This window comes from Polypterus senegalus, chromosome 15, assembly GCF_016835505.1.
Source record: "Polypterus senegalus isolate Bchr_013 chromosome 15, ASM1683550v1, whole genome shotgun sequence".
Lineage (NCBI taxonomy): Eukaryota > Metazoa > Chordata > Cladistia > Polypteriformes > Polypteridae > Polypterus > Polypterus senegalus.
In genome coordinates this window covers 80,660,130-81,682,629 of record NC_053168.1, presented here as the reverse complement: position 1 = coordinate 81,682,629, position 1,022,500 = coordinate 80,660,130, and the positions used below count along the sequence as shown (strand labels likewise).

Below are 1,022,500 nucleotides of genomic sequence, written 5' to 3'. Positions count from 1 at the left end.
GGAAAGCACCTGAGTTAAATATGAGTGTCACAGCAATGGGTCTGAATACTTAGGACCATGTGATATTTCAGTTTTTCTTTTTTAATAAATCTGCAACAATTTCAAAAATTCTTTTTTTTGTCTGTCAATATGGGGTGCTGTGTGTAGGAAAAAAATTAATTTGAATGATTTTAGCACATGGCTGCAATATAACAAAGAGTGAAAAATTGAAGGGGGTCTGAATACTTTCCGTACCCACTGTAGATCATTGTAGACACGGAACACACATTAAAAGGAATGTATTCCAAATAACAAAGTAATATTTACCCTATACAATTCCAGACACAGATACACAGACTTCAGCTGTGAGAATTTTGTGTCCGACTTCAGCTCCATCGGTGGGAGATGGGTGAGCAAGCCACCTGCTGCCAGTGCTGAATGACATATTTGCAAAACAAAGGCGCTGAAGAGAAGGTGCAAGGGAATTTAAGGTGGCCCGGCATGATGAATATTTTTGTAGGCTTCAGCGATTTTAGTGTTAACCACTCGCTCATTTAGGTATTCCAGAGTGACTGCAGTTTGCTGAATTGATAGTGTTTACACATAAGCATTTCAGCCTAAGTAAGGGCCCAAAGAATGTTGAAATGTGGTGGAAAACGCCCACAATCTACATTTCTTTTTGCATTTGAGATATGGGACATAGAAAAACATAACACAATATGAATGAAAAGGAGCATAAGAATATTCCTCTGCATATTAACAGTACAGTACCAAAAAGCTGTTCTTAGAGGCCTGTTTTCACCTGACAAGTGCAACAGTTCCTCCTGCTTGACTACTGGATTACCACAGGTACATCACATTGTTTATGCATGTAAAATAGGAGTTGCAGAAGCAGATGGTACAGGGATATATCTAATGGTAATCAGTATTAACAGTTTACTCCTTAGAATATTATGGTCATGTTAAGGTGAATAAACCCCACTTAATCCTTTAAGTGCATTTCTAGGTGCAAAGAACTGAAGCAGTGGAGAAAAAATCAAAATGCCTTCTTTCATAAAACTAATTTAAGTTTTAAATGTACTGCTGTCTTCATAGATTTTAAAGTTAAATTTCTTTCTTTCCTTTTTTTCCATCAGAGCTCAGTAAATGGCTGGAACCTCTGGAGAAGCTCCGCTTTGAAATTAGTTGTATTCCAAATCTTATTGAATGTATTAAACAGGTTTGTAAAATTTCTAGATTTAGCTGAAAAACTTTTATGTTTTCACTCTTTTGTTTGTTTGTATGCCTCAGTGGTATAATTAAACAATTCAATATTCAGTGGTAGCATTATTATAAGATGGCCTTCAGTCATTTGCCTATTATAGTGTGTTTTCCCCTCTGTTGTTTAACTATCTTACCTGGAAGTTTAGTAGAAAAAGAAGATATGGAGTCAACTATGTACTGTGTTAGTCTTTCAATAATGCACAGGATTCTCCTTTAAGTCTTGTTTGGAGATTCAGAGTTATTTGACAGTAGACAAACTTGTCATTCCTCATTGTTCATTAAATGCTGTTGGCTCAATAGGTTTACAGTAGAATTAATGCCAAAGGCTAAAATGAAGTGTGCACAATATATTAGTTAGATGGAATCAAATGTGGTGCGTTAGTTTTTGTAATATGTGAAGGTGTAGCTAATCATAAAATGTAGTCAGGAAGATCATCTTTGAAAAAAATAAATTAGATAGTTAGCTGCTGATGACATAAAACTCTCTGCTGTTTGTTACCAAAACTACAATTTATTTTACTTTAGGTTAATGCAGGTGGCCTTATTTCTTCTCAAATTGTTTTGATAAGTGATTATGCAGTTTGACCAGGGTGATTTCACACTTCTACTCTAAAAAAAGGGTTACAAGGCTGGCATTATTTGTAATATTTGTATTGTGATTGCTAAAAAAAGATGTAAATATCTTCTATAAAGCATTAATGTTTACATTCAAAGGCAAGTATACCGCCTTCTGGAAGTTTTATATGTCATATGTATAGTACCCAAGTACTATGCATTTAGATTCTTCACAAAAATATTTCTCTTAGCGGGACTCAACACAAACATTTAAAAGTTGTTACGAAAACTGAAAACAAGGTTGCCATTTTTAACAGACAATAAAATTTTAACAAACAATTTTTGGAGTAAATATGCTACTGTGCAGTTAAAGATGCATCATCTTATTAATGAAACCATGACATAATCCCATAAAACCATGATACGTGGTCCATTCCAACCCCCCAGAAATTACCATTTATCTGCTGTAGCCAGGTATTGCATGGGCATCCCCTTGGCCTGGTCCAGCCACTCAGGTCCTCAACAATTACTGAGCAGGCTGTTGTACAGTTGTGCTTGAAAGTTTGTGAACCCTTTAGAATTTTTTATATTTCTGCATAAATATGACATCAGATTTTCACTCAAGTCCTAAAAGTAGATAAAGAGAAACCAGTTTAACAAATGAGACAAAAATATTATACTTAGTAATTTATTTATTGAGGAAAATGATCGAATATTACATATTTGTGAGTGGCAAAAGTATGTGAACCTTTGCTTACAGTATTTGGTGTGACCCCCCTTTGCAGCTATAACTGCAACTAAACGTTTCCAGTAACTTTTGATCATTCCTGCACATTGGCTTTGAGGAATTTTAGCTCGTTCCTCCATACAGAACAGCTTCAACTCTGGGATGTTGGTGGGTTTCCTCACATTAACTGCTTGCTTCAGGTCCTTCCACATTTCGATTGGATTAAGGTCAGGACTTTGACTTGGCCATTCCAAAACATTAAATTTATTCTTCTTTAACCATTCTTTGTTAGAACGACTTGTGTGCTTAGGGTCGTCGTCTTGCTGCATGACCCACCTTCTCTTGAGATTCAGTTCATGGACAGATGTCCTGACATTTTCCTTTAGAATTCTCTGATATAATTCAGAATTCATTGTTCCATCAATGAAGGCATGCCGTCCTGGCCCAGATGCAACAAAACACCCCCAAACCATGATACTACCACCATCATGTTTCACAGATGGGATAAGGTTCTTATGCTGGAATGCAGTGTTTTCCTTTCTCTAAACATAATGCTTTTTATTTAAACCAGAACGTTCTATTTTGGTGTCATCCATCTACAAAACATTCTTCCAATAGCCTTCTGGTTTGTCCACATGATCTTTAGCAAACTGCAGACGAGCAGCAATGTATTTTTTGGAGAGCGGTGGCTTTCTCCTTGCAACCCTGCCATGCATACAATTGTTGTTCAGTGTTCTCCTGATGGTGGACTCATGAACATGAACATTAGCCAATGTGAGAGAGGCCTTCAGTTGCTTAGAAGTTACCCTGGGGTCCTTTGTGATCTCGCCGACTATTACACACCCTTCTCTTGGAGTGATCTTTATTGGTCGACCACTCTTGGGGAGGGTAACAATGGTCTTGAATTTCCTCCATTTGTACACAATCTGTCTGACTGTGGATTGGTGGAGTCCAAATTCTTTAGAGATGGTTTTGTAACCTTTTCCAGCCTGATGAGCATCAACAACTCTTTTTCTGAGGTCCTCAGAAATCTCCTTTGTTCGTGCCATGATACACTTCCACAAACATAAGTTGTGAAGAGCAGACTTCAATAGATTTCACCTTCAAACTAACTGCTAATCCTAGAGGTTCACATACATTTGCCACTCACAAATATGTAATATTCGATAATTTTCCTCAACAAATAAATGACCAAGTACTGTATAATATTTTTGTCTTATTTGTTTAACTGGTTTCTCTTTATCTACTTATAGGACTTGAGTGAAAATCTGTTGATGTTTTAGGTCATATTTATGCAGAAATATAGAAAATTCTAAGGGGTTCACAAACTTTCAAGCACAACTGTATGTATTAACAATTGAAGATATCCAGCCAGATAACCAAATTGCAACATCAATTGTGTTAGGTAATGATCTGAAAATATAGTGCAATGTTATAAAAAAGGTGTACAGTATTGTAACACTAGTGATAGGTGGATTGGAGGAGCTTTTGAAGTGGCAGCAATGCTTTGTAATTTTTTTTAGTTGATCCTAGACCCGTTTATTGCGTATTTAATCTACCGTAGGTACTCGCGTACAAGTCGAAAAATGTATGCCTTAAAATTCATTCAAAAAAACAGGGTCGACTTATCTGCGGGGCAACACAATTTTCCATAGAATCTGGGTAATGGCACAGTGCTTTTATTTAAAACAGTCAATCAAAATCAGTGTTCAAAGTAAACAGTGCAGTGATTAAAAAGAATTCTTCATTAAATAAATAATCCATAAAGCAAACGTGGAGGTTTAAAAATCAATAAAATAGAAAAACAATCCTTTAAAAACCCGGCCTAACACCCAGGCTTCCACACAGCTGCCTGCGAGCGCTCGTTCGCCCAAATGCACCGTATCTCTCTCTCTCTCTCTCTCTTTCTCTCTTTCTCTCTTGCTTTCTCCAGCCCCCTTTGTCTTTCTTTCTCTTCCTTGGTTTTTTTTTTTACTCCATTTTGGCTTCCACACAGCTGCCTGCAAGTGCTCGTTTTCTTGCTCGCTCACCCTCTCGCACACCCTCTCTCTCTCTCTCTCCTCTCTCTCCTGCTTTCTCCAGCCACCATCTTTCTCTTCCTTGTTTTTTTTTTTTCCTCTCCGTTTTTCCTTCCTCTCTAACTGACTCGCGCTTCTCTTTATATGCAGAGAGGACATAGCAGCTGCAGCACATTAGCCATAGGAACAATTACAGGTGCACTAGGTGAGAAACACCCACACCGCAGATCGCCCTGCGGCTCGCTAAGTCGCGAGCTCGGTGATTATTTAAAATCTAAAACGGCCTTTGCTAAGAGAGCTGTGGACCCATAACACCACATAAGCCTTTGTTGGAATTTGAAGCATCAGCTGGCTGGTGTACGCGTTTTATGAACAGATATGGGCTGTGCCTTCATCAGTGAACAAAAATCGCGCTGAAGCTTTCGAAAGATCTAGAAGAAAAGGTCAGTTCCTTTCATAAATTTATTATCAAGCAAAGACAAAGACATGACTTTGACCTCAGTAACATGGATGAAACGCCAATGACAATTGATATGCCGGGGAATCAAACTGTAGCAGGTATTGGTGAGAAGACCGTACTTATTAAGACAACGGGCCATGAAAAAACCCAAGTTTTACCCTGGACTTATACACGGGTCATAACAAATTTTGTAATTTTTGGCTTAAAAATACACTTGACCTTATCTGCGAGATCGACTAATACGCGAGTATTTACGGTAATTAAGAATACTAAATTTTGTCACATTTTTACAAAGTGACTTGATAAGCTTTCTTTTCTGTTTAAATTGTTTCTTGATTGTTCTGAAACTAGCATTCTCCTCCCTGGCTTCAGACCTAGCAGCAGATTCTATTTCCACACAGTAAATATGAGGCACTTTTTATTATTATTTTTGCACATCTGCAGGACTCCATTTACAAGACATCGTTTCAGTAAAGCTTTCTGAATTAAACATATGTTGTGGGAAGCTCTGTCTTTTAGCTGTTCTTTTTAGAATGTTATGATGTGAAAATATTTTGGGTGCACAATACACAGTACACACAGTACATTTGTACCACAATATTTTTTTTAACTTAATTGTTTTTCTTTTTTTTTCTTTATCTGCAGTGCTTCTGTAATCTGTGAAGTGCTTATGACATGCTTTGTTCTTTAAGACACACGTGGGATTTTTTTTTTTTCTTCAACGAAAAGAAATTTCATTTGTGGGTTTTACTCTGATGTAGGTTATATTGGAGAAAACACAGTACTTATTTTAACTACTACCATATCTCCTGAATAGGATTTAGCTCTGGAATTAAGTTATAGACCTTTATTAAACAAACAAAAAAAAGTTTTACTTCTTCAGCCATTCTGATGTAGACTTGTTTGCACATTTTGCCTTGCTGTATTAACCAGTCATACCTCAGTTTTAAGTTTCAAATAGCTTGATATAATCCATAAAAAAAAATCATCTTATTTTACTATTAGTTAATTCAGTACAGTCAACCAGGTCATTAGGCAACAATGCATCTTCAAACCATGCAACTAACCATGAGGAATGGCATGTTACATTTCAGTCAGGCATAATTTGCTTCATGTCAGTCAGAATCTTCAATATGTATCCATAGTGCATGGTTCCAGAGCACTTTATGATCAGTCAGATTTCACTCTGGCAAACTGATGTTGTTATTAATTAACCTTTTTTTTTATTGAGGAACTATTACTTTGAAGTTCGTTCCTGTTATTGGAGTTAGCAAAGCTGACATTAGCAGAAGAAATTTATAGCTTAAAGTGGTTGTATGATTCTTTGGGTATCTTGCAATCTTCAATAATACTCTATTCTCCCACATATTCTCTTGAACAATATGTAGCTCACTCAAAATCTCTTGTTTTGAAAATGGCTGCCTAACCCTTTCTTGACATACAGACATCGAAATCTATTTCTCAAGACTTTCTTTTGATCATGGAATTATTTACCTCTTTTCATTTGTTTGGTCTAATTCATTGTTATGGTGAGGGCCAGCTTTAGTCAGGGTTCACCGAGGACCATTTTTGTAAATTTCCATTTTAACTGGATTTACTAAACATAGAAGTGTAATAACATGTTCAAACTTAAGACCTGCATGTTTGACCACATTTCACACCAAAATTTGATGTTCCATTTTCTCTCAAGCACTTTTCCTATATACAGTCATGTGTTACTTTATGATCATTAGAGACTTAAAAAAATGAGTTTAGAAATGTAATCCACATTTAAAGACTCTTCTAACCTGTTTAGGTGTACTATGCAAATTTATACATACAAAATACATCTTGCCAGGCACAACTTGCACTTGGAATAAATTTTGTTAATATCATGTGCTAAAATTCGGTTTGATAAGAGTTTGTAAGGCCTTTGTTTTTTTATTTAATGCATAAACTAGATTATTACACACCTGACAACTCCAAGCTGATATTAAATGTTTATATCAAACGAGACCTATTTAGTTTTATGGCATTTGTTAGTAACTTTCTTGGACTTAATTAAATGTGTGCCATTACTTTCCCTTCCTTAGAATCTGGATAATTTGTTAACTCTGGAAGGAGCTGGACTGATGACTGCTCTCCGTGTTCTTTGCCACATTACCTGTCCACCACCAGCAATTGAAGGTTGGAGACAAATTATTTTAAGTATATTACTGATCATATTATGCAAATCGAAGCACTTTAAAATATGAGGTGATTAATTGGAAAAACTTACACACAATATTTTGTGATTTTCTTTTGGCCTCTCTCATGCTAATGTACATAAACTCACAAAACTACAGCTTTATGCAGTATTCACTCATTTTTAAATTTTAAGATTTGGGCTTACTTAATTTACACCCCTGCGGCCTCATGTATAAAACTTGCTTATGCTCAGAAATGTTTGTAAGCAATTTCTTACACAGTGGATCTACAGTATAAAGCACAACTAATGGCACAGAAGTTGCCCTAATGTTACAGAAAGTTTCAACCATCTGACAATCCTACACAAACTTTTGGTTTTGGCATTTTACCAACACTAAACAGAAGCACAGTGAAGTGAACCGAAAATGTAATTTTTTGCGTGTTTCAATGATGCAGCAGTCACATTCTGATGTCATTCATCCATTCTTAGCCCTGTTATTGTAAACCTGTAACTGCACTGAGATTGTGTGATTTCTACATGTTGGCTTGGTAATGTAGGTCACCATACAACTAAAAGAGGTCAGCTCTAGGATATCTAAAATGACTTATAAGTCCATCATTATTACAAAAAGGATCACAAATACCATTAACAATATTTAAATGACAATAAACATGTCTTTAAGTTTGTTTGTCTATGTAGCTTAATTGTGTCTAAGTAAGAACTTTTTATTTTAAAAGTTAGAAATTGTATGCATAGCTCAATATTTGGGTGCAGTTTTCTATTAATTATTTGCTTCCTCTAAGAGGCAGAAATCACATTTTAGTTTTTAAAATACTTTCTAACATGGTTAATGTGTAATGAAGATTTGTTTAGACCAACACACTGCATTTTGTACTGGCAAGGTATAAGGACGTGGGCATAGCCGCTTCCATCACTCTTATTGACTACAGAAATTCAGTTTGTGTAAAAGGAGAACATATTGTGTATACCATATTCAGGTTGAAAGTAAAAGTAAATTAGTCAAAATTCAAAATCAGATGGATATCTTATTTAAACATGAATATGCTACCTCTAAACTAATATACAAACATGTACACTAAGGAGCCAAACCACAGTGATTATTCAACATAAAATGAAAAGTAGGTGTACAAAAGATTTAGTCCAAAAGGTTTTTGTCAGATAATGGCAGCTCTGGTCTGTCATCACTGTTTTCTGGCCTTCAGTATGCCTATAAGATTTTACCAAAAAAGGCTGGACCAAGCAACGCACATTAAATTTCAACATTGGGTTTATATAAAGAATGAGATCATCATGGACTATGCGATATTTCTGAACACGTGCACATTTTAAATTTATTCTCCTATTTTTTTCTCCAGCAACTAAAAAAACTGCTTAAAATAATACTAAAAATTTTAATTCAAACATTATTATATCTGTACTGCTGAATTATTGAATTCCAAAATAATTTAGTATACTTATGTTTAAACATACCCTTTAAAAGCTGTTTTTGTGACAAACACCTTAAAATATGGTTTGTCAAAGAATCACTCAGTTAGGTTTGCAACATTTGCTATGGTAAGATTTACATTTATACGATTAGCTTGTAAAATTACTAAAGAGTAACTTTTATATTTTATATGATATATTTTATAGTATTTCTGAATTCTTGTAAAAGAACCATTGCTGTGCTGTTTCCAAAATGCCTGACATGAGTGATCAGACTTGTTATTGCTTAGCCTGTGTGTAAATCCACAATTACAATGGTTACTTGTAGTCAATTATTCTTAACCAAGAGACTGCATTACATTCACTAACATACCATTCTAATATGTGACATAAGTGTTTTTACTACGTTCTTCACATTTTAAGGGTTATTCTCATAAACATTAGTTTGCCAATCAAGTTACACAAATTTAGTGTCTTCAGATTCGTATTCAGCAATGAAGCAAAGCTGTTTTGTCGTACTGTACATGTACATATCGTCTTAATTGAGAGATGTGCTTCAAGCATTTCAAGGAGTGAAATCCTAAGTACATTTAATGTTATTATTAACAAATGGAGAAGCTACTGCGTTTCATCGGTGATGTAGACAAGCCAAACAGCCACCTTGTTCGAAACTTGCCTTGATGTTTAATTGCTACAACTGTTGTTGTCACTGCCACTGTTCCCGTAAGTGTAAGTGGATGCATGCAAGAAGATTTTATCTGCCACCCTGAGCTGTATCCACCAGTTACAAAATGGTTGGATGTACGGACGAACAAATGTAGATGTGCTCATTACAATCAAAGAATAATTGTGAAGCTTCCGGTCCTTTATTGGGACTGTGTAGAACACTGTATTAAATGCACTTAATCCCCCCATAATTTCATCTTCTGTAACATATGCGTAACACCACAAGCCAAACAGTTAAAACTTGCATCTGAGGATGAGTGTATCTGATTGTGACAAACCTGCACAAATCCGTTTCTTAAGTAACTCCTAGATCAATTAAACTGGTAATAGCAAAATCCTGTGTGTTTCTGTGTGTTTTCTTTTTTTTCCATTAATATGCATGTTTTCACGATTTGCACTTGACGTATTTATATTAGCAGGGTGAACGAGAGCCAGAAGTAATGGTATTGGCGTCAGGCAAGTCACCACCTAGATAATGTTACATACCTTAGCATGAATCTCAGGATGGGGTGCCTTTAGACCCCTCTTCAGGTTTGTGGTGTTCTTTCCTGTGAGCTTCATTCCACGTGGCTTGCACTGAGTTTTATTTTCGTCAGCATTGTAATTAATGTTGGTCCATACGTCTGACCGCTTTTTTTGCCTGAGAATCACGTTCAGCAATGTAGAAGAGAAGAGTGGAGCAGCCATAATGATTACCTGAAGGTGCCCAAACTGAGTTATTTAAGTACCAGAATGCTTACAAATCTTTAAAATTGCACCGCTAAAGTCATGCTTGTTATTTGAGGTGTAATGTCATGTCATGTGTAATAGAGATGTGCAAAGAGCTTCACATCGCTCACAGTCCACTTGTCTTTCTGTAACATTTTTTTTTTGTTTCAGTTTTCGTCAACAGTGATTTTAAAAGCATTTGTCTTAATTTTTGTCATTAAAGGCGCATTTTCATTTAGTTTTGTTTCATTTTTGTCACTTAAAAGATGTTGTTGACGAGTATTTTTTGTCTTAGTTTTCATCAACAGAATTAACACTGCTGTGTGCCTAATTCATTGAATAACATATCTGTAAGAAATGTAGCTTTAAAAAGTGAGATAAGATATACCCTTTATTTGAGGTCTGTTTTACTAAAATGATTTATCTGTATTTGGTGAAGCATACACTCCTTAAGTTCTCATGCACTGAACTTTTGTTTCCACCGTTCCCCCATGGTTTGAACATAGTTGGATTTTATTGTGATTGAGTCATGAGTATTCAAAATGGGTGTTTTTAAGGCCTAACACAGTTACTGGTGAGAGATGATGGGGTGTAGCTGAAAGTGTGTGCACACATTCATAGTATTAAGCTTACTTGAGATTTATAAATACACACACTGTGAGACATGACATGCGTACTGTTTTATAAATCTGATTTTTGTGTCCATATGCCATTTTTGCCTTTCTACCATAAAAAATAATTTAGTAGGTAATCTCCAGGGTATATACATGAGGCCTATGGAAGGTGGAATGTTACCCATGATTGTCAAATTTGCTCACATTTCTTTCTGCTATATGCAAGTTAAACAATATTCTATTCATATTCTAAATTGATTTAAAACCTGAACTTTGACTTTACCTGACATGAACTTTGACTTTACCTGACATAAACACTGACAATTATTCAGTCATAACTGCGTGTTTTTGACTGAATGCGTGTAGTATGTAGCTGTTTGTCCTTTTAGAACATGATCTAATGTTATATGTCACTTAGAAGACAAATTTAATTTTGGGCAAAGTGACAAAATGTTACTGCAAAGATAATCCATATTATAATAGAAAAGATTATTATAAAGAGTGAAAAGCAGTAAATATTTATATAGCTTGGGTATTTCTGTGTGTATATAACTTTCTTTTTTTTTTTTAATGACAGGACAGCAGAAGGATCTCAAATGGAACCTTGCTATGATTCAGTTGTTTTCTGCTGAGGGCATAGATACATTCATAAAAGTACTGCAGAAACTGAACAGTATCCTACTCCAACCTTGGAGGTTACATGGTAACATGGGAACCATTTTGCAACGACTTATGATCCTTTCTGTAGCTGGGTGCACCTTGCGCCTTCTTAAGTGCATGCTTACTGAGCTGTTGAGGGGTGGCTCTTTTGAATTTAAAGACACACGAGTGCCCAGTACACTTGTTACACTGCACATGATCCTGTGTTCAGTTCCAGTTTCTGGACGTTTAGATCCAGATGAACAGAAGATACAGAATGACATTGTTGACATTCTACTTACATTTACTCAAGGAGTTAACGAGCAAGTTACTGACACTGAAGAGACTTTGGCAAACAATACGTGGTCTCTGATGCTGAAAGAGATTCTATCCTCTGTTTTAAAAGCTCCAGAAGGGTTTTTCTCTGGACTTGCACTTCTTTCTGAACTATTACCGCTTCCTCTTCCTATGCAAACAACTCAGGTAACCTTTTCATTTATAACTTTTTTGGTATTTTAGAGTTTTTTAGAAAGCAAAAGTCTAATCAATAACTTATTGAGCTTGTTGAGTATCTATCAATATGAGCCTTTGTCTCAGAGATATTAGTAACATTTTTGTAAGTAACTCTTTAAAATCAAATTAAAAATTTTACATCCCACTGTCAAGTTTAAATTAATAGGCTTTACTATGAATGATTTTTATATAGTGAAGCTAATATTATTGTCTTTCAAATCACAGTGCTGCTGCAAAGGAGTTAATAAAAAGTGTGATTTGTGTTTAACTATTTTTATGAATGCAGGTTTTAGTTAACATGCAGGTTGTTACAATAATAATGAATACCACATATATTAATATTAAAGTATTAAAGCAGCTAATTGGAGATAAATAACTACCTTCTATTAAAATTCACTGCTTTACATTTTTCCGTCTTGCTTGGAATCTAGCATTTCTGCTCCCGACCCTTTTTTTCTGCACACTTACTGTTTAAATCTCAGTCAGTGTAAATAAACTGATTCTTATTTTATGACAGTAGAAAGTGTGACTTCAAGTTTGGTCACTATGTATGTAAGTAATTGGTTCTTCCCCTTCTATGGAAGTTTTCTACCTCGTAATCAATTCTGTTAAAGAGGAGTCTGGCTCCCTGCTAGCTTGATATTGACAAAATAAGTTCATAATTTAAAAAAAATTGATTTGTTTGTAGGATATATATTCACGTAAGTTACTGAGTGTACTGTATGTGGTACCTTTAATAGTGATATAGCTTACATCAAACGTTTAAAGAGTGAAAACACAACTTTAAGTATAGTGTTATTACAACATTTTGTATTATCCTTAAGAGTCATATCTGTAGACAGTTGCACAGATAAAATTAGGTGATAGTCTCTTAAACAGCAGGTGACGAAGGAAACCACCATAGACGTCATACAAAAATAAATATGCTCAGTAAAAGAAAATTGTGTTTTTGCAATTTATGTTAAGAACAAGATTTAGAATTTTTTACAGGTTTTGTAAAGCTTGTCCTCTTTGTGCTTTAGTGTTATAAAATGTGAAATGGTGCATATTATCTAAGCTAGTGTACTTATGTCTACTTTTCTTTTCTGTTGTGAGATATTAATGGGTGTTTTGACAGCCGAGCTAAATATTCTTAAATAACAACTAACATTACCTTACTAAGGTAATATTCTGTGTTTCAAAGGTTACCATCGTATTCTTAGCATAATTTGTTAAATAAGCAGATATTCAGAATGCCTATATTACTTGTAAACATTGAACTGTAATAAAGTTGACAAGATTAAATATTTAACAGTTACATTTTTGTTGAATTATGAACAGAACATTTCTTCACAAGACATTGCAGTGGCACTAAACACAAGGAAACTGTGGAGCATGCATCTTCATGTTCATGCTAAACTAATCGAAGAGATTGTGTGTTCCTTTTCTGGATCAGCATGTCAGCCAGTGGTTCATATGTTAAGACGAGTGTGCGTTCAGTTATGTGACTTGGCATCTCCAACTGCACTGCTTATTATGAGGACAGTACTGGACTTGATCATGGAAGAGATACAAATGTAAGATTTAATGATTAGAATAATGTTTTACATGTTTTTTTGCTCTCTTCACATTTAGGTACAGTATGCTTCATGAAAAAGACTTTGTCTATTTTAAATTTCTTTTGTTTATATTCTATAACATGTTGTATATAATTTTATGGTTTAAAAACAGTAGGCTAAATTATGGATGCTTACGCCATTTTTGCCTTTGTTTTCTTCACAGCTCTCCTGAAGGAAAGGAAAAGGTTTGTTCTGCCCAAACTACACGGCTGTTTGCACTTTTGGATTCTCTTGCCTCGCATCGATCTTGTAAAGTGGCCATTTTGCATCTCATTAGTGGTGCCAGTAAAGGAGATGAGAAATATCCTGAATTATTTCAGAATATATTAGGACTGTTGCAGTTTTCAGGTGATAGCAATGTTCATCAGCAGCACTGTGCAGAATTCATTGTGACCCTCATCCAGTCTCTTTGTGACCAGGTATTTGGATAAAATATTTCAATATTATATATTTGAAATTCTCCTTATATGCCTATGCATTCAACTGTTCTAATAATATTTTATGGGTATATAAATGCACATTCAAAATGTATATTGTACATTGTTTCCTCTATACCCATGAAGACATCTCAGTGTACAAAATATGCTTTCCCTTATTTATTTCTTAGTGTTTTCCTTAAAGGTTTGATTTATATTTGTAGAACTGGAATCAGGTAGGTATAGATTTTAAACTGAGTTAAGGGGCCAGCTCCACCATATAGGCAAACAACGTTTTTGTGGACGCGGCATTTTGTCATCTTTAACAGATGTAGCTTTTGGGGTTAGGAAAGGGTGGATTTGGGTGATCTATGGCCCTAGCACTCTTTGATTTAACACCGAGGTACAAATTGTGTGATCTCCAAGGGAGGCTCCAGATTCCCTCTAACTGTGGTTCATTTCAACTTTCTTATTCAACTTATGTGAAAATCGCAGCAGACTTGCACACCTTCTCCACTCTTCAGTCATGTGTGTGACTTGTGCCAAAACCCCATATGAGACCCCCAGAACAAATAAAACACACTGTTTTATCTGCAGAAATGTTTAAACCAGTTGCCTTCAAGTCTTCTTTTAACAGCATTTTCAATTTTGACTAGGGCAGCAAAAAATCTAGAACTGGCACTGGCTAGGATTACTCTGTTCCTGTTTGAGCATAGTAATGGTTGTTCTTACATTGTCAAACAATAAAACCTATATATTCTAGGTTTATAATGGCTAAATTCTTTAAGATTCTACATAGCTTGTACAGATTGGCTTTATTTCAATTAGTGTGGGTAAGTGTTCAAAGATTGTAGGATACGTGTTTGCTCCCGGAGACCCTTAAGTGAATAGGTATGAATACATGGAGAGCATGCAGACTTTATTTATAGTATAGTGTTCAGTAGTACATGTACTAGTGTGATGAATCTTATGATAAATTATTCCAGATTTTAGTTATGTAAAAGGAAAAGGCCACCTCATTAGTATATGATGATCCTAGATAACAGTTAGGGGTGTAAGGCTGGGTTTATACTTGACTCTCAGAATGCTTATGCGCATGCATCATGGGTGCCTCATGTTCCCAGTGCACTTTTGAAACGTTCTCTGAGCATGTCGTCAGAAATGAACATGACACATGTGCAAGTTGCAGTACCAGCAAAAATTTGAGTGGCGTGTGTTCAAGTTTTGGTACATGACATCAGCATCTTTGTTTGCTATCAACAGCAAGCCACATTGTAGCTTCAGTGGAATCAATCTGCGTGTTTCGTTGTTTGATGAATGGTTTGATGCAGTGAAGCAAATCATCAAACTTAAATGCTGACATGCGAAAATATTCATGGTGCTTTTCTTCATCCATTTCATGCATAGGCAATACAAGCGTTGATATTCCCCATCGTAATGACGCAATTCATTTAAATATCTCACATACCAACTTCTGTGTCGCTGTTGACATCCTTTTTTTTATTTGATATGTGTTTCAGATGACAGTCATCAATACTTACAAAGAATTTTCTCTCTGCAGTGCAATACCTTTCAATGACTGAATCCAATTTAGAGCTCAACCAGTCCAAAAGACTGCCTAATGCAGTTACTGAGAACATTATACATTATCTACTGTATAATATCACATTTGTCTATTGAGTATAGGAGAACAAGTACTGATATGTTAGTCACATCAGCATTAAGTTGTAACTCATTAACTAATTTCAGAGCAATTTATGTTCTACAATTGGGTCCAAAACCCTAACTGGTACAATTCAAGAATGCAATTTTAGTTTATTCATTTAACTGTTGAAAAAACATATTTTCCAAAATTTTTCTTTATCAGAGTTTAAAAAATATATCCATTTACAGTAGGACCTCGGTTCACGACCATAATTCGTTCCCAAACTCTGGTCGTAAACGGATTTGGTCGTGAACTGAAACAACTTCCCCCATAGGACTGTATGTAAATATAGTTAATCCGTTCCAGACCATACGAACTGTATGTAAATATATATATTTTTTAAGTTTTTAAGCACAAATATGGTTAATTAAACCATAGAATGCACAGCATAATAGTAAACTAAATGTAAATGTAAAAACATTGAATAACACTGAGAAAACTTTGAACAACAGAGAAAACTAACACTGCAATAGTTTGTGCTATAGCGCTACCAACCGCCGGCTAAAGCACTTTTTAAATGAGTTTTAAGCACAGGGAAAAAAATTAGCATTTGAAAAAATCTGTAATTTAATAAACTACCAAGAAAAATAACATTGCAACAATGCACGCTACAAACAGATCGCTGGAAACAGAAGTGAAAACAAAATCAAGCCCAGTGCATTCTTTAACTGCCTTCCTACCTTAATGCGTCCAGCTCTCTCTCGCGCGCTGCCTGTGTGTCTGCATCTCGGGCTGCGTGTGTGTGTCCTCTCTGTGTGTGTGTGTCTGTGTGTCGCACTCTCTCGCAGTCTCTCTTGCTCGCTCGCTGCACAGGAAATGCACAGGGAGAGACTGAACATGTACAAACCGAAAGGGAAACTGGCTTGTTCGTATACCGAGTGTGTGGTTGTGAACCGAGGCAAAAGTTTGGCAAACCTTTTGGTCGTAAACAGAGTTGTACGTGTACCGGGACGTTTGTGAACCGAGGTTCCACTGTATTTATTTATTTATTTTCACTTTAGCTTTAATAGTGTCAAGTTAAACATTAGATTCAATTGGGCAGCTCACTTTGTATTCAATGCTGTCGGTTTAGCTGTCACAGACTTCTTTAAAAAAGCCTGTACAGACTGGGATAGGGGAACAGATGGAAAGTTTTGAGTTCAGTAATTATTTGCATATTCGAGTACAGGAACCAGTCTTGATTTTGGGGTAACAGGACATCACAGTACACTCAGTTGCACACATTCACATATTTACTTTACACCTGTTCTGGAAATCCGCCCAGCCTGCATATTTACATGGTAAGAACATAAAACTTTGAAAAATTAGAGGAGACAAGTCCATCAAGCTTTTTTATTTTTTAGCTAATAGCTAAGCTCTTCCAAAATCTCATCTAGTTATGATTGTCAAGGTTCCTGCTTCAACTACATGTTTCAGTAGTTTGTTCCAAATTTCTGCAGCTTTCTGAGTAAAGAAGTGCTTCCTGGAATCAGTCATAAATATACTTTCCCTTAATTTCAACTGGTGTTCTTGACTGCATGGTTCACTGTTTAGTTTTTTTGTTTGAGTCTGCTTAATCAATGCCTTTGAAAATTCTGAAGACCTGGATTAGGTCCCCACACAGTCTCCTCTGCCCAAGACTAAACAGGCTTAATGCTGCGAGTCTGTCAGAATATGACATATCCTTAAGTTCTGGGATTTTCCTGGTTGCTCTCCCCTGCACACTTCAAGTGCTGATATGCCTTTTTGTAGTGTGGTGACCAAATGCAGTTTTACTAATGCATTGTGTTGTCTGAGCACAATGGCATTTGGTTTATATTCAACAGTTTTTACAATCTAATGTAACTTTTTTTGCCTTTTTAAATGCTTGTTCACATTAAAGGTTATGAGAAAAGACAATTCCTCCTCAGGGTTTAATGAAGCATGTCAAATTTAAAACAATTCTTATATAATTAAAATGCCTTTTTAACATAAACTCCTAAATCCTTTTCAGAGATTGTATCGTTTAGGACAGTGTCTTCTCTCTTATATTTATAACTAGCAAAATACCCGCGCTTCGCAGCGGAGAAGTAGTGTGTTAAAGAAGCAATGAAAAGAAAAGGAAACATTTTGAAAATAACATAACCTGATTGTCAATGTAATTGTTTTGTCACTGTTGTGAGTGATGAGTGTTGTTGTCATATATATATATTTACACACACACACATAAACATATATATATATACATATCTATACATATACACATATATACATACATATATATCTACATATATACACACACATATATACACACATACATACATACACACACATATACACACAAATACATATATATATATATATACATACATACACACACACATACTGTATATAAACATATATATACATATACATACATATCTACATATATACACACACAGCTATTTCGTATCAGTGCAATACGCTGTTTGTTAAAACGTTGACTCCGCTCTTACGTGCAATAACAAATCAAATCATTCAGTTGTCTTTGCTCTTATGTCATTTTAGAGCTGGACGCCTGGCATCTTTTGGCCACAAGTTCGTTTCTGTTTGGTGTGAGGTTCTGTGTTGTGGAGATTCTCAGGATGGATTGCAGGTGCTCATCAGTGAGGCGACTCCTGTGTGCTGTTTTGTTAGTCTTTATCACTGAGAAGAGCTTCTCACACAGATATGTGCTACCAAACATGCACAAGGTTCGAGCCGCATGTAGCGGACTTTTTGTTCTTCAAAGTCACCAAAGCGCCGTGCAAACTCAGTGCGCAATAACTCTAGTAAGCGGTAAGTGTTCGGCAAGGCAGCTGAAGCGCTGCATTATGGGATCTGTAGTTTATTGTGTTACCAGCGCTTCATATACCCGGGCTTTAATAACAATAATACAGTATATAAAATGATCTCGTGGGCCGGATATAATTACACGCCGGGCGGATGTGGCCCGCGCCCTTGAGTTTGACACATATGGACTAAATAGAACTTGAAAAGATATATTTTTCAAATGTGATCGCGCAATTCAGATAGTGTTGACGCGCACTACAGCCTGCATGCCTCAATGAGTCATCCTCCCCTCGCTCTTACTTTTTACCGTTCATCTAATGAATACACTGAGTATGGCTTTACCAAAACAATCATTGATGGCGAATAAAGTATCCATTATTCGAGTATGTAGATCGGGTATATATATATACATATATATATATATACCGCGTATCATGCGAGAAGTAGTGTGTTAAAAAAGGTAGAAAAAGAAAAGGGAACATTTTAAAAATAACGTAATACTGTCAATATTACTGTCAATATACAGTATTTGTTTTGTGAGTGTTACTGAGTGTTGCTGTCATCAAGGATTTGATTATCATTATTTCTTTCAATCAGGTTCGTATTTGTAGGATGTGTTGTGTTCAAGTTACATTCCGTGTTTGTCAATCGTTGTAAAGATGACAGGTTTCATTCATCGATTTGTTTCTTACTGCATCAATAAACAGCTCGTCTTCTTCTTTATCTGAGACCTGACACACTGCATGCACGGGTTTTTTTTACACTGTCTTCCTTTAGCGGGACATTAACTTTTTCCAACGTGTGCTTTGTTTCGCAGTAGTTGGATTTATGAATATGCTTGTATGTATCAGGCGCTTCATATTTTTGCTGCCTTTTCAATTGTGTAATTCGGTTTTTGTTCAGCGCTCTTTGGAACTGTTGCTTTTTATCTGTGCACTGAGTCAGTCATCTCGTGCTATGTCCATAGCTTTATTTAATGTTACCTTAGTCCTGGCACTTAAAACTTTCGCAGTTTCACTGAGTTTGTGTCAAACACCACCCTGACCATCTCATCTTCCTCTCCATAAGCACAGTCCTTCACCCGTGAATATTTACCCGTGGCAGTTTGCTATTGGATTGCCGCTGACGGACGGCCTTATATGGGCAGGCACTAAATTACAAACGCCAGCGCAGCCTGTCTATGAACTTAATTTAAAGTGTAGGTTTACATCGTGCTTTGTTTCCGAAGTAGCAGAACTCATGAATATGGTTGTATATGTCACTCGCTCGCTTCTTATTGTTTTGCTGCCTTCTCAATTATATAATGCATGTTTTCTTGAGCGCTTTTTGAGGTCTTCCTGGTTTTCTATGTACTGCGTGATTACGTGGGAGGCGTGATGATGTCACACGAAACTCCGCCCCCACAGCGTTGAAGCTCATCTCCATTACAGTAAATGGAGAAAAACTGCTTCCAGTTATGACCATTACGCGTAGAATTTCGATATAAAACCTGCCCAACTTTTGTAAGGAAGCTGTAAGGAATGAACCTGCCAAATTTCAGCCTTCCACCCACATGGGAAGTTGGAGAATTAGTGAGTGAGGGAGGGAGGGAGGGCTTTGCCTTTTATTAGTATAGATTGATGCTCCTTTTGCTAACATGTAGCACTTTGCACTTTCTACATTAACCTGTATTTTCCAAGTCTTTACCCAGTACTGAAACTTTTCCAAGACTTACTGAATCATTTGTGCAGCCTCCTTAGTATCTGCCATTTATCCAATTTTAGTATTAAAAACTGATGTTAGAAGAAAAGGGGTACCTGTAGAGAAACACACAAACCCTGTGAGATTGTGCAGATTCTAAGCAAGAAGTGAGTGGGGGTTAATAAAAGAAATAGATAAATTATGCAGTGCATTATTAAAAACATATTTTCCATCATGTCTGTCTGGGCTCCTATAGCTACATGTAAAATTATTCAATCATTAAGGAATATGTGAGTATGTTTTTGTCATTGTTTTAGCTATGGATTAATTGCTCATTGAAGCTGCATGTGTGCTGCAACTATTTCTGTTTGTCATGTACATATGTGCAGTTGCTGCTTTTGTTGGCAAAATGTCCTATTAGAATTAATTAAGTAATTAATTAATTATTAGAAACGGTCAGCTGAATAGAACAAGAATCAGCCTTTGGTGAAATGCCCTAATAACACAGGACATATTCTGCAAATACACAGGCTATGACAAACCTAGGAATCACACCTAAGACTAGGTCCATATTGCTATGTTTTCAATTAAAAACAGTGTATTTTAACATAAGCGATCTCCGTCCACACTAGCTTTTTCACATTGTTTATGAAAGTATATCCGTCTATGCTAAAACACCAGAAAAATACATATGATGTAGACTAACAGTTTTCAAACCAGGGCCACACTCCTGGCAGGACTGACGTTCTTAAGGGGGAAAAAAATATATATTTTGAAGATTATGTTTAAATTACCTCATGTAGCTTTTAATTATACATAACCAAAACTGTGTTGTTGCATGAATATAATTTTGTATCAGTGTGGCTATATTATATTGTTGCAGTTCTATCTGGGGTGGTACATGAACAGCTGTCAGGTGGTAAGCAAGGAAATAAACACAAAAATATTGGGAGTGCTCTCCCCTAGACTTTCTCGTATACTCAGATATAGGGATGGATAGTTGAGGGTAAACCACAAGATTATATTTTTATATTATGTACATTAAAGAACCATCAACAACAAATCAAATTAATAATATATTGAACAATTATTATAAAAGTACAGTTGAATAAATCGGGCTCTGTAACTGCATAAATAAAAGGTAAAGTACCACTTCTGGTTAATGGAAATAGCACAAAAGTGGATATAAATCTACATTTTGTACCTAATACTTGTAAACAAAATTTGGTTGACCTAAGTGGAAGCGTACTCAAGTTATGGTGTTTACACACACACAGACATAATTCCAAAAATGGTATTTTCAAACTCAGGGTGGTCTAAAACGTCGAGATTAATCAAAATGTCGACATCGAATCTTTGGACGATTACAGTACTTTCCCTTAACTTCGTGTACGAAAAAGTAAAAAGTAGGAGTGAGGGAGGGATTTTTGAAGAGGACCATTAGTTTTACAAGCTTATGCTTTGTTTCAGTTTATGCATCTTTCATTGCCCCCTGCAGTGAGTCTAAATCTGAACCTCTTTATCCTGTTCTGTGTCCACTACCCATGTCAATATTAGTGCTTTTGGGATTCTCTTTTGCTGCCTATAATTTTGAATAATAGGTCTTTTGCCCAAAATTATACTGTGGAACTGCTGTTGGCAAAAACCAGGATTTAAAACCATGCTAGCTTTGCAGCGTTATCTTTATATTAGTGGGGAACCCTGAGCAAGTAATACAACATTTTGGAGTGCCGTGGCTTAAAGTTTGGGAATGCCTAATGTAGATATTCACCTACGCTGCATTCGCATATGGTAATTTATTGTAGCGACTGGTATTTCCTTTCTCTGCATGTATGCAGCATTCCAACTGTACAAAACGCAATTTAGATGCATATAGGATAAGCAATACAACAAGTGCCTTGGAAAGTATGACTTTCTTCCATTAATATGGCTTTCTTAAGTGAAGGGTCTCCAATCAGGGATTTAAAAAATTTGCAGGATCTAGCCAAAGAAGGGTTTACATTGGTGCAAATTTAGTCTGCATTTTTAAGTTTTCACCCTTCCACATTACTGTGCCGGCATTTTCTGAAATATATGGCTGTGGAGAAAGTTTTCAAAAATTTCCATTTTCGGTGGTTAAAACTGCCATAGTTATATGTGGGACAGTAGGTGAAAATGGAGACTAATGTTTGCTTTTTTAAACGGAAATGTAGCATTGTTGACTAGTCTAAGTTTTTGGAGCTGCTGGTCACCACCTTATCAAGGGAAGAACATGCAGACTCCACACAGGGAGGACCCAGGAAGCGAACCCGGGTCCCCTAACTGCGAGGCAGCAGCGCAACCCACTGCGCCACCATGCCGCTCCCTTATCAACCCATTTAAGTAAAATGATTAAATGTAAACTGATAATTACTCACAGGTTTCTGTTCCTTGAATACCTGCAACATCCTAGTTGCATCACTTCCCTAATACTATTGGTTATATATAAATAATGAATTTGTGAACTAATATAATCATACAAAAATGAAAATGAGTGTAATGAAACAACTCAATCATATTTGCAAAATAGCAAATTGCTTTTGCTAAATAATATAAGACATTTGGATATATTTCACTATACCATGGTTTAATAAGCTCCTATAGTCCTAACACCAATTGTGCCATGGCATTCGTCATTGTCACTACAGATACTTATAATTCATCAATTCATATTGTTCAGCATCTTTTCACTACATTCTTTTTATCTATCAGTAAGTTTCCAGGGACTTTGCAAAGTATGTTTTCTTAGATTTGTTCTGTGGTATTTCTGTGTTTATTTATTTTTTTTTTGTTTTTTTTTCTTTTGAAAGGTTTACTTCTTTGTTATATTTGCTTCTCTTAATGTAACAGTAATGTCTTTCCTAAAAAATCTCTTACAACTAAACAGAGCCCTTTTTCAGTCAGGATTTTTACTCATCTAGCAAAATGCCTTGCTTGCTGTACCTATTTTATATCAATGAATCCCTGTACAGCTTGTAATACTGTTAGAGCACTTCTGGCATCAGCTGTCAAAAAGACATACTGTGGTTTAAAAACAGCAGTTGCACTCTGAGAGTGAAAAATGCTCTGAGCAAATACTGAATTGTTGGTTAAACTAGACAAACATTTTAGCTTCCGGTGGAAAGGGTAACTAGCATGCAGCTTGTTTCTTCCTATAGTGTAGTGGCTTAAAATAACATTAATATAAAGTTTGTTATAACTGTTTAAAGATTTTATCAGCTATTGAGAACAAAAGATGACAATAAAGATGTATTCTACCCTACAAAGCAAAATATAGAAATCCATATTCAAATTTAAGAAATCTAGGTACTCCTCATCATGAGGCCATTACTTCAGAGAATCACATGACTACAAAATAAGTACTTTCTTAAACGTCCTGGCTGTGCCAGCAAATGTCTTTGTACCTGCAGTTACTGATTGTTTGTTTTTCCCAGTAGCAGACCCTGTTATCCCTTTGACCAATAGCATTTACCATGTAACAGTTTAAACTGGCATATGAATACCTTTGTCTAGATGGGTGTATGGGTGAAAGACTCTATTGATACATTACATACATGGTCACATCTAGTAAAATATATCACATTTCAATCTGGATACTGGTGGCTGAATGTAGAAGTGACACTTCTTTAGATAATGTATGGCTAGTGAGGTGCAAAAAACAAAAAAAAAATATCCAGGCACAAATAAAATCAGAAACTCACTTTTAATATTATACTGCAGTGCCTCTGATGTGTGTTCCTTCCTTATTCATGAGCTTTAACAATTGTGCTAATAGAACAATCAAAATACGGACCTGTTCTTTCTAACCAACAAGAAAATAATGTTAAGGTAAAAATTAACTGATATGTGAAGTTCATTATATAAGCTTTATCTATGCAGTTGCTGGGTAGAATGTCTTTTACCTCATGTTATGTTTTTGCAACCATGTGTACCAAGGGCAGTAACATTATTTAGTAAATAGTTTTAATTTCTTTTAACCTTTTTTATTTATTTACTTTTATCTTACATTGTAAATTTTATGCACGCTTTTTTATTGAACAGCAGTGCTTAAAAAAGAGAAATAAATAAAGAAACAATAAATTAACACAATTTTAGAATAATATGTATTTGGTTTAAAGTACTATGAATTTTCCCTATTGTCTTTTTTTTAATTTTCTGATTCATTGCACTTTAGGCATAGCATGGATTTTACTAGTGTTGTCAGATGCAATCTTTATTTTATTTTTTACTAGTATTATGACAGATGGCACTTTGGCCTAGCTTTACTTTGTTTTGTTTTTGTTTGTTTGTTTTTGATTTGATTTTGTTTTTCAATAGCCAATATTTACTCTCACATTCTAGGATATTGCTCTGATTGTTGCAAGTTCTTTGGATGGCACAATTTCAGAGACTGAACAGCTAGCCAGTGCTCTGCCTTCTAAGGATCTCTTGTGCACTATGTGTGACAGCATGCTTGAATTATTTAGTAACACAGAGAGCAGCTACACCTTGTTACTCACCTCTATTAGAACAATGATGTTTTTGACAGAGCATGATTATGGATTCTTTCATCTTAAAAGGTAATCTTAAAATATTTTTGATTATTATATACCATAATGCATTAAAACAAATGTAAACAATTAAAACAAGTATGAACAATGTTTAATATTTTATTGAACAATAGGAATAGATAGGATGATTGTCTCTAATAATTTTTTTGTTAAAATAAAAAGAAAATCAACTTTCTGTGATACATTTGCTTCTGGCAAATTAGTATGGACTGTTTAGATGATAATAAGCATTCACAATTATATTTGGTTATTCATTTTTATTTCCAAGTTCCCTTAAGAAGCATAATACTGCCATCTACGGTCTTCTGAAAAGAGTGGTTGGTGCTTTCAACAAAGATGCTGCTGAGCTTGTCTCTGCCCTCCTTGATTTTCTAAGACAGATTCTGAACACAGATTCTGTGGTAAGCTTTCCTTTTTAACATAAATTCTATTCATTTTTTATTCTTTTTATTGTTGAGTAGTTGTGATAAAGATTGCCTTACACTTTTATTTTAATGTGAGTTTTGTTATTTTAAGGAATCCCCCTTAATCTGAGGGTGCTGTTCTATTTATGTTTGCAAATACTGTATATTTAAAGTAAAAAAAATATATTTCAGAAACAGTATAATTTATTGTACAGATTTATATATCTATAGATTTTTTGGATTCTTAATGCTCCTTGTTGATAGTAGTATAAGTGAATTATATATGTGACCAAAAAAAGAGTACAGAGGGAGTATAAACAACACTTGACACGGCTTTCCAAAATAGTAAATTATTATTGCTTTTTCTAATAAAAAAATTCAATTAATTTCTTTCATTTACAAAAAATATTATTTTGAATTGAATATTTTGAAACCTAATGAAACAAGTAAAACATTGTTAGTTTTCGTGGACATAAATGCGGCCATGTGCACAAAAACAGAAAAACACTTTTTACACACTAGGCTTTCCATTGCTTAGTCATTTGAAATGCCAAAACAGCCTCAACTACATCTATAGCACGCTCTCCTTTACATAGCCTCATAAAGTATTCTTTCAATTTTAATTAATATATATTGAGGCAAAGTAGCTTTGTCAGACATGATGGCACTGTACATAGTGGCTGGCTTATTAATAGGGTAACTGGCTAAACCCCCAGGTCTTTTTTTATTTGGCCTATACTATTTATTGTAACAACAATCATGTCATTCATTACATGTGTCAGGTAACAGCGACTACCTACTCAGAAGCTGGTGCCTTGTGCCTTTCTTATGCCCCCAGACCACAGATGAGAGTCGCTATAATGTTCCACATGATTTATGCTCTTAATTGTGAACTGCATCCAGATACTCTTGAATACAGGTGGCAGTTTCTCATTGCCTCAGGTGGGATGCTGTTCTACCAGCCAAAAAAGTTCTGCAGCTCGTGATTGCATATGTATGAGTTTTATTAGCATGCTCCAGATATGTATGTTTCAGGGTGATGTTCAAGACGTGTTCACGTATACACATTTACACGGTGATGGTGATTTTACAAAGGGTAAATTGTATAGAAATGTGTGTATATCGGGTGTTATAAATTTGACTATCTTTTTGTGTACACATTATTCTTTGTTTTTGGCATGTGCATATTTTCCTGCTCAAATCAATGCAGACATTTATAAAACAGACACAGGTATTCTAGTTTTCATCTCCTTAAAATTGGCCTTTCGTGTGGATGAGGATCGAATTTTAATTAACAGTTAAATGGGGAAATTACTAAATGTTTGATCAGAACAGAATTTGATGCTTGAGAATTTATACAGCAAGACTCCTACCACACCTATGTTTTTTCACCTTGTATTAAACTTAATTTTCATCACAAGATGCATCACAAAGTTTTCACCCTCTTGAATATTTTTACAGTGCAATTATTTAACACCTCTGCATTTTAACATGCTGAAAAATGTTTAACTCTGACAAATTAATTGGAAAGTATTGGTGGAGAGCAGTTTTCAGCTCATACCATAGATTTTTAATTGGATTCCGTTCTAGGCTTTGGTTGGTCCATTCGAGAATACCAGCATTTTTTCTTATATTTTTCTTAAGCCATTTCTTAGTTTTTGCCATGTGTTTTGGGTCAATTCTTTGGAAGAATTACATATTTTGGCTGACTGAAACAGCATCTTCTTAGTGATTTGCATGTCTTTGGCTACATCCAAGCTACCCTTGATGGCATTAAGCATTCCAGGTCCTCCTGCTTATAGGCACTCCCAGAATGTGATCCTGCTACTTGGCTTTCATTCATTCATTTACTTAATTCCCTTAATACAGTAAAATCGCATAGCATTAATGCAGGGCACACTCTGCCTATTGAAATGTGTCCTTTCGACACTTTGCTTGATGTTTCAGCAATAAAACGTTAACAGGATAATTAGTCTTATGTTCTTAACCTTTTAAAGTCTGTAATATGTGAAGCTTCTTGCTTCAGAAGGTAGGCTGTGAATTGCAGAGAGGATGTTCGTTAAATGTGTTCCCCCAAAATACTGCTTGATGTGAAGTCTTTGAGTGGTCTAACATCTTTTTAGGAGATACAGAGAAAAACAGATCTTACCCTGAAATTCCAAGAAAGATGTAAACTATGCACATACATAGAAACTTGTTTCCTAGATTTTGCAGAGGCTGAATGCCTAGGGTCTTTGAAAAGAAAAGTAATCACAAGCTGTTCGTAGAGGTTTACAAACCAATACACTGATCAGGTTAATAATAATAATACAATGCAATAAAATGCAGTTTTTAGGTTTTTCATATTGTCCTTTAAGTAAAACAAAATCTGAATTTTCTTCCTCAGATTTACTACACAGTAAATCTACAGACACTTCTGTCTGCAAAGGAGTAGTTCCCATGCAGAATTTGATCCAGACCCAATAGGTGTTTAGTATGCCAAAAGGCATGACAAGATACAGAGGTTTTGATTTTAAAAGTAATTTGTATACTGAAAGGAATATATTTTTATACTCCTGTAACAGCTTATAGTCAAGTAAATGTTACCCAGTTCACAGTTTCCAAGCAGCAATATGTGTTCCATGTATGGCTTCTGAATCCTTTTGTTCTTACTAATGGCCCATCAGCTTGGCATCCTAAAATGGCATCCCTCCTGCCCTACCCCATAAAGCCACTAATATGCTAATAATGCATGAGTGAATGTAAAAAGTACAGCATTTTTGGCATACACACTATATTATTGGCATTTACAGTAATCCCTCCTCGATCGCGGGGTTGCGTTCCAGACCCCCCCGCGATAGGTGAAAATCCGCGAAGTAGAAACTATATGTTTGTATGGTTATTTTTATATATTTTAAGCCCTTATAAACTCCCACACTGTTTATAAATATTCCCCGCAGAGTTATACAGCATAATCCCTTTGTATTCTCTTAGATATTAGGTAAGATTCATTGAAATTATGTATATAAACACACTGTTTATATACAGTAAAACCTAAATATTATTTTAAAGATATTGAGTGTCTCCGATATCACATATGTTACAGCCATTACGATAGACAGACCACCAGCAATAAATACGTACAATGCAAGAAAAATAGTATACAGTAAATGTGTGTACAGTGACACTAAACGTACGTACATGTACTAAGTACTGTAAGTAGAAAATTAATTATGGTTACTCACCAACAATGACACGATGACTTGTCCGATAACAATGAGTTTAATTTTACTGGAAAACAAAGGAGAGCGTTACACCTCTTCCAAAGGAGCCACTTCAGGCAATTGTGTAGCACTGCCGTTGTTCTTCTGGCAGTCTTCAATCCAAATCCCTAAAGCAGATTCCATCCAGACTACAGCCTTATTACATCCACTTACAACTCGCTTTGCACCCTGGCTAAAAGGACACTGCGGCCGTAGATCTTATATTCCTTTCCTACTTTTTAAATAAAAAGAATCGTAGCCTTCAACAAATCCAAAACGTTTACCTTTTCGCAATCGTTAACATCTTCCGTTTTGCTTGGGCACGGCCCTGAAGCAGTAGCAGATCATTTTGGAGCCATAATGAAGGGCTTGACTATGCACAAAGATAAACACAAAAGAGTACAACTCTTTACACAGCGAAACACGTTGATGCTGAATGAGCGAGACGAGACTTCCTGGTTAACACTGCATTCAGCACGCAGGAACTTAACTGCGTGCTCTGATTGGTTAGCTTCTCAGTCATCTGCCAATAGCGTCCCTTGTATGAAATCAACTGGGCAAACCAACTGAGGAAGCATGTACAGGAAGTAAAAAGACACATTGTCCGCAGAACCCGCGAAGCAGCGGAAAATACGCGTTATATATTTAATTATGCTTTCATATAAAATCTGCGATAGAGTGAAGCCGCGAAAGTCGAAGCGCGATATAGCGAGGGATTACTGTATTTTTACTTGAATTGTTAGCATATGTTTTTAACTAAAGAAACCCCAGAGTAAACAGCCACAGGGCTGGCATAAAATGAAAAACTACATTAGTATTTATTAGTAAAAGCAAAACAACACATTTCAATTATCTGGAAACACAAAATAATACATGAACTAGAAACTTATTCTCTTGGTGACATTTTACACAGTTTTCTTTTTGTTTTATTGTGTGTGCATTCTCCATTTTGCACTGCTTCCAGGAACAAGAATGACCTAAAGGATGCTATGACATGAGCGACTTTCTCTGATTCAGCATCAAACCACTTGAATATTTAATCAAAATTTTATATTAAGTCAAAATATTTTTCTTTGTGCAGTAAGTAGTTTATAGCATTACAGCATTATATACATATTTCACAGATTATGTAGGTAAATTGAACTGCAGAAATTTACAGATAGTCAAGGAAAAATATAAGCAAGTCCTTCACACTATTGAGATAATTAAAGATTTAAAAACACACACCAATTGATGTGAGATGTGGTGCTTTTAGTGTTAAAGTATCTATCTGAAGTCAACAAGAGCATACTAATCAGTAGGCTATGTGCACACTCTTTTCCGGATTCTGCGTCAGCCAGCTGCTACACTTCTGGCGCTGATATCAAAATGGAATATGCAATGGCATTTGTCACCTGATTGCTTGAAGATGTGCCCAGAATTGCAGTAAACGACGCAAGTCACATTATTCAAATGTTGTGTGAAATATCATGAACTTAAAAAAATAAGGGCTTCAAACTATATATTTCAAGCTACATTCGCAATTACGAAGGTAAGATCCAGACAATTTTAAAACGTGTCTACTATGAACTTACATAGGACAAATATATAATTACATTAGGTTTCTTTAGAAAAGCAGAGTTTCAATAATTAGTCATTAAACTTTATTCAGGGACAGGTGCATATATATGTAAGTGTAATACTGCAATGGTGCTGGACAAGTTATATTAGCCAGGAATGACTCAAAAGAATGAGTTGGCATTACATCATCAATAGCAGGAGTGCCTATAAAAACTGTAAGGGCACGGTCGCACTTTTTCCAACTAGGGCGGCCAGAACCAAGCAGTCCTTTTAAGGATAGCGAACCACCTCAAAGAGCCATATAAAGAGCAGAGAATCCAGCCATTGCAGTGCTTGGTGCTGATGCTACAATACATAAAAACATGACTCTGCTGGGCATCTTGCCTTGTAAAAATAAATAATGTCTGAGGCAACAAAATGATCAATGCTAAACCACTGCTTCATTGTAAGGGTCTCAATTTGTTTCCTCAGCTGGAGAATCTCCTCTCTGAGAGACATGTTTTCATCTAGTGCTAGGTTGGCAACTGCTGGACCCCTCCTCTTTGCCGGGTGTGTCATCCTCCATTAGTTACTTTCTCCTCTCCAAAATCCCTGGTCTTGAAAGAGGAATGGAGAAATTATTCCTCTCAAACAACACAGGGACCTGTCAGACCCTGGCTCACGAAAATCCTCTTTTTTTTTTTTATTATTATTAAAATGCCAGCTACAAACACGGTTATGGGGACTAACTGTAAAACTCTCTCCCCGGATGGCGGAAATCCATTTAGATTGGGTTTCTGCATCAGAGGGAAATGTATGAAAACCAGGTATCTTGTTGTAATTACTGGAAGCTCGACATAAAGGTACACAAAAATGTTCAGCTGTAGAGCTATCTGTACGCTGAAACATAATCTTTTTTTTCTCGGACATACTTGCCACTAAACAAAAATCACAACTGCAGTATGGACAAACGAAGTGACTGAGCTGGCTGAGATTTCACCGGACGTATGTCAGCACTACTGTGTACATTTAGCCTATTCGCAGGTACACTAACAAACACCAGCTTAGAATGATTAATGTCCATATGTCTCAATTCTTTGATCTTTCACTTTGTTTCAGATCATCTTCAGAATTTATTGTTTTGTTAACTAAAATACTTCAAGTTCTTCACTGTTTTTAGTTTAAAGACAATTTACTAGACTTTACACCTTTCTGTGGAATAAATATCTTATGTGTTGATTTTTCTTCTAAAAGGGTTGTTGTGCAAATGAAGTAACTACCACCATGGATGCTGATGGAAATGGTCCAACACGCTTGTTAGCTCTCAGCCCAATGGAGATAAAACAGCTTCTGCAATGGAAACTTAATGACCCAGAACACCTACTTCTTGAGTTAGAAAAACAAGTAATGGTAATACTGGAAAAGTTCTTTACATTTGTACACCTCTTCTTGTGCATCTACTGCGAAAGAGTAAAGTTGTATAAATCTGTTATTAGCATTTTTTATATGTTTTAAAAATAAGTCCTTTTCTATATATTAAATAAAGTACATACTAGAACATCACTATTTTAATAGTATAGTTCTCTAGCAAAAGCATCATTAAACATAAGAACACTAAACATTGTGTAATTTATACCCTTTATGACCAACAATCTTGGTCTTTCTCAGAGTTTTTCAAACTCTTATGATCACACCAGTAGTAATTTGAGTGGAAAACTGAAAAGGAAGATAACATATAAGATATTAAGGTTTTGCCTTTATTTATATTATTTAAAAACACTAATAAAGCCACATCATACACTTTCGCTCTCATTGTTAAAACACAGATTTCCTTTTTTGTCTTTTAGCATGACACAGAGAGTTACAAGAAGAATAGATGAATGTCATTGAATTTAGAGATAAACAGCTGGACTTTATCAGGACCTACAAATATAATATATTAATCTACCTTCTGTGCTTACACTCTTCTCTCCCCTCAATCCCAGTATTACGTGGTCAAATGCAAGGAATAGCACTGAATGAAATATACTGGGTACATTCACACTCTTAACCACACTGACACCAATAATTAAACATAGTTAATACCAATTATATTTTCAGTGGATTTAGTGAATAAATCCTGTGTATATTTATTTATTTTGCATGCAAGGTCAGTTTAGTTGGTCATACACTAAAATACCTAGACAGGAGTTTGTACAATGACTGCTTTTGTTTGTGTTCCAGTCGTTCTTAAATTGTTAATTTATGAAAACTTAAATGATTCATGCTGCATTTTAAAGGCATTACCCTAAAAGTTGTTTTTTTTTTTTTACTGGAAATATGAGGTACATTTTATCCACAAAATTTAAAATGGAAGCAGTATATTAGCTTGTGTGTGTAAATGAAAAATGACACATGTAAGGACTATTTTCTGAGTGATAAAATCAATACAAGGTTAGAAACAAAAACACTGTAGTATGGATTTGTATTCATCAGTAATGTAGGTATGACATATACTGTACTAAATGGTACAACCCTTTTAATACTTTATTATCCTTAAATCTCATTCCTTTTTGGTATTAATCAGTAAGTTCTCTTCCTTCATGTTCCCAACCCTGCCATAACAATTGCATTTATTACAGCACAAATACACCTCTATGCTCATGTTTGGTTATACGCCATGCCATAATTTTCAGGTGTTTAAAATCTTTCTCCGTAAGTTCTGTAATATAAGGTAAGGACACAGACAGGTAAAAAGTAGCCCCTGGAACCCCTGGGTCTGCAGTTCATGTCCTGTACAAACTCTTTCCTTGACTTTAATAGATAGTTGTTTTGAAGGTAAATTTTTCTCGGTCATCACTTATGCACATTTGTCTTAAAAAAGTGAACATTGGATTTACTACAAGGATAGTTTTGTGTAGTGTATATTTACAAATTTTATGCTCAGTAATCTCCAAAGCAAAAGTATAATGTTGGTGAAAGTAGAAAGAAAAGAATGATAGTGGATGAAAACTGTGTTCATGCAGTTTACTGATATAGCTCATCATGAGGCATGTGTGTTGCATGAGCTTGGAAGCTTATTGTTTGCAGTCAGATGTACACAAAGTACAAAATGAAGATCCAGGTTTCTTTATTTGATTTTTGTTCAAGTGAGCATAGGAAATCTTACCTGGTCAGTTTAGTGAGGTGTTAGTTATGAAACACAGTACAAGTCACCTGTACAGTATACAATAAAAGAAATACACATACATGACTTGATAATATTTTGCTAGAGGTTTATTATGTGTATAATGTATTGTTTACTTATTCTAAGTGTCGCAAATTATTGAGAAGAGAAAACTGCTGAGGGGTAAAAACTTCTTGAAGCAAGAGGTACGAGCATACTGTACCTACAGCCACACCTCTGTTTAGAAAACAAAGTCACAGGGGACTACTTCAATCTTATTTCTCCAACGTTTGGTATATATGGATTCAGTTTTGGTAAGAAAAGAGCCAGTGATACGCTGTGCCTGCTTCGTCACCTTTTGTACTGACACCTTTTACTGGGCTGTGATGTTCCCATAACAGACTGTGATCCTTCCCCTAAGAACACTCTATATAGTGCTGTAATAGAAGCTCAGCACTACTTGTTTCTGCATACCACACATCCTCAAGCATCTGAGGAAGTGAAAATGCTGCTCTGCTGTTTTGATGATGGCCGTGGTGTTTTGAGACCACTTTAATTTCTCTGATATGTGAAGACTGATAAATTTGAAATTGCCTACTATCTCCACCACTGCCCCATCAATGCAGACTGGTAAGCGCTTCACCTCCCACCCTCCTGAAGTCTGGAATTTCTTTACTTTTGTTTTAATTCAAGGTTAGTTTGGTAATTTGACATCCAGTCAGCCAGACTGTTAATTTCCTAATGATATGCAGTCTCATACTTTTCCTTATAATGATTGTGGTGTCGTCATAAAATATAATCATGTGATTAGTGTCATATCTGGCTTTGCAGTCAGGATTTAATAGTGACTACAGCTTTGGGCTTAGATATCAGCCTTGTAGAGCTCCAGTGTTCAGTATCAGAGGTGATGACCGAATTTGTGTTTCTTTTGAAGAGTGGTCATATTGCTACTCATACAACTTACATAAATTGCCAAATGAACAAAATGATTCAGAGACAGTGTTGTAGTTTAAAGCAGTACATTACAACACCTGCATTATAGGGTGAGCTGTATTGCCCTTCATCCACCATTCCACTGCCTTCCCCTTGTTTACCAGTGTGAAATTGTACTAAGAACACAGATGTTTCCACAGAGAAGATAATCGGATTGTAATGATTATAAGTCATGTAAGTGCCTTATATCCTCTTTATGCATTGTATGATGCAATGAAGATAGACTATACTTGTATCCAAGGGAAAATTTAAATTTTAAAGAAGTTCAAAGAAATAAGAAGCAAAACATATACATTACAATAAAAAACAACAACCCCACCAAACACACATAATAACTAAAAGCTTGGATAGTAGAGAGCTGTTACTGTCACTAACAGGCTTGCATCAGGGAGTAAGATGAGGTCACACCTGCTCAGACTGTAAAAGTCAAGTGTTGTTATTTTAGGAGTTAATGCCACAGCAGCAGAAATCACATATACATATCTAAGTTACAATCTCCAAGAAGTACTCTCCAGCCTGAGCTCATCCCAGCCTTAACCGTGTGCAAAAAAAATGATGCCTATCTTTGCACATTCGGTAGGCGAAGATTATCCAGTCTGCAGAGAATGCTTTTATACTTTTATATTCCATTTAATGCCAGATAACAAGCATGCCATGAAAGACTGTTCATTTTATTTAGCAACTTTCAGTGTTTTCCACTACAGAAAAAGAGATCAACTATACTTTACAGCATATTTCTTGAATTATGTAATACCCTAGGCATAATTAAAATGTTTCATTTTTTTGGATGCAGCACCACAAAATGTTTACAATACACATTTCTGCATGCATTATGAGAATGCATACTTTTTAGAGCAACCTTTCCACAATCTCTGATATTTAGCTGGAGATTATTTTCTATCATACAGTTATTTTAGAGGCAGATACTTTGCTCACAAGAGAAGTGTTACACTACAAAAGAACTTTGTTTCCTCTAGGAACACTCCAAAGATGATGAACGCTTAGAGTCATTACTGGAGAATACAACTGGTCTGCGTCAAATCCTGGAAGGCTGTAGTGACAAAACTGCTTCGAATGAAGTGGATGTAGAACCTTTGCTACCAGTAGCAGAAAGCATCCAATCCCAGTTCAATAACAGGTAAAGCAGAGATTATTTATCTTTTAATTAAGATCTAGGTATATCTTATTTTGTTATATAACACTGGTTGTCAGCAAATTTGACCCAAGCACCCTGATGGGACTTTATAATGCTGAATTAAATATGAAGTATATATTTTTTTTTATTTCAAGATTAGTTTTCTTGTGACAACACCTTCTTATTTTGATCATTTCGTGTCAATACAGGATGGAAATATTAATATGTATTTTCTCAAATGTTGTTCTCTGTTGCGTTAAAAAATTATTTCAGTTTTAGAGACTTCTGGCCATGAGTATAGTGTGGATAAGCAATGTTTGTTGACTCCTCAAAAAGGAGCTTGAAAGCTGTCCTCCTCCATAATGGAAGTAAATTTGCTTCTGTGCCTATAGCACATCCTTCTAACATGAAAGAGTTGTGTGAGAGTATGAAGTTACTCATAGAAAACATTCAGTATCAAAAATGTAAATGCAGTATCACTGGAGATGTAAAGGTGATTGTGCCTTTGCTTGGTTTGCAGCTTGGTTACAGCAAATAATATTGTTTTTTATGTGGGGCAGTAGGCACATATTTAGAAAAAGTGGCCAAACTGTGTCTAACTTTGTTCCAAGAGAGAAAAGTGTGGTAAATGGTCCACTTGTCTTATTGACCCTGAGAAAGTTTACTTTCCCTCTCTGCGTATCAAACTGGACTAATGAAAAACTTGATTAAAGCAACGGATAAAACACAAACAGGATTTACTCAAAAAACCTGACCTGGTGCATGCAGAAATTCTAAAGATGTATTTTGATTCAGCACAGAAAATACTGTAAGATTCACATAATGTCACCCTAAGGACGAATTATTTTTGTCTCTGAATGTAGTAGAGTAATAGCAGCAGATGATGCAGAGTGCTTGGAATAGGTGTCATATCTGGCACTGTTACACAGTTTCTCTGTTAATGTATGTTTCTTTTTCACTTTCAGGACAGTGTATGTTTTGTCAGATGTCTTTGATGACCAAATTAAAGCGCTTTGGTTTTCACCATTTCAGACTGAGGAGATTGATACAGATCTGGATGTGGTAAGTGGAAGTATAAAAAAAGATATCCTGTGACTTTCTGATATTCATTCTCATAGGTGTTTACTACTGATATTCCTAGCTTAATTGTTACAGACTGTATGCTGAGGTTGCATTTCATAAAAGTAATTGAATGTTTCAAATACTGAAAGACCTTAAGGTGCTGATTATGTTGACTTTACAGCACTATAACAGACAGGCAAGGTGCAATACATGCTGTGGTTTCACTTGGTGAACTATCCTGACCAAATGCTCAGTGATCTTTGTGTGTATTAAAAAAGATTGATAATGAATCATTGTTATAATTGGGACAGTTTTGTTTTGCACGGATGTATTCAGAGAAAGATTTCAACAAAATTAAAGTTTTATTTTTGTTCTGCCTGTAATTAGTCTGTTAATGCAAACATTAGCAATGAGTAAGTCATTTGATTAACAGGGCAATGCTAAATCAGTCGGATTTCATTTGCTATTAGGTTTCAGACACAATAAACTAGGGTTGCCCCTTAACTTTTCCTGGAAAATACATTACAGGTTGCTTTGATGCTGTATTTTTCCAGACTTTACAATTTTTTTTAAACCCCAAAACCATCTTGTCTAATTCAGTTCTCTGTCATTTAATTTACATGTTTTTATTGAGCACAGTCCGTCCCGCCAAGAATCAGACCCACTAATTTCTTCTGTCTCATGTAAGGCACAGATATTTCCCTGCCAGAACACTGAAAAATCAGACTCTCATATTGCTTACTAATTAAGTTGTGCGATATGTTATTCTGGCATCAGGGACATAGTCCAGAATTAATTTGAGATCAATGAGAAAATACATGAATCATAATTCCATAATCACTTAGTTGGAAGTATCGTAAAATATAATTTTAGAAGGGTTTAAACCTGAAATCTTGCCCTCACTCCACCCATTCCATTTATAGGGAATGTGCGTGTTCTTCCTTGTTTAACTGAGTTGTCTACAAGTTCTAATTTCCTCACCACATCCCAAAAATAACACAAATTGGGTTAATTGCAGTATCTAAATTAACAAAGTGAATAGGGTTATGTGTGTAAGTAAGCAATTGTTTCCTGGGATACTCTGGTGACCCCACCAAGCCTGGTTCACTTCCCCATTACAATCTTTATTAAGATTAGTTGATTTGTAATTTAAATTAATAAACTTTCAATGTAGTAGGACTCTCTGCAGAAAAAATACAAATTACAGATTTTCCACATCACCAAAAAACATGAAACTTAAAAAGAAAAAAGTAATTAATAAGAAATTAAAGTTAAAATCCTTGAAAATATAACACTGTATATAAATGTAGGAAATGTTTTGGTGCAGATTGCAAATGCCAGTGGAGCAGCAGTTGGTCGTGCTCTCTCAAAGCAATACAGTCCTAAATTCAATTTAGTGCCTTGGCACTTCCTTTGTAGGATTCAAACACCTTCCCCATGTTTTTGTGCGGTTTTCAGCCCAAGCCATGAATGTTAGGCTAAAAAAATAAACTAAAATAAAATGAGAAACATTCAAGATCAAAGGATGTTACACCAGGTAATTGTTGATTACAGTGTGGATGTGTGTGCTTAAGTGTGCCTTGTGGTGGATGCCCCAGCATCGAGTATTAATGTCTGTCTTGGGTCTAGTGCTGCTGGAACAAGCACTGGCTCTTCATGACCCTGAACTGAATAAATTAGTTTGAAAGTGGATGGCTTTAATTTACTTCACAGCCACAGTTTAGAAGTTAACTAATGGACAGATACTGCTGGGCTTCATTAACATTTAATCATTTTCAGACTGCTTTGTTTACTTGCTTTATTAAACAAATCTGTGTCATTGTGTACTCATTATGTAATTAGTAAAGTGTATATTTTGAAAGATCGATGGATGTATTTGCATTTTACTTGATAGCTTGTCACAGTGTTTTGTTACTTAATTAAAAGCACGTAACAAAAATTAATTTAGTTATTTGATTGAAATTAGTCTGAAACAATAGTGCAGTTTAGAGTTGTATTATAGTGTCTATTGTTAACGTGCATCAAGTAGGTAAGACACTGAATTGTTTGTAGTAAACATACCACACGATGTAAGTTTGGCCCTTTGTTCAAGTCGTTTACAGTGCCAAATCAAAAATAGTGCACTAATTCCCTTTATGGTCTATCTTTATATATAATGTAATGCTTTTGAAGTAATATTATTCAGATAAAACATGTAGGGCATTAAAGCATATCCTGGCAGCATTGGTGCAAAGCAGGATATACCCTTAGACAGAGCTGTAGTTTGCTATATTGCACATTAACGCACACTCCCATGGTAACTGAAGTAGAAAGAATTTAGTGTCACCAGTTAGTCTGTCCAGCAGGTTATTGTAAAAGATCTAATTCAAAATAAAAACACATACCGAGTACACAACCCTTTCTGTACTTTGTATCAATGATACAGAATTTTAACTTTAGTGAAATTAGTGGATTTCTTCAATATGATAAAATTGTGCTGCATTCTAAATGTCCCTCCATTTTGATTTCTCATTTTTAGTTTAATTTTGTATTGTGAGACAGAAGATCCTTTATCTGCACCTTAGATAGCAGATATCAACTCAGGACACACAGTGAACATTTCAACACACTAAACCATGCCACTTAATCCACACACAGATGGAGACCACACTAGGAATTAAACCTTTGCATTTGGTGAAATGAGAAAAGAATACACATGACTCTACCATCATGTCACCCAGTTTTAGAACACCAGTACTAATTAACATGAGTAAAGTTAAATGTATATATTTAATATAGGTTTTTATCTCCTGATTACTTACCACAGTTGTGGAAGAAAAGTCATGTCATGGTAGTCCTAGCCACATCAAGTAAACCATATACAGTATATGCACAATAATGTAATATGTCTTGCAAAATCATGTAATTAATATGCCAGTAACGTGAATTAGAAGCTCCCCAACAGCTCAGGAGAACAGACTCCGACCACATTTGTTTTCCACAAACTGACTGCCCAGGGTGATCTTTTGGCAGCTACTATGATGCTTAAAGTATTTAAACATGAGGTACAGGTTTCTTTTGGGAATAAAAACAAAAACTTGTTTGGAAAAGACTGAAAATAAAATAGAAGAGAAATAGAAGGAATCCTTTTGTAAGCATTGTTTTTGTTAACTGTAATCATAGTAGGAAAATAATTTGAAAAGAGCCTTTTACCAGAGCTAAAACACTATGATGAAAAAAAACAGTGTCGATGCATAAGAGAACTATGACTGAAAACCAGAGTATTTAAATCAAGACTACCTAACTGCACTTATTAATAATTCAAATCCAAATCTGAGACAGAGGGTCTCATCTTGCTACTAGTTTGACGCACAGTGCCTAGAACAATGACATTAAATTGGAAGTATTCAGACCACCTTTATTACAGTCTTGCTGCTGGTGTCCTGCCCTACAAACAAATTGTGTTGTGTCTTGCTGCTATATGCACAGCTGTGAGGAATGAGAAGCAGGTCTGTAGTGGAGCCCAGGGGAAATCGCGTTTTGTTAAGCACAGGACATGTCTGTAGGAAGAGAGTGTCTGGAGTGAGGGATATGATTGTGCTTTAATGCTAAACAGGCTGTGTGTTTTAAACTTAGGCATTTAGCCATCAGTAGTAGACTGAAAATAAGATGGTGGTGCTGATGCTGCCCTTTTCTAGGGTGCAGCTATTTGGGATTTCGATGACTTTTTAACAGTTGCTTGAGTACTGCCAAGATTTTTTTTTTATGTTAGTGTTTGTTCTTGCTCTGGCTGCCACTGTGGTCATTACCATAATAGTAAAGTATAAAAAAACAAGTACGAACATACATGTAATGTCCAGCATGGTTAATCTAAGTTTAAATATATTCATATATTTACTTATTTTTAATTTGAATATACAAACCTTATTTTTCAGCTAATTTGACAGCCCTAGTTAACAATGTTAACTTTCTGATGCTGAGCAAACTGGCTTGCAAAATCCAGTGCATACCTGCCACAAGTTGGCCATCAGAGCTACTTTTAATTACAGTGTGCTCACATGTCAGCTCTTATGTCTGAAACCAGCAAAGATTGACACGCTGGTTTTTTTTGACAAAAAATCTGCAAAGGCCACACGTGAGCGTTGATAAGTGTTATGTAAGCTTTCTGTTTGCAGTCATTTTAAAATGTTATTGTTATAGTGCTATAACCTTTAATGGCAGCCTTTATTGGGGTCGTTAAAAAATTAAATTCTGGTTATTTGCATATAAATGTTTTATTTGAATATGCAATATGTAGATATTTTGTGTAACATTTATATTTAGTGCTCACTTTTTTGATAATTATTCTGTTTGTAAATGTATAAGCTAAATGGTAGATATCAGTAAATAATGTTTTATTGATTACAAATTGTGAAATATTTAGATGCTACTCCTGATAATAATTATGATAATTTCTCTGTTTGATTGTTCTATACCAGTTAAAAATGTAATTAAAAAGTCATCCTTGTATTCGAATATAAAAGTTAATATTTTTATGTTATCTCATGTGGTAATGCTTAATCATGTTTTAAATCTATTATACAGTAAATATAGAACAGAAGACTGACATTAACAAATTATATCACAAATCAAACCACGATCACAGTATCTGTCAGAAAAATCACAATTCAATTGTTTAGCTGTAGTCAGTACATTTTAGAGTTGTTGATATTATTCACCTGTGCTGTTTACTATAGATAAAGAATGGAGAACTTTTACAAAACTTGTTTCCAATAAAAAACTGTTATTGAAACGCATCTTACACAAGTTAGCCTTCAAATTATACCATTAGCAAAAATTGTTGAAAGTGTTTTTCAATGCAATTTATTAAATGCTCCTGTAAATGAACACATTTTTTAGAGGTACATGCAGAGGCCAATTAGAATAGTGTAAAAAATGATGTATTTGTGATAATTTATTCTGTGGTAAATCTAGCAGCTGCTTAATTGACTATTTATCAACATAATAATTTTTTTAGGTTAAAGTTGACTTGGTTGAACTCTCTGAGAAATGCTGTAGTGATTTTGACCTGAAAGCAGAACTGGAAAGATCATTTTTGTCTGAACCCACATCTCCTGGACGTGCAAAGGCACCCAAAGGCTTTAAGCTTGGAAAACACAAGCATGAAACCTATATAACATCAAGGTATATATCCAAATATGTTTTTCCATTTATCCATCAGTTGTTAATAATGTTCTTTTATACTTTCATGGTACTTAAAATGTGGTTTAAAGAGTAGTATTTTATAAAATATGGTTATTTAGGAATTGAGGATATAGTAACCTTTCATTTTAATAATATTCATACTGCTACTGCTACTACTACTACTAATAATAATAATAATACATTTTATTTATAAAGTCTTCATTCACAATGTTTTCTGTTTTGATTGTTTACCGAGAAAAAGAATCATTGGTGAACATTTACTTTGATCATGTGTAATGTAGATTTATCTTTTTAAAAAATGCTTATTTTTCAATAGAAGCAGTAAATACTTGACGCCCAGATTTTTAATAAACCTGTTCTGCTTCCCCACAGTGGAAAGTCTGAATATATTGAACCGGCCAAACGAGCTCACATTGTTCCTATCCCAAGAGGACGGGGAAGAGGAGGATTTGGACAGCTCTGCAGACCTCATGATATTTTTAGGCAAAGAAAACAAAACACTAGTAGACCCCCATCAATGCATGTTGATGATTTTGTAGCTGCCGAAATCAAAGACATTGGACCAGCAACTGGCTTGCTGCCAGCAAAAAGGACTCCTAAAGGGTCTCAGAAGGTTTCTACACGGGGAGTGTTCTCTGGCAACAGAGGCGGCCGAGGAATTTTTCACAGTCAAGCTAGGTTCTTTACTCCACCTCTTCCCAAAGGTAAACTTACTTGATTTTTTGCATTATACAGGTGTAATCCCATTACAACGAAACTCATGGGACCATAAAAATATTTCATTATATCGGAAATTTCGTTGTAAATAATATGAGGAAAATACATATAATGTGACGGGGGTCACCGGCGATTCGCAGTTTCTAATGGCAGCGGTACAATGACAGCTCCAAAGCTGCTCTGCTGCATCTGGTAAAAAGTATACCAAGGGAAAAGTAATTGGTTGTCATTTGCAGGATAAGGTTTACTGCATAATATTTAACACCAAGCCTTAAACTGTTCTGCCACAGCGATGATTCTGTGCAACTGGTGTTCTTCTATTCTGAAGATGGGAGCTAAAGCAGGACAATTGCAGATGTTGCAGCTCCTATCTTGTGTGCTTGAGTACTGAAGTAGTAACAGCTCCTATAACAACACCTCATATATTTTGAATGAAGTCTTGACACTGTACCTGCCTTCTTACATAGTAATAAAGTACTTGTATTTTCCTTGGAAACCTGGACTCATCTGCCTGTCTCTCGCCCAGCTCTGTGACCTATTCTTGACAGTACCAAGGCTTCTTAAACAGGAAAAAAAAATTGATTTGACAATGATACTTTAGGTGCAGCTTTTCTTTTTGAAATAAAAGGTTTTAAAATACAGTATTAAAAAAGAAGTTAGATTTAACTTTTTTAATAGAAATTAAGATTTAAATACAGAATCAAAATGAGACATTAGAAATGCAAATTTGAACACAGAATGAAAACGAGACATTGGATGTAACACAACTACCCACACAGACGCTAGGTACGCATTCGGCTCTGTGTATGATGTTGCATCTGCTGCCCAAGACTGGAAATTTATCAACAGACTGTCGCTTTCTTTAAAACAGCCTGTTTCAGGGTTCTTGAGGCTTGGTATAGGCACGGCATTAAGTATTTTTTGCATTGCATTATTATCATCAGTGGCCATTTTTGCCCCAAACAATGTTTGTTATACTGAGATTTACATTTCGTTAAAAAGAAAATCATTTAACATGATGCTTTATGAACATTTGTCTGGGCCTACACAAAAGTATTCGTTATTCTGAAAAATGTTTTATTTCGTTATTTCAGGATTTGACCTGTACCACTTAAAGCAATGTCTTATGTGACTTGTATTATATTAAGATAACCTGAAAATAAGTATAATATGTTGCTAGAAATAATGTTGACAATTAATAATATGTACATATGCATGTCTGTCTTCCTATATTATATACATGTACACACAGACCCAGAGTATATATAGTGTATATACAGAGGCATTAATAGACACTGTCCTAGTAAACCGTGTGTTCAAGAGTTGTTTACTAGCCAGCAAGAGGCACATGACTACTTGTAAAGTATTCAACATGAAAGAGAACACATTAACAATTTAAAGTATGATTTACTTGTTATATTAATGAATGCAAGTATTGAAAAATTGAAGGTACCAAAATTATGTATTTCTTTTAAAAGGCTGTAATAAACATTGATTCACCACGCTGTCACTTATGAACACACAGAAACTAAACACTTTATTGGTGCTAGTTCTTTTGCATGAGCAAGCAGTAATGGCCAGTTTGAGAACTTTTTGAGCAGTTATTTTTTTCTGCATTGTAAGAATTGCAATATACAGGCATTCTGAAATGAAGTTTCATATTGTGCAATTCTTTGTCTCACTTGTTGCAATTTATTTTAAATACTGTAGAACAGGATTTCAATGATGTCATTACCATCATATTTGCCATTTAAGCTCAAAACATGTATTACTTGTAGGTGATGTCTCAGGTCCACATACCTCATACACAACATATAGGGTGGTCCAGATCTAATTATGCAACTTTTAATGCAATGCAGGAAAACAATGCAAGACAAAAGAATTGTAAGAAATATCCTGTAGTAAACGAAAATGGACTTACATTGAATTAATTCACTGATTTTCCATGTAATGTCCCACTTGTCCTCCATTCAGTTGGATACAGGCTCGGAATAATAAACTTAATAAATTATAGCATAATGAAAATTGCATAATTAGATCTGGACCACCCTGTGTGTGTGTATGTATGTATGTATATATATATATATGTATGTATATATATATATATATATATATATACACACACACACACACAGTGGGTACGGAAAGTATTCAGACCCCCTTCAATTTTTCACTCTTTGTTATATTGCAGCCATTTGCTAAAATCATTTAAATTAATTTTTTTCCTCATTAATGTACACACAGCACCCCATATTGACAGACTAAAAAATAGAATTTTTGAAATTGTTGCAAATTAATTAAAAAAAGAAAAACTGAAATGTCACATGATCCTAAGTATTCAGACCCTTTGCTCAGTATTTAGTAGAAGCACCCTTTTGAGCTAATACAGCCATGAGTCTTCTTGGGAAAGATGCAACAAGTTTTTCACACCTGGATTTAGGGATCCTCTGCCATTCCTCCTTGCAGATCCTCTCCAGTTCTGTCAGGTTGGATGGTAAACGTTGGTGGACAGCCATTTTTAGGTCTCTCCAGAGATGCTCAATTGGGTTTAAGTCAGGGCTCTGGCTGGGCCATTCAAGAACAGTCACAGAGTTGTTGTGAAGCTACTCCTTCGTTATTTTAGCTGTGTGCTTAGGGTCATTGTCTTGTTGGAAGGAAAACCTTCAGCCCAGTCTGAGGTCCTTAGCACTCTGGAGAAGGTTTTTGTCCAGGATATCCCTGTACTTGGCCACATTCATCTTTCCCTCGATTGCAACCAGTCGTCCTGTCCCTGCAGCTGAAAAACACCTCCACAGCATGATGCTGCCACCGCCATGCTTCACTGTGGGGACTGTATTGGACAAGTGATGAGCAGTGCCTGGTTGTCTCCACACATAACGCTTAGAATTAAGGCCAAAAAGTTCTATCTTGGTCTCATCAGATCTTATTTCTCACCATCTCAGAGTCCTTCAGGTGTCTTTTAGCAAACTCCATGCGGGCTGTCATGTGTCTTGCCTATCCTCAGTGTGTGGAGACAATCAGGCACTGCTCATCACTTGTCCAATACAATCCCCACAGTGAAGCATGTGATAGTAAAGATCACATTAGCGCTAACAAACGGAAATTATTACTCTGTGAAATAACGGAACAACAAAATGAGATTGACTATATGTTCATAGGTGATATGACAGAAGTATGTAGATATTGTTCAGCTTTAAACTTTAAGTCAGAGACTTGTAGATCGTCTAATTTGTGTTGCCATCAGGGAAAAGTAGTGTTTCTTCCTAATGAAGCGGCATATCTGCGAGAATTAAAAGATTTGTTGTTTGGTTAAAAGTGAAATCCACATACGCGACCGTAACGCAGGCATGGGTTGGCGAGCGAAGCCCCCTAGTGTGTGTGTGTGCGTGTGTGTATATGTATATATATATATATATATATACACAGTGTTGCTTCAGTATACATCCTTAATCCTTTCCAGATCCTTGGACTTATACCAAACAGGGCGTATACCAAACAAATTTTTCCCATAAGAAATAAAGGGAAAATTATTAATCCGTTCCCATGAAAAAAAATCCTATTGTTATTGGCATATTATACATTGATGGGGTTGTATAAAATAATTTAAACACTGCTTAATACTAAAATACATAAATGCAAAAGCAATTAGATGAAATAAATGAAAATTTAACCTCACTTTACTTTTTAATAACGTCTTTGTTTTTCACAATTGTAGATACCGTCTTTTTCGGCATACGGTATGCAGCAGCCAAGTTCTGGATACGCATGCCACCTTCATATTTTTCAACAATCAGTTCAAATTTACGCGAAAAAACACGAAATCACGTGAAAATTCACAGTTATAGCATGGGTTGTTCACTGAATGCTAGCAACTGACGCTCGTGGGCAGTTGTGACTTTGTCTCGAGAGAGGTAAACAAAGGTAGCGCGCGGTGTTTTAGCACGCGAGTCGTATTCCAAACAAAGGTCGTATACCAAGCAAAACTTTTTGTGTCCAAACAGGGCATATACCAAGTTGGACTTATTCCAAAGCAGACGTATACCAAGGTACCAGTGTGTGTGTGTATGTATATGTGTGTATATATATATATATATATATATATATATATATATATATATATATATATATATATATATATATATAATATTGATTTAGTTTTGGACAATAAGAGAAGACAACAATTTGGTAAAGTGTTTCTTTCTCTTGTCTTACAGTTAATTATAGTCGACGAGAAGTTGGTCGTGGCTCTAGCTGGAGTGCCCTAGCTCTTCCTGTGGCTCACAGAGTGGCATACAGTGATGGTAGAGGAGGTCAAAGCAACTTCAGCAGAGCGCCACCCCCATCCAGACAGGCCCCAGCAGGTAGTTTTTTTGCTTTTTTTTGTGTATTTGTAATTTTAGGATTTCTGCTATTTCACTTTAGCTGTAGATAACGGACAATAAATGTAAAACAATATTGCAATTGAAGTTCCATTTCAACCAGATCTTTGAAATACTTATGGAAAGTTGTGATGGTTAGGCTGCCTTAAAATGAAATCCTTTTGAACCCATAAAAAGTGCTTAATGGTTTTCATGACCTTTAAATATTTTGTGCACTAGAGTGGTAATTTCATGTTTTAAAGTAAAAGCATTTGTTAGAACAATTTTGCCATTTTGTTATAAAATCTAAAAGTAGTATTTATTTAAAATGTATATTTTTCTGTTATGGCATAATCTAATATTAATGACTTATTGTATGCTTCATTTCTTTTACATAATGTAATGACATATATGCTGATTTGAGACATTCTGCTCAGCAATACACTTTTGTCTTTGCAGGCGCCTACAGACTGACTCCCAGGGACCGTGTTCCACGAGGTCGAGGGGCCGGACCCTCCTGGTTAAGCAGTAGTGGCATTAGTGGAAGTGGTGGCAGTGGTGGAGGCTCTAGGGGCAAGTTCAGTGGAGCAGGCAGTAGTGGAAGCAGAGGAAGACATGTTCGATCCTTCACCCGCTAAGCATGAGGCTTACATACTCTTGACTTGAGCAGCAAGGAGAACTCTGTATTCTGTGGATGCGAGAAATATTTCACTCTGAGGATTTGGCATTCAGCCATTGTGAAGTTGAAACACTGAAGGACCAATGCCAGTTTCTTTGTGTGTTCATGGACAATAGAAATAGTTTCTTTTGTTTGAAGACATTTTTTTTCTTCCCCTCATGAGAGGTAAGATTTTCAATAAAAAAAGAAAAATGTAAACTCTGGTTGGGTTTTTATTAAATGATAAAGAATTATACAAGTTTATATTTACTTTGAGCCAAAATTCACTGACATCTGAATAAATACAAAAAAGCACCAGAACTGAGAGAAGACCTTCAGGCTCAATTAGTTAGTTTATAGCTAAGCTGTCCCAGTTGCTCATCCAGACAATTTATAAACGATATTAAGTTTTTTGCTTCAACTAGATAGTTCAGTGGTCTTTTTCCGTTTCCTGTAGTTCATCCTGGCTTCCGTCTTAGTGCACATCCCACAGATGACCTGAAGTATGAGATCCATTATTTAATTGAAATAATGCTGCTCAAATGGTTTTTGAGAGTTCTGAAGTTCTGGATTAACTGTTCTTGCCGCTTTTATTGCCTCAGCATTGAAAAGGTTGAACCTGCGGGAACAGGACATGTGCTTTAGTCGAGGAGCTTGTCATATGTGTTAAATGAAGAGAGAATATTAAATAAGAGAAGATATCTCTACCTGTGTGACATTAGACACTTCTGTCAGCATCCCTAAACAATGGCATCTCTCAGTTTTGCTGTTGTGAGGCTCAAGTAACTACAGTACCAAAGAAAAGTAAGAGGACACAATCGTGCAGCATTCTTCATCTGTTAGCTGTCTAAGAACAAGGAGGTAAATTTCGTCCGGGCTGGAATACCCTACCTTACAGGCAAATCAGCCATTATTGAAACATTTTAATCTCATCTTGAGAGAGATGGAGTTTTTCTTCCTCAGTATCTATTAAAGATAAAGGTAGTAAGCAGCGAGTTTGCCCAGAAGACACAACAGTGCGGTACCCCATTTTCTATCCCTTTTGTCTCACTGTTACCTTTTCACTTTGAACATGTAATTATCTGATCTTTTATAAGTAGTCAAGCAAAATTACACATTTTATTGGCTAACTATGAAGATTACAATATGCAAGCTTTCGAGGCAGCTCAGGTTATTCTTTGGAATTAAGTGACGCTTTTACAATATATGATTTTGGAATCTGTCTGCTTTAGGGGCTTGACTAATTCAGGGTGAGCCAAAATGGCAACTGAGTGGGTTGGGGTGGGGGTCCTTTGATAGGTGGCCCCTTGTAGTTTTCAGTCGGCAACATGCCTTGGTCCGGTGCACACCATGATTTTGCTGTCAAAGTGCTCTTCAAAAACAAATAATCCATCATCACTATGCAACACACCTTCCAAATGCACTTCAGCATTTCTCCTAACGGTGATGTCCTAAATCGGGAAAACAATTCTTCAGTGAGTGGCTAAATTTAGACAGACAAGTACAACAATGAACAGAAAATCTCCAAGCCATCCTTGGACTATACGAACGCCTCAAAACATCCAAGCTGTAAGGGCATCAATTTTGCAGTCTCCTAGACGTTAAGTGCGCAAACATACTTCAGCCTTTAGGCATTTCCAACATGTCTTTCAGAAGGATTTTACATGAGGACTTTAATTTCCATCCATTCAAAAGGATGGTAGTGCAGTAACTCACTGAGAGAGACTGGAAGTGCCATAGAGAGTTGTGCTTAAACATTCTGCAAATTGTTCATCGAGATGCCATTGTCATGTGCAATGACGAAACACATATCCATTTGAATGGTTGCGTAAATAAGCAAAAAATTTGCTATTGGCCAGAAACCAACACTCATGAACTCTTCATCAGAGACCCCTGCACAATGAGCATGTCACAGTTTGGTGCGCCGTTGTAGAATTTGGCATTGTAGGCCCTTACTTTTTTGAGGAGGGAGGAACAACAGTCATTTCAGAACGTTACATTGAAATGCTAGAGAACCATTTGTGGCCCCAACTGGAAGAAATGGATGTGGTGGATGCCTGGTATCAACAGGATGGAGCAACAGTTCATTTGGTGGAGAGATCTATACAAGTTGTATGGGAGATGTTTCCGGGGAAGCTGATCTCCCTGCGTGGCGAAGTCAGGTGGCCTTCACGTTTGCCTGATCTCGTTCCATGCCTTTTCTTCTTGTGGGGCTATCTCAAGTCGAAGTTATACACACAGCGACCTTAAAACCTTGAAGATCTGAAATCGCCGAATGAGTCATGTGAGCTTTCAGAAATCATCTCAAAGAGTGATGGCCACCACCTTGAAGACGTCATTTTTAAAATACAGTGAAAAAATCTATTTTGTATACCCTTTCTTGTGTCGTAATGAAATTATTGAGACTCTTTCTGAAAAATAGTTTGTACCCTAATTTGTACTTTTTATTCTAAACCAACATTCCCCCCAAAAATATCTGATATCTGCTGACAGACTGCTCCCTGTATACCATGTTCTCAGGTAGCTTTACATTTTCACGTGTAAAACATTACCCTTGCCAGGTGCCTGTCCTCCACTGAAGTCACTTGTAACTTTTTCTGAATAGCACCACCAGTAAGTTTGGTTACAAATTGAATATGAATAAAAGGCCTATAGAACATGACAAAGGAATGTTCTATTAATTGAAGAGAGATGATGTAACAAATATGTCTAGATGAGGAGCAAATAGAAAGACATCTCCCAAAACTCTGCACTCACACAAGAAGAGTGGTGAAGTTAGCCACTGAAAGGCCACCAGTCACAATGAAAGATCTACAGATTTCATAGTGGAGTAAAAGTGTATCCATCAGCAGTATCAGGACCACTGCATAACATGGGTCAGTGTTGGACAGTGGTAAGAGGGAAACCATGACTCCATCATGTTACCAAAGTTTAGTATACCAAGTAAGAGCAGGAGAGAAAACCAGCTAAGTGACAGGCCTGTGGTCAAATGAGATCAAAAGTACACTTTTTTAGCCAAATGTCAATGATTTCAACAAACACTGTACATTACCCCCAAAATACCACCCTTATAGTGAAGTCTAATGAAGGGAGTATGTTGCATAACTCAGTCTGCTAAAAACTGAAACTTGGAACAAAACTGACTTTCTAACACTCCAATAATCTCAAGTGTAACGCTAACATTGGAGTAGATCAGGAGTAAAAATGTGAATCCCAGGATCAAGTTATAGTCAAACAATGGCAGCTATAAAAACCCAAATGAAACTGAGCAACTGTTGGGAATGCTGGGTAAACATCACTGGAAATGAATGAGACTGACAGACTACTATTAAACAGAATGAAAAGCTTTATTAGCTGCCTCACAGTAAGGAGACCTGGGTTCGCTTCCCGGATCCACACTTGTATGAGTCCTCCCACCCCCATATTTGTGTGTCCCTGTCGACTTGCCTGCATTGACTGCAAATGTGGTGCAAACAACACACACATCACATAGACTACAACACCCAACTTATGGCTAGACACAAAAACGTCTAATTTGTCTCAACTGAAGTACCTGGAATCCTTTAAGCATTAGCTTAAGATCTGCCATCTAATGTTATACCTTACCATTTTCAAGGCCTGCTTAATCCTCAGCAAGGTTGTGGGGATCTCAAATTATGTTAATGTAAAGCATGGAATGATTTGGCTATACATTTTATTTTTTTGAACAAGTATGGATTTTATGTATAATTTGAAACATTTGAGACAAGCTATGTTATCTGGCTTTGCCCAGAAAATTTCACGAGACAATGTGCCTCGCTTTCAGTGCCTTAACCAGGTATAGCAGAATTACTATGGAACAAATTGCATTTCTTTATACAATACTAGGGGGCTTCACTCGCCCACCCCGGGTTTGGTTAACCGGATATGCAATTTTAAGAGATTGTTATTTTCATGGGAATTGTTACATATGCATTATTTTCACTTTTACTTTAAAACTTTAGTAAAAACAATCTTTAGATTTAACTTTTCTTCAAGATCGCATTGAATTTTCAGTCTGTGTTTGGACTTGCATCGTGACAACGCAACGTATGACTGCCTATGAGTGAATATCGTTTCATTCTCTCTAATAAATAAAATGACTTTTTCGAATGTTTGTCCATGCTCTTTCTTCTTCGTTTAGTCGTTGATGTGTCATCTAGAACATATAAAATTATTGTCTTGATAAAATTTATAAGAGCTGTGAATGCAGGAAGTTTGTCTGCCAAAAGCATTCACACGACTAAGAGCTGAGAGCACAGGAATTGTCTGATAAAAGCATTCACACGACTGAGGTTAGATGAGCGTGGTCTTGTTTGAAAATAGTTGTAAGTAGGGTGTGACTTGAAAGAATCTCATGTTAAAAGTCTCCGTCTCACGGGACTTCATACCGCACCAACATTTTTTGGAATCTTCTAATTCGTGTTGCCAGAGACAATTAAACGATCTACAAGTCCCCAACTTAAAGTTTAAATCCAAACAATGTGTTTGATCTCTTTTTGCTGTTCTGTTATTTCACTGAGTAATAATTTCCATTTGTTTGCGCTAATGCGATCTTTCCTATCCTTTTTTTGAGACTTTCGCATTTTCGTACTTCCATTATCTCTAACCTGCTCTGCATGTGTACTGTGCCAACATTTTTGAATTCTTTACAACATATTACTTTGTCATGTACTCTTTGTCCTTTATTTCCGGCCCCGGGCAGGGACTTGTCTCGCAGGATGTATAAGAGTCTGTCTGAGAAAATCACATCTTGTCTCCTTTAAAGATTCTTTTTTTTATAATAGATTTGTAGTTTTTTTTTTTTTTAACCCAAAGCCTAATATTATTGGCCGGTAGTGTGATGTAGTGCGTATGGTTGAGATTGTAAGTTCAAATCCTGCCTCTGACACTGTGCAAGCCTGTTCAAGTCACTTCACCTGTATGTACTCTAAGTGGAAAAACAAATAAAATGTAACTCATTGTTGTCACCTGTTGTCTTATGAAATTTTCCTGGGCAAAAATGGGTATCACGGCTAGTTAATTAGTATTAATACAGCAAAAAAGATTATTCCACTGTATATCAATACTTATTTGACTGCAATAATGAATAAAGCCCAAGTGGACCCTTCAGAAAAAGAAAGGCAAGTTCTAAATTTAAAATCCCAAAGCTTTTTTTGTATAATGCATTTTTTTTTTTTACATTCAACCCATTTACATTATTTCTGGGCCGTAAGAGATCATTTTTAAAAACAAACCAAAAAAAAGAAAAAAAAAATCAGTTTAATTAATGGTCAATTTTCTTGGGATATATCACCATTCAAGATGTCTATTGGCTTCTTACAATATACATACAACTGGCTGTAATATATCATTGCCTGTTATGTATCCAAAACACCAGAATATTATTTTTCCAATAGAACAAAACTCATGCTCTGTAATAAAAAGCAACAGAAATGATTGCACACTCCTGGAATTACACAGCCAGTATAATTCAGCTGCTGCTTCCTGGAAGTCACTAAAGTGAACGCAGAGAGAGTTGTGCATATGCTGCTTGGGGCTTGTGGTGAGCACATCTGCTCCAGTAGACATTGGCAGTGCGAATAGTGTGTAACAATATGCTAATTATCAGTCCCTGATTATGAATCTTCTGTACTCATTATGGACATTGTAAATTATTGCTAATTTTGTTATTTCTGTTACAGAAATTCCTATGTTCAGCTAAAAATGAAACGTTAAACTAGGTAACCTTGCACAGCTTAAATGAGATGGCTGATTAAATCCAGAACTCTCAAGGTTATAAGGCTTGGAACAGACGATTATATAGTTTCATGTCATTAATGAAGAGCATAAAAAGCTGCGGTTTCAATTTAGAGACAAACAGTTTAATGCCTAAAACTAGGAGTTGTGATGGATGGCCGGGACACCTCCACGCTGGAAGGACCGGGGGAGCCAACCTATCTAGAATGTTACCTTCCCCGGACCACTAGATGGTGCAGCCCCCCTGGGTTTAAGCGGTGCCTCGGACTCCCACAGGACTTCATAGGAATTGGAGTTGGTTACAGCCCTGTTGGGATCCGCGGGTGCCACCAGGGGGAGCTGCAAGTGCTTCTGGAAACTCAGTCAAAGTCAATGAGCACCTGGATCACTACTGGGGGTCTTATAAATGGAGCCAGCAGTCATAACTCTGAGAGCCAGAGACGGGAGGAGTGGAGGACGACGAGCCTTGCTGGAGGGAGAGTGTAGGAGAAAGAAAGAGCAGGAAAAGGAAGAAGAATTGTGTTTTGGTTATTGTGCTTGTGGGAGGCAGGCAAGACGTTTCCCACAAGGGAAAAGAAAAAATAAAAGCCCTGTGTGCTTTGAACCTGTGTCCTATGTCTGTCTGTGTCAGGGCTGGCCTTTACAGAGTAGAGTTTTAACAGTATTTATATTCCAAGTCAAAACTGAGACCCAGTCATGTTTTATTTTCTCATTTCCTATTTAATAAGCATTCAGTACCGGACAGTTTTGCAGCAAATCAAAACTAAACAAAAACGAAGGAAGGATGTCTTTGAACTTTAATAAAAGATAAAAAAAAGAAGTGTGCAATATGAAATAAAGTACTTCATAAAGATTTAGAATACAATTGACAACCGTTTATATTGTGTAGAAATCTCAGTGTCATTTAACATTAATAAGACCATAGATGGCTGTGCCTTACTTCCCTATATATATATATATATATATATATATATATATATATATATATATATATATATATATATATTGTCAGGGATGCCAGGGGCCATGACCCGGCCGGGACGCCAGGAGGGACCGGAAGAGGGTCAGAGCCCTGCCTGGATCACGTGGGGTTTGCCTTCCGGGTTGCTTTGGGGCCACGGGTCAAGGGCATGGAAGCCCTTCCCTGTAGGAGCCCGTGGTCACCGCCAGGAGGCGCCCAATGCCTTGGGGACTTGTTTCCCCAGCACTCCCGCCACACCAGGAAGTGCTGGGGGGAAGACTTTGGAGGATGCCCGGAGAGCAGCCGGGAGGACAGCCGACACTTCCGCCACGCTGGGGCGTGGTCAGAGAAGGAATGCCGGGAACACCAGGTGCTCATCCGGGTCCTGTATAAAAGGGGCCGTCTCCCTTCATTCGAGGCTGGAGTCGGGTGGAAGTAGGACGAAGCAAGAGGAGTGTGGAGGCGGCCCGAAGAAAGGCATTGTGGCCAGGATTTGGAGGACTATTTGGGGTTTGTGCACGTGACTGGGTCTTTGTGACCATTATTTGGGGGTCTTGGTGACCTTAGTACTGTAAATATTCTGTATAATAAACGTGTGGTGGTTTGAAAACAAGATGTCCGCCTGTCTGTGTCCGGGTGGCGTTCACATCTGGCGTAGTCGGCAGGATGCTCCGCCTGTTTCAAGGCGGAGACCTGATCAAAAATATTGTTGTGGACGGCCCGGTGCAGCAGGGACCCCACCGCGTACGCGGGTGCTGCGTGCACACAGCCCCGCGGGGTAAAGGAACCCCACGGACCGCCAGGGGTCCGCAGGAAGGCCATGTTTCCCTGATGCGGGCAGGTGGCGTGCCTACAACGAGTGCAGCGGTCTCCTACAAGCAGGCCGTTGCTGAAGGCGCCCGGGACCGCATGGCGTCAAGAAAGGCCACGCCGAGGAAGTGTCCTCGGTTTGACGAGTCCGGGAAGGTGAGTTCCCTGCCTAGCGGCAGCCGGCCCATGGGGACCGGGCGTGTTTTCTCTTTTGCAGGCAGGGACCTCCCGGATCCACGTCGGTGGCAGGCGCATGCTGGTCTGCGGGGCTCCGGCAGCGTGGCGGCAGCGCGAGGGCTGTGGAGGAGGAGCCGCTGCAGCTCGAAAGGCGCTGGCAACAGCAGGGCTGCCGGCAGGCACGTCGCCACCGCAGAAGGGGAGGCAAGATGGCCGCGGACCAGAAGTCCCTCCCCTGACAGGCCGCGATTGGGCGGTGTGTCGTGCGGGCCCGCCGATGACTGCAGAGAGGCGGGACCAAGGAATGTCCATCACGGGCAGGGGAGACCCGATTGGGCGGAGGAGAAGGCCCACAGGAAGTGGCGGCGCTGGAGGCTGACAGAAAGGTAGGCTCAGCGTCGCTTCACTTCCCGTCTTTGCCGGCTGCTTTGGCGGAGCTGGGGGTGTCCCTTCAGCCCACCGGGCAGCGTGTGTTGCAGGTGCTTTGTAACCTCCGGGCTGAGGTGCTGGAACTGGAGAGGAAGGCGCTCGGCGCTGAGACTGTTTCGATCACCAGCGGGGCGGCGCGACGCTGGAATCTCCAGCGGAGAGTTACAGCGGAGACGGTGAGGACAGCCGACTCCGTAAAGAATACGGGAGGGTCTGCTGAAAAAGGCTGTGATGACAACGATCAGTTCCGAGTAAGCAGCCCTCCGACAGGAGTGCGGCGCCGCTGGCTGTATCTTGTGGCGAGGGGAGTCCGTGAGGGCGCTGAATGGACACGGGCTGCTAAGTGCCCGGGTCCTAGCGCCCTCCGCCCGAGTCGGCTGCGGTCTTGCGCCGCACTATAGGGACGCAGGCGGGACAGAGCGCCTTTTATTCCATAAGGAGTCTCAAACCGTCATGGCGTCCCAGAGTGAACGGAGGAATAAAGGGCTGGGTGCGATTCCTCCGATATGAAGGGGCGCAGGCGGGACAGGGGCTCGCGTTGGTTATCTGGTCGCACACCGTCAAGGCGTCCGAGTGAAGGGAGGATTAAGCGGCTGGGTGCGCTTCCTCCAATATGGTGAGGCAGCGTTGCTGGGTGCAGCGTACGGCTGGCTGCCCTCTGGGAGAGCAGAGGGAATCCCTGAGGCAGGCGGAGAGAGCAGGCGGTGCCGGCGGCTCCATCATTGAGAGGGACACGGAAGCGCGGAGAGGGTGCCGATCAGGCAAGTGCGGGGCGATTGGAGGGGCGCTGCCCGTGCGTGGCACGAGCTGGGTGCTGGCAGCGGTTCTGCCCCTGTGTTCTCTTTTGTAGGGACGGACCCCGGGCGAGCTGAAGGAGCCCCTTCGTGGCGGAGCAGCCCTCTGATGTCGGGCCGTCTGCGGAATAATCTCTCTGCTGGTGCGCAGGGGCGCTCACAGCTGGAGGAGCCTACAGGGGAGCAGTGACTCGGAACAAAGGCGTGGAGGCCTCGGAGGGGTGCCGATCGAGGAGGCCCGGGGTGCCGGTAAAGGGGAGCACAACCTGTGCGAGGCACAGGGATGCACCAAGGGCTGGTGCTCGGATTGTGTCTCCGCCCCTGTCCCTGCTAGGAGTGCGGGGCCGGACCCCGGCTATCCTCGAGGGGGGCCCGTTTGGGCTCTGCTGCCCTCGCGGGACGGTCGCTCTTGCCCACGAGTGGTCTTCGCTGGCTGTGGGGCACTGTCAGGGATGCCAGGGGCCATGACCCGGCCGGGGCGCCAGGAGGGACGGAAGAGGGTCAGAGCCCTGCCTGGATCACGTGGGGTTTGCCTTCCGGGTTGCTTTGGGGCCACGGGTCAAGGGCATGGAAGCCCTTCCCTGTAGGAGCCCGTGGTCACCGCCAGGAGGCGCCCCAATGCCTTGGGGACTTGTTTCCCCAGCACTCCCGCCACACCAGGAAGTGCTGGGGAAGACTTTGGAGGATGCCGGAGAGCAGCCGGGAGGACAGCCGACACTTCCGCCACGCTGGGGCGTGGTCAGAGAAGGAATGCCGGGAACACCAGGTGCTCATCCGGGTCCTGTATAAAAGGGGCCGTCTCCCTTCATTCGAGGCTGGAGTCGGGTGGAAGTAGGACGAAGCAAGAGGAGTGTGGAGGCGGCCCAAGAAAGGCATTGTGGCCAGGATTTGGAGGACTATTTGGGGTTTGTGCACGTGACTGGGTCTTTGTGACCATTATTTGGGGTCTTGGTGACCTTAGTACTGTAAATATTCTGTATAATAAACGTGTGGTGGTTTGAAAACAAGATGTCCGCCTGTCTGTGTCCGGGTGGCGTTCACATATATATATATATATATATATATATATATATATATATATATATATATATACACACACACACTGTAAATATATCTATATTTATATATATATTTATTTATATATATTATATATATATATAGTTTTATTTTAACTATTAGTTAAAGAGCTTTGCTGTGGCTCAATGTGAATTTTGACTTCACACAGAGACTAGCTTTGACTATTCAGCAGGATTACATTTTTAGTCTATTTTAATGAACTGAAAAGATCAAAGACAAAACCAACAGAACCATGGTGTAGAGAACACTGGGGTTACATGGGCTTTTTACTTGGGTTTTTTCTGCAATGTCATCAATGACACAGTGGAAGGGAGGACCCTGCTGTTCATGATTGGCTAACAACTTTAGAAATACCCTTTTATTGCCTTTATGTGGCCCATATCTTCACTTACCCAATGATGCCAACACCTTTTTTTTTTATATAAACTGGGCACTGTGTATTTTTAAAACTTGTTTCACAAACTGGGCATCTAAATGCTCTAAACCACTGCCCTGTAATGCTTAACACTTCGTGTACGAGGCCATCACAGGAATGGAGCTGACATCCTACTCCAACTAACAGCAACTCTTCGCATTCTTTCTCCGGCCACAAGTCTTTGTCATCTGGAGGAATGTATTTATACCCTTCATTGCACGTGCCAGTCCTCCAACCTAAGCCACACAGTGCCATCTGGAGTAGCTACATAGCAAGTGAAGAAATGTCTAAATTTCTAATCAACTGCAATTCCTTTTTCCACTAAACCGTTTCTGATTTGTTTTCACCATCTTTTTAGCAATTTTGAAATAAAGTTGGAATAAATTCTGTCAGGATTTATCTTGGTTTCATTTTTTGTTACACAAAATCTACTAAAGATAAAACCTTTTAGTCAGTAAGCAGGCAGAAGAAAAGCTTGTCCATCTGTGTCATTTATTACACCATGTGGAGGAGGGAGCCTCTCTCACAGCAGTCTGTTACAACATGATGAGAAACAAAGGACAGATGTTCATTTTATACACACTGAAGTTACATACAAGGTCCATCAATGCATACATTTACTCTGATTGGTTTGTTGGTTTACACCCAAATGATCTATGTAAAATAAAAGTCTCCTCTTATTCTTCTTATACCTTACAAGTTGAGCCACCACTCCTGAAATTTTTATTATGCATATGTAACAATTCAAATGAAAATAACAATCTGTTTATATTGTACATCCGCATCCCCATACGTGAGCTGCAGAACTGCAAAGAGGCTAGCGCAGGGGGTCCTCAATCACGGTCCTGGAGAGCCGCAGTGGCTGCAGGTTTTTGCTCCAACCCAGTTGCTTAATAAAAAGCACTTATTGCTAAAGTAACACTTCTGCTTCACTTCACTTTAGTGATTTTGAGCCCTTATTGCTTAATTTTGTCTTAAACAGCTATTTTAATTGCTCCTTATTATCAATAACATGCAAATGACAAGAGAGAGCAGCATTTCTCCATTTAGCTTATTTACATTTACACCTGTGTGTATTTATCTGCACTATTGGGTTTAATTAAATACTTGGAAGAAAAATGAAGAGAAAAAAGTGAAGGACTGAGGATTACTCGTCCATTTTAGCCTTCAAATCATTTGCATGATAGAAAGGGAAAGAAAATCTAGGATATGAGAATGACCTGACATAGCAGAGTTAATTTAATTTCATAGCTTGTTAGTGCTTTATTGGCAAGAATTGCCTTCTAATTAAGCAACCAGGTCAGAACAAAACCCTGCAGCCACTGCAGCTCTCCAGGACTGGGATTGAGGACCCCTGGGCTAGTGCATAGTGCAGACCTGGGGGCTGGCGAGCGAAGCAAGCAGGGTGCAAAGCCCCCCTAGTCTTCAATCAGGAAATAAGCAGCTACATAGTGAAAGAACAGAAGTGATTTTTTTCAATTATTATTGTCTAGTTGCCCACAGAACTGAGACAGTATTTCACTTCTGGGCATGGACACTGAATGCCAATGACGACACTTGGCAAAGACTTTCTGAGGCAAATCCACGCACCAGACCCTGAAGGGTGCCACGGAGAGAGATGAGCAATGAAGTGAAGTGCACAGCAGGTCTCCTTTTAAAATGGTTAAACTCACAACAACATTTTACTTTTTTTTTCTTCTTAAAACACCATGGTACACTACTTTGCAATATGTGTGTAATCTGAAAACATAGATCAATACTCTGTTATTCCCCGACTCAGGGTGGGTGGGGTTGGTATCATAAGAAATGTGTTCTTTTACATATGTTCTGTAATGGTGCTGTTTTTGGATTTGCTATTTTCTGAAAATAACCAAATAAAGCAGCTGGTAACAAAAAAAAGAAGAAATTAAATTCATCTGCATAAGCACAATAGACAAATAAAGAGGGGAAAGCAAACTGGTATTTAAATGTGGACTGACGTCTATTTCATGTCTGGTACCTTAGCTTGTGTCATACACATTCTGCAGATATCAAAAACCAATCATCTTGGTAAACAGTAAGTCTTTCCTCTCTTCATTCATTTTGTATTTATATGATATGCACACACTGATCTTGTTTTAGTTACCTCCTTTTTATGTATCGCTCCTTTCTCAATTTATTGCTGCTTGCAAACCGGGCAGAGTGTTTTCCTTTTACTCGGGGGAAGCGATGCTGGCATGCTTAGAGCCAAAGTCTGCCACTAAAGCATCACACAAAAGTCAGACCCCATCCTTTGACTCCGAAGTGATCATGCTGCAAAATGGGAAGACAAAGTTCAGGGAAGCTTATGGAAGATGGAAAGTTCAACGGACAACAAATGATGTTTTTTGATGTTGACTTCTCGCTCTCATCTTAGTTATCCTTTCCACGCCATTGACCTGGAGCAACCACATCGCACTGCTGAACTAACTATACTACAGGGACCGGTCATCATGGAAAGTAAAAAAAAATTAAAATAAATAAATAATGATAACATAAAATAAATTTGTCCACTGGTCTGTGCTATACATTTGTTTTCTGCATGATTCCAACCATTTTGATCATTTTTATAGTCAAATTCGCTGAATTTGTGCATTTTCTGTTCAAATAGAGGGGAGAAACGAGAGGTGCGGCAGCGACGAGCCTCACCTCACCTCACCTCGGACTGCGCTCTCCCTCACACACTGGGCTGATCTACGTAATTGGCGCATGCCTGTTGCCGTCTCTCTGTATGTCGCCAATATAATGTTTGCAGACACGTTTATTATACACCCTGACTTTCCACAGTCTGGCTTATCTCTCTAATGAATGTGTGTGACATATTTAATCTTGCTGATCGGACATAAAACCGCAGTGAGAAGGCACAAGGTGAGGCAGACATTATCGTGCCGCCCTGAAGGGGGCGCATGTTAGCCCAACAGGTGCTTGTTGCTGCTGTTCTTCTACAAAGACGCTTTATAAAGTAGCGATATCAGAAAGTCAAGTGCACTGCAGCAGTCTGTTTATTTTTATTTTTTGTTCCAACTGACTGCCAAAATAGAAGGTTACAATTTTTAAAACTAAAGGAAAATAAGGAGGACTTTTACAAGAAATTGACGGTGATTTTCGTGGAGAAGGATAGGGGCATGGACGTCATTTATAAATGATGGCAACACCATTAAAGGTTTTCAATTTTATATATATATAAAAAAAATTGGATCAGACTAATAAAAAAAAAAATCCAATAATAAAATACTAAATTTTGACCTTAAGTAAAATATTATTTCTTGTTATCCTTTTGTTGATCAGTCTGTATTAAAATTGATAAAGCATCAGAATTAAAAGCTTTTAAAAAACTAAATATTTTAATTAAGGTCAAAATTGAAATCCGTTTTTTTGGTATATCACTCAATACTTTTATTTGTATTGAATGAGTATCAATTGTGGAATTGCAACGGCAAATTTGGAACACATGGAGGGTGCAAAGCAGATGCGCTCTCTCCACTCTCCGCTAGAAATGTAACGTTCTTTCTCAGCCAAATATGTGCCTTACCTATGTGTGTGTGTGTGTAAAGGATGATGAGATATGAAATATAGGCAGTAGTCAGTGCGCATGCTGCCAATTGAATAATGAATAAGCTACCCTTTTGGGTTCATATATTTGAAACTCTGACTCTGAAGGAGTCAGATGCCCGCCCGCCCGTTCGTCCACTCAGCACCTCACTGAAACATTACAAGCAGGAATAAAAACAGCAGCCTTCGTAGTTTTCTTTTGTGTGAGTCCGTGTATTAAGTATGGAGTAAACAGTAACCTGACCCTTTTTTTTTTTTTCTCTTTTCATTTCCAGTTTGTTTGCTCGGATGCTCCGTGAGCATATCCTAGACTCGCCGGGGGCCAGGCACCCAGGATGGTCTTTTATTGGTGATGTCACCCATCAAAGGGCCCTGTAAGAGCTGTGGTGTCTGTACGCCCCCTCAGCAGCACCTGCAAGTGCGTTATATTGTCGGCCTCACCTCCTGTGACTGCCCGCGGCCACTCGAGGAGTGTTCTCATCTCAGATTTATGTTGTCTCGGTGAAATTTGAACTTGTTAAGATTATCGGATGAGTCAAATATACAACTATATTACTTTGGGAGCAGAGGTTAGTCATAAAAGACAAACAAAAAAAGAAATAAAATTCTATGATTTTATAACAGCAGATTTTAATAGAGAGGTGTTACTTCACTGTTTATTCATTTTGAAAATGAAAGTGAGGCTTCGCTGGGTCATTGAAATGGCTCCGTGTCCAACGAAATATCACCACCCACCTCACAATTTCAAGCGCCTCAGATTACAGATTCTTATTTGGAGTCAGCTATGTAAAATACCGATCTAAATCACAGAGAAATAAAGATTCAATAAGCTGTTCAAAACATTTGGTGCAAAATACGAGTTGCGTGGCTACCAAAGCAGTCCTTACAGTGTTGGTGAATGTTAAGAAAATAGATTCCCGCATGCATTATAAATCGTTATCAGCAAGAAACGGCACAGGCATGAAAATACATAATATTGTAGTATCCCTTCCCAGACGGGCAAATGAATCTCGCAAACAAGTGGTGGTAAATTACCACATAAAAGAACTAATCAATGGTTTTTATTCACTTAACTTCTTACTTCAACAAACCGACAACCACAACGTAGTCAGGACAAAGAAAAACAGCAAAAAAAAAACAACACACACCCTACTCAAACCCAACCCACATACAAGCACCCAGAGGCCGTTTTATTAAGAGTGGCAGTTGTCTCTCTGCCCGCCCCCTTTTTTTCTTTTAACTATTTATAATTAAACACTCTGCCCAGTGGCAATTTCTTTCCCAGATCGTTACAATATATACCTGTACTTGAAGAGGTATGTATACGTGGTGTGGTCTACAATAAAAAAAAAACAAAACATAAAACGTATTGGTAAATTACTCAAAAGTCCACTAGATGTCAGTATTTCACAAATTAGGTACTAGCTTATTGGCAGTATGAAATCCAAATCAATAAAGTTTATCAGTAAACGGAATCAACAAACCTATGGTAAAGTACATTGATGTAACAACATAAACTATTATTGAATTAGTATTGCTGAATGTAAACAATACTGAGGTGAATCTCTAATACATGAACACTAAACGGCACACTTTAGTACACTTTAAAAAACTTTGCGTCTTAGCGGATAACAAACTTGCAATGCCAGTCAAACACAAATAAACCCGCCTCTGGTCATTAACGCACACCTCGTGACTGATTCGGTATGTTAGAAACTCTCAGCTATTGCCATTATTATAACTCCTTAAGGAAACAACAAACAAGGAAAACCAAACACAAATGACTCTTTCATCTCCGCTAACATCCCATAATACGTGCTCTCGTGCCTGCTGGAAGGTGCACCGTCTCTCTAACAACAAAACTATATCAGCAATAATCAAAAATGATTGTTGAAACATGATCTTTGAGCCATTTGTATAAAGCATGGCAATTCATGAAATTGTTATTTTAAAAAGAAAGAAAAAAACTTTCCTGTAATAATATTTAATACTAGCCGAAGCCCGCCGACGCCGGTGTAAGAATAGGAACGGAAAACGGTGAGAAAGGAATTCAGTATAACAAAGGCTTAGGAAACCACCGTCACAGTATAACGAAAATAGCAAGGAGCGAACCCAATGCCAATGGTCAAGAGAGTACCTTCCTGTAGCGGGCTACAGAAAACATAGACATATATAGATAGACGCCGCATTCACTGTGTTGCCCAGTCGACACGATAAGTCAGCACGTCCGCCCTATTGCGAGTGGTAAAAGTGCCATTTAAACTAATACAGGTAGACGTGGAAACCGGGTTTTCGGATGAAAAAACAATAATGTTTTAAACAGTATCGTTTACATACAACAGATTTTGGCGAATCGTTTACATGCAATTATTTATATCCATTGTATACACTAAATGCGTGCGTATCCCATAGTTTTAGAGTTGGTGGGCGTGGCTCTCTGTCTTGCGTGCCCTTAGTGAATTATATACAGTATATAGATTGTGATGAGAAAATATACGAGCTTTGGAATTCGCATACAAAATGTGTCTTCATATATATGTATATATGTAGGGATGGGAATTGATAAGATTTTCACGATTCCGATTCTATTTTCAATTCTGTTTAACAATTCGATTCTTTATCGATTCTTATTTTTAAAAAAGGACAACACACAGGTCGATTAGCTTAAAACTTTGTTTTATATCTTATCTTTGAACAAGATAGAAATTTAGGAGTAGCATCACCTTACAAACCCAACAGTGAGATCTTAAGAGATCAACAGCCTACGGCTCCTCGATGAGGTGCCACGGGGTCCCCAGAAAAAAAAATTGTAAATGTAAAATAATAATAAAATAAATATTCTTCTGTAGCAATAAAAAAACTATAACATCATTTTTTTCTGTGGCAATTACACAAGAATGTCCAGTAACATTTACACTCTCCTTTTTAAAAGTATATATGAGCTGAGCACTCAAAAATAAAACTACATCAGCCAACAACAAATACAATCAATTCAAGTCCAATGGAACTGTGCACTGTGCAATTCTGCAACCATTAACTATGGAGAATTAACAATTATTTTGCAGAAATACAAGCATACTGTATCTGCTTTTTCAGGAAGGATACGTGATCTTTCTGGACTTATGGTCTCTCCAGCTGTGGAGAACACCCTCTCAGACGGGGTGGAGGATGCCTGCACACACTCTGTGAAAGGAGAAGCTACCGGTAGACTGCAGCGAGAACTGCCAGCATCTGAGCCAGCCAGACTCTGTCTGTCTCTCTCGTCATGGCCATCTAAATGCAATGCACAGTAATAGCAGGTTTTGCAATAAACCATATGCAATGTTAGTTGATTAGTTACCTGCCGTATTAACGGGAAAGGACGTGCAAACGTTACCGCTGCTGCTGGGTTGAGATTCACTAGTCCGGAGCGGATCAAAAACACGACATTCATTTAAGGTTATCGCGTGTTTTTTGTGAGGAAATGCTTTTGTATATTCGTAGTGTTTCCTCCCTTTGATGAAATATCTACTTTGCAAGTATTGCAAGTTGCCCTGTTGTTATCCTTTCTCGTAAAGTATTACCAAACTTTTGAGCGTTTGTGCCGCTTAGGGGCCATGTTTCCTGCCGGGTAAATGACGCTACGCAACGTGGTGACGTCATTCGAGGCGACTGGAATCGATAGGGGAATCGTTTGCAAAAATGGCAAACAATTCCAAGGAATTGAAACACTGGGAACCGGTTCTCAACAAGAACCGGTTTTCGATTCCCATCCCTATATATATATATTTCATACTTTCACATTATCCCTAGGATTAGATCAACCATGTAGTGCTTTTTCACTTTATTTATTACAGTAGTTTTCAAGCAAATTTTGCCATTTTCCAAAGTTTGACTTACGGTATCAGTTCATGCACAGTCCACAGTATTTCTTTACAGTTATATTGTACACCGTCTGCACCCATATTCATGTAACCACGGTCATTTGAAGACTCTCGACTCCTGTACTCACAAACTGCAAAATGTTCTCCCAGGTTACGTCGCTCTACTAACACTGGGCAACCTTAAAAAATAATGGGGAATTGACATAACATTACATTTTTGTAAGATTACTACCTAAGAGCATAATCCCAGGGCTATCTATAAAACTAATATTACACACAAAATAGTGCTTGCTTGGATCAAAACATTTCAGAATGAGGGTTCATCAAACACATAGACAATTCAAATCTGTGTTTTTTGAATAATTTTGTACAAACAAATACTGTAGATATTAAAGATAACATTTGCTTATGACTCATTACGTGATTAGCTTTAAGATAGTTTTGTAGGCTAGAAAAGCTTTAAAAGCTTCCTCACATCACACATGCACACACACACACAACTTTAGAGGAATATTCACACCAGAAACAGATATATAACAAGTGTCAATAAGGTGGCCTAAAGTTAGATCATCTCAAAAGAAAATGCAGAAATCAATCCAAATAATACTTTCTTTGCTTCTTGCATGCTTGCCATTAAACAGGCTAGGCAGGTTTTCTGGAGAAATGTGGGGATTTCTGTCTACCACTTAGTGTGTTAGGCTACAGAAGCATGTAGCTCTGCATTTTTATATATTTCTGATCCCAGTGGACAGTCAGAATGGAGGCACTGCAGGAAAACAGAAAGAAGCATTAAAACTATTAACACCAACAGTATAGGAGCAGTAATACAATACCAAAAAAAGACACACAAGCACATGTTTGTACTGTCTGATGGTTTGTATTATTAGTATTTTTCCTTAACACTTCTTCTTTTATGTTCAACACTGGCAGAAACACTTATGCAGTAAGAGTTGTGGACGTTCATTTTGCGGACAAACCATTTAGAGAGGATTGAAGAAATAGTAATGCGTACTGAACAATAGGTGATTTATTATGGCCTTATAAAACAATAAACACAAATCAAGGACAAGACGTGGCTAGTCTTTCGCTGTACACACACCCCATAACGTGATGCCGTCTGAATCTCCAATCACCTCTTTTTATTGTCCCTGTGGCTTTCTCTTTCTCTCTTATTCTCCACGATCCATCAAGAACAACCCACAACTCAATCATGGGGTGGCCATTCATCCTCTCTCTGAAAGTCTCCAAATGTCTTCCTGAATGTTGGCCTGTGGAGTGCAGAGGGTTACTGTCACTGAAGCATTCAGTCCCGCCAACCTGAAGAGTAGACTTCTCAGCCACAATATGATGCTAATTTAAGACATATTGACAATATATTGGGAATGTTCAGACAGATACTTAAGAGGTCATCAAAATGTTCATGTTAATGAAGATGTAGTTTAAGATAATCCAGTAGGTTATCTAAAAGTATGTCACCTGTAATTCCCAGTCATTGATATTCAACATGATTTAATTACGATGCCTTTTCTGTGGACAGGATGCTCGCCTCAAACAGCTATAAACGACTTCTTCATCAACAACAGCATTTTGAAGAGCACTTCTCTGTCTGAGCATGCAGATAAGAAACACAAGTAGTTCTGATAGCCTGCTGCCTACAGTCAAGCAAAAGTTACCAAAGGATTAAGCAGAAACTACACATTCAGCCTGTTTGTGTTTCTCTTGTTTGACAAGTGACGAAATTATCATGAAAAGAGACATTTTGAAATAAATAGTTCTGGCATCAAAAAGAGCCAATTGTGTTGTTTAGAAAAGTCCCATCGTTAATAAAAACAGTTTTTACAAAGAAGACTGAGAGTTGAACCTTGTTCTGTTTTGCTTCTTTTTGCTCCCTTTGTATTTATGTTTTTCTTTTGTTTTCTCTGTATTCATTTTCAAGTACATGGTTGTATCTTTACATTACTATTATATGTTTGATTGAGTAGCATTATCCGGCCTGTTAGAGATATTCCGGAGTGGTAGAATGGATTTATACCATCACCCAGTGGTAAAGAACATGTACAAGTGCAAACAGCAGGAGAAGGGATGCCAGATCAATGAAAAACATGGTACAAGTGCAGTGGAGGGGGGTTGAAAATAGCCCAAAATACTGTATTGTTTTTAAAAAAGTAGCCCAAGAAACACAACCTGCAGATGCCCATTTATTCCTGTTACTTCAATGGGAAAAGAGAAATGGCAACACTGTGTCAGTTGAGCACAATGATTTACTTTTATATAATGACGTTAGGTGGCAACGTAAGGACAATGCACTTGAAAAGGTTTGCAAACTCATACAAGAGATTATTGCTTTTCTCCACGGCTCTCATCTTAAAAAAGCGTCTGCATTTATCCCCAAATAGTTCCCCAAGAAGTTCATGACAGATGTGTTCTTCCTGAATGACATCTTTCAATATTTAAATAGACTTAACCTTGGTTTGCAAGGAAAGCACAAAACAGTCAGCTGTCTTGTAGAAAACGTAATGGATTTAAAAAGAAGTTGGACTTGTTTTCAAATGATTCCACTACAGAGAAAATGCTTCATTTTTTAACACTGTTCACTTTAATTGTATGTGGCTTTCATTTTCAGTTGTTCGAGCTGTCCTGTGGAACATCCTGAGGGTTTGCAGGATCCCCTCGAGGTTGCTGGATATCATGGCCAGCCTGTACACTGTACTGTGAGTGCTGTGCAGAATGGAGGAAGGACCTCTGCGTTTTTTCCCAGTTGGTTCTGGGGTTCGTCAGGGGTGTATTCTTGCTCCGACACTGTTCAATGCTTGTATGGACTGGGTGTTGGGCAAGGTCGTGGGGTCCAGCGGCTGTGGGGCATCTGTTGGTGAAGAAAGATTCATGGACATTCTTGACTTTGCTGACGATGCTATGATCTTCGCGGAGTCAATGGAGGCTCTGATCGTGGTGCTCGAGAGACTGAGTGAGGAGTCTGAATGTCTGGGCTTGCGAATGTCCTGGATAAAAACCAACATCCAGGCCTTTAATGACCTCTTGGGCACAGCCATCAGCAATGTATCTGTTTGTGAAGAGAGTGTTGACCTTGTTGAGAGGTTTACTTACTTTGGCAGTGACCTTCATGTCTCTGGTGACTCTTCCTGTGAAGTCAGTAGATGGATTGGGAGAGCATGGGGGTCATGAGGTCGCTGGAAAGGGGTGTGTGGCACTCCCGATATCTCTGCAAAAGGACAAAGGTCCAAGTCTTTAGTGTCCTGGTGCTTCCTGTCTTACTATATGGTTGCGAGACATGGACGCTATCCAGTGACCTGAGGTGAAGACTGGACTCCTTTGTCTCTCCGGAAAATCCTTGGGTACCGTTGTTTTGACTTTGTGTCGAATGAGCGGTTGCTCATGGAGGCCCGAAGGAGGCACATTACCTGCATTGTGAGGGAGCGTCAGTTACAGAACTACAGCCATGCAGTGCGTTTCCCCGAGGGTGATCCAGCTCGTAAGATCCTCATTGTTGAGGACCCAAGTGGCTGGACCAGGCCAAGGGGTTGCCCATGTAACACCAGATAGAGGGTCATTTCGGTAAGGTAGGACTGGGCCGCGTGTTTGCATGGGGCGTTGCCAACCGGCATCCCGAGCTGTTTCGATGTGTAGTGGGTGTGGCAACACACTGTACCAGTGCATGCTCCCCAACTTGACTTGATTTGACTTGCACTTTAAGAAATAACTCTGCTTCTGCACAAACTACTATAACAATGGCATCAATTTTTAGGCAAGTTAATGGCAAACTTTGCAGCGTGGTTTGACAGCTTTGACATTCCCACTGAGGTGATGCAATTTTTGAAGAATCTGTTTTGATGTGGTAGGAGAGTTTGCATGAAAAGCTAAACTGGTGTGTATGTCACTTGATGGAGGGTCCCTGCTATTAGAGAGTATAGGCATGCAAGAATGATGAGAACTGAAACAGGCATTTCAATCGGTGGGATGTGTGCAGTTTTGGATAGAACTTAACCAAGGTCCAGCTTCCAGAAGCTAAAAGGTTGGCTGTTTTTCTTCTAACAATGTTTGCTATGACGTATACATGTAAGACAAATTTTTACATTTGAATACAATAAAATCGAACCCTTGTTCCCCACTAACAAGCCCCAATCTCTATCAATGTCTACAAATTGCTTTCACTTCATATGAACCTAACTTTACGGCTCTTGCAAAGTCAAATAAATGCAATTTTAGTCATCAGAAAACAAACACAGCACTGGTTGCTGAATGTGTACCTTACATATACAAGATAAAAGAGCAGCAAAGAAACAAAACAAGCGTTACCTGATATGGGAACATTTTGTTATTTCAACATGTCATCCTGTGGATGGATTCTGTTTTCTTATCATTAAAAGTGATTGTAACAAATATATAAAATGTAATTATAACAAAGTAAGAAAAAGTAATATGGTGTCAAGGGATTGATAGTCCAGACCATTATTGTTCAGCTAAATAGCATTTCAAGGTAACTTTATAAGATTTTTTGTTCTGGTGATTCATATCAAGTTGAATATCCATATTAATGTCAATTAACACCCTTTGATGCACAGTATTATACAGTATTTAGTTTTGTTCTTCCTTTTCACGTGTGAATACTGAGATCCAAGAATCATGATTATAATTCCCAAAATGTAACATTTGTTAATCTAGATCTCAAGAGAAAATAGTCAAAGAACCCTGTCTTAGAGTGCTTAAGTGACTACATATATAAACCCTTAAAAAGGATTTTTCAATAATCACCGATTTTTTCAAAAATCCCTAAAGACATGAAGCTAGAAGATGTCTTATAACTACAGGACTGTAAGCCTAATGGGTTTCACACAAATTAATTGCCATAATTATGAAAGGAAAGATCAAGCAACATCTATCAGGTATTTTCCATCAATGAACAGTCAACATGGCTTCATATGGAAGGTATTTTCTGCAGAAATGAAAATGAAATGAAATAACCCTATCTGCGATTTCATTTTCAGCCTGAACTGCAATGAAGCTACAAAAATGAAAAGTAAAAAGCATTTCCACTTTGCATTTTCATTTTCAAGTTTTCAACGTGCAAATAGCATAGGTCAATGGGCGGGGCTTTGTACCTCAATTTCCCACAATTCTTTGTCCTTCGTAGGTTTGATCGATAGAATACTTCTCACTTCAACTGTGTTTAAATTAGTGTGAGTCTGATCCTTTCACCCCCTTACTGCAAGTTTCACAGTGAAACCATCTCATTAAATGCATAAACCATGCATAATTGTACTTCTGAAGTAATTAATGTGGAATTTAATTACAATATTTAACATGACAGAAATTAGCCTTTATTATGTTATAATTTACATTTATTTACACTGAAATAGAAAAGAGACACATTGTAGTTTTGTAGTATTATAGTGTAGCATCAGCACAGAGTACAGCAATGGTGTTTACTTCTTTGAGGTGGCTTGCTATTCTTAAAGGGACTGCATGCCTTTTGCTGCACTAGTTTCAAAAGCCTGTGCGACTATGCAGAGTTGCCATTTTTATTGGCGCTCTTTCTTTTGATGATACAATGCCAGCTCAGTCTTTTGGTGACTCATTCCTAGTTGATGTAACTCGTCCTGTGCCTTTGCATAGCCCTCCCTTCAAAGTCACTGTCCTCAGTGGCCACTTACAACTCCTTGCAACAGTGCACAAACTCATCAAAATACCTGGTTGCTCTTCTCTCCTTCAGTCATGCAGCCCATGATGAGGGGTCACCAGCAGGATTTGGGAGTGCTGCGTTGTCTGGTGGCGCAGCAGGGATGTTGTGCACTGTATTGGCAGGTGGCACAACCGGAATGGTAAATGCTGTGCTGTTGTTCGGTGCAGCAGGTCAGCTGTAGGCAAGCAGGCAAACTTCTTGGTATGCAGATGCAGATGTATCACTTTCTTTACTGTTTTCGTTTACTGAACTGGCATTGAAAACCACTTTCCAGATGTGGATCTCAACTTTGAGGCTCTCCCTTCATCATCAGTTCACAATGCCTCTATGGTCTATCTTGTCCTTTGCATGTGCCTCTCACGGCTCACTTGGTGTCAGTGCAAACTCGATCTGTCACACTTTTCTCCAGCTTCTTGAGCCTTAAGCTCTGCAGGTGTCCGTACACCTGGAATAATGCAGATGGAGAAGCGGTGGTGGAGCTGCCCAGGTGTCAGTCTTTCAGCTGTCTCCATCCCTGTACTGTTGCTGCAAACAGCACTCTTAGTTACAGATCAGAGCCTCTGCTGAAGATCCATTACGGTGCTAGGCTCCAATGGTACAATATAATACAAAGCATTCCATTTCAACTTCAGTGTAAATAAACGCAAAATATAATGTATAAAGGCTAATTTCTGTCATGTTAAATAATAATTTCTTTAGAACAATTGTGTGGTGTTTAGATTTTGTAAAACAGTTTTCCTGTGAAGCTCGCAGAACAGGGGTTAAAAGATCAAAATTATGTGAATTAAACACAGTCGAAGTGAGTAGTAGTCTATCGATTAAAGTGGCTCTACAGCTACAAAGGATAAAGAATTGTTGAAAATGACCAAACCCTGTCTCTTGAACCCCCCTATTTGCATGTTGAGAACTTAAATGAAAAAGAATAATCAACAAGCAGCAGGTGGTGCCAGTGTTTATTTGCGTTTTACTTTTCATTTTTGCAGCATTCTTGAGCGCAAACTTTGAAAATGAAATCGCAAAAGAGAGATTGCATTTTCATTTTATAATTTTCATTTTCATTTTTGCAGAAAATACTTCCCATAAGGTTTATACTTGAGTGATGTTTCACTAATATGCTAGAATCTATGGCTCTATGGCATAGGAATGGATTGGGCAGATTGTGCAAAGTACAAGGGCCTAATAACTTGGAGGGCTCACTCAGGCTGTATAGATTTTTTTTTAATTTTTTAACTTAACTAAAACAATGGTTGCACAGTCTCGATACAGTGGCTTCATTGTCTTGTTACCATCAACTGTGACCTCGATGGCTGACAACGAATTGTATGCTGTTGCCAATCTTCTCATTGAACGATGTTTCACTGGCGTTTTCTGCTCTATTGGTGTCAATTCAAGCATGTTTTTAATGAGTCCTGTCAATCAAGTTGACTGTTTTCGAAGTAGCTAAACTGTTACTGATAGATCACTGTTCACTGTCATCTACTTTCAGTGACGTTTGCACGGCTTACATGTTACTGCTGACTACGCCAATGACTGTTGCTGCGTGTGAATGAGCGTTCTTCAAGTTAAAACTCATCAAAAATGACCTCAGAAGCACCACGTGCAAGACAAACTTAGTGGCTTGGTTGTACTCTCAATCGAAAACGAGTGTGACAGACAAATTGACGTGTCAAACATTGTTGAGACTTTCGTGCAACAGAAGGTGCGCAAGGGAGTATTTTAAGGTACTAGTGATATTATAAGAAAAATGATTTGTGGCTTGTCAGTTTAACATATCTGTAATTTATTTTGTGTACCTTAGTATGGCTTAAGTGCATTAGTGTCACTACTGTGAGGATTTGTGAGCGTGAACACCTTATGATTCCCATTTTCTCAGAACTTGTGTTAAACAGGTCAATTTTGTAGTAGTATCCTGTCAGCCAGTGTTGTTGTTTTAATTTGTTACAAACTGAAATTGCTTCATTTTATAGCACAGAACAGTTTCTACTTTCTAGCTTACGTTATATTTATATCATCTTCCTTAATAAAGTTGTCTTGGAAAAGTAAGTGGGTCCACCTTTTATGTATATTTATGTTTTACTACTACCACCCACACTTCCCACATTCCATTCCCACAATTTATTTTATTTTTGCTACCTTACAGAGGCTGTAATAAAGCAAATAAAAAACTTATTACAAACTCCATTTAGAGAGGTGGTTTGTTTGTCACCAGTGTGTGATCTGATAGTGACGCGTTCGCAGACGCCACTGCCCAGCCAGCCCCTAGGATCTAGTTATGAATAAATTATTAACAGTTCAGCTAGACAGGAGGGGCCCACCTGATCGCACTGCACGGGGGCCTTCAGCAAGCCGGCTACGCCACTGACTAGAATTCTATGAAGATGGAAAAGCATTTGATTGCAGAGATGCATACAATATTGTTTATCTTGATTTTCACAGAGCTTCTGATAAGCTGTTGCCTGGGAGGCTCGTGATGAAACGAAGGCCTCATTTACAATTGTGTGCTTGCAGAGATGTACGTTAATGCAAGTGGATATTTCTGTTTTTTATATTCATAGAGAATATGCAATTTCTTGAGCTAATTCTACAAACATGTATGTCTCTCTGCGGTGGGTTGGCACCCTGCCCAGGATTGGTTCCTGCCTTGTGCCCTGTGTTGGCTGGGATTGGCTCCAGCAGCCCCCGTGACCCTGTATTCGGATTCAGCGGGTTAGAAAATGGATGGATGGATGGATGTATGTCTCTCTTTCTTTATTTAAATAAAGTTCACATGCCAAGAATGCGGAAAGACATACATGATCATAGAGTATACAGTAATTTTCTATTGTGTATGACACATTCCTACCTTGCTCACTGGTTTAAGGAAAATCGCTTTTAGCAGACAGCACTTCACTTTCCTACATGGCAACTGGAGTGGGCATGTGGTCAGCCTCAAACACAGGAGAGGGATTGCTAGGAAACAGATACGGGCAAATATCCCATCTTGTGTGTTTTAGTGCATAAATATGCACCAATGTGCATGATGGTGCATTTTTTGTGTATTGTTATCTAGAGAATATGAAAGATGTCACAAGTTTTTTAAAAAAAGATTCTGCATTCCTTTACAGTTATGTAAACTACTGTGCTGTGAATTACATCGATTATGTAGCTGCGGAAAAAGAAATCGATGAGAATGAGCACTATAAGAGGTGGAGGGGCTCACTCAGAGAAAGCAGATAGTTGTATCAAAAAGAACTTTTCCCAAAATAGGTAAAGCTTTTAAAGTGTGGGAGCCACTCTTTTTTATACTTTCTTTAAATGATCCTCATAAAAAAGTTACCACATGTTATTCTTAAGCTATACAATGAGACTGTGAAGCCTGAGCTGGAAAATTGTGTGCAGTTATGTTGTTCACATTAAAAACAAGATATAAAACTACTTGAGAAGGTATAGAAAAGAGTGACCTGTTGCATTTCAGGATTGTGAGGCATGAGACATGAGGACAGACTTAAGGAGTTGAATCTTTTCAGTTTACAAATGGGAGGAATATGAAAAGTGTGTATGGAATTAGTACAGTAGATGGCTGCTGTTATTTTAAATGAAGTCTTGAACTAGAACAAGGAGACAGGGATGGAAAAGTTTACACAACTGTTGCAAACTTTTTCTTCACACAGAAATGCATATATACAGAATGTAGAATAGGTTATTGAGTAGGTTGATAGAAAAATTACTTTGAGATAGCGACTAGATTTTGCAAAATTTCAATAGCAATTGATGAACTAAGCTGGGCTGAACAGCCCATTCCGATCAAAAACATTTTCTAATTATATGCTACAGTTTATATTATATTCGGTGGCAAACAAGTCAGAAGAGGTTATGCTGAATTTATGTGACATACTTACAGTGGTGTGAAAAACTATTTGCCCCCTTCCTGATTTCTTATTCTTTTGCATGTTTGTCACACAAAATGTTTCTGATCATCAAACACATTTAACCATTAGTCAAATATAACACAAGTAAACACAAAATGCAGTTTTTAAATGATGGTTTTTATTATTTAGGGAGAAAAAATCCAAACCTACATGGCCCTGTGTGAAAAAGTAATTGCCCCTTGTTAAAAAATAACCTAACTGTGGTGTATCACACCTGAGTTCAATTTCCGTAGCCACCCCAGGTCTGATTACTGCCACACCTGTTTCAATCAAGAAATCACTTAAATAGGAGCTGCCTGACACAGAGAAGTAGACCAAAAGCACCTCAAAAGCTAGACATCATGCCAAGATCCAAAGAAATTCAGGAACAAATGAGAACAGAAGTAATTGAGATCTATCAGTCTGGTAAAGGTTATAAAGCCATTTCTAAAGCTTTGGGACTCCAGCGAACCACAGTGAGAGCCATTATCCACAAATGGCAAAAACATGGAACAGTGGTGAACCTTCCCAGGAGTGGCCGGCCGACCAAAATTACCCCAAGAGCGCAGAGACGACTCATCCGAGAGGTCACAAAAGACCCCAGGACTACGTCTAAAGAACTGTAGGCCTCACTTGCCTCAATTAAGGTCAGTGTTCACGACTCCACCATAAGAAAGAGACTGGGCAAAAACGGCCTGCATGGCAGATTTCCAAGACGCAAACCACTGTTAAGCAAAAAGAACATTAGGGCTCGTCTCAATTTTGCTAAGAAACATCTCAATGATTGCCAAGACTTTTGGGAAAATACCTTGTGGACTGATGAGACAAAAGTTGAACTTTTTGGAAGGCAAATGTCCCGTTACATCTGGCGTAAAAGGAACACAGCATTTCAGAAAAAGAACATCATACCAAAAGTAAAATATGGTGGTGGTAGTGTGATGGTCTGGGGTTGTTTTGCTGCTTCAGGACCTGGAAGGCTTGCGGTGATAGATGGAACCATGAATTCTACTGTCTACCAAAAAATCCTGAAGGAGAATGTCCGGCCATCTGTTCGTCAACTCAAGCTAAAGCGATCTTGGGTGCTGCAACAGGACAATGACCCAAAACACACCAGCAAATCCACCTATGAATGGCTGAAGAAAAACAAAATGAAGACTTTGGAGTGGCCTAGTCAAAGTCCTGACCTGAATCCAATTGAGATGCTATGGCATGACCTTAAAAAGGCGGTTCATGCTAGAAAACCCTCAAATAAAGCTGAATTACAACAATTCTGCAAAGATGAGTGGGCCAAAATTCCTCCAGAGCGCTGTAAAAGACTCATTGCAAGTTATCGCTAATGCTTGATTGCAGTTATTGCTGCTAAGGGTGGCCCAAGCAGTTATTAGGTTCAGGGGGCAATTACTTTTTCACACAGGGCCATGTAGGTTTGGATTTTTTTTTTCTCCCTAAATAATAAAAACCATCATTTAAAAACTGCATTTTGTGTTTACTTGTGTTACATTTGACTAATGGTTAAATGTGTTTGATGATCAGAAACATTTTGTGTGACAAACATGCAAAAGAATAAGAAATCAGGAAGGGGGCAAATAGTTTTTCACACCACTGTATGTGGCAACAACTACAACACTTTGTTCATTATATTTAAAGAAAGACACCACATTTGCACTACTTATTCAAAGACCGTATAGTAGCAGCCATGAAGACAGACTGAGAGAACTGAAAATTTTGATGTAAATATTTACAATTGTGAAGAGAGTAAGCAGTGTGGAAAGCAGAGATTACTTTGAAATACATTTAACCTGGGTTTATTTGAGAAGAGTTTAACTTCTTTATTATAACTGATAGAGAATAATTTTTGAAAATAATAAGGGTGCTATGCAAAATAGCGACAAAGACAGAACCAGGGCACACAGCAAGTGAAAAAATAGTGGCTCACCTACAGTGCATCCGGAAAGTATTCACAGCGCATCACTTTTTCCACATTTTGTTATGTTACAGCCTTATTCCAAAATGGATTAAATTTATTTTTTTCCCCAGAATTCTTCACACAACACCCCATAATGACAACGTGAAAAAAGTTTACTTGAGGTTTTTGAAAATTTATTAAAAATAAAAAAACTGACAAATCACATGTACATAAGTATTCACAGCCTTTGCTCAATACTTTGTCGATGCACCTTTGGCAGCAATTACAGCCTCAAGTCTTTTTGAATATGATGCCACAAGCTTGGCACACCTATCCTTGGCCAGTTTCGCCCATTCCTCTTTGCAGCAGCGCTCAAGCTCCATCAGGTTGGATGGGAAGCGTCGGTGCACAGCCATTTTAAGATCTCTCCAGAGATGTTCAATCGGATTCAAGTCTGGGCTCTGGCTGGGCCACTCAAGGACATTCACAGAGTTGTCCTGAAGCCACTCCTTTTATATCTTGGATGTATGCTTAGAGTCGTTGTCCTGCTGAAAGATGAACCGTCGCCCCAGTCTGAGGTCAAGAGCGCTCTGGAGCAGGTTTTCATCCAGGATGTCTCTGTACATGCTGCAGTCATCTTTCCCTTTATCCTGACTAGTCTCCCAGTTCCTGCTGCTGAAAAACATCCTCACAGCATGAAGCTGCCACCACCATGCTTCACTGTAGGGATGGTATTGGCCTGGTGATGAGCGGTGCCTGGTTTCCTCCAAACGTGACACCTGGCATTCACACGAAAGAGTTCAATCTTTGTCTCATCAGACCAGAGAATTTGGTTTCTCATGGTCAGAGTCCTTCAGGTGCCTTTTGGCAAACTCCAGGCGGGCTACCATTTGCCTTTTACTAAGGAGTTGCCTCCGTCTGGCCACTCTACCATACAGGCCTGATTGGTGGATTGCTGCAGAGATAGTTGTCCTTCTGGCCGGCCAGCTCTAGGAAGAGTCCTGGTGGCTTCAAACTTCTTCCACTTATGAATGATGGAGGCCACTGTGCTCATTGGGACCTTCAAAGCAGCAGAAATTTTTCTGTAACCTTTCCCAGATTTGTGCCTTGAGACAATCCTATCTCGGAGGTCTGCAGACAATTCCTTTGACTTCATGCTTGGTTTGTGCTCTGACATGAACTGTCAACTGTGGGACCGTATATAGACAGGTGTGTGCCTTTCCAAATCATGTCCAATCAACTGAATTTACCACAGGTGGACTCCAATTAAGCTGCAGAAACATCTCAAGGACGATCAGGGGAAACAGGATGCACCTGAGCTCAATTTTGACCTTCATGGCAAAGGCTGTGAATACTTATGTACATGTGCTTTCTCCATTTTTTTATTTTTAATAAATTTGCAAAAACCTCAAGTAAACCTTTTTCACGTTGTCATTGTGGGGTGTTGTGTGTAGAATTCTGAGGATAAAAATGAATTTAATCCATTTTGGAATAAGGCTGTAACATAACAAAATGTGAAAAAAGTGATGCGCTATGAATACTTTCCGGATGCACTGTATGTTTGTTGGGACAGAATAAATGTCAGTCACTAATATACACCCACAGAACCCACAGTCTGCTGTCGTTAACATTCAGAGCTACAAATACTAAAACACAATTGCAAAAAAGTCATAGAATAACCACTACAAACAAATGTGGAAATACTGTAGCATAGAAATGAGATAAGCACCCTCATAAACAATACTGCAGAGATTCAGAACTCACTTGTAAAAAGGCCTAATTGCAAAACATTGTTTTTGGCAGAAATCCATGATAGCAAATCATCCAAAGACTACCACTAATACTACGCTTAGGTGATACAGGAGGAAGTAGGGTGAAATGACACCTTTTATTGGCTAACTAAATAGCATTTAGCATGCATTTGTAATCTATTTAGTTAGCCAATAAAAGATGTAATTTCACCCTACTTTCTCCTGTATCAATCTATGGCTAACACGGTACAACACTCTACTGCTACGCTTATGTGAGACAGTAGGGGCACAGAACCAACATACTGAGGTGAGACTAACCAGGCCTTCCTGCCATCTGCAACCTCCTCCAGCTGTTCTTGGGATAAAGCTGTAAACTGTATCATACTTCCTCCAGTAAGTCTTTAGTCATCACTGTACCTTGGTGCACCTCTTATTGCAGACACCCAAGGGACATCTAACAAATTTCCAAGCACAAAGCACTGCAGCTTGCTAATCTCAATTTGGACTAGCTGTGGTATTGCCATGCTTCTAATACTATTATAGAGTGTTAGCCAGAATCTCCACAAAGGAACCTCAAAACAACTGCTTGTATTCCCAAATCTCATTCTTTCAGTCACTACACCAAGCCTGTGCTACAGACTAAACATCATATTGACAGCAACCATTACCCAATACGGTATTTGTAAAACTGCTGATGCTGCATGGAGTTGTTGGTCAGTCTTCTCTTTTGGGTCAGATGCATACGACTTGCCTGCAGGGAGCTTGCAATATTTCTAAAAAAAGTGCCATAAGCTAAGATTTGTATGTCCTAATTCTCATCGTAACCACATCATACTCAGCTGTTGACTGTTCTACAGCACACTGGAAATCACAGTCTGATCAGGCCAGGAAGACAGAATAATCTGTGAACAGCAGAGATGCACCTTTTAGATTTCCACACTGAATACCCAACTTGGGAGCATGGGAAAGGCACTATATAAATAAAATGTATTATTATTATTATTAACAACACTTGGCTGTGACTTGATATCCTGAAAATCACATCCCAAGTCGTCATTTCTAATATTTACTGTGCCTGGGCCGACCCCACTCTTGCCTGTCACTCAACTGGCATTACATTTGACCCTCACTTCTTGTAATGTGGGTGTTGAACTCACATGATAGCTCAAAGCAGCTTTTAAATATTGTTAAAAAGATTGAATCTAAGCTAGTGGTTTTGACTAGAATTCCAGGTAAAATAATAAACATTAAAACACACCTTTGAGAAGGATAGATAACTTTAGGAAGGCTGGATAAAGAAAAGCACTTTCTGAAGTATATCGATCACTAAGTTTGTAGTTCTGTTCCCTTCTGTAATGTTATTATATAATGTGTTTGCTTTAAACACACTTTTTAATGACATCTCTTCATTGTCTCTTCTTGTGCATTTCATTCCAAGCTCAAAAGTGCTGTTTTTATTTGAAACTTTGTTCCACTCATTAAACACTTAGGAATGCCAGGTGTAATCTGTGAAAAAAATTATCTTTATAAATTTTATTTCAATCATGTGAAACTGATAGCCTGAATGAAAGATATCTTTCATTAAACAAGAACGTATGTGGACCTCTAAATTAGAAGTCATTAGAAGTTTTAGAATTTCACATAGCCTAGTCAATAAACTGTTTTGCATTGCCACTAGCATTCGAACCTAAACTGAAAAATATTTTTTTTCCTGTACACAGAGATAAGTTTCAAGATTGGGGTAAAAGCTCAAATTTAGACACGTAGTCTTTCAGTCACATACTGTACAGCAAATTATTAATATTAGTACTATAAATTTCCTTGATTGCCCCCAAAACAACAACATTTTCAAAACAAGACATTTTCATATAGACTGTAAGGGATGAAACAGTATAATATTTAAACATAATATTTTCAAACCCTTACAATCCAGTTTAACATTCACTTTACTTAATTTTAGTTCTTAAAGAAATGTTAGTGTATGCCTAGGCTTACCCAGCTTTAAGATAACTTAATTATGAGAGTAAGTCCGTTTTAACTGATTGTGGCTTATGGATACTTACATGTGTATAAAACAAATTGGTAATTGCTCATTTAAATACATATTAGTTATTTTCCATCTCTGATCACATCTCCTCATTTGTTACACTGTTTATGCTTTATTTCATTCTGAGACATTTATGTAGAGCTCTCTAGTTAATAATTTGGACATTAAAATATAAAACACTAGGGGGCTTTGCCCCCTGCTCGCTTCGCTCGCCAATTTAAATGAGACAGAACAGTCCTCTCGACTCCACACGACTACATGACTCTTTCACTCCTGAAAGAGACTTATATTTGTTTGAAGTGTCTGAATAATGTTTCTGCCTCTAAAATCTCCTGTGTATCTGTGCAAGTCTGCATTATAGCGTATGTGGATTTCACTTTCACCAAACAACAAACCTTTATTATTTTAATTGTATTGATTTTATTGTAATCATTCCATACAAGTAGATCAATTTTTACAAAAAATAGGAATGAAAACAAATCAACCCCCACCCCTGAGAAAGAGAGCTTGGCCAACGGAGTAAAACTTAAAGCTAGTAAAAATAAATAAATTGATGAGTTTAATAAGTGGATAAAGATAAATGGAGAAGAAAAAGAAATGGGAAGAGAACCTGCTTCCTCAGTGCTTTAAGAGCTTATTCTAAAATATTATTGATTAGATCCTGCCAGGTTTTGAAAAAGTTCTGCACAGATCCTCTAACTGGGAATTTGAATTTTTTCCAATTTCAAATAATATAAAACATCAGTTACCCACTGACCTAAAAGAGGAGAGTTAGGGTTCTTCCAGTTTAGCAAGATAAGTCTGCGTGCCAAAAGTGTAGTGAATGCAATCACAGTTTGCTTGTCTTTCTCCACTTTTAACCCATCTGGAGGAACCCCAAACACAGCTGTTAATGGGTTAGGAGGGATTGGGACCCCAAGACTGTCTGAAAGGTAATTAAAAAGTTTTGTCCAGAACAACACATCTTTTAATTCTCGCTGATGCACCTCTTCATTGAGAAGAAACACTACTTTTCCCTGATGGCAACACAAATTAGACGATCTACAAGTCTCCGACTTAAAGCTTAAATCCAAACAATATATTCAATCTCTTTTCGTTTTTCCGTTATTTCACTGAGTAATAACTTCCATTTGTTTGCGCTAATGCGATCTTTACTATCATTTTTTGAGACTCTCGAATTTTCGTACTTCCATTGTCTCTAACCTGCTCTGCATGTGTATCGTGTTTTGAATTCTTTATGACGTTCTACTTTGTCATCTACTCTTTGTCTTTTACTTCCGGCCCCGGGCGTGGCTAAATTTCTGGGCACAATGTTTGCCTTGCGAGACGTGAAAGTGTCTCTCTTCAAAAGATCACGCCTTGTCGCAGGATAAAAAGTCTCGTCTCCCAAGATTTTTTTATTATAATAGAGAGATATAAGTTGCCAGCACAGCTGCCAGAGGCCTTGTTGGCTAACATTTGTTTTCAATAATATTTTTTAAGGACAGTTTCAAATATCACTCAAATAAGGTATAATTGGCTCACAGCAGGATATTTTAAGATTAATTATAGTTCCTAATTTTACTAGGTAGCATGTGAATATCTGCTGTACATAGAAAAATGAATATTTAATCATCAGTATGTAGTAGTAGTAGTAGCTTCAGTAGTTGTAGCACCGTCACATGTACAGAAAACACTGAAAGGCTTAGGTATACTGTACATGTCTGACTAACATGCACTAAGTGGCATAACATCTGTAAAATCCATTAGTCTTTGAGTTGCCTCAGTAATTTCCCATGCAATTTAGACATGTGCTTACAACAAATTTCACAGGAACATACAACTTATTTCTGAGGTGAATTAATTTTATTTTCATTTAAGAGAACTGAAAAACCACACACAAGCGTAATATACACAGCACACATGTGGCATTTAGATAGAATACTCTATCTGGTTAGCATAATTCATAAAAGACATTAAAAAGTGTGAATCGGAAAATACCAAAAGTTTTAAATAACTCTGACACTAAAATTACTGTTTTTATTCAATCTATACATGAGATATACTGCAAACCTGGTAAAAATGAAGATATTTCATAGATATGGAAAAACCAGTCCAAGTGGTTTCAGATGTTATGCTGTACAAAAACATTTTGGAAAATGTTGTTACCAAATGCAGCACATAACTGCTCAAATACTGAAAACCCATTTCAGTTGTTTACAGTATAACTGATGATTAGACAGACGTCATCTTTATTTTAAATGTTTTAATTTCAAATTTACTCCATGAAGGCTGTAACTGTTTGTAATATAAGTATATATAACACTGGAAAAACACACTCTTGAAATATAACATAGAATGGATTTGCTAGCAAGAAATCGTAATTTTTTATTTTTGTTTTTCTATTTATTTTATGCTATTTATATGGTATGTATTGAAGAAGATACCTATGAATCAGTATGTGTAAAATATTAATACTGACTTAAAGAAATGAGATTAAGTTATCCTGTATTGTTCGATTTTACTGCATATTTTCAATTTGCTCAAGTTTAAGATCTTAATATGCTAATATACAAATATCTTGGAGTGTTTTTAAGTCTGTTACCAGGTTTATATTATAGTATAATTACTAGATTAACAGTATAGGATGAGAAAAATCTGTCTATTGTATGACAGTTAGTACTCAGAAAAAAAATCAGAATGTGATCTGGAAAATTGAACATTTCATAACATTTTTAAATGAAATCTGTGAAGTCAGAATTTGTTAAAAGGAAAATCTGAAACATAAAAAACAGATGCATTATAATTTGAGCTGTTACCATTAAAATGAAAACACAATTACTCAGATATTGCTGAAGTCAGACATTCAGTAGCTTTGGCTTATTTCTACATTTCCACATTAAAAACTGAATGCAATCTTAAAGGGTATTAACTACTGTGATCTGGACATTTAAACTTTGGTATTTAATTGTTTACAACTATTAAAGTCTTTATAATATTACATTCATTTTTTATTTGTTATAGAATCTCAGTTTATACACTGTACAGACCGTAATGTCCTAATGATACGTAGGGGCACTGGTGCACAAATTCAGCTAAATTCACACTCCCGCTCATGCAGATCTATAGATTCAAGTGAACACACCATATTGCAGCCATGTTCTCTGTTTCTGCATCGGATCAGCAATCGCTTCAAGTCATTCTTCATATACCTGTTTAAAACAGCATTGTAAAAAAAATTAAAAAACAAAGTTAAAAGTGCACAGAATTAATACAAAGCTACGTTGAAGGCAATGGTGAAGAAACGTTTACACAGCGGGAAAGCTATGTTCTCAGGCAGCATGCTGGTATGTAGTGCTGTGCATTCAGACTTGATGGAGGCAGAACTATGGATACAGTATCTAACATTATTAGTCTTGCTATACATTTAAAATGTCAAATATTATATTTCTTATACTTTTGTTGAAAGAAAGTAAACATAACATGCAAAAATTTAAAGTTTCTTAGGTGTGCAGATATACACAGTGCAATACTGGGCTGAAAAATGAGTATTACATTGAAAATTCAACTTGCTGAGATGTAAAGACTATGTCTTGTTGTTTTAGCTACCTGAATAAAGGCTGCAATGCTGAAACATCAAGTGATTGTCTGTCTTCAGGACAGTTATGGTGATGCACCAACCAGCCGTGGATGCAGGTACTGCAGAAGGCATGTTCACAAGGTGCCTGAAGTGGGTTTTCCAGCACATCTTGACAAATGCAGCACAGAAGTCCCTCATTCACATAGCCAACAAAGCGCTCTATATCATAGCCCATGTTGCTTGCCTAATGAGAAAAACGGCATATAAAGCAGAAAATCAATACAATAAATTACTATAAAGACCTATATACTGTGGTGGGCTGGCGTCCTGCCCGGGGTTTGTTCCTGCCTTGTGCCCTGTGCTGGCTGGGATTGGCTCCAGCAGACCCCCGTGACCCTGTGTTAGGATATAGCTGGTTGGACAATGACTGCCTGGTTTCTAAATAGCTGTAAAAACAGATTTGAACTGTAGCTTTTATCAACCTTAATTTAAATTCACAAGTGAAATCCTTATGACTTTGTGATTTTTACTAATATATTTTGACATGCCAGATTTTGTATTTTTACATTTTTGAACTCACTGTGAAATGGACCACCAATAATCAATGCATACATAAAAACTTACTGAAAGAATATAGAGTATCTGAAAATGTTCACTGCAATTTTAATATTTTTCATAGTTTCAGGATTACAATTTATCATAAAATTTGGAGAGAAAACTTATATATTCATCAACACACCCCTTTCCTTTTGCTTAATTTAAGTATTAAAAAGATTTTTTTTGACACAATGCAAAATGTTCAGAGTTTACTTTTCTGCTGTCCCATTTTTTTCAAGTGTCACAGAAAACAACAAGAAACTAGAATCAAATAACTCTATAATTTGGTAAATGAAGCTTCCATTTAACTTACGGTATGTAATTATTAGACACAAAAATATACAGTAGTTAATTATTTTTGGTTGATTCTTTAGGAGTTAAGATAGTTTTCCATCATATTTCCTTTAAAAAATTTCAAAGGAACTGCAAATGGATTAATCTAAAGTTCTTATACTAAAATAACACACGTTTTCCTAAAACACACTGTGTGTAGATCTGTACTTGAGAACACATTAGTAAGTTGCCTTATTAAAAATATATTTTACAAGATATTATTTACATGAACGCCAATTATAAATAAAAAAAACTCACTAAAAACCTTCCATCCTAATCAATTTCAAGATGCAAGCATACGTTTAACTGCACTGCTTAATTGAATTACCAAGCTTACAATACTTCGCCATTAATAAGAGCTGAGCCGGATATTTCAGTGGCATATTATGTATCACTGGTTCACCTCCACTACCTCAGTACATATGAGACAGTAAGCCAATGGAGCTATTCAGAGACAAACAACATGCATATTACTTCTGAAACAACAAAACACAAACCTTGGACAATCATAAAAATGAATACATGCATAAGGAAGGGAACATTATTTTCATTTCTTCATCTGCTGATTCACCTCAGTCTGAACAGAACATAATAAACCGAAACCACTGAAATTCAAGTTAGCACAGTTTTCCAACCTGAAATAGCATAAACACACATCAAACCAAAAATATGAATAACTTCAGCCCAGACATCAATTTATGAATTATGTTTTATACAGAAGCAACACTAAAACCCAGCATTAATAATGATGCCTATGGCATATTATTAACTGCATATTGAAAAATTATGATTTTGTAATAATATTTGCTTATGCTGCAGATATAAAAATTGAACTGTTTTTACCTTAACTGACAAAAAAATTTCATAAGTTAACTTGTGGATCACCACCATAAAAGCCAAGATGTGTGTTGCCCCCTACTGAGTTAAGATGTTAATCTTTCAGCTTTCTAATTACTGTATGTCATCTTTATGGGTGTGTGTGTCTGTTTCATGTTAGAGAGATTTCTGGGCCTCAAGAATCTATAAAACTAAACTGTTGACAGCCTTGTGCTGTTGATAAAATTATTTTTCTGGAAGAGAGAGCAGAAAGGTTAGTACCCTGCCATTCCCTACCGGCAAACATCCTTCGAAGCGATTTCGGGTCCGTCCGCGGCCTCCTACTCGCGCATGCGTGACACGACCCCCCCCTCAGCCCAAGACCGTCTGGTCGGGCGGACCTAACCGAGAGGTCGTGGACGTGAGAGAGGGCATCGGCGTTGGCCTGAAGGCCGCGGTGGCGATAAGTAATGTAAACTTATAGGGCTGCAAGTCCAGGAACCACCTGGTGACCCGCGGATTCGACTCTTTGTGGAGGGACATCCACTGAAGCGCAGCGTGATCAGTCACCAGAGTGAATTAGCGACCAACAGGTAATACGGGAGATAAGTCACGGCCCACTTAATAGCCAGGGCTTCCCTCTCCACCGCCAGCGTACCTGGTCTCGGTCCAGCAGTTTCCGGCTTAGGTACATCACGGGGTGTTCGACACCATCAACGCTTTGGCTCAACACGGCGCCCAGGCCTGTGTCCAAAGCATCGGTCTGGAGGATAAAGGGTAGCCCAAAATCAGGGGTCCGTAATACAGGTGCCGACGTAAGGGCCTGTTTCAGGTCACATGCAGGGGTGCGCCCTTCTTCGTCAAGCTAGTCAAGGGTGCTGCCCTTTCGAGAGAAACGGAGTACGAACCGGCAGTAGTACCCCATTGGCCCCAAGAAAGCTTGCACCTGCCTCTTGGTATTCGGACGGGGCCATTCCAAGATGTCTTTGACTTTGGAACATTGGGGTCTCACCTGTCCTCGTCCCACAAGGTAGCCTAAATACTTGGCCTCCTTCAAGCCAAAAAAACACTTACGGGGGTTAATGCGGAGACCGGCTTTAGCCAGTGTCGCGAGGACAGCAGAGAGCTGCAATAGGTGCTCCTCCCAGGTGCCGGAATAGATGACGACGTCATCCAGGTAGGCGGCACTATAGAACTGGTGGGGCTTCAGCACTCTATCCACCAGACGTTGAAAGGTCGCAAGGGCCCGTGCAGCCCAAATGGGAGGACCTTGTATTGCCAATGTCCGCTAGGGGTGCTAAAGGCGCCAATACCCTTTTGTCATATCAAGAGTAGTCAGATATCGAGCCGCACTCCAGCCGCCGAGCAGGTAAATCAATGCGGGCATCGGGTAGGCATCGAACTTGGAGACCTGGTTTAGACGTCTAAAGTCATTACAGAATCTCCAGGACCTGTCCGGCTTAGGAACGAGGACAATCGGGCTGGACCAAGGACTGTGACTTTCCTCGATAATGTCTGAGTCCAGCATCCGCTGTACCTCCAGTTCCACCTCGGCGCGTTTTGCCTCCGGGAGTCTGTAGGGCCTCTCCCGGACGACTACTCCGGGTTCCAGGTCCGGCCTGGCGACTCGCTCACCACTTCGGGGATGGCGTAGATGGCTTGGGTAATCTCCGCCGTTATGCGGGTGTTAGCTCGTCGCCGAGGTTAAGGGCAGCCGTGCTAGCGAATAATGAGAGGGATCTATGTGTTTCGGGAGTCTCCTCCCTGTCCTTTCATGGCTTTAACAAATTAACGTGATAGATCCTCTCGCTCGGTCGACGATTAGGTTGCTTGACTAAATAGTCGACGAGCCCCTTTCTTTCCTTAACCTCGTATGACCCCAGCCAGTGAGCTAGTAGCTTGGAGTGGGAGGTGGGAACGAGTACCATCACTCGATCCCCCGGGCGGAACTCCCGGAGGACAGAGTTGCGGTTGTAACACCGGGCCTGCGCTGCCTGCGCACGAGTCACGTGGTCTTTGAGGAGTGGCCTGACTTTGGTGAGCCTGTCGCGCAGTTGCGCTACATACTCCAATATATTAGAGGAGGGAAGGGCCTCAGCCTCCCAGCCTTCTTTTAGAATGTCCAAAAGTCGCCCATATAATAATTCAAAAGGGGAGAAGCCCGTAGAGGCCTGGGGCACCTCCCGGTAGGCAAAGAGCACGAGCGGCAGGAGTTGGTCCCAATTCCTGCCGTCAGCGCTGACTACCTTATGAAGCATCTGTTTAAGCGCCTGGTTAAAACGTTCTACCAGACCGTCTGTTTGGGGGTGGTAGACAGACGTGTTCAGGTGCTTTATTCTCAGTAATCTGGCAACCTCCCTGAACTTATCTGAAGTGAAGGGAGTACCCTGGTCCGTGAGGACTTCTTTAGGGATACTCACTCTTGAAAAGAGGTTGACTAGTTCCCGTGCAATGTTTTTGGTGGTAGCGGAGCGCAGGGGAACCGCCTCTGGGTACCGGGTTGCATAATCAACCATAACCAATATATACTTATGGCCACAGTTGAAGGGTTCCAGGGGTCCTACTAAGTCGACCCCTATCCGGTCAAAGGGTACATCTATCAGGGGTATCGGGACGAGAGGCGGTCCCTCCTAGGAATCTGCCGAATCTGGCAGTCCGGACAGGATTAACAGAAGCGCCGGACCTCCTCGTTGATCCCGGGCCAGTAAAAGCGGAGCTTGATTCTCTCCAATGTTTTCTCGGCCCTGAGGTGGGAGCCTAAGAGGTGTGCGTGAGCTAGCTCGCATACCTCCCGCCGGAAGGTATGCGGAACTAGCAGCAGCTTCCGCACCTCACCCTCGTGAGTTGCCACCCGATACAACAGATTATTCTCCAAGATGAAGAAGGGCCCGCGTGGCATGGAACCATCAGCTTGTGAGCTGCCTGGCAGAACAATTGCATTCCTGGCAAACCGCAGGGAATCGTCATTCCATTGTTCTCTCTTAAACGAGGCGGGCGTGGAGCGAAATTGGTGGTCCAAGCTGCTCAGGGGATCTAATGAGAGGTTGGGGGGATGTGTTCCTTGGCTCGTCCCTTCGCCGGTGGGAGGTCCCGGTTCAGAGTCCGTCGCCTTAGAAACCTCCCCCATTGTGCCTGCGCCATTGTGGCTTGCCTCGGTGCATGGCATGGAGACCGTGGGAAGGGTGCCTTGTCCCTCCATAACCAGACCCAGTGAGGCCCCAGGAGCGGTGCGTGCCTTACCGCTTTTTCTTTGTGACCAGTCTTGTCCCAGGATCACTGGAAAGGGGGGTTCGGGCAACACCGCGACCAACAGTTTGGACAATACCCCCCTCCAGGAAAGATAGCATGCTGCAGAACGGTAAGCCCTGGTCTCTCCGTGTACACAAGTGACTCGTACATGTTTGCTTAGCCACTGTCGTGGTAAGACATAACGGCGAGCGACAATAGTTATGTTGCTGCCGGAGTCAAAGAGAGCCACCACTGAGTGCCCGTTTACCAACACCACTCCCTTGTTCGAACTCGCCAAGGGGTGCGGCGGAGTACAGTACCTTTCCGCCGAGGTCCAGGTGCAGTCCATCGGCTCCATGGGGGTGTTCAGTGGACAGGTTGGTAGCAGGTGGCCGGTCTCCCGCACTTGTAACAGCGGAGAGGCCGGCTTTCTCGGGTCTGGGAGGTGCTTCTGCAGCCGTCGAGAGGGCTCGGGGGTAGCCGCCCGTCCCGGCCGGTTCCCGCGAGCTTGCCTTTCTGCCCCCCCGGCTCGGAAAACCGCGAGCTGGTGCTCCAGGACTTCCAGGAGTCCTGGCATGTCCAGATAGGGGTGGCGCCGAACCTGCTGGGCGAGGGAGCCGGGCAGTGCATTGACCAGGCCCTCACAGGCCACCTGCTCCACGACCTTCCGGGCTTGGGGGCCCTCGGGCCGCAGCCACCGGCCCATTTTTCCCCAGAAGTCAAGGCCTGTGCTTGGGCCGGCTTCTCGGGGTCAAACTGCCAGCTCCGCCATTCACTCGCCTGCTGGCTCGGCGTAATGCCGTAGCGTGCCAGGATCTCCTGTTTCAGGAGCTTATAGTCCGCAGCCTCCTCCTCAGGGAGGTCATAATAGGCTCGCTGCGCGGGGCCCTTTAGGTAGGGCGCCAGAAGGGACGCCCACTCAGACCGCTGCCACTGCTCCGGTGGCCGTCCTCTCGAAGATCCCCAAATAGGACTCAATGTCGTCCGCCTCCGTCATCGGGACAAGGGATGGAGGTTTTGGACGAGGCGGGCCCTTACCTCTCGGCGTCCGCGAGTTTCGCCTTCGCGGCCTCCAGTTCCCGGGTAGTAGTGGCCTGTGCCTGCTGCAGGGACTGGATCTGGGCGTTCATGCCCTGCAGCACGGTGTTGAGGTCCTGCCTTTCAGTCATCTCTTTTCTTCTTCGGTGCAGTATCCTGCCGACTACGCCACTGTAAAAAATAAGGACAGAACACAGCGTAAAGGGTTGGGGTTTCCGGCCCCGTATACTGTGGATGAATCAAAACAAGGTCAAGGTTACAAACAATAAACGACTGTTCATACGCGCGACGCCTTCACATGCGTCGGCGGCCATTTTTATATAGGAGGAGCCGGAAGTGGAGGAATGCTGGGAAGGAGGCGTGAGGGATGACGGGATTCCTGACGTCAGGGAAGATGGCGGAGGAAGGGCGGAAGTGGACGTGGTGCGGTCAGGTTACGATGGCGGAGCGTCTTTTTTCCTGGAAGAGAGAGCAGAAAGGTTAGTACCCCGCCATTCCCTACCGGCAAACGCCCTTCGATTTCGGTCTGTCCGCGGCCTCCTACTCGCGCATGCGTGACAGCCTCAACATTTAAGTCTAATTCAGCGTTTCTCAACCTTTAAGTATTTTCAACCAGAGTTTTAATTGCGCCCTCCCTAACATTTTTCCGAAATGTACAGTAGATGCGTATTTTATTATACCTACTTAACTTTTATCGACATTTATCTAACTCTATATTTCTTTTTCTAATATCAGAATGTAGTTTAAGTTCATTTGTTTTGGTTTCAACAGATGTTTTTTTCATATTTTTGATTCTAGTTTTCTTTTTTCACATCTTTGCGCCCCCCTTTTTGTTACTTTGCACCCCCCAGGTTGAGAACCACTGGTCTAATTGTATATGTCCACATAAAATAACAATGAAAAATAAAACTGCAATGATTATTCTCAATAAATTTATTCAGCCCTAACCCAAACCTGGGGCTGACATTCACTGGCAAGATGATTCAGTTAGACTACCCAACAAAGAAGACATGCATGTGATAAAGTGAGGTCCACGGCTGATTGCCATCTTTTTAAATAGATAATCGTCGCACTCGCGTCTTGGTAGGAGGGGATGTGGTAGCGGGTGAGAACTGTTCCTGGGTAAGATGCATGAGCTGATGGCCCTACATTAAGTGCACGGGTGTGCCATGTCTCCATTTTAAAAGGGGAAGCACAAATGCGAGGGAGAAAAAAACAGGATCAAAAAGACAGAGCAGAGGTTACTGAGAAAAGGATGCAGGAGGTGGAAAGAACCGGTGTGGGCATGACCAAGCAATACAGAGCAAGCTTGTGGGAGAGAAGGCAGGCAGCTAGGAGGAGAGCCCCTGGGAAGGAGTGCATAGCTGACACTTGGAGGGGACAGTTGGAAGTGGTTGCTCAAGTTGAGCTGTTACAAGGAGCGGGAGTGACAGGGAGTTTGCATGGTCTGCCGCGGAAGACTGGGAGGGCAGCGGGGCTCGAGGAGAGCCCTAGCATGAGCACCACGGGCGTTGGGGACCAGGGTCTCAGTCCGGTGAGGGAGCCTGTCTCTAGCCAAGGGACACGGGGCAACTGGACCCGTGGAAGGACATGGCGAATTCTCTGCTGCAAGGCCTGTATGGGATAAGCAGTGTTAAGAGAAGAAGGCACTGGGCTTTTAGAAAGGATTGTTCCTGCCAGTGGATTTTAACTTCATTTTAAAGAAGGTTTGTTTTGATTTTAACCCCCACGTTTTGCACCTGTTTTTATTGGATTATTTATTGAATACTTTTAGGCACTGCACTTTTCAACATTTGTTTTGGATTGTTTTTAATAAAAGTGACAAAATTTTTTTCACCTTCCCCTTGCTTCATGTGTGTTTTGTCCCCATCAGCCATACTCATCTGGTTACATTATCCACGGTGTCTGGTCCAAAAGGCTCCCATAATGGAAGAGGAAGCAAGGAGCCGACCTGCACTGTCACAATGCAGTGCTTTTAATCATATCACTTCTTTATATTCACTCGTTTAAACCAAAAAGCTTAAACTCCTTCAGTCTGTCCTCACAGCTAATACCATGCCGGGCTGAAATAAGTCTACTAGTTTTTCACTAGATGGCGTCAAGTACACCTTCCTGAATTGTGAAGTCAAACACTCCCAAGTAATGGCGGTAAAGTGAAATCCCTGTTTGAATGTATTGTCTGGTAAGTGAAATTGCATCTGTACACTTCATAACATTTTCTCCTTTGTGCAACACATATTGATTATATTAAGTCCACTAGCAAAGTATAGATTGAAAAATTAAAATGTAATGTTTAATACATTGTTTATCATGGCACTGTAGAGTAATAAAAACACAGAGAAACATAAGATTATTTTTTTTTAAAATGAGAGGAGACCATAGCTAATCTGTCCTAATATCTAATGTTCCAGGTATGATTTACACTCCAACTGTGTGCTACTAACCCAAAATGTCTATTAGGCTTTTAATTTCTTCTGTTTTGAGCCCACTTGTACACCAACGTTTCACAGGTCATACTTTTTGGTTCCAGAACCCCTGCTTTGTAATTATATGTCATATTTTATCTGTCTGATTGGCATTTATTAAAGTTACTACTGTATTTGTGCTTAGATCTGAATTGTATCCATTACCATCTGGGGGGACGTTCACCGCTCAATGGACTCTTATACTCCGCCTAGCTTTTTATAATTTGCCATTACCTGTTTGTTTCTGCACCAATCTCTGCCTGTTGAATTTGCCAAGACACTTTTGTAAAATTACAGAACCCTCTAATGTCACCTCTCCACAACTGTAACAATTCCATAAGGCCAAAACATCAATAAAATGTCAATAAGGGTGTAGGCATTTTCATGAATTGAGGGTGACAAAGGAAGAACAGAGAGTATAAAAGAATCAGTACATAAAGAGCTGTGGTTTGTTCTTGACATTAAAAAAAGCCCCGTTGGGTCTTTCAGAAACACCAGACCAGGGGCCTCATGTATAACGCCGTGCGTAGAACTCGCACTATAACATGGCGTAAGCACAAAAGCCGAAATGTGCTTACGCACATAAAAATCCAGATGCAGGAATCTGTGCGTACTCCAACTTCCACGTTCTTCCGCTACATAAATCCCGATCAGCGTGAAAACTAACGCTCGTGCACGCGCATTATGTAACGCCCCAAATCCTCCCAGAATTACGCCTATTTGAATATGCAAATCAATATAAATCGCCCTTAAGCGCAGCCTTCTGTGAAAAGGCAATGGGAAAAGCACAGGGAAAATATAAGAATTTCAGCGAATACCAAGTGGAGGCAAAGGAAAAACATACTATTTGTTCAAATAAACCGTGGTATAATCAACAAAATGAAGCTGATCGAGTGACATAGCGTGTTGGAGAAACTTGAAAGCTCACATTCACAAAATCGCACAGTGCTGGAAATAAAAAAGAAGTCACATATCAAAGTTGCCGTGAAAAGAAGAGTTGTAAGCCCACTGTCTGAGTGTCATATGAAAGTTTATTAGGGTACAGAGAAAAAAGGCACACGGTGGGGAAAAAGCACGAAATGTCAACTTCAATCTCGACATTTCCACTTTAATCACGTAGTTTATTTTGTCATTTAGTAGAACATTATAAACTTCATCTTAAAATCGTTTAATTAACCAGTTTCTCAAAATTACATCGTAATTAAAGTAGCACGTTAAATGCTTTGTTTTGTATTTGATCTTCTACTGTATGTGATCTATGTGTGTGAATCACTACTTGCTTCTTAAACTGGCTCTCTTCCTCCAACTGGACACAGAGTCCATTACATTTGTGATATTACAGCTCTCTGAATAACTAAAATACTGAGATGTATACGTGATGTCATTTTCATGATGATAGGAGCTAAAGCACATTATTAAACATGTGTTTCATGAGCCTCGTGCTCATGACAAGCATTTATCTTTTGTCGAAATTTGTCGCTGCATTTTTAGCTGTGTTGTTATTTTCTCTTTCTGTTTTATATTCAATATATATTGGCGTAGCCGTCACTACAGTCAGTGCTTTTCTTTCCCCAAGTAACCGATCGCCACACAATCAGCTCTGTAATAGAAGTTAAGCCATCTGTAAGCTTAGCGCCGATTCTTCAAAACGTTTAAAGAACATTGAAATATCTTCGTAGTACATGTTTAATTATTCTATCCTTCACGACACTCCCAGTGAAGAATATAGATTATTTAAATGAAGTTAAAGTTTTATGTGTATAATTTAACAAACATATTTTGCTGCATTTCACCTTAAAAATGATATCGTCATCATATGTAAATACGCTTTATAAAGTGGCTCAGGTTGTGAGATATTATAACTGTAGTGCAAGTTTACAGTGGGGTGATTGTACTTATAAGTACAAACCGTTCTACAAGGAGCAATTGATTGAGTGCATTTAAAGTTCTTGGGATTAAACTGTTTCTGAACCGCGAGGTCTGTACAGGAAAGGCTTTAAAACATTTTGCAGTGGCTGAGACAGCGTGTCCTTAAAGCTGTATACCGATAATTCTCTTTCCGATCAGCTGCTGCTGTGATTCACACTCAGATACAGTGATATAAATACTCCGAGTCGTGCAGTGAGAGTAATATGGAAAAAGATGATCCGCTGTGGCAACTCCTAACGGGAGGAGCTGAAAGAAAGAAGAAGAAGAAGAAGAAGAAGTGAGAGTAACAACGCTAAAGCAGTTATGGTATTTGGAATACTATGGCTGTTCCCTGGATCATTATATTGTTACGAGTTAATTACAATCAGATGCATTACACTAATAAACAATATGCGGTTAGTTTCTGTGTATTTATAAAGCCGCGTCATGAAAATAATGAGTAATCACACAAGAACAGTACCATTGCTTTGACGCTGGGTGCCGCCAGTTTGCAAAACCGAGCGGAGAACTTGCGTACGACAAGGCATGAGGTACCGTGGAAAAGTGCATGGCTTTACGCCAAGTGTAGGTTTTATACATCGCGATTTGAACGTGGAAAAGTTCTTACGCAACATTTCTGTGCGTACGCACCGTTTATACATGAGGCCCCAGGACCTTTTGGGGCAATAGTACTGTACGCTGGGCTATGCACTCACTGTCATCAGTTTGAAGTTCAGAACACGGACTGCTCATCGCTTGTTCCTACCATGAAAAATGCAAGAATTAACATTTTCCAGGCTGAGAAGATCGGGCAGAGCCTATAGCTTACTGCTGGACGTGAACACCGATGGGAGCCGTCTACAAGAGGCAAGACTTCATCTTTACAGAAGATCAGGACATTTTGTCCGAGAGTCTGAAAATATCTCAAAGGTAATACAGCATTAATAACTCCTAGCCTTTTGAAATATGCAAAATCTGCAGTGGGTTTACCTAAAGAGAAGCACTGTATTGATCCTATAATAAACGTAGACATAGCAGTATAAATGTGAATAACTTGACATATTAAGATGTCCTAAAACTTAGAAACAGCTGTGTTCCTCTAAGACCCTCATTTTGGCTTTACTTTTTTTAATATCAGAGCTTTAACTAGCAATGTTTTACGCAAATGATCCTTTCAGTGATAGGAAAATAGACTTTATACTTTAATAAAAGTAATAATAAAAATAATGCTACATTTTATTTATTTATCTAGCACCTTTCCCATACTTTAGTGTGAAACGTGGCTAATCAAAGCAGCCCCTCTGAATTATAATTTTGTTTACTCTGTTCATTAAGAATAAGCATTTGTGTTTAGCAAGTATTTTTTAAATCGTTTAAACTTTTGCACCTTTGAGCATCTTGCTATAGTTCAAGGTGGACTGCTTAATAACAGTTTATCATCCTTCAAAACATATACAGTAAACTATTAGCAATTTATTATTTATTACAATGACTTATTCTGTTAGGTTCCTAATAGTATGCAATTAAAATTTGTATGTAGATAACCAGTGGGATCCAAACGTAAGCCAGTTTATTAATGTGCTGCGTTCTTTTGATCTCAGTCATCATGTTACCCAGCCCACACACTCAAGAGGACATATCCTGAACCTAGTTCTGTCAAAAGGATTTAAAATTGAAGTGAAGCAGATTCTTAACTATTCACGTAGTATCTGACCACGTCTGCATTTTACTTATCATAAAAGTATCTGTGGCTAGAACAGCAAAGCAGCACATTGTTATTCTGATGATGCATCTGATTGTAGGTTGACCGATATTTTGTATAGTCAGTTGTAAGGGACAGCCATCAGTTTATCCCGGTCGGGACGTCCCAGTAACAGAAGGACGAGGGAAGGCAATTTATCAGGGACACTCCCTCCCCCAGGATGATAGATGGCAGATTCCCTGGACTGCAGCGGTGCCCCAGATGCCCACGGGGCACTAAGGGACTTGAATTTCGGCAACACGGCCCTGCAGGGTACCGTGGATGCCACCAGGAGATGCTGCAGGGAGCCTGTGGAGTCCCTACTGTTTACATAGCCTGAAGAAAACTACAGTTCTCCATTTACCTGGAAGTACTGAAGAGTCACATGGATGGAAGGACTGAAGGATGTCCGGGTCGAGGACTATATAAAGGACTGGTGGAGACCCAGCAAGCGAGCCAGAGCTGGGAGGTAGAGGACAGAGTTTGCTGGGAGGTGTGGAGAACTATTGTGATTTATTAGTGGTTATTATTGTATAGTAGTTATTTGCACCATTTGTTGGTGGCGGTAGTGCTTGAAGAGCACTGTTCAAGAAGAAAAATCATTAACTTCTTGGTGCTTTTAACTCGTGTTGTCAGTGTCTGTGTGTTGGGTTAAGCGCTGGTATAGCGCCATCTAGTGTTTAAACACTCTAAATTTAATGTGTATCCTAATACAGCCAGCAATGTAATCAATATGGTGGAAAATGTGAACACTAAGCTGAGGGCTGACACTAACATACTGTAGTAGCCCTTAAAAACCGATACATAATGGTCAATTATTAAAATACCATGGAAACTCAATCAATTTATGTACTTAAACTAGACAGTAGGAATGCTGATCAAAAACAGAGAAAAACTAAATTGACAGTCCATTACAAAATGCTAAAGACTCCCATAACTAAATGTAATACAAAAGTTCAACTCGAAATAAGGTCCAACTCTTCTAAAATTATACGTGAAAATGCAGAAAACCAAGAGTATTATTTGCAACTACTGATCGTCTATTAAATTCAGCTCTATTAATGAACTGAATACATAAAGCTTCAGAGCAGAAAATCAAAGCTTTTCCCACATTTTTAATGATACAATAAACAATAATAGATGAAATACAATATATCCCTAAAATACATACTTTGGTGAACTTCAACATGCTCAGGACAGTTAGTTAAACCATTTTACTAAAATACCATTCAACTTCGTAAAATAATCACTCAATAAAAGCTGTCAACTTTGACTAAGTCCCAAAAGACTATTTCAGAGAATTGCTATTACTAATGTACTGTCATTTAGTAATACCTTAATAGAGCCTTCCTTTGGCTGTATTAACATTTAAAAAGCATCAGTATAAAATAAAAGGTGAAATAATCTGTCTGTGAACATTATTGGGAGAAAATCATTTTACCCTGTACAAAGAAAATGTCTTAAATGATATACCAAATTTATAGTTTGTTAACATAAAATCTGTGCAGGGGGTTATTAAGTGAGTTTTAAAGAATTCCCCTCAAGTGTATGTAAACTTCTGACTTCAACTGTATACTAAACTACAGTGTATCTGGAAAGTATTCATAGCGCATCACTTTTTCCACATTTTGTTATGTTACAGCCTTATTCCAAAATGGATTAAATTCATTTTTCCTCAGAATTCTACACACAACACCCCATAATGACAACGTGAAAAAAGTTTACTTGAGGTTTTTGCAAATTTATTAAAAATAAAAAAACTGACAAATCACATGTACATAAGTATTCACAGCCTTTGCTCAATACTTTGTCGATGCACCTTTGGCAGCAATTACAGCCTCAAGTCTTTTTGAATATGATGCCACAAGCTTGGCACACCTATCCTTGGCCAGTTTCGTCCATTCCTCTTTGCAGCACCTCTCAAGCTCCATCAGGTTGGATGGGAAGCGTCGGTGCACAGCCATTTTAAGATCTCTCCAGAGATGTTCAATCGGATTCAAATCTGGGATCTGGCTGGGCCACTCAAGGACATTCACAGAGTTGTCCTGAAGCCACTCCTTTGATAACTTGACTGTGTGCTTCGGGTCGTTGTCCTGCTGAAAGATGAACCGTCGCCCCAGTCTGAGGTCAAGAGCGCTCTGGAGCAGGTTTTCATCCAGGATGTGTCTGTACATTGCTGCAGTAATCTTTCCCTTTATCCTGACTAGTTTCCCAGTTCCTGCTGCTGAAAAACGTCCCCACAGCATGATGCTGCCACCACCATGCTTCACTGTAGGGATGGTATTGGCCTGGTGATGAGCGGTGCCTGGTTTCCTCCAAAAGTGACGTCTGGCATTCACACCAAAGAGTTCAATCTTTGTCTCATCAGACCAGAGAATTTTGTTTCTCATGGTCTGAGAGTCCTTCAGGTGCCTTTTGGCAAACTCCAGGTGGGCTGCCATGTGCCTTTTACTAAGGAGTGGCTTCCATCTAACCACTCTATCATACAGGCCTGATTGGTGGATTGCTGCAGAGATGGTTGTCCTTCCAGAAGGTTCTCCTCTCTCCACAGAGGACCTTTGGAGCTCAAAGTGACCATTGGGTTCTTGGTCACCTCCCTGACTAAGGCCCTTCTCAGCTGATCGCTCAGTTTAGATGGCCGGTCAGCTCTAGGAAGAGTCCTGGTGGTTTCAAAATTTTTCTACTTACGAATGATGAAGGGCACTGTGCTAATTGGGACCTTCAAAGCAGCAAAAATCTTTCTGTAACCTTCCCCAGATTTGTGCCTCGAGACAATCCTGTCTCGAAGGTCTACAGACAATTCCTTTGACTTCATGCTTGGTTTGTGCTCTGACATAAACTGTCAACTGTGGGAACTTATATAGACAGGTGTGTGCCTTTCCAAATCATGTCCAATCAACTGAATTTACCACAGGTGGACTCCAATTAAGCTGTAGAAACATCTCAAGGATGATCAGGGGAAACAGGATGCACCTGAGCTCAATTTGGAGCTTGATGGCAAAGCCTGTGAATACTTACAGTACATACATGTGCTTTCTCAGTTTTTTTATTTTTATTAAATTTGCAAAAACCTCAAGTAAACTTTTTTCACGTTGTCATTGTGGGGTGTTGTGTGTAGAATTCTGAGGATAAAAAATGAATTTAATCCATTTTGGAATAAGACTGTAACATAACAAAATGTGGAAAAAGTGATGGGCTGTTAATACTTTCCGGATGCACTGCATATCAAACCGGTGTTTACATGCTTTAAAAACACTGCAGAGTGTAATGCAGTACCTTTAGTAATGTAGCTGGTCTACCAGTAAAAAATTGCTCTAAGCAGAGATTTCCTAGAAGGAAAGTATTTTTTCTACACTAGTGTGATAATGAGTTTCAGCATTAATACATTCACAGGCCTCTAAGTTATTTTCACTTGTACCAAACCTGTGTTTATAAGCCTTAAACTTACTATATATTGAAATAAGGTACAGTTAGCCATGTAGCTTGTCTTTCTGTGAGGAATTGTGTTAGTTATTTTTGAGTAGGAAAGAACTATTTCAGTATTTGAAACTGTTTTTGCAAAAATACATTTTGAAGTCATTGAATTATACACAATTGTGCCAAACCTGTGTTCACATGCCTTACATACACTATACACTGAAAACTGTTTGGTAATGATTCACACTTAATATTTTCAATCTGAACCAATGTAATTCTTTTAGCTTATTGATCCCACAATTTGTAAGTTGAGTCAAACATTTAGAGTGATTGGCTGCAATTCACTTGTTTTATACTGAAGTTAATCTATTTTTTAAGTTGTTCTTCTTTTGTGGCAGTTGGAAAGCCGTCATGCTGGAAAGTTCGACGAGAAGAATTTACAAACGGCCCCTCAAACAAAGCACACGAACAAACTCAAATATTAGGTTAACTGAAATAGGATTTTTACATTTATTCCCTCCACCAAAACTTCCTTTGGTACAAAACATTTTTTTCTTACTTTGATTGAGATCTGAAAACAAATATTTCAAGCTACGACACTAAATGACTAATCTTAACTTGCTTGAAAGGGAAAATTTACGTTGAATGAACAACATCAATATTATACTTTTTTCAGTGTAGAGAATGGGTTGGGCACAGGGAATCTAAGACAGGCCAGGATTAAAACTGTACGTGATGGAACAAACAATAGTGTAAAAATAAAAATGTGTACTAACATAAATTCTAACCTAAAGTATAAATGCAAATGTCAAATTAATAACACATTCAAAATGACTTTACTTAATGCTGGAAGTATGAAACATAAAACAAGTGAATTGGATTTGCATATTTGACAATATAGCAATAATAGAAAACTGTTTAAATAAAAAAATGGAGATGGGTGCATCACTGAAGACAACAGAATTTTTAGGAAGGAGAGACAGAACACAAATGGAGGTGGGGTTGCTGGTTATGTCAGCCAGAATTTAAATGCAAGTCCTCTTCAACTGGCAGATGAGCACCGTCTTAGTGAGGACATCTGGCTTCATCTAGGAAGTATTAGGGAAAGAGGCCTTATTATTGGAGTGTGTTATATACCACCCAACGAAGACATCAATTTCAAACCACAACTTTATAGTGATATTAAATGAACAAGTTTAAAAGGGAATATTAAATTCATGGGGGGACTAGATTTTGAACAGAAGTGCCAAAGTTTAAGAAGAGTAGACTGAGATAAGCTTTTAAGTGTGGAGTCAGCCAAGGAGCTGAACATATCTGATCAAAGTTGAGCATATAATATTATTAATCTTGACTTTCAGAAAGCATTTTATAAGGTGCTAAATGAGAGGTTAGGCATCAAATTCAAAGAAGCACAAGTTCAGGGTGTTGTGTGTGGATGAGTGGAAAAATTGGCTGAGACACAAGAACCAGACAGTTATGTTGTGAGAAACCCTGTCAGAATTGGGTGATGTTAAGAGTGCTGTTCTTCAGTGGTCAGTGCTAGGGCTGCTGCTGTTTTTAATATATGTAAATGATTTGGATAGGAAACTAAGTAACAAGCTGATTAAGTTTCGTTGGACGGGGGTGCCTGCTCACTATTACCCCTGCGGAACGGGGCTAGCTCTGGCGTCCAGGAATGGTTGTACCTCAGGTATGGCAGCACCGGGACCAGAGTTAGGTAGGGTGTGTGTGGGGAGTGTGAATGGTTGTCTGGCGTACATCCTTGTAAGTCTTGGGTTGTATGTGTATGTGAGAGCATGAGGGAGGGAGTGTATGACTGTGTTTGTGTGTGACTGTATATGTCAGGTGGGGTTTTGGACTCCTCCCCTCTCCTGGGACATCTGGCAATACTACAACATCTTTGCCTACCCTCCCCCTGCCTTAGGCATCTGTCTGGTCGCTCCCGGTGGCTGCCTGGTGGGATCTGGTTCCCTGGGCTCTGTTGGGTCCTCGGCGGGGTGGGTCGCCCTTGGGTCCAGGGCTGCTGGGTTCCAGGCCCGGCCGACTTGGGGGAGAGCGGCTGCGGGCGGGCCTGAGGGCTTGCCGTTGATATCTCCCGGGACTCTGCCGGCTGCTGGTTGTGACCCCCGGGGTGATCCTCTGCGCCTCTCGAGTAGGGGTTGGGGCTTCTCTGGTGACGGCCTCCCTAGGGTCTCCGTGCTCTGGGGTGACCTCTGGATCTCTGGGCTTGGAACTCCCTCCGTCTTCCGCACGTTTTTGGGGGCAGGTCTGTGGCCCTTCACACTCACTATTGAATGCTCCTATAGAGAAACCTTACACATACAAGCGTGCGTACGCACACAGGTGCTCACATGGTGATTTCATAAGTATGACTTGGACATCTTCAGCACATGATCTAAGGTTGTGGTGGCCCTAAATGCCTTAGTAATAATTACTGTATGATTGTCAGCAAACATTTTTACTTTTATATATCTTCATGTAGCTGATGCAGCAATGTTTTTGTCTTGTGGTTTGTTTTTTCCCCCCCCTCTCTTTCTGCAGGTCTAGAAGCGGACTCTGGTTCATTTATTGTTTATTCTATACGAAAACCCCCCCTTCCCCCTTTACCTCCATCTCTTCCTTCTCTCTCTTCTTTTTCTTTCACTTTTGTCTCCGTGTCCGGTTCAAATCTTAAAAACATCTAAAAATATTTTTAATAAAGTTTTGGTATCAGGCGTGACGTCAGCAGAAGCTGTAATGCTCCACCTGAGAGAAAAACTGTAAGGCTAGTCACCAGCATTCAGACATCAATTCTGATTGCTTCACAGCCGAACAGGACACGGTTAAAAAAAAAAAAAAGATTAAGTTTGCAGATGATACCAACCTTGATGGATTGGCAGATATTCTAAAATCCATTTAATCATTACAGAGGGACATGGGCACCATATAGGCTTTGGCAGATTTGTGTCAGATTAAATTTAATGCAAGTTCATGTAACATTTTACATGTAGGAAGTAAAAATATTAGCTTTTAAAACAGAATTGGATGTCTGAAAATCGAAAGTACACCTTATGGGAAGTATTTGGGAATCACATCGATAAACAGTGTGACCCGAAAGCAAAAGAATCCATGAACCTCATGGATTTTTTTCATATTATTTAATGTAGAAATACTGATAACTACAATTAATGAGAATTGCATCGGTTTGTAGTGTCTACTTCAATATTAATAATAATGTAAATAGTAAGGGTAAAATGTTAATGCTAAAGTGAGAGCAGCCACTGACAGAGTCGTTCTTGATTAGACAGTTAAGAAATCCTCCAGCAGTATATATAGTGGCAAACCCAAAGTGTCTTATTTAAAGAAAACATGCCAGAGAACTGAATGTAAACAGAGATAAATTAAATTTAATTGCTCGCTACGAAACATTGAAGGTTAAAATAACAGAATGTAAAAATATACACCATCTTGAGAGGCAGTGCCACTCCTCTAAAATTATTGCAATGGCTCCAAAAAACTACCACTGAAACTTATGAAGCTGTTGCTGTGTTTTTTATACCCAAAATGAATGATATTAGAAATAATAAAGTACATCCACCCAAAGCTGATCCTATTAAATCCCGGTTTTCCATTTTAAGCAAATTAATTTCTTTCACCAGGAGAGATTAGCCCGATCAATGAAGAATAATTTCTCATCTGAAACCCACCAGCTGCTGTCATTGACCTACAACCAACAACTATCAGATGTCCTAAATGACAAAGTAACCTCATCATTGGATATGAGGTCTTCTCTGACTGTCTTAAGATGGCTGTCGTTAATCCCCTGCTCAGGAAAAATAATCTCATCTACTCTGTTTATCACAGTTTTAGACCTATTTCTAACCTGTTTGTCTTAAGTAAAATTCTAGAAAAGACAGTCATTACGCAGCTAAATGATCACTTGAATAAACATGCTATTCTTGACATGTTTCAGTCAGGTTTTAGAACAAATCACAGTACAGAAGCTGCACTGGTTAAAGTAGTAAATGACTTGCAGGTTAATGCCAACAGGGGCCATTTATCTGTTCTCATCCTCTGAGATCTGAGTGCACCGTTTGATGCCATTGATCACCATATTCTTATAAATTGCCTTAGTCAGTTGGTGGTCCTCTATGGCAATGTCTTAAACTGGTTTGAGTCTTAGAACATTCTTTGTTAGTTGTGGTAATTATACTTTGAAGACACATGATATTCTATTTGGTGTTCCACAATGACCTATCCTTGGTCCACTGCTCTTTACGATCTCCATGCTTCCATTAGGTCAGATTGTCTCAAGGCATATGTAAAAATGGCTTTTTTTTCCTCTTTCCCCCAGACAGCAGTTGACAGATATTTGGCATAGCCATTCCTTTAATTTCACAGTTCCCATTTACCTGTTGCTCCCTTAACTGTTTTTGCAGTGCCACGACTTGTGGGTTTTTCCATTTTGGACAGTTGCTAAACTGCAGAAGAACAAAGTCCCCTGCAGGATATAATGGGGTCAGCGTTACGTTTTGTGCCTTGTGAATGATGCAAGTCCAAACTGTCAGATTGTCGAATGCAATTCAGTCCTGTGATCACAAACGGAACTTGAATAAATATCGTCCCTCAATGTATAGTAAGTGCTCTGCCACCAGCATGTCCTCCTGATACTGATACCACCCCATAGGGCCATAAATGTTAGGACTAGCAGGGAATGCCCACCTCACTTGATGTGAAGTGCGGCCCACTGGGACTCAAACAGTTACAAGGTGAACTTAATCACCGCCTACAAGTTAACCCTGATGGGTGGGGCTATTGGAGGGGCGTGAACAGACAATGTGACCCTTTATTACATGCTTTGTGTTTTCTTTATTTGTGATATTCAGCATTTCTTAATTGTATAGTTTTTAAATATTTCCAGCACACAATTCAGTAGTACAATGGTTCATCAGAAGAGGATTGTACATCGTAATTGAAATTATATTTAAATGTGTGCTGCATATATGAGATTGAGAAATTACCAAGGGGGACTTGTTGCACCATTCTAAATATTGAAAGTTATTGTGCCTGCGTGTCTCATGCTTTGCGATTTGATGACACGAATTGGGCTGAGCTTCTGTTTTTGACTAATCAAGTCCTGTGCTAATTTCACTGCAACAATCCTCGACTAACCTACTCAGACATCTCCCCAATTCATTGGTGTCCCTCTTTTTCAGATTAATGTCTACTAGTGATGATGCTAGGGGGTCTGACACAGCCTTTCAGCATTCATTGTCATTTGCCCCTTCTTCTGTTCCACTCATCGTCAATATTATGATACAATTACAGGAGCAAACGTCACAGAAAAGGGGAAATAATAGGAAGATGACAAACGATTAATGACATAATATTTCTTATAAATGTAAATCTCACACTGTAGAAATTTTTTGAAAGTAGAATATTAGGTGAAGAAGAAAAAACGGCCAGCTAAACAATTGGTGAAATAATGAATGGTTTGGGAAACTGTTTGAAAGAAAACTCTGAAACTATGGATGTGAACATTTCAAAAGCACCAAGCCGTAAACCTTACAGACATGTGAAAGCAATCAAACGTGGAGGATTTTATATTTGCTTTTCTGCAAAGCTGATTTGGGGTATTCTTGCGTTCGTTTTAATATTTTTGAGTAACTGCAATTCTGACTTAAAATGATGCACAAGTACAATAAAAATATAATAAAATCAGTTGGATATAATTAACACCCGTGAGTGCTATCTATGGGAAGTAAAGTTCATTTAAGAGGGGACTTCAATTGAAAGCCCTCATCTTTAGTTAGGAATTGAGATGGAATTAAAACTAGCAGCTAATGACATTCGCCAGGGTGTGAGGTTTCAGTTCCATGTACAAAATGAAACTTTCATTTAATTATTACGAATGTTCTTGAAGTATTTATGTATTTTTTTCATCTCTGAAAAATCGAAAAGAAATAATTAGATTTATGAGACCTTCTTTTAAATTGACGGGCCCGCGTGCGTCTCGGCGCTTCAATCAGCGGCTTCTCCAGCTGGCAGGGCGCACGTGCTTTGAGTCGCCGTCGGCTCATAAAGAGGACGGGACGAAGCAGCTGATCAGTAGGCAGTGTTCTTGTTTTATCAGTTTTTACAGCAACTCTTTCTCTGTCTCTCCACGATGTGCGATTGTACTGAGGATTTTGATAAAGTGCGCAGTTTGTGGGCTCCGATGAAAGCTAATCCTAAGTACTATGGGGAGCTAATTCTTCAGCGGTACGTTTTTACTTTCCGAATTTGTGTAATTCAGCTTTGTGTGGTTTTTTTTCCCCTTTAAAGCCTTGCATGTTTGTGGCTAAATTCTTTAGTGGTACAATCTTTTTCTATAAGGCTTTCCAGTGATGGCATTAAATTGTCAGATCGTGAATGCAGTAAGTGATCTGGTTGGTTATTAATTCATTGTCGATTTCTCGTGATCTCAAACTCTCCGTGTGGCGTTTTATTTTTTACTGCTTGAACTTTTTGTTGCTTTTGTATAGTCTGAATGTCTAATCTACTTTCCTATTGGTAGTGCAATGCATCATGGCTGAACATTTTGGATTAGAGGAAGCATTAACGTTTGAAAATGTAATTGCTTACTGCTACCTGTGTGTGGGGTGTGTTTGGTTTTTTTTTTGTGGCTCTTCAAAGTGAGCCTGTAATGAAATTTTGTTCTTTTTAGGGTGAGATCCATTAACTTTTTTGGTTTGGTCATCTCCCACCAAGTGTAGAATATACCAAAAGGGTTATAAATGTGGCTAAATTTTTATCAGATTTTTTTAAATTTCTATTTTATACTTGGTAAATCTGATCTCATTCAGGGAAGAGTTTGTTAGAAAACATTTTGTACCTGTATTGGTTTTGTGGCTCCCCACAACCTAGTGGACTTTTTGTTGAAATTGAGCTGCCAGTGATTGCAGGTCGAAGGTGTGCATTGACTGTTGCTTCTCAACCTCCATCCTCAGCTTGTTTGATACCAATCCAGATGTTCAGAAGCTGTTCCCTAAGTTTGCTGACCTTTCCAAAGAGCAGCTGCAGAACAATCCTGACCTCCAGGCCCATGGGGAAATTGTTGTCTGCAAGCTGACAGAATATGTGGAAAAAGGAGAAGAGTCACTTGTGAAGAAGCTGGGAGAAAGTCATGCCAAGCAGCACAAGATCCCTCGGGCCAACTTTCAGGTACTTGGTGAACGTAAAGGCTTGATCTACTGTTATTGTTTGGTAGAATGCATTAATAGTGCTGGGTTTAGGACTTGGACCAAATGTGGTGTTTGTGAGGTTTTTATTTCATGAAGCTGACATTGGAGTAGTCCCTTTCTGTAGCCTTGATAATGGAATTGCCCATTCAGCTCATCCTTAAGGAGGTGTTTAAAAACCCTCTGCACATCTCATTGTCCCCAAACTGAGACCCGAAGCCTTTGATCTTAATTTACAGAAAACTAATGTTAAGGCATGTCCATGCCAATGGCTAAAAATCTGTAACCACCAGAAAGGCTTGAGTATGAGGTGTATACCAATACTTCTACAGTCAAGTACACTCTTCAAAGCTTACGGACTCCAAAGGAAATGGTTCACACATCTGCCTTAAGTTTGGAAGGCTCCTATCGTGGCTCATTTAACTTCATGCCCAGTCTATAGACAGTTTCCATTTCTTTGCAATTGGGACTGGATGGAGTTCAGAGTTTTCCTCTGATAGTATGAGCTGTTTTGTTGGCTTAACAATACGGTCTTCAAGGCAAGCTTTCGTAGAATAAAGACTGGCTCTTGTAGCAAGCTTTTATGGTTGCACAATTGCTTAATGTGCTTCACAAAGGCATAACGCATGTTGGACTAAGCATTGCTATCAATTCTTGAACACCTGTCCCAGTTGCTTCTGGATAGTGCCTGCAGTGTTTTTCTATAATTGTGCCTTCATGGTATGAAGACTGGCACTACATGTGGCTATTTTAGTGTCTACATAGCTGTCTGCTTCTGTGACTCTGTTCTAAGGCTAGCAACTGTAAAAATGAGTAATTGTAATTTATTTCCAGATAATCAGTGATGTGATTGTTCTGGTGGCAGCAGAGAAGATTGATGGCTTTGGCACTGATGTTCAAACAGCCCTGAAGAATGTGATGAAGGCGTTTCAAACTGGCATGGGAGCTTGCTATGATGAGCTAGGATTTGATCGATGATTGTATTTTGTGTACACTGTCTTGATAGGATGGTGTTTGAGCTTCTGAATGAATAAAACCACTTAAAGTGAAGGGCTGGCTTGGGTTGTCTATTTGTCTGATCTTATGGGCTGTATATTCTGCAGTTCTCTAGGGTGTGTTTAATCTAAACTGGTCATTTGCACAATGGAGGTGTCCAGATCAGGATTTCTACCCACTATCTTACATTAATGTAGAAGACAATTTGGACTTGAATCTGATTTGTAAGCAACTGAGAGCAAACCTCTGATCTCTAATGTGAGGTTCTATCTGGCTTTGGTTTAAGAACCTCAGTGAAATGGTTTTACCACACAACCAACTGTCCACTCCAACCTGAACTAAAGGATATGGGTGGTCTGATGTAATCCTAGTTGGTGTTTGAATTTTAAATCAATGGAAATGGCAGTGTGGGTTTTTTCTTTGCAGTGTAATGTACCCCAAAATGTAAGTGCTAACCCACCTTGTCTCAGAGCAGTTTCTTCACTGCTCGGAGTGTTGGCGGTGTGTGGGGTTTAATATCTACCTTTTTTATAAACTCTTGTATTTAAGGAGCTTCTGTAAAAAGCCAAATTTCCCCCTGGGATATCTATTGTAGCTGGGGGTGGTACCCAGCTGGGATGCCCAAGAGGACTTGAGGAGGGCTCAAGACGCCTTCTCTAGACCATGACTGGTTGCTGTGGTGGCCATGGGTACAGAGCTTGGAAGCTCCAACCTGGTAGGGGCCTGTGGTCAACTCCCAGGGGGTGCCCCAATGCCTGGAGAGCCCTGGACCTCGGTACTAACCACACCAGGAAGTGCCTGAGGGAAGAGGAGCAGGGACACCCGGAGTGCTTCTGGGGATGCAGTCGGCACTTCCACCACACTGGGGCGTGTTGGTGGAAGATTGCTGGAGCACATCCGGGGACAATAAAAGGGGCCACCTCCCTTCATTCAGGGGTTAGAGTCGTGTGGAAGAGGACAAGGTCTGGAGGAGAGAGGAGGTGGCCAGGACAGGCATAGTGTGGTGTTGACCTGGACTTTGAGGGAGTCTGTGGGTTGTGTGGCACTTATTTGTAAATAAACGTGGTGGTGAATTTACCATGTCTACCTGTCTGTGTCCAAGGCTCATTCCACGCTATCTATTGTCACAAAAATGCATCAAAGGGCTTATTTTATGGGTGGCTGTCCCAAACCTATGGGTAAATTGTTGTGATGTTCACAGGACAGAATCCAAAACTGAATTGTCCTAGATGGCAGCTTTATTTGCCAGAACTGACCTCCTAGCTGCTGGAACAGGAAGTTACATCATTGGAGCCACCAGAACTGTCCTTGCACATTGAAAGCTGTTCATGATTTTGGATTTTAACCTCCTTGAAAGGAGCCTGAAATTCTTGTCATGACCGCACCTGCAACGACTACTTTAAGGATCCCTACAGCTGAAGGTGGCACCTGGATCTGGATATTGCAGTGTGGTTGCTTAGAATTGCATCCAATTTGATCTCCCTTTTGGTTGAGAGTACGTTGTGTGCTTTTGGCTGCTGCTTCTCAATGGTGTCATTGTATTGTCCCATTGGACTTTTCCAGGTTTGTCTGATTGAACTGCTATTTTTGAATTTTACTTACACTATGGATGCCACTGGCGATTGCCTAGATCACATCTGCTTCAGTCCTGCGCATGCACGCTCTCCCTTCTCTCCTGTTACTGCCTTTAGCGGGCCATGGGCCATCTTCGGCTTCTTCAGACAGTGTCTGTGCCCTACTCTCCTGGCTGTTTCAACTTTACGCTCGCCCTTTTGAACACTTGCTCCATCACTAACAAGACCTCGCTGATTAATGACCTCATCTCCCAGAACTGGACATATTTCTTCTTACAGAAACTTGGCAACAATCTGGTAACTATTTACATTTAAACATGCTGTCTTTAGGTCTGTTAATTCTGATTTATTTGCTGCTTCCTTTCTGTTTTCATCTTTCTGAATTGCATAGTCTTCCCTCTTCTGAAATCATGGTTTCCCTTTATAACAGCTGTGTTTCCCAACTATTGGATATCTTTGCTCCCTTAAAGACTAGGCATGTTCCAGCCTCCCGCTCCTATCCCTGTTACACCGATGAGCTCAGCTATGAAAGCCACTAGCCCGGTGTCTTGAACAGCTTTATAAGAAAACGGGCCTCATAGTTCATTCACAGCTTTACACTGAGCACATACTGAAATATAGGGATGCTCGCTCCAACTATTCCTCTCTCATAAATGGTACTAAGACTAAACCTAGAATTCTTTTTAGGACTGTTAAACTCCTCCAACCTCCTCCTCTAGCATGCCCTAATACAGCTGAACAGTGTCAGGCTTTCTTACATTTCTTTAATACCAAAATTGATCAAATCTATCAATTTCTACTCCACACCTCAATCACTGACTCATTCTGATCTACCATCTCCATCATCAAGACTCGCTTGTTTCTTGCCACCTCTGAACTTAAGTCTAATTCCTCCTCCTGTCTGCTTGATCCTGCCCCTACTTCTCTGCTTAAGACATGCTCATCCATAATTAGTATTCCTGTCACCTTCTTGGTAAATGCAGGTTTCATTTCAGGTTCTGTCCCTACTGCACTCAAAACTGCTGCAGTTACCCCAATCCTCAAAAAAACCTGACCTAGATCCATCCTTCCTCTCCAGTTACAGGCCTATCTCTAATCTCCCTTTTTTTGGCAAAGGTGATGGAACACATGTTGCTACACAACGCCATGATTTTCTTCTAGATAATACTCTGAGCCTTTTTCAGTCTGGTTTTTGTACACAGCACAGCACTAAGACAGCTCTTCTCAGGGTAGTCAATAATCTTCTCCGGTCTGCAGATTTCGGTTTCCTTAATATTCTTATCCTTCTTGACTTAAGTGCAGCATTTGACACTGTTAATCATGAAATCCTCCTGTCCCGTCTCTGCTGTAGTCATCCTTGGCTTAGCCCTTTAATGGCTTACATCATATCTGTGTAATAGTCAACAGTTTGTCACACTTGGCTGATATAAATCCTCCACCTCACCTGTGTCACATGGTGTCCCTCAGGGTTAGTCCTTGGGCCATTACTTTTTCTACTTTATATCCTTTCTTTGGGTCAGATTATTCAGACATAGACAAGCTTTAACTTCCACTGTAATGCAGATGATATTCAGTTTTACCTTATTACAGAATCCCCTACCACCTCCCAGGATTCTCACTGACTGAATCACTGATCTTAAGATATGGATGGAAAATAACTTTCTCAAACTAAATGCCAATAAAACTGAAGTGTTACTGGTAGGTCCAAAATCCCAGCTTTCTAAGGCATCAAATTTCTCTGCTTCTAGTGATGGTACACTTGTCAAACCTGCTCCAGTTGTAAGAAATCTTAATGTTTTGCTTGCTTCATCACAACTTTAAGCTACGCATTAGGTCTCTTTCCAAAATTTTATTCTAGCATCTCCATAATATTGCCTGCCTTCATCTATTTCTGTCCTGTAAATGATGCTCAAACTCTGGTTCATTGTATCATAATATCTCTTATGGGTTACCTTAATTCCCTCTTCAATTGGCCACCCTGCAAAATCTATACAGAAGCTCCAGTATAACCAGAACTCCGCAGCTAGAGTCCTCACCCAAACTCGTATCTCCCCTGTTCAATCCCAGCTTCGCCGGTTACCTGTTCCATCAAGGATTAAATTCAAGATTCTGCTTCTCACTTTCAAAGTCCTACATAACCTTGAGCCCCTCTACCTCACTCAGCTCCTAGCTGCTTACACTCCTTGTCGCTCTCTCTGGTCCTCGAGCAGTAATCTCCTTACTGATCCATGTGCCAGACTCTCCACCCTGGAAGGCAGGTCCTTCAGTGTTATGGCCCCTTAACTCTGGAACTCTCTTCCTCGGTCTCTCTGTGATTGCTCCTCTTTCTGCAGTTTTAAATCTCAGCTGACAACTTTCCTCTTCTGTGAACTTTTGTCATCTGTGTATTTTTTTTTTTCCTCTGTATGTAAAGCGACCTTGGGTTTGTGAAAGGCACTCAATAAATAACTTATTAATATTCATCCATCCATTATCCAACCCGCTATATCCTAACTACAGGGTCACGGGGGGTCTGCTGGAGCCAATCCCAGCCAACACAGGGCGCAAGGTAGGAAACAAACCCTGGGCAGGGCACCAGCCCACCGCAGTATTATCATCCATGCTCAAGAGCACTGTGGCTTATTTGGCACTCTCAATTCTTCCTCTCCCATTATCGGGATACACATTCGGCTAAAGTTTCCTGTCGGGCCTCTTTGGCTTTTTGTAATTCCATATACCAATATATTCCAATAACCCCCTCTCTTTCACCCTGGCAGATTAAGTTACAAATTTTGACCATTTCTCTGTTGAAGTTAATGATGCATGGCCAGCTAAACCCAAAGTCCAACGGAACATTAGGATTCTTCGGATTGTTCTGCCCTCCATATAGCAGTGTGTACATTTTTATTATAAGACAATTTGTGTTACTAACAAGAAATCCCATTTATCACACGTTATCCGATATTTCTTTCAGCCATTTCTGCTCTATAACCATCTAACCTTAGTTATTTTAAAACATTCAGTTAGTTCTCCCTTCCTCCAACTCTTGCTAAAGACTTAAACATTTCCCAAGATTGTTAATCCAAAGACATTTTAATGGGAAATAACACATCCTACCATTACTCCAGTGGCTCTTGGACATTTCAACTGTCAAGTTTTAAATGAAAGTTATATGGCACTTGTTGTGATGTGGGATTTTGCATATAACTTGATAAATGTTTTGTATGTCTTTATTTATAATTTAGGCAAACAAAGTGGTGAGAGGTATTCATGTTTGCCCCCCACTTTTTTTCGACTGTCTCTTTGTAATTTTATGACAGGATTTGGGGGGATGTGTCTTAAACCAGTTTGAGTATTTCTTTGCTAAAGTCTTTGTCTCATCCCCAACACAAAGCCGGGTTAGCTTAACATCTATATGGTCCTGGGGGTTTGCAGGTGTTAAAATGTACTATTTCTCCCATTGGTCTGATATGGCTGTTTGGAATTGGCTTGTCTCAGAGGCCTTTAAGTACCATGATCTCCTATTGGTTCTAGGGATTGGAGAGAACATCTATAAGTGTACTTATAAATGTACTTATAAACGTACAACCACATTCTCCCTCTCTCTCAAACCAACATATGATGAAAGAAGCATCTCTCTTACTAACCTGTGATGATGAAGACAACACAATGAAGAGCACAGCTCAGCAGCCATATTGAACAGACATGTGGCTGAAAGCTGAGCACCAACGATGCCTTAGAGACATTTTAAGTAACTACAAGCCTGTGTGCCACCTGAATTACACATCACTATTTGATCAGGTTGTATGGTTGCCAATATTCGAATGTACTTTGCATTTTGTTATTTATGAATATTATCAGTAATTATTTTGTGTAACTTAATGCCTGCTTGTCTTTTTACTATCTAATTGCCTGAGGTTATAGATAGAAGGGAAGGTGGGGGATAAGTTTTATATAAAATAATACATTATAAACAGTGGTAAGTCTGTGAGATTATGGATTCTAAGGCTACATATTAATAATACAATAGGGGAAAGTAGAGCAATACATATATTACTTTACCAAGATAAAACTGCACTGAAGTCCCTACCACTGCTCTAATTCTTCTTAAGGGGACTCCTGCCCCAGTAATGTTACATTTTTTTTTTTTTTTTTTGCAGTTCTGTTAACTTAACATGGACATCACAGCAATTGTGGTATCAAAAAGCATTCACATCCAACATGCAGATTTTCAATAAGCTTTCCAAGACTCCATTCAGCCACACTTTGCTATGTATTTTCTCTTATACTTTCTTTAAAACTGCGTTATTTACATTTGTGTACTTCATTTTTATAACAAAAGTAATAGAAGAAATAAAGTGAATATTAGGGCACCTGGTGCACAGGAGATCACCATTAGCTTATCCTTGCAGGGTTATCAAGGAGAGAAGGGACAAGTCTAGTAGAAGACATTGTTGGTTGGCATGTGGCATAGAAAACAGAAGTGTTAGTACTGGAGATAGCGAGTCACTGTGTGGCTTAAAGAAAAGTGATCAACATTCTAGACCTCACTCAGTGGTACTTATGGGCATGGGACCCAATATGGAACACCAGAGAGTCAGGCATTTGGGCATCCGTCATACATAATTGTGTCTGCATCTGTGTGTGTTAATCTCAGTGTTCGAGTGAAGACCACTGTAACAAACAAGTTCTCACTCATCCTTCAGTAATGCAAATTCAAATATACTAATACACCTTGGAGTAGATGTGGAACAGATTATAGGTGACAAAACCTCGTCCTACCCAACACCACAGAGGTGGTGTAAAAAAGCCCAAGAGATACCTGCAAGGACACCGTCTCAATGAAAGATTAAACCAAACTATGAAAACTGAACATCTGGAATGAGAAAAAAGGAAATTTTATAAAAGTGCACAAAAACAAGAGTGACTTCTCTGTAGCTGTCACAAAGGCTCACTAGGTTACTTAAATACAGATGAGTGATCAGCTTAAAATTCAGATGTCAAGGCACTTTAGTGTACAGATGAACACCAAGGCAGACATATCATACTAAGTAATCACAGAATTTATTGAGTAAACTTGCCAGAAGAGGTAGCAAGACAAGTCTTGGAGCAGAACCTCCTTTGGACCCACAAAGATCAAGACAAGAAAAAAAAAAAGAATCAGTTTTTTCAGAAACTGGAACCTTCTACCCCAACCAAACACAAAAAACAATGCTTTAAAGTTTGCAACCAGAACCTCAGTGATGCTGGTAGAGTGCGACATGCCAGAATGTCAATTGAAAGGGGCCAGACTGCAGGTAAGACCACTACACACTCCAGCAGACATGTTACCACAATTGTTATTACACAAGTAGTGAAATTTGTTAACTTGCTAGTTAGCCAGGATAAAAAGTACAGCATTTGTGAGTTTAGTAGTGGCTCACGCTTAAGAAAGATACCTGCAGGCTCCCTTGAATGGGGGCACTGAGAGAAGCACTGGTCCAAGTACAGCAACTGCAATGGATAATCCCAAAGAGTGGTGGGCCTGACCACTAAACCCCCAATAATATTCTGTTGCAGGGGTCCCTCCAAGCCTCAATAACCATAGCAGGTAAGATGCAACAACGCATGAAACTGACAAAAGATCATCATTGATGCATATGCAATTACAGAATTAGGAACAGACAATGCATTAAACTCAAAAATTACACGGAAATTCCAGGACACACAAAATCACAGATGAGTGATGAATTCCACTCACACATAATCTCATACCACAAACTACAATCAAACAAATAAAACAGCAAGTTATTACTAACTTAGGGACCCAAACAGGAAATGACAGACAACACTCAGTGCACATCACAGAACAGTGGACACGTCAGACACTGTTAACCAAAAACCAATGAAGACACTCTAACTACATACTACACCTCAAACTGACTGCGGGCATGGAGTGACGAAACACAGGCAGTAGAGCAGCAATGCACTTGAACAGATCTCACTGAAACAATATGGAGGACACAACTGGACAGGCCTGGGCGTGGGTGGAGTTTAACAGTTGGTGGTCTCAGACGTTTGCACTCTGTATTTGAAGACAAACAGATGGACATTACACAACCCACAAGAGATGGCAGCTTTTAGTCATCTCAGCTTTGTTTATACCAAGAATAAAAAAGAAAGTCAAAAGCTTAACAGTTCAATCATTTATTTCCATTTCATATTTATATAAGACAGACAGTCCTTAAATTTAGAATTGTTTTTTAAGACATGTAAACAGTCCGATGAGAATTTCAGATGAACAGAATAAATAAAGTCCAGTAAAACTGGAGAAAAGGAGAATAATTTAATAGGGGTTTAAGGTGTGCCAAAAGGCCACCAAGCCCGAATTGGTCGTTCTACCCAATAGAGACGTTCTTAAGATGTTGGTTTTTAGGCATTGATACTCTGGGTCTCCTGGCAAGTCGGGGCACCCGGATTCATTTAAACATCACAGGTTGATGCACAGATGCTGTTGGCACAACACTACCACAGAAGACCTGGAAAAGAAAGTAGAAAAGTAAAGATTAATGAAGTTTGCAGATTCATCAAATACTGCGATAAGTCTATGCATATCTACTTTATTAAGGGTGGAACTCAAATGCAGGTTCAAAAAAGCCAAATAAAGTGGGTTTTTAGCTTTAGGTTAGTGTCTCTCTATTGGCAAAGTAATTCAGATTATTCTTGGTATAAAACTACAAACTACACTTGTCTCTTGGAATCATCAGCAGACAATTATTATATATCTGAAAATTCAGGCAGCACACACTGCAGAGTATAGGAGGGATGCAAGAGAATTTAAGGCTGTTTATGTCATTAGTCGTATTTTAACAGCAATTCTAACAGACACAAGTAACCAATGTGTATTGACAGTAACAATGCTGAGATGTGTTCAGAGTTTCTTTTTCTAGCTAAGACTCTTTTTGCTGCATTCTGAACTCTTTGGAGTCAGTTTGTCTGTTCAGTAGACCAGTTAGGAGAGCATGTCAGTGGTCTAGTTGACTAAAAACAAAAATGTGAATTCCTCCGTATCATGCATCTTTGAAATGTTCCTTAACTAGAAAACTGCTGTCCAATTCATCTGCTTAACATGCAATTTGAAATTTAGGTTACAGTCCATGATTACACCTAAATATTTTGCTTGAACTTTGACCTAATTCTATGGCATCAAGTTTGTATCTAACACCCTCATTATTTCCATTTCTACAAATAATATCAACTCTTTCCTTATAAACATCAGACAGACATTAAGTGAGCGAGCAACTGGTTCTTCAGACGGTACAGATAAGTAAAGCTGTGTGTCATTCGCATTGCTGTGGTAGCTCAGCTTGGGTGGTGTTGTAATCTCCCCTAAAGGGAGCATTTTAATTAGAAAGAACTTCGGGCTCAGAAGAGACGCTTGTGGAATGCTGTAAGCAATGTCACGGATCTCTGAACTGCAATCGCCACAACTACTTTGTTTCCCCGAAAATAAGACCTACTCTGAAAATAAGCCCTAGTCAAGATCCCCAGCTGAAATGTAAAGCGCCTAAAACTGGGATTATATTTCATGCCATGTGACGCATGTACTTGAAACATCGATTAAATTCTGAGGACACCTTGCCACAATATCTCTGAAAAGGATGTTTAATGATTACATTCATCATTCGGGGATGCGCCAATTCCAGCAGCATTGGACACAATGCAGAAACAAAATCCCTGGACAGGGCATCACCTCATTGCAAGGTGAACACAAGCACACACATACACTAGCGTCATTGTAGTTTCACCTAATCCACAAAACTTCATGTCTTTGTATGGAAAACTGAACACACTGTGGAAACCAACCAGGAAAAACATGCAAACTCCAGGCAGGGATCAACAAGAGACGTGACTCCCTGTGAGACAGCGGCGCTACCGCTCTGCCACCGTGCCACCCCATACGTGTAACTATTAACATTATCCATCCATCCATTTTCCAACCTGCTGAATCTGAACACAGGGGTCTGCTGGAGCCAATCCCAGCCAACACAGGGCACAAGGCAGGAACCAATCCTGGGCAGGACACACAGAAACACACCCAGCACACACTAGGGCCAATTTAGAATCGCCAATCCACCTAACCTGCATGTCTTTGGATTGTGGGAGGGAACCGGAGCGCCTGGAGGAAACCCACACAGACACGGGGAGAACATGCAAACTCCACGCAGGGAGGACCCGGGAAGCGAACCCGGGTCTCCTAACTGCGAGGCAGCAGCGCTACCACAGCACCACCGTGCTGCCCCTATTAACATTATTCATTATTTAAATAAAGTTAACAATTTATCTGTAAATGTATCATACATACGTTAATGCATTTCATCATGAAAGTGATATCAAGTATAAATATAAAAATTCTAAATGTGCAGAGAGCTGGAATATCATAAATGTAATGTGCTCTATGTGGCGATCTATTGCTGCTTGCTGCTGCTCTCAGGTCAGGAGGAAGCAAGCTCATAGCAATTAACAACTGGGTCAGTTTGAAGATGACGTTTACATCGGTCTACTTTAATGATAAAGAAAACAGAAGATGGTATGTGAGACTTTTAAAATGTATCGTGTCATTACTTTGGGGAATATGCAATGCTTGAATATCAAGGCAACATGAATACATTTGTATGTCGGCATTTTGCTTCACCACATCGAACCATTCATCAAACTTCGAACAAGGCACATCGTTCAGCCAAGTGACTGGAGTAGCAAGAAATTCAGGCTGGAATTCAGGGTTTGAATGTGGACAGTATCGACGATGTTCCAGGAGAAGATGATATGACTGTATTTGGAAAAATGTATATTGTTGTACATGAATAAATATAAAACATCCCCTGAAAATAAACCCTAGTGCATCTTTTGGAGCAAAAATTAAAATAAGACCCAGTCTTATTTTCAGGGAAACATGATAACAGAATCGTCTACCTGTTAAGATGGAAACCAATCAGAGACAGTGCCAGAGAGGCCCACCAGTTGACTAAGATGATTTAGAACACTGCGGCCTATGGTGTCAAATGCTGCACTCTGGTCTAGTAGAACAAGCACAGATATGAGGCCTCGACCTCAATAACATACAGGATATTGACTACCTTCACCAGTGCAGATTCTGTGCTATGATTTGTTCTAAAACTGGACTGCAACTTGCAAAGAATAAACCGTTGTCCATACAGCCATTTGATTGCAAAAACCAATGTAATTATTTTTTAGAAGAGCTCAATAAAATATGCATTACAAACCTCAAAAATATAAACAGTTAATACAAGATATTTGTCACGCCTTCAAAAACTAAAGAAAGATCCTCTGAAACTAAACAAAAGCTGCCATCTTTAGTTGAAATGGCTTCAGAAAACACTCATTACAGCACCACCTCTACCTTGACAAACCAAAAGAACAAAATTTGGAGGTGCTACTTCACTTAACACTACTACACCATCACTACTGAGCCACGTTTCGTCCAATGCAAGAAAGTCCATTTTCCTCTCACCACTAAGATTGTTAATGTAACGCGTCTAAGTGTTTAAAGCTCAAATATTTAGTAAAGCTACACTTAACATCTCAGAAGAGCACAGCTTTATTGGAGTGTTAATTGCCATTTCAAGGTGCTCTAACTCATTCACGTTTATCCCGCTTTGTGTAGACATTTTAGACAGATTGTGGTGTGTTACTATAGTGCTGACAGAGTGTGCATCTATAGGTGAAGCCACTGCAGGACAATCATATCCAAATACAGGTTTATACAAGAGCTTTGTAGATTATTTAGATCAGCATCACCTTCACCATCACTCTTAACACAGAATGAATGACTAGTTAGTACATTAGGACAGTCTGGATGAGAACTGGCAATTCAGCTGACCAAAGCTCACCCGTCCTATCCACTTAATTCCTCCAAAACATTAAAGCACTGATGCAACATGCAGTCGGTTTAAGTCATGGACTGGCATGACTTCAAGAGGCAATGATAGGAATATTGATTAGACTGTGGACATGAATCCCTCACCATATACTGTTTTTAATTTATTTTTACTGTCTACATGTGACTTAATATAAAACATTTGTCCAGACAATTAAGCAACCGTCTTGGCCAGATTTAAAGTAACATACATTAATATTAATATGGATTTCAAACAGTCAAACCTGACTAGTTAATTTAGCTATATTGTTAGAGAGGACCTGGAGCGATGGACATCTGTTCAGATCTCTTCTGATAAAACACTGTTGTTCCAAGAACAAATTGAAATTGTCAATGAAGTAAAGGCCAAACTCAGCAAGGAGAGTCTTCAACCAAGCACTGACGAAAACCAGGTGACTGAAAGCCTCAATTGAATGTCCAAGCATCAGAAGTGCACCAGAGATAACGATCAGGATCCCCTCACAAGTGAATTGCAGCTGTTCTTTCAGCACTTTTGACTTGCGATTCATTTGTTCCCAGGAGGAAATCAAAATCACTGACATCTTTGGTGCATGAGGGCAAAGAGGCTTTCATCTCCTTAACGCACACACCAGGAATGCAGGACAAGTCTTCTGACAAAAGTAACAGTGCAGGTTTTGTACAATGGAGTAAACCCCAAAATAACAGCACTGTGGCAGGCAGCTGGTACAAATCTGAAAGCTTGAAAATGATTGTTCAATCGCAACATCAGCTCTTCTCTGGACACTCAGAGTGGAGGCCTCCTTTATGGTTGGTGCTCACACACTCCAACTTGAGTGGGCACAGGGGTAAAACAGTTGCTTGCCAGCTTCAACAGCAGCCAAGGTATGCACAAACCTGGCAGGCAATGGCTAGAAGGAGAAGCCGGTTCAGGATGCACTGCTACATCACCAATGTAGCTTCAGGACTTTCAGGTGAAGGTTTAGCATATGTTTAGAAGATCGCAACTGCTGTTTCCTCATTTCTGTGGGATCTTAGAGATAATAACAAAAAAAAAATCTCAGTAAGCCAGCACACAGAGCTAGTGATGACCTGAACAAGAAAAAACATTGTGTAACAAAAACATGAAAACCATCAAATAAACACAGTAGGAAGCTGTACTACTGTATTAATGCAGATTTAGTATTTGAGTTAAAATTGCTGTAACAGAGTTAAAATTGCTGGTGAAGGACTGTGCTTATGCAAACGAATAGGAAAGCACGGTGTAAAGCTTAACTTTAAATTAGTTTCATAGACACGCTGCCGCTGCTGTTTGTCATGCCTTAGACGAATACGATATTCGCGAGATACAAGTTTAATGAGAGGACGCAGGGTATAAATGAGACTTTTCATCACTTTATAACGGAGTTAAAATTGCTGGTGAAGGACTGTGCTTATGCAAACGATGATGAGATGGTCAGGGATAGAATAGTGTTTGGCACAAACTCAGCAAAAGTGCGAGAGAAACTTTTAAGTGCCGGTTCTGAGCTAACATTAAATAAAGCCGTGGACATTGCGAAATTGTGTGAGATAGCACAAGCACAGCTGAGAAGCTTCGATGCATGTAATCCGATCGGCTCACGTGAACTGACTTTGCAGGACTGGGAAAGGTAAACCCGTGCATGCAGTGTGTGATGTCTCAGATAAAGAGGAAGACGAGCTGTTTATTGATGCAGTAAGAAAGGAACAACCCTCTGAAACTGAACAAGCCTTTGTAGACATATCAATAGGAAAGCAAGGTGTAAAGCTTAAGTTTAAACTAAGTTCATAGACACGCTACTGCTAAATATTCACAGGCAAATCCACAACTTAATACCGGGAATGCCTGTTAAACATCTTAGATTCATGAGTACCGATTTGGGTAATGAACACTTCGATCAATGAAACCTGTTATCTTTACAACGGTTGACAAACATGGAATATAACTTGAACACAACACATCCTCAAAATACAAACCTGATTGAAAGAAATAATGATAATCAAATCCTTGATGACGGCAAAACTAATAACAGTGACAAAACAATTACATTGACAATCATGTTACATTATTTTTAAAATGTTTCCTTTTCTTTTTCACAACTTCTTTAACACACTACTTCTCCGCTGCAAAGCACGGGTATTTTGTTAGCAATTAATACAATAACAACAATCCTCCACTCCCAAACGCTTTGTTACCCTTCCTCCCAACTCAGCTCACTGCTGGGATCTCCCAGAGTCCTTTTAAAGTCTTTGACCCGGAAGTGTTTCTGTCCATTAGTCCATGTGACTTTATAACACTTCCGGGGCAGGTGAAAACTCCTTTTTTTCAGCTCGGAAGTATGTCATTCTTTCCATCCCTTTGACTTGGAAGTACTTCCGGGCTATCAGTCCCCACGTTATCCAGCAGGGCTGTGAAGAAAGACTCCAATGTCCATAATGCCGTGCTGGAATTCGGGGCACCTCCATGTTGCAGGGATGGCTCCATCTGGCGACTTGGGGGTATTGGCCTGGATAAGCTGCCGGCCATATTCCACAACCGATATCCACTATCTGCCTCACATCAACTTTTAATCCTTTAGTAATCAGTACATCTGCATATGACCCCACTCCCCCTGTCATGTGTGGGCTGGCTAACTAGCTGGCTCAGATTAAATGAGTGCAGGAGGTTCATGGATTCTCTTGCTTTCGGGTCACACTGTTTATCGATATGAAAATTAAAGTTGCTAACAATTAGGCACCTGTCATAGTTAGTTATTATAATTGACACTAAGTCTGAGAATTCCTCAGTGAAAGACACATTTTATTTAGGAGGTCTATACACAGACAGTGCTAGAGACTGGGAAACTCCTTTAATAACAAAAGCAAGATACTCAAAAGCATCTTTACACTTTAACTAGATCAAGTAAATACTCTCTGACGTGGTTATTGTAGTGTTAAGGTAGTACACGTTTGAGGAAGAACTCACTACAGAGTTATGTCCTAGCAAGGCATTATGGAATGAATTTGCATTAGAATTACATAGTCAGGAGAAACAAATTACCTAACATGTTTTCAGATAGGACCTGGGGATTTAACATCTCATTAAAGAAAGATACATCCCCTAACAGGACAAATCAGTTATCAGGCAGGAGAAAAGCTGTTCATTGAATCTTTTAATCACTCCTCGGCCAAATGCCTTGATGGGAGCATTCTTCAAAAGCAGTCTATTACAGTAGGGTCAAAATGATCAGAGAAACAAAGAATAGAGGTTAATTTTATAAACTTTTGAATTTACATACAGTGTCAATCAATGCATTCATTTACTCTGCTTGGTTCGTGCTTTACACCCAAATAATTTACATAAATTGAAAGTATATTATATTACATTCTGGTTCTTCTTTATATCCTTGAGTTGAGCAACCAACCTTGAAATTTCTCTACATGTAACAACTATCCATTTTGGTTGTTTACAAAAAACGATTACTTTAGAGGGTCAGCTCAGGTTGGGAGGTTGGGAGACAAAGTCAGAGAGGTGAGATTGCGTTGGTTTAGACATGTGCAGAGGAGAGATTCTGGGTATATTGGGAAAAGGATGTTAACGATAGAGCTGCCAGGAAAGAGGAAAAGAGGAAGGCATGGATGTGATGAGAGAGGAAATGCAGGTGGTGGGTGTAACAGAGTAAGATGCAGAAGACAGGACGATATGGAAGAAGAAGACAGGACATCCCCTAACGGGAGCAGCCGATAGAAGAAGAAGACAGGACATCTGCCGACTTCTTAGTCATCTCTTAGTAATCTTTCAGTACATTTTGTTCACTTGACCTTTATCTGATTTCCGACATTTATTAACCCTTTATTTAATTTCTTTAAGATGAATGTTCTGTTATCCTAAAATTTTTCTTCCACAGCAAAGTATATTAGGATGCAGACCATCTCGCCTGAAGAAACATGGCCACTCCCAGAAGAGATCCCAGTTGTCCAGAAACCTGATGTTTTGTTACTTGCAGAAGCATTTCAACCATTTGTTTTATGCCAGAAGATTACTGTAGTATTCACTCAATCTTCTAGCCCAAAGTAAGGGACCCGAAATGAAGATTCTCACAGCCAGGGTCCTCGTGGCATTAATAAGTGCTTTGAAATGCGCTTTAAGAATCACCATCTGTTGGTATTGCACATTGTTTACTCTGGCATGTATCACAATGGTCCCCGCTGCCCTGTCGTTTTGCCTCTGTCGGCAAATTTCTTGTAATATCTAATTCATGAGCATTGCAAAAACATGAAACAAAAATTTCTGTTTAAAGCATGAAATATTGAGGTTTTGTATAATAGAATCTCCAATGACAAATACATCACCCGGGAATACGAGTAAGGAGGGGAAGTGAAGACGGTCGAAACAGTTCTGGATGGAAATGCTTGCCTTAGCCGATGGAGGTGATCTATTCTTAAACCCCTGCCTGCACAGTTGAAACAGCCAGATTCCATCTTGAACATCATCATCGTTCGAAATGTTAAGGCCATTAGCGAAGCAGAGTGTTTCTAGACACCTTAAGACATAGGTTTCTTATAACTTGAAGCTTGCGTCTTGATTTTTTTTAACTGTCTCTGCAAATGCCTACGAAACTCTTTTTCATTGAACCAGCAGAACAGGATGATTCAGGGCAATGTGGCTTTGTCATCTCTTCACGTGCTCTACTGTTCAACAGTTATTGCTTGCATTTATCCAAAGTGAATTAAAGCAGGAGCTAAATTAAGTGTTTCATACTGTTGACCAATGTATTTCGTCTAAATTAAGTGCCAAAATTTGACAGTCAAGGCCATTACCAAAGCAGAGTGTTGCTAGACATGAGATGAGATATGTGTTGCGAGACTTGAAACGTGCATCTCAATTGTTTTTATTACGGTTTCTGGAAGTGCCTACAAAACTCCAGGAATGACAACTTGGACATTACTTTGAAGCCAGTCATTCATCCTTTAAAAGGAAACTTCAGAAAATTGTCCTGCTATTTCATTGAACCAGCAGGAGCAGAAGATTCAGGGCTATGTGGCTTGGTCATCTCTTCACATGCTGTCCTGTTTAACAGTTATTGTTTGCATTTACACAAAAGGGATAAAACCAAAAACTACTGTAAATGAAGTGTTCCCTACTGTTTCCCCTCATGTCTCCTCTCAATTAAGTGCTGAAATGTAACAGTGAAGGCCATTACCGAAGCTGGGTGTTGCTAGACAAGTTAGGTGTTGTGACACTTGAAACTCGCATCTCAATTGTTTTTTAACAGATATTCAAAGTGCCTATGATACTCCAGGGATTACAGCTTGGATTTTATGTTGAAGCTACTCATGCCTCCTTTAAATTTGTATTGCAGAAGTAACAGACTACTTTCATATATGTTGTTTGTTCCAACATGTACTAGATCTATCCCTACTCTTCCCAAAAGCTTATCAAACTTTCCAAAGAGGTCTCCCACCTGTGTACTTGAAAGATTACACCTATCATTCCTTCCAGGAAGGTCTCCCATCTGTGCCTCAGGAAGACAACACACAACGCAAGACTCTTTGTCTCTTGAGCAAACCTGTGCTTCATACACACTAATGACTGAGTCCCCAACTATCATTACCTCTCTCTTTGTGGAGACTGGTTTTGAGGTGACACTTGGGGCTCCTCATGCCTGAGAACTATCTCAGAATATTTAGAGAAACACCTGAAAACGTTTTGACACTTCCAACTCTGGGGTTGATCCACCTGGACAGTGTGCGCCAGAGGCAATTGCTCAAAGACTGCAAGGGAAGCTCCGCCTCCTCTAAAATGTCACAAACAAATGTGTCAAATACTGCTGTAATAACATTGTTAATACAAAGAACACATTGGAACATGTTCAACTTCATGCATCAGCAATAATTTTTGCAGTTCGTCTTACTTTTATTTTAATCATACATTCCCGTGGCAGCATGATCCATTAAAGCACATTGAAATGCAGCTCCACTGAACTTCAATGGTACATCAGAACCTTCTTTGTTTTCAGTGCAGCTAAGCTAGATGTTTATTGGACAAATGTTTCAAAACATCATTTGTAGTGAAGCTCAGCGTTTCTGGAAGTAAATGGGGCTTTGGGGTGGATGGACACTGGGCTGCTGCATGATGATTGGAGGAACTTTCAAAGTGACTGGAACTCTTTTTGATTGTCATCAGAGAATTTCAAGGTCATACACATGCAGATTTTTAGCAAGTGAAGTCGTGAGACAAGCCGCTGCTTGTAGTCTTTTATTTGCTAGCGATTTAGCCCACTGTTTAATTTTGTACATATCCTACTGTAAATAAAACATATATAGAGCATTCTTGAGTTTGCTCCTTGTTTCAGTTTAGTAAATTTCACTCATCTATTTCAAATTAAATCTTGCAGGGGGACAAGTCAACCAGTTAGCATAATGGAAGACAATGCTAATATTGTTGACCTGATTTTGACAAAGACATTATGTAGTCTTTGTTATGAGGAGAGACTCATCAACAGTCAAGATTCATTTAGTTCAAAAGTCAGGGAAAAATAACTAGTCTTGTCAAGTCTCCTGGTATGAGAAGGTGAACTGGCTGACTGGAAGAGAATGTACTGTTGGCCATGCCTCTTAATGAAACCATCTTAGGTTGTTTAGTCAAAAAAACAGGGTTTCTGTTTGGAGAGGTCTGGCTTACTTAGACAGTGCTTACAAAAGACACAAGAAAACAAATGTGAGTTAATTTCAACTGTTAAGTTGTCTTAGCAGGGTCAGAGTAGAACATGTGATTAATGATGGTGTTCACATTCAGGTGGCAAGAGACACGAAACAGTGGAAAAAACAGGACCTTTCTTAATTGCCTAAATGACATCACTTCACTGCTTGGACATCAAGAGCTGGCATTCAGAGGGCATGATGAGGGTAATGGATCTGTTAACAAGGGGAATTACAGAAAAGTTATTGAAAGTTTTTCCAAATATGACTCTGTCTTGGCCACACACTTATACTAATCTTTTAGTATGTAACATTTCTTTCAAAATAATTTGATTTCTGACATTGCAGACACTGTAGCTGATTAACTCAAAGGTCAAGTTCAAACTACTCCCTTCTTTGCATCTCATGTACTGTAGATGATATATATGCCAATACTGCAGGTCAAATTCAGGGGCGATTTATTGGATTTTTCGGATGTTTCAGTGGGGCATGATGCCCAGTCTGTCTTTCATGTTTTAAATTAAAACATACATGGCCAAAATTGTAAGAAAAACTTGTGGCTCAAACTTACGATGCGCCTCCTATCATGACTTCCACTTTGACTGGACTTCAGGGAAAAGTTAAAGCAATAGTCCCCAAAGCAGTGTTTGTACAGTGCTGTGCAAACAGACTGAGCCTGTAATGACATTTTTGTAGGCAGGACACTAAAACTATTTACAGAACTCCACATGAGGAATCACCAGTGCATTACAAAGTTTCAGCATAACTTCCTTGGTCTTGGTCTTTTTTCAAAAAAGTATCGGGCGTACTAATATTCTTGACATAGTAAACTCGTCATTAGATACGGGGTCTTCCCAGACTGTCTTAAGAACTCTGTAGTTAAACCCCTGCTCAAGAAAAATAATCTTGACTCCTCTGCTTTTGAAACTTTTAGACCTATTTCTAATCTGCCTTTCTTAAGTAAAATTCTAGAGAAAGCAGTCATTACGCAGCTTAATGACCACCTCAATAAACATGCTATTCTTAATAAGTTTCAGTCAGGTTTCAGAACAAATCACAATACAGAAACTGCACTCGTTAAAGTAGTAAATGACTTGCAGATAAATGCAGACAGAGGCTGTTTATATGTTCTCTTCCTCTTAGATCTGAGTGCCGCTATCGATATCATTGATCACAATATTCTTAGAAATCGCCTTAGTCAATGGGTGGGCCTCTCTGGCAGTGTCTTAAATTGGTTTGAATCCTACCTGGCAGGTAGAAAATTCTTTGTAAGTTGTGGTAATTATATTTCAGAGACCGAAGATATTCTATATGGTGTTCCACAAGGTTCTATCCTGGGTCCTCTGCTCTTTTCAATCTACATGCTTCCGTTAGGTCAGATTATCTCAGGGCATAAGGTGAGCTACCAATAGCTAAGCTGATGACACACAACTGTATTTATCAATAGCGCCTGATGACCCCAACTCTTTTGATTCACTGACACAATGTCTTACTTGTGTTTCTGAATGGATGAGTAGTAATTTTCTCAAACTAAATAAAGAGAAAACAGAAATTTTAGTGATTGGCAATAATGGATATAATGAGGTTATTAGAAATAATGATGCATTAGGATTAAAAGTCAAGATGGAAGTAAAGAATTTAGGGGTAACTATTGACTCTGACCTGAATTTTAAATCACATTTTAATTTTTCCACTTAAGAAATATAGCAAAAGTTAGACACCTTATATCACTGCAAGTTGCTGAGAAAGTATTCCACACTTTTGTTTTCAATCTAATAGATTACTGTAACGCTCTCCTCTCAGGACTACCCAAAAAAGACATAAATCTATTGCAACTAGTGCAGAATGCAGCTGCTAGAATCTTAACTAGGAAAAGAAAATCCAAGCACATTTCTCCAGTTTTGATGTCACTACACTGGTTACCTGTGTCATTTAGAACTGACTTTAAAATCCTGCTTATAGTTTACAGAGTCTTAAATAATCTCGCTCCATCTTACACCTTACACTCCAAATCATAACCTTAGATCTTCAAATGAGTGTCTGCTTAGAATTCCAAGAGCTAAACTTAAAAGAGGCGGTGAGGCGGCCTTCTGCTGTTATGCACCTAAAATCTGGAATAGCTTGCCAATAGGAATACTGTGGAGAACTTTAAAAAACTGCTGAAAACATTACTTTAACATGGCTTTCTCATAGCTTCATCTTAGTTTAATGCTGATGCTCTATATATTCAATTAATTATCATTATTATTCATGGTATTCATATTCAAAATCAGTACTAACCTCTACTTTCTCTTCTGTTCTTTTTCCAGTTTTCTGGGGTGGCGACCTGCACCATCACCACCTGATCAAAGCACGGAGATGTCCCTACATTGATTGATTAAAGGCCAGAAGTCCACGTGACCATCATCATCAAGTTCTTCTATGAGAACCCTGAATGCAGTGAGGACTGATCATTTATGTTAGGTAGAATGCCTAGAGGGGGCTGGGCGGTCTCATAGCCTGGAACCCATACAGATTTTATTTTTTTCTCCAACTGTCTGGAGTTTTTTTGTTTTTTCTGTCCTCCCTGGCCATTGGAACTTACTTTTATTCTATGTTAATTAGTGTTCCCTTATTTTAATTCTTATTCATTTTTTATTTTTTCTCTTTCTTCATCATGTAAAGCACTTTGAGCTGCATTATTTGTATGAAAATGTGCTATATAAATAAATGTTGTTGTTGTTGTACTCTAAACACTGTGATAAAAAAACCCAATATTATGTTAGCCTTCTTAATGGCTTCTAAACTCTGTCTGGTAGTTAATAGTTTCAAGTCTAATACGATGCATAAATCCTTCCTATAAGGTGCACTTTCGATTTTTAGACCTCCAATTCTATTTTCAACCCTAATATTTTTACCTCCTACATGTAAAATGTTACATGAACTTACATTAGATTTAATCTGAAACAAATCTGCCAAAGCCTGTATGCTGCCCATGTCCCACTGTATTGATTAAACAGATTGTAGAATATCTTCCAGTCCATCTAGGTTGGTATCATCTACAGCCTTAATCAGCTTATTACTTAGTTTCCTATCCAAATCATTTATATATATATTAAAAACAGCAGCGGCCCTAGCACTGACCACTGAAGAACAGCACTCTTAACATCACCCAATTCTGCCAGGGTTTCTCACAACATAACTGTCTGGTTCTTGTGTCTCAGCCAATTTTTCCACTCATCCACAAACAACACCCTGAACTCGTGTTTCTTTGAATTTGATGCCTAACCTCTCATTTAGCCTATTATAAAATGTTTTCTGAAAGTCAAGATTAATAATATCATTTGCTCCATTTTTATCACATCTTTTTGTTTATTTTTCATACAATTCCAGCTTGTTGGTAAAATATGACCTCCCTCTTCTGAACTCATGCTGACTGTTCAATCAACCTCATGTTCTTACCATGTGTTGTTTAATCTTTTGTTTAATAATTCCTTCCATGAAATTACATGTGATCCATGTTAAACGTACTGACCAATAGTTGCTTGGATTTGTTTGATATTTTCCAGTCGTTGGCAATTTCACCAGTGCTCAGGTACTTCCTAAAAATATGTGTCAAGTGTTTTATATATTTACTCGCTAGCCTCCTTAAGAACTCAAGGATAGAAATGATCTATTCCTGGTGAGCTGTTTGATTTCTGCCTATTTATTCCAAGCAGTACTACTCCATCTGCAATTTCCAAACCCCTCAGCACCATCTTAGTAGTTCCTTTTAACGCTGGGAGGTTATCAACTTCATCCAATGTGAAGATCTCAAATAAAGTGTGTTTAGAGCATCTGCCATTTTACTGTCTATATTTTTATTCCCCTTTACTATTCCAGATGCATTTCACCTCCTCTTTGGATGTTCATTTACTATTACAATAGTGAAGAATCTTTTCTGGTCCTCTTTCATCTTATCTGCTGTTTTGTTCTCTAACTGCTTTTTACCTTCCCTAATGTCGTGCTTAATGGTTGCTCTCATGTATTTAAGTGTCCTATGATTCAAATTGGAGTTCTCAGTCTTATGTGTCATATACAGATATTTTTTTTTCCTTTGCAGCTTCTTTTTCTACTCTTTATTAAACCAATATGGAGTTTTATTTTATTTATTTCTAACTCCATATTTATGCATCTACTTGTCATGCATTATATGTAAAATGTTTTTAAACCTGTTCCACCTGCTCCTTGGCTGACTCCACACTTAAAAGCTTATCCCAGTCTATTCTCCTTATACTTTGCCACAACTGCTTAAAATCTTCCCTCCCAAATTTAACCTCACCTGTTTTACTCTTTGTATCTGTGCTCTTCCAAAACACTGAGAATTGTGTGATGAAATGGTCACTTCATCTTAGTGCAGGGGTCCTCAATCCCAGGCCTGGAGAGCCACAGTGGCTGCAGGTTTTTGTTCTAATCTGGTTGCTTAATTAGAAAGCAATCCTTGCCAATAATTTATTTTCCTGGCTTGTTAGTGCTTTAAGTCTGCAATGTCAGCTCATTCTCATATCCTAGATTTTCTTCCCCTTTCTAAGGATCTCATCCAAATGATCTGAAGGCTTAAATGGAGGAGTAATTCTCAGTCCTTCACTTTTTTTCTCTTCCCTTTCCTCCCAAGTATTTAATTAAACCCAATAGTGCATGATAAATATACACAGGTGTAAATGGTAACAAGTTAAATGGAGAAATGCTGCTCTCTTTTGTCATTTGCATGTTATTGTTAGTTATGAGCAATTAAGACTAAAATAAGCAATAAGGGTTCGAAATCTTAACGAGTGAGGCAAGTAAAGTGAAGCGGAAGTGTTACTTGTGCAATAAGGGCCTCTTATTAAGCAATTGGGTTGGAGGAAAAACCTGCAGCCACTGCGGCCCTCCAGGACTGTGATTGAGGACCCCTGTCTTAGTGGTTTAATCCCCTTTACATCCTTAATTCTATCTTAATTATTACAAAATACTAAATGAAGACTTGCACCCCACCCTACGTTGGTGCTTTAACAAACTGTGTTACAAAACAGCCACTGATTATTTTTAAAAGCTCCTGTTCTGCTGCTCTGCTATTCTCAAGGTTAGCCCAGTTAATATTTGGTTAGATAAAGTACCCCATGAATATAATATCCCCCTTTAAACTTGATTTTTTAATATCAGTAAAAAGTTGTTCAATGAAAGTGCTGTATGCATTTGGCAGTATATAACACACTCCTAAAATAAGGCTTCTTTCCCTAATACTTCCTAAACGAATCCAGATGTCCCACTAAGACGGTGATCATCTTACAAATAAAGAGGACTTGCATTTAAATTCTGTCTGACATAAACAGCAACCTCATCTCCATGTGCATTCTGTCTCTCCTTCCTAAAAATTGTGTTTCTCTCTGTGTTACACTCATCTCCATCTTTTATTTAAACAGGTTTCTGTTATTGCTATAATATCAAATATGCAACTCCAACTCACTTCCAACATTAAGGCAAGTTATTTTAAGGTGTTATGAATTTTACATTTGCACACATAATTTTAATTTAGAATTTATGTTAGTACACATTTTTAATTATACACTATGGTGTATTCCATCATGTACAGTTTTAAACTTGGCCTGTCGTAGATTCCATGTCTCCAACCCATTCCCTACTTTAAACAATCCTCGACTAACCTACTCACACATCTCCCCAATACATTGGTACCCCTCTGGTTCAGATTAATGTCCACTAGTGATGATGCTAGGGGGTCTGGCACAGCCTTTCAGCATTCATTGTCCTTTGCTCTTTCTTCAGTTCCACTCATCGTCAATATTATGATACAATTACAGGAGCAAACGTCACATAAAAGGGCAAATAACAGGAAGATGGCAAATGAATAAAGACAAAAATATTTCTTCTAAATGTGAATCTTACACTGTAGCACTTTTTTAAAAGTAGAATAAGAGAAAGATGAAGAAGAAAGAAAGACCATTAATTAAACAATTGGAGGTAAAATAATTAATGGATTGGGAAACTGTTGTAAATAAAACTTTGAAACTTCTCATGTGAACATTTCAAAAGCACCATGCTCTAAATCTTACAGGCGTGTGAAAGCAGTCAAACGAGGAGGATCCTATATTTCCTTTTCTGCAAAGCTGGCTTTAAGGTATTTTTGCCTTAAGGATAATATTTTTGACTAACTACAATTCTGAGTTAAAAATGATGCACAAGTAAAATAAAAATATAATAAAATCAGTTGGATATAATTAATTAATAATTAATTGTGTGCAGCATCTCTTTCTTTGTCTCCCCACGATGTGCGCTTGTGCTGAGTATTTTAATAAGGTGCGCAGTTTGTGGGCTCCGGTGAAGGCTAATCCCAAATACTATGGGGAGATTATTCTTCAGCGGTACGTTTTTCTGTTACCTTTACAAAGTTGTCTAATTCTGTTGGAAATGTTTTGTGTGTTTTTGTTTGTTTTTAAAAAGGCAATAAAGCCTGAAATAGTTGCGACTTTATGGCTGAACAGTTTAATGTTGCAGTTTTCATTGTTTTACAATGCCTTCCAGTATTAGCATTAAATGCCCAGAATGCGAGTGAAGTAAGTGATTTAATGCTTGCGGACAAACTGGTTGATCTAATAGTCCAGTGTTGATTGAACATGATCTCCTTAAACGCTTTGTGTGATGTTGTATTTCCACTATTTCATAAACCGTTCTTTTGATTTGTTTGAATGTTTAATAGCCTAGTTTCGTGTTGAAAGTGTAATGTAGCTCATGGCTGAACCTTTTAGATTAGACTAAGCATAGACTTCTTAAAATGAAATTGCTTACTGCTACGTTTTGTGTGTGTGGGGTGTTTTGCCTTTTGTTTTTTTTTTCGTAGTGGAACTTTGTGCTTATGTGGGAATAAATCTGTTTGAAGATTCCATAAGGAATCCATTTAATATCAGATTTGTTTCCATTAAAAAGCATGGAATATACCAATAAGGTTATGATATTAAATGAATATGGCTTTATGATCAGTTTTCTTAATTTCAAACTCCTGTTTAGTGTAACATTGGCTTTGTCAACTTGGTTAACCCTAATTTCATTCTAGGAAAGGTTTGTTAAATGTTTTGCACTGTACTGGTTTGAATTTGCATACCTGGTGGACTGACATTTTGGGGCTGTTTGGAGTGTAACTTGCAATGTCCATGATATTGCAGAGTAATGGATTTCTTTTTTTGTCTCACTCCCTCTCCCAATATATTCTTAGCTTGTTTGAGACCCATCCCGATGTTCAGAAGCTGTTCCCAAAGTTTGCTGGTGTTTCCAAAGAGCAGCTGCAGAACAATCCTGACCTCCAAGCCCATGGGGAAATTGTCGTCTGCAAGCTGACAGAATATGTGCAAAAGGTACCGTTAGACAATTCACTTTTGAAGGGGCTAGGAGAGTCATGCCAAGCAGCACAAGATCCCTCGGGCCAACTTTCAGGTAATTACTTGACATAAAGTAACATAAAGTAACACCTGCAAGACCAAGGAGCTGGTGGTGGATTTTAGGAGGCCCAGGCCCCTCATGGACCCTGTGATCATCAGAGGTGACTGTGTGCAGAGGGTGCAGACCTTTAAATATCTGGGAGTGCACCTGGATGACAAATTGGACTGGACTGCCAATACTGATGCTCTATGTAAGAAAGGTCAAAGCAGACTATACTTTCTGAGAAGGTTGGCATCCTTCAACATCTGCAGTAAGATGCTGCAGATGTTCTACCAGACGGTTGTGGCGAGTGCCCTCTTTTACGCGGTGGGGTGCTGGGGTGGCAGCATAAAGATGAAAGATGCCTCACGCCTGGACAAACTTGTTAAGAAGGCAGGCTCTATTGTAGGATTAAAGTGGGACAGTTTAACATCTGTGGCAGAGCGACGGGCACTAAGCAAACTCCTGTCAATCATGAATAATCCACTGCATCCACTTAACAGTGTCATCTCCAGACAGAGAAGTAGCTTCAGTGACAGACTTTTGTCACTGTCCTGCTCCACTGACAGACTGAGGAGATCGTTTCTCCCCCACACTATGCGACTCTTCAATTCCACCCGGGGGAGTAAAATGCTAACATTAATTTTATTTACATTTTTTTCATTTTTATTACTATTTAATTTAATATTGTTTCTTTGTATCAGTATACTGCTGCTGGATTATGTGAATTTCCCCTTGGGATTAATAAAGTATCTATCTATCTATCTATCTATCTATCTATCTATCTATCTATCTATCTATCTATCTATCTATCTATCTATCTAAAGGTTTGATCATTCAGTAGAATGTAGTAATAGTGTTGGGTTTGGGACTTGAGGTGTATACCAAAACTTCCACAGTCCAAGTATCCCCCTCAAAGCTTAGTGAATTCAAAGGAAAATGGTTCATACAAGTTTGCATTGTTCTGTTTTGAAGGTTTCAGTTTCATGACCATCTATAGACACTGTTTCCACTTCTTTGCAATTGGGACTGTATGAAGTTGACTAGTTCAAACGCTCAGTTCTCCACTATTTAGTGATAGTATTAATGAGCTGTTGAGCTATAACAAAGCTTTAATCTATAAAAGCTTGCCTTTGTATAAATCTAAGACTGGCTCTTGCATCACACTTTTCAGGTTGCACAACTGTTTAAAGGTCTTCACAATAGCATCCAACTTTTGTTTCGGACTAAGCCTAGCCATTGATTCTTGAAAGAACACTACACTGTCCCAACTGCTACTGGAGAGTGCCTGTAATGTTCTACGATTGTGCCGTCAAGTATTAAGACTGGCACTACATGTGGCTATTTTAGTGTCTACATATCTATCTACTTCCATAACTTGATTCTAAGCCTCATTCGGCTAGCAGCTGTAAAAATGAGTAATTGTAAATTTTCTTTACAGATCATCGGTGAAGTGATTGTAATGGTGGCAGCATAGAAGATTGATGGCTTTGGTACCGATGCTCAAACAGCCCTGAAGAATGTGCTGAAGGGGTTTCAAAGTGACATGGGAGCTCGCTATGATGAGCTAGGATTTGCTCAATGATTTGTGTAAGCTGCCTTGATAGGATGGTGTTTTGAGCTCCTGTATGAATAAAACTACTTCAAAAGTGATGGACTGCCTGAGGTTTTCCATTTGACTTTATATAATCCTATAGATTATATATTCCATAGTTCTCTAGGGTGCTTAAACTATGCCTGTCATTTCCATAAAAGAGTCATTAAGACCAGAATTTCTGTCCACTATGGTGCAACAATATAAGACCATTTTGGACTTGGATCCAATGTGTAAATGGCTGACTGCAAATAATTGATTCATAGTGTGGACTGAATGATCTGTGAGGGCCTTTCTGGCTTTGGGTTGAGAACTTCAGTGAAATGGTTTTGCCACTCAACCAACTTTCCACTCCACCCTGAACTAAAGGATATGGGTTGTCTGATATCCTCACATTGGTCTGAGGTAACCCTAGTTCGAAGTAGAATTTAAAATCAAAGGATAATGCAGTGTGGGGGTTTGTATTTGAGGCAGTCTTGATGTAACATTCACATACCCCAGAATGTAGTTGCTAACCCACCTCCCCGGAGTGGTTTTTACTGCTCGGTGTGTTTGCTTTCCAACCTCCAAGGGTGGGAGGTGTTTTGAAAAATTGATTATGTTCAGACTTGACTGCCACATGTAATTAAGCTAGGTACTTGTACCAGGGCAATGTGCATCTTGCTAAATACTATCAAGAGTTCCTACTGGAGCAGTGTAGGCATTACTCTTCCCTAGCAGTGGATTAGCTGTATAGGATAACAAAGTGTTGTTACAGCCAATAAGGGGGCACAGATGTATGGACTGACAGAAGTGGCTCTAACTTAATATAGTGTAGATTGTTCTAGGGTTAAACTGTCTTAATCCTGCTGGTTGGTAAAACTGTACCCTGGCCGGTAATGCTAGTTTATTCTCTGTTGCTGTCCTAAGTACTGTGCATGTAGTGTTTTGGTTTTTTTTTTTTAAATGCGTCCAAATTTAAGTTTTATTGGAGAAGCTCAGACCCAACTGTGGATGGTTGTTTCCACAGTGGTAAAATTAAGTGTGGACACTCCATATAAATGGTGTAACTTTGTGTCACAGAACCTCCTTACCCATCAACCGCTTGCACAGTCACAGGGAGATTATGCAAACCATACACAGACAGTGGTCAGGCTAGAATTTAAAACCCAGTCAGATCTTATTAAGAAAATGCTGTTGGTAATTTTAACTTTCAATATTGAGCTTACTGTCCTAATTCATTTTATAATGCTGTAACAACACAATGAAGCTATGCAACAAGTTAACATGGCACCATACGAGTATGAATCCTACACGCAGTAACTTTTTTTTTGTGGTAAAATGAATTCTAGATGGTGTGCTATTTACAAAAATTATTTTTAGGAAGCCTAATTTATAAAGAATTTAATGTTGTATGGCTTATTTGACATGAAACAAGGAAAATTCATTATGGTACCCATACCATTGCAGTATTAATGCATATTTATACTGGACCATGCAATTGTGTGAAGTTCAGAGGAGTGCTCAATGCCATGATTTACATCATCAGTAAATGAGTTGTTTTTTGTGGTTAAAAAAAAAAAACAAATCAGTTTCAGTGAAAACAGTAGGTGACAGTGTTTAATGCGGTATGTTTATCTTGAATGCTGCGAGGGTAACTACAACCAGCGTTGACAAAACACTAATTCAGTAAATTATCCTGTAACAAGCCATGCTATAGGTTGCCTGAATTCCCCAAGTGCAGTGGTGACATGTACTCAGTGCTGTGTAAGTTGTTATTCCATTGCTGAATGAATTTTGATTGACGCCAACATTAATTCTTGGTAAGTAAATGTATGGTAAGATCAACAGCTAAGAATATATTCCTGCCTTCTAGGAACAAAAATCTTTATAGTCTAAACTTTAAGTTCACCCACAATGAATCAAGCAACATCTGTTTTCTAGACCTGCATTACCATGAAAATGAAATGGAAGACCAAAGTAGTGCACAAATTCCTGAAAGAGGGAAAGGATTGTTGAAGCCCTATTTTTTTGTGAAACATTTTAAACATATTATCCAGCAACTGAATCCATTAACACATCCATGGAACAGAAATGCCCATTGTGCAAGCTTGTGGTTTCTTGTTCCTGTTTAAAGTACATTTCAGACATAAAACCTTTAAAATTTATGGTGAGCCAAAATGAAGTGCCACATTTCTCAAGGTCATTGCATGAGGTAGAGGCAGCGGAGTGGGTTGGGGTGGGTGTCTTTTGATAGTCAATCCCTTGTAGTTTTCAGCTGGTAACATACCTTGTCCAGGGTACACCGTGCTTTTGCTGTTGAAGCATTCTTCAAAAACAATGAATCCATTGTCACTACATAACGCACCTTCTGAACGCACTTCAGCATTCCTCCTAACGATGATGTCCCAAATCGGAAAACAATTCTTCAGTGGGTGGCTAAAATTAGACAAACAGGTACAACATTAAAAAGAAAATCTCCAGGCCATCCTTGAACTGTACAAACGCCTGAAAACATCCAAGCTGTAAGCACATTATTTTTGCAATCTCCTAACTTTCAGCACGCAAACATGCTTCTGCCTTAGGCATTTCCAACACGTTTTTGAGAGGGATTTTGCATGAGGACCTTAATTTCCATCCATACACAATGATGGTAGTGCAGGAACTCACTAGGAGAGCCATAGAAAGTTCTGCACGAACATTCTGCAAATCGTTCATGGAGATGCCATCGTCATGTGCAGTGACGAGGCACATTTCCTTTTGAATGCCTGTGTAAATAAACAACAATTTCGCAATTGGGCTGAAACCATCCCTCGTGAACTTTATCAGAGATCCCTGCACAGTGAGCATGTTACAGTTTGGCATTGTAGGCCCTTACTTTTTTGAAGTTGGGGGAGCAATGGTTATTGTCACTTTAGAACATTACACTGAAATGCTAGAGAACTTTTTGCAGCTGTAACTGGAAGAAAAGGATGTGGTGGATGCCTGGTTTCAACAGGATGGAGCAACAGCTCATACGGTGCAGAGATCTATGCAGGTTTTGCAGCAGATATTTCCATGGAAGCTGATCTCCCTGCGTGGTGATGTCGGTGGCCTTCATGTTTGCCTGATCTCGCTCTGTGTGATTTCTTCTTGTGGGGCTATCTCAAGTCGAAGGTATACACACACCAACCTCAAAACCTTGATGCCTTCAAGGACGCTATTCGCCATGAAATTGCCATTATTGCCCTTGAAATGGCTGAATGAGTCATGTGAGAATTTAGAAATTGTCTCTTAGAGGGTATCGCTAATGATGGCCACCACCTTGAAGACATCATTTTTAAAACATAGTAAAAAAAAATCTATTTTATATACCCTTTCTTATGTTGTAATGAAATTTATTTTATCTTGTAGTGTTTCTGTAGAATAAACATTTTAAATGTGGTACTTCTTTTTGGCTCACCCTGTATAATAAACAACATATAGGAAAATAAGGCTAAACGTTATTTCTGCACTGAAAAGAAAAGGAGGCAATGAAGGTTATACAGCTGAATCATTATGTCTTTTACCTTATTAATATTTAATGTGGAAATATTTTTTTTTCACTTTGCAGCTGCATGCTGACCTAGCCCTACACTAACCTGTATATATACACGCACTGGCCACTTTAATAGGTACACCTTGCTACTACCAGCTTAGACCCCCTTTTGACTTCAGAGCTGCCATAATAATTTGCGGCATAGATTCCATAAGGTGCTGGAAACATTCCTCAGGGATTTTTGCCCATATTGACATGATAGCATCATGCAGTTAGCTGCAGGTTTGTTGGCTGCACATCCGTGATGCAAATCTCCCATTTCACCACATCCAAAAGGTGCTCTATTGGATTGTGATCTGGTGACAGTGGAGGCCATTTGAGTACAGTACACTCGTTGTCATTTTCAAGAAACCAGTTTGAGATGATTTGAGCTTTATGATAGGGCAAGCACTGGAAGTAGCCTTCTGAAGATAGGTACACTACAGCCATAAAGGGAAGTACTGTACATGGGCAGCAACAATACTCATGTAGGCTGTGGCATATAAAAGATGTTCAATTGGTACTAAAGGGCCCAAAGTGTGCCAGGAAAATACCCACACCATAATACCACTACCACCAGCCTGAACCGTTGATACAAAGCAAAAGGGATCCATGCTTTAATTTTGTGGATGCCAAATTCTGACCCTACCGTCCGAATGTCATAGCAGAAATCAAGACGCATGCGACCAAGCATTTTTCCAATCTTCTATTGTCCAATTTTGGTGAGCCTGTGCGAATTGAAGCCCCAGTTACCTGTTCTAAGCAGACAGCAGTGACACCTGATGTGGTCTCCTCTGCTGTATCTCATCTGTTTCAAGGTTTAACATGTTGTGCATTCAGAGATGCTCTTTTGCATACTTCGGCTCTAACGAGAGGTTATTTGAGTTACTGTTGCCTTTCTTTCAGCTCGAATCAGTCTGGCCATTCTCCTGTGACATGTGGCATCAACAAGGTATTTTTGCTCATAGAACTGCCTCTCACTGGATAGTTTCCCTTTTTTGGACCATTCACTGTAAACACTAGAGATGGTTGTGCATGAAAATTCTAGTAGATCAGCAGTTTCTGAAATACTCAGACCAGCCCATCTGGCACCAACAATCATGCCACATTCAAAGTCTCTTAAATCACCTTTCTTACCCATTCTGACGTTCTCTTTGAACTTCAGCATGTATCACCTTGACAATGTCTACATGCCAAAATGCTTTGAGTTGCTGCCAAGTGGTCAGTGACTGTATATACACATATACATACACACAGTATATTATTCATATTATGTATGTAAATTATACATGAACAAATATATTTATTCATATTTTCAGAATCACACATTCACAAAGTATATAACCTATATAAAACCAAAGCTTGGGATAAGCAAAAAAATGCATTAATTAAAATAACAAAACCTAGTATATAATTTTAAAATGTCTATAACTTGTAAGATACTGTAATCGATCTTGACATTGGAAATATCACTAAATGCTTCATTTGCCAAAATACCAAGGTGTGGTCGGTGGTTCTCAATCTGTGGGGCGGGCCCCCCTATGGGGGCACGAAGTAACAAAAAGGGGGGTGTGAAGATGTGAAAAAAAGAAAACAAGAATCAAAAATATGAAAAATACATGTATTGAAACCAAAACAAATTAACATAAACTACATTCTGATACTAGAAGAATAAATATAGAGTTAGATAAATGTCGATAAACGTTAAGTAGGTATAATAAATGATGCATCTATGATATATCATTAATTAAAAAGAACAAATTGGTATTAGTGGGTCCCTTTCAAAAAACGTTAGGCGGGGCGTGATTAAAACTGTTATGAAAACTCGGGTCACAAATACTTAAAGGTTGAGAAACGCTGGGTTACACAAAGTTCTAATACTTAAATACACATTATGTTTCCTATTGCATTCCATGTGTATCCCAGTTCTTGCACGATGACGATATTAAACCGTACGTAGAATAAAACATTGTAACATAGTGTTTTTTTTTTTTCAAACACTCAAATTGTTCAGGCAATTAAAAAACAAAATCCTGTTCAAATTATTAAACTACACTTTCATTAATCCCATTATGTGTAAAACAGGAATGACACGTAATGATAGACATGTTTAGTCCAAATTCAACTAAGGGGCGACTGGGTGCTACAGAATGTCAGCAGCATTTGACACCTCTTACACATGCTCATACAGAGATAACTTCCTAATACACAAATCTTTAGGATGTGGGAATGAAATTTGGATACCAGATGAAAAAATGTCCAGACAACCCTAGAACATTAAATCTCCAGGAAGATAACGAGCATGCATGTGACTAGAACAGACAACGCTATCCATGACACATCACTGTTTCCCACTGTGGCACTGCAATACAGTACCCATCCAACATTAGTAAAATTAATTTTTCATAAGTTAGTTACCTTGATCTTGGGCGGCACGGTGGCACAGTGGTAGCGCTGCTGCCTCGCAGTTAGGAGACCCGGGTTCGCTTCCCGGGTCCTCCCTGCGTGGAGTTTGCATGTTCTTCCCGTGTCTGCGTGGGTTTCCTCCGGGCGCTCGGTTTCCTCCCACAATCCAAAGACATGCAGGTTAGGTGGATTGGCGATTCTAAATTGGCCCTAGTGTGTGCTTGGTGTGTGGGTGTGTTTGTGTGTGTCCTGCGGTGGGTTGGCACCCTGCTCAGAATTGGTTCCTGCCTTGTGCCCTGTGTTGGCTGGGATTGGCTTTATCGAAGGTTTCTTCAGGCCATTCTGGATTACTTATTAAAATCAGCAGAGGTGGCAGCAAGAAACTTCGCTTCTACTGTAGAGTTATCAGCCCATAACATCCGAAAAAGAAAAATAATAATATTTGTGGGGAAAATGTTGTTTGACTGTTTTAGCAGCTACTTGGCTGTTCTGAAGGTGTTTTGAAGTAACCAAATAATCTTTTTATTTCATGGCAATATTCAAGATGGAAATGAAACCCCATTTTCGTGAATCAGTTAATTGCTTTCTAAACTATATAAAACTATTAGGAAGAGACACTGATTTATTCTTTTACATTCATTTGGTTTTCTAGTGATATGGGCTATGACATATTAAAGCGAAAACAGGCCACCCCCGTCTAATCTTATTTGTGGGTTTTCTAAAAGCTAAGTAAATGACAATCACTGTAACATACAAGAAAGCATCATGACACACTGATATAAAAGAATTATCTTTGCCTTATTACAGGTGGAATATTTATCAGTTAAATTGCTATTAACATGCTAGAATTGCAATTTTCACATGTTTTGCATAAGTACATTCTTTGGATAAATACTGTATAATGAAATATTTATATCATTTTTGTTTTTTACATGAAGTAAATAGTTATGGTTGACATGGGCATGTGTTCAGTAGAGTGTAATGCCTCACAGAGTCCAGAATTCTTGGATAATTTTTTACTGGGATTCTTCAATTAGGATTTCATTGATGGTCAAAATTTGTACTTTTAGTAAAATGTCAACATTTAAATTGGTCTCTGGTGATTGTGTCTGAATGTTCACTTCCATGAGCCATCGTTCCATCCAAGACTTTTCTCAGCCCTGTGCACAATGTGACTGGAATGAACTGGAGAAACCAGATATAGAAAAGAGTTATATAAATGGCTGATTATATTATTATTCATTGCCTTAAGTCGTTCTTTTCCAATACAGTGTTAGGGGGTGTTGCAGTATATAAAAATGCAAATGTATTAGGTATCAGTCAACCCAGGACAGGACACCGGTCTATGACAGGGTACACTCAGTCCCCATGAGTCAGTTTAGGGTCAACAAATCACCAAAATGCCATGAAAGGCCAGTACGAATATGCCATCATATACAGTGTTTTTCATTTGCTAGACAGTTTAATACAGAAAGGTGCAACTATTGCAACCCCATGTTGAAGAATTTTTTTAATTATAACAGTATTTGTTTTCTTTCTGACTAAATAAATTATAGTAATTATAACATAAACCACATTGTTTTCATAATAAAACTATTTTTACTGTGAATCTGAACAGCTAGCCTTTGATTCTCCATGTAACCATTCAGCCATCAATTAATCTTCTTTTTCCTCTACATCGTCATTGGGCATTCATGAAAAACAAGAAAGCGTTTGTTGATTAATTTGATAAAATACATTACTCTACATTAATATTAGAAACAAATTTATGCACAGAAGAAGAGATGCCATGCACAATATTTTAATAATTTTTGTGGGGTCTGTGTCTGTAAAAAAGTGCAATATGAAATGTACACCATGAAGAAGATAAATATATGTAAATAAATGGGTATTCCTACCTTTCAATGTGTTTTTCTACTGGCCTGGAACTATTAAGTTCCTGTAAAAATTATAAAAAATAAATTATGAAAATAAGTATTTGAAATACATATTAAGTTAAAGCTGAAGAGGAATACTTCTTTAATACAAAATAAACAATTTGATAACTTGTAATTATAAAAAGGATTTATTTTCTTTTATGCCATATCTCTATATATAATCTTCATTTGGATCTTGATCTTTGTTTGTTGAATGAATTAGAAGAAGAAGCACTAGATGGCAGTAGAGAGACAGCTAAAACATAGGCATTGCATTAAGAATCTCCTCCAGGCTTATACTACTGAAGACTGTAGTACTCCAGTCACACCTCAAAACACAGACATTCAAACTAAACAAATTGTTGTGCTTTAAATTAACTAAAGAGATCTTCATTTAGATCTTGATCTTTGTTTGTCCGAATTCCACGCATGCGTAGACCACCTTCCAGTTTAGTACGTTGTTGTTACTCACGGATGTCAACAATGTGCCGGAATAACGAAAGGGGTGGTGGACAGTGTTATGCTAGTTAGCTCCTGAGGCCTGGTTAGAGAATGAGATTGCCGAAGATAAAAGGTACGTGCCTACATAACATATGAATGAAAGAAAGACAGTGGGTAAAATCCGTTATTTTTATTATGTGTCACGCACGAGCGCATCGGGAGCAGTTGAAAGACCCGATGCGCACCACGATAGACCCGGCCGGGGGACAAAGACAGCGTACTAACCTCTCTCTCTTTTCTTCCATAGAAAAGACGAAGCAACGTCGCCGTAAAACCCGGAATACACAACGGTCTACATTTCCGGGTTCCTTTCTCCCCACTGGTCCCCCAAAGATGATGTCAACTTCCCACAATCCATCACGCCTTCCCAGCAACCATCACGTCTGATTTCCGGTCCATCCCATTATATTGTCCCCCCAACCAGCCATCTTTGTCTTATGATTTTTGATATTTTTATGTCTGAAAGAAAAGACCAGTTTTTTGGTACAGTATACGGGTCAAAACCCCAAACCTTTATGTGAGTGTCTTGTGCTTCCTTTACATATGTTACAGCCTTATTCCAAAATGGATTAAATAAATTTTTTCCTCAGAATTCTACACACAACACCCCATAATGACAACGTGAAAGAAGTTTACTTGAGATTTTTGCAAATTTATTAAAAATGAAAAAATTGAGAAAGCACATGTACATAAGTATTCACAGCCTTTGCCGTGAAGTTCAAAATTGAGCTCAGGTGCATCCTGTTTCCCCTGATCATCCTTGAGATGTTTCTGCAGCTTAATTGGAGTCCACCTGTGGTAAATTCAGTTGATTGGACATGATTTGGAAAGACACATACCTGTCTATATAAGGCCCCACAGTTGACAGTTCATGTCAGAGCACAAACCAAGCATGAAGTCAAAGGAATTGTCTCGAGGCACAAATCTGGGGAAGGTTACAGAAACATTTCTGCTGCTTTGAAGGTCCCAATGAGCACAGTGGCCTCCATCATCTGTAAGTGGAAGAAGTTCAAAACCACCAGGACTCTTCCTAGAGCTGGCCGGCCATCTAAACTGACTCTCAGACCATGAGAAACAAAATTCTCTGATCTGATGAGACAAAGATTGAACTCTTTGGTGTGAATGCCAGGCGTCACGTTTCGAGGAAACCAAGCAGCACTCATCACCAGGCCAATACCATCCTTACAATGAAGCATGGTGGTGGCACCATCATGCTATGAGGATATTTTTCAGCGGCAGGAACTGGGAGACTAGTCAGGATAAAGGGAAAGATGACTGCAACAATGTACAGAGACATCCTGGATGAGAACCTGCTCCAGAGCGCTCTTGACCTCAGACTGGGGCGACGGTTCATAAGCACACAGCCAAGATATCAAAGGAGTGACTTCTGGACAACTCTGTGAATGTCCTTGAGTGGCCCAGCCAGAGCTCAGACTTGAAACCGATTGAACATCTCTGGAGAGATCTTAAAATGGCTGTGCACCGATGCTTCCAATCCAACCTGATGGAGCTTGAGAGGTGCTGCAAAGAGGAATGGGCGAAACTAGCCAAGGATAGGTGTGCCAAGCATGTGGCATCATATTCAAAAAGACTTGAAGCTGTAATTGCTGCCAAAGGTGCATCGACAAAGTATTGAGCAAAGGCTGTGAATACTTATGTACATGTGATTTCTCAGTTTTTTATTTTTAATAAATTTGCAAAAACCTCAAACTTTTTTCACGTTGTCATTATGGGGTGTTGTATGTAGAATTCTGAGGAAAAAAATGAATTTAATCCATTTTGGAATAAGGCTGTAACATAACAAAATGTGGAAAAAGTGATTCGCTGTGAATACTTTCCAGATGCACTGTATCTTGAAGTTCCTACCCTTCACTTACAGGACATACAGTAGGTCTGGGCATCTGTTCATATGGTCACAGCTATCTGCCATTGGTAGAGTTGTAAGCTGCTCATCTCACACTCCTTGCTCCTAGCAGAGAGGAAACGTTTCTCACGAGCTAATGGACATTCTTTTATTACAGAAATAGTTGATAATGGTTGCATTAACTTTCAAAGAGAGGCTTTTACAGTAATACTGTATTTGTATGAGCTGCAAATGGAATATTTTCAGCTTTTTTTATCTTTACGTTTATCAACATGTGTATGTAGATTTAATTTTTTATACATGTATTAAGTATTTTGTATCATGTAGGCAAACAGCTGATAGGTCTGTAGTTTTTGGGGTCTGTGGTGTCTTTTGACTAGGGATTCGTGTGTGTGATGCCTTCTGTTAACTTCCAGGTGTGTAATTATTTGTAAACAATGTGAAGCCGAAGTTTCATACAGAGATGTGTGATGATCTGCTTTACAGTGTTAGGCCAAAATAAACCTCAGGATAGTGTTCTGCTGCCATCTACTGGATACAATAACATGATGCTAATAAATGCCTTTCGGTACTTTCAGGATTGCACTGCTAAATCATCTGTACCACTGATGGTGGACCCTTAACTTGAATAAGGCTACTGTGTAATGATGGACACTTTCCCTGTTTCCCCTGATCTGCTTGAGTTTTACCTCAAAGGAAAACTGAGCATATGGCGCTGTATGGCTGAACTGTAGTGATATTCCTGACTCCAGTGGAGTGGTTCAAACACTGACATTTTACCCTCTCATGCAAGCAGTAGATAAAATATTTCAAAAATCTCTACTCGATCAAGGCTCATGTGTGTTGCTGGCTGTTTTAAAACATCACACAAAGCACAAATACTAAATCTGCGTTGATACAGCAGTATGCACTTGACATTTTCCTACTATATTTATACTAATGTTTTTCATGTTTTAGTTACATAATGTTTTTTCTTCTTCAGCTCATCCCTAGTGGGGAAGCTCTATATGCTGACTTACTTTCTTGTCTGTAAGATCCCACAGAAATGAGGAAACAGCAGTTGTGATCTTCTAAACATCAAAGAACTGAACATTTGAGGAACAGATACTGTAGTAAAGCTTCACCTGAAAATCCTGAAGCTACGTTGTGATGTAGCAGCATATCCTGAAGTGGCTTCTCCTTCCAGCCATTTCACGCTAGCTTAGTCCATACCCTGGCAGCTATTGTAGCTGGCAAGCATCTGTTCTACCCCTGTGCCCACTCAGGATGGAGTGTGTGAGCATCAACCAAAAAGGGGGCCTCCACCCTGAGTGCCCAGAGAAGAGCTGATGTTGTGGTTGAGCAACCATCTTCAAGGTTTCAGATCAGTGCCAGCTGCCTGCCACAGTGCTGTTATTTTCGGGTGATATATTGTACAAAACCTGCACTGTGCACCTTCTGGCCCGAAAACTTGAGTCCTACTTACCTGGGGTGTGTTCAGGAGATGAAGGCCTCTTTGTCCTCGTGCAACAAAGATGTCAGTGATATTGTTTTCCACCTGGGAAAAAATAAGTTGCAAGTCAAAGGTGCTGAAAGAACGGCTGCACTTCAATTTTGAGGGGATCCTGGACGTCATATCTAGAGCACTTTCGATGCTTGGACGTTCAATTGAAGCTTTCAGTCGCCTTGTTTACCTCAGTGCTTGGTTGAAGACTATCCTTGCTGATTTTGACCTTTACTTCATTGACAATTTCAATTTGTTCTGGGAGTAACAGTGTTTTGATCAGAAGAGATGGGCTCCATCTGAACAGGCAAAGTGCCCAGATCCTCTCAAGCAATATAGCTAAAGTAACTAGTCAGCTTTAACAGTTTGAAATCCATTTTAATAATAATGTATGTTACTTTAAATCTGGCCAAAGTGGTTGTTTAATTGTCTGAACAAATGTTTTATATTAAGCCACATGTAAGCAGTAATAAACAAATTTAAAACGGTGTATGGTGAGGGACTCATGTCCACAGTCTAATTGATATTCCTATCATTGCCTGCTGGTCATGCCAGTTCATGACTTAAGTTGACTGCATGTTGCATCAGTGCTCTAACGTTTTGGAAGAATTAAGTGGATAGGATGGGCACACTTTGGTCAGTTGAATTGTTGGTTTTCATCCCGACTGTCCTAATATTCAAACTAGTCATTCATTCTGTGTTAAGAGTAATAGTGAAGGTGGTGCTCATTTTAACAATCTGCATAGCTCTTGTATAAACATTTGTGTTAAGATTTGATTGTCGTGCAGTGGCTTCACCTATGGATGCACACTCTGTCAGCACAATAGTTACCCACAAACAGTCTGTCTAAAATATCTGCACAAAGCGGTATAAACGTGAATGACTTGGGGCACGTTGGAATGGCAATTAACACTGTGGAAAGCTGTGCTCTTCAGAGATGTTAAGTGTGGCTTTACTAAATATTTCAGCGTTAACACTAGAATTACCAGAGCCTATGAGAAAACTCGTAAATCCAGCCCACCTTAAATCCATTCGCACCTCTCTTTCAGTGTCTTTTGTCCTATAAATGTGCCGATTAAGACAAGCAGCAAGCAGCCGGCTATTCCATCCCCCCTCCATCACAGAAAGTTCACAACATTCTCCCAGCAGAAATTGGAAATAATGTTGGTGTTAAAAACAACCTTGATGCCATAGAAATAGGTCACATTGCAAGCAAAATATTTAGGTGAAATCATGAATTTTAACCAAATTTCAAATTGCATTTTAAGGAGATTAATAGGACTACATTTTTAAAGTTAAGGAACACTACAAAAGTTAAATCTCTTATACCCATGCAAGATGCTGAGGTTTACTCATTTTTGTTTTTAGTCCTCTAGACCACTCACATGCTCTGGTCTACCGAACAGACAGAAATTGACTACAGAGAATTTAGAATGCAGCAACAGGAGTCTTCTTATTCTTTTGGCTGCTCCCATTAGGGGTTGCCACAGCAGATCATCTTCTTCCATACCTTTCTGTCCTCTGCAGTTTGCTCTGTTACACTCATCACCTGCATATCCTCTCTCACCACATCCATAAACCTTCTCTTAGGCCTACCTCTTGTCTCTTGCCTGGCAGCTCTATCCTTAGCATCCTTCTCCCAATATACTCAGCATATCTCCTCTGCACATGTCCAAACCAATGCAATCTTGCCTCTCTGACTTTGTCTCCCAATCATCCAACTTGAGCTGACCATCTAATGTACTCATTTCTAATCCTGTCCATCCTCGTAACACTCAAATGCAAATCTTAGCATCTTTAACTCTGCCACCTCCAGCTCTGTCTCCTGCTTTCTGGTCAGTGCCACTGTCTCTAGCCCACAAAACATAGATGGTCTCACTACCGGCCTATAGACCTTCCCTTTCACTCTTGCTGATATCTGTCTGTCATAAAACACTCATAACACTCTCCTCCACCCATTATACCCTGTCTGCACTTTCTTTTTTACCTCGCTTCCACAATCCCCATTACTCTGTACTGTTAATCCCAAGTATTTAAACTCATCCACCTTCACCAACTCTACTCCTTGCATCCTCACTATTCCACGGACCATTCTCTCATTTACACACATGCATTCTGTCTTGTTCCTACTGACCTTCATTCCTCTCCTCTCTAGAGCATATCTCTACTTCTCCAGGGTCTCCTCAACCTGCTACCGATCACAATGTCATTAGCAAACATCATAGTCCACGGAGCTCCTGTCTAATCTCGTCTGTCAACCTGTCCATCACCATTGCAAATAAAAAAGGGCTTGGAGCTGATCCCTGATGTAATTCCACCTCCACCTTGAATGCATCCGTCACTCCTACCGCAGACCTCACCACAGTCACACTTCCCTCGTACATATCCTGTGCAACTCTTACATACTTCTCTGCCACTCCCGACTTCCTCATACAATGCCACAACTCCTCTCGAGGCACCCTGTCATATGCTTTCTCCAGGTCCACAAAGACACAATGCAACTCCTTCTGGCCTTCTCTATACTTCTCCATCAACACCATCAGAGCAAACATTGCATCTGTGGTGCTTTTTCTTGGCATGAAATTATACTGCTGCTCATTAATCATCGTCTCACTTCTTAACCTAGCTTCCACTACTCTTTCCCATAACTTCATGCTGTGGCTCATCAAATTTATACCCCTGTAGTTACTACAGTCCTGCACATCCCCCTTATTCTTAAATATCGGTACCAGTACACTTTTTCTTCACTCCTCGGGCATCCTCTCACTTTCTAAGATTCCATTAAACAATCTGGTTAAAAACTCCACTGCCATCTCTTCTAAACACCTCCATGCTTCCACAGGTATGTCATCTGGACCAACGGCTTTTCCATTCTTCATCCTCTTCATAGCTGTCCTTACTTCCTCCTTGCTAATCCGTTGCACTTCCTGATTCACTATCTCCACATCATCCAACCTCTTCTCTCTCTCGTTCTCTTCATTCATAGGCCTCTCAAAGTACTCTTTCCATCTGCTCAACACACTCTCCTTGCTTGTGAGTACGTTTCCACCTTTATCACCCTAATCTGCTGCACATTTTTGTCCCTCTGTCTAACCAATCGGTACAGGTCCTTTTCTCCCTCTTTAGTGTCCAACCTCTCATGCAACTCATTATACGCTTTTTCTTTAGCCTTTGCCACCTCTCTTCACCTTGCGCCTTATCTTCTTGTACTCTTGTCTACTTTCTGCATCTCTCTGACTATCCCACTTCTTCTTTACCATCCTCTTCCTCTGTATACTCTCCTGTACTTCCCCATTCCACCACCAAGTTTCCTTTTCCTCCTTTCTCTGTCCAGATGTTACACCAAGCACCCTTCTTGCTGTCACCCTTACTACATCTGCTGTAGTTTCCCAATTGTCTGGTAATTCTTCACTACCACCCAGTGCCTGTCTCACCTTCTCCCTAAACTCAACCTTGCAGTCTTCTTTTTTCAACTTCCACCATTTGATCCTTGGCTCTACCCTCACTCTCTTCCTCTTCTTGATCTCCAACTTCATCCTACAGACCACCATCCTATGCTGCTTAACTACACTTTCCCCTGCCACTACTTTGCAGTCTTCAATCTCCTTCAGATTGATTCTTCTGTATAGGATGTAATCAACCTGTGTGCATCTTCCTCCACTCTTGTACGTAACACTTTGTTCCTCCCTCTTCTTAAAATATGTATTCACCATAGCCATGTCCATCCTTTTGGCAAATTCCACTATCCTCTGACCTTCTTCATTCCTCTCCTTGACACCATACCTACCCATCAACTCTTCGTCTCCTCAGTTCCCTTCACCAATATGTCCATTGAAATCCATTCCAATCACCACTTTCTGTCCTTTGGGTACACTGTTCATCACTTCATCCAACTCACTCCAAAAATCTTCTTTCTCATCCATTGCACACCCAACCTGCGGGGCATATGCACTAACAACATTCATCATCACACCTCCAATTTCCAGCTTCATAATCATTAATCTGTCTGACACTCTTTTCACCTGCAGAACACTCTTGACGTACTGTTTCTTCAGAATAACCCCTACTCCATTTCTCCTCCTTATCCACACCATGATAGAACAATTTGAATCCATCTCTGATCCACCTGGCCTTACTCCCCTTCCATTTAGTCTCTTGTACGCACAATACAGTATATATTCCTTCCTTCTCTCCATCATACCGGCTAACTCTCTCCCTTGATCAGTTATACTGCCAACATTCAAAGTTCCTACTCTTTTTACCTTCCTCCTGCCTCCGGACAAATCTCCCCCTTCTCCTTCTTCTTCTTCGGCCAACAGTAGCCCAATTTCCGCCAGCACCCAGTTCACTAACAGTACTGGTGGCGGTCGTTGTTAACCCGGGGCTCGACCGATCCAGTTTGTATTGTTGTCCGCATGTAGATTTGGCAAACTTTTACACCGGATGCCCTTCCTGACATAACCATTCCCATTTATCCAGGCTTTGAACCGGCATGAAGAAACACACTGGTTTGTGTATCCCCCGTGGCTGGCAAGCCAGAATCTCTCAAAAACCTTTATTGTTTAATAAATGTCTAGTTTCTTAAAACCGAGGCACAAGAGTAGAAAGCAATGTCTCAAGTTTAAGCGTGAAGGCAATGTGGTGTATGTTGCGTTAAGGGATCACATGGACAAACTGAGAGTTTATAAGCGTGTCATGAAAGAGAAGATCAGTAGTAGAGGTCGTTACAGCAGCTGATCAAGAAGTGATCTTTGAACTTTAATGATACTGTGAGGTTTCTGAACTATTTTTGCCCCCCAAAACGGGATAACACGCCGAGATGAAATTGCCGCATTTGTGGAGGACTGCTTGTCTGTTGCCGAGGCAATCGCAGGCAACAAAGCGCTGCAGAAACAACAATGAGACGACTGAGATTGCGCTATAACCTTCCGTCGCTGATGGGTGATGCAAGGAACATTATGAATGCAGAGAACAGTACAACTTGGCCACTGACCTGACCCCAACCCTGCCCATTTGCTAGGTCTCTGTATAGGAGAGTGGAAGATCCTGCTATTATAAATAACCATGCTGTTCCTGTTTCAAGTGGAATAAAGCTGGTTTTGCTGAAGTGCTGAGACTCAGCCTCCGTTTTGGAATACAAGACAACAACTTACGCATTACAATATTAAAAGGAAATGGATCTGCTATAAGGAGAGTGGGAGAGACACTGCGACAGTCCATAACACACCGATGCTGGAGTACATTATGGCTTCACTAAGCATTGATAAAAACACAAATTTTTAATGCACTGAATGAAACCTGAAACATCTAACAGAAAATCATCAAGACGAGTACCTGACCAGGCATTGGGGTTTTTAGGTACATTTCTGTTGTACTGGAAAATCCTCAGAATATTTGGTATTTTTAATATCTTAAAACTAATAAAAGACCAATTACAAGCAGAGGTGTAATAAATAATTACAGTGGTGTACAATTGAATGTTTAACATGATACTGTTTATTATGATACGACACACTTCCTCATGTCGTCATCAGGACCTGACATATTTGCGGTGTACCGACCCAGTTTCTTCAAGTCCACTCTGCCTTCCTTTGGGTTTAATGTGTCCACTATAGACAATGAAGTGCTGTTGGATGATTTTTTATTTTATTTTGGTACATGTAATAGTAGTATGTAGCTTGCTAATGATGGGTAAGAAACATGTACTGAAATGCGAGAATTTAAAAAGTTAATACTTTGTGATGGCAAACATGGTTAGCCTTCTGCGTCCAAAAATTCAGCTGCTTTAAGCTCCACAGAATGAAATTGAAAGATGAATATTCTTATTCTGTTGTGTTTACACAAAAAACATTAAAAGTGACTTTTCAGTTGATTATAAAAACATACAGAAATAAAGAACAAATGGAGACAAGACAAGTTAAAACTTACACAACAAATCCAAATTTTTACATAATTTGAAAACATTGTTAACTTTTTCCAACAGTTTGTTTTTATGGGGCACAACCAATAAAATCAGGTGCTGATCTATCAGCCGATATTTGGTCTCCATATATGCATCGTCATTAGATGAACCCGCACCAATATTATGATGCTGAAACTCTTCCAATCAAGGCACATTTAATTTATTTCTCTAATATGAAAGAACTTCATTTATAAAGTCACTACCGTGGCCTACTAAGCACACTGACAGTTAACCAAATTCCATATTAACATTGACATGCTGTCGAATTACACACACATTTAAAACTTCACCCCTATAAATCATCCCCAGGACAGGCAGTTTCTTACAGAGGACACGTAAAGTCCTTTGTGACGGTCACAATGCTCCTGTTTAGATGTTGTGTTTCACGAGTTCTCCTGCAATGCCTGAATGGCTGCCACACAGCTGCTCCAAGTGTACACCAGGATTTCCCTCTCATGGAGATCGTCTTTGTTTCAAAGGTCTGCTGTTTGCCCAGTGAACAGTAGCAGGAGTTTTGCTTTCATGTGGTTGATGGCGCTCTTACACTGTGACAGTTTGAGAAGAAAACAAACTTTAGAATTGTGTCAAATCCTTCTGTATACAGTGGTGCACAGGTTGTTATTCAGTTAGTCTGTCAACTTTCCAAACAGGAGACCTTTGGCTTTGTAAGGCATGGAGATTTGGCCCATTAACTGCAGCCATCGGTCGATAAGACATTTTATCAATAAATGCACGCCAACCTTCTATCTGTCACTGTCCTAAACTCAAGTGTTACTTTGGAGCAAATCATACAGTCAAATGAACAGCCATCTCTTTATGTACATCAAAGAAACCATCAAGTGTTGCACATAGTAACAAAGCAGAGAAGTCCACTCTTACACAGAGCTGCAATGAAAACAGGAAATGGTTTGTAGTTTAAGTGAAACTGCTTGTTTGTTGTGTGGTCTTTAATGGCCCTCTATAAACTGAGAAACTTCACTGAAGTATTGTGTCTAAAAACTATTGCAGATAAACAACTGCAAGCAAAAGACATGACACTTTCAACTTCAGAAGGACAGGCTTATGTTTTTGAGTGAAGAAAGTCTTGTGTTTCAGGCTTGTGAGTAAAAGATTATCTGAGGGCTCACAAAAGCTTTTTATTCAGAAGAGCCATTTGAAAGGTCAGTGAAATGTTCTGACATTCTGACTTCTGATTGGTGCTCACATGCCCTGAACTGCTACATGTTTGGTGGTGGTCACTCGTCTCAAGCAAGAAACAAGCCTGTCTCCTTTTCTTTTTACTCTTTACACTTCAGACTTTAAATATAACAGCAGTTCAGGTCACTTGCAGAAATTCTCAGATGATTCTGAATTTCTGGAGTGTATTGATAAGTACAAGTGGGATATATGCAAATTGACACATTCAGGTAACCTATCAAGCAGGCGCTCTTTGAGTATCAAAATATATGCAAATGACACTGGGAAAGCACATAGAATCCATAAAAAGTACAACTAAATAAAGCCAAACAAGCCTGTCAAGCGCACTCCGGCTTTCAGAACAATACAAATCTTCATGAGATACTCTACATCACACGCAGCTATAAGCAGATCAGCATTTCAGGTTAAATGCTGGTAGTCTCGAGTCAACAGGGAGAACAGGAAGAATTTAATCATTACTGAGTTTGCCAGTATGGAGCAACACAAGCACCAGGTGGAGCAGGTAGCACAGGAACAGCACGAGAGGGATTCACAAGTTATGCAGTTACCTGGGCAGATGTTTGAAAGCTACAACAGACTGGCAGAGGAAGTGAAGACTCCGGAAGAGAATCGCTAAGCAATACAATTGCTCAGGCAGGAGCTGTACACATGATCCAAAAGAAAATATAATTCATTAGACCAGGTCACCTTCCACCACTGCTCGATGGGCCATTTCTGACACTCATGTGCCCATTATCGGCACTTTTGGTAATGGACAGGGGTCAGCTTTGGGACTTTGATTGCTATGACACATTGTGTGCTCTGACATCATATCTCAGAAATTTGGGCAACAGTAGCTCTTCTGTGGGATCAGATCAGACAGGCTAGCCTTTGCTCCCCATGCACATCAATGGGCCTTGGATGCCCATGATCCTCCCACCACTTCAGCGGCTTTCCATCTTTGGATCACTTTTGATAGGTACTAATCACTGAAATACCAGGAACTGCTTATATTTAGTCATCACCTTCATTTACATAATCTTGAGAGATGGAGGCAGTCAGCCATGCGCACTCATGAAGCTGGTCTTGATGTGCCCAATAACCGAGAACATGACTCAACCCTGAAGCAGTTGTGCTTGACTTTACTCATAGCTGCCAAGCTCTGTGTGCATGAGAGGAATAAATCCTCATCAAGCTCATCAGCCTTAGGAGCGGAATCCATCCCACATATCTTTAAAGAACATAAAGTGCAAATGCAAAGGACCTCAGAGCAAAGACTAAACTCTTACTGCAGGCATTGACACAGTCCACCTTTAAAATGGTGCAAAATTTTTGAGGCATTCTTTACGATACTACCTCACCCATCATGAGCCTAAAGAACTGATAAGAGTCATGAGACACAGAACTTTTCTCAATGAAGTCTCGCTCAGAACCCCAGCATAAATACCACTTTTAGGTACTTTTTTGGAAATGTCTACATGCAGTCACGTTTGCCTATCATAACTGCATAAAAGCAGCAGTGTCTGCTGACCCTGCACTTGGAGTTTTGTGGCCATACAGTATGTGGCAGACTGGCAGTGTGCGCCATTCGAGTCACCTTCTGCGTTCACCTTGCCGTCACACAGCTCATTGTGTTGCATGTTGAACAATCCTCCATCTCTTAAATCTGGCAACCATTTTGCTAACTGAGTAGAACAGTTCGGAAGGGTGTGGCTCACTAACTGTAGTTTGGACCACCTCTCCACATTTAAACTGATAGGATTTACCATTGCCTAGCACAGCTTTTATGCTTTTGGCTGAGTGGCTCCTCATCACACTTGATAGATGGGGCGATGGTGTCTGGGAATTCAACTTGTTCTCGTTTCCTCTTCCAGCTGTGATGTTGGCGCAGGCCATGGGGCATTTTACTCTTAAAACACTTAAAATTTTAGGAAAGGATCACTTAGCAAACATGGATTGTTCTTACACTTTGAAAGCTGTTCATGATTTTAGATTTTTACCTCATCGAAAGGGGCCTAAAGCTCTTCTGCCAGCATTTATGGCCATAACAGGTACCTTGAACAGAAAGAGAGGACTGTCTCCTCATGACTGCACCAGCAATGACTACTTTAAGGACGGCTCCAGCTAGAGGTGGCACCTGGATCTGGACATTGTTGAGATTCCAGTGTGGTTTCAGAGAATTTCATCGAGAGCACCATGAAGAGTAGCATGGCTTAATTTGCACTAGCATATCTCCTTCTCCTATTATTGGGCTACACATGCAGATAAGGTTTCCTGTCAGCCCTCTTTGGCTTTTCCTTATTCCTCACATCAATATTCCCGGATTTCCCTATCTCTTTCACCCTGGCAGATTGTTAGAAGTTTAGTCCATTTTTCTGTTTTAGACGTTAAAGATGCATGGCCAGGTAAACCCAAGTTTGCCAAAATGAGTTGAGTCCAAAGGAACATTGGGATTCTGGATTCTTCTTATTGTTCTGCCCTGCATATACCAGGGTGTCAATTATTCTAGCCCTTCCTTTATTGTAAGACAGTTTGTGTTACTAGTATGAAATCCCATTTAACACACCATTATCCAACATTTATGATGTGAAACCATTTAACCTTAGTTATTTTTCCACCTACCACTCAAGCAGCCTCTAGAAATGCTCTCCATCCAGTCAGACACTTAGTTCTCCCTTCTGCTGATACCTGCCCAAGATGTAAGCATTTCCCAGGATTGTTTCTCCAAAGACATTTTGATAGGAAACACATCCTACCATTACTCCAGTAGCTCTTGGACATTTGAACTGTCCGGTTTTAAATGAAAGTTGTGTTCGTGGAGAAGGCTCCATTGGGCTTAAAATTCAGATATGAAGGCACTTTACTGTACAGATGAACATCAAGCCAGACATATCATACTAGGTGATCACACAATTTAATCAATAAACTTACCACAAGAGGTAGCAAGACAACTCTGGGAGCGGAACCTCCTTTGGATTTACAAAGTGATCTACACAAGAAAAAAAAAAGAATACATTTTTTAGAAGCTGGAACCTTATGCCACCACTACAACAAAAAACAATGCTTAAAAGTTTACAACACCTTCTGAACCTCAGTGATGCTGGTGGAGCCCCACATGCTGGTATGGTGAATCAAAAGGGGCCAGACTGCAGGTAAGACACTCTGGCAGACATGTTACCACCATTTTTAATACACAAGTAGTGGAATTAGTTAGCTTGCTAGTTAGCCAGGATAAAAATGACAGTGACCCGACATTTGTGCAATAGACATATGAGTGCCGACAAAATAGCGGCCATTAAAACGCGGCGTCAAAATCGCGCAGACAAAATCGCGAAAGTTTCATTAAATATGAATTACTAGTTTAAAGCATATATAATAATGTTTATTTAAGAAGTCAGTGTTATGAGACATGGCACGCAGATAGTCCTTAAGATTACGCCCTGCATATGTAGGAGGAATTGCAGCAAGACGTCTTGATAGTTGAGCGTATTTAGACTTGCTGGCTGCCTGACTGCTGGTAATTCCGCTTTGTATACGACTGATGGTTTGTTTTATTAAGTCTTGTTCACGACGGAAATGATCAACCAATGTGTAAATGGTAGGATGGTGGCACGGGACAGACAATTGGAACGCGTTATGCCAACGCTCGACTGAGTTATTTGTTCGCGGCATGCCATCAGCAACACATTTTCGCATGTTCCACATGGTGATAGGAAACAACGGGTTGGCTCGTCAATTGCGTCTCAATCAACCAACGTAATTGTCCTCCCAGTAATCATAAACATTCTGGAGATTGTCGGGTCTACTCTCGCTCTGTTCATCGAAAACGGACCCAATATCTTCCGGAGGAATGAAACTCAGTGCAATTAGCATTTTTGAATACAGTTATAACCTAGCATATAATGTGCACATAATGCGCACGTATGCGTCCCACTCTCTTGGCCTCTCTCGCGATTTTGTCGTGGCGATTTTGTCGGCGCGCATTTGTCGAAAACCAGTTAGCGAGTTTGTCGACGCTCATTTGTCCGTCGCGGGTTTGTCGGCGCTCATATGTCCGTCGCGCTTTTGTCGCTGAACCAAAAATGACAGCATTTGTGAATTTAGTAGGGGCTCATGTTTTAAAAGATACCTGCAGGCTCCCTTGAATGGTGGCGCTGAGAGAAGCACTGGTCCAAGTACAGCAATAGCAATGGATAATTCCATAGAGTGGTGGGCCTGACCACTAGACCCATAATGCTCTTCTGTTCCAAGGGTCACTCCAAGTCCCAACCACCAAAACAGGCAAGATGCAGCAACGCATGAAATGGACAAAAGATTATCATCATGGATGCATATACAATTACAGAATTAGAAACAGACAATGCATTACACACACAACTTAAATACCAGAACACACAAATCACAGATGAATTCCACTGGCACATAATCTCATACCACGAATTAGGATCAAAGAAATAGAAGAGCAAGGTATTACTAACTTAGAGACCCAAACAGGAAACGACCAACGACATGCAGTACACATCACAGAACAGTGGACAATTCAGACACTTTTAACTACAAACCTACAAAGACACTCTGAGTACATAATACACTACAACTGACTGAGGACATGGAGTGACAAAACACAACCAGTAGAACAACAATGCACTTGAAAAGATCTCACTGAAACAATAAGGAGGGCACAACTGGACAGGCCTGGGCGTGGATAGAGTTTAATATTTGGTGGTCTAAGAGGTTCATCACTTTGCACTGGGTACTTGTAGACAAAGAGATGGACATTACACACAACCCACAATGGCAGCTTTTAGTCTTCTGAGCATTATATTTATCCCCAGAAAAAAAGAGGAAAGAGTCAAAAGCTTTACAAAAACACAAACATTTCTAGATCGTTTCACATAAAAGAGATAGTTCTTAAATGTAGTATTGCTTTTTAAGACAAAAGTAACGGCCTGATGAAAAGTTCAGATGAACAGAAACAATAAAGTCCAGTTAAGTGGGAGAAAACAGTGGGGGAAAAAAACAACAGGAGTTCAAGGTGTGCCAGAAGACCACCCAGCCCTCATTGGTCATTCTACCCAAAAGAAACATTCTTAAGTTGTTGGTTTCTAGGCTTCAATGCAGTGGGTCTCATGGCAGGATGGGGCACCCGCTTTCATTCAAACATCATAGGTTGATGCACAGGACTTTAGTCAGATGCTGTTGGCACAAAATGCCACCACGGAAGACCTGGAAAAGAAAATAGAACCATAAAGATTAATGAAGTTTGCAGATTCACACACCCTATTCATATCTACTTAAAGGTAGAACTCAAATGCAGGTACAAAACACCAAAAATCAGTGGGATTTTAGCATTAGCTTGGTGTCTGTATTGGCAATATAATCCTGACTATTCTTGGTTTAAAACTGCAAAAGGCTACCACCTGAAAACGTAACACACTTGTCTCTTGGAATAATCAGTAGACATGTATTAGATCTAAGGGTACAACTGAAAATGCAGGCTGAAGACACTGCGGAGTATAGGACAGATCAAAGAGAATTTAAGGCTTTATATGTCATTACATGTATTTTAATGTCAATTCTAACAGACACAGGTAACCAATGTAATGACACTAACACTGCTGAGATGTGCTCAGATTGTTTTTCTAGAAAAGACTGTTGATGCATTCTGAACTCTTTGGAGTCAATTTGTGTGTTCGGTAGACCAGTTAGGAGAGCATGTGAGTGGTCTAGCTGACTAAAAACAAAAATGTGAATTCCTCAGCATCTTGCATGGTTGTAAGAGGTTTAACTTTTGTAGTTTTCCTTAACTAGAAAAATACAGTCCTATTAATCTCTCTAATTTTATGGCATCGAGGTTGTTTCTAACACCAACATTATTTCAGTTCCTACAAATAAAATCAGATTTTTCCTTATTTAGCTTGACATAATAAACACCAGACAGACATTAAGTGAGCAAGCATCTGAGTCTTCAGGTGCTACAGATACAGTAAGTAAAGTTGTGTGTCCTCTGCATAGTGCTGGTAGATCACCTTGAGTTTTGTGGTAATCTCCCCTAAAAGGAGCATCTAAATTAGACAGAACTTCAGGCTCGGAATAGACACTTGTGGAATGCTGCATGCAATGTCATGGATCTCTGAACTACAATCACCACAACTAACACAATCTACCAGTTAAATAAGATGGAAAGCAATCTTAGACAGTGTCAGAGATGCCCACCCATTGATGAAGATGATTTAAAACACTGCGGTCTATGGTGTAATTTGCTACACTCTGGTCTAGTAGAAAAAATACAGATATTAAGGCCTCCGTCCTCTGTAACACACAGGATATTGACAACTTTCACCAGTGGTCTGTGCTATGACTTGTTCTAAAACTGGACTGAAACTTGCAAAGAATAAACCATTGGACTAAATACCCTATAAACTGCCAAAACCATTGTATTTTTTTAGAAGAGCTCAATAAAAGATGCATTACAAGCCTCCAAAATATAAACAGTCAATACGAAAGACTGTCACGGCCTTCAAATACTAAAGAGAGATCCTCTGACACAAAACAAGAAAAGTTGCCATTTTTAGTTGCAATGGCTTGAGAAAACACTCGTTATAGCACCTCCTTTAAAGTAACACATCTAAGTATTTAACGCTCACATATTTAGTAAAGCCACACTTAACATCTCAGAAGAGCACAGCTTTATGGGAGTATTAGTTGCCATTTCAAGTTGATCCAAGTCATTCAGGTTTATCATGCTTTGTGCAGACCTTTTACACAGACTGTGGTGGATAACTATGGTGCTGAGAGTGTGCATCCATAGGTGTAGCCACTGCAGGACAATCAAATCCTAACACAGGGTTACACAAGAGATACAGTATGTAGATGGTTAAGATTAGCACCACCTTCATTATCACTCTTAACACAGAATGAATGACTAGTTAGAGTACTAAGACAGTCTGGATGACAACCGGCAATTCAGCAGACCAAAGCTCGCCCATCCTATCCACTTAATATTTCCAAAAAGTTAGAGCACTGATGTAACATGTAGTCGGCTTAAGTCATGGGCTGACACGACTTCAACAGGCAATGATAGGAATATCGATTAGACTGTGGACATGAATTCCTCACCGTACACCATTTTAAATGTGTTTATTACTGCTTACATGTGGCTTAATATAAAACATTTGTTCAGACAATTAAGCAGCCATCTTGGCCAAATTTAAACTAACATACATTATTATTAATATGGATTTCAAACAGTCAAACCTGACCAGTTACCTTAGCTATATTGTTTGAGAGGATCTGGGCATTTTGCCTGTTTAGATGGAGCCCATCTCTTCTGATCAAACACTGTTGCTCCCAGAACAAATTGAAATTGTCAATGAAGCAAAGGCCAAACTCAGCAAGGAGAGTCTTCAACCAAGCAGTGAGGGAAAACAGGTGACTGAAGGCCTCAATTGAATGCCCAAGTATCGAAAGTACTCCAGAGATGACAATCTTGATCTCCTCACAAGTGAAGTGCAGCCCTTCTTTTAGCACCTTTGACTTGCCACTTATTTGTTCCTAGGTGGAAAAAGACATCACTTACATCTTTGTTACATGAGGACAAAGAGGCTTTCATCTCCTGAACGCACACACCAGAAAAGCAGGACAAGTCCTTAGGCCAGAAGGTGCACAGTGCAGGTTTTGTACGATGGAGTACCCCAAAATAACAGCACTGTGGCAGACAGATGGCACTGACCTGAAACCTTGAAAATGGTTGCTCAACCACAACATCAGCTGTTCTCTGGGCACTCAGGGTGGAAGTCCCCTTTTTGGTTGGTGCTCATACACTCCATCCTGAGTGGACACAGGGGTAGAACAGATGCTTGCCAGCTACAATAGCTGCCAGGGTATGGACAAAGCTGGCAGGCAATGGCTAGAAGTAGATGCCGGTTCAGGATGCACTGCTACATCACAATGTAGCTTCAGGACTTTCAGGTGAAGCTTTAGTATCTGATCCTCAAAGTTTCAGTTCTTTGATGTTTAGAAGATCAGAGCTGCTGTTTCCTCATTTCTGTGGGATCTTACAGACAAAAAAGTAAGCCAGCACACATTTCCTCCCCACTAGGGATGAGCTGAACAAGAAGAAACATTGTGCAACAAAAACATGAAAACATCAGTTTAAATACAGTAGGAAACTGTCAAGTGCATACTGCTGTATCAACGCAGATTTAGTGTTTGTGCTTTGTGTGATGTTTTAAAAGTCAGTAGTGTATATCAGTCTTGATTGAGTAGATTTCTAAAGATATTTTTGTAATATTTTGTCTACTGCTTGCACGAGAGGTTAAAATGTCAGTGTATAAACCACTCCACTTGAAACAGGAATATCACTACAGTTCGGCCATACAGCGCCATATGCTCAGTTTTCCTTTGAGGTTAAACTCAAGCAGATCAGTGGAGACAGGGAAAGTGTCCATCATTACACAGCAAAGGGTGCACAAGCAATGGTACAGATGATTTAGCAATGCAGACCTGGATGTACTGACAGGCATTAGTACCATCATGCTATTTTTTTCCACTAGATGACAGCAGAATACTATCCTCAGGTTTATTCTGGCCTAACACTGAAAAGGAGATCAGCAAACATCCCTGCATGAAACTTCAGCTTCATGTTATTTACAAATAATTAAACGCCTGGAGGTTAACAGAAGGCATCACACACACGAATCCCAAGGTAAAAGACACCACAGACCCCAAAAATGAAAGACCTATCAGCTGTTTGTGTACATGATACGCAATACTCACTACATGAATAAGAAATGAAATCTACACACACAGATGTCGATAAACTTACAGAACAAAAGCATAGCTGAAAATATCCCATGTGTAGCTGATACAAATACAGTATTACTGTAAAAGCCAATCTTTTAAAGTTAATGCGACCGTTTTCAGCTATTTCTGTTTTAAAAGAATGTCCATTAGCCAGTGAAAAACGTCTCCTCTCTGCTAGGAGCAAGGAGTGTGAGATGAGCAGCTTACAACTCCACCAGTGGCAGATAGTTGTGACCATATGAACAGATGCCCAGACCTACTGCATGTCCTGCAATTGAAGGGTAGAAACTTCAACAAATGGAATAATGCCACAGCCATTATCTGGACTGGACTATGTACAAGACTCTTTCTTGTTTCACTTTAAACAGATGTAAATCTTTTAAAATGAAGATACAGACTGTTCACATGCATCACAATTATTGCCTGGGTCGTTCTGTGATATAATTTGAAGCTGCAGAATTTTGGAAACACTAGACAAACATTTAAACTTGTACAATAGGCCCCCGCAATCAAACACTAGTGGAACACTGGAGACCACCACCCTATGGATGTACCAAGAACACAACACAGACAGACTCAATACGGATAAGATGAGATGTCATCCAGGGTGATTTCCTTAACCCTCTGTGGATCTGTTTCACTCTCGACCCACCAACAAACAAATTAAAACACACACACAATATGGAGAAAGCCAGAAACCAACCAAGATATCTGCAGGAACAGACAAGAGTTATATAAATATTCACAACATACAGTATTCTGGATTAAACAGGTTAGAACATTATACAACATATTCACAAGCTACAAAAATGGAGTTCAGACTGGACAGATGTAAAACAATACATGTTTAAAACAAGGGAATATTTGAAGATGGTAGATATTGCCTGAAAAATGGCAGCCAACATCCAGGCCACAGCAAATGGTGAGCTATGCAGAAACCTTGGATTCCAAGAGGACAAACAAACAACATGCACATCTTTATATAAAACCTCAAAACCTCTGGTGTCTGGCGTCCTCCCATTCCCAGGTTTGACAGGGCAGCCTTTACAGGTGTTGACGTGGGTCATGTTGTCTGGCATTCCCAATAATCTTTTTAAATGAAGCTCACCCTCTCTGATGTTTAACAGAGCTAGTTAAGTGCACTCTTACACAAAATCTAATAGCACAAACACCCCAACAAACCTGCTGCACAAATACAGCCATCAACACACACACACCACACCAGCCCTCACATATTCCTTCAGGGTCCTGCATTGGTTACAAACAGACCAAGAACAGCACCTAAGGAAAACACAGACAACAGCACCCCAAAGCAGCCATACGATGGAGGAAGGAACAGGTCTCAAATATCAAACATCAATAAATCACACAATACAGACTCAATTTAAGAAAAGTCTACTCCATAAAACAGACATCATGAATACACAAAGACACAAAGTGCACCCCAATGAACCTCCACACCACAGAAATACCAAGACCAACATGGACCTGGAAAACATCACCCGGCAGACCCCCTCATGAACTGCCCAGCCTGGTGTGGACAAAATGAAGTCAAAGAGCCGGCAGTGAGATGTTTTGAGAAGTAGACGGGCTTATGCTGGCCATACAAGATCAAATGATGAACGGGAGAAACTGCAGAAAGTTTTTTCTTAAGGATGTTCACAAATGCAAAGGCAGAGGCTGAACCAGTGAAATTAACACAGGACTTGAAAAGTCAAAAATGGAAGTTCAGTCCAATTGAGGTCATCAAATCGCAAAGCAGGAGACATGCGGGCACAGTGACTTTCAATATTTAAGATAGGGCAATGTGTCCACCTTGGTAATTTCTCCATCTCATGCACACAGCACACATTTAAATATAATTTCAATTACAATGTATAATCCTCTTGTAATCAACCACTGTACTACTGAATTGTGTGCTATAAAGATTTAAAAACAATTAAGAAAGGATGAATATCACAAATAAAGAAAACACAAAGCATGTAATAAAGGGTCACAGCATTGTCTGTGGAATATGTAGAGACCTGATTTGTTCAAGCCCCTCCAAAAGCCCCACACATCAGGATTAACTTGCAGGCTGCAATTAAGTTCACTTTGTACCTGAGTCACAGTGGGCCACACTTTACATCAAGCGCAATGGGCCTTTCAGAGCTTCATCAAAAACTTCAATACTAGTCCTAACACTTTTGCCCTATGGGGGTCACAATATCAGGACGTGCTGGTGGCAGAGCAGTTACTATACATTGAGGGATGATTTATATTCAAGTTACATTTTTGGTCACGGGAGTGAATCGTGTTCGACAGTCTGACAGTTTGGACTTGCATCATTCACAAGGCACAAAACAGAACGCTGACCCCATTATAACCTGCAGTGGAGTTTGTTCTTCTACGCTTTAGCAACTGTCTGAAATGGAAAAGCTGACAAGCTGTGGCACTGAAACAACAGTTAAGAGAGCAACAGGCAAACAGAAACTGTGGAATTAAAGGAACGGCGATGCCAAATATCTGTCAACTGCTGTCCGGGAGAAAGAGAAAAAAAAGCCAGTTTTACATTTTTATATTTTGTGTTATGGAAAAAGCATGCATTCATAATTTAAATACAGCACATACTGTAATACTTGGCATTGCCCAAAACAAGCAGATGCCCACCGTCTGACAATAGCAGTTAATGCCACAGCACTTATCACCTATTTGGTCTAGTTTGAGTTTGAACAATTTGTTCACCTTAATAATCAAATCTATACTAATAAAAGGCAAAGCCCTCACTGACTGACTGACTCACTGACTCATCACTAATTCTCCAACTTCCCGTGTAGGCAGAAGGCTGAAATTTGGATGGCTCATTCCTTACAGCTTACTCACAAAAGTTAAGCAGGTTTCATTTCGAAATTCTACGCATAACGGTCATAACTGAATCCTACTTACGTACATATATACGGCCATAGCCTGCAGCTCGGTCGCCGTGTGAGGCGGAGTTGCGTCACCCATCACCACGCCTACCACGTAGTTGGCTGCCTGCCTATATTGCGTCCCCCTTACCCACGCCTCCCACGTAATTGAGTGCCTGCCCATATGAGGCCGTCCGTCACTAGCAATCCAATAGACGCAAGGTATAAACGAGACTTTTGATCACTTTGTAACGGAGTGAAGGACTGTGCTTATGCAAACGAAGATGAGATGGTCAGGGATAGAATAGTGTTTGGCACAAACTCAGCAAAAGTGCGAGAGAAACTTTTAAGTGCTGGGTCTGAGCTAACATTAAATAAAGCCGTGGACATCACAAGATCACACGAGATAGCAAACCTTCGATGCATGTACTCCGACCAGCTCACGTGAACTGACTGTGAACACAATACAATACAATACAGTTTATTTTTGTATAGCCCAAAATCACACAGGAAGTGCCGCAATGGGCTTTAACAGGCCCTGCCTCTTGACAGCCCCCCAGCCTTGACTCTCTGAGAAGACAAGGAAAACTCCCAAAAAAAACCTTGTTGGGAAAAATGGAAGAAACCTTGGGAAAGGCAGTTCAAAGAGAGACCCCTTTCCAGGTAGGTTGGGCGTACAGTGGGTGTCAAAAGAAGGGGGTCAATACAATACAATACACAGAACAGAACAAATCCTTAATACGGCATAATAATAAAAATTTTAGAAGTACGGAGCAGAATTTAACAGTAGATGATATCACATAATAAGATTTGGATATTTTTAGAGTCCTGGAGACCATCAAGCTGCCTCCCCATTTGGCCATTCCACAGCTGAAACGTTGCTCGGCCAGCCAATCCAATGAAAGGACCCCTTTTTCCCATGATTCCTGTGATCCTCCATCAGGGATGACTTTACCACAGGCAGGCAAACAATTTGGCAGGTGGGCCATGGCACCAATTGCTACATTTGAGTACCGAGAACAGAAATAGAATAGGTGAGGGTTAGTAACAAATTATAACAATCATGTTACTTATGTTTTAGTGCTAATGACTAACAACAGAGATGCAGTATGTACAGTTAATCAGCAGCTCTAACACAGTATGCAGACAAAAAGCAAAAGCTCCAAAGAGCGCTGAACAAAATATGCATTACACAATTGAGAAGGCAGCAAAAGAATATGAAGCGAGTGACGCATACAAGCATATTCATAAGTGCAGCTACTGCGGAAACAAAGCACACGGTGGAAAAAGTCAATGTCCAGCTAAAGGAAGACAGTGCAAAGGAAGATGAGATGGTCAGGGATAGAAAAGTGTTTGGCACAAACTCAGTGAAAGTGCGAGAGAAACTTTTAAGTGCCAGGTCTGAGCTAACATTAAATAAAGCCATGGACATCGCAAGATCGCACGAGATATTCGCGAGATACAAGTTTAATGAGAAGACGCAGGGTATAAACGAGACTTTTGATCACTTTGTAATGGAGTTAAAATTGCTGGTAAAGGACTGTGCTTATGCAAACGAAGACGAGATGGTCAGGGATAGAATAGTGTTTGGCACAAACTCAGCGAAGGTAGCGTGTTTGGAGACTGTGGGAAAATAGTCAAATGTTATTAGAAGTGTCTTGAAACTGTCTGGATTTTGGGGTTTGTCTGGGGTGAAAGGTTTCTGTTTTTCTTTTAAGTTATTTACATACTGTATTTGTGGAGATGTGGGGGAGGGATGTGCATTCACGAATTTGGTTGTTCCCATTTATGTTTGTATGTTTTTTTACATAAAATTAATTTAATAGTTATTTTCACCTTGTCTGTTTCCCACCATTATTGTTCTGAGATTGTGTAAGTTATATTAGTTATCACATCAGTATCGTAGAAAGGAGTCAGAGGGAGTTTTGAGGTTGACCTGCCATCTGATCCACATACACCACCAACATATATCGATATCAGCCGGGAATGGTCGAAGCATTACAGCATGTAGCCACCCAAAGTTAATTCCCCAAACCCCCAACAAATTCCCAAACTGTGACCAAACTTGCCTTTTAGTAAAAGCTCAAAACCCCTCCAAGGAATTTTGTACTCCATCCTTAAAAGTTCACCTTATGACACACCAACTAGGTCTTTCTGGCTTTACAATACAAACAAGAACTGCCCATAAATCCATCACGTCAGCATATCCCACAATTTTGAATTCATAAAGCTGCAATTTGAAGTCAGTCTGGTCCCTTTGCTCCACATTTCTATCAAGGCTGCACCCAAATGAAAAGCAGAGGCTGCTCTTTGTCAGGTTTTTAAAGCCAAACTTTGCTTTTCAAATTGCTGGCCTCCCTCATTGGTGTCCACTGATGTTGGATTCCGTTTATTAAAGTTGAACTCATGATTGGTTGTACTGTGATAACAAAGATTAGGTGCAAGAGATGTCCAGCTAGGTGAAGAGACAATCCATGAAAAAGTCACAGTTGCCTTCTGGGGTCTCTTTTAAGCCAATGCTGTTAATTAGTCATCATTGTGCACCATAATTGAGCTTGGTCTTCAAATTTGTTGTTTGAATTTGGCAGCATCATGTCGCTCTTTGTCTTGCTGATGTTTTTCCACCACATGATTAGCAGTTCTCACCCCCTTACTTTGTCTTCTTTTGCATTTTTCCAAATATTTCACTTACAGAAGTAATGACCACTCATAGGTGTCAAGGGGTGAGCTGACCACCTCGTTGTTAATTAAGAGTGCATGAACAAACCACCACTGACAACATGAAGTGCAGCAGTATTACTTCCTACCAAAAGTGGTCCAGGGTGAACCAGTGACAGGGACATGGGTGGCCAAGGCTCACCAATGCATGTTGGGAGTGAAGGCTAGCCTGTCTGGTCTGATCCCATAGAAAATCCACTTGAGCACAAAACGCTGCACGTGGCAGAAAGATGTCGGAACACACAGAGCATCACAACTTAGACAGCTCAAAGTGTCCATGCTGACTCCTTTCCACCACCTGCAATGGACATGTGAGTGTCAAAACTGAACCATGGTGCAATGGAAAAAGGTGGCCTGATCTCATGAATCCCATTTTTGCTCATGCAAAAGAATTCTAGGTGTTGACTTGGCATCCAAATTCCTCAGATCTCATTCTGAATGAGCATCAGAGGGATGTGCTAGAAACAGAAGTCTATTCCATGGAGGTCCCAATTCACAACTTGCAGGACTTGAAGGATCTGCTGCTAACATCTTTGTGCAAAATGCAGCTGGTCCCTTTATATAGAACTTTTCACATCTATCTATCTATTATATAGTACTTTTCATTTCTTTTTCTTTAATTATTATATAGTGTCTTTCACATTTATCTATCCATTTACTATATAGTGCCTTTCATTTCTCTTTAAGCATCTACTATACAGTAGAGTACCTTTCACATTTGTCTCTGTATATACAATATAGTGCCTTTCACTTCTATCTATCTATCTATCTATCTATCTATCTAACCCTGCTGTCATGACTTCCACTCTGAATGTGCTTCAGGGAAAAGTTAAAGCAATAGCCCCCAAAGCAATGCTTGTACACTGCTGTGCCCACAGAGTGAGCCTGCAATGGCATTTTTGTACATTGGACCCCTGGGGAACAGCACTCATAATATCAGTCAATTCTGACAGGGTTCTTTGAACCATTACTGTCTGGTTCCTGTGTGCAAGCTAATTCTGCAACCATCTACACATAACACCCTCACCTCCCGCTTCTTTGAATTTGATTCCTCTCATTTAGCACCTTAAAAAAATGATTTCTGACTGTCAAGATTAATGATATCATATGTTCGACTTTGATTACATCTTTTTGTTGCTTCCTCATATAATTCCAGCATGTTAGTAAAATATGACCTCTCTCTTCTGAGCCCTCATTGACTGTTCAATCAACCTCATGTTTTTGCCATGTGCTGCTTAATCTTTTGTTTAATAGTTCCTTCCATTAATTTACACATTATGCGTGTTAAACTTACTGCTCAATACTTGCTTGGATCTGCCTTTTCATATAATGGGATAATGTTTGCCATTTTCCAGTCGATGGCAATTTCACCAATTCTCAGTGACTTCCTAAAAATATGTGTCAAGGGTTTAATATATTTACTCGCTAACCTCCTTAAGAACTTGAGGGTAGAAATGATCTATTCCCGGTGAGTTGTTTGATTTCTGACTATTTATTCCAAACAGTACAACTCCATCTGCAATTTCCAAACCCCTCAGTACCTTCTAAGAAGCTCCTTTAAACATGGGGATGTTTTCAACTTCATTCAATGTGAAGACCTCCAGAAATATGAGTTTAGAGCATCTGCCATTTCACTGTCTATATTTTTATTCCCGTTTACTATTCCTAATGCATTTCACCTCCTCCTTGAATGTTCATTTACTACCACAATACTGAAGAATCTCTTTTGGTCCTCTTTCACCTCATCTGCTGCTTTATTCTCTAACTGCTTTTTTCCTTCCCTAATGTGCTTCTTAATGGTTGCCCTCATGTTTTATGTGCCTTATGATTCAAATTGGGGTTCTCGGTCTTATTTGCCATATACAGATTTTTTTTTTCACTTTGCATGTTCTTTGTCTACTCTTTTTCAAACCACTGTGCAGCTTTTTTTTTAAATCCATATATGTATCTACCTGTCATGCATTATATGTAAAATGTTTTTAAATCTGTTCCTCTGCTCCTCAGCTGACTCCACACTTAAAAGCTTATCCCAATCTGTTCTCATAGACTTTGCCACATCTGCTCAAAATCTATCCTTCTAAATTTAACCACAACTGTTTAACTCTTTGCATCTGTGGTCTTCCAAAACACTGAGAATTGTATGATGAAGTGGTCACTTCACCCTAGTGATTCAATCCCCTCTACATCCTTAATTCTATCTTTATTATTACAAAATACTAAATGAAAACATGTACCCCACACACGTTGGTACTTTAACAAACTGTATTACAAAACAATCAATGATCATTTTTAAAAACTCCTGTTCTGCTGCTCTGCTATTCTCAAGGTTAGGCCAATTAATATTCGGGTAGATAAAGTAACCTATAAATGTAATATCCCCCTATAAACTTGCTTTTTTAATATCACTAAAACATTGAGAATTAAAATTGCTGTCTGCATTGGGTGGTATATAACACTCTCCTAAAACATGACCTCTATCCCTAATACTTCCTAGACGAAGCCAGATGTCCCCACTAAGATGGTGCCCATCTTCTAATTGAAGAGGACTTGTATTTAAATTCTGGCTGACATAAACATCAACCTCACCTCCATTTGTGTTCTGTCTCTCCTTCCTAAACATTCTGTTTTCCTCTGTGATGTACCCATCCCCATCTTTTTTATTTAAACAGGTATCTGTTTGCTAAAATATCAAATATGCAAATCCAACTCACTAGTTTAAAGTTTCATACTTCCAGAATTAAGGCAAGTCATTTTCATCTGTTATATATTTTACTTTTGCACTTACAATTTAGGTTATAGGGCGGCACGGTGGCGCTGCTGCCTCGCAGTTAGGAGACCTGGGTTCGCTTCCCGGGTCCTCCCTGCGTGGAGTTTGCATGTTCTCCCGTGTCTGCGTGGGTTTCCTCCGGGCGCTCCGGTTTCCTCCCACAATCCAAAGACATGCAGGTTAGGTGGATTGGCGATTCTACATTGGCCCTAGTGTGTGCTTGGTGTGTGATGGGTGTGTTTGTGTGTGTCCTGCGGTGGGTTGGCACCCTGCCCTGGATTGGTTCCTGCCTTGTGCCCTGTGTTGGCTGGGATTGGCTCCGGCAGACCCCCGTGACCCTATTCGGATTCGGCGGGTTAGAAAATGGATGGATGGATTTAGGTTATAATTTATGTTGAGTGCACATTTTTATTTTTACAGTACTATTTGTTCCATCACGTACAGTTTTAATCCTGGCCTGTCGTAGATTCCCTGTCCGCAAACCATTCCCTAGTTTAAACAATCCTTGACTAACCTACTCAGACATCTCCCCAATACTTTGGCGCCTCTCTGGTTCTGATTAATGTCTACTAGTGATGATGCTAGGGGGTCTGACACAGCCTTTCAGCATTCATTGTCCTTTGCCAATTTTTCTGTTCCACTCATCGTCAATATTATGTTACAAATATAGGAGCAAACGTTACAGAAAAGAGGAAATAAGAGGAAGATGACAAACGATTAAAGACAAAAAATACAAAAAGAGATGAAGAAGAGAAAAAGCTAATTAAACAGTTGGAGGTAAAATAATTAATGGATTGTGAAAGTGTTTGAAATCAAACTATGAAACTATGGATGTGAACATTTCAAAAGCACCAAGCCATAAATCTTACAGACATGTGAAAGCAGTCAAAAGAGAAGGATTTTATATCTGCTTTTCTGCAAAGTAGACTTTGGGGTATTCTTACATTCAGGATAATATTTTTGAGTAACTGCAATTCCGAGTTAAAAATAATGCACAAGTAAAATAAAAATATAAATAAAATCAGTTGGATATAATTAACAGTTTTAAGTGCTAGGAAAGGGAAGAAAAGTTCAATTAAAAGGGGTCTTCAATTGAAAGCCTTAATCTGTAATTAAGAACTGAGAATTAAATTAAAACTGGCAGCTAATCAGATTTCCTTGACTGTGTGAGGTTTTAATTCCATGTACAATATCAAAACATACACTTAACTGTTAAGAATACTCTTGAGGTATTTATTTTCACCTGAATGGAAATCACATTTATCAGACCTTCTTTTAAATAGACGGGCCCGTGTGAGTCTCGGCGCTTCAATCAGCGGCTTCTCCAGCTGGCAGGGCGCACGTGCTCAGGGGGCGGAGTCGCCGTCGGTTCTTAAAGAGGACGGGCGGAGGTAGGCAATCAGCTGGCTGTGTTTTGTGTTGTTAACGGAGTTTCAGCAGCATTCATTTGTTTGTCTTCCTCACGATGTCCGCTTGTGTTGAAGATTATAAAACGGTGCTCAGTTTATGGGGTCCAGTGGAGGCTAATCCTAAATACTATGGGGAGATTATTTTTCAACGGTTCGTTTTTTCCTTGCGTTTTACGAATTTCTCTAATTGTTTTATGTTGGAAATGTTTCTCTATATTAACTTTAAAGTGTTAAATATTTGCTGGTTTGTGGCTAAATTCTTTAATGTTGCCTTCTTTATTCAGTTGCCCAGTATTAGTATTAAATGGGCATAGCGTGAGTGCAGTGATTTAATAGTTCCGTTGGTGGTTGCTCATGATCTCAAACACTTCGTGTGACGTTTTATTTCTCCTACTGCATAAACCCTTTGCTGTTTTGAATAGTTTGACTTTTAATAGCCTAGTTTACTGTTCGAAGTGCAATGTAGCCCATGGCTGAACCTTTTGAGTTAGACTAAACAGACTTCTTAAACTTGAATTGCTTACTGTTGTCTTCTGTGTATCGCTGTGGGTGTTTTTTTGTTGTGTGTGGTTTTTTTTTGGGGCTATTTTGGCATTTAACTTGAGTTGCCAATGATATTGCAGGTCAATAGTTTTTTTTCTTGCTTTCTCCTCCATCTATATCCTCAGCTTGTTTGAGACCCATCCAGATGCTCAGAAGCTGTTCCCCAAGTTTGCTGGCCTTTCCAAAGAGCAGCTGGAGAACAATCCTGACTTCCAGGCCCATGGGGAAATTGCTGTCTCCACGCTGACAGAATTTGTGCAACATCAAAAGGCAGACCAGTCATTTGTGAAGGAGCTGGCACAACGTCGTGAGGTTTGGTTTCAGAAGATGAACTTTTCGGTAATTGCTGGATATAAAGGCTTGATCTGATGGCATTGCTCAGTAGAATGTTGTGGTGGTGGGTTTGGTGTTTTGTATGATGATTTTATTTCTGGAAGTTAATTTGGAGAAGCCCTTTTCTGTAGTATTGATGACAGACTGGCTCTTGCATCAAGCTTTTCTGGTTGCACAATTGGTTTGTCTTCACAATTGCATAACACTTTCATATTGGACCAAGCACAGGCATCGATCCTTAAAGGAACACCTGTCCCAAATGCTACTGGATGGTGCCTACAGGGTTTTTCTATAACTATCTTCAGGGTATTAAGAGTCACTAAATGGGATTTTAGTGCCTACATATCTTCCATAACTTTGTTCTAAGCCTCATTAGCCTAGCAACTATAAAAATGAGTAATTGTAATTTTCCTTTTCAGATCTTTAGTGAAATCATTGTCATGGTAGCAGCAGAGAAGATTGATGGGTTTGGAACTGATGCTCAAACAGCCCTGAAGAATGTGCTGAAGGCGTTTCAGACTGCCATGGGAGCTTGATATGATGAGCTAAGATTTGATCAATGCTGTTTTGTGCAAGCTGCCTTGATAGGATGGTGTTTGAGCTCCTGTATGAATAAAACTACTTCAAAAAGAAGGGCTGCTTGGGTGTTTCTATTTTGACTATCTGATTCTATAGGCTGTATAGTCTGGTTTTCTAGGGAGTTTATAAACTACACCTGTTGTCTTTAAGACCAGGATTTCTACCCGCTATTGTTCCTCAATATAGTAGACCCTTTGGGCTGGGATTCAATGCGTAAATGCCTGACTGTAAGTAACTAATTCATAGTGTAGACTGCATGATCTCTACTGAGAGGTCCTTTCTGGCTTTGGTTTGAGAACTTCAGTGAAGTGGTTTTGCCACTCAACCAACTGTCCCCTCCACCCTGAACTAATGGATAAGCTGGGTCTGATGTAACCATAGTTTGCATTAGAATTTAAAATCAAAAGGAAAGGGCAATGTGGTGTTTGAGGCAGTAACCTTTACATTCTCCAGAATGTGTCCAACTCCCCTTGTTGGAGTGAATGTGGGTTTATTTTCCCTCCCCCTCTTCCTCCTGCTCAATATTTGCTGTCCAGCCTTTGGGTGGAAGATTTTAATTTTGACATGATTTGTCTAGAATCTACAGTGAAACCTACCTTGGCTTGGTGCTTCACCTAGGGCAATGAGCATTTGACTAAATGTTACCAAGATCTATACTGGAACAGTTACTCTTGCCTAGTAGTGGATTAGCTTTATAGGACAACTAAAGGCCCTTGCCATGGGCCTGTTGGAGCCAATAATGGGGCAGAAAGGTATGGGTTAACAAGTGGATGTGACTGATTTAGTAGGGTGGTGAGCATTACAGGAGTAAACTGTCTTAATCCTGCTTTTTAGAAAAATGTACCCTGGCAGGTAGTGCAAAGTACTGTAGGTGTTGTGTTCAACCTTTTGCAGCATGGATAGTATGAGTAGATATTGTGATCATGGGTGTTGGGAGCCAGGTACCATTGGAAAGCCATGGTTCTAAATTGCAGTAAAAAAAAAAAACCCTTGCACTGTACTCTTAATTTCAATGTTCACTATCTGTAGTGAAAACCTCCATGAACTAAAGCTGTTTGTAAATGCATATCATTGGTTTGCATATGAACTACATTGATTTGTGAGTCTATCACTGGTTCCAGTGAATTTGGTATTGTACTGTAGGAGAAACCAACAGTACATTAGTTCAAGCAGAAAAGCAACCTGTTACCCACATAAAACCAGTATAAGATGTGCAGGAAATCAATATAGTGTATACACAAATCTATTGTTCGACCAGTACAGAATGCAAGCAAAATATAGTACATACACAAACTAAAACCATGAAAGCGTAAACTGATGCAGTTCAATCACAAACCAATAACAAATGTACTGAAACATACTCCAGCAAATCAATATAGTTCATATACAAACGAGTGGTATGTATATACAAATTGATATAGTCTGCGTAAAAACAGATAATACAGTGGTGTGAAAAACTATTTGCCCCCTTCCTGGTTTCATATTGTTTTGCATGTTTGTCACACAATGTTTCTGATCATCAAACACATTTAACCATTAGTCAAATATAACACATGTAAACACAAAATGCAGTTTTTAAATGATGGTTTTTATTATTTAGGGAGAAAAAAAATCCAAACCCTACATGGCCCTGTGTGGAAAAAGTAATTGCCCCCTGACCCTAATAACTGGTTAGGCCACCCTTAGCAGCAATAACTGCAATCAAGCATTTGCGATAACTTGCAATGAGTCTTTTACAGCGCTCTGGAGGAATTTTGGCCCACTCATCTTTGCAGAATTGTTGTAATTCAGCTTTATTTGAGGGTTTTCTAGCATGAACCGCCTTTTTAAGGTCATGCCATAGCATCTCAATTGGATTCAGGTCAGGACATTGACTTGGCCACTCCAAAGTCTTCATTTTGTTTTTCTTCAGCCATTCAGAGGTGGATTTGCTGGTGTGTTTTGGGTCATTGTCCTGTTGCAGCACCCAAGATCGCTTCAGCTTGAGTTGACGAACAGTTGGCCGGACATTCTCCTTCAGGATTTTTTGGTAGACAGTAGAATTCATGGTTCCATCTATCACCGCAAGCCTTCCAGGTCCTGAAGCAGCAAAACAACCCCAGACCATCACACTACCACCACCATATTTTACTGTTGGTATGATGTTCTTTTTCTGAAATGCTGTGTTCCTTTTACGCCAGATGTAACGGGACATTTGCCTTCCAAAAAGTTGAACTTTTGTCTCATCAGTCCACAAGGTATTTTCCCAAAAGTCTTGGCAATCATTGAGATGTTTCTTAGCAAAATTGAGATGAGCCCTAATGTTCTTTTAGCTTAACAGTGGTTTGCGTCTTGGAAATCTGCCATGCAGGCCGTTTTTGCCCAGTCTCTTTCTTATGGTGGAGTCGTGAACACTGACCTTAATTGAGGCAAGTGAGGCCTGCAGTTCTTTAGACGTTGTCCTGGGGTCTTTGTGACCTCTCGGATGAGTCGTCTCTCGCTCTAGGGGTAATTTTGGTCGGCCGCCACTCCTGGGAAGGTTCACCACTGTTCCATGTTTTTGCCATTTGTGGATAATGGCTCTCACTGTGGTTCGCTGGAGTCCCAAAGCTTTAGAAATGGCTTTATAACCTTTACCAGACTGATAGATCTCAATTACTTCTGTTCTCATTTGTTCCTGAATTTCTTTGGATCTTGGCATGATGTCTAGCTTTTGAGGTGCTTTTGGTCTACTTCTCTGTGTCAGGCAGCTCCTATTTAAGTGATTTCTTGATTGAAACAGGTGTGGCAGTAATCAGGCCTGGGGTGGCTACGGAAATTGAACTCAGGTGTGATACACCACAGTTAGGTTATTTTTTAACAAGGGGGCAATTACTTTTTCACACAGGGCCATGTAGGTTTGGATTTTTTTTCTCCCTAAATAATAAAACCATCATTTAAAAACTGCATTTTGTGTTTACTTGTGTTATATTTGACTAATGGTTAAATGTGTTTGATGATCAGAAACATTTTGTGTGACAAACATTCAAAAGAATAAGAAATCAGGAAGGGGGCAAATAGTTTTTCACACCACTGTATATGGACAAGAACCAGTATAGTTCATATGAATGTAAGCAGCATTTAAACCATGCAAACCGATTGTAAATATTCTCAAATCAATAGTGTTCACATGTCAACCAATAGATTATGCACAAAAATATACATTTTTGGCCTGATTGACTCCTCATAAAATTAGTCACTCACCAGTGTTTTCTTGTTATTGAATAGGTCTTCTTAGTGTTCTGAACCTGTAGTGAGGGAAGAAGCATTACAAATTGAAATGAACAGTTCTTATCCACCAGATACGTGTATTTTAAAAATCATATCTCTTTTTTCATCCACATTATCCTATGCGAGGTGCTGCTGAAGAAAACATAACCACCACAAGCCAGCAGCTCTCTTCTTCTTTTGGCTGTTCCAGTTAGGGGTTGCCACAGCGGATCATTTTCTTCCATACCTTTCTGTCCTCTGCATCGTGCTCTGTTACACCCATCACCTGCATGTCCTCTCTCACCACATCCATAAACCTTCTCTTCGGTCTTCCTCTTTTCCTCTTCCCTGGCAGCTCTATCCTTGGCATCCTTCTCCCGATATACTCCGCATCTCTCATCTGCACATGTCCTAACCAATGCAATCTCGCCTCTCTGACTTTGTCTGCCAACCATCTAACTTGAGCTGACTCTCTAATGCACTCATTTCAAATTCTGCCCATCCTCGTCACACCCAAAGCAAATATTAGCATCTTTAACTCTGCCACCTCCTTACTCTGTACTGTTGATCCCAAGTATTTAAACTCATCCACCTTCACCAACTCTACTCCTTGCATCCTCACCATTCAACTGACCTCCCTCTCATTTACACACATATATTCTGTCTTGTTCCTACTGACCTTCATTCCTCTCCTCTCTAGAGTATATCTCTACCTCTCCAGGGTCTCCTCAACCTGCTCCCTAATATTGCTACAGATCACAATGTCATCAGCAAACATCATAGTCCATTGGGATACCTGTCTAATCTCACCTGTCAACCTGTCCATCACCATTGCAAATAAGAAAGGGCTCAGAGCCGATCCCTGATGTAATCCCACCTCCACCTTGAATGCATCTGTCACTCCTACCGCAGACCTCACCACAGTCACATTTCCCTCGTACATATCCTGTACAACTCTTACATACTTCTCTGCCACTCCTGACTTCCTCATACAATACCACAACTCCTCTCGAGGAACCCTGTCATATGCTTTCTCCAGGCCCACAAAAACACAATGCAACTCCTCCTGGCCTTCTCTATACTTCTTCATCAACACCCTCAGAGCAAACATTCCATCTGTGGTGCTCTTTCTTGGCATGAAACCATACTGCTGCTCACTAATCATCACCTTACTTCTTAACCTAGCTTCCACTACTCTTTCCCATAACTTCATCCTGTGGCTCATCAATTTTATCCCACTGTAGTTACTACAGTCCTGCACATCCCCCTTATTCTTAAATATCGGCACTAGTACACTTCTTCTCCAGTCCTTAGGCATCCTCTCACTTTCTAAGATTCCATTAAACAATCTGGTTGAAAATTTCACTGTCATCTCTCTTAAACACCTCCATGCTTCCACAGGTATGTCATCTGGACCAACGGCTTTTCCATTCTTCATCCTCTTCATAGCTGTCCTTACTTCCTCCTTGCTAATCTGTTGCACTTCCTGATTCACTATCTCCACATCATCCAACCTCTTCTCTCTCTCGTTCTCTTCATTCATAAGCCTCTCAAAGTACTGTTTCCATCTGCTCAACACACTCTCCTCGCTTGTGAGTACGTTTCCATCTTTATTCTTTATCACCCTAATCTGCTGCAAATCTTTCCCAGCTCGGTCCCTCTGTCTCGCCAATCAGTACAGGTCCTTTTCTCCCTCTTTAGTGTCCAACCTCTCATACAACTCATCATATGCTTTTTCTTTAGCCTTCACCACCTCTCTCTTAACCTTGCGCGTTATCTCCTTGTACTCTTCTCTACTTTCTGCATCTCTCTGACTATCCCACTTCTTCTTTACCATCCTATTCTTCTGCATACTCTCCTGTACTTCCCCATTCCACCACCAGGTTTCGTTTTCCTCCTTCCTCTGTCCAGATGTCACACCAAGCACACTTCTTGCTGTCACCCTTACTACATCTGCTGTAGTTTCCCCAACTGTCTGGTAATTCTTCACTACCACCCAGTGCCTGTCTCACCTTCTCCCAAAATTCAACCTTGCAGTCTTCCTTTATCATCTTCCACCATTTGATCCTTGGCTCTGCTCTCAGTCTCTTCCTCTTCTTGATCTCCAACTTCAATTTACAGACCACCTATGCTGCTTACAGTAACTACACCTTCCCCTGCCACTACTTTGCAGTCTTCACTCTCCTTCAGATTGACTCTTCTGCATAGGATGTAATCTACTTGTGTGCATCTTCCTCCACTCTTGTACATCACCCTTTTGTTCCTCCCTCTTCTTAAAATATGTATTCACCATAGCCATGTCCATCCTTTTGGCAAAATCCACTATCCTCTGACCTTCTTCATTCCTCTCCTTGACACCATACCTACCCATCACCTCCTTGTCTCCTCTGTTCCCTTCACCAATATGTCCATTGAAATCCGTTCCAATCACCACTTTCTGTCACTTGGGTACACTGTTCATCACTTCATCCAACTCGCTCCAAAAATCTTCTTTCTCATCCATTGCACACCCAACTTGCGGGGCATATGCACTAACAACATTCATCATCACACCTCCAATTTCCAGCTTCATAATCACTACTCTGTCTGACACTCTTTTTCACCTCCAGAACACTCTTGACATACTGTTTCTTCAGAATAACCTCTACTCCAGAAATTTCTCCTATCCACATCATGATAGAACAATTTGAATCCATCTCCGATCCACCTGGCCTTACTCCCCTTCCATTAGACTCTTCCATGCACAATATATCAACCTTCCTTCTCTCTATCATATCAGCTAACTCTCTCCCCTTACCTGTCATACTGCCAACATTCAAAGTTTCTACCCTTAGTTCCACTCTCTTTACATTCCTCCTCTCCTCATGGCTCCGAACACATCTCCCCTTTCTTCTTCATCGGCCAACAGTAGCCCAATATCCGCCAGCACCCTGTTGACTAACAGTACTGGTGGGGTTTGCTGTTAACCCGGGGCTTAACCGATCCAATATGGAAATTTGTATTGTTGTCTGCCTACAGATTTGGCAAAATTTTACACTGGATGCCCTTCCTGACATAACCCTCCCCATTTATCCGGGCTTGGAACTGGCATGAAGAAACACACTGATTTGTGCATCCTCTGTGGCTGGGTTAACAACAACAACAATTGTCTTAATTACAAAAAGAATCTGAGCACATCTCAGCAGTGTTAGTGTCATTACATTGGTTACCTGTGTCGTTAGAATTGACGTTAAAATATGACATATAAAGCCTTAAATTCTCTTTGATCCATCCTATACTCCGCAGTGTCTGCTGCCTGCATTTTCAGATGTACCCTCAAATCTAATACGTGTCTACTGATTATTCCAAGAGACAAGTGTGTAAAGTTTTCAGGCGGTAGCCTTTTGCAGTTTTACACCAAGAATAATCTGGATTATTTTGCCAAAAGTGACACCAAGATAATGCTAAAATCCCACTTTATTTGACTGTTTTGTACCTGCATTTGAGTTCTACCTTTAAGTAGATATGCATAGAGTGTGTGAATCTGCAAACTTCATTAATCTTTACAGTTCTATTTCCTTTTCCAGGCCTTCTGGGGTGGTATTTTTTGCCAACAGCATCTAACTAAAGACTTGTGCATCAACCTATGGTTTTGAATGAATTTGGGTGCCCCATCCTGCCATGAGACCCACTGCACTGAAGCCTGAAAACCAACAACTTAAGAATGTTTCTGTTGTGTAGAATGACCAATGACGGCTGGGTGGTCTTCTGGCACACCTTGAACCCCTGTAATTTTTCACCCCTTGTTTTCTCCCACTAAACTGGACTTTATTGTTTCTGTTCATCTGAACTTTTCATCAGACCATTACTGTTGTTTAAAAAAGCAATACTACATTTAAGGTCTTATGTGAAATGATACAGAAATGTTTGTGTGAACTGTAAAGATTTTGATCTTCTTTTTCTGGGGAAAAACATAATGCTAAGAAGACTAAAACCTGCCACCTATTGTGGGTTGTGTATAATGTCCATCTCTTTCTCTACAAGTACCCAGTGCAAAGTGATGAACCTCTTAGACCACCAATTGTTCAACTCCATCCACACCCAGGCCTGTCCAGTTGTATCCTCCTTATTGTTTCAGAGTGATCTGTTCAAGTGCGTTTTAGCTCTACTGGCTGTGTTTTATCACTCCATGTACTCAGTCAGTTTGTAGTGTAGTATGTAGTCCTTGTGGGTTTGTAGTTAACAGTGTCTGAATTGTCTGCTATTCTGTAATGTGTACTCTGTGTCATCTGTCGTTTCCTGTTTGGGTCTCTAAGTTAGTAATACCTTGCTCTTCTATTTGTTTGATCGCAGTTTATGGTATGAGATTATTTGCGAGTGGAATTCATCTGTGATTTGTGTGTTCTGGTATTAATTTATGTGTATAATGCATTGTCTGTTTCTAATTCTGTAATTGTATATGCATCCATGATGATAATCTTTTCTTCGTTTCATGTATTGCTTCATCTTACCTGTTTTGGTGGTTGGGGCTTGGAGGGGCCCTTGAAACAGAAGAACATTATGGGTCTAGTGGTCAGGCCCACCACTCTAAGGGATTATTCATTGCAGTTGCTGTACTTTGACCCGTGCTTCTCTCAGTGCCACCATTCAAGGGAGCCTGCAGGTATCTTTTAAAACAAGAGCCCCTACTAAACTCACAAATGCTGTCATTTTAATTTCTTCTTTTTGTGCACTTATATAAAATTTCCTTTTTTCTTGTTTCAGATGTCATTGAGGTTGTGTGCTTACAGGTGCCTCTTGGGCCTTTTTACACCACCTCTGTGGTGTTGGAAAGGATGAGGTTTTGTCTTCGATTACTCTCTATATAATGATGAAGTACACAAATGTAAATAACGCAATATTAAAGTATAACAGGATATAAAATACATAGCAAAGTATGGAGGAATGGAGTCTTGGAAAGCTTACTGAGAATCTGCATGTCATGTGTGTTTTTTTCCTGGGAGCTTTTTGATGCCAAAATTGTTGTGTTTCCTTAAATTATGTTTTCAGATGTCTGCAGAAAAATGCACTTTTACTGGGACAGGAGTCCCCCTAAGAGGAAGAATTGGAGCAGTGACAGAGAGTTCAGTGCCATACTAAATGAGCCCAATGGAGCCTTCTCCACGAGCACAACTTTCATTTTATACTGGACAGTTCAAATATCCAAGAGCCACTGGAGTAATGCTAGGATGTGTTTCCTATCAAAATGGCTTTGGAGAAACAACCCTTGGAAATGCTCAAGTCTTGGGCAGGAGTTGGAGTAAGGGAGAACTGAGTGTCTGACTGGATGGAGAGCATTTCTAGTGGCTGCTTGAGTGGTAGGTGGAAAAATAACTAAGGTTAAATGGTTTCACAACATAAATGTCAGATAATGGTGTGTTAAGTGGATTTCTTACTAGTAACACAAACTGTCTTACAATAAAGAAGGGGATAGAATAATCAACACCCTGGTATATGCAGGGCAGAACAATAAGGAGTATCCAGAATCCCAATGTTTCTTTGGACTCATTTCAGCAAACTTGGGTTTACCTGGCCATGCATCTTTAATTTCAAAAACAGAAAAATGGACTAAACTTGTAACAATATGCCAGGGTGAAATCCAGGAATACTGGTGTGTGGAATGAGGAAAAGCCAAAGGAAACTTTAGCTGCATGTGTACCCCAATAATTGGAGAGGATGAGATGCAAGTGCCAAATAAGCCATGCTGCTGTTCATGGTGCTCTTGATTTTGGAAATAATTCTCTGGAACCAAACTGCAGTGCTGACAATGTACAGATGCAGGTGCCACCTCCAGCTGGAGGCATCCTTAAAATAGTCATTGCTGGTGCAGTCATGAAGAGACACTCCTCTCTTTCTGTTCAAGGTACTACCGGTTATGGCAATTAATGCTGGCAGAAGAGCTTCAGACCCCTTTCGATGAGGTAAAAATCCAAAACCATTAACAGCTTTCAATTTGTAAGGACAATTCATGTTTGCTAAGTAATCCTTTCCTAAAATTCAAAATGTTTAGAGGGTAAAGAGCCACATGGCCTGCGCCAACATCAAAGCTGGAAGAGGAAATATTAGGAAATAGTGAATTCTATCAGTTTAAATGTGGAGAGGTGGTACAAAATACAGTTAGTGAGCCACACCATTCCGAACTGTTCTATTCATTTAGCACAAGGGTTGCTGGATTTAAGAGATTGAGGATCATTCAACATGCAGTACCTCGAGCTGTGTGATGGCAAGCTATACGCAGAAGGTGACTCGAATGGTACAGACTGCCAGCCTGCCACATATGGCTACAAAACTCCAAGTGCAAGGTAAGAAGTCACTGCTGCTTTCGTGCAGTTAGGAAAGGCAAACATGACTGTATGTAGACATTTCCAATAAATACCTAACTAGGGTATTTATGCTGGGATTCTGTGTGAGAATTAATTGAGAAAAGCCCTGAGACTCATGACTCTGTCAAGTTGTATGGGCTAATGATGGGTGAGGTTGAAACCTAAACAAAGCCTCAAAGATTTGGAAAATCAATTTCTAGAAAGTCTAACACGGTGTTCATGATGCAGAAGAAGCAACTGCTCCACGCTGTTCCCACAGAAGAGCTACTGTTGCCCAAATTGCTGAGATAAAGATGTCAGAGCACACGATGTGTCACAGCAATCAAATTCACAATGCTGACCCCTATCTATACCAAAGTGCCTATAATAGGCACTTGAGTGTCAAAACTGGACCATCGAGCAGTGGTGGCAGGTGACCTGGGGCCTCATGTATAACGCCGTGCGTAGAACTCGCACTATAACATGGCGTAAGCACAAAAGCCGAAATGTGCTTACGCACAGAAAAATCCAGATGCAGGAATCTGTGCGTACTTCAACTTCCACGTTCTTCCGTTACATAAATCCCGATCAGCGTGAAAACTAACGCTCGTGCACACGCATTATGTAACGCCCCAAATCCTCCCAGAATTACGCCTCTTTGAATATGCAAATCAATATAAATCGCCCTTAAGCGCAGCCTTCTGTGAAAAGACAATGGGAAAAGCACGGGGGAAAATATAAGAATTTCAGCGAATACCAAGTGGAGGCAAATGAAAAACATACTATTTGTTCAAATAAACCGTGGTATAATCAACAAAAGGAAGTTGATCGAGTGACATAGCGTGTTGGAGAAACTTGAAAGCTCACATTCACAAATCGCACAGTGCCGGAAATAAAAAAGAAGTCACATATCAAAGTCGCCGTGAAAAGCCGAGTTGTAAGCCCACTGTCTGAGTGTCATATGAAAGCTTATTAGGTTACAGAGAAAAAAGGGACACAGTGAGGAAAAAGCACAAAATGTCAACTTCAATCTCGACATTTCCACTTTAATCACGTAGTTTATTTTGTCATTAAAGTAGAACATCATAAACTTAATCTTAAAATCGTTTAATCAACCAGTTTCTCAAATCACATCGTAATTAAAGTAGCACGTTAAATGCTTTGTTTTGTATTTGATCTTCTATGTGCTCTATGTGTGTGAATCACTACTTGTTTTTTAAACCGGCTCTTTTCCTCCAACTGGACACAGAGTCCATTACATTCATGATATTACAGCTCTCTGAATAACTAAAATACTGAGATGTCATTTTCATGATGATAGGAGCTAAAGCACGTTATTAAACATGTGTTTCACTTTGATGAAATCATTTATTGCAGCAGTACAATCAGGGGCGGCTCTAGGCTTGTGGTGGCACTGGGCAGAGGAAGAATCGGTGGCTCCTTCGCCCGCCCGTCAGTAAGGTAGCTTATGCACAGTGGATGGCTGCATAGCCGCCTCGTGCTCATGACACAAGCATTTAACTTTTGCCGAAATTTGTCGGTGTTTTTAGCTGTGTTGTTATTTTCTCTTTCTGTTTTATATGCAATATATATTGGCGTAGCCGTCACTGCAGTCAGTGCTTTTCTTTCCCCAAGTAACCGATCGCCATACAATCAGCTCTGTAATAGACGTTAAGCCATCTGTAAGCTTAGCGCCGATTCTTTAAAACGTTTAAAGAACATTGAAATATCTTCGTAGTACATGTTTAATTATTCTATCCTCAACGACACTCCCAGTGAAGAATATAGATTATTTAAATGAAGTTAAAGTTTTATCTGTATAATTTAATAAACATATTTTGCTGAATTTCACCTTATACATGATATCGTTTCTGTTTCTGAACCGCGAGGTCCGTACAGGAAAGGCTTTAAAACATTTTGCAGTGGCTGAGACAGCGTGTCCTTGAAGCTGTATACCGATAATTCCCTTTCCGATCAGCTGCTGCTGTGATTCACACTCAGATACAGTGATATAAATACTCTGAGTGGTGCAGTGAGAGAAATATTGAAAAAGATGATCTGCTGTGGCAACTCCTAACAAGAGGAGCTGAAAGAAGAAGAAGAAGAAGAAGAAGTGAGAGTAACAACGCTAAAGCAGTTATGGTATTTGGAATACTATGGCTGTTCCCTCTACCATTATATTGTTACAAGTTAATTACAATCAGATGTATTACACTAATAAACAATATGCAGTTAGTTTCAGTGTATTTATAAAGCCGCGTCAGGAAAATAAGGTGTAACCACACAGGAACAGTAGCACTGCTTTGACGCTGGGTGCCGCCAGTCTGCAAAACCGAGTGGAGAACTTGCGTACGACAAGGTATGAGGTACCGTGGAAAAGTGCGTGGATTTACGCCAAGTGTAGGTTTTATACATCGGGATTTGAACGTTGAAGAGTTCTCACGCAACGTTCTGTGCGTACGCACCGTTTATACATGAGGCCCCAGGTCTAATGAATCATTTTCTTTTGGATCATGTGTACAGCTCCTGCCAGAGCAATTGTATTGCTTATCAATTCTCTTCCGGAGTCTTCACCTCCTGTGCCAGTCTGTTGTAGCTTCTAAACATCTGCCCAGGTGATTGTATGACTCCCTCTCATGCTGTTCCCGTGCCACCTGTTCCACCCGGTGCTGGTCTTGCTCCATATTGGCAAACTCAGTTACGATTAAATTCTTCCTCTCCTCTCTGCTGACTCTAGACCACCAGCATTTAACCTGAAATGCATTGATCTGCTTATAGCTGCGTGTGATGTAGAGTATCTCATGCAGATTATTATTGTTTTACCAGCTGAAGTGTGCTCGACCGACTTGTTTGACTTTATTTAGTTGTACGTTTAATAGACTCTACATACTTTCCCAGTTTCATTTGCATATACACTGTGTGCACAATTATTAGGCAAGTTGTATTTTTGAAGATTAATTTTAATATGGAACAAACACAGTGCTATCAGTCAATCCAAAATGTTAATAAACCTGAATGTTTCACAACGGAAATGTGAGTGTGAACATCATCAGGGGAATACATATGTGTGCACAATTATTAGGCAACTATTAGTGTGCAGATTTATTATGCAACTAAAGGAAAAATGAAAATTTTCCCATCTCACTTGTTTATTTTCATCTATTATAGTGAGAATAATAAACAAACACCTCAAAATTTACAAATAAACATCTCTGACATTTCAAAAAAAATAAATCAATCAATCAATGACCAATATAGCCACCCTTCTTTCCAATAACAGTCATAAGCCTTTCCATTCATGGAGTCTGTCAGTTTCTTGATCTGTTGACGATCAGCTTTTTGTGGAGCAGTGACTACAGCCTCCCAGACACTCTTCAGAGAGGTGTATTGTTTTTCATCCCCGTAAATCTAGCGTTTAGGAAGTGCCCACAAGATCTCGATAGGGTTTAGGTCAGATGAGGAAGGGGGGCCATGTCATTATTCCTTCATCTTTAAGGCCTTTACTGGCTGGCCACGCAGTGGAGAACTTCGATGCAAGTGATGGAGCATTGGCCTGCATAAAAATCATGGTCTGTTTCCTGTATCACTGTTTGAAGAAAGTGTCTTCGAAAAACTGGCAGTAGGTTTTGGAGTTGATTTTGAGTTCATCTTCAATGCAAAAAGGTCCAACTAGCTCATCTTTAAAAATACCAGCTCATACCAGTACCCCACCTCCACGTTGGAGTGGAGCTCTGTGCCCATTACTGATCCACAGGTCCATCCATCTGGTCCATCAAGAGTCACTCTCATCTCATCGGTCCATAAAACCTTTGAAAAACATCTGTCTTCAGATATTTCTTGGCCCAGTTTTGACGTTTCAACTTATGTTTCTTGTTCAGTGGTGGTTGGGTTTCAGCCCTCCTTACCTTGGCCATGTCTTTGAGCACTGAACACCTTGTACTTCTGGGCACTCCAGGTAGGTTGCAGCTCTGGAATATGAAAGTACTGGAGGATAATGGGTTCCTGGTAGCTTCACGTTGATTCTTCTCAAATCTTTGGCAGCTAATTTGCGTCTTTTGTTCTCAACACGTTTCTTGCGACCCTGTTGACTATTTGCAACAAAATGTTTGATGGTTCTGTGATCACACACCAATATCTTAGCAATTCCAAAGTGCTGCATCCTCTGAAAGACTTTTTACAATTTTTGACTTTTCAGAGTCAGTTAAATCTCTTTTTTGGCCCATTTTGCCTGAGGAAAACTAGCTGCCTAATAATTCTGCACACCTTAATATAGGGTGTTGATCTCCTTAGGCCACACCTTCCCTCATTACACAAATACACATCACCTGACGTACTTAAATCCAATAAGCATTCAAGTTAATACAGCTTGGAGTTGGAATATACGCATTAAAAATGATGATATGGTCAAAATACTCACTTGCCTAATAATTGTGCACACAGTGTATATTGGCGTAGCCGTCACTGCAGTCAGTGCTTTTCTTTCCCCAAGTAACCGATCGCCATACAATCAGCTCTGTAATAGACGTTAAGCCATCTGTAAGCTTAGCGCCGATTCTTCAAAACGTTTAAAGAACATTGAAATATCTTCGTAGTACATGTTTAATTATTCTATCCTTAACGACACTCCCAGTGAAGAATATAGATTATTTAAATGAAGTTAAAGTTTTATCTGTATAATTTAATAAACATATTTTGCTGAATTTCACCTTATAAATGATATCGTTTCTGTTTCTGAACCGCGAGGTCCGTACAGGAAAGGCTTTAAAACATTTTGCAGTGGCTGAGACAGCGTGTCCTTGAAGCTGTATACCGATAATTCCCTTTCCGATCAGCTGCTGCTGTGATTCACACTCAGATACAGTGATATAAATACTCTGAGTGGTGCAGTGAGAGAAATATTGAAAAAGATGATCTGCTGTGGCAACTCCTAACAAGAGGAGCTGAAAGAAGAAGAAGAAGAAGAAGTGAGAGTAACAATGCTAAAGCAGTTATGGTATTTGGAATACTATGGCTGTTCCCTCTACCATTATATTGTTACAAGTTAATTACAATCAGATGCATTACACTAATAAACAATATGCGGTTAGTTTCGGTGTATTTATAAAGCCGCGTCAGGAAAATAAGGTGTAACCACACAGTAACAGTAGCACTGCTTTGACGCTGGGTGCCGCCAGTCTGCAAAACAGAGCGGAGAACTTGCGTACGACAAGGTATGAGGTACCGTGGAAAAGTGCGTGGATTTACGCCAAGTGTAGGTTTTATACATCGCGATTTGAACGTGGAAAAGTTCTTACGCAACGTTTCTGTGCGTACGCACCGTTTATACATGAGGCCCCAGAAGACTGATCGGCGACTGGCGCTTCATTTGCCGAATCTGCACATGGTGCGCAAGGGGACAACCATGCTGCATTCCATACTTTACCGTCAACAAGTACGTAGCTGCTTTCTCCAGTTTTGTCAATTATCGGCGTGGGATTACTGTAATGTGGCAATTGTTTAGCCACAAGGGTAGGCATTTTTATTCGCACTGTGGCTCCCTTTGCAAGTAACGGGACACGAGCTCCTCTTCTATCATCCGCGTATTTCTTCATCTTATTCTGTTTAGCAACAACTCGTTGAACTAGACAATGCAAGCATAAGACAACAGATGTTGACAAAGGCGTTACGTTCAGTTTGAACTGCTTCATGGACGCAAGATGCGTACCAAAGGGCGAAATACCCGTTGTTGCATGTGGTGTAGCTCTAAAGATATGAAGAAATTCCCTAATGGATGATTTCCAGGGCTTTTGCTGTAAATGAAGCGTCTGTACCGTTTCTTTGAGCACTCGATTAAATCTTTCAATTGCTCCATTAGACCGAGGGTGATAATTTGCAGATCTAGTGTGCTGAATGTCCCTCTCCTTTAAGAATGTGATCAGCATAGAGGATGTGAACGGAGGACCATTATCAGATACCAAGCATTGAGGGTTGCCATGGCGACTGAATAGATATAAAAAAAAAAAAAAAGCAACTACAGCTGAATCAGTAATTTGGGACGTAAAACCAACTTCAGACCATTTTGAATAATAGTCAATTAGTGTGGATGCAAAGCGACAGTCTGCAGGTGCGATTTCAAAAACGGCCCTATCACATCAATGGCAACTTTCTGCCATGGCCCGTCTGGCCAAGGTACGGGCTGTAACGGCGCGGCACACACCTTTGCGGTCTTATCATTGGATTGGCAAGGCTGACAGGACTTGATTGCTGTCGTGACAAGATGCATTTTCGGCCACCAGTACAGGTCGCGGAGCCTCCGTTTTGTATGGAGAATTCCTTGATGACCCTCGTGTGCTAGGTCCACAATTACCTGTCGCAATTTAACTGGCACAACTAAGCGATCCGATGCTCTGAATAAAAAATCTTTAACAGACAGTTTGTGCCGTATGCAAAATACGGTACAAGCTCATTTGGTACAAGTGAAATATTTGCAGGCCATCCAGAATGAATGCGATCCCGTACGGCACGCAGTTCTGGGCATGATGCAGAAGCAGCTTCGAATTCTGCATGGCTTACTGCCTTCATGGCCGAGGACAGATGGGCAACATACTCCGGCTCTAATTCAGATGGCACATTTGGAGCAGATATAGGGAGTCAAGATAGGCAGTCCGCAGTTGAATTTTGCGTTCACGGGTGGAATAATTAAAGCAAAGGAGACGTGCCGACCATCGGGCAATATGCAAACCAGCTCTCCCCATACGTTTTGTAGTAAGAAGTGTTGTGATGACCTGGGGCCTCATGCATAACGCCGTGAATAAAATTTGCACTATAACATGAAGCACAAAAGCCAAAATGTACTTACGCATAGAAAAAATCCACATGCTTAAATCTGTGCGTACTCCAACTTCCGCGTTCTTCCGCTCCATAACTCCCAGTCAGCGTGAAAAGTAATGCCTGTGCACGTGCGTGCTGCCCCACCCAAACTCCTCCCAGAATTACGCCTCTGAATATGCAAAACAGTATAAATAGCCCTTAAGCTCAGCGTTCGGTGAAAAGACAATTGGAAAAGCACGAGGGAAAATAAGAATTTCAGCAAATACCAAGTGAAGGCAATTGAAAACATACTATTTGTTGATTTAAACAGTGGAATAAACAACAAAAGGATGTTGATCGAGTGACATTGCGTGTCGGAGAAACTTGAAAGCTCAAGTTCAAAGTCACAGTGCCAAAATAAAAAAGTCACATATCAAAGTCGCTGTGAAAAGGCGAGTTGTAGCCCACCGCCTGAGCTTATTAGGGTACAGACAAATAGGCACACAGTGGGGGGAAAAAGCACAAAATGTCAACTTTAATCACGTAGTTGATTTTGTCATTAGAAGTAGATTATAAACTTTATCTTAAATTCATTACATTTACTAGTTTCTTAAATCCCATCGTAACTAAAGTAGCACATTAAATGCTTTGTTTTGTATTTGATCTTCAATGGGCTCTGTGTGTGAATCACTATGTGCTTCTGTTCTTTCTCCGACAGGACACAGAATCCATTACATTTGTGATATTACATCTCTCTGAATAAATACCGAGATGTATACGTGATATTTTCATGATGATTTGAATGAAAGCATGTTATTAAACATGGAAACACAATGGCGCAGCGATTGTTCATGTCTCACACAAGATGCTGCTGCGCCATGCGCGACCTTCGATGAAATTTATTGCAGCAGCACGGTCTTTCAAAAAGGTACTAGCCTCCAGTCCCGGTCATTCATTAATCGCCACACAATCAACTCTGTAATAGACGTTAAGCCATCTGTAAGCTTACGACGATTCTTCAAAACTTTTAAGGAACACTGAAATATCTTCATAGTACGCGTTTAATTATTCTGTTCATCTATCCTTCCAGTGTCGCGCCAGCCTCAGCAAATACAGCATGAGGCAGGAATACGTGAACTTGCTAGCACTGCGGCACTGTGTCCTCACATGTTTAATTATTAACAATACAGATTTAAATGAAGTTAAGGTTTTCTGTTGTAGCGTCTTCCCAGACGTAATGACGATCCGAGACGGTCACTTGGTTAGTCCTTTCTTTAATAAATAAAAAACGGTTGCTGTTGGCCGCAACCACGCCGAACAGACAGAACTTAAAAAAAACAATCTCACAGCGAGAGCGACATGACCGAACTTCTCTCCTGTCTCCACCCTCCTCGTTCCAACCCCAGCGCTCCCGCCCTCCTCCTCGGCTCCACCCCCCCCATCCCTCCGGAACCTCCTTTACCTTCCACTCTATTACATGAGAAATAACAGGGACAACAGAATAAATAACTGAGGGATGCAAATCACAGAACACAAACTGCAAAACAGAACTCTACAATAAAGAACAGAACGCTACACTGCTCCCTCCCCACTAAGACCCTCGTCCCGAGGGTCCCACAAAAAGTCCCTGAGGTGCCCGGGGGGTCTTCTCAGTCTCCGAGGCCTGCGGGGTGTGAACGCAGGTGGCTGTGCCTGTGGTCCCGCAGCAGGAGGGTGCAGCGCAGGGGGGGAAGTCAAAGGGTCAGCAGATGGAATAGCAGCTGGGAAGGGGGTGGTGGCCACCCGGTCCCTTTGAGAGGGCATGGGCCGCCTAGGGCTCTGTTGAGGCTGACCAGTGCCCCTGTAGGGTGCCAACCTGTCCCTGTGGAGGGCCACCCGCCTTCCCCTAGGAGGGAGCTGAACTCTATAAACCACCTCTCCCAGTCTTTCAAGCACTCTACAAGGGCCCACCCAGTGGCAGTCCAACTTAGGACAGAGACCCTTCTTTTTTCGGGCTATAGACCCAGACCAGATCCCCGGCCTGGAAGTCATGACCTTTAGCCCGCATGTCATAACACCTCTTCTGTCTTATGCCTGCTTTTTGTAGCTGGTCACGGGCAAAGGCATGAGCTGAATCCATTCTGTGCTGGAGCTTGCTAGCATATTCCGGCCCTGGCGGAACAGCGGCACGTCAGGGGGTCTCCCAAAGGTCATCTCCGGTGGTGTGCGCAGTTCTCGTCCCAACATGAGCAGGGCTGGTGTGCATAGGGTGGAGTCCTGTACCGCAGACCTGTAGGCCAATAAGACGAGGGAAGGTGAGTGTCCCAGTCCCGCTGGTGCTCTGCCGTGAGGATGGCTAACTGTTTCACCAGGGTTGATTGAAGCGGTCAACCAAGCCGTCGCTCTGGGGGTGCAATGGTGTGGTCCGGGTCTTCCGCATGCCCAGGCGTACGCACATGGCTGAAAACACAGCCGACTCAAAGTTCCTTCCCTGGTCACTGTGGATGGTCTCTGCGGCTCCAAACCTTGCAAACATGCCCTCCACCAGGGCATCAGCCACGGTCTCTGCCTCCTGGTCTGGAATGGCATACGCCTCTGGCCACTTGGTAAAGTAGTCCATTGCAACAAGGATATAACGGTTCCCCTTATCTGTACAGGGGAACGGGCCCACTATGTCCACCGCGACTCTCTCCATCGGGGCTCCCACTGCCATCTGCTGAAGTTCGGCATGGGACTGATGAGGGGGACCCTTGTGCGCTGTGCAGAGGTCACAGCGACGGCAGAAGTCTTCCACGTCCCTCCTGACCTGACCCCAGTAAAACCCTTGCCTGATGCGACGGAGAGTCTTTGCCACCCCAAAGTGACCAGTCCCTGTGGCACCATGGCATGCCTGGAGGATATAGTCCCTCAGGGACCGGGGAACCACCACCTGCCACCTCTCCTCTCCAGTGGCCGGCTCCTTCCAGGCCCTCTGCAGTACCCCGTTCTCTACCCTAAGGGCATCAAATTTCTCAAATAGTCCTTTGGAGGCAGGAGAACACCCTGCCACCTCCTCCCACTGTGGTTTGCGGCCTGCCTCCACCCAGCGTAGCACCGGCTGTAGATCAGCGTCTAGCCCTTGTTGAGCTCTCCACTCTGTTTGGTCCAACATTTGAGTCAATCTGCAAACCGGTCCACCCCCCTCACATGTAGCATCTTGCTCCTCCTCCCCCTTGATCTCGGCCTCCCTGGCCTCTCTCTTCTCACAGTACTTGCAGCCCGCATGCACACAAGGCGTCGGGACATGGCGTCAGCATTAGTGTGCCGGGTTCCCGCCCTGTGCTCCACTGTGAAGGAATACGATGCCAGCTCCTCAAGCCAGCGGGCTATCTGGCCCTCTGGTTCTTTAAAGGACATCAGCCACTGTAGGGCAGAGTGGTCGGAACGGACGGTGAAAGGGAGGCCGCACAGGTAGTACCTGAAATGTCCTATGGCCTTAACAACTGCAAGGAGCTCCCTGCGGTCACGCAATAGCGCCGCTCAGCTTTGTTGAAAGTCCTGCTAAAATAGGCCACTACTTTTTCCCCTTCTTCCCCTACTTGGCTCAGCACCGCCCCCATCCCAACACCACTGGCATCCGTGTCAAGGATGAACGGCCGACTGGGGTCGGGGGGGGTGAGGATCGGAGCGTTTGTCAGTGCCATCTTCAAGGAGCTGAAGGCCTGCTCGCACTCTGGTGTCCACACAAAGTCACAGCCCTTTCCTGCAGGCGGAACAGGGGTGCAGCTATACAGGAGAACCCCCTGACGAACCGCCTGTAATAGGAGGCCAGCCCAAGGAAGCTCTTCAAGTCCTTGATGCTGGTAGGCGTCGACCAGTCCCTTACCGATCGGACCTTGTCCTCCAAAGTGCTGATCCCTCACCCCGATCCTGTGTCCAAAAATTCCAGTTCCTTCCTCATGAAGCAGCACTTTTCTGGGTGCAGCTTCAGTCCTGCTGCTGCTATCCTCTGTAGGACTCTCCTCAGCGAACTCAGTGCCGCCTCGAAGGAGCCCCCATGCACAAGAATATCGTCCAAATAAACCAAGCATTCTTGGCGGGGAATGGCATCCAGGACCCTTTCCATTAGCCGCTCAAATGTGGCTGGGGCGTTACAAAGGCCAAAGCTGAGGACCTTGAACTGCCACAACCCCGCCCGGTGCAGAAAGCGGTCTTGGACGGGCCTCTGGGCTGAGTGGGACCTGCCAATAACCGCTGCGTAGGTCTAATGAGGAGAACCACGATGACCCCGACACCAGATCCAAGGACTCATCTATGCGGGGTAGCGGGTACGAGTCTTTTTTAGTCACACTGTTCAGAGGCCTGTAGTCTACGCAGAACCTCATTTTCTGACTCTTCTTTTTGTGGACCATCACAACCCCCGAAGCCCACGGGCTATTGGACGGCTCAATGATCCCTGCGTTGAGCATTTCCTCAATCGCCGTGTCAGCGCCTCCTGATGTGCCAGGGGAGGCGGCGGGGCGTGTCTTGATCGGCGCGGCCCCTGTGTCGATCTCATGGTGGACCAGGTGTGTCAGGCCGGTCTCTTCTGAGAGTGCGAAGATGTCCTTGAATTCCCACAACACCTGCCACAGCTGCTCTTGTTGCTCGGGTTGCAGGCCATCACAGCTGCGCCTCCAGATCTCTTTCACTGCCGTCAACCTGTCAGCCTCCCCCGACACCGGCTGTTGGACCAAGGACTGTGGCTGTACATCTCCCCTGGTGTGGATGACAGGGTGCACGGGGACAGGCGGGTCCACCTGCAGGGGTAAGTCCTCCATCTGATGGGTCCCCGCTGCTTTCGATGCCGCTGGAGGTGAGCTTTGGGACTGCGCAGGTCGGACCATCTGCACCATGGGACCCCGGGAACTGTAGTGTGTTTTTCCCCAAGTCCAGTACACACCGAGCTGCCCTTAGAAAGTCTAGGCCTAATATGCACTCATCCTGTACAGCTGCAACCCACACCTTAAAGTCCACTACTAGGCCACCTACCGGATGTTGCACCAGCCCCGCCCCAGCATGGGAGTTAACTCCCCCGTCACAGTTCGAAGCTTGACAGATGTGGCTTCCAACTGCGTCCCTGCTGGAACCATGTCGGGTCTGAGGAGCGTGGCAGTGGAGCCCGTATCTATTAGAGCTACACAGAGCCCCTTCAGGGTGATAGGGACATGGCAGAAGTCCCCAACATGAGTCCAGCCGCGACCCTGATCCATTCCGCGCCGTCGTCTGCTTCTGGGGAAAGCTGAGCCATACTTTCCCGGCTTTGCAAGTGGGCTCTACCCCCCGACGGACCCACGGAGTGGGACGGATGAGTAGGGGTCTGCGCCGTCCCTTCTACGCAGACCCTGGGCCGTTTCCCTGTCGGTCAGCACGCTTTGGGCACTGTACGCTGATGTGGCGCCCTGGCCGCACACCCAGCAGACAAGATCTCCGGCGAGGTCGGCTGCTCTGCGGGGCTGGAGTGACACAGCTCGAATCATCTCTGTCAGCTCGCTGACCCACGCTCGCCTCTCTGGTCCTTGAATTTCGCTACCCACGGCCCTTGCAACAGGGCTACAGGTGAAGGCATCAGTCTCAACCGTAGCTCCCACTAGCTCCCTCTCCAGCGCTATCTCTAAAGCGTTCTGCAGCGTCGAGGGTGGGCCAGCTGCGTCTGTACCCGAGATCCCTCGGGACAGAGCCCGGATGAATTGGTCCCTTGCAAGCTCGCTCTGCACCACGGCTGGCATGTGCGAGTAAGCCCTCCTCGTCAGTGTTTCAATCTCTGCAGCTAAAAGCGGGCGCTCCCTGTCAGTCTCTGTCTATTAGCTAGTTCAGAGCGCAGGACAGCGGGCTGATTAAATTGTCCAAACCGCCGCTGCAAGGCCCCAACTAAGGCCTCATAGTCACCCCGTTCTTCTGGGCTAAGTAACAGCAGACAGCGCGAGGCATCATCCGTGAGGCACAGAGCCAGCTGAAGTGCTTTGATGTCTTCGGACCATCCCGCAGCCTTCGCCAGCAGTTCAAATTGGGCATAAAAGGCCTCCCAGTCAGTCTTACCAGAATATTTGGCGTTTTCATCTGCGGCTGGACACATAGGGGCCGCCATTTCTGTTTCCGCTCGCTTCCCTCCTTCCTGGTGAGTATTTGCGCGCCAGCGCCGTCCCCCGCCAACCCCGCGCTGAATCCGGCGTCAGCAGCTAGCTTCCGTATCCCAGAGAGCGTCTATCCAACGACCCGGATAATCAGCGTTATCACCGTACTCCACCTCCTCCTTGACTTTTGGTCGACGCCTGCGTTGTCCGCCAGCGGCCATGCTGCTCACGGTGATAGCAGGGTTAGCTGGAAGCTGCTAGATAGCTCACCCGAAAGCCGAGCACAATCCGCCGGTGTTTACTTCTGACACCAGTGTAGCGTCTTCCCAGACGTAATGACGATCCGAGACGGTCACTTGGTTAGTCCTTTCTTTAATAAATAAAAAACGGTTGCTGTTGGCCGCAACCACGCCGAACAGACAGAACTTAAAAAAAACAATCTCACAGCGAGAGCGACATGACCGAACTTCTCTCCTGTCTCCACCCTCCTCGTTCCAACCCCAGCGCTCCCGCCCTCCTCCTCGGCTCCACCCCCATCCCTCCGGAACCTCCTTTACCTTCCACTCTATTACATGAGAAATAACAGGGACAACAGAATAAATAACTGAGGGATGCAAATCACAGAACACAAACTGCAAAACAGAACTCTACAATAAAGAACAGAACGCTACACTGTATAAAACAAACATTTTGTTGCATTTCATCTTAAAAATAATATGTAAATACGCGATTTTATAAAGTGGCTCAGGTTGTGCAATATAACTGTAGTGCAAGTTTACAGTGAGGTGATTGTACATAAGTACAAACAGTTTTACAAGGAGCACTTGATTGAGTGCGTTTATAGTTCTTGGGATGAAACAGTTTCTGAACCGCGAGGTTAGTACAGGAAAGGCTTTGAAACGTTTTCCCGTGGCTTTGGCAGCATGTGTTCAATGCTGTATACCGATAATTCTCTTTCTGATCAGCTGCTGCAATTCACACTCATATACAGCGATATAAATATGATCCGAATCCAAACAGGAGCAGCTGAAAGAAGGTGCAGTTAGAGTAACAATGCTTAAGCAGTTATGGTATTTGGAATTATATGGCTATTCCCTGGACCATTATATTGTTACAGGTTAATTACAATCAGATGCATTACACTAATAAACAATATGCAGTTAGTTTCTGTGTATTTATAAAGCCGTTTCAGGAAAAGGAGTAGCCACTGTGGAGGATTGCCGGCTTCTGGTTCCGGTCCTCACCCCCAGGTGGAGCTCTCCTGACAGCAGGATCGTGCCCCGAGGTCCAGCAGGGCCTTATGGACTTTGTAGTGTTTATACACAGCCCTGCTGTCACGTGATGGGAAGGAACGACTTGCTCCCGGGTTGAAGAAAAGGACTGATTACCCTAAACCGGAAAGAATAAGGAACTGTGGACTGATTGGGCAGAAACACCTCCAGGTCAGGGGCTATAAAAGGACTATGGCTCAGTCCAGACACTGAGCTGAGCTGGGAGGTAGAGGAGCAAGTGTCTGGGCAAGGAGGAGAGAGAGATTATTGTGTATTGCAGTAATTTATGAATAGTGTGGAGGGTGCTTGGTGCACTGTGGAAAATAATAGAGTCTGGGACTTTTATCCAGTGTCTTGCATGGTACCTAAGGGTTCAAGGGAGCACTAGCGCCCCCTACTGCCACACCACACAGGAACAGTAGCATTGCTTTCACGCTGGGTGCCGCCAGTCTGCAAAACCGAGCGGAGAACTTGCGTACGACAAGGTATGAGGTACCATGGAAAAGTGCGTGGCTTTACGCCAAGTATAGGTTTTATACATCGCGATTTGAACATGGAAAAGTTCTTACGCAACATTTCTGTGCGCATGCACCGTTTATACATAAGGCCCCTAGTCCCGTAACATTTTTATCTTTAAAGTCGCAGGTAGATGCAAGATCTCGTAACGCAGAAATATAATGAGCTACAGTTTCGTCATGTCGTTGGGCTCTACTACGAAATTTATGGCGTTCAACAACCACATTGCACTTGGGCAGAAAATGTGCCTTTAACGTCGCCACAGCATCTGCGTATGTGTTACCTGTATTTGGTAATATATAGAAAAGTCTGTGTCCTTTAGTGCCCAAACAGTTGTAATGGAAGGATTTTTCTAAAGAGAGGGGGGGATCAAGAGAGCAGATGGGCGTTGGTCGCTCAGCGCGAAAGCCAGCTGCATTACTAATGTTTTGGAAGAAACAGCCGGGAATGTTCTAAAGATACAGCCAAGGCTATGTAAGGAGTTGTTTTTCACTTCGAGAAGCTTTTTTCACATGTAAGCATATTACTGTGTCTTCTGGTATCAAGCACTAGTCTCAAGGCCGAGTAGAAGAAAAACATAGCGCCTTGTCCCGTGGAAGGACGGGGTGTGAGAAACTAATCACTTCTGCATACACTGCTTCCACGTAGGCCGCTTTTGGGCAAGGACACCTAATTAGTATATAAGGGAAGGTTCCGCCCTCAGTTTCTTTGGAGGCTCAACCGTGGGGACAGCGCGCACCGCCCGGTATTTGAAAGGCAAAAATGAGTTGGTCCTATGACAAGACTGACAAGCGGGCCCCCTCAGTCTACTGGTCTGGGATGATGGCTCTGTGTCTTTTTATATGTCTGTAAGTGTTGTTTTGTTTTGTATGTCTGCATCATATTATGTCTGTAAGTGTTGTTTTGTTTTGTATGTCTGCATCATATTGCATTATATATGTGTTTGATTATTATAATTGATTAAGTAATTAAAATAGAAGTATTGGACCTCTTCTCTCTGATTCTTTGCCTACTTATGTTCTAATCCCTTGAACCATTTTCCCAAATCAAAACAACAGTGCAGAAGCAACGCTCGTTTCCTGGCTTCTGTCCAGTTGTCTCCATCTGCCCCAACAACAAGTAAATTTTCAAATATTCTCATCCACCTAGTAAAAACGGAAGCGTGGGCTCTCCTGGACAAGAAAGAAAAGCAGCTGGTAGTGGAACAGGAGAGGCGTCCATCATTGCTTAAAAATGTTCTCGTCGCCAATTTTGTTATATTGATTAGTACGCAAGAAATCTCCAAACCTTTATTATAGAAAAGCCTCTCATACAATCTCCTGCCGGAAACGCACTTCCAGTTTTATACATATTTGGACAGTGCCACCTACTGTCCAAACATTAATCTATACTAATAAAAGGCAAAGCCCTCACTGACTGACTGACTCACTGACTCATCACTAATTCTCCAACTTCCAGTGTAGGTAGAAGGCTGAAATTTGGCAGGCTCATTCCTTACAACTTACTTACAAAAGTTGGGCAGGTTTAATTTCTAAATTCTACGCGTAACCGTCATAACTAGAAGCTATTTTTCTCCATTTACTGTAATGGAGTTGAGTGCGAGAGCCGTGGGGGTGGAGTTTCATGTGACATCATCACGCCTCTCACGTAATCACGCAGTACGTAGAAAACCAGGAAGAGCTCCAAAAACCGCTGAAGAAAACATACATTATATAATTAAGAAGGCAGCGAAACAATTAGAAGCGAGCGAGTGACATATAAAACCATGTTCAGCGGCTCATGTGAACTGACGCAGTGCACAGACAAAAAGCAACAGTTCCAAAGAGTGCTGAACAAAAACTGAATTACACTGCTACGCTCAAATAGACAAACTATACGCCGTGGAGCAATAGTAGAGGCTTCGCCTATAGCGCTAGCTTCCGAAGGTTCGATTCTCGATAGGGGATGCACCGAGTATGTACGCGTGCTTCCCGATACATTTTAGCCTCGCATCCCCTTGGTTTGAAACGTATGAAAAAATATGCGGTTAACGCAGAAAGACAGATCACCAATTGAAGCTTTATGAATAATGGATACTTTATTCGTGATCAATGATTGTTTTGGTAAAGCCATACTTAGTGTATTCATTAGATGAACGGTAAAAAAGTAACAGCGAGGGGAGGGTGACTTATTGAGGCACGCAGGCAAAACCACAATAGCACGCGGGCTCGATGTACTGTAGTGCTTGCGTCAACTCGATCTGAATTGCGCGATCACATTCGAAAAAAATATATCTTTTCAAGTTCTATAAAGTCCATGTGTCAAACTCAATGCCCGCAGGCCACATCCGGCCCAGAGTGTAATTATATCCGCCCGAGATCATTTTATATATTATTGTTATTAATGGCCCGGGGATATGAAGCGCTGGTAATACAATAAATTACAGATCCCATAATGCAGCACTTCAACAGCCTTGCCGAACACTTACCGCGTCAATCAAGTCTAGCTTATGATGCTGCAAGTTATTGCGAAGCTAGCCCACACGATGCCAAAGAGAAAAGTTGATTCTGAAAATAGAGCCTTTAAAAACCGATGGGAGGCTGAGTATATGTTTACTGACATTGCCGGTAAACACGTGTGTCTCATTTGTGGAGCTAATGTGGCTGTAATTACAGAATTTAATCTAAGACGGCACTATGAGACAAAACATCAAGATAACCTGAAAGACCTGAATGCAATGCACAAGATACAGAAAGCAGAAGAGTTAAAGAAGAATCTGACAATTCAGCAGACGTTTTTACCGTGCAAAATCACAAAGTGATTTCAAGTGAAGCTACTTTTATGGGAGACACAAATGCACCAGTGCAACTTGCCCCACTTTCCCTGTTGCCAAGTAATGTTGAACCAAGTCGGCACAACGGTGTTCCCAAATACGCACTTTGCTGATAAACTGAGCGCACTGCGCACTGAGTTCGCACGGCACTTTGGTGACTTTGAAGAACAAAAAAAGAATTTTGAGTTGTTTCGCAACCCATTTGCCTTTGATGTGGAAACTGCACCTGTGCAGATTCAGATGGAGGTGATTGAGCTGCAGTGTAATGGCACACTGAAGGCAAAGTACGATACTGCAGGGCCTGCACAGTTTATTCACTCCATTCCTGCAAAAATGCTCCAGCTCTTTCTACATGCGGCTCGAACCTTGTGCATGTTTGGTAGCACATATCTGTGTGAGAAGCTCTTCTCAGTGATGAAGACTAACAAAACAGCACACAGGAGTCGCCTCACTGATGAGCACCTGCAGTCCATCCTGAGAATCTCCACAACACAGAACCTCACACCAAACAGAAACGAACTTGTGGCCAAAAAAAGATGCCAGGCGTCCAGCTCTAAAATGACATATGAGCAAAGACAACTGAATGATTTGATTTGTTATTGCTGAAAAGAACAAATTTTATTTATATTTCCAGGTTTTGTTATGCAGCATGTTCATATTTGAATTTGTATAATTTTGACAGGATATATTTTTATGGAGAGCAAAATCTTTTGGGATATTTAAAATTTAAGTTTATTTTTTATATAAAATTACATAAGAGTAAAGAAATTTGAATGTTTGTTCTTTTAACGTTTACTTTATTTCTAACTTGTATAATTTAGACAGGATATATTTTTATGGAGAGCAAAATATTATACTTATATAGTTAAAGGTTTGAGTTGATTTATTCCGGAATAATATTCTGTCAACTAAATAAAAATTCCTTCTATTTAAAATTTAAATAGAACTTGAACATATACGATAGTTGTGTGTGTGTGTGTGTGTGTATATATAGATATGTATGTATATATATGTTTATATATATGTGTGTATGTATATATATGTATTTGTGTGTATATATGTGTGTGTATGTATATGTATGTGGATGTATGTGTATATATGTATGTATATGTGTCTATGTATATATGTCTGGATATGTATATATATGTTTATATGTGTGTATGTATATATATATATATATATATATATATATATATATATATATATATATATATATATATATATATGACAGCAACATTCATCACTCACAACAGTGACAAAACAATTACATTGACAATCATGTTACGTTATTTTCAAAATGTTTCCTTTTCTTTTTCATTGCTTCTTTAACACACTACTTCTCCACTGCGAAGCATATACAGGTATTTTGCTATAGCTATATATATATATATATATACATATATATACACATATATATATACATATATATACATATACATATATATACATATATATATATATATATATATATACATATATATATATATATATATATATATATATATATATATATATATATATATATATATATATATATGTGTGTGTCTGTGTGTATACACATATATATATATATATAGATAGATAGATAGATAGATAGATAGATAGATAGATAGATAGATAGATGACAACAACACTCATATCAATGACAAAACAATTACATTAACAATCAAGTTACGTTATTTTTTAAATTTTTCCTTTTCTTTTTAATAACTTCTTTAACACACTACTTCTCCGCTGCTAAGCGCGGGTATTCTGCTAATACAACATAAAAATCACGATCTTAACGAATGCAGTGTAATTCCGACATTTCAAAAAGTCAATTTTACTTTCATAAGTTAAAGACTTATGCTTGAAGTGCCTTAAACACACACTTTAGTAAAGACTGAAGAAAAGATTTAAATGCCAAATATGCTCAGTTACATCCAGTAATTCTGCATATTAAAGAAAAAAGCACCGACGATAAAGCCACACCTCCTAAAGAGGAGAACTTTGTCGGAAAAGAACATTTCTTCCGCCAAAAATTCTGTTGAACCATTAGAGAGTTGTTCAGATACCGGGACCGGTAAAGAGCGTGTCTTAGCTGTGCCTCCAGTTCAAGTTAAGTCCGAAACGATTGAAAAACGTGTAGAAGCACATGCTGTAAAAGACTCTGGCAGCTCAGCTACATTTTGCACTGAAAGTCTGCAAAAGCAGTTAAATCTTTCTGGAAGAAAGTGTCACATCTACATCAGCACTGTAGAAAGAGACAAAGTGAATAGACAGAAGTTAGTGAGGTTTACAGTCTTAACCGGAGATACAAATTTGTGTGAGAGAATAAAATACTTGGATACACCAGAAGTGTACACACTGAACTCTGTACCAGTGAAAAGGGAGAACATCCTTATGCAAGAAAGAGATGTCAAGAAATTGTCTAATCAAAAAGACATGCGTCAGCCCCAGATAAATACTGACCAAAGCAATATTGCAATTACCATTCTATTCTTAATGTTGTTGTTGTTGTTGTTAAGTACAAATGCCCGCAAAGTCATGGAACCATGGCAAATCACACATAGTAAAGATGAAAGACTTTATGCTGTGAAAATATTCCAAGGGTGGGTTGTTAATGGATTTAAAAATGGCTCAGACAAAGAAGGACTGCAAAGATGTTCAGTCAACATTGTGACAATAATTAAGATAGAGCAAATGCTACTCCAGCAATACAATATAGACTTTCCAGAGCGCAGTTGTAAAGAGAAGGACATTAAATTCATGCGCATAGCTTCAGATATTGCAAGGCTAGTGGATGGACACTATTGCATCAATCTACCTTTTAAAGACAAGACTCAAAGTGCCAAACATGCTATTGGACTTAAAAGTAAAATTAAAGTATCCATCATTCCATGAGGATTAAAACTTTCATGAAAGACATTTTAGACAAAGGATATGCCATCAAGGTAGCCACTGAACAGTTAACCCTTGAAAGAGAATGCCTTAAGCAGAGCTTCAGAAGAAGCAGTTAACACTGTGTTAAATAATTTCTATGTTGATGACTTTTTAAACTCAGTTGCTGCACAAGCCATGAAATTGGCCAAAGATCTTCAAGCCCTGTGCTTAGATGATTTTATCCTACAAAATGGATAAGTAATAGAGCAGTCTTGCTGTCAATCCCTGAAGACAGGGCAATAGATCAAAAAGACTTGGACTTAAGTCATGACTTGTTACCAGTTAAAAGAGCCTTGGGTGTTCAATGGTGTACACAAACTGACAATTTCAAGTTCCAGGTAAAGCTACAAGGTAAGCCTGCTACAAGACATGGCATTCTGTCAGTGTTCAGTTCAACATACGACCCACTTGAATTTTTAGCACCATTAATACTGCCTGCCAAGTTTATTCTAAGAAAACTCTGTAAAGAAAAATCTGCATGGGATCAAGAAGTGGAAGTTAAATATTTTTGACAATGGAAAAAATGGATGGAGAATTTGCAGCTACTTGTGGACTACAATGTAGACAGGTGCTTTAACCCGCCTGGATTTGGTCAAATAATGACCACACAAATGCATCATTTTGGAGATGCCTCAGAAAACAGGTATGGCACGGTTTCCTACCTCCTGACTAACAAAGAAAATGAGACATTTCCCCCAGTAGAGATGAACAATCAAGAGTGGCACCACTAAACTGTCACTATACCAAGGTTGGAACTTACAGCAGCAGTGGTTGCAGTCAAAATGGACTAAATGTTAAAAAGAAAACTGCAGATTCCCCTGCAAGAGTTAATCTTTTGGAGTGACAGCACCACAGTACTAAGGTACATCGCAAATGAAAGTGCACACTACAAAACCTTTGTTGCCAACAGAATCGCAGTGATAAGCGCACTCACAACCCTCGCAATGGAGGCATGTTGCATCTTCACAAAATCCTGCGGACCAGGCATCATGAGGATTGACAATAGAAAGCTTCATCAAAAGTAATACTTGGATACAAAGCCCAAATTTCCTGCCACTGCCAGAGCATGAATGTCCTAAGAGACCAGATGAAGTAGACCAGTCTACTAGGGATGATCCAGAAATCAAAAGGTGTGTAGTAAACCTTACAATTGTAGAATAAAAAAAAAAACACACCTGAACCAGTAAAAAGACTTGGAGTTTTACTCAAAATGGTTCAATTTAAAGAAAGCAATTGCTTTGTTCCTTAGATTCAAAGTGCTACTGCATCTGAAAGAGAAAGGCAATTCAATACAGTTTACCAATCTGGACACAACCCAGAAAGACAAAAAAAACACGAATCACAGAACATAAGGAATACAAACAATAAGACTAAAGTCACTGTCTGTAAATGACTTGTCTAAAGCAGAAGACAAACTTATTTGCCTCAGTCAACTACAAGCTTACCCAGAGGAGGTTAAAGCCTTGCACAAAAATCAGCTTGTAAAGAAAGGTAAAAATCAACCAACTGGACCCAGTCCTGCCAGGATTGAGAGTTGGAGGAAGACTCAGCAAATCAGCTATGCCAGAAGAGGCAAACCACCCTGCAATCATTCTGATGAATTTACATACTGCTACTGTTATTATGTAACAAGTTCATAAAGAAATTGGACATTGTGGACGTAATTACAAGATGCTACACCCTGAAACTCCTGGGTAAAGACAATACCAGATGAAAAAGGGGCAGTCAGAAGAGTTTGTGTGCAGATCCAGACCAGCACACTGGACAGACTTGTGAACAAACTGTGCCTGCTCCAGGAAGCAACAATGATTGAAATGACTAATTTTCATTTTGCATGCCTAATTTTTAGTTTTTTTTTCTTAAGTTTAGTGCTTGTGTTTTTTCAGTAGAGTTTAATGTTTTAAGTTTAAGTTTACTGTTTAGTATAGTAGAATTTAAGTTTGTAAAGTTTGGTAAAGTGATAAAGACTCTTTAAGTAAAGTTAAAGTAATTGATTTCTGCCCTAGCATAAACAATTAGGGACCTAGTTCAATAAAATTCACGAATATTTTACTAGATAATGCATAAACTATAGGAGGTTCCTATAACCCCTGTGAATAGAATTGTATTGGTATTTTCCTGCCATTTCTAACAGCTTTGACTAAAACAATCTTCAGTTAGTGACAGCCATGCCTTGAGTAAGGTATGGAAGGCATATGGTTTATTAATCCCAAGGGGAAATTTAAAGTATCTAAACCGTGCCTGGGCACATGCCTATGTGGCAGTCGGCTTACGGGCCTTTTGAGTGCGTGAATATGTAAAAAAATGGTACTTAATTCACGTGCTGTGCCGTATGCTTAAAACATACAGAAGAGGCCAAGAATCTAAGTATAAAAGAATTTAAGAATCTTTAAGCAGAGAAGTAGTAAACTTCTTTCAAGTACAGAAATAACTAAATTTTCTCAAGAAAAGCTAAGTTTAAGACTCATTTTTTTCCCTTTTTTTGTCCATTATTCTATGTGTAACTTTGTATTCTTGTGGATTTGTTGTCAACGTTCACTAAATATTTTCAAAATGAACTTTGACGGTGAGATTTCTTTAGACACACCTTCCCCCCGTCCAACCCCCCAATGTTTGACCATACCTTATTTCAGCAGCTACACTAAAAGGTGATGGAAAATTACTCATATTCTACGTATGCTGTATCTACCACTAGAGTGACTTGGGTGTGCACCCTGGGACTCAAAGGAGCCTAATATGCAGGGGGGGGAACGTTTTTCACCAAAAGTACAAGCACTGTCACCAATCACATGGTTGACATCCTGGTTGTTTTTATTGGGGGGGGGGCAATCTTAGCAGGTGTCTCAGGTCACTCTGAGATCATACATTTGATTTTTAACAATACCACACAAAAAACGGAAACCTCTATATGGATGGTCATTCAAAACAAGTCACTGGTGCAGCAAAGAGATGCAAACAAGATCCTGTTGTACTGAAAATACCAATCATTTAACAATTAAAATGATTTAAATACTTTCAACAAGTCTAACATGCTGTAGGTGAGACAAATGAGAATTATCCAATAGTCAAGAAGGTTGATATCACTTCAAGTAGCTTTTGCATTAATGTGCAGTCCAGTTTTGCAGAGTCATCAACACCAACCAAAATTGTGCAGAAGAAAATGTACATGAAACAAAGAAAGCCAAATGAAGGACCCCTTTCTGGTTTGTTACAAGTTGAGGTGTAGTCAGAAACAGGATAGTACCCTCTGCCTTGCTGCATATAGAAACTCTTGTCTTAATCCAAGGATCTCTTCAAATTCATAACATAAAAGCATCAAAAATGCTATTGTCGTGGCGAAAAATTTATCATCAGAAGGCTTTTTACCTAAAAATAAAGGTTATTAGGACTCGAGAGAGACAGTTTTAAGGCTTTATTGCAATAAATCAACCACACAGACTCAACCCAATTTGGCCGAATGAGATTGAGCCCCGAACATTACCGCAATTGAAGTTTAACAATTTATCATTTTTACCTCGTTCGATTAGCTCATTCTGCACCTGGTTTTACTGTCCATTATTCTTCTTGGTGTCTGTTCGGCTTATTTTGATTGGTCCAAGACTGGGTGGATGGCTTCCTCTTACCATCTTTGGTCTTTTATGTCATTTCCTATCTTTTCTGACCTCGCTCGAATGAGCTCTCTTGCCCACCTTCTCTGACTCCCTTCTACTCCTGTCTGGCCGAACCTGGAGTTTCTATGGGAACCCTTATCTCCTTACTTTCCCATCACTGGCCCCCTCGTGGTATTCTTATTTTTCCAATGCTGTTCCCATTTTCTCTAACTGGCCAAGGCTTCAATTCCATATATGGGTTTCCTCATTTTTTTTTCTTAAACCTTCCAAACTTTTAGTGACCTGAAGCTTAAGCTTTAAATTAAATAGTATAGTATGTGCTTTCATTTAATCATTGCTTGGCATGCTTGATTTGTCTTAAATTCTACACTAAAGTTAATTTCTAATATTTTTGCTAATGCCAGAATTTACTAAGATTTTCTCTTCATGGATTATGTCAGCGTGACCTTTTTCTGCTGATTCACCAATTCAGCTGGTATTTCTGTGCCTTTCAGAGAAATCTTTATCGCTTCCTAGCCTTGAATCACAGATGTTCTCACTCTTGTCCTAAACTGGTTTCTGTGCGTCAATTTTCTGTTCTTTTCTTACTCTGGAAAGCCTAAAAAAATGCAATATAACTGATTTTTTTGTTAACTATTTGTTTGACATATTTGCTTAACATTCTAATTTATGCTTAATCTAATGTTTTAGCTTTTAATTACTTTATGGCTTTGCTATTTATGTTAATATAAAAGTTTTCCTTCTACACTATTGCCCTACTCCAACTAAATCGTGCCGGCTTAGTTGCAGTACCTGTGGTGGGCTAGCGCCCTGGCCGGGGTTTGGTTCCAGCAGACCCATGACTCTGTAGTTAGGATATAGCGGGTTGGATGATGGATGGTTGCAGTACAAAACATGTTTTTATGCATGTACAGTATGTATGATAAATGTAAATTATTCTTGGCAAAATACATTTGCTGTATATTTAAAAGGCTGCACTGCATTTAAGTGGCAAAAAGACATGGGTTGCAGTTGCCCACATTTAAGATTGGTGCTTTAAAAAAAAAAACCAAAAAAAAAAAAAACCAAAGGTGCAATACTTTTAACCTGCCCGAGGTGAACATTCAACCCTGAGACATGACAGCCCATGATACACTTAGTCTTTAACAGCCGACCCCTTACCCAGACCAGCCACTACACTACTAAAGCTATTCCTTGGATCACCGGAGGCTTCTTGCTCCAACAAGCCATACTACTCCTTACAAGTTGTCTTACTTCCACCCCAAACACGTCGAGATAACCAGAGAACAGTAATAGATATGCAATATCAAAACAGATACATTGTAAATTGAAGACAAATATTCAATATATACAGTATACATGCACACAAAATACCACTATCCTAAATGACACCAGTGACAACTATATAAATATTTACATTTAACCCTCCCTTGCCCCTAAATAGAAACATGCAACACAAATACACAGATTAGTTCAACACAGCAACTGAAATGCTGTGAAAAATGAGTCCAAAGATATGGATACTGGCTATAGTGTTATTGTGCTCCTTCCCCAAAACAAGACTTCACCATCCTGCCAATGGCTTGTATGACTTCGAACCCCAGGGTTTCTCAGCTCTGGCGGTCGTGATGTTGACAAGCAAGCAGTGGAATGATGCAAACCGCAGCGATAAGGTCGTAAATGATTGGGTAAATTGTCTCCTTTCGATTTCCCTCCTCTTTTTAAAAATACAGAATGTCCCAGATGTATCTGGCAAGTTTAAGAGGGGATTTCTGTCTCAAGGCTGCAGTCTCTCTCCATCATCCTTCCCCCCTCTTCACTTATGAGGACAAGGTTTACTGATGCACATAAATGGAAGAAGAAAACTCACTCGGCAAATAAACAATTATGTACCCCACAACAAGTCTCTGTATGACCAGGAAATTTCACCTTTGCCAACAGTCACAGGTGTTTGAGGCAGAATAGGATTTTTCCCCCCAATGCAGATATCGAACTTTGAAGTCACTATCAAGTGCAGTACAAAGTTTACTTCAGGAAATCCACTGACAATACAGAACCACAGCTTTCCAATGCACCCAGCACCTAACCACCCATGACCACAAAATCTACTCATGCAATCCATGCTACAGAAGGTTAAACATGATACCCACAGTACTTTCTGCAAGAAGAGTAGAAACTAGCACTACCTGCCAGGGTACATTTTCCTAAAAATCAGGATTAAGACAGTTTAGTCCTACAATGTTCACCACCATACTCAATAGGTCAGAGCCACTGGTTGTTAACCCATACATTTGTTCCCCTTATTTCCCCAACAGGCCCATGGCAACAGCCTTTAGTTGTCCTAATCCAGGACTAGGCAAAGTAATACTGTTCCGGTAGGAACTTTTCGAAACATTTAGCCAAATGCTCATTGCCCTAGGTCAAGCACCAAGCCCAGTTTGGGTCTAGAGTCTACAGTGAAACCTATCATTTTCTAAATTAGGGTTTCACCCCCCACCCACCCCTAGGTTGTAAAACAAATACTGAGCAGAACACTCACTCCAACAAGTTGAGTTAGCACATATATTCCGAGGCATGTAAATGTTGTGCCTCAAATAATCACCATATTGCCATTTCAGATTCTAATGCCAACTGGCATTATCAGACCAATCTCATTTTAGTTCAGGGTGGTTGAGTGGCAAAAGCACTTCACTGAAGATATAAAACCAAAGCCAGAAAAGGACCTCCCATTAGAGATCATGCAGTCCACACTATCGATTAGTTACTTGTAGACAGGTATTTACACATTGAATCCAAGTCCAAAGGTTCTACAATATTGAGGAACAATAGTGGGTAGAAATCCTGGCCTTAAAGGACAATCTTCTGTCTGGAAGACAGGTGTAGTTTCTAAACTCCCTAGAGAAAAACTACAGAATATACAGCCTATAGAATCACCCAGGCAGGCCTTCACATTTGAAGTGGTTTTTATTCATACAGGAGCTCAACCATCCTATCAATACAGCTTACCCAAAATACAATCATTGATCAAATCCTAGCTTATCATAGCGAGCTCAAATGTCACCTTCAAACTTCTTCAGCACATTCTTCAGGGCTGTTAGAACATCAGTGCCACAGCCACCATGACAATGATTTCACTGACCTGTAAAGGAAAAATTACAATTACTCATTTTTACAGTTGCTAGCCTAATGAGGCTCAGAACAAAGTCATGGAAGCAGATAGCTATGTAGACACTAAAATAGTCACATTTAGTGCCAGTCTTAATTCTTTGAAGGCACAAGTATACCCAGAACCAAAAACCCCTGCAGGCACTATCCAGTAGCATTTGGGACAGTGATCCTTTAAGGAACACACGTCTATGCTTGGTCCAGTATGAAAGTGTTAAGCAATTGTGAAGACCATCCACCAATTGTGCAACCAGAAAAGCTTGATGCAAGAGCCAATCTTTGTAATATCTAAGGCAAGATTTCATAGATTAAAGCTTTGTTATAAAGCAGAACAGCTCATTGTAGTACATCTCTAAATAGGGGAGAACAGACTGTTGGAACTAGTCAACTCTATAATGTCCCAAATGCAAAGAATTGAAAATTGTCTCTATAGTCTATGGTCCTGCAATTAAATCAGCCTCGACGGAAGTTTTCAAAATGTGATGCTAACTTGTGAACCATTTCCAGTGAATAATCTTTGATGGATACTTAAGGTATTAATAAATTTAACCATTTACAGTCCCATTCTCAAACCTTTCTGGTGGCTGCAGATTTTTGTAATTCTAGTTACACCAAGCAAAAATGAGCACAATGCAGGAATGTAGCTAATCAACATGGACATACCCAATCCCAAATTAGTTTTCTGTCAATTAAAGCAAGATTCAAGTCTTTGACTCCATATGGAGACAAGGAAATGTACAGAGTGTTTAAATGCATCCTTAAGGATAGGAGCAGAATGGGTAAATACATCATAATGGCTACAGAAAAGGACTGCTCTAAAGTCATTAAATTCCTGAATTAAAAACCTCACACAACCACCACATTAGCGTGTCAAACCCAGCACTATTAGTACATTCTACTGAGCAATGCTATCAGATCAAGCCTTTATGTCCAGCAATTACCCAAAACTTAATCCAAAGAATCCGGTTCTGTTCAGCACAGCTTGTTCCCAGCCCATTCACAAGCGACTCATCTTCCAGTTCCTTTTGCACAAATTTTGTCAGCTTGCGGATGACATTTTCCCCATAGGCCTGGAGGTCAGGATTGTTCTGCAGCTGCTCTTTGGAAAGTCAGCAAACAGCTTCTGAACATCTGGATGGATCTCAAACAAGCTGAGGATATAGGGGGAACAAAATACACTCCATTGACCTGCAACATTGGGATTAGGAAAAAAAAAGTCTAATAAAAGGGTTCCTTCTGGAAAGATCAGGCAGTCTCTTTAGAGTGATGCCATTATGGAACTGTTTTTTGCTGGCTCAGGGAGACGTTAAAACAAAGCCTAAATACACAGAAGGTAGCGGTAAGCAATTACATTTTAATAAGTCTACGTTTACTCTATTCCAAAGGTTCAGCCATGGGCTACATTGCACTTCCAACTGGGAACTAGTCTACTAAACATTCAAATTATTCAAAAGTAAAGTCAAACAAAGTGTTTGAGATCACAAGCAAATCCCACTAGAACCAGGGGTTCTCTTCAGTCCTGGGGACCCCCTGTAACTGCAGGGTTTTGTTCCAACCAGCTTCTGTTTTTAATTGAACTCCTGGGCTAATTAAGGGAACTGATATTTCCCCAAGTTGTGTTGAACAATTATAAAACTAAGTTTACTAAAAAAATAAAAATGTGCCAAGCAGTTATATAGGAATAATGCATTTTTTAACAGTATTTTCATTCTACTTTAGGTGTTCTAATTGTTTAATCCATTTACTAACTAGTGGGTCTGACTCTAAAGTAGCTGCAGCCTTGGATTATTCAGTGTTGTTTGCCTGGGTGTCAGCTCGTTAAGTTGTCATTAAGATACAATGAAGGGGGAAAACTGCACAGAGAAAGTGCAAAGTAATGAAAACCAAAAGAGTTAAGCATTTAAATCTAGACCAAAAGCAGAAATTTATAAATTTCTTATAAATGTAAATATCATGCGGCTATGCTTTTTTGAATGTCGGGGGAAAAAAAGCCAATTAAATGAGATCAGTGCTATAAAGGTGTTGTCACTGATTCGGAATCTGGCTGGAACAAAAACCTGCAGCCACAGGGGGTCCCCAGGACCGACGTTGAGAACCCCTGCACTAGACCATTAGATCACCAAGTTTGTACGTAAATATTAAAGTCACTTACTACACTCACGTTCTGGCCATTTAATGCCAATACGGGAAGGGTTTTTTTTTTTTAATTTCCCCAACAAAAAATTGAATTAGACAAAACTGGTAAAGAATAACGTAAAAACGTACAGTTGAAGATTAATCTCCCCATAGTACTTGGGATTAGCCATCACCGTAGCCCACAAACTGCGCACCTTCTCAACATAGGCGCACATCATGACACCGAGCCGAACCCAACCCAAAGACATTAAGGCTATTCAAACTCCGCTAACAAAACAAGAACACCGTCATCTTTATGAACTGACGGCGACTCCGCCCCCTCCGGCCCCCAGCACGTACGCGCTGCCACCTGGAGAAGCTGCTGATTGATGCCTTGAGACTCACACTGGCCCGTCTATTGATAAGAAGATCTCATAAATCTAATTATTTCTTTACGATTATTGAGAGAAGAAAAGAAAAAGAATTCCTTCAAGAGTATTCTTAATAGTTAACACACGGATTTCATTTTTCCTTTACGTTTTCAAATTGTACATAGAACTAAAATCTCACACATTGTAAGGAATCTCATTAACTGCTAGTTTTAACTACAGATTAAAGTTTTCAATTGAAGACCCTTCTTAATTGAACTTTACTTTCCTTTGCTACCACTCAAGACTATCCAAATGATTTTATTTATATTTTTATTTTACTTGTGCATCATTTTTAACTCAGAATAGCAGTTACTCAAAAATATTATCCTGAACGCAAGAATCCCCTAAAGTCTGCTTTGCAGAAAAGCAAATATAAAATTGTCCTCGTTTGACTACTTTCACATGCCTGTAAGATTTGGGGCTTGGTGCTTTTAAAATGTTCACATCCATGGTTTCATAGTTTAATTCAATCAATCTAACAATCCATTAATTATTTTACCTCCAATTCTTAACTTAGCTGGTCTTTTTTCTTATTAATCCCTTATTCTACTTTCAATAAAGTTCACATTTATAAGAAATATTTTGTCTTTAATCGTTTGTCATCTTCCTGTTATTTCCCCTTTTCTGTGATGTTTGCTTCTATAATTGGATCATAAAATTGACGATGAGTGGAATAGAAAAAGGTGCAAATGACAATGAATGCTGAAAGGCTGTGTCAGACCCCTTAGCATCATCACTAGTAGACATTAATCTAGTAATCATCTACGGCCAGGATTAAAACTGTACGTGATGGAACAAACAATAGTGTAAAAATAAAAATGTATACTTAACATACATTTTAACCAAAATTATAAGTGTAAATGTAAAATTAATAACACATTAAAATAACTTGCCTTAATACTGGAAGTATGAAAAATTTAGTAACTGAGTCGGATTTGCGTATTTCATATTACTGTATAACAATAACAGAAACCTGTTTAAATAAAAAGATGGGGATGGGTGCATCACAGAAGAAAACACAATTTTTAGGAAGGAGAGACAGAACACAAATGGAGGTGGGGTTGCTGTTTATCAGACAGAATTTAAATGCAAGTCCTCTTCAATTGGAAGACAAGCACCATCTTAGTGGGGACATCTGGCTGCGTCTAGGAAGTATTAGGGAAAGAGGCCTTATTTTAAAAGTGTGTTATACACCACCCAATGCAGACAGCAATTTCAAAGTACAACTTTATGGTAATATTGAAAAAGCTTTAGAGGGATATTAAATTCATGGGGGACTTTGGTCTCGTCCGATGCGAGAGATGGACGTCTGAAGTGGAGCTCCGCTAGCAGCGGTGTTATTTTTCATATTATTTGCTTATTATCCTGAGATATCTTGTATTTATTCAACCCGAGAGGGACTGCTACAGTATATGTAAGCATATATAAACATGGCCAACAAGAAGGGGGGTCCGAAAGAATCTAAAACTAAAGCTACACCCAAGCTACGATCAAGAAGCCTCAGTTCAAGATACGGTCTTTCAGAGACAGACCTGGATCAGATGGGCGAAAGTACAGACTCCTCAGGACCACGGTCCGCTACAACTTCGCCGGCTGAGAGCGATAAGGGGAGCGAAGGTGCAATCGTGTGTGCAGATCGGGATAGCTCGCCGATCGGAGAAGATCAACTGAAAATGGAAAGGGCCTTGAAGTCCGCGGCTTCAATTACGCGAGCCAGGAGCAGCGGGGACACCAGCTTCAGCAGAGTCTGCTGCTTCATTTACGGTACAAGAAAGCACAATTGAAATGTCTAAATTGGAGGTGATGCTCGCTGAGCTCATGCAAGATATAAAGAAAAGCAAGAAGGCTAATGAGAAAACAACGGCAAAGGCACATGAGAGACTGAAACAGGAATTGAAACAGGAGATCAAAAACAGGCCAATGAATGGCTGCGACAAGAGCTGCAACTTGAGCTTTGACAGGCGCTGGGTAAAATTGAAGAGCGCATTCAGGAAAACTCGGTTAAACTGAGCACGCTTACTGATCAATTGGAGGATTTCAAGGAGACATTCACGAATCGGATTGAAATGGCCGAACATTTAGCTGCCAGTGCCAAGGAAAAAGCAGTAAATACCAGCTCCGAATGCAAAAAACTCGGAGAAAAACTGGCTGCTTTGGAAGATGGGAGTAGAAGGTATAATGTCAGAATTGAAGGTCTGCCCGAGAATCGAGAAAGTTTAAACCCTGTGAAATTCGCAGCTGAACTTTTTTCTAAAATAATCGGGGAGGACTTTAAAGCAGAATCTGAAATAGCACTGGCTTACCGCCTACGTGGATCAAACACAGTTAGACCCCAACCAAGATCTTTTATAGTTCGTTTTGAACGATTATCATTTAAGCTAGAGGTGATGGCACTCCTCAGAAACAAGGAAGATATATATGAAAATAACCACATTCGTATCTTCCCTGACTTCTCTCCAGCAATAGCTACTAAACGCGCATCCTTCTATAACATTAAACAGCGGTTACGGCAAGCCAGCGTCAAATACAGCCTCTTGTATCCGGCAAAACTGAAAATGGAATGGCAGGGTCAATTCCATGTCTTCGCTAGCAAGGAAGAAGCAGAAAAGGAATTAAGAAAGCTGATCCCGGGACAATTCTGATACATAATAGTGAGTCATGATAAAGCAAGGATTAACAATCTACTGTCTGATCTATTCGTTTTAAAATAAGGGTTTTTATCAGCATATATTTTCATATATTCTCATTATTACTTAGTATTACTAGGGTGCTATCTGTTTAGGTTTTATTGTGCTTATTCTTTATTTTTTTCTTTTCTAATTATTTCATCTCTACCCTAAACAAGACTGTTCAATATTATTAAAAAAAAAAAAAAAATGACATTTAAAACAAGTACATAGAATGATTTCATACTTTGAACAAGTCACACATGCTGTAGTTGGGACAAATGAAATTGATCTAACTTAGTCAAGATAATGTTGATATCACTTCTAGTAGCTTTTGCATTAACGTGTAGTCAATTTCTGCAGAGTCACTAATACCAACTTGACCAAGCAACAAGGTGGCAGACAAAGAGGCCACTGCAGAAGAAAATATGCATGGAACAAAGACAAAGCCAAATAAAGGACCCCTTTCTGGTCCTCTGCCTTGGCACACATAAAAACACCTGTATTATCGTCCAAGGAACTCTTCATAATATAAAGCATCAAAAATGCTAATAACCTACTCAAACTAAATAGTGCCTGTTTATTTGCAGTACTAAATTAAACATGATTTTATGCATGCATTATGATAAACTGAACTTTGTAATCACTATTACAAGTGCAATAAAAAGTTAACCTTTAACTACAGGAAATCTAGTAACAGTGTGAGGTTTCTAAATTCTTTTGGGAATCCTCCCAAAGGGACAAAATGCCAACGAGCATCCCAAAGCTCGATCACCACATCCGTGGAGGACAATTTATCAGATGCCATTTATCAGTGCAGTGGCACACAGCTAAAGCAGATCAGAGTCAATCACAGTCACGCTATAAGCAGTTTTCATCGATAAGCGATGTAAGGAACATTATAAATGCAGGGAGCAGAACAGGCCACAACCCTGCCTGGTTTTGGTGTATAGGAGAATGGTAGATCCTGCTACAGTTACCATGCTGTTCCCATTTCAAGTGGACTAAAGTTGGTTTTGCTAAAGAACCAAGACTCCGCCTTGTGTTTTAGGGTGCAAGAGAGGGAGTTGCAGGTCACAATATACAATACTGAACCTTGGCTTTCAACTAGCACCCAGCCACCCCTGAACACAATATCTACTCAAACAATCCATGCTTTAGAAGGTTTGACATACATGCACAGTACTTAGTATGGTGGTGAATATTCTAGGACTAAACAGTCTTAATCCTGCTTTAGCAGAATGTACCCTGGCAGGTAATGCTAATTTCTACTTTTTGCAGTCCTAAATTAGCCACTTATGTTAATCCATAATTTTGAGCCCCCCTATTGGCTCCAATACGCCCATTGCAAAACACATTTAGTTGTCCTGCTATGGAAGAGTAATGCCTCCACTGCTCCAGTACTAGATCTTGGGAACATTAAGCCAAATACACATTGCCCTGGCCGGTATTTACTGTAGAGTTAAAACCCAATTATCTTCCAAAATGACCCAATAACCAACATTGGAAGGCAAACACTGAGCAATAAAAACCCCTCACTCTGACAAGGGTTAGCACCTACATTATGGGACATGTGAATATTACCACTAGACTGCCTCAAATAAAAACCCCACTACACCATTTCCTGCAATTTTTAAATTCTGATGCCAACTAGGGTTCCATTAGACCCATGTAAGGAGATCAGAACACCCATATCCTTTATTTCAGGGTGGAGTGGACAGTTTGTGGCAAAACCACTTCACTGAAGTTCTCAAACCAAAGTCAGAAAGGACCTCACATCAGAGATCATTAATCCAAACTGTGGACCAGAGTTGTTTGCAGTCATTTACACATCAGATCCAAGATGACTTGTCTCCTAGAATGATGTACCATAATGGGTACATGTCTGGAAACAGGTGTAGTTTTTGAAATCCCTAGAGAACTACAGAATACACAGCCTATGGGATCACAGACTCAATAGAAACCACCAGGCAGCCCTTTAACTTTTGAAGTAGTTTTATTTGTACAGGAGCCCAAACACCATCCTATAAAGACAGCGTACACAAAATACAATCATTGATCAAATCCTAGCTCATCATAGCGAGCTCCCATGCCAGTTTGAAACTTCTTCAGCACATTCAAGGCGGTTTGAGCATCAGTGCCAAAGCCACCAATCATCTCTGCTGCAACCATGACAATCACTTCACTGATGATCTGTAAAGGAAAATTAAAAATTACTCATGTTAACAGTTGCTATAAAATGAGGCTTAGAATTTAATCATGGAAGCAGATAGCTATGTAGACACTAAAATAGCCACATGTAGTCCCAGTCAATACCCTGAAGGCACAAATATAGGAAAACACTGCAGGCACTATCCACTAGCAGTTGGGATAAGTGTTCCTTCAAGAATTGATGGCTATGCTTGGTCCAAAACAAAAGTGTTATGCTATTGTGAAGACCATTAAGCAAATGTGCAACCCGAAAAGGTTGATGAAAGAGCCAGTCTTTGTATAATCGAAGGCAAGCTTTCATAAATTAAAGCTTCCTGTTATAAGCCAACATAACAGCTCATTAATACTATATCACTAAACAGTGGATAAATGACATTTAGAACTAGTCAACTCCATACAGTCCCAATTGCAAAGAAGTGGAAATCTTGTCAATAAAATCATGCAATTAAAGCAGCCGCCTCAATGGAAGCCTTCAAAACAAGGCAAACTTGTGTGAACCATTTTCCTTTCAATTCACAAAGCCTTGAGGGGGGGTACTTGGACTGTGGAAGTTTGTGTACACCTCATTCTCAAGCCTTTCTTGGCTACAGATTTGTTTAATACTAGTTATGCCTGGTAAGATTTAGTACAAGGCAGGAATTTAGCTATTGACACACTCAATTCCAGATTAGTTTTCTGTAAATTAAAGGAAGATTGAAATCTGTAGGACTCAGTTTGAGGACAATAAAGCCCACAGAAGGTTAAAATGCATCCTTAAGGGGCAGAATAGGCAAATGCATCATAATGGCTACAGAATAGGGCTTCTCTAAAAACCTCACACAAACATCACATTTGGCCCAAGTCCCAAACCCAACACTATTGCTTCATTCTATGGAGCAATGGAATCAGAGCAAGCTTTTATGTCCAGCAATTACCCAAAAGTTGGCTCAAGGGATCTTGTGCTGCTTGGCATGACTTGTTGCCAGCCCCTTCACAAATGACTTGTCTCCTGGTTCCTGTTGCACATATTCTGTCAGTTTGCAGACGACGATTTCCCCCATGGGCTTGGAGGTCAGGATTGTTCTGCAGCTGCTCTTCGGAAACAAACTTAGGGAACAGCTTCTGAACATCTGGATGGGTCTCAAGCAAGCCGAGGTTAGAGGGAGAGGAAAAAAAAGGCACTCCATTAACCTTCATTATGGGCATCTCAAGTTAAACAAAACAGCCACAAAACCTCAGTCCACTAGGTTGTGTAGAGCCTCAGAACCAGTAGAGTGGAAAACATTTAACAAATCCTTTCCAGTAAGAAATTAGGTTAACCAAGGACAAACAGATCTTATACTAAATGGCAATCTGAAATTAACACCTGATCATGTAACCATATCCAATTACAATCATGACCCTATTGATATATTCTGAGCTTTAATGGAAAAAAAATCTGATATTAAAAGGGTTCTTAATGCAGATTTCCACCCCCAAAAAACAACAAAGTTCCACTATGGCATCACTCTGAAGAGCCACTTAAAAACACACCCAAAAAAAAAAAAAAAAAACCAACACCAAAAAGGTAGTAGCGAGTAATTACATTTTAAGTAGTCCATGCTTAGTCTAATCCAAAAGGATCAGCCATGGGCTACATTGCACTTCCAACAGGAAACTAGGCTGTTGGACATTCACAGGAGTCAAAACAAAGGGTTTTTGCCATATTAAAAATAAAACGTTACACAAAGTGTTTGAGATCACGAGTAATCCACACTGGACTATTAGATCACCCAGTTTTCCTGCTAATATTAAATTACTTCTTGCACTCACGTTCTCTTCAATTAAATACTAAAAGTCATTGTAAAACAATGATTGCAATACTAAAGCCTTAAATATGTGCAACTTTGTGGCTAAATTCTTTAAAGTTAAAAACAATTACAACATAAAATTGAATTAGGCAAATTCATAAAGCAAAAGGTAAAAACGTACCACTGAAGAATAATCGCCCCATAGTACTTGGGATTAGCCTTCACGGGACCCCAGACACTGAGCACCTTCTTTAAATTCTCAGCACAAGCGCACATCGTGGGGAAGGCAAAGAAATTAGTGCTGCTCAAACTCCGTTAACAAAACAAGAACACTACCAGCTAATTACCTGTCACCGCTCGTCCTCTTTATGAACCGAAGGTGACTCCACCCCCTGAGCACGTGCACCCTGCCAGCTGGAGAAGCCGCTGATTGAAGCGCTGAGACACACACGGGCCCATCTATTTAAAAGAAGGTCTCATAAATCTAATTATTTCTTTTTGATTTTCCAGAGAGGAAAATAAAATAAATACATACTTCAAGAGTATTCTTAATAGTTAAGTGAAAGTTTTCATTTTGTACATGAAACTGAATCCTCACACCCTGAAGGAAATCTCATTAGCTACATGTTTTAATTCCATCTCAATTCCGAACTACAGATGAAGGCTTTCAATTGAAGACCCCTCTTAATTGAACTCTGCTCTCTTCTGCTAGCACTCAAGACTGTTAATTATATCCAACTGATTTTATTTATATTTTTATTTTACTTGTGCATCATTTTTAACTCAGAATTGCAATTACTCAAAAATATTATCATGAATGTAAGTGTACAGAAGTCTGAACATGCTGCCTGTATCTGTGTTTACCCAAAATTACCAAAGTTCAGCAGCTCTAGTTCACAAATGGGATTCACCAAAAAGCTTGACGGTTTGAAATGATTCCACTGACAAAATGTCTTTGTTTTTAAAAGCTTTAGTATAAATTCAAAGTAAAACACTTCACATAAAAAAAGAGAATATTGTTATAGCAAGAAAAGAGAAAAGTTTTTGTTTAAGAGTTCTGTTTAAAGCTTATAAATCTTGTTTCATTTCTTTAAGTTTACTTACAGTTGAATCATTTATAAACATTCAGAATATTTTATGCCTATCACATTTCAGTGCTGTAAATGGGACTTTCAGTCCCTGCTAGCACTGTGACCTATTCTAAACAACAACTGACTCAATTAACATATTGTATCTTATTTATAGCAAGACAGTTCTATCTTATATTAACTTACTGGGGGTAAAAAGCTATAACATTGTCTTTGACTATGAAAGAAAATTATATTCTAATTAAGCAAGCACTAATATGTGTTTAACTCATGGCTTTAGCTTACTAAAATTGGCACATGTTATTTCTGTATCTGATACGCAGAAACGCTGTACTTACAGGAGTCTGCACATTTCCTCAATTGTTTGTTGACTTTGTGTGCGTCTGTTTGATGTCAGTAATACTCTTTGTTGTTAATTTTATTAGAAATATAATTTTTTTTCTGCAAGTAATGATAAAGCTCTTAACAATGTTGTATTAATGTCTTCAGGCAACCCTTTATGTCAAAGTGTGTTCAGTTTAATTTTGAAAACTATATAACGTACATTCAGAAATGTTGTTTCTTCATTATTATTGTGAGGCATGCTGAAGTGTGCCTGCCATGTCTGTGGGGGACTGCTTGTCTGTTGCCGTGGCAACCACAGCTTTGCAGCGCAGCAGAGCACCGCGGAAACAACTATGAGCCAATCAACATTGCACTATATGCACCTGTCGCTGATGGGTGATGCAAGGGACATTATAAAGGCAGGGAACAGTATAACTTGGCCACTGATCTGGCCCCGACCATGCTTGTTTGCCATGTCTGTTTATAGCAGAATAGTAGCTCCTGCTACAATAAATAACCCTACGGCTCCTGTTTCAAGTTGAATTAAGCTGCTTTTGCTAAAGTACTGAGACTCAGCCTGGTGTTTAGGGGTGCAAGACAGTAACTCAGGCGTCACATGGTACCAGAAGCGAGGCCTTGCACCAATGAACCCCTATAGGCCTATCATATCCTGATGGCAGTGGAGCAAAATGATGTTCCTGTGGGTGTCCCAGTCTTCATGATCCTCAGGGATATGCTGGTGAAGATGGCTCCCTCAGACGGCCTGGAGTTTTTCCTGTTTTGCTTCGAGCACATGGCAACATTGATGTGCTAGGACAGGGGAACCTGTAGTGGCCCCGTTTATAACTTGGGAGGCCCTATAGGTTGTGCAAAACCTCCCTCCCGAAAGACTTGATGATTATAACTTCTTGAAGCAACAGATCCTACTCCGCACAGCTGTTAGCATGGTGGTCAAGGGGCGCCAGTTTCATCTGTGGCATATTGATACAGACCACTCCATACAAGGACAAATCCAGGGCTTAGTGGACCTGATTCAAAGCTGGATCTGTGGAGACACTTTCGAGCGCATTGTGAAGAAGCTTGCTATTGAGGCAGTTATGTGAGGGATAGGCGAAAGCCTTTGTGATGAAATGCTACAGAACAACATCCACTCACTTCTGGATATGACCTGCAGACTAGAGGGTGCACAAACCACCTGGAAACAATGGGGCTACCAAGGCTTGACCCTGATTTCGATCGAACCAGCACAGACCTATAGGATCGCCAGAACCACAGGTGGAAGACGCCATAGTTGAAACATCATAGTGCAGAATAAACAGAGCTTCTTTCACTTTGATTAACTGGGACATCTGGCTCAAGACTGCCACCTCCCAAATACACAAACAATTCCTATCAATCGGCGTTTTACCCTGGGGGCTCACTCAGTGGTCTGTTAGCTTGCAGGGTTTTGCTCTTGATGTTTGCCACTGTCGAGGGCTGCACACACCAATGCCAACATACTCTCCTGCCTGGCCTAGCCCATCTTGGCCAGTCGCTTTGCTCACACCAGTGTGGACGAAGCTAAAGGGGGGAATGTGAGGTTTCTGAACTCTTTTAGGACCCCCCCAATAGGACGGAACACCAAAGTGTGCCTGCCACATCTGTGGAGGACTGCTTGTCTGTTGCTGAGGAAACCACAGGTTCACAGCACAGCAGCAGAGTGCCACAGAAACAACTACAAGCCGATCAACATCGCACTATAAGTGCCTGTCACTGATGCATGATGCAAGGGACATTATAAACACAGGGAACAGTACAACTTGGCCACTGACCTGGCCCCAACTATGCCAGTTTTCTGTGTCTGTATATAAGAGAATGGTAGCTCCTGCTGCAATAAATAACCCTGCCTTTCTATTTTAAGTTGAATAATCTGGTTTTGCTAAAGTTCTGAGACTCGGCATCGTGTTTTGGGGTGCAAGACAGTGACTCAAGCGTCACAAATATATAAGTAGTGATTTGTTCAAGTTTGTACAGTGCATTTGCTTTTATTCAGTGTCATTGCCAATGACGGCACATCATAGCCCTCTTTTAATTTCTGCTGCCATCTACTGACCTTTTTGGGTATTACCTGTTTTTATCTTTCTCTGGGCTTTTAATTTTGTGAGCTATTTAATGTTATTGTATTTGTTCTGTTTCAGAAACCACACACGCACTTATCTGCAAATAAATATTTAGATTTACAAAGCCATTGCAACTAATCATTCCTTTGCAATGTTCATTCTACATTAATTGTGGTCTGCTTCATCCTCCTTATCGGGGATTAGGATTTGGTACCACATACACACCAGATTGACGCACGCACTGTTTAACACTTCCCACTAGATAGTACCACCGTTTAAAATACTCAGCCTCAACTGACAGGTGAATAAAGCTGGTGGGCCATTGTGCTTTTTATGCGTGAATCGATAGATCGGAAAGGAATACAGAAAAAACAACAACAACAACTCGCAGTAAACGTGTTTCTTTATTTCAGCATCCCCTTTGCACAGGTGATTCCTGGACTGGGATTGCAAGCCAGCACTTCGGTCCTGCGCGTCCAACAAGCTATGCAATGACAAGCAATTCCCTATTCACTTTAATCTTCGGGCGCAGACGCTTACTCCAATAGAGTCGGCCTCAGACTGGCGCATTAAGTATCTAACATATAAAGGAAGGCAGTCAGTCTAGAAGAAAGTAGAAGGTATACTCTAATCTAAAATTTCTGTGCTAGAAAAAATAAAATTAGCAAAACAACTTTTCTAATGTAGTGGCATTCCTGGTGTAGGCTTTATACAGTCAGGTCCATAAGTATTTGGACAGTGACACAATTTTCATAATTTTTGCTCTGTACAGCACCACAATAGATCTGAAGCAAAGCAATCAAGATGTGACTGAAGTGTAGACTTACAGATTTAATTCAAGGGTTTAAACTAAAATATTGTACAAGCTGTTTAGAAAAGGCAGACATTTTTATATATGGTCCCCATATATTCCACTCCTAAAAAGTTTGGATAAACAAACATAATCATAATATTTGATTGAAAATCCTTTACAGTCAGTGACATGAAAGGCATGAAACTAACACATCGACACAAGTGAATCTCTTTGGAAATCAAGTGGTTAACATCATTATATCCTTCCTTCTGGTTTTCATAAGAAATCATAGTCTCTTGAAAAACCATTTTTGTGTTTTGTTTTTTTATATCAAAAAGCATGTGCAGCTACTGCTCTGTTCCAAATTACATTTTTAGCAGATGTTCTCTCTTTCTTTTTGTCAGCACACTATTCGAAGGGGGTGGCTGGAGATAAAAAAGCAGGCAATTAACTTTCCTTCTGTGGTCTTTGTGCCTGGGGTAATACAAAGGTGTTACGAATGTCAGTAACTTTGTATTTATTCCTTGATTTAAAAATTGTCCATTTTTGACTTTGTATTTTTATTTAATTTCTTTATTATGCTAAATTCTGTTTCACTTTCATGTTGTAATTTTGTTTTGTTCTGGAACTTTGTATTGTTTATTTAGGCTTTCAACTAGTTTCAGTTTCATTTTATAAATTCCTTTTCTTCTGAGACTTTTTATTTTATTTTGTTTCTGATTTCCCATCACGCTATTTTGATTTGTAGTGGATGCTGCTACTCTGAGTGCCCTGTTACGATGATGAGGTTGCCTGTCATCACGGACTGTGTGTCTCTGGATGTTGCACCCCTTAACATTATGAGCACAATGCGGTCTAAGTCAGTTTTTGTCTAACTTTGTCCGTATTTAAACAAAGCCTAGAGTGATCTCTATTAGTTTCTTTGGTTTTCTGATTTCATTGCTGGGTTTTTTACAATTTAGACTCTGCCAAGCATAATTCTGTTTTTTTTTCTGGCTTTGTCCACCACTATTTTTTTTTACAGAAGCTCACACTTTCTCAAAACAGATTCTGTAAAAACCTAAATTTCCCCCTGGTGACAAATAAAGTTCTATCTATCTACCTAATTTCATCTTGTGGTCATTCTCTTTTTTTCTCTGGCTCTTTGGCTGATAATACTCTCTCATCCCTACAAAATAATCTAAAGTAAATTCACCCCAAATTATCTATCTATCTAGGGCGGAGTGGTGGCTCTGAGACTGAAGGTTGCCAGTTCAAATCCCCATCACTGCCAAAAGAGAACCTACTCTGCTGGGCCCTTGAGCAAAGCCCTTAATCTTCACTTGCTCTGGGGTGCTGTACGATGGCTGACCCTGCGTCCTGACCCCAAGGGGTATGTGAAAAGATGCATTTCACTGTGTGTTGTCCTGTGTAACTGTGTATGTGACAAATAAAGAATCTTCTTCTATCTATCTAGATGTTCTGCCACTTATGTTTCTTAACACATTTACACCCTCTAATCAGTCTAAATCTATTTCAAGCTTTTTTCTAAGCATGACTGGTATTTGTCTTGGGTGGTCGACTATTGTTAAATGCTCACTTGATCTTTTCCCAGACAGCCAATGGATTGAAATACATTTATGTATCCAGTAAAGAGGTTCATGTCATGTCTATGTACTGCTATCACTCTCTGCACGAGTCTCATGTCCTTGCTTGAATCATAGTAGTGAGTTTATTTTTTCGTTTCTTAACAGTATGAGTTTCAATGCATACACATTTGTTTTTCACTTTAAAGTAAAATTTTTCGTTAATTAGTAACACTCTGACCTCTTGCTGCTACCTTATGAACAAGTTGCTGTCAATTTATGGCTTTTCTTAATATTCCTAATAGAAGTGCAGTAATCTAGTCTGATACAACTTCATTCCAAATCAACTGGAGAAAAATTAATTAAATACCAGTTATTAATGATTCATTCAAAAAACAGGATCTTTACCTGACCTCAGTATATTAAGCTCAATTTGGAGAATATCAATGACATTTGAAGACCAACAAAATCTTTTCAATCTCTGTAATCTGAGTTTTGTCCATCTATGATATCTTAACTTTTGGTAGAAGAATGTCAGCAGAGCTGAGTTCCAGATCCTCCATCACTCCTTTAAAGTGTCTTTGGACACCTTAGAGCAGGGGTCTCCAACCTTTTTTCCCCTGAGAGCTACTGTTACAAAATGAAAATGGCAGAGAGCTTCTCATGTTTTCTAACGTTTATTCTCATAGCTTATTTAAACTGAAACAAACTGAATAAGCTTGTTTTGCCTGATCATTTAAAAAATGTTGGTGTACACAACTCATATTTTGCAATAAAACATCATAAAAAAATATAAGTGCATTTTGTATGCCTGTATGCATTTTCTAGTGTTTCTCACACTATTGAATTAAAACATGAATGCTGTGAAAACAAAATAATGCAATTACAAATACACAGATATTCCTTATTCATTTGTCATTTTGTTCCATGTCCCTGTTTCACTTCTCAAGAGTATTCACACGTCCAGTTGCATGTGTGATGTGTTTTTTAGTTAGTCAGATGACTGGCACTGCCAGTCAACAAGAGAGGCGTATGGTGGAGTGCAGCCACTTAGGTTCACTCTTATGGAGTCATTTAAATGTTCATTTGTCAGTCTTGTTCTGAACTTTGATTTCATAACATTCATGTCAGAAAAGGCAGAATCACAGAGATATGTAGACCCAAACAAAGCAGACATTTTTAGAGCTGCTTGGTGAAGATTCTTATACTTATCTGGCTCTACTAAGCTCAAGAAATGCTGAGAATGCTGTTGAGACTTTAACTGCACATCATTTTGAAGGTTCACTAATATATAATATATAAAATCCAATGTCTGTATGTCTTTCCACTTTTCACGAGAGAACTACTTACGGATTTAGATTGGGCTTTTTTTCTATAATTTGCTTGAACATTCCGGTTGATTTTGCAACTTCTCTTATTTTACTATGTATCGTAGTTCACTTGCGGTACCAATTTATTTGTGTGAATCCGAGAAACACGCAGTGGGCCGGGTGGAGGGGCCTTTCTCACTCACTCGCCAGCTTCGGGGTTTGTATTGTGTTCCTTAACTCCGCTTAGCTAGCAAATGAGAGGACAACTGAATTCAACTTTGTTTGATATCTAAAATAAAGTGTTACTTAGGTCTTGATGAGTTTGAGTCCAGATATTCTCTTAGGTGTATACCACATTGAAAAGATAGATTGCAATTAAGATTGTGGATCATGATATGATTTTTTGGAAAGATCGCTCACCTCTAGTTTGACTAATCATGTTTTTAAATTTATGTAGGATTCGTTAACCCTTTGGCGAAGTACTTGGAAAGGGGTTGTGAGCGACGTGTTGGAGACCCCTGCCTTAGAGTAAGCCTTGATTTAGCCTTGTTTCAAGTTGGTGGACATTGGGTAGCAACCATCACATGTACAGTAAGTGTTGTTTTCCAAATACAGAATGTTGAAAACCATAGCCACAGGCTTCATTACTGCACAATATTCAGATAAGAGTGCAGCTTCTGGAGGATTCACTATGTAAAATATTTCAGATAATTATGACCCCGCACATAAATATGTTAGAAAAGTAATCCATTCTAAAACAATGTGTGAGAAGTCACATTTTAATCTTGAACATTATGCATACATTCCTATTGGTCTCTTCTGCCTTCTCCTATGGATTTATTACTTATCTCCTATTTGATAATAATGTATGAACTGCAGATTGCAGAATCGAAAGGTTCAGCTATCTTTACTGATCATCCTGTTGTATTCTACATAAACTGCACTTTCTGTAGGTGTCATTCTTATATTCTGCCTTTACAGCATCCATGGTTGTCACAAGACTTAACAGATGACATATATAATGTTGATGTTTGGGGAGCTCATATTCCACCCCAGTACCATTTTCCAGGATGGTAATTGTATAATCATATTTCTCATTATAATTTTCAGACTCTTCATCTTCATGGTATAGGTCAGTCTCAATTGGTTGAGTCTGGCCTTGCTCCTCAAAAGCTTTCAGAAAATTTGCCTCACTATCAGTTGCTGTTCTTCACTACTTTCTTTCTCCCTGATGTTGTATTTAGTGTGTATCTCATCAGTGGCCCCAGGAAGAACTTCAAAGGTCCAAGTTCATTTTAAATTTTTGTATGTAAGAGCAGCAGTTCTTCGTTCCAGTGTGCTATCATCAATCCAGTGGCTTGCTATACCAATAAAGCTACAGTGTCTGCTGTACGGTAGTCTGTGGTTGTTGGAGTAAGCTCTACCTAACTTATCTCCTCCTTCACTATTTTCCTCAACTGTGTGGTTCTTCCTGGATCCTAAAGCACACAGTTGATCTTGAAATTATAATATACTTAAGACTACAAGCAGCATACAAGGTGTCTAAAAGCTAGTAGCTCAAAAACAGGGAATGACTGCAGACTCTCACAAATGAAGTGTATAATAAGTTTATCTGCTATAGCCTGAGAGACACATTTGGCTGCTATTGCCGATATGGTGTCCATAATCCTTGTATAGTAAGTTGTCGTGGAGGAACTGAGTAAGATTTTATGCTTGATGTTTGCCCTGACTTGGAGTAAATTGAACTGTTTCATTTTGAATAGATGTTGCCTCTGTAAAGAATATGAGTAATTATCATTTATATATTTATTACACTAAAAACTCTTGCTCAACTCCTGTCCGATTTTTATACATCCCATCTTTGAAGGTGACTCTCAGCATTCCTCCTAAGCCTTTACTACTTGTGTGTCTCACACTTGCACTTCCTCTTTCAATCACTTCACCAAACTGACCAATCACATCAAAACCAAACTGAACAATCAAATTGCTTGGAGGAACCAGACACACAGACAGACCGTAGCATTTTATAATATAGTTGATGGCACTTTTCTGAAATGCTAGTACAACTGTATACAGTATACTGTATATCTAGATATGTACAGCTGCATCTCAGCTGGCTCCTTGACTTGGTTGATCCTGGTTTAAAATCCAAACCTGTAACCACTAGACAGCACTGACCTCAGCCTATTAAACTAGTAGTTGCACTTTACTGAGACTACTTTTATATTTCAAATACCAAAGCATGCAAAAAAGGCATCATGAGCACACATTCATAGTAAGCAGGCAATCCCTAAATATCAGTTAACAATGTAGTCTGTAGTTATGAATTAAAAACTATCATTTGAGACAGGAAAAAAATTCAGTGAAGAGAAAAAAAAGCTTCAATCGAAGACAGGAGAAATGAAAATGATATTGACATCTAAACAGCAAAGAGTTTTTGAGTTATGTCGACATCAGAGAAGTACAATCTGCATAGCATTCAGAAGCAAATTATACAAACTTAAACTACTATTAATGCATTATCACAATAATAGCAAATGCATTCATTTATTAAAAAACAATAAAATGTAAACAGGCGGTGCAGTTTTCTCAAAGAAAAAAAGCTGGGAGATAATTTCATTGTTGACCAGAAACATTTATATTACATCAAATTTTAAAATACGTTCTTATACAGTATTATGTCAACTGCTTGTTATGCACTGTCGATATGAGGTCACTTGTTCAAGGAGCTTTTTTCTGAGCAGAAGACATAGCTGTTGCCAGCAGCCCTCTGTGTGACATTTCTAAGGAGCTCCATAAGCGTGACAGGTAGCTGCTATGCACTCAAGTGCCCTCTAGTTCTCAGGTATGGAGCTTTTTGCTGCAGAATGGAAAACAAATGGATGGCTCAAAAGGTAAGGGAACTGCCTATATTCTTATGCAGAAAATTACTGCTATATATACCAAATTTACCAATGTGCAATAATGAAAAGTGCACACACTTAGGAAATGATTGTCCACTCAATGTATCTCACATACTGTTTCTATTACTCACTGAAGGGAAACTTTTTTTTCAAATGATCCTGCCTCTAATACTTTTGGACATTGCTTTGGTTATGAGAATACACAGTATAGCTATCAGAACTTTACTTTAATATCTTTCAATGTCATAAACTATGATTTTTTATAATGTAGGCTGTATTGTTTTAAATACCATGGCACTTAAAAAAAATCTGTTTACTTCCACATGTTTTCATAAGTTTATTGGTGTGTTTTTGTTAGCTGATAACTTCACGGTTTTTGTGAGGCAAAGTTTATACCGAATCACAAAGCTATTGTGTCTTATCCCTTGAGCCTGAACAGCTCTTCTAAATGTGACCAGGAATACTTTATAAAGAATGTCACTGCTGTCACTACGTCAATGGCTTCCCGCTGCGTCCTGCCTTACAGAAGGCTCTCCAGATGCAGATTTGTGATGTCACTGCCGGACAGGATTTAAGGCAGAGGTTTCCACAATGCGTGCTTAGTAAATGGCCAATACATTACACAATTCCACAGCAATGTACTGAGTTGAACCTTGGACCAGAGCCAGAGAAAACTGCATGACCACCATGTTATTTATTTAAACCCTTTGTGCTCCATGATCTTGACCTACAACCCCAAAAATGTTAGAATGCAGTTTTTATTTTGCCTCGGTGAACTCCGAATGTTTAACATAGCCAATCCATTGTATTTTATAAAGACTCAACTTGAAAAGGTAACAAAGTAAAATTGTTACTAAATGTAGTTTTTAAATTAAAATTATTCAAATGTAAAACACTTGAAAAAATACAATCATCCTCTTTACTAAAACCCTTGTGTGCGTCCAGTGTCCGTGTGTGTGTCTTCTGGTGAAGTGCGCATACGTGGGGCCAACACAGCACGTGTTCAGTCTCTTCCTGTGCATTCCCTGTGCAGAGAGATACACACACAGGCGCGTGCATTGTTGCAATGTTACTTTTCTTGGTTGTTTATTAAATTACAGGCGCGTGCGAGTCATGCACACACACAGGCGCACACGAGTCACGCACACATACAGGCGCGCGCGAGTCACACATACACACACAGGCGCGCACGAGTCATGCACACACAGGCGCGCGCAAGTCATGCACACACAGGCGCGCGCGAGTCATGCACACACACACACACAGGCGACAGACAGACAGACACACAGTCGAGAGACAGACACATACACAGACACAGAGGCGTGCGCTTAAGAGACACACGCGAGAGACACACACAAAGGCGCGCAAGAGAGAGAGACACACACAGGCAAGCGCGTGCATTGTTGCAATGTTACTTTTCTTGGTTGTTTATTAAATTACAGATTTTTCAAATGTTCATTTTTTTCCCTGTGCTTAAAACTCATTAAAAAAGGTGTTTTTAGCGAGCGGGTCATAAGGCTATAGCGCAAACTCTTGCAGTGTTAGTTTTCTCTGTTGTTCAAGGTTTTCTTAGTGTTAGTCAATGTTTTTACATTTAGTTTAGTATTAAGCTGTGCTTTCTATGGTATAGTTAACTATATTTGTGCTTAAAAACTTAAAAATATATATTTACATACAGTTCATACGGTCTGGAACGGATTATGGTCGTGAACCGAGGTTCCACTGTATTACTATCAGACAAAATTACAGGCATTTCACGGAAATACAAACCAGTATTACTGAGAGAGAAAATTAAAGGCACACAATACAGTGACGCATATTACAGCCACATACAAGGTCCCTTGCCATTTAATATAGACTGTTCCTACTAATGTTTATGCACTACTGTTCTAGCGCACGTTATTTTAACGGGCTTAATGTCTAGTTAACTTCATAATCTACTAAAGAGTTTGCTGTACAGTTAATTCAATCATTGTATCAGTGTAAATGGTCTGGAAATGATAATCATGATCATCCATCTGGCAGTGGTTCCATCTCTGACAACATGAAGAAGTGACGAGAAATCTGTTTTCAGTACCTGTGACTGGTGGATGGATACAAAGAAGTCAGAATAATCTCATTACTGAATAAATTGTTGCTACACTGGGATCAGATAAAAAATGCTATCACAATAAAAATGAATATTTCCTGGATTTATATACACTAGAATCATTTCAAGGTTTACGTACTGTGTATCTTTCACTTTTTCTCACCATAAAGTATAACACCAAAAATCATCAGGTGTGAAATATATGAAAAATGTCTTAACATCAAATACTTCAAATGTACAGTGGATCAATGTAGTTACAGTTAAATACGTAGACAGCTCATTCTGTTCTCTGCCTAGAATAATCTTTAATATTTATTTGGATCCCCTAAAGAAACCTGAGTACAAAAGAAGCACAATTCCAGAATAAACATATCAAGAAAGCCTGTTCCATCACAAGGCAAATCCTGGACACATTGGAAGCTGTTGTGGAAAAGAGGATGATAGCAAAATTGGATGCCACCATGAAAAATCCCCTCCATTTCCTCCAGTAGGTACTCTCTTGGAGTATTCTTATCACAGCTCATTCCACCACGGTGTGCTAAGAAGCGCCTTTGGAGGTCTTTTCTGCCCACTGCTATCAGGCATTTCAATGCCTCAACCCAATGTACTTGTTAAGTTTGTTCATTGATTGGAAGTATTATTTGTCCTGTGAGTCTGTATTCTTGTTTTTTATGTTTCTGTTGAAGTATGAATTTGAATTTCCCCATGGGATTAATAAAGTTTATCTCATCTAATCTAAAGTAAAACTTATTTTGCTTCAGTGTGTTGAAGTTCTTTTTTTAATTCATTTAATATTTCACAGTACAATATTTCATGATTTATCCATTTTATCAAAGTTTTGTAGTTTGTGAGACTCAAGGTACACACCCTACAAATGCTCAGTTCATTTTTCTAAGACACTATTAACAGACAGACATGCCTAACAAAATCCTATACCATCCTAAATCAAAACAATTTTTATAGCAGAGGGCAGCAACATTAAATTTCCAATTGCTTTATTGTCTTTTGTTTAGTTCTACTTTAGCCAAATTAGCAACAAGTCATGTTAACTTTGTGTAGAGCAGTTCAGACTTTCACTTTCATTCTTTAAAACGAAAGAAAAGTACAGTGCAGCTGTAAATCAGTAGCCACCTCACTTACTCTTGGTGGGCATGCTCTTTTCATAAAGCCTTTTTATGGGTCGTTAATTTTTCTTTCCTAACAATCACAGACAAGTAAATAAGCTGATTATGTGTTTATGATCTTATTTTGCTAATCTTTCTATGCATCTCAAACAATTCCAAATGTGTATGTCTTCTGTCTTCTGCAGAAAAAGAAAACTGAACCTTCAAGCTGATGTTTGATTTAGCATGGCTGAGGATGTAAATTACAAAAATTTTGCTTTATGATTTTCCTGGAAGTATTTGTCAAACTTCTGTTAATATGGTGTCCTCCCTTTCATGTAAGCATTTAAATGCTGAGTGCTTTGACATAAATATTTCACTTCATAAATTTGATATTTGCTTTAAGATTGTTGAAAAAAAAGACAGAAAAAGCCCGAAAGAAGTGACTTGACTTTGTAGACAGGCAATCATGCAGCATTATTATTATTATTATTATTATTATTATTATTATTAATTGACTGCCCACTAACATTTTACCATTTGCAGGTAAAGGGTTAGGGTTATTTCACAAAACACTACCACTTTGACAAAATACCTGTAATATGATAGGAGCCAAAAAAAATCTTGGAAATTTACAAAAAAAAAAAAAATGGAAGAGAGTCAGTAAAATGAGAGTCTGCGTAAATTGCATGGCCAAATCAATGTTTTCTGTAGTCAGGCATACATTTACATGCTGATTTGTTAATTTAATTAATCTTTCAATGGCATAAGACTGTAGATACAGTAGATAGATAGATAGATAGATAGATAGATAGATAGATAGATAGATAGATAGATAGATAGATATTTGTCCCCAGGATGAAATTTACTTTAGACTATTTTGTTATGATGAGAGAAACTTATCAGCCACAGAACACTGGATGAAAGTACAGTGCAGTGTCCTGTGTTACAAGTATAAGAAATGAATGGCTGTTCAGAGTGATTTATTAAGCCTTATTCGTCACTGTCCCTTTTATTTTTCAGAATTGCCTGCTACTAACCAGTTATGCTAATTTTATTGTGTTTGATCTTATAAAATCAAGAAAATCCAATTTAACTCATAAATATATAGACGTGGTCGCTTTGTATTTATTATGGCGTCTTAATGTGTCAGTGATTAAAATCTTTGTTACTTGCAAATTAATGCAGAATTACATTTATGCAGCTGAGTGCACATATTAGATATGCTGCATCACAACTCTCCAGGGTCCTGGTGGGTTCCGAGCCCAATCAGAGAACTGAATATGTACCTTATGCGCATGTTGGTTTTTACCAGTTACTCTCCTGAATCCGCACAACAGGGTGATGTTTAACATGCACCGTGTGAATGAATGTGTCCAGGTATGGCAGAATGCCTCGTCCACGTCTTTGTTCCTTATTTGCGCCCGATGACGCTTTCCGAACAGGTCTCGGTTCTCAGCAACCCTGAAACCGAGACACTACTTTGGAAAAACTGAGTGAGTGACAATTTATGTTATGACAGTACGAATCATTTTTTAATACTTCAAGTCCTGTCTGCTAAAAAGATAAATGGAGTTACGGAAGCACAAAAAGCTTAGTGCGGAAAGATCGCAGGCGATACCTCCTTCTAGGAAACGTTACGAAGCAGATGCAGACGATTGGCTGGTTAAACTGTATTCCCGCCTGCCTGAGTGCGACTGCGAAGAGGTATTGGACACCATAACAGATTTGCAATGATTGGCTAACAGTCAAAATGACTGACGGCGATTCTGTCTTTTTGTAAATATTTGATGTCACACAAACATGCTTTGACAACGCTCCTGTATTTGTCTCCCATGGTTTGCGTGCTTTTCTCACGATTCGGTTGTACCCAAGGCAACGCGCTTACCCATCTGAAGTAGTTGGGTTTATAAGTTTATGGGATTCAAGTCAGAAATACAGAAGTGTCACGACATACGGGAAAAGCGATCCGGGTCCCGGTTACAATAATATCCTACGTATGTAAGCATGCATGCTGAAATAATTGCCTGATTTCGATAACTACTATTTTAAATACAATTGAATTTGTTGTACATTGTGGAGAACTTAAATGAAATGGCATAAGAGCATACTGCATATCTACACTTATCTGTTCTAAAATGTTAGCAGAAACATGCATTAGCTCGTAAAGCTGCGTTTCACGCACGAACAGGTAGTGCCCGCTCACTGACGGTAAATGACGCTGTCGTATTCTTTGCTTTCTTCCGCGCTGCTGACGCTCTTTTGAAGGCTGGCTAATGCAACGTGTCTCGCAGGTGCATGCGCTCCCTGCCCCCTCCTCTGGCAGCACGTCGCTCACACTGGGTGTTCTCCGTGACGTCATTGCGGAGTCACCGTCAGCTGCGTGGGGACAGACACCTTCAGGCTCCAATGTAAAGATGCAGAAACAAGCGTAGATCGCAAACTTGGACCTGTTCTCACGATATTGTATTCTTTAGGTATGTTACGTTTTGGAACTATTTTGTATTGTTTGAATTATGATGTGTGTGTTATTAAAATACGATTCGTTTTTGGGTTTCTGCGTATGAGCAGAAACTATGTTCATTATTGAGTGCTCTGGAGAGCGATATACAGCTGACACGACTAACAAGAAAAGCTGGTTTTGTTTATTCTGGTGTGGCTGCATGCAGATCCTGGGTTTAAAATAACGACAATGCATTAACACTTACACGTTATTATTTATTCGCCAGAATTTGTAGTGTCAGCGGATATATTCTCAACGAACAATACTTGTTCACCTGTGTTATCCTGACCTGTCTGCCATATGGCACGGAGGCCTTGCGTCAGCCAAAAGTGCCATGTTCGAGTCGCGGCCGTGAGGACTCAAAATAGGCTGAAGTGTAACAACTGTTACAAAAATAAGAATTACCGCAGCGATGACAAAAATCAAAACAGCATCTGTCAAGGGACATAGACTTATGTATTTGAATGCATTACTCATTGAGGTGGATTCAGCCCAGTTCATTTTGTGTCTTTTCACAATTTTTCTAAATTTTCAACAATATTTGTTAAAGCCTGTAGTATAAAAACAGATCTGGAAAAAAATAAAGTAAATCAGTACAAATGTACACCTTAGTAATACATCATATGGCACCTCTACATATGTAAACTATAAGGAAGTATGTTAATGGTTGAGTAATGATCTTCTTTGCAAGGTTATGCAGTAGCATATGCTGTTAGTAAAAGTGGATGGTCGACTTCCTGAGGTCATACATTGACATTTACAGTATTGGGCAGCATAGTGTTGCAGGGGTTAGCACTGCTGACTTATGACTTAGGGCCCCTGGATAGCAAACATAAGCCCATAAGAATGTTGGCAAATGAGAGGAGAGACCATAAGGTCCATCAAGCTTGTTTTGGTTAACTAATAGCTAAGTGTATAGGTTCAATATTGTCACAGAGTACAGTGAAATTCTTACTTGCATATGCTGATGAATATATATCATGTTGCCATATTGACTAAGACGTATCACACAAACTTATCCTGTTGTACCAATACCTCATCCTAAGTTTAATTCCTAACCTATCTCTATGACTGCATGGGCTTTTTTCTATGCATTCTACAATATTTGTTTTCCTTCTACTGTTCATCTTAAAGAGGTAACATCTGTGGTGGTGTAAGCTGTAGTGTATGTTAAGGTAATTGGTGTGTCTTTACCTTACTTGTGATTGAGTGTGGATGTGTGTTTAAGTATGCCCTTGTGTTGGACTGGTTTGCTATCCAGTTAAGAGATGCTGATGTGTTAAACCTTACTTCTCCACAGCCATGGACTGGATTAGGCAGATTTGAAAATGGGTGAATGGGCTGTTGTACATTTATGTATGTGTGTTTTTGTGTATATGTATGGGTTAAAGGCGATATGTAGGTAAAAGACATAACATTTCAACTGTGTAGCCTTCATCAGGTATGCAGCTGAATAGAACAAAGTAGGTAACATGTACAGGAGTAGAAGGAGGGAACAAAGCCAGGGTAGATGAGAGGAGAAAAGGTGAAAATGGGTTTGAAAATGCTGCCATTAGAGAAGAAGAAGTGAAAGATTAAAATGTTAGTCAATCATTGAGACCTGGAGACATATGTTGTCCCAGGCTGAAACGTTTCATTTCTTCTGATTTTTATTTGAAAATGTCTTTGAAGCCCTGTGAAAGAACACAAAGAGAGATCACCATAGTTATGATAAAGGGATATGAAGTGTGATCCAGTGTACAGTACTCTGTAATGTTTTTGATCTTAATGGTACAGACATGCTTCCTGAAACGGTCTGCTAACTGTCATGCTGCCACATATGTAGATTGCTGGACACTTAGTAAAAGAAATGCAGTAAAAAAGATTTTTATACTGGCAAGCGGCCTGTTGTTTAATATTGAATTACCAGAAGGACCAGATACAAGGGTATTGTTCGTGAATTATTTGTAAGAGACACACCAGATCCTATTATAGCTCTAAGCGCTTGGTGGGGAATGCTGTTCTTTTCCATGAAGTTAGCTGTGGATAAGTAGTTTTCAGAGATTAGGCGGTTGATGGAAGGAGATCAAGGGAGTGCTCAGAATAAAGGCTTCTGTACAAAGATTTGTCTGCAAAGTCAGGACATTTTTTTTAATGACCAGTGGGGGAGAGAGAGAGAGGGTTTTAGGGGTTATTAGAGGACCAGTGGCATTCGGGTTTCATTATTGGGGTTTCTCTTGGGATGGATGTTACGAGGTCTGCTGCTTGCTGGCAGAATGAGATGGGCATCCTCTATCAGTGAAGAAACTCCACATTCTGTAAAAGGGGTTTTTAGTTTGTCATGGGTGGAAGGAGTTGTAGTGAAGGTAACTGTATAAACTTGTTGGCTTGTAATAGGGTTTTATGTCATGGAAAAATGGTAGAAAGACTGATACCTAAAAATGGTAGAGTTATGGTGGAAACATTAACTGTAAATCTGAGAGATGGATGGAAACTGGTTATATATATACCTGTATATATATATATATATATATTTTTTTTTTTTGTTCATTAATTGCATTAGGTGCACGCAGTGTTTAACACTTCTTGCAATATACACTAGTGCATTAAAGATGACTGAGAAAGTTGAAGTTTATGAAGGATACTTCAAGTTAAAACTCCCCCTGGTAATTCAAAGGACAGAAAGTTGGATATCTGTAAACTTAGTGCTGGTGAACTTAAATATCACTAAAGTAAAATGTATTTCATATATCTATTAAACTGCGGTGGGTCGGCAACCTGCCCGGGATTGGTTCCTGCCTTGTGCCCTGTGTTGGCTGGGATTGGCTCCAGCAGACCCCCGTGACCCTGTGTTCGGATTCATCGGGTTGAATAATGGGTGGATGGATATCTATTAAAAGTAAACACACTGCTGTTAAAAACTAACATTTAATCATCAAAATCTGTGTCAGACTTGTGAGATAATCAAAATGGACAAATCCAAATGGACACCGACGGTTCTTAGAAACACACATTTTATTAAACTAGTGTCCCCAAACATAAGTCCCGCACACACACAGTGCTCCAGCACCACAACTCACTTCCTCGGGCCTTTTAACATCCGTGGGCCGCCTTTCTTCCTCTCGTCACTGGAGCTTCTTCCACCTTTAGCTCCCGACTCTAGCTCCACAACTGTAGGAAGGCGGCCCCTTTTATATGCACCCGGATGTGCTCCAGGTACTTGCTGATGACCTTCCGGCGGCACTTCCTGGTGTGGTGGAAGTGTTGCTCTCCCAGACTCCATGACGCTTGGGGCGCCCCCTGGCGGTGGCCACGGGCCCAAATGGGTTTGAGCCTCCTTGCTCGGTCCCCGTGGTCCCCTCATCATCAAGGGCGGTTGCCCCATCATGGCCCGGGGGATGTATAGACCACCTCCCAGTACCTGGCTGGGTCTGGCCCCCAGCCTCCTGCCACAGACTATTATACAGTGGTACCTCTGAACACGACACGACCTCCAAAACTCTGGACTCGACCTGATTTGGTCGCGACCCGAACGTAATTTCCCCATAAGATTGTCTGTAAATACAAGACCATATGAACTGTATGTAAATATATCTTTTTTCCAAGTACAAAAATAATTAATTATACCATAGAATGGACAGTGTAATAGTAAACTAAATGTAAAAACATTGAATAACACTGAGAAAACCTTGAACAACAAAGAAAACTAACATTGCAAGAGTTCGCGCTACACCCTTACGAACCGCTCGCTGTAAATACTTTTTTATGAGTTTTAAGCACAGGGAAAAAAATTAAGTGCCAGTTCTCTTGCAAAACTTTTCAAACCATCCTCTACTGGCTTTAAATTCCTCACCTTCGCCACTCGAAGAAGGATTTTTTTTCAGCAAATTGCCATGAATCTTCCTGGCTTTCTCGCATATGATCGCCTCGCTTATGCTATCCCCTGCAAGTTGCTTCTTGTTCAACCACACTAGCAACAGTTTTTCCACCTCTTCCAGCACTTGAGGCCTCTGCTTGGTTAATATTTTAACTCCTTTTGCAACATCAGCTGCTTTGTTAGGCCCTGTATATGCAACCAAAAGAAAATGGAAAATGGAGAAAGGGAAATCATTGGCATGTACGAACATGCATAGGGAAACTGGCCGACCAGTGTTTTTGTTTGCCACCAGAGTGTCTGGTCGTGAACAGATGCAAAATTTTGGCAACCATTTTGATCGTAACCCAATTTGTAAGTGTTCAGAAACATTCGTGACCAGAAGTTCTACTGTACATGAATGTACAACTGGATCCATGTATATGAATGAAACAAAATGTAAAGCATTATCTACAGCAATTAAAAAATAGACTGCATCAGACTGCAAACATCTGAATGTAGGGTACTTGATGGTAAAGTCCTGAGAGATGTAATTCAGATAGTGAGCTTTGACAATTCTTACCTTGATCTGGAACAATTGTGTCAGGTTTTGACAATTTAATTGAAAGCCACAAATACTCACAGTTTTACATATATTGTAAGGTTTGTAAACTTATATATATTGTGTGAAGCAGCCCGGGTACAGACAGGTAGACATGATTTTAAAGCACCACACACATTTATTTACAAATGTTTACACAAGCGAAACACACGCAACCCAGTGCCGCAGCACCAATCACCCCAAAGTCCAGGCCTCTTCCAAATGCCTTTGCCTCTTCAGGTCCGCATCCTCTCCTCTCCTCCAAGACTCTGTCCACTTCCACCCGACTCCAGCTATCGAATGGAGGGAGGTGGCCCCTTTTATACACACCTGGATATGCTCCAGGTGCCTCCTGATGAGCTTCGGGTGGCGGAAGTACTGACTGCGCACCCGGAAGCACTCCGGGTGTCCCTGGTCTTCTTCCCCCCCCACACCCGGAAGTGCTGAGGGCCAGGGCTCCTCTGGCATTGGGGTGCCCCTTGGTGGTGACTATGGGCCCCTCTAGGGTTGAGCTTCTAAGCTCCGTTCTCATGGTCCCCAAAGCCACCAGGGCAGTCGCCCCATTATGGTCTGGAGGAGGTGTAAGCCCTCCTCCGGTCCTCCTGGGTGTCCCGGCTGGGTACCACCCCCGCCACTCGCCACTATATATATATATATATATATATATATATATATATATATATATATATATATATATATATATAGTCAGTGTCTAATTATATAATACAGAAGAGCATTGTACAAACACATACACAGTGAAGTGCAGCTTTAGTTTTGTTTTATCACTTTATCAAATCCAGTTTCTCTGATTTCATTTTTACCATGTATTTACTTTTTCAACTAAACATAAATTCTTCCTGCACAGAAGGCAGATGGTGTCTCCTACTCAGAAAATTACTCAGCTACTGCTTATTTTTTATATGTTATAAAATGTAGAATAAGAATGTGTGCTTTATTTCTCCACAGGTATTTTACAATGTCTTGATTTGACAGAAGGGACAAGTTCAAAAGAAATCTTTTGAAAAGGCATATTGTCCAGATTTTTAATTTCAAATGTGCTCTTTTTATGATCACTAGTGGTAGGAGCCATTTTTGACTAATTCATTGTACTCTTTTCAATACTCATTGTGTGCATTTCTCTTATTAGAAAATAATAACTCTTTTCCAGGTATATGTTGCTGCACATACTTTATATCATTTGCATAGCATCTTTAACCTTAGTTGGTCTCTCTGTTGAGAATTAAAATGTAAACCTTATTGATGTCGATCCAGACATTTTCTTTGTCCTCGTTTTTATGTGTATACCCTTAAATGGTCTGCCACAGGACAATAGCTGATTGAAAGATTTTAAATGAAGCTGCTTCTCATTTCTGCTGCCACATAATCAGAATCAGAATCAGAATTTGCTGTTACTGACAAGTGTAACCATTTTTTTCCTTAAAGTGTAGAGAGCCAATAAAAATAAAAGACAGGCCTGTCTGCACTCTTTGTAGCCATGCCGTGTGCAGTACACATGTAACCAGTACAAAAGATGATTAAATTGCCATCCAGGTTTTTGTTGCAATACACCAGATGTCTTTGAAGTGGTCCAGCACAAATATTTGTATGAGTATTTTAATAAATTGTTTGATATGTAAAAATGAGGTTCCTTCTTTGTTATGGTTTAATTAACTATGAGTTGTAAGACTTATGAAAATAAAATACTCATTCTGAAGGACCACAGCAGCAGCAGGTTTTCAGTCCAACCAATTTTCTGATTTAATAAACTCACTATAAACCTCTGTCTGCAAACTCAGAAAAGAGTCATATTTCAGGTTCTGTTTCTGTTCTGGTTCTGAAATTGAAAAAGACGTCTTGCTACCATGGTTTCTATTGCAAAAATGTGAACTCTATTTCACAATTTTAGAAGTGCAGGAGACATAAGACCATAAAAAGTGAGTTGTATTGGGAAAGGCATTGGGCTTCAAACCACAAAGCTCCCAGTTCAATCTCTGTCATGGTTCCACTGCATGACTCTGAGGAAGTCATTTAATCTTTGTGAGCACTGGTTGTAAAAATTATGAATTTAAATGGTTTTAATGATCTCTCAAGTCACCCTGGCTAAAGAAAATAGACAAATATACAATAATAACACATTAAATTTGTATTTAGTCAGAAGCCAGTTAACAATGAGCCACAAACAGCAAAGCAGACAACATGCTTACATTTTCAATGTGTGATGAAATGAGGCATTAATGGTTTTCAATTCACTCCAGGAAACATCCATCCATCCATTATCCATCCCGCTACAACCTAACTCTCCAGGAAACAATGAAACCATAATATAAAATGTCCAGCTCCTTTCCTGTTCCTCATAGATCATACCTACAATCCAGATGTGTAATACTTCACTTGTATTAAACTTCATCTGCCACAAAGTTCACCAGGTCTTTTTGTAATGAATCTGTTGTTTTTAGATTATCCTCAAGATCAATTATATGTAAATAGAGATTGGGTTTTTCATACATTTTTAGGTAAAGGGAGCACAGAAATAGGTAGAGTGTATCAGATAAACACATTTGAACTTTATTTTAATTAAATTTAAGTTCTGCAGTTTAATACATTCTTATTTACCATAGTACCAGTAGGGAATATGTTTCATGTTGGCGTGAAAATGCAAGTAAGACTTTTCTTGTATGAAAAAGGGGGATGTTGGCAGTTGAGAACCCTGACAGCCTGAGGGAAAAGCTATTACAGAGTCTAGTAGAACAGGTCTGAAGCTATGGTGTCTTCTACCAGGTGAGAGAAGTGGCCATAAAAGTTGGGAGGGATCTCCCATAATGCTGGAGGCCTTGCACATAAAATGTTTAAGAAAGCTGTCCTAAAAAAACAGAGAGAGATTCCAGTGATTTTTAAAAATCAGTATGCACAATCCTCTGCAGGGTCTCATGGTCAGCCCTTGCACTTTTCAAACCAGACAGTAATATAGCAGGACATGACACTCTTTATAAAGACCCTGTACAACATGGTGAGCGTAGGAGGTGGATTTGATGTCTGTTTAAGAAATTGGAATGTGTGGTCATTAAGGATAAGGACCAAACACTCCTGAATTGACATCTATGCTGTATGAAATTCATACTCATGGATTAAACTGAGGACCAAATTGATAAGTACTGTTGACATGAACATCATTCACTTGCTGAGACAAAGATTATGTTGAGATTAATGTTTTTCAGTGCTAAGTCAGTATACATTCCAAGGTTATTATAGTTTTGCCTTTTTATATTAGTTTTTGTTTCTACCGTAGATCCCGGAATATAAGCTGACTCAGTATATAAGCCGACCCCCTTTTCTACATACTAAATTACATGTATTTGCCGATGACCGGTATTTAAGCCGACCCCCTTCTCCAAGCAAAATTTTCTAAATTTCCTTAAAAGTGTCTCTTCAGGTATATTTATCATGTTTATCGGCGAGAATTTGAGACTATCGGCATTTTTGATGGAAACCAGGAAGTGATTGCGGAGAAGTTTGGTAAAATGAAACCTTTGTTTTGAAACAATATACGCAAATACGGTACATCTGCGGGTGGATTTCCGGAGACTCGTTATAAATTTGATTCACTTAAATACGCAATGCAGTGGACCCTTGACTTACGAACTTAATTCGTTCGCAAGGGCTGGTTGTAACTCAAGTTGGTTGTAAGTCAAGACTATTTTCCCCATAAGAAATAATGAAAATACCCCTAATGCATTCTGAACCTCCCACTGCAACACTTACTTAACCTTTTCATAATAAAAAAGGGTTGTATAATGTGCATAATTTACCAAAACACCAATAATTTTTCTAATGTACTAACCAAAAAGTTATAAAAAGTGCCTAGCCTACCAGAAGCAGGCTAGATTAAGCTAGGAGCATGGCGGCGCTTATGGTTTCAGCGGCTCAGGGCTCTCCTTTTCAGTGCACTTTTTTGTTGTTTTTGTACTTGTTTTTGCTTGTTTGTGCACGATCGGTTCGGCGAACATCCGCTACACCCGTCAGAACTGTATAGACATCGGTGTCCAGAGCCAGACATCTGTTTCGAGTGTTTTTCATCACACGCACAACATCCCAGACAACATAGCGAGACCAGTTGGCTCTCCATGGATTGTCTTCGGGTCTAGGAGACGACACAGATGGAGAAGGGAAAGAAAGCAGAAGCGTGGCCGCAGATCCGGCGTTATGCTTAGGCTAAAGAAACAACCATACAAGCCCTATACAGAACTTTTTTTTGCAACTTCTTTGCATCTTTTTGCACCATTTGTTTATTTGTTTATTTACTTGTTGTGTTCTACACATATGTCTGCACTGAAGGAGCTGCTTTTAATCTCATTGTACATGTGTATAGTGACAATAAAAGGCATTCTATTCTATTCTAGAAACAACAATTTCATACTGCACTCACTATTTAATTTGACATCTTTGGGCTACAGGAAGGGAGGAGGAAGAGAATGAAACGGAAGGTAGTTATTGTTTAGAAGGAGCCTCCTTATGCAGATCTTTTCTTTGTAAAATTGTCGAGATGGTGGATTTCGACATGCTGTACATATTAGTGAGATTGGTCACACGAACAGCACTCTCATATTTCCACACAATTTCCGTCTTCGTTTCGATTGTGATCGCTTTCTTTACTTTCGCTACCTTCTCTTCCTTCCTTAGCAATTATGTGTCTTGCCTGCATGGTCTTAGTGAATTATATATATAGGTAAATCACTGCAATGACCGAAATTACATCCACAAACACATGTATCTGGGCTCAGACTGACGCTTACTAACGCTCTCGGTTCTTTGTTTACAATCGCGCAAACGGATACACGTGACTGCATTTGGTTTGTAACGCAAGATGCTGGTCGTAAATCAAAACAAAAATTTTTATTTTAAACTTCCCGATAATTTATTATAAATTTAATTAATAAAATCAACAACTAAAACACTTTTTTGAATAAATTCTTTATTTAATTTAAAGTACCGGCATGCATGAAAGATGCAGCGCTGTGGTTTCATCATTAATTACTGAAAGATCGCTGTGGTTTCATCATTAATTACTTCCGTATTCATCGGCAAAACTGGCATTGCGCTGGAAATCTTGAACCTGAAACGATACTCGTTGTATAAGCCGACCCCCAAACTCCAAGCCAAAAATCTAGGACGAAATTTTCGGCTTATATTCCGGAATCTACAGTATATTTTTTCTGTCCTTACTTGGAAATTCAGTTTAGTTTTAGTTTTCCTTCATCATGTATTTTTAGTTTTAGTTTAGTTTTTATTTCACAAAAACATTTTATTTTTATATCTATTAGGTTCAGTTTTAGTTTTAGTAATTATGGCATGGAGCTCCTACGGAGTTTAGTTTTATGTCACAATCAGACAGAACTGTACACTTAACAGATTTGGATACGAGTTTAATGTTAGTGGAAGCTTACTACACTATGTGGTTTATTATCTGGTTTTGTTTTTGTCTGATTAAAACAAGCAGAATCAAAACTAAACACTGAATATGAACAATTTTATAATTTTTTTAATATTTTCTCATGAAAATCATGGGGGCTCTTAGACTTGAATCAGTGTGCAGACCCTACCTACCTACCATGAGGGAAACAAAGAAAAACAAACGTAGTGTAAAGGTTAGTGGCAGTGAGACTTGTGTAACCCACCATAAAGGACAGTAAACCCATAATGAGCAGAGCCAGAGCAGGTAATAGGAGTATGGACAGGCATAAAGTGACAGAGACAGCCGCTTAGATTAAGAACAATATATACATTATCTAAACCTGTTTATCTGAGGAGGATCGCAGGAAACCTGGAGCCTACCCAAGCAGGTTTGGATGTAAGGCAGGAAAAATCCCTGGTATGCAATATGTAAGATAAGGCTGATGTTAAGAACAAAAAGAATATATTTCAACTATCTATTTTGAGAGAGAGAGAAAAACATTGAAAAAAGGGTGACAAATATTTTAAAATACAATTCTGCTAATGGATTACTTTCACAATAACAGGTATTTTGTGTTGTGAATATTAACTAAAAAAGATAAATTAATAAATATATAATAAATACAAAAACCCATTAGTATGTTTAGTTTTACATCACTTGGCAGACTCTCTTCACCTACCTACCTTTGTTTGTATTACTTCATTGTTAAACAATGTTTTTAAAGTAAAAGTGATGGGTCTGCAATAATATGCTGATCTTGTATGATGACCTAGTAAGTCTCTCGATCAGTGCCGTTTAATTTTCAAAAACCGGGAGTGGTCTCCCCTCGACTTTCTTGTGTACTCAGATATGGGGATGGATATTTGAGGAGTAAACTGCAAGAAAATGATTATATTTTTTTATATTATGTACATTAAGGAACCATCAACAACAAATCAAATCAAATTAATAATATATTGAACAGTTATTATAAAAGTAAAGTTAAATAAATCGGACTCTGCTGCTGCATGAATAAAAAAAAACTGTGCATGTGTTCAGTCAGGTAAAGTACCACTTCCGGGAGATGGATTTGGCTCAAAAGTTAATACAGATCTACAATTGTGGTGTAACAACCACATGTCGAATTTCACCCACACACGCACACATGCGCAAACACACAATTCCAAAATACGGTAATTTTGGACTCTGGGAGGTCTATAATGTCAAGATTCATCAAAATATCAAGGTTGAATTTTTTCATGATTACTATACTTTCTCTATATACTTCATATATGAGAATGTAAAAACGTGATTTTTCACATTTTGTTGACCGGCACATTCTGATTTCAGCCATTTGAATTACATCTTGATATACAACAAGTGCAAAGAAAGGCGGCATGTAAATTGCTTTCTATTCCACACGCTTTACACACCTGCATTCAGCTTGATCTGTCACTTTAAATGCTGTGTGAACACCCATTCTCCTTCACCAGCAGCCTGGGTGAATATGTGCGGGCGGCTTGTGGTGGATGACTTTCTGTTTTAGAGTTAAAACTTACAAGGGTTAAAGACTAACGGCAAGAATATTCATTCAAAAATTAAAAATAAAAATATATCAGTTAGTCTTTCCTGTTACTTTAATAGTTTCGTTTAGTTTTAGTTTTTTATTTCGGTTTTGTTAATTATTTTATTTCAGTTTACAATAATGTTTTTTTAATAATAGTTTCAGTTTTGATTTTAGTTTTCGTTAACTATAATAACCTTGATACATTCATGTCATTTGTTTGAAGTTTGGCTTCATGAAGTTATGTAGTGTCCTGTCATATTTCAACTCCTACATGCTTTATGGTGTGAGAACCCTTGCTTCCTTTATCTGTCGTTAGAATTATTGTACATCAGCATCACATACTGTACAACAGGCAAACAAGTAGCATTTACATTCATAAGTGAGGAATCACAAAAGTTTTATTTTGGGTATGTTTTATTCCTATTGTAATGGTCAGCACAATAAAAGTAGCCCACGCAAGATTTATTTTTCATTTATAAATAGGAAGATTATATTGGTTCTTTTTGCAGCTGAAGAAAAGTGGGCTATTGCTCCAGCACCTCTTGCTGTCACCACTGACATGCATGCAGTAAGTAGTAACACAAGACGATCATAAAGATTTGGGGCACCAGATGGTGATCGCCATATAACTGGCGAACACATGCATGAAAATGGTTTGACAGTTCGTCAAGGTAATATCTTTGTAGATGCAAGTTCAAACAGAGACTGATTAAATATGGTAGTGGAGCCAGTTATAAGGCAGAAGAGGCCGAATGGGCAGGTTTAAGGTGATCAGAAAATGGAAGTGTCATCAGCTTGTCTTACTATTGATCTTTGGATTTGCCGGTAGAAGAGGAGGATAGGCATTAGGTGACAGCGCCAACCCTCGATTCAGGGTGGAATTACCATTCAACAAGCCCTGAAGTTGTCTCCGAATTGCATGTGTGTGACAACACGTGTACAAATATAAACTAGGCACCATCTCTTTGTGACCAACTGATCATAATAGATTCAATTGAGTGAGTTTAAGTGAATGAATGGAGGGGTTCTGTGTATATCGTGATTTATTATTTGTTAAAGCATTAAAAGTAGGCAAAAGTTGCATAGCCTTTTTAACGATCATACACTTTTTAGATATATATTTGCTGGGAGTCATCAGTTTGTAAATTTGCCAAATTTCCCTCTGGGGACTAATAAAGTTCTATCTATCTATACCACAGAGCAGGGTTTCTTAAACGTTTTATTCTTGAGACCCAATCTTGCACTTCATCGTGTCTTTTAGACCCATGATGATCAATAGAGTGATGGGAGGGTTGTCCCCCTTGGAGAATCGCTGGCAATCTTCAAAGCATGTGAGGGTTCCCCCTTCAGGACATTAGAGCAGAGCATTGTAGATTGCTTAAACAACACAATGGCGATCCTCCGCAACACATTTCACAAACCATACGCTACCTGTTCCTATTAATTACAATGGTGATTCATGACCTTACACAACCCAAAAGGTTGCAGCCCATAGTTTAAGAAACTCTGCCATAGAGAGAATGCAGCCTTTACATATTCTGCATGCACAGTGCATTCTGCAGTTTATTTTTCACTAAGATTAAGTAATGTTGAAATTCGCAGGCAGCCTTCAAAGATATTATGGAATGCTTTAAAGGGATGTCCATCATAAATTAAAAGGTCCTGTAATTTTCCCAAGCATTTGCACTCTTGGTCTACTTGTATACCTTGTATACTGAAGGAAAAGGAGGACTCCAAAGATATTTCTCAGTTTCCAAAAAGTGTGTTATATTCATAAAGTTCATTTTGCATCATTTTGCTCAGAGGGGACTGGGCGGTCTCATGGTCTGGAATCCCTGCAAATTTTTTTTTTTTCTCCAGCTGTCTGGAGTTTTTTTCTGTCCACCCTGGCCATCGGACCTTACTTATTCTATGTTAATTAATGTTGACTTATTTTTATTTTTTGACTTATTTTTATTTTTTTACTGTGTCTTCTATTTTTCTATTCTCCATTTTGTAAAGCACTTTGAGCTACATCATTTTTGTATGAAAATGTGTTATATAAATAAATGTTGTTGTTGTTATAGTGAAACTAGGGGGGCCAAGCCCCCTGGTGCCTTAAGCACCCAACCCCCAGTTGCGGCTAGAATATTAGTAAAATCTTTAAATGTACAAAAGAAAAATGATTATTTATTTCAGTCAAAATCACGAAATTCTATAATTATGAAAAAGAAAAATGTATTATTTAACAGAGTAAAAATCATGAAATGAGAATAAAATATTTACTGTCTTAGCGATTGGAATATTCCCGTTAAACTGAAGTCCACTATGCTCGATGAGTATTTATAAGAGACTAAATAATCCATTCGTTTTAACTGACATTCTTATAGATTAATAAAAAACTTGTGGTGTAACAACCACATGTCGAATTTCACCCACACACGCACACATGCGCAAACACACAATTCCAAAATACGGTAATTTTGGACTCTGGGAGGTCTATAATGTCAAGATTCATCAAAATATCAAGGTTGAATTTTTTCATGATTACTATACTTTCTCTATATACTTCATATATGAGAATGTAAAAACGTGATTTTTCACATTTTGTTGACCGGCACATTCTGATTTCAGCCATTTGAATTACATCTTGATATACAACAAGTGCAAAGAAAGGCGGCATGTAAATTGCTTTCTGTTCCACACGCTTTGCACCCACATTCAGCTTGATCTGTCACTTTAAATGCTGTGTGAACACCCATCCTCCGTCACCAGCAGCCTTTTTAAAAAATGACTCATTTAAATAACAGGAAAAATCATGTGAAAACTAAAGTGGTATGTAATGGGTCATCCTAACTCGACCTTCAGCTAACTAAATCACCTAAATACAAATACAAAGTATTATCAATAGATTTTTTGTTTTGGATAGTTTTTTCCTGTGAAAGAAAGTTTACTCAATCAAAAATAATGTAATTTATTGAATTGAATTATTAAAATAAATTATTGAAATAACGATTTATTGAAATTAAAAAAATGACTTTCTTGATATTAAAAACCACGACTTTCTTGATATTTTAGAATCTGAAAATCTATCTATATCACATTGAAGTTTGATAAATTCTATATGTAGGTTTTAAAATAAGCCCCATTTAAAGTGTGACAAAAAACATCACATAAAATCGTTGCACAAAATCGTTGCACTTTTAGGCTTAGGATTTTATACTGTATATATAGAGTAGATGAAGCCTAAACCTTAAATAAAGATGAATAAAATGATTTACTTGGTGAATATATACAGTACTTGCCGTACATTTGCTGTAGGTAGGTCAACCAAAGTGGCAGAGACACTGAAGTGACATCATGATAATTCCACTGTCTCTTAGTGATAGAGTCAAATAACACTCTAAAAGTCAGTTTCCTCTTGGGGATTAATCCAGAGTACCAAATACCAAAAAAAAAATAATGTTGCATACAGTAATAAATGAGCTGTCTGTCCATGTTGTGTATACAACCATTACTGCTTCAAATGCCTCTACATAAATTTAAAAATACATGTGTTGTACGTTTGGACCATGGTGGGAGTCATGGTGGGATATTTCCTAGCTAAAGATCATTTAAAAAAAACAACAACCCTTTACCTATTTCCACATAACAAGATTTTTTACAAAGTGTCTCTCTCTTCTTCACCCATTTCATACTGTCATGTTCTGAATTGTGCACAATGTTCAACTCTGCATGTGCTGATTAAAATGAATCCAAAAATCTTGAGTTTGTATGTAGACAGGCTTCAATTTAGAGTCTTTTTATAGCTGCCACTTGGAGGGCCAAATGCAGAATATATACAAGATGCATATTTAATAAGCATGACATATCTGAGGCTTAGTGTTGATATAGATAATAAGCTAGCATGTAGTCTACTTTTTATTATAGTTCATAAACTCCTCATCCATTTTTTACTGAGCCCACTTAAACTGCTTCTTGTCATGTCTCTTTGTCTATTTTATTATATCCTATATTACAAAGTTTAACTCTTCCATATATCCTGGCTATCAGCACACTGACAGCAAATTCCAGCAGAAATGTAACATGTTACAGTTAAGAAATCAAAAGTCAATATTTTTGGTGCACTAATAATTGTTGTGTTATTTTTTTTAGATGCAGAGAATAATATAGGAAAAATGGACAGACAAAATTAGTAAGTTTATCCTTTAATTACTTCAAATGTTACATATTTTTTAAAGATGTGATATAACAAAATTTCTTAAACATTTTAAACATGATGTTGCTTTGATTGTTTGAAGTGGTATATCAGCATGTACTTCAGAATTAATGCTATGACTTGTATTTGTTGCTAGCATTATATTAAATGAAACATTTGAATTTACATCTTCAGTTCTGGATTTAAACTGTAGCTATGAGAACATTTCATTATGGAAAATGTACTCTCATTTAGTTTTGGAAAAAAATGTAGTTTCAGCATTTGCCAAAAACCATTTCTACTGCATGAGTACGCTGGTTTCGGTATGATTAAGAATACAGTATGTGTGTGACTCAAAAAAGAGCCACATGAATACTGCAGGGTGCTGCCACTTTCAGGTTCCAACTCTGTAAATCTCCTCTTTGACAGTCAAGGTATGAGGAGCAGGTTTTGCTGAGTGTGGCCCAAATGATTTATTGTTCTGCTTGCCTGTAGAGTTAAAAAAATAAAGGTGTGTGATTCAGTGTCAATTTCTGAACATAAACTTGGCTGTTGTGCATAAGTATTTTCAGTATTATAGCTTATGCATGGAACATGAGAAAAAGCAGTTGTGTTTGTCATGATTCAACTTAAAATCTATTTCACCAGTTTTATTATTATTTTTTTTAATTCTTTAGTATTTGAATAATACAAGCTTAAGTTAATATTACCATAATATAATTATTGTAATCACCGTCTTACTTCCACATTGAGATCGTAATAGGCGCACTATGCTGGTCCCCACAGGAAAGGTGTAATTATGTGTACCCACTCTGTGTGGTTCCAGTGATGACGTGCGGCTGTGTGCTCAAAAATGAACAAATAAGTTTCAATATCATCATCAGCATGCAAGAGTAATAATACCTGGGTTGGTCTCATAATCGGTCCTGTTGGAGAGCTACATGAGCTTGTCCATGTATCTCTGGCGATTTAGGTCTGTTGTTGCTCCACCTAGAGTTTTAAATCTTAAATCTCCACCAACATCCTCAGCTTGAATTCTGCTACGTCTTGTGCCTCACTCATGGTTTGGATATTTTCCACAGAAATCCTGCCGACTAAGCCACTGTAAATGAGACAAGAGCACAAGATAAAGGGTTTGGGGCACCCGGAGGCAAACCCCTTATATATAATTTATGCAAAAGTCATGAAAATAAAATGCGTAGTAATGCACAAAACTTAGACGTCCTTGAAATCAGTCAGTCTACCCAAGATGGCGTTGTTTCCTCTTATGATGGATTCTGGGAGGAAGAGGAAGATGGTGTGACCACAGAAGTGACATCTCAGTGGGAGAGGTCAATCTTCCTTTCTGCAGGAGGAGAAGGAGAAGAGAGAATGAGCGTCCCCTCATGTTTTGCTGATAAATTACACTCACACAAGCCTTTAGGTTGTTGCCCAAGCACATGCTCTTTATTTAATATGATTAAGAATAGAGTTTGACAGGACCCTACTCCACAACTGTAACTTCAGTTTACATGTCATTGTTAGGTTTGCATGATTGCATGTTGTATAGCAAGTCTGGCAAATTGCATTGATCTGTTTCACTGTTATATTGTATGATATAAAAGCTTTTTTACATGACATAACATTCTCAATGTTGCTTAATTCAAATATGAGCACAGGGGACTGGAGCCTATCCTGGTAGTATAGAAAATAAAACAGGAATCAGCAATGGATGGTGACTGTCATATAACCAAATTAAAGTTTCCAGCATATCTCACATGCATGTGTTTGGAATGTGGGAGAAAAAAAAAAAAACAAAATACCCTGAGATTATGCAGATACAGAGAAAATGTGCAAACTTCATACAAAATGCCTGGGGTGGGATTCCAACCCAGGGTTCAAAATCCATGAGGAAGCACTGCTAATCTCTGTGCTGCTAGGCCACTCTAATAGCATTTCTTAATGCTAAAATTTCAAAATAAACATATCATATTCAGGTACAAATCTTGATTGATGCATTTACTATGTACCCAAACAATGAATAGCATACAACCCCAGACCCAACCAAGTAACAACAAAATGGGTATTTTATTGGCTGGTCAAGGCGCGTTTAGGGGAAGGGGGGTTCAGAATAGGATTATAAAGAATAAAATGTGCATCATGAACTACCTTATTTTATCCTACTGAGTGCACATTTTACATGTATTCACTGATACTATATTTCTATTCAATTGTGTGTATGTATATTTATAGATTTATTCAAAGAGCTTCTGTACAAAGCCAAATTCCCCCAGGGGACAAATACCTAACTGTAAAATAAAACACTGTTGAAAATTAATACAAAAATATAAACATTATTATATTGGTGCTACACGAATTAGTGGTTGCAAAAATTATTCTTGAAATTTTCACTTAAACAAACTATTTAAAGCTACTTTTGTAACAGCACACTTTTCAAATCAGGTTTCTCAGCATATCATTTTGTCAGGTTTGTGATACTGTGATATTTATGTTTGCATCTGAATATGGACAAAATGTTAGCTGAATATTAAAATTTAATGAAGAGAAGTATTCAATGGATAGTCAAATTAATTCATATTTCAAATGTCTCTAACTTACATCCATCCATCCATCCATTTTCTAACTCGCTGAATCCGAATACAGGGCCACGGGGGTCTGCTGGAGCCAATCCCAGCCAACACAGGGCACAAGGCAGGAACCAATCCAGGGCAGGGTGCCAACCCACCGCAGGACACACACAAACACACCCACACACCAAGCACACACTAGGGCCAATTTAGAAACGCCAATCCACCTAACCTGCATGTCTTTGGATTGTGGGAGGAAACCCACGCAGACACGGGGAGAACATGCAAACTCCACCGTGCCGCCCTGTCTCTAACTTTGGAGGCTATATTCTTATATCTCCCTTCTTATTTACATTTCTCCCAACTTTAAGGTCTCCTTTATTAATTCTAAGTTGTCAATTGAAGATAAAGCCATTATTTCAGATTCTGTAAAAATACCTTTGTCGTTTTATTTTCAAGGTTCCTCACATCTCAGTGAGCAGATTTTTTCATTTCTTACGCCAGGGTATTAATTCAGAATCAGCTGTTGAAATGGATTGGGTATTATTGCTCTATTTACTTGCAACTGAAAATGGCATCTCATTCACCTCTGTACCATATAAATTTATGTTGTATGTGCATTCATGACATTTATCCCATTTTAGTTGTTACGCTAATGAACATTGCTTTGGCTTCAAAATCTCAATGAATGGCATAATGTAAGTAAGTAAATTAATACAGTTAGGTCCATAAATATTTGGACAGAGATACGTTTTTTCTAATTTTGGTTCTGTACATTACCACAATGAATTTTAAATGAAACAGCTTTAAATGAGTTCACCAGTGCTTGCTTTCTTTCTCAGGATGTACCAAACTGTAGATTTTACCACTCGTAATATTGTAGCAATTTCTCGGATGGTTTTTTTCTGTTTTCGCAGCTTAAGGATGGCTTCTTTAACCTGCATGGAGAGCTACTTTGACCGCATGTAGTCTGTTCACAGCAAAATCTTCCACATGCAAGCACCACACCTCACATCAACTCCAGGCCTTTTATCTGCTTAATTGATAAGACATAATGACGGACTTGCCCACACCTGCCCATGAAATAGCCTTTGAGTCAATTGTCCAGTTACTTTTGAGCCCCTGAAATAAAGGGATTGTGTTAAAAAATGCTTCAGTTGCCTCATATTTTTATGCAATGTTTTGGTTCAACCCACTGAATTAAAGCTGAAAGTCTGCACTTCAACTGCATCTGAGGTGTTTCATTTAAAATTCATTGTGGTAAAGTACAGAACCTAAATTAGAAAAAAGTTGTCTCTGTCCAAATATTTATGGACCTAACTGTAAGTAAGCGCCGATTCTTTTTCAGCAATGAAGTATTCTGTTTTAGCTCTTCTGCTAACTGCTCACTTCTACAGTTATGCACTTCCATTAACACATGCACATGTTTCAAAGAATTATGAGCTGAGCTACAAGAATTTCTTGCCAATATTGAAGTTCTGAAACGCTAACTAAAGAGTGTACAGTATGGAATAGCTCATTTGTCACTTGTTGCAGATTATCTATGGGTATGCAGTTCAGCCAGTTGGTTTGAAACTTGTCTGGATTTCTGCTTTCTGCAACAGTAGCTGGTTCTGCCTGTGAGGAGCTTCCTCAGGATAATTTGGTTTTCCTTCTATATCCCAAAGACATGCAGATTAAGATATGTGATGATGCCGAATTAGTGAATGCAAAAATGTTTAAACATGGTGCTCAGGCCAAAGCTGGTCCCTACCTCATGTGCATTTGAGGTACAATCAGCACCTTTTCACTGCAACCCTGAACTTGATAAATCTGTTAGAATATCGATGTTTGTTTTTGGCCAGACAAATATAGCCATGTCCATTACACAGGATAAATGCAAAATTATTCTTGTTGTCATTTCTAACTCCCTCTTTCAACTGTATGACACTACAAACTGAAATGCTGGCAGCTCACAGGTGATTACTAGCAACATTGTGATATCAAAGCATGCACAAGTGATGTATTTGTATCTCCAAACTAATTTCATAATAGAATAAAAATGGTATTAATACAAGCCTTTTTTGCACGGATAAAGCTTCAGTATCGTTCTTCTTTATTAACTTAAACAAAGTGTGATTTTTAAATAATAGATTTAAAGGATCATTATTGTCATGTGTACAGAGTACATTTAATTTGCTAATCAACGTGTAACATGTTGGCACTCTTCAGCCAAGTAGAATTACGTTACTTTGAAACTTATGTATTAAGTCCAAAATAATTTGAATGTAAGTTTTGAAGGTCCCCAACGTCCTACTGTGCACCACACCACGTGGTCATTTTTTCCATGTGTCTGTGGCCCTTTCTGTGATGAAAAACCTTCATTATCAAATTCACTTAATCCAAACATTCTACTGCTCCACAAAAATCATGTTCTTGAGTAGCATCAAAATGTGACTGGAGGACATAAAGCTTTTATAATAGACACAGTTATATGTACTGTATACACTGTTATAATATTTGAATTCTTATGACTGACTGTTCATCAACCTTACAACTTCTGGGTAGAAACTCTCCGTGAATCTATTTGTGCGAGTACTAGTAGCCCTGTACTGATTTCCAGAATTAAGTAGTGAGGAAGATGGCAGTGCAGGATGGCTGAAGTCTTTAATTGTACTGTTTGTCTTTCAAGGCGGGTAGTATTGTATATATCCTGGAGAACAGGCAGCCCAGTGCCAGTAATATGCTATGCCACCTTCATTTCCCTCTGCAGTGCTTTACAATCTTGAGCCTTACAGGTGCCTTACCAGGATGTGATGCAGTCAGGAGGATGGACTCTACTGTGCACTTGTAGGTGTTTGTGAGAACTGATGGAGAAATGCGATCTGTCAGACAGCTAAGAAACTGGAGGCACTGGTCAGCCTTTTGATAAGACCTGAAATGTGTTGTGCCCACTTCAGTTTGTCATTGATAGTCACTCCAAGAAATTTATAGCTGTCTACTCTTTCAACAGCATGCCCCCAATGTAGATGAAAGTTTGGTCTGCCTTCTGTTTTCTGAAGTCCATTACTAGTAGATTTAATGATGGTGTTGAAGCTAGGTCTGACACACACACTCATATTTGAACAAGGCGTACAGAAGGAGGCTCAGCACACTATCCTATGGAATGCCAGTATTGAAGGTCAGCATAGAGGATGTGATGCTGCCAATCCTTACATGCTGGGGTCTGATGGTTTATAAGTCCACAATCCAGTTGTAGAGGGTAGCACTGAGTTCTAATATGATGTGTTTGAGGGTCATCTATGATAGTACAGTGGTTTTAAATTTTGAGATTTAGTCTATAGAGAGGACTCTGCTATAGCAGTTTGTATTATTCAGATGTGTTATAATGGTGGGAGAAGTGTAGGGGATATGGTATCCTCTGTAAACTGGTTGTGATGATATGCAAATTGGAGATGCTGTGACTATCAGGAATAATGTCTTTAATGTATCCTAACACCAGTCTCTCAAAGCATTTCATCTCAACTGGAGTAAGTGACACTGGTAGTCAATTTTTGCCTTTCTTAGGCACAGGGATAATTGTTGTCCTTTTGAAGTAGGTGGGGACAACATATTGTCAGTGAAGACATCAGCTAATTAGATGCCATGGATTTTTAAAACACACCCTATAATTCCATCTAGAGCAGATGGCTTGTGGACCTTAACTTGTTTAAAAGTCTTCCTTATGTCACACACAGAAATCTAGAAGGATGAATCATGTGGTGCTGCAGGCAATTGAATGGCGGACTGCCATCATGATCAAAGCAGCAGCAGAAAGCATTAAACTTTGTCTTTGATCACGTCTCTCTGCACACACAAAGAATGACGTTTTTGTGAAGATCTGCATTTTCAAGTGTTACATTCATTTGAAGGTTGAAGTATTCAAACAACACTGCACAAGTCCTAGGTGTGTTATGCTTTGTAGAAGCACCATGAGTATAAAAAGAAATAATAATAATAAAATAAATTAAATTGTACTTGTAACACCCAGAACATTTGACCTACACCTGATTATATATACTAAATGAATATATATATACTTTTCTTATTTTGAATATAAATACTCAAGTCTTATTTTTTCATAATTTGACAGTCTAATAGTTATTGTAAATTTGTATCATTTAAATAAAATTGTCAAAATAAAAAGAAAGAAATGAGTAATCAGTCTGTGTGGCACTTGGCCATCTAGCTATAATCATTCTATGAAGTTATTATTATAAAGTGCAACACAAATACACATTCTCAGTATAAGTACATTGATTTAATTTAAATTAATTTAAATTTGTTTATGTATTAATGAACTCATAGCATAAGTAGTTTAAATGATAAGCTAATCAGTGATGGTATATTGTCAGGAAGCTTATTGGTTAACAGTCCAGTGTCTTAGCTGCTAGCCCATTAGTGCACACTTGTGAGGGCCTACTGGCTCCTCTCTATAAGCAAATGAATGCTTTGAATACCTGATTGAATAAATCCGATTCACAGATACTCTTTGAACTTTTCAATGTTATTTTAAACATCGTCAATTGCATAGAATTTCAACAAGTCTATGAAATGTATAAAATTGTGAATGAATGAGACAAAATAATTTTTTTTGTCTTCTTATTGAAATCAACCTATACTGTGGTATGTCAAACGCAGTGTGCATATCTTATGGATATTTTAATAAAGCCTGCAAATTGCTATCTCACCATTCTTACCATTGTACTGTACTTCATTTCAAATAAATTCAATTTGAGCCTGAGAAAGAAGAAGATTAATTTTGAATTACAGGACACACATACTGTTTTGAGGTCCTCTATCCTAATGCCTCTTTAGTGGAGTCATTCCTTGAAGACACCGATATTTGCTGCACTGGCCAGGAGCTGAAATCCCAGCTGGCTGGCTAGGATAAGACACACTGGCACTGTGCAGGGTGGAAAAATCCTCCGTCTGTATGCTCTAGGTCCTTTAGTAAATGTGATAAGAAATTTTTTCATAAGGTACAGTTTTGTTTTAATTTTAATTGAGCTTTGATAGAATAATCCCATAGAAGATCACATGCTTGTTATAAAAAACGGAAACAGAGGTAGGGAAAAATTAGAAAATTATGATCTTAATGTGTTATTTTAATTTTAAAGTTTACAGGTGCAAAAATACCTATGTCAGGGCCCAGTCTTTTATGGGGCCCAAAGCAAATTTTGAATTTGATCTATCCCACATAATAAAACCGTCATTTCAGTATACTAAAAAAAACACATAAAAACACAAAGAACAGTTAAAGTATGTAAGGCCTTTTTTTAAATGAAAAAATTTTAATATTTTGGAAAACACCAATCAGTAAATTGCAGATTAAATGATATATTAATTAACTACTAACATAAAAAAGCTGTCAACTAATAATTATGTCATAATATTTACACTACAATCTTTTATGTATGTTCTCTGACAATTTTCACTTTCCGTATTTTATGGCTTTTCTGGAGGCAAATTCAGTAATAACATCATAAGAGTTCTCTCTCCCATCTTTGTTGTTTATAATAATCATTGCCAGTGTGTCTTTCCTGACCCATAGGAGATCTCCTTTATCACTTTCAGCTTTGAAAAGCTCCTCTCTCACGGGAAGAGCACAGGCTGTTTTGAGAGCTAGCTAAAGATTTTGAACCTTTTGTTGATTCTCTGTGTCAGTTGCAGGTAATAGGCCTGGCAAGGGCATTCTCTACAATTTGTGTCCTTCACCATGCTCTAGAAGGTCAACGGGCTTTAAACTTTAAAAAAAGAGTAGTAAAGTCTGACATGGAAAATCCTACTTGTGGAAAGTTGCAGTTCTGACGAGGTTTTTTTTTTGCTTCCTTTCAGTTTACCTGCTTGTTAAGAAAATGTAAGTTCATTATTTAAGTACAAGAGGCACATGTAACAAGGTCATAAATCAGTAAACCTACTAACATTTGACATAGGAGTACTTTGATTCCTTAGCATCTTGTTAAGTGAAATCCTTAGAAGTAAAGGAGGTTGAGAGATTGATGGACCAAGTCCTCTTCAATGTAACATTTTTTTTTGTAACCAGAGAAATAAATACATTTAGGTAATAATTTTTAACATGCAGATTGAGTACAAAGGAGGGGCAAGTTGCCAGATTAATCATGGCATCTTCTATTAACCAAAAATTGCTTCTTATTAAGGAACTGGCTGGAGCAAAACCTTGTAGACACTAAAGTCAAAATCTTCTAGATAGCTGTTAATGACTTGTCATTTGTTCACTGTCCTGCTCACAAATTAAAAACAAAAAAACAAAACAACTTTAAATTCTTAACAAGTAAATTCATTGAATTAAAGTAAATAATAAAAATAAAAATGAATGCAGACTAACTCCCACAGGATTCACACATTGACAACAAGACCCATCTTTCTCAAATTCAAAGTGAAGTAAAAGTCATGAATTATTGAATTTTTAAGATTGTTACACATACTTGAGATGAGCCATCGCATTATGAAGCTAACCTAACAACAAGGACAGGCCCCAAATCAGAGCACTGCTACAGTCCAGGAGCAGAATTGGACACCTGTGCATTAAGCTTTTCAGAAGCTTTGTGCATGAGGGCAATTTTTTTGTGCTCAGAGCTTTCAGGAATGCCTAAGATACCATTAGAAACAAATACAGTGAGCCGTCATTTTTCACGGGATATGCTGTATGTTCCCAGGCACCCCTGTGAAAATGAAAAATAAACAAATATTTCAACATCCTTTCCAAAATGGTTTAGAAAGTTTTTATATATATATATATATATATATATATATATATATATATATATATATATATATATATATATATATATACATACATATTTTTTTGTTTTTTTTTTTTCTCATTTGGATGTTGAGAGACACTTTGTTCTCAAATGAAGAACTTCTTATTCTGCCCAATTTTGTATATACAGTTTGATGCTGCTCTAAGGTTTCAAAGTCTTCCTGGTACATTCAGTCTCATCTGCCGTTCTTGTTCATCCTCTTCATATCATGGCTGTCTGTCGATCCGACAGCTCAAGGCCTGCTCCATTTTACATATGCAGCTTGAGCACTTGCTGAGAGCCATGCACTGTGGAAATGGACAATAAATGAAAGAGTCCATCACTTTGAACAACAACGAGCACATCAACAAGAGGAGAAGAGAATGGCAACATACCCCCATCGAAACCAGCCGACTGTGAATGGTGGGGCTCATCATGCCCCTTGGTCTGCCTTTCCCAAATTGGCCTGTTCTTCCACCAGCATAATCACAGGAGAGGGAGTGAGGTAGATAGACAATGAGAAAGGAAAAGCTACAGTATATACCTCATACGGGTTAGAGAAACATCGGAGCTTGCCTGCTCTGTGGTCATGCAGCATCTAACATTATCACTGTACATATATCAATGCATAGCATTAAAAAACTCACTTACCACTCTCCACTCTCTTCCATCTCAGTATCTAATTTTTCTGATTCTGTGTCTGACCCTTAACCAGTAGTTATTTTCTCTTGGAATCCCAATGCACCGTGCTCCAGAGACTGTCATATCTTTCCCTGCTTTCTTTTGTAGAAGGCGTATGTCCTTGACGATGTTTCTACTATTATCAGTTACATCCAGTAACACCTTGTTTTGTGTCAATTCCCCAGTTCTTCCAATCAGAGACAATCAATCCATTTGTCAATGGTGGGGCAGCTCTTGTCAAAGTTAAGGGGTGCGTGCTCCAGACACCCATACAAATTGTCAAAGTCTAATAATATCGGCCTCCCTTTATGAACAATGAGGAGCAACGTCTGTCAACCCTGCCTAGGATTTGCCAAATGGCCTTTGACTGGCACTGCTTACAATGTAATATCAATGCAATGGGAAGTTGAATTGCTTATGTGAGGTAAGAATGCTTCACTTGAAGCAGGTTTACCAGTGCCAAATTGGACTCTGAGGTTTGCCTCCAACTTGCTTTGCCAATTTTTCAGTTTCATCGCTACACTAATGTTTGCTTTTCCTGACATCACCATCTTACATGCATTTTCATTTCAAAACAAAAAGGAATCTGTTTTAATTTGCTGATCATTAAAAATTCCTCAGAGGCTAGTCGTCATTTGTCAACTTTCCCTTCCCCATCTTTACCATTTTGCATGACAGGCTAAGCAGATGGTGGTCCCCTGGCGGCCCCAGGGCCGTATACCTCTGCTTAATTCACTTTCACCAGTTCTAACTTATGCATACCATGTGTTAACCTAACATATTGTATGAACATTTTAATGATACAGTAAATCATCCTAAAACACACATACACACACACTGGAAATCAAGGATACTCCTGAGGGTTTATCATGAGCTGAAATAGGTGATCTGCAAAAATATATTATATAAAGCATGTAATACAGTAAAATATAAGCACTGCTGAGGTGTAAAACCAAGTGTCACTATCAGTCTCAGCAAGAAATTATATTTTATATCTGTTTTTTCCTAGTATTCATATAAATTAGCAAATGGGAGTGCAATTAACACTCATCTCGTCTGGTTGAGTTATAGCTGAGATAAAAGCTTGAGATCTCCAGTATTCTCACACCATTTGTTAAAAAAAAAAAAACAACCTCCAAGATGACTCACTTTACTTCTTTCTGATAACAGCAGCAAAGCATTTTTTATGATCAAGAATTCAGCATGACAGCAAAGCAACATGTCATTTATTAGTAAATCACAGACAAGCATATGAATTACAAACTGCATAAGACAATGAAACAAGAAAAAAGACAGCCTAATGTACTTTTGCTAAAATTCAGACTGAAGTTAAAGCTAGTTTGAAGTTTAATTCCATGAACATCATGTACAGTATATGTCTTTAATTAAGTATAAAATTCATATTAAAATGTTCAATACGATGTAAATAAATACAGGGGGTCATCAGGTTACAACGTCTCGACATACAACGTTTTGAGTTTACAACGCTCACTTCCCATAAAAACTTAAAAAAATTGAGACATGAGAAGGAGTAAAGGTACGGATTTTTTTTTACATTCATTTTTTCTGTTACTACAAGACAGTGTACAGTACAGTATATTTATGCCCTTTTCCTTTTTCTGCAGCTTAGTTGTGTTTTTATGTTCTAAATTATGATTTTGCAAATGTGTTAAGATAGGTAAGTGACTTAGGCTAGAGTGTGTTTCGACTTACACCAAAATTCGGGTCACATCACTGTTGTAGAAACGGAACTGTGTTGTAACCCGAGGACCCCCTGTAAACAACTTTCTTGATCTGAAAAAGTTGTATGCCCTGTCGTATGTAGTGTGTTGAATTTCAATAGAAACATCATTTTGAAATTCAGTAACACTGAGCCTCCACTGACTGACCCATTTAGATTTGATAGTGTGCCATTTGACAAGTACAATAACCTTCAAACTAGATGCTTACACACAAGTGCATTAAACTGAATTAAATTCAACATTTTTCTCTGGTAAATATAGTCACTTAAACGGGATATTGTTTGTCTCATCCCACCCTTGATCAACATCTGCTCTTCAAGATTATGATAAACTCAGTTTTTTTGGACCCCTGCAAAATTTACTGAAGTAGAGCTTAAAAGAGGCACAACAATAAAGAAACAGAAAATTACCAGTGGTGAGATAACTGGGCAGTGAACCAATGTAGCTGTATTTAAATTTCATCCAATCATAAACTGTAAAATTAAACCCAGTTAAGATCTTGTACTGCAGTAGGTGTCTTTTATATATATATATCATGAAAACAGTAGCAAATTTTCCTCTAAAAGATTTGTTCATTGTGTTGATTTTAAAGCTGCAGCTCTCCAAATTTTGTTTACCCTTTTCTTTTACAGTGGATACTCTCGTGAATATTATGATCAATATGTCCAGCGCCAGGACACTTCAGTAGTGAATAAGTTTCAGCAGAAGTATTGGAAAACCAAGCAGGCTCTTATTAAAGTAACAGGGAAGAAAGAAGATGAGCATGTTGTTGCATCTGACGCTGACTTAGATGCCAAATTAGAGGTGAGTTTGAAAAAGTGTCATTTCCACATTTTAATCCTAAACATTTTTTAGCTGTTGAATAACATGCATGAAATATTGAGTATTTATAATTAATGGTAAAATGTACCTTAATTATAATTACAATTTGACACTGAAGGAAATGTGCTTGAGGGCGGCAAGGTGGCGCAGTGGTAGCGCTGCTGCCTCGCAGTTAGGAGACCCGGGTTCACTTCCCAGGTCCTCCCAGCGTGGAGTTTGCATGTTCTCCCTGTGTCTGCGTGGGTTTCCTCTGGGCGCTCCAGTTTCCTTCCAAAGACATGCAGGTTAGGTGGATTGGTGATTCTAAATTGGCCCTAGTGTGTGCATGGTGTGTGGGTGTGTCCTGCGGTGGGTTGGCACCCTGCCCAGGATTGGTTCCTGCCTTGTGCCCTGTGTTGGCTGGGATTGGCTCCAGCAGACCCCCATGACCCTGTGCTCGGATTCAGTGGGATGGAAATGTGCTTGAATAAAATTAGGGTGAAAGTAATGCTGTCACTTTTAAATTTTAGGAAGTTTTCAGTCTAATTAATTTTATACAGAGCTTATCATAGAAGCTTGTCACAGAGCATTGCAAAGACTTCCAAGTGCAGATCACCTCAGATATTATTAACACCACAGTAATAATGACACATAAAACCGATTCTTAATTACATACATATGCTGAATGTGTTTACTGTAATGCAGTGGAGGGGAGGAAAGCGTAAACTGCAGTTTGATGAAAATTAAGAGAAAATACATTTTTAGAAATCTGCTGTTCTTGTAGGTTGCAAGTCAAAATGTTACGGAGCTACAGTAGATGAGCTGGCCATTCTGACCTTACTAACCTGCTGGGAAACATGTAGTGCACAGTCAAGGCTGACAAATAGATTATCTGTCAATAAAGAGATGCTGTCTGGTAGTTAGTGGTGACATTTCTCCTTCTCTAGTGGCTGTGGGCTAAGCAGCATCACTAGGGTATAAAGTGGAATGGCTCCCAGGCATCTTGTACACTCAGAAGTCAAAGAAATGATCTTAGCTTAGAAACAGCCAGAAGCCTTGACAGTCAAAAGAGTAATATGCAGTATGCCATTGGCAATGGGAATTTATAATCCTTCCTTGAAAATTATGAATAGTATACAAAACAAAAACACATACACAAAAACAAACTATATTGCTGATTCATCTACTGTAAATGCCATGATTAATGTGCTATACACTTTATTTATATGTTATTCAAGCATATTATTTTGCTTTGAGCTTATAAGTATTTTGGTTTTATTGTTCTTGTGAATTTTATTTATTTATTTGGGAGACAGGGATTGAGGAAATGCCATGGGTCTTCCAGAGACTCAAGTTCTCCTTGGCTGAGGGCAGAGAGTCTGTAAGCTGCTGTGCTATTTCTAAATCCTTCCCCATTGGTCCTCATAAGAGACAAAAGTTCTCTCTTGTGTATAATATTATTTTACCTATAAATAAATCTAGTAAACCTAAATGCAGTTTATTTTGGGCTTTATATATATATATATATATATATATATATATATATATTGTAATAACTCCAAAAGGAGAAAGCACAAAGGTTTGGGGTTTTCCGGCCCCGTATATTGTAGACGATCCACAATAATGTAAAAAAGAAAAGCAGGTCAAACATAAACTAAACAGTTCAAATGCGAGACGGCGAAGCATGGCGTCGGCGGCCATTTTATGAGGGAGGAGCCGGAAGTGGAGGAATGCTGGGAAGGAACCATGAGGGATGCTGGGACCAATGACGTCAGGACAAGATGGCGGAGGAAAGGCGGAAGTAAACATAGTGCGGGCAAAGCCGACTTATGGCGGCAGAGCGTCCTTTTTTCTGTAAGAAAGCACAGGGAGAAAGTTAGTACCCCGCCATTCCCTGCCGGCGAATGTTTTCCCAGGTGTGTTAAAACTCGCGCGTGCGTGACATGATCCCCCCCTTAGCCCAAGACCGTCAGTTGGGCGGACCTAACCGAGAGGTCATGGATACGAGAGAGGGCATCGGCATTGGCCTGAAGGGTGCCCCGACGATAAGTGACGGTGAACTTATATGGTTGTAAGTCCAGAAACCACCTGGTAACCCGCGGATTCGACTCCTTATGTAGTGACATCCACTGAAGTGCAGCGTGATCAGTCACCAGAGTGAATTCGCGGCCCAGCAGGTAATACCGGAGATGGGTCACCGCCCACTTTTTGGCCAAGGCCTCCCTTTCCACTGCCGCGTACCGGGTCTCCCGGTCCATCGGTTTCCGGCTGAGGTACATCACGGGGTGTTCGACACCGTCGACACTTTGGCTCAACATGGCGCCCAGGCCTGTGTCTGAAGCGTCGTTCTGGAGAATAAAAGGGAGCCCAAAATCGGGTGTCCTTAACACAGGTGTCGAAGTCAGGGCCTTCTTTAGGTCACTGAATGCGTGTTCCGCCTTGTCATTCCACACCACGTATAAGGGAGCGCCCTTCTTTGTTAAATTGGTCAAGGGTGCGGCCCTTTCGGAGAAACGGGGCACGAACCGGCGGTAGTACCCCGCTAACCCCAAGAAAGCTTGCACCTGCCTCTTGGTATTCGGACGGGGCCATTCCAAGATGTCTTTAACTTTTGAACACTGGGGTCTCACCTGTCCTCGTCCCACCAGGTAGCCTAAATACTTGGCCTCCTTCAAGCCAAAGAAACACTTTCGAAGATTTATGCGGAGGCCGGCTTTAGCTAGTGTCGTGAGGGCAGCAGAGACCTGCAATAGATGCTCTTCCCAGGTGCTGGAATAGATGACGACGTCATCCAGGTAGGCAGCACTATAGGACTGGTGGGGTTTCAGCACTCTATCCACCAGACGTTGAAAGGTTGCGGGGGCCCCGTGCAGCCCAAATGGGAGGACCTTGTATTGCCAGTGTCCACTAGGGGTGCTAAAGGCCGTTTTTTCTTTTGCGGATGCCGTTAAGGGAATTTGCCAATACCCCTTCGTCATATCAAGCGTAGTCAAGTATCGAGCCGTACCCAGCCGCTCAAGGAGGTCATCAATGCGGGGCATCGGTTAGGCATCGAATTTGGAGATCTGGTTCAGACGTCTAAAGTCGTTACAGAATCTCCAGGAGCCGTCTGGCTTGGACACAAGGACAATAGGGCTGGACCAAGGGCTATGGCTCTCCTCAATAATGCCCATATCTATCATTCGCTGCACCTTCAATTCCACCTCAGCGCGTTTTGCCTCTGGGAATCTATAGGGCCTCTCCCGGACGATTACGCCGGGCTCTGTGACTATATCGTGAGCAATCAGCGAGGTCTGGCCCGGCGACTCGCTCACTACTTCAGGGATGGCTCGGATCACATACATTAACTCCTGCCGTTGTTTAGCTCATCACCGAGGTTAAGGGCTGTCGTGCATGAGAAAAGGGAGAGGGACCTAGGGGCGTCGGGAAGCTCCTCCCGATCCTTCCAGGGTTTCAACAGGTTCACATGGTAGATCCTCTCAGTTGGGCGACGATTGGGTTGTTTTACCAAATAGTCGACCAGTCCCTTTCGCTCCTTAACCTCGTACGGCCCTTGCCAGTGAGCGAGCAACTTAGAGTGGGAGGTAGGAACGAGCACCATAACTCAGTCCCCCGGGCGGAACTCCCGAAGGACGGAGTTGCGGTTGTAGCACCGGGCCTGCGCTGCCTGCGCACGAGTCACGTGGTCCTTTAGGAGGGGCCTGATTTTTGTGAGCCTGTCGCGCAGTTGCGCCACATACTCCAGTATGTTAGAGGAGGGAAGAGCCTTGGCTTCCCGGCCCTCTTTTAGTATATCCAGAATGCCTCGGGGTTGTCGCCCATACAACAGCTCAAAAGGGGAGAAGCCCGTAGAGGCCTGAGGTACCTCCCGGTAGGCAAAAAGCACCAGCGGGAGGAGCTGATCCCAGTTCCTACCGTCCGCGCTGACTACCAAGCGGAGCATCTGTTAAAGCGTCTGGTTAAACCTCTCTACCAGCCCGTCTGTCTGAGGGTGATAGACAGACGCTTTCAGGTGCCTTATTCTGAGTAATCTGGCCACCTCCCTGAACGTATCCGAGGTAAAGGGTGTACCCTGGTCCGTGAGGACTTCTTTGGGTATACCCACTCTGGAGAATAAATTAACTAATTCCCGTGCGATGCTTTTTGTGTTAGCGGAGCGCAGGGGAACCGCCTCTGGGTATCGGGTGGCATAATCCACCATAACCAATATATATTTATAGCCACGACTTGAGGGCTCCAAGGGTCCTACTAAGTCAACCCCTATTCTGTCAAAGGGAATGTCAATCAGGGGTAAAGGGACGAGAGGAGCACGGTCCCTCCTGGGAATCTGGCGGGTCTGACACTCCGGACAGGATTGACAGAAGCGCCGGACCTCCTCGTTAATCCCAGGTCAGTAAAAACGGAGCTTAATCCTCTCCAAGGTCTTTTCGGTCCTGAGATGGGCACCCAGTAGGTGAGCATGAGCTAATTCGCAAACCTCCCGCCGGAAGGTACGCGGAATTAGCAGCAACTTCCGCACCTTGCCCTCGTGGGTTGCCACCCGATACAGCAGATCGTTTTCAAGCACAAAGAAGGGTTCGCGTGGGGTGGAACCATCGGCTTGTGAGCTATTAGTCAGAACTACCGCATTCCGGGCAAACCGCAGGGAATCATCATTCCACTGCTCCCTCTTAAATGAGGCCGGCGTGGAACGAAATTGGTGATCCAGGCTAACCAGAGGGTCCTGTGGCGTGGATCCCGGAAGAGTTCCCTGGCTAGTCCCTTCCCCGGCGGAATCTTCCTGGTCAGGGCCCGTTACCGGGGAAACGTCTCCCGAGGTACCAGCGCCATTAGGGCCTGCCCCAGAGCACGGTGTGGAGACCGCAGGAGGGGCGCCTTGCCCCCTCACGACCAGATCCAACGAGGCCCCGGGAGCGGTGTGTGTCTTACCGCAATTTTTTTCTGACCAGTCATGTCCCAAAATCACCGGATAGGGGGGTTCGGGCAACACAGCGACCATCAAATTAGTTAACTCCCCCTTCCAGGTGATATAACATTGTGCGGAACAATATGACTTGGTCCCCCCATGCACACAAGTGACTTGTAGGTGTTTTTTCAGCCAGTGTCGCGGTAACACATAACAGCGAGCCACAATTGTTATGTTGCTGCCGGAATCAAACAAAGCCACCACCGCGTGCCCATTCAATAACACCACTCCCGTGTTCGGACTCGCCAAGGGATGCGACGGGGTACAGTACCTCTCCGTAGATGCCCAGGTGCAGTCCATCGGCTCGGTCGTGTTGTTTAGGGGACAGGCTGGCAGCAGATGACCGGTCTCGCCGCACTTGTAACAGCGCGGAGGGGCCGGCTTTTCTCTAGGCCTTGACGGCGCTTCCGCAGCGCGTCGAGGGGGCTCGGGGTTGGCCGCCCGTCCCTGTCAGTTCCCACGAGCAGACCTTTCTGACTGCCCGACTCGGAGAACCGCAAGCTGAAGCTCCAAGACTTCCAGGAGACCTTATATCCTTATCCTTATCCTTATAAGGATGTCGCCGGACCTGCTGAGCGAGGGAACTGGGCATTGTGTTTACCAGGCCCTCACAGGCCACCTGCTCAACTACTTTCCGGGCCTGGGGTCCCTCTGGCCGTAGCCAGTGGCCCATTTTGCCCCAGAACTCGAAACGCCTGGGCAGGGGCAGGTTGTTCAGGGTTGAACTGCCAGTTCTGCCAGTTCTGCCACTCGTCGTGCCGTAGCGGGCCAGGATCTCTGGTTTGAGTAGGTCGTAGTTCGCGGCCTCCTCCTCGGGAAGGTCATAATAGGCAGGCGCTGGCCCTTCAGGTAAGTCGCCAGAATGGACGCCCACTCGGACCGATACCACTCGTTCCGGGTGGCCGTCCGTTCAAAAATGCCCAAATACGACTTGACGTCATCAGCACCAGAGGGGGAGGCGTTGGTTTGGGCGGGTCCGGCCTCGCTCGTTGGGCTTCTGCCAGTCTGGCCTTCGTAGCCTCCAACTCCGGGGTGGTAGCGGCTTGCGCTTGCTGAGTTGGGCATTCATCCCTTGCAGCACGGTATTCAGGTCCTGTCCCTCTGTCATCTCCGGGGATCTTGTATCCGCACGACTACGCCACTGTAATAACTCCAAAAGGAGACAGCACAAAGGTTTGGGGTTTTCCGGCCCCGTATATTGTAGACGATCCACAATAATGTAAAAAAGAAAAGCAGGTCAAACATAAACTAAACAGTTCAAATGCGAGACGCCGAAGCATGGCGTCGCCGGCCATTTTATGAGGGAGGAGCCGGAAGTGGAGGAATGCTGGGAAGGAACCGTGAGGGATGCTGGGACCAATGACGTCAGGACAAGATGGCGGAGGAAGGGCGGAAGTAAACGTAGTGCGGGCAAAGCCGACTTATGGCGGCGGAGCGTCCTTTTTTCTGTAAGAAAGCACAGGGAGAAAGTTAGTACCCCGCCATTCCCTGCCGGCGGATGTTTTCCCAGGTGTGTTAAAATCCGTCCGTAGTCTCCTACTCGCGTATGCGTGACAATATATATATATATATATATATATATATATATATATATATATATATATATATATATATATATATATATAGTGAAATGATGAGCCTTGACACAAGACAAGGGTTTGGGGCTGCCACCCGTGTACTTGACCTTGGCTGCAAAAAGGCAAAATTTTCAGTACAATAGTGTACAGAAGTGAATCTAAAACAGAACTGCTCAACAGAGGAAGGACATTGGCTTTTATAGGGAGGTTTAAGGAAGTGATGTTGCCCTTGGGGCTGGGACAGGAAGTGATGTTGTCCTCAGGGCCAGGACAGGAAGTGATATCCTCAGAGCCGAGGTGGAAGTGACGTCTTCATACTCAGGCAGAATTTTCTGTGTCTGGTCTGCAGGGACAAAATAAGAGGGTTAAGTGCACCCTTTTTTTCTTCATTTGATTATCAATCATTTATGTTTCCTAACAGGAAAGATTGTGTATATTTATATATATACAGTGGAACCTTGGTTCACGACCATAATTCGTTCCAAAACTCTGGTTGTAAACCGATTTGGTCGTGAACCAAAGCAATTACCCCCATAGGATTGTATGTAAATACAATTAATCCGTTCCTGACCGTACAAACTGTATGTAAATACAGTATATATTTTTTTGTTTTTAAGCACAAATATAGTTAATTATACCATAGAATGCACAGCGTAATAGTAAACTAAATGTAAAAACATTGAATAACCCTGAGAAAACCTTGAACAACAGAGAAAACTAACACTGCAATAGTTTGCGCTATAGTGCTAGGAACCGCTCACTAAAAACACTTTTTTTTAATGAGTTTTAAGGACAGGGAAAAAAATTAACATTTGAAAAATCTGTAATTTAATAAACCACCAAGAAAAGTAACATTGCAACAACGCATGCTACAAACCGATCGCTGTAAACAGAACTGAAAATAAAAACAAGCCTTCTCTGCCTTATGTGTCCAGCCCTCCCTCTCTCGCTCGCTCTCTTTTTCGTGTGTGTGTGTGCCTCTGTCTCACGCGCCTGTGTGTGTGCCTTTCTCTCGCAAGCCTATGTGTGTTTGTTTGTGCCTCTCTCACGCACGCCTGTGTGTGTGTCACACTTTCTCTCTCTTGCTCGCTTGCTTGCTGCACAGGAAATTCACAGGCAGAGATTGAACATGTACAAACCGAAAGGAAAACTGGCTTGTTCGTATACCGAATGTGTGGTCATGAACCGAGGCAAAAGTTTGGAAAACATTTTGGTTGTAAACCGATTTGCATGTGTACTGAGACGTTCGTGAACCAAGGTTCCACTGTACATGTAAATATATATATATGTGTTGGTATCATCTGTTTTTACCTTATATAGGTAAGCAGTGCTGTTTGTCTGTGAAGCATTCTGGCAATGCCTGTAAAAATGCAGACTTTTACACCAACGTAAAGCTCATATTTGGCAAAGTAAATCTTGTTCAGCTAGGTACATCTGCATAAATAAATGAATGAAGCATGTGTTGCCCCTAGGGTAATGTGATTTACGTGTCATGTTTTATGTATACAAACAATCCATGTGGTACTCCACCCAGGAATGTGTCCTGCTTTGAGATCAATGCAGCTGTAGTAGTCTTTGGCCCCCAGGAATTATGAAGGGGATTAGGTGAGTTTGAAAATAACTTGGTGGAAGGATGGATAAAGTACAAGTAACGCATTAGTAAGTAAAAAGAAAAGTTAAAAAAAACAAAAAAAAGTAACAGGGCAGACCTCTTATCAGATGTGACATGTTCTGAAATTTTGTTACTGAGTCAGTATAAATGAACTTTGCTTTATCTTTTTTTTCTGATTCTTTAACTCTCTGAGAGGGCACAATGAAGCTTTGTGGCTACAGAAACCTTTTAAATCTTCATTACTTTTGAAATTTGGTTGGCTATTTTTACTTTGCATACTTTACATTTGTACACACACTGTAATTAATGTAGCTTTACTTTCTCAAAAGTTTCAAATACTTTATGATTGTTTTAGGTTTTCATTTTGATTGGAGCACATTTTCATCCTAATAAACTTTGGGTCCTACTGCCTTATACAGTTTCCTCAGAATGTTCCCTGTAAATATTGTCTTTGTAGATAGCATTTTTATGATGTTGTTTATTTCATTTCCACAGCCTTTGTAGTGCATTCTAATGAATAGCCAAAATTGCAAAACACCTCAGAAATTATGACTTTTGCAACCTACATTTTGGTTACAGTACTTCTTAAAGGGATGTTGTCTCTAATTGTGAAATCCCATTGAACCCTCACAACTTTCTAAAACCATGAAGCCAAGTGCTAATTCAACTGTATTGATAGGGTTTAAAGTTTTAAACCTGTGTGCATTCATTTTACTTACTTTGTTTATATGCTAGGTTTTCCATTCAATTCAAAGAACATGTATGGAGCTGCTAAAAGTCATTGAACACTACCAAAGAAGAATTTGCTGTGAGTAAAACTTTCTCTTTTGTTTGTTCAGTACATTATAGTTTAAATTGTAACACTTTAATATATGTATCTAACACCCATCAATAGGCTGAAAAAATATCACCTGCTTATGATCACAGTGATCAAAAAGTAAGGATAAGCAGGAAAACGAACATGCTGAAAATAATTATATATTAAAAGAAAAAACAGTATATATTAACAAATTAATAAATAATAATTGAGTATTTAAGTAATAATTAGAATACTGAACCAAAATAATCAAATATTAACTATATAAATTAAATTATTATACTCTGTCTATTGAAATTTTTGGCATAATTTAATGTTATTGACCTGTTTTGCACATCATCAGTCATCACATTGTATTCTATGTGTTTTGTTTGCCAATACCTGCTTTTACAAAATATTGTGTTTATATTATTTTTCATGCAATTTAAAATGTGGGCTTTATGCAGTTTCTAGATTTTCATTGAGAAGCTGTTTCTAAACCACAAAAAACAAGCATTACTCTAAACCAAGTGGAAGAATGTTTATGAAATATTTTCACATATATAAAAGTTAATCGAACCTAACATATAGATGAAGAGTGGTTCAATAGAGGGAACAACAAAATAAGGTAGTTTTGCCCAGCTTACATGATGTATCCATAATTGGAGAATTGGCACCAATAGTAATCCTAGGAAAGGGGGTGACAGTCATAGCGGGGCAATGTCTATTGCTTAAACTGCTCATGGGTATTTATAGCAAGACAGTTCATAACTTATACAGTGCGTCCCGAAAGTATTCACAGTGCATCACTTTTTCCACATTTTGTTATGTTACAGCCTTATTCCAAAATTAATTAAATTCATTTTTTTCCTCAGAATTCTACACACAACACCCAATAATGACATCGTGAAAAAAGTTTACTTGAGGTTTTTGCAAATGTATTAAAAATAAAACAATTGAGAAATCACATGTACATAAGTATTCACAGCCTTTTCCTGAAGCTCAAAATTGAGCTCAGGTGCATCCTGTTTCCCCTGATCATCCTTGAGATGTTTCTGCAGCTTAATTGGAGTCCACCTGTGGTAAATTCAGTTGATTGGACATGATTTGGAAAGGCACACACCTGTCTATAGAAGGTCCCACAGTTGACAGTTTATGTCAGAGCACAAACCAAGCATAAAGTCAAAGGAATTGTCTGTAGACCTCCGAGACAGGATTGTCTCAAGGCACAAATCTGGGGAAGGTTACAGAAAAATTTCTGCTGCTTTGAAGGTCCCAATGAGCACAGTGGCCTCCATCATCCGTAAGTGGAAGAAGTTCAAAACCACCAGGACTCTTCCTAGAGCTGGCCGGCCATCTAAACTGAGCAATCGGGGGAGAAGGGCCTTAGTCAGGGAGGTGACCAAGAACCCGATGGTCACTCTATCAGAGCTGCAGAGGTCCTCTGTGGAGAGAGGAGAACCTTCCAGAAGGACAATCATCTCTGCAGCAATCCACTAATCAGGCCTGTATGGTACAGTGGCCAGACGGAAGCCACTCCGTAGTAAAAGGCACATGGCAGCCCGCCTTTGAGTTTGCCAAAAGGCACCTGAAGGACTCTCAGACCATGAGAAACAAAATTCTCTGGTCTGATGAGACAAAAGTTGAACTCTTTGGTGTGAATGCCAGGCGTTACGTTTGGAGGAAACCAGGCACCGATCATCACCAGTCCAATACCATCCCTACAGTGAAGCATGGTGGTGGCAGCATCACGCTGTGGGGATGTTTTTCAGTGGCAGGAACTGGGAGACCATTCAGGATGAAGGGAAAGATGACTGCAGCAATGTACAGAGACATCCTGGATGAAAACCTGCTCCAGAGCGCTCTTGACCTCAGACTAGAGCACCGGTTCATCTTTCAGCAGAACAACGACCCTAAGCACACAGCCAAGATATCAAAGGAGTGGCTTCAGGACAACTCTGCGAATGTCCTTGAGTGGCCCAGCCAGAGCCCAGACTTGAATCCGATTGAACATCTCTGGAGAGATCTTAAAATGGCTGTGCACTGACGCTTCCCATGCAACCTGATGGAGCTTGAGAGGTGCTGCAAAGAGGAATGGGGGAAACTGGCCAAGGATAGGTGTGCCAAGCTTGTGGCATCATATTCAAAAAGACTTGAGGCTGTAATTGCTGCCAAAGGTGCATCGACAAAGTATTGAGCAAAGGCTGTGAATATTTATGTACATGTGATTTTTATTTTTAATAAATTTGCAAAAACCTCAAGTAAACTTTTTTTACGTTGTCATTATGGGGTGTTGTGTGTAGAATTCTGAGGAAAAAAATTGAATCCATTTTGGAATAAGGCTGTAACATAACAAAATGTGGAAAAAGTGATGCGCTGTGAATACTTTCCGGATGCACTGTGTGTGATCCTATCCCATTGAATATAACGGTGAGTCACAACTCTGTGCAACCCAAAAGCAGAAGGACTTTGACTTGAGTTAAAAAAATAAATAAAAACATTAACTTCCTTTGTAAAACGGGCCCCGACTTTGTTGATAACACATCAATGTTTGCTCTATGGCAGCATTTTTGAAACTACAGATACAGTAAGTAGTCACGCTCCACTCATTACCGAGCATGCCTGTTTAAAGGGGAGCTGCCATGTGAGCGTTATTGAATTTGCTAATAGTACATTAAGAACTAAAAGTGCCTTCCTCCTAAAAATGCTTGTTCTGATGGCATTTGTTTGTGTCAAGCTAAAATTCATTTGTAGTTTCACACTTTCATCATTTGGGGGTTTGCCCAAATTTGCTCCAGCAGCAAGAGCCACAAAGTTTGGCTTGAATAGCAGGATGACGAGACACTGGATTACAACACACAGTAAACCTTTGCCTCATAAATTAACCCAAAAACAGTATCCGGAAACTGAGACATCTAACAGAAACTCTAGAGGACACGCAGACAATATAAAGAGGCTGTCTTTGTTCATTATTACATTACTTCTGTAACCACAACTGCTCCTTTCTGTTAGGCTTTGTAATGCTTCCTTCACTGGTTTTATTGTTTGTTTACTTTTTAATTTTCAGTATTGTATGAAGTGAGTGCAGCAGTACTCTAGCACTATATTTAACATGAAAGAGACGTTTGTTTTTACTTGCCATATGTTTCCAATGTATTTGGACTTGTTGTCAATAGAATAGAAAAGGAAAATAGAAGAAAGTAAATTAAAGCAAACTTTAATAACACAGTTTACAGTAGATATTGAAAACAAGAGGGCTAACATTAATGTAAAATAATGTGCAATGAGTTGTCTGTCAGTCAGACTTTGGCTGCTGTTGGCACATGTGAAACTCTTTTTGAGCCTGCATTGAGACTGAGATACTGTCTTTTGGGAAACAGACATGCGAATATTGTTGCTCCACTAAAATGGTGCAGACTTTACTACAACCATTGTTTGAACATAACATTTTATTCTAAAACATGCTTAATCCAGTTAAAGGTTCTGGAGGTCTGGCACCTACCCTGGCCGCACTTAGGACAAGGCAGAAAATAGCCACAAGTTCATCGCAGGACCATCTCAAATGCACATGTGGAATTGCCAGTTAACCTTGCCTGGTTGACTTTGGAGATGTGGGAGGAAATCTCACACAGGCAAGGGAAGACATGCAGATGCCACATACAGTAGACAACTAGTAGACATGGGATTCAAACCTAAAAAGCAGAATCCATTAATACGTTACCTTTGTTAATGCTGAAAATCAGAAATGAGTTACTGGCTCATGTGGCATTGAAAAAGCAAGCCTGTTGTGTGTATTTCTTCATTTTCTTTATGCCTGATTTCAGTGTCTTTTCCAAACAGTCCAGTTAATAATTAAATGCAAACCTTGAAGTGGGAATAATTTAGCTGGCTTCTTGTATGTTCTAGTTTTATCTCAGGAAGAAAATGAGCTGGGACGATTTCTTCGAAGTCAAGGCTCACAAGATAAAACACGAGCAGGAAAAATGATGCAGGCTACAGGAAAGGCTCTTTGTTTTTCATCTCAGCAAAGGTATAACTGTCAGCTGCACTTTTTTAACATGTGTAATTTAGGTATGTTTTGTATCTATGCAAGTAAATAATTTTGTATACACACTTTTCTAAAATATAGGTAGGTCAACCCAGCATTGTATTAAAAGACTAAAATAACCATATCCTCATATGTATGCATATAGGATGGCATGGTAATGCAGCGGTCACTGTTGAGTCACAGCTCCAGAGAACCGGATTTTCATGTTTTTCCTGCCACATCCTATGTGAATGTTGGGTTACGTGGCAACTTTAAATTGTCCTGGTACGAGTGAATGTGTGTGTGTATGTGGGTGACTATAATACTATATATAATGGACTGAGATCTAATCCATTGCTGGTTCATGTTACAAAGATACACTGTAGTTCACTGCATCCCTGTAATAGACAAAAAAAACTCATTCTGAAAATAGATGTTGTGAACTGTGGCTGGCCGTTCATCCCGGCCAATACCCCCACACCGCTAGATGGAGCCCTTCCGGCAGCATGGAGGTGCCCCGAATTCCAGCAGGACATCATGGATATTGGAGTTTTCCATCACAGCCCTGCTGGATACCATAGGGGCTGCAAGGGGACGCTGCAGGGAGCCTCAAAGACTTGTATTTGCCCAATAAACCCAGAAGTACATCCTACTCACATGGACAGAGGAAATAACGTGCTTCCGGGATGAAAAAGAAGAGTTTTTATCTGACCTGGAAGTATTACCAATTACATGGACTGAGAGGAGCGAAACACTTCCGGGTCAAGGACTATAAAGGATTGTGGGATATCCCAGACGGATGAGCTGAGCTGAGTGACAGGGTGGCAACACGTCTGGGAGAGTGGAGGATTGTTATTGATTAGAGAATTTTATTTGTTTATGTGTATTGTGGAGAGGAGAGTGCTTTGTGCACTTTATTATTATAATAAATTCAACTTTTGGACTTTCATCTGGTGTCTGACGTATTGTCTGAGGGTTCAAGGGCGCGAGAGCTCCCCTATCTGTCACAATGTACAGAGTTGAGAATTTGGGTTGGAGTAGTTCTGTCTCACAGCTTTGAGTCTCCTGTAAGTCATCTTGAGTTTAGACATATTCCTGCATCCTTCATCGGATTCCATCCACATGTGCATATTAGCTAAACTGGTCACTCAGATGTGTGCATGAATATGTGCATGAATTGTGTGGATCCCAATGACCCAGTGTAGTGGTGGGGACACTGTGCTATAAAAATGGAACAGTTCTTCTGATGAGATGTAAAATCAAGGTCCTGACCCTCTGTGGTTATAAGATTGCTGGGGATCTTTCAAAAAGAATAAGATGTATCGCAATGCCCTGGCTAAATTGCTCAACATAACTTGGTCCCCTAATCATCTCCAGTCTCTAATTGGCTAACTCTTTGACTCACTCCTTCACCGCCTAATAGCTAGTGTGTTGTGCATGTACTGCCACAAAAATGGATGCCATTGCATCATCCAGGTGAGTGCTGCACATTGCTGGCGGTTGAAGTGGCTCCCCAATGACTATGTAAAGCACTTAGATTTATTTCAAAACATATACTTCAATCTCTCTATATAGTGCATTTCATTTCTCTTTAAGCATTTACTATAGAGTACCTTTCACATATGTCTCTATCTATCTATCTATCTATCTATCTATCTATCTATCTATCTATCTATCTATCTATCTATCTATCTATCTATAATGAATTTAATCTATCTATAATGAATTTAATCTATCTATCTATCTATCTATCTATCTATCTATCTATCTATCTATCTATCTATCTATCTATCTATCTATCTATCTATCTATCTATTCTATGCATGTATGTATGTATGTCCTGGGTATGATGTTAATCTGCATCCAACTCTGCAAGTAGGCCCTCTAACCTGCAGGGAAAAAACCTGGGGGATTGGTGGCAGAATTGGCACTCCAGCCATACATCAAAAAACTCACACTGTTCCTTTCCATCTGAAGTAGAGTGGTGCTGAGGTGTCACCCATCATGAACTGGAGTTGTATCCTGGGATGGTTCCTGCCTCTCGCTGGGTACTCCTGGGAGGGCAGATTATTTTTTTGTTTTTTTACTCATTTTAATCATGTACAGTAAATATTGAATTTTTCAGTTAGTTTTATAGAATGACAATAATTAACTTTTGTATTTTTTTCTTTTATTACTTTCTTATGAAGACTGACTCTACGTAACCCTTTGTGCCGATTGTATCAGGAGGTGGAAACTTTTAGATACAGAGCAATATCAGACACCTGGCTAACAGTAAATCGTATGGAACAATCCAGAACAGAGTATCGTGGTGCTCTACTGTGGATGAAAGATATTTCTCAGGAACTTGATCCTGATACCTACAAACAAATGGAAAAATTTAGAAAGGTATGCATCATATTTTAAGTGTATTTTCATTTGTGCAATAATTTCACCATTTTCAAAAATATTTTTTCTTAGATTTTTACACCATTTTCTTGCTAATTAATCACGTTTGAAGTATACATACTGTACTGTATATGGGTGGAATTAGATTTTTCCTTCCAGTAGATGGATACATGAAAATGTTCTTGTGATCCTGTAGTCCTAAACCATTTTATACTCGACATGTTTTTCTACTTGGTGGAGCAAGTGGTCAATGATATGAATAGATGGTAGCAAGTTTGTTTAAAATTCAAGTTTATTAAATGATAAGGTGTATAACATGATACTTGTGTTAAGTAAAAAACTGACACATAGAATCAGAATATCTTTATTGTTATTGTAACAAATACAACAAAATTAGGTGCAGTCCCTGCGGTGTCAAAATATAAATAAATATAATTACAAAAGGATAGGAAAGGATAAGAAGAAATAAGGTAGAACACAAACATTCAACATAAGACCTTAATTGCACATGAAACACTATTGCACAAGATGTCATCTATTGCACTGCTGCTTTGGAGGTGATTAGGTGGCATTCAGTGCCCTAATAGCAACAGGGTAGAAACTGTTTTTCAGTCTATTAGTCTTTGTTTTGATGCTCCTATATCTTTTGCCTGATGGCAACAGTTGGAACATGTCATGAGCGGGGTGTGAGAAGTCTTTTAATACGTTTTCCGCTTTCCTGAGGCAGCAGGAGCAGTGCAGTTCATCCAGACAGGGTAAAGAACAGCCAATGATCTGCTGGGCAGTCTTTACGATCCGCTGAAGTTTCTTCCTCTGCGCTGTTGTGCAGCTGGAAAACCACACGCAGAGGCAGTAGCACAAGATACTCTCAATAGAGCAGCGATAGAAGGACACCAGCAGTTTTTGGGGGATGTTAGCTTTCATTGTATTTTCATTGTGGTTCAAAGTAATGAAAGATAAGAGAGAGAATTATTTGTGTCTAAAAACATATTTGTAATATGAGAGCATTTTTGTTTATATGTATTTTTGTGGAGTAGCACAGTGGCACAATAGTTTGCTGCCTTTAATATACAGCCTCTTTGTTTGAGTTCACTCACCCAATTGTTATCAGTGTGCAGTTTGCATGTTTTCCAGTAGCCCTGGAATTGTTTTCCTCTCCAGCCCCCCCAATAGACATGCATGTTAGTTTAATTGGTGAGTTGTAATCAGGTTCCTGTTTCCTGTCTTGTGTTCAGTGCTGCTGAAGTAGGCTCTAGCCTATGGCAACCCTGAATGGGGGTCACATGATTTTGAGAATGCTATGTCATGTTATGTGACATCAACTGGCACAACCCCCATTCCAGAGCCAATTATTTACAGTTTGCCATTTAAAGAGCTGCCCGTTTTTTCATTAATGAATATGATTCTCACTCTGTCAGACATTCTCCAAACCTCTTAGCCTCTCTTCTCTGTTCTGCCCCCAGTTTGTGTTATCTAAATTATAGCAGAGCTAACTGAGCCAACACTTGCAATGACATTTGACACATCCTTTTAAAGAGTTATGTATTTGGGCTCCAGGGTAAATGTTCAGATGTCATAAAGTGTTACCGTGTTGTAAAAGAAACGTTCTCCTGCTGTCGGTAGTAATTCCTGTTTTCCATTCTAGATATTGAGATTTTCTAGTTTTTGTTATTCCAGAGTTACCTATGCATAGGTTTTCAGAATTCACATTTTAATGGAGGAAACCTGAACATATGCATATTTTTATAGTCAGTACAATTTCAAGATTGTCTTTTTTTCTTGATCTATATAATGTAAGCTGATTTCTTTTTGCCCAGAGACTACAATTAAATGATGTACTTCCAACTGAAAGCCATTTTGCTACAATTAAAGGTCTGGGACAGCTATTGCTATAATGTAAGGATTGCACAGTGAAGCAGTACTTCGTGATGGAGACCTTGGTTTGATTTCACAAATGGTCTGCCTCTCTGTTATTCCTTCAGGTTCTTTTGTATCTTGCAGTATTCCAAAGTTGAATCTAAATTGATCCAGGATTATTGTCTGAGCACATGCGTCAGTATGTCCAGCGGCAGATTGCACTCCCGTCCAAGGCTAGTTCTTGCCGTTAGTAGAGGTTTTCTTCTTAGTGAGAATCTCTAATAGAATCAGAAGACGAGTAGATCAGGAATGTCCAGCTCTGGTCCTAGAGGGCCTTAATGATTTCAGGTTTTTACTACCTCCAGTCCTTTCACTGTAGGGTGATTCTAGCTTGGAATTAAACACTATGTTTAATTAGAGTCCAGTAGTTAGATGTGGCAGAAATGAGAATGTTGAGATGTTTGTGTAGAATTACAAAGAAAAAAAAAAACAATAAGAAATGAGACAATCAGAGGTGCAACAAAAGTGGGACAGGTATCTAAGAAAGAATAGAAAAGTAGGTTGAGGTGGTATGCACATGTGATAAGGAAAAGCAAAGAATATGTAGTCAAAATTGTGATGAAGTATGGGGGAAGAGAAAGAAAAGGAGGCCGAGGTGGTGGTGGATGGATAAAGTAAAAGAACATGTGATGGAAAAAGGCTTAACTGGTGAGGAGGTGCAGGACTGAGCTGAATGGAGAAGGCTGATAACGTACATCAACCTCATATAGAAGTGGGAAAACATGAAGACAAAAGAACAGAGGATGTTTAATTACACTCCAGTATTTTATGTTCCATATCTGTGTTGGTCAAGTCTTTTGGTATTAGAAAGTTCATTTTCAACCAACCAGTTTAAGTAATGCTGATCTATAGCAAATGTTTTTCAAAACAATAATTGCAGAGAACAATCAAAGGTGTCCCTCTTAAGTAATCACTCACTCTTCACAGGAATAAGCTCTTTGCATCTGAACCTTTGCATCTGAACCTCCCATTTAGAATAAACTAGCTGAAATACCCGCTGTTCCCCGGGAAGAAAATAAAGTTTTTTTTTTAATTGTTTGAAAAAAATATATAATAAAAAAAAAACGCAACTTTAAAAATAAAAATAAGTTAACAAACAATGAAGACTCACTGGAGTGGAGAAGAAATGTACTGGTGCCAATATTTAAGAATATGGGAGAGCTGTAGTAACTACCGGGTGATAAAATTGATGAGCCACAGCATGAAGTTATGGGAAAGAGTAGTGGAAGCTAGGTTAAGAAGTGAGGTGATGATTAGTGAGCAGCAGTATGGTTTCATGTTTGCTCTGAGGATGTTGATGGAGAAGTTTAGAGAAGGCCAGAAGGAGTTGCATTGCGTCTTTGTGGACCTGGAGAAAGCATATGACAGGGTGCCTCGAGAGGAGCTGTGGTATTGTATGAGGAAGTCGGGAGTGGCAGAGAAGTATGTAAGAGTTGTACAGGATATGTATGAGGAAAGTGTGACAGTGGTGAGGTCTACGGTAGGAGTGATGAATGCATTTAAGGTGGAGGTGGGATTACATCAGGGATCGACTCTGAACCCTTTCTTATTTGCAATGGTGATGGACAGGTTGACAGACAAGATTAGACCGGAGTCTCTGTGGACTGTGATATCTGATGATGACATTGTGATCTGTAGCGATAATAGGGAGCAGACCCTGGAGAGGTGAAGATATGCTCTGGAGATGAGAGAAATGAAGGTCAGGAGGAACAAGACAGAATACATGAGTGTAATTGAGAGGGAGGTCAGTGGAATGGTGAGGATGCAGAGAATAAAATTGGCGAAGGTGGATGAGTTTAAATACTTGGGATCAACAGTACAGAGTAATGGGGATTGTGGAAGAGAAGTGAAAAAGAGGGTGCAGGCAGGGTGGAATGGGTGGAGAAGATTGTCAGGAGTAATTTGTGACAGACGGGTATCAGCAAGAGTGAAAGGGAAGGTCTACAGGACGGTAGTGAGACCAGCCATGTTATATGGGTTGGAGACGGTGGTACTGACCAGAAAGCAGGACACAGAGCTGGAGGTAGCAGAGTTAAAGATGCTAAGATTTGCATTAGGTGTGATGAGGATGGACAGGATTAGAAATGAGTACATTAGAGGGTCGTCTCAGGTTGGACAGTTGGGAGACAAAGTCAGAGAGGCGAGATTGCGTTGGTTTGGACATGTGCAGAGGAGAGATGCTGAGTATATTGGGAAAAGGATGTTAAGGATAGAGCTACCAGGTAAGAGGAAAAGAAGAAGGCCTAAGAGAAGGTTTATGGACGTGGTGAGAGAGGACATACAGGTGATGGGTGTGACAGAACAAAATGCAGAGGACAGAAAGATATGGAAGAAGATGATCCGCTGTGGCAACCCCTAACGGGAGCAGCCAAAAGAAGAAGAAGAAGACTCACTGATCTGGTTGTCTTGAATTCTTGTATGTATCCATCCATCCATTATCCAACCCGCTATGTCCTAACTACAGGGTCATGGGGGTCTGCTGGAGCCAATCCCAGCCAACACAGGGCGCAAGGCAGGAAACAAACCCCGGGCAGGGCGCCAGCCCACCGCAGTCTTGTATGTATGCTATTATCCAGTTGACGGGTTAGGGTTGATTTCACCCTACAGTATTTTTAGTCGACCAATGAGAAAAGTGTACCAAGCTTCATGAAAATTGCTCCAGCTGTTCGGATGTGATGCTGGAACGTACATACATACACACACACATACAGTACATTGTATTTTATATATATATAGATTTATTATTTAGAAACATTTGGACAGAAAGAATATTCTTAGCAGCCGTATAACAATTCACAAAAACATTCCGTGAGAAAGTAAATTACAAACTTCTTTGGAACTTTAACTTTTTTGAAAGCAGGCAGTGTAGCATAGTGATTAAAGCTTTGGATTTGCAACCCTGAGTCTGTGGGTTCAATGCTGTTACTAACATTGTGTGACCCTGAGCAAGTTACTTCACCTGCCTGTCCTCCAAATAGAAAAACAAAAGAAATGTAACCAATTGGATATTAAATGTCGTAAGTCACGTTGAATGAAGGCGTCAACCAAATATGTAAATGAAATCCTAAAGTTATTGCTGTTTCCAACCATGAGCTGGATTATAAAACTGCCTGCAATGTGTTAAAGTATGAATAAAGTTGCCTTGAACCCATTAACATGGATTTGGTTTGCTTTACTGAAAACTTTTAACCAAGCAAAGTGTCAGTAAAAAAGATTTTATAATGTGTGCAATTCTAAAAGCTCCCAGCAGAGGGAGAGGTTAGACTGTCATGAAGGAAAACATGTTTTAAGTGAGTCTTCTAGCAACAGATAAATAGAATGCTACATTTTGTTTAAATCCTAGATTGTTTTTGGAATTTTAAATGTACATTATAGAAGAGTATTTACTGTTTATGATGTCTCCACATTTAAATAACGGCCAATCAGTTGGTATATGTTTGGATTACCAAATTAAAAATGCCTTTTGCATTGATATCACCTTTCTAATAATGACACCCAGTCTTGTAAAAGATATCGCCTAGGATCATGGCTGTGCTGTTCTCATTGCACAATTAAAATCTCAACATACAGTACTTTGGACAGGTTGTCATTTTCTGAATGGAGAGGCTTTGTGTGCAGGTCTCTGAAGTGGCTCTCTGAGATCAGCAGATACAAGTAGATTTAATTAGTTTATGAGTTAATGCTATTATTTAGGAATTTATTCTCCTTTTAGGCTTATCTTTAATTATGCAAATGAACAATGATATCACCTAGAAACGGTGCAGAGTGCAATGGCACATCTTTAAAAGCGGTCTCTTTAGAAAACTCAGATAAGAGGTGGAAAGTGCATATTCTGTCAATTTATAAGATTATCGTCCTTCATTTATTTTTCCTTTTTCATGTAAATCTTTAACAGCTATGGGTAGCTGTCCACTGCGCCCTATTAACTTCTCTTTTGAATCTTCATATTTAAAAAATAAAAATGTCTGTAAAGGTCTAATGGAATCCAGTTTTTCCTTAACTCATTTGTTGTAATACCATGAAACAGATAAGTTACAATTTTGCATGCTGCTGGTCTAGTATACAGTATTATGTTGCTTTTTCAGAGGGCAAACAATCTAAAGATAAGTAGTGTGTGAATGCCAGATTTGTGAATTGAATATGCAGTAAAATAAATGTGACCAAATCCCATCAGAACCTGTACAGAATAAACAGGTCCACTGCATGGTGACAAGTCAAATTATTGCTCATTTAGATGTCTGAGAGGGCAGAGGTGATGACCAGGTGCCTGGCTTATTTTTTTGTAGTGTTTTCAGATTCTTGATTGTAATCCCAATGAAAAAATTGAGACCTGTATCCTTCAACCACATTAGTGCCATTCATACAAAAGACAACTGGACAACTAAAAAAAAGTAGGATGAGATCGGCCCATGCTACATTATTAGTGCATTTCCATTATGTATGTAAAGTACAAACTTGTTGTTAATACCATCCATCCATCTATTATCCAACCCGCTATATCCTAACTACAGGGTCACAGGGGTCTGCCGGAGCCAATACTGTAACTCTGTGCCTGACTTTGTCTCTCGACTTTGTGTTATAACTGACTGTGAACCCTCCAGAGGTTTATTATCTCCTGCGATGCTTCTTACTGGAGATTTTTTTCCCTCTTCTCTGTTTTCCTCTAGCCATAGTTCAATGATAACATTAATAGACATATATTGTTAGCCATTATTTAATTCAGTGTGCAAGTTTATGTACAGTAGGTGTGATCGTTGGAAAAAAGGAACATCTGATTGGTCACATCTTCCAGTCAGTTGATGTGATTGGTGAATAATCGTAGTACACAGGTATGCAACTGGCAAGGATGACTGTCCAACGATGCACATAGTCTGAAATGTCAATACACATAGCTGGACGCGAGGCCAGGAAATTACTTAGATTGTATTAAAAACTATTTGTTCTTTGTTTTTCAAAGAACTATTCCATTCACTTGACTGGCCAATCCAGTCTACACTAATTCCTATACCCTTATCCCTGAGATAACTTGTCCACTGCTATTTGCATGCACACCATCATCCCAGAGTACACACATCTCCAGTGAACTGCACCTAGTGATGGAGGGCGGCTGTCGGACAGCATTTGCATCAGCAGGAGCTCTGAACCCTGGTTGCCTTAATGGTACATGTGTTTCGTGTTATAATAGTGACAGTTCATTAATGGCTCATGACTGCATTATAGTTTCTAGTTCTAGTGTTGCATACAAGGATGATGATTTTGCAAAAGTGTCACTTTGGAATTAGTGTGGTGTACCAAGAGTTTGGAAACTGTCCAAGCTGCCATTCAAGGATCTCAGGGTGTAAAGCATATTCGTCAGATACAGACAGTCCCTTAAAGAATTCATATCTGTTAATGATGGCATATTAGCTGTAAGCATGACCCTAGGGAGAAAGATGATTTTTAAAATATAATATTGTTTACTATACTTTACATACCCATGCAGAATGTTGTTGTTAACAAATCACATGGATTAGAATGGTTATTTGACAATGAAGCGATACAAATGGTACTTCATACAATCACTCAGTTGACTGCATCTCTACTGAACAGCCAGTAAAGTATATTGGTAGCTTGAGAAAAGTACCCAGAGACTGTAAACTAGTGAAATATTAAACCTGCTGGTTTTAATGATATTATTTATTAATTTATTTTACAATTAATTGTCATTGATTTTTATTTTAGTTTTCATTTTTTTTCCTTAATTTTTACCTTGACAGATGAAAGTAGTTTCTATCTATCTATCTATCTATCTATCTATCTATCTATCTATCTATCTATCTATCTATCTATCTATTCTATCTATCTATCTATCTATCTATCTATCTATCTATCTATCTTGTGAATGACAGAGGATGTTACTGCGACCCAAACATCAGACACAACTGATACGTCCACAGTCACAGGTTCAAATAATGGATTCTTCCTAGGAGTACTTCCTATGTCTGACCACAGTCTGATGGAAGTACTTCCGGGTCAAGTGAAAGCCTCTAGAAGGTAGGGATTTCCTCCCTGAAGCTCCCCCTGGCAGTAGGCATGGTATGCAACAGGACTGTATCACGGGGCTCTATTTCCCAGCACGTGTGTGGGTTGAAAATCCAGGGTAGCAACACAAGAATGCTGCCCTCCATATTATTGGTGGAGTATAGACTCCAGGAAAGCCAACTCCTCCAACCCTTCATCCTTTTAGCCTCCCTTCCTGTCAAGGGATCAGTTCTTGAACTGGTCAAGGTGCCAGGTGAGCACTGATGACACGTACAACACATATACATAGGGCACCAAAACTGAGGCAGATACATAGGACTGCCACAACATACACTGGGCACGGAAAGTATTCAGACCCCCTTCAATTTTTCACTGTTTGTTATATTGCAGCCATTTGCTAAAATCATTTAAATAAATTTTTCCCTCATTAATGTACACACAGCACCCCATATTGACAGACAAAAAAAAGAATTTTTGAAATTGTTGCAGATTTATTAAAAAAGAAAAACTGAAATATCACATGGTCCTAAGTATTCAGACCCTTTGCTCAATATTTAGTAGAAGTACCCTTTTGAGCTAATACAGCCATGAGTCTTCTTGGGAAAGATGCAACAAGTTTTTCACACCTGGATTTGGGGATCCTCTGCCATTCCTCCTTGCAGATCCTCTCCAGTTCTGTCAGGTTGGATGGTAAACGTTGGTGGACAGCCATTTTTAGGTCTCTCCAGAGATGCTCAACTGGGTTTAAGTCAGGGCTCTGGCTGGGCCATTCAAGAACAGTCACAGAGTTGTTGTGAAGCCACTCCTTCGTTATTTTAGCTGTGTGCTGAGGGTCATTGTCTTGTTGGAAGGTAAACCTTCGGCCCAGTCTGAGGTCCTTAGCACTCTGGAGAAGGTTTTTGTCCAGGATATCCCTGTACTTGGCCACATTCATCTTTCCCTCGATTGCAACCAGTCGTCCTGTCCCTGCAGCTGAAAAACACCCCCGCAGCATGATGCTGCCACCGCCATGCTTCACTGTGGGGACTGTATTGGACAAGTGATGAGCAGTGCCTGGTTGTCTCCACACATACCGCTTAGAATTAAGGCCAAAAAGTTCTATATTGGAGTTTGCTAAAAGACACTTGCAGGACTCGGAGATGGTGAGAAATAAGATTCTCTGGTCTGAAGGGGGTCTGAATACTTTCCGTACCCACTGTATATGAGATGTCTGGTCATACTAAGTAAAATCTTCATCATGATTCATATGAAGAGAAACCAGACAAGACATGTGTATATCTGGTTAGCCCTGAGTATCTTTTTTTCAATGAATCTTCAGAATTGATACTGTCAGGCATCAGTTAAAACCTAATTGTGCAGAATGTGCAGTAAAAATCACTCAAACCGTTTACTTAAAACCTAAAATTTGTATAATTTCCAGTAAAACCATTCAGGCTATTCAAGGACCTTACGTTTTTGTTCACATAATTCAATGCGCAAAATGCAAAAAAATATAAGGGTACAAACATTACTGTGGCGGTCTATGTAATGTTGTAGCTAGCCCTGATCAGTTTTTTCAGATTAGCTCTACAGTGATCACAATTGTTAACCATCCATCTATCCATCCATTATCCAACCCGCTATATCCTAACTACAGGGTCACTGGGGTCTGCTGGTGCCAATCCCAGCCAACACAGCGAGCAAGGCAGGAAATAAACCCCAGGCAGGGCGCCAGCCCACTGCACGATAGTAAACCAGAGCATCTTTAATGCTGTAATGTGTGACTCCTATGACAAAAAAATAGCATTTCAAAGCTTCTATGTCAGATTATGCTTAGACACGAGTTTTTGTGAATGTTAGCAATGTCAAAAGTATCCATTTACTGAAGAAAATTATCTTCAGGCTTCTTTGATTTTAATAAATGACTTACTAAAGTTAAGGAAAAGTTTGATAAAGTCATTGGTAAGTTGGGTGAACATACCTTTACCCATGTGTAGCTGGGATAAAATAAATCTATACTAATAAAAGGCAAAGCCCTCACTCACTCACTCACTCACTCACTCACTGACTCATCACTAATTCTCCAACTTCCCGTGTGGGTGGAAGGCTGAAATTTGGCAGGTTCATTCCTTACAGCTTCCTTACAAAAGTTGGGCAGGTTTTATATCGAAATTCTACGCGTAATGGTCATAACTGGAAGCTGTTTTCTCCATTTACTGTAATGGAGATGAGCTTGAACGCCGTGGGGGCGGAGTTTCGTGTGACATCATCACGCTTCTCACGTAATCACGCAGTACATAGAAAACCAGGAAGACCTCCAAAAAGCGCTGAAGAAAACATGCATTATATAATTGAGAAGGCAGCGAAACAATAAGAAGCGAGCGAGTGACATATACAACCATATTCATGACTTCTGCTACTGAAACAAAGCACGATGTAAACCTACACTTTAAATTAAGTTCATAGACAGGCTGCGCTGGCGTTTGTAATTTAGTGCCTGCCCATATAAGGCCGTCCGTCAGCGGCAATCCAATAGCAAACTCCCACTAAATATTCACGGGTGAAGGACTGTGCTTATGGAGAGGAAGATGAGATGGTCAGGGTGGTGTTTGACACAAACTCAGCGAAACTGCGAGAGAAAGTTTTAAGTGCCAGGACTAAGGTAACATTAAATACAGCCATGGACATAGCAGGAGATGGCACCAGCACAGCTGGGAACCTTCGATGCATGTACACCGAGCGGCTCACGGAACTGACGCAGTGCACAGATAAAAGCAACAGTTCCAAAGAGCTGAACAAAACCGAATTACACAATTGAAAAGGCAGCAAAAATATGAAGCGCCTGATAAGCATATTCATAAATCCAGCTACTGCGGAAACAAAGCACACGTGGAAAAAGTCAATGTCCCGCTAAAGGAAGACAGTGTAAAAAACCCGTGCATGCAGTGTGTCAGGTCTCAGATAAAGAAGAAGACGAGCTGTTTATTGATGCAGTAAGAAACGAATCGATGAATGAAACCTGTCATCTTTACAACGATTGACAAACACGGAATGTAACTTGAACACAACACATCCTACAAATACGAACCTGATTGAAAGAAATAATGATAATCAAATCCTTGATGACAGCAACACTCAGTAACACTCACAAAACAAATACTGTATATTGACAGTCATGTTACGTTATTTTTAAAATGTTCCCTTTTCTTTTCTAGCTTTTTAACACACTACTTCTCTATGCGATACGCGGGTATATATATATGTATATATATATCCCGATCTACATACTCGAATAATGGATACTTTATTCGCCATCAACGATTGTTTTGGTAAAGCCATACTCAGTGTATTCATTAGATGAACGGTAAAAAGTAAGAGCGAGGGAGGATGACTTATTGAGGCATGCAGGCTGTAGTGCTTGCGCCAACTCTATCTGAATTGCGCGATCACATTTGAAAAAATATATCTTTTCAAGTTCTATTTAGTCCATATGTGTCAAACTCAAGGGCCACGGGCCACATCCGGCCCGCATGTAATTATATCCGCCCGCGAGATCATTTTATATACTGTATTATTGTTATTAATGGCCCGGTATATGAAGCGCTGGTAACACAATAAACTACAGATCCCATAATGCAGCGCTTCAGCTGCCTTGCCGAACACTTACGCGTTAATCAAGTCTAGCTTATGATGCTGCAAGTTATTGCGAAGCTAGCTCACACGATGCTGAGAGAAAAGTTGATTCTGAAAATAGAGCCTTTAAAAACCAATGGGAGGCTGAGTATAAGTTTACTGAACCCGTGTGTCTCATTTGTGGAGCTAATGTGGCTGTAATTACAGAATTTAATCTAAGACGGCACTATGAGACAAAACATCAGGGTAACCTGAAAGACCTGAATGCAATGCAGAAGATACAGAAAGCAGAAGAATTAAATAAGAATCTGACACTTCAGCGGACGTTTTTACCTGTGCACAATCACAAAGTGATTTCAAGTGAAGCTGCTTTTATGGGAGACACAAATGCACAGTGCACCTTGCCCCACTTTCCCTGTTGCCAAGTAATGTTAAACCAAGTCGTCACTACGGTGTTCCCAAATACGCACTTTGCTGATAAACTGAGCGCACTGAGTTTGCACGGCGCTTTGGTGACTTTGAAGAACAAAAAAAGTCCGTCTACATGCGGCTCGAACCTTGTGCATGTTTGGTAGCACATATCTGTGTGAGAAGCTCTTCTCAGTGATAAAGACTAACAAAACAGCACACAGGAGTCGCCTCACTGATGAGCACCTGCAATCCATCCTGAGAATCTCCACAACACAGAACCTCACACCAAACAGAAACGAACCTGTTGCCAAAAAAGATGCCAGGCGTCCAGCTCTAAAATGACATATGAGCAAAGACAACTGAATGATTTGATTTGTTATTGCTGAAAGGAACACATTTTATTTATATTTCCAGGTTTTGTTATGCAGCATGTTCATATTTGAATTTGTATAATTTTGACAGGATATATTTTTATGGAGAGCAAAATCTTTTGGGATATTTAAAATCTAAGTTTATTTTTATATAAAATTACATAAGAGTAAAGAAATTTGAATGTTTGTTCTTTTAACGTTTACTTTATTTCTAACTTGTATAATTTAGACAGGATATATTTTTATGGAGAGCAAAATATTATAAGTTGTTTAAGGTTTGAGTTGATTTATTCAGGAATAATATTCCTGTCTGTTTTACCATTCCTACCAAAGATATTTCTGTCGACTAAATAAAAATTCCTTCTATTTAAAATTTAAATAGAACTTGAACAAATACGATAGTTCATAATATCCACGCAGACTTGCACGTAAGAGCGGGAGTTATCCGTTTTAACAAGCAGTGTATTGCACTGATACGAAATAGTTGTATGTGTATATATGTAGATATGTATTTGTGTGTATATATGTGTGTGTATGTATAGATATGTATATATATGTTTATGTGTGTGTGTGTAAATATATATATATATATATATATATATATATATATATATATGATATATGACAGCATCACTCACAACAGTGACAAAACAATTACATTGACAATCATGTTACGTTATTTTCAAAATGTTTCCTTTTCTTTTCATTGCTTCTTTAACACACTACTCTCCCATGAAGCTGGTATTTTGCTAGTAATATATATATATAAAAAATTCTTTTTTAAAAACCACACTAATATTAAGTTAAAAAGTGTACTAAAAAATAAAAAATAAGTCTCTCATACATCACTCGTAAAATAAAAGGTGGGAGCTTTTGCTAAGATTTTAAGAAGTGTTTTTTGAATGTTGATTGATGAAAAGCGCCCACGCTTTTATTTGTATGAGAGACTTAGTGACGTATGAGAGACTTATTTTTTACTTTTTAGTACACTTTTCAACTTAATACTAGGCTCACCCGCCTTTTAAGTTGACCACTTCTTAAGGCAATTCAATATGTAGATCAATTTGATATTTTATACAAACTCATTAATTTGATCATATTGCATTTGAGCGGTATTACTTTAATACTCGTAGTTTCTGTTATTTTTGTGATGAAATTTAAACTTTTTTTCTATATTGAGGTCGCCCTTTTGAACCCCCCTGATATTTACTATGCGGTGTGGCATTTGTACTCCATCAACATTAATTATTTCCAGAGACATAATTTTGTCTATTTTTCCAGCGCATCGCGCACAAAAGCAAGGGAACGATGGGAGCACCAGAACTCTGCTCATATCATGTCGCTTCGTACCACAAGCTGCAAGTAGTAAGTCTGTGATAAGCAGAATACCGCTACGCTTTCCACTCACGGGACGGAAGGACAATCCCGACCGCTTTTATATAGTAAGAAAGAAGAAGAAGAAGATATTGCACAGTCTGGAGTAGAAAATCATCTTTTACCTGGAAAAACGAAACTACAAATCCCATCGCATTGCAAAATGGATGGGGCGTGTGAAACTCCGCGCCTGCGTAGCACTCACGGGACGGAAGGACAATCCCGACTGCTTTTATATAGAAGGATAAGTGTGGTTTTTAAAAAGTATTTTTTTGTATATATATTATTTTCATCTTTTTAGTCTTGTTAGTGTTAGTACAATTTTGTAATCAATATTTTAACACTTCCTTTAATATTTCTATCCATTACTAGCGCCATCTATTGGTAACATCTTGAACTATTCTTCATATGAAAATTTCATTTCTTAATTAACATGGATTAATTCATCAATTAGTGAAACTGATTATTGATTCTTGTATTGTTATTGGAAGTGAGTAAGTGAGCAAAATTTCAAGTCATTTGGGCAATAGGAAGTGGGTTAAATATCGATTAAAAGATTTGTACCAGACAACAAACAGGTGAAGTTAAAATAAGCTTGGTAAAAACAAATTCATTGGGCACTAAATCTTGCAGCCCATAACCATGTACTAGATCACATAGAATGGGAAAGTCGGTCAGTGGACGTTTAACCCAACACTTTTCTTCCCTTCAGTATTCATCTTGTTTAATTGGCAGTCTCATTTTTGTCCAGAATGCTACAGTGTCAATGAGTGTGAATTAATATGCACTGTTTGGATAGGTGCAGGATTGTGGAGATCCTTTGGTGGTAGAAGGTTAGACTAGGGATGGACTGAATGTGTGCGGTGCAATGTCTCCTGTTTGTCCAATCTAATTATGCTAAAATAGGTGCTGATGTTCAAATGCTCAGATCGATGTGTTTACGTGTGGCAGCCGTAAGCAGTCTTTTTGATGTTCTTGGAGTTCTGTATGCTGTGGCACTCTGCCTGGTTGGCCCTTTTCAGATGTGAAAAGCTTAGTGAGAGTGCTTACATTGAAAGTACGACATGATGTAAAACATGATTGACTGATATGCCAATATCTGTGTTCAAAGATAGGATGCCATTTTCTTCAAGAAGGTTCCTTCTACAATTATACTGCTTATGAAAGTATATAGTTTGTCTTTAATTTTAAGATTATAGAGTTTTTACAGGTGACATTTAGCATGATTTAAAACTAAATTCATAAAGTAACAATAAACTTTAAAATAATCAAATGGTAGGTTGAATATATTTAACAGATACTTTTTTGTCTTAGTGCTTGCCCACATTTATAAAAAATATTTTGGTAAAGCTAACTCACAATATCTTAGGTTGCTGTGTACTGCTTCAGACACTTGTGCAAAGCTTCTAATGTCGTTGGTTTCATACAATTTTGTCTTGGCAATTGTTTTCTTTTTTTAAGGTTCAAGCCCAAGTCCGTCTTTCTAAAACAAATTTTGACAAACTAAAGAATGACGTGTGTCAAAAAGTTGACCTTCTGGGAGCCAGCAGATGCAATCTCTTGTCTCATATCTTAACAACTTATCAGGTACTTTTAAAAAACTTAATTAACATCAATTCTTTTTAGTTTTCCATTGGTAAAAGGGCGTGTGGAGTTGACATGATTTTGGAAAAGCAACATTGTATATTTGGACAGAAGTAACTTATGATTCACCCTTCGAGAAATAAGCAGCATGTGCTATTATTTACTGAAAATCACTGTTCTGTAGCACACTTTATGAAGATAAATAAAATTTATATACACTATCATAATGTTGTTAATGGCAATTCGGGTGGGGAGATGTACAGAATCACTTCTAAAAGCAATGCATGAAAACCAGTACACAAGCCACTCAAGTGTAGTATGTGGCAAAATCTGTATGTTATGGAAGGGTCATCACTTGACACCTCACGCATACATTCAACATTTAAAAGGTTAGATGTGAAACATCACTCCAAAAGATCAATTATGATGCCATTAGGAGAATCATCAAAAGGTGATTCCAATGTTTGCCATTACACTGGGCCCTCACAGAAGTCTTCCAGGAGGATGTTCTTTTACTTTATGTTCCTACAGGGATATTCTTCAACAGATGAAAAGTCAGGTTACCTGATTGTATTGCATCATACTGGACATGATATTAATAATTGAAAGAAGGATCATTCTGTATATCCCAAATAAACAGACCTGAACAGGTCATCAGAGCAGTGAGCCTGAGTTACATTTGTCATAACATTTGAATAACAAATGGAGAAAATTAATTAGTGATGCTACATTTTCCCAATGTGGTATTTAAATTAATCTTCTGAGGGTTAGCTGCTGATGCTGGGATAGCATCCAGGTGTCTGTGACGTGTTTAAGAGCAGTTTCAGAAATTGATGAATGGATTCTGCTCAGTGATTCCCCCTTTTAGAACTGCCAATAAACCACAATGGAAGAGAACAAAAATAATAAGAATTCATATTTAAATGTGCCCAATCCAGTTTATTGCTTGATTTGTTTCAACAGACCACTTTGCTTCATTTCTGGGAAAAAACATCTCACACAATGGCAGCCATCCATGAAAGTTTTAAGGGATATCAGCCATATGAGTTTACCACTCTTAAGGTATTTAAACTTTCAGTTTTCTTGTCTATGGTGAGTAAGGACTGTTCAAATATTGCATTTCTTTGTGTCTGTGTGTTTTGCTGTGTTTTGCTCTAAATGAAGGACAGAATTTTGATAAAGACTGAATGTTTTTTTCTATTTACAGTATAAAGTCCACTGATCATCCACAACATTGAAACCACTCAATGGGGATGTGTATAATATTGATTATCTTGTTACAATGGCACCTGTTAAGGGGTGGGATATGTTAGGCAGCAAGTGAACAGTCAGTTCTTGAAGGTGATGTGTTGGAAGCAGGAAAAGTGGGCAAGAACTAGGATTTAAATAACTCTGACAAGGTCTAAAATGTGATGGCTATATGACTGGGTCAGAGCATCTCCAAAAGATTGTTACCAATCATGTGTACCCCGTCACAGGAATGGCGTTCTCAGATCTTGTGGAGTGTTTCCAGTTATGCAGTTAGTTAGTACCTACCAAAAATGGTCCAAGGAAGGACAACTGGTGAAATGCGACAAGGTCACTGGTGCTCAAGTTTCATTGATGCACATGGGGAGAGAAGGCTAGGTCATCTGGTCCGATCCCATAGAAAAGCTACTTTACAACGAATTGCTCAAAAACGTAATGTTGGCCATGAGAGAAAGGTGTCAAAGCACACAGTGCATGTCATCTTGCTGTGTATGGGGCTGCAAACTGGTCAGATTGCCTATGCTGACCCCTGTCCATTGCCGAAAGCACCTACAATGGGCACTTAAATGTCAGAACAGGGCCATGAAGCAGCGGAAGAAAGTGGCTTAGCCTAATGAATCACATTTTCTTTTAGATATTCTGGAAAGTCGGCAGAGGTGGTACAATGCTCTGGGCAATGTACTTTGATACATACCACCTGCCTAAAGATTGTTGCAGACCATCTGCGCCTTTTCATGGCAATGGCATTCCCAGATGCCAGTGGCCTCTTTTATCAGAATATTGTGCCCTGCCATGCTGCAAAAGATGTTTGGGAATGGTTTGAAAAACATGAAAAAAAGTTCAAGGAGGTGACTTGGCCTCCAAATTCCCCATTTTTCAATCCGATCAATCTGTGGGATGTGCTGGAAAAACACGTTTGTTCCTAGGATTACACACCTTGTAGCCTACAGGAGTTGAAGGATCTGCTGCTAACATCTTGGTGCCATAGGACACCTTCAGAGGTCTTTTGGAGTCCATGCCTTGATGGGTCAGAGCTGTTTTAGCAGTACAAGGGGGACCAGTTGTAGGCAGGTGATTTTAATGTTGTGGCTGATCGGTCTTATTCTGCTTATTTTACAGGTAAGTAAAGAGGATCGTATTTTGTTTTCATTCATTTTAAGCTTTTGTTTAGGTCAGGGATGAAAGTTCTAATCAAACTATTCTATGAGTTAATGGGACAAACAACTTTCAGAACAAACAACGTGTGTAAGATGTTTACATTTCTCCTCTTTCAGATGAATCTCTTTAATAGGTACCCAGTTTTAGTATTGTCACAATAATTGACAAAGATTCCAAAAAAAGGTTTGGTGCAGCCACCCGTATATTTTATCCTGGCTGCAAAATAGGATTAAATGTTGTACAGATGTGTACTGATCAGAGTCCAAAACGGAACTGAGGGGATAGAGGAAAGATAGTGGCTTTAAAGGCCAGTATAGGAAGTGATGTTAAAAGGGCCAGAACCAGAAGGGCCTTCATCCATAGGCTCAGACCCGAAAGTGATGTCATCAGAGGGGCCGGAACCAGAAGTGACTTCATCACAGGGGCCAGAACCGGAAATGACGTCATCAGGGCCAGGCGGGATTTCCCGTGAACGGTCTGCAGAAAAGCAAGAAAAAGGGTCAGTGCAACAACAACAACAACAACATTTATTTATATAGCACATTTTCATACACACAGTAGCTCAAAGTGCTTTACATAATAAAGAATAGAAAAATAAAAGACACAATAAGAAAACAAAATAAGTCAACATTAATTAACATCGAATAAGAGTAAGGTTCAATGGCCAGGGGGGACAGAAAAAACAAAAAAAAACTCCAGACGGCTCCAGTGCACTCCACCACCCCCTGGTCTGGCGTGGAATTACTCTCGTTCAGGCCTTTTAGCTGCCTCCCATGTGCACGTATGTGCCAGTATTAAAATACAAAATTGAGCTATTGACTACGCAGGACATTTTTTAAATTACATTTAAATCTAAATCTTAAAATCTAGTGTCAAGTTTTTGACTGTGCTGAGTTTATACATTTTTCTTTTGTCTTTGTTGGTGGGTCTCCACATTCTAAAGACGTACAGGTTAGGTTATTTGGAGAGTCTCAATTGATCTGGTAAGAGTGATTGTGAGTGTTTGTGGCAGTGGACTGATGCCTGTGACCATCTTATGGCCGATTCTGTTTTAGAAGTCACTGGATTCCAGCAGCCCTAAACTCAGCAAGCTGACTAGAAAATGGATGTATGGATTTGAAACCAAAACATAAACCTGTATTTGCATCCTTTGTTGTGTAATAAATGGAATTTTAAGTTGTATTTTTGCTCAGATATGTAAAATATGAAGAAAACGATTATAAAAACTTGTTATTTGGTACACAGTATTAATCTCCAAGGGTGAATTGTCTTTTTGCATGACCGTTGGGGGTCAGAGTACAGGCTCAGCCATTTTCAGGTTAAGGGTCTTGCTCAAGGCCTCAACAGAGTAGGATCGTTTCTGACCACCAGCCTTCCAGATACCAGCACTGATCTTTAGCCTCAGAACCACCACTCCACCTAAAGTGCCTTCCCTTGGAAGTTTTCACATTTTGTAATTATACAACTTCAATCAAAGTGGATTTCATTTGGGTTTTTGACACTATTCAACATAAAAAGACTCTTTAATGTCAAAGTGAAAACATGTTTCTGCAAAGTATTCAAAATCAATTGCAAATATAAAGTAAATGATTGCATAAGTCAGTATTTAGGAGATGCAACTTTGGCAGCATTTCTAGCCTTTGTCAGTGTGGGCAACCCTCTTTCTCTCTGTTGGCTTGGCACATCTGCATACCGCCTTTTTCCCTCCATTCTTCTTCTTGGGCTCTGTCAGGTTTCATGGACATTGCAAGCAAACAGACTTTCAAGTTGAACCACATTTTCCCACTTGGACTGGTGCTTATTTGAATAGGACATTTTCATTTATGTTGTAGTACTGTACAAAACAATAGGTCAAAGAGCTTTACAAATAATAAAAAAGTAAAGTAGTTTGAGATGAAAATCTATTCCTATCTGGCATTAACTTAACTAGTTGATTTTTTAAATAAAAAGTAATTTTATTTTCATGTAAAGATAAATAGTTGATCAGAGACATTTCATGAAATAAACATGGTTTTATGTGTTTTTTGTTTCTCTTTAATAATTATAGCAGGAATATCTGGCATTGCTTAGAAACATTTAAAAACACAATCATTATGTAAGTCTTATTGATGTGTATATATTGTAATGCCCACCTGAACCTGAAGTGTTCTGAAAAATTACTTTTAAGATCATTACATTTTCTCTTTCTCGATTCACCTTTAGAATTGTTTCTCAGAAATCTCACAGCACTGCCCATTGTCTCCCAGAATTTGGTTACCACCTTTTAGGTCAATGTCTTTTTTCAGTTTTCCACTTATTCCAGCCACAGTGGTGGCATCTCATAAGGTTCCTGTAGTTTGAGTTACCAAATGTATTTATGATAGGTGACTCTCAAGCTCTTATTGTGTGTTTTAAATACGAGTAATTTTTACTGTTACCATTTTCAAATGAGTACATGAATGATTATACAGTGGAAAAAGCCCCGCTGCTAGGTTGTACTTGATTATTATGGCTTTGACAAGAAAATATGACTGAAGTTTTGGATTGGGGCGGCTATAATTTGATGGTTTTTTTATTCAATAAAATCAGGCATCTGAGCTGTATAGAAAATTTTTGTCTGTAGCCGATCTTGAATGGGTACTAAACGTATGAAAGAAAGGGCTTCAGTATGCTAGTCTTGTCTGCTGTTGCCAGTAACTCAGCGGATGCTAATGTTTTCCCCATTGGTACTAGTTAACACATTGTGGGGTTCTTCACTATTTGGATTTGGAGAGAAAACAGGTGGAACGTTTGTCTGTGTCAATAAATAATAATAAGCGGGTTTTCAGCCATGTCTGTCTCACAAAGATTTCCCATGTCATCACTAACAGAAATTAATTTCTTGTTTTCTTTAAGTGTTATATTCTTAAGATGGAGTGTAAAGGAAGATTGTGCTGATAAAAGTCTTTTTCTAAGAAAAATTGTCTCTTAATATGAAAGTATCCAGCACCGTTATTATCATAACACTCAATCTAATGGCATTGCTTCTAACAAGACATGACGTTTTTACTAGTATAACATTTTCTATGACTTGAAAGAATTTAGAACTCAGACAGTGCCGCAAAATGTACTTTCATCTGTCAAAAGTTAAGAAGTGTTACTTCAAAGTTGTGTGTTTTGCTTATGGCTTTATATCACAAAATTATAAATGTGTTATAATTTAAAAATAACCCACAATGTTGTAAATGTTTGTACAGTAGCTGAGCTGTAATGAACAACCTGGTTGTCCTGTAGCTAGATTTGTTGTATTTTCTTAGGCCATTTTATTAGGAATATTGAGCCAGTTCCATTCAGCTTGGAGTAAATTAAGGCAATGTGTATTTCACTACTTACAAATATGGCAACCTGTTATTTATGCAACTCTTAATCTGTCTTTCTATTGAACCTTCAAAATATAATTAACAGGACTAAATAGACAAACAAAAAAACAACAGAAATAATTAGTTCACATAGGATCAAATACAAATACATACAATAGAGTAATACATTGGATGGGGAAAAATTACTTAAGTAGATTTTGGAGAAAATAGGACAGCTAGTATTTCACTGTCCACATTGAAAGTAAAGGTCTGGCAGAGTTCAGCTTGGTAAATCACTTTGGCAAAAATAGAGGAAGATCCAAGATAGCCATTAGACTGAAGAAGGATTGAAGCAGGTTAGCTTCACTGGCAGGGTAGTGTCACATGTAAAAATCCAAAATTCCTTGTTGCTTTTTCTTTTAATTTCTTTGTACAATTATATATACTGTATATATACTATATATATATATATATATATATATATATATATATATATATATATATATATATACTAATAAAAGGCAAAGCCGTCACGACTGACTGACTCACTCACTCACTCACTCATTGACTCATCACTAATTCTCCAACTTCCCATGTAGGTAGAAAGCTGAAATTTGTCAGGCTTATTCCTTACAGCTTACTTACAAAGGTTAAGCAGGTTTCATTTCGAAATTCTACACATAACGGTCGATAACGGTCGACAACGTCCGCCATGTTGAACTTTCTTATTTATGGCCCCATCTTCATGAAATTTGGTAGGCAGCTTCCCTGTGCTAACCCGAAACCGATGTACTTACTTATTTCGATGATATGACGCCACTGTTGGCCGCCATATTGAAGTTTCCAACATCGCCAATTTTCCAACTTCCCGTGTAGGTAGAAGGCTGACCCAATCTTCACGAAATTTGTTAGGTGGCTTCCCTGCGCTAACCAAAACCAATGTACATACTTATTTCGGTGGTATGATGCCACTGTCGGCCGCCATATTGAACTTTCCAACCTCACTAATTTTCCAACTTCCCGTGTAGATAGAAGGCTGAAATTTGGCAGGCTCATTCCTTACAGCTTACTTACAAAAGTTTAGCAGGTTTCATTTCGAAATTCTACGCGTAACGGTCATAATGGTCAACAACGTCCACCATGTTAAACTTTCTTATTTATGGCCCCATCTTCACGAAATTTGGTAGGTGGCTTCCCTGAGCTAACCGAAACCAATGTACGTACTTATTTCGGTGGTATGACACCACTGTCAGCCGCCATATTGAACTTTCCAACGTCACTAATTCTGCAACTTCCCGTGTAGGTAGAAGGCTGAAATTTGGCAGGCTCATTCCTTACAGCTTACTTACAAAAGTTAAATAAGTTTCATTTTGAAATTCTACGCGTAATGGTCATAACGGTAAACAATGTCCGCCATGTTGAACTTTCTTATTTTTGCCCCGATCTTCTCGAAATTTGATAGGCGGCTTCCCTGCACTAACCGAAACCAATGTTTACGTTATGGGCCCATCTTCAAGAAATTTGGTACACGGGTTCCCAACGCTAACTGAATCCTACTTACGTACATATATACGTCCATAGCCTGCAGCTCGTTTCACCGTGGGTACTCACTTTTGTTGGCAGATGTTTAGACATTAATGGCTGTGTGTTGAGTTATTTTGAGGGGACAGCAAATTTAAGCTGTTATACAAGCTGTACACTGACTACTTTACATTGTATCAAAGTGTCATATCTTCAGTGTTGTCCCATGAAAAGATACAATAAAATATTTACAAAAATGTGAGGGGTGTGCTTACTTTTGTGAAATACTATATATATTTTAAATATTTGCATTCTACAGAATATATTTGAACAGAACATTGCTTCTTCCTTTAACTTCCTAAAACCTGTGGCACTTTTAGGAACACTTCAATAGGACATTTTGCAAAACAAAATCATTATCAAAACAGGAGAAAGAAGTAAAACAGCTATCTTGGATTTTAATTTAGCTCCAGTAAATTTGTCAAATGTATTTAATCGGGCACCATTTAATGTATTAATATTGCATACAAAAATAAAGTTTGTTTATTGCATGATTTTCCTGTTATGCAATGATAACCTTCCTGTCAAAAGTTCACCACCATCTATATTTTGGAATGAAAAGGTCATAATTAGTTTGTAACTGAGAAGATGCTTGGTTCATGATTTTCCTTTAGAGCCTGCAAGATCCAATGGACAAACTTCTTGATCAGGGCCAAAAGAAAAAAGGAAAGAAGAAAACTGTAGAAAATGAGGAAACTAAGAAGACGACAGATGGACCTGATCAGGAGGAGCAGTAAGTTGGCTCAGCCCCAACAGTTAGTCTTACTTTACAATATTGAAAACCTATCAACTTTATGGAAAGTAATAAACAGGACAGTAAACTTCAACTGACAAGTAACTGTTAAAGTTAATAAACTGAAATGCTTATCTACATTAATTGTAATGTGTTAAAGGTAGACTATTGTTTAAGTGCTCATTACTGCATTTAGGTAAACAAGTCTCTTTTTGAACTTTGTGGTGCTTCAGTTCAATTAACAATAGCTCATTATTTTTAAGTAAAATGTAAATTAACATATTTGTTCTTACAGACTGATCTCTCTAGATGAGGAAAACCACAATGAACAACTTTGCAGTCCAGGTAAACTATTCACTATACTTTGTTATTTGCAAACTGAATTGGGTGATTTTTATAATGCAGCTCTTCAGACACAGTTAAAGGTTTTTTTAAAATGTGAAGGGTCATTATTGCATTTTGAGTTTTTATGATTAAGACTGATATACTTGTTATACTGATTATAGCTTAAATCTCCAAATCAAATGTCCAAACCAAAGTTGCATTATTTTTACAAATGTATGTCCTATATTACCTACTGTATGTGTGTCATAGGCCATGGACGAGTGTGCATTTCTAGCCAGTGTGCACCTTTACTTAGTCTTTAGGTCAGCTAGTCATTATTTCTTTCCATTCATTAGCTTGTAAACCTCTTGTGCTAATACTAATTATGAGTTCCACATGTGTACCTTAAGAAGATTCTAAAACTGGCAAGCATTACAAATCTACCAATGTATTTTTTTACCCATCCATCCTCTTACTGAACCTGCTTAATCCAGCTTTTTTGGAGTTGCAGTGATTCAGAGGCTGTACTGTGGCATTACAGCTGTAATACCCAATAATATAAAGTTATGTAATCAACTAATAATAAATATAATGGTGGTCAATTAAAAAATAACTGATAAAATATTAATGAAAAATACAAAATAATAACAGAGACTGAACCGTAAACAGTGCCATAATAACATTACGATTTGTGGTCATCCAATGGAATGACAAACTTGACAAAAAATACATTTTGGGGCGCCATCTCATCCTTCCTCATTTACTTTAAAGGAAAACAAAAAGAAAATGCTTGATGGCGTCAAAACAGAACAAAATAACAGATTTCAAGTAACACGTGGCCAACTGATTCTATGAGTTTTTTTTTAAGTTATATGGTCGTTCAGCCATGAAGTGGCTCCTCCTTCCGGATGGTTGACCTTTTATGGCCCAGGGACCAGAAGAGGTGGAGTCAGTTGCCCTTACTGGGCACTTTCTCAGTACTGTGGAGGAAAAGAAAGACAACACAGTTAATGTCAGCACCCCCACTTGGTCCAAGGTGGAAGTACATTCCTAGGAGGAACTCAGAGGGTGACCCTCTGACGCGCATGTGTGACACATTATAACCAAATGTTAAAATTCTTCTAAAAACTCCAGAGATAAAATGACAAAAAAGTGCAACTTTGGCACAATCAGTCAGACTCCAGAAAAACTCCTAAAATAAGGTAGGGTAACTGACTAACTTCCTAGATTGTAAATGAAAGTGATTAGTCCTGGAAGCGGTCACAATTTTAAAATAAACGGTTGTGCTTTGAATATTTTAAGTTACAGATGTTATACTCAATAAATGCTCAAGGTGGCATGAAAACGCTGAATTATCACTTTGTTTTAAATAGACGTGAAAATGTTACGCGTCTTGACTTCATGAATGGAGCAGTGCATGTATGCAAACATTTATATTAACTTCTGTACAATCGTCAGTTACTTCAGAGATAAATATAGTCAACATTGATTACTATATCTGTAATATACGTTGAATTATGAAAATTACCTGACCGAAACATCTGTCTTTTACCTGAAACCTCTCAAAGCAGTACTATGTGATAGAACTAAACTGTTTGGTTAGGATACATTGTGGCTCTTGACTGATCTATTGTGTGTTAGTGTGGCTGTATACATGTATTTTCCCAGTGGCAGAACAGCATTCCTGCTGACATTCGTGCTTTACTAGGCCTCAGCCCTCCCCATGACCCTATGGTTGGATTGAACAAGTCTCCAAATGGATGGATGGATTGATAAGGCTTTATGTGAAACTTGCTCAACTCATTTCTGAAATGCTGTTATCGAACTGTTCAGCTTGTCAGCAGCACACCATTAATTCACAAATCTTAATCATGGTGCTGGAGGGAGGCATCGAGTTGCATTGCGGCCCGACATGCAAGTAAGAATTACACTGGACTCTACACTGACAATAACCCAGAACTTGAAATTAGCATTACAAGAATTGTTCAGAATTTTGGTGTTTGTAGTTTCTTTTTATGAACGAGTGACATTTATGCTGGAGATTCCATAGTCATACTATAACATATTGTACATCGTTTAAACATTTTATATGGTTATGACAGATAAGTTTATTTTTTCATTTTTTTGTTCAGCATGTGAGGACAGCAGGCGTCACATCATGTTCTACTTCATAAGAGACAAACCACCACTAGACTGGACGTTATTTTTTTCTTCTATTTATTTATTCTTTTTGAAAACCTACAGGATAAAGTTGAGAGGAAATGCAGATTGCTTAAAACTCTAGCTATCTTAAGTTCAAGCTGCTGTTTCTGTTATGCAGTATTTGGCCCTTTACTCCACATTCCTCTTTGCGTCATTAAACTCAAAAAACAATTGAGACTGTAATTTAGAACTAACGACAGGGGTAGGAGGTGATGCCACAGCCTGCTAGACGGATGGACTGCTATTCGCTTGAGTCTTTTTCTTATTTTATGGACTGTTTCAGTGTGATACACACAAGTGGGATGATGGAGGTTTAAATCCTGCAGCTTGACTACTGGATTACACTTGAAACACAGGACACCAGGTTTCAAACTGGAAGCCGTCTTATATGTAGAATGTGTACTATAGTAATACATCTGTGATAGCAAAATAATTCAAACAAAGTCAGATTTAAGAAATGACTTTTCAAAAAATGTCTCTTTCGAAACTCTTTCTAAATGCTGCAGTAAAATCATGAATTGAAGAAAGTTATGAAAAATGTTATATTGGTTATATACTATCAATGGTGCACGGAGTACAAACTAAATTTTAGAGTGGAACATTACCTGTGGTCTTCACCTGTACAAATTTGAATCTGTGTATACATTTGGTGGAAATAGTGTCAATGTTGTGGATTTACATATTAGGCAATGTACTCACGCTTTATATACGAGATATACAGATTGTGAGCTGTAGGGGTGTCTCACACTCCTAAACACAGACACATCTGCACAAGTCATCAGTTCAAGTCCCAAAAGACTGCTTTATTAGGCGTAATACTTTTTCCACAAGTCACAGATATGTCACGTACCTTGAGTATACAACCAACCAACAACATATTATTTGCCATTCCATTTTCTTCTCCTTCTGTCCCAGCATGGCTGAAGAGGAGAGCTTCTTTTGAAGGTGGACCCATGAGTACTTCTGGCATGCCAGCACTGTAGCCAGGAAGCACTTTCGGGTTAGGTGGAACTCGAGAATGACATGGAAGCCTCCTTCTGTTTACAACAACAACAACAACATTTATTTATTTATATAGCACATTTTCATACAAAAAGAAGTAGCTCAAAGTGCTTTACATATTGAAGAATAGAAAAATAAAAGACACAGTAAGAAAATAAAATAAGTCAACATTAAGTAACATAGAATAAGAGTAAGGTCCAATGGCCAGGGTGGACAGAAAAGAAAAAAAAAAAAAAACTCCAGACGGCTGGAGAAAAAAATAACATCTGCAGGGATTCTAGACCACGAGATTGCCCAGTCCCCTCTGTACTCCCCCAGTTGAGCAGCCTGTTAAATCTACAACTCGCATGTAACTCTTTGGGTTTCCAACCAAAAGCACAGCCAGAGGGATGCTGCCACCTAGTGTTGAGGTGCAACCCATGGCCCTAGAATGCAGTCTCCACCTGTTCCTCCATTATTTCAGCCTCCCGACCAGAATAGATACCATCGACCAACTTGGCCAGAGTTCCAATCTTTTTAAACCCTCTGTTACAATATGTATACAGTGTGTGTATGTATATATATATATATATATATATATATATAATGGACCTCCAGGGGAGCCACCATATCCGACAAAGACAGGCAGACAAGTGCAGGTGCAATACACCTTTATTTTTTGGTGTGAGAACAGCTTCCCCCTGCTTCGTACCCTTACAGCACAGCTCTTCAATAAAAATCCCCTTGTTCTTTTCTTCTTTTGCCTTTACACGCCGCCACTCCTCCTCCTGCAAGCTTCGTCCTCTTCCACCCAACTCTAGCCTCTGGAGTAGTGGCTGCTGACTCCTTTTATAAGGCACCTAGGTGTTCTCCAAATGCTCATTGACCAGCTTCCGGCAGCACTTCCTGGTGTGGCGGAAGTGCTGCAACACAATGGCTCCAACACAGACCAAGTGCCCTCTAGTGGTGGCCATGGGCCCCAGCAAGGTAGAGCTTCCAAGCTCCAAACCTGTAGCCATACAGCAAGCCTGGGTGGCTGCCCTCTAGTGTCCTGTGGAAGGTAATGTCCAGAACACAGTCTCTCCTCCGGTCCTTCTGCATTTATAACAGTCCTCAAAGGCAGTGTTTCTCATCACAAGTGGGTCATGGGCTGCTGCCGGTGGGTTTGCAGGTTGCCATTGTTTATATTGGTAGTGAGTTGTGGTGGGTTGTGAGTGGGTCATGGCAGGTTGCCCCTCCAATGAATGTGCTCAATCCTCCTCCCTTTGGTGATCACAATCTTTTAAGGAAGTGGGGCCCCCTCTCCATGGTGGCTCGCAAAGACAATTAAATGGGAAAAAGTGGGCAGCGACAACAAAAAGGTTGAGAAACACTGCTGTAAGATGGGTGAAGCGCTACCAGTAGCCTTTTACCTGTAAATGAATCTGCAGTTTCACACACTTACTGTCTTCTGAAAAAAGATTTTCACTTTACTCCATTTTTAAAGTTGCCCACATCACTTTCCTTTAGGAGATGCATTATATGCCCTCCTTCCACTTCATTAAATTGTGTAGTTCTCAGTGGCAGGTTCTATTTAAAGTTGCCATTGCTAAGGATTGCTTGTTATTGGTCAAACCTGCTTTATTCAGTCATTTGAAATGTGACAGCAAGCTGCATGGACGTATCTTCAGTTTGTTACATAACATTCTCTCCACCATATTCTTGATTTTCATAATTCCAGGTTCCTTACAGCATAATTCAAAACTATAAATTAGAGTTCAAAGAACTGGTAGATGCTATTTATGCCTATAAATAAAATTTAAATTTAAAGCAACTCTTTATATGAAATGCATATGTGTTTCTATAGGTACAGTATGTTAATCATGCATGATTTTTTGTTCCTAGAAAATGACATTTTTAATAACAAAAATGATGAGGAAATGCTGTCCACTTTTGGAGATCTGGATCCATCAAAAAAAGAAAACATAGGTAGAATATTCCTGGCTCTATTGATATGTAAACGTCTGCTATTTGCTAGTTTAGAACTCTTTTTCCTTTTCTTAGTCTTAAGTGTTCCCCCATTATTTCTGGGGAATCAGCCTTCTCTTGTGTGTTCTTCTACTGTTTCCTTAGCCAAAGTAATCACTTCCATAAAGGTACTGTCTTCTTCCACTGCTCTCTGATAATATTAATTACTGTAACTCAAGCTGTTGTTACTCTTCTCGCTACTGCCTCCAGTAAATCAACTGGCAAGACACAGAATATACAAATGGCTAAGACATTTTGTGCTTGATGGAGTGTCCTATAAAATGGTGCGATTCTTTGCTTAGTTTGCAAAGGTGGTGCAACCGCAGAAGCAGCAGTAACACTCCATCACAGGGCCTTAAATGCCCAATCTTCCCCATTCAGCGCACGTGGCATACAAAGGGGTAACACACAACATTTATTTATCAGTTCTTATAGATCAAGGCTTTAAACACACATACTATACACACGCTGGATGTGTTTCATTTTCCAGGTATTTGAAATAATTTCTAAAAGCATGAGGAAAAAATAATACTATAAAAAAACACAATGTCGTCAAAGGCAGCATACTGGTGTCCCTTCTTCTTTAGCAGGACAGTGTTATGCCTCATCACCCCCTCTGCACACCAAATCTGATACCACAGGCATGCTTCTCCCTGTCATGGCAACACAAGGATTCGCTTTATCTGAAGCTTTTCTTGTTTCCAGCGACAGGTGACTTGGCAGCAATTACACACTCTGTGTTCTGTTCTTTTCTCGTAGACATTGTCAATACTTGCTATTCAAGACTTCAGTGTCCTTTACTGGCAAATAAAGAAATTGTAGACTGCATATTTTACAAAGGGTTTTTAAGAAAATATAAAGAAAATATCCAGCTATGGTCTGATGGACAGAGAAAAGAAACACAGAATATTTAGCCTTTGGACCCCTAGCGGTTTATTTTTTCCAGCATCTTTGCTGGATGGAGTTTTGGTTTGACCATCTGACCATAGCACTTTTATTAAGCTGGATGTTACTTTCTAATTTTAACAAAACCTTTTATAAATTTTAGTTTTTCCACTTTCGCCGTTGATATATTTTTATTATTAGCTATTTTCATATACGTGATAAATAAAAATTGCATTTTATTTGATTTTTCAGGAACACAAGACCTTCTTACAAACACAGAAGATCTTGACATTGCTGATAAAGATGAAATGACATTATTAAATGAAATTCTGAATGCTTCATCAGTAGAAGAAGGAGATTTTAGCAAGGAATGGAAAGCTGCCTTTGGAGATGATGACTTGCTTGACACTGCAACTAATCCTGGTGCTGGAGATGTGCTCCAAGAGGAAGAGTCACCATCAGGATTTCTTCCTTCCCAGCTTCTTGACCAAAATATGAATAATTTAGATTCTTCGTTAGCCAGTAAGTCGTTGCTCATGTGATGGGCTCACCATATTGTTATCATCTCCCAATTAACATCCATTTTTAGGGTCTATCCTAGTTGGCTGGTTGCCCCCCAATTTTTTTTTACACTGTTTTGCAATTCTGGGCATCCTTTGGGGTTAGACCAATTCTTCTCATATCATGCATAAACACCTTTGTCCATGTCTTCTTGGCCTCTTTTTCGGCAGGTTCACTATAGCTAAACCAACATGTCTGCAATCGTAAAGACACCATTGAGAAACAAAGAGAGGTGAAATGTAAAGTGGTATGACATTGATGTCACATAGAATATACAGAATAAAAATTTCAGATCTTGCAAACAGTACAAAAGTGTGAATAGTCATTCTTCCATTCATCTATCTAGTTTCATCCCTCTCTTCCAGTTCAGAAGCACTGAATGTAAAGCATGCCAGTTACACATACTAATATTCATATATAGAGATGCCTGTTAACCTGACATTAGTACAGACAATCCTTCAAGGGTCCAAGAACATTTTTCAAGCAATCATGAAAGTTGTTTTAATTGAAACACAGAATGTTAATTGACAATAGAGTTTTGAAGGCTGCTTTAAGTGTAAAGAAATAAATGGATTTGATTGATATGCTGAGAGGCAGTTAGATACCAGACTACTGTAAATAGTAATTTTTTTTTTCACTTACATCATCCATTTTTTCTTAACAAAGACAGAACACCACACAATTAAAACATCAAAAGTAGCTTCACATGTCACTTAACTCCATACACATTCCAATAACAGACATGTTTACAGATTATTGTTTGATAACGGAACTAAAATGTAATTACACACATTGGCTAATAAATGCTAATAAAATAAAATAAAATGCTAATAAACACATATGCTTTGTATTAAAAGAGGAGTTTATCTATTTTTCATTCCGTAAGCAAAGTGTATGTGTGTTGCTCCAGTTGATCCTGAATTGTGAATGATTAATTTTCTTTATTATTTTAGGGTTATTGAGCCATGCATGATCATTTGAGATAGTCACAAAAGTCATTGTGATGTTGTACAGGCAGAGGTTTGTTAATGTATTCTATAACCCATGTAGCAACCCACTTTCAATCCAGAAGTTTGCAGCTTCTGTGTTCGTTGCTAATTCTGCCTGTCATGGTAGTTACACCTGGGCTCTCTGGTTTGTTTCCTTGCACATATCTAGGGGCTCACAAACAGAATACAATTTGGGAGTTCCTCTTCAGAATTGTCAGATAATCTGTAAATCATTGAAATGAAATAGAATTAATTTGTATAGAACTCCTGGCTAAAAGTTTCCAGTTTGACAGTAGCTTTGCTTTCACTGGGAGTCTAGAATCAATATTGAGGGCCTTGTGACAGTGATGCTTCCATATTTCTGTCTGTTTGTTCCATTTAGGATTCAGCAGGAGCAAACTGTTTGGTAAGATATTGTGCAGATTGGCCAGAAGCACTACATTTAAAGCCCAAATGGCTAGAGAATACACTCATATACATTTGTGGTTATTTTTTTTTTGCAGACTGGACAGCAGGTAACTCACAGTCAACAGCTGAGTCATCAGAATCTGCGGCTGCAGCTAATCCTTCCCAACACAAGGCGCCAGCAAAAGGTAACGCTTTGTAGTTCTACTCATTGGCCTTGTGACTAACATGGTTTACATGTTTTGCCACCCAAGAACTAATGAATGACATTTTGTCTGATCAAACCCAAATATCTGTGCTTTGTTTGCTCTTTATACACAATTTTGTTTTTCAAGCCATAGAACTGAAATGTGGCGCACAGGTATTTGTCACCATACATTAGGTGTTTAACATATCACTTTTAGCCTTGAATAACAGACAAATAGTGCAGGGCAAGTGGTGGGGTGGTTAGCACACTTTCAATCAAGAAATCAAGGCAAGGTTCGATTTCCAACTATTTCATGAAAATTGGTGTTTAATGAACCATTTCCTTCATCTTTACTTTTTTCATGACGGCATGAACTCAGCTAATATTAATACAACGCATAAATTACTCACTGCCATCAAAGATTCCTAGAAGTTGCTTTTATTTCCTTAAATATAACTATTTGTACAGTTTGGACTCTTTGGTGGATTGTTCACATTTAGATCCAAAACTCCAGTGTGCAGTTTATCCAGATTAATTTTTTATTAAAGTTTTACATAGTCATCATTTGATGTAATTCCAGAAAAGTGATCACATCATAATATGGTGCATTACAGTTATCAGTAGGAGACTATTTATTCTATACTAGAAGTATATTCTTTTTTCTTTTTAACTAAAAAGCTACAGTGTATACCTTATGCAGGTCTCAACTTTCTGTAGAGTGCTTTACCTAGTCATGATGTAAATTGTCAGATATGAGTATCACCATGCATTCGTTCACACTAAATAGAAAAATGTCAGCTTCTCTTTATTTTAAGATATTAAGGTGACTTGGCTAAACAGCATTTCAAAGTGCAGATATTTCAAGATGAGAAGTTGATCTTTTAAATAGTACTGTATTAGCAGTGGTTCACAAGTTCAGGCCTATAGGAAACCTGTTTTCATATTTTAAACAATTTCACAATCAGTGCATCGTTGTTACTTTTAGTGTGTTGTCCTTTTTATTACCTTTGACAGACAGACAGACAGACAGATAGACAGACAGACAGACAGATAGATAGATAGATAGATAGATAGATAGATAGATAGATAGATAGATAGATAGATAGATAGATAGATAGATAGATAGATAGATAGATAGATAGATAGATAGAACAAAGTTTATTTTCCTCTAGAGGGAATTTAGTTTTTAACAGAAGCTTAAAAAAATATAACAATTAACAACAGCCCCCCAAAAACACATTTAAGAATTACAAAAAAGAGGAAACCTCTGGCTTGGCTAAGGCAAAGAACGCAATCATGGTCACAGTGTGCACTTTAAAGGAATATTGCTATACGTATTGTATGACTCAGCCCCAGTGAGTTTCTAGGCAAACTGTTGAGTAATTTCTTGCCTAAAAGTGCAGCCCTGTTTATTATGGCCTTCAGTTACGTCTTCATTTCTCCTGCACTACAGCCTTCAGCAGGTTGAGAGTTCATCTTATAACTGTTTCCTGCCTTCTTAAATATAGAGGAATGTTTTGGAGTAAATAAATAAATATATGGTGACATGTAATAAATAAATGATTACGTGATATGGGACCATAAATAATGAAACATGTCACAAAATATGTTTTTTGTGGCTTATTTCTTTAATTATTTCTTCATTTATTTATTTAAGTGCCAACACGTGCAACATAACATATACACTCACCTAAAGGATTATTAGGAACACCATACTAATACGATGTTTGACCCCCTTTCGCCTTCAGAACTGCCTTAATTCTACGTGGCATTGATTCAACAAGGTGCTGAAAGCATTCTTTAGAAATGTTGGCCCATATTGATAGGATAGCATCTTGCAGTTGATGGAGATTTGTGGGATGCACATCCAGGGCACGAAGCTCCCGTTCCACCACATCCCAAAGATGCTCAATTGGGTTGAGATCTGGTGACAGTGGGGGCCATTTTAGTACAGTGAACTCATTGTCATGTTCAAGAAACCAATTTGAAATGATTCGAGCTTTGTGACATGGTACATTATCCTGCTGGAAGTAGCCATCAGAGGATGGGTACATGGTGGTCATGAAGGGATGGACATGGTCAGAAACAATGCTCAGGTAGGCCGTGGCATTTAAACGATGCCCAATTGGCACTAAGGGGCCTAAAGTGTGCCAAGAAAACATCCCCCACACCATTACACCACCACCACCAGCCTGCACAGTGGTAACAAGACATGATGGATCCATGTTCTCATTCTGTTTACGCCAAATTCTGACTCTACCATTTGAATGTCTCAACAGAAATCGAGACTCATCAGACCAGGCAACATTTTTCCAGTCTTCAACTGTCCAATTTTGGTGAACTCGTGCAAATTGTAGCCTCTTTTTCCTATTTGTAGTGGAGATGAGTGGTACCCGGTGGGGTCTTCTGCTGTTGTAGCCCATCCGCCTCAAGGTTGTGCGTGTTGTGGCTTCACAAATGCCTTGCTGCATACCTCGGTTGTAACGAGTGGTTATTTCAGTCAAAGTTGCTCTTCTATCAGCTTGAATCAGTCGGTCCATTCTCCTCTGACCTCTAGCATCAACAAGGCATTTTCGCCCACTGGACTGCCGCATACTGGATGTTTTTCCCTTTTCACACCATTCTTTGTAAACCCTAGAAATGGTTGTGCGTGAAAATCCCAGTAACTGAGCAGATTGTGAAATACTCAGACCGGCCTGTCTGGCACCAACAACCATGCCACGCTCAAAATTGCTTAAATCACCTTTCTTTCCCATTCTGACATTCAGCTTGGAGTTCAGGAGATTGTCTTGACCAGGACCACACCCCTAAATGAATTGAAGCAACTGCCATGTGATTGGTTGATTAGATAATTGCATTAATGAGAAATTGAACAGGTGTTCCTAATAATCCTTTAGGTGAGTGTATACCTGGAAATGAAAATTGACACCTTCACACATCAAAATGGAGATGGTGGGCTCTAGCGAGTACTGTTTTTTGACTGGTGACTCATCCATAGAGTGGACAATGTCTTTGGCCATCAAGGATCACATTTACAGTAAATGCGTAACTTCTGAGAGGATGATGAATTCAGAGCTTCTTGAGTTAAATTTGTCGTTTCACGCAGTAATGCAAGGCTGTGTTTTCTTGCAGTTGTATTAGTCACAGACATACAAAATGACACCTTTGGGCATCCTTATGAGCCACAGGGTTCCCAAAGCATGTAAAGCACATGCTCTAAGGTGTGACTGTGTGCATTCTTGACTGATACAAGTGCAAGAAACAGTTGTCCAGAATTCCAGTGTAGAGTGACTACGGACAATTCACCAGTCGAAGAAACAGTACCCACTGGAGCCCACCCTCTCAATTTTGACTGGCGATAATGACAGTTTTCACTTTAAATCATATTTCTTGTTGTGTGCCATGTGTCTGAAATAAATAATTGAAGAAATAACTTAATAAATATTAAAGAAATAAGAAGCAAACATATTTTATGGCACAATTATTTATGCAAATGTTATGTTGTTATTATTTATTTATTGTCACATTTTACAATACATACAGTGGGTACGGAAAGTATTCAGACCCCCTTCAATTTTTCACTCTTTGTTATATTGCAGCCATTTGCTAAAATCATTTAAATTATTTTTTTCCTCATTAATGTACACACAGCACCCCATATTGACAGACAAAAAAATTGTTGCAGATTTATTAAAAAAGAAAAACTGAAATGTCACATGGTCCTAAGTATTCAGACCCTTTGCTCAGTATTTAGTAGAAGCACCTTTTTGAGATAATACTAAATAAGTTTTTCACACCTGGATTTGGGGATCCTCTGCCATTCCTCCTTGCAGATCCTCTCCAGTTTTGTCAGGTTGGATGGTAAACATTGGTGGACAGCCATTTTTAGGTCTCTCCAGAGATGCTCAATTGGGTTTAAATCAGGACTCTGGCTGGGCCATTCAAGAACAGTCACAGAGTTGTTGTGAAGACACTCCTTCGTTATTTTACCTGTGTGCTTAGGGTCATTGTCTTGATGGAAGGTAAACCTTCGGCCCAGTCTGAGGTCCTTGGCACTCTGCAGAAGGTTTTTGTCCAGGATGTCCCTGTACTTGGCCGCATTCATCTTTCCCTCGATTGCAACCAGTCGTCCTGTTCCTGCAGCTAAAAAACACCCCCACAGCATGATGCTGCCACCGCCATGCTTCACTGTGGGGACTTTATTGGAAAAGTGATGAGCAGTGCCTGGTTGTCTCCACACACTGAGGAGAGGCAAGACACATGACAGGCTGCATGGAGTTTACTAAAAGACACCTTAAGGACTCTGAGATGGTGAGAAATAAGATTCTCTGGTCTGATGAGACCAAGATAGAACTTTTTGGCCTTAATTCTAAGTGGAATATATAGTATTGACTCATGTTTACTATAAATCAATAACTTACCGTATATACTCATGTATAAGTTGGGTCTTGAAACCCAAAAAATCGATCATAAAATCAGACCACTACTTACACGCCCGTTCAAAAATGCGACCCTTACTTGTTTTTTTCTTTACATCTTCTTGCTTCCTCCAATCTCGCACCAGTTTCTCAGAAACATCGTATTTTACAGTTACCAATTTCTTTTGTCACTGCAATGACTTTTAATTTAAAACCAGCTATATATTTTCTTCGTAGATAAGGGTTGCTCTTACGATAAAGGTGTACGAGGGTGTGAGATACAAAAAACACAAAACAGTGCAAACGTTGCTTCGGTAGTTTGGGTACAATTGTGTGGTCACGTAGGCAAAATACATAAAAAAAAGGCAGTGTGCTCTGTGGTTACTCTCTCAGGTGGGTGTTATTATATCATAATCTCTTGAATCAATAGCGTGAGTTTACTGCATACGACGGACAGTATAAAATACCGGAAATTAAACGGTAAAATTAAGCCCTGACTTATCCATGGGAGAACTTAAACGCGAGTATTTATGGTAAATGAAATGATGATATTGTTAAAATGCAGAAGTTTTCAATCATTTGAATTTAATAGGACATTATTCATATCATGTCTGCTGTGGTTTATTCTGTGATTGTATTTGCCTTTGCTGTCAGCATGCTGAGGGTTTAATCCACAAAACTATACAATTATATTGTGTGTGCCAATGAAATAGAATACATAAACACCTTTTTTGGATGGGGAAGATGAAAATTGAACTAAATGTTGGTTTGCAATAAACCGTTAATGCTTACAGCATATTAAAAATATGAGTTGTGTTAACGGTTATCGATTATATGAGGGCTGATCAAAACCTTTTAAGCCTGGCCCTGAATGGAGTAGTTAATGTTGCTGATTTTGTAAGTGACCAGAGATTAGCTACTGTGCCCTAAAATAAGCGAATTCCTAGTTTCTTACCTTTGTTGTTTATAGTGTGTTTCATATATCAGATTGAAGTCAACACGGATACTGAAAACTTGAAAGCTGATATATGTGAAACTCTGAATCTATAGGCATTACTTAGTTCCCAGAAAGCAGGGACAAGATCTGTGCCCAGAATGTTTATACCCAAAGCAGCTAATGAATGTAAACTGGGTGAAATTCAAGAAGTATTTCAAAGCTGATGATATATCACTATGACCCAGTGCTCAAACAGCAATTGAAGAAAAAAATGGAGGCATGGTGATTCTCTAGTAACAAACAGATGGAACGTTCCATGCAATGTTGGCAAGATCATGTGAACCATTTTTTTTTTCTATTTGTATTGATTGCATGCCTAAAAAGATCCACAAAACTGGTATAATGCTGATTTAGAGTTTTCTACAATTAGTAAGGAAAGGGGTGAGGACAACTATCCACCATCCTCCTCCTCCTTCACAACACTGCCCTTGCTGACGCTGCACTGGTGATGAAGGGTGCTCTGCAAACGTTGGTTCAAAGGTTTGTCTCACCCACCCTGTTCTCCCGTTCAGGCCGCATCTGACTAATCCACTTTCCTCTATGGGATGAGCTGTTCCGATGAGGAAGACACTGAGTTATCAACAGATGAGGGCACAAACAAGAGAAAGTGGAGTGGCATGGAATAAGCTTTGTGAATGTTATAACAAATGTAGTAGTGCTCATGGGAAATAAGATGAAAAATGACAGTTGCTTGGCTTCACTGGCGTTACAGACCCAAAACATTTTTATCACCCCTCATACATGGTGGGAAAAAAAAGAACAAGAAAAAGCCACATCCCTCAAGTATCTAATGACTGCCATTAAAGTGTGCTGTTGAAGCCAAGTGCTGTTCTTTGGAAAGAATAAAATTTGTGTGGGTTTTCTTCCATATCTGTCTAGTGTTGAAAATATCCAACCCACAAGTTAACAGAAAATCTCACCAGTTTGCAATCTTTGGATGAAGGAACAATTGAGACTGGGTAGGCGTAGTGTGGCTGTAATAATGATACTCTTTGCCAGCTATTAAAGTCACGTAATAAACAAAGGCAGACAGAGAGCAGGTCTCGGCTTCATATCGTGTGAGCTGTGTGAGAGTGTGTCTGTCTTAACAAATGAACGGATCAACTTAAAAGTTCATGTTTCTGGCTTTTATGTTTTTTGTTCCAGTTTAAGCTGTTTTTACATAAAGTCATTTAGGGATTGTGGTGTGTAATTAAAAGAAAAAAAGCACAAGCAAAAATTGTAAAGAAAGAAAAACACATTCTTAATCTACCATGCATGTCAGCATTTGCAAAATTATTGTTTCTGCTAACTCTTCAGCGAAGATGTATTTCATCCTGCACTTCATATAATTATTCTTTTCAAATTCACCCCCTTTGATATTTAAGTGCTCGCCTATGTCAGATGTGCTGAATGAGTGTGTTATTGTACAAAGTTCAAATACATTATAATAAACACTTCTACATGTATGCATTATGGACAGAATTATCAGCCTGCTTTTAGAAATCAGTGCACTCGTTTAAGCAAAAATGACATTGGAGCTTTACCTGCTATTTATTTAAACGGCACACGGAGCGCTTCGTCTGCTTTACTTGATCTTGAGGTCGTTGCCGTCTTCTGTGTCTGTTTTCTAAATGTTCTGCTTCTAATCCAATGCACAGATCATCCAAAACCTGCAAAGGACCTGTCAGCTTGGTTCAGCTTGTTCGCCGATTTGGATCCGTTGGCCAACCCTGATGCAATCGGGAAAACCGGAAAAGACCACGAACTGCTCAACGCTTAGGTGCCATGACTGTATGATTTGGGTTCTTCTTCTTTTTTAATGCAAGTGTCTCTTTAATGGTATGCCTACTGGATGGTTTGAAATTATGGGTGGATATATTGTTGCCACACTGCTTACAAATGTGAAAAATGTACAACTGAAAAAAATATTAATAATCGTTAGACTGACATTTAAAGATGCTCTTTGCACTTTATCAGTTTTGCAGATTACTTTGACAGAACTTTTTCGCTTAGTAATGCTGTAATAAAAAGGTAGAGGCAATATACAGTAGTTTGTTTTTTAATCCTTTATGTGCAAGCAAATATTTACACAGTTTGGGCTTTTATATATATATATATATATATATAAGTATATAAAGCAAAAACAGTATTTTTAGAAAATAAAAACCACAGTTTTGAATGTTGGTAAAAAATATTATCAGTTATCTTGCTGTAATTAAAGGAATATTTAGGAATAAAATGTACATGTACAGTATTCAGTAATGTCCAGCTATTAAACCTGATGCTTGTTACCTTGCTTTGCAAAACTTTGATTTAACACTGAAATGCATGCCTTAATTTATTTTTCTTCTAGATTTGTAAAGTTTGTTGAAATAAAACTGTAACACATTGACAAATTGAGCCACACTCCTGGACAGGCTATTCTTGCCACATGAGTGGGCTTGTTCCCACCTTTGAATTCATTGTAATGGGAGAGGATGCCCTTGTAGCAATTGTCCTCACCCAGAATGACAACAACAATGATCAAAAAATGAAATAAACAAAATTGAAACATAAAACACAATGTACACAGTCAGACAAAACGCAGGTCAAGCCCTAGTGCCCCACTGGCCCCTTCTGCTGGTTCACTCACAAGCCTCAACTCCTTCTCCAAACAGGTGGACTTTGCTCCAACTCTCTTCTCAGCTTTCCCATTCTTGGGGTCAGGTTTCTGTTGCTCTAGAAGCGTCACCCATACACTCCCGAGCTTCTTTTGGTAAATGTCAAAGGGCTAAGTGCCTCAGGCAGCCTCCATGTCCATTCTCTAAAATTACAACTCTCTTCTGTCTCTCGTATACAGACAGACACGTGATTAGCGACATGTTGCAAGTACTCCCCGCACTCGCCCTTTGATGGACAACCTGGCCTCAACTTCTGCTGCTGATGTGTTGCCAATGGTGGCTGAGGGGGTCTTTCAATATCCTGCCAGTTCTCCCTGGCTTTGGCTTTGCTCAGTTATGTAGAGCAGTGTTTCTTAAGCTTTGCTTTCTCGTGACCCAATCTTGCCCTTGTTATTGTCTTTGAGACCCAGTCCATGATGAACATCTGATCAGATTTATTTGTCCCACTTGGATAATCGGTGCTTGCAGTTATAGAAGAGCAGTCGATTGCCTAAACTGTCTGCAGCAACCAATTGCAAGAAACTTCACATTCTGCATGTGACCCTTTCCCATTGAATATAACTGTGAGTCACGACTCTATATGAGCCAAAGGGTGTCAACCCCGTGACCCATAGTTTAAGAAGTTACGATTTATAGGGTCAGGCATTCTTGTGTTCTGCAGAAGTCATCTTCTGTCCAGTGTCCTGGAGGAAAATTACAAGTTATCCTTGGGGGGAACACAGAACATATAGAGGTCTTCGCACCACTAACAGGTAGACTATGGATATTGACCTCTGTCTCTCCTCCTGAGGTCTCCTGCAGGATTCTTGACAACTGGCTCTGAGCAGCAGGACACCCCTTGGAGCCACTTTTGAGGAATTATACAACCACATTGCGTTTGTGTTAAGTCTTCTCCCACAGGTTGGAGTCGTTTGCTACGCTACCACAGCTCAAAACCAAAAGCTACATTGCATTGTGCCCGGAGTGTCGTCAAATAGCTGTTTTTAAACTGTTTTAAACCAATTTAAAAAATAATGTAGAAATAAATAGGAATACATACCCAGGCTGATTGCTGACTATTTCTTTCTGTGTTTTAATGTGGAACTGGTGTGAATTTGCTACAACAGACTGACTGTGTGGGGTCAGCACAAGCCCTAATCTAAGCATCTAATTCGGTACCAGTTAGTATACCATGTACTAGTTAGCAGTCCGATGTCTGCCCGAGTTACACCTCATAAAGGCAGACTTTCAGTTTTTTCATATCGAGAATCCAAGTGTTGTAACTACAGAGGCCAGGTAAGGATTTTAAGATCCAAATGCTTATTTCATGGAAACAACTTGCTAATTTTGGGAACCTATTTGGGATATTGTGGTAACAATACTTCACCCAAAATGATATTTTTTTATAAGCTAATTACCCCGTGTGGTTTGTAGTGATGACCGAGAAAAAAAATGTAATCTTGAGTTTTCATGGAGAACAGAGATTCTTTCTGAGAGCTTTCTGATAGAATAGACACCTATGGCGACCAATGCTGGACAACAGCAAATGAAACAAGAAGCATCCATTAAAAAATTCTCACATTACTCGTGTCACATAATCCACACATCGAGTCATCCATTCATTTGCTGTCAACGGGCAAAATGTGTGCATTTTTTTGCAGCTCAGAAGCTTGTTCACATGGGAACAGACTTCTGAAATGAAGACAGGACTCGTGACCTATGATCGAGGAAAAGAGGCAGGTCTTCAGTTCAAACACCCGGTCCTGTGTGAACTCGTTTCCTATTTGTGTAAAAATGTTTTAGCAAAAAATGCTTGCATTGTGAGCATACGACTGGATTACTTGATTGTGTAGTAATGTGATTTTTCTATATTGTTTGCTGTTGTCCAGTGTTGGCCACCATTAATGTTTATTGTATCAGAAAGTTTGCTATCTCTGATCTTCATGAAAGCTTCATGTTAGAAATTCTTCTTGGCCATCATTACCGACTACCTGAACAATAAATCCTTAAAAAGCAAGTCAGTTATAATTAAGACAACAGAATGATGTTCTGTCAGGAGGTGTAAATGGTTATGAATTAAGAAAGTGTCTGGAACGAATATCTGCAGCCCTCCAGGCTTGTGAGTTTGCCATCCCTGCTCTAAGGGTTCCTTCATCTTAAAATGATGTTAGCCCTGCTGCTCCACTTTATAGATGGATGTGATTGTATGATCATGGTGGTGAATGACACCTTGGGGATCTTTTGAGGTAGAAAGCCAGGAGGGCACAGCAATGATTTTACAGAGCCTGCAGTTTCAAGGGGGAGCTAAGACACAAATTGATTCTTCTATTCATTTAAAGAATCTCAGCCATTTGAAGGCTCAGACTGGCAGCATAAAGAGTGTCAGAGATCCGCCACCAAACACAACAAGTAAAACTCCACAACATGTTACCCAGCGGTAGAGGGAGCTGGCCGGGCAGGAGAGGAACAAATGAGACCTTGAAGTTTGTTGGAAAGAGTGGGCATCCTACTAAAAAAAGCGTCCAAATGCTGTAGAAGTAAAAACAAAATAAACAAAAGTGGCCCCTCTATACAGGAGATGTGAGTCCACAGAGGTGGGTAGAGACTGGCATGGCACAACATGGTCATTTTTATTGTGTAAACACAATAATGGGATTAAAATGACTCATTTTATAAATACGGTAGTTACATCATATTTCAGACGTTCATGAATTTTCCAGGAATAAGATTAGTTTTGGTTGAATGTCCACACTGATGGCACTGCAATAGACGTCACTCATATCAGAGGAACACAAGAAGACGCAAACAGTTGTGTGGCAGGATGAAAGTGAACTACAGTAGAATTAAAGAGAATATATTTATTATTGTTTTTGTTGTTTTATCTTTGTCCTGTGTTGATGTTCTTTTCTTTACAACAATATAGTAAAACATTTGAAAAAGATCCTTATTGGCTGCCATGGCTGCTAGAGCCCCCAGAGATGGACTGCCCATTGGTGACATTCTGTCTTCTACCACTGATGAGCTGTTGTGTTGTTCTGCAGGTGACGGGTCATCCGTGTGGTGGTCATAACTGCCCCTCAGGGTACTGAGAGCACATACTGTACTTGCCTTTTATTTACTTGACATGCTGCTTTCATCTTGTACCTTGTATCTGCCACAATATTGTTATCTGTATTATTAAAACCATTTAAGTATATTTGTTGTTTTTTTATACTGATTGTGACACAACTCTGGGGGACTGCAAATCTGACGTTGTATGCGTGGGCATGAAAAATGGTTTGCTTTTGTTATGAATTGAGCACCTCATTAAAGTGATTTCCTTCAAGTGATTTGTGACCTTCTTCGTTTCTCAGCTCCTGCTGTGCAGTGCACTTTGTTCTAATACCAAATCTCAGAAATTGATTGCAACCGACACCTAGAATATTATTTCTGTTTTTCGTTAATGGCATACCCAACCAAAATTGATCATTATGTGTCTGTTACACCTCAACCGGCCTATCTTGCTACATTTTACTGCGTAAGTTGCACAGGATGACCATTCAGTGGAAGGCAGGCCGACACCAGTCAGCTTGTGTATGGTCTGGACCAGAAGTCATTACCCTGTGCTACCAGAAAAGGAGAAGAGACTGTTAGTGTCAGTGGCCCCTCTCATCCCAGGGTGGAGCTGCTTATCTCTCCAGAGCCAGGAAGATGTCCCCAGGATCACTTGCGTGACGACATATATAAACAGAAACACCAAGAACATAAAATAAAAAATGGGCCACAATGTGAACAGTCGCAGTAAATATCCTGTGCAGATCAGAACAGGTGAAGATCTGTCTACACACACACACATTCACTCACTCACTCCATTGCACATAATATTAGTATTCTAAACAGTGCTGAAACACCATATTCCCCTTTTTTACATTCCTCAACATATCATACATTTATCACATGGCCTCCATCCCACATCTGACTGACGGCAAAGTCCTAAAACCAGTGTTCAATTCAATGGACACGGGTTTGAAAAAAAAAAAAAAAGCGATTTATCCAATTGTTGAAGTTTAAGGAAAGTTACTGAATGAGGCGATCACACAATGCATTCCCGAAATGCAGTAAACTGGGAAAATCTCACCAGGATCCAAATGAAGGCCACTGTTCATGTATGAATACAATCACCGCTACTGCTGATTAACTGGTAAAGATAAATGAACACCTTGACTAGCAGCACTTCTACTGGGCCCCTCCTGCCCTGGCAGTCCTGTTCAGCTGGTGATCTTCCAGTTATTCCAATCAGCCAATAAAGTGCTGATTATCCTTCTTCTGTCTGCCTTTTTTGTTTTTTTACCGACCCTCAGTCTTCTCTCCACTCCTCTTTGCATTGCTGTGGCAGCTCCAGATTCTGATTCATATGGAGAACCAGTAACGCCTGACCTTAGACAGGAACTACTTCATAGAGACGCCAATGCACAGACCAGAATAATAACTATGTAACAGCATTACAACACCATGTTATTTGTAGGTGTGTTGTCTTGGTAGAGCTCTATATTACTCTACGTTCCCCTTTTGTATTATTTATTGCGTAGCCTTTGTCAGAATGCCTCAAATCTCACAGACGTACCGTTATTTTTAAGGTATTGTACTTTATAACTTCTCCCCACCTTCCCTTTTACATCTACAACCTCAGGCAATTAGATAACGTAAAAGACAAGCAGGAGTTAACTTAAAACTTTAAAATAATGTAATTATTTTATGAATATTATTAATAATACAATAAGCAAAGTACAAGTGAATATTAGCAACCATACAACCTGAAAAATGGTGATGTGCAATTTCAGGAAGCACACGGACTTCAGTTACTTCAAATGTCTCTAGTTAAGACATCATTTCCGGCTTTCTTCAGGACAGGCCGCATGCCTGTCTCAATATGGCTGCCAGGTTGTGCTCCTCATGGCAATGGTGTGACAGAGAGATGCTTCTTCATGGTGTTAGTGTAAGATAGAGAGGGAGGAGTAAAGCAACTGAATTTACACATTCGCTGTTGAAATCCTACAGCCAATAGGGCGTCGTGGTACTTAATGGCTTCTGACTCAAAACCAAACAGCTAACTTCAGACCAATAGAATTCTGGTGCGACACATCTCCCAGTTACCAGCTTATTTTCACACCTGCTCCCAGAACCATTTGTTGAGTGAAATTTGCCAGCCAGGTGGTTTGGATTTCCTATACGGGTTGATTGCGAGAATCATTTGCCAAACTGGTTTTAGGAACTTCCTCAAAGCCATTCGTAAAATTCATTTCCTGAGTCAGTCCTAAAGACTCTTGGATTAGACATGAAAGCATATCAATAAAATAAAACATTAATATACATTTCTCTGTCTAAGTTACAATTAAAGACATACAAAATATTTGTCAAATGTGGAAGATTAATTTTAGGGTAACATAGCATTCATCTTAAAGAAATAGCATAAAGGCTTAATAAATGTCAGAAACCTGTTCAGGCACACCAGGAAACCATGTAAAGGTCATGTGAACAACAAAATGTACACTGAAATATAAGAATTGGTTTAGGAAAAATACTGAGATGGTCAAGTAAATAATGTATTAGAAGAAAGGCTGATGTCATATACAAAATGTCCTGAAGGATGACTAAGAGATGAACAGATGTCCCATAAACAAGAATGGACAGTTGTTATATGTACAGAAATGACAAGAGTGGTGGCACAACTCAGAGGTATAAGAAGAAACAGAACATAATATAAGACTTTTATTTTATAAAACCCGATATATCCTAACTACAGGGTCACGGGGGTCAGCTGGAGCCAATCCCAGCCAACACAGAGCACAAGGCAGGAAACCAACCCCTGGCAGGGCACCAACCCACCGCAGTAATATAAATCATTTGGGTGTAAATCAACGAATCAACAGAGTAAAATGTATGCATTGATTGACACTGTATGTAAATTTAATAGTTTATAAAATGAACCTCTGTTCTTTGTTTCTCTCACCATTCTGATCATGCTGCAATGGACTGCTTCTGATGAATGCTCCTTCCATGGCATTTTGCAGAGGAGTAATTAAAAGACATGATGAACAGCTTTTCTCCTGTCTGATAACTGATTTTTCCTGTTAGGGGGAATTTCATTCTTTAATAAGATGTTAGATTTCGACCACACAACTTATTTACAAATATCACATCACAACAGTAGTAAAAGCCGAGAAAATTTTTGAATGTCATGTTTTAATGGAGACAACAAAGTTCTTGCCACTTCTCTAGGGACTGATGCTGAAAAACCAGCAAAAAATATCAAAGCATCTATGTAAAAAAAATCTGAATTGTGGAGCGTAGTCCATATGTCGGATGTCCAGTTGTATGCTTATATGTATATTCTGGCTAAAATATTGTGAAAAAAGTAGTTCTGGAAAATATTGTCATGAATGGCTGAGGAAACGTATCCAAACAGGATCAAACTTTTGAAGTGAAGTCTCTTCTGGCCTTTCATTTTTTGGTTGTTAAGTCAGAACGCCACATGTCTGAGTTTTTCAACAGCTGTTTGTGAAACTACTGTACATTGTTGAATTGACCGTCTTCTTGTTGGAGCACCTCGGATTGAGGCACGTAAATGAGGCACCCTTTCTCCTGTTGACGTTTCTACTCACTTTTCTTTAACTTTCAATTTCTTATTGTACTCCCCTCTTTGACCGTGCTTTGCAGTGTTGATATGATGTGAGCAGAAAGGTAGGCAATGAATTAGACAGACAGACAGACAGACAGACAGCCAGCTAGATAGATAGATAGATAGATAGATAGATAGATAGATAGATAGATAGATAGATAGATAGATAGATAGATAGATAGATAGATAGATAGATAGATAGATTTGGATGACCCCAGACCAATAATTGAGGTGGGGAGGCAGGGCTTTAATTTAAAAGAACATTCTCATTTGCACTGTCGAGGATGCCAGGGGCCACAACCCGGCCGGGACGTCTGGATAGTCCCCGACATGGACACTGTTACTCCTTGGCCACGAGAGGGCAGCCGCCCGGGCCTATTTGGGGGCCACAAGGAGTAACCTGGGACAATCGTGACAGGACGTGGCCACCGCCAGGGGGCGCCCGGACAGTGAGGGAATCCTGGATGGCAGCACTTCCGCCACACCAGGAGGTGCTGCCGGAGATAATTCCATGAAGACCCGGTGTGCTTCCAGGTGCTTTCCTGAGACTTCCGCCACACCAGGAAGTGAAGTCAAGGGGAGCACCTGGGGCTCATCCGGGTCATGATATAAGGGGCCGCCTCCTTCCAGACATGGAGCCAGAGTTGGGAGGAAGGAGACGAAGCTTGTGAGGAGGAGGAAGGAGGTCGAGAGAGAAAAGAGAAAGAAAAGAAGAAGAAAGGAAAGAGTTGGTGAGAGAAGGCATTGTGGTGCAGTGAAGAAAGTAAATAAAGGAGTGTGTTTTGTACATCCTGGTGTCGGTCTGTCTGTATCTGGGGGTACATTTGCCACAGCGCGTTCCTCATTTGTTTATGAGACGATTTTCTCGTAGTAATTCATTTAACATCTAGCACAAAAAAATGCCCATTTAGTAAAACATTCAAAATCACTTCCTTTCTTCTTTCTACATTTTGTTGCCTTTGTTCGTCAGACATTCCAGTACTCTTGTGTATGCCAAGCGACATTATTCCTGGCCACAAACAGGTGCCAAATATTTGATCTTTTTATATATCAGAGTAAATCAAAAAGTAAAGACAAATTGGTAAATTACGTGGTAACCTCAACAGATAGAAGCTGGCTCAATACAACACATTCACAATGGCTTATGGGTAAGCAGGAACATGCACAGCACTCTGCCGTGAGTCTAGTTGAAGCTAAGGTCAAATGTACATGGACACACCACTGAGGGATTGCACCATTGTTGACCAACACACCGTAGTGAGAAGGAGGAGTGAAACCTGCTGAAGTTCACCCGAGCATGTTGGCTCAGTACAGAGGTGGTCGACCATCGACATCGTGCACACAAGCCCACATCCAGAGGAAGAATGACTTCATCAGAGAAGGCTGAAGGATCACTGCTGCCATGCATCTGGACATCAGCTATGGATTTTCACATGCCATAGTTCACGATGACTTAGGGTACCGTAAAGTTTGCACAGGATGGGTACCCAAACAGCTCACTCGTTAGCACAAGCCAACATCCTTTGGTGAATTTCAGCAGGTTTCGCTCCCTCTACTCAAAGAAATCTCACTACAGCGTGTTTTTCAACAATGGTGCAATCCTGCAGTGGAGTGTCTGTGCTCACTTGACCTTGGGATCTACTGGACCAAGGCAGAACATTGTGCTGTGTGTGTTCGAATGACCCATAAGCCATTGCGAACGTGTTGAATCACGTCAGGTTCTACCCATTGCGGTTAATTATGTCATTTCAAAATTGCCTTTATGTTTTAATTTGCTGTCATATACAGAAATATTTTAATAAAAACACATTTGTTTGCATTACTGCGAGCATATGACTGGATATCTGACATATGGGTTGTATTTTTCTTTTAATTGATATTTTGATATTGCTTGTTTGTTCAGCATTGGCCTCTTGTGTGAAGGTTACTTTGTTATTTCTGTTATCCATGAAATCAAGAGAGTAAAACATTTTCTCAGCCATTGCTACAAACACCATTGGCTGGGTAACAGATAAAACAATGATCCGGTTTTTTTCGTTGACTAAACTGCGCTCCATTCAGTCCATCTGAAGGCTTTTTGATTGGCTACACAACTCAAAGATAAAATAAATACACTTAAATAAAGTACCGTTAGATTAATACAAAGAAGTCATTACACTAGAAGTGGCTGTGACACATCCTCACGGAGAAGACCTAACAGTCCAGGCATTTTCTGAATGGCAGTTTTTTTCATTTATAGAGCATTAATAATAATAATACATTTTATTTATATAGCACCTTCCCCATGCTCAAGGCACTTACAGAATATAAGAAAGAACGGCAGGGTATACAGTATATAGCATAGTACAAAGCAAATAAATAAATAAAGATGATTAAGACGGTAAATTCAGAGAAAGCCTAACAGACAACATAACTGATGGTCCAGCACACACACACATACAGGTTACATGAGCATCTTGACAGAGGGGTAAACTGAGAGAAGGGTAATAAAGTGAAGTAGAGCTAAAAGCCTTCCTGAACAGATGAGTTTTGAGTTATTTATTAAAAGAATTCATGGAGTCAGCTGACCTGATTAATTTTGGTAGGTCATTCCAGAGTCTGGGCGCTATACAGCTGAAGGCCCTGTCACCCATGGAGTGTAGATTAGTGTGGGGCACAACAAGATTGCCAGAATCAGAGGACCTTAGTGAGCAGGCAGGCACATAGTGATGGAGAAGATCACTGATGTAGTTTGGCGCGAGGTTATTTAAGGCTTTGTAGGTTATTAGTAGGATTTTATATTTGATTCTGTAACACACACTGAGCCAATGAAGACAGAGCAGGATGGGTGTGATGTGCTCACTGCTGCAGGTTCGAGTAAGGACTCTTGCAGCCGAATTTTGAATAAGCTGGAGCTGTGATATAAGATTAGAAGGGGCACCTGCCAACAACGAGTTACAATAATCTATGCAGGATGTGATAAAAGCATGGACAAGTTTCTCAGCATTAGAAAAGGAGAGGAAGGAGCGAACACGAGATATGTTATGGAGGTGAAAGTACGAAAGTTTCTTAATGTGATTTATGTGGGCGGAATATGAGAGGGAGGAATCAACAATGACACCAAGATTCTTTGCAGTAGAGGCAGGTCTGATGAGATCACCTCCAAGATGGACTGGGAAGGAGCTCATTTTATTAAGTTGCATTTTAGTCCCAATTTGCAGGAGTTCAAGGTTTCAATACCAGGCAGAAAGCCACAAGAAGACAGGGAGGGCAGGCAAGCTTCATAGGAGCTGCTCAAGCCAAGCTTTGAACCCTGGACTGTAGAGTCCTGTGGGTGTTCTGATGGTTCCTTGTGTTCCACTTCCATTTAGATGACAGGAAATGACGGCGGTTTGGAATGTCAGCCCATCTCAGGGCACGTTTATGTACCCACCACCACCCTTTGACGTCAAGCCAGTTTGAGGTCGCCATGTAACTCAACCTGCATGTGTTTTTGGATGAAAGCTGGAGAATAATCCTCATGGACTTAGGGAGAACTTGTAAACTCTACACAGTCAGGGTCCGGACTGCCCCTAAAGTCTGTGTCTCCAAACATAAGAGGGTGAAGATGTCATCAGTGACAATAGCGATGTCAGTGCAAAAACTGCTCGGCACTTTATGAACAAATGGGAAACAAAGAAGGCTGTCAACAGTGGCCAAAAATGAAACACATTCGACTGGTTTTAGGAGATAAAAGTCAAAAACATGTTTACAGAGCCATGAAGACACTCCCAGATGGCAAGGATACGCCTAAGCTGAACCCTTCTATGCTGTTGAACACTTTTACAAGGCCCGTCTGATATACAGATGTTAAATGGGCGCTCAAATGAATTACTGTGTATACAGTCATCCATCTTCTAAACCAAGTCAGGGTTGTGGGCAGCTGGAGCCCACCCTAATGGCTCTGGGCACAAGGCACGCTCATGCGTCATGATGTTTTGTGAAAGGATTCAAAAATGTATCCACCATTACCACTGCGTTCAAGTGCAAGAAGCCCCATCATTTGTCAGACTTAAACATCAGATACAAGAGATAAACGTCAGACATCCCTGTCACCACTGGGCAGATCAAGCGTTAATACTGGTCATACAAGACCTCCTTAATAAATGCCTTCAGTTTCCATATATTACACCCACCTTAGAATGGCTGGTCTTCATGGCAGCATCGTGTGCATGCCTCCTCTGGCATGTCAATATAGCGTCACTCTTCAGTCCCCAGAAGCCCACAGTTACAGCAGTGGTTTAGGGGGGCCTGGCAGCTGTTCCTTCACAATCTTTGGATGCTCCACCAATACATGAAGTCACATCTGTGTTCAACTAGATCATTCAATCCAAGCTGCATCTGGCACAAGGGAGGTACCAGTCTGGGGTGGGCACATATAACCTCTATTGGGGCAATTTAGTGTCACCGATCAACCACAAATGAGATGTGTGAGATGAATGTGCAGACTCCACGCCAACAACTACAGCAGAAGATTTAAACCTAGGAGTCATTGTGCCACCCCAGTCTCAAGGGCAGTGCATTACAAATGTACGTGGCCCGATTCTTATTGCAGCCACTTTCTCCTTGGATTTGTGACATTGTCACCATTTGGCTCCTTTCTGGGCAGCAGTTTATAGTCACATGAAAGCCAAGGCTGTTAGCCATTAGTCCTGCTTCTTAATGTCAGCCGTTAGCCTTGAATGCCAGTAGAGATGGTGAGGAGCTCAACACAGGTAATCAGTACACAGGGAGAAGTTGGGGGGACTACACGTCTGGTGACACCAAGTGTGACAAGTGACTGGAATCCTAAATAGCTGAAAGGAATCCTCGACCCAAAAATTACATTTTGTTATGTCACCGAACCCAAGTAGTTTGTAGTGATGGTCGAGAAGAATGTTTCATCTCATATTTACATGCAGAATGGGGATTAGAAAGCTTCTGATGTAACAGGTGTCTATGGAGACCAATACCAAAACATTACGAAAATGTCCAGAAAAAAAAAACAATTCTCACATTGTTTGTGTTGCATAGTCCAAATTATATGCACACAATGTCTCAAATGAATGTATTTTTGTTAAAATATCGTTAAATAAAGCTTTTCTGTAAAACGGTCTCATGAACAAACACGGAACACACTGACATGCAAACGAGCATCTGAATCAAAGACCCGCCTCGCTGTCTCAGTCATTGGTCAGAAGTTTAGTGCAGTAACAGTGCGTTCATTCATTGGCTAACATTAGAACACTCTAGACGAGAACAGGCCATTCAGCACAACAAAACTTGCCAGTCGTATCCACTTAAATCTTATAAAAAAAAACCATCAAGTCGAGTTTTGAAAGTCCCTAACGTCTTACTGTCTACCACACTACTTGGTAGTGTCTATCGTTCTTTGTGTAAAGAAAAACTTCCTAATGTTTGTGCGAAATTTACCCTTAACAAGTTTCCAACTGTGTCCCCGTGTTCTTGATGAGCTCATTTTAAAATACAAGTCTCGATCCACTGTACTAATTCCCTTCATAATTTTAAACACTTCAATCATGTCACCTCTTAATCTTCTTTTGCTTACACTGTAATGGCTCAGCTCTTTTAATCTTTCCTCATAACAATCTGCTTCACATGATATCAACAAAAAGTGAGCATTGAGAGACGTGTACAAATGATAAATGTAAAAGTTGAAGAAAAGCAAAACATTATGGACAATTTGCCTCACATTTGTGCATATCCAAGATGCTTCACCAACAGCCACAAGTATAACTGTAATGATGGGAGGCAGGTCTACAATTCAATCGCTCACCGGTATTTACGAAAGCATTTTCTGGAAATGGTTTATTTAACAATATTCTAGTAAGAAATACATGTGCTTGGGGCATTGTGAGCATAAAAAATGGATGTCATCACATGTGGATTAGGAGTTTTCATATGGTTTGCTGTTATAAAGTGTTGGTCACCATAGGTGCCTGTTATATCAGAAATTTTATCTCCGCTCTGCATGACAAAATTGAGATTTAAAAAGTTTTCTCAGCTATCACCACAAACTACAAGGTGTATGTAACATAAAATAATATCATTTTTAGGTGGCGTATTCCTTTAAGGAAGAGCATCTCAAATATAGTAGAAGGGCTGCTGTCTCTTTCAGGGTTGGTTCCTCTATTGTGTCCAAATCATTATTAGATTGATAATTTATTCCAGATCAGTCTTTCTATAAACCAAATGGTTCTTTCCAAAGATGCTTGACAGCAGGGTTTTAAATGTTAGGAAGGGATGCCAAGATGCAAGGGCACCACCAACATGGCCCAGACTTGGGAGAAGTTATTCATGGAATCTTTAGAAAAGAGAGAAAGCACCTCACCTGGCTAGTGTGGTAAGGCAAGTGATAGGACCCTTCCTTCCAAGTGGGCCTTGTGTTATCTTGACACTACCCCCGGTCATTACTCTATAAGCCTCCACCTGAGAGAACATTACTTGTTTCTACTTGGACCATGTCTGGCGTCCATCAAATATGCAGGGTGTTTTTTTACACCAGCATGAACATCTCGCTCATACTGCCACGGTGGTGCTCATTCTTTTCTGGTGGTCTCACTCAATAAGCTCTTGGCCCGGCCACTTCTTAGGCAGGTAGCGTGATGCACATGTTAAAGCACTGGAGCTGAATTCAAAAGGTTGCTGGTCCAGTGTCAACTTCTTATGAACTGGGTGACCATCGGCAAGTCATCTAAAGGACTATTTCACCCAAATATTATGATTTCTCTCTTACTCACTTTATGTTGTTTGTAGTCCTGACAGAAAATTGTATTCTCATTTTTTCCCCCGAGAAGAATGGAGATAACAAAATTCCTGGTACACTGGGCCTGAACAGAAGAAGACATATGAAAAAATCTCCAATTACTCATGTGCTGTAACTCACATGTCAGGTGTCCAGTTGTATGTTCACAATGTCCCAAACGCAAATGTTCTGCATACTGTATTGCTTAATAATCCATTTCTGGACAATCTTCTTGTAAACAAAGCTGAAGAGCATTCAAACGAGATGAAGCTACTGAACTGAAGACCCACTTCTCCCCTCATTTGCTGGTCGTTACCTTTATGTTCATAGACGTGAGCCATAACTGCAGTACTTCAAGGTTTTTCCAATGGCATCGCTGAATTGACCTTCTGGCCTGATTAGGCATCTCCGATATGCACAAACATGATGAATACTTTCCAGCTGTTAATGTTTTCTTTAACTTTTAATCTTTAATTGTATCTTGCTCTCAGACCAAGCTCTGCAATGTTGTTATTACATGAAGTGCCATGGTAACCAATAAATGAGCTATTAGTTGGCAGGACTCCTGACCAATGAATGAGGGGGAGGTGGGGTTTCAGTTCAAATCCTATTTGAACACACTGCACTATAATGCAAGAAAAATATTTCAGACAAAATATAATAAATAAATATGTAAATAAATAAATGCACTGTGAAACTGTGACAATAAATAAATAATGAGTATAAATAAAAGTGACACAAAATAAATTTTTTGTTGCTTATTTCTACATTGATTTATTTCAGTGACACACACACACAAAACGAAAGAAGTCCCTAAATAAAAGCTGTCACTTTCAGTTCTAGCAAGTCTTCTTTTTTGATTGGTGAACCGTCCGCGGTGTGGACATCTTCACTTTGAATCACCCAAGCTCAGACGCGGATACAAGTGCTAGGAAAAGCAGAGTTACGGTGTGAAGCAGCAACTTTAATTCAAGAAACTCCAAATTCATCATTAGGAGTCTGCATCTGAAGTGTCTGCTGAAAATGTGGCACTTGTTGACTGAAGGATTGTGTCCAGTCTGCCAACAATTCACCAATCAAACAACAGTACCTGCTGCAGTAGAGCCCGCCCTCTCAATTTCATTGGGTGAAAGTGACAGTTTTCATTCCAGAGCATATTTCAGGCTGAGTGCAGTATTAGTGAGATAAATAAACAAATAAGAAACAAACATATTTTATGACTCATTTAATTATTTATACTTGCATTTCATGTTGTTATTATTTATTTATTGTCATATTTCACAACACTTTTATTTATCTATGTATTCAGCTATTTAATTTTCTGTGAAATTTTCCTCCATATATGCATAAAAGGATTTTCTACAGATATTTTATGTAGCAATATTTTTTGCCAAAATACATGTGTTACGAATAATTTATTTCATGGGTATTTTCACGATTTGCTGTTGTTTATTGAAGCCCATGGCACCAGGCATTTTGTTGTCTCCATCTTCCATGAAAACGTGACATAAAACTTTTTTCTTGGTTATCACTACAAACAATACAAAGTAAGTAACAGCTGAAAAAAATGATTTTTGGGAGAATGTTTTTTTAAATAAGTATAGACACTAGTGTACTGTATCCTGACCTTATTGGTCAGCTTATGTAGATATAGAGTCTTATAATTAATAATGACAGTACCTTCAAAATTTTCAAAGCAGTTCAGGAGTCCTCAGATGAGAACAATCTTTTGAATTAAAGACCCGCCACCCCTACTCATTCATTGGTCAGGAGTCCTGCCACTTGGATGTCTTTCTGCTCATGTCATATCAGCGGTGCAAAGTGCCATCTGTACAATTAGACATTAAAGGTTAAAGAAAAAGGATAGAAAACTTTATCGGGGAATTATGGGTCATATTTCTGCGTATCTGAGGAATTTCATCTCTGCGGTTTCACAAATTACAACTGAAAAACCCATAAATACGGTGTTGTGAATTAGCGACCAATGAATGTGGGGAGATGAGGGTCTTCAATTCAAAAGCTCGATCGCATTTGAGTGCGCTCCCCAGCTTTTCATGAGAGGTTAGCAATATCTTAGTCAGAGTCCATGTCTTTGGAAGGTTGTGAGTGTACGCCACCCTGCTTGGACAACCATTTTATTTAATGTATGAAAAAACCCTTCTTACCACATTGTAACCTGCAATCGGTCTAATCAGCATCCACCAGATGTACAGTAGTTGGGATAATAAAGAAGCTGAAGCCTTCCTATCCCCTCGCTGACAGCAAGCCGTGGGGCGTCACACTTTAAACCATACAGTCTTTAATGACTTTCTGCATTTTAGTGGCGGGTGAACGTGCAGGCACATCATTTACAAAACAGCTCTAGTAAGGTGGCCACCGATACTACAGATTTTGGTTCTGCTAACAACTTTATTTAAATAAGACACAAAAGCTGTAAATTGAAAAATACAAAACAAAAGCCACACCTCATTACTTAAAGCAACATTGTGTGGCAGTTCATAAATACTGTCGAGCACAGTGGCTTGTTGTTACAGTGAAACTACGTACAAACTTCAGACAAGCTTGTTGAACAGCAAAAAGTTCTGCACCTGGATGGAGGAGACACAGATAAGCTTCTTTTGTACAGGGCAAACTGTTAGCTTTTTATTGTTCTTGAGCAGTTTGTTTAACAATTTTAGAAAGATAAGATCAACATTGATTTGATAGAAAATTAATATTTAGTTCCTCGGTCTTTTAATCAATGCAGGACAATAATGGTAGCATCAAGTGTAACATTCCAAACTGTTGCTCTCCAGCATATCGCTACATTGCCATTATTGCACACCCAACTGTAGCTCACCAGATCTTTCATTCAGCTTATCGTGTTTGGGAGAAAATTGCACCCAGCATGTGCGACTCAAGATCAGTCGTGTTTGTTGTCATTTCCCAGTAGAACTGCAACTAGTCCACTGTGAACAGTGCCAGACTCTTAAGACAGGAAAACTCGAGAGAGAGATATAGAGAAGTTACGACTGGCAATTTGTTAGTGTGACTTGGTAGAAAGATAAAGCACTAGAAACCTTTATAATATTGCTTACGGACTGTAAAGCCAGTCAACGCCATCTTATTACTGTACGTCGGAAGAGGGGAGCCAAATGAGGGAAGTTTCATCATGTGTTGCTGTACAGTCATTAAAAAACGGCAATGCGTTTTGAGTGAGAAACTAAATATTAATTTGTACTTTAGAAATATTACCTTCCACTCCATCCTCCCCCCACCCCCTGTAACTCCCAACCAAAATGCGGATATTAATGACAAATATTAAACCGTAAACTGAAATGCTTTCTGGCTTACGATTTTCGTTTTGGGTTATCAGAATTATCTCCGTTTTTCGATCGGTTACGGAATGTTTTGTATGTACAGCCTTGTACCGGACCCCTTAAACTTCAATAGTTTAACAGTCGTAGAAGGAGCGACAATTGCAATGCCGCACAAAGCGTCTTTCATTCCCTTAAGGGTGATGCGCCAGACATCACAGTTCTGCTGGTTATGAGGACGTTCATCATTCCAGGAGGCCTCCCTGGATCAGAATGCACTTATTTTAAAGGATATGGAATGTAATGAGAAAAGATTAATGTACAAAAAAGGAAAGGCAAGAGAGCGATGCTTATTGTTAACTCCCTCTTTCAGCTTCGAAAGCCACATTTTTGTTTCATCTATATGTGGATACATTCCAAATTACCTGAGTTTAGACTTCAACAGAAGTACCTGAAGCGAGGCCATTACGTGGGCACTGTGCAACTAGTGTGGCCATTTTTTTAATCTTTTTTTTTTTTTTTGCATTGTATGTATTAAAGAAGTTTAGAAACATAACCTGGATCGATTGTAAACACAATCCTGAAAAATACAGCATTTTCCATTACATACATGACACAGCAATACACAGTTTTTTCAATTTAGACAGGCATTTTTCTTTCATTTTGATAAAGAGCTTATATCATACTGTAGATGTTGAAACAGAACACAGGACACAGTACTAATATGAATAAACATACGATGAAATGCATAGTCCCCCACTTAAAACACTTAATGAAGCATGTTTATTTTTTTTCCTTTTTTTCTTTTTTTCAAGCATTACTGCTTTACCGAGTTATTTTAAAAGAGATGAATTCTATCCCTGCCAAGAAGTTTTGTTTTGTTTTTTTTTTGTTTTGTTGTTTTTTTAATTTTTTTTTTTAAAGATATGCTAAGAACACTAAAGTTTTTCTGATCTGGACATTTTGTTGCTACTTCATGCAGATGTTAAAACATAGCAATTCTTTCGGCCCCATTTCAGGGCAGAGGCCTGCTCTGCCAGACTCTACATGAACGCATAGTTCTGAGGTGTGGAATACTCCTCCTCTGTGGACTCTTGAATCGCTGGTGGCTGCTGAAACGAGGAGAGTTGGGCACAGGCCTCTGGGAAAACTTCTGTGCTGGTGTCGACCGAGACCTGAGAGTAGGGCTGCTCAACAGTCACAGTGCTGACAGACTGTGTGCTTCCTTCGATGTTTCCAGTGGCGTGCTCATCAGGAGAGTCCAGCGGATTCTGGTCAGAAGATGGTAGTTTCACTGGGCAGAAGGCAGATCCAGTTGGTATAAAGTTTACCTTGTTTTTGTCGGGACATGAAAACAGTGGGATTGAGCCTGATTGCCGAGACCTTTGACATAAAGAGAAGGAAAAAAGATAATTACTGGAGAAAGAACTCTAATTGGAAACTACAAAACCTGTGCAGAAGTTCTTTGTTTTCTGGCACCCTCCTACAAAGCCCACCTTTTCTCTGTCATATTCAGAAAGTGGCTGCTCCATCTTATAAGAGTTCATCTAACAAGCATCACTAGGGAAATGCCTTGAAATGACAGAAAAAATGAAAAGGAGTATACTGACACACTCTTATAAAGAGCCCACTTTTCCCCACTGAGAAGGCTATGGTGAAGATAAGGGCGTCATTGAAGCAAAACGTCCATCAATTCTAAAGCAGCTTCTCACTAAATGTCAGTTTACTTCACGACTACCAGATGCCTGCAGCTGTACGCAGTGTAAAGACTATGTCCATCCATCCATCCATCCATCCATCCATTTCCCAACCCGCTGAATCCAAACACAGGGTCACGGGGGTCTGCTGGAGCCAATCCCAGCCAACACAGGGCACAAGGCAGGAACCAATCCTGGGCAGGGTGCCAAACCACCGCAGGACACACACAAACACACCAAGCACACACTAGGGCCAATTTAGAATCGCCAATCCACCTAACCGGCATGTCTTTGGACTGTGGGATGAAACCAGAGACCCACGAGACCGGAGGAAACCCACCTGGGAAGCGCAGGTCTCCTAACTGCGAGGCCAGTGCTACCACTGCGCCACCGTGCCGCCCAAAGACTATGTGACATTGTGCAAATTTTCCAGCGACTTTCAGTTGTAGCCTTCATTTACATAATCTTATTGAGTTGGGAGGCGCGCTCCTGTGAAGCCTGTCAGCTAAGGCAATATGCCCAGCTACTCACTATGACAAAATCAAACAGGTTTCATTTTGCCTTTAGTCGTAGGGGTGGGTTAACAACCAATAAATGCTTATTATAATACATATAATAAATACAATGCAGCCACAAGGTATAAGGAACATGAGTGTTTTGGACCTCACAAATAAAACAGAAGCACATCAGTCTGATGTCTTGTGTTTTATGTACCACAATGAAGTGGAAAAAGAAAAAAGGGGCAGAGACTGCGGTTGAACTTGCCATACTTGTTAACCCTTCATACAGCACAGGCTCCATCAGGTAGCAGATTACTGGCTGTCACAAACAAGAGTCAAGCACCAACGAGCTGGAATGTCGGCACTGAGTCGTTAAATGCCTAGTGATTTTCAGTCGATTAAATCGGCATGGTCTGGCGCCAAGTGTGACATACCCAACAAGTAGAACCTCTCTGTGTTGTTTTGATCTGCCGTTCTTTTATTATAGAAATGTAAAAAATTGAACAGTTGAGGAGATGAGAAGTGGTTAGTGTAAACTAAAATATACTTACAGTGGGAAATAGCATACGCTCTAAATTAGATTTTTCTTGGGGCAAGTTACAATATACTTATACAGTGAAATAGCATATAGATAGATATAGATAGATAGATAGATAGATAGATAGATAGATAGATAGATAGATAGCAAGATAGATAGATAGATACTTATACAGTGAAATAGCATATAGCCTAAATTATATTTTTTTCCCCAAAGTTTACAAGTTTGAGGATGTTAATAAGCTCCCAGTAGGTGCAGGGAACACTGGAGGGAAAGTTAGTGATTCTGAAATTATAGAGAGAGATGTGCTGCTTAGATTAAATAGGCTGAAATCAAACAAAATGCAAGGACCACATAACATTTATACTAGAATGATTACGGTTAGAGAGTACATGTATAAACTCTTTAACGTGTATTTTTAAAAAAGGACTGGAGACTAGCAAGTATGAGTGGATGATATACTGGCTAATTTAGTATACCTGATGAAATTCTTTTTCCTTTACGGATTTAAAAAAAACTGTTTTATGGGTATGCTACAAATAAGTAGAAAATTCCAAAGACATTCAAGCATAAAAAACAAAATGCGCAGATGATACCAGCTAGGTGGAATGGCAGAACATCTAGAATCAGCCACATTTTTACAGAAGAACCAAGGGTGAATTCAGAATTTGGCAAATGTATAGCAAATGAAATGTAATGTGAGTAAAATGTAAGGATTTACAAAGATAATATTAAAATGTTAGATTTGAATGCATAATGGGTAGATCTTATAAGAAGGACAATGGAGTAATAGTGGGCTCTTCACTCTCTAAAGCCAGACAGTGTAAAGAAGGAATTGGGAAGGCTAATAGGAAGTTAGGTTAAGCAGAATCGTGTGGTAGAGTTCGGTTACCCTTAAGGTATGTAACGCACCAGTGAAGCCTCATCTGGAGTAGTGCATGCAGTTTTTGTCTTCATATTACAAAAAGTGCTAGAGAAAGTCCAGAGGAAAGTGACTTGGCTGACTTCAGGACTGCAAGGCAGGAGCTAAAATGAAAGACTGAAGGAGGTGAAGCTAACAACGATTAAGAGGTGACACGGTTGAAGAATTACATAGGATATTAGTAAAGCGGATCTCGGACATTACTTTAAAAAGAATTCTTAACAAGAACATGGGGCACCAATTGAAACAAGTTAATGGCAGATTGTGCTTAGATTTTAGAAAGTTTTTCCTTCATACAGAGATTCATAGGCAATTGGAAGAAATGATCAAGTAGTGTGGTAGACAGTAGGACTTTGAGAAACTTCTAAACTTGACTCAGTGTTATTTTGGAGAATTTAGATAACAGGATTGACAGGCTATTTCTATTGTTTTGAAGTGTAAATTCTGAGATGGTACCAATGCTTCCTCTTCAGGGTGCCCATGTGGCTCCATCTTTTCTTGACAGGTCCTTCTTAATGCTTCCTCGCCCATCATCGTTCTAATTTGTTGATTGGTTTTAGAAGGGCTTATGTGATCAATGGATAAAATTACAGTCCTACCTATTAACAGGGTACCACAAATTTCATGGAAACAGGGAGTTACTGTGGACCAGCCATTAGTTGTATTTAAATCCCAGGCTCCACTTGGAGTTTGCATATTATCTATATGTCTGTGTGGCCTGCGTCTGGGTGCTCTGGTTTCTTCTCAAAGACACATACATTAGTTTAACTGGTGGCTCTAAATTCCTGCATCGGGTTCCATTTTGTTTGGCACAATCTGGCGGGCCATGACCCTCAACTGGATTACATGAGTGTAATAATGAAAAACTGGATGACATAAATGAGTTGCACTTAATTAAGCATAATGAAACTAAACATAGAGGCAAGTGAGGAAACGAGAGAGAGGGTAAGAAGTTTGGTGAGTCTGGCACCCTAACCTTCATACACCGTCAAAGCTGAACGTTCCTATAACTTTTCACTCTGGGATGGTAGCTGTGTAAACCCCCACTTTTTCAGTGTTATGTGTGCCCACAAACAATTTTTTGCAAGATTAACCAAAAAGTGTAGGCTGTAACAACCAACTTCTCTTTAATGGAGTCAAAGTTGAAATCACTTTCCATGACCGAGTGCCATTTATTTACTTGACTTTTTCATTTGATGCTGCATTTCAGTTGCAGTGGTGTAATTAGGCAGTTGTCACAGAGAAGAGTTGGAAATGGCAGTCATCTATTACACAGTGCAGGAAACGATAGGATTTTGCAAAGCAACCATTAAATAAAGAAAGGAATTTGGAGCTAAAGAGAGCCAAGGCCTTAAAAAGTTGCGCAAAAGCAGCAGAGAAAACTCCCAAGAAGAGGTCAAGAGCAGCAAATGAGATTCGCAGCAACATGTGCAGCACACTTTAGCGCCCGTCTCGGCTACAAGAGAAGGGGGCAGCTTCTTACAGCCAACAAGTATTAATGTTAGCACAGGAAACATTAATTCATTGTTTATTTGTGCTAATCATTATTGCTTAAATGACCCAATTTGGGGACTTATTGTAGATAATCACTAATGAAATAAAACACGGCATAGAAGGCACAGGCACCCTCTACACACAGAATAAAGTGTGTGCGGCCCCGGCTTCAGCCTTCATTTGTGAACAATAGAAAGCAACCCTTGCAGGCAGATTTAACCTGAAGAGCGCTACGGCATTTCATGTGCTGCATCCTGCATGCGTCTACCGTTTACTGCTGGTAGAAATCTGCTAACATAAAAAGCATTACTTACGACATTTCCTCAAAGACCTTGACTCGCTCACATCCCTCTGGGGGCTCTCGTTTGAACATGTAGCTGTTGTTTGGTTTGGGAGATGAGGCAAACTTAGGCAAAGGTGAACTACTCCCACTGTCTGAAAATGTAAAGCAGCAGATTACTGGAGGATGACAGTTAGCAGGAGGCTTCAAGTACAGGACAGCCTTATGGCCATCAACTGCAGTCACGTGAATGACATTCCAGGCAAGTATCCATCCATTCGGTCACCATTTTCAGCATCTCTAGAGGAAAGCTAACTCTCAGGCCCTGAGGATTGAGGTCTGGGCATTACGCTCCAGTGTGTAAGTGCATCAGGATATAAAATCACTGGGGGCCAACAACCACACAACAATCACACTCAAACAATAAGCAAAATCAAGTTTCATAGACACAAAAGGCAAAAGCTGTTCCCACAAACTACATGTAGAGTGAGTAACGCACTTGAGCCCAGGACATCTTTTTAACAAAACTTTTTTTTCCTTTGCGCAAATTGAATCAAAGTCACAGAAAGTTGATACTTCACATGATAGCAATCAGCTCAAGAAGAAAGAAAGGTAAGTAACAATACATAATGTCCCATCTCAAGTCTCACTTACTTCTGGCTTCTGATTTCACATCAGTAAGAGAGAGAAAAAAGAAAGTGAACAAGCATGTCTTTAAATCGGACACATGCCAGTGGACCTTTTTTGAGGTAAAGTGCATTTAGCCATACATCCAATATCCTGGGGATTTAGGAGACACAGAGAAGAAGCAAACAGCTACTAGAAAAAGTTCATGCTGGTTCAGCTCTAAACTGCACAATGCCAGATACACATACTGTACGAGGTGGTTATCGGTTATGTCCTGACGTCTCAACACCGGCGTTAAAAACGTCTGCTCAACTACATGTGATGGATGCAAAAAAAAATATTTGAACATATATTCCAATATATCTGGCATGTATAAGAAGACCAACAATCCACTGTGTATTACTTTAGAATATTAAAATGTAAGGGTTACTTTCATGTTTATCTAATAAATATAAATTTTAACCTTAATTAACAATGAATTCATTCATTCTTTTTCTAACCCACTGTTTTTATATATATATATATATATATATATATATATATATATATATATATATATATATATATATATATATGTAGCAGTAGGCGCTATCGCTCCCTTGAACCCTCAGGTACCACACCAGACACCAGGTAAAAGTGCAATAATTCTTTGTTTTATTATAATAATTATGTGCACCAAGCACCCTCCACTCCACACTATTCATTAACCAATACAATAATAATAATAATCACAATACCAATCCTCCGACTCAAAGACGCGTTGCCCTCCTACCACCCAGCTCAGCTCATTGTCTGGGAGTTCCCATGGTCCTTTTATACTCCCTGACCCGGAGGTGTTCCTGCCCAACCGTCCACAAGTCCTTATTCCTTCCAGGTCAGGGTAAATAGTCCTTATCTTCACCCCGGAAGCACATCATCCCTTCCGCTCATGTGACTTGGAAGTACTTACGGGGTATAGGGCAAAAAGAAGTCTTTGCTCCTCCCTGCAGCTCCCTCTTGTGGCCCCTGTGGTATCCAGCAGAGCCGAGGATAAAAACTACAAAGTCATGACTCCCTGCTGGTCTTCAGGGCACCTCCATACTGCAGGGAGAGCTCCATCTGGCGGCTTGGGGGACTTGGCCGGTATAAACTGCCAGGCACAGTCCACAATATTTATATATATATATATATATATATATATATATATATATTCTTTATTTTGCAGACTCATTTATCCAGGGTGATTTACAACATTCGAGATAAAATATGTTACATTTCTTTTGTTTTTCCAATTGGAACACGGGCACATGAAGCAACTTGCTCATGGTCAAACAGTATCAGACGAGAGATTTGAACCCAGGATCCCAGAGTATCAGGTCCTTAACTACTACGCTAAACTGCCTGCTACTTATCCAGTCTAAGGTGGTGCCTATCTCAGGATCGCCTGGCACAGGGTGGTAACCAGCATGGGACAAGATGCTAGTTCACCTGAAAGCACATTCAGGTACACACCTTTTTAGAGTAACTAATCAACCCATCATGAACTAAAAGCTAATTTATAATGTTAAGTATATATTGATACAACTTTGTAGCAACATCATATTTATAAATCCTTTAGTTGATGGGCACTGGTTGACACTGGCGTCTTCCTCTGCACGACTGAACCGGACTGAACGAAAATGCTATTGCTGTTAGTTTTTTTTTTTTCCTCAATTTTCATTCTCATTTTAGTTTGTTCACATATCAGTAATTTTTATTTTTATTTAGTTTTAGTTTCTGTGTTTGCCTTAATTTCAGTTCTCGTTCTTGTAAAACGAAAAACAATATTTTTAGTTCTAGCTCTCGTTTTCATTATGGAGATATCACTGATACTGTCCGTCTTTGTAGGCCTTTACTCCTCTTTGTGCGTCTCACATTCGAACTTCTCTTTCGTCGCGTCACCAAAGCTAAACTGACCAATCAGACTGTTTAGATGGACTGGACAAACACACCTTAGAGTCTTATTATATAGTGGATGATATATTTAATTTGTTATCATTCAATATTTTGTAGGAGGACAGCTCTGTGTATCTGTCATTTGTGTAATTTACAGTTTACGTTGGATGAATAAAATCTTGGTTTACTAGTTTACTATATTCAGGGCCCGTCTTCTTTGCTTATGTGTTTCCACGTATTCTGCAATTTACAGGATATGTTAAATTTTATTAATATGCTGTGTGTATGTGAGCTCCTTGATAGGCTGATTTCTGACTTGAACCCATAGCTGCCTGTGTAAACATTAGCTTTATTAGGTGGGTTTGATAATTGATGGATGACAGTAACATGACTGTCTCCTACATATAAATTTTCATAAGAATAAGGGTGCATGCTCATTAAGTGTGTGTGTTCTCCATATTAGACTGATGTCCTATCCAGGGATGGTTCCTGCCTCACCTCTAATGCTGCTGTGATGAGCAATGGACACTACAGAATATGAATGACTAAGGATGATTAATATTGAACCTTGCAAGACACTTGGAGGCATTAATGCTGTTTAAAACAATAATTTGTCTTAATTCTAATAAACCAAGTATCTACAAATACAAGAGTTATATAAAATATCATAACACAGACAATAAAACCTGTTTCAGTCAATTCTATACTTTATGGTATCTTCATAGCATAAGTGTAGCATGGTGGCACAGTGGTTAGTGTTGCTGCCTCACAGCTCCAGAAGAACAGATTCAAACCCTGACCTGGTCATTGTTTATGTGGAGTCTTTTTCATTTATGCAAGGAAAATTGATACAGATTTTAAATTATCTAAGCTCAGAAAGTGCCCTGTGGTATCAGACACGTATCGTAAAGTCCTTTCCAATCAATAGCTGGACAGATGTAGTGAACCTGCTTCACAGGCAGCACTTTGTAAAGCAGTATATAGTGCATGAACATTGTAATGGCACACTCCTCAAGGATTAACAAATCCAACAAAGTGTCACAGGAGCATGATGGCCTTCATTCCATGCTACGGGTGCTGGAGACTTTTGATCAATATTTAGTCAGCAGCACCACAGTACATCATAATTGATAACACTGCTGCTTGGATTCCACTTCCTGTAATCTGTTGAAGGGGACAATTTGGTTTATCTGCTTAAGGTGTGGATCTGTCCGGTATTATTTCCCACCCACTCTTGGCATCGGGGGGAAATAACATAGCCAGTACAAAATCCTTGGACCTGCTGTTCGACATGAAGGCAATCTGCTTGAGACAGCTGGCATTATAGCCAAGGGTTAAACTGGTGTGGTCAGCTATTGTGCCTAGGTGTTATTGGAGAGGTGCAAATCACAAATAGCAATGGAAAGATTGATTAAAAAAATTAACAAAGCAATTAAGACTTTTATTGCTTCTCTGGGTGGTGCAGTTGTGCCCTATGGGTAGACAGATGTTCATTGCAAGGGACTTTAAAAAGGTAATGGTGTCTGGCGATAGTTTTATTAATAATTTTCATGAAGCTTTGGTCAAATTGCTGGTAGCCAATCAACATAGTTGTGAAACGGTCCGTGAAGGGTCTGGGGTCCCCCCTGCTCCTTCATAGCAGTAGTGCATTGTAGCATTCTCCATACCTGACAGTAACAATTGTTTATTGTGGGGCTGAACGCGCAGCATGGGCCGATTCTGTGGTCAGGTCCTAAAGCACACAAAGTAAGGAGAGCAGCCAAGTGCAAACCGACTCAGCTGAGGGAGGGGATGGATACTGAAATCTTTTGAAGGGGGCCGAGGTCCTCCAGATCTGTTTTGCATTCAGTTAATATTGTTGACCGTTATTTAACTGTTAAATAATAAAAAGTGGTTCCCAAAAGGAAGTGTGTGGTCTGGTTATTTTGAAGGTGTGGGGAAAGATGACAGGTAGGGTCCCCACTCCTTTATGCACTAACCAGTTTTAGTATACAACTCTACGATGACCCTATGCATGCAGCCACCCCATGTATTCATTCGCCTTTTATAACACCTCGAAAATCATCACATTTATGTGCTAAATTTGTTATTTTTATTTAGACTTTTCAGCCTAGTGCTGCGAAACTTTCCCCTGTGCCATTCGCTCCTTTCTCCCCCTTTCATATACATGTCTTTGATTCTCAGGCATTCTCAGTTTGATTGTTTCACTGGTTGTGTAAAGGGATCTGACTGTGTATGGAGTATTTATTATATTAATATATATTAATAATTCTTGTACCATAGAAACAAAAGCTTGTGTGATGTGACAATGGCGTTGATTCACATGCCACCGCAGTAAGTGCTACACTAAACGGAGGGTGGTGAGTATCTCCATGACAGTTTTGGCTAATTCTACTATACTATCATGTGGTGTCCCATCACAAACCCACTGAGCTGTGACACATCGTTGCTTTCACTCTCATGGTCTGTTTGCTTTTTTCCGAACCAGGGGATGACTCTCTATTTTGTTTCGATTTGAAGTTAGTTTGTTTCACAATGCAGACTTTCAAGCGAACTAAACACATTAATAAAAATCCTGCAGGACTCTCACAGCTGGAAAATTACTTGAAAAATGATACAATGCATGATATGGAAAGGACACAATTCAAATAGGTGAGTGTACAAAGGAAGGCAAGTTCTGCACACATTGATGTGCTTAAACGTTATGACAGCGGATGTATGAAGTGAGTTTCGCTGAACTGCATAATGTTGATGATTTACTCTCCAGTAGCCATAATATGAATGAAACCTCAGTTTAGTTTATCTCAAATCACGTGTCTACTGTCTTAACCCTTGTCATAAACATGTGTGTAATAATTTTCATTTTGGAATATTTGATTATCATTTACTACATATGTCAAAGTTAGCATGAGAATGACAAGGGAGCGCACCCACGCACATCACTTTTGTGGTGTATGATGATGGGGTTTGATCGTCGTGTTCAATGGTCACTGCTATTTATTTCTTGCCACCTCTGTATGTAAACCGCTCAAAAAAATTAAAGGAACACCTTGAAAACATTTCAGCTCTCAAAGGGAAAAAATTCTGCTGGATATCTATACTGATATGGACTGGGTAATGTGTTAGGAATGAAAGGATGCCACATCGTTTGATGGAAAATCATTCATTGCAGCAACTCCAAATCGCACTCGGTAGTTTGTATGGCTCCTCGCGTGCTTGTATGCATGCCTGACAACATAGGAGCATGCTCCTAATAAGATGACGGATGGTGTCCTGGGTGATCTCCTCCCAGATCTGGACCAGGGCACCACTGAACTCCTTTACAATCTGAGATGCAATCTGGCAGCGTCAGATGGACCGAAACATAATGTCCCAGAAGAGGTGTTCTACTGGATTAAGGTCAGGCGAGCGTGAGGGCCAGTCAATGACATCAATTCCTTCATCCTCCAGGAGCTGCCTCCATACTCACGTCACATGAGGCCAGGCATTGTTGTGCACCAGGATGTACCCAGGACCCACTGCACCAGCACAGGCTGACAATGAGTCCAAGGATTTCATCCCAACACCTAATGGCATTCAAGATGCCATTGTCTCACCTGTAGAGGTCTGTGCATTGCTCCATGGATATACCTCCCCAGACCATCACTGACCCACCACCAAACCAGTCATGATGAATGATGTTGAGGGCAGCATAACGTTCTGCATGGTTTCTCTAGACCCATTCACGTCTGTCACATGTGCTCAGGGTGAACCTGCTGTCATCTGTGAAAAGCACACGGCGCCAGTTGTGGACCTGCCAATTCTGGTATTCTATGGCAAATGCCAATCGAGCGCCACGGTGCTGGGCAGTGAGCACAGGGCCCACTAGAGGATGCTGGGCCCATGAAGTCTGTTTCTGATTGTTTGGTCAGAGACATTCACACCAGTGGCCTGCTGGAAGTCATTTTGTAGGGTTCTGGCAGTGCTCATCCTGTTCCTCCTTTCCCAAAGGAGCAGATGCCAGTCCTGGTGATTGGCTAAGGACCTTCTACGGCCCTCTCCAGCTCTTCTAGAGTAACTGCCTGTCTCCTAGAATCTCCTCCATGCCCTTGAGAGTGTGCTGGGAGACACAGCAAACCTTCTGGCAATGCCACGTATTGATGTGCCATCCTGGAGAAGTTGGACTATCTATGCAACCTCGGTAGGGTCCAGGTATCACCTCATGCTACCAGTAGTGACACTGACTGTAGCCAAATGCAAAACTAGTGAAGAAACAGATGAGGAGAGAAAAATGTCAGTGGCCTCCACCTGTTAAACCATTCCTGTTTTGGGGGTCGTCTCATTGTTGCCCCTCTAGTGCACCTGTTGTTAATTTCATTAACACCAAAGCAACTGAAACTGATTAACAGCCCCCTCTGCTACTTAACTGATTTCATTGACTTGATGCTATACTCGGATTAAAAAGTGTTCCTTTAATTTTTTTGAGCAGTACATTTTAATCGACCTGATTACACGTTTTTTTTTTTGGTAGCATGGTCAACTATTGTTCGATCGCACATGCGGGAGGCTGTAAGCTTGAATCAGCTACTGGCCTTGGTTTGACTGACTGGTAATTGTGAGGATTGTTTTATTTGAATTGTTAACATTTGTACCTATGCACATTTTCATTTTTACCATTGGCTTTAATTCTTCATGTTAACACACAATTCATTAGGCTGTGAATGAGAATCCTTAATTATGTCCACCAAGACACTTAACATGACTACCACAATTTGGTCTTCGGATCACATTCATAGCTCATGCAAACTGCTCTGGGGTACACTTGGTACCACAGTGAGCCCACCCTTTCGAAACAGTACCGGTCCTATTATTTTGGTGTGCATCAGAGTACAACTGGTGTGTTCACTCCTCACTAAATGTACTGCACTTTGGAGGAAATCACACCAAACAAACTAGATGTGAAAACACCTTAGGAAACACTGCCCTAGAGCCATAGTTGAGGACTGTTTGTGTTTAATACATTTAGACCTGACTCAAAGCTTATTCTGCGTGTCTTATTTTCTAGGAGTTGACAATGGGCATAACATGCCAAAAATTTAAAAAGAACAGTAAAGTGAATTATTATACAAAACTAATTACCAACTATGAATAAGTGCAGGCACAGAGAGTTACGTTCACTCTTCTTGCAAGAGGAGCTGTCATGAAGAATTCTGTGCTGTGGACAGTGCCGCATGCCCCTTTCAGAATGTCCGTTTCCTTTCTCTGTACACGTATTTTTGATGAACTAAATTTCTTCTTTCACTCTACACCTACCCAGCCATGAAGCACATTTGTCTGAGACTGCAGAACATCTTCCCAACTGCAGGGGTCAGCGTGATACAGCAGCAATGCAGTCAGAAATTGGAAATATTAAACCTACAGAGTGTGAAATGAAAAACTAAACTTCATTCCTAAAATGTGAATAGAACAGAATAACAAACAATTATTATATTTAAATAGGAAGATATGCAATGCTGTCATTTGTAAAAATAAAATTGGATGTACAGCATAAGAAAATGCATCTCGTCATGCACAACCAACAGAGCCTAAAGCAAAACCCTGGGAAGAGTTTTGTATAGCTATTAAGAGCACTGGAGATAGGCATACTTTATCAATCTCTATATATGGCCAATCTTTCAAGCAAGAGGAGGTGATTGTGACAGCGTACGACTTCCTCAGTAAAACAGCAGAAAGTAAAAAAGTGACAATGTCAGCAAAGTAAACATTTGCATTTCTAAATGATTGTGTTGCCTAGTGATGGTACTGACTCACTCCATCAACACTAAGTACACTTCTGAATATAAAATACAAGTCAGTCAGTCAGTCAACCTTTCTCAAGCCCATTTATTCCAATCAAGGGTCACAGGGGACATTGAATTCAAGGCAGGAAACAGCCCAAGCCAGGGCGCCAGTCCTCCACGGAAAGCCCATACTATAATCATCAAATCACCCAACCAGCATACTGTCAGGGAAACCTGTGAACATGCAGACTTCACATGGACAGCGACTGGGCATGGGAATCTAACCTAAGATGATGGATCGATGAAGTAGCAGCACTGACCAGTGTTCTCACGTTCCATAGCAAAGTAGTAGAAGTGTGTTTGAAAAAAGTATTTATTTTAAATCTTCAAAATGTCAGCACGGTGGCGCAGTGGTAGTGCTGCTGCCTCACAGTAAGGAGACCTGGGTTCACTTCCTGGGACCTCCCTGCGTGGAGTTTGCATGTTCTCCCCGGGTCTGCATGGGCTTCCTCCCACAGTCCAAAGACATGCAGGTTAGGTGCACTGGCGATCCTAAATTGTCCTTGGTGTGTGCGTGCCCTGCGGTGGGCTGGCGTCCTGCCTGGGATTTGTTACTGCCTTGCGCCCTGTGCTGGCTGGGATTGGCTCCAGCAGACCCCTGTGACCTGTGTTCGGATATAGTGGGTTGGAAAATGACTGACTGATCTTCAAAATGTAATGCATATATAGCAGGGCTCTAGACTAACTTTTTGCACTAGTTGCACTGGTGCGCCTAACTTTTTTTCTTAGGTGCACCAGCACAAAGTTAGGTGCACCCAAATTTTCAACCGCATCACATTTAACACCACAGTTTTACACGTCCACTTTATTTATTTATTTTATTTTTTTTTTTAATCGCTGTCCATATAGGCAATATTGACTTGTAAATGATTAACTAATAATCTGGTCAATATAAAGTTGTTTATTTGAAGGCAAGCACAATTCTACAAGAAAGGTAACTTACTGAAAAAGTGTTGGTGCTTAAAGTGCTTTACTGAACTGAAATTTAAACTTAAAAAATCTCAAGATAAATTAACTAAAAAGAAAATCTAAATTACGTGTTTTAAGGGCTTCAAACTGAACATCTCATGGCTCAATGTCTTATGGATTATCCTCCATTGCAGTCACATGCCCCTCGGATGGCCAACTCCTGTAGTTTGGCCTTCTTGATCTTTGGCCTTGACTAAACCAGCTGGCCACACTCTCTCTAGCATCAAAATCTTCCAGACTTGGGCATGAGCATGCTCGACCTCAATGTGTCCAATAAGTATATTCACCGGTCTTCCTCTCCGCAAGATTCGACTGTACACAATGACGCATTCCTTTGTGGCGATATCTGTGTTACCGTCGATCAGGAATGCCATGTACGCACTGTTCGCAATTTGCACAGACGTCTTTTTTCAATGTATCTGCGATGACTCCTATAAATTGGCGCGCGACATCATTGCTGTACGTGGGTTTACGTTCAAGCCATTTTTCTTCATAAGAATTATTCGGACTTGAATTTAGTGAAGGGAAGTTCTTCTTTTGCAATATTGTAGGCAACGTTAAACTTAATTATCATCTTGGCCTCGTCTGATGATCTGTTTGCTGCTGCCTGCCGCTGAAAGGCAGCGGGGAGAGAGGACACTCGAGCAGTGCATTTATCGCGGCATGTAATGTGTTTTATAGATGCATTGTGCTTTTTCAGCGTTTCAATTCTAAATGTATTAGAACCAGTCACAAATGCACTACTGCCGGCCATGGTCTTCCCACACTCTTTACAGTAAATACAGTGCATTATATTATCGGCTTTTCTGTATCTTAGCCAGGGAAACTGGTCAACCCACTCTTTTCGAAATGTATACACTTTACCCCTTTTAATTTCAGTGGGCTCGGACTCGATCGTATGTGGCTCACTATCTAATGCCGTCTCCGGACCAGGGCTTGCTATAACTTGGGAGGTTGATGGCTCCGTGTCATAGCATTGGTTATGATTTTCGGACGGATCAGGCCCTAACTTAACATTCTTAACGAAAAAGCTGTCAATCGTTCTTTTCATCTTCTCTCATAATCCGCAGCTACATCCACTGTTTACCTGATGGGCTACTCACCTCTCTCTGTCTGTCTGCATCACATGCATTTTCAAACGTACACACACGTACAGGAATATCTGGACCACGGCCAATCAGAGGGGGGGCGGGATCCACCCTTCACTATCTCTGATTGGTTTAGACCACGATACGGGCCTAATGTGTGTCTGTTGTTGAACAACAGGGAGACTTTAAGAGTCACGCAGTTTCGTTTCTTTTTTCCCCCTCGAACGGCTGGTCGCACCGGTGCAACCTTTGATTTTTTTTAGTCGCACCATTGAGAAATTAGGTCGCTCGTGCGACCAAATTGGTCGCACTCTAGAGCCCTGTATAGTCATTATATGTATTGCCCACCACCCCACAGACATTTGCCTTTTGTTGTCACAAATTGCTGAATGCTTCCTCAAGGCCTAAGCCTGTAATTATTTACTATACAGTCAAAACAGATTACATTTACTGCTCAACTAAAGATAACACTTAAGCAGAAATTCCCTTTTTTCATGATAATAGCCATATCTTAATTTAGAAAAGCATAGTCTTTGCGTTATTACCCTGATTCACATTTTATTGTTATGCAATATTGAATCACACCGGATTTAATTTGACTTTTCTCACACTGATCAACAGAAAAAGATGGAGACAAAGTGGCCTAAATGAATTACAAATATATACAGTGATCCCTCGCTATATCGCGCTTCGACTTTCACGGCTTCACTCCATCGCAGATTTTTAATGTAAGTATATCTAAATATATATCACGGATTTTTCGCTGGTTCATGGATTTCTGTGAACAATGGGTCTTTTTACTTCCTGTACATGCTTCCTCAGTTTGTTTGCCCAGTTGATTTCATACAAGGGACGCTATTGGCGGATGGCTGAGAAGCTACCCAATCAGAGCACGTATTACGTATTAAATAAAACTCCTCAATGATATACGATATGCTTCCCGCGCGCTGCTTCGCACATTTCAAAGCTCTGATTTTTGATTGTTTGCTTTTCTCTGTCTCTCTCACTCTCTCTGACATTCTCTGCTCCTGACGCACACTTCTTTGATGGGGAAGATATGTTTGCATTCTTTTAATTGTGAGACGGAACTGTCATCTCTGTCTTGTCATGGAGCACAGTTTAAACTTTTGACTAAAGGGTGTTATTTCATGTCTAGAGGGCTCTAATAATGTTAAAAAACGTATTTAGAAGGTCATAAAAAGGTTTTCTATGCTCTAACTGCGAAAATATTAGATTTATAAATAAAGAATCCTACTTTGCGGAAATTCATTTATCGCGGTTGAGTCTGGAACGGATTAACCACGATAAATGAGGGTTTACTGTAATATATAAAATGACTCACATAAGTATTCACCTCCTTAATATGACGCACCTAAATCATCCCAAATAACTTTAGAATTCATGTTACTAGTTAAATGGAGACCACCCATCTGGTGGTTTAGTTAATTGTAGGTTAAAAGAACCTTATCTGGAAGGTTAAACTTGTGGTAAGTCAGTATGGTGGCCTAAACTGCACAATGAAGACAAAAAGAACATTTCAAGCAACACCTTGGAGAGGTGTGTGAAAAGAACAAGTCAGGGCGATGGATACAAGAACATATCTACGCCACTGAATATCCCATGGAGTCCAGTTAAATCAATCAATAAGAAATGGAAAGAGAAAATTTGCCTAGAGTGGGCCATCTACAAAAACTGACCAAATGAGAAGATGACTAGTGAGGGAGGCCACCAAGAGACCAATGGGAAGTCTGAAGGAGTTACAGGCTACAGTGTCTAAGATTGGAGAGACTGTGCCTACAACAACTGATGCCTGGGTGCTTCACCAATCACCACTTTATAGGAGAGTGGCAAAGAGAAAGCCACTTAAAACACACACACACACACACACACACACACACACAACAACATCTTGGCTAGAGTTTGCCAGAAGCCACATGGGAGACTTATGTCTTCTATGATTTGATGAAACCAAAATTGACCTTTTTTGGACAGGAGACTAGACACTGTATTTTGTGCAAACCACACTGCACATTATCAAAAAACACACCATCCTCAAAGTGAAACATTGTGGTGGACGCATAATGATGTGAGGATTCTTCTCTGTAGCAGGCTGTGGAAAGCTTGTGAAGGTGATGAGTAAAATGAATTTAGCAAAATACTGGAATTTTGTAGAGGAAAACCAGATGCAATCTGCAAGAAACCTGCAACTTAGGAGAGGATTTGTTTTCCAGCAATACAATGACCCCAAGTCAGAGATGGATTAAAAACAGTGAAGTCCTTGAGTGGCCGAGTCAAAACTTAGGCCTCATTCCAATTGAGAATTTGTGGCTGGAATGGAGGACTAGGGTGTTTTACCATGTTAGCCATTATGAATGTAGTGAAAAGTCAAGCAACATGAAACCTTTTATTGGCTAACTAAAAAGATTACAATATGCAAGCTTTCGAGGAAACTCAGGCGCCTTCCTCAGGCAAGATGTAATACAGAAACTGGAGTTCCCTGTGTTTATATGGACACCGAGACAGATACAACATTGGAAAACCTTTAAGTGAGGCATCTTAAATGTAAAGAATTAAAAGACCTCTTCAGGCTAAGATTCATTAAGCAAGAGAGGAGAACAATGTATAGTCAAGATCTTTAGATAAGATAACTAACCGTCCAACAAAGTCTTTGGAAGTTTCTGATGAGTTTTTCAGTACAATGTGGATCTGTAGTCAGGTTGTCTGGGTCAGTCTGAGAGATGCAAACAGTCCTCATATGTGGCCATAAAACTCTTGTCTCTATTTAAACCATGTTGTACTGGAAAAAGGCTGTTCACTCACGCTCCCCATGCAACCTGACAGAGCTTGAGCAGTTCTGCAAAGAAGAACTGGGGTAAATTGCAGTGTCCAGAGGTGCAGAGCCTATAGAGAACTGTGCACAGAGACTCAAGGCTGTAATGGCTGCAAAAAGTGCATCTAATAAATGCTGATGTGATTCCATGTCATAGAAGAACAAAAACTGAAAAAAAAATTTTTTATAGGCACTGCAGCTAATGTTATGTGATTTAAGGCCCTAATTATAGTTCATACATATTTTTCCTAAACTACCAAATCCAAATAAATAGTGATGGAGAGCTTTAGCTTATCTGGGGAACAGAGAGCACAAAGCACAAACCAATCACAGATTGGGAGACAATAGCTATAGTATTGTTTTTTCTTCTCCAAACACTATTAAATTATTCATAGAAACAAATTGTTATACATACTGTGCCATTCTCAAATTTAGTAACTGCATTACAGGGTTGTGGGTGCCGGGGCACTGGATGTGTGACAGGAAACAGCTTACAGTAGGTGCCAATCCATTGTAGTCCACTGCTTACCCCAACATGCAGGCTCACAAAGGACTTTCACTGAGCAATCAGCTGGTAATGGCAACCAGCTTGCCTTTGGGAATGAGGGAGAGAAACTGACATATGGAGAACACTGATGATGACTGTGCATGGAATGTGAACTCAGGATGTTGCATCCATGTAGCAGCAGTGTTATTCCACTGTACTATTGTCACACGTGCTCATTCAATTAAATAAACAAGCACGGAATAAATAGAAAGTCTCGAATAAATGAAATCCACCCATTTCCCAAGCCTTCTATGCCAATGCAGTGTTGCAGGTGTCAGAGCTTTTAATGTCAATGGGTGTAAGGTAGGTAGCAAACCTAGTTTATCACAAGGCCCTATTACACACATTCCTACTCCATCCCAACAGTTCACCTTGAAGTTGCCAAGAAAATCACACACATCTGTTGTATATGGGGATATGAGGTCCAATAACAACACCAATGTAATCTGCCATGTGCCACTATGCCACCAAAGAGAGAACATGCAATAAGCAATGTGTTTATTCACATGAGCACAAACACTCAGAGTTAGCTCAAAACGGATCCACACTCTTGTACATTTTTCAAAACTGTCTGTCTAAAGCCGCAAATGAAAACACATTAAAATAAGAATTAGTTTTACTCTGACAGAGTAAGCAATATACTCAACATTTTCCATGTGATAGCACAATGAATAAAGAATAAAAAATAAAAAAGTTGGGCAGGACAGAAGGAGAGTGGCTAGCGCTGCTGCCTCAAAGCTTCAGGTGATTAAGTTGGCATGCTAGCCGGACCGATGCCAGTGAAGTTTACTTGTTCTATCCATCTCAGTTTGGGCTTTTTGCTGGCTACTCCAGTTTTTCTCCAATGACCTGGAGACAGGCAGGTTAACTGGTGACAATGGCCCCCTGTGCGTATGTGTTTGAGTGCGCAATGTGAGTACTACAACTGCAACTGGGACCTTAAGTTGGATTAAGCGGGTTTGAAAAGAGATGGAGAAATGAAAAACAATACAGATGGGCCTCATAGGTCTACCAGCCATTTTCAGGTTTCAGATTAAATAGACATACAATGGAGTTGGTGGAGAAGGTAAATAAGAAAGAGTTGGAAAGAGAACAAAGCTGAAAATATAAAAATAAAGCAAGAGTTCAAACCAAAAAATAAAAATCAAGCCTATCTTTGGTCAAACCACAAAGAGGGAGCGATATTCAAAGTCTAAAGATCATTATGAGATCATTAGAGATCATTGAAGATCATCAGAGATCGTTTGCCAAAAAGGTTTTTGAGGACGTCACATAGAATATTAGCATCGGCTTATAAAAGGTCACGCCAATGACGTCATTTAATGCAACGTCCTGTCTTAGCAACGCCCATTTGTATCCTAACAACAGGGACTCAAGATGCTCTCATCTAAATAAAAGGTACCAAAATCCGAGCACCATCCGAGTTTTAATTCAAGGAGGAGGTGCTAACTCATACTTGTCAGATGTTTAAAACATAAATTAACATTAAAGATACTGGTTAGAAAATTGTACAATGCCCAGAAAAAATTCAAAACTAACAAAATCATAACACAAGGCCACTAGTGTCTAGTCATTGCAATTCAGTGATATTAGTAATTAAGAAAAATAAAATTTGAAGGAAGTTAAATCCTGGTGAGCAAACAGCTGTTCGAAGAGTTCCAGGATATTAGTTATGAAAGAAACATATTTATGGAATGAAGTAGGAAAAGTCAAGCTTTTTAACATTTGGGCACCAGTTAATCCATTATTGTCACACAGAAGCAGTTCAGAACCAGTAAGACATGGCTTTGGTTGGCCTTCCCAAACAAAATCGGTAGTTAAAGAAGCATCAGTAGGTGGTCACTGTGTGAACAATTTGTCATTTAACAGATAAAGATGTAAACTGAGAAGAATGTTGTGCATTCAGTTTAGGGATTAGTTGACAATCATAGCCTACATGTCAAACTGGCAAATACAAGGCACTGTGCAAGTAATTTATGTAAAAAAAATAGATTTTGTAAGACCAAAATGGACCATGTTTAATAAAACCAAACTCAAGAGAACCTTCTAATAAAGCAATATGTAGAGTGAAGTACACGTTATATTCAAAAGTGCTGAACAGCAGTGGAGACAATGAGGCCTGTGAAAATCATGGACAAAATAGATGGTACAGCAACAGTTTGGAGGAAAATATCTTTTAGTCTGTTACAGAGATTATGGAGTGGAGTGATGATTCACCTTTCTGTAACAAAATGATGCCAAGCATAATGCAAAACCAATGCTGCAGAATGTCCACAAATAGCTCACCCAATGACCAGACATGAATCCAACCAAAAAATGAAGACACGACTAAAAACACCACCATCCACAGATTATCCCCAGCCAAAGTCAAAGAGCTTCAGCTTCTCTATTGCAATTAATGGAAAAAAGCACAATCCCATTAACCAAAAATTGGGATGATACCATAACTGACTTGCCACTATGTACTGTACTGGTACAAGGTTTGTGAAGACTTGTGTTTTTTTCCACTTTTTCAAAATTGTAGTAATTCTTTGGCACTAAAACTGAAAACTATGATGTGTAGATCAGTGAAATAATCCCCAGCTTCAACACTTTTCCAATGTATTATTTAGACACCAGAATGGTCAAAGTTTTCACAAGACACTTTATATAAACTACTCACCATGCATGATAGATGAACAACTGACAAAATGCACTCTGCATATACCTAAATAAAAGCTCAAGTACTGCTTTCTCATCTTAAGCCTATCACAGGCACATCACGCTCACTAGGGAATCCCCGGGAATGAAACTGCTGTAATTCCCGGGAAACCGGGAACGGCCAAGCTTGCATGTATAGCGTGTAAAAGTGTAAAAATTGTTCAAGAAATAACAGAGTTATAGTTGAAAATAATTAAGTAGCACGGTTTTTTGGCCCACGGTGTAGTGTGTTGCCGATTAATTCAGTGAACAACAGACCAGCAGCAGTCAGTCTTCCGACTTCCACTAAGACTGAGCACAGTGGACTGGGAGGAGTCTGCACTCTGCAGCTCATGAATGTTGGGACGGGGCAGACTTTATCGACGTCTGTCAGACAACAGCTTTGAACAGCAACTTGAAATTGCAATGCGTCAGTCTGTTGCATCCGCATTATCTGTGCCAAGAAACTTGCCATCACAAAATGATGACAAGAAACTGGATGCATCAGTAAAAGCTGAAATGGCGGTGTTTCAGAGCAACGGCAAGCACGGGCGTTGTTTAGAACAAGTGTATTAGTATCTGATGACTGTGCCGTCTACTTCAGTGGAGGCAGAGCGTGCTTTCTCAGCGGCTGGCTTACTCTGCACAAATGTGCGCTCTCGCCTAAACGACCGCACACTCGACACGTTGTGCTTTCTATGCTCTTATTACCACAACTAACTAGATGCATGTACTTATATGACAGCATGAACTGCTTGTGGATAAGGTTGGTCTTTTATTGGTGTCAACATATTGCAGTAGTTTTATTAAAAATAAGTGTCGGTCGTTCTAAAACCATTCACATGTGAGATGCCCATGCACTGTGTCATCCCCGGGCGCCCGGGATTCCCGGGAATGACATGCAGGATTCCCGAATTCCTGGGAATGGATTCCCTAACGCTCACATTCCCCAAAATAACTGAGGGTCAACAGTTGCTCCAGCAGGCACATCTTTTGGAAGGTGCAAAGAGAAACAGAATTTCTAGAGAGCATCCCACCTAGGCACATAGCAAATGAGCAAACGCCAAGCAGCAGAGCGATGAGCCAAAACTCAAACCTAGGAATTGGGATCTGTGAAGCAGCAGTGCTAACCTCGGTGCCACTGTGCAACACTCATATTTGATTCATGTTTCTATTTTCTTGTAATTTTCTTGTAAATGACATTCTTCTTTACTGTGTTCTCAAAGCATGTAATTGAAACCCTAGGGGGATGCATCATAGGAGTGACAAAATCAGAGCGCTGCTGCTTTAAAGCGCTTTTCTTTTACAAATGAATCACAATGTTACATTTAAATCAGAAATTGAGCAAGCCCTTAGAGGGCTGTGGTTTCAAAAGCAGGCCAAAAGTATCTTAAAATCTGATTTTTTTCACTCTTTACAAACATGGTAATTCAAGATATCTGGCTTTTCAAAATAAATTCAAATACAAAATAAGGAAGTTCAAGAGAAATCATTTATTTCTCAACAAATGCCCTATAGTGTAGGCTAGTGGTTAAGGGATTTGGCTTTAAACAAAAAAGTAAAAAAAAAATAAAATAAAATAAAAGAAACGTTTGAAACTATTATTGTGTTATTACACTCCATGCTCCATAATGACACAGTTTTCAATAGCTTTTCTAGTGTTAGGCCTAATTTTCCTTTTAGTTTCTCACGGTTTTTAAATCATAAATCTATCATAACGTAAGGACACTGAGTTCTGAAATATACCAGAAACATAAAAAATATGCTTTATGGTGCTGGTTATATTAGAGATTTTGGTATATTTTATATCATTTGTCTTTTCTTAATAGAGCAAGTCACTATTTTCTTTTAAGTATGATAATGTGCAGTCTGTTTTTAATATATATATATATATATATATATATACCCGCCACCAGGTGGAGCCCTCCTTGCAGCATGAAGGTCCCCAGAAGACCAGCAGGGCATCATGGACAATGTGGTTTTTATGCACAGCCCTGCTGGATGCCATGGGGGCCACAAGGGGCAGCTGCAGGGAGGACCGAGGACTTATTCGTGCCCCATGACCCGGAAGTTCGTCAAAGGAAGAGCGACGGGCTTCCGGGTTGAAAAAAAAAGAACTTTTACCTGACCCGGAAGTGATTGAGAATCACATGGACTGGGGATTGGGAACACTTCCGGGTCAGGAGATATAAAAGGACTGTGAGAGCACCCAGACGGCGAGCTGAGCTGGGTGGAAGGGTGGCAACGCGTCTGGGAGCTGGAGGATTGTATTATTGTGTTTATTGGTGATTGTTTATGAGTATTGTGGAGGAGAGGGCACTGTGGCATTTAAATAAAGTCATTTGAGGACTTTTACCTGGTGTCTGGAGTCGTAGACAGGGGTTCAAGGGAGCGAGAGCGGCCCCTATCTCCCACAATATATATATATATATATATATATATATATATATATATATATATAAATGCTTTCTTTATAGAACATGATTTAATATGCCAATTTAATAAAAACACTGACTGTTAAGAAATAATTGTGACTTGAGAAATACAAAACAACTTTTAACTGTACTGCAGCAGAAAACCCGTAACCCCCAACTACATGATTTTCCAGTAAACTATCACTGGTACAGTAAAAATTACATCTGATGATGCAGGGATGTGTGGTCAGGTGAGGCTGTCATCATGCAAAATAAAAACAACTAATAATGATAACATAAAATAAATTTGTCCACTGGTCTGTGCTATACATTCGTTTTCTGCATGATTCCAACCATTTTGATCATTTGTATAGTTAAAATCGCTGAATTTGTGCATTTCCTGTTCAAATAAAGGGTAGAAACGCGAGGTGTGTTAGCAGCGAGCCTCACCTCACCTCGGACTGCACTCTCCCTCTCACACTGGGCTGATGTACGTAATTGCCGCATGTCTGTTGCTGTCTCTCTGTATGTCGCCAATATAATGTTTGCAGACACATTTATTATGCACCCTGACTTTCCACAGTATCTTTAATGAATGTGTGTGACATGTTTAGTCTTGCTGATCGTACATAAAACCGCAGTGAGAAGGCACAAGGTGAGGCAGACAGTACCGTGGCGCCCTGAAGGGGGCGCATGTTAGCCCAACAGGTGCTTGCTGCTACTGTTGTTCTTCTATGCAGAGGCTCTTGGCGCCAATAAGTCAGCGATTTCAGAAAGTCAAGTGCACTGCAGCGGTCCGTTTATTTTTATTTTTTGTTCTGACTGACTGCCAAAATGGAAGATTAAGACTTTTAAAACTAAAGGAAAATAAAAAGGACTTTTACAAGAAAGTGATGGAGATTTTCATGGAGAAGGACAGGCGCATGGACATCATTTACAAATAAAGGTAAGACCATAAGCGGTTTTCAATTTTATTAAAAATGGGATCAAACTAAGAAAAAAAATCCAATATTTAATAACTAAATATTGACCTTAAATAAGACTTTTTTATTGTTTTTCTTGTTATCCTTTTGTTGAACAGTCTGTATTAAAATTGACTAAAGCATCAGAATTAAAAGCTTTTAAAAATAACTAAATATTTCAATTAAGGTCAAAATTGAATTTTTTTTGTACACCACTCTATATTTTCATTTATAGTTAATGAGTATGAATTGTGGAATTGCAACGGCAAATTTAGAGCACATGGAGGGTGCAGAGCAGATGCGCTCTCTCCGTTCTCTCTCTTGCCGCTATAAATGTAACGTTCTTTCTCAGCCAAATATGTTCCTTACCTATGTATATGTATATAAAGAATGCTGATGAGATATGAAACATTACCAGTAGTCAATGTAGATGCTGCCAATTTAATAGTGAATAAGCTACTCTTTTGGGTTAATATATTTGTAACTCTGACTCTGAAGGACTCAGTGCCTCACCAGCCATGAACCTCACCGCACGTCACTGTGATGATTTTGAGTCAACGTTCTGCGATGGCTGCTCTATTTGTGATTGTTAGTTTTTATCATTATTTTCACCTTCAATTATTTAATCTACCTGTCCATCCACTCTTAAACTCACTGAAACCAGTTTAATGGAAGGGCAGAGCTGATCTGGGCAGCAGGTTCAAAGGTAAGAACAAATCTTAAGACATTCTTATTTTTTTGTATTAATTTAATTGAACAATTTAATTATAATTAGCTCTGCATATATTGTATGTGAAATATATTTTAAAAGAAGCAATATTCTTTCCTAATGGATTTCTAAAAATTTCATACGTAGTCACAAGGTAGTGAATATCAGATTGAAACTGAAATATAATGCATTTATTTCTGTTTTTAACTTGTACAGTTTTATGCAGATTTTAAAATGTTAAAGATATCCAGTCGGTGGAAGGTTGGGTTTATCATTGGTAAAGGGACAGGAAAACCAAAATGATTTTTTATTAAGATTAATGACAGATGGACAGGACTGTTTTGGGACTGTAAAGATTTAATTTTTCCCGCCACTGGTAAACGTCAAGTAACTCACTTCAGCAGTACTTGGCCATTTTAAAATGCATTGATTTGTAAGACCAAATGATGCCAAAGCTTCCAGAGCATAACAAAACAGATCTGCTTAGTCCAGTTCATTTCTCAATAGTCCTGAAGCCTATTCCTGCATCATTGGGCTCAGGATTGAAAAATCAAATACTTGGGCCTTATAATGAACTTGGAGGGTGCCCAGTCTTCACAAGGCCCACAAAATCGCAAACCCATCTTTGCAGAGAAAATGTAGAATCACCAAGCAAATTAACACACACATCTTTGGGGTCTTGGGAAGGACAAGCAAAATCCACCCCAACACAACTGGGTGCAGGATTTGAACCCTGACTGCTGGATTTGTAATGCAGAAGCCATTGACTGCTAAGTAACAGCGCAACCCACTCTCTTGCTGGGTGAAAAACATTTCTAAGAGGTATGGACATCACACAGATTCAGATGACTAATGCTTCTCATCTTCAGATTAAAAGGAAAAATTAGAGAGACAACAAGAGGATACATAATAATAAAAAGCAGACTGCAATATTTCCTCAGCATACACATGGACCCGGCTCTTGAGGAAGTCTTAATTAAAGAAAAAAATGTCAGTGAGGGATGTTCAAAAAGAGTTTTTTTTTTAAACTCTATTTATTAAGAATTTCAAAAACAAATTATGAGCAGTTTTCTACATGTTGCTATTATATCTTTGACTTGGATGTAATAGGTTGCATTGACTTAATAATGCTGAAAAAAAAAATTTGTGTGTATTTTCATTTTAAGCTGTAAAGCAACAAACTGTCAATATTTTCAAAGGGGTGTTTGTTTCTTATACCCACTTTATATGTACACACACACACACACACACACACATTACATAGATACATATACATCTATGAAAGAAAAACGTTTCTTGATTCTCATGTAGGGATAGGCATTGATGCATGGATTAATGCAAATTAATCCTACAACAAATGCAGCAGTGTGATAAAAGTGGGTCAGGAGATCCTCAGTGTTTCAGTTGGCAAAGCAAATCTGTTATGAAGTACAATTTGCCAAGACTAACACTAAAAATCACTTCTGCAAACCTGCCCTACTACTCTTACTCATTCACTTAACAAAGCAGTCCATTGGTATTTGATTCGAAAGGAAAAATGCACAGCATGGAGCACTGGAACACTATTTGAACACAGTAAGATTGGACTAATAAGACATAAACCTTGACTTTTTAGATATTTAGATCAAGAATTAGCTATGAAACAGAAAGTTTTGAGAGAAACACGAAGTAAAAATATTTTGGTAGAAAATAAGGCAATGAGGCAAGTGCCTCATTTCACAAACTCTTTCAAATGAAGTGTGCTGTATGGCCAAAATCTAAGTGGCTCAAACTTTATTTTGACTACTCTGCATTTTCCTCTGTAATGTTTATACTGTGAACGCTGGTTTCTTAAGTTCTCCACTAAAAGAAATCCCATGACTGCAGTTTTTCATTTTATCTACTTTCTCTTTATAGACCGGCAACATTTTAAATGAGAAACAGACCATTCTACCAAGTTAACTGCAGAAATTGGCCTCATATGGAGGAACTTGTAAATACAGCAATAAACACTCGTCAGAAGATGATGTGTTTTAACGGTCTGTCAATTGTTTATTTGTGGACTGCTGTACGCCAAAGACCTATTGGTTATCCTTTTTAATTTCTCTTCACCATATAAATTTCCTGGAGTGTATGAGTGAGAGGGCCCAACACCCCATTGTTCATGGTTGTGCCTGGTCTGCCAGAACAGGTCCTGGCGCCCCTTTGACCCATAAATATCTCTAAACAGGTAAGGAAGTTTTATACAGTAGGCAAAATTTAAAGTAGAAAATTTCAAGCTCAGTTTGAGAACTTATATTAACCATGTGAGCTTTAAAAAAATACACAAAAACTAAATATAGTTTACATTGACTACTTTACTTGCACAATGCCTTTTCTGCTTGACAGTAAAAATAGATGGTGAGCTGACTTGGACTGTGATTAACTGAAATAGGGCACAATGCATTCGGCACAAGGATATTTGAGCAGCAGCACTGAAACTCCATGGGTTAATGTAAAGTGGTAAAAGGACGACTTAAAAGCAAAATGAAATGAAGGTGTTTATTAAAGACATTCGCTATATTGTTTCTGATTTTTAAATTCTGTCAAAAACTATTCATTTGTAAAAATGACAGGGAAAAAATAATTGATGAATGTCTGAGAATGCGACAATGTAAATGTTTGCTCCACTGTGTTCACCTGCTCTGCAAATTGTGCAGCGTCTGACCTGATCCAGGTTATCCTGACAAGGAGCCAAAGTGAAGTCTTTAGCAACATTTAGGTTTTTTTTTAGTTCAAGCAATAGCAATGAAATCTTCAGTTTTGAGAGAAACATGAAGTAAAAATACTTTGGTAGAAAATAACTGGGTGTTTTTAATCAAGTTCCCCAACTTCACAAGCTCTTTCAAATGAAAAGTACTGTACAACTTACTTATGCAGCCAAAACCTAAGTGGCTCAAACTTTACTTTTCCTCTGTAATGTGTTTACTGTGAAGCTGATTTCTTACATTCTCGACTAAGAGAAGTCCCGTGACTGCAGTTTTTCATTTGATTTACTTTCTCTTTATAGACTGGCAACACTTTAAATGAGGAACAGACTGTTTTATCAAGTGAACTGCAGAACATGGGCTCATATGGAGGGACTTGTAAATAAAGCAATAAACACTAATCAGAAGATGATGCCTTTTTAACTGTCTCTCAACTGTTTTTTGAGTGTTGCTGTATTCCAAAGGCCTCTTGGTTATTTGATTTGTTGTCACCATCTATTTTTGTTGGAGTATTAGCCATATTTGAATGAAAGAGGCTGATTCACTGAACTGCAACAAATGTATGTGTCAATTTGGATAATGTACTGACATTTAACATTTTACAACAGAGAATGACATGAACGCATCAAGAAAAAAAAGTTTATGAAATGTCTGAAGCAAATCACACAAGTTAGTCAAAAGGTGCTTTTTTGTTACCCATGTACGTGAAGTAAAACATAAAATGAGCTTTCGATTCTTTTTAACTTAGGTTTTAAATTCTGATAAAATTGGTTATCAGTGTTATCATCTTACTTTTTATTAAATTTGCTGTACTGCTCATTTTTTTTCTTCTTTTGATTAATTAACGTGTGTTGTAAAAGACTTCAACTTAAGTGCAATGCAAATCCTGTAACTGATGCAAAAAACAAGTTGTTGCAAAGTAATTAATATTTTATTCAGCTACATGGTGTACACATGGTTAACTAAGTGCAATCAATAATTAGAAAAAAAAAACACACACACACAGTTGAGATAATTGATGATAATTAGCCTTGGAATTCTTGCGTACAGAGCACAATGGCTTCATGATTCTCCTAATTAAACTTCCCTAAATTATACTGACCAGGGGTGTATTCAGTTTTGTTAAATACTGTGCTTCGTCATGTACAGATACACACAAAATATATCTGCTGCAAGATGTGACAAGGCGGCTTCCTAAGACAGTAGATTGGTTTGAATGAATACAAAATTATACTCTCAACTGTACTACCCTGAGCAGATATCCATGCTATGTCCCACAAGGCAGTACTGTGCAGAACCTCCAGAACAGAATTCTAGTACTCATTGTCCACCGCAAGCACATTTGCTCCCTTTTGCCAAACTACTAACATTAAGTTACATTCAAAACTGAGAGTATGAAAAACAATTTTTACACAAAACAGCCTATAACTAGGTGACCAGGGGCCTCATGTATAACGCTGTGCGTAGAATTCGCACTGTAACATGACGTAAGCACAAAAGCCGAAATGTGCTTACGCACAGAAAAATCCAGATGCAGGAATCTATGCGTACTCCAACTTCCACGTTCTTCCGCTACATAAATCCCGGTCAGCGAGAAAACTAACGCTCGTGCACGTGCCTTCTGCCCCGCCCCAACTCCTCCCAGAATTACGCCTCTATGAATATGCAAATCAATATAAATAGCCCTTAAGCTCAGCCTTCTGTGAAAAGACAATGGGAAAAGCACAGGGGAAAATATAAGAATTTCAGCGAATACCAAATGGAGGCAAAGGAAAAACATACTATTTGTTGGTTTAAACAGGGATATAAACAACAAAAGGAAGTTGATTGAGTGACAGAGTGGCGGAGAAACTCGAAAGCTCAAGTCCACAAAGTTGCACAGTTCCCGAAATAAAAAAAGAAGTTGTCACATATTCAAATCGCCGTGAAAAGGCGAGCCATAGCCCAATGTCTGAGTGTTGTATGAAAGCTTATTAGGGTACAGAGGGAAAAAAAAATAGGCACACAGTGGGGAAAAAAGCAGGAAATGTCAACTTTAATCTTGAAATTTCCACTGTAATCACATAGTTTATTTTGTCATTAAAGTAGAACATCATAAACTTCATCTTAAAATCGATTAAGTTACTAATTTCTCAAATCCCATTGTAACTAAAGTCGCACATTAAATGCTTTGTTTTGTATTTGATCTTTGTGCTCTGTGTGTGAATCACTACGTGGTTCTTAAACCGGCTTTCTCTTCCTCCGACAGGACACAGAATCCATTACATTCGTGGTATTACAGCTGTCTGAATAATTTAAATACTGAGATGTACACGTGATATCTTTTTCATGATGATAGGAATAAAAGCATGTTATTAAAGCATGGTAGCGGTATTGTCTCTTTCAAACGTACTAACCTCTAATTCTTGTCCTTACTTTTCTTTCTCCAAATACCCAATCGCCACACAATCAGCTCTGTAATAGACATTAAGCCATCTGTAAGCTTACAACGATGATTCTTCAAAACTTTTAAGGAACATTGAAATATCTTCGTAGTACGTGTTTAATTATTCTATCCATCTATCCTTCCAGCATACAGCAATCAATCAGGATCAATCTGTGAACTAGCTAGCGCTGTTGCACCGTGTCCTCACATGTTTAACTATTAACAATACAGATTATTTAAATGAAGTTAGTTTTATCTGTATAATATAATCAACATATTTTGCTGCTTTTCATATTAAAAATGTTATCGTCATCATACGTAAATACACGCTTTATAAAGTGGCACAGGTTGTGCAATATTATAACTGAAGTGCAAGTTTACAGTGAGGTAATTGTACAAACAGTTCTACAAGGAGCACTTGATGGACTGATTTGACTGTGTTTAAAGTTCTTGGGATGAAACTGTTTCTGAAACAATGGAAAAATTAACATCCTTCAGTTCTTAAAATAACCTACTAAAATGTTTATCAGAATAGTTCAATGAAGTTTATCAAAAGAATGAGCTAGAATCAAATCCCAGTCTCTTTCTGTAATGATACAGCTCCTCTCCACCACCCTTGACTTTTCCATTTAGGTTCTCTCTAGGTAGTCTGCTTTCCTTTTCAACCAAAAATAATCTCTGTTACATTGACAGGAAATTTCTGTTGGTCTGGAGCGAATTAACATGGCCATTGTTAAAATGGAGCCTTGTCCAAGGTTTGTTCGTGCCATTAGATTTGGCACCAAAGGGTCTTTAGGAAGAACACTACAGGCAAAATGTCTTGCATTATAAAAATGTCCCTTTCTCCGTATGTAGTACAGGAGAAAGTAAAGTACTACGGTTGAAATTTTGACTTTGACATTTGGATGAATTTAAATCTCTGATCACACTGTGAATGTTTCCAGAATGCTTTCCAGTAAATGTGTGTTGGTTACGGATGCATACAGCCTGTGAATGGATCAACTGAATGTGATCAAATTTGGCCCTCCTATTACAATTCGGAAATGCTAGAACACTGTTGAGCAGTTTGCTGAAAATTGCATTTTGCTAATCTCAATAGATATTTTTTTAACAGCAATGACAAAAATATTGTACAAAATAAAAGGTTTTAAAGATATGATCTTAAATGTTTTTGATCATTGTTGGTCTGCCTCTGTCTTACATTTTACAGGAGATAAAAGTTTGGCCATTTACTCCATCTTTGGCCTTCCTGCAGTTGACAGACATTTAAACTGTGTTTACTTATGTCCAGGAAGCCCTGAAGTTGTGCTTGTTATTTGTAAGTTTGGATCGTGAAGCCTAGAAGTGTTGCCAAAAAGACTCAACAGCATATAGAAAAACATTAATTTTCCAAGGGCAGCAATGGCTAAGAACCCAGGTAGTTTAGTATGCCCAACTACATAGGCCTGATTTTTCTGAAAGGAATCTCCATTGTGGTATTATGTATACTGTGTTTGTGTGTGTGTGTGTGTGTGTACTGTATATATACTGTGGAACCTCGGGTCACAAACATCTCAGAACACGTACAAATTGGGTTAGGACCAAAAAGTTTGCCAAACTTTTGCATCTGTTCACGACCACACACTCGGCTGACGAACAAGCCAGTTTCCCTTCCGGTTCATATGTGCCGATGATTTCCGCACGTTTTCAGCCTCTCCCTGTACAGTACATTGTTCTCGGTCATACGTGTATCGCGCAGAGGGACTTTACCTCAAAATTGTAATCTCCTCTCCACCCAGCTTCCTTCATGCCAGAACTCGACTCATGCAAGGTTAGTTTTCTTGGTTGTTTATGGTTAGTTTTTGTATAAATTAAGGATTTTTCAAATGTTCATTTTTTCCCTGTGCCTAAAACTCAAAAAAAAGTTTTTACAGTGAGCGGTTCGTAAGGCGCGTGAACTCTTGCAATGTTAGTTTTCTCTGTTCAAGGTTTTCTCAGTGTTATTCAATGTTTTTACATTTATTTTACTATTACACTGTGCATTCTATGGTATAAGTAACAATTTTTGTGCTTAAAAATCTTTAAAAAAATATATTTACATACAGTTCGTATGGTCTGGAACAGACTAATTATATTTACATACAAACTTATGGGGGAAATTACTTCGGGGTCGCAACCAAATCGGGTTGTGACCAGAATTTTGGAGCGAATTAGGGCCATGACCCGAGGTTCTACTGTGTATGTATATATATATATAATCTCCCAACAGGAAAACCTAAGAAAAGTAAACACTTCAATTCTGGGTTCCAAAATGGCCACCAAGACGTCACTTCCAGTGTCCATTCATGACATCAATTCTGGTTCCGTTAAATGACGTCGCCTCTGTCTCCTGTTTTTGACGTCATCTCCTGCCAACCACTTCCTGCCCTCCATTTTACTGCTGTATATAAACACCATTTTGTTTCATGTAAACTATCAACTGTTACGAATTACAAGTACTTTTGATCACTGTAACCATTTTCTTTGCTTTATTTTTGTCCGCTGGACAATATACGGGGACAATCCCCAAAACTTAGTTTTTGTGAAGGGCTAGGATTTTTTTTGTTCAAAATGACTAAAGAACAGGACCTGAACACTGTTCTTTCCACTACTATGGCCAAACTATGTACCTTAAAGGTACAGATGGGTGAGACACAGATCCAGCTTGCCGAATCCGAGGCTTGTGCTGGAGCAACGGTTCGGACAGAGGCCACTCGTTCATTACCCACTCAGCTTACGTATTTAACTGAGGGGGATGATACTGAATCCTATTGTTTGATTTTTAAGCATACTGCTAGACGAAGCGAATGGCCGAGGTCCGAATGGACGTACCTACTGACTCCCTACCTGAAGGGCATAGTGCAAAAGGCCTATTCTGATTTAACTGAAGAGCAGGCCGCAAACTATGACGTTTTAAAAACTGAGGTGTTTAAACGCTACAGGATCTCTCCGGAACAGCAGGCAAGAGAATAGAGGGAGTGGCAATTTGATCCCGAACGACCTTTACGAACACAGGCGTTTGAGGCGTGAAGTAAAGTGTGTCATTGGCTATGGCCCGATACTAATAACTCCCACAAGATGGCTGAGCTATTGGCATGCAAAACCTTTGTTCATGCCCTCCCTGAAAACATCACCCAGCAGATCCGGAAACAAAATTTTGAGAATATGGACACCTTGATCAAGGTCGTGGAACGTCACTGGGCGGCTTGTAAATAAGAGTGATCAGATCGGTCCTCTCGCTGTACCCAACAGGCAAATGGGGCAGCCCATGAGCCCTCTTGACAAGCTCTCGAGCCTGCCGTCCGTCAAAGGGACAAGCATTTTGGTCTTCCACGCTGTTTCAAGTGTGGGGAGCTTGGTCATCTGTCCCCAACCTGCACCAATGAGCTGAAGGACTGCTCGCTGGTTAAGGGAGAAAGGTACTGTACCATTGTGATTATCCCTTTGTCTCTTCCTTATACAGGTGCAGTTATTGTAAATGGCGTGAAGGTAAGAGCAATATTTGATTCTGGGAGCAACATTTCCATTATTATTTCTCAATATGTTTTACCATGACAATGGCTTAGAATAAAAACTAGCCTCAGGTGTATTCATGGTTGACATCCTGTATTATAAAATTGTGTGGTTACGGTACATCATGTAATGAAAAAATTAACTAGGGCAGTACTACCGGATGCCCCATTTCCAGTCATATTAGGGAGAGACTGGAAGAAAATTAACTGCGGTACAAACACAACTGCTCCTGAAAAAAATTTGGGCTTAATAATGGAGAGTTCATCTACTGCGACTGCCTCCACACTGTGTACAGCGGTCACTAGGACCCATATAGGTACTCAGTGCGATGGAGTTGATGTGCCATCGTCCTTTGCGGGAGCTAGTACAGTTAACGTAAAGGACATGGTGGCAGAAGCTCCTCCCATTGAGGTCATCAGAGACCCTATTTAAAATTTATCTGTCCAATTTTTAATTACCCCATCCTCCTTTAAAAGAGAACAATGGAACGATGGTTCCTTAAAGTTTGCAAGGAATGCAATAGTGTCAACAGAGGGTCATACATCCCTTGATACCATGCCACCGATGCCATTCTTTGTAATAAAAAATGAACTCTTATATTGAGTGGCAGAGCACGGGTGGTGAAGTGAGGACATTGCTCCTAGTACCACGTACTTATTGGTGACAAGTATGTGAACTAGCACATGCCCAACTTCTGGGAGCCCATTTAGGCTCTGAAAAAACACTAGAGAGGATTAAGCTCTGATTTTATTGGCCAGGGATAAATGAGGAGGTCCGACGATTTTGCACTTCTTGTCCTGAATGCCAACTACGTCAGATTCCTAGGAGGGACTGTGCTCCTCTTGTCCCTCTTACCCTTATTGATATACCCTTTGAACGAGTCGGTATCGACCTCTTAGGACTGTTAGAACCCTCATTGAGAGACTATAAATATATTTTAGCTCTAGTAGATTATGCTACTCAATTTCCAGAAGCTGTTCCCCTGCGCTCAGCTACTTCTATAAACATCACACGGGAATTAGTAGGGATATTTGCTCGTGTAGGGATCCCCCAAAGAGGTTCTTACGGATTAAGGGATTCCCTTCACTTTTGAGACATTCAGGGAGTTGGCTAAATTACTCAAGATAAAACCTTTGAAAACATCGGTCTATCATCCACAGACAGAAGGGTTGGTAGAACGATTTAATCAAACGTTAAAACAGATGTTACAAAAAGTAGTTAACAAGGATGGGAGAAACTGGGATCAGTTACTTTCCCTCATATTGTTTACCTATCAGGAAGTCCCATAGGCCTCTACAGGTTTTTCTTCATTTGAATTACTGTATGGAAGACAACCCCATGGCCTATTGGATATTTTGAAGGAAGGTACGGAAGAGGAGGTCCTTCCTACCTCAAATATACTTGAATATATCACTCCATTACGCGATAGATTGGAAAAAATGTAGAAAAAGTTCAAACAGCGCAGTCTTGTTATTACAATAGAAACACTACCATTCGGGAATTTGTCCCAGGTGATTGTGTAATGGTGCTCGTTCCTAGCTCCCATTCCAAATTATTGGCACATTGGCAAGGCCCTTACAAATTAAGGAAAGAAAAGGACTTGTAGATTATTTGGTAAAAGAACCAAATCGTCGACCGAGTGAGCGAGTATATCATATTAATTTGCTGAAGCCGTGGAAGGACAGGGAAATTGATCCCTTCTCCTCCCAGCCTCGCTCCCTTTTCATGTCAAGGTCTTGTCTTAATTTCGGATCTGATTTAACCCCGGAACAAAAACAGGACCTAGAGATGGCTATCCTGTCAATACCTGAGGTAGTGAACAAGTTACCTGGATGGACTGCACTGATTGAACATGACATCATCACTGACCCGGGAATAATTGTCAGAGAAAGACCCTATAGGCTCCTGGAGGAGCCTAGAAATTAGATGAATTGGAGTTGGAAATTAGATGAATGCTAGAATTAGGGGTTATTGAAGAAAGTTATAGCTCCTGGTATAGTCCAATTGTCTTTGTTCCTATGCCTGATGGATCGTGGAGGTTTTGCAATGATTTCCGACGACTTAATCAGGTCTCTAAATTTGATGCGTATCCCATGCCTTGAGTGGATGATCTACTTGATCGGCTTGGTAATGCTCAATTCCTAACTACACTCGATATGACTAAAGGGTATTGGCAAGTTCCTTTAACGGCCTCCGCTAAAGAAAAAAACGCTTTTAGTGCTCCAAATGGACATTGGCAATACACTGTTCTCCCTTATGGTTTGCATGGGGCACCAACAACCTTCCAGCATCTGGTAGATACACTACTACGGCCCCACAATTCATTTAGTGAAGCCTATCTAGATGACATTGTCATTTATTCTGGCACATGGGAGGAACATGTATGGCAGGTCAAAACGGTGCTCTCCACACTAGCACGCGCTGGACTTCGCATTAGTCCTAAGAAATGTTTCTTTGGATTAAAGGAAGCCAAATATTTAAGCCATCTGGTGGGTGCGGGCACTCTTAAACCACAATGCTCCAAAATTGAGGTCATCATAAACTGGCCCCGTCTGGTGACTAAGAGAGAATTACAAGCATTTCTGGGTTTAGAGGGCTACTATCGCCGTTTTGCACTTCGTTTCTCTGAGATTGCATCGCCCTTATCTAACTTGACAAAGAAACGAGCACCCTTAAAAGTGGTATGGGATGATCTGGCTGATACTGCATTCAGTGACTTCAAATTGGCCCTTATGTCAGCACCTGTTTTGAAATCTCCTGATTTTTCTTTTCCTTTCATACTCCAGACCGATGCATCAAGCACAGGATTAGGTGCCGTGTTGAGCCAATGCATTGATGGTGCTGAACACCCCATTATGTACCTCAGCCGGAAACTGCTGGACTGGGAGACCAGGTATGCCACGGTGGAGCGAGAAACCTTAGCGATCAAATGGGCTATCACGCAGTTAAGGTACTACCTATTGGGGCGGGAATTTACACTGGTGATGGACCATGCTGCCCTACAGTGGATTAGAACTAATATTAGGTACTATATAGTAGATGCTTAAGGAGAAATTAAATGCACTATATACAGAGATTGAAGTACAAGTTTTGAAATAAATCTAAGTGCTTTACATAGACAATGTAGGTAAACTGTTTGGTTAACCAATAGTCTGTTAACACAGACAATATAAAATCTCCTAGATTAAAGTGAAGAGGATATGGAGGTGAGAATGAACAAATTGTTTCCAAATAGCAGGATTAAGGCCTAGAATTTGTAGAAAAGTAGCAACAGTTATCTCTTTATATTTACAAACCAAAGCAGGATGTGGAATTCAGCATTAACTATATGGTTACACAATGTGCGAGCTTACAGTGACATAAAGGCTAGGGTTGAGGCAGTTGATTAAATAGAAAGAGAAGCAATTATATCATCAGTATGAGGGACAAATTGGAGGAAATCAGTAAAAATATGCAGTGACACTCCTTAATGAAGAAAAAGAACAGCTGAATTTCCACACTTCTCCCCAGCAATAATAAATGGAACTCCAAGTTGAAAAACCTTTTCACTAACTCAAATAAACCCAAATAGTGAAAGCTGTAGAGTATCACCAAATTAAAAAGACCCCTCAGCTTAAAAAGAGGCACAGTGCAGAGTAAGGAAAAAGGGAAGAAATAAGTAAGTAAATAAGTAAAAACACACACATACACAAATTCCTATGTCCATTTTATAATTATATCCTGGCCTACAGGAAGGACTTAATAAATCAAGCATATAAATGAAGTTCAGGCTGGAAGTGTGCTGGCATCAAGCTTCACCAGGAGCATAAGCCTCACATTTCCACACAAAACAAGTTGAGATTGTGCACGGTCCACATGGTACTGTCCTGTATTTTAAGTGCAGTTAAAAAATCTTCAAGGTTGGCTTTTCAAAATGTGGGATCACTGGAAAAAAATCATACCATCACTACAGCACTAAACTTCTTTTATTTTTTGCATAAAACACTGAATTTTGAATGCCCTTTTCTTTTCATTTTTTTAAATAAATAACCTCTAATTTGGTGGCCACTAAATGAATGGTTTGAGTGGCTATAGTGGCTCACACTATAATTTCAAGTATCTGCCTCAATAGGCTTTGCAATGTCATCAACACTATGACCTGTGAAACCCCTTTACTTATACTGTAGATGTGGGAAGTAGATGTATCCAGAGTTCTGAAGCACCTCACTCTTGTGATTGGTAAAGTTATAAAGATGATTAAAATGAAAGAAAGGTGAATAACAACTGGCATTGCTTAAAAGAATATGGTGAGAACCTGAACACCATGTTTTGTAAATAATTTATTGGAAGAATGTCTGTGTTTGAATGCAACTCTCCACTGGCTTTAAAACACTAAAATAGCTGTCTCATCACATAATGGACCTGAAAAAATGGCTACTTGCTATAAAAATATTACTGTTTTTTTTTTTGTTTTCAAATCAACTTAATCTACTTCAAAGCTAAAGGAGCTTCAAAACAGCTGGCAGTGTTGGGCAGAAGGCAGGAACCAAAAATTACTATTTGTCAAAAAAAGAGACAAAAAATAATATAGAAAAAAAATATTTTAATGAAAGTGACAAACCAAGCATCAACACAGCATGTTATCTGGAGAAACAGCATATACTGTACCTAAATCATCAGTAGCTACACTAACCGCCACTAGATTCAAAGAGCTGTTTAGAGAAAAACATTGCTTATTGCTTTATTCATTTTCTAATCCATTTATCCAGTTGAGGATCTTGGGAACCTGGATTGTCCCAGCCCTGGGCAGAACTCGGGAGCAAATGGGCAGGGTACTAGTCCATCCCAAAGCTCACTCACAAAGACCTTTGCAGATTATAATTGACAATTCATCATGCCTGAATGTCTTTGAGAGGTACAAGGAAACATGCAAAACTTTCGAATGCTGGGATTGAAGTCCAGAACTTTACAGAAGTGAGGCTTCTGGGGCAATGCTAACCACTGGCTCACTCTACTGCTTAATGACTCCACGCATAATGACTTTTCATAATAATGCATAATTCTTTTGCACATGTAACCTATTAAAATATGTGTTACTGCTAAAAGCAAAGGACAATGCATACAACAACCAGGTATCTATTACGTGTTTACTTCAAGACATATAAAGAAATAAAGTGAAAATGACGCAGATTTTAAAAACATTGTTTTGATAAGGTCAAAGCCAAATCTGCGAGGCTGCAGGAGAGTTTTTACCCCCAAGCTGTTAGACTCCTTAACACCAGGCTGCCCCCTGGGACCTTCCACACGGCCTCAACCTCCTCTACAAAACAGAACTTTTATACATGAAAACCACTATCCTGCAAAGAACTGAAAATCTCATACTGACCTCTAAGGATTTATGAAACATTCTGACCTGTCATTGTTTACACACGTCTTAAACAACTATTATCATACACTGATAATTTCTGTATTATCTATATCTATTATTTATTATTTATTTACTTATTATATTACATATCTTACACATCAATATTGCTGCTACTTGTTTGTCCTATCTTTGCACAATGTCTTGTCTTGTTTGTTTGTGTTTTAATTATAAATTTTAAAATTTTTATTCTATTTTTAATTTACTATTTGCACATCATGTTGTTACACTGTGGACCCTGAGCTTCGCAATTTCGTCTATCTGTATACTTGTATATGGTTGAGATGACAATAAAGTTCACTTTGACTTTGACTTTTGACTTTGACATGTAAAAGTACAGTGAAATTTTACTTGCATGTGCCAATCTACATGCAATATGTCAACTCTCTTTGGAGTCATTATTAGTGAGTATAATGACCTTACCTTAAAAAAGTGAACTCACTGACACATTTGTGAAAAATCTAACACGCTAAAACAATGGCTAGTTTCTTTACATTTATGGTTCTTATGCACTTGAAGTGGCATATTATTAATCTAGATCAGGGGTGCCCAATGTGTCGATCGCGATCGACCAGTAGATTGCAAAGGTAGTGCAGGTAGATCGCGTTGCATTCAAAACGTTAGTCTATCATATATCCTCCCTATGGCATTTTCCATTTGATTGACATACAGGCCAGTTTGAGATCTCTTTTCTTCTAACACACTGGTCGTCCCGCACGCACGATGAAACGCGCGAGCTACTGTAAAACTCTGGCTGTGATCTAGTTAGCCTTCCAATTTATATCGACTAAAGAAGGGATTTAAAAAAAAATTGTTTGGGGAGGGTATGGGCTGGATGTGGAATTGGAAGATGTTTTTTTTTTCACAATGTCGTAATCGAAGTGCGTTTGTCTGACGTCCGAGGTTCGATCCTAGATGAGGGGTGCAGTGGAGTGTGTACACCTGATGAGCCCAAAATAGGGTGAAACACTTGTCGCGTACTCTTTGCATTATTTGACAGTTAACTATGTAACATTCTATGATCTGCTTCTCGCAACTGAGAGGGCACCCGTGGCGGATGTTTGCAGAATCACAGACCAACCACCAGCATTACGTGGTAGGTAACCACCCATACAATCAGATTGTGATTCAGACTTCGAATGCTATGTGTATGTATATATATATATATATATATGTATATATATATATATATATATATATATATATATATATATATATATATATATATATATATATATATATATATATATATATATATATATATATATATATATATATATATATATATATATATATATATATATATATATATATATATATATATATATATATATATATATATATATATTTTTAATGTAGGTAGATCATTTCACCTGGTCATTTTAAAAGTGTGGGCACCCCTTATCTAGATTATGCCCTAGGAAATTTAAAACTTGTAACCGTGTCACAAATTTAATTTATGCTGGCTAAATGCCCTCTATAAACCATTTTCCCATGCATATACCTCCAGTTGGATATATTTCTTTCTATTTAATTCAACACCTATATTGTCATAGCACACATAGTGTCTTATTTTAGTGGTAACGTGCACAGAAGGGGTGAACCTGGGACTAGAAGACTATAAAACTATACTTGGCATACATATAATACCTACGACAGATCAGATCTCCATCTGAGGTGGACTGGTGACTAACTTGGCTCTGTATGATATGTCCTATGATACGCTTACACAACATCTAGATCTAGCCCACTCATTGCTCTAGGGGCTACTAGAAAAGGCTACAGTCTTCTGAAAGCTTCAATTGGATTAATTAGGTTTGGAAAATGTGAGAAGTAAATAATGATTTATAAACGCTACTGTACATTTCAGTGGCTCAAGGAAAGTGTTATGATGATTCAAATATCATGGTATGTCTATTACTACTGCTGGACTAAACCCTAACCTAAAGTGTTACTTCTGCAGCATCCTGAATGAAATTTTCTAAACTGGTAGTCTACTGAGATTGTGCAGAGTAAGGCATAATGATATATATTAGGCCTCTAGGCCACTAAGACAGTTTCAGCCATCTTAAACCTACCAGTGACTAACCTGTTTAAACGACACAGTAAAATTATTGAGAAACATGTTTAGGTTTGACTGTTTTGGAAATGTACACCACAACACACATGGTGGCCTTACCTTTATCTCGATCATACAGAAGGTCCTCTGCAGAACAGGGGCTTCCATCCTGAGATCCAGGGGGACAAAAGGGGGAAGCACAAGGTGAATGGCTACTACAGCTACTGCTCCTCTCCTGAACTGAAGGTGTCTGGGTGTCAATGCTGCGTGTACTGCTGCTGCGACAGTGAGGAGGGAATGGTGCTCTGCGGCCATCAGGCACATCCAGTGGCTGAAATGAAACAGAGTAAAAAAATACTTCAAAGAGAAATCGCAGCTTTCAGTCAGGTTAAGAACTACATTGTTACTGCTAAACAGAAAGAACAAGAAAACTTTCCTTTTTTTCACAGATAGCATTTACAGCGACTGTTGTTAAAAAATTATATTTTTGGATCAGGATGTCTCATATTTAGCATAATAAATATTTATTCTTTTCATATTATTTTTGTATTTGATTTTAAACTTTTATCTAACTGCTTTACTGCTGCTCCTCAAAAAGTTTGTGAGAGAGTATTGCATTTCTGTTTTTTGCAATTAGTACTCATGAGTTTGCAAATGATATAATTCTACTTTTATTACAGTATCTCTGACTGAATGGCTGTCACTTACACATTATTCAGTTATTTTGTTTGTGGAACAACAGGACAGAATTCTCTTATGCACAAAACATTAAGTACATATTAATGCCTTAACTGATGTTGAAATCTAGTTGACCAGTAAAATAAAAAAACAACAACAAAATAATAATAACAACTACTGCTAGTTTATTTTCAGTAGAAGAGGTTAAGTAACCTACAGTAAACACTACATCCATTGCCAATTTCTGAAACAAGGTCAAAACCCAGGAAATCTATTCATCTCAAATTATCATTCACTAGCTGAAATACCCAGCGTTGCCCGGAAGAAGAATAAAGTGTTTCTTTTTTTTTCCTAATTGTTTCAGAAAAATATAATTTAAAAAACCAACAACTTTAAAAATAAAAATAAATTAACAAACAATGAAGACTCACTAATGTGCTTGCCTTGCGGTCTTGTATGTTTGTTATCTTTTCGAAACCGGCTAACTCAAAAGCAACAGGGGCGTGGTGGTGCTCAAACATACAGAATGCTGGCAGTCACCTCCTGTTCGCCCTCTGGTGGTCGTTCCATGTGTCAACTGGATCATAACATGCATACAAGACCGCAAGATCACCCCCCACCCTACCCAGAAGGGGGTGGGTTAGGGTGATTTTACCCAACAGTATTTTTAGTTGACCAATGAGAAACATGTGTACCAAACCTCATGAAAATCGCTCCAGCCTTTCAGAAGTGATGCTGGAACATAGCCTACATACATACACACACACACACACACACACTTTGACTTTTACATATATACTGTATGTATGTGTATATATATATATATATATATATATATATATATATATATATATATATATATATATATATATATATATATATATATATATAGATTGGGCAAATAATGCATAATGGTAAAAAGGGAGAAGCAACGGACAAATACTATACATATATATACTGTATGTGTGTGTATATATCCAGTTTATATACAATTTTTGTGTCTGAATATGTGTATATATATTTTTTAAGCTAGACATTCTTAGTAACATGGAGAACCAATCCTGTTTCATATAAACTGGCCAGGGACGTAGCCACATCATCAGAAAACATAAATGCTGCAAGTTGTTTCTAATGCTCCTTTATCCCCATACTGAGCAGCAGCTCTAATCTCCCTTGCTGGATTCAAAGGGGCTCTCGTCTTCTGCTCCACATTCTTGGGTTTCTCTGCCTTTCACCCCAATTAGTTTCCCTTTTCTTCACATAACTAAGTTTCCCATGTTTCAAACACCCACGCATGCCTGCTATAAGCAAACAAATTCCCTGTTTAGCAGTTAGATGTTCTTTTTGTTCCTTTTTCTTTCGATGTTTTAACTCCCTCCTAGAGTTTACTTTGACTTTTTCCATTATTCTTTTTGTGGTGTGTTTTTCTTGCTTTTCTAGGTACTGGAAACACAAAACGACATTTTTCTCATTGGATATTATTTTCTTAATCAATTCTCTTTTTCTTTTCCTTGGACAGATGTTACCCTTGATCAGCTGAGAAAGCGTAGAGACCCACATTTAAACTCCCCTAAAGTTTTTCTTGCCAAACAAAACACTGGTTTGACAGCAGTGTCATCCCCTGCTAGGCAGTGACAAAATTCCGACAAAGAATCTCTGTCCTCCATGCGCGTGATATAAAATGACTATCTCCACTGTGCTTGAAGACGGCATCAATATTCAATTCCTTTTACATCAAAACAAAAGAAAGCAGGAAACAAATTGCTAAAATAGCAGTGTAAGCATTCTAGTAGAAACATATCGAACAGCCCCAGATTCTGACCATGGTGGTAATTTGTGACAACTAGCTCACTTTTCAGAATACAGCATCTAAGCCCTTTGAGCACGGGAAAGGCGCTATATAAATAAAATGTATTGCTATTAATCTCATCCTCAAAGTTATCAGGACACAGGATAAATGGAAACCAGCTACATACTGTGCCTATAAGAAGTATTCACTGCTTTAGAGGTTTTCAAATGTTATTAACATTGAATCACAGTGGATTTAACTTGACAGTGATCAACAAAAAAAAAGACTCTTTAATGTCAGAGTGAAATCAAGTCTCTGCAAAGTGCTCAAAATTAATTACAAATATGAAATGGAAAAAAATGGATTGCATTAAGTATTCACCCATGAATTTCACACACCTTAATCATCATTGGTGCAGCTAATTTGTTATACAAGTAGTCACATAATTAGTTCAACAGAGATCAACTGCTTGCCCTCAAAGGGGTTTTAATTGATTGTAGTGTAAATACTCCTTATCTGAAAGTCCATGTTTTGGTGAGTCAGCATCATGGCCTAACCTACACAATAATGACAAAAGAACACTCCAAGCAACTTAGTGAAAAGATGTTTGAAAAGCAAAAGTCATGGGTTGGATAGAAGAAAATATCCAAGCCACTGAATATCCCTTGGAGTCCAGTTAAATCAATCATTAAGAAATGAAAACATTATGGTCAGCTGCAAATCTGCCTGAAGCAAATGAGTGTCTGCTTATTATTCTGAGAACTAAACTTAAAAGAAGTGGTAAGGCAGCCTTCTGCTGTTATGCACCTAAAATCTGGAATAGCTTACCGATAGAAATTCACCAGGCTAATACAGTGGAGCACAATAAAAAATGGCTAAAAACTCATTATTTCAACACGGCTTTTTCATAGCTTCATTTTAGTTTAATCCTGATGCTCCGTATATGTATTTAATTATCAATATCATTCATTGCTGGTGGCGCCATAATCCATACTAACCCCTACTTTCTCTTCTGTTCTTTTTCCGGTTTTCTGTGGTGGCGATGTGCGCCACCACCGCCTGATCAAAGCACCGTGATGTCCCTACACTGATGGATTAAAGGCCAGAAGTCCACATGACCATCATCATCAAGTTCTTCCATGTGAACCCTGAATACCACGAGGACTGATTGAGGTCATTTATGTTAGGTAGAATGCCTAGAGTGGGCTGGGCGGTCTCGTGGCCTAGGAACCCCTGCAGATTTAATTTTTTTCTCCAGCTGTCTGGAAATTTTGTTTTGTTTTTTTCTGTCCTCCCTGGCCATCGGACCTTACTTTTACTCTATGTTAATTAGCATTCCCTAATTCTATTTTCTTATTTATTTTGTCTTTTTTCTCTTTCTTCCTTATGTAAAGCACTTTGAGCTACATCATTTGTATGAAAATGTGCTATATAAATAAATGTTGTTGTTGTTGAAGCAGGTTGCCCAGGAAAGTCAAATGATTGTTTAAAAAGAAAAAAAAACAGCAAAACAGGTGGGAAGGCCCCTAAGAGACACATTAAATGAAGCTGAAGGAGCTACAAGCTACAGTGACTTGGATGGGAAGGACTGTGCATAAAATAACTGTTGCCTGGGTGCTTCACCAGCTGCAGCTTTATCGGACGGCAGAAAAGAAAAAGTCATTGTTAAAAAAGAAAATGCCCAGAGAGTTTGCCAGAAGGCACTTGGGAAACTGTAAAGTTCATGAAATAAGGTTCTATGGTCCGAGGAGAGCAAGCCTGAGCTTTTTGGCCATCACACTAAAAGCAGTGTTTGTACTGTAGCGAACAAACCTGCACTTTGGAAGAAGATTTGTTTTCCAGCAAGAAAGACAACTTCAACCATAAAGTTAAAGCTACTCAGAAAAAGGAGGAGGAGGAGGAGGAGGATGGCAGCATGCACTGATAGTGTGTTGCCACTTCCAAAAGTTACACAGGAATGGCTTAAAAGCAACTATGTTAATATCATGAAGTGGCCATGTCAGAGTCTAGATTTCAATCAATTGAGAATGTGTTGCTGGACTTGAAGAAGGCTGTTCTCTCACAATTCCAATTCAACTGACAGAGCTTGAGCAGTTTTGCAAAGAAGAATGGAGGAAAACTGCAGTATCCAGATATGCAAGAATGACAGAGTCCTGCATACACAGACGTAAGGCTACCAAAGTTGCAACTACTAATTATTGAGATGAAGGGGGGCAATACTTTTGTGATCAATTATCTGGTGTTTTATATTTGTAATTGATTTAGGACCACTATGCCGAGATCTGTTTTCCCTTTGACATTAAAGAGTCTTTTTTTCTGTTGATTAGTGTCAGAAAGGCCATATTAAATCTACTGGCATTCAGTGTTGTATAATAATAAAATATGAAAACTTTGGTAGGGGTGAATACATTTTATAGCTAATGTATTGGTGCACAGTGCTCATTATCATCTTCAGTACCTAAATACAATTTAACAATATCCATCATCAAACCAAATTAATCCAGTTCACGGTCATATGGGCCAGAGCATATCCTAGCACCCTTACCTTTAATAATGGATTCTAAAGTTCTTTAGAAGTACCACTACATCTCTTGCTATTTCTTACAAAAGCCAGTTGTAGTAGAAGTAGACATTTCTAGATTTTTTTTAAGCCTCCCTTTAAAGTGCTACGTTGCAAGATGAAAGAGAGAAATATATATTTGCAGCTGGCAATAATGATCAAAACCAATTTTTCATTTAAATCATATCAAGTCTTTGAACAATTTCAAAATGACCCAAGTGTCAGAGTATGAAAAAGCCATTTGCTGTTCCATATTATGCTGTTCATCATATTGTCAGGTTTAAGAGCAAACTTTGCAATGTGTTCATTGAAGCTCTTCATCTTTCATTGGCAGGAAATTATATGGTGTGGGGCACTGACAATATGGGAGATATTAATGTAAAATATGCAAAAAGAAGAGCTCACAACAAAATGTGGATTTGGAGATTTCAAATGACGTACAATTTTCAAGGCATCAGAGTTATATATGAAGAGCAAATAATATTATGCTTAACAGCAACTTAATATCTTCAGTTTGTAAGCTGCAAAACATTTTAAGCAGAACTTCACGATTTTGCTCAGCACTGACTACAAGGAATGAATCAAACCTGGATTGAGTGTCTGTTCAGCATAGCAAGTATCCACACTTAGTTAATCAAGGCCAATTTAGAGTCACCACTTAATTTAACATATACAGTATATCTTTGAGATTTCAGAGGAAGCTAAAGTGCACATCAAAAGTCATGCAGTTACGTGGAGAACATACAAACTCTGACTCCAAACAGATAATGACAGAGTCAGGAATCGAACCCAGGATATTCGTGTCATACTTCACAAATTAACGAAACATTCTCATACCTGCTTACTTTCATTTCGGAGTAGCAGGGTGTGGCAAACCCAGCAGCATTAGGCCCAAAGCTGTTTATGGCGCCATTCCATGATGGGGCACATGCAGACACACAGATCCACATTTAGAACTGCTAATTAACCTAAAATGCACATCTTTAGGATGTGGAAGGAAAACCTATTTTTCTAGAGAAAACCCCAACATACATCCAGGAAGAATATGCAAACTCCACATAGACATTGAAAAGGCAGGGAGTCAAACCCAGATCCTTGTGACTGTGAAGGCAACTACCCCAGCTATTGTTCCACATTTCAATGACATTAATCTTTGTCTATTTTTATGTTTCTTTTGATATTCTCATTAATAATGATGAGAGAATTCCCGTTGAATTCGCTTTGCCTCAAGTTCAGCGAAATCACAGAAATGTTTGTGAATGTCACTGGACTCTGCACAGTGCATTAAAGTCGATCAGGAAGGAGGAACTGAACTAGTTTTAAATGGATTATAATGGTGCAATGGCCTGTTAAGTGTCCCTGAGGGCAAGGGAAAGTCTGCCAACTATGCAGGACTGATTATGGTGGCGAAATATGTTATCTGAGCTGTGAGGCAGCAATATTAACCACTATGCAACCGTGCCTCAAATAATACAAGACACAGATGGAATGAATACCACAAACAAAATAAAACAAACAGCCACAAGCTAGCAAGAAATAAATTAAGTACAGATCCTTAAGCTCACAGAGTGCCAAACTTGGGGCACACAGAGGCCATGCCATGAAGTTGTTGCGTGAAACTGGCTCAATCCACTGTTTGTAGTTATGGTACAGACGTAACATCAAGAAGACAATGCCTTGTAAATATTATAAATCTTTAGTTTCTATTATTTCACAGCCAGTGCTATGTGTTTTCAGATGAGGGGATTGGGAGGGCTCATCATCAAGGCTTGTTTTGAGATCACTGCTGGGCACATGCCTAACTTGCATGTAGAATTAGCCATGCAGTGCTACGCTGCTACCACACGGTATGTTATACATAAATACTGCAAGTTATTTTTATTTTTTTAATGAATGGCGGATGGAAATCTGGCAGTTTTCACACCTTTGTGCCTTCAGGACCCATTTTTACCTTTTTAAGTTCACAGATAACCCATAAACAGCAATTGAAGAGCCCTGTTGATTTAAAAGGCTGCGAGTGAAAGAAAGGAGTGTGGTTAAAGATGGCAAAAAACATCCCACAGCACTGCTAGGTGTTTCCCTTGTCAGGGTGGGCAGGAATGGTATCAGGGCATCTCAGTAGTTGAAAAAGTGTTTTTATTTTCTTGCTCGTGGCCCAGTGATGGCCACATCTGAAAAGATCTTGCAGTAGTCAAGTGTGAAAACTCTGCGATGCCATTGTGGCCTCATAAAATATCATGTGGTGCTTGGAAAAAATGTTCACCTTAGACGGCTATATGGTGAATTTCCAGGTACTCATTAACTTAAAGATGTACAAATTTCATTTTGTTTTATTAAACAGTATGTAAATAATTTAATTATTTAGAGTGTATTATTGGAATATAGGATCCATTTTTAGGGTGCAGCTCCTAAAAAAACATTATCACCATATTATATTTTGGCACAGTGTGCAATAAAATGCAATTGTTAAAAAAAAAAAAAAGATTTGTAATTTTATCAATGATCCTTTTATTATTATTTATTTATTTTTATCTAACAAGCGGAAACCTGGTGCCTATCCCAAAGGCTTGGGGAGCAAGGTAGGAAACAGCAATAGATGAGAATAATAACTAATACATTGCAATAAATTATGTGACATGAAATTATGTGGGAAACATCTATTATAATTTAATTATTCCACTTGTGGATTTCTGATTAATGTAAATTGCAATGGCTTCTACTTGACCAGAAAAGATACAAATAAGATTTCACACATTAAAATATACACCTGAAATGCTTGACCTTGGAACTCATTTATCATGACTACAAAGACAGACATTAGAAAGTGTCCTCCACTCAAGTTAAAGTAAAGAATACAAAACAGCAGAGATTATTAGAAAGACATGGAATATCACATAGAGCACAATGTAACCTAACATAACAGTCAAAAGATGGGATTTTACTGGGGGATTTCAATGGAGTTATGGATGTTGCCTTTAAAAAAAACAAAAAAAAAAAAGTCTGAGAGTGAAGAGAGATCCAACACTTTCTACTACCAGGGATGACTTGTCGCTAGTATTCCTTTTATCTTTTCAGTGCTTATTTTTTAGAAACTTCTCTCTTAATAGTGACTGTTATTTTCTCATAAATTCAGGATTATTCTTGGTTTTGCTTCCTATAAAAGTGAGTTAAGTTAAGCACGGTGCTATTTTAGTTATTTTTTTATTGCTGTTTACCCTGGTGTCCTGTCCAGGTGTTGTTCTAGCCCTGTACCCACTGATTACTTGGACAGGCTCCAGGTACACTGCAACCCTGCCCTGGATAATAAGATTAAGGAAATAGATGGATTGTTTTATAAGTATTGCTTGTGTAAGGAACAAAGAGGGCATTAAGCATTATATCTAAGCTTTCACAGCACCATACCTACTTAAAGATGCAGTGATTTTACATTATTTTTATGTCTTCAATCCATGTGGCTACATGTGCGTTGTCCACATACAGGGAGTTAGGCAAAGGGGTCGCAACACAAATCATAGGTTATATATAAAATAGACAAAAGCCTTCAGTGTAGTTTCAAATTAATGTTTTTTATTCTTCATTTAAGCTGAAATCTCAGTCTGATTCAGACCTGAACTATAACAGTGCCCTGTAGCTTTATATGTTGTGGCAGGCAGCTAGTGTCCATGCCCAGCCAGGAAGCCCCTGCACACTATATTCAGGGGGAGCAGCCCTGGACAGTCCAATACCTCCCCCTGGACACTAGATGGCCACCCCCCTGGGGTGGAGCAGTGCCTCGGTTTCCCACAGAGCTCCCTGAGAATTGGAGTTGAGTGCAGCCCTGTTGGGTCCCGCAGGCACCGCCAAGGGGGAGCTGTGTTTGGGACTCCTGAGCCCATGTGGGCAGCAGATTCATCACACCCGGAAGTGCAGCCGGAACTTGGTGATCAAACACCAGGAGCACTTCCAGGTGAACTATAAAAGGAGCCAGCAACCACCACTCAGTGGCTAGAGTCGGGTGGAGGATGACAAGGTTGCTTGGGAGAAGTGGTGGTGCCTAGGAGAGGAAAGTGCTTGTTGTACTGGTGTGATTAGAGCTGGGACTGTGTATTACCTGTGGGTCACAGGAGAAGAAAATAAATAGTTTATTTTATTGTACATGTGCCTCCGTGTCAATCTGTGTCAGGTCAGGCGCTATATAGCGTCAAGATTAAAATGTCTAATAGATATTCCTCAACTCAGAAAACAAGAAAGTACAAATGAAATGTGATGGATGAAAACAACTGCTCTTTTCATGTATTATACATATTCCTATAATCAGGATGTTAAAGTATGCAATAACATCAACAAAAAACAAAATAAATAATGTGCATCAATTACTTGAGCTAAAACACATTAAATTTGAATTTGCTACAAAACCAAATTAAATGTCTTACATCCTGGGCAAATGTGTTTATGTTTAAATATATAAAAAATGCAACCAAATTTGGCTTGAAGAGACTTTGACATTATAGGTCTCCACTCTTTTTTGGCAGGGAAGTAAAGAGCACTTAAACATGATTTTAAACTGTACACTTGATTTCTGAGATAACATAGCTAACAAATTCCTTGCTGAATTATATTGTTGCTTCGTTTGGAATTTGAGGGATGCGGCAAGAAAATTCAAAGGGTCCTATTTTATGATACTCATGATCACACTGATATATCCTTTGTAAATTATAGCATACCCCAACTCTCCTTCCATCCATCATCAAATTCACTTAATCCACTTTGGGGTTGCATGGTCATCTGTAGCCTATTCCAGCAACAAGCCACACAAGGCAGGACTAATACTAGACATCAATTCCATTCATCAAAAGGCGCTCTCATGCACATTCTTTGTTATCAGGTACCTACTCGCAGAAAAAATGTGCAGACATTAATAATACAAAATGAAGTCTCTGCTAATTCATCTGCATTTACTTTCCATGCAGTGCACTTTTTAAATCATTACAATTACAATTATTTATGTGGTACACATTTTACCGAGGCCATCTTACAAGATCAGAATAGATTACACTTATACAGTATATAAAATCTTTAAATTTTCTAAAGTACAGTACTCAGATGATCCTCAAGGTTTCTACAGCAGAATTCTCTGGGAACAAAAATAACTTCTGAGGAAGTATATGTCTCATTACACACCCACCCCTCTACTTACCCCTCTACTTACCTCTAGTAAATAAAAAAAATATATTTTTCTCAGTAAGACCTTAACACTCATTCTCAGGCATAGTTATCCTAATGGCACATTTTGGAACTTCTTTGCTGTTTTATGATCAACATGACTTGTGTCAGTTAAAACAGCACACATTTTGTTTTGCATCAGAGAATCTGGCATCTGAATGTCATGGCATCTGCCAGGTGAAGCACAGCTATGCTACGTGCCAAGGCAGTGATGAAACACGTACATGCAATTCTGCAAGAAAATGGTTGCTTAAGAAGACGATTCATGCTAATCAAATTCTAGACTGAAACTCCAGGAGCTGGAATGAACAGGTCATGGCAGAAAATTAATTGCCTGGTAAGAAATAGGCAAAAATTGCATATGGCAGTAACACGGTGGTCAGCAATTGCAACAACCATACAGTTTTAAGTCTTTTACCTACATGCGGTGTAACAATATAATAAAGTACTGAATATTGGATGACGCAGTTTATACACAAAATGTACATGAAATAAATGCATGAAGAAGCAAAGTTTTGTGTTATCCGCTTACTTTGATTATCTTTAGCTATTGGTTAAATACGATATGGTCAATGTTTTGATAATACTTCACACTAAATCTGTAAAAAATAAAACATAACTTAACAACCATAAAAATGTTCAACCTGACACCAAGAAAGTGATCACAAATCCTACTCTGCCAACACACTTAATGTCGGACCTAGAACTTCTTGCAGCTTATACAACTACATACCCTGATCATAAGCTTTCTCTAAACCTGTAAAATTTTTATAGACAATACTGGAAAAGTATTACAATTCTTCGAAAAACCCAACAGAGATCAAAGGGAAGGCCACTTTCCATCTACTGTCAGGCTGGAATCTGCACCACCGCAGCAGAATTGAGATTCGGTTATTGGCGGGAATATTTTTCAGCACTCAGGTAAATGATTTCCTGGTGAGACAGGGGTTCAAAATATGCTATCCTTACTCACAAAAGACTAGTGCCTTTCTATGAACCTTTCCTTAGCCCATAGTTTACCAAAGCTTCTCTGTGGTGGCCTGAAAATCATTATTTATGGCTTCACCATGCTTCCCAAAACTTTATCTAATTGAGGTTGTGATAAACCCAGGGCGTCAGTGACACACTTGTACAGTCCTGGGTTCAAATAGTCAAAGGCTTTTATTTTAAATACCTCCAAATGTGACACAAGCACAAGCAAATACAAGTCTTCCTCTCACAATGTTTCTCTTTTCTCCCCACCGCAATACCCTCCTCCAGTCAAGCGTTGCTCCACTACTTCCCGGCTCTGACTCGCTTGAATAAAGGAGTGCGGTCTCTTTTATTACAGACCTGGGAGTAATTCCAGTGCCAGGGCAACTGCCCAATGAAAGCACTTCCGGGTCACATGGAAGTCCATAATAGGGAGCTTGTCTCCCTACAGCCCCCTCTCGTTGCACCAGTGACCCTTGATATGTAGTCCAGCAGAGAAACCCTGCTGGCTTCTTACTGTGCACCGACCTCCTGGGCTGCTGCCATCTAGCGTGTTGGGAAAATAAAAAACCTCCAGCAACTTCTTCTTTTTTTAATGGACAGTCCATTCACCCTTCTCAGTCCTTCCTTCCAGGTCTGCTCCCTCTCCTGGCCAGGATGCCCATCCAGCCTGTGTAGCATCTACAAGGTTAATTCCAAAGCTGATGTCTACCAAACCTGTCAGTATATCTCAGTCAAATTCAGAGAACCTTCATTACATAAAAGGCCATATTCTTTACATGATGTCTTTCCCTCATCATTTTTGATAACTGTCAAGTGCTTTGGCAGCCTCTTTGTATGTCAGCCATCAACCACCTTTCAATCACATGATCTTGTACCTTCCCTCACTTAAACTCCATATTCTAGAACAATCCCATGATGAGACAGAAGTTCTTCAAGAAGTGAACGCTGAATTCATTGCAGGATATCTTCACTACCTATTTGGGTTTCCTGAGTTTGTCTAGCTGACAAACCAACAAAAGGGGGACCAGTTAACAACTCAGCATCACACTTTACCCATATGTCCAAAATATAGGCCCTTAGCCTAAACAACACAACTACCCCATCAATCAATTGACATTTGGCACAAGATGTTTTGCTACCAGGCACACTTAAGGCATATCTACAGTGCATCTGGAAAGTATTCACAGCGCATCACTTTTTCCACATTTTGTTTTGTTACAGCCTTATTCCAAAATGGATTAAATTCATTTTTTTCCTCAGAATTCTACACACAACACCCCATAATGACAACGTGAAAAAAGTTTACTTGAGGTTTTGCAAATTTATTAAAAATAAAAAACTGAGAAATCACATGTACATAAGTATTCACAGCCTTTGCCATGAAGCTCAAAATTGAGCTCAGGTGCATCCTGTTTCGCCTGATCATCCTTGAGATGTTTCTGCAGCTTAATTGGAGTCCACCTGTGGTAAATTCAGTTAATTGGACATGATTTGGAAAGGCACACACCTGTCTATATAAGGTCCCACAGTTGACAGTTCATGTCAGAGCACAAACCAAGCATGAAGTCAAAGGAATTGTCTGTAGACCTCCGAGACAGGATTGTCTGAAAGCACAAATCTGGGGAAGGTTACAGAAAAATTTCTGCTGCTTTGAAGGTCCCAATGAGCACAGTGGCCTCCATCATCCGTAAGTGGAAGAAGTTCGAAACCACCAGGACTCTTCCTAGAGCTGGCAGGCCATCTAAACTGAGTGATCGGGGGAGAAGGGCCTTAGTCATGGAGGTGATCAAGAACCCCATGGTCACTCTGTCAGAGCTCCAGAGGTCCTCTGTGGAGAGAAGAGAACCTTCCAGAAGGACAACCATCTCTGTAGCAATCCGCCAATTAGGCCTGTATGGTAGAGTGGCCTGACGGAAGCCACTCCTTAGTAAAAGGCACATGGCAGCCCGCCTGGAGTTTGCCAAAAGGCACCAGAAGGACTCTCAGACCATGAGAAACAAAATTCTCTGGTCTGATGAGACAAAGATTGAACTCTTTGGTGTGAATGCCAGGCGTCACGTTTGGAGGAAACCAGGCACCGCTCATCACCAGGCCAATACCATCCCTACAGTGAAGCATGGTGGTGGCAGTATCATGCTGTGGGGATGTTTTTCAGCGGCAGGAACTGGGAGACTAGTCAGGATAAAGGGAAAGATGACTGCAGCAATGTACAGAGACATCCTGGATGAAAACCTGCTCCAGATCGCTCTTGACCTCAGACTGGGGCGACAGTTCATCTTTCAGCAGGACAACAACCCTAAGCACACAGTCAAGATATCAAAGGAGTGGCTTCAGGACAACTCTGTGAATGTCCTTGAGTGGCCCAGCCAGAGCCCAGACTTGAATCCGGTTGAACATCTTTGGAGAGATCTTAAAATGGCTGTGCACCGACGCTTCACATCCAACCTGATGGAGCTTGAGAGGTGCTGCAAAGAGGAATGGGCGAAACTGGCCAAGGATAGGTGTGCCAAGCTTGTGGCATCATATTCAAAAAGACTTGAAGCTGTAATTGCTGCCAAAGGTGCAAGAACAAAGTATTGAGCAAAGGTTGTGAATATTTATGTACATGTGATTTTTATTTTTAATAAATTTGCAAAAACCTCAAGTAAACTTTTTTCACGTTGTCATTATGGGGTGTTGTGTGAAGAATTCTGAGGAAAAAAATAAATTTAATCCATTTTGGAATAAGGCTGTAACATAACAAAATGTGGAAAAAGTGATGCGCTGTGAATACTTTCCGGATGCACTGTATGTATGTGAATATAGTGTTTGTTATGGCCAGTATTGAAATCCCATATCAGTTCAGCACTCTGATTCATTTTAGAATGGCTGCTTCTCCCAGTCACGCCTCACCAGGTGTTTCTATTATTGCCCACTCCTGTCTCTTTCAGAGCACTGGAACTTCTTTTTCTAAGAAAGACAAAAAGTTGTTAAACATATGGAATGTTTTTCTCTCAGCACCATGAATTTGAGGCATTCCTTTCATTAACCTGCAAACACTTTAGCTGCATGGCATCTTTCAGGGAAACTGTATGTATCCCAAGAAGCTAACTGTGAAGTAAAAGAGAGAGCGAGACTAACCCCAGTCAAGAAGACGATTTCCATAGCCAATCTGGTACACAGCTGTGAATGAGACTACATACACTTTACCTGAGTATGGACTACCTCCTTGGAAGTGAAAAAGCGTTTCACATCTCAAAAGGCAATTTTCAATGCCAGAGTTTACTCTATCTATTCTGTACCTACATATGCATGTTGCCCTTCACACAATGACTAAATCAGTTGAAAAAGTACCAAGCTACATGAATTATTGCACAAGCAGGTGCTTACTGGGCAAATAAAATTCATAGTCTTGGCTTGAGATCGGTAAGTTTAGTATTCCAATTAGGCCAAAAAAGATTTAATGATTAAATGAGTACAATAACAGGAAAGCAATTTTGGATCATTCTTTGTCCGATCTGTCCTTACATCTGTTTGCCCAGGAAAGTACCATCAGGAAAAGAATTCCTAACAACATAAATCTAAAGATCATTGATGGAATAGTGGAATGCAAACCCCTCCAGCATGATGAGGTTCTTATAAAGAGTAATACCTTGTATTTTTAAAAACAAAACCTCTGTACACTCCACCACAACATTTCAGTCTTTAATTTGAAAGTGTAGACTTGCTCTACGAAACAACAGCTTTAAGCACAGTTCATATTTACAAAGCCAATATTTTCAGTACAAGAGGTTGCAAAAGTGCATTGAAAACTGAGTGATGACACACTTGACTGTAAATAAAAATCTGTGGGAAAAGCTCCCACATCCCTGCTGCTTTGCAATAGCCTGGCATTTTGAAAATGTACTCTACACCAGGTCTAAAATCAGTAAAGGTATTATTAAAGTAAAAGGTGGTTATTTTGATGATAGCATAGTTTACCAATTTATAGCTTTGTTAAGTACATGATTTCATTTATGCCTTGTCTTAAAGAAAAAAAAAATAAACACAATGAAAAATAAGCAGTTGAAGCAAAATATTTCTACTGTGATATTTGTACGTTTTCATTTAGGCCCATCGATACACCGGCTCTAAATGATGACTGTTTCACAAGATTACTGTCTTTGACCATGCACACGGCTTTCCACTCTTCGATTTTGTGAATGGATAGCCCTTATTACACTTCCACAGGGCTTTTTGGTGTTGCCCATAAGTTCATTAGCCAGTGATCAAAGAGCCTGCCTGTGTGGAACAGGTCCCGTTGTCCCTGTTCTAAGCAAAGTCCATTAAAATGTACAGTACTGAGGGCCATCAATGAAGTCTTATTTTGGACTGTGTCCATCTGTCCACGTTCTCTTAAATCTATACACTGTTAGTAGGGGACCTGAATGAGAGATAACCAGCAAGCCATGGAAATGGAAGCTGATGGCCTGTGTGTGGGAGGAGTATGGCGAGAACATGGAAAATGACTTTCACTTGGCCTCAAAAGTGTTCCAGCAAAACATCTAATGTTTCAATAAATCAAAGTTGGGAAGTTGCCCAGGCTGTTTTCTTAGCAAGGATGTTGAAATATAGCTTTTGTCAGATATATTGTCAAGTTGTGGAAGAAAAACTTCGAGGAACTCTTAAAGTTAGTGGATCTACTCTGGCTATAATCATGGAGACACATTACAAGAGTTCACAGCTGAGTGTAACATGCTGGGGATGAGAATATGCACTGCAAATATGTCGGCCTGGTTTGCTCCCACAAAAATGTGGCTTGCTCTGGTGCTTAATTCAGTTAAAACAGTTTTTGTTCATGAGTGTTGGTAGCTCCTGATTTACTTATTAAGGATATTCCCTTCCTTACTAACGGTCACAAGCTTGCTTTTTGTTGTGGGAACAACTGACTAAAATGAGGTCCCAGATCATAGTTGCTGGATTTCATCTAAGTGCTAGTGTAAGGAGCTGAACAATATGTAAATTTAGAGTAGAACGTCTGCTTCTCTAGTGTAAGGTAAACCAGTTGAAATGGTTTGGGCATGTAATGAAGATGCCACATGTGAAACTTTTGTTACCAATTGTGTGCTCCTTATTGTAGTTCCTATTTAAATATGTGAATTTAACCCTTATTGAGATGCAATTAGGAATGCTACATCTATGACAAAAGAGGACAGGCAATAATGTGAAGTTTGAATTCTAAAAAAGGATAAATAACAACTTCTTTGGATGGAAGGGATAGAGGAAATTAGTATCCCAATGAGAAGCCAACATATTGTTGACAAATGTTTTTATAAAAGAAAAATCAAAGGGAGATGCATCTGTGAAGATGACCCAGAGATCAAACCTGTTAATCTGAAGAGCTCACGGTGGGTAAAATTGCACCTTTAATTTTAGCGTCAGATTGCTGGTGGATTCTTTGCTTTTATGATTCTCTCATCAAAGGCTGTAAGACTTGGGACAGTTAGAACTTTCAAACCATTTTGAAGATATAGCACATCTGGCTTTGAACTGAATCACTTGGTTTGATGTAAAATAGGAAATGTATCTTGTGTTTGAGGGTGTGAACGATGCAACGTGGGTATTTGTTTAATTGTACGAATGATATGTTCAATCAGTACAGTTATTTGTTTTAAACTGATTGTTATGTGAGTGGCATTTTGTAATGTGTATGGTAGCACATCTCAGGTGAAGGGCCAGTCACCAGCAAATATACTTATTAACTTTTTCCAGTTAGCATAATGATTGTATTACTTTGGTTCAGGGCAGTGGTACAACCCTGAGGTGAATCATGATTTGCTGAAATGTTAGAGTGACAGTTGGCTTAGCTAAGCAATGCAGAATGGAAACTGTGACAAAATGCTGTAGCAATATTTAATATCTCACATCCTACAGCTTCTCTTGCTAGAACCTCAGGTAGCACCTGGAAGTACCCCATAAAAATGATTAACAACTCTAGATATGTTACAGTGCCTGTCTTTAGGGAGGAACGAGAAAAAGAAATGTCCAACATAAGGCCCAGATTAGGATAACGGATAGTTCAAACCAACTGAAGAAAGATGATGTAGGTTGCGGAAAAACATTCCTCCTATTACAGCCCCGAATAAGGTAATAAAGAAAGAAAGGGGACATAGTTCATGGCAAGATAAAGAAAAGACAGGAAAACTGAGAAGCTATTTGCACTTTTAAGAGTAGAGTAGATTTGGTGCCAGAACCTTAAATCTTAATTAAACTACCCAATATTTGGTCCAAGCAGCTTGGACCATCAATCCAAAAGCAAGAAATATTAAAACATCTAATAGGTCCAGAAATAAACCTTATCCTTAGCATTCCAGCTCATGGTTTTCATGATCTGCCACTAGCAGACACAGCATTAATATGACTCCAAAGATAGGATGTTATCTAGACAGGAATGCCATTTTAATTTTCTATCATGCCAGATAACGCATAATTGGGAAGTTCAACAAAAATGAGTTCCCTCATTAAAAGTACACAGTTATGCAGTGAGTGTCACCAGCGGGGGCTACTGTTGGCTAAAAAGTCTCATATATTGTTGTTGTGTGTAGCAAAGGCTGTTTTTGACAGTTACACAAAACAAAATGCTTTCTTTTTTACCCGAGTGCTCCAGATTCCACCAAAGACATGAACTGTAAATTAGACTTGTATGGTCGAAGGTGAAGGAGCTGTGCCCTGCAGCAGAGTGTTATCCTGTCCTTGCTCCATTTCTGCTTTTGACAGAAAAGCAGAAGCCTGGGGATTAAATAAGACAAATGAATGTCTTTACTATCCAATGTGCTGTTCATTCACACATGCCGAGGGAGTTATGCAAATGCAAATAACACTCTGGGCTCCAATAATTGGCCAGTTTAAGGATTATTCTAAAGGCATTAAAAATAGAGCTACACTGCAACACTGCAAATTCATTTCCTGGTTTATACTGACACCTAATCTAAAACACAACAACTGAAAGCACAGTAGGCTACCTGAGCATCTAAGATGCTTTGAAATCATTTTACTCAATGTAAACCTATGAAAAATAATTTAAACTGCCAGAAAAGTCTCTCTATTCAAAGAATCCTGGGACAAGACAAGACTTTTTAGCCTGGGACTAGACGTGACTTTTTCAGAGAGATACTTTCAAGTCCCACAAAACAAGACTTTGTGCAAAAGAGATTTCACCATGCCCGGGGCCGAAATAAAAGACAAAGAGTAGATGACAAAGCAGAACGTCGTAAAGAGGTTCAATAACATTAGCGTGATACACATGCAGAGCAATTTAGAGATAATGAAAGTACTAAAATTCGAAAGTCTCAAAAAAATTATAGTAAAGATCACATTAGCGCAAACAAATGGAAATTATTACTCTGTGAAATATATAACAGTGAAAAGAAATCGAATATATTGTTCGGATTTAAAATTTAAATCAGAGACTTGTAGATCGCCTAATTCGTGTTGCCAGCAGGGAAATGTAGTGTTTCTTTCTAATGAAGAGGTGTATCCACAAGAATTAAAAAATTTGTTGTTTGGTGAAAGTGAAATCCACATACGCGAGCAGCGGAGACGTGAAGTGGCTGGCGCGTAGCGCAGGCCAGGGGTTGGCAAGTGAAGCCCCCTAGTATAATTTATATTTTTCAAGAAAATAACATCACATTCTTAAACCTTGTTAACCTACTTCAGCGTTATTGACTGCTGTAGCTTACCCTGACAACACTGGGCACAAGATAGAAAATAATCCAAGACCAAGTGTCAGCCCTTCATAAGACCCACTTATGCCCACTCCCACACGTACTCAGCTGGAGTCACATCACAGCTGCCAAGTAATATAACCACACAGAATGTGTCTGGACCGGGATTTGTATGCAGAACTTTGGATCTACAGAGTACTGTAGAAGGAATAAACTGTGCTAAACTTTGCCATTCAAAATAATTAATTGAAAATAATTATTAGCATAGTACAAATAACTTTCTACATTAGAAAAATGTGTTTATTTTGGCTGATGATCTAAATGAATAACACTGATCAACAAAACACATATACAGATCAGGCCTTGCCAAATTTCCTGAAGCTTTTCGATTCCTGGCCTTGATGAAACACCTCGTCTCTTACATTTCATTTTATGTCAGCACTTAATAACAGAGTAATTGCCTTTACTTAAATTGTAACTGCTGTGACTCAGTTGTATTTACTGTCATCATGAGGTTTACGTCTGAGCTCTCAGTTGTTGTCCAGGGTTTCAGCTGACATGATGTAAAGGTGAAAATGATTACCTATAATTCTGTCTAATGATCACCTTCTAACATACTGTTTCCATTTTTTATGTTTGTTTATTTTTAAGCACATATTTTAGGGATAAAGCCACATACAACATTGCCAGTGAACAGTCAAGCCAGAAAGAATGGAACTTATTAAAAGCAGTACTGCATCCTGCGGATGCTTATAATAATAATTAGTCTCCAATGTAAAAATGTTAACATTTTACGGTATTTCATCAAGCTGAATAAACTGTGTGATTAAATATTAATTGAAATTTAAATGAAGGGAACTGTTAAGAAATAAGAACTTGAATTGTAAAAGCAGAAGGGGAAATTTTTCTTCCAGACCTGAACCTAAAGCATTTCCATGAATTTGGAACAGACTTACATATATAAAGAAGAATGAATAAGCAGAAGCACATAGTCATAGTTAACTGATGTGATTACATACTTGGCTGCCTATTTAACTACTCACACACAATAAAGGGATGTGCTTGTGAGAGGAGTCAGCCGATCTACTGTTGTAAAAATCTCTTTAGAAATGTTCATGCTAAATGTAACATAATATTACTCATGATACTAAATATGTAGGCAACTGAATTTCTAACGTATTGTGTATAATTCACATATATTGTGTGTAATGAAATAGCTTGAGATTTGAGCAAATGGCTCAGAGTACTAAACTGAAAATGAGAAACTACATCTGCCTGTGCTACAGTGGTAGTCATTTAAAAATGACTGGCAAGAAGGTTTATAAAAATAACAAAGAACATTTATAATAAGCCATTGGTGTTTAAATTCTGTTTGATTTAGATGAATACTAGAATGTTTCAATAGTCTTTACTGTTTAGTATTTAAGTGCATTTATGGTACTCCTTAACCAGGCACTTGTATTTTCAACAGCTTATAGTATAAGTCAATCACACTTATCCTTTATGATGAATAATCCTTTTAATAACATAGATTTTCCTCCACTCTTAAATAAGATGACTAAACATCTAGAGTATTCTAATCATCTGATTATAGTAAATGCTTTACATTTCATTCATTGATAGATACGTATTGACATGCAGATCATATAAAAGTGGTGCTGCTCTGGTAAGTGACAACTAGGATGCCTACCTTTAACTCTTCTTTTTCTCCACTGTCTTTTATAAACACCTTTTCCAGTTCATGATTAATTCCCTCCATACTGCTGGGAACTCTGGAAATAGCGGACTTTGGCACTGGAATGTTTGATAATGGCATCGTGACTGTTCTGGAGAGAGATGCCTGTGAGGAGAAAACGAAAAACTGGAATAAGAACTGGACAACACTGATGATACAAAAAATGAATTAAAATACATTACAAATCACTTAAATTCAATGAAAATGATGTTGCTTAGATGCAGTCTGCAAATTTAACTAACATAGGAATAAAATGCATCACTATTTGATTAAGAATACATAACTATTCAGGAAACATGAAAGACTAGATGCAAGTTTACATTTAGTATAGCCAGTGAATCATCTGTCCACTTGAATGTTTTCTTTTCTTTGGTGGCTAGCAAACAGATCAGTCTTTACTTTATATAACCCTTTTAATTATGACCAACATCACCAGGTACTACTTGACAAAGCAAACAAGACTACAATTTAAAGATACACACCATACCAAGTTAAGTCAAAGCTAAGATAAATTACAGAGGAACACCAAAGCTATTTCTGTCAGGTCTGGTTGAGTTTCATGCTTAAGCTGACAGATGATGCATTTGATTATCTTGAGTTGAGAATGGACTTAGGAACAAAATGAAGATGGTTTTAATACTGAATGCTATAAGATACTGTGTATCTGTTTATATTCTTCACTTTGCCTTTTTAAATTTCACATATAAAAACAGCCCTTATGCATACATTTTATATTATAAAACTTCATATAGTGTAGTCCAGCAGTGACTTGTCTGTAATAAGCCGTTAAAAAATGAGTCAAATGAAGATGTCAACTAGATTGTTTAAAAAGCGATATTCATAAGTTGTGGAGTCACGTCCCATGCTTCTCATGTCTGGCAAAAGTATATATTCTTTAAAAATGTAACTGAAACCAGACAAACAAGTAAAAACATTTATTCACTATACTTAAGCAGCATACCCTGCTGAAAGCAAGTCTTGTTTCTATGCTATAAATTCTGCAATAGATAGATAGATAGGTAGATAGATAGATACTTTATTAATCCCAAGGGGAAATTCACATAATCCAGCAGCAGTATACTAATACAAAAAAAAATATATATATTAAATTAAAGAATAATAAAAATGCATGTAAAAACAGACAATAACTTTGAATAATGTTAGTGTTTACCCCCCCGGGTGGAACTGAAGAGTCGCATAGTGTGGGGGAGGAACGATCTCCTCAGTCTGTCAGTGGAGCAGGACAGTGACAAAAGTCACTCACTGAAGCTACTCCTCTGCCTGGAAATGACACTGTTCAGTGGATGCAGTGGATTCTTCATGATTGACAGTAGTTTGCTTAGCGCCCGTCGCTCTGCCACAGATGTAAACTGTCCAGCTTCATTCCTACAATAGAGCCTGCCTTCCTAACAAGTTTGTCCAGGCGTGAGGCGTCCTTCTTCTTTATGCTGCCTCCCCAGCACACCACCGCGTAGAAGAGGGCACTCGCCACAACTGTCTGGTAGAACATCGGCAGCATCTTATTGCAGGTGTTGAAGGACGCCAACCTTCTAAGGAAGTATAGTTGGCTCTGACCTTTCTTACACAGAGCATCAGTATTGGCAGTCCAATCCAATTTATCATCCAGCTGCACTCCCAAGTATTTATAGGTCTGCACCCTCTGCACACATTCTCCTCCGATGATCACAGGGTCCATGAGGGGTAAATAAATAAATCCATCCTACAAAATAACTGATTATTCACTGGGCCATAGCAGGTCAAGGAGTAACATGGAGCAGTTGACCATCACACACAATTACAAAGATATTGAATTAATGGAATTGTAGTGCATTTAACCTTCTTCACCAAGAGTACAGGTTCATACAGTTGTTATTGCCATGTGGGCAGAGTACAGGGAAGTTCTGAATCGCATGGGTTAATCACATTGTCACTCACTGGTGCCACGTTTAGTGAGTATAACTAACTACCTTACCTATAAATCTCAAAACAGTACTATTTAACAAAAGTAGACATATTTATATAGCAAGTCTTGGAAAATGATTTTAAAATAACAGTAATAAAGTTAAATATCCTCATTGACTACTCAAGCCCAACAAATTGCTACAGCAGTAATAGTAGCTATTCAGGTTGCAGGTTCATATTTGGAGCTTTTGTCCTGGAATTGAGAGACACTCAGAAATTAAGGTATAAATGTAATTTAAAGTTCTTATGAGCAAGGCTGATCAGTACAGATGACTCAAAAAATATTGGCAAACCTAACCTATGAATTTAGCTGAATTGAGTTCAAAAAAGTCATATCGCTTGGTTTGGTTTATGGGACAGTATCTTGGAGCAACAGAAAGTGACCAAACAACCGGGTAGAATAGCTGACATTTCTCAGGATAGATGTCATGGGAAAAAATAATGCGTAACAGAGGTGTTAATAATATTATGAAATCTTTTTTGATAATACATCCATCCATGTTTCTGTATTTTGAATTCAAGGCCTTTAGGTCCAGAATTAACATTGGCTCCATTCTGGTATCGTATTTTTCAAATTCTTTCTGATTAGACAAGAAAGGGAACCCAAAGAGAGCAGGATTTTAGACAGAGTTGGAAAATGACACATGACAAGTAAAACACATTTATTTGACTTTAAAATTTCCATTCACTTATCAGCTCATTTTCCCAGGGTGGTTTTGCGTTATCAGTTGTGCACCTAAACATACAAAGAAAAGAATGTTGTAATGAAATACTGTATGAATTTACAGTTTCTCTGGTTTAAAAATCTTAACAATAAACAGACACAAAAGATTATTCCTATAAGACAGGGGTGTCAAGCTCATTCTGAATGGTTACGAGTTTCCATTCCAGCCACTCTTAATTAGGGAACGGTTACTGCTTCAAAATGAACATGCAAGTACTTTGTTCTGTAATTGAGAGCCCTTAATTGTTTCTTTTTTCCTTTACCAGCTGCCAACAATAAAGAGGCACAAAAAGACACAGGACTAGCCAAGTCAGGGCTCTCAAACTCAGATGGTAGGAAGGCCATCATTTTCACGTAAACCAAATTTCAAAATTAAAAGACCTTTCTTGTGGTTAGTGAAACACATTATTTAATTCTATGGCTTTTTAGTGCTCTCATCCTACCATTCCAGACATTCCAAAACAGTTGATGTTATTTTTTTTCTGAAAGGACCACCCAAACTTGTTCTGAACCAGAAAAGATTATTATTTTTCAGATCTTCACTTGTTTTCTTTTCCAATATTTTACTGAGACAGATACGGTATGATGGATCCATAGGTAGTATTAGTTAGTAGTACCACCATTGCCATATATACTGAGAGTTCAGAGTTACAGTGAAATTCTTACAAGCAACATAATTTCCACTTTCTGGCACCATGATAAACACAAATTACTATACAGAACTCCATTTTAATAGAAAACACAACTTTTAAGTCCCTATGGGATTACGTTAGTTGGTCATCTGGTCATCTGTTGGCTCAGTTTGCATTTCATTGCCATTTGACAGCTAGTTATGGAAAAAAATGAAACAATTATTGGCTCTGACTCTTAAAGAGTACGTTAATTAAATTAAGGAAAAAGAAAGATGCCCCAAAGCAGTGGTAATTGGTTACTAATTAAGAACAAAAACCTTCAGTCTCTGCGCTTGACAGCCTTTCTCTAAAGTGTGAACAAGAAGAAAAGCAAAACCAAAAATGTCTACATAGTAACTTCTTTGCTTCTTCTCTCTAGCGTCAGGTCAACCTTGTGACTCAGTGACCACCACCAATGGGCATCGGAAGACTCCTCTAAGGGCTGAGGAAAGGTATGCAATAACCCACCGAGATGAGAGGGGGTACCACTGACTTTGTCCTGTTGTTCTTCTTCCCTCACAGCTCAGAGAAGCTGTCCAGTAAGTGCAACTAACCCCCACTCCTTCCGGAAGTTTCGCTATAAAAGAAGCGCCGACTAAGAAAAAGACACCTTTTGCTGGAAGAGCTGAATGAGCCGCATGGTGGAGCATGTGACTCTCAAAAATCCTTAAAGAAGGGGGAATTCCTGATCGGGAGTAGCACATTGGCACATTTTTTCGTTACTTTTCATTTTATTTGTTCTAAACCTCTAAAGAGTCTTAAGTTCACATCTCAGTCATTATCTTTGTGGAATCTGCATGTTCTCTCCATGTCTGCAAAAGATTTTCTCACACATGCTAAACACATGTACAATATATTTATTATGTGGTAGGAATTTTCATTGCACACTGTAATCTAAATATTGCAAAACAAGCTTATTTCGCTTACTTTGCATTGTTAGATTATGCCCATAAAACAATCCTACCTAACATATTATAGTAATGCTCTATTGGAAAGAGGGCTCATATTTTACATTTTTTAGAGTGAGACACAATATGGCCCTAACACTAAGGAGAGGCTTGTTCTGTTATTTTTTTTCTCAATCAAACATTGGATCTCAAAAGTGGGTGTAATGGTGGCATTGGGATTCCAGAACTGGGTGGATGGGCCTCTTATGATAGCAGGCAGTGTGGATGGCACATTACTGCTTAACATTCCATAAAAAAGACAAAAGACAGACGTAGGTGATGTGTGTTAAGTAATCAATGCTCAAATAATTACAGAAAATTGACCCATTAATGTCAACTTAAACAACAGACTGTAAATGTATGTTTTATTTTTATTCTTTAAGTTGTTTTACCTCTTCAGAGACTGTGAGCCCTGGGCTTATTGCCTACTGCACAGAGACTGCATGCCCCCTTGTGTGTTTTTGTACTTTGTTTATAGGTTTATTAGTGCCTCGTGTGTATCTACCACCATTCCAATGAACTTTAAGTAGTTCTTCTTGGTGTCCCTGCTGTGCTCCAAATCCGTGGCAGCACCCTGTCATTGACTGGCTCCCTGTTCTGAATCTGTTTCTTCTTTCTGTGTTTATGACAGATAAGACTGCTCCTCCACCTCCATCCTCATGATGATTTATGTGCATCTAAGAACTGAATGAAGTGGCGCTCATTTCTGCTTGTATAGTGATTGTTCCAAGACGTTATTCATCTATCACTTATGTCAAAGAAAGTACTAATCAGATTTTCTATAGACAGTTCCTTGCCCCTTTATTATAACCTGTGAAATTTGGTTCTTGGGGAAAATAACACACATACCACTACCTCATAATCTTTAGACAAAACACAAATTTACAAGAGTTTTATTTTTAGCTCATTTTTCAAAGACATGATTCACGATTTTTTTTTAACTTATGGTTTGCTTGTAAAACATCTAGAAAAATCACTTCCTACATATATTCCAATTGGTGAACAGTACACATATTTCTTCAAAGAACAGATAAACAAAATAAATTCATTAACAATAATGTGAATTTTGGTTGCTGCAAATAACAAAAGCATCCTGTTACAAATTCATAACAGCATTCATGCTGCTCAGCAGCAATGGAGAACAATGCATTCTGATTAAACAGAGGATGTCACGAAGGGAGGGTAACAGAAAGGACACATCTTCACAAATCTGTGACAGCCACAATAAAGATGAATCTATCAGGCCTGTTTACACCTTTAACAAGGTCAGCAATGCAGACAGAACAAGATAACTTTCATCACTAGGGTGCCTGATCTCATTATATTACAGACCACATTGTTATTCGTAGAAAAACTGATGAAACCAACCAGTACGGGAAGCAGAAAGCAGCTATTCTAGTTAGTGTGCAATTCAGACAATCCTGGATCTCATTATTAAACATACAACACTCACAAGGTGACTAAGATTTCTAGTGAGTGCAATTGTTTTGCTCCCTGGATATGGAAATGTGGCATCAATGCCTGCATACATTTCAATAACCATTTATTAATCCATACCATAAATGTAATCTGTGTTACCGGTTAGGAAATTAATGAATGTATTTCTTGCCAGTGTGGCTTGCATAGCCTCAGATTCCTCACAAACTGACAATGAAAGAAGCAGGCTCACAAAATGGATGGACAGACAGATTAAACCCAGTTGTACACTATTTAAAGGTTTTTCCATTAAGGAGTCCAAGTTTACTCCCCTGAGAATGAAAATGGCACTTCAAACTCACAAATGCATGTTATTTTGGCAGAGCAGAGAGAAATCTAATTTTGGGTTAACTAGTCTATTTTCTTTTCTCTGTGATGTGCATCAGAAAAAATGGCTCTCACAAATTTCACACACAATGAAAATACAATTACCATTCATCTTACTTTAATACTAATAACATCAGCATGATGAATTTTACCCATCAGGTTATAACCTTTTGGGTGACTAATTTAAAATATAGACACTTTAGATTCTTATATTTACAGTACAATGAGACGGCACAGTGGTGCTGCTGCCACTTGTAACTCTTAGGATCAGTGTTCATATCCTGACATGACTGATGTCAATAGGGTTTTCCATTGGTTCTTGTGCAAATCAACAACACATCCATGACAGGGTGACTGAAGACTATAATTTGGCCTGGTCAGTCTACCCACCTGACCAGTGGTGGTTCCTTTTGAAGGTATTGGAATAGACACACACTGCCAATGATCCTGTAATGGATGAAGAAGTGCAGAAGGATTTATGCTGTAAAGTTCAATTGTAGCACTTTCCTGGAATGCTTAAGAAGGGGACAGAGATACATATATATACGTTTGACATTGTACATGAGGGATATTCCTAAAGAAGCTATCAAATGGTCCCCATACATAAAAAGGTGATCAAGTAATTACAGACCAGTAAATTTAACACAATCAAATTACTGGTAGCAATTATCAAGGACAAAATAAATCAAGAACAGATGTGTTCGTATTTAGTCCATGAATTTGTTATTTATTGTCTGTTTTCAGGAGGCTGTTGATAATGTCCCACATGGGAGGCTTGTGATCAAGATAAAATAATTGGGAGGTCAAGGTGCAGTGTGTAGATGAGTACAAAGTTAGCTTAAACACAAGATGCAAAAGTTTATGTTGAGAAGAATATCTTCTACATAAGGTGATGTTAAAAATGGTTACCCTCTTGTTTCAGAGCTGGGGCTACAGCTCTTTCTTAAAAATGCATAAATGATCCTGATAAGAATATAAATAACAAGCTGGTTAGGTTTGTAGATGATACCAAACTAGGTGGAATGGCATAGAATCAGCCAAATCATTATGGATGAACCTGGACAGAATTCAGAAAAGGCAAACTGGTGGCACAAACAAAATTTAATATAAATAAATATAAACTACCACACATAGAAGGTCAAAATGCTAGACTTGAATACACATTGGGAGGCTTGAAAATTTAAAGAACTTATGATGAGATCCTAGAAGCCATAGGGGACTGTTCACTTTCTACATCCACACAGGGTACAGAAGCGATTCAGAACCTAACAGGACATTGTGGTGCAAGTCAAGGGAAGTTAAACTTCAGATATATGACACACTTGTGAGTACCATATGCAGTTTTGGTCTACATATTTCAAACAAATATACCAACCTAAGAGAACGCCCAGAGGACAGTGACTACGCTGACTCCGGGACTGCAAAAATATGAGCTATGAGTCTGAAGAAGTTTAAACAAATGGAGATTAAATGGTGGCACGGTTGAAGAGCTCAAAATTATGAGGAGAATTACAGAGGATCCAAGTAGTTCCTTTAAAGACATTTTAACAAGAACACAGGAATAGATGGAAATGTGTTAGGTTTAGATTTCACAAAAATATTAGATTGTTTTTCTTCACAGAAAGAACCGTAGACACAAGGAATAAATTACAAACTACTGTGGTACAGAGTGGAATTTTAGGGACCTTCAGACCTCAACTTGATATCATTTTGGAGAAACCATGTAAAAAGGATTGACAAGCTTTGTTGAGATGTATGTCTTAATCTCGTCAAAATTGTTGGAATGTCTCAATACCACAGAGATGTTGGATGCAACATCAGTTTCAAACATGGATACTAAAGACACTTTGTTATACAGATCGCCTTGAATGGTTTCATTGTGGAAAAGACAGGGTGGGCCAATGAATGTAGCTTTTTCATGGAATTTCAAGCCATGCCGCCTCTACTTCCTTTGCAAACTCACTTTGAGATAGTGATGACTAAAAAGTAACTTCATTATAAAGCCAATGGCCCGAGTAGGTGTCTGTGTAATACCAAAAATGGACCGGCAGCTTGCTCAAAGGTGTGTTCTTTCCGTGATCTTGTAATCAACATTACGAGTCTGAGACCTCAAATAAGATGTAGCAGACTTTGGAAAATAAATGAATGCTAGGCTGTGTTGTCATTCAAGAAGAATTAGCAAAGATGTGCAAACCATATGAGCACAAAAGGAAAAGTACACTGAGTCAAAGGCTAGACGAAATGTAAGAAGTGAGAGAGACAATAAAATGGTGCATTTTGAACAAGTAACAGAAAAACCCTGAGGATCAATATATTTGGAAAAAAATGGCATACTTGAATCTGGATTTCAATTTGGCACTTAAAAATGCAGGTGCACAATACAACAGATATTTGAGGCCTTGTTACTGTTAGTATGATTTGTACTTTTCCTGAAATGAAGGGGCAGCATCACTCAGAAAATTGTAAGCATAAATATTGGAAACAATGTCTCCAAGGATTCCTTAAATCTATCCAATTGCACTGACCTCCACATCTAGATTCTGGAATAACGCTCTAGATAAATGAACACTGACACACTGACAATAACAGAAGCATCCCCCCATCTCTGATAGGGTAGTTTCATACTGTAGCTATTATGCAAATACAATCTATGACATTAATTTAATTTTTTTAAGGGTCAAAGGTTAATCTAATGCTATGATTGCGCCCCTGGAATTCCAGACAGCTGGACTGCAGTGTATTTAGTAAAAACCACTGCAAACTGTCATTCACTAGTAATAAAAATGACTTCTCAAACCATATGCTTACTATCCACTCTTTAATTCAGAGGAAGGCTGGACAGGGAAAAAAAAATTAAGAAGGCTAAGACCATATTTTTTCACACAACTTTCTACAGGACACTGCTGCACATTAAACGCGCTGCAATCCTTCTTATCCTTCACTTGATTTGCCATCCACAATTTTCACTTGCTGCATTAGCTGTGGGTGCAAATAGGACCGTCACTCAAATGGAAGGTGCAGGCTGCTGGCATATAAAAGACTTTGAGGAAATTATTTAGCTTTGTAAAATCTAATCTATGAGAGAAATCAGTGTTTTGGGCACTGCCATCTTTAAGACTAAGTATATAAATGAATTATGACAGTATACATAATCACATAAATAAGATCAATAATCCTATTTAGATTTTTATGTTTTGGCTTATTTTATTACACAGATATACAAAGACCAACCTTGTGAAATATACAGTGACAATAAGTGTATTATTTGCTGGAATCAACCTGTTCATATTAACAATAACCAGGTTTCCATCCAAGGAGTTTTTGCGAAAAAATATTTAGCGCTTCAAATTTTAGCTAATGGAAACGCTAATTATCGATAAAATGTTGTACATGTCGACATAATATTTTTCCTTTTAACTTTAGCGCATAAATTCCATATCGATACTTCAGATGTCGCAAAAACTACATTGGAAACACTTTTTGTCGGAAAAAAAAGGGCTTTAACGCAAATAAATGTGTCACATAATACATTTTCATCACGTACAATCAAAAAGAGAATAGCGGAGCGGTTCGCATGGTCTGATGAAGAGACTCGTTATTTCTCGTGATGAGCCAATGCAGTAGCGGATAGGCTGGGTCTCCTGCTACTAAAAGGGGTACCTGAACTCCCTCCACATCAACTGTAGCCTGGGGGTGTCTCTCAGGATGTCTAAATAATACAAAAACCGCAAAGGTAATTTACTGTGCCAGTCAAAATATTTAATAAACCGTGTGTTTCATTATCTAAACATTTTTTCTTATTATTAAATGGCAGATGTTTTAGCATATATGAGAAATTCTCTCATTAATATTAACTTTAGTTTTTTTTGATTAAACGTCGTTATTTTGTATTAATTCAAATTTCAGTTTTAATTAAAAACCTTAAGGGAAGCAGGTTACAGTACTAATTCAGTTGTTATCGCACTGAGAAGGGATGTTGAAAGGTAGGCTCACCTGTACAGATCTGATGCTGCAAACACAGCTGCATCATGGGCACTTCCAGGAGTGCCAACGCAAATGTCTCTTTCATGCACCTGTCATCAACAAGGGCCTGGAGAACAATAGATGGCCACCCTTTGCGATTAATGTAATCGCGGTAGCCTTCCGTCGGGGGAAGAATAGGCACATGCGTGCCATCCAGCGCACCGTAAATCTGTGGCACAAGATGCACCAAGGAATTGCTGTATACAATTTTCTTTGGCCTCCGCTACAGTCAGAAGTCTGATATAACGGCGCATTAATTTTTCTTTAATAGCGGTGCACACAGCATATACACATCGATGGACGGTAGTTTTACTAACCCAAAGTTTCTCCAACTACTCTATACTCGGTGCAGGTTGCCAGCTTGTAAAGGGCGATGGCAATCCGCTTTTGGGTTGGAACCGTGGTGGTGGCAACCTGTGATGGGGCAACATCAGGACTGATGAATCCACACAACATCTCAAACGTCGGCCGTGTCATTCTAAAATGTTGCAGCCAGAGATTTTCTGTGAAGTGTCTCCCCACCACCTCCTCCCAGAAGGTCTTATTCCGTCGTCTCTCCCATACCCGTGGGTTTCGTCACACTGGGGTACTTTCTTCGAGCTCTAGGGCTATCAGACAAGCAACTGCTTCATTCTGCTGTCGTCTTCGGATATTATGTACAATTCCAATTATTTGTGAAACTGAAATAACAGTAAGCTGGCAAATTTCAAAAAACTGTCTGAATAATCTCTCCATTTCTTTGTTTAGTGGAGGGGGTGTAACGTGGAAAACAAAAGGTGGATAATTTGCGACATACTCAAAATTATGTATGGAAACGGCTCAAGGGCAGATTTTTTTTCGCGATACAACAAAACTTATGCGACAGTTCGTTTTGGAGGGGATGACGTCATCATGCACACCATTTTATCGATAAAAAGCCAGTTGGATGGAAACAGGCTGGAGACAGCAAATTTGCACATTTTTTTTTACGCATATTCTGTTTGTCGATAACAAAACGTCACAATACTTGGCTATTGTTGCCTTTTATTTGAATACAAATCTTTTCTCAAGAATTGCTGTCTCTGAGGCCACTGATGCTGTTTCAATAGTAGTGTTGCTGATTACTATGCAGATAAGTCTGGACTACCCTATAAAGTACACATCAGTCATTCCATTTCAGCTCTTTTTTCTATTTTAATATGACACTAATCTCTTAAACGTGCACATAGACATAGTGCTAAGTGCTGTTTCCTTATGAATCCAGCATTCTGTGTTCAAATCCCAAGCCTGGTGATTATATGTAAGAAGTTTGCAAACTCTCCCCATGCCTGCATGAGCTTTCCTCCAGCTACTCATGTTTTCCTGCCCTATTCCTAAAGATATGAATGTTTAGTTGAACAGTGACATATACACCTTGTGGGAATGTTAGTATGGGTATGGGCCCTGCAATGGACATGTGCCCTGTACAGAACTGTTCCTGTCTTGTTCACAATGCTTCCAAATTGGCTCTGGCTTCCCTAGACTCTGAACTGAACTGAAGATGAATAAAGCGAAAAAAGAATCGCCATGATTTAAGAGTATTATAAACATTCTTAAAATTAGAATGCTGAAGATTTTAGCAGAGGAGTATAGTATCACATTGATTATTGTTGCAGCTTCACAACTCCAGAGTTCTTGGCCCTGGCACATACAGTATTGTCTTCATGAATTTCCCTTGAACATTCCAAAGATGCTCACATTTGGTTACGTGGAGGCTCTAAATTGGCACGTATAACTGAATGTGGTTTGTGTGTGAACATACCCTGCTGTGGAGTGGCACCACATTCAGAGCTGGTGCCTGCTTTGGACCAGATAATGTAAGAGTAGTCTCCATCTCCATTGGCCTGACATGGATTAAGCAGATACAAAACAGATGGATGATTTGAATATAAATGGAGAATAGCAAAGTTGCAAATTTATCAGTCTAAATGCATTACGGCAGGAGTTCTGCAAGACCTTCTCTAATCACACTTTAAATTAACAGATTTAATGTATAGCTATGGATAACCTGAAAAATATGAAATGCAAAGTGTTTGGTATGATTGTACTTTACATTGGTAGAAATAAATCTATACATTAAATTAATAATAAACAGGATAGTCTGAGCAGATACCTTCAAATCTATCAGCACTGGATCACAACATTGCACTCTTGACACACATTACTAATTTTACATTAACAAGATTACAGGCTATTTCACAAATGATTTGTGAGATTACATCTATAGCCCCTTCCATAAAACTCAAATAATGTAGTTTCCCTACAATAACTGAATATTAAATAATATCTCTTTATTAAATGACATTGTCACAGATTCCTCAAAGAAGCCACTGTTAGAAATTTACTAACAAACTCATTAAAATTTGAAATTTTTTGTAGAGAAAACTCTATTTAGACAATTCAAGTCTTGTATAAAAAGACACAACACAATGTTGTTGGGCTTTTGCCCGGGCTATGGCATAGAACTCATGTTGTTAAAGATATTCTAATATCCTCTGATGCAGGGAATCCTATCATCCTAACATTAACATTACATTTGTATGTTGATGACCATCTGCAACCTTTATTAATAAAACAGAAAGACACCAGTTGTTTTTTTGTCTCTTCAGTGAGGTGAAAGACAAAATTAAAACAAATTATCTGTCCTCAAATCTGTTTTGTTTAAATTTTATAACATAAAATTACTGTTTTTATAACAATTATTTTCTATGGTCAAATGCTTTTGGGCAAAGTTCTGGTTCCTTGGGATGCTGAATGCAATGAATGAGTAAGAAAATAAATTGGCAGGCAGGCAGGCAGGCAGATAGATAGATAGATAGATAGATAGATAGATAGATAGATAGATAGATAGATAGATAGATAGATAGAGCACTACACAGATACAGAGACAGATGGCAAGAGAAATATAATGATTTTAAAAAAGATGTTTATCTGATTTAATCATTGGTACCTCATTTTTATTTATAGACACAGATATAAAACATCAAAAAGGAGACATTTAATATTGTTCAGCTCACTTACTGCCCAACAATTTACTATAAAATATCCTGTGTTATTTCATTTTAGACACACACCTTCCACCCTGGGCCATCATTTATTGCTGTTTTAAATGAAAAAGGCCCAATTATAGGAAATTGTGCAGAGAAAATTCAAGCTTTAACTGGAGACCTTAAACATAATCAATGTATTGAGATGAATATAAAAATATACAAATACATATTTAATAGATTTGTTTAAATATACTGTAATCTTTGTTAAAAAGCAGAGTGCTTTTGTCTTGTGTATCATCATATAATCGAGAGCTGTTATGCAATGGTTTCCTGAATAAGGTTTGTAAATATATATACCCTTTTTTATAATTCTACCAATAACAACTCATCTGATAAGAATACTTTATATATTTGGAATATATTTATGAAGCTTAGACGTGACATTTGCTCATTGTACATATACTGGTTATGCTAAAGTGTTGGCAACATTTGAGGTAACTTTTATAAAGATTTAGAGTCAAGATTTAAACCGTGACTTGCTTTTTATATTTTATGAAAATGTAATTACCCTTGAAGCCCTACTCTGAAAGAAAACAAAACAAAAAACAATAATTAGAATTTCCCCTGTGCCTAACAGCATGTTTTAATAGGGTCAGATGATCATCTGCTCAAGATTCAAATTTCCTGTGATAACCAGCAGTGTACCACACAAACAGCACTACAGGGTTAAATAAAGATGAAGTAAGATATGTAAAATTAGACTTCAAACCAACATTTGCAGTTAATTCCCTCTGTTTGGCAACATTTTAAAAATTTTAAAGGACATCTTCCACACCTTTCATCTTAAGCCAAAGACTTGGAGGTCTACTAGTGTAAAATAAAAATCAATCAGTAATATGACTGTTGAATATCCAGTGATGGACTATCAATCACTTCTCTTGCATGCCATTCTTTGCTGACTTAGCTCACTGCAAATCTTTGCTGGATATAAAAGTCTAGATGTCAGATAGATTTGCAGCAACTACAGCATTTCGAGTAGTTGTATTAAACTTATGAGAATACAGTATAAAGGCAGCCTGAATGTTTAAACTCTGCTTGTAAAATTATTTTTCAGTTGCAGAAGAGATCAGGTTGTTAAACTGGGTTACAAATGCTTAATGGATTACACTCATACGATGCCTTGATGTAGGATTAATTCTGAAATGTTTTCCTTTGACAGAAAAGACTTTTGGGAAATGTAGGCTTGGTTCAATTAATGGTTATGCAGAGTAAAATAAGAATGGTTTAATTATCCACCCTTTCATCCATCCATCTTCCAAACCTGTTTTTCCAAAGCAGCATCATAGAGAAGCTGAAGCCTATCCCATCAAGCACTAGATGCAAGGAACAAAACAATTCAGGACAGGATGCCAGCCCATCACAGGGGCCAACTTAGCATTGCCAATCCACCTAACCTGCTGGAAGGAAACCAGAACACCTGAAGGAAACCCACACGGACATCCATAATAAAGAGCAACAATATAATGTTATAATTTGTTTTTGATGATTGCAAACTATACAGCAGCTTTTTCCTTCTACTGTAGGGAATGTGCGGCTAAAGTCAACATGGACATATAATAATAAGCTGGCCTATTACAAAAATGGAAAAAACAAATATGCAATGTTTTCCATAAGAAAACAAAAAGATATGTTTATATAATATGTAAATTGATAGATGGGTTCATCCAGGACTTAATAATATTAGCATATGCTATAATCTTTTAAAATCATTTTTTCCCTCATCAAAAAACATTAAATACCACAGGATGACAAAGAGAAAATATAGTTTTAGAAATTTTTACAAATTTAAAAAAAAAATAAAAAACAAAAAAGTGAATATCACATTGTCACAAGCATTCAGGCCCACTGCTATGACACTTGAATTTCAGGTGTATTCCATTCTATTGATCATTATTGAGATGTCAGTATGCCTTGTTTGGAGTTCAGCTGTGGTCAGTTCAATTGCATGTACATGATTATGAGAGACACACATCTGCCTTTAAATGGCTCCACAGTTGACAATGTATATCAGAACATAAATCAAACCACGAGGTGGAAAGAACTGCCTGCAAAGCTTAGAGTCAGGATTGTGTTGAGGCACTGATCTTTGGACTACTGTAAAAACATTACTGTACCATTAATGATTTCCAAGGTCACGGTGGCTTCCACAATTCTCGAATGGAAGAAGTCTGGAACAGCCACAACTCTTCTGTCTGGCCAAACTGAGAAGTTCGAGGAAAAAGGCCTTGGTAAGAGAGGTGACCATCACTGCAACAATCCACTGATCTGGGCTTTATAGCAGAGTAGCCAAATGGAAGCCTCTCCACGGTAAAGCCTACTTGTAGTTTACAAAAGGATATTCTCTGGTCTGATGAAAGCAAAACTGAAGTGTTTGGCCATGATAGCATCTTCATACAGAGACGTTTTTCAGTGGCAAGGACTAGGACATTAGTTAAGACCAAGGCAAAGCTAAACGGAGCAAAGCACAGAGATACTGTATCCTTCATGAAAACCTTCTCCAGAGCCGAAGGTTCTCCTTCCAAACAGGACAATGACCGTATGCAAAAAGCAAAAGCAACACAACAGTGGCTCGGGGACAACTCTGTGAATGTTCTTGAGCAGCCTAACCAGAGCCCAGAGAGAACATCTCTGAAGACAGCAAAAAAAATCTCTGTTTACCGACAGACCTAAGAAAGTTTGAGAGGATCTGCAGAGAAGAATGGTAGAAAATTACAAAACCCAGGTATGTTAAGTTTGTTTCATACCCAAGAATACTCAGGGCCATAATCGTGCAAATGGAACTTCAGCTAAGTACTGACATAAAAATATTGTACTTGGAAATTATTCAGTCACCACTAATTTGACTACAGTCAGCAAATCATTAAATACTAGCTTAAGATCTTGGTCTTAGCCAAGTGGTAACAGATCATCACATTATCCATAGGGCTTTGAGAGGCCCTCAGAAGCAAGACTGTTGATCTTTATTTAAGGGGTTACTAAGAGTGGAGTGCCAGCACACTGGTAAGCAGCACTAACTAATATGCTACTGACTATGTTTAAAATGTTGGAAGGCTCACATGATGTTGCAGATTTTTTATGTACCTTTATGTATCCCATCACCTTAGACAGTGCATTCTTCACTAAAAGGCTTCCTATTTATTTGTGACATTTTATTTTTACGTCTAAAGACTTTCCACTTGCAGTGAAATGAAAAAGTTAACAGGTATACTTTATAAATTCTTTGTACTTGGGCTGATGCAATGAATGTTCTCATTCTCAGGTGAAATAAATTCCACTTCTATTGCTTAATCTCATAGAAGTACAAAACCTGGCACTGACCACACTGCAAATCTATTCCTGGAATAGGTAACTCGTGACTAATAATACACCCACTGCAATGCTTATATTAAACTTGCAGAGAAGTTAGAATTAGGAGAAATATGGAACTGAAAGTAGCATTTTAAGCATCTAAGTAGATATGTTAACTGAAGTTACTTCTTTCAAGCAGGTAACCAAAACGCTCATTCCACCACATTCTCCTCTACCAATACAACAGCTCAGATGAATGGTATTTACCTCCTTCCCTTTCTATAACATTAGAAAATGTGGCCTTTTCTTATATTACAAGATAAAGCAATTCAAAAACTATAGGAATTAAGATTAGTATAAGAACCAGAAATACAAAACAAAAAAAAAAAAATCAAATTATGCATTAAATTGTGAAAGAGTATTATTTATTTCTGGGAGAAGTTTACGTTTTTAAACATTTCAGGCACTCACATATTTCAAGACCTATTTTACCCCTTTAAGTGGTAACAAGGGACTGGGGTCTAATCTGGCAATATTCAGAATAAGGAATAATGTGGTGCCACTCCATAACTGAGCACACACAATTACACCAAGGCAACTTACAGTGTCCGTACAAAAATTAATGCTGGCATATGAAGAAAGTACACATGACATATGTAAAATGAGCACGCTTGTATGTCAAGTCAGGATGCTGGTGTTTAAATCAGCAGCACTAACCATTTTGCTGTGCTTGTGAGGACTTCCAGAAATATGACTCCTAACCAATATATAGATACTAATGTATATAATGTTCACATTTTTCCTCAAAGCATTATGTTATTAAGTCTTTAGGGAAAAAAATAACATTCAAAGATTTGGAATATGTGTTCCTCTAAGAGAGCTGTTGATTGGAGGGGTTCCTTTTCTGTTTTTGCAAAATAAAGATTATTCATCAAACTTTTTGAGCCCACTAATTTTAGTTCAGAATGAACAGATGAATATAATTTAAAAAGAGATAAAAATAAAGGCACTCTCAAGTAAACTAGAGGATTGCAGAAAGAGATACTAAGTAAAATCTAGGGTCAATAATTAAAAACAGCTCCTTAAACTTAAAAATGTACTGTGTATTAAATTCTTATTTTATTTTTCTATGAATTTATGATAAGGTCCATGGTGTCAATTTATTGTGAAAAGTGGTCCAAAACACAGATTGAAATTAATTCATATATTGTATGTACCCAGGAGGAACCAATTAACAGAGAAAATAGTGCAGTAAATAATTCTTAATGGAATAACCATAAATTAAGAAAAACACATCAAAAAGACTATGGCCCATAGGGACGCTATACTGGAAATAACAAAGTTTAGAAAACAAGTGAATGAATGAAAATAAGGGTAAAGAGATGCATGCCAAAGACCATAAGAAAAATCTACTTTTATGCAGAAATATACTGCTCAAAAAATTGCACCTGTTGTCACTTTCATTTGCAGCAAAGCAGGTGAAGTAGATTCACAATCATATATGCTTCCTAATTAGACAAATTGATAACCTAGAAACTTAATTGATTTGGTGTTAAACTGAGATGATTAAAAGTTCCCTTAGTTTTTTTGAGCAGTGCATATGACATGTAAAGATCATGACAGATATCTTTTTTGGTATTTGTGTACTAAATCGGCAGCAGTGAAACCTTCCCCATGGAGCCCAACACTAGAATGGGTAGGGGGAACCTTATGCAACCTTCCCTCTTCAATTTGGTACCATGCCGTCCAGGAGCAAGGCAGGGCCCCACCCTGGAAGGTAGAGCTAGTCCAATCTCTCTTAAAACAACTGATTCTGGCCACACAAGGTCTATATATGTGCTAATGCCAAAAAAAACAAAACAAAAAAAAAATAGTTGAAGTGCCTGCCTTGCAGAAATGCCTCCCAGTGCCAACAAACAGGAAGCATTCACTCCAGAGCTGCCTTCGAAGCTTTGAACACTGCCCTCTAAACTTGAAATATCACAGTTTAGGAGCTGTAGTTTGGAGGAAAAAAACCTGAAAGGTAATTACTGGAGGAAGAGAGGGAGAGAGAGAGAGGTTAGGAGTATGCGCTGATACAGTGCACTGCCGCACCTACCACACGACAAACCAATCAAACCCGAGCGCAGCCATGCAATGGGTGACACCTCAGCACCACACTAGTTCAGATGGAGTGGAACAGTGTGAGGTTTTTTTCTGCCAGGTTGGAGGGCCTACATGTGGGGCTGGATGCAGATTAAAGTCATACCCAGGACGGAGCATTTGCAGGTTAAAGGTTTGCTCAAGGGGCCCAACAGAGAAGAGTTCCTTTTTGGTATTTACGGGATTCGAACCGTCAACCTTCCGATTGCCAGTGCAGATCCCTAGCCTCTGAGCCACCACTCCACCCTCACTGGAGGAAGAGAGCTAATAAAAGAGTGAGAAAACATGGTTTATGTACATTTGGAGGTTTACCAGCAGACAAAAGACAACTCTCCTTTCTTGTTAATAGCCTATAAAAATAAATATTCATAAGGAGTGGCATGACCCCCATTTGTTTAAGGTAGTATGGTCTAGCACAAAGAGTCATTTCCTAGGAATGACTTGCCTAGCTATTGTTGATTTCACCTTAAGCCCAGAAAACAGATGAGGCCTCATTAACAGATCCTCATTTTTGCTTTGAGTCTCATGTGGTACAGTATGTGTTTAAGCCCATGGATTCAGAGAGTCTAGAGACTGAAGAAGGGAAAAAAATGACCTAACCGATTGTGTCATCCTTCCACTGTATTTACCATCGTACCTCAAAGGAGGCAGAGTGAGTATGGTCTCCCAAGCTATTTTTTGATTCTTATTATTTAGGAAAACAATATAATCCTCAGAGAAAGTACAGGACACGTGTTTATTCTGCTAATTAGGGCATCCATGACGTTTACTTTTATTTTTCTGTTTTTGTTTGTTCGCTTTCTCTTCATCCACCTCTACTCCTTAGACATGCACATGAGCTGATGAAAAAATAGCTGTGTGAAATGCACTGGTGAAAGGTTCATCTCTAAAACACACACATCTTAATGGCAAATTAATTTAGTAAAACTACACCTTGTTAAAATTAAATAAGATACGTTTGGAATGAAGATAGTGATGTAAGTCAGATTTTTTAAATGAACATAAGGGATGGCATGCAGGCACGGTGGTTAGCACAGCTGCTTGACAGATCCAAGGACCAAGGTTTAATTTGTTGCTCGGTTGTTGTCTGCATGGTGGTGTTTGAACATTTTGGCCTTGTAAATGTTTTTTATTTTACAGCCACATTCAATTAATGGCCATAAGCAGGTCAAGTACACATGACTGTGTTGTTATGGAATCTCACTCCTTGTCCTTTTAAAAGTATCTCCATCCATATATTTTTTTAAATAACTGTTTTGTCCAATTCACAGGAACCAGGGCCTATACTAGAAGCTTTGGGTCCCAGGCAGGACCCAACACCAAACAGACTGCCAGGTCATCTCTCATACTGTTAATTTACAGTTGGATGCACATCCTGTATGAATAAGAAGCGCTAACCACTGCACTACACTACAGCCTCATAAAGTTATATATAGTATTATGATTTTCAAATTTGAACAATTTTTTGGCCAAGGTGATGAACTCTAAACCACAAGGTAGCTATTTCAGTGCTTCAAAATGCCATGGGACCCTGAGCAAGGGACATGCATTGATTCTAGCTGTGAGAAATTAATGCAAACAATTTTAAGATATCCATACTGCAGCAATTAATATACGGTATAAAACTAATTAAAAAACAGCAGGCTAAATTGCCTGATTATTTTTATATCTAAAACTTATACTGTGATCTTCACAACATACATATCAGGCATTTTTTCTCAGTATGTGACAGCTGACCCCACAATTAGATAAAAAGCATTTCAGAGTCTACACTTCCTGCTCTTTAATCTAAAACCGCAATGTTATCTATTAGCTGGCTTATACATTTAGTTACGTTTTTTCTTCAGTGTCAGACCACTAAGATGCCACAGGATGTAACTGAAGCCTACAGAATTAATTAAAAAAATGATAGCAAATCTTTGATGCATTGGTTTTCAGGTATAAAATATGCTGTACATACAAGAAAAAGAAACACAGCCTATAAAGAAGTAAAGAATAAATGAAGTTTGTCCTTTTTCAATGCCCAAGTCATACTACTGGTGAATCACCATTGACACGATGCAATGAATGGATCATTAAGTGATCCTACTGCATTTGGCATAGAAGCAGACTTCACCAATGTAATATGTACAGCATGTCCAGCAAGTATATACACTCACTTGTCAAAATAATCCTAATTCAGCATAGCCAACTCAATAGAGCTGCTTATGCATAATACATTACTTAATACATTTTTTATGTTGTTATTACAGATATGAGTATCACATTTACATTTACATTTGTTTTATTTATTTGCTTAGCCTTTTGGCTAGAAATTTCACTTAGCTGTAGGACAGAGCTTAGTAGCAGATGAGAAAACAGGTGTCTTTACAGTTTGATCCTGGAGCTGAACGTACTCTGTTGCTTCCACAGTCATGGCCCCTCGCCTAGATACTGTAGTTTTGTCTTCCTACTATTAAAAAAGTCAACTGGGTTGGGTTCCTTTAAGTAATTCTGTGTCCTTCACCACAACTGATCTTCAATTATAACCACTCACAGTATAACACTTAGTCATTTTTAAATTAAATTATCTAAAGTAGGAGTGAGTGGTATGGCCAAAATCCATATCAAGATATAATTAAAATTCTGACAGTTTTGGTAGATAATAGTATAATGTATTTGTATATATAGGGTGGTCCAGATCTAATTATGCATTTTTCATTACGCTATAACTTATTACGTTTATTAAATAGAAAGTCACCCAAAAATTCCCGGACCATCGAGAAGTCTTCGCACCGAACTAGAATCGTCCCCGCATAAATCAAAGATTCAGATGATCTGGATCTGCATAATTAGATCTGGACCACCCTGTATATACATGTTTAATTTTGAAGAATATAGTTTTTTTTTAACAAACAACAAATTTATTAATGATGAATCACATCTCCTATCCTGCCAAGCATTTTTTAACACTCGGCTACTCAGATGGATTTGATCTTTTCCGCCTCTGCCAAACAAACACAGGAGAAGACCCATATTCTTCCTGTTCACCCGTTCTGTTTTACACAGGACACTTTAAATGCACGTACATTGTCAAACATGCCTAATTCACTGCAGAGTTGTTAGAAGCTGAAACTAGTACTCTGCAAAAAATATATTTGCAAAAACTAGACAAAAAAAAAAAAAACTTTACATGGGAATTGCTTTGCTTTTATTTACCAAAATTGGGGAAGGCAAAATTTACTTCTTGACAACGTTTCTTAAAGTAAGCTAAATAATCGTATCATTTTTTGATAAGTTGATAATTCTTACAATAAGGTAAACAAGATTTAATGTCATGATATAAATACTTTTCACTTGCTTAGATTTCACTTTTTTGCAGTGTAGCACCTCACCACTCATGCTGAAGTGCACATCACACTGGGTAATACAGTATTTTTAAATAAGTAGACTCACTTCTTACACTCAGCTCATATGCAAGTCAATACACAGACACATTCAACTTCAGAAATTTTACTTTAAAATTACATTCCCCATTTCCATTTTCATGCATAGATTTGCATACTGTGTATTAGGAAGTGTTTTATGTTTATATTTGTTTGCAAGTTCTTCAATAATTTTTTGGATGAAGTATTTTTTTTAAACCCATACAGCTAGAAATATTTCATCTGATATACTGGATCAACTGGCTAATCACCCAGTGCAAATGGAGACTTCTGGTGGACTGGTGCCTTTCAGCTGAGGCTATGGGAATACGCTGTGGCCTCCCCAGTCATGAACTGGATAAGCAGGTTCAAACAACTGATAGGTTAATGCCTCATAAAATTTCAGTATATAAATATAACACATAAGAGACTCAATATCTCAGTAAAAATTCTAAATAAATATCTTGGGCATTCATCCATTCACAGTCTGAATTCACTCTTAATCCACATATTTAAATACTGGGATTAAAGACCCGCATTACAATGCCACATGCCATACCAGTCCATAACAGGGGAACATTCAAACAGGGCCGATTCAGAGCTGGCAGGTTAATGTAAACTGTGCATACTTTTTAAAAAAAAAAGGACAATAAGTACACTTCATACATAGAGCATCTGATGTCAGATGCTAAAAAGCGGAAAAAACTTAAAGACCACTGAAAGTGACATGGTTGGCATGATGGTGAAGCAGCTAGTCCTAATGCCTCATACCTGCACTCTGAAGAAGAACATAATCAGACTCTTAAAATTTGTCTATTAATTTCTATTACCTACAACATTAGCTCATAATATAGACATAATATGGGTGACTCAATTTTGAATCTGAACAGTGGGCAGACCTAGCAAAAAATGTCAATAATGAAAAAAAAATCTTGCCTTTTTTAAAAAAGAAAATTGATACATTTCAAATATCTTCATCATTAACCTGTTTTGCTAATATGCTTGTGGATGAAATTAGGAAGCCCAAAAAAAAAGACACTAGAAAATCTATAACAAATGCACACAGTCCGACATACCATACTATAAACCTGGGAATGTGCTTTCATGTTTGACATCCATGTAGAAGTGTTACTACATATCAAACTTAAAGCACAACAGCAAATAAAGCACTGCTAAGGAAAATTTAATTGATCCACATGGGGGTAAGTTAGTAAGCCACATAATTTATTGGTCCCTAATATATGCCTTTGGCTTTTTAGATACAGCAGGGATTGCTTTATTTAAATCTTCAGGACTGCATCTCTGTTTACTACAAATAAGGAAAGAAAAGAGTACTATGAAAAAGAGTTCTGCTTCATTGTGACACAGTGAGAAGGGGCCAAAGATCACATTATTATTTCATAACTATCTAAACAGTGTTTCATGCATATATGCTTCATTGCAATTTTTTTGTTTTTTATATCAATGGCAGAGAAGAGAGGAGTAGATAATATCATAAGGGTGTCTGCACCAAGATCCAAAAGTTGACTCCCTTATTTATTCTGTAATTAGTCTCTATAGGAGAAAGAAGAGAACTACCATGGAAGAGGCAAATGAACCACAATGCTGGCCACTCACAGGGTTTTACATAAGGTGATGAGCTGTTGTTAAGAAGTTATTTATAGAGAGGGCAGGGTATGTCTGGTTACTAGCACATCATATTCTGATGGTTGGACTGAGTGTTCGGCACTTAATTATGAAATAACAATAAACAAATGAGAATAATAGAAAAACAAAACAGTATAAGAACAAAAAAAAAAAAGAACACGTTAAGACAATAACAATTGTGAACATTAGCATCAGTCTTCTCGCCGTCTTTCGGTACCTCATATGACCACCACTGCTTGACATTTCTGGTGTGTACATCCCGTAAGTTTCTGGATCTGCTGTTATCCCAGTCTTGAAGAACAGCATGAAGAGGTTGCTGGCCAGTGACAGACACAGCATCAGGTCTCCGCATGGTATGATCCAGGCCACCCCATAGATACCCGCTGTGTGTGTGTGTGTGTGTGTGTTTGTGTGACCCAGGTAGCATCATTCTGCTATTGGGTTAGACATCTAGGAAGTGTGAGCCTAGCTTTGAAACCATCAGAATGGAGAATATCCCTTACTGTTCTGCCCCTGATATTACAGCAGCTGAATGCATGGCAAATCTAAAACAATGTCTGAGATGCACCATTTTTTTTTTTTTGATTTGTAAGTGTTGTTCTTTTGTGGTCACCACATTTTTGATAGCCATCTTTCTCATCACTGTTCTGAAACCTTGCATTGAGTCAGGACACAATGGAGCAGCTTAATTGATAAGAGTTTGTCAACACTGACACACGCCCACAGACTGCCAATGGTTTCCTCCTTTGCTACTGGTAACTTTCGAGGCATAAAGGCGCTTTTAAAATAGACCTGGTCAGGAAAAAATTCCACCAGAACATTATTTGTTAAAAGTGCACCTAACAAGTTTTTGTTTTTGGCAAGTTGCAATGCTTCAAAATAAGCTATACTGCTGGTCAGAAAAATTGAATGTACAGAACCTATAATTGCAGTCTTTGCATTTTAGAAAATGTTGCATTTTTCCCCCAAGTGTTAATGGGCTGAAACAAATGCAGAAGAGGAGACTAAAAGCCAGTCACTAGAAACACAAAATAAAACATGCTGAGACTAAGGGAATTTGATTAGCCTCTGACGCAGTATAGCGCCTGCCAATGCCCTTTAAAGAAGCAGAATATGCAAGGACTTTAAACAAACACTGTATAAGAACCGGAGATTATGTTCTGTGGTAGGACACTTTATATTCTGTGTTAAATTATGTAAATATGTTATGCAGGCAAGGATCTTCATCTTCTTTTTTCAGCTGCTCCCATTAGGGGTTGCCACAGTGGATCTTCTTTCTCCATATCTTTCTGTCCTCTGCATCTTGTTCTGTCACACCCATCACCTGCATGTCCTCCCTCGCCACATCCATAAACCTTCTCTTAGGCCTTCCTCTTTTTCTTTTGCCTAGCAGCTCCATCCTTAACATCCTTCTCCCAATATACCCTGCATCCTCCCTCTGCACATGTTCAAACCAGCGCAATCTCGCCTCTCTGACTTTGTCTCCCAACTGTACAACCTGAGCTGACCCTCTAATGTACTCATTTCTAATCTTGTCCATCCTCGTCACACCCAGTGCAAATCTTACCATCTTTAACTCTACCACCTCCAGCTCTGTCTCCTGCTTTCTGGTCAGTGCCACCGTCTCCAAACCACATAACATAGCTGGTCTCACTACCGTCCTATAGACCTTCCCTTTCACTCTTACCGATACCCGTCTGTCACAAATCACTCCTGACACTCTTCTCCACCCATTCCACCCTGCCTGTCCTCTCTTTTTCTACTCTCTTCCACACTCCCCATTACTCTGTACTGTTGATCCCAAGTATTTAAACTCACCCACCTTCGCTAACTCTACTCCCTGCATCCTCACCATTCCACTGACCTCCCTCTAATTTACACACATGTATTCTGTCTTGTTCCTACTGACCTTCATTCCTCTTCTCAAGCAGACAAGGATAAAAATTTAAAAGGAAAAAAGGGAATAGACAAACAACAAACTCACAAACACTGCTTTTGGAATGAACTTTATATCCCAAAACACGGCCCTTTTTCTTTCATAATTAGCATGTCTTCATAGTATTTATTCAACAAAGCTAAATGTAGATGTATTGTAACTTTCCTCTGACACTTTCCATATTGTGGTGAAACTTGGCATTAACAGCAGTTTGCTTTCTTTCCTGCAGCTGTGAACAAGTGGAGTAACATTAGAGCCACACTGCCAGCCAACACTTAGCAAGCACAAAAAATAGAAGTGTACAGAGTACAATAAGTCCTACTGTTAACTGAATTCAGTAATATTGTTTAATGTAAATATTTCTACTATTAGCACAGATAAAGAAACATATTGAGATGTTGATGTTCATGGCGCCCCATGTTTAACTGCTCAGAAAAGACTGCAGACCAGAACTTGACATAATGGTGCATAGTGTTTCTCTCGGAGTGTCTATTGTTTCCAGTTAATGCAGTGGTTTCTAACTTGTTAATCATGGAAAAGCTTTTTAAAAGGGATGAGGAAACAATAAACATCTACCATACTAAATGTCAAAGAGCTAGTTGGGAGGATATTCCTTCTACTAGTCAAGGCTGAAGAAGTCTGCAGTAATAGTGAACAGGCTAGACAACTTCAACTCACAATGAAAGAGTCTGTTATGTTGTAATAAATGTGTCTCAGTTTAAAAAGCTGCCACCATCCAACTGTTTAAGAATTTACGGCTAACTTTAACTTGCAAGTTCTCAAGCAATACTATGAAAAATGCAAAGTCATTGCCTCAGCTTGCTGACTTTAATGGCAAGTGAATAAAACTAAGCAGGTTTCTGCTTGTGGATGTTTTATGTGAATGTCTACCATTAGAGTTATTCCTAATGCAGATTTTTTTGGACTCACAAAGCAGCTTTTTTTATTTTGAGACCCCACTCAAATATAAAGGTTGCCATTAGTGTTTTAGACGTTAGTGTATACAAATGTATTATAGTCCTTAAATAATATTTTATTTATATGCAGTAGTGCAATTCCTGCTTAAATACTAACAAATACGATTGCTTTAACATTTTTAGATTTTAAATTTTTTAAATTCTTTAGTAATGAGTTTTTTTTTGACCTTAATGTAGTTCAAAGTCAATGAGAGAATATTAGCTGATGCCTTGTAAACCAGTGTTCTTTACTGTTATTTTCAAATATATTTCCCAACAGATGTTTATTTTGCATTCTTGTTACTTGACATTGCAATGTTCATGACAGGATGGAGTCCAAGATTCTGCTGTTACGATGGGTTGGGAATTATGCCGATTTGGCAACACAGTAGTGACTACTGTAAGTGTTAAAAAAACTGAGTAAAGTGATAAACACTATAACAATAATGTCTGCTGTGCTGCTTTAACCTAAATATATTTTAGAGCTATTATACTGAGAGGCGTGTCAGAGCAGCAAATTTGAGATTTTCAGATAAAACAGAAATGTTTGTTATGACAAAGCACTTATATTTACATTTTCTGGAAATGTGAAAAACCCTAACAGATTTCAGAAAGTTATCTTTGGCACAGAGACTTTGCTTACCTGAGTCTGGCTTACAGCGGTATGGTTTCCATGAAGTGGAGAATGACGATCCTTCTCTTTACTATGTCTGCTGTTCTGTTTACTGCGCTGCAGCTGTTGCCTCAGTTTTGCAATCTGCTAAAAAGTGAATAAAAACATGTGAAACTACTGGAAAAATAAACAGTGAATAGTAAAGAAATAAAGAAAACTTTAGGCAGTGATTGCTTTAGTTAAAATATTCAGCTTTTTTCTGGCACTGCTTGCCAAGAGATAAACCTTTTATGGCATTTGGTAACAAATTGTATGGCTGCCAAAAATGCTGTCAGATGTTATCAGGTATGATAAGAGTGTGAGTCAATGGCATTATTCAATGAACAATTAGTAGTGCTAAGAAGGCTGCCACAAAAGGATGGGGTGGTGGGCATGTAGCATCAGGCTAGCAGAATTCCCATTTTTCTGCCCAATATCTGAACACATGTTTTTCATTGGTAGGTAACGCGGAGCAGTAGGCTTTGCATTTAATGAATTTCCAAATACTTTATATAAGTCAATCAGTCAGTCATTCTCCAACCCGCTTTATATCCTAACACAGGGTCACAAGGGACTGCTGGAGCCAATCCCAGCCAGCATAGGGCGCAAGGCAGCAACAAACCCCAGGTAGAGTGTCAGCTCACCGTAATACTGTATATAACAAAAGTTATATCTCATCTTCAAAAAACAAATTAACCTAGGGTTATCAGTAGGACTCTCTGACTTTTTTATGTGTGTTACTTGCCATCTTGCAAACTTTACAAACACAAACATATTCACACTTTAAAATTCTTAACTGAATAATTAAAGAGGATATTCACTGTAAATATCCAAAATAAATGCAATTAGTATAATGCAATTAAAACTAATGTGTGAAATCACATATACCAAACTGTACAGGATATATATCAATTTGACTTTGTGAACTTTGGTTTATTGGGGGACCTTTTACTGTTAATTTTGTAAAAAAACTAAAATGTAGACAGATGTTTAAAGAGCTCAATTTCTGCAATAACTTTATAATAAATATTTAACTGGAACATCTGGCTTATGAAAATATAAGATGAAATATAAGATGTACGGCAGTTAAATCTATCCCTATATCTTGTCTTAGACACAAAGTCAGGAGAGTTTACCACAGTTCTATAGCACTTCGCATTATCACTAGTACCCTTTGAGCCTTTAATAAATCTGCTTCATTTAGTTACAACCCTGGAAGGACTAGGGTATGTGTGGAGCTTATCCAGGCAACACTGAGCACAAGGAAGGAAAAGACTACTTCCAACTAAAGTGGCACACAGGCTCATTCTAGGATTCTAGAAGGAAACAGAGGGGAGACTGTGCTAACTCCACAAATGTTTGGCCGGGACAAACTTGTAGCTAAGAGGCATCAGTGTTACAAATGTGTCACTGAATGTTTCGGCCTACAATGACCAACTATAGAAGAAAGACATGTGAATCATTTATAACCTCATTTATTTGGAATTCAAAACATCCACGCATCAAAAGAGCGACCCTACAAAGACAAAAGGCAGTAGGTGGCATGGCTCTACCTAACTTCCAGTTTTATTACTGGGCAGCAAATATACAGGCGATAAGAACCTGGACACAAATAGAAGAACATACACAGGCTTGGACCGCAATAGAAGTAAAATCCTGCAGTACTTCTTTGTATTCCTTGCTCTGTGCTCCAATAAACACACGTTATCGGCAATACACTAATAACCCAATTGTGCTCCACTCACTTAGAATATGGAACCAATGTAGAAAGCATTTTAAGACGGAGAAGCTTCTATCTGTGGCACCTCTGCAAGAGAACCACCTCTTTCAACCTTCAATAACATATGCAGTTTTTAATATCTGGAAAAGATTTGGAATTAACTTGCTTAGAGATCTTTATATAGACAACGTCTTTGCATCCTATGAACAATTACATTCCAAATTTAACATTCCAGCTACACATTTCTTTCACTATCTTCAAATCAGGAACTTTGTTAAGCAGAACCTTCCAGATTTTCCTCATCTTGCACCCTCATCCATGCTGGAAAAAATATTGCTCAATCTCAAGGAATTAGACTCCATCTCTACAATATATAAAATCATTTTACAATCCCTTCCTTTCAAAGATCCAAGAGGACACTGGGAAAAAGATCTCTCAATTAATATATCAGAAAAGGAGTGGAAAGTAGCAATGCAGAGAATTCACTCGAGCTCTATATGCGCAAAGCATACAATTATACAACTCAAAATTATATATCGAGCACATCTGTCTCGACTAAAACTCTCCAAAATGTTTCCAGGATATGACCCAACCTGCGAACGTTGCAACCAAGCCCCAGCCTCACTAGGTCACCTATTCTGGGCCTGCACCAAATTAACATTATTCTAGACAAAATTTTTTAATTACCTTTCAGACAGCCTTAGACTCACAATCCCTCCTAACCCATTAACAGCTGTGCTTGGGGTTCTTCCAGAGGGGCTTAAAGTGGAGAAAGACAAACAAATTGTGATTGCATTCACTACACTCTTGGCACGCAGACTCATTCTGATAAACTGGAAGAACCCAAACTCTCCTCTTTTAAGTCAGTGGGAAACCGATGTGTTATACTATTTGAAATTGGAAAAAATTAGGGTTAGGGTTAGTTCAGTTAGGTTCAGTTAGAGGATCCGTACAGACTTTTTTCAAAACATGGCAGGATCTAATTAGTAATATTTTAAAATAAGTTCATAAAGCACAGAGAATTTATTAATTTAGGTATGTTTACAAGCCTTAAAATTTAACGCTTGGCTTGCTTTCTCTCTCAGGGGTGGGGATCGATCTGTTCTTAACTCAATTTTTCTTTTTGTAAAAACTTGATTGCTTTGTATGGATTGCAATAAAATTAATAAAAATATATATAAAAAAAAGACATGTGAATCAATAAAAGGTTAACAATTCATTATTTAGTTCTGTTTTAATGTAATTTCCAAGATGTTAATATCCAGCCACTCTCTATTGTTAAGTTTAGGGATGCACCAAATTTATGGCCTCCAAAAATATTCAAACAAAAACTGTTGGTTTTATACTTTTTTTTCTATGTGTCAGTATGAAGACAGCATTAAAATTAGTCAATAGACATAAATACTGTAAGTCATCACACACCAAAGTATATTTTGTTACTCATTTTTATGTATTTACTTAATCAATTAGTCTTTTTTGATAAGACTGACTTTAGAAATAAAATTATTTTTAATTAACTTGCAATTTTATAATTCAATTTAATTGTCATGCACATCCTAAAAGTGAAATTGATTTAATTTAAGCCTGATCAATTGATACAAAAACACATGAGCAAAAAAAAACAGCTTCGGCCAAGATTTTTCCTTTCAGTGCATTGTTATTTATGGGTTTTTTTAACCATGAAACATACCATAATAATCTCAAACCATCTTAACCTAGTTCAAGATTATGGAGGGCCAGAATCTACTTAAGCAGCATAGGGTGCAAGGCAAGAAACAGTCACACACACTTACACTAACATTCAAGCTTGAGCCAGTCGAGAATTATCACTTAACCTAGCCTGCACATGTTTGGGGAAGTAGGAGGTAAAATGGAGTATTTGGTGGAAACCTCACACAGACACAGGAAGAGTGTTAACTCCACATGTGGGATATGAACCAAGTATACTAAATTAGTGTGCCCATATGCTGCTCATCCACCTCTTATTTCCTGATGCTGTCCATTTGCTAGGGGTCAGCAAATTGATGAGTCTCTTCCATCTCTATGTCTATACTATATACTCCATATTATCCACCTTCAACCTAATCACCCTCAAAATCCTATAAAGTCTCCCCTTGATGTGTCTTCTCCAGACACATTCACAGCCATCCCTCTCACCTAACCTCCATTACACATGTCCATACCAGCTCATTCTATCTTCTCAAATTTTCACACTGATCTTCACCTAACCTACTCATTCCTCAGTGAGACTCCTAAAGCTCAACCAAGCATTCTCATTTCAGTTCTCTCCCACTGTTCCTGCCTAATAGTCATGTCACTGCACTATACATTATAATAATGTTACACAGATCTTTAACTTTATTTTCCTTGGCTTTCTTTTATCACAAACCACTCTGGACCTTCCTCCTTTTCCTCCGTGCTGCCTTTGTTCTGCCACCTATTCCCCCCAGGCACCCCAAGGATTATAACATGCTAAGCATTTAAAGTTCTTTAACTTCTGAAGATCTGATCCAGCTACAGTATATCTTGGTTTAACAGTCCCTCTTCTCTCTCAGCCTGCTACTAAATCTGACCACTAACTTCCAACATATTCATTTCAAACAACCCAATTCCAAGTCTGCCTGTCACTAAATTACACTTCTCTGCAATTTTTCCTCTGACTTCGTCATGATGCCAAAATCAACAATATACTGTATATTGTAACAATTCGTAGACTTCAGTACCCCAATACTCTTACTAAGCGCAACCACCACGATGAAAAAAAGGAAAGGGCTAACAGCCAAACCCTAATGTATCTCTACTTGCATATTAAATGTTTTTATGTTTCCACATGCAGTTCTCACGGTTACTCATCCCTCATACTTCATTTCTACCAGTCTTACCAGCTTACCCAAAAGTATCACCATCTGTAGATTAAACACTACATGCGTTTGGATTCTTTCATAGGCCTTTTGCAGATATTTAAATGAATAACATACCTTTTCATTTCTCTCTCTTCTCACAAAGTTCCTGCAAAGTAAACATTGCATCTACTATTTATTTGCCTCTAATGAACTAAAACTGACTGTCTTTTGTTTTTAACACTTTAATGTAATCACGCAACAGTTGACACAATTCAGTACATTTCCCTTATTTTTTTAAAAAAGAATCTGTTCGTCTTTCTCCAGTCATCTAGGATCTTCTACTTATCCCATACTGATTTCGTCAAGTCTACTAGCCAGAAAAGCCTCCAATTTCCCAAATGCTTCATAGCTTTAAGTGTTTTAATCCACACCCAAATGTTTGAGATACTTTTCCTACCTTCACATTACTTAATTCCATCTTAATTGCCAATATTTATACCTTCATCACTAGTTCTTCAACATTTCCAACTACTTCAAGTTATTGCCTATTGTTCCCTGTATTAAACATTTTTTCTTAATATTCCCTCATTTTATATCTATTTTTTCTCTTTCATTTTTCAGATTATTTCCATTTCTACCCTACATTACCCAGGTATCTTTTCCAGATCTTGCTTTATTATATTTTTTATCATATACAAATACTTTTATTCTCATTTAAAACTTCCCATACATATTCTGGACTGCTCTTGCTCCTGCTAACCTAACCTCTCTCTTTGTCTTCATTTGTGTCTTTGTGTATTGTTCCTCTGTTCCCATTAAATGCCCCACTTTTTGTCCTATAAATACCCAGAACTTCTTCACTGCTTCCTGCACTTCATCATCCCACAACCACCATCCAACCCTCTCCACCCAACTGTGATGAACCGTATCCACTAGATTGTCCCACTACTTCTGTATTCCTCCTATGCATAATGTTCTCTTTTCCCTTCAAATATCTTCTCATACTCTTCAATTTATATCCACACTACTCTCTCCATCCTTACACACCTCCACCTTCCCAACATCTGCTCCCAAGCCCCTCTACAAATGCCTTCATCTCTTCTTCTCAAAATCCCTTCTGGAATACATATGCAAATATCACATTTGCAATTTTGATTTAAAATAATAATCACATGTTAATTAGCTTATCAATAACTTTGCTAACATCCATCACATTATCCTCCAATCGTTCTTTACTATAACTCTCAAACCATTCAATGATATTCGGTAATATAATTTAAAACCATTCAATATTTCCCTAGCACATGCTTCCTTAAATCTTGCTTCTCCTCAAACAAACCCATAATTTATTGTGGTCTACCTACCACATTTTAATATTCTACTCGTTCCCACCTTTCTTTAGCCATACTTGTGCCCTCTGTGGTAGCCCAAGTTCGAGTCACATGCTTGTAGGGGAATTCATACAAAGAATACATTAGTATTTGTACTTTTCTTACACTCATCAGACATGACTAACTTTACCATTAGGCTTCATAATCACATGCACCCGATGAATTTGAAAAATTCTGAACAGTGGTCCTAGCTTCAAGAAAAGCAGATTCTGCCCACTATGAAATATACACAGTATAAATAAAGAATAAATAGAAAAAGCAAAAAGAAAAAAAAAGCAGTGACAATGAACACAGTATTTTAGAAGGAATTTAAATGAATACTTAGAATATTTATTCTGTTTGGCAGTTTCATTATGAATATAGTTCCATATATACAATGCAATGGATGGCATACAAGACTTATCTGGCTGGAAGGCTCAGGTGGCAAATGGACAAGGACAGTGGTGGGATATTCCCTGCCTTAGCCAGGAGGATGGTAGAAGAGTTGGACCAAAGAACAATATTAGGCCGGGAGCCCAGTGTGACGGAAGGAAATTTGGAAAAACCCTGTCAGAACTACAATGTCCCCCAATAAATGTCAGCATTCCTGGATCTGTATCCCTGTGGGGCAGCCCTGTTGGGTTCAGTGGAGGCCACCAAGGGGTAGTTGCTGACAGTAATCATCCTTATTTTATGGGACTTCCATTTGACCCTGAAGTGCTTCCATCGGGCTATGCACTAACACCAGAAGTACTCCCAGGTCCAAGATAAATGGAGCCACTCGACCTTGTATGGGCGAGATGGAGTCGGGTAAAAGAGGACATAGCTTGCCTGGGAGGTGTGGAGAAAAAGAGAAGAATTGTATTATATTATGGCGGCACGGTGGCGCAGTGGTAGCGCTGCTGCCTCGCAGTTAGGAGACCTGGATTCGCTTCCCGGGTCCGCCCTGCGTGGAGTTTGCATGTTCTCCCTGTGTCTGTGTGAGTTTCCTCCGGGCGCTCCGGTTTCCTCCCACAGTCCAAAGACATGCAGGTTAAGTGGATTGGCAATTAACAATTCTAAATTGGCCCTAGTGTGTGCTTGTTGTGTGGGTGTGTTTGTGTGTGTCCTGTGGTGGGTTGGCACCCTGCCCAGGATTGGTTCCTGCCTTGTGCCATGTGTTGGCTGGGATTGGCTCCAGCAGACCCCCGTGACCCTGTGATTGGATTCAGCGGGTTAGAAAATGGATGGTTGGATGTATTGTATTATTGTGCCTTTGTTGAAGGCCTTTAAAGGTATTTTACATAATAAATATGTGTGTTTGCACCCAAGACTTGTGTCTGTAGCTGTGTTTGGGGTGCTGCCATGCCCCTGCTGATCACAACAATACATCTTATATATAAGTAAAACATATTTTAGCATGAAGTTTAATGAATTACTCTACAACCCTGAACTGGACAGGTGGGACCAGAAAATAAATGGCCGCTTAATTAACAAGTTTAGGATCACGCAGATAGATTTCAATGTACAACATTTCAGTCTAAAGTCCAGTCTCAAATCAACCAGACACCACATTGTCTGACAAATAATTAAAAAAAAATTGAAAACCTGACATTTTCTACAGATTGTGTACTAAATATTGAAGTAAAGAAAACCTTAGGTAGGAGTCATGACACAAAGGAAAGCCACAAAGATAAACAGAATACGTTTTAACTGAAATAGCTAAAATTAAACCTCTCATGGGAAGTGTTTACAGTAGTTTCAGGTCCCTACCAATGCTTTAATTGGTCTTTATAGGTCAGTGAACCTTGTTGTCAAAACTGTTTTATTCAAATAATGTGACTCACGTACAAAGAAACTACTAAATAAGGTTACACTATATCCTCTTGAGATAAACAGATTTTATTTCAACCTTTTTGTGTCCCTCACCTTTCATTCTCTGATTGTGAGTCTATCACTGTACACCTTGAATCTTGTGCAGAGGTTTCCCTGATGATCATCTCAGATAACAGATGAACACCAGTTTTTATTAAACAGCTATGTATTTTGAACTCTGTGCTAAGAAAACTGAGAGGACATTAAACCAACAAGCCTATCACTCTGCAACTTTCAACAAGTCACTTGTCAGTAGTCAATACCAGACTTGTCTATACAAAAACAAAGACATAAGGTCCTACGTCTGCTTTGGGTCTCAATAAAGTAGTCAATGCCTGGTGCACTTCCAGTGGAATGTGCCCAGGGAAAATCCTCACTGGCATACTAAAACCACTTCATCTGGCTCTGCTCGATTTCAAGGAGAAGCAGTTTACTTAGAGTTGCTAATAGACTGACGTGTCCTCATCCTGCCACTTGCAGTAAACTTAGCAACCATATGCAGAAAACCTAATTCAGTACCACATTGTTATTCTAAGCTTGGTTCCTGTTTTGTTTCAATTAAGTTTTTCCCGAAGTCTTCTGGAGCATGGTTAGTTCCTGCTTTTTATGTGAAAACGGTGCTACCCTGCTAGTGAGGCTATAGTCACTGAAGTTGTGTTCACTGATTTGTTACAGTCTATGTCATTATGCAAAATGCAAGTCCTTATCCAAATCTTTATTTCTCAGTGAATATTTCTAAACATGTTTGGATTTATTTTTGTTATGCATAACACATACACTTTAAAGGGTGCAACATGACTTTGAAAACTTTGATTTATAATAAGGAGTTGTATGTAGGCCTGCATCCAATAAAACTGAGAGAAGGGGTGTCCTGCAAAGTATAAAACAGTGTATAAAATAAATAAAAAAAAAAAAACGACAAACCAAACTACTGGTAGGAATATACATTTTATCCCTTATGTAAGGAAGTACATTTGTCAGTTACGTCTGGTGTGATCAATGTACAACCTGTAAGGACAGACAGAAGACCTATTGATGTACTGATGAACACAGGAAGGTGAACTGGTGGTCCAAAATCATGATTATACACCATGTACTGAATGACCCCACACTCTGAGTGCCAGGCTCTGAACTCCCGCACTGCCAGTGGACCCTACTTAATCATTTTTGGACTTGCCAAGACCTTTGTAATGAAAATTGGGTTTGTTTTGCCTCGGCACTAGTGATAAATGCCAGTGTGGGTAGATTCAGACGATGAACCACATTGGTGATTCTTGCCCTATATCGAAGTTGAGTAGTAACATACATGCTCAATACAATTTTGGTGAATAAGTACAAGAAGGATTTTAAAAAAATGACGACAAATGCACACGTAAAATAAAATACATGTGCAATTAACATATCCTATGGAATTCTTCTTTATATTAGAAAAATATCTGAAATAGCACTGTGCCTGCTTTGGTGTGGTTCCTGGAAGCACAAACATCTACATTTCCTCCTTAGACAGGCAACGTGATTTCAGCATTTGCAGTTCATAATTAAACTTTGTCAAGGCCATGGCATACAGGCAGTCAAAGAACAGAATAGAATGTGACAAGTGAAATGCAATTTATTCCAGTAATAGAAATTGTCTTGGAGGTCTGCAGTGGGTTTGGAAGCCAGGCCTAACCGATAAAAAAACATGGAATGGCTTGTTAGGGCTTTCATTCTTCCAGGACAAATCTTTATCATATTGTAGACTTTTCATTTTCTGAGAATATTGTCCATATGTTCTGCGGTCCAGAACAGATTTGTACCTCTTGGTTCTTCATTTCTCTCTCACTTATCTGTAAATACAGTATTGCATCAACACAGATACTTCATGATGCCACTACACAGGCTTAAATGGAATCAAATTAGCTGGAGAGCTCAGGAAAGGTTCCTTTGTCATGTGCGCCTCATTATTAACTGATGGTTAAGAAAACATGCAACAACTGAAAACTTAATGCAGCTGTTTAAAACTAAAACAGGCAATTAAGAGTTTAGAATCATAATAAACAAGTTAACTAAAACGAAGTTTAAAAAACATATTGCTATAGTAGTAAATACATAGGTTCTAATTAAAACTTTGGTTAAAGAAAAAACCTGCAGTCACTGTGGACCTCCAGGACTGAAATTGAGTACCTTTGATATAGAGTATATATCGTGCTTACAGTATTTAAATAGGATATTTAATATTTAATAGGTAGTTAAAGACTGAATGTGTCTTGACTGCATGAGAGGTGATATCTGGTTAGTTAACAGAGTTTTATGCTGCTTAACTGAGTATAATGTATCAGCCTTTGGTTAACATGGAGTGCATAAAAATGTACTTCTCTTCACTAGAGGCAAACCTTGTTACTTGGCAAAGGAAATGTTTGCTACTGGTGACCTGTAAGTTGCAATTGTCAATATATCTAAACCTCTACTGGAAAGGGGAATATTGGGGTTCTGCATACCTGTAAAAAATCAACCAATGTCTTCTCTCACTTTGCAATATAACATTATCTAGATTCGTGTTTATGATAAGGCTTTAAATGTTTGCAGAGGTATAAGATCAGGGAGCACCAAATTACTCCTTGATGGGCTGTGTAGTGTTGGGAAATTGAAATGGTCTCTAAAATGCAAAAATGAGAAGTATACAACCCTGTCCAAGTAGGGCTATTGTTATTTTACTGGCGATGTTATAGACCAGTGCCTGATTGTATTCTTTTAACTTCTTTCTTGTAATAGTTTAATAAGAACAGTAAGTGAACTTCTAGATTTGGTTCAGATTATGCTTTGAGATGGAATTCTGCCCTTTTTAAAATGTGTTAATGCTTCATGAAATATAAAACTTCAGGTATGCTGGTCAAGCTTCCTTACAAACACATACTTAGAGGCTTACTTAAAAGTAAAAATAATTCCATTCTTAACCGACTAAAGTTAACAATAACCTTTAAAGGGAATATTTGGATATTCTGCTAACAATTCTTCCCCCAAAAAAGTCTCTTTACACTGTAATTTCATGGCTAACAATGTTCCCCCACAACAAGGCCAAATAACCCTAACCCTAAACCTAATGGCCCATAGTTCCAAAATATTCAGCAGAAGCCATTTTCTCACAAACTACATTATTGAGGTTCATCTCCCAGCACCCACAGAAATGCAGGGGCCAATGTACTGTATTAACTGGGCCCCCAGTCATCATCAGTGGCTCTGCAGCCACCAAACACACCCATTTCCGACTCAAAAGTCCAAAACAAGGACAGTTATCAGACAGAAGATTCAATTTTATACACAGCTAAAGACTAAAATGTTAAACTGGCTGCCTGACAGTAATCAATATAAATTCAAGATGTGTATGTGCCCAGAATTTCAAAGCTTCAAATGAACATGCAATACAAGAAATGCATTCCTACAAACCATTACTGATTTACTTCAATATCTATCAACCAATTTAATGGGTGTGCATAATGCTATGGGATCAAAAAGACCCCAAATGGTATTATAAAAATAAGTGAAAAAATGTGTTTTGTGCACTAAATTGTAAATTTAAATATCATGAATTGGAAGATACAGCATTGAGTAATACATTAATCTTGAATCTGATGGTGATTTCAAATAAAAATGATGAAACCTGTAAGTGAATTGTTTGATTCAGATGCCCCCATTATAATCTAGACGTTGAATATCACACAAAGCTATTCTTTGCTCAGTCCTGGATGCCATAAAGGCAGCTACTAACTGACACAGCACAAGATTATTTATTAGCATTCTAGTATAGTGCACTGGGCTTTCTTTTGAATTTCCTTATTTGCCTGATGAGACGGGCCCAGACTTGCCATTAGAAGGACAAATAAAACACATAAATACCTCAGATGCAATGCGTCTTTTCTAAAACACTTCACATTTACTGTGCAATTAATAACGATTGTGAAATAGGTCTGCGGATGAACAGATCATTATAGAATTACAGAAATGTAAGGTATGTTGCAGGAGAAAACACAAAGTGAGAAACTGTACAACTAAATCAAACTGCAACATGGATAACAATTCTTTGAATAAAAAGACACACAATTCTTCATAAGGAGAAACCCTTGACAAGGAGACTGTTTTTTGAAGCTGTAAAGTTTCAGTGATTTGCACTGTATGTACAATAAAAGGGCACAGTGGTGATTTTTGTGGGTTTCAGCATATCTACCTCATGCAAGCTGATGATCATTAAAGTACAAAATGTACGGAAACATTTATATACAAAGGGTTAACGTATCACGTATTTAGATAACTGCACAATACCTACATACTGAAGAATATGCATTTGAGTAATAATTATTTTGGCCAGCTGGCTCAATTCATTCTTTTAAAATTCAATTTAAAACAAATTTGTTCATGAAAGCATTTAACTTACCCTGACATTCTGAGCCTTCTTTTAGTTTACCTCTCTTTCCTGTTGCTCAGGATGATTGGCATTTGTATCGCAAATTATGTTATATAAATAAAATGTATTATTAAAATGTATGATTAGGACATATCATTCAATGACTGAGATATTTAGGCAATGCTAGTTGGCACCTCAACCCGTCAATGCTGGAACTCCATATTCCATGCAATGCTAAGATATTGCACAATCATGCTTGAATTGTGTACATGAATTTCCTCAAATGGGCAGCATGGTGGCACAGTAGTTAGCTCTTCTATTTAATTCATTCAGTGTCCAGTTGCTCCTTGTGCAGAGGTTGAACATATTCCATATTTCTGCATGTGTTTGCCTGCTATATCTTAAAGCTCTGAGTATTAGGTTAGCAGTCAATTGTGCATTGGCCCTTTATAAGCATGTGTGGATAATTTTAGGGACTGTCATTTCATTAAGGGCTGGTTCCTGTCTTGCATCTTATCATATGATGATATCTGCTTTTCAGTCTGGCAGCATGACCTCACTTCTTCCTCGCCCCGGCCCACCCCCCCAATACAAGGAAAGCTATTCTTAACTATATCTCAGCATCCTCCAAAACTTGGCTCTGAGGTTTTGAAGCTAGAGATCTAGAAGCGAAAGTTGCCAGTTTGAATGCTGTAAATGCCAGAAATGACTCTACTCCATTGGGCCCTTGAGCAAGGCCCTTAACTTGGTTGCATGGCTGCACTCGGGTCCCACTCCAGGTGATTCATAGTGTGGTGGGTGCAGCAACACACTGTAATCTGCACATGGGCCCTCCAAATCCCCAATTATCAGCATATGCAATTTAAATTTGTGCATCACCTGAACATCACCCCTTGTAATCTTTATGCTATGCATTTGGATACTAATTCCATCATTCATTTGTGTCTTTTAAATGTACCTGGCACTTTTCTCCATATGTTTTGGGATTGCTCTCCAGTTCTGCATCTTGGATGGATGTGTTCACTTGCCTATCCATTATTTTCTCTATGTCACTTTTGCCTTATATATTTATTCTCCTGGACCTCTCCTCTCTTACCTTGACTTCTATCCAGCAGAGGTTATTCTGTCTGGGCACCATCTCTGCTAAATTGAAAACTAAATCTGTAAACGTTCTGAAATTCCTTTTTCTTCAATCTAACCTTACTTGAACATCTGGCTCCAACATAAAGAATCTTCAAGCTGCTGTACATTTTCTTTCAGAGCTGGTTGGAGGAGTGCCCATACCATGCAACTAAACAAAATCGACCCCTTTTCTTATTCCTTTTCTCCTCTGGGGCTCATTGTGCCTGTCTGACCTGTCTCACTAGCTCTCAGTAACTTTAGTCCTATGTGGACCCCTTTTACAGGACAATTCTGAATAGGTGGGAGGGCTGTTGTTGCCTTCTATGGTTATAATTTCTTTTCTAAATTTTTTCTGTGTATTGAGTTTAAAATAAAAAAATCTTTGATCACAAAAAAAAAACAAAAAACCAAAGATATGAAGATAGGCCTCAACCAGCCATTACACTTAAGTAAGTGAAGGGAGGGTGGAGATATTAAGTATTATTATTTCCTTTTATGCCAACACTGCAAATACACATTGCTAAGTTAAGTCATGATTATAATTTTCCCCTGTCTAGCTATTTGTTTATGCATCTCCTGCAGTAGGATAATGTGCTGGAAACTGAGTGAGCACAAATTAATCAAACAGGCATGCAATATTAAAAGAATGTCTCAACTTTAAGCTGTTGCCTGAAAAGTTTGTTGAACTACAGCATGACAATTTTAGTTTTAATTATTTTATTTATAGTATAGGGCTAGATTATCAGTGATACTAATGTGAAATACTATTTAATCAAAATAAACAACTACATGAAAAAGGATGCATCATCAAACAACATTATTGTAATCACCTTCTTATTTATATAAATCACAGTTAATGAATTAAAAATCGCATATTGCCAGATGTTGTTCTAGGCTTGCCCTTAAAATGGAAGCTGTGATTACCTAAATCTGGAATAAGAGGTGCACTTGGGGCTGCCTACGAAAAAAAAAAAAAACTTTCCAGTCCTAACTCTTTTCATATGTTACAAAGGTAATTTTTCTTAAAGGGCAAGTTGACCCTTTTTGACATCCTAGTTCATGATAACACTAATCAGGGCCTGTGTTGATACCCCAAGACTACTCTTCTACCTGCTTCTTGTAAAACAGATATGCCTTGTTCAACTTAAACTAATCCTGCTTCCTTCACAAAATCAAACTCATCATAAGATACCTCCAGAATAACTCACTCCATCTTGTGGCTGCATTAGTCCTTTTAAATCAACCAACAACACAATTTATTTCTCCTAAACATTGTATTACTTAAGTAACCAGGATATATTTTCTTATATATTTTGAAATGGGGGTAGTAACAGAGCTCAACTGTCAAAGCTGGTGTGTTACCTGAAAATAAAAAACAAAATTAACATTTCAGTGATTTGCTTTTTATTTCCTGCACTAGTTAACAGTAACAGATGTCTACTTAATGCTGCCTAATGGAGAATGAAAGAAAATAGCAAAGGAAGAAATGCCTGCCATGACAACATGAAGGCCTGCGTTTTTTGAAAAGCACTGTCATCTTAAAAGCATTTCAAATATTACAATATTGACAATTAAAGAAACTATGTTATAAAAGATTATTTAAGTATTAGAAAATGCTCAATTTGGGCATTGTGGGTACGTGCGGCTGCAGCGCTACATGGCCTTGAGGTGTGGAGGCGAGCTGATTGTTTGCAATGAGCGCAAGCGCGATCAGCTCAGCTATTCTGCGGGTCATAATTAAGACACCACACCTACAAGAGAATGAAGGGAACACAACTAGGTTACAGAGATAGGAAGCATAGAGAAGAAAGTCAGAATTGGAAGAGTGAGGTGGTGCAGTGAAAGGGAGTGCAATTAGTGGCGCCACAAAGGAGCAAGAGGAACAGCACACCAGGGGTGGGTTGCTACCACTGAGCACCATGGAGGAGTGAGGAGCAATCAAGTTCTAGAGAAGTCCTTCTTGATCAGAGTTGATGGCAGGACAATGGTGGTCCATCTCCGAGACTCCAAAGGATGGTGGAAGACAGACTACAGCTGCATGCGTTTCCGACAGCTAAGATGACCTGAAGGGATGAGCAGGGGAGATGAGAGAGAAGTACGCACTGGACTCAGAGAGAGAGTGATTTTTAAAAGGTAATCTGATCCTGGATGATATGTTATTATTGGATTATATCATATTTATTGCTGATTTTATCCTCCCCAAAAGAATGTTTTTATTGGATTATTTAAGAAGATTCTGCTCCACACTTTATTTATTATTTGAAGACTTTTGGGAGAATAAAAGTACTGAGCAATTTTGCACCAACACTTGTCATGATGTGTCCTCATTTGCCTTAGTTTATTATTGGTCTATTCAGGATTAAGGAGGTAATGTTAGCTGCGGGCAACCTGAGCATCACAGGGGTCTTTCCTAGAAACTTTGACAAAGAACCCTCACTCACATATGTGTACACAATCAAACACACTGGACAAATATAGAGTACCACGGGGCCAGCCTTCCTGTCACAAACATGGTGGGAACACAGGAAAATACTTAAAAGGGAAATGAGAACTCAGGATACCTCAGGGACTATTCTGCTGTGTTTTCAGTGGGAAACCCACAATGACATGTATCCTAGAAAGTTGATGAGAAGTGCTGAAGTACCAGACAAGCCTAGGTGGGACTAAGAAAAGAGGAGAGGACTAGAACTTTTAGAGACTGAAGGAAAAGAACAGTAGGTCGCTAAACTTTATTAGAGAAGACAGAATTCTGCCTAATAGGTTGTTCAAAGTATCTCGGAGGAAAATCAATCCAGCTGCTAGGCAATTATTGAAGGAGAAACCCACTCTGTTAACAGGGCACTAAATTATGACCACCATGGCTGACTTTAAACATATAGTAGATGAGCCAGATTCTTGGCTTGCCAAGTGCCCTCCAGCAACCAAAAAGACACCAATAGATGTACTGCATATGACTGACATGTGTGAGAAAAATTGGAGTGTGTGTAAAAAACCTCACACAGATACAGAAAGTGCAAACTGCTCTCGGACAGTATTTACAGTAAACAGAAGACTCACAGGAGTCTAGATCTGTGAGGCAGCAGTAGTAACCAGCGTGACACTCTACAACCCACAATATATTGGCTCATAGCTTAATTATAAAAAAATCAATATTAAAATTTACTTAAAAAAATGAAAATTCAGCTGCTCAATATATTTATCATTCATTTAAATTTCACTTCTCCTGGTAAATGTCGAAGTGGCAATGGGCCGCTCTTGAAAGACTAGACCACCATATCCTCAGCAACTTTTTCCGACTTTACCAGGGAAATGCTCCTTGGCAAGATGACAGATATTATTCCTTCAGCATGTCCAGGACCTCCCCTGAGTCTTCTCTCAGTGGGCAGTGCCTGGTACTGAACGGGTATCCTAACCACACGCAGAAAGGATTTTAATTGGCTCCTTTTGATTCAGAGAAGCAGTGGTTTTATTCTGATGATCCTTCTGTATTACTAAGCAAAAGAAACCAATTTTGAGTACTGGTATTCATGATCTCTTATTCTTTGTGTCACTTGAAAGAAGGGCTTGTGAACGCTGGTGAAGATATGGGATATACCCTGATCGGTAAGTGAGAAGCTTTGTTTAAGGACTTACAGTAACATCAGCTTTATCATCATGGTCTGGTGCAACATTTATAAAATTGCTGCCACTGATCCAGTTCATTGGTTGATCTCTACCCTCACAGCAGAGGAGCAGCACGCCTTACTTAAACAGACTAAGCCACTCTTTCAGTAGAGGTTCACAGCCTCAGATTTTGAAGGTGCTAATTCTTATCTCAACCACAAAAAAACAAGCAGTAATCTTTTCCAATTTATTCCAGAGAGCACAGAAAAACATCATCTGCAAACACCAAAAATGTAATCCTTAGATTTTCCAGAGTAGATATTCCCAAATCTTGGCTTCACCTTGGTATTATGATGTACTGTACTGGTTGAAGAAATGCAAAATAACCAAAGCCTCAGAAAACAGCTGCTAAAAGTAAATGGAATAATCAAAGATTTGAAAACAAACAAATTCATCAAAATCAAATATAATGAAATTAACTGAAACAAAAATCTAAAGCCACTCCTGCACACTCTGAATCAAGCTTGGCAACCCTAAGCAAAGAGAACAGGACATCACTGGTTAAATGAAGCAGTGCGCCGCTTCTCATACAGTCCACTCTTTACTGAATTTTGATGAGAACATGTTGACAAGTAAACCACATAGTTGGTTATATTTACAAAACCATTTTGCAAGTAACAGATGCAAACTGCTAAAATACATAAAAGCATTGTGACTTAAGCAAAAACATTTAAGATGCAATCTTTCAAAGCATTATTTCCATTCTATCTAACAAGAACTAAAATATTACTGAGTCTCTGATCTTAAACAGTGTAAATAAGCAATGACTATAATTTCAAAAGATGTCAAAGGTGTAAAAACAAAAAAACTGCTCAGTGTATGGAAGTCCTTGTTGAATATGGGATCGTTACCAAGGTTTAGAGAAAGTTTAAACCCCATACAGGAAATGAGAAATCTAAATTGGCAAGCATTCTACCAGACTGCAATATCTTCAGACTCGGCCGCATAATCAACTACAGGGAACAGCAGCCCATTTTTGTTGGCGTATCAATCATTTCTTAATGTATGGTTCACAGCTGGTCATAACACAGCTTCATATTTACTGTTATTCTTTAAATCACTTAAACTGGTCTATTAACCGCAAAAGAACACTTCAATCATCTGACTTTTATAGTGAAACTGAATTAATTTCAGTACAAATAACAACAGTCTCTGACTGACAGACTCCTGCAAACTGGGAAACATTATTAGAATTATTTTTGTATCAAATATATATATTTTTGCCATTTCTCTGTTATAGATGGGTTTGAACTCCAAGGAATATTTTAAGTACTTGTGTTGTATTAATGACTAGCAAAATACCCGCGCTTCGCAGTGGCGAAGTACTGCCTTAAAATTTTTATTAAGAAGAAAATGAAACCTTTTTAAACTGAGGGGAAATATACCAATAATTATATGTTAATGATCTCTTTGTAAACCCGATTGTTAGTTTGGCCCTCCGGTTGTAATATGACCAAGCTGTGCGCTGAGCTTACTCTTGAGCATGCAATGTACAGTTGGCCATGTGAACAGTAATCTTGTTTCAAATCTCACACCTTGGATTGCTGCTGTCATAATCGGTTTGAGTTTCATGGTTTATTTCAATTACGACAGTATTTGCAGGATTTGTTGTGTTGAAGTGACATTCGGCATCTGTCAAGCGCTGTAAGCACACAACCGGTTTCATCGATAGCTTCACATCCAGCTTTTGAGAGTTTAAACATTCATAAACATCAAAGTGTCCACTACTGAAATCGTCACCTGTGAATCTAAGATGTTTAAGAGGCATTGGCGGTTGTCGAAAGGTGTAAAATATTTGGCCATTTCGGTACACTTGAAAGCGACAACCGAACAATTCAGCGGCAGCCACCAACTCACATGCAGAACCGTAGGTGAAGGGCTTAAGCAATTCATTCTTCTAGTGCTCCTGTGTAGTATAATTATCTCCTGTACCGTCATCAGTCCACACCTTGAACCTGTCCCAGTCATTCAATACATAAGACACAATGTTCCTCCGGATATCAAGAGTGAGCCTGATATGGCCGTACAATATGTAACAAAGAGAATGGAAAAGGTAGGTGCCATCTCCGGGCATGGAAACCACTCGGTAAGTGACAGTTCTTTGATCGATGGTGATCACCTTGATAGACATGTTATTGGGGGTACGGTTGGAATGATAAAGGAAATGGGTACCTGAACAATGTAAAGTAAGTCTAAAATACCTACACAATAACTATAATCGTAATAAATGAGCAATAAAACAGCGGAGAAGCCGTGGATTAAATTAAAAGGCTGTAGTTATCAGCAGGGAGACCTGACTCCCGTGACAAAGCAAGGAAGGGAATGTAGAGACCAGAGCAACAGACGGCCTTACATAGGCAGGCAGCCAACAACGTTGGGATGGGGGACCCAACGCTGCCTCACATGGTGACCGAGCTGCAGGCTATGGACATATATATGTACGTAAGTAGGATTCAAATTTCTTGAAGATGGGCCCATAAGTAATAAAGACCGTTGTAAAGTTCAATATGGCAGCCAACAGTGCATCATACCACCGAAATAAGTACGTACATCGGTTTCGGTTAGCGCAGGGAAGCCGCCTACCAAATTTTGTGAAGTTGGGGCCATAAATAAGAAAGTTCAACATGGTGGACGTTGTCGACAGTTATCGACCGTTATGACCGTTACGTGTAGAATTTCGAAATGAAACCTACTTAACTTTTGTAAGTAAGCTGTAAGGAATGAGCCTGCCAAATTTCAGTCTGACCCATGTTTCAAATAAGCTATTAATGGATCTCTAGTTCAACTAACTTCCCAATGGATAGATAACTAGTTTGAGATCAGGTGACTGGGGAGACCACTGCAATAAACTAAATTTACTGTCATGTTTCTGGAACTATTCCAAAAGGTTTCTGGCCATATGACATACAGGATCATTCTGCAGCTAATTTGCAGATGGAAACACTGTTGCGATGAAGGAATGAACATAACTGAAAAAAGTTCATACATCCTGTAGCATTAAAAGCATTTTACTTTTCAAGGATACTAAATGTGTGCCATAAAAGCATAAGTCACATAAGTACAGTCGACCCTTGACATATGACCGGCCTGACATGTGAACAACTTGATTTATGACCAAAATTTTTGTTTTGATTTACGACCAACATCTTGCGTTACGACCAAAATGCGGTCACGTGTATCCGCTTGTGCGATTGTAAACAAACAGCCGAGAGCGTTCGTAAGCGTCAGTCGGAGCCCAGATACATGTGTTTGTGGACGTAATTTTGGTCAGTGCAGTGATTTATCTATATACAGTATATAATTCACTAAGACCATGGCAAGCAAGACGCATAATTGCTAAGGAAGGAAGAGAAGGTAATGAAGGTAAAGAAGGCGATTGTTAAGGGATGTTAGCTAGCGGGCAGGCGCGGCACATGATGATGTCATCAGGCTGAGTCAGCACCGGCTTGCTTTGGAGTGTATTATTACAGCAGTTCACAACACGGCCAGCATTGAACTGAGTGCTCGACTACTGTCATTATTAACTTAAGCAACAGCAATCACAATTGAAACGAAGAAGGAAATTGTGCGGAAATATGAGAGTGGCGTTCATGACCGATCTCGCTAATATGTACAGCATGTCGAAATCCACCATCTCGACAGTTTTACAAAGAAAAGATTTGCATAAGGAGGCTCCTTCTAAACAATAACCACCTTCCGTTTCATTCTCCTCCTCCTCCCTTCCTGCAGCCCAAAGATGTCAAATTAAATGGTGAGTACAGTATGAAATTGTTGTTTCTGGTAGGCTAGGCAATTTTTATAACTTTTTGGTTAGTACATTAGAAAAATTATTGGTGTTTTGGTAAATTATGCGCATTATACAACCCTTTTTTATTATGAAAAGGTTAAGTAAGTGTTGCTGCGGGACTTGAGTTCGTAAGTCAAGGGTCCACTGTATATTAAAACCTGCATTGTTGGATAATTGACTGGCATCTATAGACTCAAGAGGTTTCAACATATCATATTAGACTGAATCAGCTGGCATTACCATTCATCAAACAATACAATATTTTTCTAATATGGCAGTAAACAAACAGTGCTTGTGCTCCCTAGCCCTGCTGCAATATCATCTTCTTGTTTCCATGCTCACAAAAGTAGCATTTATTTGGGTCTATGATACTGTATGTTACAGTGAGCTGTGCATTTGGCAACATCATTGTTGGTACTCAGCTGTTAGTTGATCAGTCTGTTTCTCTACCTTTTCCTCAACGGTCAGTTTACGACCACAGGACTGAAGTTGGTTGAATGACTTTTGGGTTAAGATACACACATCACATGATCTCATTAGAAAACCCTTAAATGGCAACTATTCATTAATATTACTTACATTTTTAGTCTTGCCCTTCTCTACCTAAACTCAAACAATATTTCTTCTATGTCCATATTAGTACATTTTCATTTAAAAACACAGACATGGGCTCTATTTTTGCCTTTCATCCACAGTACCTAGATGCAGTTAACCCCAAAATGAGTCTTTTGAAAACGCTCTCCAGATCCATATACTTATGCAATGTGGACAGGTGAGAACTTAGGCATTTGAAAACGCAGTCTCTAACTGTACTCTTATTTATTCACACTTATTGTGTGGCCCTTCCCTGATTAAGTCCTGTTCATTACAATGTCTTATTCTCTGATTGTTTTCCCTTAACGGAAGAAAAAACATTTCAAAATAGCAGACAGAGAAGAGTTTCTTCCATGGAGCTAGTTGTGTTGCTTATCTGTATGTATCTAAATTGTGTTTTGTACCGTCTGAATGCTGCATACATGCACAAAAGGCAAATAATTTACAGTCACAAAAGTTTTTCAATAAATCCCATGGCCAGTGACATTACTGTTCCTTTTATCATCTGGTGGATTTTTCCACCGACGTGCGTATGCTCGGTGTATGTAAAAAGGCTATGTCATACTTTCATAAACAATGTAAGAACATAAGCGTGGACAGAGAAATGCTATTTTCAAATAAAAAGTGTGGATGTGGCCTAAATGTGGTCTGCAGATACCAACAGTGTCTGATTGATCAGTTAGGTGAGAATCGCAGATGGTCCAAATTAAATGAGAAGTCAGTTTATTTACTGTTAAACATTTTCACAGTTTTCAAATTTCCAACATAAAATACCCTATATATCTTAAAATGCCTTGGCCTGCTTATTACATTTTTGTGTTTCTTTGCATCTCATGTATATGTATATGTATATATGCATATTTATATGTATATGCACATATACAGGTAGTCCCCAGGTTACGGACATCCGACCTACGACATATGAACGGGGCCGCAGCTGCGACGCATGTGCCTCAGTAACTGCCGCTTTATCATCTTCGGCCTGGGGATGCTGCAAGCGGTGGCTGGACGGGGGCGAATTCGCCACCCATGCAGTGTAGTGTCACTCGGTGGCTACCACTGGCAAGCGGTTTCACTGCCTGTCCACCACACACGGTTGTCCGATTTGCTCTCAGTGGGTAGCTGGTAATGTTACAAGCGGTGGCTGGATAGAGGCTGGAGGGGGGTGATTTTGCTCCTCACGCAGTGTAGTGTCCCTCGGATGGCTCCTGGTGGCAATCGGTTTCACTGCCCGGCCACCACACATAGTTGCCCTGTTCATTCTTGTTGGGCGGCTGGTAATGCTGCAAGCAGTGACCCAGTTGTGGCTGAACGGATACCATTGAGGGTGAACGGGGCAGGTTAGCATTGTAGTGTGCAACGGATGGCTGCCTATTGAATGGGGGTGATTCACTACCCGCCTTTGGCTGCACCATGTTCATTCTCAGTGGGCGGACGCTGAAGGCAGCATACTGTAGTAGAGATGACTGTGAGGTGGGCTGGTGATGAACCACCCGTCGATGCCCCCATTCATTCTCAATAGCAAGCCTGCTTGAACTGTTACGTACATAGCAAGAAGTTGTCTCTTGTCAGTACATCAGACGTGTTGACGACTGGTGCCTTCCTGCTGTGATAGCATGTTACAGTGCTGTGCAGAAGAGCTCATCTTAATCTTTTGTCTTCACCCTTCAACAATGTCTCTGAAACAGAAATCTGATGCAAGTGCTGGTGATACAGTAAAGAAGAGAAAAACCATCACCATTGAAAATAAAATATAAATAATAGAAAGGTCAGGGAGAGGTGAAACTCCATCATTCATTGGTAGAGCACTTGGTTACAGTCAGTCAACAATAGCATTTATTAAATTTATATACCTGTTCTGACTTACACAAAAATTCAACTTAAGTACAAAACTACAGTCCCTATCTCGTACATAACCCGGGGACTGCCTGTATATATGACATTTTAGATATAGGATATTTTATGCTGGAAATATATATATTGTTCTTTTTTTAATTCTTTTCTCTCAAATGCTTTTGTGCCTCTTTTCGTCATGCTGCCCTTTCTTATTCACTTACTCATTGACGTTTCATCTAGAACGTATAAAATTATTGTCCAGAAAAGGACTACATCGAAGGAAACGAATAATTATATTGTCTTGTATTAAAATGAGGAAAATGTAAAAATTTAAAAGAGCTGAGAGCACAGGAACTGTGTCTGACAATAGCATTCATACGAATGAGAGATGAGTGGACTGTGGGCATGGTTAAATCTCTTGGCATAAAGTCTCCTCTCGCAGGACTTGGAGTAATCTCTCTGAAAAAGTCATATATATACTTAAAAAAAGGATTTGACAACTTAAAGTAAAATATACAGAAAAAATCCAACAGTAGAAATGTTTTTTCCAATCAATCATGCTATTTTTCATTCAAAATTATAACATTTTTATTAAGTGTTTTTAAATGACAGGACTTGTTTAAAAAAAAGACAATGGCAAATCCTGTAAAATAAAGCTAGATAAACCCAAAGAGATAAACAACTAATGAAACCCAAAGCAAACATAGAATGCCTAAATGTATTTCACTGACAGATGTGCTTAAATGTAGATGCAGACTAATTGTGATTCTTACTTTAAAGCACAGCCCTAGACTGCAACCTAAAACAACGATAAGCCTTTCACCTAAGCAATAACATGATTTTCCTTTATGTCGAATAGAGATGCTAGGCCCATGAACTTCAAACCTGACTCCACCCCATAAAGTGTGGTTTTTAAAAGCAAAGCTACCCATAAACTTTCACATGATTTGACCATCTTACAAAGATTAATCTCAAAGTAGTGATTGTTATCCAAGAGGATGACAGCGAGCACTGGATCAATACAGGCAATAGTCACATAAGAACTCCCATATTTATCTATAATTTGCATGTCAAAATAAATAAATATACAATAATAACAGTAATAATAGTCAGATACTCATCATTCATTAAATTAGGATTCTCTGATTATAGATAACATTTTAGATGATATTGCAAGAATACAGAAACATGGCTTTGGGAGAGAGAAGAATCTGCAATGTACTTCCTCCCTGTCCAGTTGTGTTTCCTGCCCTTTGCCAAATGTTGTTGGGACAGACAGCAGTTTCCCAAGAGCCTTAATTGGATTAACTGTGTTACCAGAATGATTTGTTACATAGTCTACCATTTCTTTCACAGTATTCACCACAGCCAGGAGGGAATTTACTATTATAGCAAACATTTTCAGGTAGGAGGAATTGAATTTTGCTGAATTCTTACCAATGTTTACCCAGAATTCTTGATACATATAGGGAACAGATTGTCACTTCACAATAGGATTTAAAATCTTTTAATTCTCTGGTGTACTTTGTTTCTTCTGGTCTTGCACTTATTTCTCTGTGTATGTGTTTTAAATGTATCTAACAAAATACTTTCTTTTATCCTCTTTGAACCACATAATCCATCCTCTTACGCTTAACCGAGTTTGGGTCGTGGGGGCAGCAGCTTGAGCAGAGATTTCCCTCTCCCTGGCCACTTCTACTAGCTCTTCCAGGGGAATTCCGAGGCATTCCCAAGCCAGCTGAGAGGCACAGTCCTTCCAGTGTGTCCTGGGTCTTCCCTGGGGCCTCCTCGCGGTTAGACGTGCCCGGAACATCTTACCAGGAAGGCATCCTGATCAGATGCCCGAACCACCTCATCTGACTCCTCTCGATGCGGAGGCGCAGTGGCTCTACTCTGAGATCCTCCCGGATAAGCGAGCTTCTCACCCTATCTTTAAGGGAAAGCCCAGACACCCTGCAGAGGAAACTCATTTCAGCCACTTGTATTTGTGATCTCGTTCTTTCAGCCACTACCCACAGCTCATGACCATAGGTCAGCTCCTTTTTCACCACATCAGACCGATGCAGAGCCCGCATCACTATGGACGCTGCAACGATCCGCCTGTTATCTCCCACTTTATTCTTCCTTCACCCGTGAACAAGACCCCAAGATACTTGAACTCCTCCACTTGGGGCAGGATCTATCTCACATAATACTATACATCTCATAAATAATTACCTTCTGATTCCCAATATGGCCCACCAAGAAATGGATGCAGGAGACTCATAATAGAGCCTTATGAGACTCAACTGTAAGCCTACATTAGTTTGATTATTTTGACTGGGGTGTACAAATGAAGTTAATGAAATTCTGATATGGGTAGGCCAATATTTCCAACTACTGTGCAAAGTCGCTGAAGATATTCTATACTTTCCTCTGAGTTGTACATTTCATGAGAAATAAGGCTTAAACAATCTAAAAATGACATACAGTACATGATGCAGTAAATGATAGGTGTGGGGTAAATAGAAGAAATGCATGCCCTCTTTCTCAGCTTACTACAATTCTGGACAAAATGTAACTATAAACTAACATCCAACATCAGCCAGCACATCTGCAAGAATCACACATTCCGCCTGTGGACATCATGTGCTTGGGATCTCTCATTTCCTGTTTTGAAAAACTCCTCTTAGTGCTTGATGATGTTTTGTTTCTGTTATTGCTATATACTAATTGTAGTCAATGCACTTCCTTTTCTGTCATTTTTATCCACTGAACTCACTCAACATGAGTTCAGACAAGGAAGGTTGTATTTCGCTATTTGGCTGAAATTCTATGAGAAATCAATAAAAGAATATGAATAAAGAGATGTGTATGGTGTTATTTATCTTGATTTTTTAGCAAGCTTTTGATAAGGTACCACCTAAAAGGCTAGTGATCAAAGTAAAAGAAGTGGGAAATCAGGGCATGGCGTATAGGTCCGTACAAAACTGGCTTAAACACAGGAAGCAAAGGGATACAGTGAGGGAGTCTCGTTCAGAATTAGGTGATATAAAAAGCGGTGTTCCTCAGTGATCAGTGTTGGGGCCGTTGATCCTTTTGGTGTACATAAATGATCTGGACAAGAATATAATTAATGAGCTGGTTAAGTTTGCAGATGATACCAAACTAGGTGGAAGGGCACATACTATAGAAGTCGCTAAACTGTAACAGATGGACTTTGATAGCATAAAGGCTTTGGCAGATTTGTGGCAGATGAAATTTAATGTAATGTAACTGTTAGGTATTACATGTAGGAAATAAAAATGTTACATCTGAATACAAAATGAGAGGTCTGAACTTTGAAAGTACACCCATATGAGAAGGACCTATGAGACATAGTAGACTCACCATTATCTACACCCAGACAGTGTACAGAAGTGATCAAGAAAGCTAATGAGTGTTAGGTTACACATGGCAATGTGTGGAGTACAAATCAAGGGAGGTTATATTTAAGTTATAATAGTCACTGGTGAGACCTCATCTGGAGTACTGTGTTCAGTTTTAATGTTCATATAACACAAGGGACATAGCAGTGTTGGGGAAAGATCACAGAAGAGCAACTAGGCCAAGTCCAGGACTAAAAGGAATTGAACATTTTCAGCTTAAACAATAGGAGATTAAGATGGGGCATAACTGAAGTGTTTAAAATTATAGAAGGAATTAGTACAATAGATCCCATTTGTTACTTTAAAATAAATGTAACAAGAACACAGGGACACAGTTGGAAACTTGTTTAAGGAAGACGTCACATGAATGTTTTTCTTCAGGCAAAGACCCATAGACGCTTGGAATAAATTATCAAGTAGTGTGGTGGAAAGCAAAACCTTTAGAACTTCAAATCTTGACTTGATGTCATTTTAGATAATCTAGGAGAATAGATTAGACAAGCTCGTTGTGCTGAATGGCTTGTTCCCATCACCACTATTCTAATATTCTAATGTTACTGAGTGCACAAACAGTTTAAAAAAAAAAAAGGCATATAAAAAAGACTTTAAGTTTGGTAGTCTTGAACCCAAACATAAAAAAGAATGATTCTTAGGTAGCATGTGAATAGTTCATTCAGGTTTTAAAACAAAAAAGGGGTTACCAAACTGCAGTACGAGTAAGTGAAGAGGAAGACATAAAATGTGAAATTGTTTTTATAATTACAAATAATTTTATGTTAGTTTTAACTATAAGGGTTAAACCCAAAACATTAACAGTGTAATTTTTTTATGCTGCAGGCTGCAGTAACATGACAATGATTAGCACTAAAAGACATAAAAAGACAGAAATTTCCATCCACCCATCCATTACTGAACTTCCTTTACCTAATTGAGGGTCACAGAAGCTGTAGCCTATCCTGGCTTCTTCCTTTGTAAGGCAGGAATCAGCCCTCAGGACAAGGCACCAGTCCATCGCACGGTACACACACAGGCCCACACATTTTCAATACACAAAACAGCTCATTTACAATTAAAATGACAGGAACTGACAAATACATATGACATGTAATACTGTATAAATCAATTCCAATAACTTATAATAAAGAACAGGTTGGGACTATTCAGGAAATTTATATTTAATGAATTAAGTCATTATTGAAAATGACAGCAGTTTTGCAACCATTGCTGCACACTATGTTTAAGATAATTGCTTGGCCACTAAACAGCACCATATGCCGCAGCTGGCAGTTACCTATTAAACACATCATAGTTTTAAAAAAAGGACTCAGAGAAGGACTACGTCAGCATGGGTCTACAAAATGAAAACATAAAGGTTATTTCCATATTGAAAAAAATAAAAGAAGGCTATGGACATAAAATTCCATTTGTTGCAGGCTAAACAGCTGAACCATTGTGTATGTAACCTTTTTTTTTCCCAGAGTGTGAATAACTTTTAAACTTTTACCTACTTTTTCTCAAAAAGTTCTTTCCCAACATGCCATATGTTAATAAAAAACCATGATATCAAAGCTGAGAAAGACAAACAGTCTTCAGATAGAGTGTATAATTTGTCATTTTGTGTGCTTTTGTTTACTCAAATGATTAACAATTATCAAGTGCAGTAACAAAGCACATGTATTTAATATTAACCTTTTTGCAAATTGATATGTTTCATTTAATTTTCCATAAAAATAAATTCCTTTCCTACTGCCAAGACAAAACATTTTTTATTATGCTTTATTTTTTTAATTAAGGACAAAAAATCATTATAAGTGGCCAGATAATGCCAACTCTGGGATGCAAAAAATAGTTACCAGAGGAAACGTTGGGGCTGGTGAGCCAAGAGAAAATAAAATTAAATCATATCTGAAGTCTTTTTTGAAATTTCTGACAAGTTGTACACAAGACGTTGAACGCAGATCACAGGTGTGTCATACCACAAGATCTACGATAAACCCTCAGTGTTTCCCCCACACTCATGGGAAATGAAAATGGCAAAATATTATGATAAACACGAAAGTGGAAAAAAATCTTTCTAAACATGTGTAATAATTATTTAAACAGTAAAATTGTTGAAATTAAATGCATTCTTATTTCAAAAACTTAAACAGAGTAATAACTATTTCAAAAATAATGTGTTATATACAAAGTAAGCAAAGACACTCAAAATATAGTTTCTTGAAAAAGATGTTGCTGGCATTATTCTATGTTCTTCCTTTTTAATTTACATAACACCACTCCATGTGTCTGAAAAGGAACAAACTGGTCCACTACTCCGACTGAGTGATAGATAGATAGATAGATAGATAGATAGATAGATAGATAGATAGATAGATAGATAGATAGATAGATAGATAGATAGATAGATAGATAGATAGATAGAGATATGTAGTGTGAATGGCAGAGTCAAATTGTAGCTAAGAAATACAGCTAACAATTTGATTACTATTTTCCCACCGTCTTTCACATAGCCTAGTTTACTGACCTGTAAGTGCATTTCTTCCATTTTTTTTAAACCTACAATTACACTGCAGTATCGTTTTTATTCAATATTGCAAAGACAAGAACTATAAAGTTTGCACAAGGAGATATTTTCATCTAAATTACACGTATGGTACCAATTTTCAAAAAAAAAAAAAAAAGAAGTATGTCATAGGGACAGGAAATGATTATGGTATTCTGCAGGATACAATTTACTTCAATGGATGAATCTTTTGCTTTCCTTTCAGATTCTTATATTGGTATAGAATGTACTCAAGTATATAGAATATAGTACCTCCGAGATATGACTCAACTGTTTCATAAAAGGATTAAAAATAATAAAACATGCAGGAAAAGACTACAACATTGTGAGATCTATAAGAAAGGAGATCTGGAAGAGCTGTTCCAGCAGCTGAACTTTCATAATAAAACAAAATGTAAAGTGAGATGAGAATTATTATTATGGTATTATGTATGTATTATGTATTAAGTGAAAGACAAATCACGTTGTCCTACACTTTCTCAGCTCAGCAGAGGATGATTTCTGAGGGGGGATGTACAAAAGCAGTTATCTGCATGTTATTACCAAGTTGATGAAAAGTGTAAAACCTAATACAACATAAAGAAATGTTGAATATACAGTTCCATGCAAAAGTTTGGACACTCCCCACCAAATTACGTATTTTGTTGACTATTAAATAAAATAAAATAAAATAAACTATGACAGCAACCAAAACTAATACAATGGTATTTTTAGAAGATTGTAATGTAGATTTATTATTTACTCGATGAACTTAAAAAAAATCCTTTAAAAAAACTGTAATTGTGCCATTTGCAAAAGTCTGGGCACCACAATAAGTCAGTATTTAGTAACATCCCTTTTGCCAAAAATTGCAACATGCACATTTTTTTGTAGCACGGTATGAGTTCAGATTTTTTTGTTTTTCATTTTTCCCCATACTTCCTTGCAGACTGTTTCCAGCTGTAAGATAATCTTAGGCTGCACTGCGTTCATAGCATATTTAAGATTTAACCACAGATTTCCAAAGATACATAGGTTTGTTGGATTACAAGGGCAGCTCCAAAACCTTGATATTGTGTTATTTGTGTTAATTTAAAATAGATTTCAAAATTAGGGTTAGTGGAATCCTTTCTTCTCTGTACTCACACAATGTTTCCTGTGCCATCATCTGCCACACCACCTTAAAACATAAAGGATGCACCCTGTACATAACAGTAAATGCTGCTCCATTCTTCTTCAATCAAACATTTAGTGGTTGTGGTCAGACAGTTTGATTTAGGCTTCATCTGTCAATGACACTCGGTTCCAAAATGCTTCTTGTCTTATGCAGATGTTGTTTTTTTATAATGAGATTGTAGTTATGGTTTCCTTCCGATGGCCCTTCATGAAGATCTTGTCTCCATGGTTCCCCATATCTGCCATTTCTTAATGACATTTTAGACTGTGGAAATCACTTTGATATCTTTTTAGAGCCTTCACCTGATTTATTGACATCAATTACTTTAATTTTCTGTTCCTTATTTAGTTGCATAGAAGAGCTCACGATTGTTAAATGTTGTAAAATGTTTGATGATTCAGATGTATTAGGCTTTGGAATTGTCATCAGATGACAATTCCTAATGTCACAACTTGACCAGACTATCACCTAAGGAGCTGAACCAGACCAGACTAACAACCTAAAACGTTCTGAGACCATACAACCGAAAGGGTGCCTAAACCTTGCAAATGCCACATTTATCCTTTAATAATTATTTTATTTTATTTTTTTACATTTTTTCAGTTCTTCAAATAAATTCTAACTGCACATTAACAATTTCATTAAAATGCTATTGTTTTAGTTTGTTTGCTGTTTCAGCTGTATTTACAAAGTGTTACTTCAAATGTCAAGAACATTGGTCATTTTGGCCAAAAGTGTCCAAACATTTGCATGGAACTGTATATTTTTGCATTTTTACATTTTCTCTGTTCTTACTTATTACAATGAATTAAACATAAATATGCTTATAGAAGAACATTCCATAAGGTTAAGATGGTAAAACACTTAGAAATGATTTTTGGGCTTGCCAATTCCCCACTTCCACATAAACTGCACTTACATCTGTACTAACACATTGTGCAGACTCTCTCATGTATACTCAGCAGAAACTTATTTTAGATGAATCAATAAGATACCAAGTCCAGAATAGCCCTGCATACTACAGTTACAGACGCCTGTGGCTGGGTTTATAGAGTTTAAAAGGGCATAGCATATTCAAAACCAATACAGTAAGGTTAAAAAGAGGAAGCCATTTTACGCAAATTAAGACGGAACATACAGAAAAACAAAAATCAAAATCTGTAAAAGAGTGAAGGGTTATGTAGTATCTTTTTACCTGAGGTATCGAACAGAATAACTTAAAATTGATGTCACAAGCATGAACTTAATCATTATACTATATGTGCAATTAGGAAGGCACACAAAACACATAGCATGCAATAACCTTCACATTGAATAGCAAATGACGTGTCAGTTAAACTGCTATTACCAAAGAATGAGAAACCACATGTAAACTGCAGAGAGTTTTTGCATTGCCTTATTTACAAAAAACAAGGTGTACATGTATAAATGTCCAAAAATATTTTATAATAGGGTATCGGAAGAAAACATTATTTTAATATGTTTTACATGGAGATATCCTGTTGGTAGAGTTTCTAGCGCTACTGCCTCACAGATTCAGTTACCGAAGTTTCAATCCTGTGCCAGGTAGCGGTCTACATAAAGCTTGTAGATGTCTCCCCAGGTCTCAATGAGTTTTCCTGCAGGTATTCTGGTTTCCCTTTTACATCCCAAATAGATCAGTGTTAGGTTAACTGGAAATTCTAAATTGTCACATTGTGGGTGTGTGAGTGAGCTGCACAAAGGACTGGTGATACTCCATCCTTGGCTGATTCCTACCTTGCATCTAATGCTGCTTGAATAGGCTCCCCTTGACTCAGAACTGGACTAAATGGGTTTAATAATGTTATATTATGCTTTACAAATCAGTAGAATACAGTGGTGTACATGAAAAAAGAATATAAATGTAATTTGACAAATTTGAGCTTTCTATTAGTTTATATTTAAATCAACTGAAAAAAATGACACAATATCTTTAAAGCAGTCAGCCTTTGGAAGTGAAAAAATGAGACACCAATCCAACTTTATCTTTCAAAATTAAAATAACAGGTCTGGTGTGAAAGCAAGACTAATCTGCAGTATATCTTACTGGATGAAATGCCAAACCACTGAAAAGGCTGGAAGACAAGGAAGCATTTTTTTTAAATATGGCTTTCAAGAAGTATTTGCATACTTTAAATTTTGATATAGAGTAAGTATATCCTCAGAGCCTCAGATTCCTAGTTTGAATCCTTTCCCAGACATTGCCTGTATGGAATTTTCATGTTCTCCCCATGTCTGTTTGGATTTTCCACTCAAGTTCAAATAAAGTTCTATTTATCCATCTATCACTCCCGAGATCTATGCAAAAGGATGATGTCTTTAGAGTCCTGGTGCGTCCTATCTTGTTATGTGGTTGTGAGACATGGATGCTACCCAGTGACCTGAGATGAAGACTGGACTCCTTTGGTACTGTGTCTCTTTGGAGAATCCTTGGGTAACGCTGGTTTGACTTTGTGTTGAATGACCGGTTGCTCGTGGAGTCCTGAATGTGGCAGATTACCGGCATTGTGAGGAAGTGTCAGTTACAGCACTACGGCCATGTGGCGCGATTCCCCAGTGGTGATCCAGCTTGCATGATCCACATTGTTGAGGACCCGAACGGCTGGACCAGGCCAAGGGGTCAACCATGTAACACCTGGCTGCGGCAAATAGATGGTCATTTCCGGAGGGTGGTGTCTGTCTGGGGGGGGGTTACCAAGCAGGCTCCTGAGCTGTTTCATCATGGGGTGGGTGCAGCAACATGCTGTAGTAGTGCATGCTCTCCAACCTGACCTGACCTGACCTATCCATCTATAAAAATTAAATAGAATACATCTTTCAATATCACTCCAATGAAAAACAGTGATTCATTAGGTCTGAATCTAAAGGGAGCTAAGGAATACTTTCACAAAGGCATTAAACATCAATAAATAAATAACTGATCTGTTTTTTTCCTGGTCCAATTCAGGAGCTATGGGTCAGCATCTATCCTGACAGCAGTAGGCACAAGCAGATTCATACACGCACCCACACTGATTCACTCTGGACCAAATGATCGACACCAAATAACAAACATATCAGCAGAATGAGGGAGGAAAGCTTGATTACAAAGCACAAGCAGAACTCCAAATACTTCCAAAACTGGCACCTGGAAGTAAACCTAGTATCATGGAAATGTAAGGCAGCAAGAATAGCTACTGTGAAACCATACCACCTTTTGAACTACTGATAAGCATTGTTATTCATAAAAGATATAATATGCTCTCCTATTGATTTAACAGTTCATTTTTCTAGTCAATAAATCAATAGGATATTCTGACAGAAGGAGAAGTGATTGACCTTTTACAACAAAACCATTGATTTCTAAAAGGCACTCATCAACGAAAAGAATTGAAGAATATCCGAATATATTTAGTAATTTCAGAAACAAAAATCCTAAAAGAACCACAGCACAAACATCAGCTTACCTGTGGTTGTTACCAATTTGCTTCCTCTATATCAATAAATGCAAAAAAAAAAAAGTTATATTAGCTGTCCCTATTATGATCCTCCAATATTTTAAGTAATTATACAAGAAAAGAATTTACTCTCAACTTATGGAAAAAAAGATTTTAAATATACTGTAACTGTATGTCAGTTTCAGTTTCTGTTGATGATTCGGAAAATATTTTCTAAAAGTACCAAAACTAACAAATGGCTGCAAATAAGCCTTATTGTGAAGCCTGTACAAATTAAACATTTCTGGATAGTGAGATAACTGAATGGCACTGCATTCCAAGAATCCCAAAGTATTGGAATAAGTAATGGTATAAAAATGTACATATTAAAGCTGCTTTTTAAAAGCAATTACATACAGTACATATATTATTATTATATAAAGGAAAAAATAAAAGCTAACTTGTTTGCATACATGTTTTGTAATTAATGTGTGCATAGTCAAAACTCTAATAAACATTAGTGAAAGAAACTCCATAAAAACCTAGCAATCATTTGAATTAAACATTCGCCTATACTGCCCATTTATTGGTCAAGAGTCCTGTCTTCAACTTAGAAGTGCAGTATTATGGGAACATACAGTATTACCAGGACATGATGTGTACTGATTTTTCCAAAAGTATGTATTACCAATATTTTAGCAATTTGATAATTGACACGCGGATTATGTGACATGAGCAACATTTTCTTTCTTTTTTTCCCATGAACATTTTTCATGTTGTTTGCCATTATAGTGTACAATATTGATCACCATTTATATCTTTCTCTTCTGCATGAAAACATGAGATTACATTTTTTTTCATTACAAAATACATGGAGAAAATAATGTATCAAATCAAAAAAGTAGACAAGTGAAAAGTGTTATATGTAAGGAAAATGAAAACTGATTATATTTATAAAAATGGAAGACATTAACATACAGGGAGAAAACTCCGAAAGATAATTAAATGCTAAAGAAATTTTCATCCTCAATGAAATATATTGGTAGATAAGTAATTCAATAGGAAAATATACTGTTAGAGAGAGGGAGCATGCGCTGACAGCATGTTGCTGCACCCACCACACGACGAACCACCTAGATTAGGACCCAAGTGTAGCGGGTAACACCTCAGAACTACACTGGAACAGTGTGAGTTTTTTTTTACGGTGGCTGGAGTCAATACCATTAGGTTATATTGTAAGAATCTCTGAATATAAATGATAGAAAATTATGCTCAGTGCCTGTACTGTGCTAGTGAGAATGCACCTGGAATATTCTGTGATGTTCGGATCACCAGGCTGGAAAAAAAAGAAACAGTTCCAATAAAATCCTGTTCAAGCTGGTTTCCTAGATATTTCTCACATCATCTTCCTCTTCTAACCCAATGACCCGAGTCATGTGGTACATTATTTTAATGCTAGTAATGTCCTAGTTTATTTTCAACTGTACTAAAAGTTCATGGCCCACTTTGTTATTTGTAGGCCATTTGCAACAGCAATACTGATGTTGTGAATTTTTTTCCTATGCAAGGTCAAGACTTTCAAAAAGCACATCACTGATATGTAATTTTGGGGATTACACAACACAAGCACTCTGTTCCTTCTATGTACACATGAGACCTATATTGAGCGGTATTACAGCTAAACCATCACACTGGTAAAAATTCTTTGTGCAGTATGGATTTTCCTCCTGTGTTTAAACATAAACATGTGTATAATATATATCAAGGATTATTTTCAATATTTCACATATTGACTTTCATATAAATGTCAATTTGAAGGCAAAAAAAAGACTGGAAAATTCCACTTGAGTTTGTCTGTAGACTGTGTAAAAGACAGGGGGCGCCAAAAAGCCCCAAAACTCCAGGCATACCACATTAAAGAGTCCCAGGTGCAAAGCAAAGGTTTTAATTGCACAAAATACCTTCTTTCCAGACCAATTTCACAATCTTTCAATAAACCACTCTTCCCTTTCCTCCTTTAGGTGAGCTTCCCTTCTGCCTGCCAACTCTAACTCACTCGCATTTATGTCAGACCTGGCAGCACTTCCAGTACAGTCCTTCCTCAGGACTACAACTCCCATACACCCCTGCGGGAATCACTACTGGGTCCACACCAGCTCAGTACTGCCATCTATTATACTGGGGGAGGAACTGCCCTGGATGCACCAACTCCCCCACATTATCCCTTGAGTTATCCCTTTGTATGTGATGTTGCTTCAGTTCCATCCCAGCCAAGGTATGCCTCCTTCCATACTGTCCTTCCATTATAGTATCCCAGCTGGGAATGGGTCCAGCATAGCCCTCACAACTATTAGCCCCCTCCCCCCCCCCAAAAAAAATAGCAATGTAATCTTTTATTTGCGCAATATTGAAAAGGTAAGCAGAAGAATTTTGGAGAACAAGTTTTGTAAGGTTTCAACATGGAAGAAACCTCTTTTATCTCTATAAATTAAAACACAATTAAGTATAAGGAAAATTTTAGTCTACAATTTTCAAAAACACAAGAGGTGCTAGTGTCAAAATTACTTCTTCTTTTCGATGCTCCCATTTAGGGGTCGCAAAAGCCGATCATCTGGCTCCATTTATCCCTGTCTTTCACATCATTTTCTGCCACACAGACTGCCTTCATGTCCTCCCTTGCCACATTCATAAACTTCTTCTTTTCCTCTTGCCTGGTGGTTCCATCCTCAACACTCTTTTCCTGATGTACCTCTCATCTCTTAGCTGCATGTGCCCAGACCACCTCAATCTTGCCTCTCTTACTTTGTCACCAAACTGTCGTACCTGTGTTGTTCCTCTAATATACTCATTCCTAATCCTGTCTACCCACATTACTCTGAGAGAATATTGTAGCATCTTCAACTCCGCCACTTCCAGCTCTGCCTCCTGTCTATTTGTCAGTGCCACCGTGCGTAAACCATACAGCACAGTTGGTCTCACTACCGTTTTATAGACCTTCCATTTTACTCTTGCAGATACTCACAAATCACTCCTGCCACTCTTCTCCACCCAGTCCACCCCGCCTGCACTCTTTTCTTTACCACTCTGCCACACTCTCTGTTGCTTTGGACTGTTGAACACAAGTATTTAAATTTGTCTACCTTCACCACATCTTCTCCTTGCAGTTGCACCCTTCCCATACCTTCATGGTGTGGCTGATCAGCATTACACCCCTGCAGTTACTCCAGCTCTGTACATCTCCCTTATTGAAAATCAGTACAAATATAGTTCTCCACTCCTCAGGCATCTTCTCAATTCACCACCAAGTCTCTGTCTTCATTCTTCTGTCCAGATGTCACACCAAACACCTTCCTAACTCTCTCCCTTCAGTTATGTTCCAATCATCTATCCTGTCTTCACCACTACCCAGTGCCTCTATCACTTCCTCTCTGAATTTCACAGAGTAGTCTTCCTCTTTCAGCTTCTGACACCTTATTCCTGGTTCCATTGTCACTCTCTTCCACCTCAAAATTCATCCTGCATACCAGCAATTGATGCTATCTAGCTACACTATACCCCACCACTACCTTACAGTCTTAGTGTCAAATTACAACAAATTCAAATATCTCTAGTTTATTCATTTGGAAGTGGCTGACCATATGACAAAAAAAAATTATAGCCAGACATTACACATTCAGTTATAATGTACCCTCTTAAATCACATGGTTTGGATATAAATGTTTGAGTGGGAGGGCATAAATGCAATGACTAAAGCTTTCGGTCGAATGTAAATAATAACAGGACACAAACAAGCAAAATGGCAACACTAAATTTACATTGCAGGTGCAGCAATAACATAATGGCAGCAATTTGAAACTTGAAACATGTTGGCACTACAACAGATCCGTGATTGATCTGCGCTCAATATCCATATATGTGTGTAGGAGTACTTTTCATCAATAATAATTAGTGGGAGCTATCTAGTAAATTTTGGCAGAATTCATATTTCCCAGAGGATCACCCTGGAGAAATGGCTGTCCATGGCCTGGGAAAGTATAACAGCTAGCATGTATGACAAGTGACAGTGTAGACAATAAGGTCACAATGAGCTAAGATGCTTTTCTACCCTCAGTCAGAGTATGAGAACATTCTTAAAATTTAAATTTCTTTAACTTCTAATGTGATTTTAAACAAGGATTCTTGCTTTTGTTGTAGGCAATATCACCAGTTATAAAATTATTAAGATGATTATTTTTCATACTGTATGAAACTTATACAGTAGTTACTTGTTTTGATTTATTTAACTGTCCATAGAAGTCTGTATTTGTGTTTGATCATATACTGAAAAAATGCTTTTGAAAGTTACTAATATCTACTGTCCACTCTATTTTTTTAACAAAGAAAACATGAAAATGTTTCAGTTATTAACTTTTTCTTAAATCAGTTTGTGAATAGCAGAGTAAAAACTATAAATAGACATGTCAAAATATTTCATCCATTACCTCATCTGCTAAATTCAATTCTGAGTCATGGGAGTTGCAGCCTATCCTGCCAGCATCAGGTGTAAGGCAGTAACCAATCTCTGACAAGACATCAGTTCATAGTATGGTAAACTCACGTGGATACTCAAATAAGGATAATTTAGAGTCACTAACTGGCTTAACATGCACACCTTTACAGTTATACTGTTATATCTACTACTTCCAGCGAATAGCCAAATTATTACATATAAATCTTGACCATATCTTTCAGCCCTACATGTCATCATTAACCTAGCAAGCTAAAGGAAAGAAGCTCCAAATCAGGAGATTTCTCTTACACATGTAGCAGCTGGACGTATTCAGTACATTAGGAACAAATAATTGTATCAATTAGTAAATGTTAATTAATGGCAGAATTTGGAGTGAATTTTTCCTTTACTGCTTTGACTTGTATGCAAGTAACATCAATTTTATAAGATTAGGAGCAAGACTGAACTAATATCTATCCAATTACCTCTTTCAGCTGATCTGAACTGCCCCAAGAGGCTGATCGTTGGTGTGTGCTTCTCTTCTCTGCCTCTTCTTCTGACCAGCAACTAGGAGTCTACAACAAAAAAACAAAACAAAAATGGGTTAAAATTATAGCCTGTCAAAAGGCTGTCTCAACCAATGAAGAAGGAATTATAGTAAAATATACAGTATATACATACTGAAAATACAGAAACCAGTGTCAGAGGCCCAACAACAATCTAACAAATATATTTAGTGCCATTTTTAAAAACAATAAACATAAAAAATAATTAAGCTTTGTTTAATACAAATAGAGGCAGAAATATTTTGTACCAGGATGGTTTTCTTCTGATTTTCTGGACAGTACACAATGTACATCATATGGATAACTAAATGTTGTATCCATCAGACACGCAGACATGAGGAAAATTAGCCCTGGTGTAAACAGATGCAACAAATTCTATGATTTTTAGCCTGTAGTAACCTATGTGTATAGAGTTGTAAACATATGACAACTAAAGTAGTAGATTTTTAAACCAACCAAATCTGACACCAGATTTCTGTTTCTTTTTTCCGGTTTCTTTGTGGTGGTAGCCTGCGCCACCTCCACCTACTCAAAGCTTCATGATGCTCCAACAATGATGGACGGATTAATAGGCAGAAGTCTACGTGACCATTATCATCATTTAGTCCTTCCGTGAAAACCCTAAATCCAAAAAGGACTGTTTCATTTATGTTAGGTAGAATGCCCAGAGGGGACTGGGCGGTCTCATGGTCTGGGATCCCTACAGATTTTATTTGTTTCTCCAGCCATCTGGTGGTTTTTTTTTTTTTTCTGTCCCCCCTGGTCATTGGACCTTACTCTTATTCTATATTAATTAATGTTGACTTATTTTGTTTTCTTATTGTGTGTTTTATTTTTCTATTCTTTATTATGTAAAGCACTTTGAGCTAATGTTTGTATGAAAATGTGCTATATAAATAAATGTTGTTGTTGTTGTTGTTGGTCAGAGTTGTGAGAGCCATCCAAATGGTATATCACTGAATTTAGCTTTAAATAGGATTGACAAACTGACATAAATTTAGAGCTGCATGTTTTTAAACTGTGTGAGGAAACCTAGTTGAAGAAACGCTGCTGGCATCAAACCTGTGCTGCTATCAGTCTGTGGTTTACCTGCTCATTAACTCCCTTGATTCCCGCCACTGAGAGAGATAGCAATTTGATGCCAGTACATTAGGCGGAACAAGATCCTGCATAGGACAAAGGTGCACCCAGGTTCATTCACCAACCTACATTTAAGTAATTCTGAATCATACTGTAATGTTTTCACTGTAGGAGGAAATTGAAGTGCTCAGGAGATGACGTCATGTACAGCAGATAATGAAAAACATACAGATGGACTTTCAGCCAAAGCTTTAAACACCTTTGTCCTACTCCACTAAGTTTAGTTTCACAGATTGTAGCCTACACAATTTGGTAAATAGATTCCTACCCAAAATACAAGTTGCTTTAACATTATATTTTTAAACAAAATAAAAAGGCCCTTTAGCCTTGCTGTGTACTTTTGAAAGTGAGCTAAGAGCTTTTTGATGAAAGCAGTGCTGTAATAAAACATATACTGTACTATATATATAATCCATCACGTTCTTTGAACCTTACCAATAATTAAAATTTCATCCATGCATCCTTTTTCCACACCATGTTATTTCCACTTAGAGTAACAGTAGGATGGTACTTATCCTAGTAACAGAAGATGCAAGGCAGGAACAAGCCCTGGGACATTATGACATACTTACTCACCAGCACCATTGGATTCTGGGCTTTTGTGCTTTCTGTACAACGGATTCAAGTTCTCTCAAGGTTAATGAAAGATTCAGTTTTTTTGTTGCTTACCATCAAGCATACTGACAAGTGTAAATCGCCCAGTGTGAATATGTGTGTAGATACTGGGTGCAGGAACAGTGTAAAGTAAAACACTGGATGGATGGATTGGGGAAACGGTTCGGAGTTTTCTGTATTGATAGACACATTTGGTATTTACTTCTCGGTTTCTTAAAAAAGATCATGTAAAAAGGCTCACACATTACAATACAACATCATATTTCACTTTCCAGGCATCAGTTTACCAAAAGATCCAACTTTAATTCAGAGTCGTACCTGATTAAGCTTCCTTGAGGGCATTTGGGATGTGCAAGACAACTTGAAGACACAAACAGTGACTAGGTGGGGACTTTAAATCAGGTTACTGGCACTGTGATGAAGCAGCAGTCTCCAGTCTATACAGGGAAGCACTGTGGCCCAGTGGTTAATGCCTTGCCTCACAGCCCCTGAGGTCTGGATTTCATTTACCAGCGCATTCAAAGCAGTCTCCATATTGTGCCTCACATATGCACTTGGATTTTTACTAGGCAATCTGATTTACTTTCAGCTCCCAATGATGTGAATGTTAACATTGCTGGGGGGAAACGGTGTTTCATTCAGAGATGGTAACTACACTGTACCTGATGCTGCTAGGGTAGACTCTGGTGTTACACTGCTCTACAACGAAGAACTCAGGTTCAGAAAATGGAAAGACTAATGGATAATACTACAGTTGCTCACATTTTGCATATTTTTTGATTTTCTAGAGAAAAGCCTAATTTTGCAAACATGCAATCTGCTAAACAAAAATCTTACAGGTAATTGATCATATTCTTTTATTTATCAAATGTAAAAGTTCACTGTTATAGGCAGTTTGGGTAAACCCAACACAATATAATAATCTAACCCATTTAAAGCCAAGAGCCCTTATGTGCTTGGATATTTCAGAGCTAAAACAGAGTGATATGAAGAACTAGAATGTTGACTATGCACATATAACTCCACCACCTTACACTTGAGACAGCAGCAATCACCAGTTTGAATCAGATGCTTTTGGCCAATGTTATTATCCACACTTCACATTCATTCCTATTCAATTTTTAGTGAGTTATCAAATGACACCAAACAATATAGAAAGGTTTATGTTGATATCAACATCATGTATCTACCATGGATAATGTGTAGCATTGCTTCTAGTTGTGGGCAGAGTACATAAAATAGTTTATTTACTGATAATGTCAGGTTACTAAAAACTGAACACTGCTCCAAAAATAAAAACTGATTAGATTATCATTTCAAATCGTGTTGTAATGCATTATATTGATTAGTAATTAAAAAACAGCCACGAGATGAGAAGTTATTAAATGTTCTGTGCCTCCCGGTTTTACTATATGGTTGTGAGCCATGGACGCTATTAAGTGACCTGAAATGAAGACTGGACTCCTTTGGTACTGTCTCTTTGGAGTATTCTTGGGTACCGCTGGTTTGAATTTGTGTTGAATCAGTGGCTGCTCATGGAGTCCTGAATGAAGTATATTACCAGCGTTGTGAGGGAGCATCAATTATAGCAGTACAGCCATCATGATTCCCTGGCTCACAGGATCCTCACTGCTAAGGACTTGAGCAGCTGATGCCCAGGTAACACCTGGCTGCAGCAAACAGAAGTCATTTCTGGAGGTTTGCACCGGATCATGAGTCTGCCTGGGGGGTTGAAAACCAGGATCCCGAGCTTGTTCATTTTATGGTGGGTGCTGCAACGCGATGTACCAGTGCATGCTCCTTAACCTGACCTAACCTGACCTGTTACTTTTTGAACGTGTAACTAGCAGTCCGCCAGCCATACAGTATGTAGCACTTTTAAAACCTATACAGTATACTGTAAGTGCTAACACACTGTATATTTGTACATTTAGTTAAAGGAAATCAAAAAAATACTTGTAAAGATATATATTCAAGGCATTAGTAGTCTGAATCACAATCTGATTGTATGGGTGGTTACCTACCAGGTAACGCTTGTGGTTGGTCAGCAAGTCGGCTGACATCCGCCACAGTGCCCTCTTTCAGTTGTGAGAAGCAGATCATAGAATAGTTGAAATAGTTTTTACTGTCAAATAATGCAAAGAGTAACCACCTGGTAACCACCCATACAATCAGATTGTGATTCAGACTACGAATGCCTTGAATGTAATTACCCCAATCTACATACTGTCAAATAAGCGAACCACACGCCGTGGTGCAACGCACCTCTAGCGCTGACGTCCGAGGTTCGATTCCCGAGAGGGGGTGTAGTGAGTGTGTACATCCGATGAGCCCAGAAATAGGGCGAAACACGTGTCGCGTACTCTTTGCATTATTTGACAGTAAAAACTATATTATATATATATATATATATACTAGCAGAATACCCGCACTTCGCAGCAGAGAAGTCTTTGGGGTGCGAGCAACTGTTGCTTGGGGGTGCCAGAATCCATGAAGGAAGAAAAATGAAAAACATTATTTGTACAAAATCTTAATTTACTTATCCATTCCTAAATAATTAAATGGGCAGGCTATTTTGTATCAGTGCAATATGCTATTTGTTAAAACGGATGACTCCCGCTCTTACGTGCAAGTCTGCCTGGATATTATGAACTATCGTATCTGTTCAAGTTTTACTTAAATTTTAAATAGAAGGAATTTTTATTTAGTCGACAGAATATTATTCCAGAATAAATCATCTCAAACCTTAAATAACTTATAATATTTTGCTCTCCATAAAAATATATCCTGTCTAAATTATACAAGTTAGAAATAAAGTAAACATTAAAAGAACAAACATTTAAATTTCTTTACTCTTATGTAATTTTATATAAAAAATAAACTTAAATTTTAAATATCCCAAAAGATTTTGCTCTCCATAAAAATATATCCTGTCAAAATTATACAAATTCAAATATGAACATGCTGCATAACAAAACCTGGAAATATAAATAAAATTTGTTCTTTTCAGCAATAACAAATCAAATCATTCAGTTGTCTTTGCTCTTATGTCATTTTATCAGAGCTGGACGCCAGGCATCTTTTTTTGGCAACAAGTTTGTTTATGTTTGGTGTGAGGTTCTGTGTTGTGGAGATTCTCAGGATGGATTGCAGGTGCTCATCTGTGAGGCGACTCCTGTGTGCTGTTTTGTTAGTCTTCATGACTGAGAAGAGCTTCTCACACAGATATGTGGTACCAAACATGCACAAGGTTCAAGCCGCATGTACGGAGCTGGAGCATTTCTGGGAATGGAGTGAATAAACTGTGCGGGCCCTGGAGTATCGTACTTTGCCTTCAGTGTGCCATTACACTGCAGCTCAATCACCTCCATCTGAATCTGCACAGGTGCAGTTTCCACATCGACGGCAAATGGGTTGAAACAACTTAAAATTCTTTTTGTTCTTCAAAGTCACCAAGCGCGTGCGAACTCAGTGCGCAGTGCACTCAGTTTATCAGCAAAGTGCGTATTTGGGAACACCGTTGTGCCGACTTGGTTTAACATTACTTGGCAACAGGGAAAGTGGGGCAAGTTGCACTGGTGCATTTGTGTCTCCCATAAAAGTAGCTTCACTTGAAATCACTTTGTGATTTTGCACGGGTAAATATGTCTGCTGAAGTGTCAGATTCTTCTTTAACTCTTCTGCTTTCTGTATCTTGTGCATTGCATTCAGGTCTTTCAGGTTATCTTGATGTTTTGTCTCATAGTGCCGTCTTAGATTAAATTCTGTAATTACAGCCACATTAGCTCCACAAATGAGACACACGGGTTTACCGGCAATGTCAGTAAACATATACTCAGCCTCCCATCGGTTTTTAAAGGCTCTATCTTCAGAATCACCTTTTCTCTTCGGCATCGTGTGGGCTAGCTTCGCAAAAACTTGCAGCATCATAAGCTAGACTTGATTAACGCGGTAAGTGTTCGGCAAGGCAGCTGAAGCGCTGCATTATGGGATCTGTAGTCTATTGTGTTACCAGCGCTTCATATCCCCGGGCCATTAATAACAATAATATATAAAATGATCTCGCGGGCTGGATGTGGCCTGCGGGCCTTGAGTTTGACACATATGGACTAAATAGAACTTGAAAAGATATATTTTTTCAATGTGATTGCGCAATTCAGATCGAGTTGACGCAAGACTACAGTACATCGAGCCAGCGTGCTATTGTGGTTTTGCCTGTGTGCCTCAATAAGTTACCCTCCCCTCACTCTTACTTTTTTACCGTTCATCTAATGAATACACTGAGTATGGCTTTACCAAAACAATCATTGATTGCGAATAAAGTATCCATTATTCATAAAGCTTCAATTGGTGATCTGTCTTTCTGCATTAACCGCATATTTTTTTATACGTCTCAAACCAAGGGGATGCGAGGCTAAAATGAATCGGGAAGCACACATACATACTCAGTGCATCCCCTCTCGGGAATCGAACCTTGGACGCCGGCGCTAGAGGCGAAATTCGGTTTTGTTCAGCACTCTTTGGAACTGTTGCTTTTTGTCTGCGCACTGTGTCAGTTCACGTGAGCCGCTGAATATGGTTTTATATGTCACTCGCTCGCTTCTAATTGTTTCGCTGCCTTCTTAATGATATAATGTATGTTTTCTTCAGCGGTTTTTGGAGCTCTTCCTGGTTTTCCTGGTACGTACTGCGTGATTACATGGGAGGCGTGATGATGTCACACGAAACTCCAGTATAGCAACTGCTGCTGCCATGCTGCGTAATCTGCATGTTACACTTTTGTCAATCATTTAAAAGCCTGTACAGCAGCTGCTGCTGCTGCCGTGCTGTGTGATCTGCATGTCGTGCTGCATGTCGATCATTTAAAAGCCTGTACAGCAGCTGTCTTTTTGTCTCACTTCCTTGTCTCGTGGGACATTAAAATGTCTCCGAGAAATTGTTTGTAAGTAGGGTGTGACGTGCAAGAAGTCTTTTGGGACTTCAAAGTGTCTCTCTGAGATGATCACGTCTCAACACAAGAATTTTTCATATATATATATATAAAATGTAACTTCTTTTAATAATATAAGTGGCAGGACCATCCATTAAAACATGACTGTAGAAATGTCAATCTTCAGTATGTTAAATGTATCTACTACAGGCTCTGAGCTAAAAGGAACTGCAAATGTATGAGCACTGAGCATTCGTACCTATTAATTGTAGTGGTAGTTATTTGAAAGTGGTGATGGTGAGGATTTTTCATTAAGTAAAATCATGAAGCAGCAGAAGCAGTGCAGAAGTTTTATTTTCCTGATGTTTGGCCAAGTTACACAAAACACACTCAAATTTCAAATGCTCATTAACTCACTTTCCACAATGTTTGGTATCTGACAACATATGATGTATGACATGTTAAGTGAACACTAATTCTGATGCTACTTCTTCTTTAGAACAGGCAAAGGCTAATGCAGTAGAATAAAAAAAAATCAGAACTGTTCCAGTGTAAGAATGGAACATGTGGAGTACAAAACAAGACACAAAAACCTTAGAGCTGCATCAATTAAGAAAAGATGAAACAGATGAAATGATTAGAATTGATAAAGGATTCAAGAACATTTTTTAGTAATTGATTGGCCAACGTTATGCACAAACACTAAATTGATAAACCGAGAACCAGTTCTTCCTTGGCAACTGATGGATCACAGGGTAAGCATTACAAGCATCAAGAGCCTTTTAAAACACACTAACTGCTTGGCAGCTGAAGAAATATATAATTTTCCATGTAAAACAAATCACCAGGTTTGTTTGCTCAAACAAGCCAGCATGGAGGGAAGGTTGCTCTTTTAACATGTTGCAGAAAAACTGAAAGATATATACTGCTTCTGAATAAGACTTGGACAAGGGATTAACTTTTTGATCACTACAACAGAGAACAGGAGTTTGCCCAAACAGGCATGCTATGGACTGCAAGGGCATGGCCATCAGTTTGCAAAACAGTCTGGCTCCAGACACTAAATGAAGTATATTTCAAGTGAATTTATGCTCAGCAAGTTTGTTCGCTTAATGTTTAGAATATCAAGTGGGCACCAATGATTGACTGATAATTCAAACCTATCCCTGGTACCTACAATACTTTCCTTACTTTGTTTAGAATGTTAAGATTCTTATTTAGATAGGTAGATAGATAGATAGATAGATACTTTATTAATCCCCAAGGGGAAATTCACATACTCCAGCAGCAGTAAGTTATTTAGTAAGTGTATCTGACTCTGTATGGGCAAATGTATGTTAAATTAAAGGATAAGCTCGGTATTTTTTACGTCAAAGTTATTTCTTCACACCCGGTAGACATGAATTTGCCACACAAAATTGTATTCTAATGTTAAGCATCTATATATATAATTCACTAAGGCAAGACAACCATGGAAAGCATGCCGGAAGGGGAGTGGATTCACTAAGCTGCCGACAAGTGAGACACCTATGGCGCACGCAGGAAGGAGCCACGCCCACCAACTCCAAGACCATTGGATACGACGACAACTCACAGAGCCACGCCCACCAACTCGGATGCGACGACACAGAAAAACCAGCGTCATTTATATTCGTCGGTCGTAGAGGTCACATGCAGCTCCGACCCACGTTGACTGTTAATAGAGGCATGTTTCTCGCGGAGGTGAATCGCCATATGCGGCGTGTAAAACTGTTTGCGAGGGGTATCCCATGGGATCCTTAAAACGTTCCTTTACAACTGAGGTCAAAACACAATGAAGTGAGCAGTCTTTAAAAAATGAGTTTTCGGTTACAAAGCACGACCGCGTGCACTATAGCAAACTGTTTTACACGCTACATACAGCAATTCGCATCCGCGACAAACATGCGTCTTCTTAGATACTCCTGCACTTTGTACACACCCCCCTCCCACCGTGGTCGGGTGTCTTGGTGGATTATATATAGAAAGGCAGCCAAAACCGCACAGAGCAATGAAAAGTCTACGTAAGTCACAGGTGCATCTGGACTGTACAAAGACGACAACGACTCGAGTGACGAGTTGGAGGTGGGCACATGAGCAGGCAGTGTATACTGAACGAGAAATCAGCAGACTAGCATGACGGAGGGAGCGGAGTGGATGTCCTTCTCCTCTCCTCCCGTTCCACCCTGAGCGCCGCACGGACGATTGTGTGTTGGTTTGTTCAGTGCATTGGTTAAAACCCAATGAAGGAAGCAGTCTAAGGAAGCCAATAAGCCCTGCGCCTCTGTTTCATTACCGTCTCACCTGCTTCACCAATGCAGGCCCCGCAACAGGCGATCCGGCAGCGTCATTCCCATGACCCGCCGGGCAGCCAACCGGGTAATCAAAGTATTTGGGTTCAGGGGGGAGTATGGTTACAAAGCTGAAACTTAAAGGAATTGACAGAAGGGCACCACCAGGTGTGGAGCCTTTCGCTTCATTTGACTCAACACAGGAAACCTCACCCGGCCCGGACACGGACAGGATTGACAGATTGATAGCTCTTTCTCGATTCTGTGGGTGGTGGTGCATGGCAGTTCTTAGTTGGTGGAGCGATTTGGCTGGTTATTTCCGAAAACGAACGAGACTACCGCCTGCTAAATAGTTACACGACCCAACATCGGTCGGCCCAAATTTTAGAGGGACAAGTGGCTTTCAGCCACGTGAGATTGAGCATTAACAGGTCTGTGATGCACTTGTATGTCCGGTACTGCACGCGCGCTACACTGAATGGATCAACGTGTGTCTACCCGGCGGGGGAGGCGTGGGTAAGCCGTTGAACCCCATTCGTGATGGAGACCGTGGCTTCCAATTGTTCCCCATAAACGAGAAATTCCCAGTATGTGCGGGTCATACGCTCGCACTGATTACGTCCCTGCCCTTTGTAAAGGCCCCCATGGTCAGGTGACTTGGTGGATTATATATAAAAAAAAAGCAGCCGGAACCGCAAAGAACAATGAAAAATCAATGTGGAAACCAACTGAGGCGGTGTTTGGAAAATTAACAGTCAACGTGACTCACAGGTGCGTGTGGACTGTACACAGACAAAAGCGACTCAGGTAGGGAGTTGGGGGCGGGCACATAAGCGGGCAGTGCGTACTAAACGAGCGCCGTTAAACCCCGTCCTTCGCTTTGGAAGGAGAAAGTGCGACGTCGCTTCTCCGGTTTTCAGTCATGGACAATTGTATGTTGGTTCGTAGCGTGCATTGTTGCAAAGTTACTTTTCTTGGTGGTTTATTAAATTACGGATTTTTCAAATGTTTATTTTTTCCTCTGTGCTTAAAAATCATTTAAGAAGCGGCCTGACTATGCGGCGTATGCTACGCCGCGGGTTGGCTAGTGTTCTATAAATTAAAAACAAATATCTTACACTTTCTGCCACTTTACAATAGAGGGTATGGGGCATGGACGAAAACCTTAAAAACTTATCAAAAACATCCATTTTTCAAGCCAAGACATTTGTCGAGTATTGATCTGCACCTTCCATGTTTCCAACACATATTTGTGATAGCAAATGGGATCTGGAAATAATCATTTTATCGCATATTTATGGTACTGTTTTTCTTGTGGTAAGGATACATTTTTTATTTGTTTGTGTGAATTCTTACATATTACGCAAGTAAATCAAAACAATACGAAATACATGGCAGTAAAAGTTTACTGTGATTTGGTCTGTTGGGAGGTAACAACCCACTGGGGGATAAAATGGTGTTGTGCAGGAAAACTAAATGCTATGCTATTACACACTGCTGGTCCTCTTTTAAGACGACTGAATCTCAAAATATTGGTGTATTTAATTGGTAGATGCAGATGAATACTTGAAAACTGTATTAGCTTGAAAAAATGGACGTATTTGGTAAGTTTTCAAGCTCTTCCTCTGTACCCAATAGACTACAGTGTAAAGGGCCAATGTGGGCAAGATATTGTTTTTTAATTTATAGACAGTTTTTAACTTTCGAATACAATTCCCCATGACAAATGCATATAGAACATTTGTGAAGAAATAACTTTGACTAGAAAGATACTGAAAATATCTTTTCATAAGATAAAATTTAATAGGAAAACAATGACAACATGAACATTTTCTTTTGTGAACATTGCATCAATTGTCAATCCACTGTTGTATACAGTATATATGAAACAGAAAGATTCTGTAAGTTCCATTGAGAGCAGCTCTATGATATGCATGTTTGTGAGCTTTGGAAATATTCAGCACATTCAACAAGACATGATCAAGCAGCAATGTTAACTTATTAATATTATAATTGTTAATTTGTGAACCTGAAACAATTTACAAAATCAGAATGCATGACAGTTGTTTATATAGTTATTTTTACAGCTAGAAAATAGACAAGCCAAGTAAATATGTTAGAAGTGTGGATTGATCTTGGGTTGCTTTCACCTTAGCATTTTGGGGATGGCAAGGTAAAAGCTTTGGTCTGCTGCCACTCAGGCCATATCTCCCTCTGGTTTAATAACAGGGCATCCATCAGTTGATCTTCTGGGGCATACAACATATGTACAGGATGTAACACCCCTGGCAGTGCCCTCCTTCCTGCACTAGTATTTTTGGTATTTGGTACTTTATGTGGACATACATCTGTGCCTCTTTCTTTGATCCTTGGAGGGCCTTGTTCCTGTTCTGTGCCACCTTTTCCTGCCTTCATTCTCCCTGTGCGTCATGCCAACCTTCACATCCTGATATACACAACATAGGGCTTGCTATTCTTAAATATCTTGCTGTGGTAAATAGCTATCATTGCAGTATTTTCATTACATATATCAAAAATAAGAAGACAGTAAATTTGGAGTAAAGCCAACACTCACTTTGCAATGTAGTTCAACAGATACCATTAATAGATTCAATAGGGTTTGCCCCAATTTGTTGGTACAAGGACAAAAGGGAAATTTAATTAAATGCTTTACAGATAATAAAAAGTTGTTTTAAATCATTACTTTTTTACAGAACTAATAAAAATAGTAAGCTATGCACATGGGAGTTTACCTTAAAGTATATGATTATCAAATATAACACATACTGGATATGCTAATAATTAGATAAAGCTTCAAGTATCAATCAAATAAAGGTGATCCTGAGTGAGATATGAAGCAAGTGCCAAATACTGACAAACTGAAAAAAGAAAAGAGAAGCCGAGATTTCAAGTCGAAAGTCACTGACATTTAAAGACAGGACACTTCACAGTACAGTAAAATGCCTCAAAAATAACCACAGATTTGAACCAGTATCCATGTGACCCAGTCTTAACAACAACTGTATGATGTGAACTTCAAAAAGCTAGGATATATGGCAGGACTGCCATTTAATACTTATATCCAAGAACACAACTCTAAGACTCATAACCTTGTGTAGTGATTACAAAACTTGGAATGCTGAGCAGTAAAAAAAGTAATATGGTTTGATGAGTTGTACTTCACCCTATCAGACTCCTTCATCTTTTACACATTTTGTTATGTTACAGCCAATACTCCACATAAGAAAGCAATATTTTTTCAAATATAACTAAATAAATAAATAATATGTCAAATTGTGACATGTCTTGAGACCCTTTAATCAGCACTTTGTCAAACCATCTTTTGCAGAGATTATGGTCAGGAATCTCTTTAATTATGACGCAACCACCTTTACACACCTGGATTTATGGAGTTTTTTGCCATTCTACTCTTGAGATGCTTCCAAGTACTGTCAGGTTCGATGGAGACTGTTAGGGGGCAGCGATTTTGAGGTCTCTCCATTGGGTTCAAGTCTGGCTGGGACAAACAAGGACATTCACAGAGTGACTCCTAAGTGAACCCTGTGTTGTCTTTGCTTTGTGCTTAGGGGCATTATCCTGTTGGAAGGTGAATCTTCAGTCCAGGGCACTCTGGATCAGGTTTTAATTGACATTAGTGTACTTTGCTCAGTTCAGTTTTGCCTCAACTCTGTCTAATTTCTTAGACTCTGCTCCTGAAAAAATACACAGCATAATTCTACAATCCCCATGCTTCACTGTTGGAATGGTATCGCACATGTAATGAGTGGTGCGTGGTTGCCTCTAGATGTGGAGCTTAGAACTAAGGTGAAACAGCTCAGTCTTGGCTTAATTAGACTAGAGAATCTTGTTTCTCGTAGTATTTTTGTTCTTTAGGTACCTTTTTGCAAACTCCAAGAGGGCTAACAAAATTCTAATCTAGAGAAGAATCGGGAAGGATAAGAAGAGAGCCACTGTCTGTGCCCATCACCTTTCAAACCATTCTCTTTTTGGGGGTTCTCTTGCTGTTCCTTCACCAGTACATCTGTTGTCACTTTCATTTGAACCAAAGCTGGTGAAGTTGATTCACAATCACTTATGCTTCTTAATCGATATCCCTTAACCTTGATTGACTTAGTGTTAGACTGATGATAAGATGATAAGTGTACCCTTAATTTTTTGACTAGTTAATATTCAGCTTAATCTTTCTGCAGAATGAACACAGAGGAATGAAGGTGCAGCAAAATAATCCAACTGACAGCAAAGAAAATAATGAGTTTTGACAGAAGTGATTAAGGTCAGTTGGCCACATCACTTTTCCCAAGAATTAATTACACTTTACAATAGTTTAGCTTTAGTCCAGCTTTCAAGGCTAGACGGCAGTTCATCATAAGTCTGCATGGGACAAAGTATTTTAAGATAATAGATGAATGAATTAGATGTCATTTGCATGCAATAAATGTTGTGCACAAGACTGGGAAAATCTTGACAGCATGAGCCATTTTATTTGATGAGCACAGCATTAACAGTTAAATCCAGTCAAGAGTCTGATACAATCAATGAGGTCTTTCAAATACAGCTGACACTTTTATAGCATTTAGTCTTGCAGACAACCGAGCATCTGTACTAAACAGATTTAGCCTCTGTTAGACCTTGCTGGGTGAGTGCTGAGAAATCAGCTGTATCAATCACTGACAAGAATCTTATATGATGAGCTTAGCTAAGCCGACCTATTCCAAAAACCACCCTGAAATAACCTTCCTGAGGACGTGCCAGTCTTTTAGCTTCCACAATTATCACGTTCTACCACACTGCATAACAGAGAAACAAGATGCTACGATTCACTCAAACAGTTCACTCTTTGCATTTGCTAATACACCCATTTAATTAGAGGCTCACTGGTGACAAAAAAAAAATCAAACAAATTAACAAAAATAAAACAATAATACATAAGCATCCATTACACACTTTGACTTTATACATAAAGAAAGATTTACAAAAAACATTATGAGGTATAAACCTAAATAGGAGCCCAATAAATACATTTTAAATCTAAAATTTAAACCTGTGCAGGTCTGAGAATGTTATGTCATTACAAAAAAAGAACTTATAGATATTTAAATAATAAATTAAAATACTGCAAGGGACAAATATACTAATAATGATATGCCAATGAAAATAGATAAACAATTTGTATATTAAATTGGAAATTCAACTCACTTATTTTTTTTTTAAAAGAACTTCACCTTCAGTCTTGCTTACACTGCCCGATACTAACACATACTTTATGGAACTTTCATTAGAATGAATCCAATGAATATTTTAATTATTATGCTAATTAAGCTACAAGAGCCATGAGCACTTTTGTGATGACAATTGCCTTTCCCGTGATCTCTTTATTTAAAAGTACTGCCCATCCATTCATTGTTTTTAACCTATGTATCAGTTTCTGGTAGCAGATAGTCAGCGCCTTTTCCAGCAGCGCTGGCCAAATAAAAGGAAACAACTACAGATGGAGCAAAAGTCCCAAACAAAGGCACATTCACACACATCCATATTTTGTCAAACAAGGCCATTTTACAGCTGTCAATTACACCCATGTTAATTGCTTTAGAATACAGGAGGAAAGTGAACTTTTGTGTGTGTTTCATGTTTTTTTGTCTTTACGTGATTTAAATGAAGCTCAAATGATATTTAAAGTTAAATTAATCCAGAAATATTGAATGGTACACACATTTTTCCTCACCAATTTTCAAGCCCTATTTATGTAAAGACATAATAAGTAAAGACTGGCACCACCGAAAATATTTAATTATCGTATATAAAGTAATGTCATAGTTATCAGAATCTCGTACATATTTTGACCACACTTCATGGCAAACTAACATATTTCTACTCCATGTTTACAAAAGGGAACACTGACATCTGGGGCAATATTTATGTATCACACTGAGGCATGTGAGTGGTGGTTAATACTATGCTCCACCTGTTAAAATGCTAGGTATTGAGTCAAGTAAACCATACCAGCAGCATCCAAGACAGACCAAACAAAGATTCAACATGAGTTTGGCCAATGTAGAACTGAAGAAGAAGGATATTCGAATAATAAAGCGGTCTGTTTTAGCACATTTATGTCACCTTGTTCTGTATGTATGTATGTATGTATGTATTTACTCTTCATTGACTAACTAGAAAGATTACAATATGCAAGTTTTCGAGGCAATTCAGGCCCCTTCTTCAGGAAAGATGTATATTGTAATCTTTCTAGTTAACAAATAAAAGGTGTCATTTTGCTTAACTTCTCACTACATTCATAATGGCTAACACGGTACAAACAAGTTGGAGGTTGTGCTGTGTGATTAACAGAGATCAGTTTTTATACACAGTACATTTGAGCACTGCAATATATTAAAGCATAAATACACAAATTTACAATTTGACAATGAAAAAACAAAAGATTATGACTCTAATACTTTGTAATTTGTGGTTTAAGTAGTTGATGTTGGAAAAATACCATCATTGAAGTGACAACCCTAACTTGCTATCCCGGAAGTAATCATTCAAAACTTACCATTTATTACAGCCTTTAATTAAAAAAATGTCACTCATCTGTTTGAAACTACTGTAACATGATGCTCACCATTTACAGTGCCAGAGCTTGCCCTAGCATATCAGCATAAAGAGAGAACTACCAATGTCTAAAGGAATGATACTTAACTTTAAGAGGAAGAAATCTATATGTTCAACCCTCATTGTTCTGGGGAAGGAAACAGAAATAGTGACTTAATATAAATACTTAGGAAAGCACCTACTGGGTGGTCCAGATCTAATTATGCAGATCCAGATCATCTGGATGACTTTGATTTATGCGGGGAGGATTCCAGTTCGGTGCAAAGATGATTCTTCATGTCGTCAGTTTGCACACTTCTTGATGTTCCAGGATTTTTTGGGTGATTTTCTAAGTAATAAACTTAATAAGTTATAGCATAATGAAAATTGCATAATTAGATCTGGACCACCCTATAGATAATGATCTAAATTATATTTATAATATAACAAATATCCATTCTAAATGCAATCTGTACTGTGCTCTCCTTCTTAAACACTACTTAAAGTGTAGAGGCAACTCCTAGTGAACTTTTTTGCAGTGTGGGGTCACTTTCAATACCTGGTTAAGCAGTCTGACAAATACAAACTTATAAAAGTTCTGATAAGCTACCAAACATGCAGCAAAAGTATAGTAGTCTGATGCTGATGATTTGGGATGTGTGTGTCAGAGGGTCATACTGAAGAAACAGATGCCCATTATAAGCAACCTACTTTTAGTAAAACAGGACGTACAGGTGCTTTAAAGACCAAAAGAAACTGTTTAAGAAAACTTTCTTCCCAGTGCAATATGGCTTTTTAATAAAATAAAAGACCAGAAGGAAAAAAAACTGGGGATAAAGAGCTTTTCCTATATATTTTATATCTGTCTTGGTAAAAAGCTACTGTCAACATGTTAGTAGTAGAAGTATTGAAATAATGTAAATATTTCAGAGTTTTTGTTTAACCTGTTGTCTCTGTGTTTTATTTTTGGTCTGTTATGGATGCAGCTGAGAATGCAAATTTCATGTGTTCTTGTATAGATGTGACTAAATAAAAACCTTAAGTAATCACTAGTCCAGGGGTGGCGAACTCCACGCCTCGGGTGCTGCAGTGGCTGCAGGGTTTTCATTCTTACCATCTTCTTAATTAGTGACCAGTTTTTGCTGCTGATTACTTCTTTTAATTAACTTGACTCAGGCCCCTTTGTTGTTTCTTTTTCTTTAATTAGCAGCCTAACAATAATGAGACACAAAACAAGCCACCACATGACCAGCTCCCCTGTGCCCATCACACAATATCTGAAATTAAAGAGAAGTGATGGTCTTGGTAGGGTTGATCTCTTAAGTCACTGAAACATTTTGATGGTGGTCTTAGAAAGAACAGAAAAACAACAGTTTTCGAAATGTGTGCTGTAGCAGAATGAGAGCAGCAACAAGCCATGGAATTAAATAACGGGTTTAATTAACTGCAAGAATTGGCTTCTCATTAAGAAAGTGATTAGAGTGAAATTGGTTGGAGTTTAAAGCCCCAGTTTAGCTGGTCATCTGTTAGCTTGTTTCACATCTCATTTCTGCTTGGCTGTCATTTAATGAAGAAAGGAATCAATTCAGAGGGCTGAACTCTTCTAACAGGGCTATTAAAGTGACAGGGAAAAAGTTAATTAGCGGTGAAATTGGCCACTGATTAGGAAAAGGGCTAGAATGAAAACCTGTAGCCACTGCAGCACTCCAGGCCTGGAGTTCGCCACCCCTGCACTAGTCCATCACAGGGCCCACTCACACAAACAGTCAAACAGAGTTTGCCAGTTTATCGTCATTAATTAACTTAACTTGCAAATCTTTGGGATATGAACGGAAACCTTGAGTACCCTGGGAAAAAACCCTATGGGCCTGTAGGCATGAGGAGCAAGTCTGAACTCCACACACAGAGAGCGACTGGCCAGCATTTGAACTGAGCTGAGGGAGAAGTGGTAACCGCTGCCATTCTATGCCATCAGACTACTTCCTCTGTTGCAAAAGAAAGTTTGCACTCATCAAAACAACATTTTAGTCCTGTGAATATTTTTTTGCCAAAATGATTTTATTTTATTAAAATAAATTAAATATCATATGTCAGAGAAGCAAACAAACAAAATTAAGGAAAAAAAAAAGCTGTACTGTTTTCAGCATTTGATAGTTTTGAGTGGATGGGCTTTGTTTAACTGGAGATGTAGAACTTTTAAGTCTGCAGACGAGCAGAGAAAACCACGCTTTTCAAGTAGTGGTAAAAGTGTCTAATGATAATGCACTGCTAAGCAAAAACAGAAAAAACATCATAGGAGGAAGGACATATTTACAGATAATAGTACTATTGGTAGTTTTTAGGAAACGCAACTTAGTGCTGAGAGATATAAAGACATCACCATTCCATTTTCAAAGAAGTGGAAATATATGGAAAGCAGAACCTGGAAAGGGTCATGTGAATGGGCAGATAACCTAAAAAGGTACAGTACTGTGATGAGGATGATACATTTGTTTTACTTTTACTTTATTACCATAACACCTACATCAGCACAAAATGTGATTTGTGAAGCTCATAAAAATAAAATATTAATGAAAATACTGTACATAAGGGTGGCTTCTTGGTTACAGTCTGTGTGGCGTACGCATGTTCATGCTGTGTTTGTGTGGATTTTCCTCCATGGTGTCACGTTAATTTGTGACTCTAAACTGGCCTTGCAGCGTGTGTGTGTGGTGTCATAGACTGGTGACATGTCCCGGGCTGTTACCTGCCTGGCACCTGAAGCTACCTGGATCACCATAAATTGAATTAAGCAGGTCTGAGTGTGCTATGTTAGAAATACACAATGTAAAGACAAGACCCGCTCCAAACAAAAAAATGTAATAAATGAATCAAATTAATGCTTTAGTACTAGGGTGTTGTACCGTGTCAGCCATTATAAATGTAGTGAAAAGTCAAGCAAAACTGTACCTTTTATTGGCTAACTAAAAAGATTACAATATGCAAGCTTTTGAGGCAACTCCGGCCCCTTGCATACTGTAATCTTTTTAGTCACCCAATAAAAGGTGTTGTTTTACTTCACTCAGATTAATGCTGAAAGGTAAGAATTGTTTTTAAAACTTCTTGCATTTAAAAAAAAAAAAAAAGGCAATGAATTTGGATTAATGGACATGACTGTCTTGCATGCAGTGGCAGGTTTATTCTCTTCAATAATTGCATGTGTGTTATTATTCAAATTACATGAAATTATTAGAAGCACTACTTCACACAAAGAGTAAAAGGAATTATCAATATGCGGACTACAATACAAAATGATGATCCGCTGTGGCAATCCCTAACGGGAGCAGCCGAAAGTCTCATGGATGAAGCAGCAACCTTGAAAATCTTTCAAATGTATGATACATCTTAACTAATACCTAACAAAACAAGCTTCATTAACTCAAATGCCTCGTATTCTAGTTAATGTACTGTAAATGCCCATCAATTAATCTCCAAAACCTCCAGTACATCTTTCCACACAGAGCTGCATTCCGCCATACTGTAGACCCCAGCAGCATGCGGTACAAGACCAACACTCAGTAGGACACCACATCATGACAATGAAATAGAATCATACTGGACTGATGGGGAATCTCCAATTATTGTAAAATGAAGGTCCTCGGGATGTTGAAGATAACTTGTGTTGGCTGCATGCAAAACTCACTGGCAGTGGCTGCCTAACAAATTCAATGCGTCTCCTTGCTGCTTAATAGCTGCACCACTGTTCCATTCAAAATTACCACTACTGTAAGATATTTGTTTTAGGAATGTGATTTGAGAAAAAAAAATACCATTTACTACTAATTAAGATTTAGCAAGAGAAATTAATTAAAAATTGATATTTTTTTCAAAAAAGTCAAACCAATGACAAAATTATTCAGCAAAACTCTATGAATAATTCACATTGTGCAATCATTTCTAAACGGTTAAATAAATGTGTCAAGTTTCCTTTTGTTTTAAAGGTGTTACAGCTGCAGACCACAGAATGACAATACGTCAGGTCTTGTCACCCATAGACCTCAAAACAAAGAGGTAAGATCGCCGGCAGAGTTCTTGTGAAGCAGCGAACGCAGCACTGTCATAAATGAGGAGGTGTGAATGACAAACCACTTGGCCAGCAAAAAAAAATATAGTATAAATCACATACTAAAAAAAGTCAACTGCCAAACAAAAACTCCAAAATGCTTCTTTTGTTGATAAACATTTTTCAAAGGTCAGTAGGAACGACATCTAAGACTGATGATATTGTACAGCAAACTTAAAGAAAACAAGAACCGACATACTTGCATTTTGTGGGATTTGTGTAAAATGCTATCTTGACACTAAAATTAGGGCAGTTCATGGTGGCATGGTGGTGAAATGGTTAGTGTCACTCAATCATGGGTTTAAATCTCAGACCAGACAATGCATGTGCAGAGTTTAAATGTTTGACCTGCGTATGCATGGGTTTTTCCAACACATCTGAAAGACATGCAATAGTCCCAACTGGCAATTCCAAACTGGCCCAGTGATAGTGAATGTGGGTCTATGTGTGAGTGTTGACTGACTGGCACCCCATTTGGTGTTGGTCCTGCTGCTGGGTTAGAGTCCATTCCCCAAAGATGCTAACCATGTCTAAATGTGTCAGAATCACAGAAGGGCCAAAGCCTAAGCACATTTTGTATAAAAGACTTTTTTTTATTATTTCTATTTCTCATATTGCTGTCTAGCATTCTTCCAAACTGTCAAATGTGGAGCAAACCTAATATCAGAATGAATGCTGCATAAAGTAGCACAACAGCATTTTAGAAAAGGCATGTTTCTGGCACAGCCATAAAACTAAGATATGAATTTGCAGTAAGAGGGCTCTTAAAATGGATGGATGTCTGGAGTGAATAATAGACATACAAATTTGAATTACACTTTGGAGATTGAAAATAACAGTTTGAAGCCTGGGAGCTTAAAGAAAAACTAAAACATGTGAGTGAACTTTCAAAACATGATGTTGCAGAACACTGACAGCTGAGCTTTCTGTAGTTTGCAGGAGTGAAGCAAGATGGGTGGTTTGTTAACGGGTAAGAGCAGAGCAGAAATGCTGCAAGCTTTGCGGCTTTCATAACCAGTGGTCACAATGAGCCTGACTGCTTAATTAACACTTTAAGCTGAACCACTTGTTTAAGACTTTAAGGGCATAAGAGAGGCAGAAGTGAGCTCCATTTTAAAAATCTGCCATGGCTGACTGCCAACAGTCCAATATGACTGTACTCTGTTGGAACTGGGTTGGTAGCAGAGTGGCCCAGCGGTCAGCACTTACAGTGTCAGAGTCCTGGCCTGGTCTTTCTGGAGTTTACATGTTCTCCCCTTGTCTAGGTCTGTTTTTTTTCCAGGCACCCTGGTTTTCCTCCCACAGATTATTTGTGTTAGATTGTTACAGTATATCTCAATTGACTATGAGTGAGCATGGGTGTCTGTGTATTCTGGCATGGGCACCCCATCTAGGAGTTGCTAATGCCTTGTATCTGACACTGCTGGCATAGGTCCTTGTCACTAATAGCACAGTATTGCAGTAAGTGCTTTGTAAAGATAAAAAAATGAAGCAAGTCCGAAGATCAGATAAATGGGAAGGGTATATAAACATATAAAACACCAACCTCACACAGGACTGGGAAAACAGTAAGAGGAAGAAGAAGACGATGACTGAATGTACTGCTGTGTGAATGACCTGTGTATATAGCACTTTGTGACTGTGTATGTTATGAAATGCACTGTATATCTGACTCAATGCTGAACTTTTATGGCTTCAGGTCAGATGCTTGTGCTAGGGTGCAGCCTTCATTATTCCAATTAAGTACTGAAAAGCCCCTTGGCAATCCTGGTGACAGTGTAACACTAAAACAGCAAACTAAACTGTATGAGTACTGTGAGCGTTTGGATGTTCCTTTCAGCCCTAAACCTAAAACATATTTCCCTAGCCCTAACCTTATTTTAGTTCACTGCTCTATAAACAATACAAATGGCTACTCAATAAACAAACATTATGAGCAATTACTTTCATGTTAGAGAGTAGGCATGCTTCCTGAAAAGGTGTACTTGGAACATTTCCATAAAATCATTTCTTTTACTTTTACTTTGTTTTCACTTTAATCTTAATTAACAGCCTACCTGAGGTGCTAATGACAATTCACATTAGCACACTTTCATCCTTTTATGGTGCTCATACTTTAAGTCACTATATTTAGCTATTGAAGCCTACTGATATATTACATCTTAACTAATGGAGTAAATGACCATGCAATAACCTGATATGCACACCAGTTCAATAGAATACAGAACATATAAACAACTTTATGCCATGTTTACTTTAAAACTGGATATTTATCTCACAAAAGGGATGTCAAATGATGCACTAGCAACATGATTTGCATAAATGTGAGATAGGCTAGTGAGCACTTTCCGGTTCATCAGCAGCTGAAAAATAAAAGGCCAGCTGAAGAGTAGAGGATGTGAAAAAACCCGAGTGTGAGGACCGTCTCATCTTGCCTAAACCATCACCTCAGGAAGTGGATTGTTTGCACACCTCGAGCAGAAAGGGAACTTTCTGCCACCCTGTGCTTTAACATGCCACACTCTGAAAGTCTACGCAATACTAAGAGTATCAACTGCTGGCATTCCTTTTTTTAACATTTTTGATAAACTTAGTATGGGTAGGGATTGCACAGTGGTGAGGTGGTTAGTACTGCTCTTTCAGCCAATCAAGCATCTTGCACTCAGGTATTTTAGCTCCTGTACCTCAAACCAAAGACCTGTGCGTTAGATTTGTCCCAGCTCGATTGTGTGTGGGTGGCTGGGACTTGCGATGGACTGCTGCCCTGTCCAGGTCTGATTCCCAATGTGAAGCTAACGCTGCCATGATTGTCGAAACATACCCTCAACTTTGAACTGGATAAGCAAGTAGGAAATGGATGGGTGAATGAACTTCTTATATAATTCACCAGCAGAGTCCAGCCTCTCCAAAGCCTCCATGAAAAATGTCAATTAAACAAGTCACTAAGTTCTGACATAGAACGGGAGAGAGATTATGTTTATGAATTATATGAAAGTTCCTTTTAAACTCAAGGAACACACACAACAGTGAAACATTTACAGCTAAGCTGATTTTGAATGTGACTACATACAGTTCCATCATCATTTGAATCCTATGTTTAATAATCCTTAAATAGACAACATTTTACTTTATAAGGCACCATTCTACAACAGAAAACAGCCTAATGCACTTTACAGTACAGACACAAATTCACATTTATATTTTAAAAACTGGAGCACAGCCCAGTTAAGTGAATTGTTCAGGGTCAGTTAACAGGCAGCCTAGTACACTGCAGTCAGGGTCCTTAGACACTATGGCACACTGCCTATAATAACATTTTAGATCTAATACAGCTTAATCCATTGCTTGTTTTGCATTATTTTTAAAATAATTTCCACCGATTCATCAATTTTCTGAACTTGTTTAATCCAATTACAAGGCTGCGGAGAGTAGAATTTAATTTTTATTTGTTATGATTAATAAATAAGATTCCAATTATAAGGTAAAATATCAATAGAATCACTTAATTTAAAATAGCAGCATAGGGTTTAGTCAGTGGGGGGATAAATAATTATAAAAGACTGACAGATTTAATGCCCTAAATCAATAAAACATAAACATGAATTTTAAAATACTGAAACACACTTATTACGTGTAAAATATTTACAGTATTTAGTTGGTATTATTATAAATCCTTTGCAAACATTAGAGTAATAATGTCACCTGAGCCGTTTAGTGTTCTTTCTTTAATCCAGAAGATGTGTATACAATTTATAATATAAATCCTGATACATTGCCAGTCATACAGTTCCTTATATATGTTTAACAAAGGCAGCCATAATCATGACTACAGTATTGCTGCATGCCACTGTCTTCATTTCTGTCTTAAAGCAATGTGGCAAAGAAGATATGTGATAAAGGTCTGGACGCATGATAGCCACAATTGCAGCTCCTCTTAAGCCTGTTCTGTGCATGCATTTGTAAAAAGCATCTATCGAATTAACACCACCAAGTCCCATGTATAAAGCATACTAATAGAAAGGGAAGTCACAAAACCAGATTTAATATTTTACATTTTTTCAGAACTGGTATGCAATTTACTGATCTGTCTCTATCTTTACCTATCTGTACCTTTAAATATCTGGGAGTGCAGCTGGATGACAAATTGGACTGGACTGCCAATACTGATGCTCTATGTAAGAAAGGTCAGAGCAGACTATACTTTCTGAGAAAGTTGGCATCCTTCAACATCTGCAGTAAGATGCTGCAGATGTTCTACCAGACGGTTGTGGCGAGTGCCCTCTTCTACGCGGTGGTGTGCTGGGGTGGCAGCATAAAGATGAAAGACGCCTCACGCCTGGACAAACTTGTTAAGAAGGCAGGCTCCATTGTAGGATTAAAGTTGGACAGTTTAACATCTGTGGCAGAGAGACGGGCATAAAGCAAACTCCTGTCAATCATGAATAATCCACTGCATCCACTGAACAGTGTCATCTCCAGACAGAGGAGTAGCTTCAGTGACAGACTTTTGTCACTGTCCTGCTCCACTGACAGACTGAGGAGATCGTTCCTCCCCCACACTATGCGACTCTTCAGTTCTACCCGGGGGGGTAAACGTTAACATTATACAAAGTTATTGTCTGTTTTACCTGCATTTTTATCACTCTTTAATTTAATTTAATTTAATATTGTTTCATATTTTCATTTTTATTACTATTTAATTTAATATTGTTTCTTTGTATCAGTATACTTCTGCTGGATTATGTGAATTTCCCCTTGGGATTAATAAAGTATCTATCTATCTATCTATCTATCTATCTATCTATCTATCTATCTATCTATCTATCTATCTATCTATCTATCTATCCAGAAAAAAAATGTTAGCATATACAGCAATATGTAAACATGGCTTTTATGAGAACAGTATATTCCATGCAGTATGTCTGGATTAACTGGTATTCAGACTGGCCCAGGATAAGTACGTGTGGGTTTGTGTGTCAAGGTGCCATCTGACAGACTGGTGATCTAACTAGAGCTACGGCCAAACTTGTACCCAGTGCTACCAAGGTATTAGGAAACCATTACTAACTGAAATAAATAAAGCTCTGGTAATGAAAAATAGATATTGTTTTAGCAAATATTCACTATCAAAAAGCATTTTCTAAATGAATTTGTACATAAAAGTGCAGCTTTTCAGGTTTCTTGAGTACATGAAAATTGGGTTACATTTTTTTCTAACTCTTCTTATGTTTTTGACCAATAATAAAACTGATCAGGTGTTGTGCAAAAGATGGATTGCACATGGCATTCTTTTTCCTTTCCTTATATTCTGAACACAGAGCTGTACAAAGCAATGAAGAAGACAGGTGCTTGCTAAGCTGATCAGATCAAATGAGTTACTTTGATTTGTCTTTCACAAGCCAACATTAATAAAGGACTATTTATATGGTATTTGAGGCAATATAATTAATTTCAATATTTCACTTTATACAAAGTAATAAGGATTGGAGGCTTTTCTGTGTAAACTGCCAATGAACTTTCTGCTACCATGCTGAACTGCTACTGAATTTACCAAAGTGGGCACATAGAGCATTACTAAATCAGAACAATGTAATATGCTATTATCAAAGTATCAACATCTTAGCAACAGTTAGTTTTCATTTTGGGAGATGAGTAGAAAGAACTACAAATGATACGATAAGTACTAAAATGAAAACTCCTGATTGTGTGAATAGCTGATATACAAGCAAAATGTAATTTACTAATATAAACAAACATTTTATGGTCTGAGTCCAAACACATAGCAGCACACTGATTCAATGAGATACTCCTCTGGGTATACCAAAAAGTTGCTGAAATAAGCAACAGTATTCATGCTATAATACAGCATATCTTTTTTTCCAGCATCAACACAGGTTAATGTATTATAAAGCATCGGCCGGCATACTTGAAAGGAAAATTACATTTATACACAAGCCATATGCATTGAACTTTGTGTAAAGCAACTCAAAATTCAGCATTGTTTTAATAAAAGCATATACAGTAGCAGCATCCAAAAATAGTGTATACCTTTAATCAATGAGCACTCCAACAACACCTTCTTATTTCCCCAATTACAATATATAACATGAGCCATGAAAAATCTACCCACAGCTCATCTTCTTCCTTCACCGAAATAGGATGTAAAAGACTGCCCTAGTTTGATTATGGTGAACAAGAAGACAAAATGAGAGTGGGATTAAAACATGACTCCAAGTAAGGGAGGACAGACCTTTTTTTTCACCTTTCCTTTACTTACATTATACAGTACATGAAAATGCTATGGTAGAGTAAGAACACTTTAGGCAACAATAAAAAATAAAATAGAAAAGACAGCAAATAAAATAATGCTGATTTATAATCATAAAACAATTGTTTTCTAATTTGGGATTTGAATTTTTAGAGTAGGTTGTTTTAGCAGCACTGTGGGTAGACATGTAGCCCTAAAGCATCTGTGCCTAGGTTTGATTGTTAGGTGTGGTACCTAATGAGAAACATCTTACTTTTGTTTTCATAGTTAGCATAAGATGTGATGCAAATTGACACAGTGTGAGTGACTGTGGGTTCTACTGCACTGGCCTCTCATTCTGTGGTAAATCATCCCAAGCCCAGTGGTAAAAAACTGACTGCTTTATGCATATGCACATCAAGAAAGACATCTCAGTTTTGGAGAAGGTCCAGAGAATTGTTACCCGAATTGTTCCAGAAATGCAGATTATGAATAAAGAATAACTGAAGAAGCTAAAAAATTTTAGTTTAGGTAAAAAAGATTAAAAGATGACATGATAAATGTTTAACATGGTGATCTGGATTTGACCAAAGTATAGTTTTCCTAAAAGGTACTGTATATGTACAAATCCTGTAGGCTTAGCTGCTACTATAAGTACTCCTGGGACTAACCTTATAACAGTGTCGGCCTTTCTTGGTCAGCTAGCTATGAGTTGGGAGAGGAGCAAAGGCAATGACTCATCTGGCAGCGAGGAAGAGGAGGCAGATATAATGACAGGTCTGGTGGGTAGGAAGAAGCATAGTTAAGTAGATACCCCAAGATGTGTTGTTTGTTGATTCTTTGCCTTCCATTCTGTCTCTGTAATAAACTGGTTTTTATTTATATACATACACACAAGTGGGGACCCAAAATTAACCAGAATTTTGTTGTTGTTAGGTTGGTACTTGTAGTACATGGTTGGGCGATGTAACTAGGGCTAGGGCGATCTAGTTACACTCCTCACAAGTCAGTCTGCCAAGTGCCATCAGTCTAGAAGGTTGTTCTTGTGTTCAGTTAATTTTGTAAAAGTAGTTTTGTGCAAGCGTCGTTTTTTTGATGGCCGATTATCGTGAGCAATGCGTGGCAGTGAAATGTTGTTTTCTTCTTGAAAAAAGTGTTGCAGAACCTATTGTTATTGAAACGGTATGACAACCCTGAACCACCCACCCTACTCGCCGGATTTAGCACCATGTGATTTCTTTTTGTTCCCTCGCATGAAAAAAGACTTGAAAGGAAGGTTTTTTGCTGATGTCAAAGAGGTAAAACAAGAAACGACCAGAGCATTAATGGGCATTATTTCAGACGAATTTAAAAATTGTTTCGAACAATGGAACAAACGGTTAGATAAGTGTATTTCCGCCATTAGATAAGTGTATTTCCGCCAATGGAGAGTACTTTGAAGGAGACTAATTGTAGTTTGTACAGAAAATTAAATTAAACATGTTTTAAAAATATTTCCGGTTATTTTTGGTCCCCCTCGTATACATATATATTATATATATATATATATATTATATATATATATATATTTTCTTTGTCCCTCTTTTTTGTCTTCTCTTTCTCCTCCTGTCTGCTGGCCCCTTATATAAGGCACCCGGAAATGCTCTAGCTGCTTGGTGATGAACTTCCAGCAGCACTTCCGTGTGTGGTGGAAGTGCTGTGCTCCAGGGCTCAGCGTCTGCTGCAGTACATCCTGGTGGCGCCCCCAACAGGGCTATGTATATACATACTTACATACATACACGTACACAAACATACGCATATGTAGTCATAGAGATTAGTAAATCAACACATCATGTAATGTCAAAAATCAAATATAAATGCATCACTATCTAAACTTGCTGCTGTATACCTGTGCCAGCACATCTTAAGTACAGAATGTGTAAATTAAATGCCTCATAAAAATGAAAAAGCAATGGTGAAAATGTAAAAGTACATGAACATACATTTAACAGTTTCATATGCAACACTAAAATGCTTACATTTTTTCACTCTTTTACTTAGTTGTTGCATTGTCTACCAACTTTCGACAAATTTACAAACAGAAAAAAATATATATATATATGACTATTAGTAGGAAAATTTTCAATATTGATGATGATTACAACAGCATCACACATAATATAATGAATGCACTGACGATGTTGGAGAATGATGGGCATTACATCCGGTATAATGATGGAAAAGGGGCTGGGCTTTTTAATTTAACATGTTGTCGTCTACTGAAATAAGTTTTAAATTGTGAAATGTAAAAAAAACAGAAGTTCATTCTGGATTCATATCATTTGAAAGTTTCTATTCTGGAATTTTTAAACATGTATATATTTCAAATAGAAATATTTCACTTCACTCATGATGAATTCCAATGTGAGATCAAATGAGTGCATTGTCCAGATAAGGAAAATGGATTGCTAGCCAGAGAAACAATGAGGTGTGTGACTTTTTGGAAGATGGGATCATGCTGGCTGCTAAGATTTTACTTCCAGTAAACCAAGGCAGAATTAGAACATTTGCATTTCACATGAAAACGTGTTTTTGTTTCCTGAAAGTTTTCTTTTGACTCAAGACACAAAATTCCACTTTTGCGTATAGAGATTGCTATATTTTGGAGCTCCTTGAAATTTAACAATTAGGGCAAAGCTAAATATGTTTGGGGATTTTTAAACACAAGTCAACTGGGAGTAGGTTGATTTAGGCTCAGTAGACAGTTCAGTTGGCGTGGGTTACATTATGCACACACAGATATCCGTTAATGCATTATAAAGCTTGCCAACAGTGTGTTTTTCTTATATAAAGGCAGACTGGCTACCTGTCTGTTTATGAGAACGTAAAAAGTCTTTTAATAAGATTAGCATACAATTTAAAATAAAAAATACTCTTGCTTGATTGGCGGACTTCCAAAAAACAAAGACAGGCAGCAGACATCCCTACAGGCTGTGCCATGTAGGGTGCCTCCTCAATCCCTGAAAAAACCTGCAAACACCATAGCCCTTATTACAGCCCTGTTCTAGTCACTGAACCCCTTTCAACTAATTTTATTTTGGAGTTCCCAGTGGATAAATATTTCAGTCTGATTTATGCTACACGTTATATGAATTTCCTTGCGTTTCACTTTGTTACTGTGAGCTGCCTTCAAACGTGTTCTGCATTTTTTATAGTAAACAAAGGTATGGCTTGATTCTTTGTTGTGTGGATTTTTCTTATAATTCTTGCAGAAAACACCACATTATAAATATTAAAAAAAATATATAATTATCTATTATTCTTCCTTTTTAGATCTGGAATAAGAAAATCTATTTCTATTTGAAATATATACATGTTTAAAAATTCCAGAATAGAAACTTTCAAACTACAGATATTTTCTGAAGTTGTTTTACTTTAGCAGCAATCCTATAAATTATTTGCAAAAAAATATTGTGTAAAAAAGGAAAGAGAGAGACTGACAGTTTTCAGGCCTGTTCCCATTTCCTTTTTTAAAAGGCCTCTCCCCGCTCCTGACCATTGCCACACAGAAAGAAAATCTGTTCCACTTAGTTGTAGCTACAGAACAGGACTGATAAATAAATACACCTCTGCAAACTAATAAAGAGATGGAACTGTTGGTATTGTAACATTTTGATTTTCAGAGGCGCCAAGGAATGCTTAAAGGGCAGAGCGCTATCATCAGTGGGTAAAGTTATGATGTAGTTAGATTTTAATAAATAGCAAACTGTGTGAACATGTTTTGCAGAAATATAATCATGTATTGAGTTCATGAATTAAAAAGTAAACCGTGCACGTGAAAATTATGTCCCTGTATAACAGATCACTATCCATCTTTGTCAACTGCTTTGTTTAACCTACCAGCAGAAGCTTATACTGAGCCTCAAGAAATGTTCATAAAATACGAAGGACTTTGATTTTCACAGACCTCTGAATTTAAGAACACTGAACACTGCAAATAATTTCAACAGCTCTGGACAGGTCGCCACTTCGTTACAGAGCACTTTGTCTCATAAATGTGCACTTACTCATGTGAGGGGAATTTACAGCCACAAATTAGAAATAGTTTACTGATTTACAATGTGACGTTAAGAACAACCTTGACTGAGAAAGAATTCGGTAAGAGATGTAACTTTATCAAAAGATAAGAGATTTTTCTGAGAAAGGCTTAATTTAAAAAAAAATCATTGTGCATAATCTTATGTTTTCATCTAATTTACCACAAGACTATTTTTTCTTCCGAAGAATGCAGCAAAAAGAGTTTGGCAGATGCACTGTATATGTTGCCTACAACTTCAGGAGCATAAAAAATAAGAACAGTTAAGGAACATTACAAATGAATGAGTATGAGCAGAACATTACTGTGCACAGATGTTCTGACTGGATTAAACAGTTTTGGCAATGGATGGATAAATCACAATATTTGTAAAGATAACAAAAATATGAAATTCTCAGATAGAATCTAGGCTCATTATTCAGAGAGAAAACTGCTTTCATAGTTTGACACCAGTACAGGTCATGTCATGACTCCTGATTCACATACTGTATATTCACTGATGGGATAAGTCTCTGTCCCTCATCCTGTTGTTTTAAACACTATCATTTGATGCCATAAACTGAACTATTTGGAATCCACTTAAAAACACTGACAATCGTAAACTTTCATGTTGTGCCCAGCGCTCAGTAGTGCCATCAGTATAACTCCATGTTCATCTTTGTGATTGTTGTAAATTTAGTTTGTCCTTTAACAATGCATAAACTCCAAATAAAAATGACTGTCACAAGTAAGATTGCCCATTATTTGTTTTAATAACTTCAAAATGACCATTTTGAGAGCATGTTCCATGTTGTTAGTACAATAAGTCTAATTCATATGCCATAAATTCTAGCTAATCTGATTAATCAGTTAATCAATCTAACATTCTTCCAAATGATCAAATTTGAAAATATTTGTGTGTTTACTTCTAAAACTAACTGAATCCCCTCTCTTCTAGCACTATGAACCTGCTACCTTAAAGCATCTCAATCCATCTTCATGGTGATCAGCAGTCACAGTCACTGAAATGCCATTTTCAATAACAGCCATTTTCATCAATACACAAGTCTTTTAGATAGATAGATAGATAGATAGATACTTTATTGATCCCAAGGGGAAATTCACGTACTCCAGCAGCATACTGATAAAAAACAATATGAAACAATATTAAATTAAATTAAATTAAAGAGTGATAAAAATGCAGGTAAAACAGACAATAACTTTGTATAATGTTAACGTTTACCCCCCCGGGTGGAACTGAAGAGTCGCATAGTGTGGGGGAGGAACGATCTCCTCAGTGGAGCAGGACGGTGACAGCATTCTGTCGCTGAAGCTGCTCCTCTGTCTGGAGATGATACTGTTCAGTGGATTCTCCATGATTGACAGGAGCCTGCTCAGCGCCTGTCACTCTGCCACGGATGTTAAACTGTCCAGCTCCATGCCTACAATAGAGCTTGCCTTCCTCACCAGTTTGTCCAGGTGTGAGGCTTCCTTCTTTTTTATGCTGCCTCCCCAGCACACCGCCGCATAGAAGAGGGCCTTCACCACAACCGTCTGGTAGAACATCTGCAACATCTTATTGCAGATGTTGAAAGACGCCAGCCTTCTAAGGAAGCATAGTCGGCTCTGTCCTCTCTTGCACAGAGCATCAGTATTAGCAGTCCAGTCCAATTTATCATCCAGATGCACTCCCAGGTATTTATAGGACTGTACCCTGTGCACACAGTCACCTCTGATAATCACTGGGTCCAGGAGGGGCCTGGGTCTCCTAAAATCCACTACCAGCCCCTTGGTTTTGCTGGTGTTCAGGTTAGGTGGTTTGAGTCGCACAATTTAACAAAGTCGTTTTTTTTTCAGTTAAGAATAAACCTATTTTTGAGAGATTTAAAATGCCTCTGAATGCTCTGTACTCTTCTTTAGTGTAATCAGCTAAGATCTATGACGGTCTCTTAGGTACAGCAGCTTTTATAATACTTGCCTTCAGAACAAAGTATCAGAAAGCCCTAAAGGTCTACCATTGTTTAAGGAAGAGCGATATTCCCATTTATTGTAGTCTTTATTGCATTTTGCAGCTTCTTAAATGCCATCATGTTTTGTTTGAGTAGAAAAAATGCAGGATTATAATTTTTTAGTCAGAGAAGATGAAAAGATTATATCAATTAACCAAACTTGTATAACAGGGTTAACCACACTGAAAATTAAAAATATCTTGAATACTAGTGCAAAAGTGCAAAAAGGTTAGAGACCACCTTGAGGACATCAAAATCTGCTAATGAAAACAGGTGCATGTTGCCCATCCATGGAAAGCAAGTTACCCCAGACACATCTGAAATCATTTATTGTAACATACTTGTTTTTCTTATTAATAAAAAAATGCCCAAGGCCATATAAATATTGCCAGTCTACTTTCTTTGGGTGAGGGTTTCAAAAAAGTCAAAACTAAAGATTACAAACACAGTGAGAATAAAGGGTTTTAGTACTTTCAGAAAGTATAAACTTCATTATATTTATGATGTTATGATTTTATGATATTTATGACTTTTTCTTTTTTATAAAAAACAAACTCTGACAGTTGTACCCTCTGATGTTCAAAGATCAGACACAGCATGACAACATGACCTACTTACATTTCAAAAATGTCACTCTTCACAAGCTGTTGTGTGAATGATGCATATGGTAACAGCAACCAGAGCATACTTACTATTTGCTACAATATCCTCAGATCCTAGCAAATTCTTATTATATCGCATCAGATATCTTCAGAATTCTACTTTTTCCCTTGTTGTAAGAACATGCATATACAGTATTATGACAGTAAAAACAAGGAAACTCTCATTATCTAAATGCACAGAGAAACATCCATCCGTCTTCCAACCTCTATTAACCAGAGGAAGGTTGCAGAGCAGCTGAAGCCTATACCAGTAAGTATCGGGTGCAAGGAAGGAAAACAATCCCTGGAAAGAACTCTACCTCATCACAGGTGAACACACACACAAACATACAGGTCAATTTAGCTTTACCAATTCACCTACGCTGTATGTTGTTGGACTGTGAGAGGAAAACTACATGGTCAAGAGGAGAACTTCACACAGGGAGCACTTGGGATTCAAACCTACCTATTTACTGTGAGGCAAGAGTGCTACCATTGCGTCACCACATTGCATTACAAAAAAACAAATTTATAAAATCTGTGACCTTCTATTCTCTTGGTTAGATTATTATTTTAATACAATTCCTGCCTAGTTATTCAGAAAGCAAGCTCTGTTCATCAGAGTATGGGTACATTAATGACATCTTACCCAGTGTGGACCTAACTCCCTCACCTGGCCAGGAGATCTTGATAGTGGAAGGTCAGGGAGAGAACAACAATGTCTATCTTCCGTGCCGGGACCTGGATTTGGAGGGATGTTACATCGGTTATAGCAGGGCTGGCATCCTTACGGCACTGAGCATCACCCTGAATGGACTTTAGAACCAGGAAAGACATCACAATGCGTGACTGCCTTTTATGGGCAGAGCGTCCCCCTGAACATTGGGTGGCAGCATCCTGTCTGGCAAGCCCCATTATGGATGCCTGCAAGGTGCTATAGGCCTGCCCTGTCAAGTTCTGTGGGGGCCTCCAGGTGGAGCTGTCATATAGTGATGATACAAGGACTGCTGCATTCTTTGCTGACCCAGAAATGCTTCCTGGAAGCAATTGATTAAGCACCGGAAGTATTCTTTGGTCCATAGTTAAAAGAGAGACCTCCACTTGGAGCCTGGAGGAGTAAAAGAGAGGATAGGAAAGGAAGGATGGACAGGAGGACAGACAGAAGGAAGGGCTGTATTGTTTTGAGTGGGGAAACAAGACCTGTGGAAAAGTACTTTGGTTAATAAAAATAGCTTCACTTGAACTTAGACTGTCTTTGTGTAGTTCTATATGGAGTTTTGGGGCTGAGTCATGTCTCCTATAGGTAACAACAGCAAGTATATTGCTCAGGTAGGATATTTTGTTTGTGGTAGGCCACAGTTACTAGCGGCTTTGGCTGCAGCTCTGGACTTAATTGCTGAAACATAAATTTTACACCCTACATTCTGTTTTTGAACTTGCGTCTTCCACTACCAGGCCAGGCAGGGATTTATAGTTATGGATAAACAAAGTCTGCGGTGGGCTGGCACCCTGCCTGGGGTTTGTTCCTGCCTTGCTCCCTGTGTTGGCTGGGATTGGCTCCAGCAGACCCCCGTGACTCTGTGTTAGGATACAGTGGGTTAGAAAATGACTGACTTGCTGGATACACAAAGTAAATCCATACTCTTTCATTTAACAATATTTATAGTTACCAGATAACCGAATGAACAAAAAAAATGGGAAGAGAACATCAAATAGCTGGAGAAATCCCACACAGAAAAAGGGTGAACATGAAAACTCCACAGACAAAAACTAGACTGGGTAGCAAATCAGTTTCCTTGTCCTGATGTACAAAATCCATAAATATATATATATATATATATTGGGTACAGGTGAATGTTTGAGCAGGCCTTGCATTGAATAGCCATTGAGTGTTGTGTAGATTGGCTCCAGTTTTGTGATAGGTCAATGAACCTTCTAAGAGAAATGGCCACAAACATTAGGAACATTAGGAGAACAAAGGAACATATGCAGTCTTGATATCAAGTATTTTTAATCACACAAATTCACAGCAGAGCCTGAGTGATGAGTATGTATAAATATTTTACCAGACATACCAAATGATGTTAAAATATAATAGCTCACCATGTAGATAGAACTAATGTCTATATGGCAGACCAGAATGTATTTTTCTTTGTGTGGTGATCACATATGTATTCGACTGAAGAAAAACAAACAAAGTTCACCAGCCACAAGATAAAATTTACTGTGAAGGTAATATCCCGCACCCAAAAAAGGACCAGCATTTTTTCTTTAAGTCACATTCAATTAGCCAAAAGCTCAATAATCCAGGGCTCCAGTAAATGCTTGAAAGTCTTGATGGGGTTTCTTTTTTATTGTCATTTCCATGTAGATATTTTTTGCCATTCTCTTTTATAGAAGAGAACTTCTAGCTGTTAGTCTAAAATGCACGTCCCCACACTCCCTGCTGAGGTCACCAATTTTGCATTGTAGATTAGACTAAATTATTAGGTTAGAAATAAGAACTCTGCTGATTTAATTTGACAGTGTATTAGTGAAGTTTAAATATTTGGTTTTGATCAGACCCTTTACATATTGTACATATTACTTCAGTTTTAGTTTCTAAATTAGCTCAACATGAATGAGTATGGAGAGTTGTACGTGAAAGCGTTATAAGATGGGCTGAAGTTCCATGCCAGGGTTGGGTGCTGGACTGGTTAAATGCTTGTGGCAGGGTCCAGAACCTCATGAACGTTTAGCTGTAAAAATTAAACTCAGTAAAAATGGACTGGATGGAAAAAATCTCTCCTGCTTAATAACGACATTAAGTTTCTTTGTCATATAGCTTGTTTTTCTTTTCCTCTTTTGAGTTAGCAGGCTCCAAGGTAAATCTCAGTCTTTCATTTTTCATAATACTTCAATTTAAGGTCACTCTACAGTTAAACAGTGAGAGCCAGGAGATGCTATGCCACATCAGAGAATTTATAGAACTTTAATGTGATGTTGTTAGATTTTCAGGTACTTATTCCATTTTTAAATTCTAAACTAAAAAATATCAAGAACTCACGTCCCGCAAGACGAGACTTAACCAACAGTGCCAAGAGATTTAACCATGGACGGGACCAGATATAAAAAACAAAGAGTAGGACAGCTTCTGTACAGGCTTTTAAATGTTTGAAGTGCCATGTGAGATGCAGATCATGTGGAATGGCAGCAGCAGCAAGCCAGCAGCTGATCAAGCAAAGAGGAGGTTAAAAAAAAAAACAACAAAAAAAAAAAACGTATTTGTTTCCCATCGTATCACTGTTTAAAAGGGTGACCACATCTCCTTGGGGTGCATTCAGCCCCCTTCTTCACAACATGAGTGGCTTGCCCCACTAGTATATAAGTAAATAAATAAATAAATAAATAAATAAATAGAAAAGATAAATTATTTAAAGGTTACTTTTTAAGGGAAACCTCAGTTAAGCTCCCTGAGGATAGCTATGTTAATGTGCCAAGTTGTTTTCCTTCACATTTCTGATTGCTTCTTCTTTTCTGTTATTTTCTATTAACAGACACACATTTTCTCCCACACCTCTCTCTGAGGAGAATAAAACCGCAATGACACAAGTAGCCCTTATCAGTCCAAGACACATGGATAATGGCAGCATATTATATCACTTATGCACATGTCTTAGAAAGAAAGAAAGAAAGAAAGAAAGAAAGAAAGAAAGAAAGAAAGAAAGAAAGAACCCCACAATCTAAAGCTCAAAAGATTTCCTCCATCTCCCCAGACCTGAACCGACATGAACTGCAGTGTTGGCCTTTCTCACAGAGAATTAACTCAAACACAGTTTTCCACTTTCAAGTCAGTGAATGGAGAAACTCAATTGCGGAATTTTAGGTCTGTCAGACACTTTAAGCAAACTTCGGGATCAAACAACAAATACTACTGCGGAGCAGTGTAACCTGGGGGAATGTCTGTTTACTGGAAAAGTGATCCCTATGGAGCAGATAGCCTCACTCATGCCAGGCTAAAAGAAACAATTACTTATCAGAAGAGCATGGGATTAGTGTTAGACAAAATAGAGTAAAGGGTGCAAAGGAGAGAAAAACACATGTTGGTTCAGGCAGTCTGGCATACAGATGATGAAGCAGAGCTTATAATCACAAGGATCTTGAATTAAAGCACATTCTTTACTCACTCTATGATCTTAAACAACTTCTCCAAAATTTCTGTTTTTTTACAAAATGAGTTAGACGAAGCTTATTTGCTGGAGCCTGTAATGCCTCTTAATGAAGCTTTTTTTTTTTTTTTAAACTTTTACATAATTAAGAGGTAAGACCAGGTGCAGAACCACAAATATAGCTAATCCCTGCTCACCTGCCCCCTGCAGTCAGGCACCTGCTCCGCTCTCACACACATTTCAAGGAGTTAAGATATGTGTGAAAGAAGCCATGCTAATAATTTAAAGACCTGGTGCAAAGTACTACATGGAATGCTACAGCATTTCTGTGAATGTAATTGAGAAAAGAATATGAAGGCTAGACAATCTGTAGTGCTTAAATAATAACAGAGTAATTTAATTAACCAGTCATGTGTGGGAAATAAAATATACGATATGATCTACACAACAGATTCAACTATTAATTAAACATTAGAAATGATTGCGCACTGTACAAAAGGTTGTTCTGCCAAGAAATATCAATGAGCTCCATAGAAGCGTGGAGTATCAATTCACGGTTGTAAGGGTGCTTTCAAAGGATCCGACTGAATTCCAAATAACCTGCTTGCCAACACTCCCCTATTCACTGAATAAGCTCAGATCACATACTTCAAACATTAGCTTGATTGACAAAACTGAACCAGAAAATAAATGTGCTCAGACTCTGAACACATTCTTTATAGTATAATGGAATTTGGGGGAGTGGGGTTTTGAATTTCATTTTGCTTAATATAAAGGATCACATGGAATACTTGTTGAGAATTAGCTACTGTACTTAGGTCACTATTAATCATTTCTCATTCACAATGGGTCAAAAATGTTCAAAACTTAGTTAAAAAAAAAAAAAAAACTCATACTTTAGTGTTATGTTGCAGTGTTTCAAATAACACAGCTGTGTGCCTCCCAAGAGAACATGAAAGTGTCACTAGTATATCATTTCTGTATCTGGCCTCTGTGCAGCCAGTGGTAGTAAAAAAAAGAAAAAAGAATGAACCTGTTATGTGAGGAGCTAACATATCATATCTGCCTGAACATGTTTCTGTAGTAGCTATGTTTTTCAAATCAACTAAGTATTAGGACAAAGATTGGGACTACACACCACAGTATATGGCAAGGCACTATAAAGAACAAATTGACTAATAAGCATTACAAAAAAAACCAAACTTATATTTTATCTTTGAACAGCACTACTGGTGTGTATTTGCCAAGCAATACTTGGAGTTGCCACTTTGTTAGGTACACTCATTTAGTACTGTGTAGTGCCTCCTTTGGCCTTCAGAACAACATGACCTCATCTGGGCATAGATTTTACAAGATGCAAGAGTGTTGTACGGTGAGGAAATTACAGTGGTGTGCAGTATGCTGCAAATTGGAAAGCTTCACAGTCCTTCCACCTTATCCCAGGGATGTACAGGTTGAAATCTGGGGAACATGCAGATCATTGAAGCAATGAAAATTCAACAGTCATGTTCCCAGAACCATTCAGTGACAATATATATTGTACCTGTATAACAAGGTGTATCATCATACTGAAGTGTTCATCTGAGGGTGGATAAACTGTAGCCATGAAGGGATGAACATGGTCAATGATGATGCTCAAATGTACAGACATTTTTCATAAGGTATCAACATGCCCTAATGTGTCTTGGAAGACATACTTCACACTGGCACCACTGGTTTGTACTGCTGAGACTAAACAGAAGGGCTAAAATGAATTCAGGTTGCTTTTGACAAATTCTAAATTTCCCATTAGCATGATGGAAAAGGAACTTGGACTTGGATGACATCCATTTAAGAGATGCTAAAACCAACATGCCTTGCGTCAACTGTCATGGCTCATTCATTAAGTGGACACTAACACCAGCATTCTAGTGATATTAGAAATTCTGGTCTGTCTGATTTACACCAAATATTGCTATCACATGACATATGACATATTGGAATGTAGATCTGGGTGTAACTAACAAACTGGCATCTCAGAATATATTCTTATTTTGAAGAACATGTTAAAAGTAAGTATTTTAAAGTGGCTTGACATAGTATAAGAGGCACAATATCAAAAAAACAACCTATACAGAATTTGCCTCTTATAAAATATGCAACAAAACTCAGCACAAGACCTGAAGACCAGATCTTTATACAAACACGACAAACAAACACTGGATATGTACTACTTCGGTCAACTTTTCAATGAAAGTTTCAAAAGATTAGGACCTGTTTAGAACGGTTTGAACAATTTGTTCACCCACAGTTTCTTCCTATACACTATCAAATATATTGCCATCTGCTCCAATACACTCCCTGTTGATGCTGCTTAACCTAGATGGACAGATGAAGTTGGCCTTCCTACCATTTATGAGGGTCGACAAACTGGGACAGGCATCCCAGCCACAATTGATTTAGGATCTTACCTGCCTGGGATGCAAATATCATGAAAGGTCAGGGGAATGCAATATATTTAGGTTATTGTTTCCCCACCCATATGCTAGGTGGCAACGTCCCGGGACTACAGTAGTTGGAGATACCCCCGGGGCATCATGGGAGTTGCAGTTCTTTGGGTCAGCCCTGCTGGGTCCCGTGGGTGCCACAGGGGTTTGCTGAAGGGACTAAAGAGACCTACTTTGTGGGACTTCAAATGTACCCGGAAGTGCTTCCAAACCCAAGTTCCGGGACATCAGAAATACTTCAGGGTCTGCAATAAAAAGAGCCACACTGCCTTATCCAGGCGAGTCAGTGCCAGAAGAGGATAATGGCAACACTTGCCTCAGAGGAGTAGCAGTGCAGAGAAGAGAGGAGAAGAATCATTGCAAATTACTGATTTATAATGAATCCCTTTGTTTTCAACCTGGGACTTGTTTGTGTATTCCTGCTTGGGGCTCTGTGGTACCCTTGTTGATCACATGTTCTAAAGCAATAAAACACAGCCCTTGGTTAAAATCATATTCTTCACATGCATGGAATTTTCTTCAAGCGGCTCCATCTTATTTTGATGTCCACCTGTTCACGATAGGTTTGTCCCTAAATTTACCACTTTCAACAGTTCATTTTAACAAGACTGTACTGTAATTAACCTACTCTATGATACCAACTTAGCTTTGTAGTCTTTAAAACTTGACAACAATTTGTTCAATAGCAGGATATGTTCACAACCACACTTAACCAATCAGGGACAATTTCAGGATAATCTCTGAAGAAATAGTTAATGATGCCTAAGGATGGGGCAGAAGATTGCAAATGACAGCAATTCCTAATCCTCGGACTGGGTGACAGAGTGAGGGCTAATTATTAGCCTCCAGCTCATTTGGTGGCAGCACAAAGGGCCTCTCTGGAATGAGAGGGACTTTGTGTCAAGGTAGGCGGCCTAGAAGCTGCTCAAGCAACTCACCTTGAAGGTTCAAGGGAGAATGTCCAAGCCTCTAGACAGAGATCTAGTCTGGTGTCCCATTGGCCAAAGATGGATTGCTTCTGACAATGAGAAAGGACATAAAGCCACATTGAGTCAGAAGGCTTACAGAATTTAAAAGCTTAGTGCTAGATTCTACTTCCCACCAGTAAGCCTTTACCATAATTCTCCTCTGTCAGTGGGTGCTTAGTTATATGTTATAGATGTAAATGTGGATGAGCCTACCCAGCACACAAATAGGCATTCAAAATGTTTTGAGAAAGTCTCAATTAAAAAAGACTTCCTCTCACATTTTTTTAGCTTTGTATTTTAGGTTCCCCCTTTTTTCCATGCTTTTGGCCTACTTGGATATGGAGAGGTGCTACATGTCCACTCTACCCTGTAACTCAAAGTGTCTGGTTCAATATATTCTGGAACCTTCACTATTGAATAAGTATAATTTGGTAATAATTCCAATATTCAGAAAGTAAACATATTTGGGTGAAATTGTGAATGTGCCCTGAGGTGGTCTGGCATCTCGTCTGAAGTTAGCTACTCCTTACACCTGATGTTGTCAACTTTGCAGTTGTGAAAACTCAGTTAAGCAGTTTCTACAGTATAAATAGATAAATGAATGGGTATTATAAAGCAACTGCACTATGCATAAGATGTATAAGTTCAAGTTCAAAGTTTATCATCATGTGCACAGTAAGGAAACACATTTCCCTGTACAATGAAATTCTTTCTTTGCTGTCCACACCAAATGACAAAACCAACGTATAAAGATAAACATAAATAATAAGTAGTAGATAGATAATAAGTAACAGACGCAGCATAAAGTATAAAAACAGAATAGAAGTATAAAGTGTAATTGTGCAGGTAGGTGTGTGATGGACAAGTCCAATACAGTTGTGTGAGGTAGATAGAATGAGATGAACCATGGTTATAAACTCCAGTCAGTTATTTACGAGTCTAATGGCCTTGGGGAAGAAAGAGTTCTTTAGCCTGGAAGTCCTGCATTTCATACTTCTATACCTCCTGCCTGAGGGTAGAAGTGTGAACAGTTTGTGTTGGGGGTGGGTGGGGTCCGGGTCCCTGAGGATCGAGGCAGTTCTCCTGTGGACTCTGAAGTTGTAGATGCTCTGCAGAGAGGGCAGTGGGGTCCTGGTGATCTTCTCAGCAGTCTTTACTACTCTCTGCAGGCATTTGCGATCCATAGCAGTAGTGTTGCGGTACCACACGGTGATGCAGCTGGTCAAGATGCTCTCAAAAATGCAGCTGTAAAAGTTGCCGAGGATCTTAGTCGACATACCAAAATTCCTCAGCCTCCTCAGAAAGTACACTGGAAACATTCAATGATTGGTGCCTAAATGCTTTCAGGAATAACAAAAAATGCTACTTGTTTCAAAGTAATATTCAGCTTTTTACAATGATGCAGTGCATTAAAACTAAAAACAGGGAATTCCAACTGTAAGAATTTTGAGTAGCTGAAGATCCATTTATCAAGGCGTTTGTTTAATTATTAGTATTTTTACACAAGCTCCAGTGCTAAGTTTCTTGGGCACCATGTACTTTCCAACAGTCTTTTTGATTAAAAGCAGCAGTAACTTCACTTCCATAGTAAACCAGACCTTCCAGCCAGTAATGTTAGATTAAGCATGGCTTGAAGGGAAAGACTAAAGATGTAATGTGGCTGTAGTAAAAAATGTCTCTCTAAACAGCATGGCCTATTAATAATCTGTGATGATTTTAACACAGTGTGTTTAATTCCTCATAATTCTTTCAATATGACTCAGTTGACTTAACAGCTTCACTTCTCTCACCACAAGTTGGGTAATTTTCAAACTTTAATGCTATATCTTGTTGCAAAATACATGCCAATTGTTTATAAATTGTAATACAAAAAGCCATTACATCTGCACAATACCCAGAAATCTCATTTTATTCAATCTAAAACAACACCAAATGCCTGATGACATAGAATAAGTAATCTAAAGTACATTTAACCTACAGTACATCTTCATACAGTGTACTCATGCATTTCAATGTTCTCATCTGATGTTATTTTGTTTAATTTTGAATCTATATATTCTGTTCTGCATCAGTAGTAATAAACTAAGTTGGTCACAGCAGACTTCCCTAACTCCCTCTGTTGAATTCACAGATTGTCCTACACCAACTGACAGACAGAATCCCTCCAATCCACCCCTACTCTTTTTCTTGTGTATTCTTCCAGAATGCAATGAACAATTGTGCTTGTAGTACAGCTGTCCTTAAAATCAGAGTGTTCCATGTTTAAAATATATTATTAAGGAGTCTATAAACATCCATCCATCCATCCATCCATAGTATAAAATATATCTGCATAGGTTCTTAAAATTCTAGGGACTACATAAATATATGCTAATAATATAATTCTGTTTCTATTATAATGTATATTTTAAACATTCACAACTTAAATTTACATTTTTTCATCTTTGCTACGAGAAGTCAAGCAAAATTACACCTTTTATTTGTTAACTGAACAGATTAGAATATACAAACTTTCAATGCAGCTCAGGCCTCTTCTTCAAGCAAGATGTAACACAGAAATTGGAATCCCTGTTTTTATATAAACTAGGACAGCGACAGCATCAGAAGACCTTTAAGTGGGTCATCTCCAATGTAAAAAAAATAACAGACTTCTGCAGCCTAAGATTCATTCAGAGGAGATCAATGTATAGTCAAGATCTTTTGATAAAATAACTGTCCAACAGAGTCATTTTAAGTTTTTGATGAGTTTTCCATACAATTTGGATCAGTCTGAGAGATGTAAATAATCCTCATATCTGGTCATAAAACTCTTGTCTCTATTTAAACCATGTTGTAATGTGTTAAATTTTAACGTCAGTTTAACTTCCCATTTCATTCTCTCTTGCAGTGTCTTGAAGTTGCCCATAAGCACTGTGACCTTAAAATCCTTCTCATAATGTCCACTGCTGCTGAAGTGAGCTCCTACAGGAGCATCCTTATTGCCATTATTAATGTGGAACCTATGTAAATTCATTCTTTGGCGGAGTGTTTGTCCAGTTTCTCCCACATAGAGTGCAGTGTTGGGACTTTTTATATACAGAATGAGATAGACCACATTTGATGATCTGCAGGAAAATGATCCCTTTATGTAATAATCTTGTCGGCAGTGCGGTATAACTACACAATTTGTTTAATAAATGTGAGCACACAATTTACATCTTTTCTATAACCATTATCTGTTGGTTCACTCAGGGAGCTTCAGACAATTAGTTGCTGCAGGTTTGGTGTCATCATTATATAGTATTGGCTGAAGTTCTTTTGTAATTTTTCAAAATGCCTCAAGATGTGGGTTATAGGTGACAACAAGGGGGATGTGTTTCTTGTTGTCTTTGTTTTCATATTCCAGGAGGTGGTCTCTCGGTATGGCTTTAGCTCCTCTTATTTGAGTATCTGTTGTTTTGGGAGCATATCCTTGTCTGATGAAATCTTGTCTAAGCTCCTGTAGTTTATCCTGGTCTGTCGAGACTCAGCAAATACGACTGTAAAGTGAAAAACAGAGGTCAAAAGGGTGTTATCTTTCAATGGTGGTGTCAACGAAGCTGACATCTGTTTCTGAATAATTAAGCTTCAGCTTTATGTTGGGGTGGAAAGAATTACATTTGTTTTGAAAATGGAAGATGTTCTTCACACTGGTAGCCCAGATTATGAAGATGCCATCTATGTAACAGAGATTCAACATTGGTTTTAAGACGTACATTGACATAAAAACCTCCTCCAATTTTGTCATAAATAGGTTCGAGTAGTGAGGTGAGAATCGACATCCCATTACCATCCCCATTTGTTGCAAATAGAAATCCTGTCCAAATGAGAATACATTGTATGTAAAAGATAATTTTATCATTTCTATAACTAGCTCTCTGGGTAAATCATGACGTTTTAGGTACTTTTCACATGCCATCATCATGGGGGATGTTTGTGTAAAGTGCCTCAACATTCATTGTGGCCAGTAAGGTTCCCTCAGGTAAGGGGCTTATAGCAGACAGTTTTATTAAGAAATCAGTGATGTCTTGGATGTAGCTGGTTGTATTGCGGGCAAAGGGTTTAAGGATATGCTCCACCCAACCTGAAACGTCTTCTGTAAGTGAACCAGTTCCTGAGATTACAGGCCTTACTCGGTTCCCGTCTTTGTGGATCTTAGGAAGCATTTAGAAGTAACCCATCTTGAGGTTCTCAGGAATTAAACTGCTTACATGATCCTTGACGTCAAAAGAAAAGCTACTTAGATCTGTGTAGTTTGTAAAAATGCATAGTACTGGACAATTGCCTTTGTGCCTCCTGAATATAGTCAGATGTATTCATGATAAGTAAGGCAATCCCTTTGTCTGCTGGTTTAATGATCTCTGTATTTTCCCTTAGTGAATGTATGCTCTCTGCTCGGGAATAGTGATGTTTTGTATCTGATTTTACTGTCTGTTTAGGATCCCCATACTAACTCTATTTCGGAAGCAATCTACTTTTTTGTTGTTTCTCGTGACAAATTTACATACTGGAGAAACAAACATTGTTCAATCAAAACAGGATGAATAAAGCACCCAGCAAATGCATTATGACAAGATTTAAAAAAAGTAACTTTGGTTCAGCTGTCTTCTGCAGCAGTGCCAATGTTAGAGGTGCACCATCTTTAAAAATGCAGAAGCAATGCATTCCCACCCATAACGCAAACCAAATAAACACTGATGATATTCTTACAAATTATATTCATAATATACTGTGTCACAACTATTACAATACTAAGTTGTATAGACTCCCTCCAACCCCAATGTAGTATGTGATTCTGATTTCTGTATGTAAAGACAAAATGATGTATGAAAACAATCAATGATTTATGGAGTACTTATTCTGGGAAGAATTCTTTCCCAAAAAGAGGATTAGTACTAAATATTGGGTAGTTTGCTGCAAAAATCAAATATACCACATATACAGTAATTAGGTGGATTAGATTGGCAAGCTTTGTTGGGATGAATGGTCAATTTGTGCCAAAATGTTTCTGATGTCTAATAATAATTATTTAATTAGAAAACACTAATAGGTTTTACCATTTTGTAAAGTTAAAATGGCCGCTGTCTAAAAAATTGTAAAATGGCAAAACTGAAACACAGTGCAAACTTTGTCCCCAAATGATTTGTGCTGCTTATTTAGGAAAGAATGCATTGAATTAAATGATATATGGATGGATATTCTGCCAAACAGAATATGAAATGCTAAATCACATCACATCTAAAGCAATTAGTTGCAAGTTTTCAAAGTTATGTAGCTTTGTGAAGAGCCTTACTGGGTCTTTTTGTCAATGAGCATCTAACTGTCTTTCATTAAAAGTAGGTTTATATTTTTTCTACTTACTTTACTTTCTTAAAATGTAAATAACATTTTGCTTTTTTAATGAAACATCGCATCAAATTTTATTCAAATGCCACATTCCATATAAAATGAAAATTAAGTATTTAGAGGGTAAAAATATAATTTAGTAAACAATATTTCATGTTTTATACAAAGTGTCGCTAAGCTAAATACTAATGGCCAGTGCTGTTACTATGCCGTTAAAAGTATTTTAATTTAAGAGAAAGGTTATATCATAATGTTAAAAGGTGATTGTGTTTCACTTTGTTCATTCATCTAAGGTGACAAGTCAGCAGTTACTCAATATTTTCTGATAAAATTATCTTGCCATCATGAAACGTAAACTGAGCTGCGGTACAAAGCCAACTGCACATGGGAGAAAACTGCACAAGGCTTCATTCTACTCTGATTTAGGCAGCTTTCGTAGTCACTGTCTTGTCAGCGCCCTGAGCTTGTGTGCCCTCAAATGTGCACGGTTTCTGCTGCACACAAAATGGAATTTTGTTGGATAATCCATGTACCATGAAACAACAATCAACAACAAAAAAAATCATAGTAATTTATTTCAGGTGAAAATTTCCAACTGTGTTATTTGTCTCAAAGTAATTGAGAAAACCTGATGAACAGACAATTGTTATTTGGTTTGCATTTACCAATTTGACAAATACAGGCTAAAATTAAAAAGATCCTTACAATTCCACTTTCAGCAGCTTCATTATGTCAACAGTTATGGTGAAAACAGTAAAATCAAATATCACATTAACACTGAATTTCTAGTGCTAGAGAACAATATGTTTTTGGAGGTTCATTCTTGCATAGTCAACATATGCTAGGAGAGGTCCCTCTCATATGCCAGTTAGTGATTGTACAATATTTGATTTTTTTGGTATTCATGTTGCCTTCGCCTGAAATAAGAAATGTATACCATAAACTACAACTGTTAGAAACTTATAATTCACATATTTTAGTACACAGCAGCTCATCTTCATGCCACTTAGAAAATCAGCGCTATAGTATACCCCTTTCAAGTTTGATCAGCCCTCGCACTTCATGAACAGTATTCACTTTTTCTCTGTAGAATGTTAACTGCATTTTTTTCTTTTTTTTTTTCTTTTTACAAGTTAGTGATTGTGCACTGGTTCAGTGTTACATGAATATTTTCCATTCTAACAGGAAGAAGACACATAATCTGTTAGCTAGGAAAGAACAGCCTATTTCATCATCAAGAATAAGAGCTTTTCTTTGTTTTAGAGTCAACAAATATAGGTTCTTTAAGACCTACTGTATATGCACTGAAATAAACAGCAATGACTTCATGGTTGTATCTCCTGAAAAGTACAGCTATGGCTCTTCAGCTGATTCAGTCTTTTTTTGAAGGAGTTCCAAAAAGAAAATTAGCAGATTGTATTTACCCTACAGAGACAGGGAGCATAAGGGATTTACTCACAGTCATTCCACTCAATTCAAAAGAGAAGCCATGATAACTGTACACTACAGTCATAATATGAAAAGCTTCATGTGGTTATTAAAGTGGCCTCCAATGAAGAAAAACAGTCATAATGTTCATTAAAGGGTGAGCTGTATAGCCTATGAAGTTAATTTGGTTGACATGAAAAATGATGTGACCTTGCTTTATTACATACACATTATTTAAAAAATTGCCCAGGAAGACAATGTGGATGTGTGAGAGACCTGGCGTATTTTTGACATTGTTATCTAAGGTATTCTGGGCTGGTTCCCTCTTTGTTCTTGTGCTAGGATCCAGATTCCCATAACCCTACAATAGGATTAAGTGCATTCTGAAAATCAGTATACGCATGGATGGATAGACGCTAGCAAATGCTTACTCCATCCCTTCATCATAGATTTACATAAAACAGATTATTTATTTTCTAACTGGCACTTCCTAACACTGCCATTGCAACTAGTAGGCTGTTTTCTCCTTTGTAATGGCAAATATTAATAGATATACTGTAGAATAAACACATATATATCACAATACAAAGGCCGTGACAGAAAGGTTGATTTTAAATTCTGTGCTGGCCCCGATGTGCAAGTGTGGGTGTTGGGGTCTTTAATGAATTGTCACTCAGGAGAGGATTGGTGCCTGCATTGTGACCAATTCTAGCTGGATAGGCTTTCTATGACTCAAAACTGGATATAGAGGGTCCAAGAATGGGTGTGTCACAAATACAGTACATACAATAATATAAAAAACATAATTGCATAAATACCGCTGTGTGACAAAAATTGGATGCGACTGAAGCTCTATAAAAACCACTTTGAACTCTGAAGGAAGTCACGATTCACTGGGTCTCAGGCACACAAGAAGCCTTTAGGAAAGGAGCACTGCAGAGTAAAACTAAGAGGAAAGGTAACATATTTCAGAACTGTCACTAGCCTGCATAATTGAAGGACAGATTCTGGCAGTGAAATGCAACAAACATTTTTACTGGTTGGGAATAAAAGGTATAATTTGGGGTGGGCATTCAAAACGTGAATCTGTGTGCCATCCTGGAAATTACACAAGTCAGATCACCAATATGGTGTTTAAGGTCAGTGAGCCTTTATTTTACTTATTGTAGTATACACTATGTGTCTTTTTTTCTGATTTTTGGACAGATCTTATCTGTGTTGTCCTTTTGACCACAATTTCTTGAATTAATATGTTTCAATTTATTTAAGAATTTTTGCAATGCTCTCCTTTGAAGACCGCCTCAGAGTACTTATACAATTTTACAAAAGTACTACAGTAATATCAAAGCACATAACCACATAACATTTACATACACAAGTACACCTAGCTTTATTATTGAATACTGACATCATGCTAATGGAGGTCTAGATAACAAGGATACTGTATATGGCTAGTGGATAACAAAGGAGAGTACAGTAATCAGATTTATACATCCAAAATGATGCATTAAAGGTTATGGATGAGAGTTTGGCTAAGTAATTTCCATTGATGTGTCACACTGTACACACAATAAACAGATGATTATAGAACACAGAATTCAAATATAGTATCATGGAGGGCTACAGCCTATCCCAGAAATTTCAGGTGCAAGGCAGAAACCAGTTTTGGACAGGATACCAGTCTATAACAGGGCACATGCATAGACACACCCGTCCTGAACTGAACATGTTTGGGGTATGTAAAGAAAATTGGAATAAACGGGGAAAAACACACATGGGCAAGGTTAGAACATTTAATGTAAAACAGTTACCAAGCTGGGATTAGATTGCACCCAATTGAAGCTATAAAGTAAGAGCACCACAAAAAAAATATATGAAAAATGATAACTGATGCTTAGCAGAAACAGTGCAATAGTTATTCAAATTAGTTTTACTGGCTTCAAAACAATGCTCCAGTCACAGGGTGACAGCAAATGTAGAGAAACTCATCTCCTGAATGAGATGCCACTTTTCAGGAGTGCCAAGCTTTTATGGATCCTGGCTCTAAAGGGGCATGGTCAATTGCCATCAGTGGGCATCTTCTCCAAGATGTGGGTGATAAGAGGCATACAAAAGTTAGTGATCACACTCCCCCTTGGTGTCTCTGTGGTAGTCCTTAGAGAGACTGGAAAGGAGACCCTTAAATGTGAGTGCGTGACAATATACTGTATGCATCTTTATGTGAGTGCTGCTGCCTCACAATTAGGAGACCCGGGTTCGCCTCCCAGGTCCTCCCTGCGTGGAGTTTGCATGTTCTCCCCATGTCTGCGTGGGGGTGCTCCGGTTTCCTCCCACATTCCAAAGACATGCAGGTTAGGTGCATTGGCGATTCTAAATTGTCCCTGGTGTGTGCTTGGTGTGTGGGTCTGTGTGTGTGTGTGCGCCCTGCGGTGGGCTGGCGTTCTGCCCGGGGTTTGTTTCCTCCCTTGCACCCTGTGTCCGCTGGGTTGAATAATGGATGGATGGATATATATATATATATATATATATATATATATATATATATATATATATATATATATATATATATATATATATATATATAATAAGGTTTCTAAACTCTTTTGGGGCTCCCCCCAATGGGAAGACACGGCGAAGAGCGTCCCAAAGTGTGATTACCGCGTCTATGGAACAGAATATAAAACAGCGGGCTCCCAGCACTGGAGCAGCTCGCCAGGAAAACAAATCCGAAAAGATTGCGGTCGCACTATGACTACCTGCCATCGATGGCTGATGGAGGAAACAGTATTACTTAACCACTAATATGACCATGATCTTGCCTGATTGCTGTGACTGCCTATAGGAGAATGATAGATCCCACTACAATAAATAACCATGCTGTTCCTGGTTCAAGTGGAATAAAGCTGGTTATGCTAAAGTACTGAGACTCAGCCTAGTGTTTTGGGGTGCAAGATAGTGACACACACGTCACAAAAAAAAAAAATATACACACACACACACATACTTTAAAGGCAGCAATGGTATGTCGAGTGAGTTTCTTCTTGTCTTAAGACGGATTAGTAGTATCAAGGACAAAACTTGGAACCTTGTGGCTTACATCTCAATGCTTTAACTATTATGCCACACCGCTTGCCAGTACACTGACAGCTTGTGACATAGCGCATGAGCCAGTGATCTGGCTGAAGGCAGAGTTGATTTCTGTGAGGAGTTGCACATTCAGCAGACTTGTATAAAATTCCTCAAGTTGCAAAGGTCTTATCTCAAGTCTTAACAGGGGTTTACGTTATACCAGAGTGTCTATACTGCTCACAATGCATGCATATGTGTATGTAACCATGTCTTTTTCAGTTAAACAAAAGGGTTTTCTGTTCCATTTAGGACAAATTCTTGCTTTGTTCTCCTTCATGCTGGGTTAGAATCTGAATCACTACCATCCTGTCTTAGAAAAACAGGATAGTGGGAATAAATAGTGTGACTGTTTTAAGCATAATGGTGCTCAAATTTATAATATAAAAAACTTCAATTGAATGCACAATGTTTTTTGATTGATCTGAATGAAAAAATAAATCACAAACTTTGCCAAAGACATTTTAGTTTGTTAACTGGCTTTGAAATTAAGTGCATCATAAGCGCTTCAAATTGCAGTCTATTCATCTTCCTGTCTTGGCAAAAACAAACTTAACACTCATCAACAATCTACCACTCTAGAAACCAAATAGCAGATTTCCCTTCCCACTCACACTCTTTGGCTGGTACAGCTAACAACACACCTACACGTATCATAATCTTTGGGAAAAAATGACGTGTCAAAGCCTCAAAGTGTAATGCTGGTGAGGCATACCCCTTTGTTCTAAAACTAAAATTCTGAACTAAAGCTATTTAAACAAAGCCAGATGATTTTTGAATGCTCATTTTTATCCCACTATTTGCAATCCCAAGTGGACTGACAGAGGAACCAAGTGACTCAGAAGGCCAAGGTGATCCCAAGCGAATTGTATATGCCCTGGTAGTCCTTAGAGGAGCTGAAGGCATGGAAGTAGTGCTGACGAGAATTCACACCACAGCAAGAGCCACAGACACCCATGACCTGGAAATTACCTTGTTCCTGAATTTATATTTTGGGAAACTGGTGGTGGCACAGGGGGAGAAGTGGTTATTATCTAAGATAAAATCCAACTATTATGCATCCCCCATACATAAACTGGGTCCTAAAAGAGTATCAAGGTGAAGTTGTTCTGTTCTTTCAATATATAATAAGTAGAAAGGGGTTACAAAGATTTATGTTGTGGAACCATTGGTCACTGACACAAAACCACTTTAAGAACAGCGCAAGGGCACTCTAGGTGTCATTCCATAGATCCCAAGCTTCTCCCTTGGCAACCACTTAACCAATATATAACAACAGGCCATAGTATTAACAAAGAACACTAAAAACGTTATGTCTTGTAGTGGCCGTTACTGGGATGAGGTAGAAGCAAGAGGTTGCATGCTTTTGTACGATACCTTGATTCCATGTCCCTGTCTCTGCTTGAAGTGGTGGTAATAAAACAAAGCTCAAGTGGCAAAGTGTCATTACGTTCATACTAATTTATATCAAATTAGGTCAATTTCGAAGCTGCCAATTCTCCTAAGATACATGTTTTTATTATGTGGGAAAAAAACAAAATTACCTGAAAAAAAAAAAAAATGACTGTGGAAGGTATTTAGCACACCAGTGCCATCCATGAACCAGAATGAAAGATGCCAACAGATACAAAAGCAGCACTATTTTATACAGTTAAAGTAGATATGACTGGAGTTTAGAGAAGGAAAAAAATAAATCCTCAGCTCCTCTGCACCCTTCAGAACTAGTATTGTCAAATTGTCTAAAAGATGATGTGGCTGGTCAACTTCTCACACCAGCACCACACAAACACACCTTTCTGTCATCTTCTGTTCCTCTTTGCCATACCCTCTGGCCTATCTTACTCCACTTCAGTTCCTGTCTCAGATTACCAATGGTTTGATCAGTAGGGGCTTTTAAGCTCTAGCCTGGGATCACTACTGGAGTTATTCCTTGACTATTTTTAAGGTCAAGGCCTCCTTAACCCCCGATGCCATCCTTCCAGAGCTTTCTTTAGTAGCTTCTGCTGTTCTAAGCTATATCTCATCTTTAAACGAGAAGGCAACCTGCCAGGTAGCCTATAATCAGAAGCACAAACCTTATTGCTGCAGCCATTTGGACTAGGAGACTTCTATCAAGTCGCACTTTGTTCCCATTGCTATTGCTTTATTCCTATGCCCAGGATTATTATAAATAGCTGACCTACAGCAAATGAGAGTAGATTGAGGTAACTTCTGTTTTAATTTTCTTCTTGTTAAGGAATGCTGGTGTCTCGACTTAACCCTGTAACACCACTTGACACCTGCCATTCTGAACCTAATCTATTCCCACCCACAGAACACAGTAGAATACTCCATCTGCACAAAGATGAACAGTAGAAGGATTCACCTCTGGGTTCTCGAAACTCTGAGACAGCACTACTGCACTTTCATGTTTGAATTACCTCTCACTGCATTTGTTGCTTTACATCCTTTTGTACTGTGTAAAGTGTCTTTTGATGACATGCTCTGCATAATCGTTATACACTGTCCAATAAATAAAAAATAATAATGGATCGATATACAGTACTTATTATTTTAATGGAAAAAATAAATTTGGATTATTCCATATAAAAATACATCTTTAACAATATAATTTAGAAACAAAGTATTAACTCATACTGTAATACAGACCGAACTAAAGTTCTGGTCCCACCATTCCTATCTGACTGCACGACATGGCTGTCAAAGACACGCCTTCAAGCTGGTATTTGATAGTCTTTGTTCTCCTCCATAAAATATTAAATTTTTGCTTCTCAAAGATAAATGGTTTGACAGCTTGCAGACTGAAAAGAGCCACAAAGTGCTGTGCCTGCTTTTTGCACATGTCATTCTAGCCCACAGCATCCACCCTGTACATTCATTTTAAACGGTTTCTGAGTTAGTTCTTTGTGATCACAGTAAACAGATATCAAGTGAGTAAATTAAACTAACATGAGGTGCCACACCTTCAGTGAAACTAATTGAATGTTCAAGGTTATGATGAAAGCCAAAAAAATCTAAAAAAACATAACTTTACAAAAAAATAAAGATGACTGATTCTAGTAGGATAGCTTTTGTAAATAAAACTCCTCAAAGAACTATTAGTTTCATCTCAAGATTGATTTTGAGAAACAGGCTTTAATTTTGGAGCAGATCACCTAAACTGCTGAACAAGCCAGATCTTTTTTAGAAATGTTTTCTGAGGCAAGCACATGGTCATAAATAGTAGGATATATAGCATATGTAAGTTTTTATGAGAAGTTAATGTCTCTTATTGCCATGTGCTCCAAAATTTTTATCATCAAAGAACACAAATGGATTAAATCATACTTCTACAGCTACACCATATGCATGACACATTAGGCATTGTACAGCCCAAGCTTAAGACCTATAGGATCTTTGCATAAATTTTTTAATGATGTTCTATTACTTTAATGAGATCATTTACTTCCTCCATGATTCTTGACAAGTAAATAAGCAAGTAATTAAGCCTAGACTTGACCACCTGATTTCCCACTTATTCAATTTATATAGTAGCGTTTCTCTGCTTTTCCTACCCTTTACACCAATTTTCTTAAAATACAATGAAATTCCTCTACTTATTAGGGGGCAACACACAAAACCAATCAGTTGCTTCTCTGGTAATTTTATTATTTTTTTTACCTTATTAAGTTTGTAACCATTAAAAGTCATCTCAATCAAAGCAGCTGGAGCAACTGCCTTTAACATTGTGGCTTAAGCACAGCAAGAAGGAGGTGACTAAAATCATAAACTAATTTAGTTGTCTCAATATTTGCCTTTTTTCCCTTTTAAGTCCAATATGGTGAAGAACCTGCTAATTTCATTCAATATACAAGGTCTTTACAATCTCTCTCTCTGTCATTCTTTAAAACCATGTGCAAACACAGGATCCTTTTGGCGAGCAGGGATATAGATAGAAATCCCACTGTTCCACGTATGAACCACCTTACATTACCGAGACTAACTGGACAGGCCTCCTTCCAACTCACCACATTTATATGCTGAGCTCCAGATGTGTATTTCAACTTGCCAGAGGTCTTACTCATAATAAAATGGTCAACATGCATGTTCACTTCTGTGAAGTGCATAAAAACATCATTTATGAAAAAAAATTGAAATCATGGATCAACAATTAATGAATACTATTAAATCAGTAAATTCTATATAGGAAAAAAAAACTATAGAGCATGTTGTATATATGTGAGAAAATGTGATTAATTTGCCATTTCTCTTAAAGATTTTTTAATACTAATGAATATTAAAACTATGTTGTGCCAAATAAAGAAAAGTAATTTCTGTAATCATCAACAGTATACAAATGCAAATTCCCTGCAGTGTATCCATATTAGGAAGAATTAATTGCAGATTATTTGAAATGTCAGCTGATTATATAAAGTAATATTCTTAACCTGCTGTTACACACATGTGCATGGAAGGCAGCTAAAGGGCTTGAGTAAGGGCAATTCCGAATCAGACTGGGATGTGGCAGAGTGCACTGACTCTTTTTCTCCCTTTCCTGCAGACCATTCATGGGAGATTCCACCTGCCCCTCTTGACGTCACATCTGGGCTCGAGCCTATGGAAGAAGACCTGGCCGGATCCGGGCCCTGTGATGTCACATCCGGGCTCAAGCTTATGGCTGAAGACCCCTATGAGCCTGATGCCTTTGATCTCACTTCCTGTCTTCCCCTTTAAAAGCCTCCACCTTTTCCCTTTTCCCTCAGTTCTGTTTTGGACTCGGTTTTGTGCACATCAGTGCTGTTATACATTTTGCAACTTTGCAGCCAGGATACCAATATACTGGTGGCTGCCCCAAACCTTTTTATGACTCTTATGTCTGGTTTTTGTGACACTGCTTAACCTAAAAGGGCCAGCGCCAATTCTACCAACATCAAGTTTAAACAGGGATAAACCCAGAATGGGAAGATTACCCATGGTAGGTTCAACTACTACAAATATTCACACTCAAATTTATATTGAGCAAATTTGGAATCTCCAATAAACCTAATATGCATGTCTTAGACATGGAAGGAACATAAATGCAGGTCAAGGAGTCACAGAAAACTACACATGAATAACACTAACCTCAACAGCACCATGCCACCTTTTGAGCTGACTGTAACTTTAAAATACCACTGAACATACAGTACAAGTTTTCAGAATCAGTCTTTTTACTGATTGGGCGACTTTCTGTTTAGTTTATATAATACATAAGAAAATATAAAAGGTAAAATATGAATTAATTTATTGTGGATTACTAGAGGTAAGTGGAGTAACATGCTGGTGTAGTGGTTAGTGCTGTTTGCTCACAGCTCCAGCTTCAAATCTCATTTGAGGTAATATCTGTTTGGAGTCTGCTCATTCTAGTGAGTGTGAGTTTGCACAAGAATGTGCTCTGTGATAAAGTTGCACACCATCCTGTGTTGGCTCCTGAGACATTAGCAGTAAAGGGAGTGCAGGACAAGAAGTCAGGTGTGGAATAAATGAGAGAATGTTAAGATGGATGTGTGGAGTTCCATAAAAGAGATTGAATAAGAAATTAGACACTCAGAGGTTCAACAAAAGTTGTGAGAGATATCTAAGAACAGCAACGGAAATTGAAATGGCATGGACATGTGATGAGGAGAGACAATGAATATATGGGAAAAAGAGTGATGAGAATGGGTTCAGGAAAGAGAAAGCAATGGAGGCATAAGCAGAGGTGGATGGATAAAGTAAAAGAAGATTTGAAGGAAAAGGGTCTAACTGTGGAGGAGGTGCTAGACCGAGCTGCTTGGAGAATGTTAAATAAGCATATAACATCACATAAAAATGGGAAAAGATGAAGAGGAAGAAGATTACTTACTGTTTGGCTGACACCTTTATCCAAGGCTACTTACAACATTTGAGAAATACAATTAGTTACATTTCTTTTGTTTTTCAGTTTGGAGCACAGGCAAGTGAAGTGACTTGCTCATGGCTACACCGTGTCAGTAATGGGATTTAAAAATACAAACCTCAGGGTTTGAAGTCCATTCCTTAACTACTATGCCACACTGCCTTTGTGTAAATATAGAATAGTTTTATTCACGTGCCCCGATTGTTGATTTAGTTTTTTAGAATACAAATGAGAAAATGATACGCAACTCAGAGAACAAATAGCAAAATGTCCAGAACAGTATCTAAAAACAATTAAATCATGATACATGGTAATAACATTTTTCGGAGATTAATTATTTGTGTTTATCCCAGTCAAAACTATATTAAAGTTTCTAGTTTTCTTGCTTACTTGCATTAGTGTCTTCTGACACGGTTTCTTTTTTTTCCAAGGCACTTACTGTACATGACTTTCTTTAGAAAGATTTCACCCCCGTGCAATATCCTAGCATTAATTTTATCTATATCGAAATGACAGAATTTAGGAGTATGCGACCAACACAAAGAACATCATAGTGTATCACTTCTTCCACAGGCCAATTTCACTCTTAGACCACAAAGCCAAGAAACAAACCCTTCTGCATTAAAATATAAAATACTGTGTCAAGAATAAGACTTGAGTGATAACAATGCAATAATTCAAATGTTCAGGCATGAAAACAATAGCACCATGCATGTACTGATTTCTAAATATAAAACTGTTCCATTTAAACAAAAACAGAACCAAATAATTCACTTATCTTTTGAATTGCTTATACAAAAGCTGATTTTAAAGTCATCAACAAATTTATTACAAACAAATTAACCTTTGGCTTGGACAGTAATCAAACCATCAAAATGAATAAAACATTTGCTCTGTAAGTCCCAATTTGAAGATACAAGTACTTCAGAAACAGTTGCATCTTCCAAACTAGATTCTGTGTCAGTTAAGGCCACTGAAGTGTGTGTGTTATTTGTGTGTATAGAAGGTCTGACCAGTTTCCATCCAATATAAAATAAAATATGCTCAATGGTGATTTTGTGAGGTCTGTAAACAATTTTTATCAATTCTGCTCCATGGTGCTTTCAGAGGATTACACACTTCTTATAAATTTTTAACCCACACATTCATGCTATGAATCTGACATTCTATCTCTTTCCAAAAGGTATTCTCTTGTATTGAGATGCAGGAACTGTGCCGGCCACTAAAGTGTATGAAGTCACTCTTGTGTATCTACATCCAGAATCCAGTGGTCCATGCTTGATGAAGTGGAATTTTATCCTGCAGGAACCATTCATTTGAATAAAAGTAGAATGCTATCTGTACCTTTGACACAAGGCAGCATGGATCCATGTAGATTGTATCATTTGTATGTTGCAGCAGAAATTGAGATTCTTGATGCGGGGATGTTTGTGCAGTATTCATTCCTCCAGTTTGATGATCATAAGCCAATTATAGCTTCATTTTCTTGTTATTAAATGAGCAGAGTAAAGCCTTGTATTGTTTTTTACTACTGTGGCCTATCTGCTTCAGGGTCAGACATATTGTCTATTCAGATATTCCCTTCTGCACACCACTATCATAAAAATCTGTTGCCTCTGTGTTTCTTGCATTTTGATTACTTTACAGTAGTAAGGCCATTCTTCTCTGATTTCTCTCATTAGAAAGTTGTTTCTCATCCACAGAACTGCAACTCACTGGATATTTCCTATTTATTGCACCATTTTCTCTAAGCTCCAGAGACTTTAGTGTGTGAAGACTGCAGCTGTTTCTAGGATAGTGAATGTAGAGAAAAGCCAAGCAAAATGACACCTTTTATTGGCTAACTAAAAAGATTACAATATGCAAGCTTTCGAGGCAACTCAGGCCCCTTCTTCATCTTGCCTGAAGAAGGGGCCTGAGTTGCCTCGAAAGCTTGGATATTGTAATCTTTTTAGTTAGCCAATAAAAGGTGTCATTTTGCTTGACTTTTCTCTACATTCATAATGGCTAACACGGTACAACAACCTAGTACTAGGATAGTGAACCAATAAGTCTGGTGGTAACAATCATACTGCAATCAAAGTAACAGTAGTAGCAGCAGTAGTAGTAGTAGTAGTAGTAGTAATGTTGCTTAGCTTCTGCTTCTTCCCCATTCTAACATCTGGCAGAACAACAACTAAACTGCTATACAGATAAAGTCACAGTTTCATGATTGACTATTTGGTGGAGGATGCCATTGTTTTCCCAAGCAGGTGTACCTAAAGTGGCCACTCCATATTCTTCTAAACAGCATTAGGCATTACTTAGCTTGACTGTTACAAGCATGACAGCCTAGTATTTCAATAATCATTAACAAATGACAAATGTCTCAAGGTAAGGCAGCAATGCTCACTGATTATGGCATCGGAGAGTGGAGAAATGTTGCTCATTTACTTGTACATGCAGGTAAAAATTTCACTGTATTTTGTACTTATAATATTGACCCTATAAACATATAAAGCACTAAGATGAGACACAAGTAAGTTTCCAGGTACATGTTATAAAAAAAGCAGTGTTTCTTAATGTATCCCCTTTTAATAAATTCAATCCCACAAACCCAAAAACGTGTAGTTAACTAAATATACTCTTCTGGATGTCTTAGTCCTTTCATTTACAGACAAAGGTATTTTTCTGATCTCATTTATCTCCATATCCCAGCTTGCCCTAGTGATAACACATCAAATATGACATGGCTGGAATAACAGCCAGAAGATTTAAGTCTTATAGATATCTTCCTGATACAAAACAATCTGCATTCTGTCATTAACTGCTAAACACATAGCCCTGATTATACAGCTATAGTAACCAAAATAACAAGATCCCACATACAACCAGTACAAACTAAATTACTAAACTAAGGCTAGACTTTGTGTCTGTAGCAAAACAACCCAAAAAAACTGAGACGATGCCCATGTGGTTAAAAAGAAATAGCCGTGAATGGCTTGGTCACTAGTGAGGATGCCACCTGTATGCTATTAACTGGAGAAATACTGTATATAGCCAATGAGGAGAAGACCCCAGGGCCACCTCAGTGGAATTGCTATGGCCTGTACCTAAGAAAATCTTGGGATTCCCTAAGAAGAAATGGAGGCCTTTACATAATGGCAGACTATTTCTCACAGTTTGATGCAAACTTGGCCCAGAGCAGGAGAAGAGGTAGAGAAAAGTGATAAAAAAAAGTGTTAAAAGTAGGTCTGGTGCTTAGATCTGAAGGAGAGACAAAACCATTCAATTTAGGGAATTCCTCTGTGAGGTTATCTTGTGCGGCAAAGAATTAAGTGAAGTAGACATGGCAGTGAAAGACACAAAAGCTTAGTCCTATAGTATAGCTTAGATAAATGGTTGGTGGGACTTTGGTGTGTTGCTGAATCTTAGTAACTGAATATCTCTTGCAGCTTTACTGCCGTCATCCACTGCGTGAAACATGAAGTCTGTAATAATTAATTAATGTGACAATTCTACCTAAATGCATATACATTGTCTTTAAGATAACCAGTTCACACATGACCAGTGTACAGAATGCAACAGCCATAAATTCAAGTGAAACTCACCACCCAGTAATGCCAACAGGAGTCATCTCATGGTGTTACTATTACAATTATAATAAACCTTCTAATTATATTTAGGCACTTCTTCCACATCATCATTCCTTAACCTGCCTAACACATGAACAGTTCCACGATTCATACAAATCACATACTATAATTGTAAATTAAATTCACAAAAAAAAAAAAAATCAGCTTGTACTGTACCTCATATTGCCTTAAAAGACTCTAGCCCAGGTAACCATGAACTGGATTAAATGGGTTTGATATTTGGTGGACATTCAAAGAGAGAAAATAGCTTGAGCAACTAACCTATGATAATTTTATCTGGAATGTGTAAACATCAGTCAATGTGAAGATGTGCTTTCTTTGTGCAAATTTTCTGCCAGAAACCTGAAAGGCAATTAAAAACTGCTGAGGAGCCACTCATTGCTTCAGTCTAAATAAGCTAACTAAATGTTTGAAATTTGTCCTTCAGATACAAACTCCAAACCTGAAACACTTGTGTCATTCTGCTGAACTCTATTTCACTGTGCATTTTGGCTAAAGTAGTAAAAACACTGATGCTGAATTGAATGCCTGAATGATGAAAAACATCAGGGATTGCTGAGACGATTCATCTGAAATAAGAAACAGTTTCTCTTTAGAAAAGAGGAACAAAATAATCAACACGCCACACCTTTCTGTTTAAACCAGCTGTTCTGAATGTTTTAGCTATGCAAACACACATCTGTAAGGCTCAAAATAAACTGACAAAAACATTTGATAAAGGCAAAAAAGGAAAACCAAAAAAGAAAAAAATCCAAGTGTACAAGAGATGATAAGATCAAACACGCGAAAACGAAATGCATTTTAAAATGCAAGGTATTGGTTTAATAAGAATTTGAAAATCCATCAACAGTTAAAAAAAAATAAAAAAACTTTAGTTCACAAGTAAGGCAGAAACCAAGAGAATTAACAAGGCCAAAAATAGCATTCACTGTAACATCGGAACCACATGTAGATTTTGGCAGCATTAGGCTCTGTAAATAATGTTATATATTTCATTATTTACTAGCCACAATCCATTTTTTAATAATTATGTAGGCACCCAATACAAAGTTTACTTGTGCACTCTTGCCAATGTGTATAACATATAGTGTATATACACCATAAACAGTATACTCTTTATAAATATACTGCATATAAACAAGTAAATAATATATAGATGAATATATAAATACATACACATAAACAATATATGATATATAAACTACATATACAACACACACACAAGTATATGTGCATGTACAGTACAGGCCAAAAGTTTGGACACACCTTCTGGTTTTATTTCAGGTGACTACCTGTTGAAGCTCATCGAGAGAATGCCAAGAGTGTGCAAAGCAGTAATCAGAGCAAAGGGTGGCTATTTTGAAGAAACTAGAATATAAAACATGTTTTCAGTTATTTCACCTTTTTTTGTTAAGTACATAACTCCACATGTGTTCATTCATAGTTTTGATGCCTTCAGTGAGAATCTACCAATGTAAATGGTCATGAAAATAAAGAAAACACATTGAATGAGGAGGTGTGTCCAAACTTTTGGCCTGTACTGTATATGTGTTTGTGTATATATGAATATGTGTGTGTATGTAAAATATAAAAAATAATGTTCTTCTAAAATTGGTTAGCTAGTTTTCACCCCAGTTAGGCAGGCAGTAAAAGCTGAGGCACTGGACTACAACGCAGCACTCTGCCCTCTTAAAGTGAGACTGCCAAGTCAAATGTAGGCTAAGGTGTAGACCAAGATGAGAAAGAACGAAAGTCATGGCAAGTAGCTGCAAAGCAAAATGTTTTAATAGGCTGCAGTCTAAACAGCAAGTCCAAAATAGACAAATATCATCCTCCAAAAAGGCAGGCAGAAAAATTAGGCATGTATTGAAAACATAAAACATGCCAAATTTAAAGACAAGCAACCTATCATAAGCTAAACTACCAAAAATCTAAAACAGCAGGAGAATACACAATGCTAGAGCCAAGAGCTCCAGTTAGACTCCCTCTTTTCCCCCAACATTTTTAATATAAATTGTTGAATGGTATGATCAATTACCAGGACATTGTAAGCAACACCAGATGCCATGCAGCTCAGATTTGGTATTCAGGTTCTAGCCTATATCCTGAATGAATCTATGGTCATGCAGATATAATTAGAATGAATCATCTTTTAGAAGGATTATGAAAATAGATTTTATATCTGCCACAGTTTCTCTGTACTTTGGCAATCACTACAGATTTGTGCAACTAATTATATAATTAAATAAACTACAGCAAAGAAATATTTTAATTAAACAGAGTTATACCACATAGCATGATGCTGTGATGTTTACCGCTTTTCATCATAACATCAAAATTTTAATAATGGCCCTGACACATTCTCCCTGTGCCTGAGTGGATCTTCCAAAGAATTCTAGTTAAATTAATTGCCAAAACTGGCCCTGTATAAAAGAATGTGGAAGTGTAGAAACAAGCATTTTTATCCAGCTTTCTTGCCTTACCTTCAGTTCTCCTTGCAGTATTGAGCAAGTCATTTTAAGGCATGTTTTTAATATGCCAACAATGAATCAACCAATCAATTTTATTTAATAAAGATATATAAATCACACTATAAATAAACAACAATGCAAACAAATGTCCAAGTACCTCACATCCACGGTGTATAATGAGAGCAGTACTTAAGAACAGCTGCTCAAAATGTGCAATGGCAGGATGAAATCAAGTAAGTTCAGTAGATCTTACCGGCTTTTTGTTCTGAGAAGAATTCCTTTCTATAAGTTAAACAATATTGAACAAAAAATAAACAATTTATCCTTTTTAACTTGGTGCATACTACAGTAACAAGAAGGTGAGGGTATCATTTGATTCAAAGCAAGTTATAGGAAATGTACACACAGTCGTTATTCTGTGATAACATTTGCAGTGATTATCATCTAAAAAAAAATCAACCTTCTACATGCATTAGATGACTACATAATATCTAAAACAATGATGTACAAGTAGATTGGGTGACTATATAATGAAATCTATGATGTACAATACAGGGTGGTCCAGATCTAATTACGCAGATCCAGATAGTCTAACCCTAACCCTAATTTATGCGGGGACGATTCCAGTTCGGCGCGAAAACGATTCTTCATGTCGCCAGTTTGCACACTTCTCGATGGTCCTGGATTTTTTAGGTGATTTTGTATGTAATAAACTTAATAAGTTATAGTGTACTGAAAATTGCATAATTAGGTCTGGACCACCCTATACAATAATATAATAATGTTAGGACTTTCATTTTAATTTTCTTGTTTTATAGTCGCTCTGGTGTGTGTTCAGACCAAAGTGTGTCTGTACATTTATTTATTTACTTATCTACCTATTTATGCATTTATTTATTTAAATAGCTTCTGTAAAAAGCCAGATTTCCCCCCAGGGACAAATAAAGTTCACTCTATAGTGAAACTGACGAGGCAACTAAACTTGTAACTTTGTGGTTTTTGCACCAGTTCTTTGACGAAAGGCCACATTAGACAAAAGGATATATAAGGCAACAGGAAAAGGGGTGACAGTGTGGCATAGCGGCTAAGACACACTACACTTTATACTTAGGAAGATGGATTGAACTCCCATCTATGATTTAGTATGCAACATTGAGCTCATCATGTAACTCACTTCAAACTTCCCAAACTACTAAAGCATATACTGTACACACACACACATATATATATATATATATATATATATATATATATATATATATATATATATATATATATATATATATACACACACACACACACACACACACACACACACACACACAGTGGTACCTCGGTATACATCCTTAATCCGTTCCAGATCCTTTGACTTATATCAAACAGGGCGTATACCAAACAAATTTTTCCCATAAGAAATAATGCGGAAAATGATTAATCTGTTCCCATGGAAAAAAAATCCTATTGTTATTGGTATATTATACATTGATGGGGTTGTATGAAATAATTTAAACACTGCTTAATACTAAAATACATAAATACAAAAGCAATTCAATAAAATAAATGAAAATTTAACCTCACTTTACTTTTTAATGTCTTTGATTTTCACAATCGTAGATGCCGTCATTCTCGGAAAATGGTATGCAACAGCCATGTCCCGGATACGCATGCCACCTTCATACTTTTCTTCCCCGTGCCACACAGCCCAAACACAGTCCCAAAGCACAATAAACACAACCAACAATCCTTCTTCTCTTCCACCACCACTCCTCCTCAAGCTTAGTCCTCCTCCTCCCGACCCTGGCTCCTCGAGTGGTGGTGGCTGGGCCCTTTTATAGCCCACCTGGAAGCGTTCTAGGTGATTAACCACCTGGTCCTAATTGCACTTCCCGGTGGGCTGAAGACTCGTCCAGCCGGGCTGTGGGAAGCAGACAGCCCCCCTAGCGGCCACCCCGGGCCCCAACCAAGCTGTGGAGGACTCCATCTCCCATGGAGCCCTGCGGGTGGTTGGGGAATCACCGTCGGCCAGGGAGGCTGCTACCAAGTGTCCCAGGGGAGGTATTGAACTGCCCATGGCGACTCCCCCGGAGCATAAGCAGCAGGGGCGTCCCTGCCGGGCATGGGACCCGGCTGTCCTTCACAACATATATACTGTATGTGTGTATATATTATATATATGTATATATTATATATATATATACTGCTCAAAAGAATTAAAGGAACACTTTTTAATCAGAGTATAGCATAAAGTCAATGAAACTTATGGGATATTAATCTGGTCAGTTAAGTAGCAGAGGGGTTGTTAATCAGTTTCAGCTGTTGTGGTGTTAATGAAATTAACAACAGATGCACTAGAGGGGCAACAATGAGATGACCCCCAAAACAGGAATGGTTTAACAGGTGGAGGCCACTGACATTTTCCCTCCTCATCTTTTCTGACTGTTTCTTCACTAGTTTTGCATTTGGCTACAGTCAGTGTCACTACTGGTAGCATGAGGCGATACCTGGACCCTACAGAGGTTGCACAGGTAGTCCAACTTCTCCAGGATGGCACATCAATATGTGTCATTGCCAGAAGGTTTGCTGTGTCTCCCTGCACAGTCTCAAGGGCATGGAGGAGATTCTAGGAGACAAGCAGTTACTCTAGGAGAGCTGGAGAGGGCCATAGAAGGTCCATAACCCATCAGCAGGACCAGTATCTGCTCCTTTGGGCAAGGAGGAACAGGATGAGCACTGCCAGAGCCCTACAAAATAACCTCCAGCAGGCCACTGGTGTGAATGTCTCTGACCAAACAACCAGAAAGACTTCATGAGGGTGACCCAAGGGCCCCATGTCCTCTAATGGGCCCTGAGCTCACTGCCCAGCAGCATGCAGCTCGATTGGCATTTGCCATAGAATACCAGAATTGGCAGATGCACCACTGGTGCCCTGTGCTTTTTACAGATGAGAGCAGGTTTACCCTGAGCACGTGACAGAAGTGAAAGGGTCTGGAGAAGCCATGGAGAACATTATGCTGCCTGTAACATCATTCAGCATGAGCAGTTTGGTGGTGGGTTAATGATTGTCTGGGGAGGCATATCCATGGAGGGTCACACAGACCGCTACAGGCTTGACAAAGGCACCTTGGCTGCCATTAGGTATCAGGATGAAATCCTTGGACCCATTGTCAGACCCTATGCTGGTACAGTGGCTCCTGGTGCACGACAATTCCTGGCCTCATGTGGTGAGAGTATGCAGGCAGTTCCTGGAGGATGAAGGAATTGATACCATTGACTGGCCACCACACTTTCCTGACCTAAATCCAATAGAACACCTCTGGGACATTATGTTTTGGTCCATCCAATGCCACCAGGTTGCACCTCAGACTGTCCAGGAGCTCAGTGATGCCCTGGTCCAGATCTGGGAGGAGATCCCCACAACACCATCTGTCATCTCATTAGAAGCATGCACCGATGTTGTCAGGCATGTATACAAGAACACAGGGGCCATACAAAGTGCTGCGTACAATTTTGAGTTGCTGCAATTAAATTTTGGCAAAATGGACTAGCCTGCCACATAATTTTTCACTCTGATTTTGGGCGTCTTTGAATTCAGGGCTCTGTAGTTTGATCATTTTCATTTCCATCAAGCGATGTGGCATCCTTTCGTTCCTAACACATTACCCAGTCTATATCAGTATAGATATCCAGGAGGATTTCTTTTTCCCATTGAGATCTGATGTGTTTTCAAAGTGTTCCTTTATTTTTTTTGAGCAGTTTATATATATATATATATATATATATATATATATATATATATATATATATATATATATATATATATTAATATATTATATAAAGATAATTTTAAAACAAGCAATATTTTAATTCAATTTGAGTAAAAATATTACCCAAACATATTTTATGATAATAAGAAAAAAAGAGAAGAGAACTGTTAAAGGGCAAGGTACTTTAACAAAGGATATAAACATGTTCCCTCCAAAAAAGGAGAAATTAATTAGAAAAAACAACGTTCTGTTAAATAATGGTCAGAAAGATGCATGCAGATTGTTAAAATGTATCAGATTTACACAAGGAAAATTATCAATCTATGCATGCATTATATTATTATGTTGTCTTTCTGGCGCTGATTGGCAATATGGATTCTTTGCATCCCCCTTGCCTCAGTCCTTAGATGAACCACTCACTGTTGCTGTACTAAATGGAATATATATATATATGACTCTGCAAGCATACCTTTTCTATAGGCTCCCCTGCAGTAGGCTTTGAAGCTATTAATTTGCATGATGGAATGCCAGCTCATAGTGGTGGTGACTCATCCCTAGACTAATGCAACATCTCAGTGTTGTTACAATATCATAGCCTGATGTGTGTTGTTTTATTCATTGTCTTCACTGCATACTATCATGCTGCCCAAATGAAATAATAGTGAGTTCTTTACTTTCTTTAAAACTTTAATTACCTAAATACTGCTTTGGAAATTACATTTATACAGAGAAAGAAATATGTAATCATTCATTACACTTTATGCACATGAGAAGTCATAACCAGAAATGGAATGTACAAGCAAGTAACTCCTGCTCTTGCCTTGCAGTTAAGGTAAGTTCAGAGGTGATTCTAAAATCTACCTTCTAACCTGCTGAATCTCATTTTATTTCACTGAACTTATTTCTACCTACAATCCAGGTTTAACAATATAATTACTTGATTCTTATTATTCAAATAATAAGCAGCTCTACTGTACATGGCACAGTCTTCAGCCAGAATTAACTCAAACTGGATAGCAGCATAAGGAATAAGACTTTAGTCCCAGCTAATTACCCACTACTTTTACAAAGTGTTGAAATTACTATTGCAGCTATGACAGTGAAAAAATCAATTTTATACTTTTCAAAACCAGCAATTGTTTTCTTCTTTTTTCTCCTGCTGAGACACCCTTATTGCAAGTGTACCAAATTGGTGAGTTATGGATGTCACTTCAACTCAACTTCAAGGGATAGTGAAGACATGAAATAACAACATGTAAATAAAGTAATCTTTGGGTGGTAGGTTTCAAGCTAATGTTGAAGTGTCAATGTAACTCCACTGCGAATAAGGGCTTCAAAACAAGGCCACAGCTGTGATTTTACCAGTAGCCTTTGAAATTTTGAAACCTTACACCTGCTTGTAAAATTCCCCAGAGAGAATAATCTGTGGCCCACTACTCAAGAATCACTTATTGAAACTAAAATTGTCATAACCAACTACTGGTAGTTCTTTTCTAAATCTCTGTTTCGTCTTGTTGTGGCACTTGGCCCTCCTGTTGCCTTGATCACAATGCAAATGGAGAAAGATGTTTGAGAAATAATCGTATCAACAGTGATAAATTCAGCCACAGACCGTCATTTGATCCTAAGACAATTTTGAATATTAGTATGTTCTCCAGTATAATGGACTGCATAGGATGGAGCTGGGCAGCCATAAGGCCAATGTCACCCAGTTGTTATATATTTCAATCAGGCTGTAGTGTGCCAATTAGATTTTCAGATTCCTCTCCTCTACTGAATAACTTGTGCATAACTTCCTATATCTTTTACTAGATTAATAATTTTCCTTATGTATTTTAATGCATTCTTATTTATTATTGTACCAAACAGTAGCAATGTGCTACATGTCAGACATGCAAGTATTAATTTCACTGTACTCTTTACATGTGACAGTACTACAGTATTTGTCTTAACTCCCATCTTGGAAATTAGCAGAGACAAAAATAATATTAATGTTTACATATATTTATTAATTTATATCTGTTTTCATACATAATGCCACCTCTTTTCATCTTGCACCCAAGCCTGTTAAACAGTAACTCTTGTGGATGTGTGTCCTGTGACAGACTTGTGTGTCATTCAGGGTTGGTTGGATGCTGCCTTACACCCTGTGCTGCCAGGATAGGTACTGGCTGCCTTCATCCCTAAAAATTAGATGGGTGAAAGAATGGACATGTACATAGAAATATTTGTATATTTTTATGGTATGTAACTTTCAGAATCTGCACCTACCTTTTCCAAACAATTAAGCTTAGTTATCTGAACAGAGCCAGTCTATTGCTACAAATGAAAAGCTTGTTTAAAAGAAACCACCTGAGCATAAACCATGACTAACTAGAGTTAAAAAGGAGAAAAAGACTCCACTAAAAAAGGCAGGCTGACTCTTCTTTCCAAAAAAAAAAAAAAAACTAGAAAATAACGTCAGGATCATGGAAGCACTTGGCGGAAGAAGGTCATGAACAGACTGCCAGCCCTGCTGCACGCAGAGTGCGTCCTCTTCATCTTGACAAACCTAATTAGGATGGGCTGGAAGCTGCCAATGTCCCTAAAGACAGGAAGCTAACTTACTCAGACTGTTCCCATCTGGTCTCCTTCGAAAGCCTACATTTCAAAGAGGTTAAGATGATATGGTCAGGTCATATTTTTAAAGGCAAACCATAAGCAACATTAAGGGCAGTGAGAGCCCAGCAATCAAACAGTCCATAGTCTGCTATACAAATACTGTTCCAATTACATAGCATAACACATACAATCAGGTATTAGTGAGCTTAGTTTTTCCTACCCATTTGGTTTAGTTCATTTGAGAGCAAAACTTCCCTGAGGAGGTTAAGATTATGAAAAGAGAAAAACTTGAGTTGAACTCAGATGTTCATCTGATGACACTCATCTGCTATGAAAATGGCATTAGTAAGTGATCTGCAGCTGCAATCTCACCCCATACACCATGTGGTCAATTTAAGCTAAGCAAACAAGCCTGGAGAAATAATGAAAAGAAATGGAGAGTCAGTGTCATCTGTGACCAAACAAATTGTTCTTCACAGAACATCTGCAGAGCAACCACCACTATAATTTTAAACTATATTGAAGCAATTAAAGCTTTTGGTTGTATTAGATTTTAACTGCAAAATGACCGACAATGATTGAGGTTTGCTGATCTTCAGTTAGATTTATTTTTGTATTCAGTTAAATTTATTTTTGTATTCCTTCTTATTAAGCTTTCATGGTTTTACTTGCATATGTAACACCCTGAATGCCTTTTCATGCTTACTGTTATTAAAATACAACTCATTTTCATATCATATGCAGTTCTAGTTTACCAATCCAGGGTTTGGTTCCTGTCTTGTACTCCTTGCCACTGGCCCCTGCATCTGTCTGTGAAGCATTCCTTGTTGGGATCAGATGCTATAACTATTGTTAAATGACCACATGGACTATAAGTTCACCAAACAAAAAAGGAAAATTGCTGTACAAGGAAAAAAATGCCACATGGAGATCAAACTCCACCAAGTCAGAGTCCTGCCTGGCATCTTAACCTAAGACTCTGGAGATATGAGACATTAGAACTGCCCACTACACCTCTGTGCCACCATTTAACATCACAATAAATTTGGATCACAAAACAATTAAGCTACAATTAGAGCATATGCTGTGAACAACAAATGATGGCAATGTATTCCACAGCATACTCTGATAGTGCTTCCTCAGGAAGGAGGCTTACGTTAGAGTTCTTTGACTAATACAAAATTGATACGCAGTCAATCTTGCAGTCTGAGCAGCTTTACTGTGAGAGTCTCCTCTGAAAACGGATCAAGCAGGTGCAGTGAATGCATGGAAGGTTACTGTGATTTGTTATGGGGGATAAATGACAAGCTTCCAAAATCTAATAAAAAGGAACACTTAAGTTATCTGTTTGCACCTTCAAAATAACCCTCTAATACATCTGTTTTAGACTTTAAATGCATATTAATAGTTTTACTAGCTTAAAAATGATCTTATGTAAATCAGAATGTTGGGAAATTACAAGAAAATACAAAAAATAGAGTTCCCTCTTTTGATGCCACCATCTACTTTTTTTCTGCAAACCCACTTTGTTTGCAATTATTCTTTATACAGGACACATGAATGACAATGGCAAACTCCTTCATATTCCGATAAGCTTTTTCTTTTCATAAAAACTCCTGTATCTGTAGATTTTTGTCAGCTGTGTGTTGTCTGTCATTTGCCTGTAGCCCCCGTACAGTTCAGTGCTTCCTTCCCTCCATTTCTCAGCTGGGGGTCCTTGTCTAAAGCTTAGGTGGGGAGGGGGGTAATGAACCACAAAAGTTGGGGAGCTTTTGCCTTTTTGAATGGTACATGAAGAGGAATTTCCCAAGCCATGATAAAGCTGAGCCCCCTGTGGATTAACTAAGGCCCATTTTCCCAGCAGGTTTACATTCAAATGCATACGTCTATTCCAGTTAGTCTGGTTTTAATCAGCAAAGCCTACAACTAATTGAAAACTAAAAAAAGTAAGCTCATATTATATAATTAACCTTATTTCTGACAAAGACATTTCTATAGAGCCCTGACAGCATTTCACAGCCTGGTTCACTGTAAATACGTGCAGCTGCATCAGCTGATGTCTTGAAAACTACAGCAAAGAAAAGATAGCCTCACAGAGCGCTTTGCTGCCGGACTCTGGCAGATGCTATTTCTAAAGAGAATTCTGTTTTGTGTGACACGGAGTTCAATGAAGGAAAGTGCAAGTGAACAGCTATAGCCTTTTGTTCACTTGAATATAATCATCTGCAGGCGAATGCTGGAGAGTCGTTCTGCAGACAAATGTTGTGCCACAACCACCTTTCCCTCTCAAGAGGAAGTGTATCTAAATTTAACCACTTCTAGGGAGCAAAGCTTGAAAAACAGGCAGCACTTTCATCGCATCTGTTTGAATAAATTTCTATTAAAAAAAAGTATCACTCAGAGGTACATGCTTAGCGATTCTTAGAACACTTAAAAAATCAATACAGAAGAGTCAAATGTGTCATCTTCTTTTGTCTTTATATGCCTTGCAAGGGTTAATGTCAGCTTTCAAGGAAAAGTGTTCACGCTGCTTTGTTTGGTAGCTATGAAGAGTAAATTAAAGCAACAAAAGGAGCAATTTACAGCATCTGCCAGTACCTCCAGTTACAAATGAATAGAAGAGCTTTTGATGGTTCAGTATAGTGTGGCCAATATCAGAGATCTCTGATACAGAGAAAAAAATAATAATGTTTGTCATGGGGCATGTCTGAACAAGCTGTTAGTGCAGAAAGTATATGCAGAATAATACCCTGCTATCTCCGAGAACTGAGCCAAACAAAAGGTGCATTCCATGAATACCAAAACTTTCAGCAAAATGAACATAAGAAGTAAATCAGACTAAGATAAGCAGACCTTATGGTATGAGGCTTGTACAAATAAATTATGGTACGCAAATTGCTGTGCTGTAATAAGAGACAACCTTTTACCTTTTGTTTTGTTTTTTGTACCATTTAATTCTCCACATACAGTCTTCAGGAAATTAAATTTAATTTGTTTTTATTTATGAACAGCAGGTAGCCTTCAGATCACCCCATATGCTGGTAGCCTGTCTTTCACCAAAAGATACACTCTGTTTGTCAGACAGTTCTTAGATAAAGGCTTTTTAAAATACTGGGCACTTCAAACTGCAGGCTAGTCCACATTCAGCAGCAGTGCTCTTATTCAAGCCAGAAGTCAGCTATGGCATTGTTTCATTTGATTTTCTTAATTTCTCTTGAGATTTTATTTTTGTGGATTTTTCTGGAATTGGACCCAATTTTTGTGTCAATGGCCAAAGGCTGCCTTCTGATTCGGGGCTAGGCTGGTTAGGGTGAGGCCTAATCCGGGGCTCAGACCTGTGTTTGGGGAAGGCCTATGGACTGCTCCCCTTTTTCCTGCTTATTTGTAGCAGGAATCACAACAATTAGATACCAAAAAATGAATGTACTTTCAATTAAGAAATTACTAAAGCACAAAAATGGCAAAATAATTATTTGATTTTTCTACAATAAAAAATAGGGACTCCAGCATGAGAGATGTGCTTAAATGATCGAATTCTTGATAATCCAATCAGTGACTTTTACTGCAAATTTAAAATCTTCACTCAAAATATTTGCTGCACATAATTTCTTTTAATATGTAATGCCCCACTGCTCACCACCAGGTAGCTAGCATGTTTTGAAAAGCACTAGCTACACATGAATCACTGGACAAACTTCTTTTTGCTGCAAATAGTTGGCAGAAGATTTCCCTTTACCAAAGACCTCTAGAATTGACAACAAATTGAATGAATCAAATTGATCACCAGAAACATTTTTTATGGGGGCAGCAACAGAGTGGGGTATTCTGTCTCATGGATGCTTTTTCTAGGAATTCCAGTTTTCCTCTCATATCTCAAAGACTTTCATGTTAAGTTAACTGGTGATTTTAAACTGGCACCATGTGAGCGCAAGTGTGGGTGCTTGGGTCCAGCAATGGACTGGTGCTCAGCAGGACTGTTTCCTTCTATACTGGGTAATAAGAATTAATATTAATGTTGGCTGGGACTGGTTCCAGCAAACCCCCATGACCCTGTAGTTAGGATACAGCAGGTTGGATAATGGATGGATGGATATATATAATTTAAGTTCAATATCTCTCTGCACTTTATTTTCCCTCATCAGAGTCCCAGAGAATGTAGCTACCATGCAGGCAGAAACAAGTGCAAGGAATAATGCAAAAATAGATAGGGCTCAATTGCAGGGAATATTCATGAAATGCAAGATAATTTACACATTGTAGCCTGAGTGTTTTGGATTACTGACTGCACTATTAATAAATTACTGCAGTCACAAAAATAGAGAAAAATAAAATGAGAATGAGGTAAACAAAGTATATACAGGGATGGATTCCTTTCTCTTCATTTCCCCACAAACAATCTGACTGGCCCTATTTTTGAGCTTTACTAATTTAACGTTTTATTTCTATGAAATGGATGGATAACAGTACAGTTTCAAATTGGTACTGACTTGAAAAATGGCAAGGCTTTCCAAAAAAACAGGCCTACAGCATTTAATGAGTACGAGGATGGAAATGGTATTCCATAAAGCACTTGGGTAATTCCTCTCTTAGGCTCTGGCAGTGCAATGCAAGGCAAATACACTTTTACTTTAGTCATTTAAAGTTCAATACATTTGTACCTTTTTATGAAAACTGTCATTTGAAATGCTACTTGGTAGCTTGTTCCAGATTCCCATGACCCTTAGTGTGAAGATTTTTTTTTCCTGTCTTTAATGCACTTCCCCTTAAATTATCACCACCGTGTAAGCCACTATTTAATTTAGAGGATTCGGCCATGTATATTTAGCACACGGTCTCCTTCAACTAACCTTGACAAAGTGGTTTTAGATGGGTGGATGACTGTTTACTACAAGGAAGCTACTGTGGAAATAGAGAAATGTAGTCAGTGTGACACTGAGAAGACCTGGACAACTAAATGGCAAATGTCAATAGTCATTCTGAGGCACTACTAATTTTCAGACGATAGCTTAACAGCCCTCCACTTTGTTGTGCTCAGCAGCATGGAGTGATTTTTCTCAGCACACTTCTAAGTGTCATACCAGTAGTGGTCAAGAGTCAGAAGGGCAAATTTTTGTGTTCTTTGTAATCTGCTATTCACTTGTTAATAAGAATAATATTCTGTGCAACCAGGCTTCATTTTGTGACCCATTCCCATTGCAGAACATGAATGCAATAACAAGTTGAACTAATCCTTCAGTGAGCAACACAATCAAGACAATATGGCCAAACACTGGAGAAAAAAAAGATTAATACAACCTCATACTAAAGTTGGTCTCAGATGGACAATAAAAGAAATAATCCAGAAGGTGTCATTTTAAAATGTCAGAAACACATACAAAGCCAAATGCAAGGATTCAAACATGATGCCTCTTAAACGTTTGATGAAATGATATGATCTAAAACTACTTTATCTAATGGTGATGCTTCAAGGGTGTCAAATTGTCTATTTAATATTATACTATACGTCTTAAGAACCCATCATACAACATTATGCTTATACTTGGGCATAAAATATGATAACATATCATTTTAAAACATGAAAACATCATTAACAATTCCACGATATTACAGAAATGATTTGCAACTTACTATTCTTTTTTACATAAACTGAAAAATAAAATCCTGATGTATGTCTTCAGTACATCATTGACGTAAAAACTCCTTTTTACAGATTTAAATTCTCTCAACTGGTAAATGTTTGATATTGTGCAGATACCCAGTACATTTCTTGCTTCTTCACAAGCTTACTGGTATAAATCCACATTTTTTTCAAATAATTCTAAGTCTTAGGGTTAGGGTTAGGGTTAGTGACGGTAAAACAGTAAGCTGAACTATAAATCACTATACATTCTTTATTTATATATCTCATTAGAAACACTTGCAGGTTAGGAAACTTGCTCAGTGGCCCACAATGAGTCACTGATGAGAACTGAGTGTACAGTCTGGAGGGTCACAGCCTACTTTTTCAACCACTAGGCCATAGTGTCTAAATAATATTAATATAAGGCTGACATTGATATCTGTCATAGGTTCTTAGGGTTAATATTGTTACATGTACAGAGTACACCAAAATTATTCCTTGCATGCTAATCTAAGTTTAATAATCAAGAGGAGAAGCAACAAAAATGACAAAATGCACTAAATGAATGCCTGCTTTTGGAGATACTTTTGTCATAGTAGTTCAAGTTTAGGCTTATTCCCATTACTGAAAGCTGTATGATGAATGTGCACCACTCACTTGTTATATTGTTTTCAGCAGATTTAACATCAAAGCAGGGAAGTGCGTATTTTTTATAAACCAACCAAATACTGAGCTAGATTTAATTTTTACAGCAATATTAAATATCTAATGTCAGCCTGCTAAAACATGATTTTGGAGTGATGGTAAAGAGAGGTATAAATAACAAATACATACAACAGAATACTATCAAAGAACATGTACATGAAGCAGTGGTGTCTTCTTTTATCATATCTTGCAAATTCAGCTCACTATGCAAATGAGCTTTATATTAGATGAATTAGACCAAACAGTATGGGTGTGGGCTTTAAACCACAAAGTTCATACTTTCAATTCCAGTCTCTGACTCATTGTGTAACACCGAGCAAGTCATTTCACCTGTTAATACTTTAACTGTCCAAAAAAAAAGTATGTGTATGAGTGTGTATATGCTCGCCCTGTAATGGGCTGGTGCCCTGTCCAGAAATCGTTCCTGTCCAGTGCTTGATGCTTGCTGGGATAGGTTCCAAAGGCTTTGATGAAAGTGTTCAAAACAGATGTACAAATGATAAAAATGATTCAAAACACACAAGCACATGGAGTCATTTTGAGGAGGGTTGTGTCCCGCTTTTGTGAACTGATATTTTGCTACTGATGTTTTTTTTTTTAAACTTCCTCTGTTGCCTCATATTTTAGCAAAGTCTTACAAGCAGTCGCATAACAATAGACAGGCGTGGGCAGTCAAATACTACTAATAATAGTACGACCTGCAATCTGAGGAATACAGTGATGGGTTAAGTACAAGTTTCATTTCAAATGAATATAGATATTTGCTGGCCTTATTTTAAATGCCCTTCTGTTACTAATTGTGCTACTGCCTAAAGAATGCAAAAGACATTTGGTTGCTATTTTTTAGTTAAATATAGCAACTTTAAACCAGTCACATACAGATTTTTGATATTTTTTTTCGTTTTCAACATGGTGCAGTCTATGAATTGCTTTACATGGTGTCCCAGTGCTGACAATACTGAGTCTTAAAAAGCGCCCTTACCTGCTCTTCAGCCGAGCCTTGGCTCTCTTTACGCTTTGAAACTAGAGATTATGTTGCTTAGTAACTATCGGCAACACTCAGTCACTTTTATTGTGATGCCACTCTCTCTGAATCTCTGGAAACTGTTGTTAGGAGGCTCACCAGCTGGACAAGATTCAATAGCCATGCCTTTAGTTGGTTACCCACTGCGTTATGCCATCTTTGAACACTGCTAAAGTGAATCAATTCCTGTTTAACTTGTGATGAAATCTTGAGATGGGTTTACCATTTTATTATATGACTGTCTAATATCAATGTCTATATTTGGTCTAATCATCTCAAAAGTGGACTATTCAGAAATGCTAATTACTGTTTTCTATATGGCCTTCTCTTGGCTTTGGTTATATTTTCATTTCTGTAATTTTTCTACCATTCAGGGATTTATCTATACTTCAGTCTTTGTGAAAGTATTTTACAATGCCTTTCATTGAAAGTTTCAGTTCATTTCAATAATAACTGAGGATGACGTACATAGTGTATTCATACAGGGCAGTTGAACTGTTAAACAACATTTTTTATCATTTTTTTATAGACTGAATTTTTATTTCTAAGAAAATTTACCCAAGAGCCTCTTTTTAAAACCTTGCAATAATAATTCTGCATATGTTTTCCTTGAACAGATTTAATCCACTTCAGAGTTATAAGGGCAGCCCTGGGTGCAAGACAATAACAAAGCCTAGACAGAGAAAGAAATGATAAAATAAGCCTTGTAGCAGATAGAATATAGCTTAGCCTCCAATTGTATGTAAGGCACACTCTAATTGGCTATCTTAGCACAAATAATGTTCCTACAACATATCAGGCTGAAGAGCAGAACATATTTCAAAACTTGAGGGTCAGCTCAGTTTTGTGAATTAACACATTTGCATGGGGACATCCTATTAAAAATTATACCAAAGGGATATTCAGTACATGAGAGAGAAAGGAGTGTCAGAGAAGTATGTGAGGATTGTCCAGGATATGTATGAGGGAGTGAGAACTTGAATTAAAAGCAGTGTAGGGGTAACAGACAAGATCCCAGTTAAAGTAGGTCTGCACCAGGGATCTCATTTAAGTCCTTAACGCTTTGGTCTGGTTTTGAAGGTGCTGACTCATTGGATAAACGACCAATGCCCTTGGTGCATGCTTTTTGTTGATGACACTGTGTTGTCTAACACCAGAAAGAGGAATTAAGGAGAACATTGAAACAATGGAAAACGGCTTTGGAAGAGAGTGAACTAAGCATACATAGGAGGAAAACAGAATATTTGAGATTTAATTATGATCAGGATTCAGAAGTTAGCCTGCAGGGAAAATTACTAAAAAGAGTTCCAGATATGGGATTGGAGGTAGCCCTCAATGGAGAATGAGATACAGAGATAACCCACAACATGCAGTGTGGATGGAACAATTGGAAGAAAGTATCAGGAGTACTGTATGATCAAAGAATTAAGAACGTTAAAAGCAACAAATTTTAAAACAGTCTTGACACCAGCAATGATGCATGGAGCTGAAATATAGGCAGTAAGCAAAGAGCAGTAGAAGAAGTTAGATGTGGCAGAAATAAGAATGTTGAGATGGATCTGTGGAGTTACAAAAAAGGATAGAATAAGAAATCAGACAATCAGAGGTACAACAAAAGTGAAACAGAGATATCTAGGAAAGTAGACTGGAATTGGTATGGATTTAATAAGGAGATAAAATGAATATGTCGGCAATAGAGTAATGGAAATGGAAGCACAGAGGAAGAGAAAGCAAGGAAGGCAGTAGCACAAGTGGATAAAGTAAAAGAAGATTCGAAGGAAAACGTTTTGACTGGGGAAAGGCAAATTACCAAGCTGTATGGAAAAGGTTGATTGGGCACATCAGCACTATGTAGAAATGGAAAAAGGAGAAGAAGGATATTCAGCTATATATCCTTAAATACCATAAATATTCACTTTTTAATCAGAGTATAGCATAAAGTCAATGAAACTTATGGGATATTAATCTGGTTAGTTAAGTAGCAGAGGGGGTTGTTAATCAGTTTCAGCTGCTGCGGTGTTAATGAAATTAACAACAGATGCACTAGAGGGGCAACAATGAGATGACCCCCAAAACAGGAATGGTTTAACAGGTGGAGGCCACTGACATTTTTCCCTCCTCATCTTTTCTGACTGTTTCTTCACTAGTTTTGCATTTGGCTACAGTCAGTGTCACTACTGGTAGCATGAGGCGATACCTGGACCCTACAGTGGTTGCACAGGTAGTCCAACTTTTCCAGGATGGCACATCAATACGTGTCTTTGCCAGAAGGTTTGCTGTGTCTCCCTGCACAGTCTCAAGGGCATGGAGGAGATTCTAGGAGACAAGCAGTTACTCTAGGAGAGCTGGAGAGGGCCATAGAAGGTCCATAACCCATCAGCAGGACCAGTATCTGCTCCTTTGGGCAAGGAGGAACAGGATGAGCACTGCCAGAGCCCTACAAAATGACCTCCAGCAGGCCACTGGTGTGAATGTCTCTGACCAAACAACCAGAAAGACTTCATGAGGGTGACCCAAGGGCCCCATGTCCTCTAATGGGCCCTGAGCTCACTGCCCAGCAGCATGCAGCTCGATTGGCATTCGCCATAGAATACCAGAATTGGCAGATGCACCACTGGTGCCCTGTGCTTTTGACAGATGAGAGCAGGTTCACCCTGAGCACGCGACAGAAGTGAAAGGGTCTGGAGAAGCCATGGAGAACATTATGCTGCCTGTAACATCATTCAGCATGAGCAGTTTGGTGGTGGGTTAATGATTGTCTGGGGAGGCATATCCATGTAGGGTCACACAGACCGCTACAGGCTTGACAAAGGCACCTTGGCTGCCATTAGGTATCAGGATGAAATCCTTGGACCCATTGTCAGACCCTATGCGGTACAGTGGCTCCTGGTGCACGACAATTCCTGGCCTCATGTGGTGAGAGTATGCAGGCAGTTCCTGGAGGATGAAGGAATTGATACCATTGACTGGCCACCACACTTTCCTGACCTAAATCCAATAGAACACCTCAGGAACATTATGTTTTGGTCCATCCAATGCCACCAGGTTGCACCTCAGACTGTCCAGGAGCTCAGTGATGCCCTGGTCCAGATCTGGGAGGAGATCCCCCACAACACCATCTGTCGTCTCATTAGAAGCATGCACCGATGTTGTCAGGCATGTATACAAGAACACAGGGGCCATACAAAGTGCTGCGTACAATTTTGAGTTGCTGCAATTAAATTTTGGCAAAATGGACTAGCCTGCCACATAATTTTTCACTCTGATTTTTGGGGCGTCTTTGAATTCAGGGCTCTGTAGGTTGATCATTTTCATTTCCATCAAACGATGTGGCATCCTTTCGTTCCTAACATATTACCCAGTCTATATCAGTATAGATATCCAGGAGGATTTCTTTTTCCCATTGAGATCTGATGTGTTTTCAAAGTGTTCCTTTAATTTTTTTGAGCAGTTTATATAGTGTATATATATATATATATATACACAGTATATATGCACACTGTTTTGGGGGTGCTTGCACAACTTACTATTATGTAAGAAATTCATCACCCATCCATTTTCTGACCTACTAATCTAGTTCAGCATTGTGAGGGAAAGCAACTCATTAAGTATGACATGAATTGTAAACAAGTAAACAAAAGCACATACACATATACTTCAATTCCTTGAAATTGGACCTTTATGCCCAAACTCTTTTTAGATTTTGAGCAGGTGTGGTTCCAATTATAAGCACAAACCAAACCAAATGGGTGGTGCCAGTTTACTTGGTCACTTTTAGAACATGTCTCTAAAATAGACAAGAGACAATGTAGTGTTAGTGGGTAAGGTACTGGACTTTAAACCACAAGGTTTGCACAAGTCTCGCTTTCAACTCACTCTGTGATACTGAGCAAGTCACTTACTCTATCTGTGTTATACTTAAAAAAAAACGTAAAGTATGGTGACCTCAAGTCAGTCTGGATCAAAGCTTTATCAAAATATATATAACAATAACAATAGTACAATTGGGGGCTCTGGTCAGTAAACTAAACCTTGTACTCCAATAATCTGTGCTATTTAGGCCAGCTCAACACTGATCCTCGAAAATCTCATCAACTGCTTAAATGTCAATAACCAAATAAATGGTGTAAACAAAGGATATATTCTTCATTTAGTTTTTTAAACTCTTGGAGGGCTAGAAAAATCTAAAACCTTACATCTGCATTTGTCATATTACGTAAATTAAGCTTCCAAAATCTGAGCCCAGAATAGACCTATTAAAGTTTTGCAATTCAATCTGCAATGATTATTTGTTTATTTTGTTTCGGCAATCTGTTACCAACTGGCCAACTAGGCAATTAAAAGAGGATTTCTGTTAAAGGGCTGAATATACAGGCCATTTTAAATACAGTATATTATTCTCCAAACCATTTCAGGATCATAAGCAGCACTGGATACTGAACCTAGACAGGGTGTGGGCCCATTTTCAGGTTCTAATCATGCACAGGTTTATTTAGAGATGCTAATTAGCTTAACTTACATGTCATTGGGGACATAAAGTATCTCTCTATTATAAAAAAAAAATCCTGTGGAATGAATGACTAGGAGACGATACGTGAGACGAAAGAGAATGGGCAAAAAGAAATCAGTAGTGCAGCACACACAGATACAGGTGTTTCAATAAATGAAAAGTCGACGAATAAAAGATTGCATTAGTGCAAAAAAAAGGAAATTAATCATTAGGACCAGGTGCAATTGAAAAAATAGCAGGACAAAGTGAGGTCAGAAATAAAAGGAAAAGAGCAGAAACAAAGTCTTTTCGCATTCGCATCATTCAATGCACAAAACGTAGATTTGCACAATAATGGAACATACACTATGGCAATCTGTGGACCCGCAACAGTTAAAGCAACGACAAGTTTAATTTCAAAGAAAACACAATTCGGTCAGGTGTATATTTATGATGACTGAGAAGCAATCACAATGCGAGCAACAGAGACACAAAGTAGCAAAAAGGACAGCGGCTGGACAGGCTTTAAAAAGATCAAAGGGCATTGCGACAGCAACCCCCTCACCCCCTGGACAACGCACACAGTGTTATACGTCCTGCAAGAAAGAATTTAACCACCCCCGGGGCCAGAAATAAAGGACAAGTATTGTTTTTACAAAAGTTTTTAAAGTAAAAGTGAAAATAATGATATGTAACAATACCTAGAAAATAACAATCTCTTTAAATTGTATATTGCCTGCTTAAGGTAAAGTCATCCCTGATGGAGGATCGCAGGAAACGTGGGAAAGCGGGGTTCTTTCATCGGATTAGCGCTATTTCAGATTTGGAATGGCAAAATGGAGGAGACACCTTGATGAATGAGGTCTCCAGGACTTAAAACAAATCCAAATCATATTATGTGATATCATCTCATGTGAAATTCTACTCCGTACTTCTAGAATTTTTATACTGTATTGAAGATTTATTCTGTTCTATGTATTGTACTGTATTGTATTGACCCCCATCTTTTTGACACCCACTGCATGCCCAACCTACCTGGAAAGGGGTCTTTCTTTGAACTGCCTTTCCCAAGGTTTCTTTGATTTTTTCCCTACAAGGGTTTTTTTTGGGAGTTTTTTCTGGTCTTCTTAGAGGGTCAAGGCTGGGGGATGTCAGGAGGCAGGGCCTGTTAAAGCCCATTGTGGCACTTCTTCTGTGATTTTGAGCTATACAAAAAAAAAGTTGTATTCTATATCCAGGTAAACCAAACACCGGGGTGGACGAGCGAAGCGAGCAGGGGGCGGAGCCCCCAGTGTTTAAAAAAAAAAAAAAATGCAAAAAATAGAGATGGCCATTTAAACTCCAACAAGGACATCTGCTAAACGTGGTCTTGAACTGAATATGATAGACCTGTGAGTTAGCAGTGCTAACTAATGCACCAGTATGCTGCCCACCTAAATATACACTTAATTTTAGAAATTTAGTAATATAAAAATAAAGCTACCACATTTCAACTTGTGAATATTTCTACATGCTATGTTATTATCCATCCATCCATCCATCCATTTTCCAACCCGTTGAATCCGACTATTTTATTAATTAGTTAATATTATGTCTGTCAAATAAAGACAGAACATGTCTAAATGTGCACACATTTTAGAAAAGGGTGATTTAGACTGTTTTAGAGCCAACAGCTCTCTGGAACAAGGACAGATGAAGCCTCTACAGTACTAATACTGTTTAATGAAAATACTGTGCTGTCTACTGTATTTCCATTTATTATTCTTCATTGTCATATGACTCAAAACACAACTTATGAGTATGAGCTGATATATAACCAAAGTTTAACAAAACATTATGTTTACATATTCCAGTTGAAGAATGACTGTGAAGTCAATTTAATGTATAAGACAATGAGTTGTACTCTTTTCAGCTAAACATTTATACTTTCATTTAGGTCTGGACACAAATCCTGCTCCCAGACTAAAAGATCAAAATGGATTAACCATTCACAACCACATATCCTTAATAATTCTCACATACATATATATTTCTATAACACTCATCTGATGTGTTTAACCCTCAGTCAGGATATTAACTAATAACACCAATAACACAGCCATTAAGAATGTCTGTCTAAACATATAAATACATTAAATGAAAGCCATAATCTCAGAAAGGACATACATTTCAAATCAAAATCTATAATATACATTATATAAAGTAGCTCTGTTTGTTTGGAAAGCCAGCAAATTCTACAGTAACCGTCGTAAAGAAAATATGAAGTGAAGACGTTCTGCAAAGATGATGTCAAGTGTGGACATGCTGCACTTTTAAAATTTTTGATTGTAAATCATTTGGTGTTACCCAGGGTATACAAACACTCTGAGTGCAGACATTGGAGTTCACTGCTTCTGGTACTTCAGTAATGGATGTAAGGCAAGAGAAGAGGTGCGAGCACACTACTTCTGATATTTTACCAGGGGGCAGCGCCTGCTGCTGTTCTGTGGTAGGCATTCATACTTTATCAGCAAAAGAGATATTGCTGTTAGTCAATGCTGCAGTCAGCATATTGTACATTAGAGAGATTTCAAAGGCCTTCATAGGAAACAATTTACCACTGGACAATACTATTCAGTACTACACAATGTATGCATTATTGTTGTCAAGCAGAGAGTGAACATCAACAATTTTGCAAGTCAAATGGTTTAGGCCATTTTTGCAACTACATATGCATTATTTGCTTAGCAGATGCTTTTACTACACATTTACAAAGGTGGTCAACATAACTGAGTAAGCATCAGTTGGAAAACGTGTTACAGGACAAGATTACAAAATGATCATCAAAAGTTTGAGTTTGGAGCTCATCTGTCTTTCTAAAATTATCCTTTTTGGACATTAAGAAAACTGAAGGCCTCCCTTGTACATTAGGTCATGGCAAGAGGCATAACTATATGCAAAACCAAAAAGTCTGAAAAACAAACATTTTCAGGGTACTGATCTCTAATAACTCTAAAGTGTGTCAAATGTAGCAAAGGGTTTCAAGTAAGCAGTTACTAGATGGTCCTTGTGTTTTTAAAAACAAAATATGGAGCTATAAATAAAAAATTACAGTGTTATTTGGCCCAAACTGTTACATTTCAACACAATAATTCCTTTGTGTCAGTTTCATTGCATTCAGAATGTTGCTCCCTTTAGTATCCACCCTCATATATGTACTTTATGAATGCCGATGTTGGGATTTTGAAATTTGTAATAGAAACTTGTCAGCTATTCAATTGATAACTTATGACAGAAGTTGTTTTTTAAAAAAAAAGTATACAGTATTTAGTATTTAGTTATCTGCCGGAGCGGATCAAAAGAACTGTACTTTCAGAATCTAGAGGAACTGACTTAAAAGAAAATTGTGCCTTGTCTGTGTCACATCTTGCAAATGATAAATACCTCCCTCTTCAGACTCCGTCAAAGGAAAACAGCAGAAAAGGCTTTCCTTCTGTGAAAACCCAGCATCTGACATCACGACTAGTAAAATATGGAGTACAGGCTGTTATGGTAACAGAGCAGAAGACAGCAGGTAGTACAGTGTGTTCTTTAATAGCAAATTACTGGCAGAATGACAAACGACTGCTGTGTGGAAGCATCCTCTGTTCCCCTTGTGCGAATGATTATCTGGAGTTTAATATAACAGACATGTACTTGTAGAGGCCCAGAACACTTTATATGCTTCACAAGATAGGACATGGTGTTTGAAAAGAATTTGAATCTAGCAAATCAAGGTATGCTGACTACAAGGAATTTGATTCCAACAAGAAAGACAATCTCCAATCTGATTTCCATGCTTACATGAGATGATTTCTAAATCAGATTATGCTGTAATCAGATATATACAGACGTATAGCAGTCCTGACAACCCTTCTAAAGAGAAGACAATGAGATAGCAAAACAGCACAACCATACTGGCTTTGCATTGCAATCAATCTTTATTTTTCAGGACTTATTGCATTCAGCAAGAGGAATATTCATGGAAATTCGATAGGCACTCTTATAACAGAGCCCCGGATTTTTAATGCCTTTTAAATTTATAATTGGTACTACGAAGTAAATCATAGCTAATCTCAGATGCAATGTGAGCAAGGCATGAACATACCTAAGCAGACACCTCCACACGCGCACATCAGTGCCCTTCATCAGTTCAAATAAACCCTTTCAAAAAGTCTTTGTTCAGTTAATTCACTTAAGCAGACCGGCAGAAGAAAACATGGGGACAAACAGAAACCAATTTCATTGACCTAATACCAACAAGAAGTAATTAAACCCAAAAGGTTAAAAAAAAAATGTGCTAACTCCACAGACCCCTGAGGTCAAAATTGAAACCAAACTCTAGTTTTCTAAAGTAATTAGAATAACTACACCCCTGCAATATCATCCTTTAAATTAAACCACTTTAATTAGCACTGTTTCTATTCTAATATTATGGATAGGGCATAAGTACACGATAAGCCACAGTCACTCACACACAACCAGCTTGGAAATGCCAATTAATACAAACATGTTGGTGTCCAAGATGTGGTAGAAGAAGCAACATATTTGAGAAATGAAAAAAAAAAATACAGACACAGGGAATATGTTCAAACTTCACACAGAAGGAGTCCAAACCCAGGATTGAAAACCAGAACTCTTGATTTGTTAGGCAAAATTACTGATAATATTACTTGATGATATGATTATTTTTATAGGGCTCTGTTTGATTAATCAGGTTGAACAAATAATGATTTTGTTACTATTTTAAAAAGAAAAAGTGATGAAGTTTTTTCACTTGCCTTTTATGGGTTATCTCAATTTGATCAGCTTAAATTAAGTCTCTTTGTTTGGGTAAAGTGGACTTTCCATACTGTGCTTCTGTTAGAAGGCAAAAATCAATAAAGAGGTTATGTTTCACAAGAAGCTGCACTGCAGAACTTTACTTGAACCAGATCAAATATCAGTATCTTTCAGCTATCAATGATAGGAGTCCAAGAAAGAATTTGGTATACATTAATGGAGAACTGTGAAAAGATTCTACATAAAATGCATGCAGTATATGTGATTAAATTTTGCAAAAAGTTAAAGAAAGCTGCAAATTCTGATAGGGGCAATGTAGCTTCTAGAAATGGGTAATTTATTATTATCACAATTCTCAAGATTAAAAGTAGCAGATTATAAAATAAACAATAACTATTAAAAATGTTTTTTTTTTTTTTAACATGTTAGTTTACATACCTATTCAAGATGTATTTCTTTTACAATGTGTTGTTATATAAAACTGTAGCGTGAGGCCGGGGCTCTTGCCCGGCTAGGACGCCTCCATGCTGGGAGGACAAGGAGAGCAAACGTAGCCAGAGCATTACCTCCCCCGGGATGCGAGATGACAACTCCCTTGGGTTGCAGCAGTGCCTCAGCTTCCCGCAGGGCTGCATGGGAGTTGGAGTGTGGTGCAGCCCTGTTGGGATCCACAGGCACCGCCAGGGGGTGCTGCAGGAGGAGCTGCTGAGCCCTTATTCCTGATTCCACAATAGCAGGTCAGTTGCTTGCAACAAATAATTACAGTAGGAAACATCATGTCCCAAACACGTTTCCAAATTGTGCTGCATATGCAAGGTAGTTTAATACTTATGTCTTGAAATTTCACACGTCATTTGCAAAAAGACCCAAGGGTGTACACATGTGCACAATTGCCCTAGTGCAGTTATCCTTTAAAGCCAATCTACTGGGGTAAGATGGAAATTCAGAAGATTTGTGAGGCAGTAGAGAGGGCTAGTGCTATAAATTAAACAAGAAACGTTGAGTTGCCACAATAATACAACTAGACGTCTGAGCTTAACCTATGCATCAAACACACTTAATCAAACAAAAGGTTTTATTTTAAGCGATTATGAAAAGTGCGAGTTAAGGAATTTTAATTATACAACTTCCATAAGCATACATATAAATGCTAATACTTTTAATGGATATAGTCACTGTGGAGTATTTTGCAGATGCCTCCAGGTTCTCTGGTCTTTGGTAGCATTCCCTACATGGATTATACCCACTAGGCTCGCAGGACACCATCTTCACATTGCAATAGGAAAGCGGCTGTCTTCAGCAGTTAAGCCAAAAAAATGTCTGAAGAATGGTGGGAAAAGTATTATAATTCAGAATTGCAGAGCTCAATGCCTGCATTAGACAAACTAAATATCAAAATGAAATTATATATCAAATATGTTCAGTGTATAAAGTTCAAGCTGAAGGTCAGAGGTTTGATGATAAACCAAAGCACTGTAAACATAAGAAGGTCCTGGATAAGTAAATGCACATTTTATGGATTTAATGCATAGGTGACAGACTAAAATGCCTCACTTGCTGTCCATCTTCAGCACAGCCTTTCAAAGACCATGACATGGTCTTCACAAGGTACAAGTTACCTAACAGATTTGAAAGACACAGCTCAAACACCGAATGGTTTCTAGTTTAACGTAAGCAGGTAGTGGAAGAATAGATTAGATGTCTGTGGCTGTACAGGCACTTATCATGACCTGAAATCACCATAATTGCCTACTAAGCTTAAACATAAAAGCAGAAATGTCAAGGAAAACAAGGTAGAAAAACAATAATCAAGTTACCTTAAAAGCACATATGTTCTGAACATTGGAGCTTCACTGAAAATTACACAGCATAAAAAGAGTGCGAAGATGTAATAACATTTTTTCCTAAAGTGATAAATGTTTAAATGTATCTATTTTCTATTAGTTATTGCAATCTACATAACAAGAGCCTATACTGACAGAAATAGACACAAGACAACAGTTGTTCTCAACACACAAACATAGTCACCTAGGTGCAACTGAACACAGGAATAATGTACAGAATCTGAAAAGCTCACAGTTAAAAACTATGCCTGCTGTGAGAAAACACATTGCCTGTAACACAAACACAAAAGAAAATAAAATGTGTATTTATAAACACACATAGGAATGTCTTCAAAATGATTATACTTTGCTTTTCAATGCACATTCAGTTTATTTTATTTTACATAATACAGCTTGCAGCAATTCTCACAAGGTGAATTAGTATAGGAGCACAGAGAAAGCAATAGAAAGGAGTCTAAGAACTGCAGATGCCTCAGAGTCACCTTTCAGGAGGACCAAATGTACATCAGACAAGACACACACAGGAAGGATTCCTGATGTACACCGTAGCCATCCCAAGTCGAATAGTTCAGAAATGGGAAAGAGAGAATGGCTCTTTATCATCATGTGACCCCAAAAAGGAACAGAAGGGAGATGAGAAAGACAGAAAAGTATTTTACACTCAGTGTAAAAAGTTTCCTACAGATTTTTATGCTATATTCATACAACAAACCACCTGTTTCACCTCATGTCCAAGTTGCTTAGTTGAACTGAGATTTGTGGACTGTGAGGGCTGATGTAGTTAAACTGAAATCAGCTTGAGATAATGCTCACCTTGTGAAATGGCACATTAATATGCTGGAATTATCCATTTGAAAAGGGTTAGACTGAGCCCATAAAAAGTTTAGTAATGGTCAGGTACACTGTGGCAAGAAAACCTTCCCACACCAATACCCTACCATCAATAGCCTTTACCATTTATGCAAGACATGGATCCATGAATTTTAACTCAGATTCTAAGTTTATAAATCGCATGTTGCAAAAGGTCAAATATCAAACAAGGGAATATTTTTCATCTTCAAAAGCCCACTTTTGGTTATCACATGCCCAATGTATCTTTCAATTTTTAGCTGCCAAGAATGAAATCAGACATTATGTCCTGCTGCTGCTGTAGCCCATATGCTACAAGGTTTGAGATTCTGTGTATTTAGATATTCCCATCTATATATCAATATAGTAAAGAACTGTTAATTCAATATTTGCAGTCTTTCTACTCTGACCTGTTTCATAAAAGAGTTTATGCTCGCAGAACTGCTGCTCAATGGAGGTTTTTTGTTTATTGCACCCATTCCTGTAAATCCCAGAAGAGGAGCTGTTTCTGAGATGCTGGAACAACCAAATACTGCACCAACAATAACTCCATGATCAAAGTCATTTACATCCACCTTATTCTAATGTGTGGTCAAACAACAAGAAAATTTGTTGACCATGTTTTACACATATACAATAATAAACTTATACTGTATATATACATATAGAGATACGATAACGTAGAACTGTATTTGCCCCTAGTGGGAAATTTGGCAGACCCAGGCCCAGTGAGGCATTACACGGGCATATAGCTGTTGGTATAAAAGAGCCCCCATAGAGTTTCTTCACACACTTCTGCTAAACAATTTGTTTGCTGAAAGTACTCAGTGTTAGTGCGTCAGAGAAAGGATGTGCAGCATTATTCATAATGCCACTCAGTTTTGTTTTTATTCTCTCCTTTGCTACTTCCTCCAGGGTGTCGAGTGTGTGTCCCATAATGGAGTCTGGCCTTTTAATTAGCTTGTTGATTAAGTGGGGCTCTCTTGAAGTGATGTTACCAGCCCTGCACACCACAGCACAGAAAATCGCAGTGCCCATCACAGAGTTGTAGAAAATGTGAAGGATGTCACTACCCACATTAAAGAAGTGCAGTTTCCTAAGAAAAAAAAGAGCTTGCTCTGCCCTTTCTTATACAGTTACTCTGCCTTACAAGACCAGTCCAATCTGTCACTGATATGGACCCCCACATACTTGTAGGAGTGTGCCACCACTACATCCACTCCTTGAATACTGACCAGACATAGAGGCTCTTTGGTGTGGTTCCAGTTCTTTGCAACAAAGCATCAGCAAAACCAAACAATTCCTTCTGCACCAAGAAACAAAGTTATCCACGTAACTGATGTACTTTGTCTAATTCCCCTTATTAATACACCCCATAAGTGCAGAATCATCTGAGAATTTGTGCAAGTGACATGACCTGATGATATACTGTATTTACAGTTGAGATGTACTGAGTAATCATCAGAAACACACACATATATACATACATTCATATATATATATGCTTCCAGATGCAGAGCCGGTACTTCCGCCACACTGGGGAGTGCCAGTGGAAGATTGCCGGGAGGCACATAGAGCACATCCGGGTGTGTATAAAAGGGGCCACCTCCCTCCATTCGATGGCTGGAGTCGGGTGGAATACAGAGGTCAGAGGAGAGGAGTGGAGGCAGATCAGAAGAGAGAAGAGACATTGTGTAAGGGCCTGGACTTTGGGGTGATTGGTGGTGCGGCACTGGGATATGTGTGTCACTGTTGTAAATATTAGTGTAAATAAACGTGTGTGGTGCTATATGATCATGTCTACCTGCCTGTGTCTGCATTAACAACCCAATATATCTATCTATACATACATATTTATGCTATCCATTCACTACTGAGCCCATCAGTCCCATTCAGGATTGTAAGAAGCCTGAGCCCATTTTACACAGATGCTCACCTATATAGATCTATAGTGTATATGTTTATACACTGTATGTGCATGCACAAAAATACTGTGCTCATGTTTTGTACTAATTTCGTGTTAGTAGGAATCACAAAACTGAAAAAATTTACAAAATCAGAGGCTTTAACTGACCATCATGCACATAAAGGAATTAAAGTCACCTGATTTTTTTGCATTGCAACAAGTCTGCACCACCCTCCTACACTGATCTTGCACAATCTACCCCAGCATAGCAGCAATAAAATGAGCAACTTGACTTGCTGAGCTGTGCTGTGCAGTGCACCTGTCACAGTATCTGTGATACATCAGGCTATCCCCTGGATACAATCTGTACACAAAATAACTTGTAAATGAATAATACACTATTTAACTAAATAAAAATTCTCCATATTACAACCAATAAAGAGTCCCCTAAGTTGAATTGAACTGAATCAGTCACATTAAATTCAGTTTTGCTGAAGAGTGTAAATACAGCAGTTACTTAATGTCTTTCCTGGCATGTAGCTGGAGAGAAGTGAATGTCGCCACTCTGTAAACCTTGAGGCTATATTTGAAATGCAATATGACAAAACTGACCACACGTGGAAGAGAAAAGAATGAGTGAGTGCTGAATTATGTGACACAAGTAATGTGAGATTTTTTTTTTATGGGAAATTTCTCACACCATTTGCCATTGTACAACACTGGTCACTATTGCCCTCTATTATGTCATAAACTTCCTTCTCTCCATTCAAATTATTCTTACCCACCACTACAAAGTACACGAGGCAAGGTTTGAGAATTCTTTTAAGAAGTACTAAGATGTTCAGTATACTTTAGAAGTCTTCCCTGCAATACTTTTACAATGTAGATGAATAAAACAAAAAATAAAGTACAACAAAAGCGTCAAGCTATTTTTAAGTGTCATGTTTTCAAAAGTAAAACAATATGTAAAACAAAGAAAGTAAGACCTTTTTTGGCTCTTGTGGGATTGAGTCCATTCAGCACATTTGCCCAGCTGGTAAAATCTGTAGTTTAAATGAGTTTGTTGTTGTACTTGTCTAACATTTTCTTTAGAAAGCAATTAACTTGAAGGAAAAATGTTGAAGAAATACAGATTTTCTTGGATCTGCAAGCAGATGATGGATCCCCAGAGCCAAGTACCAATTCCTGTTCACTATTAACCACCACACCTGGATTGCATTACATCCGGTCGGCCTGGATGAACTCACATGTAATGGTTCACATATCAGCTTCTCTGATTTAATGCTACTAAGGTGGCTTCAGCCTAATCAATTCTATGACTTTTAACCTCTGTCACTGCAGTCAGTAATACTATATGTGCGTGAGGGAGCAGGCAAGGCTACTTGTGAAATATGGAGGAGCAAAGACAATGAGGAAACAAGTTACTTCTTTTACAAGGCATTAAATATAGGCTTTCAAACAGAGTACACCATAGCATTCAGGTAACATTGTCCTTTGAAGTAGAAACAGTTTCCACAACTGTACATAGTTAAGCATTGTTTTTGAAAGTGCTACAGACATTTATAAAGGCAGTCCTCAGAATTATTGTGGATGTACTCAACTTCTGAGGCAACACAATAATCTCAATGCTTCACAAATCCACTTTTAATCAAAATTAATGCACATCTGCCATTTTTTTATTATTGATGTGATAAAAGTTAGTTTAGTCTACAAGTCATTTTAATTTTGCAGTGTCCAATGCTGTTAGACTAAATATGTCATGGACAAAATATAATCTATCACTGTATAGATGTGGGGATGTAGGGAATCCAATTTAGTGCAAACTTAATTCTTAACAGTTCACTGAAGAAAAGTCATTATAATTAATAATAATTTTCCAAAAGTAGAAAAAAAAAGAGACCCAACAATAACATTGTAGTTTAATGCCTCAAACAAGAGAAAATACTAATCTTCCAGTATTCTGTAAATTTGTACTGCACATGGGGACAAACATGGGAATAAATATGATCTTTTTTATGCAGCCTAATAAAACAGAAAAACATCAACCAGTATGAACTAGAATAAGTAAAAGGTGATAGTTTTATGCATCGAATGGTGATCAGAAACAGGGGAACCTCAGGGAACTGACCTTTTTCCTTTCTCTTCAACCTCAACAAACCCAATTTTCAGCACAACTTCAATTCATCTCACTTACAGAAATGTGCAGATAATTTCTCCATTGTAGGCTGCATCAGCAATGCAGATAATAATAAGTATGAAAAGGTGGTGCAGGGACAATCACCATCAACTAACGATTATGAAAACAAAGGAGTGGGTGGCAGGGAACATCTGATATCAGTCAGTTGTAATAATGTGGGAAAAGGTAGTTCAGACGTACAAATTCCAGGACTCCATAGAAACAGTGGACTGGATTGGACAGACAACACAGACCTGCTGCACACATAAGATCAATTATCAGTAGGTCATTTTTTTTAGAAAGTTCAGGTCTTTAATATGTTTAGCAAACTTCTGGGGATGGTCTATCATTCCATAATGGCCAGGGTAGTTTCCTTAGGTGTGGTCAGCAAAGAGAGCAACAATAAATAAGTAAAGGCCTTCCAGCCACCTTAATAGGATTCAGATCATGTGCCCAACTGTTATCTGTGTGGAGTTTTGTTAATTTTTTCAGTAGAAACTTTGGTTATCCACCCATATCCCCAATAGGTTAATAAATGACTCTACATTTTTCCTGTGCACTGACACAACATCCAGAGTTGGTTCTTACTTTACACCAACTGCTGCCAGATTAGATTCTGGTATTCAGTGACCCTAAATTGAATTAAGCAGGTGTGAGTATGTAATGTTATTTCAAGTTACTCCATAATTATGGAGGAACTTCACACTGTTTTAAATGAATAAATAAATATATATTTATATATAAATATTAAATATAAATATTTTACAATTTATCAATATACATTTTAAGGCTTATTTCATGCTGTGTGAGCTGTCATTGAAATAAATACATGAATAAATTAAACAAATTTCAAAAGAAAAAGAGAAAAGAAATAAGAAACAAATACTCTTTGTGACATGTATTTATTTATGCTCACATATTTTATTATTGACTTATTGTCACACTGCCCAATATATTTATTTATGGTAAACAGTTCAAAATAATAGTGTATAAAAAAACAAAAAAATGGAGGTAAGGATTTTGACTGAAGATCGTCAAAGGCCTCCATTGCACCATAATACATACATTATGACTGCAATAGCTATGAGGGATACAGGACTGTACAGCAAGTGCAGCTCTACTTGCAGTTAAAAATTTTAAAAGAAAGAGCAGTAGAAGTTATGAGGGAGAGAGGAGACTTTTTAGGAAGGTGAGAAACAAACAGGCCTCTGTCAAAACAGGTATGTCTGCAGAAGCTGTTGAATGAATTTTTAAAGTCTAAATTAATTTTACACACATGCATTAATAACAGTTTAAATTCAAAATAAAAAAAAAAGTGTTTATAGTTTCCCTTCTCCAAAAAACACACACCTAAGTGATGTCGCTAGAGCAGAAAGAAGAAATGTTTTCATGCCCAGGCAGAAGGAAACAGTGCCGGTTGGCAGATTTTAATGTAAGTGAATAAAGCATGAAAACCATAAATAAGGGTGACGCTTTCTGCTGGGTCACTGCTCCAGTAAATGAAAGAAATGATTGCAAAGTAACCTGCAGGCCCCACTGGATTACACCCAGGGAAAGTGAAGTAAAGAAAAAAAGAGGCCTCAGAAATGCAACTTGATCTTACAGACCACAAGGCAGATCTATAGTCTTCTCATTGTGATCAAGTGACCATCACAACTACATGTTACTCCGTGTACCAATCAGCTGATACTCTAAACCCTCTGACCCTAGCATCTCATTGCCACAAGCCACAAGATAGGTGGTAGCATTTTGCAGTCTTCTGATTCAAACTACAAGCTTATAAGCATGGTCTTATTGCTGCTCTTCCCGGATTTCACTTCATTATTCAATCTGTTTATACTTTCTAAATTTTACATACAACCTGTGAAACATTTAGAGTAAGCACATTCATTAAAATGGATGGATGGATGAATGAGATGCATTATTTTTGTTTATTTCCAGACTGCAGACAGACTAGATGTACCAATGTTCTAAATATTATTAAGCCCTGTTTAGCTCTGCAGGGGTTGGAGCCTACTGGCAGGCTCAGGTACATGGTGGAGAAAAACCCTAGAATGCCAAAGAAGCATTCAAAATAATGGTCACTTTTCACATTTAAAAAAAAACAGGTTATTGGCAATTTACCACGCTGAATGACCCAAAGGAGTTGTTAGTGATCGTGGCATTGGCATATTTTAAGAGAAAAACAGAAAATTATAATCTTGTGGCTTGCCATATTAATTCTAAAAAAGGATAAAAAGCAGTGATTTGTTATGAATGACACCATATACATTTACATTGTTTAAATAAATACTTTGAAATGAATTTTTTACTATAAAGTATTTCAGTTGTTATTTTAATGTAACTGTACAGTACATTAAAATGAATGACTAACTTTTTAGTCTGTTTTTGACTATTTCCCTCTAATGTCTGTAAATTTGTTCATCAAACTACTCGTGACGGCTGACATTGTACTTTACCCTAAATCTGAAGGTATCTGAAAAAACAAAGAAAATACTTAAATAAATAACAAAAATGGTGGTACTTAAGGTAACTGAGCAATTAAAATTCCAATGTTGGGGTCCAAGTGGGGTACAGGGACTGCAATGATGACATCTGCATGAAAAGAGGATTTTTCAGGAGACATTTTTTTCTGCACAGATGTAGAAGTAGGACAGAAACCATCTGATAGAAAAGATCTCTAAATATCAAATCTTAACACCTTCATTATATGATTGTAGGAGAGTTCATATCACAACACAGCAGCCAAACTCTGACCAACCGAGTCTCAAATCTTCTTGGGTTTTAGTCTCTTTTGGCAACAATTAAAGTGCTGGTGCTAGGATAAGTGCTAACCATTATATAGAGGGCAGTGTTGGGCAATGCTGACTTCTACAAGAATGAACAGTGAGACTGATGCACGCAAATGCTGAGCACATCCAGATGCTCATTTTTTAGGCTACTACGTTTGATAAAAGGAGATCTCAGGAACTTTGAGACACAGTGATTACTGGAGCAGACAACCCATTGACCAGTGCTTCACAAAGTTATATGACTAGAAAATGAGCTCATTCCCGATGAGCATGTACTTTGCAGCATTTTGAACAGCAATCATTAAAAATATCAAAAGATGGAATATTACATTAGACATCAGAATAAAAAATGAAGTGAAAATTATTTTTTCTCTTGCATCATTGAACTTTGGATTTTTGTAATTCGTAATTGTTGTGATCACATTTAAAAAATGCAGACTTTCTAGTGTCATTTTCAGGAGAGTTGCTTTTGGAAAATGAAATGCTACTTTAGTTACCAATGTATGATGAAGAATGATTTCATATACCTCTTGTACAGTTTCAAACGTATGCCGAATCTTTGCCAAGAAGCACAGAAACTTGAGGTGGCTCCAAGAAGACAGTCTTTGTAGGTTTTTCCTTAACATTTATATCCATCCATCCATCCATTATCCAACCTACTATATCCATAGAGGGTCACAGGGGTCTGATGAGAACCAATCCCAGGCAACACTGAGCACAAGGTAGAAAACAAATCCCGGGCAGGGCACCAGCCCACCGCAGGGCACCTTTTTATATTATATATATATATATATATATATATATATATATATATATATATATATATATATATAAACTATATATATTCTTTCAGCTGCTCGAGTTGCCACACCGGATCATCTTCTTCCATACCTTTCTGTCCTCTGCATCTTGCTCTGTTACACCCATCACCTGTATGTCCTCTCTCCCTACATCGATAAACCTTCTCTTAGGCTTTCCTCTTTTCCTCTTTCCTGGCAGCTCTATCCTTAGCATCCTTCTCCTAATATATCCAGCATCTCTCCTCTGCACATGTCCAAACCAACGCAATCTCACCTGTCTGACTTTGTCTCCCTACATTCCAAACTGAGCTGACCCTCTAATGTACTAAGTTCTAATCGTGTCCATCCTCATCACACCCAGTGCAAATCTCAGAATCTTTAACTCTTTCACCTCCAGCTCTGTCTCCTGCTTTCAAGGTCAGTGCCATCATCTCCAAACCATATAACATAGCTGGTCTCACTACCGCCCTGTAGATCTTCCCTTTCACTCTTGCTGATAACCGTCTGTCACAAATTATTCCTGACACTCTTCTCCACCTGTTCTCCCCTGCCTGCACTCACTTTTTCACCTCTCTTCCACAATCCCCATTACTCTGTACTGCTGATTCCAAGTATTTAAACTCATCCACCTTCGCCAACTCTACTCCATGCATCCTCACCATTTACACACATGCATGCTGTCTTGTTCCTACTGACCTTCATTCCTCTCCTCTCCTCTCTAGAGCATATCTCCACCTCTCCAGGGTCTCTTCAACCTGCTCCCTAGTATCACTACAGATCACAATGTCATCAGCAAACTTCATAGTCCACAGGGACTCCTGTCTAATTTAATCTGTCAACCTGTCCATCACCATTGCAAATAAGAAATGGCTCAAACCCAATCCCTGATGTAATCCCACCTCCACCTTGAATGCATCAGTCAACCCTACCGCAAACCTCATCACTGTTACACTTCCCTCGTACATATCCTGTATAACTCTTGCATACTTCTCTGCCACTCCCGACTTCCTCATACAATACCACAACTCCTCTCTATGTACACTGTCATATGCTTTCTGTAAGTCCATAAACACAGAATGCAACATGTTCTGGTCTTCTCTATACTTCTGTATGTATATATATTCTATACACATACATACATACATGCACTCACACACACACACACACACACAGAGTCACGTCTTTTGATTTTACTCTTGATTTTACTCAAAAAGAGAACCTTGGATAACAGAACAGTACAGCATGGAAATGGAAAGGGAAAATCAGTCCTTATCTTTACAGTTTTATCAAAGCAAGTTATATCTAGCAGACTTGCCTCACAAAGATTCCAACAAGAGATGTAAATGGAGTGGTATATATCACTATGAGCTGAGTTGAGAGAAGAGTGGCGAGTGAGTCAAAAACCATATGGGAGCTTGAAGCTCTTTTGGGATGCGAGGTATGGCAGTGAGAAGAGAAGCACAGCACAGATAATTACTAAGGATCAGTGTAAGTTTGACGCCACCCTGTTGTTGGTGGGAGTTTTGTTCTTTTCATAGGTTTTCTTTTAAGGTCACAACTGCAAGAGCAGAAGAGGTGTTCAGATTAGGAAAGTGTTATATAATATATAGTCCTGTTCAGGACTATTAAGCCATTACTCTGTTTGTGTGTACCAATTCTTACACCTCAGTCTATTTCAAAATATTCCAGAATACCCGGTAACGCATCATTCTCTAAATAAAATATATAAAAACATAATCCAAATACAGACTGGCAGACCAAAGAATAATAATCAAAGGCTAAATACCAGTCAAAGTTATCATTCTATTTAGATTAAATCTGAATAAGCAATAAAAAGACAAACGTCATCAACATGAAAAAACAGGTCAGATGAGACATGTCATAAGGTAGGCTACATGCACCTTTCATAAAATTTAACTTGTTTTCCTCAGTTTCAAACTTTGAAAGACACATACCTCATAGTTGTACTTGTTATACATGAAGATATTGATTGACTCAATTATTATCATTCAGCAGTTCCATCTGGGTTGCCAGTTAGTAAGTAAAAAGTAAAAAAAGTGATAATGTAGTTAACTATGCAATGGGTTTTTTTAACAGATCTAATTTTGCACTTAGATGTATTTGCTGATTTATAATTAACCTAGTCAAAGCAGAAAGTGAAATTTAGAAAATACGATGGCCCAAGTCAAGCAACAAAGAAAAATATGCCCTGTTCATTAACAACGCAGAGGAAACTGCACAGGAAGTTGTGTTTTGCATTGAGTTAGCATATAAAATACGGTTTCAGCTATAAGGATAACAACAAGACACCTTTATTTCTGCCTTATCAGCTACAGTAACCTACTTCATATATTCAGTGTATATCTGGGCAACAGGGAGTTTGTACATCAACTCAAGAGTAAGTGAGAATATTCAGACTGAGAAATAAACACTGTCATAAAAAATAACTTCTTTGTACCATTAACATCTTAAAAAACAGGACTTATATACTGATACAGCAATTACCACTACTAACTTATAGCACTAGGATTCAATTCCCAGTTCAGTCACCATCTGAGTTGCTTTGCACATTATGTCTGTTGGTGTGGTTTTTTTTCTGGGTTCTTTAGACTCATCCCAAAATTCATACATGTGAGAATAACTGCATCCAGCCGAATCTGGGAATGTGTGCTAGTGGTTGGCTTCTACCTTGAATCAACTGCTATTGTGATAAAGTCTGGACTTCACCAATTCTGTAAAATAAATGCAACTTAAGAAAATAGATAGACGGAGAAATGCATGGAAATGCTTTGGTTTAATCAATTCCTGTTAGAAAAAATGTTTTAATGCAGCTAAAAAAATGTCCAAAAAAAATCAATGTATTACAAATAATAATAATACAATTAATTACACTGTATTACAGAATGTTATAAAAAAATCTCTCTCTCGAACCACTGCTGGGGAAAGTCCATGTTCCTCTTTAAATCAGACTGATTTTACTCCTTGGTGTGAGAACAAGCTGTTAGATTAACTGGTGACTCTGGCTTGAGAGAGGGTTAATGAGTGTAACGTGTATGATCAGTGGCATCACCTTTATTTTAAGCAAGATGCATCACAAAACTCAGATGTACCAAATATAGCAAAAGACACTCAAGGTGAACAGAGGAAGAAAACAAGACATTGAATAAAAAAGACGGCAAAACAAATACTCTGCTGCAACAAGCCTGATTGCATAAGGTCTGGTTCTCCAATAATCAGGTGCAATGTCTTGTCCATTTGTCTGCCATTCAGAGGTACTCAAACACTGCCCCCCTCACTTCTATCTTTCTCCTAACAATCATTCTGGCCACACTACCTCCCTGCTCAAGAAGCCTCTTTTCTTACACATCCAATAACTCCAAGCTAAGTGTGTCAGAGGCAGAAATTAGACATTAAACCCTAACCCAAAGGGCTACTTCCATGGCAATCCACCAAACTGCTTCCAGATTAAGAAATCCTTTCAAAATACCTGAATGTTTCTTAGACATTAGCTCTTATTCTGAAATAATGGGATGGCAATCCTTGGTGACTCCCAATAAACAGCAGGATCTCTATGTGGGAACTCTCAGTGGTCGACAACTATCAGACAGAGGGAATTTTCTTGGCATTTCACCCCACCCTTCACTCTTGCTTTACTGCAACAGAAGAATCTACTTCCTGGGTACCATATAAACAAGTAACACTTAGCATTTTCTGGTGGTACCCTTTTACCCATAATGATATTTAGTAGCTCCACGGTCACCATTCTGGACTCAACTTTAAAACACTGCTTCTGATAGGCCAATCCTCTATCATGTGTCCCCTTCCTTAAACCCCTTGTGCCTTGCTACCCCTACACCAGTAGCAGACTAGGAATTCATCCTGGGCCCTGTTACTATTAGGATAGGATCAGACACCTGAAACTCATCAGTATCCACACTTTTCACAGATATGTCTTAACTATATCCATTCAGTTGTTAAATATTTGCAATTGGTGCTTGATCCTTTCGTTTAAAAATGTATGTTTAAGATTTTGTACAGTCAGCTATGCTATGGGTCTCTTAATTAAATTTTTAACAAAATAGTAAAGTCAATAATGCAAAATACACATTTCAGGATATAAGATACAGTATTTAATTCAATAGCAAAACTAACAAAACCATCATTAAATACCCATTGAGCCCCATTGTTGATTTGAAGCTTTTGTTGCTGGGCTTAAAACAAATATTCAAATTCTGGAAAAAACTACGGCTGTTTGTTATCTTCAGCCACACACATGACTATAGGTAGCTCAATCTAATCTGTCCTACCAGACTGTAAAGACATTCAAGTCCAAACTAAAACGTGACAATAACAAGCCCTGAACCAGTGTGGCACAGTCAGTATATCAGGCTTTATGCTATAATATATGTGAAAAGACACGAATGCCTATGTTAAAAGATCCATATGAGCAAGCTCTGAACATTAGGCCTGGTCTCTTTTAAAGTTTAGGGGTGCACTAACACTCCAGGCTGCTAGCAGAGTACATAGAAAAACAAGTCAACAAATGCTACACTTTTTAACAGTTATATTTCATTGAACCTGCTGCATGCTGTATGTCGTCATATGCCTGAGCAACACTGTGACAAGAAAAGGCTCACCCAGTTCTTCTTGGGTCATTATCCGAAAGGCTCAAATTGGTTCTAAAACAAGGGTTTATTTGAATCCAGAAGAAAAATAAGAAAATGCTATAAGCAGGACAGTAGTTGCTATAGCTTCAAGGTGCTCTAAGCAAGGTGTTTGAAGTCAAAAATATATCAGGTGAAATATTTTCAACTTTTATGCTGGCGGATATCTAAATTGCCAGTAAATGAAAATAGTAAGACAGGACCGGCAACTTAAGATTGCATTTGGGTTTTTAACAATCACATACTCCTCCTCTCATCTGAAACACAGATTAGATTGGGCACTGTAACAACTTCAAAAACTTGCTCTGTCTTGTCAAGGGATAATGAAGGTCAGGACTTCATCAGTGTTTGAGGCCACAAGGAGTTAAGGACACATGATGAAGCATTTGGGGTGGGGAAAAAAACACACCCATATTACTTTATTCATCTTCTACCTGCGAACTTTTAGAGTTGGAAATAAAGAAGCACAGGGGAGAGCTCCTTTTTAGGTTTGTTGCTGATTTGAGGTGATTAAATAACAGCAAAAAAGAAGGAAAAGAGAATTTTAGGAATTAGTTTAAATATGGTTATATAAAAAAAAAATAATACACACAACCTAGGAATAGGGAGTCCAATCCTAAAATCCCAGTGGAAGGAAAGAGGGCCACGAACATCACCGCTGTGGGTGATCTCTCAGCCCTTGGCCCAATTGAAATGCTTGGCTCCATAAATACATATCTCTGATAACCTTTTAACTTTCTGCTATGAAAAGCAAAACTGGTCGCTTTAACGGATTCCAAAAATGCTCAAAGTTTCAATTATTCTAAGCACTTGTTGTCAGTGGAGGGACAGCATATTTAAAAGTGTGTATATTTATGTTTAAGTGATGTTACTTAGTCCACTTGAACAGACTGCACTATTATATTTAAAATCTTAGGCTTCTGTTTACTGTATCATTTTACTTATTTTATTTTTTTACCAAATTGCAAAAACAGCTTTAACCTGTCTGCTTACTTGGCTTTATTTTTTAGAAAATTAACAGAATTTGATATCAGGAGGCAAACCTATATAGGATTAAAACCAATCTGTGAAAGATGAAAAACTTCAAACATGTATCAAAAGTCCTTGAAATAAGAATAAATAATTGAATCAATCTATACAAAACATTTTAGGTGTTAATCATTACTTGTTTAAAAATTACAATTTGTTTTTTATTAGTGTGCAATAATGTTTAAATATGTCAGGTTACAGTTACTGCTTATAATGAATTTTCTCTTTCTCACAGTGTTTGAAACAAGTATTACAGAAAATTGATTTGTATACCATCACAGAGAAACACCCTGTTATTATATTATGCCAGCTGTTTTCATAGATGGCAATGATTTATCCAATTCAGGAATATGTTTAGAAAAAAGTCTCAGTTTGTATCAGTCTTCCTACTAAATGAATGCCATCTTTTTGTTAAGAATTGTACTCTTAAGAAATGGTTTGGGAAATTACAAATGACAAGCTTGATTAACACAAAACAAAAATGCAGATTTTTGTAACACAATATGAGAACTGCAAAAAAGCCTGCATTCATTTGAACATTAACAATGACGTGAATTGACCTTCACCCCAAGACTTCGTCAAATTCTCACAATATGTCTCACCTTCTGTAACAAGGTTCAGTTCCTGTTTAACAGCATTTTTGTCACCAGATTTGGCTGGCTGGCAAATGCTTGGCCATCATTTACGAGTGTCCAGGTAAAAATTCTCCTTGCCAACTGAGTTAAGTATGTTTTATAAAATTTTCACTTTGTTCTGCTCATATTGGCTCACATTTATATTCAAGGTAGTATACATTTTCAAGAACACTTCAATAGTTAAGTGCAGAGTTTTTCCAAAAACTCATATGCTGAGGAAACCATAAAAAGTTAACATTAACCCTCTCTAATGAAATACATTTTATATAAGAATATAGAAATTGTACTAGAGAGCTTACAAAAATCCATCCTCCATCCATGCATTTTCCAACCCGCTGAATCCGAACACAGGGTCACGGGGGTCTGCTGGAGCCGATCCCAGCCAACACAGGGCACAAGGCAGGAACCAATCCCAGGCAGGGTGCCAACCCACCGCAGGACGCACACAAACACACCCACACACCAAGCACACACTAGGGTCAATGTAGAATTGCCAATCTACCTAACCTGCATGTCTTTGGATTGTGGGAGGAAACCGGAGCGCCCGGAGGAAACCCACGCAGACACGGGGAGAACAAGCAAACTCCACGCAGGGAGGACCCAGGAAATGAACCCGGGTCTCCTAACTGCAAGGCAGCAGCGTTACCACTGTGCCACCGTGCCGCCGCTTACAAAAATGACATCGACAATCAGAGTACAATGTAACAGTTTCAAATCTGCTTATTCTAATTCAGCATGGTGATGGGGCAGTCCATTACTAGGACTAATCATGCAAACACCCATACTCACACTAGCACACCTTAGTTGGGGGTTCCAAACTGGACCTTGCAGACCCATTTTCAGATATGTGGGAAGAAAACTGGACAACATGGAGGAAAAGTCATGTTGGCATGGGAGAACATGCCACCTCTACACTAAACACAGGTTTTATTCCCACTATATGTGATGCAGCAGTGCTAACCTGTGCACCACCATGCTGCCCTGCACATATAATACTATAATAGCATTAAAAAGCATGCTGACTAGCCCTCTGTTTTGCCTTCTTTGCAGACAGGAATGGCCATGTCATATTTTTTGCCACGTAATGTTAAGTGTCAGGGCATGATAATAACCATATGAGCATAAACATGAACAAATGGTCCATATTAAAAGGTCAAACTCACACTACACAATTTAGAATATCTTTAGACAGTTTTACAACTTCTGATTAGGGCACTAATATCCAGGACCGGAGATGGATTATTTCACTTTAACCTCAAACTGACAAGTTCTTGTTTACAGCGCACATAACCTATGGAATTGTGGATCCAAAAGCTGAACTGGAATCAAAGCAATACGTCATTTTAGAGAACATGGGATGAAGTAAACATATCTCACAAAAAGACATAAACTTAGGTAATTATAGTACAAAAGTTTAAAAGAATCAATAAAAATAACAAAATCAAAGCAGTTCTAATGCAGCACAGTAATACTGTGGCCCTAAAGCTCCAGACTCCTGGGTTTAAATCTTGTGCCCAGTATCTGTCTACATGGAGTTTGCATTTTTACCCACGTCTGTGTGAAGTTTTCTTTGGGTACACTGGTTTTCCTGCTGTATCTCAAAAATATGTAGGTTAGATTAGATGGCAATGATTTATGTCTGTTTTGGCATTGTGATGGATGGGCATCAGATCCAGGTTTTGTTTCTACCTTATGTCCAATGCCATTGGAATAAGCACTGGTTCCCAGCAAATGTGAACTGGATAAATACGCTACAAAATGAATGAACTGATGATTGAACCAGTTCTGGAACCTGTTTTAAAATGACAACGTAACTTAATCCAACAACTTTTCAAAGGCAAAAGCCTAAAAACAAACACCATAAAATCAGTAAGAGTGTTTGATTTAAAGTTGTTTGTCATGAACACTTGTAAAAAGTTATTTAGTTTTAAATAGCAAAACACTAAAAAAAAAAAAGATCAGAAAAATACAAATGAATTACGTTAACAAAATAAAAAAACAAACCATTCAAAGACTCCCATTTCTCAGAACATTCCACATACTAGAAGCTCTGTAGCTGAACAGGATTTTTACCAAAAGCCATATTCTCATGTTTGTTTCGTGTTTTTGTAACTTAAGCTTAAGAAAAGCTAAAAAGCACATTGGAATAAACACATTCAAATCTCCATGAAATAATCCAGTTTTGAACTGGCTTTTCCATTTTGAGGGTCAGAGAGAGCATTCATCACAAAGCAGGAACTAATACTGGATGAAATACCAGTCTATCACAAGTCAAACATATTCATATGTCACACTCACATTCAGCCAACTTAGTGTCAACAATCAGCCTAATATGTAGAGAATGCCTTTAGGTGATGGAAATTAGTGGGAGTATGAGGAGGTAATCCAGACCTGGAGGGAAAGTGCGACACTAGGAAGACAAGAATAAAGTTAGAGATCAATACCAGAATACTGAAGTTGCAAGGCAGAAGTACTAACCATCATGTCAGTGTAGCCTATAAAAATATTTAACATGTTCAACATTTTTTATATGCTAAACAATGATGCAAGTAAAATGTTTCCATGATTTGAGAAATAATAATATTCTCAAATCATCTTACTCTAATTTAAAGCCACACAGGACTAGAACCCATCCTATCAGCAAGGTGGTAAAGCAGCCTTGCACAGGACAGCAATCCACTAAAGGCATCACTAACAGCCACAGTGGTCCAATTTAGAGTCGTAAATTACATCAGCCTACACATCTTAAGGGGTATGTAAGAAAAACCCACAGTAAACTTCAGACAGACAGATAGCAGAAAAGCATGAGGCAGCAACAATTAACACTGCAGCATCTTACCTCCAGAAATATCAGAAAAAAATCTTCCAACACTTCATATGACCTTGGCATTCCATTTAAGCATTTTTGGTGTAGATAACTAGATTATATATAGATTTAGATTTAAACATACTAAAACATCCGGGGAACACCCTGTCGCATATAGTTATGGCTGTTGCTATATCGCTCCTTGCAAATGAGTTTCGCTCTTGGATTGGTTATCATCTATGATGAAAATTTCCTTTTTCCAGCTGCTTTTGTCTAGGCTTACTTCCCACTTTCCAAGGATATGCAGGACAGCTTGATTGTTGATTCTCTGTTGGTCTCATATAAGTGAGTGTGCAATACAACAGTATGACATCTCATCCAATGTTGCTTCCTGTCTTGCTCTCAGTGCTACCAGAATAAACTTCAGCTCTCCAATTAATAAGAAAGTGAATTGATAAGCAAGTATGCACATACTTAACAAAGTGTGTGTTTATAAAAAGCAAAAAAACAAAACAAAAAAAAATAGTAAAAAAAAAAAACAGAGCACGGGTCATCATAATTGTGAAGATGCCTGAATTTTCATAAATTCATTTTATGTTTTGTTTAGTTTAGTTGATTTACATGTAGCTCTCTTCAAAGGGCACACAGTTAGACTACTTACGCAGTTTTACACATACAACACTTTAACAGAAATGCATATTTGCATAAATACTGTAGGCCCATACCTATTTAAATGAATGGCAATGGTCATATTGTTAAATTTGGATTAAATGGAAAGGAAATCAAACTAACAGCAAATGTGAATAAAGGAAGACTGATCTAGTTGTCAGCACAAGATAGGAAGAAGGAAAGTTCAGTTCCTCAAGAAAATAAACCTCTAAGAGGTACACAATCCTCTACAACTAGGAAAGTCAAAGTATGCAGGACTTAGATCATATGGCTGCCTTCCTCACACTCCGTATTTCAAAGTACAAGTTTTGAAATGCAAACATGCTCATGCTGGGAAGGTAATGGAGGGAATACAGACAATATTTTTCCAAAGTGAAAAGCATACCAGACCAACAGTTACCCTTTACCACTCTTACTCTCACTTCACCTCTGCCTTTTTCTAATATGACCCAGTTAATATTTTCCTGACAAGGTCTATCAACATCTCCATTACAGTTTCTACCAAGGCAAAGCCCCACTGACCACCAAAGCAAAGCATATTGTCTCTTGGTACACTCAGAATGCCATATGCTATTTATCTCTCCTAGATTCATAAACAAATACATAAATAAACATCACACTAGGTGAATAAAACAAAGCAAAAAAAAAACAAAAAAAACCACTACATACCAGCAAAGATGCCAAACATTATCTTAAAGAAGTGTGATAATATTTGAAAAACTAATCCGGATGTGAGCCACATGCTCATGACAGCCCACAGATGTAACACACTGAAGGTCATTCACTTCATGCACAAAAATTAATTTTACCTGAGTCGCTTTATCTTTCATGCATGATGGGTAGTGCACATGGGGATCACGAGGCCACTGTCCAGTGAGGTAAGTTCCTGTTATTGTATCCAGGGAAGATGTCCGTCTGATGGTGTTTGAGGTTCGGATTTGCTGTGGTTTCGATCTCTCCACTGTAAAAATTAAGAGAAAAATCACTTTAGTACAGAACTCGCATAACTGTTTACCAGATTCTGAGCTGATCCCTTTAGAGACCACGTCCCTGATGTTAATTACCATTAGCCCACACATGTTATACAATCAGGCATCCACAAGGACTGTTGAATGCACTGTTGGGCATTGAATTGCAATTTCACTCTGAGTTCTGCAATTCCCTACTAATTTGTACTATTCTCTGCTGTCTTTTATGGTTCTTCTGTGGTGTTGATCTGCGCCACCACTACTTGGTCAAGGTACAATGCTGCCCCATGTGTTTATAGACTGAATGACGGGTGTCCCAGAAATGCCCACATGACTCTCATCATCAATTTCTTCCATATGAAGCCTGTAAACCATGAGGACTGATTTAGAACTTTTACTGTATGTTAGGCAGAACACCCAGTTGGGGCTGAGCAGTCTTTTGGCCTTGGAACCCCTGCAGATTTTGTTTTTTCTACAGCCTAGTTGGAGATTTTTTTTTTGTTTTGTTTTTGCTTTTTCGGTCCTCCTGACCATTCGATCTTACCTTTTTCTTTGTGACATACTATATAATATTATTGCCTAATCTTGATTGTTTATGTTTTATATTAACTTCCTTTTATATAATTTTGTAAAGCACTTTGATCTACATTATTTGTATGAAAGTGTGCTTAAATGTTGCTGTTGTTGAAAATCGCCAAAACTTGCAAAATTGACATTTAGACATGTAATCAAAAGCAGACATCTTACTTAGCATCAAATTAACTAGCAAAAGGCCAGTTCGTATAGGCATCTCAAAAGGTTGGTGTGTTGTCAATTCTCACTACTTATTCAGAAGAATATCCATTTCTCTTTTCTAAGAAGAGAATAATTTAAAATTATTCTCACTTTCAAAGATAAAAGCAGTCATGCAAGTTTGGTTTCCTTCATCAACAATTAATTGTAAAGAAGTCAGATGTCAGCAATGACAAAATTAGGCAACAAAAGAAAATGTCCTTCCTCTATATTATGCTTTATAAAAGCCGGTTAAATAAATGAAAATAATCGTTAATAAAATAAAATGTATAGATATTAAATCCTGTGATATACACACGAAGTATGAAAAATAAAATTGCAGCATACATTTAGTTTAATGCTGTATATGTATGTGTCATTTTGGTATTTTTTAAATATTTTAATATGGGGCAAAAAGTGACATTTGGTTAAAAAAAATTGGAACTTGGAATCATGAAGCACTGTAAAAAGAGAGGGAAGGTTGTCTTAACCGGGCCAAGAATCAGCTTTTACAGATCTTTATTCATGCTTATAACCATAGCTGGAAGTTCTTATCTTGGTATTTTAATTATACATCCAATAAAATTTGATGAAAAGAACTAAAGAACTTTTCCAATCCCTTTGCTATATGTAAGCCTAATGTTTAAAGTCCATAGGCTTTTTCTAGAAAGAGCTGCTAATGAGTAAAAGTACATTTTGCTAGCTGCTGTTCTGTCTGAGACAACAGAGACAATATTGATTCAGGACCAAAACTACAACTGGACAGTATTCAGACCACTGCACATATTTCATATTTGCTGTCTAACATCTGGCAGCCCAAACATACTGCAATGCTGGAAGAACATTTCACATTTGGTACACGCAAAACATATTGAAGAGATTCACACAAAGAAATTAAATCAATTGATCCATCCATCCACTTACTTCATAAAAAGATGAAGAAATAGGTAATGTATAGTGAACAAGCATGTCACAATTAATGAAATACAGACATATTTTTTTGTGGCAAACGTAAAATAACTGACAACTTTCCTAAATCTGCTCCATTACAGGGTCATGGGGACACTGGCTGCATTAGGTGCAAGGCAGGATCCAACTCTGAATAGGATGCTAGTCCACTGCAGGGCACACTTATACAAAAGTACTTTTGCAAGCCATCTTCAAGATGGGGAGGACACCACATCTCCAGGACAAAATCCACAAGAACACACCGAGAACAGCCAATGTACACATAGGCAGAAGCCAAGCAAGTTTAATTGTGCCAATACACAATAAACACTATCTTCTTATATGCTACCATGGCTGTCTGTTTGTCTATTCAGGATTTTAAATCACCTGTAGCTCGCAAACCGTTTGACCTATTGACTTGAAATTTGGTACACATATACTACGTGAGCTCTACTGTCTGCTTTCAGGGTGGTGATTTTTATTCCTCTTTTTATTTTATTTTATTATAGAATCAACTGTTGGCAGTGGCTAGCAGGGCGGCTGTGCAGCACATGCATACGGGTGCCGTTCTCATCCCTACCACCTTCATCGTCACTTTCTCTACCTCTTCATATCTTAAATCATTCTTGAGGCAGTTTGAACACTTAAGTGCCTGCTTAAGTGAAAAATTAAGAAAAATGTACTAAGTAATTGCAACACAAACACTGACTTAATCATTTTTAATACGAAAAGATGCTGACGGAAGACGAGAAGAAGCGGGCCGCTAGGGTGGAGAAAAGAAGAGCTGCTCAGGAACCAGCAAGCACATCAACCTCTGATCAAACAAATGTTAAACGTACAGAGAAAGAGAATGAAAACTAGAAGTCAAGTGTATTCACTGCACATTATCGTGCAGTTCACTGTTACTGGTACCACCATAAAATAGATCAAGTGTGCAAAATTACCTGAATAACCTCTTTCCGGGTGCAGTCATATTAGTTTGTATGAATTCAGAACTAAACCTATAAAAAATTAACTATTTGTGAAGCTGAGTGAATTTCAAGGTAGAACTGCTAAAAACCATCCAGTGAGCAGTAAAATCAATGAACACACTAAAAATCAAAATTAAGAGGGTGAATACAAAAAAGTGCCTGATTTTTCTTACAAATATAGTCTTCTGTGTCCTCAAATGATGGTAGGTATTTGCTGGCACCACCAAGTCAACACTTTATTCAGATGCTGCCTTTGTATGTTGGACAACAAATGCAATTAAGAAGCTGAACAGTTATGAAATAATACTACAAAGGCTACCAAATCACCTAACCAAGCTGGGACAATACAGCCTTTTGTGTAAGTGATGATGATGCAGTGTGCAGCTATTCAAGTCGAAATTGCACCTTTGCGGTATAAATGTATACCTTCTCGCAGGACATCATCAAGTAAGATTTGTTAGGTAAAGCTTGACCTTATAAGAATATGTCATGGAGAGTCCATGAACTGAGAGTATATTGCCTGACAATACACAACACTCACATGACAAACTCTGCCTGGGCCTGATATGTTCTTAAATTATCTGTTACATACTCTAGGACACCAACTGTTAATATTGTAAGGCAAGATTAAGAAAGCCAGGGAATTGAAGGAGGAATAGATGACACAGTAGCATTTATTTTGCTAAAGGCGGTGACATAAAAGGTAGAAGATTCCCAAAACCATTAAACATGTAGGTAAGCAAAAGGTTTACAACAACAAATTAAACTTTTGAGAGCTTGTACTAACAAAAATTCTGGAGTTAAAGACACGCATTTTAAGAATATGATGCAATAAAACTGACTGGCAAGACTTGATGAATTATCTGATATATAACATGAAAAACCATATGGTCTTGAAATATTGTGTATAAACATAACAAAAGAATAAAACAGCACATGATCACTTTTGAATTATGTAAAAAAATATCAAATACACAAACTATTTTAATTATATCATTGACAACATTGTGAACATAAGCAAAACTTATAGACTGATAAAATACTCAATTATCACATATTGCCCTAAATAAGCATTCTATGATACAAGATGAAAATATAGATCTTTTAGGTATGTATTCAAACTCAGTGGAAAGTTTCCAAACTTTGCTTAGTAATTTTTAACATTTCTATCTGAAAATAGTTAACAAAATACTCATGTTAAAATGATTTAATAACAAAAGCATTCTTGTTTGCATAAATGTTCATACCTCACACATTAAGAATTGGTGGAGGCACTACAGTTTTACTCAAATATCCAAGAAGACTTTCTCCATTTTTCATTTGTATGTTTCAATTAATACCTGACCAATGAACTTCATAAATAAAGGCATTTTAATCCTGAACGTTTCTCTTTTAATAGTACACAGAAAATAAATCTACTGTATCACTTGCCAAGGAATGAACTTGGAGTTACAATATCACAATGCCGAGTATCTCTTCAAGTGTCTCCAAATGTGCAAAATGATACTTGTATAATTTATTTGTAACATGTAAACTAAGTGTCTGCACATATTTGTAAGACACTGTATCAACATAGAGTCAGAAGAAGTGTGATCACTTAACTATCTTTAACGGGACTAGACTAAAGGGAACATAGGAAGGCGTGATGGAAATGGAAAAAAAATGTTTCTGCCTCCCCAGCCTTGAAATCACGGATTTGGAAACATTGTAAGGCCAGGTTGAATCTGCCTACTGGGAGTAGCCAAAAAGGGGGTAAATATCCCACCATTCAACAGTCTGATAATAAGATAGGACAAAGGACAGGCGCTTACAAGACAAAAAGAATATGAGTGCCGCAGTATCTTGTGGTCGTGTACTTGGAATTTTTGCCCAAAACTTTGACTCCTGTGGGTCTCTTGCCATTTTACTTTTACATTTATATTAGATATACACACAGATATTTTACATGTGTACACAAGGAATAATTTTATGGGTCTTGTATAGTTGCTGACCCATTTCTCAATCTACCCTTGGAGAAACACCAGGAAGATGACCCCTTAGGTCTGTCCCACTTTTAACTCCTCCCCTTTTAGGGCCAATCAGAGAGCAACTAAAGTCAACACCACTTAGAAGACCAAAGCACTGGAAGATACATGGCTGATCCCATCTGTGTATTTTTTCAGTTTATCAACATTTTTTCCATCTTTTTTGCCAAATAGCACTTAGATGGGGCTTTTCCTTTTTGGAACCTCACCCCTTAGAATGTCCACTTATCTTCTTTTCTTTTACCATATATAACTTTATTTTTGGCATTGAACTGTGGGAAAAAATTATAGAAATAGTAACATAAAAGTGTTAACCTAAAAGTACTTATCATCAGGCTTGTTGTATGACATAGATTCAGAAAGTATTTAAAGTTGAAAAAATGTTCCGGGTGTCACCTGCAGAATGTAAGTGTTCTGTGCAATGCCATATACCTACTCGCAGTGGCACTGTAATGTGTCCTGAAGTACACAGGTATTTAAAGGAAAGAATAAGCCCTCAGCCTAGGGGGTGTTGGCTTTGTCCTACCATTTAGTTAAACCACCAACTTGAATAGGTGCCAAGCAATAAGTGTTAGTGCTGATTCAATCAGGATTAATTAAAATGATTTAGCGATTGGTAGGAAGGTTTGTTGGGTGTTGTTTTGTGAAGCCCAGAAAAAAGAAAAAGAGGGATTTTGGCTTCAGCTAATCACAGACTTCCCATTGTTTAATTTCCACTTTATATTTAGCCCCAAGGAAAGACTGTAGGAAACAAAGAATACTACAACTCTGGTTTTCATACTTTTAGTTTAACGTTTTATTTTAGTGAAGAGTATTTATTTCAGTATATACCATGTGCAACTTCAATGCCACAGTGGGGGTAAATTTTCTTTGTGGTTCCATCTCTGATCTATTGTGGACTAGTCTGTCATTAAACAATATTTATATTTGTATACAACTTATATTTAATTTAATACTAGTTTGTCACTGTGAAAAACTAAATAAAAATATCCAGTGATTTGAACTACCATAAGGGTGGATATAGGACTGTATTGTGGAAATACCAATGCATAGCCAAAGTGTGTCAGTGGAAAGTAATTTTATTTGGAGAAATATAGGGAAGAAAACCACAAAATTGTTCAGTAATTCTACCATGCAGTGCTGCTGTAAAGTGTATTCTTAAGGCCACTCTGCAGTGCTTTCTTGTAAAGCCAACAAATGTATGGTTAATTTAAGACAAAAAAATACTGAAAACACAAAGAACAATGGGGTGGAACAACCAATTCATAGATGTAATGTATAATGAGGACAGAATTTACTATTTTAAAGTGCATTATTATAGGGAATTTCTCATTTGGTACTGGAAAGTCCTTCAACTCCATCAATGTGTAAAACAAAAAAGCCATTGAGATTGCTTTTAAATGCACGTTTTGCTGTGACTGTCTCCATTTGAAGAGAGGAAGGTTGGAATTTCCCTGTTATACATTACAGTATATGATTTATCACATAATTCATTTTAAAGGATTTTAAAAGACACCAGAAAAAGTTTTGAACCAGCTTAATCCCATTTTAGAACTGCAATACAGCAGAACCTATGACACCACTGCCAAGTGAAAAAACTAAAACCACCCTAGGAGTGGCACCAGTCCATCTCAGGGCACACTTATACACATCAAGCAATTTAAACCTGTCAATTAATCTAACATACACATCTTTTAGGTGAAAAACTGGTATACTTGAGAAGAAAAGCACAAAAACTTTGCAGAATTTGCAAACTCTTTACAGGCAGTAACAAGGCTTAAATGTGACACCAGTCTCATGAATGGTAAGGCTGCAACACTCACCATTATACCACCATGCAAAGGGTCTACAACAAAACAACACATTTTGTTTTTACAAATTTGCCTAAGACTATATCTGCTAGTAACATTTTTCAATACAAAAAATAAAAATGAAATTAAAAAATATATAAATCTATCTTTTTAAAAATTTTCCAGCTAGAGTTAGAGATATCAGTTAATTGGATTTCAGAATACTGGGAAAATATAAAATCAAGCACATTTTTTAAAACAAATCTCACAGCTGGACACAATCTGAAGACATGTTTATTTTGATAAACAATTGTTATCCATAAAAAAAATAAATTTAAATTCCACCCAGCTTATTGCCATTTATAGGGTGGTATGGTGGTATGGTGGTTTAGCATTTAGCGCTGCAACTCAAATTCATGAGTCTGAGTTAGATTCTTAGCCCAGTCAATTTCCTTTTGTTTGTATAAGTTCACTCTGGGTACTCTGTTTTCCAGGTTAACCCAAAATACCTAGTAGGTGACAATAAATTAGCATAAATTAGAATTCCATGGAGCTCTATTTTTAAAAAAAAGAATCAGAAAAATGGAAAAATAGCAGTCCAGTTTTCTTCCTACCTTCAAGTTAGGTTCGTTAGAGACACTCACAGCTTTATAGTTTGTGATTTGAACCCTGGCCTGATAATTGTTTATGCAAAGTTTGCCCAGTGCTGCCTGTATACTATACGTGTTGGTGTTTCTAAGCAAACTCTGTTTTTCTTCCCCACATCCCAAAGTGTGTGTGATACACTAACTAGAAATTTTAAACTTGCCCAGTGTGTGTGAGAAAGTGCCCAGTGATGTGATGGTGAGCACTTCAGTGATGCACTGCTTCTAGGATAGATTCTGGCCCCTAGGATCCTGAATTGGATTAAGCATGTTAGAAAATGGATGGATATAATATTCAGGTAATTAGGATATAAATTCATTTAGGTAAGAAAACCTCAAAGAAAGTAAAAAATACTTCTGCTACTCTCTCTCTCTCTCTCTCTATCGCATCAGACACTGTACTTTAACAACCTAAATTAAAAAAGAATTTGTCTCAAGCCCACACTTCAGTTCTGAAACACTGTTTCAGTGTATCCAGATTAGTCAGTAACATAATGCCAAATGGAACTGCATTTAAGTATGGTAGGAAGCTTATTGGCCTTCTAATAATATTAACTCCATCGACGGCCTGGGCAAGCTTAAATAACCTTCAAGGCTTGCAGAACATTAAGCCCTGTGGTGGGAGCAAGTGAGCGTTTTACAGTTCACAATTGATTTTTTTGGCTTTGTATTTCACGTTTGAAAGCAGCAATCGATAAGTACCTTTCTGATGGAATTAGTTAGACTTCTTAGAAGTGGCCACTGTAATAAGAATACAACAGTGACATTTAGGGATTTTTTCCTTTATCTTTTATTTAATGCATATGCAGTAGGTGCAACAACAATCAAATCAGGCAGAGTGAACTGGGCTTTGACGCACAATTCTACATTTATATTTACTTACTTGGCTGATGCCTTTATCCAAAACAACTTACAACATTTGAGATCAAATGGCTACATTTCTTTTCTTTTTCCACTTGGAGCGCAAGCGGTGAAATGACTTGCTCAGGGTGATGGAGTGTCAGTGGCAGGATTCGAATCCACAACCTCAGGGTTTGAGGTCCAAAGCCTTAACCACTGCGACACACTGCTTTGCGTTGTATTCAGGAGGCTCAAAAGCATTCCTGTGTGTTCATGTTAATAGAGAATCAAAAAAGGCAATTCATTCTTAAAAAACTATATACATTGCAGAGGTGCTGGCATGGTGCCCAGAAGTGTACAAATAAGGGTACTGTTAGGTGCAGACATTTATGTAAAGGCTTCCAAGGTTCACATACTGTTCAATGCACACTACCTGTCCTCCGGACTAAAAAGGCAGATTCTAACTGTCCTTAATCTAGTAGTTTAGGCCTTCCTTCAGTCTCCTTTTGACAGCCTTGATCATTTTGGTACAATTGTTACTTCCAAGGTACTATTTAAATATTTAGTACACCTCTCCCTTTTACTTGCAGTGGTACATAAAGGGATTCTCCAGCCATCAGTATGCATACATCATTAGTAAAAACCCTGCTGGGCCAATCGACTCATATTGCTCTATTCTGTTATAAATGAAGAATCCAGCTCTGATAAAAACACCAAAAAGAAAACAAATATTGTTTACTTTCATATATAGATTTTTCCAGCTTGAGGCTATGGATGAGCTTAATTATCAAGGGCACTGAGAGGCCCAATAGTATGGATGGTTATATGCATAAATATAACCTCACTAAAACCACCAAAATTAATATTAAAAGTTCTTAGATGCAAAGCCACTTTTGCTACAAATAACTGTTCAGACTTTTTAAAATGATCATGCCTGAGAGAAGGAAATCTTCTGGCTCTTCTTAAGATGTGAATATAATACATAGTTTGTAGTGTGCAAAGCATCAGAAGCCAAGAGTTGCTGTCCCGGTTAGCTGGGTCAATAGTCAGCATCACGAGGAGAATGAGAAAGCATGGAAAAACTGAGTCGCAGATAGAGATCAGAGGCTGCTCTGCCTCAGACTTCTCACTGCTCTATCCTGCTCTTCTGGATTATTTTCTAAAAATGAAAACCAGGCTGCAGTTACTGATATCTCTTGTTGATTTATTTTCTTTTAGGATGGCAGTTCTTTGCTGTTGGTTAAGAACAGATTTACTTAACTGCCTAGTAAATCAATATGTCCTAGAGAAAACTACTGTACAGTACAAGCAAAAGTTCTTTCATGCATATTTCTTAATATTATGCATCCATCCATCCATTCTTTTTCAAGATTGCTAATCCTAAACACGGTCATGGAGAAGCTGCAGCCTATCCCAGTATTTATTTATTACTAACACAGTTGATTCTAAGAGCTATTCTTAGTGCCAGTCTTGGCTACTTTGTACATAGAAAGATAGTCACAAATATACCATTAGGACAGTATAACAAAAAGCTTCAGCGTCTATGTCTGGCTTTAACTTGAACTTGAATACATGTGGGCAAGTGTGAGCGGACCTCGAACTAACATCTTGTCCATGGTAGGGTTCTTGTCTCGCAATCAATGCCACAAAAGCTCCAGGACCCCTATGACCCTGAATTTGATGTCATGTTAAACAGGGCGATTCAGTCTGTTGCATTGTGCTCATCCCTTCGGTCATACTTACGTTATCATACCCACTTCTGAATTATACATTTAAGATATCATACTCAAAAGGAAGCTCCATTGGGTAATAGTTAATGTCACTATCATCTTCTGAAATGACTGAATCAAACCAGCAGCAGAAATAATATGTATACAGAATCACACAAATCATTTTTACAAACCCAAAAGAAGGAAGCAAGTAGTAGCGTATACACAGTTGGAAGGCAAGAAAATGATATACAATTTTTAAAAGGTTTAAGAAACAGTTCTAAATGCTCCATGATCATGTGAACTAAAGCATGGTGAATAAGACATTATTGTAAAATGTGAGGCTGAAAGGTTTTGTTTCAAAAACCAATGAAATAATTTACCAAGTGGGGTAAGAGAATTATATCCAGTAAACATGGAACCTGAGAAGGAAGATCACCAAAATGGTGCAGGTGAGCAAGTCATATAAAACTGCAACACAGTTAGAGATCATATTTCCATGACCTTATGAAAACTACCTTAGGTAGTTTATATTTTTCTTATAGCTATTTCTCTTATTAAGACTCAAAGAATCCACTTTTCATATCATTAGATAGTAAAGTAAAAATGTACCAATCATTACATTGTGATGTCCAGTAGTTAACTTGGAATATTGCTGTTTAAAGACATCAATAAAGTAAACACAGCAAAATTCTTCCACATAAATGGGGAATTATTTATGTGAAGAAACCAGTGGAAATTGAGGGCAAGTGCATTTAAGACTGAAGGCAGGAAGTGCTAAAGAGTTGTGGGAATCTGGAACACACTGCCAAGTCATGTAGTTAAAACCGAAACCTTTCATAACCTTCAAGAAGTATCAGAATAAGATGGTTAGAAAGCTTAGCTATTAGCTAAACAAACAAGCTTGAACTACTCAATGGTCTTCTCTCAAATGTCAACTTCCTTTTGTTCTACTATCTTTTTACCTCCATTACTTGTACAGTCCTCAGCAAATCAACTTAGGATAACCAGATGGTATTTTAGCTACTTTTACAATGCCAAAAGCAGTAAAATCTGAATTTGTATAGCGACCTGCTGGTATAATTTTCAGAAAGGCAATTAAACTGTAACAGAGGGTCTGTACCCCATGTTGTAATGCCAGAAGTAGTGTGTGCCCACATCTGCATGTGATCTTGTTCAAAGGATAATCTCCCTTTGACAGTTATCAGTGGATCTACAGCATTACCAACAGGTATACTGAGAGGATGAGTTTTAAAGATACCGCATACATTACGGTACCCATTTGCAAATACCATGGACTAGTACAGGTAATCCAGTTCAATTGTTTTTATTTTCAGTATACAAATATCAAAAAATCAATCACTCTACTTTTGTGGAAAATTTCTAATTCTGTCTGAGTCTGAGGAATAAGGCATTGCAACCCAATAAACACTTTGTTTAAAGAAACTAAAGTATACTAATCTGAAAATGTGAAGAGCATCTACAAGGTTTAGGAACATTAAATCTGGCATACTTTATAATCGTTTAATCTTCTCATTTGCATATCCATTCATCCATCTATTTTCTGATCCTGCTTAATCAAGTTTTAAGGTCACACATCCTACCCCAGAACAAACCAATCCTAGACAAGGACTCAAATAGTTCATGTACATGCACACGTACACACAAATATATACACAATCACTCAGGCCTGTTATGGGTTGGCAGTAAACCTAACCTGCACATCTTTGGGATGTAGTAGGAATTAAGGAGAACAAGGAGAAACACCTATGCAGACATAAGGAAAATGTGCCCAGGCTGCAATTAAAAGAGGCACAAACAACTGGACCACTGTGTCACTCTTTTTTTATATTTCCTCTATCCATTTAAAATTCAAGTACTGGATGAAGGGAGATGCTAATACAGAATTTAGTAAAAGGATGAAATCAAACCTGTATTGGACACAGGCCTTAGGAGCCTCAATTACTGTAAATATTCCACATCTACATTATAATCAATTACAATTTACCCATTTTTGAATAATTTATTAAGAAGTTTGATGTTGCAAAATTATTATTAATTACTGAATTTTATTTGCCTATCCTTTCCAAATAGCTTTGAATCTGATCATTAAGAAACTGGATGCTAATGTCATGATCATCTTTTGCAATGTTGCTTCTGACAGTGTCCTCTAAAATTAGCAACTGCTGCTTTCCTCCTATTGTTACAATGTTCCACTAGAATAAGTGGCTCAATACACATTTTCCAAACTAAACTGAAGTATTTTTTTTCTATTTTTCCTTTAATCATCCCACGTGGATGCAATGTTCTCTGCCAACCTATACTAATGGAAATCACCTTAGAAAACAAAACCTATTCAACAAAATAAGAACCTGGGAGAACACTTCTGATGACACAGAAGTCTATTGTCCCTTTACTTCCTTAGTGACTTTGTGCCCAAAGACACACAGAATACATCACATGCTCTGAAAGAAACAGAAAGAAAATATGAACAGTCACACTGTATGTGATTTCTTTCAGAAGTATTCAACTTTCTGCATGTTACACTTAAATGCTCCTTATAAAAGCACTCAGGCAACTTGAAAATGTGTGTCTTACTGAGGAGAAGAAGTAAACATGGTCAACATTGATTTCAAGTTGATGTACTGGACTGCACAAAGCAACTAAGTCTATCTGCTGACTACAAATGCATACATTTTATTATCTGGCTAGTAAAAAGCCAAGTCTTCTAATTATTTAACTTCCCACAAATATTATTTAAGTTCTGAAAAATAAACTATTTATATTACATCTTGCCTGAAGAAAGGGGCCTGAGTTGCCTCGAAAGCTTGCATATTGTAATCTTTTTAGTTAGCCAATAAAAGGTGTCATTTTGCTTGACTTTTCACTATAAAGATGTTGAAATCCATTCTCAAAACCTCACTATCCCTGTTTATTGTAACTGTTGCTTTAAAAAACTAACACAATACCAATGCACAAGAAAAAAAAAAGTAAAAACCCTTAATCACTATTCTACAGGCACTGTTAATGACTACTCTATTCTAGACTACACATAGACACTGTAGTTTTGCCTGGATAAGTCAACAGGTCAGTGCATAACACCATTTCTTTGGTACAACACACTGTCACTGAAACCCAGGCAAGGTGTAATGACCATTGTGTAGTATGTTAGGATTTATTTACTCATTACATAACTACCTTCAACACACCTGCTCACACTGAGATAGTTCTGTAATTTTGAGATGCATTCTTGTGCAATTATCTTCAGTTAGAAATATACAGACTTACGGACCTCCATAGATCAAAATTCCAAGCCCCAGTAGCTCAAGAGTACCAGTAATATGCTGCACTACATGTGCTTAATGCTTAGCAAATGCTGCAGCTGTCATACTTGTTCTCCTTCCTATCACAGAAATGGCTTCCACAGTCTGCCTCATGCACAGCAAATGTCACAGCTCTTATTTGTCTTTCTGTCATGTTACCCTCTCAATCAGCTTACCTATGCAGTTTAATTCAGATTGATACCCTGATAATTTTGAAGACATACAATATTTTTTGCTTCAATATATATATATATATATATATATATATTATATATATATATATATTATATATATATATATAATATATATATATATATATATATATATATATATATATATTATATATATATATATATATATATATATATATATATATATATATATATATATATATATATATATATATATATATATATATATATATATATATATATATATATATATATATATATATATATATATATATATATATATATAGCCACCTATATATATATATATATATATATGCATATATATTATATGTGAATCCAGGCAACACTGATGAGCCACCTGAAGCAATCCCAAGTGCAGCATTAAAGGAGCCACCTCACCTTACTCAAGAGGAAGAAGTACAAAGCTTGCCGGAAGAGGAGTGGAGGTGAAAAAACTGGGATAAACAGAAAGAAGAAAAGAAAGTGTTGTTTATTGTGCTTTGTTTTATTGTACTGTGCATTATTGGGGGAACGAAGGGAAGGCGCCTACCCTGTCAAAACAAAACGTATGTTGTTGTGGACTTGTGCCTAGCGTTTACCTGTGTTGGGGAGCTGGTGTACCTTCTGGTGGCCACTATATATACTATATATAATATATATATATATATATATATTATATTATATATTATATATATATATTTATATTTATATATATATATTTATATATATATATATATATATATATATATATATATATATATATATATATATATATATATATATATATATATATATCCATCCATCCATTTTCCAACCCGCTGAATCCAAATACAGGGTCACGGGGGTCTGCTGGAGCCAATCCCAGCCAACACAGGGCACAAGGCAGGAACCAACCCTGGGCAGGGTGCCAACCCACCGCAGGACACACACAAACACACCCACACACCAAGCACACACTAGGGCCAATTTAGAATCGCCAATCCACCTAACCTGCATGTCTTTGGATTGTGGGAGGAAACCGGGCGCCGGAGGAAACCCACGCAGACACGGGAGAACATGCAAACTCCACGCAGGGAGGACCCGGGAAGCGAACCTGGGTCTCCTAACTGCGAGGCAGCAGCGCTACCACTGCGCAACCGTGCGTATATATATATATATATATATATATATATATATATATATATATATATATATATATATATATATATATATATATATATATATAGAGAGAGAGAGAGAGAGAGAGAGAGAGAGAGAGAGAGAGAGAGAGAGAGAGAGAGAGAGGGGATAGGAGCTTTTAACAAGCAGAACTTTGGAAAAAAGATGGGTAGCAAAACATCTATGTTATGTTAAAATGCTGCCTCAGCCTCTCAACTGCACAGTCAAATTTTGCAACAACCACATCATCAAATCTGCTGATGACATTAAAGTGGCTGGGCTGAGCAGGACTAATGATGACATGATATATTAGACCTTGGGTGGGAAATCTGAGAAAGTGCTGTAGCAAAAACATATCTGCAGTAAAAATCACCAAGGCAGGAGAACTAATTTTGGACTTAAGAAGAAGCATAAACAGTCACTTCCCAGTCAGCATCAATGGAACAACAAGGCAGTCTGCCAGCTATTTGAGATCCCTAAAGTGATAGATCATATTTGGATCATCAAGGATCTGTGATACACAAGGTCGCTGAAAAAGGTATGAGAGTACCTCTAATTTCTGACATGTCTGAGGAAACCTGGGCTAAAGTAAACAATAGTTGTAATCTTTAACAGAACATCTCATATTAAAACACTGACTAAAAACTCAGAGACTTTTGTTGGGTGACCTCTTTTAGGGGAGTTCCATATGTGTGCTTAGGTAGCTAATTGAGATCAGGTATGCATTTCTCCAAGTCCGTAAAAACAGCTGTCTGACGGCATGTTTGTTTCTCTCCAATGCTCTCCTTTGCCGTTTATAGCAGTGTTTTGTGTCCAGGTTGTACGTACCAAATATCCACAATATATGCATTATCATATTCTGTGGTCTTGCACCATTTTGGGATTACTGGAGATCATGTGCAAATGTTTGTCTGGCTCCTAAGACAAAATATTATTTATTATCGTTTAAATATGTGACCATAAACTGAATGAAGCTGAATCTAGGAAAATCAAATTTTCAAACAGATTCCTTGGCATGAATATTTGAATTTCATCACAAAGATTTAAATTGCTCCAGGACACAAATTCCCTTTTTCCTGGCCCAGGGTCCTCTTCTCAGCTTTAAAACATTAATAATAAAGAGAAATTCCCTGGCAATGTCATTTCTGGTTTTTCTACCATTTTCTAGCTGCAGTTTACATTAGAATAAAAACCCTTATTTTTTCCTTACCTGTACACTCACAGATCAGGCCTTAGTTGTTATGGTCAATCTCCACTGGTTGCTTCAAGATGTATTTACTGAAGGATAGAAAGTATCAACCTCTCCCTTTACAAACAGAACTGCCAATTCCACCACACATTTTTGAAAAGGGGCTGAAAATTAACCTCTTATGACTTTATTTAGCTTCAGGGGCAATTTGGATTACAGTGAGTATCAGTTTCAACCCATTAAAAAGCACTGTTTGCAATGGTTTGCTTGAGATGGTTGTGAATTTAATGTTCTGTATTGGTTCAGTATGAGATAGCATTGGTGTGCACATGGAGCCTGCCATGGACTGGCACCCATAGGGGTTGACTACTACGCTGTGCCCATTGTTGCTGGAATAGGTTTGGGCACTCACAATCCTAAAATGGACAAGCGGGTTAGAAGAACAGAAGGATGTGTTAAACACAATTATAACCAGCTTATAATTCAGCTTGTCAATGTTATTTGCATATTGTGTCATTGGTTTAGTGTTGGAAACGTTGCTTGCATATTCAGGCAATTTTGAATTATGAATAAAAATGTCTTCTAAATAAATATCAATTCATTCAAACTTGCTTATTCTAATACAGGACTGCAGGGACAGCAAATGGTATAAGACAGAACAGTGTGACATAAACCTAAATATTAATAGAAGGTAAATTGTATGCTTAAAAGTATAATTGAAAATTTCTACACACGTGATAATAGCTCCTTGTAGGTGGAAGGTAGGGCCAATGACTAATATAATACTTTTCTATTTTTATGTTTGTAAAAGATGCCAGAAAAGGCAAGATCTTAAAGTTTTTAATTAAAGTCATCAGCTTCCAATTACCAATAACAATTTAGCAAATCAGATTAAATGGTACATAGTGGTTGCTTAGTAAAAGAATTACAGTAGAAATTTCCAAAATGTCCAATATAAAGAACATCAGGCAAATAATTAAGTTAGGGAGCATCCAAAAACTTTAAATGAGAACCAACAGAGTTATCTGCTTTTCTAATGTACTTGCTGTTTTATCTTGGTAGAGTAATATATATATATATATATATATATATATATTGCTCTACCTTCCCCTATTGTATTATTAATATGTAGCCTTAGAATGCCTCATACCACAGGCTTAACACGGTTTATAAGGTATTATTGTATATGACTTATCCCCACCTTCCCTTTTATATCTATAACCTCAGGCAATTAGATGTAGTAAAAAGACAAGCAGGAGTTAAGCTACACATAAAATAATGTATTACTCATAATATTCATAAATAATAACAAAATGCAAAGTACATTTGAATATTGGCAACCATACAACCTTTATTAAATGGTGATATGTAGTTCAGGCAGCACACAGACTTGTTTGTTACTTAAAATGTCTCTAGTTAAAGCATCATTGGTGCTCAGCTTTCAGACACATGTCTGTTCAATATGGCTGCCAAGCTGTGCTCGCCATTGTGTTGTCTTCTTCATCAGATGTTAGTAACAGAGATGCTTCTTTCAGATGTTAGTAAGAGAGAAAGAGAGTGAGATAAAGCAAGCAAATTTATGGTTTTTTCTGTCCAACTCCTACAGCCAATAGGACATCATGGTACGTAAAGGCCTCCGAGACAAGCCAATTCCAAACAGCCATACCTCAGACCAACGGGGGAAATAGAACATCTTAACACCTGCCCCAAACCATATGTTAGAGTACACCTTAGCCTACTTGCGGGGGTAGAAAGACTTTAGCAAAGAAACACTCGCCAAACTGGTTTAAGACACATCCCCCAAATCCTGTCGTAAAATTACAAAGAGACTTAATCGTAAAGGGTGGGGCAAACACAAATGCATCTCACCAAAGTAACACTAAACTACATTGCTTTGCCTAAATTATAAAGACATACAAAACATTTATCAAGTTATATGCAAAATCTTACATCACAACACTCCACCCCGATGAATGTTTTGTACAATGTCTTTATAAACAGTGTGATGCATAACTTATGCATTGATTTGCAGTATTTGCTCTCCCAGTGTTAAAAGTTGTCCGTGACCATTTGTCCATTACATTATCTCCTTTATTTCAAAGACAATCTAAAGAACTTGGAAGTGCTCCTGATGACTTGTATCTGCTCCGGCTTGCTTCAACCATTTCTTTAGCTTTCTGCAGTCTTCATATGTCATCAGATCTGGCGGTTCAAAATGAGACAAGTCCACACCTTCCACTAAACTAGCCCACTGAAATGTAAGTTTATTGTGTGATTTTTTAATCTGTACTTGTTCTCTGTCTAACTGCTAATTAGACTACTTTCCCTAACTATCTGTTTAAGCATATGCAGCTGTACAATTAACATCAAAATTTGAAAGGTAACATGCCACAGGTGCCAGTACAACCATTACTTCCCAAGTGAGAGCACATGTGCCACTGCATAAACTGTTCACAAACCAACATCTGTGGCCCCTCTTCACACATTTGGGGTTGATTTAGTTGCCTTTTGTGCTTTCCTATCCATGGTGCAACTCTTGACTGCCATCAGCCTTTACCAGTAACACCTCAGTTCAGAATTGGCCCACTGGTCCTCTGCTTGTACCAGAGCTGACAACCTCAGCAGGGCTTCCGTATTTTCCCAGTTAGACTATACCTAAACATCGGAGCCAATATGACTTGCAAATGTACCAGCTGCACCTGCTTTCCTGAAAAGTTCACCAATTTGCTCAGTATACCACTCTTTAATAATGGTATTAATTAAATTAACTATCCCACTTAATTAATTAATACCCAGAATGTATACTTTATGATCCCAAAAGTAATCCCCTTATTTTGGCATTCCTAACTGGTTTGTTCAGTTTTCACCCCTTGGAATATAAATTTTCTGCAGTAACGAACAAACCTTTCCTTTTAAACTATAGCTATTGTGACTAGTCCTATTATTGCATGACTTGTGGACTTGTTACTCACTTAAACCCCAGTAAGTGTCTTTTTCTTGCTGTCTCTTCAGTTCATCTTCATGTCTTTATCTTTGTCTTTAGTCTTTGCATGTTGTCATTTCCTCTTTCTTTTTTTTTCAGTCCGCTATGTAGGCAGGTCTGCAAAATCGAAGGTGACAAAGCAGTTTCTGTCCATCTCATTTTCTTGGTTGTCAACCTGGTGCCAACACTCAAACTTTGCTTCCAGGCATTCATTGGAACAGCTTGGCCACACAGCCACTCCCAATGTGCCAATGGTAACCAGTCTCCTGCGTGGATTTTACTCTGCTAATTACCTTCACTATTTATTACCTGCACCAACCCAAAGTCCATAAAACCTTACAATAGAAGTAGCACTATTGCAAAAGGCCAGAAAATTGAAACAGAAATAACTGTTTTCCCTTTCCTGTCTTCCTGTGCTACCCTTCTATTTTTTTTCATTGCCTGTTTGTCCTTTTTTATTGTATGGTAACTGCTACCTGAAAGTGTGGGCTAAAACCTCTCCAGAATCCAAGTGCTAAATCCAGCATCTCTCCTAAAACTGACCTGTGCTCTTTACTAAAGACCAGCTCACTTTTCTCCATTTTATTGCATGGAGATTCATAGGCTGTCTTTTTAAACAACTGGTCAGTCAGGTTTCGAATTACTGAACCTAAGTGTGTGTGCTTTTTAATTACTGCTGGCCCCAGCACAGCTGTTAGGACCCTCACACTCCTGTGCATTCCTGGCTTGCTGGCTGAGCTTGTAAACCTTTGTGCTGTACCATCCCCCATCCGTTGTTCTTTGGCTTGTCCTGTTTCATTCAAACCAAATCCTAAACTGGTGCACTTTCTTTCCAACTCAGCCATTCTTGCACTAGCACATTCAGACCTTTCACACACAAACACTTGAATTCCTTTCATTTCCATTGTTCTTTGTTTTAAATTCCACACTTTCTTTACTCAGTATCCTTAAGCCAATATCCAGTTCATGCCCTCTAGTCAACAATTGCCATTCACACTCACCAGCTCCTCTGCCTTCTATCTGATCTCTTTGTCCTAAATCAAATTTCAATGCAGCACTGGTTACCTTTCCTAACAGTGGTGAAATATCTATCAGTGTAGCATGTTCTTTAAATACTGGACAGACCTCAGAATTACCTGGAGATTGTGGTGCAGTGGAGAATAAGGAATGAAACACCCTTGCTGTTTTCCTTCCTTTCATCCCTCTCCTTTTCCTCACACTCACATTCCCACTCTTTATCTGAGCACTCATCTGTCTCATGTAAGTCACCCACCCATGTTTTAGGGTTCCAGTCCAATCTGGTTACTATTGTCCTAACTTTCACCATGGATGGTTTACATTTCTTTTTTCCATTGCTTTCACTGCTTTCTACTTTAGCAGTGGGTGTTCTACATGCTAATACTTCACAATTATCAAACCAACTGTTACATCTTTCAAAACTCTCACACAACATTCCATTTTCACTTTCATTCACTTGGCTATTTTCTTCCTCAGCAAGATCTTCCTTATTACTAATAATACAAGCTAGTAAACCTCTTATAACAGCAGCTGTCTTCTTTAAACCTGATCTCTGTTTTCTTGCTTTTGGACTTTTCTTTTTCCTCTACACCAGGTGAGCTGCAAGCTCTCTGTGTGACGAATCCAGAGGCTCTAAAGAACTGACTTGGTAGTACTACAGATGCCACAGTTGCACTCTGGGAAACACTTCTGGATCAGTCAAAATCCTACAATAGCACTAAGGACATTTTCCTAGAGCATCCACCAGTGGCCCCAAGCCTCACTACCATTGAGGCTAATGGATGAGACAATTTCATGACAACTTTCTGGGAGTCTGCATTACAGCCACAAAATACTGTGAACTGAATTACAATGCAAATCACAGTCTTATTATTTTATTCTCTGATCGGAGTGGCGTTCCTCTTGGCATTGTCCCTGGGCTGCCAAATTCCTTAGATTCTGCTCTGCTAAAACCATGCCCTTCACAACAAATATACTGCATATGAATGAGATAGACATTTCAAATAATCATTCAGTGTTACACTAAGGTAAATTTACATAAGACTAATTAATGTAATATTTTGCTGAAGTAAAAGAGAAGGAGGGAATCTAGGGCAGAAAAAAAGTAGTGTAAAAAAGTCACCTGTGAGAAAAACACAAAAGTATGTACACAGGGTTCCAGATGGCTCAATATTTTTCAGGTCTAACATGAGCCTCTCTGTATGCTGAACACATGATAGATGAGCCTGAAATTATCAACTTAGACCACACGAACCAAAAAGACAAAAAAAGCTTGTGGTAATGCTTATCTGTCCTGTAGAACATTCTGTAATGTAACTGACAATACTGGCAGCAAGAGAAATGCTTCCAGTGGAATTAGGGCTTTCAAGTGCAAGAAATGAAAAGTTATATATTGCCAAATTTCTCACTGGGACAAATGAAGTTCATTCGTTTCTTTGTTCTATTTTTCAATAATGAATTAGCCATAAAGTGCAATTTTTAGTAAACTAAATTGCATTACTAAAATGCTAAATAATGCTAAACTTTTGGCACAGTTATTTCTACTTAGGGAGAGAGTGGTTAGTGCTGTTTCATGAACAACTTCATGAACCTGGGTTGGACTCCCATCTTGGTCACAGTTTGTGCAGAGTATAAGTACCAAGTATCTTTCCTTGTTTTCTCAGGCTATTCTGTTATCCTTCCTCAACACAAAATGTGGGTTTAGGTTGACTACTGATTCAAAGCTGGTCTTGTATGAGCCAATATAGGTGTGTGCACGAGTGTGCCCTGTCAAAGGATGGCATCCCTCCCAGTGATAGTAATCACCTTGAGTCTGACGTTGCCAAGACAGACTTTGGCTACCTGTGACTCTCTGAACTGAGAAAGAACTCCATAAATGGAGGCTGAAAAATCAGTCACCAGTTACAGTATTTGCAATTGATAGCAAACAATAAAATAAAGTAAGGAAATCCCAGGAATTCAATGTGCAAATAAATTATTTATGCAATTTCAAATATTATAAACATCTTTTATAGTTCTCGGCAATTTTAAAAAGTTTTTTTTTTTTCCAATAATTTGCCTTCATTTTTAATATGTACTGTATGAACCACATTACAATAAAGACCATCCTAAACCATCAAAATCACTTCTCTACGAATGTAAAATTTGCCGGTACCATACAGCCTACTGGGTAAGAGTTTTTTTAATGACAGTGTCAGTTGTTATAGAAGTCACCTCAGAGCCTCAGCCTAACAAATCCATCTAAAAATCCACTACCTAAATTGGCTTTTGCGTTAAAAATAGTGTGAAGCAGGTGTCTATGCTGGCAAAACCGAGCAAGGCAGCAACCAATCCAAGATGGTGTGCCAGTCTATAGTATACCTGACTTCCATATATACCCACACCCACCTGACTAGGTCAATTAAAATCCTTGAATAGTCTGAGACACGCGTCTTTGGGAGGGAAACCAGAGTACTTGGTGAAAAACCCACATTGACACACATGCAATGTGTCAGATCCCCACTGCTTTTACATTTACATTTATTCACTTAGTGGACACTTTCAACTATACAACCTATAAAAAGGGTTAACATAATCGAGTAAACATCGGTCTGGGGACTGTCTTGAGACAAGTATTAAAGAACAGTATTACAAAACTGAGTATCAAAAGTGAAGCACCCTAAACCAAACTCTGTTCTTAGCTATTAAGTATCTAGTATCAAAATTATCCATCCATCCATTTTCCAACCCGCTGAATCCGAACACTGGGTCACGGGGGTCTGCTGGAGCCAATCCCAGTCAACACAGGGCACAAGGCAGGAACCACTCCCGCCGGGCAGGGTGCCAACCCACCACAGGACACACACCCACAAACCAAGCACACACTAGGGCCAATTTAGAATCGCCAATCCACCAAGCCTGCATGTCTTTGGACTGTGGGAGGAAACCGGAGTGCCTAGAGGAAACCCACGCAGACACGGGGAGAACATGCAAACTCCACGTAGGGAGGACCCGGGAAGCGAACCCAGGTCTCCTAACTGCGAGGCAGCAGCGCTACCACTGCGCCGCCCATTAGTATCAAAATTATTATCAACTAAAACAATATTTACAAAACAAAAGTCTTCAAATGCTTCTAAAAAGACACTGACAGAGTTAGTAGGTCAGATAGCATTGGCAACTCAGTTCACTAACTAGGGGCTACATGAAGAGTCTGGATTGAGATCTGATGCCACATAGAAGTGGCATCACCAGATGCTGTTCATTATTAGAGCTGAGTGGGCAGGAAGGAGCACATGAATGCCTCCATATCAAGGTTAATACAGTTTTGCTTTTCATACTAGTTTTTATTTGCATATCATGTCTGATCTTATTTGGAAATTCAGTTTTGTTTTTCTTCATAAAATATTTTTAGTTTTAGTTTATTTTTTTACGGAAATTTTTCAGTTTTATTTATGGTATGCTGTGAAAGTAGCGCTATATAGTGCCCGACCCGTCATAGACTCACACAGAGGCACGTGTAAAATCCAACAAGACTGTTATTTTCTTCAGCTGAAGAGCACGTCTTCCCTATAATCCCTCCAGCCACAACACAGTTCCAAAAGCACTTAACTCAAATGATCACAACAATCCCGTTTGGCACCACCACCCCTCCTTGGCAACCTCGTCCTATTCCTCCCGATTCTGGCCCTGAGTGGTGGTTGCCGGCCCCTTTTTATAGCTCACCCGAAAGTGCTCCAGGTGCTTGATCACCTGCTTATGGCTGCACCTCCGGGCAGGGCTGTAGAGTTGTCCAGGCCGGCTCAGGGACACAAGCAACACCCCCTAGTGGCCACTCCAGATCCCACAGAGGTAATGGTAAAGAGTTTAAACAAGAAACAATTAGCAAGCCTAGTGGCCAGAATTATTCTTTGAAAAACAAAGAACAAATACTTATTCACATGTTTTGATCCATTTTGGAGCCGCTTAGCACCTGTGCATGTCTGGTTGTGCTGAAAATTTAAAATATTATTTGTAACATATTATTTTGTTTCAGTTAAACTTTTCACATCTTTATTTATTTTTGTTTTTAATCTCAATTTTGTTAATTATTTCAATTCATTTTACAAAAATATTTGTATTAATAGCTTTTGCCTTAGTTTTAGTTTATAATAACAACCTTGCGCTGTAAACACAGGTGCTGGAACCCAGGCCTCTGGAGCTTTGAGGCTGCAGAGCTAATCACTGCATCTCTGACAGTGTGAAATTAAATCTAAAACTAAATTTATCTTTTATATCCACCCACTTAGTTTCAAAGCTGCACCATCCTGATTAGCTTTGCTAGATGCCAAGGCCTATCTTTGGAATAATGAATGTAAGGTAGAATGCTATTCCATGGGTTAGGCCACTAACCACAACAACCAATTTAGAATCGCCAGTCAGCCTACTGCAGCACCAGTCTAAACATGCGTGGACAAACGTGAAGTACCCACATTAAACACACACATTGGGACAATATAACATTTTATATTTCCTATGGAAAAAGTCTTTCATAATAATAATTCTTTGCATTTATATAGCGCTTTTCTCACTACTCAAAGCGCTTTCTTCAGTAAAGGAAATAGTATTTGAAAGCATAAGATAATGGTGTTGTTTTGGCTTTCAGAATTGTGTTTTGTACACTGTTACATTTCTTTTTACACCTTTTTTTTGCAATTTGTGTACTTACATTAAAAATGGAAATGTGCCATGTATGTAAAAAATGTACTGAATTGATCTGAACTCCATGTAAAAATGTAATTTCATTATTAAACATTGCAGAGTCTGAAAACAGCTGATCAATCATAGGAGAACTTGGGTGTGGTCTTTAAAGCCACCGTTTTGAATAATACATTACACCAAAAGCTCCATGCTGTCCCAATAATCAGTCACTAGTTAATGTTAAACATAAAAGCTAACCTCAATGGTACTTTTTCCTATAAATCCAATAATTTTATTTCTCAGCCCATCAACACATATTATTTACCTTACTTTTACATATTTAAGATTAAAGGTAAAATGAATTGAACATAGTTATTTGGCGCTTTGCTTTTGCCTACTGGTAGTGTTTTTCCAAAATATCAGAATTCATAATACTCCAACTGCACACTCTGGAGATTGAAGAGTTAGATTTTGCAAATGTATTACTCTGGTTATACTGTATGTACGCCACCTCTGTGATGACAGTTAATCCAGTCAAAGCCCAAGATAATATAAACCAACCGTCATGAAAGACTGGAAAAAGCAATTGCTCACATTTTGAGTGGCTTGAAAGCACAACAGCCTCGGATATCTTCGGTTGCACTTTTCCCTGAATCAGCACAGACGCAGATGGTTAGTATTAACATTCGTAATGCCAGAAGCATTGGTAGGATATCCAAACAAGCAACTAAGTAAGTAAGTTGACAAACATTTCAAATTAATTATCATGGTTTGTTGTTTTTTTTTTTAATTATTTTTTTGCTCTTCAAAAAGAAAATGCAGAGTTTTAACTGTTTAAAGAGTACAGACGGAGTTAGACTTATTTAGGCAATGCCTACATCACATTTGTAATTTAAGCTCTTTGGAAATCATTTTTTTTATCTTGTGTATAATATGCAACAAATTTTAACATGGCATAAAAGCCCTAAAATACCATTCGTGATATCAATTTTCATTTTGTGCCCAAATATTACAGATACTCGGCCATTCCTCCCAAATCCTCAAGACACACAATTTGGGTTGATTCATAACTCTAAATTAGTCCGGCACAAGCAATATGACACACAGTGGATCAGCATCCTGTTAATTTGGTCTCTCAGAATAATGCCCAGCTCTCCTCTTCTACAAAACTGGAGTAGAAAAATTGGTGGAGAGAACACATTTTAATAGTTTTCAATTCTCCTATTCAGACCTATCAACACTCTATGACATCAAGCAATATTCCGGTTTCAAACTGGACATTAACAAGAGGAAAACAGGATTATAAAAAGAAAACAAAATAGCAGTAAATGACATTTAGATGCTATGACAAAAAATGATTATTACACTATTTGCAGCTAAAGTGTGCTGGTCTGTCCTAAGTATTTAAAATGCAGACTAAATCTTAAATTAAAAATGTATTATTAAAGAATTAATTTGTACAGAAATGACTAAACTACTTGACACATAGGGATCATGGCAGGATTAAGAAAGCAGACTCGTCCAGAAATTAAGAAGGCTCACAGGAAAGTTGAGAAGGTGAAGTATAAAAACAGCAAGCAGCACTGTGAATGTTACAAAAGCAGGATGAAACAAAATGGGCCTTAAAAGAATGTCATTTAAAGTCCTGCCTGCATGTTCTTAAAAGAGGAAACGTTTTACATCAGCTGCCTGCAGTTATCAAGACAAAAAAAATGAGAGTATAATCTTGATGACTGCCATTAATTTCAACTTTGAAAACTAATAAGGAAAGCTGTGCCTGTTATAGAGAGCATGTTTGACACTACTGATTAGGACAGAACTAGGAATTCACAATTTTATTAAAGATCTCCCATTGTTAATTGGTAGATTTACCAGAAGAAAACACAGCTTTCCAAGAGTCAATTATATTTTACAAAACATAACATTCAGAAACTCGCTTAAAGGAATACTCCACCCAACAATGATAATATATATTGTCACTTATCCCAAGTAGTCTGCCACAATGGCCAAGAAAATGTTTTAATTTCATTTGTTGAAGCAGAAGAAGAGAAAAAAGTTTAGAATAAAATAGAATATAATGGTGACCCGTTATGTCCAAAGGCAAATGATTTGAAAAATGTCCATTGGAAAAAAGAAAAAAAATTCTTACAGAACTTTTGTTGCATAATCCACATGTTCATTATGCATTCGCATGCTCAAAAAGTGCAAAATGCATGCATTTTTTCCTAAAATATTATTAACATTTCCTTCCAGAAAACATTGTGCACAAGATAAACAGGACAGATGCCTTCCTATAATACTGTGCATTTGAACTGAAGACAGAACTCTTGACTAATGAATAGATGGGAGAAAACGCACAGTATTATAGGAATGTGCTTTTCCTGTTTATTCTGTATTGTGTTTTTCCTGGGAACTATTAATCATATTTTAGCAAAAAATGCTTGGATTTTGTACATATGAGTATACAAATGGATGCTGGCCATGCAGACTATGCAAGTTATGTGAAACGTTTTTCTTTTTTTTTTTTCCAAGGCAATTTCTCACATCATTTGTTGTTGGATATAACAGATGTTGTTCTGTATGGAAACATGAGATTAAATATTTTTCTCATCCACCCCTCAGCTACATAGAGTAAGTAATATATATAAAATATGGGTGGACTATTGCTTTAACTTTAATTCAAGGCTCAGGGAAGTAGAAGTTACCCTGACAGCATTAGGAACACAGCAGAAACTGGATGGGGTGGAGGTCCTTTGCAAAAGTCTGGTTTTTGTCCCCTCCATAGCACAGAAACAGTACTTATCAAAATTACTGACTCTAGTTTAATTACTATTCTCATCCTTCTTGATCTGAGTGCGGCACTTGACATTATTTGTCACACCACTCTTCTCAATAGATTATCTTCGATTGGCATTATCCACACTCCACTAGATTGGTTCAGATCCTATCTCTTAGGCCGCACTCGGTTTGTTCAGCTTAAAACTTTTACATCTCAACCCACTGCTGTTACTTCAGGTGTGCTCTGTCCTGGGACCCCTCCTTTTCATTATTTACCGTCTTCCCCTCGGCAATATTTTTTGTAAATATAACATTAGCTTGTACTGTTATGCTATTGAAACCCAGCTCTACCTCACTAGAAAACCTACTTTTTCTTTTCTGCCTTTGTCGCTTATTAATTGCATAGCAGAAATTAAATCCTGGTTTGTTTCATATTTTCTTAAATTAAATAGTGACAAAACTGAGGCTCTCCTCAATGGTACAAAATCAACATTATCCAAAACTAATAACTTTTAATTTGTTATTGATAATTCCTTTGTTCCCCTTCCCCATAAGTTAAGAGTCTGGGTGTCATCCTTGATAGCACGCCATCTTTTCAGTCTCACATCAATAACATCTCCCAGTCTGCATATTTCCACCTGCGTAACATTAATCGTATTCGCCCCTCCCTCACTCCCCACACCCCTGCTGTCCTTGTCCATAGCCCGGACACTTCTCATCTGGATTATTGCAATTTCCTTTTCTTTGGTCTTTCTTGCAATTCTCTTTATAAGCTTCAACTGGTCCAGAATTCAGCTGCCCCCATCATTACTAGAACCCCCTCTATTCACCATATCACTCCCATCTTGCAGCAGCTTCACTGGCTTCCAGTTAAGTTCCGCATTTAATTCAAAATTCTTCTGTTAACTTTTAAGGCTATCCACAACCTTGCCCCTCCATATTTGTCCGACCTCCTCCATGTTGCCATTCCCTCCCACATCCTTAGATCCTCTTTTTCTATCCACTTGACTGTCCCCTTCAACCGTCTACCACCATGGGGAGCAGATCATTCAGTTGCTCTGCTCCACAGCCCTTGAACTCATTACCTTACGAGCTTAGAAACACTGATTCATTCTCATTTTTCAAATCTAAAGTTAAAATTCATTTGTTTAAGACTGCTTTTTTCTTTGACTACAATTGCTCTGTCCGATTTAAAATTTTATATTTTAGTTTTGTTTATAATGTGTGTTTTATCTATTGTTCGGTGTCCTTGAGTGTTTAGAAAGGTGCCTTCAAATAAATAAAATGTATTATTATTATTATTATTAAGAGCCCTCTCACACTCATACAACCTGGAACAAACTGGTGCTACCAATAAACCCAAGAAACAAAAACTATATTAAGGATTTGGGAAGAAACCCAGGAAACACTCTTATATACAGAGAGTGTGTGAACTCTGCAAAGGCAGCTGCATGTAACAAAATTCAAACCCTGAGTGCTGGATCTGGTAAAATATATTTTGACATTTACATTTTACATTTTCTCTACAAGGAAAGTAGGGGAAGGCTGATAAGACATATCATCAAAGCCAACTGCTATATGGAAGTGAAGTAAGAAATCAGAAAAAAAAAACAAAAAACTGCAGCCCTCTGATATAACGTGGGAGTCTTGGCACCTGCCATCACATTGCATATATTAAAAAATGTGTTTCTGTGGATAGTTTTGTTTAAAGAAAGAAAACATAGAAAAGACTGCTGTCATCTACTCTACTAATCTCAAATGGATTTTGTTCATTTAGGAGTTATGAGTCGTAAAAATAGTACTTGAGCCAAGATTAAGTTTTGAAACTGAGAACACAATCAGCAATAGTCCCATGCATACATAGCCATGTGAAAATGTGCTGCACTAAAGCTGATGGGGTTGAGGTTGGGTGCTAACCTTGGCCTGACAAGTCTTTTTTTAACAGTTTAGTTCACTCAAAATAGAGGGAGAGATAAACAAGAACAAAATGTGAGTCTACACACTAAAATAAATAAGATATTTTGAATGGCACTGAAAAATACATCTTGCACTAACTTGACTTTTTGCCCTTACCACATAAGCAATGAACACATTATTGTGCCTATTAGTTCAGTTTTTTTTTCTTTTGCATATTTGTTGTATCGTACTTCTGGATTCCAAGCTTTTTTGTAAGTTAACAAACTCTAAGTGTCGGGGCACATAAAATAGTATCTCATGTTGTGGTGACTTCCTAAAACCACACCAATACCTGACTCATTAAACTGTTAGAATAAATGCAATGTCTTGACCAGACCGAACATCTACCATTACACCACCCAGAGCCATTAAACTCTGAACCAAACTAGGATCACTTTTACATAACCTTTAACTCATCATTATTTGCAGTTCCCTAACTATAAAGATACTTGTGTTTAATCATCACATTCCAGAAAAAGCGGCTGACATTTATTTAGCATAATTAGTGGCGCCGGAATTGAATTGAAATCAGCTGAAGAAGGTCAAACAAACTCCTGTAACTACAAAGTTCATACACATATCTGCAGACATAAAAGAGGAACACCTAAAGACAAATTTAGTATCTGGCAAATAAATAAATAATTAAATAAAATGTGATATACATGGTGATATACAAAAAAGTAACCCCATGCATGGTAAAGAGTTCCATCTTAGTTTTTAACAGCACCAAACATAGCCCAGTAATGTTAGTGGAAAGTCCCTGCACACCTTTTGTTACACTTTAATAGTTATTTGGGTGCATGCTGGAAAAAAGATATGTGGTATTCATTGGAAGAGCATATTTTGATTGAGTAGCTGTATGTTCTAATGGGTGCCTTCAAGCTGGCACATTACAGATTCATGGAACAATATCCTTTTGCAAGTACTCACATGAAAGCAATTGGTAAAAATGTGGCACACAACTAGTCCTGTGAGCCACTCAACCAAACCAAGATACCCTTCTGTATTGCAATGGCCATCATAGACACCATACATTACATAAAAAGCAATCCTTGTAAGTCATCACAGTGTGTACTCTATGATTTCTGGGCTCCTTGCTTGCGCGACAGCCAGTAAAACTTCAAACCAAGTGTACCAGTGTATGAGCTTGGACGTGAGTGTGTCTTGCTATGGACTTGCATTCTGTCCAGGGCCAGTTTATACATAAAGTCCAGTGAGGCCAGGAAAGGCTCAGGTCCTCCCTAATCCAGAGAAGTAGACAAGTGTGTAGGCAGAAAGAGAGGATTGCTGGATGAGAAGACAGATGGATGGTTGTATCTTATATAATTATACTTAACTAGCCAACCCGCGGCGTACCATACGCCGCATAATCAGGCCGGTTCTTTAATGATTTTAAGCACAGGGAGAAAATTAACATTTGCAAAATCGGTGATGCAATAAATCAGCAAGAAAAGCAACATTGTAACAATGCACGGAACGAACCAACACACAATCGTCCGTGACTGAAAACTGGCAGACCGCCATCGCTCATGTGCCCACCTCCAACTCGTCACTTGAGTCGTTGTCGTCTTTGCACAGTCCAGATGCACCTGTGACTCACGTAGACTTTCCGTGTTCCTGCAGGAGCATCTAAGAAGACACATGTTTGTCGCGGATGCGAATTGCTGTATGTAGCGTGTAAAACAATTTGCTATGGTGCACACGGTCATGCATCGTAACCGAAAACTCGGTTTTTCAAGACTGCTTACTTCATTGTGTTTTAACCTCAGTTGTAAAGGATTGTTTTAAGGATCCCATGGGATGCCCCTCGCAAACCGCTTTACATGCTGCATATGGCGATTCACCTCCGGCGTGGCTCCTTCCTGCGTGTGACATAAGTGTCTTACTTGTCGGCGGCTTAGTGAATCCACGCCCCTTCCGGCGTGCTTTCCATGGGTGTCTTGCCTTAGTGAATTATATATAGATATTCATCAGACAGCAAAGATACTGTATTGAGATTAGATGCAGCGAGACATAAAATGCAGTAACAGGTGCTCAAATGTCTGAAAATTATATCAAAGGTAAAATCATTAGGCTTTCCATTAAATAGGAAGTGCTCTCCTCACATCGATTATCAAAACACTGCATAGAGCAACTCATGCTTTCTTTTATTACCAAACCAATATAATCCAGTTTAATCAATTCTTCATCAATCCTTCCATTGTCTAAACTACTAAATCCAACTCAGGAAAAGCACTGAATGTCATGCAGATGGCAACCTTAGATAGGGTGCTGCTTAACTAGAAATCAGACTAACTCAAATACCCACACTCACTCATACCACAGTTAATCAAAACTTCTAATTCATGTAACAGGCAGCACAATGTTGGGTATGTCTGAGAAACAACTATGCAAACATAGAGAGAATGTGCAAAATCCACATAGACAGCAACCAGGCTGGGATTTGAACCGTGGATTATGGGCAACTACACTAACCACTACACTGCCATGCTACACTTGATCAAGTTTTTTATGTGAAACTGAATTAAAACAAGAATAGTAATCAAGGAAGATGTAGCTTCATCAACAAACCACAAAGAAACAAAAGTAATAACGAAACAAAAACAAGTGTTGTGCATAAAAGATGGTATCTCTGAATTGTCAAAAGTTCTATCACGTTTCACATATATGAATCACTAGATGGAAGTGCCTCATTACTCAAAGATACATCTCAATATTGGGAGATGCTCCTTGCCAGAATCAATATGGAATTTCACCCAGCATTATATATAAAACCGAGCCCCTGCTTTCTACCAATATTTAGAAAATGATTTGTTCTCATTCATGGTGTTGTCTGCTGCAAAGGAAAAAAGTGCATACTGTAAGTCATAAAGGTGTGTGAAAACAATATCTGGTTACCAGGTGGGGCTTTTCATTGTTTGTCCTACAGTGTTATGCAATTGTATTACAGCAAATGTACCATATCACTGTAACAGTTATCTGCTACTCAAAGGCTGTTCATACAAAAACATTTTCTTTACCAAGACATTCAGTTTTGCTCACACAACTTCTGTGCTAAGCATTAACTAACCATGCTGACAATTATGAGTACGTATTCTTGAAACATAAAAGCCACAAAACATCTGGTAATCCACAAAAAAAAAAAATCTAGGTTCATGCCCACAGGACCAAAAGTCATTTTCTGATAAGAAAAAAGCTAGTAAAATAAAGCTAGCATAAATGTGATGAAATCAAAATGGGGGGATGATGTAAAAAAAAAAAAAAAAAAGCCTTACATATTTGAAATCAGCAATATTTCCAGATACTTCCTCCATGCATCAGGCATCTGTGTGCGGCATCTTGCCAAAACAGACTTTCTGATAAAAATTCATAGTTAAAAGACCAAATAATTTTAACAATTAAGTACTGTCATTTCAACATGCATGCTAAGGTACTTGGGTGTACGTGACAAAGAGTGTTTGGTTGAATCTGAGGACCACTCACCCATCCTTTTATAAAACTCAGGTAGGCTGAAGCCTGCCTTAACAGCACTGGGTACAAGACAGGAACCAACCCATACACATTTACTGACAACCTTGCACTTGAGCAGTTTTGAATTTTTCAAATGACCTAAGATGCATATATTTGGGGTGGGGTAGAAACACTTGACAGGAGAAACCTTTGCAGGCACAAGGACAGCAAGCAAAACTGCACCAAGAAAGTGACCATGCCCAGATTTGAACCCAGGGTTCAGAGTCTATGAGGTACAGTAACAGCATTCAAAATTCCACCATCATCTTTTAAAAAGCCCCAGACAGACCAGCAACCCAATTAACACACTACTTTTTATTTTCCTGACCAGCACGACGTCACCTCCCTCATAACTGCACTTGGTGCACCACAATGGGTTAGAAAGAAAGAAAGAAAGATATTTTCAATGTGCAAATCCCTAATTAAAATCAAGTAAAGAGAAAAAAGAAAACATGCTAAAATATAATACCTTAAAATAAAATATATTTTAGACACAATTGTAATACTGTATTTTAAACGAGGTTAAAGAAACATAGTAACATAGAAATCTCAAACTATAAATAGACATATTTTTAATTACATTCAAAAATACAAATTTCTAACAGGAAGTAAAATTGTTTTTTTTCCTTCCAAAACTTGGAACTAACAGAAGGAGTAAAGTGATTAAAGATAAGCTGTTGGATAGCATCAAAGATGAAATTCATGAACAATGTTTTTTTTTTCCCTAAAAGATGAGTATCTGTTTATTTAAATTACCTCGCTTGTTTGCATTTCTCTTCTTCACCAGGAGACAAAGAAGTCAGAGCAGTGTTTAGCATTACACAGTGATGAAGTGCCAACCTCTTTAGAAAAACCTCATCCCAACCCCAGTACAAACAGGCATTTTAGCACAATCCTAAAAGCCACTTTGGCTCATGCAAAAGAAGGAAAAAAAAAACATTTAGTTTGCTAGCAGTATTTAGTAATTTGCATGTCAAAAAGAACAACATTGTATGACAAGTTCTTTGATATGGAAAAATATTCAATAGACCCATAGAACTGCAACTACAGTAATAAGGATGTTTTATTGTACTACTTTTCATGACATATACTGCCATTCCTACTCAAAATATTAAAGTGGATTATTGTAAACAAAGGATAAAATACTGAAATGTGAGGGTCTCAAGAGATGATAATAACACAAGCTTTGAATGCTAGCACTAATGGACAGTGGCAAGTTTTAGACAAACTGCCACTAAGGATATGATAATTACAATGTATCCAAAACCAAGCTTCAGCTCCCTGCTGCCTCATACTGGAAAATGCTGACACATCCATCTAATTAGTAAACCCATTTAGTCTTGGGGAGCATTAGGCACAAGGCAGGAGCTCAGCTGGAACAGGATGTCTACCTTTCACAATAAACATGCCCATGTTAACTTAAACAGGGTCAGTTTAGACCCCAGTACAGTATACCTAGCATCTACACCTTTAGGATGTAAGAGAAGAACCCCAGGAAAAACTGGAGGATACTCCACACAGAGTGTCAGTTGGATTGAATTAAATCTGGTGAGACAATAGCACTAACCATACTACATCACACAGAAAAACTGGAACCAGAAAATGGTAAGTAAGATCAGTCAATTTAATCTCTCTCTCATATACAGTATATGTCAAAGTATTATGTGTGTGTGTGTGTGTGTGTGTGTATGTATGTATATTCTAGCATGAGATGAAACTTGGTACACATGTTCCTCATTGGTCAACCCTAACCCACCCCCTTCTGGGTAGGGTGGTGATCTTGTGGTCTTGTATGTATGTTTTCGTCCAGATGACACACGGAAGGACCACCAGAGGCCGAACTGGAGGTGACTGCCAGCATTCTGCATGTTTGAGCACCACCACACCCCTGTTGCTTTTGAAATTAAATAGTGTTGACCGGTTCAGAGATGACAACAAACATACAAGACCGCAAGACAAGCACATTAGTGAGTCTTCATTGGGATATGCCGGGAATTTCAGGTAGTTTTCAATAAATCAAACGGCACAAGGTGCAAATTTATGTTACTGAAATAACAAAGATAGTTATTAAGGATATTAAACAATAAGTAATGGACTGGCCAGCAACAACAATTATATAAGAATTGGAAAATTAAATAATTTGTATGCATATTTTCACTTTCTTCTAATAAAGCATTCTGGGGTAATTTTTAGCATTACTTTTTTGGGGTAAAGCTCTCTGTTAGTTTACCACGCATAATATTGGCTCAGACACATATATTAAACCATTTATACAGTACAAGCACTTCAGAGAATCCCTAATAACATATTAACATGTCTCCATCTGTATCCTGCTTGTAAGCTATGTTCAGTTTTATCTGTTATTGTTGCAGTCTTTCTGTGATCAATGGGCTTATGGTTCAGAATGATCTACTACCTTTAGTTTAGCTTTGCAAAAGGAAATAAAACGGTGTCTCAAGAATTAAGATTTTCTCATGTAATCTTATTGAGAAAATAAGTGTAAGAAAGTGCCTAAAACTTAAAGGTTTTAAGCCAGGGAAGCGTCGGAGAATCTAGGTAAGATTCAGGAGTGTCAAAGGTCTTAATGGATCTCATGAAAATGCAGGCTGCAGCCTGAAGAAAGAAAACTGTGAGGGTGAATAGCCTAAACATCTTGCAGGAGGTTGTATGATAAAGAAACAATACATCATGGAGGTGAACTTTTGAACCAGAGTTTCATTAACTATTTGATTTCCTGACCAGTGGCCCTGAAAATGAACTGACATAAAGAGAAAAGACTAGAGAGCAAAAACGTCAGCAAATAACAGCAAGGAAAATCAGAATGATCCTTTGACTTGCTCAAGCAGATATGCCTGAAATCATCCAGCATGGACTCTAGACTAGACATGGCTGCCTGTGCTTCAGAAAGAGACACAACACTTAAGTTTGGCCATATCATTCAAAGATGTTTATGAAATTAAGTAACTGTACAATGAAGATTTGCTGAAAATTTCACTTGATCTGATGGAGGAAAAGAGACTGAACGGAAAAAATGTACAGTATCAAAACACCTTCAACAATATGTGACGTTCTCTATTGAACTAACTGAACTGTAACATATCTAAGCACTACCTAATGACAGCTAACAAAAAAAAAATAAAAATGATCAAATGTATTGGCGGAAACCCAGTGTATTCAAAACATGAACACTTTGGCAGCATTCAATTTGCAAAGTAAACCATTCTATTCACCCAACAATAATGTGGATTTGTGTGCCAATTCTATACTTTGACATTAAAATAAATGTGTTTCCACCACTGAAAACATCTTTTGCCTGAACAAAAAAAAAAATTCCCAGATTGAAGCAAAATCTCTACCTACTAAGGTGGGTAAAGTTATACCCGAATGCTAAAGGACATCTGAAAATTGTTGCCCCTGCAGTCAACAGATTAATCAAGTACCCATGAAATGAGGTGGGTTGAGATATTATGGATGAGATGTCCGCTATTAGATAATCGACAACACCTGGAGATGTTGTGAACTAGCATCGCTATGTCATGTATTCACATGACCCAAAATATTAGGAGTGTTCCAAAGGCAAATTGTACACCAGCTCATTATTGTTGGTGTACCCAATGAAAGAGCCATATAATGTATTCCCATTTTTAAAATTATATCATTGGAAAAACTCAGAATCTTTCACTTTGTTAAACTGTGTTTACCTTGATGTTTAATTATTATCAATACCTTGTGATGTAAATAATCCAAAAATCTATTTTCCACAATTTCATCATTTAATCCATTTAAATTAATGCAATACGGGCACTTTAATATTGTCAGAGATTTTAAATCGATAATTAAAGTTGGTAACTAAAATAATAGTTTTTTGTATTTATGTATTACCTAACAATATCTTAATTAATCCTGCAAATTTATTGAACAACTTTTCTAAAGACTAAACTACGACTTTTTTATGTCCTCCCTTACTTTTATTCTATTTTAATTAGTATTGCCTAATTTTATTTTTTTTTCTTTCTTCATCCTGCAAAGCACTTTGAGCCACATCATTTGTATGAAAACGCGCCATATAAATAAATGTTGTTGTTGTACTATCGTTGCACACTCACGCTCTATAAATGAAAAGATGCTTCCAGCAAAGTTGGCAACAGGTGAATACAAAATAACTTAAAGTATGATCTACACTTTGCTAGGATGATCGGGTTTGTGAAACTTAGTTTCCAAAGCATAACCACTAAGTCCTCAGAATAAATATGCAGTATAGGATAAGATGATACTTTCTACAGAATCCTTCATGTACATACAAATGACAGTATGCATACAATGAAACACTCTAGTGGAATTAATTGAAGATTTTAGAACCTCTTATAAAGTAAAAGAAGTCAAAGTGGTTTATTATCTGCAGTATTTCCTTCCCAGGGAAAACATATGAAGTATCTCAAGAGAAGGCATGGACAGACAACTCAAAGAGGAAGTGTGATACTGCATCTCGAAAAGCATTAAACAGAACAAAACTGTATTACTGAAAAGGCAGACTAAGTACAGATGTTAATGTTAAAGTGAGATTCTGAGCTCACGCTCAACTGCACCCAGTTCAAAGAACTGCTTGTGATACAGCTTCAGTTTACTTTTCACATATTTATTGGCTATTTAATTAATGTAAGGAAAGATTTTCACAAGTACAGTTGTGTAAGCATTGCACAAAAGAAAATGCTACTTCTTACTTTCTATAAAAGAAACAAAACCCAATGAACTGTAGTTACTGACTCAAGGGAAGTAAAACTTCATGCAACAAACTCTATGATTAATTCTGGTCTGGTCTGCTAACTAGGGATGTTTTTAAAACTGTGATTAGCACTGGTGCCAATATCTACAGTATCACCCACGAATAATGGAACTGTTGGTAAAGACAAGCAAAATGAGATGTGAAAGTCTTCATTTTGCTTTTCCTCTTGCTCTTTCATTTATATATATATATATATATATATATATATATATATATATATATATATATATATATATGCATCCGAAGTATTCGCAGCACATCACTTTTTCCACATTTTCTTATGTTACGGCCTTATTCCTTATTCTACACACAACACCCTATAATGACAACGTGAAAAAAGTTTACTTGAGGTTTTTGCAAATGTATTAAAAATAAAAAAAACTGAGAAATCACATGTACATAAGTATTCACAGCCTTTGCTCAATACTTTGACGATGCACCTTTGGCAGCAATTACAGCCTCAAGTGTTTTTGAATATGATGCCACAAGCTTGGCACACCTATCCTTGGCCAGTTTTGCCCATTCCTCTTTGCAGCACCTCTCAAGCTCCATCAGGTTGGATGGGAAGCGTTGGTGCACAGCCATTTTAAGATCTCTCCAGAGATGTTCAATCAGATTCAAGTCTGTGCTCTGGTTGAGCCACTAAAGGACATTCACAGAGTTGTCCCGAAGCCACTCCTTTGATATCTTGGCTGTGTGCTTAGGGTCATTGTCCTGCCGAAAGATGAACCGTCGCCCCAGTCTGAGGTCAAGATCAATCTGGAGCAGTTTTTCATCCAGGATGTCTCTGTACATTGCTGCAGTCATCTTTCCCTTTATCCTGACTAGTCTCCCAGTTCCTGCTGCTGAAAAACTATTCCCCCAGCATGATGCTGCCACCACCATGCTTCACTGTAGAGATGGTATTGGCCTGGTGATGAGCGGTGCCTGGTTTCCTCCAAACGTGACGCCTGGCATTTACACCAAAGAGTTCAACTTTTGTCTCATCAGACCAGAGAATTTTGTTTCTCATGGTCTGAGAGCCCTTCAGGTGCCTTTTGGTAAACTCCAGGCGGGCTGCCATATGCCTTTTATTAAGGAGTGGCTTCCGTCTGGCCACTCTACCATACAGGCCTGATTGGTGGATTGCTGCAGAGATGGTTGTCCTTTTGGAAGATTCTCCTCTCTCCACAGAGGACCTCTGGAGCTCTGACAGAGTGACCATCGGGTTCTTGGTCACCTCCCTGACTAAGGCCCTTCTCCCCTGATTGCTAAGTTTAGATGGCCGGCCAGCTCTAGGAAGAGTCCTGGTGGTTTCAAACTTCTTCCACTTACGGATGATGGAGGCCACTGTGCTAATTGGGACCTTCAAAGCAGCAGAAATTTTTCTGTAACCTTCCCCTGATTTGTGCCTCAAGACAATCCTGTCTCTGAGGTTCACGGACAATTCCTTTGACTTTATGCTTGGTTTGTGCTCTGACATGAACGGTCAGCTGTGGGACCTTATATAGACAGGTGTGTGCCTTTCCAAATCATGTCCAATCAACTGAATTTACCACAGGTGGACTTCAATTAAGCTGCAGAAACATCTCAAGGATGATCAGGGGAAACAGGATGCACCTGACCTCAATTTAGAGCTTCATGGCAAAGGCTGTGAATACTTATGTACATGTTATTTTTCAGTTTTTATTTTTAATAAATTTGCAAAAACCTCAAGTAAACTTTTTTCATGTTGTCATTATGGGGTGTTGTGTGTAGAATTCTGAGGAAAAAAATGAATTTAATCCATTTTGGAATAAGGCTGTAACATAACAAAATGTGGAAAAAGTGATGCGCTGTGAATACTTTCCAGATGCACTGTGTGTGTGTGTGTGTATATATATATATATATATATATACACAGTTATATAATGTGTATATACAGTATATCCAGATCATCTGGATGACTTTGATTAATGCAGGGATGATTCCAGTTTGACGATTCTTCATGTTGTCAGCTCGCACACTTCTCGATGGTTCGAGAATGTAATAAGTTATAGCGTAATGACAATTGCATAATTAGATCTGGACCACACTATTATATATATATATATATATATATATATATATATATATATATATATATATATATATATATATATATATATATATATATATATATATATATCCTTCTATATAAAAGCGGTCGGGATTGTTCTTCCGTCCCGTGAGTGCTACGCAGGCGCGGAGTTTCACACACGCCCTGTCCATTTTGCAATGCATGATGGGATTTGTAGTTTCATTTTTTCCAGGTAAAAGATGATTTTCTACTCCAGACTGTGCGATATCTCCTTCTTCTTCTGTCTTACTATATAAAAGCGGTCGGGATTGTCCTTCTGTTCCGTGAGTGGAAAGCATAGCAGTATTCCGCTTATCACAGACTTACTACTTGCAGCTTGTGGTACGAAGCGACATGATGCGAGTAGATTTCTGGTCCTCCCATCCTTCCCTTGCTTTTGTGCGTGATGCGCTAGAAAAATAGACAAAATTATGTCTCTGGAAATAATTAATGTTGATGGAGTACAAATGCCTCACCGCGTAGTAAATATCAGGGGTTCAAAAGGCGACCTCAATATAAAAAAAGTTTAAATTTCATCACAAAAATAACAGAAACTACAGTATTAAAGTAATACTGCTCAAATGCAATATAACTAAATTAATGAGTTTGTATAAAATATCAAATTGATCTACATATTGAATTGCCTTAGAGAGAGAAAGAGAGAGAAACAAAAGGCAGACAGACATGAGAGGCACACTGATAAAACAAATAAATGTTTTATTTCTATTTTTTCTCCTGTGGGTAATGCATTCCCTGTTTCCACAGGCACAACACAGTCCCACAAACACAGCACCAAACTTAATTCTTTTTCTCTTCTTGTTTCTCCATCACTCCTATCTGGCAAGCTTTGTTTCCCTCCTCCCTGTCTCCCGAGTAGAGGCTGCTGGATTCTTTTATAAGGCACCCAGAAGTGCTCCAGGTGCTTGACTGCCAATTTCCGGCTGCACTTCTGGGTGTGGTGAAAACACTGCCCATAAGGGCTCAGCAGCTCCAGCTGCAGCACCCCCTGGCGGCGCCTGCGGATCCCAACAGGGCTGCACCAAACTCCAACTCCCATGAAGCCCTGCGGGAGTCTGAGGCACTGTTGTAACCCAGGAGAGTTGCCATTTAGCATCCTGGGGGAGATATTGGATAGCCCATGCTTGCTCCCCTGGAACATATACTGAAGGGGCGTCCCGGCCGTCTGCCACACTATATTTTATATATATAAAAATAAATTTAATTCAAGTGAAATAATTGCAAAGAAAAATAAATTCTCATCATAAAATATTTTCCTCAAATATGTGGGTGCTGCAATTATTTCCACAGGTCTGAGTTTTCTCCTGTAATGGTTAATGAGGTTGGAGAATAAAGAGATCTGAGACTATTCTTCCATACTGAATCTTTCAAGGTGCTTCAAATTTTGTCCAAGCTGTTCACACTCATCACTCATTCATCTATTATCAAATCTACTTAATCCAGGTCAGCACTGGGTGCAAGGTAGGACCCAGCTCTGGATATGGCATCAGTCCATTGCAAGGTATACTCACACTCTCTCAGAATTAGTCAATACAAAGAATTAAATACACAAGTATTTTAATCCATTGCAAGACATATGATATTTATTTACACATCCACAGTTATACATCCATGTTACAATCATCATTAAATTTAATATACAATTCTTTGGAAAAAAGCCAATGTAGACAATGGCAGAACATTCAATCTCCACACTAGACAGGAATTTGCATTAAGGATACTGGAGATACTAGGCAGCAGCACTAACCACTGTGTCATTATGCTCCTCGCCTATAAAAGGTTTAAACAACACTTTAAGTATTCCTTTACCACAACCTAATCCAACAGGAACAACAGATAATTAGGGTATGAAGCGACAGAATAATATAAACTATAAACATAAGCAATAAAAAACTGCAACATTAACTATAATCAATTCCTGCCGTACAAAACAATTCTTCTCAGTGCAACTGTAATTTTACAGTGGTCTTAAAACTGTTATTATAAATGTCAGCAATCTTCTATCATTTACACTATACCAAGGAAAACTGTAAAAGAAGCTAGACAGTTAATTTTGTCTACAAATTGAAAAACAGCATCCTCTTTTTTCTTTTGTTTACAAAATGATCACTTAAAATGGCCGAAGTGGCATATATTAAAGAATAAGACACAGCAAGGTTACATCTTCCACCCCCATTTCTGTCTTGAATGAATCATCAAAGAGGAACCTTCTCATAATAATGGCAGCTGTTTTCAAATTTAGTTTCCACACAGAGGGCCATCTTACACAGTATCACTGCCAAATCCGTCTTTTTTAACAACACTTGAAGAGTGATACACTAGAAAACACTATTCAAGTGTAATGCATTCATTAGCAGTGCATGGTGTTTATTTTAACACTGGGTGTGTGGCATATTGGTTTCACAGCTACCATATAAAAATGTCCTTTTGACAAAGCAAGCTTGTAATAGTTTGCTATTAATAGCAAGATAATGAACATTTTCTTTAAAGGCAGATTATACCAGGCCCTGGGAGAATAAAATCATCATGCATTTGGTTAAGAACCTGTTAAAAAGATACCAAAGTACTGCTTTTAATAATGAACTTAAGTCCATCACCCCGTTTTCTGAACTCATTTATCCTGGTCAAGATTGTGGAGAACCTAGGCCTAATCTGGCAGCTGCAGGCATGTGGCCCGCCCAAGATGGGACACCAGTCCAAAGCAGGGCACACACAAATTCATCCACACCCACTCTCAGTGGAAATGTACTCATGCCAATGTGAACAGAAATTTTGAAACGGGTACATAGATCTGGAAGTGACTAATACTGGAATGGAAGAGAATGACACATTTATAACATAATTACAGTATGTGGATTTTTTTGTACATTTAGAAGTGATTGATATTGAAGTAAAAATTAATTATACATTTTATAACATGACTAGCCATCTTACCTATCAAAGACTGGTAGCAGAACACTTTTTAAAAAGATTTGATATCTATTGACCTGTGTGTACCTCATCCCAAGCCAAGCCTGCTTTGCACTTTCAGTTCATTTTTCATTTGTGTCACCAATCCAAACTGACCAATCTGATTGCTCCAAAGGACCAGACACGCACATAGATCATAGCATTTTATTATATAGCTGATTATGTGCAATTTTCTATACATTTAAACTTAATTTAATTATCTGAAAAAACCATGACAAGAATGTTGTATATTCTTAATTTGTAAAATCAGGTACTCCTTGTTACTAAATTCAGTACAGACAAAGTTCTTAAACGGTGGCCCTTTTCTTTTCACTCTATATGCATTATGCTTTTCATTGCACTAAGAAAGCTGTTCACAATCCTTGGCATACAAAAATATAGTATGATCTCTGACACCTACATGAGTTTTCCTCTCTAATCCCTAAAACATGTATATTAAGTTGTCAGGCAACTTTAAATTGTTTTTTGGAACGAGTGTGAGTGGATGTATGTTTAATGATGTATGTGTCCTGAAATGGTATGGCATTCTGTCCAGGGTCAGTTCTTGTCTACCATCCAGAGCAGTGTGGACAGACTCCAGTCTACTTCAGAAAATATATGGAATTATAGCATAAGGGATAATGTTTCCTAAAACCAGTCTCTTTTTCTCCTCTAGAATATGCACCTACACTCTGCAGTGTATGCAATCATGTACTCAAGCAGCAATTTAACACTAGTTGGCATTATAATACATCCAGTCTGTGCTCAGTCTTCTCTGGTCGAGAAAGCAGAAAGTGTATCACCGTATACTGTATGTATGTAGTTTGGTTTTAGTTTTGATCCAATTTGTTGCTTTGCCTTAATTAAAACCAATTCCATGGACCTAAAAAAAACAGGTCATAAAATCCTTAATAGATTTCCTGGAACCCTAGGTAATATCATTAGCAAAGTGAAGTTCATATGATTATTACAGTTATGAACACTTGTGTGAGGCTAACAGAAACCTAAATGGATATGTGGTTCGTAGAAAAATAAAAACTGCCCCAAAAGTAGCCCAAAAAGGAAAAGCACTAACCAATAATAATCTAAAGTAGATGTGAGTGAAGAAGTCGTCTAATTAAAAATGACTTGTAATTATATGACACAGTTACATTTACAGCAGCAAGTTTCAATTCTTAACATGTATTGACTTTGATAAGATCTCACAAAGCCTCTTTAATTTGCAGTTAATATAAAATATACTACCAATAAAATTCAATTTGCTCAAAGTTTCTGTGACAGGTAACCCAGTCGGACATGGGTGTCATGGGGCTGAAGAAGAATAGGGCTGTTTTGTATTTTAAAGGACATACTCTTACTTTCGATTGATGAGTTACTTCCAAACAGAAGTGTGGGTAAATGGCAACCACCAAAGTACACTATACACCATTTGTTTAAATGTTCAGTTGAAAGTATTTATGTTGACACCCTATGGAGACAGACATAATGTGGGACTGACAGAAGGACAAGGGAATTCCCCCATGCTCAAATGTGGTATCGAGGGCTTCCTGCTTGACCCCTTAGTATTAAAGAAGAACATACAAGTGCAGGAATGGTGCAATCCAACAGGTGTGATGTCTTTTGGGTTTTAGGAAGAGTTTCTGTGAAAATAACCTCTGACTTTATTTTAAGGGATACTCCCTGCTGAGGGTCCATTGAGATTTTCGCTGGAATTTAAGTTAGGCCAAGGGTCTGAAAATGTGCAAGAAGTAAGTTGATTTGTAAACTGGCCGGTTACTTTAGACATTTAAATGTATTTATTTGCCTGCTGATCTTATCCAAGGAGACTTTCAACATTTGAGACACAACTGGTTGCATTTCTTTTTAATTTTCCAATTGAGGCACAGGGCACACATTTTGAGAAGTGGGATTTGAACCCACAACATCAGGCTTTGAAGTCCATATGCGACAACAAATGCTTGAACCTCCACATGATAGTTAGGAGCCAGATCATATACAGCTTGTCCCAAAAGTAAGTTAAGTGCATATCTTTTTAACTAAAAACAGTTTCCTGCCTAAACCTGCCAATCCCTTGCATATTTTCTTCTTATTAAGCTGGTATATCTAGTAGTATTTATAAATGGCCTTCCTCATATCCCTTGTAAATGGAGTAATCTGTTTAAGCAGTAATAGACCGTAGGCTGGGAATGCATTGAGCATAACTAATTCAAGAAAGGCTGCTGGGGCTCCTTTATACCAATAGCAATATGTCTGCATAATGCATCACTTCCTCTTCTTACTTTATAGTCATCTGGTGTGTGTTCAGACCAAAGTGTGTATGTATATAGTTATTTTTATTTATTTATTTTTTACATTCCACTTTTTTATTTACTTATTTATCTATTTATGTGAAAGAACCCCAATTAATAAGAAAAAAAAATTTTCCCTGGGGACAAATGAAGTTCTATCTATTCATCTATCTATGTATCTATATGTCATTATTTAAAGAAATTTTCTTGAAGGAGAACAAAAGACCTGCTGCTGCAGCAGATGACACATACCAAAGGCAAGCGGGAAAAATGCACAACACACAGTAGGAATGACTTGTTTTACGTTCAATATGTCCACAAGACATAACTCAAAAATGACCAACACACCCAACTTGTCAATCTGGTAACACTGGTTTGGAAAGTGTGTGTCCCTTGCCTTGGAAACAGCACAACTAAGCAAGGAGAAGTGGATACCTTAATTATGTCAAATATAAGCCATAATAAACTAAATGCAACAGGACAGGATATGCAAAACCAAACAAGTAAATGTTTATTTCCTTCTTATTAATCATTCCAGAGAAACAAATAAACACATATGTGATAATCTATCATTCTGTTACACCCTTGAGGACTGTATATTCTGTTTAGTCTTTGTGTTGTGCTTGCTGTAACACTTCAGTTTTTCCATGAGGACCACAGTATTTAAAAGGAACTATATAACACAGAAAGAGAAGTGGAATCCACAAACTGGTATCCCCACCCACCCTTAAAATTCTTATCACTTCTTAGGCCAATATGGCATTATCGGGAGGCTATTATGACCATTCAGAAATAAGCCATACTTTCCACTATTGCGATACAGAAGACAACATACTGTAGTAACTGCTACAGACAGCACCTTTTTTTCTCTCTATTTGGCATGTTTGAAATATTAATAGCAAGTGCACTTTCACAAATAAACATAGTCTTCCAAGAAATTATTTAAAGTGCTTCTTAAACTACAGATTATTACATAGAGTAATTCATAAATGAATCCTCATTTGCTTATTAAAGGAGCTTCTTAACAGAAAAGAAGCAGGTGCAGGCTCTTGTAAAAAAAAAAAAAAAAGATAGAAGGAGAAGCACCCACTCTAAATTTAAACTATGTAGATTATGCATTTAGAAAACACAAATGTTGTACTATTAATCAAAGTGTAATATATGCACAATCAGACCTGCATAAATGTGTTTGGCCGTAGTGCTTTCTATACTTTTTCTGGCGGTTGCAATTTACAAATGTACCGTATATCCAGCCTTAAGATCAAATCAAACACATTAACAAATAGAAGATATTTAATTAAAGAAAAGCTGAAACATGGCAATAATCATAAAAGATAGACTCCAAGGATTAGCTGTACCAGTACAAATTTACGATGGAGAAATGTTCACTAGCTCTAGAATTATTCTGGGGTTGACATTCCCCAAAAAAAAAAAAAAAGATTTCTTAAAACATAAAATGCATTCAAACCATGCAGATGTTATTGGAAAAAGCTATTGATAACCAATCTTTTTAGAATTTTTCCATCCTCTTTTCAGCCACAACCCTTGATCATGACCAAGATGTGAAAATGTTTAAACTCCTCCACTTAGTGCAGTTGACCCCTTTTCAGCTGTAAAGAGCAAACGGCTTCTTTCTACGACAAGATCTTCACCTGCCTCACACCACACGACGTCAGAACAGTTCCTACTCTACAGTATGTAACCCTGTATGATGGGCTGCAGTGCTTTACAGAGGTGTAGCATACAATATCTATTAAGCTTACTCAATGAGCTACACAGTTCTGAAGACAGTCAAGCACAACAAAATCCTCTCCATAGTAAATAATAATCATCATGGCACAGTAACAAGACACTAAAGTGTACTTAAGTCTTGTGTACAGAAGCACAGGAGAAGATCTATTAACTGAGAGCTGCTGCTATGCAAATCTCTTACAGAAAACAGATAATTAATGGCAACCAGACAGCACTGACAATTTATGAGTGAGCAAATAAATATGCTCAGCAATGTAAATATTCCCTTTAATCATTATCAACAATGTGTTACAGCAACCCTATTACTACCTTTTCCATTAGTATAAAAATAATACACTGGAAACATTGCTAGATTCATCTAATACTGCGAGGCTATAAAGTGCTTTGTAAAGAACTTTATTACAAAGCTCTCCGTGAAAGCCTTTGTGCAAAATTAAGAAGACTGTAATGAATGTATTGACTTCTCTTGCTGTACAACAAACTGACAGCAATTAGAGAAGTCTTAAACAGCTTACCATTAACGACTATATGATAGTAACCCTCGGGGAAAACCTCATCCATGCACTGAACCATTGGCTAATAACAAGACACCAGAGAGAACGAGGCAGAGTCAGGGATTAATTCACAGTAGAGCTATTAAATAAATAGATTATAATGAAAACTAAAAAAAAAAGTATTCAAAACAACTGTACAATAAAGGTCACCCCTAATTGTAAAATTAAAATTTCAAGCAAAATACTTTTTATGGTGTTCACTCTCTCATGTGAATGGCTGGCACCAATCTTTCTGCCTGCATTTTGCTTAATGCAAAAACTAAGCAGCCTGCCTGAAATATCTCTCAATGGCTTATTGAATCGAACATATTGTATTTTATTACTTTCATCTGCATAACTCCAGTAACACAAGTAGTATTATGTAAATTGCAGAAAGGGACAATATGAAAACCTGTACTAATTTCATGATTTAGTCCCTACATATAAACATGGATCCAAATAGGGAGCAAGTAAAACTGACAATGAAAAACATTCCAATTTATGCAACTAACATGAAGATCAAAATATAAAATACTGTATGATTCTTAAAATATTTGAGATGCTTGGTTTTTTCACAGGATTTAGTAAGGCCTCATTACAAGCCACTATAGAAATAAAATGTATCATTATTATCACTATAATTATTATTATTATAATCTGTGATCCACTAGTTTGATCAAAATTAAGCCATGATTTTCAATATAGAACATGCCGTACCATATGTACTTCAGAAGAAGTCATCCATCTGAAGCTAATCATGTCCAGGCCTGGTCAGTACTTGGATGGGAGACCATCAAACTTGGCTAGCTGCTGGAAGAGGTGTTGGTGTGGCCTGCAGGGTGCGTTTACCCTGTGGTCTGAACGTGGCTCTCAATGCCCCAGTGCAGTGATGTGGACACTGTGATGTAAAAACGACACTGTCCTTGAGCTGAGATGTAGAACTGAGGCCCTGACTCACAGAGGTCATAAAAGATCCCTGGGCATCCTTCATAAAGAGCAGGGTGTAATCCAATGTCCAGGTTAAATTGCCCTCCATGACCTAGTCATTCTGGCCCCTAATCATCCCCTGTCTCTAACTGGCTCTCTCACCACTTCACCACCTAATAGCTGATGTGTGGTGAGCACACTGGCACAGAAATGGCTGCCGTTGCATCATCCAGGTGGATACTTTGTGGTGGAAGTGGCTCCTCACTTACTATGAAAAGTGCTTTGAGTAATGAGAAAAATGATATATAAATTTAAAGAACTTTTATTATCAAAAGAACTTCTGAGCCTCTTTAGACAATCAAAGGATTCAGGACCTTGCACCAAACCGCAGACCACAGTAATGTAACACAAGTCAACATTATTATGTGTTAACAGTGTGAGTGGCCATTCCACTAACGGAGAAAGGAAAAAAATAAATGTGTTCACCAGTATTTTGGATCAACGAGGTGTCAGTGCTAACCTTTGTAGCTCTCAGTAGTTATCCAGTGATACCAATACATTTACAAAGCAAAAACCATAAACCAATGAGATTACGTAACATGAACTCTAGTTAGGAGCTCAAAACCAAAGCACATCTGTGTGGGTGGCTTTGTATTGCCATCAACTTGAGCAAATTGCTGGAAACAGACTAAACTGCTTAAAAATGGCCAGTTGTTGGTTAGCCATACTATATATATAAAAAGAAACAATATGACATTTCCTCCGAGTATACACATTTATGCCCACATACAATATGTATTAGCCAAAATGGCTCCATGTGCATTTGTACTTAGCCACAATGACATGATTTAATGATAAATGGGAGACTCTTAAACAGCTACTTAACAGTTGTTTAAAATTAGGACCCGAGTGCTTACAACTATTCCGTCACTGATGGTAATGGACAACATATATAAACACAAACACATATCAGTCCGTCCATTTTCTGTTCATTATCAGGTTTGATTATTTTGGCAGCACTGGTCACAACTCAAAGACAAAATCTTGTTTGGGTGTCAGTCCTTCACAAAGCACACTTTCACACACCCCAACAACATGATGCTAGATCAGAATTATAAATTAAAAAATCATGCATTTCTTTAGGAAAGATGGGAAAACTTAAAAGTTCCCATAAAAAAAGACAAAAAAAAAAAAATACAACACTATGCATCAACATGGAGAGAAGATGTAACTATCCATACAGATGTGAGTGCATTTTTGGACACAGGCCAGTAACAGATGATTCCCTGTATTTAAAAAAATAAATTGACATGACTGACGCTTCAAAACGTGAAATAAAAAGAGGAAGATTCAACATAATATCAGTCAGTCATTTTCTAACATGCCTAAACTGAACAGGGTTGTGTGGGTCTAAGGGAGCCTTTCTAAGCTAGCATAGGGTGCACGGTTGGACAGGGCACCAGCCCACTGCAGGGCAAACACACACACCCCAACCACACACTAGCATCACCAATGTACCTAACCTGCAAGTCTTTGGACTGTGGGAGGAAACCAGCGCACCCAGAAGCAAATACTGGTCTCCTTAATTCAAAGCAGCAGCTCTACCACTGCACCACCCTCAACATAAGATAAATAGATACAATAACTCAATAACACCTACAGAAATCCTCTTGCCAACTAACCCAGAGGTGGGAATCATGCACAACTAAATGAATGAAGCAATAAGAATGGTGGTGCAGTGTTTAGTGCAGCTACCCCACAGCTCTGAGATGGTGCTTGAGTCCAGGTCAGGTCACTGTCTGTGAGGAACATGCATGTTCATACGTCTCACATTCGATTGATGCAAATTTCCACTTTGATTCTAGACTAGACCTATGTTAGTGATAAGGGTATATACAGTAAATGGGTGTGCCTTGAGATACATCTGCACCCAGAAATTAGTACCTGTCCATATTTATAAAAGGCTTTGGCTCCCCACCACCATAAAACCGGATTGAATAGGTTCAGCTGTGTGGACCATTTGGGGATGACAGAATTTTGTAGCCAAATATCCCTCAAGGTAGGGACAAAATGCTGCCAGCACCATCTTGTCATGGCTGTCTGAGTAGAGATCATTATAATATAATTTATATTATATGTTAACATTATAATGGGCCACTCTTTCATTGGGGCAAACACATTCTGTTCACATGTTATCGCCACTTTCCTCCAAACTAGCCTTTACACTGTGGGGCCATTGTGCAGCTTAGATCATTGAAGGCAATCATCAGAAGCTATCAAATAACCCAACATGTAAAAGTAACTATATGGCTAGTCAGGATATTGTGAATGATAGATATATATATATTTCAATGAATGCTTTAAACTGGGGGTATTGTAAAGTCGGAGTGGCAAAGCAATCAATACCAGCCTCCTTCTCATGTTGCATTAGGGTTGTGTAGGGGCAAATATTTACCAAAAAAAACAACTTAAATAATATGTTTTAACCATACCAGATTTATAGAAATTCAAGGTCCAATTGCACCTATGCACACACTTGTCTATATTACAAAATTCCTGATAATTGAACTTGAAGTACCAACTTCTATTACTCTACAGAAAAAAAATACAAAATTTTAAAATGGAACTAACACTTTTGTGTGATCAAATCTACTGTTTTTTTTTTTTTCTATCTGGTGGAACAAAGGTCTTGTGGCCTAATGGCAATGCTGCTGGCCTGGAAACCACATGATTACAAGTTCAAGTCCAACCGCTACTGACCCACTGTGTGACCCTGAAAATGGCCGTTAAACCAAAACTGCTTAAAAATGGAAGACAAAAGAAAGTGTTTTGGAAGGCAAATATGCTGAAATAAAAGTTTGGTAGATGCTAAGGTTTTCACTTGAAACATACTGAAATCTTCTAGAAGCCAAGTGGCTTTACTATCTTTCAATTTTTCAAACCAACATATTATAACTCAGAAAACAAAGAAAAAACCCAGTTGCAATCAGCTCCTTAAAAATACAGTAACATAAATGAAAAACCCTTACAGCTTACTGTTTTGTGAACAGAATTAACTAAAATCTATCTAGTGTTCATTTTATTCTTGAGAGTATTTGTGTGCATTGGTGGTGTGGTGTTGTTGTGCCTGGTGTGGATGTTACACAGCACTTGAAACCCAGTTCTGTTTAGTTTTGGGATGCAATCTGTGTTAGCAAGTCCAATGACAGGTAAAGTTGAGCAGTAAATCAGCATTCACCCAGGGTGACAGAATGTGTCACAAGATGAGCTGGCATACCTACCTGGTTTATGTTTGCTAGGAAATGCTTAAACTACCAGTTATGCCAACTAAAACAAGGGAATTAAAAAAAATGGATGGATTTTTCGTCTACATGTTTGTACTGTATATAATGATATTTATATATACAGATAATTATCACCTATCCAATTGGATGAGTCTAATATGAGGAACGCATAAATAACTCAAAAACTTTTTCCAATAAATATACCAAAGTAGAAAATGACTGACTGACTATATCAGCCCCGCTTTCAAAAGGTATCAACAGTTACTGTAGTAGGGGATGTCTGAATTGAAGAAGAAAATACAGCTTGGTCAGAAAGCTTGTAAAGTAATCCTTCAAAGGACTGCAATGGTATTTCAACTGGTGAACTGGGAGGGTCTCTCATTTTGCTTACATTCTCTTTACGGGTCCCAGTCCTAAACATCTGGACAGAAGAACTTTAAGATTTTCAACAGTGAAACCTATCTTTCGCTTACTGTGGCCATTGTGTCAGAGCTCATCTTAATATCTTTAAAAGGCCGATAACAAAATGTAGGGGTTAACTGCAGCAGTTTTCTACCAAATGAAAGCCCTCAACACTTGTTATTTATGACATGAAGGTCATCTGCTGGCCGCGCAGATCGGACACTTTTTTCGCTGCCTGCTCGTAGGATCCGCACTTGCCAATCCACAACACGGAGGCCCCGCGCTCCATCTCGTGCTTTTTACCTCTACAGATCGGAGAGCTCGGACTCCGTCTCTCAGGTGAGCTCCTGCTGTCTGGAGATCGCCTCTGTCTACCGATCAGCCTCTGGTCCGCCACGCCGCTACCCCCGGGGCTCGACAGTGCTTGTGTCGGGCTGGGCGGGCTTGAGCACCGTGATGAGGTCGGTCCAGTGTTGCTCCCCACTGAGAATGAAGAAGGAGATCGGGTCGGGCTCTGTTGGTTGCTGCGGAGAAGCTGATAGGGAACTGTAGCGCGGATGGGCTGCAGCAGCCGGCTGCTGTTACTGCTGCTGCTGTTGGCTGCGGTGGGTGAACCTGCATTGCTGCGTCTCATTCTCTGCTGCTGGTGGTGGGATGAGTTTGAAGTTGATGCGGACATTGTAGTTACGGTTCAGTGCACTTCAGTCCGGAACGTGAATTAGGGCCGTGCGATGTCCAGCGATGACGTGCAATTAGCATTTAACTTCCTTTGGGTACTGTTAATGTAAATTGTAGTGACAGAGCCTGCTCCCCTCTGTTTTACATTCATAAAATATAGTGATTTCCTTAGCATTTGCAATGCAGCTTCCGGTTATTTAAAGATCTCTCCGGTAAGCCCATGAAAACAGTCGCCGTTCTAAAAAAAACGTCATAAAGCAAAATAACTTCACTTCAAAATGACGTGCATTTATCCACGGCCGTCTTCAATTACCCCAACCGGCTTTGCCTTCTTCCTTCCCTGTCCTTACTCCAAATGACAGCTGTAACGGCGCAGCTAGTCGCTGCCACACAGGGGCAGGTAAAACCAGTCGCAGCGCTTGTCTCATTGGCGCGCGTGGAACGACGTGTGCACAGCCATAGGCCAGAAGCGAGACATGGGCACGGATTTTGTCCAATGGATTCACTGAGGTTTCTTACAGGCGGACCAGACGCCTCTTTGAGCGCCTTATTGGTGGAGAAGGGGTAATGCGGTCTAAGCACGGTGCGGCGCTGTGCTTGGGAAGAACGCGTAGGCAAGTGAGTTTATTCCGGGGAAAGAGAGCCGTCTGCTTATTGGCCGGGTGGTGATGAGTGATACGTCGGTGATTTAATATCGGAAGTTGTTTACTTCACAGCAATTTTTGAAGGTTTTTCCAGTCTTCCAGAATCATTGAGAGGTTGTATTTTTTGTGTTTTTTCCCGTCTGTTTTCGTGACCGAAACTATCATGACAGCGTTCATAGAATTTAATAATACCAATACATGTACGCCTGAATATGCAGTAAAATGATACTTTAGATAAAATGTCTCGTCTAAATGCATATATATCATATTAGCATTATAGTGTGGCTCCAAATTCCTCAATGGATTCAGCGGTAAAGCGCCTCACTTCTGCATCATATTAGAAAACCTGACGTATTGGGTTTCTAATTTATTTATAAATTTATTGTGCAAGTGATGTCACCTCTGCAAGTGCTGATTGGATGGTTGCTGTGCCGTTACATTAATGCTACAACTGGATGTATGTTTGTGTCCACTCTATCAACAACGTGTAGCAACGCATCACATCAAGTTGCTGCGTCCACGATAGATGTGCCATTAAGATCGACGTTTTCCCATTACTGTAGAAAATAAATATGCGGTGCCAACCCTGCCATCTTTTATTTGAGCCTAGTTACAAAGCAAATACATTTCAGCGAATGTTTTAATAACCTAAACGGACACCCGCGACCCTTACTTTGATTAAACGGGTATGGGAAATATTGCAGATATAAATTAAACAGGCGTAATTAGAACATCAAACAAGTTTAAATCTTAATGTGCGCGAGTTGTAATGCCCCATATCAGTCTATTTTAATATTTTCGAAAACCAGAGAATTAACGTAGCATTCTTTACTGAAACATGTAATAATGACATACCATTCACTTCGAATTTAATACAACAAAAACAGCAAAAAAAAAAAAAAATAGAAATACTGCACAAAGAAAATTAAAAGCAAACTAAGAGTCGGATTCCACCCAAAAAAGAGAAAATTAAGAGAGACACAGATTTGAGAAATGCTAAAATTATTCATAATATTAAGGGAGTCAATCCCAAATAAAATCACTAATAACATTAGGGAGTCAATCACAGGCCTAGCATGCTTATTCTAAAATAATACTAACGAATGCTTGCCATGTTTTTAAAAAAAATAGACCCATCCTCTAGTACAAAATTTGATTTTCTCTGACTTGAGATAATATAGAACATTGCTTACCCACTGAGTTATCGTAGGTGGGTTGGGATTCTTCCAGTGGAGCAAGTTGTGCCTGTGTGCTGATAGTGTGGTATAGGCTATTACAATTGATTTCTCCCCATGCACTTTAATGCTGTCTGTCAGTACGCCAAATATCGCTGTTAATGGATTAGGAGGAATTGTATCATTAAGGCTGCCTGAGAAGTATGTAAAGAATTGGGTCCAAAATTATGTTAATTTAATGCATTCCCAAAACATATGGCATATTGAAGATGGAGTTAGGTGGCAACGTTCACAGTTTGGGTCTTGCCCTGGGTACATTTTGGACACTTTCAAATCAGATAAATGTGATGGATGAAAGACCTTTAGTTGAAATATGGAATTCTTGGCACACTTAGCACTAGAGTGTATTCAGTGTATGGCTCAGTTCACTCCATTTCTGAAATGGCAATTGAAGGGTTCCTTCCTTTCTTTGAAGGGTAAATTCTTTGAAATAATTTTATATATTATTGAAATGCTGTCTAAGTTTTCATCAAGACTATCCAGTATGGCCAAGGATTGATATACTGTAGGTGAGTGATGTGGAGAGTCAGTAGTTTTATTAACAAAAATTCTAAAAATAAAGAAAAAGAACCTAATGCGTGGCACAGTGGTAGTGCTGTTGCCTCACAGCACGGAGACCTGGGTTCGCTTCCCGGGTCCTCCCTGCGTGTAGCTTGCACATTCTCCCTGTTTCTGTGTGGGTTTCCACCCACAGGCCAAAGACATGCAGGCTAAGTGCATTGGCGATCCTAAATTGTCCCTAGTGTGTGTTTGTGTGCGTGCCCTGCAGTGGGCCGGCACCCTGTCCGGGGTTTGTTCCTGCCTTGTGCCCTGTGCTGGCTGGGACTGGCTCCCCCTTGACCCTGTGTTAGGATGTAGTGGGTTGGACAATGACTGACAGAAAATAACCTACTTCTTTTCCTAGCTTCAAAGTGTTTTATTAACCATGATTGTTTTTTCTATAATCGAAATCAAAGATCTGCTTAGTATCTTGTAATGTGCTGCTCGGTCTTTAATCTTTTCCCTCTTTCCATTGTATACAGCATCTTGCAAAAGCATTCAGACACTTTCAAAATGTTTAAATATTGCTGGATTATATACAGTGTGTTCAGAAAGTATTCAGACCCCTTCAATTTTTGCACACTTTATTGTGTTGTAGGTTTAATTTTAAATGGGATATAGTTACCATTTTTGCCCATCAATCTACATGCAATAAAAGATAATGACAATATTAAAATACAATTTCAGAAAGGTTTGAAAAGTTATTAAAAATCAAAAATTGAAATCTCTAATTTATAAAAGTATTCAGCCTATTTTCTGTGATACTCCAAATTGTTGTTAGGTGCATCCTGTTTGCTTACATTCTCCTTGAAATGTGTCTAGAGCTTGATTGGAGTACACTTGTGGTAAATTACATTTTTTGGACATTGTGTATATACAGTCAGGTCCCGCAATTCACACTGTTTGTCAGGACAAAACCAAGCCATGAAGTCCAAAAAACTCATTCTAAACCTCCATAATCAAAGTGTGGTGAGGCACAGATCAGGGCAAGGGTATAAACACATTTCTAAAGCTTTGAATATTCCCAGGGGCACAATGACCTCAATAACCGTGAAATGGAAGAAGTTTGGAACCACTAGGACTCTTCCTACATTTGGCCATCCAGTAAATGGCAAGAAGCACTTTGGTCAGAGAGATGACTCTAACAGAGCTTCAGAAGTTCTCTGCTGAGACAGGAGAAGCAGTCCCAAGACTGGAATAAAAGGAAATAAATGGGCAACACTCAGCTGATGTTTGGAAACTGGTTGTTAAAAATGTGTTGAGGATAAATGAATACATTTTATTTTATCCTAAAAGTGTGTTGGGCATTACTGTGTCCTGGGTTTAGAGCTGCATGGCACCCCCTGGTGGCTACAGGGGTCTAAATACTTCCATGAATGAGAGAGATTTCAGATTTTTTTTTTTTTAAATACATTTGCAGATCTTTCTAAAACATTTTTTCACTTTATCATTATGGGTTATTAAGTGTAGATTGATGGGCCAAAATAGCACATTTTTCATTTTAAAATTAAATCTGCAACACAATAAAGTATGCAGAAAGTGAAGGGATCTGAATACTTTCTGAATCCACTGCTATATGATACATACATGTCTTATCCAATGAGCATTTATTTTTATTTTTTTAATTTTTTCTGGCAAATTCACATGCTCAAGAAAAAACATATACACCCATCCATACATTTATTGAGCAGTCCATCCCAGCAGTATTGGGTGCAAAACAGGAATGAACCCTGAATGGGGTAAAAATTTTACAAAGTTAAGAGAAAATTAATAATTTATCAGCAGTTACCTTAAAACAAAGTAACAAAACGTTTTTAGACAGTACTCTAACATTTGGTTGATTCTCTTTTTGCTGTAATAAGCTGTAATTCCCTTAAGGCAGGGGTCTGTCAGCTTTGTATCCTGGCTAGAAGTGATTTCTGTGTGTTACTCATTGAAGCTGTGTCACTAAAGGTGTCTGATATCAGGACTTTCATCGGGCCACTCAGATATTCGTCTTCTTTTTACTCTTCTAGCCACTCCAGTGCAGCTTTGGCTGTTTGTGTGTCATCATTCTCCTCCTAAGAGAGGATTTTTTTTCCAAAGCTTCATCTTTTTACACATTGATAAAATAATTTTACCTTTAACTATGATAAATTGTTCAGTCTTTGCTAATCAGTAGCATTCCAACAAGATGATGCTGCAAATTTTTCTCAAGTTATTGTGTTATTTAAAGTATGTCCAAATAGCACAGTCATGGTCTCATTCGACCACAAGACCTCTTCCCACAGGCCATGGCTATGCTGAACTCTTGATATGGTTGACTGATGTACCTTTAATCTGCGGTGGGCTACTGAACACTGTAGGCTTTTCATAATGACTGTGGTTTCTCTCAGGTATCTGCTTCTCGTTTGAATGCTGAATTCTGGTGCACATTCTTCTTGGAAGTGTTGGGTAATGTGATGTAGATTCCTTTTCCTGAATAACTGAGGCAAACCTACTGAGAGAGAATGAGGAACTTCACTGTAGTTTTGCACCATAATCTGAGGCATTTTAATAAACAAAATCCCTTTATTATAGAAAAAAGATTTCTGTGAGTCTGTACAACCCTAATTTACCAATATTCCGATGTTTTTGGCAGGAAGATAGAGGTTTCATGATGAAGTAGTTGTAGCATGTAGCATGTTGCATGTTGACTAGCACAATTTTATTGTGCTCTGTATACACATGACAATAATGATCCAGTGACCCTTGATGTTATCTGTGAATTTCTTAGAATGATTTTTAATCTGTTCTCGCACTTTTCCTTTGAATGTGTTATATGACCAATGATTCTTAAACAGACTGGAATGTAACAGTGACTAGAATGGTGTGACAATCCCATAACTGAAATTTCTTTTAAATCTGAGAACTTAATACTAGTCAAAATACTTAGACAAGCAGTGTATTTCAGGTTTTGTCTTTGTTTTTTATATCTGGGCACAATTAACTAACTTTGTTTTTGAGTAGTTTCTATTTGAGCATGTGAGGTTGCAGTGAGCAAACAGGACTAAGTACATGTCAGTTGTAAACCAGGAACACTGAAAACTTCTAAAATATCTAAATACTTTTGCAACGTGCTGTATTTAATATAAAAACAAAATTTTAAGTCATACATCATATAACATTTTGCCTACACAAACGAACCTTTGATGGCTTTGGCATAAACTACAGTAGTCTAATTAGAGCTTCAGCACTATTATGTTTTAGGTCTAAAACATTTTAAAAGGACACAGAAAATGAATACATGGCTGTAAAACTTTGTCATTACAACATTTGACTCTTCGATGATGATAAAACCATCTCTGAGTCAGCAAGCAAATACACAAAGGAGTAAAGAAACTAGAATATTCACTTTAATTTAGAAAATCAATTTTAAACAGCAGCACAACATACTGTAATTCATTTCAAAAGGCAGTGTTTGGGGGTGCATTACTTTTACAGATGTTATTGATACATGTTTAATTCTTAAAAGACACAATCTTGCCTTTGAAATATCTATCTTGCCACTCAGAACCAAAGGAAAAAAGTGTAAACAAATCTAAAATATCCAAAAATAATCATACAAAATGGTCTTAAGCTGGAGTGACATTACATGACTTCCAGTTGGAGGGAATTTTAAACTTAACTACTGTAGTTGCTGATCTGGCTGCCTGAGAATGTCAGGTTACACGACTACTTATTGCAGGGAATGTCAAGTTAAGTAACTCCCAATGAATTTCCAGCACAGTTTCACATTTGGAAAGTGTTGCTTTTTCTGACAGCTAATAAAGTGCCGCCTAACAGAGTAGGTGCTGTACAAATGCTTTCCAGATACGATGAGTTCTGCCACCCCTCTGCTATGTTTGTTTTCTTTTTCCCATTCTGTGGTGGTACATAAAACACAAGACATTAGACAGATTAGTCCCTCTTCTGTTTTTGCAGTGCAAAACATCTGCATTCCTTATCCTTCATGCCTGCGCTGTATGCAATGTAGTCCTGAATGAGCGCTCATTCATGGATAGCTCTTCCACACATCATCCCATTGCTACACCTTAAGACAATGTCAACACAAATTGCATATTGGTTGGGCAGAGTTGCTGGGAATATTAGACTACACGACTAATGGTCTCAGTAGCTCACCGTGACTGCTCCTGACTCTCTAAGACAGGGGTCCTCAATCACGGTCTTGGAGGGCCACAGCCAGACATTACAGCCAGTTTCCTAATTAGTACTCTGTCCTTGTTGATAATGAAAGTTGGTAATTAACAATATGCCTTGCTAGTGCTTTCATTCATCAAAGTCAAATTTTAGTTACATTGCAGATCAGAGAACCTCAATTACAGTCCTGGAGGTCTGCAGTAGCTGCAGGTTTTCACTTCAACCAATTTCTTGATTTTTTTTTTTTACTACTAAAGCAATACATTATTTGGGCTTAAATTTCGTTGTCTTGCCTTTTACAATTCAGAATTTTTAACTTCCTGTTTTAAATTTTAGCAGCAGCATTTAAGTTTTATTTGTTGCCTGTTTTCTTAACCAGACATTGGTTATCTACATTTCATTTTAACTAATAAAGCAGCCTTTTAAACCTATGCATATGCAGAATGAAATATCTGTGTTAAAAATGTTTAGAAATAAATGAGAGGGGAATTGGAAGTACCAAAACATGTGGATGATGTTTTCATAAAAGGAAACTCTACAATACAAATAACATTTCTCTTGAATGAAAGCACTAACAAGCCAAATAGTTAAATACCAAGTTTCATTATCAGCAAGGACCATCTTCTAATTAGGAAACTGGCTGGAAGGAAAATCAGCAGCCACTGCAGCCCTCCAGGACTGTGATTGAGGACCCTTGCTCAATGATTATGCAAATGGTGGCTGTGACTGACAATTGCTGGAAAAGCCATTTAATGTGACATGGCACCTTAACAGATTACAGCCCTGTGGTGTGACTCTACAACAGAGTAATCCTTGCAAGAAAGAATCATTTCTGCCAAACAAAAACAATTCAAAAAAGTTAGAGCAAAGGAAAAAAAAAAGTCAAAGTCAGTAACACGAAAAAGGTCAGAATACCAGGAAGAGCTTTGAAATACCAATAATTAATCCAAAAAAGTCAGTCAAAGAAACAAAGAAGGGAATTCTGCAACCAAAAAATGCATGGAAGCATAACATAATCACTAAGTAAAGAATTATCCTTTTAATATATGAATACCAAAACTGGAATGTCATGCAACACATGACCCAATCTTAAACAACCGAGCCACATGCTTTTCAAATGGTATCATTGCTAATAAACACGATGGCTGTGCTAAAGCTGCCTCTATAAAATAAGGCAGGGTGATAACATTATCATAACAACGATAACAATAAATGACCTGTTTGTGTCACATGTTAAAACTGGAAAATAAACAGTAAACATCATGTCCGTGACCTGTTTTTCTCTTGTCAGTGTGACTCTCCCCAACTCATTTCCTGATTATCCTCTTCTCATTCATCATTATTACATCACTACCATTTTAAAGTTTACTGCCACATAAAAGTCTGCTGTTTAATTTTAATGGCTTCCTTATTATATACAGCTCCTAGGCACAATATTCTGAGGTTTGAAGTTTTACTTATACATCAGATCTTGAATGACTTTAGTATGGCAAATTCTCTTCCAGTGGCCTGTCTCTGTTTATCACCTTCTTGAGAATTTCAGAGCGGGGTATGTGGACTGGTCATTGTATTTTGTTTTGTCGTTTCTTCCACACCTCCTGCCCATTTCCATTGTCATATGCTTTGTTTCCCTTTCCCAGCTCATGAATCAGGTTCCTCTCACTCCGCTGTGGGTGTTTTATGGAAGATATATCTACTGTGTGCCTGCTTTTCACACCAGATATTGCACTGAGTGACATCTTTGACTTATTATACCATCTGCTTTTCTATATCCCAGGTAGTTGATCTCCAACAGAACACTTTGTGCTCTTCATCCCATATTCAGATAAACATTCAATGGAAACATCACTTGGTTGTACATTTCTGCCTTCTCATGGAGTTTTTTATTCTTCTGGTAGCAAAAGACTTACTTGTCAATAACCCATTTTCACCGTACAAATTATTAAGAACATTTGGATACACTGTCATCATAATTATGTTCTATATCAGTTTTTTGGATCATTTCATCATTATCTTTTCTCCCATCAAGGTCTCTTTTTTTTTGAATGTGATGTAATCTGTTGCTGCTGTTAGAAAGTGGACATGTTGCCAATAAAACTTAAAACAATGTTGAAAACAAGTAGATGAAGGCGTGACAAAGGAGAGGTAGGGACACAAAAGCAGCAGAGTCTGGGAGGCTGAGTTTAACCTACTGCTACTTGCAGCTTTTCAGAAAAATGGCTGAACAATTTGATACAATTCCATTTTTTAAGATCGTAGCTTAGGTTGGGGAAAAATGTAGTAAAATTATATTAAATGTTTTCTTTTTTGTTTAGAGTTTATTATAATGCAAATACATTATTTCAATGAGTGACTAACCCATTTTAATGCACTAATAATGATTGTGTATTTAGCATATGTGCCATTTTATGCCCTTTTATCTGAAGAGTAGCAAACAAGCACTGCAACTCAGACTACATTTGAGGATAAAATTAGTGTGGAGGGGTGCAAAAGTCTAACCTAAAAGTCCCCTGCCCAGGTTAGATCCTGCCTCATACTTGACACTATCATGATGGGTGCTGGTACCCTGCAACGCTAAAGCCGATTGAACAGGTAAAGTGACGGATGGACAATAGTCAAATGCACTTATTTTGCTAGGCACAAGAACTCCAAAAACAGCATATATCATCTTATTGATGGAAAGTACCAATGTGCCCTACATATCACACACAAAACACATTTGATGTCAGAGTAGCACAGTGAAGCAGAGGCTAGCACTGTGTGGCCTCACAACTCTTCCATTCATATCTGTCACCCTGCATGGTGTTTGCATGATCTCACTGTGTCTGTATGGGATTAAGATAGGCATGGTTTAGGTTAATTGACCCAATATTGGTGAATGTATGTGTGAATGAGAGTGGGCTCTGAGATCTTGCATCCAGTGTGGTTAGGAAAAGAAGCTTAGAAAACCAAATTTATTTCTCAAAGGCTGAATAGATGTAGTTGACTTCTGTTGTTCCAATAATTGAATGACCACACAGGTTTCATAGGGTCATTATTCATACAAAATCTTAAAGCAGGGGAGCCAAAGTGAGATCCTGGAAGACTGTAGATTTTCTCACTTCTTGTAATGGAAAATTAATTTCAACTGATTTGCTTTTTAGGATTCAACAGCCTTAATGTATCATTATCCAGCAGCAAAAAAAAAATTGTGAGATGCAAAGCAGACCAACAGATGACCAGCTAATGTGATCCCGTTTGCACCCATGTGTCCATCAAACAAAACCAGTTTCAATAAAACATTTGAAAAGAAAAATAGGGGAGTCTATGAAATATTAACGTAGTCTAGTCCAGTGTTTCTTAAACTACATTCTGAGAAACCCTAGGGTTCAGTGAAAACTTGTAGGATTCCCATGAGCCATCAGCCACAATGTCTGTCATGTGTCAAAAAAATAGCAGCAATCAACAAAACAGCAGAATTTGATACCACACTGATCTGAACTCTCCAAACCAGAAACCTGAGGTTCTTTTGTCTGCCATGGAAGATGCTAAACATCTCTGTTGTCTGGTGCATGCAATGTTGCATTTGTCATTGTGTGCATTAACTAAACTGAATTTTTTACTATTTGTGAGAGTATTATTATTTTTAAAATGTTATTAACGATATTAGCAAACAAATAAAATTGTTTTTTTTTTATTACACATGGATGTTTGCTGTTTTTGTGAGGTCACAGACTCGGTGATGATCTAAGAGAAGAAATAATTAAATTCATATGAAACAAAAGCAGGCGGCACAGTGGCACAGCTGCGCGCTGTTGCCTCGCAGTAAGGAGACTTGGGTTTGCTTTCCTGCATGGAGTTTGCATGTTTATCCCGTGTCTGCGTGGGTTTCCTCTGGGTGCTCCGGTTTCCTCCCACAGTCCAAAGACATGCAGGTTAGGTACATTGGCGATCCTAAATTGTCCCTAGTGTGTGTTTGTGTGTGTGCCCTGCAGTAGGCTGGGATTGGCTCCAGCAGACCCCCGTGACCCTGTGTTAGGATATAGCAGGTTGGACAATGACTGACTGACCGAAACAAAAGCTGTGACCTCATACAATTCTTAAGAGATTAGAACATGAAGTTATATTAGCCTGCAAACAGACTTCATCTTTTGAAAAAGTTTAATTTACCACTTCAGGAAACTCATAAAGCAATATGTTATAGTTATAATAGAACATCCAAAAGAAGAAAATTAATCTGGATTCAAAAAAACTTCTTTTGACCAAATAAATGAGGCACAAAAATGAAATGAAGATTACAATTTTAACCAGCTAAAAATGTTATTTAAAATTGTAAGTCAAATGTGAAGACTAATTCTGTAAAAATCAGGACTCAAAAGAAGTTATTTTTTGTGGGTTCTGGAACCATTTAATCTCAATGAACTAATGAAGAATGATATACTGTATTTATGAAAGAAGAAGATACTGTATGTTGACTGATTTTTCCTCTTCTTTACATATACTGTATAAAATCCAAAGTCTGTTCGTCTGGTTTTCACGAGTGAACTACTTAACAGATTTAGATCGGGTTTTTATCTATAATTTGCTTGAAGATTCCGGTTAATTTTGCGACTTCTCTCATTGCTCTATGCATCATAGTTCACTTGTGGTACCGATTCATTTGTGTTACTCTGAGAGACACGCAGTGGGCTGAGGAGAGGGTGGTGGGGAACTCCTAACTCACACACCAGCCTTCGGGGTGTATCTTACTGTACCTCCACTTAGCTAGCAGACGAGAGAACTACAAACCGGATTCCAAAAAAGTTGGGACACTAAACAAATTGTGAATAAAAACTGAATGCAATGATGTAGAGATGGCAAATGTGAATATTTTATTTGTAATAGAACGTAGATGACAGAGCAAACGTTTAATCCGAGTAAATGTATCATTTTAAAGGAAAAATATGTTGATTCAAAATTTCACGGTGTCAACAAATCCCAAAAAGTTGGGACAAGTAGCAATAAGAGGCTGGAAAAAGTAAATTTGAGCATAACAAAGAGCTGGAAGACCAATAAACACTAATTAGGTCAATTGGCAACATGATTGGGTATAAAAAGAGCTTCTCAGAGTGGCAGTGTCTCTCAGAAGCCAAGATGGGTAGAGGATCACCAATTCCCACAATGTTGCGCAGAAGGATAGTGGAGCAATATCAGAAAGGTGTTACCTAGCGGAAAATTGCAAAGACTTTGCATCTATCATCATCAACTGTGCATAACATCATCCAAAGATTCAGAGAATTTGGAACAATCTCTGTGCGTAAGGGTCAAGGCTGTAAAACCATACTGGATGCCCGTGATCTCCGGGCCCTTAAACGACACTGCACCACAAACAGGAATGCTACTGTAAAGGAAATCACAGAATGGGCTCAGGAATACTTCCAGAAACCATTGTCAGTGAACACAATCCACCGTGCCATCTGCCGTTGCCAGCTGAAACTCAACAGTGCAAAGAAGAAGCCATTTCTAAGCAAGATCCACAAGCTCAGGCGTTGTCACTGGGCCAGGGATCATTTAAAATGGAGTGTGGCAAAATGGAAGACTGTTCTGTGGTCAGACAAGTCACGATTCAAAGTTCTTTTTGGAAATCTGGGACGCCATGTCATCCGAACCAAAGAGGACAAGGACAACCCAAGTTGTTATCAACGCTCAGTTCAGAAGCCTGCATCTCTGATGATATGGGGTTGCATGAGTGCGTGTGGCATGGGCAGCTTGCATGTCTGGAAAGGCACCATCAATGCAGAAAAATATATTCAGGTTCTAGAACAACATATGCTCCCATCCAGACGTCATCTCTTTCAGGGAAGACCCTGCATTTTTCAACAAGATAATGCCAGACCACATTCTGCATCAATCACAACGTGCTTATGTGAAAGTAAATTGTTGACTGTCATTGCAATGAAAATATAAAATATCAAAAAAGGCTAACTTTGCCACCTACATTAAGGCTAACTTTTACAAACTTTACACCAGATATTGGTGATTTGCGCCATACAATGGCAGCACATCCGTCATGTTTATATTTATTATGCTTGAAACATGAAACTTTTCATTATCTTTTTGCATAAATGTGTACTTTGCATGAATATATTTATAAATATGTTTTAATTAAAACATTTCTCTTGCAATTTTTCTATTTATAGAGGTTCTGTGGATTTAAATGTTTTTGTATAAGGCTCCACAGTCCCAAAACACTGAGGAAACACTGCTGTAGTCCACCAAACATCTGGAAAGGGCTCGCTGGAAAAGGAACATCAAGAGTTTTAGAAATGTCTGCTGTGGCAGATGGAGAACTCTAACAAGACATAGAATTAAATATCAAATTTATTAACACCAAAAACTGCCTTCCCATTAAGGAAATGGTTGGAATGAAAATGGTGGTCTTTCAGTAACTGAGTTTGAGACCCCTGGAGTAGCTGGTCATCTGCTCGCTTGCTTTCAGGCTCCTTATTATTTGGCTGATGGTTAAGAAAAAATAAAAATAAAAGTTTTCTGAATATTAAAAATGTAAGTCAAATAAAATTAAGGCAAAAGAAGTCTCTTCCATTAATAGGTTTAACTGGTTGCTAATTAAAAAGTGGAAAGAAAAAAAACCTGCACCCGAGTTTGACACCCGTCTTAATGAACTCAGCCCTGCTGACACCCTACAGGCTGCATAGACTTTCAGTGGGTCCAGGGCTGGCTAAAGGATATTAATACACTCACTGGTAGCTGAAAATAAAGTTTCAGTAACAAATATTTTCTGGAACCATTTATTCTATTCAGTGTCTCGGTGTCCCTCAGTCATTTGCAAAATTAAGAACTGGCCCTGGACAGGGCACACTTGCTCACACAGAGCCAATTCAGAATGGCTAAATAAACTAAACTACACGTCTCTGGGAAGTGGAAGAAAATCCAAAGAATTCTCGCATGAAGAAAAACTCGTATAAATAAACCCCACATGGACTGTGTATGGGCCAGGAAGTGAAACCGGGTCTCTTGAGCTTTTTGAGAGATACATTAGGAACAATACCACACTTCTTGTTAGGTTTTTCTTTATAGCACACTTTGCTGCAAAAAAAAAAAGTATTCCCTGTAGGACAGAAAATCATTTCAGTGACATTATTTGTCTCCACATGTGATACATTGATGTATAATGTTGACTGTACTATAGATTTAATCCCATAATTATATTGTTAAATATGTTTCTATTTCCTTGCACACAGTTGAATAAGCAATGTATTAATTGCAGGGCCTGATGCCTGTGCTTCTTGTGGGATCTTAAGAAACTGTTAAATGTGTTAGAATACATTATCCATAAAACTGAAAACTTTCAGAAAAAAATATGCTAATGGAAAATACTATAACATACATAACAAAATACAATAATATAGAAACAAGTTGTTGGCTTGGCCCTTCTTACTGGCATTTATGCTTGAGTTACTTTACACCCAATTAACACTAGTGGAAACTGCGTCCATTATGACATAATCTGTTGTTTGTGTCAGCCCAATTTAGCTGATTCTGTTTGCTCTGAACATTCCCACTGGCTTTATTCCCTGTGGTACACAGAACACTCTTGCAATATGGTTGTCATAGCAGACTTTCATTTGCCTGAGAAAAACAGGTAGTTACGTGTTTATAATCTAAAATGGCAATGCTTTGGATCATTACGATATACCACAGAGCATCTCACATATCCGGTCTGTCATTTCTTGAGCCTTCAGTACACTGATGTGGACAGGCAGTGCCAGCCTACCACAGGGCACACTCACACACACTTGGGCAATTTTTTTTCTTCTTTTTGTTAAACCTCTAGGCAGAATGTACAAATTCCACATGCAAAACTGAAACACCATGAAATTGCACTCTGTGTTTAGAAGTCTTATGCTTAACTGCTGGCCTTCAGACTGCATTCATGCGCTCAATATGGATGTCATACATGCATGTTCTTAAATGATTCAAATCAGTGGAGTTTCTCTCCCAGACCCTCAGGGTTGTTTATTTGCGGTGTTAAATAATAAAGCACGTAAAGGACTTTGAAGCTTGTTATGTTTTTTTTTCTTTTAGACTGGATTTTTTGCCAACACCCACTTAAAAATGCATTTGCAGATTTTCAACATTTCTCATTATTAAAACTGAAAGCTATGTTTAATTTGGAGTCTTCCCTTTTGTAACCATTGTGAAGTCAGCACTTGTTACTTGTCATTAACAGTGATGGGTTCCAGAATTACTGTGGCCTCTTTGAGAGTCTGTATCACTAGATGGCGCAATTCACCAATGCCACACTAGGCCATGAAGCTTGCAGTTTAGAGAAGGTGCTACAAGGATGACCATCCAATGTTACTGTGTGCAGATGCAAAAAAGATATTGGGATATACAAATTAAAAACAGCAGAAAAAGAAGTGTTACCTGAGTGACAACAAAGTAAGAGCTTTCAGAAGATAACGCACAAAGTCATATCAAACATTATTTTATCAAGTGTCCTCTCTTACAAAAGTAAACTATAAGATTACAGTTTACAAACAAACAAACAATACACTATTGTGCAATAATGTGCAAATGCAAACAAGGTATCCGATTCTCGAAAACATGTTTTGCAAGATAACATTTGTTACTGTTAGGAAATGTTGCCCTGATACCATTACATTCTTATATGCATCTCTAAAATACGATGAAGAAAAATAATGAGCTGAGAAGGGTACTTGGTGCAGTAATTGTAAATTCTCTGTGTCCGTGAACGTTTTCCTCCCATTGATAAATAGTGTCCTCCATCATGTTTGGGACAAAGACTTATTTCTTCTTGATTTACCCCTACACAGTTTAAAATTGCAAATCAGACGTGATTAAAGTGGACACTGCACTTTCATTTAATGGTATTTTCATACCATTTCGCATTATGAAAAAAATTACACTACTTTTTCACATATTCCTCCCATTTCAGGGTACCATAGCAAGTAGTAGTGGTAGGTAAGTTAAAGCAGCCATATTTAGTACTTTGTTGCATATCCCTTGCATGCAATGTCTGCTTAAAGTCTGTGATTCATCAACAGCAGCAAGTGCTGAGGATCAACTCTAGTGATGCTCTGCCAAGCCTCTAATGCAGCCATCTTCTCCTCCTGCTTGTTTTGGGTGCTTATTCCCTTAAGATTTTTGTTCAACCTATGGAAAGTATGCTCAACTGGATTTAAACCGAGTGACTGGCTTGGTCATTCAAGTACTCTTAGCTTTGAAAGGCTCCTGTGTTGCCTTAGCAGTATGTTTGTGATAATTACCTTGTGGTAGGATGAAGCATTTACTAGAACTTGAGCAGATGTTTCCTCAGAATTCATTGTGCTACTGCTGTCAGCAGTTCCATCATCAATGAAGTTCAATGTGCCAGTACCTGTAGCAGCCATACATGCCCAAGCTGTAACACTCCCACTACCCTGTTTAACAGATGAGGTGGTATGCTTTGGATCTCGGGCAGTTCTTTTAGACTCCCCACATTGTTCTTACCATCACTCTGATACACTCAGATTTTTTTCCAGAATTCAGCTCTTTTAAGTACATTTTTAAAAAACTATAATCTAGTCATCTTGATTTAACGCCTACCTAGTACAGTAGTTTGGATCTTGCAGTGTGGCCTCTGTATTTCTGTTTATGACGTTTTCTGCAGATAGTAAATTTCTGACACAGACACATCTGCTTCATGAAGACTGTTTCTGATCTGTCACATGGGTGTTTAGGGCTTTTTCCTTACCATCTTTACCGTAGTGAGGATTCAACTGTCATCAACAGTGGAGGTCTTCATTTGCCTACCAGTTGCAATTACTGAGCTCACCAGTGTATTTTTTCTTCTTAATGATAGACCATACACTTGATTTAGGTAATCTTAAGGTTTAACCAATGTCTTGAATGTTTTCTTTTTTTTTTACCCTCATAACAGCTTCTATTTAAAATTGCTCATCGCCACAGACCTCTTATCACAATTCATCCACATTTCAGAACCACTACATATGCAAAATGATGCATTTTGGGTAGAAATATTAAAGAAGCTCTCAACTGCTGTTTGGAGTAAGCACATTATTGAGTTATATTTACTTTTTAACTGAATGGTTTTGGCAAGTACCCTTTTAAAATTGCAATGGTTTAGAGAAATTCAAAACACTGAGCCTGATAAAAAAACAGGGTGAAATTTAAATATGAACAGTGTAAAGTTCAAGCACTGTCACAACTAATTTTAATCTACCTTTTTTTCAGTTCATTTATAAAAGTGTACAACAGATGCAAATATATTTATTTATATATCTTTCCCTTGCCCAAAAAGCATGAATGTATTAAGTTGAGTATTAACTTGAAAAATGTTGAATTTGGTGGTACAGATCAGATAATTAAAAATAACATTATATTAGCCTAGTTGCATACGTGGGTTGCAATAAAAACGAGGAATGCAAATCCGCCTTAATAAAAGGATAAGTGTCAGTGTGTCTGTCTGTGTGTCTGTCCGGTTGCTATGCATTTGTCATTCCAATAGATGGCACATCACAAACATTAACACTGCTTCTACGAATCCCATACCAAATGGCATATAACGGAGACATACTGTATGCATTACATTGTGCACTGCAAACATAACACTTAGGTCTATGGCGATTACTTAGATTTTCTCCTGTATTAGACAGGCAGCAAAGCTAGTGCTAAAATATTACTATAATGACACATTTGGCAAGATATTCACATTATTTTGCTAAGAACACTGCACTATAATAGGTAAATGAACATCATTATTCCAGGTATCTTTTCATATTTTCTACATGTTTGCTCTAGCACGAGCCATTGTTTATTTATAAATTATTTTTAATGTAATTGTGGGGCGTATTTAAAAAACAAAAATGTTCTTGCTTGCACATAGACAATTTTATTTATTTTGTTTCTGAACCTGTTGACCCTATATGGCTATAATACAAAGTCTCAGGAATATACAGACCTGGTGCATGAACCAACATGACCAGCAGCCAAATCTTCGAAAAAAACATTTATGTAACCCACTTACCTTGTGTTTATGCCTGGTTCACAATTCCCATTTCTGTCATATACAGAGTGCTCACATGTATATGTTTAAACCTTCTTAGCCTTGTAAAGGAAATAACTGGAGACTTTTACTCTTTCCAAAATCTATTTCCTACAATCTGGAGTTTCCAGTCAAACTAGAGGTCCCAACTTTTTAATGGAAAAAAAAAAACACAGCAACATTACACAATCACACTTTTTATTTATCCAGAAACAGTCCCAATTTTTTATGCTACATCAAGCTGGTTTTGTTTAAATTGCCATTCTACTTTACTTTCATACATGTAAGGTAGCATTGTTGGCAGACAATACAAAATACTTGGTTAATTAACACATACCCGTCTTTAACTGATATTTAGTTTTATTGCTGGAAATCAAAGTTTCAGTATGATCCAAACCTGAACAAGATTAAAACTGCTCAATAAAGAATGATATGCACAACATACAACCATGAAAACAATGAAACAACTTTTACTTTATGGTAAACACTCATTTCAATAAACAGAACACAAATATAATTTTGAATAATCATTCTCCTGCAGAATAAAAAAGTGTCACAATGTAAACATAATTCTACTGCATCAAGAACTTCCTTTAGTATTTATATAGTCATCTGCAAACACCATTTACAATCAACCACTCAGTGATTTTTTTACAGTCCACCAACTTCCTCCAACATATTCAATAAATTTATACAGTAGGTATAACAATTTAAATTCTAGGAACATTTTACAGTTTTGGATGAGTAGATACCAAACCATTAAACCCCTTTCAACACCTCAAGTGTTTTAGTCAATAATGCATTTAAAATTATGAAAGAAAATCAGGATATTTAACACTGTATTTTCCCAGTGCTGAAGTGCTTTATTAAAAAAGAAATGCAAAGCTTACTGTCTTAAGCTTAAAACTGTCAAAAGACTGTTTTATTGCAAAGATGGAAATAATGTAAAAGAGTACTGAGACAACCTGAACATGTTAAAGGACCCAACCACAAAAGTGAAAAATCTTTTTTTATGTCTTTTATTCCTTCAAAGAGCATTATATTCACCCCCAAACTGAACCACTATCCATATCAAATGCATAATCCACAACTGTCAGTTGTTTCTAAAGACATTGTGATAGTATTTTCTGAAAACTTAGATACAGTACATCTGTTATCTTTAAAAGACAGCTCCAGTATTCATTGTCACTATGAACCCTTCATTTTCACTAAATCCTTATCCACATTCTGAGCAGACTGCAGTTGCAGTAAGTTGTGTTACATTTCTACTAACTTGTGTGTTCATCATACAGCTATACAGATATTAAATATTCTTCTGCCACAGATTTATGGGTATTGGCACAGTAACCTACAAATGTTCAAATAGAAGGAATTAAAACAATTAGCAAAGATATTTTGTGTTGTCTAACTGGAAATTTAAAAGCAAATCAGAGTAAAAGAACTACATTTTATCATAAAAATGTAACTATGCAACATAAATGTAACACATTTTAGAATATCTGAAGTTAGAAAATGTATAAACACTATATTTCAGTTGTAAATTCAGTGTCAGATTTCAGTCTTCCAATTTGTATGAATGTGAAAATACATATACAGTAAATCATGTTTAGTGATATAATTATGTATAAATGTTACACATATATACAGCAAACATACCTGTACACACAAATACACACATACTTTATCAGCATCTTTGGTTTCCCTTTGTATTCAAATATCTATCCATCTGTTTTTCTAACGCGCTTAATACATTTAAGGGTCACATGGCCAATCAGGCAACATGGCAGGAAGTAGACCTGGACTGAGCACTGTTTGTACAAAACGTGTAAAACAAGCCATGGTAAATTTGGGTAAATTAATTCTGTTAATATTATTTTGCTTTCCAAAAAATAAATACAAAATAAATAATCTTTCAGTGACAAGCACAGTGGGAATGGCCTACAAAGCTGATTTACAGTGGTTTTTCATCCTCAGAGTGGCATAATGATTCATTTGTATCATAAAATGAAATATTCTTTTGAAGGTTGATGAAGGCATGCAAAAAAATAATCTGACACCAGGTCAGCTTCTGAATATGTAAATTAAGGAAAATCTAACTTAATGAATGATGGAGCTCCTGACACTTGATCTAATTTGCAAGAATACTTTATTTGTTAACAGCTTGTTGATGAAGAAGTACACTTTATGTTAAAATCCTTTTGAATCATCACTTAATATTTTTGTGCTGATTAACTAGACACAATAATAATGCAGAAAAAAACTTAGAACTGTTAAGAATCATAAAGAACAGTGTTTTCTAGAGAAAAGTCATATTCATATTTAGCCAGATTTTCATTCATATCTTGTAAGAGAAGTGCATGTGGAAGATCAGGAAAGCTTGTCTGCAGTACTAAGACATGTGGTGCCAATGTGAAAGGTATATCAGCAAGGACATCTGAGGAGAGCGGTGCGCCTTCTGTAGTCTGTTTATGCTGGTCATTGTTGACAGCTCCTGGCTATGGAAAAATAAATAAATAAATAAAACAAATGAGTCTTAAGTTTAAAATTTAGAAAACATTTTATTCTGTCGTTCTGCTTAAACTTTTTACACCATTTAAAATCATTGTACATGAACTAAATATACTTATCAGAACTCATTTCAGAAAATGTAAACCAGACCGAACTGAATCAGCTTTGTACAGTGGTATTCTATAACGATATATCATGTTTTTTGCCATGTATTATTTATTCCATTTCTGAAAAACAATAGCAAAAGGAAAATAAATGCTTCTTGAAAATAACACAAACATAAATTTTATTTGGATTGACCTTAATTATTTTTTATGTTACTAGGACATACTGCATTTTTCACAATTGTAAATTTTATTGTTGTAATGAAGAAAATACTACATCTGCCCATTGTTGAATACTTAGTCAGTGACAGCAATGTATTTAAGGCAAGATGCCGTAAAGCTGTGTGTGTGCCTGAACTATGTTTTTGACAAAAGGGTGATACTAACCAAAAAATGTTGGGGGATTATTTAAACTGGGGAGTGGGTTGGGATTTCAGCGTTGCTTTTAAATACTTCTTTAATATTATAATGCTATGAAAAGCAACATTAAAATATGAATTACACAAGAATAAGTCACCCATGACATTATCAGTTTAATTTCATTCAGGTTCTCACGTGCAAACATTTAAAGATGCTTTTTTTTTGCTTCCCCCCACTTCACAGACTTTTCAAACCAGACTTCTCAACAAATAACTTTGTGATGTCTCTGTTGTTATGACTTAACGTTCCATTGTTATATACAGAAAACATCATCCAACTAATAGCTCATTTAGAAAAGTAATACATCTTTATAATTCCTGTAAAATACAGGCTTTGTTTTCAAGGCATCTTACATAGTTGATCAGACATTTGTCACTTCAGTTTCTAAAATGAAACCTACTACTTGTCCTTTTGACCCTATTCCAACAAAACTAGTGAAAAGTTGAATGGCTGTTCTGGCAGAACCTATTTTAAGCATTATTAATAGTTCATTATTGACTGGCACAGTTCCTAATTTAGTAAATGGTACAGTTTTCACAACTTTTAGTGAAAAAACAGAACTAGATCTCCATGCACCTACCAATTATTTTACTTATTTCAAATTTACTTTTTCTTTCTAAAATACTTGAAATTGTAGTTGCCACACTGCTTCAGTCACACCTTACACATAATAATTTATTTGAGAAATTCCAGTCTGGTTTTCACACTGGACACAGTACAGAAATGGCACTAACCTGTAATGTACAAGGAATTCTATTATCTTCTGATGAATGAAATTCCATGGTGATTATATTGCTTGAGTTAAGAGCAAATTTTGACAACACTGATCAGTCAATTCTGTAACACAGACTGGAAAATTATGTTTGGCTCTCAGACAGTCTTTGTATGGTTTAGTTCATATTTACCAAATCAATTCCAATATGTAGAGAAATGTTCTGACAGTACTCCAGCATTATATTCAGAAGTTAAATATGGTGTCCCACAGGGCTTAGTCCTTAAACCCTTACTGTTTTTCACTATACATCCTTCCATTGGGAGCTATCAGTAGAAAGCCTACCAGCCTGCCAAGGGGGTAAATATTTTAGGATAATTCAATTACAAAAGAAGAGGAAAGTAAAAGGATCACAATCAAACTTTTCTCAGTTTTTAGTATGAAAAACCTGCTTTATCAGGTTTAGCATTATATTTTCCACTGGTAAAATGAGCCAAAAACATTGTTTTTTTTTTTTTAACAACAAAAAATTTTATTATATGTAACGGAAACATGTAAATACAGATACAGCAACATAATTTCTGTAGGACAGGTATGTCTTGGTCTGCTGCTGTACTGATGCAGAAGTAGTATTCATGCTTTACATGATATACTTTTAAACAGCCACCAGTGCATCTGTTTGAGCAGATTCAAATTAATGTCAATCATTTTCCTTTTTATTCGCACTGCAGCTTAACGCATTCATGAAACAGGAGTCACCAGACAAATGAAAACAGTTTGAACGTACAGTCCTGCATACGTCAGTTTTCCTTTAAAGTAAAATCTACAGTTCAGGTGAGATATAGAAAGTGGTCATTGTTATACAGCAACCTTGGCTAAGCAAAGGGTCTGGCAGTGAAAGCACAGATGATGTAGCGCCATATTGACTGTACTTGCCACCCCATTTGGTCTCTACAGATGTAAAGCAGCAAGTTTCAGATGCAGTCAGAACTTGCTTCAGACAGCATGTAGAACTTGATACTGAATCTTTTCCATTTGAATATAACATACTGTATCTATGACAGCCTTACCATCCATCCATCCATCCTCTTCCTCTTATCCGAGATCGGGTCGCGGGGGCAGCAACTCTCAGCAGAGATACCCAGACTTCCCTCTACCCGGCCACTTCTAGCTCTTCCGGGGGAATCCTGAGGTGTTCCCAGGCCAGCCGAGACATAGTCCCGCCAGCGTGTCTTGGGTCTTCCCCGGGACCTCCTCCCGGTTAGACGTGCCTGGAACACCTCACCAGGGAGGTGTCCAGGAGGTATCCTGATCAGATACCCTATCTTTAAGAGAAAGCCCAGACACCCTGCAGAGGAAACTCATTTCAGCCGCTTGTCCCGCGATCTCGTTCTTTCGGTCACTACCCATAGCTCATGACCATAGGTGAGGGTAGGAACATTGATCGACTGGTAAAATGAGAGATTTGCCTTACAGCTCAGCTCCTATTTCACCACGACAGACCGATGCAGAGCCTGCATCACTGAGGACACCGCAACAATCCGCCTGTCGATCTCCTGCTCCATTCTTCCGTCACTCATGAACAAGACCCCGAGATACTTGAACTCCCCCACTTAGGGCAGGATCTCGCTCCCAACCCTGAGCGGGCACTCCACCCTTTTCCGGCTGAGGACCATGGTCTCGGATTTGTAGGTGCTGATTCCCTTCCCAACCACTTCACACTCTGTGAGCCGATCAAGAGAGAGCAGAAGATCATGGCCTGATGAAGCAAACAGGACAACATCATCTGCAAAAAGCAGTGACCCAATCCTGAGTTCACCAAACTGGACCCCCTCAACACCCTGGCTGCGCCTAGATATTTTGTCCATAAAAGTTATGAACAGAATTGGTGACAAAGGGCAGCCCTGGCGGAGTCCAACTATCACTGGAAACGGGCTTGACTTACTGCCGGCAATGCGGACCAAGTTCTGACACTGGTTGTACAGGGACAGAACAGCCCTTATCAGGGGGTCCGGTACCCCATACTCTCGGAGTACCCCCCACAGGATTCCCCGAGGGACACAGTTAAACATCTTTTCCAAGTCCACAAAACACATGTAGACTGGTTGGGCAAACTCCCATGCACCCTCCAGGACCCTGCTAAGGGTGTAGAGCTGGTCCACTGTTCCACGACCAGCACAAAAACCACACTGTTCCTCCTGAATCCGAGGTTCGACTAACTAACGGACCCTCCTTTCCAGGACCCCCGAACAAACTTTTCCAGGGAGGCTGAGGAGTGTGATCCCTATGTAGTTGGAACGCACCCCTCCGGTCCCCCTTCTTAAAGAGGGCGACCACCACCCTGGTCTGCCAATCCAGAGGCACTGTCCCTGATGTCCATGAGTTGTTGCAGAGGCATGTCAACCAGGACAGTCCTATAACATCCAGAGCCTTGAGGAACTGTGGCCGTATCTCATCCACCCCTAGGGCCCTGCCACCAAGGAGATTTTTGACCACCTCCGTGGCCCCAGTCCCAGAGATGGGGGAGCCTACCTCCAAGTCCCCAGGCTCTGCTTCCTCATTGAAAAAGGCATGTTAGTGGGATTGAGGAGGTCTTCAAAGTACTCCCCCCACCAACCCATAACATCCCGAGTTGAGGTCAGCAGTGCACCATCCCCACCATATACAGTGTTAACACTGCAATGCTCCCTCCTCCTGAGACCTTGGATGGTGGACCAGAATCTCCTCAAAGCCGTCTGAAAGTCGTTCTCCATGGGCTCCCCAAACTCCTCCCATGGCCGAGTTTTTGCCTTAGCAACCATGACAGCCTTACCACATACCCATAACAGTTTCATTAATATTTATGCCTTCTGCATATTTTTGATGGTCGCCTGATGTAATTAACATAGTTTGTACAGTTTCAGTAACATTTATTTTTATAGCAACTTTTCATATAAATGTGGCAGCTCAAAGTGCCTTCCTTACAAGATGTCAAAGAAGTAGTAACATGCAAAGAAAAAGAAAATTAGATAAGAAAAATTATGCTTAACTTTTTCTCTAAACGACGGGCCGACAAAAAACAATATCATAGCCATTATCAGTGAAATGCAGGTATTTCATAATGAGTGAAAAACTAAATTCACTCATAACTTCAATGAAAATGGGTGTCTGCTACAACCGATTTGTGGACCAGTACCATTTCTGGACTGGTTTACCTTCCATGCCTTGCAGTATAAGTAGACACAAAAACACCAACATGGACAATGAGGAGGTGCAGGATTGTCAGCACCAAACACTAACATCACTGAAACTTGCAGGTTAGAATCTACTGAACAGGTGTCGGTTTCACTGACCGTGTCAACAGCTGACCATGTCAATGTTTGATGACCAACTAACATTATCGGCACTATCTCTTAATTTGAGCAATGGTTCAGTTTTAGTTTGATCTAAAATCTGGTTTTACAGCTTCTCAGTTGCCATAGTGTTTCTGATTGAAAGCTCTCAGGCATATTGATAAATTACCATAGAGTTAGATAAACAAGCAAAAAGCATAGAAATATTTTTTGTGCAGCTTGCTGTTATTTAATGCACTAGATGGCAGCAGAATACTGTTCTGAAAATGTTTTTGGCTTAATGCTATAAAGCAGATCACCACAAGTCCGACAAGGGAATAACCATTTTTACACAGAGCTCCAAGCCCAAGACATGCTTGGGGTTAACACCAATGAGGTTAAACTGTGTGTAATTTATGTGTGTAATAAATAAAACAGATAACTCTCAAGCAATTCAAAGACAAATTGGGCATGTGTAAAGATGTAAGTGTAAAGATGGGACAGTGTATGACGAATGAGCCAACAACTAAAAAAAATTAATAGGCAGATGTGTTTCTGTGGTCTGGTGAAAGTTGCTGGTAAAGTTTGACATGAAGTGTGCAGAAGCAACCAGTGGGAAATAGGTCATACACGGACAGCCTAATTCAACAAAAGAGAACAAAAAAGCATATCAGAAACCAGAGATGGTGTTTGGCAGCTGAAAGAGTTCCTCACCTGGCCTACTACATTTACCGGCTTTTGTAAGACAGAAAGAAAGACAGATAGATAGATTGGCATAATGCAGTTCTAAGCACATCAGAATGCGGGCCCGTGTTTTGCTTAAGTACAGAATTTGAATGTAAGCTAGGAGTCTGCAGACTTAACAGCTGTGTACCATAATAATCCTTATGCAAGACATTAAAATGCCTGCCAGGGGAGTATAAGTTAGTCTTAGCGCAAGTCAGTGACCTTCACACAAACAGACCCATGAGAAAACTTAAAAAAATGAAGGGTATCTGTACCCCTGACTTCACTGCAAAACATGTAACCCTGTTGATCAAACAAAGTAAAAAGGTATTACCCTATTATAACTTAACTTCTGCTTAATGTTTTAAAGACTTCTCAAGCTCATGGTTTTATTTTTTAACAAATATTTCCTAATTATATTTCTCAGTAGTACAATGGGATATATGTAATGAAGAAATCACAAATTTTAACCATTTAGTCTAATCACCTTAATATATGGCATCCTAGACATAAAGTAATGCCAATATAAGTAGATCAAATCAAGTCAAGTACAAAATCAAAATGTGAACAATTTCCTGTTATTTTGTACTTAGTTAAATAAGCCATTTTATGAAGCTAGGTTTCATCATCAATCCCACTTAATCCAGTTCAGGATATCTTTCGAGATATGGGAGAAAAGCAGGAGTCCTTACAAACATAAAATGTAGAAACTTCACATGTACAATTTACCAAGCATGAGATTTTAACCCAGAATACACAATTTGTGAGGTAGCAGCACTGGTTTCAATTATTTCCACCACAAACAAGATAATTATGTATTTTTTGTAATGGTATAACAACAATAGGGAGAAAAATATACAAATAAAATTTTCAACAAATACCAATACAGTACTTGCCAAGTGAGGCAGATGAAATTAATACTAAATAATGATAATTAAATAAATGTATATGTAAATGTACAGTGAGCATTTTAGTAGTTTAATTATTTTTCTGAATCATTCCAACAATTACAGTAATTACACCATGTAAGTCTTTTATAACAAATGAAATGACAAAATTCATAATAAACAAAAAGGATTTAAAGGCTATAATTATTCAAATAATTACGTGTATTTACAATTCTAATAAAACCAAGCATAATCAAAACTGTAGAGGAAGAGCGGGCTTGGTCAGCAGTTCATGTATTTTATACGTTTTCATGGTATAACCCAGTATACGAATCTTTCTATTAATAAATTATTTACCTAAAATACACATATACTTTTGATGCAATCTGTGACTGCTGCAATACTAGGATGGTTAAATGTGGATTACACTGATAATCATGGCTTGCCTAAAATATATAAATAATTGGATACCTATGACTGTCAAAGCAAACCATTGATTGAATACATGTAATTAATACTAATGACACTGATAATCTTGAATTACCAAATAAGACATTAACATTTAAAGACTAACACATGTGACATTTTTTTAGAAACAAGAGTCTTTTAAAACAATCATATTATTTAAATGGGTCACTGATTGGCAAGTGATCACATAACTCCAGATTCCTGGACTCAAAGGTTTAATCTGTGCAAAATAGTTTCATTTTCAAATACACTTTCATTTTGTTCCATTATTTCTTGTCACCACACAACTGTTTTTTTATTCTAAAATGTTGTTTTCTCCTTTTTTAATCTAGGCATAGGAAACTGGATAAAAAAACTTCAAAAATGTTGATGCTAAGTAGCTAGAAGGCAGTTCACTTAGCTGTCAGGCGATTAACTAAATTACTGAGCAAGAAGATACTTTGTTTTGTTTAATGCATTTTGTATAAAGTTTGTGAGTGTTTTACAGTGGCAGATAGTATTTCTAGATTTGCTGGTAGTACTAGGATGTTGTACCGTGTTAGCCATTATGAATGTAGTGAGAAGTCAAGCAAAATGACACCTTCTATTGGCTAACTGGATAAACCAATTTATTCATGAATATAAACCAATACAAAGTTGTCTAGGCCAGGATTATTAGCAATATTTACAAACCGGATTCCAAAAAACACTAAACAAATTGTGAATAAAAACTGAATGCAATGATGTGGAGATGGCAAATGTCAATATTTTATTTGTAATAGAACGTAGATGACAGATCAAACGTTTAATCCGAGTAAATGTATCATTTTAAAGGAAAAATATGTTGATTCAAAATTTCACGGTGTCAACAAATCACAAAAAAGTTGGGACAAGTAGCAATAAGTTAAGTAAATTTGAGCATAACGAAGAGCTGGAAGACCAATAAACACTAATTAGGTCAATTGGCAACATGATTGGGTATAAAAAGAGCTTCTCAGAGTGGCAGTGTCTCTCAGAAGCCAAGATGGGTAGAGGATCACCAATTCCCACAATGTTGCGCAGAAAGATAGTGGAGCAATATCAGAAAGGTGTTACCCAGCGAAAAATTGCAAAGACTTTGCATCTATCATCATCAACTGTGCATAACATCATCCAAGATTCAGAGAATCTGGAACAATCTCTGTGCGTAAGGGTCAAGGCCGTAAAACCATACTGGATGCCCGTGATCTCCGGGCCCTTAAACGACACTGCACCACAAACAGGAATGCTACTGTAAAGGAAATCACAGAATGGGCTCAGGAATACTTCCAGAAACCATTGTCAGTGAACACAATCCACCGTGCCATCCGCCTCTACAGTGCAAAGAAGAAGCCATTTCTAAGCAAGATCCACAAGCTCAGGCGTTGCACTGGGCCAGGGATCATTTAAAATGGAGTGTGGCAAAATGGAAGACTGTTCTGTGGTCAGACGAGTCACGATTGAAGTTCTTTTGGAAATCTGGGACGCCATGTCATCCGGACCAAAGAGGACAAGGACAACCCAAGTTGTTATCAACGCTCAGTTCAGAAGCCTGCATCTCTGATGGTATGGGGTTGCATGAGTGCGTGTGGCATGGGCAGCTTGCATGTCTGGAAAGGCACCATCAATGCAGAAAAATATATTCAGGTTCTAGAACAACATATGCTCCCATCCAGACGTCATCTCTTTCAGGGAAGACCCTGCATTTTTCAACAAGATAATGCCAGACCACATTCTGCATCAATCACAACATCATGGCTGCGTAGGAGAAGGATCCGGGTACTGAAATGGCCAGTCTGCAGTCCAGATCTTTCACCTATAGAGAACATTTGGCGCATCATAAAGAGGAAGGTGCGACAAAGAAGGCCCAAGACGATTGAACAGTTAGAGGCCTGTATTAGACAAGAATGGGAGAGCATTCCTATTTCTAAACTTGAGAAACTGGTCTCCTCGGTCCCCAGACGTCTGTTGAGTGTTGTAAGAAGAAGGGGAGATGCCACACAGTGGTGAAAATGGCCTTGTCCCAACTTTTTTGGGATTTGTTGACACCATGAAATTCTGAATCAACATATTTTTCCCTTAAAATGATACATTTTCTCAGTTTAAACTTTTGTTCCGTGATTTATGTTCTATTCTGAATAAAATATTAGAAGTTGGCACCTCCACATCATTGCATTCAGTTTTTATTCGCGATTTGCATAGTGTCCCAACTTTTTTGGAATCCGGTTTGTATATGCATTTGATACTTAATAGTCAGCTGGGATCTTAAATTGAAGTACACTGAATAAAAATACATTAAAGTGAACTGAATTCAGGTCGCAAGTCTATAAAATGACAACTTAAAATGCAGAAACAAAGCATCTGAGTACTTGCTTCAACAGTGAAAAGTTAACAAAAATTAAAAATAAAATTGTCAGTAAGAAATTCAAGTGTTGCAAAGGCTGTTCTCAGAAAGAGTGTGGAAAGACTGACTGCATCTGCACATATAATCAAAGAATGGAAAGAGAACTCAGAAAAGTTCACAAATCCTGTACACATGCCCCCATCCTGAACACATTGGCAGAAGCAATGGATGGAACTGGAGCTATATATGTGGCCTGCATTACAGTACTGAATAAAAAAAAAAAACGTAGTTGTGGCAAAACTGCTGGTGTGAACAAGATACTACCGGATATTGTGGTTGTGTTTTGGTTAGCATGTTACCTGTTCAATGCTGCATGTACGGCAGGGATAGTGCTTCAAAACAAACTCATTTTTATTGAAGGGACAACAGGAAGTGCTCCCCAAACTCCCTGAGAAATTTCATACCAAAGTACTGTAATGTAGGCTGCCCCTAGGTAAAACTCGGGTTCAGAAGTAAAAATTAAGATTCTGTTCTGGTAGTGGACCAACTCTTTTTACTTGTACAGTTCTTATAAGTTCTTCAATACTTCTTACACCATATGCACCTTACTAATTCGGAAGACTTAGCACCAACAGGTAACTTGTGGAGAGTGCTATAGACACATGGGGCTCCTGAGGTATTATGTTTATGTGAATCTGTACAACCAAAGTTGTGCTCTTATACTTGTTCAGACAGACAAAAAATAATTGTGTCTAACAATATCAATAGATTGATGGGAGATATATAAATGCTTTTCTTCTCACATTCTTATTCAACAATAACTGCTAGTAGCACTATCCGGTATTATTCCATGCTAATGCAAAAATCACATCATCAATCAAGAGCAAAACATATTTGTACCTCAGTTCCGCTGGATGATCAGACAACAAGCGTTCCAGCTGTATTTCCGGCTGGAGACCACATGTTACGCCCTATCTCACATTAAAGAGACAATGATGTAGCAATGCAACAGTGCTTACAAGGGGGAAGGTGGATGAAAAATGACATCAGTCTAATAAAGACATGCAATGAACAGCTCCCCTTTCAGAATCAGAGCATCACTTCCTGCAACTTTGTAGCAAAAACACAGCCCACTTTTTTTTTTTTTTAAGTACAGGGTGAGTCAAAATTATGTTAATACTAATGGTACTGCTATGTATATACTTATATACAATTTTTGTGGACAATTTATGTGTCACATATGGTACATGTGTTGAACATGATGGCGAACAGGTTGAAAATCATCTTGCATACAGTGGTGTGAAAAACTATTTGCCCCCTTCCTGATTTCTTATTCTTTTGCATGTTTGTCACACAAAATGTTTCTGATCATCAAACACATTTAACCATTAGTCAAATATAACACAAGTAAACACAAAATGCAGTTTTCAAATGATGGTTTTTATTATTTAGGGAGAAAAAAAATCCAAACCTAGATGGCCCTGTGTGAAAAAGTAATTGCCCCCTTGTTAAAAAATAACCTAACTGTGGTGTGTCACACCTGAGTTCAATTTCCGTAGCCACCCCCAGGCCTGATTACTGCCACACCTGTTTCAATCAAGAAATCACTTAAATAGGAGCTGCCTGACACAGAGAAGTAGACCAAGAGCACCTCAAAAGTTAGACATCATGCCAAGATCCAAAGAAATTCAGGAACAAATGAGAACAGAAGTAATTGAGATCTATCAGTGTGGTAAAGGTTATAAAGCCATTTCTAAAGCTTTGGGACTCCAGCGAACCACAGTGAGAGCCATTATCCACAAATGGCAAAAACATGGAACAGTGGTGAACCTTCCCAGGAGTGGCCGGCCGACCAAAATTACCCCAAGCGCAGAGACCACTCATCCGAGAGGTCACAAAAGACCCCAGGACAACGTCTAAAGAACTGCAGGCCTCACTTGCCTCAATTAAGGTCAATGTTCACGACTCCACCATAAGAAAGAAACTGGGCAAAAACGGCCTGCATGGCAGATTTCCAAGATGCAAACCACTGTTAAGCAAAAAGAACATTAGGGCTCATCTCAATTTTGCTAAGAAACATCTCAATGATTGCCAAGACTTTTGGGAAAATACCTTGTGGACTGATGAGACAAAAGTTGAACTTTTGGAAGGCAAATGTCCCGTTACATCTGGCGTAAAAGGAACACAGCATTTCAGAAAAAGAACATCATACCAACAGTAAAATATGGTGGTGGTAGTGTGATGGTCTGGGGTTGTTTTGCTGCTTCAGGACCTGGAAGGCTTGCTGTGATAGATGGAACCATGAATTCTACTGTCTACCAAAAAATCCTGAAGGAGAATGTCCGGCCATCTGTTTGTCAACTCAAGCTGAAGCGATCTTGGGTGCTGCAACAGGACAATGACCCAAAACACACCAGCAAATCCACCTCTGAATGGCTGAAGAAAAACAAAATGAAGACTTTGGAGTGGCCTGACCTGAATCCAATTGAGATGCTATGGCATGACCTTAAAAAGGCGGTTCATGCTAGAAAACCCTCAGATAAAGCTGAATTACAACAATTCTGCAAAGATGAGTGGGCCAACGTTCCTCCAGAGTGCTGTAAAAGACTCATTGCAAGTTATCGTAAACGCTTGATTGCAGTTATTGCTGCTAAGGGTGGCCCAACCAGTTATTAGGTTCAGGGGGCAATTACTTTTTCACACAGGGCCATGTAGGTTTGGATTTTTTCTCCTAAATAATAAAACCATCATTTAAAAACTGCATTTTGTGTTTACTTGTGTTATATTTGACTAATGGTTAAATGTGTTTGATGATCAGAAACATTTTGTGTGACAAACATGCAAAAGAATAAGAAATCAGGAAGGGGGCAAATAGTTTTTCACACCACTGTATATGAAGTATGTTTTGTGAATAAATTGTTTCCGCCATTCAAATGTTAACATAATTTTGACTCACCCTGTATTTCATTAACCTTTCAAACCACATCTGAAAAGGTGAATACAAAGTTATTTTAAAACACCCATAGAAACCTCCAACTGTGCATGGCACTGTCCTTGTTTAAGCAATTTATAAAATGCACTGTTTTAAAATGTGGTTAGACATCTGCTCAACAGGATGCTAATTCAGGTCAACTGCACATAAACCTATGCCATTACTACATTAGTCACTTACAACATCTGTATCTTAACAAAAAACTTCATTTTACACTTACTGTGTCAGTCCAAATGTTTATGTGTACTGTTCACCTGTAACTGAGCTGTTAATTCTTGCTGTTCTACAGATGTTCTAACTTTTTAGCATACAACATACAGTATATTTATTTGACTTTAACTGCTGAGATGAGTTTTATTATGAGAGGCTAATGCACATCTTATCGTTATTATATCCTTACTTATATGCTCTTTTGTTGAGTTTGATGGGTGATGGGACTGGTAGAAATAGCCCCACATTTCTGTTTGCAAACATATAGTGGATATGTATTGATAACCAGATGAGCAAAATGCATTTCAAGCAACAGTACGCCTCCATGATCGTATATAGAATAACAACATTCTCTACACATTAAGTGAGTTTTCATATTGATATTTATATTGTTTCATCTTCATTTTGTGTTTCCAAATACCACTGAACTTTATTCTATCTGCACAATTTATAAGGAAATATCTATTGATCTTGAAAATGGATATAAGATAGATAGATAGATACTTTATTAACCCCCAAAAGGAAATTCACATACTCCAGCAGCAGCATACTGATGAAAACAATATTGATTAAAGAGCAATAAAAGCACAGTGCAAGTTAAAAAAAATGCAAGGTGGAGAGTGTGAGGCAGGTATAACAGTCTATAATCTTGTGTAGTGTTACTTCTTTTTTCCACTTCTCCTGTGGTGATTTGCGCCACCACTACCTGATCAAAGTAACATGCTGCACCCTGTATTTATGGATTGAATGGTGGGTGTCTCACATGGCGACATGACCACCACCACCATCTACTGCTTCCATGTGAAGCCTCAAAACCATAAGGACTGATTTAGAGCATTTATACTGTAGTGGTCCGGTGCCGCTAAAATTCACACCATCAATATGACGGTGATTTATTTATTTTTATAGAGGAGATCCCAGGGACGCTTCCAGCCTTGGCCCGACCCGCACATACTCACAAACAGAGACAAAATATAGCACACTGGGAACTAACAAGTAAAGGATATAATGAAATTAAATAATATGAATGAAAACAATAATACCACCCCTGTACCCCTACGGCAATATTACATTAAACATATAAACACAAACAAGTCCACACAGCAAAGTCCATGGAAAACAACACCGGATGCAATGAAAGATGACGATAGTAAGTCCAGAGATCTGCACGCTGAAAGGGAATGAAAAAACAGTCCTACCGGTAGACACTGTAAGGGTGAAGATGGATGGATGGTTCAGGAGTGTTCCTTTTCTTGCGGGTAAGCCAATGAATCCACTATCAGTCCACAGCACACAGGTAGACAGAAGACGATCCAGGCCCCAACAACAAAACAATCCAAGACACAAAGACTAAACACGGCTTAATCAACTGAAGACAGTCCGACAGGTAAACGGAATACAAAATACAACAATAAAAAAACACCTTGTATCTCTTTGGACACCTGCCCTCCTTTTAAGCCCCACTGACCAGTTTTAACCCTAACAGCCCCTGCAGGGACTGCTGGGAGATGCGGTTTTAACTAACAGCAGCACTGCTACAATACTAGACAGAACGCCCAATGGGGGCTGGATGGTCTTTTGGCCAAGTCTATTGACCTTGGAAGCCCTGCAGATTTTGTTTAACTGAAGTCTAGCTGAAGTTTTTTTTTTTTTTCCCCTCGTGGTGATTCAACCTTACCTTTTTCTTTGTTACATACTGTATAATATTATTCCCTAACCTTGTTTATGTTTTATATTAACTTCATTTCATTTTGTAAATCACTTTGAGCTATACTGTTTGTAAGAAAACTTGCTATATAAATAATTGTTATTGTTGTTCTTCTTCTTATGACTGTTTGATGGCAAAAAATCATCAACAAAAAGAAGTACACTAAAAGACCAGTGGATTACACAGAAAAGGGAAAACAAGAGACATTAAGCCATTCAGGGGCTTGACTATACAATACATAATGGTTTATAACCTGCCTATCATCTACCTCCTTCTGTTTCTCAGGCGAGTTAAAATTAAGTTTAAGATTTCCTTTATTTGTCACATATATACACACAGGAGGATACAGTGAAAGACAACTCAGTGAGCAGCCTGTACTATACAATTAAAAAGTATACATTAAAAATAAACACAACCCTGCTTTCAAAAGAGCTGGGACGCTATGTAAAACTGTAAACAAAAACAAAGATGATCTATACATTTTGTAAATCCTGTATTTAACTGGAAATAGTATAAAAACAACATACCAGAGTTTGAAACTGAGAAATTTTATTGTTTTTTGAAAAAATGTATGCTCATTTTTAATTTGATGCTGGTGACACATTTCAAAAAAGTTGGGACATGGGCACGTTTATCACTGTGTTGCATCGCCTCTTCTTTTAGCAACACTCTATAAATGTTTGGGAAGTGAGAAGACTACAGTACTCATGCCATGTGCGCTAATGCATCAAGGATGCTTTCTTTTGAACTGTGCGCTGATAAGAAGCCAAATGGTTCCTCTCCACTTTAACCTGGAGGATGTGGTGTCCATGATTTTGAAAAAGAACTTCAAATTTTAATTTGTAGAACCACAGAACAGTTTTCCACTTTGCCTCAGTCCATCTTAAATGAGTTAAGGACCAGAGAAGGCAGCAGTGTTTCTGGATCATGTTTACATACGATTTTTTCTTTGCATGGTAGAGATTCAACTTGCATTTGTGGATGCAGTTATGAACTGTGTTCACAGACAATGGTTTTCCAATATGTTCCTGAGCCCATGCAGTGATTTCAAAAAATAATTATGTCTTTTTAATACAGTGCTGACTGAAAATCATGGTGATCTAATATTGGTTTTCGGCTTGTCCCTTGTGTACAAAGATTTCTCTGAATTCTCTGAATCATTTCATGATATTATGTACTATACAAGCTAAAATACCAAAATTCTTTGCAATTTTAAGTTGAGAAATATTCTCAAATTGTTGCTCTGCAGATGTGGATACAGTTGTTGGTTACCCTTGCAGGTCACTGAAAAAGTGCTTTATGCTTTCTGAAAAGTGATTAAAATGAAAAGCAATTGTTCCACGTATACCTGCATGCCTTTGATGTGTCATCAAGTAAAGCAAGTGTAAAAAGAGAACATATTGCTCTAAATATTGTTCTAAAATGGCCTGGACAAAATTCATTGGTACCCATAGAAAAGATTATTAATTGGATTACAGTGATGTTTTCAAACTAGCTGTTTTCTTTAATTAGTATCACATATGTCTCCAATCGTGCAACCAGTCCTTCAAACCATTTAAATGGAAAAAAGTAGTCACCCTGCTGTTTGGTATTATTGTGTGTCCCACACAAATATGGACTAGGGAAACTAAAGGAAAGTGTCGTCTTGAGGAAATCAAAAAGAAAATTATAGACAAGCAAAGACTGCAAAACCATCTCCAAGCAGCCTGATGTTCCTGTGACAACAGTTGTAAATATTATTAAGAAGTATAAGGTCCATAGGACTGTAGCGAACCTCCCTGGACATGTCTATAAGAGGAGCCCAGAATGGGAAGAATGATAATGAGACTGATAAAAAAAAAAAAAGCCAAGGACAACTATACAGAGATACAAGCTGAACTCCAAGCTCAAGGTCCATCAGTGTCTGATCACACCATCCGTCGTTTTTTGAGTGACAGTAGGCTGGCTCAGTGAAAGAACAAGATAAAAAGCCAGACTGGAATTTATTAAAATGCATATTGACAAACCATAATGCTTCTAGGAGAATGTGCTTTGGACAAATGAGACAAACTGGAGATTTTTTGTCAAGTCACAACAGCTCTATGTCCACAGACAAAAAAATAAATCTTTGCTGTGTCTGGCATCAGGTACATTGAGTCTGTGTATGAAACAAGGAAACTCCACAACTATCAAATTCTGAACCGAAACATACTGCCTAGTGCCCAGTGTCAGAATGCTCTGTCTAAGATGCAGGTCATTGATCCTCCAACAGGATAATGACACAAAACACATAGCTAAAAGCACCCTGGAATGACTAAGAGCGAAAACATAGTAATATTCTGAAGTGGCCTTCTATGAGCCCTGATTGAATCCTATTGAACATCTATGGAAAGAACTGAAACATACAGTCATTAGAAGGCACCCTTCAAACCTGACATAGTTTGCTCAGGAAGAGTGGGCAAAACTTCCTGCTGACAGGTGTAGAAGTATCATTGAAAACTACAGGAATCGTTTGTTTGCAGCGATTGCCTCTAAAGATTGTGAAAATACTAGGTTAAGAGTTCCATCATTTTTTTCTATGCCAATTTCATTTGCATTATTCTCTGAAATATTCCATTGAATCAAAATCCTATAGCAAAGTCCAATTTTTGTTAAACACAGAACAATGATGGGTGCCAATCACGTTTGTCAGTTTCAAGTTATTTCAGAGCCAATTTTGGGTTCTTTTTTCATGGTGAGATACCTTTAAATGTGTTTACATCTGTATTTGCCTGTACAGGGTGGTCCAGATCTAATTATGCAATTATGAAAAGGCGAACACATCGCACCCACTGTTCGACTGACAACCATCTCCCCGCCATTTTGGAATGCAGGACAGGTGCTGCCATCTATCGAAAACAAAAATATTTCTTTGTGAATTCTCTATGTAATAAGCCTAATAAGTTATAGCGTAATGAAAATTGCATAATTAGATCTGGACCACCCTGCACAGTCTTTTACAGAGTGGTGAATCCCTTTCCATCTTTATTTGTGAGAAACACTGCCTCCCTGGAATGCATGTTACTGACCTGTTGCCAAATAACCTAATTAGGTGTAAGATGTTCCACCATGTTTTTTTGTCCATTACATAATTTTTCCAGTCTTTTGTTGCCCTGTGTCAACTTTTTTGGAGCGTGTTGCTAACATCAAATTCAAAATGAGCACATATTTTTTGTAAAATTAACTCTCTCAGTTTCAAAAATTATGTTGTCTTTGTTCTATTTTCAGTTAAATATGGATTTAAATGATTTTCAAATCATTTAATTTTGTTTTTTGTTTAATTAAATTTTTGTTCATTTAGTTTTTATTTTACACTGCATCTCAACTTTTTTGGAAACAAGGTTGCACTGAAGGTTAAATGGTGCAGATTTTAAATACATGTAATTGCAATTGTTTAACACATATGCAAATTAGAGGTATATTAAATAATAAATAATATTTAAAAATATAAATAAAAGATGACTACTTTTACAATTTTGAGGAATACCTGACAAGATGACCATTAGTTACTTTTATTGCCTGGGAAATGAAGCTCTTTCTCAGTCTTTCTGTTTTTTTTACTTCAGGCAACAAAGTCATCTGTCAGATCTTAACCATTTAAACTGGCTTTACCAATGGTGAATGGGGTCCTTCATGATCCTGGCTACCATGGTAGTGGTACTTTTTTGTATACAGGTCCTATACGGATGATAGTGATATCCCCATGATGCATCAGCTGAGCACACGACTCTGCAGCGCTGTATGGTCTTTTCTGGTCCATTTCCATACCAGACAGTGATGCATCCTGATGGCATGCTTTCAACAGCCACATAACGGAAGGACTTCAAGGCTCTTTTTGACACTCTGAATTTCTTTTCAGTTCAGTTCTCAGTTTTCTGGGATGATAAAGGTGTTACCTTGTCTTATTGACCAGAATGTCTGAGAGTGTGGACCATTTTAAATCACTCCTCATGTTAATTCACAAGTATCTGAAACATTCAGCTCTCTCTCCACTACCGTACGTTAATAAGCAGATATATGCTCGGTTGTTCACTTTTTGTACTCCTTGCTAAAATTCACTATGACCTCTTTGTGGACATTGATATACTGACTGTTTTCTGACTACCATAGTGACAGGCCAGCCACTCTGTCTAGAGAGGGCTACTCATCGTTGCTACTGATGAGGCCTACCACAGCTGTATCATCTGCAAAGTTTGCAATGGTATATGAGTTGTACCTGGCTACACAATTATGTGTGTATATTGAATACAGCAAGGGACCAAAAACAAACCCCTCAGGGTGCTAATGTTCAGGATAATTGAGATGGAGAAGTGTTTTCCCACCCTGACTACTTGGGGTCTGTCAGACAAAATACCTCTTGTCCCTGTTCTGCTTCCCAGGCTAAGACAGATGTCTTTTGGCATCCCATCCAGTCAGCAATGTATGCCAACTGGTGGTTGCTTCTTTGATGTTCTGTCCAAACAGTGGTCAATACCCACTGAGAGATTTGAGAAAAAAACCCTTCATAGTAAACATCAGCATTGTGCCATCCTTCATAATCATGTTGTAAAACTATCTTCGTATTCTGTGAGCCTCAACACCAGAATTAAGTGACTGCATAGTCAATACAAACTGAGATAGATCCATTAATCTGCTGAATGTCTGTATTGAGAAGAAGATTTTAAACTTCAACCTGGCCCCCAACCTTTTGGATTTACATTGCTACTGGAAATAAATATTTAACTGTAACAAAAAAAAAAGTTTATTAATTGAGTTTAAGTATATTTTATCTCAGCAGTGCACCCAGTAAGACTGGAGAATTCGTATATGCAGCACAAACATTTATACATTGTTTGAAGTAATGATGTTAAGCATCAATAGGGTAAGGAATGTTTCATATTAAAATATATATTCCTTTGAAGATATCTGAATGTTGGATATATACAGTGTATATATTTTGCCAGATGATGTACCTTTCACTAGAACATTAACATGCTGTTTTAACAATGAATAATTTGTTAAACTTCTATACAACTGGCAAGTTATGAAATTGATGCTAAAAAAATTAAAGTCTACTGAAACTCTGGTTCTTAAATATAAATGAAAGATTCATAGTATTTAACTAACAGGACAAAAATAATCATGTGATGTTCTGCACCTTAATGGTTGCCATCACTCTTCTTACACAAACAAGTAAAAACTGTCCACAGGCTATTTCTACTATCACAATATAGAAAGCAAAAACTGAAGTACATCACGTAAGGGAGTAACTTACTATGTCATGTAAGTACCAAAATTTTAAAATAAAACTTAACACATTAACGTAAAACTAGGTACTACAGGTTGTACAATGACTTTTTGAAGGTTAATGTTTAGGAACCTCTTTTAATCCAGATGAAATTACAAAAGATGAGATGCAGGGCATCTGTGGCTAAAGATGTTTATTTTTTTCCTAAGAAACATATAAACACGCCCCTCCTCTTCTTTTTGGCGGTTTCCATTAGAGGTCACCACAATGGATCATCTTTTTCCATATCCTCCTGTTCTCTCCATCTTGCTCTATTATGACCATCATCTGCATGTTTTTTCTCACCACATCCATAAACCTCCTCTTAGGCTTTCCTCTTTCCCTCTTACCTGGCAGTTCCATGCTTAGCATCCTTTTCCCAATATATTCAGCATCTCTCCTCTGCACATGTCCAAACCAATGCAACTTCACCTCTCTGACTTTGTCTCCAAACCATCCAACCTGAGCTGACCCTCTAATGTACTCATTCCTAATCCTGTCCATCCTCGTCACAACCAACGTAAATCTTAACATCTCTGCTCTTCCAGGTCAGTCTTCTGTTTTTGTCAGTGCAACCATCTCCAACCCATATAACACCATATAACATAGCTGGTCTCACTACTGTTCTGTAGACATTCCCTTTCACTCTTGCTGGTACCTGTCTTTCACAAATCACTCATGACACTCTTCTCCACCCATTCCACCCTGTCTGCACTCTCTTCCACACTTCCTCTTACACTGTACTGTTGATGCCAGGTATTTAAACTCATCCAACTTTGCCAACTCTACTCCCTACATCCTCACCACTCCTCTGATCTCCCTCTCATTTACACACATGTATTCTGTCTTGTTCCTACTGACCTTCATTTCACTCCTATCTAGAGCATATCTCCAGCTCTCCAGGGTCTCCTCAACCTGTTCCCTACTCTCACTACAGATCACAATGTCATCAGCAAACATCATATTCCAAGGAAACTCCTGTCTAATCTCATCTATCAAATAAGAAAGGGTTCAGAGCCAATCCCTGACATAATCCCACCTCCACCTTGAATGCATCTGTCACTCCTACCTCAAACCTAACCACTGTCACACTTCCCTTTTACAAATTCTGTACAAATCTTGCATACTTCTCTGCCACTCCTGACTTCCTCGTGCAATACCACAGCTCCTCTCGAGGCACCCTGTTATATACTTTCTCCAGGTCCACAACGACGCAATACAACTCCTTCTGGCCTTCTCTATACTTCTCCATCATCCTCAGAGAAAACATTGCATCTGTGGTGCTCTTTCTTGGCATGAAACCATACTGCTGCTCACTAACCATCACCTCACTTCTTAACCTACCTTCCACTACTCTTTCCCATAACTTCATGCTGTGGCTCATCAATTTTATCCCCCTGTAGTTACTATAGTCCTGTACATCCCCCTTATTCTTAAATATCTGCACCAGTACACTTCTCCACTCCTCAGGCATCCTCTCACTTTCCAAGATTCCATTAAACAATCGGATTAAAAATTTCACTGAAATCTCTCCTAAACACCTCCATGCCTCCACAGGTATGTCTGTTGGAACAACAGCCTTTCCATTCTTCATCCACTTAATAGCTGTCTTTACTTCCTCTTTGCTAATCCATTGTACTTCCTGATTCACTATCTCTACATCATCCAACCTTTTCTCTCTCTCATTCCCTTTATTCATCAGCCTCTCAAAGTACTCCTTCCATCTGCTCAACACACTCTCCTTGCTTACATGTACATTTCCATCTTTATCCTGTATCACCCAAACCTGCTGCTCCTCTTTTCCAGCTTTTTCCCTCTGTCTAGACAGTTGGTACAGGTCCTCTTCTCCCTCCTTAGTGGCTGACCTCTCATGCAACTCATCATATGCCTTTTCTTTAGCCTTCGCCACCTCTTTATTCACCTTGCACCTTATCTCCTTGTACTCCTCCTACCCCTGAGAAAGAGTACTCCTGTACTGCTCCTTCGCCACCCTGAGCTGGACTCGGAGTTTCTTCTGCACGCGCTTGAGCTCATGCTGATCACCGCCTTTTGAAAGCCCTTTTCTTCTGGTTCAAAAGGTCCTTGATGTCATGTAATCCATGGCTTGTTGTTAGCATAGCAGTGTACTGTTCTTACTGGAACTACAATGTCCATACAGAAGTTGATGTAATCAGTTGTGCAGTCAACAGCCTCTTCAATGTTCTCACTATGTGACCCCTGCAGTATATCCCAGTCTGTAGTTCCCAAGCAGTCTCTCAGAGCCTGCTCTGCCTCAGGGGACCACTTCCTGAATGATCGTGTGGTTGTAGGTAGCGCCTTCACTCTTGGTTTGTAGTGAGGCTGAAGCAGAACCAGATTATGATCTGCTTTCCCAAGTGCAGGCAGCTGGGTGGCGCTGTATGCGTCTTTAACATTTGCATACAGTAGGTCAATAGTCCTATTTACCTGGGTGTTACAATCCACATGCTGGGAGAAGGCAGGTAATGTTTTGTCCAGCATCACATGGTTAAAGATATGTAAGCATATCTAAATATATAACGCAGATTTTTCGCTGTTTCGCAGGTTTCTACGGACAATGGGTCTTTTTACTTCTGGTACATGCTTCCTCAGTTGGTTTGCCCAGTTGATTTCATACAAGGGATGCTATTGGCGGATGGCTGAGAAGCTACCCAGTCAGAGCATGCAGTTAAGTTCATGTGTGCTGATTGGCTCAGCGACGGAGTGCTGAATTCGATTTTCGCTGCGTTAACCAGGAAGTCTTGTCTCGCTCATTCAGCATCAACGTGTTTTGCTGTGTAAAGAGTTAACTTTTGTGCTCTATCGTGTTTATCTTTATATATAGTCAAGCCCTTCGTTATGGCTCCAAAACGATCTGCTCCTGCTACTGCTTCAGGGGCCGTGCCAAGCGCCAACGGAAGATGCCAACGATTCACTGGAAAGGTAAAAGTTTTGGATATGCTGAAGGAAGGGAACAGCTACACTGCTGCAGGACACCATTACGGCATCAATGAGTCCACGATTCTTTTTATTTAAAAAGGAGGAAAAGAATATAAGATCTACGGCCGCAGTGTCCTTTAAACAGGGCGCAAAACGAGTTTTAAGTGGATGTAATAAAGCGGTAGTCCGGATTGAATCTGCTTTAGGGATTTGGATTGAAGACTGTCGGAAGAAGAACAACGGCGGTGCTACACAATTGCCTGAAGAGGCTCCTTTAGAAGGGCTGTAACGCTCTCCTTTGTTGTGCAGTAAAATTAAACTCATCGTTATCTGACAAGTCATCATGTCATTGTTGATGAGTAACCATAATTAATTTTCTACGTACAGTACTTAGTACATGTACGTACATTTAGTGTCACTGTACACACATTTTACTGTATACAATTTTTCTTGCATTGTATGTATTTATTGCTGGTGGCCTGTCTGTCGTAATGGCTGTGACATATCTGATATTGGAGACGCTCTATATCTTTAAAATAATATTTAGGTTTTACTGTATATAAACAGTGTGTTTACATACATAATTTCAATGAATCTTACCTAATATCTAAGAGAATACAAAGGGTTTATGCTGTTTAACTGTGCAGGAAATGTTTATAAGAGTGTGGGAGAGTTTATACGGGCTTAAAATATATAAAAAATAACCATATGAACATATGGTTTTTACTTTGTGGATTTTCACTTCGTGGGCTTCTGGAATATAACCCCCATGATTGAGGAGGGATTACTGTACCTACCTTTCAAAGATCCAAGAGGAAAGTGGGAAAAGGATCTCTCCCTCAACATATCAGAAAAAGAGCGAAGGTAGCAATGCAGAGAATTCATTCAAGCTTCATATGCGCAAAGCATACAATTATTCAAGTCAAAATTATATATCGAGGGCATCTGTCTCGCTTAAAATTGTTAAAAATGTCTCCAGGAAAAGATCCAACCTGTGAATGCTGCAATCAAGCTCCAGCTTCACTGGGTCACATGTTTTAGGCCTGCACCAAATTAACATAATTCTGGACCAAAATTTTTAAATGCCTTTCAGACAGCCTTGGTGTCACAATCCCTCCTAACCCACTAACAGTTGTGTTTGGTGTACTTCCAGATGGGATTAAAGTGGAGGACAAACAGACTGTAATTGCCTTTACTACACTACTGCACGCAGACTTATCTTGTTCAACTGGAAGAATCCTAACTCTCCCCTTCTAAGTCAGAGGGAAACTGATGTTATTTACTACCGGAAATTTGAAAAAATCAAATTCTCACTTAGAGGATCTGTGCAGAAATTTTTCAAAACCTGGCAGGATCTAATCAATAACATTTTAGAATAAACTTTTTCTTCTCTATTAATCTATATTCACTTACAAATGTATCTATTTACTTATTTTTACTAGGTTTAAGTTTTATTCTACTGCCCATGCTCTCTTTCTCAGGGGTGGGGGTTGATTTGTTTTCAATCCTATTCTTGTAAAATTTATCTGTTTGTATGGAATGTTGTGTGATATTAATAAAATCAATAAAATATAAAAATATTAAAAAAAGTACTGAATTTCAATTCAGGGTTATGGTGGAGGGGCGGCACTGCCCGGGGTTCACTTCCGGGAGTTTGCATGTTCTCCCTGTTTCTGCGTGGGTTTCCTCTGGATACTCCGGTTTCCTCCCGCAGTCCAAAGACATGCAGGTTAGGTGGATTGTCGATTCTATATTGGCCCTAGTGTGTACTTGGTGTGTGGGTGGGTGTGCGTGTGTGTGTCCTGCGGTGGGTTGGCACCCTGCCTGGGATTGGTTCCTGCCTTGTGCCCTGTGTTGGCTGGGATTGGCTCCAGCAGACCCCCGTGACCCTGTGTTCGGATTCAGCGGGTTGGAAAATGGATGGATGGTTATGGTGGATTACAATAATGAACCAATCCTAAAAAATGTAATCTTTAATAAACTTCCACATTCCCAAGAGGCCAGGTTTATCAATAAACCTTTTAGTGGATTTGACAACTAAAATACACTGTCAATAACTTTCACCATACATGCAAAAAATATAGTGCAATATAACAATTACAAAATTTTATCACTCTTGGCACTATTGTCTTTGTGATTTAAAATATGACAAACACAAGTTTAGTAATGGATATGAGGCATGATGTTTTACTGATTTTTTCTGATCTTGTAAACAAACCTCTCAACTGTATTTATGAGTGCCTTACAGTTATTATCCTCTTAACTCATAATGTATTTGCAGACATAGCATTTCCAAAGACTGACAAACATGAACAAAGCAGCCTCTGAACATATTAAATTAGGAAAAAAAATACCCTTAACAGACTAATTACCTATAGTTCAGCGAGGGTCTGTTAAAGACATTACCTGTAGCAATTTGCTTGCAGAAATTACTTCTTTAAAACCAGTGCAATTTTGAGAAGCAATTTAAAGATATGACAAAAAAAAAATACTGAAAGCACAAAGGCATGAGTAAACATCAGATGACTGCACAATTACATTTATATACAGTAGAAAGCAAACCCTTAATTTATTTTCACAGAAGCTAACCCTGAATACGCCTTGCACTTATGTCTAGTCATTTGATAAAGCTTTACATACAAATCACGCTATACAGTGGCATGCAGAAGTCTGGGCACCCTCGCTTAAAATGTCTGTTACTGTGAATAGTTAAGTGAGCAAAAGATAAACTTATCAACCAAAGTCATAAAGTTAAAGATGACACATTTATTTTTAGTGTTTTATGCAAGATTAGAGTATTGTTTTTGTTTTGTATAATTGTACAGTGAAAAAAGGAGTACCATGCAAACGTTTGGGCACCCAAAGATATCTGATGTCTCAGATAATGTTTAATAAAGGTCTCACAACCTAATTAGTTTATTAGGGCTATGGCTTGTTCACAATTATTGTTAGGAAACTCCAGGTGATGCAAATTGCAAAGCTGTATAAATTCTCTGACTCCTCAAACCTTGTCCCAACAATCAGCAGCTATGGGCTCCTCTAAGCACCTGCCCAGCACTCTGAAAAATAAAATAATTGATGCTCAGGAAAACGCTACAAGAAGATAGCAAAGTGTTTTCAGGTAGCTGTTTCCACACTTCATAATGCTATTAAGAAATGTCAGTTAACAGGAACAGCGGAAGTCAAGTTGAGGTATGAAAGAGTAAGAAAACTTTCTGAAAGAACTGCTCATTAGATTGCTAGAAAGGCAACTAAAAACTCCAGTTTGACTGCAAAAAAATTCAGGAAGAATTAGCAGACTCTGGAGTGATGGTGCACTGTTTCACTGTATGCAAAGGTATGATGTTTGGAGAGAAAAAAAAAAAAAAGGTGGCGAATTCCAGGAAAATAATAGGTCTCCAACTATTAAGCATGGGGGTGGGTCGATCATGCTTTAGGATTGTGTTGCAGCCAGTAGTACACAGAACATGTCATTGATATAGGGAAGAACTGATTAAAATAAACACTAGAAAATAATGGAAGCAAACATAACACTATCTGTAAAAAAAAGTTGAAGTTAAAAAGAGGATGCATCCTACAACAAGACTATGATCCGAAACACACCTCAAAATCGACAAAGGAATACCTCAAGAAGCGCAGGTTGACAGTTTTGCCATGGCCCTTAAAGTCCCCTGACCTAAACATCCTTGAAAATCTGTATATAGATCTCAAATGACCAATGAATGCAAGATAGCCTAAGAATCTTTCAGAATTAGAAGCCTTTTGCAAGGACGAATGACCATAAATACCTCAAGTAAGAACTGAAAGACTCTTAGCTGGCTACAGAAAGCATTTTATAAGATGCGATACTTGCCAAAGAGGGTGTTACTAAGTACGGACCATGACGGGTGCCCAAATTTTTGCTTCAGGCACTGTAATCTCGCTTAAAATATTAAAAGAGATGTTTCATCTTTAACTTTAGGCCTTTTGTTGATCAGTTCATCTTCCCATCACCTAACTACTCACATTAAAGATATTTTAAGCAAGGGTGCCCAAAGGTTTATATGTCACTATAGCTCCTATTTGGTACCTAAAGGCTTTTGGTATTTACCGAGGTATCTGGGAAGTATCCTTCTTAGGACACAGTCCATTAGCTGGTTTACTTTACAGAAAGGAAGTTTTGAAAAATATGCATGAGTTGCAAATAAATTACTTCAGAAAAATAGTTGAAGACTTCAAGGGTAGACTTCTTCAGTTAAATTAATTTTTGTTTAGAGCTCTTCACTGAATGCAAGAGCAGAGCACTGTGACAATTTCTCAGGTAAAACATTTTGTAATCATTACTTTCAAAGTAATGTCGAAGTCTAAGGTCCATGTGTTTTATTTGATTTCTTGTTCTCTATTTATAAATTTTTTTCTTTTTTTATACATTATTCTTAAAACACTATCCTAGATGATGTTACTTCTCACTACTGGATGCTTATTACGAAATTTTTGTGGTCCAGGAAGACTTCCTATTTTTAATTGGACTATTTTTTAATAGATTTGTCCTTCCTTCCTTCCAGCAGCAAAGATCCACTTAAAAACTCTAGTATTTACTTATACAGTAAGTGCCTACATGGCTCCAATCTCCTGTGGCTCTTTGCTTCCTTCTGCTGTTTTCCTGGAAATCTCTGGGTATACTGACCCAAGTCACTCATTATGCCACCTTGGTTTTCTGAATTTTAGTTTTTCATCTAGCCTTGGGACTAACAACATTACTGAACATTTTGTGTTCATCTTTGAATTTTTTTTCTGTTTTGCTTGTACTGGCTAATTTCTCAAATTGTACATATTGTAATTTTTTTGTAAATCTCCTTGAATAAAGAAGGGTGGTAATAATAATGTGTTTTATTGTAATATTTTATCATTTTTATTTTACTATTGGGGTAGTTCTGAAAACTTCATTCTACTAGCTATTTTCTGTAAGTCTGGCCTTAGTAAAATATATGAGGGATTCAGGATATGTTAAAATACATGGCCCCCAGTGAACGCTTTTGCATTTTTCCAAGACTAAATATACAGACTCGGTTTTGTTTACAGTAGTATGATATGCCATTTACAAAGTCCATAATACATACAATAAATACTGAAATATCAGGTTAATCTGAGACTACAGTAATAATTTTAAAATAATGTATGTTGTTGTCTGAAAAATCTACTTTTAAAAACAACTCAAAGAACGACTTGTTATGACTCAGGTATTTTAAGTAATTCCTAAATGCTATCCAGTGGTACATATATTGGACTAATACCACCTCCTAGGTGCTTCTATTGGGAACAGCTTCATTATACAGCTTTCCCCAGTTATAAAGATGACAGCAAACGATCAAGTACAAAAAAGATAGGTAGAAACAGAAATGTAAGAGCATTCATTAACTGGTTGAAAGACAAATTGATCATTGCAAAGCTAACTGTTTTGTAGTCTGCATAGAGGAGGGACACATGCTGAGTAACCAGTACATCAACTGTGGTACACACACATAGACAGCACTTCCATTACCATTTTGATTTTCCAACATTTAATCCCCATGTTTGTGTGGGTTTATTCACAGAATTCTAGTTTCGTTCCATGGACAGTTACATGCAGATTTACTGTTTTAATATTTAAAATAGAACTAAAAAGTTTAATTCTATACACTGAGCCTTCTGCTACTCCAGAGACCAATATGTGTCTTGGGGTTGTGGGACACAGTCACGTTCATCCAGCTGAGTAGCACTAGCTGCTAATCCAATAGCCATACATCCAAGGAACTTTCCATAATTTTGGTGCTGTAAGCTGAAGTAAGCAAGTGAACTCCCCAGTCCAGTTGAAGCATTACCTGTATTGTTGATCTTTTTCTTTAAAAGCACTTAAATCTACTTCTTAGTCACAGAGGCCACACTTACATTCATAAAGGACTCAATCGGGAATCACCAGTTAACACATATTTTCGGAATGATGGACATAAAATCAGAGTACCTTGAAAAGCTCACATAAATATGGAGAGAATGTGCAGACTCCACACAGACAATTGCTGGGAATGGTATTCAAACCAAGAACACTGAATCACTGGAGTAACAGTTCCACAAACTGCATCACTGTGCTGCCCACAGAGAGTGAACTACGCTAAATGCTGCTTAATATTAATATGGTGAAAAAACAATGATAATTACAAAAAGTATACACAGTTAGAACTGGTACTTATTGAATATGATAAGAAAAATATGCTACACACCGTAGCATGTTATTAATCACATTAGCATTCTTTTAGTTATACCATTCTCTTGTAAATTAGACCTGACCCTGAAAAGTGTTCTATTCCACAAAATACAAAAATACCACAGCAATACCAAACAGAAGAAAGCAATATTATATTTTATGAAAAATGTTGGGCATTCTAAATATTACATAAACCTAAATAAATATTTTTTAAAAAATAAGTTCTTACATTCACATCATTTCCTAACACCCAGAGGAAACCCATGCACACACGGGGAGAACATGCAAACTCCACGCAGGGATGACCCGGGAAGTGAACCCGGGTCTCCTAACTGCGGGGTAGCAGCCCTACCCAATTCGCCACCGTGCCGTCCCAGTTTACTTATGAAAGTAATATTATTCAATCATGCAATTCAATTACATGATGTGCATTTTAATGAAAACATTTCAAATTACCATTCATTCATAATAATCTACTATGAGGACTAAACACTGTATATGATTTTTTTTTTTAATTAATGCATTTCTATTAGTAATCTAGTAGTCTATTATTAATAGGTTTTTTGGCACAGTGAAAGTATTGAAAGAACTTTGGATTATTACCTGTATTTTCTCTAGCTGTCTTTTGGAATTAAAATTTTCTTTTTAATGTTTATACTCTCATATCTTGATCTTATACATCATGCTATAAGCATTTGCCTTAAAGATATTAAAGAACTGTTTATTTCTTCATTTATTGGTTCTCATCTCCTTGTTCATTTACTGAAAAAATCTATTTGGCAACATATTTCTTCTATTTTTTTTAATTATTCTGAATTTTATGAGGCAGTTTAAAACAGACAGTGACCTCATTGCTCCTTAACTGCTTCTCCATCTATAGGTTTATTCCAGTTTCAATTAATCTTCCAACCATTTTCTAACCAACTTGTCCCTGTCCACAGGAAGCCACTGCATATCTCAGCAAAACTGGACAAAGCAGGGGGAAGAAAGCCAGGACAAGAAGCCGATCCAACACGGAGGACAACCGGGGCTCACCTATTAGACTCATAATTACAAGACGATTTCAGATTCACAAAATGGCCCTCTACATATGTCTTTGGGATATGGAAGATAAACCAGAGTTCATGGAGAAAAGCCTAAACTAAGAAGGGGATAATGCATAAACTCTATGCATGCCGTGCTTGAGTTGGAACTTAAAACATGGGACTCTAGAGATGAAAATGTACTATTTCCTGATTGTAAGCCACTGTAAATTCAAATAACGTACATTCAAATAAGACTGCTTTGGTGTCATTCTAACAAGAGCATTTTTTTATTGAGTCTAATTTTGAAGTCCATAAAATGACTACCTACAAGTATAACCAAATTTATGCTGCTGCACTGTCTACTAAATATGCACAATTGTTTAGGCTCACAGGTGCTGCTTTAAATTAGCAAATTCTAAACAGTACTAATAAATAAGCCTTATTAAATTTACATATGTTATAACTAGAAGTTATAATTTCTGCTATTTAACTTCTGTTTATTTGTCCTCTAAACAATGTACACGGAAAGGAGTTAAAAGTAAACTTAACTTCAATGAATATGTATTAGTACATATTTGGTAACTGGGTAGTCATCTAGTGCAAATGATAACAGTAAAATGAACACTTACCACAAACACATTCATTTTTTTCTTTCATTTAAAACGTTAGGTGCAATACTATAATATATTATACTGTATAGGTTGCTTAAAACCCAAAGAATTAATGGGATTTCATATTTACCCATGAAGATGTATTTGTTTCTTGTTGAACAATATTTGTGTTTGTCAACTTTCCATGCTGTTCTTCTGCAGTTTCACCTAAAAAATAAAAATATATTACAAGTTAGACACAATTTTGAGCATTTAACCTAATGTAATGTCAGTCAGTATGTCAGTGCACAATGGTTAGCAGCAAATGGTGTAAAGCATGAACAAACCCAGAAAGGAATGTGAATGATAAGCCACCCAAATGCACACTCTCAAAACTAGGTCAATTTAAAGTCAGAACCGGCCTCTTAATTTGAAAATAACACAGTGCAACATACAGATAATCAACCGCCAAAAAATAAATAATAAAAATGAAAAAATTAAAGTTACATCTCTAGCATCCCATACAAATCCTCTAATGTATTTTTAATAAAATCTAGTTGAATAATTCTACTGTAGAATCTCATGACCTCTATACAGAGGAATTGAAAAGCATAGAATTATTTCAGTGTACAAGTATTTACATTCCTGCTGTAAAAAATACCTGGAACACGTGCTTGATGAGCCATTTTGTACCCAATGCCACAGTAAGTGTGCTTTTTCTTTCATGTTCATTTTTACTGCACATTTATGGAGACAGGACATCCATGTTGATCTGTTCTTTTTGGATTAAAATTTTTCTGGTAGTCCTGTTGTAGAAATACTGAGGTGGGTTGTGAGTACAAGGAAAAAAATGTAATGTTTTGTGAAACAACAAAATTTGTCACAATTTTTCATATAAAATATTGGAGTTGTTCCTCTCACATTCTTATTCTTGAAGAACTGGATATGACAAGAATGTAACAGGTTTGGAGGTTCACTCATTAGCATTGCAAATTTCAAAGCCATACAAAAAACAATGTTGGGTGATGAGGATTTTAACTACACATTTGCCATGATTTAAATTGTTTTATTTTTGGTTGTGTTCCTATCGAGACTCCTTCACAGTTTAAAAGTAAATGCTTAAGAACAGCAATATTCATTTATCATTCAGTTACTTCAGATATAATATAGGTAAGGTGAAGCATGAGGTTTTAAAACTTTACTGTAAAAAGGTTTTCTTAAGATGGATATAACTAAACTTTTCTGTAACAGGTTTTTCTTAAGGTGGATATAACTAAATATATCTATAAAGGAAATTCTGTGAGAGATACAAAAAGAAAACCTGATGTTTCTTGTTTAATTTGCGCTGTCGACTAACATGCAAATATCATTTTTTGAATAGATGATTGCCCCAAAATTGAACTCAATCAATTTAAATTGATATCAAGGGTCAGTTGATCAAATACTTTAGTGAACAATCAGGCACAGTTTATTTGTGCCTTGCTCAAAATAAATGTATAAACTTTGCTCCTTGCCATTAGAATAAATGCATCCAATTTTCTAACCTGCTTATCCAGAGCAGCGTCACGAGGCAGGTCTAGCCTATCCTAGCAAGCGTCATATGCAAGGCAAGAACAATCCCTAGACAGATGCCAGTTCTTCACAGGGTGAACACATACAACCGATACACTTTAGTAACGCCAGTCCATCTAACCTGAATGTGTTTGAACTGTGGGAGGAAGCGGGGACAAATAAAGTTCTATCTAAAAACATGCAAACTCCACAGAGATACAAACCTCAGTCTCCTTCACCGTGAAACAGCACCATTATCATTGTGCCTTCTTGCCACCCAATAGTATTATTCATTATTATTAGTAACTGCTGACTTCAATATCTTGTATCCAATGATCCGTTCTTATAGAATAATAACTCTGTTATGGCCACATCAGTCTCAGCGATGACCAGTTTATTGCAAAGACAGCCTTGCACCTAAGCTCACAGAGAAAGTGGTCTTTTGTTTCTAAATCTTCAGCAAGAGCGACTCATAATGAATTAAAAAGATACATAACTGGTTTGTGTTGCCTTAATCTGCTCTATTGCACACACATCATTTTTGCTTTGTTTATTTTTATCATGTAAGACCAAGACACACCATGGAAAACACAGAAAAAGGGGCTTGGCTCTTTCTAAAATCTAAGGGTTATTAAAAATACAATGCAGTGTAATCAGTTTGGTTAAGATTTATTGTTATGTATCCTTACCTTGAGAAAACAGGTCCAAGAATCTGTGATAAAATATATTATTTCTAGTTTACTTTTGTTGTCACAAATATGCCTCAGAAGCATGGAAGGCACATTTTTGTAAATTGAAACCTTTGCTACTTCAAACTGGAGGTATTCTGTAAAGTTCTAAGGGACTCTCATTCTCTTCACCTCCAAAAAAATATAGTAGAGTGCAAGAGTGGGCTAGGTTTTTTTTTTTTTCTAAAATATGCTTTAGAACAAAATTTCATGTGGCAAACTACTATATAAATACCAAACTTTTCTTTTAATATATTTCATAAATGTACAACTATCATATTTAATTCTTTGTAAGCAGGAATGCTATTCCCATTCTAAGTCAATAATCATGCAACACATCTGAAAAAAACAGCATAAATATCTGCTTCATTTTTTTCCAGAGCTAAATTAATTTTTATGTGTGCACTTAATTTATTATCATCTTTTTGTTTTTCCTGGTTACTCCTACTTGTACTGGTTTTTGTGATGACTACAAATCCCACTGTTGAAACTGCTTGCCAGATCATTTCATCATGCACACTACAATATTACAATGCAGTTTGGTTTCTGGAGACACTATTCAACAATAAAACAGCATACACTAGGGACTGATTCTTTATCAAGTAATGATATATGTGGATTGAATATGGATATAGACTTACTATAACAGGTTAAGACTGCCACTGTTCAGTCCACCATAAACAAACCTAAAACTCTGTGGTTATCAGCCTAGATGCAAAAAGAGCTAAAATGAATAACAATGCATTGGGACCTATACTTCCTACCATATGTCTGCCTAGAGCTGGGTGTGACATGATCCAGATACAGCACTTATAACAGAGTTGTCTATCTATTGACTTTTATTTTTATGTAAAGTAAAATCATAAATAACACATTTTAAGCAATACATTTTTCTTAAAATATTGTGCCAAGATTGATTTGGCCTTACAGCCAAGTAGCAATACTTAATAATTATAATAATAAATTTTATTTATGTAGTGCCTTCTTACAATGATGAAGCAATTGATTACAGTGCTTTGTAAGCAATAATTTTTCAACTGTATGGTTAAACATTACATTCAAGTAAGAACAAATTAAACGGCCAGAAATAATACTCAATTAAAGACCCAGGCCATGGACCTTACTATGTACAAAAGAACATTCAAAGTTTAATATCTTTTGCATTTTTCTACAGCATTATATTGATATATATGATGGCCAATATACACTTACAGGCCACTTAATTAGATTCACCTGTGTAATCCTGAGTAAGAGCCTCTTTTTGACTTCAGAACAAACAGTGCCAGTACGTGCTATATAACTTCACTATTTCAGTACAAAAATAAAAAAAACACATTAATTGTTCTCTCGGGTGCCCTTTTTCTAAAATTAAATTTTGCCATAATGTGTACATTCACAGCAAAATTTTCAAGTTTCCTGAGGACGTCAGGACTGCAGCAAATACAGTACTTTTCATGACACTGTACTTCAACATTTTACGCTAAGCATCTACTCCTTACATTGACTACCTAGTTAGTAACTTTAGGGTTATTAAGAAGGGAAGCACCAATTTTGAAGGGGATAACCAGCTGTAAAAACTATTGTATCATGTCAGTTTTTGCCTTTGGTGAATTCTTATACTAGGAGTGGATCTGAATTGATGATACAATTAAAAAAAACTTTTTATTCAAAAAAAAAAAATACTAAATCAAACAATCATCTACATGCAGTATGATATGAAATGTAACTTTGTGCTTCTTTAAAAAATAATAGCAATACTTCATCCTATTTATCCATGCTTGTAAGGAAACTTTGAAGCCATACACACACTTTATAGAAAAAAAACGGACACGTGACTATCTATTTTACTGCCAGAAATTCTACTACTAAAATCTATTGCTAAAGGAAGGTTTTGGAAAAAAAAATTGAGCTGTTGAGCAGCTCAAGGCATTCAGGAATCACCATTTTGCTCTTTATAATAAATGTTTAAAAATTCTAACAAGACAAAGAAACATGATAACATTTACTACTTTTGCCACTTCAGCCCTGACCAAGATGAGCAGATGATGAGTGAATGGAAAGGAAAAGTGTAAAGCCTTTTTGAATTACAGAAAACTGCTAGTGAAGCAGTTTAAGAAGGGTAATGTATGCCTATAAAACCAACATTTTTTTTTTAACTTTCTGCTCAAGTACTATCAAACTCAATGTACTGCCACGTAAAAAAGTAAGTGTACCCCATTATAATGTTTTAACATATGTGGATATATCAAGATTTGATATTGATTTAAACAGTATATTGGTAATGTAACTGAAGAAAAAGGAAATTAACAGTTCACCTTGCAAAAATGTATTTAATGAAAAAGACTAACACTATTGCCTCTAATACCTAGTATTGCTTCTTTTGGCAGAAACAACTTCAAGTAGGTGACATCGACTGGTAGAAAATGTTTCTTAATTCTCCAGGTAGAAATGTCTTGCATGTACAGTCCATTTCAAATCCCTCGGCACAGCATCTCTGGGGTTTGACTTGACCATTATAGAACTCTCCTTTTATTTCTGTCTTTTTGACCATCGCTTGGTGGACTAAGTGGAATTTTTAATGTCATGTCAGGCTGCAACATTTGTACACTTTTGGTTGAGCTCTACGCTTCTTTCAGATAGTCTCACATTATTCTCAGGCACCCTCTTGTTCAATGAAGAATTCAAAATGATCCTATGATAATGAGCTGCCCAGACCCTGATGCTACAAAACAGCTCCAAACCAAAACATTTCTACCACCATGGTTTACAAATGGTGTCAGGTTCTTGAGATCTAATGTGGTAAATGGAAAAATAACTCTTTGTCTAGTCTATCCAAAAGACACTGTTCTACAAGTTCTAGTCTTTGCCTAGAAACAGGTAACAAAGTTAGTTTAATCATCCATCCATCCATTATCCAACCCGCTATATCCTAACTACAGGGTCACGGGGGTCTGCTGGAGCCAATCCCAGCCAACACAGGGCACAAGGCAGGAAACAAACCCCGGGCAGGGTACCAGCCCACCACAGGGCACACACACACACACACACACACCAAGCACACACTAGGGACAATTTATAATCACCAATGCACCTAACCTGCATGTCTTTGGACTGTGGGAGGAAACCAGAGCACCCGGAGGAAACCCACTCAGACACGGGGTAGTTTAATCATTTATCATTTATTCTGAATTAAGGTAAAATTATTTGTGGCCTACCCCCTGCAGTAAACCAAGATTTTTTTTTTTGCGTTCCATAATCACCTTAAAGTCTGTGAAAGGAGTTGTGTAAAGATAATGTTCACTGAATTACACTGCATTCTATTTTCTCACATTAAATTAATATTTAAATAAAGATCAATTAAAGGCTGTACAAATACAGAAAAAATTAGAAAAGCCATCCATGAAATACAACTTGCAAATGCATAGTTAAGTGTTCTGCATTACATCTATTAGTATTCTAAAGTCATAATCGATATTTAATCCATATTAGCTTTTCTCACATGCCTTTAAATTAATTTACAGCCTGGTTTCAATTTTCACATTTAAAAAATGTCTGAGGTAGTACAGCTCATTCTTTGCTTCTTGCTTGACAGTGGGGAATGGTTATCTTGCTGAAAGTTCAAACTATGGATTATTCATGTGTACAGTTACATTAATAAATGTTTATTAGACACCAGTAACAAGTAAACATATTTGATATTCTATTTGATGGGTATTAATGCAGTTTAAAATTACTGCTTACACTGTCCTTTTTCAAATGATTCCAGTAATGTTCCTTACAAAAAGATCAAAAACAGAAGCTACACTTAGAAAGAGAATTACCAAATATATTACATGTTTTTCTTTTAATTTTAAACTATCAATATGGAACTTTTGAATTGGACATAGCTACAGTATATATCCTCATTTTGTCTTTTGTTCTAATAAATATTTTTATGTTTAACAAAGCTTGCTTCATTAAAATATAATAAACTAGGGGGCTTTGCCCCCAGCTCACTTCATTCGCCAACCCCCCAGCCTGTGCTATGAATCAGCCACTTCGCGTCTCAGCAGCTTGCATATGTGGATTTCACTTTCACCAGACAACAAATCTACACTACTTTTCTCTAATGGCAACATGAATTAGACAATCTACAAGTCTCTGACTTAAAGTTTAAAGCCAAACAATATATACATACTTCTGTCATATCCCCTATGTCCATATATTTGATCTCTTTGCGCTGTTCCGTTATTTCAACGAGTAATAATTTCTGTTTATTTGCGCTAATACAATCTTTACTATCACTTTTTTGAGACTTTCGAATTTTAGTACTTTCATTATCTCTAACCTGCTCTGCATGTGTATCACGCCAACATTTTGGAACCTCTCTAGGATGTTCTACTTTGTCTTCCAATCTTTGTCTTTTATTTCTGACCTCACTTGGACCTGAGAGCGCAGGAACTGTGTCTGACAATGGCATTCACACGAATGAGAAGTAAGTGGACCGTGGGCATGGTTATAAATGTTTGACAGGAGGGTGGAACTTGTCAAAATCTCTTGGCAAAAAGCCTTGTCTCGCGGGACTTGAAATTATTTCTTGCAGGAGTTGAAATTATCTTCGAGAAAGTCTCGTCCCAGGATTTGCGTTTATAATAGAGAGATTATTTTCTTTAAAAAGCAATGTCATATGTGATATACTGGCAGGTACTACACATGTATACTGGACTTTCACAACTAACTCGTACATATACCACAGTTCGGACAATAACAATGTTCTAAATCCATGCCTTCTATCTTGCACTTTTAATCTGTCTGCAAATATTTCTTTTATACCGATTGTTTAAAAGGTGACACCTATGCAATCATTTACTGCCTTCTACTTCAACATACTGTACAATTCAGTTAATGTTTCATATCCTCTCATGACACCTAGATATCTAAAGGTCTTTCTGTGTCACTCACAATGAACATAACTTAGACTATACTCTGTTTGCCTTTTTATTGATCGTTGCTTTATTTGGTACAATTATGATATGCAGCTGAATACTCAAATTAACCTACCAATTAAGACAAATCCATCTGTTTCCTTCTCTGGAGTCAACCTCTTAGTAGTTTCTTTACGAAGACCAAAAAAATTAAACATTTTTCTTCATGAATGTGATTCTCAGTAACCTGAAATGGGACAAAAGGAAATTTCTAAAATTTGAAAAAAATTATACTTATAAGTTTTAGGCATTATTTTGCAATTAAAGTGTATATTAATAAAAGTTTAATTATTATAGTACATCATATCATTATACACTGGTATTTAATGTTTCATTGAAGTCACCACATTTGTCCTATAAAAATGCAAGCACATATACATTTTCAATAAGGCATCTAAACAAGTTAGAGAATTATTCATTGTACTGACACCCCTGATGTGCCTACAAACATGGCTAAATACAACACATTGCTGTCCCATTAAACTAAATATTCAGAATTAAAAAGAAATATAATTTTTCCAAGAAACCTGCTTTAAATACAATAATGCCCAATTTTTAATTGGCAAAAACCTATATATGATTAACAATATGAACAAATAAGATTAACTTTTTCCTACACAGCAGCATTAACCTGTTTGATTTGCAGATTTTAAAGGCAAAATGAGAACCAAATATTCAGCATACACAGATTGTACTAGAAACACAAGAATCCTTCATTTTTAACAACAGTAACATGATAAAAAATATTTACTATATTAATAATGTATAAATAATACCTATAAATTACAAATTAAACCAATTTACCTTATTACATTCTATATTATTTTTTATTCCAAATATTTAGAAGCAACTTTCTATCCTAAGTAATACTAATTTAATTAGAATTCCATCTAAAAGAGAAATTTGTAAACCACATATTTGGGAAAACAGAACATGATATTTTAAATATAAAACATGCTATGTCTTACTATATTTGTGCAATCAATAGGATATCTGTCAACTTTCTGTGTTCATTAGTTGTTAGTGGATTTGATAATGATTACTTTAGACTGAATAACCTTTTAAGTCATCCACGTCGTGTTCTGTTACTGACCCAGTAAATCTAATGTTCACATCACTTTTATTTTCAGCAACTTGAAACTTATTTTGATTTTAATTTAGCAATTTTCTGCAACACATATTTTAATGAAAAACTTCCTTGAAAAGGTCAGGCCAGGAATCTACAGTTTTCCATAACAAAAACAAACAGCTATATACTTTGCAAGTAAAAATATATTTGAAAAAAAAAAAAAAACTTCATTTATACGCTCAGAGTACTTTACTGTGTTGAATTTCTTTCTTAATAAAACTAAAATGCATACAATGCATATAATGTGTAAGTGTTTCAAAAGTATAAATGAAAGGCTGTGGTGTTACACCATATGGCACATACTTTATTAAGAGCAAAAAGATGTATATGCAACTATAGAAAATATACTCATCTACATAGCAAAATCAATAAAATTGAAAATGTTCATTTTTGATAGGAAAAGTTCTTGTAAAAAGTAACACTCAGCAGAATAGACAGTGGAACATCTGTCATCAAACAAAAACTTTGCACTACATCTTTCAGAAAACAATTCTGAATACAAAACAAACAACCCTTTTTATAATTCTCATATTTTCTATTCAATCTGTACACGAGTATAAATACTCATCTTTTAAACAGTATTTTTTCTAACAGCATATTTATCCATTAATCTTCAACTGACGACATCAAATATATTGTTATTATATATAATATATTGTTACTAAACTAAAATAACAATTGAATGAAAAGCAATCAAATGTTAATTAACAAACATCATCTAATAGTGTGCACAAAACACTGCATACGTACAAAAGCTGGTGTCTTTATACTGGTAAAAATAAAAATAATATATACATATTGATATTCTGCTCCTCACCTGACAATTTTTATCTTTGGCTCTTAAGAGTAAACCATCCCATGCATTGACTAAGAATAAAAACCCCAAGCTTCAGGCATGTCCGGCAATTCACTGTCAAAATACAGAGAACTTCTTCCTTGTCCCGAGAACTGCTGGCAAACTGCGCCTAAATCAGCATCTGCTTTAATCAAGAACAAAGTATATATTTTTTGTAGAAATGAAATGCAATATAATCATGAACAACAAAGGGGCTGGCCCTTCTACACCGTCTAACAAAAAAACAGCAATCGACACAATTAAACGTTTTTTCCCTTTCTACTGATCCTTAGGGTTAACTGCCACGTTCAACGTTTGTTGACTCTATACAAATAAAACTTACCCAGCATTTATATGACAGAAAAATTGTTTGAAGCCAAATGGCAGGCGTGCCACAAAGAGATGGTTACAATAGTTCGTGAGCAAAATTGTTTTTTAACCCATATGGTACCAAGACAATACATGAAATGAACATATAGAAATAGATTTAAATGAAACACGGCACAAAAGTACAGTAAACTTTAATGTATCACAATTCAATTTTCATTGTTACCTCTTAAATTTTTAAAAACAAAAATCTTATAATAAATGTTTGGTATGCCTATACGGTAATGAGTCCAACATTAAACTATCAACTGTAATTTCACTTGTTCAGTCATTTCGCAAATTTCCAATGGTTGGGATGTTTGGGAAAAAAACAATACAGTGCCAGTTTTATACATATAAAAATACACAAAAACATACATTTGATGTATGCTGTATCGTCAATGCCCGAGGCGCCGGCGTCCACTCTAGTAGATACTTTTGATTTTGTAATCGAGCGTCACGTCGACGAGAAATAAACAAATCTTCCTCGCCTCGATTAACTAATTATTAAAAAGTACTGTAAGTGCATTCATAAACTGCAATAAAGTATTCTGAAGAGACGAGGATAATTTGTTAAAGTTGTTAACCGTTAACAATCAAAGACTATAATCACAACGGCATACAAATATACACTTGAGCGAAACACATAACCGCACTCTTCCTGGAGTAACTACACTGTTTACAATACGATCTACGGCATGTCACGGGCAAGTCACGCGACAACTCACACGCAACAGAAGTTAGGGACAGTCTACAAAGTAGTCAATACTCTAAAAATGTGTACTTCTAGGTGCCTTATGTCATTGTCTCATATGTATAACCAATAGTGAGGCGAGACTTATTTAAAAAATTAATTGGATGAATAATTAGAATATTAGAACGATCTACACAATCAACGGTATTGGCTTTTTATTTAAATCTACCCCTTAGATAAATGCAGACACAAGAAAGAAGGTATCTTGTAAGCTTTCATTTAAATGTATTTTTCACTCAAAACCGAGGTAAATTAACATGTTATCATTGTACATTTTAATTAATAATAACTGTTAAGTTATTTTATAATTAATAAATATCGCACTATATTAAATGTATATCTGTGTATACAAAAACATTTATAAAAATAATTGCTGGTTTAACGCGATGGACACCGAATACAAATGCGGAACCTTATTTTTAGTTAGGTAGTTTCCCTGACGATTGTGTAGTGTGGTGCTCCGACGTAAATGCGCGAAAAGTCGAGGTTGGGGGTTGAGCTTATGATTTTGCATTCCCGCGTTCCTTCAAAGCCGAGCTGTGTAGTACTGCTGGTCGTTTTGATCAGTTTTGTGTGATTTTTTTTTTGTACTTTAAATAAAGCATGGCAGATACCGTTTTTGAAGTACCGAGAGCCCGCATCAATTCTAGCATGTTATCTCAGTATATCAATAAGCCTATATGTTTCGTAGGACATGTGGAGAAGGTAAGTTCAGCATCTGCTTGTGCTCATGTTTAACAAGTCCAGTTTAATCTGTATGATAATTAATGAAAGTATCACAGCGGAAATCTCTATTGGATCATTATTTCACCAGGGCATCGTATGTGTGGAGTTTTCAACTAAAAACGTTTAAGTTAATTGTTGAATCAAAACGGTAACACTAAGGGTATGTGTATTAGAGTCTGTCACTCCCGTTCCGTGATAAGTGTACTATTCGCCCAGTACTACCAGGAATTATTTTTGCATCGGTCAAAATCGAATTAGATCAGAGATTGGAATTTCTAATTCAAACCGCGAGAATCGTTTAAATGTTTTAACGCTGATTTTTGTATCTGTTGGAATGTACAAAAGCTCAAAAGATTGCAATGAAAAAGTTTCTCTACTAAGATTAGATTTCTATTCAGCCTTATTGTCATTAAACACAGCGCAAATACCATGACAACGAAATTAAGTTTTGCATCCAACTAGAAATTAATTTCAAGTAGTAGAATGAATATAAATAAATGTAGCCTTGAGGGTTTGCACAGATTAGAGAAAGCCAAAAGTATGTACAGAGCGAATAGTGAAAGCTCAAATACAATATGGGCAGTGTACTGTATACAGTAAGTACTGTATGGCTAGAATAGGATAAGTACAGAAATCTATGAAAACGGTTTAAATCATAGAAACAGTTAAGGAGCAGGTAACTGTACAGTTACAAGTACAGCAGAGTCCAGATAGTTCTGTGGTATCAATAGTTAAAGACTGTAATGCAAATGTGATAGACCTGCAGTAGATACATAGTCCTAGGGTATACATGTAAAGGGTTGAGTTAAGCAGGGTGACTGCTGCAGGGTTGAAGCTGTTCCAGAGCCTGCTGGTGCTGGCACGTAGACTCCTGTACTGTCTCCTAGAAGGTAAAAGGGTAGACAGACCTTGGCTGGGGTGAGGTGGTCCCCAGTGATGCAAGGAGCAGTTTGCACTGGAAGTTTTTAATGGCAGGTAACAGGGCACCAGTGAAGTTCTGGACAGTTTTCACCACCTGCTGCAGAGCCTTTCTGAGAGCATACAGTTATCATACTGTACTGTAATACAGTTCATCAGAATGCTTTTAGTAGTGCAGTGGTAGAGGTTCACTAGAATCGGACAAGAAAGTTGGACTTTACTCAGCTGCCTCAGAAATTATAGACTCTTCTATACTTTCTTGACCCTGACAGAGGTGTTGAGGGGCCATGAAAGATCCTCAGAAATGTGAACACTCAGGAACTAAAAGCTGGAGACATGCTGAACCTCAGTCTGGTTTTTGAAGGTGGGGGTGTGCCCACAACCGTTTTGAACTTCTTGTAGTCCATGATGAGCTTCTTGGTTCTCGTAATATTCAAGTCCTGGTTATTGTTGGAACACCATGTTATTAGATGCTGGACCTCTTCTGTCTAGGCAGACTCATCATTGTTACTGATGAGGCCTACTATTGTGGTGTTCTTGGTAAACTTGATGATTGTGTTACATCTATGTATGGGGACACAGTCAACATTGGAGAGGAAGTAGAATAGGTGACTCTACACACACAACCTCATAATGTTTTATATTTAGATAAATAGAATGGTAGAAAACAAACATCTAGCCAATACAAATCACACTGGTATCTATACGGTTAGTACAACAGGAGCAATGAAAATACAGGATGTGCACAAAATTAACTACAAAGCATGGTGTGGGTCAGGCAGACTTACTTATCTGTATCTACAGTGGTGTGAAAACTGTTTGCCCCCTTCCTGATTTCTTATTCTTTTGCATGTTTGTCACACAAAATGTTTCTGATCATCAAACACATTTAACCATTAGTCAAATATAACACACGTAAACACAAAATGCAGTTTTTAAATGATGGTTTTTATTATTTAGGGAGAAAAAAAAAATCCAAACCTACATGGCCCTGTGTGAAAAAGTAATTGCCCCCTGAACCTAATAACTGGTTGGGCCACACTTAGCAGCAATAACTGCAATCAAGCATTTGCGATAACTTGCAATAAGTCTTTTATAGCGCTCTGAAGGAATTTTGGCCCACTCATCTTTGCAGAATTGTTGTAATTCAGCTTTATTTGAGGGTTTTCTAGCATGAACCGCCTTTTTAAGGTCATGCCATAGCATCTCAATTAGATTCAGGTCAGGACTTTGACTAGGCCACTCCAAAGTCTTCATTTTGTTTTTCTTTAGCCATTCAGAGGTGGATTTGCTGGTGTGTTTTGGGGTCATTGTCCTGTTGCAGCACCCAAGATCGCTTCAGCTTGAGTTGACGAACAGATTGCCAGACATTCTCCTTCAGGATTTTTTGGTAGACAGTAGAATTCATGGTTCCATCTAACACAGCAAGCCTTCCAGGTCCTGAAGCAGCAAAACAACCCCAGACCATCACACTACCACCACCATATTTTACTGTTGGTATGATGTTCTTTTCTGAAATGCTGTGTTCCTTTTACGCCAGATGTAACGGGACATTTGCCTTCCAAAAAGTTCAACTTTTGTCTCATCAGTCCACAAGGTATTTTCCCAACAGTCTTGGCAATCATTGAGATGTTTCTTAGCAAAATTGAGACGAGCCCTAATGTTCTTTTTGCATAACAGTGGTTTGCGTCTTGGAAATCTGCCATGCAGGTCGTTTTTGCCCAGTCTCTTTCTTATGGTGGAGTCGTGAACACTGACCTTAATTGAGGCAAGTGAGGCCTGCAGTTCTTTAGACGTTGTCCTGGGGTCTTTTGTGACCTCTCGGATGAGTCGTCTCTGCGCTCTTGGGGTAATTTTGGTCGGCCGGCCACTCCTGGGAAGGTTCACCACTGTTCCATGTTTTTGCCATTTGTGGATAATGGCTCTCACTGTGGTTCGCTGGATTCCCAAAGCTTTAGAAATGGCTTTATAACCTTTACCAGACTGATAGATCTCAATTACTTCTGTTCTCATTTGTTCCTGAATTTCTTTGGATCTTGGCATGATGTCTAGCTTTTGAGGTGCTTTTGGTCTACTTCTCTGTGTCAGGCAGCTCCTATTTAAGTGATTTCTTGATTGAAACAGGTGTGGCAGTAATCAGGCCTGGGGTGGCTATGGAAATTGAACTCAGGTGTGATACACCACATTTAGGTTATGTAGGTTTGTATTTTTCTTCTTCCTAAATAATAAAAACTGCATTTTGTGTTTACTTGTGTTATATTTGACTAATGGTTAAATGTGTTTGATGATCAGAAGCATTTTGTGTGACAAACATGCAAAAGAATAAGAAATCAGGAAGGGGGCAAATAGTTTTTCACACCACTGTATAATAGGCCATCTGAGATATAGTTTCTCAGGTTTTTGTGTAGATTGGAGTTTTCTAATGGCTATCCTCACTTGTTCATAGTCAAAATTTTAATGGTCTTTACAATACCATTAGTAGGTAAAATCTTGAAGCATTTTAGGCAGACCTTTTCATATTTGGAAATAAGTATGGCACATTCAAGGTGAACTTGAGGTTTAATGATAGATGACATAAATAGTAGGAATTTCTCTTGATGTTAAATCTATATACATAACAATGTAAATAGCATTAAACAACACTATATGCAATGCATGACACCATCATATCACTGTATTCAGTAGTAAAAAAAATGTATATAGCACAAATGCATATATATTTTGCACATAATGTATATATATCTATATATACACTGAAATATTTGTGTTTATATACAGTGGGTACGGAAAGTATTCAGAGCCCCTTCAATTTTTCAGTCTGTTATATTGCAGCCATTTGCTAAAATCATTTAAATTAATTTTTTCCCTCAATGTACACACAGCACCGCATATTGACAGACAAAAAAAATAATTTTTGAAATTGTTGCAGATTTATTAAAAAAGAAAAACTGAAATGTCACATGGTCCTAAGTATTCAGACCCTTTGCTCAGTATTTAGTAGAAGCACCCTTTTGAGCTAATACAGCCATGAGTCTTTTGGGAAAGATGCAACAAGTTTTTCACACCTGGATTTGGTGATCCTCTGCCATTCCTCCTTGCAGATCCTCTCCAGTTCTGTCAGGTTGGATGGTAAACGTTGGTGGACAGCCATTTTAGGTCTCTCAGAGATGCTCAATTGGGTTTAAATCAGGGCTCTGGCTGGGCCATTCAAGAACAGTCACAGAGTTGTTGTGAAGCCACTCCTTCGTTATTTTACCTGTGGGCTTAGGGTCGTTGTCTTGTTGGAAGGTAAACCTTCGGCCCAGTCTGAGGTCCTTAGCACTCTGGAGAATGTTTTTGTCCAGGATATCCTTGAACTTGGACACATTCATCTTTCCCTCGATTGCAACCAGTCGTCATGTCCCTGCAGCTGAAAAACACCCCCACAGCATGATGCTGCCACCGCCATGCTTCACTGTGGGGACTGTATTGGACAAGTGATGGAGCAGTGCCTGGTTGTCTCCACACATACCGGTTAGAATTAAGGCCAAAAAGTTCTATCTTGGTCTCATCAGACCAGAGAATCTTATTTCTCACCATCTCAGAGTCCTTCAGGTGTCTTTTAGCAAACTCCATGCGGGCTGTCATGTGTCTTGCACTGAGGAGAAGCTTCTGACAGGCCACTCTGCCATAAAGCCCTGACTGGTGGAGGGCTGCAGTGATGGTTGACTTTCTACAACTTTCTCCCATCTCTGCATCTCTGGAGCTCAGCCAAAGTGATCTTTGGGTTCTTCTTTACCTCTCTCACCAAGGCTCTTCTCCCCTGGTAGCTCAGCTTGGCCGGATGGCCAGCTCTAGGAAGGGTTCTGGTCGTCACAAACATCTTCCATTTAAGGATTATGGAGGCCACTGTGCTCTTGGGAACCTTAAGTGCAGCAGAATTTTTTTTTGTAACCTTGGCCAGATCTGTGCCTTGCCACAATTCTGTCTCTGAGCTCTTCAGGCAGTTCTTTGACCTCATGATTCTCATTTGCTCTGACATGCATTGTGAGCTGTAAGGTCTTATATAGACAGGTGTGTGGCTTTTCTAATCAAGTCCTATAAGTATAATCATACACAGCTGGACTTAAATGAAGGTGATCTCAAGGATGATCAGAAGAAATGGAAAGCACCTGAGTTAAATATGAGTGTCACAGCAATGGGTCTGAATACTTAGGACCATGTGATATTTCAGTTTTTCTTTTTTAATAAATCTGCAACAATTTCAAAAATTCTTTTTTTGTCTGTCAATATGGGGTGCTGTGTGTACATTAATGAGGGAAAAAATTAATTTAAATGATTTTAGCAAATGGCTGCAATATAACAAAGAGTGAAAAATTGAAGGGGGTCTGAATACTTTCCGTACCCACTGTATGTATGTATACGTGTGTGTGTGTATATGTATGTATGTATGTATGTGTATATATGTGTGTGTGTGTGTGTGTGTATATATATATATATATATATATATATATATATATATATATATATATATATATATATATATATATATATATATATATATATATATACACGTGTGTGTATGTATATGTGTGTATATATACAGTGGTGTGAAAAACTATTTGCCCCCTTCCTGATTTCTTATTCTTTTGCATTGTTTTTCACACAAAATGTTTCTGATCATCAAACACATTTAACCATTAGTCAAATATAACACAAGTAAACACAAAATGCAGTTTTTAAATGATGTTTTTTATTATTTAGGGAGAAAAAAATGGCCCTAGAGTCTAGAGATATATGGCATAGTCCACATTTATCCTGAGAAGTTTATTATGGAGAAGCTCTGGTATGATTATATTAAATGCAGAAAAGAAATCCACAAATAAGATCCTGAAATAAAAAGCTAAAAAGAGTCTAAATGCTGCAAGATGTAATGGAGAGCCATGTTCACTGTACCCTTAACTGACCTGCTGCATGGTAAGAAAACTCTAGTGAGTCCAGGAAAGAATTTGTGACAGATTTTAGATCCTGAAGAATTAGACATTTAAATGACTATTATTACAGAGGTCAGTGCTACAGGCATATAATCATTTAGACTAAGTATTTTGCTTCTTAGGAATAGGGATGATTGTGCATTATTTGAAACAGGCAAGGATTTTGCATTGAGCCAAAGAGTGAGTGAAAATGTTTGTAAATTCAGGAGCTATCTGATTAGTACAGTGAAAGTGTGTGCGCACCTACCCTTGTGCATTCTGTCTTTAAAGTTTAGTGATCTTTTTTGATAGATTATAATTGAGCCTTTCTTGAAAAAGTATATTTTAATTTTGTATAAAAACAGGATGCATTAAATAGCTCTATAAAATTGCTGATGTTCCCAAACATGGTTGGTGATAGTGTTGAGGAAGTTATTCAAATCAAATTAAGTTATGTCTGTCACATACAGTTTTACACGCAGTACAGTATTTACTGACATGCTTAGTTGCTAAACTCCCAAGAGTGCATTAAAAATGGATATAAAATGTCAATAAACAATAACATACTTCTAAATATCAATAAAAATATTTGTTGAATAACTTCAGTAGTATTCATTGTATTGAAATGAATATATTTAATAAGTAAATCTCTCTATTATAAAAAAAATCTTGGAAGGAGGGGATACGTGATCTTTTTGGAAGACAATTTGATGTCCCACAAGAGACACTTTAATATCATGTGAGACAAGGCAGTGAGATAAAAGGACAGCTGTTGTACAGGCTTTTAAATGATCTACACACAGCACGACAAACGGAACATGCATGTCGTCAGCAGCAGCAGAAAGACAGCAGTGTGCGTTCAGCCCAATTGACAACGACAGCGGCAGAGACACAAAGTGGCTGGAGCATAGCGGGGTAAGGGGTGGGCGTGCGAAGTGAGCAGGGGGCTAACCGTCTAGTAATAAATAAATGTTAACTTAAATAACTTGGTATAAGACAATCAGCGATAGGGCATTGTGTTACCCAATACAGGCAGCAATATTGTTTCCCTGATTGCATCACAGAGAAGAGGCTGTTGTTGGGATGGCTGGTATCTCTGATCATTTTCCTTGCCCTGGTCTGACATTGCTTTGTATAGATTGTCCTAAAGTTTGGAGTGTGAACCACCCATTGATGCGTTCAGCTAACCACATTCCTCTCTACAGAGCCTTGTGGTCCTGCTGTGTGCTGTTTCCAAACCAGGAGGTAAATCTTTTGATTATGGATTTACAGAAATTCTTTTACAACTGGGATGGCAGCCTAAATTTCCTGAGGTGCTAAAGACATTGCCATGCCTTCTTCACCAAGTTTTTGATGTGCTTGGATCAGGTCTGGTCTTCTGGATACTGACGTAAATAAAACTGTCCACACTCTCCTACTGAGTAGTTTTAATTCTGAGGGTTCGATAGAGCCTCTACGTGTTAAATGCAGCATTTCAGACTCTACCAATAAAGGTTAACCATTCAGTAGTTGTGCTCTAAGTATTTTGCTATTTGTTTTTCTACTTGTGTGCAGGTCCAGACATTTATTTAACAACACGTGTTTAAAGTGCTTGTATTTGTCTGATTTACTACGTATTATCAGAAATCAGTTAAAAAAATTCTGCGGTCAGACATGTTTAGAAATTACATTTTTTTAATTTAAAAAACTGTATGTATTAATGCCAATGCCACTTTTCATGTGTAATGAATCTTTTATGCTCTTCATTTCTTGTTATTAATCACTAAGCACAGCAAAAAATATATTAATGGTATTATTTATAGCAGTATTTTAACCATTATTTCTTTTTGTTTAGATTCATCCATCTGGCTTATCTTTCATTTTGTCAGATGGAGAAGGAAAGAATGCATCCATAGAACTAAGCGAACCAGTAAGTTCTAAATCTAAAAATGTGTCCATTAAAAATGTTAATTTTGAATTATTGCATCTAACAGGCATGCAGATATTAAACTACAGTTAATAAAAAAATGATATATTTTATATTGGGGTTCAGTTAGTTGCAAGTGCTGGACTTCTTTTAATATTGTTTTTATTTGTGCCAACATTTCTTTTTTTTCTTTTTTTTTTTTTGTAACAATCAAGTTTTGTCATTTGAGGTTTCCACTTATTCCATGTAAGAACTCATGCACAAAGAATGAGTACTGTGTTTGTCATGAGGCACATGTATTGTGTTTGCGAATGTTATGATGCTTAAACTTTATTTTCTCTTTGGCTGTTAATTCTGCAGTTGCAAAATCTCAGATTAATTGCTCCCTAGAGCGGGCTATGGAAATCTCTTTAAAGCAAAGTTGCTAAGATGTACAGTAATCCCTTTCTATTGGCAGGCATCACAAGGGACTGTATTATCTTAATGTACCATGCACATTATGCCTCAAGTCATACAGAATCTCATAAGAAAATATTAACATATTCTTGATTTTATTTTACTTTCATTGTGCAGATTTATTTCAACTGTCCTTTAAAGTCTTTCTAAACAGCTGTCTGTAGTCATAAAACCCTTACTTACCTAATGTCTTGATTATTTTATGGAATGGAAGGATATCTATGGAAAAAGTGCCTGACCACTATGCCTATCCTTGATTCAAGGTGAAAGTAAAACTTGGCTAATGTTCTTTGTCCACCACATATTCCGTCACATCAAACGGGTTGTTTTTAAGACCCTGTGAGAGATCAAACAGACCTATGGGCAGATTAGTTTGAATTATTTTCAGAAGCAGACACACTGAACTTCAGTGTTATTTTTGCCCCTTTTTGGTTTGTCTTGATTTTTTCACTTTTTATAAGCATGCCGTCTCCATTAATTTTGCTAGCAGTAAATGGAAAGTGACTAAAAGCAGATTAATTTTAGCCGACAAAACTGCTTTGTTTAGTTTACATTTTATTTGTAAACCTGCATATTTAGTTTACACTGAGATTTTTATTTTTCTATATTTCATATTTGAAAGCAGTATTGTATGCATGAAAAAACACGTTTCAACAGAACAACATGTTTTTGTATTTCTAGAAAATGTTTTGAAGATGTGTGTTCATGTATTGGTACATCTGTGGTAAAAAAAAAAAAAATTCTAGATGCTCACATTGCAACTCAAACAATTAGTCCAGTGGTTATGAAATTTTTTGTAAACTTGCACTAGTCTTTAGAACTGAATAACTTCCAGCTATTCATTTTCTAGCATTTAAAGTGCAAATGACCTGAAACAACCGCTCAGAGATTCTCAGTCATTTAGCTTACACATTGAGGATTTTATGAATTTTCACTTTAACCATAAGCTCATGCTTAGGGTTTTGAAAGTTCAAACATCTGAAATGTAGTAGTCACAGCAACTAGTAAGAATTTTGCTGCAACCTGTATATACAGTGTGACGGTAGATTATCGTAATAGATATGCCATTAATACACATTAAGATAAACTTCAGTGGTAATGCATCTTGCATATATTTTGGTAAGCTAATTGGAGATTAGATTATAGATATTTGTTGTAAATATGGAGAAACATCAGATTTTTTTTTTTTTCTTCAACCTTTTTTTGGTAATTAGAGATTACAGGATGATAACATGGGTGCATGTTTAAGATCTTGAGAAGTAGCCACAAAGGTCCATAATATGCACTTTGAGAATATTATTTAAATAATTTTAATTAATTGAACAAGTACTGTATAATCATATACAGTTCATACAGTATATACTCTATACAGTACTATGTGTGTTTGTACATATGCACATCTATGCATAATATTAATTTAAAGTTTGCATGTTTTTTTATCCCAAAAAAGGCAAACATTGCACATTTATTTGGCCACCCTAATAAAAAAGACAAATGACGAAGTAAAATCTTTAATACACGTTACTGTATTTATCATCAAATCTTAAATTACCTGACTGATTTTGTAGTAGCCTCCACCTTTTTCATTGGGAAGCTTTCAGACATTATGGCAGGTCCACATTGTTTTTTAAAGGAGCTTGTCCAGAAACTGTGGGCTAATCGGGTTCTATTTTAACCATCATAACTCTCATTCCTTAAAGAAAATGAGACAGGATTAACCTTGCAGCTGCATAGATTTCAAAATGGCAGCCTTTGCAAGTATTTCTACCACTTCTTTTGTTGATGTATACATATCCCTCTCCAAACTAATTTAGCTTCATAAAATATAATGTAATCATTTAGTTTATTTTTTTGTTTTTCTTCATTGATATTGGATTAGGCAGAAAAGTTCCATGAAATTCCTGAGTTGCTTAAGAGCTTTCCATATACCTGGTATTACAGTAATTTGGAAGTCATATGCTCCAAAGATGACATGAATTCCAGAAATATACACATGGCAATGAAAACATTTTGTTTCAACCATTATGCACCTCACCAGTTTGAAATAAAAACATCTGAGAGAACATGTTCCATCCAAAAATATGATAACGATATTGCTTGCATTTTATTTTAAAAGGATATCCTAAATCATATCTTATTTCTGTTAAATGTGCAGCATTTCCATCTTGTTTTATCTTTTACTATAATGAAAATTGATGTTATTACAAAATATCCTTTCAGCCATTTCTACATCTCTTATTTAATTTAGGATAATAGAGAGCTGAGGTCTACCCCTGTAGCACTGGGTACAAGGAAGGAATCGAACAATGACAGGGAACCAGTTCATCACAGTATATACCTGGACACATTCCCAACCCAAACTCCCTAATAACTAACATTACAGGTTTATTGAGAGCTCTCCCTAGGGCCTTTTAGCTGGTGGCGCCTTCCTGCTGATTTTACAAACTGCCCAGCTATTGAAAGACACAGAAAAATCACAATAATAATCAATCGTACTTGACACGCTTAGTGTTTGACTTTTTTATTTGACAAAATCCAAGTAGGATAGCCAGTGAGCTTGGCACTGTGGGCCACCTCCTGCTACAATGCAATTTATTTTTACACACTTTATTTGTTTTAGTTGGAAGAGGAACTTAGTGGAACAGTGGAGGTTATAGGAAGAGTGACAACAAAAGCTACCATCTTCGCAAATACATTTGTTCCATTCAGAGAAGACAAAATCAGTTTTGGTAAGTAATTATTATAATTGTTTATTTTTTATTTTACAGTGTGTCGCAGTTTTGAAAATCTGAAAGAAATGCTTAATTTTTAAATTTAATTTCTCAACATATACTGGTAAAAATGCACTGAATAATAATTTGCATACATTTTGTTTTGTTACATGTGAGCGTATACAAAGTACAAGGGAAAAAAAACTTAGCTTTGAGAAGTTAAAATTAGTGACATTTTTGCATAAAAGTTAGATAATTTTGATACAAGTTTGGAAACACCTCTGTCTAAATTAAACTGAACACATTCTAAAACACGTTCTCCTTTAAAGTATTTGCACCGCATATTCATTTGTGCTCATAAAGCGCTTTATCTTCTGATTCTTGAAGCTTCACAGTGTTAGTAAAGTTTATTCCATTTTAAGATGTGTGATTTCCCTGATGCTAAAACATAACGCGAGTGGTTGAGCTCGTCCACTAAGTGTGATGTGTCCTCTTCACAGTCTCCCAACGGAGCTGCTATTTGGTTAAATGTTCTGGAGGCTTGCAGCTACACGGCACAAAGCCTTCATATTGTTAAAATTGTCTTTGATATGCAGTATGGAAGTTTCTGTTTCTAATCTACAATTTGCAGTTAGTTTATGTTAGATTTGTAATTCTTATTCTTGTTTTGTATTTGCAGATTTGTCATTGTACAATGAAGCCCTGAAAGTTATACACGATTTCCCTCAGTTTTACCCTTTTGAAACTGTCGGAAGTGAATGAGAGATTGTTCCCACACAGACAGTAAAACCATTTTGGGTTTGCATTTTGACAGTTTGCTTTTTTATCAGTTTTATTTAAAGGCATACAGGTATTTCATTGATTTTTCTGCGTAAACATTTTTCAGTGATCTTTGATAGTCCAGTTAAATAAATAAATTGGATTAAAAGTGCAGCCATGAATAGTTGATTTTTCTTGTAATATACATTTTAGATGTTCTATTTTATGTTGTCTGTTGCCATATATAATTAACATGTTCAGGTAAATTAATAAAAATAATTTTGTTAAAATATGTCAAATGTTGTGTTTCATTTGTTCCAAATTACTATTCATATTTTTTACACATGCATTTTTTTAAAGGCTAAACTGTACAGTGTGTGATTGTTTTGTAAATTCCTTAAAGGCTTAATCAAGAACACGGTTAATTGATGTATCTTGTATTTTCAGAGCTAAAATTACTTTTGTAATTAAACAACAAAAATGAGTCACTGCATGGATCTGCATTCTTCCTGTCCTCCTGATCGAGTTACATACATAAAAGATTGTATAAAGACACCATAAATGTAATGGCATTTAACCATGAATGCATAACTTAGAGTATTTGCAACATGTATAAATGAATTTTTAGTTAATTTTCTTCAGCCTCAAATGCTTTGTTCTTGAGGTAAGTTAGGAACCCTGCACATCCTTTTATGAATCCTTACATGCATTGATTCTATTAACTATGGAAAAAATATTCTGTAGGTATAGTTAAAAAGAAAAATCAAAAGTAGGCTTCTGAGAGGGTATTGTATGTATGTTTTAACAATTCTTTCAAAATCCTCAGTGCATACAGAAAATAAAGAGCATATGTCATAAAAACGTATTATAATCTTAATTAACAAATTTGGAGATACAGCAATGATTTAACATTAATTTCAACAGCACTGTAAAAGACAAGATTAACAGAAATCATTAGTGATGACAGTGTATTGTAGAGAAAGTGGTTATTTAAGTTTATGTAGAAGAAAGCACTAGAACAACACCCAAGTACTATTTGACATACTCATTTTCTATAATGACTTGTTAAGTTAAATTAGTTAGTCATAGAAAGATGGAACACCATGTGAAGGCTCCTATACGAGGATAGATCAAAAAGGAAAGGCATTTTGAAAGTTACATGTTAACTGCAACAGGTAGAAGCTGGCCTTATACAACAGGATAGTGATGGCTTATGGGTAGTTCAGACACCTCTAACCAAACCTACTGAAATTCACAGAAGAATGTTTCCTTGTGCAGATCAGTAAGCCATCTTGTGCAAACTTTTAAGTCATCATGCACCATGGCATGTGCAGATTCATAGCTGATATGCAAATGTGCAGCAACAGGAGGCAGTGTAATCTGTCGGCTATCTCTGATGAAGACATTCACCATGTCAATGTGGTCTTGTGTGCGTGATGTTGCTGGTTGTTGATGGACATCCAGCATGCCAGAGCCTCTGGGAGCAGTCACCATTAGGGGAGAGGACATATAATGGGTGCAGAGCTACAAATACCTGGGGGTTCATATACACCACAAATTGGACTGGACCACAACACAGTGGGCTATACAAGAAGGGCCAGAGCAGAATGTACTTCCTAACGAGAGCTGGGTCTTTTGATGTATGCAGCAGGCTGCTGGAGATGTTCTGCCAGTACATTGTTCTACACTGTTGGCCTCCTGGGAAGCAACTTGAGTTCAAAAGGTGTAGGACGCCTGAACAAACTTATGAGGAAGGCCTGCTCCATCACAGGGTTCACCTTATATACATTGGAAGTTGTTGTGTTAAAGGAGAATGGTGGCAAAATTGGAAGCCATCCTGAGAAATCCCCTCCAGAGGCTCGCTCCTTCATGGTGTGCTAAGATGCTCCACTTGGGATCTTTTCTGCCTGCTGCAAACAGGTAATTTAATGCTTCCTCCCATTACACCAAACTAAATACTTACAGTCTTTAATTCTGCACAATATACAGTATTTTTCTATTAATTTATCAACTGATTAATTGTATTTTTTGTATGAGGACTCAGTATCTTTGTGTTTTTAAGTTTCTGCTGCTGTTTGCATCAGAGTTTTTCCTTAGGATTAATAAAGTGCATCTAATCTAATTACAAGGTACAGCATTTGTAATTTACTTGTTTTAATGCAGTGTAATTGAAGTTTTTTGGTCTTTCCCTTTTTCAGTTCATGATTTCATGCAGACCTGTTGAATGATTATGGAAGGGAAAAAAAGGCAGCTGTTATACATGTACAGTAAACCCGTATCTTAAACTTCAAGGTTGAGACGTTCTGCAAGGTAATGGTCAATAAAGATGTGAGTAGAGGCACAGATGCTATGTCATTTATCAAAACCTACAGTACTAGTTGTGCTACCCATGTTAAAACGGGTTGAAATCCAAGTAATCAACGTGAACCTCAGCATTAATATTTGTAGTGCAGTGTTTCTGATACATACCATTTCGTAGAGGATTTGTAAAAGCAGTGCTAATGTTTGTGATGCTCGTCTGTTGAACAGCAGAGGCATAGCAACCAGAGGAACAACACAAGCAGACACTTGTCCTTTTATTAAGGTGGATGGCATTTGGATTTGGTGCCACAAAAAAGTTGCAGATCCGATTGTGACCCCTCTCCCAAAGTTACAGATGTACACATTTCAGATATACCGCCTGTTTTTCACCAAATCTGCATGTGTTTCTTTACAGTGGTGTTTTTGTGATTCAGATTGTAAAATATGGAAATTTGTTAATATTTTACTTCAATTTTCAGCCTGTTCAAGCTGCTAAAATTCTTCTTTCATCAAATGAAAACTGTATAAATACAGTACCTGTGTATTCTGTACATAGAAGCTAATCCAGAATTGCCTTTTATGTACACTAAGCAGCAAATCAACAGTAACGTCACATTACAAAGAGGTCAAATAGAAATTCACATGAACACAGTGAGCTGTGAAGGTGCAACAGCACAATGATATATTCCCAAATTTGATTCCCATATCATATAAATGCAGCAGTGGGTTGAGAAAATGAAGCAATTATTAAGCCATTAACTGCTGTTCTAATATTAAGTGGTGGGCTAGTACATCGGTTCAGGAAATTGGCCTGGTGCTGGACTGCCATGTCACATGCAACCCTGTCACATGCAACCCTGTAAAAAACATTTTCAGAAAATGTATTTTATCTACATTTTTCTACCTTTTAAATCATTTCCATTAAAACTCTCAACTTACTACAGCTGTACTCTAGATATGCAAGGTTAGACATTTTTGTCATTCTAATGCATTTTTAAAGTATGATAAGTGGAAATGTACAAATAGTGCTATTTAACTTTATAAACTATTAGTTGTGTTATCCATCTAAGATGGGCAGAAATCCAATTAATTAACGTAGACATCACTGTTAAAGTTTGCAGTGCTCCATGCAGTGCAGATGTCTCTGTTATGCAACATTTGGTATGGGATTTGTAAAAACAGTGTTAATGTTTGTCATACGCCATCTATTGGAATGACAAACGCAATGCATTTTATTACTAAAAATGTTTGTAATGCACCATCTTTTGGAATGACACAGACATAGCAACCGGATGGGCACATTGACACTTATCCTTTTATTAAAGTGGACTAGTAAATAAAATTTTGTAGTTTATCATTTGATGATGATCACGATTTTATATTCAGTTGGTCAGTCCATCCATCCATTCATTCATTTTATGTTCCTGCATATCCAAGGCATAGTTGTGGGAGAGCGGGAACCTATCTCAGCAATCACTGGGCGCAGGACCATCTTAGGGCAAATACACACAAACTAGGACCAAATTAGAATTGCCAACAGGTTATACATGATACACAAATGTGTGGTAAATGATCGATCTGAAGTAAAGAAAAAAAGCTTTTTTAAAAATAAATGTTACATTATCATTTTTATAACACACATGCATCTTGATACATGATCAAAAAATATCCCTCCATTCACAGATGTCTTTTCACCACTTTATTATATAACTTTTATTTCACTTTTCCTTTATTATCCAAAAGTTTTCTGCTCATAATTTTAAAAAAAACCTACTAGTAAAGAGTTTTAAACTGTTTTGAGAACAACAAAATGCTTGTTTCATGGACAAAAAGTCCATTTTTATTTTAAATATGTATCTTTTACAAACAGTTGTACACCTATTTACAAAATAACACAGCTTTACACAGTAAGAAACAGTCTGTGCCATTATAAATCTAACATTGATTATAGTAAAAGCACCTCCAAAGGAAAACAATTTTACTGGACTTTTAATGAAAAGCTGTTCTTGATGCTCCTTATTTTCTGTCCCTTCAATGATGCTTAGTCTTATGTTTTCCTTGGCAGAATTTAAGATGATCATTTTTATTTAGGGATGGCTCTTCTGAAAAGGAAACCTTCAGCTTTAATAAATGGAAACATGTAAGGCACTTTCATCTTCATTTCAGAGCACCAGTCTTTCAAAGAGAATCCAAACATTTCAATTGTTTGATTTGTTTTTCCTTCTGTGTTTATCATGTACTTCTACTGGGCCGTATCTGACGGAGTTAAGCTGCCGGTAGTATCCAGCTGCATACACTTGCAATTACAGGCAGACACTGGGCACTCAGTGTGATCTCTAAAAACAAAAACAATACAAATGTGCTTTATTTTTTAAATCTGTTGAATTAGGACAATGGCTGCATCAAAACAAGCAAAAATAACTAAGGTTTAAATCTAAACACAACAGAAGCCTCCTTTCAATTACAAATTTACTGAAAAACTCCCCTTGACCTGGGATATTTGCATTCAGTGGCACCATATGCGCTGAAACTTGAGTCAAACTTTCATCTTTCACTCCATTTTAGTGAGCATTGCCATGGCTATTAACTCTGTAGCCGGACTAACTATTGTCTGATTAGTTTGAAACACTGTTAACCTGGTAACTAAGTTTTACAGTCCATCTTAGTGACATCTGTTTAAGTCTCTGAGAATCAAACTGCTTAGTATAGATTCAAGTGTAACTTCTCATAGTTTTTGAGTTTTGCTACACATGCATTACACTGTAAATAAAAAAACGGCTTATTTCCATACCTGAACCAACTGAGCATATGCCCCGCATGGCCTCCATGTCGACAGTTATGGCACCAGGTGAACCAGTTATTAAACTCGGCCAATTTCTTGTCTTTACTGAGATCAACCTTTTCATCGGACTTTGCTGTCCCTTATTGAAAGAAAAAAAATTCAAACACCCATTAAAATCATTACTAAAAATGGCAACCATGTAGATTTCAGTTGTTGTGCTTCATGGTTCACTCTTTTCGAAAGTGCAGAAGTAAAAAAAAAAAAAAAAGTACTTTTTCCAAGCAATCAAATTGTATAATAAGAAATATATTACAAATAGAGATCTTATCTTGCCTGTGTGATGTGCATTTTTGCATTCATAATTTTAACACTGAGGCTGCTAAAGCATTAAAACTTTGGCAGAATGAAAGACTAGATAATAATGTTTGGCAGTAGACCTTCAGGCTACTGTATACCATAAAATTAATCAACTGTTAAAATAAAGCATGTTGTTGCAATATGTGCAGCTACTTCTTGCACATGACCATTTTTAAGCTTTAAGTTAATATTAATCTAAAACATTAAATTTAATTCATGGTTAGAAATTCATATTGCACATAATCTATAGTCTATACATCCATTCATTACCCAACCTGCCTAATCCAGTTCAGGGTCTCATAGAAGGAAGCCCAGCCCAGCAGCACATGACATGATCCTTCTCTGGCTAAGGTGCCATTTCTTTGGTATCCTTCAATAAGGGCGCGTAAATAAAGGCGAGCTTCAAAAGGGCGACCTCAATTGGGCGCAGCGAATAATGGCAAACGCAACAAAATTATTACAGAAAATTTATTAGATAAAGGCAATGGTTGAACGTATAAAAAGGCGAAAGCAAGAATATAAAAACATCCAAAATAATTAATGCATGAACTTCTAATAAACTATTTCTGGAACAAATTTGTGAAGAAAATTTATTAGATAAAGGCAATGATTGAACGTATAAAAAGGCGAAAGCAAGAATATTAAAATATCCAATTAATTAATGCATGAACTTCTAACAAACTATTTCTAAAGCTCTCTATATTTTGTTGTTTTCTGCTCTTACTCATTGTTGTGTTACACTTTAAGGTGTAGATTATGTGCAATGCCGCGTCCAATTGAGGTCGCCCTTTTGAAGCTCGCCTTGTTGTGCGCATCCTTATTGAATAGAGCCCATTTCTTTTCTTATATGCACAAATTAGAGTTGAGGAAGGAAAGTGAAACACTGGGTGAAAAGGAGAATGTGCAGACTCCACAGCCCAGCATTTGAGCCTGGATCTCTAAGGCAGCAGAACTACCAACTAAGCCACCGTATTGCCTCACTTATTATTTATACATTTTTATTGATTTAATACTTTAAATGACTGACAACTGTTACATAATTTCAGATTACAACAATCCGCAATAAAAAGGAAAAATTCAAAGTGTGTTTACACAACTTTCTAATTTTTAAGGGAGGAAATAAACTTCACCTGTTTTTTCCTTTATTATCTCTATATATAGATAAATAAATAACAGAGGAAAAGAAGTGAATGGAGGAGTTAAACTGATGCTTAAGGATCTACATGACCAATGGAAAATACGTAACAGTGAGGGATGATCATATGAGAAGTCAGCACAAGAGCACAGGCATCCCAAGTTGACTTTCCACAACAGCTACACTTGAAAACACAAAATGCACCAGCTAGCTTTTTCTCTGCCCTACTGCCCTCAGAAGATAGCAGAAAAATAAGATGATCATATCATGTCTTATTACCCTCACTGAATAGTGAACAAAGAGCATTTTGTGTACTTTCTATCTGAAGAGTATAACTTAAAACAAGTAAGAAGTACATCAAGAAAGCTAATTTGTGTTTTCTATTAAATATCATTAAGCCATTGTCATGGATGGCCGGGGCCCTTGCCTGGCCAGGACACCTCTACCTTGGAAAGACCGGGGGAGCAAGTGTGGACAGAGCATCACCTCCCCCAGAACGCTAGATGACAGCCCCCTTGGAGGGCAGTGATACCTCGGACTCTCACAGGGCTTCAAGGGAATTGGAGTTCGTTACAGCCCATTTGGAATCCGAGTGCGCCGCCGCCAGGGTGTGCTGCAGTTATTCCTGAGCCCTTATGGGCGGTTCTTCCACCACACCCGGAAGTGCAGCCAGAAGTAGGTCAACAAGCACCTAGAGCACTTCCAGGTGACCTATATAAGGGACCAGCAGACACTATTCCGGGAGCCAGAGTCAGGTGGTAGTGGACGAAGATTGCCAGAGAAGAGTGGTGGAGACGGAGAGAAGAGGAGCAAGAATTGTGGTGTGTCGTGTGGTCATGGGAACGGGGAAGACGTTCCACACAATCGAATAAAAAATACAAACATTTGTGTTTTTATAAGTGTGCCTCCTGCGTCTGTCTGTGTCAGGTTAACTGCTGGTATAGCGCCATCAGCTGTCATGCAATGTATTGTCATGAATTCTTTATTTATCACGGTTCTAGAGAGTGATATTAAAGTCTTGTATATTTTGCTTACTACTACTACTACTGAGGTGGTGTTAGCCTAGTACTCCTTTATCCACCAATGCAGCCAGGTGTTTTTCAGTGTCTGTTCATACTTAACTACTGTAGAATATTCTTTGTACTGCTCGCAGAAAATGTGGTCTCACCAAAGATACAATATGAAGCAAATACTACTGACAATGAATAACTAGTTACTATTTAAACAGCCATTTTACTGTTGATGAAATCCTTCACTCAGAATTCCACATCAGCATCTTGTTAGGACATTGATCCTTGTTAAACAACTTGAGCCATCTTCATCACAGATGTTCCTGGCAAATGTGTTGTAGCTATTAGCATTCTTTCATCGTTACTTGGATCTTGATCTCCAGCCACAATTGTACATAATCTGGCCTACAAAGTATTTTATGCAAACCCCTAAAAAGGTTGTCATATTAGCTGCTTTGTTAAACTGGGAACCATATATACGTGGGAGCACATGATTTTTTTCCCACATTTACCTTAGTACTTCCACACGTACTGGCCATTTTATTTTACATGCAATATAATAATAACAATAATTAATTACATTTACGTAGCACTTTTCTAACTTAATCCAAATGTTTTGCATAGACAGTGGGGAACAACTTCAATCATCACCAACGTGTATCATCCACCTGGTTGATGTGATGGCAGCCATTCTTGCGCCAGTAAGCTCACCACACATTAGCTACTAGGTGGTGAAGGGGTGAGTCAGTAAGGGATAGGGCATGATTAGGGGCCCAGAATGACCTGGCTGAGGAGAGCAATTTATCCAGGATATCGGAAAACATCATTGTCTTTTCGAAAAATGTCCAGGGATCTTTTATGACCACAGACAATCCAGACCTCAGGTTTACATCTCATCTGAAGGACAGCACCAATTTTTACAGTACAGTAACTGAGCTGCATTGGGGCATTAGGATCATCACACTGATCACAGGGTAAGTGACCCCTGATAGCCTCACCAACATCTTTTTAAGTAGCAACTCAAGTTTTTTCCTAGATGATTTCATACCCAAGTACTGGCCAGGCCAGGTTCATGTGGATTGCCATCCTGATGAAGCACCTCTACAATGTAAAAGTCTCATACAGCCTAACTGTGTTGTATTTAATCAGATTGTACTTATACTTATTTTATTATAAGTATACATTTTTTCACTTGTTAACATGAAGCGGTATATACTTTTGATGTTTAGATACATTCTTACTACACTATGTTTAGCTTACAGACAGAACTAAAAGAGCAAAATTAGGTATATCAAGAAACAGGCGCTAACTTGTTTTTTTAAAACATGTTAAAGAAATATGAAATTGCATATGGTCTCCCACTTTAAAAATCACAACTGAAAGAATCTTACTTGTGTGGGAGGGAAACAATTTGACAATTACATTTCAATGTAATTTCATTTCATTTTCATAACTTTATCAATACAGTAGATCCACAGCTTGTTTCCTTATTAAAATGGTAACAAACTATCAGCCTCAATAAATTACATTATTAGAGTACACAAAGGAAAACATTACCTGGACAGCTGGAAACGGGTGTCCCCATGTTCATGAGACACAGAGCACATCGTGGAAGGGGCTTGCGACACCCTGGGCAACTTGTCACTTTTGATTTAGTTGGAGAACCAGTAACTCCATATTGACTAAAGTCACGTCACTGATGTGGCATGGCTGAGCAACTATAGGAGATGGATTTCCCACAAAAATTACAGCTTACAAATACCTAAAAAACAAAAATCGACAGCTTTCTTTACAAATATAGGCATATACAGAATAAATGCAGTACATATATGTAGGACTTTTATATAAACATACACACACATGCACACAATAAATACTACACGAAAATAATAATAATGATACTTTTTATTTATATAGCACCTTTCCCATACTCAAAGCACTTCACAGAGTCTCAGAAGAAACAGCAAGGTATACACAGGGTGTCCATAAAGTCCGTGTGCAATTTAAAATAGTTGTAACTTTGTAAGTATACAGTACAGGCCAAAAGTTTGGACACACCTCCTCATTCAATGTGTTTTCTTTATTTTCATGACCATTTACATTGGTAGATTCTCACTGAAGGCATCAAAACTATGGAGTTATGTACTTAACAAAAAAAGGTGAAATAACTGAAAACATGTTTTATATTCTAGTTTCTTCAAAATAGCCACTCTTTGCTCTGATTACTTTTTTACTCTCTCTTGGCATTCTCTCGATGAGCTTCAACAGGTAGTCTCCTGAAATGGTTTTCACTTCACAGGTGTGCCTTATCAGGGTTATTTAGTGGAATTTCTTGCTTTATCAATGGGGTTGGGACCGGCAGTTGTGTTGTGCAGAAGTCAGGTTAGTTGGATGATCATTTATTTTTCAACAGGACAATGACCCCAAACAAACCTCCAGGCTGTGTAAGGGGTATTTGACCAAGAAGGAGAGTGATGGAGTGCTGTAAATGGTCATGAAAATAAAGAAAACACATTGAATGAGGAGGTGTGTCCAAACTTTGGGCCTGTACTGTATGTGATAGAAATAATCTGTAAAAAGGATTAGAAAGAAGACAACACTTACATTTTTTATTGTTCTTGTTAATTTTCAACATGTCCACCATCATTACTAATACAAACGGTAATACGATTCTGTAGCTCTCCGAAAATATTTTCAAGCTGATTTTCAGTAATACCAACAATCACATCAGTTATCCTAGCTTGCAAGTCTTCTAAAGATCAAGCTTTGGTTGAATAAACATTAGTTTTCACATGTCCCTATAAAAAGAAATCCAATGGAGTCAAATCTGGTGAACGTGGAGGCCAAGAAAATGGTCCCCCTCTTCCAATCCATCTGTTAGGGAATGTCTCATGGAGAAACTGTCTAACATGCAAAGCAAAGTGACAAGGAGCACCATCTTGTTGAAACACTGTATTCTCTGTCAGTCCTAATTGTTCAAGTTGAGGACTAAAGTAATTTTGCAGCATTTCTAAATAGCTATCAGCATTAACAACACTCCCTTCAAAAAAGAAAGGCCCTATGATTCAATTTTTTTTAACTTTGGGAGAATCTCTTTCATGTTCAACAGATTCATGTGGATTTTCAGTTCCCCAAATACGGCAAAAATAAAACTTCTAAAAACAAAAAAACAGATACATCAAGCTTTCTAATCCTTTTTACGCATTCTTTCTATTACATATACATACAAAGTTACAACTATTTTAAATTGCACACAGACTTTATGGACATCCTATATAACACTGGATATAAATAATATCTGCATAGAACACTAAAACTGATACATTCAGAATATACAAATAATATAAGAATATACAAACCATTAAATAGAATAAAAGAAAATAAACAAGAGTAAAATACTAAAAGCAAAACAAGAAGAAAAGCCTGAACAAATAACATAATTTATAATATAAAACACACAAACGCATTATCCTGAGTATCTGAACAGAGAGGTCAAGTTAAACACCTTCCTGAACAGATGAGATTGAAGTTGTTTTTTTAAAAGAATGACTTGAGTTAGCTGATCTAATTAGTTTAGGGAGGTCATTCCAAAGTCTGGGGGCTATGGACCTCTGTCACCTATAGAGTGCAGGTTAGTGGGTGGAGCACATGAAGATTGCAAGAATTTGTGCACCTCAGTGGGTGAACAGAGCATAGTGATGGAGAAGGTCACTGATACAGTCTAGTGCAAGGCCATTTAAAGCTTTGTGGGTTATTAATAGAGTTTTATATTCAATCCTGTAATACACATGGAGCCAGTAAAGGCGAAACAGGACGGGTGTTATGTGTTCACTGTTGCTGGTCCGTGTAAAGGCTCTTGCAGTAGAATTTTGAATCAACTGGACCTGTGACAGAAGACTACAAGTGGCACCTGCCAATAGGAAGTTACAGTGATTAATATGGGATGTGATAAAAGCATGGACAAGTTTCTCAGCATTGGAAAAGGAGAGGAATGAGCAAACGCAGGATATGTTATGGATGTGGCACTAAGAAAGTTTCTTAATATGGTATAAGAAAGAAAGGGAATCATAAAATAACACAAACACTCCTTTCATTACTGTGCTTTAATGTTCAGGACAATGTTTGATCTACATCAATTAGTTAATGCATCTTGAAAAAGTTTCCATCTAGGCAAATGCTGCCGGGAGAATGTTAGTTGTTGTTGACTGCATTAATCGTGACAGACAATTCCTTCTTGTGTATATTCAAGTCAGTCAATTGGCAACCCTAATATATCTCAGGACTTTTCCTTTCACAGCCTGCTGTGCCACCATAAGTTGTGGTTGCTAAGATTTGTACCGTATGCATTCTGTAGTTATTCAGAACAGATGCAATTGTATACATTTCTTTACTTACTTGTGCTAGGGGTTTAGAACTAGGGTCCAGTTTGCTCCGATGGATATCAAACTCTGCTCTCTTGTGCCAAAATCTCCAAGCATCTAACAAATTGCGATAGTTTTCAATCCAGCACTGGACTCTTGGGTCTTTAACAACCTCTCCTGTGGAACCCTTGAAAAGGGAACAAAATTGAATGCATGAGTCATTCATTCAAATTCATTGTCTCCGTTTTAAATACACCTGCCAAAAAATGATTTTTTTTCTTTTTAAATGTGTATTATAAAACAATTGTATGTAGCGCCTTGTTTAGCTACTGCTCATGATTCTGAATAAATACTTCCTGCAATGGCAAAAGAATATGTGGAACTACTTTACCTTAAGCATACAGAAACTTGCAGTCTGCACATCACCAGTCCTGTCAACATAACTCTCCATAAGATCAACTCCATCTTTTGTTAGGCCTGTAAGAAGTATTCCTTCAAGATTCCCAGCATCCTTCATTTCACTAGTCAACTTGTCAATGTACCGTGGTAGCTAAAACAGTCAAATTTAAAAATGAGATGTAATTTACTACACTAGAACACAAGTCAATACCACTGGAAGTTTGCAAGCAGCCTCAGAAAGAATAATTAACTAACTTAAAATAAGTTTTACCAGTCAAAATAGACATTTGTAAGAACATAATACTTTTAAATAAATGCATTGTAATTTTAACTTTCTATACAAATGAAAATGAAAATGAGCAGGAAAAAAAAATCAAAGAAAGGAACCAAATCTGGACAGGGCACCGGTCCACTTCAGGACCCAATAACGCAGATACTCACTCACACAATTCTAGTTTAAAAAGTCTCCAATAAATCCAACACACTCATTTTTTATACATAACCAGAAAACCACAGCACCTGGAGGAAAGAATTATGCAGATATGGGGAGAAAGCATAAACTCCACTCTGGCAGTGAGTGATTCAAGCACCAATTATTTGTAACTTTTAATGCAATAAATATTTAAACTAATAATAAATACATTGTGAACATAGAAAATAATGGTAGTGAGCACAGCAAGCAGAATTACTGCTCACTAACCTGGATGGATTTTTGCCTTCTTTATATTAAAGCTGGAAGAAGGACTACTTTTAAGACAATTTTACTAACTATATTTCGCCATATTTATAAATCTTTCAAAACAGCAGTAATCATTATTATTGCTTTATTTTAATTTCTATTAGTGGAAAATACTTTTTCTTCTTATTAAAATATTTTGTCATTTAATACGGAAATATTGCCCTAGATGTGTAGAGCATCCATCCTGTAATGAATGCTTTGCATCTAAACTTTTTAAGACATGTTTATTTGGGCTTTGCAGATATGTTCAGCCACCCAACACTAAGTTTTCTTTCACATCTTAATTTGTACTATCTGAAGCAAAATGTAGATGCTAGATAATATGAGTGAGATGTGAAATATAGTGCTTTTTTAATATACTGTATTTTAACTGAAAGGAAGTCACGAATATGACATGCACAGTCTAAAAACATTGATTACCTAAAAACTAAAACTTTTGTTTGTTTGAAAAATTGGACAGATACTTTTTTTTTTTATTTATCCAGAAACTTACCTGAGAATCACTGAGAAACATACAAGCAAAGGCCACTCTATCTCTTACAGCAACACGGCTTTCATACTGTATGCAAAAGGGAGATTGGTTTTATTACACATTATATATTCAATTCTTTAAATTGCAAAATAACTTTACATTAGTTAAAAAGCAACATACCAGTACAGCATCATAAGAACCTCGTTCACTTGTGAGAAAAGCAAACATCACAGACAGATAAGGATTTTTTAACTGTAATCTTGAAGTACTGCACATTTCTCTCCAAAGAGAATTTGTCTCATCAGTGTAACCGGATAAAGCCATTGCTACGACACTAAGATTAAGATCCCCTGCAAAAAATAAAGAGATGCATTTGTAAAACTTTAAATGCTTTACGTGAGTAAAACTAGAATTTTTAGATTAAATAGAGCTCAATATGCCGAGTTAAATTACTTAAAACTGTCAACAAATATTTCCAGTTTCATAATAATACAATGCACAGATTAAATTTAATTTATACCCTCACAGCTACCAATCACCACCCTGTACCACCCTCAAATTTCACTGTTTTTAAGCAGCGATGTCAAAAAACTTTCACAGCCCCACATTTCAGTAAACCTTTCTTGTGGTGTTGAGTTGTTTCTGGGGTAACATGACCAAGGAGTACATTGGAAGGATGTAAATCTCCTAACACACTTTAGCAGTTCCACTTTTCAACATGAGCTATGTCATTCAGTTGTGTAAAAGCATCTTGGAAAAGGGTCAGAGACCGCTAAGCTAAGGACACAATTCAAAGAAGGATGTTAACTATGTAGCAGTATTTGGAAATGAGCATAGAACGGACTGTCTGACTGCAAACTTCTATACAAAGGCAGGCTTGTCTGAAATATCTTATTTAAAGAGCATTTCAAAAACTACGTGACAGGAACCTATTGACTGTTCTTTTTCATTTTCTGTAACATTTTAGTAGTATAGTTTGTCATGCATGTGTTCCTCCATTTTTAAACAACTTTCAATATGTGAAATGAAACCTCAATCCTGGCTAGTACCTGGGTTGGAAACCTAAGTTGCAGCACTGATTGGAAAAGAGAAAGCACCATGATGTCTGTTAACAGTGAAATGTTTACTGATTGAAATAATTGTGGGGAAAAAACACACACAAATATAATGGAGTTCTGCTCACAGGTTTCTGAACTGTATCTATTTACCATATAATAAAACATTACTGTGTGTGTGTGTGTGTCTGTGTGTCCAGTCCCTCTGAGCAATCGGATTGGTCAGTTTGGTTTTGGTGGCTAAGTGATATGAATGATGACAAGATACTTTTGGGATGCCTGATTGTGACTTTTATTTTTTGCAAAAAAGAGTTAAAATGGAGCATTTCAATGAGAGCAAAGCAAATAATTTACTGAGTGGTGTTGAGTTGCTACACACTACAGCTGTCAAATTATACCTAAATTCTGGTTTGAATACTCATATTAAAAACAAGTACATCTAAAATTATTCAAATGTAGGTTAAAAGATCCCAGTGCTTCTACATGTATGCTTGTATTTAACGTGCCTCTGTATGCTTCGTTGGTATTATTTTTGCTTTTTTTGCTCATGATGTATCACATGGAGCACGTATGACTGATGCTCCTCCACAAAAAATGATTTTCTATGCATGGAAAGCGACCTGTTCAAACAGGGAACTGGGACACTTCATATGCCTGCAATTCATATATGAAACTGATATAAAATCACTCACAGTTCCTTAAACAAGTCAAACACACTTGTTACTATAGTCCTCTGCACCCTGCCCTTCCTCCAGCCCCCTGACACACTGTGTACCTTTCTGCTTGTGCAAAAGCCAGGAAGTCTGTGCCTATCCATATTTTATACAAGTCATGGAGCATTGAGTCTTTTCACAATACAAATGAGCAGTTACTGAAATGAACTAAATGTTGCATTGAAATGATCTTTAAGTATTCCCTCCTCATTATATTTTTTTATTTGGCATATACTTCCATTAACAGCAACTATAACATTTTGCTGCCAAGTAAAAAAAAATAAAATAAAAATACACAGCAAAATTTTAAAAGGAATCATAAGAAGCTGAGGCTATGGCTAAAAAACAATAATAAGCAGCTTATTGAAGATACATCACGAACTGGCCAATTTGATAAGTTTGCACAGTGCTGTAACGGTAGTCAATTAACATACAGTTTTAAACTAAATGGAATTCTTTTACAGATTCAGCATAAATATAACACACGCAACCTTAATTTTTCATTTCACCTTTGTTTTGGAAATTGTGTGAAGCAAACAGCCTTGAAAAGACAATTGTTGGTTGAGTTAGCTAAATATGCTTTCCTGACACTGAAAATGCTGTTTAAAATGTATTGCTAGTACATTTGTTAACCCAACAGCAGACAAGTGCGGCATATAAATCTGTGCAAACGAACCATTAAAAATTGTAAAAACACTGATTGTGGTAGTGATATAAAAAAAACACAAAAGTACTGCAGCACAGCGTGTCTGGAGTGACACGAAAGAGAAATGTTAGTGTTTGCCTTTGATTAAGAATTTTTTTATATAGATTCAAATCTGAATTATGTTCGGTCTGACAGCCCTACTAAATACTAACGAGGTGAAAAAATCAAGTTGCATTCAAAGATGGAAAGTATTAGCAAGAATACAAGGGATGTTTTCTCCTATTGGTGGTAGTCAAAAAGGTGTCTGAGAAGCAGGCTTTATGGGAACAAGATTGAGAGAGGAAGTGCCAAGCAAGAAAGGTTGAGACACAAGAGGAAACTGAGGAAATGTGCAGGAGGAATGCTGAGAATACACGAAGGGCAAGAGATAATATTTTAAAACTTAACAGTATTTTATTACCTGTATGCGTAGCTAATAATACTACTACATGAAAAGCTTGTAGGATTTAAAGTTACCAATAAAGAAGTATGCCAGCTGTTCTGGAGGAAAGTTTGAGTCTTGGGGGTAGCAAAGTGCATCTGCCTCATTATAAGAAACAGAACAAGAAGAGTAAGTCAGCAAGTGAAACCATACACTACAACACTCTTCTGCATAACATATCAGAGTAGCCACTATCTACTTCATAAGTTTAGCAACCATGTTTCTATTGGGTACAGAAGAAACCTCCATCTGCACTTGATTTTTAAAAGCATATCTATGAATCAGCATGTATTTAATTTTTTTTTAGTTTACAAAATGATTAGTGTTGCTGGAATGTGGATGGACTATAAACCTGAATTGGGAAACTCTACTCTGGGGCAAATTCCCTTTCCCTGTCACACTTCCATTTCTATCTTCACACTACAGACAGTTCTCAGTTTGTCCATACAATCATCAATTCAGACATTTTGGCTGGCAGCAAAATCAAAGGCTCATGTCTAGCTTCAAAGGAAACTTTTAATACATTCATTCTGCTGAAACATAAATCAGACCAAATATGAAAATGTCAATTTTGCCACTTAAACTAAAAATGGTTTTCAGTCGCCACCTATCACATTTTCTGATTTGTACAATATTCCACTTATGTAGCTTTATGATTGAAATAATAGGACAATCCCTCAGGATTAATAAAGAATCTGTCTATAAAATATCACACGTGATAATGGTATTTTATTTGAATGTAACCAACAATCATGCCACTATAAGCGTGTTTTATTCCAAGCCTGACAGCTCCCAAGTAAGACGGAACAATCATCAAACCATTAGACCCACCAACGCTGGGCACAAGGCATGGGCCAAACCGGGGTGAGGTGCTAGTCTGTCACAAAGTACATTAATTATGGGTCAGTGTGGAAAACATACTGTATGTATCTTTGGGATGTGAAAGGAATTCCACACTGCCTGGAGAAAAACTTGCATAGACACTAGAAGAATGTGCAAACTCCACACAGACACTGACTGAGCCACGATTTGAACACTGTCTCTTGCCGCTGTGAGATAGAAGAGCTTATTGTCAAACCTTGTTTTGTTTAGTGTCTCCAACAGAACTTTACATTTGTATATATCCTGTATATTGCCATCATGTGAGAGGCCGATGTTTGGCTCTAATTCACACTTGCTTATTACTTTTGAATTGTCACTGTATTTAAGTACAAAGACAAAAAGAATAAAATATAGAAGAATGCTATAAAGTATTCTTGTTTTACTCTGTATCTGACATTCAGTTAACCAAGAAAAGAAAAACCACATCACACACTGATTATACTGCAAGTTTCCTAAGATAGTGCAGTGCCCTCTTTGGTAGGTTTAATGGGCTGTCTTTAACTACATATCCTAAAATAGCATTAGCAAACCCAGAATAGGATGTCTTTATATTTTTCTAGTAGCTTATGGATATTTTTGGCATTCTTGACTCATTCTTAATTGGTTTTAAAATACAACCTGACTTAATCTCACATCCTTGACTTTGAAAATGGAAATCCAGAGAAAACCATTACAATTTAAGTTAAGCTTTTTATTTTAAGTTAAACCTTATTAAAGTCCTTCCTTGTTTTACTTAGGAAGGGTTTTTCTCATTTTAAGTTAACTTTACAGTACATAGTTAAACTAGAACTGCAGCAAAGCTATTAGTATATATCAAGCAGTAAATTAAACCATCACGATCAATTGGGACCTAACCTAGTATTGCTGATTTTTTTTTTTTTGCTTGACCTAATGCATGTGGTTATCCATGCTGATCATTAATCTGTCATTTAATTCATACAGTATGCAGATTTAGTTCTCTTCCTTATAAGTACAGTACATGCAGGGTTTGTTTCTTTACACTGTTACAACCTACAAGCTTAGTTACAAATGTAATATTGTGTACTAGCCGACGCCCGTCGTAGCATACGGCGGTGTAAGAATAGGAATGGAAAACGGTGAGAAAGGAATTCAGAAATCAAGAAGAAAGAAATACTTCTTGAAAGACGCAGTTGTGAATAGGTGTTTTGCTGGAGACAACAGATAATGAATTGAAAGATCTAAACCTAGAAAAAGCCACGTACAACTGACTGTGGCTGAAGACTGGTTGTTGTAGATTAACGCAAATCTTTGCAAACATTTGTCCTTGGGACTTGTTGATAGTCATGGAGAAGGCGAGTCTGAGTGGGAATTGTGCGTGTTTAAATTTAGAGATTGGTGTCGGAAGGAAGGAGAGAGATTCTGGGAATTAAGATTGCTTCAGAATTTTGGATAGCTATCAGTTTGCACTCAATAATCTCTTACATATATTTCTCTTCTGGTTCGTCCTGCTTTCTCTTCAAACCCGGCCCCCCCAACACGCAGCCCACACAGCATTTCTCGATTCCTATTCCTCCTCTCCCAAACCCTTCCCCACGCTGCCTGCGGCCTCCCATACACCCCAATGCCGCTTTTCTCGATTCCTAGTCCTCCTTCGGACTACCGCGTTCCCCGCTCCTCTCTCATGACCCCATTGGAGTCACGTCATCGCCGAAGTGAAAGGTTACGCGGTCAGGCTAGATATAGGGCGAATATATTTCTCTTCTGGTTCGTCCTGCTTCCTCTTCAAACCCGGTCCCCCACATGCAGCCCACATGACATTTCTCGATTCCTATTCCTCCTCTTGCAAACCCTTCCCCGCGCTGCCAGCGGCCACACAGCATTTCTCGATTCCTATTCTTCCTCATCCAAACCCTTCCCTATGCTGCCTGCAGCCTCCCATACACCCCCACACCAATTGATTCCTATTCCTCCTTTGGACTACTGCGTTCCCCGCTCCTCTCTTATGACCCCATTGGTGTCACGTCACCGCCGAAGTGAAAGGTCATGTGGCCAGGCTAGATATAGGGCAGATATATTCTCATCTGGTTCATCCTGCTTCCTCTTCAAAACTGGTCCTCCCCACACGGCATTTCTCGATTCCTATTCCTCCTCTTCCAAACCCTTCCCCACACTGCCTGCGGCATCACATACACCCCCACGCCGCTTTTCTTGATTCCTATTACTCCTTAGGACTACTGCATTCCCCGCTCCTCTCTCATGACCCCACTGCCGAAGTGAAAGGTCACGCGGTCAGGCTAGATATAGGACGGTGATGTGACGAGGTCTGAAGAGGAAGCAGGACGAACCAGAAGAGAAATATATATAAGAGATAATAGTAATAAGTGAAGAAACATTAAGATCCTATTAAGTGAATTTGAAAATCTCTTATACAGCCCAATTCCCCATATTAATTAAGCCATTTGTTTATATCTCATATCACCCATTCAAAAAAGATTCTTTCTAGCCTTTTTCTGAGGTTGCTCCCTTGTTCAGAATTTCTATTGATCTTCGTATATCCAGGTTAAAAAGGACAATAGCAGCTGCACGCTCCCATTCTCCTTCCTGTTCCAGAGACTGAAGAAATGGTTCCACATGAATTTCTGGTCCCTTTTTAATCCAGCCACAAAGTTGCAAGGCAAGACACCTTTCTTCATTATGATAGCGAATGACATCTGCCTTCAGCTCAGATCCATTCCAACACCTTGCATTTTCTGTTGAACCTGTTCAATAAAGTTTAAACAATGAAGTGCATACTTACATGTCTGTACATTTCAAATACTATAAACTACAAGATTAATATATTATTAAACCAAAACGTTATATCAAACTGGTAACTTGTTCATTCTTCATGCAATTATTTGTTCTTACCATCTGAAGTTATGTGTTTGCAAAGCAAAATTAGCAATTCTTCAACTTCTTCTGAAATTTAATTGACTTAACGACTCCTCAAGACAGATGATCTCCATCTATCCAGTAATTTTTTAGTGCTTTAGATTTATTTCCCAGTAATTTTTTCCATGGTCCACATAATCATCACAAATAACTGAAAGACGATATATCTCTGCTCTATCTCAGAAGGAACCTTTCACTAAATTTAAGGTGTGTTTAAACAAATTCAAGGCTTCCTTAGATATACTCTAATGCATATTTAGCTTGGAATATAACATTATCAAGTTCTGTATTTAGAGTTTCATCCATCACCCTACTTTTAAACCCACTTAGTCCAATTCACAGTCACATGAAGCAGAATTCTGAGTAGTAGTGGATGCAACAGAGTAATATCTCTTGGACAGTGTACCTACTGTATAGTCCACTGTCCAGTACAGTGCATATGCAAATACGACAACATATACGACCACACTATGACAATTTAAAGGTAAAGCTTGATCCCACAGCACATCTTTGGACTGGTGGGGTATTGGGGGAGCGGTTGGAGGGGGGCAGCAGTGAAACTGGAGTCTTAGCAAAAAGTTCTTTACACAAATATACTCAATGTTAAATCCAAGTACTATGAAGCAATCATGCTATCCTTGTTGGGAAATGTGCTGTAGGCATTTACAGTGCATCCGGAAAGTATTAACAGCGCATCACCTTTTCCACATTTTGTTATGTTACAGCCTTATTCCAAAATGGATTAAATTCATTTATTTTTTCCACAGAATTCTACACACAACACCCCATAATGACATTGTGAAAAAAGTTTACTTGAGGTTTTTTGCAAATTTATTAAAAATAAAAAACTGAGAAAGCACATGTACATAAGTATTCACAGCCTTTGCCATGAAGCTCAAAATTGAGCTCAGGTGCATCCTGTTTCCCCTGATCATCCTTGAGATGTTTCTGCAGCTTAATTGGAGTCCACCTGTGGTAAATTCAGTTGATTGGACATGATTTGGAAAGGCACACACCTATCTATATAAGGTCCCACAGTTGACAGTTTGATAAGACAAAGATTGAACTCTTTGGTGTGAATGCCAGGCGTCACGTTTGGAGGAAACCAGGCACCGCTCATCACCAGGCCAATACTATCCCTACAGTGAAGCATGGTGATGGCAGCATCATGCTGTGGGGATGTTTTTCAGCAGCAGGAACTGGAAGACTAGTCAGGATAAAGGCAAACATGACTACAGCAATGTACAGAGACATCCTGGATGAAAATCTGCTTCAGAGGGCTCTTGACCTCAGACTGGGGCGAAGGTTCATCTTTCAGCAGGACAACAACCCTAAGCACAGAGCCAAGATATCAAAGGAGTGGCTTCAGGACAACTCTGTGAATGTCCTTGAGTGGCCCAGCCAGAGCACAGACTTCAATCCGATCGAACATTTCTGGAGAGATCTTAAAATGGCTGTGCACCGACGCTTCCCATCCAACCTGATGGAGCTTGAGAGGTGCTGCAAAGAGGAATTGGTGAAACTGGCCAAGGATAGGTGTGCCAAGCTTGTGGCATCATATTCAAAAAGACTTGAGGCTGTAATTGCTGCCAAAGGTGCATCGACAAAGTATTGAGCAAAGGCTGTGAATACTTATGTACATGTGATTTCTCAGTTTTTTTATTTTTAATAAATTTGCAAAAACCTCAAGTAAACTTTTTTCACGTTGTCATTATGGGGTGTTATGTGTAGAATTCCGAGGAAAAAAATTAATCCATTTTGAAATAAGGCTGTAACAACAAAATGTGGAAAAAGTGATACGCTGTGAATACTTTCCAGATGCACTGTAGTTTTCAAGCACATAAATACAAAAGTATCAAAACACAAATTCATAGTTTCAAATTAAAGTCTCTACCAGAGAATATTAAAATATACCTGTTAATCCTGCTCAGTTTTTCAACCTTAGTCCAACAAAGGATAGTTGAAGAAAATGCACAAAAATACTGTATTTTGCACAGAGAAACATTTTCTCAATTTCTACAAAACTTGTTATTCTATTGCAGCTCTTCAAATATACCACTTTACGAGTGACTAATTCCTGTACATGTATAACTGCTGTTGCAAGCAGAGCCTTCACCAAACTATGAATTGTCTAACTGCCATATTAGAGAGGATCTAATAGTCTTAGCTTTTAAATTAAAGTTAAAATACTCATGATGTAGCATAGCATAACCTTACTACAACTGCTGCTTTTTAGTCCTTCCCATTTTCTTTCTCAGATTTGTTCCCTTTCATAGGCCTTAGTACACCCTTGAGTAAACGCAGTGTTATAAATAATGGACAAATAGTCAGACTACCTGCTGAAATTGCCCTCATTTGCCTGTGCTATGATGCTATAGTTGGACTTGGCTGAATTACCAATCTTACAAGATTCAACAATCTTAGAAATATATTTTAAAAAGTATGTATGTAACACATATACATATGCATGGATTATTTCAATACATACATATGACAGTCACTCAGTTACATGGCCTGTTACATAAACATCAGCACACCAGTTGAGCTACTGCTCTCTTTTGTTTACTATTATAACTAATATGGTCTCAAAACCATAACAAAGTATATTAAGCTCAAAGGGCAGAGGATTATTCTCAAAAATACAAAGAAAAATGAACTATGTGATAAAATAATAGTAATCCATATTAATCACACATGTATGACAATTATAATTTTATTTATACTAAAGCCTTAGACAAACAGGCACAGTGATGGGTAATTTAGGCTCAGAATTCCAGGGTCCTGAAACTCCTAAGTTCCTAAAGTAGTCATAATTTCTGTAAAGTCTACACGTTCTTCCGAAGTCACATGACTTTTCCCTAGATACTCTAGTTTCTTCCCATATCAGAAAAAAAGAACATTTCAGGTAAACTGGCTACTGCAAACTGGTGGAGTATGAGTGAGGGTGAGTGTGGGTATGGGCATGAATGTGCCCTGCAAGGGACTGGTGTCCCACTCAGGGTTGGTACCTGCCTTGCACCCAATGCTGCTGTGTAGGCTTCAGCTCCCTGTGACCCTGAAATGGAAAGAGCAGGTTGAGAAAATGGGTGGATCGATATGAAACTCTTCATTAAAACAAAATGATACTCAAAGAATCATAATGCATAATGGAACAAAAGCAAAATACACATTTTATAGAGAGATGTTTAAATTGACTTCTTACCTGAACCTGCCTTCACAATGTTTTTAATTCCAGAGTAGACAATTGGATGCTTGTTCCCAAGAGGTTTTTGCTCCAAATCTTCTGTATATTGTTTCATAAGTGTTATTCGTATAGGAAAATTAAAATGATAAATGTAACAATGTCCAAAAAAAAAAACCATATTCTTTTCAAGTTCTACATGTGATCTCATTCTGAACGTGAGGAGTATGTGCTTTGAAATCATCGTGTCATGTTAGTAAACCATTTCAATTGTTCTTATCCATGCTCCTACAGAAGTATCACTCTGTTTGTTTCAATATTACTATTACAACTAATTACAAGAGCTTAAGGTGTCCTTGCTTCACAAGAAAGTAATTCTTCAGCTAAACAACTATTTAGTCTAAGTTACACATGCTTGCTTACCTTAGACTTTACAAAAGCAGACCTTTATGCTGCAAAACAACACCCTCAACACAACACTGAAAACAGAAAACACCTTTACATGTTAAACAGTAAATTAAACAATGTCAAAACCATTTAATATACTAACTTAAAAACCATAATGCTTTTCTTAGTTGAAATAAATATTTTCTTGGTATTATATTAATATGTGAAATTATAATTCATCTGTCTGTTCATCTATTATTTGAGCAGCTGTTTGATGTATGAGAAATTATATTAATGTCTAATTTCTAAGAAAAACAATTTGACTCAGTCCAACTTTGACTATTGAGTACATAAGGAAAAAAGACACAGGCAGAAGGTAATATACATATTGACGAAATTTCACATTTTCCAATCACCAGTCGTAACCTAAGCACTGAAACACTGATTTCTTTCCCATCCTACCTAAAGAGTATTTATTGTGTAAATATTCAACATTAAATGACACCAGCGCATACATGTAAAGGATATAATGTAAGGTATACCAGAGGGACTTGAGTTGTGGGTCATCACCTCCTGCTAACAGGTGGTTCTTCCAGACTTGCTCAGTGTCATGACCATATCGAGAAAGCGCTCTCTCTCTCATTTTGGTGGAAATATCCTTCTCTGTAGAGCTCACCCCAGCTTCTTCAGTGCACTCATACAGATGTCTTCCGCAGGCCCACATGAGTGAGGTTGTGGAACTCCAGGCAAACGAGATGCGCTCAAAAACAGTAAAGTCTACCATTGAACGATTTGGTGTTACCACAACCATGCGGTTTTGGCTTGACGGATGCCAAGCAAATGAAGCAAGGTAGTTTTCGCAAGGCTGCACACTTCTCTCTATGATAGTGGGCTCAGTTTCATCCCCGATTGGAGTCGGTGTGTGCTGCATATCATACAATCGTATTACATTGCTATCTCTAGTTAAAGTAGCTAGTAAACCAGTTCTAGTAGGGCACCACGCAACCTTGGTTAAAGGTTTTGGTTGCTCAGTTAATGTCAACACTGGCTTTTCAAATTTTCGAAGATCCCAAATTGCCACTTGTCCTTCAAAAAATGAAGCCACACGGTCATGAAAGTGAGGATCAACAGTCACCCCTTGAATGGCTTTTGTGTTCACAAACATTTTCTGGCTGGTGTTTCTCAGGTCAAAAATAGCTAAATTGCGGTGCATTCCCGCAAGCAGCAATTTTTGATCCCTAGGTAGCCAACAAAGTGAAAGGCAAGCATCATTTTGACCCAGTTCATAAAGGGGTTTGGTCACCACTAAATTACTATCTGTATCACCAGCTGAAAGTCGGATCTTCTCTGCTGTAACTGAAGTTTCTAAGGTGAACTTACTGCTAATGTCCCATATTAACACAGAAAAATCTGCTCTGTGTTTATCCAGTCCGGCAGCCAGCCAATTACTCTCTACTGGGTTCCATGCCAAGGTGTTACACTGTCGCGCGTGCTTCGGAACAAACTCTTTCCCCATTAAATCTTTACATTTTGAATTATGACTCTGTCCAAGGCTAGTAAGCACAACTCTGCCGTTGGCCTGACCAACTGCAAGCAAGCATTCTGGTTCTGGTTTGGGATACCAGGCCACACATTTCATATACGGTGTGTCAGAATTAATTGCCAAAAGTGTTGCTGCAGTTTCTTCAGAAAGTCTAAGAGCTCCTGCCTTTGCTTCAGAACTCCCGACAGACTCAATGCGATATAAGCTGAGCTCAGAATCACAAATCACATAGCGATCCACGTGATGTGGAGACCACAAGATGTCTGGTTTGGAGCCACTCATCTTTGAAGTAAGGGAAGCTCACAATTAAATTATCCCAGGTGGCTGTGCATAGATGATTCCCTACAGGAAAAAAAATTACAATAAATGAAAAGAGAAACACGCAAAAATAATATAATACATACGATGGGTCAATTCGATTTCAGGTGTGTGTGAATGTGACTTGTAACTGATTGGCCTCCAGTCTTGCATCGTATGGCGCAGAGCAAGTCCTCAAAACCTTGAGTAACACAAAGTGGGTAGAGACAACAGATGGATTTACATAAATTTCACTAAAAATAGTGAAATAATAAATGTTATATTAATGCTACGAAAATGAATATGTGTATTTGTTTTACAAAACCAGTTTTTTTTATTCTACTATATACGTTTTAAAATCTTTAAAAAAAATGCATTAGACTCGCAAATCCTATTAACTAATCAACCAGTAACAAAATAGAAACAAGACGTAGAAACCTGGACAACCTTTAAGAAGAATCTGATTGAGATACTAGGACTGCGTAGCAATTACCTAAAAAAGCGGGAGTGATGGACTGAATGGTCTCCTCTTGTTTTTGTCATATTTCTTATGTTCTAAAATAACTGAATTACGATGAGAAACAATCAATCAAACTTCATAATTTAAAAGTCAGGTGCTGTGCTAGTTTGACCAGGACTGGATTTAACGAGAATGGAGTTCAAGTTATGTCCAGCCTAGTCACCCGATCTGCATATGCGACTCTGTCAATTACTTGTCGGAAGAAGTTTATGTAGTAGGGTTACTTCTGAAAAATAAACTCACAAAAATCAGCATTGCAGAAAACGTAAAACACACATCCTCAGCAACTGTCAAACGATGCGGAAGCACACAGGATTTGAAAATTCAGTCGCTTTTCAATCGTATTTTATTACTTTACTTAAGATAAAAATCAACACCTAGGGAGTGTTACTGTCTAAAGGCACGTGAATAACAGGCCCGTTCTATCCAAGGTTAACATCAAATTCGTTTTTAATTGTCGTTTTGTTTATTACACATCACATATGTTTGTCAAATCTCATCAATCAACATATCACAATGACAACGATCTGTAGTATTTTATGAAATCGTACCAAGTGTAGACTTGAAACAGGCGCTTTACAATCATCAGGGCGCAGGAACACAATACAAATCATTCCAAATTGTTGTTACACCAAAATATACCGACTTGGTAACAGCGAACACTGAAACTAAGTTCCTATGATTTTGTGGTCCTATTGGAAGAAACAAAAACGGGGGATTATACTGCCATCTGCTGCCATTTACAGTAAGATCATGCGAAGTTTTTAGATTTTGCTTTTTTTCACTTTCCTTGCGTTTTGTTAAATACTGTAACTATTACACTTATTGAGCTTTGCTATTCATAGTTTGTTTATTACATCATGCCAAATGAAATCTTATTTGTGATGCAGAGTTGTGCCTAGCATTCCTCCACTAATCTTTGCTATATGCAGTTCCGATCCTCCTCCGTCCATTATTTGGGAAGCCAGTGCTTTTTTACAGGCAAAGATAGATGCAAGGTGTGAAGCATTAACCAAATGCAGTGCAAGCTCACACACACACAGCAACATAGCAAAAAGCCTTTGACACAGTCTTATACCAAAGATTAATTCTGTAACTAGCTACATGCATTAGAGGTAACCTATAAAACTGGATCTCAAGACGAATAACCAGAAGGAGACAAAAAGTGCAGATAAGAGAAGAATGCTCTACATGGAGTGAGGTCATCATAAACAGTTCCTCAGGGGTCTGTCCTTGGACCATTACTCTTTCTGATTTATATTAATGACACTGATTTCAGTATAGTTAATAAACTTGTGAAATGTGCCGATGATAATAAAATCTGACAAAGAAGAGGCAGCAAAAACAATTCAATTGACCCAGAGAAGCTTCAGAACTGAGCAAACACTTAGAAAATGCAGTTTAATGTAGAAAAGTGCAAAGTGCTATACATGGGGAAAGGCATTGTCAGTTATAAATGTAAAATGGGAGATGCTGTCCTACAGGAGGCAGCCTAGGACACCAGTAGAAATTAAGGGAAAGTGAATTTAAGCCAAAAAGCACTTCTTTATGCAAACAGTTGTGGGAATCTGGAACAGACTACCAAGACATGTAGTTGTAACAGAAACTTTAACAATCTTCAGGAAATATCCGGATGAGATATTGGCTACTAGCTAAACACATGAATCTGATGGACTGAATTGTTTCCTCTCATTTGTCAAATGTTGTATGTTCTCATGTATTCATTCAGTCAGGACCAACGGAGAGTCATCAATTGTGCTTAATACAAACATTTCTTGGAAGTGAGAGTAACGGCAACATATCCAAAGAAATACCTGTTCAACCATGGAAAGAACTTTCCACACATGAAGTGTCCAAGCTCCTAGTAATCTGAAGCTGGAAGGCAGAAGCACAAACTGCTGCATCACACGTAATCTTTCTGCCCCAAGTTGTTGAATGTAAGCATTGCTAAATGATCCTGCTCTACTAAGATATATTTTAAAGTAAGCCATTGACATTTATGTCTTATGTTGATATGGGGTCTCACAGGATGACTTGCTCCACTATATATACACATAGACTAAACCTTCCAGGTCTGGTGTCATATAGTCCTAATTAAACTAATCTCTTTAAAGATGTCTATGTTTATAAGGTCATTGTTGTCATGTGTACAGACTATAGTGAAATTCTTACTTGCGTGTGTCAAAGAAGATGTTTCCAGTCTCTTTGTGTCTCTTTGTGTAACAGCAAGCAAAATAGAAGCTGAGTATTCTGATATGCTGACTATGTATGTTAGTGTTCTTTCTTATTCTTTCATTTTTGGTAATATCCATGAGGCCTGTCCAACTATGTTAGTCAAACCTGGCTGACATGTTATGCCAAATATGAAAGGTTACACGTGATAGGTAAGTTGTGTCATTCAGTCCAATGTCACAGCTGACATTATATACTGTAGTTGTGCAACATTACACTATTGAATTTATTTACATGAAATGTTGCTTGATGCCAGTAGATTTTAAAAATAACTTGTAACAAGGAAGGGCAAAAAACCTTGCAAAGGTTTGGGGCAGCCACCCATATAATGTGTTCCAGGCTGCAAAAGCAAACAGGTTTTAGAGTGAGTAGTGTTTACAAGACAGAGTCCAAAACAGAACTAAAATTCAGAAGAAGGGAGTGAGGTTTTATAGGGAGTTTGGGGGAAGTGATGTCATCCTCAGGGCCAGGACCAGAAATGATGTCATCCTCGGGGACGGGACCGTGAAGTGAAGTGTCCCCTGCTAAGGTAGCGGCTCTTGGTGGGATTTCCTGGGAAAGGTCTACAGGAGACTTAGAAAAAGAGTTAGTGCACCCCCCCCACCCCCCAAGCAGATATGTTACTACCAGTCGTTAAGCCCTTCAGCTGCCTCCTATTCACATGTGTGTGACAAATTTTACTGAGTGAACCAATCTGGTCGCTAGTGAGAATGCCCTCAGGTGCATATTAATCCCATACTTACATCCTCCTAAAAAGCTGAGTCTGTTGTTAAGGTGACTTAATCTGCATTTATTCTTCTATCTTCAATTTATAAAACATGCTTAATCCAATAAATAATAATCTATCTTGGCATTATCAAGCACAAGGCAGGAACCAGTACTTAATGGATCACCCGTCTATTGCAGGGCACACTTTGCCCACTGGGTCAGTTACTGTCACTGTGCAGGACTTTGGGGTGTAGAATGAAAATGAGGATTCCCTGAAATAAAAGCACACACGTTTCAAAACTTTATACTAACAGAATTTGAACCAGAGGTCCTGAGCCAAAGAAAACCTTGCCGTATAGCCCATGCAGGCTGTGAGCATTATTATAACTTTTGTGTACTAAGTATGAACCTCTGGGCTATCAGTCAACTAGAATTTACCTCACGGAACTCCTTCAATAGCATCAACAGTCTTACAAAGTCAAGAAAATCCTTCCTTAGTCTGAAATTCTTGAATGAGTTATATTGACTTTTGATTCTAGCTTTCTTTCCCCAGGGAATCTTAATTAATGTGCCACATTGCCACTGCACGCTAGCATGTTTTTACCTTAAAGTCTATTTCTAACTCCAATTAGTTCATATACTAAAGTGTTTTTAAAATGCATTCCCAGGGCCATTTCTGTGGTCTGGGCATCTGTGATTTTGTTACAAGGATGCCAAGCTAGAATTCCTTCTAGTGACTCTCTGGTACAACTAAATGAATGACATGTCAGTAGCCTTCAAAGGGCCAAGTCTCTTGGGTAGCTTCTGGTTTTCTGTCTGAAGTGTGAAAAGTAAGTTCTGTTTTCTAATTTACTACAGGTATGTCACTGTCCTCCTGTCAATCCCACTTCTCCAGATCTGTGACTGTGCGGCCCCCTAATAACCAGGATGTATGCTGACCACCTCCCAATTCTTTAGTTAGAGTTAGACATCCCATAATAACTGCCAGAATGCCTCCTCTTTAGCATTCTTAGGGAATATTGTATGTTTCCACCCATGGCGCAGCTCTCTCTCTCTGTCTCTTTCTCTATTACACACACTTACACCTCTACTTGTTGCCCTTCCTCTACTCCATTTCTGACAGGGTGTACCATAGCCCAGCAGGCCCTCCCTTCACACACCAATATGTTAAACAGCTCTCCTCTTTCCATTGTGGGTCTTTCTCTGTTTTGGAGATTTTACTTTGCGAGAGTACCCTTGTTAAAGACAGCTACTTGCAACCTCAGCATACACTTCACAGTGTTTTAAAGTCAGCTTACTTCCCTAATTTGCTGAAGGTACCAAATTTATGTGGGTGCATGGCTGTGATTAATTAAGATGATTCCTTCAGCATCACATGTTTACCAGGTCATCTACACAGTTAGACAAATAGTAATTCTATCTGACCACTATGGTCGGGATAGTCTGCTGAATGTCTTTCTCACCAAAGAAAAGACACATCCATCTACCCATCATGCTGCCCTATCTATCTATCTATCTATCTATCTATCTATCTATCTATCTATCTATCTATCTATCTATCTATCTATCTGTCTATCTATCTATCTATCTATCTATTGTGGACAGTAGAGGGCACCACAGAGCCTCAAACACCAGACACAAGTCCTGTTAAAATACAAACATTTTATTATTACAGATGTCTTCTACCAAGGTTTCAGAAGTGTAATAAATGCAAATCTGTACATACTGTCGTAATTCCTCTCTCCTCCTCTCCACCTCCCAGGCAAGCTTTGTCAACTTCTACTCGACTGGATGAGGTTGAGCAAGCTTCTTTTATCTTGGAACCAGGAGTACTTCCAGCGCTAGAGCATAGTCTGATGGAAGCACTTTCGGGTCAAATGGAAGTCACACACAGCAGGGATGAAGAATCCCTGTAGCACCCATTGGCAGCCCCCACAGAACCTGTCAAGGCTGTTCTAGGGAACTACAATATCCAGAGTGCCTTGCAGGTATCTGCAGAGGTAACATTGCCTAAGGGAGTTGTCTCCCATTGAGTCAGGGAAGCCTGTCATCCTGCCGGGCTTTCTCCCCTGTCCTTCCATTATATTGTTGTGTTGACGGGGTATTATTTCAGGGTCCATCCCAGCTGGGATGCCACTGTACCCACTCTGACATTGTCATTTTTGCCCTATTCCTTGTGGTGGCATAGGGCTGGCCTCTCGTACACATAGGGAACCATTTTCTATCCTGGATATCTGTCTATCTATCTATCTATCTACATGTACTGATAAAATATTTGTAATTCTTGAAAATTTTAATTTAATTAAAATTGTGATAGCATTTCAAATAAGAATAGGACAGCTTTCAAACCGTAAGTTGGACTAGTTGAGCTCAAAATGAAAAACAATGGTTTAATATCACCTATCAACTATCTACCTTCCTCTATATCTAAATGCACTTATAAAATATTTGTAATTCTAAAAATGTAAAGTTAGCTGTTGACACAGATTTTTTTTTTTGTCAGAATTTGCACACATTGACACATTTAGTGCAAAAGATGTATGCTATGAAACCATCCATCCTTCCATTTTCAAACTCATCTATAGGGCAATGACAGGCAGCAGTCTTTCCTGGCAGCATCAGGGGTAAGAACCATTCCTGAATGAAGTGCTTGTCTATTACTGCATGTACTGGCACATTGAAGGCCATATTCTTGACAAACTGTGAGGAAAATTTTACAAAATAAGACTAAATCACTCTTAGCAGTGAGTGCAGGTGTAGATTCATATTTAGTGGGGCCACCAAACTGTGACATACTCAGGGTAACCTCTGGCACCCTAGCGTATTGCTAATATGTGAGTACACAAAGCGATGAACAATGGAACACTTGTTATACATGGTGCTTAATTTGAGCAATAGGAACATGTCAGAGATGTAAATATAACAATGAATCAGGAAATAGCAAAGTATTATAAAGATTCCAAATTTTATGGGGTCATGTTGAAGTCCTGCTCCAATGGGGTCTGCTGTATAATAACTCTGTAGTCCTCCTTTGCCCTCAGGAACACAGATGACATTCACACAGTATACAGCTGCATGAAAATAAAGAAGAATTCATTTAAAAGTTACATTTCTAAAGGTGAACTATTTCTCACCCTTGCCAGCAGAATGAATAATCTTGTAGAGGATGAAGTTCAATAATGGCTATAAAGCATACTTCGAGAAGGGTGCAGAAGTAAGGCAGGTATCATTGATCAATTATCATACAAATTCACGCAGTGACAAATCAGAACATTTTTTTGTTGTTGTGCCTCACATATAGAGTATAGTAAGTCCTGTCATTATTTTCATCTTACATTTCACCAAACAGAATTTAAAAATGAAAAAATAAACATCTTCATTATGAGAGTCAAAATAATGTGTAATTATTTCAAACAATCAGGGAATTTGAAGAATAAATCTAACATTCCATTAAAATAAAATACATCGAAAGCAATATATAATTCAAATAGACATATTTGCTATTTAGGATAATATTTCTAAAGGCTTCAAGATAAAAATAATACTCATTCATTACCCTTTGGCAAAGCACCTGGTGCAACTGAAGGTTTGTTACAACTTTAAGTAAGAGCTCAGGTCAGCACACAGATTGTAGTTGGGTTATTTAGTACAAAGTCAGATTATGAAAAAGAAAGAAATATGGTACCAATAAGGTTGTGGGATTTGTCTGGAAACTTAAAAAAAATAATAATCTTTTAATTTTTTATATGGTGCAATTTCAACAAGTATTTCACTATGAAATATGTACAGTGCATAATTAAAATAAGAGCATTATGCTTCAGGCAATGCAGCTGCATTATTACTGCATGCCTAGACACAGTAGTGTTTGTAAATACTATCTATCTATCTATCTATCTATCTATCTATCTATCTATCTATCTATCTATATACAATATATATATATATATATATATATATATATATATATATATATATATATATATATATATATATATATACAATATATATATATATATATGGCATTTTTTCTTAGATGTTAGAAGGGTGCTTTAACTGTAGATAAAATTTGACTATCAAAGTTTAAGACTGTGATCAATAATGACTCCAGGAATGGTGTCAGACAATGGTGGGCACATTTTGCAGATGTTGAGATTCAGTAGTATATAGTCAAATATCTATAGTTGAATTGGACATCCCTCAACATTTCAGTTTAGTTCATGTTCAGCTATAGGAAGTTAGCTTAGAGCATGTCTGTGGCCACTGTCCATCCTCTATATCACACAGATTAATTTATTATGCCAGTGCCAACATCAATGTATTGAACTGAAGTCGAATTACATATCGATTGCTGTTTGAAACCATTCTGAATAGGCTGCAGACGACTGTCATCTGACTTTGGTGGAGCTGAGAGGAGACACAGCTTATCAATCTTCTGCTTGGATCTCTTTTGAACTGCTTCAGCCATTGCTCGCCTCCAAGTCTATCATAGGCTACGCTTGCTGTAGAAATAATTCAAAGGGCAAGAAATGAATTCTGAATCCTTTAAAATTTAACAAATAGTGTAATTCTTACAGGTTAATTCATTAACAAGTTAAAATAACAAAAAAATCTATTTGAAGCTGTTTTTAAGTGCATTTTATATACTGTAAATGAAACTTATATCCAATAATGTCTTTCTTTCTTTCTTTCTTTCTTTCTTTCTTTCTTTCTTTCTTTCTGAGAAAAGTTTCAGTGCAAATCATGAACAACTCCATATTTAAATTTTAGAACTATTGGTCTATAAAGATCATTGATCAAGCTTCCCATGTCATACTGAAATAATATTTTAGGACAGGATTCAACATCCTACCTTCCGGCATGTTAAGATTTTTTTTTTTTTTTGATAATGCGATAAACACCTTCAGTCAATGACTGTCTTTCATATATCTAAAATGACAGCTTCTGTTTTCACTGTTGATGGCATTAACTGTGCAATTCATTTACTTTTACATTATTTTAACCATTGTATGTCCTGAAGTTCGTATTATTGCAATGATTTCTGTGAGACTTTTGTATATGCTCTCCTCACATATAAAAGTGATGGGTTGCAATATGTTAGCTGTCAGGTTTTATAAGGTTCCATTTCAGTCATTCTTAACAGAATCTTTACTATATAGTGACATGTATACACTGTATACTGAGATTCTGTGTCATATACGAGGTATGCCTATATAAGTGCATGTACTGAATAGTGGACATATAATGAATTGACTGGAACAGATTTGTGATGAGCTTGAAATGACTTAATTAGGCAGATTTTGGCAATTAGGTAACAGTTGAAAATTAAAGAAATTCTGAGTATCATCGTTATAATCCAGCCCAGGGTCACAAGGGTTACTGGAGCCTGTCCCAGCAAGCATAGGGCACCAGGCAGGAACAAACCCTAGGCAGGGTGTCAGTCCATTGCAGGGTGAATACACACGGCACACACACACACACATACACAAAACACACACTATGGCCAATTTAGTTTCCCCAATTCACCTAACCTGCACGTCTTTGGACAGTGGTTACATTAACTAATCTGTATAATAATTCTGTATATCCATTTATATTTAATATTTCATTTTAGCTCAATCCATTCAAAAGTTATGTTTTATCTTTGACACATAGTTAACCATTTATAGTATGTGCTTCTAAAACAGAATTAACTATAAACCCTTCTGCAATTCTGAATTGGAAAAGCAGGTTGAAGACTGTAATGTCAGAAGTCACAATTGTAATCTGGTATACTCTGTTTTTTTGGATTGTCACTGACTAGTTTACAGTTAATTCAAAACATAGCAGCAAGGGCCACAGTTAAAATTAGGAAGTTTGACTTCATAAAAGTAGTCTTTGAATCACTTAAATGGTATCTAATTACTGTAGGTTTAAATTCAATTTCAAAACCCCCTTCTCACATATATAATTGTTTAATCCTCCCTTTACATTATCAGTGTTTTTAGCATTTGTATTCCTGGGTGTAAATTGTGTAGGAGGCAGAAAATTAGCTATGGGCCACACAAACTCTGGAATGATCTACTTACAGTACTAATGTTAGAAAAATCCCAGTAGTATCTGGCAACTGTTGGAATGAGCGCACAGAGGCTTCTTGGTCTGGCTTGTTACCACTTCATTCTGGGTCCTTGTTTTTTCCAGTGTTTATCTGTTTTTCCCCTCCCTCTATTATTTAAATTTATTTTTATAAGATTTATTATCATTACTCTATTTTACATTGGAATCTCTCTTTCTTATTATAGATAGGGACAAATCTGCAGATATCCTGAGTTGCTAAATATCAAAGGATTTTAATCTATTATTCTATAAATTTGTCCTGGTAAAACTGTCAAACATGGGAATGTCTTGTTAGCCAAAGGGGTAATATTTTAATTTATCTTTTGACAGATAACAAATGATCTCAACCTGTTCAGTTTTAGAAACATTTGGTTTTATATACCCTGAAGGGGAATATACAGTGTACAGCATAGGCCAGTATACTTTTTAGAAGCCACCAAGGCTTCTAAAAAGTAAATTCTGACTAAAATTCTGACTAAAAGAAATACACAGTGCCTCTCGCAAGGTGAAATTTCAGGAGGCCTATACATATCCAACCGAACTGAAAAGTTAATTTACTTATGATAAAGTTAGAGAAAACCACGATGATGTTTTGTTTTTAAAAGTGGGAAAGATCAGTCTTAGTGCTGGCCTAATTGCACAGATGATAGCATGTCCAACTGCAACTCAGTAACATTGTGGTATAACTTCTTACTCTTTTTTACTAGATCTTATTTACAGTATGTCCTGCATACAAAATATATGCAGAAGATTAATTATTAACACTATGTAAGTCATATCAAAGATGCAAAATTAATTACTTGTTACCATAAAATTATTACTTACTAGTGAAAAAATGTTTGTCAGATTTTTCTGGAACTGTGGGATATTAATACCATTCAATTTGTATTCTATCTGACTTTTATGTGTTAAGATGTCCATATATTTGATATTATTCCATTGCATCATTGCTTTGTCTAGAATAGGGTGTCTTAATTAGTAACCAATTACTGCTGCTAATGAAAAATAAAAATATTTTGCCCTACTTTGAACTGACTTGCTTTTTAAGATTAGGGAACATTCATTCATTGTTGCTCTGTTTCTAAAATTTTCAAAAGCAGAGAGGTCAAGATTATTTTTCTTGAGTAGGGGTTTAAACTACAGCAGTCTTAAGACAGTCTGGGCAGACCCCTGTATCTAATGTCAAGAATATTATCAATTAGCATGCCTGATACTTCTTTGAAAAAACTTGGTGGTTATGGGTCAAGGAAGCAGGTGGAGGGTTGCAGTTGAGAGATTATTCTATGTAAATCAGGCAAATCTATCCTGGTGAAAGAGTTTAATTTGTTTATAACGGAGTACTGGGGCTTAGGAGGATCTGCAGTGCTGGGGGGATGTACTATGTTATTTCTAATATCATTAATTTTTTGATTGAAAAATACAACAATAGCCTCACAGGTTTCACTGGAAGTATTTTGGAGGCATTCCATTGTGTTACCTGGGTTTAGCAGACGATCAATCGTAGAAAATAAGACTCTGGGATTACTAGCATTGTTATTTATACTAGAGAAATAGCAGCGCCTCTCAAGATGGACTGTGTTATTGTATTCTGTTATTTTAGCCTTCAATATCTCATATTGGATAATCAGTTTAGTTTTCCTCCATTTACGCTCAGCTCTACAACATGTTCTTTTTAAATCAGACACTCTTTGGGTCTTCTATAGTATAACAATGCTAGAAGATTTTTTAACTGTCTTTTCAGGTGCAACTATGTCAACAGTAGCTCTCACTTTAGTATTACATTTTTCCACCTTACTATTTACATTATCCTTGCTATTATAGTTGTCACTATAAATAAACTGATTGCTTAGAATGTTTGTAAGTTCTAAAGCTGCTGATGAGTCAAAGAAGCGTTTTTTAACAATATGCTTCTCATGAATGTTTTCTATCATTATTTCTATATTAAATAGTAGAAGAAAATGGTCTGATAGACTAATATCAATGATCTGCTTCACATCAACTTTTAGTTCTTTGGTAATTACTAAGTCTAACGTATGTCCTGCTTTATGTGTAGGCTGATTAACGAGCTGTCTCAAATCAAAAGAGTCTAGGAGGTTCATAAATTCCTTTACTTTTAGGTCACACTGATTATCGATATGAAAGTTAAAGTTGCCGACTATTAAGAGTGTGTCATAGTTCATAATTAATATTGACATTAAGTCTGAGAATTCCTCAACGAAAGATGCGTTAAATTTAGGAGGTCTATACACATATAAATTAGAACGTGAGAATCTCCATGAATAACAACGGCGAGATACTCAAAGGACTTGAAATTACCAAAACTGACATCTTTACACTTTAACCAGCAGGAATAAATGTTTGCCAAGCCCCCCCCCCTTTTTTCCCTGGCGATCCGCACGAGTAAAACTGTAATCTGGAGGTGCAGATTCGATTAAACAGCCGTGCCGTCTGAGCTAAGCCACGTTTCACTTAGTGCAATAAAATCAATTTTTCTATCACTAATAAGATTGTTGATAAAAAATGTCTTGTTAGTTAAAGCTCTAACATTTAATAGTGCCATATTTAATGTTTCAGAGGGGCAGGGCTGAATTCTATGAGCGTTATTGATATTTGGAACAGAAACTAGGTTATTTTTGTTAGCGCCACTCTGTGTGTATTTTTTTGTAATCTATAGTCTTTTTATAGTTTTAATGCATTGTTCATCCAAAGTAGTAATTGCAATTAAATGATTGGTGTTTATGCCGCACTACCTAGATTTTTTACATGAATTAAGATTGGTTATTACAGTATTAATGTTGTGCACTTTTATGGAAGACTTTGTTAAGCCATTATCATGTCCTAGCAAAGTAGTAGCATTACGGAAGGGGTTTAAAGTAGAAATAGACAGTCAAGATAGATGAATTACCTTAGCGATGTTTTCGGAGAGGACCCGGGCCTCTGGAGATTTCTAAACTCAAACTCAAGAGCATATTTCTTCTACAGTGCATCACTGCTACTCAAGAACTGACTATTTTTTTATAGATAATAATTTCTTGCCTACAATCAGAGGTGAGTAGTAACAAGTTACATTTACTCCGTTACATTTAAAAATTGTACTTCTAAGAGTAGTTTTACTGTACCAGACTTTTTACTTTTACTTGAGTACATTTGTGAAGAAGAAACACTACTCTTACTCCTCTACATTGGGCAACACTTAAATCGTTACTTTTTTTCCATTAGATACACTATATTTTTGCTATAGAGAAGCCGCCAGTGGATATACTGCATCACTGTTTCACCAATCAGATGTAGAACTAATATTCACAAGACTCCGTTTCACCAATCAGGCGTAGCAACAATAATCACAAGACTCCGTTTCACCAGTCAGAGGTAGCAAAAATAATCACATGGCTCTGTTTCACAAATCAGATGTAGCCATGCAGTCACATGACCACACACAAACTGTGGTGGCATAGTGGCACAAACTCCTCATAGACAGTGGACAGAGAAAGAAAGAATACAAGTGGAAATGTGCTCACAATCCAAAGTATTCGTATATCAAAAAGAATTTCCCCATAAGAAATAATGGAAACTCAGATGATTCATTCCACAACCCAAAACTATTCATATAAAAATGATTAATACAAAATATAAAGTAAAAATACATAAAACAAATTAGCCTGCTCTTTACCTTTGAAAAGAATCATGGCTGGTGTGAGTGACTTTCTAAACTCTTTTGGGATTTCATCCAATGGGATGACACAGGGAAGAGCATCCCGAAGCAACCACAGGCACCCAGTGCTGTAGCAGTTTGCCGTAAAAGCGAATCCAAAAAGATCGCAGTAATGCTATAAGCATCTGCTGTTGATGGGTGATACAAGGAACATTATCAATGCGCAGGGCACAGTATTACTTGGCCACTAACCTGGGAATGACCCTGCCTGACTGCTGTGTCTGTGTATAGGAGAGTAGCAGATCCTGCTACAATAATTAACAGTGCTGTTCCTGTTTCAAGCTGAATAAAGATGGTGTTGCTAAAGTATTGAGACTCAGCTTCGTGTTTTGGGGTGCAAGACGGGGACTCACATGTCACAGCACACACACGTGGCCACAATGCTATAGTAGACAGTATACGCTCATACGGATGTTGACTACATGAGTGAGGCATGCCGACTGACGATTGCCCACAATCCCGCAGTGAGAGAGAGAGAAGAACCATCAGCTCAGTTGTGATCACGTGACGCTCGGCAGACAAAGCGTATATGGACTACTCGTATTGCAACACCTCGCTCGTTTATCAAGTCAAAATTTATTAAAGATTTTTTGCAAAACACTCGCAAACCAAGTTACTCGCAATCCAAGGTTCCACTGCACATGAAAAATGAGAGCCAACTCCTGCTGAAGCTTAACCATCACTTCACTGAGTGAAGAACAAGCACGTTTTAACCAAACATGCACAGACACAGATAGTCAAGGTAAAATGAGACGTCTTGTATGTGCACAAGCTGCCTTGTTCTAATGTTATTTTCTATCAGCTGTGCTATTTAGAGGGCAAGTGAATATGCAGTATTATACTGTCAGTGCACAGTATATCTTGTCACTGTAAGTGGTTTGCACTGTTCAAACATACATGTTACCTACTGTAGGTATTGGCTTCAAAAGCTTTGTTGTGAAAAACTGAGATTTGAAACTTTGTGTTATTTGTACATCTTTATTTTGGAAAGATGTTATTTATTTTTACTCATTTTTTATTTTATTATTTGGAAATAGCAGAATTTGCGCATTATTTTATATTATTGTCTGTCTTATTACAACATTTCTAAAAAATAAATCATTTATTATAATCAAACAGTTACTCAGTACTCTTTTCACCAAATACTTTTTTACTCTTACTTGAGTAATTTTTTGGATGACTACTTTTTACTTCTACTTGAGTAATATTATTTTGAAGTAACACTACTCTGAGTAATATTATTTTGAAGTAACACTACTCTTACTTGAGTACAGTTTTTGGCTACTCTCCCCATTTTACAGTACAATATAATCTTGTAGGTACAACTTTACTGTTATCACCGACCATGCCCCTTTGATCTTGGAGCTAAAATCATTATGCCCCACATACTCATCTCACAGATGGCGTCTTAACAAACTGTACAGAATATATATATGAGACAAATACATCCTTGGAGGTTTCTGTAATAATACACTGGAAAACTCTGAAGGCTTAAGAGGACAGATTATCTCAAATCTTACACACAAAAATAAATTGGAAACCAAGAAGGTATCAGAGATAATCAGTGAATTTACCAGAATAGATCACGTACATGCCAGGTGTCCAAATAAAGCACTTCATAGGAAAAGGCAGGCTCTGCATTCAGAATTCAACCTCTTGACAACTAAAGAAACAGAACAACTCATTTTTAAATCAAGACATCATTATTATGAACATGTAGAGAAAGGTAATAAGATCTTAAGCCAGCAATTACCAACACAGATGGAGACAAAATCATTGACCATAAAAATATAATGCACATATTTAGAGACTACTATAAGTCCTTATATTCTACTGAGTTTAAAGAAGACAAGACACAACCTAAAGCATTCATGGATGCATTACAGATACCAAAAACTACATACTCTCAGAGCAGAGGAATTGGATAAAGCTCTGGCACTATCAGAATTACTAAATGATATAAACTCACTTCAGAGTGGGAAGGCAGCAGGCCCTGATGGCTTCCCTGCTGAATTTTATAAAAAAAATTCTCAATTAAGCTAGTGCCCCTTTTATTAGCAACATTTAAAGAAGCCAGAGACAATAAATTTCTACCTCAAACTTTTCGTCAAGCCTTAATTACCATCCTTCCTAAGCAATACAGACCAATGTCACTTTTGAATAATGTCCTAGGTAGAAGGATTGAGAAAGTGCTTCCTTCAGTAATATCACAAGACCAAACTGAATTTATTAATGTCAGACTCTTACCTTCCAATCTTCGACACCAGTTTAATCTATACTAATAAAAGGCAAAGCCCTCACTCACTCACTCACTCACTCACTCACTCACTCACTCACTCATCACTAATTCTCCAACTTCCCGTGTAGGTAGAAGGCTGAAATTTGGCAGGCTCATTCCTTACAGCTTACTTACAAAAGTTGGGCAGGTTTCATTTCGAAATTCTACGCCCAATGGTCATAACTGGAAGGTATTTTTCTCCATTAACTGTAATAGAGTTGAGCTGGAAAGACGTGGGGGGCGGAGTTTCGTGTGACATCATCACGCCTCCCACGTAATCACGTGAACTGACTGTCAACGCAGTGCGTAGAAAACCAGGAAGACCTCCAAAAAGCGCTTAAGAAAACATGCATTATATAATTGAGAAGGCAGCGAAACAATAAGAAGCGAGCGAGTGACATATACTACCATATTCATGAGTGCTGCTACCTCGGAAAGAAAGCAAGGTGCAAACCTAAACTTTAAATTAAGTTCATAGACAGGCTACCGCTGGCGTTTCACATGCCCACGGGAATGCGGGATACAAGTTTAATGAGAGGACGAGGATATAAACGAGAGTTTTGATCACTTTGTAACTAAGTTAAAATTGTAGGTGAAGGGGTGTGCTTATGCAAATTCCGTGAGACTGTGTTTGTGGGGGATTGACAGTTAAGGCGGGTGGGGGAGTCACGTCATCATCACCCCTCCCATTCATCTCATTTCGTTCTGAGCTGAGCTCCGCGGCTAACGCCGTCTTCCGAAGCAACTTCGTCACACTGCCACCAAATACTCACTGAAAAATCCACAAGTTAATACACACTCTGTCTCTAGAGTTTCGCCACACTGAATCCTCCAGGCACTACTTACAAAAGGTTACATTGACAATCGTGTTACGTTATTTTTAAAATCTTTCCTTTTCTTAGCACAAGCACAGCTGAGAAGCTTCGATGCATGTGCTCCATAACGCTTAAAAATAATGCATTTAATCACACTTTGCATTACAAGCAAAGGGGAGCTTTTGTCAATGCATGATTTCCCGGTACACCGATTACATTGATCAGCGCATCCCGATTCATTTTACCCTCGCACCACCTTAGTTTGAGAAGAAGTATGAAAAAATATGAGGTTAACACAGAAAAACAGATCACCAATTCAAGCTTTATGAATAATCGATTCGCCATCAATAATTGTTTTGGTAAAGCCATCCTCCTTCCATTTTATAAGTTTTCCGCCACTAGACATGATTAAATGAACGGTAAAAAAGTAAGAGCGGAGGGTGACTTATTTAGGCAGGCATATATATGACAGCAACACTCATGACAATGTCAATCATGTTACGTTATTATTAAAAGGTTTCCTTTTCTTTTTCATTACTTCTTTAACACACTACTTCTCGCTGCGTAGCGGGTATTTTGCTATATATATAATATATGAATTACCTCCAAAGACGCTGAGACTTTTGATATCATGAACGTGTGTACAAAAGGGGTCTCCTGCCCAGCAAAAGTCGAGCAGCCAGCGTGCATAGCTGTGCCGGCCTTTGAGGCGCTGACTGCGCTTCTGCCTTAAGTCAAAGTGAGCACTTTTAATTTTTTTCTTCCTCCCCTGCGCTATAGCCCAGACAAGTGCAAACACGGGACCCCTTTTCTACACCACGGCAAAATAATATTAAGGCGATTCACACTTTCTTTTGCACGATATCGATTATGAGGTCCTCAGCTCGGATTATGAAGATACGCACAGGAGTGGAAGACTGACAGTGCCATCACAACCGATTAATGACGGGGACGTCTCACCAGTCTACACAAGACCCACCGCGACTGTCCCAAAAGGCGATCATAACGTCAGCGAACACATCTCTCTATACTATATAAAAGAAAAAGGCAACTTTCCTTTCTTTACACCTTTTTTCCTTTTATCATAAAACCAAAGCCTTTCTCTTAACATTGCAAAGGACGCAAAAATAATTTTCTTTAATTGCCGGTAAGGCACATTACCAGAGGCACAAATTTGAAAGTTCACATAGAAAATGTAATTTCTATACCACAGCCGTCGTGTAGCGCCTTTCAAAAGGGATCAACTACCGAGAGATGATCCATATACATTTTAGCTGCTGTTAGTTACTTACCTGTTGTGTTACACAGTCTTTAAAATGTAGTTTACCTGAAACCACTCCAGTAGTGCTCAATGTACCTGTACTTCTTAAAACGTTAATGTTTTACTGTCTAATAACTTATAGACTATATTTTATTATTTTTCCCTTGCACTCAGTGACCAAAGCTATACACACATATATAGACACATACAAACATACACACAAGTATATGTATGTGTATATATATGTATGTATGTGTATATATATATATATATACACACACACCTATCTAGATTATATATACTGTATATATATATATATATATATACACATACATACATACACACATATATATAATTTGTGTGTGTGTATGTATGTATGTGTGTGTATATATATATATGTGTGTATGTATGTATGTATGTATGTATGTATGTATGTGTGTGTGTGTGTGTGTGTGTATATATGACAGCAGCAATCCAAGCTGTGAGAAAACAGTAAAAAGGAGGCGTGTCAGACATCGTGGTACATTTTCTGATGCAGCTAGACGAAAATAACTTTGTGACGCTGCCACCAAATACACAAAACAATTACATTGACAATCATGTTACGTTATTTTCAAAATGTTTCCTTTTCTTTCTCTTTCCTTCTTTAACACACTACTTCTCGCTGCCAAGCGGGTATATATAGATATAGATATATATAGATAGATAGATAGATAGATAGATAGAGATATATATATATATAGATAGATAGATAGATATGAGAACAACACTCATATCAATGACAAAACAATTACATTAACAATCATGTTACGTTATTCTTAAAATTTTTCCTTTTCTTTTTCGTACCCTCTTTAACACACTACTTCTCCGCTGCGAAGCGCGGGTATTCTGCTAGTGTAATATATTCACCCTAATTTATAACGTGGCACTAGACAAGGATGTCCCTTGTTACCACTGCTTTTTGCAATGAAAATTGAGCCACTAGCAGTTCACTGTTGAAATGCTTATGAGATAAAGGGGATTATCAGAAGACTTGAACAGAACATTTCTCTATATGCAGATGATATGGTACTGTATATATCAAATCCACAAAATACTGTGCCTGCAGTCCTAACAGCACTAACAGAATTTCAAAAAAATTCTGGTCTCAGAATTAATTTGAATAAAAGTGTACTCTTTCCAGTGAATTCTCAAGCACACAACATTGGATTGGACACCTTCCCTTTTATCGTCACATATCAGTTTAAAAAACCTATTGGTAAACATCACAAGTAAAAATAAAACTCTTTATCAACAAAATGTTGCTGTCTGCATGGAAAAAATTAAGTAAGACTTGTATAGATGGTCTACCCAACATCTGGAGGAATTAATACTATCAAGACGAATATCCTTCCTAAGCTTCTTTTTCTATTTCAAAACATTCCAATATACATCAATACATGATTTTCTAAGAAATTATATTCAATCATAACCTCATTTATTTGAAATTCAAACATCCACTTATCCAAAGGGTGACCCTACAAAGACCTAAGGCAGAAGGTGGCATGGCTCTGCCTAACTTTCAATTTTATTACTGGGCAGCGAATATACAAGCCATAAAAACCTGGACATAGACACAAATAGATGAACAGACACAGGCTTTGTCCACAATAGAAATAAAATCCTGCAGTGCTTCTTTATATTCCTTGCTTTGTAACCCAATAAATACAAGTCATACTAACAACCCAATTGTGCTTCACTCACTCAGACTATGGGAACAATGTAGGAAGTATTTTAAGATAGAGAAGCTTTTATCTGTGGCACCTCTGCACGAGAACCACCTAAAGTATAATATATAAAAGGATCTCTCACTCAACATCTCAGAAAAGGAGTGGAAGATAGCAATGCACAAAATTCACCCAAGCTCCATATGCGCAAAGCATACAATTATTCAACTTAAAATCATCTGTCTTGTTTAAAATTGTCCAAAATGTTTCCAGAACAAGATCCAACCTGCAAATGTTGCAATCAAGTTCCATCCTCATTGGGCCACATGTTTTCGGCGTACACCAAATTAACATCATTCTGGACCAAAATCTTTAAATGCCTTTCAGACAGCCTTGGTGTCACAATCCCTCCTAATCCATTAACAGCGGTGTTTGGTGGACTTCCAGATGGGCTTAAAGTGGAGAAGGACAAACAAAATGTAATTGCTTTTACTGCAATATTAGCACATAGACTTATCTTGCTTAACTGGAAGAATGCCAACTCACCTGTTTTAAGTCAGTGGATAACTGATGTTATATATTATCTAAAATTGGAAAAAATCTAATTCTCACTTAAAGGATCTGTAGAAAACATTTTCAAAACTTGGCAGGATTTAATCATGAACATTTTAGAATAAGCATTTAAATTGAGGAAGCGGATTCCCTCCCCTCTTTTTTATTCTATTTATTTTTATTCAATTTTTTATTTACATATTTTTACTATTGTTAAACCTTTGCTCTGCTGGCCTGGTTCTCTTTCTCATGGGTGGGGGTTGACTTGTTTCTAGCCTAGTTTTGCTAAATTTGATTTGCTTGTATGGATTGTTTTTTGATTCTAATATAATTTATAAAATGTTAAAAAAAAGATTAATCAAAGCCTGCTCTGCATTCAGTTGAGAAGTGAACGGAATGTATGTCTACAGGAATACATCCCAGAAGGAAAGCTCTATACATAATGAAGTCAGCCTAACTGAGAATATTTGGAAAGGAAACACAAGGAACAACATATTTGGCTAATTGTCGAAAAGAAAATAAGAGATACCTAGAAGAAAGTTGATCTGATTTTAGAACAAAAGAAATTTGACAAATGAGAGGAGACCATTCATTCCTTTAGGCTTGGTTGTTTAGCTAATAGCTAAGAAGTTCCAATATCTCACCCAGATTCTTCTTAAAGGTTGTCAGGGTTTCTACTTTAAATTTGTGACTTGGTACTTTGTTCCACCAGATTCCCACAACTCTTTAAGTAAAGTGCTTCCTGCACTTCCCTTTAATATCCACTGTTGTCCTCGAGTATGTGATTCACCATTAAGCTGAACGAATTCTGCTGGATATACTATATCAATACCTTTGAGAATTTTGAAGACCTTGATTTAGCTCCTACACAGTCTTCTCTGGTTGAGACTAAACAGGTTTAATTTTCTGTGTCTGTCAGAGTATGACATATCCTTAACTCCTGGGATGTACCTGCTAGCTCTCCTCTGCACAGCTTCTGTTACATTTATGTCTTTCTTGTTGTGTGGTGATCAGAACTGCACACAATACTCCAGATGTAGTCTCACAAATGCATTATATAGTCTGAGAAAATGTCAATTGATTTATATTCAACAGTTTTTACAATATAACCTAACATTTTATTTTCTATTTTGCTACTTTCTGCACTTTACTTAGCTGATGAAATTATTGTATCAACAAAAAACCCTAAAGCATTTTCAGAAGTTGCATCTTTTAGGGCAGTGTTCCCTCTCTTAAATTGATCATTGACATTCCTTTTGCCTATGTGTAGCACTTTGAACTTTTCTAGGTTAAACTGCATTTTCCTAGTGTTCTCCCAAGCTTGTTTAAGTCTTCACAGAATGTTTCTGCTGCTTGCTCAGTGTCCAATTTTAATTTTACTAAGTATACCAAAATCTGCCCCAGGACAGACCCCTAAGGTATTCCACTGATGCCGTTGCTCCATGAGGAGCAGTCTCTTCTTATCTGTACTATTTGTCTCCTGACAGTTAACTAACCAGAGATCCATTTTTAGGTTCTCTCTGATATCTACAGCTTTTAGTTTTGAAATTAATCTTCAGTGTGGGACTGTATTTTGCTGAGAAGTGTAGCACCTGTGAGACTCCTCCTGGCATTCCTGAAATGGAAAAAAATACAGTCTTGAAAGACAGAGTACTCAATAGATTAAGGATCAAGTCATCTAAATTGAAAATAAACATAAACCTGCATATCTGGATTTCTAAAGTCATTTTCTGATCATGAGTGATCTAACTGTGCATCCTCAATAACCAAAATACACTTCAAACATGATAAAATGTCTCGCATATCTCCACAAATTATATAAAAGAAGCAAAAACTAAAACATGTTGATTTAATAATTATATAATTTAAATAACTGGTGTAAGTATCTTAGGTAGTTGTTTTTTTTGCTAGGATGTTATTAGCATCTGAATGTGATGGAATGGTAGAATATCAGTCAAATTCTTATCTGCACTTTTGAGTAGCTGATGGACACAAATATTCAGGTCTTCAATAGGTTTTCACAGTGATTTATGTTAGTACTTTGAGGCTGCTGGTAAAGTTTGCTTTCTGTATTGCAATTTTTTAGCTAAAGGCTGAATTTTGGCACATCTTTTTGCTCTTTAGTGCTCTTAATTAAGGTTTAACCTTTGTTTGCTCTATCCATTTTCCCTTCAGTTCTAATATACGTCAGGCTGTATTATAGTTGGTAGAACATAATGTTTCCAGTTTAGTCCTCACAAATAACTACCTTTGTGACCCTCAATAAACTCAGAGTCTTATTTCTTACCAGATGTCTCCTTGCCAGGCTGCTCACATCGATTGGAAAGGATTGGAACAGTTGATCCAGGCAATGTATAACAGGGTTGTGCCACACTGTTCAATGCTTAGTAATTGACTTAGAACTGGCAAGCTTTGTTGGGCTGAATGGTCTGTTCTTGTCTATGTTCTAATGAAAATTCAGAAAGGTTTGTTTCTAATTACCTTGTAAGATATTCTATTTTACTGCTATCAACTAGTATTTTTTTGTTTAAGCAGCAAATGCAAGATATTCCTGCCCTTATTCACAGAGTTCAGTTCTTGGACAGATGATCTATTGCAAGCTATCTCTTAGTCTTGACCTTTGCCTTGGGGCAGCCAATAAGGCCATCTGTGAAGCTGTAGAAGTTATCAATCAATAGACACACCTCTATTAATATTTTTTACACGTTCTGTCAGTTTTCTCATAGAATCTGTTTCACCTCCAACATTTTTAATTTTCGTAAATTCTTTCTTCATGTAATCCTTACATTACTATGATCTGTTCAAATCTGGTGCTTGTGACCATATTAAAATGTTTTCATTTTAACGTAGGACTGTTTTTGTTGTTTACTTCCTGAGATGTATCAACAAATGTGTTTATGATTCTGCTCATATCTGGAGTAAATAACCTTTTTTACACTATGCCACTGATCAAATACTTAAGAAGGGGTGCTCTGAATCTAAAACCAAATTAAGATATTAAAAAAAAACAAAGTATGAGGTAAAGAATAAGAGAATGGTTTTGATACAAATCAGCAATAAGTATTGTTTCCATAAAATGAGATAAGGCCACTTCAAAGTAATTCAGTAGGCCTGGGAGGTGCGGAAAGGACAAAGACTCATTAGCAAAAGGAAAGGTCATCAGACTTGAAAGGTATTATAGTGAAATTTAAGCAGCCTTTTAGAAAGCTCCTTTCGTGAGGAACGTAAGTAGTAGGATGATGTAAGAAAAGTAAAGAAGAGGCTTAAACAGACAGAAATGGGCATTAAGAAGAAAGCCAAGGAGGAAATTGTGAGGTCTATCTTTTTTATTCCTATATTATATTATATTATATTATATTATATTATATTATATTATTTAGAGAGTGTCAGTGTTACAGTGTAAGGCAATTTTATGGTTTAGGATCCTGCACTTTAGCCACTATACCTCATGACCTGTATTGGCATTTGAATTACACTGCATATATAACAATAAAAGAAGTGAAGCTTTATAAGTTGTCTGTAAATTTTAAGGAGTATTTGTACTGCATCAGTTGAAATGGATGCATTAAAGCCCACGCTCCTGGCAAGAGGACTTGCTTTGTATCTGCTTACCATATGTGCTTCATGGACATATGTGTAAGTATTTAAATGTGAGTTTAAAGTTGGCATGCACTTTTGCAAGTCAATTCTACTCGTATTTAATGATGAGAAAATTCAATTTCCAATTGAGTGGTCATCACTTCCAGATAGGTGTTTGATTCTTGATGTTTCATTTTGGAACAAAAAGTTTTTTAAAGTCAGTGAGTATTCTGTCTTCTGAATCATTAACAGAGCTCATCTTGATGACCCTCATGGTGTACTGAATGACTATATACAAGCAAAAAATGATTGATGGGGGCATGAAAGTGGAATGCTATAAAATTATTCTTTCATATTTCTTTCCATAGTTGTTTTTGCAAAGAGGCTAAGCTTTACATCCGATCCACTGGGAACACCAGTACTTTATTGTAATTAATTTTGCTGTGTAATGTGCTTTGAGTTGTTGCATACTGTTAATAATTCTGTATAAAATTAATGGAGGACTCTGCAGAGATTCAGAGGCCTGGGCTCAAATTCCCAGCCCAGTCACTATGGTTTTGAGATTGCGTGTTCTCCTCATGCTTCCACTATTTTTGTTCTAGCATATCCAAATGTATGTATATTACATTAATTGGCCTCTTTTTAGGAGTATGGTTGTATATGTGAAGATGTCCTTTGATAGACCGGACTCCATCCAGGTTTGGTTCCTGGTGTGTACCCAGTCCTGCCTGGATGGGCTCTTCACGTCCCTATGGTGGTTCAGAAGGTGGACAGATTGATACCTCATTGCTTATTTATTTTCAATTATTACTAAAAATTAGTAGTGCAAGGGTTTTTAAAATTTTGATTACATTAGTTCTTGTGAAAAGGAATGACAAAATTTATCATTGTATCAGAAATCAATAATTTATAAATGTCGTGGCTGTTTAGTAGACAAAAACAGAATAGGAATGACAGTATCATTGTTAAAATTCAACAGACTGATATAATTTTGAATGTAATTATTACAGTTTCATTATGCAGCTCTCACAGTCAACCTCATACATTGTTTTAGTCTAGTTACAAAAGGAAAGCCTCATTTAAAGTAGACTGTGTTAAGTTAATCTAGCCTGCTTCATAAAATGTGTTAGATGACCATTTTAGGTCCTGAACAACAACATATGTACATTTGCAACTGACTGTCCAAGTTCAGATCTATTTCTTTTGTGAGATATTATCGCTTCAATGTAGCAGACTTCAAAGGTTCTGTTGGCTTAATGCATTTGTTTCAGTTTTTGATAAGCTATTGATAGGTTTTTAAGTCCATTCTAAAATGATCAATACTAATCAATGGGTATATATTATTACTTGGGGCGGCACGGTGGCGCAGTGGTAGTGCTGCTGCCTCGCAGTTAGTAGACCCGGGTCCTCCCTGCGTGGAGTTTGCATGTTCTCCCCATGTCTGTGTGGGTTTCCTCCGGGCGCTCTGGTTTCCTCCCACAGTCCAAAGACATGCAGGTTAGGTGGATTGGCAATTCTAAATTGGCCGTAGTGTGTGCTTGGTGTGTGGGTGTGTTTGTGTGTGTCCTGCGGGGGTTGGCACCCTGCCCAGGATTAGTTCCTGTGTTGGCTGGGATTGGCTCCAGCAGACCCCTGTGACCCTGTGTTTGGATTCAGTGGGTTGGAAAATGGATGGATGGATATTATTATTGATCATTTGAAGTGTGTCAAAGTCCATCCATCCATTTTTATTCCATTACAGGGTCACCACAAAGAATGGAGTAAGGAAGAAATTATCAAAGGTGCATTCTCTAATACCTTGGGGGATTGCTCAGGCAGCTGTACACACCCTATCAGAATGCTAGGTCCATCCTTTAACATTTTTATAAGAAAAACAGTCTATTTTAATTAAAAAATAATGTTAAAATATATAAATGTATTTGTGAATTCAGCTAAAATTAAACAGGTATTTTATTTTTACTGAAAGATGCCCTTCAAGCAAGTATGATGTAGTTTCTTGCCTGGATTAGTTATTTAGTGCTGGAAGTAATTCATTGTAACATTAGGTTGGAACATGAGCAAAGTCATTAATGTAGATCGCTGATAATTACACAACTGAAAGCCTAATTTCTGAAAAGTGACAGTATGGATATTAGAAAATGAATAAATTTACTTCTGCAACTTTTATTACAGACAAAACTGGAAAAGATTTGCCTCTCAACCTGATAACGTAGCAAAGAACCACACAATGATGATGAGAGAATGCAGCTAACAAGTGATAAGAACTGGGCTTGTGCTAACATTAGCCAGAAAGTAGGCATCAAGCAGAGTCAGACTAAATCACCAGGTGCCAGGTTTGTTCACTGTGGATGATGTGGGCATAGTCACTTTTAAATAAATTAAACAGAATACCTGCTGTGGGAGTTCCATGCATCTTGTGTCTCAGTGCTTTGCTGCATGTGTTCATGTTCGTTTGCACTGTGTTGTCTGTGCTGCTCATACAGCCATGGTGACGCATTATTTTTGTGCTGAGTTTATACTAGAATATAGCATTCAATTAATTTAATAGTTTATTAATATATGTTTTATATTATGACTGCAGCTCTGCTATGGTGTTTAAGATGTTAATGTTTTTATTGTCTAGTTGCATTTTTATCCTTTTTTTTGGTTAAATCCTCTTCTGAGTAACAATATTATATTGGAAATCCATATTGAAAAAACTTCCACATTCATACTTTAAATTGAAAATAGGCTTATAAACAAAGATCCATTTATCCATTTACTGAGACAGCTTAATCCACTTTTAGTGTAATAAGGATCCAGAGATTATCTAGGCAAACATCTGATAGGAACCAACCAAGGACAAAGTTCCAGGCCATCACACATTCATACACACAGGGTCAATTTTATTTAACATAAATGTCTTAGAAGTGTGGGAGAAAACCAAAGTACCTGATAGACATGCAAATTCTTCAATGAGAACAGGCTCAGAGCATCCACCATAATGCATTGACTATAATGTATTAACAGTAAAATAGATAGATAGATAGATAGATAGATAGATAGATAGATAGATAGATAGATAGATAGATAGATAGATAGATAGATAGATAGATAGAGCAGTTTTAGACACTCACAGAGCTTTAAAATAGACAACACTGGGGTGTCACTTCAATCACCACCTAAAACCTTACAACATTAACAAACATGAAGGCTCAAACCATGCAAAAAACTCTATAAAACCCGAGAAATTTCAATTGAATAACAAATTATGACACTATGAAATCCATTATTACTAAGACATGGGCATTTAGCAAAAAAAATAGTTCAGGCCATATTATTCCTGGAGAAAACAAACTCTGAGAGGGTTCACAGGAAGCTACAACAGACAAAGTAGCTCTCATAGTGACAGCAAGTCACTGTTCTTTTGATCGACTGGCTGTTTGTCCCCCACTGGGCATTCCACAATATGATCAGTATAAAAAGAAACCATTTTTCACTGTTAATTGCAAGGCTTCTGATATTTCTGGTATCACTCTCATCAGCTGGAGAAGTAGCTGGGCAATGTAACAGTGGCACCAACTGCCACATCAGAAGAAAAAGACATTAGTGGGGGAATAGTATTCATTCATAATGATTGCCACACTTGAATTGAAGTACTAAACTATACTAAACATGGTGATGCAGTACATTGAAATGTGACAGATCTTTTGTTTAAAAGCATTTGTTTAGCAGTGCTCCCTTTTATACAGTATTATTTATAACCATGTGGAGTAGTGTGTACTGGATTTGAGTCCTAATATTGTTATATGTTCTTTATCTGTGCAGGTTTCGCTAGTCGGCAGCCACATATCAAGGATGTGCTTGTTAGTTCGTTGGTGAATTTAAATTTTGTTTATGAGTGAGTCTTGTACCTGAGGCTGCCAGAAAGGACTCTCTACAATCACCTAATGGAAAAAGCATGGAAAAATCTTCTATAGTAATCCTGTTTAAAATACTTGACTAATACTTTGGTTTAAATTAACTTGATTGTTTTAAAATTCATTTTGCTAGAGTTTATAAAGAGAAGTGCCACCTCTACGACACATTGGTGTCATAGAGGTATACTGTAATGTACCATTATAATAAGCTTAACCTTCTCAAGTTGTCTTAATCTGATTCAGGGTCTTGGGAACCTATCCTAGCAGGAGTGGGCATAAACTAGAAAACAGGGGGTCCAGTCCATCACATCACATTGAAGTAGACTGGGCCAATTTGGAATCAACCTGCACAGCTCCAGGGTGTAATAAAAAAAACAAAACTGTCAATGTCAAAAGATTGTGGACTCTATTTAATTGCCACCAGGCAAAGGTGAGGCTTGTACAGCAACGGCAAGATCACAAAGTGATATAGTCTTTGAGTTGTCCTTCCTCCTTGGGTGTTGTCCATTAAATGAACACCCTTGTATGGTAAGCATTGCACTTCCATGGTCGCATGAAGATTACATCATCACTTACCCCAAATTGCTTCTTATTTGAGAGTGAAAAATTAACAGACGTGTTTGTACTGCGGTCATCTTCTCTTTTTCTTTACTCCCTTTTGTCTTTTTAACAAACCCCACAAAACACTCACCAGGCTTCGCGTGTAAAAGACGGCATGGGAGAAAACCTGATATATTCAGGGAGAATTTATTATACACCAACATGGGCAACAATTGGGTGGCACATCTATAAACTAACAGTAACCAATGCACCACCATATATACTGTATATTTGTGTTCAAATACTGGTAGACATGAAAAGTGTCACTTACATTGGGATCATGGCAAAATCCAACTGTTATTTTAATAGTACAGTCGGATGCATGTACATAATGTTTATAATTAAACATATCACACTGTAGAAACAGCTTCCTCTGCAACATTTGTCCCATTCTGGAAAATCCTGTGCCTTGCCTAAGCCCATTATTGCTCTTCGTAGCATATTCTTGCTCTATCAATAGAGATCCATTAGCTTTAATAGGTTCACCAGTCTTTTGACTTTTACATACATTTATGGACCCTGAAGGCAATCATACAGTTAATCACATAAGCCCTGCATAACTAGATATAACAGATAACTAGATCAGAGGTCATCCTTGACAGCCAGAGGCTGACAACCATCATAACCGTCCAGAATTGAAAGTCCTCTTCACAAGGCCAGGTGTACAAAAAACACCTTGGCTGACAGGTCTACAGTGCATCATGGTTCCATCTTCTTCCATGAATGTACATCTTAAGCTCAGGCTTGATGCAATGGTCCTCCCACAACCTACCCTTGCTGTCCGAGTAGGTTCCTGCTTCTGTACATACTGCTGTGCTCTGATTCCAATAGCAACTTCCACACCCTTAACCTGTTTCTTCTATCTTCTGACTTTATGTTGCAAACACATTTGTCATTTTACTTTTGTCTCTGAACAGTACCTCCATACACCTTTAGTGTATATGTACAATGCAGGACAAGTTCATTTTGAAGTTTGGAAGCAATCAAAACTCCACTGTGAATAAGTAGCTAAAACAAGCTACAAAGAAAAATCAGTTTTATAAAGAGTATAAAACAACTATTTTCAGAGTTAATTGTAGTATTTTTGAGAACAACAAAATTAGAGAGAGAACTATTTCAGGAAATGCAAAAGATGACCCAAAGATATTAATTCACCATTTGTTAGTAAAAGAACAATCAAGTAGAAAGTGAACTGCATTAGCATCAGCAAAGGAGAACTAAAATATACTGAATGTGAAACAGTGAAAAACTAACATGAGAACAAATCAATAACCTAAGAGCAGTAACAGGTAGCATCGAGCTAATACTCTCAGATTTGGAAATTGTAGAGGAAGATGTGTTATTTAGATTAAAAAGGATGCAACAAAGTAAATCTCCTAGACTAGGTAAAATGAATCCTAGAGTGATCACAAGGGTTACTGAATATATACTATATCTAAACATTGATGTGTATTTTTAAGAAGTCAGTTCCAAAAAATTGGAAGTTAGTAAATATTTTTCTTTTATTTAAACAAATTAAACAATGTAGGTATGAAATAACACTCAGCTGCATTCAGGGACTTAGTTAACCAATTTGAAACTTAAAGCATATAACATTTTAAGTTGTATCATCAAAGAGACATTACAGAGACATTACATCAAAGAGAGAGTTGAGTAAAAAAGAGTGATATTCAAAAGTACAGTAACATTGATAATAAAATGCAATTTTATGCAATAATAGACTACATTAAATACATGCCTTTTAACAGCATCATGTTGTTAAAAACGTAATGAGATTAGATGGAGCAGATCATATTTCACTAATATGCTAAACTTCTATGAGTAAACAACAACAGTATACAATCAGAGAAGCGCACATGTTATTATGAATCTTGATTTTTCTGAAAGCTTTTGATGAGATACATGAAAGGCCAGGGATCAAGCTAAGTGAACATTTAAAGCACATTTTATAGATGAGATGGCCTTAAGACCAGGAGCAAAGGTTTATTTTGTATTTAACTTTATTCGAATTAGATGATGTTAAAAATGGTGTCCATCGGGGTTAGTGCTGGGACCACTGCTGATTCTAATAAACATAAATGATCTTGATAAGAATATAAATAATAAGGTAGCTACGTTTATTAGAAAATGCTAAACTAGGAATTATTATAGGAGGACCTAAACAGAATTCAGACTTGGGCAGACTCTTAGCTTTGAATACACAATGGCAAATTTGAAACTTGAAAGTACATTTTATGAGAAGAACCCAAAAACTGTAGTGATTCTTCACTTTCTACATCCAGAAGGTTAATAAAATATTAGGTATATAGCTGGTGTGTACTGTAGAACAGAAATCAAAGAAAGTTACCCTTATACTATGTAATGTTAATGTGAGGGCTCATCTGAAAAACTGTGTGCAATCTTTCAAAAAAGATACATCAGCATTTGAGAAAGTCTAGAGAAGATCGACTAGGCTGATTTCAGAACTGTGAATTATTGACTATCTATACTAATAAAAGGCAAAGCCCTCACTCACTCACTCACTCACTCACTCACTCATCACTAATTCTCCAACTTCCCGTGTGGGTGGAAGGCTGAAATTTGGCAGGTTCATTCCTTACAGCTTCCTTACAAAAGTTGGGCAGGTTTTATATCGAAATTCTACGCGTAATGGTCATAACTGGAAGCAGTTTTTCTCCATTTACTGTAATGGAGATGAGCTTCAACGCCGTGGGGGCGGAGTTTCGTGTGACATCATCACGCCTCCCACGTAATCACGCAGTACATAGAAAACCAGGAAGACCTCAAAAAAGCGCTTAAGAAAACATGCATTATATAATTGAGAAGGCAGCGAAACAATAAGAAGCGAGCGAGTGACATATACAACCATATTCATGAGTTCTGCTACGGAAACAAAGCACGGTGTAAACCTACACTTTAAATTAAGTTCATAGACAGGCTGCGCTGGCGTTTGTAATTTAGTGCCTGCCCATATAAGGCCGTCCGTCAGCGGCAATCCAATAGCAAACTGCCACGGGTAAATATTCACGGGTGAAGGACTGTGCTTATGGAGAGGAAGATGAGATGGTCAGGGTGGTGTTTGACACAAACTCAGCGAAACTGCGAGAGAAAGTTTTAAGTGCCAGGACTAAGGTAACATTAAATACAGCCATGGACATAGCGAGATGGCACCAGCACAGCTGGGAACCTTCGATGCATGTACACCGAGTGGCTCACGTGAACTGACGAGTGCACAGATAAAAGCAACAGTTCCAAAGAGCTGAACAAAGACCGAATTACACAATTGAAAAGGCAGCAAAAAATATGAAGCGTCTGATAAGCATATTCATAAATCCAGCTACTGCGGAAACAAAGCACACGGTGGAAAAAGTCAATGTCCCGCTAAAGGAAGACAGTGTAAAAACCTGTGCATGCAGTGTGTCAGGTCTCAGATAAAGAAGAAGACGAGCTGTTTATTAATGCAGTAAGAAACGAATCGATGAATGAAACCTGTCATCTTTACAACGATTGACAAACATGGAATGTAACTTGAACACAACACATCCTACAAATATGAACCTGATTGAAAGAAATAATGATAATCAAATCCTTGATGACAGCAACATTCAGTAACACTCACAAAACAAATACTGTATATTGACAGTCATGTTACGTTATTTTTAAAATGTTCCCTTTTCTTTTCTACCTTTTTTAACACACTACTTCTCCGCTGCGATACGCGGGTATATATATATGTATATATATATATACCGATCTACATACTCGAATAATGGATACTTTATTCGCCATCAATGATTGTTTTGGTAAAGCCATACTCAGTGTATTCATTAGATGAACGGTAAAAAAGTAAGAGCGAGGGGAGGATGACTCATTGAGGCATGCAGGCTGTAGTGCGCGTCAACTCTATCTGAATTGCGTGATCACATTTGAAAAAATATATCTTTTCAAGTTCTATTTAGTCCATATGTGTCAAACTCAAGGGCAGCGGGCCACATCCGGCCCAGCGTGTAATTATATCCGCCCACGAGATAATTTTATATACTGTATTATTGTTATTAATGGCCCGGGTATATGAAGCGCTGGTAACACAATAAACTACAGATCCCATAATGCAGCGCTTCACCTGCCTTGCGAACACTTACGCGTTAATCAAGTCTACCTTATGATGCTGCAAGTTATTGCGAAGCTAGAGTTATTGGGCACTGAGTTTGCACGGCGCTTTGGTGACTTTGAAGAACAAAAAAAGTCCGTCTACATGCGGCTCGAACCTTGTGCATGTTTGGTAGCACATATCTGTGTGAGAAGCTCTTCTCAGTGATAAAGACTAACAAAACAGCACACAGGAGTCGCCTCACTGATGAGCACCTGCAATCCATCCTGAGAATCTCCACAACACAGAACCTCACACCAAACAGAAACGAACTTGTGGCCAAAAAGATGCCAGGCGTCCAGCTCTAAAATGACATATGAGCAAAGACAACTGAATGATTTGATTTGTTATTGCACGTAAGAGCGGAGTCAACCGTTTTAACAAACAGCGTATTGCACTGATACGAAATAGCTGTGTGTGTATATATGTAGATATGTATGTATATGTATATATATGTTTATATATGTGTGTGTATATATGTGTGTGTATATATGTAGATATATATATGTATGTATATATATATATATATATATATATATATATATATATATATATATATATATATGACAACAACACTCATCACTCACAACAGTGACAAAACAATTACATTGACAATCAGGTTACGTTATTTTCAAAATGTTTCCTTTTCTTTTCATTGCTTCTTTAACACACTACTTCTCCGCTGCGAAGCGCGGGTATTTTGCTAGTAAGCAAATATAAAAGGATCAGGAACCTTACTAGTTGAAGCAATGGAGGTTAAGAGATAGCATGACTGAATTGTTCATAATTGTGAAGAAGATTATTGCAGTGGATTCCAGCTGTCACCTAAAAAAAAATCTTCAACAAGACCACAGGGACAAACAAGGAAACGTGTTATAGTAGATTTCTGGAGAAGTGACGGTTCTACTCTGAGATCCTCTATCATTGCTGAACTAATCACTTGTTTATAGAAAGGGAGCCTAGCCACCTAATACATAAACCTCATTTCAGCTGCTTATACTTCCAATTTAAATATTTCAGGTAAGCATAACATTTAAAGCTGTCAATTTGAAGAAAGAAACCTTTCATGCAGGATTATCAGGAGGATCCTGCACTTTCACTGAGAAATACCAGCAGAACAAAAACTCAACAGCTGCAGCAGTGGCTAAAATGAAAGTTCTTGTCTAGATAGTTGGTTATTGTATGGTTTTTAAGATAGTCTCAACAGATTCTGGCATTTCATTTGACAAGTCAGAAGATTTGATGGGCTGCTGTCCAGCTTGTTCTTAACAAGATTGGAGAAACATTGACTTCAACTGGGGACAGAGGAACGAGGGGGATAATGCACTTTAGGAGCTCCTAAACCCAATAGATATGAAGTCCTCAAGGAGACGTGCCAGAAGCGATGTTTGGATTAGGTCTGTTCACTCATGAACCCATTTACAACCTGGTTACGCCTGAGCTGTTTTGCAGAGAGGAATGGAGAAAATTTGCAATGTTCAAAGCTGATAAAGACCTATGCACGCAGACTCAAGACTGTAATGGGTGGCAAAGGTGCATCTACTAAATAAGGACTTGCAGGGCGGTGAATACTTATGTAATAAATTATTTTTTGTTTTGTAATTGTAATTAATTTAAACCAATTTGGAGAGATTGCTTTACATTTTGATATGAAAGAGCCTTTTTCAGTTGATCAGTATCAAAAAAGTCAAATTAAACTCATTTTGATTCATTGTTGTACAACAATAAACTGTGAAAGCCTCCAAAGGGGGTGAATGCTTTTTATAGTCGCTGTGTGTCAGGATCCAGCCTGAGACAGGGTAACAGAATGTTTTTATGCATACATCTGTATTCACTCACTTTGGGCAGGTTTCTAAATGCCATTTAGCCTCATATAACGTGCTATGTCTTGAAATATGCTAGAAACCCAAAGTTCTTGAAGAATATTTGGATATGATCAAGGCACTGTGCAGCCATCTGTGATGTTCAAATGAAGGTGGGTGCCCAAACTATCCACAAGACGTACTCCGGCAAATCCTCTGGGACAAAGCCTGGAAACAATAAGGAATGACTGATTTATCGAGGGTTGTGCACAGCGCAGCAAGCATGTTACGGGAGGCAGGAACAATCTCTGAATGGGGCACCAGCTCGTCGCTACCATTGCGCCGCAGAGGCCCCATGTTTAATACTTGCTTTAATCCATTTCATTATTAAAGTGATATCAGGTATACATCTTAGTATTTAAATTGTTCAGAGAGCTGTAGTATCATGGACGTAATGTATTCTGTGTTCAGTCGAAGCAAGCAGTGATTCACACACATAGAGTACACAGAAGAACACACAGAATACAAATCATTTAACTTGCTACTTTAGCTACGATGGGATTTTTGAAACTAGTAAATTAAAAGATCTTAAGATTAAGTTTATGATGTTCTACTTTAATGACAAAATAAACTGTGTGATTAAAGTGGAAATGTCAAGATTAAAGTAGACATTTCAAACTTTTTTCCACAGTGTCCCTATTTTTTTCTTTTCTCTGTACCCTAATAAACTTCCATATGACACTCAGACAGTGGGCTACGACTTGCTTTTTCACTTTGATATCTGACAACTTATTTTTTATTTCGGGCAAAAAGCGCCACTGCATGGGGGCTTGATGTGCTTTGGACGTGCTCTGTCTCTAGGTATGTCAGAGGACTGGGACTGCATGAAGTGGGTTTTAGCCTCACCTGGGGAGGCAAAAAGGGAGGGTGGGGGGTTAAGGGGGGAAGAGAAAGAGAGCAGGCTTGATCTATATCTAATCTATCATCTCAATCTTTATAATTATAACTATCAACGTAATAATAAGCTGCATGGCAACAACTCTTGGGGGAATAGGAAATTAAGACCTAAACTATTTCACTTCCAGTTAAGACTATAATATGACACCAAAAACTCAGAATCAGTGTCTCCATGATGGGACAGTTAACTTCGTAAGCTGGAATGTTAAAGGCCTGAATCACGAATTAAAGAGAAAGAAAGTACTTTCTCACCTAACAGGTCTAAATGCTAAAATAATATTTTTACAGGAAACCCACTTACTAAGTAAGGATCAGTTCCGGCTGCAAAAGACTGGACTGGCCAAATGTTCCATTCTAGTTTTACAAAGAAAACTAGAGGGGTGGGAATTCTCATACATAGAACAGTACCATTTGTAGCATCAGATGTAGTATTGGATCCTGAAGGGAGATATGTGATGGTCATGGGAGACTTATCTAACTGTAAAATGATTTTGATAAATGTTTATGCACCTAATGTTGATGATAAGGAATTTATACAAAATTTATTTGCATCCATTCCCAATCTGAACACTCATAAACTTATAATGGCTGGGGACTTTTATTGTGTTCTAAATCCACTTTTAGATAAGACTTCCTCCACAGGGGAGCGGCAACTAACACCGCAAAGATAATTACAAAGTTTATAACTGATCACAACTTATCAGATCCCTGGAGGTTTTAAACCCAAATTCAAGAACATATTCTTTCTACTCACCAGTACATCATTGCTACTCAAGGATTGATTACTTCTTTATAGATAATAACTTCTTGCCTAAGATTAAATCTTGTAAATACGATGCTATTGTTATTTCAGACCATGCTCCGATGATCTTGGAGCTGAAATTACTAAGCCCCATACAATCACCCGCAGATGGCGTCTCAATCCGCTTCTATTAGCTGACGAGAATTGTACTGAATTTATATCCAAACAAATTGAATTCTTTCTAGAGACAAATACATCCCCTGAGATCTCTGCAGGAATACTCTGGGAAACTCTTAAGGCCTTCTTAAGAGGACAGATTATCTCATATCTTTCCCACAGAAATAAATCCGAGCGAAGAAAGTAGCAGAGATAAAAGCGAAATTACTAAAATAGATGAAGAACATGCCAGACTACCAAGCGAGACTCTACATAAGAGGAGGCAGGCTCTACATTCAGAATTAAACCTCTTGACAACTAAAGAAACCGAACAACTAATTTACAAATCCAGACATCATTATTATGAACATGGAGAAAGCTAATAAGCTTTTAGCAACAAATTCACAAGCAAGAAGTGCATAGCGCAATCTCGGTAATTACTAACACGAATGGAGATAAAATCATCGAACACAAAAATATAATGTACACTTTTAGAGACTACTATAAATCCCTATATACTACTGAGTTTAAAGAAGACAATATACAATCTAATGCATTTCTGGATAAATTACAGATACCACAAATTGGCGCTATTAGTGTGGAGGAGCTCGATAAACCTCTGTCATTATCAGAATTACTGGATGCTATAAAGTCACTCCAAGGTGGAAAAGCAGCAGGCCCTGATGGCTACCCTGCAGAGTTTTACAAGAAATTCTCCGCTCAGCTAGCTCCCTCCTATTAGCAACATTTACAGAAGCCAGAGATAACCAATCTCTTCCACAAACCTTTCGCCAAGCACTAATCACTGTCTTTCCAAAACAAAATAAGGACTTATTACAATGTGCATCATACAGACCAATTTCACTTCTGAATAACGACGTTAAAATACTCTCTAAAATCATAGCTAGAAGGATGGAGAAAGTGCTCCCCTCAGTAATATCACAAGACCAAACTGGATTTATTAGGGGCCGACACTTATCTTCAAATCTTGACGCCTGTTTAATGTAATATACTCACCAACTAAATCAAACACCCCAGAAATATTATTATCATTGGATGCAGAAAAAGCATTCGACATGATTGAATGGAAATACCTTTTACTATTTTGGAGAAGTTTGGGTTTGGCCCGAACATTTGTGCATGGATTAAATTACTGTATACTAACCCAGAAGCTTCAGTTTGCATCAATAACATTTGCTCAGACTACTTTAAACTAGAGCGTGGCACAAGACAAGGATGCCCTTTGTCACCACTGCTGTTTGCAATTGCCATTGAACCACTGGCAATACATTGTCGAAATACTGATCAGATAAAGGGGATTAGCAGAGAAGGACTGGAACAGAAAATCTCATTATATGCAGATGACATGGTACTGTATATATCGGACCCAGAAAATTCTGTGCCTGCAGTCTTAGCAGCACTCACAGAATTTCAAAAGCTCTCTGGTCTCAGAATTAATCTGAATAAAAGTGTACTCTTTCGGTGAATTCGCAAGCATATAATATTAGATTAGACACCCTTCCTTTTATCATTGCAGAACAGTTTAAATACCTCGGGGTAAACATCACAAGTAAACATAAAGCTCTTTATCAACAAAATTTCGTGTCTGTATGGAAAAAATTAAACAAGACTTGCATAGATGGTCAACCCTTCATCTCACACTAGCTGGAAGAATTAACACTGTTAAGATGAATATTCTTCCTAAGCTCCTTTTTATTTCAAAACATACCAATATACATTAATAAATCGTTCTTTAAGCAATTAGATTCAACAATAACCTCATTTATTTGGAATTCTAAACATCCACGCATCAAAAGAGCGACCCTACAAAGACAAAAGGCAGAAGGCGGCATGGCTCTACCTAACTTCCAGTTTTATTACTGGGCGGCAAATATACAGTCGATAAGAACCTGGACACAAATAGAAGAACATACACAGGCATGGACCGCAATAGAAGTAAAATCCTGCAGTACTTCTTTGTATTCCTTGCTTTGTGCTCCAATAAACACACGTTATCGGCAATACACTAATAACCCAATTGTGCTCCACTCACTTAGAATCTGGAACCAATGTAGAAAGCATTTTAAGACGGAGAAGCTTCTTTCTGTGGCACCCTGCAAAAGAACCACCTCTTTCAACCCTCACAAACATATGCAGTTTTAATATCTGGAAAAATTTGGAATTAACTTGCTTAGAGATCTTTATATAGACAACGTCTTTGCATCCTATGAACAATTACATTCCAAATTTAACATTCCAGCTACAAATTTCTTTCACTATCTTCAAATCAGGAACTTTGTTAAACAGAACCTTCCAGATTTTCCTCATCTTGCACCCTCATCCACGCTGGAAAAATTATTGCTCAATTTCAAGGAGTTAGACTCCATCTCTACAATATATAAAATCCTTTTACAATCCCTTCCTTTCAAAGATCCAAGAGGACACTGGGAAAATGACCTCTCAATTAATATATCAGAAAAGGAGTGGAAAGTAGCAATGCAGAGAATTCACTCAAGCTCCATATGCAAAGCATACAATTATACAACTCAAAATTATATATCGAGCACATCTGTCTCGACTAAAACTCTCAAAATGTTTCCAGGGCATGATCCAACCTGCGAGCGTTGCAACCAAGCCCCAGCCTCACTAGGTCACATGTTCTGGGCCTGCTCCAAATTAACATTATTCTGGACAAAAATTTTTAATTACCTCTCAGACAGTCTTGGACTCACAATCCCTCCTAACCCATTAACAGCTGTGTTTGGGGTTCTTCCAGAGGGTCTTAAAGTGGAGAAAGACAAACAAATTGTGATTGCATTCACTACACTGTTGGCACGCAGACTTATTCTGATAAACTGGAAGAACCCAAACTCTCCTCTTTTAAGTCAGTGGGAAACTGATGTGTTATATTATTTAAAATTGGAAAAAATCAAATACTCAGTTAGAGGATCTGTGCAGACTTTTTCAAAACATGGCAGGATCTAATCAGTAATATTTTGAAATGATTTTATAAAGCACAGAGAATTTGTTGATTTAGGTATTTTTAAAAGCCTTAAATTTTACACCGTTTGGCTTGCTCTCTCTCTCAAGGGTGGGGATCGATCTGTTCTTAGCATAATTCTTTTTTTTTGTAAAACTTGATTGCTATGTATTGATTGTAATAAAATTAATAAATAAATAAAAAAAAAAAAAAAAAACTTCCATATGACACTCAGACAGTGGGCTACGACTTGCTTTTTCACTTTGATATCTGACAACTTATTTTTTATTTCGGGGACTGTCCGACTTTCTGAACTTTCAATACACTTCCTTTTGTTGTTTATACAACGGCTTAAACCAACAAATAGTATGTTTTTCCTTGCTCCCGCTTGGCATTCGCTGATATTCTTCTTTTTTCCTTTATCCGCATGCTTTTGCCATTGTCTTTTTACAGAGCGCTGAACTTAAGGGAATGTTTATATTTATTTGCTTATTTAAAGAGGCATAATTCTGGGAGGAGTCTGGGAGGGGCCGCAGGCGCGTGCACGAGTGTTACATTTCACGCTGAGCTGGATTTATGTAGCGGAAGTGTGTGGAAGTTGGCTCTTGCATGGTTTTCTGCATCTGAATTTTTTTGTGCATACGCACATTTCGACTTTTGTCTATATGCAATGTTTTAGTATGAATTCTATGCACGCCGTTATGCATGAATCCTGTTCATTTGAACTTGGCTTCAACTACACTAATGGCAAGCACTGCGTATGTTCAAACTACCCATAACCTACATAATGTATTGCATCAGCTGCTATATGTTGCTGTTACTGTATCATTTTTAAATTGCCTTTACTTTTTGACTTACCCTAAAAAGAAGGGGGATGCCTTTCCAGTTTAACTTGCAAAGAAGAGTGAAGGGAGATGTTTGAAAATTGAACATTTGAATCAAATACTGCAGATTTCTTGGAATAGCTATGGAAATGATATCATACTATTACTGATATCTTGAATATTGTGCATTTGTAAAGCACTAATCAAAATAGCATCAGGTAGCTTACCGGAGTACACTTCTCAGCCCACGTCAGACTGAAAGGACATAATGCACCCTGGTAGGACATCATAATGGTGTGTAGAAGAAATCCCCAAATACAGATGTGGACCCCTCTTTTTATGGATGGCTCATATTAAATGATTTTGTTAGACTTTAGTTAATATTTACTATCAGGACAAGCTACAGTACTGTTTTTTCAATTACCATGAAGGAAAAAAAGAGCTCCCAGCAATCACACACACTGTCAGAATAAGCTCAAGCTGTTTGCCACATTAAAACTGAATTAAGGGGTCCAGATGTGAGGCTGATGGATAAGAGGCTGGGTGAAGATATTTTTATTTTTTAGTTGCAGCATATTAAGACTGTAAAAATAAATACTGTATATACTTTTGAAAGCTCTACACATATACACAAATGTACAAGGGGCTCAGACTTTTTCACCACACCTAAATCTTTTGCATCCATCCATTTTCTTTGTTGACAGCAGAAGGCGCTTGTGCTAATCTCTGGAGATTTTGACCATGTGACACTGGAAAAAACATTACCTGCCTTCCCCCAGTATTATAGGAGAGACATCCCCACCCACAATTACATCAGCCCAGTTGAGCAGAGAGCTGAGGAGACTTTGTGCCAGCAAAGCAGTGGGTCCACATGGAGTATCACCACAACTGCTGAAGGCCTGTGTGCTGGAGCTGGGGAGTCCTCTACAGCGCATCTTCAACCTGAGCCTGGAACAGGGGAGAGTCCCGAGGTTCTGGAAAACAGTCCCAAATGTATCACGTCCTAGTGAGCTGAATGACTTCCGGCCTGTCACTCTGACGTCACATAAGATGAAGACAATGGAGTGGCTGCTGCTTCACCACCTGTGGCCACAGGTCTGCCACGCTATTGACCCTCTGCAGTTCGCATACCAGGAGAACGTGGGAGCGGAGGATGCCATCATCTATATGCTACACTGATTCCTCTGCCACTTGGACAGAGGCAGTGGTGCTGTAAGAATTATGTTTCTGGACTTCCCTAGTGCCTTCAACACCATTCAACCTCTGCTCCTTAGGGAGAAGCTGACAGAGATGGGAGTAGATTCATACCTGGTGGCATGGATCGTGTGCTATCTTACAGACAGACCTCAATATGTGCGCCTCGGGAACTGTAGGTCTGACACTGTGGTCAGCAACACACTTGCTCCGGTCCTGTTCTGCCTATATACATCAGATTTCCAATACAACTCGGAGTCCTGCCATGTGCAAAAGTTTGCAGATGACACTGCTATCGTGGGCTACATCATGAGTGGGCAAGAGGAGGAGTACAGGAAACTAATCAAAGACTTTGTTAAATTGTGTGACTTGTACAACTAAACACCAGCAAAACCAAGGAGCTGGTGGAGGCCCAAACCCCTCGTAGATCCTGTGATCATTAGAGGTGACTGTGTGCAGAGAGTGCAGACCTACAAATACCTGGGAGTGCAGCTGGATGATAAATTGGACTGGACTGCCAATACTGAGGCCCTGTGTAAGAAAGGACAGAGCCGACTATACTTCCTTAGAAGGCTGGCGTCTTTCAACATCTGCAATAAGATGCTGCAGATGTTCTATCAGATGGTTGTGGCGAGTGCCCTCTATGCGGTGGTGTGCTGGGGAGGCAGCATAAAGAAGAAGGATGCCTCACGCCTGGACAAACTAGTGAGGAAGGCAGGCTCTATTGTAGGCACGGAGCTGGACAGTTTGACATCCGTGGCAGAGCGACGGGTGCTGAGCAGGCTCCTGTCAATCATGGAGAATCCACTGCATCCACTGAACAGGAGAGCAGCTTCAACGACAGACTGCTGTCACTATCCTGCTCCACTGACAGACTAAGGAGATCATTCCTCCCCCACACTATGCGACTCAACATTATACAAAGTTATTGTCTGTTAAACCTGCATTTTTATCACTCTTTAATTTAATATTGTTCTTTATGTATGTTGCTGCTGGAGTATGTGAATTTCCCGATAGATAGATAGATAGATAGATAGATAGATAGATAGATAGATAGATAGATAGATAGATAGATAGATAGATAGATACTTTATTAATAAGGTATCTTCTATTAATCTATCTATCTATCTATCTATCTATCTATCTATCTATCTATCTATCTAAGATCAATGGATTAAAACAATTCTGAATGGAAATCCATCACAGCGTCTAAGCTTTATTTACCAACACCACGATAAGCCAGGGGCATATGTAAGGATCTTATTTGTGGACTTTAGCTCTGCCTTCAATACTATCACTACCTTAGCTCTTCATTAAGAAACACTCACTTCAACCAGAATTGCAGACTTTCTTCCAGATAGGAACTAGTATGTGTGGTTGGGTACACACATGTCTGACCCATTAACACTACTTACTGGTGCACCACCACATTGCTGTATCCTTTCCCCACTACTCTACGCACTCTGTACAAATGACTGTACCTCTCGTGACTCAAATTTGCAGATGACACCACACTAAAGTCCTCATTCAAACAATGATGAGTCCATATACATACAAGAAGTAGAACACCTGATAGTTTGATGTAGCCATAATAGTTTAGACCTTAACATTAAAAAACTCAGGAGATGGTCTGTCAATTTCAGGAAACAGCCACCTGCTCACCTGTCATTTGCTGGAAACATCTCAGCTGTCAGGTGGGCTGGGTCATTTAGGTTTCTGGACAGTGTGCTATCACAAAATCTTAAGTGGGTTGAAAAAATCACATGTATTATCAAGAAAGTGCATCAGAGAATATTCTGTTTACTCAGCTTAGTCAATGCAGTCTCCCCCTTAGCAATATTGGTCTAGTTCTACACAGCCATCAACAAGTTCTTTTCTAACTGTCCGGTTTGGTGCTGTATTTGGTCAAATTAAGGCCAATGTGCAGTGCTTCATCAGAACCTGTGAAAAGATCATACATAGGCTGTAACTAACCATACATTCAAGTCATCTTTGTGTCCAAGGTAAGGCAGATCATTGCTGATCTCACCCCGTCTGAGTACCACCACTATTTCATTATTTTTATATTTTGTATTGCCCTTGTAATGCTCATTACATTTGATCTTTTTGTATTTTGTGTTGTCTTGTGTTGTATGTTGGATCAGCACTAAAAAGTTAGTATACCTTATGGCCAAAAATATTCTGATTATTTAGGCATGTCGACGCGTTGCGTGTTGGTTAGACATGCAGGTAAGAGGTTCACTGTACTCTGGGCACGTGACAGTGAACCCGGACTTGAAAGCACGCTTTCTCGTGAGACGCACATTAAACTCATTTCAACAACTTTGAGATTCGTCAGGAAACCGGAGCACCCGGAGAAAGACACAGCACACTAACGGTGGTCTCCGAAACAGCTTAGAGTGTACAAATCATATAAAGATCACTCCGTTCTTTCTCATCATTTAAACGCTTTCCCTTGGGGGGCGGGGGTGTCTTGTTGGGGAGGGTTGGGCCGCAGCGCGGGCGGCAGGGTGCGGGCGGGGTGTGTGTCAGGAGCCGGACTGGACTTAAAAAGTATGCTACACTTTTGGCAGACAAATTATACATATTGCATATCCAGACTACGGGAGAAGAGAAGGATTTTCACAGATGTTATCTACAAATTAAAGCTAATCTAGGTAAGAAATACGTTATTTTCTTGTTTGCATTTGAAGTATTTTCTAGTGCGTTGAATTGCTAGAGTTGAAAGCGTTTATGAAAGTTTATATGACTTAATTAAACTATAGCATGTTAACCCTGTCTAGCCTGATTTTATATCTCGTTTGCAAATTAAATAAATTAATAAAAATTCTGAGAATTTACAAAGCGTGCGAGCGTTCAAATTAACAATGGGGAATACAGGCGGTGCATAAATCGGTATAGATTTATTCTGTATCATCATTAAGCGAATACGTCCTCTCCACCCCCCCACAAAGAACTGGGACGTGAGATCTCCCACCTGTCCCGCCCCCACACGTACCCATCAAGGTGCTGCGATTCCCGACTGCTTCTCTTCATTAGCTGCAGGGTACGAAGGTGTGTCGGTCCAGAGAAATATCTCATAAGTCCTCTCGTTATAATAAATGATTTTATATATAAGGGAGAAGAAATAAATTAAGGTATAGAACTGCATACTTATTTCTAATTGAGATTCTTCGGCGATATTTTGTTACCTGCCCAGAGCGCTGCTGGGTCCGTGGAAAGCGCAGTGTGCTGCTCGTGGATCGGTGAAACACTCAGCTGGGCTCGCACGCGAGCGTGAGGGGGCGAAGGACTACTGCGGAGGGCATTCGTGTTTCAGTATCTTCATTTGGTTCTTTAAGTGACACTTACTACTGTAATTACTTTTCTGTACCTATACCCGTCCGGTTATGCCTTACGGTTACAGAAGTCGTCTGTTTGATTTGATGTACAGAATTCCACTCCTGTGGAATGAAAGTTTGAAAAGAAGGAGTCCGCGCTATAAAGCAAGACTTGAAACAACTAAAACCCGATTGCACGGCGTCTTATTAATCACAGCCTAAAATCTAAATGCACCAAACCTACAAAACATGTGGATCTCTAATCCAAATATATTACAAATTAACATGCAAAATGTACTTCTGATTTCAGTTATTTTTATGCGTTATAAAAATCGAATCGCAGGCTCATTTATCAAGTAAAATGGCAAAATAAATGCATTGTAATGTACATAAGAAGACATCTCCTTGAGGGTCTCCCAGGAATTTTACATTGAGCCAGGATACCTGGAATCAGTTTTTAAATTACCAAGGCATAATAGTAAGGAGCCCGTTCGTTCATGAACCTGAGACTACAGTATTAAAAAAAGGAGTTGTACTGTACTAAGCATTTTGTGTTATTACATCCATCCATTTTCCAACCCGCTGAATCTGAACACAGGGTCACAGGTCTGCTGGAGCCAATCCCAGCCAATACTGGGCACAAGGCAAGAACCAATCCCGGGCAGGGTGCCAACCCACCACTGGACACACACAAACGACAAATTTAGAATCTCCAATCCACCTAACCAGGATATGTCTTTGGACTGTGGGAGGAAACAGGAGCGCCCGGAGGAAACCCACGCAGACAACATGCAAACTCCACGCAGGGAAGCGAACCCGGGTTTCCTAACTGCGAGGCAGCAGCGCTACCACTGCGACACCCGTGTTATTACATGTCAATGTTTTTACCTTGAAAACTTTCTTGAAAATTGTCTTAAGTGAGTTTTGACAGGACATCAGTTACAGCTCTTTGGATGTTTTCAATCAGTCTGTTTTATTTCAAGTGGTCCCATTAATTTCATGACAGACCTCATATACACCTACAATCATGTACAACAAAACATCCTCAGACTTGAGTACTCTAACTAATGATCAAGAGCTGCTGGAGCCTATCCCAGCAGTACTAGGCACAGCTCAAGAAACAACCACAGAGGGGGCAGCAGTCCCTCACAGGATTTGTGGGAATGTGGGAGCACACATGACATCTAGGAGCAAAGCCATTTAAAGACATACGGGACATGCGTAGCTTTTGACCCAGGACTGAGTGTGATGAGTGTGAGATTAAGCCCAGTATCCTGTATATATAGACTGTGTGTGTGTATATACTGTACACACACACACACGCATATATATGTATATATACAGTATATATAAAAATAATACAGCCATTAATGCAATACACATAAAACAGATATAATTAGTAGACTAACTTGTTTATAGCTTTCATTAAAGTTATTTAAATTAACTGACCAAGGTGTACTATATTTTAATATTACTTTTTAATTGCTGTCTAATAAGAATTCATTAATTGCTCAATTAATGCATCATTCAGTCAGTTAAATGATCAGCTGATTGGTTAAAGGATTTTCTCTAAAGGGTGTAGAGTAAGTAAAGTTACTAAATAAATGTTATTTATCCCATGTTTTAGTGGACTGAAATGAATTGTAGTTCAACATTTATGTAACATAATATAGTTACATTTTTGCTTTTATGTCAAATATATATGCCACACATTGGTACTCTCCAGTTTAACATTACATGCTGATTAAATTCTGTTTACAGTATCAGTCTTTGTCATTAAATATCATTACAAAGCTCACATTAAAAAGATATGGCCAGCACATCAGTTTTGTTCATGGATTAAATGGAAGGTGTCCGAAAGGCTAGAGATTAGTGAAGAACATTGCAGTTGTTTTGATAACTTTTTAAATACAATGCCTATATACCTGATGTAGATGCATATACATTATTTTAAGGTTACATTTATTCTTGTCATTAGGAATCAGTGCAGCAACTGCTTAATTGATGAGTCACAGAATTAGTTCTTCAGTTAATGCTCTCATATGTTCAATACTTCCATCCATCCATTATCCAACCCGCTATATCCTAACTACAGGGTCACGGGGATCTGCTGGAGCCATTCCCAACCAACACAGGGCAGAAGGCAGGAAACAAAACCAGGGCAGGGCGCCAGCCCACCGCAGTGTTCAATACTTGACTATGCAATTTTCAGTAATTTTCTTATATGAAAAGCAAAAGAGTTTATATACTGTACATAATATACAGTACATGACACAAACACACATATGCATATTTTTAAAATTATAGATTGTAAATGTCAGTACATAAATTAATAAATAGCATTATATATTTTAATAACTAAAACAATATCAGAAATTATTGTCACACTGAGCTTTAGTTGAATATATAGGCATAGCCAAGTGCAGTTACCCACAGTAACACAGAGGTGTGCAAAGAACAGGCTTATACTAAAAAATTCTTAAGTAAGCGCCGGCCACACTATATATACTGTATGATTTGCCACAACTGCTCTGACGGATATTCATTTTCTAAGCCTTTTTCCAGTAGAGGATTGCTAAGGAGCAACAGATATATTTTGTGATGGCAATTCTTGTTCTTGGTGAAAGTCAGCATGGTGGTGCAGAGGTTAGTTCTGCTGCCATCATAGGGCTCAGTCAATGCCTGCACTCACTCTGAACCAATAGACAGCTTGTGGAGTTCCTGGGGAAAAATCCATGTAGGCATAGGAAGAATATGCAAACTTTTCATGGACGATAACCCGTTAGGATTCAAATGGAAGATGTGCATGGCAAGTGACCTAACTGTTGTGCTACTCATTCAGATAGTTTTTTAGTCTAATATTTGAACAATAAGGCAGAAATTAAATATGTAAGTCTTTAAATTTGATTGGTTGGTTCGATGTGAAGCTTCCTATATTAGAAATTAAATTAAATCATTTTGTATAGAATGGTATTGACTTGTTTTTATAATTCCAGTGACCAGATTTGACTCCAGCCTGGTCATTACCTGTGTTCAGTTAGTGTGTTCTCTTTGTATTTTTGAGGGCTTTTCCTTATTCTCTTTTTTCCACCAGTATCCCAAAGTGTGCATGTTATGTTAGTGAGTGGGTGAGTTCAAATTGGCTCAACACAAGAGGGTGCATATGTGCTTTGGATTGATGTTATGTCCAGAGTGGATTCCTAACTTGTTACTGGATGAGTCACCAGTCTCCTTGCCAAAGGGAGAAAAAAAGCTGAGAAAATAGGATGAAAGAATGAATGAATGAAGCACATTTAGTAGGAAGAGAACTATGTCTTCTTAAGTTTAAAAAATCACATTATCGCCCACAAATGTCTTAGTTTTAGATAGAGTTAGGAGAAAAAAAAGAAATCTCCTTTTCAATTACTTCAGTTTTAAGTGAAGCGTTTACAGGATTCCAAGTTTTTTTTTATTCTGTTGTGGTCTGACTGGTAATATTATATGTCCACTGGGAGACTTTGAATGATTTTTTTTTATTCCAGTTGAAGGAGGCACACTGTGTTGCAAAGGAAAAATGTGGAGGAGTTCACCTCTTTTCTTCCTTCTCCTGTTGTGTCATATTTTGGATGTAAGCTTTGGGCAGAATAAGAAAAAGCAGGGCCAACAATCCAGCAGCCTCCTCCTAAAAGATGAGGGTAAAGGTAAGGTTTCATTCTGTAGTTTAATTCTTATCCAAATGTGTGCTTTCTCTGTTGTGCCACTTCTCATTCTTTAATCAGGTGGTTGCTGCAGTAGAATTTACCCTGCTTTCTTTGTAGATACCGTAATCTTGCTTGACATACAGTTTGAATTGGCTTTGTATGTTTGGTATCTTCACAAAATCCTGGATCGACACATATTTTTTTTTTGTGGCCAAAATCCTGTATCAGCTGATTTGAGTGTAATTATAGTTATTAAGCAGTCATAATGAGCAGCAAATTAAAGTTTTTAATTTTGTATAAAGCAACACTTTCACATTTTTAGTGTATAGCCTATGCAACTTTACGTCTGACAAACTGGGCCATACTATCTCTTCTGTCTGCCTTTCCTTTTAATGGTAAAAGTTCTTTCGTTAAGCAATCTAATTAGTGATAGCTCGGAAGTTGGGTGGATAATATCCTTACTAGATTTAGAATTTTATCCCTGGGCATTTACCCTTCAACTGGTAAGGAACTGGCTAACCCCTCCCTCTTACCCAGCATCCTCGTTTCCAATTGAATTCAACGTGTTTTTCCTGTGAGTTCTTCCATCCACTTCCTTGAAGTTAAAGTCACCTCCTCCTACCTTATGATAACTCTGGACCCGTACCATTTTAATTATTAAGATTTAGGTTATTTGTGCCTCCTACTTTCTTTGTGTTTCCTACTCAGATCATTCTTTAAATCAATCAATGTCCTAGCATCCTCTCCACTCCCTTCTCACCCCTTCATAACTTTTCGTGTTTTTTATCTCCTGACTTAAAGCCTTTTGAATCCTAATGTGTACTTATGTGTATGGTGTCTGCTAGACCTCGAATGTTATTTTCAAGACAGCGTGACCTCCTGGACAAGGCCAAGGGGTCCTCCATATAATACCTGGCTGCGGCAGATAGAGGGTCATTTCCGGAGGGTGGGACTGGACCGCGTGTCTGCCTGGGGGGTTGCTAACCGGGATCGCGAGTTGTTTCGTCGTGTGGTGGGTGCGATAACGCACTGTACCGGTGCATGCTCCCCAACTTGACTTGACTTGTGACGTTGCCTTCTTCCCTCGTCTCATGGAAGGTTATACTTAACAACATTTCTGTATCCTCTAAAAATTCTAACTACTTTTTATCCAGCTGTGGTTATTCTGACTTGGTACAATCACTGTAAAAACTAATTCTAGCACCTGCATGGAACTATCCTGACTCACGCTGTCTCTTTCTGAAAGTCATGTTGCTTTAAATTAGTCTTATCTAAACTTTTAAGCAGCATGAATGAATGGATCATCTGGCACCAATACTGGGAAACGCCTGCTATACATTTGTTTGGAAGCGAGTGTACCAGTGTCTGGTGTTGCGTCCCCAGTCTCAATTTCTAATTTGTCTGTATACAGTATCTGCATCTCTTCTCTACTTTTGAGTTCTCTGTGTCTGCTGTTAAAATCTCCCCTTTAGCCTGCAATACTTTTTGATCTTTAAGGAAGAAGTTCTTTTATAGAACAGCTGTATTATGTGGGTGCAGTGGTTGTTACTAATTACATTGATTTAATATTTGACTTAAAGTGATTTTCATGAATGGTGTTTTTTTAATGAGCATCAATAAAATATGATAACAAAAATTGCACTCTGCACTTTTAATTTGATAATAAATGTAATCTTTGTTTAATTACAATGAGCACTCCTCATGCAATTAAGTATTGCCAAGTATTCATTTCAGTATTATATTGTTTTAGTAATGAACTAAACTAATTTTCTGTCTGTCCCTTGTGCAGACCTTGAATGTGACTTTGACATTGCTTATATCCTGGATAGCTCTGAAAGCTCCAAGTATGGACTGTTCCAGAAGCAAAAAGATTTTGTGGCAAATTTCAGTTTAAAACTTATGGACATAACATTGAATAACTGGAAGTTAAATATCAGACTGGCCCTTTTGCAGTTCAGCAGTCATGTGAAGAAAGAGTTTCACTTTCAAGACTGGGAAAATGTTGAGAAGTTCAACTCCAAAGTCTATGCAATGAATTACATTGGCCACGGTACATATTCATTCTATGCCATCACTAATGCTACTCAGCTTTTTCATGAAGAAGCTAAACCTCACGCAGTCAAGGTGGCATTGCTAATGACTGATGGGGTAGACCATCCAAAAAGTCCAGATGCTTTGAACGCTGCAGCTGAGGCTAAAAATAACAACATTAAGCTGTTCACTATTGGCCTATCGGATATCGCAAGGAGGACGCCAATTAATGCTAAGCTGCGCTCCTTAGCTAGCTCTCCAGCCCAGCAGTATGTATACAGCCTGACAGATCAAGACCTGCAGGATACACTATTCTTGCAGTTGGTGAGTGTTTATGGTATCCCTCTAATCTTTGGCCAATGGTAACAATGCATGTTCAAAGGGTTAACAAAATTACTGAAATAAATCAAAATTGTACCATTCTTAGGCTGAGGTATTCTGTTGCACTAACAACAGTTCTCATTGAACAGTCCACCGAATTCATCTACTGTATATACTAGCACTTACATGAGTATCCAAAGATGAACCAGTGGCATCTGTCTGGTGCTTCAGACAAAAAGCCATACACGTGTAGAAGACCGATTTCTTTTTGACGGCTGGTTTTACAACTCTTTTACTATTTGCTCTCACATATAGTCCAGGGTTGCAGGAACTGAAGTCTGTCTTGAAGAAACCAGTCCTGGATGGGTGCCAATCCATTGCATTGTACAAACATGCACACTCCTACACTCAGTCAGGCACCAATTTAGAGTCATAAATTAACCTACTTGCTCATCTTTGGCATGTGGGAGAAAACATGAATGCCCAATGAAAAACCAACATACTGACTACATTCTCCATAAATGAATAAGCCAGTTAAGTAGTCCTCCTCATACTGGCTTACAAACTATAGAAAATCTTCTTGGACCATCAAGGGCATCTAATAGGAGAGCACCAAAGAGTGCATTGCTGAAGTAGATTAGTTGTGAACTATAGTGGGGTAGCAGGATGGTACACTGGTTTGCCTTGCTGCTTTACAACTCCAGAGTCCCTAAGTATGAAATCCCATACTTAGGCTTGTCTGTGTTGGTTTTTCTCCATCTTTCCTCCCAGACTACAGAGAAATGCATTTTAAGATAACTGGCTACCCTAACCAAACCTATTGTGTGAGAGTAAGTGGTTGTATGTACACAGTTGTGCCATGGACCAGGGATCTTTCCAAGACTGCTTCATGTCTTGTATAAAATGTTACCAACACAGCATTTGACTCAATGGCTGAATTAGATTAAACCTGCTAGAAGATGAATAGATAGCAGTGTTTTTTTTAGAAAACAACAGGCTGGAATATTAGATGCAAGCAGAAGTAATGATAAAACTTAGTGCTCTCCCAGAAGAATACAATACGGCAATCTAAGAATGGGTCTTTGTTCTAGATGGTAGTGGGCAGTAGATGTTAACTGGCAAGAGTTAATATCCACAAGACTGAATGGACCAGTAAAAGCTCCTATTAGTCACTTAAAAATATTGACTGCCATAATTTAGAGATGAGAAAACAAACAAATGTGTTTTATTTATAACTAAATAGTAACTACAAATATAGTGTGACAAAAAAGAGGCAAGATACAGTAAATTCAATAGATTCATACAGGGTCATTTTCAGTACACATTGTAACTGTCCCAGGTCAGCTGCATTCTCAAATGGATGATTCTATAGGTAAACACCAATATTTCCATGTGGGTCAATCACATATGACAAGGCCTCCCACTCCAAAGAAGATCAAGCGCCGACATGGCTCCTGAAAACAGAAATCATGTGGGAAAGACTGGTAATGGCAGAGCAGAAACAATTACTAGAATTAACTAATAATAATAATAATAATAATAATAATAATAAAAAAGATAGTAATATGAAACAATGCCAGCATCAGCTCCACTATGCTAAAATAAGGAGTCTTGATTTAAATATTTGGAATACGAGAGATGTTTCCAGTTGTATACAAGGCATTCATGCCCTTTGTAATGAGTGCATACAGTAATTCTTTTGTCCACTAGACAGTAGCAGCATTGAGCACACATATTAAAAGTATTACTGGAGTGAGAAGAAATGAAGCGGTGCCAATTTATTGACCTGTCCTCTGAAAATTCTACGAATTGCAATTTTATTTTCCCAAGCAATGAGCGACTGTTAAAATTTAAATCCTAGAATGGCATTATTTGTACCTCAGACAGAATTTCCATCTTGACCTGATCTGGTACTGAGTTGTAGCAGACAGATCACTGATTGATACTAAGATATTTTGAAAAGAGGACATTAATGGAATTGACGCAAGACTGCATCCATCCTGGTCAGACCCAATATACAGTAAGTGTGAGGTCTGCCGGCTGAACTTAAAACACTAATAGTGAGACATACTAATACCAAATGTCTATAATAAGAATGCTTTAATTGCAAAAGGTGATACAGTCTATACCATGTGTATTTTATTTGCAATGCTTGATTTAATTCAGAATTGTGAAAGACTGAGCTAAACTGGTGCTAACCAGAATCCAGCTGTAAAAGAATTGCATGTATAGAAAGCCACAAAGGATATTTAAAGAAGCCAGTCTACCTGACAACATTGCTTATGGCTGTACAGTATAATGAAATGTGAGTGCTGTCAGGAAATGTTATCAGTCTGAGGGAGAACATGCAAACACCAGACAAACAGGCAGTCCAACCCAGAGATGAATTTGGACCCGACAGGTGGCAGCTTTGCTTATTACGCCATCTTATGTTGCCTGTCTGTGTTATCAACAGAATTATTATCCAGTTCTGTACAACATTGTATTTGTATATTTATTTATTGAACTCAGTATTTCACTTCTTTCATTATGCCCTTATTTTACTTGCATTTAGCTTGAAAATTATAACCAAGAGTAAAAATGTAGAGCATTTGTAACATGAAGTTCTTTGTATTAGGGCACAAAAGGACACAAGTCATATACTGTATACAAGATACATATTTACTGCAGATGTGCACAACATTTAACCCTTATTTTCCCTTCCTTTTCTCTGATGCCCTTAAAATTGTGAGCAGTGTAACCTAGAGGACAATGTGATGAAGAGTCTGTGTACCTGAGCATGAAGACTAATAAATTCTCAGTGGTAGACACATATATTCAAATAGTGTTAAGTTTAACATTTATTATATTTTACACCACCAAGCATTAGCCGTCCATTTACCAAAGCCACCTAATCCAGCCAAACATAATAATATATAAAAATATATAATATATAATGAATAGAAATTTCTTCTAATTGAAAATATCTAGAAATGTCTGCTTCCTAAATTTAAGTAGAATGTAAATTGCAGACATCTCTTGGATTAAGATACATGTTTCTTGGCTTAAGAATGTCATTTTGGGACACTGTGAAATGTTTCGTTGCCTATATGTTAAAGTATGTAGGAAATGCAAATCAATTGCCTTGGGAGCCAGTCAAGGAGATGCTTTATTTAAAAAAGGTTATGTAATTTTTTCCTTTACCTAGAAAGAAAGAAAGAATGAAAGAAAGAAAGAAAGAAAGAATAATGCTTTGTTGTGTTAAACCTATAACCCTTGTTGGTTCACCATGCCCACAACCATGGTAAAAATGTCCTATTCTGTGAAACAGACCATTCAAATATAGGAAACACGAAATAGAATATGATGGAAAGGAACGACCAGCACCTCAGTAATACATACTGTAATTCATCATTTATAGACAGGCATGCCACACTGTTAATTTAACACAAAGGAATAAATTGATGGTTTCTATTAAGGTGACAGCCAACCCCAAGTTAGCAAAAGTGCAACCTTTCAAGTCAAGCAATTCAAGAAAAAATGATTAAAATAATACTTGAGAGAAGAACTTAAAATTACAAAGCGATTAGGAATATTATACCAGATGTTACTTTCAACACTTTTTTTAACATGGTCACGGGGGATACAGATAAAATATACTCCATCCAATTTTTAAACTGCTTTATCCGATCATATGAAGCTGAGGAGGTTCCCTCTTTCCCATCGGTACTGGTTACAAGGCAGAAATCAGCACTCTACAAGGCACTGCCAATAACTTGCTCATTATTAAATTTACATTAATTTGGACATGTTAGGTGACTAGGAATCAATGTACTGTTTTAAACCAAATTGCCTATTGCTGTCAAAACATTTGTCTTATTACAATGTATTATACGTATGCAGTATTTTTTTATAAAGAAATGTAAAAAGTACTCTATTTACAGAAGTCTTTATTTTTATTATTAGGAACTCCCTCTGTGCACGGTGACTTTTGAAAAATGCTTGAAAAGTGTTTGTGTATGAACTCATTTACCTCCCTAAGCACTCCAGGATGAATGTTAGCTGGTCCCATGGTTTGTTTGATTTCAGTCGATTTAATCTAATCAGCATTCCTCCCTCCACAACTTCTAAATCACTGTGTACCACCTTGGCAGTCCCTGTTAATGCTGGTAGATTATCCACTTTTTCACTTCAGAAATACGCAAGTTTAGAACATTCATTATTTCACTCTGCATATTTTAATTTGCCTGTAGTGATCTTGATACCTCACTACCTCCTTGACTTTTCTTTTACTAAAATGCTGAAAGACTCTCTTTGAATCATCTTTTCTGAGTATTTCTTTCTAACTGACTTTTATCTTACTAAATATCCTTCTTAATGTTTGCCTTAATGCTCCCATATGCCCAACATTTAGCGCCGATGTTATCTGCCTTGTATACCTTATACAGCTGTTTGTTTCTTTTGCAGCTTCTTTTTACTCTTTTTATTTCTGGTGTATATGAAGACTGCTGTTTCTTAAGAAAAAATATAAAAAAAGCATAATGCATAAAGTTGGCTTTCTTAGTTTCCTGAATCAATTATACTGTATATTGTTTTATTTCTCAGCAAACAGTACTGCCTTGCTGCTCAAAATCACAGATTTATTGTTTTAAAAATGCGTTTTCATAAGCTGATTCAATGTTTCTTTTCTTTTCAGAAAAAAGTTGCAGATGATCAGGTAAGAATTTCATGTGCTTATTAAGGATTGATGCAAAATGTCTCTGCCCGTTACTTGGTACATTTTATATTGTAGTCTGTCACAGTTCATGTTAATAGTCAAACATCTAAATATATCAGCCATCAGGTTGAGTTTTATTTCAGTGTGCTTTTCAAATTGTGATAGTATTTCAAATAAGAATATCACAGCTTTCAATCCACAAGTAAGTTGGACAAGGAACTGTGAAGTATAAGACTCAGTGAAGAACCAATTTATTTTACAAAAGGCAAGACTCTTTTTATCAGCATAAGTCACATTGAGGGTTGCTTTTACTTCACTGATGAAAACAATGCAAGCAAAAAACTAAAAAACGAAACAATGGTTTAAAATCAACTTTTTGATGGTCTGGAGTTTTAACAAAAGACTAGGAGTAATAAAATGCCAGTCTCATGTTTGACTTTGCTGTTGTAATTTCACAGCATACGCCATGCCAAGAAGAGGTCTAACTGTGCTTGGTTTTAAATTGTGGCTGGCATTCAAAAATTTTTAATGCTAAACAATATAGAATGTAATGTTAAAATTGTATGGGAGAGTAAGATTTTTAGCTTACTAGTTATATGATATCCCTATTTAAACATAGAGCAAATTTCTCAGACTTGTGTAAGTAAAACCCTTCATATTTGTAACCATTCATTTGTTTAACAGTGGCTCAATGAAGTTCTATCTATCTATCTATCTATCTATCTATCTATCTATCTATCTATCTATCTATCTATCTATCTATCTATCTATCTATCTATCTATCTATCTATCTATCTATCTATCTATCTATCTATCTATCTATCTATCATGCCTTGTTTGTTCTATCTATCTATCTATCTATCTATCTATCTATCTATCTATCTATCTATCTATCTATCTATCTATCTATCTATCTATCTATCTATCTATCTATCTATCTATCTATCTGCCTGCAGCTGAGTGTCTTTTAATACTTGACCTGCTATGACTATTACCATAATTAAAAATTAAACTGAGGCTTAAACAGTCAGGCCATAATATAGTATACATACACAAAATATGGGTGACCAAAAAACTGCTAATTCTGAATATTCTGAAGTTGAATATTTTGAAGGTAAAACTGTGATGGATCTAAATGTAAGCAGGAAATAAACTAATATATCGTGAATTATCCTTTTGCTGCTTTTAAATTTAAAGTAATTGACTCATTTAGCATTTTTTATATGTTATTAATTTTTTCTGCCAGTTACTTTTCAAGAAAATCATTTTATTTTTTATATTTCAGATTTTGATGGTCACTTTTGCTAACTTTATTAGCTTAATAAAGTTGTTATTAAGTTGTTGTTGTTGTTGTCACTACATATGCTACATATGAGATCAAATTGTGGCATCGTATATAAGAACAAGAGCTGCATTTATTTTCTATCTGAACTACAGACAATTTCATTTACTTTACAAATTCCCTAGAGTACAGCAAATAAAAGTATTTTAGGATGGAGATCACCTTTTCAAATGCATGTTCTGCTTAGGTTTTGCAGTTTTTTAATCGATTTTCTTCTTTTTAACATTTGTCTTCCAATGTCACAAGAAAAGTTTAGCAAGTTTTCCTGCCACACTAATAAAAATGAAATGCAGTAAATAATTGTGCTATTTAAGGATAGATTAATCCAATCACTAAAATATGCAAGAAAAGTAATTTAACAAGAGACCAACAAAAAAGTTTTTTAATTGGTACAGTTATTCATTTAAATCGATTGCCTTGCCTGTATTGCAGTTAATGCAACCAGGACTGAGGTGTGCTGTGGCACACGGCAGCTCATGTCAGATAACACATGCATGCTGCTGTCTGACATGGCTACACATGGACTCACCTCTTTTTAAGCCTAAAGTAATAAATTAGGGCACTCTGTTTTATTCTCTTCTTGATTTTTAATTGTAAGTGTTTTAATGAATACTTTCTTGACCTTTAATAAACTGCAGAACTGAAAACTGCCCAAATTTACTTACTTTACTTACTTCACCTCCAATAAAAAGTATTTGGTGAAGCCTGCAAAGTATGAAAAAATGGAAAAGCAACACTGCCACAAGTCTTTATTTTTTACACTACATATCAGGTATCATCACAAGTCCATCTTGATAGAGTTACATTTCAAAGACAACAGAAGAATAAAAAATAAAAATTAGACAAAACACTACACAAGTGAAATGTGAATTGCAGTGGCAGTGTATGGCCTCCTATTTAAAAATGCACAAACGAGTGAAACACAGACACTACTGCCATGCTCGCTGAACAGTACATTGTGCGGATGTCACAGATAAAGTATGAGATTGTCAGTTTTTAAAAGCAGTAAAGAAGAGTTGTGTCTCATTGGAATGTTGAAACTAAAGGGGCCTCAAATACAGATACAGGGGAAAGGAATGAATTGAAGCATTGAATGTACACAGCAGAGGATTAGGGTACAATATTTGTACTGCACATTATGCTAAGCTGAAAATGAAAACAGTGGCTCTGGGGAGTAGCTGACAATTTCTTAAATGTCAATCTTTTTTTTAAAAAAAAAGAGAAAAAGACAGATGTATGTGACATGACATATATTACTAACATGTTTTGACATTTACCAAATGGCAGCAGGATTTAAATTTATAGTAAAACTATACATTTTGAATGGAGTGAGCAGTTTAAGCTACTGTTCCATTAGAGCAGCTGCTAAAGAAGTTCATACTGATAGTATAATATATATCATCCATATAGCTTTTCACATGTAATTATACTAAAATTACTATAATAATAAAAATAATGACAACAAAAGTACTTTATATTAAAGCTTCATTTTTTTTTATTATAGTGTCCTCAGCAATGTTTTTGTGAGAAAGGGGAGAAAGGGCCACCAGGAATCCAAGTAAGTATTTCTTCCTCTACAGATGCAACTCATAATTTAACATAGTTTTTTTTCAGTTTGTCTGATAATTTGTTTTTTAGACTAATTGATAAATTATATTTATTTTGTCCATAAGGAGAAATAAAAGTTTTACAGAAATTTAAAGTAATGTATTTTTATTTATATAATATAAACAAACAACATCTCCCTACCCAAACATATATAAAAATGTCTGGCTTGGATTAAAGCTGCTGCTATCAATATCAGGTTGTTTGGTGGAAGTATGACAAGGTCACATCTAATTTATATTTAAAGTCCTTAACACTTGAATAAAGCAGGTCCAGCTTGTAGTAACTACCAATTGAACATACTGATAGAAGTCTGTTTCCTTGTTTGATGTCACCAGCATTCAGAATGATACATCATTAAGATATTGGTAACAGACTGAATCATTTCTGTTGCACAGTCTTCCAGGATAATGTAACTTATAATCAGTAATCATCTATAATAATATATATATATATAATGTTATATATTATACTAGCTGTGTAAGAAACTATTGAAATTGTTAGAAAAAAAAATTGAAATGCAGAGTCGACAGTTTCGTTTTGTGGACATACTCACCCCCCCTTTCTATCACCGACTAAACAAGTTTCTCTCTCGTTTGTCTTTCCTCAGCAGTTTCACTTTGGTGACTGTGTTGCTTTCTATCAGCTTCATGCTGTAGCCTTGTTATTCTTTCTACTTCTGACTCGTTAACTTGGAGCCGCCTTGCTGGCTCTTTGAGCTTCATGTTGTAGCCTCGCACTTCCGGGCCGGAGAGACAGACACACACACTTCCACACGTAGACGTTTTTATATAAGATTATATATAATAATAATATACGAGGTGTGGCAGAAAAGTAATGAGACTGGCAACACTGCAAGCGATCTGGCAACGCTGCGCTGTTGTCCTTGATAGAGCACGTGTATCAGTACCCTCCCATAGCTCAGTGCGAGTTTCAACTCCTTCCGTTAAGTACGTGATTTTTGTGACTGCTATTAGCGAAGTTGTGTTTTTGGTTGTGCGTCACACAAAATGGAGCAGCGGAATTCGGAGCAACGTTGTGCCATTAAATTTTGTGTTAGGCTTGGAGAATCGGCAAGTGTGATGTTTGAAAAGTTAAAACAGGCCTATGGGGAACATTCTTTATCCCGAGCTCAAGTTTTTCGCTGGCACAAATCATTTTTGGAAGGCAGAAAACACGTTGAAGATGAACACCGTTCAGGGAGGACTTCAACTTCGAAAACCAATGAAAACATCGAACGTGTGAACACTCTTGTGAGATCAGACCGTCGTTAACATTAAGAATGTTGAGTGAACAATTAAATTTGAACAGATTTACCATTCATCAAATTTTGACTGAACATTTGCACATGCGAAAGGTCTGTGCCAAAATGGTGCCGAAAAACCTCACAATTGAGCAGAAGGACAACCGGAAAAACGCATTCCTGTGGTTCCCCAGCCCCCTTATTCACCTGACCTCAGTCCATGTGACTTTTTCCTTTTTCCTAAGCCAGTGCTTCTCAATTATTTTCTGTCATGACCCCCCTAGGAAGAAGAAAACATCTTGCACCCCCCCGCACGACTATAAATAGTATCATTTATACTGTATGTATACTTTGTACTGTGTGCAAAGCGCGCATGCTCAGTCCAAACAAAACCCCTACACCACCAAGCGAATGCTCCCTGCGCACACTCTGCCAATGAGCGCCACTGCCCTTAATGTAGTGGAGTGGTATTGCACTTTATTCTAGAACAGTAAAAAAAATCAAAATAGAAAAATAAAAAAGCATGTTCCCCGAGGTCAAACGCGCCCTGGCGCGCCCCACTATTTGAGAAGCACTGTCCTAAACTGAAAAATGTCCTCAAAGGACGTCATTTCGGGACTTTAGAAAACATCCAAAAGAGTGTAACGGACATGCTGAAGAGCATACCGGTTGAAGACTTCCAGCGCTGCTACCAACAGTGAGAACAATGTCTCCATCGGTGTGTAGCTGCCCAAGGGAACTACTTTGAAGGGGAAAACATTGATGTTTGAAAAAAATAAAAACTTTGGTAAATAAAAAATCAGTCTCATTACTTTTCTGCCACACCTCGTATATATATATATATATATAATATATATAGTATTTTATATAATCATCATCTAGAATAATCAGAAGCAATCATCAATGCCAAGTTGAAAAGATATTATGATGGTGGAAGTTTTGGGACCTACTGACAATCTGGTAAGGCAAGGTTGATATCCCTGTTTGACCAGGGTAGACTAGTTATTGCAGATTCATGTCTTTCAAGGGTGTGGTTCTAAAACTTGGAAGGGAGATACAGGAAAGCCTCATTTAGATTATCAGAACAAGCAGTATGAACAAGTTTGTAAGGTGCACAGTTTAGTTCCCACCATGAGCAAGTCACTCAACTTGCTTCTAATGTAAACCATTGTGATGCAATTCTGTACCTGTAAAGCATCCTGGAATGGCATTCATATCAGAAAAATCTAATATAAAGCACACTTTTTGCTAACTTGTTGGAATGAGTAAAATCTGGTAGAGACATGATTCAAGTGGAAGTGAGGCAGACCACTCCAATTTATTTATTTTGCACTTTTAAAAGTATGTCATATTTACACTATGTGAACTGATATAAATTTTAGTTGACTTTTAAGTAAAAGATGTTTAAATTCAGCCATCATTAAGTAGTAAATTTCAATTAAGTAAATGAGAGATGCAATAACTGATATCAAACAGCATATGGCAACTTCAGGTCACTTAAAAGTAACCCTGTACTTCTGTCACATGACAAGTGATTAATTACATCACTACATGGGAGTTAATAAAAGAGAATAATAAGTTAAACCATGAATTTGACTTGGGGCAAAAATCCACTAACAGACAGTGAAAGAGATCATGAAAGAGAGAAGAGAGAGAGATATGTTGACAGCCTGTTATCCTAGGAATTTACAAGTAAGTTGCCAATTTAATGTAGCAAGAAGCTGGGAATAATATCTCTGAAAACTCAAGGGTATGGACAGAGGTTTGTTCCATGCCCCATTGGTCTCACATGAATAAGTTTTGTTTTGTTTTGAATTAATTTCCCTCTGTATTCTGTTCTACTGAAATAATTATATTCGTTTAAGTTGTTGAGCCAAAAGTAAACAGATCCCTGCTCACATACAATAGAAGCTTGAAAATCACATGTTTTGAATATTTTAGTGATGAAATATCAGCCAATTCACTAGCTGTGGTTTATTTATATAAAACAAAAAAGTTTTGATGATTGGCCCGTGGGCACAAGAGTAATAGTGGACCCTGGAGAAAGAGGAAGATCAATAGTGAAATCCAGGAAAATATGTCTTCTGGGTAAATTAAGGTTGTAACTATCACACATAAATACTTGAATCAGTGAGGTCTTAATTTATGGTAGGCCACCAAAAATGTCTTAACTAATTCTTTAGTTTTTAAGTTTTCTTGGTGGACTGCAATATTGGATTCATGCCATCTTTGCACTACCTGTCTCTGAAAGGCCTTCATAAGAAAAATTGTATTTTTGAGCACAATTGGGCTGTGAGAAATTAATCTATTAAATAACCTTGGAGTCTACATCCTCAATAGTGGTTATAAACGTTTCAGCAGGATTTATAGGGTATTTTCCCACTGCTTAGTAGCAGTAGTAGTACTAGTATTGTCATATGTGTAGTGAAGTTCCCATGTATATGCTTGATCAACATGTGACACAAATTCTTGCATAAGTTTAATAATGATCAATATGGAAATATAAAATTTAAACAGATAATACTAAAGACTATTCTACGTGTTAAATATTTATTCTCTTAGCAGTTCTGAAATGAATAAGGTTTTCATGGGCAAAAAGACGAAAAATTGGAACACGGCCCATTCCAAAAATTGCCTCCATTCTCCCATCATTAGCTTTATTGCCAACATCGAAATCTCTTTCAACACTACTTAACTCCTTAGGTAAAAACACAATAATGATGCTTCTGTGTGTATGGATGTTGTTGGGACTGAACCAGTCCAAATTAAAAAAAAAGACTGTTAACTCTAAAATTAAAGATTTGCAAAATACTTATTTTAATATGCTAAATGCTGTTTGTGCCTCACCAAACAATTTACATTTATCCATCTTTGCATACCATTTGTGTTGTCTTTGGCTCCTTCCAACTTACCGCACTTGCCCAACATGGGCTTTTTATAGCAGGAGAGAAGATGGGGATGTTATCTGTCCATATAAGGATATCTTGAAACATATGATTAAAAGGTAGTACCAGAGCATTTGCAAATGCACATAGAATCACCAACTATTCAAGAAGTTTCACTTTCAAGAATTCTCAATAAATTATCAGATCTACAGTATGAAGAGTTACAATAGATTCTGACGAGGCAAAAATTGGGAAACGGACCAGGACATGACAGCTAAACATAGACAAAACAAGCAGTGGTTGAAAGCAAAAAGTCAACAAAAATCCAATGTAAAATATCAGAATCTTAGTAAAAAAAAACTTTCAAAGTTCTAACTCCCAAAACTGATTTTTAATTGCGCACTCAAAAACAAAACTTAGGTGCTAGAAACAATACACCTCCGCCTTAAAGAGCAGTGGCCTGATTATGTCATGCATTGTACTTCAGGTGGTTATGTGGAAGGAATGGAACACCAATGTTAAGAACAATATGGCCTTGGCCATGCAAACTACAAGCAAAATATTGGTGTCCGCCTTCAGTGCCAGAATACAAAATTGTGGTGAAGTACAGTAAGGTCAAAAAGATGACTAAAATGAGATCTTTAACATGAATACAAAAGTGTGCAAAAATTGATTCTGCATGTTCAAACATCTTTATTCACAATCTGAACAAGGAACAAAGAGATTAATGGTAGTGAATAATGATTTTGCTCAGATCCCTAAAAGCAATACAGGGACGCAACTAACCATATTCTTTCTCTTTTAAAAAGGACCTTGTGTCAATAGAGCTCTTTGATAGGCTGATGAAACCTGTCACAAATCCCTTTGAATGTATTCATTGATTGCTTTACTTTAAGTCTAGATAATGGATATAATATTCCCTTAGGTAATGATGTCCCAGATAAAAATGAATAGCACAGTCTCCACTCCACTCAGGAGGCAACAGTCAATCTAATCATGCTAGGTGTGGTAACTTCTAAAAGAGCCAGCCAGAACAGTTGGATGGTTTCTTAGTTCTTTCTATACAGTTTTTACCTTATTTGTTTCCCAATTGAATAATGGATTATGAGTTTTAAACCATGGCTAATTTAAGTGCTCTTTGGTAATGAAAAATTATAATCAAAATCTAAATCTTTTACTTATAGCACGTTCCTATTCTCAAGGACTAAGACAGTTTGATTTATTTATTCTCAACTGTGGATGTATTAAAGTGGTGCTGATGATGACTTCACTGACAAGACAGGAAAATAATTAATTTTGCTGGAAAGCAAATGTTTTCTGAAGGTGCTGGTCATCGAAGATGGTGTGTTTTTCATAATGTGCAGTATTTGTCTTACTCTAAACTGGAGCCAGTTTACAGTATTCAATTAAATAATGCATCTGTCATTTAAGTTGTGTGAGGAAAACCTACAGAGACATGGAGAATCCGTGTAAACTCCACAAAAACAATGACTGGGCATAGGATTCAAAATAAATATGGTACTGGCAAAAGAATAATCAAAGCAAAGTAGCTGCATCAGCAGGCAAACTGACACATTTCATGGAGAATATCTGTCTGAGTCTTTGCCAAGGCTGGATATGACACAAATCAAGAAAGTAGAGACTAACAAAATAAAAAATCCAAGGAAAGGATGATCACAGAAAGTGTTCAAAGTATCATTTAAACATAAACAAGAAACCTGGTGGACTCTACAAGCATAGAACCATCCGTTAAATAAATGTGGCACCTAAAGCACATTCTCGCCATTAGAAGGATTCACAATACTCAATTTGCACATTCCATATCTTTTCTCTACTATCTCTGGCCTTTCCTTCCCCTGTTAATTTAGCCCTTGCACAGCTCTCTTTCTTACCCAAAGTTCAAAGACATTGTTGATAGAGGGGGATTTGAATCCTTAGCCATGACGCAGTTCTGGGTATATTTCAAAAACAGCTTCCAGGGTCCAGACCAATTTACGGAAACCCTGAGGCTATTCAAGTAGAGCAGCCTGTAAGGGCCTCTGGTGTTAGTGTGGTCATGCATCCCAGTTCATTGGCCAGTTAATCCTCAGGTCCGCTGTCCATTCCAATGAGTAGCAGAGTGGCACAGCATACAAAGCCACCATTGTCAAGCTGGATAAACATACCATTTATTTGGTATGGGGCATAGTCCCACCTAGTGATGGCAGCACAATTCCAATGACATGATTACAAGTGTTGCTAGTTTCAGTGATCTTTCTGTCAGTGCTTCTGCATAACATTAAATTGCTCATATCCCTGTCCAGGCAGTATCCCCCTTTACAAAGTTTTTTTATTTTGTTCCCCTGTATGTACATACTTATGTGATACTCAAGATACTGAAACATTTAACATTTTCTAAACAACAAAATAGCATATTTACTAGAAAACACACAGACCTCTGGTTGCCACTTTTCCATTTTTCCATTCATTTTCCTTTCATCTTATTTCTTGTTCTTCATCACTGGAGTGTCTCCTGTGCTTGGTTTGACACTCAGGAGATGTTACTGCAGGAGTGCTTTTTTGTGCCATCATGGTGTGTAGCACTGTATTTGCGATAATAACAATCACTTTAGTATAAGGACAGAAGCATACTTTTGGCTATCTTTGTTGTGCGTACATTCTGCATACTATATTTGACATCAGATAGCTAGCTGTTCCTCTTTGTCTTCCTATGAGTGGCCTCAGAAATGTGCTTCACATTCAGCAGATGTCGCCATAGTTTCCTTTCTTCCATGTCACCCTCTCAAGCAGTTTGCCATAAGAAAGATGCTGATTTCATTGTGGAGGCTGATGCAACATAATTTTTTTGCCTCACCAGCTTGTGTTACGTCTTACGATTTCAGTTAAGATCAATACAGAGGTTCAAGCGCAAATTATTCCCAAGTAAACATGTGATAGATGGACACAGCCTCTGTCTGGTGCTATGGAGAGAGAGAGAGAGAGAGGTTAGGAGCACGCGCTGATACAGAGCATTGCCGCACCCACCATATGACAAACCAAGTTAGGATCCCAGATTAGGACCTGAGTGCAGCCATCAGATGGGATGAAACCAGTGTGGGTTTTTTTTATGGTGGCTGGAGTGCCAATTCTGCCACCAACCCCCAGGTTTTTCCCAGCAGGTTGGAGGACCTGCTTACAGGGCTGAATGCAGGCTAATGTCTTACCCATGATGGAGCAATTGCAGGTTAAGGGCCTTGCTCAAGGGCCCAAAGAAGTAGAGTCACTTTTGGCGTTTATGGGATTCGAACCAGCAACCTTCCGATTGCCAGTGCTGATCCCTAGCCTCAGTACCAGACTCCGCCCATGGAACTTTACTGTAATTTGTAGGAAACAGAAATCAACTTACCCAATGTACTCCTTACCCCTATTTCTATGCATCCATTTCCTGAAACCTCTGACAAAATTAGAAAAAAAAGATTAAAAGTTAGTCCAACAAATTCACAAAGCTTGCTGAAATGCATTGACTAATAACAAACTTCATCAAAGACTCCTAAATAAACCATTCCAATCTGAAAACCCTTTCCAGCAGGGTAAAAAGAACAAACACAGCTACTGTACTAAGACATTTCCTTTTCTTATTATTGTAACACGGTGTGAACATGATGGCCCCTTTGTAATATTCTGTGCGGGCAGTTCCTGTATTAAGAGGCAGGAGCAATTCATCATCTTACTGCTCATTCAAATTGTTATACTGTATCAATGGTCCTCAGTCTTCATACACATTTTTCCTTAATTAAATGACAGAGAAGGCAAAGGGATTTGTTTCTGCCTTGAACCCAATGGTGCTGGAAAGGTTTAAAGACACTTCACAATGCTAAACTTTAATTATGAAGTTTAAAAAATTTGATAGTTGAGTATCCAAATATGTTATAGTATATGTTATATATATATATATATATATATATATATATATATATATATATATATATATATATATATATATATATATATATATATATATATGACAGGAAGGTTGCTGTCGGGTTGAAGCTCATAAGGATGTCTTGTTTATGAATTTAGTGCAGTTATATATACAACAGTGGAGAATCAATATGAATCAGCAACAGTCAACAAGTTACCTGTATTAGCATGGCCTATTTTTACAACAGATAGCACAGCATTGTAAGGCTCATGAGGAAACAAAGACTAACCCAGCAGCATCAGGCACAAGGCAGGATCCAAGAGTACCAGTCCATCACAGAGCCCTGTCATGCACTCATTCACACTCACCATCCCATGGGGCATATTTAGAATGACCAGTTAGCCAAGTCTAGGAAGTTAGATAGATAGATACTTTATTAATCCCAAGGGGAATTGCTAGGCACCTCAGCCTTTAGAGCTCTTTATATTGTAAATATGTTTTACCCTTTTGATCAACTGTTTTGTAAATGTGGAATTCCCTCTAAAATTCTTCTTTTTTGCAAGTTTTGAACTGACTGTAGTAAATAATTTGCCTAACTTTCCTAATCAATCACCACCATACTTAAAAATAAAAAGGAAAAGAATACTGACAGCACTTCCAAACTTCCACTTTTGGCAATGCTGGGAAAGAGACCTCTCTATCAATGCCTCAGACAAGGAGTGGAAGTCGATAATTTACAACATTCATTCTTTATCAATTTGTTCAAAACACACTGTAATTCAGCTGACAATTTTACACTGGACACATCTCTCCGAACTAAAATGATCTAAAAATGTCAGGGATTGGACTCTGATTGTGAACATTGACAGATAGCGCTGGCCTCGCTCAGGCATATGTTTTGGTAGTGTCCAAAATTACAGCCATTTTAGGAAAAGATTTTTTCTTATCTGTCAGCTAGTATAGAATGTACGATTGGCATAAATCCTCTTACTCCAGTCTTTGGTGTTATTTCACGTGAGCTTAGACTATCTGGTGATATTATTTTTATTACTACATTGTTAACTTGTCAACTAATTCTGCTCAGTTAGGAGAAGTTTGAAAGCACCCTCTGTAACTCATTGGGAAAATGATATTTTATATTATCTGAAACTAGAACGAAAACACACATTTTCCTTGCATGGAAGAAGAGCTTCTTTAGAATATGGCAAAATTTAATTTATGCTTTTCTAAAATATGATTGCTGAGCTCCTGCCTGTGTTTCTGCTAAATTTCTGTGATTTTATTTAATAAGAGGCTGTATACCACGGTGGGCTGTTCTTTTATTACTAATTAGCGCTTGGTTGTGGGTAAGGTTATGGGTAAGGTTGTGGGTTAGGTGAAATATGGAATGACTTCTTTAAATCTTGTAGTTTTGTTTAACTGATACTTATATTTCATTGTCAAATTATATAACTTTTTTGTAATGCATACAATTTGGAACAAATAAAAACTTAAAAAATAAGAAATGATTCACAAATTAGCCTGACATGCATGTCTTTGGGAGGAAGACTTGAGTATAAAGTGAAAAAGCCATTTAAACACAGGAAGAAAGTGCAAACTCCGGACAGTGACCCTGGATACAGGACTTGTGAAGCACCAGCCTAATCCCTGTGCCACTATGCCATCCCTGATAATGAACAAAGTGCTATACTTGTGTGAAAAGCTACACATTTAATGCATAGATTTGGCAGGTTAACAATCACGATTACATTGACAAAGCTGGTTGGGTAATTGCACTGTGGTTTCCAGACTAACTTTTTGTCAATCATTTTGGTTATTTTTTTGGGAAAACTACTCTGCCCAATACAACACCAACCAAGAAAACTTCTGCCTAGAGTGTCAGTGACACATAGTCATTTTTTTTGTTAAAATTTATCTGAATAATCACATTGTGTCAATTTCACGGTGGTTCTAAAATTTTTCACAGCTCAGGCTTTTGTATACTTTCAGAAAAAAGTGATTGGTGTTCTACATGCTGTATGCACTTTTTCCTTTAACTCTTTGATGCTGCCTGTCGAAGGTTAAGTTAATGCTTTTGGCATAACACTTACCGGAGACTGCTGATTTATCAAGCCTGTTTTTTTAAAAGAGGATAAAATACATTAACATCTATATTGGATTGTAGGCAGCAGTGTGGGGTTAAGCCTTATTGGGCAACATCAAAATGCTTGCTTGAGCAGTTGTTCATGATATTTCACTCCATGAAATTATCAGATACTTGAACTCAACAAAGATGAGTTAAGAAGTGGCCATTTTTGTAGTGAACATGAATTAAGGCGAGAGGCAAATACATTGCTTCACGCCTGGCCATAAATGCTTTTTTTTAATGATGATATGCAACAAAATTGATGAAAACTAACAATTAATACGGGTTAATTGACACATGACACTCATTTATTTTAATTATAAGTATACTGTAAATACTGCTAATTTATTTGGGACACAAAACATTGTTTGACTCATGATTAAATGTACTGTATTAATTTTTCATTTCCATGTACAATATTTTATGCAATTTGTTCTCATATATTTCTGAAGGCAAAACAAGTCAACAAGCAAAGATTTTGCCCTGTGGTATCCAATTATACTGTCAATAATTTCTAAGAAATAATTTTCTTCAGCAGTTTTGCTTCATTCCATTACTTAGCCAAGTATGTCAATTAAGATGCCGCTGGCATTTTATCTTTTCCAGCTATACTGTTTTTATTTCTTACAGCCTTTTCATAAGGCATGGTTTTAACAATGAATCACTTGTTGCATTCTAATGTGCTCTGTGTAAGGGCTCAATAGCCCTCGTCAGGATGAATGACAACAATACATTCATATTGGCTTGACAGCATTGACTTTTTGAAGCACTTTCTGTCAGTCTGCCTTTCCATCTCTCCATCCATTCATCCAAAATATAAAACAAAGAATGTCTTCTCATAGGAGTGGACATAAAACATGATAAGTAGAGGTAAATGTTGGGACTCAATGGAGTCTCAAAGGTTTTCTTCTTAAATTCTGGGTAGCACATTAAGATATTGTAGAAAAAAACAGCAGCATTTTATTATGCACAGTTTGGTAAACACTTCCACAATTTTTTTTTTCCAGTTATCATTTGTATACTGTACATATTAATGTATAGTGTAAGGGTGACCAGATAAGCAGGCACGTCAAGGAATCAAGGAACGGCTGGGGGATCACACTGGTAACCCCTTTGAATTGCAACAAAATTGAGAGCTGACAACAGATCAAACAAAAAAGTAACAAATCAAGGCTTTAGCACTGGATTGGCTTACAGGAGTTTTGGTGTGGGGTTTTCTCTGGATTTTGGGGGTAGGTCAGTTGTCCTTCTTGTGCATTTTTACCCTACCAGAGCCAGGAAGGTCGTCCCAAGATATGCATGTGTGACAATACATAAATAAAGAGCTTATCAGAATATTTAACTTGGTCCTGATCCTCATTGTGAAGATCTGTGTTCAATAACCTTAAACCCCACAATACGTTTACGATTCTTCAGCAGTGTCCAATTCCACAAAATGTTTGTGCTATAGCATTACCTTGTAGTGTAACACCATAATGAGACTTTCGTAATATTCCTATAGCCTTTGGCGGTGTCACGCCCATGATTATTGTGAATGTGATGTTCCAGTGGCTCTGCGTCACTCTTTTCTAAACACAGAGAATAGTAACCTGTTTGTAACAGTGCAATAAGGCCATGGATGGATGAAGTCTCAGAAGCCTTAATGATGCCAAAATAGGTAGAGGAATGAGGGAGCTTCTGGCACCTTCTTTTTAAACTAATTTTCAATGTGAAGGGCCCACCTTCAGTAGGAGGTGGCCTGCTTTGGCTCTTTCCAAAAGGTTGTGATCCCATCAGTTTCTTCCATAGCTACTTCAAAGCAGTGAGTTTCCTCTACAGTATTTACATCTTGCATACCTTTCTATAGTCCATGCCACCTCAGCATGTGTGAAACACAGCAAATACTGCAGGCCCGCCACCAGAAATATTTGGGCCCCATACAACTGGGTACATGTGGGCCCCTCTGCCTTCCCCCGGGTCCCCAGATGCCAAAACCTTCAAATACGTATACAAAATGATCGATATGTAGTTTATCCGACAGCGACAATGCTGCATTTATGAATACATACAATGTCTTGATGAGTTAAGCCTTGCCGCACATGAAAGTCTGACTGCGAGAAGGAAAGCCAGTGCTAACGGAAGCTCGTAGCGGAATTGAAACAATACATTAATGAGATAGGCCTATGTATTATCTAACGTGTAACGATACAATTATACTAATGCAATGCATAGGAGTAACATCTGAACATTTTAATATATACTAATGGTTAGGGTTATCTACATGGTGTACAATCAGTATGGTAACTTGCTATATCAAACTTCAAAGTTTTCAAAAAATCCAGGTGATCCAGAATCTTTAATGATACACACAAAACCAATGCACACTCGTCACTGCCATAAAAGCAACAATAAACACCCAAGAGAATGAATTATCAAACTACGGAGACAGACTTCTGCTACACCATACACGTCAACATCCACGATAATGCACAACAATATCGCTGTTGTCTGAGACAGAACAGCGCCTGTGTGTGTGAAACAGAAGTATTCAAATACAGCGGTGAAGTCAATCCATTATCCACGTACCCTGTACAACAAAAATACTACTCAACGTCAAGCTCAAGGACGTCAGCGTCGGCTCTCCTTTGTCTTTGAGAAGCGTGCTGCTGCCGGCCTCCTTTGACCAGTGTGCTTCACACGACATGAGCACGATATCTACTTCCGTGGAGTGTGCGGCTATTAAAACACTCACTTGTATTGTTGCAAGCTAAATGATTTAACTTTTCTATTACATGTAACTTGAATAATTGTCTAAACATACAGTATATCTATGCGCACAACATCAAAAAAAAATCAAGCGTGAAGGGGCCCCCTTCCATTAGGGCCCCAGACCAAAGTCCCGTTTGTCCCCCCATGGCGGCGGGCCTGAATACTGCATAGTGATGGTGGGCAACCCCATCTTTATTATACATTTTAAGAGAAGTTGATTGTAATGTAGCTACATCTCCTTCCGCAAGCCCATTTAACTAGTAGCCCACGAGCCGAATCCGACCTGTTTAATTTTTTCAATGGCCCTGTGTGTTTGCTGGTCAATAAGTAACAATAACCTTCCGAAGTTTAGTGTATGAGCTGTGACGTGTGAGTCCCTGTCCTGCACCCCAAAACACGAGGCTGAGTCTCAGTACTTTAGCAAAACCAGCTTTTTTCAGCTTGAAAAAGGAGCAGCACGGTTATTTATTGTAGCAGGATCTACCATTCTCCTAATCATGGACACAGCAATCAGGCAGGGTCATGGCCATGTTAGAAGCCAAGTAATCCTGTTTCCTGCATTTATAATGTTCCTTACATTACCCATTGATGACAAGCGCTTATAGCGCGACCGCAGTCGGCTCGGATTTACTTTCGCTGCAAGCTTCAACGGAGAAGCTGTTTTCTACAGATGCGACCCTCATGCTTTGGGGCACTCTTCGGCATGTCGTCAATTAGGGGGAGTCCCAAAAAACTTAAGAAACCATATGGAGCCAATTAGAAAACATAGATTGTGCTGTGGTGATACAAATATGTCCTATTAAAGCTTCCTTTGGTTTTAGAAAGGAAAAGGAAATGCAATTTGCATTTTAATAATTCACTATTGGATGCAGAATAACAATGCCCACCCCCAACCCCAGTAGAAAAAAAAACGTGCATCTTGTCATTGAATTTTAACTAGAGAATTTGTGTTAACAGATTTGTATTTTCATGTAATGAGCTATTCAACGATAGCTAATGGAACATGTTTCTTTTCAAAGTGAAAAAACAAACGATTGATAGCAAAACTGTCAGTTCCAAGTAGACTAGACTGACAAATACTTATTCACTTTACTGAACACCACAAGTGTTTTTCCAGTGTGTTTATTGTGCAATGAAAGCATGGCTTTGATGAAAGAGTACAATGTGTTGAAGAGGTACTACACGTAGCACCCGTTTTTCAGGGTGATCAAAGGAGTGGAAATTGAAAATGCAGACACTGTTAGCATCTTTGCAAGAGAACTACAAGTCCCTTGATCATGTTTATATGAAATGGAAGTGACCCACAATCACTGCCCTGTATGTAGATTGGATGCTAGCCAGACACAAGAGGCTTATTACAGACGTAGAGACTGTTAAAGACTGCATGCTAAATATTGTAGCATATATGAGGTGACTGGTGACAAAAAAGTAAGGCAAAGTGTGGTTTCCTACATTGAAAAGGTGCCCCTCCCCAAAGCATCTACTCTTAATAGAGTGGAACAATGTTTGGGTAAAGCTTTTGGAGGCTCTTCAAAACAATGAAGTAATGTCAAATGTGGTTGATGAGTCAACAGATCGTAGTGACATTGCACAGCGATGCATTAATGTGAGATTTTTTGAAGAAGTGCACTTCCAGGAAGAACGTCTTGGACTTATACAGAAGGTTATACTTCTGTGAGGTGATTTTTCAAAAGATTATCTAATTTGTTGTTGAACATGAACTTGATCTGCAAAAGTTTACCCTCTTAGTTACTAACAGTGCCCCAGCTATGGTCGATACAGCGTTATGGCAGGTAGCTAGGCTATCTGTAATAGTCCCTCATATGTTGTTCAACAGTCTGTGCAATGTGCAAAGCTCAGTGGTGTGCTGAAGCATACAGTGGGCAATGTTACAAGTACCTTTATGCACTCAAATACCAGCCTGTAGCAACGCCTTTTTGCCAACTGATGGCTGACATGTCAGCAGAACATACCAATTACTTATATATTATGATGTCAGATAGCTCAGCAAGAAAGGTCCTGAATAATTTTTGTGGACTCTGTGAGGAAATTCTTGAACGAGTATAAACACAATCAAACTCTTAGACCACATGCTGGACAAACAATTTATGGCAGGTGTTTGCTGTCTGTGTGCCATTTTCAAACAATCTAAAATTCTAGGTGCAGGAGATGTCTGTTGGTAACTTGGTGGTGCACATTCATGAATTCAAGGGCAGGACAAACCATTCCTCCATACCTTGTGAAGTCTAGTGTCTCTGGTTGCACTTTCCACTGTTATGGACCACGGGAAATGCCTCATAAAATTAAGAAGTATGCACTTGACACAGTTACTTTTGTGTTTTCCCTGTTGTGTAGATTGGCAAGAATCTTCAATTTTCCTTCCCACTATCAAGTTTTTTTTTTTGTGTAATCCCCCCAGTCACTATCTACTATTTGGTCTCTCTTCTGAAAAATCTTCATCCTCATTCTCTCATCTTCCTGTGCTTGTAGAATGTAGAGTAGTCTTCCTGAAACGTGTGGAATGTAGAGCTTAGCTTACCTGTGTGAGAGGCTTCTGTCAATCAGACCTCCGGCCCCACTCATCTTCAGAGCACAAATTCATTTAAGCCTTGACAAACACTCTTTAACATTCGTTGTCAGACTAAAGCCATCTTGAGTGCAAGCTGTGGATCCGTTATGTAAACACCACTTGGAACTCAAGGTAACAGAATTTGTTTGGAATGGTGATGTAATGAATAGCACGGCTACCTGACAGCTCCAGAAAGACAGATTCAGTTACTAGCCTGAAGATAAACAGAATGGAATTTGCACATTCTCCCCATCATCGAATGGATTTTTTTGTAGTGACTAGGGATAGGTTATTTAGCAACTTTAAACTGGCTTTTTATGAGTAAGAGTTTGTGTGTGTATGTGTGTGTGTGTAAGTGTTCCCTGTGATGACTTGGATCTCATCGTCTCATTCTTTGCTCCAGACCTCCTTGTATTGGACTAAACAGATTTAGGAAGTGAATGGTTGGACAGATCACACAATTATGGTGTTCCCATTGACAAATTTGTAATAGATTATTGAGTCTTCTGCACCCCTTGAGAGTCCCAAAGGGTCCAGATTAATGTCAGGGCACATGGGCTGACAGTGAACTGATTCTTCCTGCAGTGACATTCAGAAGTTAATATCTAAATGCATTCTTAAATCTGCCACTATAACCTTTTCCTCTAGAGTGGGAGTCTAGTTTTGCAAAAGCAGGAATCACCAATTGCATAAATAACAATTTTATGCTTCATTATTTTTTTTTGGCAAGAGCACAAAGGCATCTAAATTGTATTCAAAGTACAGTCGTTTTCATGCAGCCTGGTGTATAAAAACGTTTGAACACAAAGAATGGAATCCCACAAGGCATCCCACAACTGTTATTTATTAGATTACCTGCAACCCTGCTCACAATAAAATGGTTGTGAAATGAATGCATAGATGGATAAATAGGTCGAATACTAGCTGAGTTGTCTAGCATTGCTTGGGTGAGAAAAGGGAAAGGCAAAAAGTACTAATTATATATTGCCAAATGTTTTTATACTTAATCTTGTTACATTTGTACATAACTGTTAATAGTATTTGAAAGCTTCTTTTAGTATCTCATATTCTTGTTTTTTCCTTCTGCTACAAAGTGTAATGATTTGGGAATTTTGAGTGGTGCTGAACTAATTTTTTGTACTTAATTTATGCTTAGGTATTATTTTCTATTGTAATATTTATAACATTATCATGCTGCCTTATTGTTTTCATGCACAAGGATGGCCACTTTGTGTGTTTTCTGACTGGTGTGTGTTCATAATGACAGTGTCGTGGAACTAACGTGGTGTGACATCATCAGGCCTCTGTAATTTTTTCACTGTGGCATTACCCAAAACTAAAAGTTATATATCAAACGTTTGACTTGTGCAAGGAGTAACTCTGTGCCAAATGTCCAGATCTGTGGCTTGAAAAACAAAGTTGTGCATGAAGAAGAAACAAACAAAAAGACACTGATCTGTAAGGATATAGGAGTTTGGGTTTGTAAATCAAATATAAAATTAGATAATGAGTATGTGGGTGTGCTGCCACCTCATTGATTCAGCGTCCTGGCTTCAAGTCCTGCATCTAGATGTTGACTTATTGAGTTTTCATGATTTTCCCATGTCTGCTTGCATTTTCTTCATGCTCTAGTGTCATTGTTTGGTTAATTGGTGTTTAAAAATTGTACGAGTCTGAATGTTTGTTTGTGAATGTCTGTGTCACTCAGTTAACTTGGTCCCAGTGCTCTACTGCCAATGAAGCACTGGCACCAAGATAAAGGAGCACTGGAATCATCAAGTAGAAGGGACCTTTCAGCAGATTGGCTGGCGCAGCACTGACTCGGCTGTAGAGTGGCCAATAAGGGAGAGGCGGCCTGTTTTATCCGAGGCCTCCAGGACTCTGACTGTGTCTGGTTTGTCCGATTCCTTTTCTACAACATGGCAGTGGTTCTACAATTAACTTATGGACAGATATTGTCATGTTTCATTTATGTTAATTAGTTTCTACTTTATTTTTGATATATTTGAACAAATCTGCATCCTTTTATATGATAGTTCTGTATTTAGTATTTAGTGAGTGGTATAATCTATTACTTGTATTCTGATTTGTGTATTGCATTTACCACATTTTTTGATATCCATTGCACACCCAGCTTACCTGGAAATGGGTTTCTCTCTGGATTGCTTTTCCCTAGATTTCTTCATGATTCTTTTAGGAGATTTTTTTCTTGTCTTCTCAGAGAATCAAGGCTGGGCAGGCTGTCAAAAAACAGCCCATTGAGGCTTGTGTGATTTTGAGCTGTACAAGAAATTAATTGTTCTTGTTGAGTCCTGTCCTGGGACATTTCCTCCTCTGGCCCTCTTGTGTCCAAGAACCAGATTAAGCAGGTGTGAGAATTAAAACAAAAATATGCTAACAAATGAATGCATAAAAAGAGATGCACTTCAGAAGTTTGTGTTTCCTTTGACAGTTGGGCGAACAGTGAGTGATGTTTTGACAGCTGCTTTACTGTAGTCATTTACTATAGAATTTTCTTTTTTACAAGAAGAGCTGCACTTAAACATGAGGCTGGCATCTGTATCTTTTTTTAATTTCTGCAAAATGTTATGATTATTGCATTACTATGATAAAGTTAACAGTAGTCTTCTGTTGATACGCTAACAACAAAATGGGCAGATAACAATAAGATAAACTGTATATACATGCATATAAGTCGGGTCTTGAAGCCCAAAAAATCAATCAAAAAATCAGACCCTGACTTATAAGCCCGTTCAAAAATACGACACTTAATTTTTTTCTTTAACATCTTCTTGCCTTCTCCAATCTCACACCAGTTTCTCAGACACGGCGAATTTTGCTGCAGCAGTGCAGTTACCAATTTCTTTTCGCCACCTCAATGACTTTTAATTTAAAACCAGCTTCATATTTTCTTCTGATCGAACACTCCATCATAGATAAGGGATGCTATCACGATAAAGGTGTATGAGGGTGTGAGATACAAAAACAGCAAAATAGTGCAAATGTTGCTTCAGAATAATAGTGTGCTCTGTGGTTACTCTCTCAGGTGGGCGTTAACATATCTTAATCTCTTGGACCAATAGCGTGAGTTTTCCACATTTGACTTATATGACTGACATTATAAAATACCAGAAATTATACAGTTAAATCAAGCCCAGACTTAACTTAACTTAAACGAGAGTGTATACGGTACAGTGGGATGCAAAAGTTTGGGCAACCTTGTTAATAGTCATTATTTTCCTGTATAAATCGTTGGTTGTTACGATAAAAAATGTCAGTTAAATATATCATATAGGAGACACACACCGTGATATTTGAGAAGTGAAATGAAGTTTATTGGATTTACAGAAAGTGTGCAATAATTGTTCAAACAAAATCAGGCAGGTGCATAAATTTGGGCACCGTTGTCATTTTATTGATTCCAAAACTTTTAGAACTAATTATTGGAACTCAAATTGGCTTGGTAAGCTCTGTGACACCTGACCTACATACACAGGTGAATCCTATAATGAGAAAGAGTATTTATGGGGGTCAATTGTAAGTTTTCCTCCTCCTTTAATTTTCTCTGAAGAGTAGCAACATGGGGGTCACAAAACAACTCTCAAATGACCTGAAGACAAAGATTGTTCACCATCGTGGTTTAGGGGAAGGATACAGAAAGCTGTCCCAGAGATTTTACAGAAAGCTGTCCCAGAGATTTAAGCTGTCTGTTTCCACAGTTAGGAACATATTGAGGAAATGGAAGACCACAGGCTCAGTTCAAGTTAAGGCTCGAAGTGGCAGACCAAGAAAGATTTCGGATAGACAGAAGCGACGAATGGTGAGAACAGTCAGAGTCAACCCACAGACCAGCACCAAAGACCTACAACATCATCTTGCAGCAGATGGAGTCACTGTGCATTGTTCAACCATTCGGCGCACTTTACACAAGGAGATGCTGTATGCGAGAACGATGCAGAGGAAGCCTTTTCTCCGTCCACAGCACAAACAGAGCTACTTGAGGTATGCTCAAGCACATTTGGACAAGCCAGCTTCATTTTGCAATAAGGTGCTGTGGACTGATGAAACTAAAATTGAGTTATTTGGGCATAACAAGGGGCGTTATGCATGGAGGAAAAAGAACACAGCATTCCAAGAAAACACCTGCTACCTACAGTAAAATATGGTGGTGGTTCCATCATGCTGTGGGGCTGTGTGGCCAGTGCAGGGACTGAGAATCTTGTCAAAGTTGAGGGACGCATGGATTCCACTCAGTATCAGCAGATTCTGGAGACCAATGTCCAGGAATCAGTGACAAAGCTGAAGCTGCGCCGGGGCTGGATCTTTCAACAAGACAACGACCCGAAACACTGCTCAAAATCCACTAAGGCATTCATGCAGAGGAACAAGTACAACGTTCTGGAATGGCCATCTCAGTCCTCAGACCTGAATATAATTGAAAATCTGTGGTGTGAGTTAAAGAGAGCTGTCCATGCTCGGAAGCCATCAAACCTGAATGAACTAGAGATGTTTTGTAAAGAGGAATGGTCCAAACTACCTTCAACCACAATCCAGACTCTCATTGGAACCTACAGGAAGCGTTTAGAGGCTGTAATTTCTGCAAAAGGCGGATCTACTAAATATTGATTTCATTTCTTTTTTGTGGTGCCCAAATTTATGCACCTGCCTGATTTTGTTTGAACAATTATTGCACACTTTCTGTAAATCCAATAAACTTCATTTCACTTCTCAAAAATCACTGTGTGTGTCTCCTATATGATATATTTAACTGACATTTTTTATCGTAACAACCAACGATTTATACAGGAAAATAATGACTATTAACAAGGTTGCCCAAACTATTGCATCCCACTGTATGTTATAATGATTACACTGCCACAACAGAAAGTCATTGTTTATGGTATGAACGCAGTATATGCCTATATTGTTGCAAAGTCTTTGTTCAGTTTGGGGTACAAAGATAAAATTACATTTGTGACTTTGTAAAAAAAAATCAAGGAATGCAGAGGTCTGAAATGTGTTGGGTTTGTCAATTTTTTTTTATTATTTCTGGATTAAAATTAAGATATACTGTATTGCTGTGACCAGTGAGAACTCCTTTCATTATCAGAATGATTGTTGAACTTTTTATTCAGTATTACCTCTGACACTGAAGTCATAACCACAAAGACAAAGGAGTCATGAACCTGTAGTTCTCAAGAAAAAGAAAGCTTTTTAATTCTTCAGTGGAGATGGTATTTTCTTTTTTTCTTTAGTCTTGAATGAATAATTAATATAATCCGTTTCTCTTAAATAAGGTGGTGGCATTTATCAATTGACAGATGCACAACAGCAATGTGTCAAAAACATGATGAGTACAAAATGAGGTTATTAACATAGTGAGAGAAAAAAATACTGTAAACAGCAAAGAAAAAAAATCCAAAAAGTGCTCCAGGATAACTAAAGGATATGAAAGTGGCAGAGATGGTGAGGGATGTTGAGTGATTCCACCTCCTAACTCTCGACTGCAGTGTGCAAGTCCACCTGCCTTCCCTGTGGGTGTTTAAGTTTCTGTTTTTATTTCACTTTCCAAAATGAATGCAAACAGCATGTACTGTGTCATGTGATGGACCGGCGCTCCATCTGGGTGGTCTGGGTTAGCAGAAGACTAAGTTTTTGGGGAGAAGGATGTGTTCCATATGGCACTCTTGTGTTTTCATAGAGGAATAAATTTTAAATGAAAGTCCAGGTGGAATGTAGATCAGAGGATGTAGCCGTTTTCCAACGATTTAGAGCTGGACATTTGTTTGTTTTACTAAAACCAATTTTATTAGCACACAAATTTGTTTTTAGACTTAAGAGTCGAATGTTGAAAAAATGGGAAAACTAAAGTTTTTAAGAGTTGCAGCTATCTTCCAAAATATACCTGTGACATTCCTCATCCTGGGTTTTTTTTACATTGTGTGACGCCATGTTTGTTATGTGTTTGTTATACCCCTTAACTTGATTTTTTTATTGGTGAAGCAGGCCTATTATTCCTTTATCTGTTCCGATTATTTTATTTCATAATGGAGCACTGGTAGCGTTGCTGCCTTGCTGTAAGGAGACCAGGGGTCATGTCTAGGGTCCACCCTGCATAGACTTTCTGCTTGAGTTTCCTCTAGGGGCTCCGGATTTCTCCTGCTAAATTGCCAGTGGTACGTGTTGGCATGTGAGTGTGATTGGCCTACAATGGACTGGCAACCCGGTCCAGGGTTTGCTTTTGGCTTGTGCCCTTTGCTTGATGGATTAGGCTCCAGCTCCCTCAAAACCCTGTTTAGGATGAAACGGGTTAGAAAGTAAGTGAATGGATGGATGGATTTTATTATCTGTCATTAATCAGAGTGTCGCCTGGAGCAGTGGTTGTTGCTTCTGCTTGGGTTTGATTCCCAGGACAGTTTCCTCTGACAAACTAAAAACATTAATGTTCCCGAAATTGGTTTGATATGAATGAATGAATGTGTGTTTGATTCCTGCAGTGGACTGGCAGCTTGTACAGTGCAGGCTGATGGTTATTGAACTAAGTGGTTTAACAAAGTGGATCATCTAACAACCTAATAATAACAAAACAAGAAGTCATTGGACTAATAACTGGGAGAACCTGAGTAGTCTTTCACAGTCTTTTTTGCTTCATGTTCCCGTAATGTGTATCTTTACCTTATTTGAGTATGTAAATTTGTGATATCACAATGGCCACATAAGCACAAGGAGGACGTGTACTTACTGTTTGAAAATTTTATATGTCCGAATCCTCCTTCTCCTTCTAGTGTCTTTCCCACATCTTTGCATCTTTGGTTTCTGTCATGCTGCTTCACACTATCTACAGCGTCTCTAGAATTACGGTATAATAATCTGTATGTCTTTGGTGATGCAGAATAACCAGAACGTCTTCGGGCGTCTCTTCTGATGATGACCTTCCTACAGTATGTACATCAATTTTTTCACCACAGAGCCGTCTTCCTTCTATAGCATGTGTACACCTGTGTAGTTGATAATCATACATCTTGTCTGTCATGGCAATGACTCCAAATGTGCCCCACATGTCTTCATTAATCATGTGTTGCCATCTTGTGATGTTGTATGTCCATCACAATATTTACTTTGCTGTGGTGTGAAGTGTCTGCTTGAGCTTCTTTGTCTCACCACATGGAGGCTAAGACAGTTGTAGTGTTTTAATTTCATATTGGGGAGGCTTAAATCAAAAATAATACTTTAGAGAAGCTTAAATAATCTTACAGAATTGATGCAAAAACACATTTAAACTTTGAGTTTTGTATGTATTATGTATGGTTAGTTTGGACTTGCATGTTAGTTATGACCATGGGTGTGCTTAGTACCAATAACATCAAAATAAAAACCTGTTTTTCATTATATCATGACAAATAAAACTAAAATGTGCTTTTCAACATCTAATATAACAATAACGTATATTATATTTTATTATGTACTATAAATTTAATAACAAGGATGCAGGCCATCTTAACAGCATTATATCCTCCCGGGCAAAGCAGTGCACTGGAGCCCCTAGCTACACAACCATTCACAGGAATAAAAATGTAAATGGTCGATAAAATTAAACACATGTTTATTGTATTGGTATTTCCAATAAAATCAGTGTTTATACATTAAAAAACATGTTGTACAGCAAAGATTAATCAACAAGTTACAACATACATAGATTAGCATGGGTCCCCTATGCTCGTGGGGCTCTCAGGCAACTGCCCAGCATATCCATGCATTAAGATGGCCCTGCAAGGATGGCCAAACAATGTGTATGAGTATGAGCTTTCATCTCATACTTTAATTTCATTTGAAAGAATAATGATGTGAATGGACATATGCTACTACCATATAAATAAAAGGAAAAGGTCAAATGCCTCAGCTTCCAGCTAATGGAGTTTATCAATTCAAGTTGAAAATGTCAAGTTATTAAGTAACATATATAACGAATTGTTGGGTTACACATTCTCAAATGTTGTTTCAGACATCATTTATATTAATCATGGTGATAGCAAATTGTTATTCTCATGAAAATGAAATCAAGTCATATTTTTACCAATTCAAATGCTTAATGTGAATAGAACAACACTTGCTACAGTGTTATGGACATTCAGCGTACTCTGTGTCTTGCTTACAATTTGAGATTTGTTGGTGGTACAGTTGATATGAATATTGTGCCCCTCTAGTTGTAAAACAGTTTACAAAAGTCAAACATCTGACTCATCCAGATAGTCAATAATATAACCCTCTTTTCCACCTAGAAGAGATCATAAAACTGTGATTAATGTAAAAATTAAAGAAATGCCAATTAATAGGATTCTGTTAATTTATTCATTTTTATATTTCGACATAGATGTTTTGCATTGAATTTAGAATTGGGTTTGCCTTTAGTTGATGGGACCATCTGTAGAGTTAAGGTAATGGATGAATGTAAAGAATGTCTTCATCAAAGTTCAAACTAATATACACGACTATAGTCACTTAACATAGGCTACATCCACATTACTACATTTTCATTTAAAAATGATATTTTTAAAATGAATTGGCCTTTGTCCACACCAACATTTTCAAATAATGAATGAAACTACTGTATTTCAGCCCACACTAAAACAATTGAAAACACATATAATGTAGGTATTGGCCTGTCCTGGGCATGTTCACATGGGTGAAAAATTCCTTTAAGGATGGCCACTGGATTTACTATAAAACTGTATGAACCAATAAATTATATATAAAGCATTCAAACTGTTCAAAAAGCAGTTCAGATGCATACAGGTACGCAACATAACAAGTTTCATGGACAGCAACTCATTTGTGTCCGCCATGTTGGAATTTGGTTTTCTTCTGTGAAGTGTGACTGCTCAAGGAATGAGACATTATAATCAGCAGGATCGGATCAGGGCAGGAACATGTAATAAGCATGAACCGATTAGAGCACGATTACAGTCTGCGTTTTCAAAACTCTTCGTTTTCGAACCATGCTGTGGCTGCGTTTTCAGAAATATATGGCTCTGGAGAGAGTTTTCAAAAGTCTCCATTTTCAAGGGTTAAAAATGCTGGAGTAGTGTGGACAAAAGGTGAATGCAGAGTCTAATGTCTACATTTTTAGACAAAAACACAGTAGTATTGATGTGGCCATAATTGACCATATTTTGACAACCAATTATTGGATAGCTACTGATAGAACTTTAGTTGTCCCCAGAGTGAATCTTTTTTTTATGGAAACTCTTTAAATAAATAAATACATAAATAGATAGATAAAAAAAATATATAAATACACACAGATACACACACTCTTTGGTCTAAACCAGAGTTAGGCAGTGTCAGTCCTGGAGGGCTGCAGTGGCTGCTGGTTTTTGTTCCAACCCTTCTTCTTAATGAGAGGTCAATTATTGCTAATGAAGCACTTATTGCTCACGTGACATTTTTTTATGCTTCATTTTAGTGGTCTCGCTTGTTAAGATTCCCCTCCCTTAATTGCTTATTTCATTCCGAAACAGCTGTATTCAGTGTTTTTAGTGGCTCCTTATTAACAATAAGATGCACATGACAAAGGAGCCAGCAGTTCTCATCTAACTTGTTTCTGTTTACACCTAAGTGGATCCACCGTGAACTATTTGGTTTAATAAAACACTTAAGACAAAAATGTGACAGACTGAAAATGATCTATTTTGGGCTTCAAATCATTTAGATGATATCCTTGGAAAGGAAAAAATTCTATGATATAAGAATTTGACATCGCAGACTAATAATCTATAAAATTAAATAAGGTCTGAGATTGGCATGGATTGATTTCTAATTAAGCAATTGAGTTGGAACGAAAACCTGCAGCCACTGCAGCCCAACAGGACCGACATTGCCTACCTGTGGTCTAAACAATGTAGAAAATTTTTGACTTGGCTGTCACAGTCACAACGCAGTGACTGTGTCTCTGTGTGAAGCTTTGTTCATAATGGCACTCAAATTTGTTTTAATTCTCTCCTTCGCTATGACCTCCAGGCGGTCCAGAGTGTGTCCTGTAACTGAGCTTGCCCTTTTACTATTTATTGGGCTGTATTTGTGTTAATCAGTTTCAAACTACTTTATCTTCTTGTCTATTTAAACCAATGTTTCAAGTGTAATAATTATGTAATCTGTAAAATTTGTATTTAGCGGATGATCAAGTTACTGTATTTTTTATATTATGGCTGTGAAAGCCACTGACTCTTGTCACAAATGTCTCGTGTTCACATGGGCGTCTGCTGAGAAATCTAGTTGTTGTCCACAGCGTAGAAGCTAAATGTGTTAGACTTACTGTACTGTCTATTTGCCGTGATATAAGCTGGCATTCTGCCCAGACTTGGGATCCTGCTTGGTGCTTGATGCTTCTTGGATGTGCTTTGATTCTGATGAAATGGACACGAGGATGAATTGATATACTGTCAAGCAGTGACAATTATGGTGAGAAAGCACAGAATGAATCATTTTATGCTTCACACTGCAGCTACATTATAATGTAACAAAAATAGTCACAAAACTAGAGAATTCCAAGCAGTATACAAGTTGGCTTTGGAAATGTAGAAAGTGCATTTAATCTGATACTCATTTAGTCTACTGTGGTGTAGTGGCAATAAAATAGCAAAAAGTCTTGTTAGCATAGTCCTTTAGATAGTAACAATAGAAGAGTTACAGTGACAATAAATGGTGTAAAAAGAAAATGCTCTATTATAGCAAGGGATCTTCTTTTCATGACAGTAAAAAAAGTCATAAGACACACAATAAATGGTAGAATAGCAAAAGAGATCCTGGATGCAATTAATGGAGATTTTGGGCTGAATAAATGTGTATATAGTGCATATAAAAAATCATATTAAAGTAATTGGACCCTTTTTACATTGATCAACAAAAAAGTTTAATTGCAGTGTACAGTTTTGCAAAGCTGATAGAGGCCTGTCCACATAGACACAAGACTTCTGACTTGAAGGAGGGTATATACTTATGTGATCAATTATTGCGTGTTTTATATTTGTAATTTGTTTAGACCACTTTGCAGAGATTTGTTTTCAGTACAACATTTAAAGTTATTTATCTATTGCTCAGTGGCAAAATAGATTAATTAAATCCAGTGTAAATCAATGTTTTTTAACACTAAATTGTGAAACTTTCAATGGGTTAAATACAATATACAGTATTTATATACAGTATATTGCAAGAAAATACACAAACCAATAAGAAAGAGTTGGAGATCCACTTCGTTTACTTGAAATGTCTTTACAAACAGGAGTCCAAAACAGACCTGAACAGATAAACAAAAATGGCTGTCATATATAATCAGAAAAAGGAAGTGATGTAATTGCAGATATGATGTATGTAGTCACGTATGCATGCCTGAGGCTTCCCTTTCAGGTTCATCAGACGTAAGCACTACCACACCTGGACACAAGGGGGTGCTGTCACTGACGGTATCATACTGTATCTTCTTTCTCCCATAACCCAGAGTAACCACCCATTTAGGGAAACTGACTCCTCCCCTTCCGGTCCAACCACAATAAAGCTGAGGTGTGCCTGATGCTGGTCGTCTCATTCTGAAGAGAGCAGCCGCCAGAAGAGGGCTCCCCTCCGAATTTCTGACCACTCTATAAAGTATTGAATCACCTTACGTTTTGCCTTATTTTGACTTACTTTTTGTTTTCAGTTGTAGTTATTTGTGTCATTGAGTGCCTATTTATTTTAGGACTGCAATTATTAGAAGGGGCAACCTGGTTGGTGCCCGGACATTTCTTTTGTTGACATTGTGCTCCCTCCATTGATGGTGATATATATACAGGGTATGGTGGAACAGACACCCTAACATGGAGAAAATAAAAATACAAGATAATCTTTGACAAAAATAATGAAATATGTTTTAATTTGCAGGGTAAAAAAGGAGAACAAGGTCGTCAAGGTCCTGCAGGTCCACAAGGTGCAAAGGTACATATTTTTTTGCATTTTGCAATACTGGAGAAATATTTTTATTTGCCTGTTTTACAGTTATGCGAATACCATTATACAATCAATGTTTATTTGTTTTAATATTTACTGTATGTATGTATTAAATAGCAATATTTTAAGTGCGCTCTTAGATCTAGAAAAGTACTAATTCCCTTTCTTTTAAACATTTTAAAGCTGTTTTTCAGTGATCATGCTACAAGAAAGAACTCTTCATATAATAAAAACAAAACAAATGCAAGTTCAAAGTGGAACACAAGAAGTGATTTCCTTTAAAATAATTTTTCGTTTTTCAAATTAAAATTTTTATTTTGTTTATTTTGTTTTATATGTCTGTCAGTGAGCAAAACCATGGCCTTTATTTGTAAGAGAAAGAAAATAAAATTGAAATATAGCACTAATGTTACAGTTCTGTCATGGCAACTGTGGTGTAGGTTCATGAATCTTAGGTATCTTTTCAGACAATACGTTTTAATCATTATTTTTTATTAGGCCCACATGGAAAAAAGAGATTTGAATGGAAAAAAATACAAAACACAAAGCAGTGCTCCACCCTATCAAATAGTCTGCTGGTCTGCTTTGGTCTCTTGTGGAGGATATTGTGAGACTGTGTATCCTTTAAAGGGTATCAAACCTTTTATGTAGAATCCGCAAAGGAAAATCTCTCAAGACTTTCATTCATATATATGAGGCTGAAAAACTGAGCCATCAATTTCAGTCTCCCCTCTGTGGATCATCATGCAAGGCTCCACAGTGAAAAGGTCTAGAAGTGTTTGATTATTAGAAGTTAAGACAGTTATGACATTGAAGAGATAAAAAGTAGATAACACATATAGCAGTGTAGGTGCACAGAACACAAAAAATAATAAAGAAGATGGGTGTTTTTGAAACTTTTGTTTTTATTCAACCTTGTTTTGTCTTGGTAGTGTATTATATTGCTCTTCTTTCCCCTTTTGTGTTATTAATTTGTAGCCTTTGTGGAATGCCTCAAATCTCCCAGACTTACCACTGTTTATAAAGTATTATAGTATATAACTTCTCCCCACCTTCCCTTTTATATTTATAACCTCAGGCAATTAGGTGTAGTAAAAGACAAGCAGGAGTTAAGTTACACTTTAAATAATGTATTATTGATAATATTCATAAATAATAACAATATGCAAAGTATATTTGAATATTGGCAACCATACAACCTGATAAATGGTGATGTGTAGTTTCAGGCGGCACATAGATTTGTAGTTACTTAAAATGTCTCTAGTTCATTTGTGGTCAGCTTTCTTCAGAACAGGCCACATGCCTGTCTCAATATGGCTGCCAAGGTATGCTCTTCATTGTATTGTTCTTTTCAGTTCATGGTGTGAGATGGTCTTTCATCAGTTTGGTAAGAGAGCGAGAGCTGGGTAAAACAAGCAAATTTATAGGTTTTCTGTCCAACCCCCACAGCCTATAGGACGCCATAGTACTTAAAGGCTTCTGATACAAGTCAGTTCCCACCAGCCATACTTCAGACGGATTGGGGGAAAGGATAGAAAACCTTTACACCTGTCCTCTAAACCATGTGTTAAGGTAAAGCTTGGCAGTTAGGCAGCCTGGCTTTCCTGTGGGGGTTGACTAAAAGACTTCAGCAGACAAATATTAGCCAAACTTGTTTGAGGCACTTCCCCCAACCCTGTTGTAAAATTACAAAGAGACTCATTCCTAAAAGGGTGGAAGGGGTTCTTAAACCATCAAACCATTGCTGTTATTATCACTAACGTAACACCAATATTACATTGCTTTGTCTAAGTTACAAATAAAGACATACAAAATATGTGTCAACTTGTATGCAAAATTTCACATCACAACAAACCTACAAGCACATTAGCCATATATTTAGGACAGTAGCATGTGAAAGCTCATTGTATCTCTTAAGATTATGGTATAAACATTGGCGATTTGACCAAAGTGCAGAACAGTCCAAAAGGGCAGGTAAAGAATCAAAAGTTAACTAAACAGTAGATTGTTGCTTTTTTCAAGGAAGGGCGAGATCACATATTTAAGCATTTTACCTTTCATTTATCAACATCATTTTTTTTTCATTCATAATCCATGTCTCTTCTTAACCACCATAGCATAAAAAAAATAATCAATCCTTGATATTTTCAAATTATTTTTCAGATACCTATTAATTATAACAGAGATAATATCTGTATTTTTCAAAATTAAAAAAAAAAAGATGTGTGTGGTGATCTATTGGTTAGTGTGCCTGTTTTGCAGTTCCAGAGTTCCAAAGTAATGGATCCAAATTTTAACCCTGGCACTCACTGTCTGTGTTCAATTTACACACATTTTACCTGTCTCTGACTGAAGGCCTGTCCCCCAGGTCCTCTGGTTTTCCTCTCACATCTGAGAGATGAACATGTTAAGGTAATTGACAACTGCAAACTGTCCATCCGTCAATTTGATTAAATACCCATCCAGGATTGGTTCCTACAGCTCAGTGCAGTTAGCGTAATCATCAGCTTACTGAATCAGTATGAAAATAGATGGGTGGATGGATATTAGAAGTCCTAAAAATGTATCATAATGGTGTTATAGATATTTTTGATCACTGCTTTAGATATCCTAAAAGTACCACCTAAAAGCCAGAAACTGGTAGTTAAAATGAATACAATTTTATAGAGGGCACCAAGTTCTTATTTGTCTCAGCTATGTCACAACAGTCATAACAAAAAAGATGATTTTTCAAATCTCAAAATCAGCCCATCTTTATCAGATTGCAAAGCATTTTCATGACTAAGATACTGTCATGACATCAGCTGACAACTATCAATCAGCAGGTGAACCTTCATTCATCCATTTACTGAACTAACTTAATCAAATATTAAGATCATGGGTTTGTGTTTGGGTGTGTTTAGTGAGTCTAACCAAGAAGCATTAGGTGCATACTGGGAGCCAGATGACTGAATGAGACATCACACACTTACACACTCTAGAGCTGCACCTCTATGGGGATTAGGGGTTGGGGTAATATCCAGTTTTCTGTCTCTCTTTCCCAGGCATAGGGGTGAGAGATATGGAGGCACTGGTGACATCAGGGCCCTTAAAGTTCACTCTGCAGTTTCAGACCTCAGGGCCTACAAGTAGCACCTAGTGATGGGGCTCTAGCAGGTCTGGTTATCTGATGTAGGCCTGAACAGTTCACATCCTTAACTCTGCTTTACGCTTTAATGAAACCACTAGGTTGATACCACAGTCCTTAGACTCTCTGAGCTAGAATAAACATTTAAGCGATTGTATTCTATTTATTTAGGCACACAGCAAAATATAATTAAAGATTATATGACTGAATATGTAAAATATGATGTGTGAAATTAGTTCTTGTCTAATATACTGTATAGCTTCTATAACATTGTTAATGTGCAAGTAAGATCTTTTGGTCCTCAGATATTCTGTGCTTCTCACCTGTCTTTAAAGAAATAATCAGTCTTTTCAACAATCCATCCATCTGAATGGAACAAAATTTCTTCATTTTTCTTAGCCACCTTTAGCTTTGATATACATTCTTCTTCAAATTGCTTTGTGGTAGTTCATGTTTAGTACTAACCTTTTCTTATGATTAATTTACCTTTACATGTATATATGTAATGTATATGTAATAGCTGTGGTACCCATATAAGACAGGTTGAATCAGACATCAATTGGAATGTAGTTTGTAATTAATTAATTAATTGTGTTTTTCATTCCAACAGAGGGTGCACCACAGACATTTGTAGTAATAAAATGTGTTTTTGAAAATGTGTATGATGTGCTAGTTCTTGGATGGAAGATCATCTAGGAAAAAGCAAGGGTTTTTGCTGGAAGAAGTGTTGGTGAGACCAGCAGGGGACGCTTACCCAGTGGACTGTGTGTGGATCCCAGAGCCCCAGTGCAGTGACAGGGAGACTGTGCTCTAAATATGGCGTAGTCCTTCAGACAAAATGTAAAAAAGGGGTCCTGAGACTCTGCGGTCATTAAAGATTTCTGGGCATCTTTTGGAAAGTGTATGGTGTATCCCAATGTCCTAGATAAATTATTCATCAAGGCCATATCAATTCTGGACCCCTAATCATCCCCTGTCTCTAATTGTCTATCTCTCTCACCCTTCAACAATGGCTAATGTGTGGTGAGTGTACTGGTGCAAGAATCGCCGCCGTGGCATCATTGCACCATCCAGGTTTATGCTTCACAGTGGTGATACTTGTAACGTGTCTATGTAAATTATTATTGTTATTATATATACAGTAATTGTTATATAAAAATCATAATATACTGTATTTATATGTAAAGTATATATATATATATATTGTAACAAAAGGTGATATATGGGCACGTTAAAATAAATAAACTTTTATTTTTCTTCATCTGTGGGACACGTCTTCCCTGTAATCCCCACAGGCACAACACAGTCTCAAGTGTAAATAAAGCACCCACAGCAAAGCAAAGCACACTCTTAATCTTCCTCCACCACTCCTCACAGGCAACCTCGTCCTCCTCCTCCCAACTCTGGCTCCCGGAGTGGTGGCTGCTGGCCCCTTTTATAGTTCACCTGGAAGTGCTCCAGGTGCTTGATTGCCCATAAGGGCTCAGGAGTTTCAGCTGCAGCACCCCCTGGCTGCCCCTGTGGGACCCAACAGGGCTGCATCCAACTCCAATTCCCATGGAGCCCTGCGGGAAACTGAGGCACCACTCTAACCCAGGGGGGCGGCCATCTAGCATCCAGGGGGAGGTATTGCACAGTCCATGGCTAATCCCCCTGAGCATATAATGAAGGGGCGTCCTGGCCAGTCATGGACCCCAGCCGTCCACCACAATATATACTAGGGGGTTACTGGCATTGCGAAGAGTGGGGCTGACCGCACCCCAAGGTGATGCAGTGGCTCCTCTGAAACCCCCTCTTAAATGGTGATACAATGGGAAACAAACCTCCTCTTTGCTCGATCAGCTGCTGGCTTGCTGCTGCTGCCGTGCCACATGATCTGCATCTCGTGTGGCACTTCGAACATTTTAGAAGCTTGTACAGCAGCTGTCCTACTCTTTGTCTTTTATTTCTAGCCCTGGACGAGGTTAAATCTTTTAGCACAAAGTCCTGTCTCATGAGATATGAGTTCTATTTTTAGTTTAGAATTTAAAAACAGAATATTAATCTGAAAATCTAACAACATCACATTAAAGTTCCATAAATTCTGAAAAGAATGATACCAAACATATATATGTAGGTTTTAAACTTAGCCCGATTTAAAGCGTGACAAAAAAATGACATAAAAATGTCACCGTTGCACTTTTAGGCTTAGGATTTTATATATATAGAGTATATATATATATATATATATATATATATATATATATAAAGTAAGAGATGGCTGATCAGAGAGATCAGAGAGGGAAAGGAAGTTAACTGCTGTGCAACACCCTCAGTAATTCCTCATTTCTTAACTGAACCAAATTTTCAAAAGTGCTCCTATGTCTGATACTCTGATACTATACTATATATATATATATATATATATACTATATATATATATATATATATATATATATATATATATATATATATATATATATATAGTGACAATTAAGAGTCCAAGACATTATAAAGGTTTGGGGCAGCTAGCCATATATTGTTTTTCCCAGCTGCAAAAGGGTTTTTAAGTCATGTGCATTTCACAGGGTCCAAAACAGAACTGCCTATAGTAGTCCAAGACGGAGGCTTTAAAGGTCTGGAGAGGAGCTGATGTCATCAGAATGGCCAGAACCAGAAGTGACATCAGCAAAGGGGCCGGCTTCGGAAGTGACGTCAGCAAAGGGGCTGGCTTCGGATGTGACGTCTTCTGAGGTGCCGGAACCTTGCGGGATATCCTGGGAAAGGTCTGTAGGGAACTGAGAAAGACAGTCAGCACACTTCTCCACCCTCTGGTCGGATGTTTTATTACACTTACTCAGACCCTTTAACTGCCTCCTACTTGCACGTGTGTGACAAGGCGCCCCCTCAGCCCAGACCCATCGGGTTGGGTGTCCTGCACCGAGAGGTCATGGGCATGAGAGAGAGCATCAGCGTTGGCATGAAGAGAAACCTAACGATGAATAAGCAAAAACTTGTAAGGTTGAAGGTCAAGAAACCACCTAGTGACCTGTGGATTTGACTCCTTATGAAGAGCCATCCACTATAAGGGAGCATGATCCAGCCCAAGAGGCAGTGCCTCCTGCGTAATCGCCCATTTGATCGCAAGAGCTTCCCTTTCCACCACTGCATACCTGGTCTCCCGAATCAACAGTTTCTGGTGGGGTGTTCAACACCATCGATGCTTTGGCTCAGCACGGCATTCAGGCCTGTGTCCGAAGTGTCCGTCTGGAGAATAAAAGGGAGAGAAAAAGTAGGAGCTTTTAATATTGTTGCTGCAGTAAGAGCCTGTTTTAAGTCACTAAATGCAGCGTCCACCTTGTCAGTCCATACCACATGATTAGGAGCCCTTTTCTTTGTTAGACAATCATGGACACCGCTCTCTCTGAAAACTGAGGTACAAACCGGCGGTAGTACCCAGCCAACCCGAGAAAGGCTTGGACTTGCCTTTGCGGACGGGACCATTTTACAATGGCATCTATTTTTGAACACTGTGGTTTCACGGTACCCCGACCCACCAGGTAGCTCAAATATTTAGCCTCTTTCAATCCAAAGAAACATTTCTTGGGATTAATATGAAGCCCGGCTTCTCCTAGTGTCTGCAATACCGCAGTGACCTGCTGTACGTGTTCCTTCCATGTGCTGGAATAGATGACGACGTCATCCAGATAGGCAGCACTATACGCATACGAGGTTGGAGCACTTTGTCCACCAGTCGCTGGAAAGTCGCAGAAACCCCGTATAACCCGGATGTAAGAACACAATACTGCCAGTGTCTGCTAGGAGTGCTAAACGTGGTCTTGACCTTCGAGGAGTCCGTTAAAGGAATCTGCCAGTACCCCTTTGTCATGTCAAGTGTGGTCAAAAATTCTGCTTGTCCAAGCCTCTCGAGGAGGTCATCCATACGAGGCATGGGATAAGCATCAAAAAGGGAGACCTGGTCAAGCCAACGGAAGTCATTGCAAAACCTCCAACTCCCGTCAGGCTTACTAACCAAGACAACTGGACTGGACCAAGGACTATAACTTTCCTCAATCACTCCTAGTTCCAGCATCCGCTTGATTTCCAGCTCCACTTCTGCTTTCTTTGCCTCAGGAAGTCTATAGGGGCGCTCCCGTACTATGGTTCAGTCACTATGTCGTGTACAATCAGAGAGGTCCTTCCGGGTTTTTCACTCACCACCTCTGAGACGGACAGGATAGCTGATTCCAGCTCCCGTCTTTGTCTATAAGTTAATTCCTCACCGAAATTAAAGATGTCTATGTGAGCAAAGAATGAGCAGGGTTGAGCTGAAGAGGGATATGGTTCCCTCTCCTTCCACGGCTTCAGCAAGTTCACATGATAAAGCCGCTCACTTGGTCTACGATTGGGTTGTTTCACCAAATAGTCGACCAATCCTTTTCTCTCCTTAATTTCATAAGGGGGAATTTAGAATGGGAGGTGGGAACTAATACCATGACACGATCCCCCGGATGGAATTCTCGGAGTGTCGTGCCACGGTCATAATAACGGGCCTGTGCTGCTTGTGCCTCTTCCATATTACTTTTTAGAATAGGTCGGATTTTCCCAAATCTATCGAATAACTGTTCAATATATTCCAAAATATTTGTCGAGGGAAGAGCCTCTCCTTCCCAACCTTCTTTCAAAATATCCAATATACATCGGGGTTGTCGTCCATATAACAATTCAAAAGGTGATAACCCCGTAGAGGCTTGTGGGACTTCCCGATAGGCAAAGAGAATGAGGAGGAGGAGTTGATCCCAATTACTCCCATCCCCGCTGACCATCTTGTGAAGCATCTGTTTGAGAGTCTGATTAAATCTCTCCACTAGACCATCGGTTTGAGGATGGTACACCGCGGCCTTTAAGTACTTTATTTTCAGTAACTTGGCCGTTTCCCTGAACATCTCCGAGGTAAAAGGTGTTCCTAGGACTTCTACTGTATAGGAGTACTGACACGCGCAAATACTCCTACTAGTTTCCGTGCGATTGCTTTAGATGTAGCTGAGCGCAAGGGAACAGCTTCCGGATATTGGGCTGCATAATCCATGAGGACTAATATATATTTATGTCCTCGGGCTGAGGGCTCCAAGGGTCCTACAATATCGACCCTGATTCGTTCAAAGGGGACATCAATTAAGGGAAGGGGAACGAGAGGAGCATGGTCCCTCCTAGGAATTTGCCGTAATTGACATTCTGGACAAGAAATACAAAAAAGGCGAACCTCCTCGTTAATAAAATCTGATCTTAATTCGCTCTAAAGTTTTTTTGGAGCCTAAATGGCCTCCAAGGAGGTGGGCGTGAGCTAATTCACAAACCTGCTACCAGTAGGTTCGTGGGATTAACAACAGTTTCCGAACCTCTGCTCCATGTTCTGCGACCCGATATAATAGATCATTTTCTATTACAAAGTGAGGTCCTTGTGGCATGGGCTGGTGTGTGTTTGCCATTAACAAGGACCACTGCATTTTTTGCAAATTTTAGGGAGTCATCATTCCACTGCTCCCTTTTAAAAGAAGCTGGTGTTCGTTTAAATTGAAAGTGAATGTCAGAGAGAGGATCAGGTCTGACCTCAAGGGGAGGGGATTCCTCCCGACTCGTCGAGGTACAGGTGGTTGATGCATTTGCCTGCTACGGTCCAGGAATCTCCCCATCCTCCTCGTGGGCTTCCGTAGGTCTCTACGCCAGCTGTGTACACGGCGTGGAGACAGCTTGAGACAAGTTATCTCCATCTATAACGAGGCCTAAGTTTTTACTGGAAATAGTCAATAGTTTACCGCATTTTTTTTATGACCAGTCCCGCCCCAGAATCGCTGGAAAGGGAGGATTAGGGTGGACCACCATGGGAAATTTTATTTTAGCGATTATCCCGGACTCACGAAAGATAGAGCGGTGTTGTACGCCCGGGTAACTCCGTGAATACATATAATATTGGTCTTCTTTTTAATTCTTTGTCACGGTAAAACATTGGCAATCAACAATGGAAACGTTGCTGCCGGAATCAAACAGGGCATGGAGTTTATAACTATTAATGACTACTGATCCTGTATTCGAACACATCAGGGTTTGGCAAGAGCGCACAAACCGTCTCACCCCTTCCACCTACATCCCGCCTCGTTCCCGGGTACGTTCTTGTTGCCTGGTGGCCCAGGAACTCAGAAACAGGCTCCAATTTATGTGGAAGAGACTTATTCTGTGGGACGGGATCTCTAGGAAATCCAGTAGAGGACTGTTCTGCTCTCCCAGATTGTGAGACTATCTCAGGTGATTTCATGAGCTTTATAAGCTCTTCCATAGTATGAAAGTCTCCCCAGTCCGGCTGGGCAAAGTTTTCGGGAGGCTTTTAAAGAATATAAAGCAGGCTACCTGCTGTACTATCTGGCAGGTGGTTAATTCAAATGGCCTTAGCTATACGGCCATCTGCTCCCAGAGGGTCATAGCCTGTTCCTTGTCTGATCTCTCTGGATCGAGTTCCCATTTTTTTATTATTTTTGCCTGCTGGACTGGGGATAGCCCATATTTATCTGGGACCTCAATCCCAATGGATGGCTCAGCTTTGTCCTCCGAGAGAGCATAATAAGCCCTTTTTGTTTAATCCCCAGAAACCAGCCTACTCCTGTATGTCCCTTTCAAACTCTCCATTTGGTAATTTATAAGCCCAGGGTTGTATTTGAGGAGCGGAGCCTGTGCTGAGTCCTTCCTGACCCCCAAATGCCACCCCCTCCCAGAAACTCGGCCCCGGTACTTTCCTACCTGGTTTTTTACATGTCCGAGTCCCGGTTTCTTCTGGGACTTCATCCTGCCGACTACGCCACTGTGACAATTAAGATATATATATTTTTTTTTTTTACCAATCCGGTTATTTTTGGATCTCACCGTGTGTATATATATATATACACACACATATATAGTATATACATAAAGCACAATAATACACTGTAAATAAAGAATGCAATTAAGCAGTTAGTTTTCAATTGCATCTTCTGCTTCAGATCCAATTTGTGGTCACAATTATCAAAAATGTTTTGTATTTCTTATAAAAATATGGCATACCCATTTATTATTCTAAATGTATTCATGTAAGCCATTCATAACATATAGGTTATGAGGTAAAGAGGTTACTTAAACCCTACCCCACAGAAGTGGTTATTCATACATTGTCCAGGCCAACTCAGTTGTCTCAGGCTGAGCAAATGCTTCTTTCATTTCTAAACCTTTGTACTGAACTCATAAAAGTTTATTGTTAATTTTTCATTTTTGGAATTTCAGTTGTGGTGAGTGGCTGGGGGTGCTACCCAGACAGGATGCCCAGGAGGACCAGAGGAGGGCTTGCGCCTCCTCCAGACCACGAGGGGGCGACCACCCTGGTGGCTTTGAGGACCATGGGAACAGAGTATAGAAGCTCAACCCTATTGGGGCCCGTGGTCACCGCCAGGGGTCGCCCCAATGCCTGAGGAGCCTTTGGCCCTCAGCACCTCCGCCACACCCAGAAATGCTGGGGGGAAGAAAGACCAAGGACACCCAGCGGAAGATTATTGGGAGGCACCTGGAGCACGTGTGGGTAGGGATAAAAGGGGCCGTCTCCCTTCATTCGATGGCTGGAGTCGGGTGGAAGAGGACAGAGCTCGGAGGAGAGGAGTGGAGGTGGACCGGAAGAGAGGCATTGTGTGAGGACTGGACTTGGGGGTGATTGGTGCTGCGGCACTGGGTTGTGTGTGTCACAGACTTGTAAACAGTGTAAATAAATGTGTTGTGGTGCAATCACCGATGTCTACCTGTCTGTGTTCAGTATCACCAGTCCCTTTCTGATACAAATCAGTTCTTAGTCTAAGCTTTTTGTTAGCATGCCAAAGTGACTTGTTTTCCTGAATCACATACACCTGAAGTCATGCATACTTTGCTAAGACATACCGGTAGTTCACATAAATAATGTGTGTTTGAGATGTGGGAGGAAAGCCAGAATACCTGGAAAAAAATAACACATGAACAACAAGGAGAATGCAAATTACATACAAAAAGCACTTTGGCTGCGGATTAACACAAGAAGTTAAAGATGTGACACAGCTGTGCTTGCCATTACACCAACGTGGTGCCAGTTATATTCTTACTTCTTGTTAAGTCAAATAACATTCATTTTAATGTCAAACAGAAGAATTTAAAATGTTGATGCATCTAAAGCAGGGGGTTCTAACATCTTAACTATTGTCTGCTTCATCTTGTTTTGCTCCAGACCTGCTTTTTAAGAGCTCTGTGCCCCAGCTTATCTGTTGTTTTCTCTGTTGTCCAAGCCAGTATTGCCTCCAGTTTGGGATATACAGTAGACATTTGCCAGTTCTATAACTTCATGTGTCCTAATCTTGTTGAATGTGTGCTTGACATATCTTTGTATAGTGTGTGCTATGCTGGTTGCCTTCACTACATTGCAGAAGAGATTGAAATGCTAAAGTTATGAGTTAAGAGTTGAAACCTCTTGGCAGATTCATTTTTTTCCAAGCAAACAGCCTCACTTCCACCAGAGTACAATAAATAATCTCAATTTGGAATACATCCTAAGATAGATCTATTTTAGAGGTTAGCAGCATATTAAGTTGGGGTGGGGGGAGGGGGTGTCACTTTTTCTGCAGGCAGATGTTTATTTGTTTGCTAGTTTGAGATTGTTATGTTTATTTTCCCCTATAAACAATGAAGGAATAGTTTCCATTCATATTTGTCTTTTTAAAATTTTGTGCAGTAATTGTATTAATTACAGCCTTACAAAAATAGTAGGCAGTAGAGCATTTCACATGAAGAGACCATGGGGATATGCATCATCAGCTATGAAAATTGTTAACTTTTAAAAATTGTTAACTTTTTACATCTGTTTTACTAACGACCTGCCATAAAATGGTAATAACTTGATAGGATTAGCTCATGGATACAACTGTATGACTTAGCGTGTACAATGAGTTGGAAAAATATTTGGAATAATGTGGAATTTTTATGGGCTTGTTCATTAGGTCATCACTTCACCATCAGAAAAATGAAGAACTGTTTACGAATGACTCACAGAGGTGAAATTTCATATATAGAAGTCACGATTGCTCTTCACTGTCGACAGCGTCTGGTCCGGTGTCTGGCTCAGGCAGCCTTGACACTTATGGACCGATGTTGTATCAGATTATTAGGAACACCTGTACTCCAGGTTTAGTTAATGTTCATATCAGGCACCAGATTGGGCAATAAATGTGATTTTAGGTGTGACATTGCTGTTAGTGCTAAACAGGCTGGTTTGATTATTTCTGTAACTGCTGATCTCCTGGGATTTTCATACACAACAGTCTGGAGGGTTTACTCAGAACGTTGCAAAAAACATAAAAATATCCAGTGAGCATCAGTTCTGCGGATGGAAATGCCTTGTTTGAGTGGTTAGAAGAGAAAGGTCAGGCTACAATAACTCAGATAATCAATCTGTACAACTGTGATGAACAGAAAGTCATAATAGAATGTGCAACACATTGAACCTTGAGGCCAGTGGGTTACAACAGCAGAAGACCATGTCGGGTTCCACTAATGAGAGCCAAGAACAGGAAGCTGAGGTGGAAATGGGTACAGGCTGACCAAAACTGGACAACTGAAGTCAGGAAAAATGTAGCCTAGTCTGATGAATCTTGATTTCTGCTGAGGCACGTAAATGATAGGGTAAGAATTTAACACCAAAAATATGAATCCATGCAACCAACTTGCTTTGTTTTAACAGTCCAGGCTGCTGGTGAGGGTGGTGTAATGCTATGGGGGATGCTTTCTTGTCACACTTTTGGCCTGTCCAATCAATCATTGCTTGAATGCCACGACCCATTTGAATATTGTGCCATGTGCATCCCTTCATGTCCACAATTCACCCATCTTCTAATAGCTACTTCCAGAACGATAATGCACCATGTCACAAGGCACAAGTCATCTCAGACTGGTTTCATCAAGATGACAGTGGCCTCAGACACTGGATCTTGATCCAATAGAACACCTTTGGGATGTAGTAGAAGAAGAGAGTTGTAGCATGAGTGTGCAGCTGACAAATCTGCAGAAATTGTTCAATGCAATCATTTGACCAGAATCTCAAAGGAATGTTTCCAACATCTTGTGTAATCGATGCCCAGAAGAATGGAGGCTTTTTTGAGCACAAAACGAGCGCCTTCTCAGTAATAGTAAAGCGTTTGTAATAATTTGCTCATTAACTCAGTATGCCCCACTGCACATTGCACTAGTTTCATTGACAGTTTACGTGGTGCCATTTTCAAGAAGAATATTCTTGTATATGTGATAGCAGGACTCGGCCCTGACAATGGATAGAGAATGTGTAGGACATCCTAGAATGCTTAGTAAAGCATAAGACATACTTTACTGACCAACACCTCAATGCCGTGCATAGTCTGAACCACTCTCCTTGGAAGAATGTGTGACAGGAGCTAATGCAGAACCTGTGTGACTCCATACCATAATTCATAATCCTTTGCATCACCAGCAATTAATGACATTAATGATCCATTTCATGTCCATCCCACCTGGTCTAAATAGTGGATTTGAAGCAAAACATCATTTCCTTCTTAGTGAAATTATTATTATTATTATTATTGATGCCTCAGGCTCAATTTCAAATAAAAATCAGGAAGCAAAAACATGCAATATCACGGTAGTGAAACAGCTAGAACCTCTTCTTCTTAGATTTAAGATTGTGGCTTTGATTCCTGGCCTGGTCTCAGATTATGTTGATTTTGAATCTTCTTTCCATGTTCCTGTGAATTGTCTGCACGGTATGTTTTAGACAAAGTGGGCTCTGTACCAGTTCTCACGTACTGTCATAAATACTGGAATATTTTTCCCTTCTCAAAGCCTCATAGCAGTACTAGCTGATTATTATGCCAGAGTCACTACAATCCAAGTTCAAAAACAGAAATGCTGCAGTGCTGGGTTCAGGACAGCAGTGTTGCATCTGTAGGTTATCCAGGGTGAAGAAATGGAAAAGAAGTAAACCAGGTCTAGGGCTCATGCCACACATCCAACCTCATGTTCATAGTCACTAATTATACCAAAAAGTACAGTACGTAGGATATAGGAAAGTAACTTAGACATTATATACAGTGAAAATGCTTAAGATCCCAAGCAGGATGGAAGATAATCTCTTGCCTAGACTGGATGCTTTAATGGAAGGACCGCTGCAGTGGAGACACAACCCGGCTGGAATGCCTTATAATCTTTGTCCCAGCTGGGCTTGGTCTATAATGAATGGATAGGCTCAAAGTGGATTCCAGGAACAGTTCATACCCCCATGAAGGTGGCAGTGTTTCTCGTGGCTGACACCCACAGGGTCGTGTGGGAATTAGAGTGTGTCTCTATTGAGATCCTTGTGTTTTCACATGACCCAGAAGTGCTCCAAACCAGCAATATGGTGATACTGAAAGGAGTCCTGGGTTTTGCTTGAAAAGAAGCCCACTGCCTCATATCAGGGAGTCGAGAGGCATTGGGCGACACTCTTGGAGGAAGGTAGGAGGAAGAAATTGACTATATTGGGTATTTGTGACTAATCTTTGCATGAGCGTTTATTGAAAAAGGTGTGGTGGCTAAATAAATGTCTTTTAGTTAAACCCAGAATTGCGTTAGGCATTACTGTGTTTGCAGTTTGGTGCTCCAGATCACCCCCTTGTGGTTACAACAGTATTAGGCTACTCAGCGGTAGCAAAATCTATCACTCATCACACAATCAAAAACCAGTGATAAGAATAAATGTCACTTACAATTTTTAGGCATCAGTCTTGTTTTTGTGATTCCCTTGTATTGTACTTTACTCTTTTGCTATTTAAATTATTGCTTGCTAATATTTTAAACTTTGTTGTTAATAGATCTTTAGGTTATGTTAAATTTTCCCCAAAAAATCTCTTTTAAAAATGTGCATTTTCACTCCAGGCTATGTGCATAGTCATTTCCCTTTTACTTTCATGGTGCTATACAAAACATTCCACACACAGTTTGTTAAAATTACACTACTAACATAATATTGATAATAAAATATATGTTTTTTATATTTTTATTCCAATAATGTAATGCTGTATGCTACATATAATTAATTCACTTCTGATACACCTACTGTGGCCAGTCTTCATGTACCAAGGACTCCTGGAGTTGGGACTCCACTCATGGCATCTTTTACAACCTTGGCCACTGAGTGCTTGCCATCATTGATTGTGTATAAATTGGTCTTCAGCTCAATGAGCCTCCTTGGTCATGAGCTTGTATTGAGTTATCTCCCTTTGTAACAGATTTCAATAACCAGACTACCAGAATAGTGGATATCATGGTAAGGGGCAACATCTGCTGCTTGTTTGAACACTTGATGGTATATCAGGAAGATCTTCTTGCCCATTGTACAGTCTATCATGATTGCCCTGCCTGGTGCTATTTTCCTAGAGTACAATGACTGAGTAAGTGAAAGGTAATATTAGACATTAGGTGACACTGTAGTACAATAGTTAGTCCTACTATTTCATATTTCATGAGTTTTGACTTTGAATTATAGCCTGGTCACTGACAATATGGAGTCTGCACATTCTTTTAAGTTCTGCAGTGTTTTTTCTAAGGGTACACTGATTATGTTTTCTCATATCCCAATGACTTGTCAGATATGAGGATGGATGGCAGCCATAAATTGGTTCTCTCCAGTTATGTATGTAAATATGCTCAGCAATGGACTGGCACCCTGTCTAGGGTTGGTTTCTATATGGTTCTGTCGGGATAGGATTGGACCCTTGTAATTCTGAAGTGGATTAAACAGGCTTGGAAAATGAACAGATGGAGAATGTTTGAACCCACCCCCTTAATTCTCAGGAACAGTTTTGTCACCCAGTGTTTCTCAAGGTTTGCATTCAGAGATATTAACTTCTGTCTACTCCACAGTAACCAAATCTCAGGCTATCTGTGCAACCCTATAAGCCGTCGTCTATATGGATGAAAAAATGGACAATACTTGACTGAATTAATTGGGATTTACCCAATGATACTTCACCTCACATGTAACCCTGCCATGGAACGCTTCATATTGTTTGAGCTGTAATTTGATTTTTAGCTGGGATGCCTAGGTGTTTTTCCCAGTTTTCCTGTGGGTTTTTTCTTGGACTTTTTATCTTATGATACGGTCCATAAGGTTTGCTTCAAGTTGTTTTTTGTGATTTACTAGGGGGCTTTGCCCCCTGCTCGCTTCACTCACCAACTCCCCTGCCTATGCTACACGCCAGCAACTTCATGTCTCTGCCTCTCGCGTATGTGGATTTCACTTTCACCAAACAACAAAATTTTTAATTCTAGCAGATAGGCCTCTCCATTGGGAAGAAATACTACTTTTACCTGATGGCAGCAAAAAGTAGACGATCTACAAGTCTCCGATTTAAAGTTTAAAGCCAAACAATATCTACATACTTCTGTCATATCACCTATGTCCGTATATTTGATCTATTTTCACTTTTACCTTTTCATCAATATCACATTGAATTTTGATTCCGTGTTTGGAATAGCCTCGTGACAACGCAACATATAACTTCCCGTTAGTGAATATTGTTTCTTTCTCTCTACACGAACTGTGTCTGACAATAGCATTCACACAAATGAGAAATGATTGAACCATGTGCATGGTTTTAAATGTTTTAAATGTTGGCAAGACTTTTCCAAATCTTTTTGCATAAAGTTTTGTCTTGCGGGGTTTGGAATTTTCTCTCACGGGATTTCATTTTCACCCAACAACAAATCTTTTAATTCTCACGGATACACCTCTTCATTGGGAAGAAACACCACTTTTCCCTGATGGCAACACAAATTAGATAATCTACAAGCCTCCGACTTAAAGTTTAAATCCAAACAATATATTCAATCTCTTTTTGCTTTTCCATTATTTCACTGAGTAATAATTTCCGTTTGTTTGCAGTAATGCGATCTTTACTATCATTTTTTTGAGACTTTCGAATTTTCGTGCGTGCATTATCTCTAAACTGCTCTGCATGTGTATCGTGCCAACATTTTTGAGTTCTTTACAACGTTCTACTTTGTTGTCTACTCTTTTATTTCCAGTCTCGGGCTTGTTTAAATCTCTTGGCACAAAGTCTCGTCTCACGGGATGTGAAAGTGTCTCTCTGAGAAAGTCACGTCTCGTCTCTCTTCCAAAGTTTTTTTTTATTATAATAGAGAGATATTGAATAGAATTCAAGAAGGAAACAATTAAGACATTTTCAAAATTTCTGAGTGTAAATTAAAAATGGCAAGAAGAATAATAATCTTTTTACACCACCTTCCCACCACGCTCCTATCCTTAAAAATAGCTTACCTTGAGAGCATTCGGAAGAGAAATAGAGATTACAGATGCCTCAACAGACTAGCAAAGCAAACCACCACTCCCATAAGTGATGAACATGAATGGGTTAACAGAGTAGAGCAGGACCAGCATTGACTGCACCCCGACCCTCACGAGCTCAACATAATACTGCCACTTCAGAATGTTGGAGTCAGATGACCCTTTGACCCTCATTAGTGATGTTGTTGGATGTTGTATAGAAACTCTGAATTGTTCCCATGTGAATATATGTGCCTCCCACTGAGAAATACTTCTGGCCATGCACTTTGTTTTACTGAGATAGGAGTTATCCCCCTACAACTCTACACTGTTATACTGTACATGGGTAATAAAATGCAAGGATGCCCAGATTTACTGTACAGTTTGGTTACATTTCCTTTAATTTAGATTTCTTTATTTAGGGCTTTTCTTAATGTCTTCAGCCACTCTCCATGATTCACGCCATTTAGTCCAAGAGTAGGTCAAAGGGATCTCTTCTTTTGCTTTTTCAAGTGTGACTACACCATTCCTGCAATTTAGCTAGCAGAATTAATCCCAGTATTCTAGGTGTGGTTTCCCCAGCACATTTGCTCTCCCATAAAACCTTCTTTGATTTGTGGTCTGCTAGACCTGGAAATGCTGCTCAGAGCTAAATTATTTTGGTTGCTTCCTGAAATATTAAGACAAGAATAGGCCATCAAGAATATTCACACTCTTCTTAGATTGTTCTGTTGAAATCTTTATTAATTTATGCCAATAACAAATTCTGTGTTCCACCATCTCACTTGTAATGTTGTATACTGTACTTTAAACACATATATTTAATTTAAACTGCATTTTAGATGCTCAAAATGTGTAACCAAAGCCAACCTTTGGATATTTGCAGCTGCATATGGAGTTGTGTGTCTCCCAAGCTTAGTGTCATTTTCAAACTTGATTCATATGGTTTAATTCCCTTCCCCACAATCATTCATGTGGAAAATATCAGAAAATGAAAGCGGCCCAAATCAAGCTCATGAGGCTCTGCACAGTGCACATTCTCAGACAGTAGTTTCCACAATAGCGTATTATTTCCTTTACTTACAAAACCACTTGAGATTATTGTTATATGTGCACATAAATTACATTGTCATTAAAATTTGCTTGTGTAGAGCTATGAAAAATGCCTTTTACACATCCCCATATAGTATGCCTGTTGCACCTGTGACTGCATCAAAGAAGCATAAAAGTTTTGTTTGATTAAAGCAGACAATTCCCATTTGTAGTAAGCTGTCACGTATATCTACCTAAGAGAGAAATGGTCCCCCATTTGTTGAAGTACATACTCAAAAAGCTGATGAAAATATATTTGAAGAAAGTGGGCCTATGGCGACTTAACTGTGCCCCATAGTTGCTGTAAATTAACTGGTAGCTGACCTCTATATTTACAGGGGCAGATTAACCCTCAGGCCCAGAGGCCTGTGATGGCAATGAAACTTTTCACCAAATCCTCTCTAACCTACTCAATGAAAGAATTCAGTGCCTGAGTGCCATAATCACCAAGGGGGAAGCTTGATGAAACAACCAAGTGTCCATGGGCTGAAAGCAAGTATGGGAATTACCGCTCTGCATTAACTACGTGTCCGTATACTGCATTGTTTAAAATATGGCGAAATCTCTGTTAATGAGCTCTATTCATTCATTCTCCCAGGGACCATTGGGCTTGTCTGCTTATTCTATCTACAAAATTTATCCTTTGTTCTGTCACTGAGATGTTCTGCCCACACCGATGAACCTCCACCCATAGAGACTGAATAATAGTCTAGGATGTACACTGTTGGTGAGACCAATCAGCATGTAGCATATACTTTTATTCTAGTGGATCATAACCAGATGTAGAACCAGCTGACTGTGGCACTGAAGGAAGTAAGGAAGAAAAATCTGAAACATAAATTCAGTGGACTACACTTCAGCAGTTTCCTCAGGCTGTATAAGAGTGTGGCTAACAAGTTAGGATGCAAAGTGGGACATGCAAATGATCTCAAGAGACAGCTGAAATTCCCTACTCTAACAGAACCTATAGACCTGTAGATCAGATATCATCTTCTGGTCAAAAAACAGGCAGCCCTAATTGAACTAGGAAAGGATAGAGGAAGCATATGAGTGGGAGCTGAAGAAACATCAGTCTCTCGTTCATGATTTCCAACAGAAGGGATGAAAATTATGGAACCTAACAGTTGAATTTGACTCCAGGGTCTTTTTGGGGCAATCATTCTGGATAGATTTGGGGTTTCTTGGTATCATTTAGTCATCATCTTAGAGGAAGTTGGTATCCAGCCTAAGCAAAGACAAAAATGACCCTCTGGTAAATATAGTTCAAAAGAATTTTTGGAAGGCCAAGCTTGAAGCAAACAGGAATTCTGAGAATTGAGTTGACTGAGTGGCTGAGGGTTCCAGGACAATGATTCTGCCATGGAGCACTCCCAAAGTGTCATGAGCTAATGTATGAAATACTAGTGTAGGTGGATGCCCATCTGATAACTCTATGGGGCCAAATGTTCTATTCTAGAAGAATTTTGCCCTATGGATGCATGGACTTGTAAAGGTGAAGAATGAGTAATTACCATATCCTTTTTATCATGGAATGTACAGGATGCATTTATGTTAGATTAATCAATTGAAATGACTTCATTGTTTTGTTGATATGTCACGCTTTGCAAATGACCTGAGATTTGGCTACTGGCAAGGCCTTGACATTACTGGTTAATGTCTGTGTAAAGTATAAGAAAGCTGCATGAGCAAAAGGGAATATGGAAAGAGTGGTTTTACAGAGCCTTTACAGTATCAGTATGTCAGGTGCCTGGAATCATCTTTCAGGTACTTTCTAAACATTGTGGCATGGATCCTGCTTAAATAGTCTATTTTCAGACACACCCATTAAATATTTTGTGTGAAAATGTCAATACAAAATATTGTGTGAAAATGTCAATGTTCCCGATCCACTCCAAGTTGGCCAGCTCTTTTAAATCCACTTTGGTGTTACCAGTCTCCTTCTGAATTGCCCTCACATGCTGATTGAGCCATTGTTCCCTGTGCTGTATGCACATATGACACGCAAGGGTCTCAGGTGCCTCAGTGACAGATATCAGGATAAATATTTGATTGCAGTAAAGATTCCTAATGTTAGAGACAAAACATTCATTAGCTGTTTCATTAACTGTATTTTTGCATATTGTCATGTTGAACTTCAGTAACTTAATTCATACAAAGACACAAGGCCCAATTAAACCGTTTTACACTTTACTTATTTTTTTTAATAGTTCAAATACACTGGGTAAATCAAGGAAGGTTCAACAGGTAACAGAGCGGGTCCATTGAGAGTCACGGTGTGAAGTTGGTAATACAGACCTGAGCTTGAATAATACATGCATTCAGCAGTTGTAAATAATGTTTTAACTTATTTAATGCAATGTTTATTTTAAATCATGGATCTTAGGGTGAAGTTAGTTTTGAGATGTGCAAGGCTGAGTTTTATCAGTTTAGTTACTTCATTATGTATAACACAATTGGGCTTCTTGTAAGTGTGTGAAACTCTGTATACTGTACCAAAAATAGTTATACAGTTGGCCCGCCTAAACCATGGGTTTGGTGTCCGTGGATTTGACCATTCAAAAATATAAAAAAGCATCCAGAATATTTTCAAGAAAAGACATAAACACACAAAAAATGGAACTGTATACCCATGGTTAAGTCTATTATCTTCAGTACAGTAGCTTAGGTATAGCAAATATTCAAAAACAATCCGTGACGTATCAAAATAATCAGTAAAAAGTCAAAATATGCATTGTATCTGAATGGCTTACTATTCATGTAGCACATGTGCCAAGTACATTTTATAGAAACCAAATAATAAATGACAAGATAGACTTAACATCCCCCAGTTGTCAAGTTTATTACTGAAACAGAACAACATGTGTATAAATATAGTGTTCCAAACCTTGAATTTTCCTGGCCAGAGTAATGTGTGGGAAATTCCGTTAGGAAGCTGACAAGTCACTGAAATATTTCTTAATCGTACATTTAGGATTAGTACATCTGTTTCATTCTATTATTTTTTGGAAAGCTTGCAGACTTCTGTTTTAGTTTATAACATATTATTTTGTGTAAGGCCAAGCTTGCACATTGCCCAATGTTCTGTGGAATGATTGTGAGCCAGAAAGGGTTAAAAATCTCTGTCATATATCATAACTCTGTACAGTGTCTAAAAAGTGCATTTTCCCCCCATGAAATTTTTCACAATTTATTATTATACAACATTGAACCACAGTGGATTTATTTTTTGTTTATTTGACACAGATCAACAGAAGACTTTAATGAGTGAAAAGAGATCTCTGTAAAGTGATCTAAAATAATTACAATAATTGATCCAATAAGTATTCACTCCTTTTAATACAACACACTTAACATGACACCAGGCGTGGCAGAAAAACCGCCCAAGAGGGTTTAGCAGCTGTTGCAGCACCCCCGGATCCCAACAGGGCTATAACCAACTCCAACTCCCATGAAGCCCTGCGGGAGTCCGAGGCACTACTATAACCCAGAGGGGCTGCCAACTAGCGGTCTGGGGATTGTAAAACTCTGAATAGGATGGCTCCCTTGGCCATCTGTCACACACTAAATACTAACAACGTAAATCAACAAAAGTACGCAGCAGAAAATGCAGCTCAAGTAGACTATTAAACAAGTCATACAGAGTAGTCCAAAATAAAAATGTGTGATTGTCTGGAAGGAGTTGGGTAGCTAGGCGAACAGCATCCAAAATAAAATAAAGCAGTTTAGTCCTACTGGCAAGTTATGAGATGATAAAGCAGCACTGCTCGAACCCAGGTATTCAGATGTTAGCTCCTAAATAGGGCAAACTCTCCACAAAAATATTATAACAGTTGTCTGTCTAGCAATAGTTATATATGATGAGCTGCATGTAGGTCAGTCATGCAAACAGGAATTTCACTGTATTCTGCACATGGGACAATATTACTACTTCTAATAGTAACTAGAAGTACAGTCTGCAAGTCTACTAGTTATTACTTTAGACTTAAATACTGTTCAATAGGCTTGCACCTGTTTCTTGACCATCGGACGGGGCCATTCCAGGATGTCTTTGACTCTGGTACACTGTGGTTTCACCAGATACCCCCTACCAGGTAGCCCAAATACTTGGCTTTGTTCAAGCCAATAAAACACTTTCGGGGGTTGATACGGAGTCCGGCTCTCTTTAGCGTCAGGAGAACGGCGTAAACCTGCAATACATGCTCCTCCCAGGTGCCGGAAAAAATGATCACGTCATCAAGGTAGGCGGCACAATAGGACTGGTGGGGCTGTAATACTCTGTCTACCAGACGCTGGAAGGTCGCTGGTGCCCCGTGCAGTCCAAATGGGAGGACCTTGTATTGCCATTGTCCACTAGGGGTGCTGAAAGCTGTTTTCACTCTTGTGGATGCCGTTAAGGGAATTTGCCAGTACCCTTTGGTCATGTCAAGGGTAGTCAGATAACAAGCCGTCCCCAGCCTTTCGAGAAATTCATCTACTTGAAGCATAGGTTTAGGCGTCATACTTGGAGACCTGATTGAGGCGTCTGAAGTCATTATAGAATCTCTAGGAGCCGTCCGGCTTAGATACAAGGATGATCAGACTGGACCAGGGGCTATGGCTTTCCTCGATAACGTCCAAGTTCAACATTTGTTGTATCTCTAGCTCCATTTCCGCACGTTTCACCTCTGGGAGGCAATAGGATCGTTCCCTGACTACCATCCCTGGGTCTGTCAAAGTGTCGTGCTGAATCAGCGCGGTCCGCCCTGGTACTTCACTGACCACTTCCGGGACAGACCGGATCGCACCAATGAGCTCCTGTCGTTGGTGGGGCCGAGGTTAAGGTGGTCTTTTTCCGAGAAAAGGGAGATGGCCGGTCCGGAGAGGGGCGGCTCCTTCCTGTCCCTCCAGGGCTTTAAGAGGTTCACATGGTAGACCCTCTCGCTCGGGCGACAATTTGGCCGAAGCACCAAATAGTCTATAAGCCCTTCTCTCTCTTTAACCTCATACGGACTCTGCCAATGGGCCAACAGTTTGGAGTGTGAAGTGGGCGCAAGCACCATTACTCAGTCCCCCGGCTGAAACTCTCGTAGGGACGAGTTCCTGTTGTAGTTGAGGGCCTGTGCTGCTTGAGCCTTAGATATGTGTTCCTTTAGGAGGGGTTGAATTTTCTGTAGCCTATCACGTAACTGCGTGATATGTTCTAGGATATTGGTGGAGGGAAGTGTCTCCCCTTCCCAGCCCTCTTTCAGTAAATCCAGAATACCTCGGGGTTGGCGTCCATAGATGAGTTCAAAAGGGTAAAACCCGATGGAGGCTTGGGGCACCTCCCGGTAAGCGAAAAGTACCAGGGGTAAAAGTTGGTCCCAGATCCGACCATCCACGCTGACTACCTTGCGGAGCATCTGCTTCAGGGTCTGATTAAAACGTTCCACCAGCCCATCAGTCTGGGGGTAGTATACAGATGTCCTGAGATGTTTAATGCGGAGCAACTTGACTACCTCCCTGAATGTATCCGAAGTAAAGGGCGTACCTTGGTCCATAAGGACTTCCCTAGGTATGCTTAATCAGGAATAGAGGGCTACTAGTTCCTGTACGATGTTTTTCGAATTGGCAGGTCACAGAGGAACTGCTTCTGGGTATCGAGTTGCGTAGTCGATCATTACTAATATGTATTTGTGGCCTCGTCTCGAAGGTTCCAGGGGTCCTACCAGATTGACGCCAATCCTATTAAATGGCTCATCAATGAGGGGGATCGGGATGAGAGGAGCGCGGTCCCTCCTGGGAATCTGGCGCAACTGACAGACTGGGCAGGACTGACAGAAGCGTCGGACCTCCTCGTTGATCCCGGGCCAATAGAACCTATGTTTCACCATCTCCAGTATTTTCTCGGCCCCAAGGTGGGCGCCTAAGAGGTGGGCATGTGCTAGTTCACACACTTGCCACCGGTAGGTTCACGGGACTAGCAACAACTTTTGCACCTCACCTTCGTGTTCCGCAACTCAATACAGCAATTCATTATCTAGTACAAAGTGGGGTCCAGGTGGCGTGGAATCAGCTAACGATATGTTGTTCGCGGATACTATCGCATTCCAGGCAAACTTCAGGGAATCATCATTCCACTGTTCTCTCTTAAAGGATGCCGGCATGAAGCGAAATTGATACTCCACGCTGGCGAGGGGATCGGGAGAGACTTCCTCCTGAGACGGAGCCTCATCCAGTTGCATTTCTGGGTCGAGGTCTGACGGTGAAGAAGGCTCCTCTGCATCATCAACAGTCGCTGAAGTGCACGGTGTGGGAGCAGCTGGGAGGGGACCGTGTCCTTCCATAATTAGACACAACCTGGCTTTTGGAGTGGTAATTGTTGTACCGCGTTTGCTTTCTGACCAGTCTTGTCCAAATATAGCCGGGAAGGGGGGTTCGGGCAACACCGCAACAAACATCTTTCTGGGTTCCCCTTCCCAGGTTATGTAGCAGTAGGCGGACCTATATGACCTAGTCTTCCCATGTATACACGTGATCCTTGAGTTCGGAGCAGTCCACTGTCACGTTAGAACATAACGGTGAGCAACAATGGTGATGTTACTCCCGGAGTCGAACAGTGCCACCACAGAGTGCCCATTAATTAATACCACTCCTGTATTTTTAACCACCAGAGGATTAGACAAAGCGCAGTACCACTCACCCCTGATCCAGCTGCAGTCCATGGGCTCCTGATTCAAGGGACAGGAGCTTACGATGTGCCCCACCTCACCACACTTGAAACAGCGGTGGGGTGGTGGGGAGTCTGTCGCGTGGTTTAGCCGGAGCCTCTGGACTGCGGCGGGTGGCCTCTAGTAGGGCCACTTGTCCCTGTCGAACTCCGGGAGCTGGCTTCTCATACTCCCTGAGTCGGTTTACCGCCAGCTGTTGCTCGAGTACCTCAAGGAGACCATCTATGTTTTTAAATGAGTGTGCCGTAGCCAGCACCCGATCTTTCCCCAGAACTCAAAGGCTTGGACCCTAGGTGGGCCATTGGGGTCGAATTTCCAGTGCCACCACTCCCTCGCCTGCTGGTCGGAGGTTACACCGTAGGCTTATAGATCTCGGCCTTCAAGAGGTTATACTGGGTGGCTTCCTCTTTGGGAAAATCGTGATAGGCCCGCTGCGCCGGGCCTTTCAGGTACGGGGACAAAATAGCGTCCCACTTCGCATGCGGCCACTGATTCCGGGTGGCCGTCCTCTTGAAGATGGCAAGGTACGACTCAATGTCCGAGAGTGGAATAATAGGAGGAGGCGGCAGTCGCGTGGGCTCCGGCTTTATCGTCTCTGCTGCGGCAAGTCGTCTCCTCACGTCCGTGAGTTCCACGTTTGTGGTGGCGTGATCCACCTTGAAGGCCTGGAATTCGCTGGCCAACGTGTTCAGGACAGTGTTTAAATCTTGCCCTTCAGTCATCTTTTCGGGCTTTCGTTATCCTGCTGACTATGCCACAGATGCAAGCACAGCACAGACACAAGCATAAAGGATTGGGGGTTTGAGCCCCGTATACTGCAACAAAATTAGGTCTCAGTCTAGACATAAGAATGAAATCATAAGACAAAATGGAGGGGTTTGGACGGACAATATAAAGAGATGGACCGGAAATTAAATGTGATGGATGCTGGGAAGTCGTGGTGGTGTATGAGAGTTGGACGTCATCACTGTGGGACCAGAAGGAAGAAAGGAACCCAGAAGTGCTGTTCTTTGTTTAACCCAGGCCAACTTACGGCGGCGGCGGTTTGTCTTGTCTATGGGAAAAGAGAGAGAGAGGTTAGTACGCTGCCTTCATCCCCTGGCAGGGCTTGTCGCGGTGCGCGTTGGGTCCTTCAGCTGCTCCCGATGCACTTGTGCATGACAATAGATAGATAGATAAATAGATACATACATACATACATACATACATATACACACACCCTTTGGTCTCAACACACACTTGTGAAACTTGTGAAAGTCCTTTTTGAACAGGACTTATAGAAAATGGTATGGTATGGTCCATGAATGACTTTTCTAAAGAGTTATCAGGCTTTGGCATAGGTTGGTACACTAAATGTAGATTATTCACTAAAGTTCACAGAGATAAACAAACCCAGAAGTCAAAGCACAAAACTAAATGAAAACCAAATACATATAATGCTCAAACACAAACTTCTCAAAAACTGTTTCCTTTATATTCATAAAGTTCAGATGCTGTTTAATGGGTGTAGCAATCTTTTATATCATGACGATGAACATATTCTAATAAATGCCAGTGCCCATGAAAACAAACACAAAAAAGCAATACCTTTAAGTGACAAAATGTCACTAAAATGTTGGTAAAGGTAAAAACATGAAAACAAAAATTATTTACATGTTCCTGGCAGATATTAACAAGAGTTGACAGGTCACTTTATATGGAACCTGTGATTATGACTTTGACTTTTCCAGGACATCAGCAAGACCCTTAGACTGCATTTAACTGCTCTACCTAAGAGTATATATCAAGGGAATCCAATAATTTCCAGAATTGTTAAAAAAAAAAAAAAAAGTTTATTCTAAAATTTAAAGCAATTCCCTTTTAGTAGCCTTTAAAATTCTGTCCTTGAGATACAATACATTTGGCCCAGTGCCTCTCCTATTCTTGTTAACATGTTGTGTACTCTTTTTTTGCTACTGTCTACAGCCTCCTTGGCTTTTTACTGGAGTTATTTAATGGTAGCATATCTTCTTCTTTTCAGTCTCAATTTTAATTTCAGGAGCAATAGAAAGACACATGGAGCGAGATCTGGTGAATATGTGGGGTGTGAAGCAGCAACCACATTGTTTTTGGTAAAAAAACTCAATGACTGACAATGTAATGTGAGCAGGTGCACTGTTGTCATGAAAAATGCAGTTTTGGGTGCTCCACTTCTCAGGACATTTTTATTTTTATTTTTTATGCTTTTCTGCAGATGCCTCAGCAGGTGGAAGTAATGTCACTGATTAATAGTCTGTTCATAGGAAACAAACTATGAACAAGTCTACCAATCTCAAAAAACACAGTCATCATTGTCTCCTGAAAATCTGCCATGGTGGTTTGGAGAAAACAATTTCTCAAGTTACCTGCATAATTGCCAGACATACACAATCAGTCAACTGAGCTTGATGCCACTCTGTGGACTGATTAACCTTACTGTAGACATACAATACCTAGCAGAATTTTCAAAAACTACACCCTACTCCCATGTTATTGACTGATCCTTGGAATTTTTAGATCTTCATCATACATGTTCTAGTAGAATGGCAGAGCATAGTGTAATGTCCCCTTTTAATGTAAGAATGCAATATGAGGTTAATTTAGAAAGTCCACAATGTACATGGGTTGGCCCAGCATTACACAATTATACAATGCAGATGGAACTAGAAAGTAAACAAATATTATATTCAAAGCTGGAAACATTTTCTAGTTTATTTTTATAATTACAAATCATGTTTTGCTTCAGCATAAATGTCTTGCTAACAGAGCCGTATTATTATGTAAACCTTTTCATCCACTATAGATATCTTCAAAACTGTCTTCCCAAATTCAGTCCCCAACCTAGCATTGACATCTGACTTTTCCATCTATGCAAGGTTGTTGAGCTGTGTTGACATCAGTGTTTGTAAATTCCCATGAGATGTCTGTTTTATAAACACATTATGTCTTTTTTCATTTTTTCTTTCAAGGGTGAGTCTGGTATCAACGGAGGACCTGGTATGAAAGGATCACAGGTACAGTAACTATCCTTGCTTATTGAGTATGGCTCCCTTTTACTTAAATCCACAGTGTACATTTTTGAAAGATTAATTTGACTACAGTATTACTAGAATATAGTAGGTTTTGGTCCATAATTATATATCCTGTACCTAAAACCAGTGTTAGCACCTTGCAATAGCTCTTGCCAGTTGTAACAAATAACAAAATTATAATGTACATGGGGAGACAAGTTCAGGGGGTGTTAAACTGGATTAATTTGTTAACTGATTTTAGCACTTCTGGCAGCTTAACTCGTGCTGGTGTGAGATGCACACATGAAACTTTGTACTTGATAAATATGAAGATCTCCATTTAAGTAGTGGTGATGTGTTAACTGATGAGCACCAACTGTGAATCAAGACAGATAAAAGGGGACATCTTAGTGCCGAGAAAAGAGATGTTTTTTTTTATTAAAAAAGAAATTAAAGAAGAGGAAGCAATTGTGAGATGTTTTCTATTAAAAAGAAAGGAAGAAGGAGGAAGCATTTGCTTGTGGGAGAGATATCCGAGGGTGAAAAAGAAAGAGGATGAGGAGCAGCATCAACCATGTTGACAAGTTAAAGAGAGCAAGACTGAAAGCTGTAGCTTGGGTTACATGTCATGGCCATAGTGAAGTCTGCTGAGCAGTGGTGCAGATACGATGGAGCGTGGCCACTGGAGCTTGCTGCAGGCGGGAGGATCAAGGCATGGCGGAATCCGTGCGTAGAGCAAGGTGCTCAGTGGAACTGCAGGTACTGGTCGAGGTTGCAGCTGTGGGAACTGTGGATACCAGATGAGGTGACAGTTCACATCTGATTGGTGGACCAGGACGTGGCAGGATGTGTTGTTGAGATCCTTGATGTCCTAATGAACACAGAGAGAAAGTGAGAGATCAAGAAAGGTTTATCTCTCAACCTTTCTGCCTTTTAATATATACTGCAAAAAAAATTAAAGGAACACTTTTTAATGAGAGCATAGCTTCAAATCAATAAAACTGCTGGGCTATTGAGCTAGTCAGTTAAGTAGCAGAGGGGGCTGTTAATCAGTTTCAGCTGCTTTGGTGTTAATGAAATTAACAACAAGTGCACTAGAGGGACAACAATGAGACAACCCCCAAAACAGGAATGGTTTAACAGGTGGAGGCCACTGACATTTTTGCCTCCTCATCTTTTCTGACAGTTTTTTCATAGTTTTGTATTTGGCTACGGTCAGTGTCACTACTGGTACCATGAGACGATACCTGGACCCTACAGAGGTTGCACAGGTAGTCCAACTTCTCAAGGATGACACATCAATATGTGCCATCACCAGAAGGTTCGTTCGCTGTGTCTCCTAGCTCAGTCTCAAGGGCATGGAGGAGATTCCAGGAGATGGGCAGTTACTCTAGGAGAGCTGGACAGGGCCGTAGAAGGTCCTTAGCCCATCCACAGGACCGGTATTTGCTCCTTTGGGCAAGGACAAGCAGGATGAGCACTGCCAGATCCCTACAAAATGATCTCCAGCAGGCCACTGGTGTGAATGTCTCTGACCAAACAATCAGAAACAGACTTCATGAGGGTGGCCTGAGGGCCTGACGTCCTCTAGTGGGCCCTGTGCTCACTGCCCAGTACCGTGGAGCTTGACTGGCATTTGTCATAGAATACCAGAATTGGCAGGTCCACCACTGGCACTCTGTGCTTTTATCAGATGAGAGCAGGCTCACCCTGAGCACACGTGGCAGACATGAAAGGGTCTGGAGAAGCCGTGGAGAATATTATGCTGCCTGTAACATCGTTCAGCATGACCGGTTTGGTGGTGGGTCAGTGATGGTCTGAGGAGACATATCCATGGAGGGACGCAAAGACCTCTACAGGCTAGATAATGGCATCTTGACTGCCATTAGGTATTGGGATGAAATGCTTGGACCCACTGTCAGACCCTATGCTGGTTCAGTGGGTCCTGGATTCCTCCTGGTGCACGACAATGCTGACCTCATGTGGCGAGAGTATGCACGCAGTTCCTAAAGAATGAAGGAATTGATACCATTGATTGGCCCCCACGCTTGCCTTCCCTAAATCCAATAAAACACCTCTGGGATATTATGTTTCGGTCCATCTGACGACACCAGGTTGCACTTCAGACTGTCCAGGAGCTCAGTGATGCCCCATTCCAGATCTGCGAGGAGATCCACCAGGACACCATCTGTCGTCTCATTAGGAGCATGTCCCGATGTTGTCAGACATGAATACAAGCACGCGGGGGAGTACACAATCATGAGTTGCTGCAATGAAATTTCGGCAAAATGGACTAGTCTGCTGCATCATTTTTTCACTTCAATTTTCAGGGTGTCTTTGAATTCAGCCATCTGTAGGTTGATCATTTTCATTTCCATCAAACAATGTGGCATCCTTTCATTCCTATCACATTACCCAGTCCATATCAGTATGGATATCCAGCAGGATTTTTTTTTTGCATTGAGATCTGATATGTTTTCAAAGTGTTCATTTAATTTTTTCAAGAACTTTTATTAAAAATCACAAAATCAAAGTGTTTCAAAAAGTGCAGTGGTTCAAAAGTTAACAAATAAATAAATAATCCATAAAACAAGTGAAAGTGGAGGTTAAAACCATCCAAATAAATATCCATTAAAATCAGGGGTTAAAACACAGGCAGGAAGCCCTTTTTAACACACTAGCCTCGGTGCCCCTTTAAAACCGACTCCACCTTGTCTAATCCCTTCCTGGATCTTGCAGACCAAGGAGAAGCAGACATAGACAACCTTTTACCTGACTCTTACTCAGTGTCTCTGAGCAACTCTGAGCCCTGCTTCACTAGTACCGCTGCCCGCCCATCGGCTCATCCCAGTGAAAGCACATTCCTGAGCACAATGGTCACTCCTGACTGAGCGACCGTTCAGACCCATTCTGAGCGCTGGCCACACACGCTCCTTTCTGGGGCTCCATTTCCGTCCATCTGCTTCCTTTCCTTGCACCAGCTCTCTGTCTCACAGTCCTGCCGCTCTTCTCACTTTAACCTCGTTTTTTTCCCCTTTAGTTCGTTCCTTCCTCTAGCACTTGTGCTTCCCTTTTTAATTCCCTTTTTAAACATGGGGACGTGGCACAGCTGTGGCAATCAGAAGCTCCCGGCATCAATTAGGGGTGCGGGCAATCTTGTACCTGTGCCCTAAGTGCAGGGCTGTCTGCTCTTACATCACACAATGGGAATTGCTCTCACCACACTACCACGCTCCCTCCTGAAGACTCAAGTCTGGCTATTATTTATTAAAAACACCAATTAGCCGCAGACTTCACTTTACCACAGTAACGCATTTTATGGATTAATAATTTGATAGCACTTTAAAACCATTTTTAATGACAGCATGTAGTAAGTTTTAAAGAATATGTCTTACTCTTTAACTTTTCAGTAATATATTGCTTTTAGCATGCCTTTCTCTGGTAGCACTAAGTGCGCTAGACCACAGCATTTATTGTTAGCCAAAAGGCAGAAAACAGTACCTGTTCTTTGGAGCAGATCTCAGATTGTAATCCTAAAACCTTCATCAACTGTGGGGCCAAACATTTATTTCTCTTTGCTGTCTTTTTGTGGAGTCAGCAGCCTATGTCCAGTCATATATATTTTATGGGCTGTTGAGTCATTTTAGTGTTTATTCAGGGTTCACTAATTTTTAATACGCAAGGGATTTTTATGCTAAAATTGCCTTGTGGGTTGTTGTTTTTTTTTGAATGCCCACAAAAAGAAATCCAGACGCTAGTCACCGTGACAGAATTATGCATTACCTCCCTGTCAACCTAGAGGTTTGATGAATACAGATTGACAGACCTGGGATAAAGTTGGGCTCTGAGCTCAGTGTCCTGGAAGTACATTCACAGAAGACACAAGATTAGGAGAAATGTGCTGCAGCACTGGAATGGAGGCAGTCCTTGTTTCTGTTTCCTTCAACATGCACGAGACACGTGCATTTGCATTAAAAGACGATCTGTCTGGATTTATACCAAGCCTGGTATCTTAGAGAAGAACTGACAGGCTAGAATTATTTGATGGGGCTAATACTGTCATAAGAAAGGGGCTATTAGGTGGCATAGTGAAGTGGACTCAGTGTTGTAAATCATGGCTTTATTACTTGAGGAAAATATTTGGAGCATATTTGAATCATTTCATTATGTATTAAATGTTCTTATTTTATATTGTTATCTACATGCTGCTATTTTGAATTTGGTCTCACAATAGCACACATGCCGTTTACAATTGATACATCACTGCTAAGGATGTTGGGACACACATGTTGAATGTGATGGCATTATAACAATTCATTTTAAGGTGATGACATGCATTCCTGGCTGTCCATGCTTTTGATAAACCAAGACTCGGACAAGGTGCTTCATGAAAAATTATCATAGGGAAAGGATTTCTTAGTTATAGATAGGACCTCCTTTGGTTCAAATTTGTGATTCAGTTTGTGTGTTAATAAACAATCTCTTGTCCATTCGGTTGCTGACTTCTGTCCCTACTTTAGGATATTCTTTTGCACACCCACTAAGTTCTCTTATCTCCCAGTCCTTGCAAACTTTATTCTTGGATGGATTTCCCAACTTGTCCCACTTCCTTTTGTAAAGAAGACTCTTCTATAGCGGGCCATCTGAGTTGTTAGGTTGACCAATTACATGGGATAATTCAGTAGCTAAAGAGACTGGGATAATGAGATGTGTTAAGGCATAAAGGGAGGAAATTGGGAAATAATTTTTCTTTTTCTTTTTTCTCAATTAAGCTAATCACTAGAGCAGTGGTTCTCAACCTGTGGAGAAGCCCCCCGGGGAGGGTGCAAAGATGTGAAAAAAAGAAAACAAGAATCAAAAATATGAAAAAAAACATCTGTTGAAACCAAAACATTTAACTTAAACTACATTCTGATACTAGAACAATAAATATAGAGTTAGATGTCGATAAAAGTTAAGTAGGTATAATAAAATATGCATCTACATTTCAAAAAAATGTTAGGGGGGGCCACAATTTAAACTGCTATGAAAACTCGGATTGCAAATTCTTAAAGGTTGAGAAATGCTGCACTACAGCATGCAGATAACACAAATATGTATTCAGAGAATAACAAAGCAGCATCTGATGTTATATTTGTGCAGGAGCCTTTTGTAATATTTTCGCTGTTACTTTTAGGCTGTGTATATAAAAGTTCCTTCACCATTTCTGAATTAAAATGGCTTACAAAAATAATTAATGATTCTACACAATTTGCAGGTGTAGTCAGTGACGAATAATTTTGCTTTTCACTCTTAAGTGGTTGCCTTTGGAATTGATGTATAAAGAATATTTTAAATTTTACATGTTGTAAGAACAGTACACTTCACAAAATAAAATATGATAATAGTATCTTGGAGGAGTTCAGGAATCTCAGTATCTTGTTCATAAGTGATGGAAGAAGGGAATATGAGGTTGACAAACAGATTGGAGAGACAGCAGCTGTTTTGTTGTCCAAGTTGATGAAACAGGAGCTGAGTCTAAAGACGAAGCTCTCAGTTTACCGGTTGATCTACATCACTGTCCTCACCTATACTCATGACCTGTGGGTAAAGACCGAAAGAATGAGATTGTGAGGACTAGCACCAGAATTGTGTTTTCTTCACAGGGCTACTAATCAGACTTTCAGTTATAAGGTGAGAAGCTTAGCATTTTAGGAAAGCCTCAGAATAGAGCTGCTGTCCCTCTGGTTCAAGAGGATCCATTTGAGGTGGTCTGGATATGTCTCCAGGCAAAACTGCAGTGGGAGAGACCTTGCATCAACCCCAGGACATGCTGGAGGAATTATAGCTCTTGGCTGGTCTGGGAATTGCCTAGGAATTGCTGGAGTCTGTAGCTGGGAAAAGGGAAGTCTGGGGTGAGGAGATAATGTTGTCTTCTTTAAAGTAGGTTCCCAAAATTGTTTATATTAAATTCAATAGTTTTACAATTGAGTTAGAGTGATCTCAGCGCCGCTGTTGAATTAAACTCATGTCATCTCTCATTAGGCTTCTCTTGATTTGGACTGTATTGGTAATATATTATTATTTTTGTTGGGAATTTCTTTGTGCTTGCCTCGCAGTTAGGAGACCCGGGTTCGCTTCCCAGGTCCTCCCTGCGTGGAGTTTGCATGTTCTCCCCTGTCTGCGTGGGTTTCCTCCGGCGCTCGGTTTCCTCCCACAATCCAAAGACATGCAGGTTAGGTGGATTGGTGATTCTAAATTGGCCCTAGTGTGTGCTTGGTGTGTGTGTGTGTTTGTGTGTGTCCTGCGGTGGGTTGGCACCCTGCCCAGGATTGGTTCCTGCCTTGTGCCCTGTGTTGGCTGGGATTGGCTCCAGCAGACCCCCGTGACCCTGTTCGGATTCAGCGGGTTAGACAATGGATGGATGGATGGATGGATTTCTTTGTGCTCCCAAGCAAGCAAAGACCCAAATGTCTTTCCAACAAGTCTCCTCCCAATTCACTGTGTCCAGTAAACCTCAAATGGGAGGAAAGCTGGAAGCATTTTCAATAGAGACTTAATTCACGTCTCTTGGATTATCTTGATCTGTTAGAGCAGTGGCCATTTTCCAAAGTCGCATCATACTGCCAAGCTTCTCTCTCCTGCACAGGGACCACATTTTGGAAGTTCGTCTGAAAACATATTTCCTATTTCGCAATCATGTTCCAATAATATTCCTGCTAACATATGGTTGCATGTAGACAAACGTACAGCCATCTCTATTCTTACTTGTACGCTAACCCTGAAATACAGTAGTTGTTCATCTCCACAAGGCGCAGTTGGTCCCCTTTACCTACACAGAGTAAACTACTCTTTTCTCAAAGAAAAATCAGAGGCCAGGATGCTGATTTCTCATCACAGCTGTGATCTACTCAGTGGAGTTTCACTCCATTGTGTGCCAGAGATAAGGCAGACATGGCCTAGAGGAAAAAATACCTGCCAAAAGTAAATACAGTATGCAGCTCTCAAAATGCTAAACACCATTCTCTCTAAGCCTTAGCTCAGCCTTGATAGGCTACTTCAGAATGACCCAGAGCTGAACGTCAACGTTCGGCCAGAATCTCCATTACAATGTCCTAGGACCTGCTTCTATTTAAATTCTCAAGACAATAATTACATGCATTATTGAAGACAACCCTACAGTACAATTTCCAGTATTTCCAGCCAGACTGCTTCCATGCCTATAGCTTTGCCATTGAAGAATTTCACATCTGTGCCACTCACAGTAGATGCTTCTGATACTGTCATGCCATTGTGTTCAACATGCCGATCACCATTGTATCCTCATGTATTTTGTCTTTGGCTGTATTTGCTATGTGCAGTTTGCCTGTGACCATACATAGCAAACACAGTTATTTCACATTTATTTGATGCAACAAATCCTGATTTTTGGTAAATTTTAACTGACTGCCAATTTTCACTCTTTTTTAAATGTCTGATTTGTGGATCCTTTTGTTAATGATTCATTAGCTGTGCGTTAGATCTTTTTGTATGTTTTTTAATCACATGTTCACCTGTTCCTGTTTTAATGAATCACTGCCTTTTTTGTCCATTTTGATCATGTCCCCTTCCCAGCTGTCAGTCTCATCAGTATGCTGTGCTCACAATTGGCCTGTTTATCAAAAATAGCAGAGAAGCAGCTTTGTTTTGTGTAGAGCTGAGCTGGCAATGTGATGGCAGGCATCACCATCTATGATGAGAGTGTGTCCTTTACAGTATATTTAAGAGTTACAGAAAGCATCCCAAGTTGAGGTCAATGATTCCCTGCTACTGGTGAGAACTTTCTCTGCAACATTTGGTCTTCCATTACTGAGTGGTGTTGTTCGAATAAACCCAATGTATCATCTGAACAATGCATGAGCTACATTTTTATTAGAGTACAGAAAGCATTTGTGGGTTTATTTCACTGAGGTGAATTATTTTTCTTTATTTTGATTTTAAAGATATTGTTCTTTTTTAATGTTCTGGATATTTAAGCCAAGTGAATATGAAAAGGAAAAAGGGAAGTAACTGCTTCTCTTTAGCATTTGTTTGTTCACAAGTAACTATCAGTGCTTGAATACATTTAAGGGAGTGTACAGAAAAAAGTAAACTAAAAAGGTAAGGTAAGCATTTTGTCATCACTAGGGGGCATAACTGCACCCTCCAAGTGCTGAACAAAACCTCACAGACACAGTCCCAAATTCAGGTACGTATTCTTTATTAAAACATACCTTTCACAGGCTTTTATACCACAACAATACAGCATAGCAAAATAAATTCCTTCTCTTCTTTCTCCTTGGTTCCTGCGACTCGCCTGGATGTGATCGAGTGACTTCTTTTACCTATGACCAGGGAGTACTTCCAGTGCTACTTCCAGGACAAATTAAAGTCTCTGAAAGTCCCCACAGAACCCAACAGAATTGCCTCATGAGACTACAGGTCCCAGCATGCCCTGTGGGTATCATTGTGGGAATCCTACCATCTAACATATTGGGGGAGAAAATATTCAGCAATCCACAACTTCCCCAGTCCTTCCACTGCACTGGCCTCCCAGCTGGCCAAGAGACCCTGTTCAATCACAGTTGGGATGCCAGCCCATGTGTACGGTCTATTAAAATTTAAAGCTATGGGAAAAAATATAAATATGTGGTCTACTTACATGAATTTTGACCCTTTACACTGTTGGAATTTGAAATTAAAATGGGCAGTGAAACACAATTTTCTTTTCCCTCACAGTAATTTTTGTTTTAATTTATTCCAAACTAATTAAGGCTTTTTATTTCCTCTTATTTTTGCATTTTGCTAACTTTTCTTGCTTTTTTTTTTGTTCTTTTTGTACAGGGCCGACCTGGCTTTGATGGTGAAAAGGTAAGTTCATCATATCTGACACTGGTCGGTACTCAAGTAACAATTTCATCCTGGGTACATGTGATACGACTGCTGTGTATTTTATTATCTCAAATCGGTGGATTATTTTTTTTATTCAGTCATCCAAAAACAGATGAAAACAAAAGGTCTGAATAAAAATGAAGTAGATTGACATACACCATTAGTTTTTTCCAGTGTTAAGGAATGTATATGAGAAATGCTATGATGGGCAAATCGTAATATTCTATTTTCAGATATTCAATGTAGTTTTGTATATGTCATGGAAAGTTCTGTGCTAGTTGCTAGCAGAGACATGTGTTTTAATTTCTGAATGAAGGGAGTGTCTCATACAAAATAATTAATTGAAATTCTGGTGTCATTTTTTTTTTCTTATGATGTCTTAATAATATAGCAGCCAGAGGTTTCCATGGTTTCTTTAGCAGTGTTTCAAATTAAACTGTGCTGTGAATGCAAGCCATGGCTTAGAGCTAATTTCGAGATGAAAGTAATGAACAAATTGGTTATATTTTCAAATCACTCTAAATTAGGTAGATTAGCAAATACCTTATAATCAGCAAAATCTATAAAATTACCTGGATAAAATTCAAACGTGACCAAGTACAGTATTACGTGAATGAAATTTGGGAATGATGATATGGAAATTATTATACAGTGGGGAAGCTGGAGTTAGAAAGGTGCATCTTTATGAGTAGGACTTGAAAATCCCAGTGAACCTGTTTCTGTCCATGAACAGACTGCACATCAAACCAGTTAAAAAGACAATCCAGACGTAGAAGAACATTTGGAATACAAATCAAATCTTTATAATGCACTTATGAGGCCACACTTGGAGTGTGGTATGCAGCTCTTTGAGTCCCGTATAACAAGAAAGGTTTAGTTAGCTACCCCATATAAAAACGGGAGTAGCTACGGAAGAAGAAGAATAGCAAGAAAGGATTTGTACCTTTAGAAAAATTACTACAGGGTATCACACATCAGAAAATGAATCGCTTCAGGTTAAACAGATGGAGATTATGAGAGTTTATGACAGAAAACATATACATTTTTAAGCAGAATAAGTAAGGTGGATGATAGACATCCATCCATTTATCCATCACTTTACTTAACTACTTGTTTGGTTTGGTGTTATTGGAGGCCAATGCCTATCCCAGCAACATTGGTTTTCATTCAAAAAACAATCCTGGATGGGGTGACAGTCCATTCCAAGGAACACAAAAATACAGTCTGTCAAATTGGACCTAGCTAAAGTTTCCATTGAACCCAACCTGTGTGTCTTTGGAACATATGAGAGCAAAAGCCATTTGGAAACAATAAGAATGTGTAAACTCTACTTAGTCAATGACTGGGTATGAGAGGTAAATGCAAGACTTTGGATCTCTGAGCAAAAACCACAATATTCTGTGCTACCTGGATTTTAGCTGTTACCTCAAAATAAGTTCAACAAGGACTCAGGAAATCAATGATTTATTGTACAATTTGTAGAAATGCTGGAAAGAATCTCTTCCTGCAGGAAGTTGTTGATAAATTAAACAAAGTAACCTGTTGTCATCAAGTATTTTGTCTTTTCTTTAGATAGCTTTCTTCTATACAGTATTCTTTATTTTTTTTTCAGCTAGTCCATTTATCTGTCTTTTCCAAATGAACACCATGTAATCTTGTCAGACTGTTCTTTCTTTCTGGTCATCTCTCCATAAATCTTCCCTCAATCATATTGTTCATTAGACCATAAGTTCTCTCAGTACATGTCCAATCCACATTTTCTTCCTTTCTATTATTGATAGGTTGAACCCACTCTCTTGTCCTACTATACGTAGGACCTCTTCCTTTGTTTTTCCTTACACCTAGCCTACTAAGCTTCAAGAGCTACTAACTACATACTTTTGATAAAAAATTAATGAAAAACTACATTAGTAGTGTGGCGACATATGAGTGTGAGTTGTAGATGATACGAAATGAAGACATAATTGGTATAAACATAACCGAACTGACCTTGATTAGATATTATGTACAGAATTACGTATCTTGTCCAAAATGGAATATTCTTGTTAATCTATGAGAAGATTGACGAGTGTCTCCTGCCATTGCCCTCATTGCTCTATGTGTTGTGCTTTTTAATACTGTCACTCTATCACATAACTAAGTCCTCCAACAGTACAAATAGAAAGCTGCAAATCAAGATTGTATTGTATGTGCACAACTCATGTCATGTCTGTTCTTCATGTCTGATGTTCTTGATTGATACTCTGTTTACTTTCCTATGCCATTTAGTGATTCTGGTTTTGAAGGATACTCGCCCTTGTGTGTTTGCAACATTTTTATTGTCTGGAAATGTATGGAATTATTTCAAACCTATAATACTCCAATTATTATTCTTAGGGTGAAAGAGGTGAATGTGGAAGTCCTGGAATAAAAGGAGACAGAGTAAGCTGACAAACATTTTGGTTGCATATTTTCACATGTGTAAATTGTTGGCACTGAAATGTTGCTACTGTATGTACAGCACTGAGAGTACAATGTCTCTAATTATATAAAATTTGATTTTATTACCCAGGGACCAGTGGGGCCACATGGAATGAGGGGACCTAGAGGGCCACAGGTATTTGTCTCCTTTAATTCAAAAGCTACTTAGAATTGGAAATTATATATTGCTAGTCACACAGATGCAGGGAGTAGTGCAGCTATGTGTAACTGGAGTATTTCAAGTCAGAATTGTTTTTAAAATAAAGGTGTTCCGCAACAATCCTATATCTGGCTCTGAAGAATGGATTTCCGAAATGCATTGGCCCTAAAGATATAGTATAATTTCTGCTTTGTATTTCCTAAGTATGGATTGATGTGGAACACCTTATCTTTTTGAACTTTGAGTTCATGAATCTGCATTACGTTTTTTTCCAGAAATTATTTCCTATATATATACTATATATGGATCTATCCTGTTGATCCTTCAACTATCTTAATGTTTAATATCATTTATTGCATATTTTTGTTTTACTTCTTTATTGTTTTCTTTTGTTTTATTTTTAGTTTTTCTTATCTCACTGTTAATTGACTGACTTTGGTAAATGTTTTCAGGTAGTAATTACTGAGTACTTTTTGTAAATTTTTGAAGTGATTGTACAGTATGTAGTAATTATGATTATCCATCCATCCAATATCCAACCCGCTATATCCTAACTACATGTTCACAGGGGTCTGCTGGAGCCAATCCCAGCCAACACAGGGCGCAAGGCAGGAAACAAACCCCGGGCAGGGCGCCAGCCCACTGCAGAACTATGATTATATTTGTTTAAAATAATTCCTACCACTTTCAGTTTATAAGTATTTCAATTAGCCACATTCATGTATGTTCATTATTATATATCAAATATTGCCTACTTTTTAGTTCTAAGTAAGTGCCTTTCATTTAATTGTATCTCCAATAGGTTGTAGTTATTTTTATTTGTTTATTTTATTCTTTTATGATAATGGTATGTGCAATTTAATGACAAGTGGTTTCCTATTCCATTTGTATAGTGTATGGTGTACAAAGAAAACCAAAATTTGTACTTCAAAGGCAGCTCTTACTTATAAAAATGCAGCAGAAAGTGGAGAGTATGTAAAAAACAACCAAATAACTGAAACCTTATGTGCAGCCGCTGTAATGTTTGCCACTGTCAAATTTTGCATATGATTGGCAGTGGAGGAATATTTCAAAAATGAACTCTGCAGTTTCCTCTTCTAGGTTTTCACCTGGGCCTTTATTACTTTCCTTTACGGGGGGCTGTGTGATTTGGGTTAAGGAACATCAAGAAATGCAAACTCTACATCAACAAGTCAGGATTTCTTAAACTGTCTGAGAAAAGGCTTGCAGAATTTTCCTTTCAGGGTTAAGCACAACATAAAAATGTATGGTTTTTCACCAAAAGCATTAAGTCAATAGTATGCACGTGCGTTTTCCACCAAAAAGTGCTTTTAAATTAGCCATCAAGAGACAATATTTTGAAATGTACAGAAATGTAGCCATGACCCTGATCTGCACTCATGGAATGTGAAACAGGCTTAATGGTAATCCTGTCTATATACACATATGAAAGGCTGTGAATTGAAGCCTGAAGTTCATCTTGCTCGTCTATGCAGATCCTGAAAAACCAAATTAGGATTTCCCTACTTTGATGTATGGTAGAGGATCAGATTAATGCAGTATCCTGTTTATTTCCGTCATTTCTATTTGGTATGATTTTTTTCACTTATAATGAGTTTAAATACATGCAGATTTTTATAGCCACAGTTGGATTTATTTGGCATGAGTAATAAGAATAATAAAGTAATTATCTAAAAAAATGGCAACATTTAATGACAGATCCAGACAATATGAAGGTCACATGAATTCTAAAGAAATGTACAGACAATTCTCAGGAAGCCAGAATAGACTCCTGTTTAATCTGGCAGGCAGTGTATTTGGCATGAGTTGACTGTATGTTAAAATAATTTACAGCAAGGAAAGAGTTCTTTTAAAATGTTTGCTTGGTTTCTGACATTTCTCCATTATTTTCAGTGTGGTTTTAAGGTGTATTCCTTTCTTAGAATTGAATATTCAGGACTGGCACTTGTGTAAACTTGCTTTCCATAGCTCTTGGGGAGTTGTAATGTATTTTTTATAAGTACTGTACATTTAAAGAGGCCACATCACACTGCAAAGAATTTACCCTTCTACCCAACCATTACTTGAACTTGCTTATTCAAATACAGAGTCAAAGGGGAAAACACACAATACAAGAATCAGAAGTAATGCTGAGGCCGTAACATGATTTGTGTTTTGTCAGGCATCAGGATATTCTGTTTACAAAGCAAAAAGATCCAAATCTGCTGTTTTGGTATGTAGACATTGAGAGTAATGAAATGTCTGTCCTATCAAAACTGTGGTTAGTTTTTGAAAAAATGAAAATGGATTGGCATAAAGATGAAGGATAGATATTTTAGTTGCTCCTCTAGATTAATGTTCATAATGGCTGAGTAGTGTTCACCTAGTGTCAATGCTTGGTCTACATTGGTCAAGTAGAAATATAAAAAAAATGGATAATGTAGGAGAAAACTGTGCAGCAAAAGAAGAATGTCAGATCTCTTGAGCTGATGGGTGTTGTACTTGGACATTGGCCAACTAGGAATTTAGAAATGACATAAATCAGCACACCCATCATAATCCAGTGGAGCAGCTGAAGTTTCTGTCTCCACCCTTTCACAAGTGTACAATACAACTCAGAGTGACATTGGTAAATTATATAAAAATTATTTTTAGAAGATCTGTTGAAATTCATGTAATTTGAACATTATATTATCTTATATACACACAAAAAGACCAGACACCATTCCATCATACTCTTCTGCTTTGGGCTGAGCTGAAAACGAAAAACCAGTGTGCATCTACATTCTGGGTTAGCTGTGATTTGTCTAGAGATAAATGGCATGAAGACTTAAATACTAGTGTGAATAACCAATCTCTGGATAAACTGAGTTACTCAGACACCATATATCCTTAATGGTTGCCTACAGAGTAACCAACGGATCAGCACCCATATATATGGAGACACTTATTAGGTCCTATTCTTCTTCTCGACCACTCAGGTCTGCTGATGAAAGTCATCTGGTGATGCTACCTTTGCATGGTATCAAATCTCAATCCAGTCCATTGTCACAAGTAGCTTTCAGCTAGTGAAGCGAGCTGCCCACCTACATTCGAAATTTGAATATAGCGGGTCCATGGCTCAGAATAAAAGCCCAGTTTTTATTTTTTTATTATTTATTTATTTATTTTTTTATTAATTTTATTACAATCAATACATAGCAATCACATTTTTACAAAAAAAAAAAGAAAAAAAAAAGAATTATGCTAAGAACAGATCGATCCCCACCCTTGAGAGAGAGCAAGCCAAACGGTGTAAAATTTAAGGCTTTTAAAAAATACCTAAATCAACAAATTCTCTGTGCTTTATAAACTTATTTCAAAATATTACTGATTAGATCCTGCCATGTTTTGAAAAAAGTCTGCACAGATCCTCTAACTGAGTATTTGATTTTTTCCAATTTTAAATAATATAACACATCAGTTTCCCACTGACTTAAAAGAGGAGAGTTTGGGTTCTTCCAGTTTATCAGAATAAGTTTGCGTGCCAAAAGTGTAGTGAATGCAATCACAATTTGTTTGTCCCAGTTTTTAAATAAATAATTGCCGTACTTGCAGCTTAAAGAGGGGGCGTGGTAGTGTGGCCGGAGCGGTTCCCAGATGCTACGTGAGGCGGACATTTCCTCGCTTATGTGCACAAGTGAGGAATCGTCTGTATCCACAACACCTGAGCCACGTCCCCAGGATAAATAGAAGTGTGAGGCGGAAAGGGGAACGGTAAAAGAAAAGGAGAGGCAGAGAGCAGCATTGGGGGAAAGAGTGTATGAGCCAGCCAGCTGAGGAAGAGAAAGGTCAGTGCGGTCAGGGGTCCCAGATGGAGCGAGTGATTGACACTCGTGGACAGGATTATGCCAACTAAGTTAGAAGAGTGGGTACGATTAGGGACAAGTCCGCCCTATGGATCTGAGGAACGACTTTGTGCGAGAAGGAAGACGGGAGGACAACCGACCCCAAGCGGTCAGGCAGACACTGGTGGAGGCAGCCAGGACCGGGGCTGGTAGTATGAGGACCACGGTGGCTGACGTCTCGCCCGTTGAGCATAACTTGAAAGAGCTGGAGAGACTGGGAAGGAGCAGAGCTTGGCAGGTGTGACCCCAATGTTGCCAGCAGGATTTTAATCTCATTTTTAGCCTTGTTTTAAACGTCTGGGATTTTTACCTGTTTTTTATTGGATTATTTATTTAATAACGTTTGGATTGCAGTGCACTATTTATTTGGACAACATTTTGTTAGATTGTTTTAATAAAAGCACCTTTGCACCATCCCCTTGCTTCGTGATGTCTTCACTGTCCAGCTTATCCAGTTACATTACCGACAGTGTCGGGTTCGAGAGCTCCCCAGAAGCCAGATTAGGAGCTGGAGCAGAACCCACATTGTCACACACCCTCTATGTGTTTAAGAATTATTTGAAGATTCTCTTGTTTGGTGAAATCCTGTTCAATTCATATGAGCTGTAAAGTTTTGTAACTTAAGAATTGTAACTATTTTGTATTTTGCTCTTCACTTGTGGTGATCAATTTTGCAATGTTGTCCAGTCATACTAATTCTAGAGCACTCCACCAGACTGATGACTACTTGAATATGTTGACCTCTTTTGGAAGTTGCTTTAGATAAAAATGTCTCCTAAGCAAATAAAAGTAAATGTAAATGTGACTTGTGTACTCTAGGACTTAAAGTAGCTCTGTGCATTCAGTGGCCAGTTAGTATAGTGCGTTTGCAAGCCAAGAACAAACAAGCAGGTGTTCAGAGTTTTAAGGGTGAAATTACTTACTGTATTTGAAAAATCATAGAGATATCCAAGATAGCTGTTGAAATAAATGATTGTGCCCTTGTAACATAAGTGAACAGGAGAAATTTTAATGTCCTGGGAGGGTTATTCGACGCTTATTTCAGAGTTGATTGTAAGGTAGTATGGTGTGCAAAAACACTGCCGTTGTTGCCTGCTGCACAGAATTGTGGAAAGTTATAGTTGTCCTCTCCTCACTCAAGACAACTGAGGAATGATGTGTTTAGCCTTTGTTAAGGAATCAATGGTGGGAGTGGCAGTAGGCAGAGAGATGGGAAGGGCCAGCTTGGATTGCGGATCTTCTTGCAGACAGAACTATGATTTCCCTTTCCTCTTCTGCAATTCTTTCCTGTGGTACCAGTCCTGGTGTGCTCGATCAGATGACACTGTTTAGGAAAGATGTACTGCACCACCTAGTTATCTGGACTGAAATGCATGTCATTTATAAGTACAGGACGATGGATTTTACTTGTGTTTGTATTTTGTGAATTGCATTCATATATTGAGCAGAATTGCTTCATTTTAAGGAATATGTCACGCACTGCCTTTATTGTTTTTTAAATTGTTACATGGGTGCCAAAATCTCATTTGGTGGAATGGATAGATCTCTCCACAGCTGGATTAGTCAGCAATAGGTGCATGCATTTGCAACCAAGAAGATTCCATTTTGTGGCAGACATGGCAGGTAGCTGTCATATTATATTTATTATTACATACGTGGCTCCATGCATCCAGCTGTCTGTTTTTGAGCCTGCTTAGTCTAATTCAAGGCTGTGGAGGACAGTCATTACAGAGCATATGCTGAAACTTGTCATAATCTGTTTGGCCGACATCCCCTGTATTATTTTTATTTTTATTTTTTTTTCCCTCATTATGCCATTTTGCCACAATTGTTGCCATTTTCTACACGCTGACATACCATTGATTATTTTTTATTTTTGTGCCATACTATGCGATTTCCTTCATTTTGTGCAGTCTTGTCAAGGGTTCTGTCCTCTTGTTTACTGTTGTTATTATTGTTGCCTGTGACATTAGGTGATTACACAATATTGTCAAATTCTTTCTTTTTCTCCTCACAGCAGTCAAGTTAATTGCAAATAAAACTAATAGCGGCTTGTGATTTAAAATTTCAATTAAAAGTTTTGTGTGTAGTGTTGTTTTTTCATCTTTAGCATTTGTTATTTCGACTTTTAATTTTTAGGAACCTAGCTTGTTAATTAGCTATCCAGTGATTAACCTTTTTAACAATTCCTGATTTGCCTGGTCAATTTTTTTTTTACTTAATTTATTTATTTATTTTCCTTTGGGAGTTGGGTTTACTTTCTGGCCAAAACAAGTATGTTATTTGGGAGTTTCCAATTAAAGACAGTCTCTCATTAAAAAGCTTGTAATGGATGTCATACTTCATGACAGCAGTTGCTTTTCTTGTGTCTGAGCATTGTCAGGTTACATGACTAGAAGCCACACAGTACGTCAAATTAGATGACTGCATGAAAACTTTCTAGGACAGTTGCATATCTCCAAAGTACCTTGAGATTACTCTTTTTTTTCTGACAGCTAGTAACGTGCTGCTTGATTGAGCTGGTGCTCATGCAAAGGCTTAATGTATGCCAAGTTCAGCAGCAATCTTGAGCTTTTGTTTTTTATTTTGTTTGTGTTTCTTTGTTCCATTCTTTCATTATATGTAAAGCATGTGACATTGGACAGATGAGTCTTTTTTTGCCAGCTCCAAAACACCATCCATCCATCCAATATCCAACCTGCTGTATCCTAACTACAGGGTCACGGGGGTCTGCTGGAGCCAATCCCAGGACGCAAGGCAGGAAACAAACACTGGGCAGGGTGCCAGCCCACCGCAGGGCACGCACACGCCCACACTAGGGACAATTTAGAATCGCCAATGCACCTAACTTGCATGTCTTAGGACTGTGGGAGGAAACCGGAGCACCCAGAGGAAACCCACGCAGACACGGGGAGAACATGTAAACTCCACGCAGGGAGGACTCGGGAAGCAAACCCGGGTCTCCTAACTGCGAGGCAGCAGCGCTACCCACTGCGCCACCATGTCTCCCTCCAAAACACCTGTGTTCCTTATTCCTTGTTGCTGCATTATATGCATTGTACTTCTGGATGAGTTCTCATTGGCTGTCTGCTCTCATATGCACACAAGCCCACCCTTACAACTTAAGTCATAATTTGGCTCACTGGAGCATGCCGTCGCTGCATCTGACTTATGTAAGTAAAGTCGGTGACTGTAAATTGCTGGAAATATCATATATTGTGAAAGGCCCTTAATTTGACAAACGTGTTTCTAATGTGAAAGGAAAATGGGAGAACTCAGAGGAAAAAATACACCCTCATGGAAGTTCAACACAGTCAAATCCCAGGCTAGGATTTGAATCTAGAAATCTGGAGGTGTGGCCCCCTGCTGCCTTTCATTAGTTCCTTCTGCCTAACATACATTATACAGTAGGAGAAATTAAAACAAGACATTACAGTGCATCCGGAAAGTATTCACAGCGCATCACTTTTTCCACATTTTGTTATGTTACAGCCTTATTCCAAAATGGATTAAATTAATTTTTTTCTCAGAATTCTACACACAACACCCCATAATGACAACGTGAAAAAAGTTTACTTGAGGTTTTTGTAAATTTATTAAAAATAAAATACTGAGAAATCACATGTACATAAGTATTCACAGCCTTTGCTCAATACTTTGTCGATGCACCTTTGGCAGCAATTACAGCTTCAAGTCTTTTTGAATATGATGCCACAAGCTTGGCACACCTATCCTTGGCCAGATTCGCCCATTCCTCTTTGCAGCACCTCTTAAGCTCCATCAGGTTGGATGGGAAGCGTTGGTTGCACAGCCATTTTAAGATCTCTTCAGAGATGTTCAATTGGATTCAAGTCTGGGCTCTGGCTGGGCCACTCAAGGACATTCACAGAGTTGTCCTGAAGCCACTCCTTTGATATCTTGGCTGTGTGCTTAGGGTCGTTGTCCTGCTGAAAGATGAACCGTCGCCCCAGTCTGAGGTCAAGAGCGCTCTGGAGCAGATTTTCATCCAGGATGTCTCTGTACATTGCTGTAGTCATGTTTCCCTTTATCCTGACTAGTCTCCCAGTTCCTGCCGCTGAAAAACATCCCCACAGCATGATGCTGCCACCACCATGCTTCACTGTAGGGATGGTATTGGCCTGGTGATGAGCGGTGCCTGGTTTCCTCCAAACGTGACACCTGGCATTCACACCAGACAGTTCAATCTTTGTCTCATCAGACCAGAGAATTTTGTTTCTCATGGTCTGAGAGTCCTTCTGGTGCCTTTTGGCAAACTCCAGGTGGGCTGCCATGTGCCTTTTACTAAGGAGTTGCTTCCGTCTGGCCACTCTACCATACGGGCCTGATTGGTGGATTGCTGCAGAGATGGTTGTCCATTTGGAAGGTTCTCCTCTCTCCACAGAGGACCTCTGGAGCTCTGACAGAGTGACCATCGGGTTCTTGATCACCTCCCTGACTAAGGCCCTTCTTCCCCAATCGCTCAGTTTAGATGGCCGGCCAGCTCTAGGAAGAGTCCTGGTGGTTTTAAACTTCTTCCACTTACGGATGATGGAGGCCACTGTGCTCATTGGGACCTTCAAAGCAGCAGAAATTTTTCTGTAACCTTCCCCAGGTTTGTGCCTTGAGACAATCCTGTCTCTGAGGTCTACAGACAATTCCTTTGACTTCATGCTTGGTTTGTGCTCTGACATGAACTGTCAACTGTGGGACCTTATATAGACAGGTGTGTGACTTTCCAAATCCTGTCCAATCAACTGAATTTACCACAGGTGGACTCCAATTAAGCTGCAGAAACATCTCAAGGATGCTCGGGGGAAACAGGATGCACCTGAGCTCAATTTTGAGCTTCATGGCAAAGGCTGTGAATACTTATGTACATGTGCTTTCTCAGTTGTTTTATTTTTAATAAATTTGCAAAAATCTCAAGTAAACTTTTTTCACGTTGTCATTATGGGGTGTTGTGTGTAGAATTCTGAGGAAAAAATGAATTTAATCCATTTTGGAATAAGGCTGTAACATAACAAAATGTGGAAAAAGTGATGCACTGTGAATACTTTCCGGATGCACTGTATATAGTAGGAGAAATTAGAATACTAACATTTAAGTGCCAGGCTAAATTGAACTACTTGTGCCCTCATCTACTGCCTTAAATTTGAGCGAGATTTTCTTAAAGGCCTGACATTAGCAGCATTTTAACATAAGCTGTTGCGTCCAGTTAGAAATAAAGAACTTCTTGTCACTAAAGTTCATACTGTATTGAAAGTCGTAAGAAAAAAGGTGCTTTGGAGAAAATGGATAAGGGTGTCTTTTATATTTACAAGGTCCTCAACTGTAAAAGAATCTTCAGCCTGCTTTAAATCTTTCTGCTAATGAAAAGGGAGTTAAGGATTCTCATTTACTGGCAGGAGAGAAAAGCTTAGCAATTTTTTCTAATGAAAAAATGGGTTGGAGCAACAATGAAAGCAACAAAAAGAGCAACTTGCTTAGGATGCTTTGCCATTTGTAGAAATATAATAGACTTTCTGTTTTATGTAATTGCATTCTAGGGCTTAACTGGACCGATAGGTGACGCAGGACCTGAAGGAACGCCTGGTCCAAAGGTAAGAATAATTCTGTTTTATACACTTTATCCTTCACTCATGCACTGACTCTTCGGTAGCATAACACTTCAGATTGCATTCTATGGTTTATTTCTAGATGTGGCTCTCTATCCTCTGTTATGGCTGTGCTCATTATTGGAAGGATATCGCCAGATATCCAGGATTTTGACATTGGCCTAAAACTAGTTTATTCTAAAACAGATATTTTTTTCTTATGTTAACTGATCTATCCAGGCATTTCCTGAACCCAATTAATGCAGGTATAGGGAAGCAGCTGTAGAGGGAGCAAAAGTGATTTGGGTTGGAGATGGTGGCACTGACCAGAAAGCAGGAGAAAGAGCTGGAGGTAGCAGAGTTCAAGATGCTAAGATTTACGTTGGATTTGACTAGGATGGACAGGATTAGAAATGAGTACATTAGAGGGTCAGCTCAAGTTGGTCAGTTGGGAGACAAAGTCAGAGAGTCACGATTGCTTTGGTTTGGACATGTGCAGAGGAGAGATACTGGGTATATTGGGAGAAGGAGGCTAAGGATAGAGCTGCCAGGCAAGAGAAAAAGAGGAAGGCCTAAGAGAAGGTTTATGGATGTGGTGAGAGAGGACATGTAGGTGGTGGGTGTGACAGAGCAAGATGTAGAGGATAGGAAGATTTGGAAGACGATGATCCGCTGTGGCAACCTCTAATGGGAGCAGCTGAAAGAAGAAGAAGATAAAATACTCCATCATGCAGCACCTGTCCTTTCCAGGTCTTTTTCTTGCCTTGTGCCCAGTGTTGCAGGGATGAGCGCTCATCCCCTGCTACACTGAATTGGTTTAAGTGGGCTTTGAGAATAAGTGATTAAACAATATCATGCATTGATACTTTTAAAGAATATTAGAAATTTAGTATAAGAGAGAAATCACCTAATCTGCTAATCTCAGTTGGTCCATTGATGTGACATCGTGCTTTAATGCATAAAGACAAAACAACAAATACATTTTCACATGTTACTGAGAACATCTTTCCAGTTCTAAAAATGTTATTGTTGCATTCACAACCTGAAACAGGTTCATAAATCAAGCACCAAAACAGAAGTGTATCACAGAATTAAAGGTGCATAAATTAAGTACATAAATCAAATGCACAGAACCTCTTTGTGAAATCGTTGTAAATACGGAAATCTCGTGCAGTGTTTTATGACTTCCTGACACATGCTAATGTCAAGAGAGCTTTTTTTTTTTTGAACTTGACACTACTAGCAGAGTAGGAAATATGTTCATGTTTGACAAGCTCAAATAGTACAATAAACTGTGGATTTAAGATCTGAAATGGAAAAATGGGTACACATTTAGGTCTCCCAATTGCAAATGGAGGAATTTGAAAGACCTGACAGGAGAAAATATGTTTGTACATGTTGTACTTTCTGGTAACTTATCTCATTTCTAGATAAATTCATTTAACGATTTTAGATTAATTCAACTTTATAACTACTACTATAATGTAAGACAAAAGTATTTTTCTGTTGTTCTGTAATATTGCTCATATTTATTTTTTTATAGTAAAAACTTTGTAAGTGTGCCAAGTAAAATTACAATTCCTAATCTTATGCACGTCTTTTGCTGGCTTCAGGCAGGCATACATTTGAAAGGAACTGTTTAGGTAGAGCAACAGGGAATGCTTTGTTGAAAGGAGTACAGTTGCTAGCTGAATGTCAAACTGTATTAATAATGTCTGAAATTGCTAGACTGGAAAATATTCTTTAGCAGCAGATATTTGGAAGACAAAGACAAAGAATGAGAAATTATGTTTTACCAGAGCTACAGTCAAATATCACTGTTGTGAATTGTGTTACATACTCTTATCAGGTGCAGTAGGAGAGGCACTCACAGGAATTCCTCCTCAGAAATTCCAACAGCACTCTAGAAAGTTCCAAGTACCCCGGATCAGAGTAGCTTTAGGAAATGTTAAAAATGACACAAAATAATTCTCATATGTAAAACTTTTGTTAGAAAACAGAAAATAGTTTTAAAACCTAAATAGCATTTATAACTTCTGATGAAGCAGTGTAAACAATATCCTTGTATTGAGTTTTAACATTAATTAAAAATATTTGCACAAAAATATATAATTTGTATTATATATTTATAAAAATCAATCAATTCGTTCATTTTGAATTAAATCTTGACTCCAAAATTTTTCCGAAGCTTAAATGTAATTCAATTATGTTTTTGAAGATCTTTACTTTGGGTGAAATAGGAGTATTTTCCCTGTTTTCTTGAAGAAGTTGTTTACTGTAAAAATCTTCCTAAAAAAACTCCAACCATTATGAGGTGCATGTTTTGACACATCAACATTCTTCTTTTTTTCATCACAACTATAATATAAGAAAAAGTCTAGATGTGTGGGACATCATGAATATGTTAACCTAAAATTCTTGAACAAAGCATAAGGAGCTAACTGTGGAGCTTCTTCTGGATGGTGTTAGGGCAGAGCTTTTTATTCTGTCACAGCTAAGGCTCTCCTCAGTTATTACAATATTTCATCCATTTATTGGAATTATTTTTGAACTATTATTTATAGGCATTATTATTAAATGATTATAAAGGAGACTTTCTTGTTGGGCCATTATGTTTGTTGTCGTTTACACCATTTTGCTTGTTTCCCCTATGGATGCTGCCATATTGGTGTTAGTATCAGTACCATTGCTGGTAATGTGACCTTACAAAAGTGCAAGTCTATGTTTTACCCGAGGGGGGCAAAGAGGACCAGGAGATGAAACATAGTCAAAACCAGAGACACGTCAAAACCTTAATGATGACACGTTTTTGCACCAAAGCTTAATCACTAGCCAGAAATCAAAGTCAGAAACAAAACACTAAGTTTTCAATTCAAGAGATAAATATGCAGTCTGCTAGTGATGTTATCCAAATCAAGGATACAGAATGAATATTTAAGCTGGATTGAAGGGTACGTACCGAAGACACAGGACACAGTGACGTTTTAAACAATTTTCTGTGGTGACCAGCAGCAGCTTGCCAGTAACAAGTATCATAACATGGTGACACCCAATTGTAAAACAAACTAATGTTGTGGCACCATGATTTAATACATCATTATATTCAGGAAATATTATAATGCAAGGAAACTACACAGAAAAGTTCTAAAGAAAAAGCAGCCCATATTGCTATGTTTATTTTTGTTTAAAAAGTTTACTTTAAGAGAAAATAATTCTCAAAGTGAAAAAAATATAACTGTCTGACCTTAAGTGATGCCCATCATGCCCGCAGCCTTGGTATCACCCATTTCCTGTGACATCAATAGTCATGAAGCCAATATAGGCTAGTGTAATGAAGACACCAAACAACAAAATGGTGCATAAGTGTTTGGTGCAGTTTCATTCCATCAAAGCAGAGTCCAAATAAATAGGACAGTAAATAAATAAATAATCTAATAAAAACAAGTACTCATGTGGGAGATAAAATTAGCCAATAAATAAATAAATACATTTGAAATGATTAAAATCAAGATTGAAACCACAGATTTAAAATCAGTTGTTTTTCTTTCCATTCTCAAGCGAACCTCAATGTTTCTCTCTGCCTTTATCTATCTTGTCTCTCCCACCCCCCTTTGGGCTGAGACACTAGTAAGTGCAGTCAACCATTAAATGGCTTTCGTTCCAGCCAACTCAGTTGGTCACTGTTGGGACACCCAAAGCCTGGCTCTATCATCCCACCACCATCTCTTGGCATTTGCAGAGCAATCCACAAAGCCATCAACTGCTCCTATTCTGTCAACTGCTGAACAGGAGAGGCCCGTTCTTGGAGAACCATTCCTCTTGCTCACTGTGGGGCCTCTCGACCACCTAGCCTCCTGTCCACTGCACTGGCTCACTCTTACAATCCACCTACCTTTGTTTCCCATCAATCATCACAACAGATTTTCTCTTTTCATTTCTTAGTCCTTTCTTCTTTCCTATCCTCCACTTCTTTTTTCACCCCATACCTGAGCTGTACTAATTTTATTTTAAAAATCCTCAGATTCCACGAACTGCAAAGGTTGGGAATATACTTAACTTTAGGTGATGCATGAGCTTGAGGATGCTGCTGTTATGCAGTTTTGTCTGTCTGAATGTCTGAAGTTTTGTGCATACTTTAAGTAAATCTGGTGGATTCCACCAGGTGTCAGTGTGAGCAGTCATCACGGGGAGAAAATAGCATCAGTTTTCGTTGTGCTGTGAGTTGAGGGAAGAAAGATATTAAACATAATAAGTATTTGCATTCTGATGCTCTTGCAAAGGTGCAAAAAATAAATAAAGACGGCAACAATGACACAGAATTTCAAGACAGTATGTGATACCTTTAAATGTATTGCGTCATTACGATGGGGGATGCAATGCTTGTATTGCCTATGTGGGAAATGGGTGAAGAAAAGGGCCGTGAAGATATTTGCATGTCAGCATTTAAGTTTTATGATTTGCTTCACCGCATGAAACCAGTCATCAAACATCGAAGCACGCAGATTGATGCTGTCAGAACTGCAAGCCTGCTGTCACATGTTGATAATATACAATGATGCTTGCACACACACACGCCACAGATGCTGCACGTTAATTTTTGAGAATGTGCTCAGGTGACGTGTCAAAAGAATGCCGGGAATGCGTGGCAGCCATGATTCATGCGCGTATGCATTCTGACCGTGAAGTAAAAACCAGCCCTAATTTGTTTCATTGCATCTCATTGCATTGGCATTATAAACGACTAGCCGACGCCCACCTTAGCATACAGCAGTGTAAGAATAGGAATGGAAAACTGTGAGGAAGGAATTCAGAAATCAAGAAGAAATAAATACTTCTTGAAAGACACAGTGTGCGTGTAGAATTTCTGGCCAAGTAGGATTACATGTGAAAGTGATAAATAAATCAGACTTTCTGAATTTACGTACTATGGCCATGGCTTCCTGATAGTTTTGTTGCATGTATCTTGGACTTCCTGGATATGTGGACGGTAATATGATAATTTTGCCTACACGTAAGTTGTTATTTTCAGCGTTTGCTTGCAGTACGTCTGTATTCAAACATTGTATTGTTCCATGCACAGATCTTGTTGATGTAATCTGAGATAGTTGAGACGCGCACCCTCTGTTTTAACATACGCATCTATGATGTACTTTTGGGATAATTTGCCGCTGGAGTGCAAAATACTAAATGTATTCCTCATTACTAATCTGTACGCGTAAAATTGGCATTGAGTAAGCCTTATTGGCTTGGAGGTTCTTTTATCGGGAACATGTTGTAAATCTTTGTGCCAGCCAATGTCTCCGTAAGGGAATAAAAGTGGGTAAACCATAGGATCGCAATTTATATTGAGTGTGGAAATCTGTTTACAGGAGTTGCGTATGGGATAAATGCAAATGTCCCTTTCAGCAGGCGTTTCGCCATCTTCTCCGACTAAAATCGCTGCAATGTCGGGGCATTGTATCATCGTAAATCCTGCCTAGGGTTTTCCTTGAAAACCATTCGTACAGATGCTGTTGGATTGGACTGAGCGATTTCATGCATGTGTTTGTATGATTTAGCAAAGGGGTTGATGGTTCTGAGCATGGAATCTAGCTGGAGAAGCACATTTTCACTGCATGCAGAGTTTGCTTTATTTTGTAAGTGTACTGCAGTAGCTTGCGCTATGTCAAAAACATATAACTGTCCATATCCTGGAGAGTTAGAAGTGTTAGAGTATAGTGGAGAGATTTGGTGATAAATTTGCCCGTGTATTTTAAAACAGTATGGTCCGTGGCCAGAAGGTTGAGTTATCTATGCACCCATGGAAGCAAACGCTAGAGAAGAGTTGTTTTCTCAAATGTTTTCACAATAATTTTTAGCTTCTAATGTTTGCTGTGTAAGAAGCTGTTGTAAAAACACAGGTGGCTCCCGCAAGGGAGGTAAAGCTACTTTACTGTTGTGGCAGCACTTCGAGTTCTTGTTGGATGTATTACGCTCAGCAGGCCAGTATATAGTGCATGACATCGAAGACAACGAATAGGAATCGAGAAATGCCGTGTTGGCTGCGTGTGTTCGGGACCGGTTTTGAAGTGGAAGCAGGACGAACCAGAAGAGAAATACTGTATATATAAGAGATGGCACACACTTGTTATTAACTTATTGTTAGAGATAGTGAAGTATGTCTACCAACTTTTACCTATTCTTTTTGACTCTTTGTTGCCCACACCTGAATAGAAAGCCCAGCATTTCCTGATCTTTATCTTAATTAAAATTCTTACATGTTATTTTTGATTTGCTGTTTATAGCTCAGGCATAATACCAGTAAACATCAGTGGTGAACCCTGCATTTCACACCTAGGCCTTTAGTAGTGCTCCATCTGAATCAACCCGCCCCTCAAAAACTAATTTATGGTTATAAAAACCATCTTAATTTGCAGAAACACAGTATAAAGATCCGTTGCATCGCAGATAGATAACTCCTGTAGCCACAATAAATGCCTTTATTGAATAGACAAACCAGGGGTGAACAAGTTGCTTTCTACTGCAGCTACAGCCGCGACACACATTAAAACATCAATAATAACTCATAAACTTGCAATATTATTTAGGAAAATCGCAACATTTTACTCACCAAGAATTTGGATTATTTGTAAACAAAATCCATCCTCCTCTCTTTCCTCAAAAACAGTTCAATTACTCTGTCGTACAGATTATCTGTGTGCTTCAGTTCCATCACGAAGTCCCTTTCTTTCGCCATCGAAGCTAATGCTGAAAGTCGAACCTGCCCTGTCGTATTTCTGGCATACGTTTTAATTCGCTTTAGGGCTGAAAATGTCCGCTCGACAGAAGCAGTGGACACGGGAATGGTCACCGCCAAACATACCAATGTGTACAGCTGCCCCATGCTCTCATTCAGATTTTTGTGATGAAGGAAGTCAAGGAGATCAGTGGGAGATTTTCCTGCAAAATCATCCATAGCATACATTACAGTCAGTTCTGTTTTTAGCCGAGACAAATCAAAAAGTGCTCCGTGGCTCTGTGTTAAACTGGAGAAGGCTGCATGCGGGAAATTTTTCTTGCATTCCCAAAACTTCTGGGGGTCGAGGAGCGTGACAAACATCAGTTTTTCGTGGTCTTGAAATCTGGTCTGTGTCTGGCCAATAATATTGTCCACAATCCTGCCATGGAGTTGGCGGTAGTGCGCGCGAGGATCTTACGCTTGACCTCTAAGTGCGCTCAGAGTGCCTGCGGTGCGTTTTGAAAATAGCTATTACACCATCCTATCCAATCAATGGGTCTGAATACGGTGACGTTGTTGTACGCCTGCTAGAGGGCGCTAGTGACACCAACTCAAAATCTGATTGGTTGAAGCAACAGATTAATCATCATTTATTTTATGTTAGAGGGCATGCAGAACGGATTGTGAAGGCCTCCGGGCAGACTTCTTTGACTTTGACCCTGCCTGGCAACAAATGATGGCTGAAATGTGATTGGTTAAATCCTTTAATACGAAAATACATGTCTGGAAGCAGCACAACCTTCGGAAAAGCTATGAAAGGAAGCGAACAGACTATTTGGAATTATTTAATAAGTATTCATGGACAAAATATAATTAACATCAGTTTGTGATTCAGATATTTTTTTAGGCCAGCGGAGAAGGCCTTGCAGGCTTCGCAGTGGAGAAGTAGTGTGCTAAAGAAGTTTTGAAAACATTTTAAAAATAACGTAACATGATTGTCAATGTAATTGTTTTGTCACTGTTATGAGTGTTGCTGTCATCAAGGATTTGATTATCATTATTTCTTTCAATCAGGTTTGTATTTGGAGGATGTGTTGTGTTCAAATTATATTGCATGTTTGTCAACCGTTGTAAAGATAACTTTCCCAGTCCTGCAAAGTCAGTTCATGTGAGCCGCTCAGAGTACATGCATCGAAGCTTCTCAGCTGTGCTTGTGCTATCTCGTGCGATCTTGCGATGTCCACGGCTTTATTTAATGTTAGCTCAGACCTGGCACTTAAAAGTTTCTGTCACACTTTTGCTGAGTTTGTGCCAAACACTATTCTATCCCTGACCATCTCATCTTCGTTTGCATAAGCACAGTCCTTCACCAGCAATTTTAACTCCGTTACAGCAATTTTAACTCTGTTAAAAAGTGATCAAAAGTCTCATTTATACCCTGCGTCTTCTCATTAAACTTGTATCTCGCGAATATCATATTCGTCGTAGGCATGAAAAACCCCAGCGGCAGCCTGTCTATGAACTTAATTTAAACTTTAGGTTTACACCGTGCTTTGTTCCCGCAGTAGCTGCACTTATGAATATGCTTGTATGCGTCACTCACTTCATATTCTTTTGCTGCCTTCTCAATTGTGTAATGCGTTTTTTGAACAGGTTTCATTCATCGAATGTGATCACTACCCAAATCAGTACTCATGAATCTAAGCTGTTTAACAGACATTCCCGGTATTAAGTTGTGGATTTTCCTGTGAATATGCGTGTCTATAAACGTAATTTAAACTTAAGCTTTACACCTTGCTTTCCTATTGATATGTGTACAAAGGCTTGTTCAGCGTCAGAGGGTTTCCGCAGTAGCTGCACTTATGAATATGCTAAGCACAGTCCTTCACCCGCGAATATTTAGCGGCGGCAGTGTGTCTCCCTGACCATCTCATCTTTGTTTGCATAAGCTTTTGAACAGGTTTCATTCATCGAAGTGATCACTACCCAAATTGGTACTCGTTAATCTAAGATGTTTAACAGGCATTCCCAGTATTAAGTTGTGGATTTGCCTGCGAATATTTAATGGCAGCGTGTCTATGAACGTAATTTAAACTTAAGCTTTACACCTTGCTTTCTTATTGATATGTATACAAAGGCTTGTTCAGCGTCAGAGGGTTTCCGCAGTAGCTGCACTTATGAATACGCAGTGAATTCATAATATGAACAGTCCTTCACCCGAATATTTAGCGGCAGCGTGTCTCCCTGACCATCTCATCTTCGTTTGCATAAGCACAGTCCTTCACCCGTGAATATTTACCTTATATGGGCAGGCAAACAATTACGTGGGAGGCGTGATGATGCGGGACGCAACTCCGCCTCACACGGCGACCGAGCTGCAGGCTATGGCCGTATATATGGACGTAAGTAGGTTCCAGTTATGACCATTACGCATAGAATTTTGAAATGAAACCTGACTAACTTTTGTAAGTAAGCTGTAAGGAATGAGCCTGACAAATTTCAGCCTTCCACCTACACAGGAAGTTGGAGAACTAGTGATGAGTGAGTGAGTGAGTGAGTGAGTGAGGGCTTTGCCTTTTATTAGTGTAGAAGATATAAACGTCTACGCATGGAAGTGTATGTTTCTGTCCAGTCCGGAAGTGAGAGGTGGAGTCAGGGTAAGGGCGCCACCACCAAGGAAACAGAAAACTTGCTTAGCCACTAATAACACAAGCAAGGTCAGCACATCAGCAAAACAAAACCTCCAAAGAAGGGCAAAGTTGCTTAGCCACTAACATCATCTGCAAAACGGTATCCCTTTTACTTTTCCTTCCAATGCTAATACATAAGCGATGCGAGCACATCTGCAAACCGAATCCTCTTAGGAGAGAGAGTGATGCCCAGAGTAGTTCCTTTCAATTACCTGCTATCTCTACATTTCAATTTTTTTTTCCTGTTGATTTCAATAGTTTCTAGGACCCTGGGCTTTTTACATCACGGGCTTACACAGCTATCATAATACCTTAAAATTCCTCTGTCATGCTGGTCAGTACATAATAATGTACTTTATATTCAAACTACAACACCTAATAAGCAGCCATATAAGAATCCCACCATACTGTACTACTGTAAATCTGTAACAGTTCCTTTCTAAAAATATTTTAGTCAGCATTTGCTTGTAGATTGTATTCTATAACAGAGAAATATCTTTTGTGTCATTGCTGTATCGCTGCCCCAGAAAATGGCAGAATAGGAAACTTGTTGCTAAAAAGTTTTCCATTAGCATGATTCTATGGAGCTAGACTGTCGCTAAGGCAACAGCTGAAGTAACAATAATGTGCATACATCTCATAGTAAAAAAGCCCTTTCTTCAAAATGTGTGTCTTAAGTAAGAGAAAAGGAAAAGTACCAACTTACATTCTTTGACTGTAATGTTTTAACACAAGCTGTTATCTGTAATTCACAATATATGTTACTGTATACTTCTTATATGAGAAGTTGGTCATAGGTAAATCATGTACCTTTACGGTATATTATATTCTGATTTCAGAGAGGTTAATATTATGTAAAGTCACTTCAATTAACCTAATTTAGCTTTGACTTTTTATTCAGACACAATCAGTGGACGATTGGCAGTCTGGTACTCTGATCGAATTCTCTCTCCACTTGTGTATATTACTAGATCCCATACAGTGAAGGTAGGTACTAGCTAAAAAGGAACCTGTATTAGTTCTTCCTAATATACAATGGAATCTCATGGACCCACACAGAAATGTTGACATAATTCTAATGACTAATCTCAAAGGCATTTCTTTTTGTCACAAGAAAGCCTGACTTGTGGTGCTCCTTCATTTTCAATGCTTCTAGCGCACCTTGTCATTTATGTAATTCTCTGAAGGATGAAGGAAACAAATTGGTCTAATTTAACAATTTTGAATTTAAACAAATAAATTGGATTCCATTAGATATTGTCTTGGAATGAACAAATAAAGGCAAGTCCATTGGATGTGGTTTAAATGGCTATGCTTTACACATAAAGCTTAATATTTCTAGTCCGGGGCCACTAAATTCATAATTTTTCCTTTAATTCTACCTAAAGTAATTGACATTTTAGAAACCAACAAAGATCTGCCTTTTGTTCAGTTACTGGACATGTTTTCCTTAAAATCATTCTCCTTTGCTTCAAAATCAGATATGTATGCACAACATTTCTTTAGACAAATACCTTTTTTAGAGTTTTTTCTGCAGAATATCCCTAGGTTCATATCTGCTGTAACAAGAAATACTCTCCAGACATTATAAAGGTATGGGGCAGCCACCCAAATATTATATCCTGGCTGCAAAAGTTTGAAAAGAATTGAATAGAGATGTTCACAAGACCAAAAGAGTCCAAAACAGAACTCCCAGACTGGAGGTAAGATGGCGGTTTTAAAGGACCGGAGAGGAAGTGACGTCATCATGGCCGGAACCGGAAGTGACATCATCCAAAGCATCAGAACCAGACGTGACATCATCCATGGCGCCAGAACCTGGAGGGATTTCCTGGGAATGGTCTGAAAGGAACTGAGAAAGACAGTCAGCACACCCTGCCACCCCCTGGTCTGATATGGTATTATCACTACTCAAGCCCTTTAGCTGTCTCCTATTCACACTTGTGTGACACTGCTTAATGACCTTTAGCTTGTTTGAAATGTTTGCTTGTTTTCTAAAACATTGTAAAACAAATGAGAAGCAACAAGGCAACGTTTTAGGGCTTCACCCAGAGAATTTACCTGGAAAGGGTTTTAAATAGCAAGTTAGTAAAACAGCACTTGGTATGCTGTATTTCTCCTCAGATACGAGGAGTCCACTAGGAAGATGACTGAGCATATGATAACCCAGTTCTGGTCGGTGTCATTGTTTTGTCCTGGCAGACCAGAAGTGGCTTGCCTGGCAGGCGGACGGAAATGACATTGTTGGTTATTACTCTTCTCTGTCTTATCCATTCTGAAAAGAAAAAGGATTCTGAAAGAATCTGATTCGGGCCTTATTGCCTGCAGTGGACTCTGCAAAACACCTGTCATTTGTTCATATTTATACAGTAGTAAATCATCTAAGTTGGTTGTGTTATGCGTTTCACTTCATATGCTCTGGACCAAGATCAAGATTCAAGTAGTTTGGGAATTTTTGGTAACTGTGCTGGTCTTGCTTCCTTCTGTTTGTCTTCACTGTCTGATGTGAAGGTGATGTTGCATCCTGTAGGTTTTTATCTTTGCCACAGTAGTGGGCCCAATGTCTTATTATACTTCATTGTACAAATAAAATTATGTGCATGGACAATAAGGAAACAAACCTTCTTTTCTGTCATCTGTCATAACAGTTAAATATTTAATGAATCTTGATTAAAGGTGCATTTGCTTTTTTTTATTCTGCTAGGGTGATCGTGGCCCAGATGGACTGCCAGGACCTCAAGGTGAGAGTGGCATTGGATTTCCAGGACCTAAGGTGAGCTTAAGTGTGTTAAATGCACTTTATAAAGCTTTTGGCCCTACATATAAGAAGCAATATTATAGAGCTGCAATTTCATAATGTACTCAGTCCTCCTTTTTGGGCCAGTGTAAATGAATATGTTTCTTGCATAGTTCAAGGATGCAAACAATGAATAACAACATTACAGTTCACATTCCTATCCATATTAGCATTAAATGAGCATTTTCACATAAATATAGAGGCGGTGCAGCCTCCAAAAAAGTGAAGAAAGGCTTTAGTAGAAAATTAGACCTCAAAACTCTGTGAAGACCTCTTAATATAAAGTAGGTCTGGCCCTGAAACACAGGAAGCAGGCTTGTGGCTTACATGCACAAAAACATGGTCAAGCCTATTAATACAAGAAGGTAGAGGGGAACTGAATAAAAAATAAAATGTCCACAAACCACAATGTAGGTAGGTAGGTTAGGAACTGGCACTGATAACAGCGCATTGCCGCACCCACCACACGACAAACCAACTCAGGATCCCAGATTAGGACCCAAGTGCAGCCATAAATTAACAAAAATGTACTTACAAAATACCAAGACATAGAAATACAAAATCCAATATACCTCAGATTATAAATACAGGGTGAGTCAAAATTATGTTAACATTTGAATGGTGGAAACAATTTATTCACAAAATATACTTCATGTGTGCAAGATGATTTACAGCAATGTTTCAACCTGTTTGCCATCATGTTCAACACACAAAAACCAACGAGCAACAGTACCATTTAAAACCCGGACATTTCGTGGTGAATAGTCATTTATATCATGAACATTCATTCCTCCTATACATGCACTCCTTCACCATAACAAGAAATCACAGAGTGTGGAGGCCATGGCAATTGTCCACCACGACCTATCCATTGACCTGGAAAGGTATGGTCAAGAGAAAAATAATCCATTAGTGTTAACATAATTTTGACTCACCCTCCACCAGGTCATGACATGATGATTCTGCACTTATAGTGCGTATTGATAAGGGGGATGAGATAAAGTAGAGGAGCCAGGTGGAGATCTTTGCTCCCTGATGTAGAAACAATTGTATTCAGCATAGCATTAGCAAAACCAAGAAAGTGGTTAATGACTTTCACTAAACCAAGCTGTCTCTATGTCTGGTCACTATTTAGGAAGTGGATATAGAGGTTGTACACTCCTACAGGTATTTTTGGGTGCACATCAATGACAGGTTGGCCTGATCTAAACACACAGAGGATCTACAGTATATAAGACGGGCAGAACATGCTTAGGAGACTGTGTTCCTGTAGTGACATCCTTCACATCTTCTACAACTCTGTGATAGCCTTTGTGATTTTCTGGGCCAGTAACATCAACTTGTGTGAGGCCCACCAAATCAACAAGCTAATTAAAAGGCAGGCTCAGAAATGGAACATACTGTTAACCTGTTGGAAGTATTAGTTGAGAAGAGAATGAAGAAAAAGCTGAGTGCCATTATGAACACACTGTTTAGTGTCTCTGACACACTATTGAGTTATTTTAGCCAACAATTTATTCAGCAGGAGTTGATGAAGGAATGCTACTGGGGCTCCTTCATACTAATGAAAAATCCCTGTAAAGTGATATTTTTTTTCTTTATTTTTGTGTGTGTTTGAGGAGGGGTTAAATTAGTTTTTTCATAACATTTCTTGAGCTTTTGTAAAAAGCTAAATGTCACTTTGGGACAAATGAAGTAAGTTCTATAGACACTCACATCTACTTCCATAGATGTCTCTGAGTTAAACAAGTCCTCTCAGTCTTGTCCATATGATCAAGGTAGAGCCTTTATGGGGGTTTGGCACAATGTGCTGTTTTCTGTTTTTTATTATGGTTAGTTATTTTTTATTTTTGATTTTTGTATTTAATATTTAGTGTTTTGAATTTTGTTTTTCTGTTTTTTTACTTTTTCATGATAAATAAGTCTTTAATATAAGGTTTTATGCAGAATAGGTTTCTGACAGTTCCCTGCTCATTTTGGAATTACTTCTAATATTTTTGAGTCTCTCTATCACTACTAATAAGGTAATTCCTTGAGTTACCTTTGTGGAAGATTAAAGCATAATTGAAATGAGCTTTTCTAGATTATTCAAGGAATTAGAATCATTAATAGCTCAAGCAGAGTTTCCATATCCCTACTTGTAAGAGTTATTTATAAGTCTAAAATCCTATTAATGACTATACTACTATTCCCTGAAAAATTGTTTTGCAATTGAACATTTCACTTTAGATTTTCTCTACTAGGTGAACTAAAATCATTTGTAGGTGATGATATTTTTTTCTCACTGGTGGACTGTTTATTCTACAGGGAGATAAAGGCATACAAGGAAGACCAGGCCCAGTGGGGCCCACTGGCAGTGGAGAGCCAGGTGTACCTGTAAGACATTTATTTTTACTTTTAAACCTGAGATGTATAAAACACTAATATATTTATTTTGTCAATATTATTTTTAATGCCTTAAATGAAATAATTAGGTTTAATATTTCCCAGGGTCCTCCAGGTCCTATTGGTTTTCCTGGGAATTCAGGACCACCAGGTGAAGGGGTTACTGGTCCCAAGGTAAGCAAACATTTAAAGTTTTGCTCATAGTTATTTGATAAATGTTACAGAGAATATGTTTCCCTGTATTTGAATATGAGTTATATGAGACATACTGTATGTGTGGTAAACGTTTGAAATACGGACAAGGAAATGAAGAATTTTGAAAAGAGCAAATTAGTGTCAGGTCAGAATTCCACTGCCACAAATCAGAAACACTAAACAAAAAAGTTGTAGTCAAAAAATTCAAAATGAACAAGATCCCATCAAACACTCACATTTTTGGCCTTCATATCACTTACAGATTGTTCTGAATCTAAAACTTGTCATGCCATATTACTCCACCACCATCTGCTATAATTAATGCATACTGTGGCACCATCAGTCACATGGCCGTCAACAACTATCATTGGCACGAACAGTTGTGAAAAGCCAGTATAAAATGGCAGCATTGAAAATGAGAAAAAAACTGTACAAAATGGAGTAGATATTATAATAAAAATAAGTATCAAAAATAAATTAAATCAGCATTAAAATGAACTCCCAAGTGTGCTTCACAGACAACCAGTCATGTGGTCAGCAAACAGGACAAAGTGACTATTGCTCAGATACATTAGTTCATTAGTGTGCTTACTTAACCATTTATTTATAATAATCACAACATCTGTGCTACTAAATTAATATACTTAGTTACATGAGAAATGAGTCTAAGACTTCCACTGTGATGCACTATTATGATATCCAAGATTTACAGTTTTTTTGTGTAAATTCCTGCACAGTTCTTATCAATAGTGTATAGAGGTTATATGGTTTGAAGACCCAAGGAATTCAAATTCAAATTTGATTTAACCTAGAAACTGTTTTGAGAAAGTTCATTATATAATTCCATTTTGTTTCAATACCTACTTTGTTTCTCATTTATGTTAATGTTTATATTTTATATTTCTGCCATCTCCATGGTGATTTTGCCCAGAATTCTTTGGAGTATGCTCGTTTGTGATATCAATCTTCAACAATACAAAAGTCACCTCAGGTGTTTCTAGGGTATCCAAGATTGATATATAAACCTTGTTTTGCTGCATTAGTAGATCATTATCGAGTCCTTGTGGTGTTTCAAATCTTCACTTTGAATTGTCGATCCTGTTTTTACTTTGACAAAAGATCACCCTGACTGTCAATTTTGATTTTTAGTCCATTCTTTGACTCACAATTCTCCCGATCATTTACATTGCCTTCTTAGTGTCTCTTGCAAGTCAGTATAATACACTTTATAATTTCCAGCAAAAGAGAACAACTTTTTCTTTAGTTCCTCACCTTGCTCTTTGCATTGCATCTCCTGTCAACCCTCCCTTTCTTTTATAAATAGCACTTCTTCATCCTCAGACTCTCTTCAGTCTTGGCCACTGCACATGTCTGTTTTCTAAACTCAAGTAGATGTCAGCCTGAGGAGCCCAGATCTGGTCAAGACAGTTCTTTAACTGGATGCTGCCTGTGACACATGCATCAGGGCTGACAGGCTGCCCACTTTTTAATTGATCTTCATGGCTAAGGAGTTATTATGAATCACTAACTGAAATCAGAGATTTTGTAGTACAAATCCAGCAACTTTTAATTTTTATCTTAGTATTTCTTACATGAATGCCTTTCATAAAATAAAGAAGCACGGAATTCTGCTAACAGTTGACTGTCAGACTGTGCTGGAGCACAATAGAGGTCTGTGGCGATGCTGGCTGGGATTTTAAATAAAAACTGTGTACCTCAAGCTTGGTGAATGTGGGTGTGTGCCGCTGCAAAGCTTTGCGATCACTGCGGTCTTGATGAGGAAATTTACTAATTGAATTAAGATGCATGCAGGTAGTTAGTGCAGCTGTTCCTCACTGGAGCTTCTCAGCTTGCTTGGTACACATAAATTCACTGAGGATAAAAAAAAAGTCTAAGTAGGGTAGAACAGGAGCAGGAACAGCCAATTTGCTTCAAGAGATTATCCTACAGATACCAGAGAAATGGTGTAAGATGATAGCCATTTTAATGGCGTCTTGTCCCCTTCTGAGGAGCCCAATGGGTGATGGGGGTGAGTAGGGCATAGAAAGCACTGAGGCTCAGGGAACAGAGAAGGCCCTCAATTTTAGCTCTTTGGTTTAAGACTTGACTTTAACCCTTCTTGAACTTTATTTATTGATTATTTTTAACTGCCACAATGGGCATTTGTTTTCATTAGATTATTTATGTATTATTTATTTAAAGAATATTTTTATTGATGGCACTACATTTTTGATTGTGGATGTTTCTTATTATTCTTTGTAAATAAAGTGCACTGAACACTTTTGCACCAGCCTTACTTGTTTATGCATCCTCATTATACTAGTTCATTATCAGTTCTTGACTATTGATATCCTGGGTATAGGTGATGCCCAAAGCTCTGGGCACCACATGGACCAAAATGGTCAGCTGTTAGATTTGAGTTTAGAAAAGTGATCCCCAGTTCAAAACACATTGAGTACCACTGCTCTAGAAGGTAAAATCCCAGTTCATAAAAAATGTTAATTCTCCATACAGTTTTGCTTTTAGTATAACTAATTTAATATTTTCTCACATTCATTTATGGAGACTGCTCAGAAAATAATTTAAATCCAAAACAGTGCTGCTGTTAACATTAATTCATTAATCAGTATCTGTCACCTAACAGATATACAGTAGGCAGATTAGATTAATATTTGCACTAATGTGAGAGAACTTAGAAAAATGTAACAAAGAGTAATTATGGGCTACTGACAGGGGCAAAGCCTTCAAATCTTATCTTGGGTTTACTTTCAAGGTAATCCTTAGAACCCCTTTTGGAGATACCCAAGTGGGTGAAATCATCCACATTGCAGTATACAGCAGGGCACCACCTATTCTACATGGACACCATCTGCTGACTTTTTATGCTTGGAGTCAAAATATGCCTGAATTCTCCTAGCCTCTTGCCTGTCCTCCATAGCCACTCTCTTCAATCAGAACCTATGGAGTAACTGCTTCTGGGATAATCTTTAAGGCTGTAGGATACACCACTCCCTGAAAGCTACCTACGTCAACAGCTCTTGAAGGGTTTCTCCAATTACCCTTCAGTTATTGGTGCAACTTCCTCTGTTACAATACAAGCCGGATACAGGACTTATTGTACCTAACTTCTTTTGAGTCTCTGTTCTGGAAACTTCCTACCACTACAGCAACTTCATGTTATACATAAATAAACATTATGTACTGTTTATGTATGTATATGCAGTTTGTGTAAAATATATATTTGTAAATATATTTATTTAAGTTTTATATATAAACAGAAGTGAAGTGGAGGTTAAAATCCAATAGAAAAAAGTCTTCATTAAATACAACGAGGTTAAAACAATGCTCGGATCTGTATCTTTATCTTCTTGGTCAGAACCGGAAGTGATGTCTTCATGGCCAAAAATGGAAGTGGCGTCCTTTGGAATCAGGCAGAATTTGATTTGCAGGGATAACCAAGAAAGGATTAGTGCACCCTGCCACCCCCTGGCCTGGCGTGGAATTACCTTCATTTGGTCCTTTTAGCTGCCTCCTAAGTGCACATGTGTGACATTATATATTATACATATATGGCATAGAGGTTTGGAGCAGGCACTGATACAGTGCATTGCCGCACCCACCACACGACAAACCAAATCAGGATCCAGATTAGGACCTGTGTGCAGCCATGCAACGGGTGATACCTCAGCACCACACTAGTTCAGAGGAGTGGATCAGTGTGAGGTTTTTTTATGGTGGCTGGAGTGCCAATTCTGCCACCTACCCCCAAGTTTTTCCCTGCAGGTTGGAGGGCCTACATGCAGGGACGGATGCAGATTAACGTCATACTCAGGACGGCATATGGCATATATGTGCATATATATGTATAGATAAACAATTTATAATATATATTTAGATTTAGTGAAGTTCTGGAGACTTTTACCACTGCAGCAATTTCATTCTATATATACACACATTATATTCTGCATATGTATGTATATACAGTGTTTGAAATATTAAAAAATATATATTCTGTATATTCTATATATACTGTATCTAGATGTGTATATACAGATAAACAAAACATAACATAGATTTAGATATAATGATATATGAGCTATTTAAAGACAAACAATTAGTTCATTTTGCGAGGCATATACATAGGAGCTCAGACTTTATAACGTTTTGTATATCTGCATACACAAAATTGAAGCCTCCAAAAGGAGATGCTTTCGAAGATATAAATTTGCTGCATGTGATCCTGAGATATTGTATATAAGTATGGAAGGGTGGCTCTGAGGCTAGAGATCTGCACTGGCAATCGGAAGGTTGACAGTTCGAATCCTGTAAATACCAAAAAGGGACTCTGCTCTGTTGGGCCCTTGAGCAAAGCCCTTAACCTGCAATTACTGACCGCTTTGAGTAGTGAGAAAAGCACCATATAAATGCAAAGAATTATTATTAAAGAATTATTGTACAGTATTTGCAAAAATACTACATTTTTAATAGAGGAAGTGTTTTATTAGATGAAGTTGGTGATCCCAACAATTGCTATTTTATATTTACCAAATTATTTCAAACATATCAGGACAATATCTTCATTTATTAGCATACAGCCTATTGCTTCTAATATATTCATGGAGCCCATTTCCTTTAGACATATCTGCTGCAGGCAGAATGAATTTCCTTCTGAATATTTATACTGAGTAATACAATTATGAATTATGGATATACAGAAATACTTTACATTACTATTTATAGATTTTTATAGATACATATGGAAGATTTCACATAACTTTCTACAATAAAATTCCAAGTTCTGAATACTCTAGATAAATATAACATAAATACAGTATTTCAATATTATTTAAAAATGAGTAAGCTGGCATTGATTTCTGTAAACCCCACTAAGGAATTTCATATACGTTGAACTCTTATAATTGATGACATTAGAAAAAAATGACAACTATCTGCTTATGTTCTCTTAATTTTCACCTTTCAGAAATGTTAGTCATTTGTGGAATGTTTGTAAAAAGTAGATTTTTGTGCTCATTAGTGAATGACACCAAGCTCTAATGAGTTCAGCGCTGCCTTACAGTTTCACATACCATAATGCTTCTTCTTGTATGTACACCACTGGATTCACCTCTGGATCTGTCTTTTGCTTTCTTCATCAGTATGCATCTTGATTGCCATTTGCAAAGAAACACAGACTGGCTAAGATATGTACCATACATTGTATTTCTAAATAAACTGACTGAAAAAAATTGGTATTGCTTTTCTAAATTGTAACAGTTGACAAGTCACATTGGACTATTTGGTTACCTGTTTGTTTATTATGAGTCCCATACCATGCATGAACAGGGTGTCTGTTTGCTCCCTTAATATTTTTATTTTCTTATGATTTTTTATTTTCTTTTGGCAGTCAATCTTTTCGTTAAAGCTTTTAGAGCTATGGTATATGCAATTTAAGCTCGTCCCTTTATATTAATTAACCTATTAAATTTGAAAACCCTTGCATTTTCTTTTTTGGCTGTCAGATATTTTCTAACTTTGTTGACTGGTTGGATTTTCAAAGAATCAAACATCCATCGTGTTATTATCAATCATTTCACTTCTCTGAGTTATAGAAATACAAAGGCTTACAGAAATACAGAACATTGCCATGTATGTTTCTTTAGATGTTTTAAAAGTTCTTTCTCTTTTAAGGGTGACAGAGGCTATGAAGGACCACGAGGTGCTCGTGGTTTACCTGGAATTGGAGCTAAAGGGGAAAAGGTAAGTTATTTAATGTTCTCTCATTAATATGAAGACTTATACATTAAAGTAAATGGTAATTGAATTGTTTCCTAAATTTGTGCAGGGCAGCATGGGACCACCAGGGATTATCGGACCAATTGGCCCTCCAGGAGCAGGAATTCAGGGAGATAAGGTCTTCAATTAAATTTAATATTTTTATTCATTCTGCTTTAAATGAATATAACGGGACACTTCACAAAACCATAATTTGGATTTCCTACCTTTATTTAACCATTAGAAACGCTGAAGTCTGATTTTTTTTTAGTTGAAGCTTAGAGAAGAGTGTTGCTTATTGTACCATATCTAATATATGAATAATCAGACTCAACAAATATCCTACTGTATTAATTATCCAGACCACAGTAAGAGGAGTCTTTTAAACTCACTTCTAGCACAGTTAGTGGGCCGTTCTGTGGAATCATTTCTGAGGTCACGGGCACCCTGTTTTAGTCGCTGGGAAACCAGACTAGAGCCCTCTGTCTCTCTCTTCTGCCTTCCTCAGAAAAGGCCAGGTAGACTCCATGCTTGCCAAACAGTCAAAGACCACCTATTGACTGGGCAGAAGAAGACTGCAAATTCTGCTTGGCCTTACACTTAAATGGGAAATTTGGCGTTCGCTTCTCCAGCTATGGATCATGAGAGGTCCCCAAGTAGCCAGGAAGTTTTCTGCACTGTAGTATGACCACCAACAAGTCTCATTTTGCAGCCTTTAACATCCTGAGAACATTCTTTGGCTTAACCTTAAGGCGTTTGCCTCTCTGTTACTCCTGGGTATTTCAAATCTAATTTTTGTGGATGATATTATAAGCATTCATTCCACAAGATAAACAATAACAATACGCTGTATTTTCCAATTTCCATTCAGCCTCCTTTTAACTTGCTGTTGTTTTACTTCCAATATATTTTCCCCAACATATTAAATGATGAATTTGGTATTTTTCAAGTTGAAGTTATTTTTCTGAATCACAGTATATATCAATTTGCCACAGGAAATTCTGTTCCAAAGTGAAGATGAAGAGCACAACACAATCTCACATAAATGAAAGTTATGTGATTGACATGGATACGTCATTTTATAATATGCATGTAATCTCAAAACGTGATCAATGCTGTAGCAATTACTTGGCTTGAAAATGGATATATTTGATAAGCTTTAAAGCATTTTTTTGCACTGATGCCTCATACACCTCATTTGAATAAGAACAAGAACAGGTATAATGGTTTTTTTTTTTTAATTTTTAAAAATTGCTTCACTTAAGAGAGTTGATGAGTGCTTTCTACAACTAAACATTGCAAATACAAAGGAACTAATAATCAATTTTAGAAGAAACAGTTTGCCCACAAGAAACAATCATCAAAGACCAGTGGGGTAGAAATTAACATCTTAATTAAAGAAAGAAATGTCTCCTTTACTGGGACAAGTTTAATAAAACCTTTTTTGAGTCAGTAATCAGGCAGGAGAAAGCTTGTCCACCCTTGCAGCACCAGGCTGAAAAGAGAGCATCCATCACAGCAGTCTGTTACAGCATGGTCAGAATGATCAAAATATTAAGGGTACAGAACCATTTTATAAGCAACTGAATTTACATAACAGTGTCATTCAATGCATACGTTTACTCTGGTTGGTTTGTTGGTCTACACTCAAATAACTTATTAAAGTTAAAAGTCTATTTTATTATATTCTTGTTCTTCGCATACCCTTTGGGTTGAGCCACCACCCTTGAGACTTCTGTGTATGTAACAACTGTTCAGTCTTGTTGTATGCAGGACGTCTACTGATATATTAGTCAACTTTTTAGTACATTTTGTGTATAACATCGACATTCTTCCTAGTACAGTTTTTTTAACTATTTTAGTAGCTTCCTTCATGACATTTTCAAACAAATGCTTATATATTTCAATGAGCACTGCAAACCAAAATATTTAACTACTGTTGCCTCTAAATTATCCTCCCACACACCAAACAGTTGAGATTGTTGATAGTTCTAAATATCTGGGGACAATTATAGACTCAAAATTAACTTTTAATGAAAGTACAGTAGCAGTCCACAAATAGGGACAACAGATGATACACTGTCTATGGAAGATGAGTACTGTATATACTCACGTATAAATCGGGTCTTGAAACCCGAAAAATCGATTATAAAATCAGACCCAGACTTGTACACCCGTTTAAAAATGCAACACTTATTTTTTTTTTAAATTTTTTTACTCTTCTTGCCTCCTCCAATCTCGCACCAGTTTCTCAGACGCATCGAATTTTGTTGCAGCAGCGCAGTTACCACTCTCCGCTAAGCGGAGATTCTAGGTGCAACCTCCCTTGTAATGCAGCGGTTCAGCTGGACCTGCAAGTACTTCTAGGTAGCAATCCTGTTGCACCAGAAGTACTCCAGGGTTCAGATTGAAAAGCAGCCACTCTGCCTCATCAGAGGGTCAGAGTCGGGCAGAGCAGGACAAGGTTTGCTTGGAGGAGAGCGGAGGTGAAAAAGGAAAGTAAAGGAATTCCGACAGATTTACCAGGTAATAAAATCCCGTAAAAGGTATTTTATGAAATAAAAGTATTTTTCTTTGAACACATGACTGTGTTTTTTGGCTGTGACTGGGTGTTTGGGGTTCTGGTGCCCCCCCTACAGGTCACAATTTAAATGTATTGAAATTGTAAGAAGTATTTTTTGCATTTTTTTTTCAGGGGGATCAAGGCCCAGTAGGCCCACCAGGACCTAGAGGAATCCAGGGAATTTCCATAACTGGTCCAAAGGTATTGGCAATTGAGAGTTACAGCATGGAAGATAATTGCTTTGATAACTTTGAACTTTACATTTTTTCTGGGCTCCTTTGTCATGCTGTATGTATGGGCTTAATTAAATAATAAGGATTCTCTGAGTACTTATCTACTTTAGTGCCCATGCTTTCTATTGTATTTCTTTGTAAATATTTTCTAATATCAGATACCAGTATTTTGCTTAGGAAAGCATCTTATACATAAACGTCTACGCGTGGAAGTGTGTGTGTCTGTCTGGTCCGGAAGTGAGAAGTGGAGTCGGGGTAAGGACTCCTCCTCCGAGAAAACAGAAAACTCGCTTAGCCGCTAATAACACAAGCGAGGCCAGCATGTCAGCAAAATGAAACCTCAGAAGAAAGACAAAGCCGCTTACCTGCTAACATCAGCAAAACGGTATCCCTTTTACTTTTCCTTCCACTGCTAATGCACAAGCGATGTGAGAATGTCGGAAAAACTAATCCTCATAGGAGAGAGATGCCCAGAGTAGTTCCTTTCAATTTTCTGACATCTCTGCAGGTAATCGTTTTACTGACGATTTCAATAGTTTCTAGGACCCTGGGCTTTTTACAGCACGGGCTTACACAGCTATTCAGTATAAGAGTCATCATATCAAATAAAGAGGTACTGAGTCAAAGGTCTTATGTTATTGGTTATTTAGAAAGTGACACACACACAATGTTAACTAAAATAATAAAAACAGAAATTAATTTAAGTGTTAAAGGATAATGTTGCTTCATTAATTAAAAGGCATCAGTGTTTCTAACAGTATGGTTCTACAATGGACAGTGCACACAGCAGAAGAGATTGCTGGGAGCTCTCTACCATCCATTAAAGACATCTTTATAAAGTGTAGCATCCACAAAGCTGATAGCATTGTGAAGGACCACTCCCACCGCTCCAGCTGTCACTTAGTCCCACTTGCATCTGGTAGAAGGTACTGTGACATCTGGACCAGTTTAACCAGCTTCTACCCCATAGCTGTCAGGACATTAAACTCAGTGCTGCACCCCTGCCCTCAGATCTGCTCCTAGTAGCTTATTTATACTCAGTACATTTGTTACACTTGTTACCACCATTGTTATTGATTATTAGTTATTATTTATTACCATCTGCTTCAAATTACTACTGTCTTTTCACTTACCTATTATTTATTTATTTATCTAGTATAGTATACAGTAGTATAGTATAGTATAGTATAGTATAGTATAGTTCTTTACCTTTCTTACACTTGCTAATGTATATGTTGCACTGCAGTTCTTCAGAATGCCATTTCATGCCACTGTATGCTACAATACTGCTTATGGATGGTATGACAATAAAGCCTCTTGCCACTTCACTTGATCAGTAAAGGAAGAATTAGCACAAAGTTTACAAAAGCCCCAAAAACCTGAAGGAAATGTATTAATTCAGTGAACAATGATGATATAAATCTTGATGAATACCGTCTCCTAAAACTTCCACTTACTGTAATTAGTTGGGAAGTGCAGCAATTAGCACAAAGTGGCACAATCACAGAGCGATTAGTTCTGCTGCCTCCAACATTCAGGAGATTTGTATCTGAATCCTAATCTAAGAAAATTAGCTTGGGCCTTTGAGAATTCTTTGATAATTTCCTTTTTGAGATCTGTAGTCTGCTCTTCAAAGTACAGGAGAAACAGAAATGCAAATAAAGGTTTATTTTTTTCTCTTGTTTTATTATGGGCTTTATTATATGGCAATGTAGTAATAGTAGTAGTTCTAGTGTCACATGCAAAGAGAGCAGTGAAATTCTTACTCACATATCTGACTAATATGCAACACATAGCCATGATAAACAAGACTGCATTCAAACCTCATTGTATACATAAAAGTCAAATCAGCATACCCGGTCTACACTCACGTTTTCCCTGTTTCCATACCACTTGTTCAGTTATTTTCTCAGTCACTGAAGTCTTGTGGAAAACACGTTGAGGAAAGCCCTTACATGTATTACAGAAAATGAGTAAAAATTGCTTATTTCTCAAACTAAGCTATTGTAAAAACGTATGTGATACCAGTTGTGCATCATTTAAGCTTGTTCAGCATTTAGACACAGTCTCTGCACTGCATGACGTGGCTGATAATAAGGAGATGTGGCCCTGGAAGTCGAACCCACTGACCCCACTGACTTCCCGTGTCCATCTTCCTTTTCTTTTCTCTTTCTCTGCTGTTTATTTTCTCTTTCCTCCCAACTTATTTTTACACAAACCAAACTCCCATCTGGGTACAGAGACTGGCTATGCAGGGCACTTTGCCTTAAGTGAATTGTACCACTCTAGATTAATGGGTGGGCTACATACTACTCTCTTTAAACCTGCTGTAAAAGTATAACAAGCCATGGCTATAAATATACAAGCCACACTATACATGGCTATGGGCTGTTTAATACTGTTAATACTTTGTGTTTCCATGCTGTAGTTAGTGGGGTCACCTTAAAGCCTGAACTCAATTCATTTTTTAATAATGCTCTTCACTCCCCCATGACCCTCCTCAGGATAAAATGGGTTTAGAAAAAGGTTGGAAGGATGGATGATGCTCTTTACAATTACAACCTTAGTGCAGTGTACACATTAAACAATATAATCATTCAACAGCCAATAATGATATAATAAATTGTAATAATTACACATTTTAAATTTTGAATCTTATTATATTACTGTAAATGTGATGCTCTTTACAGTTAATTTTATATTATATAATACAATACTGATCTTATGACTATGTCTAGGACAGCACTGGTCTAGTGGGCCGCCTCCGAGTTTGATTACCAGCCGAGGCACATTTTTAATAAAAACTGAATGCTCTTTCGCTATTTGCCTGGCTTTTCCAGCACAGACTCCATTTTCCTCTTGCATGCTGATTTGCCAAACTTCCATTTTTTTCTTACTCTGTTAAAATCCTTTATTAATTATTTTTATATTAAGAGTTTGATTTTCATCCTTAGGGAGACCAGGGCTTTCCAGGGGAAACAGGAGTGACTGGTGAGAGAGGCATTGGCGACCCAGGACCTAAAGTAAGCATATTATCCAGCTATGTCATTGATGTGGAGACGTATATAAATATACCATTTCACTGTATTTTGAAATTCATTAATATAATGCTGAAAATAAATTTGCCAGGCATTTATAATGAGTGGGACCTGCATTGGCCTGGGGCATTGACCAGCTTTGGTACAAAACTGTACCCTTTCTTATGTAGTTCCTCTGTATTATAAGACCTGTCCAAGTTATCACTGATGTGGATCCCCAAGTACTTGGAACAGTGTGCCACTTCTACATTAGATCCAGGTCAGGCCCTTAAGGCAGACTGCTGATTTACAATGTGTTATGTATATGTTTTTCACTGTGAGAATTCCTTGATAACTTGTGATGTTACATTATATAGTTATTGATTATTGTTTTCTCCCGGTCACAGGGTGATCAAGGTCCACCTGGGTCCCCAGGAATTCATGGAATTCCTGGGGAAGATGGAGCAGTGGGTCCGAAGGTACATTTATAATTTACTGTATATTGTTAAAAATATATTTATAACTGCGCTAAAAATGTAATTAGGTTCACACATGAATGTTTAGAAGGATATGTATAATATTACTTTATATTACTATAGTATTAATTCATTGATTGCATTGTAAGTCTGTTTTACATTTCCTCCACCGCCCTGAACTAAAATGATTTGAGTAAGTATGGAGTGTGAACGCTAGAGGTTGCTGTTGCCCCTTTAAATCCAACAGGACACAGGCTAAAGGCACTCAGAAGTATTTTAATGCTTCTTCTTCTTTGAATAGTGCCTGTAAGCACCACAGCCACCAATAAACAAACAAATATTAATCACAATAATCTCAAATCTCTCCTCTATACCTCCCAGCAAGCGTTGTCCACCTCCTCCCGACTCTGCCTCGCGTGCTGGGTTCCTAACAGTCCTTTATATAGTCCTTCACCCGGAAGTGCTTCTGTCCTTCCGATCACGTGACTCATCTGCACTTCCAGGTCAGATGGGAAACTTAGGTTTCTTCTTCAGCTCGGAAGTACTTTAGGGCTTCCGTCCTCATGACTCAACAGTACTTCCAGGCTATAAGGGAAGCACAACTCCCCCGGTCCTTCTGTAGCACCCCCAGGCGGCACCCACGGCACCCAATAGGGCTGAGATAGCGAACTTCATGTCCCAGGATGCCCTGTCAGAATCCGAGGCACCGCCATACTCCAGGGGAGGTGCCATCTAGTTTCTTGCGGGAGACAGTGTCCAAAAGTAGCTGCCTCCCCCAATCCTTTCATTCTTGGGGCACCCCGGCCAGATTGAGCTGCCAGCCATCCATCACAGGGGGTTTACACATATAATGCGGTTAAAGGTGCTGCTACTGCCTCATAACCCATTGGCCAGTGGCTTGGTTTTTTGTAAACTTAATCTCTCCGCTTGTTTGTACTGATTTCCCATGATACTATAGTTTTCTGTCACACTCCAAAAACTGTTTGTGCTTGTAAAATAAACTTGTATGAATAAGCAATGTCATCTAAATGAGTACACCCTGCGCTAAACTGGTGGTCCCATCCAGGAATGGCTGATGCCTTGAGTCCACTGCTGCCTGTCAATGTTTCAGGCATCATTGGCTCTGACCTGCAATAAGAAGGTTTAAACAGTGAATGGAGCTGATAATATTGTGAACTTCCTTCAAGAAATTCAGTTTCCAAGAAAGTGATTTTTACTTAGTTTAGGTTTCTTAACAATTCTAGATCTTTGTCAATGAATTTTAGCTTCCTAGAGTTGGTTCTTCATTCCATCATTAAAGGTTTGTATGTTTTTATTTGGTGGCAGTTGTAGTCTGGATAAAACAGACTTGTACTGGTCTTTATTATACAGTGCCCTCCATAATGTTTAGGATAAAGACACATTTTACCTTGATTTCTCCCTGTACTCCACAATATAAAATTAAACAATTCAGATGTGATGAAAGTGCACATTGCAGACTTTCATTTAAGGGTATTTGCATACATTTTGGTCAATATTGGGCACTATAATGTTTGGGACAATTGGCATCACAGATGTTTCTGTGTTTACTCTTGTGTGTTTCATTGCTTCATTAATGCAGGCAGTAGATACCTGAGCTTTCTTCTACCCTTTAGAGTCTATAGTTGCCATTGTTCAACACGAGTACAAGAGCTGTGCCAATGAAAGCCAATGAAGCCATAGTAAGCCTGAAAAACAAGAATAAAACTATTAGAGACATCGGTAAAACCTTAGAATTACCAAAATCAATTGGAATATCATTAAGAAAGAATGGACTGGTGAGCTCAGTAATTGCAAAAGGACTGGTAGGCAAAGGAAGACCTCTAGTGCTGATGACAGAAGAATCCTCACTATGGTGAAGAAAAAGCCTCAAAGGCCCATCCAACCAGTCAGAATCAGTCTTCAGGAGGCAGATGTGTATGTGTCAGAGACGACTATCCACAGAAAATGTCCTAAACAGAAATACAGAGGCCATACCGCAAGATGTGAACACTAGCTAGACACAAAAACAGGATGACCAGAAAAAACATTTTGTGAAAAATTTACTTAAAAGAGCTTGCAGAATTCTGGAAAAATGTCTTGTGGACAAAGATGAGTGATGGTAAGAGCAAAGTGTGAAGACGAAAAGAAACTGTCCATGATACAAAGCATATCACCTCATTTGTTAAACATGGTGGTGCAGGTCTTATGGCTTGGGCATGCATGGTTGTTCAATGAATTCTGAGGTGTAGAGAAACATCTTATCTGCTCAAGCGCCAGTTAATGCCTCCAAACACATTGGACGGCTCTTCATCCTACAACAAGATAATGATCTCAAGCATACTGGTAAGGAAACACAGGAGTTTTTCAAAACTATAAAATGGAAAATTCTTGAATGGCCAAGATAGTCACCTGATTCAAATTCAATTGAGCATACTGAAGAGAAATCGTAAGGGGGCAAGCCCCCAAAACAAGCAGGGGCTGAAGATAGCTCCATTTAGAGGCTTGGCAAAGTGCATTACCAGAGAAGATCCTCAGCACCCAGTGATGTCTTTGAATTGCAGACTTCATAGACTTAACATGCAAGGGACACACAACTAAGGATTAAATATGACTGCTTTAATATGCCAGCCATTGCTATGGCACAGACATTATGGTGCCCTGAAATGGGGGGACCATGTAGAAAAAGTGATTGTATTTCTACCTGGTGTGACCAAAATGTATACCCACTAAGTCTGCACTTTTATCATGTCTGAATTGTTTAATTTGTAATTTTAAACTGTGGAGTACAGGGGTAAAGCAAGAAAAAAATGTACCCTTGTCCCAAATATTATGGAGGGCATTGTATATTCTCCTAATTCATCTTGTGATAAGCATTACTGTGCAAGATGAATTCATTTTACAAAACCAGTTCAGGGTCATGAATTGGAGCCTATCTAAGCAGCATTGGACACTGGGTACCAGCAATTCACACACCCAAGATCAGTTTAAAAACAGCTGTCAGTCAGCCTGGCATGTGGGAGGAAATCAAAGTATGCAGAGAAAACCCAACATGGACACGGGGAGAATGTAACAATGCGATTTGTTTTTTTAAACCCAGGTTCTGGTGCTGTGATGCCTCAGCAATAACTATTATCATTTTAAAACAATGCTAAACCTTACAACAATGTAAATCCAGCAACTCATCTCCTCATGCCTGCCTTATAAATAAGAAAATCAGTTGATAGTTGAAGAAAAAAATGTTCAGTAAGTTGTAAAATTACATAGATTTTGGAAAAGAACAGCTGTGTCCCAGAATTCATTTTTGCAGGATGTGTTTTCCCACCAAATCTTGTAATATTATCTCAGTTTCAAAAGAGGGCACTGTTGATTACAATGTCTGCAAGTCTCCTTGTTCAGAGCAGGGGCTTTTAAATCTGGTGCTATGGCCTTCCAGAGACAAGTCTTTAGGTTTTTTTATTATTTCAAACAAATATTCAACCTTTGATTAAACATTATGTTTAAAAGTTCATGTTAAACACATGCTCACACCTGAAAGCACATTTTGATCAGCACAGCAGCATGACATACAGCATGGCTCTCGGTTCGGTTCTGCTCTTTGTACCATGTGTGTGGCTGTTTCACATTTCACCAGAATATGTTCGTTTGCCCAGAGGACTGTGATTTCTTCCACTTGTCAAAAGGCAAGCTATCAGACTGACTGAATATAAATTTCAATTGTTTTAGTGTTTATCACACTGCATGTATACGTCTAGAAACAACGCCGTTTTATACATAGTTTTTGATGCCGATTGGATTGGCTGTGATTCCTGGAGGTACTGCATAGGATAAGCTGGAGCACAATGAGACATTTAGTCGAAAAAAGTCATTTTTGATGCAGCAATATGAAAACAAAATGTACAGAATCATGTAGCTAGCAGACAAATACTATGTAGCACCACAAGAACTTCTGATTCACATCGTGAAATTGCTGTAGAAACCCCACAGTTGCACTCATTTATCAGTGCAAGGCTGGCCTATATTGTTCTTATGAAAACATTTCTTCTGTAACAGTTCTGTGTTTGGAGTCTTTTAATTGGTAGGGCAACTAAGTGAAGAATATGAACTGCATTTCAAATCCAGTCTCAGTCATTGGAATGGTTTATAATTCTCCCCACCAATATATTGGCCTACTAAATAAAGAGCTTTGCAGGTGACAAAAGATAATGCATTTCCTGAAGCAATTTACTTGCCAGCTGTCAATGCTGTATGTTTTACATTAAAGATGGAAAAAAAGTAACTAAATACAGCAGAAACGTTCCAGTTGAAGATTTTTTCTTTTCCTAGCATTGAATTACACTAGATGTAAATATATACACTGTGTTTTGTGTGCTTAACCAGGGGGAAGCAGGTTTACCAGGAGTCCGAGGCCCAGACGGCACACCCGGAAAAGGAATACCTGGAGAAAAGGTAAAAGAGCCTTAAATTTACTAGAGGTGGTCTTCTGGTCTTATAGATGAGGCCTACTGGAACACCAGGGTAATCAGCTGTTAGGGTTTTCTTCTGTTTATGACTGCACCTCAAGTGACACTCTACATCAACCTCAACAGCCACACTTTGGGTCAGCGTAGTTTTTTTGGAGGCCTGATAAATGTTTTATAAAAGAGGTATCTTTACTAAAGAGATGGTAAGTAATGATAACAACACTTAAAGAAACATCATGATTAAGATTTGATTTTAAGAAGAGGTCTGTACTAACAATGAAATGTTGACCAGTACCTTGTTGTATGTCACTCGCACATGAACAACAGGGCCTGGGCCATTTCTTAACATGATAGCCATTGAGATGAAATGAGGGCTTCTCATTATTATCAGGGTAGCCTCTACCACACTTAAAAGTCACCCCTTCACCATAAAAACACTGAACAGGATTTTGCATATTAAACCATCAAAACAAAGGATAATCCACAATAGAAATACATCACACAAGCACTCTTCTATGCAGATCTGTGTCATAGTCCTTAGTCCATGTTCCTTATCACCAGTGTCATACTTCGTATATGAGAGGGTTATAAAATAATCCCAGCTCATCTCAAAAAGGTCATCCAGAGCATTTCACTATCCTTTCAATCCTGACGTTAGGGGTTTTTCCTTTACTTTACCTTCCATAACTTGGGAAGAGATGGCATTAGATCTTCAGATGACAAGTAGAACTTTCTACAGAGATTTTTCTGCCTAAGTCAACAGGGCAATTATCACCATTTAGACCTCAACTTCAAATCTCTGTGTCTTTTCCCATTTATTTTGTAATGAAGTGACCGTCTGTCCTCACTAATCCCATTACATATCCAGTTGTACCATTTATTGAGGCAGACTGCCAGTAGTTTCACTCATTTCTGATTTCTTCACAGGGTGACAGAGGTGAAAGAGGGATTAGAGGATTACCTGGTGCACAAGGATCAGTGGGACTTACCGGTGCTAAGGTATTTTTTAGACCTGGAAAATGTTGTCTTTGCACTCTGGCTGTCCTTGTAAGACTGTGAGTCTTCTTAGTGATGGATCATCGCTTGATGAGCACAGACACCAAAACCTGCAGAAACAAGGAGAGCCCTTTGTTCTGAATTTAATTATACTTTTAAATACATTGCAGATATTGTTGGTTTCCATTTATGTTAATCAGTTTTTACTTCATTTTCTGTTTTAACAAATACAGTATATCTTTATATACACGGTGGCGCAGTGGGTAGTGCTGCTGTCTCACAGTTAGGCGACCCGGGTTCACTTCCCGGGTCCTCCCTGCGTGGAGTTTGCATGTTCTCCTCTGGGTGCTCTGGTTTCCTCCCACAGTCCAAAAACATGCAAGTTAGGTGCATTGGAGATCCCCAATTGTCCCTAGTGGGTGCTTGGTGTGTATGTGTGTGTGCCGTGCGGTGGGCTGGCGCCCTACATGGGGTTTGTTTCCTGCCTTGTGCCCTGGGATTGGCTCCAGCAGACCCCGTGACTCTATATTTAGGATATAATGGATGGATATATACTGTATATATAAATTTAGTAATTTGCATAATTTATACAGTGCTTGCATTTTACCTGAAAATGTGTCACAGTGTTCTGCACCTGCACTCAGTAAAGAGTGCTATACTGTACAAAGATCAGTTGTATTATATTGTATTTTCTTAGCCATGTTGTATTATCAACAATTGAGAATGGAGTCATCCTCAAGGTTTAGGTCAGCATTGATTTATACTTATAAAATGACTAGAGATGTAAGAACCATTATCTGATTCAGAATTTCGCAAAAAGTGGAAATACAGTGCAAACCTTCATAAAAGACACTGATTTAGAGTCCAAAGACTCTCCCTATTTATCACTCCCTATTTATTAATCCACTGGCTTTGCCTGAGATATGGACCACCTGCATCAAGCTAGAGGTTTACTACCAGTGAGTACCAATAAAGCATTTCAGAATTAAAACATTATGGAATTTGAGTTATCCTTCAATAGAAGGAAATGTTCAGTATTCTGTGTCCTGAATGTCTGAGTTTTAGTAGTGTTTCATAGCCCTCAGGGTTTCTAGTTCAAACCTGAAATGTAAATGTTGCTTCAGCACTTCTTTTGTGAATTAAAATCAACTGCACTGAAGGGTCCTGCTTTTCCTAGAGATTTAGTATGTCTGAGCAGATTTACAGTTAGATGTACATTACCACAATGCATTTTAAATGAAACAACTCAGATGCAGTTGAAGTGCAGACTTTCAGCTTTAATTCAGTGGGTTGAATAAAAAGATTGCATAAAAATGTAAGGCAATTAAAGCATTTTTTTTAACACAATCCCTTCATTTCAGGGGCTCAAAAGTAATTGGACAAATTAAATAACTGGAAATAAAATGTTAATTTCTAATACTTGGTTGAAAACCCTTTGCTGGCAATGACAGCCTAAAGTCTTGAACTCATGGACATCACCAGATGCTGGGTTTCCTCCTTTTTAATGCTCTGCCAGGCCTTTACTGCAGCGGCTTTCAGTTGCTGTTTGTTTGTGGGCCTTTCTGTCCGAAGTTTAGTCTTCAACAAGTAAAATGCATGCTCAATTGGCTTAAGATCAGGTGACTGACTTGGCCATTCAAGAATTTTCCAATTCTTATCAATTTGACTGCATTTAGTTGGATTTGAGCAGACAGTATGTCTCTGAACACCTCAGAATTCATTCGGCTGCTTCTGTCCTGTGTCACATCATCAATAAACACTAGTGTCCCAGTGCCACTGGCAGCCATGAACGCCCAAGCCATCATACTACCTCCACCGTGTTTTACAGATGATGTGGTATGCTTTGCATAATGAGCTGTTCCACGCCTTCTCCATACTTTTTTCTTGCCATCATTCTCGTAGAGGTTGATCTTGGTTTCATCTGTCCAAAGAATGTTTTTCCAGAACTGTGCTGGCTTTTTTAGACGTACTTTAGCAAAGTCCAATCTAGCCTTTCTATTGTTGAGGCTTATGAGTGGATTGCACCTTGCAGTGCACCCTCTGTATTTACTTTCATGCAGTCTTCTCTTTATGGTAGACTTGAATATCGATACGCCTACCCCCTGGAGAGTGTTGTTCACTTGGTTGGCTGTTGTGAAGGGGTTTCTCTTCACCATGGAAATGATTCTGCGATCATCCACCACTGTTGTCTTCCGTGGACGTCCAGGTCTTTTTGCGTTGCTGAGTTCACCAGTGCTTGCTTTCTTTCTCAGGATGTACCAAACTGTAGATTTTGCCACTCGTAATATTGTTGCAATTTCTTGGATGGGTTTTTTCTGTTTTCACAGCTTAAGGATGGCTTCTTTCACCTGCATGGAGAGCTACTTTGACCGCATGTTGTCTGTTCACAGCAAAATCTTCCACATGCAAGCACCACACCTCAAATCAACTCCAGGCCTTTTATCTGCTTAATTGATAATGACATAAAGACGGACTTGAACACACCTGCCCATGAAATAGCCTTTGAGTCAATTGTCCAATTACTTTTGAGCCCCTGAAGTGAAGGGATCGTGTTAAAAAAATGCTTTAGTTGCCTCACATTTTTATGCAATCTTTTTGTTCAGCCCACTGAATTAAAGATGAAAGTCTGCACTTCAACTGCATCTGAGTTGTTTCGTTTAAACTTCATTGGGGTAATGTACAGAACCAAAATTAGAAAAAAGTTGTTTCTGTCCAAATATTTATGGACCTAACTGTAAGTCATTTATTTTCCATTAACTATAATGTGCAGTGTATACAAAAGTAAGTCAGAAAGCACCCAAGCTGTGTATAAAATGAATGCCAAGTTTACCTGAACATCATTTTTCACACACTGTAGCCTTTACATTGTGTAACACTGGACAAGCTTTTGTATGCCTTCAGGAAAAACAAGATTTTTACTAAGCGACAAGTCAGACATGCAGTGCTTCCTTCATTGCCTGGCCAGTCATGATTGAGAACCTCTTAAAAGCATATTTAAGTGGACCAATTACAGTATGTAGTAGTCACAAATGTCTGGGCTGTTCTTCAGATGCTCTAAAAGCTCAAACTTCACCTTCAGCAGTCTGGACTTTATGTGTGGGAGGGAGGGCACTGTCATGCAACAACCCCACACATCCAGACATTCAGGCTTGCCATTTGCTATGAGTGGCTGACTTCGGTTTGTCTCACAATATCTGACAGTAATGAACACTGCTAAGTGTTGAGCTCCTCTTGACATCATATACAGTATCGGTCTGTCAGCCCCCAAACCTGCAAGTTTCACTTTTTCTATCATTGATGATGTTCTAAAATTCCTCTTGATGTGGATTAGGCTTTGATATTTGATAGCCCCAGTAACAATGGGTCTCAAGGAAGCATCATCTTCATCATGTCAGCAATTTAAAAGGTTTCCAGACGATGTTGTTGGTGTTCTTCATTTCACTGTTTTGAAACCAGTTGTGCAAAAAAGTTATGAAAGCCAAAGCCATGTTGGGTGATTTTGTAAGGGGAGCCATAGCTGATTTGAAGATGCTTATCAACTGTCCCAAACTGTTTTGCCAGAGCCATGTCACAAACATGTTTATTTTTGCCATCAGTAGTAGATGTGGGCAGACAGCCTAATCATTCTTCATCTATGACATTCATGCAGCCATTCTTGAACTTTTCAATCTATTGATAAACACCTGTTTGAGTCAAACTGTTTCCATACTAAGCTGAACATTGATGATTATGGTCTATGCTTCTGATATACCTGTAGTGCACCAACATGGTACTCTTTTTGTCACATATGGAAAGTGAAGAGGCCATGTTAACAGCTATATAATACACAAACAACCAGATCAGCTTGAATGCGTTTCATGTCAAAATCAAGAGCACCCACACATGCACTACTGCTGCATCTAACAGTATACAAATGTTTAAACATAACTGTTTGACATACGTACCCTCATATCTGACCTCCTAATCTTTCTATAACTGTATGAGAAAGTGAATACCTGTGAAGAGCACACAGGCCATTGTCCTCTTGGTGTTCTCAGTACAGTGGCAGGCTTCAGTCCCCAATGCGGCCAGACCTTTCACTTTTCATTTAAGTTGTTTCTATCTTTGACTCTGTGCCTTCCAATCCAATGTATTATCCTTGGTCTTTTTTCTCAGTAGTTAGTCTTTAGGAGTAGCTGAAGTAATGACTTTCCTAGAACAATATGCCCAATATAACTTTCTGCCTCAATTTTTTATTTCCGATCCTCTTCAGAATTTCTTCATGTGTTCAATGTTCCATCAGGAGAGCTTTCTTCCATTTGATGTCATAACCATAGGTACCAATAGCAGAAAGTTCTCGAGAGGCAAATCACACCAGTTGACGCCATTTAGGACAGCCATTTCTCCTGTAGAATCAATTAATAAAATCATTTTCATATTACAGATAAAACTGTTTTTTTTATAGTGAAAATGGCCCAGACGATACAACTTCAGTTGTTTTATATGTGCAAAAGAGCAGAAAAATTGAAAAAAATAATACATTTATCTATAGCCTCTTCAAAAGTCCTTTTGTACACTTTGAAAAATATAATCCATTCTTCTTATTTACTATACTTGTGAACCAGACACAATTTTTAATACTGTATTTGCACTTTAAAATGCTAACCATAAGGTTTAATTTATGTGCAATGTTTATCATTGAAAATTCTTTCCATGGGAGTTAATAGGTGCATTTGCCATCTTAGATGAAAAATAGAAATCTAACTTGCAGATTTCCCCATTTTGAATTCAGTCACCTTGAGGACAGACATGATGCTTCATCAAATTTCTCAGTTCATCATTATAGCAGTTTAGATTTAAAAAGCCAGGCATAAATCTGATGTTACTCTGTCAGAGGACAAACACACAAAGCCACATATTTACTCAGGCTGGCATCACTGGAGCTGCAGGGCACTTCATTGCATGTGGTAGGGAGTTAAACATTAAATATTATATTATAAATCCAGCATTACTCTTACTGTGATCTAGCAAAGGAAGAATTAAGAAAATAATAGAGACCATTTTGTTAGTATTTAGATCAATGTTTTGCTTTTTGTATCCTAATGGGTGAGGGCAAGATGGGTGGCTATGGATCTTGCATCCTATATAAAACTATTAGAGCAGTAGGCAAAATGATGGGTCATTAGAGCAGAAGTGAAATAACTTGTAGCAGTAGAAGTTCTGATCCACCTCTTGAACCCTCAGGTACCACTTCAAACACCAAGTAAAAGTCCAAGACTCTTTTATTTTCTTATAACTCAGTGCACCAAGCACCTTCCCCTCTGCACTATTCATACAATAATTAAGCACAATCAAACAATCCTCCTCTCCCATTCACTTAGCTACCCTTCCTCCCAGCTCAGCTCAGTGTCTGGGCTTTCCCAGAGTCTTTTTATACCCCTTGACACGGAGGTGTTCCTGCCCCACAGTCCACAAGTCCTTATCCCTTCCGGGTCAGGGTAAATAGTCCATATCTTCACCCCGGAAGCACGTCATTTCTTCCTGTCACGGGATTATGACGCACTTCCAGGTTATAGGGCATATATGAGTCCACGAGCCTCCCTACAGTGACTCCTTGTTGTCCCCAAGGTATCCAGCAGGGCTGTGTATAAAAACTAGAAAGTCCATGAGGCCCTGCTGGAACTCGGGCCACGTCCATGTTGTCGGGAGAGCTCCTCCTGGTGGCCTGGGGGTGAGGGCCGGAAACTCTTGCCGGACATCCATCACAAACTCTTCTCTTGAAACACTTCATAATAACTGGGTGATTGTCATTTAAGAATGTTATGAGAAATTTCTTGGTTCCAATGCAATGATGTTAGACTTAAACCAGGTGGGAACAACATTCTAAGACAAAGAGATGATGAACGTGTCAGCAGTGAAGGCATCTATCTGCCAGTTGGCTAGCACATGCCCTGAGCGGTCAACCAGTTCTAGTATGCCCCTTGGTCCTGCAGCTTTGAGCGTGTTGACATTGGGGCCAGTTGTCCTTATATTGTCAGTGGCAGCAGTGAACACGGCATTGTCAGGTTGGCTTCTAGGATAGCTTTCCATTGTGTAAATGTCATTTAGTGAATTGGATTGGGAAGTTTCATGGTCACAGGAGCAGCTGAACCCGATTTGTAATAAACAATGACGTGTATCTTTTGCCACTTGCTCTCTGGGTCATTGTCTAGGATGAAGCTGTCTTCTAATTTTTTAGTGTGCATTTTATATATCTATAAAACTGAAGTTGAAAATTACACACCTACTGAGTTCCAGGCTTGGAAGAAACCTGAAGAATAGTGGCAACTAGGGTATATATATCTCAACTAGGACATAATACCATTATGTTACAAAGAATGGGTGCTAAATATGTACATTTCTAAATTTTTGGATCTCTGTCATTTTTAAACATGTCAGTTTAGCTTTTGTCATGTGGGGTAGGTTCTCCTAATCTTGCTTGACTAATCTTCCACAATTAAAAGACCTAAACATGTTCCTAATGACCGTACAGCACATTTTTAGTCCATAGGAGTACCTGAAGAAAATATATTTTGTTCATGGAATGAAAGTTCACATCATCTATCCATCCATTATCCAACCCACTATATCCTAACTACAGGGTCATGGGGGTCTCCTGGAGCCAATCCCAGCCAACACAGGAAATAAACCCCGGGCAGGGCGCCAGCCCACCACAGGGCACTCACACACACCAAGCACAAACTAGGGACAATTTAGGATCGCCAATACACCTAACTTGCATGTCTTTGGATTGTGGGAGGAAACCCACACAGACACAGGGAGAACATGCAGAGAGGACCCAGGAAGCGAACCCAGGTCTCCTTACTGCGAGGCAGCAGCGCTACCACTGCGCCACTGTGCCGTCTAAGTTCACATCATCTGTATAAAATTAAATTTAATTTATGGTTTACCTCACACATTGCTTTAATTATTGCTTGCAAATATATTTGTGTGAAGATAATTTCTTTAATCCTACTTGAACATTTCTGTCTGACCACTACAATGCAAAATATTTGTTCTTTGTCTGCTCCCAAGAGCCGAAGTGCACTGCTGCTTTCATTTGCCATTGTCTCTTTTCAATACAGTGTAAAACATCTGATGACATTCCTGGCTGAGGTCTTTGTGTCTTTGCTCACTTTTATGCTTTCTCACACCGAGTGATGTTATTTTTTATATTGAATGAGAGTTTTAAATAATTCATCGGGTTGAACGGCTCTGCTATTGTTTGAAGGGTGATTGAATCTGTAAAGAGTGTTTAAAATTTGGTAGAAAACCATTTTGGCTGAAACAGGTTAAATTGCTAAAGCAGAAATAAAAGAGCAGAGAGGGCTTATAGAAAAAGACAAATGGAGATGGAGAGAAACTTTTATAGGTTTTATTCAAGCATGGCTTAATTGATTGGGTGTGTTTTGTCATTGCCCTTGAATTCCAACATAAAAACTTGAAAATATAAAATAAAAACAATAATGAGTTGTAATATTCTGTATTTATAACAATATGTGTAATTCTGTGTGAAATGCAAGTGTAACCTTGATGATAACAAGTTATTGTATGTTGTTTTCATTCAAGGGTGAGCCTGGAAGAGCTGGACCAATTGGTGTGCCTGGACCACCAGGACGAGGAATTCAAGGAGCAAAGGCATGTAAAATTGCATTTATTTTGTCCGATTGTATGTAGTTAACATGGGATCATTCTCTAACAAAAGTAACAATCTCAAAAAAATATATATACTGTGGTCGTCTGAGGGAATAATAGGCTCAAAAGAAAATTTATTTCTGGGGCGCCAACCTGGCCATCCCTGTTTACTTCTAAGTCCAAACAACAACAAATTCTCAATGCCATAAAAGGAAACACAACTATCACAATGGAAATAATTTGGCTGGCACTAATCAGGCTTTCTTGTCTAAATTTTTGAAAGTCACAGATCTCCTTACCCCTGGGTAGAAGTGACTCCTCCTTCTGGGCAGTCGAGTTCTTATGCCCACTGACTGGAAGTGGCAGAGTCATTTGCCCTCACTGGACAGTTTCTCTGTATTGTGGAGGAAACGAAAGACAAGATAGTTAGAGGGAGTACACCCTCTCGGCCCAGGGTGGTATCACATACATGCAAAGAACTTGGAGGCTGATCCTCTGACGCGTATACATGACAAGCATACCTTTACTAGTAGTTTGTTTCCATGAAAGACTTCCATAAATATCAGACCATCTTTGTCTTGTTGTATACATTGAACATTCACTCCACTAAAGATAAAATGACAGAAGAATGAGAGGCAGATGTTTCTCAAATGAGTTCTTCATGTTACTACAAAATCAACTTTGGGATTTTGGCGTACATTGAAAGGCAGTTGCTGTTCCTTAATTTTATCTACCTTTTAGATGAAATTCTGTTTGTTCATTTATGTTTTTTAATTTACCATTTTTCAAGTTTGTATTATCTCTTAATTTAGCCTCCTTATTTTTATCATGTAGCTTGTGTTTTTTTACCTTTCTTTTTCCTTGCACAATTTGTATTTCCTGGAAATTATTTGTATTTGTATTTCCAGAAATTAAAATCAAGAGAAAGTTGCACTTTAACAAAACACCATTTTATATTACATTAAATCATAACATTTTATTCTCTAATTTTACCTCACAAGTTTTATGTATATCAATATGAATAAAATGATATAGAATATTAAATTCATGTTCAAATATATAATATATATAATAAAATGAAATTTTCACATGTATGACTTCCACAGTCAACTAAAAGTGTCAGCAATGCAATACCAACAACAGGCCAAAAAAAAAGACAATGAATGCAACATCATCCATTAAATTTTATATCTGATTATAGATACAAGAAACATTTATGTAGTAGTGTTGCCTGAAGGGGGTGCTCCTGCTCCCCGAAACCTGACACAAACAGACAAAGGCATGGGTCCAGAGCAAACACACACTTTTATTTCATTGGGGGGACCTCTTCTCAATATTTTCCCACACAAGCAATGCACAGTATATACTCACAAAGCACTACACAAGTCTTCAATACTTTGTCTTTCTTTGTTTCTCACTCTCTATATCCGCATCCTCCTTCCTCTAGCAAGCTTCTTCTTTTCCTTCGCAACTCTGGCTTTTGGAGCTGCAGCAGCAGGCTCTTTTAAGTGACACCCGGGAGTACTTCTGGTGGCCCATTAACATGGTCTGGAAGCACTTCTGAGGTGAGGCAGGACCCCAAAAAAGTAGGGCTCCCTAGTCCCTGCAACCCCCTTGGCAGCACCAACAGGATCAAACAGAGCTAAGTAGCAGAACTCCATCTCCCATGAAGGCCTGAGGGAATCTGTGGCACTGCAGCAACCCAGGGGGGCTACCATCCGGGGTATATAATGTCCTATGCACGCTGTCTCCCCCAGTCCTTCCAATATGTAGGTGACTCAGTCAGGTAAGGGAAAACTGAGTGGTTTTTAACCTTTTCACATTCACCTAAGAATATTTGTGGTAAGGTACTTTACATTTTGTGTAGATAGTATAAAATAGTAAGACCATAGTGCTTTATGGAGAACTGTAATAAATCAATCTATAAATATAACTTCAGTAATTCCTTATGCGGGTGGCACGGTGGCGCAGTGGTAGCGCTGCTGCCTTGCAGTTAGGAGACCCGGGTTCGCTTCCCGGGTCCTCCCTGCGTGAAATTTGCATGTTCTCCCCGTGTCTGCGTGGGTTTCCTCCGGGCACTCCGGTTTCCTCCCACAATCCAAAGACATGCAGGTTAGGTGGATTGGCGACTCTAAATTGGCCCTAGTTTGTGTGTGTCCTGCGGTGGGTTGGCACCCTGCCCTGGATTGGTTCCTGCCTTGTGCCCTGTGTTGGCTGGGATTGGCTCCAGCAGACCCCCGTGACCCTGTATTCGGATTCAGCGGGTTAGAAAATGGATGGATGGATAATTCCTTATGCTTGTGAATAGACCCAGCTCCATCACCACCAAGTTATAATTAAGTGAGATGTGTTGTTTTATTTTCTATTTGGAGGCAGTACCTTTCTATTCATCTTAATCTTTATCTTTAACTTGTAATGTTAGGGTGATGTGGGTCCACATGGACCACCAGGACCAGTGGGAGATACAGGCATCGGGGCACCAGGACAAAAGGTATACACACAGAAATCTTTTCTAGTGTTCTGTTCTTGCTCCCTTGGTGTGTTCAACATGTTTAACATTTAATTATGTGATATTTCTAGTTTGTACAATTTAACAGCAGATAATGATGATCCTAATAAATCATAAATGTAAATCTAGCTTGAATGATGAAGATCAATATAGACATAGTTATTTTAAAACCATTATGTTTGGCCTCTGTTTCTTTCTAAAGCACATTCCTATACAGCATGTACAAAATTGGCAGTGTAAGAACACAGACAGCTTTCTTTAGGATATACTTTGCGCATTTCTTGTGGGTTTACAACTTAAATTGAAATGCGTGTTTGAATGTTTCTTCACAAAGGCCACTTACATATGAGATATATTTTGTAAAATCAGTAAGAGAAGAAGAAAGAGCTGTTTGATTCTGTAAATAGGAGTGAGAAATGGAAACAAGTGTCACAAATTGTCTGTGTTCAGCCAAGTTCAAGTAAGAAGGCTCTAGTAAAGAACTTGTGGAGCTCCATATTTGAATTACACAAATATTGCACTGGAGGCTCAGTTAGATTTTTTGAGGAATTCAGTCCAAGTCCTAAAATTTAAATGTGCACATTGGCCATAAACTCATTAAAGCTTCTAACATAATGGAAGAATCATTTTCTAAATGCAGGTCTTCTTAAGTTGTTGTTTAGATTATTCTTGCAAGAAGAAAGGCTAGCAATTGTTCAAAGACGTCTTTTATTTTTATTGAAGCTACTGATCGGTATAAACTTGATGTGCTAAATCTCTACTTACTCCTATAATCCCTTTTTTGCTTTTTGATCTGGTCAATTGTGTTGGAATTATGAACTGTATATAATAACTCTAAATTCAATACCCTTGTAATGGATTATTTTCAACTTAAACTCAAAAGCAATTTTTGCACACGAAGATTTCTGATCATGTCACGAACTGACCAGCCACGGCGGAATCATTTAGGACCCTGAAGAGGAAGTTAGAAGGGGATTACGCATTTAGGAAACTATTAATAGGAGAAAAGATAAACCAAGGTTGAAGTGCAGTTATTAAACCAGAGTGGGTGGAATGAAACTTTAAAGGATTAACTCTTGTTTGACTATTATATGTATAATTAGAGAAATAATTCAGCATTATTTAATTTCTATATAGGGTGAAAGAGGTTTACCTGGAGCAACTGGACCACCTGGACCCAAAGGGGAAGGAATCCCTGGTCAGCAGGTATAGCATACTCTGAACGATTTACAAGATTACCTTCTTCTCCTCACTTTTTAATAAATTTTACATTTCCTTGGACTGATAAAAAGTGTCCGTCCTTAAAGTAAAGCTTACAAGGTTACCTGCATTAACCTGGATTAAAAACTACAGTAGCTGTAAATTATTCTTTGTCTAGAATGTAGTCCTGTTGCATTGTTCTATAAAGCAGATCTAAAAGTTTAATCACAATAATTTGAAAGCCTGTGAGAAGTATAATTAGATTGTAGTTGCAAGGATCAGAAATTTTTTAACCTTTCTGAGTTTTTATGGATTAGTATTATGCAATATTTTAAATGGTTCATATATGGTTGCAAATGTTCATGTTGATATTGCATGTTATTAGGATGAATATTTATTAATGTCAATTTAAACAACTCTTAAAATATATGCCAAGACAAACAATATAATATAATATAATATAATATAATATAATATAATATAATATAATATAATATAATATAATATAATATATGATGGCACGGTGGCGCAGTGGATAGCGCTGCCCGGGTTCTCTTCCTGGGTCCTCCCTGCATGAAGTTTGCATGTTCTCCCCATGTCTGCGTGGGTTTCCTCCGGGTGCTCCGGTTCCTCCCACATTATGCATTGGCGATTCTAAATTGTCACTAGTGTGTGCTTGGTGTGTGTGTGTGCGCCCTGTGGTGGGCTAGTGTCCTGCCCGGGGTTTGTTTCCTGCCTTGCACCCTGTGTTGGCTGGGATTGATTCCCCCATTACCCTGTAGTTAGGATACAGCGGGTTGGCTAATGGATGGATAATATAATATAATATAACACAGTATAATATAAAATAATATAATATCATATATCATATCATATATATAAGGATAAGTGTCTGTCCGTGCATCCATCCATTTTGCTATGTCTCTGTCATTCCAGTAGATGGCGCAACACAAACATTAACACTGCTTTTACAGATCCCACACTAAATGGCATATAACAGAGACATATGCATTGCATAGTGTACTGCAAACTTTAATGCTGAGGTAAACGTTGATTGCTTAGACTTGAACTCATCTTAGATGGGTAGCACAGCTGGTATAATATTGTAGCGACCTCCGCACCACGCTCGAAAAACAAAGATGAAGTAAAAAAAAAAAACCAGACAGACGTAGTAAAGTCTCTCAAAAGTTTTACTTGAACAGTCAAGAAAAGAAAAACGCCAACCTCGAAAACCCTAAAACACAAAAACCTTCCAGCACCCTCTCCAACCCCTCCTCCCATCCCGGTTCCCAGCCCCCTTACCGCATCAATCAATACCCCACTGTCAGTCTTCCGTGCTGTACTCCGCCCTTCCTCAATCGGACCTAACAGTCACACACACACAAAAAAAAGAAAAGGCTTCCACCTGGCTGGGACGCTACAATATAACATAACCTGTGTGATCCAACTCAGGGTTTCAGGGCAGTCTATTGCAGGCTGCACTCACACACAAGCCAATGCCAATTTTGAGTTTCCAGAGCCTATCCCAGTGGCACTGGGCTTAAGACTGGATGGGATACCAGTCTATTGCAGGACACACTCACACCCATACCTAGACTCATTCATGCCTAGTCTATTTAGAGTTGCCAATTATCGTAATCTGTACATCACAATGTACTATAAAATACAATACACAAATGCATTCCCAAACCCACCAAAAACAATTTAAGGTTGTAGTGGACTATATATTACATTATACAGTTTTATCCATCCATCTTCCAATCATACTTATCCAAAGCAGAGTTTCAGGGGAAGCTGCAGCCTATCCCAGTGATCACTGGATAATAAAATGCTGCCTGGCACAGTTTTGCAGAATTGCCATTTTCACAATTCTTAAACCCCACTTTATTGTCTATGTTGTATTTGTTAGTTTTCTCTTGGTATAACATAAACACCTGGTGGAGAATTTTGGGTAACTTTAAACATTCCCAGTGTGACTGAGTGTCTGAATGTCCTTTGAGGGACTCTGCATCCAAGACTGATTTGTATCTTGCGATCTTGCTCCTTGTGACTGTATATTTAAAAAAATAGGTACAATGAATGGTTGAGACCGATAATATAATGCAGTGTGATAAATAATGTAATGTAGTAACATCATAGCATTAGTGCCCATACCTGGTTTGCACACTACTTTGTAGAAATTCAACGCCAAAGTTTGTGCTGCTTTCTTCCTACAAATTAACTAGTAATCTGTCTCTAAATGGACCGGTATGAGTGTGATTATATTTGTGACTTATCTTTGTTCATTTTGGCCGAGAGATAATCCAAGTCAATGTAAATTTGTAAAAGACATCACTTGATTACAGAGCAAAATAATAGTGAGCACTATATACTGTACCTGAGGCACTGCTAAACCAGAATTAGCACTGACCCTTTCTGGCCTTTATGCCATCTCCTAAATACACAGCGCTGTATTAGCAATGTCAATACTGGATATTCAGGTCCTGAGTTAGCCATCCATAATTACCTTCTGTAACGCAGAACAAAAGCACAAGGGCATATGAGGACAATAAATTATGCACCTCATTAAAGTATTTATACCACAAAGAGACAGGAAAATTGAATTTAGCATATTTATAATAAATTGTGAAGTTACCGTACCTTCTTTGTTTGCTAGAGGGAAACAAGATGCAAAAAACATTTTACTGAGATGCTCGCTTGCACATCTGTCACAGAAAAGAAATATTTCTGCAGCTATAATCCTAACAAAAGATGGGATAATAAAAATAACGGCCAGAACTCTCTTTAGCCTGCACTAAACACAAGCACCTTTGCAAAGAATCGATTGCTCGAAACATAGACTGGAAATCATTTGCAAGTGCGTTGTCAGCATTGCAGTGTAGGCTTACAGCATCCCGTCTATCAGCAATACATTTGAGGAACAGTGCAGCCAACTGCACCCTACCTGCTCATCACAAAGTATGGGCCATGTGAAAACTAGAAAATCCATATTTCTAAAGTTATTTTAACAAATACACTTTGTCTTGACATTCTTTTGGTTAAAAAATGCTGTACATCCTGATCCCAAGTACCGTTTACCTACGATGTCTACTCTGTTTTGGAGATTGTTCATTAAGCATTCAGCTAACTGCTTGTATGGCATACTGTTACCTTGAACTGGAGAAACAGGTACAAAAATGTATGGGTATTCTCCTAGTCCAGAATAGGATAGGTTAACTTTTGGAATTGTAATAGTGAGTTAATTCCAAACTAGTCAAACATATGGTGGGGATGCAGTGCTCTTAAATTCCACATTCATTGTTTTATGTGGGCAGTCAAGCTCAATATTCCTTGCTGTTGTGACTATCCAACCCTTAGATGTGTGAAAGATCCTCTCCATTTCTGTGCTGGAAAAACAGACTAACAAGACTTATCTGATTTTGCAGAAATTTACACCATATAGACCATCTGTTATAGGGAGAGTCTAACATCTACTGTATGTAAATCAACAGCTAGCTTAAAGCAAGCTTGGATGGCCTGCCTTGCAATATCATGACACAATGGCAGCAAGCATTCATCAGGACAATGCTCACAGAATAACGATTTGCACCCAGACTGCCATACCACATTGCTACACAGTGCCAAAGGCAGGGTTTTGAAATGTGCATAATGTATTATTATTTATATTATATATATATATATATATATATATATATATATATATATATATATATATATATATATATATATATATATATATATATATATTGTGATGGACAGAAGGCGTTTCAGTCTGGCCGGGTCGTCCCTCAACTGGAAGAAAGAGCCTTTTTAGGGCACTACATCCCCTGGGACGCTAGATGGCATCTCCCTTGGACGGAAATGGTTCCCTGGATTCCCGCAGGGCAGTATGGGATATGGAGTCCGGTTCTTCAGCCCTGTTGGGTGCCATGGGGCTCGCCAGGGGGAGCTCACCAAAAACCATGGGGACAGTATCACGACATTAACCCGGAAGTACGTAGGAGTCACAAGGATGGAAACCCACAGTACTTCCGGTGCACCTGAAGAAGACGTTTGACCCAGAGATGGAATACTTCCGGGTCATGGACTATAAAAGGACTTTGGGAAACCCCAGCAGACCGAGCTGGAGTTGGGTGGTAGAGGACGGAGCTGCTGGGAGTGGAGGAGTGTTGTTATTATTATTGTTTATTAATTATTAGAAGAATTCTGGAGTGTGCGGTGCTTGGTGCGCTGTATTTGAAGAATATTATTAACTAGCAAAATACCCGATGCTTTGCAGCGGTGATGTACTGCCTTAAAAGTTTTATTAAGAAGAAAATTAAACATTTTTAAACTGAGGGAAAATATACCAATAATTATTTGTTAAGGATCTCTTTGTATACCACATTGTCAGCTCGTCCCTCTGGTTGTAATATGACCAAGCAGTGCGCTGAGCTTACTCTTGAGCATGCAACTTACAGTTGGCCATGTGAACAGTAATCTTGTCTCAAATCTCACAGCTTGGATTGCTGCTGTCATAATCGGTTTGAGTTTCATGGTTTATTTCAATTACGACATTATTTGCAGGACTTGTGTTGAAGTGACATTCGGCATCTGTCAAGCGTTGTAAGCATACAACCGGTTTCATCAATAACTTCACATCCAGCTTTTGAGAGTTTAAACATTCATAAACATCAAAGTGTCCACTACAGAAATCGTCACCTGTGAATCTAAGATGTTTAAAAGGCATTGGCGGTTGTCGAAAGGTGTAAAATATTTGGCCATTTTGGTACACTTGGAAAGTGACAACCGAACATTTCAGCAGCAGCCATCAACTCACATGCAGAACCATAGGTGAAGGGCTTAAGCATTTCACTCTTACAGTGCTCCTATGTAGTATAATTATCTCCTGTACTGTCATCAGTCCACACCTTGAACTTGTCCCAGTTATTCAATTCATAAGACACAATGTTCCCCGGATATCAAGAGTGAGCCTGATATGGCCGTGCAATATGTAACACAGAGAATGGAAAAGGCAGGCGCCATCTCCGGGCATGGAAACCACTCGGTAAGTGACAGTTCTCTGATCGATGGTGATCACCTCAATAGACATGTTAATGAGGGTACGGTTGGAACGAAAAAGGAAATGGGTACCTGAACAATGTAAAGTCTAAAATACCTACACAATAACTACAGTCGTAATAAACGAACAATAAAACAGTGGAGAAGCCGTGGATTAAATAAAAAGGCAGTAGTTATCAGCAGGGAGACGTGAATCCCATGGCGAAGCAATGAAGGGAATGTAGAGACCGGAGCGACGGACGGCCTTATACTGTATAGGCAGGCAGCCAACAACGTGGGAGGCGTTGGGATGGGGCACCCAAAGCCGCCCCACTCAGTGACCGAGCTGCAGGCTATGGACGTATATATGTACGTAAGTAGGATTCGGTTAGTGTTGTGAACCCGCATACCAAATTTCTTGAAGATGGGCCCATAAGTAACAAAGACCGTTGGAAAGTTCAATATGGCAGCCAACAGTGGCGTCATACCATTGAAAGAAGTACGTACATCGGTTTCGGTTAGTGCAGGGAAGCCGCCTACCAAATTTTGTGAAGATGGGGCCATAAATAAGAAAGTTCAACATGGCAGATATTGTCGACCGTTATGACCGTTACGTGTAGAATTTCGAAATGAAACCTGCTTACCTTTTGTAAGTAAGCTGTAAGGAATAGGCCTGCCAAATTTCAGCCTCTACCTACATTTATTTTTTATATTTATTATGTAATATTACTTAGTTTTGTTGTTCTGATTATTTTTACATTTCATACTGTTATTTTGTGCATTTTTCGATGGCCATAATGTTGCTATAATGTTGCGGCTGTAACGCGCAACGTCATTGGGCTGGTGGTGTTTAAGATTGTTATCAACAGCATCAACATTTCTTCACTGTGAATCAAACCTTTTTTATCAGCTAGCTAGAACTATTTGGAAGTTAGCACTAGTGTATTATTCTCAACTTTGATTTTTGTTAAGGATTTGGCAGCGACATTTTGACTTTTTCAGATCTCCTGGGGCCTCATGTATAAACGGTGCGTACGCATAGAAATGTTGCGTAAGAACTTTTCCACATTCAAATCGCGATGTATAAAACCTACACTTGGCGTAAAGCCACGCACTTTTCCACGGTACCTCATGCCTTGTCGTACGCAAGTTCTCCGCTCGGTTTTGCAGACTGGCGGCACCCAGCGTCAAAGCAGTGCTACTGTTCCTGTGTGGTTACACCTTATTTTCCTGACGCGGCTTTATAAATACACCGAAACTAACCGCATATTGTTTATTAGTGTAATGCATCTGATTGTAATTAACTTGTAACAATATAATGGTCCACAGAATGGTCAAACTATTCTAAATACCATAACTGCTTTAGCGTTGTTACTCTCTTCTTCTTCTTCTTCTAGCTCCTCCCGTTAGGAGTTGCCACAGCGGATCATCTTTTTCCATATTTCTCTCACTGCACCACTCGGAGTATTTATATCACTGTATCTGAGTGTGAATCACAACAGCAGCTGATCGGAAAGGGAATTATCGATATACAGCTTTAAGGACACGCTGTCTCAGCCACTGCAAAACGTTTTAAAGCCTTTCCTGTACGGACCTCGCGGTTCAGAAACAGTTTCATCCCAAGAACTGTAAATGCATTCAATCAATTGCACCTTGTAGAACTGTTTGTACTTATAAGTACAATCACCACACTGTAAACTTGCACTACAGTTATAATATCGCACAACCTGAGTCACTTTATAAAGCGCGTATTTACATATGATGACAATATCATTTTTAAGGTGAAATGCAGCAAAATATGTTTATTAAATTATACAGATAAAACTTTAACTTCATTTAAATAATCTATATTCTTCACTGGGAGTGTCGTTAAGGATAGAATAATTAAACATGTACTACGAAGATATTTCAATGTTCTTTAAACGCGTTTTGAAGAATCGGCGCTAAGCTTACAGATGGCTTAACTTCTATTACAGAGCTGATTGTGTGGCGATCGGTTACTTGGGGAAAGAAAAGCACTGACTGCAGTGACGGCTACGCCAATATATATTGAATATAAAACAGAAAGAGAAAATAACAACACAGCTAAAAACGCAGTGACAAATTTCGGCAAAAGTTAAATGCTTGTGTCATGAGCACGAGGCAGCTATGCAGTGTCTGCAACGGACGTAGCCTTCCACCGTGCATAAGCTACCTTACTGAAGGGCGGGCGAAGGAGCCACCGATTCTTCCTCTGCCCAGTGCCACCACAAGCCTAGAGCCGCCCCTGAGTACTGCTGCAATAAATTATTTCATCGAAGTGAAACACATGTTTAATAACGTGCTTTAACTCCTATCATCATGAAAATGACATCACGTATACATCTCAGTATTTTAGTTATTCAGAGAACTGTAATATCACAATTGTAATGGATTCTGTGTCCAGTTGGAGGAAGAGAGCCGGTTTAAGAAGCAAGTAGTGATTCACACACACAGAGCACATAGAAGATCAAATACAAAACAAAGCATTTAACTTGCTACTTTAATTACGATGTGATTTGAGAAACTGGTTAATTAAACGATTTTAAGATTAAGTTTATGATGTTCTACTTTAATGACAAAATAAACTACGTGATTAAAGTGGAAATGTCGAGATTGAAGTTGACATTTCGTGCTTTTTCCCCACTGTGTGCCTTTTTTCTCTGTACCCTAATAAGCTTTCATATGACACTCAGACAGTGGGCTTACAACTCGGCTTCTCACGGCGACTTTGATATGTGACTTCTTTTTTATTTCCGGCACTGTGCGATTTTGTGAATGTGAGCTTTCAAGTTTCTCCAACACGCTAAGTCACTCGATCAACTTCATTTTGTTGAATATACCACGGTTTATTTGAACAAATAGTATATTTTTCCTTTGCCTCCACTCTGTATTCGCTGAAATTCTTATATTTTCCCCCGTGCTTTTCCCATTGTCTTTTCACAGAAGGCTGAGCTTAAGGGCGATTTATATTGATTTGCATATTCAAATAGGCGTAATTCTGGGAGGATTTGGGGCGTCACATAATGCGCGTGCACGAGCGTTAGTTTTCACGCTGATCGGGATTTATGTAGCGGAAGAACGTGGAAGTTGGAGTACGCACAGTTTCCTGCATCTGGATTTTTATGTGCGGAAGCACATTTCGGCTTTTGTGCTTACACCATGTTATAGTGTGAGTTCTACTCACGGCGTTATACATGAGGCCCCTGGTCTTGACTTGTGCTAGTTCTTTGCATTTGACGTGTCTCATCTCCTAGTCCTGGTAGCTTAAATTTTTACTTGGTCCTTTCTAGTCTGCTTCACATTACTTTATAAATGAGTCTTGTATTAATGGTGTCGGCAGACAAAGCAGTGAGTGTTCTCAGAACATACTTACAGAATTACCAACACATAAACAGACAAACAGATCTGTGCTTTATTATAATTGATATATTTTGATACATTTATATATTTCTTCAACAGGGACTGCCAGGACCATCAGGGCAACCTGGAGAACCTGGACCAGAAGGCAAAGGATTTCCAGGAACTAAGGTAAATAAAACATATTAAATAATGAACACTGCTACCATTTTCAGTTTTGATTTGATTATTCATACTTTGAATGTTTTTTGTGAAAAATTAAAATTAAAAGAAAGTTTTAACAAGATTTATTATTAAATGATTATTTCACAGATAAAAATCAGCATTAATGGAGATGCTTATAATGCAAGTTATATTCACTAATTAATTAAGTTTCTTGGTTAATGGTGTGTAATTGACTTTTATACTCCCTTTGATGGCTGTTTTCAGAGTATTTAGGGCAGTGTTTTGCGACCACTGGGCTGCCGCTATTGAGTTGCTGTTATTTATAGTGTCCACGTAGTGGGTCACCGCTCCAACAGTCAAACCCTGCTCTGATGATTGCGCTCAATTCACCATGTTGGACCCCACTGCCCCTATCACCACTGCACTCAGTACACATCTGACGATCTCGCTAGATTCACCCTTGGTGGGTCACAAAGACAATTACATGGGAAAATATGGGCCATGACACCAGAAAGGGTGAGAAACACTGATTTAGGGAATAAACTTGTGCTCACAAATAACCATTTCATGGCCAAACTTTTGGCCTTACATAATTCAGAAACAGTTCCTCTACCCACAATCCACAGGCTTCTGTGCCTGATGCAATTATCATCTACTCCCTGGGCATTGGTACCTCACCTTTGGTAATGTGATCATTAGCCTGTCATCAATTGCTATCAAATGTCTGTGTGAATTAAAATACATCATGAAAGAAATAATTAGAATGTGTGTATTAAGAGTATTCCAGTTTTGTTGTAGTGTATATGATAAGCACAGTGGTGTTTTAAAGCCACTTTCTCTACTAACAGTTTTAGAACATCTTCTTGTTTTAGGGAGATCGTGGATTACCAGGCAGTCCAGGTCCAGCAGGCCCTCTTGGAATTGGAATTATGGGGCCAAAGGTTTGAGAATTTGAAGATCATCTATTAAATATTTTAAATTTGCTGATTCAAAACACATCATACTTAAAATTATATATATAGTCCCTAAATATACCAGAAGTAACCCAAGTGCATAATTCATTATCTGAATATATTACTTTTTATATATGTTTTTTGATATCATCTTTTGCATACTTTTTGTTTTTGTGATCAATGTTTTATTGAAGCAAAATGTGTACATAAGAAACCTGAAGGCAAGCCGATTAAAAAGAGAATAGTGTAATCCAATCCCCTTCCAATCTGAGCCTAGGAATGAAAACAAAAAAAATGGTATGGTGTAAAAACAAAAAAAACGGGAAACTAATAGCTAATAGGAAACTAACCACAATGCCCGAGTCGGCGAGAAGAATGAAAAGAACAATATCAATGGGACCCAGATGCCATGAGCATGATTGATTTAGCATGAAGACAGTTCCAAGGAGACTGAGGAACGACACTTTTTAAAAGTGACAAGCTCTCGAGTACATCTTTGTACATTAACTCATTTCTAATCAAATATTGTCCTCATCTTTGTGTTGTTTTCAGGTTTGCTCATGGCCCATTGCAAAACAAAATTGCTGAAGAATCTTTTAGTAGTTGGGTTCACTGGGACCGATTCATGCAAGCTATTAAATCATATGTTTTCAATTTATAGGTTGTAAAAGTGAAATAGCAAGGCTTTTTAAAATAAACACACATGCAAGTGTTGTGTTCCAAAACAGCGATTTCTGGAATAAGAATCCAAAAAATGGCTACACAATATAGAATAGAGGGGCGAGTGCAAAAAGTTTGTGTGCAGGTTAGGAATAGGAAAGGCCAAAGAAAGGGTGAAGAAATCCAAATATTCAGGTTGCCAAGGATTCTCCTGATCCTCATTAATCTAAAACTAACAAGCTGCTTTTTACAATCTTTAGTACTGCACAATCCATGAATGCAGCATTAGCAAAATGCAAGAGTCTGAAATGAGTTCATTTCACTTTGCATTGCAGAATATAACAGGTGGTAATTGGGTAGAAGAGATATTTTATGAAGTGCAAATATAAGTTATTACTACACTAGTGAACACTTTTAGAGCATTAAAAAATTTTCTCTAGAAAATGTAAATGTTTGATGTGAATGAAAACCATTACAAATCAGTCATACAGGTAAAGTTCTTTTTTGTTATCAATCATTTTTTGTCATACTGTGCTGGAAAAAACTTGAGGTGTATTTTTACTTACAGGGTTCTTTAGGTCAACTTGGCCCCGCAGGACCCAGAGGTTTACCAGGCGAAGGAATACAGGGACCCAAGGTAACATTAGCCGTAATTCTCCAATGTTATCTTCATATATAATACACTACCATGGCTGTTTGTCCAGGATTTTAAATGACCTGTAGCTCACAAGCCGTTTATACTATTGACCAGAAATTTGGTACACATATACTACGTGACGACTACTTTCAGGGTGATGATTGACCTCCATGGTTATTCCTGTTTTTATTTTTATTTTATTTTATTGTAGAATCAACTCTCGGCAGCGGCCATGCGACACATGCGTACGGGCGTTGTTCTCATCCCTACCATCTTCACCATTACTTCCCCTACCTCTTCATATCTTAAATCAGTTTTGAGGCAGATTGAAGATTAACTTAACTAACCAGCTTAAGTGAAAAATTAGAGGAAACATACTAAGTAATTGCAACACAAACACTAACTTAATCAGTTTTAATGTGAAAAGATGCCAATGAAAGAAGAGAAGAAGCGGGCCGCTAAGGTTTAGAAAAGAAGAGCTGCTCAGGAAGCAGCAAGCACGTCAACATCTGAGCAAATAAATGCTAAACGTACAGAGAAAGAGGATGAAAACTAGGAATGCTCAAGTCAAGTGTATTCACTGCACGTTATTGTGGAGTGCGCTGTTACTGGTTTATCTTAGAAAGGAGTACTGTAGGTAGCTGACCTATAATTTACTGTAACACTGTCCTATACCAGGAATCCTGGTGGTGTGTGGGTAGCAATGATGCTTTACAATGCGCAAATTCCACTTTGATTCTACACTGTGAAGATGATTCTATACAGTTTGCATTTTCTTGCTGTATTTGAGTGAATTTCCTCCATGGATTCCAGTTCCTTCCATACTTCAAATTCAGGCTGTGGGAATAATATATATAATCTATAGTTTTCTATGATGTAACTATGTTGAAGGCAGTGTTTATTTGTAGGTTGTGTTTTTTCCACTGCTGGCTGTCGAGTCTCGATGTCCTGACAAGCACTTGTATCTACAGGTCTTGTGAAGTTGGTGACAGAGCATGTGCTTTGTCTCACCCATGGACACACATACTACAGTTCCTTTGACTCTCTATGGTGCTGTAACTTTATATTTGTGTATCATTTGATGAAGTAATAATTAGTAACAATATTCAAATATGAAGCCTTTACAGATTGTACAGTATGTACAATGGACATGCTATTGGCTTACAAAATGGCCTTCAACTTCTTCAAATTTTTTACAGTGATTATTTCACGATTTTTGAGAAGGACTCCTTCAACCATCATCTGAAAAGTGTACATAAAGCATTGCTGTTTGTTAATTCATCTTTGTCAGATACTGTACTGTATGTGCTTAGGAATGGCATACCTATTACCCACCCACTACTTCATAATAAAACACTAAGGTCTGTTTGTCAGTCTCTCAGAGCAATCTGATTGGTCAGTTTAGCTTTGGTGATGTGATGAAAGAGGAAGTGCAAGTGTCAGATGCACAACGAGTATTAAAACCATATTAGGCACGCTTAGATTTGCCTTTAAAGACAGATAGTGTAAAACCAGACAGGAGGCGAGGAGAGTGCCTTAAAAATAATGACAGAGTCTTAGAAGCATTCATTACAGAAACACATTGAACAGAGGGAGCGGAGCACAGGTCAAGAGACGTTCACACACATGCGGAAAGACAATGAACGTACATGTAGGGCAAGAGTAGCAAATATTTTTTTAATGATTGTACTACCTGGGTTTGACAGGTACGGTGGCTAGTTAATAATAAAACTGTATTGCCAATAATTTCATGCTGTTCTAAATTTTAGAGCAACAGGGATGTGTTTTCAGACACCTTCTAACTTAACATTTCCCTCTAAGACGGGTCCAGCAGCAAAATAAAAAAGACTCTTGCCAATTAGACACAACCAAATTTCCTTTGATCAAATAATTCTAATACATATGAAGAAACAGTTTTTTCAAGGAATGTTGTTTGCTTGAATTACAAAGCATTTTAATTTCCCTAATTAATATATTATATAGAAATAATTCATTATTAAACATGAATTATTAATAACTATTTCAATCTCCAAAAATTGAAAAGTAGTATAAGTTTATAGGGTCATTATTGTCATGTGTGCAGTTATGAAATACATAACAATGTGAATATGACACATCTATTGTTGCCATAATGATGCATTCATACAGAGTGACCAGCAGTAGGAATCATTTCAGAATAGTAAGAATTGTTGGGGTACCAACCTGGTAATCCCCATTTAACTTACACAAAAGAAACCAAAAGGGTGAAGAGCAGCACAACAAAAAAGACACTGGATAAAATTAGGCAAGGCAGGGTTTTCTGCAGCGTTTTGAGTTTTTGTAGTTCTTGCTCAGGTGCTCAATTGAACTTAAGTCCAGGTTGCAAATGAGACACTTTCTGGGGCCATCAGTCTTTATGGTGTCCTGACTGGGCATTACTGTCAGGGTTGTGAGCCCTCATTGGCCGTTTTCTAGAGGAGGTCGGGGAAAGAGAAGATACCGTTAGTGACAGTGCCCTCCCTCACCTCGGAGTGTTATTCCTTACTTTAGATGAGCCGGGAAGGGGATCCAAGCTCTCACATGAGTGACAACAGTACTGTAATTCTAAAATTATGAGACACTCTGCACTCCTGTTGCTTTTTTTGACTTTATAACAACAGAAAGAACAACATATATTTATAATGCATACAAACAAGTAGCTCAAAGTGCTTTACAAGATGTCAAAGTTACATGAAAGAAAACAATTAAAATTAGGCAATAATTTTAAAGAATAAGTAACACATGAAAAAGGTAAGTTCAAATGGCAGAGAGGACAGAAAAAACAAAAAAACTCCAGTTAGTCTGGAGAAAAACAAAATCCCAAAAAGTTCCAAGGTCAAAAGAATGCATACCCCACCCCACTGGGCATTCTACCTAACATAATTGTTCTTAAAGATACTTCACAACATTAACATAACTTTTTTTTTTACAAAAATAGTAGTATAATGTTGTTGATTGTAGGTTCCATTTCTGTAAGCACATTGTACTTTTATTTTCATTTTGACTATGTTTCAGTTTTGATTATTATCCATTGTAGTGGTCTGCTCCTGCTCAGTATTCACACCGTCGACAGGACGGTGATTTGTTTATTTTTTTGGTGGGATTTGACGGGCATCGAGCCTTGGTCTGACTCACACCACTCACACACAGAGACACTAATTAACAGCAAATCGAATAAATAACTGTGATATATTGAAATTACAAGGAAATATAAACAACTAATAAAAAGGTTCCCCTAAGGGGTGATGAGATTTGGGGAGCGCTCCCTCTGATGAGGCACGATGACCAATCCAACAGTACTTGCACAACAGGCAGGCACAAGACAGTCTATACATCCTTATCCGTATAAATGATATTCCACAAGGGTTATGGCGACAAGACAAACGGGTGAACACAAACACAGACAACCAGCTCCTCCTCCTGCTTAACCGTCTCCCATTTTAAAGTTCCTGCTGGCCCTTCTTGTTCCCAGCAGCCCCTGTGCCCTTTGCAGATGTCCTATCAAGGCAATACCCTCAGGGCAGCTAGGAAATGGAGTCCATTAATCTGTAGTGCAAACCGTGATGTCATTTTGTGTTTTGATTTTGGGCACTGACATTTTATGTTCTTTTCGCAGATGCTTTTAGCGTTACTGTTAACAGTGATACCTCAATGCTACATGCTGGAAGTGCAATGTGTGATGGCCCCATGCCAATGTTTCTTAGGATAGAGGTGTACTAGTTTGACTGTCTGAGCTATTGTGTGAAAATCCTAGGTGCAAATAAATAAGTCAGAAATCATTCTAGGGAATTAAGAGTTTGTGCATTTCACAGACACAATTTCTGATTCATGTATACGGTTTAAGTATTGCTGGATTTAGTTTGACTCCTGCTCATTCCTGACTACATTTCTCCTGGCTCCGATCCTATTCATCTAATCTTAGGACATGCCTAATTTCAGCTTGACAGAACAAATACTCTTCAGTGGGCTGGCGCCCTGCCGGGGGTTTGTTTCCTGCCTTGCACCCTGTGTTGGCTGGGCTTGGCACCAGCAGACCCCCGTGACCCTGTAATTGGGATATAGCGAGTTGGATAATGGATAGATGGAGAACAAATACTTTGAAATGACTAAAAAGAAATAAAACTGATGTCTTCCCTGGGGGAAAAAATTAAAACATACAAATATTTTATTTGAGAGGACAAATACTCTGCAATATTACATATGTTACTACTGTTACACCAGTTCTAAGTTTTTGAAATTCTTGTTACAACACCATTTTTCTTTCAATTTGCAGATATTCACAAAATTCATTTTGGTTTTCCCTGCATTGAATTTCTAGGCAAAAGTTTTGGCTAATTTCTAAATGCTTGATAATACTTTCTTTAAGCAAATCGGACTGATCTGTGCAGGCTATGTCGTTACTCTGTTACCTGCTCCCACATCAGTGAATTTTTTTTTGGTAGCAGATGTAGTTATCAGTGCGCAGTTTTATAGTTTTATTTGCTAAGATCACATTGTTTAAATTGCAAAAATGCATCAACACTGTGTCACCAATAATGAGTTTTTTTATACAAATTTGAATTGTCTAACACTCCTGTGGAATTCAGCAGTGAACAGCAATGTTGACGCCAGTCAGAATATGGTCTGTTTTCTCCTACATAAAAATTACAACACCTTATGAAGTGTATTGTGTCTAAACTAAGAAGCACTGACAACATTTTTGTTAACTATAATAAAAACTATTTTAGGACAGTTTGGGATTTGATGGTTAGTAATTCATTGTAATATCAGTATGAAAATATCCAGTGAAAAGGATAAATGTCTGTATGTCTGTCTGTGTGTCAATCTGGTTATTATTTCTCTGTCGATCCAAAAGACGGTGTATCACAAATATTTTTAGTACTAAAATGCATTGCATTTGTCATTTCAAAAGATGGCGCATCATAAACATTAACACTCCTTTTACCAATTCTGTACTGAACGGCATATGACAGAGACTTATGCATTACATTTGTCATTCCAAAGATGGCACATCACAAAAATTTTTAACAATGAATTTTATTACTGCAAATGTTGTGTGCTCCATCTGTTGTAATGACAAATGTGATGCATTTTACTACTACATGTATTACAAAATGAATTCTAAAAGATAGTGTACTGCAAATGTTAATGCTGAGGTCTACATTGATTTCAACCTGCCTTGATCATCTACTTATGTAGTTGAAAGTATTGACTTGCGTTATGTCACTCAGTTTATCAACTTAGTTTCAAATTGATTATAAGGGCAAAGAACAGGATTTACCTGGAAGGTGTACACACACTCTAAGGAAAAAGAAGTGAGAATCAGAATATTGTTCATAAGAGCATATGCAGAAAAGCAGTGTAGCGTGGCAGGCAGGATCAACAACAACAACAACAACAACATTTATTTATATAGCACATTTTCATACAAACAGTAGCTCAAAGTGCTTTACATATTAAAGAATAGAAAAATGAAAGACACAATTATAAAACAAAATAAATCAACATTAACATAGAATAAGAGTAAGGTTCAATGGCCAGGGGGGACAGAAAAAACAAAAAACTCCAGACGGCTGGAGAAAAAATGAAATCTGTAGGGATTCCAGACCATGAGACCGCCCAGTCCCTTCTGGGCATTCTACCTAACATAAATGAAACAGTCCTCTTTGGATTTAGGATTCTCACGGAAGGGCTTGATGATGATGATGGTCACGTAGACTTCTTCCTTTTAATCCATCCATCATTGTTGGAGCATCATGAAGCTTTGAGTAGGTGGAGGTGGCGCAGGCCACCACCACAAAGAAACCGGAAAAAGAAACAGAAGAGAGAGTAGGGGTCAGTACGATTTTAGAGCCACCATGAATAGTTATTATGATGAATTGAACATACAGAGTATCAGGATTAAGTTAAAAGTTAAAATGAAGTTATAAAAAGGCCATGTTAAAGTAATGTGTTTTCAGCAGTGTTTTAAAGTGCTCTACTGTACTAGCCTGGTGAATTCTTATTGGCAGGCTATTCCAGATTTTAGGTGCATAGCAGCAGAAGGCCGCCTCACCACTTCTTTTAAGTTTTGTTCTTGGAATTCTAAGGAGACACTCATTTGAGGATCTGAGGTTACAATTTGGAATATAAGGTGTCAGACATTTTGATATATAAGATGGGGCGAGATTATTTAAGGCTTTATAAACCATAAGGAGAATTTTAAAGTCAATTCTGAATGACACAGGTAACCAGTGTAGTGATGCTAAGACTGGTGTGATGTGTTCTGATTTTCTGATCAATAAGGAAAACAACAGAAAGAGCCAACAGTAATATTAGTGGCTCTGTCATTTCGTATGGTGACAAGAACTCAAAGATCACAACAGTAAAATAAGAATTTGAGATAACTTAAGAAAAGTAATCATCTCATCATTTACTGTGAGCAGTAAAGTATTTTTTTACACAAATGTTGCATAATTCAGGATATTGAGCAGGTCATAAAATCAGTTGAGCTCCAGCACTTTCTTGTTTGTCATTGGGGAAAAGAAAAATCAAAAATTCACTTCCAACCACTGCCAATATATATAATTAAATTTACATTTGTCATAGCTACAGACCAGTAGTATTCAAATGCACATTGGTAAGTTGTACAGTCCAGCTCTTATGTAATGCTTTTTCTTGTGTTATATCTAAGCACTTACCAAGGCAGTCAGTTTTTCACAATAATTACAACAATTGTCACATTTCAGTACACAAAACCAATAAATCAAGTGTAACTTAAATTTCTTTACTAAATTAGCACAAATTCACATTTTTTTTTACATGCATTTTATCACAGTGCAAATTAATAATTTACATCCACCTATCCATCTTTCTGAATCCAATATTTCCTTCCCAGGGACACAGGAATTTATAACCAATATAAACAGCATTCGGTCAAAATTGGGGCCACTCTGTGTGAGACCCCTGGCCATCGCAGGGCAAGCTTAACATACACAATTCCACATTCGCTTTAGAATCACCCAACAGGCACTCTTTAGCTAGGAAAGAGAGACCCCAGGTGAAAATGGACACAGGGTGAATATGCAAGCCACGCAAAGCCAAAGCAAAGCAGCAGAACTAATCGTTGTGCCACCATGAGATCTGTGTGCAACAATTAAGCAAGAAAAATGCAGTTTTAACATAGATGCTTTAAACTTGTACTGTAGGCGTTTTCATTAATTTACTAAATGTGATAGCAAATACTGTCGTCAATTCTAATACTGTGATAAAGCGATATTTTAGAAAATGTGATACATACTAGAGATTCTGAGTTTGTAATATTTTCTAGATTCTAATGTCTGCAAGAAGATAATACAAACTGCATTTTTTATTTTAATGTCTTTTGATTTTTTTAGTTAGTATTGTGATATTTTTCATGTACAAACCAAATGTTTTTTATGGATATGGGGGCAAAGTGATTCTTTTTTATTGTTTCACAGGGAGAGCCTGGGTTTCAGGGTCTGCCCGGACCCAGAGGTCTAAATGGTGTTGGTATTCCTGGAGAGAAGGTAATTTTTTAATTCAACCTGTAAGTCTCTTGTACATTTTGGCCTTTAATATATTGATTGGAAATACTAGTATGTGTAATATATATGAAGTAATATATATCACTGTACAATAGTAACTATGCAATTAAGTTGTGTTGGCATAAAAACATCTGAATGAGTTTGAGGTGAAGTACAAAGTGTGCAAGTAAATAGATAACAAACACATCTCTGATTGGGGTGTCAGGCCAAAAATAGATGGTTTTATACTCAGTGTAACACAGTGCTTCTCAAATAGTGGGGCGCGCCCCCCAGTGGCTCCGTCAAGGGGGGCGCGTTTGACCTCGGGGAACATGCTTTTTTATTTTTCTTTTAAATTTTTTTTGAAGTTAGAATGCACTTTAAATCTTTTTTGTTACATTTAATAAAGCTATTCTTTGTTGTAAATTGGTCCATATTTCTTTCTTTTTTTTATTTTCTTATACATTAATAAGGATACAGTGTTATGCAGAGGTGTACTTATAACAATTTTATAGACAAATGATACTATTTATAGTCGCGGGGGGCGAGATGTTTTCTTCTTCCTAGGGGGGGCATGACAGAAAATAATTGAGAAGCACTGGTGTAACAATGCAAAATTCTGTTTATAGTCGTAACAACACTAAAGATGAGAACCAGCCAGTTAATTTCCGTATTCATTGTAATCAAAGAATAAAATTGGGGAAAGTGATTAGGGTTCCAGGTTATAAAGAAAAATTACATATCTGAGCAGTTTTGATTTGACTTCTCTGCCTAAAGGCTTTCAACTCTGTGCTACCTGGACTGTTTAGATTATTAGAAAAGCTTTACATCATACCACACGTGTCTTTCGATAGGATCATAATTACAAATTGTTGGTGACAAGAGGACTGGATGTTTTATTTCCGTACCTGATTTTTTAGAACGAAAAAAAAAATCATTTATGGAGTAGAGATCCGATTTCAGAAGAATGTGAGTTGAACCAGAGATGCCGTGGACAAATCTGTTAGTGAAGGCCTAATGGGGACCTTGTGCTCATCCATGTAGCTAAACTGAAACATTTTCTAACAGCCATATTGCCATTTTTATATAAGTTCTTTGTCTCTTTGTGCAGTGTGGCATATTGATATGATGGTAAAAATAACTTTTTTAATATGAAAGATTCACAGGTCTTACACTGAAGTATACAATATCAATAGAAACGTGTCTCACTTAAGCCACCTTGGACAGGTCCCAAGTGAAGTTATTTTAGTAGGTTGCATTACACAGATGAATAACCGCTTTACGTACGCTTGTAAGTGTTTTGAACACAACAATAAGCATTTGTTATTTAAGAGTAAATGTGTAATTGATGCATTTTTACAATATCTATACTAAAGTGCTACCAAAATGCAACTACGAAAAAGTCATTTTAAAAATGTTGAAGTTTAGGAGTTTTATTTTAAATGTTCCATGATATTAGCCTGGTGCTAGTCTATTGGTAAAGCATTCCATATTTTTGACACATAACAGTAAAAGGATACCTTATCACTTCTTTTATGCTTATCTCTTTAAATAATAAGCATACTGGCATTTAAGGATCAATGCTTATGACTGGTAATATAATTAGATAGGCAATCCAAACTATAAGGAGAGGCAAAATTATTTGGATCAGTGCATCCATGAGATTATTTTTAGGTTTATTGGCAGCCCTATAAGACCCAGGTGCTGCCAGGACACATTGTCCTCTAATGGCTGTGAGGTCCAGTTTCTGCATTTAAAACTGTTCTTTGTTTGAACTGAGTAAGGTTTTTAAAAATTCCCTGCCATGTAGTTTCCTGCCCTCCCAAATGCGCCGTACTTTGCCGCTTAAGTCAGTACTGAAAAGGACACACCTGTACCCTAGTAGAATCCCTGACTGAATGATTACGGTTGTCTGTCCCTTCCTTGGCCTCCCCCATGTCATCTTGGCATGCACCCACTTGTAAAATCAGGCCTGTTATTACTCCTTGTCTACCAGTTTTTGACTTTGTGGCATTTTTTCAACTACAAACATGTAGTGAGATTTCCATTCAATTTAGACAAGGGATAATCTGGCTTTGTTTAAACTAGAAATCTTATTCTGATTTTTTTTATTTCATCTTTTGTCTGATTGTTTATATCAATGCTGTGTTTGCTTACATTGAATAGCCTTATCTCTCCAGTTGGACAGGTGAAATAACCAGAATGCACAAATAAATGACACCTTAGACATACAGAATGATGTCAGATTTACACTAAAAGCGTGAAATACTTTGTGTAAGCAAAATGAATAAAAAAGAATTTTCTTAAATTAAATAAAATTGAAATCAAAATCTGAGTAAAAATGAACTGAAACACAATTAAAATGAGAGGAAATAAAAATCATGTTTTAATTTTTGAAATAAACCAATTGCTGGTAGCACATTGTTGACCAATCACTCAACTGAGTTCTATGCTTAAATTTCAGTTCCTATCATTTTCCAGGAGCACACAGAGGTGGGTCAGGAAAACTCCTCCATACGTACACAAAAGGCGCTTTTCCACTGCATAGTACGGCACGACACGGTTCAGTTCAGCGCACTTTTGGGGGGTTTTCCACTGGGAACAGTACCTGGTACCTGGTCCTTTTTTTAGTACCACCTCAGCCGAGGTTCCAAGCGCGCCGAACCGTTACTAAAATGTGACGTGTAAACTCTGCTGGTCACTGATTGGCCGGAGAAAATCGTCATTACTGCGTCACTGAACTTGTGACCCGAGACACAACAGACCCGCTGGATTTTTAGCACAGCCAGCGAAGGTTCGGACGCACCATTTTGTTTTAACCAAAAATGGCTGTTTCGTGGTCTATTGAGGAAGTACAGACGTTCCTCTCGTTGGTAGCCGAGGAGCGGATCCAGCGAGAGCTGGATGGGGCAACACGGAATGAAAAAGATTTTCAGGAAGTCGCTAAGCTCTTGGGCGCACATGGCTACCATCGGACTTACAAACAGTGTAGGGACAAGTTAAAAAATGCAGTGGAAAAGCCCCATATAACGACACGTGAATAATCCCGCCCACTCTAAAGCAGTACTAAACTGCAGTCGAAACCACAAACCGAGCCGAACTGAGCCGAACCAAGGTGAGCTGTACTGAACCGTGCTGTGCCATACTATGCAGTGGAAAAGCGCCAAAAGAAGAGGCAGCACAATGGTTTTCCCGTTACTCAGATATTAAAACTTGGCATGGAAAGCCCATGAGTGAATATTTTGAAAACTGCCATTAATATGACCCAATTAGTTTGTTTTATAGCCACCTTTCATAAATGTCACTTACGCAGTTTGGAGGTTATTTGCTTTGAAGTACCTGTTATGTGAAAGATAACAAAGAAAAGGACAAAGCCATAAATAATAAAGGAAAAGGGACCAGGCCTTCCAACAAATAACCTACATTTCACGAACAAAAGCCCAAGCATCCAACTTGAGTTCAAGCTGTTGAATCATTGTTTTCTGATTGCTTAGATCCAACATCTACTGGAAAAGTTTTAATAATTATGATGTTCTGAAAAAAATCCCACATATATTTTGTTATCCTTGCACTCTGCTGTTAGCTTTTTTTAAAGGTGGCTAAATGGTTTTGACCAGTGATTGCAGTGTTTTCTTGCATTGTTTTCTATCTTTTTTGATTAATAACTTTTTGTGTTTGGTTTTGATTTCTGTCTTGTCCAATGTTGTAGAGTTAGGCTTTGCTTGATTAGGCAGATTCGATCAGAAATTAATGGACGGATGGATGGATTCATGGAAAAAATTATTTATTAAAAAAAAAAAACTGAACACATATCCTGCTGCTGATCATTTCTTCAAGACCAGAATGTGACTCAGCTTTCAGACTATGATGCATGCATAGTTGGGGTGTGATTTGTAGCAATTTTAAATCAACTTTAAATGCTTTTTGATAATCTAGTCTTATGTAATGCTCTAAAAGGTATGTGGTTAAGTTGCCTATGCAATTCATTTTTACTTCTGGGCATAAGCAAAATTTGGTTCAGTTCATAAATGAATAAATACATTGTTTGTGCCTGAATAGTTTAAATAACATGAAATTTAATAACTACATTTTCAAGTGTGCCCTGTAATACATAAAAATTTCAGATTTCACCTGAATAGATAATATATAGGATAATAGTAAGTAGTGCTTACAGGATAATGTAACTGAAAATGTTTGCTCATGCCAACAAGAGGAATGCTCAGAGGAAGCATTGCTGTTGACTGTCCATCGTTTTTCAATATACGCTACATCACTATGTAGCATATTGTGCATAATGGTTGTCACCTGCTTAAACAGAAGCTATTTTCAAAAATGGATACTTAGGAAATAATTGGTCATAAATGGGAAGTTACTGTCTGGGAATATTTCAGGAATGACACTAACAGTAACAAGAGCAACTGCATAATTGATGACATGGCAGTCTGGTTTGTGGAACTCAATTTAAGAGAAAATGGCCAAAATAAGTCAAGGTATGACAGGGCATGTTTGCTGGAAAATATAAATACATAAAATAAACTGCAATACGTAGGTTCTGCTCAATGGGCAAGTTATTTTGATTTTATTCACATTAAGATGGTAATGTAATAATTTTTTGTAGGGTGATCGTGGATATGCAGGAGAGCAGGGAAAAAAAGGGGACAGAGGGGAAATTGGAGAAATAGGCTCACCGGGTCAACCAGTAAGTCAGTCTCTTACTTAGTTTAACTTTAATTAATCAAGTATTCTTATAATATTAAATACTGTATCTGCATAATTGCAACTGTGTTTCAGGGAAAAGATGGACAAAAGGGGGAACCTGGTTTGACGGTAAGTATAGTGTATGTGTTATGTTAAGGTTATAATTTGGAAGAATATTTAGATCCATATCCAAATAAATGCCACTGTTATGATTTATTACATTTTACAGGATAATTGAGCAAATAATTAAGTAACATAGACTACTGAAGTCTATTGAACTTTAACAAATATACGAGGAACAGGAGCAAGAAATAAGTAAATATAAAAAAGAAAGCATGTAACAAAAGAAAAAAATACTCATGAACAGGGAAAAATAGAGAAATAAAGAAAATTGTTAGTTAATAAAGCCCAAAAACTAAATCCAAGCACATCCTGAAAACCGAGATAAGTGTCCAAATCAGGAGAAAATTCTACAACAATATTCAGTTATATCAGAATGGGAGCACAAAGCTATGGGAGTAACAATAGCCATAACCGTAAAACAAGCTAAAGCCAATGTGAAGTGAATTTTGGTATTTCTGAATTGGTTACTTTGATAATTATTGATCATTGTCTTTTGCGACATTATCAATACATCATTTTTGGTTTTAACTTCATCGTGAGCACCACCATTTTACATGCATTTTTATTTTTGGCAACAATCTCCATTAAAGGTCATGTGTACAGAGTATACTGAAATGTTTGCTTGCATGACGCTCGTCCAAAATTGAAGATCAACCTCTGCCGTCATTATTGGTTTACAGTTCTGTCTTCAATTCTAAAACTCAAACTTGCTTAAACAAGTTTAATTTTCTTTCACTAATAAATGCATTCCTACTGAATGTACTGTATTTATTTAACAATATTTTAGCAGAAAAATACATGCATTTTGCATGGTGTGAACATACAACTGGATAAATCACAAAATTTTACTACTGCAAATCATTCAGTAACAGAATAATTATTAGCCTTATATTGTTTCAGAAGATTTTAAGGACTGAGGCTTTAATTTAGAAAGTGGGAGAGCGTAAAATTAATGGTGGAGTTCAACATTCTAGATGAATAAAGTGACGTATTTTGAATATGTTTAGTATCTTGGCGTTAAAACAACTGTCAAGTACTGTTTTTCAGGTCCAGAGTTTTGTTCTAAAATTTATGAAAAATACGTAATAAATGCATTTAAGGAATACTACACCCAAAGTGATATTAATAGGACTGTTACTGATTGGGCATGTCAGTTAACATGATAAGGAAGATCTGACAAAGAAAATGACAGGGGTGGGAAAAATATACATAAAAAATAAAAAGTACTCAAAACAGGCAAAACTACAAACCATAATGGGATCAATCGACACAGGGAGTAGTCTCCAAAAATGGCAAACAAAAGCAGAATCCAAAGGCATGCAAAATGCTGGGACACTTCACTCTGAACCCTAAAACTGAAGACAAAGCATTAAACTTGACAATGCTGGAGCACACTGAAATAGGCCATTTCTATGCCCCTCTCATCATGCAATTTAAGTTTGTTAAGCGTTGTCAAGAAGCAAAGACCATCAAAACGATGGACTGCATACAGTGATTCCTCGCTATATCGCTCTTCGACTTTTGCGGCTTCACTCCATTGCGGATTTTATATGTAAGCATATCTAAATATATATCACAGATTTTTCGCTGGTTCACAGATCTCTGCGGACAATGGGTCTTTTAATTTATGGTACATGCTTCCTCAGTTTGTTTGCCCAGTTGATTTCATACAAGGGACGCTATTGGCGGATGGCTGAGAAGCTACCCAATCAGAGCACGTATTACATATTAAATAAAACTCAATTATATACGATATGCTTCCCGCACGGTGCTTCGCATACTTAAATGCCCGAACAGCATGTATTGATTTATGATTGTTTGCTTTTCTCTGTCTCTCTGTCTCTGACATTCTCTGCTCCTGAAGCGCACTCCTTTGAAGAGGAAGATATGTTTGCATTCTTTTAATTGTGAGATGGAACTGTCATCTCTGTCTTGTCATGGAGCACAGTTTAAACTTTTGAAAAAGAGACAAATGTCTGTGTGCAGTGTTTTAAAGTCCCTGTCTCTACATCCTCCTGTGTTTCTGTGTAAATCTGTGACCCAAGCGTGTCAATATAAAAATAATAATATAAATGTATAGTTTTTACTTTTGCGGGAGGTTCTGGAACAGGAACAGGTTTTCTATGCTCTAACTGCGAAAATATTCGATTTATAAATAAAGAATCCTACTTCACAGAAATTCATTTATCGCAGTAGAGTCTGGAACTGATTAACCGCGATAAACGAGGGCTGACTGTACATAACATTTTAATTAGTTTTACATTTTTATTATTTAATCTAATTCATTAAATGAAGAAAACACAAAAATAAATCAAAGAACTAAAGAAATCCTAAAGAAACAAATTTCAAAATAGTCAAAAATTCCAAAACAAAAGATTACATTTTCAAAATTACAAAATAACAAACTAAATATTCAAACTAATTAAAAATGCAATTCAGTAATTAATCAAATCAAGTCTGCGAAACTAAGACAAAAAAAACCAAAAACAAAGAATTAGAAGCCAGATCAAATGAAAATGGGCAGACAATGAATAAATGAATTAAACCAAGAAGCTATGCTACAGCCCTTAGCTGGTGCCAACAGGTGCCTTAAACGCCCTAAGCAAGTAATAATAGGGAAAACTTTGTCCAAAAACATAAAGAAAGTACAAAAAGGAAAAACAAAAAGTGGTAGGCATGTGGTAGGAATTAAATTATTAATTAAAAAAAGAAACTTATCCTCTACTACTGTAGAACAACTTTGATAAAACTTCTTTGAGTCAGAAACCAGGCAGGAGGAGACTTATCCATTGAGTCTTTAATTTACTGCTCAGCAAATGCTGAAGAGGGAGCATTCATCCAATAGTCTGTTGCAGAATGATCAAAGAAATAAGGGCAGAGGTCCATTTTATAAACAACTTGATTTACAGTGCTGATTAATGCATACATTTACTCTGATTGGTTTGTTGGCTTATGCCCAAATAACTTATCTAAATTAAAGTCTCTTCTACTACACTCTTGTTCTTCTTATATCTCTTATGTACAGCTATTACCCTTCAGATCTCTGTATATGAGACAACTGTCTAGTCTTGTTGTTTACAGGACATCTGCTGATCATCTCCTAGCACATTTTTTGTATTACATCAACGCTTCTCATAGTACATTCTTGTCTTTTGTTTAATTAACCATTTCAGTAATTCTTCTCATGACATTTCTAAAACAAATGCTTATATATTCCAATGTGGACTGCAAATCAAAATATTTTACTGTTTTTACCTTCAAATTATTCTCTCAGAGGGAATTATAAAACTATAAAAAATGAAAGATAAAGATTACAAAACAACAGAGCATACTGATGATTCTTTGCTTTCACAAACAGTCTCATGATATTTTAGAGAGAATAGCGTGATGTCCTGATCTGGTCTTTGTTTTTTGATTTTTTTAAAATGTCTCTTCTCTGGTGGGCTGGTGCCTTGCCAGGGGTTGGTTTCCTGCCTTGCTCCCTGTGTTGGTTGGGATTGGCTCCAGCAGACCCCCGTGACCCTGTAGTTAGGATATAGTGGGTTGGATAATGGATGGATGGATGGAAAATGTCTCTTTGACATCAAAAAGTTATTCAGGGGGTTTAAAATCTCAAGGTATCTCGTGGCCACATTTGTTTTGTATTCATTACCTTTTTAGCGATGTGAGAAATAAATTATGATCTCTCAGACGGCCTATTATTTTCCTTTCCTGGTCAACATCAATTTGTGGTTTATTTTTTAATTGTTGCTATGCCGTCGCTATGTCAGGCTTGTTGGAAGTGTGTGGTGTGTGACATCTCCTGCTCAAAGGTATAAGGGTCAGCATCAAACACTTCCTGGTTGTCCAAGATTGGACTCTCTCAAAAGACATTTGTGTTAACTAAGTTTTGTTTTTGAAATTCATGGTTATGGATATTTTGCCCTGCTATGATTTACAATGTACAGTTTGTCTGTGGTCATGTGTTCCTTTTTATTCTTGGTTATCTAACTTTACTGCACCGTTTTCTCATTATAATTCTTAAAGCAAGTTCTCAGAACTGTTTTCCTAACTATTAGTTGATTTGTCTATGACAATTGGCTTGCAATTTTTTTCACTGGAGACATCTTCTGATTCCAGTTCCACCCAAAGCTGCAGCACCCTTGTGCAGTCAGTAAGCAAATTGCAATGGGTACCCTGTGACATACATTAGTGGCTCCACAGATCTTTTCTAATGCAATTCCATACTTCTATCACTTATTTGGTTTCTTTTCATATTGTAGTTTAAGTTCATTTGATGGCTTAACCTGCGGTTTTCCTAATCAGAACACCCAAGCTGTTTCCTATCACCGTATAGACGTATATTTAAAGAGTTTCTTATTGACTAGCTGCCAAAAATACTGTTAGCCGATGAACAGCATTTTTACTCATACTGGAACATTTTTCTCATATTCACTCAAGCATGAGTAACAGCACTTTGGAGTACCATATAATGAATGTTTTATTATAAGTGCATTTATAGAAACTAAATTATTCATGTGTAGTTCTGTCTGCACTGCTTGGGTACATATTATTTACAATGAGATGTGACTTTTCTCCACCAACATTTTTCATGATATTTAAACAAGCTTAAAATTGCACTGCAAACATCTTACTAGGCTATTAGCTGTAAAGAGTATTATACTTTATTGGTAGCTTTTTGAATGAATGCAAACAAACTGACTGTAGTTCTTTTCATTGGTGCTATTACCCACTTTGAACTTATCGTTTCAGTTAGCAAAGTAAATTTCTGTCTCCCTTGTTAACATATTCATTTCTCACGGACAGAACCACATTCTGAGAACAGAGGTTAAAGACGCCAGGCACTGTTTTCTATGTCTTTGACATATCTACTGAAGAAAGTGTCAAAAACAATAAATGCAATATGACCAAAAGAAGTTAAAATATAGTAATAAAACATCAACTGAACTTTATGATTTAGGAGATTGTAACATCGTTTGAAGAGCGATTGACTTCTTTTCCTAAAATCAGACTTTGCAGTGGCAATCTGGACTATTAAATATTACTGTGCACTTCTATACCCTTATGGAACTCTCCTATATAAATTCAATCATAAAATCCTTTTTTGGCTTCGTTTCATGTGATTTATCCGATTTGCACACAAAGGATCTTATTTCAGCCCAATGATCTAATAATCCTGTTTGTTTACCAATGATGTAAAAATAGCTGAAGTAGTTTTCACAAATTTTTTTCTTATAGGCTGCTGTCATTCCAACTTATAATATAGGTTGGAAACAAAAATGCATCACTTGAAAACAGCTGAGTCGAATTTAATGACATTCTGCATGCATAAAATTTAAAATCTACACTTTAAGGCCTTTTAAAAGTTCCATCAAGAAACGGGGTGGTATCGTGCCAAGCTGATGATGATGAGTGATTTGACTTTCAGCTTTTCCTATGTATGTGCTGTGTTCTCAGGTCAGCAGCAGTAAAAGTATTATTACTCAATATGTGTACCAAAAAATATTAAAAAAAATATATTGTCTTTAAGGAAGCATTAGTGTGATTGAAACATTAGGAGGAAAGCTCTGTACCTACTACCATTATAACTCTCTCATTTTTCATATGAGGACGCATGATAAATAATGATAGGAGGACGTTTTCATACCAGAACAAGAAACTCCCTAAGATGATAATACAATGATGATGATAAGTGTGCTCATAATTCTAAGAATAGTTACATGATAGAGCAGTGAAATGGAGAATTACAAGAGAGGTAGTGTAGCTTAAGGATGTGACACTTGCATTTCAGATAGCAATGCCAAAATGGTCAACATTTTAAAATACACACAAATATTTGTGTGTTTACCTTACAAATTATACAGACATGCGTGGACAAGGCTGGTTACTTTGGCTAGTAAATGATAAAATTGTATGTCAAGTGATATTTAAGTTAGTGTATTTAAGATTATTATATTAAAATATATGGTTAGTAATGAGAGACTGATGTTTCATCCCCTTCAAATTTGTTGATGTCCATGATGTTTTTTTTTTTTTTGTTTCGTGGCAGGTTAATGAAATTATTAAATTAATCCGAAAAATGTGTGGTAAGTTCAATTATTTTTCTTCAATGTGTTACCTGATTGCAACAAATTACAAAAAGTACAGATTTCAGAAATGCGGAGTCCTGGCATATGGACTTCAGTATCCATATTGACTATCTCAGCTCTTTCCACGTTCTCTTTTCCTCGCTGTGCCTCTGCTACTTTTCACTTATCTAGATTTCAGTTGGCACGTGTGATCCTGCCTATATCTCTTTGTCTCTCATTCTTCTAAACCTTCCTTGGCACATCCCCTTGCTTCTTTCCCTTTTACGCAACCCTTTGTTGTCACTCATCTTCGTAGCCCATTTTCCCCCTGCACTTCTAGTAACTTTTAACACCTTTATTCTGTCTGCCTTTTTGTGATTTGCTTTACTCATCTCGTTCTGGATTCCCTCATCCCATGCCTCTCTTCTCATGAACCCACATAACCCCAGCTCTCCCGCATAGTCCTGTCTAACTTCGGCTTTCAACTGAAAATGGTATGCAGAAAGAAAAGCAGTGTTTCCAAAAAAAGTACCAAATTCTTCATCTTTTTATTCTTCATTTGTAAAATAATCACAAAGACAAAAGAAAAGGTTTGAGGATCCACAACGTATATTTGAAATCAGCAGTTGAAATTGATAGGTCTTTACAAACATGAGCTCTAAACAGAACGGTGGCTTGTTACAAACTGGCTGCTATATATATATATATATATATATATATATATATATATATATATATATATATATATATATATATATATACAGTACAGGCCAAAAGTTTGAACACACCTCCTCATTCAATGTGTTTTCTTTATTTTCATGACCATTTACATTGGTAGATTCTCACTGAAGGCATCAAAACTATGAATGAACACATGTGGAGTTATGTACTTAACAAAAAAGGTGAAATAACTGAAAACATGTTTTATATTCTAGTTTCTTCAAAATAGCCACCCTTTGCTCTGATTACTGCTTTGCACACTCTTGGCATTCTCGTGATGGGCCAACAAGTGCTAAACACCTCTGGGAACTCCTTCAAGACTGTTGGAAAACCATTTCAGGTGACTACCTGTTGAAGCTCATCGAGAGAATGCCAAGAGAGAGTAAAAAAGTAATCAGAGCAAAGGGTGGCTATTTAGAAGAAACTAGAATATAAAACATGTTTTCAGTTATTTCACCTTTTTTTGTTAAGTACATAACTCCACATGTGTTCATTCATAGTTTTGATGCCTTCAGTGAGAATCTACCAATGTAAATGGTCATGAAAATAAAGAAAACACATTGAATGAGGAGGTGTGTGCAAACTTTTGGCCTGTACTGTATGTATATATATATACATACAGTATATATATATATGTGTGTCTATGTGTGTGACATACAGGAAATGATGTAATAGATGAGTGAAGTCATGAGGAGGTGGTATGTGAAGACTTCTGAGGACCAGAAGAGGACATAAGATGCTGGTTCTTCTGTAGGTCTGCAGGGGAAAAGGAGAAAGAGAAGGCAGCGCCAACCCCTGATCCGGTGGGGAAATACAAGTATATTGTCTCTCATGAGCATGTGTGTGACACATTTTACTAAGGAAGTCAGTTTTTCCATTTGCCATTTAATTTTCAGTATGGGATCCTTGTTATTATCTAGTCTCTACTGAGCACTTATGCTTTTCCAAGTCAATCAATCCATCTTGACAAGTATGGATCAATTTTCATGTTGAAGGTTACTAACATGTAGAAACAACTGACGCCCTCATAAATGTCCTACAAGTTTCCTTTTCCTGTTTTTCTTTCTCCAGTTTCTCTTTAATAATTGCCTCTGATGTTTTCGTCAGATCTGTTCTATCTACAGACCTTCTACCAGCTCTCTGAACCATTTCACCACACGCATCAAACTGTTTCCTCTACACCGTTTCATATTGTTTTCCTTCATTTAATGTTGTGCACAAGTGCCATTCCGTCTGATGTCAGATAGGCTTGTGTGATTTTTACCCTCAGGTATATTTCAAGTTAACTGCTATAAAGAACCACTGTTTATTTTCTCTTCCGCCATTTTTTAAAAGACCCAAAGTATTACTTCTCCAGCCAGACCTTTATAGCACGAGTTTAGGTGGAAATCCAGTGGAGACGGCAAAAGTATAGTGTACATTTTAATGGCTGACTCAGCTCCTCAAATCTTTAGTCCATGTATTTTGTGTTCCCTCATAAAGCCTCCAGTTTTTCTCTATATATTCTTGTGTTTGAAGAGAACTGAAAGGCAAGTCCTCTAAGACAGTCTTTAAACTTAGAGTGACAGAGATCAAGTCAAGTAAGGTCTTTTTTGGGGACTTAGGAGGAAAAACATTAGAATTGTTTGTGAAGGCTGCTACATTAGATGTATGATCAGTAACCAAAGGGCTACTGTAAACTCAAAATCCGTTTTCATTGTTTATTTGTACTCAAAATAATAAGGTGATATCACCAAGGTGATGTCAAAACATAAAGAATCATTAAAAAAAAAGAATAGGCAAATATTTGAAACAAATACTTAATGCATTCCTGGCAACTGTCTACCACTTCTAACTCCTCACCTGAGATATTCTTAAAGGATCACTCATTCTCTCTTCCTCATTCTATGCTGCAGAAGGAGTTTTCCCTCACCAGCAGAATTTCTCCCAGTTATCATTCATCACATGTAGTGCCACTGCTTTATTTCATACCCTGGGACTGCTTATGTTTTCTAAAATGTTGCTCTATTTCTGAGTCTCTCCCACCTTAATTTACTCTGCTCTTACATTGCCATTTAGCATTGGAAGTAAATAAAGTGCAAATGTCTCGTATTTTACCTAAAACTGTTGGTCATATTTGAATGATAGCTTCCAATTTCTAGATGCCTAGATTATTATTATTAATTTAAGTATCAGTGCTATCAGTTTTTTAAATTTTAAGCTAGTTTCTTCATATTTATTGATTCTTGTAATATTATCTTGCAACTTTTGCGATTTCCTTCTCTTGATTTTGGCCATATTGTTTATATCAATATGTCCAGTGATGTTCGGTGATAGATACAACAGCATTATGTAACCATAATTTAAGACATTCAATATTTGATTCAAAAACTCAAAAACTATTGTTTGTTAAGTATTAGGGTAATGGATATTAAACAGCTTCAGGACTTTATCCTTTGTATTTTGAATGTTGGTAATTCATACTTTTTTTCATTCCTCTTAGTATTTTGACGTAAGCCTTCTATGGATGATTCTTATTTTTCTTTTCATTTCCCAGTCATTGATATTTATTTGTTGATCTCTAGGCACATTTTTGATTTCTTGCATACAAAGTATGGGGAAAGTATTGTAATTGTCCAAAAATTCGACTTCGAGATTTTGATGAATCTCAATGTTTTAGACCTCCCTGAATCCAGAAATACAATTTTTGTAATTATGTCTGTGTGTCTGTCTGTATGTAAACATGATAACCTGAGAACGCTTAGTTCAACCAAATTTTGCATATAAGTATTAGGTACAAAATGTAGATTTCTACCAACTTTTGAGCTATTTCCGCTAACCAAATTTATTCATGCAGCTGTAGAGTCCGATTTATTCAACTTTACTTTTATAGTAATTCTTCAATATATTATCAATTTGATTTGATTTGTTGTTGATGGTTCTTTAATGTACATAATATGAAAATATAATTATTGTCTTGCACTTTACTCCTCAAATATCCATGCCCATATCTGAGTGTAGATAGATAGATACTTTATTAATCCCAAGGGGAAATTCACATAATCCAGCAGCAGCATACTGAGTGTATGAGAAAGTTTCTTTTTTTTTGCCAGTCCTTCCACCTCCACTCCTCTTCAGCAAGATTCATCCACCTCCTCCCGACTCTGGCTCCTCAAATGGAGTGAAGTGGCTCCTTTAATTCTGTTCCTGTGAGTGCTCCAGGCGGCTCATTAGTATTACCTGGAATCACTCCCAGGTGTGGTGGAAGTCCATTGTAGGTCTTTGCAGCTCCCCCTGGCGGCCCCCTCAGAATCCAACAGGACTGTACCAACTCCAAGTCCTCTACGGTGTTTCCAGCTCTCACCTCCTCATGACCGTGTGAATCTGTGGTGCCATAGCTGCCCAGGAGGGCTGCCCTCTAGTGACCCAGGGGAGGTATTGCCTTGGAGATTCCCTCCACACTCGTCTTTTCTTTTTGCTGGCATCCTGGCTGGGTAATGGCCAAGGCTGCCCGTCACATCAGTTCAGAGATCTGAATATGCTTAAATATGTTAATTGATGACTTTTTAGTTAGAAAACGTGAGATCTTTGCTGGCATATAGCCTAGTGCTTGATTAAACATCCATCCATCTTCTAACCCGCTGAATCCAGATACAGGGTCACGGGGGTCTGCTGGAGCCAATCCCAGCCAACACAGGGCACAAGGCACGAACCAATCCTGGGCAGGGTGCCAACCCACCGCAGGACACACACAAACACACCCACATACAAAGCACACACTTGGGACAATTTAGAATCACCAGTCCACCTAACCTGCATGTCTTTGGACTGTGGGAGGAAACCGGAGCGCCCGGAGGAAACCCACGCAGACACGGGAGAACATGCAACTCCACGCAGGGAGGACCCGGGAAGCGAACCCGGGTCTCCTAACTGCGAGGCAGCAGCGCTACCACTGCCGCCACCGCTTGATTAAAGAAATATATTAAATAGGTGGTAGTGATCAATGTGAAGGTTGAACCAAAGTGATTAACTGAAAGAGAAACAGCTGTGTAGATGGAGTACAATCGATCAAGGGACAACCACACTAAAAAGGCAAGGCTGTAGTAGATGTAACAGTTTAATCTACAAATCTTACACCAAGGCATAGCAACAAGACACAAGGTGCTGTAGCAGAGTGAATGATGAGGCAGGGCAAAAGTCTATTTAATTCCAACAAAAAATGAGAAAATGAATGAAAAATATGCTCTGGCAGGCGCTCTCTGCTAGGGACAATTCCCTTTAATCCGTGCTCTGTCTGATCACACTTTCTGCGCTTTTCTCAAAGTATTTGCTATGATGGTCAAGTCCGAAATGAGACACCACTTTCTTGGAGTATCTTCCTTTTATACTGGGTGTGTCATAAGGGGTGGGGCTTCATTGGCTTCTTTGCCCTCAGGGGAGATTTCTCAAGGCTGTGGGGGAAAAAGGACACAAGACTGTTGGTGACTTTGCCACCTCTTGTACCAGGTTGGTACCACATACTGTACCTTAGGTGAGCCTGGAAGGCAACCCTTTAGCACACATGCATGACTGTGGTCATCGTCAAGTCTCTCCCAAGCAGTAATATTGTGGCAGGCATGTGTTTCCAGATGTGTTACTCCAGCTCTTATTCAGAAGCCCAAACAAATGGGCAAAGCTGAAGACCAAAAACACTGTTGTTGGTCATGGAAACTGAGTGAAGCAAGGGAAAAATACATCAAGCTTACTTTCCTTTGAATTCAGATGGTTAGCACCGCCATCAGCTCCAAAATGGCAGAAAACACTGGGACCCTGGTACAATCATTGACGGTATGGTGAAATCTTAACAGAAGTCTTCAAGGGAGAGCTGTGACCAAAAAGCCATTCCTCTGGGGTGGAAGAGTAAAGCCAAATGACTCATCTGCAGACAAAAATAGCAGCAGGTGTTCTGGACTGTTTAGTGAAAATTTGACATTTTTGGTTCTAACAGAAAGAAGTTCATCTGCTGAAAGGCTGGATGACGGTAGATGGAATAATGTCTGCAGGCAATAGTGAAGCACAGTGGAGGTTCCCTGCAGATTTGGGGCCGTATTTCCTCAAATAATTTGATCAAAATCTGTAGACCTATCACTGCTAAGAAGTACAAGCAGATTCTGATCCAGCATGTAATACTATCAGAGAGGCGTCTGATCGGTCCCAACTTCAGTCTGCAGCATGACCCCAAACACATGACCAAAATCATAAAAAAACTATCTGCAGCTAAAAGAAAAACAGGGAATTCTGCTACAGATGGTATGGCCACCTCGGAGCCCCATTCTCAACATCACTGAGCCATCCATCCATCCATCCATCCTCTTCCGCTTATCCGAGGTCGGGTCGCAGGGGTAGCAGCTTAAGCAGAGAGGCCCAGACTTCCCTCTCCCCGGCCACTTCTTCCAGCTCTTCCGGGAGAATCCCAAGCGTTCCCAGGCCAGCCGGGAGACATAGTCCCTCCAGCGTGTCCTGGGTCTTCCCCGGGGCCTCCTCCCGGTTGGAAGTGCCCGGAACACCTCACCAGGGAGGCGCCCAGGAGGCATCCTGATCAGATGCCCGAGCCACCTCATCTGACTCCTCTCGATGCGGAGGAGCAGCGGCTCTACTCTGAGCCCCTCCCGGATGACTGAGCTTCTCACCCTATCTTTAAGGGAAAGCCCAGACACCCTGCGGAGGAAACTCATTTCAGCCGCTTGTATTCGCGATCTCGTTCTTTCGGTCACTACCCATAGCTCATGACCATAGGTGAGGGTAGGAGCGTAGATCGACTGGTAAATTGAGAGCTTTGCCTTACGGCTCAGCTCCTTTTTCACCACGACAGACCGATGCAGAGCCCGCATCACTGCGGATGCCGCACCGATCCGCCTGTCGATCTCACGGTCCATTCTTCCCTCACTCGTGAACAAGACCCCGAGATACTTGAACTCCTCCACTTGGGGCAGGATCTCTCCCCCAACCCTGAGAGGGCACTCCACCCTTTTCCGGCTGAGGACCATGCTTTCGGATTTGGAGGTGCTGATTCTCATCCCAGCCGCTTCACACTCAGCTGCGAGAGAGCTGAAGATCACGGCCTGATGAAGCAAACAGGACAACATCATCTGCAAAAAGCAGTGACCCAATCCAGAGTCCACCAAACCGGACCCCTTCAACACCCTATTTGCGCCTAGAAATTCTGTCCATAAAAGTTATGAACAGAATCGGTGACAAAGGGCAGCCCTGGCGGAGTCCAACTCTCACTGGAAACGGGCTCGACTTACTGCCGGCAATGCGGCAATCACTGAGCCAGTCTGGGATTACTTGGAGAGGTAGAAGTAAATATGACAACCAAAGTCTGCAGTGGACCATAACAGGTCTTTCAGGAAGCTTAGAATAACTGGCCACATGAGAACCTTGAGTGACAGGCAGTGGACCTAAGAGAAGACAAAGGATGGTCACAACAAACATTTCATTTATAGTTTTTTTTCTGTTTAGTGCACTTTCTAGAAAGTTTATTGATTACTAAAAGCAGCATTACTTTTGAAGTTACTCCCACAAGGCAGCATTTCTTCACGTGTGTGGCATGTGTTGCATGTACCCTAGTTTTTGCTAGGGTAAAGTTTGTTATGGTAAAGGCATCGACTAAATAACCTGTACACCTTTATTTAAAAAAGTAATTCTTTAGACTAATGCATTTGGTTAAATACATAGAGGTATTGTTAAACCAATCATGTCCATATGATCCAGTTTGCTGAACAGTCATATTCAGCAACATTGGCTTAAGATAGCTCTAAATATTATCATAGTAGTCATCGTTCTAAGAATACTCATTAGGAGCAAAAGAGAAAAAGTCTATTGGATAATAAATGATGGTGATCAGGATGTTTTGGGTGTTTACTGTTTCTCAAACACATCTTCACCTTGTTAGCTTGATATTGTCCTCTTTATCATTGTAATTATGTTTTCTTTCCATTGCAGGGTGTGGTGTTAAATGCATCGAGAGCCCACTTGAACTTGTCTTTGTCATTGATAGCTCAGAAAGTGTTGGACCTGAGAATTTTGATATTATGAAAGACTTTGTGAATGCCCTAATAGATCGAGTTTCTGTTAGTCGTGCAGGAACACGTGTAGGTGTGGTTCTGTACAGCCACATTCACATAACTGTAGTCAGTCTTCAACAGCACTCGAACCAAGAGGATGTTAAAGCAGCTGTGCGTAAGATGCCATATCTTGGAGAAGGCACCTACACAGGCAGCGCCATCAAGGCAGCTAATCAAATCTTTGAGGTATCACGGCCAGGAGTAAGAAAAGTAGCAATTGTTATAACAGATGGTCAAGCAGATGAGCGAGATGCTGTGAAACTTGAAGTGGCTGTGCGAGAGGCTCATGCCATTAACATTGAAATGTTTGTTATTGGAATACTGAACAAGAGTGACCCGGAGTTCATCAACTTCCAAAGGGAAATGCACATAATTGCATCTGATCCTGATGATGAGCATGTTTATCTGATTGATGACTTTATGACTCTGCCAGGTAAGAATTTGAAGTTTTGTTTTCATCTTTTTTAAATACAAGTGAAGAGGTAGTTTGTGTCAGCAAAGTTTGAAGTGGAGGAAAAGGGGAGCATTTCTATGCAATGTTTGAGATGTACCTCACCATTCACATGAGGAATGTGTTAACTTGCAGCCCTGGAGAGCAAACTTCTCAGCAGAATTTGTAGAACAGAAGATGGTGACCTTTTAAGTCCTTTTCATGACTCTCTACTTCCTCCGGGAGTTACCGCCAGTCCAGACATTCACTTTGTGACACAAGATAATGTAGATGAAAATAACAAGGAAGAAGGTGACAGCCAGGAAATCTATATAGTAAGTAAAATCATTACAAAATCCTTTAACCAATATTTTGAACTTTAAAGTAAGTTCCAATAGGTGGTACTTGTTTATCAGGAATGAAAAGATGCCCATATGAGCAATCTCTCTAAAAGGAATTTACAGTTAGGAATATATAGGCTGTAAACCACATTTGATGAGAAAACAAAGATATCGATGTGCTAGAGGTGCAACGGGTTTGTAACATCCAGATTTAGATGTTCTGTGCAAACTCAGAAGTCTCTTGTATGTGTGTGTTGTTAAAGGGGGAACACCGTATTTTGGAAGTGAGGGCTAATTTGTCAGAAGTAGTGCAGTGTTTTCATTTTGCCTATTTTGTTGATGGAAGCTGTATTTAGGAATTTTTACAGCATAATATTCTTCCTGAGAAGTTTAAGATCACTCAAAATTAGTAGACTACTAACTATACCTCCAGAACACAAAACAAGCACCTTAAGTTGACCTCTCCTTTTATTGTATTTTAAGTCATAATTAAAATGTCTCTAATTACACTGTGCAGCCAGGTCTAGATAACCACTTGACTATAAAGGAAAGTGCAAGTGAAGTCATTTTTGAGAACACAATCCCAACAATCCTTCCAAGACCTCCATCAGGCAGAACAACATCAGCAACTGCTGCTCATTCAGGGAGAACCAGAGGAAGACCACTGGCCACTGCTGCTCCAGTGACGCAACCACCAACATTATCCCTGGAAACGCTATCCTTAGGTATGAGTATGACTCTACTGTATCACCGCCTTATTTTATGTAGCTTATTAAAATGGTATACTGTTTTTAATAATGGAAACATTTATGTGCATTGTAAAAATATCAGCAATTTAATTTTATGCACGTTTAAGTTAAGCTACACCACCATGTGCTTATTTGTAACCTTTCAGGTTAATTATTAAGTAGACTTAATTGTATACACTGTCCCAAAACAACGAAATGACTGCGACCGCCAAGAGAATTTCATTTTCATGGACTGATGCTGTTTAGATGGTATGGTCTTGAGTGGTCTTGTCATTAAATATCTAAGGCGTATTCCTTGACTATTATGCTATCCAATTATTAATTTAGCCTAAAGCATTTTAACTTTTATGGAAACGATCGAAGCCATTTTACTCAAGAATTCAAGGTGTACACAATAGAGTACACAGAGAGAGGAGACATTATTTGGTGCACAATAAGAATCTGAACAATTAAGGCAGTGTCAGGAGTGGGCTTGGGCTCTGCCTCTGCCTCTGCTCTTTGCTTACTCCACAGCCATCACATGACAGAGGGGCTCAGGATATAAAATGCAGAGCACTATGAAGTGGCTGTTGCAAGTGCTATGGAGCAAAGCCACAATCGTAGACGTCTCTTTTCATGTCTCCAACTCCCTCCGTCAATGTCATCAAAAGCAATCACTGGAATAGGATGAATTAAAGAGATTGCAAAGTCACGTGGTATCTAATCTTCAAACATTTCCAAATGACAGATAAAAGATGCACTGAAGTATTACATCAAGGCAACTGCCGAAGCTACGTGGTGAAATGGTACTACGACTCTACCGCAAATTCATGTGCTCAGTTCTGGTATGGAGGGTGCGGAGGCTCTGGAAATCGATTTGATTCCGAACTGGAATGTAGACAGTTATGCATAAAAATAAAATAGGTAAGTGTGTGTTAAAGTGTCTTGTTTTTAGTTTCACTTGAAAGACCTGTAGTGTGTTTATTGTAACAAAAGTTGTAACATCCAGAATTACATTCAAATTATTCTTTGGAAGACATTGCATTTATATTGTGCTTTGCATGGAGAAGGGGGCCCACTTCTTCCACCACCAAAGTGTAGCATTCATCTGGATAATGCGACGGCAGCCATTTTGTGCCCTACTGAACTTTTGCAGTGATGTACAGACATAAAAGAATATCTATCCATACATTATCCAACCCGCTATATCCTAACTACAGGGTCACTGGGGTCTGCTGGAGCCAATCATCGCCAACACAGAGCGCAAGGCAGGAAACAAACCCTAGGCAGGGCGCCAGCCCACCGCAGATAAAAGAATATGAAGGGAGAAAAATCAAATGATATCAGGGAAAGACAAACTTAAAAACCTTACATTTACTTAAAAGCTATAGTAAGAAGTTTCTAGGACAAAGTGGGTGAGGTTATGATTTAGAGATTAGTCACCCTGGAAGTCTTCATTAGATTGCAATAGGGTGCACCTTTAAAGACAAATAAAATGTCATGGTCGTAAGTAAAGTTACAGTTACAATGGCTGGGAGGTGTAAAGAATGTTGCTTTACCTTTGAGTGTTGCCATTTTTGCCCATCAGTCTACACTCTGCAATCTTTAATGACAAAGTGAACATGTTTTAAGAAATGTTTGCAAATATGTTAAAAATCAAAAACAGAAATCTCTCATTTATATAAGTATTTAAACCCTTGGCTGTGGCGCTCCAGATTGTGGTCAGGTACACCCTGTTTACTTGAATTCTCCTTGTGACGTGTCTGGAACTTGATTGGAGCCCGCCGGTGACAAACTGAATTGAATGGACATTGTTCAGCTAGACGCACGCCTGTGTATATAAGGTCACACAATTCACAAAAAACAAGCCATGAAGACCAAGGAACTCCCAATAGACCTCTACAAATCTAGTCCCTTTGGTATTTATAGTTGTATTCAGCATGCGTTCATCATCATCATCATCATCATCGGGAGGTGGTTTATTGAAAGTCACAGGCCCACCCAGATGCTCCGATGGTAGATCTGTCCCTGTAAGAACCCGGCACAACACTGTGTCTGCAAAAAATAAGCTGTGCTTTACATTTTGTTTTGTACGTACAGTTGATCTGTCCTAAATTTCAATAGGAGGTGTCAATAAAATGATAAAATGTATTACCTTACACCTACATTTTAAAAACAATGAAAATACAGGTGCTGGTCATAACATTAGAATATCATGACAAAGTTGATTTATTTTAGTAATTCCATTCAAAAAGTGAAACTTGTATATTAGATTCATTCATTACACACAGACTGATGCATTTCAAATGTTTATTTCTTTTAATTTTGATGATTATAACTTGACAACCAATGAAAGTCCCAAATTCAGTATCTTGGAAAATTAGAATATCAATTAAGACCAATGGAAAAAAAGGATTTTTAGAAATGTTGGCCAACTGAAACATGAAAAGTATGAGCATGTACAGTACTCAATATTTAGTTGGGGCTCCTTTGGCCTGGATTACAGCAGCAATGTGGCATGGCATGAAGTCGATCAGTCTGTGGCACTTGTCAGGTGTTATGAGAGCCCATGTTGCTCTGATAGTGGCCTTCAGCTCTTCTGAATTGTCGGGTCTGACGTATTGCATCTTCCTCTTCACAATACCCCATAGATTTTCTATGCGGTTAAGGTCAGATGAGTTTGCTGGCCAATGAAGAACAGGGATACACCATGGTCCTTAAACCAGGTACTGGTAGCTTTGGCACAGTGTCCAGGTGCCAGGTCCTGTTGGAAAATGAAATCTGCATCTCCATAAAGTTCGTCAGCAGCAGGAAGCATGAAGTGCTCAAAAACTTCCTGGTAGACGGCTGCGTTGACCTTGGACCTCAAAACACAATGGACCAACACCAGCAGATGACATGGCACCCCAAACCATCACTGACTGTGGAAACTTTACACTGGACCTCAAGCAACGTGGATTCTGTGCCTCTCCTCTCTTCCTCCAGACTCTGGGACCTTGATTTCCAAAGGAAATGCAAAATTTACTTTCATCAGAGAACATAACTTTGGACCACTCAGCAGCAGTTTTGTCTTTAGCCCAGGCGAGACGCTTCTGACGCTGTCTCTTGTTCAAGAGTGGCTTGACACAAAGAATGCGACAGCTGAAACCCATGTCTTGCATACGTCTGTGTGTGGTGGTTCTTGAAGCACTGACTCCAGCTGCAGTCCACTCTTTGTGAATCTCCCCCACAGTTTTGAATGGCTTTTGTTTCACAATCCTCTCCAGGGTGCGGTTATCCCTATTGCTTGTACACTTTTTTCTACCACATCTTGTCCTTCCCTTCGCTCTCTATTAATGTGCTTGGACACAGAGCTCTGTGAACAGCCAGCCTCTTTAGCAATGACCTTTTGTGTCTTGCCCTCCTTGTGCAAGGTGTCAATGGTCGTCTTTTGGACAACTGTCAAGTCAGCAGTCTTCCCCATGATTGTGTAGCCTACAGAACTAGACTGAGAGACCATTTAAAGGCTTTTGCAGGTGTTTCGAGTTAATTAGCTGATTAGAGTGTGGCACCAGGTGTCTTCAATATTGAACCTTTTCACAATATTCTAATTTTCCAAGATACTGAATTTGGGACTTTAATTAGTTGTCAGTTATAATCATCAAAATTAAAAGAAATAAACATTTGAAATACATCAGTCTGTGTGTAATGAATGAATCTAATATACAAGTTTCACTTTTTGAATGGAATTACTGAAATAAATCAACTTTGTCATGATATTCTAATTTTCTGACCAGCACCTGTAGGTGAGAAATAGGCTAGCACACATTCTGTTTGCAACTGTATAAAGCAGGGAAGAACTAATTAAACACTTCTCAAATTAATCAACAATATTTGTGAAGCTACCATCTGTGTCCTACTGTAGATTAGCCTTTGTATATACTAGATTAATACAGTTATGTATAATGTGTGTCCTGTGGTGGGCTGGCACCCTTCCCGTGGTTTGTTTCCTGCCTTGCGGCCTGTGTTGGCTGGGATTGGTTCCAGCAGACCCCTGTGACCCTGTAGTTAGGCTATAGCGGGTTGGATAATGTGTCAGATTAGGGGGCTGGATTTGGGAGGCTTCTAATATCTTCAAGTATCGTAAGCTTAAGACAGGAAGGCATCCAGAATTCAAGAAGAATTTTGGGTCCATGAATGTTAATAAAAACCTCATTTTAATAAACAACATGAATAACATTAACATTGTGGTTTATTTTTCTTCCACACCATCAAGATGTTAAAAAATAAATAAAACATCTTCTTCATGATCAACAACTAATAATTGCAACTGGGGGTTTCTAAACCCGATCTTCCATGCAGAAGGTCATTACTTATACAACAAAGTGACAGTAATCTGAATTTTATAAAGCCACCGTTAAACAGCAATTCTAGTCCAAACGAACCTATCACAAAGATAGAACAACAGAGCCATGACTTGCCCAAGCAGGTCAGAATAAATGTTTATTTTAGTCAATTGTTTCTTTTAATTGGTTGATATACAGTCACTATCTTAAGTGCTTGTTTTGTTCTCCTCTTAATTTTTTGTCTTCCCCAGTACAGAATCAATGAACTGACCCACATCCATGTTGTTTTACCTCTTCAACTTAAACAACTCTTTCCAAAGAGCACTGAAGACCTTTGCCAGTTGAAGTGACTGCTGTAGTGAAAACGACTAAAGTCAAGTGTGTTCCATTTCAAATATTACAAGATGGCCTGAGCCACTAACATAGCTATTAGCACAGAGTGGGATGTGTACAAAATGCCCTGAGGTGCTGCACTTCACATCTGTACTTGAAGAGGAGCTCTTGTATTTCTAAAGCTGCCCCTTGTACACATTCAGATTTGCTTTTGTTGTTTAAGCAAGTGACCCCATCCATTGTGACCCCGATTCGAAGTTTACCCTCTCCCTCTGCTGTCACCCTTGACCGGGAAGGATAACAAGTTGTAAAAGGCAAAGAGGTAAAGAACAGCAACTCAAAACACAGGAGCTGAGAACTCAACTCTGCAACCATAATGCAAAAAAGAAAACGGCAATAGGGGACGTGCTGCAGAGAATTCATAACGGTACCCCACAACAAGAACGCAGAGACACTCCTGAATGCGGAGATTTGCTGCTACATTTGTTCTCATTTTCAACTCAACTGGTGTCTACTATCGGTAAAGCATTAATGAAGTGATAATTGTACTAATGATAGTTTTATTCGTATAAATGAATGTCATTGTATTCTGATATAAAATGCTACCATATATCCAAAGTCACAGTTGCCAGCCTCGTTTAATATCATTCTGTAATTTCTTTGGGTTAGCCTAACCCTCTAACTTGAGGCAGCAGTGGGATTCTCGTAATTTTCTTTTTTTCTCCTGGGTACATTTATCCATTTTTAAAATATAAAGAATGGAGAAGAAGTCAATGGCACTAATTTAAATCAATTACGCAGATAACAAAAATTGAAGAGATCTATGAAGAAAACAGGTTGCTATAAGCTGTGTTTAAAGCATACAGTATGCAATGTGATGTTCAATATATGCATGAAGATTGTTTTAGTTTTTGACAAAAATGGCAAGGAGGGGCGTTGAACTCAGGTAGATTATTCATCACTCGCTGCATTTGTCTTTGAAGAAACAAAAGCATCTTCACAAAACTAACTGCGCTCCTCTACAGACAGAGCGGTTCAATAAGCCTTTTTTAATAAAATGTTTAATGTACATGTCATGTAAAGAGTGACTTAAGCTAATGATCGGTGACCTTTATGTAACATGCTTAAATAATTTCATTTTTGTATATTAAAAGCAATATCCTTATATGCATCTTTGTTTTGAATATTATGTCATTACATCATAAACATCTACAGTACATCAGTAAAGTAGCAATTAAGACACAAAACCTGAATAATGGATGCTTTTGTAGATCCAGCATCTTGGGTTCACAATCCAGACCTGGTCGTTGTCTAGTTGGAGTCTGCACATTCTCCTTGTGTCTTTGTGGGAAGGCTTCCAGGTACTCTGCCTTTCCTCCCCATTCCTGAAGACTAACTGGAGATTAAAGACTGTCTGGGTAAGTGGGGGTGTGTGTGCTAGCTGAGCCTGGCCACACACTGGCATCCTGTCCATAACCGCCTCCAGAGTTGCACCCAATGCTGCCAGTTCCATCAAACAGAAATGCTCAACGTGAGTATCAAGGTGAATCGTGTAAGAAATTTTGAACTCCTAAAATACATTTTCCACTTTTACTCTTACTATACAACTCATCTTTGCCATGCAAACTACAAACCTACTGTTGAATGAAGCTGCTCTGTAACACCAGAACTTGTCTTTTATTTTGTCATCTACACATGATCACAGCAAACTGACTGGATTACCTTTCAACAGAATGAAACTGCAAAAAACCCTTTGTAATCGCTGAGTCACACATGAACTATGCATGTTGATTCATGTCGATGGAAAAGGATCTGACAGCATCTCAGTCACCGGACTACATTATCAAGGCTTAGTGGCATTAGCATTATGACATATGAATGTCAAATCAAGTCAAGTAGCTTTTATTGTCATTTCAACCATACTGTATATAGTGCCACAAAAATAGAACACAAAGTGTTGGGGAAGCTTCCCCGTATAATTTTCAGGTGAAGAGTAATCAATTTGGACTGATCTTCTGGTCGTCTGTAAAGATTGTATTCGACAAACTGTTACAGCAATGATGGTCCTTATATATCATGAAAGACAGGAAGGAATCAACATAAAACAGAGGAAGCAGAAATGACATTAAGACAGGAACTGGAAATGATGTTGTCAGAGATGAGACGGAAGTGAAGTCATCAGCTGGAGACTGGAAGTGACATTACTGGATGAAGATGGAAGTGATGCCATCAATGAGGGACCGGAAGTGATATCGTTGTAATGGCAAGTGCATTGCGGTTAACTGGAAAAGATTTCTTATTCTTACGTTGGTCTGTTGAAGGCTTTAGTACTTGTTTCCAGCACTCTCTCTGTATTACTTTCACACGTGTGTGACAATAATTAATACAGTACACAATGAAATAAAACATCATTCCTCCGGGACCACAATGTTATCTAGAACACAAGACTACAAAAAAACTACACATAAAAATTTTAAGTGCATGTGTGCAAGCATATGCAAACATTACAAGACAGTGCAAAGGCAAACAAGTGATATAAACAAGACAGTGCAGCACTGACCAATACACATTTGTGATATCTAAGGGTGCAAAAAAGTAGCAAGTTGTGCAAAATATGACAATATATTAATAGAAAGAACACATGTAAACATAGCACTGGAAGTAAAAAGAAGGCAACAGTATAATACTAAATATAAGTATAAAGACATGACCTAATTGAATAGGAAAGTGTATATGTGTTATCGTTCTAGTCCCTTAGTGTTGAGGAATCTTATGGCTTGAGGGAAGAAGCTATTACATATTCTAGTAGTGAAGGCTCAAATGGTTTGGTACCTTTTTCCAGACTGCAGAAGGGCAACCCAAGACAGTGCAATTCCCAAACCAGACACTGATGCAGCTGCTCAGGATACTCTCAACAGTTCCTCTACAGAAGGTGATGTCGATCGGTGGTGGGAGATGAACCTTCCTCAGCCTTCACAGAAAGTAAAGACACTGCTGGGCTTTCTTGGCTACGGAACTAGTGTTGAGGGACCAAGTAAGATTCTCCGCCAGGTTATTCTCCATGCTTGAGTCGTCGATATACAGTAAAAAGTGGCAATTTCTACTTCTAAAGTCAACAGCCTTCTCCTTTGTTTTATCTACATTGAGAGACAGGTTGTTGGCTTTGCAAAAATCTGTTAACTGCTGCACCTCCGCTCGGTATGTTTACTTGCTGATGAGGCCTACTACAGTCATAATGTCAGCGAACTTGATGATGTGAGTCAGTAAAGTGAATAGCAACAGACTAGGCACACAGCCCTGTGGAGCACCATTGCTCATTGTGGTGGTGCTAGAGATGCCATTTCCAATCCTGACTGACCGAGATGTCTCATTCAGGAAATCTAGGATTCATTTGCAGAAGGAGGTGTTCAGGCCCAGCATGCTTTGCTTTCCAGTCAAGTGTTGAGGAATGACTGCATTAAATGCTGAACCAAAGTCTACTAACAGCATTTGCACCTAAGTTTCCTTCTTGTCCAGGTGAGAGTCAGGTGGAGGGTGGTGGCTATAGCGTCGCCCGTTAAATGGTTTTGGCAGTATGCAAACTGTCAGATTTGACTGGAACTGAAGATGGGTAGCAAGGCAGAGAGTAGGGATGAGAACATGGTTCTTGAGAATAAAGATCTGATCACAACCAGAACAAAATATTCAAGAGAAAGCAAAGGTTTAAAATTGAACTTTGGAACTGCAGACACCATATTAAGAAAAAAAACAAACAGCATCTGCCTCTATTGTTATGTTTTTTAATTTGTTTAAGATGGATTATAATGAACCGAAAGCAATTGATTTTGGAAACATTTAGTCTTAGGAAGATTGCATAATAGCAAAGAATTTTATACGATCATTAAAAGAACTGATCATGATGAGGACAAAGGGAGCAGCATCAGAGAAACCCTCCGCACATCAGTGAACACAACTCATGTATCATTGCTGGAGTCGTCTACAATTGAACTGTTCAAAACAAGATTAAAAACTCATTTCTATTCACTTGCATTCCGTGACCTTCGGTAATACTGATGGTTTCCTCTTTGTGATTATCTAACATTATTTCTATTTATTATGTATCTTATTTTATGTTAATATATTTTATTTCTATTTATGTTAATTGTTTTGTTTTTCTTTTATTATTGTAAAGCACTTTGGCCACAGCATTACTATGTTGTTCTAAATGTGCTATATAAATAAATTGACATTGAATCTTAAACCCACCTAGGATAACCTCCTGTTTTGATATGGCTGCTAATCTTCAGTAAGCTTTCTAAGAATATATATATGCAAACTTTGCTATATGTTATTCTGCAGCCATTATTCTACTCTTATGGAAGTGTTTAAATTGTATACTTTGTTTTTACATGAAATGTAGAGTTAAGTAATTGAGTAAATACAGGGTACATAGTATGAGATGATTACCACCGTCTTTCTCAGAGGGCTGTCTAGGCTGAGGGGGATGCCCCAGTAGAGTGAACCTCATGGTAACTGGTAGGCAAGTGCTTTTAACCAAGTGTGGTTATTCTCTGGGATCAAGCTGTGTCAGCCTTAAGTATAGATAATATCCGGGGACACCCGTGTGTTGTTCATGCTGTAGCTATGTGGAGTATATGTGTCCCTGTGTGGAGTACCAAGGAGTAATGAGCTGTGCAGGCATCATGCATACTCAGCGCTTGTGTGGCTAGAGTCTGTTTGTGTGTCATGTTTCAGCATTTATTTTCTGGCTGGGGTTCAAAGTTGTGTTTTTTGTCTGTTTTGTTTAATTGTGTGCCATTTATTTGCATTCATTCTTCTTTTATTATGTGTTTTATTCTTTGTGTTTGATTATGTTCCATGTGTTTTGTGGGTGATTCCACAAGGGGTGGGGCCACCTGACAAATCACCACCAGGAACTGCTCTCCACACCCTATATATTGGAGGGCCTTACATAGTTCCTGGCAGCTCATTTGGAACACACTAGGCAGTTCAGTGTTTCTTGCATTTATCTGTGCATTTTGCTTTGCCTTTTCAGGCAATTCTTTTTGTACTCATTGAAGATTTTTGAGATTATAGAGAATTTTAAAGAATTCGTAAATAAACCTTTTGTTTTATAAGGAATGCCCTTTTTTGCAACAAATCGGGGTTTGGACAGTAATTGCCACAGAAGGTGATTCTGAAAATATTTTGGGTCTCCAGAGACACAGCAGTGTGTGCGCTACTTTGTGTGTGTGTTAAGATTACAATATGTTGGTGCTCGTGGCTTAAGTAGACTTCTGTTTTTTTTAACTTTGGTAAGAGTAACAACATACATGTCTACCCATGAAAAAAGTTCTGTTTTATTGTTCGTTTGCTTGGCAGAAGTTGGAAATGCTGAACAGGATCAGCCGCTAATTAACAGTGCACATTTTCTGAAAGGGGAAAGACAAAGGTTTGTAGTTGTGAGGGAACAAACCCAGTAACCTAAAGAGTTACTACAATTATGAAATGATTTTCGGAAGAAGAGTCTTTTCCATAATTATAATCCAATGCTCAGACAGAGGAACATCTGGAACTACTTTCCCTTTGAATGCCATGTCAAAGATATGTGCAAGTCTAGCAACATCGCTGTAACAGGAAATGTATCCCCATAGACAAGCATGATGATTTAGTACATGATATAAAAAATATTTCAGACATACAGAATGGCTTTACAACTCTCTGGACCCTGACAAATTTAACTTACTTGAGGAAAAGGAGAAACAAGTGATCTGCAATTGCATCTGGAAACCAGCAGGAGAAAGCTGTGAATCAGCAGACATGCATTTAGTTACTTCTATTGCTTCTTAAAACAAGTGCAGTGCCGATACTGAAACCAATGTATCAATTTCTAGATTACCAAAGCAGTTTGATATTTTTTATACACAATGCATTTAGCACATTCACAATGTGAAAGTGTAAATGGGGCCTCAAAATTTCCTCAATCACAAGTATTTTCAGCAGCTTCTTCTTCTTTCAGCTGCTCCCATTAGGGGTCGCCACAGCGGATCATCTTCTTCCATATCTTCCTGTTCTCTGCATCTTGCTCTGTTACACCCATCACCTGCACTTCCTCTTACCACATCCATAAACCTTCTCTTAGGCCTTCCTCTTTTCCTCTTCTCTGGCAGCTCTATCCTTAGCACCCTTCGCCCAATATACTCAGCATCTCTCCTCTGCACATGTCCAAACCAACGCAATCTCGCCTCTCTGACTTTGTCTCCCAACCGTCCAAATTGAGCTGACCCTCTAATGTAATCATTTCTAATCAGATGTTATATAAATATTAAGGCTGAAAAGGTTAAATGTGTTAACAGCCGAGTAATTGCTACTGCCCTGCAACAACAAACACGAAGTGCAGACAGAATAGAGTGAAAACTGCATTATCTATTAACTGCTTACACAACACACCTCAACACAGGATGGAGTTACAAAGTTTTAGGTTTAGTCTTTCTTAATATCTATGAGTTGGGTCATCTGAAATCATGATCTTCCTCAAAGTACAAAATTGTTCAAAATTAGCTTTCCTGTTGCTCCAAATTGAATAGATATTCTAAATTCAAGGATGATCTATTACTGGTACAAACACTAGAGTAGTTCCAGTAAACTTAAGTCTACAGGGAAACTTACATTTCACCAAAAACTAAAGTGTTATATTTCAGAGCAAGGTGAAAAAAACTTAAATATGTACTGTGTCATGAGAATTATGAAGTGAAGTACACTGTATAAACCTGAACCTGACAGACGTCTGGGAGATTTACCAGTACAGAATCAACCTGAGGAGGTGCGGGGTGTCTGTACACTGTTTCAGATACTCAATTTAAAGGCACAGCTCAGCTGTTAACGTTATTGATGGGAGTTTGCAATTAGTTTCACCATGCCAGTCTTATGCAGTAACACACACATCTAAGGGAATATGAAATGAAAATCAGAGTACTGAAGACGACACTTGGAGAATGTGCAAACTCCTCTGCAGATACTGCTTAGGTGAAAGAAAGAAAGAAAGAAAGAAAGAAAGAAAGAAAGAAAGAAAGAAAGAAAGAAAGAATGAACACATTAATTTAGTACTGTGCTTTTTTTCCAATACGTGATAATAACATTTTAAAACTAAGCCCAGATGAATCAATAACAAATTGTTGGGAAGCAGAAGGAACTTGAATTAAATCATCTACACTGGAACAAGTGCAGATGTTAATCAGAATAAGTAGATTCTTCCTGATCCATCGTTTTTCTTTTCCGTTTGTATATCTGAAGGGTGCGGGCAGAAGGATCTGTGGCATGGATCCATTTGGGCATCCAGTAATAAGGAAGCCACTTCTCCCGGCCTGGATAATACTTCTCAAAGATGTCTCGATAGAAATAGGCCTCCTTTGTTTTTGGGGTGTTGAAGGGAAACTTTTCAGCAGCTTTTTCCAACTGGCTGCTACTTACCTTTGCAGAGAAACAAAAAGGGCTGAAATTAATTAAATTTTTTTGATTTTTGCTTCAGGAAATGTAACGTATGAAAACAGACTAAAGCAACCAGTACAATAAAATGTACTGTTTACCACCATCCAAACATCACCAGTATTTACAAGATTAAGATTTTGTCTTATTTAGATGTTTTTTTAAGACAACCATTGGAATTTTCAACCAAAATGTAAAATGACCTTCATTTTCATACTTACTTTTTTATCTTTAACTGTATTGAGGCAATTGATCTAAAATTGTTTGTTAGTTCATAACAAGTTTTAAATAATAACACTGCCATCTAAAAACAGGAAAATGACTATCCTGTTGATAATTCTATCCATGGCTTCTCAAATTGTATTCCTTTATATTACTTCTGGAAGTTACAGTTTAAGGTCTTGGCCATTCTAATCCTACAGTAAATCAGTGTTTTTGTTAATACCGATGCCAACAAAATTTGATTTTTAATTTTTGCCAATGTCAGCCATAATTCCTATTTCTATGGTTATTAATTACTAATGACACAATCATACCAAACACAGCCTTTCTTTTCTTTTTAACTACATGCCAATCTTTGAATGGACATTAATTTATATTACAAATTTTAGGTTAGAAATAGTTGACTACACATGGAAGAACCAGCTGGTGAAGTGTTTATCTATTTGAGTTGAGTCGTTGAACTGGAGTAACAAATCTAGTTCACAGGACATCAAAGCAATCAGGACAAGTATCAAGTATTATCATTAAAGAATTCTGTATCTCAAGTCTGTTCTATGTATGGTATAGCATGCAGTGCCTATAAAAAGTTTTCAGCCCTCTTGAAGATTTCACATTTTATTGTTTTACTTGAACATAATTGGACGTCACTCAGCAGACTGACTGTAGGCATGGGTTTCCTAGTGGCACAGTTGATAACTACACCCTACTCCCATGCTATTGACTGTTTCTGGGAAATTTTGGATCACCTCTCATGTGCAAAATCCTAATAATCACCACAGTGAGGATTTGTGAAAAAATTCTCCTCTTCTGACAGCAGGACATCAATCAACTACATTTAGCTGCCACCTTCCAGGATGTCTATGAGAGGTCAGAGTCCTTCTTTGTTTCCCATTGAGTATCTGTAGAACATCAGGGATGCCACATCTAGCCCACTCCTCAATCTTTGTGTGGCAGTGACTTTATAGGTCTTCCCAGCACATTTATAATTCCATGCTTGGAAACACAGGCTCTTGAGTTACCTGATTGTGATGACTCTCACATGTAGCTCTGTTTTGAACTAATATATCCATTATTCACATGAAATAAATTTAGTATGCTGTCTAGAGATACTATATAATGTATATCTCACTGTATTCACATAACTGTAGGGCTGGACAGAATGTAAATGGTGAAGCAAGATGGTCAAGGGACAGCTAGTGAGTACAGAAAGCAAAATTCAATGTGCACACTACCAGTTTTAGATACAAGGAGTATTACCAACATTGCTGTTTTCTACTTTTATTGTTGTTTCAAGTATGTTACTATTGATTTTATGATGGCAGTTAAAAATAATCAAGTTACATTTCATGCTGCTTTTTCCAGGACAGACACAGAGCATCTTAATGTTAAATCGATGTGGATGTGAGGGGTTGAAGTCCTGAGGTGCATCTTGAACAGCTGGGACTGATGAATTGCCACAGAGTCATCTCTGAATCTTTTAAGCAGCTCTATTGATTTCTTACAGCGTTTACCTTAGCCCTACCATAACATAACTGCAAGTACCTCTAAGAAAGAATGGTTTCTACCTTATTGGATTTAAGTTTGACCTAGCCATTGTAGCAAATAATTCATAGAAAAATGTATTTTATTTTTTTATGCTGTATAGTGTGCATTATTTCCTAGCATGAAATTGTAATTATCATCATTTTTCTTATTCTGTGATAATGCAAAGATATGTGCCAGTGCTTAGGAGATGATGTGGAATACTTCCTTCTCAAGCTTTTAAATAGCACAACTGTAACAGTTGTACTCATTTGTGAATAACTTTCAATGATAGATCAACTTCTGCATTAGCTGCACTTCCAGGCGCTTTGGTAAGTGAAAGGAGACGAGTGGAAGACGAGTCTGTGTACTGTGACTTTACACGTAACGAGTCCTGCTTTCTGATGGTCTAGAACTCCACACATCAAGACTTATTGTGCTGTAGGTGGGTGGAAGATGTGTTATGAGGCTGACTCAAGGAGAAAGACACTTCTTTACAAAGAAGAAAACCAACTATAACCCAACCCGTGCTTAATGTCATGCCAGTTTCACAGCAACATTATTTTCATTAGATCTTCATACATTATTTGTTTTTATTTCAACACTGTTTTCAGCTGTCATGTTAATTTCAGGTCAGTTACAAGAAAATATAATTTCAATTGTTTTTATTTTTGGTGACTTACTTCAATGACAAAATTGGTTAATTGATGAAAATATAGAATACATGCAGTACCTATGTACTATGTCCATGTAGCCTGTAGAAACTAAAAGATTTGTCCATAAAATTTAGCAAGGCTCTTTTTACTTTAGTTATCAACACAGAGGGTTATTGTCTATTTTCTGTAGTACTAGGGTGTTGTACCCTGTTAGCCATTATGAATGTAGTGAGAAGTCAAGCAAAATGAAACCTTTTATTGGCTAACTAAAAAGATTACAATATGCAAGCTTTCGAGGCAACTCAGGCCCCTTCTTCAGGCAAGAAGCTGTCTCTCTACTGCCCTCTAGTGCTTCTTCTTCTAATTCATTCGCAGACAAACAAAATTCAAGATCCAAATGAAGATTATATATAGAGATAATTTAAATAAACTACTAAATTCTGATTTTGTTTAAAAGATTTATGGAAAACATAAAGAAAATAATTTGTAAGATTAAAGTACAACATACCTGGCTATCTATGTGCTCTTGCAGTAAAGTATACCAGGACTTCTTAACTGATGCAATGCCATCACTGAAAGCTTCCTTTTTTCGCCAAAGTATTTCTTCAGGAAGAAGGGTTTTGTCTTGAAAGGAAACCCTCAACAGATACTTCTCAATACCTTTCTTTTAGAAAAGTGTAAAAACACAAGTTCAGAAAATGTATTAGAGTGCATTTCAATTAAGGTAATTATATAAAATTCATACCTTGGGAATCCTCAGATCTTCTGGCAGGGACAAATAGTAAGAAGTAAATCTATGATCCAAAAATGGCACTCTTAATTCAAGACTGAAAAAAGTAAAATGCACAACATTATCGCTGGTAGGGCAACAAGCTCTCAGTCACTATGTGACATGAATACATTTTGTTTTTTTATTTTACTGTATATAAATAAAATCAGTAGACTACTTCCATATAGAATTTAACAACTTTTCCTCTGATACTTTTCCTCTTGGTTGCAAAAAGTTACAGAGAGGTGGAACTTATACAAGGCCCATGGGATCATTGTAACACTTAAGATTAGGTCACTGCACAAAACTATATCCAAACTGGTTTCTTGAAATTTAATCATTTCTATTTTCCGCCAAATTGGTAAATTATGAACCAACTAAAATGTGAAATGCATTATTAGGAATGTACTGTATTGAATGTCAATGACATTTTCAAAAAATGTTTTTTAAATATAGACATTCTTAATATACACAATAGTTGCTACCTGAAGCCATTAATATCACTTTTAGCCCTTACTAATTTATAGATCACTTCTCTAGACTCTATCGAGAAGTTGTGCACACTGTGCTACCATAACATTTACATTCATAACATAAAATGTATGTAAAGTTAAGTACAGTTTTAATACAATGCAAAGATGCTGTTACATTTGCATATCTTCCTGGTTAGTGAGAAAAACACAGTTTGACTTTGACATCACAGGCATTTCATGAAAAAAACACAACTACTCACAATTAAATAGGTAAGGTGTCGGTTTGATTTTGGTTTATGTATCTTCTTTGAACTGGATTCTGAAAAGTCTTTTTAACCAGTATGAAATTACTAAATGACTGCTACAATTAGTTCTTAATTTTTTTTAATGAGGATAAAACAAGACAGGTATAGTTTGACTTGCTCTAAAAGAGGAGGATCTGCTGTGCAGTTTATGTAAGGAAAAGCTGCCTTGTGTCCTTGGCTTTAGTATGCTGGGCCTAATGTAGACTTGTAGCCTAACAAAATATAAAGTTGCATTTTTTTTTTACATCAGAATTTTTTACATTCTAATGAACTGCTTTTGTGAGAACATTGCGACTTTTACATAATTTTCTCAATATAACGTTAGTTACTTGCAACATTTCTAGTAGACAATGTGGTGACTACATGGAAAGTTAATGCTAATGAGGAAGGTATAAAATCATGAGATATCAGCACATCCTACAATGGTCTAAAAATAACACTATTACAACTCTTTTTTTTAGACCATTTTCTAAACATTTTAAACTGATAAACAATGATTTGGCCATATTTGCACATAACATTTTAGGCCATAGAAGGATAGTTTTAAAGCCTAAATACCCATGAGCAGCTGTTGTTCTGTCTGCACGCAGAACATCAAACAAGTAAAGACTCTTCAGCAGACGTTCACTTTCTTCTGCAGCTTCTTTTGGTGAAGGGGCCTTTTAGTTTAAAAGACAAATGTATAGTTTCTCTGTTAGTTATTTCATTATCTGAGTGAACAGTTAGGAAACAAAGAAAGAATGAAATTACTCACTTTATGAAAATAAATATAGCCTTGTGTAAGTTCATCTGAACCTTCTCCAGAGAAAATCACAGTGCTATCCGTTTTTTCCCGGATGTACTTTGACACTAGATACATCCCTGCAAAAAAAGACAAGGAGAATAGAAAACAGGATAGAGAGAGAGAGATCTATTTAAATTAACTTGTCTAAAATGTGGGAATGTCTAGTTACTTTATACTAGAGCAGGGAAATTAATCGAAATTTAATTGAAACTGACATCTAATCGGTATAATCTTGCACATGTCGGTTATTTTGTTTGTTTTATTATGTTCGTGGTTTTTGTTTTTTAACTCCTTTCAAGGCAGCTGTCTTCATGCAGCTGCTGGCCGCTAGACAAATGCGATCAGCTTTAGATCGATCAACTGATGCTGGTACATCACTTTTGTGTTAGATCTCCAAATCACTTGCATCAAAATCAGAGTGTGATAAGTCAGAGTCCAATTAGGCAATAATACGCAAAACGTTGTCTATGGAGTATTTTGCTTTGCACATTCACTTCGTTCCACTTGCCAGATGTGGCTTTATCTCCAGCAGCCCGCACCTTTGTGAAGTCAGCTCCAGCAGCAGGCTGCTGCTCTGCTGCACATTTCTGCTGGCCACCAAAAAAATATTTAGCCCTTAAAGAGTTCAATTCTGCTAATCCCCAGTGTGTGCTCAAGTACTGTCCCCTCAAAATCATACTACTTCCTGTGTTGACTTCACCCCATCCTGTCTGCAATAGGGAAGGAAAATGGACAACTCAAACACTGAGCAACTCTTACCAAAGAAAAATACCTTGTCCGTCGTTTGGACACATTTTGGTTTCAGTGTAGATGACACTGAACAAAAAGAAGTTAAATGTAAAAGTAAATGTAAAAGATTCAGCAGCCAAAGGTAATACCACCATTCTGTTTCAACACTTGAAGCACAATCATGTTATTGAATATGAACAGTGTATGGCTCAAAAAAGAGAGAGACTGACAAGTGCGTCAACTGTGTCACACCAGAAGCAGAGCTGAACAGCTATTTGATATCTCCTATACTGGAAAGTGCCGAAAATCCTCTGGAATGGTGGAGAAATAATCATGTACACTTTCCCACTCTTAGTAAGTTGGTAAAAAAAAGTATCATTGTATATCACCTACTAGTTCCCTATTCCAGCAGATTTTCAGTTCAGGAGAAAACATTGTTACCTGCGTCAGATCCTGCCAGCAACCACAAAAGGTAAACATGCTAGTGTTTCTTAGTTAAGAACTTAGATTAAATAGTAGTGCTTAGAGTAGAGTGACAGGACAACCTCACTGAAAGGAAGATCACATGCAACAGTGGTCATGAGTCTGATTCACATCTATAACACTATGAGCCCACAGGATACACAGCCTGCTGATCCATTAGAGGTGCAAACATTTTATTTAAAACAAAAACACTTACTGGAAATACTGGGCATTTGTGTTTTCTTAAAAACTAGTGTACCAAGTATTAAAAATGTAAATCAAACCATAAGTCGATTAAAATCTTACCAACTGATGCCCTCACAGTTGTGATGTCATAGGTTTCTAAGCACACAATCACATCCTCAACTGCCTGAAGGCCTTCTTTGGTTGTAAAATTTACTTCATGATGTTCACTGCCAATGTGAGTTGCCACCTATAGTAAGTGAAAGACAAAAACATGACTAATGAGCTGGCAAAGTTTGATAAAAGCAAAACACAGCAAATGGCAACAAGTTAGCAATTATATTATATTATATTATATTATATTATATTATATTATATTATATTATATTATATTATATTATATTATATATCATTGCACTTACAAAGTTCTACTCTTGGGGATCAAACTATCCATAGAACGAAGTAGAGACTTGAAGTCCTGGCACTGGGTTTCCAATCAAACTCTATGTAAGAGATGTGTACTATTTTTTTTCCATGAAGAAGACAGAAACACCCAGACGCACTAATAATTCTTTCATTATTATTATTATTTTATACAGGAGGGGGAGGAAGAGGGGGGGCTGTTTTAAGGTTTGTTTTAAGCTTGTAGCTGGGCACATGGCTAATTATGAATGGAAATTAGCCATGTGGCACTATGCGGCCAGGGCACAGAGATCTGTGTTATATGTCCAGTGGCAGTATTCATAAAATTCTCATTATGGTCAGCTAATTCACCCTCAAATTAAAATACTGCAAGTTCGTTTTTTTTTTTTAAACGCATTCAGGGTGGAAGTCTAGAGTACTGATCGAGGAGTGGGGAGATTACATCACGCATGCCTGAAACAGCTTCACAGCGATGGTACAGTACACATGCTTGAAAGTTCTGCACATTAAAGCTCTGTGATGTCATGCTAGCCTCGCAAAGCACCATGGAGCACTAGGGAAAAAAACATTTACCTTTCCACGAAAATATTCAGTGAACAAGGTCACCGTCAAATACAGCATTGTTACTGTGAAAAACGCAGCACTTGGCATACTATTTGTGCTTATAGGAAAAAATGTGTTTTTGCTCAGCACATCTTCTTCAAATTGAAAAAAATGCTTTGGGTTTTGATAATAATGATGCCAGGCAAAGACAGTTAGTAAGATCAGTACTAACAGATGCTGAGTCAGAATTTTGATGTTGTTCCAAAAACAACACCTACGTAGTGGAACAAAGTTATGTGCGCAAGAATAATATTAATTGTCACATAAATAAGTGTGGGCAGTCTGCTAGGTACTGGTATTCCAACAATGCACTATAGAGAGCTGTACATGTATTTGTAGCAGGTACTTTCACATTTCGAAGGATTGTATCTGAAAAACAATCTACCAGTAATTCTACCAGCAATTGGATTTTTTTAAAAAATCATCATATCTATTCTGCCCTATATTACCCAGAATAATCACTTATGGGAAAAAAACTTTATTATATAGTAATTGAACATCACTCATTGATAACATTTCAAAGAACAAGGGGTCAAAAATACTGACCAATCGAGCAGCCTTTACATCTGGACTGTCTTCCATTCCTATTGAAAATGTTTGGATAGGATATTTATATTTCTTTTCTCGAGCAAATTTAACCAATAGTGCAGCTACTAAGCTGGAATCCAAACCTCCTGCATTAAACAAGAAAAAGACACATTTCTACTCATTATTCCATTCTTCTCCTCATTTGAGACATTCAAAACCAAACACAAATCTGTTCAGTAACTATATTGCCTTTATTGCCTTGTAACAACCTATAAACCAGTTAAACAACAAACACATACAATACAAGATGACCCCAGTAAATAATAACCTTCTATTAAATTAAATATGTTTGCCACATTCTTGGAAAGCAAGCAAGCTTTGTGTTCAATGTATTAAAATGTCTAAAAGATAATAAAGTGATTATGTAAAAGGACCTGACAATAGACAGCCAATTCTCCTCTGAGCCATGAGGCGCTTTTCCACAGCATGTTCAAATAAGATGCAAATGTTGCTTTTAATAGTATCCAAGTCAAAATCTGAAATAAATTAAATAGAAACAGATAACTGCAATCATTTTCCAATACATACACAAGAAGCAATAATGTATCTAATATCAACTTCTAATGTATTTGAATGAAAATGAGATTCATGCACCATCTGTGCTAGAATTATACACATAGAATAGCTTAAGTAGTTCTTTTACATTGTCTTCATCACATATTTAATATTCTAGCAATAAGAGTTTCCTAAAAGAAACACATATTTAAAAATTAGAGCAAGATAGACCTTTAAACACACAGCACAGTATTATGGCTAGTACAAATATTAAGAGGCACTTTAACAAGATTTGTGCTTTTGTAGGATTGATTGTAATTCACTGTTTTTCTAGTTTTAAAACTTCAAAACTTATTATTGCTGCTAATGTATCATTAAAAGTGTCACTTTTCAAATAGAAATTGTATATAATTAATTTGCCACATGAAGTCGTTAATAAATTAAACATTTTATACAGGTGCTGGTCATAAAATTAAAATATCATGACAAAGTTGATTTATTTCAGTAATTCCATTTAAAAAGTGAAACTTGTATATTAGATTCATTCATTACACACAGATATGTATTTCAAATGTTTATTTCTTTTAATTTTGATGATTATAACTGAGAACTAATGAAAGACCCAAATTCAGTATCTCGGAAAATTAGAATATTGTGAAAAGGTTCAATATTGAAGACACCCGGTGCCACACTCTAATCAGCTAATTAACTCCTGCAAAAGCCTTTTAATGGTCTCTCAGTCTAGTTCTGTAGGCTACACAATCATGGGGAAGACTGCTGACTTGACAGTTGTCCAAAAGACGACCATTGACACCTTGCACAAGGAGGGCAAGACACAAAAGGTCATTGCTAAAGAGGCTGGCTGTTCACAGAGCTCTGTGTCCAAGCACATTAATAGACAGGTGAAGGGAAGGACAAGATGTGGTAGAAAAAAGTGTACAAGCAATAGGGATAACCGCACCGTGGAGAGGATTGTGAAGCAAAACCCATTCAAAACTGTGGGGGAGATTCACAAAGAGTGGACTGCAGGTGGAGTCAGTGCTTCAAGAACCACCACGCACAGACGTATGCAAGACATGGGTTTCAGCTGTCGCATTCCTTGTGTCAAGCCACTCTTGAACAAGAGACAGCGTCAGAAGCGTCTCGCCTGGGCTAAAGACAAAAAGGACTGGACTGCTGCTGAGTGGTCCAAAGTTATGTTCTCTGATGAATGTAAATTTTGCATTTGCTTTGGAAATCAAGGTCCCATAGTCTGGAGGAAGAGAGGAGAGGCACAGAATCCACGTTGCTTGAGGTCCAGTGTAAAGTTTCCACAGTCAGTGATGGTTTGGGGTGCCATGTCATCTGCTGGTGTTGGTCCATTGTGTTTTCTGAGGTCCAAGGTCAATGCAGCCGTCTACCAGGAAGTTTTAGAGCACTTCATGCTTCCTGCTGCTGATGAACTTTATGGAGATGCAGATTTCATTTTCCAACAGGACCTGGCACCTGCACACAGTGCCAAAGCTACCAGTACCTGGTTTAAGGACCATGGTGTATCCCTGTTCTTGATTGGCCAGCAAACTCGCCTGACCTTAACCCCATAGAAAATCTATGGGGTATTGTGAAGAGGAAGATGCAATAGCCAGACCCAACAATTCAGAAGAGCTGAAGGCCACTATCAGAGCAACATGGGCTCTCATTAACACCTGAGCAGTGCTACAGACTGATCGACTCCATGCCACGCCACATTGCTGCTGTAATCCAGGCCAAAGGAGCCCCAACTAAATATTGAGTGCTGTACATGCTCATACGTTTCATGTTCATACCTTTCAGTTGGCCAACATTTCTAAAAATCCTTTTTTTGCATTGGTCTTAATTGATATTCTAATTTTCCGAGATACTGAATTTGGGACTTTCATTAGTTGTCAGTTATAATCATCAAATTTAAAAGAAATAAACATTTGAAATACATCAGTCTGTGTGTAATGAATGAATCTAATATACACGTTTCACTTTTTGAATGGAATTACTGAAATAAATCAACTTTGTCATGATATTCTAATTTTATGACCAGCACCTGTATATCACTCACAAAGTATGATAAAGAAGATCATACAGAAAATATGAAAAACTGTAGTGAAAGTTACCAATTACTTTTACTCACTCAACAACATCCTCAATTAATCTTTTATCACCATATCCTCAGCAACAGTGACTCTGCTGAATTGCTTTGTATCTCTTTACTTCATCTTGGCTTAGCCCTATCGCATAATCTGCATCTTTTATTTCTCCTTATTTTTTTCTAGCATGAGTGCACACGACACACCACATAAAGTACATGATGCTGAGTGCTGATTGCCATTGTGAAATTTTTATCAACATGTGGGTGGCATTGGCTCTTTCAAACATCTAAGGCTTTGATAAAAAATGCAATAAAATCTGTTCAGTTCAAAATTCACAGCTGAAGGTCTTCAAATAAATCACGATATGTGTGGAATTAATTTTTTCTCAATGCACGATTACCTGGTTCATCCAATCTCTTTGGCTTGTCTGCATACTTGGACAGCACCCAAAGGCAATCAGAAAGAAACTCATTTTTGGAGTCCTTAAAATGCAGAAATACTTCTCTGTTTGACTTGGATACCTGACCACGGACACTAATGTTAAACAGCAGTGAGACAAGGTCCCAACATCAGGACAGCAGGGATGAAAAAGATTCAGAAATCTTAGACCACAATCTTACACTTAGACCACAAAAGGAAAGCATCCTGTTCAGTGCAAAATTACATCACATTACAGTTACCTTCTGCCATTTTGTTTGGTTACCCATGTCTTTTAGAACTGACTTTAAAACACTACTAATAGAAAAAAATCTACTAATATCTTTAAATAAAATACTACTACTATATTTAAGTAAACTTGCTCCTTCCTATATTTTGGAGTGTCTATCCCTATACATTTCAAACCTTAGATCTTCTAATAACTTTCTGCTCATTCCAAGAGCTTGGCATAAAAGAAGTGGTTAGGTGGACTTTTACCGTTAGGCACCTAAAGTTTGGAATACTTTACAAATAGAGATATGCCAGACTAACACTATAGATTTTTAAACAAAACTCCTAAAAATCCACTTTTTCATAGCTTATTTTATTTCTACTCTTAATAAGCAAGATATGCATAGACTTATCATACTATTAAATGAACCTGCAATCTTTCTTCATCTTTCATTTTCTCTGTTTTCTTTTCTGGTTCTTATGTGGTGATGTTCTGTGCCCCAACCACCAAGTCAAATGCAGCCACCAGTGATGCTTATATGACTGAATGAAAGAGGACAGCCCAACATAACACAAGACCCACTGCATTGAATCCTCTAAAATAAAAGCTTAAAAAAATAAATACAAATCAAAAACAATAAGAACTACTTAAAAAATTATGCTAGGCAGAATGCCCAGATGCCCAATGGGGGCTGGGTGGTCTTGTGGCCTGGAACTCCAACAGATTTTGTTTTTTCCACCAACTCTTAAGTGGAGTTTTTTGTGTCCACCCTGGACAACGAAATTTATCATTGGACTGTCATTTAGAGACGTCTATATTTAAGGGCTCTTTTTCTCTGAATTATATATGTAGCTTATGTGCAGTGCTCCTGACACTGACAGAAGCTGGGCTAGGAATAAATTTAAGAAAATGTTACTTTGGATTAACAGAGGAAAAATATTTGGGCTACTTAATGGGCAGAGGCACTGTACGACTACAATGTTCCAAAGTTAAAGCCATAACAAACTGGCCACGTCTGAAGAATAAGCAGCAAGTCTAAGCCTTCTTAGAACTAGTGGGTCATTATCACAGGTTCCCCAAGAGGGCTCCATTACAGAGCCCCTGTAATGAATGTGACAAAGAAACGGGCACCTAATGCAGTGAATGGGATGGAAAAACAGAAGCTGCATTTAATGACTTAAAAAAGGCCTTTGCTTCAGCACCAACCTTAACAACTCTTTTGACTTTTCCCTCCCTTTTGTTTTGTACACCAATGCTTCAGAAACGGGTTTCGGTGCTGTGTTGAGCCAAAGCAACAATGGTGTTGAACACCTCATTATGTATGTTAGTCAGAAACTGCTGGATCGGGAAACAAGGTATGCGGTGATGGAACTAGAGGCTCTCATAATTAAATGGGCTACTAACCATTTCAGGTACTGCATTCTGGGAAGCGGATTTACCCTAGTGATGGACCAAACCCCTTTACATTTGACAGCCTTGCACAAGGACTTAAATCCTTGTGTGACCAGATGGTTTTTTTCAGGTTTAAAGTCCTACATTGCCAAGGTACTCTCCATACCCATCTTGTCTCGTGTCCATGACCTCACTGCTCGGGTTGCCTGATAGATACTTTATTTGTATCTTAAGTGAAATAACTTGTTAGTGTTGAATCAAAGACAGGGAGCAATACCGCTGGACTGTCAAACCAGGCTGGTGGGACCAGTTTTCAAAAGGGTTGAAAAGAGGACATTGAAAGAATAATTCTGCGGGTGTATTTGGCCAAATGGGATTTCACTGTAGGGTTTGGGGATTCTACACATTACAGAAAGGAGCTGCACAACTGGGAATACAGCTGCTGCTGAGCCACATCAGAAACTAAGACAAAACAGTACAGAAAAGCATGACTATTACATATGGATAAATGTACTTTTTAAAAAAAAATGTTATATCCTTATATCCAAAATAACAACATTTTAATTTCAATTTTAATTTAAATATCAAATTGTATGTGAGGCTAGTTTCAATACTAAAAATGAATTCATAGTTTTTAAATATAGTAATTAGACTACAGGCCACAAAAGTATATTAAAGTCTTACCTGTGGGCAGTTTGCCTAAAGAGTCATACTCCATATGCAGAGGCTCATCCTTACAGTTATGAAATTTGACTAGTTCCATGGATGCAACTTTTCCATTTGCTTTCATATCAAATACTTCATAGTGCCCAGGGGGGAATGGAATGATTTCAGGAGATGTAGCCATAGAATGCACAATGTTAATGAGTCCTGCAAACCAAAAAACCAACATTAGCAATCTCAAATGGCTGGAAAGTTAACTACAATAACTTGCAATATGTGATTAAATTACACTCAGTACTGTGAAGCATTGACATACTGTATACTGAAGTATTAAAATATTTAGCAGAATAGTTTTGACTTATTTTTGTGAAAACTGACTTAATATTACTTTGATTTAGTTAAATTTATATGTATACTGCTGTATCATATATCTAAATAATCAGATTGCGATTCAGACCTATGAATATAATACTCTGATCTTCACCCTGTCAAGTAATGAACCAGCCACAGTAACACAATGTCAGAGGCATCATCTCAGACACTGACGTCCAAGTTTCGATCTCCATAAGAGGAAACAAAGGTTCATACACCGGATGAGCCCCAATCAGGGCAAAACACACGTTGTGTACTCTATGTACTATTTGGCAGGTATTGTATCACAACACACATTTACATACATACATATATATTGTAATGAAATAAGCAGAGGAGACACACATATAAAGGTTTGGGAAAATTCCCCATATATTGTCGGTTGGTCTGAATAGTCTATGCAGAATGATACATATATATATATATATATATATATATACATATATATTATATAAAAAATTTGGGGTCAAGACGTGATCATCTCAGAGAGACACTTTGACGTCACGCGAGAAGTGACATTACAACCTTAAGAAGCAAGACCCATGAGACAGTGACTTTTTCACGTCATGCCCTACTTACAAACAATTTCTCGGAGACACTTTAACGTCCCGTGAGACAGTACAGCTGCTGTACAGGCTTTTAAATGATTGACGCGCAGCACAACATGCAGATCATGCAGCACGGCACAAGAGGCAGTTTGCTTAAAGCGAGCCCCCTGGGGAGGGGGAATAACTAATTCACTACAGCTTTATTACTGGCAAATATCAAGAAATAAAAAATGAATGAAATGAAAATAATCTGTTTAAATTTTATATCCAGTTCACCAAACCCAGGGGTTGGTGAGCAAAGCGAGCAGGGGGTGAAGCCCCTAGTATATATATATATATATATATATATATATATATATATATATATATATATATATATATATATATATATATATATATATATATATATATATATATATACACAACCCCAAATCAGAAAAAGTTGGGACAGTGTGGAAAATGTGAAGGAAAAAGCAAGTTATAAATTCTCCTCAAACTTTATTTCATTGCAGACAGTATGAACACAAAATAATTCATGTTTTTTTTTTTTCAACATCATTTGATTTGTAAATAAATATCCATTCTTGCCATTCAGGCTTGCAACACATTTCAAAAAAAGTTGGGACAGTACAACATTTACCACTTTGTACAGTTCCCCTGTCTTTTAACAACACTTAAAAGATGTTTAGGCATTGAAGAAATCAAGTGACTAAGTGTTGCAGGTGTTAGTTTGTCCCATTCTTCCTGCAAACAACGTTTTAGGTGCGCAACAGTACGGGGTCTTCGTTGACGCATTTTTCGTTTCAAAATGCGCCAAACATTCACTATAGGAGACAAATCAGGGCTGCAGGCAGGCCAGTCAAGCATCCGCACCCTCTTCTTACACAGCCATGCCTTTGTTATGCGCGCAGTATGTGGTTTGGCATTGTCTTGCTGAAATAAGCATGGGCGTCCCTGGAAAAGACGTCGTCTTGAAGGCAGCATTTGTTCCTCCAAAACTGAGATACAGTATACTTCTCAGCATTGTTGGTGCCATCGCAGAAGTGCAAGTTACCTTTGCCGAAGGCACTGACACAACCCATACCATGACAGACCCTGGCTTTTGGACTTGCATCTGGTAACAGTCTGGATGGTCCTTTTCCTCTTTGGTCCGCAGCACACGGCGTCAATTTCTTCCAAAAAAGATGTGAAAAACCGATTCGTCTGACCACAATATACGTTTCCACTGCACAATGGACCTTCCCAGATGCCTCTGAGCCCAGAGAAGTCGACGGAGCTTCTGGACACTATTTATGTAGGGCTTCCTTTTGGCACAGTACAGTTTTAGCTGGCATTTTCTAATGGAACTACATACTGTAGTGCTTGAGAGTGACTTCCTGAAGTAGTCCTGAGCCCACGCAGTTATATCATTTATTGATGAATGACGGTTTTTAATGCAGTGCCGTCTGAGGGCTCCGAGATCACGGCCATTAAGTTTAGGCTTGCGCCCTTGGCCTTTGCGCACGGTAATTTCTCCAGATTCCCTGATTCTTTTCACTATGTTATGCACTGTAGACGGAGAAATGCCCAAATCTCTTCCTATCTGTCTTTGAGAAACGTTTTTCTTCATCATTTCAAAGATTTTTGCCCGCACTTGGTGGCAAACTGGCGATCCTCTGCCCATCTTTGCTCCTAAAGGAGTAGGCCTTTCCTCGATGCTGCTTTTGTACTGAATCATGATTGCAATCACCTGTTAACATCACCAGTTTCAAATCACATCATTATTTGGTTATTATACCTCATTACTACCCCTGAATTGCCTCTATCCCAACTTTTTTTGGAATGTGTTGCAAGCCTGAATGGCAAGAATGAATGTTTATTTACAAATTAAATGACGTTGACCATAAAACATGAATCATCTTGTGTTCATACTGTTTGCAATGGAATAAAAGTTAAGGGAAATTTGTAAATTACTGCTTTATTTTTTTATTCACATTTTACACACTGTCCCAACTTTTTCTGATTTGGGGTTGTATATACACACTGATATAGCACTATGAATCAGACATTACAGACAATGAAGCAAGGTTTGATGGGACTTTTATGGAGGTATAGAAAAAAGTGAAGTAGACAGAGGAAATGACGTTGAAGATGGGTGACCGAGATGACAACATATTCAGGAGCCGGAAATGAAGTCATCAGAAATGGATGAGAACTGAAGTCATCATGGTGGGACTCACACACCAGCCTCTGTTCAAGTTGGTCTACCTCTCGCCATGTGTTGGAGCGCACTTTGCCTCCACTTTGCTAGTGATAAATGTTTGTTCAACAGACATTATCATCTACAGTTTGTTAAGGAGTAGTGTTTGACGTTTTTGAGAGAAAGATCAGAGCTACATGCGTTTAAGAGGGTAGCTGCTGATTGGCACAGATATCACAGCCATGTGCTTATCTGCCCACGCAGGGGATGTTCTCCTGTTAGAGATGAACACGGTCAGATACAGTGATAACATTTGATGTTGGAGAGTTCCTACTTCCCGCTTGGCCAGAATTTTTTTTTTTTTTTGGTTTTTCAAGTTTGTCCTGTTTCACTACTACATGGGTGGAATTGTGGGGGACAGCTACATATGGGTCACAGACTTGCATGAGAGAAAAAAAGCGACTTTATTATTGTCAGGATGGGAACATTCTCAAAGCATTTCTTCAGACAGGAGCTGTCACTTAAACACACGCAGCATGCAACCAGTGACGATGATATTCTGCATTTGCTCCCTTCTCAGACCAAAAGAACAGAAAGCCTTCCTGGACAAGAGAGGAGACAGGAAGGGAGTTCAAAGCCAGGTCAGTGGCCAGTTTTAAATGATGGTGAGATGAGATAAGATGAGGTTTTATTTTATAGTAGTGAGTCTAGTAAGTTCATAACTTTCCCAGAAGTCAATGACATTAGTGATATTGTTATTAGTTGGACAAAAATGTTTGCAGCAGGGAGGTGGAAATTCGATCCAGAGAATCAGTAGAAAAGTATATCTCACTAAGTGATTTCAGTCTCATCAAAGCAAACAAAAAACCAGCCATGAAAATTTGCAGATTACTAGAAAAATGAAGCAGGAATGGAGCTGGGCAGAATGGTGTAAGAAACTTTACAAACTCAAGTTTGTAATCTTTTTGTATCTTTGAAGATAAAACAATCACTAGATATTTTTACCTAGCATGCAACAAACACTAAATAGCACAAAAATCTGCGACAATAGACTTGGCCACCTAGGAGGTTAAAAAGAAGCCCATAAAAATGTAGATGCTACTTTTGCAATGAGACTGATTGGCACAACCCATGCATCATTCATACAGTATAACACAAATGGAAAAAATCAACAGGTCTTCAGGCAGTCTACCTCTACATTTGTCGTCCTGCTACAGAAATCTTCAGTCTAATGTGGTCATCTTGAAAAGTTTGTTTCAAGGGTGTTTTTGATGCACCTCCTGCTGACTCACGTTAGATTCTCACTGTGAATTCCATGTAATTAGTAAACATGTAATGTAAAGGCTATACACTGTGTTTGAAATTAATTTTGAAAACAAAAAAGTAACTATTGCTTCTGTTCTGTCTGAATAAATAAATACAAAATATACAAATACAATACAAAAACTTCTAAGTTGCAATCAGCTTTTAACAGATGCCAAATTGCAGGATAAAACAGAAACTATTTACTGTAGTTGCACTATAAAAACACAGAACACACAGAAAATGGTTTATTTGTAAATAAACATCCACCCATCCAGATGGAGAGGGTGCCTACCTCAGTATTTACTGGGTGAAAAGAAGGGACAAACGGTGTACAGTCAGGGCATCACTCTATCGCAGGGTGTACACTAAGGCACGTTACCACTCTCAATCAAATGTAGCCAATTACTCGTTGATAATTAAGCTATCATCCACATCTTTAGAATATGAAATGAAAACTGGACTGCCTATGGAAAAACAACTGAGATGCAGAGAGAAGATGCAGACTTAACACTAGCAACACTTAGGCTGGATTTCAAACCAAGGACAGTAGAGATGTGAGACAGGAGTACAAACCTTTATATTTCATGTACACATACAATGAAGAAAAAAAAAAGAATGAATATTTGTTCAGATATTGCAGTAAAGCAATATTTATGGCATGTCACTAATACACAAAGTTGTTTTAAGGATAATGTCAATATACACATAATGAAGGGATGCCAGAATGAGTTTATCATAATTTAAGAGACTCCTGTAGCCACTTGTCATATCCATGGTGGGCATGCCACTGAGCAACTTTCTCTCAACCAAATTTTCATGAAATCCATGACATTATGAAAACTTGGCAACTTTCCATGGCATACCTCACTACATCGAAAGTTGTTAATTTGTAAGTGGTAGAAATAAACTATACAATATCAAATAAGGCCCTGAATTTACAAAGTAAAACCAATTAATAGAAACATAAAAAATTAATTTTGGACTACACTTACTAAGATAAAATTCTTTTCTCTTTACCTTTTGCCTCTGAGCACACCGCCAGAAATCCATCATCAGTAAGTAGCTTAAACAAAGGTCGAACACCATATGTGTCCCTTCCCAAAAACACCTTGCGACTAGCTGTATCCAACAGTATGAATGCAAACACACCATCCAAGAAGGAAGCCATTTTTTCAATTCCTGTTGTGTGATAAAGGTGAAGAAGTACCTCTCCATCCACTTCTGTCTGGTACTCAAATCCAAAATACTTTTTCAGCTAAAATAAAAAATGTGTCATTAGTAATGTAATGTTTCTGTTTATTTATAGAACTATGAAATTTACTAAATCCATACATAAAATTTTAGGAACTTTCTGGACTTGATGTTTTTTTTAGAACAAGTGAGTGGACAGGACTGGCAAGCTTTGTTGGGCTGAATGGCCTGTTCTCATTTAGATTGTTCTAATGCCCCAATATCCTTAGAGTGAATGTAAGAAGTATACTTCTGTGTGATGTCTTGCCTTTTTCATGAAGTTGCTTTTGTACTGAAATTAAACCTTGAATTAAAATATGCAGTTTTGTGAATGTTATGTTGAAACATTAGTTGCCACTTTATTTGGTGCACATATCTAGTAACTTGTTGTGTCTCTTTTGGCCTCCATAACACCTTAAATTAGCCTGGGCATTGATTCTACAAAATGCTGGAGGCATTGTTTAGGAATGTTGCAACATGCAGAAAAAACAGCATTGTGTGGATGTTACAAATTACAGTACATGGCTGCACAGTCTGTCTGTGAACACCCTTTCCACCTCAACCCAAAGATTCAGGGACTGTGTAGGCAATTGAAGCAATGAAAACATGCCGTAATTTCACTAAATAATGGAAGCATCCAACTGAGTGTAGAAAAACAGATAAACTTAGTCAGCAGCAATGTTCAGATACGACTTGTCATTCTGATGTTGTACAGTATGTATCGGGAGCCCCAGTGTATGCCAGGAAAACATTTCCCACACTGTCACAAAGTGCCAACACTAGCCCACACTGTTCACATCATAGAATGGCTCCACAGACTCAAATGGCTGTTTTCTCTAAATTCTATTCCTTTCATAAGCATGAATCAAAAGGAATCTGGAAACATCCGACCAAGCATCACTTTTATACTTCTCAACAATCCACTTTTTAATGTCTCTGTGCCCACTGGAGAAGTTCTTTCTTGTTTTCTGCTGCAGTATTTTGCTTCCAGCATTGGTGCCTGACAAGGTGTGACATGGCTGTTGCCCATTTGAGACAAATTCAAATAAGCGGTACATTCTGAGAAGACATTCTGCACAGCAGTGAAATCTGGATGTGATATACCTGGCTGTGGCCCGTTTTTTTACTTGTATGATTCCCACTGTTCTACTTTGACCCCTCTGATCCACAAGCAATTTACGTCCACAGGATGCCTGTCAATGGTAGTTTTTGCTTTTCGTGTCATTCTCAGTAAACTGTTGAAACTGTTTTGTGTAAAAAGTCTACAACAACAGCTGTTTGGGAAATACCAATACCGTCACGCCTAGCACTATCATCTCACAATCAATGTCACTAAGAACCCTGACTATGTTAGAAATACATGTCTGCCTGATTCATTCCACAAATAGCTATCATATGATAAATTGCATTCTGGAATGTACAATTGCGAATGGAAAAGGGTTTACTAATAAACTGAGAACTCAGTGTACATTACTATCACAAAAACATCAAAAAATGAATTAAGTTCATTAATAGCTGCTTGTTTGTTTTCAGGTTATTATATTTGTTTGCTGATGAAACTGCATTAAATATATTTTTTGTATTCATTTCATAAATTATCCTACACAAAATACAATAAACATGAGCAGAATTACTTTTTAATTTTTTTTTTACAATAAATGCTCTCAAAGGAACGCAGGGTATCAGAAACAAAATCTACTATACCTGATGAAAGTTGTATATTTCTCCATTATAGCACAACCACAGATGGGGGTATTTCTTAATTCGCAAAGGCTGCATACCATATAAGTGGTCTACAATTGAGAGTCGGTGGAATCCAAAGCAGCAATTAGTAAATCCATTCACATTTTCAAATCGAAACGCATCAGGACCTCGGAATTACTTTTAAGCCCGTTTCCAGTGAGAGTTTTTTTTACAATAAATGAGGAACGCAGGGCAGAAAAAAAATCTATCATGTATATTTCTCCATTATAGCATTCCGCAAAGGCTGTGCAATTGAGACTGTACTGTAAATCCATTCACATTTTCAAATCAGACATTGAGCATCACTTCCACTGTACAGACAGACATTCATCACTTCCAAAGAGAGCCCATATTCCACACATGGTTACACAATGGCTAACTTCCAGTTGATTAGTGGCTAAATATCTGCAAAAGAACAGAAATTATTATGATAGATAGATAGATAGATAGATAGATAGATAGATAGATAGATAGATAGATAGATAGATAGAACTTTATTTGTCCCAAGAGGTCATTTGGCCTTTCACAGAAATTCAATAAAAAAATTAATAAATATAGTAAAGGACATGGAAGCACAGGCTGGTGTTCCTGCTGGGACTGACCCCACTCCCTTAAAAACAAGGAGACCAATTCAATGGAGAGATCCAGAGGGCTCTATATCATGGCTGTATGCTCATCCGACCTGTTAGATGGCTGCATCCCTGGGCTTTGGTACCCATGCAAACACATAGAGGGTATGATGGGAGCTGTAGTCCAGTGAGGCAGCACTGTGGGGGTCCGTGAGTACCGCCAGAGGGTGCTGCAGGGAGTCACACTCCCTACTTTTGCAGGACTTTATAGCACCTGGAAGTGCTACCATTGGCCAATGCCCTGACACCATTTATACTCTTGCGTCTTCAATAGTTGAAACACCCTGCCTCATCTAAGTGAGTCGAAGCTAAGAGAGAAGACAGGCAAACTCGCCAGGGAGGAGTAGCAGAGAACGAAGAGGGGATAATTATATTACTGAACTGAAGAAAGCTCTCAAAGGTATTCTGTTGAATACAAATTTGTATTTTGAGCCCATGACTGTGTCTGTTCATTTGTGTCTGGGGTTTGGCACTCTGTGATGCCCCCTCTTGGTCACTACATATATAACAAAAAGGAAAGAAAATTGACTTGGCTAAAGATTAAAAAAGCAGTCACAGTCACTGTGAGGTATTATAAAGGTGTTTTGCTTTTGGTATAAAGGAGCCCAATAGTTTTGCAAATGCGCCAGCTTTATTCAGATGAGAATAAGCCTTGTGGAGCAGACTAATAATTACATTTTCCAGTCCAGTCTTTTTCCAATAGGCAAACTGCAGTAAGTCAAAGTGGTCTTTCAGAACAGGACTCATTTAGTCTAGGGCCAGCCTTTTGAAGGTGTTCATAAAATGAGATGTGAGGGTCACTAGTCTGTTGTCATTAGGTGAAGAACTGCCTACCTTATTTGGAACTGGAATAATACAAGATATTTTTAAAAGAAGTGGCATGTTCTGGAGCCTTAGTGACAGACTGAACAGGTAGTGGAGCATAATAAAATATTGGTCAGTACAGACCATAAGAAACCAAGGACTAACACCATCTAGGCCCACAGCTTTTCCTGAGTGTAGACTCCTCATCTGGTTATTATTTATGCATATTTCATACGATGGTCAGAGGCAGATTCATCACTAGCCATACTAGTTACAGTGGTATACTTGTGGATGCAGTAGAGATGGTGTGGAGGGACTGGTCATTGACGGAAGATGGTGGTGGAAAAAGGCAAAATCAATTTAAAAAGTGGATTGTTTAAATCCAGCAGCTTTGCCTTGTCCACTCCAAACATGTATCATGTTATTCTAAGCAAGTTTGTTTTTAATCCCTTTATTCAGATTTTCTACAGCATTCATTCTCAATGAGTCTTTTTTACATTTGAATTCTCTCTTCTTCTCATTCTAGAGGTTTTACTTCCTTAATAATCCAGGATTGTTTTTTGGAATGTTGGGCACTATTTCTGAGGATACAATAGTCTTGGCACAAAAGGTAATATAGCTTGTGATGCAGTGACTGAGTTCATCTTGTGCATTCCCCACTATCCTTTGGAAGCAGTCGTTTAGAGCCATTTCAGCTCTCAGGCTCCACTTCCTCGCTATCCTGGTGGTAACAGGTTGTAATCTTATAACAACCTTGTAGTTGGGAGTAAAATAGGTCAGACTGTGATCAGATAAGGTGCCACAGGTTTACATTTAAGGCATCTTTAAAATCTGAATACAGCAAGTCCATCTTGTTGTTTCCTCGAGTGGAAATACTGATACTGATGGAAGTTTGTCACTGTTTCACATACTTAAAGTCCCACAAATTTTTGGATTGGATTAAATTAGATAAACATTACTAATTCCAAGGGGAAATTTAGATACATACTGCAACAGAAGCATAAAAAACAAAGATACAGACTCACAGAGTAAATAATATAATCAATAGATACATAAATATATGTATATTGTGTAGAAATGGCAAAATGAACTTAAAGGGTATAAGCATTTAGTTTGGAACGTTGGTAGAAAGCACAGAACTGCTCGATAGCAGTGTGTAGAAAAGATCCCAGCACACCATGATAAAATGAACCTGTGGCTAAAAGTGCTCCAAGAGAACACCAGCTGCAGGAGATGGAAGGATTTTCCATGATGGCATCCAATTTTGCCACCATCCTGTTTTCAATAGCAGCTTCCAATGTGATGAAAAATTCTTTCTTGATAAGTTTTTCACACATTGTGTGTTTTTTATCTCAAGTTGCTTCCCCAGGATACCACAGCGTAGAACAATACACAGGCTATTACAGACTGGTAGAGCATTTCTAGGAATATTGCTGCATACATCAAAAAACCCGAGTCTTGTCAGGAAGTACAATCTGCTCTGGTTCTTCTTGTATAACAGCATTGTGTTATCAGGCCAGTCCAGTTTGCTGTTCATGTGAACCATATACTTGTAGCTTTACACCACTTCCATGTCCTCCTCCTAAATGGTGACTAGTCCACCACCATCTCTTTGTCTTGCTGATGTTAAGCTGTAGGTGGTTCTCCCTGCATCACAAGATGAAGCAAATAACTGCAGGGTCAGAATAATTCATTACTAGAGTGTTGCTAACAGAGTGAATCATATCTTTTGCTAATTTCACATTTGCAGAGGGAGGAATATAAACATTACAAAAGATGATCCCTTGGTGGGTGAATTCCAACAGCCAGTTCTTCTTTGTGTGGAGTACAAATATCAGTTTAACTATAATCTGCTGCCATTTAAACCATTTTTCTTTCACATAGATAACAGACCTCTCCTGCATTTTTTTCTAAACTGCACTGTTGTCTCTTATCTGCTCAAATAAGATGAAATCAGTCTTAGATTAAAATAGTGACAGGTATATTATATTTCAGCAGGCTCTTCATAATACAAAAAAGGCCATGGTACCTGTTGTACACACTATGAAAGGAGGCAGTTCCTCCATCTTACTTGAGAATGATTAAACATTGTCCATTACAATGGATGTCACTCCAGTTCTGAATTCTTTCATCTTGCTTTTACTCTTGCTCTAGAATTCAGCCTGCTCCATCTTCGTATACACAACTGCTGTGTCACACATGTATGAATGGGGGAGAGTTTACAGGCTCAAAGAGTGTTATTTATCAGCCAGACCAGGGTCTGGCGCTCGCAACTGATCCTTTCTTCTCTCGTTTCCCTGCAGTTCAGCCAAAAGCCCTGCCTCTCAGTGACATCACTACCAAACCACCCACTACTATCATTTCCAGCTAACCCTGAAAACATCACTTCCGGTACCTAGAATTCATCTTTCTGCCATGTCAGTTCCTGTTCCAGCTATCCTAACTCTTCCTCCTATCCAGCATATTTATAGAAGAGACTCATCCTGTTAGTAGAGTTCAGTTGTGAACTCCGATCTGTAAAGACATGCTTCTTTTATCTTGGTGATTTTTCAGTATACGGGGTGGCCATCCCCAAACCTTTTCTCATCTACTGACTAATTTTTACCACACCTGCTATAGGGTGAAAAAAGCTGCTTTAGGTGCTTGAGATTGCTAACAGCTGATTATGGGAATATTTAATATACCCAACTTTCAGTTTATCAGTTTCCCTTACATTTCCAGTGCCTGTTCACTCTCCTGTCATGTCTACCAAGTTTGCAGCTTACCCAAAAGGCATTAGCAACAAGTCAGCACTTGAGTTTGCAATGACAGCAGCAAATCACTGGTAAATTTAAAATCCATTTATATGATTTCTAGTGGCTACTATCAGTGCCAAGCCAAAAGCCTGACCAAATTGAATCCTAAAATTAATCAAAACTAGTAACTGTTAAAATAAATTCAAAAACAAAAACAGCAAGAACACAGAGCTTCTGAAAAATGAGGCTGCCTGCACAATGCCCAGGAGTATAAGCATATACTGTACAAACTAAAAAATGTATTGTTTTAAAAAGGACTAGCATAATTTACAATGAAAAGAATACCACATGATGCTGGTTAACAATGGTGATGGCAGTAATTTTGGTAAATATATAATACCCCAGTCTTATATTTTGACAACTGACAAGAGACCTCAAAAGAGGGTTAGTATTCTATTTGGGAGATAAAATACACCAAAATCTATATATGAATGTCTTCTACAACACAATTTATTTTCTAAGTTTAATTGTTCATACATAATTTCTGGTGGTATACTTTCTGGTAAGTACTTTTGCAACTGATTTCTTTTGTTATAAATGTTTTTAAATATGTAGCTCTACCTTAAATATCCAGCTGTCATATCATCACACATCACATGCCTAGTATTAATAGCGTCATAGCAACTAGATATTAAAATGGTGGTGTCTCTGGCATAACAAGCATAACAGGAAGCAAAAACAACATAAATGGTATCATTAATTCTTACATCCTGCCATTAGCTTTATAAAAGTTGTCAATGTTATGTTACAACCAGGATCTCATCTCTGGCTCAAGCATTTTGTTTTTATTTAATCTTTTTCTGCTTGTCTAAACAATATTTTGTGAATATTGTTACTATGTTTCTTTTTTTTTTATATTTTTCATTATTAATATTTTGTGTATTGTTTCATATTAAAAGAACTGAGTTATCTGCCATGTGCAGCTAAACTAGAATATCAAGGGCCTGCCTTGAAACCTTTATATTGAGCTTGATGGGTTCACAATCTTTCTGCAGCATTTATACTTCTACTAATTAATTGCTTTTCTTCAATTTCAGATTTGCAGATTTCAACATTGTAATTACTTCTTTTTGATTTTTCAGGATGTCCTGAACTTTGGTATTTTTTACTAACTAGATTTCTAGATCACACACAGGCTTTTAGGTTTGCCCTTGAGGTATACTTTTCCTGATTTTTTTTGTTTGTTGATATCTTGTTAGTAAATATTAAAATACCAGTAACGGCACACTGCATGATAGCGTGCATTGAATCCACTTGACTTGAGCATTCATAGTTTTCATACTCTTTCTCTGTACGTTTAGTATTCATTTGCTCAGAGGTTGATGCGCTTGCTGCTTCCTGAGCAGCTCATTTTTTTTCCACCCTAGCAGCCCGCTTCTTCTCTTCTTTCGTTGGTATCTTTTCACATTAAAACTGATTAAGTCAGTGTTTGTGATGCAATTTCTTAGTACATTTTATTTAATTTTTCAGTTAAGCTGGCACTTAAGTCTTCAATCTGCCTCAAGAATGATTTAAGATATGAAGAGGTAGGGGAAGTGACGGCAAAGGTGGTAGGGATGAGAACGACGCCCGTACACATGTGTCGCATGGCCGCTGCCGAGAGTTGATTCCACAATAAAATAAAAATAGGAATAACCTTGGAGGTCAATCATCACCTTGAAAGCAGATAGTAGACATCATGTAGTATATGTGTACCAAATTTCAGGCTAATAGGTCAAACGGGTTGCGAGCCACAAGTGATTTAAAACCCTGCACAGACAAACAAACAGCCATGGTAGAGTATTACTGTATATATAAAGATAAATGAACAATGTTTTGCCATGGATTTTATAAGGTTCCCTTTTTCCCCTTGAGGTTTACCAGCTTGTCTTCTTTTTGGTGTGTAGGCCAAAAAGCCTCCTTCTCAAGTTGGGACCCAGGGAATTTTGTTTCTAGGCCTTGTAAAAGCCTTTAGACATAGTTTTGAAAGTGCAGTCTTATTAGGAGTTTTGTCTGAGTCAGACACATCATAACAATCAATTTCTACTGTGCCATCAGTGAGTACATGACTCACTTTTGAACTGAATAAATTCTGATGGACTGATTTTATCAATGTGTTTGACACATATTGGGATGTCCACACAGCCTTCTCTGTTCAAAAATGAACAAGTCTCTTTCCTTTAACCTTTACTAGCACATACTTTAAGCTTTTTTATTTTTATCATGCAAAACATTCTGTTACAGAGCAGCTAGTTCAGACTTCTGCTGTCTTGTCTGATGTTTTGGTTTAGTTCACTAGCTTCTTCAGACTTTTTTCCACTCTCTCTCACAAGACATATTGACTATTCTTGATCATTTTGCATCTTAAAAACACTAATTTCCTGGGGTGTTATTTATTTTTGTCCTGTTCTACTACAGACCATTTTCTACCTCAGGTTAAAATTTTGGAAAACTGTCTCTCTCTGTAAAACATCTTACACATTAGGTGTGTGATAGTTGTGAGCAGGAACATCATGTCAAAGCCCTTTTGTGAAAAAGCTTATCAAGCTCAGGAAAATTACTGGTTCACATTTCACTAGCCAGACCTAAGTGAAAAGTATTGTGCATGTTGCGAATGTTAGTGTGGACACATGTTGCTATGGATGTCATCAAGAGTGGATCACATGCATTGTCTAAGGGAACTCACATTATTGAAATCCACTTTCAAATTAAAGTAAAAAATCTGACTGCTATAGTATTCTATATCTATCAGAATAACTGTCAGTGTAAATGTGCATTCACTGATGTTTTTGTTATTTTATTAAACTTGAAGATTAACTTAACAGAGTTACTTTACTTATTGTGTTTTATTATGCCATTCATTCATTTCTACATAAACCACCCAAAACAAATAAATTAATAAACCTATCATCACAAGTTATAAAAGAATCCGCTGGAAAAAAGTGCACTCCTCAATTGACCTTTCCCAATTAATACATCTCTGAGAAAATAAAAAAAGCAGATTAACTGACTAAAGGGATAGATGTTCTTTATTCTATCAAGAAGCCAAATCCTATTACTGGAACCAAACTGTTTTCAGTGTTAAAACTATAATTTTATGTATTCTAAAGTTAGTGAATAGGATTCTAAACTCCTGAAAAAAAATGGTTACAAGGAATGTTACTTGGCAGCATATGATAGACGGCAGCAGGTATTTCTACTATACTCATAGTACTGTAGATTGGGGTTAAAGACTGCAGGAATACCTGAGGCCAACAGGGGGAGCTCTGGAAAGATGGTGCCAGTATTTTTACAGGGATCCCCATAATGGGTAAGAGCTATGACCTGTAAGTAGTTACTAGGGGAAGCATAAAAATAAATCATTGAATTTGGTGTCAGGAGAGCAGGAAGGAGTATTTTTATGGTTCTTGGTGTGGACCAGCCCACCCACATTTTAGTTATGGACCCTTTACGGTATTATGCAGGCCCTGGCAGCCTTGGGGTATCTTTATTTTTGTAATTATTGTGTATTTTTACTAGTTAATTGTTTGGCTATGTCTGTGCACTTATGTTAGTTAAATAATCACCCATTATTTGGGTTCAGGGTTGACTCACAAGCAACACCTACAGGCCACAGTATGTTCTATGTATTTCTTGAAAAGTGTTCTGTTTTTTGATCTAATTCAGTGATTCTTAACATTTTTGAGTCACAGACCCCTTTACGAATCTCATAAAAGCTATTGACCCCATTTCCCAGAAATATTCACATAAACACAATTTTGCATGCAATGAATATAATGTACTTTATTTATTGAGATTTGATTGTCTCATACATATATGACATACACAAAGTATTATTAAACTTTAAAGTAAACAATCTAAAACAAACAATCCTTTTTTTTGCAAAAAGTATTGGCCATTCATTACTACTACTACTACATCTCCTCGACTGTATTTCAGAAGGTTGTTCTTGTTTGCCTTGAATAAGAATATGAAACTGTGGAGTGGTCTTCGACAAGGAGACACACACATCACCTTTGACATCCAATCTATTTAGACTTTTCATTTTGATAGAAACAAGTGCTGAAAACCCTGATTCACAAAATGAATATAAATGTTAATTTTTATCTGACCCTCACGGACCACCGGAAACCCATCCGTGGACCCCTCAGGTTAAGAACCCCCTAATCTAATTAATCTTTTCTTTTGGAAATATGTACTCATGGTGAACCACACTTCATGACTAAGACTGCAAACAAAAAATGGCTTTGATGAAGCATTTGTACATGTTAACCTTAATTATCTTGCTCATGCCCTGTACTATAAATGCCACATATCTTGTATATAAGTGAGTATATTTCTTTTAAATATGTATCCATTCATTTTCTAAGATACTTAATTAGTTCAGGTCAGAGACACCTGGAAACTATCTAAAACTGGGAAAAAAGCAGGAACCCATCCTGAGTGGACATATCCATACTTCCTCAAATGTTAGCCAATTAGAAGTTGCCAATAAAGCTAACCTAAAGCTAAAGAAAATGTAGAAAACACAAGTAAAAACCCAAACAGACAAGTAGAGAATGTGCAGCTGTGCCCAACACCCAAGATTTAACCTCAGGACTACAGAACTGTGAAGCAGGATTACCATTAATATTTTTATTGTATATTTTATTTATCTTTGATATTTGTAGCTCTCCAACTTTAATCAAAGAAAAAAACGTAATTTCCCATTTCAGAGATAATAAAATGTATCATGGCCTTGCCTCTGAAAAATGTAATGTTAGCATTTCCAACTATAAAGTTGCTTCTACAGGTATGTGCATGACTATTAGAAACAGTTAAGGTAAAAACAGGCATAATTTTCCTTAGCAAACGCATTGTGAAATTATCATTTTAAAAAGAGCTTCTCCTTCTACTAACTGCCAAGCCGTTTAACAAGTGTTTAATTTCAAAAAGGGCGACTATAAACAATCGTTAAATTAAATTCATCACTTGTAAGTATTACATATTAATTGGCGGAAAAACATAAGTGACATCAGTGTTACTAGGAAGAATTTTGACGAGAAGAAGATATGTGCTTGGTCTTGCATCATCCATAAGTGGCCGTTCAGCGTTTTGAATCGCATATACTTGTGCAGTAATCACAGCAGTAAAACGTCACGGAAAACTATCATTACTTTTATGCGTAATTACTGTAATTTTTTTTACTTGCCTGTCTTCCAGAGGCCAATCGCACGATGTAGTAAAAGCTTCAGTAATGTTAACATGAGAACTGCGAATCCCCAAAATAACAAAACAGACGCGCAATGCCGTATTTCATACAATACAGCAGGTATTGTATGTGCAGTTCTGTGGAAAATATAGCCAGTAAAATAAGATGCATACACTTATGGTTACTGACAAACTGCTAATAAAGCCTTGCTACAGGTAGCACTAAAACACTAAAACCGACACGCCTAAATAAACTCTGATTTGTGGTTAATTTCGAACGAACTACCAAAGCAATAAGCTACTATAGTTTGCCGATTTGAATGCTGTACACAAATGAACAAACCAAACAAAATGAAACTATTCTGCAAAACACTTGACTGGTAAACATAAGCATCCATAAGAATTTACGAATTCGCACAAAGCAGTACCTTTTACTCCCTCTTAAATGAGAAGATGATATTGTCTTAAATAAGGCAAGGGCTCAAGTGCAATTCGTCAGGGAAGCGTTGCAATAACCTGAACCACATCGCTACCTGCAGTTTCAGCTGTAGACCCTCCCACTTTTTCCGTCAATGCTTAGGTGGCCAATGAGAAACATGCACTCTCAGGCAATACTGCGACGTCACTGTGCGAGAAAAGGACCGTTTCGGGAAGAGCTACTAAGCATGCGTTACGGGTACTAGCGATGTGTTGTTAAACAGCAGATTTTCAGAAACAGCCTCAGCGCACTCAAAAATAAAGTGTAGAAACAGCCTCAGCGCACTCAAAAATAAAGAGTTTCATGGCCGTGAAAAGTATCCCTGAACTAACGGGACGGAGCGCAACGCTACACACTGCGTCCGAGTAAATATTTATTCAAGAAACCTGAACTACACGTGGCACCGTCTTTCCATGTACCCAAAGCACACGTCTGCCTTGGTGTCGAGCCAAAAGACACCCGAAATGTCACGCGAGATCTCTCACGTCATCTGAACTCTTCCTGTGTGCAACCACAACTTAAACCACAATGCTTTACGATGCCGGTAAACTCGAATAACCAATGAAAACTAACAAGACGAAGTAGATTACATACACATTTCTTTGTCAAAACCACCTTTCCCATAAAGTTTTGCACTGCACATGACAAATCCATAATGAGTGAGTGACCGATACTTTGTAAACTGGCATTTGGAAATGTAAAACCCTGCAAATGCCTTGATAAATACAGAGGACAAACTTAGATAGCATCCGTCATTGCAATTAATTGATCTCACAATAGCGACACCTACTGGTGTCTTAGTATAGCGCTAAGCATGGCAATTACATTTCTACTGAGCCCCGTTACCACATCATTAATCAGTCAACTATTAAAACTTTATTGTCATAGATACTGTACAGAGTATAAGTGTAATGAATGATTTGAATGTCCAGCTTGCAGTATACAACCAATTAACAATGTAGCCTACAGTTAGCAGTATACTACTGCAACAATACAGAACAATCAAACTGCAGATTGTAATATGCAGTACAGTGCAATTGCTAACAACAGCCTGGAATAGTAAAAATGAGGTAGGATACGGCAATAGAATAAAGTGTTAGTAAATGAGAAGTTGTAATCACTATAGCACAGGCCTATTCAGTTACAAATTCAATTGGGCCAGATTTTCAAACCAAGTGATTTAGCTGGAACAGACATGTTCAGTGGCTGGTAAGCAGCAGATAATGGCACATTGTAAACCAACACAAATTAATGTATTGAAAAACAAGTAGTTTTTATTTATTGTTTCCATTTTAAACTTGGTCTAACGCAGGTAAGTCAAAAAGTCCATGACAAAAACAATGACAAAGCTATAACTGAACAGAATGTGAGGTAGTAGCAATACTTTTTTCCACTTTTAAAATAAAAAATAAACATTTGGTTATATCTGACGTAGGCATATCTCAAAGTGCATAAAAACAAAACAAAGCACAGTATTAGCAATACCATTTGTTTCCCTTTTGATATAAAATAAACATTGCTCACATCTGATCAAGGCACTTTGCAAAATGCATACAATCAAAACAATCGGGAGTGGTCTCCCCTAGACTTTCTCGTATGCTCAGATATGGAGATGGATATTTGAGAAGTAAACCGCAGGACAATGAATGTATTTTTATATTATGTACTGTACATTAAAGAACCATCAAAAACAAATTAAATTTATTGGCACCATGCAACCAGCAGACTTTGACTCGTGTCATTACAAAACCCTAAGGAGGCCCACATTGTCCCCTCACTAGAAACTGCTCAACTAACTGAACTCTCATCCAGTCAGTTGAATCCAATCAGCACAACTGAGCACTATGTCACTGTAAAGAAGAAAAAAAGTCAGTAAACAATTTTACAAATAAAACATTTTTCTATCTGCATACAAATGATAAAGCTCACTAGACAAATTAGATTTATATCTACAATTATTAGAAGGTTATCAAACCATAAAAAGAACATTGGCATCTCTTCACATAGGATACAAGTGACGGAAAGATCCTGACCTTATAGGTTGGCTACTGTAGTCTGGATACTTTTTTGCATACCCACTCTAAAAGTGACTTATTAAATTTATAAATCACACTCATTTATATATTACAGTAAAAGTAAAAATAAAGTAAACATTTTTTGGGAAAAATCATTAGCTTTTTGGAAATAGCAGGGCAGGTCCTACTGACCAACCTAGCCTGCAGGCCAGTCATATATGAATACTCCAAACACATAAGTGTCTTTAAATGGAATAATAATTCTTTTTGATAATTCTGTACTGTACAATTACACATCATCTCACTACTCAAAGCACTCTACATGCAGGGAGGACCCAGGAAGTGAACCCACAATCTCCTTACTGCAAAGCAGCAGCGCTGCCACTGTTCCACCAGTGTGGATTAATTAATGTTTACAGTGACAGTTCTTTATTTTAATATTGGTTAATAACTGGACAGAATATTGAATTTATTATGAGATTGCTATGTTGGAGGGCTTTGAAAGTTTCTATAATCCTTAGAGATGCTGCATGCTATTAGAGGCTTTGAATGCTTAGTAAAATCACCAATTTTGAATTGAATTGAATACTTCATGGAATTGGGGATAGTGGAATCCACTCCAAGAGCAAGGCTTGTGGGTGGTGTTTCATGAACTGCCTGGTGTCGCGGATGCCAGGGGCGACGACCTGGCCGGAACACCTTAGAGGACCAGAAGTGGGCGTGTGCCCATCTGGGATCAGGTGGGGGCTGCCTTCCTGGTTGCTTTTGGGGCCACGGGGTTCAGGGCATGGAAGCCTCACCCTGTAGGGGCCCCAATGCCTTGGGAACTTGTGACCTCAGCACTTCCGCCACACCAGGAAGTGCTGGGGGGAAGATTTAGATGGATACCCGGAGAGCTGCCGGGGGAACATCCGGCACTTCGCCACGCTGGGGTGTGTCCAACGTGGGAATGCCGGGAACCACCTGATGCTCATTCGGGAGCGTATAAAAGGGGCCGTCTCCCTTCATTCAGGGCTGGAGTCGGGTGGAAGAAGGACAAGGCACGAGAGAGGTGTAGAGGCGGCCCAAAGAAAGGCATTTATGAGGCCAGGAATGTGTGTTTGGGAGTGTTTTGTGCACGGAACTGGGTCTGAGTGACCATTATTTGTAAATATTGTATATAATAAATACGTGTGGTGGTGAAGAACAACATGTCCGCCTGTCTTTGTCCGGGTCGGCTCCACACTGGTCACTGCTCTGCTGGCCAGATGAAACACCTGAAAAAGCTGTGTGGATCCATCATGTGCGCTAAGTATCTGTAAGACAGAGTGTAGTGATGTGTGCAACGTCAGTCAGGTAACATATGGCCTAAAGTCCAGCACGTAGACCTAACCATATATATATACAGTATATATATATATTTTTTTTTACAAAACAATGAAAAAGAGTTCTGCGGTGGGCTGGCGCTCTGCCCAGGGTTTGTTTCCTGCCTTGCACCCTGTGTTGGCTGGGATTGGCTCCAGCAGACCCCCGTGACCCTGTAGTTAGGATATAGTGGGTTAGATAATGGATGGATGGATGAAAAAGAGTTAAGCAGGGAGTCGGTTGCATTTCAATAATGCTGACATGTCACCATGTCACCGGTAGTAACATTATTTCATCTTCCAGAACTTTGAAGTAATAGTTCTAGGTCAGCAGATAAAGTCACTTGTTTTTCTGCTGATCAGCCTGGAGTTATAAATTTGAATCCAAGAACAGGCTGACCTGAGTAAAATTTTCAATTTTATTTTCAATTTATTTTTATTTAAGAGCACTTCAACATAAGATTACAATGTGCTCTACAATAATTACAATTTATTATGAATAAAAGAAATATAACATAAGCACAAAACATAATGTTGAAACAAAAAGTGAAACTGAGTGATTTTATACAATAATACGCTTTCATTCAGTGGCCACATTTTTAGGTGCATCTGTCTAGTTCCAGCTGGGACCCATCTCTGCCTCCAATGTAGCCTTAATTCTTTAACACATACAATAAATGGTGCTGGTAACATTCATTTGGTAATTTGGTCCATGATGACCTAATATCATCACAGAGTTTCTACAGTTTTTTTGGCCACACATTAAAACTGAGACCCTCTTGATTCACCTCATTCCATATGTGCTCTGTTGTCCTGAAATCTGAGGACTGTGTAGGTGCAAAGTGAAGTCTCTGTCATGTTTGGCAAACTAGTTTGAGATGATGCTTGCTTTGTGAAATGGAAGATTATTCTCTGGGATGCATCTGTTTGTTTAACAGTAGGCGCTGGCCATAAGGCGATCCACATAGTCACAAACAGTTCTTAGGTTAGATATACTATAACAGTCAAGTGATGCACATTTGGTACTATGAGGCCTAATGTACTTGGAGCCACAATTTTTGTATGAAAATGCACTATATAAATAAATGCTTTTGCATTTATGGCTTTTCCCACCCCAAGCCTACACTATTCTCACAAGCAAGCCAGGATGCTTTTTCATGTCAAACTCTGTCCCTATAATAAGCATGTTACAGCAGAAATGAAGATCTATCAGACTAAGTGACATTTAGCCAATATTCAAAAACCCTGCCTTTGTAATAATGTTCTAGTTGCAGCATCTTGCTTTTATTTGTTAACAGGAGTAGAACTCAGCATAGTTTTTTTTTGCAGATGTACCCTACCTGCTTCAGAACTTTTATAGATTCATGCAACTCTAGTAAAAAGCTGTTATTACAGTATTTGTTTCTTTGTATTAGTGTCAATGACTCTGGTCATTCCCTCTGACATTTTCCTTCACAGAACTGCCACAAACTTCAGGTCTTTTGTTTAACACACCATTTTCTTCAAAACACTAGAGACAGAGGTGCATGAAACTCCCAAAAATCCAACAAGGACAGCTTTGTCCTGAGACTACAAATCATCATGTCTGGCATCAATAATCATACTGCAGTCAAAAGCACTTAGATTGTGTAGTCTTGCTCATTCTTATGGTTTTTACGAATGTCTTCATGCTGTATAAGATGAGATGTAGCCATATAATTGGCAGTTTGGAGAAGTAAGCCATTTGGGTTAATGTGTACATAATAAAGCAGCCTCTCAGTGGTTGAATGTAAGTTGTGGCCACCAGGGGCCACTCCAGCTCCCCAAACGGTAGATACACACAGGCTCTGGACATACGTTGCCAACACAAAAGGTTTTATTCTTAGTAAACCCTTGGATGGAAGAATTTCTTGCACCACAACTACAGTTACAAAGCAGCACACAGCAGTACTTTGTTTTCTCTCTGTCTCTCTTTACCTACTCTCCGCCTCATAGCAAGCGTTGTACACTTCTTCCCGACTCTGGATCCTGGAATAGAGACAGGGGGCTTCTTTTATGTGAAACCTGGGAGTACTTTCTGTGTCCTATAAGCATGGCCCAGGAGCACTTCCAGCTTAGGCTTGAGCCCGACAGAGTAGGGGCTCGTCTGTCCTCTCTGTGCCCCAAGGGCTGAACCATAAAACTCCAGTCCCCATGATGCCCCGTGGGAATCTAAAGTGCTGCTGCAACCCACCATGATACCGATTCATCTGGCCACAGAAACACTATTAATGAGACTGGAAAGCGACCCCACCATAGAGACAAGAACCAAACTGTCCATTAAAGACATAATGCACCTAATATCACTTTGCCAAAAAACTCACTTTCATTTCAACGGCAAATACTACACTCAGAAACAAGGCATGCCAATGGGATCGCCGTTATCAGGACTTCTAGCGGAACTGGTAATTCAGCGATTTGAAAACGTGGCTCTATCCCAGTTCACAACTAAAATTTGGATACGCTACGTAGATGACACATTCGTCATACTAAAAAATGATCAGCTGAATGAATTCTTCAACCACATCAACACAGTATTCCCTGCAATCCAATTCACAATGGAAAAAAGAAATTAATCGACACATCAGCTTCCTGGACATCTACATCGAAAGAAATAATGACGCCACCCTGACCACTAGTGTTTACCGTAAAGAATGCAATGCAGACAAGATATTAGAGATCACCAGTAACCACACAGTAGCCTATCTCATAAACGGAGCTGTGTTAAAACTCTATTCAGAAGAGTCCACACCCATTGTAATACAAAGGAAACAAAAATGAATGAGAGACGCTATCTCTTCCATCTTTTCACTTCAAACGGATACTCAAAAACATTCATTAATCGAAGTCTACACAGAAGACGCCAAAAAACTCAACAAACAATTGACTTGAATCAGAACCCCCACCCCACCTGGCACTCACTCCCTTATCACCCACCACAAGGTGTCTGAAGGTGCAGCGCGCATCTTGGCCAAGTCAGGTGTCAGAATAGCACACAAACCCAACGAACAATCTGCGCACAGTCCTCTGTAATGCTAAAAACAAGAAATCGACAGCAGAAACACGAAACGCAATGTACAGCATTCCATGCAGTTCTTGCTCAGCGGTATACATAGGACAAACTTCAAAAAGAATCGCAACACTTATACAAGAACACCGCAACGCCTTCAGAAGAAAAGGAGTCACAATCATTGATCTATACGCATACTAAGTCAACAGGACATACATTTAACTGGGACAATGTACTGTACAAGTAAAATTCAAGGCCAGTACGTAAAGTGCCAGAGAGCTGGCCGAATCCTGGTTATCAAATGAGAACGCCATCAAAAGTGGACATAAATCCACCATATGCAAACTTATGAAGAACATATTAATAATAAACAAGACTTTACACCCAATACCCATACCATATACGAGGTGTGGCAGAAAAGTAATGAGACTGATTTTTTATTTACCAAAGTTTTTATTTTTTTCAAACATCAATGTTATCCCCTTCAAAGTAGTTCCCTTGGGCAGCTACACACCGATGGAGACGTTGTTCCCACTGTTGGTAACAGCGCTGGAAGTCTTCAGTCGGTATGGTCTTCAGCATGTCCGTTACACTCTTTTGGATGTTTTCTAAAGTCCCGAAATGACGTCATTTGAGGACATTTTTCAGTTTAGGAAAAAGGAAAAAGTCACACGGACTGAGGTCAGGTGAATAAGGGGGCTGGGGAACCACAGGAATGCGTTTTTTCGATTGTCCTTCTGCTCAATTGTGAGGTTTTTCGGCACCATTTTGGCACAGACCTTTCGCATGTGCAAATGTTCAGTCAAAATTTGATGAATGGTAAATCTGTTCAAATTTAATTGTTCACTCAACATTCTTAATGTTAAACGACGGTCTGATCTCACAAAAGTGTTCACACGTTCGATGTTTTCATTGGTTTTCGAAGTTGAAGTCCTCCCTGAACGGTGTTCATCTTCAACGTGTTTTCTGCCTTCCAAAAATGATTTGTGCCAGCGAAAAACTTGAGCTCGGGATAAAGAATGTTCCCCATAGGCCTGCTTTAACTTTTCAAACGTCACACTTGCTGTTTAATGGCACAATGTAGCTCCAAATTGCGCTGTTCCATTTTGCATGACGCACAACCAAAAACACAACTTCGCTAATAGCAGTCACAAAAATCACGTAGTTAACGGAAGGAGCTGAAACTCGCACTGAGCTATGGGAGCGTACTGATACACGTGCTCTATCAAGGACAACAGCGAAGCGTTGCCAGATCGCTTGCAGTGTTGCCAGTCTCATTACTTTTCTGCGACACCTCGTGTATATATATATATACACTGCTCACAAAAATTAAAGGAACACTTTAAAGAAACACATTAGATACATCAGATCTCAATATGAAGTTGGATATCTATACAAATAACGACAGGGCAATGTCTTAGGAACAAAAGGATGCCAAGTCTTTTAATGGAAATAAATGTTTTCTGCCTACAGAGGGCTCAATTGTGTAGACACCCTAAAATCAGAGTGAAATGAAGATGTGGCAGGCTAGTCCATTTTTCAAAAACTTAATTTCTGCTACTCAAAATGCTTTTCAGTATCTTGTGTGGCACCCACGAGCTTGTATGCATGCTTGACAACGTCGGGGCATGCTCCTAATGAGACGACGGATGGTGTCTTGTGGCATTTCCTCCCAGATCTGTATGAGGGCATCCCTGAGCTGTTGTACAGTCTGAGGAGCAACCTGGCGGCGCCTAATGGACCGAAACATAATGTCCCACAGATGTTCTATTGGGTTTAAGTCAGGGGATCGTGAAGGCCATTCAATTGTTTCAATTCCTTCATCCTCCAGGTACTGCCTGCATACTCTTGCCACATGAGGCCGGGCATTGTCGTGCATTAGGAGGAAACCAGGACCTACTGCACCAGCGTAGGGTCTGACAATGGGTCCAAGGATTTCATCCTGATACCTAATGGCAGTCAAGATGCCGTTGTCTAGTCTGTAGAGGTCTGTGAGTCGCTCCATGGATATGCCTCCAAGATCATCACTGACCCACCACCAAACCAGTCATGCTAAACGATGTTACAGGCAGCATAATATTCTCCACGGCTTCTCCTGACCCTTTCACGTCTTTCACATATACTCAGGGTGAACCTGCTCTCATCTGTGAAAAGCACAGGACACCAGTGGTGGACCTGCCAATTCTGGTATTCTATGGCAAATGCCAATTGAGCTCTCCGGTGCTGTGCAGTGAACACAGGGCAGTAGACATTTGGGCCCTCAGGCAACCCTCATGAAGTCTGTTTCTGATTGTTTGGTCAGAGACATTCACACCAGTGGCCTGCTGGAGGTCATTTTGTAGGGCTCTGGCAGTGCTCATCCTGTTCCTCCTTGCCCAAAGGAGCAGATACTGGTCCTGCTGATGGGTTATGGACCTTCTATGGCCCTCTCCAGCTCTCCTAGAGTAACTGCTTGTCTCCTAGAATCTCCTCCATGCCCTTGAGACTGTGCAGGGAGACACAGCAAACCTTCTGGCAATGACACGTATTGATGTGCCATCCTGGAGAAGTTGGACTACCTGTGCAACCTCTGTAGGGTCCAGGTATCGCCTCATGCTACCAGTAGTGACACTGACTGTAGCCAAATGCAAAACTAGTGAAGAAACAGTCAGAAAAGATGAGGAGGGAAAAATGTCAGTGGCCTCCACCTGTTAAACCATTCCTGTTTTGGGGGTCATCTCATTGTTGCCCCTCTAGTGCATCTGTTGTTAATTTCATTAACACCACAGCAGCTGAAACTGATTAACAACCCCCTCTGCTACTTAACTGACCAGATTAATATCCCATAAGTTTCATTGACTTTATGCTATACTCTGATTAAAAGTGTTCCTTTAATTGTTTTGAGCAGTATATATATATATATATATATATATATATATATATATATATATATATATATTTTTTTTTCCAGGATTGGTTTAAAGTGAGGCACAAAGAATACAATTTTGCCCTTAATAAAGGTGTACAAATCACTGATAAATAAAAATGTCCTTATTTTATTTTATGACCACGGTGAGACGTTTCTATTTGAAGTGCTGTTTATAATCCCTTTCTAATTAGTCTTGATTTGACAGCTCTAATAATTCAAAGCCAGTTTTATAATCTAATTTAAATGAACACTCTGTAACTTTACTTTCTTGTTTGCCTTTATTTTATAACAAATGTGTAGGATGCTAAATGTTTATTCTTTAGAGCTCCATGCCCCACTGTCCCACCAAACTGCCAGATTCTAGTTTACCCCTGCAATAGTCACTTCTAAATAACCTAGGCATCTTGTTTCTAAGTTCAAGCCATGCCCAAATGGGAGATTAACTTAGTGTCAAATCTGGTAAAGTGGCTATCTTGTGAAGAAGGACATGCAAAAATTGTTTTTGTTATACAAGTATGTTGTTTTAGCTAGTTAAAAGGGTGCTAGATAGTTTATAGCATGTGGCAAAAGGATATGGTGAGCATAATGAACAAGGCTGGTAGATTTGCAATTATGTAGAATATTAATAGCTTAAAATTCTGTACAATCTGGCACAAAGAGTTTGCAAACTATCTCACTGATATATACTGCTCAAAAGAATTAAAGGAACACTTTTTAATCAGAGTATAGCATAAAGTCAATGAAACTTATGGGATATTAATCTGGTCAGTTAAGTAGCAGAGGGGGTTGTTAATCAGTTTCAGCTGCTGTGGTGTTAATGAAATTAACAACAGATGCACTAGAGGGGCAACAATGAGATGACCCCCAAAACAGGAATGGTTTAACAGGTGGAGGCCACTGACATTTTTCCCTCCTCATCTTTTCTGACTGTTTCTTCACTAGTTTATGCATTTGGCTACAGTCAGTGTCACTACTGGTAGCATGAGGCGATACCTGGACCCTACAGAGGTTGCACAGGTAGTCCAACTTCTCCAGGATGGCACATCAATACGTGTCATTGCCAGAAGGTTTGCTGTGTCTCCCTGCACAGTCTCAAGGAAATGGAGGAGATTCTAGGAGACAAGCAGTTACTCTAGGAGAGCTGGAGAGGGCCATAGAAGGTCCATAACCCATCAGCAGGACCAGTATCTGCTCCTTTGGGCAAGGAGGAACACGATGAGCACTGCCAGAGCCCTACAAAATGACCTCCAGCAGGCCACTGGTGTGAATGTCTCTGACCAAACAACCAGAAAGACTTCATGAGGGTGACCCAAGGGCCCCATGTCCTCTAATGGGCCCTGTGCTCACTGCCCAGCAGCATGCCGCTCGATTGGCATTCGCCATAGAATACCAGAATTGGCAGATGCACCACTGGTGCCCTGTGCTTTTTACAGATGAGAGCAGGTTCACCCTGAGCACGTGACAGAAGTGAAAGGGTCAGGAGAAGCCATGGAGAACATTATGCTGCTTGTAACATCATTCAGCATGAGCAGTTTAGTGGTGGGTTAATGATTGTCTGGGGAGGCATATCCATGGAGGGTCACGCAGACCGCTACAGGCTTGACAAAGGCACCTTGGCTGCCATTAGGTATCAGGATGAAATCCTTGGACCCATTGTCAGACCCTATGCTGGTACAGTGGCTCCTGGTGCACGACAATTCCTGGCCTCATGTGGTGAGAGTATGCAGGCAGTTCCTGGAGGATGAAGGAATTGATACCATTGACTGGCCACCACACTTTCCTGACCTAAATCCAATAGAACACCTCTGGGACATTATGTTTTGGTCCATCCAATGCCACCAGGTTGCACCTCAGACTGTCCAGGAGCTCAGTGATGCCCTGGTCCAGATCTGGGAGGAGATCCCCCACAACATCATCTGTCATCTCATTAGAAGCATGCACCGATGTTGTCAGGCATGTATACAAGAACACAGGGGCCATACAAAGTGCTGTGTACAATTTTGAGTTGCTGCAATTAAATTTTGGCAAAATGGACTAGCCTGCCACATCATTTTTTCACTCTGATTTTTGGGGCGTCTTTGAATTCAGGGCTCTGTAGGTTGATCATTTTCATTTCCATCAAACGATGTGGCATCCTTTCGTTCCTAACACATTACCCAGTCTATATCAGTATAGATATCCAGGAGGATTTCTTTTTCCCATTGAGATCTGATGTGTTTTCAAAGTGTTCTTTTAATTTTTTTGAGCAGTTTATATAGTGTATATATAGTTTTAGAGGGATTTAATGCTACAGTGAACTCATTTTTACTCTTTCTTTGACCTGTGTTGATATCACAAGTTGGTTTTATGTATCTTTTATTCAATTGTCAGTCAAGGTCAGTGCCTTACAGGGACAGCTTTCTTCAGGACACTGAAGGGAGGATTTGCAGGTGAAGCAGCAGCTTACATATCTTCCTGTTTATCCGAAGATAAGATGTTCCAGAAGAGGAGCTGTGAGGCCACTTTCCACTGTTCTATTTCTGGTCCTCTAAATCTGAGTACAACTATGAAGTAGTCATCATTTCCAGGACCATCAGAACAGATAGCTCTCCTTGAGATGGCTGCTAACTCACTTTCATTTGTCTTATAGTTTCTTACTCACCCTGAGGCTAATAAACAGGGGTACCAGGTGGAACTCTAGTATTATAACTTTCTCTTTGTCTTTTCTTGATATTACAGTGGTTTAGTTGGCAGGATTATTATTGGTGATGATGAACCAGATGACCCTCCAGAACCAAGCTAACTTGTAACACCAATTGGAAATAAGTATGTCAGTTAAAATTATAGGTGATGAAACCAAAAAATAAATGATTGTGACATGTCTGTATGAAGAAGCAACCTAGAATAACCTCTGTATGACAAAGATAAGGCACCGGCTCAGATATTCACTCCTACTGCAATCAAATGAAGATGCAGAGGCTTACTTGATTGTATTTCAGAAAGCAGGAACCTGTCATCATTGGCCATCCAAGGAGTTAAGTCATATGTTGGATGCCTTCCTCACTTAAAATGCTTTATGGGCATATTATAAGAACAGCAAAGATGTGATAGTCGACTATCAGCTTTTAAAACAGGAAATCCTCCTTCACTGAAAATGAGTGGAGAGAGAGTGGAAATATGGAAGAATTCATTGACATAATCAACTGACTTTAGAACACCACGCCTTTCAGGAAGAGTAAAGTTAATTGTTCTGTGCAATGTATACAAAAGTACCAATCACTATCATCCAAAGAAGTATAAAGCAAGTTGGATAAAAAGGAGCCAACACCTCACTCCCCTGTCTCTTACACTGAAGAGAAACTGGACACTCCATTTTAGATGACCTGCACCTGGACAAACAAATAGATTGTACCGGAGCTTAAAGGAAATTATATTGTTTGCTTGCTGTGTTTTTATTTAAACCTTAAGGCTAAGACAGTGGCATTTAATGGGCACAAAGTCACTGTGCTCCAAGATCCCAGGAGTAATCTTTGTTATTGCTACCTACTTGGTTTGGGTGCAACAATACTTAAGCTAAAAGGCCTCACTCACCAACTATAAATACACAGAGAGTGTCACCTGTATCTTACTGGTTCATTGGTGGGGACATTCTGTGCCATCATCAGAGCAGTCACTGTAGTAGCTCTCCCCGAACCTCCTTATGAAGCCATTATAGGATGTGATTGGCCATAAATAAACAGCAAGTAATCATAACCCACTCAGATCCCATCCAAACACCACAGGATGAGAGGTTACAATGTACTGGCCCACCTCTAACTGTGCTAAGTCCCTTTCCTCCACACATGCCAGATTCATTAGTAATCAGTCTCTCAGTGTGATTGCAGAGGTGTCCAAAGAGATCTCTCTCCCAACACTTTGATTTTCTGTTTTGATTTAAATGGTTAATGATGACTTCTTACATTATACCAGGAATACTGTAACCTTGGGATCATAGGCCATGAAGACCATATCAGATCCTTGAGTAAACAAATTACAAGCTAGAAGTGCAGAAGATGTTCTGCTTTAGGGTTATTTAAGATAGCATTAGTCCCTGGTCTAGCCCAATAATCCTCATACTAATACATATTAGCGACAATTGACCAAAATACATTTTTTGTGGATTCCAGTGTTTTCTAAGACTGTAAATAGCCACCAGAGAGTGTCTGTGGTGCAACAGTATATGATGATGCTCTCTAGATATGTGGCACTATAGAAGTTGTCTAGCTTGACGCTGAAGTGTCTGGAGCTCTTTGTAGCCCAAATGGAAGGATGCAGTATTGGCAGTATCCAGTAGGGGTGCTAAACAGGTTTTTCTTTATGTGGCCTCCATTAAAGGAAGGCAAGTACAGGCTTTTCTGGGAGGTTAGATAGATAGGTTTTCAAACTCAGGACCCACTGTGGCTGCAGGTTTTTGTTTCAACTTAATTCATAATCAGTGACAATAACTGATCACACTTATCTCATTTACAAATAGTTCTATTTTTGTTAAAGATTTAAATTATATATATATATATATATATATATATATATATATATATATATATATATATATATACATACTGTATACATACATATACTCAGCAAAAAAAGAAACGTCCTCTGACTTTCAGCTGTTTTTACTTTCAGTAAACTTAATGTGTAAATATTTGTATGAACACTAAAAGAGGCAACACCATAAGACATAAACTAAAAATCTTTCACAATGTGTCCTTTAATGAAGGGAGGCTCAAAATCAAAAGTACCAGTCAGTATCTGGTGTGACCACCAGCTGCTTGAAGTACTGCAGTGCATCTCCTCCTCATGGACTGGACCAGATTTGTCAGTTCTTGCTGTGAGATGTTACCCCACTCTTCCACCAAGGCACCTGCAAGTTCCTGGACATTTCTGGGGCAATGGCCCTAGCCCTCACCCTGTGATCCAACAGGTCCCAGACGTGCTCAATGGGATTGAGATCCGGGCTCTTCCACTGCGAGGATGATCAGCTGTCCTTCCTGTCTCCCTGTAGTGCTGTCTTAGGCGTCTCACAGTGCGGACATGGCAATTTATTGCCCTAGCCACATCAGCAGTCCTCATTCCTCCCTGCAGCATGCCTAATGCATGTTCACGTAGATGAGCAGGGACCCTGGGCATGTCTCTTTGGGTGTTTTTCACAGTCGGTAGACAAGTCTCTTTAGTGTCCTGCGTTTTTAGAACTGTGACCTTAAATGCCTACTTTCTGTAAGCTGTTAAGGGCTTAACGACCATTCCACAGGTGCATGTTAATTAATTGATTATGGTTAATTGAACATGCATGGAAAACATTGTTTAAACCCTTTACAATGAAGATCTGTAAAGTTATTTGGATTTTTAAAACATTATTGTTGAAATACACAGTCCTGAAAAAGGGACGTTTCTTTTTTGCAGAGCATATATCTATAATAATAAAAGGCAAAGCCCTCACTGACTGACTGACTCACTGACTCATCACTAATTCTCCAACTTCCCATGTAGGTAGAAAGCTGAAATTTGGCAGGCTTATTCCTTACAGCATACTTACAAAAGTTAAGCAGGTTTCATTTTGAAATTCTACATGTAACGGTCATAATGGTCGATAACGGTCGACAACGTCCGCCATGTTGAACTTTCTTATTTATGGCCCCATCTTCACGAAATTTGGTAGGTGGCTTCCCTGCGCTAACCAAAACCGATGTACCTACTTATTTCAGTGGATTGAATTTTCCAAACGTCAATAATTCTCCAACTTCCCGTGTAGGTAGAAGGATGAAATTTGGCAGGCCCATTCCTTACAGCTTACTTACAAAAGTTAAGCAGGTTTCATTTTGAAATACGGTCATAAAGGTCAACAACGTCCGCCATATTGAACTTTCGTATTCATGGCCCCATTTTCACGAAATTTGGTAGGTGCCTTCCCTGCGCTAACTGAAACCAATGTACATACTTATTTGGTGGTATGACGCCACTGTCAGCCGCCATATTGAACTTTCCAACGTCACTAATTCTCCAACTTCCCGTGTAGGTAGAAGGCTGAAATTTGGTACTTATTTCGGTGGTATGATGCCACTGTCGGCCACCATATTGAACTTTTAATGAAAACCGATGTCCGTACTTATTTCATTGGTATGACACCACTGTCGGCCGCCATATTGAACTTTCCAACGTCACTAATCCTCCAACTTCCCGTGTAGGTAGAAGGATGACATTTGGCAGGCTCATTCCTTACAGCTTACTTACAACAGTTAAGCAGGTTTCATTTCGAAATTCTACGCGTAACGGTCATAACGGTCAACAACGTCCGTCATGTTGAACTTTCTTATTTACGGCCCCATCTTCACGAAATTTGGTAGGTGGCTTCCTTGAGCTAACCAAAACCAATGTATGTACTTATTTCGGTGGTATGACGCCACTGTCAGCCGCCATATTGAATTTTCCAACATCACTAATTCTCCAGCTTCCCGTGTAGGTAGAAGGCTGAAATTTGGCAGGCTCATTCCTTACAGTTTACTTAAAAAAGTTTAGCAGGTTTCATTTCGAAATTATACGCGCAACGGTCATAACGGTCAACTTGGTAAATTTGGTAGGCGGCTTCCCTGAGCTAACCGAAACCAATGTACGTACTTATTTTGGTGGTATGATGCCACTGTCGGCCTCCATATTGAACCTTTCAACAGTTTTTGTTACTTATGGGCCCATCTTCAAGAAATTTGGTACACGGGTTCCCAACGCTAACTGAATCCTACTTACGTATATATCGTCCATAGCCTGCAGCTCGGTCGCGTGTGAGGCGGCGTGGGTCCCCCATCCCAACGCCTCTCACGTTGTTGGCTGCCTGCCTATATAAGGCCGTCCATCGCTCCAGTCTCTACATTCCCGTCCTTGCTTCACCACGGGATTCACGTCTCCCTACTGATAACTACAGCCTTTTTGTTTAATCCACGGCTTCTCCGCTGTTTTATTGTTTGTTTATTACAATTATAGTTATTGTGTAGGTATTTTACACTTACTTTACATTGCTCAGGTACCCATTTCCTTTATCATTCCAACCCCCATTACCATGTCTATCGAGATGATCATATTGCACGGCCATATCAGGCTCACTCTTGATATCCGGAGAAACATTGTGTCTTATGTATTGAATGACTGGGACAGGTTCAAGGTGTGGACTGATGACGGTACAGGAGATAATTATACTACACAGGAGCATTATAAGAGTGAAATGCTTAAGCCCTTCACCTATGGTTCTGCATGTGAGTTGATGGCTGCCACTGAATTGTTCGGTTGTTGCTTTCAAGTGTATCAAAATGGCCAAATATTTTAAACCTTTCGACAACCGTCAATGCCTCTTAAACATCTTAGATTCACAGGTGATGATTTCAGTAGTGGACACTTTGATGTTTATGAATGTTTAAACTCTCAAAAGCTGGATGTGATTTTATCTATGAAACCGGTTGTATGCTTACAACGCTTGACAGATGCCGAATGTCACTTCAACACAACAAATCCTGCAAATACTGTTGTAATTGAAACAAACCATGAATCTCAAACCGATTATGACAGCAGCATTCCAAGCTGTGAGATTTGAGACAAGATTACTGTTCACATGACCAACTGTACGTTGCATCCTTAAGAGTAAGCTCAGCGCACAGCTTGGTCATTTTACAACCGGAGGGCCGAACTGACAACATGGTATACAAAGAGATCCTTAACAAATATTTATTGCCATATTTTCCCTCAGTTTAAAAAGGTTTACTTTTCTTTTTAAGAAAAATTTTAATGCAGTACTTGCCTGGCTGGCTGGTATTTTGTATGTATATGTATATATATATATATATATATATATATATATATATATATATATATATATATATATATATATATGCCAGCAACACTCCTGACAATGACAACACAATTACATTGACAATCATGTTACGTTATTTTCAAAATGTTTCCTTTTCTTTTCATAACTTCTTTAACACACTACTTCTCCGCTGCGAAGCGCGGGTATTCTGCTAGTATATATATATATATATATACAACTTTAACTTAATTTAGATAATCTGTATTGTTAATATTTAAATATGTGAGGGCACTGTGCCGCAGCGCTAGCAAGTTCATGTATTGTTCCTGCCTCGCGCTATATATTTGCTGAGGATGGCGAGACACTGGAAGGATAGACGGATAGAATAATTAAACACGTCCTATGAAAATATTTCAATGTTCCTTAAACGTTTTGAAGAATCGTTGTTGTAAGCTTACAGATGGCTTAACGTCTATTACAGAGCTAATTGTGTGGCGATTGGGTATTTGGAGAAAGAAAAGTAAGGACAGGAATTGGAGGATAATACATTTGAAAGAGACAGTACTGCTACAGTAATTTCATCGAAGGTTGCACACAATCACGCACCGTGTTCCCCTGTTTAATAACATGCTTTAACTCCTATCATTATGAAAAAGATATCACGTATACATCTCAGTATTTTAATTATTCAGAGAGCTGTAATATCATGAATGTAATGGATTCTGTGTCTTGTCGGAGAAAGAGAAAGAATGGAAGCACGTAGTGATTCACACACATAGAGCACATTGAAGATCAAATACAAAAAAAGTTACAATGGTATTTGAGAAACTAGTAAATGAAAAGATTTTTTAGATGAAGTTTATGTTCTACTTTAATGACAAAATAAACTACGTGATTAAAGTGGATATTTCGAGATTGAAGTTAACATTTCGTGCTTTTTTCCTACTCTGTGCCTTTTTTTCTCACTGTACTCTAATAAGCTTCCATATGACACTCGGATGGTGGGCTACATCTCGCCTTTTCACGGCGACTTTGATATGTGACAACCACTTTTTTATGTCAGGTACTGTGCGACTTTGTGAACTTGAGGTTGGTTTCTCCAACACGCTATGTCACTCGATCAACTTCCTTTTGTTGATTATACCACTCTATAAACCAACAAATAGTACATTTTTCTTTGCCTCCACTTGGAATTCTTATATTTTCCTCTTGCTTTTGCCATTGCCTTTTCACAGAATGCTGAGCTTAATGTCTATTTATATTGATTTGCATATTCAAAGTGGCATAATTCTGAGAAGAGATGGGGCGGGACAGAAGGCGCGTGCACGTGCGTTAGTTTTCACGCTGAACGGGATTTATGGAGCAGAAGAACACAGAAGTTGGAGTACGTACAGATTCCTGCATCTGGAATTTTCTGTGCGTAAGCACATTTCGACTTTTGTGCTTACGTTATGTTATAGTATGAATTCTACGCACGGCGTTATACATGAAGCTCCAGGTGACCTGCAAGATCATAGTGGTCCATACAAGAGGTACTCTTAAGCAGATTAGCTTTCCCAAGCTGATAACTCTGAACCTGCGGTGTCAATTATGTAGGCAAGGTTTGCCCCTTACAGGGAAGGATTTTAAGGGTACATCAAGTGAAGGATTTGGAGATGACACAGCAGTTACACATATTCCTCTTTATCCACAGCCTGAAACACAAAGTTATAAACTTTAATACATTCTTGTTTATTATAACTTCAAACAGTTGTGATATAAAAATTAACTTAGAATAAGGTGGTAGGTCACATTTACCATTTTAAAACAATCTCCATAAAATCTGAACTTGACCTGAACCTGTTATCAAACAATGAATAACAAAATGTAACTTTATTGTTGGCTTCTGATTAATCTTCTAATGGTGCAGTTCTTTGGAACATGATGTGACACTACTGACTAGTTAAATTGTCTACTCTGAAATTGTATTTGCTCATTACTCAAATGTATTCAGAAAGCAAACCATTTTACAAACTATCCTTGTGACTCCAATGACAGGTTAGACTTCTGTCCCCCATTAGCCTGAATTGGATTAAGTGGGTTTTGATAATTCTTGTATATATGAAGCAAGTATGTTTGTTAGGATAAGAGAAGCACAGAGTAGCTTTAAATACGAAAGGAACCAAACATGTTGTGTCAGAAAGAACAGTTTGTTTGATTGGTTCTGTACATTTGTTACTCTTTATTTTACCTCTAATGGTAGATTCACACATGCACCTGTAAGATAGTAAATTATTGTTACAATTGAAGCAAATACTGTTTATTATAGTGAGACTATTCACAATCTTCCATTTTATGTCATTTATTACCTTTACAGAGTACTGTATAGTACAAGTAAGAAAATTAATATACTGTACTATTTCAAGTAAGGCCAGTAGAGAGCACCAACTCTCTCTCTGTAGCCATACTTCTACAGTCACAATCTTTTGTTTTTCTCTACAGTCTTCATTGTAGGGTTGTCACAATGTGTACAAGGTGAAAACTAAAAGTGTACTGGAAGCCACCTAACTCTATTTTCAAATAATCTGATATTTATTGTTTGATTATGATTTTGTCACTTTGTACTCTGACCCAATTAAAAAGGATGCAGCAGTGTCATTGCTCAGGGTTATCAGTCTAGAAAAGGCATGGCGAACCCTGATCCTGAAGCGAGCACCTCCATTATGAAGGGTTTCATAATAAACCTTTTTTACCAAATCAGAAAAAAAAAATCTTTCACCGAATGTCTTGTTTAACAATCCTCTGAGTCAACCTACCCCTGGACATGCTTCAGTAGTCCTCGAAAAGTAAGCAGTTATGATAAACACAATTGAAAATGTGACTTACCATGAAGTGGTTGATTCATATTCATTATCATCTGTGACTAAAATTGCAAAATGTACACTCCAGATACTCAATGTGGAGAGTTCCGTGTACTTTTAAGAACATAAGCCATAGCCTTATACCTTGGCTATATATATTTCCTTTTGCAGATATTGTATGTGTGTAATGTTACCACACAATAGCTATTTTTTTGTGCATGGGTGAAATAGGGCCCTGATTAATAAATACTCATTTTGGAATATCCAAATAACACATTTCCATTCCTAATGAAAACACCACAGCAAAACACACATTATAGTGAATTATAGTCTAGTAGGACTTCCATTCTCTCCAATATACTCTTCACTATCCTTTTGAAAAGATGTTTAATTCAAGAAAGTTAAAAGAAGTAGTGCACTAATGAACATTGATGTGCTAGACAGTGGGCATTGCTTTTCATTGTGTTGTGTGTGGTCTGCTGGCTTCAGTTCACTTTACCCTCTTAATCACTGTGTGATCCTGAGCAAGGTACCTGCCTGTGCAGGAAGTGTAGATAAATAAGAGGAAATATTTTGCTATAGCTGAGTACTTGCAAAGCACCTTGACAGAGTGTACAGTATAGAACGTTGCAACAAAATTAAATTGGCTGAGTATATAACTGGGCTTTTCTTTCACATCCTTGTACTTTCAATTTTCTATTTTGTCCCTGCAGTTTCAGTTAAGTAACTGACAGAGAAGGTCTCCTTTGGCAGAACATTGCTTCTAATTCCATTCATTTCACTGAATTGAGTTTGGTTATGTCCCATCTCAAAAGTTGAGACAGTTTGTAAAAGAGGCCACAGAAAGTGATGTATGTCCATTTACCTTTTAACCTAATGAATATTTCATCCACAAACATTTTCCTCCAGAAATCTAATTTATTTACAGTATGTCACACAAAGTTCACTGCACAGTGGCTTATGCTTAGCATTGATACCATACAGCAACTTGGGGTCCATATGCAGTTCTTGGATGTATCACTGTCGGCATGGATCCATTTGTCTATTGTGACTGCACGGTCTTTCTCTGTGTACCCAAGGAAATGCATTAATAGGAGTAATTGGCTCTAAATTGGCTCTGTATGTCTGAATGCAATACAATACAATTTATTTTTGTATAGCCCAAAATCACACAAGGAGTGCTGCAATTGGCTTTAACAGGCCGTGCCTTTTGATAGCCTTGACTCTCTACGAAGACAAGGAAAAACTCCAAAAAACCCTTGTAGGGTAAAAATGGAAGAAACCTTTGGAAAGGTAGTTCAAAAAGATACCCCTTCCAGGTAGGTTGGGCGTGCAATGAGTGTCAGAATAATGCAATACAATATACAGAACAGAACACAAGTAATCCTCAATACAATATAACAGTGAAATAGAAATATTACAAGTACAGAGCAGAATTCAACAGTTGATGATATTAGATAATATAATTTGGATTTGTTCAGAGTCCAGGAGACCTTGGCCATGAAGTTGCCTCCCCCTATTGGCCATTCCACAGCTGAGTCAGCATTGGGCCAGCCAATCCGATGAAAGGACCCCTCTACCCAACGATTCCTGCAATCTTCCATCGGAGATGACTTTACCTTAGGCAGGCAAAACAACTTGGCAGTAGGGCAGTGGCACCAAGTGCCACATTTGAGTACCAAGAAAAAAAACAGAATAGGTGAGGTGATAGTAACAAATTATAACTGTCATATTACACTGCACAACAAAGTTTTTGCTTCTTGAAAACTGTTGGGTGTTTCTTATAAATTTTGGGTGCCGATCACGAATATCACATCATCACGTACCGTTTCAGGGAAATCTTCAGTTTTGTCATAATTTTTACTTATATTTGTATCCAAACATTTTCGCTCCCATAAGTGACTTATCAACAACGGTTTGTTCAGCCTGGGCATGTCCAGGCATGGAATCAGGCCAGACTGGAAGCTGTTCTGTGGAAGTTGACATCCTGGGCAGGTCTGAACAAACTTGACGCTGTCTCAGCATGATTTAAAGGTGGCTTGCATACACTGATCCTGCTCATGTGGTTAATTTAGATAGTCAGTGTGCATGTATACTATCAGTATAGTAAAGTATAGTATCTGTAGCAATATAGCAATAAGTAAGCTTGATGGTATAGATGTTTTGGCGTCAGGCAATATGTCTCGTCAATGTCGTAACAGCCGCGATACATTCTGCTATATCTGTGGCGAATATACACTTGCACCTCAGAGACATTGGATGACTGCTCTTGTGAAGAAAGCTTATCATCTGTATTTCGGCTTCAAAACTGGTGATCAAGACAAGGAATGGGCACCTCACATTTGCTGTGCAACGTGTGCTGTCAGTCTGAGAGCCTGGCTCAGAGGCATTTGAAAGACGATGCCGTTTACATGTGACGGACTGTTACTTCTGTTTGACTAATGTGTCTGGTTTCTCTGCCAAAAACAAGAACTCAATTGAATATCCTAATCTGACTTCAGCAATGCCAAATGACCCGTGCCACATGAAGACAGTCTTCCAATTCCGAAACCACCAGAGGATTGGACCTTAGATGAACCAGATGAAGAAACTGCAATGCAGGGCACTGGCAGTGACATTGACCTGGATTTTGAAACCGTGCTCATCAGGCGATCCACATCTCATAACACAATCCGAATTGAATGATTTGGTCAGAGGTTTGGGTCTGTCAAAAACAAAAGCCGAGCTGCTGGCCTCGAGACTGCAGGAATGGTGTTTGCTGTCACCAGGTATGAAAATTTCTGTGTTTCGAGGCCAACATCATGATATATCCACATTTTTTGCACAAGTCGACAGTCTCTGTTTCAGTTGTGACATTGAAGGATTGTTCTCAGCCTTGGGTTGTAATCACAACCCGGAAGAGTGGCGTCTCTTCATTGATTCATCAATGTTAAGCCTGAAAGCTGTTTTGCTGCACAATGGCAACGTTTATTCTTCAGTACCTGTTGGCTATGCAGCACACATGAAAGAAACATATGAGAATATGGAACTGTTGCTGAAGCACGTCCAGTATAGCAGGTAAAGATCTGGTGGAGGTGGAGATCTTAAAGTCGTTGCTCTGTTACTAGGACTGCAGCTCAGCTATACAAAGTACTGTTGTTTCATCTGTGAATGGGACAGCCATGTCAAAGAGTCTCACTATTCTCAACAGAACTGGCCACTCTGTAAAAAGTTTGTTCCAGGACAGAAAAATGTGGCACATGAATCGCTTGGCAAAGATATTTTTGCCTCCTCTTCACATAAAACTAGGACTCATGAAGAATTTCGTAAAAGGACCGAACAAGGTTTTCGTTATGTAAGACAGATGTTCCCAAGAATAACTGATGCCAAGATCAAAGAGGACATTTTTGTTGGCCCCCAAATCAGACATGTTATGAGTGACAAGCGGTTTGAAGATCTGTTAGTTGGTCTGGAAAAAATTGCCTGGAAAGCCTTCAAAGATGTTTTTGACAATTTTCTGGGCAATTACAGAGCCCCAAACTACATTCAGCTGGTAGACAAACTTCTCAAAGCATACAAGACAATGAAGTGCAACATGTCACTCAAGATTCATTTCCTCCACTCACACCTGGACTTCTTCTTCGCAAATCTCGGTGCTGTCAGTGACGAACATGGTGAAAAGTTTCACCAGGATATTGTTACGATGAAGAAACAATACCAGGGCAACTGCAATCCATCAATGCTCGCTGACTACTGTTGGACACTGCAACATGATGCACCAGACATTGAATACAAAAGAAAATCAGGAGCAAAACACTTTTAATTCTGTTGAATTTAATAGCTTGTGCGAAACATAAACGTGACTAAATACATGATTGTCAATGTCAATTTCTCAGAGTTCTTACGTGAAGCAGTAAAACCAAAACTATATTTGTGCATACCCAGTAGGTACCTGTCACAATCAGCAAAAACTTTTCAGGAAGCAAGAGTTTTCAAAAACATTGTTGTGCAGTGTTTTTATATTTTAGTGCTAATGACTGACAACAGAGATGCAGTGTGTACAGTTTATCAGCAGCTATAGTCAGGATATGCTAAAGTGAAGTAGTGAGTCTTCAGCTGGGATTGAAGGGGCACCTCTTATAGTAGCAGGCAGACCATTCCAGAGTTTAGGGGCCCAGTAACTAAAAGGACGACCTCCCACTGTTATTTTATTAATCATTGGAATCATAAGCAGACCAGCACCTTGAGATCTTAATGTGCTTTTTGGTTTGTAAGTTATGATAAATTCAGACAAGCAAGCTGGACCTTGGCCATTTAAGGCTTTATATGTTAAAATGAGGATTTTGAAATCTGCCCTAAACTTAACCGGGAGCCAGTGTAAGGATTTAAGAACTGGAGTTATGTGTTCATATTTTCTTGTTCTGATAATTCTTGCAGCAGCATTTTGGATTAACTGGAAGCTGTATAGAGAACAGTTAGAACATCCAGTAGAAAACGCCTTAATTTTCCAGTATTTTTAAGATGAAAGAAACATGATTTAGACAGCTTTGTGATGTGTATATTAAATGACATGCTAGAGTCAAAGATAACTCCTAGATTGCAGACTGATTCAGTAAAATTAATGGTGATTCCAACTTAGTTAATGATGATAAAATATTGTTGCGATCAGCATCATTCCCTCCAATAATTAACATGCGCAAGTCAGACTGGAATTTCTCAAATAAATTATGATGCGTAAGATGTGGCTGAAGCTGACTGGGAACTACTTTTTCAAGTATTTTAGAGAGAAAGGGCACATTTGAAATAGGTCTATAATTATTAAGTATGTGTGGGTCTAGGTCTGACTTTTTAACTAATGGTTTGATGAATGACACTTTTACTGCATCAGATACTGTGCCAGGCAATGTTGAACTATTAATAATGTTAAGAATAGGCACTGCAAGAACATCCATTGCGCTTTTTACTAGTTTTGTTGGCACTGAATTTAGGGAACAAGTGACAGGTTTTATTTTAGAAATTAAAGTCAAGACTTTCTGCTCTGTTACAGGCAGAGGTAGGTAGAGTAGCCAAAAATTGTACTTAAGTAAGAGTAGCGTTACTTCAAAATAATATTACTCAAGTAGAAGTAAAAAGTAGTCATCCAAAAAATTACTCAAGTAAGAGTAAAAAAGTATTTGGTGAAAAGACTACTCAAGTACTAGGTAACTGTTTGAACATAATAAATTATTTTTTAGAAATGTAATAAGACAGACAGAAATATAAAATAATATGCAAATTCTGCTATTTCCAAATAATAAAATAAAAAAATGAGTAAAAATAAATAACATCTTTGCAAAATAAACATGCACAAATAACACAAAGTTCCAAATCTCAGTTTTTCACAACAAAGCTTTTGAAGCCAATATCTACAGTATGTAGGTTTGAACAATGCAAACTACTTACAGTGACAAGATATACTGTACACTGACAGTATAATACTGTATTTTTCACTTTGTGGTGTAGCGGGTCCGTGGCTTCAAAAAAAAAAAAAAAATCCATAAAGCCATATCACTCTCCGTGGGTGCAATTGCACAACCGTGGGGAGTTAATGAGGCAGTTGGAGCGAGTCGCACCTGCACGTGTGGGTGTGATCGTTCTCAATTGCTTCATTGGCTTCCTGCGGTGTGTGATTAAGGCCCACGGAGATGGGAGTGTATATATACAGGTCAGCACAAAAAAAGGGGGAATCAAAGAAAAGGAGAAACGAAAAGAGGTTAAAAGACATGAAAGGAAGGCTTGGGAACGACGATTTGACCACCTGCAGGGAGGCAGCAGTACGAACTAGGGCCCCATGAAAGAGCGCTAGCTGTGGCTCTCTAGGGGCTAGTTCGCCCCACTGAACATTCGGGTGGAGTGTGGTGAGCAAGGCAGGTGCCCTCCCTAGACTTCCAAGGTGCGACCACATGAGCGGGAAGGAAGAAGGGAAGAGAGCCGACCTTGGGGATGCTGAGTCTTCACCGGCTATGCGAACATTGGGTGGGTCAGGAGAATGAGAAGGAGGTGGGCTGAGATCAGAAGGAGTTAGTCTGCATTTTAACTTCAGATTTTTAACAGATTTATTTCTTAATTTTTTTATCCTTACTTTTCACAATGATTTTTTATGGATTTATATATGTGCTGTTTTTTAGAACACTGCACCACTGACACTTTGATTTTAATTTTGTTTTGACTGGTTTTTAATAAAAGCACTTGAGCACTTTTTCCACAATCCTCTACCCTCATCAGTGAATTATCCTCATATGTCCGCTCATCTCGGTCATAACTATCATCGGTGTGGGTTCAGCAGACTCCCATATGGGAAGAGGGATTCTTTAGGGGGACCGGCATCATCACACACTTGCCCTCCAAATAGCACAGCTTATAGAAAATAACATTAGAACAAGGCAGATTGTGCACGTACAAGAAGTCTCACTTTACCATGATTGTCTGTGCATGTTTGGTTAAAACGTGCTTGTTTTCATTCAGTGAAGTGATGGTTAAGCTTTAACAGGAGATGGCGCTCAAGGTTCTTGCAGTGAAACTGTGGCTGTTTAGCAGTGAACAGGAGCCCCGCATGACTAAAAAGTCTCTCAAAGGCTGCAGACGCAGGAGATTTGCGTGTGGTCATGTGAATGCATGGCTACGTCTGATTGGTGAAACAGAGTCATGTGATTATTGTTACTAAGTCTGATTGGTGAAATGTAGTCATATGATTATTGTTGCTACGTCTGATTGGTGAAACAATCATACAGTAGATCCACTGGCGACTTCTCTCTGACAAAATTATAGTGTAATGTGTAAATGGAAAAAAGTAAGAGTCGAGTGTTGCTCAATGTAGCGGAGTAAGAGTAGCGTTTCTTCTTCACAATGTACTCAAGTAAAAGTAAAAAAGTATGGTGCAGTAAAACTACTCTCAGAAGTACAATTTTTTTAAAAAGTTACTCAAGTAAATGTAACGGAGTAAATGTAATTCGTTACTACTCACCTCTGGTTACAGGATTAAAATTTCTAAAGTGTTGAATGCAATGTGAGACAGGGTCTGCCAGGCTAGTATATGGTTTGCCCTGTGATACTAAGATCTGGGATCTTATATTTTTAATTTTCTCATTAAAGAAGTTCATAAAGTCAGTACTGTTAATGTCTGTTGGTATTTTGCATTGTAGATCTGAATTCCAATTTGTTAACTTAGCCGCTGTTCTAAATGAGGATTATTATTATTGCTATTTATTATTTTAGAATAGTAGTCTGAGTGAGATTTAAAGAGAGCTATTTTATATCTTTTAACACTCTCTGTTTGTGCAATTTGAAAGACCAGCAGCTTTGTTTTTCTCCATCTACACTTCAGTTTGCAACACTCTTATTTAAGAGCTTGAGTGCTCTCATTAAACCAGTGTGAGTTTTTATGTGCGTTGATCACTTTTCTTTTAAGGGGAGCCACTGAATCCAGAGCATCTTTCAAGGTCAAATTATAATGTGATGTTAGGTGATCCAAACTGTTTTCCACGTTTACATTTGATGATAACTAATCTAAATGGTCTTCCAAAATTACAATTGACTTACTCAAACTATGTATAAATGCTGAAGCAGAATTACAATGAAGATGTCGCACTGTCTTTATTTTAACCTGTTAAGTGTGTTGGTAAGAGCAGAACCAAATCAAACGTAATTAAGTAGTGATTGGAAATAATTTAATGGAGTAAAATTTAAATATTTGAATTTCAACTTTGTTAATTATAATTAAATCGAGTATGTGGTTATTATTATGAGTTGGACCTTTGACAATCTGACAAAATCCCACTGAATTTAACAAATAAGTAAAACATTTGCTACAAGTGTCAGTTTTCACATCAATGTGTACATTAAAATCCCCCATCATCACTATGTGATCATAATTTATAGCCAAATCTTATAAAAAGTTGCCAGATTCAGTCATTAACCATGAATATAGCCCTGGTGTAGCACTACAATGTTTTTGGAATCTGTTTTAATATTTAAAATGAATGCTTCAAAGGATGTGAAGTTGCCTAAATTTTAGAAGCAATTTGCATTTTGTCAGAATAAATAATTCCAAGGCCGCCTCCTCAACCAGAATCTCTACATTTATGAAGGAATGTGTATCCATCTGGTGACGCCTTAGCTAGGATAACAGTATCAGATTTACTAAGACAGGTTTCAGTGAGAAGACAAAGATCAGATTTTGTACCTAATATAATATTGTTTACCAAAACAGCTTTACTTCCAAGAGAGCAAATGTTCAATAAGCAGTATTTAAAATTACATACTCCTTTCTGAACTGGTGATATATTTTTTGTTTTCATTTGAAGTTTCTATTTCAGGTGCTCCTGGTGGAGGGTCTGGTTTTATCTCTTGGTCTAATTATACACCTTATTTTTTGATTATCCAGTAATTTAAGGTTTGCATCATGACTAAATTTACTGGATGCCCCACAACAGGGATTATGGGTAACAGCTTCAGGAAAGTAACATGTGGGACAAACAGCAGCCTGTGGTTTAAGATCTCACGACTGCGGTCTGAATGGTGCTCTAATTAGTCAGCCAGGCAGTTTTGCTGCCATATTTTAGGATAATACAAAAGATCCCCTCCAGTTAGGATGAAGACATAGCTCTTTTGAAAAATCCAGGCCTTTCCCAAAAATCATCTCAATTGTTCACAAAGGCTATGCTTTTATTTGCACACCAGGTTTCTAGCCAGCAGTGAGGGGAACACAATCTTCTATAAATCACGTCAAGTCTATATAATCTTGATAAGGGGCCAGATAAAATTCAATTCTGTCATTTTCTTTCAGCTTTGGTGCATAGAGAGATGAATGCAGCTGTCCAATGACAGTTCCAACTACAGGGATAGTATAACTCTGTAAAAGTAAATAAGTTATTGAAAATAAAATGGTTTGATTTTGTTTGGACCACAAACAGAACTACTTTAAGGATGTGGACAAAATGCTAATGAAATTTCTGAAAAAGACAATCATTGGTTTGGGTTGTTTTGAAACAAACAATATTGGGACACAAAAGGAATCCTAAAAAGGACTATTCAAAAAGACTAGGAGGTGACAAAAAGGACATTTCAGAGGATGAGTCGGAGCACAAGCAGAATATTATGCTTAGTTGAGACAAGGCAAAAAAAAGAGAGACTAGGATTAGGAGTGGGTGAGCCTAACATTTGTGGTCACAAAGGTGTAATGAAAACTGAAAGTAACAAAGTAAATCATGCATCAATGGTAACCCAAGTTTAAGTCCAAAGAATGCAAGATAAACTCGTAAACAAAAAGCAGTGAAAAAATAAGAAATACTAGTTTCTTCCACAATTTTTAATGTTGACAAGACTGAAGTGCCAGTTCATAGTGTCACTAGAGTGACATCACACATGACCTCCAAAGACACACCTTCAACAACCCACAGAAGTGACATGGCAGTGACTGCTCAAAATGGTGACGTACAATAAAACAAAACGGCATCATGGCACTATTCAAATAAGACATTAAGAAAAATAAAGTTTCTCAAAAGCAAAACTATACAGGAACTGACCAATCCAAGATGTTCCTTTATAATTCAAATAAGAGATACACCTAAATAAAACTGTGAAAAATCTATTAAAAGAGAAAGATCATTTTAATAGAATCCAATAATTTCATTGAAGTACGCTACTAATAGTCAAAAAGCAAAAGAAAAACAAAACAAAATCAAAATTCTAAGTTGTTACAATTTAGGTGACTGCTAATTTATTGTAATTCTAACTTTTATTTTCATTCATCTTTTAGAGCAAGGTTGATTTTGCCATATTGCAATGCTCTGTTGCTCAGTGATCGGTTCTTGGAAGTTGTGTGGTGTGTTGTCACTCATGAGACACTTTATCAGCTGGCATTGCGTGTTATACTGTATATGTTAAAGATTCTGGATTAACCTTGGTATTGTGGCTTCAAATTCAAAAAATAGGCTTTGTTGCCTACACAGGCCACAATACCCAATGCTGAAAACAAATGAGGGGTATGGGAACCATTAAACCTTGACCCAGAATAACTAATCAATGTTCTTTAATACTTTATATTTAGAAGTTTTAAACAAATATGTTTAAAAAAATGTCAAAAGTATTTCTTGGCAGGCAAGCCCAACAATTAACAAAATTAAGTTCATGAGCCAAAAATCAGAATCCAAAAAGTTACAGAATCCACTAATTAAAAGAAGGGTTGAACAAACATGATCAGGAGTCAGGAGAAAAGAATGAAGTAAGAAGTCAAAAGAGAGAATCATCAGAGTCAAATCGCAAACCGAAAATCAAAGTCAAAAGGCAGAACTTGTGTCAAGAAAGTAGGAATTAAAAATGTGTCAAAAGATACTTTACTCATATCTTGGATATTGAGTGCACCTGATGATGTCATAAGCAACAATGATGGGACAAAATTAAATGGATATGGCAATGCAAACTTCACATAATTACGACACTGATCACCAAATAATAAAATGGCATCAGAAAAGCAGGTAAAAATGAATAAATCTCAAAACAAAAGCTCTAAATAAAATTCTGATTACAGAATTGGATATCTTGGGTGGTAAAATCTCCAAAATGACAGCAAAGTTAGGTTTTTAGCTTCAGATAAGCAGGGAGAAATGTAAAAAGAATAAAATCCCAAGGATGATCTCACAGGTGCAGTGTCAGGAGGCCACACCCCTTTAGGCTCAACATATTAAAGACAAGTAATATAAGCCACAAATATCAGCTGATTGGAAAAACATAATAAATACATACATATAAATATAAATACATTAAATAATTATTAAAGAATAATAAACTACAAGAAGTAGAAAAACATTTGTGTGGCTCAGTTCATAATGTTTTGTAATATGAGGCATACTGTACGTTTGTAATGATACCACATGTAGTTTATTAATGGAGCATAAAATTGCAGAGATTTGCAATTAGCACAGCTGCTAAAAAATTATATTTAATTGATAAAAATGAATCTGCAAGCAATAAACGTTTGTCATTCATTGGATTTTTAAAAGCCAATGTGGTGTTCATTAATATAACAATTGAAATCTGACAAATGTAGTAAAAGTTCAAGTAGCGCATATTTAAATGGTACAGGAGAGGATGTATGAATTCTTCAGTTATGAGTAATTGTTACAGCAAACCCTGTCCAGTTCAGTGGCTAAGTCTGCATTAGTATGCAGAAGTAAGTAATATTGGAGGTTTGTTGAACCGCTTTTTGTCTTATCCCTCACCTAGGACCAGTTTGCCTTGGGTGGCCCTACCAGGGGCATAAAGCCCCGGACAACATAGCTCCTAGGATCATTGGGACACATAAACCCCTCCACCACGATAAGGTGATGGTTCAAGTTTCAAATTTACCAGTTGATCTACGTTCCTACCCTCACCTATGGTCATGAGCTATGGGTAGTGACCGAAAGAACGAGATCGCGAATACAAGCGGCTGAAATGAGTTTCCTCCTCAGGGTGTCTGGGCTTTCCCTTAAAGATAGGGTGAGAAGCTCAGTCATCCGGGAGGGGCTCAGAGTAGAGCCGCTACTCCTCCGCATCGAGAGGAGTCAGATGAGGTGGCTCGGGCATCTGATCAGGATGCCTCCTGGACGCCTCCCTGGTGAGGTGTTCTGGGCACATCCAACCAGGAGGAGGCCCCGGGGAAGACCCAGGACACGCTAGAGGGACTATGTCTCCCGGCTGGCCTGGGAACGCCTTGGGATTCTCCCAGAAGAGCTGGAAGAAGTGACCGGGGAGAGGGAAGTCTGGGCCTCTCTGCTCAAGCTGCTGCCCCCGCAACCCGACCTCGGATAAACGGAAGAGAATGGATGGATGGATGGAGTAAGTAATAGCAAAATCTGATCAGTTGTTTCAGACACCATTAAAACAACAGAACAAAGGCAGTTTTTGCAGATCAATCTAGTACTCCATGATGACCATGTCATTGTTTTTAAACCCTATGCTGAAATCCCCAATGCCAATAAACACTTCCATTTGTTGTTACACTGTGGGCAAATCCTCCCTCAATCTCAACTATACTGCAATTCAGTTCCTGTATATTGCCACACATGTGTGTCTGTGGATTACCCATCTCTTTCTTTTTCAGCATCCAGGAGAAGACAACTAGAGTGGGCCATTCCGTGGATCATTATGTTGTTACAGGTTGATTACAATCAGATGCCTTAAACTAATAAACAATATGCGGTGTCAGAGGTGGCTGGGGTGATGACGCCAGAGGTGGCCGGGACGCTCAGGAGGACAGGAGGAGGGCTTGCGCCTTCCCCTGACCATCTGGAGGTGACCGCCCTGGTTCATTTGGAGGCCATGGGTACAGAACTTTGAAGCTCCACCCTGCAGGGGCCCATGGTCGCCACCAGGGGGCGCCCCGATGCCTTTGGAGCCCTGGACCTCAGCACTTCCGCCAAACCAGGAAATGCTGGGGGGAAGAAGAGCAGGGACACCCTGAGTGCTTCCGGGGATTCAGCCGGCACTTCCGCCACACAGGGGCGTGTCGGCAGGTGATTGCTGGAACCCACCTGGAGCACATCCGGGTGACAATGAAAGGGGCCGCCTCCCATCATTCGAGGCTGGAGTCGGGTGAGGATAGGACAAGGCAAGAGAAGCGAAATTGGAGGCAGCCCGAAGAAAGGCAAAATGTGAGAGATGCCTGGACTTTGGGGGTTTGTGTGACACTTAAGGACTGTGTAAATATTGTAAATAAATGTGTGGTGGTGACTTTGCAGCATGTCTGCCTGTCTGTGTCCAGGTCCCGTTCACAGCAGTTAATTTCAGTGTATTTGATAAAGCCGCATCAGGGATGTGGATCTAAAAAAGAAAGGGAAACCACACTGGAACAAAAGCACTGCTTTGATGCTGGGTGCCTCCGAGCAGAGAACTTGCGTATGTCAAACATTTAGCTGTCATGAAAATGTGCGTGGCTTTACGCCAAATTTAGGTTTTATACACCGTGATTTCAGCATGGAAATGGGAGTATGCAACATTTTTGTGTGTATGCACCGTTTATACATGAGGCCTATGGCCTGGACAAAAGCTCTCCAGTTGCCTATCAGTCTCAAATCACAGAAAAGATGTTTGGCTTGATTCGGCTATCTGATAGGTATGGACAACAGCAGACTACCTAAATAGACCATGCAGTGGGCCCTTCCTGGAAAACGCCAAGCAGGCAGACCAAGGATGACCTGGGTGCAAAACATTAACGAAGACCTTTACTTACTGAGTATGAACTGGACAGAAGTAAAATCACTGGCACCTGACAAATCTGCTTGGTGTCATCATATTTCTGCCTTATGTACCACTGGGCCCAAAACGTCAGAAGAAGAAGAATATAACAAAGCAGGCTTTTGCTTCCCCCTGTGTACTTTTCTGAAATCACCAGAACCATCTTAAATTTCATATTAATCAAGTTTTAATGAATTATAGAATTGGTCCGGTTCTTTTTTCATTTGCAAAATGGAACAGCAAGGTCCACTTTAAACACGTGTAGAAATCCAAAATGCAAATCACTTCTAAAAGATTAGATGACTTCACATCCTTCGAGGCATTCATTTTAAATATTTAAACAGATTCTGGTACACTTGTAGTGCTGGTCTACAGACCACCAGGGCCAAATTCATTGTCAGTCAGTCATTGTCCAACCCGCTATATCCTAACACAGGGGTCTGCTGGAGCCAATCCTAGCAAATCCCTGGGCAGGGCACACACACACACCAAGCACACACTAGTATCAATTTAGAATTGCCAATGCACCTAACCTGCATGTCTTTGGACTGTGGGAGGAAACCAGAGCACCTGGAGGATTCCCACACAGACACAGGGAGAACATGCAAACTCCATGCAGGGAGGACCCGGGAAGTGAACCCAGGTCTCCTTACTGTGAGGCAGCAGTGCTACCACTGCACCACCATGCCACGTCAAATTCATTCTTCATGATTGAATTTGGCAACTTTTATCTGCTTTGACTATAAATTATGATCATGTGGTGTTGATATGGGAATTTTAATGTGCACATTGATGTGATAACTGACATTTTTAACAAATGTTTTACTTATTTGTTAAATTCAGTGGGATTTTGTCAAATTGTCAAAGGTCCAACTCATGATCATAGCCACACATTAGATTTAATTATAATTTACAAAGTTGATTTTCAAAATTTAAATATTACTCCATTAAATTAAGTTATTTCTGATCAGTCCTTAATTATGTTTGATTTGGTTCTGCCCTTACCAATGCAATGAAGGTTCAAACAAAGACAATGTGACATCTAGATTATAATTCAGTTTCAAAATTTATAGATACTTTGAGTAAGTCAAGTGTAATTATGGAAAACCATTTAGGTCAGTTAACATCAAATGTAAACGTGGAGAACAGTTTAGATCAACTAACATCAAATTATAATATGACCTTAAGAGATGCTCTGAACAGAGTGGGTTTCCCTTAAAGTAAAAGTGATCGAAGCACATAGAAACTCTCCCTGGTTAAACTAGAACACTCAAGCTCTTAAATTAGAGTGTTGAAAACTGGAGTGTAGAAAGAGAACAACGAAGCTGCAGGTCTTTCAAATTGCATGGACACAGAAAGTTAAAAAATTTAAAAAAGCTCTCTTTAAATCTCGCTCAGACTACTATACTAAAATAAAAAGATAGCAAGAATAATAATCCTCGTGTACTGTTTAGAACAGTGGCTAATTAAACAAATGAGAATTCAGATCTACAGTGCAAATACCAACAGACATTAACAGTAGTGACTTTATGAAATATAAGGTCCCAGATCTCGGTATCACAGTGCAACCCATATGCTAGCTTGGTAGACCCTGTCTCGTCTTTCATTCAATACTTTAGAAATTTTATTCCTGTAACAGAACAGGAAGTCTTAACTTTCTAAAATGAAACCTGCTTCTTGTTCCCTAGATAGAGTGCCAACAAAACTAATAAAAAGCACAATGGATGTTCTTGCAGCGCCTAATTGTAACATTATTAATGGTTCATTATTGCATGACACAGTACAGACATACTAAAAGTGTCAGTCATCAAACCATTACTTAAAAAGTCAGTACTAGACTCACACATACCTAATAATTATAGACCCATGTCAAATTTACACTTTCTAAAGTACTTTCTAAAATACTTGAAAAAGTAGTCGCCAATCAGGTTCAGTCACAACTTACGCATCACAGTTTATTTCAGAAATTTCAGTCTGGCTTCTGCACTGGTCATAATACAGAAGTACTGATAAAACAGAGATGTTAATTATTGGAGGAAATGATGCTGATGGCAGTAATATTTTGTCATCATTTAACTCAGTTGGAATCACCATTAATTTTACTGAATCAGCCCGCAATCCAGGAGTTATCTTTGATTCTAGCATGTCATTTAACGTGCACATTACAAAATTGTCCAGAATGTGTTTCTTCCATCTTAAAAATTTTGGGATATTAAGGTGTTTTCTAAATATGTAGGATTCTGAGAAATTAAATCATGCATTTATTTCTAGTAGGATTGACTGCTGCAATACTGTGTTCACTGGATGTTTAATTTGTTCTTTATACAGCTTCTAGTTAATTCAAAATGCTGCTGCAAGAATTGTTACAAGAACAAGAAAATACAAACACTTAACTCCAATTCTTAAATCCTTACACTGGCTCCAAGTTAAGTTTAGGGCAGATTTCAAAATCCTACTTTTAACAAATAAAGCCTTAAATGGCCAAGGTCCTGCTTACTTATCTGAATTTATCATTACTTACAAACCAGAGCACACACTAAGATCTCAAGATGCCATTCTGCTTATGATTCCAATAATTAATAAAATAACAAAGGTCAAACTTTTAGTTATAGGGCCCCTAAACTGTGGAATGGTCTGTCTGCTACTATAAGACATGTCCCTTCAGTCTCAGCTTTCAAATCACAGCTGATGACTTACTAGTTCTATTTAGCATATCCTGACTAGAGCTGCTGATTAACTGCATCTCTGTTGTTAATCATTAGAACCAAAACATAACTAATTTGATAATTATGATATGTTACTAAACTTCGCCTATTTTGTTTCTCTTCTTGGTACTCAAATGTGGCACTTGGTGCCACTGCCCTACTGCCAAGTTGTTTGCCTGCCAATAGAAAACTCATTTCTGATAAAGGAGCACTGGAATCATTGGGTAGAAGGGTCCTTTCATCAGATCAGCTGGCCCAGCACTGACTCAGCTGTAGAAAGGCCAGTAGGGGGGAGGCAGCTTGATGACCAAGGTCTCCAGGATTCTGAACAAATCTGAATCATATTATGTGATACCATATACTCTTGTATTTTGCTCTGTACTTGCAATATTACTATTGTATTACTGTGTTCTGTTTTGTGTATTGTATTGTATTTACCCCCTTTTTTTGACATCCACTGCACGCTCAACCTACCTAGAAAGGAGTCTCTCCCTGAATTGCCTTTCCCAAGGTTTCTTCCAGGTTTTTCCCTTACAAGGATTTTTTTTAGGGGGGAGTTTTTTTCTTGTCTTCTTAGAATGTCAAGGCTGAGAGATGCCAAAAGACAAGGCTGGTTAAAGGCCACTGCAGAGCTCCTTGTGTGATTTTGGGCTATACAAAAAAAAATGTAATTGATTAGCAAATATTACTAGAGTGCTTATTTAAGCATCTATTAAAAAATGGTGTCAGTGAAACATTAGATGATGAAGATGTAGATGTTTAACTGCTGTTTAAAAAAAACTTTGAATCATGTTGTAAAAATTTTAAACTTTATGCTTAGCAGTTGCAGTTATAAGTATGCTTCACCCCAATAAACGTATGAGAGGTGAAGTCAACAGTTGGTGAATATTGACAGGTGGAATGTCTTATGTTAATAAAAACTTATTTTCTTTTTATGTTAATAGTTTATTCTTCATTTATAAAAACAATGTACACTCAATAGCTCCTTCATTAGGTAAACTGCCTGTTAACGCAAATATCTAATCAGCCAATCACATGGCAGAAACTCATTGCATTTAGGCATGTAGACGTCAAGACAGTCTGCTGAAGTTCAAACCGAGCATCAGAATGGGGAAGTAAGGTGAGTTAAGTGACACTGAATGTGGCATGTTTTTTGGTGCCAGTGTTTTGTGGGGCTTGTCTGAGTATTTCAGAAACTGCTGATCTACTGGGATTTTCAGGCACAATCATCTCTAGCGTTTACAGAGAATGGTCAGAAAAAGGGAAAACATCCAGTGAGCAGCAGTTCCTTGGGTGAAAATACCTTGTTGATTCCAGAGATCAGAGAAAAATGGTCAGACTAGTTTGAGCTGATAGAAAGCTGATAGAAAGGCAACAGTAACTCAAATAACCAGTCATTACAACTGAGGTATGCAGAAGAGCATCTCTGAATGCACAACGCATTAAACCAGTTCTTTGCTGACCAGGTGCCACTCCTGTCTTCAAAGAACAGGCAACTTTGGATACAATTTGCATGGGCTCATCAAAATTGGACAATAGAATATTGGAAAAATGTTGCATGATCAGATGAGCCTTGATTTCTACTGCAACATTTGGATGGTTAGACTTTGACCTCAACAACATTAAAGCATTGATCCATCCTGCCTTATATCAAAGGCTCAGGATATTTTCTTGGGACCTTTTGGGCAGTTAGTACCAACTGAACAGGGTTTAAATGCCACAGCCTACCTGAGTATTGTTGCTGACCATGTCCATCCATTTATGACTGCAGTGCACCAGATGGCTACTTTCAGTGGGATAATGTGCCATGTCACAGTGCTCAAATCATTTTACAGTTAGTGTTTTGAACATGACAGTGAGTTCACGGTACTCAAATGGCCTCCACAGTCACCAGATCTCAATCCAATAGAGCACTTTTATGATGTGGTGGAATGGGAGATTCGCATCATGGATGTGCAACTGACAAATCTGCAGCAACTGCATGATGCTATCATGTCAATATGGACCAAAGTCCCTGAGGAATGTTTCCAGCACCTTATTGAATCTATGCCACAAAGAATTATGGCAGTTCTGAAGGCAAAAGGGGGTCTAGCCTGTGGTCCAATTGGTGAATGTATATCTTTGCTTTCGTCACAGGTTTTTCGGTTTCTGAAAAGAATTAATTTAAGTTCTACATCTAACCTTTTACTGTGCATTTTATCCCAAAACACCAAAAAATGTTTCACATCCATGCTTTTTGGATATAGTTAACCATAACACTCTTGCCTCTTGGCTTACTCCTGCACAAAACACAGAGCTAAATTTCATTACATTTGGTGGTTGTACAAGTTGCTTAATTGACTTGCTGATTTTTATGTATATGCATTTTAAATTTAATGGTTGTTAAAATCATTAACTATGAAATACAGCTGTTTTCATGAAGAAGATTAAATAAGTGCACATGGAATAACAGCAAGAGCAGGCAAATAGACTGCAAATGAATCATAGGATGCGAATCAGTATAACTAGAAGCATAACACTTCATCAGAGCAAAGGCAGGAAAGCAGCTCCATAATTTAAAGTGTTGGAAGAGAGTTGCTAATCATGACATAACATAACCCAAATTAGTAATTAGTGGATTTCCTTTGAAAGTGGGTGTTCTGCAGGCAAGTGTAGTGGTAAATATTTAATGTTTTCATATTTACTCCACATAAAACAGGAAGAAAGAAAGAAATTAACATTATTAATCTAAAATCAATGGATCTTTTCCATCAATAAGAAAATTAATAAAGAACAACACAGCCAAAAACAAAAAAGCAATAAACAAATTTTAACTCAGCATTTCAAATAAGAAAAATAAGTTCAATTACTTCAATCTGCCTCATTAATATACCATTGTTTTACAAACCTATCCAAAAAAAATTCAGATGTGCCCACCAGTAGGCTTTGTGCCCTAGGAACCAAGTTACCTGAACTATTCTATAGCATTTCAGTAACTATTTACTCTGATACTGATCTTTCTGATCATAAAATAAGTCATTACGATAACAATTGATGAGAAGTATTCATAATTAATTGCAGAATTATGGTATTTGAGGGTTCCTCATCTAGAGTACCTCTTTCTCTTGCACGATTTAGCTCAAAAACTAATCAGCACATCATCATCTCATAACAGGCCTAGGTTATGAGTTTGTTTTTTCCCTCCAGCCGTTTTAGCTCTAGACCAGCGGTTCTCAAACTGGGGGGGCGCTGAAGCTGTACAATGGGGGCGTTGAATAAATGAACAAGATATCAAAATTAATATTTTACATTTTTGTTTCAAATTTAAATTTGCAAGCATATAATCACAACGAATACATTATAACTAAAATTAAAATAAAACATTTCTAAGGAATTGATCTAATGAATAATTACTGACGAGCAGCGCCGCTGCTGCTTTTATAGTCGCATATTTTCAATCCCGAAAGTTCGAGACGTGTCGTTATCTGTCGTGAACATTCAGGTAACAGTAGATCAGGTGATAATGCGGCGCGACTGCACCTCATTGGCAGCATAGGCAATATTGCCAAATTGACTTAAATAATTTACTGCGTATTGGGTTATTTTCATGTTACATCTAACATCGGTATAATATTTGTCGGACGAAAATACGTTCGTTTCACGCAGATTGACTTCATAGGTGTCCTCGTTTACGAGATTTTTAAAAATGAAAACATATTTAATTGTTTATTTATCTAAAAAATAATTAAATAAGAATAAATAATGTATTCTTTGTTTTTGGGATTAGAATGACTACCAAAAACCACACAAAGCATTTTAACAATTATTAAAGCACTTTAAAAAAATAAATTGCAAATATTTCATCGAAGTTAGCTGAACACATGCAAATCTTATGGAAGTAAAAATGATAGGATACCACAACACCACACGAGTATCATACCTTTGTTAGCTGTATAATGGGTTTTTCTCATCTATCTTATATTATTATAATATAATCTTATATTATCTTATATTATTATTATAATATAGGAAAAATAGGAAAGAACCGCTGCTTTAGCCCGTCTTCAAGAAATTGTGACACACACACACAGACAGGCACACACCTATCATCGAGATATCAATGTTTTCAGTACCAAGGGATCCTAAAATGTCGAGATCTGTTAAAAATTGGAGATTGAAAATTTCGACGAATCTAAAGCTTTCGCTCTTCCCCTATAGATGATAGGTTATGGTGAGGGAGGGCAAAAAGCAAAAAAGTAATTTTATAGAGTTTAATATCTAGAAAAAACATGCAGGCGAAACCACAATAGCACGCGGGCTCAATATAGTGCGCATCAACTTGATCTGAATTGCGCGATCACATTCGAAAAAATATATCTTTTCAAGTTCTATTTAGTCGACACAAATATCTTTGGTTGGAATGTAAGGCGAATTTACTCTTTACATTTGTATGGTGAAGAAAAATGTATTAATACTTTTTTACTACATTGGAGAAGTTTGGGTTTGGCCCGAACATTTGTGCATGGATTAAATTACTGTATACTAACCCAGAAGCTTCAGTTTGCATCAATAACATTTGCTCAGACTACTTTAAACTAGAACGTGGCACTAGACAAGGATGCCCCTTGTCACTGATGCTGTTTGCGATTGCCATTGAACCACTGGCAATACATTGTCGAAATACTGATCAGATAAAGGGGATTAGCAGAGAAGGACTGGAACAGAAAATCTCATTATATGCAGATGATATGGTACTGTATATTTCGGACCCAGAAAATTCTGTGCCTGCAGTTTTAGCAGAATTTCAAAAGATCTCTGGTCTCAGAATTAATCTGAATAAAAGTGTACTCTTTCCAGTGAATTCTCAAGCATATAATATTAGATTAGACACCTTACCTTTTATCATTGCAGAACAGTTTAAATACCTAGGGTAAACATCACAAGTAAACATAAAGCTCTATCAACAAAATTTTGCCGTCTGCATGGAAAAAATTAAACAAGACTTGCATAGATGGTCAACCCTTCATCTCACACTAGCTGGAAGAATTAACACTGTTAAGATGAATATTCTTCCTAAGCTCCTTTTTATTTCAAAACATCCCAATATACATTAATAAATCATTCTTTAAGCAATTAGATTCAACAATAACCTCATTTATTTGGAATTCAAAACATCCACGCATCAAAAGAGCGACCCTACAAAGACAAAAGGCAGAAGGCGGCATGGCTCTACCTAACTTCCAGTTTTATTACTGGGCAGCAAATATACAGTCGATAAGAACCTGGACACAAATAGAAGAACATACACAGGCTTGGACCGCAATAGAAGTAAAATCCTGCAGTACTTCTTTGTATTCCTTGCTCTGTGCTCCAATAAACACACGTTATCGGCAATACACTAATAACCCAATTGTGCTCCACTCACTTAGAATCTGGAACCAATGTAGAAAGCATTTTAAGACGGAGAAGCTTCTTCTGTGGCACCCTGCAAGAGAACCACCTCTTTCAACCTTCACAAACATATGCAGTTTTAATATCTGGAAAAATTTGGAATTAACTTGCTTAGAGATCTTTATATAGACAACGTCTTTGCATCCTATGAACAATTACATTCCAAATTTAACATTCCAGCTACACATTTCTTTCACTATCTTCAAATCAGGAACTTTGTTAAACAGAACCTTCCAGATTTTCCTCATCTTGCACCCTCATCCATGCTGGAAAAATATTGCTCAATCTCAAGGATTAGACTCCATCTCTACAATATATAAAATCATTTTACAATCCCTTCCTTTCAAAGATCCAAGAGGACACTGGGAAAAGATCTCTCAATTAATATATCAGAAAGGAGTGGAAAGTAGCAATGCAGAGAATTCACTCAAGCTCCATATGCAAAGCATACAATTATACAACTCAAAATTATATATCGAGCACATCTGTCTCGACTAAAACTCTCCAAAATGTTTCCAGGACATGATCCAACCTGCGAACGTTGCAACCAAGTCCCAGCCTCACTGGGTCACATGTTCTGGGCCTGCACCAAATTAACATTATTCTGGACAAAATTTTTAATTACCTTCAGATAGCCTTGGACTCACAATCCCTCCTAACCCATTAACAGCTGTGTTTGGGGTTCTTCCAGAGGGCTTAAAGTGGAGAAGGACAAACAAATTGTGATTGCATTCACTACACTGTCGGCACGCAGACTTATTCTGATAAACTGGAAGAACCCAAACTCTCCTCTTTTAAGTCAGTGGGAAACCGATGTGTTATATTATTTGAAGTTGGAAAAATCAAATACTCAGTTAGAGGATCCGTACAGACTTTTTCAAAACATGGCAGGATCTAATCAGTAATATTTTAAAAATAAGTTCATGAAGCATAGAGAATTTATTAATTTAGGTATGTTTACAAGCCTTAAATTTTACGCCTTTGGCTTGCTCTCTCTCTCAGGGTGGGGATCGATCTGTTCTTAACTTAATTTTTCTTTTTGTAAAAACTTG

The 1,022,500-nt window shown here is 38.4% G+C and overlaps 10 protein-coding genes and 2 long non-coding RNA genes across 18 annotated transcripts in view; 7 read left to right on the top strand and 5 right to left on the bottom strand.

Annotated features, from left to right (window-relative positions):
- Positions 1 to 47,207, top strand: part of virma (vir like m6A methyltransferase associated) — a 161,687-nt gene extending 114,480 nt beyond the window's left edge. For both annotated transcript variants that reach the window (XM_039736377.1, XM_039736376.1), the window contains exons 11-24: positions 1,116 to 1,198; positions 7,075 to 7,168; positions 11,241 to 11,785; positions 13,136 to 13,371; positions 13,577 to 13,832; positions 24,343 to 24,560; positions 24,820 to 24,952; positions 30,991 to 31,146; positions 34,852 to 35,012; positions 35,975 to 36,071; positions 41,068 to 41,234; positions 41,628 to 41,959; positions 46,187 to 46,333; positions 46,790 to 47,207. In XM_039736377.1, coding sequence (XP_039592311.1) covers positions 1,116 to 1,198; positions 7,075 to 7,168; positions 11,241 to 11,785; positions 13,136 to 13,371; positions 13,577 to 13,832; positions 24,343 to 24,560; positions 24,820 to 24,952; positions 30,991 to 31,146; positions 34,852 to 35,012; positions 35,975 to 36,071; positions 41,068 to 41,234; positions 41,628 to 41,959; positions 46,187 to 46,333; positions 46,790 to 46,968 — 2,804 coding nt within the window. In that variant the 3' untranslated portion in view covers positions 46,969 to 47,207. The remainder of the gene's footprint in view (positions 1 to 1,115; positions 1,199 to 7,074; positions 7,169 to 11,240; positions 11,786 to 13,135; positions 13,372 to 13,576; positions 13,833 to 24,342; positions 24,561 to 24,819; positions 24,953 to 30,990; positions 31,147 to 34,851; positions 35,013 to 35,974; positions 36,072 to 41,067; positions 41,235 to 41,627; positions 41,960 to 46,186; positions 46,334 to 46,789) is intronic.
- Positions 47,208 to 105,308: 58,101 nt separating this feature from the next.
- LOC120515780 (myoglobin-like) lies at positions 105,309 to 107,481 on the top strand. The gene is made up of 3 exons (XM_039737079.1): positions 105,309 to 105,472; positions 106,201 to 106,414; positions 107,266 to 107,481. Exons 1-3 carry the CDS (start codon positions 105,378 to 105,380, stop codon positions 107,407 to 107,409), a joined length of 453 nt encoding a protein of 150 aa, XP_039593013.1. The 5' UTR covers positions 105,309 to 105,377; the 3' UTR covers positions 107,410 to 107,481.
- Positions 107,482 to 151,786: 44,305 nt separating this feature from the next.
- On the bottom strand, positions 151,787 to 189,940 carry LOC120516040. Its single transcript, XR_005630760.1, has 6 exons — positions 189,868 to 189,940; positions 176,704 to 176,747; positions 160,709 to 160,993; positions 157,569 to 158,665; positions 156,371 to 156,428; positions 151,787 to 152,808 (listed from the first exon to the last, which is right to left on the bottom strand). It is a non-coding gene; the product is annotated as an uncharacterized LOC120516040 (long non-coding RNA).
- On the top strand, positions 172,005 to 173,535 carry LOC120516039 (myoglobin-like). The gene is made up of 3 exons (XM_039737475.1): positions 172,005 to 172,177; positions 172,695 to 172,908; positions 173,322 to 173,535. Exons 1-3 carry the CDS (start codon positions 172,083 to 172,085, stop codon positions 173,436 to 173,438), a joined length of 426 nt encoding a protein of 141 aa, XP_039593409.1. The 5' UTR covers positions 172,005 to 172,082; the 3' UTR covers positions 173,439 to 173,535.
- A 45,075-nt stretch (positions 189,941 to 235,015) lies between the features above and the next one.
- ica1 (islet cell autoantigen 1) lies at positions 235,016 to 321,935 on the top strand. Of its 3 annotated transcripts, XM_039737717.1 has the most exons (15): positions 235,016 to 235,129; positions 240,555 to 240,614; positions 250,718 to 250,757; positions 263,168 to 263,339; positions 272,227 to 272,299; positions 276,194 to 276,317; positions 278,504 to 278,702; positions 293,870 to 293,995; positions 294,956 to 295,054; positions 301,911 to 302,029; positions 302,325 to 302,374; positions 307,421 to 307,504; positions 308,681 to 308,950; positions 310,482 to 310,571; positions 317,626 to 321,935. In XM_039737717.1, exons 3-15 carry the CDS (start codon positions 250,741 to 250,743, stop codon positions 317,745 to 317,747), a joined length of 1,545 nt encoding a protein of 514 aa, XP_039593651.1. In that variant the 5' UTR covers positions 235,016 to 235,129; positions 240,555 to 240,614; positions 250,718 to 250,740; the 3' UTR covers positions 317,748 to 321,935. The 3 variants fall into 3 exon arrangements, with proteins under 3 accessions (XP_039593651.1, XP_039593650.1, XP_039593652.1); XM_039737716.1 differs by lacking the exon at positions 240,555 to 240,614; XM_039737718.1 differs by lacking the exons at positions 240,555 to 240,614; positions 307,421 to 307,504.
- Positions 321,936 to 335,408: 13,473 nt separating this feature from the next.
- glcci1a (glucocorticoid induced 1a) lies at positions 335,409 to 622,914 on the bottom strand. Of its 2 annotated transcripts, none has more exons than XM_039736251.1 (8): positions 622,180 to 622,914; positions 570,247 to 570,398; positions 464,006 to 464,095; positions 425,293 to 425,409; positions 398,034 to 398,183; positions 377,578 to 377,788; positions 340,789 to 340,909; positions 335,409 to 336,706 (listed from the first exon to the last, which is right to left on the bottom strand). In XM_039736251.1, exons 1-8 carry the CDS (start codon positions 622,553 to 622,555, stop codon positions 336,367 to 336,369), a joined length of 1,557 nt encoding a protein of 518 aa, XP_039592185.1. In that variant the 5' UTR covers positions 622,556 to 622,914; the 3' UTR covers positions 335,409 to 336,366. The 2 variants fall into 2 exon arrangements, with proteins under 2 accessions (XP_039592185.1, XP_039592187.1); XM_039736253.1 differs by having other exon boundaries at positions 425,293 to 425,406.
- Positions 622,915 to 623,167: 253 nt separating this feature from the next.
- LOC120515579 lies at positions 623,168 to 672,305 on the top strand. The gene is made up of 2 exons (XR_005630668.1): positions 623,168 to 623,312; positions 671,948 to 672,305. It is a non-coding gene; the product is annotated as an uncharacterized LOC120515579 (long non-coding RNA).
- Positions 640,360 to 682,883, bottom strand: umad1 (UBAP1-MVB12-associated (UMA) domain containing 1). 3 transcript variants are annotated; one of them, XM_039736677.1, is made up of 5 exons: positions 682,573 to 682,883; positions 681,811 to 681,973; positions 679,941 to 680,051; positions 672,773 to 672,849; positions 640,360 to 642,673 (listed from the first exon to the last, which is right to left on the bottom strand). In XM_039736677.1, the coding sequence occupies exons 3-5, from the start codon at positions 680,020 to 680,022 to the stop codon at positions 642,449 to 642,451; spliced, it is 384 nt and encodes a 127-aa protein (XP_039592611.1). In that variant the 5' UTR covers positions 680,023 to 680,051; positions 681,811 to 681,973; positions 682,573 to 682,883; the 3' UTR covers positions 640,360 to 642,448. The 3 variants fall into 3 exon arrangements, with proteins under 3 accessions (XP_039592611.1, XP_039592610.1, XP_039592612.1); XM_039736676.1 differs by having other exon boundaries at positions 681,811 to 681,970; XM_039736678.1 differs by lacking the exon at positions 681,811 to 681,973.
- Positions 682,884 to 683,380: 497 nt separating this feature from the next.
- rpa3 (replication protein A3) lies at positions 683,381 to 695,440 on the top strand. Its single transcript, XM_039736675.1, has 4 exons — positions 683,381 to 683,653; positions 691,379 to 691,453; positions 694,527 to 694,635; positions 695,297 to 695,440. Exons 1-4 carry the CDS (start codon positions 683,552 to 683,554, stop codon positions 695,377 to 695,379), a joined length of 369 nt encoding a protein of 122 aa, XP_039592609.1. The 5' UTR covers positions 683,381 to 683,551; the 3' UTR covers positions 695,380 to 695,440.
- A 4,051-nt stretch (positions 695,441 to 699,491) lies between these two features.
- Positions 699,492 to 722,161, bottom strand: mios (missing oocyte, meiosis regulator, homolog (Drosophila)). Its single transcript, XM_039736718.1, has 11 exons — positions 722,081 to 722,161; positions 719,698 to 721,054; positions 718,804 to 718,902; positions 715,175 to 715,429; positions 709,113 to 709,282; positions 708,954 to 709,019; positions 707,714 to 707,872; positions 707,357 to 707,509; positions 704,519 to 704,723; positions 700,469 to 700,598; positions 699,492 to 700,013 (listed from the first exon to the last, which is right to left on the bottom strand). The coding sequence occupies exons 2-9, from the start codon at positions 720,992 to 720,994 to the stop codon at positions 704,655 to 704,657; spliced, it is 2,268 nt and encodes a 755-aa protein (XP_039592652.1). The 5' UTR covers positions 720,995 to 721,054; positions 722,081 to 722,161; the 3' UTR covers positions 699,492 to 700,013; positions 700,469 to 700,598; positions 704,519 to 704,654.
- Positions 722,162 to 764,315: 42,154 nt separating this feature from the next.
- LOC120515662 (collagen alpha-1(XXVIII) chain-like) lies at positions 764,316 to 943,563 on the top strand. The gene is made up of 36 exons (XM_039736875.1): positions 764,316 to 764,426; positions 768,611 to 768,769; positions 770,559 to 771,124; positions 775,797 to 775,817; positions 778,664 to 778,717; positions 806,149 to 806,202; positions 834,475 to 834,519; positions 843,358 to 843,384; positions 845,782 to 845,826; positions 845,957 to 846,001; positions 855,459 to 855,512; positions 867,619 to 867,687; positions 870,019 to 870,087; positions 870,202 to 870,270; positions 875,980 to 876,048; positions 876,134 to 876,202; positions 878,759 to 878,827; positions 881,814 to 881,882; positions 882,284 to 882,355; positions 886,730 to 886,798; positions 887,740 to 887,811; positions 895,396 to 895,464; positions 897,884 to 897,952; positions 899,108 to 899,176; positions 907,691 to 907,759; positions 908,626 to 908,694; positions 909,935 to 910,003; positions 917,482 to 917,550; positions 922,166 to 922,246; positions 922,339 to 922,374; positions 928,418 to 928,454; positions 936,120 to 936,674; positions 936,828 to 937,006; positions 937,530 to 937,737; positions 938,489 to 938,664; positions 942,322 to 943,563. Exons 2-35 carry the CDS (start codon positions 768,643 to 768,645, stop codon positions 938,662 to 938,664), a joined length of 3,489 nt encoding a protein of 1,162 aa, XP_039592809.1. The 5' UTR covers positions 764,316 to 764,426; positions 768,611 to 768,642; the 3' UTR covers positions 942,322 to 943,563.
- Positions 943,564 to 948,578: 5,015 nt separating this feature from the next.
- On the bottom strand, positions 948,579 to 980,200 carry asns (asparagine synthetase). Its single transcript, XM_039737253.1, is given in 13 exon segments — positions 948,579 to 949,847; positions 952,770 to 952,925; positions 953,007 to 953,088; positions 954,367 to 954,467; positions 954,563 to 954,669; positions 956,090 to 956,216; positions 957,539 to 957,666; positions 957,955 to 958,056; positions 962,903 to 963,088; positions 968,303 to 968,540; positions 970,220 to 970,439; positions 970,568 to 970,663; positions 980,084 to 980,200. Coding segments are annotated over 12 exon segments (1,740 nt in total). The 5' UTR covers positions 970,621 to 970,663; positions 980,084 to 980,200; the 3' UTR covers positions 948,579 to 949,607.
- Between the last annotated feature and the right edge of the window lie 42,300 nt (positions 980,201 to 1,022,500).

Bases quoted from the DNA above. Each gene is read 5' to 3' on its own strand.
- LOC120515780 (XM_039737079.1), top strand. From the start codon at position 105,378: ATGTGCGATTGTACTGAGGATTTTGATAAAGTGCGCAGTTTGTGGGCT. The intron at 105,473-106,200 runs GTACGTTTTTAC...CTCCATCCTCAG, and splicing joins GGGGAGCTAATTCTTCAGCG to CTTGTTTGATACCAATCCAG. The intron at 106,415-107,265 runs GTACTTGGTGAA...ATTTATTTCCAG, and splicing joins TCCCTCGGGCCAACTTTCAG to ATAATCAGTGATGTGATTGT.
- LOC120516039 (XM_039737475.1), top strand. From the start codon at position 172,083: ATGTCCGCTTGTGTTGAAGATTATAAAACGGTGCTCAGTTTATGGGGT. The intron at 172,178-172,694 runs GTTCGTTTTTTC...CTATATCCTCAG, and splicing joins GGGGAGATTATTTTTCAACG to CTTGTTTGAGACCCATCCAG. The intron at 172,909-173,321 runs GTAATTGCTGGA...TTTCCTTTTCAG, and splicing joins TTCAGAAGATGAACTTTTCG to ATCTTTAGTGAAATCATTGT.
- ica1 (XM_039737716.1), top strand. The intron at 263,340-272,226 runs GTGAGTTTGAAA...TTTATATGCTAG, and splicing joins ACTTAGATGCCAAATTAGAG to GTTTTCCATTCAATTCAAAG. The intron at 307,505-308,680 runs GTAGAATATTCC...TTGATTTTTCAG, and splicing joins ATCAAAAAAAGAAAACATAG to GAACACAAGACCTTCTTACA.
- glcci1a (XM_039736251.1), bottom strand. From the start codon at position 622,555: ATGTCCGCATCAACTTCAAACTCATCCCACCACCAGCAGCAGAGAATG. The intron at 377,789-398,033 runs GTAGGCATCCTA...GTTTCATTTCAG, and splicing joins GAGAAAAAGAAGAGTTAAAG to CCACTGGATGTGCCTGATGG. The intron at 336,707-340,788 runs GTAAGTAATGCT...TTTATGTCAAAG, and splicing joins AAGGTCTTTGAGGAAATGTC to GTCTCGGCAATCAGGCTCAA.
- umad1 (XM_039736677.1), bottom strand. From the start codon at position 680,022: ATGTTTAATTTTTTTGGTCTTCGTAAAGAAACTACTAAGAGGTTGACT. The intron at 672,850-679,940 runs GTAGGTTAATTT...TTTATTTTTTAG, and splicing joins AGATGGATTTGTCTTAATTG to GTGAAACTGCAGAAGAACAG. The intron at 642,674-672,772 runs GTAAATATGAAA...ATTTTTCCATAG, and splicing joins AAACAAATACATCTTCATGG to CCAGGAGCTGTCAACAATGA.
- rpa3 (XM_039736675.1), top strand. From the start codon at position 683,552: ATGGCAGATACCGTTTTTGAAGTACCGAGAGCCCGCATCAATTCTAGC. The intron at 691,454-694,526 runs GTAAGTTCTAAA...TATTTGTTTTAG, and splicing joins CCATAGAACTAAGCGAACCA to TTGGAAGAGGAACTTAGTGG. The intron at 694,636-695,296 runs GTAAGTAATTAT...TTGTATTTGCAG, and splicing joins AGAAGACAAAATCAGTTTTG to ATTTGTCATTGTACAATGAA.
- mios (XM_039736718.1), bottom strand. From the start codon at position 720,994: ATGAGTGGCTCCAAACCAGACATCTTGTGGTCTCCACATCACGTGGAT. The intron at 709,283-715,174 runs GCTAGAAAGAAT...TATTTTTTGCAG, and splicing joins GGGAGCAACCTCAGAAAAAG to GGGATCTTAATCTTAGTGTC. The intron at 704,724-707,356 runs GTAAGTAAAGAA...TTTGTTTTTTAG, and splicing joins GTTCTAAACCCCTAGCACAA to GTATTTGTAAGCTGTAATTT.
- LOC120515662 (XM_039736875.1), top strand. From the start codon at position 768,643: ATGTGGAGGAGTTCACCTCTTTTCTTCCTTCTCCTGTTGTGTCATATT. The intron at 895,465-897,883 runs GCATGTAAAATT...TTGTAATGTTAG, and splicing joins GAGGAATTCAAGGAGCAAAG to GGTGATGTGGGTCCACATGG. The intron at 897,953-899,107 runs GTATACACACAG...ATTTCTATATAG, and splicing joins TCGGGGCACCAGGACAAAAG to GGTGAAAGAGGTTTACCTGG.